The sequence below is a fragment of the Danaus plexippus genome, chromosome 15, assembly GCF_018135715.1.
Source record: "Danaus plexippus chromosome 15, MEX_DaPlex, whole genome shotgun sequence".
NCBI classification, from domain to species: domain Eukaryota; kingdom Metazoa; phylum Arthropoda; class Insecta; order Lepidoptera; family Nymphalidae; genus Danaus; species Danaus plexippus.
This window is the reverse complement of record NC_083547.1, coordinates 5743160-6619406: the sequence shown is the minus strand read 5'-3', so window position 1 is coordinate 6619406 and position 876247 is coordinate 5743160. Positions and strand designations below refer to the sequence as shown.

The 876247-nt window shown below is 31.7% G+C and overlaps 51 protein-coding genes, 5 long non-coding RNA genes and 1 other non-coding gene across 108 annotated transcripts; 29 read left to right on the top strand and 28 right to left on the bottom strand.

Moving 5' to 3' along the window:
* Positions 1-2432: 2432 nt before the first annotated feature.
* Trnay-gua (transfer RNA tyrosine (anticodon GUA)) lies at positions 2433-2518 on the bottom strand. The gene is given in 2 exon segments: positions 2433-2468; positions 2482-2518. It is a non-coding gene; the product is annotated as a tRNA-Tyr (tRNA).
* Positions 2519-59862: 57344 nt separating this feature from the next.
* Positions 59863-61767, top strand: LOC116766618 (uncharacterized). Its single transcript, XM_061522832.1, has 6 exons — positions 59863-59961; positions 60030-60097; positions 60166-60387; positions 60467-60637; positions 60723-60878; positions 60986-61767. The coding sequence occupies exons 1-6, from the start codon at positions 59871-59873 to the stop codon at positions 61697-61699; spliced, it is 1422 nt and encodes a 473-aa protein (XP_061378816.1). The 5' UTR covers positions 59863-59870; the 3' UTR covers positions 61700-61767.
* A 3575-nt stretch (positions 61768-65342) lies between these two features.
* On the bottom strand, positions 65343-97982 carry LOC116766362 (LIM domain only protein 3). The gene is given in 8 exon segments (XM_061522913.1): positions 65343-66580; positions 66813-66963; positions 70297-70378; positions 70381-70421; positions 70729-70901; positions 71393-71524; positions 86930-86975; positions 97747-97982. Coding segments are annotated over 6 exon segments (666 nt in total). The 5' UTR covers positions 71477-71524; positions 86930-86975; positions 97747-97982; the 3' UTR covers positions 65343-66445.
* A 12598-nt stretch (positions 97983-110580) lies between these two features.
* LOC116766360 (malate dehydrogenase, mitochondrial-like) lies at positions 110581-111787 on the bottom strand. Its single transcript, XM_032656197.2, has one exon. It carries the CDS (start codon positions 111685-111687, stop codon positions 110638-110640), a length of 1050 nt encoding a protein of 349 aa, XP_032512088.1. The 5' UTR covers positions 111688-111787; the 3' UTR covers positions 110581-110637.
* Positions 111788-112429: 642 nt separating this feature from the next.
* On the top strand, positions 112430-113590 carry LOC116766613 (malate dehydrogenase-like). The gene has a single exon (XM_032656528.2). The coding sequence runs from the start codon at positions 112556-112558 to the stop codon at positions 113549-113551; it is 996 nt and encodes a 331-aa protein (XP_032512419.2). The 5' UTR covers positions 112430-112555; the 3' UTR covers positions 113552-113590.
* Positions 113582-118973, bottom strand: LOC116766161 (putative uncharacterized protein DDB_G0284695). The gene is made up of 12 exons (XM_032655886.2): positions 118521-118973; positions 118338-118370; positions 118180-118245; positions 117645-118036; positions 117244-117381; positions 116653-116779; positions 116078-116164; positions 115953-116010; positions 115479-115586; positions 115077-115223; positions 114655-114932; positions 113582-114365 (listed from the first exon to the last, which is right to left on the bottom strand). Exons 1-11 carry the CDS (start codon positions 118596-118598, stop codon positions 114661-114663), a joined length of 1506 nt encoding a protein of 501 aa, XP_032511777.1. The 5' UTR covers positions 118599-118973; the 3' UTR covers positions 113582-114365; positions 114655-114660.
* Positions 118974-119511: 538 nt separating this feature from the next.
* On the top strand, positions 119512-123074 carry LOC116766160 (caprin homolog). Its single transcript, XM_032655885.2, has 4 exons — positions 119512-119730; positions 120247-120429; positions 120653-120819; positions 121041-123074. Exons 1-4 carry the CDS (start codon positions 119608-119610, stop codon positions 122353-122355), a joined length of 1788 nt encoding a protein of 595 aa, XP_032511776.2. The 5' UTR covers positions 119512-119607; the 3' UTR covers positions 122356-123074.
* A 3033-nt stretch (positions 123075-126107) lies between these two features.
* Positions 126108-136579, bottom strand: LOC116766159 (mucin-2-like). Of its 2 annotated transcripts, XM_061522778.1 has the most exons (9): positions 136260-136577; positions 134962-135992; positions 132493-133233; positions 131308-131450; positions 131014-131151; positions 130610-130856; positions 130079-130335; positions 128723-128905; positions 126108-127831 (listed from the first exon to the last, which is right to left on the bottom strand). In XM_061522778.1, exons 2-9 carry the CDS (start codon positions 135887-135889, stop codon positions 127745-127747), a joined length of 2724 nt encoding a protein of 907 aa, XP_061378762.1. In that variant the 5' UTR covers positions 135890-135992; positions 136260-136577; the 3' UTR covers positions 126108-127744. The 2 variants fall into 2 exon arrangements, with proteins under 2 accessions (XP_061378762.1, XP_061378761.1); XM_061522777.1 differs by having other exon boundaries at positions 132493-135992; positions 136260-136579.
* A 1838-nt stretch (positions 136580-138417) lies between these two features.
* Positions 138418-153356, bottom strand: LOC116766154 (DENN domain-containing protein 5B). Its single transcript, XM_032655875.2, is given in 24 exon segments — positions 138418-140782; positions 140949-141153; positions 141272-141454; positions 141652-141818; positions 142216-142334; positions 142749-142873; positions 142876-142890; positions 143112-143362; positions 143439-143625; positions 143858-144125; positions 144393-144549; positions 146792-146989; positions 147272-147483; positions 147799-147980; positions 148325-148471; positions 149001-149106; positions 149302-149489; positions 149637-149771; positions 151104-151248; positions 151830-151974; positions 152049-152284; positions 152482-152652; positions 152808-152917; positions 152992-153356. Coding segments are annotated over 24 exon segments (3936 nt in total). The 5' UTR covers positions 153098-153356; the 3' UTR covers positions 138418-140604.
* A 679-nt stretch (positions 153357-154035) lies between these two features.
* Positions 154036-158227, top strand: LOC116766422 (beta-1,4-mannosyltransferase egh). The gene is given in 4 exon segments (XM_032656262.2): positions 154036-154250; positions 154490-155294; positions 155402-155570; positions 155573-158227. Coding segments are annotated over 4 exon segments (1383 nt in total). The 5' UTR covers positions 154036-154242; the 3' UTR covers positions 155974-158227.
* Positions 158228-167460: 9233 nt separating this feature from the next.
* On the top strand, positions 167461-257762 carry LOC116766524 (eye-specific diacylglycerol kinase). The gene is given in 23 exon segments (XM_061522682.1): positions 167461-167700; positions 189199-189361; positions 194269-194377; positions 194380-194414; positions 197019-197749; positions 204161-204188; positions 204968-205182; positions 237667-237805; positions 241632-241835; positions 244202-244331; positions 244401-244707; positions 247103-247271; positions 248159-248375; positions 248665-248857; positions 249053-249155; positions 250346-250536; positions 250692-250789; positions 251155-251280; positions 251362-251647; positions 252153-252383; positions 253149-253212; positions 253281-253602; positions 253859-257762. Coding segments are annotated over 22 exon segments (4038 nt in total). The 5' UTR covers positions 167461-167700; positions 189199-189271; the 3' UTR covers positions 253909-257762.
* Positions 257763-258924: 1162 nt separating this feature from the next.
* LOC133319208 (uncharacterized) lies at positions 258925-261005 on the top strand. Its single transcript, XR_009752892.1, has 2 exons — positions 258925-259202; positions 260784-261005. It is a non-coding gene; the product is annotated as an uncharacterized LOC133319208 (long non-coding RNA).
* A 133-nt stretch (positions 261006-261138) lies between these two features.
* On the bottom strand, positions 261139-440394 carry LOC116766496 (muscle LIM protein 1). Of its 7 annotated transcripts, none has more exons than XM_032656368.2 (11): positions 440240-440389; positions 439603-439736; positions 439087-439252; positions 437956-438079; positions 437734-437830; positions 437217-437301; positions 435959-436255; positions 435744-435876; positions 435454-435641; positions 435130-435283; positions 433377-434267 (listed from the first exon to the last, which is right to left on the bottom strand). In XM_032656368.2, exons 2-11 carry the CDS (start codon positions 439715-439717, stop codon positions 434145-434147), a joined length of 1482 nt encoding a protein of 493 aa, XP_032512259.2. In that variant the 5' UTR covers positions 439718-439736; positions 440240-440389; the 3' UTR covers positions 433377-434144. The 7 variants fall into 7 exon arrangements, 5 of the variants coding, with proteins under 5 accessions (XP_061378713.1, XP_032512259.2, XP_032512255.2 ...); XM_032656364.2 differs by lacking the exon at positions 437217-437301 and adding an exon at positions 436975-437071; XM_032656367.2 differs by lacking the exon at positions 437734-437830 and adding an exon at positions 437492-437588 and having other exon boundaries at positions 440240-440388.
* Positions 265421-268300, top strand: LOC116766363 (uncharacterized). The gene is made up of 7 exons (XM_061522964.1): positions 265421-265704; positions 265792-265985; positions 266200-266348; positions 266420-266565; positions 266672-266925; positions 267035-267184; positions 267261-268300. Exons 1-7 carry the CDS (start codon positions 265521-265523, stop codon positions 267510-267512), a joined length of 1329 nt encoding a protein of 442 aa, XP_061378948.1. The 5' UTR covers positions 265421-265520; the 3' UTR covers positions 267513-268300.
* Positions 272595-274816, top strand: LOC116766366 (uncharacterized). The gene is made up of 7 exons (XM_061522796.1): positions 272595-272848; positions 272936-273129; positions 273383-273531; positions 273603-273748; positions 273855-274108; positions 274218-274367; positions 274444-274816. Exons 1-7 carry the CDS (start codon positions 272665-272667, stop codon positions 274693-274695), a joined length of 1329 nt encoding a protein of 442 aa, XP_061378780.1. The 5' UTR covers positions 272595-272664; the 3' UTR covers positions 274696-274816.
* On the top strand, positions 287666-290123 carry LOC116766488 (uncharacterized). Its single transcript, XM_032656347.2, has 4 exons — positions 287666-288001; positions 288079-288288; positions 288370-288581; positions 288676-290123. The coding sequence occupies exons 1-4, from the start codon at positions 287846-287848 to the stop codon at positions 288770-288772; spliced, it is 675 nt and encodes a 224-aa protein (XP_032512238.1). The 5' UTR covers positions 287666-287845; the 3' UTR covers positions 288773-290123.
* On the bottom strand, positions 292912-308740 carry LOC116766208 (tyrosine-protein kinase Btk). 6 transcript variants are annotated; one of them, XM_032655983.2, is made up of 18 exons: positions 308611-308740; positions 308481-308527; positions 308030-308185; positions 304392-304520; positions 304115-304208; positions 302220-302402; positions 298772-298842; positions 298444-298521; positions 298291-298355; positions 298156-298221; positions 297542-297670; positions 297056-297249; positions 296593-296764; positions 296206-296371; positions 295429-295524; positions 295137-295278; positions 294887-295020; positions 292912-294432 (listed from the first exon to the last, which is right to left on the bottom strand). In XM_032655983.2, the coding sequence occupies exons 3-18, from the start codon at positions 308177-308179 to the stop codon at positions 294331-294333; spliced, it is 1971 nt and encodes a 656-aa protein (XP_032511874.1). In that variant the 5' UTR covers positions 308180-308185; positions 308481-308527; positions 308611-308740; the 3' UTR covers positions 292912-294330. The 6 variants fall into 6 exon arrangements, with proteins under 6 accessions (XP_032511874.1, XP_032511873.1, XP_032511875.1 ...); XM_032655982.2 differs by having other exon boundaries at positions 308481-308711; XM_032655984.2 differs by having other exon boundaries at positions 304392-304517; positions 308481-308704.
* On the top strand, positions 309246-313592 carry LOC116766186 (apoptosis inhibitor 5). The gene is made up of 8 exons (XM_032655928.2): positions 309246-309453; positions 309525-309686; positions 309771-310115; positions 311085-311282; positions 311459-311650; positions 312036-312308; positions 312394-312558; positions 312627-313592. The coding sequence occupies exons 1-8, from the start codon at positions 309379-309381 to the stop codon at positions 312903-312905; spliced, it is 1689 nt and encodes a 562-aa protein (XP_032511819.2). The 5' UTR covers positions 309246-309378; the 3' UTR covers positions 312906-313592.
* LOC116766187 (mediator of RNA polymerase II transcription subunit 7) lies at positions 313916-320187 on the bottom strand. Of its 2 annotated transcripts, XM_061522702.1 has the most exons (4): positions 320040-320187; positions 314726-314935; positions 314386-314654; positions 313916-314176 (listed from the first exon to the last, which is right to left on the bottom strand). In XM_061522702.1, exons 2-4 carry the CDS (start codon positions 314912-314914, stop codon positions 313978-313980), a joined length of 657 nt encoding a protein of 218 aa, XP_061378686.1. In that variant the 5' UTR covers positions 314915-314935; positions 320040-320187; the 3' UTR covers positions 313916-313977. The 2 variants fall into 2 exon arrangements, with proteins under 2 accessions (XP_061378686.1, XP_032511820.1); XM_032655929.2 differs by lacking the exon at positions 320040-320187 and having other exon boundaries at positions 314726-315094.
* Positions 315375-316682, top strand: LOC116766493 (synaptobrevin-1-like). The gene has a single exon (XM_032656358.2). It carries the CDS (start codon positions 315495-315497, stop codon positions 315864-315866), a length of 372 nt encoding a protein of 123 aa, XP_032512249.1. The 5' UTR covers positions 315375-315494; the 3' UTR covers positions 315867-316682.
* On the bottom strand, positions 324007-326304 carry LOC133319256 (uncharacterized). The gene is made up of 2 exons (XR_009752937.1): positions 326221-326304; positions 324007-324553 (listed from the first exon to the last, which is right to left on the bottom strand). It is a non-coding gene; the product is annotated as an uncharacterized LOC133319256 (long non-coding RNA).
* Positions 326350-330241, top strand: LOC116766250 (heat shock protein beta-1). Its single transcript, XM_032656049.2, has 3 exons — positions 326350-326681; positions 329056-329236; positions 329447-330241. Exons 1-3 carry the CDS (start codon positions 326494-326496, stop codon positions 329639-329641), a joined length of 564 nt encoding a protein of 187 aa, XP_032511940.1. The 5' UTR covers positions 326350-326493; the 3' UTR covers positions 329642-330241.
* Positions 332154-337749, bottom strand: LOC116766464 (ankyrin repeat, SAM and basic leucine zipper domain-containing protein 1). 2 transcript variants are annotated; one of them, XM_061522986.1, is made up of 8 exons: positions 337593-337749; positions 337296-337413; positions 337038-337166; positions 336318-336547; positions 335495-335775; positions 335000-335251; positions 333641-333869; positions 332154-332327 (listed from the first exon to the last, which is right to left on the bottom strand). In XM_061522986.1, the coding sequence occupies exons 1-8, from the start codon at positions 337659-337661 to the stop codon at positions 332172-332174; spliced, it is 1464 nt and encodes a 487-aa protein (XP_061378970.1). In that variant the 5' UTR covers positions 337662-337749; the 3' UTR covers positions 332154-332171. The 2 variants fall into 2 exon arrangements, with proteins under 2 accessions (XP_061378970.1, XP_061378971.1); XM_061522987.1 differs by having other exon boundaries at positions 336318-336544.
* On the bottom strand, positions 373697-400171 carry LOC116766176 (LIM domain only protein 3-like). 2 transcript variants are annotated; one of them, XM_032655912.2, is made up of 8 exons: positions 399795-400171; positions 388482-388571; positions 382706-382794; positions 376959-377205; positions 376372-376497; positions 376117-376258; positions 375189-375371; positions 373697-375009 (listed from the first exon to the last, which is right to left on the bottom strand). In XM_032655912.2, the coding sequence occupies exons 3-7, from the start codon at positions 382749-382751 to the stop codon at positions 375219-375221; spliced, it is 714 nt and encodes a 237-aa protein (XP_032511803.1). In that variant the 5' UTR covers positions 382752-382794; positions 388482-388571; positions 399795-400171; the 3' UTR covers positions 373697-375009; positions 375189-375218. The 2 variants fall into 2 exon arrangements, with proteins under 2 accessions (XP_032511803.1, XP_032511802.1); XM_032655911.2 differs by lacking the exon at positions 388482-388571.
* On the top strand, positions 425348-433733 carry LOC116766367 (DNA repair protein complementing XP-C cells homolog). Of its 2 annotated transcripts, none has more exons than XM_061522726.1 (10): positions 425348-425906; positions 426257-426375; positions 426447-426711; positions 427735-429543; positions 430059-430336; positions 430465-430706; positions 431218-431443; positions 431732-431900; positions 432197-432351; positions 432709-433733. In XM_061522726.1, exons 1-10 carry the CDS (start codon positions 425540-425542, stop codon positions 432892-432894), a joined length of 3816 nt encoding a protein of 1271 aa, XP_061378710.1. In that variant the 5' UTR covers positions 425348-425539; the 3' UTR covers positions 432895-433733. The 2 variants fall into 2 exon arrangements, with proteins under 2 accessions (XP_061378710.1, XP_061378711.1); XM_061522727.1 differs by having other exon boundaries at positions 425627-425752.
* LOC116766497 (selenoprotein F) lies at positions 434467-435071 on the top strand. Its single transcript, XM_032656372.2, has one exon. The coding sequence runs from the start codon at positions 434531-434533 to the stop codon at positions 435032-435034; it is 504 nt and encodes a 167-aa protein (XP_032512263.2). The 5' UTR covers positions 434467-434530; the 3' UTR covers positions 435035-435071.
* A 28-nt stretch (positions 440395-440422) lies between the features above and the next one.
* On the top strand, positions 440423-443972 carry LOC133319207 (uncharacterized). Its single transcript, XR_009752891.1, has 2 exons — positions 440423-440743; positions 443725-443972. It is a non-coding gene; the product is annotated as an uncharacterized LOC133319207 (long non-coding RNA).
* Positions 443973-451247: 7275 nt separating this feature from the next.
* Positions 451248-451916, top strand: LOC133319206 (uncharacterized). Its single transcript, XR_009752888.1, has 2 exons — positions 451248-451503; positions 451605-451916. It is a non-coding gene; the product is annotated as an uncharacterized LOC133319206 (long non-coding RNA).
* Positions 451658-453289, bottom strand: LOC116766506 (muscle-specific protein 20). Its single transcript, XM_032656384.2, has 4 exons — positions 453128-453289; positions 452766-452977; positions 452428-452548; positions 451658-452122 (listed from the first exon to the last, which is right to left on the bottom strand). Exons 1-4 carry the CDS (start codon positions 453155-453157, stop codon positions 451931-451933), a joined length of 555 nt encoding a protein of 184 aa, XP_032512275.2. The 5' UTR covers positions 453158-453289; the 3' UTR covers positions 451658-451930.
* Positions 453290-456309: 3020 nt separating this feature from the next.
* Positions 456310-464260, bottom strand: LOC116766611 (diencephalon/mesencephalon homeobox protein 1-B-like). 6 transcript variants are annotated; one of them, XR_009752887.1, is made up of 3 exons: positions 463923-464056; positions 460355-460559; positions 456310-457263 (listed from the first exon to the last, which is right to left on the bottom strand). XR_009752887.1 is itself a non-coding variant. In XM_061522717.1 (3 exons), exons 1-3 carry the CDS (start codon positions 464133-464135, stop codon positions 457073-457075), a joined length of 447 nt encoding a protein of 148 aa, XP_061378701.1. In that variant the 5' UTR covers positions 464136-464260; the 3' UTR covers positions 456310-457072. The 6 variants fall into 6 exon arrangements, 2 of the variants coding, with proteins under 2 accessions (XP_061378701.1, XP_061378702.1); XR_009752886.1 differs by lacking the exon at positions 463923-464056 and adding an exon at positions 460918-461712; XR_009752885.1 differs by lacking the exon at positions 463923-464056 and adding an exon at positions 460748-460896.
* Positions 464261-475017: 10757 nt separating this feature from the next.
* On the bottom strand, positions 475018-484152 carry LOC133319233 (paired mesoderm homeobox protein 2B-like). The gene is made up of 3 exons (XM_061522902.1): positions 483927-484152; positions 475145-475341; positions 475018-475035 (listed from the first exon to the last, which is right to left on the bottom strand). The coding sequence occupies exons 1-3, from the start codon at positions 484150-484152 to the stop codon at positions 475018-475020; spliced, it is 441 nt and encodes a 146-aa protein (XP_061378886.1).
* Positions 484153-491603: 7451 nt separating this feature from the next.
* Positions 491604-501189, bottom strand: LOC116771693 (G1/S-specific cyclin-D2-like). Its single transcript, XM_061522818.1, has 4 exons — positions 500607-501189; positions 499279-499494; positions 497585-497741; positions 491604-493045 (listed from the first exon to the last, which is right to left on the bottom strand). The coding sequence occupies exons 1-4, from the start codon at positions 500841-500843 to the stop codon at positions 492765-492767; spliced, it is 891 nt and encodes a 296-aa protein (XP_061378802.1). The 5' UTR covers positions 500844-501189; the 3' UTR covers positions 491604-492764.
* Positions 501190-504249: 3060 nt separating this feature from the next.
* On the top strand, positions 504250-505178 carry LOC116766293 (anaphase-promoting complex subunit 10). Its single transcript, XM_032656103.2, has 3 exons — positions 504250-504437; positions 504508-504744; positions 504833-505178. Exons 1-3 carry the CDS (start codon positions 504341-504343, stop codon positions 505042-505044), a joined length of 546 nt encoding a protein of 181 aa, XP_032511994.1. The 5' UTR covers positions 504250-504340; the 3' UTR covers positions 505045-505178.
* Positions 505118-508720, bottom strand: LOC116766292 (translation initiation factor eIF-2B subunit epsilon). Its single transcript, XM_032656102.2, has 10 exons — positions 508507-508720; positions 508310-508434; positions 508048-508239; positions 507586-507769; positions 507266-507510; positions 506889-507008; positions 506455-506762; positions 506114-506293; positions 505702-505982; positions 505118-505623 (listed from the first exon to the last, which is right to left on the bottom strand). Exons 1-10 carry the CDS (start codon positions 508597-508599, stop codon positions 505414-505416), a joined length of 1938 nt encoding a protein of 645 aa, XP_032511993.2. The 5' UTR covers positions 508600-508720; the 3' UTR covers positions 505118-505413.
* A 1311-nt stretch (positions 508721-510031) lies between these two features.
* On the top strand, positions 510032-515389 carry LOC116766369 (Bardet-Biedl syndrome 7 protein homolog). 2 transcript variants are annotated; one of them, XR_009752902.1, is made up of 15 exons: positions 510032-510189; positions 510264-510387; positions 510456-510570; positions 510624-510768; positions 511991-512184; positions 512251-512431; positions 512659-512834; positions 512920-513037; positions 513481-513621; positions 513759-513991; positions 514118-514273; positions 514353-514462; positions 514776-514878; positions 514964-515099; positions 515193-515214. XR_009752902.1 is itself a non-coding variant. In XM_061522809.1 (15 exons), exons 1-15 carry the CDS (start codon positions 510088-510090, stop codon positions 515348-515350), a joined length of 2184 nt encoding a protein of 727 aa, XP_061378793.1. In that variant the 5' UTR covers positions 510032-510087; the 3' UTR covers positions 515351-515389. The 2 variants fall into 2 exon arrangements, 1 of the variants encoding a protein (XP_061378793.1); XM_061522809.1 differs by having other exon boundaries at positions 514972-515099; positions 515193-515389.
* A 675-nt stretch (positions 515390-516064) lies between these two features.
* Positions 516065-517127, bottom strand: LOC116766370 (ferritin heavy chain-like). The gene is made up of 2 exons (XM_061522950.1): positions 516620-517127; positions 516065-516501 (listed from the first exon to the last, which is right to left on the bottom strand). Exons 1-2 carry the CDS (start codon positions 517025-517027, stop codon positions 516274-516276), a joined length of 636 nt encoding a protein of 211 aa, XP_061378934.1. The 5' UTR covers positions 517028-517127; the 3' UTR covers positions 516065-516273.
* Positions 517128-518328: 1201 nt separating this feature from the next.
* Positions 518329-518956, bottom strand: LOC116766239 (small ribosomal subunit protein bS6m). Its single transcript, XM_032656030.2, has one exon. The coding sequence runs from the start codon at positions 518836-518838 to the stop codon at positions 518386-518388; it is 453 nt and encodes a 150-aa protein (XP_032511921.1). The 5' UTR covers positions 518839-518956; the 3' UTR covers positions 518329-518385.
* A 679-nt stretch (positions 518957-519635) lies between these two features.
* Positions 519636-532611, top strand: LOC116766097 (THO complex subunit 2). Its single transcript, XM_061522716.1, has 29 exons — positions 519636-519812; positions 520101-520266; positions 520671-520912; positions 521113-521246; positions 521320-521576; positions 521649-521798; positions 521878-522047; positions 522161-522326; positions 522521-522690; positions 523190-523388; positions 523592-523839; positions 523923-524040; positions 524113-524245; positions 524436-524599; positions 524897-525153; positions 525226-525385; positions 525827-526075; positions 526735-526955; positions 527503-527671; positions 527938-528051; positions 528550-528613; positions 528923-529007; positions 529190-529259; positions 529415-529484; positions 530132-530172; positions 531332-531427; positions 531649-531706; positions 531905-531975; positions 532046-532611. The coding sequence occupies exons 1-29, from the start codon at positions 519745-519747 to the stop codon at positions 532127-532129; spliced, it is 4194 nt and encodes a 1397-aa protein (XP_061378700.1). The 5' UTR covers positions 519636-519744; the 3' UTR covers positions 532130-532611.
* Positions 532612-533381: 770 nt separating this feature from the next.
* On the top strand, positions 533382-540889 carry LOC116766272 (uncharacterized). Of its 4 annotated transcripts, none has more exons than XM_032656077.2 (5): positions 533382-533457; positions 534934-539101; positions 539177-539297; positions 539373-539492; positions 539570-540889. In XM_032656077.2, exons 2-5 carry the CDS (start codon positions 534945-534947, stop codon positions 539756-539758), a joined length of 4587 nt encoding a protein of 1528 aa, XP_032511968.2. In that variant the 5' UTR covers positions 533382-533457; positions 534934-534944; the 3' UTR covers positions 539759-540889. The 4 variants fall into 4 exon arrangements, with proteins under 4 accessions (XP_032511968.2, XP_061378822.1, XP_032511969.2 ...); XM_061522838.1 differs by lacking the exon at positions 533382-533457 and adding an exon at positions 533927-533954; XM_032656078.2 differs by lacking the exon at positions 533382-533457 and adding an exon at positions 533935-533988.
* Positions 540890-542468: 1579 nt separating this feature from the next.
* On the bottom strand, positions 542469-566263 carry LOC116766371 (MAP kinase-activating death domain protein). Of its 6 annotated transcripts, XM_061522820.1 has the most exons (39): positions 566148-566263; positions 563412-563612; positions 562996-563176; positions 562447-562588; positions 561773-561911; positions 560560-560717; positions 559358-559608; positions 558896-559148; positions 558703-558829; positions 558244-558276; positions 556899-556990; positions 556596-556797; positions 556368-556526; positions 556073-556283; positions 555887-555988; positions 555686-555777; positions 555127-555318; positions 554760-554879; positions 554338-554472; positions 554066-554119; positions 553447-553647; positions 553176-553353; positions 552895-553079; positions 552435-552593; positions 552069-552336; positions 551862-551989; positions 551406-551519; positions 550064-550211; positions 549552-549889; positions 549337-549478; positions 549097-549224; positions 548875-549000; positions 548665-548706; positions 546325-546397; positions 546026-546072; positions 544844-545020; positions 544370-544696; positions 543776-543870; positions 542469-543566 (listed from the first exon to the last, which is right to left on the bottom strand). In XM_061522820.1, the coding sequence occupies exons 2-39, from the start codon at positions 563511-563513 to the stop codon at positions 543380-543382; spliced, it is 5808 nt and encodes a 1935-aa protein (XP_061378804.1). In that variant the 5' UTR covers positions 563514-563612; positions 566148-566263; the 3' UTR covers positions 542469-543379. The 6 variants fall into 6 exon arrangements, with proteins under 6 accessions (XP_061378804.1, XP_061378808.1, XP_061378809.1 ...); XM_061522824.1 differs by lacking the exon at positions 551406-551519; XM_061522825.1 differs by lacking the exon at positions 554760-554879.
* Positions 566264-568625: 2362 nt separating this feature from the next.
* On the bottom strand, positions 568626-573923 carry LOC116766273 (probable glutamine--tRNA ligase). 2 transcript variants are annotated; one of them, XM_061522868.1, is made up of 12 exons: positions 573679-573923; positions 573193-573591; positions 572998-573109; positions 572558-572911; positions 572005-572192; positions 571548-571774; positions 571233-571369; positions 570736-570907; positions 570053-570290; positions 569672-569817; positions 568843-569032; positions 568626-568739 (listed from the first exon to the last, which is right to left on the bottom strand). In XM_061522868.1, the coding sequence occupies exons 1-12, from the start codon at positions 573793-573795 to the stop codon at positions 568692-568694; spliced, it is 2328 nt and encodes a 775-aa protein (XP_061378852.1). In that variant the 5' UTR covers positions 573796-573923; the 3' UTR covers positions 568626-568691. The 2 variants fall into 2 exon arrangements, with proteins under 2 accessions (XP_061378852.1, XP_032511970.2); XM_032656079.2 differs by having other exon boundaries at positions 572558-572926; positions 573679-573922.
* A 7285-nt stretch (positions 573924-581208) lies between these two features.
* Positions 581209-592029, top strand: LOC116766537 (ras-related and estrogen-regulated growth inhibitor). The gene is made up of 7 exons (XM_032656426.2): positions 581209-581518; positions 581957-582137; positions 583350-583486; positions 583633-583791; positions 585741-585893; positions 589132-589276; positions 590983-592029. The coding sequence occupies exons 2-7, from the start codon at positions 582008-582010 to the stop codon at positions 591222-591224; spliced, it is 966 nt and encodes a 321-aa protein (XP_032512317.2). The 5' UTR covers positions 581209-581518; positions 581957-582007; the 3' UTR covers positions 591225-592029.
* A 14473-nt stretch (positions 592030-606502) lies between these two features.
* LOC116766234 (insulin-related peptide 4-like) lies at positions 606503-617526 on the top strand. 5 transcript variants are annotated; one of them, XM_032656021.2, is made up of 5 exons: positions 606503-606639; positions 612459-612626; positions 614345-614456; positions 615200-615380; positions 616302-617526. In XM_032656021.2, exons 2-5 carry the CDS (start codon positions 612464-612466, stop codon positions 616437-616439), a joined length of 594 nt encoding a protein of 197 aa, XP_032511912.2. In that variant the 5' UTR covers positions 606503-606639; positions 612459-612463; the 3' UTR covers positions 616440-617526. The 5 variants fall into 5 exon arrangements, with proteins under 5 accessions (XP_032511912.2, XP_032511914.2, XP_032511915.2 ...); XM_032656023.2 differs by having other exon boundaries at positions 614339-614456; positions 615200-615296; XM_032656024.2 differs by having other exon boundaries at positions 614339-614456; positions 615200-615316.
* Positions 617527-617596: 70 nt separating this feature from the next.
* On the bottom strand, positions 617597-619697 carry LOC116766233 (translation initiation factor IF-3, mitochondrial-like). Its single transcript, XM_032656019.2, has 3 exons — positions 619273-619697; positions 618672-618897; positions 617597-617950 (listed from the first exon to the last, which is right to left on the bottom strand). The coding sequence occupies exons 1-3, from the start codon at positions 619521-619523 to the stop codon at positions 617777-617779; spliced, it is 651 nt and encodes a 216-aa protein (XP_032511910.2). The 5' UTR covers positions 619524-619697; the 3' UTR covers positions 617597-617776.
* A 432-nt stretch (positions 619698-620129) lies between these two features.
* On the top strand, positions 620130-621218 carry LOC116766236 (large ribosomal subunit protein eL39). The gene is made up of 3 exons (XM_032656025.2): positions 620130-620279; positions 620374-620477; positions 621114-621218. Exons 1-3 carry the CDS (start codon positions 620277-620279, stop codon positions 621160-621162), a joined length of 156 nt encoding a protein of 51 aa, XP_032511916.1. The 5' UTR covers positions 620130-620276; the 3' UTR covers positions 621163-621218.
* A 1616-nt stretch (positions 621219-622834) lies between these two features.
* On the bottom strand, positions 622835-646980 carry LOC116766256 (bestrophin-4). 2 transcript variants are annotated; one of them, XM_032656057.2, is made up of 13 exons: positions 646589-646980; positions 636334-636444; positions 635819-635990; positions 632285-632487; positions 632049-632217; positions 631668-631916; positions 631085-631345; positions 629698-629923; positions 629030-629174; positions 626618-626703; positions 625193-625342; positions 624792-624919; positions 622835-623239 (listed from the first exon to the last, which is right to left on the bottom strand). In XM_032656057.2, the coding sequence occupies exons 1-13, from the start codon at positions 646657-646659 to the stop codon at positions 623132-623134; spliced, it is 2079 nt and encodes a 692-aa protein (XP_032511948.1). In that variant the 5' UTR covers positions 646660-646980; the 3' UTR covers positions 622835-623131. The 2 variants fall into 2 exon arrangements, with proteins under 2 accessions (XP_032511948.1, XP_032511949.1); XM_032656058.2 differs by having other exon boundaries at positions 631112-631345.
* Positions 646981-647644: 664 nt separating this feature from the next.
* Positions 647645-665190, top strand: LOC116766476 (uncharacterized). Of its 4 annotated transcripts, XM_032656325.2 has the most exons (12): positions 647653-647856; positions 647934-648089; positions 651070-654273; positions 654830-654922; positions 655106-655177; positions 655439-655689; positions 655759-655907; positions 655996-656188; positions 656301-656474; positions 656696-656875; positions 656951-657046; positions 661485-665190. In XM_032656325.2, the coding sequence occupies exons 2-12, from the start codon at positions 647936-647938 to the stop codon at positions 662820-662822; spliced, it is 5904 nt and encodes a 1967-aa protein (XP_032512216.2). In that variant the 5' UTR covers positions 647653-647856; positions 647934-647935; the 3' UTR covers positions 662823-665190. The 4 variants fall into 4 exon arrangements, with proteins under 4 accessions (XP_061379007.1, XP_032512216.2, XP_032512217.2 ...); XM_061523023.1 differs by lacking the exon at positions 661485-665190 and adding an exon at positions 659272-659861 and having other exon boundaries at positions 647645-648089; XM_032656326.2 differs by having other exon boundaries at positions 647653-648089; positions 661488-665190.
* LOC116778492 (uncharacterized) lies at positions 658138-661229 on the bottom strand. Its single transcript, XM_061523038.1, has 2 exons — positions 660511-661229; positions 658138-659229 (listed from the first exon to the last, which is right to left on the bottom strand). The coding sequence occupies exons 1-2, from the start codon at positions 660964-660966 to the stop codon at positions 658456-658458; spliced, it is 1230 nt and encodes a 409-aa protein (XP_061379022.1). The 5' UTR covers positions 660967-661229; the 3' UTR covers positions 658138-658455.
* Positions 664436-686918, bottom strand: LOC116766477 (uncharacterized). 4 transcript variants are annotated; one of them, XM_061523037.1, is made up of 14 exons: positions 686786-686918; positions 675811-675914; positions 674386-674524; positions 673253-673400; positions 672562-672666; positions 672029-672163; positions 670271-670469; positions 669899-670091; positions 669478-669729; positions 667782-667946; positions 666655-666821; positions 666106-666273; positions 665497-665688; positions 664436-664711 (listed from the first exon to the last, which is right to left on the bottom strand). In XM_061523037.1, exons 2-14 carry the CDS (start codon positions 675872-675874, stop codon positions 664620-664622), a joined length of 2019 nt encoding a protein of 672 aa, XP_061379021.1. In that variant the 5' UTR covers positions 675875-675914; positions 686786-686918; the 3' UTR covers positions 664436-664619. The 4 variants fall into 4 exon arrangements, with proteins under 4 accessions (XP_061379021.1, XP_061379020.1, XP_061379019.1 ...); XM_061523036.1 differs by lacking the exon at positions 686786-686918 and adding an exon at positions 686130-686183; XM_061523035.1 differs by lacking the exon at positions 686786-686918 and adding an exon at positions 686029-686179.
* On the top strand, positions 681109-682615 carry LOC133319263 (uncharacterized). Its single transcript, XR_009752941.1, has 2 exons — positions 681109-681412; positions 682199-682615. It is a non-coding gene; the product is annotated as an uncharacterized LOC133319263 (long non-coding RNA).
* LOC116766372 (putative uncharacterized protein DDB_G0289263) lies at positions 686595-700989 on the top strand. Of its 9 annotated transcripts, XM_061523026.1 has the most exons (29): positions 686596-686913; positions 687330-687435; positions 687933-688103; positions 688441-688538; positions 688613-688795; positions 689643-689792; positions 690035-690586; positions 690752-690907; positions 690976-691074; positions 691228-691413; positions 691898-691990; positions 692339-692444; positions 692626-692715; positions 692804-692900; positions 693155-693402; positions 693673-693783; positions 694010-694173; positions 694691-694773; positions 695023-695098; positions 695426-695502; positions 695925-696000; positions 696551-696641; positions 697061-697131; positions 697388-697502; positions 697707-697816; positions 698189-698286; positions 698628-700047; positions 700598-700673; positions 700840-700989. In XM_061523026.1, exons 1-29 carry the CDS (start codon positions 686779-686781, stop codon positions 700842-700844), a joined length of 5043 nt encoding a protein of 1680 aa, XP_061379010.1. In that variant the 5' UTR covers positions 686596-686778; the 3' UTR covers positions 700845-700989. The 9 variants fall into 9 exon arrangements, with proteins under 9 accessions (XP_061379009.1, XP_061379008.1, XP_061379010.1 ...); XM_061523025.1 differs by having other exon boundaries at positions 686595-686913; positions 690755-690907; positions 700598-700989; XM_061523024.1 differs by having other exon boundaries at positions 686595-686913; positions 700598-700989.
* LOC116766536 (uncharacterized) lies at positions 700418-703844 on the bottom strand. Of its 2 annotated transcripts, none has more exons than XM_032656423.2 (2): positions 703303-703844; positions 700418-701287 (listed from the first exon to the last, which is right to left on the bottom strand). In XM_032656423.2, exons 1-2 carry the CDS (start codon positions 703613-703615, stop codon positions 701151-701153), a joined length of 450 nt encoding a protein of 149 aa, XP_032512314.1. In that variant the 5' UTR covers positions 703616-703844; the 3' UTR covers positions 700418-701150. The 2 variants fall into 2 exon arrangements, with proteins under 2 accessions (XP_032512314.1, XP_032512315.1); XM_032656424.2 differs by having other exon boundaries at positions 701144-701439; positions 703303-703840.
* Positions 703845-704194: 350 nt separating this feature from the next.
* LOC116766374 (proton-coupled zinc antiporter SLC30A9, mitochondrial) lies at positions 704195-710226 on the top strand. Its single transcript, XM_061522765.1, has 12 exons — positions 704195-704786; positions 704864-705063; positions 705249-705321; positions 705410-705539; positions 705612-705750; positions 706521-706676; positions 706750-706861; positions 707329-707539; positions 707814-707931; positions 708001-708075; positions 708158-708271; positions 708401-710226. The coding sequence occupies exons 1-12, from the start codon at positions 704417-704419 to the stop codon at positions 708443-708445; spliced, it is 1743 nt and encodes a 580-aa protein (XP_061378749.1). The 5' UTR covers positions 704195-704416; the 3' UTR covers positions 708446-710226.
* Positions 709074-713650, bottom strand: LOC116766172 (probable Ufm1-specific protease 2). Its single transcript, XM_032655907.2, has 10 exons — positions 713523-713650; positions 713099-713320; positions 712793-713020; positions 712454-712627; positions 712091-712190; positions 711349-711495; positions 711000-711122; positions 710521-710782; positions 710073-710326; positions 709074-709750 (listed from the first exon to the last, which is right to left on the bottom strand). The coding sequence occupies exons 1-10, from the start codon at positions 713559-713561 to the stop codon at positions 709539-709541; spliced, it is 1761 nt and encodes a 586-aa protein (XP_032511798.2). The 5' UTR covers positions 713562-713650; the 3' UTR covers positions 709074-709538.
* A 529-nt stretch (positions 713651-714179) lies between these two features.
* On the bottom strand, positions 714180-715576 carry LOC116766462 (exosome complex component RRP43-like). Its single transcript, XM_061522920.1, has 5 exons — positions 715443-715576; positions 715190-715364; positions 714788-715082; positions 714498-714627; positions 714180-714420 (listed from the first exon to the last, which is right to left on the bottom strand). The coding sequence occupies exons 1-5, from the start codon at positions 715457-715459 to the stop codon at positions 714198-714200; spliced, it is 840 nt and encodes a 279-aa protein (XP_061378904.1). The 5' UTR covers positions 715460-715576; the 3' UTR covers positions 714180-714197.
* A 592-nt stretch (positions 715577-716168) lies between these two features.
* Positions 716169-717839, top strand: LOC116766463 (large ribosomal subunit protein eL31). The gene is made up of 3 exons (XM_032656308.2): positions 716169-716293; positions 716430-716659; positions 717672-717839. Exons 2-3 carry the CDS (start codon positions 716436-716438, stop codon positions 717820-717822), a joined length of 375 nt encoding a protein of 124 aa, XP_032512199.1. The 5' UTR covers positions 716169-716293; positions 716430-716435; the 3' UTR covers positions 717823-717839.
* Positions 717840-810768: 92929 nt separating this feature from the next.
* On the top strand, positions 810769-826424 carry LOC133319232 (uncharacterized). The gene is made up of 4 exons (XM_061522901.1): positions 810769-811011; positions 824661-824798; positions 825159-825275; positions 826237-826424. Exons 1-4 carry the CDS (start codon positions 810798-810800, stop codon positions 826422-826424), a joined length of 657 nt encoding a protein of 218 aa, XP_061378885.1. The 5' UTR covers positions 810769-810797.
* The last annotated feature ends 49823 nt before the right edge of the window (positions 826425-876247 follow it).

The following is an 876247-nucleotide window of genomic DNA, read 5'->3' as shown; positions in this document are numbered from 1 at the left end:
GTTTATTACTATGGCGTAGTCTATGGTCGTTGCTGTCATTGATATGTGCGAGTTAAGTACGAACGGCAGAGTCCATTTTGCGTCGTATTGGCATTAAGTCGATGGCCGGAATGGCATTTATTTATGCGGATATGTTATAGCATTTATTATGCCAATATCAACAGGCACAGTTGTATTCGACAATTAATTATTTGTAAACAATAGTTTGGATTCGCATGTCGATTTAATGGCGGCCGTAATGTTTCATAATTCAACATTAAGTTGGACTTATCTTGAGCATTGTATGCCTCATTGCAATGAAACGTAGAACTATTTTGTATATTTTATCGAATTTAACAAACAATCTGTTTGAGATCCCTACTTTGACAGTTTGTTATTGATGGAATCCATACTTTTGTGTGAAAGTCGCCACGTTATCTTTTCACGGGTCAGTGGCTGGAGCCGTTTGAATGAAGTTTGGTTTTGAGGTTGACAGAAGGACAAAGAGTAGTTTTTAAGATAACTGAATGCCAAGCGTACGGAACTACAAGGTTGCGCTAATTTAAATATTTGTTTAATTTAGAACAAAATCATTTTTTTGGGACTCGTTAATGATAAAAAAATATATATGTATGTTTTCATATTCGAAAAGGTACATATGTTGAGAAAATAATTTTAATAGTTATTAATTATAAAACGTAAAGAATTCCTAATTAAATGTAGTTCATATTTCTTTAATATTTTCTGTCTGAAAATTACGAGTGCTATTTGTAATCTATGAGTAGTTTGTAGTATTTTATAGTGTGACGTGCGTCGATCAGCGCGTGTGATCGAGCAGAAGGCTTCCACTCGACCGACTGTGAAGATACAGCGATAGAGCGCTTCGTTACCTCACTATGAATGGTTGACTTTATTACTTAGGTATACTTGTGTAGCCTGTACTTTAAACCAAACTTCTGATATTTACATATTACATATTATGAGCTGTTTTAAAATGAACGCTACATTTGTGTTTGCCGCCATTTGTGCTGAAGGCGTTGCAATCCTCAGAAAAAAAAAATAGTTTGACAGCTGATAGGTGAGAGTTAGTGAAAATTAAGTGTGAATCGTGGAACAAAGCATTTTCATTATTGAAACATATTTCATAAATATTCTTTTTAATTCAGCCAAAGCTTAAAATTCAATACGATATGTGCGGGATAAGGATTTAAACTTCATCACCTTTGGCAATTAATAAAAAAAAAAAGAAAATTATCTGAAGAGAGGCCAAATAAAATGTTCCTTCAAACACTGTTTATTGCACGAAGCATTTCCTAGACACGGTTCTTTTATCGGTGGTCAGAAGGTGATAATAACCTCCTTATATTTTTCTAAGGCTATTAAAAATCGTTCGTCTATATATGCAAGGTATTAATCACGCGTGGTTTACTGGAATAAATAAAATTATAGTTCAACTAAATGTTAGTTCAGAAATATAAGTGTTGTGAGTAAAAAAAGTAACATATTTAAAAGTAAAGCATGTTCTGTTAACTTCTAACGTTACGTTTATTTTGGGTTACCAAATGTTATAGTTACTTAATAAGTTATTTTTCTGCGTTTTGTCATAAACACACGAGTTCAATTCGACTTTTAATTATAAATCCTGACATCTGGTGTTTGTGTTATATATTTTAATAATGCTCAGTTAAGTAACTTAATAATCCGCGTTTAAAGCATCTGTCTCTGAACAAAACGAAATTCACAAAACGGTCCGATTGTATACTTAAATGAATATTTATAAAGACGTCACTGTTAGTACGTTATTGTTACGATTTTAGCTCCTTGTGACGAATCCCGTCAAGACAATACGCGACTTCTGTTGACGTACACGGCGGATGACATCCCTTAATGAAATCCATGTTAAGATCATATCATGTTTATTTGATTTTAAATACATTATTTGCAATTTATATTGCTCATCAGGTAGTTTTTTTATGAGAATGAATATTATAAATATATTTTCTCACACTTTTGCTATAATATATTGGACGAGCTAAAATTTTTATGGCTAAATGCACGAAATTATCTCGTCTTTTGAATGTGTAATTCAATTTTAATGTGTATACAGCGGTGTACGTAAACCGAGTGCTTATAAATCTAAGGATTTATGGAACAATGAACTGAGTCACACTCAACGCCTTCCTGATGTTCAGAGATCTTTCTTAAAACAACGACACAAAGACGTCGCTAACAGATGATGACGGAGGACAGTTCACAAAAATATATACCGAGCGTTAATTTACTGTTTTACATTGTTTGAAGATGCGACAACTGTGGTAACAGTTTAAAAAAATAGGAAGTCGTTTGATTATATTATATGAAATAAAAATGATTTCGAATGTTTTAGATAAAAAATAAAAAATGTTTTTTATTCTACAACTGTGTGTAAAGTTAATGTTTTGTTTCAAAAACATTCCTTCGAGCCGGATTTGAACCAGCGACCTATGGATGTCTATTGACCGTCTACAGTCCACCGCTCTACCAACTGAGCTATCGAAGGCTTATATAAACGGCAAATTTTAAACTACATTAAGAGTTACCATGCACTGGTTTAAAAGAGAAAGTCCTCTACTTGATACTTAAAAAACATTCGACCTACAAACGTACATTGTTCATTATATAAATATAACAAAAATATTGATAAAACAAATACATTCTTGTTTCATTACTATATGAGTTTTAATTATATTATTTCGCCGGAAGAGGAAGCAGACTTTGAATAAATACTCCACTTCCTATCCGTAATACAGGTTTATTTTTCAATGAAAATAAATATTGGATTGTATTTCATTTATTAATTTTTTGTGCCGATATCTTTGATTATTATCGGATTTTTTTACTTACTAAATTGCAAAATCTTTATCGAAATAGGGGCAACTTTATTTTTTTAAGTAATTTTGCTGGCTGGTTTTATAAGACGATTGCATACAACTTAAATATGCAGATTTAGATGGAAATAGAAAAACACTCCTGATTGCAGTAGCCTATTATTAAGTATTTAGTGGTTTTCATTATTTAATTGTACATAGAAAATCCTAGGTAATATTTACAATGACGTCAGCTGAAAACCAAAAATATATATTAGCTGTTTTAAGACGTAAACTGGCCTAATATTTGATAACAAAACTCAAAATTGTCCGAAATAAAGACGATTGTTTTAAATAAGCACTATTTATATATCTAAGACTAGTTTATAGTGACATCACATGGCTGATATCAAATTACGAGTTAGAGAGGAAATATTTGCTTAAGGGTAAGCAAATTGCTGCGGACTGAGATGGATGGGGCCACCGCAAGTCACCGGCGACCCCTTAAGTGACTGATGACGTGGTCATGACCCTATGTTTTTATATATATATAATAATTATGATAGTTAAATAAACATATTGAAATGTAAATACAGATGTCTTAACTATGCTATAATTATTTTATTCATATGGTATGTTAAAAAAAATTTTAGGATATCAATATAATATTATAGCAATATGTTTAAAAAGTTTAGGTAAGATTTATTTTATAGTTTCCACCTAAACTTCTATGAAGATCTATACAGCTGAGTAAATGTATATTTGTAAATGATAAAGTTTATCGGTAATGTTGTGATAGAGTTTTATTTATAAACAAATCAGTTGGAGGTGACGGCAGGCGACCGTACCGTAAATAATTGATAAATTGCCACTGAACTCCCGAGTGACCCGACCCAAACTTCAAATTTACGACCATTTAATTGTAGCTTCATTTCGACTCGTGTGCATCAACTCGACGAAGATATATCTGCTTAAACTATTATATAAATTCTAAACTACTGGAATGTATGTAGGTAAGTACTAAGTACTGTAAAGTCGAAAAAAACAAGTAAGATAGATAAAATCCATTAAGAAATAATCTTAAAAAAAAAATATATATAATAATTTAAATTTTAGTGTCTCCATAACGAATCGAAACAATTAATTTTTTTCACGTAAATAAAATACATATATCAGAACTAAAAAATAATCAAATTTTTTTTAAAGTCATCTTTCAGTCCGTTCATAGACAGCTTATGTTAAAAAAGATATAGTTTTTATTACACGAATAAAATTGAGACAGTGTTTATTAACGTTCAACATTTCTGACTAATTTCGTATTAAATTAACCTCTGTATTTTAATATCTATATGTAGTTCGTTCTGCTTACGAAATATTAGCAAAGACAAACACTAAGTTGGCGCGTAACTAATCATATTAGTTTCATTAATAACAGAATGAGAATATATGTCTGTTGAGGTAAGACAAACTTGGTGTTGTGCTGTTGTGATATATTGTTTGTTTATACTGTAATAATAATTAATTATTATGAATTAATTATTAAAGTTAACGGACATTATGAAAAATATTTTGCAAAATTTATTTCACTTATAGATGAATAATAAAACTGTGGCTATAAAATATATTTTACTCAATTTTTAATAAATTATTATTAGGTGAGGTTTGTTTTATCTGTGGACATTTCATCAACTGCTTTATAATATCTATGTTCACGTTCATTCATATGACTGGGATTGACGTTTATTAAATTATTGTGACCTTCGACTGTGTCCAATATCGGCCGTGCGAGTGTAATTGTAACTTTGGTATCCCGTGTTTGTTCATTGGCAGTGATATGACGATGTCCCTTTAATTACCGTACCGTACATGTATCGATCAGAATATTATTGATGTAATTCTATATATATATCGGAGTCTTTTTTATGTGTTACGACACTGAAATTATTTTTGTTACACGAATAATTTTTTTTTTGGGAATTCATTAAGTTCTAATTTCAGTAATGACTGCAAGGTAATTTGTATATTTTTTTATAGATTAGTTAGAATTTAATTTTGTCAAATATCTATAGTATAAGTTGGATATTTATATAAAATGTACGGTTTTTAATACGGCCGTAGTTGAAGTCATCTAAGCGTGAGTGCGTCATGCGGGCTAACACACGGGCGGGAAAACTTTCAGTTAGTGTGTTGGATACATCATTTTAATATTATTCGTTTCGTTAAGCTTTGAAGCTCTTACCGTTCTTAGATTATATATAAATTTAACGTTTACAGTAATTCAGCCAAAATATAAACAAAAAGTAGTATAAATATCATTATGTATTTATATATGTTTCAATAAATACCTATTTCTATTTTAAAAAAATGCATAAAATTTGAAAGGTTATCAACAGTTCAAATGCGGTAAGATTAATAGATATATTTTTTTTAAAGTTTCTAATTTAATTTCGTTTGAATAAAAATATTTATTGATTATTATTTTTCTCTCTCACCTCAACTTTGATGCGACGTTACGAAAATTGTATTCGGATGTAAAAAAAAAAACATTCCATAACTAAATTACGTTAAGTACCCAAGTTTGAACGCAAACTTCTTACGTCATTCAAAATGGCGGAATCCTCTCGAAATAACATAAAACGTACGAGCACATTTGAATCCTCAATGCTATGATAATTCCCATTGTAAATGTTAAATATTATTTGTCTTTGTTCAGGATGGTCTTATCGCTTTCATATAAAACATTCGTCCCTCGATGCTTGTTCTGTTAAATTAAGTTGAAAATTAATTCAACATTAGTTTTGTTTCGGAGCCTGTGTCAACTTCGAATTTATAATTTTAGGGTTGAGCTCTACTGTATAATTAGTTTCTGATGACACATATTTGACAATCTAACGTATATAATAATTTATTGTTTATTTTATATTTTTTGGTTTACAAGGATCTAATAAATAAAAATTGTGTATAATAAGTTTGTTCGTCCGATGTATTAAGAGAGACTAACATATTGAAATATATTGTATATTTGGAATGATTATTAAATACCGATGATAGATGAATATTTTATTAAGAAAGTATAGAAGTTAATAAACAATTAACTGTTTATATTTCTTTGTATCTTGAGTTTTATGGAACAGTCAATCTCAGCCGTGCCGTAGAGCGTGTCAGCTGCGTGTAAAATCAGTCCGCAGTCTGAATTAATACAGAGAATCACGTCAGCGACACTGTTTACGCACGCCTGACGACCGTCACCAGAGACCAGTCACGTCGCACCAGACCACATCAGACCGCACCAGACCACATCAGACCGCACCAGACTGCACCAGACTGTACCACGTCACTAGGCCGGGTTTAGATGTAATGCAATTTAAATATTATAGGTTCGTCAAAGCGTTTTTATGACGTTGATATTTATTTTAACAGGGGCTCGGTGGTTATGTTCGTAAATTTTATATAAAATATACAAATTTATATGAAATAGTGTTCGAGATACAGTTTCCGATTTGTTTTTCAGTGTTCGGCGTTACTTCCATTTATGTCTTACGAAATGACTGAAGCCAGTATTTATAGTTTTTTGACAACTACAACTTGACACTTAAATGTTACAAAATTACAATGCTTCAGTTTTATAATTAATTATAATCAGTCATAAAAATAATAATAATAACAATTCTAAGGACAATATAATAAGTACAGCACGGAGGGCACCACTTAACAATAGTTTACATATTTTTATAGTGATATATAAAATAAAAATTATTCTAGTTATAAATTAGTAACGCATTAAGGATCTAGGGTTGATTATTTTTAAAATATTTTGAAGTTTTTTGAACACACGGAATAGGATTGCGCGTACGTCATTATTAAGTGTAGTACAGTTGCAGCTATAAAACAAAATAGCGTTTTGACGGCAATCAATTGTTAAAACGAGGATATAAATTAGGTCTCCCTCGCCCGGGGCCGGGGCCGGGGCCGGTGAGATTAATGTTGGTATTAATCGAGTGACCGCCACAGAGGTTGGTTTGCATCTTCAATGTATACTAGCATGTTCATATTAACGTAAGTAAACACGTGGCTGGATGGTATTCCAATGAAAATATGACTACAAAGTTTTTATATAATTCAAATTTCAAACACCTTGTGTTCAAACTCCAGTGTGAGCTCGCGGAAAACGGGACACAAATAAACAATACGTTTCCACAACTACTGGTACAATGAAATTCGACCGCACACAAAAGAGCCAGCCTGTACGGCGTATCAGTAATTTCGGTTATACGAATTAACGGCGCCATTTCACCGCCAGAGCACCCGAACAATGACATTTAATGTAATTAAATTTCCTCGACAAACCCCATTTTATCGTCAGATTATTTGATCAAAGGGCTAATCGACTCGACATACCTACAGTTTAGCCAAAGATAAACTTGCGACATGCGGGCGTTGTGCGTGTTTAACTAATGATCGGCTCATGGCGGCGGGGTTGGCGGGGGTTGGGGGTCGGAAGGGGGTCAGGCGGTCGGAAGGTGGTGAGGGGGTCCGGCGATATCATTAGCTACAGATGCCGCTGCCCGTTGCCCAGTATAAATACATTAAGTGCGCCGTCAAACTGTTAAAGCCCGCTTAAAGCGTTGCTTTACACTTTGATTACTAAACTGCATAGTATTAACGACGTGTTTCATGTTTGTTTTAATGTTACCTTAGAATAACGTACGTCCGGAGACATCGAGTCATCCGAATCAATAAACAATGAAAAGCAGCGGCCACTTCATGGGATATTGCGTCATAAAATTCTATAAACCCAATAAAATCGTGCTCAGCGTTAGAACGTCCACATAAAATCTCAAAGTACATAAACATATCATAAGAGGGGATAAAGAGCGAGTTATCCTCACAAAGACAGTTTTTTCTGGGGATAAGCGCCGGTTTCCGCAGATGGTTATTTTATACAGCGACGCTATGTTAACGCGCGGTTTTTAACATCCCACGCCGTAGACGGTCTACGATCACACTTAACGATTTCAAAGTGAGAACTCGCTCTTCATGAAAACTTACGCGGCTCTTTAATGAAATTTTAAAAGAAATGGAATATTTTTATAACGCTCTATTGTAGATTATTTATTTATTTATCTTCAATAAACATTTACAAATATATGATGCAATTTTTACCTTAAAAAGTTATTGGTCTGTGTTAAAGCAAGAGAATTCGTCAATTTTACAAATTCATTGAAATGCAAATATTGAATAGAATTTGATACAGAAGGCAAAGTATTGTGAGAATTCTATCGACACGTAAAATGATCACCGACACTTTAATTGGCGCCTGTTATCGGAGAAATGATCAAATTTGCGTCGTCCGAAAATAAATCTACTGCATATGAATATTCGTAATAATTCGGCTAAAAAAAATTGCATTAATAAGGTTGTTACGGCAAAAACAAAAAAAAAAATTACGTTAACGTACCCGTTGCATAATTGAATATAAGAAACAAAATGGATTACCTCAAGTTATTGCACTTTTAGTTGAATAAATAAATTCTAAATACGCTAAAGAATTGATTAAAATATGAATGATATCAGATCAGGGAATTTAAACAAAATTATTGTTCCTTATTGTTGACAAAACATATAATGTTTTGATATATAAACAATACACTTCATAGAGATACACAGAATGTTACACGTTACTTAAATAATACTGGCAATGTATAAAACAACGTCCAATAAAGAGTTAAATACCATTTATTTACGATCCCATTCCCTCGCTGTTTATTGCAATATAAATCGTTGACTAGATATGATTTATGCTCTCATCATTCCTTATTATCTGTGAGTAATGTTATAATATATTAATATAAAAACGTAACGCCGACGAAAATGTTTGCGGTCTGTAATTTAGAAACAAAACCAGTTACGGAAGACTTAAAGCGTATTACCATACTCCCGGGATTCACCCTTTATAAAGAGACGGGACGAAATTGAAATGGATCGTATTGGAGAGACCATCCATCATGATGCTGCCCCACATCTAAATGCTTTTTTAATAATTCCACTTCGGTATCCAATATGGCCGTCATTAGAAAGAATGATATAGTACCATTGTTTAAATGACATTCAATTGACAGACTTCTAATCGAATAATCGAAGCCGGCGAAACGGCGGGAAATTCAAGTATCCGTTCAGGAATTATGGACTTTATGATTAATTTAATATTTTCTATTAACTCGTATCATATTCACTTACATATTATGTGAGGAATTACTATAGACATATTAACGTATAGATAAATTTCTGTGTTCTATTTCATAATAGAAGTCGGTACACCAATAACCTTAAAACGTATGTATAAAGTTTTGATGATTTTTGATCTAATATAATATAAAATATAATAAAATGTTTTTTTTCCCATGTTAGTTGTAGGTCTTAAGATTATCACGTTTTATTAATTTTATAACTACCTAAATTCATACCAATAATATTCTAAAAGCTAAAGTTGCGATTAAATAAAGAATGTGAAATATTTTCAATGAAAAATAATACAAGCCCTTTGTTTTACAATAAATATGCTTCCAAAGCAAGACAATAAAGGAACTAAAGCTGGAATTTAAAGGGGGATACAACAAAACGTCTAGTGACCGCTATAAACAACCAAGTATGCGGTCACCTTTATATTTCATGCAAATCGTCTGACGTTTAGGATAACGTTCAGAAACATTCAATAAAATACAGCTTTAATGTTTACATTTTTTTTAATATTTTATCAATATTACGTTAGTTTCATTTTGTTAATATAAACATAATTACATAATATGTTTAAAAATAATACTATTATATGTAACACGTTGTTGAAATATAAAATATAATATTTTTGTTATAACTGATAAAGCAAAGTAAAACAATATGTTAGAGAGAAAAAGAAAGTAGTTCAGTAATTTTGAGTTCTCACTCAATAGAGATAAATAATCTTTAATATTAGTTTTCGTAGACCTTCCCATTTCTAGTGTTAAGTGATTTATATATATAATATATAGAAGTTTGTTTATTTACTTTGGAGACTACGTTATCGACATCATAAAATACTAAGATATCTATCGATTCGATCATGTCATATCTGACGCTATAAATGTTACAAATAACCGCGAAATGACGCGTCATTAAATAACATGGCTTAGATAAGTACCCATAGATTAATGGCGTTTTTTATATTGGAATGCGGTTTTCGAACACCCCTAATAGCATTAAAACGCTGCCACGAACGATATATGAGATTTAGAACAGCGATATTTTGTTATCGTCGAACAGAAATGGCAAAATGAAATGTTGCGTGTGCTAAAAATATATATTTTAAAATAGTTCTATTGTTAAGATATTTTGAATGATGGCAATAAATTAATGAACTTCATAAAAGATCAGCTGCTTAACATAGCTCATTTCACCCTTATTTCTATCCCAATAAAAGCATCCTATAAATTTTTGTGAAACTGATTTTTCTTCATAACATCCCATATATTCTACGTATACTTAAAATGTTCGGTTTCGTAATATCACTTGGTATTAAATATATTTTATTAGGTCCTAAATATTGAGTGTGAAATAGATTCTGCAATATTTCATAGCAATCACAGCTAGATGTACCATAATACGGGTAGGGAATGTCTGTTCGGGAATCATCCGGTCACAGGAATATTGTTTCCACTATATTAGATACGTGATCGCAATTTTTAAGGGGAAAAAAAAATCATTTGGTAACTTCAAACCGACGTTCCCAGTGTTTGATAACGTAACGAGTGTAGTTATAAAGTGCGCTGAAGGGTTACTGTACGATTTACATGCGATATTAAAATATTCAGTTGGATTAAAATTTTAGGGCCGATGTCGGCGATGCATCGAGTGCTTCATACGTTCTGGAAAGTTCGCTTTTTATTTAATTTGTATCAACCATTAACGTGTTTTATTATACGAATGTTGGAAAGTTAAATATGGCGGTTTGTTTTTTTTTCTTTTTGGCGAATATAAATTTATTTGTCAGCTTGTTCAAATATTCGTTAGTTATTAGAAATTTGACAGACTGCATTATTAGGTTAGTTGTACGTTATGTATTTGCAGTTTTTCTGTTGTAATCGTAACTACTAGTTAAGATGTACAACTTCAAATGCCTTATTATTAAAATTACTTATAAAATCGAAATTAATATATATTTTAATCGTAAACAAATCGCCTGCGTGATGTGTACGTATTTTAATTATGAGACATTCTAAGTTTGCACGACATAAATGAACATTGATTGAATTGTTTACGAAGGAAATTAGTTGAGATAACACTGACGAGAAGAGGCATTCAGGCACTTCCCTCCTACACACAAACACACACATAGGACGCTTGTTGCTTCACTTCAAACAATGAACAATACATTATTATAACACAGCATTCTGACAATATTAAATATTTCTAGGCTTTATATTTATCGAGTCATTAATTGTTTTATTATCTGTATTTTATAAATTATTCAAATTCGGAATAGTTTGATGACAGTTCAAACCAGGTTAATCATTAATCTTATTTCTGTGTAAACTTCGGACAAATTTGTGTTGATTATATTGTTAGATAAAGTGAAATCAATATTGGTACGGGATTGTTTTGGGTCGCTCAGAACCCTGTTTAAGTTTAGTACGATTGATTTGTTTTCTATCGAGTGGTTTGTTCCGATTGTTTACTTACATAATTATTGCTATTGTAAAACAGAAGGAGCAAATAAATTTACAGTATAATTTATAGAAGGCGATAAATATGACGAGGATTCTCAATAAAAACTTTCTGAATGAATCATGCTAGCAGGATAGTTGTAAACTTAATGACTCACGAATGGCTTGAAGCTAAAAGAATCCAAATCCGTTAGAGAACAGCCGAGCTCCACTACATTCGAACGGAAGTCGTTCACAATTCCGTTCTCTGTTCTCAGGAAATTCCAAACTCGGAACTCCGTTCAGAAACGAGAAAGAAATACTTCACGAAACTTGTGCCGGTCTTTATTAGCCTTTCTTGTTTGTTGTTGCGATTGCATTTTACAACAGTGATATTGTTATTTTTCTTTCGCTTCAGTCTGCGTTGCAGTATCATAGTTGTGTTCTCGTGAGTAATAGTTTTAGTTTCTTACGAAATCTTTATTCAATATGTGCCTAGACACAATCAATTATTTAATCCTACCATTTAAACTGAGAATTCAGTGAGCTTAAGGGCTAGAAGCGCGGGATTAAACTAGAAGCGGTATCCCGACGGTATTTAGAAATAGCCTTCGAATAAATCTCTCGCTGAACGTCCGAGGTTCGAATCCCTGCGGGCCTTATCCGTTACGTATTAACTTGTTAGCCTTTAGTTTGGTAAGTGACCGATGGCAGAGGCATAGTATATTAAAATAAGTAACATTAAATAAACAATAATTTTTACATAATTAAACAATATAATTGAATATACAGTCTTTTTGTTACTTTTTCTTACTTATCATTACCAAGAACGTAGGAAGTTTAGTTATATAGTAATCTTAGGACAGAATAACTTGCTTTTAGTTTTGTATAAAGGAATGGTTATTATAGATTAATATTCCAATCAATATTAAATATTAGACTATTAGGCAAGACAGTCACGTCTGGCTACAGATCGTCAAAGACGAACTAATCCTAAGTTTGATTAATTGAATTTGAAAGTGGTTCGTGCAACAACACTGGCTCGAATCTGTTACTCCAGTCGACGTCTGATACACTAAGCATAACTCGCTATAACTAGCAATAACTCGACATAACTCGGAATAACTCGCTACTTTGATATCCGTCCAACTCAGGCCAAGTTTTACCTGACGGCTAAAGACTTTGATACATCTGTGCTCGGCTGTGAAATGGAATGTTTGCTATTACAATTTATCTTGTTTATTAAATGTGCTATATTATATATAATAAGTTACACACATATATATTATATATTTCATCCGGATTTGCGTTCGCGTTTGAAAAAACTATGGGTTTTTTCAATATTTTAATATAACAAAAATATGACAATGAAACCCCGAATCAAGCGGTCACATATTTTCCTCTTCTACAACTGCTTAAAATTTGATTATCATTGAAATCATTTCATATATTCTTATAATTATGTTTCTGTAACGTAAGCATTGTGCACGTTTTCTCTTGAGATCAGTGTAACTTTCACCAGCTGACCCTAAAACTTGAGCAGTAAATACCGAAGCCGCTCAAACTATCAAAAACTTAAGGACTATTCCCAGTAGTGGCTGACCCCTGTTTGAAACAAGAATAACAGACCTCAGTGGACCCTTTGCCAGCAATAAATTCATTATTTCAAATAACGAGCTTGATGTTACATTGTTTAAGTATTAGACTCATATAATTGTAAATCTAAGACGCCTACTGCTGGTTGTCGAAATCGTACAAGCCGTGTTTCAGCCAATTTTAAATGAATTTATTTATATTAAATCTATGTTTATATATTTGAAGTGATTTTTAAAAGAATATATAAATTTAAAGTATTTTTGAAATTCATCTATCAAAAAAATATGCATATAAATGTATACGTTTCTGATATAACATGTTTTTCGCAGATAGATATATATACGGTGAAATTTTGGGGAGCAATAGTAAAACTGTATCAAAATTCACTTCGCAACGTCATACGTTTAGTAAACCGGTGTAAGTTCGATCAGCAAACGAGACATGCATCGTGCACGTGCATGCGATCAGTCATGCAGTCGTCGGCGGCATTCTAAACAATACATGCATACGTGGTTTTCGGGAATTTCGATTTAATTTGACATTTCTTTTTGATTAATTTCAATGTTGTTTCGAATTCACACAGTGTTGCCATTACGTAGCAATAATGTCACCGCAAATTAATGTAATAATGATAGATTGTAAATTGTATATACATATGTAATTGTATGTGTTATATATTGTATATTATATTAGCTTAATATTATACCTGAGATAATTTATTTTGTATAAATAGAAAAAATCCCGATCAAATATGTCTGAACAAACATGAATAATGAGTTGACTTAGCTGTAATCAGACCGTAAATACGTTGATATCAGATGGCGATCACGTGAATCCTAATGAGTGTTTGTTTATTTGTTTAGGCTTCAACTGTAAACGTTCACATCAGCGACCAACAATCTTATTTATTTTTTAATTATTAATAATAAAAAAAATATCATTACTTACTAAAAGGAAATTTGCCAGCGCGTATTATTCTGATAAAACAATTTTATAAACATTCGAGATATAAAATTGAAATTATTCTTTTAGGACAAACAAACATACAACAATAATATGTTGCATTTCTCTTATCACACGAATTTAGTCTCTTTTTACATTTTTTTTTAAAAACAAGAATACAATCTTATAATGATTATCAACCTTTTCAACTTTATAATGTCTCTAAACATTTGTTTCTTTATTAATTTGATATATTTTATTTAACCGACTCACAAATTATTAAATAAGTTACCCCTTCCGTTACCCCAAATTAAATATATCACAAGTGAAAAATGTATTTAAATATAGATAAAGATCGGTGGAAATAATATCTTAATATGTTGAATTAATTCGTTGTATTAATTGAACATAACAAAATAATGTTTAATGTATTCAACGCTATCAATTAAGTTACGCAAAGTCACGTATCAGTACCGTCGCGGACAGAAGCTCGCATTCATAAATAATAATAACGGAAATAATATAAAAATACTGAATGTACGGAATATTTCGATATCATTAAAATTTTAAATATATTCTGAATATATCAATAATATTTTATTAATAATTATCATTATGATAATATGATTTTTTCGTTCACTTGTACGTAACGGGTGTTGAGTCAGCATTTGACCGGTAACAAATTTAGTCTGTGGCCGCACACGTTGTTGTTTTAGGCTGTTCACAAACACTGCAACGACCGGTGCTAATACATGTTTACTTAACGTATTTACGGTACATGCCCACACTCCGGAATAATTAGCTCGTTATAAAATACTGCAAGTTATTGTGTTCGTTACATATTCTGGATGTGTGCTCTGTATTCAAAAAATATGTCAACATGACAGTTATTTGGGGTTGCCGTTGTAATAAATTATAGTCACCGTCAAAATGAGGTACATTATTGTATAATGTATTATCAATGACCTACCAATTTACTATATTATGTTGGAATGATAAAGTTGTTATGGATAATATTACAATAAAAAAATATATTTGAGTAACGAAAAATATTGTCACTGGCGGTAGAAAATCCTGTTAATTGCAATATATTAAAAATATATAGTTCTCTAATGATAAAAGTGTTAAATTAAAAGTTGCAGGTCTTGTTTATAACGTTGGAGGTGATTATGTGAGATAAAATTAAACTGATACACCGTATCGTTGTTTCTACCTTCCGGGTGAATCGATTAAATGATGTAACGAGATTACGACCGGCGACTAAGTGCCTCTCACTGACCACTCGGTAATCGACTTTCCGACCGACTCATAATAGTTTCCATGCAAAAATTCCCCAACGTATCGATAGCTCGCGCTTCAAATTATTAAATTTATAAATATTGTACCGTCAAACGTGGCGTGAGTGCTTTTAATAGACACTTCGCTTTTAAACTAATCGTGTAATAATTTTGCGTAATTTAAATACCTATATTTTAACAATCTGAAAATAAAGGATGCTTTAGAAAAATATCTTTTGGAATGACTTAAAATATAGTGCCAAAGTCATTTAATGATAGAAATGTCACAATGTGAATAAAAAAAACGGCGGGAATTTTATTTTAAGCTCCACCTAACTTTATACTCAACCTAACTTTTAAGAAGCATAAAGACCATGTGAATAAAACTAGTAACATCAAATGTATAACAAAGAGAATAACATTAACGTTACGTCTCAAGTCTGAGTTGTAATTAGAATTGGGTATAATGGCCCCCTTCTAATTGGAGCCTAAAATTTGGAATCCAACGTCTTGCATATTCATAGACCATCGGGCAGGTATGTATAATTTATTCAAAGGCAACGGTCATGCAAATTGGCGAATATCGGTCATGTTTACGTCAGATTTGAGTAAAATTATTGCGAATTCGCTTCCCCGTGAGATCTGTTCGAGGGCGCTCTTTGAATGTATTAGTTGGTAATTGTGCGTCTCCTATTAACAACGGAACTTGGCAAGGAGGCTGCGTCCGTTGAAACTATTAATATGAATAAATCATACCAATATAGTGAACTCTTGAAAACAATTTATGACATTTCTCCGTTGAAACAAGTATTTCTTGGAATCCAATTTTTATAGTTGCAACTTGATTTTTTGTTCTCTAGTAGTAAAAATACATTAAGAAAAAGTCCGAAAACATATATGTAAAGAACGGTACAGAGTACTAAAAAAATAACTCAAGGCTTCCTGTTAACCCTTAGTATTAATTGAGACTCCATTATAATATTATGGTCATACAACTGTAAAAGCTTCTATCGCCAGGCGTACCTACAAATAATTCTATATATAGAAGGTATTAATAATAATTATTTGTGAATTCATAACTGTAATGAAGTGATGCAAAGCCGGTCACCTGTCGGTATATATCACAGATGTGAGATCTCCTTTACAGTCTAAGATAATTGCTTAAGTGGGATCTCACTTAGCCCTCCGAGGGCTGGCCCTTTCGCCGAACTCCTCAGATAAGCATAGTTTATTGTTGGAGTCAAATCTTCTTAAGGCTTACGATAACAAACTGCTTTGCATACATGATAGGATTACGTATAACTTCTCAGTTTAAACTTCTGCTACAATTTTGAAAGCTTAGAAACTACACATTAACGTAACGATTTCGATAAAATTATTTATTACAATTTTTGCGCTCAATTATTTCGGACGTGCAAAAGAGTTTAATAGAATTTAAAATACACTTTGATATATGCATGATATTTCTCTGTAAGTTTAGAGCTAACTGGTTGCTCTAAAATTTCCAGGTTAGTTGTTAATGTAAAATTCACAGGCATATGTCTGATTTAGCCAGAGCTAAATTCTACTGCGAATCGGATACATACATTTGGACTACGGTATTGATAGAATGTTTAATGACTTCCTAAGAAACAAAGTGAATTAAGAATGCCTTCTTAATCTTTCACACGTAGCACGCTCATTATTATTTAAAGATACATTAATTATTTAACAAAATAAACATGTTCGAAACTCTAAAAGAGGGTTTCAGTCTTGACGTATTCAATTAAGGTGTGTTTAGGAGCTCATCAATAATGTACACATGCAGACATGCATTCTATATCACTAGTATAGTTTGGTAAAAGGAAAATATCCATAGATATTTTCATTTATATGAAAGAAATCAATCAAATATATTCAATACAAACCTATATAATTCATATAATATTCTTATAACACATAGTTTTCATTAAAATGTCAGAGTCAAAGCAAATTAATTTGGAATTAGTGTTCATTATTGGATCTGATCATTGAGGTTTGAATGATGCTTGCCAGCAAGGAATGGCGAGCTTTGTAACAGAACTAACTTAGAAGAGCCACTCGACGCATGCCGGAGCCACTACCTGGACTAAATTTGATTTGTTTTGGTATATCATGGAATTTAGTGATTCTGAACTGATGTTTGCTAATCAGATACTCGTTGAGGAATGGGTATATTCAACTATTTGCTAAATTTATCGCTTAAAAACAAGTCATATGAATATTAGTTAAATAAAAAGTCAGTATGTTGTTAGTTAATGGAAAACTAACACTTTGATAGAAAATTAACGATCTTATTCTTGTAAATTCGCGTATTTAGTTTTATTATTTTTACGAAATTTAACTATAGCACAGAGTAAGGGAAAAAAACTTGTAAGTTTGAAAAGAAATAATGAAAAAAATATCATAGAAGAAATCTTTTATTAAATTGCTTAGCAAAAGTTTGACCGAAATAATTTGAAATTAATTTGCCACCAATTAATTACCATTTACAACTGCTTCTCAATGCTACAAACCTATTGCGAACCACTTGAAACTTTTCCTTTGACGGTCGCCGTACCTTCCCGAAATAACCAAACAATACTGTTACGAAGTTTTAGCTTTCCAACTTCCTAACTGTTCTCAAACAGATCGGCTTCCTTTATAAAATAATACCGCCAAAACAGTACGTAAGCGGTACACAGATTAACAATATTCATAGAACCTTTTTAGTGAAAATTATTATATAATTCGCGAACATTTAGCTGAAATATATAGTAAATAATTTGTGTTTACTGATTGGCCTTATATTAAATAGTTTTGCTAAGTTGATATAGTTGCTAAGTTCAAGTGAATTGTTGATTGCCTCACAATGGGTTTCCACCACCCACCCCCACCTCCCCTCCCATCCAACATCACACGAGTTTCAAAAGATACCAAGTTAACGTCAACCAAGGTTCGTTGTAGAAAATTTATATGAAACTTTGCTGAGACTCGTTCCGTGCCGGCTATAAACGGCGAATTACAAATTCCTGCTACATTCTACGTCTAAAGAAATAAGTCGAAGCTCCTACTTAGCGGGATCACATAATTGTTCATTGATCACGTTGGAAGAATTTTATACGCATTTAAAAATATTATATGAGAAACAAACGATATTTTTACAACAGATTTCGTATTGAATATATAACCTTCTAAAGAGATTTTGATCTCTTTTGAATTTGAACATGTTTTGGATGTTTTTGGGATATAAAAAAAGCATATTTTCAAATTAAGAATGTTTATTGTATTGTATATTTATTAATAACATTCGTTGTGCAAGAGCCGCACTCGTCAAGAGTGACGTGACGTCGGTACAACTGCTAAGATATTTCTAGACGTGAATGTTCCCGGCCGCCGCTCTATTATGCACAAACTACTTACTCCCTTTTTGTTCCGTTGCTGTCAAAATATTCTGGCGGTAATTAACTTATAACAAAGATATTTAGTTGATAAGTGAGGCAGGCTTAGTGCGCTTTAAGTTGATAAAATTAAATATGAGCACAAAACATTCAGCCAATCAAATTTTATATAATCTGTTTATTCTATGAAAAATATGAACCTAGACTTTTGAATTTTAATAACATTTAGGGTACACTGGCATAAAAACACCAATGATATACTACTTATTCATCAAATGACCGACAATAAATTTCCAGAATACGGAGAAATTGAAACAAACGAAAAAGTATAAAATGTAATTACTATGTAAATAATATAAATACATAACATAATTCCGAATAAGAAAACGGTCATTCTTGTGCAGATAATAAAACGCTATAAAAATACAGGTAAAAAAGGAGGTTCGTATAAATGAGGCGAGTGCATATAGAAGGCGGAAGGGAGCCGCATAAATCGTGGCGACGGAACAGGAACTCGCATTGTGCTATCGGCCGGCGGACGGTGAGGATGTCTCGCCACTTTATGGACTCATTCTGATATGGTATCGCATTTGCTTTGTGCCACCTCGGATGATATGGGTGCTTTATTCTAACAACCATACCTGCCACTTGAATACTTTCACGAATACACGTTGGAACGTAATATACGATCCCAGCTAATGATGAGTATAGTACGATACATTATATATGAAATAATATTTAACTTAACAAATTATTAAGACGGATCTATGTATAAGAGATTTTTAGATTACAGCGATATAATGTTTACGTATAGTTTAGGTATAACCAACAATTTATTGTTTATCTTTCTATCTGTATATATAGTTAGAAAAGCGTTATAGCACCTAAACTAATATTAAGGCTTATAATTTATCACTATATATTCCTAATACGAAAATGTTTTTCATCAATCCATTTACTCTAGCAAGAGTATAACCAAACGTTTAGCTATTCACACCCGAACTACTTCACAGTGTGATCTCACCTCAATATTTATGAAGTTACTTACATACAGCCGTCATCAATCACAAAGTTATAAATAAAACAATAAAACGTAAAAACTTACTTCCCACGAGGGTCCGATACTTTCGTGCAATATTGCGAAGAAACCCCTTATTGTAATAATATGGAGATTACCATAATATTATATGTTATAGGACCGGTGTTTTATTGCACACCGGAGTCTGAAACTTTATTAAGACGAGAAACAATGCTAATCTCACACAATAAACTGCACCTAACGGTTTTAATTGACAATTTAAAACAAATGATCCTCGCAATCAATGTAAAAATAAATCACAATACTCTTAAGAGTTTATTCTTTTGTGCGATACAGAAATCTAATTTCCTTTTCACAATCGCAAAGGGGAAGAGAATAGTTTTTCACATGGAATCGAATAAGTTATTTATGATAAATAGTATAAATCATTTTCTCTAACGCCCGAGTTCCCGCGATAAAAGCAAACGAATAAACTTCTGTGTGATTCCTAAGCGAGATACTGTTGTGTTGCAGTGGGTACGATCTCAAGTTGGCACGGCTTTTTGAAGTCCTGCGGCAGAATGTTAGGGATGAGACACCGATTTTATTATAGCATTAACAAAATGTACAACTAGATGCTCAGTTTGCTTTTAATTTGATATTCAATTTAACAGATTTTAACTTTTTATTCGCGCTTATATTGTACTTATGTTTCTCTGTTTGTTGAAACTTAAATATCAGAGCCATTACTCTCGAATTTAATATAAATCATTCTTACAATAACCACATAATAGGTATCACTATAGTATCAATAAAATATACTTATTATAATACAGGTGAAAATTCGATTAAAATAAAACAGTCCAATCGATCCCAAGATCAGCTCAATTGGTTTGACGGTCCTTAAGTTTTTCTCTCCACAATTGAAATGAGAATATTTTTGTTAGCTCATCTTCCGGCCTATATGCCACTTGTAATGCGTTTAATATTTCATGATAGTGCCGGCAGTATCGATATCTGCACAACCATAAATAACCGGCAAAAAGTATGAGGGTTCCGCGACCGGCGGAATCCGAATCTATCAATATAATATTAGCATTGTTAACTATCGAATGATTCATGGCTCACAGCTTCTATCAACAGATCATGTATACGTTAAACATGTACTATTTTTATGCATATAACACTGCATACAAAACATTTAAATATCATTTAACATCAGCTGATATGATTATAATCTATTCGGCCATTTAAACGCTCGAGGCTCCGTTACACGGCAATTGTACTGTTAGCATTTCAGTAACCGAATTGTGCGTTATTTGAATTCAAAAGCTGCGTGCGGCAAATTTATCGCGTGTTTCCGATTTAAATCGTCGTATTAACGACATTGTGCCCACGACCTACTGTTTATCCGATTCTATTGAACCCGTCCGCGGGGACGAGCCATTGTATGCTAGGCTAGTAATAATATATTAGTAAAAGCTTTATGCAATTACATTATTTAAAAACTCAGCAAAAAAAATTATATATATATATAGAAATTCGTATTACTATCTCTTTATACAACCAACAGATTAAAGACTTTTTGGACATACTTACGTCACAAATACAAACAATGCCGCAGTCATAGATAATATATAAGTGATATAAATATTAATTACTGAATGTATCACGAGTGGCGGCTTACTGTGCTAAACGTTATCATGCTCGCACATTAGTACTTCTGAATGGAGTCTCGCTGAGCAAGTTTGAGCTGAATTAAACTAATTAAAGTTGGTGCTTTGTATTGTTGCATTATGAAATACTTACTAAGCAACACTCGTAATTACTCGCTTTTCATATCCGTTTCCCGCTAAGGGTTCTCGTATTCGATTGTTACATGTGGATTATTTTCGATATCATTCAGTCGATTCGCTATTGCGTGTATCGTCGAACTTACGTCGGCTGGGTTTTATTGTTATAAAAAAAATATCTCGAAGTATCATTAATACGGAAAAAAATGGTATAAACTGCGTATTTCGTAGAAATGAAAAGTAAGCTATTAATTCGCATCCAAATAAAAGCTAACCGTTACCAGCTGGCTGACAAAAGCTCATCTGGATTTACGAGCACAAATCAAACATTTAGTTGGAGGTTGTAAATCAGGCTGGTGAGGAATTTATGGCGAGGATCGTGGATTTGTTGCTTATCGTGACGAGAATATGCCTTGAGAATGTTGTTTGAGAACAATTATTTAGACAGTACTGATGTTTATTAATGGTTTAGTTAAATTATATTTAGTTCAATTAAAATGTTAGCATTACCTACATATAATCGTAATTAGTTAAAGAATGAAAACTTATACAGAGTGTGTATACTTATAGTGAGCGGTTGCTTTGGACTAACGTGTAAGATGATGTGATCTTTGCATATACTAGGTACGTGCACTGGTTTTTAATTTTTATATTTTAACATTAATTTACAGTGGTCTTGAACAAGGGAAGTGATGAAAGTGAGACTAAAACATAGTAATAACAATGAATGCGCCTTATATTTCGAAATTTTTAAATATAATTCGGAAGGGGTAGGTGCTAGTAAGTACTCTTTGTTCAAGAAAACCAACCAACCAAATACTGAATAACATTATTGTTTACAAAACACAATGTTTGCAAGAAAATTAGACACAATAGCGTCTCAATTTTTCAATACAAAAGCGTGCACTTAATGGTTTTTTAAATATCGCTGAACTCGGCTTCCACACGTCGCCGAACAATGGTACGTAAAGGGGGAAATATAATTTATTTTTCAGTTAAATCTTTTGTGGAAATAATATGACATTTCTATTCGGAGTTGCCAGTGATTTATCGGTCGCTGTTGCCTTGTTATTAACAATAGGTTCGATCGATGGCAACATTATAATTTTTCTTCGACGTTATAACATACAAACGAAAATTTATAAATACTATAATATTCATACTCGGAAGTAGAAATATAAACACTTGAACTTATTCGACTGTATGTAAATCCATTCCAGTGAAATATCATAAAGCGTGCTCAAATATGACTGTAAATTAAGCCTCTCGTATGCGAAGCCAAAGGATTTTAAAGCTGAACATTTTTTCGCATAACTTGAAGCTCGATACAGGAGTTTTATATTTCAATGGAAAGCCGAATGGCAAAAACTCCATTGCGACGTTAATTCAAAAAGTTGTTTTCATTACGGTACGTCCTCGCGGTACACTGCGTGCTACGACTGCGCTCAAAAGTTACATAAAGCAAAAGAATTTAAAGTACAGTGGAAACAAATAAAAAGCGTCCTCACCGGTCGGGTAAAGCGCTGCACAACAATTGCTGCATTCCACTCTTTAAATGTTTTTATATTCTTAGCTGAAATGATGACATCTGTTCGGCGAAAGTGGCCATTAAAGTTTTGAACAATCGTAGAGAACTACTGTCATCTGATGGAAATTATACTATGGTAAGAAGATGACTTTAATGAATGATACGTACATTTAATATCGCGACATTAAGACAAGTAAGAAGTAAACATTATAAAATAATGAACAAAATGTATATATTTTAATTAAATAGAAAACCGGAATTAGGTTCGGTGTTATAAAGCCAGAATAAATATGAGAGTAAAGCAAAATATAAAAAAATTAGAGAACAGGAAATGTGGAAATATTCCCCTCAAAGGTACCTCCTCTGAAAAGTGCAGGCGGACAGTGGGTTGAACTGTCACGCAGCCGTGCCGAAAATTAAAGGATTCCGTACGTCCAAAACAAATACGAATATTTTTATATTTTATTTGGTTAAATAAAAAACCGAGCGGAAGGTAAGGCGGCTCGCAGGTGGGAATTTAAATAATCTGACAGGGATTAAAAGGAGAAATATCAGCTTTTGACCGTCGCGGTGAGCCGGTCAGATTATAAACATTATGTTATGTTGGATTTGTATGTAGTCGGGCTTTTATAATTTAAATGAGGGTTGTAAAAAAAAGAGACGGGCCGCTACTGTAATTGCTTCATTTGTTTTGCTGCGGATGGTAAAACTTTTCGGACTGTTATAAAACGCTGTTAAATCGTACGTCAAAACTAACTTGTTTCAGTGATTATGTTGTTATGATTTTTATAGATTACTTTGAAGCGAAAAAAAAATCTTACACAAAAACAATTGTTAAGTTATATCCTTTTGTAAAAGTAGTATAAATAACTCGTAGAATAGAATAAACCCAAACTTGCTCGATACATTCAAGGTGACCTATCCTGTTGAAGTTCCAACGCTACAGCAGACATATCGACTGATCGGAGACCCTCGTCTCAGATAATTAATTAAAGCAAGCAATCATTAAGACACAAACAAAATTCAAACACATTTAAATATTCATGAAAGATTAATGATTAAATAATCCACATTTCCGGGGTCCTTCTAAATCGAAAATCTATGCATAAAATTGTCTCAACCGCGGAGGTTAGTTCTCTACGTCACAGTGATTAATGACTCTTTCCCCTACGTTATTAACATGGTAATGACCGCGGATCGCTTTCTTAGCTATACTTAATGGTACGGGATTTGTGGGATGATAGTGCGATTCCGGGATTCGGGATTCCAGTTATCTCTTGACTTCAGGTCGGCTCCGTAAGCTGTTTTCGCTTGAAAATGAGGTTAGATTTTATATGAAACACTTCATTTCAATTTCTACTAACTATTAGTAGTGTAATATTCAAATTTCTCGGAAAAACAATACGGAATATAATCATTTTAAAGCATGTATCAATCAAATATCAGCATCGTATACATCAAAGCGAGTTTCAATGTTAACTAATTGTCGAATAAAAATTAATGAAAAGGTCCACTTGCGTAGTTGGGTTCGCTAGCTAAAAGGCGTCCGGTGTGTCAAAATATTTGGCCACCTATCCAATGTCCCATAGGAGTGTTATTTCTATGAATAAAATAACAATTATAAGTGATCCCCGTCCCTGCTGCGCGTGCTTAATTCCGTTTGAAACAATATTCATCTGCCATTCCTCTATTCATACACACAGCACGTCCGAACATTAAATAATATTGACAAAGCAATTGCGTATTAGTAATATAATTAATTTACGATAACGAGCGAAATAGCTTTGAAAAATTTTCAATTTAAAGAAAAATGGATGTGATAGCTCGACTTTAAATCTATATTAAATCAATAGCGTTTGTATTTAAAGAATATAAAATCATATATCTCTGTTTAATATATCAATATTTTTTTATATGTATTGCATTATATCTAATGCTCTCCAATGTAGTCGTTCGTGTGTCCGTCGTGCAGAACGTGAAGTTTGTTCTCCACGTCATACTTCGTTATTTGATGTGGGATTGGGACTCGTTTCCGTTTAGTTCTGATGATGCCCTCGATGATAAGTGCCGCAATTCGTGGTACGTAATTAGTTTGTTTTCATTTGTAATTTAACAATTTAAAACAGCATTCGCTATTATTATTATAAATATATGAATTCTCAATATATTTATATAGAATCCATGTTATCACATATTCTGTGTAGCTAAATGTGTCGTGAGGAACGCATAAAGAATACCATAAATCGTCGGCTGTAAACTTGTTTTTACTTAAAGTTGCCTTTATAGGGGAACAACCGTAAAGAAACGAATGTTAGGGGATGTCTACCCATGTATCTTTATCGGAGGACGTTAAAGCGCACTTTTAACTACACTGTCACAAAGAATATCATATTAGATAAATAAAAGTGTTTCTTTTACTTAAAAGGGTTAAAAAAAAAATGTAATTTTTTGCATATTTAAATATAAAGTCTTGCAGACAAAGAAAGACTGTCTTCATATAGTAAAACATACTTATATGTTATCATTTCATATATCAAACCTCATTTGATCAGACCCCGAAACCGAAGCACAAAGCACAAATGACCTACACTGGGTTATTCAATTCTCTCGTGACGTTATCCGATAAGGGGCTATCATCAAAATATTCGTTTTTTTTTTCCCTCAAACCTCACCCTCGCGGTAAATGATCGAGTCGCTTATTATTTGGCGTGTGCACAAACATTTAGCGCCCTTATCGGAGCTATTAAAGATACGGCTTCATTACTCGCCCGCGAAAAGGTTGCGAATAGACCCCCTCTTGTATCGTGTTTTCCGTACCTCTTTGGACAATTATTTACATTGTTTATTACGTTTCTAGTTGTTATATTCACTGTTGTTTCTCAATATTGTTTTTCATACGATCCATATCGTATTATTAATATTATATTGATTGTAGTATCAAATATTACACGTAAATACTTTGTTACCAGTCATAACTTGTACAACATTAAGCATGTCCACGTGAATATAAATTTTATTTCATTATTTATTGTATGAAATGAGAATTTTACGTCGTTTTTATGTTCCGACGGTGCCGGTTAGATAAAAACAGCTGACGTTCATTTTCCAAACGGCTGTAATGTTGATGGTTGCGTTTATGTTTGTATAATTGATATAAATATATGTATAATATAATTTATACGTTTCATATATGAAGTGACTTTGAATTATACGAATGTATGATATAGTGTATAGCAATTAAGTTATACAGAATGTTTATTAATATTGCGAGGCAAATAAAATATTTTTTTTTTTATTTAAATGTCATTTATTCTCATGTCCTTTGACCGGCGGACCGGTGTAAATAGGTTCAGTAGTTTACATGCAAAGGGTTTTCATGATTGAAAATATTTTATTGGTAATTTTTTTTTTTTAATTAGTGAATGTATGAAATTTTATTAAAATTAGTTGTGTCTGTTAAGAAAATTTTCATTCTTAAAGCACTCGAAAACTTTAATTGGAAATTTAAAAAAAGCTCATTGTTTTGTAGATCCGGGGCAAATAATTTTCTATGATAGCAAACCTGAGAGAAAGCGTCATATTTACATTAGTCAGACAAAGCCGCGGGTGGCGACTAGTTTGATATAAGATGAATATTATTTATAACATGTTGCGTCACGCACGGGTCGCGGGAAATGAAGTGGAATCATTCAGATAACGCACACAGGTATATAACATTTGACGTTACACACACGCACACACAGTTCCGGGGTTGACACAATGTGACATCGGTAATTCTCTATAATGGGGTGAAGTGTTAAATTGAATGTGATCAATGTATACTATCGATGCGGTCTTAGAGAGCTCAATGGGGCTAAGAAAATATACAACATGACTGATTGTATAAGAAATATATACATACACATATATATATCATTATTGCGCGTAGTTACGAAGATAATAGATATGTACCGAGAAGTACTTGATACAAATAAATCAAATATAGGATTAACTTAGTTATATATACTTATAAACAATAATTAATTGCGTTTTGATAAAAGTTAGTTTTTATAAAATGATCGAAAAAATTCGGTCATCTATCACATGTCGCGTTACACGGATAACAGAATAGGTAAAGACTGAAGTGAAAGGCTCTTGGCTCAGCTATGCTCTCATCAGCTAACCCCAACCCATCCTATAGCGTTTTGGGTTATTTTGTTGAGTTTTTAATGTGGATCAATAATTTAAATTATATTAATTCCGTATTATAATAATTATATTGTTATTGTTATTCTATCTTGCCTGTAATCTTTTAATACTTAATCTATTTTTAATCGAGTTAAGATATAAACGTTCTATACAAGGATATATTAGATTAAACTTCAAATTTTTTAATTAAGATACCTACTAACGTTAAAGAAATGTCCTTTACTGTCAGTATGGGGTCTTGACATAGGGTCATGATATTCGTTAATAGATGTATATATATATATAAACTACTAAGGTCTTTATATCAGAATGTAAACATCAATCATTCAGTACGAAGATACATAATCCGTATTATTTTATCTGATCTCTTCTGGCAGCCTCCGTCCAGATCGATCTTTCACACTAAGACGTTCATTCATACTATCAAAACATAGATTACGTTGCTTATGAGTATTTATATACGTAAATATAATAAGTGGAATAAAATATTATTTGTATATTAAATGAATTAAAATTAACTAAATTTTTTTCTTGTTCATTAATTATTTAATCGATTTTAATACCGAACATGAATGTTAATCGATAAAGAATATTTCTCTTCCCGTGATAGTAGGATATAATTTAAAATATTTAAAGGATTTTATCGATTTATGAAGTATGTAATAAAATCGATATAATATCACTTAGTTTTTGAAAGAATTTTATACAGAAAATATATATTTGGTTTATATATACGTATTGGGTTAGTTTTTAAACGAAGCGCCGTCGGCGTTCGGACGCGCTATCCGTGTCCGGCTTTGAACTATAACTATGTAGGTGTATTTACGTAAAAATATACGTACGTTAATTTATATTTTGAACTCAAACATATTCGATTATTATAACGTGTTAAAATAAAATAAAAAATATATATTATTATTAGTTATATTGTGTCTTATTATTATTTTCTAATATTAAATAAGATAAGGATTTTTTAAGATATATCTTTGATCAAAATAAAATAAATTTTTAATTATCCGAATCTGAGAGTCGGTATTTTTGTTTATTTCTCTAGATTTTTTATACATAATTATATTTAGAGATAAAAAAAAACTTAGTTGTTGCATTTTACGATAACACAATTAATCCTATTAAAGTGAAGTAAGTATAGTATATTCTATAGAAGTTATTGTCTACAGAATAAGTCCTCGGTACTTAAGATATAAGCGAAACAGAAAACTCAAATAAAATTCATCAAAAGCAAAACACCCCATAAAATGGAATTGTCTTGGCTTTATAAATGCGATAATGGCTGAAGTTGGTAGCTTTGTACGTGAGTTTACATAAACATGACCAGTCCAACCTGACACCAACAGCACTACAGCCGGCTCCGTGTTGTATGAGATATCGGGAACTGGCCGAGATCTGAGGGGTCTTGCTTTGTTTGTCGTCATCTAAATACGTGTTAAAGTAAAAAGAGAAAAGCAAGGAGTGTCCGTCTCGAGCTCCGCCCAGCGCTGGGCACGCCCACTAAGATATCTAACTAGAGTGAGATAATATAATATATATTATGAGTAGAGATATAGAGCTGATAACGTCTTACTTTAGTTCAGTCATTAGGGCCGTGTATGTGTGGGTGAGCACACACGCAACATCACCCATATACGTACACATATATATACATAGCTCGGATATTTTAATTATTATATAAAATGAGAGAAAACAAGACTTAGATATATCTAATGCGTACATATTACTATATAAATTCAATAATCCAAAAAAAAAAACATTAATATTGAAAGCCTTAGTATCTTTATACTTTAAGGTAAATTCAAATTAAATCAAATCGGGATTATTTTTTTCTTATAAACAAAATTCAACAAATCTATCACTTGCTTATATTTTATATGCAAGTTGTTTAAAAATAACTATCACATACATTAAGACATTCTTTTATAAACCAGCAGAAAGGAGGTTGTCATTTAATTTATTTCTATGTTATAATATAATATGCAATTATAAAGATAATTTAATAGGGGGACTTTTTTAATATAAGTACATACGTTTGGAGTGGCCATGAATATCGTAATATCTTTTTTATTAACTTACTGTTTAAGACAAAGTTTATAATTTTTTTTTTTATTATTTATGAGATGAATAAATATCTTTACAAACAAAAACAAAGCAATTAATTTTATTTTGACATTAGTAAAATTCCAACAATTCAATGTTTTCTGTTCACTTGATATAAAATTACAGCGACAAAGGAATATAGCAAGCAAAGTTTTAAAGCAACAAAGTAATAAACATCGTATAATCTTCTATATCCAAAAACAAAGTCAGAAATATCACGGTAACAGGAAACGGATACTCGTTTAATTTTTAATTCGCCCGAGCGACGCCGCTGTCGTCTTCCTGCCAGAACGGAGCCTCCGCATTTTTTTTTTATAGGATATGCTTTTTTAAAAACTGTATTTCCGTTTTAGGATAAGAACCGATGTCACGAGGATTTGAACATCACTCAAATCGTTTGTGGCTATTATTTTTGTGGTTTATTTTCTGACGTTGTGGCAAATAGAGATTAAGAAATTTCATAAAATTGTACAATGTAAAATGTATTCAGATAAAAGGTGTCATAATGATTTAATCAAACATATTTTTAATATATGTTGAATATAATCGCTAACTTTTAATGATTTCTATATTCATTTTGATTACTTTAAAAATATAAAAGTTCCAACCTTTTCTACACAACTGTATTTTTTTTTTCTATTATTTTAACCATCAATGTTTTTTTTTCTCGTCTCTTTAAAATTCGCTCCGGATATTAACAGCGAATTAGGACAGACTTGTTACATTCAGACAATTCTGTTCCAGTTAAAATAACATTTTAAATATTAAACTAAAATAACAACTGGTCCATTCATTTAAAAGTAAAAGAAATTTTATAATATATATATATATATATATAAAGTAAGATACTATGAAATCCTCACTCAATCTCATCGGTACACCAACAAAAGTCTAGTAGTATTATTGTTTAATGTTAAATCACAAATGTATTCGTATATTTACATATTTTTAATAAATCGATATTATTTTTTTTGTGTATCTCAAACACTATATCTTCTGCATTTGTCTTCTAACCCGTCTCCAAAAATATAAAATTATCATAAAAATATATTATTCAAAAAATTTATACTATAATCGAGACTTAGACTTACGGACAGTATTGTTTTATAGAAATGTCCCAATGTCTGTTAAAAGCTCTTTTAATACACAGTTTTTGTCAATTCAATTTCACACAAGCACAGTGTAAGCGTCTCCGGAGGCGATTTATATCTGGCTCCCACAAATCAAAGAGAAGGACGAGGGCTGGTTAATGCGCGTCCAGGGTATTGGACGCTGATGAATAACTTACTTTGAGGATTTAGTTTGGATGGACAAGTGCCGTTTGCTTTGATTCTGACCGTCACTTTACTTTGAACAATGATATTATGACATATAAAATTATTAATGGTAATTCAATTAATTGATTTCCTTTAGTTGTTATACAAAATAATATGCATAATAATATGAACACTCGTATTGGAATTATTTGTATAAAAATTTTAATGAATCCACTATGAAAATTTCATAGTTGTAACGATGACGGAAAATAAAAAATATTTGAAGAGAATTAAATGCAAAGCAATCAAATGCTATAAGTTGTGGAATTTTTATAAAAACTAAAATTATCTTAATATATTTTAACCATAATAAACAAACCGTACAAGCAAATCCTTGTTTAAAACTGAGCAATAACTAACGGAAGGTTCCGGGGTCCAGTTAAACCTCAAAGGTAACCGACCATAACTTGTGTCCCCGCGACCAAACCGCCTCAGAGATTTATGTGTAACAAACAATGAAAGATTTTCATTTAAAATATTTACATTACTATATTTAAGTGTAAATAGGACCAGTAAATATATGTTACGTAGACAAAAGACTAGATTTAAAATATAAATTCAATAGTGTAAAAAGGATTTCAAAGTCAAATCCTTATTACGGATTCATATCCCATATGTATACATATATATAACTATTGTTCCCTTTATATTTATATTCACATTGTATTTTTTTCCTGTCATTCCGCTTTCAGGAAAACCAAATATCAATGCAGGCTCTAAATTTAATATTTCCTCTCAAATTTTTGTTTGATTCGTATGACAAAAGTGTTCGTCTAGTTCATGCGACATAAAATTTATAGTAACGTATTATTAAAGTAATATTATATGTCAAATATTATTATATATTAAGTACGATTATCTTATAAATAAATGTAACGTACATATATTATGAGAAGATGTCATTAATATTGATAATAAAGATCATTTGTTGTGTGCGTGCGAAGCGGAAAAGTTTCCGAATAAATCTCTCCGACGGCCGTTATGATTTATAGACGTGCCCATAGACTAATGATGAACTCATCTAGATACTCATCATGGGGTATATTCTTCGCAAGTTGTACTCTATGAGATTATATATAACCTTTTTTATATGAAACTTTTTTGGTGAAAATATTAGTTTAGATTATTGCGTGTAGTTCAAACACTATAAATCGATGTGACGTATTTGTTGTAACGCATCGCTGCTAGCTGCAAACAGCGTTCATGGCGGCCGTGATAACGCAGTGCTGCGGGCGCATAATGAACGTTGCATTATCACCGACCAATAAATAAATGTGGCAAAAATGGCGACACTTTATCAGCGACAAGTGGACGCGAGGGACTCCAATAAATGTTATTAGATGGCCCTCGGGCTTAGTTGGCCGGATTTTTTCCTGGACTTCTTCCGGTTTTGTTAATGGGTGAGCCGAAAATGAATAAAGGTTAAAATGGCTACACATAATTTATAACGAAATTCAACAGACCTGTACATTAATAGGAATTAATGAATATTTCATTACTAATGATAAAATTTCAACTTAAAATATTTATATTTCACGAATGCATCAGAACATGTAATATTCATTTCGTATGTTATTTAATTTTCAGTCCGTAAAAGTCTAGTTGAGATATCGGAAAAAATAAAGGATTAAAGTGATCGTTCTGTTTGCTTAACGCTTGATGCTGTCAAAAGCATCGGAAAACGATACACGCTTATTTGCCAGCATGCAGCCAGTTACAAATTGGCAGATGATGGCCATTTAGATCATACCATCCGAATAACGTTATGACTATACAGATACGGTTCATAATTGAATGACGGAACTTTAACTCGGATGTCAACGCAAAACGGTCGATTTAACTGCCTCCATACCTTTATGTTGCTAGCTGACTAATAATATATCAGCTCTGTATACATCCGAAGCTATAGAAAATTATTATTCATATCTTAACTAGCGTTAATGGAGTTAAAATTTCATATTATTTATAATAAATTCAAACATTGCACGTAACGTATAAAGTTGTTCATAGCAAGAGGTTTAGTGTTGCACTTAGGACGCTATCGGCTATGACAAGTGTCAATATTGGCAGACCTCCAGTAGTCGATACAGCGCCATTTACATACAGTGTTCACAGAGGAATATTCTGGAATAACAGCACTTGTGTTATTTAGATAGCACGTTTCAGTACTTTATTAAGTTGTACGAAGATCTCTATAAAAAAAAGTCATGTTGAGGCTAATCGGGCCGGCGGTAATCTCATTATTTTGCGAGCCAAGAATTTTATGCTCGTGAAAAATCTGAAATTCACACTTCAGTATCCAAGACCCTAAACTCGTTACCGGAGCCACTAATTACACCCACAATATCGCAGCTTAAAATTCTGCATCGCGTCCTAGTGTGTGTCACACACACACACGACCGTACACACCAACTGTTGCGAGATCCTCGTATGTGTGGCGTGTGGATGTGTGGGTGAGTAAACACCGGTTTAAGCCTAACTGGCCTTAATGAATCGTAATGGCCCCTATAATTCGCGGCGTAACTAACTGGCCATGTGGGGTCGCTACCCCTTTCCCCCGTGAGCCCCCGCATCCCCAATATTTGGAAGCCGGCCATATCTCGTCTGACAGCGACGGTTCTCTTTTTGAAAATTTTCAGCCTAAACGGGTTTGTTGGTGCGTTTTGCGGCTACGTGTTTAGTTTGTGCACGAGCACGATTTACACGTTCATTATATTGCCACATATTTTTATAACCGGCGACGTTTTCTTTACGTTATCGCCATATTTCTTCGGTGTAATACAAATCAAAATGTAAGAGTTATGTCCCGCGGACTGCAACAGCCGGCGCCCTAAGTTCAAACTAAAGCCCGAAGGAGCTCGTTATTCCTACTGTAATTTATTTAATTGCGCTGTGGCGGTAATTATTCATGAAATTACGGCAATTATGTCTTGGGAAACAATTATTTATTGTGCAAACTTGACTCCTAATTCACATTTTATTTCAAGTTGCATTGCAGATAACAGGATGGACTTTAATGTTAATATTTTATAATTTTTTAACGAGTTATCTTCTTAAGATTCAAGGTTTTGTTGAGTTTAATCAAACTTTTTACCAAAAACGTCTCTTATGATAAAAACTTAGAATAATATGAGCTATAAAAAAATTAACAGGCTTGTGTAACGGTGGCAATTAGGACTGCGGAGGGCAGTTAGATACACGTGTTCCATGCACTAATATGCATAACACTGGCGTGAGTGCGATCATTGTTAGAGAAATTTAAATCCCCAAAACACTTAAAGCAAAATAACTAACAATTCTGTCCGTATCAGAGGAAACGTCGCAAAAAAACATATATATTAATATATGTACATTCAAAAAGGAAAACAAGTATGAGCAATGGACAGTTTTCATCCTGCATATTAATCACCGAGCGCCATATGCTGCCGGACAGTGGTCTTACGATGGCCACTTCGCCTAAATTAAAATATTCGGGACGCTCCCAACGCAACATTTGTTGTTAATAGCCGCTTGTTAATGTACATAATATGATATTATCATATCCAACGGAATATAATTAAAATTAGAAACAAAATTATCATCAAATCAATACGGCTCAGACTCGCAAATAGTCCAGCATGGGCCAATATCGGCCAAGCTCGTAAATGGATAGTTAGGTTAAGCGGCATACCGGTCCTGTGATAAATTCATTTTTGGGTAAGGTTTAATTTGTTTGCCGGCGCGCCGCTATTTGGAAAATGCCATCTCTCATTGAACAGATTACCGAGATTACAAATTCATTAGGGAGGCTGTATCTTTTGTTCATAGCCGGGGCAACGTCTAATTGATATTTCGAGCACACGTGTAGTTTGGGGAAATAATGAGTTATTTTAATTAAATTTCGTTATAGCTTTCGTTATAGCTAACTTATTCGTAAATGTTATTTCTAAGATTTTTTTTTAAATAGAAGAACTATTTGTTTGTGAAGAATAGTTATATGTTATAGGATATTTAAGTAGTGTTTTATTTATAGCAACGAATTTCTATGAATATGTCTACTTCGAAACGTATGTATAATTCGTTATTGAATAATGATTTTATTTGGTTCGACATGTAACGTTCAATTTATAGTATTAGAAACGTTGTCTTAAACAGTTCAGACCCGAGTCTCCGAGCAGAATTAATTGCGGCCAGTCGGAGGTGTGCCGTAATCATGACGGCTGTGTCTTGAGGACACTTTGGTAAGGAAATTCACAGAATTAATGTGCTTCCACAACAAATAACTTTTTATAACAACACTTAATGAAGCAAATCTACCGTTTTCGAGCGCTTCGTTTAACGATGTTAATTCATTTAATTTTGTTCCATTTTAATAATTTTATAATCACTCGATCCATCCAGTCGTATAGTTTGGTTTACGCCTTATGGTAACTAGTTTACATTATCTTTTATTCTTATTAAAATTAAATGAACGAATTGATATAAATTACTCAAATGAATGAAATTAACAGCGTCCAAGTTAATATTACATAAACGTAATATATGAAAAATAGCATTCAAATGAGTGAGGCGATTTTCTACCCGGATAAACTTAAGCTCTCTATTAATTACGTACAAGTTTCAGTCGTGCGTTTGAACATCCGTACGTAGGGCCTCGCTGGTCATCCAGCCGCAGCCTCTGCGCCCGACGCCACGACACTATTAATTGCTCAACCCAGTGGGGTGCTCGCTTGACGTCTTATTATTCGCTTATTTTAATACCTGACATGCAAAACGTTCTGATGTATAAACGATAAATAAATTATCTGTTATAAGTTTAGAAAATTTTATGCTTTGACAAGTTTTATGTGATATTTAGTATGGGATGTAGCATGTATACCCTTAAGATGAGTCGCTAAGATTCGCTAAGATGAGTCGCGGAGAAGCAAAATGTCTATTTTCGATGATACTTTTGTAACGTTTCCATATTCAAGTAAACCTAACTTAATAAAAAGCATAAATTTTGGATGTGTCATAGATAAAAATAGCAATAACTTTACCCTTAAATTCTTCATTGATTATTACATCCACGTATAATGTAACCTGTTTAAATACAATAATCTAACCGTCTATAGATAATGCCACCTTTACCTGAATACTAAATAGTTGCAAGGCATCAGTATTCGGTGGAAGTTCAATACAACGGGCGTACGATAAGCTTTAGATCCCTAGCTGTGTGAATTCATCTCGAGATACTTGTGACTAATCGCGGGATTCGGAATGCTGCGTCTCAGATAATCCCGAACAAATTATAGGGACGCTTATGAAGAGGTCTCGCCTCATTATTTAACGGTTGCTGAAATACTTTGGAGCTCGCTGATATTTTATGGGCTTATTATAGCGATTACAGTACTAGTGTACATAAATATCCCTGACTTGGAAAAGATTTTAATATTTATGAGAATCAAATAGATAAAACTCGGATTCAATTTGATAGCAGGACGTTACAAAACGTTTATTTATTCAACATGGACCGCTCGGAAGTAGGGAAATATCTGAAAAAAAAAAATAACGCAAAAGGGATATGGAAATAGAAATAATGGCAGTTATAAAAGGACAGTTTGGATCACAAAGCCGCATGCGGGCACAGATATTGACAGTAAATTAAATTCATACGGCATTAGTGATGCCCCATCAGCTACAGATATCGACTTTAGTGAGGAGCGAGGACAATGGAGTCGCGGATACCACGGATTACATGTTGCTTACAGGATAGCTATTATTATGAACATGTACGTAATATGTATATATAAATAGAAATATATTAAAAAATCGATTCTTAACAAAATTATTATTAAAGAGACGAAACGAAAACGAAATGTTGCTTAGTATAAAACATCGCGATATTTTTACAATGGTGATATAATATCGTAAGAATTATGGTATGAAGTGTAATAAAAAATGAATATTAATCTAATTTTCAAAATCAGTGATGTGAAAACGATAAAACTATTACATTACACATTGTTAAATGTGACACAAATTCAAAAACGTGTTTTATGAAACGACGAATACCCACACTCGGTGCATTATAACGTATAATTAAATACCAATACCATTGAAAAAAAACTGTATGTTGAATTAAATATCTAAAATGCGAAAAGTCTTAATAATAATATGACTAACAAAATAAATTAGAATTATTTTAAACAGTCAAATGTACACAACATTGTTTATAATCGGACGCCATCTTGTCACAAACATTAAATACAATTACAGCAGCAAAAACAGTCATGATTATAACATATGACATTATTATCCCGGCTATTTGTCCCCAGTTAAGGGATATATCTTATGAAATCCGGGGCATTCTTCAAAGTTAAGCCAATATTTGGCGAGCGACTTCCGTTAGCGAGTAATTTATAGCAGACAAAGTGAAGTTTATCGAAGGACGGAGAATGACTTTATTACGTAGTGACCGGAACTGAGACGCGCCGGTACACTTTTGTACACATGTACATACACGGTTGTACATATAAAATTTTATACACGCTGTGTATAATTACTTGATACATGTAACCTTAATAAAATTAATATGTCAATGTAATAATAATTATAATATAATTCATTATATGATTATTTCGCTCATGATTGTACCATTTTCGTCTTATTTTAGTCCTGGTATTTCTAAGATATGAAATATGTCCTCATAGGTCCGGCCTTCATTGTAAACACATTTCAGGAATCGCTGGACGTCGCCGGAAACGGTCCACGTTTTAGTAATTTTATTTCGACATGACTGGCTTTCCCTTTGTCGGTAATATTTCAGACATCTTTACTATATAAAAATATTAAAAAGATATTATGAAATGCTTTCATGTTGATGTTTGTCGGATATGGAACTCTGATTTTATTTTGCATAATTTAAAATATGTTAAGAAATATATTTTTATATCATAAAAATTCTTTATCCATGTTTACTCTTTTATGTTTAAAGTGTACAACGTTTATTACTTTGTTCGTTATAGTCTGTTGACGATCACAGACGGTTTATTTTCACAAGACAATAACAAGATATACTCGAAAAATGTCCAATAAAGTTTAATTTGCCGTCCTTTTACGCAGCGAGCCTCCAAATATGATACTGTCAAGTTTGGCCCGACTCACTGGACTTATTCATAGTGACGTCTTTAAAAGAACCCCGGACTTGAAACGTAAACGGACATGTTTCACAAAATTGGATTTTTTTTGTTAGGTTAAATAAAAAGAGGCTTTTATCGAAGGAAGGCTTTGGAACAAAAAATATATATATACATTTATATATAAAATATTTTAAGATTCTATGCAACTAATAATGTATAAAAATAAAATATAAAATGAGAATGTTTTTTTTTTTAGGTTAACTAAGAAGTTTTTATCGAAGAAAGACACTGTAACCAAAAATTTATACAAAATATCTGTAAGTACATCCAAGTGACGTTCTAGATCTGAATAGCCATGTCCAGTATCAAGTGAGTTCCTGTTTTCGATAAAGGGCCGTTTAATGCTACAAAGTGATCCACAGCCGCAGTCGCCCCGGGCGACGCTTTACCCGCGCTGTTATGAAAATTTTGTCAAGAGCACCTTACCTTTATACTAAACACACTGTCGTATTATAAAGGTAATAGCGCTTCAAATAGACACACACAGACGCTTTAAATTACAATTTAAATCTATTACAACTACTATTTATAAAGTTAAACTATATCAAGACTTTTCGTTCTCATATTTCTCGTCGTTCACGACTTCACATAAATAAAAATACAATTTAATATTGAATACCTTTGAATGTTAAATATTAAAGCACAAAGCTAAGTCCAGCCGGCCATTAATTGAGCGCACCAACAGCGTAGATTCGAGGCGGAGGCCATTTGTAACAATACCAGATAAACCGTTGCGTTTTTTCTCCTGCGACACGTAAATACGGCACGGATCGTTTACGGGCTTAACGGAATATATGGCTCGAGGCTGAGTTTCATCCCCATAATTTTTATATACAACTTATGTGCTGTTCATTTAATCGATTAATGAAAAAAAATATTTTAATCCATACCATTATCGCTTTTAGTTGTTTTAACATGGAAAATCAACTTGCGTTTTGAACTTAAACAATTGACTTTTATGTTTAAACGGTTTTGTTATAATCGTTACTATAACATAACATTACACACATAGCCTTCCATACAGCCATCAAATACTGCTCATATCCACGATATATGGGGGTAGAATCGTAAACTTTTTTTCACATCTCCCATGATTTAGTTCAGTATGAAGAAACAATATACCATGAACACGTGTTAACAGTGCCATAACCCGCCTGAACTGCCTAACTTGGGCACTTTGTGAAATATGACGCTGTGCCGAACGAATCTTTATTGTATAGTTAACAGCATACATCATCGTGTGCTCCCACATTGAACACCTTCCTAGATTTTGTTTAAATGTATTATATAATAACAAGGAATCCTAACGTTTTAACTTTATATTTTCAGTCATATTTTTATGTAGGTGGTGATTAATTTAGAGCTTCACTTGAAGGAAGAGGCGGTGATCTATAGATGGCAATATTTTAAGATATTTGCCGATGTACCGTTAGCACAAAAAAATTTACCAAGTTACAGTTTCAAATACTACCTTAACATCAGTTTCATAATTAACTAAATACTTGCAGTATTAATGTATTGTTCATTCATACATAAGTTATACTTATGATTTATTTTTATTCTCTATCATATTTCTTTACAAAAGAAAATATTCGTTTCGTTCGTTACAAATTCCCGCTCCAGATGCCAGCTATCAATATTACTGTGCACTCCGTACTGTGTAACTCACAGTTTTATGTTAAAGGGTGGATGTAATAGAAAAAGGTTGTAGCCATAACCGTTGAGTTAAATTAAGGAACTTAAACCTGTCGAACATACAACTTCACGACGAGCACACCTTCCTCTTGTAATTCATACTCATAATATTTTGGTAATGTTATTACCAGAATATTTTATGCTTATATATAATATGTATCTTAAACAAACAATAACTAATGTTGTTAACATACGATACCGTGAAATTTTACGTATGAGATAAAAAAAAATCTTTAACCCGTACACCATACTATTTACTCCTAAAGAGAAGTAGTTAGTATAACATAAATATGATATATATTTTAAAACATCTTGAAACATAACTCGTATAACATTTTAGTTATTTAAAATAATAAATATTATGTTTAAACAAAACTTATTAAAAAAAAATAGGCAAATTTTAAAGCGATAATGATAAATTTCTCCCGTAAGCTAGAGAGAATTCTTAAGTGGAATTAAAACGGAAGATATCTGATGTCTTGTTTTCTTTTTTTATAATTACACCGAGGTCACATCTGTCCGGCTTCACGAACTCTGACCTGGGAATCCCGGGGAGTGCGTAATACGATCGTTTAGACAATGCTTAGCAACTTAACTATTTTCAATAGGTTTCCTACACTTCGCCAGTGATGGAGTCTACTTGGGTAGCAATTAACATAGTTAGGTTAAGTGGTTATATAATCATTGAAATATATTTATATATAGAATTCGTGTTATAAATATGTACACTTAATTATTCCTTCATTCATTCATTCGCATTTGTACACGTAAATCAAAACAAAATCTTAAATTTGTTTTACGTAGGTGTAAGTTAGTTTTTTATTTTAATTTTTTTTTAGCTTTATGTGAAGATATATCCATTCAAGTATCTCCATTAAGAAAGATATTGATTATATTAAATATATTATCATTAAAGTTAAATTTCACAAAAGAAACGTAGCACATTTCGAGATAAAAATTACCTGCAAAAAAACAACACAAACGAGAATAAACACATTCGTTTCATTGAATCAGTTATTATATTGTAACAGTTTTACGGAACGTTTATTGAGGCGATCGATAATGGTTTAAGTCGAACATAAATCGCGGTATTAATTTTACAACACAAATGTAACAATTTGCAAGTTGGTTATAAGTAAGCACTTACTTATTTGCCGGCGGCTGCTTCCCAACTTGGCCCCTACCGCTAAACATATTTGACAGCTCCAAGTTAGCTCAACTTGGCTAACACGTATGCAAAATAACTTTGTTATAGCTAAATATTCTGTCTTTATGCCACTGTAGTAGGGTTGATATTCGCTTGAAATTTTATGGTTAAATTATATTGGTTTACTAAAGTTCTGTATAGTTGGGATGAATCAAGTCGTCGTGATTATGAAGGTGTTTAGAATTACGACCAGTCAGTTACGGGTCTTGTTTCACCGTGAATGATATAACGAACAAGCCCTTTGTTATACAGCCGATATCAAACAATATTACATTTTACAGAGCGGTAATCAATTTAATAATATTACAAGGTCCATTTAACAGCGTTTTACTAAAATGCTGTCATTTCCGACTGGATTGATAGCGGCAGAGTAATTAATTCTGATTTAAAATCCGCTGTTCGGATGCTTTTAAAATCTCATAAATACAGTATGTCACCGTACGACCGCGTTCAGCCTTTATCAATTACATGTCACCGAAACGAATTTTGAACACATCGGTATATATGTATATATGTATATATATATAACCTCTTTAATGTATGAAATATCCATTAATATAATACTGGCTGTAATGCTTTATATCTTTTTCTTCTCGAGCGAACATCGATTTTCCGCTTTATCGAGTTCGCTGGACAGCGCTTGAAGGGTACGTTTCAATTGGCTGTGAATGACACTTCACAGACAAAAGTGGAAACTTTGTCGCGCACATTTTATTAAAATTTCAAGCATTTTCATTTATTTATATCCTCAATACAACGTTTACTTACATTTATGAATAAAAATATTAATCAAAAATTAATAGCGAAAGTGTATTTAATAACGTTTTAAAATTAATGTATTTATTTATTATGAGCTTAAATTTTTATCATAAATCCAAGTAATACGGGTTGATACTAATGAGGTTGTATTTATTTTTGAGCCTCACCAAAGGTCATGGGTCAGAGGTAGATAATAAGAATCTGTAATAAGTAATTCCGTGTACAATCAGTAATCGTATGTGGAACGGGTTCCATCGCGACTGCTATAATAAAAACGCAGCCAACAGAAAACGGAACACAATACGAAACCGCATTTTGAAATAAAATTTTAATATATTTAATTACAAGTGGCTTAACAAACGAAAATATTTGCTCATTTGCTGGCGAACACGATAAATTGTAAATTACTTGGAAATGTGCGTTTTGAAGCCCCGGGACGGAGGTTTAAAAATTAAAATTCGTAGCGGCTGTGGAAATGAAATTCACAGGCAAATAATGAGGGGAGAATTAAAAATGCAAAAATTGATTAATGGACTGTTGTACAGCAAATATGTGCTTAATATGAGTGTGTCATTGTTGACGAGAGAATATGTCGTAGACATAACTTTGTATGGACGTAGACATGTGCTACGACGAGCTACGAATAAGACAGCGTTACGAGATAAGCTACGATAATTCATATAATAGCATAATCAGAATATATAATTATAGAATCTCGTTACATTTTATGTTATAATTGTAATAATCGCTAGTCATTATATTAATAACAGTGTGTAACTCAAATGGTGGTCAATCACGGCTCAATAGCTTACATGAACTGTTGTATGGCGTGCCAAAAGTGTATTAGACATCATAACAGTCGAGCAAAGAGTAGATCCATTTTACTGGCATTGCATAGATCACAGATAACGCCATGCAAACCAACTAAACTTGTGAATTATTAATGTTTTTATCGCGACTTTGCTTGATGAAAATTTTTAATAAATCGTCATAACAATTCATTACATCGTACCATGTGCATGTGCATGTGCAGCATGTGCGACCGCTTTCATTCGATCGTATAATTATATGATATATTAAAGGTCCTTCTTAAATTTATTTTTATATACATATATGGACACATGAACTTGGATTATAGTAACGATTATGTATTCTTCATATCTACATAACACGATAAAAACAATCGCTCATAAATAATAAATTATTTTTGCATGTTTTTAAGTATAAGCGTATATATATACACTCCTATTATAATAAAGTTTAAATGGCCATTACATTAAGGTTCTAATATTAATAAAAATATCCATATTATATAATATTATTACCATCTCGAAGTCACATAAGCGAACGTTTCATTTAAATTATAATTCTTGAGTGTAAATAAAAAAGTGGCCGTAAATAAATGTTAAAAGTGAATTACGGGAACCCTTTGAGCAAACCTCTGAGAGAGGAAGCCACGGAGTGAACAATTTCGCTAATTTCTGAACTGAATAAAGATATATTAGTGTTCCGCAAAAGATAAAGGAATAAATGGTGCCCGAGATAAATCACTAAAGGACGGTTTTAATTATACAACTCTGAAGGCGAGTCTGCACTTTCAGTTATATATAAATATATATAGTTTAAATTTAAATTGTATAATGTCTATGTTTCATTTATTACTATAATAATATTAAATTGATTCATATAATGTTATTTCTATGTATATGTCTGATAAATGTTATAGATTTTCTATAGCTTTAAAAACTGTAAACATAAATGCGTCTCTCTGTGTAATGTGTTGTGAATATTCAAAGTTAATTTTAAAATATTTCATGTAGAACAAGCCTTATAATGCCTGAAGGGGTGGTGTAAATAAAGTTAATTATTGCTAGTTAAGTGATTTCAGATGTCCCTTATACATTTTATAAGCGAATGTTTGTTTTATACGATTATACCACCAAATATATATAATTATATTGACTTTTCAATTTAATGTAACTATATTTTAGACGTTGTAAACTCTCAAAACGATTAAGTTATTCCTACATGGTGTACCCTGCATGTATTTTGTCACGGCAAGGGGTAAAATGTTGCTTATTCCTTTTTAGCGTTCCTGGGTATGTTTAACCCTTAATTAGTGTCCTTACAACCCCACGCACTACACATTCGCGTATTACCCATTACCCCGTGTACCGTGTTACGCCTATACGTGTTACGGCTCTATCTGACTGTAGACTTTATTAGAGATATTTCCTTTAGAGCAACACAAAACATATTTAATTAAATTCTTATATCTGTATCATTAATGACGTAATCTACGAGCATTACTAGCACGAAGAGGTCTCAAACCCTCTGTGTGATATGAAAATTGTACAAAGTGAAGAGTCCTATTGAACGCGTCAGCGACCACGCTTTGATCCGGAGTAAGCGAGTGTTGTTTTAATGATGAGCATTTATCATTGCCGGGGCTGAAGGGAGGGCGCCCGTGACGTCATCGTTCCGCTCGTGACGTCATCAGTACATCACCCGACCCACGCGACGGTTAGGAAGCTCGGTTCAAGTGTCTGTTGAACTGTTTGTTGATGCTTTTAAAGGCTTTGATCAATTAATGCGTGGAATGGGAGGCGACTTTGAATCTCCTTAGCTTCGGCGACAGGTCCTAATTATAACATTTTCACTGTGCGTTAATAACGTATATTATATAATGGAATATACGTTACGAATCGTAAGTATCACTAGGTTTTTACCGTGACTTCGAACGCATAATTTTGATATTTTCGATTTAAAATCATTATTCTTAGTCACGTTTATTACGCGCTACCATTCAAATTCGTTATGTACATGAATCGAAAGATCGGTGAGTTTTCATTCGAAAATTTCTTAGCGATAAATAAATAAAAAAGCTAAGTTAATCTTCATTTTTTATACCGTGATCAAGTAAACTATTTCAAAAGCATGTCGTCGTGTATCTGTTATTATCAATGGAAATCAGCTCAAAGCTCGGTAAGGTTAAACTTTACTAATAAAGCACTTTTCATACTTCTTCTTTTTTATTGTATTAAAATTTAAGATTTCTTTTAATACAATTCAAGGGCGTATTGTTTTTATTTAGTGATCACATTGCAGAATCTGCGGATGGTAGTGAGAGACCGCTTGTGAATGCTGATTTTAATCATTTACGATTATTTTTTTATCATAACCCGTGCTGCATATACGATTTCAACCACAGCTGAGTAATCAAATATTGCCTTTTAGAGATCATTTTGGTGAACAGCATCGTTAATTATATGAACGTGGAATTTATATAGTAATCAGGTTTTTTTATTAAATGAGGTAAAAATTTCGTTATCATTTTGAGGTATATATATATATATATATATGTTTATGTATAATAAAAACGATTTCCTTTAAGAGTAAAACCACATTTATAGATAATCTTGAGCGAGTTGGGCGCTGGCCGACCTTATATCGATGCCCATAAACTTACCCGCCTTTACAAAGAGAGGTTATCAGGAAACTATAAAACAAACACATATGTACATTTACTTGTCATTGCTCGTTCTGATATAGTCTTAAATATATGATAAAATATATTTTTTTGTGTTCATTTGTAATGGAATTAACATAACTATTTAGTAAAAAGATTGTTTTTTTTTTTTTGAAGGAAATGAAAATATTGTTTGTATTCAGTAAAATTACTTCAAAATTAAAATATCAACTTTGTTATGTATGTATAATTTTTTATTCTTATGCTTATAACAAAATTACGGACAAACAATAATTCACACAGTTATAATAAGATTTTTGCAACAAAAAAATTAATGAATAAAATATATTAATGTGTATCACTTTTTTTTAATTTAAAGTTATCGTTTTAAATAGTGTTTTTCCTTCACTATCAAAAACTACTGAATGTTTAAATGAAACTAATATTTTCATATACTACGCGATTGTTTTTACGAGAACTTTTTTCACCTGTCCGCCCGTGATCACGGCTGCTGCAAAGTAACCGAAGCGTCGGGATTATGTAGTTTAAAATAATTAAAAAATTGCTTAGTACATCCGAAAACATTAGTTTCTCTAAATACTCGCGATAGTTACTGAATAGTTTTTTTTTGCTCCTGCGTTTATTTTCTATTTTTGATATTTTAACAGAAATTTAGAGAAGAGTCGGGAAAATTTGTCATAAATTAACAAAACGGAAAATATAATTTCAATATCAACATTTTCCTATTTTTAATTTAATATATATATATATATATATATATATATATATATATATATATATATATTAGCGTCTTTTTAAAATGCTTTTATTTTTCTTCATTAAATAGTTTTGTTAGAAATTTTATATTCTACCTCCCACGCGAGAAGAGGGCTGTTATAAGGTTGTCCTCGAAAACTGCGTGTCTGCTTGTGGCACCGTAGCTGTTAAACGGATTAAAAGATTTGATTCTATTGTTTTATAATATAAAAACAAGTTTTGTTGTCGTTGTTTGTTCCTTAGCAGTAATGAGATCTAAGATTTTCGCGAGTATTCATTTAAATGAAACTAGTATTATTCGGATTTACTACGCGGATTTTATTATCGGTATATATTTTATATCCTTAGCAGTATCTTTATATCGGTCCAGTAGTAGCAGTGTAACAGCATCAGCTCCTTTCCAAAATGATGAACAGCATTTTTGGTCTGTGATGACTCGATAAACACGTCTCAGACAGTAGTTATAACAACCAGGCCATTAGTTTTCTAAAATAAAATATTTTTTTATTTATTCTCTTTAACTATTTATCACCGAAAGTATCTTTTTTCGTACCTTTGAAAATATTAAAAAAATAATAATTTAATGACACAATTATAGTATAGTTGAATAAAATATATATATTTATATTAACTTAGTTTGTGAAAACTGTAATAAGTCTTTGATTGTGTTAGTTTTAGCATCTGTCACTCCTCACCTCGTCTCCTGTGTATACAATGACCAGCGATCCAAGACTGTATTAATGAGGTATAGCCGATGGGGGTTGTGGAACTTGACTTGGTTATAATATTCTATACCTTATATTTATTATTAATATGTAAGTATTTAAAACACTTATTATATACTTAATATAAAAATATTTTAATCACATATATATATATAATTATAATTAATAAAATGTCGTTAATGAAGCGATGAGCGATAATGTAAGTATAAGTCTGTATTAAGACAGACCGTTATAAATCAGTCTGAGTCTATGATAAGACGGGGAATTAAAAAATACTTCGCTGGCGAAATGAGACCGAGAACAATCTCAGCGCTCTCACGCATTTCCTTTCTTAATTTTGTCATTGGGGGGACGTATTTGGATCATTTTTACTGTTAATTTATTTATATTGATTATTAATTTATAGCGATATAGTAAATTCTTTATTTGCTTTAGATTTCTGAAATTATATATATGTATATACATTATATATGATGTTTTAATAGAATATAATATTTTTTATTTTTTTGTACGAATGTCACCGTAAGGTCATTTTGCAGTGACAAAAAAAAATCTTTTTTTTCATATAAAACCTTATCTAAAACTTCGAATCTATTATATTATATATAAATTGTTTACATACGAGTATATTTTTGTACGTTTATTTCAGTAGCCTTATTCCCTGCCTGTGTCTCACCGCAGAGCGTTAATTCATCACAGATTTAAAGTGATTTATAACTGATAACAGTGATAAGGGACTTAATTAATTTACATGCAATGAAGAAAAAATACTGTAATTAATTCTAAGAGCTCATTAAGGCGAGACAAACCGACGGACAGGTGAGTGTACAGCGAACATATTAGTGAGAATAAAATATTATATAGATATTAATCGCGATGAATGTTTAAGTTATTTTTTTGGTTAAAATATTATTAGTCTTTATTAAGTTAGATCAAGCGATGTTAAGGTCAAGTGTTTATCTGATTAATTCTTGGTTCTGATTTGTTTTTCAATAGAAATATTGTTACCATGAAATTTTGTCTATCTGTTATTACGATTGTATATATATATATATATATATAATAAATTATATTATAATATAACAGATTAATAATTATAAACATGTATATATATATATAATGAGAACCGTTGAATCGTGAATTGTAATGAGCTCGACGGAGATTCATCCCATGCGGCGTCCAGCCAGGAACTGAGTCACCAGGCTGTGGGCGTGGCGTGACAGTGGGAGGGACGCACGCCCACACACTGAGCCCCGCCTACCGGGACACCACGCCCCGTCTGGTGGAAAATCCAGTCAGGTGGGCGGGACTGAATGAAGTGTCACAGTGGACACTTTATCAAAGTAATTCGCTGACATCGATGCTGATATAAAGGATATAGTAAAGTTAGCGACTTGCACAGTTGTTTATATGAACCAGATCTATATGCAGAGACGTTTAACCTTATATATCACTTATATTAATTATACGTACAGGACATTTGAATTTTATACTTTATTTGTTTTTATATCAATGTGTTCGTCCTTCATCTGAACTGTGGGTAATTCGTCATTGTTTGTTTTCTGAATGTTTTATAAATTTATTTGTTTTTTGTTATTTGTTAAAAATCGATTGTTTTTCCTACGGATGGAATATTCAATCGTTTTTTTTTATCTACGATATCTGAAAAACTAAATAAAGATTTTATTTTAAGTTAAACTAATAGCCACGTACACAACAAACGTATGAAATATATATTTTTTTTTTTAATTGCAATTATTCTGATGTTATACAAAAATATATATATTTGTTATTGAAAGAATCTACATAGTTTTACCTCATATATTGATAGGAAAAAAAACTAAGTATTTTCTTAACAAGATCTTATATAATGAGACCTAAGACTTTCGCGAGTATTCATTTAAATGAAACTAATATTGTTTGGATTACTACGCGTATTTTATTATTTATAAACTACATACTCCCGACGTTTCGGTTACTTTGCAGCAACCGTGATCACGGGCAACCAGATGTTTCGAGTATGTAGTTTTTAAAATAATAAAATACGCGTAGTAATCCAAATAATATTAGTTTAATTTAAAATTTCAATTATACAAACCGACAAACATAACTAACTTCTCATGTGTCGGTTAGTACATCATCTTAAGTTACCAACAAAGGATTTCAAACAATCCGTCTCATCTGAACTGCTTCGTGAATTCCATCAAAATATTTACATCAAATATTTCGTAACAGAAAAATACAGTTAAAGAGTTGTCAAAGTCCCGGGGGGTGAGGAATGTCTTTGTTGCGTTGTTCAGATAGCTCCGTCATCAGCGCCCCGGCCTTGCCCCCGGAGCCCTCTCAGGGAATGCGCGACACTTTAAACATGCACCCAGAATGTTCGTCCGTACCTTGAAGGTAAATGAAGGAATATTCTGACGTAATTAATTACGCGCGCCTTAAAATACACTTCACATATGTTACGGAGGATGTCTTGATTAATGTTTGATATTCGTATCTAAAACGAATAAAGAAATGAACGAATTTTAATAAAATATAACTATTTTTATCTTCGGCACGTCCCTATTTTTTTTTTATTAATTTTTTTTTTGGACAAAAACTGTATTATACTATCGAACTAAATAGATGAGGTTCCGGGCGACGGATTGTTTTGCGAAAATTTTTGTCAAAAATATATATTCGTAACTTTTAAAGTCTAACGTGCACCGAGAGACTATTTCGAACGAAACGAGAAAAAAATGAGAAGGCGTATCTCAGGTGTATTTAAATATTCACATAGAATTAATATGCATACGTTAACAATAAAAATAATAATAAAAATGTTTCTCTTACAGCATTTTTAAAGTTTTTCGTGTTTTTCTCTGGTTTTTATTAACTATTTACCTAAACTTACTTTAAACTACTGATTGTCCTTCATCCATTTTCCTGCATTATAGTATTAATGTATTTTATTGAACTGGAAACGCGAAACGCTGCGTTTGTAGTGACGGTGCACAAGGACTAAACGAAAAAGTTGATGACGTCATACAAGCTAAAAGCGGTGAATTTTACGATTAAAAAAATTACATACTTTTAAAATAGTCCGTCATCTTTATAGTCAAAGACTAAAAAAAAAACATTCACAATATTATTTATATATACGGACTATATCAAACAAAATATCATTGTAAAAACGGCTGAGAATAAAACACGAAAACTTACTTTAAATATTTTTTACGTAATAACAAAGTTTTGAAAGGCTTAGCGGCTTAACGTTTTTTGATGGAGCGAGCAAATCCGAGTTGATTTATTAGGTGACTCCTCACAACCAGCTCGGACTAATCGAGGCCCGCAGCCGCCCATTAGTGTTACGGAAGTAGGCTGTGTGAAACAATTGATGGGAATTTTATTATAATTGGAATTAAAAAAATAAGTTTATATTAATAAAAAAAAATAAAACCCAAATAGTTTTATTCGGTTTTATGAAACAAGATATATATTATTTTTCCAGTTAAACCGTCATTTGTGAATAAATTGTCCTTTTGAGTAACTTTATTTAAGTTACATTATTCACAATTGCTTAAAACCTGTTAATATAACATTGAATTTCTTATAAATAATCATCATCGCATGTATAGTTCAATGGACGGGTCTAAATTACGCTTGGGTTAAAATTTAGACCCGTCTAAAGAGCTGGATTCAATCAGATCATTGGCGACGCTCTTGTGTTGATTATTGATGATATGGTATGAGGATCACGTAGATCTGGGGTATGTATTCTGTATGTGGATACATTGAACAGCCTGTATGTATGATACAGGGTGTTCAATGAGCCCTGACCGGAAGCACATGCTATCAGTGCTATTACTCGACTAATTGTCCGTTAATCAGACATTAATTAATGTACACGGACTGCGTGACCGCTCAGCCTGTGGTTGATACAATTTGTCACAACTGATATAGTTATAATGTGTGCTAATTGTTGCTATTGGAACGTATAGCTTGTTTAGCTTGCTTATATGACATATACCTATATATGTCATGTACATCGGAAGTCATCCTGAAATTATTTTCTAAAAAATTTTAAAATTCATGTGGTTGTAGAAGAAAATAAATGAAAAAATATATATGTATACGATTTCTAAAATATTTTATTGTAAAAAAAATATAATTTTTAAAATTTTATTTCATTTAACTAGTAATATTATTGACATATGGAATTCAAAGAAGTAGTTTAAAATTAAAACATTTTCGTTAGTTACACTTCTATAAACAGAAGAATAACGTTGAAGACATTTGGTAGACAGTGTATATTCGGCAGCACTTAAAGAAATGAAAGTTAATTAATGAAAATAATGAAAAAAACTTTAACGTATAAAAAAATATTATTTATTAATCGATTCTTCTCCACTCAAATTGATTTAATTTCAATATCGATTTTCAATTACACACAAACTGGTCACCCTTCATCAGCGCCGGCATCACATTTCACTGGTGACGTCACTGACGTGGCTTCAATCACCGCTGATTAGACCATGGCCGGCCTTCGCTTTATTATGACAAAACAAAAGGACCTAATACTATTTTAATTCTAAACTCACTTAGTTGTTTGAACTGCTACCGTTTTCTAGGCCTATATCTATCTATATATAACTTGAAAAGAGCTCGAATAATTGACCGAATAAATTTCGTTGTACGTACCTTAAGGCCCACGGAAGGTTTTTATGCTAAAAACGAAAGAAAAATAAAAAAAATCTTTAAAAAACCACAAAAGTTACATGGACAATCGTAAGCAATACTTAAAAAAAAAATCTCCGTCAAACAGTTGTCAACGTCGTTATAAACAAAAAGATTATTTTTTTTGGATTTACATTAAAATTGATTAGACTGTGCGTTATAACTTAACCATGTAAAAATGATAAACAAGTTTATTACAACACTATTGTTTGAACTATTATTTCTACAATATCAACCTTTGACGGAGCTAAGTTTGTCCAGGCAACCAGTCTGTGATAAAATCTATACCGCTGTTAAAAAATATGCGTTTTGATAAATTTGCTTCTTTTAATGATTATTTGCAATATGAGTTCAGGTTAAAGTTTACTATCTACCGTCGTTAGATCCTAATTCAGATTCATTGAATCTTTAGACGAATCCAAAAGGCTGAAAAATAATTGCTTGCTTGAATTCCAGCCGGGTTCAATACACAAGAAAACGCTGAAAATTTATAGAGGCTTTAAGGCGCAATGCATCACCAAACCATTTGCTTAGAAGTTCCAGATACATAGGCCACGTCTGTTAAATGGACCCGGCCTGCTTTACCGGCTATTCTACACAGACCCAGTGTGGAATTGTGTTTCCTGTTAGTCTACCTAGCGTCGGTTGTTGCAATGGCTGGCTCCGTCCACTTTTGATTACTTAGGAAATATTTGCAAGAAAACCCAATCAGTTAAACTTTCATTATAATACCATGGACTCTCCAAAAAAAAACAGCTAAAGTTTGTTGTCCAGTACTAATACTGCTTCTGCTCCCGTAAGTGATGACTCGAATAATAAAAGAAGTTGATAAGTGATGGATGGGATAATGACTTGCTGGTCAATAAGGAAACGCGGACGTAGAGACAGCCAACAACTAAAATGAAATAAGCAAAGAATTCCGATACGATCATAGAGCATCTTCTCGACTATATGCTATTTTTACAATTATACTTACCTTACAGTTTGGACAGAATGAGTTGCTACACTTACAGAGATAGCTTCTGCATAGTCACACCTTCACAATTCTGTGAAGAGTTGTCAACTGGTTCTTCTGTAGAAAAATACGATGCTGGAAAATTCTGGACCCATAAGGGCCATCCTAGACAGACTTAGACAGTTTTAGGGTAGGAATAGAGCTTCTACCGAAAATATTTCTGTTTCTCAATTATTAAAAAAATATATATATGTACATGCTAAAATTGATTATCATTCATCTAGCCTCGGTGCGTGCATCAGCTTTTAAGCCATAGAAAACGTGCATAATTCGTCGCTGCTGCACTCACAAAACGAACCCAAAACTCTAAACCACAGAAAACATATTAAACACGCGAGAAAGTTATCTCGGAGCTTTCAAAGTTGTTGAACGTTTTATGGATCTGGCTTCACAGAACGTAGTTGTAACTCTCCAGAGTCTTTCAATAAAATCTTTAAAGTCTAGGTAGTTGATATCAAACGTGATAAGCATGGGCTAGGAAATGTAACGTGTTTTTTCCTTGTGGCTTTAAAAACAGGCTTCTTAATAATAGGATGGCTCACTATCACCTAGGAAGATAAAAATATCTTTGAGTGCCTTTAAGTGTATTGTAATAAAGCAAATACAATAAAAGGCACTCCAGATTATATGTCATTTTAACTGTGAATAGTTTCCGTACACTTATTACTTAAAAAAATAACATTTAGAAGGAAATCCGGCAAAATCATTATCAACTGTCCTATCAACAGCATCTTCCTAGCTGAAACTAAAATAGCCGCTTCCGGTGACGCTGTCAAAGCCATTAAGGCTAACATTACGATCAAGCGAAAACCATCTTCCTGAGCGAGGCTCCTTTTATCACTTATTTATAATTCATAATAATATTTTTAAACAGACCAGGTGTAGAGGTAAAAATGGCAGCACTTATTTCTACTTTTCCACTTTAAGAATCGCAACATATCGGTGGAATTTATGATAAGGACTAAGTCTATTTTCCTTCACTTAACTTTCACAACCTAGTAACTTAACACAGTCAAACGTGAATAACGAGCCCAAATACAAACACAAACATTTTATTATTTAACAATATGATGGCAATTAAATTTTTAATTAAAGTAGTAAATTTAACATCAATAGTTTATACTGTTATAAAATCGAATGGAAGCGCAGTTAGTTCATCCCTTAATCCTTTAACCCTGCCAAAATATGAACAAGTGGCGCCATAAAAAATAGTCATAAAGCCGTGAGCGGAGCGGAACGTCCAAATGGAAGCGTCACTCGTAAAACTGTCCGATTGTATGGCGATTCAGTTGACCGGCTGCATTTATATAAACAGTAAACACACTACTACGTACTAATAAATAAAGCTATTATTTTATAGCCGTGCCTGTATTAAACGAAACTAATGTAAGAAATCTCTATATAAACAAAAAAATATTGCGCCTGTCAAAATTATTTAGCAAAAAATTTGCATTTATTTATTTGTAGCAAATAATATGATCGATACTATATCAATTATGTCGCAGTATCCACAAATCGAGAGGCTGAGTCATAGTAAAGTAGAGTAAATCCTAACATACACAGAAAACGTATACACCGTCAAAAAGGATGCGCAAGGTGAACCACCCATGCAGAGGCCGGACGTGGGGTGCATGCGGGTAGTAATAATGATAAATTTGAGTCATTAATTCGTGAGGATTAGTCGCGAAGGCCGACTGCGCGCCGCTGATAACCAAATATTAACTCAATTAGCGATGACGGCAGACGAGACGGCATTCAAATGTCTGCTAATCCGGCCCAAAGCTCGCTCCAGTAACCAGTTAGTAATGGTCAGTCCTTGGGGATTGGGCTCCTTACTTCACTAACTCCGACTGTTTATATGCTCAGGTTTTATCTATATAATACATTACATAATCATTTCTCAGCTGATTTTAAAACGTGTTCTAAATCGCTATCTGATAATATCTTTTACTATACAATACCTGAACGAATGATTTTAAACTGCGCGTGTGGCTTAAGACGCTTCAGTTTAAGTCTCACCTAGTTGTTGTATCACAAACGCCTAAGCTCTGATATATTTATGTTTGTAATTTAATCATACTTCTTATTCCTCAGCGAGATTTTCTTCATTTAATTCTCCGTAACGTAAGTAAATATTCTAGGTATAATTCAAACTCAATGTATAATATATGTGTATGAAATTAATTAATTAATTTTATATGTATCGCGAGCATAAATTTCAATTGCATTATATGATTTGAATGGTCTACTAATTATTGTTAATTCAATTAATTGCACTCAATCGTGCCGACGAATGCATTGTTAGCAATGACAGATTACTAGAACAATCTGTAGCCTAATTCTATACTTGGTTTGATAATAAACATTATTTTTTTTTTAGATTTTGATATGATAAATTACGAATAATTTGTGATTTTTTTTACTCAAAAGTTACTTTAGAATTTCATAATTTTTTTTTTTGTGTAAAAAATATTTTTTTATTATTTAAATGGAGTCGTGTCTTAATAAGTCTGATATAAATCCTCAAACGTTTAAACCGCAAAGATAAACCTCTAAACGATAAACAATTGTAAGTTGATTAAAATATGATTATAGTAGTAAATGTAAAATACGTAACAATATTTCAAACTGCCTAATAGCACAAAAGATATCACAATTTCGCTCTATTCTCCTTCGCTATTTTCCTTGACCATCTCTTTATGATAATTCTCATACCTAACAAAAATATATATGTAATAATTTTATGTAAGATTATCCTTGTATTAACAACTTGCCAAACTGTGATACAAAGTCCTTGGATGTCGAAAAATTCTTTGCAACTAAAATCTTTTTTGTCAGGAGTGGATAAATGACTACATTTTGAAGAAAGATTCCTTGACTATAATATAATTCCCTATAATATAATAGAAAACTATTTCAGAGTATGTCTAGGTATTCCTAAAATACAGAACGCTTTTAGTTCAGATCTAAGCCAGGCTCCAAGGAATACAGAATAGATTCCGTAATTTCTTTGACTTTAACAAAAATTCTATATACGAAGATAATTCAGTAGCAAACTCCGTATAATGAGCGATTAAATTATTTGTCAATGCTAATGTTTTTCTAAATGAAAGCCTTTAAAGGTTCTGTATAAAATCGTCACGACTTGTACAATCCCTTCAACATCCCGTCCCAGAATACGGCTGCGATCAGAAAGCTGACTTGATGAGAACACGGCGACTGTGACGGAAATCATTCATCATAATTACAATCAGCTATTAATTAATTTAGGCGTTTCTCTTACGTATATATATATATATATAAAATTATTTGCCATTAAAATATACCACCGAAATTATTATTGTTTGTCAAACCATATTGATTCTTTCCTTTCAAATATTGATTTTTTTGTATGTTTTGAAAAAAAATATATATATATTTAATGACATGAATATAAAATTTTATTTTAAGGTTTTTTTCACAAAAGGACAACTAAATTTTAGGCCACTAACAGTTATGTGGCTTGACTTTGAACTTTAAATTCGGTGAAAAAATGAGCGGTGAATGTCACAGAGTAAAAAGGGCGAGCTGGTTTTAAGTACACGAAACATGAAGTTCATGTTTAAACTGTGCTATCAATATGTTGCCAGCAATATCATACAAAGGTTTATAAAGTTGCCAACATTAAAAAAGTCTTTGCATTTTTATGCATATACTTTTCTAGATAATAATAATTAGTTTATGTGGTTACACAATTCGGAATGGTGGCACTATTTATTATGTCTTCAAACACACGCACTGGATAGATAACAATCAACACCCAATTCGTCTTAGAAGACAACGCAGTACATGATCTCATAGTCTTGATACATCAAATTTCTTTCATGTTTCCGTAAATCCCATCAAAATCAAGTTAATCGTTTTTAAATCAACGTTTGTTATAATTTATACGCAATTCAATTGATTCGTCTGAGGCCTTTATTTAAAACAAACGAACCCGACCGAAAAGCAAACTTAATCCAATCCACGAATGAAACGAACTAAGACGTCGCCGGCTCAAACAAATTATTTGACATAATGTCGTTAATTAGAAACCCTCTTTTGTAACCGAGGGTAGGGTAATTAGGTTCGGATACTTTGAATGGCTCCTTTTTCTGCTCGTTACGGCTAAAACAAAAGCCAAGGAAGTAAACAGAACGTATTCGGCTAGGAATTTGAATAGGAATTGACAATAGGTTGAAAACTACGTTTAGTACAAACAGTACTTCAAACGGTTCAATGTTTGTGCTTTTAATTTTGTAGCTTTGTAACGCAACACGTATGCGACTATTCATGTACATTAAGTTTGATGTTATTGAGATTATAATGACACGTTATTCTTTGATAACAATCGGAGATGGTCGTAAGAAAAATTTGCAAAAGGGTTTCACTCCCCTCAGCATTTGATTGAGACGGCATTGTTTTCACTGATTAGTTTGATATCTCTTCATCTAAATAGTTACAAGGATCTGCGGCCGGTTCGCCCGCCGTCGTTACATTGCCAATAAAGTTCTATCATTGTTAATTTTTATTTTAACATTATTAGATGAAACCATTTTATATCAGAACAGCGATTCTCGTCTCGATTGCTTCGTTAACGAACACAGTGCTTGTATCAAGTCTTGTTCTGTAAAACTTTAATAGCTTTATATAACACAAAATTCATAAGTCATAATGGCTTAAGAAATGAATAAAAGATAATTTTGTCGAATCTAAGATATAGTTCCATGACATTAACAGTAGATAATAAATTGACAGCCGAATCAAACTTAGTATAAAATATATCTAAACAGAATTACGTATAACAATCTGTCACATGCAAAAATATTATTCACCTATAGGCTATAACGTATATATAGAAACAATATACGTACATACTTTCACTCACAATAAACAAACAACATAATACTCTTAATTGTGTTTAAAATTCACAAATCCCTTTTGCGTCGACAACAATAACTCGTTTTAAAGCGACAAGAGAAATTCAAATATTATAATTAAGTAAGATAACGGTCTCTTAGCGTATAATACGCTTTTATTGCGGCCATTGAAGAAAGACCAACTTGTCATAATATTGAATCACGTAGATATAAAGGAAAATGAAGATGAGATATCAAGACTGGGAACAAACGCGCGGAGTTGGAATTATATTATAACAATCCGTTTAAACAATATATCTGTAAACATATTTGTTTGTTAGGGAGATAATTATTTTTTTATACAGTCATACCTAAATTCCTACAGTTCGGTATATTGAGTAGCATGTGCATTACATGTTACCACATGGATTGAAATACGCACGAGCGTTGAATAATTACCGAAGGTATCGTTTAGGTCCAGCCGAAGTCGGCGCGTTGAAGCCGAACTGATATTATTAACATAACAAACCTTCATAAAAACCAAAGTAAATTGCTTTCCCATTCATATGCGAGTTATTAAATATTGTGAAAACAATAGTTCAACCACCGTGAAAAAATCCAATATCGGGTACCTTAAAGCCCATGCAAATTCGGAAAAATCTATTATAATCTGGCTCGCACACTGCTGGACGCTCTTTTCATTCGATGCCTTTTGTTAGCGTATTCAATTAAGTTTACATCGGCGCCGAGGTCAGTTAATAAAAACCGAAGCCTACAAAAATTGGCGCGTAAATCAAATTCAATAAAGCGCTGCACAATAGTGCGGGACAACCGTCGGAAAATGACTCCGTCAAACAATGCCTCCGCTATGTTTCAATCAAATTTGTATTATGGCCTGCGTGGAGGTTTTTACATTTTTAACACGGCACTCATTTGGACGTACAGCATATACAGCTTGGCTGGTTACGGATACAGGATACAGGATACAGGATACAGGGTACCGGGTACCAGGCTCTATAACGTACCACTGCATGACTATCGATCGAAGACTCACCCTTTCACATTAAGAATTCCCTTCCACCTTCAGAGTCTTGAAATTAATCGCTCGAGAGCCGCTGTCTATTGAAGTTTCTTTGCAAGTTGTTAAGAGGCTCAACTCCCTTAAAACTGTGCAGATAATGTTAAACATTCATTTAAGTGAGGGCTCTAACTTCCGAATCGTCCTATAAATCTTCTAATTCTTAGAGTGTTTAATATTCATATCACCTTTGCAGTCGCTTTAAGCCAAATCCTCTCAGCACAGAACTTCGACAATCTTGACAAATATTCTCATATAAATTTGTAAATATATTTAGTTTTAAAACGAATAACCGAACAACGATTCATAGTTTTAAATTCAGTTCCGTCATTAACATATAGTTTTTAATACAATATAATATTTGTAACATATCTATAGCCTTAAATAAATATTAAAGTTACTAAGTTGACTTCATCCAAGGCGAGTGTTATTGTCTTAAAATTGTAAGTTAGTCTGTAATCGTAAATGTGACTTTGATTGCTAGAGCCTTTACGACTCTCGTAAACCTGATAGGACTAGGAATTGGATTTTCAGCTTAAATATGATAAAAAGTGAAAATATATATATATTATTTAATATTAATACTATAGAATCGATTAATAAGTAATTGTATTATATTATGTATTAACTAACAAATAAAAATTAATACATTAGTGTATATTCAAGTAATTTTTATTATTATTTTATTGGTTTAAAATAAGATCACTGGATCGCTGTAAGCAATTGCGGGAAGCCGCCAAAACACGTAGCTCGTACATTCGGGTCGTTACAGATGTACCAATATTTGTAGACACCTACATCCCCGAGAATCACGAATAAAACAAACGGATGTTCATACAAGCGAACTGTTGCCGGGGTTCCCGTTCAGCTGGATATGTTGTAGCCGTCTGATCAGGTCGTCCTGACGTCGCCGCATCAGCGGTTTTGATGCGATCCTTCCATTAATTTGTTCCTATCATGACATCACGATGCTTTTACGACCGAAATTGGAACATTTAAACAAAAATTTACATTTAAATCACCTGTCTCTTTAATATTATTCTATTTTGCATGTTCGTAATAGTTTCATTATATGTAAAAATTAAATGTAAAAAATCACAACAGCGACGTGTTGAATGCGAAGCTATTCATCTTATTTATGTAAATAAAGACTTGAAATCCGTCGGTCTGTATCCGCCCAAGTCATGTAGCTGTCCGCAGTATTTTAAAACGAGCATAGCTTTTTATATTCTTAGCATATTTTTCAAAAACGCTCGGCTTCCCGGCCGTGTTAATACGCTTTCTTAAACTCCCCTTATATGAATAATTACATGTTTTTCGGATTTATTCTCCGCCTTATCTGTAAGACACGCGTTTTAAATTTGCAAAGTCATTCTTTTCGCCTTATTGAGGATAATATATCTCAGCTCCGTTACCGTTCTGATTAATGCCTTCTACTAGACTCGTCGCAACTTTGTCAAAGATAACACTCAAAAATAATGGGACGTGACTCGCTTAATTCGCTCTTTACAAGCCAAAGAATCATTTTTAATAAAAAAAATTTCTTAAATTTATTGACACTTCTGCTAAGTTGTTTTTTTGCTGTAAACTATTTTTCTTTAAATATCTTCCGATAGTTAATTCAATCTCGTCAAATGTAAACTCTTTTTTTGTCACTGAAACTTATTGGGAAGAAAGATTTTTTTGTATTCTTCTTTCAAAAGAATATGTCAAGATATTTTATGACAAATCGCATAATAAATCTATATAAAAATTTCATCTTTATTGAGTACAATAATATGCGTCTTTTTTTGATCATCGCATTATGTGCCGGTAAGAATTGTACGAGAGTGATTAATATCAATTAAGGTTTGTCCCGAATAAGTTTTGTATTATTTTAGATTTCACAGCGAAATTCGTGGTCGCCGATGGAGAATTCGAAGTTAAAAGAGGCGTATTCCCTTTTATGGTGAGTAATATTGTTATTAATTAAGTAAGTTCATTACCACAGTTCATAAAAAAATATTTTGATTGCAGGCTTTCGTTTATTACCCGGACAAAACAGTTGTAGATAGCACTGGCATAAGACTTACGAGAGGTGCAGTGCTACTACGGCCCGACTGGCTAATTACTTCTTCTCTAGAAGATGGACAAACGTCGCTTGCATTCCCAAAAGAGACATTGGTAGCAAGACTCGGAGCTATCAGAATAGATTCTAAATTCACTCTATTTGAGGATGAGGATGAACAAGAACGTGAGGTAATCTATTGCTTGTTTAACAGATAATATAATAAATTTGTAATGCTTATATATGTTCGTAAACATTTTTCCGTTACAGATAATTCAAATTGCACGTCCGCAAAACTACAGTGCAATGGAATGGTGGTTCGCTGATATATCGTTGTTGAAAACTCTGCTTCCTTTTAACATAACAACGGCCGTGGCTCCAGCAACTATCGACACTAAACCCAGGGACGCGGACAGGAATTGCCTAATACTAGTCTACGCTGTACTTATCGTTTCATAATATATTGTTTTGCTTAAATACGGCATTACAGAATATAATATCGTTCCATTTTACCATTCATAACTAGGCGCCCAATGGGAACGCAAGCGACGATAGGATGTTGATGCAACTTTCAGTAGAAATATTAGGCTCGTCACCGGAGAACTGCGGCAGCAATTTCATGAGGAGTATGATATGTGGAACCAATACTGATGACACGAGAAAATATCCAGGTTTCTGTGAGGTAAATCACATAAAACTCTATTTAATGTCTTAGCTAAACACCACTAATATTGGTTCATTTAAGAATTATGACATAATAAATATTGGCTCCATCTCTCGTATTAACAGGGTAATAGTGGAGGTCCTCTTGTATGTGAAAATGACGTGATTGCTATACAAACGTACATTAATGATTGTAAGCCACCTCATAGATATCAAGTTTTGGGCGCTTGGGAAAATTTAATAACATGCGCTTTAGAAGACAAATGCAAAGAGGAGCAATGTGCTCGAATTTGCAGCATCATACACAAAGATTCAGATGACGTTCTCATTCCGGAGAAAACGTTATCAGATGAGGCAAAAATACATTCTGATGAGGAAAATATCTCTACCACTGACGTGCAAGAAGTAACAAGTACCTCTGTGGAAGGGAGAAGACTGAATCAAGAATATTCGCACTTTTTATCCTTTAACTCCGGCATGGTTCAAACTGATGCTGCTACAGCGAATTCCACGGAAGCACACAATACTAAGGAGGCAGTTATCAGCAGTGAAGTTGATACTACAGAGAAGTCAACGTCCACTGCGAATGACCATACTGATGAAGAGCAGGATACAAGTACGAAGTCACCCAACGTGGCCGTCCCCATGAGTCCAGAAACAGAAAACATGCCCGTCTATAAAACCATGGAATCAGATAGCAGCGTGCCAGAAAACCTCATAGAAAATTCACAACAGGGGGAGCCACCGCAACGGCCACACAAAGTGAGAAACGAAGCCTCGGTTAACATCAATTCATTCTATTTCATGTCTTTAATATTGGCTGTGATTAATTTTACATAGAATTGTATTGTGACCGGCATTTGTTTTTGTTTCTTTGAATGTTGAAATAAAGTTTTCGTTTAAAATAATGTTTACCATTCGAATCCACGAAGCCGAGAGCTCGTCAGTGAAAAATATAGTAACATCGAACTCTGTACTAAAATGCTAACCATAATAATATACAAAATTCCTTCAATACGGTCTGGAAACTTGTTAATGCTATTAGAGCAAACTGCGGAGGCGTTAAGCCTGCAACCTTACTTAATTCTACTTATTCGGAAAACTTTGGAGCGCTGCTTCTATGGAACATCTTTGCACGCTGAGTGTGTCTACTTTATATACTAATGACAATTAATTGGTAATTAGATTTCGGTTATATCCGTATATTATGTGGAGACAGAACAAATACAGTGGTATAAATACAGTAATAAGTATTAGTCGATAAAATTTTTGTAGCGATTTTTATTCAGTAGGAATTTTGACAAAACAAAAATGTCGCTCCGCAGAATAAATAATTATTATGTTCATTATTCCACATATCTTTCAATATTTCCAATAGTACGAATTAATCTGGAATGATGTTACAGAACCTGAAATTATAAAGTTTTTTAAGAAACTAAATTGGTTACGTTTTATATTTATTTCACAAAATGATTCTTCACTAGGTATATTCAATATCAATATTTTAGTGAAAAATGCTTTCACACCCAAAAAACTAACGAAAAACACTTTGTACACAAGTGTAAATATTTGTAGATCAAAGACGTGAAAGGAAAAAAAAACTAATTTTCAAGAGTACGAATAGTATCAATTCTAAAACTTTCAATTATTAATTCATAGACGGTCCACTTACGCGCGAACAACCAGTCGGTGAAGGTATTATGAAATAGATTTAAAATAAAATATTTTTAAAGTGAATTTGAAAGTTTTGAAGTGCAGCGGAATCGAAATGTATCTTAATAGGATCGGATGTGTTTAAATTCCAAAAGGGGATCGCATTGGAAAACTGTTATGCATATTTTAAAGTTAAATTTACTTAACATAGACACACCGACGAATGAGAATTCAACGCCAACGTCTCATGGTACTTTGAAGTGTTTTATGATATTGAGCGGACGTGATGCTAGTACTGACTGTAACTTTAATACTATATAAATATCCATTCAAAAGATTTACATAAAATTATTGTTTCGACAGATTTATGACTTCATATAACTAAATTGGGGAGAAGAAAAAGATAAAATCTATCAATAATTTAAAATATATTAGTTAACTTGAGCCATAAATTTTTGTTACCTAAAAATAACATTTGTAATACGTATAAAGTTGTTCGTTGCCTGTAAAATAAGAATAGCAATAGCGTCGAGCTACTTTCTGCAGAGTTTATTTTTAACTTGTTTACCAAAAGTGCTTAGGAAGGGTCATCTCGTGGAATTTCAGCAATTAACACAGACAGGGATGAGTTAACAAATAAAACGAATTAATTCAACAGTGTCATAAAAAGAAATAAGCACTTCATAAAACTTTTAATAATTAAAACTCAAATAAAAATAATGATCGCCCCGGGGTACAAGATCCCTAAGTCACAAGGAATGCTTTGGTAAAAACAAAAATGATTTGGGACGGTCTTGTTTTTAAAACTTGGCAGTCATTTTGCACAAAACAAAAATTGGAGGGTTACAAAACAAAGAATTTCTGTTACTTTAAATTATGTTATACTCTGTGACGATTATTTTTCACCATAAAATAGGCTCCTATTAAAGCAGCTATTAATAATCAGAATTAAAGTCTCTAAGTATTATTTGAGACAATTCTAAAAACCTTAACTAAAATACAAACGCAAGTATTCTTAAAGGATGACGAAAGCTGGCTTAATGTTAAACTCTATCTAAATTTAAATAACTTTTTGGTTTTTAGGAAAATATTTTATGAGAATTATGGTTTTGATAAATTATCTGCAATGTTTAATAAAATCGAATAACATAATCGTCTTTTTAAACAAATAATATATAGGAGCAGGTTTTTGCGGTCTTAGAACTTAAAATTTTACGCGACAAACTCATAATTAAATTTCATTTAGTACTCAAAAATTGTAAGTTTGCTAAAATGAAAAGTAAAAAATATGTCGGCTGATAATTAATTCGTGCTTACTGAATATTTTTTGTTCAACAGTGAATGAACGCCGTTGCCGTATAATTTCAATCATTTAGGAACTTCTGCCAATTGATTCTATTTTAGATCATAAAAAACAGGATTTTCGCCTTTTCGTTTTAAAGATTCCATTCAAAATTCTATCTTTTCTAGATGTATATTAATAAAATCATTTTATTATAATAGATAAGTTATTAATAAAATAACAATAACTTCTCATAACGAAACAAAGGAGATACCTAATGGGTCACTATCAATACCGTTATTAGTAACAACAGCCTTCGGCACTGTAATTGGCAATTAGCCTAAATTTAAATTCTAGTAATTGGTTTAGGAATAACTAGGTATTATGTTATAATTATTATTATAATGTCTATTTATATACACCGTACAATAGAGAGGATATTGAAATGTATTGCGTTCGGTTTAATTGAGTTTTTTTTTAATGTTAAATAATCTGTAATCTCAAAGGGAAACGAGTCATATATTTCTTACAATAAAAATCCATCAACGACTAACGGAATCGCGGAATCCACCGACACCGTCACTGTAGGCAATTTTCAATCTCTTTTCTATTTATGACAGTAATAAAGCGACCGGGAAAAGTCAACAATCAATTTTGTATTTCAATTTATTCCCAAGCATCCTAGTTCGTGCGGTGATAAGAAAAAGAAAAACGCGTTCATTTAAAACGGAAATTATTGCAAGACGCCATCAGTGGTGTGCGCTCGGCTCGCGTTGTTTATCTTTTTTCTATTTTCATCTTCCGTGCGGACTTTGACAATTTGATCTGTGAACCTCGGCATCCGCATTGCATTTTCCACGCGCTTCGTCGTGTCGCTCGTGTTCGGGAGGTTTAGGCGACGGCGTTTAGCGTCTCTATTAAGCTAACATTTGAATGTAGTTTTGTGTTTCGCTCGATCGCTATGAACGAACAAAAAACCTCGTCGCAAAGAACCGTTCGTTCGGTGTAAGCGGTTTTGTTTACTGACGAAATTAAAGATGGCAATGATAACATTTCTATCAAGCGCGTTTCGGCCGACAATGAGGGGCGGAGCGGCGGGAAATTGGGGTGATTTTTCATCTCTTTGCACGTCCGCTGTCGATGTGTAACGTTAGCAAATACGCACAGGGAAAACTTTAAAATTACTATTATACATAGTGCTTCACTGTAACTCGATTGAACAGGTCGGAAGTATTGAAACCGAATTAATTTTGTAACGGGTGATTTAATATGAAACTAATAATATTAGCGCCCAAATCCTTTGAACAGATTGACGTTAATATCTAAATAAATTTAATCTTTCATTGACAACAAAAACAATGCGACATAATGTCGATCGAAATAACTTATCGTACGCTTTTCACTCCATCGAAGATTTCCATCGGGAAGGAAAAATACCAAATTTCCGTTCACCTCCGACACTGATGACACCATTACTGTTTGTTATAACGTCTCTGCCGACATGTTGTTGACCTCGGACTAAAATCGAGGGGTAAATAAAAGATTGCATAGTTTCGAACAAGTTTTTAATGAGCTACTTCTTTGGTCGTATCATTGGTTTTGAAACATTCCGACACATTAAATACAATTCGTCCAAACATCAACATCTCTTACAAGATCAGGAATGACTGAGATTTCGCCTACGTAAATGCTGAATTAAATACCTATTACGATACCTACTTTAATATATAGCAGGGTAAAGTACCTTGGACTATCCTATACAGTTACGATATTAATATAATTATAATAATATTTATACATTTCGCTATAAACGAGATTTTAAATATACACCGATTCCATAATAATACAGCTCACTTAAATTTATAATATTTACATAAATAATACAAACATTATAACGACGTCAGAATTAAACTTAACAGGCAATATACAATCTAACGAAACAACGAGTCTGAACGCACAAGCAGACGACATCCAGTGGCTATGCCAAGTTATGCTAAACAATAAAACACTAATATAGAGTTTGTCCGTCGTATTGCATCGTAAAATATTATACACAACGTAGATGGCGTTGAGTGAGACATGTTTGGATATAAATCTTCCGAAAATCTAAAATAATAATAATAATAATAAGAAACATCAATAAAACAAACGCAGTCTTTGAACTTTAGATCCATTACATCACAAATCATATATCATTGTTGAAATCCACATCAGTTATTCTACGTCCTATGAGACCGTCCTATGAGATCCTCTTATGAGATTAAATTTATTTTAATGTTACATTTTATTAAAACTTCATTCTAAAACTCGCCGAGGAGGAAGTTGATTGTCTAAATCGTTTTGGCATTAACACTAGCAGCTAACACTGAGACATGTAAATTTTAAGATAAATGTTCCTTCCGTCACCAATATCATCTTAAAGTCCATGACAACCACTAAGCAGAACACCAAATTCCAAAACCGGTATAGTTGGATGGTTCACACCAGGAACAAGTGCCTCGGTTTACACTCGGACTATTTAAACCCAGCATTTATAGTTGCTGGGTTCATAGATACACTGGTACATGTTAAAGTCACTACACCAATAATTGTATGACCTTTTGATTCACTGTTAGATGGTTCTTGGTTGGAGCGGTTTACATTCTGTAATCTCAGCTGGACGCAGACAAGCCAAGCGGCTTGAGGTGCGAGGGCGGCGCGAAGGAGGCCGGGGACGATCCTGACATGTTGTTATTAAGATCGCCCGAGCGACTTGATCCGTTCATGAGGCCGATAGCGTTGCTGGTCTGTTTGGATAAAATCTCCTTTAATATAGATTACATAGAAAAATATACAGTCAGATACACATATTTAGCTGTATACAGGTGCAAAGAAAAATTTGCTATCGTTTCATTAAAATTTCATGTGTTCGAAAGCTAAAAGAATCAGCAAAAACCTGATAAGTCAAAGTTGAAAAGGCGATAGAGACGTGGGGACAGCAGTATTATATGAATGTGGAGTATATTGTTCAAACCATACCGAAGGTGGCGGCAGGTGCGTCGTCTGTCTCTTCAGATGAGCGAGCGGTGGCGGGTTGTAGGCCATGTTAGCGAAAACTAAGCGCTCTTCGTAATCGTACTCGCACAAGATTTTGTTCTCGCACAAATAGAATCTATCACCGACGCAGAATCTGTCAAAGAAATCACATTACAGAATTGGTAAAACTAAGAGCAAACGTAAGAGCTAGAACTTGATGGCAGCAGAAAGAACGCATGGTTTAAAATCAAAACGGTTTGAAGACTTTCTTTTCGGATGTTTTGAATGCGATTCAGTTTGTAGATAAAACTGGTTTGGACGAATTCTCACTGAAACGCGATTCTTATTCACACACGACTAGTATGTGTTTGTATTATTTAAAAATAAACAGATTCAATGTTAGTCATGTACAAATCGCCGCCAATCTCGATTTTTACGATAAAACCAACCAACCAACCAACAACAAAAAAGTCCATTAATAAAATAAAAAAAAACACTAAATATATATCAGATATTTATCATTGTTTACGCGCCGGTCGAAAGCCAAAACGTCTCGGAAATGAAATTTACTGCCGCAAGTGGTAGAGGTCAACCTGAATCCTTAGGACGATAACGTCACGCGACGCGCATCCCTCAATGTGGCAAAACAAAAGGTATCGCCTTCGACTCGCCACTGGCCGCCCGGAACCGTCACTGATAACAAAACCTTATCTCTCACCCCCCTCCCACCACCCCCCCGTTCTTCCCCCCCATTGTTCACCCCCCGCCAACTCTTTTGTTTCACTTGTCACAAAAATTAAGCGCAATAGCTCGGCTACAAATGTCTCTTTTTTAAGGGGCCAATTTCCACCGCAACTCAGTCGATTTCGCTGCTCTTAATTAACTTTATTTCCTGTTCTCTCGTTCTCGACTTTTGTTTTTGGGGGTTGTCCTTTTTATTTTGCTTTTTTTTGTCTGCTGTCGCGTAATGGAAAAGATGTAGAACGAAATTTTAATGACTGGGTGCAAGTTAAGCTTTGTTCTGAGCGCCATTGTGCCGCGGCAATTGTGACGCGAAGTTTGACGTTTTGTCTAATCGAGCGTGATGTTAACTGGATAACAATTTTAATAAATAGCGAATGTCTCTTCGGACAACGACTCTGTGATAATAGATACAAAGAAAATACATTTTTCATTCCTTTCAACTGTCATTGCTTTTAAAATTATAGTCTTCAGAAGATATATAAAAAAAAATCTTAAATCGATATGTTTTGACGTTATTCTTATTTTGTGTTGGTGTTAATTTAATATAATCAAAACGCCGCTGTGGATCTCGACTCTACATTAATCTCGTACGTGGAGTACGCAAATCCGACATGCAAGAGGTAATAGACATCGGTGTATAAAGGTCGTCAGTTCTGTGCTAGTTCGGCCCATGCTTCCGTGGAGTGCCGCGGGCTAGCGAGCAGATTGCTACTAAATTATTTAGCCGTTTAGCGATATTCGCCTGATATCTACCGTCCGCCGCTCCAATCGGACAGCCCGCAAATTGGATTCAGATTTCTGCCGCCCGTGGAAATTGATTTGTACGTGGTATTTAATAGCCGGAGCTGATATTATTATTTTTTAAATAAATATGTTTAAATTTTAAAGTATTATAGCAGTATTTACGATATAATTATAATTTTTCAAACTGAAGCAGACGTATGGCTGGTGCAATAAATACTGTACTCCTAATTAAGAGTCCTAACGCTAAACCGGGATTGTCAACGATATTACGAAACGAATATCTAGTAATGAATCACTTGAATATTTTAGTATTTTCTGAGACTTAACTGATAGTTTGAACGGGAGGCAAACAGATATGATAAGGTTAAGGTATCCAAAATTTATTTTTCATCCAATAAGGTGACAGTACAATCCCGTTCCTAGAGCACGAGCCGTGGAAGTAACAGCGATCCAGAAGGCAGACCAATGAATATACAATACAATGTATCCGTCCTGAGGGTCCATCAACACTGTAAAGGTACACGAAAGGTACACGGGCGACGTATAAACCATTCTCAACAGCTACAATCCCGCGGCCTCTATATTATTTAAAAGGACGCAATTTGCCTTCACCCTTAAACTTTGACAATACCACTCTTAACATACGTTGAACTGAATTCTCTATACGCGAACAAAAATCTCTGTGATATTATTATTTTTGTGTAAAAAATATTTTGTTAGTTTTTAAACGTTCAATGCTGATGTGGCTTACATATTATTGACTATACAAAGGCAAATGTGTGTACGTCATTCAAACAAATTGATTCTACAAATAGAATAAAATGTAATACAACACAATGTTTATCTTAAGTGTAAATTTTTATCCTCCTGACCTATAAAGGAAAATATAAACGTTTAGTTTTTTCCTATTCTAAATGTATACTGTGTAGTGTTCATTAATAAATTCCCGTGCAATAGCTCCGAGTTCAATATCTGAGCGTGGGGAAATCAAGTGCAGTTTACCTGACCTTACTCATACGGGCATCATACGGACACGAGGATGAGTTTATATTGAAGATTTGAGAAGAGCAAAACGGACGAGTTTATTCGCTATCGTGTTAGAATAATCAAATATATTTGATATATTTCACCATTAAATTAAAGACCAGTTCAAAATTGTTAAGCCTCATTTACGTATGTCTTTCCACAATAACATTCCGAGTCATCCAACAGACATAAATCCGGAATATGACAGGTTTATTGTTTATTTAGTAAAGGATAAAAGCAAAGCAGAAAAACAATCACAAGTGTTTTAAAAGCAAATTTACTTTGAATGTAGCTTCTTATGTACCGGAAAATTTAATCGTGCTCTTTGTTTGTCGCCCGTGAGTTGAATAAACGATTCGGAGGCGCGTTTCACTATCCTTCATCCCTCTCCATCAACAGGGCTTTCGTATGTTTCATCTCGCTCGTGGAAGCCCTGAGCTGGACTCGTATTGAATACAGGAGCGTTCGCGTTCAATTTTCACGGGCGCAATCACTTCTGACAGGTGAGAAAATTAAGTGAACTCACATGAGCTTTTGATGGGATAAGTGTCGGGGAGTTGTATTAAGAACACGGTCCCTGGCATACACGGGCGCGGTAATGTCTGACTAATACAAAGTTTACGAGAAAGATTTGTTTATGTTAATGTTTGACAATTTTTGTATCACTGGCGAATTGGTCACAATGTCCGCTTTTTTTTAATCGTTTTTAGGTTCAAATTCCGGCTGTATCGGATGTACGTACGATGGAAAAAACTGTACAGATTCTTTTATTTTGGAAGAATGAGTAAATTTAGAATAAGCCCCCAAAACCTGTAGCTCTTGAAAAGAGACCTGATATAAAAGTTAGGATTCAGAAAATAGAAATCAAAACCAAGTTATGAGAACTTTCGAAGTCTATTTAAAATCGTATCCATAGTTACGTTATGTTAATAATATTTATGATAGTGATATCATATACAGCATGACACATTACCTGTGATTGCACTGCTGGCAGGCGAAACACTCGAGGTGGTACACGTTGCTGCGCGCGCGCATCACCATCTCAAAGGCCGGATCACTTTGTTACAAGCGGCGCAGTAACCAGTGTTACCGAATAACCTGTTATAATAAATTATTGGGATGATTCTACAGATGTCATTAATTTAAAAATAGCATTTTTTTTTTAATATTTGACATAAACCTCGAGAGGACGATTCCAAAATGGTCAACGTTTACATTACTTTACAAATATAGAAATTTGTTCGAGAACTAATTCTCTATACAAGTATATAAATGAACATTTCATCTGTATAATAAATAGGCAATACATATTCTTGCGATTAAACACATTATTTAAGCTGTGAAAATGGATCCAAAAAAATGCTACCCCCTTTTTAACCGGCAAAAGTAATTGCAATGAAATTACCTCAAATAATCTCTCTTGCACAGTATAAGGTTGGCTCGCGTATACAACGTGTGTCCGACCTCACCGAGCCTACAGTCGCAGCAGCCGCACTTCAAACAGTCTTCATGCCACAGCTGATCCAATGCCTTCAGGAGATAACGCTCCGTTATCACCTTACTGCATCCAGCGCATATCTGATGACAAAGATAAACAAAACCGGCTTTACTCATATGTATGCCTATACATAACCTTATATTTGAATGTTACTGATCATTTTTCAAGTCTTTGCTATTTTATTAAGAGACAAATGAATGATGTCTACTTAGTATAAGGTATAAGTTGAACCAATTCTTAGTGACATCTAGAGGCTGTGTCGTGACTTCATATACATACAAATTTTACTATGTGATTGCGAGCAAAATATTCAGAGGGAAGGAACTAATTTTGACCTATATTGTATACTCATTTCTAACAATTTTACTGGAAAGTTTCATCAAAATCTGTTGGGAATATTTTACGTGAAAAAGTACAAAGCTCTCTAGATTTTCAAATACTTTTGCTTCTACAAGGTTAGATGTAAAAGGCGTACTTTAAAAGTTTTCAATACAGATATAGTATTGTATAGATCCAGTATACTTTTCAGATTCATTAAAGATCTTTGGTAATCCTCTGGGGACTGTTCTACCTGTGGTTGGGGCTGCGCCGGCGCACCGGTCGTCGAGGGCAGTGGTGACGCGCGCGCCTCCTTTGTCACGTCCATAGCTAACATGTGTCCCAACTGGGAGGAGCCGCTTGGTTGCTGCGGCTGTCTCTCGCACTGTCAGTAAGAAACATTTTTATTATACTATATAACATTTAAAAATATATATATTTTTCAAGGTCGCAATTTAAAAAGGTTAAAAAGAAATCTTATTGCAAAGCTATTGCCCCTGTCACTGGGCTTAACTTTACTAACTGTGATCGTTAAGGCAGTGATTTTTTTACTCTTGGCAGATTTCTGTTGCTAATTTAACATCAATTAATTAATATTGAAGGCGAATCCCTTATATGTTACATGTTTTTAGCTCGTTTATTCAGATAATGCTTCACAAATACTTCTGTCCTGGCGTGACTCAAACTTGACGGTTATTAAAATAAAACATCAGTCACAGATTTTATTCCACCAATGAGTAAAAATACCGATGTCGTATAAATTTTTTAATTATTTATTAATACGTTAAAAAAATATATTTTCACTGATAATAAATTAAAATTAAAGTAATTCTATTGACGTCCAAAAAGCATTGATACAACGGATGTGGGTTTCCTACAAAAAGTCATGTACTATGTATGAACGCTGGCAGACTCGTCACTTTACAATACGTTATATATTATCTGTGGTAGATAAGAATATTTAAAATATATAATGTACGCAGTACTAGTCAACCACAACAAATAAAACATTTACAAACATTTTATATTTAGGTTAACAATAATATCTTCTGTGGTTTTTATTAGAAATTAATAACATGTTTATACAAATACAAATGTTTAAAATAAAATCATCATTATTCAACAAATCATAAGGCCATGTTCCGTTTCAAGAACGAAAAAACCTCAATATTACATCGTAATAATTCCTTAAAAAAATCGGCCCGACTACTCAACCGATTAATGAGAACGCGAAACGCCGCTCTGTCATAGCACAGCAAATCATGTGCTTCAAATTATAGAATAAATTGTAAAAAAAAATAATGAGTAAATTAAAGCACTCGGAGCAAAAAAATTACCGCCCGTGGTAAGCAATAAAGTGAATCACGCGGACATAGTCACGGTTAATTGACAGTTTAAATACTTATATTTTTCAATTAAATCCGTCAGAAACAAACGTACCCAGCTGAAGGTCCGCCTTTGATTGTTTAATGTTCAACACCAGCGACTCAAACGCTACTGTTAACGTTTAACTGACTCACTTAAACAAAAAATAATGAATATACTCGTCAAATTCGGGTTACTTGAAAATCGTTTCTCTACAGCAAACATCGTAAATAAACCCTGTATCACATAAGAGTGTTTTTAATTATAAATGTCAAAGCCTGTGAATGAATGTTATGGAGTAAGAACGAACTGTCTAGAACAATACGGGGCACTTTACGCCCGTGACGGATGGCGTTAGCCGGTCATTTTTGTACATTTTTGAGTTCGATCCGGTCGGGAATAATGGAATCCGGATATTGACAGGATATATGCACACTGCGTACCAAATTTTGACAATGACTGTAAACGAGGGAGCTAATGACATGGTGAAATAGAAACTGTGAAATATTTTAGTGTTTGAATTTTTACAGTTTGATGAAATATTAAATAAAACAGATTTTATTACACTACACTTTAATATAAAAGATAGTTCAAAACAATAAAGCATAAATTCAAATATTAATGTATATTAAAACATTTTAAACAGCCACGTCAGCGACACGTGTCTCTGGTCGCTGGGCATGTTAAAATAGCATTTTATTATTTATAGGACTGTAATTAGTATGTATTTTCATAAATCATTACTAAAGAATTCCTCCACTTCTCTTTATAAAAAATATATTTTTATATATCTCTATGTGTAAAGAACAGTTTTTCAACTGAAAAGTGTTGCGTATGAAAATGTCGATTTAATTTGGGGTGATTGCGGACTGCCATGTGTCAATTTATGACACGTTTCCAACGAGTAAATCACAATACAGCCGATAATGCGGTTACTCAGAGCATTTCAGAAAAAATTACTAAAATCCTCAATGAAATCACCGATAAAATACTTTTCCATGTCGTATTTCCATTTTCAACTTTACAATATATTAACATATTCAAATTGTATTACATATAACTTATAATATTATATACAACAGAGTTATTAAGTGTCGTGAACTTTTATTATGAATCTGTGCTTTGAGATTTCGTTAATCTATATCTATTTTTTCAACGTAGACAGCCGGTGACGCGTACCATCGTGAATAATTACCGTCCGAGAGGTGACAGCAACACGCCACGCCACTTCCAAAACAACCCATAGCGAATGCAACTCAGATTAGGCGCAAAAAACCTCACGGCGTCCATTAACGTTGACTTTCGAACGTCAATACGCACGAACAAAATTTTACCGGAATGTCGAAACAGCCGATCTAAGTACGCTCTATTAATGACATTGACACTTCATGCTTTTAAATTTCGAATGTTCGAAATGTATTAAATCTGTCCAGTATGAAACGAATGAATAGTTAGGGATATTTGAATTCGGAATGTTTATTGTATTTGAGGACGGAGTAAGTTTATCGTTTAAGTCCAGTGCAAGTGAAGTACATTCAGCCAAGCGGTCCGCTAGGGAACAACAACATCCCACACCGTAAATGATTAATACAGACGTGGTCCGAGACCAATTACGCGCTGCCGCACTCCAAATTAGAAACTATTTTCGCCCATTAGCGGCCAACTTCATAATCAATTAAACGTTAAAATTTCACCTCGCTGTTTCGGGAGCCGTATGTTTGGATAATCGGAGTTTGTGGTCCCATAGCGAGCTGTAACGTGGCCGTGTGGACCATAAAGGTTTTTGTTGCTGGCGGAAAATTTTAATGCATGTTTCGAATGCATTTAACAGGGGAGGCGAAAGTTGCAGTCGAACAAATTAATTCTCTATGAGAAATAATAGCCGCGAAATAACATTGTTTTGGTGCTTTATGGACTATGAAATAATTAATTGTTTTTGTTGTTTCATTTTTGTTCGAATGAAACCTGGAGTGAGACCGGTGTAACGATGTATCTATTAGAGCAATTGATTCATTTATAGTATTGAGTGCACTCTACTAATCATAATTCATCAGAATGATTAAAGAATAAACGCGACTAGGGAGATGGCTGGATGTACACAATATGATTGCCACACCTGAGGAAACGGTAAAGTAACGAGCCGGGTAAAATAATTCAAAGATAACTCATCCTATGATATGCTTCACCTACATTATATACTCTGACTTTTATTTATATCAGTGATACATATAACATATTGGACATAAAAATCGACAAAATCTATAAATTTTAACAAAAATAAAATATAATTACTATATTTAACATCAATTAGAACCCATAAAATAGCATGGGTCATAACGTTTTTTTAATTGTGACATAGATTTTTTGTTTATTCATTTCTATTAAATAAAGTAGAGTACATTCCAGTTGGTGCGTTACAACAGCACTTATTTAGCAGATTGCTTTCCTTTAAGTCGTTCTTTAATCTACGGGTAACATTACTCCCCCAATGTTGGCAGCGCTTCACACGTCCTATGTTTTATAATACACCGTTTTGTTCTTAGTACTGTCTAACTGGAATATGGTCTCGTAAAAAGTATTTCTATCGTTTAGGAATTTTAATAATGTAAATTTTTTTAAATAAATGCTTACGAAAATATTATTATATTAGAAATAAATTTAAATTAAATCTTTATAATACAAGACTTTTACACTATGAAAGTGTTTTAAAAGCCTACATATCGTTAATTCTGTGTCATATTGAATCAGCTCGCCGGGCTGGTAGCGGTGGCTTCAATAACATAACGAAATTCAAACATTAATAGGCTCAAACGCAATCACTGCTCGCTATATAATCTAGTTAGGTGCTATTCCGCTAAAGCCCTCTCGTAATCTGGCCCATTGTGATCACGTTGATCACGGAACTGATTGTGGCAATTTCGTGTTTATTGTTTTCAGGTGTCTCCGAAACTCCTCAAAGTACTATTGTTAATGTTATGAATCGACATATTATAACGACCAACTATTGTTATGTACTAACATGTTTATGGAACTAGACAGGCCTATACTGGATATGATTGTCTGGAATAGACACTAGATTAGTCCGGACTAGAGTCTAGACTGCAACAGACTAGATTAGATTGGCTATTCAAATATAAAATTTTATTTAAACCCACACAAAAATTTTTGTGTTTGTAATATTAGTCATCAAATAGATGTTTTGTAACTAACGTCTATCTAATAGGGGTTTCATTACCATTTTAATTATCATCGAAATTTGTCATCATTTCATTTGCTACATTGAAATAATTATCAATTTATGTATCGTTATATAAATAATTCAAATAAAATAAAATAAATGAGATCTAAGACATTAGCGAGTATTCATTTGAACAAACTTCGTATTTGAATATTTCGTATTATACTAAGCGTATTTTATTATTTTTGTACGTCGGATTTATGTAGTTTAAAAATAATAAAACGCGTAATATAATCCGAAAAATATTAGTTTTATTTAAATAAAATGATTTTTTTATTTTCATAGAAAATCAAATACTACTCCCGCAGAGTAACGTCCAGTGAGATAAAACTTTTACATCAGTTAGATGCAGCTAAAGGAACAAATAAGTCGATGGAAGCGGTGTCAAAACTGCCAAAAACAAAACTATAAAGAAGTATAAAGTTTGCTTTATAACAGTCAGATATCTCCTTATCTATTTGAAATGTCGAAGTCAATTTTGATTCAGATACTAGACTTCTATATTTCAAACTACAATAACAAACGTAAATCTAAGAGCGCAATAATTTTATAATAAAAAATGTTTCCAATACATTAGCATTAATGAGAATATATTACAATTGCTTTAATTAAGCAAAGTGTTTCATTAAATTTTATAAGGCGATAACATATCAATGGCTCACTAAAAAACAAGTTACAGCAAATAAGCTCGGTGTGCTTAGGACTAGTTTGCATCAACGAACTACGCACGTAGCGTACGCCGTTTCTAACTAAATACTCTAATAGTATAAAATGTAAATACATACTTTCGAAAACCAGGAATGAAATTTAAAGCGATATCATATGTAAACACGTAAAGAATTATCAATAGTTATACCCGGTCAAAACTGCTGACATTTTATTGCAATATAAAAACAAAAGTATCGAAATTAATTACATGTCACATTACACGACGGTATCGATCGTAAAGTATATTTGATGGAAGTTGTAAAACGTTCCCAAATCGTCGTCATGATAATTTATGATGCATGTTTACGGTCCACGATCATACATGCCGTTCGTAGCTACACAGACACGTCTTCGACTGTGAAATGCAAAAATCTATGTAATTGGCTAAGTCAGAGTGAATTAAAACGAGCCTATTAGGTGAAGTGAGTTATAAAATAAAGCCGAGGCGAGTAAATTCATACATTACAAGCCGATAACCAGACGAGACTTCTGAGACAAACCAGTCCCTTTTAGTGAAATTGAAAAGTTTTTCTGTTACTCACACCGACCACGACACCGCTCTATTTAAATCAATTGCTTTTTATAATTAACTTAAAACATTATAGCTATAGATTACACTTTAAATGTATCCCATATATAACACATCAAACAGGACATACCAAATAATACATATATGTATATATATATTTAAAAAAAAAACTCAAAAAAGATATATCCACTATTTTTAATGAAATTTTCCGTTATAACACTTAACGAATGTTATCTACTAAAAATATAATTCCATTAATTTCTGTTCCATTAGATATATTACATTATAAGTATAGCAATTGTAAGGTTATGCAGCCCCAACTAATGCAATGAAGATTGTGGGAGAGGGAGCGCCACTTTCACCCAATACATATCAAACATTTATTAACTCGGATACTACACTGATGTTTTATTTACGACGTCTTAGAAGATTGATACCATAGAATAGAATTACGCCTAACTTATGTCCAAAAATAAATGTATCGCGGGATAGAGATGCGATGTGAGATAAAATATTTAATAACTAGAGACTCCCGTCTTTTACCGGATTGAAATAGAATGCAATTCTGTTGATTAGCAGACGGACGGTGAGTTTGTACAGAGTAAGTCAAGATAGATTCATCAGTTATGAGAATCACTTATTAAATTACACGTACCGCGGGCAGAGGGTGAGAATATTACTTTTATTTTACTGGGTCTCATTAAATCGACGATTTTTAATGTTATCATTTATTCATTAAGTAAACAGCATCTTCAGATTATTTGATTTGCAATTAACATAAACGACTAGTATGATTATTTAAAGCTAATTTAAACGGTACACGCCTATTTTCTTATAACCTTCACTGCACTGTTATGATGATTGCTTTATTTACTGTACAAAATTTGTTCAGGTGGAATCAATTCTCTTATAAATTATATGGCTTGAAACGTTTCTGTAAAATAGGTTAAAAAAAATCAGTTCACTTGAATCTAATCTATGTATACCATAGTGCTTCATTCATGTTACCGGCGAGAAACTTTCAATATGTCAGGTAAATATAATCTCAATATATAATGTATAAATGTATTTTGGTCTCATAGTAACTATATATAAAATATTCAATACATCTGTTTTATTTAGTTGGTAAGTCAATGTCTTTGTTGATACGTAAACATTTTTTTTATTCAATAATGAATTATGTAAGGAATTTAAAAGGGACTTTTAAAAGGGAAGCCACATAATATAGGTCAGATAATTTCATTAGTCGACAAAGAATATAAAATATTTTTTTTTTATGTATATTATAATTATGTTATATAATTCTATTTATTACATTAAATAGCGTTTAGAGAAACAAAGATCTCCTCTGCAAGCTTCATTATAATATTGAATTTCAACCAATACGATAATGCGCAACCCAGTTCTGAGTAAGTGGGGGTATTCATTAAAATTTATTCAGTACTTCTATCTACAACGACAGACACACGTCTGTAACATCATTGTTCCGTACAATCCGAGAGTTCAAAGTGATCAAACTCATACTATAAATCAAAACTTGTCATAAATCTTCGTGACTTCATAATTTTTTTATTATCTTATATAGAAAACTTAAAGAATAACTGTTCTTAGTCGTAGAAGTAGTATATATGGGGTATGTCACCTATTGTTCTGCCACATCTAATTAACGAATGGACCGAGTAATTCACTTCAGCAATTAGAGGTTTTATAAATTCACTTTAATCAAATAAATAAATTAAATTCTTTACGCTGCGAACTAATTTAGTGTTATTAAACAGTTGACTCACGTTACTAAAGACCAATTATTCATGTAGTGTTTTATCGCTCAATAAAATTTTAATTATTAAAATTTTGGCAACACTGACTAGTTTAGTAAAATTATATTAATTATTTTAATAAAATATACAAGTCGATTTAATATTAATTGCGAAATTAATCTTATTAAAATACTAGTATTTATAAATATATATATCATAATCGATAATATATAAGTGCTAATAATAATATGAAACAACTTACAATGAATATTCGTTTGTAACGTTGGTACGTCTCTCGCGATGAATGAACCTTAGTCACAATACACACGTGTTTACGGACTCGTATCCTAGTAAAAACTGAATGGAATATCAAATGACGACGCGGTATCGCTTCCTGTCTGATAACACCCTCGCCTAATGAACCGTCCGTCCTATGCGTTTGTTCTTAGCTTTGTTGATAACATATATTTTAAACAATATTCATTAATTTTAATCAAAATTCATAATTTTATAAACTGTGTATTGAAAACTGTAATGCTCATTTTATCGTTCTATTAAAAAATATATCATGAGTTGTGTAAGGTTTTTTTATTTTCTTGACCACGATAATGGTACAGTTTTGACAGATATATATTATACAATATTAAATTAATTAATATATTATTTATATATCATGTGATGCATCCTGGTTATTTTAAGGATATTCTACGTGTATCACGTATAATAGTGATGTGGTTTAGTGACGCACAGATAAAATACATAACGATTTACAATTCACGCACTGTATGAGGACATTCTAAACAAATATAATATAATTACAAGTTGTATCTAAGAATGATAGTTTATTTTCGAGATTGCACATGAGTATGGTGGAAAAAAAGAGTAATATTATTTTTCAATTCCCATACAAAGGTGGTCGGTGCGCGGCGGCAAATTGGTTGTATTGTCAATTTGGGCAGTGCGTGCCGGGGCGCAGATGAAATGTTTATTTTCAATTTCCGCCATTTTCCCCGCCGCGTCGGCCGCAGGATTAGGATGTGAAACAACGACACTATCGACGGTTAGTTTTGAAGAAACAACATCTGTCATATTCACGATATAGATTAAAAAACGCCACAGATGAAAAAGTATATTATGAGCAAAAAAAAATTTACAGCCAGCGACTGAAGTAAAAAAAAAGATTAAAATATATTGATAATAGATTTATAAACAGAGAATGTATTTATGACATCTTTATAAAACAGTACCGGGCGTGCTGCACGCTTTATTCCTAAATGTTAAGCTGCCATTTCTAATTCCGATCTGTCCGCGTAACTAAAGTTTCACCATTTTCTTAACGCGTCGTGCTCTATGGTACTCGTGAATTAACAACGGGACGGAAATCGAAATCGTGAATTAACGGATATCTTAAACTGTTGAACTGCAATCATTGTGAAGTTTACTCAATAATTATGTTTCAATATCATCTCAAATTGTACTGATTTTGTAAAGAAATTTTGTGCATCTAGATTTTTCTTCTACATTTCTCGTATAATTCATACAATTTTATTTCATATATAATTTTTTATCGTTTTGTTTTGCCGATTTTGATCTATTTAAATTCAGACACAAACACATTTAAATTGCTATAAATACCTATATTAAATACCAACTTATTTTATCCTACATTTAAACAGTCAAATTATATTATATATATCATTAAACAAATAATCTTTTTACGAAGTCATCAATAATTCCTCACGCGTCATGACACAAGTGTCACTTCCAATATGAATTCCCCGAACGGTGGTTTATTCGACAAAAACGCTGTATTTGTCAACATTATGCAACAAACGGCAATTTGCTCGACATTTGTTTGTAAAAGGCCAACGATATGTTTTTATAAAGAAGGGCTTTATTTATTCCAAGCTCACCGTCCTTAATGTCGGCAATTTTAAAACGATGTTCGTTCCATAGAAATATATTGATTTTTGTGTGTTGATTTCTTTAATGCAAATGCATGTGGATCTTTTATGTGACTAATATCAAAGTGACATCTGCAAGTGTCAAACGTCACGCTGTGTGTACACGCGAGAGTTTATTAAGCTGTATACACATGAGCCATAATTTAATTATGTCAAGTGACCGTAAATCAATAATCATTACGTCAATAATACTAACATTAATGTCGCATACATAGCGATCGAAGCGCGAATACCGACGCGTTACTGGAATACCATTAGGACGGGATTATTAGCTCACTCCTTTAATTAAATTATTAGAAATCTCGAGCCTCGCTAATTAACAAAGAATTCCAACATTTCGGTCCACCTATCGGGCATTAATTAAAATTGACAAAGCCGCTGGCACACGAGCTGGCAAAATATCGCTTTTATTAATGAAATGATCACTCCAAACTAATTAAATTATGAAAGGTAATGGTGCATGCATATGATACCGGTTACCAAATTCAGATTAGTGTGTGTAACACCTGCGAGCGTGTTTTTGATGGAAATAAAACTGAGGATATATTAATAGTGACGTCACTATACACTAACAAGAATAGCGTAACTGGATTTTAATAATAATGAAAATATATGTTATAACAAGTACCGTAAACTGTTGAAATATAGTATTCATTAATTACAAAAATACATCGTTGACTACCGTGCAAAAATTATTTCGGGACTTTATTAAAAAAAAAATGTTTAAATAACCTAAACATGAATTAAATCTCTACAGCATGGTCATGAAAGTGTCGTAACGGTGTAAAAGGCACGGCACTAGGCGCAGCTACATTAAAATGAGTAATTATAATAAACCTGATATGTCCTCATAATTAACTAAGCCTGATGAAGAGTGCTTTGACGAGAGCAGCCCGCACTCCAGCGCTTAAAGCGCTTTGACATGTTAAACGATAGGGAATACGATTTTATTATGGTTAACAAATAACCCAGTAGATTTAATAATCATTTAAAATTTCATAACGATCGGAATTATATGAATTACCAAATATATTAAATCAGATAAAAGCAAAACTTTTATATGAAAGCCGAATCATTATGAATAATTATTATTTCATATACATATGTATTATGTAGCCATCTGTTTTGTTTGACAATTAAAGATTTTTTAAACGAATCATAAATCATTAAGCAGTTAGGCCGAACGCTTTTTTTCGCTGCAGCGCTTTTGATATCTGCTTACAGCAGCACTAGCGCTAATTAGACGGAGTGACAACCCACTCCTGCCATAAAGCGCTGCAGATTTATCGCCACAGATTATTTATATTATGTTTATTAGGCCCTGCCCTGCCCCGAGTCCACACTGTACAGCTTTCCTACTAATTGAATTGCCCAGATTTTTGTATGTAACAACACCTGAACAGTTTATTACATGTACATGTAATATTTTTATCTTTTTTTATGTTTCTGGATGGACATGTAGGTTGGTTGTAATTACTGTATTAAATTTGATGATTTTTTATATCTATTTGAATGAAATACCTACATAAAACAAAAATATTTTAACATTATTTTTGCGATTTAATAACAGATTCAGCAATTAAACACACTTCTGTACTTTTTAATGTCTTAAAGGAAGTGATCTACTTATATTACACTAGCTTAGCCTCGACTTAAATTCGTTACTAAATTAAAATGTCTTATTATCACAAGACAAAATTGTCTTCATTATAAATAAGTCAATTACGTATGAAGAATATAGCTCTTGTCAAACAGGTGTCCAACATAATTATTTGGTCCATAATTAATCACTTCAGTTGTTGATGTTGCCAGAACACAAATCCAATGTTCTTAAGACTACATTTTTTTAATTAATTATCACAGACTAAACAATAAATGTAACAAGAAATTAAGAGTAAAAAGAACAATCATCTGTAACAATGTAAGCAAAACAAATAGTAATGAAATACAATGAAATCTAGATTCTATAAAGTAATTTTTAGAACTTAATTCTGTCGGTCTGGCTGCTCGCTATCCGGGCTGGTATCTTCCGTTGATTTGTTTCCTTGGTCCGTAGTATGTTCTGGAGCTAATTAATTTTAATTGGATCGCAATGCATCTATTGTATGCTCGACTTTTGACCCTCGTGCACTGGACTGAGCCTAATTTTAACTTATGTTGCTCGTATCGCACATAATTAATACGAATCTTATAATGGAACAGGTGTTTGTGTATCTCTGTTAGAGCTTATCTTCATTATTATTTTTACATTGGCTGTATACATACGGTTCACAGCGTGCTTGCAAATCTGATAATGGAATGATTAAAAAAATATATATCCAATATAATTTTGTAATAATATCAATGTGTATAATAAGTGCAGCGGTGCATATTACGTAACAATTCGATACTGCAGTAGATATCGTAGACGTGTGACTTTGAATACACCAGCCCCTAATCCGGGCATTATGCCACAGGGCTGCCACCCACGTATCCATTCTCAACAATCGCCATTCAGTTTCCGCTCGTGCGATTTCTACGAGTCAAATTAAATTAAAACGTCAAGAATCAAATGTCGGATTTAACGTTTGTTTATATATTATTTCAACGATTGTTTAATAAATAATGTTTTTCGTAATCAACGCATATATTTCAATCTATTTAATGTATTAAGTGATTGGTATTTTCTTTCTCTGAACAGCGGTCTGAGATATACTCTTACGCTGTACTCACGAGAGACATATCTATGGTATTTAATGCTTGTTAATAATAGCCCCAGTAAAAAAATATATAAACATAAAACATGATTGTTATGAACTGTTTTACAACCATCGATGTATTTGAACTTAGTACACGTCTAGATGTACGTTCGCCGCAGGCAATGGTGTATGCTTACTTGTTTAATCTCATGAACGGGCTAATTGTCCGCGGCAGTGACAGGGGCTTGCACGTGACCCGTCACCGACAGTTAAATTAAAACATTCCGTTATTATTTACAATCCGTGTACCGCGGCCGGTTCAGACTTGTACAAGTATGGAATTTATGTTTTATTAAAAAAAAATCATCTAAGTTGTATTTTTGTTATATTCTAAAATTTTTGTTAAAGTTGCGATTGATATATTTTATGTTCCTTAAATGATATTGGCTGTATATAATATAGCAAGTCATTTGTTTTTTCTTAAGACAAATGTCAAAAGCATCGATTACGAATTCAATCTCAATGAAAATAATTGCATACGTCGAATGTTTAAAATGTACAATTATTGAGGGATATCTAATACAGTGTAATTGTCCATACTGTTGTCTGTATAGCCGTAATATCGTCTACCGCCGCTGGCGATGATATTTAATAATTAAAAATCACCCCACCCATGAAGGGCAAACGCACTCTCATTACGCTTTAGCACTTTTAATTAAAATTTCTAGTTTCGAGTTCGAATCGATTTTTTTTTTCATTATTCTATTATTTTTATAGTAGATATTAAATAACGTTTTTTATGTAAATTCATACAGTTCCATATAGTACTACTTTAATAAATCCAATAATAAAAAAAATATATATTTGCGATATGCAAATGATTGTATGTCGCAGCTATAGTACACAGAAGGGAAGTTTAAAATTCCCCCAAGATCCGTTGGAGAATCCCTTCTAAAAAGTTGCCGTATTAACAGACAAAGCCAAAAAAATTTGAAATTGTTCATCACAAACAGTATGTATTCAATCGTGATACAACCGAGCGATAGTTGAGCCGCATTACATCGTCACGTCCGCCTTGAATGCACTTCACTTAATACACCGACGGTTTAATAATGAAATACAAGTCCGCTGTGAACAAACAAACTATTTTTAATATCAGCTTCATTTAAACGTGCGTATATATAGAAAAAATAGCAAACATTCATAGCAAATCCAATAGGTTAATCGGGAATTATTAATCCCCTCGTCCCACCTGATCGCCTCCCGGCTATAATAGAAATACCAGACTTATTATTAAAATTTCTGCTAAATTGCTCACAGCTTTCCCCTTGAATTTCGTGGCTCGTGGGTAAGTTATTGATGGTATGAACTAATCTTGGCGACACATTTTCTTAGGTTTTAAAATCGATATTGTATATCAGTCTAAAGATTCACCTATAGCGATGAAGTTAAATGAGATATATATTATAAGAAAATCATTCCCATCTTTATTTTAACATTCCGTATTCATAACGCTCTTCGACTTTTGATTTGAAAAAAAAAAAAACAAGTGACAGTTGCAGCTGTCATTAGGAGTGTGTTGATGTTTATTTTACATATTTTAATGCATCAATAGCATTGACGTTTGGTGAACGTTTATTAGATTATATTGTTGTGTGAGGTAACTCAATCAGAGGCGGTCAGTGGTATTATAATAACAGCAGTATTGTTGGCTCGAAGCTGGTACATTAATTAGGTAAGTACATTGAACACGTTACTGTACTAATTAATTGAGCGTGCGACGCACACCGGACTGTGGTAACAATAAACTATTAATTTCCGATCATATGTTATATATTTTTATTGTTCTATATAGATTTAATTGTAAAAATAGACATGTATCTGATCTTATACTTCTGAGAATGCGGATATGGACTAAAAGAGAGCTGATTGATTAGGATGTCAGCGCGGATTCCTATCGCACCTATATATCTTATGACATGTCAGTGCAATAGTTGGAACAGATTAAAGAATCGGTCCACAAACAATATGCCAATACACAATAATTCGAAGAACATTATTACTTAATAAACTAAACCACAACCGCAAATCTAAACAACAGAAAATGTTTTTTTATCAAAAAGGTTTTATTATAAACATTAGTCATAGACAATATTGTAAAGACATGAATGAAATCAAAACAGGAAAATTTTGCAAAGCATAGTCATTCATGGAGATGCATTTTTGGACAGGTCATTCTAATATGTATTTGTATGGTTTTTCCCGTTCCATAATCCGTATTAAATAAGTTAAAGAGAATGAAGTTCCATATACGAGTATGTATTTACATTATAAATGTTTACACTGAAATAAAATTGTATATATAATTATTTTCTTTAAATCATTAAATTTGGTTTATAAAACGAAATACAAAATTGCAGTATCAATATTAACTGCTAAGGCATTTTTTTATTAAACTTTTTTGATTTGCAAATAATTCGGGATTTTTTAATAAAAAATTCTTGTTTTCTTTTTCATTTTCATATTCAATAAACTTCACATACGCATTTTCACATTCCTATATCTATTTTGTGAACAACTCTGTTGACTTCAGCGAAATACCAGTTTATTCACAAAATAAACGACGAAAAATTAAACTTGACATTTCAGGTTATTTGTAAAAGAAGATCAAATATATTTTTAATCTGTATCTTCATTGTTTTAACTGTGTCTATATTGTCTATGTCTATATCAATCATGATCTCTTGATACATGACGTAATTTGTCCGATCATGTTATTCCAATGTTCACCTGTCAAATCTTAGCTTACAGATTTCTCAGGTCCACGAGTATGAATATCCGGTACAATAATATATATATATATATATATATATATACTTATTATTATAGCCATTAATACCAGGACGAATTATACAAACGTCAAATCGAAAATTTCACTTTCACAGATTATAAATAATATAAGCTGTCATTATTATGACAGAATACAAATACAAGAATACGTCAACAACATTTAGTTAGAAAATTACAATAATTTATATAGAGAACACGAAAAAGCTCTATATAGAATTAAACATCAAATATCTTGAATAATGCGAGGGTTGATTTCATTGAAATACAGCACTTACATCAATTGAACAGACCGTGGTGACAAACCCGCATATATATAATTAAAATACGTTCACAATATTGGATCAACTACCGCTATTTGATTTGATTCCCAACCATCATTGACGTTTTGCTTATAACTATACGTATGTATTGTCGTTATTTAATTAAAATATAATATTACTATCTGCTCATCCAACTAAGTTAATCTTCTGAGCGGCAGTTTTAGGAACTATTGTTTTTTTTTTACTTTTTTTTTTAATTATTTTATGTGAATAAGTATGCACCGATACGTATATAGGAACACGTGTCTGTATTTCATTTGCTATCCAAAACCATTTCCGTATTGCATGGAAGTAAGAAAAAAATAATTTTACTTTTATTACCTTATATTTGATTTTATATATTATAACCAATGAGACATTTTTAAGACGCAACATACTCACCGAACCGTATCTCGCTCTAGAATACTCCTCTTCTCTGGTCAGACACCTAAAACGAGAAATAGTTTGGTAAAAAGAAATATCGTATATTTTATAATCATTTACAAAAATATATATATATGCCTAGCACAAGTCTTAAAACATTTAAGTTTGAAGCCATAGCACAAAAATAAGACGTTTAAATTTTCAGTGCGAATGAAGCCATAGATTAAATAGAAGAAAGTCAAAGAAAACTCGAGTTCATAATTGTTTTATCAAATAAAAAATACAAAGCAATTTAAAATGCTTAATTGTTAACAGCACATTTAAATGCTTACTTCAAACTATATAAATGAGATTAAAAACTAGAAACAGATACAAAAAAAAAACTTTCTAATCTTTACCCGATTCATACAGCCGACATAAAATTATGAAAAATATGTATAAAAATGTTATATGAAGTTGAAATAAATACGTAACGTATAATTATTAAATAATAAAGGTTATTAGTATTAAATTATATTTGAATGTGAAAGGGTTATTTTAATACAACAGTTCATAATAAAATATTTCAATTAACTGTTTACAATAGTCTGAGATACTGTAATATGCAATATTAATTTAGCAATATTGCATAACACAGTTTAATTAATTTAGTATTTCCAATAAATTTCAGTTATTGGAAAAGCGATATTGAATTTTAACGGACAAATATTTAGTCATAGTCAGCCAATGTATGTTTTAAAAAAGCTATGGCCATTTATTATAGTGAATTAAAAAATAATTAAATCTCTAAATAGGTTTAATATGCTTAATAGCCCTGTAATGTTAAATATTTTATATAGCCTTAGTATTATATAGCAGAGTATGTTGCAGGTAGAGTTCTGAAGTTGCGCTTCTAGTTTCAAAGGCGGGTTCTTGATAAGTGGATTAATTACGTGGATGATCTTCCACCTAAATTAGTCTAACAACCGTATTCTGTTACATACTTCGTATTCAAGGGGTTTAACATTTATATATAATTGTGTACATGGAACCTACTAACTATATATAAATAAACGTTCAATGTAAACCAATTATAACATACGGTTCTTTATTCAGCTGTTTAAACAAAATTATACAGATGTATTACAAAATACCGAACAATTCATACATGGGACGTATTCGTGATCAAACAGCCGTAAAAATGGGGAAGAAAGTCAAGCACTATAAGTTCACACACACGACAATATTTTTACGCACACATAAAATTTATAACTATATAAATGTAAATACAAGACTAACAGCAAACAATGAAATGAATATCTAATTTTTAATCTATATCCAATTAATATAATGCAAATTTAATGAGAGAGCATGAAACATTCTGGACACTATTCTATTACCAAATCACAATAGCAACACGATCTAAATTGGCTACTAAATATTCAAAACCAATACTCCGTACGAAACATACACTGGTAATTCCACAATGGCTGGCTAATTCAATTTGAATCACACACAATATTCTATTAATCGTGACGGACGGGTGTAATCAAGCACGGCGCGTGTAGCCCGCATTGTTACCTAAAAGAGACGCTGCTGAAACTGACACAGCCAACTTGTAGCTATTTGACCGCGTTCGATAAACATTTAAATTTAGAACAATTTTATGTTTTTTTTTTATTTAGTAGCTTACCATGATGAAAATATCACGAAGGAGGTTACAACGAACAGTATGAATTAAAAAATAATAAAAATAAAAACTATATTAATGAATGTATGACGTTTCATAATTAATTAAACATTTGCACTGGTACATTATATAAACCAATGCAAGCAGCTACCTCAGCAACAGCTGTCACAAACACCACTAATGAATAAATAATCCAAACAAACAGATAACAAGAGATACCAATTAAACAATACACTAATTAATACCAAACATTGGTGTAGTGGACTTAATTAGAGTAGGCATCATTATTAAACGGGATGCACACGGGTGTACCAATAAAAGACAATTGAAACTTCGCATTAATATAAGTGTGTAGCGACTAGGTGATACTAAAAGTATCTGTATATTACCTAAAACTAGTCAGCGATGACGCTAATGACATAATACCCGTCGAAGCCACATTCTCGCAGTACCCTTCACAATGCGGGTTAATAGAGATAATGCAAATAACAATAAATAAAAATAAAAGCTCAATAACACGTACAAAACCATTGGAAATACATAAAATCTTTACGAGTATCTAATAAAAGAAGCCACACTGTATCAGCTTCGGCTTTTTTAATATCTGAAGAGGGAGTCGGCCGCACTGTCCCACGAAACATTTTCCATTAATAAAACGCGAAAAAGGAATATTACATATGAAAAAGACATATATCCGTATCCGGAGCGGGCGCTATCTCCTCGGAAGGTAATAACTTCTTTACAAGTCCAAAGTCCGAGGGATTGAAAAGCAATTTCAGCACACCCCGCCCTGGCGGGCCGGACTCACCATATTTCTTTTTCGCCGCTACTGTAATTCGCCTTTGATTTAATCTCGAGAAACAAATCTTAGAATGTGAAACTAGCGATAGGCATCTGAAAGTAGTTGAGCTGATTGGATTCCATCCCGCAGCGAGCCCCAATGTTCTTACAATTTGAATTGGTCACTGCACAAACTCAGCTATTTGTTTGATTTCGTCAAAAGATTGCATTTCTTATTTTCTACGTAGAGATATTGTAAGCGTCTAGTTACGAGATCAAACCCTTGACAAGACTTAAACAAGAATCCTCTATAATACATATTACTTTTATAAAAAAAAATTGCATACGCTATAGTAGTATTTTTAATTTTATTTGTTACAATAAAGATAGGAATATGCAGTGTTCTGTTCGTACCGAGGGTTTAATATCAGTAATTTAATTATAAAGAACACTGTGGAAAGTCAATTGAAATAAATCACTGAACCAATATAAATATCGAGTGTCGACGGCTCAATTTGTAACGTATCAGTAAACTGGATAGAAACGTAACTTTAGCCGGTTTATCCGTGGGCGGCGGAGCGTTGAGATATCCGGTTACCATTACATATACAAAACCGCAACTTATTGTTTACAAGAACATACCAATAAAAAGATTAAAAATGATATGCGTAAAAGAAAACACACGTAGAGCCCGAGTCGGTTTGAGTTGAGATGGTTACCCACAGATTGCTATCGCGCCAGTGCTGAGCGGCTTATTTTTGTCATGTATATATTCTGAGGGACAAATACCCTAACTTAGTTTCGGAGAACCGCAAAAGATATTTACAAATATTGCTTTTATTATTACAATTTGTAGTAAAAAAAATCATACACTAAGGTCCTATATATTTGTTTTTTTTTTTTAAACTCATATCAGTCTATGATCGTGAATATAATGAACAAGTCTCTATTAAAACAATATTCTTTATTAAATGCGACATGTTTAGTTGTTTTCTCGTTCCGTTGTTTATTTACATGGCACGAGTTATTGTATTAATGTGAACAATTTTTTTATATTTATTCTTCGTTTCTGAACAATCGTTACAATAGAAAGAACTAATCATCAACTAACAATAGAAAAAAAAATATTGTTCTATAACTAATTACTGCGACGAATTCATAATATAACAGAGTACTTATTTATTAATCATTATTATACATTTCTAACGTCATCATAATTAGGTACTTGTGACGTATAAAATAATATTACCATTTCTATGATACATAATTCATTTGTTTAAATTTAAAATAGCGTATCAAATGAGACCGGAGTAGCATATTAAGTATTAATTCTATCAATGAACAAATGTCGATATGGAAAAGAAAGAGGGGAATGCTTTAAACGCAGCTCGTTCGTCCAACAAGAGTTTTCAGCGCCACCGAAACCTCATATTGAACAAAGTCCTCATACAACGCTATCCACATTGTCCGATAACATAAATGTAATGAAGCTATATCATAACCACACCATAGATATTACATTACCTTTCAAACAAACCACATTACTACGTTAATGTTATAAACTATGCAATATTTTCAATTATATTTCATGATCATTAATTCATTGTTGAATCGTACATCGGCATCGGGATCCGATTTAAATAATGAATCGGTTGATTTGCAATTTTAATTATGGCTAACCTCAAAATAAGTTGCTAATACAGCGGACGCGACGCCGCCGCTGCGGAGAGCGTGGGTCGCGAACGGGCCATTTGGCCATTCCTACATTACAACTGTTTTCAATTTGTCGACAGAGGCCATACATCAGCTGTGGCACGCAGCGGAAACAACCCCAACTTTAATACACTTAGCTTTGACATTTTTCCGCCCATTATGCATTCTTCTAAACCATAGCGTTTGTACACGGATACTTTGCTTTACTAGGAAACCAATTTGCTGCCGTATTGAAAATATCACATAACTGATCGCTCATACCAATTACGCCGGTCTCGGAAAAACTATTTCATTCTGACGTCATAAAAGCCATTGCCTTTGGAGTATCGCAACGCAGTGTACGGAATACGTGTAATTCGGAGGCAACAGAAGTTTTTGGTCAATACCAACAGTTCTCAAATATTTTCCGTTGATATAACAAGTCGACGTCGTTTGTCAACAGCGATGATAAATGCTCGCTTGTAATTGAATCGGGGTTTTCGCTGTTTCCATACGCGAAACAAGCTCGTATTAGCTCCGCCATTTTTATCGATGCTATATATTTTTAATGTCTGAGAACCGTGACAGGGTTATAATGTGAACTGACATAAATAAATTTATACGTTATCATAAATATAAATGTATGAAGAAAATCATTTATATGTATAAATGATAAATGCACGTATTTCATAAGTTCTCATCAACGAGCAAGCAAGCAAATCGGCTCGGCTTTCAATTTAGCAGAATTAATAACAGCGCAAATCTGACCCCTCAATGACCACACTCGCAACCATGATTGTGGATAAACGCAGGTGTCAGATTCTAACTTTGCGGCTGCCATGGATATAATAAACCACATGTAAATTATACTCTATATTTTTGATGCTTTATTTATTTTACGGACGTAGTGATGGGATATAGTTTTTTTTATATCGATATTAAAGTCGCTTTAAACGCAGCTACATGAACAGCAGTCACTAATCCCGAGCAGTGTTGGACTGTCGGTGGGGCTCGGCTGCGGGCCACTGAACGTTCAAATTGCCGTATCGCTGGACTATTCCTGCACGTTCATTACCGGACCATGTTTGCTACTCCACGAATCAAGTACGGAGGAAATGAACGCTTTCTATGAACGGGGTATTAACCTCATTGCGAATTTCATTGTTGACGGCTCCCTTGCACTACGAATGCTAGTAAATTTAAGCTGTTATATGTGCGTTATATCCGCTTAGTCTTTCGTTTACATTGATCTGTTCGTAATTGTAGTGTTGATCGTCGTTAATTTAATTAAAATAAAACGTTAAACATCCCTCTCTAAGCTCTTTGCGATCTAATAAATTTTTCCAGGTAATATTTACTGCGTCGGAAGTTTTTATTGATACAAACAACGAGTTATTACACTAACTTATAAATTTCTGTTAAATTTGTATAAATTATTGTTATTGAGACATTGTAGAGTTGTTGAATAATGAAATATAAGACGATTTAAACTAAGCGCATTCAAAATGTTCTTTTTGAACCGAAGTAGTAAAACGTAGACACAGTTTGTTCCCTACTTAATGTCGAAATTTGCATAAAACCTACCAAACGAGGCTATCGGCGAAAACTTTTGACTGTACTTTAAAAGCACTCAAATCAAAATGGCCAATAAATTGGCGAACTCAGTTTTTACGAAGCCCGTTTTTTTGTGCATGTTATGCTCATGACCTCTGCGATATTTGGGGTATAAAATAAATATTCAGTTAAAAATTCAAGGAAAATTGGTTCCCGGTATATAATATTAGATGCGGGGCATCAAAGAGATAAGCTTTTTCAATTCCTATCCAAGTTAAACGTTTTACAACAGTTGAAGCGGTGACGGTGATATAATTGTTCATTGGTGTCAAAATCGTGTCATGTGAGCGCTAAAGAACGGTCAGTACATGACATTCAACAAAAACTTCAATGTTGTCACTTAAACAAAATGGACGACGAAATCGAAAAGTAACAAATAACTTTCTCTAGAGAATTTGAATACTAAGATCTTTAGTTTGTCGTTTGTTATATTTAAATAAAAAAAAATTTAAAGTTATGTAAAGTTTTCGGGCGATTCAATCAGAAGATAAAAATTTATGTTTACTATGGAACTTAAAAAAAATACAGTAACATCAAATGTTGCACGTCAATTTTATTAAGATACAAACACCGTAATATAAATTTATTGATATTACCAAATATATATTTTTTTTACGACTTAAAAATGAAATCGCAAGCCATTTGCATAGTGCATTGGTGTCTAGCTATCTCATTGACACACTACGAGATTAGTACAAAATTTGCGAAATATTAATATATATATATAATTTTTTAAAAAATACAAAACCACGACTAATATTACTTATTACTCATTATATTATGAATGAACGACTGTAGATACAATTTACCTACGAGATTATGAAACATTATCAATAATATGTAAAAACAAACAGCAACGCTCGTTGTTCTGACAATGTATAATAAACTGACAAAATTATTAGTTATACGATTGTTATTAATGAATCTATACATAGCACAACTAATTAGGGATGGCAGTTCATTGAACATGTTATTAAGTTATGTATATATGTGTATAGTTATAATTGTTTTGTTCCCTAGCCGTCTAACGAAAGCGAGGATGGTCGCCGTTCTACGTCAACAGATCGTTTATAACAGCCGATAACCCTAGCAGGTCGCGGCTTCCTATATATCTGTAATGGAATTGAAAACACTCCGAAGGAAATTTAATTTAACCAAAGTTTGACGACTGCCCAATATTATATAACAAGTACAATGAAATTAAAAACTCTTATGATATTTTAATTCTATATTTCAAGACGGATAGATAATTTACCAACTAACTATCTAAATGTAAACTTCAATTGTATAAAAATTCATTAAATTTCTTTAATGTAAGCTAATTACACTATGGAAGTAATCCGATATCTCTATACTTAAAGGATTTTCTAATACAATTTAACTGTAGATATAAAAAAATTTAAGAGATGTATAAACTAATTATCGATAAAATTACATCAATAACATCGAGATCAATAACGGTTTATAGTATTTGTAATATAATTATGAGTAATTTAAGTGATGGGACTAATGAAGAGGTATTTCTTAATTAGTAGTGTTTGTACAATTCACGGGCACACGTTCTATACCGAAACGGGTTAATTACGTCCGATAACTCTTTAATTAACCTGCCTAATAATAGAGCATTTGCATTCGAGCCGTGAGCCCAATTAGGGAATGAATTTTATCGATACATTACTTCACATTATATATAATTAAAATTCTTTAAAATTATGAAAATTTATCGAGATATTATTTTGAGTGTTCGTTTCATAGTAACTATTTTATGTTGTAAAAATTTTGTTTTTTCAATTCAATATATCCAAGCTCTTTTATATTTTTATTAATTATCTGTTCGTCGATTTGTTTTTATAGAGTTTTTTTATTAAGACATTATTATTAGACGCCAAGCCATCTGTTATCCGTGGTATCGTATGCGCATTCGTAACTTATTGGTTATTGCTTCTTAAAACGATTCCCCCAAATTTTAGGGTCGTGATCTCAACATGGTGGTTGATAGGAACATTTATTTTTTGATCTATTCTTATTTGTTTCTATAAAAAACGGATTTTTAAATACCTTATATATTCTTATTATGATGAAACAATTATCTTTTTAAATCTTGTAAACGATCTCACGTTCACATCACTTAGAAAATATTACAGAATATGTATCTTATAGGTTAAATAGTGTTCTTTCTCGTGTAGAAAGAAAACCGTACTGTGGACGCATCGTTATTCACGCTTACCACGAGTTAAGATCGTCACTGCATACGAAGGGTTTCCCGTTTCGCATTCGAGAACCTATGGTAATACTGTAATGTGGGAAGATTTACGAATGTAAAACTGGAGACACTCCGTATGAAGCATGACGGCGCGATCTTGTGGTAAGCATTCTGATAACGGCACAGTCGTCACTACATACGCTGTGTACAAACAAACGTACCCGCGTCATTAGTCACGCCACTAAGGGTTATCTACCCTAATGAGTTAGGGGCCAGGAGACATTCTGAATACGATGCTATAGGTGATATGGTGCTATCCAGAGAGATATTCGTAATTCTTACGTCTTATGACAATATATTGATATTCTCTCGTATACGTAAAACGTTTTCCCACCAGGATTGACAGTACTGAAAGCTTTTTTCTCGTTAACGCACTCAAAACAACTAAAGAGCTATATTAATATTTTATTCCGAAGTAAATAAATAATAAATCAAACCCACATTTTTATGCTACAATTGTGAAAATAATAAGAAACTTCAAGACAATGTTTGACAAAAACCGTTGCTGCGTAAATTTTTTTTTTTTTTTATTAATAATTAATATTATAGTGACATAAGGTAGTAATTAAATAAGTAACAAGAGAAAGTCTCAACCGCCGCTGAAAAACAAGCTCGCCAATCCAATTACTGGTGACCTTAAGGGTTAGCTCTAAACGAAAATTGCCTAATATCTTATCATATTCATTAAAATAATCAAAATATTTATATAATATAACAAATACAATAAAAAATATAAAAATTATGCCAATTTTAAATCTATATTAAATTGCGAATGAAATATACGAGAAAATTACTAGCTATTCCTGGAAGACTATTATGGATGCTCAATTTAAAATAACTTAATTTGTTATTACGTATAAATATTATTAAAAAAAACAACTTAATCTCAACTTTGTTATCTATCAATTTGTTATCTGAATGAAGACGTGGAATCGAACCGGCTATATAACAATATCACAGAATACGAAATTCTGGTGCCAACCCTAAATCCCCGACGGTTCCTCGAGCTAATTTGTTTGTAGAAGACACCGGCGCGATCCAATTAGAGGCCCCGGTAGTTCCATGCAATTGCTAATGACAACCAACACACGTCATGTAAAATTAGGTGTACGCTGCACTTATATTTAAAGAAAATATCTGTTTCACACCACGTGTATTGGAAATACAGAATACTTAGAACTTTGAAACGGTAACTCGAATCTAAGGTTGTCAAAGAATTTATTTCTATAATTTTATTTGTGACATTTTTGAAATTAATTCTACGAAGTATGAAATTGTATTTAAAATTAATTTATTCGATCTCATGCTGTTACTAAATCTTTTTTTCCATTCATTTTAATATTTTTAAAGTATTCATTAAATATTTTATATAAAAAATACCCAGGAATCAAAATTCAATCATTATATCGGATATTAAAAAAAAAACAGATACGTCAACTAATCAAATTCAATGTAGCAATGCTACCAACATAACGATTTTGTTACAAATAACAATTATCATTATATGTTAATACCGCATAAAATTATGAAACAAAATGGTTTAATCCTAGCTGTAATTAATATTAGGATAGCGGTCATCGCAATGGACCAATCAGCGTTGATTAATTCGTACTAACAGCCTCGTTAATTAAAGCAGCTTTATTAATTAGCACAGATGAATTAATGGAAACATCCCCTTACTATATATGACAATGGATATGTTTTAAAATATTATATTGAAATACATTTTTGAGATTAAATTACGACTTATACTATGTGCTTTGATGCATTTGTATTAAAATCAATTTTAAAGTGCGTTATTTTTTAAACATTTTTATGGACTTATATTATAATGTTGAAAAAATCCATTTTTTTTTTAGTAATGATCATAAACGTTAAATCAAGACTAGTATGTATGTCTGTACATAAAAAATAAAGATGACAAACTCATTTATTTTAGATAAGCAATAAAATGTCGTCCCTTAATTGCGCTCAGTAATTATAAGAGTCGTGTTTATAATTAAAACGAATGAAGCATTGCTACACTCCTGGGCTAGTGATGTTACTCTAATGAGCCACTTGCTAATTAGAGAACGAAAAGTCGGATACGCTATTATAATTGGCCTTTAGGACTACCCTCTCTATATAAACATATACCTTAGCTACAACTCCATGCGATCATTTCTATCGGTTCATTATTAGCTTAAGTATGTATATATATTTTTTAATTTTATTATAGCAAACTATACTTTTCTGAAATTTAACTCTTTTGATTATCACATATGACTTAATTTAAATATTTTTTTTTTGTTTAATTTCCTTAACTATATAATAATTTTTTTACTAAATATTTATTTTCAATTCTTCATAGGGAATTTATATTATAATATAAAAAAATAATTATTAAATTATAAAAATTGTCGTATCTATAATTTCTGTTTCATCTCTCAAGCACGGCTATTTTCAATATTATTCATTAGCCAAGATATACGATACGGTACCAATTAAGGATATTACATTTTCTTTAATAAATACACACATTAAAATATATTGTACAAACATACAATTCCACTAATGAAACAACGGAGGTCTTATTTAATTAAAATCGTATTATGATAAAAGAATTTTTAAATTCATTCTACTACAGTAATGGGATTTGAAAGGGACTGAGCTAATTGCATTTCAATTACAATAACGGTTGATTACTTTTAATACGTTTAAAAGTAATGACTGCTAGTGTTGTGTGGAGATCATTAAGTGACTCTTCAAAGCTGTCGCCGCATTACACTAATTGACGCAATTAGAGGGATTGCCGAACGGAAATAAAAGTGCTCTCACCTTCATGTAACGTCGCACCGCCAATTAGACTAGCTGGTAATTAGCCCCTCTGAAGTCGGAACACAGCCACCGAGACACCGATCTACGGAACCACCGATCAGTCTCTACTTTAATGCACACAGCACTGAACTCTGTTCATGTTCTGATATCGCGACCGTTCAACTCGGACTACGAAAAGTTTCACGCGACGTATTATCACTAGGCTCTGTGTGTTAGAGACGTGCGCTCGCAACCGCTGCCGGGAAGCGAATGAGCGGGAGAGACCAAAATCCGAATGTCTGAAAGTAAGGCGGGGAGTGCTGTCAGAGTATCCTTCCTTTTCCTGTACGAAAGCTCCGCCATTGCGGTGCTTTTCCAACAAAGCTGCCGGCTCCACATACTGCCTTCTGAAACTGAAGCGACGCCTAACATAAGTGGGCAGATTGTGCCGCTGCATTTAGGCCTAAATAAAACGCTACTTAAGCGAATTATTCTACGAGTATGCGTTTCTGCTGTTCTGTGACTGTTTTTTTTTGTTTACATCGCGTCGAAGGCAAAATAAAAAATATTAATAAGTTTATTTCGAGCAATGCAATAAGATTTACGTTGAATAAACTACTGTAGATGTTAAAACTATACCTACTTCAATTAAATAAAAACGCGTATCAAACGTGACGATGTATTACAATTTATGTATTTTATATAGTAGATAATAATTTTATGTTGTCGTATTATGTATGTATGTATGTATTTTATGAATGATTATTCATAACTGTAGAACTAAAAGGACTTGTGCTATTCATCATTGATAAAAACAAGTCGGTGACACCTCATTCATTGCTAAAGTGGCTCCCAGAGCACGCAACGCAAGAAGACAATCCGACGGACAAGGCATTCGTTACAAATAATAATATTATTAACACGTATCATATTAAATTATTATATGAAATTAATCAGAAACACAGATTTCTTGGAATAAATAATGCTATTGAACGTTTCTATATACATTTAAAATAACTATTTTGTATTTTCCTAACAAGACGGTAAGCCTCATTAAGTATCGTTACCAGTTAGAAGATAATTGGCTCTCTAGTAATAGCAATCAATAAATAGTACCGATATTGAAATAAACAAGCTACTTTATAAGTTATAATAAATTTTATTCATGTGATATTATTTTTTATTATAACACTTAATAAAAAAATAATTTATTGGCTCAAAAAACTTGTTCATGTCTTGAATTTGACAATTATATTTAAAAAAAAACATGTATAACCCTGCAAAATATAATTGGATTCGAATATCAAGTAAGTGAATAGGAATAACAAGTTAATTTACGAGGGCCGTATAAACTCTTTTGTTATACGCGTCTTGTTATCCATCTTTTCTTATTCACGCTTGCATTGAATCAATTAAGTCGCTCTGAAAGGGTTCCATAAAGCGTGATTTATATCTAACCACTACAATACTTTTAATTAATATCACTAACAAGTAACCCTCCTATATAATACGGATTTAAATATCCTTATTATAAAAAAAATCTCGTTTCGTTCATTTATATTTCTCATTTCGTGTTTTTCTCAAGAGGCAACACTTATCGTCTTTGGATTTCTAATAGACAAACAATTTAAAATAGTTATTTATATAGTTAAAACCAAATATTATTTTAATATTCGAATTTTTATGCTTTGTCTCTAAGAATACCTATAATAAAAATAAAAAATCTATCAACGATATATTATCTCTTCCTATTTATGATATATCATTGGTTTTACAATTCCAATCACAAAGATATCTATACTTTGTATAACACAAATTACATGACAATTAAATGTCAATATTTTGGGGTCTTTTTAAATAGATCTTGTTACGTCGAAGTGATATGTTTGAAGGTACAAGACGTGAATACGTAAAAGTCCTAAATAAATCGGGGTACCGGCTTGCCGTATGTCAATTTGCCATCCATTCAAAACGGATCTGTCTAAAGGATGTGGAATATATCATACAGATATTATAAGGACGACTGTTTATCAGCATGTATGGATGTATGTATGTTTGTTACGACGTAACACGGAAACTTGTCTTAGCTTTCAATAATACTTTACAATAATAAGATTAATATCGGCATATTAATTCATACAGGGTTTTAGATTTAAATAAAATTTATTAGATTGAATCATAATAAACTTAAAATACAAGTCAGATGTGTTGTAAATTATACATAATTTAGTTCTGTATCTGTTTGATTTTGTCTGGAGTCATCGATATCGAAATACATATTTGTTCACATCACTATCAGCGACCCGATCATCACCCTATATAGGAGTATTCATTTCCTTGACTCGATTAATTTATTGCCCTGTTACTTGTTACATTTTTGCTTACAAATCAACACAGCTTTCAGGCATTATAAATTCGTTAAGAACAAATGACGTATACAAACATCATTCAACATATATAACACCATCCTTATTTACAATGATTATATCTAATGTATGTTATATCAGCAGATTACCATCGCGATAACCTATACTTATACAGATTTAAGACTTAGCTATTCTTAAACGGCGTTGCCCGGCTTTCATTGAATTCGACTTAAACCAATTAATCATTCTTATCTGGTTCTTTCTTCTAGTTTTTCGGAGGGTTCGACAGCTGACCATTGATCCAATATTGTGCCGCAAACGGCACCATTGTGAACCGTTTCAGTCCTTTGTTGAATACCATTGTGCTGTAAACTGATATTGCCGCCGACCGCGCCGAGTAAATTCACAATCACTCTTCCTACAACATACTACAAACTGGTAATTGGTCGTACGAAACATGTACGTACATATATAAATAGTATCGAGTAACGTTATAATTATATTGTTCTCAAATCTCCGTATCTGAATTGTCTTAAACGAATCTCTTGTAATCCCCCTCCACGTTCGCCTCCACCCCCCTAAGAACTGGTAAAGAAAGCGAGGAAAGAGAAATTTGCATAAATTAAAGTGGCACCTTTCGTCAGTTTACAAAGTGTGCTAATGGCGGCTTAAGGCAACACGCGAGCTGATTTGGTATCACGTGACGCCCTTACGAACTCAGCTCCTCATTTAGATTGTTAAAAATGATGTAACACAAATATCCTGTTAATTATTCTTAGTAACATCCAAAGGGCGGTTTGAGTTTAACGATCGGCCGCTGTAAGATTTTATCCCGTATTTTTTTGATACTCCGCTTAGATAACTTATAAACCATTCATTTTAACCGTCCTATCGTTTTCTGTTAATGTAAAAAATATAATAAGAATATATCACACTTAATAACAAAATCTGGGTTCGTGATAAACAAATGAAGGAATGTACAGCTGTCTGTGCAAACTTTGTTTTATTTAAATATTGTTTACTTGAGTTGTCCTAACGACTGCCTCCTCACGGATCAACTCGATATTAATTCGTCGTTTTAATTAACTTAAAGGAGGCAATTTTGTTATAATGCTCCGCTAATTCTGCGAAAGAACAGGTGGTCTCGGATACAATATTTTAAAACAGACAACTTCTACCGGGAGTCATATCGCGAAGGCTAAAATTATCTCGATCGTAATTAAATAAACAAAAACTTATGCAAAAAAAAAAAACAAAATGAGGTCGAAAGAAATTAGAACGAGAACCTTCTAGAGATAATGAGTATAACTAATTTGGGCTCGATTTCGTTAACCAACAAAAACTGTAACCTACAACCCGACGTTGAAGTACAGGTGTTACAATTGTCGAAATGACCGTGGGCGTTTTTATCAACTATATTTACCAATAACTATGATAAAAAACGAAATAGAATGAAATATTGTCTTCTATAGTTCCACATTGAATTTATAACCTCAATAAATTTAGTTTTGTTATATAAATATTAAATAAAAATAAATAACTGAAGTAAAATATATAAATTCTTAATATATTTTGTCTTTTTTATATTCTTCCATTGAAGAAGACTTATATGCAATGTTGCTTAGCTATAGATAAAATAATGTCATTTGAAAAATATTTGTTTCACTGATAATAAAAAGCTCGATTAACTTTACATGCTTAAATGTAATATGAATTTAGAGTTCGTCTGATTATTTAAATTTATCTTAGTTAAGCTATTTTTAAGTAACAATTTTCAATTTAAATTTATTTCTAGTTTACGCTCATTCACTGTATTTCTGCTTTGAATTATAAATTATTATTATTTTGTGTTCCTGCTCCGTATTCAACAACTTCTAAGGAAATCAATGATTTGAAACGTACAAGTTATTTCTGTATAGAAGTTCCACAGACAGATACATCTCCAACTATGAGACGTTTGCATCTATACATATGCAGTTAATGTAAGCTCTTCAAGGTTTTAATCGCAGGTTCTTTGTTCTGGAGATTCTGTACTAAAAATCTGATCACATGCTGTAAAGCTAAGTTCATTATAGAAAAAACAATGTGATCATGAGAGCAGATGCATCTCAAACTTCGTGTGGGTGACAAAATTTATTCTACTTAAAAAAAAAATTGCATATTTGCTTTAGGTGTATTGAGTAAAGAACGCTGAAAGCAGAGCTATTGTTTATGATATGTATGTAAAGTTTTCGCTACCTGAAATGATCATCAAATAATAAATTCCCGAAGAGATGGTCGATTTTTATGTGAACTGATTGTTGACTTAAATTAAAATGTTAGAGGAAAATGTAAGGGACATTAGATTTATCATCGACACCGAACTGGTTAGTTTTTCTATGTCCTGCTTTTTAATATCACCAAATCCATACTCGACGGACAGTCACTAGATTAGGAAAAACTCCAATAGGATTATCTCTATCATCCCTACTATATTTTCTTCAAAGTTATATCTGTTTTTATATAATATATTATCACAAAAAACAATCATTGCTCGTTAGTCAATCCAGACTTTCGAGATGAGATAAGATCCATTGAAACACAATAAACTTTCATACAATTACAAAAATAGCTGCAAAGTATACTGCCTTTTAAATAAAAAAAATAGATTATAAAATATATGACATCTTAATACATATATAATGACATTATTATATATATTCTTAATAAAATAAACTAACGAGACCATTTAGTTTAATCCGCAACCAACTCACTCCATATAGTCTAGAATAACGTAATATTTCCTTGATTTGATCCGTTCCGCTTCATTTGATTCTTTAAGCGATTTGCACGTAATTAATATTACAAAACGTTAATTCATTCCAATTCTAAACGTGACGAATCTTTGTGTTATCAACGGGGATTAAATAAATGAGATCACTCAAACCCCGGCCAACCGTGGCACGCCATGGGAAAAGCAAACAGTGAAACACGGGGGAAGACGCATTGTACTTATATTAGTTAAAAGTTTAAATCCAGACCGAGAGCTGTTGACATATTGTACAATATAAATCAATGTTTGTTGTATCTGTTATATAATGTTGCCAGTATAAATAATTATAGTTTATTTAACGGATAAAAGAAATGTCGCTACTTACTTGTTTCTTTTTTTATAGATATAAAACATTTACGTCCAGGAACAGCTTTACTAAGAACGGTTTATAAATGGTAATGTAATAAATTAAACAAGTGCGAGTCGGACTCACCCATGAAGGGTTCCGTATCAGCAACTAGATGACCTAATATAAAAGTTATTGTAGTAACTTTGATCGATGTTTTATAAAAAAAATAACTTGGTTTTACATAGTATTTGTATGAACGACAAAGTTGTATATGCGGTTTTGAAAATGGATTATTTCTTAAAAACTAATAATGATATCTCGTTCAAATCAATTTCAGTTGAAAGTTTCCCTTGAAATAAGCAGCATATATTTTTTAGTTTTCTCACTCTCTTATCTTAAAATTGCGGAAGCGTCATCTTTCAAACAATGGATTTTGACGAAAAATGGTTTTTGGAACCTTAATGTCTTTTTAAAGTCCTATCCATAGACACCTATCACGTATAGGTAAGCTGTTTTTTTTTTTTAATCAGTTCCTTGTATGGAGTGCCCCCCTTTAATTTTTAAATTTTTATTCGAAATTCGAATAGCGGTTACCAGATTACATCAACCCACAAAGTTTCAACTATGTAGGCCCAACAGTTTCAGAAATAAATAGCTGTGACATACGGACGGACGGACAGACAGACATGACGAATCTATAAGGGTTCCTTTTTTGCCATTTGGCTACGGAACCCTAAAAAACGACACAGTTTTTTTAATTTGATTGAATATATATATATATATTGTAAGTATTAAAAAAACATTAAAACTATAAGAAACAATGCACCTATTAAATATTTCATTCAGCACGTGACGCGGCCATAAAATTAAATAAATCCCTAATTTTTCAGGGTGAGAAATGCGCGGTCGGAGTACGGTCAATCGGGCGGGACGATAACGGCCCACATTTGTAAGGATTTTGCAGCCGACCAAGACTATTCCAGTGTTTTGGGCCGATGCTATTACATAGACCTATAAATGTATAGATCTGACTAAATAATTCACTCGACGCTTTAATATGTGACATCATTAATTATTACTTTTCTACGCGACTGGCTGAACACATGTGCACATTTTTTTGAGATGTAAACCGTATATTAAACGGTTGATTAACATTTCTTTCATTAAAAAAAAACATTTTCATTACGAATTATTTATACGTTACATTAATTCTACATATATACGTATATTTATATAAATTACGCTGGTACCCTCTAACATTTCTAAGTCTGTTACAAAACCAAACTACTGCGGATAATCTGTGAATAAATGAAAATTGATTTCAAGATCTCTCCGCCCACTGCGTTGACAAATAACACGGCTTACAACCATACAGCCGGAACTTACTGTTAGCTCCGCGTCTGCTATTATTGAATTCTGTTCTATTATTTTTTATTACACGATCAAATAAACGGAAAAAAATATTTTTATCTTATATTTTTGTTATAACATAATCAAGATTATGAAATTAAGTGTCATAACAGACTTCAATACCTCCATAGATACCTATTATATATATAGATAGCATAGATATTTATGTATACAAATCTGTATCACCCTCAGAGGGTGTCAATTACGCCTCACCCACGTGACGTCACTCATCTGCATCACAACGCCGCTGATGCAAATTTAAATACAGTTTAAACTCTTCTTTTTTCCTACGCCGCGATTTTTTTTCCAACGACAGATGGCGCCACAGACTAACGAGTGTTGGACTTTTATTAAAACAAAAATTTTACGGAAGTTAAGCACTACTTATGTAGATTGATGATTAAAGAGTGATTTCGACATTTTACCGTTTTATAATGAAAAAATATATATGTTTTACTTTATATATATAGTATTATTATTAATCTTAAGTTATTTGAATTAATGACCATCTTACAAAACATTATAAACACGTGAGCGGCATTCAATGCAATGATAAATTTAATAAACGAATCTTTTGTGACGAAAATGTCCGGGCATGCGTTCGTAAGGTTCCATTCATTAAAAAAAGGACCGCGTTCGAATTGAATGACGAAGAAATTATGCAGCGTGAACGCATTAATAGCAAAAGTAATTGTGAAAGTAGAATGGTGTATAAAAAAATTAAATTCGTGGGAATTTAACAGTGTGTAATGAGTGGTGTAAAAAAATTCCAATGTACAATATCGTACGGGGGACGTGATTAAGTTTGGGGGCTTATTATCTGGCGGGAAGGCGCAAGACATAAAATGCATTTCGTCGGAACAGGGTTGACAAGAATGACAAGTGCCATTTTGTTATACTAAGCTATAAGTTATTAAGCATAAAAATTTGGATCGGAACATTCCAGATAAGTCGTACAAAATACATCATGATAATCATAGATTAATTTATTTAAATATCATAAATTAGTCACATTATTACATATGCTTATATTTCGATATCATTATTGTAAATATTGTATAGAATTTTTAAATATTTTTGTCCATGAATTTATATCTGGTACAGCCAACCCTAATAATTTGTCGCATCAACTGGCCAGTGGCGGATAGACAACGACAGAAACAGTTGGGAATAGCGGGGACGAGGACCACACTAGAGATTAAATGCCACACCAATATGTACCTTACTACCATATACATTTAAACTAATTTAAACATCACATTTATATATTTAGCGAGGGATAGACGTGTGTATGACGTTATAAAATAAAATTGAAGCCGCAAGGGCGCCCGCTCGATCTAATTAAATGATAAGTGAGATCTTAGATTAATGTCCTGAGGAAAACAGATCGCAGAGTGGAAATCATTTTAAATAAATGACTAGGTCATTCATAATGAACATCGAATTAGACAATAGATAATAAAAATCGTGAGGCAAAGGACATGCGACATACAGCCTATATAAAAAATACAATAAATATACAAGAAACCACGTGAAATTATTTACATAATATAACCATATAATAGTATAGAATACTAAATAATTAACATTAAACATAAACAAGACCATTAATTTATTGTGCAATTCAAAGCGTTCTCACGACATTTAATGGCTAGTTAATATAATCTTTATTTATTCTGTGGTTTAAAGCAAAGCCGGGGTAAATGGAGTGTAATCCCGATTTCGTATTAGCACTAGTAATAAGGGGAAATGATCTGTATCGCGACATTTTCAGAGTGATGTTATATATGTAAAGTATGATTTACGAAAGCAATAAACATTATGGAAAATTTTAAAGTCGGTTTCAATATAATCTATATAAGTATTTGATCCTTTTTTTCTAAGAATGTAATGATATTACGTAATAATTTATATTAGGTAGTCGTATGTACTACTTCCACATACTTTAGTTATTAAAATATATCACATCACGTCGATGTATATATTCCGTGCCTCTATTTGTGGTTCCCGCATTAAATACTTTTATTTATGGCATTAAAACGATACCATAAGCGTCATGACGCGAGCTAATTGATCGCTCACACAAAATTCACCGACACACTACTAATACTCGAAACGTGTTGAGTTATTAAAAATTAGAAGGGACAGAAAATAATTTGAATGATCGAATATTTTCTTAGTAGATATTTGATACGTAACATGTTTAAATTATAATTATTCACATAACAAAAAAAAAACTGTAATCATTTATTACATTATTATTTGTAATGTTATCAGCATAACGGGAAATTTGATTTGATTATTCTCAGGACATTCTTCACAAATTATTACATAAATATAATAACAGTGAAAATCCTTCTCCAATACTTTCATAGCTCTGCATCAGCTTGGGTTTTAAGAGCATAAATAAACTATATGAGGTGCGCACGCGCCGGCACGCGGCCGTGTTATCTCACCGCACAGAGTATAATGATCACGCAGCATCCCATTGTGTGGAACCATGAAATATGGACCAGTTATGGATGTTGAGGAAATCTGCTGATGACAGAACATAAGCTGTGTATTAATGACTGTTACAATGTGCCTGATCATAAGTGTTCTTGTAATGTTTTTAATGAAAATCGTAATAACAAATTCACTATAAATTATAAATATAAAGTTGTTATATTTTAAATTGGTAATATTTTTTTGTATAAAATTTTAGTATTTTAGTATCCAAGGCAGGAATACATTCTCCGACTTCTGTGAAGTCATTTCTGTCTTCTAAAACAAGTTATTTTGAATACTCGAAATGAAATAATTTAAGTCTCTTAACATATTTCATTAGAAAAAAAATATATTTTTAAAAAGTAGATGTTATAACACTATTCATGTAGAAAAGTAAAGACATAATTTTAATAAAAACTATATTCTTTGTTATAATTTATGATTGCCAGCGCGTCGTTCCCGTTTATACTTTGACATACAAAAAGAATTCATATTCTTATTCCCGTCGCAGTCACTGTTATGTATTTGTAATGTTGTTATCTGTCCAGCTCGTATGTACGTATACAAAAGATAAATATTAATAATTATACCATCTAAATATAATACAAATAACAAGTCATGTCTTACAAAATATTTTATAAACGTAATTAAACATATCACAAGGATTTCATCAATCTATCAAAATTTGCTACCAAAATCTAAAGAGTTCTAAATTGTTCCTGTTTTCACTATAATTATAAAACCTTTGATATTGGTTATATTATATATCTCCCAAATAAACGATGTACTACGACACTCACCCCGTCCTAGGGATGAGTTTATGACACCGCGTCTTTAGAATTTTAATTAAATGATTCATTGGCTTAATCAATTCGATTATAACAGCAAACCAGACGACGAAAGACTCAAATATTCAATATTAAATTTTTCTATAATTGAAATATTATTCTAAAAGTCTCATTGATGATATTTTTGATACAAATATTGCCGGTTTCGAATCAAGAGTCTGCTTACACCGAGTGTGTAAGATGCACAAAATACGAACCGTTTACCGTTTCTGTTGTAACGTGGGGAGATTTATGAATGAATAACTGTAAACGCTCCGTAAGTACCGTAACTATGTCAAATTGGACTAAGAATAGTACAAAAAGAAGTATTAGTATTAGCTGGACGTAGTGGTCGCAAAATATAGTCATACGACAGTCTGTTCATTTAAATGTAAAATAAAAATGCTTACGGAAACGTATTATGTTCTTCATCTGTATCTGTCAAGACAAAAACACTTAATAAACATGGTGTACTTAAAGATCTCGTTTTCATACATATGACTTAATTACACTCGCTTTAATTGTTATAGTTTTAAAATTATAAATTAAAATTTATTTAATTCAAGTAAATTTTATCTTATAAGTTCTATTGGACGTATACAATGTACTCAAATAATAACATTAAAAGTACGTTTGAAATATGTAATAATGTTATGAAGCCATGACATAAATGAGCAGTACCAGCGAATAGAATTAAATTACTAATTGGCATGCACCGTGAAGAAGGGGAAATAGTGTCTGAATATGTTAGGAGTTTCAGAAAATTGACTGATTGCGTTCCATCGACAATTATGTAGGGTATCGAATTACAGTCAGGAACAGACGAGGCTGTCGTTCGGTAATATTATTTATAAGATATTTTTATATACTATAGCTATATATATAATTCGGGTAATCTGAAAACAGAAAATATTTCTCTCCGTTTTATTCACTTTGATGTTTGATTGTCTTGTTCGTACATTTATTTTTAATCTTTATGTATATTTTATTGTATAAACCTATGAATATATTCTGAGTATTTAAATTGTCGCCCACGCAGGTTTCAATAGTCTTACAACGGATGACGTATATATAAATTAAGGGCAATTAGCAGAGGTTATAAATAGCCGTTATATCAGCAGACTGCCGATGGACTCCCGAGGGTGTCATCAATAACTAATTTATGGCTTTTCTTCTACTTGTTCCGTACAGCCAATATCCGTTTCATATATAGATTTAGTATGATATTCTTATAACTATAATTATGTAAAATAATTGTTGAACGCACGTAATTTATACATAATATATATCAAATAAAAAAAATATTTCGAACGTTTTTAAACGGAACGGAAATAAAATTAAAATTCAATCAATCGTAACCGATTCACATGCCAAAGTAAACTCTTTGGAGAACACATGCTCAAGTTCAGTAACAAAGTTTTAAGTATGGGAACTGACGATCAATCACTAACAATGTAGGTACACCCTCGAGGAAAAAACTTGAACGGGTGCTGCTGATTTATTGGCGTAGTTGGAATTATAGCCATTTGCAATTCTTGCCACGGGCGAGCACCGATAACAGCGAGCGGTTGTCACGGCGCTTGAGTTTGGAAACAATACTTTTGTGAAATTTTCCAGTTGCCCAAATTATTAAAAATGGCTGCCAAAAACATTGATAACTTTTTGCTTTGCATTATTTAAAAATATTAAATGTCTTAAAGAATACTTTTCAAATTAAATTTTAGTAAAATTAAATATAAGCTTTGCAGAAACGACACCCGAATGATCGGAACTAATTTCCTATCACCTAATTTTACGTACAAACGGAAACATACAAATTTTATTGTACACTACAATCAACAAACGAGCTTTGTTAAGTAAAAACAATGGGACCGAATCCGTTCATCATTAAGGCAAAGAGACGCAATTACGAATAACAAGGCGTTAATAGTAATCACCGAATAGTTTCTCACTATCCAAGCAAGATAAGGCACATAATCACCAGCTTTACGGCCCTTAACCCTCAAACAACCATGCAAGCAGTCAAGGCATCGGACATTAAGACCCACATTACACAACCCTCGCATGGCCATACAACGATTATCTTAAAGTTAACCCTGTCGTTAGGAATCTTATTTGCGGTAACATTGAACTGTCAATGGCTAAGTTAAGCTAAGGACACACTAAGTCTCGTTTCATGATTAGTCATAAAATAAAAACAGACACAACAGGACTTCTGTTGACGATTGGTATTGTAACAAAAAAAAATCGATGAACATTTTTGGCTAATTACATTTGATAACGTAATTGAAGTTTAACAAACTTTCCAAGTTATTTTTAATAACTTCTTGTATGATACTTTACAAGAAATGTTATATAAAACAAACATAGTCATACTGATACAGTAAATTGTTTGAGGTAATATCGTGCAAGTGTAAGGTGCAATCTACTCCTTAGTTTATTAGTGACCGGAGCCCCGCCGAGGTACTTACACGCTCTTTCCAATAACATGCCACTTCGATGGTCGTTTTGAGCCGCGTTCAGCTGTTTGTTGAAAATTGAACCTTTGTTAGTTACCTACCGACACTGAACATAACCGTAGCTTCGAACTATCGCAAAATGTTCATTTATATTTCCGACAGTATAGGTGAGTCTATGCGTAAAATTTTTAAATGAAAATAAACATCGGGTTACAACTATTTCTATTCTGTAAAGTAAAACACAACAAATCATACATGGCGTCTAGTAACAACTCCTGGCACTTTCGAGGACGCTGACATGCGCTTCACCCTCAGCCACGTCCCTGTTTATGATGGGAACAGCGCGCTCCAGGAGTTTGCTTTCATAGTCACTCATGTGAAAGGTCTTATTGCATGTTTCTATGACGCCTTCGGGTCCAACCTTAGTCGGACCTGAAAAAAATTTTGTTCCAAAATGAGGATTCGCTGTATAACTGTTCACGATTACACAGTTCCCGTACAGAGCTTCAATGAGATTTTGGACGAATTCGTTGATCGACCAGGCCATAGCCAGCGTTGATGAATCACTGCCGTGCTTTCGGTTTAACACTTCTGTACCAGATTTCTTAATCAGACGTGTCAATGTGTCAGCTTCACAGTGACCGACGCAATAATGGCTAGGACACAAATTTGAAAATAGGGGAACTATCGTTTCGTCAGAGTGCCCTCCGATCACCGGTACATAGAGATGTCTCGGATTAACGTTCAAAGTGTTTGAAATGAAGGCCCTGGCTCTCGTCGTGTCGATGTGGGTTATACCGAAGAGTTTGAACGGATTATGAGCGTTGCAGTTTTTTAATAATAAGTTTGCGAACGGTATTATTGAATTTATAGGATTAGTTGAAATGGCGAAAAAAGCATCAGGGTTTTGGTATGACAAAACTTTGCACAATTTATATACGGGTATAGCATTCGTGGCTAGCATCTGTTCACGGGAAAATCCGAGTTTACGAGGAGTTCTCGAAACAAGCAGTACCAGATTGGAGTATCTTATAGCTGCCGACAAAAAGGGATCCCCCGAAAATGAAGCTACTTTGGGTCCTCCGGGAATCTGTTCCAATTCCAGGCCAATACCTTTTACTATATTATTGTCATCGTATAAGTGCAGCCTCGTAATATAAGGATTCCGTTTCAACAGCAATGCCACGTTCTTTCCAATGTCACTAGCGGCGCCGACTATCGATATTTGTACATTTCTTCGCTGCACATAATTTTTTACAGAACAAAGAGATTTAAATTGTGTTCTTTGTAAACTTCTACTAAATACATTCATAATAAAGAATATTGGCTCAGAATGTTTTACAAAAATTTACAGAATATTTTAATTTTGTCCCGACTTAGGTAATAGGATTACAGAAATGTCAAATAACAAACAAAATATGAAGTGAGGAAACTATGACAGAATTCAAGCAAGAAAATCTTATTGAATAGATCGTGTAAGCAGCTTATGTTACTTATAAGTTCTTAATAATATGATTATATTCATGTTTTTACACTTACTGATGAATTTATCAACAGTTAATTATTAATTCAATCGAAAGTCCTTAGGATATTATTGTATAAAATTCTCATTTAGATTATCAATTCAATATTTTTTGTATAACTAATGAAATCTACACTTTTAAATTTTTGTGAATAGTGTCTGTTTAACGATGATTAAAATATACTCTTAAATAATAAGTTATTGACGAACTGGTTGTTTCCTTATGTAGAAAATTATCAACGAGAAAAATAATAAACTGGAAAAGCCATATTACAAGGCTCTTGACATTTGATCGTTTATAAAACTCTGTGCCGAGCAGAGTATCAATGCACAGGAGAATACATGTTACATTTTAAACATACAAGTTATACAAGCTATTTATAAAAATAAAGTTTTGACTGATAGGATCCTTCATAAGTTTTCGTTTTATCAAAACTGCCTTTAAAAATCTATTGCGAAATACATTTACGATATAATTGATTAACTTTGAGGAACTTTTTTAATAATCTGGGAGTCTAAGGTTTTAAGTGATTTTATGTATAATCTATAAAAGGACGTGAATGATTTTAACAATGAAATGAATTAATAAATAAAATGTCAAATTCCCTGTAAACAGTATTAAGTCCACCAACCGTTTATAGAACCATAATCAAACAGAATGTTCCAAACAAAGAAACTTTTCCATTTTCTTTCACGTCACTGTATTTCAAGAAACTATCAAGTAACAGTTGTCGGGGGGGCCAGTGAGATCGGACAGACTGTCGGATTGTTGCTCCGGACCCAGCCAGCGATCACGAAACTGATCATTCATGACGACCTAGAGCACACTCCAGGCGTTGTGTTAGATTTGTCACACATACCATCAGGGTCCGCGTTACAGGGAGTAGTTGGAGGTAACTCTTTGGAAAAGTTCTGGACAGACTCTAGCATCATAATAGCCACAGGCGGCGTAGCCCGAAGCCCGGGGACATCTAAGGAAACATGGTTTAACGCAAACGTTGATTTTATAAAGACTTTATCGTCTCGTATATCCAAAATGTCGCCGATGCCGTTCGTAGGTATCGCTACGGAACCCATTAACACTTTAGTTCCCATGGCTGCGGAAATAATGAAGAACCATGGGGAATATGATCCCAAAAAAATGTTCGGCATCACAATATTAGATAAGCTGAAAACAGAAGCATTGTACGCTGCGGAAGCCGAAAAGGATCCTCAAAACTGCAACGTCCCAGTGATAGGCGGCCACTCAGAAAAAACCCTGATACCGCTACTGTCACAGGCAGAACCCAAATGTAACTTGGACGAGAAAAGAATACAAGAATTCACATCTAGGGTGAGGTCATCTGATAGCGCAATTTTGAAATCAAAATGCGGATGGTCGCCATCTTTGTCCGTAGCGTACGGCGCTGTGGCATTCACTAAATGTATTATGGATGCTTTGGACGGTCGAACGACTCAAATACAAGCGTACGTTGAAAACAATGACTTCGGCACGTCGTATTTCTCTGGACTGGTCACCGTTGATCAAAATGGAGTTAAGGAGATGCAAAGCTACTCAAACCTATCGTCATACGAATGTCAGTTGTTAGAAAGAAGTATCGAGCAGCTGAGAAAGGAAGTCCTGATGGGGAAGAAGGCACTGGAGCTGGAGTAGTCCAGAGTTCATATTGAAAATAATACACAGTTGTACCAACTTACGAATATTTATTTACATAAAACCTGCCTAACAAAATATTTTATATACAGAAATCATATCACAGAAAATATCAATACTAATGATAAAGGAATTAAAACACGGAAGAATTCAAAGTATTTTTTTTTTTTAATTTTTGTTTAATTTTATTGAAAACATTGCGGGATTAAAACTAACCTCGAGTGACCCGAAATTTTGTACCCAATATCAAATGATACAATTTTTTTTACATACAAAAATACTTGTATAATTAAGACATACATGTGTAGAGACTTAGGCTACATAAAATAAGATCAATACTGAACACGTTTCGGGTAGCAAATTTATTTTTTACAATCCAATAATAATTTTCATATCTCAACAAAACATTGGCTATAAACAATAACACTGAATAAGCTAAGTATTTGGTAACAAAATCATGCTTACAGACAATAACATTTTTAATAAAACCGAAAATTAAGTAAACTAAATTAAAATTAATCGCTGCCAACGAAAAGTAACCTAAATTTTTGGAAAAAAAAAATACAAAAAAATTTCTATATCTAGCAATTGATCGAACATTTTTTAATAATTAATGGACATAAAATTATACACATTGAATTAATTCATTTCATAACAGAATACCTATTAATTCAATAAAAAAAATACATTTTTTTTTAAACAAATAACTTTAAAATTCACCAACAGTTCCTCTGAAACAACGGCATCGATTCATTTAAATTCATTGTACAGTCTAACGCTATCTATAGGACAACACACAAAAATATTCTGGTACCTGAAACAAAAATGGCACATCTTCAAAAAAAAATTCTAGTATTGAACTTCATATTATAAGCAATTTAAAACAAATTATTTTGTTGTATTAATTATTTAAAATTAAGAAAGACTATAATGAAAAAACATTTAAGCAATCAATGTATTTTTTTCATTCTACCCTACAGATTCCTAAGTATGTTAGTTAGTAAACAAATAAATTGGCCAAGCTAAATGGTTATATCAAGAATGAATGAAAACATAACCCTCCTTTAAAGCTCCGAAACATTCGGTAAATAATGATATCTGACCTGACTTCAATCTTCATTACTTTTACTAACTTCACTGCCCGACTCACTCACTGATGTTGAACGTATGCTTATAGAGGTCTCTTTAAACTGGCTTATAAAGTCTAGAAGTTTCTGTAGATTCTTCTGTGTTTTTATCTGATCCGCCAACAGCTGCCGTTTCTCAGCGTTATGTTCGTCCAAATTTTCCTTCAAGGTCGCTGCCCTCGCTTCTAACTTGCGCAGTTCCTTACAGAGCTCTATGTTCTTTTCTTGGAGCCTCTTCCTTTCCGCTAATTTATCTTAAAAAATATTTAAAAAACACATTATTTTATTTAAAACCATAATCATTTAGTGTTGCCACTTCTATTAATCTGTTACAAAACATTTAAAAAATTGAACTACATTCTTAAATGTATAACTATCAGTTGTATATGTATATATACCTCTATATATATCGTCGCTATTGGAATTAACGCTGCACTCAGCTGGGTCTGGCAGCGTAGATCCACAGCTACATCGACCACTCGTTGAACACCCTGTATGCAGCCATACAGTACAGGACGAACACCACACCAGAAGAGATGGAACATCTGACGGAGGTCAATATAATGTGGTCAACATATAGTATCTCATAATATATTAAATTATAACTGGTTCTCACATCAGCTGAAAATTGAAGAACTTAACGATAGCATGTCTGAAGGAAACTACATTCAAATGTCCTCTTATTTGTCCATTATAGTTATTATACATTCCATGTCTATACTTTCATGTAACTAGTTTACAAAAAAAATTACCCATATAAAAAATATACAATAAGATAAAAGAAAAATATTTTTATTTACCGTTCCTTCCACACCCATGACATACTTTCTTGGTGGGAGAGTAAACTGGTTCCACAGACAAACCAGCTGGAAGAGAAGCCAACCATGCTGGCTTGTTGTTACCCCAACCTGGAAATATTAGTAATATTTTGTATAAATATATAAAATTAACTTGCATAAACTTCAGTAGCAGTAACTGCCAAGATACTGAATATACAATACTTTAATACTGCACTTTAAAGGAAATCTTTTAGATTGCTTTAAAAAAATGATATATGTATATATATATATATATACCTATGTATGTATGTATGTGTATATCAAGTTGCATAAACGTCAGTGTCAGTAACTGGCAAGATATACTTCAATACTAAAGTTTTATGAAAATCGCTTAGATACTTTATTATTAAAAGAGTAACTAACAAATATATATTTATATAATATTATATTATATTGTGTGTATAATAAATGTTGCTAAAAATGTGTTCCACTCACCTTTAACTTCGGAACATGAACCGGAAGGGGAGCCCTCCCTCGATGATTTGTTTTGGTTCTGAAAATATATATGATTTACTAAAAACCCAAAAATATAAATATATATATGTATGTATGTATAATACCTGCTGTTGACGTAATTTAGCGGATCTCGTCTGAGGCGGGTCACTGTGACTTTGTAGATACGGATATTGATTTAATTTTTTACGTTTCTGAAAAAAATTAAATTATTTTATATTTCCGTAATGTATATTCCGTATGCTATAAGGTTCTTTGAAATTAAACTTTGATCCAAAACGTAGGTACATTTAAGTTTTTACATAAAACTCATACCAAGCAACAGTAATACATTAAATATAAAAATAAGTAATTATTTAAATAATAAAAGTTACAAGGTTCAATAACCTCAATATTTGATTACATCGAGTATTATTCATACATAAAATACCTTTGAGTCATCAACTTCAATGTTGTTTCATTTAAAAGTAATAAGTCATCTATATTTAAATATATCAAAACATACAACCTACTTTAATAAAGTTGGATTAATAATGTCAAACCATTGCCTTGATATCGAGTTGATAACTATTGATGATGCTTGGTTTAAAAAAAAATTGTAGTTTAAAAAAAAATTACCAATAGTTTGCCAGTTTCTGTAAACATGAATTTCTTTATGGGAATTAAATTTCTTTATACTCACAGGCATCATTTCATAGCTTCCATATAGAAAGTCATTCTTGTTGGAATTATTTGTGGATCTCTTGCGACGTTCGTTCCTATTCCTCTCAATAATTTCTTTCTGAGCCGGAGTTATCAGGCCGATCAACCTGAAAAAAAATATGTAATGACAATAAATATGGCGCTTTTAATGATTTACAATAACTCAGAAATTTTATGGCTGAATAATGGAAATCAATGTTTAAAAAAAAGATTTAAATATTCTTAAATTAATAAATATAAATTCATAATAATGTGATTTTTTTTTTAAATATAGTATGAGCAGAACATTTGTAGTTTTATTGTTGTGGGTTGTATTTAAAAAATCAGTTATAAACATCACTAACACCATTTTGGGAATATATTTAGTTAAAAATGATCTGGTACTTGTTATTGAGACATGATTAGGACATATATAATAACTCTCAAAGATCATTTGAAATGTACATATGTATAGTTTAGAGTTACATTTAAAACAGAATTATAAAATAAAATACAAAGCACTGAAAGATTATAGTGTTTACAAGATAAATACATTTTTATAATATTATATTAATATGAAGACAAATTAAACCTCATGAACACTTCCTTAATGATGGGTTTTCCCGGCTCAGGTAGAGGTGGAGGGGACGGTGTCGGAGACAGATCAAATGTTGAATCCGAGTCTGATCTTTGTTCCTCCCATTGACATTCCTCTTGTATGTTATTTTCACTGAAAAATAAACTCATTTATTACTTAATGTTCTTGAAGATGACACATATATTTGTACAATAATAAATTACAATAAAAAAAACACTTACATTTCAAAATATTTAAAATAAATGAAAGTTATCAAAGAATAAATCTACTTTGTATTAAAAATATTCAATACTATCAGTTGTTATATTAATTTGTCTCATATTATGAATAATAAAAAAATATACTGAATAAATATTAGAAATTAAAAATGAATGGAAATGTAAAATTTCACTTACATTAAGGATTCTTTGACTTTGTTCAAGGCATGAGTTAAATTATTCCTGCCGCCTCCCAATACTAAATTGGGAATCTGATTATAATTTTGTGAGTATTTTTCCTTCTCATCTGTTTCACTGCTATTAGCGTTCTCCTTCTCGCTGTATTTATTTTCGTTATCAGAATCCGAGTTGTTGTTATCATTGTGCTCCGTCTTGATATGTATTTCATTGAGTACCGATGGCTTTAGTAGTGATATATTACGGTTTCTATTGCGATATTGTAACTGGTGATCCCTGAGTTGCTGAGCTACATATTTATTGTCATTTTCTATACTGACTTGTTTATTTCTGGCTCTCAGTCTTTGTTGATATAATTCTAACTCCTTGCGGAGTCTATCCACAACCAATTTCTAAAAATTTATAATAGAAGATAGTAAACAATACCAATAAAAAAGAATATTAAGTAATTATTTTGTCATATATTTTTAATATATTTATTTATAAAATTATACACCACATGTGCAACAATTTAAATTATAAATTTATTACTTACTTGAGCCTGACTTATGGCTATAATTTCTTTTTCAGCTTCATTTACTTTAAACTTAAGTTGAATATTCTGAAATTTAAAAATATATTTACTATATAATTATATATTAACTGATAAAAATTTATAATTTATTTATATATAAAAATTATACTCTTATTTACATTCTCATCTTCTTCCAATCGAGTCACCCATATCTGTAAATGAAATAATAAAAAAGTATCTAAACATAGTTATTTGATTGGGTTACTAATGTTAAGAGAATCATAAATTATATTTAAAATAAACCTCGTCGACTTCGGTTTTACATCTCATTTTAATTGATGCGCTTTAATATTTAAGCATACCTGATGAATGCGTATTGCATTTTTCAAATCCGTTTGTGTTTTACGAATATCTTCCTTTATTTCGTTAGAAACTTCCATCTCACTATGATTTAAAAACTAGTTCAACAAATTAAACAACAATAATTGTTATGCACGTAAATTTTTATAAATAGTTATACACTTTGTAAATAGTTTAATACATTTTCAATTACAATAACCATGCACTAAATTAACTCTACTAACTCGATTAATTTTATAAGAGCGAAAACTTATGCCACCAGCCACTTTTCCAAAGTTTAACTAAAATGAAACAAAAGTAAAAATACTCCAAGGTTTGTAACAATTTCATTCACAGTTTATTTTAATACTAAATGAAATAATTAATCATTTTTATTTAGTTTCAATTTACTAAAGAAACGAATAAAATATTGTATCTAACAAATAACAAGTATGATAGTTATATTAACAAGGTATTATCTATAATCTATGTACCTCATTCATTTTATTTATATACTTCGTTTATACAATAACATATCACGGGCTATATTTTAAATATTCAATGGCAACAATTTGTTTCCGTATTTACTACTGGTCACACTGCTGAAAGAATAACTCTTAAGTTTCAAAATTTTTATTGAAAACATAATGTTCGTTACGATATCCTCTCCATTTATTGATCAGACCGATAAATCTTTATATTTATGTAAAGTCCTTCTTCATCAAAGAAGTAAGATTTATAAATCTATAAAAATTTACAAGATTATATACAGTAAATTTGAGAATTTATTGCACTGAAAATGTCACTAAATTATTTTTAAAAAGCATGTAAGAAATGTATTGTTCTAAAGAGATTAAAATAATTGTAAATAGTTACATATTAGGAATTTCATAAATAAATTAGGTGATATATTCGTGTAGACACTACACTATTCAATGTTACCAACATGCACAATGAAAGTTAGTGCGTCGTTCTCGTTCTTTCGTTGACAGTTGCTGTGTATTGAAATAAGTACATAATACATAGGTAGATATAGATATAATATAGGTTTGGTTTCTATTCAACTACTGCCACCATACCCAATCCAGAAGAAGTTGTTGCCTGTGAAGGATGCCTTCAGCTGCGAATGCAAAGTCTGAAAAACCAGCTTCTGCGGAAGCTACGGATAATTCACCAATACGACAGATAATGACCATTATTGAACATAAAATCCGGAACTTGGAAAAAAGGAAGGTGAGTACAAAGCGCGGCATCAACAAATATATAACAGTTTTTTTATCTATATATAGCTTGTTTTTAAAAACTTTTTTGAATATTTAGTTAGTAAATGTTATCTGGCACCTTAAATTTCGTTTGTATATTGAAAATTCGCATGTAAATAAAGTTGCGGTATTCGGTTGACGCCATTTTTACACATGTGCTCCAATAATTTTGTGACCAAACTATGACGCCCAAATTAAAAAGGGCTGAATAGCCATTGAAATACTAGCACGTTTAACTGTAAATTATATTAAACTTCTATATCCAAGTTAAAAGTCTCGTGGTGTTTTTATTGTGAACATATAATCTTTTTATTACGAGTTTTATAATAAGTCCGTAATCATTGTAAATATACAACTTTTAGACATATGCATTTGTGACTTATACGGTGATTATAGCATTGTGGAAAGTTTGTCGTCTCGTTAAATTATATAATGTCTGAAATATGGGAACTAGGAGTACATTAAATTTATAACGTATATATTTCAGGGCAAATTAACATCGTACCGTGATTTGCAAAAAGCCGGTAAGGAATTAAACAGTGATCAAAAGGAAGCGGTGGCCAAGTATGATGAGGTGGTTATAACCCTAGAGTTCGCTAGAGACCTCTCGAAACAAGTGGCTTTGATAGCTATAGCGTCAGAACGTGAAGCCAAGAAACAAGCTAAGAAGGTAACAAAATTTATAACCTGTCTGATATTGTTAGGTCTGTCTTCAGATCAATTTTTTTAATTCTATTTAACATACAAATATCAATTTGAAAATGGATGCAATTCCAATTTTTTTATTCCCTCTCAATTTACTTATGTGTTGAGCATTTTTGCAACTTAAATAATAATGTGACTACTGCAGGTTAATATTGTACAAAATAAATATGTTATACAACTAATTACAGGATGCCTGGGTTCGTTATACGGCAGACACGAATAAAATACGTGAGGTACTCCTTATATTGGACTGCCTCATGCAGCTGGGTAACACGGAAGTTAGAGACGACTTCCTTAATGGTACCAATGGTGCAGTGAAATTAACTGAGGAGGATTTAAAAATCTTAGATAACTTGTAAGTCATTTGAAAAGTTTATTATTATCAAAGAAAGACAATTGCTCCTTTTACTTTGATTATAAAGTAATTGTTCAAAATATTATTTTTTAATACAAACATATTAACTTAAAATTACTACATTTTAAATATTATATTATATATAGAAGAACAAGAATTGTAATACAATAAGACATGTTTAATATCCTTTGTTTAATTCTTTAACTTATTAATATTTATAGGTATCCTGAAGTGACCCCTAAACATGAAGTGAATGAAGAAGGCCAGCCTGGTTTTCATGCGTATACAATAAAAGCTGCGGAACATCTGTATGCTATTATTGATGGAAAACCCAAAGAAGTCCTCGGCACCACATATGCCCATGTCAAGGAAATAGTCACGGCTGTACATGAGTGTGGGTACTTTGATAAATCAGCTGATGTTATCCCTGAACCAGAGGAGATACAGAATGTGTGTGAAGAAGCACCAGAACAGACGGAAGAAATTGAGGAGTCTGAGCCTGCTCCAATGTATGCGGCCCCTGTCCCTATGTCAGCCCCACCGGCAGCCGTAGTTCCTGCCCCAGGATACCCACTAAGACCGATCCCCCCCATCACCCTTCAAGAAATTGAGAATGCTTATTTCTCACAACAATATCCCCAACAAAGGCCTATATCTGAAGTGATAGGCTCCCAAAACTTCTTCTTCCTACAAGAATCTGAGATTGACAGTCCTGTAGGAACTCCACAACCTCCACAGATCATGAACCAGCCTTCTCCGCCAGGACCTATCCCAACACAGACATTTACTAATCAACACTTTGTCCAACTGCCTGGAGGTCGTGTTCCTGAACCTGGAACCATTCCAATGCCACCTCAACCTCACTTCCCCCCTCATCCAGACCACGCGGCTTATCAAGTTCCGATTCCTCAAATCCATCCCCAACCTCACCACGTTCCTCAGTCAATCCCTCAACCGATGCAACACAACCAACCGATCCCACATATCGAGCAACAACCCAACTTTGAGCAGGAAGAATTGAAAGTTATATCACCCGTCGAAGACAAACCAGAAGACGAAGTAAAAGAAAGCGCCAGCCCGGAAAGAGAAGATGGAGGGGAACGAAAAACACAAGGGCAGGGGGACGGACAGAACCGGTTTAGACGGTACCGGGGTAACGGGAGGGGCTCGTCCAACGGATTCAGAGGTCGAGGAGCTTACACGAACAGGCAGAGCGAAGGATACCACCCTAGACACAACGACTACCAGAACAGGAGTAACAAAGAGAGTTATCAGAACCGCCAGTACAACGACGGTTACCAGAACAGGCACGGCAAAGACAACTACCAGAACAGAAGCGGAAATGACTACTACGGCAACGGAGACAACGGGGACTCCCATCATAACGAGAACGGCTTACGTTATAACGACAACTCCAGCTACCAGCCAGGGTTCAAGAGCCGCGGCAGAGGAGGCCCCCGCGGAGGAACACGCGGCGCCCCACGCACGCCGCGCACGAACCATCAGTACAACCGTAAACAGGAAAACGTGGAATAGTACGTGAACGGTCGAACCTCGGACTAAATCATTCGCGAAAGGCAAATTTCACCGGCAACAACGCTGTGGTAACAAACAAGAGATTACGCTATATAAAATAAACAAATGAAAAAAAATATATAAAAAAAAAGTAAAATAAAGAAACTGAATAAAAAATAAGTTACTTGAATTTAGATGTACGATATATGCGTTTATTGTAAGTTACGTTAAATCTAGATTCTTGTATAGTCGTAGCGACGCGCCGCGGCTCGGCCGTCGTCGAACCTCGTACGTGCCTCGTACTCGTGATAATTTAAGTACTGGATAAAAATAAAACATGACAAATACCCTAGACCGGGGACCCTTTCCAAATCTCATCGACTTTTTTTATACAGTTCGTTTAAAAATTGCAATTATATGTGTTGAGATGAGCCATGTTTTTATTTATCAGCTGCCTCGTACAGAACAGGTTTTAACTGTGGTTTGGTGGTTGGAATGCGTCTTTTAATTTTGCTACTTAATGCTATTATTACAAAAATTTTCTTTTTTTAATCTACTTATATGATTTTATGTATTTCAATTGTATCGATTTCCCTGAAACAAAGATCTAATCTCATGCAGACGAATACGAGAACCGTTGCTAAGATGGTATTGGTATTTATTTTAAACTATCCCTCTTTACTTCTACATTGTTCTCACTAAGAGGCTGTGTGCAAGCAAATTAAAGTATTACATGATGATGATTTGTTTAATTTCGTATTGATTCGTTTGTCTTCATGTCCACAGACGGTGACACATTATTCTGCCATTTACCGTTGTTATTGACTCTCAATATTTGTTTTATTTACATCTACTGTGCAAACAACATCACTGCTCAGTCAAAATTGGTGTCGCTGGTGTATGTGTGAAATGTTTACAGTTTCACGTTCGTAGATTTGTTCTTGATATAATATTAGCGTACCATATTGAATGACAAACTAAGCGGCTCGTGTAGTGTGGATGTAATTGCGAAGAACTACATACAATTTTATTGTAGCGTTGTATTTACATATGCTGTGTTAGTCTCGTCTAAGACTATATATATATATATTATGTCATAGAAAGCTTGATAGCTGTCTGGTACTATGCAAAATAAATGTCTAATTCAAACGGCTAAAACAATTACGTCGACAGCTGCCAGACATTCGACACAGCGGGGGATTCCCCTTGTATGTAATAATAGGATAGCAACATTGTTTCAGTCATTCCACAACGACATCGTGACTGGAAAATTTCCAGATTAACCCAACTTATTATCCCAATAGAATAGAATTCTACATTCCATATCTATTCTCTAGTAGCATGTGACAAATGAACTCTGACTTTCCTCAGCAGACGCAAATATTGTGTCAATTTAATAGAACATTTATCAGATTATTATTACACTCAAGTAATGTTAGTTCTCTGTAAGACTGTCGAACAGAATTTCAAAATTTAGAGCTTAAAATTTATGTAGCTCTGACACTCCCTTTTAAAAACAGGCCGTAGTAGTAACTGTTACAAAACATAAAAAAAATCTATAACATTAATGAACATTATTAACTTTAATGTTAGAGACGAAACCTCTCAGCATTCCATGGACTTACAGTGCGGGTGCCGGGATTTGTGACCCAGCTGTAGGTTTAAGGTGCGCTTATCTAACGCGCTTTAAACGAGCACCTCCACCGTCCAAGCTCCTCTCTCTACCTAACCAAATTTGAAACAAACCTACTAGGGCTGCCTTCGACGCACGTTCCAAGAATTAACTGATGTTAGTTCTTGGCAGGCCCAAGTATTTTAGCAGGTTGTAGTGAGATTTGGCTGTTATACCTCTCGCTCCTACTTCTACCGCGTAAAAATTTACAACGAATTTATTTTTAGTGAGCTCTATCACAACGCGCTATAAAATTCGCGAATATAGAAATATGTGCGGTCTGGACGCCGTCGCACGAATATCGTGACGACGCGAGTAGGTATTGACCGCTATCCAGGAGTACCCTACATCTCAACAGCAAGTACTTAGCAGTGCCAACTGCTTCCCCGCAGATGTAGCAGCATTGAGATAATATTTTAGCAGTGCTGGCGACCAATTAAGAATTAGAGTGCCTCATTTTCGTGCTAATGGGATGCAAAAATCTCTTATGTGTAGCCACTCATTCTGCATTTTCATGTTCATTGCATGGGTCTTATATTTAGAATTCTCGTCTTGCTGAATAAAGGTCTTTAATATATCCGTATCTTTGACCTTCCTACTTGATCCCAAACTTACTAATTATAAAATCAAATGTCAACCTATATCTATCCTAAAAGCTGCTCCGGATTGGAACATAATGAATAACATTTGTGCGTCGGCGTCTCGACCAGACATTTCTGCATTTGCGAATTTTAAAGTGCGTTGTGTTAATAGAGCTTACGGTTCCTTGAGAAACCAACACCCCCAAAGACATTGCCATCAAGGTCAATAAGTATTACGAGCTCACTAAGTATAGGTTCGTCATAAATTTGTACGCGGTAGAAGTGAGGCCGACGGGTCGAACAGCTAAATCTCACTATAGCCAACTAAAACACTTGGGCATGTCCAGAATTGATATCAATACATTCTTAACACGTAGTTAGAATTCGGCCTTCGTAGGTTCGTTTCAAATTTGGTTAGTTAAATAGAGATAAATAGGGGCCCCATAAACCTACAACTGGGTCGCAAGTTCCAGACACTGGAAGCTACTCTCCCTGCAACGCGATGGACCCGGCACCCGTACTGTAAATCCATGGAATAATGAGGTTACGTCTCATTTCATATACACTAAACCAAAATACTTCTTTACAGTAAGAAGTTACGAGTTTTATGTAATTTATTAAGTTGATATATGTACCTTTACAAGTATACAACCGTGAATTAAAGTACAGTTGCCGGCACGTATCTCGACAAGGTTGTTGCATTTATACCTAGTGCAATAAAACAAAAACAATGGGTTCAAATTAAGTGCTCGCAAGTGTACTCGGGAGCGAACAACCAATCACGCGCACGGGATTGTGTCGTCAACTCGTCACGTTCCCCGCGTCATCATACCCGTGAGACGTAAAAATCGTATTCTGCGCATCTATCGTCGCTTGCAAAGTTACGTGCCGGCAACTGTACCCGATTAGAAACTACTAGCTCAGCTACACTGAATACTTAGGCAGATAGTGCTCACAGATTACGATTAGCTTATCAAACTCTAATTAGTGTATAATAGCAAAGAGTGATTAAAACTTAACGTGACATCAACCGGATGTCCTCTAGCTTTTGTCTTTTGCGAGCGTTAAAATATATGCCATAGACACTACAAAATCTTATCAATGAATTGCTTGTACATAAATTAAACCATTTTAAGCTAATTTACGCTGTTTTCCTATTTCAGCTTGTTACAACTAGGTGTTCTTGAGGTAATGGTTTCCTGAAAGGGGGACTGGGTGATCCTACAAGGTTTCTGCTTTTGACTATTAATGTATGTAGCTCATATATTTGTGACGGGTTTTGACCTCGATTCCCATTTTACATTCATTGTTAAAATGTGTTTCCATAAAAATATATTTTTGGGATCAGTTGAAAATCACAATAGCAAGTTGTAATTAAAAATAATATTGAAAACAATTATTAGATTATGAAACTAGTAATGTGCTCTATATTCCAGAATTAACGGTAGAGAAACAAAAGGTGACCGCTCTAGGGTTGATGATGCGGGTACTTTTATTGTAAATCAAAGAAAAAAACAAAATTCTGATAAAATTGCCATTTATTATGATGTATAAGAAAGTGTCAAAACGAGTGAGCCATCTCGTCTCACCAGAACAAAATAAATTAAGTCCTCCCATACTTCGGTGACGGCAAGTTTCTCTATAAGTCTATATAATTTCTCTGATGTACGTATGTTTGTTCATCATTCATTATATTAAACCTATACAACCCAATGTAAGTATACAAAATACAATCTAATAGTGTACTTATATTTTAGTTATATATAGTTTATATATAATAAACGCCATTTTGTTCATTTATAAATTATGTGAACTAACTTAAAAACTAAACATCACTTTTTAATAAAGATATCATTTTAAAATTATACAAAAAAAAAAAAGAAAGCTTCAGGAATGTGATATATAGCACTAATTTTCACCGGAGGTCATTAAAAAGTTTTTTGGTCATTTGACAAATTTAAAAATCAAATCTCGAATAATATTCAGAGGTTATAAATATAAAAGCTCTAGAATTGTGTTAGTGTGATAAAGTAATCATTATTATAGACTGTTGCAGCAACGGTAGACTGTTCATACCCATTCATAATATTAATTTCTCGTTTCTTGCTAAACATTTATAGTTAAAGGATTTATATAGAAAAAAGGCAAGAGATAAAATTACAGATCTCATTTTCCTTCAATTCCAAGATACTTGTATCTCACAAGTTTTGTTAGGAGTTTTGTAAAAAGAAGAAATACATTAAAGTAATCAAAATATGTTTGAAATAGATAGTTAATTAAATATATATAAATATAAATATATATATATACTTTGTTCCTGTGATGATAAATCAGTCTAGAAATTGTGTCAGTGTTCTCAATAAGGTATGTAGAGGTATATCTGTCTATAACATCACAGATTATTACTAGATCTCAATAAATTTAGGAAAAAAAAATCATAATACTTGCACATTCCCAAAACCTGGATGCTGCGATAAAAAATTAATGTACAAAACAATTTAAATTAATTCTGTTCCCAGTGAGCATTGCACATTATGACAATTCATCTTATTTACATACATAAAAATATTTGTGTGGTTTTTCTATTAAATATTGCTATTATTTAACAAATACCGCAATACATTTTTACAAGGCCATTTATTATTAGAGATGAGTCATTGACCTTCCGCTAGTTATTTAACCGATACCTACTTTATGTTTTGGCTAAGATCATCGACGGTTTAAGTTGTACATAAAAGGACTGTTAAGGCCATTGACAAAGGAGAATTTAGTTGTTTGAATTGATGAAAAAAAAAATATATACACAAAATAACCTGATCGATGAAATTAACTTTAATACCGTTTCATTTAAATACAAGACAGCACTTAATAAAATAAACGACAGAATCACAAACCATACAGCATACGATTTTTGCGTTTCCACTAAGCAAAAATGGCACCGCAACTAACAAAATAATGAACCGATGTTAGGTAACAGCCAAGCCGACGGACCGTTTAACGCGAGACAACTAATAATACGTGATGCTTACCCGCAGCTGGCGTGGCGTACGCGTGTAATAAAAACATAAATATTACATACATACATACATACACACATCCCACAGGTATAAAACGTAAATTATACACAGTCCTTTGTTATTTTGGCATATGTTCAATGTTAAATCATCTGTCGTGTCATGGCCTGTCTCATTTTCCTCTCCCAGGATTCCGCTTCGGCCCACGAATGTCGAACGTCTCGGAACAGCTGGAAAGAGAGAAAAAAACATTACGATAATGTCATAGAGATGTTAAACAAAAATCAGAAGTCCCAACAGCTAAACTATATATACATGTTAACGGATATGTATGTAATCCGTCATTGCATACAATTCCTAGGTAGTGTATGTAATTCCTAAAATCGCACGGAAATGTGTGAAATAAATTATACTATACTTACACATTACGCATCTCCTAGGAAATCTATACATTTACCTAACAGTAATCGAAACATTTAAGATATTGCTTCGCCTGATCCGGCGATCGCGCAGTGCCTTGTAAACTGTCACGTCGCTAATGTTCAAAAATGGCTGCCGAATCACACATCGCGCTTATGAAAGAGCGATTTTATAGGACTTTGGCGTCATTCAGAATATTAACAAACGGTAAAAACACTACTTTTATTGAAGATGAACGTTACAAAGAGTTATTTGAAGAAGTTTCTATGGCAAAAACAACTGTTAGAAAGACATCTCGTGACTAATGGTTAGGTTAGGTTAGGTTATATTATTATTTTACCCGATTGTCTCAATAAGTGCTATAATTAAAAATATATTATTAACAACGTGTCTTATTACAGAAAGCATTTACTTTATACATTTCCTAGGATATCTATGCATTAAATAGTTTCAAACAATATTTTATACATTCCTAAATAGTATCGAAATTGTACACATCTCGTAGGATTTCTATACAATTCCTTGATTTTCACACATTTCCGGTAACATCGATGCCATACAAAACAAACATTTTATGTATAATAACTCTAAGCTTTTATCCTGGCAATGTAAATATGTTCTATCTAAACATTGCGATACAATTGATTTCTTTATATTAATTCTCTTAATGAGCGTTACATACACATTATGTTATACATTACCTGTGACAGCCAAACTTCATCCGCTAGCAATTCGTTGAGTATGTCTGTGGTATCTTTACTTGGATTCTGCATTCGTTTCTCAGCCACTCGTTTACTGCACTCGGCATACATGAGGTACTTCTGATGTGATATTCTCGAGTACAACTGCACTCGACCGCAACAAGTTGTGCATAACAGGAACTCCTGCAACGGAAAGAATATATATTATTTAATTAATTAGAATTATCTTACATATACATACTTATATGAAAGTATGAAAGATTGTTTGTCTGTTAGTTCGGGGGTGATGTATGGAACTTTACCGATTTTGATGAAACTTTCACTGACAGATGGCTAATCTAATAAGGAGAAACTTAGGCTACTACTGCTTTTTAAGTACAATATATATTAATATAATTTAGAAAAATACTATTCAGAATGAAAGATTTCAAGGATATATGTAGTATAATTTAAAGAGACAAAAAAATACGAGTCGTTACTTCAATTTACATATGTAAAAAAATTAAATTGTCAGTTCATCATCATCATCATCAGCCTATGGGTGTCCATTGCTGAGCAAAGGCTTCTTCTCACATGGAGAAGGTTAGAGCATTAATCACCACGCTTGCTCAAGATGGGTTGGCGATTTCAATCTTATAATTTGAAATCATAAAGACCAGGTTTCCTCACAGGTCGGTAATGGTCAGTTATTGAACAATAATTATTAATTATTTAAAGTAAAAAAAAAGACGAACAACAGCTTATGACAGTGGCGCCCACTGGCGGCTCTTCTGTTAATTTTCTTATACCTGTGATTGATTGTAGTTTTACATTTTATAAATGGAAAAAAAAGGTAAAAATATAGCTCTGTTTTTAGATAACGACAAGGATATAAGTGAGAAATCTGTACATAACAAATAAGTACGATTTCCTGTAATTTCTAGCCAAAATAATAAATTACATGACAGTGCCCACAATTACATTTTGAGAGCCAAAATTGACATAGCGCCTGTTTTTAATAATTTTTACATACAGATATAACTCCTGTTTGTATTTTAATTCTTATACAAATGTCGCGGGCAATTTGTATAATATGTCCGTTTTTATAATTTGTAGAAAAATGCCGCGGGTAATCATAAAATGCGCTACTAAGGTTATAAAACATTTTATAAAATGGCAACCTTCAATCTGCCTTCGGCAACTTTTAGACGGACATATCATCCAATAGCCTGCGACATAAAAATAGAACCATTCTGATTTCTGATTTGCATAATCCATCACGTCTGGATGAAATACATCAAAGGTATGAAGCCTATGATTAGGAATGAGTTTTTTACCCGCTGAATACATTAGTCATGTATAATATAAGTGTGCTACCTTCTCGTATGCCAGCCTGGCGTTGGGTTGCACGGGTTCGAGCGTGGCCGGGTTGTAGGGTTGTCCGTACAGCAGCAGACGAGTCACAGCGGGTCTGGTGCAGGCTCGACAGGCCCCCGAACCGCCCGCCGCAACGCTCAGCCCCGGCCACACGTCCACGGCCGCGTCCAGCGACCGAGCGTTACTGCACGACACGCGTTGACGCATACTCTCAGTCACCTCGTCCACAGTTTTGACGTTAGACAGGAAGTATTCGTCTGGAATATTGAAGTACGAATCGATGATTCATTATACGAACTAAAAGCAGTTACTTCGGCATGTAATTGTAAAATAGGTTTGAGAATCTGGAAGTTGTCAGAATACATTCTTGATAAATAAGTATTGAATGTTAATCAAGTTATTAATTAATGAATCGAAAGTGATGTGCGAGATGAAAACGATGAAATCGGTTTCACAAAGTGCAACACTTCCACTCGTCATTACCAGACTGCCATTAAGTTTCTACGGTAATTCATACTTTGACAAAATTACCTTGCTCCTGGAAAATCTCCGTCAGGAAATTGGGATCCAACGCGTGCGATATTAACGTCTGTATATAAACTTCAAAGTTTTCTTGGTACATTTGAGTTTCCAACATCCTTTTTTCTATAAAGTTACATTCATCCCCTTGCAACTCGCTTCTCACTAATTCTACTATTGTTTCTAAATGGGACTGCGACCGAACTTTCACAGGGACTTGCGTGTACAGTTTTTTATTCTCAGGATTCCAAGCTGCATACTGAAAAATTATTACAGATAAGATTATTATTTGTGTTAACATATTAACAATTCAATAAAGTCTTTCAATCATCAGATTTTAAGTTCTTAGGTTGGTGGTGGTTGGTTGGCTTAAGTTTATGTTTAAATTAATAGTATTAAATAAAACGTTAACTAACCGTTGATATATTTCTATACAGTACTTTCCCATTTTCTTCAAACGGTTCATACTTCTGTAGTAACGTCTTGCCGTCCACTCTCCATATCGCCGGCCACATCTCGTTCAGTTCGCTCTTTATTGCAACAAACTCGCCGGACTGTAAATATAAAAATGAACTCGATTAGTTGTATCACAAATACAGCAGGAAATATTGAGTAAGGACACTTACTATAGTCGTCCAGAACAATACACAAATGTAAATTAATTATAAAGCTACATTAAAGGTATCTTAGAGAACTATTTATTTCCTAACCTGGTAAGGCATTTCTTCGATAGGTCTGTTCTCGATCTGCGCACTGCTCGACACTTGTTGGTGCTTTATATGATGCAACTTCCTGTTGGAGTTCGCGTCTCCGTCGCCGTACACCCCGTAACCCAGGACTGTGTGCGACGGCACTAAAACATATCACAGCAGTATATCAAACATGTTATTCGCGTTCGTATTGTGATGAGATCATTCTTTACATTACCTTTTCGTGGTGGTACATTAAATATTATCAAAATCGGTGTTTCAAAAGGTGGGAACGGTCAAGGATAGGGAAAGCCAAATGGTGAAGTAGTCGCCATGCGTGATAACATGTACAAGGTGTTCGTCAACGGAGACATTCAACGGACACATACAAGCGATCAATAAAACAACATACAACATGAACATGTTATCCCTATTTGGCGAAGTGAAGGGTGCTACCAGGAATAATTACAGACTAAAATTATTTAACACATATCAGTAATATAGTCGAGTTTATTTTATGTTTCCTCCTATTATACAAAAGTATTTACATAAAATATTGAGAATTGTGCATAAACAAATAACAATTAAATAGAAATACAAAACTTATATCCACGGCATAGCCTTCTCATACATTATCCGCACTAGATTGTAGCTGTCAATGTATTATGCATTCATTTTTTATCTCCTTATAATATAAATCACTTTCGGCTAACAGCAAGGTATATGTATACAATTTCAAAGGTACCAACTAAATTCAAATACTGTAAAATACAATACATTATTTAGTATATACAACGGACACCGCTGGTCTCGATCCCATAAAAAAATATACCACATTTTGGAATTATTAATGGTAGCACCCCTTCAATAGCGAGTATGACAAGAGTCACAAATCTACAATTTACAATAAAATGGCACTAATAATGTGTCATTAACAAATAACGGTGTGAAATCTTGTTACAGGCTAACCCTAAACATGGACCTTCTAGTGGAGGCACATCACATTCTCTTCGTACATTATTTACAGTAAATAATAATAGATTTCATCTAATAAAATTTTACATATCACAGTTAAAATGTAACAAGTTTTCACGGCGGGCCGCCGGGGGGCGGTCGGTTAGCTCGCTCCTGTCATACAAGCTTCAGGGCTAGCTCTTCACCATCGCGCTCTACTTCTCAAGTGGAAATCTAACAAATTGAACGCACCTTCCTCGGGCTGCGGTTGGTAATAGTACTGCTGCTGCGGGGGAGGCAGCGGAGGCGCCGGGTGCGAGGGCGCCCGCGGCTTCTTGGGCGCGGCCGGCTGAGGCGCCACCAACGCCGAGGGCGGCGCCTTGCTCATCGCCGCCGCTCGCCCCTTCTTGCCCTTGTCGCTGAGCGGCGTGCTGGGCACGTTCAGCACGGGCTTGTTCAGCCGCCTCGCCTCCTCGTCCGCGTCGTAGACGGCCTCCTCCGTGCCGTCGTACTTTCTCTTTCTGTCTTTGTTCAGACTGTAGTAGCGCGACTCGTCCTGCTCCGCGGCCTTGGCGTGCGGGAGGAGGGTGGACGAGGGGTGCGGCTGGTTGGCGAGCGCCGTGCTCATGGCGGGGTTGCCGAGCGTCATGCCGGAGTTAATGGTCGCCATGGAGCCGTTGGCGCTCTGCGACGAATTCGTCTCGCACTGACTTTTGTTATGGTCGTTGGGATATGTTTTATTGTTCGTGTTACTGTTGGTGTTGCTCCTCGACCATGTAGATTTCCTGGCGCCTCGACCGGCCGGCGGAGGAGAGGTATCTCTCTCTCCTTGTAAAAATTTCAAATAAGAAGCCATGAATCCCGAACCGGGGCCCGTAACGGGAACATTGAACTTTTTTTCCATTATTTTTGAAGTAGCGTCTTGTGAAGTACTGTTAATGTTCTGCTGCTGTGAAGTGGGTGCTACCGTCGATGCAGTATTTGCGCGTTGTTCTGCAAGGAAACCAAGTTCTTCTTCTATATTAGGTACTACCACCTTGGGCTGTTCCTCTTCACGAGTTTCTGGTGTGGAAAAAGATGACGAGGAAGCCGAAGGTGGAGTTTCACTAAATGAAGATAGAGGTGTTAACTCCACAGAGGATTGGAAATCGGGATGGTGGCCTAGGTGAAAGGGAGAAAAATAGGTTAATGTGTGACCGTGCTGCATTGCCAGAGCTTGGTGTTGATTGAAGTTAGTGGCATGTAGTGGTGCTTGGGAACCGAAAGCTGAAGTTCCGGGAAACATTTTAGGCGGAGGGGGCGGAAGATTCCATCTCTCGAAATCAAAATAGCTACCGTTTTGTTGCTGGCTCGTGGAGCTATGGGCGGGTGGTGGTATTCTATTAGCTAAATAATCTGCCATTACGGCATTGGAAATGTCATTCATGTTAGTATGAGGTACTACTTTTTCAGTACTTTTTCGCCTGGATATTGATTTACTTACGGGTGGCAAGTTCGACACTGGGGTTAGACTTTTAGTACTTTTACTATCTTGGATTTGACAACTTTGTTGTAAACTTTGAAGATTCTTAACTATACTCATAGGATCACCGCGACAACTAGAGAGATCTTGTAAAGCTACACTATTGCCCTCGACGTAATTATGATGTCTTTCAGACAAACTCAATATTTTTTCATTAGAACTCTGGGACTGAGATGAGGATTTTTCAGGATGAGTATTATTTTCAGTTAAGCCGTTGAAGCTACTAGAACTGTTACTCCTACTCATACCAATACTGCTGAATTTTCTGTTGGATTGCCTCTCTGTTTCCCAACAACTTTGAGTTGCTGGCTGATTTTGGTTACGTTCGTATCTATTTTCACTATAAGATTTAGTTTGTTCAATTCCTAAGGCTCTTGTTATAACGGAAGGGTAAGCGACTTGGCTATTTTGTGAGGGTGGTCGTGAGACAGAAGCATCTAAGGGTGACCTTGGTGCAGCATTATTCACTTTGCTGTAATGATCCCCTAGCTGTTGAGGGGAATTGATAGAATTCATGGGACTATGGTATAAAGGGTAGGCTGGACTAGAACCATGTCCTAAGGGCGAGGTCTGAGGTGCCGCCTGCAAAGGACTATGCCTTCTAGAGACTACAACCCCACAATCAGGTCCATTTTGAGAACTACTGCTGGAATATCCAGTGTCAGTACTAGAACTACTTTTAGCTCTAACATGATACTCTGACTCTACATTATTTCCACTTTGATAATGCCTAAAACTTGAACTTTGTGTCGAATTATACTGAGAACTGCCAATTCTATTAGTCTTAGAAGAGGTTCCAGTACCCGAAGTAAAATTTAATCTACCAGGACTATCCATAATAGAGTAACTTATAGGGGACGACTGGGGTTGGAGTTTGTCATTCGTGTCACAGATTTTTCTTTGCTCTGAACTTAACTCGGGGTATATTTTACTTTGTGCTTTCGTTTGTATTTGTGGAGGTTTGGACGTGGGAGATACAAAACCGCTACTACTACTAGATGATGTGTGGGGGCTTTTTTCACTAGAAGAATTCTTAGGTGAAGAATTGTATATAGTCGCTGACGGTCTGGTAGAATTGGAAGGGGGTGAACGGTAATCTTTGCTGGGATGTGGGGGAGAGGATGTTACTGATGGAGTTGACACTATACAAGATTGTTGGGAGTGAACAGCATTACTTGCAGAACTTGAATATGACTTACTTCCAGCATAATCCTGCTGTGATGGGAGTTGGCCACTTTTTGCACTTGAACTGTACGAATTATCAGACTGGTTTCCAAAAGATGAAGGAGATTGAAAAAAAGTCGAAGATGATGTTGAAGAAGCTGGTTGTTTAGTTGCTGTTGCAGGTGATCCCGACCTGTTTGTTTGTTTACCGGCACTGGAAATTTGAGAGTTGAGGTGATTGTTGAGAGTTTGAGCGGCAGCAAAGTGAGCATTAAAGTTTTCATATGTCGCTGATGCTTTTGTTGTGGCAGGACTTGGCGATGAGGGCACAACACTTTCATGAGGTAGAATTCCAAATGGACTGGGAAGTTGATTGTTTCCTTGCCAACTCAAACCTGCCGTACTGCCAGGTGTTGTTGGTTGATCAAAAAATGATGTTCCTTGTGCAGCTAGCGGTTGATGGGAATAATTTTCCCTTAATGAGGAAATTTCACTTTCTACTGAAGATTGTTTAGAGGCGACCGCTGCCTGCGCTTGGGCAATTACTTGACGGTGCTGCGCCTGTAGGGATGAACTATAATGTGCTGGTTTTGGGTTGGCATGATGAAATAAAGGTGAGAAAACTGCATCATACCCCACAGTGGGTGGAGAAAGGAAACCACCAGGGTTGAAAGGAGAGCTAGTGGATGAACCAAGTTGTCCTGCTAATGATGCCGTAGTATGAGCTGCCTGAAGTAATATTTGGCTAGTAGTTGAAGGCACAGATTGGCTGCCTAATCCAGTTCCTCCGCTTGCCAGATGGTGATGAAAATCTCCACTTGCAGCACCAGCTTGTACTCCTGCTAGCCGATTGTACGAAGCATATGCTGACCATGGTCCTACTGGATCCATTACCACCTCCGTGTTGCTTTGTGTAGTGTTAATGTATGTATGTAATTTATCAATAGAAGTCCACACTTTCATCCATAGTTTGTTATACACAAAAATACAAAACTACTACCACTAAATTGGAGCACTTGAAGTCATACTGTATAACTTAATTGGTCTTCAGGTAAACATAACACTCCTGAAAAGAAAAAAAAAACATTAACGTTATTAGACAAGAAACAAAATAAACTTACTTAATGTATTATAATTTATGACACTTTTATTCTTATCTAGAATATGTTCTATGATCAAATAAGAGAAAAACAAATGCATTGATTTAAATCAAAATATAGCAAAATAAAAATAATGCGCGGTAGTCACGGTAGCGTCAATATATTTGAACAATGCAGAGATTTGTTGAGACGAACTTGTTATTAACAGAGAGTATTTGTGTGAGGGAACATACCATCGCATCAGTTTTGAATAACCATTTATCAATGTGGTTTCAGAGGACGCTCACACGACAGATAACATCATAAATATGGCCTCGACTCTTCGAGTGCTCGTTGCGACGGGTTTTGTCTATTGTGAAATGGAAAATCACCAAATTTTGTCATATACTACACACAACTAATACCAAAACACTTTGTTTATGAATTTTTCTTCTCTTTCTCTATTAAAAATAATATTTTAGAATACCAATAACTCTATTTACAAGTTGAAATAAGACAACGTTTCGCCTTTCACATTAATCGCCGCCATTTTACTTGTCGAATGTCGTACGAACCACCGTACAACAAGCGATACAGCGCCATCTACACAATGTCGTATTCAAGTTTATGTAATTTTTAAAAACTTCATGAATGTAATGTAAATACTTTTTTTGAAAATGTTTTTTTTATTGATTATACATGAATTAAAAAATTATTTGTTCTAATAATTCTTCTAAAGTATACAATTATAAATTTGATTTTTTAGTCCTTTTTTATCAATGCAAAATTTTAGAGATGTAGATTGATTAAAAGGTTACAACTATTTTTATTTTTAAAATAACCGACCTTAATGAAACAACTGTTATTTTCTTGGACTCAAATATTAGCGAATTTATGAAAAACAATCGATATCTCTCCAAGCATATAAAAATCTTTTTATAAACTACGTTTTTTACCTACACTATGTATTAAGTAAATATTACGTAATAAGTTATTATTAGCTGAACATCAGAATTAAGAACAGTTAACTTTGTTACTTTTTTTATACACGAACAATTAAAACTTATATTTTATACAGGTTTTTTTAATTCGATTGTCAAAAGTCTTCTATCAATTTAAATTCGTATGAAAAGGGTCCCAACTAAATGAAAATCTATCGAATTGACAGATTTTTTGGATTATTAAGGATAAACTGCTGTTTAGATTTCTTATTTACTAATTAAAGTCTAGGCATAGATTAAGATATACGACCGCAAACTATTCAACATAGTTTTTTACTAGAAATGTGATATAAATGTAATGTGATACACTAGAGTCTATCGATTCTTTCGTCAGCTATCTAATTTTAGGATTAAAAAAACTAAACACCAAGGAAATAAAGAAATGTATTAAAGGACAACTTAGTTAACCTCCCAAACTGTACGCCTAGGCATTGAAATAAAAAATAAGTTCCTTTTGTTGAATCACCAGACATCTTGACAGAATATCCGCATAAAGTATTATTATAATTTTCTTTCGATGAGTTTCTCTGCTTTGAGTACAATAACATAATTCCTTCCAATGCTCATATAGATTCCAGGGCTGACCGGAAATAACACCTCCACATAACCAATGACGGTGGTTTCTATTATCTATAAAATCCACGACCACGAAGTTTGTTTGTAGACTTTTAATATAATTAACTACAACTTAATATCAATAATAACTGTAAATCTTTATAATGTCTAAAACAAATTATAAAGGAACTAAACGCTGCGATATTTTATTTTATTATCGAATTTAACAACTTGTTTTAAATAGAATAATAATAAGTTCAAAGACAAGCGTTAAACTATATCTTCAAGGAGTAGATAATCTGGAATGATTTGATTTTTTTTTATTCTATAACGACCCTCTATTTATAATTTTGTTGTCTGAATATCATATTATTATTTTTAGACTACTTATGTTAATCTATACGAATATTTTAGGAATTCTAAACGTATATTTTAAAGCAAATCAAATCTGTTACTAAAAATAACAATAAATCTGACAGTTACAAATTACAAACGGTCAAATATGTCTGACGGTAAACGAAAAAAATATATACATCAAATAGTTTGAACTTTCTGGGACACAGTGGGAATAAATCGAGTCTTCTCAAGGTTACGATGACGTAACGCTGCGGGAGTCTCGAGTTAAAACGCACCTTGAATATATTACGTGCCGAAATTCGTTATTTCTGAACGGCGTAACAATTACGTTTCGTTTTCAATCGAATTTGAAAACAGAAGTTTATTCTTTCAAATCTTTTTTCGTGTACGTAATAAAATGTTAATTTTATACGTAATAAAATACGATGCTTCATGTTTCTGAGGTGGTTCCATATTTATATTGTAACAAGAGATCAACACATGGAATTAAAAGAAAAAATCTAGTTTTATCATTTATACGCATTTATTTCATTTAAATTTATTTTCACTTGAATATTACAGTTATCTTTGGTACAGATGATTGATTTAGGAAGACATTATAAAGAATTAAAATCTAACTCTCAGATTTCAAGACGTAATTAAAAAATATAATAACAAAAATATTCATTGAAAATTAAATTACACATTTTTTTTTAATATTTAAATTTCAATAAAAAAAATACAAGTAAAAAATGGAATATTTTTCATACATATATAATTAATGTATCCGCACTCCTAAGAATAAATACAAGAAAGTAACAGAATTAATTCTAGTAAATGGTGGGAATATATTGAGCATTCGCAGTCACATGCAATTGCCACATTTTTTATGTTCTATGTTGATTTTATAAGTTTTGTTTGAATAGAATTTTATTCCGTTAAATTTGGCACAAACTTAATTTCTCATGTTACAAGTGACGGCATATTGATACACACGTTTACAACCGTGCAGGACGGCATACACCGAAATAGCTTAAATATACAGGGTTGCCATCTCATAAATTTTTGTCTGAACTTACTTCACTCACTCGGTTTATGTTGCAAACATGCAATGTTATGTAAAAAACTGAAAAACGGAATAGCTTGACGGAAATTTCTTTATAATTTTCGACATTAAACCACAAGATGACAGCCCTGAAGTTATACATAAGTACATACAATTTAATTGGTTTCATCATTTACATATATATTTGTATAGTTATAATAACATATTTGTGCAAAGCAAATAACCTAATAATGTGCCGTCACAACCCCTCTCTAATATCTGCTTCAGACAATATCTTTCTGATGATATATATAAAGCAGAAATCTATCGAAGCTCACAAAAATAAACCCTATTACAATATACGTAAGGTGCATTGTTGCCATTACATATGTTAAACTACTCTGAACTCTGAATTATACATTTAACATGCTAAATAAATATGCGTTATTCTATTATTATTTTTTTGCACATAACAATATGAAGATGATGCAAATCCTATCAGCTGATAATCTCCAATGGACAAATGTTTAGGATTCAAATAATAATAATTACATGACGATCTTGTGCGTTTAAATTAAACCATTCACACGCCATGGTTAAATCACATTAAGAATTCAAACCAACCTTTATGGTACTGCAAATAAATAAATTTGTTAGTTAAAAAAAAATCTATATATATATATATACCTACAAAAAAAAAACAATATAACATCAAAAATATATATATCGTAATGTATCCTATCAAAATTATAAGAGAATTCGATAATTTAAATAATGAAATTAAAAAAAGGTAAAAATGTTTTTTACTCAACAATACTTTTCCATGATATGCGATCAGAGAGAAGATTCTTTTTCATATGTGATTTAATTACGTTTGAAGAAATATATTGTAAGTTTTGTGGAGTCCGCATACAATAAACGCTAGCAGCGTTCGTGTTAAGTTAATGAGTAATTGACAATATCATAAATTCATTATAACATTAACTGTACTAAAACTAATAGAAAATAATTAATCGGGACTCGATACACTACAATAGTGTCATGAGATTCACTTCTGACATAGTTTATGTCTCAAATCTTTTATATGTTAAGGTAAAATAAATTTAAAAACCTAATTATACAGATAATAGAAAGGCATGCACTAAAGTTTTGTATTTGTAATGAAAAGGAAAGTTCTAGAATAATTTCTAGGAGAGTCCAAGTTATGATTACCTCCGACCAGCAGTGGTTCTTTTGTACATAACATTAAAGCATACATTTTTAAAGACGAATCTCTAAGGTGTTGCTATAGCTAAATATAATTTGTGTCATGAACATTGCATCTAAATGGCAACTAAGGATAAATCCTTCTCGCGTCTAAATGACACACAAATAAAATTCCTAAAGTGAAACAGTTCTTAAATCTAGCGTGCTTCAAAATCTTTGGATCAAACTGGCAAGTAAAAAAAATATAACGATCACAAAAAAAAAAACTTAATAAAAAAAAAGTAAAAGTGTAACCCCGAATATAACAATAAATTCATAATTTACGAGTATTAATGTGACTAAAAGTCCATCTTCCTAACGTTCCAAAATAAATACCATTAACGCCTCTCTTAAGGACCACGATCACAAGTATTCAAACGCTACTAATATCATGAGATAAGGGAATCATTTGTGTAACTAAATGCCTTGTGTCAGTGAGTTCTCCAGTACTATGTCGAACTCGTCCAACGGTTCGAGGATTTGCCTGAGGAAGGTCAGCAGACCCCGTTTCCTCATGAAACTCTGTTCCTCGTACATCTCAGCTGTGACCCGGGTCAATGACATCGGCACTAACATTCTGTGGAGCCAATGTTCCCTGTAACATAGAATATAACAGTTTTAGCTTATAAGGTTTTATAATTATATTCAAAAAATATTGCGTTTATTGGCTGGTGCTAATGAGAAGAAAAAATACGGTATAAAAATAAGCCCGAAGAATTGACCGGCAAGCATACTATGCTATTTACTTTCTACTCACTCACCTCAAACTGAGACATATAAACAGCTGGAACTTCCCATCCTTGCCCAGCGTGCGTCCAACACTGCTGACCTCGTCCATGAGGTGACAGTAACACCTCCATATGGCACGATGTTCCTGGTCCTGTCTACAGTTGTAAACCACGCAGCTCTTGTTAGACTGGTTGCTGTCTTCGCAGAGGCTCATTTTGAATTCGTCTTTTACGCGAGCTGAAAATGTACAATATATTGTTAGCGTTATATGTAATGTATTATTATGATGTTTGCTAGAGATTAGATAATATAAAGGCTAGTGATTTTTATTTATGTATTTATATGTATATATAACCGAAATAATCCCAGATGAAGAGATTCTTCCCAAAAAGTCGAGCTGACTTAAACCCGCAGAGGAACGCCTGTTCTAAACTCTTGACCAGTCCATTTTCACCGCAGAGCAACACGCTCAAGGAATTGGCGTCTTTATCCCTCTTGGACTGATAATGCCACTTGACGATGGCGTTAACGCAATCACCTGGAGCACATTCACATATATAAACAGAAGTTGTGTTTCCAACAAAATTTTATGTTGAATTTTGGAGAATTAAATCAAAGCAATACGCTGTCATGTTAAAAACAACACTCCATAACTTCGGAGCGGGAGTATCTAATTTTTGTTATATGAAAACCTACTTTCATTGAAATATTTTGATAGAAAAAAATAATTCTCACCAATCATATGTTGTATGGTGGATGTTGATAGATGCGTTGTGGTGGGCGAGGTGGCGGGGGGCGGCGCGGGGGTGCGGGGCGAGCGGGCGCGGGACCGGGACGCGACCACCACGCGCTCAGTGCTGCCGTCATCCACGCCAGTACCCAGCCAGCGGTTACACGGGAATCTGGCACGTATTTACATACGAATAGAGTGCAATTTAGATTCTATACAATTCTTGAAATGCAATACACATGTTGTTCTCATATTTAACTGTAGGTAGTACAATTATGACGTCATCAGCACTCGTTAGTGTAGTACTGATACGGGAAAGTGTTACTTAAAGGAATATATGTATAGTTCACAATCGTGTACATAATAAGATCCTCAAGAGATGACACCACATTCATGTACATACATATACACATAGTTTACAATTACACGGGAAATTGACATGTACTGCTATGTAAATAGAACTCATTTTTCATATACATATATATTTTTTACTTAAATTAAAAACCACAACGTAGTTTTATCAAATTCGTATTAATGTTATTCATATTATAATACTTAGTGTAGCTCACTTGTACGTGTGTCCTGTGACTTCGTTTCGGACATAAACTTGGTCCAACAACCATTTGGGCGACAGGCCGGTGTTGTCGTGACCGATACGAAGAGTCGACAGAATCCCCAAATTCTTATGCTGGAATATGAAAATATCTTTATTGCTCTTTTGCATGAAAAAAATTTAAGCAGCAGTTTGTCGCGCGTAAAACTAATTTTCTTACTTACTTTAAAAATATGCATATTTAATTTTTATAAAGGCGTATACATACAGGTATGTTATATTTCACTCCCAACGTATATTTACTGAGTTTTTGTTACCAAAAACTCGTTAGGTTTATTATAGTGGTATATACGCGTATGAATTTAAAAAAAAGTTTACTCAATGTCCTTACCACAGGTGCGCACCGTGAAACTGAGCACAGAGTAGTTAAGTTTTTCATTCATAAGCCAATTCACACTCGACATGCGAGATGATTTATGAATTGAAAACAGAGTACAGTCCGTATTTAGTTGTGACAGCGCACTCGCAGTAATGTAACTCGATACTCACATGGAAAACGAACTCGTTGGTGTTCCTGGGTATGGGTATTTTAGGTGTCGATTCCCCGTTAGCGCCGGATATAGAGAGCCAGCAGTTCGCTGTGGTTTGGCTCGCCTTACGCGACGGCACTATGAGACACGGTATGGCAACTCTGATGACGTAGATTAAAAAATGTTCATTTGGTCCTTACATGACTATCTATATTGCTATAAGGGTATTAAATTAGTGTGTGTAAGCGTGTGCTTCTGTGTGCACTGGGGTTTATTCTTGACGTAAATTATTACTATTAAGTGTTAGACCGTTCTATTTTATTTATAGTATCAGATATATAATATTTAAATTTCATGTACATGTATGATAGGCATTACTCACTGGTGGTGGGATATGTGTTGGTGAAACAGTAATAATCTACAGCGTTCAGTGTCAGGAGGTGGTAGAGGAACTGCTCCCTCTCCTCCTCACAGCGCAGGAACGCCGTCTTCTTGTACTGAGATCTCAACAACGTAGTATCTGATAGAAGTTCCCTCAGATGTTTCGACAGCAACTTCTTTTCCAGCGAGAGTCTCACCCAGGCGCGAGCGTAACCGATTTCCGTCTTTATATCGGTCATTGCTTGTACATTCCTTAAATATATATATAAACAGTCGTTATAATATCAGTAAATATTAAAAGAAAGTTGAAGTTTTGTGAATAATGTACCTCATGTCGAATGTCAAATTTTCGGGTAAAGGCCTCAATGGATTCGGAGGCGACTTTCGTTCCAAGGTACCAGAGTTACTGAGACGATCGCGGGAACTATCACGAGATCCACCTCGGGAACTATCTCGTGATCGGTTCGGATTGGAATTCTGCTGAGATTCGACTTCCGCGCCCACAGATGATAAATCTGAAAGAACGTTTGAAGGACAGATAAATATTTTATAAAGATATAACCAAAGACAATTATTAAAACTTTTAAATTTCCGTATCTCATAAGGTATCCGTACTTACAATCGAGACGTTTCCTCAGAACACACCAAGCCAATGCTGCATGTTGTGAGACAGAAGAAACATAACAGGAATGACAAGCATTCATTTAGCAAATATTAGTACGAGGTAAGGTCTGCAAAAAAACTTACCAGGCGTCAGATAGTTGGGGTCTATGGGTTTAGCGGAGTTGCTGCACTGTTCCAATTCCTGATAATTTGTTAGATGCATCCATAAAGCTGATTTTCCCATCTTGTGTTGCAGACCGTGCGACCACAGTCTCTCCAACAGATCACAGAGCGACGCTATCATAGTACTTTCTTCTATACCAGTAATGGATATCTCACTTCCAAGACCCAAATCACTTTCTTCGGTACCCATCTTTTCGAGGAGCATTCTTTTCGTCTTGCTCTTACATTCCTATGAAAAGTACAAATTGATATACTTGGAACTTATTGATATCAGTTCTGATGCAATTCCAGTAGTAGCTAGAATAGTTATTGCCTTCCCATGCAAACAGAGTTAATCTGAATAGGTTTTTCTAGTCCCATTAGTTTTACATTTAACTAAAGACTTATACATTGAGTATGCAAAACTCGATTGTGGTTTAGTCTATACAGCGTAACTAATTTCACATCGTATCATATCATGACATAGAGGTCAAAGAATTACCAAATATTTCTATACCTTCAATAGTTTCTCAACGAATGCTCTGTTATTTTGTGCCATAGCAGCGGAAGTGACTTCAGTTGATAGACGTCTGCCGATATCACCCAACAGCAGTTCCGGCGGACAGTCCTTCACCTGCCACTTAGCGTTCTTAATACGCTTCAAGCTATTAGTTCTGTAATGTATATATAATTTAATATTGTATACACACAAGGCGTCAGAGCTTCAAGCGACAAGCTATAAACTTCATCGAACTCAACAAACCGTGCCAAAACGTACAAAAAAATAAAATCCACAAGGTCGGGTCTGGTGTAAGTTTGACATAAAATACTCATTTTTAGAATTCAACATCTTTATTTATCTGCATATTGTGTTCATTAATAATTGTGAGTCCCCTAAAATTTTTTTGAGCGTACACATAGCTTTATATAACATATGAAACTTATAACATATAGTTAACATTAAAAAAATATTAATTAAGACAATTAATAATATAAAACATGCATGCGATTCATGCAATTTTATATGCGGGTGTATACATTAACTTTTCACATATATCAGATCTGAGCTGCCATACACGATGGAGATCTTAAGATTATATTCCTCGAATAGTCACATCACATGCAAGGACTTTACGTTTATATAAATACTATAATAGACATGCATTTAAATCACAACTTGTGGAAGCATCACTCATTCGGAGCTGCTATAGTTAAACTATAGTTTTTTACATAGGCTTCATTCTTTACACTATAGAATCTTCAACCAATTGGTTTTAATATAACATTTTCATTGTACTGACTTTTTTTTTTAAATTAAATATATATATATATATATATATATTTCTATGAGCCCCTGAATGTAATAGATATTTTTAATAAACCTATAATACCGCTCAAAATAGAATTAGCACCTTACATTGTATACTGTTAACTTTACAGGTACTATGAACATATAAATTATGACCTATTCAATGTGATAATCTTCATTAGTATGTAAAAAATAATTTATCATTATATATCATATTAAACTCTATAGTTTATGAACATGTTATACTTTAAGTATATAAATTAAAGTGATTTACAATAGTATATAGCCATAGGTCTCAACATTGAGATTCAATATTCGAGATGCCAAAATTAATAAATAAATATTAAATAAAAATATTAATCTCTATAGAAAAAAATACTTAAAATTAATTCAAATAAACTCTGTTATTATGCGTTAGAGTATTAGAGAAATTGCACTAAATACAAACGGCTACAAATTATTTATCCAAACATATAATATAACATTGTCTCATAAAAATTGGAACATGAAAACAAAAACTCTTTATCTAGGTAACTGAATAACTTGAAGTATTATAGGAGTTGTCTATGGTTTTAAAATTTATTATAACTATGTTAATATAGTCTAACAACAGCATAGACAATCACAAAACATTCGCATGCTACAAGCTGGCACATTACTGTAGTATACCAAATATTCAGACAACACCGAATTAACGAAACTACTTAATACTAAACAGTACAGAGTATTAAAATCGAGACCAAATAAATTCACAGAGTAAAAAAACAATATAACAAAAAAAAATATGTCAAAGTGTCAATGTCACTTAAGTGACAAACTTCTTGTGTAACTAACTTCTCGTCATATTTTTTATAAATAGTTGTAAATAAAAATTTCATATCAGTATGTCTGTTTTTCTGTGCTTTTTAATATTTTGTTATATCAGCTATGGACTAAATATGTCAGTGTTCTATATTGTAACAATGGCGTGTAAGCATGCGTGACTACACAGAACATTGAGCACCAGCATTGAGCGTGTCATAAAAAAACAAAACTAATATATATATGACAAAATTAAAGCGATCAGTTATACACCAAAAACTCAAAGGAGATTCTATATCTTAAATAGGATTATGCAGTTGTTCACAATTTGACAATTAAGCTATTGTCCTAGGGCTCGAAGTGCGTTACAGCTCATTCTCAGTCCAATACCAGAAAGATAAAAAAAATATATAGGTACTAGAGCACTGTCATTGTTTTGAAATATATTTTAAGGCATTTTTTTATCTTATATCGAACTTAAAATCAACTTGCACCATATAGAATAAATCTCGTAGTCACTTTTGGACTGAGAACGATCTGACATCGGCCTTACTGCATCAACTTTCAATAGCAACACAAACACTAAAGACTACACCGACCAAAGTTGTGACATCGGCATTATAGCTCTCAACCTTTGACAATAACACAGGCACTACTCGCTGAATGAACCGAGGACCTGACACCGGCATTACAGCATTCGAACTTCGAAATCAGCACAGGCGGTAAAAGGCTAATGAACCGGCGACCTGAGATCGGCTTTATAGTGTCCGACTGTCGCCTTACAGGTTACTAGGGTTTAGTCGCACCTGCGGTCGCTGGGCGGGGGCGGGGTCAGCGCGGCCGCGTCAAGTCTGGCGGGGAAGGCTCTATAGTAGGCTGCCCGGTGTGGAAGGCGCTCTGCTGGCGCCCCTACTTCCACTTCACAGCTCCACGCGCCCCCGCCACTGCCGCCAGCAAACACGCTGTAACCACGCGTAGCCAACCCCCCCTCGCCCAGCCGGCTCCTGGAATAAGCCCGTGGTAATGTGTCCGTTGTACACTCTATGAAGCTGGATTAGCATGAAAAGGCTTTTTTCATACATTTTGGGGAAGCACCCTGTATATTTGTGCTGGGAGTTTCAGGTTAGTGGTTAAGTGTTATTAAAAGAATCAATTCAATGACAGTATCCCATTGTTAGCGACATTCAGACATCAAACTTGTTAATGCACGTCCACATGTAACATGTATACCCCTTGCCGTTTCATACATAAACCAAAAAACAAGCATGCTGTATATATAACGTTACCTGACAGCTCGTATTCTGTGTTCAAACACTTGCAGGTTAGCGTCGTACTCGCCCCAGTTGGCCATTATTTTGTTGTCTATGAGCGTTGCGAACATTTGTGTCTCGAGGAAGCGCGACAGGAACGGTCTGTGCCGCTGCGGCTGGTCAGACAGAAACGACGCCTTGTCGAAATTGACCATCGACTCACGGGACGACAGCCACGAATCGCGATCCTGAAATATTAATTGACTCGTATCATTTTTATCTATTTATATTACCAAGGGCTTATTGAATTTTTTTTTTGGTTCACAGAACTAGAGATACTATAAAAAAAAACACAGCATAAAAGACAAGTTTAACTCTAATATTATTTTATAGCGCTTTACATATTTAATTTTTCATCTGTATAAAATTAAAAATTTAGTACTATAGAATAGTTTTTTTTTTATTTCTTACAGAAACACATAACCCAAATTTAATTTCGCTCTAATCAGAATTCCTACACGGTTCGGATCTCATTCTATAAATAACATTGCGTGGTGACTGACCTGATCAGGCATAATAACAAAGTTCTCGTACATGAGGAACATGTGAACGAATCTGTTGAGGAAGGTCTCCCTGATGGTTATATTGAACCGTATGTCTTCATTGTACTGTTCCTCGTCGTTGAGTATCTTCTTCTTCGTAGTCGGCATCACGGTGTCCGCGTCCACGTCCTCTATATTTACACCTGTGTTTAAATATTCATTAATCATTATTGTTATACATATTAAATAACATTTATGAAGTTTTGTTATAATTAAAGTTAAAATTAATATCGTTCATAGAAACGATCAGGATTCGAACCTGAAATCTCTGAAATGTGTTTCGGTTGCTGTGTATATTGAACTAACGTGTCCCGAGCCGAGTCGGTGCATCGAGCAGACAATCCTATCGAAATGGCGTCGCAGTCGGGAAGGATTTCCTACTAAACATGGCTGATTCGATTCCTGTTTATATAGCTTTAGTGTTGAAATAAAAATTATAATACATTTATTTTTACTTAAAAATATAATATAATGTATATATAATGACCGGTTCGCTTCACAATGTCCACAATCCTTTGTAAGGCGTCCATTCTTCGTGGCGCTCGTCGAGGTGATGATGGAGGGGAGGAGTTCAAAGGTCGGCTCTCATCCCATTCTAACACGTCATGAAAGGAATGCTTCCGTCTCAGGCCACCTGGACATTATCACAAACAAGCTATAATAAAATACAACCAACGAAACAAGATAAGCATTGTAAATATATGCCTTGATGGTTTATATTTGACTTATTCGTAATATAATAGTGATTGTTTTACTTTTCAAAGCTAAATTATTTGTAAGTAAGTATCATATTATGAGAAAAATAACACAGATATCGTTACTTATATAATTATAAAACTTTCATCTGCCTGACATAAAAATAAAAAACTAGAAGAAAGATTAAGACGTTAACTAACAAGATTATTAAGAAAATAAAAAGTTTTTATATATAGTCATAATATTAAAACAAATGGTTGAAGTAAAACTTCTAACGCCACTTCCAACAAGGTTGCGTTAAACGTTCAACGCTCCTGTGGAAAGGGAATAGAAAGAGGCGGATCGAGAGTGAATAGTAAGCAATATTAATAAAGTTTGTCTTAAAGAAACAATATGAGTTCACTAAAAATTATTTATGTCCCTTCCTATTGAGCGTATTATTTTTTAAGCATTGTCGTGATACAAACCTGAAGGTAGCGTACAACTGCTGGTCATGCCATCACTCATATGTTTATAGGAGGCGCCATTGAGTGGTATGCCAAGTTTAGTGGGCTCCGTTTCAGGCCTCTGAACCTGGTTCGAGATAATTGCTATTAATACAGTAATACAATGATTAATATATTTTTAAGTAATTCTTTTCACCACTCTATTTAAGTCAAGACTTATATTTGATAGTTAATAATGATCAATTCTATTGTATGGAATTTTTATTATAAATGACTTTGTGGGGATTTTTTTTTGTCTATTAGATTAATACTACTGTAATACCTGATGCTTGTCCAATATGTGATTGAGTTCTTCGATGAATGGTGTTCTATGTGGAAATATCGGCAGTTCCTCGGGCAGTTGTATGTCTGGCTTGTCGATATCTACCAAACAGAGGGTAGCTTCAGAACTGAGCGCTATATTCCTTGGTCCGTTACCGACACCTATTGAGGCACTATCAGTATGGAGACCTGGAAAAGGAAAGTTCAGAATAAAAAAAAGTTTTTATATATTGTAGATTAAATTTTTGATAATTTCAATAGTATATATAACTGAATTTATATGAATTATTATTCTGAGGAACTAGATTTTCACGAATTAGAATTATTTGTATATACCCATAACAAAAGGCACTGGTGCGTCAAGGAAATGATATAACGGTGCCGGCAATATGGGGACGTAGACATAAGCCCAAGTGAAGGGCAGGAGAAGAGATACGATGCACTCGGACACCAGCATCAGCTTGTTGAAATCTGTAAAAAAATGTTATGTATTTTATATCTTTGAGAAGAATCAAGTACCGGCGCGAGATGACTTAATATTCGTGATGTAGAGAAGGAAAGTGCATATCTGAATTAAATTAATTTTTTTTTAATATGAAGTGAAAGTATTTTTTAATTGATTATGGCTCATAAATGCGCTCAGACACATCATATATGGGTCTACCGCTGTTTCGTTATATTACATGGCATTTTTTTTATTATAGTTTAAGAGTTTTTTCCTGTTTCAATTGATTGAAGCAACAAATAAACTTTATTACTGGACAGTCATATTTGTTGAGCGTAATGTTTTGAGTGAATTTTTATAAAAATATAGAACATTAAAAATGTTCTCAAAATCTCAGAGTTCCTTTACCAACTAACGCAATCCACGTCCGACAAAAACAAAAGAATTTTTTTATCCATTAATGCATCATTTTACAAAAAGTAGTTTCTATAATTCCTAAACATTAATCATGAACCGTTCGAAGTAATTTATTGTTGTATTTTATACTATATTTTTTTCGCTGCCCACCCAAGATATTAGCGGTTCCGTACAGTGCATATATAAGAGAATCTTTATTAATAAAAACGCCATTAAAAAAAAACAGGAAAAGCGTAACTCAGCTGTTTAATACCATTTAAATAGACTGACTGCTCTCATATGGTGTTAACTACAAGAGTAGAGATTGTTATTGTTGATATAGCAAACAGTATATTAATATTACAAAGCTGTAATGTTTGTTTGTTTGTTTGAACGAGCTTACCTCAGAAACTTAAATATATTTTGAAGTTATATTAACCCATTTACATAGTAATAACGCTATGAACAAGAAGCAGAGCAGCAATGAAAAATGTGACATAAATGAGAAATTAAATTCTTTAAACCTTTCTACTTTCGCATAGAATCTACTTCAGTATTAAATTTTCACAGATATTCAAGATTTCTAAGCAAAAATTATCTGAGTTCACATTCAGTTATATTAAAAGTAATAAGGAATGTATATAATAAATTTTAAGGCAAACATTTTAAAAATAAAATTCGGATATTTATGTCTTTGGGTAATTCCTTATCTGGTTTCAATGATTTCTGTGTGTTTGTTTGTTTGTTTGTTACAACATTAACATTAATGATACTTAAATGTAATGTTGTTTAAACATGTCTATATGTAAATAATTAAAATCATTAAATAATTAATTTTCTTTTAAACAATAAACTATCCAGATACATTCAATTCAAGTTATAAGCAAATCCCATACAAATGTAAACATATAAAAAAAAATTAGCATATATGTTTTTTTTTAGCTTTCTATATCCTAACTCACCGCTGGATCTCAACAGCACTTGATGTTCCAGGAGCACACACGTGAAGAGCTGTACAACATATTCTGCGCCCAACAATGTAAACATTACACGCAGTGGGTAGTCAAGGAGGGGTAACTCATCGGGAGGATTTGGCATTCTTATCACCTGGAAAATTATTAATAATCAATTAAACATTTATATGCAAAATTCTCATGTAATATATGAGTTAAAATTATATATACTGATGTAAGTGTAATTGTTTTATCAAATTATTAGTTAACAAATTTGGCAAAGGGTTCAGAGATACATAATAGTGGGCATATTAAGCCTTTATGCGACTAAACCAGGCCCGTCTAGTCCATATCATGACTGTACATAAGTCCCAAATTTCATTATCCGTTCTTCGAGTAATTACACAGAATTACAATTATAGCTTACAATATATTCTCATGTCTAAAATACATTATCCAATAGTTTCATCATAATTTGCTTAGTAGTTTTTAGTTTCAGATCAACTAACATATATACATCCTCAAAAACTTTAATTATTATAATTTTAGCAAGATGTTTATCATTTATAGAATGTAGCCAATGGATTCAGAATGCGGAAACTAGGCCTGAATTGAACATGCGAGACAAATATATACTATTTCACAGTAAGAAGCTGCTAGAATATTTTTAAATATAATAAACAAAATAATAAGGTGTCTAACAATAACATATTTCTCTGAAAGGACATCACTTACAACTGGTATTGAATCAAGATGAGGTTCGGCTGGAGGGACGTACAGACGTAATGCTTGACCAGGAAGGGGCACTGGAACTTCATACAGCAAGTTGTAAACATAGGACTCTGGGCTGAGACCTGGACCAGGCTGCCTTGGTAATGACCTAAAACAATTATGTATTTTGATAAAAAAAGGATTTACTAACTCAATACCAACTTAAACAAATTTAATACCAACCTAAATAAATTCTCTAAGAATAATTGTGCGACCCTCACATATGGGTATTGGCATATAAGTGCTATACTTTTGGCTACATAGAGTTTGTCTTTGGTTATATCATAGTATGTGAGTGCAGCTCCTGTGTGTGGGGCAAGTTTGAATGAACGCGGCAAAGATCTAGAACTCTCTTTGCCTGAACCTTTTCTATGACCTGGCGGAGTCTGCCCACTAGATAATTCAGTGATATACATAGCCTGGAATATGTCATTAAGATTATTTATTTAAACACACTCATGATATATATATATATATATATATATATATATATATATATATATATATTTAAAACAATTTTAAGTTATCTATCTATTTATGACATAATAAAAATAGGAATTTTAGTATGTCTATAGATAAATAATGAAATAATTTTGTATCATTAAAATATTTATACCTGAAGTGTATGCATGGCATTGCATATGTTCCTGTTTCGCACTTCTTCATAGAAGATAAGACTGAATCCATAGTATCTAGATGCATTTTCCCTGGTCACTACAAAACTATGAAACTTTGGTTCTAATGAATGTTTTTGTGTTTTAAACTGGAGACTAGCTGGCAGGCAGAGCTGTTGAGAGCAATCATTATATAAAATACATTATATGTTACAAAATTAATAAAACATATGGAAAGAAATCCAACATATTTAATGAAAATTTAATCTATATATTAATATTGTTAAAAATGTTGCCTTAAAAGATTTTATTGTATATTATTACTCACCATACACACTGCATTTTCATCAAATTTATTAGAGTGAACATTCTCAGGGTAGTGAGCTAGAACTTTTCCTTTGTATGAACGATCGAGGGGCGATATGTGTAAATTGTCTCCTACAATAACAACAAAAATATGATTTAGACAAAGAAAATGAAAAATGTTAATAATAAAATAATGTAATATTCACCACTTAAACCATCAGCTTCTAATCCTGAGTCGAAATCGAGGCCACAAATTACAAAATAATCCGCAAATCGGCATCCAACAGATAAATCCGAGACAGACATATTCATATCGACCCGTTAATATTATTTAAGACACTTTCTCTTCCAGCTAAAATTTCCCATACATTGTCTCAACATTGTATATCCGTTAGTAACTTGTGACTGTATATACTGGCAATCATAATTTCATGATTTCTACTAAGATATATTTGTGTCAGTCAAATAATAATTGAAATGAAATTGAAGTCAGTTAAAAAATAAACATATCGACTGTTTGATATTAGATTTTAGAGTAGTGTCTAGCGCTTAGGATTCTGTGGCAGTGTCATTGACGTTTGGACGTCACTGACGTTTAGGGTTGGCTATTGACTGCAATTAAATAGAAAGTATTGATTTATTTAAGTCAATAAAAATTTTAGATGATTATAGATACTTTGACTACATAGAAATATTTTTAATATTAAAATGGTTATATATTTAAGCTTAATAATTTTATTAATATCTATCTGGGTTTTTGTTATGGCATTACACTTGTAGTTAAATATTTACAGTCACAGAGTTCAATTTATTTTACTCGTTAGCAACACGATCGAAATATTAGTATTAATATTATTATACAAAAACAAATTTTATTTTAAAAAGACAACTGTAATTAAAAGCAGTCAAAATATATTTGTTGATTTTCTCAATGTGAGAAAACTTTAAGCGAAATGATTATTACAGTCTTATACACTTAAAATAATTAAAATATGATACTCAATTTTTCAAACAAATTGTTAAATATACTATAAAAAGGGTAGTATGTTTTTCTTGCCCTGCTTGTCTTCATTGATTTTAATATTTTTTTTTCAAAGTATTTGAATTTATTTTTTAAATATATAAATTGATAAATTAAATGATATATTTTGTTTTGTATTTGATATCAACTTTCAAACAAAATAGTCCGTAACTTTTATCTTAGTCGGAACGGGTTCTGAATAGACTGATAGTTGATAAGCATGTCCTCAACAATCTATATTTAATCTTTGTTTGAATGTCAGTTAGTGGGGTGTGCGCTGAGCTATGTTGCTGTAAATTTCAATTGTGTAATTTTGTTTACTGCTAACGTTTTGTGTGATATTTTGTTAAAAATACACGAAGTATTATAAATGTGTTATATTTAAATATTATTACAATTATTTGTTATATATTTATTAATCCAACTGTTAACATTTATGAGAAGGTAACAAGATATATATATTTTTATATAATTCAAAATCTTGTGTTTAAACAATAAGTGCATTAAGCCTTAATTATACGATTATTTAATTTCGATAATACTAAAATTACCATAAAAGTGGACACTACATAGTGGTCTGGAAAGTGTATAATAAATTTATTATATATAACTATTATTAGTGGTCTTTCGTGGTTTCGATTTATATTCTAGATCCAATATTAGTAATGAATGTTTTGTTTCAGGATGCTTAGAGGAAGAGTACCACATTTATTTCACTGTGCATTTTTTTTATCATTTATATATTTGGCTTTGGTCTTGGCTGGTGCCATAAGTCTTGATAATAAAGAAAAACCTTATATAGATCCATGGGAAACATATACAGTCTTTGGAGCACTTGTGTTATATTTTCTTAGACTCCTCACTCTATTAACTATCCCTCAAGTTCTCTGTAACTTTTGTGGGTTATTGTTTTTTAATGCATTCCCTGGTAAAGTAAAATTGAAAGGATCTCCATTGCTTGCTCCATTTATATGTATTAGGGTAGTAACTAGAGGAGATTTTCCTAAATTAGTTAGAGATAATGTCACAAGGAATATGAATATGTGCTTGGATGTTGGAATGGAAAACTTTATGATTGAAGTTGTGACAGATAAAGCTATAAACCTGCCAAAGCATAGAAGAGTGAGAGAAGTTGTGGTACCAGCAGAGTATAAAACGAGAACTGGCGCACTTTTTAAGTCGAGAGCCTTGCAGTATTGCTTGGAGGATAACATCAATATATTGGCTGATAATGATTGGATTGTACATCTGGATGAGGAAACTTTATTAACAGAGAACTCCGTGCGTGGGATATTAAATTTTGTGTTGGATGGACAATGTCAATTTGGTCAAGGCCTTATCACTTATGCTAATGAAATTATTGTAAACTGGCTGACAACTTTGGCGGATAGTTTTCGTGTTGCCGATGATATGGGGAAACTGAGATTTCAATTTTACGTGTTCCATAAGCCTCTCTTTAGCTGGAAAGGATCATATGTTGTGACCCAAGTGGGTATTTGTGTTATATTTACATAAAAAAAAGAATCTTATACAACATATCGTAGACAAAATGTAGTTTTCAGCATATTTAATAAAAAAATTATGTTTTATTTTAGGTTGGTGCAGAAAAAAAGGTGTCATTTGACAATGGTCTTGATGGTTCTGTGGCTGAGGACTGTTACTTTGCCATGAAAGCGTACAGAGATGGCTATTCATTCAACTTTGTTGAAGGGGAAATGTGGGAAAAGTCACCATTTACGCTATGGGATTTCATGCAGCAAAGGAAAAGTGGATTCAAGGTATACTTTTGGTTGTCCATTCAAAGGAAATACCTCTTCAATATAAAATTTTTCTAGCAATTTCATGTTACTCATGGGCAACACTGCCATTATCAACCAGTAATATATTATTAAATGCTTTTTGTCCGATACCATGCCCCCATTTCCTAGATTTAATATGTTGTTTTGTGGGCGCCGTCAACATATATATGTATATATTCGGTGTCATTAAATCATTTCCTATACATAGATTTGGTACATTGAAATTCTTTTTATTTGTTGGTAGTGCATTGACAGTCATACCGATAAATGTTGTTCTTGAGAACATAGCTGTTGTATGGGGTCTTGTAGGGAAGAAACATAAATTTTACATTGTTAATAAGGAAGTTAAGATACCTGTTACTGTATAAATAGTATTATTATTATTATTTATAATAAAAATTGCACAAATTACTTAAGAGTTGAAATATGATGCATGATAGGTTAATCTGTGTTTGTGATATCTTTATCAAAGATTTATTTAATTCATGAACAAGTGATTATTCACCCATTTTATGTTACCAAAGATTAAAAAATTTAAGGAGTAATATTTTAGTTTTGTGTATGTTAAAAATATAAATTGTTATTTATTTCCTTTAATTGCTATTATTTTCCATATGAGGTATTCTAATATCCGTGACCATAAAATGTGAGATTTATATTCATAATAATTTAATATTTGTATGCTATTTTTTTTATCTGTTGTTACATTTTTTAAAATAGTTTTTTTTTTTTAATATAACAAATTATGTGGCGGGGCCTTTTGTAAGAATTGTTGATTACAAATTTATATGTTTGAACCATTCACAAAAGTATTATTTACAAGTAGCAAAAATTTGAATTCTGTTTAATTTCTATAGCAATAGAGTTGTAAGATTTTAAGTGTTAGTATTAATGTATGGTTTAAAACATATCTTGAATTATGTACTTAATAAAGCATGTTGTTTGCATACATGGTGTTCAGATAAATAAGCTTTGTGTTCAACAGTATCTGATATGTATTGTCCTAGATATTATTAATACACAAAAATAACTTAAGTTTCTTTCATAGTTATTAGATTTTTCTGTAACAGCAAGTATTAGTTTTTCAATTCTTTTTTATTCACATTTATTTCTAATCAATAGTACCAGTGTCATTTCTGTTTTAATTTTTCATAGATATACTTTGAATATATACATATATATATTTATATATTTAATACTGTGATAATAGTATTGAAGTGATAATTTTAACCACCTTTCTTATATCACAAGTGAAAAACATTACTCGTACATCTAGTAGTTTGATGAATTTTTTGTCAATTGCATTATGTTAAACCTTGTTAAATTAATAAAAATAATATTAATTGTTTTTCATTAAGTAGTTACATGAAAAGTATTCTTTGTTATTATAAAATTGAAATGTTACAAATAAGAGTCGTGACTGATTTAATAAAAAATTTAAAGTTCAAAAATATGTGTAGGAAGCCTTTTGTAATGAAATTGTAAGATGTTGATTCCTTTAAACCTTTGCTAAAATTATATTTAGTACAAATAAATCTCAAAATGTACTTCGTTTTTTATGATAAAGATTGTTAATAAAAAAATACAGTAGCATCACTGTTTTAAAATATTTGACTAGTCATAATAAAATTTACGTGTAAAATCTAAATTGTAATCATCCATAGTAGATAGTTATAATTTTCCAGTAACATTTATATCTATGGCATGTTAAGTACGTAAGTATTTAAATTGTTTATAACATTCAAACTTCAATGAGTCCCAACGCCTCGTACGAATTTGCATTACTTAAACGACAATTTAAAAGTTTTTATTCATGAATCTTCACATAAGACGGTACAGCAAAAGTTTTTGAATGTTAAGCCTTTAAGCGTCTATTAGTATGACGATGTCAACGTCGGCTATGAAAACAATGTTAACACAAATTCCTTTAGTGCGAACACGCGATCCCTAATTTACTGTATGCTTCCCGATGACAAATTGAAATCAAAGCTGCTATTATACAAAACAACTCGGTTGTGGTCACATAATGCATTCGCTAATTAAAATTGGATTATACAATTGACGTTTAGTTGATGCATTCCTAATTTGATAGGTTATTTCATTCAATCATTCGAGAATCCTTCGTTACGTCCAAAAATTCTGTTATGCTCCGATTTAAAATAATGGTTAATTTATTTTCATGAAACCATTAATTCTCATTTATTCGAACATTCGATAAATTATAAATATAATTTAAATAAACTTAGAATAATAGTTAATAGATCAATTATAGGAAAGAAAGGGCTATAAATCTGCTTGCATAGATAGAATACCCATATATAATGTACAAAATATTTTTTTTCACGCGTGTGATTCGATATAAAATTAATGAAAACAATATCTAAGTCGATATCCCGAAGATAACGCTGAAGCTATTTGATTCACAATCAGTCTGACGATCAGAATATTACTTTTTTCAATATCACAGACCTAATGGTTATATGTTATATAATAGGAATGGTTAGTTTATTTTGTATTAATGATTGTATCATATTACTGTCTTGTATGTGTGTGTGTGGTAAAATAATATTCGGCACGATATTCTAGATTATATCTTATTGTGCAAATAAACGATGGCATATTGTAATGTGTTTTATTGTTCATAAAAGAAATATTTGATTGATTTCTTAATGAAGTTGTTAAAACTCACGATTCTTAAAACTAATATATACCTACAGTTATATGGACTTCGAAATTATATCAAAAAGTCAACTAAAAAGTTACTAAAACCGTTATTATTTTTGTTACTTAAGTATGACAGATAAGAATTGCGAGAATCTATTGATGAATCATAGCAGTGATAGCGGTTATCAAATATTTTGTCTGAGTCATCATGAGTTTTATATACTTTTTATATGAAATAAAAAATATAGACCGAAAAAGACGACCGATCAAAATGAAGCCTTAAAACTATGGCGATTAGTATAAGACATTCCGATATTTGTTAGTAATTCAATATCTCTACCCATCGTAAAAAAAGATCTGATTAAAAAAAAAGGTAATGCTCTCTTATTTTTCTTACGGTAGAAAAAAAGATCAAGTTATTATAAAGAGAGCGTGATTTGATAATTATTCAGTCGTTTAATATTCGTTATTTATACAAGAGTTAATATATTTAAAAACAACAAAACCTTAACAAAATTTATAATAGTATGTAATAATGCGTGAGCGACGTTTGGATAGTTTTTAATTTATCAATAAATTTTTAAAACGTTTTTTTGATGTAAAATACTAAATATTAGATTTAATTTAAATAAATAACAAATATCTATACATATTCTACTTTTATATGTACTACTGAATCAAGACCAATAATTAATACGATCAATTGCATACATAATACATATCTACACTACGTAATATGTATAAATGACAATAACAACTCAGTAGGAAACACGAACCCGCCAGTTTAGGGAATCGTGTTTATAAATGCCTTCACATATAGGTTTTTGTTGATTTAAAAAGTTGCTTGATATAGGTTGAGTCTACAAGCCTAAAATAAGACTTTATTTTTTTTTTCAAAAATTTTTAAAGAGATAACATAGAATGTATAAGGTTTCTCTTAGTATTAAAAACGAGCTTGAGGTTTACGTAATTCCATTATTTGTCATCCATTTGTATCTTATTACAAAAGATGTTTTTAATTGGAAAAGGGAGCGATAAGTGAGTTTTAGATGCCTTAAAGTACACAAGTACGCTGATGTACCGATAACGATTACAGTTAAGATATCAGGATATAACGTGAGTGCTATTTATGATACATTTCAACAGTCTTCATATCTAGTTTAATTTACGTCAAAAACAATTTTGATATGATTGGTTCACTTTACCATACAGTCCCAGCGCAAACTTTAAATATTGTGCTGTTCAAAGATTTTATTCGTTCATCGGCGACTAAGTAATCTTATCTAATACTAATATCAACCGTTATCGTAAACCCCAATTTATTGCCGAAATTAACCAAATGTCCATAAAATGCGAGACGGTAACATACTATTACTATGAAAAAATAACTTGCAGAATTATTTCTATGGATTTGAATTATAGTATTGTTTTAATGTTATTAATAGTTAATACAATATAAAACTACCCATTAATAAATAATACACCGTTACTTTTTTATTTATCTCTTTCTTTATCCATAAATTACTGCTATGCTTAGTTATTTATATGACTCGAGTTAAGAATTCCGCTACAAAATGTTTAGTAACATTTTATGGAAATATTACCAATTGTTATTTTCCTGTTAAAGTGATAACGATCTCAAAGATCCTAATCTTTGCCTATGTTAAAGTAGGAATGTCTCGGTTAAAAAATGATTCGAACACTTTAAAATAAAATTATTAGCTTAGTATCAGTTGCGATAATGGAAAATTTTCAGTGTTAGGCGATTAATGGACAGATAAAGTATTTATAAGTTGTTTTAAAATATTTCTATGCGTTTGAATAGATTAACTTATTTGCATAATATGTCATATTATTTATTATTTATGATGGGAACCGGTCACTAGGTTATTACGGTAAGTGCACTATCGAAGGCAATCTATTAAAACTTTGTGGACAACCAGGCGATTCAGATTGATTGAAGACCTTGCGATATTTGATTTACGTTTCACAGGGGAATCATGGTGTATGTATAAAAGCAGTCTGTCCAACCTATTAAGAGCTATGACTCACAAAAAGCATGTCAGTTTGTCCATCGAAAGGCATTATACACATACACAAAAGGATTAAGAATAAGCTTTACTTTTTATTTCAATCCAAAGATTCCGAATCAGAATTGATGATATATATATATCCTTCGATATAAAACACTTTAGAAATATTGGATTAGTTTTAAGTGGCAATTTGATGTAGGTACTCAATATTTTCTCATTATCAATACATATTTGTTAACCAGCCGGTCTTGATACTGTAACGCCATAATTTTTTATAGATTGTGGGAGAGTTATATCATTAAAATGTTATAATTTATTTTAAGTTTAGTGTACTCGACAGTGATATATATATGTTCCATCTCGCTTCTACGTACAATAAACTTTTACATATTACGTGAGCGTATGTTATATGAAGATGAATTGTTTCGTTCTTACATCCATTAATTACAAGGAAAATACTCATTTTATCTGATCCAGAGTTGTTGATTTAATTAATACATTATAATTATAGTGATAATATAATATATTTATTACAGTGTTTGGTCTGGTTCTATGAAACCCTGATAAGTGCAAGAATGTTTTGGAATTAATTAAATCTATTCATTTTAGGATGATAAGATTCCGTTTTAAATCATAATTTATACTCGGAAAATGGTAATTATGTGTATATTATATTACTAAAAAAATTTTTTTTTTAATTATAAATTTTAATGTAAATCTCATCATTAACGTACGAAATACAGAGTAAATAAAATAATTATATAATAAATAGACATTGAAAACTAAGGTGTTTAGTGTGGCCATGAGAGAAAGTGTTAATTACACTTCAAGCAGTTTCCTTTTTAATGCTAAAGGGGGTAACCGATCAGACGGCCTACCTGATGGAGGTAGTACCGTCGCCCATGGACAGCCCCAATATAGTTTTGCGGATGTGTTGCCACACTTGATTAGGGAAGAGTGGGAGGAAAAAATGGGAAAGGGAAGAAAAAGGGAAGGGTAGGAAAAGGTGGAAAAATGAAAGGGCAACCGGCTCTCTCACTCATTGGACGAAACGAGCTATTAAAGACTACTTCACGCCGATCTTCTGAGAGATGGTGGGACTTCCCCGGTCGAGGCAGCCCATGTTCGAGCTGCAGAAACTTAATCACAGCTAGACTCTACCACCTCTATCCTATTGGGGTTTATGCCAATTGTTAGAAATTAAACGCCATCCAAAACACAACCATGTTACTTTATGGCCAAAGAGTCTGTGTACCTTCACTCCATCTGTCCATAATGTATCCTTGGATGTATCCTAGAATACACCGGCCATCGATTCAATTCTTGTGTGGTAGTTACAAGAAACTCCAATAGACATGCAAACATTGACAAAAATTGTTGACAACGACTTATTTAGAAACAATCTAGTCAGCCGCGAGAAGTGTAAAATAATAAGTGTTTTTCAATGGCTTATATTTGTGTTTATTTATATCTCTCGATATACACTAATACTTCACAGTTACTTACCCTTACCCTTACTATTGTCAGTTAGATACTATGAGTCTTGGTTGAGGTGATGAGTACCTCTCATTTTACGCATATTACATGATCGGCTTTAATGCGACATGCGATAGATAGATGAAAACCATCGGGGAGATGTAAAAAAGTTTCATATTAACGACGTCATTTATAATAGCTACATATTAATTATCGATATCATTCAACTAATATTCCACTACTTTATATAATCAGCTACGACACGATTATAATATTAATAATAAATAACTATTGTAATATTATCTATAAATAAATTAAATCTACATAATATAGTGAAGAATTTATAATCCTGTTACTGTTAAGGGTTGCTTATTAAGTATAATGTTTGGGAATCTTTACAGGGATTGTCCTAAGGTTTAAATGGGAAAGTAGTTTTGAAAGAGTTATGACATTTGTTACTTATTATAAATATTGGTCAATTGTTTAATACTTTATCTTTTAAATAACCTTCATACATATTATAGGTACAACATATATTGCTATGTGATTTATTAGGCATTATATAGTTTTAAACACGGAAAGGTATCAAATATAAAGCGTGATTGCAAAATCTTAAGTGTTGCTAGTGTTGTCTATTATTAAATGAAGGGATTCCAAAGTGTGAACTTATCGTCTGAAGAAATATTTTAACACGTTGACAGTACAAGTTACTTTTTAAAAGGATTACATTGAAGCCGTAAGCGTGCGTTCATGACCCGTCCCTGGATGGCGCATGCCTCACGATGTCCATAAGTTAACTTTACTTAATTTAATAATATACCATGTAGTAAAAGGTAATCTTTTACCAAGGGCATATTATGGCAGTGTACGGTATTGTCACGAAGAGTAGCGGTCGAGTGTTTGTCAGTGATAGTTGAGATGAGTGATGAAGATTGCAACGGTGTTGACTCCTCCAATGATGATTCGAATGAAAGAGGGTATAATATTTGATTATCCGCAGCTGTTTTTTTTTTGGCTATGTAGAAATGACAGAAAATATCCCAGAATCCATTCTGTATTTTATTGGAGTATGACAATAATTGTAGAAGTGCAAACATGGGTGACTCTAGTTTTATCATATATTGATTTCTATATTTTTTAATTAATATGAACGTGGCTTGAGGGTTGTCGTGTTCTCATACTGGTTCATTATTACGTATACTTAAGGAGAGTGGGCTACATTATCATTACATCATTGGAATTTATAGATATGTCATTCGGTTGTAGAATAGTTAGGCTATGACGTACATGATGTATGTTTTGAATCTTGGAATAGCGGGATTTCGAATGCGATGTTAAATTTAAATTGGATGTTTTCTATTTGTAGATTGGCCATTGACCCAAAACTGGGATGCCGGGTACATTTTCCTAGTGACGTCATACGAGAAACGTGAGTTACGCACCAGTCTCGTCCTCAGTGACGTCATACTGTCTTGTTGCTTTCTTAACGCAGATTGGCACGATAGGTTGCGATCAATTAAAAACTAGCTTCTTTCTTCCGCTTGTCACGATTTCTGTGTGATTTCTTGTTATTTTTTATTTCTATTTATAATAATAGAATATTTTTTCTTTCTATTATTATTAAAAATTTTGCTTTTTCAAGGTTTCAAGTTACGTCGAAGTGTCTAATATACGATTTTTATATACCTATCGATTTGAATTAGACATTACATAGCTAGCTTTTCATTTTATGTAGACATTTTAGATTTGCACTTATAAGGATCACAAACTTTACACCGTTTATATAAAACTCGTAAATACCACAGATGATTATTTGAAATTTAATGCCCCATTTGACAAGGCTTCGAACTAAGGTCTACAGGCTGTTAAACAAAACTTGAGGTGGTCGGTTTTTGATCCTATATTCGATGTCTGAACATTATATTTTTACAAAACATTTCCACTTTCATTGGAAATGTTTTGTAAATAAAATTTAAAGGTTCCTTTAAAAATAAGCTCACAATTAGAGCTTTTATTTTATTACACTAGTTTTTGATGTGGTTATTTAAGTTTTTTTTTGTTTAGTAAAAAAAAACCTTTCCAAATAATAATTATATCAAATTAAGAATGAAGAATAAAAAATATATGTATTAATCTTATTACATATCTTATTTGTTTCTTATTCAATATTAAACAATACCCATAACTTATAAGTATTCCAAATAATATAAAATATTTTAATTTCATTGCTTAAATATCTCATATCATTTTATCTCCATAGAGATATATCATAATATGGGACATTAAAGACTCTTTGTATTTGTAACCTCATTATTTAGCCTGTATACTCTGTGTTTCTAATTTAGTCATATACAAAGGCAATTTATAGTAAATAATTTAATGTTTTGCAATGCCTTTGTTGTGGTTGTTTACTTTACAGTTCCACCGAAAACTAATAACCTTTGTTTGTTTCACATAAGTTTTTTTCATAATATATCTATTTATTAGTATATATTATCTTTATTTGCTTTTTCATATGAGAGCTATTTTTCAAAAACATTCTCTAAACAATAATAACATTTCATATTAAATCTTAAATAAAAGTAAACATCGAATTGTTTGTAGTATTTAAAAAATTATATGTTTCGTTTCCTTATACCGTAATTAGTTGGTAGGAAAGCCATAATGAAAACCATGTTTTTCTGATTTCTCGCGTTTGTTATTTTCACGTTTTATCGGATGTTTCTGTTACTTTGCAGTAACTGTGATCGCGGACTGAAATAACTTAATTGGACATCCTTTTGATAATTCCCAAGAAGCGTCGTCTTAATTATAACAATAAAATCTTAGTAAAACAAAATTTAAGTCCATTATATTTATAGACAATGGGTTCGAAAATTCTATATCTTGGATCATATTTCTTGTTGTAATAATTTGTCATTAAAATACTTATATAAAAGACGTGACAAAGACATTTTATTAAACACTAGTAGACCCGACAGACCTTGTCCTGTCATGTCAAAGATAACATTTAGACAAGGGAGCTGGGTAAAGGATATACTCTTGGTTCGTTTTTAAAACCTCAGATTTGGATTACAATTGTTGAGTCCTTATTTTCGGCGACTAAAACTCTAACTAAAGCTAAAAAATAATACAAACTTACTCTAGAGTTATGAAATCTTCGTAAACGATATTGAAGGTGTGCGATCTATCTGTACAACTGACAGACGACTGTCAAAGAACTGACAGTTATTCAAAATGTGCTACCCAAAAAATATTAGGCAAGTTTATAATAAGGGTAATAACTGATTTTTAAACTTTCCCCGCCATTTTTCAGTTTTTTTTCGTTTATAAGAACCTTCTTCCGACAAAAGCAAATATAAAAAAAAAATTTGAAATCGGTCAAGCCGTTCACGCGTAATGGCGTGTCCAACGGAGTAGGGATACATTTTTATATATACAGATGGCAGAACGATGATAGTTTTTGTTGGCAGTAAGCAAAAAGTGTTTCCTTGCTCGTTTAACATTATAGTCAAGTACTTAAATTCTGTCGTTTGATATTAAAAATATAGACGATTCAAAACTCAAACTCAAGGTGATCCTACAACAAGATACAAGTGTAAAGATAAATAGTTTTAACTGTAATGACATCATTCATTTAGAATAAAATAAAGAGATCGATTCTTTGTGATTTTATCTGATACGGAAATATTAACAACCTAATGACCGCTTATCAATGGACATCCGGCAAAAATTTCTGTTAATTTTCTATAGTAATAGCTGTTTTAATAAACTAAAACACATTTTACTGTGAACGGGACCGCATAAATAAACACATTCATTGTATATTTAGATCTGTCGCTAGAAAATGGAGAAGTAATTAGAATTCCATTAGGTACGTCGAATTTGATAATTGCTAAACATTTCGTAAAAGGTAAGTTGTTATTTTTTTTAATATTAAAGTCAATATTATGGTTATAAAGTTTATAATGATGCTGAAAATCTTTTAATTATTATTTTTTTCTTTCCAGGTAAGTGTTAACGACAGTTTTAGGATTAGAACAAACGTTTCACTTCACAACATACTCATGAACAGTCATCATTCGATAAAAACTGAAGTTTTTTACATACATAAATAAATCATAATACGCTGGAAGTGTATTTATCTTTTAAGATAGCATATTAACGTGTTAAATGAACATATCTATGCGATGTTATCTGTAAGCCTATGGGCAATGTGTCGTTACAATGAATGTATTAAAAGAAAATCGATCGGCCCTAAGTCTACGCGTTTTGTACGCTTACAAAACGAAATACCCTAGCTATTGAAAAAATGAATGAGGAAAGTTAATGTAGAGCCATTGTGCTGTAGCCTACAATGGAAATAGAATAGAAAATATATATTTGTGAAAGGCAATAAAACATTCATATATACGTATGTATATATATTGTTTGAGTTAAACAAACAAACTGACGCCTAGCAATCAAATAGCTGCTAGTACACAATTATTGCGATGTTCGAATATCACGGAATGCATGAACTGTTGTTCTTTTATTTATACAATTGTTTGTTTCAGTAAATAACAACTTAAAATTTACTTAGATGAGTTAATTTTATCATATATATGACGGATATTTTTTTGTGTTATAAAATCTAAGCCTTCATATGTTTGTAACGCCGGATATGTTAAGAACATAAGCTTAGTACGAGAATTTATAGCTAACCTGATTACTGACAGTTAAAGAGAAATAACTATTAGTATTCAACAGTTCGGACGGCGGCTTATTTATGAAAAAACTACTGCTTTTCATATTGATGCTAGTATGTTTTATATATGTGTGTAAGATATCTATTTTTATATTTACAAAAGATTCAATTAAATAAAAAAAATTGTTTCTTTTCTTAACAAGAACATGATTACTTTTATATTATATTTCATTTGGTGAAAGCGATATTAATTTGTTTTTAAATTACGCGAAATTATTCTTATCATTCTATTATTTCAAATTCATTTTTAATAATGTCAAATTTATATTAAAATTTACAAAAAAAAAAAAAAAATTACTTTACACCGATAACCGCCTCCCGTCGTATTTCGTAATTTTTAAGTACGGGTACAAATATTATAATAAAAAAGATGGCTGGCATATGTCATTTTTATAAACAGCTTATTTTATTTACGCAATAGGAAGATTCTGTGAAAGCTATTACAGGAGGGAGTTTTCAATTAAACTTCCAAAAGTAATCCCTTATTAAAAAGTTCCAGGTTAAATAAATTATTATAGCTAATTATAACTAAGCACCGACAGAGATTGTTTTAAATTTTCATAACAATGCGGATATGTTTTAAAGTAATCTTAATTGGAAATGAGGTTTTGTTTATCCTCAAAATATTCCAATTATCTGTAGTATCCTCTCGATTTTATATAAATGTTATACATATTGTTCACGATGCAAATTTATGATATATTTTAAGAATACAAATTATTTAAAATTGTATATGCGTTGGCATGTAATATTCTATACATACAATTTTGTACTTCGTTTTTAAACACTTATTGTATTTAAGAAACGTCGAATGTGCAAGCTCTTTAAGCTCCACCGAATAATCTAAAGTGTTACTAAAGAATTTGGAAGGCAGTAGGCGAGGGGCGAAGCGAGGGGCGCGGCCGCCCGCCCAAAGCTTTCGCCAGTCGACTTCAGCCTCGTTGGCGTTCTACTCGACTCTGGGCGCACGTTCTGTGAACCTAGAATAACTCGCGTAACTCGACGAATCGCGTTCTTGTAACAGTTTTTAAACTGTTCCCGCCTGTTCTGTTCTACTCTGTCCGTTCTGAATAAGTGATTCCTGTTATCCTGGTAATATTTATGACAATGTACGGCGGTGACCATGCAGCCGCCGCCGCTGGCTGACTCTCAACACGAGCCTACCACCTGCAGTGGTAAGTATTTAATTACGGTTACACGAAATTATCACTGCCACTATTCAAAAGATTACATTTTATATGCCCACTGAATAAACAAAACATTCATGTGATGTGTTAATAAATGATTAAAGTTCAAAAAGTTTCCGAGTACAGACGGTTAGGGTGAACGTAGCGTACGGCGAAGTTTTCACAGGCTTCCCCTTAATTTGTTATACACGAATAGTTTTCAGTTATTTTACAAATTTTTTACATGAAATAAAGTTTTAATTTATAGTTAAAGAACCAAAATTATCTGCCTATCAATTATATTCTAGCAAAACCAACGTTCCAAATAAAAAAATATGAATCATCAATTGAAATTTATTTTTACTCTTTGGTTGATTTATTAAAAGCTGTAACGAAATTAAATAAATTCTAAAAAATATTTATGTATACGTATGTTATCGATATGCTAATGATATGTTTGGTTTTTATATGCATAATGACACCATTGATTTTAGGTTTTATTTCTTTTAATTTTAGAGTTGACAGAGAATTTTATGAAAGACGAATATATGTCTTTTATTCTTTATTTTTTAAAGAGAATAAATAAATAAACAAATATATATATTAAGATATATAAGCTTTTAGCTCATAAGAATACCTATACGTATGTACAATGTTTTCAAAATGTCGCTGTGACTAGAAGTCGTCATAAAGTCATTTCATAAAATATCCTTTACGTTGCTCCGCCGCAGGCTAAGCTGTTAGCGGAGAATAACATTTTTATCTTCAGAAGTTCTAAGATAGATCTAAAAATAATAATATCACATTTTTACAGTAAACTTATTGAATAACGTTTATAGAAAACAAATCCTTACATGTAAGAAGGTTTTATTCCATGAAGGTTTTATACCTGTGGTTATAATTTTTTACGCAAAAGGTATGGAAAAGGGATGTCACCTATAACTGTGGAGACATTTATTTGTTTGACAATAGAACCCGTTATTTAGATGAAAATTTGGAATTGCCGTTAACCTCTATACCTACTTTTGTTATTCTTTTGTGACAGCTTTTATTACCTTAACATAAATTTACGTTCCATTCTCTGCTTAAATCCCAGATCAAACGTAACACAACGTCTTTGTTATTTATTAAATAATGTATTAAATATAAATTTAAGCTGACATTTATAACATTTTCTAGGTCATTGACGCTATTTTTACAAAATATCTATTTATCTATATTGTATGTGTATGGAATGTTATTTATTTTTGGTTGGATCGGAATAGATTGGCGACTTAATGACTGAATGTTAAGCCTTTCACTGAAAATTTGTCAGGTGACTGACAGAAGTTCTGTCTTGTTGATTGCTTTGCCTATATATCATAATAATTCCTCTTCGAAGCTTTGTTTTCTTAAACAGGTTTACTTTGATTGCTCGACGAAAACAGCTTTTATTTTGTTTATAATAAAATTTATTTCTATCAGAATATCAGTAAATTATTCATTAGTACCAACTTAGTTGTTTAAAAACTATGATTTATTGTTACTTTAAAATATTTTTGGAAAACAATTTTTTACCATAAGCAATTGCATTAACATTACTTTACTTTTTTTTAGAAAATAAATCTGTTTAATCTAACTGAAAATGTAAAAAATAACCAAGGTCGGATATACATTGAAAATTCAATAAAAAATCAGGTAATACTGTTGTCGAATGCAAACTAAGCTTCGTATTAATTTCAGGCTTTGTCTATTCATTTGACGTTTGATTGTTTTCAAATTTCGTTATAATTTGTAAAGTTTTCATATTTGAATGTTGGTAGTTGCGAACTGTTTACAACGGTAATGTAAGAAACGTTCAGAAATAACAATTTTATTTCTAGTTCAGCGCACGTATGAGATATGTTTTACGATTGGCTCCGATGTACAGGAAAGAATACGCAATGTTCGACTAAATATTTACATGCGAACTCGTTAATTGTTATAGCTTTTCGCTTTTGAAACATTATTTTTATGAACTATTATTTAAAGAAGCGTGTATGAAGATAGTACAATAATAAAAAATATAGCTACGAATATCGGTACTGTTTCCTCGTACTAACTATATATTAGGTAGGTATATGTTATGACTAAAATGCCCATATAAATAACTGAAACGCTGTTAATTTTATTAAATTTTATTTTTCGAAGCCGTTGAGGTCATTGTTGGAAACTGTTAAAAATAATCCGGTTAATATTTTTACTTCAATTTGTAAAAAATTTCATGCAAAATATTGGTATAAAATATCGACTTCATGTTATTTCTACTGTTTTAATTTGCACTTAAGAATACCGATATTCAGTTCAATATATTTATATATATATGGTTCCTTATATCACACAAGGATATAAGGGAAATAAATTTATCAACTACTTTTAAAGTAAACTCCGTAATTTCAATTGTATGTTATGCCAAAGAGCAATTTAAATGTAAAACAGCATCCTGTACTGTTTCCCTTACATTAATGTGAGGATAGTATCAATTTGCGGATTGTGTATAGAATTACTATGATGTATTCAACATGATAATTAATATAACGTATTCGGATGTTTGTCAAGGAATTATAGTATAATTACTGGTGTAGAAATATTTTTTGTATCTTCAATTATTAATGTTATATTTTTTTTAAATCTAACTTTTAATTTAGCTAAGCTAAACAGATAAAAAAATAAAATCATGCTACATTTCAAATTGTCTACTGCAATATTCTATTTCATCTATGGAACGTCAATATTTTGACAACTGTGAGTAATTTTTAACCTGTTTTTTTGTCGTATTAATACCTTGATTTAGACGAATTGCTATATATGTCTACTATTTGTATATTTTGACATTCTTTTTTAAAAAAAATTCTATTGAATGTAAATTTATTAAAATTTATTTTGTTTTGTAATTCTATTCAGCCATTATTATGGATATACTCTATTGAATTTTGTCTACACTACTTTTAACTTTAATAAAAGGTTTATATTATTAGTTTGCATGACTTGATCATTTTCATAAAAAAAAGTAATTAATTCTAATTTATTTTAAAATTATATAAAAACCAAATCAAGTACTGTTTATGTGTCGTAAGTAAGAAACATTGGATCTTATTTGCCGACAAACTAAAAAATTTTTGTATCAGTAACCTAAAGCTAGGATGAGAAATCTATTAACCCGATTTGTCTTAAAGTAGCAAAGAACACTAAAAATGCAAGTAAATTTTACAGTATAGAGTGTTTAATTATGTTTATGTTTATCCAAAAAGTGTCACTGTCAAAGATATTTTTTAATATTATTAATCTGTTCCTTGTTTCTTTATTACTAATTAACATTTCTTTTTCAGGAACATTTTAAAGATATGTTCAGATTTTTTTATTCACATTAAAAATGTTCAAAGCTTTGTAAGGAATCTATAATATTTATATGATTTAATGTTGCGTCTATTAAAAGATATCCAACGACCATATCCTGAGAAGGTTTATAAAATGGCGCTGTAAATTATAATTTACAAGCTCAAGCCTGCAGCTTTGTACAAGCTGTTACTTCAATCGGAAATTCTTAGTACGTTTAATATATTTCGTTATAGAAACTAATTGCGTGTTGTTTTTCATTTTTATTTTATATGATCTACAAGGACGAAGCCCACAAAGCTATTTATAGAAAGCTTAATTATTACAAATGCCTTTATTTTTTTTCAGACTGTCGCCATAATTATAACGAATAGCTTTCTATATTAGCTGTGACCGCGACTTCGTTGGCTCAGTATACTTAGTAAATGGGTGATTTTTAAATTGTAATATAACTTCCATTCATGAATTTATTTCAACGAAACATAGCTCTTTTTAAACCTTATACAACATGTTTGTGAAAGTTATACTCAACTCGGCTTATCAGTTCTTGAGACAAGTGGACATAAAAGCACAGATGAATGGATGACCTATAAGTTATTTCCATGATAATTCATAGCTGATATATTTTTCATTCTTATTTGTTCTTATTATTAATCGCTAGCATTCCCACTATTGTGTCATAATATGTACAAAACTTTCGTAATTTTTCCGATTTTTTATGTTGTCGGTACATTATAGTTACAATGTACGGGTTTCAGTCGCTTGATGCGAACATGGAAACCCTCTTGGATACCTCGACGTATTTAGGGTTATTTTGATTCATGGCTCGACACTCTATATACATTTTATACAAATTAGTAACTTACGATATCTAAACCGACACTAATATTTTAAAGAAAGTGTTGCACCACATTAAGTAGATTGATTAATTTTTATTTTGTTATATTTCCATCAAATTTAATCTTGTCATAATAATTTGAAACGCAATAATTTAAATGGTCATTTAAATTTTATTCTTCTCAAAATGTTAATATGATTATGGGTCACTGTCACCGATATTAATTATATAGTTGATGGAGAATGATTCTCTTGTTCATCAACTAGGTATATTAATAATATGAGTTTGTGATTTTAAAGGGACAAAGATGGTAATAATAATCATCTCCCGCTTATCTGAAAGTACTGACTTGTCGAATTGTATAAAATCTGAGAGTTCCTTACCTTTACGGCCTTACATATTTATTTTTCAAATGTAACTCTTGTCCCTCTTTAAATAACCGTCGTTCTTATTCAGTCGGTAATTTGTTATCCAGAAAAGTTAGAAAGTCAAAAATGTTAAAGATCAACAGTTCACGAACTCTGTCTGTTGATCATAACAACATTTAAAAACTAAAATCTGGCTCATAAAAATACGTTTAAAAGTGCAAAAAAAGGGTGTTCAAGTAGAAATTTATTTATAGGATTTCGTATCAAAACACGCTAACAACATTGCTGGTGTATGAGAAACTTTAGTAATATATCAAATGAATATAACGAGATACAATGGTTGAAGACGACTGCACGTATTTATTTTATTACGTATAATTTGTTACACCGCATCCTCACCGCATCTCTTGTCGAAGAATTTACCTGCACTGTAATATAATATACCTAATGTATCAAGACGTGGGTGCTTTCACAATATTACCATATATTCAGCAAACTAGCTTATTTAACAGAAGCTTGTTTTATACCTAAGTATGTGGGTTACACGTAATACGATACACGTAGCCTTACGTTTAAAATTCATATTTCGTTTGAAATTGTTTTATATATCCATAGATATAAATAGAACACGTGATGCTGTAATATTACAGCATCGGATGATCTAACAAGACGAACCCTTCATCACGTTCGTGGTCCCAGATATACAACCTAAATCCACTACTATATATAGGTACATACGTACGCCTCTAATATGTAAGATATATACTAAGCATTCAGACAAGAAGATATCACTGTATAAGAATATCAGGAATTATAAACTACATATATTAAAGAATTATATGTCGTTAAAAAAAATAAGCACAGAATGCTAAATGAATCTTATTTTCTCATTTCAACTGAATGAGAATTGGATAGTCTATAAATTTTTACGGGCGATACGGCGCTTTGTTAGCATATCCAGATGAAAGTTTATATAGGTAAAGAGGCACAGCACTGACGTCAATGTTGCTTTATGATTCAAACCGACGTTAAACTGAGCTCGCCCAGCTGAGTGCAGCCCGCTCTAAAAATATCTTAACAATTTTACATACGTCTTAACAGGGCGCCATTGCTATGCAAATATACCAAGGAAATCGCTCATTGTGATCGCATCCAATCAATACAAAACCTTCTGTGTTCATATATTTTATCAACTTAATTTTATATCTCGAAAATATCTTTTCTATGATATTCGATTAGATTTATAACGGATGTCCTAACTGACTGATTTCATATTACTTTTCAACTAAAATTACCGCAGTGGAGGGTAGATACTAAAATTTTTCTAGTTTATAGCACCCATAAATAGAAAGCCCTAATAAAATTTAAGAATAGAGTGAAACAGACATCAAATAAGTCAATTTCCGATTTAATACGAGCGAAAGTCGATTGAAGTAGCATTATACAATTGTCATCACATACTAATATTAATAACTCGGAGTTTCCAGCTGATAGGGTAACCAATACTTAAGGTCACTACACATGGCATATAAATTTATAATGTACAACATATATAATTGAACACAGAGGCTTTATTTAATTATTCAGAAATAAATACACCTGAAGGTCTCTCAAGTTTCATTAACTTTCTCATTGCTTATTCTATTACGCTGGTAATTGTCTACCGAGTTAATCGTGTCATACGGAATAACCTTATGGCGAGTTCATTAAAAGAAATTCTCATTGTAAAGCGTCCTCAACAATAGTGTTCAGGAACAGGGTAGCCGACGCTCAAGTCAACTCCTCTTAACGCAATAATTTGATGGTTGTCATCTTCAGAGCCGGTTTACAAGGAATCTGGGAATACATTGCGACAATAATCTCCGTACCATGAATATAGTCGAAGAAACGTATTTATTTCGTTTGAAAAATACACTATTGTTATTTAAATTTCATATAAATAATATCATAAATTAAAACTTCTATGTTCTTGATGTGTAATAGGTGATGATTATTTTGTTAATAATCTATTTTATTCGTTACAGTAACTTTAAAAGATAATGATGCGGTCTGACAGAGATTTTGTTTGTTATTCAAGTAACACACGTGTTGTGTATCGTTGGATATCATTTTTCCTTAATCGCATGAATTACAATGTTATGGAGAAAAATTTTCCAGAAATATTTTTGTTTAAGGAAAAAGTAAGTATGGGTTCGGGTCAGAAAATATCAAATATATCTATGCTATCTCAATTCTGAACCCACCACGTCACTCTCATGCAGTTTAGGGCTTTTTTGTCTCCTAGTTTTCATTAACTTGAATACTTAAAATATATTTGTATATACAAAGTATTAAAAAAAGTAACGTATTCTTCCTAATAATTCATATCAATTCCGGAGATTGGTCTGTATGTATAATTCGTTAGATAAATTTACAAGGTGTATGTACAAAGTTACAGAGTATCTGGACAGCAATGATTGTGGATTAACGGAGATAAAATTACTACACTCGGTTGTGGCGTAGTAATAACGTGACTTTTAGTTAAAAGAACCCTTTTAATAACTTTGTTAATAACTTAACATTGTAACCGTAAATCTAAGATTCATAACCAATTAAAGATAGTATATCTGTCTGTTTTAAAATTTCTAAGAAACTTCACATTTTCCATATAAAATGTTTTTGTCCTTTTGATAGACTTTAAAAATTATTTTTTCATATTTCACAACCACCTACCTGTTTGTTTGAACTTAAGAAAATTATAAAGAAATATATATATATATATACAAATTTTCGCATTTACGGATCCGGTAAGGATTCCCGTCTTTTGATATAATAAAATATACACTGTTGCTAACTGTACGTTTCGTAAATTTCGTTGCCAACTCGGGTTTTGTAATAGGAACGGTTGTTGGGCTATGATTAACATGTATACGTGACTAATAAAGATGTGCCTTGTTTCGATTACACCTGACAGCTTAATAGAAATTGTTGGACGCTTCCGATAATAAAAATACTTTCGTCTATTATATTTCATTTTTCATATCTTACATGTAATATATATATTATTAACTTATTATTTCTAAAATACTATTATTCTTAAGTATGTCTTATAAAAGCATTTTGCTCGCTGTCATTGCTATGCAAATAGTAGCCGAGATATATATATTTTTTGAATGTAATTTTTTATTTATCCAACAAATGTTTCAAAGTCACCGTTATATCGTGTTCTTAAATATAAAATCTGTATAGTACGATACATTTAATTCTTTTGCGTGATTATAAAAACGTGTCAAACAGCAGTTTATGTACAGAGAGAATATTTGAATCATGAATAATGTAAGCGAAAGGTTTCATACTCAGACTGCACACAGTTATAAACGGGACAAAAATTTAAAATTATTATAAAATATTCTAAAAACAATGGCATTTTAAATTATAATGCCAGTATTTGTTTTGTTTCGAACATTGACTATTTTCGTTTACACGATTCCATTCAGGTTATAAAAGTAATTTGACTGTGGACTGAATGAGAGAACTATTTTGAATATAATCTGTGAAAGCATAAACAGAATATTTTTTTGAAGATAACAAGTTCGACTAATAAAAATAACCTACTTGTTTTTATGTATACGTCTCTTTCTTTCGAGTGTTGCCATATCGAGCAGTGGAGTAACGAGTCGGTAAACACGGCCCTATAAAAACGAATGAACGTCTTGTTTGTCGATCCGACTATGTTCAAGATTATATATGTATCGTATTGACTAGCGCCGCCTTCACTAACGAGCTCATTTGATTCAAAACGCTTTAAGATAATCAATTTACTTCTGTCTGTTAAAAACCCTAAATCAGCGCTTTCATATGATGCGGTCAACTTTATTTTACCCGTTGGTTTACTCGCTTGTTTTAGTTTAACCACAGAGCTCACGGGTTTGATAAATTTAATATTATTCCAATAATAAAAAACTATATTCATAATGTTTGTAGGTTTTTTGCGTTCTAACATAAAACAACAAAACATATCAAGATATACTTGAAGCAGTCATATATACATACGAGTATATATTATACTTACATACGAATATTTTTATTATAATATATAAAATATTGATTGAATATATTTTCTTTATTACAATACTATCTCCTAACGATTAAATTTTCTAACTTACATAGTTTAATAACTTTGCGAAATTGGTTAACCGGTCATTATTGCCGGAGTTGGCTCACGTTAAAGCGGTCAAAGAAATTCGCGCGTCGGTTAAAATTAATAGCCTAGAATAATTAAGTAAGTTATACCCAAACAACAATATTACCCGTTGGCTAATAAATGCTATTGAGATGAATTGTGGCTTTACTTTATCTAAAAGTCGTTCTCCTATTTGAAATCTAAAGCACTTGGAGATATCCTTTTAATTTTATATTTGTAATAATTCGTTAGTAACTGTTTGAGGTGTAATGTAGTTTATATTTTTTGGTACTAGAGAATCGATTAATGACAGCTTCCAAATAATACCGTTAATGTTATTATTCCGTTCAAATTTTTATCAAAACCTTTTGAGAAATACCTCAGCGAAGTGTATCGTAGAATTAATTAAAATTTTACCAACCTGTCAAAGTTCAAACGAACGACGCTCGTACACACTCTTTTGGTTCTCGATGAGCGATTTATTGGAAAAAACACAAATTCACTCCATCTACACAGGCCTTTTACAGCTTCCGTCAACATTATTAAAATACAGAAATAACATAAATTTCGTATTACGAAGAAAAAACTTATATGAATTAAATATAAATGGTGATTTCAATAAGTTTTGTGTAGCCACAACATCAATTTTGTGGAGACAAAACTTAAATATCTTTAAGTCTATTTATTCAAATAATATTTTATGTTGTATGAATATGAGTTGTAAGCTAAAGGTTTTCGCTGTGGCTTACATTGTCGACGCGGTAACTGTTTCTCCGACAGGTGAGGAATCAGCTTTTTATAAGAGCTTTGTGTGACTTAAAGTGGAAGTCAAATTTATTTAAAAATAAAGTAATAAACATTAAATAAACATTAAACCAATAATAAACATTAATTTAAATATGATCGAAATAGCTGATAATGTCTTTACGTATCATCGTGCCAAAATATCATAAGAGGTAATGTTTAAAGGATTATATCTACAAGCCTTAAACATCGATAGTAAAGGCAGGAAGAAGGTTCTAAAATATAAATATTACATATTTCGTAACCGTCTCGTATGAGAGTAACGCAACAAATTTTTGTCGGAAATTTTTTAAAAGGTTTAAAAGACCTGCCTCGACGGTGGCGTTGAGTGTTCCATGCTTATGTAATTTGCATGGATTATTTTGACTTTTACGTGTACTAAACAACCGTGTAGAATATAGAGTTCATTAATTTATTATAATTACTATACGAATCGATGTCTGTAGGTTTCGTCTATTAAATATTTCACTTTAAATCATTACGTTTATGTTGAGTCAATTATTTTGCTACAATAACTTTATAAATGAAAAACTTATTCGATTCTCCTTTAACAAGTTTAAGTTATACAAGGTCATGAAATTACTTTTATAATAGTCTAAGAGCCGACGGCGGCTTCACGTATTTAAGGAGCTCTTTTGTATGACTTTTTCAATAAGATTTTTATTTAGAATTACAATAATTAATCTGTTCTGTGATCAGCAGTTTTGTCTTTTGATATTCGTCTTCGTGATCAGTTCGAATGCCGTGATTTTGTGGTAAATGGCTGAAAAGCTCAATGAATAGTTTTTCGATTTGAAAAAACTTTAACAAAAAGGGTTCTAAAAGGTAGACAGGTAAAAGATTTTATATGATAATACACTGTTAAAAGTTCCATATTTTCCAGTAAAAAGTAAAAAATATAGTGTTTCATTTCTTTCACCTCTATTTTCAGAATGGTCTATGATTGAGTTATAACTAATTTTTCCTCCACAATTTCTTTGAGGAAATTTATTTATTGGACGAGTGCTTACAGCGGCTCTACTTAAAATTAATTTAATAAATATATTTGGTTGTCAAAGTCAATTAAATTGCTGTTATTAGTTTGTACAAAACAAACGGATACTATAATTTAATATATCATCTTTTTAATAAAATAATAAATTAAAAATTATTAGCTCTGAAAACGTTACGCACGTTAATTTTCTATATTGTATTATACTAGCATGTACATATGTAATCTCACGTGGCGCAAACTCTATGGATTGTTCAGAAACTCTATGGATTGTTCAGAAAGTATCACACCATAAATATTTAAGTACAGCATAAAGTTTGTAATGAAATCGATCTAAATTATGTGAAACGTTCTTTGGAAATTACAAATTATTATGTAGCGAGCAATATAAGTCACGCGTCTTACGTATTATTAAAATAAATAAGTACGGAATAGAATTCACGACAACCTTTTCTAATGCAAAATTTTAATAACCCATTTACAATAAGTATAACCTGGCAATACTGTTAACAACACATCCGACATTATTTATCTGTGATCATTCACATATTGGGTAATAAATTTTGGGAGTAAATTAATTAAGCCTCAGAAAAAAAAGAAAATAAAAGGTTGGATCTTAATCAATTATTTAATTAGTAAGCCGGAGTACCTCACCAAAAGAGTGCAATTAAAACTTATTCTATTTACCAACCCTCAGAGCAAGCTACGGCCCAATAAACGATTCTAACAAAAGTTACTTTTTTGAGCACTATTTGGCTTTAGGACAATTTAAACGATGTTAGCAGAATTTACGTTACAAAAATTTTGTGATAAATTACGTCATAGATTACCTATATTTCTTGTATAATTATTCTATTTAATTATTTTATAATAAAATAAGGGCAGTGTCACATCACATGGTTCGCTGTCACTTAAAGTTATAAAGTTTTAAACAATTCTAATCAAAAATTAATTTGAAAAGTAATCCCGTCTCGTGTGAGTGTAATTCAAAAAACTTGATTGCTATATTTCTCATTTGCTTATTTTGTTTACTTAAAATATTCGTAACCAGTTAAATTAGCTCGTTCACCGTCAATTATAGCTTTTTATTTAATGTACTTAACATATGTACAATTACTTCGACTGTAATTAAACATTACACAGTTGAAATTAATACAGTATTAAACACTCTACTTCTGTAAAGAGAATATTAATTTTTGTTAACAGGTTTTATGAAATAATTAGGTTTCTTGGTAATGGAATAAGTTTATTTCACTTAAAATAATTAAATACTCCAGTTTGTGTATTTTTCTTGAATATATGTTTTGTTCTCTCTTTACTATTTACGAGAGAGTCTCAGACCAGAGACAATGTAAATTTTACTGTAAATACTAAGATCTTGCAGTAAAACTTATGATTTAACGATTCTTTATGGCAAATGTCCAAAAACGTATTAAGTTAGGTTAGTTTAATTGAAACAAATAATTAAGACATCCTCATTGTGTTATTCCTAAAGCCAACATAAATGAGCTGGGAGTAGTAAAATCTAGCATACACTGAATTCGAATGGTGAAAATCTGAAAGAATCGTCCTATTTTCAACATTTACCAACTCATGTCGGTAAATCCTCAGGTTTACTGGAAAATCTTAAGATTTATCGTAGTTCGAGCTTTTACAGTAACATATATCTACAAAAAAAAATTCAAGTCACTTTGTCTTAAATTAATAATATTTTTGAATGGTGAAATTATGAAACATTTAAATCCTTGTATCTAATTTTCTCGACGCTTAGAAGGAAAGTTAATTATGAAGCCGAGCAAATTATAAATTCAAAAAGATTTGGTGTTCCTTTTTGTTTTTTTTTTTTTATACAGTATGCGCTGATCTTCAACATTCTGAATATTTATTTAAAGACATAAATATAATAAGCATTTGTTTAATAACAAAATTCGTATTTGGTATGGAAGTTATTAAATTAAAATGTGATATTATTATATATAAACGATATTAATAGATAAACAAAGGACACGAAGATTGCTTTTTATATTTGTACTGTTGTGATTGTTATTGAAATTAATATTATTATTTGAGGTTTTCAAAAACGTATGTTTTATTTTATAGAAAAATAAAGACTATTTCATAATTAATAATAAGAGAATATTTTATTATTTGAGAACATATTCATGTAGTACAAATCTATAGTGAGTGTTTAGTAAAAGGTCTTAGAAAATGTTGGCAAAATTTTGAATTTTTATTTTGTAAAAAGTTCTATTTCAGTGGCCCATTTCAAAGTTATCTTCGCTAAGCTTGACGTACGCCACCCCTAAAACCCCTCTATCATTCTCTAGGTGAAATCCTGAAGAATAGCCGATTTGTTCTCAAGAGGATTCCAGGGTGTTATATCATGTAACTCATGCCTCTACACTGGTGTATTTATATTAAATATCATTTTAGTTCTTAAACCACTAAACACACTGAGTAGTCATATGTTATTTAAACTTAAAAGAAGAAGAATCGAGTCAATTTGAGTGACTGAATGCTAACTAGATCAGTAAATTTGCACCACAGACAATGTAATAAAACTGTCCGATCTCTTAACGAGATCCGTTAGTCTAAGACGTGATTTACTAAGCAGATATTTTGTGGGTGTAACGGTATCCTTATAGACTAAATATAATAATAATACGTTATTTCGGTCTCTGAGCTTCCTGTGTTATTGCCGAAAATTACGGGGAATGTTTCATATTGTAATGCTTAAGAAAAAATATATGTATGATGATAAAGTGATAATTGTATAAGTTAATGGAAATGTTGAATGTGTTTACTTAATATATTTTTAAATGTATGTTTTTTATTATTTTTTTTTAAATATTATTTAAATTTATTATAATTATAGCGTACATGATGCTTCATGTTCTGAAGATTCGTTGCGATTTAGATTTCGTAACATGGCTCAGCGGGAGAGGATTAAGTATCAAGATTTTAAGACGGATGAGAAACTAAACCTCAAGAAAATCCGCTTCCTAACTGTTACTTGATGATAAAGCTTTTAAACGGAGATATATAGCGAAAAGCGTGTTTAAAACGACATTTCATAAGATCTTTGTATGAAATATAATGGGAAAAGTTCTAAGTATGCAAAAAAATTGCTAGGAAATAATCCGAAACACCATAACGCAGCATCAATTCCTTATCGCTTTTATGATATATTGATTGGTGTATAAGCACTCCGTCCGCCGAGAGCGATCTTCTTTACGAGTATCCCTATCTAATATCACTAACTATTTATATGAGCGCGTTCTATTTATACTTAGTTCATGTAATATAATTTAAAATTGGATAAACATATAAGATAACATTTATTATCTTAATCTTATAGAAGCTATAAAATATTTTTACGGCGTATACAGGATCGATTGCGTTATATGCAATTTTATTATCATCAGCTTTGTAATCGTAATTAATGGGCAGTTTGTTAGTTAAAAGGGAATTAATAAGGTGTAGTGGAAGACGGTAAGAGGATTATTCTGGTTCTAAGAGCACAGCCGGCATCTCGGGCACGTAGCTCAGACAATGAATGATATTTAAACAGAAGCATTCCACGGTGGGATATCAATGGGACAGCACAATAATATCGATAGTACGTTGCAATCGTCGTTTAGAATGCCTAATTCTTTTGTTTGTTTCCCACAAAATGCCTATATTATTCCCCATATGTATGCAATGTATTATTCGTCTTGCGTTTTTATTTATTAACGAATTCAGTCTTAACAAATAAATAGACTTACGCTCTCAGTTTGAACTTAGTAAATATAAACTTTACGACAATAACGCTCACAAAATTAGTGTCAGCATATTGTTATTATCATGTAAGTTTTATATTTATATCGGGAGTAACTATTTATAGTTTGACTTTAATAGGAATGGCTATGGCTAGCGCAGGAATAAGAAGAAACGAAAGAGGATACGCAATTGTATTCAATTAAGGTCTCAGGACTGGAAAGTAAACTTTTTGTTGCGAAAGGCTTTTAATATATTTAATTTCGAAATCTTAGCAGAAATACTTCTGTTTCTGTGTAAACAACTGTACTACAAGTAGACTCGCTTTGTTCCGACTCTTAAATAAATTTCTTTTAAAAATGTATTGGAATCCTTATTTCGAGACGTAATATTCTTTACTGGTATTTTAAATTTCAAAATCGTCAGATACAATCTAGACGGAGATCAAATAAAAACTTATCTTACCATTACACTTCAACTATAAGCTCTCAAGGACCTGCTATATTTTGTCTCTTTGAAAGACGATTGCAGTGAGATTTCTTCAACTATTTGTAAAATAACCTCAGGATAAATTCTCTTTTCTAGATAAAAGTAAAGTGAGATTTTTGCTGCATCGGTCTTCGATTTCCATCTAGTTACATAAATGTATGTGGCTTAAATTAAACCCGTTCAGACTTGTGAAGATTTATTTTCAGTTGATTTGCAAACTTGGAACTTCTTGGTAATAATAGCGTCATAAAATATTTATTAAAATAAATAAAATACACTCGCAATATTTTATTTAAATAAGCGAATCATAAAGAGTCAGTTTATATATATTTTTTATATAATCTGCGTCATGATACTCATTGAAGTTAATTAATTAGTGTTCGAATTTTTAACTTTTTTTCATGACGTCATCCTTCCGAAAATTATCTTTCAATATAACTGTGCTATTCCACAATGAAAAGCAAAATGAAAATGTAGAACAGACTTATAAATTTATTATTTCACTTCCAACAGTAAGGACGGAAATACTCTTTGTTGTATTAACGTCTGCAACTCCTAATTATATGATATATGCATACGAATCACGTTTGCTACAGTTTTATTAAAAAATTGGAGGAAATTTTATTTATAGGCGAATTTATTTTAACATTTAATGTTTCATTAGTTATGACATCTTTATCCGCCTCCACAAAGACTCAGGACGGAGCTAGTTTCTCTACGAAGTAATTTATTAGGATATATAAGAAACGTAACAGACAGTAATTGGTAGAATGGTTGATGAGTTCAGTTCTGATTCTGTATCTCAAGCACGTATCGCCCCTGAGACCATAACTCTTAACATATCGATGCCAGTAATTCCAATTTCCGTCGTATGTGTATCATATTTTGTCAGTTACATTGTATCATAGGAGCTGGCAAACAGGTTCGAAACACTTGATATTTTTACAATTTATATTACAAATGAATAAACTTACTGAGTTAATGTTATTAAAAGAAGTTGTAGGTTTCTTTTAAACATATAAAACATAAAAAGTTGCAAAGGGCTATGTTTGCAATAACAGGATATTATTTTACGAGTTACAGGCTTTTCAAATATCTATTCAGTCCTCTCTTTAAGAACTCCATACAGTAATTTAATGGTAATGTTGAAGAGGTGAATTCTACGTACGTACCCTGGGGGTCCTTGAGGCCCCTTCGTAACGGGCCGGTCCCAGCACCGGCCCACTCTTCCAGTGACGCTGTAAAAGCCGCAGGGCTAACAGCATTAAACATTACAAAAAAAAAAGATGAATTTTATAATCATATGACCTTAGCCCACAAAGGTCGGTTATATAGGCACCAATAACTAATTAAATTTTTAAGCAAGTGTTACAAGTCTTTCCTTTAAACATACATTCTTTCTAACATCATTTCGAATATAATGAGATCTAAGATTTTCGCGAGTATTCATTTAAATGACGAGGTGTCACACCTCGTCTGCCCGTGATCACGGTTGCTGCAAAGTAACCTATTATTATTATGTAGTTTTTAAATAATAAAAATCCGTTTAGTAAATCCGAATAACACTAGTTTCATTTAAATCATTTCTAATAATCTGCAATTTTATATTGATACTAAATTTTCATAAACGAATAAGACAAGCGTAAATAAATCCACCGATTCCTTCAAATATTAATAGGACGTGAATTGTTGAAGATCCTTAAATTTGTCTGAGCAGTGGAAAATTTTGTTGGGTAGAATTCGGACAGTTATAACCCTGTCTGATAAATTACGTTTTTGGTTTCTGAATTTTGATTTATTTCAATAATAGTTTGTGTACGTAACGCTGATGAAATGTATGAGAATTCATCAGTTTGTCGCGTGTTTGTATTTTCAATGTGATGCCCTTATTCAATAAAAGCACTGCCCGGGCTCGTATTTTATTTCCATCGTCGAACTAAATGCCGACGGATTCAGTGTTATTGATTTATGAATCTAAATTAAGACGAGTACATAAAATTATTTTCAATGTAACAGATAAAAAAATGATGTCTGATGATAAAGATAGAATATTCGAGTCGATGTCAAAAATTTCATTCTTAATTACATTCAACCAATTAATGTTCCTTTATAGCTGTCGCATGCTTTATTGATACAGCTTAAAAATGTAAGGAAACTTGTTTACGTCTCTTGTGTTTGTCGAAACAAATATGTATTTATTTCTACAAGACATTCGTAGATGCCATTTTCTTGGAGACAAAACCAATAAATTTATAGAGCATTAATAAGATATGAAAATAGCTAATGCATTCAGTGTTCTGGATATACATATTTCGTTGTTTCTATGCTAGATTGAATTTCTAACTATAGAAGAGACTTATTTATAACAAAATAAAGTAACTTTAAAGTTACATTCGATACTTATTTATGTCTGAATGAGATGTTCTATTCCCAAAAAAAAGTTTTCATATAAACTTTATCTGAACTAATTGTCTATATTAATCTCGCGAGAGTTGGCGACTCAAATCTAAATGGATAAATGTTTGTTGCTTTTCATACAAATTTTATTCCCTAAGAGGACAGATTTATACGCGAACATTTATTTCAAATATGTCTGACTAAAACATAAAGGCATAATAATTATTATACATTGTTTGATTGAGATTAAAATACCCATTCGGTGGACGAAGTAATAAACTTTATTTATAAATGAGATCTCATAAATTAATTTCATTTTATATACATATGTACATACTGTAAGCTTAGTCTAAGTTTGTGTCATCACAGTAAATACGACGCGTTGCCCGTGTTTCATACAATTCTACGTTAACACTGTAATATGCGGAGATTTATGAAAGTAAAACTTTTAACGCCGCGTATCTAAGTATACTATTCAGAAATGTTACCAACGTTTAAATTTGTGTTAGGTTAAAAGCTCTTTTGTGAATATAAAGATTTATTTTGAACATAAGGCGAATTGAAATTCCGTCTTTGTTTCATAAACAAACTGTATAGACCTGCACAAACATATAGTTGAGAATTAATGAGATAAACTTATTATAGCTTTGCATTCAAGTCGGAATAAAATTAAAACCGGAAAATAAAGTGATTCTGTAAAGGTTACGAGAAAATAGGTTTTGCAATATGAGTTCCGCTGCGTGATTTGAACTTTCAAACAAATAATATTTATAGCTAGTGTTACGAAAAATATTTAGTGTTAAAAATGCTTCATTTATTTTTTATGAATATATTTTATTGAAACCTGATTAAAGAAAATTTTAAATAATATAAATATAACATCAAGGAACTCAACAGTCTTAAATTAAATATTTGGTTCAGGATTCGTTTTACAAAAAGACTTCTATTTTGAGCTCGGGTCACAACGATACTTGTATACTGGCAAATTGGTTAAATAGCCCAGCCCTAGAATTACCAAAAAGCAATTTAACTAATAATACACCAGTTTCTCTCAAGTCGTGTCTGGACTGCTATCAATTTTCTCCAGCCATAACCATCGTACAGAGTTTAGCGGATATACGATGAAGTATCTCTTACAGTGGGCATTATATTTATATATTGTAGAATTAGTATTAATAATGATTAATGTATAAATAAAATACAAAGTTCTTACGGTTAGCACATCACCATCAAATGTTTTAGGTAATGAAACGAACTAGCGGGTTCGTGAATATTTAATGATTCCGTTTGTTTATTGATTATCAAGATTAAGATATTGTTAACTCGTTAAAAATATTTAACACCTCAATAACTTTACTGTTTCATATAAAAATTACGCACGCTTTTTTTTACGTAATCATAATCTACCTCTAAGGGTGAATAACTCTATTAATTGTAACACTTCATGTATTAAATGGCTAAAGGCGAACTATAAGAATAAGACTAACGGTATAGTATCACGCAATTTTTTGTTTGTTGATATAATACATTTTGTACTTGTAACAAACTCGTAACTATGTTTAGGCCTATTTTATATCAATACAATTTTAGAGATTTATATGCTATTTGTTTTCACAGTACAAAGTAAAATAATAGCTATGATCAAATAAACTGTAAAAATTACGTCAAAATAAAAAAGTTATATTTTCGAGTTTATTTTAACCTTTTACCTATCAACCCTCGTTGAAAAAGCGTGATAGGTTAACTTCAGAATTCTTTTCACATTTCTAAAAAGCCTCTCGACACTTGGAGGTCTAACAGGGGGTTTTATGGGTTAATTCTTACTAAAATATTATCCAACTTTTACTTTTATATAACATGATATATATTCACGTATTACGTTTTAAACACGTTTTTTTCTTTTTTTTTTGCACTGGCAATATCTAAATGTTTTCTAAATAGGTATTTTACATTTGATTTAATAAAAACGTCTATACATAATTTTTGTCACAATAATTAATATATAGTCACTGTTTATATAATTTATATAAAAGAACTTATATTATGTCAATGACTTAAAATTATTAAAAAAATATTCTATAAAAATCATCGTAAAACACTAATGTATCTGGGTTTTACAATATGAATCGAGATCATTTCAACAGAATGCTGTTTTTGTGAGAAATTTCTGAAATTGTAATATTAGATTTGTTATCAAAAAGTGAGGCGTAGGACGAATGAAATATGTAATTGACAGTTGACAGCTACTAGCGTTCCTATAAAAACATCGAACGACTGTCAATGTCACTATCCCTTTGACAACAAATTGTCACAGAGATAAAAAATACACAATATCTTTTTTTAAGTAACATTGCCGGAATAATCTGTGCAAAATTTCACATATGAAAGTTATGAATTAAAGATTTTTTTTTGTAAATAGAAGAGGTTATTGGGTTATGTAAAAATATTTTAAAACGAATGAAACTGTTGGTATATAAAGAAAAATACCTGTATTAATTTTCATCACCGCGGTAAAAGTCGTTTTAATTGGGGTCGTGACACAAACGTGTACATCTTATTAATTGCTCAACCATTTCAACCAGTACTAGAGATTTCATTGAAAGGAGTTTGCATATTTAAGAACTCGTATTATTATAATTTTGATGATAACGTTACGAAAAGGTTCTTATTATTAAAAAAAAAATCTCGGTATAGAACTGTATCTCAATAAAATTATTTTTGGAATGTATTATTGAGATATATGCTGTTTGCTTCATTTTAAGCCCTTGAGTATTATTTTAACGATGTTACTTATTTCGTAGCTCCATAAACTCATATATGTAATCATAAAAATGTTATTCTGTCATTCGTTTTACGGGTACATATTACATTTCAGTATTGTAAAGAGATTTCCTATTGTTGTTTGCCTCTTCATTAAATCGAGAATAAGCGTTTCTAATGTACGAACGAAATTTTAATGCTAACCCACGCTATGTTTATTAAATATATGCAGGTCAGAATTTGCATATAAATGGTATTTTTTATTAAACTTTAATTGCACACCTTTAAAAAACAATTATTTTACTAAGACGTGTGCTATACTTAACAAAAGTATTGTTTTGAGGTTTCTAGAAATTTTAGATTTTGAACACATAACACAGAAATTATGAAGCACTTAATTGATATTTGGAAATCTTATTGAGATATCGATTTTATATAAATTTAAACAAAGTCTCTATAAGTGAGGGTAGTCATATATGTATATATATTATAAAAATCCCCGTTTGAAAAATTGCTATAGTATTGAAGTGATAACTTTGTATGGGAGGGTAAACCGCTTCGTAACGTAACGCGTAAAGGCGCTCTAAGTCTAGTTTCCCTTTCGTTTACCTATACGGAATCAGTATTACACTCATGCGGTAACAGTATATATAGCTTTGTCTACAATCATGTATATAAAATTTAAGTGATACCCTAAACTTTTTATAACTTACACAATTTGGATATTAAATAGTTTATGTTGTCACTTTTGGCGAGCGTCCCTAGACGCAGTAATTTATTTTGATTTACTTTTTTTTGTGTTCTCCGAGACTAAGATATTCGTTCTGTAACAAATAAATACAAAGTTATATTTCGTGTATAAAAATTGGTAATATAATAATACTATCGCTTGTATAGATATAATATATTAAACTAGGAGTCTATAAAAACTAAATAATTATTTTCGACCCTATTCATTGCGTCATAGAAAACAAAATAAGAATAAAAATCTATTCTATTGAATATATAACACAAAATGTTTAACACACTACATAGAAATGCTTTTAATTTTTACAGTCGTGTACGTGTGACTTATAAAAGTGTCAAAAATGAAAGTTCTGAATAATTAATTCCACCAAAGTTCGCAATATTACCTCTCATGCTTAAATCTATCGTATTGTTGAATAAAATTATATATTTATAACTCAAGATAATAAAAATATCGAACGGCTACACTGAATTTGTTACAATAGCAAGTTTTTTTACATTAAATTTCTTTTTAATACTGGCAGTGATTAATTTACATTATAATAGCGTAGTATTACGGCAATACAATGATGTCAAGGTAACTTGTAATACCAGTGACGAAGTTTACTTTACTTCACAATTTTATATTAATTTAGCTAGCTTTTTAATAGTTTTTACAATCTTCATTTTTATTACACGGGAAGTATAATGTACGATACTCTTTGCTATATTAAATCTCTGAAGTCTTAATAAATTGATAGTAATTATTTTATAATTACGCTCGGTAGTTTTAAATGCTAGTATAAGGTTTATTTAAACTGACAAATAGCTTCGTGGTGATAGATGCGATGTGTTTTAGTGTTGGTGATAGTGGCGCTGGGCGCGGGCGGGGCGGGCCCGCGACATGAGCGGCGCCGCCCGCCCCGCCCGAAATGCAACGACTGCGGACTACCTTCAAACGATCACGGACGCCAACGCCGCAGGATATGAAGACGCAGAGCAGTCTCGAGGTACCTAAACAGGTGGGCTGGAAATAATTCAATTCATAAGGATTATATATCAAAATATAAATCATCAGGAGACCATAGATATTATAGTAGGAGGAATTCTGATTAGTTTTATTTCTGATGTATAAATGCTGGAAGGAAATTTATATAAATATCTTTCATAGCAACGATCCACAGCCATAATTCATGTGATGGAAATATTTTGTCTGTTGGCAGAATATTTTATATCAAAATCTCAAATAATATATTTTATGTATGCGCCAGAAGGTCTGATGAAATTCTTGATATGTTCAATGCATCCGCTTTTATCTGAAATTTTCTAATTTCATTTTTCATTGTGGTACGTCATCGTTGTGGATGAAGATCCCTGATTGTAAATATTGTGCTTAGCGAGTAGGAAATTGGAATTTTGTTAAAGAGATGAATTGAAGATATTTCCTTGAAATATACGTACAAGTGTGGTCGAATGTAATTTAGACTTGGGCTCGTAATTCCTCACGACTAAAAAAACAGAATAAATATCGCTTAAAAAGAAACAGAATGTTTCTTTTTGATAATAAATCCGCAAACTATTTGACAGAGAAGTAATCTCAAAGAAACACGTTTTAGATGCGATGTTACACTTACAAAATAGTTTTCCTTCGTTTATATGTTTTGCTTTCCACATCACACTGAAAAGATGAAGACTTTTATACCTTTCGACATAAGATTTATGATGAATAGATAAGAGTACATATAGTTTAATGAGCGAACTCCCATTGACACCCAAGTTAATGGAAGATCACACTAGAATAATACAGAGGATTCGTCTAAGTAGTTAATGACAATTTTGAGGGTAATTTAAAGTTTAGTTAAGGCACCCAGCCTTTTTTAAACTCTATAAGTTTAGATCAAAAACAGTGCAGCTGTAGCCATTGTAATTGAAGGTAGCTAGGTGAATCTGAATTTGAAATAGAAGAAAGTGTAATTAAAGGATTTTGGTTTCAACGTCCAAGAAGAAATGTCATGTTGACATTAAATAATAAATCATTTAGTACTTTTTGTATAAAAAAAAAATATTTTTTTCTATCTTAAAGGTGGCAAACATCTCTGTTGCGGATGCGTTGCCAGCCTTGGTTTTTTTAGGATTAGGGAAGGGTGGGAATAAGAAATTTCAGGAAAAGGTGGGAATATTGAAAGGGCAACCGGCTCTCTCACCATTAGAGGCTACTTCACGCCGATTTTCTGTGAGAGGGTGGTACTTCTCCGGTCGAGCCAGCCCATGTCCGATTTGTAGTTACATGACTACAGCTGGGCTCTACCACTTAAAAAAATTAAAGAAGTAAATTGTAGGAATAAATTGAGGATACCTTGTTAAGTACATACGAATTTAAACAGAGCCATATAAATCACCGGCAGCCATAATGCAAAGTTGGAACAATTGAGATTCCCTTTTAAGTACTTAGGGAATCAATTACAAAGGTTTGTAAGAGACACTTTTACGTGAAGTATACGTGTAACAAAGCTTATATTGATATTGAAATTAGGTCAAAACATTTTTAAAGGATTTTTAAAGGTTAATACAAATAATGCAATAGACACAAACGAATAGTCAAAGGAAAGAAAGGACTCTAAACTATGTGTTAACTATCGGTATATAAATAGGTATTTTTTTTCAGTTAAATTGTCTTTAAAACAGTCATGGTTAAATTTTGCAGATAATGTATAAAACGAATCTTTTAAAGGATGATTGTAGATATTTGAGGCGCTCTTCTTGTTATCAATGCACATGTTTCAAATTTATATATTTCAAAAATATCATCTTTCAATTTACGTGAACTCAGTTGTTTCCACAAATTGAGTAAATTATGAGTTGGTTTATTTTAAAAATAAAACAATGTATACATGTTAGTACCCGTGACTATTTATATAATTTTGTTTTAAGCTTAAAGTTTATTCATCTACGATCTTAATTTGGCTGTTTACAATAAAACCTTTAAACTTATTCTTTTTATCTTTGTTTATTTTCATGATTATAGTGTTCATTTCTGATCTCATTTAATTCGTTTAAGGTAAAACTATTGCAAGTTTGCTGGCATGTTAATTTATTACATTTAAACACCTCGATACGTAATCCCTCGAAAGATCTCATTCTACTAAGTTATGTAGACTTGACCTTCGTTGCATACATGTAATGCACCGTGGCAGCCCATGACAATTTCTACTTGTCTAGCCCTTTCATTTGATATCTATACTGATTGAATTGAAAAAAAGTAGGTTATCTGCCATTTTGTAGTAGCGGCCATCTTGAATTTCCAATAATTTTTAGTATACTTAATTGTAATCAGAACCAAAGACGTCTACCAAATTTCACACCTATCGGTTGTCAGAGAAGGGTGAAATTTCAATTACTAAATTTGATCTTAGAAAAAAAAACAAACCATTTAAAATTTATAGCTTGGCTTAAAGATGAGCCCAAAATGTAATTATAACTAGAAATTTGCTATCCATTTGTATAGTTTTTTGCAAATCCGTTTTTGCTGATCGGAATATATATGATGTATGCGAATTAAGCTTTTAATATACGAAAATGTATGAGAATAATTAATTAAAAATTAATTTTAGCTTAGAAAGATTGAAACATATCACTCATGCCTCGTGCAATTTTTTTAACAGTAGTTATTATTCTATACATAGATGTCATTTTATTACAAAGCAGTATGTTGAAAAAATATTAATAAAAATCTGTGTCAGAAAAATAGTTTTTTAATTTCTTTTCAATCTACACATATATTATATCAACACAACATAGTGTTTGATCCTTTATTAAAATGTAGTAATGTTATTTTATACCGAATTGTAAAAAAGAGGTAAACAAAATATATTAAATTTAACTTTCTTATATTTTGTTGTAAAGTTGAAGTAAAGAAAGAAATTGTTTACACGTTGAATTATTTTTTAAGTTGTTCCTAATTCAAAATATTACTTCTTTCAAATCAAACGAGTATCAGAAAAGCGGGTAACAGAATTCTGGTAACTACGTAAAATGATTTTTGTTTCTTGTATTTATTACTTTTCTATTATTTTAGTTTACAACTTTCCAAAATGACATTAGAAGCTCAAAACGCTATTTATACGAGTCATTTAATCAGGCAATTATTTCGAACTTAGCACCTATCCCAGTAGAACTTTTAATTTCCGTGTTTGAGTAAGACATCATGTTCTACTCAACTTGGTCATTAATTAGATTTAGGAAGAAGGTAACATTTGTTTATACTACTGCGTGGAATCAAAATCACTGTCGTTTTTATGCCGGTGGTATCTACTTAATTTTATTAACTAAGTTAGTTTTAAAGATGCATTTTTATACGCAAACAACACTGATAGCTCAAAGTGATGCTAGTTTTTTGTAGTTCAAATTATTATAGATCTTCGTTGGTGATAACAAAGGTGATCCTATATATACTCCTTTGCACGACAAGGTTTACGAATTCCCCTTGAGGACACATCAGTTTAAATACTACTTTTAGTCTATCAGGAATAGTTTTGGGCGTCTATGCTTTCAGTGCGAAACATCGAGATGTCCTCAATAAGTGGGTAAATCTATGCCAAAAGCTTTAATGAAATCCAATGATATGGTTACTTCTAATTTTTTCCATTCTTAGAGCTGGAGTTAACTATTTTTTGTGTTCCTAGCATATACATTTAATTTAGATGCCGTATAATTTCACCAAGGCAACTATCTCCACAACTAATTAAAGATGTGAAGTATGACTAATTATGGTTGATTAATGACATGTGACTCGTTTTAGTGACAGGTGATTAATATTGTTGAAATATTTCTCTCTTATGATCTAGATGTTTATATAGAATCTTGTGTAATATTGTCTACACTCTACAGTGTGACATTTGTTGCTCACTGGACAGAATCCTTGATGTTTCCCCAATTTAATGCAAATATTATAAAAGAATATTTTATTTTTAAGAGTTAAGATTTGGATTAGAAGAGTGATTTGGTTATTTTCAGAGTGGGGGTATGATTAATTGTTATTGGATGGGAGGTCTAGTTGTCAAATGTTTTCACATAAAATAATTTCAAAGTACTTATAATACTTTATATGAACATATAGAAACTACCGTTTAAGGTTTAGTTAGAATACTCGGATTTCCAACTTACAACTCATAATTTTCGTCAGATTTTTTTTACAGATACTAATACAGATATTTTGACTATATTAAGGTATAGACGTAGGTGGGTCTATGCTTGGATATTTTTATATATTAATAAATTAACCATGTTGCTTTCGAAATGAGAATGTACGTCAATTAAATTTGAGTAAAAGTGCCTATAACCTTACGAAATTTGGTGACAAGTTTCTATGCATCCATTATTTTCCGTTTCCGACATAAAACCTCGTAATCTGTCCTCAAAGTCAACAAATAATATTAAAAAGTCTGAAAAATCAAGTAGAGGTACATACAACAAGTTTTAATACGACTAAACATCATTGATGTATTCTTGCTCTAGCCGTTTATCTTATTTTGACAAAAATCCAATTTCCTACCCGCTAAGCACAAGATTACAATCAGAGATGTTCATCCACAACGTTGGGTTTCCTGAATGAAAAATGAAATTAGATACTTTTGATAAAACGATAGAGATCTCTCTATCGACGATCAAAATAACAACAATTACAAGCCATGTGTATAATATTACTTTATAAGAAAAATTAATCCGTTTCTCCTTTGCTTAGATAGTTTAAGTTATTAAGATTTTTAACTTGATAGTTTTGATCATGGAAACAAAAGATTCTTATTTGGTACAGGGCTTGATATTATTTGTTTTTAAAGTTCAGTTCCGATGGTATTTTGTCATTTAGAAAGACATTGAGACGGAAGATTGTAAAATAAATTTGTTGGATGCTTATTAATTGCTTTTCCAGGTCCGGTCGGCGTCGTTCGATGAGATACAGTTGGAGGCTGCGCGGGGATCTGGTACTAGTGTTCTATTATCAGTGCCACAGCACGGAGCCCGCAGCCGTTCCTTCGACTCCCCGGATCTGACGATTCTGGCACTTATCTTGAGTTTGTAAAAGTTTGAAATATATACTTAATGAAGTTTCAGTGAGAGTATTTCACTCCATGTGATGAACTTCAATTTTTGACATTAGTTGCTTTAGATTATACGCTGATCATGTAAACCTACATCTAAAACTAAGATTAGATGCGCATCTAACCGTATCAATTTAGAAATGAGATTTTATAGGTAAAATAGAGGATATCTGAAAGAAACAGAGATAAGATCATTAAATCCAAAGATTTATGACGTACTTATCTTTAAGTTTATACACATTTTGTTACTTCATAGATAAAATGTCATTGATTTGATACAATAGATTTATTTATAATTTATATTGAAAAACGGTTTATACACTCATGAAAATCTTACCACTATCACAAACGAAGACATTATTTCTTTACTATTTTATTAAAAGTAAAATATATGTTATGATGTATTAAAAGAAAGTACATTAGTGTTATTAATGGAGTGTTGTATTTTTGGATAGTTTTTAGAATTTTGATTTAGGTACAATATTAGGTTATGATAGACCGGGATAGCTCCATCACAAAGATAGATAAGGCGTAGAGTATATTGAACATTTTAGTTTTTGTTTTTTTTATATGACAAAAGGGCAAACGAGCAGATGGGCCACCTGATGGAGGTAAACCTTCGCCCACGACATCTGCAAAATAGTTTTTGAATGGATAGATGAATGGATCGTTGCTACGCTTGTTTAGGAAAGAGAGAGAGGAAAGAGTGGGAAAAGGGAAAGGACAGGAAAGGGTGGAATAGGAAAGGACACCGGCTCTCTCACTTATCGGTCGAAACGCATCCGTATACGACTATTTCAGGCCGATATTCTATGAGAGGGTGGTACTTCCCCAGTCAACCAGCCCACGTTCGAGCTGCAGTATTTTGCATAGCTAGGCGCTACCACCTACTTGTTTTTTATAGACTTGACTGTTACGAACTTAAGTTCACTTTTCTCCTAATTTTATTCCCTTCCTTTTTTTTCATAAACACCTATAGTTAGAAGGACAACGATAACCTGGACCTAAATCGCTATTAATTTTCTGTGGTCAAATATAAACATTTCATATTAGCAAGATTGCTCCTTTAGCGCCCCACAACATATTGTTTATAGAAATTAATGTACATATATGCTGGGCATCAAAGGATTAGCATAATTATTTGAAATAAATATATACAAGAATAGTAATGTTTCCTTTACTAAAGCGTTTAGTAACACGTAATATATTCCGTAACTCGAATTGTGCAACTATACAATATATTCAAAATTTACTGAAACAACTTGAACATATTAATATTTCAACAAGCAAAAGACTCCTCAAATACTAACTTCCTCGGCGCTTTGTTAAACAGAAGTTTAAAGCTTTAAATAACTTTAAGTCTGCGAGAACGAGAAAATTGGTTTACACACGCTTGACCGAAGTGCACCAAGAGATTCTTTGAAAGGAGTTTCAAGTAATTGTTGGCACCGTGGCGGATTAGGTTACTTGCCTTTCACTAGCAGCAGTAATTTTAAAATTTAGTATAGATTAACATTTTAATATATTATTAATATAACTTTGACCCAATTTATGTCAATTGTCAATTTGTACGTATTGCATGACAATATCAAATTTTGAGGCTGGTTTATAATATCTCGTATATCAGATATATTAATTTGTAAATTTTTATTTATTTCTTATTAATCTCTCGGACGCAAAAATGGCATACTATAAAAAGTGTATTAATGTTTTCATATCTTCGAAATAACAAAGATATTTTGAATATCAGGAAAATTTTAGATAAACCTCAATTTTTTAAACATGTTTAGATTTCAGACAGTGTTTTAGTTTATGAATTTTAAAGTTACATTCAAAGGTATTTAACGCTATGTTACTATATAATCCATTTTAAAGACCCAATTATTAAAAAAATCATAATTATTACTAATGGTCCTTAAACTTTGGTTCGAAATATATTTGGATAGATGGTTTATTATCATCAAATTTTGTTCAAACAACTGAAAAGTGGAAAGGTTTTCTAACTGTGTATCATAAAGATTTCTAATAAACTTAATATAAATAGTATTTTGATAAATCCTTGAGATCATTCATATAAAAGTAAGAAAAAAATATGAAAACATTGCTAAGGTTAGTAACAAAGAGGGTATTATAATTATTTATAAAATTGCGTTACTAAATTTATACTACTAAATAAAGTTTCTTAATGTATAATTACTAATCATGAATAATAGTTAGAATTCGTTCCAATCAATATAGATTGTAGATATAAATTACTTGTTTTTTGTCCTAACACCAAGGACTCGCTCCTTAATTATTCACAAATATTTTTAGCTCTTTCGATCGATAAGTAACATATTTGTATGGACAAAGATGCCCAGTTTGTACAAATATATACAGATTAAGTGTTTGTTACTTTTATTACCTTATAAGGCAATGTATTCTGTTGCACCAACAAGCCATAAAGTTTTAACTGTTCTTCCTCTGAACAGCATGTAGTGAAGATTATTCTCACTTTTTATGATTAAATTTCCGGCTCTTGTAGTATGTTCTATTACACAACTCCCTGTTTATTTTAAATTAATGTTGATTTCGTCTATAGGTACCTCGATTATGGTCGCGGAGACGATCTGGAAAAGGTACTCCGCCACCATGCGTCCATTGTCGGCATATGGAGACGTGGTTGGCACGCCGCAGCGAAGAAAGGTCTACACCCGAGAGACCACCGGCATCTTCCTCTGCGGAAGACGAAGATGATGAAGATGATGAAAGTGATGTTGAGATACCAAAGGTTCTGCTGGCACCGGTCCCGTTACCGAAGACATTACTACCACCGCCATTACAGTCGCCACCACCGTCGCCAGGAGCACCCTCGTTTGAGCTGCAACCGCCCATCGATGAACCCCCGGGACCGCCTCAACGGAGGCGTTCCATATCACGACAGGAAGCGTTTTTTGTTGAGCCGACTGGTAGCTCACTAGAGAACGTCCGAGCGTCAGAGCAGGGAGCCAACAATGTACCCAGAGACAGTTTGGTTCATGATATTTATTTGGCGGTCCCGGAACTTAAGCGGGATCGTGCCGCTTCGGTTGATTCTTGCTTTTCAAAATTATCCGGCGGCGCTAGAGCGGAGGAGTTATGTGAGAATGGTGACTCGTTGACTGTGCCGGGAACAAGCCTTAGGTCGCGATCGGTGGACATTGTTTTGCCCACCGCTGAACAGTCTCGTTACAAGGCACTGTCTTTGACCAATCAAGTGCCTCCACAGGTTAATTATCAAGTACCAGATGAACCCCTACCTGCTCCAGTGATACTGCACACTCTAGAAACCAGGTTAGTCATTATGGAATAAAAACTTTTTATTTTGTTTTTTCGCTTTATTTCCCTGTCTTACTATCTTACAACCATGGTTATTATTTATTTTAAGTCTTATCTTCTATATTATTTTAATATTGCACGATTTCCAATTATTTAAAGGAAATGAAATTAAAATATTATAAATATTGTACACTCCGCCTGGCATTAACATTAATTAACATAATTCGACGCCTTATGTAAATTAAACAGCAATAACACTATTCGTGACGTTAACAAGTTTTGATCAGACACTTTTGTTAGCACTCCGTCTTCCCTCCAAACGGTATCCGTTAAAATAAATGTCATTCAGGAAATTTAAATGCTATATATAAGACTTAATGGCTGTAACTTGAAAAGGACTTAGATAATTAAATTTTGTGTTATTTAACTTTCCAAATAATGGTTTTATGATTGGAAGTTGTTTTAATGCAACTTATATTGAGATGAGATTAATTGTTAATAAAGTGCTCATTAGTGATTTTCGTCACACGCAAGCAAGTTAAACTAAACATATTTGAATGGAATGACTTATGTTAACAACAAAAGAGTAAATTTTTTTTTATTGTGTATTCAATTATAAAATAAACTTCATACCTATTTATAGTTTAACGCCCATTAAATTAAAAGATTTATTGATTTAAATGAGATCATCGTTAATTAATATGTAAAATATTTTATTTTATTTATTATAGCAACGTAAATTTATCTTGCTGTTTATGATATCAATTTATAATGCTCATTCCGTGTCTCTCTAGACGGTTTTAATAGCCAATGTTCGCTTACGTAATAACCTAGACATTCTGAATGTGCGGTGATTTTAGGAGCTACTAAATACCTGTCGCCGAGCTGTATGACATATGAAGCGTGAAGTTGAGCTTGTAACAGCTTTGCAGTTGAAAGGTATATCCAGTTTAAATTAAATAAACCCCTGTTCATATCTCTGAACGTAACATTCGAAATTCAACTGATTTAAAAAACCAGATATACTTCTAAATCATCTTACAAAACAAAGACAGAGAAAGACTTTGTTTATTTCTATGAATATATATTACGCCTAAATAATAATATATTCAACAAGATAACTTTACTTGCGAATTTCCGAGAATTTCGAAGTTAAAACATAAAGAACAAAAAGTTTTATGTATGAATGTTTTATGAGTTGCAAAATGAGGTTCATCTTAAAGAGTTGTTTTTCTGAACGCTGGTTTTTTTTTAAGTATATGTCGTTGCAATTTGTAAAAAATACACTTTGCTACTTATAGATACGTTATTTCATTGAAATATTCGACATGACTTTATGATCGAAGTTTTAATATAGATTGTTATATTTGAATACCGTATAAAATGTTTGAAGAATGACATTCTAAGTCAAGTGCACTGCGGAGTGCACGTGAAGCCTCGACACAGCTTATTGAGGGCACGCTCTGCCAGTGTTGTTCTATCAAAGGCTGATATAAGCGTTTATGCTCTACCGGAGCTCATTGGTAGTTTTTATTATAAATCGGCTTCACCTAAGTTATTCCTTACATTGATGTCTAAGATTGTCGCGTGTACACGATTAAAATAAGACTATATTTTTCGTATATAACTACGAGATTTTTATTATTTTTGTTTTTTAATTTTTTCCTACGTTTCTATAACTTTGCAGCCGCCGTGATCCGGTTAAAGATGAAAGGTTATTTTTTATATAGATTATACCGATAATATATGCATTATAGATTATTTAACTTAAATTTTTCTATAAAGTAAAAATAACTTGTTAAATTTAATATAATTTTGATAAAACGCTCGCCTTTCTCGGGTTACTTACTTTGCATAGATTTATTATCTCTTGACTGGTTTATAAAATATGGTTATAAATTTCTCCGGATAATTAACGGTTTAGAATATATTTGGTTAAGTAACGGACAGCTTCTTCAAGATGTTTAATTGTTTTTAAAGGAAAGTATAAATATAATAAAACTCATGTATTTTGATTATGGAAGTTAAGTAAGTTAAGTTAAGTAATGAAATCATTAGGAAGCTTGTTAATACATTTTAATACATTTATTCATTGTTTATTGCTGGAGGCTTTTGATGATGAATTACGCCTTAGTCTTATTATCATCTTTATTAATACTGACGATTCCATTTAATAATGAAATTCTTGCAGTAAACGTTTTTTACGCGCCATTAAAATTTTAAGGGCTAAACGATGCAAATGAAAGTTTTATATATTTTTTATAATAGATTGCTTAATATTACTTGCTTTAAGACATCTTTTTTTTATCTTATCACTGGGTTTTTAAGTTTCAATTATCGCTTCAGTGAATTGTTATTTTTTTTTATTATTTCGTAAAAATTCTTCTTTCATAACATTTCTCGTAAATTTTAATTATGATTAAAGCTGTAAGCTGATTATTAGTTAACTTCCGGGATATGGCTTATTATATAAGTTTAAATAGTTATTTGAGATGAATACGATTCGATAAAATAAAAAATTTATTCAAGGAAAGCATGCGAAACCTTTCATGAAAATACAAATGAACTCAGCCTGAAATATATCATCACTTTTATAAAAAAAAGTCTCCAACAAACATACGTAATGAAGGATGGAATGTAGACTGTGACCTTTTTTTCTCAATGAGTACAAAAGAGTTCCGAAAGAAATAGGTTACCAGGTAAATTTTTCAGAGCTGATTTTTTTTTATACAATATTTTTAACATTTGTTTAGTTTTACACTACAATGATTAAACATAAGATCGTCGTTAAAAAAATATCGTCTGCCTTGTTTTCGATAAGCCCTTCTATGAATTAATTCATTATAGTGAGTCTTCGAATTAAAAAATGTATTCATCTCCTTTATATATTATAGATAAATAATATCGACAAATAAAACAAAATTTTACATTGTGTTACGTCTATCATAGCTTGTAACATATCTACGTTAACTTAAATGACTTTCATAAATGCCTATTGAAAATGTATAAAAATAAACTAACGAGTACAAACAAAGCCATGTACATATATATATATATATATATATATATCGAATCATCGAGTCGATTATTTAACCTAAATGATATCCAGGACTGAACCGGAAAGAAAATGAAATCCAATTTCATTGCTTCCTATAAATAATTATCTCTTTTTTCTAACAAATGTTGTAGGATGTATCTAATCTATTTTATTTTCTATTTATGCTACGCACCGCTATAATATACTACTACCATAGATAATATATACATATATATTTTAAAATTTCCTTTAATGAACTTTCATATTTTTTTTATTATATGAGAAGCGTTAGAACATATTATTCGTTTTAGCAAACGCATTGTTTTCAACACGTCATTCTATTTTCTGCCTGCGTATTTATTACTTGTGATTATGATATTATTCAATGGCAACACCACTTCATTTTTCCTATGGCATCAAATTCATGACAGTAATTAAATAAAAAGAGTATATTTTTGACGTCAAAGTTATTAAATGTTAGTGTAATCCTTATAATTTTATAGGGATATATTCTGTATAGACTGTTTTTTTTAACTTCTTTATTTATCCTAACACCGAAACACCTTTTTTTTTGTTTATAATATTTTTAAATGTAAATATAAAGACATTCGTATTAACATATATATGTGACAAGTACTCCTGGAAAATTTCTCTAAGGACTCCAATAACGCTTTTGTGTGCTTGGAATCAATGATTTCTAGAAATTGAATAGCGTGCATGGCTTAAGGAACACTCAATGAATCCCAACTTCTTTTTAGGGGTTATTCAATATGTCCCGAATTCGTTTTCGGGACTTCCAATAAGTCTAATTACAAACACAGATCCAACATTGAATCCATCGATTCCATTATCAATTCAGAACGTAATTGGTTTGTCATACAAAATGTCACTTGTGTATAATTACAGTAAAGGAACAGCCGGTATTCTAATCGAACGGTCCGAACTGACGTCGAAAACGTCCTCGTTTAAGTTCCCAACTAAAATATTACCGTTGAATTTAATTTCCAATTTCCATACCGCAAATTCGAAAACGCTGAGTAAGTTTGAAGAGTTAGAGAAACAAGCTGGAGCGTTATTATACATCTGGATTAAAAGCTCACTGCACCCTCGCCTCGCTGGGACACACAATGGCGGCATTGTCGCAATGCTCATTGCAGCAAAGAAGCTATTCTGATACAAATCATTCCCCGTGATTAGAAGTGCAGGTCCGAACATTTTAATATTATAAATATTTTTCGACTAGTATTTTTTTTATTTAAACATAAAGCGTCATCCATACGTATATTTAATTCTCGATAAAAGTATGGTTGGAACGTAATAATGTGAATTTATAATGACAGGTAAGGTATAATTATGTCCTGTCGCAATGCAGGAGCCTCTGTTATTATAGGAGCGTTATTTAGAATCCCTGGATAATATTATGAAAACATCGTAATGAAAGGGTTAATATTGAATTCAACATTTATATGTAATCGGAAGGTTTGCTGGTCTTAGTAATTAAGGCAGTCGTTAATGAGACTGTCGTGTTTTGGTTAGAGACTAGATGAGTTTACGATAATTATAAAATTCACCGCTAACCGCTTCCGCTTCCTCTCTCACTTTGTAATTGTGTTATCAGCGTGCCTTTAAAACGATCTTCGTTAGGAGAAATTCGGGGAATTTGATATCGTAATTTTTTTTAACCGTTTTTTTAAAGTTCACCGTGGTTTATAACAAAGAAAAAACAACCAGGGGACTCCTCGTTCTATTTCTGATAAATGATTTTAATTCAACTGTGATGTTGTAAAAAATTTAATAGATTTCTATTTTGTTATGATTGTTTTCGATATTAATCTTTACATACGGATAAAGAAACAAGTGAAACAAAAAAGTAAAAAAAAAATAGTCACGAATGTCGTTGGACTGTTCGTTTTATCATATTATATTTAAACATCAATAAAATGAAGAAGTAAACTTTATGTATATATTTCAATATTTTATAAGCGATCGATATTTGATAATATTTATTGTTGTTAAAATAGAAAGTCTAAAAATGGTCGATCACGCGCTTACAACTGTATATAAATAGACACATCGTTTGGCAGATGTTTAGTGAATCGTCAGTCTTAATACCTATCCGGGTTGCTAAAATGTCGCGTTCTCCAACTTTGAGTACGTCCGACTTATTTTTATCCTAGGATCTGTTAGAATCAATCTGTTTACCTCTGCTTACATAACAACTTAGAACGTTCCTATAAAATTTTAGACACAAATAAAGTTCAAAGAGGATGTCCGCTTGAATCTCTTTATTTTTTACGTCTGCTACATATACAGGCGTGTGCTAAAAACTTTGCGAATCACTTAATCTGCGTAGTTTTATTGTCCTATTCTCTTCGTCTGATAGCAGATGTGTCTACTTCAAAGATGTTTCCTTATAATGTCGTATTCTTAATTTATTTGTTTGAATTGAATTGAGTTGTACTTACAAGAATTTAAATATACGTAATTTAGAGATTATATGAATAATAAAATTGACATTCACTAAAGCAATCAATCTCTTATAGTTTCAATTGCAAAATGTGCCATAAACAGTACAAGTAAAATAATTCAATTTATAATACTTATGAAATGTCATGATTTTATGAACCAGATATTTTAATGTAAAAAACATTGATATTTGCAAGAAAAATATTTTAAAATAATCAATTTGAATGTTACATTAATGTTTCAAAACATTTTATTAAACATGCATTTATTTATTTAGAAAAGGTTATATTTGTTGTTTCATTTAATTTGTGTAATGTACAAAAAATTCATGATTAAAATTAATAATAAGCAAAAAGCTTTGTAAATTTAAATTATTTTAATTTTTTCCTGTTCACATGTCTACTAAGCCAATGTTATGTGTACATCAAAGTTTCGTATAGCGATGCTTTTAGACGATTAACATTTTTTTTTGTAACGTAACAGGAACAGCTACTTCGAACGTTGGTCCATCTTATAATATGGTTTAATAAGAACATAAATTGTGTTTAAATTTTTAAATTAATGTTACATCAGCGGTCATTGTTTGAACTATCAGTTATGAATTTTGTTTTAATTAGATGATATATGTTAAATTTAAGAAAGCCATCCGTCCTGACAAGAAGCGCGCTAGACGCAGATGACATTTTCTATTTCGGCGCGAATACGTACGAAAGCCGGCGCGCGCGCAGTGTAGACCCCCTTAGTTAAACGGTTAGTCCTCACGCTTGTTCCCCCAACAACACACGTTCGATCACAAACTTGAATAGTGCCATTTAGTGTATAGAATAGTGTTATAAGTGTTAAGATAAATATTTTATGTGCCAAACTCAAAAAGTCGTTGTGAATCTAATTTGTGCTATGTTAACGTGTTTATAATTAAATAGACATTTATCAATTCCATTTAAAACAAGAGGAAAACCTAAATAAATAGTACACAGTACTGTTGACTTCACGGTTCTCAAAATAAATACTTACATTGTTAAGTTCCATAATATAAAATATTATAGCATTCTATATAAATACATTCCAGTGTGAAGGTCACGCATGTCGGCTCCACCAATGTCAACTCGATTTATCTGAAGCTTATCTAAATCTGCCAAATTGTCATATAAAAGGCTCACTTTATAGTGTACTGGAAGATATTTTACGAGCAAGGTTATACCAAGGTACTGTCTGTGTCATATTGCTCTAGTTTTCCTGAAGCCACTATGTGAGCTGATAAAATCTATCATCAAGGTAAACGACCGCAATTTTTGCGGAAGATATGCATTATTTGAATGTTACATGTGTGGGGTCGATATTAGCATTATGACATCGAAAACAAAGTGCTCCAGTCAATAGGTGTACTTAAATTATGTGATAGCAAGTGATATCACCATATAATAGAGGCGTTGACGATCTGGGTGCTGCTCTAATACGAGTGAGATACCGCGGTGTTTGTTTTATGATAATATATAGCGCACAACCGTCGCATACCAAATTACCGGCCACGTGCTTTTGTAATTCTTTGTTAAACGAACTCTATTGTGTGTTTGTGGCGAAGCGTTTACGTCACGCTATTGAATAGATACGACATCATTGGGTTAGCGTTCATCGTGACTAATAGGGAAGACTTCGGTGTTCTGCGCCGATATGTTGTATGACCGCTGCAAAGCTGGAGGGCCTGTACAACGGAGGCGCTCAGGTCTTTTAGGAGTTCTATGCTCTCCTGGGGCGCAGGGTTGGCGGGGGCGGGAAGCTCCCGTTACGCTCCTTCCGCCCTACCCGTGTCCATCGAAGAGTACTCCAGCGATGAGGCTATCATAGAGGCTCAAGGAGCCCTGTTAGCAGGCTCTGTAGCCAGAACGAGGAGACGACATGCTGTAAAGATCAAAAGAAAATCTAAAGTAGCCATCAGGGCATTAAGGTATTGAATTATAAATTTTCATAAAATATATTTTCAGTAGGTTTAACTTTAAAATGTAAATATCTACCCAGCCTGTCAATCTTCGAAGCTCGTTATTGTTAGAAAATTGGGGTCAATCGATGAATATAATGAAGCAAGGTACGGGTACACATCGACCGACTTTAGTTTGTGAATGATATTATGATTATAATTTAATAATTGTTATACATTTCAGTAATAACAGTTATAATGCTATAAATGTAACTACATCTTCTAAATCTATGACATAAATTTAGAATGATCTCGAAAAACAAATATTAAAAATGAGCGTTATTCTATGTATCAAAAGATTTCTTGATAAGTATGATCTTTCACCTGTACAATAGAATTCAAAAAATCTGAATAATATTGGGTGTTTGAAATATTTTACCGTGTTAGTAAAGCGGACAGAGCGAATAAGAAAGCAAAATATACTTTCTATGAGGCGTCGGCGGATAGTTTATTTCTTTAAAACATTTTCCAGGAAAGTGAATGCTGGTATCATTTTCAAATCTGACTGTTACATTATTTATTTTTTTATTTAGATTCAATATATAAGAAAGCGTATTCTGAAAGTCTAGATATTTATTAGTCAATGTGATTCGTTTGTATATCGTAATGCTATACGTAATTTTGAAGATGACTTGTAATTAAATCATAGTTTAAAAAAGAGATGATTTTTTAAATGATGTCCAAATAATAATTTCAAGAGCATTTATATTAAAGAAAACGAACATTTGTCGGATTACTACGCGTATTTTATTATTTTAAAAACTACATCCTCTCGACATCTCATCTGCCCGTGATCACGGTTGCTGCAAAGTAACCGAAACGTCGGGAGTATGTAGTTTTAAAAATAATAAAATACGCGTAGTAATCCGAACAATATTAGTTTCATTTAAATGAATACTCGCGTGAATGAAGTCTTCGATCTCGTTATATTAAAGAGGTCACTTTCACAATTAACTAATATTTTTAAATGACACTCCATTCCATACCAACTGTGTCAAAATAGATTCGGTAGCTGGTACATTATTTTAAAATATCGTACAGTCAGATACAAAATACACGTCCCTTTGATAATTCAAACAAACATTTAATAATGGACATAAAACAACGTTATGCTGTCCGAAGACATAAGTGGTCAAATCAAAAACCATCTGTTAAAATGTAATGGCGACTGATAATTAATTTTAACAGATAGCCCTTCAGAATAAAATCGATCACATGTAAGTGCCCATCAATACCGAATTTCGATGGGACATTTGAACACATGCGCACACTTGATTGGCGGTACGATTTAATTTCCAATCACGCTGACGTTTCTGTACCAACACAATTCATTCAAATGAAACTTCTCATAAAACAATTCATATCACAAGGAACACGAACTGTATCTCATTGGAAATATTTTAAGGCATCCCCAAAACGGCGAAACTAAACCTTAATAAGGTTATCTATAAGCGATCTTGAATAAATTTAATAAACTGATTATTGGAAGTTGTAAATGGGTCAAAGTTTAATTAATTAAGTTGGCTAGTCGGTTCTCTAATTTCGAAAATCGTTATATATTAAAAGAGCTTTTATTTTTTTAACTAGAAAGCTTTCGGGTGTATCTGTTCGGGTCAATGTGAATATTTCACAAAAAGGTGTGTGCAATCTCTCTAATGAAAATTAAGCCGAAACATTACTTTGGGACAATTTACATTCAACATATTTGCTCGTAATTGTATCATAAGAATTAATGTATATTTTTGTCCTTATTATTCTCAATAAATAGAGCCATAGAAATAATTGTTAGACAAGATTGAATAGATCGTAATACGATATAAAAAGAAGTATCAAATAGAGGTTTAAAATATTTAAAAGTAACTAGTTTTGATATTAATTTTAAATAGTATATAATCTATGTAAAGAAGCAAAATCCCGTAAAACAGTTCAAGATAATTTATGTAGTCAATCAACGATTATTCAAGTAGACTCCCAGCTAAAAGAAACCGTGTCCAAGTATTTGCATTTAAGAATTTTCTGTTATAATTTACAATATCTTTAGACAGTTGGAAAATTTTGTTCGGTATTTTAAAGTTCTACTCATCTCATCCATTATTAACTCTCTTTGAGTTGTGCTTGTACTAAAACAGCAAAACTTTTACTAAGTAGGATTTTTATATATAAAAAATATGATAAAGGCTTGTTTTATATTCTATTATTGCTATTTCATAATGAGAGATGTTTTTGTACAATTAACGACCTAATTAATTAATTAACGGACTAAGTCGTGTACGATTATAGTTTACTTTAATTTATAATCAGTTGTAAAAGTATTGCTTATTTGGAAAACAAGAAATAAAAGAGCTCTTTCTGTTTAAGAGTTTGCGAGAATGAATTTAATAAATAGCAGGACGTTAAATCTGATTCGTGTCTACCTGTTGAAGGTACGTGCTGGGAATGCCAACTGAGTCAGATGCCATTCTGTTACCGCACGCTGTTTAAACATTGCGTTTGATATTAATCGTCCCTTGGAATATTTTTTTACGTTACTTCTATTGTGTTGTATTATTAAAGGTGTGTTTGTTCTAAAATGTTTTTTTTATGCAATCAAAGAAGGTTGCTGAGAATAAATGCTTGTAATGATTTTAAATTTGTTAATATTTAAAAATAAATTAGTATCAAGACGTATTAGTGTGCACTTTTTTTGAATATCACTTTGATGTTGAATTTTAATTTTCACATTACTTTCTATTAATTAATATGTATATTTAAATGAATTATTTCATTTTGATTTAATGAAGCTTGCTGGATTACTTTACTTTGTACTAACACGTTCATGCTCCCAAGTGGAATTAATTCATTAGTTACACGAGTAAAATCTTAGGTAACTCCGATGCATCCCAGTGCTCGTCAGGTAAACGATATTAGAGCCCTCAACTTGCACGTCGGGATCACTTATGTCATGATTCTCAACATCACTCAATATCGACATCTCAGTAATATGAAGGCCAACTAAATTGAATTCTTAGGTAGGGACGTAACATCTGCACGCTTACCCTAAGTTTGTATAGCCACACCACATACGGAGCGTTAACTGATTGTCATTCATCATTCTTCCTCCATTATAGCATTAACGTATTTTATTGAATGGGGAACGGGAAACGCTTTGTTTGTAGTGACAATACAACTTGTGCTAAGCGTAGTGATGGTAACGCAATATTTTTCAACGTTTTTAATAAATCAGCAAAATACATAATTAGTTTGAGATGTTTAGTTAATTTTAAATTATATGAATTAATACATAAAATAAATCATTTTATTTATTTTCACTTTGTATACTCGATGCTCTCTTATTGAAAATGCACAACTGTGACCGTTATTAGAACTCGTAGTTAGTATTTATGAGGCATGCGTAATCACGTTTCAGACATCAATATCTATAACATATTTGTTTAAAGCATTTATATCACTATATATTTATAGGTTATAAATCTTCTAAATAACATGAATTAATTTTAGTTGAGTAAATGGAATATTGGGTTAAGGACACACGGACAAGCATCAGAATGGATTGTCTAAAAGAGGTTCCGTACAGTATTCTAGAATTAGCTGAATACATATATAATAATACTAGATAGTCTTTATCTTGATAGATTAAGACAAAGAAGCTTGTGTATTTATGTCAGTGTAGTCTGCTTTCATAATCTCAATGACTGACTCTATCTAACCTTATACAGATTCATTGAATAACAATATTTTGCGGTAAGATTTTCAAATTTGATTTTTTTAAATAATTGTTTATGAAAAAAGTATAATTATTAAAAATAAATGCATTTTTAAGCGACTGTCATATTACAGATACGACGTTAAATAAAACATTTAAAATAAACAAAATATACATATATGTATGTATATGTATATTTATATGTGTATATCAAGTAAATTGGTTTAGCCTAAAAATATTGGTAAATTAATTTAAACTTTAATATTGCTAGTGTCTACCAATATAGGTTATATGATATTTTTTTATTATGTTATACGCTCCCAATGAAATAAGTCGACTTTTTCCAGGACTTGGGGGTGTAACACCAAAAAATAAACTCTTTTCTGTTGATCGATACTTTGATGTGATTACACAAATTCAGACTGTTCACTTTTTACTATTTACTTATTACACACTAATCAAACATAGGGAACATACATTCATAACAAGGGTAAAATTAAAGTTTAAATCTTTTGTACAAAGTAAATACAATTACAACTTATGTCGAGAAGTCCAATAAATAATCACTGCAGTATGTTTAGCTTACCATAAAGAAATCCTTGAAGCCGTATTTACGGAGTACTGTGACCGAGTATAATAGCATAATTTGATTCAATTAGTCTGGAGAAGAAAGTTTAAACAGCATGTAGTGTATAATTCATAATAAACATTTATTAAATTAAGCAATCTGCAAAAATTGTTTATATACCCAAACAATAAGTGGCTTGTATTAGAAAATGTTACGGTAGACACTTTTGTCGTAACTAATTTATATTAATTTCATATACTTTGTCCTTGTTTGTTTGGTAAATGAAAAACGCTGAATATCCGTTACAATGCATACTCGTACTTAGCGTACGGTTCCATCAAACTCTTCGTAACGTAATGTCCACCTTATTGATACTGTCATGTGCTAAGTAGCTGGTAGCTCCGTATGTTATATTACGATGCAAATTTCTGATAAAGGTTCAGGTGGTGATTTAAAATGAGACAACTAAACGGACTCAGCTGTTTCATAGCTTGAAGTACGGTGTTAAATAGTTCAATTAAGTTAATGAAATGGATTTACCACTCCAAGACAACTGAAGATATCGTCTGTTTGGCCTGAATTTGTTCAAAGACCTTTAAATATTACGTATACATTAAAAACTTTTCGTAATATAAAAAGCTTCTTTAAGGTTTTTATTATAAGTGAAATCATATTATGAGACTATAGCCCCAACAAATAATATATTAGTATTTTGAATATTATTTTATATTACATAATTTATTTGAACAGAGCTGTTATCAACGAATTATGTTTTATAAGCATTCGTAAAAAGAAAATAATCTAGTTAAGTCTTTAAAAATCAAGTTTTTTCCGTTGAAATGGGCCGATTCTTTATTTATCTTGGTAATAACCTGTTACTAGCTCGATCATAATCCCTCACCTCAACTTCATTTTTGTTTATGTATTTTTCATGACATTGAAATATGTATATGGAAATAAGGATGTATACAGGTTTTTTAAGTTAATTCTGACTCTTCTTTGAAAGAAGATTTGACATGTTCGTAATTTTCTTCCTATATCTGAATCATGATTGTAACAGTTGAGAAGTATGGAACAAATCAAGGGACCAAATATATTTCAGAAAAATGTATGTCACTCCAGTAGTGGAAGAGTAAATATATATATAGATTGAGAACTCTCTTCTTTTGAAGTCGGTTAAAAAAAATAAGGTTTTTAATAATGAGATCTAAGATTTTCGCGAGTATTCATTTAAATGAAACTAGTATTATTCGGATTTACTACGCGGATTTTATTATTTAAAAACTACATAATCCCGACGTTTCGGTTACTTTGCAGCAACCGTGATCACGGGCAGACGAGGTGTGCCTCGTACGTATGTATGTAGTTTTTAAATAATAAAATCCGCGTAGTAAATCCGAATAATACTAGTTTCATTTATAAGGTTTTTAATTTAAGCAAAGTTTTTGAACATTAATGAGAAGTAAATTAGAAATATATTTAATTTACTCACGTTATTAAAGAATAATAGTGTTGTTTTAATATTAAAATTAATAATTTTCTCAAATACACATGTCATGTTAAAAATTTATCTTAAAAGTCACTGAAAAGTATTTTTTTATATATATTACTTAGGGTTTAATAGGAGGAAAATTTAAATCACAAAATTATATTAAAGAAACGAATAAATGTGCATATAATATTATTCGAGTACCACTTGCTCTTTTACGTTTCCAAGACTAACCGGTTTCAATAAAATTTATAAATTAGGTTGTTTGTTACTTTATTTTAATAACTTTGCCTGTTTGGACTTCTGGATGAGGATAAGAATGAAATGTACAAAATCTTATAACAATATATATTTTAGTAAACGACCATCAGCGACATCTATAGTTTAAGGTGACTATACTACAAATATTATAAGTCATTCTGCAAGAATTGAACACGATAAAGGCATAAATCACAGGCCATATCTTATTTTGATAGTTTAACTATAATTCTATAAAATTTCATCAACATTGGTTTAGTAGTTTTTGTGTGAAAGAGCAACAAACATCCATGAATAAATTCAACCTGACAAACTTACACATTTATCGTATTAGCAGGATCTTATTGAAAAATTTCATAGAAATAAGTCGGTATATTTCATCTATATTATATTTGGTAAAATAGCCTAATTTTCAATTTTCTAGTTATAAAATACTGTCACAGAGTATATAAGTTATTGTAGTTTTTAATTTAGTTTCGTTAATAAAATGTTTTATGTTCCTGTTTAACGGCCATCAAGATCTGTCTATTGAATTGGTCTTTTATGATATGCGTACATCTCACTTGAAGATTTCGAGACAGTCGTTTGACCTGATTTGACAGTATGGCCGTTTTATGAACCATAAAATTTTTATTTCCTTCCAAATGTGATATAATATAAAACTATTATTTGTTTTTCGACCTTTCATACATTTCAATTGTTTTCCGACCCTTAGAATGTAATAAAAGTAATTTATTATATATAGTGTTTATTTGAAATGTTAAGGAAGTATTTGTTGTTCAAATAAAAAAAGTCCTTTGCTAAGCTTGTTTTCGTATTAAACAGACTTAAAAATATAATATAGCTAGCATTATAAGTATTACGTGTTTAGAAATCACTATAACATCATAACGTATTTTTAAATCAAGAATTCAAATGATTGTTTTGACAGAGTTATTTATTCATAATAAATATATTATCTACAAACAAAGCAAATATTATCTGAAGAATGAATGTCACTTTATAAGGGAGAAATACTCTGAATTTATGTTTAAATAATGGGGTTACGATAGACGTGTAAGAAGAGGGACAGTTTGGGATCCTTCCAATTGTCCAAAGATGTATGTGTGCTTTGTATCTGGCGTAAATTATAACCGAAGGCAGTTATTTCAATAAATCACAAAGACTTATTTGTAGATTGTTATTGTTATCTTAATAAAAAAAATTATATCTTGCCGTAATAAAAGAGAAATGACGGCGATTATATAATAGAGTCTTTTAATCAAAACCTTAAAATAAATTATTTTATTTTGCTCTATTAATATTGCCTTTTTACGGTCTAATCAAGACGAGGTGTTCTCCTCGTACTTGACCGTTTTTTCATCACAATGCATTTATACTCCACTAAAGAATAGCTCATACTTCAAGCTATTCTCAAAATGGTCTCTTTGTTCTCTCCGGAATATTTATGTTTAAATTAAATTTTTTTGTTATTATAATATTCGTAAAAAGTTTCTAAAATAAATTACAACATTTCACATGTACATTTAAACGGTGGAATTATTCTTAAATAAACTCCACTCTCATTTATTTATAAATATTATCCTTAATTCTTATCCTTAATTCTTAATTTTTGGAAGTTAAATAATATGACTCATCTAGTTTTTTTTTATTACCATATATCGCGTGTTTCATATTCCATCACTGAAACTTTCCGGAATGACCCCGTAATTAATTAATTATATAGGTCATTAGATCGCAACCATAAAATGGTTTTAATTATGAAGTGCTTGTGGTTGAACACACAGCGTTCTAGTGACTAGTAATATGCAATATGCAGTATCTCAATTAAAAACTTCAGGGTAATGACCTATTGCTATATGTACAAACCGACTCTGTAATTAAATCGATGTTTAGATACGTTCCATTTTAACTAATGGATATAAGTAACAGCCGTTAATAATTCTATAATCATTAAACGTACTACAAATTCATTGAAGTTCAAAATTATTAAATACAATTAAATTTAACTGTATAAAGAAATATTTATAGATTTTTTTAAAATTTTTGATACAAATAGGTAATTATTTTTTAACATTTTCTGTCACTCTATTATATTATTGAAGGCCAAATGTAGTTAGATGGCAAGGCGATTGCATTTAATTAAGGCAAGACCAGATTTCTACACAGCTTCAAGTAGTTCAGTAGTATTTTTTAAATAAAATAACAATAATATGATCATTTAGAGTTACTACGTTATAAAAATATTTTAACAATAGATAAATATAATCTGTATTAATACATTTTATTTATTATTTTCTCTGTATTTTTTTTTTTATTACTGATATTTAACCATAGATAACGGAAGTGTCCCCGTACGAACCTTCACGTTGTTTTTTACGTTATACACACTATAGATAAAAGATTAATATATTCAAAAGAAGAATCAACCTTTGTCTACAAAAAGAATAAATAACTCTCTCGTTGTTGAGAATGACAATTTTTATTCTGTGGGAGATTGTAATATTATGCTTGGAAGCATTTTTCGTCTGTATTTTATGAAATAAGTTACTATTTAACTGACGGTTTAGTAGTGGAAATAGAGTAATTATAGCAATCATAATGAACTTTTTGATTTTATTTTTCAGAATTATCATCAAACGTCATTAAACATGTTTGAGTTTTGTAGACAATTTTATAAGAAAATTATTATTTTTTTAATAAAAAAAAAAATTAAGTTATTAATATTTTATGAAAAAAATATAATCCGCAGTGAAATAATTCAATTCTTTTTATTCTTATTTTAAGTTTATAAGAAATAAAATGGCCGAGAAATAAGAAAAATAAAAATTTTGTGCAAACTAGTTTTGTTCGTAATTTTTTTTTTATAATTCAGTAATGAAATATAGATAATTATTGTTAAGACACTCGATTTTCTGTTTTTTATTTCAACAAATATAATATTTATAAGATTTTATTTAGTGTCAAAAACGTAATCATTATTCATGTCAATGTCAAACTTTTGCCATTTAGAAATTTTCTATTTTGTTGTTACTAGAAAGAAGGTCTTCATAATTAATTACAGATAATATACATAAAGTAAAAAATTCAATATAAATCAATAAAATGGGTTTTAAATTTGTGTTGATAGGTTTAATTGAAATTTAAAAAAAAAACACTTATGATTATAACAAAATACGGTGATAGTCAATGTACGTAATTTTGCATACAAATAATGTTATCACGTACGTAAAATATTGTATGACTAAATTTCATAACCGGGATAGAGTTTATTGGTAGTTTATATCGATATTAGTTTTTGGCTTCAATCTGAACAAATCAATTCTTCTAGTACATCTACATTTTCTACTTTTCTAATCTTAACCTTAAAAGCAGCAAATGCATTGAAAGATCTATTCAAAACGGAGCCTAGAGAGAATAAGAACTCGCATAGAAGTCATTTCTAGTACCAAACAAATGTATAATCAATACGCTATATTCGACATTTTTTTCATATCATTGCATTATTTAAAACCGCTCAGCTATTAAAATTATAAAATATCACAAGCAACTCCATATCAAAACGTTTACTTTGCTAGTATCTCTATCTCATATTTTATAAGAAAGTAATAACCACCTAAATTTTTTATATTTCTGCAGTAAATTTTCGGCAGCAGATTGCTTTGAACGTATATTAAAATATAAATTTCAATATGAATGGCGTTAAATGAAAAACGTGAATCGCAAAATTTCCTTCAAATATTTATAAAACTCGTAAATTCTTTAAGTTATTTCGTTTTTTTTATTTATTTTTTGAACCTTTTATTTTATTTCTATATTATTCATTTTAAACTAACTTCGACATATAAGAGGCTTGTTATCAGCTCTATTATGTTTTTTTATTTTACATGAACGCTGAATATTTCGAGCTGAACTGAAATGACAACACTTAGTAACTATTAGTTCTCATACACTTAGAGTTTTTGTTATAACCATGAACATAAGACATCGCCGTTATTAATTATATTAATTGGACAATTATTTTTGTTTACATCACGAATGACTGATATATTTCATATCTTATCTTATATAAGTTATTTTTAATAATATTTCTCAGTCTTGAAAAATGGTGCAAAATTTCAGAGGGCCATATATAATACTATAAAAAAACTATGTTAAATTTAAATATTTTTGTAGATAATTAAAATTTGCATATATAAAACATATACACAATTTACATATCCATGTATAGATACATATAAACTTAAGAAGTTTTAAATGAAGTGTGTCAATTAAAACACATTTTTTTTTTATGTTTTTTTATTTGATATTCGGATTTTGTTTTATAAAATAAAACATAATCTAATATTCGCTGACTATGGCAACACAGTTTATGAATTTTTTTCAATGCTTTTGTACACTATCCAATTAGCCGCTTATATTTTGGTACCGGTGAAAACAAAAGATACGTTTTTATAGTTCGCGTTACCTTTAGAACGTATTCCATTACAAATTTCGAATTTGTTATATTTTAGAATTCATTTTAAGAGGACGACTTTGTTTTAATTCTTATTAATTGTAGCCATTTTTATTTCCTGTACAATTAATTCATGTATAAATACAATAATTACAAATGTTGCAAGTTTAGAATAAAAAAAAATAATATTTTCACGACTAAATAAACCGCATATTAATTCTTAATGGGAAATGAAGCCTCGGTTTAAAATAAAAAGAACTCGAAAGCCTTCGTAAATAAATTAGGAGACAACCTAATCTCTCAAACATTTTATTTTCGGCGAGTTTTTTTTTTTGGTGTTTTAAAAATATTATACCCTCATTTACAAAAGTACCCTCTTATATTTGTTTTTTGATATGAAATTGTTCTTTTCGTAAATTTGAAATTTTAGACATTCAGAAGTGATCTTATTAATAACAGTTTACTACGGCACTGTTTTGTTATGGAATACATTCTTTGAAAAACTAATTTAAATATCTATGCAGAAACATTTACAACAAGAACGGAATTATTTATAGCATTGTAAGCATAGTATATATATATATATATATTAGTTTCTTTATATATACAATCGTTTTTAACCAGTAATATTTATTTCATAATTAGATAGTTTTTAAATAAGCATACGTTAATTATTATATAAAAACATAAGAATTTCCCAATAGATTTATCAGATATCTTACCAAATTATTTTACATTATCATTTGGTAACATTGCGAAAGAATACTTTTTTATTACTATTTATTGCTCTGCCAAAGACAAATGCTATGACACTCTGAGGATATTTCAAAGTTATTTGTGTTTAGAAATTCTCTATTACTTTAAGCTTCGTCTAGAATAAAACACCTTTATTTTTTATTATTTCTTCGGAGATAATTAATGGCGCTCGTTCGTAATAAACGTACATAGCTGTTCTATGTTTCTTATTGTTAAGAACCACTGACGCTATCAAAATCTGTGTGGGAATGTACATGATGTTTTCTTTTCAAACTCCACAATGGAACTTGCATTTTAAATTGAAATCGTAGAACAAAGCGTGCTTTTGATACATTTTCTAATAACGTGTTTCATATCATCACTATCACAGAAAACATATACTTAAAAACCATTTAAAATATAATATAATATTTAATATAAGATTTTTACAATTATTTTAATAATTATAAAAATATCTTTCACTTAAACTTGTCACAATATTACGCCAATTTATTGTATTAAATGAATTTAACACCATTCTTCTTTTTATGGTTACATATAATAATTGTTTAGAGTACGTATTGTAACGACATGCAATGCCTAAAATCAAGTAATAATGTATTTTTTTCTTTTTCACAAAAATGAGGTTTAACAAGCACATAATTGTTTTGGAGTTTTTGAACGTATTCTTAAAATTAAAACAAAAGACAGAAGAGACAACCGTTTTAAAAACAATTTACTGAATGAACTAAAGGAATTTATTCCCTTTGTTCGAGTTGTAGGCCGAGGTCCTATATTTCTCAGCCTCATAATGAAATATGCATTGATTTGTAGCTTACGGTTCTTAGTTTGCTGAAATATGACTGTATATTTCTAGCAAAATGGGAATACAGTTAAAAAGAATAATTAATATATATTATAATTTATGATACAAAATATGACCATATTTTATGGTTTGAGTTCAACTTCAGTATAGAATTTGTAATCATTTAGACATTTTTCACTTATATGTATGATAATCGGCTTTTAAATAGGCATTAACACTGTACAGGAGGTTTCAAATTGTTCGTAAGTAATAACAGTCTCTGAGAAGTGTCTATTTACTGACAGAAATCTCAAAGGACACTTGGTCTGTCAGCTAACTGCCAGATTTAGTATTTCAAAACATTGTTATCTATACAACTTGAGCTACTATTTGATGGCCAAATATCGAATTCTGGTAATCCATTTTGTAGATTAACCTATTAATTTCACTGAAAATGTCCCTCGTTAGTTATTCAATTTAATTTTACACTCCTGCACAGTTAAATATTAACAGTCGCATATATTTTATTTTATATTAAAGTAATGAAGTATGTATTGTAAAGCGATGTACTGATTTTCATACTGCCCCTTCTCTTAAATTCCTAATTTTAATTAATTCAAAATTCTGAAAGGGTCGAGTTACTTTTTATAGTAAAATAAAAAAAAAATTGAAGTGAAAATTTGACACCGAATCGACATTACCTTTTTTGTTTGTATTAAAAAAGATCTGACGGACGTTAATAAAATATTCAAATAATTTAAATTAAAAGGAGATATTGTTTCAAAAGTATAAAAAATAAACCTTATAAGGCTGAGTATACATATTTAATATTTTGATGGAATAAAACATCGAATGGAACAGGCTAAAAATATAAAAAAGAGAATCGAGTCCTAAAATGCTTACAGTGTAATTGGAGGGCCAAAATTTAAATTCAGGACCCGACTTCATTTAATCAAGCTAAATAAGATTGTAGCTGCCTCGTAGTTCATAGTAGTTGATTATTTAATATGGGGTTACGTTTATAAAGAAATTGTTCCTTGTAGAACAGTCATTTTATTTTTATTGTTTATCAATAAAGTCTTATCAAAAAATTCTCTTCCACTTGATAGAAGTTCCTAAACTCATTATATCTTGCACGTTATGAATTCACTCTCCACAGAAAGAAAACTTTTAATAAATTGTCTCAAAAACTGTAAATTACGTTCAAGTGTTATTTATGTCGTTGGTATTGTAGCCTGACGGTTCTTATTCGTCGAGATAAATGTTGTGCCTCACGGACGGGAAATCTCTTTTCATACGTTTTTATTACGTGTGCCGCTATGAAATTACTTTCAGCTTATGTTACAATGATTGATGGCTGAATAAAGTTTTAATGCTGTTTCTCATATGTGTACAAAATGAAAAACATCACACATTAATCATAAAATATGACGTACAAAAAGCGTTATATATTTTTCAGACACATCTGTAAAACAGAACTACTAAAAGCTATAGCATCGAAAGTTTCTCATAACATATGACAATTCCTGAACAAATATATTTCATATAATACCAAATTGTTTTTATTTATATTCAATTTCATTTTTATATCTATATTTTAACATAAAGAGATCTACATCATCTTAGGCTGGCAGTACTTTAGTGATCACAATGTGTTTTAACTAAAATCCTATTGCTTCATAAAAAAATCTGATAGTAAAAAATAATCTATCATTAAAAATAATATTAAGATGCTGATTTTGAAAAGGAAATTATTTATAACAGAACTAATTTTACTGTAACGACTTTTACAACATTGTAAGTTGCAAGTTAGTTAAAGAAGTAATAATCTAAAATTTTTAGAATATTTTTATTTATTCTAAAAATTTTAGATTATTACGTATTAATTATCCTTAAAAATTATTACATTACAGAATATTTAAAAACGGGAATTAATAAAAAAACTACGTATAGCCAAAGCCCTCGGCGACAATTACCTTAATCAACAACTAGCTAGGGCGTTAAGGTCAATCCTAAAATTAATTCAAGGAATATCGGAGCGATGACAGAATATCGCGATAATTTTGACCGGGCAAAACAGGAAGTAGATTTTTATAAAAAACCTTTTGAGTATTCGATAACCATTTTTAAGAAAGAACCCAGCTAGCTTTTCTTGACGAAATTTACTATGAATTGTAGGAGCAGAAGTGAAGAGCACATATGAAGTGTAGGATTGTATACGGATCCCAACGAACAAAAACCTGGAATTCCTCATATCGATTTCCACGGCACTCCACCAATGTTAGAGGAAATAAGTAGTCATGTAAAGAAAAAATTTTGTCTTAATCTCCACCGGGGCCCGATGGTAGCCTATATATAGTCTTTAAAAAATGTCATTCGGTTCGTAAACGTCTCAAAAATATATAAAATAAAATCTGGTCAAGGAAGCAAATCCCGGAGTGCTTCGGGAAAGCAATTTTTGTCCTCATTCCCAAATAAGATCGAGTTACTGATCCGAAAGATACTAGACCGATAACCTTAACAAATACTATATCGAAAATCTTTTTCTTAGTTCTACAAACGAGAATGACGCGATTCATACTCAGTAACAAGTATTTTAGACCAAATTACCAGAAAGGATTTTTACCCGGGAATTCTGGATGCCTAGAACACAACACTTTGCTGTCGGAGAGTTTAAAAGATGCTAGGAAAAGCGAGAGGCAAATTACAGTCTGTTAGATAGACTTAGAGAACGCGTTCGGGTCGATACAACATGAATTAATGCTATTCGCGCTAAGATGGTACAACTTTCCACCCCTAGTTAGTGATATGATCGCGTCATATTACTCAAAATTAAAGTTTTCTATAGTAACTAAAGAAGGCCCTTCAAAAACTTTGTGTTGCAATGTGGGACTATTGCAAGGTTGGTGTTTATCTCCAATAGTATTTAATATTATAATTAATAAACTAATTCTCAGTGAGAAAAAATGGGGATATCGCTTCAAGTGAATAATAAATACACAGAATCTATTTTAACCTTCTCTGACGATCTTGCAATACTGACACGTAACCCCAAACACTGTCAAGTACTATTAAATGAAGTGGATAAATTCTGTAAGTGGACGGATGGATTGAGGACAAAACCAAATAAATGTCACTCTCTGTGTCTCGGTAGCCGGAATACAAGATATACCTCATACGATCCGGGATTATCATTAGGCGGTCAATGCGTTTCTACGGCTACGGTCGTAAGATTGATAATATAGGTCGTATTCCATCTTTAGAAGGAATAGTAGATAGCTTTTTAAACGATCTTAACAAGGTAGATAGTCAACAGATCAATAACGTCAAAAAAGCTTGGGTCTACGACAATTACCTTACTACACGTTTAAGTTGGCCTTTCCTCGTCTATGATTTTAATAAAATCCTAATGAAATCTAAGACTTTCGCGAGTTTTATTCATTTAAATTAATAAAACCCTTTTGTCAAAATTAGATGCAGACGTCATAAAGATGTTGAAGTTGTGGCTGGGGCTCGCGCTAGCGGCTGATTTATCAGCTTTATTCAGGGATGGCAATAGTTTTGGGATGAGTCTAAAAAGGCCATCGAAGCTCTATAAACACCTAAGAGTTTTCAAGAGACATATCCAGGGTAAATCCTATAATGAAGTCTTCAATTCTATAAGCAATTTATGATAGTAGCATAAAATAACAGAGTAGGGTTAGGATCAAATAAGAAGGCCCAAGATCGAATGTACTGAAGTCTTCTATTCGGCAAGACTGATTCTTTGGGAAACCAACGTCCCCAAAGACAATTCCATCAAGGTCAAAAAATATTACGAGCTCACAAACGAACTCACTCGAAATAGGTTCGTCATGGATTTGTACGCGGTAGAATTGGGGGCGAGAGATATAAGGGCAAAATCTCTCTACAACCTTCTAAAAGACCTGGGCCTGTCCAGAACTAATATCAATTCATTCTTAGAACGTACATCAAAGGCAGCGTTAGTAGGTTCTTTTCAAATTTGGTTAGGTAGAGAGGGGAGCTTGGACGGTGGAGGTGAGCGTTTATCGCGCGTTAGATAGGGGCCTCTTAAACCTACACCTGAGTTCCAAGTCCTAAGCTCTGTTGAAGTTCCTCTCCCTGCAACGCGATGGACCCGGCACCCGCACGGTGAATCCATTCAATGCTAAGAGGTTTCGTTTCGTCGGCTAATTAAAGGACAGTTTCAAGAAATGATTATTAATCTGCTGTTTATCATTTTTATAATAAGTGAGACCTCTCTTATGCGAAGTTATTTAATATTTTCTTGCTATGTAAATATATCAAAATATTTTTTACATTCGTATCGTACAATAGGCGACGATTTATTAGATTATGCCGAAGTATCAACAAAATAAATAATCTTTTATATTTTTGACAAAACACTATGTTCGAACCAAAACATTTATAGATTTATTTACTCACGATTAACTTGAAAATTGTTTGCTGCTATGTTGTTTTTTCGCTATCAATATTATAAACATGAAGGCTATTTTCATTAATATTATTATACAAATAAGATTTGTGTACGAATTGATGTTTACGATATGATTGGGAATGTTGATCTTTTGTGATTTAACGATCAAGGAAAACAGAGAAATATTAATTAGCAAAAAAAAAAAAAAAACAATAAATGAACATAACTATTTATAACTTTAAGAACATCGATAGATTTTTGTTATATTCATTTACTCGTTTTATCTGATAGATTAAAAAAGGGGAACTTGAATTTTTTTTTCTGTCTCTGGGTTTATATCTACTGTTTTAAAATTTTTGTTTTTCAGTATTTGTCATTTGACCATTTGAGGATTTTTTTTTTAATTTTCTATTTGCATTATTTAAATATATTGAAACAATATCAAATAGAAAAAATATTTTTTCTGTTTCTATTGTGATATATGTACACAATTATTTTATTTTACATTTTTAATAACACTTAGTTACAAATATATTATTGTCCAGAATGCCAGAAATATTTGATTGCGATTAGCTATCTAAATTGGAGTTTTTTTCCTGTAATAACCATTTGTTTGAATAAAAATATTTTGTATGCCGATTTTTATTTATCTCATTTATCGATAAAAACTCCACATCCTAGTGAAATGACAATGAACCTCGAAATTTAAATACAAATACAAAAACTTACTTGTATTCTTAAACCCAGTTTTAACAATTTATATACTGAGAGATAAACAGTTAGTTGGTTAAAGACTTTATTTTTACTTACTTTATATTTAAATTAATGACGTCATTCGTTTGGTTAAATTATTAACATTGATTAAAAGTGACATAACTGACATCACGAAGTAACGCTGTCTTTTTATCAAATCGATTAGTTTAAAATAGTTATAAGTCAGACTCAGGCTAGTAGGTACTCGTGGCGATAATTGCTATAGTATTCTAGGTTTTGCAGATTATGTACTAGCAATTTTTCTGGTAGTGTTTGTTTTATTAACAATAACTAAGAAACTTTGTTTTATATAGCAGTAAAGAGTTTTAGATCTTTAGAATAAATATATTATATATACATTTTTTTCATAGTTCAAGCACTGGATTCAGTGCTTCACGAGTGCTTGTTATCTTTAAATGATAATTAAAGCGTAGGTATTTTATTCATTTAATAGAATTTAGTTATTGTCTTCTTCTTGTTTTTTTTTCATTAAAAATTATAACAAGTTGATCAATAATTAGATGTATTAAAAAATAGTTTTTTATTTATTTTTATACTTATATAATTATGTGTTATAAAAATATTGATTATCAGCTTTGAGTTGACGATTCAAAATATAGCTAAGAGCTAATATTAATTGTTATGTTAGATTAGTGGATTTCGTGACATTGGTTGTACTAAAATGAACACAATTTTTAAAAGCGGCGTGGTTGCGACGTCGTTCCACACTTGTGGCTATTACGGTTCACAGTAAATAAATTTTCCGTCTAGCACAATCTTTGTGCTCTGGTTTTTGAAATGGCATTTCTGCATAAGACCCTGACAATAAGAATTTACAATAAAACATGTGCTTGTTCTCAATTTAAACCATTGACATTATAAAAATATTTTTTTTAATATGTTTTATATACCACATCGAATAAAAATATTTGTTAGTGGAAAGTAAGTTTAGTTTTTTTAATATGCTCCCCAAGTCGCGAGTATAAATAATATGTACATATTTATTTATGACCTACTACGTTGAGACGATCATGAGCGTGTAGTTCAGTTGAAAATTTCTAGTGCAATAAAATCAACAATTAAGATATTATGACATTGACATTATTGTTTTTGTTTTTTTTTTTTAATATAGGTGTGGCTTACTTCATTTTTTTTTATTATGCTACATTTCATCTGCCACATAACATAAAAATATCAGAGACTTCATGTTTGACATATTTTCGAAATCGTTATTTGTTCTTTTCACTTATATGTAAAATTAATTAATGCTAAGCATTTATATATGGATGCAAGGTCTAGTAAAGGTTACCTGCATAAATGCATTCATACACCAATGTGGCATTATTAAAGTGATCCTACTTGCCTTCACATCCGTAGCGCATAGCCTTAAGATCACTGCTATCAGAGCGAGATAGTTTATTAATAGACTAATTATTTCTCTCCGCTTCATTTGTCTAAATTATTAGTCTTTTATATTTATACTTCAGATTATATTTTTAAATAAACAGCTCGCTAGCGTTTCGTTAATAAAAATCGTCTTTTGAAAGTTCTACATATTAGGAGTCTTGGAAGAGAGAAATCACTATTTCTTAGACTGTAGGCGGTCGGTGACTCATCCTTTAGTACCTACTTTTAAAGTAAATCAAGGTGATGCAACTCTTAAACGTAATCTATATTATTGTGAGGTCTTACAATATTGCATGCACAAACTGACGGCAGTCGCCAGGGTCCATTGAGTTCCATGACATTATCGAGACCTTGAATTTATGAATCCTATCACCGTTATAGCTGGAAGACAAGATTTTTCGCAAAATATTAGTAAATTAGAAATTTTGTAACAAGTTTATAGCATTCTAGTGTGAAATATTTATCAAATTATACATTATTAGATCACTGCTATGTTTTTATTATTTTATACATATACGTATGTATATATGTTGTTTCGATATTATTAGGAACAGATTTAGGATTTGACAATTGAACAACATTAAAAGTAAGCGAACATCCATTAAAGAAATTTGCAATGGTTATGAACAATTTTAAATGGCACTCAGGAATTTAACAGTAATTGTTTGCATGACTTAATAAACAGATCCAATTTGCGCGATGTACATTGACATTTCGTTATGGGCATTGTTTTAATACTTGCCCGCTGATGCGCTAGATGTTCTGTGGCTAGTTTATGATGACGTTTGTCATGTACCACTGCCTCAGACTCCGATTGCTAGCTGCTCGCCGCTTAGTCAGGCCGTTCGCCTCAATCGCACCTGTCATTTGTTTCTCTGTGATATATAAAATAGTGATAATGGGTTTCCTTGGGTGTATCATTTTCTGTGTTCAAAAAGTGTCCGAATCTCAGAAGAAGAAAACGCAAACTAAAAAAGAGGTATGTTGTATGAGACGGTTTGCCATCGAATTATCGTCTCTAAAACACGTGGGTGTGCTATCAGTGATAAACGCTAGATGAGATTAATTGAATGATTGATTTGTAAGAATTGTTTGTAGTATTGTTTTGCTATACAATTGTTGCAGTATTATTTGCATCTTTAAAGGCGTTTACGTCATTTTATTTAATATCTTAAGCAGAATTTATTTCCATCTCGTGTTGTTTGATTATCGTCGTTTATTATTGGGTACTGATTATTCACATATCTAAGTAATTCTTTTCTTATGTGCTCGTGTTAAATTCAAACAAGCGTTGTTGTATTTATGTTGTTGGTACATTTGATTTGTTTTTTTAATTTACGCTAACATTACATACAAACACTAATATGTTGTGATTCAAGGTTTTTATTTCAACGAAATATATACATTGTGTATTAAAAATATCTAATAAATTTATAAACTTTCGTTATCTACATGGACTTTTTTGTGTAGTCTTTTAAGTCTTTCAAATATTACTACCTATAAAAAATATTCTACATAGAAAAAGTTACAGAGGAATCCGGAGAATGTTTAAAAATAATATCAACAACCACATAATCGCTTAATTTATAAACCGTGCCAAAACTCTGATATATTTAATGACATCACGAAATTCGTTGGTAAATTATACACATTGGAAGTCATTTCTTTGTACTACGTGATATTTCTTGTAAATAATTCTCGCATAACGAATGACATTAAATTATTATAAAGTTGTCATAATCGTCGACAGTTTTGTACGATATCATTTGAAGTACTCGTACGCTCGTAATTGGCTTCAAAGTGGCAAGTTCTGCTTTGTATGTATACTTTAAAAACTCGCGTACGATCGACAGATTTTAATTTTGTTTTTTGATGAGGTATAAACTTCAAGAAGTAACATTTTTGATTAAAACTGTATCATTTGAACCCGGAGTTGAGTTATTCCGATCGTAATCGTCTTATGGTGATCGTTGTTTCATATGAAAAGTAAAATCTTCTTATTATGAAATCGGTAATAATGTCGTGTGCTGTTATTATGGCAATTATCCTTTACACGCGGAAAGCCTGTACCGGCGGCTGAAGGTCCAACCGACCTCACTTTACTTCACCCTTCCTCGTGGACGCATGAACCCGCTTATACGATATTATTTTGAAAACAATATCTAAATATAACTTCAAAAGACCCAATCCTCAGAAATCAAGTGTCAATGTAGAAAAATTTTTGAGGAAATTTAATTGTTAGTAAATGTAACACATTTCTTCCTTTATATTAATGTAAATTTTATTTTTATTAATTATGTTGTTTTTATAATAATGCGTTAAAGAAGTACGCTGGTACGAATTTTTTTTATGTATAATAAAAATTATAATATTTATAAAAGGCCAAGGATAATGACTTATTTTTTTACGATAGGCCTTTCCTAAAACATACGTAGATACACTGTATACTTAAAATTTTGAGATTTTTAATATGCAATGCTTTCAAAACTGAAGATATTACATAATAATTAAAACTGGTTTTATTTCAAATACAAGTAGAGAATGAAAAATAAATAAACAACAATAGCAGGATTTGAAACTCGCAACGTCTTTTGCAACATGAAGCAATCTGATTTTGTCGATTTAAGTTATATATTATTGCTTTTAGGTAAATAACTGGTGCCCTGTGCTCTGGAGGTTGTAGATTCAAATCATCAAAATATTCGACGTATTTTTGATTCTAATTGTGATATAAATCTCTTTGAATTCATATCGATAAATTATAAGTTAAATAAACATTTTTAAGTTTAGCTTCAGGTCTAGTAGCGAAATCATTCCCATTTATAATACGTTCGGTACCGGCAACTGAATGGAACAGTCGCTTAACGTTTTCGCTCAGCTACCGTAACGCGTCGCTTGTGACAACAGCACGGGTCACTGGTTCCACGGCTAACAACCGGAAACCCTATTCCTATGACTATAAGGCTCATATTCGACAACGATGCCATGACCATGATTACGTTTCTTTCAAACCGTGTATTTGCCTTTTGTGGCGTAAACTCCATTGAGTTTCCCATTCCCTGTTGAATGTTATTGTTTAATCGTTTTTAATGGCCATTTAAATAACAACGGAAACAAGTTTTTTATTACAAATCATTTATTATTAACTCAGGTGTAAAAGAATAAAGAAAAAAATTACACGCCTTGTTTTAAGTATAAGATAAAAATTTTATATATTTGTATAAATAACGTCATATTATTTTCTTTCTTTACATTCATATAAGTCATATATTAGAATAAAGTATATATAGTATATGAATGACACTATTGTTATTACTAAGCCATTCATGTAATATTTTTTTTATACGATGACCATTTATTTAATAGTTTATTTAGATGATCAATTATTTTATAGTTGTAAGTATTAACAACTGATTTTAAAACATACATTTTTTATCTTTATCCTGTTTTAGGCACTGTCTGAAAAGTATTTATATAACATTATACGAAAATCTTTTTTTTTTTAAAGAGACATTTTTTTGACCTCCAAAAGTTGAAAGTAGGGATAAATCAAATCAGACGATTGAAGATTTTCGTTCGATAGCGTAATTTATTTAATAACCGTCGCTGTCGGAACAAAAAATTTAAGGTCATTTATGAAATTATATATTTTCAATAAAGGTAATATACCTACCTGGTATAGCAATTATTTCAAAGTTTATTTATGAGGAGAACACCGACGAATTATTCAAAAAAATTTAATAAAGTTTTACGTACAACTCAACCGACAAGTAACGAACAATAGAATTTTCTCGTAACTTCTAAAGGTTACAATTAATTGACGGGAAATCGCAACGGATTAGGAAAACATTTTTACAGATTCGACTGAATAAAAAAAGTTGTGATGTTTATTTATCGAATAATATTTTCATGGCATGTAACACCTACATGCAACATCACATCAAATTACCCGCCAACCGCAGGTAAACCGCACTTGCATTAAGATAATTTCAAATTCCATAGATTATATCAGATTTATAATTAAAATCGTAAATGAGATCGTATTATATGTAGGTTTTATAAAGGACTCTGTTAAAAGAACATTTTGTTTATAAATTATATATATTTATATAATATGAATATTGCCATATACCAGTTAGAATTTGGTTTGACATTAAGTATTGACATAAAAAAGTGTTAATGTTTTTAATCTATGCACCACTAAGAAAGAAAATATTATTATGATAGCCATATGAATAATATAACGAGTACTTTTTCACATAAAACATTTAAATGCGTCATTTAGTTGTAAATATTAACTCAACAAAAACAACTTAATGAGGGTAACAAAACTTGTTTAATTATTTATACCTCATAACTTTTTAATTGTGGACTTTACATAACAATAGTTAATATTTATATGTTAATTGATAAGCTAAGAGAACTCTACTTAGAAAATATGCTAAGATCGGAAACACATTATCTTTTACTTGTATTCTTATGTAGACTGCCACCAGGACGCCATAGTGAAAATTTTTAAGATGTATTATTAAATATTTTTAACGCGTTTTTGTAATATTGCGAATTAATATTATTAAAATTCAAAATGCTCCGAGCGTTGTTTTCTATACAAAGCCGTTAAAATTCACGTCAATTCGAAGCAATTATCAAAAATGAAATTATATTATAAAAAATATGAGTGAAACAAAGAAAACAAACAAAAAATAACTTTAGGGTTTTTTATCTTATTCTTGGAAGATAATCCAAACGCTTTTAATTGGTATCCGGGCTTATATTGTACCTAAACCTTAATCGCATACCCTAACCTTGTACTAATGCGTTGGCATTACTTTAACGAACCGGTCTTTAGAGTCGGATCTAAGCGTTTTTAGTAATATATCTAAGATGAAACAAAAAAAAAAACATTAAAATGTTTGTGTCTATGATGTAGGTACTCTTAAAAATACATAAAATACCAAATTTGCCGACGTATCTGTTAGATTTCTGATATTTATAGAATAATCATTTACCCAAATAAAATATGATAGATCAAAAGGTATTCGTTAGAATATGAACGTTCAAAACCCATTAAGATTTGAAAGAAATATGTTGAAAATATCTTTGTAAAATATCGGCGAAGTGGGTTCATACCAGGCCTTTGAGCTTTTTGAATGGAATTCAATCACTAATTATCGTTTTAAAAATTAAGCAAATCTCGTTAGTTCACATTTTTTTGATGATTGCTGTATGTCTAACTTGAATCAATAAGGATTTAAAAAAAAAACAATAAGTCAATGAGTCCTTTTCAGCTAACCAGTTAAGGAAGTTAGTTGAAACAAAAAGTTTTAAGATATCTAAGTTGGCAAAACATAATTATCGTAAGCAATTTAACTACAGAACAATCTGTTTAGGGAATCTTTGCACACAGATAATTTAGAAAAGCGATTTCCAACCGTTATCGAAACTCTGCAGTTGACTTCACAGAGAATGACAAAACAAAGTTGCTCTGCGCTTTAAACCTTTACCGTCAGCATACTGAGTAACAATTTAGACGACATTTTTCTAGCTATTTCCCTTTGATTCCATGTAATTGATTAGAGTCGTTGAATATATATTTTAATATAAAATTTGTGAAACAAAAACAAGTATATAGTAAATACTTGAGTTTTTTCCAATGTTCATATAATGTGACTTTTTAAAATAAGAATTTTTGCTTCGTCTTTCAATCGATGGTCATAAAAAAGAACAAAGCTTAAATTTCCTATAATTTTCAAGAAGTTACATAGTAAAGTCAATAATAACTATTCTTTTACGCTTGTCGTTCTCATTAATCAGAGCTCTGGCTGAAAGGAATAATTTGACAAAAGAATCCAAAAAATAGAACTAACAGCCATTACTGCCAAAATCAAGTTATAGGAAAATTCTCATAATGCGACAACCAAGTTGAATCACATTATTCACTTTGACAAGTGTCGATATAATTTATTTTCTGAATCCTCCTAAAACCAAGTCGTAAAGAGGTTTTTATTTAATGCAGCTTCAAGATAAATTACAGTAATAGAAGTTCCTTACAATATAAAAAGCAAACTTTTCTAATAACATTAATCTGCAACGGAACAGCAACTTCTAGCAAAAGAATACCTTCAACTCAAATACATCGAATAAATTTACATAAACAAAAAACAAGCAGTGAAGTATTAGTAAGCGTTTTCCGGCAACGCAGCCACAACACCCCTTATGTTGCAGATGTGCACGGGCGACGGTGACTACTTTCCATCAGGTAGACCGCCCGCCAGTTTGCCCCTTTGGGTAATATAAGAAAAAGTAACTTTCTGACATGAATATTCTTATTTTCGCCAAACGGGTTAACAAAAATTGAGCCAGAGATCTGATCTACACCCATGAAAGGAAATTTGACATAAAATTAAATAGGTAATATTTTAAATAAGACCAATCTTCTGGAATCCATTCGAGTCACCGAAAACTGGTGAAACGTAGGCCTCTACCAAGTTGTGCCAACTGTCCCACCCCTAAGCAGACTATATTCAGCCGCTTCCCCCACCAGCTTTAACAAATTCTGGGCTATTAATTGATGCTTATTGGTCTTGCTACATAATGGGATCGTATTTGTTTTCTGAAATTAGATTAATAATAACAGTTATTCAATATATAATACTTTATTAATACCCTATGAGAAATGCCAAAAGGCGTATGCGACTCCGATATGGTTAAAACCAAGCCTCGATATCACAAACGTAAAATATTCAGCCTCTCGATAGTTTACACTTTGGGAGAGTGCACAGGATGTACAAAATATATTTAATACCTCCACATTTTTACCATCGGACGACCAATCTTCATAGCATACGGATGAAGCGATACATTTCCTGCTTTCTAAAGTGCACAGCAAAACATTGAAAGAATTGCCGATTTTATATGACCTCCCACTTACAATTTAGTGATCTTCAAGAAAGAGTGAATAGGTTTTTATTGAGAACTGAGATATTATGCTTTTCATCGGAAGCTAATCTTAACTCTGTTTACATTTATATTTTTTTAGTGTATTATGGATGCTGCTAAGTATATATAAACTACCGATAAGCTTGGGATATTAGAAATTACTACAATTGTGAAATACTTTAGTATTAGTTTTCGAAGAAAACTAAGTTTCTTATAAACCGGGGCATAAAGTCAACGATAAAGGTGCAATAAAACGATTTTATTATACTTCAGCCAGCGACACTGGGTAATTAAAACTAACAGGGTTTGCACTATTTTTCTCTATCGCTTGCAAGCATTTCAAAATTAAACCGCAATTGCCATCTACTACATATATAAAGGCGTAATCCCTACTTAAAGCGCGGATAAAAGTCATTACTGGCTGATAGTGTATCTAGAGCTATTAGATTAAATTTATACAAATAGACAGGATGAAATTACTCATTTCAACAATGGCATTTTTGTTTAAATGATTTTAGTAAAACAAAAGTTGTAAATTTATATACAGCTTGTAAAAATATTTTAATAAATGTTTATTAATGTTAAAAGCCAGCAACATTCCACACATCCTGTAACAATTACTCTCGACTTATTTCAACTCTACAGTTATTAAAACCGAAACAAGCGATGTGTAAATAAAGCTTTAGATGAAGCCTTTAACATACATTCGGATAAAACCACAGGTTTATACAAAATGTTAATGGATTAATAACTAACAAATGCCATACTAAATATATATATAATCCTATATAAACATCGTATAAAACATGATATGTAGTGACATGTCATGACATCTCCAACATAACATGTTGAACTGCTCTTCCAAACGTCAAACCACAGTAAATTTTACATCATACATCATTTGGAATAGAGGTCGGAACAACATTTTTGTGAAATTCTAACACAGACAGCCTTTAAAGTAACATTTTCCTGGACTTAGAATTTGTAAAATCTTCAGGTTATTTAGTTTTAACACTTTAATCAGGCCTCATGTGCACTGGCGATTAAACATTTTAGACGGTTGATTTTTAGAAGTTTGGCGTTTAAACATACCTTAGATTTAATTCTTATTACGCCGATTTTAAATATATATATTGACGTTTTGCCTCAAATGGATATATCAATATCGGATGAAAACAACACAAATTGATAGATCTTTGGAATATGCTCCTTTAACGGATTTTTTTTTTGTCCAAGTCGTACAGCGGCAATAAATGAAATGTTTTATGAAAACTGTGGCGGTATTTTTTTTTTTATCAATGGTTAATATTTTTTAATAATTTGTTTTTACGCTACTAGAAGAGAAGAAACTTCTAGCATTCAAAGGATCCACCATGTGGGTGCCGGGTCCATAGCGTTGTAGGGAGAAGAGCTTCAACAGTGCCTTGTACTTGCGACCCAGGTATAGGTTAAGGGGCCCCTATCTAACGCGCGTTAAACGCTCACCTCCACCGTCCCAGCTCCTCTCTACCTAACCAAGATTGAAAAGAATCTACTAGGGCTGCCTTCTAAGTACGTTAAAAGAATGAATTGATGATTGAATGAGTTCTAGACAATGTTATTTTTGTGAAAAATAACTAAATGTAGAATGTTATTTTTGTTTTAAAAAACATAGAATATCATTTTTGCTATAAAATCATATTTTTGTTTCAAAATCATCTCTTGTATAATGGAAACAGTTTTCATATCATACTACCGCCAGACGGGTATAGGGCATGTAATCACCACATTCTTTGAATGATTTTTCTTAAAATTATTTTTTTTTGTAAAAAAATGTTTAGCTTCATACAAAAGATACAGACATTGGTAATCAAATAAAGGTTTTGTGATTTAAAAAAAAAAGACAAAGACACTATAAACTCAAATTACCTAGGTGGTCGATGAATAGTAGTATGCCTGATTAAGGGTTACAGTATTGCTGCTTATTTCACCAATTAAATAATACAAACAAACACCAGCCTACGTCCTCTGCTTGACTTGGAATTCCCTCTTGACGTGAGCAAGCGGTTTTCCGAAACTTTAATGGACTCATTAGTCCTATACATACCCTATCGAAATGTACTTACGTTTGTTTAATGACCCTCTCCATTAATTTTTTCAAATTAATAACGTAAATGAAATCCCATACGAAAGGCACATGAGACGCTATTAAGTATCGCATCGTGGTTATTCATAACATATAACTTACTTTCTAAAGAATTCTTTAGTTTCGAATTCTTCAACTTAATATATTTTGCACTATTAAACATTTAATACCCTTTCGTTATCACATTTCTTATAGGATATCAAAAACGTGTTCAATCTTATTCCAAAGAAAAAGAATCAAACAATTGTGGAAAACAAGATGTCGGTTGAAATAATATTGGGGCGGAGTTTCGTTTTCACCAAAAATAATATGATAACCTTAAGCCGTGTCGCAGATGTTACAGACAAGGGTTAAAATTGAAAATATCATGAGGGTTCAGTTTCTCAAAGCTTTTCACATATATTTCAAATGACAAGATGATCATTAAAAACAACTGAAGGAATGACAACTCACGTTGGCATTTGGAAAGTCTCTCGAGGCGTATTTAAATTATTGTTTAGTAACATCAAATATAACTCCTAAGTCACACTTACACAAAGAAACATTGGCGACTTTTTTCCAGATCAATAATCATGGAATATTTAGTTAAAATATTTTAGACCCAGTTTCACCGATCCATGTTAAATAAATAACGTCTTGTTAAGGCGTTTGATGGCTCGTCTGAGGAATGTCTGTTTAAATGTCTTAACAAGATATTAATATTAATGCCTGCCTCTAGAGGTCAAATGGCTAACGAACTGTTAATCTATATTGTATTGTCGAAACTCAAATGCCCAATCCCACCCCTGATTTTTTGTAGCCATAGTAACAGCATCTAATCAGATTTGTCATTTTCAAATTTTTTTATGGTATTTATAAGGTGAATGAAATTTTTATCATATGATCAAAAATTGTGCCCCCGGCTTTTCTATGACATTGCAAATTAGGTACTCTTTTCATCACTCATAACTTGATCACAATTTATGCCAATAAATTGATAATTTTGGCAGGTTACACCTAGTAAACTGAAAAGAAACCTTTTGTGTGCCAAATGTATGCAATCAACGATATATAAAATTTGGTCGCATTAGCTAACAAGTGACGTATCGAGGGATATGTACGATTAAGGGATAAGGGTGGTGCATCATAGCAAACATGTATTAAACACTATAACTTCAATTTGGTCGTCTTATAAAGTCATTTATAACGCCTTGTGAATTTTTTACCGTGGGAGTAAATATTGTGACAAACAATTATATTTTTTGAAGGTTCGTTAGTATATGCCTCTTAGATTTAACAGCTTTGTGAAACTGGGCGTTAAAGTACCCATAATCAACGTTTTCCTGTTTTTTTTGTCATTGAATTTCGTTCATATTGTTAAATATACATTATAGTAGTTCTAGTCACGAATTTAATCTATTAAACGCGTAAAATTTAAAAAGCCATGAGCAAACGTACTAACAATTTCAGGAAACCTTTGTTGTCCACAATAGAACAAGTTAGGACTTTATTGACAAATAAGAAAACCTCGTTAACGTGGGGTAACATGCAGGTTAAAGCAATTTTACATTTTAGCTCATGACTAAAGTTTCCGTCGTGTAGTTCCTCTATTAAGGGATGCTTAAGTTGTAACTTTTGATCCAAAATGAAAACATTACTATGTAAATAGGAGTTCCAAAGCGTACCTAGACTCCCAATATGACGAGGCCATAAACCTGGCTCATAACTTGAACTTAAAATTTATAGCGGGATAAGATTAGTAAAGTTGCATTTCTAAGGGAATATGCCAGTAGACTTCAAGCACTCACAATTTACATGTGAAACGAACTACGTACAAAACTAAATACACGTTCAATTCAAATTGCCGGTATTCACGCTAAAGACACGTCAGTTAATTATCCGAGCATCCCATTTAATTAACTTAATTACCACCACAGTTGCAAATTTGATCTCAAAAACACCATTCTCATATTCAACATCTTGAACAAAATTACAAAGCGAAATACAAAATCAATTTATGTCTGAAATCGACGGTACCCGAGGAAAATCTGCCTGTAAGGGGCCATGATATTAACATGTCATAGAGTCGGTTAGTAATAAGAAGAAAAAATAAGTAAAAATGGTGCAGAATTCGTTTCAAATACTGACTAGTCACCAGCTTTAGCAAACGTGAATTATTCAAAAACAAGCCCAACCTGCACGTCAATCGCAAGTAATAAAGCAAGCGGCTCCCATTTGTCGCCGCATTTCCATTATACAGATGTTATAAAAGAAAGATGAAGCCAAGAGCTCTTGGTAAATTGATATTACATACTTTATTCATTTGTTTATATATTGATGTACCAAAAACAGTAATTACAATATTTTAAGAAATATGATGTATACAGGATGATAACATCTCTTAGAGATTGTCACCAGAAACCCTTTCATAGATAAGTGCAGAAATAACGATAAAGATACGTATTAGCAGCAGAAAAAAGATGCTTAAATAAGCATACAAATGAAAATAGAAAGTATGCATACATATACCAAAAATAAATGTCAGTTTAGTGCCAAATAATAAAAAATGGACCAGAAGATAAGTAAGAAAAGATGTTTTTTAAGTCGAGAATTTAAGGAAAGTGCACTTAAGACACTAAATAGAAAATCGGGAGCGAGTTCCACAGTTACACATCTCGGGTAGAGGATGTACGAAAAACAGTTTAATAGTAGATGATATCCAGAGGATTGTTAGGCTTTACCTTGATGTATTCACTTTCATTGACTTCAGACTATATTTAGTCTATGCAACATTTTTCCATATACTTCTACTTACCGAAAAGCAGTTCTATATCTTTGAGATTACGTGGTGAACATTAAATTTTAACTTAGATTCTCACTCGACAAATACAACAATCTCAGTAATTGCATTTCTGCATACTTAAGCGGCTCTGGGCTTTCAGTGTAGTTTACAAGGTAAACTGGTCTTAATTTCAACTATTTAGTTATTGCATGCTAACGAAAACAATGCAAGTCTGCATACCATCTCGACTGTCCGTGATCACGGTTGCTTTAAACGAAACCTCGGGAAAATGTAAAATTAAATAGTCCAAGTAGACCCGAAAAAACAGTACTAAAAAATGTAGTCGAGGCAAAAAAAAAGTTAATTTTTAGGGGTTTGTACTACACGAGTAAAAAGAGTAAGTAAAATTTGTATGAGTTTATATTATTTAAATTACTGACTGCGTAAATATAAATTTGCACTAGACAAGATAAATGCTACTGAAATAAAAGAATTTGAACACTCCAAAGACGTCTATTAAAATTTTGAGGTCACTACAGTCACATTTTTAGGCTCGGACCGCCGAATCTAACACCTGGGTCGCTAATGCTGCGGGGTAGCACATTTCACACTTACAGCAACGCCAGCTGTTCGAACTCGGCACTAGATGCTCACTGCTCACGCACTCCAGGTGGAATTGAGAATTACAGCGGCTGCATTTTATCGAGGCACATCCTTCCATCGTTCTCTTACAGTGTGCGCAGTCCATTTTCAATATATCTTGTAAAATATGTCTCTTAAAACAATTCAGATGATGAAAATTCTATTAATTTTTCTATATACTGTTTAAGCTTTAAAAACACTTTTGAATTTTTTATACAATTTTATTGTGAGCGGCTTATATCATGCCAAATGAAGGAATGAGGAATTTGGTGAAGAAAATAAAAGAAATAAAAAGAATTTGGAATGATTTCAAATTGTTCTATTTATTTAAAACACTTCTGTGGAATATCATTCGTGTAAAAAGTATTTATTTGAATATTGTTTTAAAAAATTTAAATTATAAAAGACACGCAAGCATTCCGACACATAATGACATAAAAGTAATTTAAATAAAATTTTATACTACATTTATTTAGCGTTCGTGTATTCGTTTACTTAGGACTTATTTATATCTTTTATTCATGAAGTAGGTATTACCATTTCTTTTTAAATTAAACAAATCACATAATAATATGAAAATCGTTCGAACAAACGTAAAGGGCCGTTAAAAATAGTAAAATAACCAAATCCTCATAACTCACTGTTAAAACATAAATACGTTATGAGAGGGTTCAAACCCACGAGTTTAAATTAATAAGCGAGGTTGCGTAGTACTTTATATCATACAACTCGAATATTTGCAACCAAAATTAATGTGAAACTGTCTATGATTTTATAAATGTCTACTACCTATAAGGATATAAATACTCCATCGTAATATTGTTAAACACTTTTGGGAACTGTCAAAATAATTGACACATGTATTCTAGCACAAATGGGTAAATACTCCGCCTTTAAAAAAATATTAAATAACATTATCTAATACAACAATTCACGAATGGTTTACGTTCAATGGATGTGAAAATATATTTTTTTTTATGTGCTGATTTTAGTTCTGAAGATAAATGCACTAAGACTGAATCTTTCTGTCCTAAATTTTATGTTGTATCATTTCAACCAAGTGAGTCATAACCAGATCAGCTGATTAGTTTATCAGCGATAACATTATTATAATGATTGATATACAAGAAAAGGTATCAAAATTATCTTTAGAATGAATGTTTCAGACTCATAAATATGAAAGACAAGTGATAAACTTTATACATTTATGAAAACGGATCAAATTGCAAAAAATCTGGTTGCGTTCAGTTATTTTTTTATCACTTGTTTTATGTTTGTTTAAATCAAACATCTGTGTCATATATTCAATGCATCAATGTTTGTAGTAATTATAGACTTTGTTTTCATTTGTTGTCATTGTATTTATTGTCGACAGACGCACTAGTGAACCGGGTGGAGCGCGCGTTCTTCGCTCGACACCAGACTGGAGTGACTCCGCCATCAGTGGCGAACATCTATGGGCCCCCACTTCAGTTTCCGGGGACTGTTGTTATGTTGGCGACACTGAATGTCAGGTAGGTTGGTTCTGTAATAACCTGTCAAGAGTATAACACAAAAACGTTTGAAATATCTCTGGAAATTGTATCAGTAAATGTAAGTTTTAAGAATGTTAAAACTGTGAAGCACCTTCAAGTACAGTAAACGATATTGATTATTGATTTTCAATAGAAATAAATATAAAATATATAAATTATTAATCTTAATAGTATACAATTTTTATCTTATGTAAATTTTTACTATCAATTGAACCTAATAAGAAATAGTAGGTATTTCATAACGATTACATTCGACTTGATTTGTATACGTTTATTAATGTATTAAACACTTAAATAAATGAGACGATAGAAAATTATAATTACACATTATTTAACCCCCACGTATTTATAAAATTAGTTAATTATCCCCAATGGGAAGGAACCCGCTATTGACCAATACGTTTTGCAAATTAGTTTTAATTCTCAGTAATTGGCTTTCGTATAACGTTAATTAAATTTAACATTAGTTATTATAATCAATTAGTGAACATTACATCTACTCCAAATTAAATTGACTATTTTTATTTTTTATAATGACGTTTGGAAACAACGTTAATAAAAATTTTAGAGTAATTTCAGTGGAGTCGATGTAGGTTAACAATTTACTGTCATCCGTGGAATAGATATGGAAATACGAGGCTTACTACAACACTAGATATAAATCTCTATAAACACGTAATTGAACGTATTTCAGGGACCAGTTACAATACGTTGTAATTCATTTATATATGAATTTTTTATTCATAATATACGTATAAAGTGTTCCAAAGTGCAGTCATTAATAATAGCCTTTAGGATTATTTTTTTCTTCTATATATTGAGAATAATAATTCACTCGATCCTTATCAACCTATAGTGGTGCGGTTTGAATGTCTGTTCAAACTTGTTTTTACAAACGGAACGTATTCATACATTCCGTCCAGTAAATGAAAGACAAATTAAGCAAATTACTTGTAACAGTGTTCTGCCCTCCGCTCCCATTCCTTTACATTCTTTTATAAAAAGCTGTATTCAAGTTTCCAATCCTATTTACTAACGGGCTGCATTAAAAGCCTAGATAATTTCCCTCTCTTGCCTTCACACAAAGCCTTTGAAATTTCACCGTGTGGCAAGCACAAAATTACGTTATTGTTATGTAAAATTATAAACATTTCAGTAATCTTTGGAGCAACAACAAATTATAATACAGCTGACAGTCATTATCAAGTTTCGTTTCTTTTGTGTGTTTGGCCGTTGATCGTTAGTTGAATATAAGATTAATGAGCTGTTCAAACATTAAACCAGCGATGACCTGTCACCGGCGATACAACAAAAGACTACCGCAGGGTGCACGCTACAACCATCCACTAATTGAGACTGGTCGCATTTAGTTTATTTATAAACATTTCACATTATTAACTTTTTATATAAATATCATAACTGCCATTTAATTATGCTTCAGTTGAAGGCGTTCGTAGTAACCTTCACAATGTCTGGTTATCTTATAAAATTTTGAGGTTGTTTGTAAGCGTATAGTGCTATAAGTCTCACTTACATTAATAACCTAGTCATATGATATGTTTCTTGAAAATTCCATGTAAAGGAGGTAATAAAATGGTTTTAAAGTTCACACATACAAAGTCATAGAATTATCTTTTACTATATTATCTTTCTGCTAAATGTTGGTGTGGGACCTTGCCTTTATATCAAAAATGTTTGTGCCTATTCCTTAATTAGCAAAACTCCAAAACAGGATTGCTTTTAAATTATCTAAACACGAAAATGCCTATGTATGTTCTTATTAAAATTTATTTAATTATTATACCTAAGTCGATAAAGGGTATCAAAACAAAATCCATACTCTGGCTATTAAAAATATATAGTTCCTTAAAATTTTTAATATATTTCAATTGTCAAATGATCACGTCAAGAAGTGGTTACGAAAGTATTATCAGTTTGATTAATTCTATTGAATGTTATTTTCCTTAACCAACCGCTTTGATCATTCCTCATTGGCCCTACACAATCTTATAATACCGCAAATTATTCACTTGTATTATAATTAGATGAATAAATAAAATCATTGACATTGGCATTATATTTAACAATCCCAATGTGAATGCAATTAAAAAATAGATAAGATTTTAATTTCATATTATTTAGTGATGCATAATTGAATAGCAAGTCACTATATAAAATTAAAATTAACTCAGATTTTTCATACAAGCTAGCGCTAATTTCTGTCTAAAGATATTAAATCGTAATGATAACTGAAATTTTTAATTATATCGTCTTTTAATAAAATAATTTGCGGTTGTGGTTGAAATAAAACGAAATGTTGCTATAAATATTGTAAGCGTTTGCGTCCCGTTTATCTTATTTATAAAGTTAACTTATAACGGAATGACCATTATTAGCTTTCTGATACGTAAGGGTGATGTTTAACGGGCTACTAATTCCCCGTTATCAGGCCTTAATTAGTTTAGTTTCTTATTAGAAAGTCCAAAACTTTTCTCGTATAGAAAAGGGTCTCATTAATACCGTCATCCGCTCCCATAGACAAATAATAGAAATGTTTTCCTTATTTAAACGCTGAGTAAACATAATTATGTTCTATGCAAAGAAAAATTAATTGTGTATATATTTAGGTTAACAACAATGAGGAGTTGGGTAGTTTATTGAAGTTTAAACTTGGAGTCAAAGAAAAAAACACAAATTTTTACATATATATTTATAAAAATGACTTTAATTAGATGATTTTTTTTTAATAAAGGATGAAAAAAATACAAATAAAACATATAATTAAACGTATGTCACGTCAATACTCGAACTTGCAGCTTCATTAGAATCGAGTTGCAATCACTTTTAGAATTAATCTAGGTATTGTATGTACGCCAATCGGTGAAACTTAATAAAGATTACAGTGGAACATTTAATGACGTCTGAATCCATTCCCACTGTGTGCGAGTTATGTTCATTAGTGACATAATTATGAAACTGTCAAGTAAACTTGCAACTTCCGCTGAAATTACCTCGTCAATGTCATCTTCTTGCAAATTGAAACAACATAAACTGTGAAGTCAATAACTCAAATTCCTAACTCAGCTTAGTTCAGAAGCCAAATATTATATATATTTTTTTTAAACGAAGGTATTCGAGTTAATTGATCGAATGTTTTAAATATACAGCCCACAGATATCAGTAAAGATTTATTTATGCGAAACTCCTACGTATCGAATGAAATTCTGTGTGTGAAATGATAAAACTGATATTAATTAAGTGATTTTAATGTATACAATATCAATAAAAGCATTTAAAGGAGTCTGATATACTTTATTTTGAACATTATTGAAACTAAATATTTAAGTTTAATATATAAAGCAATTACCAGGTTTTCTTTATTTCATAAGAAATAAATAAAATTTAAAAAGTTATGATATTAACACTCGTACATATAATAACTATATATATATATAATAAATATTTTAAACAAAGCAGTTTTATACCTTTTTGGTGTTTCAAGCCTATTCACGGCTGATTAATGACATTATTCTCCCTGAGTTGCTTCCAATTTACATAGCGATTCGTTTACAGCCTACGGGTGCTTAACGTTCAGAATACCGATGTTGCATTTAATTCATACGAATCAATTAACTGTAAAAGATATTTACGGGTTTCATTACGAGAATTTTCTGTAAAAAATGTATTATATCAGATAGTGAGGAGGAAGGTAGTTTGTTATTTTTCTTACAGACAAAGACGTTATAATATAATTATTTAATTGCTTTTTTATTTTAGTTTGTTAAATCCTTATGTGTATCCGCAGAAACACGGATCTCGCATGAAATGCTCGGCTTGTAAGATCGTAGCCCACCAGTCATGTATTGATATCCTGATCGATCGGGTGCAGTTCTCGTGCAAGCCCACCTTCAGGGACGTCGGCATCCGCCAGTACAGAGAACAGACCCTCACGCACCACCACTGGGTTCACAGACGTTCCGAAAAGGGCAAGTGCAAGGCATGTGGAAAGGTAAGAATAACCCCGCTAATATAGTCAAATATATGTATCTATCGTTATTTTACAAAATTCAATGTCTAGATGTTTGTTTGCTTTGATCATTGCTGTGTTTGTGTTAATGTTATTCATGCCTATCATTAATCGCCATTTTAATGACAGTTTTAATGTCTATCTTTTCATTAGATAATCGTTGACATGTTGATTCTTTGCTTCAATATCGTTAACTACATTGTATGCATGCATTGTATTACCACAACTTAAAACGTTGTTAAAAAACACAGTTTAATGTAAACTGAAAAATAACGTTGCCAGTTGAAAAATTATGTATTTAATTAAATGAAACGTGAATTCTCTCCACTTGGTATTTTCATGAGTTTTTTTTTTGACGAACGTTTAATATTAAACTAACTATAACGAGAAACTTATTAAGTTAAAGAATAGTCGGTTGTTTTTGTTAGTGAAAAAAAAAACGGGTTTACTGAAAATTTTCATTCGCTCTCAAGTAATTTCATTAACATTTTAATTTCGTATGTATGATATCGGAATTTCGGGAATCGTCGGCGCACCTGTTAATTGCCTTTGTTCTACAGCACATGTACGTACATTATATGTACATGAATACTTGTGTATTAGTGAGAACGTGTATATACAACATTGATTTATTCATGAACATTCAAGTTATTTACTTTAAAACAATTATCTTAATGTATACTACATTAAATGGCTTATAAAGTATGTATTGGAAAACTTTTTTTTATTATTTCATTTACAAAACTAATGAAATCCTTGAGCACTATTCAGCTTTCATTTAATAATATATATACTTATTAATATAAATATCTCGTCTGTTATCGTTTACAATTAACAGTTTTTAATTTAACAACTACTTTATGTGAATTCCAATTAACTTTTGCATTTATAAGTAACAAAAAAAAAAACAAGAAAAAAAAATTAGATTACCTTATAGAATTCTAAATGAATTCGCTTCAAAATATTTTAAAATAAACTACAGTTTGTTAACTGCATTAGTGACAAAAAGTAATATTTTTTTTTTATATATAACAATGTACGTATGTTAAAATGTATGTAAATTCCTGATAATTGCTATCTATGTAACTATGATATATCTAATCTTTATTTATACGACCGCGACATCTGAAACTCTTTATTCCGTATTCAGTAATAAGACCATCTTTACCACAACATAGTCACATCATACAATTCCCAATACTTTATTAAAAATCTACGATTATTTCACGGTAAAAGTGACGTACAATTTCACCCTTCGTTAAAGACATTAAAAATTTATATTGTTTGCCCGGCTGTCTAAGCACGAAAGTCACATTGGAATATAAAATAAACAGGCCAAATGGTTCTTAAATAAACAAAACGATCAAAAGCATATATTTAAAGGACTTTAACTGATGGAAATCCTGCGTAATATTAAAGTTACGACAGATAATCTACCTCTGGCAGTATATAGTGCTGACTTGTCAGTATAAAGATCTGTGTAGTTTATCATTTTGCTTTTGACGGAAAGTTTAAATGGAGTAAGTGTTTTTGCTTGTTTTCATTCAATCAACAATGTTGTAACAACTATTATAAGTTTTCGATTTCCGAATTCTGTTATTTTCTGTTCCTGAAATGAGATTTCTTTATAAGCCGCTGATATAATACTTCAAAGTGTCTTTTTGTAAGCCCGTTTTTTTTTTCAATGTATGTTATGTCGTGTTTCATGCTATTGAGTTTTCCCGCCCCTGTTGGAGTGATTTGCATTTGGCTCGCATGAGACACGAAAAACAGTGTTCCGTCCCCCGAAGCGAAATTAAAACTTCATTTTTAATGACGTGCTGCCATATCGTCCACACGGCGCGTTTCCATCATGAGCTTATACAACTACCTTGCACTTTACTATTGAAGTTGCGACTTGTGATATTTCCCCTAAAGTTTATTATGATTTGGCAGCATCAGCATTCATGCATAATACACGGCTTCATGTTTTTTTAAATAACTGAATGGTGGCTAATATTTTTACAGCAGGCGTCTATTTTTTTTTATTCTACAATGTTTTTATAGGCAATTTAGTTAACTGTATATATTTATGAGAAATACTACTTCAGTGTTTGGCCTGCATTTTTATATTGTCTTTTAATATCATTTGTTTGTTTTTGCATGTGTGTTGCATGATTTTTATCAGTCATTCCGGCGCAGTTGCTGCGACTGGTGCATTCCATCACAGACACCCGTAGAAAATGCTATAGAACTTAAAGATGACATTGACGATCGTGTGCGTATTGTTGCTAAAAAAAAACCTATATCATAAAATTCATATAAACATTTAAGTATATAAAGGCTATAATTTTTCATTTTGTTCCCAGTCGCTTCAAGCAAAATTGTCATTTAGTTCTAAAGAAATCGTAGCACTGAGTTGTTCTTGGTGTAAAGACGCTTACCACAACAAAGACAGCTGTTTCAACATACAAAGGATAGGAGAAGAATGCTCATTAGGTAATGTTACATTTTATATTGAAAAACAAACGCAATAAACTTTCATTTAAATAAATAAATTTACATTAGGTATACAATCTAACATAATCGTGCCGCCATCTTGGATCGTGAAACTACCGCGTCGAGGAAGCTTTAAGTCCTCGTTACGGAAATCTCCTAAAAAGAAAAATACCGCAAAGAAAAAGGGTAAAGACTCGAAGACTGAACAACGAACGTTCATAATAAAGCCAATTCCGACAGCCAATGTTAAGCCGGTCCTGGTTTTTATAAATCCGAAGAGCGGAGGCAATCAAGGTGCTAAACTTCTGCAGAAATTTCAGTGGCTGCTTAATCCGCGACAAGTCTTTGATCTCACTCAAGGCGGGCCTGGACCGGGGTAAATATCATTGTCATTAATTTGTATAGCTTAGGGTTGTTTTTAAGTATGTTAGTAATGTTCAATTTTTTTCACTTTCAACTTTTTAAATACACAGAAATTGAATACTTTAATTTCTGTTCCAAATAAAAAAAATATTACCAAATTGATATACTGTAAATTGATATCATCGAATAAAAAATAGTAAACATTTCAAACTTTTGAGGCTTCTCCTTTAGTTTTGTTTTTAATTTAAATATTCCAACCGTGTTAGCTCTTGCATTTGAAACAAACAATTGATTATGAAAGTTCTAAACTATTTTATACGTAAATAAAATAACGTTCTGAAAACATTTCATAACAGTTTGAAGTCTTAAATAAATATGGAAAAATTCAATAACATTTTACATTAAGTACAAAAGAATTTTTTTTTTGTTATATACAAAACGATATTATTATCTGTTACATATCGTGAACGTACAAAAATTTGTGTAGACTATAAATATCCTATTAATAGGTACTATTAAGACTAAAAAAAAATAATATTTTGTTTTTTTTTTAATTTAATTTAATTTATTGATTCAAAGCAGTCAGACACATATTTTATAATAGGCAATGAATTACTATTAATGTCAGGAAATTGCCCCTACTACTAATGATGTATTTACGGCTCTGGACAATTTTAGATAATTAAGGCAGTTGTAACATCATCCAGCGATTTCTATAGAAGACACACATATAGACATAATTACGGGATGTTTTATTTAAATGAAAACTAGAATCAAACTAATTAAGTCAGATAATATTTATTAAGTAAAATTTAATTCCAATTGTTAATTTATATGATAATTTATTTGCAGTCTTCTAAATAGCGTATATAATTTTCGAGTCTTAAATCCACATAAGTACATATGTATGGTATATAAGAAAGAGAAAGATGGAGGAAAATGTTATAGCACTTTGCATTTTTACAGCTTTTATGGGTGGATGGTTATGATCGGTGGATGAATGAATGGATTGGATAGATGAATGAATAGTTTTATATTGTAATTGATTAGAAATAATAATTCATAAAATTCATCATATAAATGAAAAACGCCGACGTATAAATAACATTTTTATATTAGAATATATTTATTCCTCACATACAAACTGATAAACGTTTCTTTTGTGTTAAAAATTGCATATAGTGGAAGTTTTTTCACACTTTGCATCCGTTAACAAGCTCTTTGTTTCACAAAGAACTTTTTTCTGCTCCATCGACTTTTATCGATACCATTTAACAGTTCAAAACAAACGTTTTGTCGCTTCACCTACATCATTGATATGTACCATGGAAACAGACATTAGTTTTTCCAACGACCTTTAATAGGTACGTGACCTGAGTTATTTAAGTTATATGCTAAATTATTGCTTGGAAATATCTACATTTTTACGTCCCACTAGTTTAATGCTGATTTATTGTTAGCACAATAACAAGAAGTAAATATGTTTACGAATAAGTTGGAGATGTCTGATACAGGCTGGCTTAAGTACGCATCAAAGTTTATCTGAAACATTTTGTTTACCCTTAACCCCGCGTTCCTTTAGTCATTGTCTGATTTATTGTCAAAGTTTTATCTGAATAAAAGCATGTATGTGAATATGAATTAAAACCTAAGTTGATCTATGTTTGTTTTTATATATTAATATAAAAACATGTTTTTATAAAATATCGTAAGTACGTAATTAGAGACTGAGTTTTTGACGTAAGACTTTACGTATACTAGGATTAACTAGGGATATTCGCTTTCGAGATGAAAATGTCTTTCATCTTATCTACCAATAATCACGGCTACTGCAATAAGTTGACAAAATTTTAGTAAAAATATAGTGTAATAAAATCACGTTGTATTACTTAAAATATTATACGGATAATATCTCTAGACACATGTGATCAATATTTGCTATGACCTGGAAAAATCAATAAGTTATTAAAAACGAAGAACTTTGAAGTACCTTGAGACCTTGAAGATAATAAAGATAAAAATTTTACCTTATAATTTGTAACTATAAATATATGACGTGAGAGCAACAATGCCAAAGTTTGTGTTACAATAACAAGACTTATAACATTCGCTGACTTTGTAGTAAAGAGATGCAAACTAACAATAAGACAGTACAAATATTGCAATTACAAATAGAAAAACGCAATTATATATAGAATAGGTTAGTCGTACTGCATAGAGAATTTAATTCCAAGTTGGCTTAAGAAACAAACCATTTACCTGAAAAAAATACCGACAATACAGTTTAAGTATCGTTACTGTTGGAATATATTGTGAATAAATTTACATATGAATATCGTAGTAATTAAATACATTAGACAAAATGTTCATCGTAAAATACAGTGTATATAAAAAGTTTCTCTTTCCAGGTTAGAAATGTTCCGTAAAGTGCCAAACTTGCGTGTACTAGCCTGCGGTGGTGACGGAACAGTGGGCTGGGTGTTGAGTGTCTTAGACCGAATAGGTTCTCGTCCTGCTGTTGGCGTACTACCACTTGGTACTGGCAACGATTTAGCAAGAGCACTCGGTTGGGGAGGGGTATGTATTATTAATTCGCCCTACTATTTTTTTAACGAATGTATTTGCTAAATGTCTCTCAGGAATTTCGACTTAGTAAATGTACCAATTATTTATCTTCGAAATTAAATTTATCCATTGGAGTAAAAGAATTTAGTATATTTAATCAACACGTAGCGTTGACTGTTCTTTGATATTGTTTTTCTATGATATTGTTGCTATTCAAGATTCCAAGCCCTAATGCTCAAATCGACTTTACAATATATGTAAGCATTGGATCTTTAACTGAAATTTATTACTGTGCTCTTTGAAATTTTTGACGTGATCTCCATAAACTAGTTTTAAAGAATGAATCTAAAGCCATAAAAAAATATAAATCAAACAGCCAAAGAGATTATTACTTTGAGACCAATAAATACTGAGGAATTTTAAACCTCCAGTGTTTTATTTTTTAATTTTACGAATTGGGGCGACCTATTTAATGAAAAACTAAACAAAAAATAAGCAAAAGGTGTGCTAAATTGATCTCCTGGTTTGTGACGGTGAACACAAAAACCGACCCATTTAAACAAAATTGTGTATTGAAATTCCCTTGGCAAATGTTAGATGCTTTTAAAGTTTCACAAACAACTTAACGAAAAATTTCTTCTAGATTTTTCAAGTTTTTCCCCAAAAAAATATTTTTCATGTGACTTTTGACGGCTTTAATCTATTGATTTACTTAACATTGTCTTTTCAAACATTGACAATCCAACAAAAATAATAAATCCTAAAAAATATAAAATTAATCTTCAAAACTTTTTAAGATGAGTTTTCAAAAGTAGTCTTTGTATTTAATGTAGAATGTTTCCTAAGGAAATAACGTTATATATAGATAAATGTGTAATGAATATTTTTAATGAACATAGGGTTACGAAGATGAGCCGATATCTAAGATCTTAGCGCACATCGGAGAAAGCGATACGGTGTTGTTAGATCGCTGGCAACTCAAGGTTGAACCAAACGAGGCGGCCTCGGGGGAAGATACTAGTAATGCTAAACCGGAACTACCTCTAAACGTCGTCAACAACTACTTTTCCTTCGGAGTCGATGCACATATCGCCCTGGAGTTCCACGAGGCTAGAGGTATATCAGTAACTAAATAATAGTATAAAACATGTATTATGTTTTAATGAACTAAAACTTCACGTTATTATACAAGTACAAAAAGTTATAAACTTTCTTTGAAGCGTCTCAGCGAGTTTGTTATGATTTATATATCGTAAATTGTAGTTCTTGTAACAAAATAATATCATATATCAGCTCACAGCTTTCTCAAACTTTTTAATCAGAACCTAATTTGTCTGCTACAATGTTATTTTTTTAATACACCCACTTTATTTTTTCGTATTTAACCTTGTGTATTCTGTCGCAGAGGCTCATCCAGAGAAGTTCAATTCACGTATCAGGAACAAACTGTTCTACGGTACAGCCGGTGGTAAAGATCTGATGCAGCGCAAGTGGAAGGGTCTAGCGGAGTTCGTGACGATGGAGTGTGATGGCAAGGACTACACGCCAGTGCTCAAAGAACATAAAGTTCACGCCATCGTTTTCTTAAACATTCCAAGGTATTATAATTATAACAAATTCAGAACTGTTTAAGAAATAGACATTAGCAAATGTATTAAATATATAATTACTGTTGGCTAAGGATATAGCAATCAAATTACTGCCTACTGATAGTTATGGAAGCTTAAGATCAAAGCCCAAAGATCTAAATTGAGATTATTATCTGCATTATCTTATTGACAACTTTATTTCAGCTACGGTGGCGGTACTCACCCTTGGAATAAGTCGGGTGGAAGTTCGGATCCCTCCACTGAAGATGGTCTTATAGAAGTTGTGGGCCTGACTACCTACCAATTGGTAAGTTTATTATATGCATACCTGTGTATGCAAGGCCTTACTATGTCGTATTTTTCACTATTATTAATAATAATATTATATATTTGATTACCTCAAATTAAAACAAACACACAATAAAATAAAATATAAGGGGCGTAGGAAACATTCTTTATTTTTAAAATTTGTATATGACACACACACATGCACATAAGCACATACACATACACCTAAAGTAAGTGAGTATATAAAAAAAAAACCTACATAATCACGACGTTTCGGTTACTTTTCAGCAACCGTGATCACGGGCAGACGAGATGTGCATTCGCGTAGTAAATCCGAAAAATATTTGTGTTATTTTAATTATACTAACTTAATGAGATCTAAGATTTTCGCGAGTTTTATTCATTTAAATGAAACTAATAATAAAATTTGCGTAGGATATCCGAAACATTTTATTTTTATTTCAATCAATACTCGCGAAAGTATTAGATCTCATTAAGTTAGTGTAATACAGAGACATAAATAAGATGTAATAAAGATAAGGAAGAAAGAATGAATAAAATGTTGGAAAAATTAAACTAAGAAGAAAGAATATTAGCTTTAATTAACACTATACGTAGCTTAGATATATGCCAAATACCTCCATCAACATAATTTTGATTAATTATTATAAGACTGATCTAAATTACACACCTGTATTTCTCAATGAGTAATGGTAGTGCAATATGGGCAATAAACGTAGTGAGTATTACCCGAACACAAAAAGGCACTTGATTTTTTGTCTTTCATTAGCAAGGATAAAGGGTTAAGCTTTACACTTCGTAAACTTAATGATACCCCGAGGGGCCTTGTAGAGCACATGCGGTGCATTGCCAATTTGCAATCCATTAAATCCATCATGCCATTGCGAACCCTTTGACAATTGAAATTGGTTTATTCCTGTGCAACATTCCGTGAATATTATTACAAGGTTAATTACAGTCGTTTTTTAATTCATAGTTGTATTGGAGTCAATGTAGTTTGTATCAAATTTTTTTTTAATTCATCGTATCGTAAATATACGTTATAGTGTTCATTGGATTAAAATCTCAAACAGTGTTTTTTTGTTCTGAATTTGTCGTAAAATATCATACAGTAGCACATTTTTAACTTATTACTTTTTATTAAAACTCTAGAATCCATCGATTTTCCAATGTGCTATGTTTTTACAGCCGTTGTTGCAAGCTGGCGGTCATGGCACATGTATAACACAATGCAAAACAGCTAAAATAGTGACCACTAAGGTTATTCCTATGCAAGTGGACGGAGAAGCTTGCAGGCTTGCGCCCTCCGTGATCACTCTCTGCAGACTAAACCAGGCAACCATGTTGGCTAAAAAGAAACCCGGGAGAGTTTTAGCGCCGTAAGTATAATTTGTTTCACCAAATTTTGTTTAATTTTACATGAGTTATACCAGGTGATGACTGTTTGAATTAAAACCTTTATATCTTTTTAAAACAATCGTACAAAGTTATGTGAATATAGCCATTAGTTTTCATTGAGTAATTTCGCTTTTAGACAAACACCGCTAGACAAACTCTCACTAACTGTGAATCTCATTACGATGGCGGACTACGAACGTCATCATTACGACAAGGAGTTGTTGGCAAAGACAGGTAAATTTACATAAAATTTTGTTTGTCAATAATGATGTTAATTATTTTCAGCATTTTATTCCACTCCTCTACATGTAATGGAGCTCCGAAGCGTCTAATATACTTTGTCTTCCAGAAGTTGACACGCAACGACATTAATACTTAATAAAGTGCCGATGTTATTACCGTTGCTGGGAAAACACTATCATGTTTCGTACACAGGATACGTTACATACGGTTTTATTCAATAAAGATAAATAGAAAGCACGATAAAAAGTCTTTTTTTATTTAAGGTCTTAGTCAATATAGAGCACGTTCAGTACCACTTGAAAAGTGCTTCGGGGTCCTATTGATGTCAATTGGTACAAAATTGTCTTTCATTTCAGCGGAACGGATCGGCACTTTAGAAATAAATCCGGCTGCCGACCTGGAGCAAATGCGTGTTCTTATACAAAACATGATCAAAGAATCTCACATTTATTCGAATCTCGTTGATTGGTGGTTCGTTGATTGTGAGTACAGTGACTAACTTACATTTTGTTGAATTTTTCAACTTTATGTTATAAAAATAATCAAAACAATAAATCTTTCAGCGGTGACAGCTGAACGGTTCTTTAGGATCGATAAAGCGCAGGAGAATCTTCATTATCCGACTGATATCGGACACGAAAATATATATATACTCGACGCAGCGCCCCTGACACCTGACACAGAGTCGACTGTGCACCCTGAGACGACAGCGACGGCATCCCTCGACCGCACCGGTCCATCTGTGTCCCTTGACACTACAACGGGGCTATCAGTATCTTTGGACATATCACAGAGCGTCGACACACCCAGCGCTGGAGTGTCTCTGGATGTACCAGAATCACATGCTAGGTTTGTTTATTTTATCTGCATTATTTCACGTTTAGTCCCATCAAGCAGTTCAATGACAAAATTAACTACGCCGCAGAGTTTTATCCGTTTAGTTCATCCGCATTACACATGTACGTAATTAAATTTTATCCTCTTACGGATTTCAAAGTAGATCAGTCCACCATTAGACAACCAAAGGAATAACGGTACCGTCGGAATAAAAAAAAACAGTTGAAAAATAAACGATTCAGTGATAATATTCAGAATTATATTTTTAATTTTTTGAGAATATATGTAGCATGCATGTTATGTCTTAAAAAACGGATGTTTTGTGTTTAAAAATGTAAATTCAGTTTTGATTATACTACATGATATGGTTTCGTCTAACTGTAATTGTGTAATTTATAATATAACTTTATAATATTTTGTGCTAAAATGTATAATTCTTGTTTTATAGAATCAGGTGCTTATCTATAACAAACTATTGAAGGGTTAATTTCTTTTAAATTCGTTTTTTTTTACACAGTGAATCCGGTTTCGCAAGCCCTGCTCGGACTTCAGAAGACTTATTGTCGCCCCAAACACCGCCAGCAAATTTGGGAACATCAGCCACAAGGATGTCGAACATGCCTGTTAAATCAGCACTCCAACCCCCTAAAATACCATCCATACAAGACTCAAATTCCCCACCACTATGCATAAGCCCACCCGTTAAGGACATGCAACCAAGTCGCGATTCTATTTCTAGATTTAAAACGTAAGTATTTTCTATAATTACGTATTTGTTTATAAAAATATTCTTTTATCTCACGGTATCTTTCCTATCTTTTAGACGCGAACCAAAGAAAAGGACTGTATATAGAATAAATTTATGAATAATAGAAAGCTAATATAGAGTCTGTTTGTAGTTTTTAATAATAAATGGGCTACCTTCATCATTTATACACAACATTTTAGATATTTACGAAATCATTTAGATGTGTTTTTGCGACGTTCCTCGATAAGCTACGTCTGTCATAGTCTGCTGTTAGTAATACAGACATTATATATAACTTGTGTTAGATATAGGATTATATTTAGACAACCCTAGACTTAGATGAAGCAATAGATTCTAATTGAAACGGAATATTTGAGCTACATGAAATAAAACTTAGAAATATGTGTACTTGTTGGAAACTCCTCCTTAGACTAGAGAGTGCACGTTTCTACTATAGCTCTTGGCACTTTTTTTTTTATTGTAATCTGCACTCTATTTCTTCTTTCTTCTATTGCATGCAGCGTTCACGAAAAACTGTTTGGATTTGACCAAGACGTGTTTGGCTGTAGGTGAGATGTTTTTCCGTAGTAAAAATGATCACCTAATTTAATTCTACACAGAAACATATTGTGATCAATTGTTAGATCCCTGTATAGACTTGTGAAATCCTTAAAATACATGATCATAGCATCAAATTGTAAGCATTTGAAGAGTTATCAATCACAGAAGATGACTGATGGTAATTAATTGTTAATATTGTTCCAGAAATTTATTAGAGAAGACGTCAGATACCCTTTTAAAAGCTGCAAAAGTTGGCGATTTGAAAATGGTATGCTGAAATAATGACGATAATGTTTCGATAACTTACCCTTTATTAATGCAAAGTCATCACTTTAGCTGAAGGAGTTACACTCGGCGGGCTATTCGCTGCTATCGATTGATTCAACCGGTCAAACAGCACTGCATATAGCTACTAGATATGGCAATAAAGAGATTGTGAAGTATCTCATTGCCAGTGCTCCCACAGCTATATTGAATATGAGAGATAACGAAAGAGGGCAGACGGCGCTTCATAAAGCCGCAGCACACAAACGGCGAGCGATTTGTTGTATGCTCGTAGCTGGGGGAGCCTCCCTGACGCAACAGGATCACACCGGCCTTACTCCGCGGCATCTGGCCCTGAGAGCTGATGACCACGACCTGGCTGCGTACCTGGAAAGTAAGCCACCTCTATATTATGTTACTTTAATAATAACGAGATCTAAGACTTTGGCGAGTATTCATGTAAATTAAGACCAACTGACATTCACATTCCGTTTGCCCGTGATCACGGCTGCTTTGCAGCAACCGAAACGTCGGGAGTATGTAGTTTCGTTAACTTTAAAAATATATCATTTAATATCTATGCAACTGACTTGATCTACATCTACATGTGGTATTTACATTGATATCAATATATAAATATTTCTTTACAGGTCAGGAACATTTTCAAATAGTATCTGAAGATCTTGAAACCGCCGTTTGACATATGAGACTAGTAATAAACAAATATGAATATTATCGGCCGAAATGAAGAGAACATTACTATTTATTCAGCGATAACGCTGGACGTTTTGATTAACTATTTTAAAATCTTTACTCGAACACCAATTTGATATTAAAATTAAGTACATATATTTATCAATATTACATTTCAAATTACACTTTAACTTAGTAAAAAAAAAAATTTATGATAATTTTAAATCGCAATGACATTTGAACTCATTAGCAATTAAATATAACGAAAATTTTATAAATCACAATTTTAAGCTATTATAAAATATAATTAATTAATATTCCCCATCTCTAGATATACTTCTATATATTTTTGTAAATTGTGAATAAGATAAGATAACTAAAATTCTTTTTTAATGGAATAATAAGCAATTTATAAAATCCCATCCTCAGTCTGACTTGCTTGACATTTTATGATTCTTTCAAGAAAGAAAATCAATACTGAAAAAATTACTCGTGCAGTGTACTGTTTTTTTCTGATAAAATAAACATAGTTATAGTGAAGATAACTTTCTTGCAATAATTCTTACGATATTTAATTATAATGTTTCCAGTTAATGCTCACCGTGATCCGATAATTAATTCCAAAACAAACCGTTACGAGACCTCTTAAACAATTTTGCGAATGCTTCATCAATATTCTACGGAGCAGCTATATATTTTTTTTCAGTAAATTAAATATTAATAATAAACTAAAAGTAAACACTTGTAATGTCCCGTAAAGATATCTTTTGCGTACGAACTATATGGCGATATATGATTATATGAGCTTTTCACTCGCACTAAGTCGTATTCACGATCACAATTTAAATGAAATATTTTTCCTAAATTATATTAAAAAAGTGTGCTTTGTACTTAATTAGGGATAAGCAGGCCTTAAACTTATATCTTTAGCGAAATGTAGCTTCCATATCTTAGAGTAGCCGACGTATTTTCACTCCACATACTTGGTACGTTTGTGGTTGTCAGCAACTAAATATGTGTCGTACTTTGATCTCTCCATTCAGTTTCAAGTTATTATATTATTTGATTTCCTTTCAATCTACCTGAAACTTTTACGTTTATTTTTAAATTTCGATTTCTATTATTTCACTGTACGACATTTCAGTACACCCCGCGATGATCTTATCATCTTTAAGTTACTTATGCTTAACACAAGTTTTCATCATGACACTAAAGACACGTTTCCCGTTTGTGGTTCAATAACCTATGTTAAACGTGGGAAACGTGGGAAGATTTATGAATGAAAAACTTAACGCTCCGTATATAATACGTTACAGACTTGAGGTAACCATACGTTCATTGTATAAATTTCATTATAAGTATACTTAACTAAAGTATCGGTTATAAAAAATAAATAATGTAATTCCCATATTCTCTATCAACTTTAGCTTGAAAGGTTCTGTGCATTCCTAAGACATATACATATAAGTATGTTATAAAAATTTTGCCTCTTTATAAAAAATAATCACGATTATAATCAAGAGAATATTACTAGTTATTGTTAATGTGTTTGTATTGTTGTGGTGATTTCCGTGACCTCTTATAATTGATGTTTTATTTATGGTCGACAGTTTAATATACCTCTCCATTTGTACTAGATGTACCTAATAGTATTAGTATTTAACGAATTTACTCGTTCTACTCGCTACTGAGCGAACAATGAAAGACAAAGCTGTGAGAATTTTGATCTAATGTAAGAAGTAAGTTCATTTTATAATAAGCTCGAATTTACTATACGAGTGTACATTGTGTTGTAGATAGTTGTTTCGCGTTCCACATCGTCCGGACCTTGTTCGTTAACTATTTCATTGCTTTTATACTTACGACTTACGGCAAATGTTGCCTTTATATATAAGACCATATGTGATGAGTTTTTGGGCACTAAATCTGAGTAATAAGAGTTATAATTCGTTTTATGTTTAAGTGTATATTGATGGTATATATCACAAAATTGTTTGCTTTTAAATGTTATCTGTAAATGTCCAATGAATCTTTACTGAGTCCAAACATTTTGTATTTGCTATATATTTTCATATCATTGTACTACTTACCATAAACTGTTAGAATAATATTTGTAGGGCATTAAATTTTCTGAATAGATACTATATTAGCTATAATCTCCTATTAGATTGTACTATTAGTATCTCGACGATACCGCGTCATTGTTGCTTGGTGTAGACTTAAATGTGACCATCGTGTAACTTTGAGAACGCGTAACTTAGTATGTTATTTTCAAAATAAAGTAATTCTACTAGATATTAAAAGAAGTCTACGGTAAGCGAGGTCCGAGTCTATGGTTACGTCATTTACGGTGCTACAACAAGCAAGACTAGCGCGCCCACGTCTATAAACTAGTCTTTGTAAATACTGTATTGGAGGCCTTCACCCTGTATTATAAGAGTATCTACTTAGAGTACTTCTCGACCAAATTTTGTCTTATCTATAAAGTGAGCTGTTATCAGTAGATTATAGACAGTCTCCGTACTGACATACGAATTTGGTATTACTTGTAACTTTACTATTAACCTTAAAAATTTATTGAAATACAACGGTTTTACGATTGTAGCGAGCTTTGATTGCTATTGAAAAATATCTATCGATTTCTTCTATTCTCAACGATCATTATTTTTATCATGTTTAAACATGTAATTTCCGAAAAATAATCAATTGTTCCGATACAAACTATTGAAGCCTATGATTGATTTTTTTCGTAATCATTTACGTAATGGGCTGACGAAGCATTCCGTATAATTATAGTAGTTTATTATTGCGACGAATAAATTAAAGCTGTCTGAGAAATGTACAGTGAGTCTTAGAAATTGTATCATTTGAAGGAAAGAGGCAAAGACGAACTCTGTCTATTTGAAATCAAATATCCTGTCTGCCAAGCTGGGTTTCAATGCTGTAATGATTCTGAGTTACAGAATTAAACGAAATTGCGCCTTATTTTCTCATTCAGATACTAAAAAGAAATGTAAACACTTTCTAAGATTTACTACACACAGCAATTAACAATTAATTAATGTTATTTTAATAATACAGCTTTACATCAAACAATACATGCGAATAATAAATGCAATTAATGTTACGATTATTAATTTAACATAAAAAAATTACATGCAAGTTTTACGATTATTATATTTTAACTGTTGATTATTTTATGAATGTGTGTATTTTTTTTTTTTGTTTTTAAATAGAGCTACATTTCGACATGTATAGCGGAAGTGCAAATTATTTCATGTTTGTTTGTAAATATCGGTATCATCGGCTTGGTTGAAAACCGACTTCATTATAATTCATTAGCGATCTTTAAAAATATCCAAATTACCAAAAAAGTTTGACTAGCTCCCTAAACATTATTTTAATAAACGAAAGTTTTATTAGAAATTTATAATAAAAAAAATATAACGCGAAACTAAACGAAACAATTTTTTTTTTAATGCAATTATACAAGAATACCGTCTCTAAACTTACGACGTAAATGTATTGAAGCACCACGAGTTAAAAATGTTAATTGACATGCCACTATAGCACCTCCTTCTAGTTAGTTGAAATTCCATTTCAAATGTTAAAGAGCCGTAATCTAAAATTAAATTCTCGATAAAATAAAACTCATCTGATAATCTTTTTCGGCTATAAGATAATTATGAATTATTCTTTTTTTTATATATATAGTAGATTGTCTTATAAAGGTAGGTAATTTTAATAATTTATTGAGAGCACTTATTTCTTTGTAACATAATTATTTTGCACTAGATAAAGTCACTATTTTAAATAAAATTATTGATGAAGTACACTGAACAATAAATATATTAAACTAAACATGTGTATTATTAATCCCTTAGCCCTTTAAAAAATATATATAACAGTTTCTATTATATTAATTCCATGTTAATATAAAAAACAGCATATAGGACAAGATTGCTTAAAAAGAGTTATTTTTTAAATGATTCTATATTTCTTTAAACTTGTCTTTGTTTACAATAACACTCAGATTTCAAAGAAATTATATCGTATTAATGGAGGAAATATAAAATTTTACATTTACGCTTTGAATAATTATAAATATATATATTTTAACGAAATGGGTAACAGTATTAAATGGTACGCATTTCCTTATCTTATATTGTTCTCTAAATGTACGGCTATGTGTGATAACACTCCCCACTGTATTGACCCAGTTCATTTACATAATAAAATAGGCCAGCCTTAACTAATGTTTCACTTTATAAATATCTAATTAAGCCAAGCATACATTTACACGTTTTGATTTTAATTGTTTTTCACGTAAAATAGGAAGAAAAAAAATTAAGGCATGGATGTTTTTTGAACTAGTTATGTTCAAGTACAGCTTCTTTTTTCAATCCGCAGATGTTGTCACTAATATTTCAATGATGTTAATCTAACGTTGAGACTGTTCGTGTTTAAGTGAACACTAAAATTCTAGTGAAGACAACAGAATCACACAAACAAAACTCATAAATGGTATAGCTATGAAACTGAAAATCTTTCCTTTTAATATTATCTCTATTAAAGGAATGTAACATTTGCAGAATTTTATAACCTCGTTGTTAACTAAATAATCTGTAATATAAATCTCAATATCCCTCCACACACAGTCTAAGTGCAAGTGTAAAGTGATCGTAAATGTAACAACGTTGTTTATAGTCTGTTTGACGACTAGTTCTTAACAGGTAAGTCGTGTGTCGGGACACATTTCGCTTTTATTCATTCGTATTGATCGTTAAACACGAACGAATTGTATCCATAATAATATTAAATGTCAAAATCTGACATTTTTTTTTTAATATTTCGAATATTTCAGCAACAATTTTTTCGATCGAGCCAAAATAAAATGTAAATCTTTTTTAACAGACGTTATTAGAAATATAGAAATATTTTAATGTATAGGTACAATAAAAAACTAATTACTTAGGTATTTAGACATCTAAATACACAGTATTTTAATTAATTATATTGAAATCACTCTTTAACAGTGATATAGGTTTATTTTAAAAATTCTGGAATAATCAAAGCGTGACTTTTTAGTATTTTATTCGAAAATCTGAAAACTCAATGTTATTGTAATAAAACTTTGTCTGTTTATTTGATTACTTTTTATTATTTTAATTGCTAAGATAAAACCCCCCAATAATTAAACTCCTCACCTTTAGCGACAACCACGGGTTGCTTGCGCATCCAACTATAAATGTAGTTTTAAAATTGACCGATCAGACAGCTAACATCCCACGACTCCCACAGGTGAGAGGAGAATTATTAAAGAAGATCATCGGGACTGATTCATTCATAAATCTATTTTGATTTATCATGTGACGTTTACGAAAAACTAGAAATGCTGTGTATGAATACTTGTCACAACGGAACTGACGTTGCCACTATTTTAATGTTTCTCTTTTTTTTTATATAATATGGCATTCGTGCACAGTATTTTCTGCCAGTGTCACGTAGAATGTAATATTGTTTCTCTTAAAAGGTAATCAGATTTCAAAAGAGATTATTTAATCCACAGATATAATAAAGATAATTCGAACGGAAACATTAATGAAAAAATATTTATAAGAATAATTATGTATAAATTTTTTTAAAAGACGACATCTTATTGGTATTCCACCTTCACTTTGATACTGACTTGGTTCATTTAAAGGTTTTTTTTTCACACAATCCGACAAATTTATTAATTCAAATTCCATCAAAATGTTTTAATATTATACGTTGTGTCATCATAAGAAAATGTATCATTATTACATTTTAGGCTCAATAGACCTCTGATATTCATAGGTGAAGAAATCTTTTTGCTTGATTTAGTATAACACATAACTTTTATTTAAAGCCTTTTATTTACTGATATTATTAATTCAGAAGTTTGTATATGTTTACTTAACTTTTGACATAAATTCTTTGATATTATATTTCTAATAATATACAAATGTAAATTTCAATTAAGGTTGCTAAAATATATACTTATAATACACAAACACTAACAAAAATTGTTGGTGGAAAAGATATTTATTGAAAAAAATATTTTTTTATAATGTACTGTAAATATATATACATTTAAATGAAGAAAAGTTTTATAATACGTAACTAAACTCGTTATACTAATTCAATTCCTTTATTTCAAAGCCATTTGGTAGGTCGAGCGTTGTTTTAATGTGTATAGGATTTGATCATGAACTATCTTCCCTTCCACGACAACTTTCTGACAACTGAGTAATGTCTGATAATTCATTCATCAATGTTAAACGCGGTCAGCTTTAGTAGCTTTTATATACATTGTTAATTTATTTTATATTTACATATGTAATATATTTAAAGTCATAGAATTATAAAAATATTTTTATACAATGAGGTACTGGATAATGCAGTCAATTGATTTAAAAAAAAATCAATCTATGTTTTTTTCGTAAATAAAGCACACAGAACGTTTATATAAAGCTTCAAAGAAGCCCTAAATTCTTCAATCCATAATTCATCCATCCTTAGAGACTTTTTCATCCATCCTAACATACTGCTAATAATATGTTAGTAGAATATATATCCCGAGTGATATCGTTAGACGTTAGTATGTGTTTATTTCAGAATAATAAAATTACTGTTGTTGTATTTATGAAAGTAACTAAAATATGTATAAATACATATTAACACGTGATAACTACAAAAACAAGAGACGAACAAACTGTTATTAATAAAAATAACTATTAAAAATATTTTACATAGATTAATATTAAATAGGAAATTCATAGTTTAATATAAGCTAGCAAATTATTACTAATGTAATAAACTTTAAAGTAATATATACTGATAGCTAATTTAATATTGCAGCCGGTGAGGGACGTAATGTTCAATTAAGCTCCAGACGCAGGAAGAGTAAAGCCAACTAAGAGAGTGTTAGTCGATAAAGGAGTTACAGTGTACAGCTATAGTCGAGACGATCCCCCGGGGCACTTTTATTTCGCCTTTTCCCTTACATTTTTATAAAAAATATACATTATATTATAATCCTCCCGAGCGTCATTGTCTTAATAAATCAAATATATTTCTTTATATTTTTTTTATTTTGTTGAGTGTATATTTATAAGTTATATTTTTAATATAATTTCGAAAGACTTTAAATAAAGAGATTTCGTTTTATAATACTTTTAATGATCAATCGATTTATGTACGTATTTGAAATAAAACAATTAAATCAAACCTAAACTATCCGTTCAGTGATTCATGTTTATTACAAAATTAACTCTGTTGCTTTTTAATATCCTTCTAGTATCGTAAACATATTAAGAAAAATATTTTTTTCATTAATCTCTACCTTTTCAATACGTAATTCTTAGTAAGTTTAAAATTTGTCTCACACCAGTCCGGTTTTTTCTACTTAAGATTATTTTCAGCCTCTATATTTCCCAAAAATCAGTCGGCTACTGAAATCAAAATGGTACCCTAATATCATTAATAGCTATCAACTCATTAAACCCTCTCACAAACCATATAATGCTAAACTAATTCTGTTGGTGCAAAATTTCTTTACCCTCGTCTGTACTCATCCGACGTTTAATTGTTTATTTATCAACGGACGTATCAGAAATCAATATCAAATATTAACATTAACAATCACATATAGGAAGATAAAGATAAGCTATTATCCTTGGTAAAGTATATACAGATTAGTGCGTTTTAAATAGTAATTTTACGTCTAAAATTATGTACAATATATCTTACCTCCAAACAATCATGTCATAGTGAATACATATTTTTATTCCATTTTTCATTTCAGTTATAACGTGTCGGTATAAAATGCATGAACACATCAAATAGCCAGGGACCGGCGCGATCTCAATCTCTACACGAATGCAATAGTTTTGAATGGACTTATTTGCGCAATCGATGATAGTACTATGAAACATCGCTTTATTGGAATTCCCAATACAAAATTGATATTTCCTAAGCATTTTCCGCAGTTTTTGACTGTGGGTATATTTTTTTAAGTTTAAATATCACATGTAATAAGTTTTCAGTCACGATGTAAACATTTAATAAACATTTTATTTTCTTTCAGACAAACTAACTCATTAGAACCGAATTAAAGTCACAAATAATACAAATTATTCTAAACTAAATGGAAGGACGTTAGAAGTATCTCAGGGGACCGGGAAGAAATGGAACTTCGGTTCGGCAATCTCCGGTTATATCTAACGAGGTCTGGATTAGTTATTTCAGAGTTAATTAAAAATCAAATTAAGTCAGGAACTTTACATTACAACATATATATATGGACAATATAATTTAATTTATCTTCCTAAATATATACGACAATATACTTAATTTCGCTTAAGAGATATTCTAAAGAAAATATAAAAAGATTGTTCTGGATGTCGCTTTAGTAGGAAATGGGGTTCCGTTATTGGGCATCAGGTTTTTGTATGTCACATTCTTTCATTGACAGAAAACCATCTTGATTGCCACATCAAAAATGTTTATCCCTGTTCAATTTCCACATACAACATGTGAGACGATATATATATACATATTTTTCTTTACTTCTTTACTTAGTTCCACTCTTAGCTGGTGATAGACTTACTTTCTGATTTATAATGTTTATCTATTTTGCAATAAGAAAAACGATAATGAATATAAAGCATAGTAAAATGTACAAATTAACTGGGATCACATGTATTGATTTAAGTTGCCTTATCTAACTTGGAATCCTATTTCTAATCCTTTAATACGGAAACTAACTTAACGGCACACGTCTCAACTACAAATGAGGATTTCCTATCTAGACAGCTTTCACGACGAAGATCTTTTTTACTTAACGTTAAAAAGTTCGTATCTCAATGTCGACAATTTAGATTTGCAACCAGCAAGGCAAAAGTAACGTATTTTTTGAGATAATATAACGTTTTCCAAATGTGATGTACTCAAGAAATTGTTTAATTATTATAATAAAACTAATAACAGGTTATTAACGTTCAACAACCGAATTGAAATAAAGAAATACATATAACGTATGTTTTGTATCGATTTTTTTAAACTAATTCATCAAAATGATAAATTGTAATACATTATCTTATCATTTCTGAATTTCTTAAGTACCTAGTGTAATGTTATAAATCTAAGTAACTATCAAAAATCGCATGACTGCCATATATAGGATAAGTAAATTAGAATTATGAGAATATTCCCAAAAATTTTGAAATAGAATCTTATTAAATATTCGTGGATAAGTTATATAAATATAATTGATTGTTTGCAACAAATATATGACTTCTTACATATTACGAAATAATTATCTTAACGGCAGTGATACGTTGTATTTTTTCATAAACTCACCACCAAACAAATAAACCAACTTACATTTTTTCCGAATTTGTTTCTTATTCAACGATTTTAATGAAAAAAGATATATCAGAAAAGAAAATTAAAAAAAAATCGACTAGATATACTGTGTATTATTTAAATTTGTGCTCAACAAACGGACTAGAGCTGCATGGTATTTATATTATTTCAAACAATAATGAATATCGTTGTCAATAATTACAAACAAAACAAGCACGCTTCAATCATGGAACACGCATGACGAGGAGTCACGCCCTTAAGCACTGACAAATCAATCAGGGTGATAAATTAATATAAGCTAAACTTATCATCACGATTTGACAGTGACGTAATATTTGCAATCAATCTAACAGATTAAAAATAGATTCCTTATCGACTAATTAGGGTCTTACATGAATTTATTTGATTGTAGTTCATATAATTTTTATCGCAATTTACTACGTTTGCATTTTTCTGAGCTTAACGAATAGCTTCACAGATTTAAGGTGAACACTGCAGACAGCGTTATTGTGTATTCATGCACCTATAATTGAGTTTCCCACTGATGCTTGCACAAAACTTAGACTTACCTCATGTTAAATAAATAATTAATAACGACGTACTACAATATTTTATAACACTGTTTTCAAACATTCAATTATTATCTTATATACCAGTTAAATCTTAACCGATAATGGTTTGAATTAAAATATTTTAATTTTTTTTTCTTTTATAAAACTTTTAATAACGTTTATAATTATTATTTTCGCAAAAATATATCCTTAAACAACCACTGCTCAACAATTCCCCTTAGTTTTAAACTGAAATTAAAATGAGCCAAAAGGATTTAAACGCTATTTCCCATTGCCTTAATAGAAACAAGTTTCTTAAAATGTTTGTATGTAAATTGATTCAGATAAATCAACCCAATTTCAGAACTGTTACTGCTTTAGAGCTTGAAAAACACGTACTAACAATATTTTTTCATCCGCAAATTATATTTTAATATTTTTATAATCTATGTACTTACCTTGCCATTACTCTTCATCGATTGGGGGAAAATTACGAAAACATATTTAACTTGACGTTAACATTAATGAAATCTACAAAAAAATAAACAATTGTTTAATTATATCAAAGCCTAAAACAATATTTTTCAGGTAATTTACATCGTTGCGACTTTAGAGTCAATAATTATTGCAGAATAATAACCGTGGTAACCCCGATATACGATTTTTCAATGTAACATCATTAAATATAATCTGAAGTTAAAAATAAATGATTCTACGCATGTTCGTGTGAAATCTCAGTAATCTTACCTTAATTATCTTAGAGAAGATTAATGATATACTCTTGCTACAACACAATTAAGAACCCAAGAACTTTGTTTACCGCTGGTTAAACGTGATAGTTACATTACTATTACAGCGATGGCGAATAAAAGTTTACAAAAACTTATAAGTAACATGTATCATAGTGACCGTTATTGATAATTATAAAAAACGATTAAATGAAATAATCAAAGTTCGAACTTTTATTCACAACTTACGTTCTAGTTCTTCATAAAGGCATGTTAGATTTCTAACCCTTAATGTTGTTGATCACATAAAAAGAAAAGATTTACAAAAACAGATATCCTGAAACCGGAAAAGACAGACGATATGTTTGTTTACATCTCTGCGTGTGTGAATTTTAACAGATCTTTTTATTTCAATGTATTTATATCTAACTTTTCTTTACATAATTCAACTCTTTAATAAAACTAAAACCATTGAATTAGGATTATGAAATATTTATCAATCTTCTAATATAATACAAAGTATTTTTTCACTCTAATTAAGACGTACTGTTGAAATTTTTCATCAACTCAAAAAACAAACATTTAAAAGTCACTTGGCAGTACTTTTCTTATGATAGACAGTAGCTAAACGTGTTATATGCTTTGAGGCAATTTAAAGATTAATTACATAGATTACAAAATAAAAGCATTTTTCTTATACACTCTTATGTACTGCAATTTTCATGACTAATTATAAAAACAAAACAAAAATTTCCGCGCATTCTGCTAGCTTTAATCCTTTTATCAATCGTAGACAATATAGTATACAAAGAGATATGATTTTTATATAAATATGATATATAGTGATGTCCACACCGACTTCGTTCCATTAGGCCGAGTTCCGAGTCGGTCATTTGGTCGGAGCCCGACCGAACATATATTTATAAGTAACAACAAAAAACACATTTACTATGTTTCGTTTTGTGCTATTACTATCAGCGATGACGATAGCCGTCATTGCTCATCCCACCAGGATGGTTCCACCTTCAGAGATGGCTCTTATTCTTGGTGAAGAAGAGTTTGAGGACTACTTAGACAAATATCTAGCTATAGAACAAAAGAATTGGATTAATGCTACTTCCTCTCCTCGCAGTGGTAAGCATTTCTAAGATCAAGTACCTTATATAATTAGTTATTTAGCTTAGAATTTTGCAACCAATTTACCTAATTTTCTAACTTCAGGGTGTACTTTGAGAGTCAACGGTGACTTTGGTCAACCTCAACCTGTATATATCAACAGGAGGACTAATAATTATTTGGCAGCCAGTGGAAACTCAGGTCAAATACGTCTCGGTGGCGGAGAAGAAGTAATCGTTTCCTGTCCAAACAACCAAGCCATCCGCCATCCGAACATTGTATCTACAGTCCATACCGCTGTAATTATTTCAAATCAAATTAGCAGTAATCAATCAATATTTTTTTTAAACAAATCTGCTTCCGTAATTACTAATCGTATCTGACTTACTGTCTCATGAATGATATTAAATCGATTATAGTTGACAGTTATACATTCATATAACAGGGTAGACATATAAGGATTCTATTTTAAATAAATACAAAATGTGTTCAAATATTCAATGTATTTTCTAGACCGCCAGGTGTGTTAGCAATAATTTATTTTCTGGAGCTGGATGGTTAAATGGTAACAGAGCTTTTGGACAACTAACTTGTGCTGGTCACGCTTTCTACCAAGCTCAGCAGACAAGTACAAGATGCTTCAACAACGGCGTTGTAATTCGGTATGCATTCATCATTTCGACTGGTAATGACCATTTACTATATTTTAATGTATATTTTCCTCAAATTTCAGCGTGGGCTTTTCTGTGAACAATCGATTTTATCCTCTCTACCAATCCTGCTACAATCAAAACCGTATGGAAGTTTTGTACGTATGGTACAACCAAAACGCTAACAATGCTGTGCATCAAAACGGAGTTGGTAGACCAAGTTGGTTAGGTAATCAACCTTTTATTAAAAACATTTATTGCACATCCCTAATAAAAAATGCAAAAAAATTGCTTGGTATTATGGCTATGTTATATATGAGAGAATATTTTTCTAGCTGGAGGCTTCTTCCCTGGTGTCAACATAAACAACCTTTACACACAAGCAAGTCAAAAGAGAGCTATTGCAAGACTAGTAGGAAATGCCTTAGCTGATAAATACGTTACGAACAACCAATTCCTTGCTCGTGGTCATCTTGCTGCTAAAAGTGACTACGTTTTCGCTACTGGACAACGTGCCACCTTCTTCTTCATCAACGCTGCTCCCCAATGGCAACCCTTCAATGCCGGCAATTGGAACAATCTGGAACTGGTATTGATGTTTATTACATTATAGAAAATACTATAATTGCATCGTTTATTTAACACAGACTATCTATTTATTACTTATTTTAAAGATATTTCCTTACTAATTCCAACAGAACCTGCGTGCACGTATTGGCAGAGCTGGATATAACACAGTAATTTACAGTGGAACATTTGGTGTTACCCAATTACGCAATTCTAACGGAAAAATGGTAAACATATTTTTGGACAATAACAGAGTTCCCGTACCTCAATACTTCTATAAGGTAAAATAATTCAGACAATGAAATCAAGACCTTATATTACGATTATTATATGATACTTATGATGGATATTTATTAGGTGGTATACGATCAATCCAGACGTCGTGGTACAGCATTCGTCAGTATAAATAATCCTCATTACACTCTGGCGGAAGCTCGCAATTTGCAGTTTTGCACTGATCGTTGTCGCAATAACAACGCGTTCAGCTGGATCAACTGGAGGCCTGATCGCCTGGACCTGGGATATAGCTTCTGCTGCACGATCTCCGACTTCAGAAGAGTTATCGGTCACATACCGAACTTCGATGTTTCTAATGGTCTTCTATCTTAAATAATGTGAAAGACAGTAAATGATGTCAATACAGTAACATAACATAATTAAATAAAGTATTTTATTAGTGAATGACAAAATTGCGTTCTATTTCATAATTTAAGATCGACACCGAATGTAAAACAATGTTCAAAGGGCCATATTCCATTTACGATTACGGAGATAACGAATAACTCTTTAGACAGTATTAACCATGAGTATTAAGATTAGAACCACAGAAAGAGAGGTTTAAAAGTAATAATAGGTTACTTGTTTTATTTATAGTGGCATAAAAATTTTAAAAATTATATTAAGTATAAAAAAAGTTACTCACCAAGTTAGTTACATGAAAATTTTTAGGTGGAAAAATTTGCGTATTCTAAATTTACAGATTCGAACTAGATGCTTAACGTTTCCTGTTTATCTTTTATTAATCTATGTCCATACAACGTACGAAGATCTATGAATAAGAAGCTATTAAAGTTTCGTATGTAGTGTGACGATTCAAACTTACAGCCTTAAGAAGCACATTCATATAAATTCATTCAGGTCTTACAACTTGAGTTATTTAAGTGTCTGAAATATTAAACAAAATCTGTAATAATCTGCCTGAGCATCAGTTCGTCAAACTATCATAAATTTCATTTTCATTATTCTAGTGAGATAAGTAGTTTTAATTTAGATCTACTAGAGAAAGAAGCTCCAATTAAATTTGTTAAATGAGTTTTAAAAGGTTATACTAGGCCTTTGAAACAGTTGATTGACAATACCTCTATCCACCAAATCTAAATAAAAACTTTTAACATTTTTGGAAGTGTCTATTTTGAAAAGTCTTTCCCTTTGTCGATTATCTATGTATTTTACAAAAAACTGTAGTTATTTACGGGAACGGAAAATGTAAGTTATTGTGTAAATAATTAAACATTGTAAGTTATTGTGTAAATAATTAGACATGTTCAGGACGACAAAGGACTATACACAATGCGGTACTATATGCAATGATGGGACGTGTGCTTTTTTAACAGTTTAACTGTTACATAATAAAAAACCTTCCAAGAGATGTGATGTGGACTGAATGCGTAACATAACTGTCAAATAGGTATACAACTGTTCTTGATAGATAATAGGGTGAGTTCAAAGCTGTTTGTTACTTTGAATTTACCGCTCATACAAAAACGGGTTCTTTCCCATTAATTAAAAGAAAGAATTAATGACGACGTAAAGTGAATAGTAATCAATCAATCGAATTTATGTCGGTTTATAAGGAAAAGTATATACATAAATGTAATAAAGAAGATATCCTTACTATTTGTTAATAAACCTGATTGGCAACCGCTCACCCTAATGCATCACGTGGAAAATACATTAAATTACATTTAAAACTCACATTTCCAAATCTTAATACGTGGTCGTCGGAACCACAAAGTTTTAATTTTCATAGTAATGTGTACAGCCATAATACTTTAGCACTAATTACATACATAAAATAAAGTCATGGTTGGTATGAGTAAACCACAAGACAGAGTATTTGGTTACACCACATATTTCATTGACAGACCCCTTTAAAATTGCATTTATACTTTTTAGTAGTGTAACTCGAGTAATTTACAAGGCGATACATTAATCTCTTTTAATATGATTAGGTATGTTACCGATTTCGCCTCATCATTTTTTGTATTACATTTATAACGATTGTTAAGATTTACAAAATATTCTTTATACGATCTGTTCCAGAAATCGTAGGCCATTTTCTGAGCTAAATGCCATCTCAGGATATGGCAACATTACGCTTTGCAAAGCCTTCGTCGGTGAGGTTCAACGTAGGCTCGCCGACTATAAAATGACTTGGTGGCAGCAGGCAAGGATTTTTAATGGGTTATCACTTAGACGAAACTTAGGCCTTGAATTTAGACAAGCTTCTACCTGAGCCAAGACCGTCGAAAATTATTCATACGTAAGTAGTGTACCGTGTGACCCTTTTCAAATATGATTTCTTACTGCGATCCCCAGCTTCCTATAATCCCTCAAAGTTTGGTACGAGTGGTGGTATAAACTGCCACGCAGTACGTATATATATACGAGCGTCATCCGTATGACATGAAACTGCCTTCCCCAGAAATTCGTATATTATATAGTGAGCTCATTTTTCCTCCTCACGCCACACATTAATGGCATTAAGGTTCGAAATCAGAAACATGATAATTATTTGATCAACAAGTATAAGTAAGGACTTTAAGGCATCGATCCAATTTGTTGGAATAGTTTATATATGTTTATGAAAAGTTGCGTCAATTTTACTACTCTCACCCACAGACGGTCGGCCGTCGCGCCATTAACTGCTGGCGTATCTGCTGCGTGTAACGACGAATCCAATTCGCAAGTTTTTTGATCGATAGATAAAGATGTTATTGTGAGAACGAAGAAGATGGGAGGAGCGAGTGCGACTGTCACCATCGTCTATAATTTTGACGTCTATTAGAACACGAACGCGAGTGATGAGTCCTTCGCGAATTGCAACTACTACCACGGCTGCTCGAAGCAAACATGAGTGATCTCAAGACCTACGCTATGACCCATATCGGGATCGGCGTTTCGCGTTCAAAAAAAAATTGTTCACACGTGGGACAAAAGAAGTAAACCATAGAATTAAAAAGCAGTGAGTAAGTGAGTAATTCGAAAAAAATATTTATGTGAAAGGAAGTAGCAAATTGAAAATAGAATTTTTACTGTTAATAACGTTTGTTCTTCTATCCTACTTCTGATTTTAGGATAAGGAGAGAAAAAAAATATAAATAAAATAATCACAATTTAATGTACATCTAATATAAGATATTAATATTTAAATTTATATATACGCGTCTCACAGCATTAACACATAACTTAATAATAATCAAACAAGTCACAAATAATTATAAACAAGGATCACAATACGTCCCTAATGAGCTGTTACTACACTAAGCCCCGAAGGATTAGTGACTGGAGGGTAGGCGAGCGCCATTTTTTATATCTATTAACTTATTAGGCATCTAACAATATTTTTATTTTAGTGCATTAGATTTCCCTTTCCGAAATTGTACAAAAATAAACAAATTTGAATTAAATCAAATTCCTAAACAAAACTGTTCAGTAACCCATCGGGATTATGGTAGTTTGGCAAATGGTATATAGCAATGGTAATTTGAAAAATAGTATATAGTGACGGTACACTGAAAGTAAGTTTATTGATACCATTTTTCAATGTAGCATCATTAATTATAATTTGAAATTTAAAGGAAATTCTACACATGTTTGTGTTAAATCTCAGAAATCTTATCTTAATTCAATTAGAGAAGATTAATGATATACTCTTGCTACAACACAATTAAGAACCCAAGAACTTTGTTTACCGCTGGTTAAACGTGATAGTTACATTATTATTACAGCGATGGCGAATAAAAGTTCACAAAAACTTATAAGTAACATGTATCATAGTGATCGTTATTGATAATTATAAAAAACGATTAAATGAAATAATCACAGTTCGAACTTTTATTCACAACTTACGTTCTAATTCGTCATAAAGGCATGTTAGAATTCTAACCCTTAATGTTGTTGATCACATAATATCCTACTAAAAATAAGAACTTTACAAAAACTGATATCCTTAAATCGGAAAATACAGACGATAAATTTTCTTTACATCTCTGTGTGTGTGAATTTCAATAGATATTTTTCTTTCAGCGAATTCATCTCTAACTAATGTACATACAATTAAACTACTTAAATTACTGAATATGTTTTAGTTTTGTTAATCATTAGTATCTTTCAATATAATAAAAAATATTTTAACTTTAAAGAGAGACGGACTCTTGACTCTTTTAGGTACTTAAATAATTGAGACAATCGAAAAAACTAACATTTAAAATTTACTTGGCAGTACTTTTCCTACATGAAACAAATGAATCACATATGCTTTGAATAAATTTAAAAATGTATTACATAGGTTACATTAAATATTTTTTTTTCTAGATACGTATGCAACTTTTAAAAAATGTCGACTCGATAGTGCTTGACTGTCATTCTACCCATAGGAAGTTGGAAATAAAGTTGTAAGTGCTGAACGCACTATCTCAAAAACAACTTTTCCACCCTTTTCTTGAAGGTGCCTAAATTAGAATTCGAATCTTCTGTGCTCATGAGGAAGGAGAAAGCGTATCGTTTCGCCCGGATGAGATGAAGGTCTGTAACGAAAGGATGGAGACCCACGGTGTGTCTGGATGTGTGGTTGGTCGTGCAATTCCTGCTCATACCCTCCAGAGTGATCCTGTAGAATACCGAGAGGCTGGTTACTTTTCGCCTGAGCTCTAGGATGATTGGCTTAACACACTGACACACTTTTGCAGAGACCCTGAGTTTGTTTGTAGCTGTGTACGCTTTGGACACATTAAATCGCCCAAAAGTTCGAGAATACCTCAACACGTAACAAATGAAAACGGTCCGAGCAATACAAGAATACATGATTAAAAGTTGGAGTCAAGGTGAACAGACTTCTTTTGGCGGTGAAAAGATACGCTTGAATTTAAGTGGCGTTAAATTTCACAAAAATATCATCGCCCATTCAAAGAGTGTCTGAAGTGTAAAACTAACAAGCTCTACCATGACTCTCTTTCTAACCCTTATTAATCATACCATACCAGTTCACAACTGTGCAGTCATCTTCGTAACTAAAAACACCCGATAAAAGCAGGTCCCTAATGTGCAACAACAATAGAGTTTCGGGAAGATGCGATCCCTGAGGAAGCAAAGTTTTGACCTCCGTTAACTCAGAGGAGACGCTACTAATTACTCTTAGTTGACGGGACCTCAAAAAGTCAGAAATCAAAGCAATGAGGCCAAGAATTATTTCATTGCTATAAATCTTACCAATAACGATATAAATATCTTATACTTATTGCAATTTTCATGACTAATTATAATATCAATTTAAAAAATTCGCTCATTCTGCTAGCTATAATCCATTTATCACTCAATCGTAGAAAAATATATAACATACAAAAAGATAAGATTTTTATATAAATATGATATAAAATAATACACACACCAACTTAGTTCCATTTGCCGAGTTTCGAGGCGGCATTTGACCGTAACACGGCTGAACATATATTTATCAGTAACAACAAAAAACATACTTACTATGTTTCATTTAGCGCTAATACTATCTGCGATGACGCTAGCCGCCATGGCTCATCCCACCAGGATGGTTCCACCTTCAGAGATGGCTCTTATTCTTGGTGAAGAAGAATTTGAGGACTACCTAGATACATATCTAGCTATAGAACAAAAGAATTGGATTAATGCTACTTCCTCTCCACGCAGTGGTAAGCATTTCTAAGATTAAATACGTAATAATTTAAGTCATCTAGTAAGCAATTCTGCAATAAATTTATAACATTTTGTTACTTCAGGATGTACTTTAAGAGTTAACGGAGACTTTGGTCAACCCCAGCCTGTATATATCAGTAAGAGGACTAATAATTATTTGGCAGCCAGTGACAATTCAGGTCAGATACGTCTCAGTGCCGGAGAAGAAGTAATTGTGTCCTGTCCAAAAAACCATGCTATTCTCCACCCGAACATTGTATCGACAGTTCATACTGCTGTAATTATTGTTTTTTCAAATAATAACAGTTTTATAAAATAATTACAGAAATCGATTTTTTTTCAGACCATGTGACAATTGACTAATTTATAATATCAATTCCATAAACTATATCGAAAAGAAATCATGTCGTTTCTTATGTAATAAAAAAAAAGTAGTACAATTTGAAATTTAATTATACTAAACAATTATACAATTATAAAACAAGCAAGATATCAAAAGGATTCTATTATGAATTCAATGTATTTTCTAGACCGCCAGGTGTGTTAGCAATAATTTATTTTCTGGAGCTGGATGGTTAAATGGTAACAGAGCTTTTGGACAACTAACTTGTGCCCGTCACGCTTTCTACCAAGCTCAGCAGACAAGTACAAGATGCTTCAACAACGGCGTTGTAATTCGGTATGCATTCATCACTTCGACTGGTAATGACCATTTACAGTATTTAAGTACATATTTTTCTAAAATTGCAGCGTGGGCTTTTCTGTGAACAATCGATTTTATCCTCTCTACCAATCCTGCTACAATCAAAACCGTATGGAAGTTTTGTACGTATGGTACAACCAAAACGCTAACAATGCTGTGCATCAAACCGGAGTTAGTAGGCCAAGTTGGTCAGGTAAACAACCTTTTATTAAAAACATTTATTGCAAATCCCTAACAAAAGATGCAAAAAAATTGCTTTGTATTAGGGCTATGTTAAATATGAGAGAATATTTTTCTAGCTGGAGGCTTCTTCCCTGGTGTCAACATAAACAACGTTTACACACAAGCTAGCCAAAAGACAGCTATTGCAAGACTAGTAGGAAATGCCTTAGCTGATAAATATGTAACGAACAATCAATTCCTTGCTCGTGGTCATCTTGCTGCTAAAAGTGACTACGTTTTCGCTACTGGACAACGTGCCACCTTCTTCTTCATCAACGCTGCTCCCCAATGGCAACCCTTCAATGCCGGCAATTGGAACAATCTGGAAATGGTATTGATGTTGATAACATCATATAAAATACTATAATTGCATCGTTTATTTAACAAAGACTATCTATTTATTACTAATTTTAAAGATATTTCCTTACTAATTCCAACAGAACCTGCGTGCACGTATTGGTAGAGCTAGATATAACACAGTAATTTACACTGGAACATTTGGTGTTACCCAATTACGCAATTCTAACGGAAAAATGGTAAACATATTTTTGGACAATAACAGAGTTCCCGTACCTCAATACTTCTATAAGGTAAAATAATTCAGACAATGAAATCAAGACCTTATATTACGATTATTATATGATACTTATGATGGATATTTATTAGGTGGTATACGATCAATCCAGACGTCGTGGTACAGCATTCGTCAGTATAAATAATCCTCATTACACTCTGGCGGAAGCTCGCAAATTACAGTTTTGCACTGATCGTTGTCGCAATAACAATGCGTTCAGCTGGATCAACTGGAGGCCTGATCGCCTGGACCTGGGATATAGCTTCTGCTGCACGATCTCCGACTTCAGAAGAGTTATCGGTCACATACCGAACTTCGATGTTTCTAATGGTCTTCTTTCTTAAGCAATGCGAAAGAGAAAATATGATATTAATATATAAAATTATTTAAATGAATGATTTTATAACTGAATGACAAAAAAAAACATTTTATGTAATTATTTATAATCCACACCAATTACAAAAGAATGGCCAAAGGTTCAAGAAAGATTTTATAAGATATAGCACTCAAAAATTTATTTATTATATACCTTAAAAAACAATCTCTCAGTGCATATACATTTTATCCTCTTTACTAATAATGGCCATATGCTATTTACGATTACTAGTAAACCATGAGTATTAAGATTAGAGCTATAGAAAAAGTGCTTAAAAAGTCATGAAACATTAATTCTATTTTTAGAGTGGCAAAAAAACAAATTGAATTGAATTGCTTTCTTATTTAATTTATTTAATTGACGAAAAAAAAGACAGAATGAGCACTTATTTTACTATTGTTTAATTCTTTAGACTCTTCCAAGCGGTTAAAACTACTCCCGGTCCTGTTTTACTATGAATATTAAATAATGTAATACATTTTATTGTAATATTTCACCCAGAAAAAGAGTCTTCTAACTTCCAAAAACCTTACCTTTGAAAGATTATTTTGCACAGCAATATTTGTTGCGACTTGTAAGCACAATAAGGACTGATATTAAAAAATTTAAGTTTGTATAACCTACTGACACTTGTTAAGTGGAGATACATGAAACAATAGTACTTATAGCTTGAGCCTAATCACCGATGTAAGGATCAAACGATTATTTGCCTTTCTTTAATATAAATATATAAGTATACTTTACGATGAAATGTTGAATGATTGTGATGAGTACCTGTTATGTTCATGTTGATGATGTGGTACTTATAACGCCGCCGCACATTTCATGAACATGACCGCGTTTTGCTTTCAAATGATTTATTCCATGAATGGATCTCGAGTTTTATTGAAAATAAAGTTTTGAAATTATTTTCTTCCTACAAATGTACTAATTTAAATGAAACTAGTATTATTCGGATATACTACGCGGATTTTATTATTTAAAAACTACATAACCCCGACAAAACCGGGTAACCGAAAGTAACTGAAGTAACCGAAACGTCGGGATTATGTAATTTTTAAATAATAAAACCCGCGTAGTATATCCGAATTATACTAGTTTCATTTAAATGAATAAAACTCGCGAAAATCTTAGATCTCAAAATGTACTAATGTACAATTTTAAATTTGAATACTTTCTGTTGGTTTATGTAATGGTATCGCAATTAGAAATGTTCGTAAATTCAACAGCTAGGAGATTCAGAAGCTTTGTACATAGATACTTCTAAGTTTCACAACTTTAATATTGAAACTAAAAGCTTTTAATGTAGTGTTAACTCGTAGTATCATCATCATCATCATCATCATCAGCCCATACTGGTCCACTGCTGGACATAGGCCTCTCCAATTGCACACCACTGAGATCTATTTTCGGCTACTCGCATCCAGCTCCTGCCAGCCATCTTGCGCAAATCGTCACTCCACCTTGCCTGAGGACGTAGAATATAATATTTTAATTAACAACTGCAAAATTTCCATAGACGATTGTTTATTTTCTCAGTAGTTTTTTATTTTTTTTTATAATAGTTAACAGTTAACTGTCCATAAAACTGTTATTTCGTATAATAATTATCAAACCAGTTACCAGAGACATTTCAATATTCTCTTAAAACAAGGTTGATTATGAGATGTAACAATAAAGATAATTATAAAACGATAAAATCAAAAATAAATTTGTATGACAAATTTAATTTTAAGAAATAAGTAAAATTTTATCTTATACTTCATAGTTTCCAACAAATTATACAATTCGCGGTCATTGTGATACAACTGTGGGGAATTTTAGTTCAGTATAATTTAAAATCGTAATCGTTACACTTTATATCGAAGATAAATAAATGTAAGTATCTAAGATAGTGTTGACTCTATTCTACAATAATAACAAATTACTTCAATATTCAAGTAACAATACTTGACATGTTTTGTCTTATCTTATAAAAGTAAGGTTAAGGTCAGTAATGAGACAAGGTGACGAACTTTCGCATTTTTAAAGCAAGCAGGTACAGGCTGAGTGAAGCGACTACGCACTGAACCGTTTTTGGGTTCCGTTTTCTGACCCTAAAAATTAAAATAGCTGTCTGATAAATTTGTTTGGTAAAAACATCTATAGAGATCATCTCTGTGAATAAACTGACCTGACCCGTCAGTATAGCGTTGCGCTCGCTTCACCCAATAAACTGATATTGTAAGATCTGTCTCACAATATCCATCTCATGTTAATTCATGTTTTCAGGGTTCCACTTCGCTGCATTTTCTTAAAAAGCAATATACTTAGAGATCTCAGAACAATTTGTTCATTGTTGTTAGGCTTTTCCCTTTTCTCTAAAGAAAAATGACACATTTTAAAACCGGGATGGTACGAAGAAATATTTTCATAGCGTCTCTGGACCTTGAGTATTTTTTACAGCATCTCCTCTATTGCTAATTCGTCTCGTTAAATAGAATGCAAAGTACTTATAATTGTAAGTAATATACACCTATAGTAAATGTCTTTATAAATGAGAACAATTGGTTTAAATGAAACACTAACCCTTAAAAGATACTTGGAAATACTTTGAGTTTTTTTAATAAATACGGTTCCAACCAGTTGCAATGTTTGTTGCATTTGTGGTTACAGATTTATTTCTCATAAAAAATATAATAATAACTTAAAATGGTAAAGTACTTTTTTTACATCGTACAATTAGATAAGTGGCAAGGACAAAAAGAAGGAGGCGATGGCAAAATAACTACACATATGTGACTATATCCTTTTTTTAGGTAGTTTAAAAATGATAACAAAACACATATAAAGATATATAATAAGATACCAAAACAATATTTTGTACATAATAAGATGTTTTTAAACACAAAAAATCTTTCACATTTTATCCCTTTTACTGGTAAGTACACTACGAATAACGTTATTATTTCACACAAATCCATTATGAGGAAATTCGAATAAAACAGGTTCATATATTCTTAGCCAGTGACTGGCTCCAGCGATAGTCTGCATTCTTTAAGAAGGGCCGTAAGTAAACGGTAACCAACTCACTCTTTTACCCCCAGTTATGAAACTATACACAAATATTCACGTTGTAAGAATTTATCACAATTTCTACAATATACATTGGTTGTTCTCGACTGGCGCACTACTTTTGGCCTCCTATTTTCTTGCATTCAACATAAACTATTAACAAATGACTAGGTACACGATAAAATTTGCTTTGATTTTCCAATTTACCCGAAATTTCGATTGCTTTTCACTGAAACTCGTTACGGACAAACGAGGTAATGGTCAACTATTTAATTAACGTAGAGAAGCATTATGCAAATGTTAAAGTACATATCTCATGGTGGAAAATAACGACTTAAACCATGCAATTACGATTCTTCGGTAAACCTTACTTAAATCTAAGAATTTGTTAGTGACCTTGAGATAAAAATGTAATATAAATGCTTTATTGGACTCAACTCTTCTTTAAGAGCAAGTTTTTAATGTTCAAGGTATTTACTTAGCATTAAAACTTGGTCTGCAAACTAATTTTAACAGCAAGTTTTTAATGTTCAAGGTATTCACTTAGCATTTAAACTGAAATTAGGAAGCAATGAAAGCATAAACTCGTTTTTAATCAGAAAACGAGCTTTACATAGGTTTTTTACCGACAAAACCAGGTAATGAAAACGATAAAAACTTGCTTACTTGATAGGTACGTCATTTATTAGAAATAATAAAGTCGCGCCGAGAGTCTAGTCGTACAAAAATATCCTTTTTCGTGTATTCATTCATCATAATCGTTTTCAAATTACTCACTTCACCGATGTTAATAATTTAAGTAACACATTAGGTGATTAGTTTTGTTTAGGTACCCACAATTGCTAGATAGAATTTGCCATATAAAAATCCCAGCATAATCGTACTGAATTTATTCTACATTGGTCGCTCTAAGGAGCCACAGTGATAGAATCTCTGCTATAGAATTCTTGACTTTCATTGTAAGAATTTGTTAGCCATTGCTTGTATAATATTGAGTAAAGACTATCTTTTGCTACAAAATGGAAACCCGGCCATCACCATCGGCACTGAACGCCCAGACTTTAAAGCCTTTTAAGGAACTAGGGTTTTAACCTCGGTTCAACGAGGTTACCCTCGCTCTCATAAGTACGAATATTAAAACATTTACGGTACTATAAAAACGGATACAGCGCCAAGAGCAGCGGGGAAAGGAGAAAAACATCAATTTGACAATTGAAAATATCACATCTTTTAATGACAAGCCCTTAAAGAGGTGATTTTTCTATAAAAAAGGGCCATGTCTTAATAAATTAACAACATTTGAACTTTCGGAAGTACTGACTAGGAACACCAAGTCAAGTCTCAAGTTTGCTTTTCGTGAGATTTTTTCATATACAATAACAAATATTTTCCATTTTTCTAAGTAATCTTTATAAACATTATTTTCCAATTTATGTCCATCAGTCATTTACTTCATAGGACTTTTTTTACATCATTTTTAAATCCTACAATATAAATAAACTTTTGAACATATAAATTAAATTTTCTATTATTATAACACGAAACGTCTACAAAAACATAAAATAACTATTAAATAATGGTTCGCTCTTTTCTGACGTCACACCACTATTATTATCTCCGATTCTGAAATCTTTTCCTGCCTAATAAATATTTAACATTTAAGGGCACATTCGGGTTTAAGTTTTATGAACTGTTCTGACCAAATTTAGTTTAGTTCATAGTACAAACAAGTATTACATAGATGGATTAGGAACTAAGGACATTATATTTGGACATTTCATAATAAACCAATTGCAATACTTTTACAAAATATACGTCAATTCTAAGTCAGAGTTCTACTGATTTAGGACTAGGAAAATCAACATGACTAATGAATACATCCTGTTGGTTGATTTAACGGTATCGCAATCAGAATTGTTTGTAAATTCAATTTAAATTCAATAGCAAGGAGATTCAGAAGCTTTGTACATGGATACTTACAACTTTCACAACTTTATTATTGAAACGAAAAGCTTTTAAAGTAATTTTAATTTATAACAGATAAAGCACGAATAACGGCTAACGTCTAATTTCTATTAATTTTGCATAAATCATTTAACAATATTATTTTTATAATATATTTAAATAAAACGTCCAAGTGCTTTAAAACTCTAGTTTTAATAGCTTATAAAGAAATTTGAGTTAAGCCATAATATAATTATATATACATATATATAACATATATATTTTAGAAAATTTATCCAAAAAAGTCAAATTTAATGATACAGGTGATATTGCAAACAAAAGAAATCACTTATCAATGACGTATTATCTCTTATTGAGTAGTCTAAAATGAGATTGAAATTAAAAGCATCTTAATTGTTACTTAAAAAAAAATATGTCGTGACGTAGAATAATATTAAAAACGTTAGAGACGCTCACATTTTTTTTTTTTATTAAGATATCTGCATTTTAAAAATTTTATGTATAATTATTTAAATTTTACGGTCGTACTGATTTAAATCATTGAATTTGAATTCTATAATATTTACTTATTTCTGATTTGCTGGTTCTATATATGTACGTAAAATTAAATTATCACATCGACATTAATGAAGTTTGTTCATACCTAAAACTTGTTAGGTTAACCGGTAATCCGCGTTTATAAAGGAAAATAGAAACTGATAAAAATAAACTTAAACGTAAATGAAATAAGCAGGCTATTTATTCGACGAGAAAAAGGAAAGGTAGTTAGGACTCTTCCAAGTATTTAATTGATTTGGAATTATTTTACAAGTTCGATTTTAACAATTTAATATTTATTTTTGTTTGTTCTTCAAAAGATTTATTTAAATCTTCAAGTTTAGCTCTATATAGCGAAATACAAGAGTAAAGATACTTTTTGTTACGATTGTACACGATTATTAAATTAAAAGAAAGATACTAAGGATAGAAGGATACTAAGGACGAATTTTAACATGCGGATGGGTAAAAAATTTAATGATTATATGTTTAATATTTTGAAAAACTGGCAATTAATGACATTATATTTCTTTAACAAATTGTGTTATATTTTCTATCTCACTGGAGAAATACCCAGACGTATGTAAAAAGATATCTTTCTAATTAAGCGATATAAAATGGAAAATACAATATTAAGAATATATCGTTGGATTTTATTGTGAAATTCACGTATGCAGGAATTATGACAGTCTTATTTCCTTATTTGATATGATATGATTTAAATATTGAAGCTCATCTAATGTCGTTTCACCATCATAAAGTACAAACTTACATAAAGTTTGCTTAAATATCTTCTCCGATTGTTAATTTATTATTGAATTTTGATTTATATATTGTGTTAAAATGTTTCAAAAATGTTATCCTAGCACGCTACTACTCTACTTGTGTACAAACATTAATGTCGTGTTGTAAGCGTTAGTAACGCTTGGATTTTTAATTCTCCTAAACTAAAAGTTTATTTTTTAAACCATGGACACGCCGGATATGACCTGAATGTTACTTAATGCCCTATGTTCAAGAAACAAAATTCTCTCTGCAGGGCTTCTTCAAACCACCAATCTGTGATATTGTCTTTTATATTACACTATAAAATTTAATTACTATTCTGCAAAGAATATTCGTGCCATTTATAAATTAAAGTTGGGGATGTTATTGGTAATTGATAGGGAAACCAATTCATTCAAAATAATGTCTATAATTTGTTAAACATTATTGGGATCGAATTACAAAAAAATGACAGATATTAAATGAAATAATTACTTATAATACTTAGTTTCATTTAACTTTCAATTTATGATCCGGCTTAATAACAATGTGTGAAAATCTCTGACCCTAATACGCTCCTGATATCAGAATATTCGGGTTACAGGCGCAAAAAACTTTAACCCCCGTCTAAAAGTTTGTGACGTGAGATAAAATAGAACATTGTGTTTTAGCGCCTAAAGTATGTTGCGGTAATAATAAACTCGTTCTCTTTCAGCATATAATTAATTAAACATACGATTGTATAAACATTTCAAGTTTGAGATAAAAGTCCCTAAGCAATACATTAACTAGTAACGAAATTAAATATTACAATGGTCTACAAAAAACAAAACGATGGCTTATGACTTAAGTAATTTTCAGTGAGATAATGCAATTCTAAGTGTCCAGTTAAATGCAACTATAGAGTCTTTTTAAATTTACGAATACCATTCCAAAATTTTAATGAAGACACATTTAGCAAGAGTTATTAATTTAAGTTTTTAATTAATTATTAAGCGTTAATAATAAAAAATTAAAATGAAACAGCTTATATAGCGTCAGGGAATAAATTGTTAAAAATACATACATTTAGATACAGTCTAAGAACTAAACAGTAAAACAAAACAGTGAATACAATTATAAAATTAATGACTTACACAAAAAAGATTCGATTCGCCGCTCGTTCCTCGAGCCTGACACGTGCTCGCAACATTCGTTAGATCTAAGTACGTCCGTTAAATTGCTGTTTAATTACAATAACGACTATCAATACACGAGGACTCTTCAATTAAATACAGACCTTCTAATGATTCGCCCTTGTGTTTCATTAAAGTATATTTTCTTTCAATGTAATTATGTAACATAAATATAAAAAATCTCATAAAGGATGCTATATACACGTCTACATAAATACTAAATCAATAAGAATCATAAGTTTTATTTATTTCTTTTCATTTATTTATGTAAATTTTCATTAAATGAATTCATTTTAACGCATTAGTATGATTGACAATAGATTACGTAAAATATCAATTTATATTGATCTGTTCGAATATTGTTGTACTAAAATCCGAAACTGTTACGTGATTAATCGATAACATCTTTATATATTTTTACAGATATTTAATTACCTAGTTCGTAAGACATTCATTATTTATTATCAGGTGGATTTTGCGGGAGTCCCCGCTGATAGTTTTTTCGCAAACCGCCTCATGTCCCTGTACTATAACGCTGATAGGTATTGTCTGTTTTTATTAGGCAACAATATGGCTGTCAATAAAACAAAGCCACAAAAATTACTGACTATTCTTCATAAAAAGAAAACATTGTTATTTAAAAACATTAATCGATTATATGGTTTGCCAAAAAATATTTCGTCATTCGAGTCTAAGAGAAACGAGTGTTTCATGACTGAATCCGAGATCATTGATACCATTCGTGATAGATTCGAATCTCTTAGGGATCAAATTAATCGAATAAATGTTAGATTAAAACCGGGTATTAGTCCCGACTCTCGTTGTTAGGAATCGTTTAAAAATTTTATATTCGGGCAAAACATATCAGGAATAACACAAACAATAGTCATACTCAATCTATCCCAAAGAAAAACTCGTCGAACCACTTAAAATAAACGTACCTTTAGCACTAACATCTTTCGAAAGCAAATTTGAGAGTTGGTCTGTTTGGCAAGAATCGTTCACGTCAAATATTCATGATAATCGTCAGCTGCCCTCCTCGCATTGTGTGCAGTACTTAGTAGGTAGGCTTACATAGAACGCATTGAGGGCTACCACTGGTATATTGCCAACGCATGACACGTATCAGTTCTATGTGGGATACCGGATAAGCTGCATATTATTTAAATAATATTTTAGATTTGAAAGATTCTTTGTAAACGCGAATCGTCTCGATTCCTTTATAGAAATATTTAACTCATCTTTCTGTCTTGAATCAGCGTGAGATTGAAGACCTTACGGATTTTATTTTCCTACGGATTTTATTGAGCCATGTGAATATTAGATTCGCAACTACTCAATCATTTGAACTTTCCGTTAAACATGTTAAAATTCCAACTAATAATGAATTATTGATTGATTTCGCTTAAGATCAGGTAAAAATATTAACACTCTCAAATTTATTTATTTTTAAACACGCAGTCGCATACATACGAAACAATTTGTTGTGTTGTTATCCACGGCTTGACTTTATACCGAGCGAAAACAGATAGTACGAGGTCGAAAACAATATTGCGATGCTTAATTGATATTAATTCGCAGAATAACTTAATATATTACAGCCTGTTTTAGAAAATTTTGATTACGAATAATTCCTTAGAGTAACTCATTTTCCAAAAACAACGGAACAAACTCGTTATTATCGAGCTCAAACTATTATCATAGCTTACGTGCATTTAAATATCGAGCCTCGTGTTTGCCCAGATCAAAAGTATATGACTCATACTATAGTAGTTGAATGAATTACGGCTTAGCTGCCTTCACACTTTGTCAAATGTGATAATCAGGATTCGGAGGATTTTAACTCATTGCTTGCTGATTTAAACTGGAATATTCCAGGGTTTATCGAACAGTTCTTGAGTGCTCAACTAATTCTGTATTTAGTGAATTATTAAGAGAATAGGATTGACTTCCGTTCACGCTCCCCTGCCGCTATATTAACCACGTTCGATTACGTCCTTTTGGGTGATTGGTCCCCTAATAATATTAATTTAGATTTACCTAAGTCTTCTTTCTCGGCGTCATTTTCCTCTAATGTGTTAAATGACGATGGGGGACGTTGTACTGTTCTCGGCCCAGCACACCCTCGAGGTGTGCCCGAGATGGGCTGCGCAGCACCAAGAGCTTGTGGCGGCGCTCGGTGGAGTGGGCTTGTCGCTTTCGAGTGTCGCGGAGAAGATGCTTGAGAGTGACAGATCCTGGATGGCGGTGTCCTCCTTCTGTGAGACGGTCATGTCCACGAAGGAGGCATCTGAGCGGGAACGGGAGGTTGCGGCTGATGCACCCTCCCTCCGCAGGCGACGGACGGGGGTGCGCCGGAGGCGATATTTGCAACGCCTCTAATAGCGCCCCTGCACTCCGGGCTGGGGTCGGGCTGGTAACCCGGCTCCTGTGAAAGCCCGGCGTCGTCGGGGCAATCCTAATTGCCGGGATCGCCTCCTTTCTCCGAGGGAGTAAGTCCGGTCTTTGCCAGGACCGGCCAGTCGCTGGTGTGCCCTGTCGCTGACAGATCCGGGGTGCACCAACATAGCGGCCGATGGCTTTCGCAGTGGTTTTAGTGAGTAGGGACCTGCCCAGGTCGAGTCTCACACATCCTCTCCGGCCCCACCAAGGCCGGTGAGACGGCTCGTAAAAAGAGTTTCCCTGCGTCATCAAAAAAAAAAAAAAACGTTGTACTGTTGGGTTACCTTTAAGTAAAAAACCTGCACAATTAGTACGTCTAACACTATTGTCGTTTTGTTGTGCTTTAGAGAAAACTCCGAAATACACCCAAGTCGCGGGAAAATTATAACGCTCTGATCAAAGAGCACATTGGTAACGATTACTAAAATCAAGTCAATGAATCTGATATTTACATGTGTGGCTCGTAGTACCCTAATCACACTGTCGTAAAACCCGACACTTCTTCAACTCGTACAGATTTATCTTTAAATAATGCTCTTAACATTTTTCCAAATCTATAAACAGATTTATTTATTCTACAAATATATTTTAAAGATATTATAGCTACGAAAGCAGATATTAAACAAATGTACTTAGGCATTGGAGTACACGTTAAGACTTATGCATTCTATTTCGCTTTAGTGAAAACGAACCAGTCTTTATTTTCGCCTTTAATTGCTTACCATTTGGGCTTAAGTCGAGTCCATAAGTAGCTTTGCGCAAAGCTCACCTCTTATAGTCAACAGTATTCTGAAGCTGCTAAGTTTCAAATCTCTTTATGGATGAGTTCTGGTTTACATTGTATATTGAAAATACTGCCAAGGAGCTACCCATAATATATTTATGTATATAGGTATATTTAAATGGTGTAGCAATACCTCCGCTCTTCTAACCAGTCTTCCTGAGTCTCACTGTCAATCCCTTAATTTTTACCCAGGAGATGATGCGTCTATCATGGGAATCTTCGTAGGACAATTCTTTATTTTCGCTCAAATAGCCTAGATGTACTAAAAGGACTATAATTTGGATAGTCGCACTTTTATTTGATATTCTCGGCTTGGTCACTCGCGAAAACTTTTATACAAAGTTGCTTATCCTATGGCTGTTCCTATGACTGTTCCTATGACTGAGGAATATTGCTTGATCCCACCTCTGGCGATATCTTTTAATGTTTCTCCATTCTCATGCAAGAGTTTCTCTTTCCGCGTCAAGGATAATTACACTACTCGTATAGTCGCGTTCATAGAAACTGTTATAGCTGGGTATGGATGTATAATTTCTGTAAAATTGTAACACTTGTAACTCCGAAATATATACCGCCATGATCATGTCATGTCAAGTAAAGCCTGAGAACGATATTTACGCTTTACGTATATCTAGGTTTAGGTTTTTGTTCTAGATTCAACGATTGATTCAATTAACTTATGTACACTCTTCACCCATCGTTGGCAGGTCTGGGACAGTCATAAAGTCGTTCAATGTCAGGAGAATTTGGATTCTCGTAAATTTTACCATGTGTCTGGTTTTGAGAATCCCAGCGACTGTTTATAGCGCCGCCTCCTTTCTTCTCAATTGATGTCATGTAAGCTTTGGTGGTACGGTACGCCTTGGCTGCCGTATCCTTCTGCCGTATCCTTGCTTTTAGTAACCATTACCAATGTACTTTTTGATCAGAGCGTTATAATTTTTCAGCGACTTGGGAGTTTTTAGGAGTTTTCTCTAAAGCACAACAAAACGACGTTAGTGTTAGAGGTACTAATTGTGCAGGTTTTTTACTTAAAGGTAACGCAACAGTACAACGTCTCCCATCGTCACGTAACACATTAAAGGATAATGACGCCGAGAAGGAAGACTTAGGTAAATCTAAATTAATATTATTAGGGGGCAAATCATCCAAAAGGACGTAATCGAACGTGGTTAATATAGCGGCAGGGGAGCGTGATCGGAAGTTAATCCTATTCTCTTATTAATTCACTAAATACAGAAATAACTGTGTATTTTTTTTTTGTGTAGTGAAATTATTAAGCATAGAACCATCTTATCAAACAAAAGGTGACTTTTATTACCATTGCTACTATTTCTATCCATACTAATATTATAAATGCGAAAGTAATTCTGTCTGTCCGTCTGTCTGTCTGTCTGTCTGTTACTCAATCACGCCTAAACTACTGAACCAATTTGCACGAAATTTGGTATGGAGATATTTTGATACCCGATAAAGGACATAGGCTACTTTTATCCCGGGAAAATGACGCATTCCCATGGGAAAATTCAGGCGGGCCGATCGCTTTTACGTTTAAACTACTGAACAGATTTAAATGAAATTTGGTAAGGAGATAGTTTGAGACTTAAGAAAGGACATGAGTTTTTTTGACCGCAGGAAAACAACTCATTCCCATGGGAAAAATAACTTTTCTGGCCAAGGAAGGAATAACAAAAAACATCGTATATAAAAATGTATTGCAGTAACCTATCTTCTTCTTAAAATGTATTAACCTAACCTAACCTATGACAATCACACTTAGTATGGTCTCATCCCATCTTGGCACAATTCAAACATAAGTACAAAAAAGTACAGCTCAGGTTTTTTCAAATTACTATACAAAAAAACTATCCAATGCGTACGAAGTCGCGGGCAAAAACTAGTATTAAATAAAATCTAACCGTTTTAATTCAAAATTCCTAATGTTCAAATTTCAAAAGTAGGCAGCCCAAAGAAATGACTTCTATATATTATTTAACGAGGTAAACATTTATTGTATATATTTTGGCATGTTTCAATTATAGTTTCAACTAGATAAGAACAGAAATGTTCAGTTATTGTATCGATACCTCATTATTGTTATATTTTATTATTTTTCACAATAATGTTAAGTACAATCGAATTTTTTTATCTTTGTCAAATTTGCACGACTTTAAACTGTTTATAAATAAATGAACTGTCACCATTGTAACACCGACAACATTTGACAGCAAGGATTACTTCAAAGTTCAATATTGTAGAGTGTTGTGTGTTACAAAACTTACAAATCTAATTTGTACCTCTTACAAATTATATTAACGAGATCTATTTATAAGATTGTGCTAAAACAACACAAGGTTAAGTAGGAGTAGTAACTTTATTAGACATTTAAAAGTAAAATGGCAGAAGAATTAAAACCTGTTAAAGACGAAGACCTAAAACAACTCAAAGAACGTATGCAACTAATTGCTGAGGCAGATCCATCACAATTCCATAATGATTATTCCTTGAAGAGATACTTAAGGGCTTTCAAAACTGTGGATAATGCATTTCAGGTAAAAAAATAATATTTTTTTATAAATATTTCTATACACGTCTTAATCATCTTCATAAAGATAATCCAAAATTATAGGCTATTTTAAAAAGTAACAAATGGAGAGTTGAATACGGTGTAGCCAATTTGCATGAAAACCACGAATTAATTGAGAAATATTCTAATCGAGCTAGAGTTCTTCGTCACAGAGATATGATTGGGAGACCAATTGTATACATTCCAGCCAAAAACCATAGCTCCAGTGATAGAAGTATTGATGAGCTTACAAAGTTTATTGTCTACTGCTTAGTAAGTACAAAACATTAAGTTAAACAACACATTTTCTATTATTTGTGTATTAAACTAATAATGAATATTTTGATACAATAGGAAGACGCAAGTAAGAAATGTTTTGAAGAAGTTATTGACAATCTTTGTATTGTTTTTGACCTTAATAATTTCACATTATCTTGCATGGACTACCAAGTTTTAAAAAATCTCATTTGGCTTCTTAGCCGGCATTATCCAGAAAGACTTGGCGTTTGCCTCATTATAAATGCACCAACATTTTTCTCTGGCTGCTGGGCCGTTATAAAAGGATGGTGAGAATATAAAATCTTTAGTTATTCTATTATTAGTATAATCTTTAGTAAATCCAGGAGGAAATTTTAATAAAACGAATAAACATATTTTTAGGCTGGATGAAAATACTGCTGGCAAAGTTACTTTTGTCAACTCGGAAATGGATCTTTGTCAGTACCTGATACCTGATATACTACCAACTGATATGTAACATAGAAAAACTTCACCTACCTGTAACTAAATAGTTAGTGCTAGTCATTTTAACTAATACAATATTAGTCAATGTAGACCGATCGTCTTAACTTATATGAATAACAATCTGCTGTTTTAACTAATTCCTATTATTGATATACTTCATTTTTATTTCATAATTCGTGACTAATATTTTGTTAATTATTATAATAATCTTGATTAGATATATACAGTTTTGTTGTCTGTTATCCTAAAAACCATAAATTCATTATAGAGTTGCCATATTTGATTTACGAATAGAAATCTTAAAAAATTGCCTAATTATCATACAAATACCAAAGATATTTCACACACCTCTATTTTATAATAATGTACTCTTTGAATTTTATCGTTAGTTATGACAGTATGCTTAGTACAAGTTTGCATTGTCACTTGACAAACAAAGTGTCTCATTCTTTGTGCCCACTGCTGGGCAAAGGCCTCTTCTTACATGGAGAAGATTAGAACATCAATCACCATGCTTGCTCAAGTCGGATTTGCGATTACAAACCTATTTTATAAGAAATTATAAGTCTAAATTTCCTCACTTGAAATAAAACTTAAATACATATTTATTATTTAGTGTTACAATGTAAACTTGGGGCGAGCATGTCGTTTATATCATATTCTGGTCATAAAAATTAATTTCTTGCCATTCCAATTTAAGTACAAAATGTATCGATTTTATTTTGTTGTTTTCTTAAATGTTGTAATTAATTAGTTTATATATGAACATTCATGTTTTTGTATACTGTAGACGTAATAGGTAATTTATCGAAAAGAAAAATAAATGTCAGAACAGAGGCAAATTAAAATGCACTTCATTCTAGTTAAGGTAAGCAACAATATAAATTTGTAAAATAAGTGAAATCTCGAACTAATTTAATAATAATTAATAATTTTCCATGAATATTATAAACCCTTTGAATTAGGTTAATCAATAAAGGTATTCTTACATTAAATTCCTACCTGTAGCATTCATTGATTTTTTTTTTCTTGACAATTCCATACAAGGTATGAATTTACTAAATAAGTATAACCTTGAATAAATCAAGATTTTAAACACGAATGAGATTATTATTTTTATTGTATACAATTTTTAAGTGTTATCTCATGTTTAATGCGTTCTGAACATTCCTATATCTCAAAACCAACACCAACTAAATTCAGTGAGATTAAGTTATAAGTTATTTTGCTTATGATCAAAATATCTTAATACAATGTTTGTATATTTTAAATATTTTAATGTTAATAATTTAAGATATATTATTTGTAGTTATATGAATGTGAAAAACTAAGAAATAAAAAATATAAAACAGGGTAACCCAAAATGTGTTTGAATGTTTACTTACTTTGAAATATAAATAGTTTTAGTTAGTTATATCTAGGTTCGTAGTATTTTTATACATAAACGTTTATTGAGGATAATATTTTTTATAATTTAACAATTTTTAAACGTTCATAGAAAAAACAATTTTCTACAGTATTCATTGTGAATGAAGGTTCCATTGTGAATTTTCTTACTCAAACATGACCATTCTGTAATTTCTGGAATGATAAAAAAACAATCAAAAAACAAAAGATAATCTATACATATTAATATTTAGTTCTACAATTTTTGCATGTCTGTCTGTCTGTTTGTTCCGGTTGACGTCTGATATGGTTGGACCGAACTTGACGGGACCTTTATTGGCAGGTAGCTGGTGTAATAAAGAGTAACTTAGGCTACTTTTTATCTTGACCCCCAAATTAAGCGGACGGCGGGACACTCAAGTGGACGGCGGGGCGGATGCGGAAGTTGAAAGTTTTTATTATTTTTATTTTGTTACGCAAACAGGTTTTTGTGGGTAACAGCTCGTATATAAAAATAAGGTTTTTTGTTGTAGAATGTAGACGAAATAATGGTTCATGCTATAGAAGGAAAGTAGCTTTTATGCAAAAAATATCGTGAGTACATTTTGCAAAAGAAACTACCTCAACCGTACATAAACATTAGTTTTGAAATAATATGTATAATATAGTTATAAAACTATTGTGTCAAAAAATATTTTTCTTCGCGATCCTATCCACTTGAATATCTTAAATTTAAAACAAAAAACGCATATGTGGTTACTGTCGTATTTTTAAAATCCAAACACAAAAATAATAATGATATATTTTTAAAATCCAACCACCCCAGCCATTAAATGAAAATAATAATGGTATAAAATAAAGGACATTTTACGGTTCTACTATTTCTCTATTTCTTTAAACTAGAATAATAAATTTTTCCTTTCAGTCAAGGGGTAGCAGACCTATTTTTTACAAATAATCCAAGTGTATTCAAGATAAAAGGTCTTGATAGATGGAAGAACAAACAAAGTATCTATGCGAGTTTCTCTATACCCACTGAACTATGTTTGCGTAAAAAGTGATTATTACTTTTTTAACTATTTATAAAACCCACGACAAAAACGCGTAAGTTTTCTATGAAATTCTGAAGATTATTAATTATTTTAAAACCTTTTTTAATATAATTATTATTAAAATAGGCACGAAATTTTCAATACATTTGTTATCAATTTAATAAGGTTAAAACTTTTAAATAAAACACCAATATTATGTATAGTATTTACTTACAAAACCAATATGTATACAAATTATATGCTGTACAATTCCAAAAGCAAAATATTTTATAACTAATCATCAAAGTTATCATTTCAATGATATTATTTATATTGTACTAAAAATGACGATATAGCAACGTAAATAATAATTGCATTAAAACACAGCAAAATATTTAACTACAGATAATTACAAAGCATCAATTATAATAGACATTGAAAGATCATTGCCAGGACACAAAAATAAATACGTACTAAAAAGAAAAACAATCTTACAATATACAAGTGTGATATTACATAATAATACGTTATATCAGAAAAAAGTAACATTATTCAGTCGCAAGTATCTTAATTAAATCTAGTTATATTCAATACAATAAAATATAATTGGCACGTTCTGTGTCAGTTTTGAAATGTTCAGGTAAAATCATCTAATAACTACGTTATGAATGTGATACATTATAATATATTGAAATGAATGATTATTGTTATATATATACTACAATCGAGAACTAGTCTACACAAAAACACAGCAGAAAATTGTAAACTAGAGCGTCATTAATAGTACGTAAAGCACATCAGTGTTATATCTAATGACGTAATACACATATTTTCAACTATACTTACTCCGTCTGGACTTCAACTCCGAGTCTAGCTATATAGTATTGAGATGTGTTTATGATATGCACGACAAATGATAATGTATTTAGTTATATCATACAAGATGGAAGGAATGTCAAATTCAAATATGATATTCGGTAGAATGATTATAATTTCGAAACATAAATCATTAACTAATTCGCTTGTCCTATAATGATTTGTCAACTAATATATGACTAGGGTATGAAATCACATTAATATAACTTTTTACACATAGGAATGTTTGTGACGATATTATACTTCAAGAAAACTGAGATTCTTATTTTTATCAAAATTAAAAAACGTCATTCGTTTAAATGCAACATGGAATATTATTCAAGGATTAAAAACACTATAATATTTGATTTAAATTAAGACGTGAAGATTTTAGAAACCGAAATAATTTAAGATAATGTTAAAAACCGAACTTTTACTTTATATTTCTCTATGGTCTGTATGGTACGCTTAAATTTTATTTACTAATCCCACAAATTCCCGCCAAATTACGTTGTCAGTCTGTCAGTGAGGAAGTTAAGAAATTTTAAAACGTGAAACACTAACATTTTCAAATATTAAAGACTAGTGATAGTATTATTTTATTTGGTGAAAACCGTAAGAAATCGCTATTAAACCGGAGTTACTTATAGAATTCAATTTGAATGTGCGCACAAATTATCAACGCTACTAGCCTATTAGACTCTATATATTGTTGGATGCAGATGCAACAATGCCATAAAATCACAAATTAACCGTGTTATGTATATTTCTACATTTAATTAAAACTTTTTATATAAACTGATATTTTGTTTACAAGGTTGGCAATGGCAGTGGACGGCTTAACTGGTTGTCCAAATGATTTCTGTTTTATTTTATATTATTGTTAAAGCAATTCTATAAAAAAAAAAATTGCAGTTGCTTTCTTTCAGTGGACAGTACTTTTTTAAATTATACTATTATACAAAATAAAATATTTTATACATAATATCATTTAATTTATTTTCTGCATGCATAACTAACTCCTTGGTAAGTTAAACATGGAGATTAAAGTTTAGTTCAGAATTTAATTTTATATTTCGTATAATAATTAAATATTAATAACTTGAAATGCTGATAATGGTCATATCAAATATTTGCTCCTATGATTATTTTATGTGAGAATGCAGTGATCAAATTTATTAATATAATTGTAATAACTTTTGTGAATTGTTTTTATGGAATGTCAGATATTTATTTTATTCTTAACTTATTTTTTAAAATAATCAGTTTGGCCTTAACTCGATGTTGGGATGAATTTATAGATAATTTAATTTTAATATTAGAATAAATTGACTAATATTAATAATACTTGATTTTAAATGAAATCTGTCAAATGTTTGATGATATTAATAATATATGATGAATATTATCAGGAATATCATTGCTTTTATTGTTAAATTCTTCACCTTTTCCTATAACTCTTGTCCTTACATGTACAATGTCAGGTATTAAGAAATTTATCATAGTTTTATATATATCAAACTTCCTATTAAGCAAAAATACTAGATTTCATATTTACAAGCTAAATAATCGAGATTTGGTAATCATTTTCATTATGATACTTGATGGTTAATCACTACAATGAATTGAATCATCCTACTTTAATTGTGAGATTTCATATCAATCACTACTGCTTTGTCTATGACATGTAATACCGATTAATATCATATACGAGTACCCTACAACAAGTTGATTCAGGAAACTAATTACGTAATATTTCCAATTTTTTCATTCAGAACACTCGGCACATGTTAATAGCAATGATTTTACATAATGAACGAAAAATCTGAAAACGCTACATAATTAGTTAGTCGCTGCAATCTTGTGGTAGAGCGACTGTTCTAACGCGACGCAGACTTCACCGTTTGACATATATCTACCTAGCTACGTTCTCCGACCTACGAAATGATAATAAAATAGTACTACGCGGCGTGTGCCAACAAATTTTTATGTACTTAAATATGTACCGCAACGATTGTATCGATTTTTATCACAGACTTCTTTGCATTGAGCTTCCACATATCTTTTAATCTGCGTCGCCACTGTACATTTCTACTACACTGTACATCTATGAATATATTATGAGATATCTCTCGGGCACTTAGCTGCGCTGGAGCAGTCAGACAGGTGAGGTGTCGCGTCTAGAGCGCGGTAGGGTGGTAGGAGTGGTAGGGATGGTGGTGGTGGTTGTATTAGGTTGGTAGGGGGAGTGGGCGGGCGTGGGTGCAGGTGACCGCAGCAACAGCAGCAGCAGGCGCAGTCAATCAGCTACCACCTTCTGCGCTACCACCGCCAGCTCCTCTTTTAATATCCGGAAAGATGGCCGATCTTCTGGCGCATGACGCCAGCAAGCTTTCATTACCTGAAAGAAGAAATTTTATTTTTATTATAGTTATCCATTTTTTTAACAACAACTAAAATATAATGAGATCTAAGACTTTCGTGAGTACTCATTTAAATGAAACTAATATTTTCGGATTACTACGCGTATTTCATTATTTTTGCCAAGTTGCTGCAAGGTCACTTAATCGTCGAGAGTATGTCGTTTTTAAAAATATTAAAAATACGCGTTTTTTCGTTACCTTTACAACAATTAAAATCCTTTGGTGTTATTATTTGAAAATGGAAAATAGTTTTATTATATTATTGTCTGTTTGAATTAACTACTGGCAAATAAAACTTGTATTTTAATTAATATATATAAAATATTACGCTATTATTCTCGATTTATTATATACCGCCCACAGCCTCTTACACCTACCATCAGATGCAATGGTAGCCATGCAGTGTATAAAAGACAATATTGATTCTCTTACATTGTATATCTCGTTGAGGCATCCCTTTGGTTTCTCCAACACCTGGCCCCTTTGAACCATTTCTACAACTTCGCTATTCTTCATTCTGCCGTACGGAACCTTACCACACGTGAATACCTCCCACATCAAGACACCTGCGAATATTTTTAATTTAATTATTATTTTAAATAACGTAATTTAATTAAATATTTTGCTCTTAGTTTTTGTAGCATAATAAGAAATTATCAAGTGTATTTCCTTTATAACTTACCGAAGGCCCATACATCAGATTTGGATGAAAATCTCGTGTAGTTGAGTACTTCAGGTGGAGCCCATTTTATTGGAAATTTGGTACCACCAGAACTAGTATATTGATCGTCTAGCACGTATCGAGCGAGACCAAAATCAGCGACCTGGAATGAAAAAAAAATTATTAATATAAAAATATATTAATAAATAAATTGGCTGTATGTTTTGTGCTTTTGCTGTTTTAAATCAAAATAATAAAATGTCCAATCAATATATGTGATTTGGTTACTAATAAAATACTTCATTGTCAATACCTTCACGACATTTTCATCTCCAACCAAACAATTTCTAGCAGCCAGATCTCTGTGAATGTAGTTCTGTCTCTCCAGATAAGCCATTCCTTTGGAAACCTTAAATAATAAAGAAAATAACAGATAATTTATTAAATTTTAAAAAATGAATATATTGTCACCGCTCACCATATTGTCAGAAAAAATCTTATTATAAGTTATTATGTCTTGATCTTTTTTTAATTTCATGTTATTACTAGAGCTGATAATTTATGTCCGTGGTACAAAACAAATACATTAGTAGTCACTAGTTTCACACAGTAACTGGTTGTGTATAAATAATAGGCTTCGGGCTTGTTGACAGTCATGTATGAAATTTTAAACGCACCATTGAATTCAGATCCACATTTAGTGTTCAACAAGTTGTTTACAAAGAAGCATTTAATTTACATTGTGATGAATACAGGAAAACAAATCTTGGATAGTAAATATAGTCCTAATTTTTCCCTCACAAATATCTATCTGCTTGTAAAAAATAATTTAGTGAATATATTTTATAGGTAAACATCAACATTTTGCATTATTGACAAAACTTACAAAAAAATATTACAATAATAATTTATATGTTTATATTATAAGAAGGAACAGACAGACAAATAAAGGTCTAATTGGTGTAGTTATTTGTCGAATTATAAGGACATAAATACACCTTCGACTCACTCATTATGAAAAAATGTTTAAACTTATAAGGACCTGGATACATCTTCAAGTCATTATTGATATAAGGAGTAAAATAAGGACCTGTATACACATGTCCAAGAGCACCGCCGGTCCGAGCTGGTCTGCGGATGTTCGACGGAGGTAATTGAACAGCGAGCCGTGCTTCATGTACTCCGTCACAATATATATAGGACGATGTTTGGAACACACCCCGTACAACTGAACGAGGTTCTGATGTTGCAGCTTACTGGAAAATGACGTTCAAAAACTCAATTATCTTGCAATCATCACACCTAAAGCGGATGAAATATATTGTGAACAGTTCTGTTCAGATTTCATAATACAGCTAGCAAGAGAATTTTCTTAATAGAAAGTTAATTGTAGCCATCTTTTTATAGTTGCCATGTCAGTTGGCTTACATATTCAAGAGTTGGGATTTTTTTTAAGTAGTATTTTTTGTGAACTTACGTCATAACCTTTGCTTCGTCAATGAAGTCGTCCTCCGACATAGTGCCCTCCTTCATCATTTTGACGGCGGTGTCTTTGGTACCGCGCCACCTGCCACGACGGACCACACCGAACTGGCCAGCACCCAACTCCTCGAGCAGAACCAGCTCTACAGGATCTATCTCCCATTTATCTATAAGTAATAATACAATAACGGTATTTGGAATTAATTTTTTTTGGCACCCAATCTTAGGAGGCCTTCCAAGACAAACAAAATATTTAATGAGATAGCTCAACGGTAAGTAGCCATATCAGTCGCGATACAAAAGACATACACCAGGTACGATTCAGGCGTTCTGACGAGTAACTTATCATAAGCCACAATAATACAGCCATAACAATAGTAAAGCGAAAAAAATATAAGGCACTGATCATACAAAACGATGACCAACTACCAAGAGCTTTAAATGAATACAAAACTTACCGTGCGACAGTCCAGCAGTGGGTGGTGCTGGTCGATCGCAGGGTGTGGCCTTGAGTCTTGAGCAGAGCCCCCCACTGTTGTGTTTGTGGTAGTTAATGAGCTCCGGAATGCTTGAACAACAGTGCTTGTCTGACAGATAGAATTCACCGCGAGCATTCTGTTTGATGTGGTAGTGCTTGGTTTGAGGGTGATTTCTGAAATTAACACGTAGCTAGTTTTAAAAGACTTCGAGTGAAAATAAATTCACAAGTAAGATATTCTTGAGATACTTTTGCATAGTAATGAACCAGTCCGTAATGTATGGTCTATGAAAGGCATATTTTATTATGCAGCGAATACGGGCAAATTGATTGACACTTCCACTTAAAAACTTTAGACCGTTATAACTACAAGAGTTTAAAACTTTTGTGACTATGTACACTGAAATCGGAATATATAAAAACTCCAAATTACTTACAAATATATTTAAATCGATGAAACACTTACACTTTAGTATACAGCGACAGTGTGTACATGCCCTTAGTTGACGAGTTCCGTACAACAAAGCAGCCTTCCTTGTCCTCTTGTTTGAGCAGCGACTCTGCCCTCTGGCGGGACATCTCGCCCACATACCATCTAAATTGGTAAATGTAAAATCAGTATTATTATAATTTATAATCGCAAATTTAACTGTAACTATTCAATCGCTCACAAACAAATGCGCACGCGCACCTCACAAACACATAAACTGTCAGTTCGCACGTTATCGAATACTCATTCATGAATATATGTGAAAAGTCTCAATACTTATTCTCATAAATAACATGTTTCCACATTTAACACAGTTAATAATATAAAAATAAATTAATAAAAATAAACAAAGTCAGTAAGCGACATTATATCTTTTTGGTTGAAATTAATGTCAAAACTGTAATATGTAGATATAAATACTTTAACGTGTATTTTGTTTTAAATATAACAATAGTCCAAGGTCCCTTAATTCAATTGAACGGTGACCTTCAAGAACCACAAAACCGTTTTTTTTCTGTATACAAATACAATCTGTTGCTTGCGTTTGATAAAAATTTATGTCATTTCTAGAATGTTCAATGAAAACTCACTCGTATTTTTGTAATCCTATAGTTTCCTTTTCCTTGACGTAGTTGCTCGGAATGTATCCCACACAGCTGGAATAAGATTAAAATAATAATATATATATATATATATATGTATGAGATTTAGCAAATTTTTCTTACCCGTGCTCATCTTTCACCTTCCACCAGTGTTCCTGAGAGTCATCTATAACTTCGTATTCCGCGCCCTGCATAATATAATATATTTATTGTCTTTTATTCTTTGACACGATTGAGAATGTCTCAATATCGAATTACATTTACTTAAATGAATACCTTTTCCAAGGAGAGGTCGCCGCTTTCGATCGCTTTAAAAGGGTACAATGCTACCACGACTTTCGTCCTTTGCTTATCCTAAAAAAAAAAAAACAATTTTAAATTTGGAAACCTTTAATAAGAATTGTTCGGGTTTAGGGTCAATCCTTCTTAGACATGGGTTATGAATGGTAGTTGGCTCGCCTGGCCATTATCCTACCTGATGCTGAGTGGGATATATCATTGCATAGTACCTCAGTAAAATACTATTCACTCTGTCCATGAAGACATCCGAATTTTAAGCGTGAATTTATTGACTTAAATAAAGCCTTAATATATTAATGAGTACCTTTGGTTTCGCTGATGGTGTACCCGGAGGCGGCCCTCCACCCCCTGGCATCGTGACAGCCGCTGTCACAGCTTAAAAAAAGATATAAAATATAAACAAAAAATAAATAAATCATTAATACACATATTATATTCTGCCATTGTAATATTGAATTCTTTTGTAATTACTTAAAACCTAGAAATACTTTCTGAAAAGTATGTACGTAAATACATATAAACTGTGTATCCTAATTGCTTCATCAATAACTCTATGTAGAGTCGACTCTATCCATCATCGTGAAGATAGTTGAACAATATATAACAACAGAGTCGACTCTACTTAAATCAGTGGAACGATTATCAAAAGGATGCTTCAGAATTTGACATTACTAACATGGAGCGTGGTAATTACTTTTGCGTGACGATTTCCATAATAAAGGCAATTTTATTGTAGAATTAACCGACGTTCATGACGGGGTAGTGGAAAAGTTTTAAAAGACATATAACAACACGATATGTAATATAATTAATAAAAAATTTAATAACATCGACATTCCCATACTATTTTAAGTAATAATTACAAAATATTACTTAATATGGCAATACGAAATAAACTTAAGAGTGAAAGTATATATATTTAAGTATAAACTTTTACCTTGCGTGGGCACAATTATTGCATTAGCTTATTAACCGACAACTTTCATTTCAATGTAACACAGAAACACTTCCAAAATTATTATTTTTAACTCAATGAGCGTTATTAAATAACATCAATTAGTATTAGTAATTACTTTTTAATTAATTAATAGCATTATTGCAAATTCTGTTGCAGTGATTGCGTATTCTTAATTCATGCCCCACTGTAACACAAGACCCGAATAACACGATTTTTACATAGCCAATTTATATACACATATATTTATTATATATATATAAATATTATACATTTTATACCCTCGAGGGCTGGTAGGAAGGCTGACAGCGAGAGGCATGGTATCTTTGACTTTTTCTTGGTGACCATTTCTTCATTTTCATTAGCCAACATCTGTAAGGGCGGCTGTACGCGCGCGACACCAGGCACAGACTGAGCCGTGTCAATGTACCGCGGACCAACTAAGGCCGAGTGCGGACGGCGCTTACCTTACGTGTATTGTTGACTATTATAACTCAAATTAACTAATTACTACGGAATATCATTTTGTATCGACAGTTATTTGATGATTCCAGTTTTTTAAACAAAAAAAAAAAAATTGGAAAAGCTATATGTATTTTTAACTTAGTGTGAAATCTCAAAGTATATTTTAAAAATAAATTTTTAATATAGCATAATATAAGTATATTTTTTTTAATATATGTATGTTTGTCTTGTATTATGTCATGATGGACGTGGTTTTATCGCGATCAAGACACGGGAGTGAGAGCAGAAAAGATGGTCGTTCTCGGCCTACATTCACTATACGGAGGCGCAGGCGCATGACGTCCTGTCCCGTTCACATGAAAACAAACTGACATACAAACGATAGAGACGGCGTGAAACCTCAATGACGACAGCGGCGGATGTAACGCAACAAGCCGTTCTAGATCCTATCACCTTCAAAATAAGACTCTATTTTTAACAACACCATATGTACAAGTACCAAGAAACGAGGTACAATAATTACAAGAGCTTCTTATGCACATAATTTATTGTAGATGTATTTTAATAATAACAGCCATAAATATTCATCTGACCGTATATTTTAAGTTTACATAACAATGGAATCTATTTTTTACAATAACAATAAAATTCTATACGTAATGACGTGAAACCAAATCTCAAGAGCGTTTTTTCGATATAAAACAAAACTAATTCCATTAAGCCGGCACTAGATTATAAATAACAAACATATATATACACTCACTCACTTCACTTTCAAATGTGAGAGTGAAATGGAAGAGACAAAAAAAAATGAGAACGTGTCAATCAGGTTTAACATTACTCATTACGCATTAATCATTGCGCTTCTCGGAGGTGAATATGGAACAAAAATATAAAAAAAAAAAAACCGGGACGATGTTCGAATTTTTGTGTTTGTTTTCGACAAACGTGACTAATATTTCTTGCTAATCAACGTAATAAATCTCATCTATAAATTATACTAGAATTTATTTTTTGTAATAGAAAACCAACAGAGTTATAAGTTTTAAACAGGACATATGCGATCTTTAATTTTCAACATACTATTATATAGGCGATGTTATATATGTCACAGTCATATTCTTTAAATATTCATAAGTAAATAATTTCCTTAATATGGTGACACAAAAACTTGTTTAAGCTTCCAATATGTCAAACTAAATATCCATTTAACCATATTGAAGATATATAAGTATAAAACCTATTAAAAAAATATCTGACTACGTGTGCGCATAGTCATACTAAAAACAGACAATCACTAGTTTTTCATTGACAACATGCGAGATTTATGATGTAACGTGAAACTGTATGTGCCCAGTTGAACGTTAATCACACGTAATAAGGCTACTGCATCAAGTATGCACTTCCTGCAGTGCGGCTATTAAGCCACGCGAATACAAGTTGGTAACATGTTAATTGGCCCAATCGAGACTTCCAACATTCATTCAAAAGTTTCATTTAAATATAATAAATAAATAAATGTAATATTGAGCATATTTAAATTCATTTGAGATCTTACACAAGATATATTTTTCACATATCGATAATGTTCTGTTTGTATTGGAATAATTTCTAAGAATTCCATCCATTTACGTGATCGGTCACATAAGAAGCTTCTCAATGCGAAGTGATCGTATCACTGAATCAATGAATTAGAACATTACGATAATATATTAAATGAAGATATTAACTACAACAAAATCAAAAAATCCACTTCTTTTTTTTGCTTACTAGATTTGGCTTTAGATATTAAATGGCAATTCTCGCTTCCATGTAATAACATACATTAACACTATAATAAATATTATACATTAATACTATACTATATATATACTTTATTATATATAATAAATATGCTAATATTTATGAACGAAAAACCGTTTTTTTTTTGGATATACGACGACAGAACTCTTTCGTTGTTTTTTTTTTTTATTGAAATTCTTTCATTGATCGATCTTTAGATAATTATAAAAAAAAAAAACGCATCGGTAAACTATTACACAGAAAAATATATAATAAATACTTAACAAAATATATTTCCTTACAATTGACGAGTCAATGTATTATCTATATTATTTTCAATCGATAAATATAATGAGATCTAACACTGACGAGTATTCATTGAAATAAAACTAATATTTTTCGGATTCACTAAGCCTTTATAATTATTTTTAACAACACACTTCCGACGTTTCGGTTACTTTACAGTTTACAGCAACCACGGTTCAAGTCACGGGCAATGAATTACATTGTCGTTTCTGAAAAAATAATGAATGCTCATTCAAGAACTTACCTAATCCGTTGTCTTTATTGTTATGCTCTTGGAGTATAAGTTCCAAGTCGGGCTCCGGCAGCGGCCAGAGGGAGGCGAGGGAGCACCCGGGGGCTGTCTTACGTTCAGCGTCACAACACCACCAGCGACGAGCTGACCACACCGCTGGGTGGTAGCGGGCACGACGAGTGTTGGATACACACACTGATACCACCATGATATGATAGATTATAACTAATGATATAACCATCACAATTTTTATGACATAATTTCTAACATAACATAAATCTTGTGATATAAAACCAGCTAATCTCTAATAAAAAAATAAGGATGACACGCAAAATCATAAAACCAGCTGTACGTACCTAATTATTTCCTATAACGTATTAAATAATAAATATATTAGCTATACTATCAACAATTTAAAATCACAATATACAGATAGTATGAGACATCTTTACATTAAAACATACGAATGCTAACTGGATATAATCTTGACCTTTAGATCGACTTCTATGGCCCATTAAAATCTTCGAAAATTAGAACGTCCATTAGGTGTTGAATTTAATTTAATTTAAATAACATTATAATTGTTAATTCCAAGACCAAAAGCTGTAACACGATAGGAGTTACCATAGACAATACACATTTTTTTATTTTTAAATCACCATTGTGACCAAGATTTTTTATTAAAAAAAAAATACATATATAATCTGTCATTTTAATATTTCTGTTGCATTGAAACGTCATTATTAAATAAAATATATGGAACGATAATCAATCAGGCTTCATTAATAATTAATTTACCGGAATGTACGAAGGAGACTTTATTCTGCTAAATATTTTTTTTTTTTTTACTAGATTTATTTATCATTAGGATCTTTCTATACATCCTTTTTATCCTTTACATTTTTATATATCAGACGATACTTTATACGACGGATATTAATACGAATTATAATAAAATATATATATATAAAAGATCAAAGTAGATAAAGAATAAATCTTTATTATCATATAAAATATCAACCGATAATATTTTTTTTACATTATATATAAAGTTATTTTAGTATAAAAGATCTCTTTATAACCGATTTTGTCATGACTTTTTCAAACATATACCAGGATTGATAGGAATAATTTAAGAGGCATTCGATTTTTTTTTTTTAATTATTATTCATTTTTTTTTAAAGTATAATATTATAAAAATAATTTTAGCCTAAAAATAGCTTATAATATATGCTTTAGTTATTAACTCACCGGTCCGTACGGAGGTCTGTGTATCAATAACTGGTATCTAGTAATCTTAAACCGCAAAGTTTCCTAATTTCACCCTTAGTCTTAGCCTGCGTATACTTAACACGACAGTTCTGATGTTTCATACTCACAAATAGTCAGTGATGCCGGGATATTTATGTTTGTGAATGTAATAAATACGTCAAAACTATAGGTACGAAAGTAAATAAAGAAAACCCTACTAAGGACGCTGAATGCGATATCCGAGTGTGATATCAGATATCAATATTAAATTTAATTTCAACTTTTACTCTTACACATAATTTTTTTTTATTAATGATAGCGGGACGACAAATAATTATTGTATTCAATAAAAAAAATAATCATTATATTCCAATTATTATTAATGGATTTTTTTAATGTTTATTAGCAAGTTTGTGTGTGTATGTGCGAACTGTGATTGCATGCGTGTGCGTGCACTTCGGTGTGTGTGTGTGTGTGTACTTGCGTGTGTGTTTGTTGCTCGATCAAACAACATAGCGACTGGATTTAAATAGTTTTTTATTTAGGTATGATATTTAAGTAATATGAGGAAAAAAAATATTGGCATTTAATAACAAAATGTAATATATATGTATAACATATATGTGTGTATAATGCATAAATGATATAAATCTCACCCGTCCTTATAGCATGTATCCAGTCCAATCTCTCGCTGTGCTCCTTGGCAGCGAGGTACAAAGTATAATCCGAATTCTGTTCCGAATAACCGACCTACATAACAATATTAAATATGTACGTACATAATATACGGCGCAATATATGAAAGTGTTACTATGATAAATATGAAATGTTCGTCTTCAAGCTAATGAAAGCGGAGAGTTCATCATTAAAGCGCACACAGAGTACATGTATAAAACATAAAGCGGCATCAGTGAGCTGCGTCGTGTAAATTACCTGAAAGGGGTACCTGTAGGGGCTCTTCTCGTTGTCTCCGTCCAGTATTTGCTTGCTGAGCTCTCCAAGCTGTGCCTGTTCCACAGTGTGAATAGCCTCTGTTAGTATACGACCTCGTTCTTTACGCTTCTAAAACAATGAAGCGCTTTAAAGCTGCTGATATATATTCATCCATATGGACGTTCTTCAGATTGTCGTATTAAAAATTTGAAACATTTTTTTTTAATATCAGAAGTTTAATTGTAATTGGTTCACAATTTTATGCCAATATCATTTAGTTAATATGTATTCAGCCATAATCAACATTATTTTGACCTATAAAATATATACGACAAAACCAATATCAAAATAGATTTAATCTCGAATGAACTGTTAATTAAAATTTGATCTTAAATATTCACTAACACAAAATAGAGTGTCGAAAAGCAATTTACAGAAAATGAACCAGTGATACAAAAAGCGCTCACATCAGTTCTTTTGAAGAATCTCGTTAGTAAGAAAATTGGATGCGAAAATACTGTCCATGTAATATTTTCAGAGTTTTAAACGTTGTCTAGTGAATATTATGTATATAACATACATTTAAGTTTACATACGTAGTTGAATACATAGATAGTACTTATATATAGATAGAAAAAGTGATAAATATTTTAAACTATTGTTCAATATCATTACATATATTTTTATATATATTTTTATTACTTATAAATTAGACAAACATCATTTACAATTTGAATTTTATATATAGTGTACTAGGGTATGCCTATTATCTATTCAAAAATATATAGGATGTATAACACCTAAATCTAAGGGGGTAACAACTGTATAATAAGTCAACGACTCTGGAACCAGTTTCTGAATTCCAGCCAACGGACATGTATAAGACCTTACGGTATTGGGATTTATAGCCAATTAGATTCTGCATAAACATCGACTTTTGCAAACTAAATAAAAAAAAATTCAAAACAGGAATTCATTCCAAATTTAAAACAATGTACAACAGTATGCAACAAACTAATTCTTCTTAATTTAATTTTACGCCATTTGCCACCCAAGTGAATTTCATTATCATTCAAGTCCATATTTCAAGAGATTGTACATAATGCTAATGATATTTCGCATTATTAGTTTGTTTATTTATTATTATTTTTTACATTTTCGATTGCTATCACCACGTGTATTGGATTTTTTCTAAAATTTAAACCTGTCTAACGATAAGTTAGAGCAAAACAGCGATACTTCCGATGTCAGACTAAGAGGATTTCCTGATGGGAAGAGCATCGCGTCAGTAACAGGAATCCGATAATTTCACCAATGTTTCGTTCTCGATAAAGCTATCGGGCTTGTTATATTTATGTAATTATAAATAAAGATAAAATTTACATTTTTAACTTCAATTCATCATTGAAATGATCAGTCATTCAATATTTTACTTATTATTTGCTCAAAGAACACGAAAACTTACAAAGAGATGAAAACACAAAGTTAACAAAAAGGACACCTTCACAAAAGACAAAACCGCAAAAAAGAATAGTCGTTATGGAGAGAGCCTTTTACAAACAATTAGTGCGTCATAAAGGGCTCTCCGTGAAACCGCTCACTAGGATAGGGGCCCTAGCGTGACGACACATACATTATGAGGAGGGCCTCGCACCCTTCACTAGATATGATTACAAAGTACACTGGCTTTGAACAACTTTGATACGACTATGGCCCTTAATCACGCCTCAACATACCTTGAAAAACACGTAGATTGAAATTAGAATCAATATTTTACGTGAAAATGATAATATGTGAAATTTTGTCTAAATAAAACTTAATCAATCGACTAACTTTTCTAAATAGCACCCAACATCCGAAAAAGTTCGAAAGATAAAAATACGTTTAATAAACAAACTAATCAATTAAACTAGCAAAACGGAGACCATTTTTGGGAATACGTCCGTTAAAAAACATTTGCGTAGGTTGTTTGATACACGCTTTACTTGTTTCACGTTGAGACAAACAATTAGAAGATGGGATTTACATATATAGCACTTTTTATACTATTTAATTAAAAATATATATTTTTTTATATTAAAAAAATATTACCGAATAGATCGATCGTTCCACGTCGAACGTCAGGTTTCGTTATAAGACTGCCGGGTGCCGTGCGGCGTGCCCTCAGGGGCTCCGGATAAAAGACACGCCCAAATCGCGCATGCGCGTATCAACCCCCTATAGAAATTACGGCTCCAATTCATACTTTTCAAAATTGAGTATTCCAACATGAATGTCTCGGTAATTGACAAAAAATAAGAAAGTCGCGAATTTATTTCATTACGAATTAACCTCATTTGGCGCGCAAAAATGTAGATTCGTTTTTTTTTTATATAATTACTCAACCAGCTCATCTTCATAACTACAAACAATTTTTTTAGTCCCATACATTTAATTCATTCCAGAATGACTAACTGATTCGTCATCGCGGAGCCGAATTGCGAGAACAAAATCATTAAACATTGCCTGTTTTCCTTTACATTGGAATCAAAATTTTATAAAAAAAATATATATATTTCTAAAATTCACTATCAATATGGCAGAAAAATTTGTGCAAAACTTTTTACTTGAATTTTCTCATTGTTACATTTTTTTTGAAAATTTTATTAATTCCTTTTGGATAAGGTAATCTTTATTGTTTCCTTTTGGATAGGGTTAATACGAAAAAAAATTTTATATTTCGATATATTAAAAAACAAATAAGGAAAATACTTGTGGACTCTATTGTGCATAATATTTCCCATTCAAGTTAACATATTGCTAATAAGCATAACATAAAGAAACTTTTGTTACAAATATTTATATGTAATACCAACAAACATTATGATAAATAGCATCAGTGTTGCTAAAACTCAAAAAAAATCTGTATTGTTCTCTAAACATGTGGAACATAATATCAAGTTTAGGCAAAAAAAAAATATAATAATTTTTGGCTTGGATGTTAAATGTTAGCCCTAGCTGTCTACATACAAAAATATATATGAACCTTATGAATAATACAGATTACTAAATTAACAAGAAATGTCAATATAAAATATTTTATTGACATATTATTTTTTGGTGTCTTGTGAACACTATATAAAGTTTCTTAGATATAAAATTAAAAAATTCACCCAACCATGCTCTGCTTACCTCAACATCATAGTCCTCTTAATCCTTAAGATGCATAAGAAAAAAATCTATTTTATATAATGTCAGAAATAAACGAAAGACATTTTCAACATGTAAACAAAATTTAAAATATAAATTTACAATTATATTAAATGTTACTAATAAAATAGATTATTTCATAAAATTAATGCTATTCATAACAACAACAGAACTATATTTATATTTTGCATTAAATTTAATTATTATTTATAAAGCCCTTAACATGACTTCATAAACTTCTAGCTGGGATTATTATTATTTTTTCTTTATATTACCTATGTTCTCTTTTAGTGACCTCCAAAATTTTTTATATTTTTCAATTTATTATATATTACTATATGGTTATAAAATTATAATTTTCAATCAAGATTTATAACCATATAAAATACACTGTAATGTTATTAAATAAGTAGATAAATGTATAATTTATTTAACATCACAAATCTTACCTGTCCATCGGAATCATAATATATGAGGTATTTTCTAGTCAGTATAAACCATCTTTCCTTGTAATTAACTGGGGTGAATATTTTCTTATTTTGTGATCTTTTAACCATAAAAGCCTTACGAATCACTTCATCATCCTCCGGGGAAGCCATTGTGCCCTTAAAGTATATGAGAAATAGATATATGGATTTATATTTAACAAAATGGATATAATACAAAATTTAAAATTACAGTAAATTTCATATGTAAAACAGTATGTAAGATTTTTAATTACAGTAAGTTTTAGATATTAAATAATAAAAAATATAAAAAAATCACTCTGAATCAATAAATATACATTTTTCAGGTAAAGTTTAATACTCAATGAAATAACTTAGATAAAACCGGCTGGAAACAAACTAAAAAAACATGTAAAATGTTATGACAGATAAGCCTAAAAATTAAATAAATTACCTGCTTTGATTAAGAGCGGAACATAATAGATTCGTCACATTCCTTTGCTAAAATGAAATAAAGTTCTTGAAGTTAACTATAACAAAAACTATAAAATGTCTTAATACTGGAGAAATTTTCTAATGTACACCTTTTTTAATATAGAAAAACTTTTGGCTAGTTCAAAACTTCAAGAAGTACAATTATTCACTATCCGTCACTGTTAGCCGTCACAATATCTCAAACAAGATCGACATTAGGCAATAGTGTAGTACCTGCCTATCTACATAATATTGAAATTTATATGGCACCACTCAAACCTAGCAACCATTAATAATAATAAGATAAAAAGAATTTAATCCTCACTTAACATATATATATATTTTTGTAAACAACAAACCACTAATTATTATATATTAGTATCCCTATATTTTACACATACATTTCTTAAATTTACTCATAAATAATATAATATTATTTTGTATTATTGCTTAGAATAAACTTATTTCTAATTTTTACATTATTTATTTCTATATTTTTATTAAAATAGAAAATATGGATTTGGGACAAAAAACTTAAAAATAGTTGTAAGTTCAAGCACACACATATATTAATATATTAAAATTATTCCTTAAATATTAAATAATTTAAATATTAATCGCCATTGTAATTAATTACTAACAATAAAATTTATGTTTTTTTAAGAATTAACATTTTAGATGCCAAAAATAAAAATGCCAGCCCAGAAATAATTTTTTTCATGATTTTTGCAACTAGAAACACTAATTTAAGAATTAAGCGCGTCGGTTTGTTACTTTTGGGTGTTATATTAAGTTGAAAGCCGAATCGTCTCATTATTTAAAAGTTTTAAGTGTTTTTATATAGTAACTGCAGTTAATTACTCAATTTTAACTTTAAAATGTCTGCTGATAATATAGAAAAGTTATACCAGAACTACGGAATACTAGCAGATGCTAAGGATGACATCTCAAAGGTAACCTATAAATGAAAATTATATGAAGCTTTATTAAAATTATTTTTATTATTAAATCTTCCTATTTTTAGCACGAAAAAGAATATTTAGAGATATTGGCAGCAGTCAAAGGATCTGATAAAGAGAAACGATTGGCTTCCCAATTTATTGCAAAATTCTACACAAGTTTCCCTAATCTAGCAGATCAAGCGATAGAAGCTCAATTTGATTTGTGTGAAGATGATGACGTGGCGGTAAGTGTATATAAAACATATTTTTTTCAGTTACGTTCCTTCGTTTTTTATTGACAGATAAATCGAATATTAATTTCATTGTAGATTCGTAAACAAGCAATCAAAGCCTTGCCTACAATGTGCAACAATAATAAAGACCACACTACTCGGATATCTGACATACTTGCACAACTTCTGCAGTCAGACGATGCTACAGAAATTAATGTAGTAACAAATTCACTGGTCACCATCCTTAAAAGTGATCCCAAAGGAACTCTCACAGGTCTCTTCTCTCAAATACATCAGAGTACTGACAGTGAAGTCCCTAATGAAGTTGTTAGAGAAAGATGTATAAAGTTTTTAGCGACTAAAGTTAAACAACTAGGTCGGGAAATCATTGACAAGGAATGCGAGGAACTGATCATTGTTGAAGGAAAGAAAATATTGCAGGTTTGTTTTATTTTGTTACTATATTAGTAAAAATAAATGATAAATGTAAAAAAAAAACAAATATCATATTAGCAATATACTACATAATATGATTTAATTTAATAACTTTACATTTTATCTTTAAATAAACTTAACTATATTCTGCAAATATGTTAAGACATGAACTATAGAAACTTCATTTTATTATTAATCTTGTGTATATTGAAGACAATTTTTTTTATTAATTTTGTAGGTATTTTCTATTGAGGTGTACTATTTTGCAAATATGGTATTAAATTTTTTTTAGTAGAACATTCATATTATTCGTATTTGGTGCTACTTTGTATAATTTTTCAAATTTTTTATATTCGTAAATAAAATTTTGATTCAAATTTATCCCTTTGACATGTAAATATTTATGGGTATTTATTTACCTTTATATGATATGACTTACAATATGACAATATCATTTTCATAGTTATCTAAATATAAATACAACTATGAAATATTTTAAAAATTTTTGTGTGCTTCCATATTTTTTTTTTGTGAGGTATGTAATGCCATAGTTAAAGAGAGTTAATTTACATCCTCTTACACAAATATACACAGCCGAGATCAAATCAAGCCAAACTTCTTTTACATTATTACCTATTTTGTCACTGACTCCCTTAGTGTATTCAAGTGATTTTGCTGGTTGCTATAATTGGTTTAAGGTAATTCTTTAATGATAATGCATAGCATGGTCGTTGTTGAGATACTGTGATCTTATTTGGCCCTCAAGATGTTTAGCAATAAATAGACATTGGTTCCCCTTAAGCTTACAAAAAATCAATATACACAAGAAAAATAATCGTTATAATTAGCATTCTAATTAAATGTGTACTAATTATTTCTGACAATACTAATTGTCTACGAGGCTTAACAGAAGTTTTGTTAATATTACAATGTGGTTTTAATTTAATGTTAAATCAATTATCATAACTTATATAGGATTCAGTTGCTGAGGAGTTTGAGCACATCATGGAATTGCTAACTTGGACAAAAATCGGTAAAACTCCTGCAGGAAGGAAAGAATTGACTGAACTGATATTGGCATTAGCATTCACACCAGGCGACTGGCATCCGGAGGATCCTGAATATATAGACAGACTCATCCAGTGCACCCAACATGCATTGCCTTTATTTACAGTGAGTCATTTATGATATTATATTTAATGTATAGAAATTGTCTAACGACTAACTCATTATTTATTGATTAATTACATGTTTAAAATTTTGACTTAATTACTTGTTTTTATCATTGAAGTGTTTGTGTCATCAAATAGAATATGTAAACTGAATTTTGATAATGGATTATCTTTCAGGCGCAAGTAGATTCCACTCAGTATGTCAATATCTTTTGTGATAATGTACTTGCACAGTGGAATGATTTAGCTACAACTGGCAGTGCAGATATAAAATTGGAGATATTAAAAACCTTTGCGGAGCTCACAGAGCACTGCGGAGAGCTTGAGAATGCACCACAAAAAATTAATATAGTTTACGACGTATTAATGGTAATTATCATTGATGAAATATATTTTTACTTTAAAATTAATATTATTATATAATCTATAAGTCGTGGTGGCTTGAGGATAAAGGCTCACAGTTAGACAGGTTAAATATACCACACGTGAGGGTGCGGGTTCAAAACCTGGCAAGTACCAATGTGATCTTTTCGATTGTACTTTCTAAGAGTATTTAGACATCACTGACAGACATTGAAGGAAAACATCGTGAGGAAACCTGGTCTTATAATTTCAAATTATATAGTTGCTCAGCAGTGGGTTCCAATAGGCTGATGATGATGATGATATAAATATCGTTAAGAAAATATAAAATATGTAATATTGACTGGTTTAATTATCATGTCTGTAATATTCTATATATTATTTCTTACAGAAATATCTACCAGAGGCACCAATAGAAAATGAAAAGGATGATATTAAAGAGACTAAACCAGAAGAAGAATCCAAAGCTGATGAGTCCAAAGCAGCTCCGTCATTGCAGTTTTCACATGTTGAATGTGCGCTCTTTGCATTACACTCTTTGTGCAGGAAATCACCGGAGGCCTTAAGCGCTGATGCTGCAAGACTGAAACCATTACGTCTACGCCTTCAATACACAGCTAGATTAACACAAGGTTACATCAAAAAGTTAAAGGAAGTCACTCAGGTACAATATACAAGACTGTAGGTCTGCAAATGCCATTAATCTTTTTCTGTAGCGGTGTACTGAAAATTTATTTTTCTAATTGCAGGGTAAAAAGGGAGATGATGCCAATACAGAAGAAAACAAATTGAAAGTAGCAGCTTTAATGACTACATCAAATATAAACACACTAATACGAGACATATTCCGTACACCCCCCAGCTTCAAGAGCAAAGTTCAACTTTCATTTCAAACAAAGAAAGCTGAAAAAGAGGTATGTTATAATACATAACACAAATGAAATAATTTTAAATGTATTTTAATTCGAAAATATTGTCTCAGGAAAATCAGCCAGCTGTAATACATGAGAGGGAAAAAGAATCGTCGTCTAAACGGCACAGACCAATAACTTTTGATAATGGCGAAAAAAAGGAATCTCCGGAGAAAAGGTCGAGAAGTGGTGATGGGAACGTCAAAATGTACACACCACCATCTGGCAAATACAGCTCCAGACTTAGCAACTCCGGACGATTCACTGGTTCAAACCCGAGCAGGGGGAGGGGATATGGCAGGCGTGATTTTAGGAACAATGCGCCTTATAGGCGACGCAATAACTATTAATAAAAAAAATATACTATAACATTGGGGTTAGGATAAAAACGTGGGCGTCAACAATTCCAAGCGTTGATTTACAAACGCACAAATTCTAAAAATATGACTTGCAGAAAAAAATATGATATTAACAATATAGATTTTGAAGGGGAAAATATAAATTAATTTCGTTTCGCATTTGGACATTGACTGGTTGGATTTTCTAGAAGCATCTTTACATTCTGTGGACGCGGTCGTAGTTATTTACAGGATTTTTCGGCGTGCTGGTAGCTGATTAAGGCAAAGTTTGTAGTATTTCAATATTTTTTAGTCTAGGATACCGCCACCGGTGTCAACGTATTGGTAAGTTATATACACATTGAATATTATTTACAATACGCTAATAAAAGGAGAGATGCTGACAAAATATATTGTTCACGACATTGTAAGTATTTTAATTTTATTATAGCAATTATTCGTACCTGACTCTCGACGTCTATCCAATACGGAGCATGTATTATATTTTCAACAACATTCGGTAAGTTACATTACTTTGATGTTGTTTCTGTTTTATTTTCCGAATTTATTCGTTAAGCTGCTGTTGGACATGGTTTCGAGTCTACATTCAGGCTTTGTCAGGTCAAAGAAGAATCAACATCGGGATTTTAATTCGAGATTGTCACACTTTGATTAATAAAAACTCTAAAATTGATACAATCTTTTTTTATCCCTACCTTATAAATACTAAAGTTATACAGTATTTTTTTACTGTTCATCAGAATAGGATATAATATGGGAACTTTAGATGAATTGATTAAACTCCAACATTACTTATTAAATTAGTCTACAGTAATATCCTAGAAAACTTTTAGTCAATGAGAATATTCAATAAATACAGCCTTTTAAGAAGATAAGTAGTTACAAGGTACCACTATTTTCTAGAACTAGACATCATTAATCTAAATTACCCTTTTTGTTATATTAAAATTATTCAAATACCATTACTTAATTGTCTAATCATAGGTAGTTTAAAAATAAAATTGTTTTAAGTAAAAAATGTATTAATAAGGTGCTGTAAAACATGGTGACATTATAAAACTATTTATCTCATATTATCAACAATGTTACACATAATTCTATCCAATTCATAGCATGGGTCGTTATTGGCGCTATCACTTTGATTGTAATCTTCTAAAATCTCTGTTGGCACCTTGAAGTTAGATTCCATTTCATTTTGATCTGGTAAGCTTTGAAGAGCGTTTTGCAGAATATCCTGAACTTTATCTAAATGCTTCTGGAATCTGAAAATCAGAGTAAAACAAACATTAATAAATTGGCCACATTTTCCAATTCTGGATTTGTAAGTAATTATTTACTCCCTCATTTTTGTAAACACAACCAATATAGTCTTACTAAAGAGTTGTGCTTTTTATATTTACATTTTACTTATATTTGAAAGTTATTATAGTAACAACCTTTCTAAATATAGTAATTATTGGTATGCCCATACCTCATAGCAGTTTCCACTCTTTGACGTTTCTGCAATTCCATCATGACTCTTAAAGTTTCCCTAGCCTGATGTGGTCTGAACTCATTTAGAAGGTGATGAATGTGAATAAAAAGTAGACTGAGGTCTTCTACTTTCTCAGCTCGTTTTGGCGAATCGGGACAATGTACTAGTAAATCTAAGAGGTCTAAGAAATTCACCAGCAGAGAGTGATTTAACTTTTTCAATTCCCTCCTTCTTTCAAAATGCATGGGGTAGAGACGACGGAAACCCTGTTTTAAATATTATTTTATTATCATTTAGGTTTTCATCTATTAACATTAAAAATAATATCAACTGTTACCTGACTTTCCAAGGATCTGATTATTGTATCGTCAGCATTAAATGTGTGGCCAAACATTTGATATGAATCATGGATAGGACGTGGTGGTAAGGGAGCCCTATTTCTTCGAACATTATCGTCGGTGTAAAAATTTATATACTGGAGAGGTGGAAGTGGCAAGGAGCTAACTTGAGCTGTTTCAGAAGACATTTTAAAAGTGACTTTTATGGCCTAAAACATAAATTAATGCACTTTATATGGATATGAATTTTGAAGCAAATAAAATTTATATTTCTTTGCTCTAGTTCACGCAAGTTTTATTTTGTCGTAAACTAAGACTTCAATTGAGAAGTGACAGCTGCCAAGACATCATTGACAATTTGACACTAAAGTATAGTGTTACCTACTTAGTAAATCAGAAGTAAAAAAATATACTTGTTTGGCTACTTAAACTTTTATTTAAATTATTATTAACCAACTTTACACTTCTATAACCTTATATATATATGCTCATTGAAGTAAGACGAGTAATATAGTTTTTTAAGAGAAATATAACTTTTTACGATCCTTTAAGAAGGTTTTCTAAATCTCTAAGTGTGTATAGCATGCAATAAAACATAAACAATTTTTAGAGTGATATAGCAACCATCACATTTGTTTATGATTTATGGTTTTAATTTTATTGTAATCTGTAGTTGGTGGATTCTTGTTAGTGAATTGGTGATTAATCGGTGATAATCGTTACAATATTTAATATTTTTGTGAGGAGAAAATATCTTTTCTTTAAAAAATGGAGAATCCCAGTGGAACTTCTGGTCCAAGAGTAAGCGACAAACGTTTAGCACAAACGCAGGCAAAAGTAGATGAGGTCGTTGGTATTATGCGTGTCAATGTAGAAAAAGTTTTAGAACGAGATCAAAAACTCTCCGAACTAGACAACAGAGCTGATGCATTGCAGCATGGTGCTGCTCAATTTGAACAGCAAGCTGGTAAGCTTAAAAGGAAATATTGGTGGCAGAACCTGAAAATGATGTTAATCATTGGCGGAATAGGAGTCGTTTTGCTTATCATTATAATTGTTTGGGCTACTTCTGGAAGTGGCAGTTCAAATCCTGCGCCCCCTGTCGTGCCACCCGTCACCGAAGCTCCATCTGGACGATAAATATCTTCAAATTTGATAAACAACAGGCTACACCCTAACTTCTTACTATATTTATATGAAAATACACAAAAGTTGACTGATTACATTATATACAAAGGAAAATATTTTGTAGGTTTATTATCTTTACACTTACTCGTAATCAGTGTTTTTGAAATCTTATCAGATACTAAAACCTATATTTCACTACAATATAATTGTATTATATATATATAAAAAAAAAAACTATTTGAATGTATATCATACATAGTAATATTTTTCTAAGTCCTATATATGTTTTCAAACGTGTCGCTTCTTAAAGTTGTCAGCGGTGTTATTGTGATATAATTAAAGACCTTGGCCAATTTACTAAAAATATTCTTAAGACTATAATTACTCAAAATGGATGTTAACTAAGAATTTACAGAGCTTATTTACCGTTACAAAATTTTCTATAATATTTACACGACTACTATACATTATTATACGAAGGAATGGTGTTACTTTCTTTTTATTATTAGCTAATGTGTTGTATTAATTTATATGAAGGAATTTGCTTTGTAAACTCTGCTTTTCAATTATTACTACTAAGCACAAATTGTATTAGTTACGGCACATATCTGCATACAAACTTTACAGTAAATTTGTTATAATTCCGTTAGTTTTTCATTTATTCCATTTGCATTTCTACATCACCGGGACCAATTCTGTCGACTGCACAATGTAAGGTCCTCTGAAACCTTTAATGTTGAAAAGTAAGTTGATGTTGTATGTTTAATCTATATAACTTTATCTAGTTGTTTTGTATTATATGAAATAAAGATATTTATTCTTGAAAAACTTGTTTTTGTGTTGTCACTTCCTTCTCGAAATTTTTAATAATAAAGGCATTGGCAAAACTGGAAAGTGGGAAGTTGTTTGCGAAATTCTGCTACCAGTTATATGCATAAAATATTGTTATACATAATAAATAGCTCTTTGAAATAACAAACATCAATTTGTGTTTAAGATTTTTTAAATAAAGTTAAATTCCTCAAAGAAGTGATTCGCCAATCAGAGTAATGAATGGTTAATTAGTCTTGGAGAATTTGAAGAACTTATTGAAAAGGAATGGAATATGTTCTAGATACATAACAATGTTAACCGATTATTTTAGTAAAAACATTAAAAAAGCACAACTTATATCCCAAGCTTTTTCTTATGTATCAGTTTGGTCAGTTTAGGCTCACATAAATGCACAACAAGCTGAACATTAATATATAATTTTTTTAGGTCCATATCATAGTATCATCCCTATTCCTATTTATAGTGTATGAAAAAAAAAAATACATGATGTCAAAAGTTAAAAAATAGTTTTAAGCAATTTTTAGGCAAACATTAAGTTATTATAAAAGTGCTCTAGACAAAATTTGTAAATCATTAAATTATCTACAAAACATGTATACAGGCTTTGTTACTAACTCACCGTTTTTGAGATATAGTTTTTTTTTATGCTAAAGGGGGCAACTGAGCAGACGGCCTAGCTTATGGAGGTAGTACCGTCGCCCTTGGACATTCGCAATATCGTCTTGCGGATGTTTTACCACCCTTTATTGGGGAAGAGGGGGAGGAAAAGGTCGGAATGGGCAGCCGACTCTCTCACTCATAGGACGAAACGCAGCCATTAAAGGCTTCTTCACGCCGATCTTCAGTGAAAGGATGGTACTTCCAAGGGTCGAGCTGTAATAACTTGACCACAGCTAAGCTCTACCACCTCAAAAAGTGATTCCAAAAGTTGTAAAAGTTTTTGTAATGTAGCTTTTAATTTTCAAACATTTGAAAGATAAAAGCAATGAAAAACAAGTGTTTAATTTCATTGGTCTGATTAATAACCTTCATATTCATCATCTTTATACTCTTCATCATTTTGGGTGAAGATCAATGTGTCAATAGCAATGTATCACATGACACTTCTTTGAAATTAAACGAATTCTCCACTGTTGGTGATTCAACATTATCGTACATCCGGCCTTGACAATTTGTTCGTGCCATAACAAAAGAGGCAGACTTTTTTGCAAGTACATTGAGCACTGAATTGTGTGAAGTTTAAGGTGGCGCCAACGAATACCAACATTCAACCCTAGTCTGCAGGGTCTCATTGGAAACTAAGTCACACTTGAGCTCAGTAATATACCCGGAAAATATGTTGATGGGCAACAATTGAGGTTGGATGAAGACAAGCTCATTGAACTCGTTTTTATTTTTGTATTTTGAATAAAATATGTATAACGATGCTTATCTAAACGGATGTCCTGTTGACAACTTCTTGTAGAGTTTCATTACTCTTTTTAATAACTTCACCCGATTGAACGAAACTTTACAAATATAATTTAGTTCTTTTTTAATGAATTGACGTTGAGTTTTCTTCTGGTTTTAAGTAGAAAATGTTTTTTTTTGTTGGATTTCGAACAGACTGTAAGTACCTATACTCAGAAGTCTACATGTTCGCCAACAACAGTGATTGTATTTGTCATATGGAATTGCTCTATCTCTGTTTTATGTTACAAAAGAATCAGCACTAAAATTTTCTTTTAGCATTGAAATAAACCGAGACCCGTTGTGAGTATTCGTAAGAAATTTCTGTTAACTGTTTGGAACAGTTACGAGTTCCTCGAATAATAGACTAGAAGACGAAGATGTTACTAAAGTTGGACTATGTTGTTTTGCAGTTTTGATATTTCGCGTGCACTCATTATAGCCACCATATACGACAGTAGCTCTAGGGAGCAAAATGTCGAACATACCGAATGTATTTCTTTAACTTATGTTTCTCATTATCTAATACAACGCAGTTTAGTACCTAATTATCTACATCAAAGATGTTAATACTAATACGTAAGAATTGTCAATACCAATACTTTGCTTTTCAAAATGATCTTAGCTGGCATACTTCTGTGTTTTACGCCTCCTGACGTTATCAAACAACGATAAAGGGTAGGGAACTAATTGATATTCAAAATATCTTTCTATTTCATCTTAAAATGATCCAGTATCATCATATCTTGAGTTGGCACAACAATACAGGGTCAATGGTACTTTTTTCATCATCGTTTACCCGTTATTCTTGAAGTTAAAATTTACGTAAGTATATTTTAAATTACAATGGCCGGTAGAAAAAAATATTAAATACATATAATAATCTTAGAGATGTATATATGTGGCGTACTCATGCATGTTATCAAGATAAAAACTTGTACAACAATTCAGCAACTTAAATTGTTCATTTAAATGAAACTAGTATTTTTCGGATAAACTACGCGTGATTTATTTTTGTAAAAAACTACATACTCCCGACGTTTCGGTTACTTTTAAGAAATCGATGATAAATAACAAGGACCAACTGACAGACACTTACATCTCGTCAGCCCGTGATCACGGTTGCTGAAAAGTAACCGAAACGTCGGGAGTATGTAGTTTTTTACAAAAATAAATCACGCGTAGTTTATCCGAAAAATACTAGTTTTTTTTAATGAAAAAAATTCGCGAAAATCATAGATCTCATTAACTTAAATTGTTATATCTCAGAAACGGTGGGTCGTACGAAAAATTATTGCTTTATTTGTTATAAAAAATTATGATCTATATTGACTGGATTAATGAATATGAATTGGTTTTAAAACTTCGCAAAATATGTCACTGTTGTGTATAATTCTCCATTTTCTTACTTCTTACTTTTTTACATGTAACAAAAGAGACATTCTACGGATTACAAAAATTTAAACTAAAATTTAAAAAAAATAATTATTGATTAGTAATTTAAATTTTCAAAGCTCCAATTCCTTAATATTTTTGGAAATCTGAGCTCAGTTTTGAAAAGCATTGTAGATACTTTTACTTAACATATCTCATCTGAACATTGAACATAAATCTCTTTGGTCCTGCTTTAAAAATAAACAAAGAAATTATTATCGGTTATATCACATATTTTTGTAACTGGCTTACTAAATAACTTACTACTTATAAGGAAATCCATTCTAGTAGTTGAAAAAAAAAATATAATTCAATTCAATTGACATTATTATTATTTTTCAATTCATCAAAACCTTGCGACATTTTACATATAATTTTATATGGTTTAAAAATATATCTTTAAAGCTCTCTCGTTTCTTTAGTTGGTAGTCGTCTCAAACCATGCTGAAGACATAATCAAATACGTACCTTATCATTTATTTACATCTTTTCCTCCTACTAGAATGTAAACAAATCCAATAATGGAAGAAATGGAAAAGATACACTAAATAGGATTGTAAGATGTAGGAAGAAAATCATTTCAAAGTCACTGAACTATTAATTGAGCGGCGCGAAGACGTGGACCGTCGTCGTTTTAATGGATCAGCCGGTCCATTGTTCCAGAATTCAATATGTTCCAAGTAACGATGCTCTATTTTTACAAACCTGTTATAGCATTTTTATTCTCTTAGCTGTTTTGTATGCTGTCATCACCATAATGACGACATGACGACATCCGTTAGTGTGAAGGCAAATTCGTTAATTATTCATTTGAAGCTGCGTCACCAGTGTGGGAGCTCTAGTTGGAGATACTTGATATATTTGTACTACATAACTCCTACTCTTAATAGAGTTGGCTCACATTGTACTTTTAAGGCAGTCTTATAAAGCAATCCGCGTAAAAAAGACGTGGGTATGCAGAATGTCACCATCATTGGCAACTTCTTCCGTTACTTATCCGATATACCTTTGTTGGTCTACGTTACTAATGTTTCTATTCCATTAAGTTATACGTGTGACTATTGTTTATATGAATATGCAACAATTACACAATCACGATAACTAATTATAATGTAAAAAACGAATCCCTTCTCTGGGAAGCAAGCCAGTATTTATTGTATGTAAGAAAACCATCTAATCGAGATCCATGGAGGTTTCACAGAAATATGACAGTATAGATTTACTCTGCATAGTGTATAATGTCGTCCAAGCAATTGTAAATATTTTAATTCCCCATAAGAATCATCTTGATGGAATTCTTGTTTTTAGGTCGGCTAGTAATGTTCTGACTTTTCAACTTATCGTCAAGGTTCTTAATTCTTAACGATTCGACATGTGTCTCCAGTAACTAATACCCACAACTTCCCATCCACAGATTGCGGTATTAGTTTTGATATCAATTAAAATGTAGGTACGTCATTAATTTTGTGAGAATAAAAGAACATATAAATTGATATGAACAAAGTATTTAGTGTGCTAACAAAGGATCTTATTCGTATCAACATAGGAATTAGTAGGTGTTTACTAATGCAAGATATTTTCGTTATCTTCATAATTATTGTGTTATATGATTAAAGGACATGAAGATATGATGTTGATTTTCATCTGTTATTTTATTACAAACACCGTCAGGCGTCAGAAACTCATAGTTTTCTAAATGGAAGTAATGAAAAAAATTTTCGTTATTATTCAGTATGGTCACTTATGTCTAATTTAATATATATACGAAGGTTGTATTAATCAGGTTAAAACTAGCATAAAAAGACTCATGAAACGATTCGTTTAGCTTATAAAATTACAGTCTATATAACTGGAGCAAATGGCATTGTTGAACACGTAAGTTTTATTGAACTTGTGAATGTAAAAGTGTTAAACAAAATTATTTATCAGTGACGGAATGACAAAGTTATTATTCGTTAAAAGTGTGTATAATAATATATTTTAAAGACGTGGGATCGCAGGTGTCAAATTTCAAGGAAATATGAAGCTTGTGGGTCATAATGCGGAAGACAAGTGCTTCGTTTCGGTCCGCTTGTTGGCTTGGGACAGAATCAAATATAAGGATATGTACATTTTAAAACACAACATATCATGTTATTAAGATATGTAGTTAGATAATTCTCGTTTAGTCTAAACTAAAACAAATAATTATTTTTTATAATTTATACGTATTGAAATATTATGCTCAAGTCTAATATTGTAGTGAGAATTTCAAAGATTATTTATCACTTCTGTAAAATATAAAAGGACAGACTAATAATAAAAAAAAAAACTATAATTTCAGCATTCATTTAAAACCAGCCTGCATTAAAATGACATTGACGTTTCTTTTTTTTCTGTAATTAGCATTTAAGTAGTTATTTTTTTTTTTATAAAAATCCATTCAAATTGTTCAAGTAAGTGTTAATCTATGGAGGTATGACCATGCCTTTGAAAAATGAGACATCGTCGCTAACACCAGTTGCCTTGATCTTAGATTAGCTACGCTACATTACCTGGGATGACTGCTTTTAATCTGCGAACCAAATCTGAAACGCAACAGGGACCTTAGTATAAAATATCATCTGCAGTGTTAATGATTATAAATGAAAAAGTTGAAACTGTCAGTGTTTAATTTTCATTGTAAAAATCGTATAAAATGTAAGTAAGTGTGGTACTCTATCTACCATACTTGCTTATATTTTATACTTAAAAAAATATAAGTCTGAATCAAGTATTTCGGTCTTTCGCATCCTAAACAATGTAGTTAACTTTAATGTTTAGTTTTACTTTGAAGTGAAACATTTTGAGATCCTGTTTTATCATGCTTATAGCATTTTCAGATAAAGCTCTTTGAAAACGGATTATTATAGGACCTCGTCCAGTGTACACTCTTTAAAAAATGTAATTACATCCTATCCGAATTGGATTTATTTACGATTTTTATAAAACTAGTTACTTATTTTTTAGTCTATAAAGATATAATATGAAAATTTCCAAGGATACCGTGTTAAGAATAACGTCGCGGGGGTGGTATGGGCGAGTTTTTGTTTCGCCAGACGACATTCCTCATTTAGTCTGCTTATTGACATCCGTGTCAGTAATTGCGCTGCTCCTAATTCGCCATTCGTTCACCTGTACGAGACTACTTATTGATAAATAACACACGTTTCATCTAATTTATAAAGTTAAGTTTGCATTCTACTGCCACATGTTTAACAATTTATTTAAAAAGAAGTAATTTCATCGTATAAATGGCATTCCTCGTTTGATCTAACTTTCAAGATGCTATGTAAAGATCAGTTTTGATATAAAATCAAATAATTTATTTATTCGTCTTGTTTGCACACGATAATAATATAATATCTACCAGCTTACGTATATAGAAGATAAAACTATGGGGCTTTGAAAAACATACAGAGATAGAGATGTAAAATATATGTAGGATAATGTTAACAACTTTAAATGATTAAAGTTATTAATTTTTTAACGTCATTTAACTTGGAATGGACTTATAATAACCATTTCTCCTTTCGCAAATTATAGCACGATGCACAATTTAAATAAAAATTTTGATAGATATTGATAACGTAGCTTCAATATATATCCAATTTAATTATCTTCTCTACAAAAGCAGACAAAAAAAATTACATTAATTAATTCTGTTGTCGTGTTAAAACTGTGACCGAGCAAAAACTAAATATACAAGCATTTTATTCGATGAAGCGGGCAGTGTGAATGAACTCGCGCCTTATCGCTTTCATCAATTCGTGGTTCCATGGTAATGTATTGAATAGTTTAGTTTCATTCGCCATAAGAGGTCATCTAAATGTCTGCCTTCTAGCCAGAACTAAATAACAGCATTCCCCATTGAAAATACTTTTATTTTCAGGATTTATCTAACATGTATGAACTATATTTTTAACTATATAATGAAAGATAAATTTGTATTTTGAAGAATATAACCTTTTACCACTAATGTAACAATAGCCATAAATGCGTTGCTGTTATCAAAGCAATCAAGATGTCTTTTTGTTTTGCAAAAGAAGTTTCCTGCTGGTAGTCCGAGTACACCTTAATCTAAAGGAAATACATTCCTGCTTTTGGTTTCTTATAAGGAATCCGATTTAAAATTCTTTACACGTTGATCGTTGCAAAAAGCGATAGTGCGAGTGGTACACCAGATTATTACATAAGAGTTACGAATAACTATTATCAATACATTGCTACACTCGTTATTGCCCGATTGGTATTTGGTACCACTACCCACACAATAAATACATTAGTATTTAGTACCTACACAACTTATACAGCGATGAATTGATTTTAATAAAGGAAAAATAATTCAAGGTTAGAGATTTACTGTGTGGCTCGGTAAAGTAATACTAAAAAGTACGTAGTTATAACACAACCTATGTATGTATAAAAAAATCTTTATTCGCCTCTACCCTTTACCGTTTATTTCCCTGTGGAAAAAGTATTATAAATTCTGATACAAAACAGCTAACTGGGTATCAGAATTTATCAGTTAAAAAAATATTTATAAGATTGAAAAAATTTTCTGATACAGATTTCTATAAGAATCTATCAGTTATGAGAATTTATGAGACCGTTTCCACAGGGTTATTCACATATAGTTAAATATATTAATATAGGTACACAAACAAAAGAGAATAGTGCACGCAGAATATATGCAAAGGCTATTGCTGTGAACAATCTCCTACTGACAAGATACAGTGTAAAAGAATGGATAATAAAATAAATACATTAAGTTGAATAATACACTTTCATAGTTATTAAAATAGTATAAAATTTATCTCTCTATATACTGCTATACCATACGTCACTGAATTTTTCCTTAGTGGTTGGACAGATTCGAAGGAATTTCTTTACATGCATTTTTGTGACGCCCCAAATGGTTACTATTCACAAATCAGCCCGGCAGATGGCGTTGCAGTTGGTATCTGGGTTATTTAAAATGAAAAGGTTGCGACGTGAGTTACTATAGTAGGGTTTAAACACACTATGCATTTTACATTTATCTCTGAGCGCAACTGTCATGTATACGCGGACGGAGCCGCGGGAAAATATAGACAATAAATATGACAATATAAATACTTACAAATAAATGTTACATTGCGAGTTAAATTATTGATTATTTTGTTTAAAAAATAAATTATTTTTTTTTGAGGGCACAACTTTTAACAGGCCCGTTTTTGTTACAAAAAACAACGTAAATATTTAAAGGAATACGTAATTACCAAAGTTAATTTATTATTCGTATTGCTTTTAGACACGTGATAGCGTGTTAGATATCAATCTGTGAATCATAACCTAACAATTCAACATAAATGTATACATATACAAACCAAATATTCTAAATATTCGACAGTTTATAAACTAAATGGAAGCAAGGAGATAGCTTTTGTGTTAAGTGACTACTATATAATGTTAACAGCTGTAGCTAATGTTTCCTGGTTATTGAAAACCGATGACATTAACAAATGGCTTGCATGTGGGGTAAAAGCTTTCACATTAAATGCGAGCACTACAGTTTGTTTACATTACACAATATATATATATATATATATATATATATATACGATTGTGAACATAAATAAGGCTTAAAAATAATTAACGTCAAACAAATAGTCAAGACTAGAAAATTTTATGAGATGTGAAAACATTAAAAATACTTTAATATGTACATAGATATAGTTTTTGCATTCTGTGAGGATTTTATATAGAGAATTATATAATAAAACATATATAGTAAAAAGAAATATTTTTTAAAGTAAACAGTAATACTGCATAAACATTACATGACCAAAAAAATTAACAAAAATTTTCGAGATACAACTAAGAAGAGTGAACGTCTTTTAAAACCAATATTTTCTCAGAAGACCGTGACATCTAGAGAAATAACAGCTATAACAGTGGTTGAGCACTGTAAATACGATCTAACAAAACAGCTTGACAAACATGAATGAATTTAATTATTGCTCATATTTATTTAAAAAACTATATTTATTTAAGTCGTGGCCGTATTCTTGTTACTGAACTATTCAGTAAACAAGTGAAAAATACCGAGAAAAAGATGAAATTAGAATGATTAATCAGCTTGTAGCCAAAAAATAACACTATTTTCCTACAAAATTGTTTTGCAATGAATGATAAACGAGAGCATGTAGGTAGAGACGAAGGTCACTTCCATACTGCCTACATGTTGACAGTGTGATCAAGCTATGACGTAATTCACGTCATATTCAACAAGCCAGATTGTTGGATACCGGTATTTTGTGAACAACTTAAAATGATATAATCCGTTATTCTGAACATATGTAAAAAAAAAAATAGATTTTACGTGTGCCAAGAATATTATAATTCTTTAACATAATATAATACGTATGGACAATATATTATACAATGTTACAAACCCCTCAACAATTGGCCATTATTGCAAACAGTATATTTAATTTCTTTATTCATAAATTAAATCCTCGATGACTAGGAAGTCGAAAATAGCAGAATGATCAAAGTTTGTTTTCATATGTATGTTTATAACCATACTTAGCAAAGACGTACAGATACAATGATTCATCGAATAATTTATACAATGGTGATTACAAACTTCATGGTATATCTGATGACTCGGGAGATGTGGAATGAGCGAGAAGCACTGAGCACAGTGTGGGCTGAATGACGACGACCGAGTACGCCGCGCGCCGCTCCGAACGAACGTGAGGCTATTTAAAACTGTGCGCAGTAACCCGGCGCCGAGTCGACATTTAATAATCAGTCCTGCCTTGTCTTCTGACGTGTACGCGACACCGCGATCTGTGTTTACACTTAAACTCCTGCCAGTGTTTGTTTAGTTTCTACGTTTTTAATACACACGTGAAAAATGGCTGACAGTGGTCTCAAGAGAAATATTCCGATCAAGCTTGGAGATTTTTCAGTCATCGATACTGAATTCTCTAGCATCAGGGAGAGATTTGACGCCGAAATGAGAAAAATGGAAGAAGAAATGAGCAAATTCCGATCGGAACTCATGAATAGAGAAAGCAACAATTTCTTTAAAAGCTCCACAAGGTATTTATAATATTTTAATAAAGATAATAGCGTATTCTTTAAGGATTAAATGTATATATATATATTTTTTTGAGGAGTGTATTTCATATTTGACGCAGCTGGTAAATTGCGGTAACTATTAAGAATATAATTTTCATGGAGGGGGTTCATATTACTTGAATTTATTTTATTATTCTGAATGTAGCTTTAACGGCCGGACATGTTTACCTAAAAGGGAATCTTGAATTAATGAGGTTGGGATTTCGCAAGTCGCCTACCACGCTCGACCTCGGTTGTTACACGAAAGTGGTTATTCAAAAGGTATTATTCGGGATCATTCCGCGGAACGGCATCAACTGCAGACATCTTGGACCGGCTCCATTTAAAGCGTGCAGCGATACGTAAGACGCGGTGATGTCATAAATAGAAATAGCGCCGGCCACCAGCCCGACGATTTGTACATAAAAAGATTAAATGTTCAACTTTCATTTATCAATTGTTGCTTGTTAAAGAAATTCTTTGGGTTATCGTGTTACAAGTAACATTGTAAACCAAAAGATCAGGTTACAAAAATGTAATAACAATCTTTAAAAATATATATATGTGTATGTATGTATGTAAATTTCAATGCATATATACGGTAAATAGTCGCGTTGCGAAAACCGGTTTGCGGAGTTCTTATCAGCAAGTATAAAATGTACAATAGTTTGACGGGCTGAAAAAAAAAAAATATAATGAAATGTACTTACCGCATGAAACCATACAACATGACCCAGTTGAATGGAATTGGTTCAAACTTCTGTGACGCAACGTATATCGATGAAATACTTGGCAGGTGTTTCTGAATGAATAAATAATGTTAAGGACAATGTTAGGACGTCCTCTAAATGTAAAATTACATTTACATTTTTACTACTAGGTAGAAATTGGTGAACTACCTCTAGAATATTGTTGCGTGACAGGATAACCTGTCCGCCCATACTAACGACGGTGACGTGGGTTTCATGCTATTATTTATTAAGCATAAATCATTGATTTATAAGTATAATACATTCCTAACCAAGATTATATGACGCCAACGTAAAGGACAGCAAGAACAAATGAAAACAATTAAGGAATAAAAGATATAATATTTATATACTATGCAAAATATGTAATATGGCTTAATAATGTTATTTATATATAATTTTTGGCTTGCTTAAGTTTTAAACTCGCATTAATTTAACCTATGAATGCTTTTATTTTTTTTATTCCTTCAAATATAAGGTATAATTACTACCTCTCGAAATGAGTAAATGAATTATTTGTGCAAAAAAAACTAACAGTAATTTGCCTTTTGCATGTCTTACAATTTCGAATCTGTTTCCTCCGGAGGAGTAACCAAGTCTTCAGAGAGGTAAAATATGTACACAATACTTGTATACAAATAACACATCACAACAGCACCCGTCCAACACAAACCTGCTTCGTATATTTTATATAAATATCTGTCATTATAAACACAGCAAGCACAGATAATATTCATAACATTGGGTATATCTATATATGAACGACACAATCTATGTATTCTTTTATAATGTACAATAATTTTAAATATTTAATTTCTATGTAACTTACAATGACATTTTGACATTAACCTTCTGTATATTATGTAATAGCTATATAAAGTAAAATACGTCAACCGTTGTGTCAAATTCTGTGATATATTGGTTTTACATTGGTGATGTCATTGTTGACAGTAACCTTGACTGCATTCGCAGATGACATCAGCGACAAGTGATAAAATAATTATGAACATCAGAAAAATCACACAAAACCAAATAAATGCACTATTGTCAATACAATCGATGAAAACTAATAATGAATTCTCCAGATTAATTATTCAATAAAACAAGGCTCCATTTAAAAGTGAATGTTCTTGTTACATATTAGTTAATTGTTCTGTGTATTAAAATTAATTCATGAGAAAAATGCGGGCGCTTTTAACTTGTTCGCTGTAAAAAAAAAACACGATCAAAATCTAAAATTAAATGGTTTCTTAGTATGAGGTTTGTGAACTGTATTTGCATGTCGGCATAACATTCAACCGTCGTTTGCATGATTTGAAATGCAATTTATTCAACTGAGCTCGACATAACAAATAACTTAAATTGATACAATTAACAACTTCGTTGAACAAATTTCTTAAATTAGTTTCAGAATTTCATAGACACTAATTTCACCTTCACATTCTTCAGTCATCAAAGGCCGTATCGTGTATTCGCCGTTCAATTAACCATAGATCGGAAATTTTCACACAATTTGTAAAAGTTTAACACGAACCGATAAAAGTTGTTTACGAAAATCAATAACCGCATACAAGATGGAGAAATTGATAATAATTTAATATCCACAGCACGACCACATCATCACAACACAGTGACAGCAGACAACTCGCCGAACCAAGCCATTGGGATAGCTTAAACTCACCTCTCATTCAGGACGAAGGGGATGGCAAATCTCTGAAACTGAGATTCGATGTCAGTCAATACACCCCCGAGGAAATCGTCGTTAAGACTGTTGACAACAAATTACTGGTGAGATTCCAAGAACGAACTGTTTCAATGCTATGTTATTCATACGATTGAATACATTTTAACTTGTTTTATTTTTAAACAGAATTATCTCGAACGCCCGGCATCACGCCAGAATCAAATCGAATATTTAATCTGTAATCAATGAGCGTAATTCACTCTTGTTCTATAAATAACTGTTTTGAATTTAATCATTTTTAATTTATTTTTCAGGTCCACGCCAAGCACGAGGAGAAGTCGGAGACTAAGTCTGTTTACAGAGAGTATAATAGGGAATTCCTGTTGCCGAAGGGCACCAATCCCGAGGCCATTAAGTCATCTCTATCTCGCGATGGAGTACTTACGGTGGAGGCGCCGCTGCCTCAGCTCGCCATCACCGACAGGAACATCCCCATACAGAAGCACTGAAGCCATCCTAGCGAACTAAATTAACAGCAGCTATTCCATATTAATAATTTATTATAATTTATAAATTGTAACTAAGTATCAGAATATTCGGTAACTTATTTTTGAATCTTATATGAATTGAATCTCGTTTATCGGTTTTGTTTGATTTAAGATTATTCCAAATTTAAAAAATATATATATGTGGAAGTTTCGAATCTCATACGTATTCGTGTCGCTTTGTTACGCTTTCACTGTGATTTTGAGAGGTTTTTGAATCACTTTTGATACTCTAGCGGTCTGCTGATATTGCACTATTATATATTAACAAACACTTGGTATAGCGAACTTTCCTACAATCAGCCTGTACCGTTATATCGGAGCTTATATTTTGGTGATAATAGTGCAATTGGTACATCACGTACTTATAATATTGGTAGTCTTTTTTAAAGACATTTCTGTCCTTTTATCTTAAAAGGCAATTTCGTCCTAATGTTATATTTAGTAAACAATAACTATAGCAGTATATTCAAAACACCATGTTAACGGCTTTTTAATGATACACATTTATATTTTAGTACAAAAAAATGTTGTAGATGGCAATAAATTGCAATAGAAAAATTTTCTGGTAGTTTTTTTTTACGTTATGAATACATATTCTGACTAAATAATATTATTATTTGTTTTTTTCGACTTATAAATTCTTAAGTATATTTTTGAACGTGTAATGTACTTAAAATATTACTTATCTATCAAATATTGTTTTTAAAATAGTAGGTATTCTCATTGACAGACACTTCAAGGACAAGAGCTATGACAGCTAAACCTAAACGTTTTTATTTTAAAAATTCACACAATGTTCCATGTTGCAAAATAGTTTTATTCTTACTAAAAGCATTGTTCATTGTTCTGTAAAACAAAGAATTTCCTAGTGGATTTATGAAAATATTTTAACGAACATGACATGTTGAAACTGAAAACGTCTACAATAAAAAGTATAAAAACTTATAAGCTAGCAAAAAAATAAAACACTTAAATATAAATACTAGCCAATTATTTATATGAGAATAAGAAAATAGCTTCATTAAGAATTAACTGTGAACTTAATACTATTACTAATTCAAAGATATTTAGAATTTATGATTCAATCTGTCATTGTCACCATTATTTCATAAATTTGCCGTAGTGATTATGACTAATGTGCGTCAACAAACAGCGTTCGTCTGCGGTACATTTACGCGCGTTCTATTTCAGTTGCCAAATTGGTTTTAACAAATATATGACAAGGACAACGTACTGTTTAGCAAAACTAACTAATAATTTTCACTGTATCGCGCTTACATCACCGCGATGCATCTTGTTGGTATGCCCCAAATACAAAGTTGTTTATGAGGCACAGACAAGAATAGAAATTAATGGTTGCCTGAATTTATATTAAGTGTACACATTTAATGTATTCGGTTACTGTAAATGTTCGCTTTTACTTCTTTCATGATTTATAAGACGAGTCGTAAAATACAGCTATGTAAACAAAATATTGCAGATATATCATTAAATAAGATTAGGTGTACCTATAAATAGCATTTGTATAGACGAAGTTATCTCTGGTTAATGTATAAACGAATATAAACTTTTTTATAACAGGAAAAATTTACTTTCAATACGTATTGTCAGATCAACTAAATATAGATAAAAAAATTAGGTTATAATCATCATTTAACTGAAACGAATATTTTTCGGATTACTACGCGTATTTTTTTTTTAACTACATACTCCAGACGTTTCGATTATTTTGCAGCAACAGTGATCACGGGCAGGCGAGATGTCTCTTAAAATATTAGTTCAATTTAAATGAATACTCGCGAAAGTTTTATACCTATCTCATTTATAATCATCATGTCCTCCTATGATGGTCAACTGCTGTCCTCGGGCCTCTTTTTATAGAGGTCTATGGCTTACTAATACTACACGGATTGGCAGAGGGTTTTACTTAGTGTTCCTTCCGTAGTACAGGTCTTATGTTCGTAGTACCACTAAGTCGCCTCTTAAGACATTCCGGGCTAGTGAAGTGTTGATACTTTAATTCTTACGCCGTCACCAGTTCACCACACGGTATTTAGTATTGATATAAATTAAATTTTATGTATTGTATTATCAATTACGTAATATTTTAATATTATATATCAATTTATTTAGCGTTTGATTTTACCTGCGGATTTTTAGTTTTCTATAGAGTCCCGGTTTTAGGTTTGTGACATAAAAGATATCTGTATTATATGAGCACTACGGCTATTTAAATGCTATAACATACTTTCTTGTAATATAATATAATACAAATTGTATTTTTCTTTATTCTTACGTACATTTCTTATATTCGATTTTTAAAATTTAAATATGTAAACAAAAAAATTATAGCTTTTGTACTGTTACTGATATAGTTTTGAATAAAATGAAGTGAGGTATGCCCACAAGGTGAAGAACCTCGGTTTGTGTTGCGATAATCAGCATGTTAATGAACAAGGGTTAAATAAAACGATTTATAATTTCAGAGCGTTTATTTGACGATGATCTTAGTAACTAGGCTTCTAGCGTTATACACAAGCAAGCCTATACAGCTAAGCACTACCAGTTCAGTAATTAATTCTACGGCTACATCTTTGGTTGTCTTCTCCGTTATGAGATCGACGGGTCTTAAGCTATCTTTACTTATCTGCAAACAATAGAATAGCGTGGTTTATGTGACGCAAGCTTTATCGATTAAAATATGCATATATACATTTCTTGAACTTTAATTGTTCTCGTTTTTTAGCTTGAAGTATTGAAGCGTTGTTTTTGCATTATAAAGCTTTTAAAAGCAGACTTGAGCTTATTGTGCTAGAGCGATTTTGGTGTTGGATTTAAAATATAAAGGCGAATGTAAGTAAAAATTTGTCTCTAAAGGATTTTTAGGGTGCCCATCAATTATGTCAGAAGAATTTCAAGTCTTTTTGGATGGGGCTTAAATCATTGTCAAATCTGTAAGAGTTTTAAAATCCATTTCCCTTGATGTGACGTCATACTTATTAAATTGCCAACGCTTGTGATGGCACTTTTCGAAGGTCTCGTTAGTAATACTTATGATGTTAACTTCCGAGCCTTAATATTCAGAAAATCACTTGCATTACAACCCCCCTCAAGAGTGCTAAGGTATTAATAGATATAGATCGAGTTCGCAAATATTCAGTTTTTTTGGTCACATATAAGCTTCGTTTTTAAAGCATTTAAAATTTTAACTTGTGACGTCACAAGTCTTACCCCCTCCCCCCATTACATAATATCACCTTTTGGTGATATATTCCCCCCTCTTTAAGTTGAGACTTATTTTTCATGATCCATATAGTGTAAATTTAGGTTGTAATCACTGGAGATAAATTTTCTATTTGTTAGAGTCCTCCAAAGTGTTAAATTATTAAGAGCAACAGGTTTATTTTATGACAGACGAGCTTGTAAACTTATTCCACCACAATATGCCCTTCCATCAGGTTTAAGATTAGTTGGAAATTATTTTATATCAAAACAAGATAATGATACAAAGTGTATGTTGAAATTATGCAGGTTATATGTAGAACATAAAAAACAGCTCGGATTTCAATCCAATTGAGCTTATTTGGCAAGATTTTGACAATGGTGTCCCTCCTCGCAATAAAACTACAAAAGGATTTTACAGTAAAACTGGAATAACCTCTAACAAGAGACAGTGTGACATTGATTGCTTATACTGTAAGGCTGGTGAGAGAAATAATAAAATGCAAGGAAGGATTACAAGACGGAGAGACTTTATATGAACGCATTTTGTTACATAAACTGTTGATATTTTTTGATTTCATCTCTAGGTATGAGTGTTAATAAAGTATTTAATTAATAATTAAACCTTTTGCTGTTTATTTTGTTTTTTATATAATTTTTTAATTTGATAGCGGTATTAGTAAGCTATTGGCCAGCAGCCATATATATATATATATAGGTCCTATGTCTATATCTGACCTTAACATGTATCTTTTTCATAGCATTCGCCTCTCTCCTGATACTGTTTATGTTACAGATCATCTTGCTGGCTGCCTGCTGCAGTCTAACCATGACAGGTGAGTCGGGTGCTTCAAACTTCAATCTACTTTGTATTCTGTTGAAATCTCTCAGAACATATGTTAGTGTTGACTCCAATATGTACAGCTGTTCCAAATGAGAGCCGAGTATGCTGAGACATTCAACAATACTGAAAAAATATTTGTAACATGTTTAAAATACATTACTTAGTTTATTACAAGGTAATGTAATGCTATAAATTTAAAGTAAAACCATTTTTAGATCTAACTCTTTTCAGTAATTCTCATTAGAGCTTTTTATTTGATACCCACCCATATTGTAGGATTACATTTACAATTATTTTGCCAGCCATTTTGGATGCTCCGCCATCTTGGTTTTAGGATGACGTCATACACCTGACTATTTATTGACAAAATAGCTAAGCGTGACTACAAAATTATAGTTCAATTATTTGAAACTATCCTCTTTGCCAATCCATAGGATAGTGAAACATTTTATTTCTGTGTGCTCTACCTATATTTTTTATATCTTCAAATTGAGATCGCAATTATTATATATAGGTAAATTTTCAATCAGAAAATTCAAAAATTTTAAAACTATTGCGAAACTCGATCCAAACATACATACAATAACAAGGTTAGACAAGACTTGAGATCTAAGATTTTCGCGAGTTTTATTCATTTAAATGAAACTAATATTTTTCGGATAAATTACGCGTGATTTTTATTATTAAAAAAAAAAAAAAATACATAATCCCGACGTTTCGGTTACTTTTCAGCAAGTCTGACTGCTCACATCTCGTCTGCCCTTGCTCACGGTTGCTGAAAAGTAACCGAAACATCGGGAATGTGTAGTTTTTTTTAAATAATAATATCCGCGTAGTTCATCAGAAAAATATTAGTTTCATTTAAATTAGACAAGACTCGTAACTACAACATGAGGTCGTAATGGGTTAAGCTGGGTTGAATTAATATTATAGGTACATATTTAAACTTAAACGGGCTTTTTATATGCTAAAATATGTACAGATATATAATATAATAATTATTCCTAAATTCTATGAAATACTCTATGTTCTATATAAAAAATTTAAATTTTCTATACGTTTTGTTATTATTATTTTTAAGGAAGTTTTATTAAGCGAAAGTTCAGTTATGTGTGAAGATCTGATGAGACGACATCACTTTAGTTAATTTAAAGTATTTACATAATTAAGTGTGTATATATATATATATATATATATATGTATATATTTTGATCAATCACATTGATTTTTACACTCCAATTTAAATAATATACCTGTATGGATCACCACGTCTCGTTTGTAGACCAGCCACGGAATTAACCTTCCAACTCCTCAAATGGAATCCACGGATACCTTGTTTAAGCCTCTGTCTCTCAAATGGTAAATCAACACCATATTTTATCATTTCCTTTTCCTCCATGAGCAGAAAATCTCTTAAATTTATTTTTATCTTATCAAATACACCCCTGAGTCTATCACAATTCATACCATAGAGAAGATTTGATATTTCATGAGCGAACTTCGGTCTGGAAGACAATTTGATTTGTTACTGAGTTAGTCTAGATTAAAACAAAGCATAGGACATTAATTAAAATAGTGCAATTGTCATAATTTTATTGTTATTTTAAATACATTCTATTTTAAACGTGTACATATAAGAAAAAAAAAATGAACAAAGTACAAAATATATAGACAACACACATACATACATACCATTATATATACTATTACAATTTTTGTATACAAAAATCATATAATACATATCTCACTTGCTCTCATCCCTTAGTCCTGGATAAAAATCATGCCATGAGGACAATTTGCTCAGGAATCCTTTTTGTCTGCTGATCTCCTTTTCCTCAATCGTTTCATCGTCATCCTCACAGGTTTTCTCATATGCTGATATCACTGAATGGATGTGAAGGTAGTCATGTGAATATGCAATTTTGGCTGGGGTTCGATTTGATATATCCACTATATTCAGCCTAGCTCCCTTTTTTAGAAGCAAATCCAAAGCTTTTGGCCGGTTGTGATGGATAGCCCAAAATACTGCCTGAAATGAGAAATAAAATTCTCAAAATTTCATCTTTAATAGATAATACTTCTAACTATTACAATGCTCATAGCATCTCAAAGTGAATTAAGGTAAGTGAATTTATTTATAATTATACTCATCACTGGATTTAAATTTTATATTTAATTTAATTATTTATTCACAACTGAATAATGTATCCCAATCATTCATACAGTAATTTAAAGTGACATAGGAGCAAACCTATTAATGAGAGAAGCATGAATCGCTTGAAAATTTTGTTCTGTCAGAAATTAAATTTAATTTAAGTACTTTTTGAAAAGATATTTCAAATATATACGACTACAAAAAAAAAATGAAGTCTTTATTTATAAGTGTCATTTTATCTTTGATTTAAAAAAATATATGTCTGCTTTGATCCTTATTCACAAAACGTTGATGTACTATTTGGGAATTGCAGCAAAAATTGTAGAGAATAGTGATAAGTTAATAATTTTTTTGTTACAGATTACATTGTGTTTTAGATCTCTACTTAATTAAAATAATATACATAACTAGCTCACCGTCCAACCCTGCCTATCTCTCATTTCGATATTGACATTTGTATCCACTAAGAGTTCAACTATAGATTGCTTGCCGCTAATTACAGCCTTCATAAGAGGTGTAACGCCATATTTATCTCCAATATTCAACATACAATTACTTTGTATGAGATTTGATACAATATTGTAAGCAGCTGCTTCGTTTGAAGTACTGTTCAGACAGGCCATCATTACAGGTGTCATGGAGTCTGCTTAATTTAATAAATAAAAAGCTTCAGGTTAGTAAATAATATTAAGTAATTTAATTGTCACATGTGGGATGAAATTGTGGTGGTAGAGCCTAGCTGTGGTCAAGTTACTACAGCTCGAACATGGGCTGGCTCGACCACCCTCTCACAGAAGATTGGCCTGAAGTAGCATTTCATGGGTTCATTTTGTACGATGAGTGAGAGAGCCGTTTGTCCTTTCCCCATTCCCAGCCTTTCCTTATTCCCATCCCTCCCTTTTCCTCAACAATCAAGATTGGCAATACATCCGCAACATCTATGTTATGGATGTCCCGGGGTGCTGGTAACTACTGCCCATTAAGTAGGCCATCTGCTCATTTGCCACCTTCTCATAAAATAATACAGAAGTATTATAATCTGATTGTGACTAATGTTGTGGCAAAAAATATTTATATTTTTTTTGACTTGGATATGTTGAAAAGGCAAAAGTTGTTTTGAAAACAAATTTATTTACCTGCATGAATATTAGGGTCAGCTCCTTTCTCTAGTAAATACTGCACTACTTTTTCATTAGCAAGAAAACACGCATGTAACAAGGGTGTCCAACCAGTTTGAAGTTTTCCATTCACATTTCCTTTTAATTCTTAAATAATAAAACAAAAATTTTAAACTGTTATTCTATGATGATATTTCTTTGATACATAGTAATACAAGGTAAAAAAATTGAAAAATAAACTATTTAGTTAAGTAATAATATATTTTTAATTCATACCAGAGTTTATTATTTTTGAAACTCCGTCAATGTCACCTTTAGTAATCGCTTTCTTTAACTCTTCTTCTATATTTTTCCTATTATTTTCTAAATATTTTAGGTAATTCTTGTGTACAACCTGTATATAATATGTAATTTAATATTTTTTACATTGCAAATATGTAATTACATATTTTGTATGCGCTATATGTATATATAAATAAAAATAATAATGCTATTATTTTTATATTTTATCTAATAAATGCTCTTATATATTTAAAACATAAATATTCAGTTGGCTAAATAATTTGTAGTTACCATTTTATCATAGTATCCATCGCTGTCGGAATCATCATCAGAAAAACCTGCAGGTCTAAAATTTGCCATCTAACTTATATTTCAGTAATAATTATTCTACAAGAAAATTTTAGGAAAATCACCTAAAAACGGCGCAAGCAGTATTGATTTAAAAATGATGGACTTTCAACATTGCCATTGACGGTTAGTTTTTGATGCGTTCAGTTTATCAAGTTAATCTTCTTTTTTTTGTAAAGTGTTAAACACATCTTTCTATTTATACTTTAAAAGGTTTTATCGCCTTCATATGATTTGTTTTTCATCTTTTGACACATTTTTTTGTTCATAAGAAAATATTGAATTGTATAAAGTTGCTCTGGAAATATTATGTTTTCTTTACATAATCTGAACAGAATTAAACATTTAAAAATAATTTAATCTATTGTTTATAAAGAATATAGATTATTTAAGCTTCATTATTTCCGTTTAAAAACGTATTATCTAAAACATCAAGAAAATAATGTATAATCAATCCTTTTAGGTTTACAAATGCTAATCCTCCTTTGTGCTTTACTGTTCTAGTTCGTAATTAACAAATCTAGGTAAAACATAAATATAACATTTCTTTTTTCGCTTCTTTTGCTTTTTTACGAAATTTCTTTTTAAGATTTTTATTGACTTTAAAAATTGAAGTTGTTTTAGTTGGACTGATTAATTTAAATGTTAACGTCCATGAATTCTATTTTCTGGGGTCCATTTTGAACATGCTCTGGAATATTGTAAAATTGATTATAAAATATTGCAAACATAAGGTGTGAAAATTTAATTAGAGATAAAAAAAAGAAAGGCGGGACCATTATTATGCTGTGACAGTACCTCATGAATTTATAGTTTCACTGCTATTTCGGTCAACGTGTAGTATCAGTGCCAAGTTTTGAAAGATTATACCGAAAAAAGCACATAGGTGTGTATTTTGACAAGGTTATACTGTATAAATCTCGCTCGAAGAAACTAAATCTGCTTTCTGATCTAGGGTAGACAGTATTCCTTCATCAAGATCTTTGATGTAGTAGTAATGAAATCAAGCTCGCACAGTTCAACATCTTCGGTGATCTCTTTTGCACCTTGTATTAAAATTGCTGTCTATCAAACGCTTTCACAAGAAATATACTTCAAGGAAACGCGTTTGCAAATTGATTACGAATCTATCACGAATGTTTGAGAAATGAGCGAAGGGATCATTAATTTTATCTAATTTGTAGTTTCAGCATTTCAGGAGTAGGGTTGCTGCTGCTAGGTGATGTCAATAGTTGAGGTACTACGCGAAAAGATACTTTAACGGTCTCAGTGTGGAGAATTTTAAACAAAGCTTTAATTGACATTGGTGACACTTGAGAGGGGAGGTAGAATATACGTGGAAGATCATCTGCGTGAAAAAATAGAAAAGATTCAAACTAAGGTCCTAGGTAGGGTCCTATTTCAAGTCTCTTGAATGTGGCCTCGCTGATAACAGACCTACTTGAAAGGGTTCGCTAACAGCACTTAGAAAAGCTAGGTTTCTACTATTTCATTACCATAATATCTAAACTTGTTCTTTAAACTAGTTCTTAAACAGGAAAGTTAATTTTTACTCAGATAATTACTAAAAAATATAAGTATAATAATTACTTAACATTTTATCGTGTATAACAATAAAACATGAACTCTTACATTTTATACGTTTCTTAATCATCATTTTTGACACCTCGGTAGATATAAAAGTATATTTTCAATGACTCATCCAGTTAATAAGGAATATAGAGAGAATACTGTAGAGTGGTTCTCAGCTTGGATGTTATACTTTGCGTTGGAAGGTAAGGATAATAGGCAACAGTTCCAATTAAGCGACGAGGGCGTTTGTTAACATTTAATTAACGTCAGGGAGCTATTGTGTCGCCGTCGGGTTCCGGGGCCACCGAGGTTCGTCTTGCGTCTTGATGAGCCCACAAGTCATAGCGTTTCGAATTACGACGGATGTTTCCATGAGTAATTCGATGAATTGTAGCATGTGTTGTACATCGCTTGTTTCATTCACTACTTACTGTTAGACCATATACCGCGTGAGGCAATGTTTTGTATGCAAAAAAAAACAAAGACAAACCGTCCCTGAAAGTAAAAAGCTATCCTTGCATTAGTAGAAGGCGATTTCGCACTGAGAAGCGTTGCTTGCTAATGACGCGATGCCTTAGGGCAAGTACGGCGTTAACACGACTTCGCTCACTCATCGGAACCTGCCCAAGTATCCTTTTTGTTAAGATTTATTCTATTTGCCGCTGTGAACGAACATGACAACAAAGAAAATTTTAATTGGTTACACAGCGATGAAGATAAAAAACAATAAAATCTGCTTCATTGTTATGAAACAGAAGGGCTTACTATATACAGATTTGTGAATAAGTAAAGTGTATCAGAATATTCTATACTGATTTGTTATGGTTTTTGTTACTATCAATGACAATGATCAATTCATCAAATGATTCAGGCAAGATTCCATATAGTATCAAATTGGCCTATATGTTTACCCGTTTTGATAACGTTAATAGAATATATAATAAAATTATTTACTCTAAATGTTTTATGTATTGCGCTATCATGGCCAGCGCTTAATAGTAATTAGGTTATATAAAATACTACCTCGCAATTAGCGACAGCTCCCGCAATAGAAACTAAATTATAAATCTGTTAAAAAGAAAATATGTTACCGAATGTTATTAGGATTTTTCTATGTGGCTAGGAAGGTATGAGATTTGATTTATAGCAGCGGGCCGAGCAAGGCGCGCTGACCGCTCGGCCGCTTCGGACGCGTTATTAAACTTTTCCCCATATTAAACATTCCGGAGACGAATACATTTTATTGTTGCCTCGGACCGACGTCAGAGGCCCCTACAAAGCGAAACTCAAAGACGGCAATTGCGAAATAAATTGAAAGCAATTTGATATTGCGTTGTAAGTAGGTAATAGCCGACAGTCCTCAACCCTATACGAGTTAGATTTAGAAAACTTTTTGCGGATTGTTTGTGTCTGTCGTTTTTGTTGGATCTTGATGTCGATATACTCTTGAAATTACTTAAGGTAGAAATACTGAAATCATTGTATCGTATATGTACCTATATTATATAAATTCCTGTATTCGGAAAATTTTCCATAACATATCCTATATAATGTCATTCATTATTTATTATTTTGTGTCAAGCAGTTTATAAACGTTCATAGCAAAAGTCATAGGATTATTAATGAAATTTGGAAACCATGTATTATCTGTGTTTTTTTAATGAACATTTCAGCAAAAAAAAACATAAAAGTAAGAAAAGATTATCGCAAAACATTATAAATTATTAAAAATATATAATCGTAGTAAGTCAAGGGATGTAAGAGAAATTGCTTGTGAATTATTGAGATGGACTCATTGGCTAAGTGATTGGATAGAGCCATTATCTCGTATCTGTTGATTGCTATATACATGAATATAGACTTTATATAAAGCATCTATTAAGGTTTCATATTAAATTTAATTGCATAGCTAACTAGTTTTACTTCCGGTTTCAATATTATCATTTCATGGATTATTTTGTAGATAATTATCAGCACATAATACTGAATGGTTAAGGTGATTTTTTTATTAAAGTTAAAGATATAAATTGTAGTTGAAGTTTATTTTATGTTATGGATATCTTAGAAGCTTTTCTTGATTAGAAACCAGAGGAGGTTCTTTATCCTTTTCCGACAGACAGTTATGATTCTTTCCGTATAAAAGGTACATATAGTATTAATATGAGAACATAATATTGTTAGACGCGAGAGAGTTACGAGGTAGCTTCCATTCAGTGGAAGAGATAATGCTTGCAGGCAATCACATAAGTGGATCAAATAGCTGTAGTCCATTTGGATAATGAAGTAGCGACTGTAGTCTTGCTGAATTCTTTTATTGTATAGCCGTTATATAAACGACCTGTGTTTAACTTGTGTGCCTGTGTGTGTAAATTATGTGGACCTGTCGGACTCACCGCACTTCGGTAGAGGCATTGTCTTTCTTGGAGTTATCGGAAATAGTTCAATGGTTATTTGATAATAGTTCATGGATATGTTGGATTTATTAATAATTTATTTTACATTAATTCATATAATTCAATGAAAATGTCCCTCTTTCAAATATTATATAAATTTTATTTATGTACCTTTTATTATATACGTTATTAATATGAAAAAGTTTCTACGAAACATTTTTTGACTGTGACAACAGCACTTTTTTAATGTGGAAGTTTTGATGTCTATGTAAGTGAGTAAACACGGCCATTACGTAGGTTAAATTTGATTTTCATTTGTTCTCAAATGTTATATGGGTTGGTATCTGTTCAATCCATTATCTCGGCACTGTCCAGGAGCTGTTAGGCTCACAACTTGCCGACACACATTTTCCATTTCCCCCCTTGTCTTCAACGTCCCAGTTTCGCCTCTTCCATAATTCAATCCATACTGAATCCATTGTCCTTTGAACATTCTATCAATATTAAGTAAAACTTAAACTCCTAATACCTACGTTGTTATTAGTTTATGAACACTTTAATTCGGAGACATATTTGTTTTGTTTTTAAATAACATATATCAATACAAGCATGGCATATTAAAGTTTACGTAAGTAATGTTTGGATGTATCTATTGTTTTTTTTTTTGCATAAATTGAATTTAAAAAAGATTGTCGTTTAAAAATTCGCTATCTAAATTGAAACATCTTTCGCTATATCCACTTGTTTATGTGAAGTTTAAACCCTAATATACCTTAAATGCAATATGACATTAATTTAAGTGTTATTCCATAACAGTTTGTATGAGCTGGCGTTATAGCCTTCGTTCTATCCAGTCTATTTGGGCGAGATCCATTACTTTAGAGTGGCGGCAAGAAGCAATCTCATTGAATGACCGCCCCCCATACCACTACCACCTACCACCCAACATCCACGCCAATCGGAAAATATGCGTGTTAAATATGTATGCGCTGTTAGATGGCCGTAAGTGTATTAGATTTTGTTTGCTCTTTCATTCTGTCAAGTAGTTTGGTTTGTACATAAACAACAAATATACATTCGTTGCCTATCTCATCCAATATGACTTTTGATTTAATAAAAATGTTGCCAACAAAAAATATATAATACAATTTCTTTATCGATAACCAAATGAATCGATAGATAATCACAAACAAATCCTTTGTTATCTTAAAGTCAACGTATAAGTTTCTTGTTGCATGAGATTTAATAAGTTATATCTAAAAGTTGGAATGCACTTCGCACGAAGTGACTAGACTTTTCCATTAGAGGCAATTATCAGGCACAACAGAGGATTCCGTGCTTTGTCGGGCAAAACCCATCTTCGCGACGGAACCTGTTAGAGATAACGTCATAAAGTCGCCGAAGCAAAGAGCCGGACTAACATCTTTGCTGTTGCGATGCCCTCACCTCGGGATAATGGACCACCCCGCGCCCCGCGCACCCGACCCCCCCTACACCCCTCTGCGAATTTACTTAATACTCAATACAAGCTTTTAAGTCTATCTCGACTAGGGATTGCAACATCCATAAAATATATTACATCCAATATTAATATTAAAATTGTAGTCATCTTACAGATTTATTGTTATTACTTATTTTAACTCACACTATGAAAGGTATTATGAATTTAATTCTACACCGTTATATCCTATTTTGGTACATGCCAACAGAATATTTTATTTTAACGTTAGCAGATATGATAATTATGTTGCAAATCCGCTAACTAGTTTTCTAGAAACATTTCTCATTTAATTAATTTCAAATATTTAAATGCATATTACTAAACGTTGCAAAACAGACATTTTATGGTTGCTGGAGTTGTCTATGCTTTCGTATTATAGGATATATGTAATATTGGGTTTCGAAAGGTTTGTTGCTTATTAAATTTAAATGAAAACACCCAATTTAAAATAACATTTCGATCTCCACCGATATAATAGTTAATTTACAAAAAAAATGTAACCTTGATCCACGTAAATACCAACAGTCTCAACGTTTCCAAGTAATGTTTACGTTAATTATTCGAACCTATACTAATTGTACCCAATAGAATTGTATAAACCTGAACGGTTGGCGAAATATGTAGTTTATGCCTAGAGGATGCGTGGTAACGTGCAATCCATAGCGACGTTGCAGGAAGCGCATTATGTTATGTGCGAATAACTGATGTTAATTAATTTATTATAGCAATCGATAATCGGCTTATGACGTGTACCTGAATTATGGTGTATCAAAATTGGGGTTTCCAACTCGCCATTGTATGAGACTGTGTTCTGAGAGGACTCATTTATATGATAGCGATTCGATTATTATAATATACATGGTAATATAAATTTTTATGACAATTATGTCAAAGTTAATACGTATTTAAGTAGATTGATGTTGAATTAATCTTTTTTATTAACTCATACGCAATTTATTCAAAGAATTAATATTTAAAAATGTCATATAGAATGGATTATTTATCGACAGGAGCAGGATTCGAACCTGCGATATCCGAGATTTCACCTCCCAGCCGCTTCACGTATTGCGCTGTCGTGTCCTAAACAAATGAACCGATCTTTCTACACATATATATTCCAAACGTCATATTTCTTTAATAACAATTTTTTAATCAAACTCGGTTATTTTTATTGTAGCTAATAAATAGACTGTTCGATATTTTATTTGTTTAGTTTATGCATCTTAATACAGAAGTGATTTTCTGATACATACCTACACTAATGGGATAATACAATATTTAAAATATAATTAAAACTTTATTACAAAATTTTTGTTCTGATGTCAATCTGTACAAATCTTTTAATTTTATTTCTATGTATTATTGTGTACAGAAATGAAAATCAACAAATTTATTAGTCATGTCTTATAAAATGTTTGTTGATTTATATATTAAGAACTGATATCATTAATATATTATATTTATTTACATTTACGACTTAATTATATACATTACAAATTTCTCTTATATACTAATTTCCCTTATTTTATAATGTTATTATAGTGTTGGTTCTAAACTTTTTAGCGATGATTATAAAATAACTTAAACTTATGAACTTCTGTAATTTAAGGTGAGAAATAGCTTAATGAAACCTGTAGTTTAGAATTTAATTAAACTTTATGTATGACATGTTATGATTTCATATTTTCCCGACACAAAATTTAATTACTGTCATCCCACGTAGGAACTTCTTGTCAAGAAGCGATTGCATTCAGGCAACAGGAAATTAATACATTAGACATTTAAGTTTGAAGCTATAAAAATTAAGATGGAAGGATTATGATAATCATGTATTTGTATTACGTTCAGTAATGAGGTAATAATTAAAAATATTATCGTGTTTCATATATCAAAGTAAACTTCTGAACGCAAAATAATTCGTAGAAAATATAATCGTTATAGCTGTAAATTATATTAATCAGCACTAAATTATTCCCATCCTAGCACGCAGTAGTATGTTTGAATGATATATGAATGATATTTGAAATGTATTAAATCTAAATATCACTAACATAAAGTACCTACTAGAAACCTTTGATCATAGTTTTGTAAGTTATTCACATATATCTGTCTACAGTATGTTTACTATTTCGAGTTGAAATAAAAACTAAACAATTAAACCTTGCGCCTTAATTGAACTGAAGTATGTTATGTCAGATAAGGAATTTGTGGTACTCATTTTATTTCCATATAAATCAAATGTACAAAGTTTTTTACAAGAATAAATACAAAAAACTTGCAAAACAGATAAATGCTTATGGTTTTCTTATATAGGATTTTGTTATGTTTTATGTAATTGGATATTTGAATGAATAATGTGTTAATGGGTCGTTGCCGAATCTTATAAACGTGTCAAAGCACTAATGGACCAACGTTGATGGTCCGTCACTCTACATTTGACTAGGCGGCTTTCACGTAACCACTTACGTAATTCCTGTGAGCTTACGCTATAGTAATCTGTCAATTTGAAATACTACTGCTCCCTGTCCAAATGAAGCGTACATATTTTGCTAAGTGCTGGTGTGTAAAATACTATGACAGATTTACAGCTGTAACTGGTATTTATAAGTTTATTGAGCATTAAGCGTGTAAGTATTAAGATGTTTATCCTTAAATCTACATTGTTTTGAATAAAAATAAAGAAAAGAAAAATTGTCTACATACCGAGTGGATCTCAATGTTCGTTTGATGGGTCGTCCCTAAGTAAAAATGCGATATCTTTTTAGGCTTATGTCTAGTGTTGAGTGGGTTCACAAATGTCGCTAAAAGGCTGGACGTCATTGTTTATCCGGGCAACATTAGGCGGGTAACCGGACACGCGCGCTCTGAGTGCGCTACAAGTATCCGCTTTCAACTCATTACTGCTTGGACGTGGTGCGTGGGAAGCATACCCCCAACCCACACCACGCCTTTGTTCTTCAAACCCTCATGTACTGTTCGATCTCCCGAATTCCGATACGGCCCGATCAAACCGCAAACAATGCGTGTTTTGTATTCAATATAAAGACGCTTAATGTTTTTAATCTTATTTCTTATATTTGTTAGTTTTCTACTTCGATTAGTTTTAAAATTTATAATAGAAATAAACTAAATCATTGTAATCACGAAAAATAAATTATAGGGTAATTAAAAATAAGTGAAATAGGTTCATCGTAAGTTTGAAAGCGATAGAAGTAGGAGCGAGAGGTGAAACAGCTAAATCTCTCTATAACCTACCAAAAGACTTTGGCCTGTCCAGAACTAATATCCATTCACTCTTAGAACGTACTTCGAATTCAGCCTCAGTAGGTTCTTTTAAATTTTGATAAGTTGAGAGAGGAGCTTGGACGGTAGAGGTGAGCGTTTAGCGCGCATTATACAAGGGCCCCTTAAACCTACACCTGAGTCGCATGTCCCAGGCACTGTTAAAGCTCATCTTCCTGCAACGCGACGGGCTCGGCACCCGCACGCTGAGTCCATGGAATACTGAGCAGTTGCGTCTAATTTTTTGGATAACGCTATCAAAATAGGCTGTAAATGGAAAAACAAAATCATTTCCGTGGATACATTTATTACCATAAAGTCAGACTACTATAATACAATCAGATAGATTAATTCGGGTATAGCAATAAAGACGATTGTGACCTCATATCAAAGTTAATCGAAAAATAAAGTGACACCAGTAGATATCTTAATCAAGTGCCCATTTAGAGTAATAAAGGGCGAGGCGGACGGTTATGGAACCCCAAACTACAGCGGAGAATGTTTGTAGCAAGCATAGCAGTTTAGATTAATTAAGTCTATCGCCAGGGCAAATTGAAGTATGTTAGTAAAATGTATCTTTAATCGTGACAGTAACAGGGTACCTTATTGAATTTATAAAAACTTTACCGCCCTGTTAAGATAAAGGAGAGGAATTTAAAATCACAGCAAAACTTCGAATCTGGGACATGTATACTTTATAGCCATATGAAAATCCGAGGAAAAGTAAAAAAGAATTGTACCCAAAAGAAATCACAGCATGTCCGCGGCTTACCGACCTCAATAACATAACCGTTTGGAAAATTGCTCCTCGTGGTGCCCGGATTAGCTTTATGGAACAATTCATGTATGCTTGTTCTTTGGTAATTGATACCAATTTCCCCTTCATGTTCGGTTAACTTTTGATATAAATACAACTTAAACACTCCGTTCTTCCTGCTTAATTTCTTCCGCAAGTATACTTAGTGTATACGTTTGTGATATTTTAGTTTAGTCTTGATTTTAGTCCTTCAAAATTCTGATGATATTTCTTTCGGTTGGGTAGGCAACATATAGATTTTTTCTTTTACATTCATTAAATATAAAATATGTGAGCGGTATACACAAAATATTAAATAATAGGAAAAGGCAACAATATTTTTAAGCAATTCACAAACATTTATATATTTTGTAATAAATAAAGGATGGGTAATCCATCAATACTATTAAGTAATCGAACTAACAGTATAGTCAGAATTTTTAATAATTTCTTATTATATTAGTTTATAATAACGAGTAAGTAGAAGATTTTTCAAATAAAAGAAAAATACATCCTAGCCACTAGTTCCTGGCACAGAAACTTAAGAATATTGTACCGGTTTTTGGGCTTTAGAACATGAAAATTGATACGTAATTTGGCCGAGGGAATCAAACATGTGATTTTTTTTCAATTATATACTACGATTCTTTGAAAACTTCTAACTGCACTTAACTACACTGTGCCTTTAATTTAAATATAAAGGGATAAATTTTTGCGGTATTATTATAATATTATTAGAACTTGTAATATTTTAATTAACAACTTGAATCAACAAACTTTTAATTGTGTAATTAATTAAAATCTTAAAGACCCGAGAGTTTTATCTTTTAGTTAGATACAAAGTAAGCGCAAATTAGTTTTTTCCTGACGCAGGCCGTTTTGAATAGTAAACAAAATGAATAGGCCTCCCTAAGTAAAGTTTAATCCGTTTTTATTACAAAGAAAAGAAGTAATTACTCTACCCTTACCGCTGCAGAGGGTTGGAGTCCACCTAAAAATTTCCATAGATTTATCATAACCAAATTAAGTTTATAATTAAAACCAGGAGTTCTGTATAGGTTTAATTTAAATATGTAAATAATATTCCTTATTATATGAAAAAAAAAAAATCTTATCAGACATCTCTCGTTTGTGCAAGATGGTATTAAATTAAAAGCTCTTTTTCATCGATGCGACAATAAAGTCGTGAGGTGTAAATTAAAGAGGCGTACAAATAAGTTTTTTCATTTACTTAAGAGTTCAATGTGAAACTATAAAATTATTCTTAGTTTGAGTGAAAATTATTTTAAGTTGAGTAATTATTGAGTATTATTTTTTTTTTTTAATTATAATTTGACACTAAAATTATGTTATAAATAAAAACTTTTCGATTTAACGTAACAAATCAAGTGAAAGTTATTGTTTCGTGTTTTTTAAAGAAATAAAATTCTTTACAATTATGTACATCGTGTGTGAAGAAGCTTTTACAATTATCCCCTCCAAAGGGCGTAATTATTCCATTAGCTGTGCAAATAATGATAAATCATCATTCTAACACAATCGCACTGTATGTTTGTGTGTTCCGTATAACAAATAACAAAATTATAATTGCGTGTACCTAGTAGGTTCTGTGTTTAAAATTATTAGTCCGTATAATTTGTGATTTTGTTTTTTTTTATTATCTTCTTACCATGTGGAGATGTTTGTTATTTTTACACGCAAGAAAGTACAGAAAAGATTTTCATTTCAATACAGTCATGTTTGTACCTTAATAGATTTGTAAACAAATTTGTTTAAAGCTTGGTCCATAGGAAGAAGATAAAAGAATATACGGGAAGTTTATGGTGCGGAATATAATCTTAATAACACCTCTACTGGGTACGAGTTAAAAGTAATATGAAAAATACAAAGATCCTATGTTTGAATGATAGGCATGATTGCTGTCATATTATCTCCTAATCCCGACACAAATAAAATCAATTTGGGACTCGTAAGGCAAAACCGACTCACCTAAGAGTCCCTAAAAGCCTCGGAGGCGGGCGTCCCTGTTGCCCGTCTAGTTCGCTTGTGCCCGTTTATAAACGGTTTTATTGCTTTTGGAGCAACCGAACATTATTAAACTTTTCCAATTTCGATTTATCACGTAGCTGTCGGAATTTAATACCGCCCTACCTTCGACGGAGGCGATCGCCTGCCGCCTGATTACAATACACGTCGTTAATAATACCAGCGGAGTCGGCTGTGTTTCTGTTGAGAACGCATTCGAGGATTACGGAGTGATGACTGCAAATAACGTTTCATATAATTCAATTATAACACCCACGTGATGAACGCAAGCCTCCGCAGTCTCAGTATAAAGAATCAGATCTTATTAAATTCCTTTATTTCACTCGCGTATGTTTCGGTAGCGAATTTCTTAACAAAATGAAGTCTCATATCAGCACGGGTTAAAATTATGACGCTAAAACTGAAGGTTATTGAAAACGTGACTTACATTTATATGGGTCATGTGAAATGAAATTTCATAGGTAAGTAAACTGTATTTTATTAACAGTAAAATAAATATATTCCAATCTTTTGTTAAAGCGTATCGGAGGGGGCCATGAATAAGAATAAATGGTATGATATATGACGCGTGCGTATTTTGTCAATTTGTGTAGGGTGGGTGCAAGGTGAGAGCGGAAGCGGTTGCGGACGCACCGGCGGGAGCGGTCGCAATGCAATCTACTCACATTCATAGGGCCAATCAAGCACCAACCCACTGCCACCCGTTAGCGTACCTCCACCCTCCACAGAGACGGATCAGCATACAATACAAATACTTTGGATTTCCATTACATGTTTATAATTTACTCGTGAATTTGCTGTATTTACAGGTACATTTATATAAAAAAAATACACAAAAATTAACACTAATGGAGTATTTTATTAAAAAGATAAAACATTACATATGGCAAATCAGTGTTCCGATCTCAACGGTAATGTAAATAATAATTTAAGTACCAGTATATTTAATCCGTGTAAAGTAAAAAAGAACAAACAAATAACTAGTACCACACAATTTCGATACAAATGAAATTAAACATTAAAGAAATGGCAAAAAATCAATTTAGGTAATGGAATCAGTCAATTATTTTCTCATATGGCAACATTGTACTTTATTTACAGATCAAATGCGTCCCTGTTCTCCGAGCTCACGTACGACCGCTCGTAAGTTCAATGGAGGTGTTGATTAAAAATATTTCCCATGTGCGGGTGGATAAGACCCAATTGGGCAAGCAATCAGCCCGCGCCCGCGACCGTCCGCGCTAATCATGCGCTTTCCGCTTTCCACACTTTGTACTTTTTGCCACCTTTATATTCAACAAATTGCTTATTTGTTGCCAGTGTTGTAAATTATCTTGTGTTTTATGATGTAGTTTAAACTAGAACTTTTTTGTTTCTATTGCTGTTTGATCGGTTGTGTTATCTGTGAATAACGGATTTGATTTTTATTCTGTAACTAGATTATATAAGCAAATTATATTTTTGTCTGAATGTTCTAATCCCTTTAAACGAACAAGTTCCACAATCATTAGTAAATACTTCAACGAAAATACGAAAGTTTGCAGGTGTGTTGTTATGTTTATTATAAAACTTAAAAAAAAACACACTGACCAAAAGCCACACTGCTGGTATGACGTTTTTATATTTAGAAAATGAGTTACGCTCCCCCTACAAAAATGTCTTCTTAGATTTTTTGTAATAATTACATACGTAGACCTTTGGACTTAGTAAAATATAATTTGATGTGATCAATTTTTTTTTCCGTTTATGGCTATAATATAATTTTAGCGGCTTTATACCAGTCAATAAAAGCCGTGCGCTAAGCTTCAAGAGTTTAAGGTAGTAGTGAATATTTGATAGCATAATGTTGCCAGACTATATAAAAAGACTACTAAGTTTTTTAATTGTTCTGAAAGAATAATAAAAACATAATCTTATATTTTATTTCTATTGAATAATAGAAATTATATGACAGTTGACAATTAATGTTTAAGTAATTTATACTTCTTAATTTGGTCATATTAAAAATGTTAATTATAATAAAAAAAATATCGGAGTTTAGAAGCATATTATTTTAAAAGTAAGAAACTATTATTTTGTTTTTTTTTTTGGCTTTTCTATATTTGTGTATAGATATTGCAATGAAATTAAATCGTATAAGGAAAGCAGGAGGGTTTAAAGAGGTCTTAATTGGAAGTTACTGGTGAAGCCCTATCGGTTATGTCGTAGCTTTATGTCTTCGTTTTTGATAAAATATGTTGCCAGTGTGGTGACTAATAGGAGAACATGTGGTTAATTAATTAGTTAATTATTAAATAATTGTGTCCAGACTTTCATCGCATTAGGCACTGAAATAGCCCAAGTGTATAAATAATAGCATGTTTAATACTTACGAGGATGACATAAGCTGCAATTTCCAAGACTAAGATAATGTCTAAAATTAATAAAATAATTTTAAGAGGACGATCGTGGATCTTAAAAAAAATATTCATTTAGTTCGATGTATTTATTTTATTTTCAGGACATAAACAGCAATGAGGGACAAAACCACGAATTTTAAGGGATCTTTACATCATTTCCACTGCTATATACAGAAAATACTTTAAAAAGCAATAACTACAGTACTACCAGTATCCTTAGATACATATGTATATAATCTGGGAATATCCTCAGTGGTCTGTTATTTTTCCTCTTAACGAAACTAATTAAAATTATATTATTCACTGTTTTGGCTAAGTCATTTTACAACAATGTTCTTTTCTAAAACTCCTTTTTTTTTGTAGAAGCGGTGTAATTAAACCTTTTTTGCAAGAAAAAAATAAGCATGATAAAATATTTTGTAACCTTTTAATAATTCGTTTTATTATATTATCCTTATTAATTTTGAGAATAGGAAAATAATTCTGTTTGTATTTTATCTTTTGACACCTGTATTGCTGAATAGTTAAAAAAACAAACTATTAAGGTTGTTTGGATCTCAGAGAAGGACATAGGTTTTTTCAAATTAAGTTTTCAAGGGCAAGGCTGAGCACAAACGCTAGTATCTTTATTCCTATGCCTGAGAATGTCGCCATTAGAACCTTCAAATATGTATATGTTATTATTTTTAAGCAACCCAATTAACAAAATTTAATTTTGTATTAGAGTTTAATATATAAACATACACGTATTTGATATTTTTTTTGTATTCTTGTAAATATAACCACATTTCGTTTCAATGGAAAAATTCTTCTTAAAAAACGCAGGCGCAACCTCGTAGAGATATTTGTGACAGCAGACATAAGCCTTTCACAAAGTATGCCGACAAAACGATGAATAAATACTTCTGGATATTTAATTGAAGCAATCTACGGTCTTTTAAAATCACCGCTGAAAATATTGGGTTTCCTAATTTGATGTCTATTCTATGGTGAATTAGGTTCTTATTTCAGTAAAAAGAAAATGCAAGTGGTTTTTTTTTGTAAATATTGAAACAATGTTTAGTTATGAATTAATTAAAATTGAACATAAATAGATGGATGTGTAAATGAACATGTTTAGTAACAGAATGGTCTTAATATGTTTTTAAATAAGTTCCTATTAATACACTATCAGCCAGTGAAAAAAGTTGAAAAACGACTTGTAAATCGATCATTCTGCAATAACAAGTATCGATATAATTATTAATTCAAACCGATAAGTGGAAACGATACATCGAAATTCTATTGACACAGAGTAAAAAACTGATCCAGAAAACGATTGCGGTTCTAGAGCGCACACATTAATACAATTATTTCTCGTAAGAAAAGCAAACAACGTTTGAATTATTGCGGTATTTTTTTTTTTAAATTCATTAGAAAACGCGCTCACGTCGTACGGTACGCGTACCAATGTTGCGCAGCGCTGGTGCCAGGGTTTTTTGCGCGCCACTCTGTCTAACGAGATCGGAATAACCACTTGCCTTTTTAAACCGATTAAGGAACACAAAACATAAGAATAATAAGTATTCCGAATCACGACTAATTAGGCCCTTACATGGGCTTAATTATGATAAATGGCTAATCATGAGCGTTTCCTCTAAAAAATATCAACCGTCTAAGTTATACTATCGTAACAAAAATGTATATTGGTGAATGTATTAGCATTTATGAATATATTACGTTGTCACGTATAAGTGAATGCTTTCTTCCAAGTATTCTCTTGTATTAAATTGTTATCTAAATCTTTTAGCCGTAGTCGTCGTTGCTAAAAGTTCTTCATGGAGCCAAAGAGAGCTTCAATAAATTAAGTCGTGTACAATTACAGAAGTAATTAGCAGGTTAGTACCGGAATTCGCAGGATACGATTAGGAGTCGCTTATTTTATTGATGCACCTACTTATTGAAATGCCGATGTCAGTTTTTACGGATGCTGCCATCTTAGGTGCGCCCGCGCAACTTGTAAACGGTCCAAAGCCATATTTAACTTATAAATGTGGTAATACCTTTTGATCCGATTTAATTAGCAACGTTCCATTTGATTTTACTGTTATATGTCGGAGATATTATCGCTGAGACAGTATTATGGCTTTAGCTTGCATTTGCTTTCTGATGTCCTCGGCAAAGGTAATTATCATTGAAAGTTTTTTATGTCTTATACTCTCTATATACATAGTATATATTTGATGAATAATATTTGATTTGTTTTTAAATCGGAGTTTGTTTTTATTAAATCATTTTTGAATTTGAAGTTGGCAGTATGTTTTTTGGATTTTAGAAATATTTTTACATTACATAACATAAAATATTGATATTTTCTTTGTCGACATCATCCGTTCAACAATTACTTCATCGGACTCCATCAATTATGTTTTATACAACAAGGATACGATTAAAATTGTCGCGCCGCATCATTGCTGCATAGACCACCTTTATAACAGTCCAGTTTCTTCTATAAACGATTTCTTGAAAATGTCAAGCTAACAAGCGGATGGAGCATATTGTAACATTAAATTATAATCTACGTTCCTTGCAATGACAAACGGAATGCCCTTGCCAATGTTATATATATTTTTTTATCCATTTAATCGCTTAACACCTTTTTGTTGGCTGGATGAACGATTGTGCAGTTCGAAAGGCGATTAACAATCCTAAAAGCATCTCAGGAGGTATGTGTAATTTCTTTCTTGGTTCTCATTAAAAACAGAAGTCGACTAAAAGGTAAACTTATGTATTTAGTAATAATTTTCTTTCACTAAATGGATGTATATTGTTTATATTTTAAAATTCGAATGTATGTAGTTTTAATACCTTAATTTTTTTTTGTCGCCGGTCGATTTTTGCGGTTTTATGGATTTGTTTATTATAAACCTTAAGACATAAATGAAACCAGAATCGTTAATACATATTACTAAGTAAACTTTTATGACATGTGAATGCATAAAAATACTTGTTTTAATTTTTGTTTCTCTTATGATTTTGGTGCTCAGTATCCATTAAGAGAGCGTTTCTTTTACAATAAAATTTTGATAAGCGTACCTTTAATGTTTTTCGGCAAAAGTTAAAGAAAATTATACATTAATAAAGTATAAATGTAATTGATTTATAAATTGAAAAAAATACGTCCTTTGCTATTAAATTAAAAAAAATTGTAATCTTTGGATTTCTTTTAAGTACCTAATCGAGTGAGTTTTAATGATTTTTTAAAAGGATTGGTGTATGATTAGGAAGCGATAAGATTTATCGGTCTTAATTACCAAGAATATAAAATCAGATTTAAAAAATTGTTTTTGCGTTTTAGTCGATCAGAATGAAATTTTGATCAATATTAGTAAACGAATAGACACAAGTACTTTACGCAATACACATGTATTTTATCTAAAAAAGATGAGCTTTCCTTCACACTTTTATTCTATTTCTTTATAGAAAATTAGATTTCAATTTACTTTTTTGACATGAACATACATTTTAATCCTCTTTTACGAGTTAATTAATTAATATAATTAACGCAAATTACACATGACGTATTCACAAAGCGGACAATGAAAAGATATTAATTAAGTTAGATTAGAAATAGCGTACTGTGAGTGGAAAGTACAGTTTAAAGCTACAGCCACATGCCTAGAAAACAATTAAAGTTTAACAATGAAAAGGCAACACACCAACGCTAAGCGGAGACCCATTGTGTCGCTATGAGAATTAATCGAAGTAGTCTTGTGTGAAAAAGCAGAATATCATTTACAACTGTGTTTTGCTAGCGTATTATTTAAATTGCATTCTGTATTAAAGGATAATTGTTTCTTTTTGTGTAAACGAAACATGTTTTTTAACATGGTTTTCATTGAGAAGATTAGAGGGACTGTTAATTAGGGCGTTAATGAGCTGCCTTTCAAATGAGTACGAGAGAATTTTGATCGAGTTTATCTATGACTTTTTTAATAATATTAATATTTAATTGTTTCGTTTATCATAAACAATGTGTTGTTATATAAAAGGCGAATACAGCGCCGTCTCGCGGAGCTGACGTTAAAACTCGATCGAATGGGTCGCCCAAGTGACTTAATTAACATAGAGCGTGTAAGGCGACGCTCACGGCCGCTCTAATTGCGCGATTATTCCTCCACGACGAGTAACTGCTGGATGAAATTTAATTAAAGTTTGTTGTTCAAATAGATTTAATTAAAGTAATGTTGTAGCGAGTGCTCCGTCCCGCGCTTCTCAATCCGTGTGAGTGGTGTGCAACTTTTCTAATTCATTACTTCTCAAAGCGTACCCGTGACGCGGGCTCGCTTAATAATTTATAACGTGTACTTATAGTCCACTTCGTGATATTTTATTTTTTTTATTTATCATTTATTTTAAACCTAATTTAATTTTCTTATATAGTTACAACAATGACCTCAATTTTATTACGGCATATTTATACCTTTTTATTGTATAATGTAAAAAAAAAAATCATTAAAATATTGAATTATTCATATATCAATAGCAAATAACGTAATGTTTTTCCATTAGCGCGACAGTTTCATCGTTGAAAGTAATATAGGAATGGACTTTAATACAAATATCTCACTAAAAGTAACATTAAGATAAAAGCAGTGCGCCATAATTCTTATTAATTATTAATAGGCATATCAATTAAGGAGGTGTAAGATTGTAAGGTTTAGAGAACCTTTTGAAAATAGGAAATATTTATCAATCTAAAAATAATAATCGCTATCTGGGGCGGCAGTAAGCGACGAACGATGTTCCCGTCAATTACAGCTAATGGAAAAATTAAATTATGATAAAAGCTAAGCGGTCGGATGCTGCGTGGCGGTATCGGCACCGCTCTAATGAGAGACTCGTCTTAGGACAAACAGACGGCGGTGTCACCTCCCAGATCCATATAACTAATTACTTTTACTAATAATGCTAATCATATTGCTGCCACTTATCCGATTAAATTATTGAATACCAACGCCACGGAATCTCATTAAGTTAATACGTTTAAGAATGGTTTGGTTTCGTTTGAATTTGTCGTCCAGATGGCAAATAAAAACGTCACGCGGCGGGCATCCTTAAGAAGTTATTCTCGACTTACTACCTAATTTGATTGTCGCTGTATTAATTAAGTTAATTAATGACCGCCAATGTTTATTCTGTTGTTTGTACAATAATAAGTTTTACCCGGGCTTCATAACCAATTTGAAGGAATTATTGGAACACAGAATGTTCTGTTAAGAAATTTATGTATCACTAACAAGCACGCGTACGAATTTTCGATTTTATAATATTAAAGACATAAAAATCTACAGCTCGCAAAAGGATTACAGCCACTGTATTCGCTCGATTGTTCCAATCTGTAAAACAATTAAAAATGAATGTCGCCAATCAACTATTAGTTAAGAGTGAACTGAATTCTCGCTAAATGAATTTCTTCCGCGAATCCGATCGAGAAAAATAATCAAAGACACGGCTGTTACAAAAAAAAACGGAGTGGTTTCATTGTCAGCCAGTCAATTTCCTTGATGAATTCACAATTTCGGAAATTGGAAGCCGCTATCCGCTCGTTTCGTTTTCACTGCAACAAACCATTACGTTATAAAAAGGGGATTCTCGCCTAATCTTAACTTCCATTTATATAAAATAACAACTTTGTTAATAACTTTTAAATATTCTATATCAAGATTTGGTACATTTCGAACAACAAAGACGCCAAATTGAAATGTTTGTTTAATTAATACACAGAACGTGAATTATATTACACGACAATTTATCATTCTCGCAAAAAAAAATGTGTGTTCGTTAAGGCACGATATGATATTTCTACCAAATTTTTAATTAAGCCAAGCAACGCTTCGTTGAATCGAAGTTAATTAACTTGCGACTAGGTTTCCATTACAAAAGTCAACTAATGAGTTACATGTGGAATATTTAAATAATTATAAGAGACTTTTATTTTATCGCAGATGGTACTGTCTTACATAATTATTTTATCTCTAATTAGGTTGTTATGTGTCCTTCACTCGGTATCATGTATATATTTTTATAGTTCAAATAGTTTTATAATATACCTATATATGTTTATATATATTAAAATCAACAAATTCACTATCATATCTAAAGTTGTTACCATTCTAATAAGTATTGTAATTTATATTAAGCAAACTATATATAAAAACATGAATATTAATAAAACTACCAGTTTTATTAATAATGATGGAATACTCTTTTAATATAATTCCCCATTAAAAACTACTTACATACAGAGCCTGGCTATATGTATCTGTATATTTTTTATTAAATTGTAAACTAACCGATAACATCTTGTTTAAAATCTTTATTACCCGTATTCTCTCAATTCGGTGTTGCAAGTTTACGCATCTCTTTCAAGACTAAATTGCTCTGTACCGTCGGAGGAGTCATAAAGAAAATTGCTATACAGTTGATAAATAATTTATCTGAAAGCCGGCTCCAGTCACCGAAACACGGCCGGGGTAGTGCTTCCACTTCCACCTTATATTACTTTCCTTTTGTACAATTTTGCAACAGGGCCGTTCGCACGTCCCCTTGCTTTTATGGGCAATAAGTGGAACGCAATTATATTTATGGAGGAGAAATGGTTACGAAAACTAATTTAACCGCAACGTACAGAGCGCCGGTAGTAAACATTTAATCTAATGTACCTGTATTACAGCTTTACATTATGACGTTTAAATTAGAATTCATATAACACAATACCTTCTAAGGTCTTATTATCTTGCTAATATTGTAAATGTAGAAGTCTACGTTTGTTAAGTTTACGTTAAAACTACTGAATGGATTGTGCGAAATATCAATCCTATTTGCTTGCTAGAAAAAGAATAATAAGTTATGATAACTGTATTTGAAGGAAATGACTAAAATGTGTATTTAACTGCCAAGTATAATTGTTAATATTTTATGGCTAAGTATATATTGTAATGTGTTCAGTAGTCCCGTCTTATTAACGCGAGTTTGCTGTGATTTTTCATGTGCTAATGATGTCGATGCAGTGCCAGCTAATTGGAAGAGTTAGGTATACAGTTTCTGGAGCGATGGGGCCTAATTAGTGTGCGCAGCTTCAATGGCGATGCTTGCCTTTAATTACTCGCATGGACAATCTCCTATAGGTACTTACTATTTGACTTCGAGGCGCTTAGCTTTGTAATTGTTGAATTTGCATTCTTTAACATGAACTTTACTGACGTTGGAGTTTTAGCAACAGATTCAACATCGATATAAATAATATTCATGGATGATTCATTACGTTAAAGCTGTTATAATATAATATTAATTTAAATTTTTATATTGATTTTTCTACATAAAGCTATATAACAAGTGGGAATTCAATATAACGATCGAAAACAGGAGAATTAATGATCAGACATGGTGGTAACACTTTCAAAGAGAGTTCAAAATTAGTTCTGAGTTAGGTAGATGGTATTCCTCTAATTAGAGTACGTTACGGCTCATCTGCCCTGTAATCTACCTGTCTACTAATTAATACAGCTGAATAAACAAGCTCACGGCACGTGGAACGGGGTTAACAATCCGCTGTAATTCAACATTACTACGCCTCATACGTAGGGATTGCGTTTTATTACATAGCTTTTATCTTATAACTGACACCAACTTTTGTTATTAAATTATATATATTTTTTTATCTGTATATTTTGATTGCTCAATAAGATCACACGTTGAATTTCACAGCGATGTCTCCGAGCGGTACTTTTTTGTTGAAATTATGGTTTGATTTTTGTGGATACCGGTATCAAATATATTTCAAACAAATTACAGTGCTTTTTACATACTATTGTGTTTCCTTTGTATTATTATATTTAGCTGTAGTCTGCGGCCTCTTCTCGCAAATTAAATCCCCTTTAAGTAACTCATTATCACTTTTAGGAGTTTCCATTACATTTTCAGATGTTCCTGACTTGGTAACGGTGGAACTACCTTAGGACTATAATTTTCGAAAAAAAAAAAATTTAAGTTCGGCCTTAAATTAAAAGAAAAATAACATAATAGACATATTACAATAGAATTGAGAACTTTCTGATTTTTATTGTTGATAAAAGTACCTCGAGTTACACCTTATTATATAACCTTCTTGCTAGTAAGATTCCCGTCAACATCGAATTAGTCGTTATAGAGCTAAACCGGAACAGACAGACAGATATACAAAAAAAAATATTTTCGCCGAAGGTGTCGTAAAGATTTTATTGAAGAGCTGTTAATTTGAGATTATAAACAGACACTCCCATTTTATTTATTAGTATGGATTAAGTTTTATTTAGAACGGTAATCAAGCCAATTAATAAAATATTTGTTTGATAGCAACAAATTCATTAAATTGAAATATTCAGGTACGTATTTCTTAAATTATGTATAGCCAATAAAAATGTTTTTATAAATCAGTCTTTAGTAATACGAATTAATTCATCTATAAACTGACAGACAGTCAGGGGCTCTCCAATACCTATTTACGTCTGGAATGGCAGTGAAATCAATTAGGTTCGTTTGCGAACTGCTCCAATAAATACCGCTATCGTTAATTAGAATCAATCGGGGGATTGCCTCAGTCCATTCTGAATCAGTTTGAGACTCCTGTAGGCGAACTCGTTGACAGCAGCGGACTAACAAAGAAGCTAAAGAAAATTAGAGCCCGGATTCATTTATTCTCATGGTGCCAGTATAATGAAAATATTTACATGTAAATGATGTTCTCGCTGACGTTCAATTTGAGTTAACTATCAGTCTTAATAAACGTCAATTAATTGTATCAATTCGTTATTTATTTAAAACTTGATGGGACTTAAGCTTGCGAAGACATTTCTTTTTAACTAGATTTAATTGTAAACAACTAATTATAATGCATTAAAAATAATATGATATTCGAAGAATTTGATTTAAAAAATGTCTTTCGATAGTTATTTTTATGTATTTTCAGTGTCAATATAAATTATAATGTTCAACATAACAACGGATTATCATCAACACAGTATTTGTGTTCGCCTCAATCACATTTCGTTATGTGTTAATAACTTTCGTAACATGCTACTATCTAACAATCTGGTCATTTTGAAGCGACTCCCGTTACCTTTATCTGAGCAATGAAGTTAATTTAGGTAATTACCGCACCTTTCACGTCGCCCAACAAACCTACCAGGCTGCAGTGTTTACACTGGGCTTTTATTACATTTATAGGTCCTAATTAATGTGCTGAAATAGCCGCTGTCCATTATTTATGTTTCTCTAAACGGAGTTTTTGAATTCAATATTTTTAGGCTTAAGTTACATGTTATTTTTTTTTAACTTAACCTAGTTAACCTAACTTAAACTAAGAAATATATGAAAAGGAAAAATTTGTAATAAATGTCTATACTAATAAAAATATACTTTTTGATTACTTTTAGAATAATTAATGTATTTTATATATATAAAAAAAATATATAAATTTAAATTTACGTTATATATAATTAACTGTTTTAATAACATTGAAATAAAAGCAATTATAATTAACTTGCTTGTAAAATAATCTACAGCGCTAAATTAAAAGATAATTTGGTGATTGTAATTTGGGTATAGATTAGAATTTCGAAAAATTGGCGGTATTACTACAATAAGGTAAAGAGGCTTTTATATCAATCATATTTATATGTCAATTATTTGATTTAGATTACTTGTAACGATTTAATATTGCTGTTCTCGATGAAATCAGAAGTCATAATGTTTGAGTTAGTAGTAAGGAAAATAATTAGGTAAGGTAAGACCAATTTATAAGCTATGAGCGGGTTTTTTTTAGATAATCCAGTTTTTTTTGCACATTATACCAACACATTCGTACAGATGAAATATGAGTAAAAATTTTCGATTTCAGCGACGCAATAATTAAAAAAAAATACAAAAAATAATCACTTAACATTGTATTAAACAAGTACCTATTTTTTTTTATATATTATCAATGATGTATTTAAGTTAATGTTTTATCACTAGGTACAGTTTTAATTATATAAAATGGAGTAACTTAATACTTATTCCGTTGCGAATATGTCGAAGATTTTCATTTGGAGGAGGAACTTTTAACGTAGTAGGACGCTGAAATGTAGAAAATGCTACACATAACATGATTTGCATAAAGACCGGACTGGACTTTAAGTTTACCCCAACAGAATCGAATGTTTGCTCTTGTGATTTGTGGACAGTCATGCCAAATGCAGATCTAACGGAAAATCAGTGATGCTGAATGGTGTGCCTCTGTTTTGGTGAGTCAATGTTATCCTTGTTATTATTATTACTTTGCCTGATTTTGTATTTATAATGTGATTGCACACATTGTGATTTGTTTAAATCTTACATCATAGCACAGCTTTTTGATACCTTTAAATTAGACAACAAAATTATTAATGAATTTTTTCAATTTTAGCTCGTGAAATGTTGAGACTATTGAGATATTCAGTTATAAATTCGAGGGTCTCTTAAGGTTGATCTTTCATTGAGGCATGGCTATAGTAGTTTTTGTACTCTCTGGGAAGATTACGATCAATATCATCATAAATTTTTTTCAACATCTTTGTTAAGAGGAGTATTGCTCTGTCGTGCCTTCATAATTTTCATTGACTAAGGAGTTACCAAAAACTTCATCAATATAATTGTTATTTGAAATAATATTCTGTGCTAACTTAATTTCTTCCATGGCATCTAAAATCAATTCACCTTTGCCTAATATTAGTAACCATCAATTAATTGTCTTGACTCTAAATAAATTACTAGTTTAAAAGTCTTAAAAACTGACCATAAAAAGCACATCTTGCTAGAAAGATCTCATAACTCAAACAATGCCAAAAATATCCTCTTAGTAATATTACTTTTCCAACGGATCGCAAAAGTTGATAAATGTTTTGCAAACCATATTTTGGCCTCATCTCAGCCTCGTCGATAAGAAAAATATCTATTTCTGCTAATATTATCTCATCAGAAGAGTGAGGCTTAACACACGAAATTAAATCTGGTGTAAGTGGTACTTTTAGTCAAACGGTTTTGTGTGAAGTCAGTGTATCAGGCAATAATATGGAAGCAATACCGGCAAAACAAATACATTTTTCTTTATAGCGTTGTTCAGTCAGCATTTAGTATAAAGTTTTATATATGAATGTCTTTTAAAGATCCCTAGGAGCATCAATTAATAAGCATTTGGTTTCAGCAACAGTTTTACTTACAGATTGAAGAATAGAATTAACAACTTCAACTGTTTTCTTTTTATTAACTGGTACACGGGCTCTCCCAATTTCTTTTATTCATCTGCGTTTAATTTATGTTGATTATCTTTAAGATTGTTACTTTCAATGTTCTCGAAATCAAAAGTTATTACTCAGTATTTTAAATTTCAGCACTCTGTATCTTCAGAGTGTGATTACTTAGCAATACTTCTGTAACTGTGACTAATTGCATTTAATAAAGTTTGATTATTTCATCCCAAAATGTTGTTTAAATGTTTTCCACAGACGCTTAGAATTGTCAGATTATCCGTAAATAAAAATTTCAACAAAAAAGCTCCTCAATGCTATTTTAATTTTAGATAAGGAGGATTCTCGTAATCCTTGAATACATTGTTGATAGTTGTAAGTCAAAACTCGTGCTAAGTTGGCCTGTTTATATGTCTAATATTGAATGTCTATTCCGGTTCGAAGGTCTTTAAAACTTGTTGCTTCGTTTTACATGAAATAGTAACAATCTCAAGTAACGAATATCAGGTAAGTCAACGAAATGTACATTTTGAATCCTACCAATGACTCACAAACGGTAGACTCTTGGCTCCCATTTGCTAGACCTTCAGATCCATTTATAGTTTTTGGGCATCTGCCAATAAATGAGATTTTGTCGGTGGGTCATTAACGATTCTCTGGTTATGTCTTTTAGTTTCTGAATTGTGTTTCAGATAAGCATCCATATTAGACCGTAATTGGCCAATGTCAGCTGAATTTTGTTGTGAATTATTCCGGGTATTTAAAATCAATTCATCGAGACCTTCTGTTTGAAGAATCTTGTCATCAGATGTTATAATTCTACCAGATGCATGTGCACCTTTCCGAAACCTGTTTTTTATCTGAATCTTCTATTATTTCGTCGTATTTGAACTTAGCACCTCGAGCCACGATATCAGGACGATCCTGCGGATGCTTTTGCAAGATTTTTCTATCTTTTTAATTTATTTGCAACACCTGTTTTATTTCTGGCCAGTTAGGATTCGATTTCAGGGTGATAAAGAAATCGTATATAATTAATTTAACTTGATACGTGAACAAAGCAATCTTCAAGTAGTAGTCGATAAAAAACTTTACAAAGGTCAACAAACTTAGTTTCTCTTATAATATAGGATTTGTGTATGTTATGTTGTTACCACGACGTGATCACAAAGACCGTGTCGTACTTATTTAAAGCCTGTACAGCCGCTGTTCCGCCCCACGCAGCCTGTTAACGTGTTAGCTAAGACAGGTTTATTGCCAACTATTATAATTCTTAGCTATTTAATAATAGCACACAATGTTTAGTTTAAATTTTTTTTTGTTATTATTATTAAATATAGTTATATTATTTTTGTTAATATCCACGGTTAAGACTTGTATATTATGTGTACAAATACGTTGAGATGCTTAGAACAAAGACTAGAGGGGACCGGCCCATTTCCGGTATCTGTAATTAGAATCAACTTCGGAAGACTTCCTAAAACATTGTTACTTCTCTGATTCGGACCGGGGTCAGAGCAATTCGAACATTAGCTTCCGATAATATAAAAATGAATTGTAAAAACCATGATGGTTAGTGAGTTAGCTTAATTAAACCGACAGCCTGTTCTTGAAACAACACTGTTAATTAAACGTGGTTTTACAGAGATCCGAAAAAGATCCACTCAAACACGCTTAGCCGGTATTATTACAGTGTATACAGGAGGCTCCGCAAACAGACTCTCGCCGAGGGTGCTACTCTCAAGTTTCGCGTTTAATTAGACTGATAGAGGCGCGGACGGGCCTTATTAGTATTGTCTATGGGGTCCCAATTAACACCCGCCGTGGGTGGCTCCGAGTTCGTTTTAATAATCAAGGGATACCCTCGCCTTCGTTAGCCAAATAACGGGATCGGGTTTTAGTCACAAATTTCATATACATATTAAATATTCTTGGTTAGTATGAAATATTCCGAGGACCTATAACTTTTATAATTATGTGAAAGCTTGTTTCTTGTAATTAATTACAGAATTAGATCTCTTTGTGATAACATGAACGTAACAACCAATTAGTTTCAGATTCGTCCATTAGTAGCTACGTAATAGTTCATTATTTTTTTATTAAACGAAATGTTGCTAATTAATTTGTATGTGGGCGCTATCAATTATACAACACGGCCATGCGATGTACGACCAGTTTACTTGCACCTTCATAAAACTCTCATTACTGAAAGAGCAATTTCTCTCCTTAATGAACATTGCAGAATATAGTTTCCAATTATAAATATAGCTCGCCATATAACCAAACCAACCTAACTCTTAATACACAGCAAACTCATAAATTCAATATAAAAATTGTTTTTTAAGGTATTAATTGACATCAAGAACTTATTTAACATGTTTTACATATAACATAAAACGAGGGCGTTCCTTAATTTTAACAGATATAATCAAAATAATATAATAGTAACATATATGTTTTCCTTTCGTATAGCCTTCTTAATTTTTTATTTCTTCACTTAATCCATTGTCGATGGACCAGTTTGTGAATTAAACTTGATCTGTACTTCAAATCGAGAGTTGCATTTCTTACTTGATCCCCTGTTCCGTTAAACCGTACGTCAATTACACCAATCTTTTTAAGGCAACAAACAACTAGTTATTCTAGGACAACGACTAATTAAATGTCATGTTATATACATAGATTCTGAACGTAGATAATTTTAATATGTATACCTACTCATTAATTATAACATTGTTGCATAATTAAACTATATATGTATATTTTTTGCCAATTAATACAAGTTCAATTTTATATAACTAGGCGGTATTGTCATTTTAACATATTTAATGATTTTTTTTTTAGGAAATTTTCATGTATTTTTAGTTACATAAAAGTATTAATTTACGGTTTTAATTATGACTATAAATATACGAGTAATGCCGCCGTTAAGCTTTTTTCGTTACGAGGATGTCTTGTTTACGTTAATTTTGAAATAAACATGCATGTGCAGTTTGATTTTTATTTTAAACAAGCAAATTCTTATAGAAAATTCGTAGAATTTTAGTAACGCAAACACCATAGCTTTCAGTCCGGGACTCAAGTGTTAAAACGTGCTCGGTAATAAGAAGCGGTTTATTCATTAGTTTTAAGAAAAAGTTATAAGTGCCGCCAAGTTAACCATGCGCATGCGCTTGCATTTTTCTACGCAATTTTCTAGGTCAAAAATGCAAACCTAATGAAGCCTTGAGGGTTTGTAAAAAGAAGCATATGCACTTTAACAAACTTCAAAAAACGAGGAGGCCCTAAATCTTTCTTGTTCTTTTAATATAAACTATATCTCATTAGTTAATAAATTTAATTTAGGACTCCTTAAAGATTTAAAACAAAGTCCCCAATAACATTCTCCAGTTCATCAAATTTGAATATTCTATTTGAATTCAATATTGTTTGGACTCTAGCGAATCGAAAGCACCTAACATTGGTTAAATATATATTCTTTAATATAAATGATTCTATTGCTAATACCAGTAATAAAATAAACAAATATGTGTATATGAAAATATGAGTCATTAGAATAGTTATGACACACATTGAAGTTAATTTTATTATAATAACATGTGATAAAAATGCGCTGGCGCATATAAAATTTTATGATAAAACCATCAACGGATATCTCCGACAAGAATCAGGTATTTGTTTGCACGACCCGAATATTATCGAATTTATTGTATCGTAATAATAAATTGCTAAAACAATACTTGTTATTCCATTGCATGTGTGTGTGGTTGTATATTTAATATACTATGTTTGCGTGTATCGTAAAAAATATACAGTGAACTTCGCTATTGAAGTTGATCCTTTGGTCTGGTGCTATATCCTTTAAGTTGTGTGAGAAGACGTGTAATTATCTTAAGAATTTATATTGCTGTGTAGTAACCTATATATAATGAAAATAGGCTTGAACTAGCGCCTTAATAACATAAGTTTGTCGTGTGGCTCCTGTGTTTAAATTCCAGCGGACGTTGAGACACCATTCTCGAGTAATTACACCAAATACCAACATAATGCATGTAGCCATCTTATAACATTGTTTAACACATTTTTGCCATAAAATTGACTACAAATGGAAGTAATGAAGTACGGTCAACATGGAACCAAACGTCATAGCTCTATAAATATTTATTTGTTTTGTAATATTAATAAAAATAATAGTCAATTTACTGTAACACTGTATAAGGTATCCCCCAAACTCCAAAGGAAACAACATAAAATAAATCAATTTTTTCCGGTGTTTTACGTAAGAGAATGGGCATAAATTTTGCAGTTTACAGCCGTTTAAATTGAAAATTACGTTGAATTTCTATGACTCATTGGTTAATAATACTTAATAGTTATAAGAAAAAGCTAAAACATGTTTACAACAATACACCTTCATAGCGATATAGGGCTGTTTGTTCATCTCGTCTTTTGATAGCAATCCTTGAAAATTTGTTTACGACGCAAATTTTAATTCGATTTCCGATTGAAGCATATATTTGGACACATCGTTTGTTTATATTTAAAAAGAGACGATGAAATTCGTACCGTTTAATGTATCTTAAGATTGTTTAAATTAAATAAGCATTTAATGTTTATGACGTCAGCGTTAACACGGAATCCTCATAGTGGAGCTCATGAAATCTCGCTAATGGATGAAGCGGGCGATGCTTTAAAAATATCCATCTAATCTCGGAGTCGATTTGGCTAAAACATTCCCGATCCATGCCCGCGCAGAAACGGGAAATGGGACGTCTCACCCACTTATGATGAGACATGTACCACCATTAACAGTTACTATCACTTAAACAACGGTTAAGCCTTAATAATTTCGTTTATTATCATTTTAATGATCCAATGGAGCCGACAAACATACATTCGTCTTATCGCTTTTTATTTCAGAGATTTTTTTTTTTTATTTCGAAATCGTTTTTTTTATATTTAAACATAAATAAAACTTTTACAGTTGAATTCGCATTAAATAAGATACTTTATATTTGGTACGTAACGTTTATTCTGGTCCGATGTATAACCTTTGTTTGTGGAATCCTTTGTAAGTTGTTGCAACCGGGCCTCGGTAGGGAGGTAGATGGTATTTATTCAGCATTAGAAAGCAGGCACTCTCTGTTGATGCGGCACTGACATATCCGCTAATGTCTTTTCCATTTCCCGCCACTATACGCCATCCCAACCCCTCGTTTGACTGACGGCTTGACCGAAATGCTACTTACGATATGCTCCGTTTTACTTTGATACCTCGGACAAAAATAACAATAATTAGAAATATCATTGATAGTCTGCACGTAGCATTGAATATAGCATTAAGTTTATAATGTACACGTGAAACTAAAAAGAAAATTATCCTATCCAGTCACATTAGTAAATAGTGTGATATTTGTAAAAAAAATGATGTTTTAGGCCGAATAGACTAAGCAGGCTTTGTAATTTTTCGCATAAAAACCATCGTATACGCTTTTATTAAATTGAACAGACTGCCATTTCTAAGTCTCGCCTCTAATTCGCCATAAACACCGTGTGCTTAGCAAAGCCGTGAGTAAAATAATATATTATTTAAATTAAATTAACCAAAGTTATCAAGCAAAAGTTGAATTACCACAGAGATTATGCTAATTATGGAAATAAAAGCGTGGTTTAATTCACAGGGATTATAAAAACTTAACATTATCAGCAAAATAAAAAACAAAACAAGACATTTTATTCATCGTACCGTCAGTTAAATTGTTATAAAAGAAAAAAAATTTAATATAACGCACAAACCGTTTATTGTTAATCCGTAATTAACTTATTCATTTATTGTAATTAATAAGCAAATGTTGTGAATTTAATTCTATAGAGTATAGCGATAAATTCTGAAGCACTTTCCAAACAAATAATAGCTTGGCCAAGCAACTGCATGTGCAGATTCACAAGATTGGAATATTACGTCATTAGTGAATATTATTAAAATGGGGGGAAGCCCTCCCTTGTTGCATACCCCAGTGGTTGTCGGTTGCCCTTTTGATTGCGCATTATTTGCGTGTTTATACAGTTAGATCGGTCCTAGATTGTTGCTATTGTGATAACATTTTTTGTTAGCGCGGTTTTGAAGGGGACTTTAATTAAAAATGCTTGTTTAGACTGAGTGGAGTGGCTTTCTCATCGTTTTTGAACAAACAAAATACAGCCTGCGATAACTGGAGATATTTTTATTGGTCGGATGCCTTAAATTGTAATTGTCTTTATATATTCAGATATTTTAATTACGGAGTTATTTTTGTTTGGATCTTATTGTATTTTTCGTGTGATACGAAGCGATTTCATTTTGTCAGGAGTTAAGATTAAAGATGATACGGACTTAAATATTATTAGTTATATTCCTACGTAAGACGCATAGTATGTTACATTTAATAAAGATCATAGAAATGAAGTTTTTTTATTATAATAATATTAAACATTCTACAGCTCAAATCCGATATTGTCTTGTCCACCCACGTCATTCATTTTAATCGTATTTATACATTACCGACGGCTCAAGTATCCGATTATATAACACGCAAAATTTCAATTACAACTTGTAATTAGTTTTTCGAGAGTTTTTCTTTCAGTCGGGGGGGGAGTATGGAGGTTGTAGGGGGTCGCAGAGTGAGATGGAGAATGACTTCCCTTTCCCGCATGCACTGCGACGCTTTGAGTAATGTCCATGCCACTTATTTGATTATTTTTATGCAATCTGCGCAGGAAAATGAAGGATTTATTTACTGCATACCCACCCACAGTTAATTAATTTTGCAAAGTCCGAGCTGGTTATAAACGTACTTTATTAGCTTACTGAATATCATTTTCTCTGTATAAAGTATTTAATTCGAAACTCTATTACAATTGAATAATGTGGCCAATTATGTTATAATAATGTAAATTCCCATATTCCATTATTTTGTTTTAATTAAGGATTGTTTGGTCGGATGGGCCACAATAAATTGAGTTTAACTATAACTTAAATAACTGTAATAGTAAGATAAGTACTTTTAGTAACTAAAAAAAATTTCTAATTAAATAAAAAAGCAAACACAAATTAAAATTTAGGAATTTATAAATATTTGTTCATTGTAAGAAAATGACATTCTTACAAAAATGTATCAAGTATACGCTAAAAAGTTTGTGTGTAACTATAGTTAGTTATATGATAAGTTACCACCTACATTCACATTATAGAAAAGCTGAAACGAAATTAAGATTTTCACCTTAAAGCGATGCCAGCGCTGAAATGTCTATCAATGTTTGTATCAAAAGGAAAGCTTTTATGTGTAACATAAATTTACCATTCATAATAACTGAGCACTATATTAAGGAATATTGTTGGGATGGTGACCCTTCTTGTAGATTGGCAGCCTCGACGCTGCCCGCTAATGCACGGAAGCCGGGCCATGCGAATTAATGGCAAGAATAATGGCGATCCCATTATGGATTGCCGCCAACATACTTTAGTCATGAAAAGAACCGAAAGTTACATTTGCGATACTCTGAATACTGAGAGAGCTCGGACGCCCCCCCCACCCTCCTCGGGGGGGCGTATAAAGTGCGATAGAGTATATTAACTTTATAAGTTCCTCACTGCACTGATATTATGATTAAACTTAAATTATATCATTATTTATTTCTTTAATTCAAAAGGACGCATACCGCACTAGATAGAGTCTTAAGTTTTAAAGTGTTTGCATATTAATAATGTTTTTATTTCGTTTGTCGATATCAATATTATTAATTATCTGTTGTTCTATAATATAAATAGTATAAAGCGAAATTTAATTAATTTCTTATTCATAGAGTAATATCCGCGGGCATTCCATAGTTTTCGCTGTTCTTTTGTGACAATTTCTATGCAAAAGTTTGAATGAAGATCTTTTTAAAACTGCTTTTAAGAAAATTAAAGCATTATTAGCGTCAAGAGGGGTCTTGTGTGTCCTGGGATATATCTGTGTTTGATGGAAGGTCCCGTCCGTCCCGTCCGTCGTCCCGCCGCGTGTCCCGGATGTTAAGTCCCGTGTCCCGTGCCCCGACACCCTTTGCAACGTCCTGCTCAGGCTCGCCTAGCGCCACTAATTGGCAATTTGTTCGATCCTTAGATCTGACATAATGATGCGACTTCGTTTATTTAAATGATTCAACAGAAAGTTGTGCGGCATCCCTTTATTATTTGATGTGAGATAAATGTCAACGCGTTTCTTATAATAATATTTATTTAAAATATTCAGCGATGACTTTGTATTATTTGCTTGCATAATAATACACACATTATTAATAGTTTTTTGAAGATTAAGTAAAGTTATCGAGTAATTGTACAAAAACTAAAAGTGATAATTATTTATAGTGCATATGATATTTTAAAGATATCAGTATATTAATCTTTTAAAGTAATATAATGTGATTAATATGGATGTACATCCACAACCCTAATATCTGCAAAATTGAAATCAAGAATTATGTTACTTGGAATAAACAAATGGCGTGTATTATATTGAATGAATAAAATATTAACGTGCTAAATCCTATTCAGTTAATGCAAATTTTAATTAGACTTACAAACATTTGAATTATGTTTCTTTTATGTCATTTTCCGTGTAGCGAGAAAAATCTGAAATTTAATTAAAAAGTTAAAGTGAGTTTACACAGAGTTGCGGCAGTCTCACGGCTTTCAATGATTTGAGGGTAATTATATTCTTAAAGTAATTGTTTTATTTCTATACATATATATGTTAATATTATTAAAAAAAATATTACCTGTTATACAACTTATTTAAGTGTATAACGTATTTTTTTTTAAGGAACGAAAGCAAAAACAAGCCTTTTTTGACGGCCTGTTCGTTTGAATTTCAGCACAGATAATGGTAGTTTTATTGGATTATAAAAGTTTTTAGGAAAACGTGAGATTGGCTTTAAAAAATATTTAAATTTCGTCTCTATGTTTATAAATCGATATATAAATATGAAGTGTCTATTTCACATCCTAAAAATGTATATACAGTAAATTATTAAGATATTAGAGTGGATCTAGTGAATAGCAAATCTAGAATATCATTTCCAGGAATGAAGCGTGTTCAAAAATATATTATTTAAGTTTTGTAAAACGGAAAATTCATAAACGTACTTATATTAGGAAAACATGACGTCATTAGGTAGTTCGATTTACAAAGACGACTCGCTTGAGACAGGGATACGCACACATTTTTGTGAGCTCATTAAAATTACATTACTGCTCTTATTTAAAGAGCAAACAACCAAACGACATTCGTTAATGCGTCCCGTCGATGGATTTTTACGGACATTCTCAGAGAGCGGTGCCGAATAAAAAAACAGCCGACCTAATTATAAGGAATACGCCACATGTTTGAATTGTATTGCTGAATGTATTCAAAACGAGTCGGGTCAAGCGTTTCATTGTATGAATTTTTCAAAGAAATATCGCAGCTTTAGATACTGTTTTTATATGGATCTCCGCGGTGGAGATGTAAAAAGTAAAAAGCTAGCGGCTAATTAAGCTCCAATTAACCTCAGAATAAATACTAATAGCTGAGCGGTTCTTTGCATTGTTCGGACTAATTAGACGTATTGTTCGCGATGTCGTTAAAATTATTTTGCTTCGTATCTTTGTTATTCTCACGGAGATTTCAAGACGCGTTTTGTTTAACAACTTAATGTATTTTTAAATGACAAGAGGAGATTATTGTCGTGTGGAGTACAGTCAATTAGTTATGTGCAAAATATAAAATACTTAAGAATCCAGATATTTAAAAAAATAATAATTCCTTTAAGTGCATTTCACGTATGTTGTATTACGTTTAGTTGGCTTTACATAATAAAGAGCTTTGTTGAATCACTCCAATACACGCAACTGTGTAAATAACTGAGAGCAAATACATAGCCCTATTAAAGTCTTACGAAAGCTGTATCAGCCGTACCATTTGTATGTGTGGTACAGGCATTTAATATCGTATTTTAAATCGCTATAGAATTATGGCTTCACAATATTAAAACGTAATACGCGAGTAGGAATGACGATTTATATATAATATTATTTGATGTCTCGGTAAGTAGAATAGTAAATAAGATCTTTTATAAGCCGATCATATCAGACTTCTGTATTCTGATATAGTCTGTGGTTATTAAGAAACTATTTTAATGCATACAATAAATAATTATTTATGTTGTTCATACTCAACAACACGGTAACACAGTTTGATATCGCTTAATGAGTTACAAGATAACAAAGAATTATATAGTTACTTTATATAATAGTAAATTATCTTTTACTCAAGTAATTTTACTGTTTGTCAACGTGATATGTTTAGGATATGTCGAAATTATTATTATTACTTATTCTAATTTGATGGCCAGTTTACTCTAATATATTTTGATATATTTTGAATATTAATTTTTATGAACTTCATTTGTTGAGACTATTCATATATTAACTATAAATAGAAGCAATTAGAGAACTGAAACTAGTTCTGTTTTGTAGTGTGTATGAAATTATACGTTGTTGCTAAGAATAATATTTAAACTAGGAACTTGGAGAGTCTTCACGACGTATGTATAACGAGTTATAAGTTTATAACCTTCCGAAAATTTGCGACATAAATAAGGGTAATTCAAAAGGGCCATGAGATTGTTTTATCATGACCCATTTTTCATTTTAATATAAGTGAGATATTATTTTGTTTATTGCCATTTTTATTTCCTTAAATGAAACACAATAAATGTCTTTAAATAAATATATTTATTTACATAATAACGGTAGGATGAAAAATAACTCTGTCGATGTTTGAAAAATTTTATTTGTCGTTTGTCTGACACATATTTAAAGAGAAATTTCTAAACTATCAATTAAATCTATTTAACGACAGTTGACATTTTTACATAAATACATCTTTTTAATTTTAGATTTTTTTTTATTATACAGTTTTAGTTCCATCATAATATATTTAAAAATTGAAGCAGATTTTATATTTCACATCAAAAACAACGTAGCTATTTGAATTAATTATTTTACAGTATCTGTATACGCGGTCAACATTAATCGAAGCTATGGCAAAAGAAGATATACAATTTATAAAATATCCTAATTATTATAACTTTTTTATTTATACAGAATGTTCTTAACTATCAACCATTGCACCACATTAATATTACCAAGAAAATGGTATCAACCGTATTCTTACAAAGTACCTAATTTATAAGTTAGTACGAACATCAAATCAAAGACATCTTTGGTACAAATTAACATTAACTACATATATAATCAACCGATTCATAGAGTGGAAAAGAATAAAAAAAAATAATAATAATAATAATAAAAAAAATTAAAACTATGCACAATCAATATTTCATACCTTGTATGATAACAACGTTTAGGTTTACACTAAAAAATTTTATACAACAATGAGATCGATTTTATCAATATTATAAAATATCGGAACCTACTCGTTGTATGGAGAATTTTGGATTAATAATAAATAAAATATTAAAATAATTCTAGTTAAAGTAACGTAATATTAGGAGTGAATAAATTATCCGGGCGAAAGACGCTCTTGTCTGAACGGGTACGACTCGCGTCCTATACCCACGCGACACTATCTTAACGTATAGACTCAAATCGTATACATAATGGAAATATCGTGTTCTGACAATGTTATCGCCCGGACTCATCCCGGACATTTTGTAAAGTGGCCTCATACTTGTAGCCTAATGTACTTTTGCGGCGTTGCTAGAATGTGTTTCAGACACTTCGATGTAATACTGCACTTAGCCCGTTTTGCATATATTCACTTCGCAGTCGCTCAGCGTTTTAATAGTCTAATGAACTGCAGGTTTCATTTTAACAGCACTTAAACGTTTTACACAGTCGAGTCTATGAAATTAAAGCATTACGTCACTTGCCGGTGAAGAGATCTGTGATTATGAGATTACATTTAGTGTGTACATTCGTGTGTTGTCTCATGAAGCATTCGAACAATTTCTTTCACGAATGTACTTCTCCTTGTTTGTGTCGCCATTGCTCAGTGAGGTTTCACCTACAAAAAGTAAAAGGAATTACATTATTTATTATACTTTTTTTTTTGCATTTATCTTAAATTCTTTTGCCAGGTCCTCTTTGTCCTCAATTCCCAATTGTAAGATTGTTACTATTAATAACAATTAATGTTTTTGCCGGCTTATTTAACCAATTTCGTGTAAAACAATAGAATATTACCGAAGCAAGTAGTCGGCGGGGCATTGTCGGTCATCGTGCATCACAGACATCTGGATCAGGTGGGCTGCCGTAACCGCTGGAGGCGTCATCAGCGCCCGCGCATCCGCCGTTATCTTTGTCCACCAACGGCACAACCGCCCCTCCAGGACAACCGCCCCCACCAACGTACGCATTACTCGGCGACTAAAACATAAATGAACAATAAACAAAAGCTCAAGTCAAACAATGGTAGCGATTCCATCGAACATCCAGTGAGCGCAATCAAAAAGTCGATTAGAAATGTCGTGCGGCTGAATGGTCGCCCTTCACTCGCGCGACTCATAAAATGAAATAGATTCCCCAACATTCGCATTCCGACAAGCGTTCGTACGAGAAAGATTAATGATCACAAAAGAAACATAATAAAGTGGAGATAGAATCTTCCACTAACGGTGTCCTTGTGGGAGTTATTTACTCCTTTGGTGTTTATTTTTCTTATGCCTCTTTTTTTGGCGCAACATTTGTAGAGTTATATTCGCAATTGACTCTATTGTGATAACTCTTCAATTCAGTTCTTATAAATAATGAGTTAAAAAAGATCAGCTCACGTTATAATGGACACGACTTTATAATTTAATATGATTGGAAAGTATTGGACCACGTAATAGGTCCGAGTTTAATTGTTGGCGTGGCGGGCGGTCGGACCGACACGTGGTGAGAACCGGCAATGTGGTACCGCATTTATCAATGATAAAATATTAACGTAATTAAAGACCGCAGCTCGACATTAATGCATGCTGGTTACCGCAGTATATATAAAGTACTTTTGTATTATTAAATATTAAAATCCATTACTTAATCTGCAAAATTATATTCATAAAAATATGCTGTGTTTCGTTCATTTTATATAATTATTTTAGAGTCGTAACAACATAAGCATATTTAGTACCTGTAATCCGCTGACTTGTCTCCTGATGTGAGCTAAACCGCTGGGATTAGCCGCCATACTGGCAAAAACCAGCCTCTCTTCATAATCATACTCGCAGAGTATCTTGTTGTCGCAGAGATAGAATCTATCGCCCACACAAAACCTGAATAGATTTATGAAACTTACTTATATGAGTCATTAAAAATTTTAATAGGAAAGGATGTGTCCGTCGAGTAATTTTACTAGCTATAAAATATTAATCGCGATTAATATTACCTGTGGTTGCACTGTTGACAGGCGAAGCATTCTAAGTGGTAAACAAAACTCTTCGCACGCATGACCATTTCGAATGCTGGAATGACTTTGTTGCACGCCACGCAATTGCCGGTAGCGCCGAATAACCTAGTAATATTTACAATATATATAAAATATAACTTCAATATAATATACTACACAGCACACATTCTAGTATCGTACTATTATGTACTTTTTAATATAAAATTAATAATGTTTTAATATACTGTTACATTATCAAGGATTTTAAAAAGCAATGCCATAATCCCCTATTTATTATTTCGCTTGCCTTCTGTTGGGCGGTATCTTGACAGGTAGCAGTAATATTACTTAATTTGTTTTATATTTTTACATAAAGCTTGTTTCTCAGTTGTGTATTGATCACAATACAGTCTGAGGATTAAAAAGCTAGTGTCCACATTAAAAGTTGTATTTTTTTTTTTGTTGAATAATTACGTTTCATAGGTTTATAAGATTAATACAATATACAACATTTGCATAAGATTCAGTATTAAAATTAAGCCTTTACGTAAAATATAAAATAAAACTTGAGTTTTATGTCAGCTCACCTAAGATAGTCTCTCTTACAGAGCATGAGGTCGGCTTTATAGTAGAGTTTGGAGCCGACCTCTCCTAAGCGGCAGTCACAGCAGCCGCACTTGAGGCAGTCCTCGTGCCAGAAGCGTTCCATGGCCTTGAGGAGGAACCTCTCAGTGATGACCTTCCCACACTGAGCACAAAGTCTCGCACCCCCCGCATTGCTGGCGACCGTATTCAGCGTACTGCTGAGCGAGTACTTGTTGTCATCTTGTGTATCTGTTATAACAGAAATATATTAAAGATATATTTTAAAAAGAGCATATATACGGTCGAATTGAGAAAGTTCCTCCTTTTTTGAAGTCATTTAAAAACTGATTAAATCTGAATCGATTTAATTATTTTATAAAATAATACTCTTACATCTAGGTTAATTAGGTAAGAAAGACATTCAATATATCTTAATTACCAATTTACGTTAAGCTAAAAGTAACTTTAAAACGGAGCAAAATATTTTTATTTCACTGTAAGCAGCTTAAAGTGCTTATATTATTAAACTAAAGGTACGTGAGCGGACACTTAATGCATTCTGTTTCGCTACAGACTGTAAAATTGTTTGTAATATGCTATTCATTACGGAATGCTAGCTTAATTATTTTCTCTCATATAATTGCTTCAATTAATTCCAGCAGATGCAACCGCGTGACGTGCAAGCGAACTCTGATGTCATTTCGCGTGAGTTATTTTTTATTTATTTCAATATATGCCATAAACAAAGTACGTTCTATGATAATGATATAAATATTACACTTTCTTTGGCATTCATTATAAAGAATTCGATATATTTTGAGGGCGTAATTCGTATTGTTATATATAAATTTTGCAACAGGCTGGTCGCAAAATGAATCAAACGCACAGAGTAAACACATTCAATAGCAATCAGTTCGATTGTAACACAAGGCTCACATGGCGCGGACGTCAAACCAATCAAGAAGGCAATTGAAGGGTTAACTAGGTGGACATAACTCACGGCGATCGATCACTTGCGCATCGCGACGATATATCTCGTTCATTGGAGTCGACGTCGTGACAATAAAGTTAATTGGACTATATTAATGGCGGCTCGTTAATAATAAAATAATAAAGATGACGTATAGCCTCCGGGCGGTGCAAGTAATTAGGGAACGGCGGGGATCGGACTCCGTAGATTTATTTATAAACATATACATAGGTATATAAATTTAGCGAATTCAGCCATTCAAAATAAACAGACTATTAAATATACTGACACTTAATAAATACCACATAAAAACAATGTCCATACTTCTGACTATTAGTTAGATTCATTGACGTGTAAGAAAAAAAAAACCGTTTATCAATAAGACAACTGACATAAACATATATTTTTTTAATGGAGCGCCTCCGGTTTGACCATTACTGGCGTATTATGCCCATTGGAGACTCCGCAGGTTGTTAATGTTGTAATTAAGAAGTTGTTCTAACGATCGATTATAAAGAATAATGATAACTCCAACTACCTTCATACATAAAGGACATCTCGACGATAAGCAAACAACATTATACATTAATAAGTGTATTGATTCAATACTATATTGTATATTTTTTCTCACGCTCAAAGTAGAAAACCACTTATAGTCGAACATGGGTAAACCCGGCGGAGTAATGACAATAATTAATAATACCATTTATGATTGAACATTGCATAATACTTTTACAGTTAACATAAAAGGTATTTGGGTGTGGCTGATAATGTCTCAATGCAAACCCAATAAGCATTACAAGTCGACTCAGTAAAGTGGCATTTACATAAATGTCCGCAAGTAAGAAATCCCGTTTTGTATTTTCCATTTTTATTGCCGACACGTCGCGAATTTGATAGAGATTTGGCTGGAAACCGGCCTGTTCGTATAATTTCGCCAACACAGCCGGCGGACATATTAAGGCGATGAAATGAAAAGAAACCAGGAAATGGATTAAAAGTAATTTATTTTAACGCGAGCGAAACGACAATAGTGCGGCCACATATTATGGCTATTACGCTTTGGAACTGCCGTCTCGAATGGACATAATTGCAAAGCCTGTTAATTCACTCCGCGCTATTAATTCCCAACTTCCCGTTGGTATTGACCGTAATATCGGCTCGGTAAACAATAGTCGTCAATAATTATTATCGATATAGGTAATTTGTTTATTAAATGAACGAAAAATTATAACTGTGCCAACAACGTTGTTAAATGATTCCGTGATTACAGTTTGTTTAGAATACTCGGAATTGCTGTAATAAAAAAATTAAGTGTGTTTAATTATCACTGAAGCAATTTATTTGTCGGTGGTTATTTGAGGTTCAATTTAAATTAATATAACCGCCTAATCGATACAATAACTGGGCTATTAGTGATATTAAATTATTATTAAAAAAAAAAATAACAGGATATGATTTATGACCGTACATATTAGATTATTTATTGGATTGCACAATGTAATTTCAATTACAATTTAACATGTTTGGAACACGTTATTCAAGCGTAGTTAATATGGAAGGTATATTATGATCGGATGGTATTTTAACGTTGGTGTAATTAAATGAATTTATTGTTATTTCAAGTTAAAATGTAACATGATCGAAGCCAGTGGCTGTGCGTGTCTCCGGTACAGCATAACTCAGATTCAATTAAATGCCAGCTTATTGTAATGAACCCGCGTCACGATCGTTGCAATCATTCCGTGCAATTTACAATCGTTCGCTGCGTTTGCAATTAACTTGGCCTTCCCGTCGCAAAACGTCAAGAATAATCAATATGTTACGCACATTATCTTAATTTCCACTTGAATTTTATATACACTGTCGTCTTGAAAACTTTCTAGATCTTGCTTTTGGAATAATCAAACAAAAATCATAACGAAATAATTGTAGCTGAATTAAACGTAATAAGTTACTCTTTAATGTTTTGTTCTTTTCATTTAATTTTGTTTCCAATATTTTTTTTATAAAATTATTTACACAGATATAGAACAAATTAAATGCGTGTATTGAATTTATGAAATATTTGAACGAATTAAATATCTAGGATCGTTGTTTCACAGACCGTTAATATAATAAGCGAAACTTGTACATTAAATTTTATGAATTTAACACTATTAATAGATACAATTAGTGCGGTTCACCATTTATAATGTTTTATGGTATATTAAGTTGTCGGTCACTCATTAAACAATAAGAGTTGATTGCGTTGTTGCGATATCCATTATACGGGCCTAATTAGATACAACCAAATGCGGGCTTTGACTTAATTAATGTAAAAAAAAATACAACTACATTTACATTACTGTACTTTCTAGAAATTATGCTCGTATGTCAGGTAATTGTAATTCCATCTGTTGCAATTATAATGATCGTATACAATCGCAATTAACTTACTTCGGTTTTTGCTTGTACGTGCGGGTTGGAAAGGAGCGCGTCTATTGAATTGTATGGAATAGAAAATAGTTTGAATGGAAATGTGGTGTGAGAATCGATTCGTAATAACATTGTTGTGTATCTTAATGGAACTTTAAATCCATTATAGAATTCATCCATCTAGCGACGGACTGTCGTAAGAGTTGATAAGTATGGGGAGCTGGTAGCAATATATAAGTACAATGCGTTAAGTATTTCGCTTTATTAAAATTCCAACTAAAAATAATGAGTAAAAACCGTACCGGAAATACTTCCCACACCCCCACCCAAAACCTCCGTCGTTAACATTCGCCGTTATTAAAAAAGTACAAACTTTGTCATCAGAGAAGTTAGTTTTTTTTAATTAAAATTATGAAATTGATATTGCCTTTACGCTGAAGCTCGCTTCCCGAAGCAACCTTGTGAAAGTTTAAATTAATTTTTGAATTAAGCCTAATGGCAGTGGTAAACGATTTCTAAAGAAAGAGTTTTCTGTTTGAGCAATTAAAATTCCAATTATTTTATGGCAGAAAACCGTATCTTAATTGCTTTTTATTACTGGGAATTAAAAGATGATTATATTTATTTTTCCCGGCAAGCAATACTTATTTATAATAGGATGCTGTCGAAGAAGCATGTCTTGTAATTGGAATGCTACAGATTCTAAGAATATTTTAAAACGTAATTACATGATGAAAACCGAGATCACTCTGAAAAAGGAATTTATTTATAATATATTGCATCTGTACAACCGTTTCAATCTAACCCAACTCAGTTGTTTACTTCATATTAAAGAAGCCGAAGTAAACGAAACAATCAAATCTTTATTAAGTCAAAATCAACGTCATAAATTATTTTCTCGGAGAATAGCTACGAAGGCAAGTTAAGCCTGACATAAGTGAGCAATAAACTTCAGCCAATTTGGAGATTCGCATCTGGAGGCTCTTATTAAAGCCCGAAAGTTAGTCCTTTTCATCCATCACTCGTAATACGTATGTGAGTTATTGTATGAAAAATTGAAGAATAAATTGAGTCGCTGCAGCAGCGGCGAAACATAAATCCCAACTGAGCCCTCAATATTGTTTTAAAGGGGAAGTGGCCATAAATTTTATCAGGGCCGCCCAAGCCGCGGGCACCACGACTCCTCCGCTTTTCCAGGCACCAGTTTCGCCACGATGCTTGCACGAACTTACACGTACGTAACACTGTCTTTGCAATTTTCCGCAGTTGCGTGCATTCGTCGCCCAAGTGAATTTGTAGCGTTATTACAACAAAAATCGATGGCTCTCGGTTAGTTCGAGCAAATAACGTGAAATAGGAAACGTGTACGAATTAAAAATATGATTTTATTCCGTCTAAAGCCTCTGTATTACTTTTCAAACGTCCAATTTAAAAGGATAGATATGATATTTGAAAACAATATCGTGATAAAAAAACGCGTACAGATATTCGATTTTCCATCTGGTTGAATTACTTAATAACTGTAATAACGCAAAACACGATTCTGATTACGATAAGAGCCATAAAGAACGACTGAGTCGAAGCGGGGTTGGGAACGGCGAAGAAACTTATTGGAGACGGTATAAAACGCATTTTAGAAACAAAAGGATGAGATAGTAATTGGATAACATTAATGTGTCATTCCGTTTAAGGTAAGGAGATAGGATAGCTTTGTGGGGAACAATAAAAAATCGCTTATTTTTATCAATACGATCTGGATGTTGGACATTTCGCATAAATGTGATATTGCAATATCGTTCGGCCCCTTTTTTAATATCGCGACGGACGTCGCTGGGCGGTTTATGGCACAACCCTTGCCGTTTTATTCACGACCTGTTTGTCCTAATATTGTAAAAAAATTACGTCAGCAAAACGAGAATCGCTTTTATATATTATTTTTCCTTTTTCGAGTTATTTATATAATACGCTAGTTCATCTAATGTTAGAAACGTAAAATTATATGAATGAAAGTTATTCTAACAAGAATACTGTTAAGGGGATTTATATGAAAATACAGCAATATGCTTATGGCTGACTATAGCAGAAAGATAGCTCCTTTGTATTCTAGATACGTGCTTACGAGATTTATACGGCAGGATCATAATACTAGCGGTAAATTAAGGTCTAAATTAATCTTAAATGTTAAGGAAACAATTAAGTAAACCTCGCTCTCGATTCTTATACTGAAAACAGATATAAATTAAAACTAATGACTAGTTCTAGTAGCACAGTCGAATTCTACAGTCATATAGCTATGTAGTATATACAGGAATATATATGTATGTATATATAAAATGTATTTTAAATGTACAAATGACATACTGTTGGCGTTGTCGGGTTTATGCATTGCCGGCGGATCACGGATCATGTTGATGACGTCACACTATCATCACACAGCGGTTTATTATATCCTGAAACAATGGAAGCGGATTAGTGCCACATGTACCGATAATTTTAATTAATATTCAATATTACCTTAACTCTGTTAATATAACTACATAATTACGGCTAATTAACTTTGGATTACAATTAAATATCAAATTACTAGATAATTAGACTAACATTAATTAGATAGTATTAAATATAAATTATATTCAGCTATTTAAAGTATCGTTATGGTTTGTAATAGAACATTTATATTGTGTGACATTTTAATATATAATTCATATAGCAACAGTATGCACTATATACCGCTCAGAGCGACCGTCCTGAACAGACCGCGTCTGACTGAGGCCTCATTAGAATAAACGATATCCTCTCCTAACGTCCACTCCGTGCGAGACCTTATTACTCCGACAAAATGCCGTCAAACGGCAACACAGGACTTGGGCCGCCGTATATAAAAATGTACCTTATGATTTCGCAATGAGGTCGGAAATTGAATATTAGACGATCCCCGTACTATCTGGCAATATATATCCTCCTTATATGAAAGACACAGGGTCCAATTTCAAATACATACAAAGTAAAATAGCAAACGTACGCAGTTTAAAGGTTAAGATGTCTATGGAAGTTGTAAGCTAAACTATAAAAGCGTTAATATTACAGCTTGATATTTGATGCCTATTATCTACAAGATATATCTTAACTTAATTAAAACCATTTGATATATTTTCTCTTTGTGTGAACAAAAATAAACGTTAAGTTATCTCTTATTATATTATTTATGGTTGACAAGTCGTTTGTTATAATGAAACGAAGCCCCAATTTAATGTGTTTGCTTTTGCAAATCGATTGAATTTTGTTGTTGTTACATACATGTCAAAATACATTTTAATATTCCGTGAGCTATATCTGTAAATAGTTTACAACAGTTCACAACACATTCAACACAGAATAATAAATTAACATATCTTATTACAAAACGAAGTTTCCTCCGACATTGTCAAGTTTTAAGAAACGTTTTATAATATCTCAATTCCCATCAGCACCTGTTACAATAGCGGCTATCAAATTACTCGCGACATATCCGAGCGCCTTCAACCATAAATACGGTATTCGTTATGCATTTCTCATATTCATGAATCCGTTTTATTGGCCCCAATAAAATATGAACATCTCAGAATGGATATGAGAGAACGGGCAAATCTAATATGGATTGCTTGCGCCGGATTCGGTCCAATTGGATGGGGGCAGGCAGCTGTGTTCATACGAGTTTCTATAAAGCATTAAAATTACAAAAGCCTTTCCATTCGTTAAGCGTTGTTTACTTTCATTCACGCTGACAAGTCTGATAGCTGCGGATTAAATTACTTGAATGACTCTTTATATCCCACGACACCAGTCATTGTTATGGGATTAAGTTTATAAAGACATACATACGAGTACAATAAAAAAAGTATCACGTCATCTCAGCTAGAGGACGATCAGTCTCAGTCTTCACAATAGTGTGTAGCTGGAGCGGACCTACAAAGGAGTAATTGTCTACGCGCGTAACTCGCCGCATAATGCGAATTTAAAGGCTACTGTCGGACTAAACCAGGCATAAAAAGATCAGCCCTTCGAGCAGACGTGTCAAAAATTCAGTAGAGTGCCGGGATAAGTGGAATGGATGGTTGCGACGCAGCCCCGAATAAAATATTCTATGTCAAATCGTATGTCTCCGGCTCTCTACTTGTTCCCCGAGAGTGCTTCGGGGAAGTGTTATTTATTCCTTTTTCTTGAACCTAGTATTTAAGAAGTAACCAATCAAATTAACAAAAGAGTTTTAACATTCTGTCTACATTTATAATAATCATAAAATATTCAAAGCTAATAAATAAATATTTTTGAACGTCAAAAAGTTTATTTTATAATTATCAAGCCGATAAGTCTATTGAACTATCTGAATTATATTTACGTTATCGACGTGATCAATTAAGCAACATTACGTTAAAATTCACCCCAACCATCAATTACGTGCCAACCGCCGACAAGCGTGACGTAAGATGAAAGTGGATATTACCATGCATATATTATTTAATATATTTTTGGTCAAGTGATAATATTTTGACGCATTCAACAAGCTATCAATCCGTTTACCTAAAACTAATCTGGCCCTTCTGACTCGGCACTGATCGAATTCATTATTCACCGGCAGAGCAATTAAAGCTCCACTAATCAATCTCAAACTTCAGGCAGAGCTGAACTCTAATCAAGAAAACTCCTATTCCGTGAAAGCTTTTCGAACAAAATTTAACTTAATTAAAAATGTAAATTAAATTCCTAGTCGCTTCCACAAGGATCACATCGGCCCGCACGGCACTGAGCGCTCGGGGCTTTTGATTGCAGCTAAAAGGTTTGGGATTAGTGCGCGAAAGAGCTTTCAGTGCATTTGTAGAGCTTTTAAGTGGGAAGCTTTCGCTTAAGACACTTACATACAATGTAAATTTTATGTACCGTCTCGGGAATGTATGGCATTAATATAGATACGGATGTTATTACCAGTTTTAATGGCTGTATTATGTGCACTTGTTTAATGTTTGTGCAAAAAATTGTGTCAAAATAATAACTTCAATTAGCGTTAGAGAATTGACGTTTGCGGACACAAGAGTCGGGGGAAAGGGGTAGAGGGAGAGGGGCAAGGAAGTTCGGTGTCCGGAAATAAACCGCCCGTAAAATTGTCAATTCCGAGGGAGCGTTCCACGGACCCGACAATTTTGAATACTACGAACGAAACGGTCCCGTCGCGATACAATACAATATTTAAGAGTCTTCCAGAAACTTCTGTTCTTTATATCTTATTAAACTGTTTGTATGTAACACGTTTCACTTCGAATTTTTTATTATTTAGATGTGATCTAATATTCCATGTTAGTAAATAGGAATTGTCTGGAGTAACTATTTATTTACGATAAAATTTCTCGTGTATCCATAATCAAAATGTTATACGATATCCCGTCAGCAAAATACGCAATGCCATCTGGGTGGCCGCCAAAACAATCACTGTTATTCACTACTTAGTTCTGCGATACAGTAAAATTACACAGCGCTCTTTTTGGTTATATTCATTTCCTAAATTGTTACTGCATATAAAAGCGTATTAAATGTTGTACGAGGTCACATATGGCTGCATTTGCGTCAACGGAGCGTGTACAATGGAGGGGTCGCAATTCTAATATACTAAGGAGACCGTTGGCTATCAATCTTGTAATGAGTAAAACGTACAGTGACCGGCGCTTCGAGTCCCAAGTCGACTGCAAGCGGGTTCCTACCCTTCCCCCGCGCTTTTTGAACTGAGATCATCGCTACACTCATCCGTGAAATTGATTCCCGGGAAAAGAAAAGACGAAAAGATAAATAAAAAGGAAATAGGAAAACACAAGCTAAGATTTGGCGTGAAATTGTTTTTCAGCGCCCGCCCACCGACGAAGCGTCTATGGCGCCCGGCTCGGAATTTCCCAATTACAGAGTGTAAATGTATTTACTTGATTATGTTGGCTGTGATCTTATCTATGTCGTAGTATCAAACGATTAGAAACAGCCAAGCGATGCATAGTCAAGAAAAGATCACTTTCCACATTATTTATACAACGGCTTACATCAAACACAGTCAAAGATGATATCAAATGTAATATAATACAAATGAGAACGTGTTTCGGCATCAGATCGTCCGAATTGGTATCTTAAAACACAGTGACATCTCATCCGCTACGTAATCCATTTGGCGAAGTAAGAAGCAATCTCATTCAATAGCGGCCGCCCCCCGCATAGGGTTGCTAGCATTTGGATACTTTGTGAAAGCTGATTCACGAAACGCAATAAAACTTTTTATTTCTCTTTAACTACTTCCTCATGGTTATAGTGTGGTCGAAAAATAGAGCATAAATATATTATATGCGACCACTTACAGTTTCAGTTGAAATTTATTAAAACGAAATTTTCCTCTGCGATAAATGTAAATCTACAACTAGTTTAGAACTGCAGGTAAGCCAGGTAAATTGTGTAATGTTAAAATAATGACACATAATGAACTGACAGCCCTAAATAAGGAGTCAGTTTCGCTTTCCTCGATTGTATTAGATTCAGCTGCCCTTTTTATCTACATGTCGGTCTTACTTGAGGGTCGCAAAAGGTGGATAAGCTCCTCATATAATAGACATTCAAAGCAAACAAAACAAAACGATATAAATATATACATATAAATAATTTATGATAAATATAATAAAACCAAAAAAAAAAAGATAATTTATTTCTGCGCAAAGCAAAAACCATGCATGAATAAAAATCATAACTTCCCATCCAATCAATAAGTATATTCCGGTGGCGCAAAAAATAAGTTGTCAAGTCGAAAAACTATGAATATGATTATCCACAGCCATTCCAAAGGCTATCATCCAATAAAGCTAGTAGGTTCCAAAGGTATGAAATCCGTTACGTCCGTAGTGAAATTGAATATTTATCCGGGTAGTATCTCTATTCGGGAACAATTTTTATGTAGGGAGAACACAATCTCGAGATATTTGGGAGGGCCTCTCTTCGAAGATATTGGCAAATATCTTGCCTACATTACCTTTATTGGCTCGCGACATCGCGTGCCCGACTTGATCATATCTCATATTAATAACGTATTATTCCATTCGTTCTTGTAATCCGTCTTCAACTAATAATCATACAATGTTTTGTATCAAATTTGAATATATTCATGAGCTCTCAACACATACTCCGTCACGATGTTCGCATATTGGCAAAAAAAAATTACTTCTACAATACTAATACTAATACTTTTTTTATTAAGGGTACAGTGGTGGTGTATAAAAAATTTAAGTGTCTGAATAACTTGAATTGAATCTCTCATTGAATATATCGCTTCACTTTTGGTTCATCGATGCTGCATTAAGCGCAGTTAGCTGTAGTCTATAACTACTTACCATGTAAAGGCACATTTATAATTGACGGCTTAATGGTACTTGGTATAATGGTCATTGTCACGACATCTCGTGACTAACTGAACGTATCGATCTTTAGAGACAAGTAATTGATCTTGAATTAATGATAAAGTTATTTTATATCATAAATTTAAGTAACAATATTACATACTGCATATATTATATACAGCTTTATTGTTCTTCTTCCAAAAATTTATATATTTTTTTTTAAATCTTAATCTGCTATGATTTATAAAACTCGGGAGATATATAAATAATTTCGCAATTTAAAAAAAATATGTGTTAATGTTTAAAGTAAAGCTTCCACCACTTTCGCGTAGCAAAATCATTTAAATTGGTGGAGTTTAAGGCGAGTCATATTAATGAGATGCTTGTAATTTAACAAAAATTGCACATTGTACACAAACATGACAGACATTCTGCCAATTAAAACTTGCGGTCAAAACCCTGCATAATTTCCTGCTTCGTTACTCGGTCGACCATTTTAGAAATATATAATGGGCGAGACGCCATATTTGCGACTGTTTAGTTCGGTTAATTGCGATGTATTTAGCAATAAAGTAGTTTAATTAGCGAGTAAATTGATGCTGATTACAGATTTTATTATGTTGCCTTTAGCTACAATAGTAAGAAAATGTTTTATATTGGTAAGCCGGATCCATCAAATAGTGACTTTAATGAGCATTAATAGCACTAAAATACTAACTTATACGTAAAAAGCGATTACTTACATAGTTGCAATGGCAAAACTGTTACCGCTCCAACACTATAATTGGCTTGATATACTTAACACGATTAATGGCTGACTCGACTTGCAATGGCTGTAAAGAATTTTTTTTTTTATTATATTACTTGCAGTTGTTTTTTTACTTTAAGGATAAGTCAAATTTAGACATCCGTTAGACGATTGAGGAGCATATATCGGTTGAAATCGGGTTTGTGGCATTTAGCCCGTCTGCACCTCTTAACGTCACGTCGACAAGTTGTTATGTCACATTCAAATTTGCATGGACATGCCTAATAGTTTATTTTTTTTATAGCATGAAATACTTCCTTATCTGAAACATTTAAATTATTATGATAAATATTTTGCTAATATTTCATATTTGGAACGTAACGATCAATTTGTATTCATGTCACACGAATGTCGCGTGTCATTATTAGAATAACGTCATAAATTATAATATAGAAATTTTTAAATGTGTAAATTGATATGAGAATAAAATTTCTAATAGAAACAAGTTCTCACAGTGATAGTTATGAGTGATAGTTTGTTATTGTAGCGTTAGAGCGGAAGACGCATAAATTGCTGGAGCTAGCGCCAGACTGACATCTGTGATTGCATTTACAATGCTAATTCACGGCACAATATCACGTCAACGCGTCTAGCAATCGCACTTTTCGTGAAATACGCGCCACTATCAATCACCGCGCCCTAAAAAACTAATCAAATACGATTTCCCAACTATTATCATGAATATTTATAAATTCTTATATAACCTGTACCGTTTTATGATAGGATTCATAAATAAGGTAATGTAAATTTAATACAAACGAGCATTTGAGTTATCACGAGTAGGTGGCAATTTGAAATGTTTATTAAAAAAAGATAAAAGCGCGTGGGTCGTTACACGTCGAGATAAGCCTCGGATACAAGCGACCGCAATCCATTATCGGCCAGGTAATTGATAATTACTTTCTTCCATTACCAAATAAAAAAAAAAGCCGGTGATTAACTTTGAATCACTTTAACGAGCACAATGGTTCGGCGTTCAATTAAAAACCCTTGTCGAATTCCGAAGGCTTCATAGAGAAACGAAATCGATGCTGACTCAATCCGGTATACATGGAATAAGGAATTACTCGCGTGCTGAAAGTTTTTAATTAAATATTCAACCGTTTTGTAATTAAGAAGGGACTTAATTGTGTGAGGTTTCCGTGTGTTGCTTTCCAAAGAAATTAAAGTTGTCGAGTTAAAGATAACATTGGAAAATGATTCCTTAATATGAGAACTATAATTACTAACTTAAAGAGTAAGAAGTAAACGATAAATCACATTATATATGGATCATCAAATCACTGTCATATTTGGGTGATATAAGACTTCTAATCCTCTGCGACGGTTTAATATATGTCATTTAACACAAGGCGATCCTTAAATGGGCCGCTGTAATCTTCTAGACATTTAATTTGGCCGTTTTAAATGAATCGCTGAGCTCATATCCCAAAATCCCCGCTACGATTGGCTCTAGCCATCGTCCGTATAAATTTCGAAGGGAAATCATCTGCAGAATTCCAATAGCAGAGTGCTGATGTCCAAATTCATGATATATCGATGCGAGGGTAGTCCGCGCCTGTTTATGAGATATTTCATAACGCATTTGAAATATTTCGTATATTTCACGAGCTGTCACTTGCATATTAACTTCTAAAAGGTCATCGATATCCGATTTTCTTAATTTAGATTTATTGGATTCATATATATATCGATGTAGACTTGTGTTGCATTATATTTATTAACTTAATTTTTTTTTTTGAATAATGTTTTTATTTTAATATTAATTTAAAAAACAAAAGTCTTCTCTTCAATAAAAACCGGCATCTTTGAAATGCTTAATAGTTTTATAATCACTTAAATTTGTTAAGAATATATGTTTGTTACTAATGTGCTAATGATCTGGGCAGTGTGCCACGATCTTGTTAAAACATACACACAAACAAAAAGTATTAAAAGTTGCCGGCTTTTAACATTCACGTGTGAATTCTTAAAGTGCCGCTCTAAATACTTATGCATACATAAGATAGACTATTACAAATTATTGTGTACGATTTAGCTGACCTTATAACAAATATTTATCGCTCGCTTAAATTTTAAGATCATTTATCATCATAAATTAATATCTGTAACATATGCAGTGTCAAATTCATGCAGACATGACGCATGATGTAAGTTCTTAATATAAATTCAATATATTATACGGACTGTATTTTTCATTTTAGACTTACTGGCTTATAACTGGCTTGTCACATATTCTCTGGACATTCAAGGGTATAGCCGAAGGAGACCATCGTGACTTTCTTGTCCACAACGGACGGAGTCAGCTTGCTCTATAAACAGGCTTCCGTATTTTTCAATCAGAGGGCTGTCAAAGCGTCCTGACACCCTCATCCTATTGGCTCGCACTCGCCGAGCACCGAAATTGGTTTTCTACATTCAATCCATACAAAGTTTAATGTTATTCGTTTGCGATATCACCGGGATGCCGCCGATGTTTACCGACGCGCCAAATCATATTGGATTTGCAAACTTTTGTTTGCGGACTTTATTTCATTTTGCTGTTAGTTCAGGCTGGCAATTTTAGATATAGACCTCATCTCTTTTAAAATAAGAAGATTTCTTTTGGTGCAAAAACCCCATAATTTCATTTAGGGCGACGTGTGTAAATTAATTCATCCGGATGTATTTGACAAAGCGAAGGTTTGAGAAGCGTCATGACCGAAGGCTGGAGTGTGGCCGCGGGCGTTTATAAATTGAAGGGCTGGTACCTGCGGCTTAATACACCGCTGTTTCCGGTTCATTTCCTGACGGCGCGCGCGTTCCCGGATATTGCTTTTAAGGTTGCTCCACACGCGACGCTGCTCGCATCATCCGTCGTTCGATACAATAGCACGCACTCAGTTAATGTAAACACCATTATCAAATGCTTTTAAGTCATTATGCTAATTTTGACCGAGTTGTTCACGTATCAATTCATACTCGTTATGAAAGTTGTATGTTTATTTTGACATTTGTTTTTATCTTTCTAAATAACAGTGTGAATAAGTTGCGAGTGGCATTTAGGGATAGACTTCTGACGCGTTCATTTATTCAATATGCAATCGATTTGATATTTAAGAATGTAAAAGGTTTGTAAGAATCTTAAACGTAAAAAGTTTTTATTAGGTCAGTTAAGTTGGGATTTAGTTTGGCGGCTATTGTAGTTCCATTATTTTCATATATGTATATACAGACAAAGTGTATTGAATATTTATCCTGAAGAAATGAAAAGGCCATGTGATGATAAAGAATAATTGTCTGTCAAGGACTTTAATATATTATAGTTCTGTGATTCGCTAAATATTAAAATCTTTAGATACCAGATTAACTATTTAAAAACAAAAATAATAAATTCGTAGGGATTCTTTTCTTTAATTTATAATGCCTTTTATGGAAGCTATAAAAGAAACCCTTTATATTAACAGTATATACAGATTCAGTTAGTGGCAGCTTTACGTACCTAATACAATTAAAACATTGTTACATATCAATGCCATTTCAAGCCTATCATCAATATGTCTGAGACTCGTTACTTATAATATAATCCACGCGATATTTGTAGTTCATGTGTTTGAATGAAGTACATTTACCGTATATTTTATACGTTTTAAAGTCATCTCGTCGACGGCCTTATTCTGATACGCTAAACCGTTTCCATTACTTTAAGTAGATTCCGATGTTTGTGTCAAACTCAAAAGCGATAATACAAAATATATTATAATATACTACACGATGCGAGTCAAACGATGCGTTCAATGTAATTAGATCGTAATAGATCGGGTATTTTAATGATTTGAAGTATTAATAAGATAATAATTTATACGTTGTTAGTGTTGCATGAAATAGAAAAAAAGAGATTTTTAAAGACGTGTATGTATGAGAAAAAAATGTAGGAAATTTTTGTTAAGTTTGTTAAGTTTTTGTGGCCATTGAATGGAAGAACATTAATGTATTACCAATTCAATAATGTTCTGTTTGTGATTCCATAACTTGGTATAATTCGTTTTATTGAATTTCTATGAGATCCAACTGTATTTAATTTATAGGGTCAAACAATTCATGACTGTACCCACATATAGGAGCGAAGATTTAAATTGCACTCAATGGGATTATAATAACTTAGCTGAACATCATATTCGTATAAGATCTCCCTTCAAAAACCCTGGTATCCCTTTTAATACGATAATGTGTCTCTATCTTCCGTCTGCAGTCACACACGACCCTCGTGTGCTAATTGAATTTAAGGAATAAAATCCAATCGCCCCGATTCTTTATTATTCAAGATCCAATTTGGATAAGGCCTGATCGGTCCGTGGGGGAGGGCGGGGGCAGTCGAGAATAAAATTGGGTTTGTCACTCAAAACATAAGATTACCTTTAACTTACCCGAGAAAGTATTGTGAATCGATTTTGTTATATAACTAGCAAGTTTTTGAAACACGGAATAATTTTTGAAATTCCCATTTAGAATAATAATAAAAAACAAATTTAACTAATCATGCTCTATGCATTTTTTAAGATTTCAGCAGTGTGGAAAGACATAACGGAAATAATATTCAAATTGTAAATTTTGAGAGCCATTTTCGTTGTTCGTATCTACAAGTATTTTAGACTAAACTGAATCAAACGTAGGAGAGTAAAATCAAAATCAAAAGAATTATCTTCCTATAAACATTTTAATTGTGCTGAAGTAGTTTTTTAAGTGTTTCGAAATTATTTTTTTTAGCAATAAATGCGTTTTATATGAGACACTTAAACGAAATCCACTTAGCCGTCCTAAATCTGTTGGTTTAATCACTTTGCTGCGGATAAAGTTTCCTCAAATGACAGTATAGCTCGCATTGTTTGCCTTTGTTGACGCAAACATACAAAAGTATAATTAAATGTTATCACTACACTAAATTCTTGGCGAACGTTTAAAGCAAATTTAGTATCAATTAAGAGTTATAAATGTGACAAGAACGAAAATTTTCTCTTATTGTTTTTGTGATCATAAATTATAGTCTTTTCTTACGCAACTTATGTTCAGTATTTTAACGATTATTTGAATGTCACTATAATTTATAGTAAAATAGTCGAATTTTCTCTACCATTTATGATTAAAAAATATGTAATCTTTTGCTCTACAGCTCGGACATAAAGTCAAAAAAGTCTAATCAGAAGTATAGTTATAGAAAAATACCTACGTTAAATTATTTTGCATTCGTTTAAAGAAAACAATAACTGGTTACGTTAGAGTCCCAACTTCCTAGAGAAGATTAGTGTCAGACAGTCAGCCGACTGTAAAAGAAAAATTAAACATTAAAAAAGGATCAAAGAATAATCCGGAAGAATGGAACGAGGAATACCATGAGCCAAATACAAAGAATAGAGAGGGTAGTTTCAACATCACTTCAAAATACATTTATTGCAATAAAATAGATCTATACACACTTAAGATAATGGTTAATTATATATAAGATAAGTTAAATGTAAAGTAATAAAAGATTTTTGTGTAATAAACTCAGTATAATAATGTAAGTTGTGCCCTGGTCGAAAATGTAAGCGTCCGCGACCTGCCCTAATTTGTTCCCTCTTGCCTCAAACGGGATATCGCCATTTATATTGTGCCATTTCCGTTAGACATTTTATATCAACAAAAATAATATTCACATAACATGGCCTATCATAGCAATTAAATGATTATGCAATTAAAAATTATAAATAATACTTACGTACCTCATCGGTTATTACGAAACACATGAATAGTTATCTGTTTCTAATTAGTGTGCCCAATTATAAATTAAACAATATCTAACTGATTGAATTATGTGATCGTTAAAATAAACATTACATAGAATATAAATAGTGAAATAATGTTTATTTGAGGCCAATAAAGGTCATCTTAGTAGCGATCGCAAACATTACAATAGCAATAAAACTTTATTGATTTGATATTTAAACAAGAAAGTTACATAACAAACGAATTATGTTAATGTACTCGATTAATTATGTAAAAAAAAATCTACGAAATCACGCCTTATTTTTATGCGCAGAAAGTTTAATTTGGTATAATATTTTCATAGATATATTTAATGTAGATACAATAAGTAAGGCTTTGCCGTAAAACTTGGTCTAATCTGAATCACTCGGCTGACGATTCATTTAGCACTAATTAAATCCGTGAAACGTGCACCGATTGAATCACGTCTAGGGTTGCCACTTACCATTATTCGCTATTTCGACATCCATTTAAATGTTGGTGCTTGACTTTTAAATAAGTAAGTAGCTGTGGCAACACCACGTAATTATATTATTAGCGTATAAAGTCGAGGTTGTTCTCAGTTTTAATTAAATAACTGCGTTATGGTGTTGCTGCTTGGATAATAATTTTTTTACTGTAGGTATATACATACATGTATGCTTGGTTCTACTGAGGTTGTTTATTTTATTTTTTTGTTTTTTTTACTGCTTCTAATCAAAATTTAAATTTTACTCTTGTTCCAATGTTTGTGTACGAGGGGAGTGAAACCTTTTTTGTAAGTTATCATTCGATTGAATATTCATTCAGTTATATAATTTTTTCATTAAACTTAAGCAGGTTTTTAATATCATCACTATGGACAAATAAAGATAACTATGCATACTTTATAATTTATACATCACAGAGTATAGAAAATGCGAATAATGATGTAAACGACTTAACGATTACTTTACATACTTCGAATATTTTGAATACGAAACCTGTTTTTATATTTAATGCTAGCTCTTGATTGCAGATGCGAATGCGGTTAATACGTGTGGATTATTTTTAAAAGGACTTTCTAACCATTGAACAAATTTTATATAATTTTGACATTATTATCTATTGATTAAATTTGATGATTACCGTTTGCTCACAAACTTCTCTGTGACATCATTAGTACATTTTATACCCGTCATTCTGACATGTCAACAACATATTTATGTAAGCTGACATTATTTTAAATTGTGTAATCATTAAATTAATTATAACAACATATCTAATGATATTTGCGTAATTGGATACAACAACATCTAATCAAATAATTTATCAAGTACTTTAAACATGTAGTTTATATCCGTAGTAATATATTTTTTTTCCATTACGCGTTCGTTTAATTTCATTAAATGTTATCATTAAGTATAACTCAGTGAGGAAGAAATTGAAAAAGTTTTTTAATATCATGCAACAACAATAATAAAAACAGAAATGCAATCCATTGCATCCAAGGCGAGATTTACAATTTAAAAATATAAAGTGGGTACACACAAATGAACATTGAAGCGCGGAAATTAAATAGCCGCTCATATCCGGAGCGGAGTGTACTACAGGGAGTCCGTTCACACTACATTGTCAGATCCTCGCTGTTTTAAGGACTATTTTAATAAATAATGTACTACGGTGCGTTTGTGTGATTAGATTGGCATCGACACAATTAGCAGTAGAATAATGTTATTTAAATAAATATTTGCTTTTAAATGTGTGATATTTTTTTTTTGCTATTAATATTTCCACCTTCTCAGACGATCGTAAATCGTGATTTGAGGTGATCATCTGATGTTCTAACTTTGCTTTAAAATATTTTATGATTAACTAAATGTAAACCGGTAAAGATCGAAACGTACAAAATAAGTTATCCTGGAATATTTTAATGATAGCCGAGATGTCAGGCCGTTTTAGGGGAAAAGATCTCCATTGTTAGTGATGGTGAGCCAATTAGAAGAGGTAGGGAGATAGTGCCGCCGGCCTGCTACGTCCAATTAAGCCCACACCCGTCAACAACGCAGGTAACTCCGGAACCGAGTACCTTCCAGTAATTGTGTAACTCTTCAACATAAATCTCAGCTTTTTACACCACCGTAGACAATGGAATTATGTCAGAGTGCAAGAACTCCCCGTACTGCGTAACTATTGAGTTGTTAATTAAATTCACACAACGTTGATTCTAGTCACGGATTATGCGGTATTACGACTGTGTAAAGGTTATTTTTACCAGCCTCGGTACCGAAACGTGAATGGTTGTTGTTTAATTACAACAATAGTAGCCCTAATTAGTTTGCGCTAATAAGCACAACAGAATGTAATCAACATGCCTCGCCGCTCTAATGAGCTGAGTTCCTGGCAAAAACAAGCGACGTCGACATTTTACTGGAGATTAATTAGGCGTTCTGCCTATACGGACATGCAACTGGCCGCACCGGAAACTCCTCTGTTTCTAGCTCGTTACTGATTAACATGTTCCTTAAGAGTTCTACACTGAAAACCCTCGTAATTAATGATTCCATGGAAATCCCGTTTCACTATAGAGTGTTTCGCTCTTTTTGTGGAAGATCTCATTTATGATCAACAAAGGCTAACCAGGAGCAGTCTTCTTTAAATAACTTCTATTGACGACAAAGTGTACAAACCTGTAAACGTCGTTAACTTAAATAAGCACGTTTGATTACGTCGTAGCTAGCTACCCCATTAAAACTTAACGAGGGGCAACCCCCGGGAAAATAACTAACCCAATTTCCCTTTGCCGGGAAATCATTAAAAGTCTTAAAAGGGTCCTTTCATACATTTTTAGCCGGGAGCGTGTGTGCAAATAAACACATTTTTACATACTCGAACAAACAATTCGCCTAACGAGGCGGGAACGTAACGAGCGCTCACAGGCACGACGGTGTCCAGTGGCGTACGACACGCTCCCGCTCCCGCTCCGCCACTATCAGCGCTAATTGGAAGGATCCTGCCGGATATGTGTCTCGTTACTCGCGCCTATCCCATCTCACTGACACAACGCCACTGATTTATCACTGCCTGTACATTCAAATTGACAACTAACCCTTCCGAACACATCTGACAGCACCCTTAAAGTTTCGTTTTTAATTATATTATGTTACGTTTCTACGTAACGTCATCGCGATCGTTCTTAACGAGTGCACGGAACAATACCAGCAGTAATAAAACAATCAATTTAATCGTAAATTTATTATTTTTAATTAGTTTAGCTGATATAAACAATGTTATTGTTATGTTTCGAATGAAAGTCATTATAACCAGCGGCGTTATCAATCTTCTTAATTAATTATTAGATTTTCCAATTAGGTCTGTTTGCGTTCGCTGTTTAATTAATGGATGTGTGCCGTATTAGTGTCGGTTACAATCTGATCCCAGTCTCGTCAATTACCGACGACTACAAAACACATCGAATTTCGCGTAATTACTGAGAATATTACGGCTCTGAACTAAATTGTTCTCGACTTAATTAATTAAGCTTTTGTTTCAAACTAACAGCAAAGTGTAGACTTGGCAATTCTAAATTGGATCTTGTAATTACCTTACCCTCTTGTGCAGAAACTGTCTACTTTCAATTATAGCCGAAGCTTATTTAATGGAATCAATTATAATTGGGACACAATACAAATATCCATTAAGGACATATTCGCATTGAAATTCGAAACAATGTTTTGTGTGTGTTTTACTTGCTTCACTTAATATGAAATAATTAGCGATTTAACAAATGTTAATGTTAGTTTCAACTAAAGTATGTTGTATATTATAATACCTACATATAATACTTAAGTAATTTAAGTCATAACAAAAGCAATATTAATATCCACACAATTCATGATAAGATATAATATTGTTTCAATAATGCGAGTTACGACCGTGAGTTCCAATTAATAATTAATGTACGTCGACATATTTATTACCAATTTTGTTTACAAATCTTACGGAATTTTTATCTATAATACTATTTATAGGATAAGACATTCGTATTTATAAAAATCATTAAAATTTACAATGGATATTGATCACGCGTATTTGAATGTATGTAGAGCGCGCGTAAAATAGAATATATAAAAAAAAGTCATCGCTAAAGTTCACTATGCAGAATCAAATAGATTCACAAACAGGAATAATGATTAATATTATTAATTATTGTCTTAATAAATAAATATTACAATTGATATAATTCTGTTGTTAAGTTTCGCGAGGGGAGTGTGAAAGGCTGGAGTTTAATTAAGACACAACAATTAAAATAACAAGTAGCGGGAGCGGCCATTATACGGGGTCATGAGAACGCATACGCTACCAATACACTAGACAACTTTGTTCTTTTAATTCTCGTATTCTTATGACGGAGTGCCGTCTACATCATTAAAACTAATGTGCCGGCCATGTGTTTGCGATACTTTGTTTTTTATTTTTGTTATTATAAAATATTAATTAGAACCCCTTTTAATGATTCAGCTCTTCAGCGTCCTGACTTGTATTATTAAGTTATATTTACTTCAATCGAACTGTTTTCTTGGCCCTAGTTAATAGAGCTTTACAGTTTATAAAGAACATAGAAGTTTACGTGTTTATGTTAATAGCTTTATTATAAAACAAGATATGTGTTCGCTGTTACAAGAGTTTTATAAAACCAGCTATGTCTTTTTAAAATTAATTAATCTCTTATGTAAATGTCACATATTGCCACTGAAGAGATCCACTTAATGTTACACTGTCTGTTGTTATATTTAGCGAAACGAATCTAAAATTACCCGAAGTATTATCATTCTTGTAATCATTCTATATTAACGTAAGTTTTGTCACGCTTTTTGAGTCTTTGTTTACATTTTTTGTTTGTGTTAAAAGTTAGTCTAGTTAGTTAGTCCGAACAATAAATTCGGACCAATTTGATACAACAATAACAATTCAGTAGAATTCCTTTTTTAGTAGTATCTTTAAAAAAAATACGAGCAAGTTTTAGTGCTAATGAAAAAAATGGTAATAAAATAAAACAAATTCAAAATATATTAAAAAGAAATACTTTTATAAAAATAATTAATACTTCCCTAGTAATTATTATTAATTTTAGTTGTTAGATAATTTAAAGAAATTTTCTGAATAATTCTGAGAATTACTTCTTTGTCTACAACTATAATGGATGAAAAATAATTTTAATTTATTTACTAACAATGACAATGTTAGCAGCTAACATTGTTATAAATGTTTTTTTTAACACTCTTTTATCTTCTTTAATATATTCGCAATAACAATCAAAATAAAAACATGAAATTATTCTCTACAAAAATAAATAAATCAAAGTCGGAAAATTGTTAATTATGTTTACGATACTTTGTTATTAAAGTTCATAAGTTTGATATATCGTGATTACAGCAGATACTCCGGCTATAGGGATTACGAGCTTAAAATTATCACATATATAACGAACTGATAACATCACGCTTACCTGTTAACGTCGTGGGCCAAAATAAACACACTTAACTAAAACAGCTATCACCAAACAGGAACACAGTTCACATAACAAACAGTTTCACATTTAGTACAATGGCACTAAACCAAAATTTGCTTGTCCACTTCAATTGTCACTTTGAATGGGATCTATGGTCTGTAACGATGCCGGATAACAATGGTCGATGATATAAGCCAGTGTCTGCGGCAGGATATATCTATTATAAAACCCGAATACCGGTGGAAATGTTTATGACAGTTTTAAAAGAACGCTATCGACTTCAACGGTCGACTTCGTGTAAAGTTTGCGACTCGGGAGAGTGAAACTATCACGTCAAGTCACCGCTGTAGCTTGCGACGGAATGATCCGAACGCGAGCGTAAGCCGCGACCGGCACACTTCGTACATCGGCTCAGCGTGGGGCGGGGAAAGGAAAACGGGGTGGATTGGAACAACACTCTAATATAATGATAGGGTCGGAACACTAATGCTTTAATTTGAAAAGTACACTAACAGCATCCTTTGAACATTTTTATAATGGACTTGCAGGTGTAGAATTTTGATGGATTGTTAAATGTTGATTATAATAGAAAGTATGGCTCTGTGGGAAAATAATGTGTTTTATTTAAGGGAATCGTAAAATAGGAATTGTAATATCGCACCCTAATTCGTTTTCTGTAAAGCAATACTTTCTCCGGGCAACAAATTTATACTGAACCATACATCTCTCGAAAGCAGTCGTTTTGTGAAAACTGTGGTAGTGACTGTACATTATTAAGCAACTAGCGGTCAGCGGCAGCCGCAAAGAAATGGCAAGTGTATGTCTAGCCGTGTGCCGCCTCCGAGAATTTAATTTTCCCGGACGGGCCGCCCTAGGCCGCCATTGTCCGCTCAGTATTTCATTACTGCTCGAGCTTTTCTATTAATAAATCACTCTTCGCCTGCGCCGTTTAATTACGGCCCGGATCCGGCCAACGTCTGATTACACTTTCATCGAACATCTAATTGGGAGTGCAGTCGGCTCGAGAAGGGAGCGTGTGTATTCTTTGTTCGACAGATATTACTCTCAGCCTATATTACGTCGATATGAAGCAATCTTCATGAACAAAGTTTTGTTACATGCAACTAAGATTAATTCCGAAGGAAATGATCATTGACGTTTAAACTTAAGAGCCACAGATCTCAATCTACTCATGATATATTAAATTAAGGGTTCTAAATGATAAGCAGGCATCCCAAAAAATATATTTTCGACAAACATCTCATTACTTACACCAATGGCATTTTCTATTCAATAGCAAAGGTATTCCGATACGGGAACATTTTTATATAACATTTTAAACGATATCACATTCAACACAGTTGTCGCACCAAATCCGGTAACCTGACACCTAATCATTATTCCTTTTAGAGTACACGCGAGGTAATTAGTGTCTCAAAAGCAATACGGCGGCGAAAGCGCTTCGACGCGGCTCAAGACCTTTTTTAATTTCCTGGCGAGGATGGCAGCGTACCACGGGCAGCCCGTTTAAGTTATTGCTACGGTTAACGAGAACGCCGCTGTGTGCCGGCGAAATTGAAGGATTTACTTCGCGTCCCTCCTTTATTAAACGTATTGCACACTTGTATATTATACGTGTGTGTGTGTGTGTGCACTACACGCAGTATGCCGAAATTACATTTCACATGAGTCGTAATAACAAGGGCGGGCGTAAATCACAACCATTATTAGTTTCTCTCGTTATTCGTGCATCAATATAAGCCATTTGTCGCTTTTATGAACGAATTATATAATGTCAAAGTAAATAACAATTAAATATAGAATATTATTAATTCAATTGACATTTTTTCTCAATAAGTAATTCTCAACAGCTTTCTTTGAACTATACTATATAGTATATTTAAAGCTTTGTCTTCCTTCTTTGTGTTTTGTTATCTTGTTTTTTATGTTTCACTATTAATGAATCTTAGTTTTTGTGATAGCTCCATATAGCACCAGCCAATGATCGACTAAAAGTTTAGGAGATTAACAAATAGACAGACTAATCCATGTTGTATATAAATAAATTTATCTTTTTTATAACTACCCCGTTCAATATTATTCATATTTACAAATGTACTAATGACATAATCTCCAAAATCTTGACTGAGTTGTACCAAGTTAAGAGAATAATCGTAGCATTAATGACGTTTTAAGTTGTAACATCTTTAAATTAGTTTCCCATTACGAGTTAGCGGGGCGTCGCGGCGGGTTGAGGGCAAGAACACACTGAAGTCGGGAGCTCACAAGACGTAATATAAGCGGACTTCCTGTAAGCTAAGCGTATCGCTTAAAGTTTCGCAATATACGCGCTGTCCGGCCTTTATTAAAAACTATTCTAACATTTTTAATTAAAACTTGTGTTCCCACTAAAACTTTATTTAAGCAATAAAGGCGGCGCAATTAGCGGCCCTGTCCCCGCTGGCGACTTTACCTACTTTTTCCAGCTTTAATGACTGTTTTTTAATAAAGCTGGAGACTGGTGCAAGTTTATTAATTTGGCTTAACTGGTGTCGTAGCACCGGTTAAGCTGGCCCTAGAACGGTATAACCATATTTTTGTATTTACACATTGCACCATTATTACTCTGTACATGTTAAAACCATTTAATTAAACTGGAATATCGTTGAGATAATATCGATTTAAGTGTATGGATTTGAAGGAAATAATTATAGTTTTGCATTTTAATGCAATCAACTATTCAGTCTTAACTTGCATTAACTATAGATTACCATTAATTGCAATGAGAGCAGAACTGGTTTATTAATGCCAATATGTAAACAACGATTTATATAAGAGTCCGCCTCATACGTTTACTTGAAATACTTTTATAGATTTGATTGCCTTCAAACAATATGGAGATTTGATATTTAATATCTTCTTTGTTCGAAAAACGTCTGTTTTCATAGATATCCATTACGTTACATATATTGTTGATGGAATTATTTTTATAATAATAATTAACGTTACTAAATCCGAATGATTACTAAGTTTTACCAGTCAGGAGCGTTAGACGTTAAGGTAAGCGTAATATGAATTCGTTGTTATAAAATTAGATTCCATACATGCAGTAGGCTCACAACAAACCAAAGTAAGTATCGCTGTAGAGATCTAAAAGCTGGAATGACGTGCCCGCGCAACCCCCCAACACCCGCTAAGTGTTCCGGCCATAATTACATTCCCGTGTCTAACAAATGGAGAATCGTTGTTGATTTGTGTTGCTGCCCGTGATCGACGCCCGCTACCTAGGACCAGTAAATCGATACTTACTCCAATTTTATTATGACATACATTATATATAGCATGGAAATAGCAAACAATATACTAAACAAAATCCAGACGTTACTATTTTACAGCTATAACAACAAACACAAACACGCGTACATAATAGAAAATTGTAGTATAAGTAATAAAAAATATTTCAACAATCTAAAATACATTTCGTACCATAGTCACCTTTTATAGGAGATTGGTTAATGCAATTATCTGATATTTTAATGGGAGAGTGTTAAATGAAAAGCCAGACAGCAATAGAGCGACGGCGTTGCATTTCGTGCGCGACCCCTAATTGCTTGCATACCTATAAACTAAGTGTGAAACGAAATACTGAGTTAGTCGGCCTAAAAGCTTCGCAGATTGGATCAGCACATGGATTTTCCATTACTCGCTCTTTATGTCTACATTTTAGTACTGTAAAATCATTCGCTGTGTAACAAAAGACATTATACGTTAGTTTAAAAATTGATAACGACTAATAAGCGATAGCGTGTACGTAAGATAGTTTAGTTCGCTGGCTATTAGGATCGTTTGAATGGTTCACATGGAACGAATGGTTCGCAGTCGTTAAAACGGTCATATATCTCGGGATAACCGCGAATATTGGCCCCACTAACAATGTGCGTCTTTATAAGTTTTTAACGAGCTCGGACGGTATAAATTATGTGCGGTGCGGGTACTGGGTCTCGTTATCTCAGTAACGGCGCAATAGCGGAAGCTTAATGTAGCGAAAGGTTTATTGTAGCCACTTAGGACGTTGCAACGCTGTGATGAGGGGTGCATCGATATTCGTAAGTTTTAATAGAATAACATGCTACTATAATAATTATCTTATAGCTATATCTGTGATAATGAGAACTCTTTATTCGGAGATACATTAAGTGTCTATATTAAAAGTTTACATCGAAATTTATATTCAGTTCCGCAGATCACAGCACATTGACAAACATTCACAGGCGGTTGCAAAGGAATCGCCTGTGAATAACTTAGCTTGAAATCATTCACTCGTTTCCATATAAATAATGTATTAAACCATTAATTTGACCTTTACATTGACTCTATGAAGCAAATAAATTATTGTATTTTTTACTATGAACAGTGCGTGTTATCATTCAGCAAGCTGTAACACCGAGGTCATTAGGGTCTGTTTAAAATTAATAAGTAGTATACCGTAATTACCTTCCAGAGTAGTATTCATGTTTTAAAAAAATACAATACTATAACATAAACGGCCACACTCGAGCACACAACTTATAAAATAAATGACATGTATCCATTCCGTATAATGTTAGAGACATTTTAAGACGAGAATTCTAATAAAATCAAATATGCATTAAGATAATATTAATGGATGTGCGTTATGACTAATAAATAGTGTTTGAAAAATAGGTTTATCGATAGATTATATATTTAAATAAGACCTTTAGGGTATATTGAGATATTTAAATTACATTACGTAACGGTTGACTTTGATTAGAATTAAAGGAATCGATTAAATGTTAATGTGGTATGTGTTTGATTAAAATACAGTGAAGTATCATAAGAATATCAGCGGTGAGGTGTTCGAGTGAATTTATGGAGGTACATAATTATGTTGGTACATTATTGCAGTGGCTACATGCGGCCCTGGCCGGGCTCCAACGGGGGCTTCAAGACTAAATGAAGGTTACCTACCCTGCAATTAGTGCTCCCGAGTATTAATAAAGAAATCCCTTAATCCCTCTTTTAATAAGGAAATTCTTAACTTGTTTGCTCCAACGAGAAATCATTACCGCAACTCATAATTTTAATTGCCGTGCGATATAATAAAGTAAAACGGAAAGCTCATTTCAAATTAAATAAAAATATTAAAGTAGACAGAGAAATTTAATTAAAGTTGGTTTGGATTTAATTTAAATGATTACTGCGGTATAATAATTTAAATGTCTCGAGACTAACTAAAGCTGTTGTCGTCTTTGATTCGGAATATCAAAAAGGATAATTCTTATACTTCTTTTCCTATTTAGTACTTTATTAGGATTAGGAGTTAGAACAGTCAGCTTCATACGAGCCGCTCGTTTTGAAGATAAATTGGCTTGACAACATTATAATAATCAACCTTTATTATAATTCTTAATTATACAACAGATACTATATACCCGCTTTATTGATATACATATAATGCCAATTAATATAGTTAAAGGGAAATTAAAACGAAAACACTGCCAAAAAGATAAAATTTAATTAGGTCGCTCTAATTAAGTCATTCATGCTTTCATTTAATTACCATGATGATAATCATTTAATTGGACAATTATATCATTTTGATACACGTTACTTAAATATAACGTGACTAGTTGAACATGTTTATAAAAAAAAAACATAAAAATAGTTTACGGTTTTTTATAACACATATTCATTAATACTCTTACGTAATATTTTTAAGAAAAAATAAATTTTGGAACCTGTCAAATGAGTGTCAACTTCCGAAAGCAAGAAGAAAGCGAAGGCACACACACATCCGGCTTTAGTAGATGTAACAAATCAATATTTGGAGTGAGTGCTTTTTCGTGCAATGGAGAAGCTTTTATCTGGACAAGGGCCGTGGCGCAAACACTCAAAGACAGAGACATTCACTTTAACGTAACACGATTTAAACCTCCACCTAGCGTCGCTTTTTGCTTTTTACTGATTACCGTATGCCCCTTTAATGTATTGGATTCCCTCCACTCTTTACTTAAGCCTAGTACACCGGGTTTTCAAAATTTATAATACCTGAGAGAAAAAAAGGAGCTTTATTTTAATATTGAAATGAAGTATAATAGTTTTGAAGTTTTATATAGTTATAGTTGACTGTGATATTGGTAAAAAATTAAAATTAAAAAACTTGCTTCCTTATATCTGAACTCATGTTGTTATAATAAGCATGAATGTTGTTCAGATATATTATTTATTTTTATAGACATGACTTAACATGTTACAAGAATAAAATATTGGTCTTACATGCGACCTTTTTAAAACGTTAAATATTTATAAATTTATGATTATTTATTTATAAGTAATTGGCCATGTTTTTTAAAGTAACCTGTCAATCTTTTAAGTAATCTTGATTTAAAAATGTTATTTTTCCAGCCATTGGAATTGCTGTGAAAAAAAAATAAATGTCACATATTAATGGATTCGAAGCTTTAAAATATCTCAGACCGGAGGCGATTTTAGTTAAATTATTATAGAGATAAAATATGTTTCTAAACAGCCGCTAAATATTAGTTTTAATGAACTGTGTAATAAAACATATACATATGTGTATTCTTAATTAAACTAAACTTTTATTAATATATCAACGTTTTTGTGTAACTTAAATATCTCATTATTGCAACAATGTTACTTACAATTGTTTTTAATTAATACTGACATTCTCAATGTCTCGATTGCGAGCGTGTTTAAATGATCGCCAAATAAGTATTTTCATACTATAAACCTGTTTACGAGGAATTCCAAAAATACCACGACTTCGATCACTTAACTTACAGCGACATCAACTTATGAGTGATATTAAAACTCAAATTTGGTGTGGTGTTTATATTGTAAAAAAAAAAAAAACATTTAATTGAGCCGAGGTTTAACCGGTGCGGACTTAGTGGAACTAAACCACAAGCGTTAATTATTATCTGCGCCAGTGCTCTTTGTTTAGTTGCCAACTCTAAATTAGTTTTCGAAATGGATCATTCGCACCCCCGTGCGGGGTGCCGCCCGGCCCCATTCCCGGTAATTGGAACGTTCCAAGATGACACCACTTCTCTTCTAATCAGTTAACAAGTTATCCACTACACCATTGTTATTCATCAGGTTTTATTTATCTGCACCTTGTTTATTTGCGATATATAAAACTTTCATTCGATAACATTGAACCTCGCCCCTTTAAGTTTTATTAATCTTTAAAGTTTTCATATTTGGAATTATTCATTAAAACTATAATGTCGGATTTAATACGTTAAAGTTATAAATTTTTTACTTGAGATTTCGATTACTTAAACTTGACACTTTCATCTCTCCTTCCTATAAATCCGGAACTACCTATGCTTATGTTTATTTTTCTTTTGGACATTCATTATTTTGCAGATTAATATCCTTGAAAACTTCTCATATCTTATTTTGTCGTCCATAAATAACTTATCTGTTTGTTATATTATTCTTTAATATTTTAATATGTATTAACTAAGTCGCTTATATTATTATTTATATAATTTTTGAGTTTTTCTATGTGTTGGTAAAAATATATCTGCAGTCTTTAAAAAACGCTATAACTACATAAAACAAGCTCATTCATATTTTCCTTCATCCACACAGTTTCAAAAAATTATATTAACAATTCGGTCGGTAAAAAATTCTTTTAGTAAAAACTTTGACATTGACAAAATATTCCACAGATTAAGCGTGAATGAAGCCGTAACTAAAAAAAAAAATTAAGTCTTATGTCACTAACAATTTTCAAGCAATTGCACCATAAATCTTTAATACATAAAAAAAATAAATCACTCCTGCCAATTACCGCATTGAAACGCTACAGATAATTTCTGTGATTTTTTATTAGAGATCATTTATTTAACAGACAAATCGAATGTCAAACGAAATACCATTACGTCAGGAATCTCTTTTCACATTAAGTTAAATGTCAAATATATTAGAAACTCTATTACTAACAGAAAAAACTTCCAATAAGTATTCAAGTATAGAAAGAATAGTAAAGTTTGTTTCGTGGACCGCGTAGAGTAAAATGTAACAAATTTATCTGTTTTAGGAAGGAATATAAAATTTGTTACCTGAGAACATGCCATTACTTTGCTATAAATAAACTTTAAATAACTTTCTTTACAAAGAAGAAATTTTTCCAAAGCTGTTTCAAAGCTATTGACTTTTATTTTGTTAAAATATAGCTAAAAAGTATCACATACAGATAAAAATATATAAAAATCAATAATTTATTCGAGTGAAAGTTGTCATCGAGATCCAGTGCCCTACTGTATATTTTATGAACCAAACAATGATAGAGGCAACACAGTTCAGGTATTTTTACGATCAACTAAATTTTCGATACTAAATACTGGCTTAAAATCAAATTTCGTTTCACAACAATAAGGAATTATTATAAACTAAAAATAATATTCAAACTCTCTTTGAAATTACGGCAAAAATTAAAATATAAGGTTTGTTTAGATGCTTCGTCAGAGTTTTAAACGAGGTTGTAATACATGTAATGGACATTTTTCTAAACTGCAAATAAAATATACATCATCATCATCATCATCAGCCTATCGGAGCTCACTGCTGAACAAGGCCTCTTCTCGCATGGAGAAGGTTAGAGCATTAATCACCACGCTTGTACAAGACGGGTTGACGATTTTAATCTTATAATTTGAAATTATAACACCAGGTTTCCTCACGATGTTTTCCTTCACCGTCCGTCAGTGGCGTCTAAAAACTCTTAGAAAGTACATATGACTCGGAAAAAATCAGATTGGTACTTGCCAGGTTTCGAACCCGCTCCCTCACGTATGACATTCGGGCCTTTAACCTCCAGACCACCACTACTTTATTAAAATTATACATATATAAGATTTTATCAACGTAAGAAATAATAGTCTCATATTTGGTGAGACCAAACTTCTCAGCATAACATAAATTCACCATGCAGTTGCGGAGACCATCTTGTTGCAGAGAGGAACTTTAACTGTGCCTTGCGATTGAGGTATAGGTTTAAGGGGCCCTATCTTACGCGCTTTAAACGCTCAAAAAAGATCATAAATTCATCAAAAGACGACGATTGAATTATTCCTAATATGAAAGCCTTATCTGGTAAATAAGACTGTGTTCAAGAACATGGTATGAAATGATCAAGGAACTATGAAAGTAACATCTCGGGATACCTGTAGCTAAGTAAATGTAAGGAAATATAATCAAAATACTGCAGATCCGAAAGCGATGGTCCATTTGACATTCCATTCTTTAAAGGGGTTGATCTATTCTAAGTTAATAAAGCACCTAATTTAAGTAGAAACCAATGCACATATAGACCGAATGAAAATAAGAGACACGACCATATTAAATAATGCAGTTCTCATGACGACCGTTTTGGTAAATCAATCGATCATGTCTAACAATTACTCTGATTTTAATTACTAATTCGAATAAAGTCTTAGCAAGGACCATTCATGTACGTTGAAAACCCGTATTGCCAGAATCATTATAAAGGGTTTTCCAATAGGGACGCTTGAACTTTGACAGCTGATTGCGGCCATGTTGTTTGAGTGACAGCTGTCAAATGCAGTGTGTTATATTTATTCCGTCCTCCTAAACCACCATGGCAGGTTACAGTGTCGAGCAGCACGTGCAAATCATAAAATTGTTTTATGAAAATGGGTCTTCAGTTCGAGCAACGTTCCGCGCACTTCGCCCGTTTTACGGTCGCGATGATCGTCCTGCCGAGTCGACTATCCGTCGATTGGTGGACAAATTCGAGTCAACCGGGTCAGTTAACAATCAGCCGGTTCCCGTGCGTCAACGTAACGCGAGATCTGCCGAGAATATCGCCGCTGTGCGCGACAGTGTCCTCGAAAACCCGCGGCAGTCAATTCCGCGTCGCGCACAGGAACTCGGCCTTTCGCAGACGACAACTTGGCGAATTTTGCGTTGTGACTTGAGCCTGCACCCGTACAAGATCCAGCTGACCCAAGAGCTCAAGGTTAATGACCATAGACAGCGCCGTGTGTTCGCTGACTGGCCATTAGAGCAGTTGGAAGTTGACGCCGATTTTGGCAAAAAAATCATCTTCAGCGACGAGGCGCATTTTTGGATGAATGGCTATGTCAACAAGCAAAATTGCCGTATCTGGGACGAGACCAATCCACACGAGGTTCACCAAGTGGCAATGCACCCGCAGAAAGTGACTGTTTGGTGCGGATTTTGGGCCGGAGGCGTGATTGGTCCGTATTTTTTCGAAAACGATAATGGTGTGGCCGTCACCGTCAATGGTGAGCGATACCGGTCGATGATAACCAACTTCTTTTGGCCTGAAATCGAGAATATGGATCTGGACAACATGTGGTTTCAACAGGACGGCGCTACGTGCCACACAGCACACGCTACGATGGAAGTTCTGCACGAGCAATTTCTGGACATGGTCATCTCGCGCGGAGGCGACGTGAACTGGCCACCGAGATCGTGCGATTTGACCCCGCTGGACTTTTTCTTGTGGGGTTTTCTTAAGTCGCAGGTCTATGCCAACAAGCCGCAAACCATCGATGCCCTCAAAGTCAACATACGCCACGCCATCGATCAAATACAGCCCGATTTGTGCGCCAGAGTCATCGAAAATTGGACCTTTCGTGTGCGCGCCACCAACCGAAGCCGTGGCGGTCATTTGAATGATGTCATATTTCATACATAATGGGGTCGATAGACCTTCCAAATAAAAAAAAAATTTCGCAAATATCTTTCCTACATGTATTTTTTTTTTGCATTTCAAAGATCAAGCGCCCTTAATGGAAACCTCTATACTATTTCTCAACCTGTAGGGTACGTATAAGACATGTCCTAAATGCATGCATCATTATACATACGAAGGGTTGTCCGTGTCCCATTCAATAATATATGTTAATACTATATCTGCAATGATTTACGAATAAAATATTCTTAACTCTCCGTACGTAGGACAATGATACCAACTTTGCCTAAGTATAAAAATAAGCAAACGAAAGCCGACAAGTTAAAGACCGCACTTATACGCTCATCATGCTGTTGATTACAAACAATCCGTTATGCAGAGTCCGCGTGGGTCTGCAAGAGATGGACATGCATGTCTTTAATACAATATACAAACTAATTATTTCAGGTTGCCAAGGATTCTTATCAAGGTGATCTAGCAACCTATCGTTGTGCTTACGATATTTGACGACCCTTCACAAGAGCTTTAAATAACCAATTAATAAAGACTCAGGACATTCTTCCATTTATAAGAAAATTTAATGACGTACCGGCGACACTGCTGGAATATCACGAAATATTAAAATAGAAAAACGCATTTACTTTCAAAGATACTCAAATATCTCATTCCAAAAAGTTACTTCTGTAACAAACGGAAACGTTCCACTTCAAAGGATGTAGCTCTGTCACATAAACTTTACATTTTTTTGTTGTTTTGTAGCAAACAACTGGGTGACGACATCCAAAGTAGGCTTAGAAAGATGTGTTAAATGCAATTGATGTGCAGATCGAAAGATAAACAACATAACATCATTCTCACATAAATTTGTTTAATCTCAATCTTTACGTTAACAAGAATGGCCGTATAATATTGCAATTTAAAACATTAATTTTAATTCGTCCTAAATCACTTTAATGGGAATGTTTTACGTAATTTACATGGATGGTATTATGTTTATTAATCAAGAATTTCATTAGGAATGTTCTGCCGTAAGCTGAATTTGTGTGTAATTTTTAAAACCTCACATTCAAGTATATGTGTTCAACGATGATTAATTAATTTAAATTTATATTATGTAACAAAACACACTTACATTAAGTAATAAAAAGCAATATCCAGACGTCAAATGTATTCAACGTATATCCGATACAATAAAAGAAACTCATATAAAACTTCCCCATTTCGATTATTTCTAAAGTTGGAAGCCGAAGCCATTTACGTTCGTAATCCTTTTATATGCGTATGTTGCAAAAACACTATCCGATAAAACACTCGACTCCATAGAATCATACGTGTTTTTTTTTCTGTGGCACTTAGAAATGGTTTTGAGCACTTATCTTAACAGTTCTTTCATTAAGTCGTTGACGATTAAGGCTCATTAAATTTCATTATAGCATTGGTCCCGCCGGCCGTCCTCGTTTAGACGGATAATCTCCAGCTGTCAGCCGCTAATGCGTTTTAGAGTACGTAATTTGAACCGGCGAGATCGGCGGTAATTAACGCCTGTAATTAAACTAAGTGATTATATTGTAGATGCAAGAAGGTTAGCCACGTAATTACTTGCTCCCATACTGGACCATAAAGCGTAGATAAATGTTAAGCCTTGAAATTAACTTGTCATAAGTAGACGATATGTCTTCCGGTCAGTAATTGTAGTAGTTTACTTTGTTAGAGTTAAATTTAGAAATAGTTTCGTATGATAAAAGTATTATGAGTTGGGGGTACCGTTATATTCTATATCAAAAACTGTCATCTTATCCAATAAGTGTAACAAAACCCAAAAAGGGTCATATATATTTGTGGTTTAGCTATATACTCCCATTGACTCATAGACTATGGGAGCCACAATGTCAATGGTCATCTTTTTAGAGCATATTTAATAAGATATTGAAATAGTTAATCTCTGATCGAAGACAATGATTTTAATCAAGTAAAACCACTATCCTAGCAGTATAAAAATCAGCTTACTTTTCTTTCAATGCAGTTTTAGAACTCCTTTTAATTTATGAAGCGGCTGAAAGTAAACATTAGTAAGTTAAAATTGTAAAATTGATTCTATTTTTAAATTTTTATAAGAATCATATAAACCCATAACAGCTTACCGAAATGCGAATAACACGATGCTGCTAAAGACGGATAACAAACTGTAAAAAGAAATATCAATTCAAACGGAATATATCTAATCAGAAGAAGCTATACGTTTCAGATTTCATATAAAACGTAATTTAAGTTAACGTACACCCGGGAGTGGAGTGAAAGCTTTATGTCACTTCAATTTTGTGTTAAGAGTAAGTGTGTGCCTCAAGTAACCCGAAGGAAGGGTAATGTATTCCCAGATATACATAAGTGAAAACATTTTAAGAAGCTCCGTGGACCTACTGCATCACCCCCGGGGTTAGGGCCTAAAAGCACTATCTCTGAGCCAAAGCCTTACAACTCTTCTCGAATTCAACTTACTTTGCTCAGAGTAGATGCCCATATGAATGTGTATACAGCGACCTATTGATTTTGATACTTACATATATTATTTACATATTTTATCCTCTAGAATCTAGATCCTTTTTGTTTAGAACATGATAGACACAGTCATAGTCAAACTATTCATTTTTATTTGCAGTATTTTTATATTTAGAGAACTCAACTTATAAATGGATAAATCTTTTGCTTTAGTTTCTGGAACGAATCCTTCAACCTGTACCTTTTAAATGAAACTAATTTATTTCGGATATACTACGCGGATTTTATTATTTTAAAACTACATAATCCCGACATCTCGTCTGCCCGTGATCACGGTTGCTGAAAAGTAATCGAAAAGTTTCATTTAAATGAATAAAACTCGTGAAAGTCTTAGGTCTCGTTAAGTCTGTACCTATTCATGTATTGCAAAATAAAAAAATGAGATAATATTAAAAAATTTTAGACGATTATTTATAGAGTTGCAGAAAATATTCCTTTTTATTTCATAAATCTATCATTTTTATTTCATAAATGGCAAATATTGGTACTAAAATTCAATTAAATGAGCAAAGCTGCTGATAAAATGTATTTAACAGTCTATATGTATAAAACTCGTCCCTTACTGAGTGACTGAGTGACTGAGTGACAGACATCGCACAGCCGAAACGATTTGTCGTATAGAGCTTAAATTTGGCATGTGTCTTTGTTGGAGGGAGTAGACTACCACTAAGAGACGATTTTTGAAAATTCCATCCCAAGGAAGAGAAAAAGGAAGTAAATTGATTTTTTAATTCTTAATGGATTGACTTGAAACTTTGTATGTAGGTTCCACTAGTGAAACAAGTGAGCATTAAGAGAGGATTTTTGGATTTTGTCCCTCATTAGGCTGTATAATAAATAAGTCATTACAAGATATTCGTGGTAGTAAAAATTATATGGGTGGCGTAACCGTACCGTTTGCTTGCGATTATAAACGAAATTTACCGGTGAAACCTCTGAAATTGCGTAACGCCACCAGGTTGCAAATCACAGCCTTATTCAAAAATTTATTTGAGGACATTATTTTGACAGGATGGGCTGGAGGAGAAACGGTGCTGTTGCTCCTCATTCCTCTAGTACCAAATTATCTAGTATCTAGTCTTCCATTTGAAATTAAGCGCCTTTCATATTCCAAAGAAAGTTTGCTTTGCGATGAAGATAAATAAATCACAAGAGATAAATTTCAAAGTCGCTGGTGTTGGTTGAAGTGAAGATTGCTTTTTTCATAGACTGCATGATGATAGTTCATGTGTCAGCTCTCCTTCTAACTTCTGTATACTTTTTAGAAAAAAATCCTCTAAAAACTTTTACATATATCTATCAGCCAATACACTAGACGTGTATTGAGTGGACATATAGTGGACATATACTTTTTTTTAATATTTTAGTTTTTTTAAAAATAATTAGATAGTTACCTAACAAATCTTTCACTTTTACCTATTGTCCAAAAAATTGTGGTATTTGTTTTTTGATATCATCCAAAAGAAAATCAATTATTAATGAAGTACTTTATTATTATTAGAACCACTAATCGAAACTTAATTAATCAAAAATATGCAAATAGGCGTGTAAAATCGATGCAAATTAAAAAAAAACTAAAACTAGAGTTGGAAAAACCGATGTTTAATTTAAAGGTTTTTTGCCAATGAAATTATATCTTAATTAATTAATAGAAAGCTTTAGATATTTCAAGAATAGGTTTTTAAATATGATTTCAGGTACCATAGAAGCCTGTATCGTATTTATGTGAGCTATAGAATATTTTTATACAAATGTATTAAGATAGTTCAATCGCAGTATTGATATGAATCCATGTAACGAATTCAAGTTAACCTCGTACCTACAAAGTGGAGAAAAAAACTGCATCATAGAGATCGTGACCCGTAGAAGGATTCAATGCGTCTGTTCTTTATATTATAAGTTATCTCAACATATCTTTGTAGTCATATCGTTGAAGGAATCTCTAATATAGTTTCGTGAACGAACGAGCATATGATAAAGAGAAATTTAAATTAGTTGAAAACGCATAGAAGTTGGACATGTTCGTAGAGAATAGATTGTAAAGTTTCGTCTTAATTCCATCTTTCCAATTCCACGTCACTCAGATTTGGCGGCGCTGTGTCGGAAGCGAATCTCGATGTTTTGTAATGGAGCTTTTTAAAATGGAAGTCGAACTTTTGTCAGACACTTTTAGCCGCGTCGGGGATACATTTAAGCTTTTTAACTTTTCCACTTCGGTAATGTATCCCACACTTTCCTAACGTCGCAGAGGTGTCGTATGAGTTTGTTTTTTGAGTGGAGGATGTAGTGAAGTTTTTATTTGTTTAACTCTGAACGTCCCAGTCACTAGCGATAATCCCGCCAAAGAGTTTCTCTATCCGACTTCCGACTATTTATTTTTTTCATGTTCACCGACAGTGTAAACATTTTGCTTACGAGCCATTAGGTAAATGCACTCATGCTGCCACTCGGCAGCTTTAATATTGCATTTCTATTTGGCCACTCTTCGTTAAATCTGTTTATACAAATATTCGTTTTTATGGTAATAGTTGAACTCTGAAATAATTGAAATCTCATTTGTCCTCAAGTTTATAGAATTATATAATTTGAGAAAATTTATGAATTAAAGACTTGCTTCGTCTTGCTCCGAATGTATTGTGTCGATGTAATCTCGTGCTGAAGTTACTGTCCATCTCCAAATACTCTGATTATTTTAATAAGCCACTTACCAAATCTATTCATTTGAAATATTAGAACCGCTTTATTTAGGGTTTTCCATTAAGGGCGCTTGATCTTTGAAATGCAAAAAAAAATACATGTAGGAAAGATATTTGCGAAATTTTTTTTTATTTGGAAGGTCTATCGACCCCATTATGTATGGAATATGACATCATTCAAATGACCGCCACGGCTTCGGTTGGTGGCGCGCACACGAAAGGTCCAATTTTCGATGACTCTGGCGCACAAATCGGGCTGTATTTGATCGATGGCGTGGCGTATGTTGACTTTGAGGGCATCGGTGGTTTGCGGCTTGTTGGCATAGACCTGCGACTTAAGAAAACCCCACAAGAAAAAGTCCAGCGGGGTCAAATCGCACGATCTCGGTGGCCAGTTCACGTCGCCTCCGCGCGAGATGACCATGTCCAGAAATTGCTCGTGCAGAACTTCCATCGTAGCGTGTGCTGTGTGGCACGTAGCGCCGTCCTGTTGAAACCACATGTTGTCCAGATCCATATTCTCGATTTCAGGCCAAAAGAAGTTGGTTATCATCGACCGGTATCGCTCACCATTGACGGTGACGGCCACACCATTATCGTTTTCGAAAAAATACGGACCAATCACGCCTCCGGCCCAAAATCCGCACCAAACAGTCACTTTCTGCGGGTGCATTGCCACTTGGTGAACCTCGTGTGGATTGGTCTCGTCCCAAATACGGCAATTTTGCTTGTTGACATAGCCATTCATCCAAAAATGCGCCTCGTCGCTGAAGATGATTTTTTTGCCAAAATCGGCGTCAACTTCCAACTGCTCTAATGCCCAGTCAGCGAACACACGGCGCTGTCTATGGTCATTAACCTTGAGCTCTTGGGTCAGCTGGATCTTGTACGGGTGCAGGCTCAAGTCACAACGCAAAATTCGCCAAGTTGTCGTCTGCGAAAGGCCGAGTTCCTGTGCGCGACGCGGAATTGACTGCCGCGGGTTTTCGAGGACACTGTCGCGCACAGCGGCGATATTCTCGGCAGATCTCGCGTTACGTTGACGCACGGGAACCGGCTGATTGTTAACTGACCCGGTTGACTCGAATTTGTCCACCAATCGACGGATAGTCGACTCGGCAGGACGATCATCGCGACCGTAAAACGGGCGAAGTGCGCGGAACGTTGCTCGAACTGAAGACCCATTTTCATAAAACAATTTTATGATTTGCACGTGCTGCTCGACATTGTAACCTGCCATGGTGGTTTGGGAGGACGGAATGAATATAACACACTGCATTTGACAGCTGTCACTCAAACAACATGGCCGCAATCAGCTGTCAAAGTTCAAGCGTCCCTATTGGAAAACCCCATATCTATTGAATCTTCCGTCTAAAGAAAGTCTGGCACGATCTTATACTTAAAATGAGAACATAATTTTCTTTTATACTTTCCGAATTGTACATAATTTTTTTTGTATGAGACGTACTCCATATTAGATATACAGTGCTAAGCATACATTAATGCTTAACCCAAGTTTGCATCGTCGCAATACACACAGTGAATCGACAGTTTATCATTCATAAACCGTTGCACTTAATAGCATAAGCAGAGGCTATTGAATAAGAAACGGCAAACGCATCGTGCATAGTGTAAGGATGCAAACGTGTGCTAGGCATGCGGATCTCGTTTATCATCGATTCGGAATCAATAAGTCCATGTTGATAATGTAAGAGCTTAACGAGCCGCGAACAGAACTCATGAGCGGATCAGCAAGAGTGCTTCATGCATAATGTAGCACAGATAGAGTGTTGTTTTGAAAGGCATTCAGAATTTGTTACGTCAGGCCAGGTGATGTTCACAAACATTTAAACACATCCGACACGCTCTAAATCAATACTCGCGATCCTAAACTAAACCATTTCTATAACCTTACGTAAATTTATTAAATGATAACAGAAGATAACCGGCACCTCAGAATTAATTAATCCACTCAGAGATTGCATCTAAAGACCCCGCACCACCTCTCCTCATCCCTGCTAGGGGTCGATCTGTTTCCAGCCACTTAAACTTCACGCGCCGCGCTCTAGCTTCCGTTTTAATTATAAAATTAATTCAAAATGTAATTAAAGTTAACAATAAGGCAGCAAACAATTGAAGTTATTTACTTTAGTTTATGCTTTATTACGAACACTGTCTTGTTATCTAAATATCCATGAATATAATTACGTCTCGTGAGGTCCCGGAGGAAGATTCATTTGGTTTTACAGTTAAATATGCTAAGATTTCTTGGTCATACCACAGAAACATGTACATAGTGATAGAATAATAATATTGAAGTAATTAATAGTGTATCGCTGACTCCTATTAAACTATTAAATTATTATCTAAGTGTAATATATTGATGACACTATATTTAGCTTGGGCCATATAACAATGTCTTAAGCATTAAAAGAGTGCAGTTTAATTAATAATAGTCGTGGTGTTTTAAAAGATCAAGTGACAATGTATAGTAGACAAGCCTGCGGGTTGCAAGTTGCGACTCATCCACTCGACATCGCTGTACAAGCAATAAAGCTCTGTTGAAAAGCACTTAACGGGATTGATTCAGACCATTTACCATTCTTTAAATAAACACAAAAACCTTTCCATTATCGTAAATTATAAAACCTTTTAGCAAATCGAAGCTAAAGACATAGGTAGGTCACAGCCGCGTCAATATTTTTTTATTTGTTACAAAACACCTCATAACATACATTTTTAATAAAACTAAGTATTTTGTAGCGTACCTAACTTGTATAACATAACTTTACTTATATATTTGTTTAAGATTGATATTTAACCGGAAGTTTAAATTCGGTTAAAGTATTTGTATTTCAAAAAGTGTGCTAAGAAGTTTGGAAATTAAACACATGATATAACACAATGTTGCCAATGTTTTTCTTAAAAGCAAAATATACCAGTCATTCTCATTCTTAAAATCAAATATTTTAACTTAATTAAAACACGTCCATTAAAAAAAAAGAACAATAATATACGCAACTAAAATTTGAACACAATTTTCATTTAATATTTAAGTAAAAGTTTAAACCACTATGTTCAAGACCGTCATGATTTTTTGAATACTTAGTAATTTTATAGCTTCGACTTAATTTTTTTCTTTGAGAACTACTTATTGATATCTAAAAACTATTATTATATTGAGATGTAGATGTTGATTGGTATAGAGCCAATTGTAATGGTCTGTATACAAAACATCACGATATTAAATACAATTGCAGTAAAGTAACATAAATATATAAAAGACTTATTGTGATATCAATTTCAGTATATGAAATCTTTGAAATCACTTGTAAAGACGTCAAAAAGACGCAGTTTTTATAGGCAACTATTACAATATGCAGTTTATAAAACGTGGAAGAATTAATGAAGGATTAAAAATAGATGTCTAGATAGATGTCTTTTCACAGTTTTAACAAAGTTCTTTTTTAGTCGCTTAATAGACTTTGCATATTAATTTATTACAGAAAAGTTTTTATTGCGTTAATGTTCTGAAGGCTTAAAAAATATATTTTTGTATAGGGTAACCCAAAGACTGATTGCTTACTGATATTTGGCTCAAAAGGACTTGTATCCAGAGCCATAAAAACATTTACAAAAAAAAATTTGCTACTGATAGTGATTTTTGATTATTCACTTTTAAAATGTTCTGTATTAATTCGTATCACTCCCATTCGATAGCAATTTATCAGATCGTGTTGTCATCAATTTATGGTGCATTTAAAATTAACAACAAGCTACAACGAAAAAACCGATAAAATGGCAGATTGCGCCAAAACGGGTGAAAGTTTTCTTAATGATTTGCATACTTCAATGTTATTTGTAACTTAATATTTAACTATTATTATAATAAACTAAAAGTTTTTTTAGGTTAAATTTATAACAATTGCCCAGCTTCATTACAGTAATCCATCTGTCAAATGTCAATGTTTATAGTTATAGCCCGTTCAAAAACTTGTGGTGAATTGTCGGTGGTAAACAAAAATTATTGTTATCCCTTGTGGTTAAGGTTGAATGTCTATTTTGTTTCAAAATTTATATGCAGAAATTATTTTACTTGTTTTACTTGTTAAGCAGTCCTGAAAGTACTAAATATCTATACAGTAAAGAAGAAAGCAATCGAAGCCTTCGAAGGTTCCGAGGTTGGTTAGCGATAACTTATCAGACAGAGAAATTTCTGAAATATAACTTTCTGTGGTCCAGTCCAATGCTACTTTAAGAATTCAGGGCATAAAATCAGATTAACATCAGCCGTATTGACTATTTTTGAAGAGGGGCGTTTAGATTTTAGAAGATTCAGTTTTCTAATAATATTTATAAAAAACAGGTCATCCCTGAAATAAAGAATACATTGTAGACTCAGTGAACAAAGTCTCTGGTGAAAAAACTTACTCCCCAAGTAATTTACAAATAATAATACCAGGTGGAAGATATTTTTACAGAGACATTCAAGGTTCACAGTTAGGACATCACAATTGAAAAAAGAAAGTTTTTACGTTTCTGAAAATGACATAAAACGATGGTTTATAAAAATTCAAAAGTATGCCACCGAAAAAACGTAACTGTTATTTGATGGGTGTTAGGTCCTATTCTAATGCCGATGACTTGAATTTTCGTATAGAATTAGAAAGTGTTTACTAAAAAGTTCAGAGAATGTATCTTGTAATGTTGGACAATCTCTGGTCAAAGTGTTTATGTGTCTAGGTCGCCCTTTCGGCTGCGGGAAATTCCGGTTCCCATTTATATTTTTTTCTTAGGATAGCTTGGATAAGATCCTAGATAGCTTGAAAAAAGTCCGATTGTCTATTTGATGAATAGGTGACTGAGGAGTCACAGGTTTGATAACCACAGATGTTTTGTATTAATTGCTAATATGCGGAATCTTTAACTAACAAAATAGTAGAGCCAGTGATACTTTATGTGGGCGCGTATGAAACTCTATTAAAATATTAATTTGTGCTAAATTTAGATCTAACTCACTTCTCATTTGAGTTAATTACACTGTATACTAAACGTCCAGGATACTTTAGATTACCGTTTTTGGTTTTATCTCAATTTACACTGCATGTAAATTTTAAAGAATTTCAAATAAACATAATGCTTCGTAAGTCTGATCCCAAAAATATTAGTAACTGGAATATAACCTGTGGCTTATATCTAAATCTTATACAAAAAATTTACTGACTACTGTTCTGGATATGCAAAAAAGACTTGTTCTATGATTCAGTAAAGAAACAATTACCTTATTTACTAATATTATCGGTCTATCTGAAATCTAAGTCTACTTCCTCATATTATAAATGCTAGGATGCTATGCTATAATAAGAACAAAAACATAGCGTTTGTGTTATAAATAACATTGATGTATTCAAAAGATTTTCATAATATCGTAAAATAATTAGAAAAAAAAACTAAGTATTTTTCCGATATTTAGCCTTGGGCATACGGGTACGCGACCCCGGATCCTCGAGCCACCACTTTCATACCTCTATCCTCAGTCCATGAAGGTGGTGCCCTGTACCTCCCCTCATTCCCCTTCCTAACCTCTTTCCCCCCTTCTCTATCTTTTCCTTTCCTGGTTTTACCCGTAAAACGGGGTTTTGGAGGTCAGACGGCAGTCGCTCCGTTAAAACCACTCCCGCCACTCTTATGGTTGCAAAAGTTTATGGACTGGGTACGGCTAGGGCGTCGCCGATAAACGACGCGCAGGCACATCGCCCTACACCTGCGATAAGTGGGCAAGGGCTACCGTGTCAAGTACGGGCACGGCTAAAGACGTTAGTACCCCAAAGGAAACTCCGCTTTTGCAACGTGGAATATTGGCTCTCTAACCGGACGATGCAGAGAACTCGCAGATGTACTCATGAGACGTCGGGTCCAGTGTGCGTTCCTCCAGGAAACTCGCTGGAAGGGCAATAAGTCTCGGAACATCGGACAGGGTTACCGGCTGATATACACTGGGGCGCCTTCAGGTAAAGCTGGTGTAGCGGTAGTGCTGTCTGAAGAGCTTCGGAATGGTCTTCTTGAAGTCGATCGTCGCTGCGACCGCTTGATGCGGGTGCGGGTACTGATCGAGGGAGTGATTACTAACTTGATCAGTGCTTATACTCCTCAGGCTGGATGTAGCGGGTCCGAAAAAGAGTCATTCTGGGAGCAATTTGAAGAGGTTCTACGTGCTATACCAGCTGCTGAAGTAATCATAGTTGGGGGGGACTTAAATGGCCACGTAGGTAGGGCTGCGGAAACGTTTGAAGGTGTACACGGTGGTTTTGGTTATGGCCGCCGCAATGCAGAGGGAGAAAATATTCTCAGAACCTGTATTGCGTCTGACTTAGCCGTCGTGAACACGTTCTTCCAAAAGACTCCACAGCACCTTATTACGTATAAGAGTGGGTCCCACTCAACCCAAATAGATTATCTGCTGACCAGACGGTGTCATATCGGCAAGGTGACTAACTGTAAAGTCATTCCTGGTGAAAGCCTGACGGCCCAACATCGACTTCTTGTCATGGACTATGTCGTTACCCCGAAAAAGAAAGTGGCCGAGAAACGTAAGCCTCGCATCAGGTGGTGGTTGCTGAATGGAACGATGCAGACCAGCTTTCGGGCAGAGGTTGAGAGTCAAAATCTGTCGACTAATACCGAAACTGCTCAGGAAGTTTGGGATCGAGCCCAGTCAGCAATTATCACAGCAAGTAAACGAGTTCTAGGCCTTTCTAAGGGAGGACGGGTCATTGGCAAGGAGACATGGTGGTGGAATGACGAAGTGCAGGAGGTGATTCGTGAAAAGAAGACTGCCTTTAAGAAGTGGCAGCAATCAAACTCTCCTGAAGACAGACTAGAATACATAGCAGCGAAACGTGCCAGTAAAAGGGCTGTTGCCAGAGCCCGCAGTGATAGGTTATCACCATTATATGATACACTTGAAACTGCGGAAGGGCAGAAGGTCATTTACAAATTGGCACGAGCTCGGGATAAGGCGACGCAAGATATCGCAAAATGTCTTAGCGTCAAAGATTCCCAAGGCACGTTGCTGTGTAATCATGCCTCTGTGAAGGAGAGATGGAGATGCTATTTCAAGGAGTTGCTAAATACTCAGCACCCGTGCAGTCTTCCAACCGAAATACCTCCTAATCTTGGACTTATTGCCCCGATAACACCTGACGAAACTCGGAATTGTCTTCGACGCATGAAGAATCGGAAAGCGGTGGGACCTGACGATATTCGATCGAAGCGTGGAAATCATTGGGCTCTCTTGGTGTGCTCATACTGACGGACCTTTTTAACCGCGTCTTGAACACTGGGACTATGCCACATCAGTGGCGTTATAGTTACATTACCCCAATATACAAAGGCAGGGGCAGTGTTCAAGATTGTGGTAGTTATAGGGGCGTTAAGATCATGAGTCACACCATGAAGCTCTTTGAGCGTATGATCGACCTCAGGCTCCGCCGAGAGTGTACTGTCTCGGAATGTCAATATGGATTTCAGCCAGGATCGGGCACCTTGGACGCCATCTTTGCCATCAGAACTCTGATGGAGGCATACAGGGAAAAAAGGAGAGCTCTGCATGTTGCATTCCTAGATCTGCAGAAGGCCTTTGACTGCGTGCCTCGTCAATGTATCTGGTGGGCATTGCGATTCAAAGGGATCCCTGCGGCCTATAATGACATCATCAGAGACATGTACCGCGATTCCGTTTCAATGGTTAGGACTGCTGTTGGCGATACAAAACCCTTTCCGATCTCAGTAGGGGTTCACCAAGGCTCGGCTCTTAGCCCCTTCTTGTTCAATGTAGTGCTGGACACTGTCTCGGCTAACATCCAGGACCAGCCTCCATGGCTGATGATGTATGCCGATGACATAGCGCTCATTGATGAGAGCAGGTTGACGCTAGAGCGAAGAGTGAACCTCTGGAAGGGTACGCTTGAGAACGGTGGTCTTAAACTTAATGTGACGAAGACCGAGTACATGGCTTGCGGAAGCCCGGACTCTTGCATTATCCATATAGGTCCTGAACCAGCCGTTAAGTCGGAAAAGTTCAGGTACCTTGGATCTATTCTGCATGAGTCCGGAGGCATCGATCACGATGTCCAAGCCCGGATCAGCGCTGCTTGGGCGAAATGGCGTGAGGTCACAGGTGTGGTCTGCGACCGCAGAATACCGCCCAAGCTCAAGGGACTAATATACAAGAGCATGATCCGACCGGTTCTCTTATATGAAAGCGAATGTTGGCCAACACTGTCCAGGCACACTCAGGAGCTTCACGTCACGGAGATGAAGATGCTGAGGTGGATGTGTGGCGTAACGCGGGCTGACCGTATACGTAACACATTTATCCGAGGTAGTCTTGGAGTCCGTGACGTAGCGGATAAGCTTCAAGAAAGTCGCCTGAGATGGTATGGCCACGTTGCACGCCGGCCTGAGAATTACGTCGGAAAAATTTGCCTTGATATGTCGGTCCCTGGAGCAAGACCCCCAGGACGCCCAAGAAAGCGATGGCTGGACACCGTGAAGCAGGATATGAGAGCCAATGGACTTACCACCGCGGATGCTAAAGACCGTGCAAAGTGGAGGAGTTTGAGCAGGAAGGCAGACCCTGGCTAATGCTGGGATAATTGCCAGGAAGAAGAAGAATTAGAAAAAAAAACATATAATATAATTGAAAAAAAATCCGTCAAAATGTAAATAAAAACCCACATATTTAAAAGTATCAAATATCTGAATCATCTTCTTAATTACTGAACATGTCTGTGACTTCGGCATCCTTAGTATCTGACCCTTTCCCAAGTTTATTATTGTCTCATCTATAATATTATCAAAACCAATGTCTTGATTCAGTACTTGTTTTAAATTTATTGTAGTTTTTTCCACTAACATATGCATTTTTTGTCATTAATTCAGAAAACGATACTTTGCCTTATGAAATGGTGCAGTAACTTACGAATACTTAGATTTCTTTATCAACACTTTAAGCGTCATGAATGAGGACATCGGCTGACATTACAGTACAAATAGTAAATTTGATCCTGAATATATGGCACTGAATAATCTAATAAATTAATAACGGGCTGTAGATTCGAAAGAAATAATCGTGAGAAAAGATATATGAGGTGCTGTTAACCAAGGAAAAGGCGTTTTATTCGGGGAGGCTTTTATCAGATTCAAGTTTAATATTTTATTTTTGTTTTGGAAGTTAATACATATATCATTTTAGGTTTTTATCAATTAATGTGTTGTGAATTGTGATGTTATCGCTGTCTATAACCTATAGATACACTTGCTTTTTAGATGAATTTAATTATATTATTTCTTATGTTACATTAGCTTAAATTGAAGAAAGGTAACATTACAGAAGAATTAGTTATGTTATTAGAAGGTTCTAGTCTAGATTTAATAACTCTAATAGTAATATTGTTTTATGTAAATGTCTTTCTCGATTCATTTGTTTTTTAAGTCATGGGTGGGCAATATCTCTCATGTTATTTACGCCATACAGAAAATGACATTGACGGCAAAAAGTTCAGTAATCTGTCAATTAACCGTCAAGTTCCATGCCGCCTATTATAACATTCAATAATAAAGAGATCATGCGATTTTGAACATTGCGTTGTATAAGAAATATTGTGCAATGGTGATCATATAGCGACTCCTTCGTAGTTAAGTTTTTGAGGTTAAATCTTAACTCTTCGTTATATCTCTTAAGTTTAACAATGCCAACGACAAGAAAGAAAGTAATTAAAACCGTATACAAAGATGAGGAAGATAGCAATGAAGGAGGGGATTTCAGCGATTCTGGCTCTGATGCAGTAATAACCGAACAGTCCAGTTCTGAAGAGGACGGCGATGAGAAATCACATCATTCTTCCGACGACGATTTTATAAGCAAAAAACCGAAATCCAAAGGCAGAAATCAGAATTCTAAAGTAAGAAAGAAGAAAACTAAATTTACTAAAACATTTCTAGAAAGAATCTCTAAACAAGAATCTGATGAACAAGTTGAGGCACCACCAATTTCTGTCAAAGATCTAACCGAAGCAGATAAGCTTTTACCATCATTCCTTAATCTTTCTGAAAGTGGTGAGCATACCTTAAGTTGTTATTGAAAATATATTTTTAATAATTCGTCTGTTTTAAGAAACTTTTAGCATTACGTCAAACAAAGTATAGTTAAAATTACCAAAAAAAAACAGTTTTTATTATAATAGCTTAGATTTTGAGTTTTATACACTAAATATATATATGTATATATATATATAATGACTTTCAACAGTGAATACACTAAAAGGGTTTATTATTCTTATACATACCAGTAATTTATTCAAATAACTGATATACCCCGTTAATATATAATATCTGTGTCTTTGTATACTGACTTGTATAATATTGTAATGAAGTAATAGATCAATATTGTTATTTCATAATTTCAGACAGCAGTGATGATGAACAGCCGAGTACATCCACAAAGAAGAATGTCGCCAGTAATTTCAACACAAACGAAACACATGATTCTGAAAATGAAGGAGAAAAACCAATGGAATATAAAGACGTAATAATATAGTTCAAATGACATTTGAAACATTTACTATAATATAAATAACTAATATAAATGTTTTATAGGTATGGTCGAGCAATACTGTGGATGCGAGCGAAGAAATCGCTAGGAAAACATTCTTAGAATTAGAAAAGCATAAAAACAAAATGGAAGAAGCTAAAATAACAGTTCAAAAATACACCACAAAGTTGGAGGAAAAGGAGTCTGATGTGAAGGATTTATTGGCTCTCGGGGAAGAAGAAATTGCTGAACCTACACAAAGTAAAGTGAAGAAAAGAAAGGTGAAAAATAATAGTGACTCGGAAATGGAGGATTGGGAAGAAGTAAATGGTATTTATTGTTAATTTATTTCAGCCATGACATATTTATTTTTCTATATAATTTTATGTCATAAAAATAAGCACTCTAAATGTTATGAATCTATATATATAAAAATATGAAACACAATTTAAGGCTATGAATCTCTACAATTTATAAGCAAATTCAAACATTTTCTCAAACACTGGTTTAAAATGTGAATATGGTCACTTATAATAATTTGTTCTACAAGCAGGATTTAAAAAAATATATATGATAATGAGAAGCTAGACGAGGATTAATGATTATTATCTCTATAGACATGGAGAATATACGAAATTATTATTAATTTTATAAAGAAGAATTCGATCTCTGTATTCTCTTTGTGTCCTGATCAAGAGAGATCTTTGACTCTTATTCCTAAATCTGTATTACAGAATTTTTAAAAATTCATGCTCTATTTTCTTTAATTCATTAAAGGATTCATAAATTGATATCCACACAGTCAATGCCTATTCAGATATGAACAAACATAGGTATTGTATAACATAACAAATGAACAGCTATATCTGACATTGACCCCTTATATAGAAATGAAACCTAAAAACCCATAAGGTTTTATTAAAACTCTCTCAATTTCCTTTTCTAAAACCAAATCAAGACAGTCAAAGTGTACTCTGAGATCCGTTACACAATGTTACCCTATTTAAATAATGGTTTATTAATCAGTAATAATTTGCAATTTTATCTTTTTTTTTGAAGAACCCATTATGCAACACTTTTCCAAATTTAGGTGTAATCTATTAACAATATAGTTTTGTTATTAACGTATAGAAACGGATCTATATAGGTTTATATTTTATATAACATAGTTTTTTTTTATTATTTTAATTATTTTATTTACTTAAGTGTCATTATTACCACTGTCATATCCTTTGATGTTGCTTTTAGAAAGCTCCTAGCATACAGTCAACCTTTTTCATATTTTTTAGGCAATAAAGTATAATTAAATAAATACTTGAATATTCAATATATATATATTTTTGTAATTTACAGAGAGTCATTCTGTAATACCGCAACAAGGATTACAGCTGGTAGTTGATATTCCGGGAATGGTTAAGAAAAAAACTAAAAAGCTCGACGTTGAAATGATGCTAAAGAGGAAAATGAACCGTGTGAAGAAACAATATCAAGTTTTCATGCACAAGGTTCATGTGTTGTGTTGGTTGGGGCACGGTAATTATGTCAGCCAGGTCCTAAACGATCAAGAGGTGTTGGCTGAAGCATTGTCTTTGGTACCATCCAAAGAATGCTATCCTGGAGAAAGGGTGGATATGAAATACGTCGAACAAATAACCACATGGTATAAAGATAAAGTGAGTATACATCAGGACAAACATGAGAACAAATTTAGACCCAAAGCCCCACCGTTAAAGTCTATTCTTCTGCAACAAATGAAGAAACGGGTGTTCAGTACGAAAAAATATATGGTTTTCGTCTTTGTTTCCATGTTGCGTAGTCTAGGACTACAGTGTCGTGTTATGTTTAATTTTGTTACATTGCCTATAAGGCCACCCGTTTCGGAATTGTGTTCACTCTCAACCAAAGTGAAGGGCACAGAAGATGCAAAGAAAAACGACGAGAAAACAAAATCACCAAGAAAATCAACTAAGAGTAAAAGCAAGAGAGATGTTATTCCACAGTTGGATGGAAATTATGACGTAATTGAAAGTCATGATGGAAATATTATGCAAGTTGATGGTGGTGATGATACAACCACAGCTAGAACGAGAAGACAACGGCTTTCATTAAGAAAAGTGAAACAAGCAAATGATGTTAAGAAACCAGAGGAGGTTATCAGCCCAACTAAAATAACAAAAAAGAATCTCAGTTTGAAAATAGAAAATAAGACTGTGGGTGAAACAAAGCGAAGTGTCAAAAAATCTGATGAAGCTAATACTTCAAAGAAAACGGATACAGAAGAAAATGGTGTCTCACCTCCTAAAAGACCTAAGAGGAACCCTAGCTTACATCTCAAAGTACAAAATGCTAGGAGGTCGAAAAATATCAAGAATGAAACTACTTGTGACGAAAATACTGAAAGCCAAAATGAAATACCTGTCGATAAAGTTGTTACAGAAGAACCAACGACAAGGACCAAAAGAAACTTGAGATTGCAATCAAAAAATACAAAAACAACAATACATGAAACTAAACAGTCAGAAAGTCTTTCTAATAAAAAAGATGATATAAAAGCCACTAAAAGTAAACGAAAAATATTAAGTTTAAATCTATCAGTTACCAAAAACGACCAAGATAACAAAACCAAAAGTACATCAAAAACGATAGTTAATAAATGCTCTGCAAACAGAATTACTAGAGCAAACATTACTTCACTCAACGAATCAAACGCAATACTTACTAAGACTTTATCAAAACAATCGTCCTTAGATAAAGTTCCTAAGATCATCCTTACAGACATAAACGATCAAACTGTATCGAGTAAATTCTTTGAGAAGTCGCCCACCAAAAGAACGTCAAGAAAACGATCACAAACAACAGAACCAAAGAAATCGCCGAATGAAATGTCAAATGCACGAACGAGAAGTGCACACGCAACAGAAAGCAAGTATTTTGCTCCTGAAACCGATAAAAGTCCGGCCAAAAGATGTAGAACAACTAGAAAAATTTATTCTGATGATTCAAAAAGAGTAAGTCATAGAGATCTCGCGAAAAAGAATGTCCAAGATCTCCAATCTCCAAAGATCTCCAAACCCAAAAATGATGTCACGAAAGATCTCGTTCACATTATCAAGGGAAGGGTAAAGGAGGCCAAAACGGATGCAAAAAAACGTATTGTAAAAGGTGTGTTAATTTGCTACTGCTTTGTAATTTTTACAACTATTTATGAGAAGTAGTATTTATTTAAATAAAACTAGTATTTTTCGGATAAACTACGCGTGATTTATTTTTGTAAAAAACTACATACTCCCGACGTTTCGGTTACTTTTACCGTGATCACGGGCAGACGAGATGAAACCGAAACATCGGGAGTATGTAGTTTTTTACAAAAATAAATCTCGCGTAGTTTATCGGAAAAATACTAGTTTCATTTAAAAGAATAAAACTCGCGAAAATCTTAGATCTCATTAAGTAGTATTTAGTTATTTCACACTAATAATGGATATGCATGCAACAGCGCTATGTCGGTTTGATGTATTTTCATCGCTAAATCTGCAATGGACGTATAAGGGAACTCTTAAAAAGAGTTAGTTTTAAATCGATAACCACAATCCAAGCCAGTGAATCTTGGAGAATGAGCTGGTATTGAATGAGTAATTTCTATTTTCTGAAACAGGTTTTCCTTAAATATTTTACAGGAAAAGAAAAACATGAATCTGATTCTGATAGCGATCATCTGGCCGTTGAATCTCCAGCTCCCCGTAAATCTGAGAGCGACGAAGACTTTAAAGTGGAAAAAGTTACACCTAAACAAAAGAAGCCAGTTAAGAAAATGGACCGACGTGTTATATCAGCAGATGATGAGATGCCTTTGAATAAAATTAATGTGTGGTGCGAGATATATGTTGAAGAATTAGAAGAGTGGGTTCCCGTTGACGTTGTTAGAGGCATAGTTCATTCTGCCAATGAATTATATGTAAGACATTATTTAAACCCAAGCCTTAAAAATTCATTTGTATTGTATTAATCTTTTATCTTGTTTATGTATTTTATTGAAAAAAAATGATTTTCTTATTATACATTAAATAAACGTTATATACACAGAGTCGTTCGACACACCCTGTATCATACATTGTTGGTTGGGACAACAATAATTACTTAAAAGATCTGACAAGACGCTACGTGCCATATTGGAACACAGTTACACGTAAACTGAGAGTTGATCCTGGATGGTGGGAAGAAGCGATAAAGCCATGGCTGGGACCAAAAACCGCCAGGGACAGGGAAGAGGATGAAAGATTGCACAGAATGCAACTAGAAGCGCCATTGCCCAAAGTTATATCCGAGTGAGTCTGCTGTCAAAAATCTGTCATGAGAATTAAAATTTAAGATATTATTTTTCTTGTAAATGTTTTTACGACTCTCTGGATACGAGTCCCTTTGAGCATAAAAACAAAGACAGTATGTACGATGCTGCAATTAGTTTGCATAAAGGCTTTTGTTAGTTAAGAGAAATATATGCAAAGAGATGTTTATCAAATGTAAAATGATAATCAATCAACTTTATTACTTAATCAGTATGAGAAATAGCACCGTAACTTTTTGATGAAACAATTTTTTTTTTTCATTCTACGTACTTTTTATTATTTTATAAATGCATAATCCCGAGGTTTCTGTTCTTTTAAAGCAACCGTGATACATAGGTATTATGTAAAGATACCGAGACGTCGGGATTATGTAGATATAAAATTATAGAAAAGGTGTAGAACAAAAACATTACAAAGGAAAATAATATGCTTATATATTATGCTTTCTGAATACTAATAATTAATAAACTGTTTTTCTAAACATTCGCAGATACAAAAACCACCCTCTATATGTGTTGAAACGTCATCTCCTCAAGTTCGAAGCCATATATCCGCCTGATGCTGAAACCCTTGGCTTCGTTCGCGGGGAGCCCGTTTATCCGAGGGATTGTGTTTACATTTGCAAGTCGAGGGATGTTTGGATCAAGGATGCCAAAGTAGTTAAACTCGGAGAACAGCCATACAAGATAGTTAGAGCTCGTCCCAAATATATAAGAGTAAGTGACTTATTTGTACATAATACAAGAGGTTTTTTTTTTAACTTTTTCATCAGCTAACTGCCTTTGGATTTAAAAGTTATTTGTGAACCATTTGAACAAGGATAAATATATAACCAAATTTAAAATTTCATATTTAAATGAAACTAAAAATATTATTTATCATATAACAAAATCTTTTATTATAAAATCATAAAAGTATTCAAATCTGGTAGTAATTTTTTGATTTAAATAAGAATTAAATGTGATAATTGTTGTATGTACTCATAATGTGTTCATTATTTCTAGGCCACAAACACCTTTATAACTGATCGACCTCTGGAAATCTTTGGGCCATGGCAGACACAGGATTATGAACCTCCGACTGCAGAAAATGGAATTGTTCCACGGAATCCCTATGGGAATGTGGAATTGTTCAAGAAATGCATGCTACCGAAAGGCACTGTCCATATCAATTGTAAGTTGATTTTTTGGTTTCTTTGTATTTAAGCATGATTTATTAATTATTTGTATGGAAAAATATATTTTTCAAATAATATTTACAATTCTCTATGACAATGATGTAATTACTCTACTGACATGCATTACAGACATTTGAACTGAGAAAAATTTCCTTTAAATCCTTGAATGCTTCAAATGGAAATTTATGTATGAATGGATCACAATATTGTGATGTACTAATTGTAAATGAAATGTAAATGTAATATAGTAAATGAAATTCTTAATTATACAATTAAGTTTTTATTTTTGCAGTACCAGGTTTACAACGAGTTGCTAAGAAATTGAATATTGATTGTGCTCCAGCGTTAACAGGATTTGACTGCAACGGTGGCTATGTCCACCCTGTATATGAAGGCTTTGTAGTCTGTGAAGAGTTTGAAAAGGTTCTCACGGAAGCTTGGCTTCAGGTAAATCATGTTTTGTAGCCTTATACTGATCCCACAATATGATCTGTTATTGTTAGTGATGGGCTGAATCTGAATTGTTAGAGAATCTGATATGAGCTTAACGTTTTTACACTTAATCGGTATCATTGTCCATGTTATGACTTACATTATATCTGATAGAATATGCGTCTCCTCATTTGTATATATTTTTTTTAAAGCTACCCAGGTTGTTCATATAATTTTATGTCAAAATTAAAATTTTAATATTAAAATCTAACTATTATGTTGTAACATGGGCGTGGTCATCACTAGTAATAACATTAAATTTATCATTAATACTGTAATACTAATATTATAATGATCTTACTCATTCTTTAGGATCAAGAAGAGTTGGAACGTAAAGAACAGGAAAAAGTAGAAACCCGAGTGTACGGAAACTGGAAGCGGCTTATAAGAGGACTTATCATAAAAGAACGACTAAAAGCCAAATATGGATTTGCAGAGCCCAGCACATCTCAGGATAAAAAGAAGAAAGGCCCAAAACTTGTTGTGAAGAAAAAATAATAGCAATACTGTATAAGCTTGCCATATTTTTAAATAGTTATAATTTGAAATGCCCTTAATACTTTCAACAGTACCCGAAGTGATTTAATGTTAAGGATTTCAAGAATTCCGCCTATATTAATGAAATAGTCTGTGTCTAAGACATAACAGACTTAGTTTTAGACGTTTCTTACCTTAGAATAAGACTTTACATATGTACCTGTGGAATAATAATTATTTTTACGAGGATATTACAATGTGTCACACAATCATTTTAAAATTTCGTTTGTCTCATTGTTTCAAATTTTTAAAACCCTTTGTTATCATTGTTGCCTTTTTATGTTGTCTTTTTTTTCTTAAATAAACATATTTTTAATGATTTAATTTTTATCCTGAGCTATTACAAAAAATGGTATTCGGAATGTCTTACAGACTATGAAAGGGCACTCACCATAAAGTTGCTCATTTCTCAACTGTAAGTTAATAGGGTGAAAGGAAAAAGATTTTTTTTTTGGATCTTTATTTAATAAAACAATAACATAAAGACGTCGTAATGTAAAGTAATAAGCTGCCTTAATTTACAGTAATATTATATATCATACTATATTATGTTATAGCAAAACTTCGAAGCATAGGTGTTAAATCTAGCACAGCTTATTGCTGTAAAAAGAGAAGTGACGAAAGTATGTACAAAAGTCTTTGTTGTAACTTAATAGATAATATGTATATATCCACGTCAGATCTTCCTATTGAGATCTGGTCGGTCGAAACGATTGTATTATACAATCTTAGCCGTGTTTACAGGATAGTTCGAATACCTTCATTAAAAAATAAGATACATATTGAAGGTCACATCACAATGCCATTGAAAAGCCGTTCAGTATTTTTTTTTTTGTATTTTTTTATTATTATTTTAATAATATAGTATTTTATAATATAAACTTATTCAATAACTATTAAGTCTATACATATTATAATTCTACAATAATATTTTATGAAGAATTTATAAAGTAAGGGACCAGACACATTCATCACAGTTTATACAAATGAAAGAAATGTAACCTTAATTTATACGTCCTATCATAAAATATTTGATTTATATATATACTCTTTTACATACATAGTCTCATTGAGTTAAATCAACCATTATTAAAACCAGTTTAATACATGGTATGATTAGAGGATAAATAAATAGCAGTAAGCTAGAGATTAGATTTCTTTCATGCTTTCACGCAAACTATCTGCTTCCTACAAAGTCCAGCTTTATAGTCTTAAGCCATGGTCAATGTGCCTGCACCCAATCCGAATCCAACACCTTTGGGTCCGAAGTTGCGACCGTAGCATCCACGACAGTAAATTTCACCATTGGGCCCATCACACAAGTTAGTGGAATCCTGCAAAATCAGTGAATAATTAGTATTGATTTTTTTTATTACTCCATAAGAACAAAGTGTTCCTCAAAAGTGAAATTCCACAAAGCAACGTAGAATATTTTAAAGGAATAAATTCTGTTAGACACGTCATCTTTTTATATTTTATCTGCATCTAAGCCTGACAGTGACAAATGACAATTTGATGTCATAAGATTTATCGGTGTTCACTGTTCCCTATAAAGAAGTTAATGATTTGTTTAAAATATTAGTTTAAAGTTAACATAATGTCACAATATCATATATGTTTTCCGCTGTTATTAATTTTAGTTTTAGCTCCACAAACATTAACGGAATTTACGTCTGAGGATTGCGCATCCCTTGGTTTTATTAAAGCTAATCTATTATGTTCTTCTTGCGATCAGTTAAAGGATTTCAGTTTAGATCAATTGGTAGAACATTGCAAACAATGTTGTCACAGTGACGACTCAGCTCCGAAGGAAAAGAAATACGCGCGAGCGATATTGGAAGTGTGTACTTGTAAATTTCCGGCCTATCCCCAAATACAAGCATTTGTGAAAAGTGACCGACCAGCAAAGTTTCCAAATCTACAAATTAAGTACTTACGTGGATTGGACCCTATCATTAAACTCTTGGACAAAGATGGCATTGTGAGAGACACAGTAGCAATTGAAAAATGGAATACCGATTCAGTTGAAGAATTTTTAAATACTCATTTAGAAAAGGCAGAAGATGAGGATCGTCAATTTTTAAAAAATAACTTAATTTAAGTGTATGTTATTAATAAATTGTCTTTCTATTAATTTCTTTTAGTGTATTTTTTTGTTTACTTTATGTTTAAATTTTAAGATTTCATAATACTTACAAGAGATCTATGGCAGTCTGCACATGAGAAGCACCGCTTGTGCCATGTGCCATTTTTAGAGTTCATCTGTTCAGCAGCATATACAGGGAATCCACATCGAGGGCAGCCCTGACCCTTAGCTGCCTTTGGACCCGTGAAGGGCATTTGTTCAATGCTATTTGCAAGTAAATAGTTTGAATACAATTATATAGATCATAATTTTAAAATGTACTTTTCTTATTGGATACCTTGACATAAAATTTATCTTAATATTTGTACAAACAGAATTATAAATGTGTTATCTAAGTTTATCACTGATATTAAATCACATTTATTAACACTTACTAAGTGACATGTGGATCAGTGTCAGTGGACACTAGAGTAGGGGCGTGACCATATCCAAAGCCTCTGGGCCCGAATAGTTTAGCATAGCAAGCACGACAGTGGATCTCCTTGTCGGGGCCATCACATGCCAGCATGGAGTCCAATGGACGGTGGCATTCAGCACAGTTGAAACACTTCTTATGCCACATCTGATGAATACAAGTCACATAGTTGTTATTTACACAAAATAAGAAAACAAAGACTCAATGAACATTGTAAAGTATTTTATGTATCTGTGTATGAAAACCCACCGTTCCCTTAGCCAGTTGTTGTTCAGCTGCAAATACCATACCACCACATCTTGGGCAACCCTGGCCCTTGGGAGCCTTGATTGACGTAGTGTCTGGATTGTAGTATGGGCGGTTTGCAGAAATTTCTTCCTCGCTATGGATGTATTGATCAAAATGTTACAAAATACCATCTCATGTAAAATATTTAAAAATGGATGAAGTTTAAAAATATTTACGTCAAGCCGTCGGTTTGTAGGAATCCAGAACCACAGGCGAAACCGTAGCCGTGAGGTCCCCATTTCTTTCCGTAGCAAGTCTTGCAGTAAACGTCGGAATCGGGACCATCACAAGCGATGATAGAATCCAAGGTCTTGTGGCAATCGCGGCATTTGAAACACTTGCGATGCCATTCACGACCCTTAGCTAGCACCTGTTCCGCGGCGAAGACGACGCCACCGCATCTTGGGCATCCTTTACCAGGAGGAGCCTTAATAGCGGCTGTGTCAATCACCGTTGTCCTCGGTGCAAGATCGCTGCAATTAAAATTGAATTGTTACGAATCGTCTTAAAATAAAAAAGTTTAGTTTCGTTATATTAAATAAATAACGAAAACCACATTAATTATTACAAAACAATTCATAAATATCCAATAGTTTGTGTTTCGAATGTAACGTAAGGTAATGTAACGTAAGGTAAATTATTAATGTAAAAACAAATAAATTAAAAAAATCTTATCTACCCCCGCAGATAGAATGTTAGTAAAAAAAAGATGTCTCTCGATTATGCAAGTGTTACATTTTTAGAGTTCGAATGCGTTCTAATAATAAACGAGATAAATTAGTAGAATCTGCATCAGATTAAATATGTTGTAAGAGCGCGTGGCCAGTGTTGCTTACATTAAATTTAGTTCGTTCGAGAACGGACAGCACGTTCTATATTCATTTTGGCAGTGTGCCATCTCTTGTTTGTATTATAGGATGTTTTTATGAAAGTCAAGCGATGGAAATAACCGAAACCTGTCTGTAACCCGAGAGCAATTACATCATATAATAATTATAAAACAGGAGACCAATATCAACTGGTTTGGTCAAAATAGTTACATAAAATTCATGCTCGGTAACATTGATAATTTGCTGAGCCTAGTATTAGCAAATAATTATATTAATTTATTAAAATAGACGGTCCCAGTCCTATAGACTGCAATCTGTAATGGCTTTAGGCTTGGTTGCAGGGGAACACATATTTCATATACCTCTGCCATTCCTTGTCCTTTAAATCACATACTAGTCCCAAGGACGATATTCCCCCGTGTCCAACACCCCTAGGCCCAAACTTTATGGAGTAGCATCCTAAAGCGAAAGCGAGTGTTAATATATTGCGTCTGATGAGTACACAGTATTTAAGGACTTATCAGAATAACCCTGTAATTTAACAAATAAATGCTGTGTCCTCGCCAGGATATGAAGCTTGTATGGACATTGAAGAATTCCTTACCCATTGGCGTAAGGGTCACTCTGCAGGACACCTGCTCCCTTGCCATAACCATATCCTTTAGGCCCAAACTTCTTTCCATAACACACTAAAGAGAAAAAAGATTTATTTATATAAAACCACACAAGGACAGACATGCCGTAAATATAAGATATAGTAAACATTTTATTTTGATAAAGAAATCAGATTATCTTTTTAATGACAGGTAAAAGTTAATTTAATGTTTGAGGAATCATAACGAACATTTACTTTAATCTATTTCCGATCTAGGGACAAACCTTTGCAGTAAATATCTTTGTCTGAGCCCTCGCAACAGTTGGTGGAGTCCAAACGCTTTTGGCAGTCACCGCACTTGAAGCACTCCTTATGCCACGCCTAAACATATAGTGAAGGATAAGGTTGTGTGGGTCATGCATAGGTACACGCGGTTACCACAATGTGTTTGTAACACCCACACTTTATCAATTAGGGTGCAGGCTCGTTCAGAAATCAGGTGACAATTAAACTTTTATTAAAATACCTCGACAATACAATTCTTTGTCTGGTCCATCACAATGCGTCATTGAGTCTAGAGACTTGTGGCAATTAAGGCATTTGAAGCATCTTTTATGATAGGCCTACGATATAAAACTGTCATTTATTTTAAAGTTATTTAGAATCATATGATTCTACTTCATCGCTAGACTCGTTTCTAGAAATGAATATGTTTTCATAATAACGTATAAATATGAAATAAAATTACCCGTCCACGAGCCAACATTTGCTCGGCAGCGTATACACATCCGCCGCATCGTGGACATCCTTCGCCCGGGGGAGCCTTAGCTATTACACGTGACTCCAAGCAGGCTCCATTAGTTCGTACGCCCCTGTACATATAAAGAGTATGAGTTTTGGTCAGACAAATTTTTGATCCTGAATGAGCAAAGAAGAATTGTTAAATTTGCGAATTAAAGTCTATCGAGTGCCGGAAATCACCCGACACTTCTACAAATACGGAATATCACACAGATGGTAGCGAAGCGAATGATACCGGCGGCGCACCTCCGCCGTAATGGGAGAAGGTAAGGGTTCCGGCCGCCCGCACCACTGGCCCATGTAAAGGTCTAGCCACGTATACAATATCATTATTACATCTTATCAGAGGGCGCTTTCCTTATCCCATCACATTTATTAGCTATGTTTAAGGCTGATATAAGCACAAAATGTTAGTTTGGATAAGTTGCGACGAAAGTTACAATATAGAAAATGTGGCTTTGAGCTAAGCATGCTTTAAGGTGCGTCTCGAGCGTTGCGAAGCCGTGCTTTGGCTTTATTAGATTGGGTTCTCACCATTGTGCTTCTTTCGGAACGTCCCGATCATAAGGGAGGAATAGGTCAAGAAAGCGGTCAGCCTTCGAGAGCCACGGCTGTGCTGAGAGATAGGTCTCTCGCCAACTGACTGCTTTCCCGTTTAACAACAACTCGGAATTGGTAGTCGACTCTTTTATTTTATTTTTTTATAAATTATAATTAAATATACCGATAAACAAAATAAATTAAGCGATAGCGAATAATAATCCTAACTAAGGTAATTTAAAGTACAGTGGCGATCGCGAGGCACAGCTGGTTGGCCGAGTGGGTTGTCATCCCTCTAGCTCTGCTGGATGGCTGCTCTCAATTCCTGTTGCGACATAAACGGAGACTGGTCATGCAAATATCGAGCAGCGCATAATTTACAGCCGAGCGCGCACTTTCTGCTTATATGAGATTATATACACGCGGTTAATGTTGTTACGTACGGGCCCGGAGGCCGGTCGGCTGTGCGACCTTAGATAAGGAAAGTCCCTCAGAGGCGCGGGCGGCGGGCGACCGATATAATTTGATGAGTACTTACGCGTTCTCAGCTTTCAGATGGTCACCGGTGTCCATGGACAGGCAGCCGGCACCACCGCCAAAGCCGTAACCTTTGGGTCCGAATTTGCGGGCGTGGCATACTTTACAGTAAAGTTCACCTTCGTGTTCTGAGCAGTTAGTGGAGTCCAGCAACTTTTGGCACAGACCTGCGTAACGATTTTTTTAATTACTTGTGTTGATACAAATAACCAGATTAATTATATGTAATCACAGCAAAACCTTATTACTATCCGATTATATAAATAGACATATATCGCTGGAGATGTTTTTGAAACAACTTGACTATAATTATAACCGTAAAATGAATTTACAATTGGAAATTATAAACGTATACTTTAAAGTGCCTTATATTTTCTTGTTCCTTTTTGTGTGTAACATTCATGGTCATTATAACAATATTTTTTAAACTAAAGTGCAGTATCGATATGTTTATTAAAGATACTCGTTGTGAATAGTCAAAATTTTAAGGACTTTATTTTGGTAAGTTGACACCTACCACATTTGAAGCACATCTTGTGCCATTTGAGCCCTCCAGCGACGCGCTCTTCTGCGGCGTACACGGATTTGCCACATTTCGGACATTTGGGGTTGTCTGCGGGTTTGAAAGGCATTGTGCTCGCTTAACTTATCCTGAAATAGAAAAAATGTTATAACTGACTATTTTATAATGCATATAAGTAGACAAACGTTTGGTATATTCTAAGACTGAGGATTTTGGGTTTGTTCTTTTGAGTTATGTTAATTACTCGATCATTTATCTAATGTCCAGAATAATTGGAATGTGATTACATCACTTAATAAGCTCACAAACACAAAACTATTGACTCATTGTCGAATTTAAATCTAATAGTTGCATTCGTTGGCCATAATCCAAGTCAACTGCATCACATCCATAACATCAAAACTTCCACTTCATAGCTCAGTCACATAACAAAATTTAGATTATAAGGGACAGCAAAATATGATTACACGTGAAACGACACGTGAAGTAGCGTATGAAATTCTCCGCTCCTAATTTGGGGCGTTCAGGTAAAGTTACACCGCTGGAGTAATGCACCGTTATAAATAGAATTCATGAAAACCCTAAATTCACAAGCATCGGATGTATTTTATCGGTTATCACTTTCACGGACCTGTTCGTCGAGTTCAAGATGTACACTCCCGGTCGCGTGTTAGCAGGGCGGTTGCCAATACTGATGCGCGGAGGTCGAATGATGCGCGAGGGCATCAGCTCACCGTAGTCTATACGAGAGTTGCACACGGCCCCAGTGGAGGGGATCCCCGCCGCCCTTGCCCACACCACACATCAACACACGCCTCGCTACCCCATGACAAAGTCATCTTATTTCTTTTACTTTTTTTAACCGACTATAATATCATCCAGCACTAACGCTTCCTATTTACAACTTTTGCAAAGAAAGCAGTTCTGAACTTTCGAGACGTTTTAATTTTAATATCATATTTGTAACTACCGGCCCGAACTGGGTTTGAAGAGGAGATTGGAGAAAAATTTATATTTATCCGCTAATTCAAATCAAATATTGAAATTTAATAAAAAAAATATATGTATACACCCATACATATAATATTTTAAGTCCTTAATCTTATTTAAAGTACAAACCTTATTAGGTATTAAGGTATGTAAACATTTTAATTTTCTCTAATTTGAAGCATCATTCCATTAAGTCCACTACCATTGTACATACCAGATCACTCTCATTTTCATTGTACATACCAAATGTTTATACCACATGACAGAATAACCATATAAAAATAAAACATTAACTTATATAACAAGGATACTAGGAGCGTTTGACTTATGATTATTATAAATATTCCAATGAAAAAAGCTGTTGTGATCCACTTTTAGTTTTATTTATAATTACTATATATATAAAAAAATATAGTAACGATTTTATATTAGATATAAAATATACTTTTTAATATTTATTTAAAGATATTATATCTCGTGCCTAATATTCACGTCAAGTGACGCTTCTAGACTATTTATTTGAGGACATTTTTTATTTAGTTATCAATTCTGTCAATTATTTTACAACGTGAAATAGTGAAATACTTTTGTTATTTTTATAATAGTTTATAGTGATGTACCTACTGTGAGTCATGTACTAAATCTAGTATCATTCATCCGAAATAGACTGAGAAAGAAGTCTCGAATCATTTGGCAATCGATACGTTAGTGAATCAACAATCGATGAGGTTATGATAGATATACATAACACTTACATCGTGAACACTCGTCATCTTAATAAATAACTAAATAATAGATAGTTTTATAGCGTGGGTTTACAATTAGTCCGCTTGCGTCTGACACTCAGCGTATTGCCAAAGCATCATCACACCTGCTCTGTCTATTAATATATATATTTTTTATAAAAATAACGCTCATGCAATTCGTGTAACTGTTTGATATTTTTCACTAAATTTTCTTAATATTTAAGTGTTCCGTATATATATATGTATATTCACGACTTTTTCCGCTATTGGGAGAACGTTAGACAACTAATTTATGAAGTTTTTTTTTTAATTAATATTAATAAGAATATGATTCTGTATAAACATAACCAAATTTTTCAATTAACACCCTAAAAGACGTCAATATTTTACTAAAGTATTAGTTACGATTAAATCATCAAATCGAATCGAATCAATTTAACTTAAACTCCTCAACTATTACTCTCTGCTATAGAAATAAGTTTTCACCGTCTGTATTATGTGAGCGATTTAAATTGTCGCTATATATTTTCACACGTTTCTGCCATAATATTTTAGGTTTTAAAAAATAGGTTCTATTTAATTGAAGCATAAAGATATATTTATTATAAGTAAGGAAAAATAGTGGTTAAATAAATGTTATGAAAATATTAGTTTAGAGATTAGGTAAAAACTGTAAACACATCAACCGTACTACAATAGTAGGTGTTTTGGTTAAACATTATAATAGTTTAATAACACAAAGGCAGGTGTTTCAAAGATTACGTAATTTATAATTAGCTTATATTGAATTCTGTAATAAATGTGCTTTTTAAGTAAATGTTATGTTGCAAAGAATAATCGTAAATTATTGTACATATTGGATTTGATTGTATGTACTGTATAAGGTTGTATAAATAAGTCATAGTACTTCCATGGCCGATTTCCTTTTATGTAGAGACAACGTGATTTTATATTTATCAAATTAAAAACATTGTGTCGTTTTATGTATGTCACACCTTGTACCGATTATGTAACATATATTTTATAATCTGTGTTTATATATAATATATATTTTATAATCTATGCTTCTCTCTCTCTTTCTGTGTGTGTGTTAATAACATGTGACTTGTTTTTGCAAAATGCTTCGCTTGCTAAACCAGTTGTTGAACTAACCAAAAAAATCTCAGTTATTTTTAAAGCTAAGTAAAGTTAAATCAAAATCCATTCAATAATTATTGATTTATACATTAATAAAGATACATATATAGAAACGTTCGCATTTTTCGTATTAGGAATATTATAAAAATTGTTGTATGGTCCATACTTGACATGACAAGTGACATTGACATTGACATAACAATAAACAAGCATTGTTAAGAAATATTCGTTTCCATTAATGTACTTTAGGACAAATATATATATAAATAAATGTAGTTCTCAGATACACTTAAAAGTTAGTAAAATATCCTATCTCTGAATTCAATCAAGACATTTAGAAAGTGATACATATCTACTAAAAGAGTAATACCTCCTGGTTAATCAGCATTCGTAAAAACATTTTCTTACGATCATGGTTTTATACAATTACTTTAATAAAAAACTTTTCTCGATTTCAATACGAGTTTTTTTCGAATAAATCCAAATAATTAGTCTCAAATCTTTGTCTTTTTAGACAAATTTTAAAGCTTATTGTACTAAAGAAGTAATATCTATAAATAGTGTAGTACAAAACTAATTTATTTTGGTGAAAATTACACAGATTCCTTCACATCTTGATTGATAGATTTTAAAATGTAAAAATACCTCGTTGTGTAGTCATTGTTGCAAAAATAAAAATAGACGGAGATGTTTTATTTTAAGATAAAGAAGACGTCTGTCAAATGAATCATGAGTTGGCGAAGATCACTTGTAGTTTGGAATCCATTACGATATAGTACCAAATCATATTAGGGTAGCAGACTTGGCATAGAAAAAATATATATAATACTTTATAAATAATATGACATTTTTTAGAACTTTCAATATGTAATCTGATAAGGCATGTGACATCATTGATATTCTTGGATAAAATTTTCCTGTGTTCACGGTGAATAAACTTTATGTCCGTGAAATATGGAAAAATATATCAGTCAGTGAATTTTGCTGGCAAGTTTTCAAGCCTGGCCTTATCACGCTTCCAATTATTAGCCGTCTGATGTGAAATATGTCAAATTTCAAAGCATGAAGCTATATTTTCGATCCATTTAAATAAATAACCCACATAAATTAACCTTTTTTGCTGTTAAACTGCGACGGTAATTTCATAACGAATTACGTTATAACGATATTCGGTAATCCAAAGATATCTTAATAAAAATAAAAATAGATTAAACAACATTCAGGTGTTTACGGCGTTTCACAGGTGTGGTTGATCTGTAGCCGCGTGGGCGGTGCTAAAATAGCGGAGAACCTCGCGTACCAACGCTTACTCAGAAAACTATGAAGATCCTAAGATTAGTCACGTCATCCCACGCTAGCACGGTCTTATGTCTGAAAACTGTAACATTACCTGGACATGTAATGAATTTATTTTTCTAATTACTTCTACAAAAACTTTCAACTTACAATTGACTTATCTAATGGGATGCAGTCAAGTGAATAGACATTTTTTAATACTAGTTATTGGTTTGAAATGAAAGTCCAAAAAGCAATGCCGAATCCTAATCGCAAATAGAAACTAAATAATACAAATTTAAAAAATGCTATTTTTTTTTTCGCTTAATGATCACAGCGTTTGTTTAGTTTATTATATATGTAATTTAAATAATAAAAGAAAATGATTTTTCACGACTAGGAAATTTATTTGTTAAATAAATTAAATTGAAAAAATTGCATAATTTTTTTATCGTTATTTGAAGTAATTCTGTACGAAATATAAATCTCATCTAGTTTTTTCTGGGTTCTCCGTCAATCCTAACAGAAATTATAAAGAGTCAATTCGAAAAACTGTCGAATTTAAAATTTAAGACACGTTTAGGTTTTAAAATAGAGAATGTATCTGAGACCATACATAACATATATGCAATCGGGTTAAGTTTTAAGTTTTCCATTTAATCGTTTTAAGTTGTTTAGTTGAATGCAAATAGGAAATAATATAAATATTACAAATATTGTTCACGAAACACATCAAATTATCTTTATGGTGTTATTTTTTTTTTTTATTCTTATTATGTAACCTGTGTGAATGGCCTGGCATGTCCATCAGAGACTGAGATAAATTTGTATATTCCGAATTTCCGAACGTAATAAATCTCTTCTGAAATTTGTAATGGCTGAAAAGTAATTAACCTAAACATACCAAAGCTTATATAATAGCGAGTTTATAGTAACAATGCTATTTATATTAGCCATCGAAGTAAATATTATAGCTACCAATAAATCCACGCCGCAGAAACTCAACAATCTGTGCCACTGAGTTATAGACCATTACTCAATCAAAATCACGAAATTTCAAATCGACGCCCCTCTCATGTAGGCGACAAATTGTCTTGTAAATATAAAACTGTTTGAAAAAATAGTAATTTTTCTACGCGACTGCTTATTTATAATTTGAAGCGTCATTGCATGAATTGAAGTAACTAATAAATTGTCAGTGTGAAAGGTATAGCAATATTGTTATATTTTTCTCATTCGATTGATAAAAATAATGCTAAATATATATACAGGCTAGGTTTTAATAAAAAAGCGTATTTAAAAAATGTAGTATGTTTTGTCTTATCTGTGGTTTGAAAAAAAACATACCAAAAAGATGCAAAACAAAATTTAGAAAAATAGTTTTATGGTTTAAGTGCTATATATTCTCATGCAGTTAATGAAAGCCTATGTGTGATTAAAAAAGTCTCTTTCTATATTATGTAAAAATGTAGAGAGCATTTTGTTAATTAATATCTATATTTCTGATCAAAACATTTCGCTTTTTAAAGTCAATTATTAAAAATTATAATTCTACAATATCACAGACTATATTATCCTAGAGCTTAATCTGTTTACATTATTATAAAAACAATGTACTGTCAACAATAAGTAATAACTCAATATAGTGCACTAAAGATATAATAAAACTGTAATCTCCAGAAGGGAGAACGATGGAGGTATTACGGATGTAGATTGAATCCTTTCAAAGATTGCATGACCGTAATACAAACTCGACCTAATTTAGTTTTAGTATTGTAAGAATAAAAAGTCATCATTTCCTGAAGAGACGGCGGTGTCGGTGTGTGCAGCAGCTATTTCTGTGTATGAAAGCGAAATGTGGAAATCTGAGAACTATTTGTTGCCGTTTCAATATTAGTTGGGTTAGCTCCTTGCTCAAAACTATTTTACTATTTAACTATTTTATTTGTCCACGTACATTTTAATAGCACCGAAGTAACTAAGTAATTATGCCTTGTTATTTGTAAATGCCTACATTTTTAATTGTTATCTTGCAAGCTGTACTGTGTAATTTCGCTATGTATTAAATTACTAAGTATTTAGCAAAAAAAAATTATAATAAGCACAGATAATAAATATCTTATTTAAAGAAAAATTTTAGTGGTCTGTCTAAAGAAAGTTTTATTCATGTTGTTATTTTTCATTATTATTATTTCATACTGTATGCATTATTTTTTTTAATACGAACTGTATTTTATATAATTTAACTAATTAAAAGAGGTTGTTTAAAAAAAATCTCCATATTTTGAAAGTAGAAAGGTACGTGATTTACATTTACTCATAACTAACATTTATATTTTAAAATTTAAAACTAGACTAAAAAATTCTAGTCTAAATTTTCTGTGTTTTCTTTATATATTTACTAAGAACGTTTTAGTGGTCTAATCCAAAAATACAGATTGTTTCTTTTGAATGCTCATTGAATTTATTTCGAAATCAAAGACAAATCTTAGAAGGTAATTTCTGTATGAATCTATGAAAATAATATAGCACTTTTAAATTAGGAGCAAAATATTTAAGTATCCTTACATGTTTATATTTTTTGCTACACCACAGACTATTGTAAATGTCTGTTAGCTGGTAATTTGATATTTTACGTCATTCTTTATTTTTATATAAAATCTAAATCTAAATAAAGAATTCTGTTAGTAAAATATAAATGTTTTCGAAAAAATCTTTTTGTTCTCTTATATTTTATACTTAATTTTGATTTTATTTAAACGTAAGAAGGCATTTTTTTAGTTTTTCACTAATTTCTTATTCCTTCTTGTATACTTAGTCAAATTGTAAGAATGAACAAATATTACTTATTTGTGTAAAAAAGTACCCAATTAATAAATCATTATTATACTCGTAAGTATTTCACACAGACGACAATTTAATATTATTGACAGATTTAGCGACGAAATTGGGGTCGTGCGAAGTTGCGGGTAGGAACTAGTTAAATTAAATCTAATTTATAAATATCATCAATGAAAGATGAAGTCTTTGAAAGCATTTAATTGTATTTTCTTACCTGCGTGACGCACAGCACATGCCTGAAGCGTGTGTCATAACCAAAAGTTCTCATTTACGTCAAGAAAATACCGAAAGATCGGGTTTGCCAAAAAATTATTAGGAATGGCTTTAAACCTTATGTATATGTCATATATGCTAATATATGCTTGTCTATAGCAAAACCAGAATAAAACTCAAGAAAAGCTGCATTAGTTTTATTATACGAGTAAAATAGTCTCATTATAATTACTGTGTAGGGTAAACATTAAAACTTTAATAAAATATAGTATTTTAAATACGAGACATCACTCAGTGATGAGCCGAATTTAAAAATATATTGCTTGTACGGTTTCAAACAATTTTAACAGATCTACGTATGTTCTTATAATGCGAACTAGAAGGAATTCAAATAGAAAGAGAGAAAAAAGGTTTTAGTTTTAAAATACAAACAAATAGTTGTAAGAATCACATCGTCGAGCTTTCTTTTACTAGTTCCATCTAAATTACCCTTAATATTAATATAAATTCCATGCATTAATAGTATAAATATCACCCAAAAGAATTATTTCATTAAAGGTACATTGACATGGCGTTGTCTTGATAGGGAAATGAAATGCCCGTAATCGAAATCGTCCATTTAAGAATTAATAGACAAAAATATATTGACGCACTGATTAGAATTATAGCTTCGTAAAATCATTGAGGAAAAAACCGGACATATAATGACAGCTATTGGAATAGATAAATATTTTAATTTTGACACTTTCATTTCATATGCTAATGATCACGGTTGCTCTGTTGCTGTAAAGGAACCGAATCCTCGGTTCATATAGATATAAAAAAAAAACCTCATAGTATACGAAAAGCATAGTTCCATTTATTTCCATTTCCATTAATAAAACTATTCAAATATTAAACTGTAATCATGCGAGTCGGTAGAAGTTGTTTCTGAGAAAATGTTTATATATTTTGCCAAAATTAATTTGTCTGCCAAATAACGTTCAAATTTCCTGTATTTACCTATAATAAATCAATTGCAAAACATAACGATGATAACTTATGAGACGTAACTGCACAAATTAGAAATTATAGCTTATAAATAGCTACCTGACATAGTGTTCTGTCAGCTGTCACCTGTCATTTTAAGGATATTCGTTGACATTAAGAAAAGAGATGTTAACTACAAATTCAATGATATTGGCGTAATCTATAAGAAACGCCACTGACTAAGAGAGAGAGAAGTACAAATTCATTAATATATTTATAATATATATATATTTATATAATTTTTATTTTCATTCTTAGTTTTCTTTAGTTTTATATAAAATACAGCCGGTTGCTGTGTAATCTTGATTGTATGTATGTTAGATTCTTTTTACATTGACAAAATGTTGGTTTATTGAATAGAAAAAAAAATTATATATGTTTTTATAATAACCAAGAATAAAGTTGACCTATTTAAAAATACGTATGGATTTTCTGTATTTCTACCTACCTATTTTTCTTAGTAATTATTTAAAGGAAATAGAGTTTTATATAATTATAATTATAAACAAAATACTTACTTCTCTAAATTAACGGCTTTGAAGTCATTTCTATATTTATACTATGAAAGTGAGTTTCTACATAGTATCTAGATACGGTAACATGCTCTAATTTTGAATTTTGTTAAAAATACACCTGACAACAGGAGTCTAAAACTGAGTTCAAGGAAAATTTAAAAATTTATATACTTTGTATCTCTTATTTATTCTATTAGTGTTAAAAGTTAGAAAAGGTGAAAAAGAAATAAAACAATAATTATAATTTTATGTTATTATTAAAAAAATTGAATTTAATTAAAATAAAAAGTAACACTCGGAATAAGGAAAAAAAAACATTTTTAAAATTGTATTAACATACCTGTGCCTCCATCTGTTGTTTATAATCTAAACTACTTAATGACTATCTTTAATATTATAAACAGAAGGACCTTTGCCTGTAGCTCCATCTAACTGAGCTTAAAAATATTAAAAATAACTGTATTTCTTTACACGCCATCTATCGGTAAAGTAAAAAGCGAAGCAGTGGTGCGAAAGGCTCCGCTGCTTTCGTACGACTGAACAGCCTTCTGAATCGCGCTATCTATAAATAAAAGGCTACTGTAATTGAGAGCGGCTTCAATACTATTTTGAGGTTCCTATCGAGGCTACGACCGTAATAACGAGCGCGTTAGTAATTCGTTAGCAACGGCGCGTTATTGGGCGTTATTATAACGTCGTTATTTCTGGATTTTTGCACACGGCCGTTGTTTATAGTAACACGCGCTAGATGGCCTCACCTTTTCGAGGCGTGATTTATACACAACGGAACATTTTAGACTTCAGTGTATTAAATAACGACAATAACAAAATATATTTAGCGCCGTTAAATCTTAAGCGCCTCTATGTTTCTCTAATACATTTCTTTATAATAACTTCCTGGTAAACTAGATTTGAATTTTTTGATCAACTATATATGTGATCACATTTTATAAGTAATTTCTATTGCAGTTGTCACAGAAGAATGTTTAGGAAATTTTTATATTGCGACTTATATTTTATAATTATAAATATTGCTTTAAATCACGATATTCCGAGTCTCTGCCCTGTTGATATTAAAAGTAATTCTCGGTAGATCTCAAAAATGTGATATTTAAAATATTTTACACATGAGTTGTATGTTTACTGTAATTTGCTTATCCTAACTACTCAATATAAAGGTTCGTTGAGGTTAGAAATATATATAGACTTATTTGTATAAGACTCATATCTCAAACAGAATGGAATTACATTTATCAAATTTTTGTAAGTTTTTACTACTAAAATATTCATAATTGTAGTATTTTGATATAGAAGTAGTCTTGCTGAAGTAAATGAATTATGTCGAAACATTAAATAAATACAACTGCGTATTATTGCTTCCACTTCATTTGATCAGTACATATTTATTTAGTATCATTTCAAAGAATCCCATAACCAATAATGTGACATAAATTTATATGACATGTATATGTTTTTTAATTGAATATAACCTATGAAATATCATTAGAGCTGTTTAGTTGTATACTTATAATATTTTTGAACAACTTATGATATAGACAACAGTTAAATTTTATTGTTTTATAAAAAAAAAATATTTTTTAAATAATTTATTGGAATTTTTCAGATTTTTTTTTTAATAAATAATTTTACAGATCAGTGAAGAACCTCTTTTATGTAAACCTCTAGGAAATGTAAATACCATTTTGTAAATTAAGTAATTAAGGTCATTATGAAAGAATATTTTCTTTTATTCATCCATGTTTAAATGTAATTTGTTACCTCTCATGTATAGCATTCCTGATTTTTCATTATCCTCACATATTGTTTATATATATATATATATATACAAATTATATTGTAGAACTCTAACGTAGTTTTTTGTACCCTATATTTTTAACTAAGTCTAGGTCTATTATATCTTGAAATGCAATATATTTTTACATATATTTTCAATCCGCACGCCATCTTTAAACTTTCAATGTCAATTGTACTTGAATGTGTTGTTAACGCAAACCTGTAACGGTTCCTTGTAATAATGATAAAATATATCAAGAAAATCTTAAATAAGATTTCAATTAGCTTACCTCTTTAGTCCCTGGAAGGTTGTTGTTATTCAGTAATGATTTTTATTTGTATTGCTATTATACAAATTTTCGTTACACGTTATGTAAGTACGGAATGTTATAAAAAATATATAAATTAATAAAAAAAAAAGAATAAGTTTTGATTCTTTATTAAATTTGATATTTAGGTTAAATTATTTATATTTATTTTAGTCGTAAATAGTAAGGAAAATAATTGCTATCGAAACGATCATATATTAAGAAATAAACTTTGTATTTTACAAACATCGTATAAACTATAATTACAATATGTTTACACATGTTTAAGATAAATCATTGATGCAATGACGAAGCTTAAATATTATTTTGTTTTATCTGTGTAGTCATATTTTAATTATTTTATTGTATATTATACATTATCTGCTTTTATTTCCGTATATTTTGTCGTGATGTTATTTAAAAAAATTGGCTTTATATTCAAAACAATGGTATATTTTGTCAGACATAGGTCCTCACCTCGCTAGTGTGGAAACATATTTAATTTATAAAACATTAAATTGATTTAAATTATTGTATTATATATATATTTTTTTTATTATAAAATACCTAGTGAAAATGTGTTCATGATAATTTATGTTAACATTGAGGGAAATTAATTAAAAAAAAATTGATTTGTTACTTGCTATGTCGAATTTTCTATGGCATTGCCTTCTGTCCAATAGCAATAGAATAGAAGTAGAATATTGTTTTGTAGCAAACTCATTTACTGTTCCGTGTTTTGTTTATAAACGCTTAGGTGTGTTAATGGACCCAAATTACGTAAAATTTGTTCTTTGGCTCTTGTACTGTTTATATGAAAGTAATATATTTCGGATTACGACGCGTGTTTTATTATTTTTAAAACTACATATCCCGACGTTTCGGTTACTTTGCAGCGACCGTGATCACGGGCAGACGAGATGTGAACTGAACACATTTTGTACTGTTTTTGTTTTTTTTTTAATAATCAATGCAAATTAGTTAATTCTTACTGTTTAAAATACCTAATAATTTGATGTTTTTGAATCAATAAATCATCAAGCTAAGGTGAGTTGCCATTAATTTATATTGTATAATCTTTAATTTTCCCCCTACTAATAGTTTTTTTATAACATAATTATAAATAAATAATGTTATCTGTATTGTAGAAAATAAGCTTCAGTCGTGAATTGTAACAAAAATTGCGGAATTAAAATCAAAGTAGGTAAATAAATATTTTATTATATTAAAAAAAAAACTATAATAAAATGGAAATAAATACAATTTCTTACGCTAAATACAAAACCGAAATGGTGCTACATGACAAGATATTACCGATTAGGTAAGTTACATGCTATCTTCATAGAAAAGAGAACAATCAATCTTACACGTGATGACTAGAGCACTAGATGCAGTCTTACAAGAGCGTCAGAAGTACAGTTATGTACAATAACCTTAACTTAGTATCACTTTGTGAGATTTAGAGGCGAAGTGTTCACTTGCCAAGGAGGATTTTACGTCCGGCTCCAATGTTCTGACCGGATTGAGTGGCGCCCTTGTTGGATCCGGCTTGGAGACCAACAATGGTCTGACCGGCTTTCAGGACTTCTTCAGAGAAATCGCGCTTGCATTCCTCAGCTGGCTTGGGTCCTAGGTAGGGGCCGTTCCATTCAGGATGTCTGTAGGTCTGCCGATTAAAAAAATAAACTTATATATATATTTTATTTATAACAGTTCATAACCTTACAAACATAATCTATGAAGGTCGTACGGTCATGTCTAAAATTGGCATATTATGTTATACGTCATTTGAGTAATAAAATAAGTAATAAAAATTTCAGAGATCGTTACGTTATTTTAAATAAAGAAAATTCACTTCATGTCTATAAATAATTTTATGCAAAATGTTTACATTTTCCAATGCTTGTTCAATGATTGTGAGCAGTTATTCCGAACAACATATACAATGTTTTAAATAAAAGTCATAATTACCTCACGGCCGAGAGCAAAGAGTGTGCTGACGACTTGCGCGATGTCTTTCTTCTCCCAAAGGTCCACAGTCTGGAAGACGTCGATGTCTGGAACACCATACGCTTTGATGGCAGATTGGAAGCTGTAATACAGAATAATAAATTTAAACAATTGTTCATACCGGTTATTATAATGATAATAGCACTTCTCAGATATGTCTCATTGCGCAGGAATTCGTTAAGCACTGTCATTAATCTCTTTTAGAAAAAAGCATTTCAATGGTTAGAAATAAAATCTATTCAAGATATTTAAACTATTTACTCTCTCGGATTTCTTTGATTCTTCGTTTCCACACTTACTTTGTGATGTTCTCCATCATTTTGAACTGTCCGCCGGATGTGTTGATTTTGTTGACTGATCCTGGCTTTAGTTTGTTGATGAGCTGGCATAGAACGGTTCCATCCTTGAGCACATCCTCAAAGAGTTCACCGGGAGGGAATTTAGCGCCAAGGACGCCTTCAATCCATCCCTGAGCCTCCTTCTCTTGTTCAGGGTTACGCTTGGAAGCGAGCTATTCAAAAATAATTGTTATCATAAGAATTTTGTGGTTTATTCCATTAAATAAAAACATGAAAATGTGATTTTTGTAAGTGCAAAGAAATAAAACTTACGTAACAGAGATGTGTTTAAAGAAATGATTTTATAAATAGTAATGTCTGACCTTAGCGCGGACTTGGCGTTCCAGAGACATGTCTGTTGATGTTTAGTGCTGTGTGTTTGTTCCACGTGCGATGGCACTAATAGACTGAACTCCTGAATACTGAAGTCTCGTATTTATAGAGCATATGTTCCGCCCTTCTGGAAAACTCGCTCCGACTCCGCTGATGAGGATACAGATTAAGCTTCTGACTCAACAACCTTACGAAGGCGCTATTCTTATTATAAAGAGTAATTTGACTATTCATTTATTTTTATCATAATTAATTTTTGGTTGTATATTTCATAAACTATAATTTAATGATCATGTTTCATTATATATATTTTTTTTTATATTACAAATTAAAAAAAAAAATAATCTATGATATTGTTAGTTGAAAAATGTTTAATTTCTTTGTTCGTCCTACTATGTTATTAATATATTGTTACTGCGCAGTTAGTAATCTTTCATCAAATTTGTCTTTTGTGGCTTTTGGAGAGCGGAAGATTTAAATCTATACATGTGTATGTATAAGAATGATAAGAATGATGAATACAAAATTAATCGCCTCGGCGGTAAGTTTCATATTAATGTAAAGAATTTAAAAAGTCAAAATAAATTTAGAAGAAAAGTAATTTGAGGATAAAAATATTAGGTCTTCTTTAAAAGCAAGCTTGGTATCGAAATATATTTTTAGAATAGATAAAAAATTTGGAATGCTTATCCAGACTTAATTCAGAAAAACAATTAAATAATAAATAAAACAACCAATGCGTCATTAAAATAAAAAAAAAACAAAAACAAATAAGGGTGTATGCAGACATCGTAATCAATGTTGCCATTTATTTTTAAATAATAATTTATTGTAATTAATCTGCTGACTTATTGCTTACAATTTATATGATGCTTACCCTAAATTATTGAAGTAAATTCATTGTAATTTTATCAACGAGTCAATTCGATTTGATTTAAATTATTTATGTACCTACATATCATCAGTGTCTCAAATACGGTCGGATATTTGATTTTGTAAATGTAATTAAACCTTTTTTTATTTTTTTTCCCTCAAAAAAGAGGTTGTTTAAATAAATAAATATCTGATTTTTTTCCTTACTTAAGTATATTTTTCTCGGAAGTTTCTTTTTATTTCATCATTTATTTATTTTACAGAATTTATTTAAAAACAAAACGTATGAGAATAACGAATAGATGTATTTCAAGTATTAAACAATAATAAAAAGAATATGTCACGTCATATTATCTCTTATCAATATTTATAATATACAGTAACTGAAATAAATGTACTTTATCGAATTTAAAAATAATGAATTATTCAAAGTTATAGTTATGTGTCTTGTAAATGCAGAAAATTTAGTTGAATAGTTAAAAATAAATTACGTAATAAAGTTTAAATTACCTAATAAAGTTTGCGGATGAAAAACCAAATTTATTAATCAAACAACAATAGATACAAGTAAATTTGACGTTATAATAAATTTGTATATTTTGAATGACATTGTCATAAAAAGGCGGCAAATTAAAAAAAAAGTTGAAAGTGAAATAAAAATGTGAATGTTGTCTATGAAATTTTATCCCAACAGTGTAAATTGAAAGCAATGACGAAATCCGCCTTGAGTGGACGGAAATTCTTATGAAGTGACTGAACGAATCATTTAAATGTTATTTCTCTACATATAATTGTCATTTGATATTTTCTTTCGCATGTAGCATTTGTTTTCAATACTAAAATATACCGAATTAGTATTTTTTTGTTCCAATTTTTCGAGGATTTTGATTAAAACAGACAAGTTTCCCAATTCTTAGTTCCTATTTGTTAAAAATAACGTTGAAAAATTCATCCGACAAAAATAACTGCTATTGTAATTTATAAACATATTAATATTTATATATTAAAAATATTATCTGGAGTGAGGAACATTTTATTTAAGTTTTAATTTAAAAAAGTCTATTTTTACTTCTTTTTTTAATTTTATTCATGTGCATTTTACGTCCTTAAATCCAGAGGCAAGAATTTACTTCCTTAATATAAATAAAAGCTCTTATAAATTGACAATTGTAATTCCTAAAATAAAGGTTTCGATTTTCTGCAATTTGTTATGCTCTTATTATATATTATCTCCAAAATATTTAGTCCAAGTTGACATCGTCAAACTAGAAACGGAGCGTTTACAGTTTTCCATTCCTAGATCATCGAAAATTTTGGTATTAACGTACGTCATTGAATGTGAAACTTGAAACGCTTCGTATGCAGTGTGACGTGAACTTTGACTAAGATTACAGTTGCTTCGTTCGTGATAAACGAGCGTCGCCAACGCTCGAGAGAATCCGATGAGTGGTCATTGTCGCATTCCCGCTGTATTGATGGCCTCATGCAATCATTATTAAATATTATTTTATTTTAAGCAAAACGTCTTTTTCATGAATTCTTGAAGTACAATTGTTTTATGTAAAGTAAAATTGTTTACATCGAATACTGTATGTCCTATAATCTAATAGCCATCAACTAACGTAAGTACTAGATAAAATATTAATTTCAATAGATATATTTTATTATATAATTTATTATTTACTTTTGTGTGAAACGAATTGAAATAAAAATTTTAAATATGTTTTTTTCCTAATGTTTTAGACGACTAAAATATTCTCTCATAATATTTAATCCAGAATGTAAGTAATTTAAAAATATATACGACATAAAATATTTTAGATGTGTTGAAATATTCAGTGCCAGTTATATCCGATGTTACATTTACGCATCCTTTATTTCTTGACATTCAGTGAAAATTCTCAAGCACATTTTCAAATTAAATATAAAAGTTATTATATGTAATAAGTAAATATATTGGGAATTAGTATTTATTTGTAAATGAGACATTTATTGGTGTGTTATTGCATAGTCCGTTTTGACGACAATCTCTCTTAAATTGATATTCAAGACTCACATACTCTAACATATTGGCCAATACTACACTTCTAATTTCTGTTCAGTTCTCAGACACGTTTCTTTACGATCCGATCAAGGCTACGGTTTTGTAAACACGAGCCAAGAATAAAACACACGTATTAAAACTAACTGTTTTCCATCAAAACTAGTAATGGGAAAATATTACCGATTCTTTCACATACCGGTTTAAAGAAAGACGAATCGGTAAACGTTCTTGATAGACACATAAAGAAAAACGGGATAAGTTTATTAATTTCTTTATTAAAACACCCTCCATCTCCAGTATTACACACGGAATACGACACTAAAATGCATGATACATATGTACAGTTTTACATACATATTTACAACAATGTTCAAACAAATTCAAATACTTTCATTGAATTAGTTTCATTCTAGTACGCATTGTTGTTGAATTCAAAACAACATGTTGCCTACAATTAATAAATTAATATCTGCTTAATAAAATTAATCGAAACAAATTATATGTATACATTTCGTGATCTCACAATGATTATTTGACTATATTAAATCGTTTAACTATTATAAACTACACTTATCACAACGCAGTTTGCTACGATCAGTAATATCTTGCTGGTTAACGTAGAAACAGGGTTTTAAACAGTCACTATATAGACTTACACTATTGAGATATCGATATCAGCGTTATTATATTTACAATAAATTTATCACACGGAAGAAATTATAAATTAAAAAGAAAACAATCTAAATAAAAATTAATATTGCTTAAACATTTTAAAATTAAATGACTAGGATATCGTATGACCTATTCAATTTACTCCCACGACCGTTACAATAGAAACGCCTACTTAGAGTTTATACTGCGTTTAATCTAAGTTTTAGTGGACACGATAGTTTGGCACTTAAAAAAATCATTTCACAGACACCACGGCACTGACATTTAAACTTTGCGGACCTCTTTCTGCAACAGCGTCGGGCTGGTTCCATGGCAGGGGTCCAAAGGTTTAAAAGAGTTGTGACCATTAGAAAAGATGGTTGTTCGTTTTGGCGAGTGTTCCGAGGTGATCTGAGAGGAGATAGTTGGGTGGAGCGACTCCCAGCAGTGGGAAGCCTGAAGGCTGGCGGAGGAGGCCACATCCGGCACTCCATTTGCCACTGCCCACACCACTCACTGGCGGCTCAGAGCCGTTCAACTCCTCACAAAGTTTGTTTGCTGGAAAATTTTACATTATTAGACAAATTACTTCACACAAAAACATCTATTAATTGATATGAGTGACTGTCAAAATGATGATGCATTTTATAACCTAAAGTATTAAACATAATAAACGGTTACAGAAAAATTTGTAGTAAACGCAGGTTTGTAGAGTAGATTTCTTTTATGCTGTTGCACTGGAGGACCAAAAAACACATTATTCTCTGTATGAAATGTGATATAATTACAAAAATAAGATTAGATCAAGTTTCAGCTAATTGCAATCAAGGCAATTAAAACTCCTGCATTCAAATCAGGAAATGTTGAATCAGAGTGCAGGTGCGCCCGCGGATATGAAATAATAGCGGTAACGCAATTAGGCGCTAATCACCTAATCCTTGCCGCTCCGTTGTTTATTCAAGCCTGAGTGACAATCACGCGCACAATTAGTGCAAATGAGCCGAAGTGAAAATCTGGCGCGAATGTGGCGTGGCTTAGTGGCATTGTGTGGCGTAATGTGATTAATCCCGCCACAAGCCATTATCCGCCCTCAGCCTACAGCTAGCTACACCTGTATGCCTCTCGTCGTAGACATTTTACTGTTTGTCACCGTGTTGGCAGATCGATCGTCATTAATGTTCATTTTGGCCACAATATTAAATTATAGTTAGTACCGCATAAATCAATTTGGATTTTCATAAATAATTTCTACTATAATTCATGGATATGTTATAAATATTTTATTTACTGTCGGTTCTTAACGTGTTGATATCTTAACATGTGTGTAAGACGCTGCGGCACAAGGTTTAATTTATTTTGAACAGGCGAAGACAGGAGGCGAACTTGACCCTATTTTATATATCAGCAAGAATGTATGTAATATCATTGGAATGGTCACATTTCAATGCACAATCTAATTATAAAATCTATTTTGAGGACACGTATTTCTGTTGTTGAAATCAGCCTTGTTATGTTCACCCACGCAGTCAACAAAAATAGTTCGATCGTGCCGCTATAAGACGGAATGCGTTACTCATCGCGTTATACAAAATATCAATTGCTATTTCTTTTAGAGCGGTATTAACCAAATATAAGTTCTTAAAGCTTTGTGCTCTTTTGGCATCGATAGATTTCTAGTTTGGAGGTCGATAGTTTAAGAAATACTGAACACTTCTAAAATAACAAAATAATAGTAAGCGAAAAGACTTTGTGAAGGAATCTAATATAACTAAAACGATGTCACAATAATCCAGTGTAAATATTTATTTTTTATTATTTTCTAAATCAGCTAAAAAAATTTATACTTAAAAAATATTTTCGTAATCAAACCCCCATCCAACAACAAACATCATCACCTTTTTACAGCTTGTAATGATTATGAGATAATGTATAAAAAAATCTGTTCATGAAACTTGTTTGAGAATATATTATTTCGTGTTTCACAGTTCTTTCAGCGTTAATGTTTGTGTAAACTTTTGTTTCAACACAAGGAATACAACATTAGGCGGTACGAAGATTGATTATACATCACTCATTTCAATTGCCAAATATTATAACTTACGGTCGCTTATGATAACACAAAGAAAAAAAATTGAGGACAGTAACTTGACTCTGAAATAACACACAATGCGCATAAACATACATGTGTATTATCTTAATATATTCTCAGATAATCAAAGTAGTAAATTATAGAAAATAATTTTAAAAGATCTACTTGTTTTCTGATAGGCAGTGACTTATCTTGAAATGTTTTAAATATAAATATGTTGTTGTACATAATACATTAATAAAGAATCACAGTTTATTCAAGCCTTAATCTATTATAAGTTATATATGACACAAATTATTAATGTATTATAACTTATATATGATTTAAAAGAAAAAATTAACACAGGAAAAAAACGGTCATTACTTTATAACCTTCACAATAATCAACTATTCGTTTAAATGAAACTAATATTTTTCGTATATATTATGCGGATTTTATTATTTTAAAAAACTACATAATCCTGACGTTTCGGTTACTTTTCAGCAACCGTGATCACGACCACTCACATTTCGTCTGCCCGTGATCACGGTTGCTGAAAAGTAACCGAAACGTCGGGACTATGTAGTTTTTTAAAATAATAAAATCCGCATAGTATATCCGAAAAATATTAGTTTCATTTAAATTAATAAAACTCGCGAAAATCTTAGATCTCATTACATCAACTATTCGCTTTTCACGTCAACGAATATTTATTTCTATCAAAAAACAAACACTAAGTTACTCACAAATAATGTATTATTTTTAGATCATTATAACTGTGAATCAGATGTGAGGTGATTCGGCTGTGACTTTCAACTATTTTTAATAATTTTAAACAGCTAAAAAATCGTAATTAAATATAATTTATCTTCCGAAACATGTAGCCGTGACAATGTGTTGGACATCACTATTAACAACATAGTCAGATGAGTTCTAATATTTCATTATATTTTAAAATAAAACACCTCGTAATTCACAGAAAACATTGTGAAACTAAAACATGTGCCAGCATTATTTGTTTGGAAGGAAAATCGTAAACTTCATTACGATATTTAATAAAATTGTTCACGTTCATTTGACATTGTTAAATTGTTTGGAATAACGTCTTGTCTATTAAATATAAAGCAGAGTAGTAAATTGTCTTTACCTTTCAAAATCTTATTGACTCAAGTATCGTTTACAAATCGCCACAGATATTTTATAACAGCCAATATAAATTGAAATTATAATTATTCAAACATTACATACATATGTATACAATGTTTCCATACAATTTACCCCCATAAGTGCCTTACGAAAATCACAATATACGTCTAGGAGTTAACTAAGCTTTAAGCTATTATAATACAAAGCCTATAATATGAATTAAATTAACCCATGACCTAGGTTTATATTCGGCCTCTTTCAGTTCGATTAATATAATGGTGACATTTTAATTAATGCAAACCTACAACGCTTCGTTAAGCCAAACGATGAAGGGAATATTTTAATTTGACAAAAATATTTTAATAGGCGCTTAAACACTTAATGTAAGTAAGAGTATAGGTAAGTTCCAATAAGAGGTAATTCTTCAATTCTTACCTGCAGAGGTGATGGGTTTTAAGTCTGGTGGCGACAAATGTGGAAGGCTATGGTGTGTTGGTTGTGATGGCGGCGGGTGTGGTGAGGTAGCTGGTGAGCCAGGCTTGTCCCGCTTACCCTCAGCCTTCACTGGTGTCTCACCAGCCTTTTGCTGAGCCAAGCGCTCCTGTTTCCGAAATTTAGCTCGCCGGTTTTGGAACCATACCTACAAATAATTTTTTTTGTCGTTTATTTTAAAGTGGCTAACATTAAAATTAGTAGCAGTGAAGTATTTAGTTGTTTAGATTATAGATTAGAATTTAGATAAGACATTTTTTGATTGTATACGATTTATTTTAATAGCTACTTATTAAAAGCTTACTTAGCTACGTTTCTTTAGTTCATCTTACTAACCCGAGACTTGTTAGCTTGTGTTTAACTTCAGCCAGTCGCCCAAGGACTGACTCTACCAATTAAACACACATAGTTTACAAAAAAAAACATTACTCTTGTAAGTGCATTTGTTTTAAAATTTAGTTATGAAATGTAAATAATCGCATTTCTGTAACCGCTTCAATACGTACGTCGGATATGAGAAAATTACAAATTATAAAAAAAAAAAAAAAATTAAAATAAAAAAAAAAAAAAAAAACGAATTGGCAGCGCTTAAACAATCCAACAAATGGAAACGTAACCCGTGCATGGTACTGCAAAATTTTTTAACGCAAACCATTTTATATTCGTACGTATTCGCGCAAATCCGAATTGATCGTAATTCGATTTGCTCTGAGAGATAATTGCAACTGCCACTGGCGCTGATTGGCTGTTACGATGTTACTGTTGAAAAAAAATTCGCAGACTCCACGACAATAATACGCACCGTCTGTTTGTTCATCCCGGAGCTGGTTGATGATGTTTGCCGTGCTTTACGTTCGAGCTACGCGACACGGAAACCCTATTAACTTATCTGACCGATTCATTATTATATTTCGATTTGTTTTATTTTATCAATCCGTATATTTCTTATATATGGCCTTGTTACTGAATTTCATTTAAGTACTTTATTACTTTCATTAAAGGCTGTCAGCAGTTGTTACACCAACACATACATAATATCTATTTATGTATTTATTTATCTCTGCTTTCTTCTCTTCATTTGTTTCCTTCATAAAAACGGTTTCTAACAGATATATATATTAGGCATAATCATTTGTGCATCCCATTTCTTTTATGGTATTGTATTTTTTTAAAGTTGTTAAATAATAAATTAAACGTAACAGAATTATATTTTAACGTATTAAGTTAACTTTAATCAAATTAAAGCAATGTATACACGTATAATTTGACATTAATTTATTAGTAATAATCAAAATATGTCCTAATAACTATTACTTGTACTTTAAAAGTGTAAATTATGTCTAATTTTAAGGTTCTCTTATAAAGGAAGTGTTATTAATGTATAATATGTAAGTAACAGTTCCAAGTGTCTTAATAATACATAATTTTTCTCTGTCCAATGCAAAGAATCTTAGAAGGAGCCGAGTGATCCGATGTTTTCTGTATAAATTTTATATACTCATACAACAGGTGCATTTCATTCGAATTTGGTTTTACACAACCTCATATAAAATGAAATTATTACATGTAATTACATTGAAATCGATCTTTAATGTATTTGAAGGCAATCGTTCTTATACGTAATGTATGCGATAACACTATTATAGGATTCTTGTAATAAAATAGCTCTAGAAAACATAGTTTTAAAATATAAATCTGTAATGATTTAATATTAAAACAGGCTACGCCCACGCAACGTGCGTACATCTCCTTGGCAGTGATAACCAATAACGTTAATGAACTTCAGTTTTCTAGAAACAATTCTAACGTCTAAGAAGTTACATATCGTTTGAAGCTCTCCCTTTGGCAGCTTCTCATAATCTATATTTTGGTTGTAATTACAATCACAAATTAACACGTGCGTATCACAGACACAGACACTTGCCACGTATGATTGTTCTAAATATGTCCAAACATGAAATACATTACCAGAATTATATATATATATATACATGTATATTTGTTGTTGTCAGTAACATTATAAAATATTTCTAATAGTATATAAGCTTTATTATATACTGTATAAATAATAATATATTAAAAACTATATATAAAGGTCTAGAATTTAGGAAGTAACGAAAAAACTTACAAATATGCAAATGTGAATTCGTCATTCTTTGTTTTATTTTTTATTTGATATTACTATGTTATTAAGGCGAAGACAACTATCAGTAAAGTGAAACGCTAGAAATCCTGTATATTATCTTCTTAAATATTATAGAAAGTACAAGAACTTTATTAAGGAATAATAAAAAAGACGTCAATAGAATCTTTTCTTCTGAGGTAATCTTGAAAGTGTATTTTAAAATAGCTATAATGATCTAAGCCTGTTGTTAAGTTATTGTAATGAGCTTAGCTTAAGCGGAAGTCATGATGATAGTTATCATTTAAATGATGTTAACATTGAAATTAATTATTTAATAGTTATATGAAGGTCACTGTTGGCCATGTTTCATCTTAAACACAAGTGCATATGAGTTGTGTCAGGGCCGTCAAATTAATGGCGGAAATTCTGAGAGAATGACATATATCACTATAAATATTAGTAATAATTTAAATTAATTGATATTTTATATTTTTCTTTATTCAAAAAACTATATTTTTCTCAGAAATACAAGATTTCTATTATTGACGAATTAAATGAGAATGCAAAATTATATTTTCAAACTAACTTTTATGTTTTTAAAATGCATATTATAATTAATTTATTTGTTATGTTATTTTTAATAATTTTATTTTTTATGTACCCAGTAACATCTAAAGGACCAAATCAAACTTCCACGCAACTTATCATTAATCTAGAAACAAGGAGAATATTACAAAAAAAAAAACTTATATACAAGTAAAAAGTACTGACAAAGCGTTTCTATAGGACTTTTACATACGCAGATTTAAATGATATAAATGTTATATAATGAGATCTAAAACTTTCTTGAGTGTTCATTTAAATGTATATTTTCGCATTAGTGAGCTTTTTTTATAATTTTGTAATATGTAGTTACATACTCCCGACGTTTCGGTTACTTTGCAACAACCGTTTTATTTTTATTATTATACAAGTGATTATTCTCGTCTCGACTGCCAGTAGTCCCGGTCAAATGACTACTCACCAAAGTCTTAGATCTCATTACACGTAGATTAAAGAAAAAAAAACAGAGCTTGAATTTGATTAAGCAAACACTATTTAAGTCTTTTTTCATACGGATATTTAACTCAAAAAGTAATGATAAAAATCACCTGCAGAAAAAACTGTTTTTTGTTTTAAAGGTAGAACGTTCCTGAGACGTGATTAAAATTATTTGGAAAATCAATAAGCCAAAGCTAATAATTGAACTCATGTGTTTCATAAATTATTAAAACGAACAAGAAATAATTTTGATCAGAATATAAAGAAATGAGTATATTTAGGAAAATATATAAGAGCACTGTCTGTATGGGAGTTATATTGTATTTACATTATTGAAAATCGTACTAAAGATTGCTTAAAATCATTCCTTTCAAAGGTAAAATCAGTGCTTTCGAGTGAAAGGTCCCTCGTACGTGATCGGAATCTCCGAACGGAGAGGTTGGCTGGCGGCTAACGAACATCAACTCGCTTGATTAGGGGCTCGAGAACAGGCCACGAGCCACGAACCTCAAACCTCGAGCCACGAGCCACGAGCCCCGGGCACCACGCCTTCCGCATTATTACCGAATTGGAAAAAAATCAAAGCTCCGTATGCGGCATCCGCAAATAACAAACCACAGCCAATATAAATGAGTTGAGATACGATCCCGTACGGAATGCGAACTGTATGGTAAGCCGAGCGTGCTCCTGACGCAAATAAACGTCCGACGATTTGTTTGTACTAAATTGTTGCTATGTTTATTGAACACGATGCTCACATATTACAAATATAAAGTCGAAAAAAATACACCTCATGAGGCCAGATCACATTAAATGATATCTTTAATGATTTATAGGCGTAATAAATATCACAAAGACGGCAATTAAATACGGGATCAAACAATCAGCATCGAAATGCACTTTGCAAATGAACCGAAGTCGAGGGTTACTGTCCGGGAGTTAATGTAATTAAACTGAGATGCACGCTCTACAGATGCCACACGGTTTTGACCTACGCTCCAGATGCGAATAGTTAACCCCCTATCTAATTGGCATAATGATTTTGTATCAATTTCGACCTATTCATAGATTAGATGTTAAATTATTACATCGCATTTAGTAGCAAACTTTAAATACACTCGGGAAATAAGTTTCGTTTTAACACCTTAAAGTGTAAGAAACGATCGTGCATTCCTAAATATATACTCATTTAGTGTAAGAATAGAACGTAACAGTAATAATATTAATAAGAGACTACGAACTGATCGTATGTGATATTTATTTAACTAAACGTAAAGTGTAAGTAGGCGACGTATAAAACAAGAATGGTCAGACGAAACCTGACATAAGGTGCGAGTGGTAACATTATATAAACAGTCTAACAGACACCTTAAACAAATCCGCAGGGGTAGTTTAATACAGTTCGCTCGGCAAACAATGCTTGAGTATTAAAATAAACAACGTCGCCATGTGGCGCTCTCTGGCGGGCAAACAAACAAATGCTAATGTATTCGACTGTATTCAGGACTGCATCCGACTTATACTTCCAAGTTTCAGCTCGACGTTCCACTGAACAACAGAATTGCGAAATAAGCCTTAATAAATTGAGTTTGAATATTAATTGTGTGATGTTTTCGTTTTATACTGTAATAGGAAGAATACTACAAACCATGGGCCTAAAGTAGCAGAAATTTTAGATAAAATACAGCTTTAGGTAAGACGGTTCTGTATAGTTCGTTTTGTAAACAACAAGGTGCTTATCAAATCAACCAAATAAATTAATTCGACAAATTAATAAAAAAACAAAAAGTAAATTAATTTAATTAACCGCGAAACGGAACTTTAAATAAAAACCTCCTTTTCAATTACAACGTAGTTGTCAAAGAAAAAAAAAACAACCGTAACAAATCTACTGTTTTATGTTATCTTTTAACTGTATATGAACATAAAAAACATATGAATTTTATGAAATATACGATGTATAATATAAAGTTATATGGCAGCTATCCGCAGGCTACACTTCATACGTCAGAGGGCACAAGCGGGGCGTATGAAAAACGAGAGGCCGCGCAGAATGATCTAATTGTATTCATTAGCTGGGACGAAGTGCAAATATTGACAGAGCCGGCTCTGGCTTCACCACTTTGATCCCTAGCGCCCTATCGCCCTATCGCCCTACCCTACCGCATGTCTCAACATCTATATCAGAAATTCTCTTTTATATATATATATAAATATATAATATCTTCATATATTTACTTCATTATCTATTGACGTGATGTATGAAATTAATACCAAATATATTTTAATATTTTCTACAAATGTTTTAAAAATTTTATTCATTGCATTCCTATATGATGTTATGAAAAAAACAATATTATGAATCAACTCGGTTACAACGACTACTATTTAATATATATATACAAAAATGTTGAAATTGAAAATAGGTTTTACAATCAAATACGTAATGTTACCTTAAATTGATCGCTTATATGTAAATTAACTATGAATGGCTGAAAGCAATAATTAGAAAATAATTGATTTTAAATTTAATACCTATATATTTTTTTTAATACAAACATTATTTAATACTAACCACAAAATAAATTATAAGGGGCTACAAAATATTTGTAGATTTTAAATACTCTAAATATTTTTAAAAATATATAATTTAGTGTTCTTATTGAATATTAAAGATAAAATATTTGCTGATGATTTGTTTACGTTTATTATTTTAAATAATAAAACATTATTGAATTTGATAAAAGTCGTGATGGCCTGGAGGTTAAAGGCTCGCCTCTAGTGGATGAGGGTACGGGTTCGAAACCTGGCAAGTACGAAAGTGATTTTTTTGAGTTATATGTGGTTTCTAAGAATATTTGGACACCAAAGTCAGGCGGTAAAAGGAGAACATCGTGAGTAAACCTCGACTTATAATATCAAATAATAAGTTTGGAATAGCCATTCCGCCTTGAGCAAGCCTGTTGATTAACGTTCAAACTGCTTCTCCATGTGAGGAGAGGCCTTCGCTCAGCGGTGGGCTGCGATAGGCTGATGATGAAAACATAATTGAACATTAATTTATTTTAATGCCTTTACTTCCGGATTAATTAAAGGAGACTATGAAACTATGGCATTATAATAACGACATTTAATAATTAATTTCAAAATTATATGAATGAATATGTTATTAAAGGAATCGTATAACCATTTACACGTATTGGCACTAGGTATGTATCTACTTATTCCTGACTTCATGTGACCTATTTTCAAACGAATTAAGTCATAAAAAACAAACGAAAATTTAAATGTAAAATATATATTTTTTTAATTAATGTGTTTATATTAATAAAACTTAATATAACTCTTTATCCGCCAAATCTTTTTATCATTCATAAATTATAAATATTGCCAGTTGTAAAAATCTATAAAAATTTGTAATAAGAATCTAATAATATAATTTCTACCACTGCTAACAGAAAAGTATCTTATTTATTTACTTCCACAAATTTACGAAATATAATTATTAGAACAAGAAACTCTGAATATTAATTATATTATATTATTTCCTCTATAATAGCCGGCAGAAAGTTAATCAATCGACGAAGCGGCCGAGCTATCAGACGCCGAACACACCCCCTTGTTTATACTTAGCGGATGAAAAGGCAACACCAAACGCCCAGAAATAACATTAGCAACCCTCCGTCATACAACCAATTGGACCGTCCATAGCGATTATCGATCTTAAATCAGCAACGTAGAATTTATTTTTAATTAACAAAATAATTATAGGGTATTTTAAGTCGGTGGAATTCTTTTTACTAACTGGTAACATGTGTTAACATTTACTGATAATCCCGGATTAACACATAATAAAGAGATGAATGCCTTGTTTATTTAGTCCGTCTGTCATTGGATGCTGTTTAGCGTCAGGTGTGTTAAGCAACTATTGAACTATTCATTGAACCGTATTTTAACACTTCAATCATAAGCCACCCGTTTATTTATTCATATTTATTAATACGTTATTACTAACAAATATGGTAGTTTCTGTTCTTGAATTTCTGTTTTAATGTCAATTGTGATTGTGATGTTATTATATTGAAAAAAATCGTATATTATTTAAAATAGTCATGGGATTACAAAAATATCGTCAAAGTCAAGCAAAAAAAATGAAAAAGTTTTACTGAATATTTACGTATTTTTATTAGGTAAACTAGTTTTAATTTGCTTTTCGGTTAAGAATAGCTTTTATTTAAAAAAAATAAAATAATTAATGACATAGAATAATATATTTTTGTATTAAAATATTTTTAGTCAGTCAAAATCCAATCTTTTTCTCTTGTAAAATTTATAAATATAAACAATTACAGATAATACACCAATTATCGTGTTATTTATTGAAAAATTCAAGCAATCATAACTTATTGTTATAGAATAATCGATTTGTACCCAAATAATTATGTCTTTCATTCATAATAAAAAAAAATTGTAAACATTTTACTTCATGGCGTACGTAACGATAAAATAATTAAGCTGCACACTATTTTTCTTGTCTCAATAAATTTTTGATGATACATGCTCCGGTCGCAAAAAGTCCGTCATAAAGCTCGCGACAGATGCGCCCCCGATAGTACGCGCTCCATTACCTCGGACGTCATAAATAAACATTTGTATAGGTCACATGTCGTCAGCACTGTAAATGTTTTTTAATATAATCATGCGACTTACAAGTGTAATCGCTTGATTATTACAAGTTTGGTTAATTCAAAACAAAACTAACATAGTTTGAACGTGAAAATAAATATATAAAAATTATTAAGACATCGGACGAATCTTAAAAATCTGTGCAGTGGCGTCAGATCTTAATTTAAAAAAAAAACTTAAACGTCAATGTCAAATTGACAATGATTTAAAGCGTTTCACATCTGCCGATCGCTATCGTTATTTGTCGTGTCACGTGCCAGTAGATGTGTGATTAGAACACATTGTCTCCGCATTCGTGTCACGGTGATACGTCACAATCGATTCATCTGTACCGGTTTTAATTGTGTAGGGAAGTGCCTGTTGCACTGATTGATTAATTGATTTGATATACATACATACATGTTGCTATAAACCGATTATATAGTTGGTCTTCTTTCCTTTAACTCAACTTTATGCTGTTAATATTATAAGTTGTACGTAGCTTAGTTTTCCTTGACTACAAACAATTATACAAGTGAATCATAAAGTTATTGAGTATTTGTATCAGCAATATTATTAAAGAATGCCAATATTTTTATGTCAATATTTTTTATTGAATACAAGAAGTAATGAACAACCATAGCTACTTATTATTTAATACCTTTTTATGTTCGCCAAATAGTCATACGTATTTTAAGATTTTGATATATATGTGTCATTGACACTATTACTAACTGTGACACTTAAATATTTCGTTTTAATTATAAAAAATGTATTTAATTCGACGGAAAAAAAAACTCTCTTTCCTTTGTTGCATTCGATAAAAAAAAATACATATCTGTACTATCCATTTGAATATAGGACCTCTTTTTTAGAATTTAAAAACACCGTCAAAAATCACAACACCATATCAACATTAGCAATATTATTATAATAAAGTGGCTAAAATATTGAAAATTATTTTTGGTATCTAACACGCCAGATGGCTAACACTTATTTCATAGAGTCCCTGCTCTCTATGAACGGAGTGAGCATTAAATGAGACGGGAATCTATGATGAATGCAAGTTGGGGCCGAACAGTGAAGCCGTCCCTTGCCCGGGTTAATGGTTCGTGAGAAAATCGCTACCAGCCACATCAGTGGCGATTGGATACAAAAAGAGTTATATGATTTAATAACCACATAAATATAGACATTTTTCAAGACCAATTATGATATTAAACGTTGTATCAACTTTTATTTGCTACAGAAATTGTTTATTTAGTTATATTGATCGTTAGAAATGAAAAAAACTTTTTTATCTTAATAGTTTGACTGTTCTGAGATATCAGCAGCGTAAAAGTGTCGGCTTTTTTAATGTTTCAATCAATGTTATTAAATAATTGTGTGTAAATATTAATTCATTATAATAATATTTAAATCACATTAGAAATGTAAATGTAGTTAGTATAAACACTCATTCTTTTCACAAATATTTCAATGATATTAAACTGAAAATGTGCAAGATTTTTTGGTAATAAAGAATAAGATTAACAAAGGAATAAATAAAAACGTAATAATATCTAAGGCTTCCGCGAGTATTCATTTAAATTAAACTAATATTTTCGGATATACTACAAGTTTTTTACGGCCATTTTTCATCTCGTCTGGCCGTGATCACGATTGCTGTAAAGTAACCTAAACGTCGCGTCGGGAGCATGTACTTAAAATAATAAAAAACAGGTACATCCGAAAATATTAGTTTTACTTAAATAATGCTATCAATTCCAGATAAGTTTGTAATAAGTAATCCGTTTTATATTAACTTCTTATTATTTTTATATGTATAGGTATACAGGTTAGGTAACTCCAACTGAATACAACTTTTGAAACAGTTGGAACAATTATCTACAAGGTATATTCGGATATAAATTACTATATTAATAAACAATTTTATATAAATTCTAAATATAAAACGAACCATTAGTAAAATAGTTTTATTTTTGACACGAACACCCCCTTCGTAGCCAGGAATGAGTGAAAGTATTTTTTAATTATGGCAATAAGATATTTAACTTGGGTACGATCCTTTATTATGACGGAATGAGATGGAATCGAGAGCGATAATAAAGTGTTTAAATTACACAATTGTTTTTAAATGTTGATAAAAATGAAACTACGAATTTACAATTTATCCACTAAGATGGACTATTTATTACTAAATGGGTAATGGATATTTTAATACGCCACACTTTATATATATCTGTATACGTGTGTGTGTGTGTTTATGCGTGTATGTGTGTGTATAAAAATAAATACTTAACAAATATTATATCAACTTGCAGGAAATACTACCATATAAATATTTTTACCCTCCATGGCGCACGGCGTTCCGTTTATAATATCCATACATTGAACAGTTATGATAGTTTTTGACGTCTCTCCTATGCTCCCCCCATGAAATCAGCCGTGATTCAATGAGGAAGATGAGCTTGCTCTTTTACAACACCAAAACGTTATAAATAACAATATAATCTCGTTACAAAAATATTCTATAGATATTAATTCACTTAAAATACTTCCATAGAGAATACGAGTGGGTGCGTGTAACAATTAATTCTATAAAGAATATACAGATAAGTGTTTTTGAATCTTAATATGTTACAGAAATATAATATCAAGATACGAGAAAAAATGTTAATAGCATTATATATATAAGGACCACCATTATTATAACCAATTATTAATTACAAATAGAACAACTAAAGCATTTTTTTTTATGTTCATACTCATAAAATATAGAACAAAGTCGTATATTTCTATAACGTTCATGGGAAAAATGTAAAACATAGTTCATCCCTTTCGTTGTCGTGTGAAAACTGCAATTACAAATCCCTAGACAGCGAGTATTCCCAACATACCATAATACTTCTCACATTCAAATTGTTTTATTTCGCAGGGGCGTTACACTTGATCCAGCGTCTCATGGGATTAAACAAGTCGCGGACTAAATGAAAAATAATTGCGTGGGAGCTCAGTTAAAACATATTTTGTTGATCCTTAACAACATATGCATTGAAAAATACCGCTATGTTTCATTTCTGTTATATTTTTAATCCGCCATCTTGATTAGTTGCAGATGATGTAATAATCGTGACAGCGAAATTATAAGAAAACTATTTATTTCTTTTAATTATTGCGAACAATACGTTCCATTAATTCTACCTCAAGAACAAGTGCTGCAGAAATACTATCAACATGAAGCTCAGAAAATCCCTCTAGTGCTGTCTCGCGCCAGTTTTTAATCACTTAAAGTGCTAACAACGATTTGCAGCCCTTCTTTAGCTTATCTAGAAATAATGAAGATATATGTAAAATAATGTCTAATGCATTTTAGTATTAGTAATATTTTAACGTATAAGCCAATAAAAAGAAAACTATGAACAGTGTCGTTCAGAAATTTGAAATCTTTTTTAATAATTAAAAAAAAAATTCAGAACCCAAATCAAATATTGCTTTGGAATATTTAATCTATGATAAATTATTTCCTTTCTGATTAGTGATATTCGGCCTATATTATTATTTGTGAAATGTTTATCAGTTGTAATAGTAAATAATCGTTTGATCTGGATGTATCCCACGGGATGCAGGTCACAGACAGAGATGTAATCGTCCGCGAGTTTCCCACGTCACGATAAAATGTAATGATGTACCATATCTAATGTCACGCCCTTGGCTTCCATTGGTTCCACTAGTTATCGTATTAACATGTCAAAATCGAACCGGAAATTTTCTTAAATACACAATTCCTGAACCGACTCATACATGGAATTAGTGAAATTAGTGTGAATTTGTTACTTAAATTTTATCATTCATATTTCTAAACGATATTTTAAAGACGGCTTAATATACAACGATTAATTGAAATATTTACTGTAAATTTTTATCAGATTGGAATCCTAGCTCTATTATTGAAATAAAATAGCAAGATATTAGTTTTATTTAAGAAATCCCCACATTATAATTGTAGGAACATTAACAAGACGCAACGAGATTATGTTACTTGTGGAAGTAACCGCAATCAAAAGGCTTAAAGATTCTTGGTTTCATTTCACTAAATTACATTTGACCAAAATCAAGCTGTTCTGTAACGCAAACGATTATAATAATCCTAAATGGCAAGCATTAACCGCAGCCTCGTCGCGCTGAACAATAAACAATTAAGAAAATTGTCACAACACAATCCTATACATAAAAATATCAGATAAAACTTGAAATATATAATAAACTATTATTATAATAACAGATTCTTGTAGCAAAATGTCAATATATTATCAGTATGACACCATAATAGAAGTAAAAGCCATTACAATTTGATTCCCTCTTCAGTTCAAGTGGAGTGGCAAGTGCTTGTAATCACGCGGCGCTCGGTCACGTGACAGACACGTGACCACACACGCCACCTGCGCGCGAGTGTGATCATCCCCTTAAATTGTTTCCTATTATTATATACCAATATACAAATTATAATATCTCTTGCAAAAATCTAAGCATGTTTATTCTTGGATGTTATTTATTTGTTCTATTTTAATTATACTTTGTTATGTATAAATACTATTCATAGTATGAAAAAGGTATGAATTATTTTCGTGTTGATGCATATATACATTAAGAATAGAGTGATGTATATATTTTGTGAACTTGAAATATTGATAGAAATTTAAGAATATGTACGAGTATAACATTATTTAGTGTATTGTCAAAATCAGGGATTATTCTGTACAGATTCCATCCCAACGGACAACACAACATCTAAGATCTGGATTGACATTTTGCCGGCGTTCCCGAAGGCTGGCGTGTCAATCTTTATTGTATTCGCAGGCAGCACACGTCATATTCTAGTGACCATCTTTAAATAAACAATGAACGCTGCTTTTATAATAACAAGAAACAACAACCTGTACGAGAAGCTGCATTAGACGCTCACGTATAACATAAAGGAACTTAAAAGAAAATCTTAGGCAGAACTTTGATTTAGGTCAGATATAGGTCCTCGTTATTTATCAAAAACATGTGTTATAAATAATATCTTTGTTCCGATTCGCTATCTAATCTCTCCGGCCGTACATGGATAACAATAAAACCAAAATCGTCCTCAATTATATACAATTTATCGGCTCGGACGGCGTGCAGCGCTTGATGGATTAAATTGCTCTAGCCCTATGACAACGTGGGCACGGAAAAAACACTGTGTATTACAGAACAGCTGTTCATTTTTCAAGTGATTTTCTTTTGCTCTGTAGCAGGTGGCCTTTTGTAGGCGGGATACAAACTGGAAGTTTGCTTAGCGCTTTGGACGCCCTGTTTGCACACCGCCTGATAAATTTGAGCAGAATTCGCGTGTTGAATTAGGACGGCTCGTTATATTTACCTTACCGTAATGTTAACATTTTCCGACAGCTCCCGGGAACGGTTGACCATTATATTATAATTAAATAAAATAACACACAAAAATATATAAAGATGTGATTTTAAACTTATACGAAATATTTGGTTGCATAAAAAACGAGCAATACCGTTATTTTTTTGAAAGTGGATTGCATGGGAGTACATAATTTACAAGCATTCACATACCAATCAGGAATACGGTCGTACGTCAGAATAATTTCATTAGGTGTACATTTGTTTGCACTCTACAATGAATACTGTATTTACCGCGGGTCGTGCACCCAATTTTAATTGTAATATGTGAATTCGTATTTTCCATGCGAGTTTTAATTATTGGGAGACTACATCGGGTGAATAACGCGACCGCTTCCTATATTTATAGCTCGTCGGGACCATTCCGATACACTTTTTAACTTAATGAGTGTTGCTACGTCTGATACATGGCTTTATTGTTTTCATTATGTATTGCACGTGTTTTTTATAATGGAAGTTTATGTAAACTCTTGAAGTTAGAAGTTTTTCAGCATTTTTCAAAGTTAAAGGCACATTTAATGAAACACATTAATACCTCTTTTAATTTAAACAACAAAACTAATACTATGCGAAATTGTTACTCATTTTTATTGTAAAATAAACACGAACTTAAAGTATTCAGGGCATTCTCTTAACTCATATTATTATTTATAAAACAATTCGTACACATTCAGTTGACTTAATTTCAAATTCTTCACTGTTTGAAGTAAATGTTTAATGTGAATTATTTTGTTATTTGTAAAATATGTTAATATAATAACAACACCAAAATATGACAAAATAGCTGACACTGTCGAGGGCGTCGTCATCTAGAATACAAGATGAGATAAGAGACCGAGCCGGTTGCGGTGAACGTGATCATTCTACTCACCCGATTCTGTTGCATCAAATATTCAGACAGAAGGCACGTGCATAAAAATGAGCGCCTATTATGAAATTAACAACAGCTAACCGCACTTTTGCTACATTTTTTTGGCAAGGCGCCGTCAGCCGCAGAATTACCGGACACTAATTGGACTGTGGAAATGCAGTGACGGACGGAGCGGAAAATGTTTTTTTTTTACCCAGAGGAAAAAACCCCAAATATATTATTACATTATTGTATTCATTAAATCAATGTTTTTTCGGTGTTTCCTATGTTTGTTATGTTATATATAATACAAATTTAAGCTAATATTAGCTTTTATAAGAAAGTTACATCACCAAATAGGGCTTTTATTTGAAAAACCCATTAAATTAATCAATTTGTATGAATAATTATTTCACATGGCTTATAACTGTTTAAAGAGTGGTAACCATTCCTGCTTTTTATCACTCACTCCAAACAATACACCTATAATATATATAACGGTGAAAATGTATTGTTTAATAATATATAACGATAAAATAAACAATAAAAATAGTATTTTTAATAGTACACTGATATAATATAAGCTTCTAACCTGCACTCTCGCTTCCGTGAGATCTATTTTCATTGCTATTTCTTCCCTGGTATATATGTCAGGGTAGTGCGTCTCCTGGAAGGCTCTTTCCAGCTCTTTCAGTTGTGCTGAAGTGAAGGTCGTTCTGATTCTACGCTGTTTTCTCTTCTCGGTCAAAGAACCCTCGTGCCCGCCGTACACTTTGTATGGGAGACCCGCTGAAAGCGATATTATCATTATAATATATCAACCAAACTGCCTCAATACATGCAATGATATAATATACTCCGTACACTTTAAGAAAAATTTAATGTTTTCATACCGACACTATATTTAGATGAAATTGCAAAAATAAAATGCTTTTTATCCTGATTCATAATTTTGTTTATATCAATAGTATATATGTAATTAAATATAACATCAATAATGATAGACCAAAACACACGTAAATAACCTCATTACATTAGGAGGTAAAAACACAATGATTTACAAAGATCACTCTATGAAATCCGTGAACGAGCGGCCATTTTTATCTCCCCTCGAACAAACCGTACCTACTCCTTTATATACCTACGCGGTATGTAAATATTGTTTGACGTTTTAATTAAGACCTTATCTTATTTATGCTGTTTTATATTTTATTACGCGTAATATTTTTTTATGTTATTATGTTTGTTTTCATTTAATTCTTTATAATACTATTTTTGTTGTAAGTAAGTTGTGTATAATATACTTATAATACAACATCTGCTTCAGATCGAAATCTTTGAAAATATGTTTATAGTTTAAATTATTAGTAATTATATAATTTAAATAATCGAATGAGTTGTTATTATTGAAGAAAACAATGAAATTTAATAAAAAATATTATAAGGATTAGTAATAATGAAATGTTAGTCGTATAAGGATATAACTCCGCGTAATATAAATTGTGAGGCTCTATAGAAAAACCGTAGCGGTGGCATGTCGCGTAGCATTGGTATCGATCGTAGCCGCTCTACGACCTGCTACGGAAAGTAACTGCACTCTTATTATCTACGAGATACGTAGCTCCGTTCAAGATTTATTTAGATTTAAATCACTTAGAAATTTTACAATAGAATTACTACAATGATTCTTAATACAGTGATTATAAGAAGAATATTTTTTTTAATGATAACTAGAACTATGAATGTAAAATAACAGCTGTATAATGCTACTTTATAATAGACAAAATCCCACGACATTAGTATCATTGGCATACCGCAGACCGCACGCGCAACGACAATTACTTCAAATGAACCGGAATTAATCGAGACCCGCTTCTTGGCCGAACTGCGGTCTCATTTGCATTATTAATAGAGGGGGAATCCCCATGTCATTGTAACCCCCCCCAAACCCCCCTCCCCCTAGCCCCCATCCCCGCAATTTGCGAGACCTAATGAATAGGATTCCACCAAGATGTTCTTATATTGTTTAATTCGAGTTTGCTGTTCGTGGGTCAGGTTTCTTAGTGTTATTACTCGGTTTATTATTTTATATAAGTGTTATGTTTATATTATTAGAAATTTCTGCTTTTAAAATGTTATTATCATGGTTAAGGAGACAATGATCGGACCATTCGTATAAAAGCGAGGAATTCATACGATCTTCAGTTTTGTGATGATTTAATCAAATCTATATTCATTATTGTTTATAAAAGCGGATTTTGATTATATGATTTTGGCGAATAAGTATAAAAAAGTCAACCTAACTCAATTATATATATGATAAAAGGTATGAAACGGTACGTGTGGTAGCGATAATGCTCTAGAAAATACAAATATCAATTATTGTCAATGAAAAATCCTTCAAAACTATTTTATATAAATAATAGATAATCTATTAAATTAAGAATAAAAATGTGATTTACAAATAAATGAATGAAAATTCCAAATAAATGCATTTCGTTGGGCTTTAAACTTCCTAATTAGTGAGTAAACGTGAGGACGTGCTACATTTGTATCGTCAGAAGGCAATTAATTCCGAAGTGTTATGATCCCTGCTCCTCCAAACTACAGACGGTTCCTTAATTACTTGCCAGAATTAGCTTGGTTGTATACACTTATATTGTAAGAATCTTTACAATTACCTCTACTTATCTATGAACAGCTTAATCAGTTCTAAAATATTTATACCAAAGAGGTTTTATATATGGCTCAGTTAATCTCCGGTACCCTCACATATTATTTATTATGCATCTCATTGTATTCTATTATATGTGGCCTGTAAAGTCAATCGTTTCCTCATCAAAAAGTGGTTCATTTTTCTCGCGTCTCGTGCGAACTTCGCTAACATTCATAATGCAAACATTTTCGGCGCGTCGTCGACATCCGACATATTGTGGAAGGGTTGCCAGATTAATGGTAGCCTTTACTGGATCAAAAAATTTGTTTCCCTCAAGATTTTATACATAAAGCGTCTTGTTGAAACTCCTTGACAAACAGTTCGGAAATTATAATATATTATACTTATAAGGATAGTGGATTTTCAAAAATAGAACATAAATTAGACTGTACATACTATTCTGTAAAACTACACCCAGTTGTTGTTTAACTTATATTTTTTTTTATAACCTTACATATATTTTAGTCTTCAGATCTCTTTACCATCTCAGAAATTTTTATTTTAAACTAAAATATCAGCTGCTTAAAACACTTTTTTTTAATAATGACGACGAACATTGGAATTGATACTTTTTTAAAAAACCTTCTTTTGGCCTTCAATAAGTAAAAAGGTATAATTTGATCGGAGAATTATTTCATTATGTTCATAAACTAGCAACATTTATCTTTACCGGGTTTATAGGCTGAGTGTAATAAATTTGTACATAAATAATCATTATATTCTTTTCATCAGTCATTTCATAAATTGTGACGTAGTAAAAATTCTATTAATGTAATGACGATCTGAAACCGCGGACACAATATGTCTAACTGAAATGTCAAAAAATATATATTTATTTTAGATTAATTGTCATAGCTTTGTTAAATAAGCTATAACTGTAGTAGAAATTTAGATAATATTTTTTATAATTATCTATTTTTCCATTTCGTGGTTTATAACTACATTAACGGTTTTCAAAGAGAAAGTGCTTGTGTTAGGACACCATGAAGATTTTCATACGTACTATTTTATATTCTATTCAGAGTTAATATTAAAAATATATGTAAATTTACATATACTTATTATGTATGCGTCTACTCAAAAGTTTTGAATACCCTTCAATGAGAATTAATTTAATGTCATAGAAACTTAATATAAAATCAAACCATTAATTAATTAACTACTTAACTAATCAGTAACTTAATCATTAAACTCAATAATAAGTTTTTGAAAGCGCCTTTGAATGGAATGAAAAATATGAGATTTCTAAAACTAAAAAAATTACAAGTAGTTAAGAAAAATCAATTTTATATATAAACACTATTACTTAATCAATTCCTTAAGTAAAAACTATATTAAATTACAAAAAATATTAACGTTTTTTCGCCAATAAAGCGGATACAAATGTTCGTGAAACATAGACAGTAAAAAGTCGACTATAGTGTAGAAAGGCAATACATTTTATATTTGCAAATAAACATGTAGGTAAATTTCCGTAATGGCCGCCGTAAAACAGGCACTCACAAGCTAAATACACTCAAGTATGTGGGTAGTCGTAAAAACAATATCAGTAATATTGCGTTTTTGTAAAGCATTATGATAATTTGTTAATAAAATAAATACGAATAAACTATACATACATATTTAAATACATCAAAAAAATATATATTAACCTATTGGATTGTTAGACGATGTTTTTCGAATATAATATTATATAACATACTAGTCTATATGAAATAAAACATTCGTAAAACAGAAGCAACGTTACATTGTAAAGTTACGATGCCTGCCCGCGACGCAGCTCAACTGTGAGATATTGCTTTTTTTATGGCCCACTCTTCTATACTTACTGGGACAATATAGATCACATGATGCGATAAAACATTGCCGTCGGTGCCACCAAATCGAATTAACCCGTCCACTTGCATGCAAAGCGCCAAGGATGGATATTGGTTTTGGTTAGACACCCAACATTCAAATGTACCGGCTCGGTTACAAATCAAATCATATAATCAGATATGCTTCGAACGTTTCTCGTTTGTTTTTTTACAAGACATTATTGATCTTTATACTATGTAAATGCCTATGTACTATGTGAGACGGCTGAATGTTTTTGTCTTGTTTGTAGTCCAACCATTACATCGCCGAGACGATATTTTTTTTGGGTTCCGTATTCAACTAATCCATTCAGTGTATCATAAAGTCAAGTGTATGATTTTTTTTTTCAAAACGAAGAAAACTTTCCAATCAACAGTGTACGAAATTGCGCTTCGATTAATAGAGAAGACTGTATTACGCTTGTTCTTAATAAAATATTAACGTTCAATAAAATAGCGAAACTTTACTCTTTTCACTGTTGTATGTGTGTAAGTGTGGTCATAATCCTTAATAAACTGACACTTAGATTACATAAAAATCTTTACAGTAAACTAAACTGATATATAAAGCTTTAAGTACTACATGTTTACTACAGGTCTCCATCATCACACTGCATACGAAGCGTTTCCTGTTTCTCATTTAATACACACATATGTTACATTAATACTATGCTGTCGAATGTTGATGAATGTATTACTTTAAACGCTCCGTATGGAGTTGTGTCGATACAAATCCGTGGTAAGCGTACTTAAGTATGTAGCGTAGTGAGTGAAATATTAAAACATTGCTATGCAAATATAAATGTCGGTGATGGTTTAGGAATTTATGAAATTTAGGAATAAGACTTTCTTAGGAAGAAAGAATAATTACATTGTTTAATTATATATGTACATGGGATTTATTTTTATCATCAAATGAATAGAAAGATAATATATTAATTTTATATGATAATTGAAATAATTTAGGAACATACGCTCATATAATACTTGTATATACATAACCCTCCTTTATCGTAGTCGAGTAACCCGAAGAGAAAGTAAAATATCTCTTAATTCGAACATTACAATTAACTCTATACGTATAAATTAAATATACTATATACTATTTTTATTTATAAGTTTACCTTAAATTCGTTTCTTTTTAAATTTAGCACACCATGATGTTATAAGAGAATCAATGCAATCTATATAAGAGAGTCGTGTTCCAACTAATATAAAATAGCGTCACATACTTTGAGCCAAGAAGCCAAGAGGCTCAGCTGACTAGAAGTAAATCCGGTTAATAAACATAAACATATAATTCTTGTAATTGTACTACAATTAATACGCGAACTTGTAATTAATTTCTTGGTGATTAACGTCGGGCATAAGGCGGGCTTACTGAAGATTACGCGGGGAGAGTTATTGTTGCGTGGGTGAAGCTGGCTTGAGGGAAACTCGTCAGGGGAGGGCGGGGCAGTCCAGAGGCTAAGATTCTAAAGGCAAGAGTGGTGCTGTCCTCCCTCTAAGATGCTCGCGGACGCCGCCGCCAATTAGGGGCGCAATCGCTCACGCGGCTACATACCCCCCAGCCCGCTACCCCCGGCCCTAAACCAGAACGATCTGTGTGCCGCGACATCGCCTCGCTTCCCCCAAACCAGCCACTTGTTCTCAAAATGAAAACGACTTCACTTTAAGCAATACCGAGCTGCTGTACCTATTAGTTTCGGGACCGTTGTCATAATCGTGATACAATAGTGTTTACTATTCGATTATTATTATAGCATACAATTTAATATATTTTCGACTGCTTTATAGATTTTTCTTCAACAATTTTTACATTTAATTGATATTTTTATAGTATATATGTAGATATATGACTATATACTTATGTTATTATGAGAGGACTTTTAGCCAATTAGTTAAATAAATGTATTTTATTTTTCTTATACACTATTTAATATACACATTATACATATAATATATTATATATTGTTACCCATAATTAAAACGTGTTGTTGAAACATAGAATCCACTCGATAGAACCATTCTACATATCACGAAGTAAAATCTATTTATAAAAATATCTCTCTACTAAAGATAATTAATATTACAATGTAAATAAAGCGATGAATTTTATTATATGATAAAAAAATCTACGAATTACTTATATATCTATAGTAAAATGTTTATACTGAATTGAATTATTAATGACAGTATTTTATTATTATTTTTTGTGTTTATTTTTTTTTATCTGTTACTTTTTATAAAAACGATAATTCATGTCGATTTATATAGACGAGATATTTAATGTTTTGTGATTAAAATATCATTAGGTTTTTTTATTTTAATTTTAATAACGTATTTTTATAAACGAGTTTTTATATTTTTTACGGATGCCATCTTTTAAATATTTCTCAATGGCCAGCGTCTTATATTATGAAGCTTATATTACAGAATTACAAGCTTTCAATAAAATAAAAAATCACACTCGAAATATATAATACATACCTTATTTAAAAAAAATACACCTTCAGAACTTTCTTAGGTTTGAGATAAATGATTTCAATATTCAAAATACTTATATACTATATTAAAGTATACGTAAATAGCTTTACTATTTGGAGGCTACATTTTCTTTCAGTCAGATTTCCATCTATTGGACACCGCCATATATACGTACAGACAAGAGGTACAGAGATATATAGAATGGTTCTAGGGGTGAAGTGAAACACTTTGACAGACCAGCCAAGGCATATTTTCTCAAATTTGTGAAGTTATTTTTTATTATTTGTATGTTTTTATTTATAATTGAAATAACTATTGTGTTATCAGTTTTTAAAAAGCATCTATTAATTAAATGACATTTAGGTATGACGTCAAATCTAGATAAAATATCAGAAGCCTACCACAATTTTGTATCCACACTAAATACGAAGCGTCAATAGTTATATCACTCAGATATCTTTTCACATTATAGCATTAATGTAGATTATTGGATGAAAAACGGGCAACGTTTCGTTTATACTTTGGATAGAAACTTGTGCTAAGCACACATATAATATATCTTTAGATATCTTGTTCTCTATTGATATCAGATCATTCCAATTCCCTAATTATAAAACGAAGATTAATATTTAATTCATAAAAGTCAGATAATTACGAGAAAATTTTTGTTAAACGGCTACCATTTGAAAAAGACATATTTAACCCAAATCAGTACTAAGTTTTATATCAAAATATGTACGATATGTTAAATTAATTAATCATTTAATTAATTAATGAAGAAATATTCAAAATAACAAATAAATTGATGTAAAATTTAATATAAAAAATACTATTAACAGATGAATATATTTAAGGAGGTTATTATGTTGTTTTTTTTATTATTTTAGTCCACTCGCATATCAAGGGCGATCTTTCAAAATAAAATCAATCTGTATGGGTAATGAGATGTGGAATTTTTTTTATACCACTAAACCAATAAAGTCATGGAAGATTATATACACAAAAATACATACCATATATATATATATATATATCATCTTCAATATACCTTGAGATACTACTGTGCATGGTGTATCACGGGTGATATCCACAAATATTAAAGAATTCACCAAAATTTTATTTGTATTAGAATTTATAGCATGAGGAAGGTATTTTTTTATTATTAGATATTTTTGTTATAAAATGAATATTTTTAAATTGACTCTTCCATTAGTTCTAGTGTAATTAAGGACTTCAAGAAGAAAAACATGTGTTTCTAAGGAAGAAAATTAATATCAAAAAAAAGGAAACATTTCAGAAAATGGCTCCCGATTTGTTATAAATAGTTTTTCCAATCCAATGACATCATTATATATTTCTTAATACAATTATATGTTCCATAGACATTTATTTTTAAATGCAAGACACAAAAAAAAATAAAAAACAAAAAAAAACAAAGAAAAGGTAAATATTGATAAATGCATTTAAACGAACGCTTTAAATAAAAAATTACATCATTGAGCGTGTTTAGTTGGAAAATTCTGTTATAAATTTTCACATAATGCACATAATTAAATCAGTTCCGATAGTGCCTATTATTATGGGGTCCATAAATAAAGATTTTTCAACCATTTGTATTGAGTCCGTGTTATGAGAATGATTATTTTGTCTTTGTAACGTACCTTCAATGAAAATATAAGGTCAAGTCATTCGCAAAAATATAAAACAAATGATTTTTAAGATAATGTCAATTAACGTGTTGTTAAAAAGCGATAAAATGAAGGCAAATTGTCGCTATTAATACATATTTTTGTTATAGAATCTCTCTCCGTCATACGTGCAGAGGAATTGGCGACAGGAACGATTATTTTCAGTTAAAGATCAAAATTAACGGAATTTATAAGATGAAAAAATTATACCTCCCAAATAAAATATAATTACTTAATGGTATAAGAAGCTCTATATAAAAGTTTCGTTATTACCAAACATTTTTTTCATATTCAAATTAAATAGAGAATATTAATTTTGAGATCTTTTTGTTATAGTTTTTACACGTTCTGAAGAATTCATTACAACATCAATATTGGCGTTTAGTTAAAAAAAAAACATATTTAAATGACCTGTAAATTATCTAGTATAAAATTCTCTCAGTGGAATTTATGTTACTTTGCGACGGTATCGGTTAATGTCTTTAATAACATTATTCAGTTAAATGACAATAAATAGTGTCACTAACTATTAGTTTTTTTAGTTAGTTCTCGTTGTGACTAGATATATCTTAAACAACATTAGTTAAGCATAACGGTCATCGTATATTATAATCGGACTCTACTTACGTTGTAGATTCATAGCCGGCGGGAAGATGTGGTGGTTCCTCATGGTGGTGTCCTGGGGACGGGCGCACTGCGGCGGCGGGGGCTGGTATCTCATGCCCTGGTAGCGATACGCAGCCTGCGACATCTGACCACAGGAGGCCAGCTCGCCCCACGACAACTCGCCACCACCGCCCAAACAGCCACCATCGAACCCACCACCGGCCCCGCTCAGATATCCGTACTCCATGCCTATCCACTCCCTAACATCAGCTCAATAACTCAGAGTCCAATTCGTTAGTTTCGTCTTATGGACGCTCACCGCATAATTAGTTACGATCGAATTATGATTACAGATGGTATCGGATCTCTGGGATAATTTCTGCCGGAGGACCGCGCGCTCGCCCCACTTGAAATCGAATGATAAGCCTAATTCAATAAGGGCGAGCCTGGAGCAGAGGCGGGGCTCACCCCCGGGACGGCCAATGGCTGTTTCCGTTGCCGGGGACGCCGCCCTAACCCCGCGCCTTCGCCCCGCGCGCTCGAGGGTGCATGTCACGACACTTGTCTACTTTTCTTTCCGCCGACAGTTTCTTTGTCATTGAGGAAAATAAAAAAGTTGTAATTAACGAGCCAGGTAGGCACTAATGAATGGCTCCTGGACTATTTAATTCAGATCGTTGCTTTGCTTATATATAATATGATCAGGTAAATAATGTATTGCAAGTTGGTTCGTCTCTTGTATAAGTAAGGGAAGCCTCGCGTTTGATTGATCACGTCCTGCTCTGGGGGACTTGTGACGCGGATAACTTTTCACGAGACTGAAAACTGAAAAGCTCTGAGGTTTCTCGCTTAACTGTAATTAATGAGTTCAATTGATTGAAACACACAAACTACCGAAATAAAATATTATGTATTGATTATTATAATTTCGTAACGCCTGCTATGAACTCGTTAGCAATTTTTATGTTCAAAAATATGATGTTGATTTATTTGTTCCTATACAGCTACGGGGAAGCTATGTGAGAAAATGACTTGTATAATATTCGCATACGACGTACAATTCCCGGAGATCCCACGGGAGACGCGACGCATCCCACTTTATATATTATTTATCTTAATTGTACGAGTGAGCCCTTTTTTCTTTTTTCCGTTTGATATATTAGAAGAATGCAGTTGCATTTTGACGATGTTTCAATTGTTTTTTAATTGGCTTTTGTCTTCCTGTCTCTTTATTGCGTTATAATACATATTTTTAATAACTAACTGCGCCCGCGACTTTGTCTATGCATAGAACTTATGGTATTATTAAAAAAAAAAAAATTTACTAAAATAAAAGAATCTCTTACTCCTTATCATGCCAGTTATCTGTCAGTTAAAATCCCCTCAAAATCGGTTCAGCGATTTCATTAGCGGGAACATACAAACAAACAGACATAGATTGTAACCAATGTTATACAAGTGTATATATTATATACAGTGTATATTTCTATACACATTTAATGATATTTTTTTTTCTATTTCACTTTCTTCCATAAAACTATTTCTTTAAAATTGAAATCTCTGGTACTACTTAACTATAGAAAATATATTTGCTTATAAAAAGTGTTTACTAAAAATTATTTTATTCGTGTTAATTTTTGTTATGTATGAAGAGAAAAAATTGCATTATTTTCCTTTTAAATGAAACTAATATTTTTCAGCAACCGTGATCACGGGCAAGCGAGATGTGACCCGTGATCACGGTTGCTGAAAAGTAACCGAAACGTCGGGAGTACGTAGTTTTTTACAAAAATAAATCACGCGTAGTTTATCCGAAAAATATTAGTTTCGTTTAAATGAATAAAACTCGCGTAAATCTTAGATCTCGTTATTTTCCCTATTAAAAACTCTTAGGTACAAATGCGATTATTTACCTTTAACATTAACATCAATAAGAATTCTATTTAATAGTAAGAGATCTTAAGTTAAAGACGTCATTAGTTACAAATATAATATAACCGTAACTAAAGTGTACATAACTATATATATTTCTTTAAATTAACGGACGTATATATATAGCGTTGTCGGCAAATATACAATGTTAAGGAATACATATTTTTTGAAGCTATTAACTAAATTCACAAACCAATCCTGGTAACAGAATTATTATTAACCTAAAAATATTACATAACCTCAACATCAATCGATGGCTAAAACCCGAAACATGGTACGCATTTCGTTATCAACGTGGCCTAATAAAAAGGCGGCAATTCGCGAAGTTGATGTCTTATTTCTTATTTACTGAGCCTGGAGGGAAAAACAAGTCGCCAAGTAAAATATGTGATCACTTAGCAACCTGCAATCAAACAACTGCGATGTATTTCACTTTCTCCGCCGTTTTATTATGTTTATTTAGTTTCGTTCCCTGCTTTTCCGATTATTAAAATGAAATTATTCAAAGGAATGATTATAAAACGCACAATAATATGTCTTATGTTGATATAGTTTAAGGTTCTATTTTTATTATTTTATCGGTTTATCTGTTGATGCTGAACAAAAAACACTAGGTGCTGGCGTATGCGATTTCAAAGTTAAGTGAATTGCCTTTATTGGAGGGAGTTTTAACTCGAAAGTAAAAAAAAAAATATTTTTTTTTTTAATACCAAATTTCAGCTATAGCATAACGATTTCATCCATGGGCAAAAAAATACTCAAAAGAAAAAATATATTTACCCTATACGCACACAAGTAAAGTCAAGAATAAATGATATTAGCTTAAATCATAACCAAACTATATATAATTGGTTAAAAAAAACCTATTCATAAATAAGCAAATATCAACAAATCACATACATAAGGAAAACAAAGAATACTCTCATACTAGGACTTGCAACTAATCTGATAATGCAGCGGTTATAGGCGAATGCGTGCGTCGTATAATTCAATTTACGCCCTCAACAGTCGACCCCAGCCCCGGACCACATGCTGGCACACGCTCACTGTTTTTAATTAACGATCAACTATATGTCATTCTTAACTTTTTATATGTTTTAAGATGCGCTCTAATCGTCAAGTAATAGTTTTGACGTTTGACATTTCCTAAATGTCAAATAAGACCTAGTATATATATACGACTATACAGATAATATATATTTCATTAAACAAATTAATAAAAACTGCAAATTGATAGTAGATTTTTATATAGACTTGCAATGTTATATAATAGCCGACATATTTTTTTTACTTAAATTAAGAGAAAAGCTGCAAAATTTATCGAAAGAATTACATCTTATAATGTCTTCATCTTATAAACGCGTTTGTGACTATTCGCATAACTATTGATAGCAAAAATTATCGTAAGCAATTTCAAACTTTATATTTAAATATCACATTAAAAAATCTACATTTGTGTATAAACTTGGATCATGTTATTAATCTCCGTGGACGAAAGTAACAAAACTATCTCCTTTGCTAGAATAAAAACGTTTGATTCAAGTGGCACAGTTTATAAAAAAATTTAGGTCCCAAATAATTATTACTTAATGATACCTCCTTTACAAGTGTTATGAATACCTGTAATAAAACTTTGAATCAAATAATAAATCACTTAACAACTTATTACACAATTACAATACACAATTTGTTATATACCTTCTGCTGTTTCTTTGCAAAGCCAAGATATCTTAATAAAATCATTGAAAATGTATGTGTCTAATTCGACCAAGCAAATTAGATTCGGAACAGAATATCTTACTGAGATATTGAAATAGGTTTATATGTCATTTCTATTAAAAACATATATTGTATGTTAAGCTCATTTCAAACTAATATTAGTTTTGTTACATTTAAAATTTATTCACTCGTATCACGTTGAATCAACTTATCGATGGTTTTAATTCGGACAGAAGATAGAACACAAAATTCGGTCTATGTTTTTGTGACTAAGTAGGTCACGTAATTATGAAGTTCCGAGTAACTATGAACATATAGCCTTCAAATTCAAAATAAGTATGGAATTCTATTGAATAATATGTATGAAATTGTGAAGGTATATTGGTCTAACCGGAAACTGGTCTTAGTAATTCTTCATCATAGCCACAGCTATCCTAGTTTATAATCTGCGTTAGAGTTTTGAGTGGGAGGGTCGCCACCTGCGCGCTTGATTGATGATCTGCCATTGCTATGATTGCTAACAGTGTCCTGTACCTTCAAGCGGCTCTATTTAAACTAGAATATTGTTAACATACAACAAGAAGGTCTCGACTCTAGAGAGTCACGCAAACATTTACAAAAAAAAATTACATATATATATGCGTTTTCCAAAATTCCACGGCCTAAGATATGTAAATATTTCCTATTCCTATACAGTTATTATTCAAAAGCAATGTTATAAATTATAATTTTCTTTGTTACGTGTACTTATAATTTTTATATCAAAATTTTTCTATTAAATTCCGTAATTTTTGTAACTCAATTTTAATTAGTCTCAAGTCTGTTTGCTTTTCTTTCCACTTCATGTACATTTATTAACAGCATATTTTTTATAACTCAAAACTTTCTAATTCAAATGAAAAATAGCGATCGTATTATTTTAAAACGAACGTAATTACTTAAGTTAAAATATTAACATTTCTTTGTGAAGCAATGTATGAGCACTTAATTAGTTTTATATTCGAAACATTTCATAACTAAGTTTTCGATTACGCTGATATATTTAAGCGATCTACAAGGAGTTGTTATGTAAATAGTTAATTTTTCACATCCTACATGTTAAGTATATCAAAAGAAGACCGAAACAGTGCTTGTCATTTTCCAAATCGATATCTATTTAAATGAAACTAATATTTTTCGGATAAACTACGCGGATTTTTATTATTTTAAAAAACTACATAATCCCGACGTTTCGGTTACTTTTCAGCAACCGTGATCACGGTTTTAAAATAATAAAAATCCGCGTCGTTTATCCGAAAAATATTAGTTTCATTTAAATCAATAAAACTCGTGAAAATCTTAGATCTCATTAAATCCGATATATAGATTTAAAAAATTTAAATAACCAAAAATTTTTTTATTTAACATAAAATATTCGAAAGATATTATTAAAATCAACACGTAGAAAACACCATCACATTCGACGTTAAGATATCAAGGAACAAACGGATCGGGGAGTTTTAGGAGTCCGCAAGCCAATGAAAAAAACCGCCAGAGAGCGCTCCAGGCGCCTGGCAAACACCGTCTCCTGAGAGCCGCTCATTAGTTGTTCAAACAGTGGCGGCCACTTTGACAAGTGCGAGCCCATCCTACGTCTAGAGCCCTTCCCCTTCACTGATCTAACGTTAACTTAGCTATTGAACTGCACATTGTAAACAGCGGTCTGTTTCATTAAGGAACCTTTTTAAATTTAACCTCCTTTGCTATTGGATATTTTTAAATGATTAAACTTATATTTTTTCTATTCATTTTGTGCTACAAATGCACCGAACAAAGGCAATTTCTCATAAATTATAGCTATTTTGTTATTGTCTAATTCGAAGTGAAAGTAAAAATAATAATAAATTTATCTACCACTTTCAATATATTTTCCCCTTTTTCTTTCATTGCAATATCTTCATACCCAAAAGGAAATTGGAATTTTAATTTCAATTGCGTAATAATACAATATAACTTAATGATACATCACAATTAATAATATTTATTTCTGACGTTTAAAATGTCAAAATAAAAGAACATTATCGCTTTTGCTTTTTGAATTAAGTACATATTCTTGTTGAATTTTAATTTACTTGTGTAACTGACATCTAGTTAGAAATAAGTACAAATATATTGCCATCTATGGGTTTTTAGCTTAACTGTAAAAGTAGGTTATAACATTCCTTTCCCCACCAGTCCCAAAATACCCCTGGCGTTTGTTAAATTAGAGATAGGGGTCGCTGGTAAGAATAGCTTTAAAAGTTATCCGATAGATGGCGCAAATCCAAAAGTTACTTTCAAAAGTTAAAAATGTTTTAACTTTAAAGATAGTAAACAGTATTAATTTCGACAACCTTTGATTTGAGTTATTTCCAAACACATTTCTTACCAGTGTCGAAATCCCTCCAGAGTTAAATTGTAATTTCTTGAAAATATTATTGTTAAAAATATGATCCGTCTGCTTCTAAAGATGTGCCTTTCTTCCGAGAAGCAGCCTCCAGAAATATTTTTTAAAATTTCATCCATATAAATCTATTGAAAGTACTCTTCTATGCAATTTTATGTCTATAAAAATAAAGTCTGCATAAAGACTGCTGTATTTACATTACAACAAAACTACTGGATAGAGATTAGATATTAATTAAATTATCTAAGGTTTACTTTTATACTTTGTCCATTATCAATATAAATATAAACCTGTTTATATTTTAAAACTCAACATTTTATATAAACTCTCAGTGTTCGTGATACCTAGTTATGAACCTTTTTTGTACTTAGCGCACGAAGCAGCGTGTATCAGTTAGTATTTATTATTTAATTACATTTTATAACACAACTGTATAACATTGTGTGTAAACTTTTTACTGGTATTTGATAAATGTCTTTATGTACACGTTTTAACAGTATGTATTGTATATATTTACTAAGAAAAACGAAAGAATCTGAGATCGTAAGCAGTAACCCGAACCAAAAGTAATTACTACAATCTAAAATACTCTTTACAATTTAGGAACTGTTCCTAAAACAAAAAACATAACATACTCCTTGTTTAAAAAAAAAAACGTCCAGAATTCGTGAGAATAGAAAGTAAGTACCTACCAGATTCTCTTACTAATGTTTTTCCGTTTAGGATATAGTTAAGGCAGTAATCTTAATGATTAACAAAAAAAAACAGCATCCGTTGTGTTACAAAACATTTTAAGAAATTAATAATTGCATGCTACATCAAATCACATACGTAGATAACGATCACCCCATAGTATTGTAGTACTAGTATTTTAATAAATGCTTTAATATTAATTTTAAAATTATAATATTTACTAACAAAAAGATACTAGCACACAGGATATATTAATAATATATTATTATATAAAAGAACATAATTCCCTGTGTTGAAGTTTCTCTCAAAGAAGTCGATCAAAGATAAACAAATAGAAAACAGATATTGTTTGTTAGCAATAGTTTTTTTTTTTTATTTCATTAAAAACAGTATCGTGGATTTCGGCTAATGTGTCATTTCTTATAATTTTTTGGTTTCAAATAAGTAATACAATATAAATAAATTAAACAGACAAGAATATAGCGAAGAATAGTATTCATTCTAGAATATTGAATTAAAATTTCGGTGAAATAAAAAAACATTGAAACACGTGTTTCGATATATCACATTTTTTTTCTACACGTCTTTTATAAGACCGAGATTCAAAATGGTTGTCATTTGTGACACAGCTATTGTTATGAAATCTTCTTTGCACGTGGTTTTGTTTGTCGTTACTCTGAGAGGTTAGACGGATGTAAAAAAATTAATAAATACTGAACCGAATTAAATCTTTGTAAAATATATTAAACATGCGATGTCATAAACCGTTTTAAATGTATTATTTTGAATTTGTAATGTTTCTCTCAAAAACAAGACGTTACATTACAGATAATGAATAAATAAATTTCATCCTTTAATTCACCAATATATATATATATATTTATTATAATCGATTGGTTAAAAAAATGAAATGCATTTTTGAGGTTTTTATTGTTTTTCTATAATTTATAAAACCAAAACTGTACATTTCTTACAAGACAAAGTCTTACCAACTAACATATATTTAGTAGACGATAACAATGTTTTCAGAGTGTGGTAGTTTAACAGAAACTTATATAGTTATATACATTATGCGTTTTATCAAAAAAACTCTCTGAACTCGTTCCAATAATCAAATCTATGAAAAAAAATCTCACAATAGGATGCGAAACAAGGATATGAAATAGACTACGAGTTAAGAAAGCTTAAATTAAATTAACAGTAAATGAAAACTTATGAGAACGTTCATTAATTTGTCTAATTACTTAAATCAAGACCGCGTAACGCCGCGCTTCGAATACTTCGTTATCAAGTTACACAATATAATAGAAATAATGAAACCGTCCTACAACCTCGATGAGTATTCTTAATTCATAATAAATACATAACGTATTAAGCAAATAACACACCTAATTATACTAAATATTACAAACACTATAAAGGTTTGGTCGTAAACAGGAATGTGTTAAACTTGACTAGAATTTAATAAACTTAACGTAGTATAAATTACTTTAACCATCCAATCAATATTGTTATAAAATTACAGACTAAACGTTACACCCTTTTGTACAGTCATTTCATTTGCGATTTATCTAACTGAGATCTTATTGAACTACACAAAATCAAGACACACATTTTACTTCGATGCGAAAAATTAATATAAAACACTATATAATACAAATGTGTAAATATTTTTTATTATTATCATTATCATATTTTGCGTCTTCAATTCATAGTTTACAAAAAAAAAAAAAAAATCATCAACTCAGCGTTATTTCAGGTTAGTAACAAAAAGTTCTTAGATATATTTTTTGGATAACGGAGATCAATAGACGAGCATATCGAAAGCTTGAAGTCGGAACGTAATATGGTCGTCTGAGATTAATAAATTAACTAGATCTAGAGCTACATTATTTTACATAAATATTAATTTGAGATCAATGGACATATCTTCCTCTTCCAGAATGGTAAATGTAATACACATAAAAACCTTTTCTTTCAAACCTCCTTACCCAGGTGCGTTACAAAAAAAAGTGACCTATTCAAGGCGAACAATAACAATGTCATCAATACAGACGAGATCAATACATAAGGTATGATATAACTTAGCATCAGAATCTTACGTCCTGAACGTCGGTCGGCGTGTCTGGCAGCTGTGTCTGGTTGTTGGTCTGTTTGATTGGTTGAATGTGTCTCGTCCTAGGCTCTTGAGGTTGAGTTTCTCTTGCGAGGACTCGTTCCACGTGGCGTGCGACCAGTTCAGCGGCGGGGGCCGGTGTCCGCGTGAGGAGGCAGAGGTCGTTGATCGTCATCCGAACCCTCAACCCTCTGGCGGCCGCCGTTATACAGGCAACGGCGATCAGCGAAGGCGGCACCAACAGGAACTCCGTCTCTGTTAACAAACATTAACCATAAAGTTCATACGCAATGATGGATAGATCTAACAATTATAAGTTCAATTTATTTTAGTTTAATATATCTATCCTTTCTATATAAGTAATACTTTATGCTATTGAGATAATTTTTTTTACGATTTCAGTCATTTTTATTGTTTATTTTTTCATTTGGATAGTGCATTTAAATGTACGGCGACAAGTCATGTGATGAATTTTCTTGCTCTATCATATATTTACTTATTAAGACCTAAGGTCTTTTGGCACAGAAATGAATGATACATAAAATGTTTTATATGCCGGTAGAGAATCAAGCTATAAACAAACAGAGTAGTTTTTGTTGTAGGAGTATGCGGATACAAAGAGCTGCTCGGAGGCAGGTAGAACGCATCTGTTGCAAGATAATTACCTACACCGGACAGGTGGCTCGCCACCTTGCATCTTAGCGTCCTTGTATTAATAAATACATTCTTAAGCATGAGACAATATTCCATACAACGCGAACTAATTTTGATTAAAGCCCAGCTAATATTTATTGCGACAATCGTAAGCGAAGGTCGTTCGTCTTAAGGGGTCCGTATAAAAACAACATGTTACTTTGCACAATAAGCAAACCTATTGTTCGAGTATAAGGAAGGAAAAATCGAACAGCTGCCAGATTTGTGCATGACGTCCCAGTCTGCATCTTTGTGCGTTGCGTACCGGGCACAATAGACCCCGAATAATGGTAATTTACATCTTAAGTTTTCTAGCCAAGGGCGCAGCTGCAATTTCGCAACGAGGGATTACATTGTTGTAAATCAAATAAAATCGAATCGCCAAATCAATGACGATAAATGAAATTGATGTCCACTAAGTCTTAAGACTTCTGTTATTCTAACGGCGTTTTCGAGGTGATGAACCGAGACTTGGGACATTTATGTCGCGTTGGGTGTTGTCGAGGGAAGGCAAGACGGCAGATGTGGCGGCACCTGGCACGACCCTTCCGTTCGCCTCCAACTTACTACAAACGGGTCACTGAACGCCTACGAGTTTCTTACGTTCTCGCCCTTAAACCTCCGTAAACATTGGATCTAGTTGTAAAAAACGCTACGCCAACACGCGAACTGGTCGTAATTTTAATTGTATAACATTTATTGGGAACGTTAAGGTCACGCCCGCCAGTAGTTTTAACGATATCGCAGAAATAAAATCTTCATATAAATATAACACAGTTTTTGACGTAAAAGCTTTAAGAGTAATTAATCGTTTTAATTTGCCATGTTGTTGAACTTTGGGAGACTAAAATACTAAATGAAAGTGTATTACTGTATCGTATTGATAAGTTGATAAACATAAAATATATATTATCCTATATAATCGTACCAGAAAACCGATGGATTTTATTTTATAGTATTAAAATTCCGGTCATTGTGGTAACCAAATTTAAACATGAAATAAAGCACGGCATGTTGTGTGCGGGTAGGTCATTAATATATTAATATGAAAGTATATCAGATGCGATCTAAGCACTGGAGCGGCGCGGGCCGTTTCCACGACAGGTTGTCTGTCAGTTGGGAGTCGACATCTGCGCACGCGTAAGGGGCGCAACCTCCTAAGACACCCCCGTCTTAACTTTACCCTTCTAATTACAAATTCCAGTAATGAGCGTCTCCAACAGACTTCAGGAACCGTTAAGTTCCGTTTTTGGAACCTGTCCCCTTATGGGAATCGAGGGAATCCTTATACAAATAGATGCAAAAGTGCAAGGGTTGCAAATAGTTAATGTCATTTATCTAATTGTGTGGAACTAGTTGTAACATAATATAGTATACGCCTAATGTCTCATTTTGAATTTATTAGAAAGGGTTGGTTGAGTGGTTCGGAAGACAGTTTACTTTTTTATTTATCTCATACCCCGCGTGTATTTATAAAAATTGAGATATAGAATTAACAAAAATGGCGTTGATAACAGATTTTTTTTTATTAACAGAACGGAAGACATCGGTTTTGATGTTCTGCGATTTGAAATGAGGTTTAATATCGGGTTAGATAGGTAAGGGTCGGGACGCCAGGTGCGTGCCGAGACGTTCTTTGGGGTCTTTGGGTACTTGGGGACGAAGTTGGCTCGGGTGACGACAATGGCCGCGGGACGTCTTCGCGTATTGTCGTCGACTCAGCTGGCGCGGTCCCCTAGGTCCCAGCCCGTCATAAGTCACCGCGACCATGACACGGTTACTTGAATTATTATAACACGCAATGTCTGATTGCTATCTTACGTTGAACTTGTATCAACATCGTATCAAGTTCCTCTGATATAAGTTTCTTTTCAACTGACTATATAGAACCGAGAGGTTCTCATTCAGATTGTGTATTATTCGATTATATACATGTAATATAATCTATCTTCACGTGACTTAAATCAATACTGATGATGCTTTATAAATTTCCGATAGTTTTTTTTATTATATTGGACTCGTTTCGTTTGTGTTTATGTATATTTAACAAAAAACTATTAGCCAATTCACGAATTGCTCGTATTTCATTGATATTTCAATAGATTAAGACACATAGATAAGCATTCGATGCAGACATTAAAATTAATTAAATTAGATATTTATACATCGTTCTCCCTTACATTTATTTTAATTATCATCGCAAGCCTTAATGGTTTCATTGTGATCTCAAATACATATACGGAATAAACTAGTTTAACGATTGAGAAATAAAACTTATTCTCGACTTTAAAAGGCCCTTAAATATTTTATATCTCAAACTGTTATTGTCATTTAAGGGGTAAGAATTTGTTTGATCATAAACTAACAATAACAAATATTGAATATAATGCAAAGAAGTAATGTCGTGTCGACGCCCACTGTACTTACATTTAATACCGCTATAAAATTACACGGGCGTTAATCACAAATAAACCCCTTACAGATGAAGGAAATTTACAGGTCAAGAGGTGTTATTAACCCTTTAACACCTCGGCTAATGCAATATCGGTTACCATCAATTATGTGTACTTCCGGTGACCAGTATAGGGCATAAATAAACTGCAAACAATCTGCCGTGGGTTGACCTGGTCATGTCTATAACATGTCAAACCGTAGGGGTCAAACCATTTACCAAAATAAAAAAAAAATTGATCGTAATTTCTCTCATACAGCCAGCCCACTACATTCAGCCAATGTCGCATAGTAAGAAAATAAGTAATAAGTTTTTTTAATCAATAAAAAAATAAGTATCAAATATAATAATGAGCATAACAGACTCACAGCTATAAATTTGTTTTATCTCGAAACCATAGGGCAGTCAGGGTTAAGATACAAAACTTTTTTTAAACTTCGATAAAATAAAAAAATACTTTAGAATTTTGTCAATCAAACATAACGCGATGCTTATATCCTTATTAACTCATTTGAACGGTTGGAACCCTTTGAGAATTATAAAAGGAATTGAATTTTCAATCAACTCAATGTCAATAAAAATCCATTAAATGTAATGCAAGCTACAATTATTATGTAACATTCACATAAAAATAATTATGTTCTACATCTGACTACAAACTTTAGAACTATACGGTTTATTTAAATGTTTTAATTTCATTTCATTGTCAATATCCCCTATATTAGAATTGATATTTATTCATAATAAACTTAAAAGCTTAATTAAAACATGAAATACAACCTTAATACCCTTAAGTAATCCTCCTGTAAGTGGTACGAAGTTAAATGGGACAACTATATAACTACATAGTATTATTTAATCGCAATTTTATCCAGCCATCATTATTACAGCCTCACAATAGTACTGATAGTCGTAGTGTGTGTATGTTGACGTAGTTTTACGAGTGTGTTTATTCACTCCTAGGAGCGTATCGGGCACATGGCGGTATCCCCATAAATCAGATTGAGTCCAGATAACGCTTAGAGGTATTAAGTTAAAACAAACAACAATTGTACCAGGCTATCAGCGTCCCGATAACAAGAACAGTTGCTTGAACTAAATGCAAATATATAATAAAAAGAATATATCATTTTACAGATGTATTACGTTTTAAATGCTCGATTACTTGTAAGGGTTTCTATAGTCCAGGAAACTAGAACAGCTTCGGATTCGATTGAGACGATTGATCTACAATTACACATTATATTACTCAGTCATGCATAATACATGTACCTATGTCTGTCTTTATAGAACATAATTCTTGTATAAAAACATAACTTGGACCAAATGACTGAAACGAAATAATTTGTGCTACAACAAAGGGAGTCCGGCAGAGGGTCAGTTTCATGGGGTCGGTACAAGGTGTTCGATATCACGGCACGGGGTGGCATGTGCGTTCCGATACACTCACCCCATAAATGACCGGACTTATCGCTGAGGACCAAATGTCCTCGCGTTCGTTCAAAACCTGTTACACTCTAAATTTAGTAGCACAAATGACGGCATTATCAATAATTAGCATACAGTCAAGGAAAGTTTGTTTTACCCGCATGTTACAATAATTCAAAAGAGCGCGTTTAGCGACATTTCCTTGTTTGAACTATATTTACCTGTATAGCAGACGGATGTGAGTGTTAAAGCGTGAGTCCGTACGAGAGGATTTGTTCGTCCCCAGGGGGTTCTCGCTAGTAGAGGTTCAACGAAGTCGAAAGCTGTTGCTACTGATAGCTGCCAGTTTAAGCGTTGCAACAGCATCACCTCCCATTGCTAAAACAAAAAATAATAACTAAATTATTTTTCCAAAGACAAATGTCTAAATCCCTTTACAAATATACGTTTCACAGGCCTTGTTCATGAATTTATTTGTTGAACGAGTAAGTAAATTGCAACTAATAACGACCAGCAATTAGTCCTGTATGAGGTGAGTTGAAGAAAGAAGTCTTTTATACGGACCTTACAGCTCATTCGTAACCGTCATACACGATGGATCAGGCGGAAACCGCAAAAAAATAGCAAAGAAAAGGGCAAACGGGGTAGGATCGCCTAGTGAAACTTTCATGGAAATTGTATAATTCAATAGAGTTAGATAATTCAATAGGGGTTAGAGACAAACAAACATAAATTCATAAGTTTCATCATAAAAGTATCGAAGTATTTTCCCACCGTAAAATGAATAAATTTCTCATTATCTATCGAAAGTCAAATGTCATGTAGACAAGTCAAGTATGGGAACTGAGTATTCGCTGCCTCATTTAAATTCACACCGAGGACTTATCAGGATGATCGGCCGACTTAATTGCAAGGAAGTAAATAGTGTGCCATACGGTACCTCCGCGCCCCAAAGAACGATGGCACTTCTCACGGTCACGGTTCATACCAAATGTCAGGAAAATTGTTATCTTATGCATTGCGTGAGAATTAAACACTCATTATAATAGATCTATGAGAATGTTTTTATAAAAGAACATATGATTGCATCATATTTTGTATTTAGAATTACGAATTTCGCTAAACGCGGTGGAGGCGTGTGAATAGGGTGAAAAGTCAAAAACTCATGCGTATTAGTGATCTAATTGATCGAATCACACCTGCCCGCCTGCACACAATATCACAATTATAACTTTATGACAGTAGTTCTAATGACCGAGTGTGTGAACCGTAGTGCAGAGCGCATGAGTTGCATGTGCCTAATGATAGTACTTCGGCTCTAGTAACCAAATTATATGAATGTATCAAATCGTCTTATCAACATATCAGAGTGTCTCGCTACCCACATATCCGACGGAAATAGTGACTAATTCGAAACTCACTTCGTCACACGTTACAAATTTGTACTTTTAAATTGTAAGACGGGCTTCGCTGACTATCATCTTCGCCTTCGAGGTTCACGAATCGCGGAAGAAGTAATTACCGGAAGCTAACATACAGGACTTTAAGGAAACGGGTAATATAATGACGTCCCTTCGGGGTGAAGGAGTGACATTTGACTCGGCTAATCGAGTTCATTCACGGAACACAGTCAAAACAATACGTTCTTGCTTGCGGTCGTCGCAGGATGTAAGGTACACGGCTGTCTCACGACGCGCTACATTATAAAACTTCACACGATACCGATCTGAGGAGTTTCCAAAATTTCAAAATAAATGACAAGATGTCAGAGACAAGTTCGGAAATATTATTATAGGTATAATCTAGACAAAGAAAGGTATATAAACGTTTGGTTATAATATCCCAATAAGACCTGACTACCGTATATGATCTATGCGAAGGGAAGTGATATTGGATGTTTTTTGGAAAGACTTACCCTGACTTCCTGAGGGAAAACTGAGTTATCAGTATAAGCGCAGAGTAGATCAACCGACAAAGGATGACACTGGCGAAACTTGGAGGCGAGTAGCAGCGAGGTGACAGCCAGCAATTGTAGTTGTTGCCGTGAAATTGCACGCTGGGCGAGAAACCTGTCCATGTAGCTCACAGCCAGAGGGAACACCTGCTCTTCACATTGCTGTTCCTCACAAACCTGGCAATATGGTCTATACATTAATATATGAAGATAAAAACAATACCAATTTTATTTGTTTTATTATCCTATTTTTAAGTAACTATTGACGATTGTCACTGTTATGATATTTTTTAAATCTTTTTGTTATTTCTTTATTATATCGTTATTTGAATGAAATTAAAATAACATTTTAGGAAACCTATCTTGTATGAGTATAAAAAGTGTGATCCCTTTGCTATCTATAACTATGGCTTCTTTGGCGCAGATTTTGTTTCAGAAAAGAAAGTATGTATGTCTATACGTCAATTTGAATTAAGAATTTAAACATTAGACTTGTGACCTTATTCCTTATATGTCTGATAGTCCTCTGACATTTATGCAAATCTAGGTACCTATAGGAGCGTCACGGTCGAACGGATATTAAACGTATCGGTCCTAATAAAGTAGGTTGCCGTTGCATATAAAATGTTTTTTGCAATCCCAGTTATACAGGGTGGGATTCCGTTGTTCATTGAAGTCGAACAGAACCTTCGAAAAACTTAAGTAAAAAAGTTTCCGCTCACAGCAGCTATTGTAAGGGCTCGTACCTACTGTTAAACCACGTGTGTCGTACAATACATATCTTACAGAATTTATACCTTATATGGACTATTTGAATGGTGATGTACCATTTCATTATTATTTATATAAACATGTGGTAAGCAATTAAAATAAAATCAGTTTAATATTCTTGATTAATATATTATGTTTCTATATTCTGATAGTTGAATTCCACATTACAACTTACAAACAGGTATCACAACAATAACCTTTTTGCAGGTAGGTATTAAATTTATCTTAAAACATTATCTTCAAATAAGTCGTATTGCTTATAACAACTGCAATTTAATTTATAGAAAACTAAGTTTTATAGTACGTATGCCTTTTAAATATTATTTATAAATATAGATGAATAATCTGAGAGAATTAAAAAGCTCCTCCTTACAAACAAATGTAAGGTCATTCACTTTCATTTTAATCAGCTGTTGTCAAATTGATGGCCCCTATTATTTTTAATTTATTCTCATTGCACATAAAGCATTCATAAATGCTTTTAAATATATTTATTAACATATGAAATAGAATATTACCTCCAACATCCAAGTCGTGACAACCTTCCTCATGAAAGGCTGTATATCAATTTGAACGTGTTGAAAATAATCAGTGTGCAGTGCGTGGACTCTTTCAAGAGTGAGGAGGTTCATCAGCAGCCTCGGATCTCGGTCCAAAGCCCGATCAGGTCCAGCGATACACATATCCATAGTCCGTCCACTACTACTGCTGTTGTGACCGGAATTCTGTAAATTCTCTCCACAAGACAAATCCATTTTTCACAGTGATCTCACGAAAAACACAACAATAATAATAAATCCAATGTACTATATTGTCACACAGTTTTTGGGAAAGTTCTTTCGCACAATGTTTTTGTTCTCGTATTTTTTTTTTGTGTACGCAAACACAGCCGCTGCACGAGCGCTCGGTCAGCGAGTGTGCCGTGGACTGAGCGTATCGGCATTCGGCAACTATACTCTATAGTGTATACCGAAACACCGCGTGGCCTCAAAGCTCAAAGTTTAAAGCCCTTCAAAGGATATCCCCACCCTTGAAACATTCCCTTTAGTTCCATATTGACAAAGTTTTATACGTATTACAAAACAATAACAACTTTGTATGGGCTCATAGTTCTTGTCAGTTACTAACTTGTATCCTTTATTTTTGTGTAAAACATATATTTTAAATGTTCATTTATATTAAAAAATAATAAAACATTAAAATCATAGTTCTATTGTTTTGATTTAATACGTTTAATTCGACTTAAATAATTTATACAATAGTAATAACTGTGTATATATTTCCAAATTTATGTACACGTACCTACTTATCATTAAAAAAAAATCTAATTTTATTGCTTGTCTCTATTTGTAGAAGGTAATTTCTAAATCGGTTAGAGGTATTCTGCCTAGCTCGTGGTACATAATATATTTGTTATTTTAATAAAAATCTCGGTGAAATTGTATTTCAATTAAAAAAAACGAGAACAAATTCTATGTAAAACCATGTAAGAAAAGCAAAAATTTTGATGTCAGAATTTACAAACATTTGTTTAAGAATTAAGATAAAACCCCAGCCGACCTCCCTGATTATTGCTTTTGTTTCTATACTTTCGAAAACAATCACCGTTATTTACTTAAACATTACCTTTATTTTGATTCCTACCAGTTTATAGTCCCTTTATGTTAAGAACTTCTATTTGAAATGTTTACTAAAAACAAATTATAAGAAAGTGTAAGTTACCGCAAAGAAATTAAAGTCTAAAATTTCATAAATGGTCATTAATAAAAATCCGAGTCTCAGAAACGACAGTTACTTCTGTGTTTTGCCACAGAACTTTTCCGACTTTTCGAGACATTGTTAGATTTTTTTGATTTAAATAAGACTAATATCATCTCGTCTGTCCATGATCACGTTTGCTGCAAAGTAACCGAAACGTCGGGAGTATATAGTTGACAAAAAATTATAAAATAAAGTGTATTAATTCAAAAAAAATACTTTAATTTAAATGAATGCTCGCGAAAGTCCTCAATCTCAATATTTTTTTGATGTACGAAAGCAAAAGTAATGTTGTTTTTGTAAATAAATGTTGTTTTTGTAAATAAATGAACCTTCATAACATATTATTTAATAGCATGCTGATGCATCATCTTTAACTAATGCCTAAACTAATTCGTTGTCCTCAGTTCTAATGAGTAGCTGGAATAGATCTCTTAAAGAGGTAAGGTCATTAATTTTTTAATTACATTTAGCTTTGTTAGGTGTTATGCATAGACAAAATAAACAAAGTTGCTTTGTAAACCGTTATCTTTAAATGCTTTTAAACGTTTTACAACTATGCGTACTAATTTTAAAACTAATACATTGCAATCGATTCCAGAATTTAAGCATGAAATTCACAGCACCCTATTTTTTTATAATAATATAGTGACAATTATAAATAATACCAACTCTAAAATATTTGTTTTTTTTTTATATTATGGTAATTTTCAAAAAATTTTCTCAACAATCCGTTTAAACAGTTGCTTTGGGATTTTATAGACAAAAGAAAAATCTTAATTAACAATGGCTACACTTTTTTTTAATATCATTAGTTTAACTTTACATCAGCACCTATCTAAAAGTACTAAATGTATAAAGTACATAGATATGCCAACCAGGTGGAAACTGAAACTCAACGCCAGTCGCCAGATGTAGATTAAAACAACAAATAAAGAAATAGCTTTACATATCCAGAAAATTATTTTAATTTCGATAATAACATTGTTATAAAACCAGTGAGGTGTTATTTATTCGGAGGGCGAATAAATGCGCACGCCGGAGGGCTGAGGGCACGAGGCAGCTGCGCATGCGCCGGGTGCGAGCGATCCGGTTGACATTTACAACAAATCCCAACACACCTGATATCTCGAACTGGTCATTATAATACTCCTTCCAGATTTCAATAGCGCCGAAACAAACACGTGCCCCAAACAAGAGAACTTGTTAATAATTTAACATTTACAATTCATAAAACAATTACAATTACAATAGACGTGGATTTATCTTGGATAATTGAAAGCGTGCGTGTTGTCGTGCATTTTAAATATTAATCCTTCTCATTTTCTTGTTTAAACTGCCAGTTATAAAAAGGTATGTGCCTGCAAATCACTTTCCAATCTGTGAAATATACCATGCTTATAAAACTGGCTAATGTATAGGATATTATGGACGAGGTAAATCCTGTTAGTTGCGCTCTCTGTTTTTTACCAAAAATCATTTTAACGAGGACTGTATCAATTAATCACTAAAGAGATTAATAAATTTCACTAAAAACACTAGACGGGATACAAAATAGAAATAATTTAATACACATATAAAGATGTGTTTTCAATCAAGTTTGCCGACAGTCATAATATATTTGTGACAGTCCAGTTTTTTTCTTAAATGTTTAAATAAAACCTTCATTTAAATATAATTTTAATTATTACTTATTTAGCAAATAATTCTTTTTACTTGTTCCCATCACAATTTCTTTTTAATTAGTCATTAAAATAAATACTTTAATTTGTTCTATGTTGAGAACTGCAATTGTTTCCCACACTTGTGGTTATTTTTACTATCAGCGTGACATGTGACATCATTACTTATAATTCAATAATTGTTTTAGGTCGTAATTACAACTGGCCCGTTGACCGAAATATATATATATATAATTTGACAATTACGGAATGTCCATCAAAAATGATATATATACATAATATGCAAATTCAATCAACTTGAAGACAATAGAGTTAAGGTGCTCTTAGTGGAAGAGAAATATTTCTTCAGGAGAACCAGGATTATTCCTTTTGAGTATCTGAATTCTAAAAAAAAAATTTTGGATGAAATACCTTCCTTTAATGTACCCTGTACTAATTTATATAATTATTAAATACTATTTTTTTTTGACCCATAAGACACATGCACTATAAGATAGTAGTTTTTCGCACTGTTTTTCTTTGTTATTTCAAATTATTCTTATCACTTTATTTCTTTTGGTTAAAATAATAATCAAAAGGAGTGAACATAAAATATAAAAAATAAAAAAATAATAATTAATAAAACATCAATTGATTGTTTAAGTGTGTGAAAAGTATCTTCTAGAATAATAAAAAATTGCATTTGTAACGACAATATTATCTGTGACAAACTGACAATTGTTTGACGTTAAGTTTCAATTTGATCACACTGTTGTCTGTTATCAAACAATTGATAATCGTTTTAAAATTGATACTCGTAATTATATTTTAAAATGAGTTCAGAAAAAGATCCTCTTGTGGGCGAAAGATCTGGAATTGTTCGGGAAGTAGGAAATCATGCCATATGGAGTTTATCTTCTTGCAAACCAGGTAAGGAGTCTTATGTTATTTCTATTGTATTAGTATAAAAGAGTGGCAGTTAATATTAAATTAATTGCAGGCTTTGGTATTGATCAGCTACGAGACGATTGCATGGATACCTATTGGCAATCAGATGGACAGTTGCCTCACCTTGTAAACATTCAATTTCAACGTAAAACTATGGTCTCACATATATATATTTACACGGACTACAAGTTGGATGAGAGTTATACACCTAGCAGAATCTCCATAAGGGCAGGAACACACTTTAATGATTTACAAGAAATTGAAGTTATAGAGCTCATTGAACCCAGTGGTGAGAAAAAAATGAATTTCCTAATATTTATAGCTTGTATATTAAAAACAATAATTTTAATATCATCATCACTATTCTACATATGTAGGTTGGGAGATGATACCAATAAAGGACATCCACGAGCGACCAATCAGAACATATATGATTCAAATAGCAGTACTGAGCAATCATCAAAATGGCAGAGATACCCATATGAGGCAGATTAAAATACATTCTCCTTGTGAGCCGACATCATTTGATATGAATAAGTTCCGAACATTCTCCACTGTACAATTTCAACAATATGCAACAATTCGATAACCTTCTAACTTATGTAAATACTACAGTACCAAATTCTTTGTGTTCAACTCCCATGTTATATAATAAAAGTAAATAAAATGGCCTTATAATTTAATAGCATAAAATATTTACAATAAAAATGAATACCCATTGTATCTGTACCATAATTTATTATTTATAAGATTCAGCTTCCCATACTATCTAGATAATGTTGAATGAAATTGTGAAGTTTATCACAACTTTATTGTAAAACAATATCAATTGACAAGCAAAAAGAGAAATATAAGTTTGTGGGTTGGTTATTAATAGTTTGTATAACCACTTAGGCGATTATTGTACACATAGGTATCATAACATAGTTAACTAAATAGACAAATATATTTTTTATTACTAATCAGAATCATCACTTTCTTCACTAGCTTCTTGGAGCCAATCAAAAAATTTGACAACTGATGTTTGATTGATCAGCGGACTCTCATTTTCTTTCAAATCCTCAAACCATTCAAGTAAAGAGTCTTCATCAACAACATCTGCTTCATATAGCAAATGTATAACTTGCCCAGCCTTTCCATCTAACCATTCATTTTTAAGGCAACTTTCCTGAAACAAAATTGTACTATATTTTTGCACCTAAAAATAATAACACTTTTCTTTTAGGAATTAAAAATTTATAACTACCTCTACAGCCTTTAAACAGTCCATTATTGATGATTTTGTTTTAATATAATTTGCTAGAACGGGACGGAAGAACTTGATTGTATCTTTCACAGAACTGAGTACACTCTTACTCTCAGCCAAAACAGGCAAGCTAAGTAAAGCCCTCACAACAAAAAAGTTGACCTCATGCAACTGTATGTTGTATGCATATCTCGATGAATTTATCTCTAATATAAGAAAATCACATTTGAGTTTGTCGTCATAGCCCCTTGCTAAACTGTCTATTACCTCTTGAAGGAAAACTGAAACATAATTGATTAATAAAATCTGAGATGCAACTATAAAGCCTATTTGTATTTTATTTAATTGTATAGTCGCAGTATTAAAGTTTAATTTATAGTCAAAGAGACACTATTAAATACAGAGAGCTTACTATTAGTGTCTTCGGGTATTGGTGAATCTGATAATGATTCAACGCTACTCTCAGATGAATAACAAGAATCGCTTGCACTCCAATCTTTCTCGAACCCGATAAACTCATCGTCTCCTTCCCTGGATGATTCATTTTCCCATTCTGTGCCACTTTCTAATGTGGATTTAGAAGGTTTTCTATCTGTGGAATATAATTTCATTCATAAAAATAAATAAACTCTTTACAACATCAAAGCTTATGATAAAAAAGTTATTTAAAATTATTTGTTATGAAACATTTCAAATTTAGAACAAATTTATTTATTTTTTTTGTAAAAATACTAAATGAATTTAACTACATACCATCTTCGGATTGTTCGTCACCGAGAATATTTCCTTTGAGTATGCTTCCCGATTTAATACATATTTTGTTAGAGGCAATCACACCCTCCAAATTGCAGTTGTCTTCAATTGTACAACCCTCGTCAATGAATGAATTTACTATCCTTGTGTTATCTTTAACTATAACATTGTCCATAAGGTGACTGCCTTGGATAACAACCTCTTTTCCTATCATACAATTATTCCCAACTATTGATTTAGATATTTTTGTCATATCACTAATATGACTTTTTTCTCCAATCAACACATCACCCAGTAATGAACAGGATCTATATGAAAATAAGGTAATTTAATGTTAATTAAAACTGATTAAATAAAATCTGTGTAATGTCTCCAAATTATGATTATTTTTACTTCATTAATATTAAAATAAAGTGAAAAAATATTTCTTAAACCTGCTTAAAGTAGAATCAGTTTTTCTGAAATTGTGATTTCCCATCGAGAGATATGTGTTCTGATAAAACGATCCAGTTTCAATAGATAACGGATAAACCCAGTTATGTAGTATGTCCCAACTGCAAATAATCATAGCATCAGTTACATTATTATTTTTATTTTTCCTCTGTATTTAAATGTAAAAAAAAAATGCCTGAAAAAATCTACTGACTTACGGCTAAAGAAGAATTATTTTAATACAAGGTGTTACAATTATTGAAGATTGAAAGTGTCTTTATACATAGCAACAAAATGTATGGACACGGCACCCATATTATAAATACATGCAATACTAAGTGTTGCCTCATTATTTAAAAAACTATTAAATCATTCTTACCATACTGTTTGATAAGTTTTCCAATTGGTTATAGCTGCTGCATATTGTTTTTCCCCCAACAAAGCATAATATAAAGAACTTGCCAAAATATCCTCATTAATCAAAATGCCATAAATAAAGTCATTTCTATTTTGGAAATCAAAATTATCAGAAAACAGAGGAGGAACTGAAGGAGAGCAGAGAGCAATACCTGGATCTACCAAATTATGATGCAATTTCACCTCAGAATGATTTAATACACACTCCTGAAAATTTTAAAGATTTTAATATTTTTAATTAATAATACAATAACTTAAGAAAAAATGGTATTAGAAACTTACTAAGGGTAAAGAAATGGTTGTTTTCTTTGATTTAGGCTTGTGCTTTTCATGCATCAATATTTTATGTGTGTTTCCATCTGCCGCTAGCAACACTGAATTGTCATTATAAATTAAAGGATGTTCCCATGCAACCTCCTTGTAAACTATTGTCATGGCTGCCCCTTTATCTTTTTTACAGGTTTGCCTAGACCATTAAAGTGTTTTAAAACTTGAGTAAATTATACTATTTTTCATATTACTAAAAGGTGTTTCTTAAAAAATTATCTAAAGGAGCTGATTTTTTTTATGAAATTATAATCAATAGATTGAGGAGCAATTGTTTACAAACATATTTAATTTTGTGTTTTACATTAACATACAATATTTTTTTTATGACATATTTGATATCATGCTTTAGATTGCCTCGAAAAAATCATCTCCTTAGTTTCTCAGTCCTTAAAATATAATGAAAGGTTTTATTACTTATGTTTTTCCAACAGCATAGCAAAATTCATGTTAGTGATAGAGTTAACACCTAAAAGAACAAAATGTCCTCTGACTAGTCCAGCGGCGTCTATTTCTCTCATCACATCACCCATTGTTTGGCATGTGTCTGACATTACGACTTGCACTTCCATGGTTGTACTCCATAATGCTTTATCTTCTTTACATTTCCTTTTCAATAAAAAATGTTATTCTTCGAATACATAAACATCATGACACTAAGAAAGTTACAATGACTTACTTGATGTGATCTTTTATTTTGTTTCCATCTTGGCAACAAAATAATAAAGCTTCTCCAACACCTCCAAGAAATAATGATTCCAGAGTATAATCTATAAGAGGTATACCAGCAACTTGTAGAAGTCCCTTTAAGACAGAAACATTATTAAAATTTAATTAATTCGTATCTATAGTTACAAATATATTCAACTAACTAACCATCGGTTTTTCACTGTTTATTGGAAGAAAATTATTATTGAATAAATCCATAACAACCACTGCCTGGACAACATTTTCCTTGTCGTTCTCCATCTCACACCTTTCTAGTCTAATAGATAGTCCTGATAATACTTAATATACTAAACAGTTGGCACACCAAATAACATATTAATCCTATAGGCTCTGAGTTTGAGGTTAATATTTAATGGTAACGTCAAATGTCAATTGAAGTTGACACTTATGACTTGATAGGTAGGTATTTGGTATGGCTAGTACCTCAAGTAACCTTACTTAAACTATTCAAATAGAATAACTATTTACTGATTAATGTTATTTTGTGATTTTATTAAGTCAGCGGTCATTTTATGTATTGCTCAATATTCAGCTTATGCAATATGAAAAATATATTACATAAATTGGATAGATGAGAAAGTCTCATATAGGTGCCAACTTTACTTCTCACAATATATTTATACTAACGGAGTGTTAATTTTATGTTTATTACTATAATTATTATATTTTTGCTTCAGTGGTTCATTACTTATGAATAATCCAATTAAAATAACACGCAATACGCCAAATTAAAATAATCGTTGAATGATAACTAAACATAAAGAAGTGACATTGAAGTAATAATTAATGATAGCAGGAATTTTAATTGAAAAACATCCCAAAAAAAATTGCAAGTTAATATGAAAAGGATAATATAAATTAAGTTATATAGAAGTTTCCGTGTCGATTTTCGTGACACCTTATTCTTTTTCTACTACCATTTTGGATTTACAAGCATATCAAATATATTATATGATAGCTTTCACTCAACACTTTGCCTTTGTTGGTTGGTATAAGGATTAGGTTATACATATGAAGTTTTCCCGTGGGAACATAGAATTTTAATACAACGATATTAATTCTGATGTCTTATAAGCTTATTTACTAGAATATTTCTTTGAAAACCATTCGGTAGTTTTAGTTAAAAAGTATTATATTAATTCACATAATGTGCATTACATTTTAATGGAAAATAAATAGGGTAAAAAATATTTTAAGGACATATATTTTAAGTGTATTTTAAGCATTAAGGAACTTGTGCTTGTTAAAAAAAGTAAAAGGCAAAGAAACAAAAAATAATTAATATGTACCTAATAAAAATTCATCTGTACGTGTTATTTTACTCAAAATTTTATTAATTAATTAGTATTTCTGAAAAAAAGTCAATCGGCTGAGTATATGAATTATTTATATCAACAAATCTAGAAAATATGATAAATTCGTGTTGCCAAGTTTTGCTTCCTGTTCCATACCCTTATTAAAAAATTTCAATTCTACACTAGAAACTGAGCGTGTCCATTTTTTTTATTAATCTTCACAAATAGTAAAATTAACGAAGTTTATAATTTAATAACAATTAAATTTCTATACAAAATAGATTAAAAAGTCAGTTATATTTCGGCTTTACCATTGTTGTTGTTTGATGCATTGCTAAGATACCATCGATCTTGTTCCTGATATTTAAATTTTGAGTCAATGGCATTTATGTTAAAATCTTTATAGAGAACGTTGCAACGGAGTATCAGAGTTATGAGTTACGATTTATCACGAGTTGATTACACTTTATGTGGAATAACTTATCCTGATACACTTAAAATATTGCCAGCCTCAGATCAAAAGCTCAAACAAAGGGTAAGTGTGTTAAATTGATAGACGAAATATAAATTTTAAGGGTGTGAGTAAAATCAATTAAATAGTTGGACCAGTTTGTAGTTGGCGATAAAAATGGAGTGCTTCAATGTTTAAGCATAAAGGATGAAGAACCGGTAGTGAACTTTAAAACACTTCCTGGAAAACCAATTACATGTGTACAATTAGGCTCACCTGCGGGTTAGAAACAACACTTTACGTTATTAACTAATAGATTCAAAACTATTTTGAAAATAATTATTTTACAGGAAACACATCCGACAAAATATTTACGGCTTCCGGAAATGAGGTTAAGGGTTATAATAAGAAGGGCAAGGTGTTTTTCGCGATTGAAACTTCAGTATCAGAAACCATCACTTCTATGTAAATAGAACATTATGATTGGTCATTGTATGTTACTAACGATTCAAATTAAGAATTTTTATTTTCAGGTCCGTTATTGGAAATGACTTGATATTATGTAGCGGAAGAACTATTACATTTTATAGGGACCTACAAGAATTATACACATACATTTGTGATGATAGAGTACTTGACTCAACACCATTCAGCACTCCCAATGTAAGTGTTGCTTTTAAAAAAATACTATACTAAGTTTAAATAGGAATAGTACAAAAACATTTTAAAATTATTGAAAACTCAAAGAGTTTATTAGCAAAATCCTACTTATATTTTAAAGTTAAAATCTTTGTGGTTGAATGGATGTAGGTATGTATATATGTACATATATATATCTATCTATATGTTTGTTCCTCTTTAAAGCGAATACTCTTTTACGAATTTCGATGAAACTTAACAAACAGTGTAGTGTACAGACAGTACAGACTGCGTGACTGATGTCTGCATTAGAATAAACATAGATTATAAATTATTCCCGAAATTCCAGCAGCATTACGGCACAACAGTTGCATTTTGGGTTTAGTCGCCTGATAGATGATACAATCGCGTCTGTTTGTTTAGTAAGATTTGACAGATATATTTTGTAATTGCTTTTAATTGATCATTTATTACATTGATATTTAACACATAAATGAATAGAGAAAATATAAGAAATGACAAGTTATATGCATATTTAGATATCAGAAAGTCAAATTTATTTTTATAGCTAGCTGTTGCCTTTGACCCATATTAAACATCTTAGAGATTCCCGTTATCATCATTATTCATTCAACCGACTTTTAAAATACTAAATAGCCCTCAACCAGATACTGAATTCGTGACCATAGAAATAAAACAAATAAACAAGCCCTCATCGATGATACAAATATTTATGAAAATCAACCTTTAATTGAAGGAGTAATCGCGTAACAAGCATTTAGACAATTTAAGGACTTCTTCATTTTTGAAGTCGATTAAAATGCAGGCTTACTTACTCCATACGAAGTTACCTACCTGCGAGTGAAATTCCCGTCAAAATTGGTCCAGACGTTTCAGACGTTAGCCGGAACAATCAGACAGACAGACAAAATAATTTTTAACCTAATTTTTGATATGGCTGTCAGAGTTACTTTCATATGTGGAATTATAATAATTTTAAATTACAAACGGACACTTGATTATATCCAATCAAGCCAATGAATCCAGGACACAAATACTAAAAATAATTTCATTTTGTTAATGTACAAAAAAATCTACCACAAACACATACTACAAAAGACAGACTGCAGACAGACAATTATTATAACGTGTAAGGGTAGACTTGAATTGTTAGCAAGCTGTAATATACTGAGCTACAACAGCTTAATATCAGGTATGTATATATATATATATAAATTACTTCTAGAGCGTCCGTGTACGTCTGCTGGTTATAATTGCAAATAAAGAAGCATTAATAGTTGAGAACGGCAAGCTTCTGCAAAAACTCTATGTATCTGCCGGACCTACCAGCATAACTGTTCCACCATTTATAGGTCATGTGGATGTGTCTGCGATTTATGGCTCCGCTGATGGTTCGATCGGTGTCCTGAGTTACCAGGAGTAGGTAACCTACTTTTTGAATTTTCCATTAATTATTCTATATTTTATATTAAGTTTTATTACCAGGTCAGAATTAAACAGTAAATGTTTGGTCCCGGGAGCTGGGTTGGGTTCTGTCACATGTCTTGGTTGGCTCAATAACAGCTCTGGCTATCACCTGGCTGTCGGACGTCACGATGGTTCAATACAACTCCACTTGCTCAATAGTGAAAATTTAAATGACAAGCCAAGGCTGAAGTTCACTTATGTAAGGATCACCTCATAATAATTTAAACTAATAATACTACCCGAGTCTATTGCAATATGGAATTAAATCAATGTAAATAATAAATGATTAAACTATTATGAATGTGAAAGATATTGTTTGTACTAATCAAAGACGGTAAAACTCAATTGAAAAATGTCTATAAAGAAATTATTTCATTTATAAATTTTGTTAAGTTTTTTATCATTTTCTTTCATTTATTCTCATAGTTTTCAGGGGAACCTGTTACGTCTGTTTGTGGTGGTGTTATTAGTACGGATGAACCTGAGTTAATAGCCGCCACGTTCTCTGGAAGGATTTTCGGTTTGAGATCTAATCGATTCATGCCAGGAAACATATCGAGTGCCTCGCTGGATGTTTTAGCTACCCGACGCTCAAAACTTGAGTACATATTTTTTTTAATTTTGAATATATTCCAAATTTTCTTCTTCCAAGTTATAGCATTTATAATTTTGTAACATTTTTTTAAGAGCTGAAGTTGCTAAATTGGAAAAACAGGCAATCAGTGAACGGGAAAAATATCAAAGAAATACACGATCTTTTCTTTCTGGTGTATCAGTTCCACCGCTTTTGGAAATCGAGTATGAGGTAAGCGGCACCTTTCGCTTCTTCATTTAAGAGCTGTATGCTTACCACAAGTTTGTCATCACTCTGCACTATATATATTGCACTGTTTATAATACAATGTGACTAGATTTAGATATGAATGAAGAACTGTAAACACTCCGTATCTAGTATTACGATGCAAAACTCTAATAATACTAACATTCAAAACGTTTCGCATTCGTAATGTTATCATATAGATACGGTTGGTAAAGGACTTTTAAATCAACCAAGTTAAAATTGGTGGTATTTTATTTTTTATTGGAGGGCGCAGAGTTGCACTATGAGCACTGAAATATATATGTATATTATAAAAATAATTGAAATAAATTGTAAGTGTCCAAGCTATTTTAACATTTTTAATAATACTATGTGTTACACATCTGTTAATTTTTTGATAACGAAGAATAAATTACCAATTCTACTAGCTGACTGGCGCTACTCACAACAATTGGCAGGAAGTAAAACTCATATCAGCGGTTCCCTTGGACGTTCTCTTCGTGTATTGTGAAAATAAACTTGAAATACAGACGGACAGCACTGCCGTACTTAGCATTTGTACTCAACAGGTATAATAATTTCTAATATCTAAGTGTATTTACAGAATAAACTTAATTATATCTGAATATACTATAAAACGTTTATGTAGTAGGTATATTTATTTATATGGAACTAAACAGATAAATAAATACATTAAATTCTACAGGAAAACAACAGCCCGGAACTTCTAGCGACAATTCGTTGCCAAGCTGGCACAAGAAGATTATGGATGCGCATACGAATTTTAGACGATAAAGAAACAAAAATGGAAGGCACAAGAGTACTTATATATGTGTTGCCTACAGGAGCTCCGAGAGTGGCTCGACTTATAAAACTATATTTGTCGTTATTGCCACACTATTCTAAATATGAATCACCTGACATAGAAAACAAGCAAAGGTAGTGTAAGAAATGTAGATATTACCAAAAACATTTTGCCAATTATGTATATATATTGTTAGTAATATTTATAAAAAATACATATAAACATATTTTAATTTAAAAAGGTAATATAAATTATTTTAGGCCTTGTGAGCTGAATATATTAGGTCCTTTTTCTGTAGCTGAAATGACAGCGTGGTTGTCCCAAATTTTGCCGGGAGAATTACCGAGACCGTCAACGACAGTTATATTTGCACGATCACATACTACTCTTGGATCTTTTTTGATATGTCAATACAAGTAAGTTATCTAAAAGCAACACATTATTTAGTTTATTTATTATTCACACTCTTTTAGACCTAGCAAATTTATTTTACAGACGCGGATCCGCTACATTTAAATCAAACAATATTTCTACCATAACATTAATCAAGGACTTTATTACAAACTGTTGTATAAGGAAGAATATACGAGCAGACGTAAATTGTGGTTCGTATTGCCTTAAGGACAGAGACGTAAATTTTTTGACATTTAATTAAAACTATGGTTTTATATAGGCAAAATATTCCACAATTCCTGTAATAGTCATAATATAGAAAAATCTATGCGATTTATTGGATTAAGTATATTTATATATTTTATTCTTTGATGTTTCGATCACATTACAGTTTACAGAGACCGTGATCACGGACAATATAATAAATTTCGTAGTGAATCTAAAAGCCTTGTATTCGCGATAATCTTGAATATCGTTAGAAAAAATTACCGTTTATTTAACATAAATTATTATTACTTTGGACAGAAATTCCAGAAGACTGCTGTTTGAACGCTTTTAAACTTTTAGAAGATAAATTTAAATCGGTTTACAATTACCATAAAGAATGCGAAATTAAAAACGCTATAAGGTAGGCGGGACTGCAATATTTGTCATAAATTTATACATTCTGCATGCATGCTAATAGAAAATATTAATTTACTAATGACACGTAGTTTTTCAGTTCCTTAGATTTAGATGAAAATGTAATAAAAAACGAAACAGAGCCGGTGTTGTGTAGCGATTACTTACGAATTTTGAATTTGTTACCGAAGGAAGACAATACGGAGGAGACATTTGAAGCACTCGTTGGTAATGCTTGTGTACCGTTTTTTTTTAAGTAAAGTAAGGTTTTTTTTTAAGTTATGTCTCATATAACATAATGTTATTTATTTTATTTCATAGATACAGTTGAAAAGTGGTACTTGGACTGGTGTAAAACCTCCTTTATAGGACGTCACAGTAACACTCACATTTCGAAATTACAACATGCTCTACAAACTTGCAATATAAGCGAAATCGAAGAATGTTTGACATTTAAAAGTCAGACTAATGGAAATTAAAAACTATTTTTATGAATAAAAAGTAATTTAATCACCTTACTGTTAGTTTCAATAATATTTATTAAAATACCTCGATTTAAAAAAAAAGCCTTAATTTTTTTTATATTGTTAATGGAATTTATTTGTCCAATGAGGTCTAATAACGAAAACTATAAAATATTAAAACAAATCGTGAGTGGTTTTTTTTTACAGACATGAAACCAAACATACATACTTAAAAGTTTAAATTAAAACCTCATTTTAAAATGTATTAAGTAATGATATTTTGTTTCTCTTATTATGATAACTCCAAACAAATTTAAAACTTACTCATCAAATAATAATAATATTTTTTTCATATTTTGTCTAAAGTTAATAAGGGTTTTATAATAATAGGTATTTGAGGTTCTCTCGTACCCAGACCTTAAGTAGGAAAAGTCGTGGACAGCTGAGCATACTAGACTGAGCTTCTGTTATATAGTAAGATCGTTCTAGAAGGAATAAATAGGAGCTTGGTTGAAGGAGTAAATGATTTACAGGAAATTATATAGAGATTTTGGTTCCCAAAATCACTTTTGGACTCAAAAGTCATATGTGAGTCTCTATGTATTCGATTGGAGTGATTTTTTGCTCCTCCTTAGTAATTAATTGTAAAATTTTATAATTAATGTTTTGTTTCTATCGTATTCGAAATCTAAAATATTAGTCTCAACTACTCTTAACTGAAAGACCGAGTAAAATCTATATCCTTTCATCGTCATGTCAAGAGGGTAAGCTCATTTTTGTCTTAAATTTTGAAATTTTTTTTGCGTTTTCCCAAAAACTAAAAATATAGACAGAACAAACGAATATCAATTTATTGAGTTGGTTCGTGAAGTATATTACTGATGTCTATAAGTACGCTTACAATTCCTGTAACCAGTTTGGATTCGTCTCAGATATTTTCAGTTACGTAAATTCATACCCTTGATATCATATGCGAACTTTTTTGAAAGTTGTTTATCATAATGATACAAGGCATGTTCATTATCATTCATTCTTTTCAAATTGGTCAAATGATGCCACAATTCGTTGGTGGACTGAATTTGCTCTTGTAAAAATGTTGAAGTTATAAAGTCAGCACAATGGCGATCACCTTCCGAATCTGCTAATTGTATTAGCCCCTTCAATGACTGGAACAAAAAGAGATTACTCATTCTGCCTATATGTTTAAATAATAATACGTATGAAATTAATTGATTTTTTCAACGGGTTATCCGTTTCTACCAAATAAAATTTTCAAAGACTCACCGCCGTTACATCACTTTCTAATTGAATGGCCAGATCAAAAGCTTGACATACACTGATATTTCCTTGTATTTTTGGTGATTTAACGTCTTCAATCAAGGGATGAAATCCTCTGACAAGTTGATATTGTATAAGCGTGTGCATATGTAATAATTCCTCTTTATGAAGACTTATAAAATATCCTCCGAAACCTTTCCTCGATACACAGGGGTGTAGGAAATTGATTGCTAATTTTAAATATACCAGAGACGCTTCATGTTCACTTTTTATTTGTTTGTTAAAAGCCCTTTCTAATTTTGAACTATGTTCAATTGCGTGATTACGTCTGACGTGAATATATGGTTGGCAATTAGAGTGCGAAATAAAGACGATAAGCCTCTTAGATGATTTCAAAAATGTTTTATATATCATTCTACAGAAGCTACATACTTTTATAAAAGTAAATAAAAAAATATACCAATCAAATATTCATTGACATCTCAATCCAGTGGGCTGAGACTTGATAGCGAACATAGTATAAATTATACTTAATTTAGTTGAATCTACAGATGCGAAAGTTAATAATCATTTATATAAAAATAATGTTTAAATTTTTATGGAATTTTAATCGGCTGTACTATCAAAGATTTAAAATGCACTTTAAGATTAAGATACCTACATACTTTTTTATGGTTTTTAAGCCCCCGACGCAAATAGAGGGGTGTTATAAGTGTGTGTCTGCCTGTGGCATCATACCTATCAAACGGGAGGATCTATTTTGATGGGGTTTTCTTTTTCTGTTGTAGTTGTTAACTAAATTTGGTTCCTATCTGTCCAGCAGTGTAAGACAATCAGCTATTTTCCAAAATTATTAAGCCATTTTTGGCCTGGTATGACTCAATTTAGTTCCATACAGATTTCAGTATTGATAGTTAAATGACAATTATTGTGCAGAGGGTTTTAAAAATTTTGTAACTGGACTTCATAATTTTTACCCAATTAAAAACCGGCAGTGTATAACAGTTACCTCTTTATGACATCTCTTTTCATCTGTACCCAAAGGATAAAAATGTGATTGTGAGTCCCAAAAATTACTTTCATAGATAATCTAGACAGATTCCATTTTAAAGAAATATTTTAGCTTATAAAATATTTACCTTATTTTCACAACAAAATTCTGATATAACAGGGATTTATTAATTTCTAAAAAATATTCTATAATTGAAACAAACTTTCCACATTCCCAGTCACTTAAAATAATGATTACAGGCTATGTGATCTATAAATATTAAATACATATAATAAAGAAGTAATATTTATATACAGGACATATAAATATTTTTTATCTATTTTTGGTTCAGAAAAACATTTTTATTTAATTTGATTGCTCGTCTAAACATTCAATATAATTCTGTTATTCTGAGCTTCCACATTCTGATTATAATATTCATTTCCAGCCAGTCTGTCATATTACAATATATATATATTTTTTTAATTCATAGAATAAATTGTTATTTTGATTTTATCAGCCATTGTATATTTGTAAATGTACCACATAACTACTTACAATATTTTTTGTGTTTGCTACTACAATTTGATAAAAAGGAGGTATAATTTCTGATGAAATAATTAATCACAAAGGATAATATAAGAGATCTTATATGTCAAGAATATGATAAAGGATATAAAATAAGTAAATAAGTCAAGCCTATTATAAAATTAAAAACTACATATATTGATACAGTCCTATTTATTACAATTATTTACACTACACTATTAACTATAAAGCTCTATTTTTGGAATGGATAATAATCCAGACCAGAATTGTATTTGAATTTATATGTGAATCTATTAACTTGTGTTTTTCCAACTTCAATCATTTTCTGCACCTCCTCCCGGTAAGCTGGCGGCAACATTTCTTCCTCTAACGTACAAGCTGGTTGCTCATCCGTTTGAACTTTATAAAAACGTTGCCTAACTATATCGACATCTCTGCTGTACTCCTCTCTAAGATCAGCTACAGCTTTGGTTGCTGTATCTAATTTAAAAATGAAATAATTAGCTTCACGATGCACTAAGCCGTGGGCACTTGTTTTGTATGGAATCGGTCTAAAACCCAAATTTTCAATATTTCTTATAATACCACCACGGTTAAACACAGCATGCGATACTCGTGTCAAAGTCGTTTTCAGCTCTGATTTTGGCATAGCCCTTAACATTAACGCTAATTCATAAGTCGGCATTTTGGATCACACCAATATTTTCACTTAATAAAGTGTAATTCAATATGATTTATTTTATTCACTATTTTAGAGGTTCATTTAGAAATAGAGACGTAATGTCAATTCGTTAACTGTCACACTAAAAGTGTTACCTTTATGTAGATACGTATTTTCAATTTTTATTGTAAACTTGTTATGCCTTTACGATCTAGATTTTCACCAAATCGTACCTAAGCACTTAGTTTACATAGGATTTTTTTTATGACGGAAAAGAAATATTCTAGAAATCGTTACACTTACCTATGCATTAAGGTTACAGGTTTAATATTTCTTGTGTTCCTCTTTGAATGAATTATCTATAAATTATTTTAAATAATGTTAACACTAAGTTACTTAACTATAACCATGTATGTTCACTTAATTATAATTAATATTCACCTTCAAGCTTAATATAAATTATAAATGATTTAAACAAGCTTGTTGTTAAGTTGTTTAAATATTTGTTGTGTCCTAAGAATAAAAAAGAGGCAACTGTTTGGAGTGTATGACAAAAAAAATCCTTTTACAATTTTATTCTATTTTAAATATTAGAATGAAATATAGTATAGTATAACTTCGATAATGCTTTGTTACTTTTGTTATTGCCGTTACTGAATTATGTAGTTCTGTTTATATTATATAATTAAAATTAAGATTTTACAAAGAAAAATAAGTCTTTTATTTCATGACTCTAGTTATTAATGAAAATATATTTATAGACAATTTTTATATAACAGACTATAGAATGTGTGGCGTAGCTTAAAGAAATTGTATGTATTTTAGTACTCAAAAGTCAGAATTCAAAAGTCAGAATCGATCATGGCTGCGGCGTATGTTGTGCTTGGAGAATTGTTGTGAAAATACTTTAATTAACATTCCGTTCTCAATATGGGATCGTTTAATAAATTTGTATCTGATTATTGTAAAGCATGGGAAAAATCTGGACGGGAGCAATTGTAAGTCACGTCCTATATACATAATACCTATTTCTTTGTACCACATGTTGTTACATTTAACCTTTCTAATATAAACAAGACTATTATTATGGCTTTGTGAACTTAATAACTTAAAGTATTGTAATAATTCAACTCATACGTTTTATGAGGTCCAATTTTGATGTTGCTTTTGTTGTGGTGTGTGTTTGAATCTTTAATGATGATAAGAAATATTTACGCGTTTACATAACATTGCAACTTAATTTTTGATCTATATTCTTTATTGAAGCTTTAATATTATCATTGCAGCTTAAAAGCAATTACCCAGTTTATAAAGGATGAAGCAAAGAGTCCCTTGTTTTCCAAGTCAAACAAGCTATCAGGATTGTCACAAACGATCTATGATCTTTTACTTTGTGGTCTTCGTGGTGTCTTGAAAAAGGATTCTGTAATATCTGTGTTGAAAGATATTGTTGTAAGTAATCAACTGAAATACTATACATTTAAATGTAAATGCTGTTTGGATGAAGGTGTTAATATTTGTTATGTTTTTCCATGAATACTTCTAAATATATTTATATAAGAGACAATAGTAATGAAGTCTGTAATCTGTAATCACAATAACATAGGTATATAATTTAGTTAATTTTAGTTTTATTCAGTCTCAACCCAAGAAAGAGGTCATACCTCATAAATCATCTAAAAAAAATTTCAAAGAGTATCTGGAAAACTGGAAAACAAAGTCACATAAAATGAGATAAATAAACATATAGCTATTAATACAATAACTTAATAATCAATTAAATGGCAGTCAATGCAATAGAAAAGAACATCAATGTAATTTTCAATATAAAGATATAAATTAATTTGATATTTCAGGGTGTACATGCAGACATACCATCAATATTACTAGATGTAGTTTGTGTTCTGGATTCAGAAACATCTCTTGATGTCCAGAATGAAGAGAGAAGTAATTTTTGCTATTTAGTTAGGGAGTTGGAGTCGTTTATATCAGATAAACTCCTGAAGGAGCGTTTAGAGATTGACACCCTGCAGGATGTTGGTACACTGAAGAATAAGAATTTTTATACTAAGTTTATTAAAATCAAAACTAAACTATAGTAAGTATTTGTGAATTTATTGTTTATATGTTTCCTTTAACATTAACCTCTAGGAAAAATCCTTGATTCTTCCTAGAGGTATATATATATATATATATATATAATAAATTATTCCTAGTGAATTGGTCTATAAATTAAAAATAATTTTGCTGTTGAATATGATTTTCAATAAAGATTTTTATATGCTAAATTAATTTCAGTTATAAGCAACGTAAGTTCAACCTTTTTAGAGAAGAAAGTGAAGGCTATTCAAAACTAATAGTTGAATTAAACCAAGAAATATCCGAAGATACAGATTGGAAGACAATATTAGAAATCATTCAGTCTCTCATAGGTAACATCTACATCATCTATATTATTGAAATAATGTAAGGAAAGTACGGACACTACATCATGTGTTGTTACAGGTTGTTTCAACTTGGACCCAAACAGAGTCTTAGATATAATTTTAGAATCATTTGAAGCTCGACCTCACTTAGACAAACTATTTATTTCATTAATAAAAAATTACATGGGCGATGCTCAAGTGATTTGTGAAGTATTAGGATTTAAGCTCGGCGATATGGAAGTATTAGAAAATTGTAAAAGCCCACCATCGTTGATGACTGTCATTGCACTGCTTTTACAACATGAAGTTATATCTTTGGACGATATTTACCCCTGGGTGTGTATAATATATGAGATTTGTATTTTAAATTCTTGTATATACTTATCACTTTTTATATTTAATATACAGCTACGTCCAGATGATACGGTCATGGCCAAGGAAGCTGACAAAGAATTTAAAGCTGTGCAGGATTATATTCGTAGACTTAATATTGTATCTACAAAGGGACCACAGAGTAATGCACCTGCAGAGTTTATCGAAGAAAAAGCTGATCCACAGGTACATAAAAAAATAGAAATGTTGTTCTTATCTATATTCTTATTACATGCTAATAATTATTATAAAATATTGCTTACAGGAATATTGGAACAATCAGAAACTAGTACTCTGTGAAGAGCTCCTAAATGTGAGAGCATGGAAGGAATTTTCATCACTTTTTTCAAGATTGTCAGTTACTTGCGTACCGCAAAGGCCTGCTATAGCTTTGTGCAGCATGCTTCACGCTTTGATTGAACCTTTGTACAGAATGTAATATATATATGTTATCATAATATTTTTATTAAATATACATATTACTAAATATTTTTTTTTTTGTTGTGACCTTTTTTTTACCGTTAAATGACTTGTATTTTATGTTTTAGACATTGTCGAGTAGCTCCTAAAATAATAGGTAAGCCTATACCACCTTTGAAGTCTCCTTTGGCACCGCCAGCGTGCAAGACTTTTGAAGATATGAAGGAAACTGTCATACCAGCTCTGATGATGTTGGGTCCATCCCTTCATTATGATCCTATTTTAATGTACAAAGTGAGTGTTACTCCTTACTATTTTCTCTTTTAAAATTAAATATACTATTCTTTTCTGAGGTTCACTCAAATAATAGTTTTTTCTTGTTAGTTTAATGTGATGTTTCATAAAAATCAGTTCAGTATTTTTGCTACATACATCTATCTACGCTGAAGTATTTTGTGTCAATTATAACTTCATACTTACTGTTTTAGATAATTCGTGTTCTGAGAACTGCTCGATCTCTGAAAGAGGATCCTTTGCATCATGAAGCACTTACAGTGCTGGATACAGCAATACTACCAGCATTAAGTCTGATGGAGGGAAATTGTTGCATGGCTGAAGAAGTTTACACCTTGCTTAAGTTATACCCTTATCAATGCAGGTAGATTTTATTTAAAACTATAGTAAGACCAAAAATAAGATTATGAAAAGAGAATATAACAAGTTAGGTTCTCAAATAGGTATACCATAGTGTTTCTAATCTTTACATGTATATTGAAACAAATAAAATATGTTTTGTTACATTATTGAGACCACTTAATAACAAATCTTTAAAAGTTACGAAAATTTGGAAATTAAATGCAAGATTCAAAATTATTTTCTTCAAAACATGTATTTTATCAATGATTTGCTATTAAAAATATCATAAGAATATTAAATTTTTTTAACAATTTAAACTCCTTGGATACTGAGCCATTAAAAAGTTTCGTTTACATTTTCTATCTCCTTTCCTCAGTTTGATCATAGATATGAACTAAATTTATAACTCACATAAACATCACCACAATATATTGTTGTGATTTTGTATATACATCAGGTAAACATTAAAATTCATATTCTGATACAAGTATCCAAACAAAAATTTCTATATTTTTATTCAGATACTGTTTATACGCGAGGTGGAAAAACGAATCCGGTGAGAAGATCCCGTCGCTGATGCGTGTTCGGGGCAACTCCTTGCAGCGTATAAAACATATTATGAAGCGAGTGTCCAAGGAGAACATCAAACCCCAGGGACGTCTCATAGGCAAGCTGTCACACGCTGCACCGGCTTTCCTGTTCGATTACATGCTGCTACAAGTAATAATTTGCTGTAGCTATTATAGATGTTATTAATTATTAAAGCCTTCTTTAATTATATATTTTTTTGGTCCTGTAGGATCAATAGGAAAGGCCCTTACTTGATTTAAAAGTAACTGTACTGAAAACTATTTTATGACAATCTTAATATACTAAGTTAGCGATGTTATTTACATTGGTATTAATTTTGATTGTGCTTATAGATACAAACGTATGACAACCTCATTGGTCCGGTGGTGGAATCTCTGAAGTATTTAACATCCCTCTCCTTGGACATTCTGGGCTATTGTCTCGTTGAAGCTCTTGCGGCCCGTAAGGGTACCGTGGGAGCCGCACATCCACCAGCTCTTCAAGCACTCGCGGCATTCGCTGCAGCGGCTTTCAAGAAACATAATATAGAATTGACGGCATTGCTGCAATTTGTAGCAAATAGGCTTAAAGCGCAGCAGAGGTAAGATATTAATATATTTTTACAATATTCTTGCATATAATATTTTTGCAACGTATTTAAGGTATCTTTTTTGTTATTTTTAGTCACGATCTTCTGATTCTGAAGGAAATAGTGCAAAAAATGGCGGGAATAGAAGCCGCTGAGGAAATGACTCCGGAACAACTCGATGCCATGGCCGGCGGAGAGCTGCTGAAAGGAGAGGTATTTGCCGATATCAAAATATATCTATTATGAATGTTTTTAAATTATTAAACTGCTATATACTCTTTGCAGGCCGGTTATTTCTCTCAAGTACGTAACACGAGAAGATCGTCGGCAAGACTGAAAGAGGCCGTGGTGGGAAATAATTTGGATATTGCTCTATGCATACTGTCCGCTCAGCAGAGACATTGTTGTGTATGGAAAGGTATAAAGATCAAGTGTTCATTTAAAATTATTTATTACAGACCCATCAGGTCCATCCTCAAAAGTTTTTCAGTTCATCTCATATCCGAGTTAAGATTTTTTTTTTCTAAATTAGAAATAATTCTAATTAATTTACTATAAATAATGTCACGCTACTTCTTGGAAACATAAGTTTACCAATTTTTTGTTAGAGTACGCTGAGGATAGTCCATCCAGTGGTGAACCACGCGGGTCTCAGCTTAAAGTGGTCGGTCGTCTTGCGGACCAGTGTCAAGACGCGCTTGTCCAACTGGGTACCTTCCTCGCTTCCTCGCACGCGCCTGATGAATACGCCGCTAGACTTCCACTTCTACAAGTACTTGATGTTTATTTTCCATTGTATAGAACTCCTGTTCCTCTCTGAACTATTATTGCTTTCAAAGCTAAAGCCAATTTCAAAACGCTAGGAGGGGCCACAAAAAAAATTACTACTGGAGCGTCTTTTGCTCTTTAAGTTTGACCGGTTACGACAAATAAACTAAACTTTGTGTGTATGTGTGTGTATATTTTATTAATTCATATAATTAATTCTCCATTAGATGTTCCACATATTATTGTTACGACTTTTAATTTATCTATAATTATATAAAAAAAAGATTTCGTATTATTTAAGGAACTACTCCGAGACTATCACGTAGACGCCGATGTGGCGTTCTTCCTCCACCGTCCGGTGCTCAGTCAAAAAATAGCAGCCAAGGCTGAAGCTCTACGTAAAAGCTCCGACAGCAGAAGCGAGTCATTAGAGAGAAGTATAGAGAGATACAACATAGCTTCTAAAGAGGCGCTGGAACCTATCGTGACGTCGATAACTCCCCTACTACCGTCCAGAGTCTGGGAAGATATATCTCCCGAGTTCTATGTGACTTTTTGGTAATATTAACACTATTTTTATGTATTGTACTATATAATTACGTTGTTCTATATTATTTATCGCTTATACAGGTCCTTGTCCATGTACGACCTGCGCGTGCCCGTCGAGAGTTACGAGAGGGAGATAGATCGTTTGAAAACGGCCGCTGCTAATGTAGCCAAAGACAGCTCACAAGGTACCAAAGGAAAAAAGGAACAGGAACGGTTTAACACTCTCATTGATAAGTTGCAAGTGAGTCACAAATACTGTCTGACTATAGTGTTAAGAAATGAAGGGTTATCATAACTTATTATAAGATTTCACACAAAGAAAAGAGATAATATTCAAATTGGTCATTTTTCCTGCTCTAATAAGTTAGACATGGATAAAATAATACTAGCTTTTGCTTGCGATTTCGTTCTCATGGTGTTTTGAGGTGGATTCAAAGAGAAACAAATATGAACTTCAAATTATTGTTTTTATAGTCACCCGACAGCGCCATCTATCGTCTGTGTCGCATTACTCTGTAGAGATAATTGCTATGACGTCAAGATGTACCGACATATTCTTCCTTCCTATAAGTTTCCTTAAACTTCAGTTAATTTTACTTTCTAATGTGATTCATACGAACTAACTCAAAAAATGTATGTTAACCACTAGTATGAATTAATCGGTTTCTTCGCTCGTTTCCAGGAAGAGCGTCGTCGTCAAGAAGAGCACGTGGCGCGGGTCCGCGGTCGCTTGCAGCGCGAGTGCGTCGCTTGGTTCCCAGCTCGTGCGGCGAAATCAGCCAAGAACGAGACTGTGACGCGTTTGATGCAACTCTGCATCTTCCCTCGCTGCATCTTCACGGCCCCGGACGCCTTGTACTGCGCCGAGTTCGTCCACACAGTCCACGCGCTCAAGACGCCTAATTTCTCAACGCTCCTGTGCTATGACCGGGTGAGGGTGTTCGGAAATTTACAGTGATTTTGTTATACTTCTATCCGTAAGTTCTAACAGTTACGGAAGTTATTGATGTACTTCAAATGTACAGTTGAAGGGGATTGAAATTAATATAGATATATTTTTTTAATTTGGTATAGTTAGTTTACAGCAAAGAAAAGCAACTTAGTAAAAAAAAAGACAAAATTTTTCCGCTTTTTGTAAAAGGATAAAAAAAGTATATGAATAAGAGAATGATAATGGACTTTTTACGATATTTGATATTAATTGTCTATAGTGTAATTGATAAAACTATCAAATTATTTAGAAAAAACAGTCCATTGCGTCTGTGTATACGCAACTTTGATATTAAAAAATCTCTCTAAATAAATATAATATTGGGTACTTCATGCTTTGTTTAAATAAAACTAATATTCTCGGATGTACTATCGTTAGCGTATAGCGTTTGTAAAAGTAATGAAATGTTCTCATCTCTTCTGGTCCCTGCAGAGGTTACCGAAACGTTGGGAGTTTGTAGTATAAAATAATAAAAAACGCGATGTACATCCGAAGACATTAGCACCACTTAAATGAATGCTCGCGGCAGTCTCGTATATAAAAAATCATGCTTTATTATAATATTATTCATACAAATAACGAGCGAGCTCTTTCCACAGTTGTTCTGCGACATCACGTACTCGGTGATGTCGTGTACGGAGGGCGAGGCAGCTCGCTACGGTCAGTTCCTGTGCCGTGTGATGAGGACGGCCATGCGCTGGCACAGAGACCGTACGGCCTTCCACGAGGAGTGCGCGCACTACCCGGGCTTCGTCACCAAGTACAGAGTGTCCAATCAGTTCACTGAAGCCAACGATCACGTCGGATACGAGAACTACCGGTGATGTTACCTTATCAAACAAATGACTTATTAACACCTGCTGGTCTGACAGCGAATTAAGTTAAAGGAATATTAGAGCTTACCACACACTATAGTATGGTTTAAATACCTTTATGCAAAGATAAAAAGATATTGTGACGATGTAACCTTTTTTCTGGATACCCAATAGTTTTGATGGTTGAGTCTAATCAGATCGTACCGGGGACTCGTCATATAAAGAAAAACTACGTGGAATAAAATATTCTATTTGAATGTCTATTATTCGGGAGTAGAATTTGTATTAAGATGAAGTAGTTCAACGGGAATCGAGTTAAAATTGTTCTGCTGGTCTATTAAATTTATTTATTACTGGTCTAATTAATTAATTTATTTATTTAAAGGCTCAATCAGCAATGTAAACACAAACATTTATCACAATATAATTACAGTGTTGCCCGCTCCCGGTGTTTATATTGATTATAGACGAGCTCAACATTTATATGACCCGTGCTACAAACTATAATAATTTAATATATATTAATGAATTATATTTCAATGTTATCAACAGGCACGTGTGTCACAAGTGGCACTACAAGATCACCAAAGCGATGGTGGTGTGTCTCGACTCCGGGGACTACGTGCAGATAAGAAACGCTCTGATAGTACTCATACGAGTGTTGCCGCACTTCCCCGTGCTAGAGAAACTCGCACAGATCATTGAGAAGAAAGTTGAAAAGGTAGACGGAGACGCGGTGTTGTAATAGTCAAAGAAAAAACATATACAATGTGACTATATTAGTTTGAAAACACCCAAACTAAATATTCAAAAAAAACTGTATTGAAATAAAAAGATCTCTTTAGTTATACCGACTTATTAAACATTGAATGCATTCAAATATATTGAGTTATGATAATTTACGTTAGTATATAAATTTTTAATGAGATGTACGAACTTAATATTAGTGTCTTGACGTAAATAAGTCTTAAAACATATCGAATACAGGTCAAAGAGGAAGAGAAAACACAACGACAGGACCTGTACGTGCTCGCGACGGGTTACAGCGGCCAACTGAGGAACAAGGTGCCTCATATGATGAAGGAGAGCGACTTCCATCAGGTGACTGTTGATTTAAAGTTAATATAGCGTGATGACTAACGAGAGGTTTATTGGAATCGGTATTGTGATTAAATGACTTGGACAGCATATGACTTAACCTGTAAGGAATTTTTACTTTAAAAATTGTATATATGGAGTTGGTATTATAAGAATTAGGATGAGTTACATGAAAATTAGTATTTTGATAAAATGACCTGATAGCTTCGACGTGTCAAGAGTTATATACAGAACCCATTGCCCGACTCATGATAGAATGGAGGTGTCAAGAGTTATGTTCAGAACCCATACCAGGATGTACGTAATTTTCAAAACAAATTTTTTAGGGAATTTTTACTTTAAAAATTTTATGTAAAGAGTTTTAATGAATGAATGAGGTAAAGCAACTACAGCTTCAGAATCACAAATGTTCTTCTAGTCGTTAATTCGGTACTCACTTTGCTTACGAGCGAAGCTGAAATAATTCCACAGTACATCAGATTAATGTCTCTATGTATGTAGATCGTTCATCTCACGACCGGGGAAGTTAAACCCAGGGAGCAGACGACCGACGTGCCCGCACCAGGTAATGATCTATTAAATTACCACCAAATATCAATTATAAGGAAAATTTACAGAAAAGTTACAAATATAGACTGTCAAAAAAATATGGTGTTTTAATCAATCAATTGTATTTTGCTAAAAATCAATCAAAGATTCACAGAATCTAGATAGTGATTATGATACATATATTAATAAGCACTAATTAATATTACAGTCTATATATATATATATATAAATATATATATCTATATATATATATATATATAAATATATATATATATATATATATAGATATATATATTTAATTGTAGATAATGATATTTAATTGTAGATAATGAGAAGAAAGAATCGAGAACAAGCGAGAGACGCCGCGACGATACTGATCGTGAGAAGGAGGTCAAGCGCGAATCTCGTTCGTACGTACATTATTAAATTAAATTACTATCAAATTTATTTCATTTTTTCAATACAAACATATCTTCATCATATTATTTACTATGACATGTTTCTTAATTCATCATATATAATAAAATAATATTACAATCACATTACAATTCAAGTAATGTATTGAAATGCGGTAAATATGTCTTGTTCTAAGAAACGCCAAGGAGAGAAACAAAGAAGATGGCAGGACTAAAGACAGATCACCGAGAGAGAGGTCGCACAGAGTGAGTTCAAACAGTGACACGTCATTACACAATAATAACGAATACCTAATGAATATTAAACGTATTAAATACAAATAATGTTGCCACCCTCGAGTTTATTTAAATTAAATTATTACTAATGGTAGGTTTGTTAATTACAATACGTGTGTTTTCAGGAGGAACGCTACCTGGACACGGTGTCGCCGCCTCATGAACACCGTCATCCGCCCGATGACATAGATCGTGGTGAGAGAAACTATTTGAGCCTTAAGTCTTTAATGAGATCTAAGACTTTCGCGAGTCATTTAAATGAAACTAATATTATTCGAATATACTATGCTGAAAAGTAACCGAAACTTCGGGATTATGTAGTTTTGATCAAAAATGAAGTACCCGGTAGTATATCCGAAAAATATTACTTTTATTTAAGACTTGCATCTTAAGTCTCAATTTGAGTCCTAAGTCTTTTTTTCTATGAATATATCGAACCTTCTCTCATGTATACATATATGATTATAATCTGTTTACAGATAATATATATTTTTATATTCCAGTTCACATATTATTCTTAGAAAAATAATAAGAATTGACTTTTTCTAAAATAATATTCGATACAATTTCACTATTTAATTATTAAATTTACACAAAACAAGAAACAATTTTAAATTAATAACTTACAAGTATCTCGTTTTCAGATTATTATCACAAACGAAAGATTTAAAAACACTCCGTAAATCTACTATCGATCTCACCGATAAAAGTGTCCTAATTTCCTCTGACAACTGATTGCCCTCTCCTATCCTCTCACACACATATAAATATATATAATATATATATATGAATAAAAATTAACCTATCACATTTCATATATAATGTTATATATATATTTCCAGATGTGAAACGTCGTAAAGTCGAAAGCAGCGGTAACGGCAAGGTGAGTATCGTTGTGTATCCTCGGACCAAACTCGCGCCGGACTGAAGGTTGCACTGGACGTCGCTACATCGCCACGACTAACAAACGGACTGTAGATAGTGAAAGTGATCGCTCACGGACTATGGCTGGCGACGAGGATGATATAGAAGACTGTAGGGTAAACATACGAAGATACGCTTAGGATGTTCTGTCAAAATGTATAAAGGATGTGTCAGTATCGCGCTGGTGTGTTTTTGAAGATATGTGAGAGGACCAGTCAAGAAACGAACACTGGCTAGCATCGGAGACAGTTCATCGCCTCGAGTGACGGTTGAGGAAGATCAGATGTGAAGCAAAAATAAACATGAAACTAAACAAAATAATAAAAGCATTAAATAAAAACTAAGCAGAGAGAAGACTAGCAAGATAAAAACAATTATAACAAAGTTAATATAAATATAATAATATATAAAAAAAGTTATAATAGAGACAGAGTGTACGTGGTGTAAGTTCAGTCAGCCCAGTCCAGTCGAGAGCCGGTAAGGTTTACTTGTGTTACGAATATAGAGCCGATTCAAACGGTGCATTGTATTAAGGTAATCTAAACAACATCCAACCAAACAAGAAAGATAAAAGATGTAGAAGGAAGAAAATTAAGAAGGAAGAATGACTTACGAGTTGAAGTAAAGAATGGACTAAGGATGCCGCTTCGTTGATAACGCAGTGATAATTAGTGGAGATATCAGCAGGACTCGCCAATATAGAAGTGGAAATTTAAGAATAAGGAAATAATATGCTGCTAGTAAATCGCACCCTCAACCTCCGAGTGTAGAAAGTATCGACAATAATCATTAATATGAAGAAACCGAAAAACCAAACAAAAAAATATACGAAGATGAGAAGATGTTACAGACCTCCCTGCGAAAGATAAGGAATGATGGACCGGCGGCCGGCGGAGAGAGTGCCAGGAACTGTACATGAAGAATCATCAGAGAAGCAAACAAGCAGAGATGAAGCGTTAACAAAGACTATATAAAACGAAGTATTGCCTTAATAAGATGTGCCATTTGACTCGGACATAGAATAAACAAATTCCCGACCTACACGACCGCGTTGAAATGGCATGTCATGCGATTGTACGAATATTTTAAAATAATAATGATATTTTTTTCATGAGCAGGGTAAGGAAATCGAAGAGCGTTCCCCCGAGAAGGAGAAAAGGAAAACGAAACTGAGGGGAGACGAAAGGAAAGAGCGTAAGATGAGTCGCAAGAGGGTGAGTCACACGAGATGCTATACACATGTGAAGAGGGTTCAAAGTTACCGTTGGTTCGACTCCTACATATAAACCTCTTTGCTTTTGCTGTTCGGCTGGTAACCAGGGCATATTAAAAAAACGACTTATATAAAATCTCTTTGTAAAATATTTGTGGTAAAATACTTTTACATACATGCGTGCATGACCATGGTAATAATTTATTTTTTTCTCACAACCAGGACCGAGCTGAAGAAACAGCTTTACTCGAACAAAAAAGACGCCGGGACGAACAAAAAGGTCATATATAAACTCATTAAGTCTACTGTCTCAAAATATAAGCACAGCACAGTTCGATTAAAAAAATATAATCTTATACAAATAATTTATTTAAGCATTAAAATGAACGGGAATTTACAAATACAATGAACACATCACAATAAATTATAGGTCTCCTAAAATCTGTCATATTAATAGTCTTAATGTCAATATTTTTAGCTGTAGCTAAAATGAGCAGTCACCAGAACGGGTCTCAAGAGGATCACCACTATGAGAAGTATCACAAACGAGTATGTATAACATCGCACGAGACTATGACGAACTCAGAACGCCATAAATAATACTATTTCTCTGTCACAGGAAAAGTCACCATTCAGAGATCGATCCCACGAAGAGTCCAGAGACAAGCAATATCCTTTTAAATATATAAAACCTTTTTTTTAATAACCTTCTCACAAATGGCGTCTGTTATAAATTTTAGCACGTGAGTTTGTTCGCAGCAATGTAAGGTTACTTAATACTATCATTATAATGCTCAAATTTAAACAGTTATCTGAGCTAATTTCTTCATTTCCTTAAGCCTACTCAATTATATTTTAAATAAAGATTTATAGATGTCTCTGTGAGAATAGTATATATTTATAGTTTTTATATTAAATCTCTAGAATTTCTAACAATCTAAATAAGGTGTTTTCAACTGTGAAACAAAAAAAAAGTTTTTCACTGTGACCTTTCTGTTAGTTATTTCCTTAACCTTGCTATACTAGGCGGTCCAACGAGTCGAAGATAAGAAGATAACTTTGGAAAGAAAACTGGCTTCAGAAGAATGAAACGTTAGCATAAAAATATTATTAAGTAACATTCTTGATACGATTTGACAAACAGTATGCGTTTATTGTACTGTAATAAATATGTTTTTAAATGTATTCCCGTGTCTGGAGTTTTATTTATTTATCCTTAAACAATAAATCTTGAAATTTAAAAAGATTAATCTACTTTTTTAGCATTTATTAAATTCCTTATTGATTTATTTTATCTATCTAACCTAAAAATACCAGATATGTAATGTACAATATAATCTATACCTTAATTAGCAACGTATGATAGTCTATAGTGACTTTTTATCAGACAATAAACCTTCGAAAGTGGAATACAACACTTAAATAACCGTAACCGATTTATAAAACTCAATTGACTCAAATTTACTAAATTTTGCGATTGAAATCTGTTTGAAATTAACGTCCCTATAAAAACGAGCTAACAAAAATCTTCCTTAAGTATGTTTTATAATTTATATAATAAAAAACGTTCAAGAAGGGTGATACTAGAAGAAAAAAAACCGGAACAATAATTCATCAAGCAACATTTCCATCGCAGTGCCATTGTTAGGGTCGGAATAAGCAACATTCATTTAAAATTATCTATGTTAAGTGATACATTATACGATATATAACATTTATATTAAACGTCAAATACTATAAATCATTACTCTCTTTAAAATTTGTCTAAATCAGGAATATATATGGAAGCGTAAAAAGAAGGATGTATTTAAGTGATGTATCAACGAAATAAAAAGGAATATGTATTGTAAGAATTATTTAAAACCTAATAATTAAAGACAAACATATCATTTTTATGGTAAGCAACAATGTTCTCGATAATTCTGACATTTAATAACTATTTTTTTTCTGTGTCGAAGGAATAGAGAATTGTTTTCTTTTGGGTGGAATATTACGAATTACAAGTTAATAAATGCTGTGGTGTTATTAAAGGTAAATATTAGAATAATTTATGTAACAGGAATTTATAACAATTAATTAAACGACCCTGCGGATGCAAAAAGATTACATAATGAAACTTCATAACACGTTAAAATATTGGCCGCCATTTTTGTAACACGTGATCAAATTAATAATTTGTGGTTTTAGTTTTTATTATTATAATTTATTAGAAGGATCACCGTCAATTTAAACAAGGTAGGTATCAAAATTATTTTTATGCCTTTAAAGGATTTTTATGATAACATGCGAGTTTGACAATTGCGTGTAATTAATACTCTTAAGTATTTCCTCCAATTAATTATTTTTTGAATTTATTGTTATAAGGGTATCCTCGTAGACACGAGATAATTATTATGGAATTTAAAGAAAAAAAAAATTAAAGTTTTAGTAAGATTTTACTGTACATCTATTATTATTTTATATATTTTGAATATAGCAACACTGGTACTACGCTTAACAGCTGTTTACCACATTTTTGACATCTTAGCGTAAGTTCAAATCTCACTGAAATTAATGTTTTCGGTGAATATTTTATTATATTAAATAATATTATTATTAGTATTGTCGTTATTGTATCAAATTTATTTCCTTTATTGTATTTTATTTTATATGTTTACCTGTTTTAAAATGGTAGAAGAGAAAACAAAAAATACGATGGAGTTCGTTTACTAGTATGTTGACAATTCGAGTTTTGAGTTTTGACATAAATAAAAATAATATTCAAATATGGCGGAGTTGTGTTTAGTAAATGTTACTCTAAAATCTATCTAAACAGTACTTAGATTCTTTTGTAAGTTGTAAGTTGTTTTCAATTGGTTTATTTACTTAAAATGTAGCATTGTGTTATAGGTACTACGTATCTTTTTTGGTAGACATTGAAAAGTCATCGGATAAACCGCCATTTTGTTTTTCATCACTTGCCACGTTTTACATTTCTTGTAGATTAAAAAATATTTCTTTTATAGTGCTATGTATATTTAGCCTTTGTTTTGATTTACATTAAAATGATTAATAATTAAAATTGCGACCGAAAAAAAGTCTGAACGAATCTTTTTATTCTTTTATTTGAAAATGGAATTACGAAATAGTCACCAACAGAGCACAAACACGTGTTTATATGAATACGAGTTTTGTTATGAAATATCTGTATAGGTAATCAAACTGTCATTGATAGATATCTCAAATTTTTTAGGGTAAAATTCTTTTTCGTTTAAGTGATTAAACATCTTGGAAAACCCATAATGGTAGTAAAACACAATGGTTATACATAAGTGTAACAAGAAAATGTAGTCCGTTGCTTTTATATTAATGGTATCTACATACATTTCTTAAATTTAGAAGAAATTAAAAAAAAAATTACACCTCGTTAATCGAAACAAGACTGACGAACTAAACCTAATCTTTCAATATTGTCTGGTTATTGTTTTAACAGATCAATAAGCTGATGTTTTTCTTCTATATTTACAGATCTCTGTAAGATGGAGGGCGAAGAGAAAGTTTTTTCGTCTAATATAATACGTATTAATAAGAAATTAAAAAACAACCTCTATGACGTAATAAATATCCATCCGGCAAAACCAGTTAATGAAAATATACATAAATATGAAACCTGTGATTTTACACCTAGGACCGACAAATATTATGTACCAAAGAAAAAGAATGGTGTAAAAGTTAGGACCGTGAGAGACCTACGTAACACCTTCGAAAAAGACATCTTTAGTTACCTACCGGAAGATTTGGAGAAACAGAGGAATCTTTTAATGCGCAGAATACGATCAGGTTCTTTGAAAGAAGAACAAACAAAACAAATAGCAAAAAGTATTCTTGAAAGTGATAGTCCTGTAACCAGACAGATTTGGCAAATGGTTATGAATATTAATCCTCTGGATTGTAAATATACAACCCAATTCGTGCTTTGTAATGGAAAACATATTCAAATTAATGGTAGTAAAGGTGGAAAAAGCAAATTTATAACTAATTATGACATCGGTAAAGTCAAGAAACCAACTTTCAATAAACGAATAAACAAACGACCTTTTATTCCCAAAAAAAGGGGCTTATTACATAATTCATTAAATGTTAAATTTAAGCCAGGACCTCTAACAAGAAAGTTGCTTCTGGATACATCAAATCAAAGGTATCAGTTTGGCGATATGGATTTGATTAATTTACCTAAGGTGGGCCTTGATGTACAGCCAACGATCGGTAAAGCTTTGGCGCCTGCGATAAGTACATACATCCAGAACACTTTTCTCTATGATGGGGATGGGACAATAACGAAAACATGGGCTGATTTTTCAGTATCGGTGTTAGGAACTTTAAAAAATAGAGTACCTGCTCAAATAAATGAAGACTGCGTAACGTTTGATGTAAATTATAAATGTCATCAGCGAAGAGTATTAATGCGTCATGATAGTGATAAAACTAACATTTTATATGATGTTTCTTCATCAGTTGATCGGAGAACAGAAGAAGAGTCAACAATACTATCGGAGGTAAAAAATATTATGAAAGATATTTTAGATTCAGTAGAAATAAGTTTGAGCCAAGACAACATGTATTTTGCAGAAGATGATCCAAGGGACCATTACAATGACACAGAAACAGATTCCCCTGTACAATTAAAGAGTATTAGTTCTAAAAACAAACCAAAGCGAAAATGTAATGAATTGAATAGGTTAGATGTAACTGTTATAACAATACCTAAGACTTCTGAACCAAGCAAGAGTGATAAATGTTTTAAAGCGTTTTGTACTTTAGGATGTGTTTGTGAGTCCATCAGATGTTCCTTTAATTTAAAGAGACATTGTGGCCGATTGGAATGTATGTTTAACTGCAAATGTGATTTCTCTAAGTATAATACGATGGATACTATCGATAATGACTGTTCTGATATTCTTCCTGGCTTAGTGAATTTGGATAAGAAACTAGCACTCAACTTAGCGAAGGAGGAACAGAAGTTCCATCAAACCGTTATTTTTACTGACGATAAAAGTATACATCTAAAATCAACCAAACGAAATTGGAAAACATCAAAGAAATACGCTGAGTTTTATAGTAAAATGCGCTTGAAGGCAGAAATTGATGGAAGTCGCATGTTATCAATACAATGTGTCAATTTAGATTGCAAAGATGTGGAACCCTGGTGTATGGTTCACAATTTATACAAGTGTTTTTGCAAAGGCAAATTCACAGAAACTTCTATTCATAATAAGGAGGATATAAAAGTATCTAATAATGAATGTGAAAATACACTTCCGGCAACGAATACAAGTTGTAATGATGGGAATGTAGAAATCAAGGATCTCGAAGTTGAAAGTAATGACTTCCTTAAAGAGCCCGAAAATATTAAACCTAGTGATTTTGGTAATATATCTGAGACTGCCATTACATTGGATAATAACAGTTGTTTGGATGTTACATCTCATGCAAGTTACTCTTGTGCTCGTGTGGTATCTTACACAGGTCGAAAATATGATGACTCTTACTATAGCAATGCGAATCAAAAAATAAAAGATATGGAAAAGAATGATAAAAAATTACAAAAAAGACTGACGGCGCTGCTGAGTCAAGACGATAAAAGTAAATCATCACAGGACAAGCCCGACAAGAGTCAAGTATCAAGCATCAGTGCCAACGAACAAAAGACAACTGCCACTCCTGATGTTGTAATAATTCCGGATAATACTGCAAATAGCACGTCTAGTTTGAATGAATTATTGAGTAATGTCATAGAAAACACTGTCAAAGAATCATCAGAGACATCAGATGTTTTAAACAAGCCTCGTGAGAAAAGATTGCTCACTAAGTCAAAATTGGTGGCTTGGTTAGAATCTAGCTATAAACAATACAAGCAAACACCTCAAGAAAATTTAGTAAAATTATCCTTGGAGCCCCCTAAGAACGGTAAAGTTGCTTTGTATTCCTGGGAGTTCATATTGAGCAGATATCGGGAGAAAAAGAACTACTTTCTTTTAACTAAACAAAAACCATTTCGTATTTTTATGGCCGTTGATATAAAAAACGTTTTCTTTGAAAATTGTATGAACATAAGTAATATACCTTTATCTGAAATTGAAGACTATCCAATAACAGTGAGGAATTTGTTGACTAATGCTAGAAATTTAAAAGACAATTTTTGCATATTGCATGGTTTATCATTTTGTTGGGAATTAGTGGGTTCGGTTGCAAAAGTGAAAGACAAACCTGACAGTAAGAAGGAAAACGATAAAAACGCTGAAACCAATGAAACTTCACCTTTTGTATCTGTCAATAAAGACACAGAATCACAAACTAATTCAGGTTTTAATGCTGATTTGGATAATATACCAATCGTAGACTTAGATGACAGTGACACTGATAGTAACCACAGTGTAAGTACTGGCGAAGATTTTCAAAATCCACTACAAGAGGATAACAAAGATTTATCTAAATGGTTCCTTATGACTATTGTGAATGATTTTACTGAAATAAGATTTTACAATAAAGGATTTTTTGTCAAATATGACAGCGTTATTAAGGCCATAAACGTGGCACGAATATCAGGAAAAACAGTCAGGCTGTCATCACAGAGATGTGTCACTGCACAAAGCGATCCACAGTTTGGCATATACGCTATACCGAGCAAAGAAAAATACTGTGTTTTTATTGGACCATATGAAAATAATGAAAGGTTGGGCATAGAAACTGTTAAAAATTCCGTTGTTAGGAAAATAAAAGATAGCACCAGAGGTATATGGATAACAACAAACAAACTGGATAATATAAACGTCGTAGATAACCCTTTGTTATATTTACCGTCACATAATCTGGACTTAGATAACATGGTGACATTAGAAAGTGATGGCGCCCTCAGTACTCAAAATGACTATGAAAACGTCTCTGTTGTTGAAATTAATTCTGAAACGATAAAAAACAAAATGCCCGTTAAAAAAATTATTAAACCGATAAAAATAAAAAAAGGTGGCTTCTATCGTCTGGGTTCGAACAACGTTTTGAAAAATTCTGAACAACTCACAAAACAAGTTAAAAAGAATGTCAAGCCCATTGTATTGAACAAATCTTTAATAATAAGCCCTAATAAGACACTAAGTTGTTTATTATCACGTTCACCTATCAGTGCTAAAACGGAAGAGTTCAAGTTATTTTCTGAAAAAATTAAAGAATTAAATAAATCTCCTGAAAGCAAACCCATAGCTGAAATTGCTCCACAAATTAAAGATAACACCAAGATTAATACATCCGAAACCCGCAAGAGAAAGTTTGAAGGTGGAATGTATGTGCTGAAACCGGAAGAAATTAATTTGAAATCTTGGGAAAACACTGAGTTATTTGACAAACCGAAAAGCAGCAAACAGAACGATCATGCAGACGGCATGGACATAGAAAACTTTATATCCAAATCAGTGATCTGCGCGGATGCTGATGTCTGTATTATTTCTGATGATGATGAAGAGGAATACAAAAGTGAACCGACGGGATCGTGTAAAAATGTATGGATTGTGTGCAAAAATATTGATAACTTGGGTTGGATACCAGCGCGAAAGGATCACAGAAATAATTTAAGTTTCGAGATACCTGGATTCAAATACACCGACTACTATTCGCCAGAAGAAGCATATGAAAAGATAAACCAGTAAGTATTATATAGTCTACTGAACTTCTGGTTTAAAAGTATTATATCATTTTAATATTTCCGTTACTACTTAAGGGTACTATCCAGGAAAGTCTATGTGCCCATGAACATAAATCTGGAATGGCATTTCGTAGAATCAGAAGCTGAAATATGGGACAAAAAGAAGCTTTCTGCGGATGACCTCTGCTCTGATTTCGTGAGTATTTGAATAATGTTCTCATTTCATATAATATATGTATATTATTTAAGTCGTAAATATTTTATGTTAAAGGTACTGACCAAGAAAGGTTTGTGTCACAGATATAATTTGATGGGCAAATTGAAAGGTTTGAATTCACAACAAGATTCAACGAGTTCAGAGGAATGTAATGAGGATACAGTTCCTGACAAGGTTGGTTGGTTTACATTACGTTTATAGGACTATAAAGGTTATATTTGCATTTATTATAAATACGGTAAAATGTGCAGAAACCACGTGTACTGAGTGATACAGAGGAATCCAGTAGCACTCTGGAGGACGAGGGTACTTTCCTTTTGGATAAATTAATAAAAACGGTTGAATTAAAAGAAGCATTGACCAAAGTCAACGAAGAACTCCTTAAGGATCTGAACGACAAATTGATTTCAAACATCACTGTAGTTAAAGAGGAAACCTAGCTTTATACTATTGTTATATGTGATTATTAATTATATCTTTTTTGGCAGACGGAATCACTTAATAATTTCGAATTATAAAATGAAAACTTCGAAGTAACTGTACATAGTAATGATTCGATACATATTGTATGAAGCAATTGTTTAAGTATTGCTGTCTATAAAATGTAGAAATCTTTGCAAGTCTATAGGATGTAATTTTTAATAGTTCCCATGGAAGTGATTCTTGGTTTCCTTTCGTTTGTTTCCACAGCTGCCGCGGTTCGCTTAAATGTTATCTGTGATATGATCTCTTTATTTTATCATTTGAAATATTAATTTCAATAATTTTTATGAATGTTCAATAAAAACACATTCACGTGCGCATGCGCATCCCTGAGCCACGCTGTTGGTTTTGAAATTTGTGAATCCTCTGATGGCCCTCGTGAATGTGTTGTTGTTTTTCATTTAATTTTTTTTTTGTTATATTTTGTTAATTAGACTCTAAGATCTAGATTAATTTTATGCCATGAACTGAATAGAATAGTTCCTTAACTCGTGTCTAACTGCTACAATAGTGACATAACACTACCTGAAACTTCCAGTTTTTATGTGAACTATTCATAGGTAAGGAGACATTGGTTCTGAAATGTACCCAAATACTGGTTTGCATCGTCAAATTAAACGGAGACAGTTTTCAGTTGTTTTATTAATATTCGTACACACATTGCTACTGTATGCGGAGATTTATGAATGTAAAACTATGAACTGAATTTGTCAAGTAATAACATAACCCCCTATTTGCTCTCACATGGCCATTGATTCAAATGTATAAATTTGATTTCAATTGCGTAGATTTTGTGCGAGTTTATTGTCACACTCATTTCATTTAAATTCACTTTGTAATCCATTCGTCTTCAGAGATTATTCGTTACTTGTATGATTTTGTACAGCATTTTCTACCAAATTTTGTTATGAAAATCGGATAAAAATGTAGCATAGAGGTCCGTTTAAATATTTCACACACTGTCCTAAGACCTATGTCCTAGCTACGTTTTTCATTACATTAAAGTAAATGTTAAATGTACAAATTACTTCAACAATACAAGGTTTCAAAACAGTGTTATCGTCTTAGTATTATAACACTTTCTAATATTTTTTTGCGTTTTATTTAACACCTCCAACCGTCACAGGCTTGTTGCATCAGAAACTTTCCTGGTATCGCGGCGCTAATTTAAAATATGTAACATTAGCTGTTGCCCGCGGCTCCGCACGCGTGTCGGTTGCTTTGCGCATAGCCATATATATGTATGATACTTAAAATTGACCATAACTTCTTATTCCCTTAAGCGATTTTGAAGAAACAAAGTTTGGATAATGCTCCTAATTATATGTAATCCAACTGTGAAAACCGCGTTCAAATCCTTTGAGTAGTTTTGAAGTTATAACGTACCAGACAGACAGATATTCCAAAAATTGTTTTTTTGGTTTCTATGAGACTTCTTTAATTGTTTCCTATCAGTTTTTTGGAAAAATATTAAATGTACAGACATTCGATTTTTACTGTCTTATTATATGTATATATCGGCGCAAGCAGCTTCAATGACGGATGCAACATGAAAATAACTCAAGGCTGTCATCAATTATTATAACAACTTATTGGTCGTCGTTATTATTGTTAAAAGAAAAAAGAAATCAAAGAGAATAGAACTATGTTTGAATTCTGGTATAAATATGACGTCTGGACGCACGAGAGCGGACTGCAGAGTTCAGCGAGTGCGGATCATAAAGAATGTGATTATGAAGAACCTTCGAGAAGTACAAGAACATTTAGAAGAGTTGAAGTTTCATTTTAAAATATCTGGAACGTACTGAAACAAGTGACATTAGTGACGTCAGCGAGGCTGGCGTCCTGTCTTTAAAATAATGAATTTATAATAAATCCGATATATATGATTATACGCAGCTGTAATTAAGCGAGAAATATAGAATTTTGTGTTGTAGAGAATGTTAAATTAAAACTGCAATATTTTCGTGCATTGTGATGAATAATTTGCTATTTACAATAATAAGTTAAATATTTTTAAATACGAAGGACCATTAGTTTACGCAGACAAAAGATGAGCCAAAGATAATCCAAATTTTTGTTCTGTTTGTTACTGATTAATGCGAATTTGTATGCACTGGCGGCTGTGTCTTGTTATCTTACTCCGACCCTGTCTTGCTTCTTAGTAAGTAAGGAAGACCAAAAACCATTTCGTATAGCATAATAGTTCACCATCTTTTGACCTTCGATACCAGTACCACCTGATGGAAATTATAATTACTCTATCAAAACTATAGACATTTTTCAATGTGATGAGATATGAGACTTTCGCGAGTATTCATTTAAATGAAACTAATATTTATCGGATTACTACGCGTATTTTATTATTTTAAAAACTAACATACTCCCGACATTTCGGTTACTTTGCAGCAATCGCGATCACGGGCAGACGAGGTGTATGTAGTTTCTAAAATAAAATACGCGTAGTAATCCGAAAAATATTATTTTCACTTAAATATATCAACATGGTTTTGTGTTCGCGCTTTGTCTAAGACAAGTTGTAGCAATGCCACATATCTAACTATTATTTAAGACATATGGTCTAACTTTTCTAATAACTAAGACTAGGAGGTATGATTTGATGAAACAGAATATATATATATATATATAGATAAATAAAACACAATATTGGTACACACTATCTTTACTTCATGAAGTCATATATATTTTGTATGGCAACCCTGAATTTTTCTATGTTACATATGCGTTCACAATGAAGATACAGAATGCAACACAAGCGCGAAGTTAATGGCGCCATAACATCAAAACCGTACATTGTTGTTTTCTAAGGACAATTCATATATATTTTAAATTCTATAAACTGCTAGTTAAAAGAAATTTCATCTCTCATGTAAACGGCTTTTAAGGGTTATAGTATATAAACACATACTAAATCTAAGTATTTTTTTTTTTTTATAATTTATGATATATAAACATCTTTGTTTTCTATGAAAAATATAAGTTGAAATTTTTCAACATTCTCCTACAGACAACACGTTAGCTACGATCTATTTATCACCGTATTATTAATAAATTCAATTTACTATTGAAAGATATTGAGCTGAGCTGAATGAAATATTGAATACAATAAGATTAGTTTTACGCAATTTGTATGGTGACATGGATAAAATGGCTTAACACTTATAGATAAGATAATTTATTGCGTGATATCTTTAAAGACGTTCATGTAATATACATTTTGTTAAATGACATAATTTATAATATATAAAACATAGCATATTTGTTTAGCGATGTACACTTAACGATATAGGAACTATATAAAATGCAATTAAAGTTTTTAGGAATATTAATGGTCTATAGAGCCTGGGAAAAGAAAAAAATATATAGAAATACACAGTACATATATACATATAATCAATGACATTATTGTCGGGACTGTTAATCTATAATGAGGTTAAAAGTACTAAATTCGCAAGGAGTTTTATGCAAAGTTATATATATGATATTTCTAAGCTATTGGTTCAATTTTCAAGCATATGGGACGAATGGAATCGATGCAAGTTTTGTTTAGATAGTCATTAATTGCGGTCGGTAGATGGGCGACGGGAAGTTCGTTGCGGTATAACGAATTCTGTGTGTCGAGTTGCGGTGAAGGGGTTAGTGGATGAAAATGGGGCGGAGGCAACTGTGCTGGCGGGTGACGCACTAATCGAGCTCTGACGGGCCAGGCCTTCACGACGCACTGGGCTAGATGTCGCTGAATGTCTGAAAAAGATATCATGATCTTTACACGGTGTTTATATTAGTAATACTTTTTCGTACGTAGGTATATGTTATCGTTTATACATATAATTTGTTTGAAATAACTTAAAAATCGAGCCTAGTTGTCTGTCTGAATGAAAATTGAAAATAATTCAAGCAGTTATTTATGGGAATTAATTACTAAACTAGACTAGGAGAACTTAATGACGAACCTGGGGCTAGCACTAGCATCAGCTGCCGACATCTGTCTCGGAGGTAGTGCGGGTGGCGGACCGGCACGTGGGGTGACTCCGACTCGGGGAGGGATCTAGCATGTTTAGCTTAACTCACTTGAATGTACAAATTATATGGGTTCATATATGGAGTGCTCTACAAATTAAGGTAAAAAAACCGCTAATAAAAGATAATAATATAAAGTGCGTAAAAGTAATCATGCTTAGGAGCTTGTTTCAAAAAATTTTAACCTAAACAGGTTTTGAAAAAAATTACAATTTTAGTACTATGACGGCATGGAATTAAAATTTTGTGTTTGAACTACGTAACGCTTTTCGTTTTCGCTAAAATTGGCCGTTAATTTATAGAACATCTTATTATGAGTTTTGTTATTTTTTTTTGTTTATGAGAAAATGATTTTATCGAAATTATATATGAATGACGGAGGCTAAGTTGTATTTAGTAATGATTGAAATCATTCTCAAATGAGCTGATTGTCGAAATAACACTTGAAATATCTTCAAAATATATTTAGACGTGTCTAGCGATTATAATAAGATATGGCAAACAATGATAATGATTTAAAGCGTTACCGAGGGCGGTTCGTGATGTCTGGGTGAGGCCTGCGAGTAAGCTCGCACCAGTCTCTGCGGTGGTAGCACTGGTGGTGGCGGCCGTCGTGGTGGTAAGCTGTCCGTTCTTTGGGCAGCTGGACGTGTGCTGTCTCTTTCTCTCTCCGAGCTTCCCTCACTATCCCTTCTACCTGTCTCTTTTGTTTTACTATCTGAACCATCATTCGCAGGTTCTCGTTCTGGTTCGATCAGCTGCTTCGGCCGCTCGGGTAGAATACGCGGCTTGTCCGGCGGCACCCTCTGTCTTTCGGTTTCGCTCACACGGACCTCCGATGCCTTTCTTGTATTCTGTTTAAATTTAACGTATACGTCATATCGCTCGACAGGATTGTATTTATAATTCGTTATAAAAATAATGTCTAATAGATGCAGAACATTCAAAAGTTCTTTTAATTTAGTATTTTCTCAATTATGTTTCAAATGAAAGTATTATACCTGTGGGCTAGGCTTGCTCTGGAACACTTCATCGTCGTTTCTTGGGGACAACGGAGCTTTCGTGGTTGCTTCAGGTGCATGGATCTGTGCCGCTTGCTCCAATATAGCTTTTTTCTGTTCCTGCCCAGCCGCGAAGTACGAGAAGACGCACAACACCGCATAGCATATTTGATCCGCCTGTGTTTTTATTACGTTAGTGTTTCTATCAAAAATATGTGCGGATTTCACAGATAACAGTCTGAAGAAATTAAAGTTATGAATATTACGTGAAAAGGAATAGTAATAAAATAGTAAAAGGTGTTGATAAATAAATTTTAAGTAAAAACTTGTAAATTTTTATAATAGTCAAAGTTAACAGATTGTAAAAGTGCAAATAATTAAAATGGTGATATTTAACAGGTGTATGTTCTTAATTTGTTATATTTATTTGTTTGTAATGAAGACAATCGAACCAACGGTTCTCTGATTCCGAGTAGTGTCAGTGTAAAGGTCGTTTTTTAACATGTTTTGGTGAATTGTAATTTAAAAAATTTAAATTTTTATGAGAGAGGTAAGAACGACAAAGAAAAATGTGATTTAGGCTTTCGAAACAGTCACACGTTGAATAAATCGAACATGAAATGACTTATCTACACCATTCGTAGTGTAATTAACGAAACTAGCTAACAAAATTATAGTCTAATTAATTATTAGAGTTTGTTTTCTTTTGTTGTTGTTTGTTGTTTGTTTTCTTAAGAGTTCTATCAGGGATGGGGATAAGAAGATATAACATAGGAATGGATACGAGCGTGGGCTATCGTTCACAAGTCGAAAATGTTACGTAATATCAAAGTTGTCATGTGAGTGTTGTAAATAAAGAAAAATACTAACTTACAGCTTCAAAAACTTACCTCAACTGTAAAAAACAAAGGGAGCAGAACATTGAAAGCAAAGCGTAATTAGGAAAAGAGTAAATACAAGACGTGTACATACATTAGAGTGAATTATGAAACGTAAGGTGCGCAATTCGGATGGATTCCATTGACTTCGACAACGAGATAGTACCGAGTAAGCCATATTGAGAAGAAACGATGAAGGGCAAGCACTACTTTGTCTGCCTACAAAATAAAACAAGGGTACGTGAACTGAAGTAAAATAAAAACCAACCAGGCGCTAATGAATGTCTATCGTGATATAACTTACCATTATAGATTTATATTTTCTTTGAATTATCTGCCTGGTTTTAGGATCTGACAGACAAAAAAATATATATATTAAATATTATTGATTAAAATTCAACAATCTGACTAAAACTTTGACTAATTTCACTCATTTAATGACTATAAGTTTTTGAAAGGTACTTAAATTGATAAAAAATGTTAACTAACACAATAACCATTATAACATGTAACTTGAGATATCATTGAATTAAATTTCTACGAAAATAAATAACGTGTGAGCGATAATCAATCAATTACATAGTTTATAGAAACAATACTTACTAAATTCTTCTAAAACAAAGATACCCCCATTCTGCGTGAAGCACTTCCGAATGTGATCGAGCCGTACGAAGAACTGGAAGGCGGTAAAATAATTGTCTTTAATACGAAGTGGTTGAGGCTTCTAGCTATACATTCACCTAAGTCCTAGTTCTAATAGTAGCAAGTGACGCAATAATAACAAACACTCTTTATGAGCCTTTGCTGCTTTGTCATATCTTTCCCTTTATAGTTTTTTTCTGGTGCAATTTGAAAAAGCGTGCTTAGCTTTTCACTCTTAAATGGCGGAGGCAGTGCGTTACTTATAAGAAAGCACCTTTTATTAAAGTCTTTGAAGTGTCCGTTTTCTAAAAGTCCTATTAATGGTTACTCTAAAAAGAGTTTAAATATAGTTTGACGATAATATTACAAAGTTTTAATTGTTAGCAATCTAGTAATGGAGGATTTTAAATTTTTCCCAAGTCTCTTAAATTTTAAAGCCAGTGCAACATACTACTACTTAAAAAAATGCTGTTCCTCTGTTGTAAAATTTTAATAAACTAATATACTAAAAATATTCATGCAGATATGTATAAAAAAATATACCAACGCACTCCTCGCGCAGTATAGTGAGAGTGCATTGCAATATTTTATCATAACATATAATAAACAGTCATGGCAAGGTTTGGAGACAGCAAGTAACTCAGAGCTTTAAACATGGCAAGGGATTTTACAAAGCTTGCACAGGCGAGATACGGAACGAAGGAACCAAAAGAGTTCAAGGCCATGGTGTGATCAGCATAAGGAGGTGGCGAGGCAAGAGTGAGCGGGCTGGAGGCGCGCCAGAACTTGTGAGATGGCGGATGCTCTACGACTGACCTTTGATTGCGTCGTTTAAGCTCTAGCTCATGACGCTCGCTCGGGTTTCAGGTGAATGGAACCGACTAATCTCAGCACGTGGTGCGAGTGAAAGATCGAAACCGCTCGCCGGACGATCCGTGATACTATTGCAAGCTAACGGGTGCGTTAATGAACAAATAAACAAAGAGCTTCTAGGTGCATGCACGAACGCGCGGGCGCTCGCCGCACCCGGGGAAAACTAAAACAACGCTAACAACGGGTAAAACAATCGGAAAGCCTCAAACTACAAGTAAAGCCCTACGACTTCCAACGATCATCGCTAACGTGCACGCAGCGACAACCGCGACAAGGATCGCTGAGTCGCTGGAGTCGCGTCGATCGTCGTAGGAGCTAGCCATTACTAGGTTATGAACCACTGAGTACCTCGAAATCCTTCAGCGCAGCGGCGCGTGTTCAGCGGGTCCGGAAAGGGTAGAACAGATAAAAAAGAAGATATTAGTTGAGGGTGGCCGAGCGCGAATCAAGGACCATCTCAAAAGTTCCTAGCGTAGCGGAGGGGCTGCGCGCGGGCGGCTGAGGGACTCCCTCCCTCTACCTGCCTACTCCCTCCTTCTAAACCTTAGAAGGAAGTTTCCCATACTACCCCGAGCACAGCCGCCCGCTCTCGTCGCGCCCCACGCGGGTTTGCATACAATTAGCACATGCACAAGTTATACTGATAAGAAGAGTTATGTAAATCAGATGGACAACGTTAATCTTAAGTGTAGAGAATATAACTAACTATTACATCAATTAGTAATAGATAAAAAAATTATAATATAAAAACACGAAGTTCGTCCAGAAGCTGTATTAAGTAAAAAGTAGTTACGAAATTGGTGTAACTGTAGTATGAATAAAAAATATATGAAAATAGGTACAGAAAAGTGGTAGTAAATAGTTTAAAAATAAATAAATACGGAATAGGAAAGTTTGAGTGGTCCTTGCTAGGTCTTGTAAGGCATATACCATTCTAGATTTTTATAAAGATAATCTGAAAAAATTATTTCTGTTTGGGAGCGTCGTCTAAGCGAGTCGTATGATGTATGTTTGCGATACAGCTGATAAAGATAAATTATTAAAATCACCACGGATGACATTTACGTGTCCGTTAAATGCCGAAGCTTAATAATGTACGTTGGTAAGATATAATGCAATGCACTAAAGTCACCGGCACAATATTAAGACAGTAAAGCAGGCCAACCGGGGCACTGTCCCATACTTATAGATTGTCGAACAAATTACTTGGACGACATTCTACAACGATTTGTCTTATTGAGACATTTCCCATATTGAAGCAATAACACCGACATATCTTACCTGGTAATCGAAATTATGACACTACCAAAACTGAAGCACCAAAAACATTTTGTATTCATTCAAATTTGGTAAGTCATTATAATAGAACATAAATAAAAGCTTACGAAAATCCGATTCAAAAAAAAAAAACAATATACCTATACATACCTTGCTATGGTGGAACAGGAGTCCGACGCCTTCCATGCACACCTTTAATCATGATGTCCCAGTTTAGTACAGTTTTCATATAACATTATATAAATAAAGGACTATAATGATTTTATATTCAAGATGAGGTAGTAATTCGAGTCGTAGAGCGTTGTGCATCTCCTCAACAATGAATTCGGAGACTTCACTGAACTGTACAATCTACCATACCTGTATAAGACCACCCTCGCCAGTAGCACAATCCTGTACAGGGAATTCCCCGCCCAGTTCCGCTGCATCTTGTCGCCGTCCGCTTTTCTCCATCGCCTCCTTGATGCAGTAGTATAGCGCTTTGCACTAGAATATTGGCGATAACAAGCAATGAGGTTTGATTTGAAAGATATCACGTACAAAATAGGAAATGTATGAAAGGAATGAAATGAACTTCTAAACCTTTTTGGTATAATATTTATGAAGTTGCGTCTGTCCACCATTTTTTCTCCAAAGGCACAATACTCGTATTTTCGGACTGTACGTCATATTCACGAGACGTTCGTACCACCACCTCTCGACAATGGTCCCTAAAATGATAGTGGTTGCGTAGGAGAGAATTATATTAGGACACTTAAAGAGATTTAAATACATTATTTATTAATGTGAAAGTTAATATCATTTATCTATTTACAAAATTACCTTGAGTTGTTCTTAGAACGAGTCCATCATGTCTCACGTCCAAGAAGCGTAAAGCTCCAGATGCATCTCGCTCATGGACTGTGAACGTGGCGCGATGTGTGGCTCGAGATCCAAGAGCCTTAAGACTTATATCATTTCCATGCTATAAGAAACATTTCTTTTATTGCCTCGTCAAATTCATATAAATGATTTACAAGCAAAGAAATTCAACTTACCAGATTATGGACAACATCTAACAGGTGGTTGACTTCTTGGCTGTAAACAAGTCCGATATGACTTTTTGCCAGCAATCGTCTTACTTTATTCCTAATAATGTCCGCTTCAACTCCAAGCATTACCATCGCGGCAGTTAAATTATATAGAGCAGTAGACAGCAGCCTGTCTTCCTCGTGCTCCAAGCGTTTACGTTCCGTTTCGCTGAGACATTTATATCGTTCCATCATTTCGTTCGCTCCTTGGTCCATTCCAATCATATCTCTTTCTTGACTCACCGCATCTAAGAATGAATCTTCCCAGAACTGCATTTGGTCCCATAAGTTCGATCTCTCTTTCCCTAGACATAAAAATTAAGATAGTCAATTAAGTAAGACCTAATTTAAATATTATATGACTTATGGAAAAAATATAGAATTACGTCATTAAAATTTTAATGTACCCCGTAAATTAGATTTATTTCCATGTTAAATTATTACAATAGATAGTTTTAGTGAGTTTTATTTAAGATTACCTATTAATCCTTGAAATAGATAAGTGCGGACGGTTTCAGGAGAGGTAAGTGGTGAGGTGGTAGGTACTCCGGCCATCGGTCTACCATTAACAGAAGATTTGGTCGAGAATACACTACCGGTGCGTCCCTTGACACCTGGTCGACCAACCTGATGGAAAAATTAACTAATATTATAACAATTTGTCAACAAAAATAAATTTAAGGTACTTGTTTTGTTTTTCATTTCATTGTAAGTTGTAATTATAACGGTAGTTATTTTCAATTTTTTTTTGTCTGTTTTTTGTATCTCTATTAATTCACAATATATAACATAGTTCAACTTGACTTTATCAAATTTTAAATCCTAGTCTTTCCTTATACTTTAACCAAATATGTTATTTTCTCTTTCGTTTTTAATTTCTTCATTTATCCCTATCTATTTCATGTTATCTCAGTCACACATTTTCTGTTTCTACCTTTAAATCCATAGATATATATATATCCTTTCATATGTTTTTTTTCTTTCTCGTAATTTTAAACTATTTACCCACTTTGTTCTAACGACCGCTTACATTTTAATTAATAATGTTATGTATTATATATGCGATCATTTCGCTTCTTAAGTTTCGCACCGAATTCCATATAAAAAACCAATTAGATATGTTTAGTTTAAAAAGAACTTTAATATAAAAAAAGCGTGGTTCTAATCTATAATATTTTCATCAATTTCTTGTTGATATTCATTTAGTATACTTTATAATTTCGTCTTCGCATAATGAAGTGTTCAAAGAGAGATAAAATTGTAACGAGTAGATATATTTAGTCTTCATACTTATAGTAAAAGATAAAGAATAACATTTATAATTTTCCTAAATCCAAGTACCAACTCTTGTTTTTCGCAATTAATATGTCTCAGAATAATGACTGCAATTTTGAAAAGGACAATGACTGTCTGTAGACGGACAGATAAAAATGTAAAGATGATTGATTTGAATTATACAGTCATAATTCAATATCATTCGTTTTAATAAAAAGAAATAATGTACTTTTTCTTTCCATTAATATATTACTTACCTTAAAATTGTGGAAATTTTTAAAGTTACAAGGCCATAAAACCGCACTACATCAAAATAATATTCTTAGAAAAATAAACTTTCTATGATTAAAAGAAACTTAAATAATCTACTGTTAAAAAGAATTTCTAATCATTTTAAAATATTCAAACTATCAGGTATATGGTATAAGGATTTCATTATAAGATGTTTATAAAAGAAGGCGAACAAAAGTGCTTTTAAAGCGTGCATTTATAAAGCATACTACGAAATGTGGAAAAGCTTTTTAAATTACACACACTATGACTTACATTAAGGAACATGACGTCAGTGTCAGAGAGATTTGATTTAAAGGAAGCGCGGTGGTCGGCGAGCGCGCGATTGGTGGTAATGGACCCGCTGTCTGAACACTCCGATGACGCGGCCTGCACACACACACACATCACCATACACATGGGCATACCATACACTTTCACACAAACATTAGCTTGAAGGACACTATCAATTGATTATTTCACGACAATTATGAACGTTGTGACGAAAATTTTATATTTTTTCACTTCCTTTATAAATATTGGGGTTATAATTTGTAATGGCCATGAAAATTAAAACAGTGGCGAGCCATGCGTGGAAGAAAGTATACGATAAACAAATATAACAACATTGATATTATACATACTTTATACATTTTGGTTTTATCCCCAACATGCAACATTAAACATTGAATGTTCACGACAATATTTACGACATACCAAATCAATACTCACATCGGAATCAAAAGAAGTCAACTTGCTAAATAAAAGGTTTCGTTTTTGATTTAACATATCCTTGAAGATTTCTGTTGTACTCTGAGTGTCACCGTGTTCTTGTTCTGGGTAATTGACAACGGGTGCATCTAAATGTAGACACAGAACATACATGGTTTTAAATTACGATAAGTAATCTACGTATAAAGCAAATTATTCACAACTAACCGGACTGCGAGCTCTTTCTGGAAGACGGCGTTGACAATGGAGTCTCGTAATCTTGCCTTCCATAATGTTCAGATAGTGCAGAACCAGCCATACCTCCATGTTCTAATCCCGCGAATTCTTTACTCCAATAGTGAGTGTGTGCCATTTCGGCTAATTGGAAAACGGAAGCCATTCCCCCAAGCCCGAAATTGGAATACGTATGTTCTAAACCATGAACCACAGCCTGAAGTACTTTTAGCATGCCTTTCCATACGGGTTTGCTTATAAACTATAACAAACCAAATAATAGTTAAGCAAACCTAATAAGTCTAGCAATACTTTCTGTTTCATTTGATCCACGAAATGATTTTATCAAGTCTTACTTACCACGTCATCCACTTTATCATTCGGTGAAGTCTTTCTGTTAAAGTTTCTATTAAGTTTACTAAGAACCATGTTCCTGTATGATTCGTCTTCCATTAGCTTCTTTAAACGATTTAGTTTAAGCCATCCAACGCCTTCTCCTTCAAGAACGTGTTGTACAAGCTGTAACAATATATTTCAATAGTTCCTAAATTTACTAAAATAAAAAAAAACTCTGTGAGTTGATTGTGATTTACGGATTATACACATACAAGTTAGGCACTGAATCCAGTCATCATGGGTCAAAAACACCTTAAATCATTTTGGAAGACAACTCTATACTCTTACACTTTTGGACCAATAATAATCAATCAAGAACCACCTCAAGAACAGACTTGTGATACCCATTTTTTTGCGGCGGAGTTTAAAATAGTGAAATTAAATGAAATATTAACTGAATAAATTTAGTTAACATTGAACTAACATCATTCAGGAACGCTTGATTTTCGCTATTAGTAGATCTCGTATTTATTGGTGGTGCGACGGGTGCTGGAGAAGAGTGGCGAATAAGTGGCGAGCGCTGTACTAAACCTTTGGCACCTTGAGAGAAAGGACCAAATGTTGCTGTCATTGGAGTATTCGGAGACGGTTCAGGTTTTGTTTGCTTTCCTAAAACAAAAAGTAAGTAAAATATTAATTGTTAATAAAAATAACAATTTTAAAATAAAATTAAATATTTAACTTCAGTTTTCAGTACATACATACCTTTAGCGGAACCAAAGAAGTCACTGAACATACTAGTAGTTGAAGCAGCGAGACCGTTTAAGTCAGAACTAATATTGGAAAAGAAGTCACGATGTGTGGTAGCAAGTAAGTTAGTCGTCTGCAGCGCTGTCGAATCCCTCCTGGCATTGGAACTAGTAGAAGCATCCTGACTTTCACCCTGTTCACAATAAGAGGAAACCAGTCGCGTTAAGGAATTTTAATTTAAAAATACCTGCTCTTATACATTCTCAAACAAACATATGTTCTGTACCTTCAACAAGCCTTTCTTAGCTGCAGCTTCTTTGGCACTTTTCGTAAGATCTCCTAAAGTAGACTTTCCCACATAAGTAAGATCTTCGAACGTGTTTTTGCTGACTGCTGTAGCCGTTTTACTCGCTTCTAATGCTGACTTCGACGCCTCTTGAACACTCTTCGATGCCTCTTCTGCGGCTTTTTTTGCATGAAGGGTTAACTGTAAATAAACATGGCTATTAACTTCTCGCATAATAAAGAGATGGTCGTTTTAAGTAGTATGAGAAATGCTTATAATTTCGTTTTGAATGGTATTATGCTTGGTGTGTCTCTAAATTCTACATGACCTAGGCTCTTAAGCTAAACTAGGTAATTCCGAATCTATTGCTTTCTGCCTGGTGTGATTTCAAGTGCGTGTTAATAAAATGTAGATTTATATTTTTGCAATCTAAAAGTAAAATGTTATATGGTGCTATACTAATTTTATCTCAATTCTAAAAGCTAGAAACACTTCTTTAGTGTATGTGATATGTACGAAATTTTGTAATAAACAAACTTGGTGTATCTTTAAAATTAGCTACGTGCTACAATTGCCGTTCTACTTTGAGATCCTGAAATAGCATCAAGTAATGCGATACCTTATCGAAAGGAGCAAATATGTTCTTATCTTGTCCTTGATCAGCTTTCCCGTTCTTCATGTTACGTTTTAAATAAAAAATTAAACATTGTCATAGGTGATATGATCTGAGTAAATATATGTACATTATTTCATAGCACGAATATTTTTTTGTTTTTGTTACATACAGACGAGCTTCATTTGAAAAATAAAAAAAGTTTAAGCAAACTGCTTTTAAACGTCAAATTCACTTAAACTAAATCTTTTATAATAAGTTGTTTTACATCAACGTACTTTGTCCATATGCGCTAATATTCCCTCCTGACTGCTCTGACGAGTGGTCTCTCGCACAAGCTCCTTCGCCTGAGCAGCAAATTGTTCTAATAGTGACGTCTGCGAGGCTTGTCTTGATACACCACTGTTAGAACTCTAAAAGGAACAGGTAACTTTATTCAAATTTTGGACTTTTATTATTTACCTTTACGAATTATATACATATATAATAAGTCCTAGGTTAATATGTGCTAGCTAGATATGTCCGTATAATTATCTTCTTCCGAGTACTAAGTAGAAGAAAACAAATGTTGGTGTATCGTTGAATGATAATATGCTATTTAAAAATGTATGTATGTATAATGTATTAATTACTGAGAGGGGAAAAAATCATAAACAGCTTTTATGTTAGTGAGGTATAGGAAGGTTAGCGTGTTTTATACCCTAGGGCGGGAATGTGGAGAGGCTCGCACAGGGTCAGGATCACGTGGACGACGCGACGCGACTGTCGCAGGAGTCGTTGATGAGTCCGACTCTCGTCCCAAGCTACCACTATCTGTGTCCTGTTACCAGGGATACTTTATAGTTTAATTACTACACCTAAATAATTAAAACATATCTTCGTGGAAGATACTAATTGAAATTTAAAACTATTTTCATTTGGTAAATTGACACATATATAAACCTAATTCTTTAGCTTTACCATCTATTTTATCTATTTAAATCCAAAAAATTATAATAACATCTTCCAAATCAACTAAGTTACTGAGATTCTAAGCACAAAACACTAAGTATTTTTAATTAACTAACACTTTTTTTGACTGGTGTTGGTTGATCGGTGATGTCGGGACGGTTCATAGTTCCAGGGATGTCATCATCAGACAAGTCGCTGTGATCTGAACTGGAAGCTGATGGGGAAGGAGAAGTGGACTCCCTTCCGTCTCGCTGGCCTTCTCTTTCTCCTTCTTCTCCAAATATTAGCGAAGATGGTGGACTGTATACCTACGAATTTTGTAAATATAGACTTTCGTAACTAGTATTTTGCAGTGTCCAATGGTGGAGAAAGTAAAGTATCTAATTAATAATAGAAGTGAAAATTAATTCTTGTGTGGACAATATTGTCTTGGATATTTCTTCAAAATTAGGGATACTTAAAAAATCCTGAAGTTTTGTTAAAAATAATTTATGAAATTTCTAGATTTCATTTTAAACATTTAATCAATGTGAAGCGTGGCGTCGGTTCTCATAGTGTTGTCAGTTTCTTTGGTAAGATATATCTTCCACCTAATAATCTCTTTAAACTTTAAAATATATGGTAATTATAAGATATAAGTATTAACTTGAACAATTAATTGAAAAATATTATTACCGTTTTCGGATCTAACGATGAAGAGAGTGTCATAGGAACCTGTACTACAGCACTATAAGTTTCGCCAATAACGTGCTGTTGAACGTTTCCACCTGTGAAAAATAAATGACAGAGTATAAAAATTAAGATGATGTAAGGAAAGTTATAGTTGTAATTATAACTATTCTCCGGTTTCCTCAGTAATATAAATATTTATGGTACCTGGTGATAAATCTGATGAGGCCATCTCCGAAACGAAGTCGCTTAAAGATGAATATGATGAACTAGTGCTCTCAGCAGCTTCAGAATCAGATCCGCTCTCATCTTTAAGAAGTAATATTTTAAAGAAAATATTTTATAATGTTATATGGTATAAAACCATAAATAATAAAATAGTATTAGAAATACCTGTTGGTTGATTCTCCTGTCTTTGCAACTGTCTTAAGGCACCGTTTAGTGAACTGCCGTCATCCCAAACTGCGAATCGTATGGGCTGCAGTTGGTCCGCAAACCATTTTGGTTTATCACCAATTTGTCGAGGATCAAACACACCTGTTTGTACTCTTAGGAAAGCAACATTGCATGGTGTCAAAGACCACTCTGCTAAGAACTCTACAGCCTGTAATAATTGTTTATTAAATTAGTACATAAAGTAGCATCACTATAAGAATTAATTTAAAATTTTGTTCCGTATATCACGTACTTGTGTTCTAGCGAATTTATTCAAGAAAGAAGAAGATCGAGGTCTTGATCGCAAGAAGCTATTGATCTGAAAAGCTACGACGGGTCGTGGATACAAACGCAGTGTTCGAGTGTGCTCCATAAAATTCGCCAAAATATTTTGAGAATTGAAGAAACGAACCTAAAAATAACGAAATTTATTTTTAATATGAAATCTCAAATATATTAACATGTTTATCTTTTAACTTACCATAGCGACTCTTGTAGCGATGTCGACGGAATCTACGTCGTTGCCGTATATCAAAGGGTTGAACGGTTGTGCCTGTGGAGAGCTCTGAGGTGCTGGTGAGTGTGGCGACGCGAGCGACAGTCTTGTGTGTGCGCTGCCCACAGACACACGTCGACTCTCTGGGGTACTATGAGACCCTTCACGGAAGGTCGCTGGTTGTACCCTGATATACAAATTATTATTATTTATGATATTAAAAAATTTTCTAATAAACAATGAGCTTAAGACGTATTTTGATAGTTAATTCCTTTGTTAAAGACTTACTTTAATGTAGCCCCACCAACACTATCTCTTCTCGAAGGTAGAAGAGGCGCTGCAGCTTGTTCTGCTGAACTATTTGTTAAGCTGCTAAGTGCCTGAACAACAAAGGAATTCTTCTTTAAAATAAGTTCACTAACCAATGACTCATATCGTCATTTTATTTGAATATCGATCGAAATCACACAGTTTTTTTTTGGAGATTTTAGTAAATTAGGCGTGTTTAGATAGGAATAGTAATAGTATATATTATAGTGTTAAAGTATTTATGTATCAATAAAGTAATCGAGTAGTTCATGAACTGAATGATTTCGTCAGTTGCTAAATTTAAACCCGTGTACACAGATTTACCACTAGCGAGAAAACCTTTGAATTCAAAAAAAATATATATTATTTTTAGCTCAGTCCTAAAGGCAAGAACAAAAACTAATTCAATATACTTACAGAACTGTTATGTTATTTATAGGTAAGCAATTTATATCTTATATCTATATACATCGGATTAAATATACGTAAGTAGATATATAAAATATTCTTATGTGTGGCTTAAACATTTTCTTCCAACAATAAGTTGTATGTTACAATTTTTTTTATGACATGCCTTTTATTTTCTTTGTTTTCCAATACTTTTATATTATATTACACCTACTTTTTATAAGTATCATATAAAAAAAAAAACATGTTATTAACTAATCTTAAACTTCTATTTGGTTGTGTCTACAAAATTAGCGTCAAAGCTCTACTTAGTTCAAGCATTATAAGCGAAATGTAAAATTAAACACATCATTATTTATAGCCTACAACGATAAATATATCCGCGGTTAAACAAGCGTTGAATTTGTTATCGGCATTGTTATCACGACCTTGTCGAGGGAGCGGAAGCTCTTCAGGTCACGAAACTGTTTTAGCGTTATCACATTCACAAAAAACATGCACTGGCAACAAAACAATGACTGAAATCGTGTTGCAGACGTGCCCAGTTTCCTAGATTAGAAGTCGGGAATAGTATGAAGAATTAATTTAAATAAATATATTCGGTTCCAAATCATCTATTAATTTGGTGTTAATGATTCTCATCTTAAATTCAATTAAATTTAGTGTGCATTTGATTGTAATTGTATATTTATTTAAATTTTAAGATAAAAGCATAAACGCGCATGTAGGAAATGCTAACACCATTTTCAGTCAAGTTTTTCATAAAATATGCCCCCTCTTAGAGTTTGGTAACGAGTTGGGAGGTGAGTTCTGTTAGTTATTGTGTGTTTCTAAAAGGTTGGCATGTTAACAATAACATTCAAAATGTAGTGAATAAATTCAAACTGTGCAATGTAAAAAGAATATTAATATTTACACCAGTTCCGGCAGTTCCCATGACTTGCATAGCCTAGCGGAGTGGGGAAAAAGTGAGTAGAACGTTAGTGAAATTAGAAGAGGAATAAAGAAGAGAAGTAGTATTAAAGATTTTGTGTATCGTGGAAGTCAGAAAAGTTGGAGATTGTGGAGGGACTTATTAATATTTCATTCCTCAAATATTACGAGAATTTGAAAAATAAACTAAAGTATAAACATTTTAATATTCTTGATCGTAATGTATAATTTGAAGAATAAAACCTGATTGATAAATATAAAAAAATTATTTAAAAGTTTCATTCATTTTTTCTCTATTGTGTAGGGGTTTTCATAAATTTAAGACATTGCCACATCTGCTCAGCAACACGAATAAGGATGCGAAATAAGTTGCGTGATTTAGAAAAGATTAGGTGACAACAATGAAAAAGGACAAAGATTACATTAAAACCTAACTACATACCTGTTTTAGATGGTTTTTAAGGACTGAACTCTCTGGTTCTGGCAGAGGAGGTAGGTCCTGTTCGTTACCGTAAGGCCCACTAAGCTTAGTAGCGTCCAGGTCTACTAACCAAATGTCATCTGGTAATCTGTAAGAAGATTATCCTTACACATGTTCTGGAAGCGAAACTCACTTAAATAATGGGAAAACTTACTTAAAATTCTTCTTGTATGTTAAGAATGTAGCGGGTATTCCTATTAGGAATGGAGTTGGAGCGAGAAGTAATTGTTCCGCACAACTCATACAACTCGGTAATAGTGGTATCGCTGGGAACATGTACTCTAGTGGATACAGCATCGCTACCAACGCCATCACCGACATTGAGAGCGCGTTATAGTCCCTCGATTGAACTACCACTTTGTTTTCCAGCATTATCAAGGTTAAGACTCTCAAGCAAGTATCAACACCTGTTTAAAAAGATTTTTTTAATCTAATCAAAGCCAATAAATCATTTAGAATTTTGACAAATATTAACCCAAAAAAAATATTATAATCACACGTGTCCAGAAATCATAATCTCCAAAACCATTTTATAAGGCATATTTTTAAAACAAAATTAACTCACAAAAACGCGATTTAATGAAGCTTCTTTTGAATTATAATCTAATAAACTTACCTAGCAATTCCAATGGTAGATGTAGAGGGAAGTCAACAAGAGTGAATCTTGTGTGATCAGGTAATGCAAATACCAGTGGTGCGTGTGCTGTTGGTGAGAGTACTTCGAGTTCGAGTCGAGTTTTCCCTGGAACTGGTACGGGAGCTGACAGCAATCGTAGTATCCACGTCTCAATCTCTTTAACGTCATGCACTACTATTGTCGGCGTATTATCGTACGCCTGGCCAGTGAGCACTGACCACACTGTATCTCTGTTAGAGATGAATTAGGAAATTATTAATATTAATGACCAAATATGTTTCGATGTTTATATACTTAATAATCCATAAGGTAGAAAGCGTGTATAGTACATGTTTACGTGACTCCGTCACCTAAATATGAATGTATCAAAAATCTATGCCCAAGTAATTTCATATGTATTTGATTTAAGCAGTAATATCCCAACTCTCTGGGGCACTCCATACATGAAACTGATTAAAAAAAATTTTTTTTCAGCTAATCTATACGTGATGGGTGACTATGGATAGGGCTTTAAAAAAGGTTCCCAAAACCATTTTTCGTCAATATCAATTGTTTGAAACAGACGCTTCCAAAGTGGAAAAATGAGTGCCCCCCCCCCCTATAACTTTTAAAATGAGAGAGTGAGAAAAGTAAAAAAAAATGAAATAATACATTTTCAAAAATCGGCATATAAAACTTTGTCGTTCACACAAACACTATGTAAAACCAAGTTATTTTTTTATATAACTTTTATATGATGTCATCTACTTGCTGCTACGGAACCCTTCATGGCCGAGTCCGACTCGCACTTGTTTAATTTCTTAATTCTAGCTAGTAGAGTGCAGAAAAGGATCTGTTAAAATCAGTACAGTACAGAATTTGGAAATATTTGAACGTAAAAAATAAAACAATTTAGTATTATATTCAAAACCCAACGAAATCCAAACGGTACGGAATGTGAATGAAATTTAATATAAGGCATAAAAAATATCGTTTCATTAAAAAAAATATTGCCTCTAAAATTTTTTATAGATTTGACCTAAATTAGTTCTGCAAAGATTTCTATTCAGGGAACTCGTAACTTTAACGTACTATCTATTTATTAATCTTTTCTGCTTTATATTTATTTTTATTCTTATACTTTTATTGTAATCGTGTTTATTAAAATAATACACTAATAACAGATTATATATGATTCTCACCTAAATAATTGTCTGGAGGCACCAACGCGCCTTGGGCTAGAAGATTCGTTGCAGGCATCAATCAATTTTTTAAGGATGAAGAGGCACTCGCGGAATGTGGAGAAGAAAGGATGATGTGACAGGAGGCAGATTGAGGTTAAGGAATGGTTCCGTATACGCTGTAAAAACAATACCGTTCACATGTACTCTTTATATTAGTATTATTACTGGCAAACAGGCAATGGAATCGAGACTTAAGTTTTCCAGAATTGAGGTATAAATAGTTATAATTACTACCAATAATTTTTAATAGTTAAATATACTGTTTTGAGCCATGAAAATAAATATATCATGAAAGATATACAGTTTTATAAACGTAAATAAAGTAAGTGGATTATCCGTCCGTCGTTTATGGAAACCTCCGATTATCCAGATTTATGTGTCGTGCTTTTATTGTTGATTTAGAAAAATGTTTTTTAGCCATGACAAAATGGCCGGCGCACTTTAATAATACGGAAAACGTTAAATAAACGTTTGGAGACATATTTTTTTACATACCGTATTTTTTTTGTTTTGTTATAATCGATCTTTCTACACAAAATGATATCTTTATATAGTTACCTACGATTCCTTTAAAGACAGTAACATAGTCAGCATAGAAATTGTTTACTTGTCTATAAAATATTAAATCTTACTGTATTTGTACCGCAAAAACTAAAAGTAGATACATTATAAAATTGTAGTTACTTTTATATGTGATTTAAATTTAATTTTATAATTGCCTTATACAAACAAAAAAATGCAAGTCTAGAATTTAACTTGAACTGTTGTTTTATAGACGATATCTTAATTAGTCTCGGATGTTAGCTAACTCAACCTTTGCTAGGTTCTAGTCGTTGCCACGTGTATTTCGTAGCACGTGTAACAATGTAGGTACTCCGGGCTTAATAATCTTGCGTGTATTATAAAGTAAAGTTAATGATATTTCATTTTTAATATTTCCATTGTTTTAGTTAAAGATTTAAACACAATTATGTAAAGTATGTATCAGACCACAATTTTATGCAAATAAATTATCGTAAGATTATAAATGTAATAGAAAATTGAAACTAATTTTACATTTATTTTCATAGCTTAAACTGAACTTGACAATTTTGTGTTAAACAAAGAAGTTTTTTTGATGTAAGGAATTCTATTAAACGTTTCGTCTTTTAATATTGGATATTAATACAACCTGTCTCTTTCTGGTGGCTCTAGGGCTTGGTGAGTGCGATCCTCCGCTCTCGGAGTCAGGCGGGGCGGGCGCGAGTCTAGGCCCGGCGCTACAGTCGCGCTCCGAGTCGCTCGGCGCTACGTTGCTGCTCCTATAGTCACTGAACACTCAGACGTATTAGACTTAATCTTATAATGTTATAATAATAATCACTTCATTTACTTAACCATGCTATTTAAATTTTTCTGTCCGTTATGTGTTTTGATTCCTGCTTACTTTTCGATGTTTATGATTTTGGGTTCGGCTTTTGAGAGCTTTTATTTTGATATTTTTCAAAACAGATTATGCAATTAGTAAAATTAGAAACAGTTTCTTTTGTGGCCAAATATATAAAACGTTCGGACATAATTAAAAACACAGGAACCGATATTACACGCTCTCTTTCATCTGTAACGCAGTCAAGTATTAGAACAACACTAACAGCATTAGACATTTTGATAAAGACGTAATTTTGTGACTTCGTAATCAGACTAAAAATAAAAATAAAACATAATAATTTAGTAAAATGTTAAGGTCCTGTAATTGATTTAAGGTAAAGTATTGAGATCTATAGATCGAGGATTTTAAGGGCCCAAGAAGATTATCGGTCATAATAAGTGTAGACCTCTTAAGATCCAGTAGTAGTGATTGTTCACCTCGAGAAAGCGGAGTCTGAACTCCTCTCCATAGACTTCCTCCAAGACTCGCGTCGCAAAACACTTCTCTCCCGGGGACCAGGTGTCGGTGCACGCTCCATCGCGCGGTAAAAATTGATGCAGATGCCATATCGGGTCTTACCTGGATGTAATAATAGCATATTAGAGATCAAAATATATTCATTAGCTGAAAATAATTTGTAAGAAAGTGTATTTAATTTGTATCATGTACCTACTATAATCTATGAAGAAATATTTCAAAGTATTATATTATTTTTCAGAGGAATATTCTTAATTTTGTTTTGTGTCTGGTTTTAGCGAAAGTTATTGTTAAATCAATTCGGTTAACTTTTATTTGAAACTTAATTAATTAGGCGCGTTTCTATGTCGGCGAAAATGTAAAAATTTGGTACTATTTTATTAATTTAGTACAATGCACTAATATTTTTATTTTTTTTTATAAATCATTACAAGTATTATTTTTTAAACTTTTCTGCATCAATGAAAAAAAAAATGAAATACAAAACAGATCTTATTTAATATACCAACCCGAATCTTTATCTGTAAGTGTAAATACGAAGGAGGTTGTGTCCCGAGTTGCGATATGTGCAAGTTGGCGCCGAGGCCCCACAGACACGCAACCTTCTGGCTGGCAGAAATACACCATATCCAGCGGTAGAGGGAAGTCATCATGGTTGGTTAGGGGATAACGACGAAGTAGTTCTGGCGCCTAAGAATGGTAAAAATCAATTATAAATTTATCTAAGATTTGTTACGTCTCTGAACATATTAGTTTTAGCACTTAGAGTAATCAAAACATAAAGTCATTAATCAGCTAAGAGAAGAAATCGAAAAACTCGAAAGTCAATCAGTAAAATAGAGAACCTTTCTTTCGTAATGTGTTCATTTCTTTTGATATATAAATACATATATTCCGAATGAAGTTTATTTAAAACATTTTTTACCTGCACCGGGGCTAGTCCTTTCCCAGTAGTGTACGGTTTTGCACCAACAATTGTTAAATAATCCACAAGTCGTGGACAAAGTTGCTGTTTTTGGACGTCCATACTTTTACGATACTTTAATGTGATTCCTTTTCTAAGAACGATTTCTTAAAACCATTATATTTTAAATTATTATTGCTTGTCATAATTATCACTATGTTCCTGAAATGCATAATGAGTGTGATTCCAACTATTAAAGGACAAAAACGGAATTGTAGTATGATAAATTTTATGATTAATTCTTTATATAATAAATGCGCAGACGAAATTGGACTGTATTTTTATTCTTTTAATTAATATCTTTCAATGGAGCACAATATAATACGATAGCAAATTGAAAACCTATCAGTATGTTGAAATATATTTTCAAATACGTATTTTTTCATTTATAAATATAACAATTAACACAAAATCTTCATTAATACATTTAGTGTACAAAAACTATTAAAAACTCTTAGACGTTTTGAACAATTCAGAGCAAGAAATTTTAATTTACGATAATGAATAAAAAACAAGTAATTTGTCTGTTCTTAATCCGTTATTTGTATTCGGTTTAATGAACAGTTTGATTAAATTTTAATAAACAATAAGTAAACTTAGAGAATTGATTTAAAACACCTAATAAGGTTCCGTAAATAATAATATGAAAGCGTATACATATAGCTTTATAGTTGATTGTGGTAGTTGTGACGAACGTAGTTCACGCTTGTGTACCCTTGGCCCGTTTTCAGTGACCTTTCAGCACATAGCTCGATTATGTGCTATAAATCACCATAGAATAGACGGGAATAACCAGCGAAGTAATAAGTTTATACCGACCCCTACTGTTCCCGCTTTTATGTTTTTACGATTGTAGGCACTAAACTAGGTAGGTAGGTAATGGAGGCAGTAAAGCTGACGATAGTTAACAAAATTAGATAAAGAATTAATATAATAATGAATTAAGGAGAAATATAAAAACATTATTTATGTCTGATAAAGAGAACGGCTGCTTTCTAAAGTGTTATTGAGAGTCTTTATGACGTATTTACGCTGACGTACTTGGAGATATTGCTATTATGCATATTTGCATTATCTGTCTGTAACAGAAAAATTATATGGTTTAAGAGTGAAATGCCTACGTCAATGGTATTTACGCCTACATATATAATAGCTGTCGTCAGTTTGTCTATGTAATACGTCATCTATGTGGGAGGTAGAAAATAAATTTACGTTGATTGCTATGGTTTGTTCTATCATGTTATAAGAATGGCTTGTATACATTCATCATTATATGAAATTAGTTTAAAACTCTCGACAGGATCCTGAGAGTTTTGATGTGTTTTTCTAAACTTTTAATTAGATACGATGTTTGTTCAACTTCTCAAAACTTTGTCGTTGTCTTGATAACAGCTTTAGAAAGCACATTGTGCTTCAAACTTTATAATTTACTTCCGATACAAACATTTCATTTAAACAAGACAATTAATGCGCCCTCGTTTTTAATGTGAGTCGTATTTTATTTTATAAAATATATATTTTTAAAACAAACAACTTTTATATAATAAATAAAATATTTTCTTGTGTCTGCTTGACTATTGGTCCTTTAGAACCTTTGCTAAAAAAGATTCAGGTATGGAAATAAAATTCCACAAATCAGTTGTATAAGCAACATAAACGTGTATTTTTGTTTGTATTTGCGGAGTTTTATAAAATTTAACATCGCGTTATAGCATAAATAAGTTTGGTCTCTTAGCACACGTTGGAAGATTTGATATAAACTATTAATTCGATCGAATATTGTTTTCTGTAAAGCTTAAAATAAAGCTATGAAAATTATATTATGGTAATATGAAAATAATTTTAAGAAAGCTATTTGTTTTGTGGATTACCAACTCAATATACAACCAGAAAGATGATTTATGAGCGATACATCATGATTTATGACATCTTTGCGTTTTGAAAGGAAACCCGTGGTGTTGCTTGATCGATTGATATAACTGTTGTCAAAACTTCAATATACTTTAACATTATTACGTCTTATATTTAAATAAAATCAACTTGGTTTTGACACTATATTAAAAATACATCCTGTATTTGGGTATACGTAGGAATTATAAAGAAATATAATCTGTGGTCAGTATTTGCCAATTTTTCATTACAAATTTCTTACATACTTTATGGATTAGAAGATAGAAGTAGGAGAAGAAGAAGAAGAAGGTCAGTTATTTTCTGTCCAGATAAGCGGAATGAGTCAAATTTGTCCAAGAATCGCTTAAAACCTCAAATTTAGTTATTTTAAAGAAGTAGTTGAAGGTATGTTAATGTGTTCCACTTTAGTTGTTGTACCAGCATAAGTGTTTTAAATACCAACCTCCAGATAAAGCCTGATAACTAAGCGTTAACCGCAATTTTCAATCAACGACTAAACACACCCTATATAAACTTATAAAATAAAAGTGAATACAGTCATATTAATAAATATAAAGGATACAACGGAAGCTGTAGTCATAGAAATTCAAAAAGAAATATCGAAAAAAAAAAATATAACAGTAAACGAACTGAAATGAAAATCCTAATTAAGCAAATATACTTTTTACAAGTATAAAAATTAAGTAAGTTACGTCATACAAACGTCATTAGCGATTTTATCTACGTATTTTTATACGCCGCCAATTTTTAAATAGAATATTAACAACAGAAATTTGTATAACTTACCTTTTGGTTCACATCAGGGGTGGTTTTACATTATTCACACGCAAAACTAGTCGTATTTCACGTGTAGTCGTTGTTAGATGTCGCGTATTGCATTGCGCGGCTCTGAGTGTAGTGTCGGCGGACATGCGCGATCGCCCACGCTCGATAAACCCGCACAGCGATGTACGCGCCCCCATTTCAGTAACATCACAGACCTTCGGGAAAATCGAAACGGTTTTTATCCGCCAAAACGAACACATAATGACTGGTAGGGAATTGTTTTGTATAGTTATAATATTTCTGCTACAATTTTAAATGAGACTCTTTCTTTTTGTCTGTTAGTTAAATAAAACAAAACTTACACAATCATTTTTGGATGTAATGAAAAAAACTATACTTTTTAAAGTCACTTAAAAGTTACAACAATTACACGAACTGCTACACTATAATCGACAATATTTTCAATTACTGTGATTAAAACGAACGAAATCGAATTAATTTAAAGCTCGTAATTACATAAAAAACTTAAATTGACCATTCTAATCGGAAAAAATAAGCTACCACTTTTTAATCGATTTCATAAATTTTCCCTTACACAATGCCTTTGTATCGATCTGTATTGATCTACGTGGATTAACGTCATCGAAAATATTAAATCGAAACAATCAAAAATAATTTACACAAAAAACATTAAGGAAATACTTTTTTCTATCGAAAATAATGTAAATCTAACCTACATTAAATCTGAATTTGCAGAATCAGGCAAGCTTATATTAGTTAGGGAATTGCTTCGTAATTAAGTCAATCCCTAAATCCGAGTCGGGTGAAGCTAATCCCCTGTTTGGGGGCCACATATGAGTTGTATTCTTTCTTAAAAGTTAATATAATGCAATCAATAAAAGTAATTTGGCTTGTTGAGGAAGTTTCCTATTATATATTGAAGGATTAATGGCTAAGTTATTAAATTACTAATCTTGTTATATTTCTTCTCATAAAATATAAGAAATAAGATCCTTTCATGGTTTGTAGCAGAATAACCGTAAAGGACATTTATAGGTTTTTCTTTTTAACTACAACATACCGGATAGATAATGGATTTCGCAAATAAATTTTTTTAGACCTTTGTTTGGGGAAGATAGATATGCTTTTGTATATTTATAAATTACATTTTCATATGAGACGAAACTTCTCATCATTCCATGGATTCACCGTGCGGGCGCCGGGTCCATCGCGTCGCAGGGGGAGGAGCTTCAAGTGATTAGGACTCTCGATCCAGGTGTAAGATTAATATATATCAATAGTAATCGAAAAGGAAAATAAACCGTTTGTAACAAAAATACAAGGTATAATAAAATTACGTGCTATTTCACAAGGATGAAGAAAGATACAAGAAACTTAAACAAATGTGCGCTGCGAGTTTAGAACAATTTTTAGAAAGACGGTTAAAACTTAAACGATCATGATCTAAAGTGACCTGAGATAATCGTCAAAAAAGGAGATGAGGAAATTTTAATAAAATAAAAATTTCTACCTTTCATTTATAATGATTAAAATAAATCAGCCATCAATAGTTTTAACGACGCAAACTAATCTTCAAACAAACTAACTATACCTAACAAGAATAGACGCGTAAAAATTTATTTGGTTCTAATCATTAGCGGCCACTAGTTTTTACCCGCGATTTCATCCGCATGGATTCTTGAATTGAGCTTAAAGGGTAAGGTGTGTACAGTATGCTAAAACATTAGATATAGCAACCAGCCGACAGCGACATGTATAACCTACGTTACGTTACTTCATGCACAACTGTTGTGTCCTAATAATGAGGTTCATGAAATTTCGGGATAAGTTGTTGTCCACGTGTTATTCTGATTTAAAAACTAGACGACTATAAAGTTTCATAAAAATGGTCTAAGTAGTTTCTTTCGTGACAAAGCAACAAACATCCCTACACCCTTGAGAACTCGCATTCATAATGAGATCAAAGACTATCGCGAGTTTTATTCATTTAAATGAAACTGATATTATTCGGATATACAACGCGTAGTAAGCGCAGCGCAGAATAATATCAGTTTCATTTTAACTCGTATTCAATTGATATGATGGGTAAATAATTCACTATTGTACTTTAATATTTATCATCTACTGCAAACAAATTACAATTAAAACTTTTTATTTTGAACGCACCCATTCATTTACTCTATATTTTGGATTGTAAGCACTGGTATTTAAACCGCAAATAAAATAAGCTGAATTTAGGATTAAAAAAAAAAAAGATTTGGTTGTCAGTTTATAATTTATATTAGCTATTATTTTTTTTAATTTTTCCACATACTTAATGCTATCGTCATGCTTAACAATATATTTACTTGGTACGTAAAAATATCCAAATTAAAAAAAATATCGCAAAAAATTTTTTTTATTGAGAAATCATTGCCTTTGAATCAGTTATAAAAAAAAATAAAGATTTTTTTTTTGCGAATACACAACAAACACATGTTTAATAAATTAATTATTTATTACGAAACAGTTCAATACAAACGCAAATACAAAGATTCGTATCGCTTATTTATTAGCGTCTTCTTTGAGAGAGACTGTCCGATTGAAGACGATCTGGAATTGAAAAAGAAAAAATATATAAGCAAAAAAAAAAGTTACTGGCAGTATAAAAATGTTTTTTTTTTTGCAAAATTTTGTATGCTATCGAATTCTATACCTCGTTGGACGTACTATCAGGATCCACAGAGAAGAATCCTATCCTCTCGAACTGAAACTTGTCGTACACCTTCGCCCCTTGTATGGAACTATCAGCATACGCCTTTACCACCTCCAAACTGTTCTTACGACAGTCTGAGAGGAATCCTCCCGGGACTTCGGATGTATCTTCAGGATTCTTGTGTTCAAATCTATACATCGAATAGTTTTATGATATTTTCGCACAGAGTATTTTTCAATTTTATATTAATCGTCCAATAAAAGTTTTTATTTGTGCGTAGTACTCAAAAATTCTTTCTTTTCTGTCCAAAACGAATGTACAAATTAATAAAATTGGAGTGTCGTGTACAAACAAATCGTCTATTACAAAAAAAAAAGGTATTTAGTGCAAAATTATTTTTTATAATCTATATGCGTATGTCCGTTTGCTCTCGTTAACCTTTGAAACGGCTAGATTCATTTTTATAACAGATGACGGCTTTCATAGATGATTTTTCAGATGGTGAAGAGTAACCTGGCTACTTTTAGTATAGGCATTTTATTAATGTTCATTAAATATATAAAAAGCATTCCCGCGGACGGCGTACAAAGATTAACTTCAGTGTCTTCACACAAACCGTCCAAAGAAAGTTTCATATTTTGTAAAAAAAAAAAATTAATAATTTCTTCTCTTGCGTTAAACAATTTCGCAAAAAAAAAACAGAGGGATAGTTTATCTAATTACTTTCTAAGGAATTTTAATTTACAATTCTGTATTATTTTTAATAGCCACAACTGTGGTAGTCGTCATTTTCTCTATAAGTAATATAAATTAATTAATAAGCGCTTACAGTAGTTCATATAAGCGGACTTCTACAGTTACGGGTTTGGACACCCAGTGTATGAAGGCTTTAGGTTTTTTCGCCACATCGCTGGTCTCACAAGTACACTCCAGCTCCGTCACTTTGCCTGTACTATCTTTTATCACGTTATTTACCTAAAAAAATAATAACGAAAATTTAAAAAAAACAACTATTTCTATTAGTTTTTTTATAGTAATAAGAAATGCCAGTACAGTTTGAGCTGTATTCGTTTAATTTTTAAACGATTTTTTGTATAAAAATTCAATAAGATTTGGCTATAAAAATATTTTAATAAAAAAGTCTGTATCAGATTTCTCTTAAACATTAAAATAAACATTACTTTGTGTAATAATAACATTATATACTAACTGTTATAACGTATCCTGCATGTCTAAGACCGACTGATTGTGTGGGAGTGAGACGGCGATATCCCTTCTCCTCTTTTTCTTTGAAATCCGAAGCCTCTATATAAAGAACCCGGTCCAATATAACAGTGTGAGAACCTCTCTCAGGCTCTGTGGGGAAATCTGGTACTTCTATTTTCACTGGTTTGTCGGTTGGGAAATTGACAATAGTTATTTTTAACGGCTCCAGAACTACCATGACCCTGCGAGAAATTAAATGCAATTATTCTAAATGGCGTCTTAAAGAAAATGCTTGTAGGAGTCACGAATTTGACATTAGGTAATATAGAATTATGCCAGAATCCCCACTATCCCTAATAATTTCATAAATGCGAAAGTAACTGTATCTGCCTGTGTGCTACCTTTTCAAGCCTTAACAGCTGAACCGATTTTGATGAATTTTGGTTTAAAGATAGATGGAACCCTGGAGAAGGACAAAGGCTACCTTTCATACCGATCCCGAAACTACACAGGTGGAACCATGAAGTGCAGTTCGGATTCAGATGCAGTGGAAAGGCTTATGTTAACATACAAATTTGAAATAAGGCTTCAAATGCATCTACATACACATTAGTCACCCATGTGAGTACAGATTACTAGTTTTTGTTTTAGTCACTTAGGACAAGGGGTGTAGTATAAGGTCCATACCTGGGTGCTGTAACATTAAGTACGTCTCTGATAGCGGCGTCTAGCACGCTGGGGTCGAGAGCACCCGACGCCCCGGTCACGCCAAGACCAGCGCAGAAGGAGTTGATAGCTTGGGGCGGGGCACCGCGACGACGGAGAGATGTTAACGTGAACAAACGAGGGTCGTCCCAGTCTGTAACAGGGTTTATAATAACATGAACACTAGCCTCAATAGCTGTAGCACAAGAAAATTTACATCAGATATAGGTTCAAATCGTGTCGTCTCACTCTAACGCATCTGCGGTCTCTCTCTATCAAATCTAACAATAAGAAAGAGAAACTAAAAGCAAAATATCTGAAGTCAAGAACGACAATTGTTTTTATATCCATCTCTATCTATCTTGTCAATATTATTGATTTTGTTTTCAATGAGACATATACTATGAAGATTTTATCACTAACCTACAAAGTAAAATTTATACAAATGTATAATAAATCTTTCTTAATAGAGTACATACCACTGACGATGCCCTGCTCTATGAGTTTAGCGATCTTCCTTTTAGACACCACTGTGTAGTTAACATTCAATCTTCCGTACTCCCATTGGACGGGACAGTAAATATCTAGAGCATTACATAACCAGTAGTATGAAGACCTGAAGAGAGAAAAAAACAATTAAAATATTTACATTTCTAAGCTGATTTATTCATGACCTAATAATTTTATTTTTATTATCTCCCGTATTTGTTTGTCTTCTGTCTAATTGTTCCACAGTATCCATTAAATTTTTCTGTATAATATACTGAATGCAATGAGGAAACAGTAATTTATACCTCCTTGACTGAAACTCCTTGGTGCATAGTGAATGGGTAATATTCTCAATGCTGTCACAGAGGCAGTGTGTGTAATCATATGTGGGGTAAATACACCACTTATTGCCAGTTCTGTGGTGAGGTTTGAATTTTATCCTGTATGCTACGGGGTCCTGTTTACCCTCTTCTAGGGTAATTTTCATTCTGAGAGTTGCTTCCCCTTCATCAAGTTTCCCATTTTTCATGTCCTGAAGTACAAATTAAAGAAAGAAGATGATTAAAATTGCTTAAAACTTGTTTTACTTTTTGGACAAGTTGTTGATAATGAAAAAAAAAATTGTAATTATATACATATTTATAATACAAATATAGTTACACATAATTTTTGTTCCAACAAATAAGATATTCTAGATATTTGCTAAATATAATTGTATCTCTAATATACAAGCAAAATAGTAAGTAATAAATTTCCATTCACCTCAAATAGTTGTAAGCTTTCCTCAACTGGTCTATTTCTCCAGGGCGATGGGGGAGGATTGAAACCCTTGATCTCCTCGGACTTTTGATGGCAAACGTAAGCTAAATCCTTCTTTATTAATTTCACAGCCCACTCATATAGCTGGTCAAAGTAATCGGATGAGTGAGTAATTTTATATGGTTTGTATCCTGAAAATGGAGTATTGAAAATTAAACATGTGGGTCTATTATTATGTTATTTAAGTTTCATGCAGTATTGAGCAAAACTACAAGTGGAATGGAAAACATAAAATGAAAGGTCATTGACACAAGAAGTATTCAACTGTCCAATGTCCGGAATATTGAGGTCAGTTGCATTACAAGACTTTGTTCGTAATGCATGATCCAAGCCTATTTGTATCAATGAATTTTTCATTCTATATTTTCTCTATGGTTTTAACATAATAATTTTGCAACTAAAAGGTTTCTCTGTAAAGCAAATTAGAATAAAATGGTTAACAAATTATTATGTAAATCAGAAGCAATAAATTGTTTATGTTTAGGAAATAATATACCTAACCACTCCACCATATCCTTTATTCCTACAAAGAATTTCTCTTCTTCCTTTTCAGGGTTGGTGTCGTCATACCTCAAAAAGCAAATACCGTCATGGGCCGCGGCATATCCAAAGTTAATATTAATAGCCTTTGCATGTCCTATATGAAGGATGCCATTCGGCTCCGGAGGAAAACGGGTTCTTACTTTGCCTTTTGTAGCTTTAACATGTTCTTCTAGAAGCTTCTTTGTGTTTGGCGTCACAACATAACCATCACTTTTAAAGTTTTCGCCGGGAGCGTGGAAGGGTAACTTCTTCATCAACTCTGGCACTGACAATGCACTAACAATATCTCCTGATGCAGACAACAAATCTGTGGGTTTCGAACCTGTTGTTTGATTTATTAGATAGTTTACTTTCAATATGATTAAGAATTTATGTAAGAAATGTATTTCTGACCTTGGTTTTCATCTAATTTAGGCTTTTTATTCCCATCTCCTTTAGATTTTTTTTCCGCTTTACGTACTGGAGCCAAATCAGCATCTGTTTTTGGACCTAACAAATCCAGAATCTGTGATAAAGTAAATCCATTAATAAAATTCTTTGAGTTCAATGATTCTTTCTAGCTAAATATCTTAACTATAATTTTATTACCTGAATGTCAACTTCATTTTTAATAGCCTTGCCATCAGCCCATTTAAGATCAGCTCTCACAGCTTGCATGATTATACCAGAGTTGAAATGGTACCTCTTAGCTAATAATTCCTCTTTATACTTTGCCATATGTTTCTCCACAGCCTGTTCCACTTGTTCAGGAGTTATCACCACATTGATACCACAAGCATCAACAAATTTCTCAAAATTAACATTTGAATCATTAACATTTGCTAAAAGGTAATCTAATGCTGCATCTACTCTTAGTGTGGAATCCAAATCTCCATTTGCTATATATTTACATACAAATGATAGTTTGTCGGCGATTTGTGGCTTTATTTTTGTAGCCAGATGGTAAAGTAGTAAACCCGATCCGCTGGGTATATTTTTAACATCGACCTAAAATAATTATATGTATTACATAAAATAAATTCTTCATATACTTTATTATTTTAAAGAGTATAAATGAAATTGGAGAAATATAACCTCATTTAATACAGCCAGCAGGCTCTTTGTAACGTTGGCATTTTTTAAAGTTTCTTTAGCCTTTTGTTCACTTAGCCCTAATAATTTAAAATTTTCTATAGTTTCTTCAGGTGTCATTGCGATATTTACTTATATATGTTTAGATTTTGATATAAATAACCAACTACTTAAGGTTTTTAGACCCAGGGAATAATCACTTATTGTCGCCTGTCGGTAAAGACTGTCTGCTGTCAGTCACAAAAACTGAAAGGTTTTTTCTAATCTCTATCGATGTCAGTGTTAAACTGTCATTTGTCAAGCCACAGGTTTCTTATAATTAGACACCTTACATTACTATTGCCAAAACAAGAAAAAATTTAAAACAACACATATTTTAAAAGCACTCTATGAAAATAGATATTTTAAAGAGCAAAAGTCCGATATTAAAACTGAATTTTAACAGCTTCCTTGGGTAAACCAATAGGTGTAGTATCAATAATTCCTATTGAAATAATATCTTTTTCTATACTTTTTCATTGATAAAATCTTTATATTTTTATATGTTCTAAAAAGGATTTAATAAAATGATTTTGTTCATAAAGAACGTCTTCCGAATTGCATGAAATTTAAAATCTAAAGGAAATTTGTATAATAAAAAAGTCATCTTAAGGTTGTGAATTTTCGTTCCTAAGAGGTTAATTTGTCCATTATATTAAGCACACTGTTTCGCACGACATGTGATAAAAAATAAGCGTAGTTTTTTAAATCACAACACATAATTAGGGGTTTTAGAAGTTTGAAGTGAATGTGTGTATGTCTTTGGCTTCTTAGATTTAAAACGAATAGACCGATTTTGATGCGGTTTATTTGAAAGCCAGTTTATTTTGAAATAGTTCGCCAACTATATTTGATTAATATCAATCCAGCAAAGTATCAACTCTTTCCCAAAAATAGGTACATCATTTTTGGCCAGTCATTATTCGATAAAATTCGTCACGCGTGCCAGTGTACCCAAATGTTAAATGACGATTATACAGTAAATGGGTTTTTTAAATTTTTGTAAAATTTTGTTACTTAAATTGAAAATTAAATAGAGCCATACTATTCCATCCATCTATTCCAATAGAATGTTATAGGAATACTAGCTATTGCCTGCGACACCATCCGCGTTAACATCAGAGAATTTTCACTGCCACTACCGCCACTGAACCCGAATTGCACTTCATGGTTCCACCCCTGTATTTTTAGGATCGGGGTCGGCATCGGGATCGGGTTTGGTAGCCTATGTTTTTCTCCAGGGTCCCACCTATTTATATACCAAGCCTCATCAAAATTGGTTCAGCAGTTTAGACATGAAAACATAGCAGATAGACAGACAGAAAGAGCTACTTTCGCATTTATAATAATATAGTAGGTATATTGTTCTATCTCCACGATGATTCCTATTATTAATAAAGCACCTACGCATATATATCATTAATTTATTAAACTTATATGTTAATTTCTTCTAATATTGCAAGCTTATATATACTGTTAAGTTCGCTTTCAATTTCTTCTTTTTTCTCAAGGCTCTCTAAGTATCACTTATTGTCTTATTACAGTCTAGTTAACACAAGTCATCATTTTTTGCAGTCTTTTATAACCACAATATTATTTTGTAATTGCTTGAATAGTGTTTGGAAGATTTTTGTCACCGTACTGGAGGATTGACTGAATCGAATAAATACTTAAAAAAGTATTATCTGTTCAATTGATCGTATAACACTTGCTTAAAAACAGGAGCACTTGAACTCAGGTCGTTTATTGTGTGTTCCATCGTCTGTACAATGGGATTTGTTCAAAGGCTTTATTCGATATAATGCCTTAATTTCGGTTTTCATGAATTATTTGAATAATTCCGAGGATTTCCCTTAGGAATCGTTTATACAGATTCCTACACAAGCAAGGTCGGCAAATTATTTGCAATTCCCCGTATGTTGCACATGAACTTGTGCAACGGTAGTCGCTTAATATTACCTGGAACACCTGATCATTGCAATTTTTATCTGGATTAAATCAACTAAAAATTAAGATCATCCATATTAAGTGTCATTTGTGAGCACCAAAAAAATTGTTGGATCAACATTTTCTTAGAAAAAAAAGTCATAAAAAAATTTAATACTTTTAGGGTCTCTAATTTTTTATGTTACAGTTTTGATGAATCCTATTTTTTTTTTGTTGTGGAAAACTCAAAGAATCCGAAATGTTGACTTTGAAACCTAAGGAACTTTTTTTGTCATATAAGCGATCGATGACAAGTTTTGGAAACTTTATTTTTACTGATATACCCGAGGGCTTTTGTGAATTTCAACTCTGATGGAGTGTCTATTATTTGAAACTTATTTTTAGGTTTATTTGCTCACAGATAGAATATTGAATAGTTACTTATAATAATAGTCAGTAATATATTGAAAAATTACTTACAGTTCTCAAACTGTAAGTATCGATATTGATATTCGATATTAAAACAAAAAGTACTGTTTAGGTTTTAGATTACAATAAACGTATTACATGTTTTTACAAAAGACACAAATTATTTTTTTAAGTTCAGTAATTATGAGAAATAATTAAGAATATATAATGAACTTGGTAATTTAGCTACATACTGTTTAAATTAACATCGACGAGGTGTTCATTCATTATACGCGTTAATTTTACATTTAATGAGAGCTTCAATCTTTAAAGTGCATTATTAAGGCAAAATAATTATTTGGACAAACCACACACTAATTTTATTTTCGTTTATGCATTTAATCCAATAATTTTTGGTAATAAACGCACAAAAAAAATGATTTAAAGAACATAAACAATACTTGATCGTCCTGGCGACAAGCTGTAACCTAACCTGTAACCTACCCATATACAGCTGTAGGTGTAGCAGATGTTCGAGGATTAAGGATTTACTTAAACACATCAAAAATTAACTTAATGGATTATTATTTTAATATTTAATTTAAAGATTAAAAGAGAAATACCGATCTGATTTGAACACAATTCTAACAAATTGAAAGGGTAATTATTAAAAATAGTTCTGGTTGTATAATCTGATAAAGTAAAATATAAGTGACAAAAAATACTTGAAACATGACCATAAGTATCGAAAAGTTATAAAAAAATTAATCATATTGGAAGGTTTCATTGAAAAAGTTGTCTTGAAGATAATACACAACATTGTATGATGGGCCTTCCGAAACATCTGTGAAGACAAATATGTATCTTTGGCGGAATTTTTTTACACACGTGTTCGTTATTCAAAGAGTTCTTTCTGGGAGAATTCTAGACGCAAACACACACAGGTCTGCGAACAAACAAAGAAAAAGGCAATATAATCGAGATTTAATATATATTTTTTCTCATTGTATTCTATTGGGACGTAGTTAAAAATATGTAAGTCAACAGTAACAAAGGTATGTACCTTATTTTATTTATAGTTGTAGTTATCTATTAGAATACCACAGAAAAATCCATCCATTATGGCATATGTATTATTTAAGACAACTTTAGAGTGGGAATTTTCATATTTCGACAGCAATTAAAAATAGGTGTTAAAAAAAAGTGTAGAATTCTTTTATTCCTAAATGACGCCTCCTGTTCTATAACATACTATGTTCTTCGTTTTCTACCTAAATAAATGTTATCACGGAATAAATCTAAAAAGAAATCCAGAATTTGTTTTCATTGTTATATATATAAAGAGTATCCATTATAAATAGATATGCAAATCATAAATTGTTTGTAAATATTGTTGACGATTCATTGATCAGTCCTGACACATTAAGCGTTGTAGGAAATGAGATGTCGGTAAATAAGTTCAAGGTTATCTTAAAATAACGAACATATGATATATAACTTATATATTAAATAAACATCCCTATTAATTTTACGTTGAAGGTATAATATTAATGTATATAGCGTGATAGAAAAAAATACATCAAATTCAATTTCGAATACGAAGAAGTTCGTCGATAAATTAATCCAATAATCACGTTGTTCTTGATGTTATATCCGATTTAAATAAAATCGAATTTATATAGGAGAAATCTTTCGCGTACCTACAACTTATTCATAAAATATAGGTATTTCCGGTTGATCATTTCACTTGTATAAGTTCGTAATAAAAGATTTAAATTAATTCAAAGTTTACTTTTACATAAATATTTTGGATAGCATAAAAAGTTATATATTTTTAAATAAGTACGCGTAAGATGAAATATATTCATGGAAATAGGTTCAAAAGAGACTTTTTTAAAGAATTTAATAAAAACTAACTTAAAAGAGTTGTAGGATTGGAAGAAGTCTCTATGGTGTGATAAAGAGCCTACCAATATTACATACTACACTTTATTAAAATAAAAGGACTATGCTTTTTCCTAGCGAAAAACTTTATCCTGGTGGCCATGCTTTTATTTTGATTTCACTGTATTAGCCCCATTCGCTTTGACATCGTCACGCGGATGCTGAGCATTTTAAAATTAAACACTGAATATACTAAATGAAGTATTATTACGGTACCTGTATTCGTGCGAAGTATTTACTGAAGTTATGACTCAAATATATTGATGAATATGTAAGGGGTATTTGCATGTAAATGTAGATGTAGGGTACCAAGGAAGCAAAAAGAATTAATTTAAAAGTTACATAGAATAAAATAGTTTTAAACACATCAATTATTATTAAGAATAATGTTAGTTTTAGTACTTTAAAAAAATTTAGTCATAAATAAGAGGTGACTTAAATATCCTTATTATTATCTTATAAATAGTTACTTATTATCTTGCGTACGTTTTTTAAACTACGAATTTTCTTTCAGTTTCAGTACGAGCTGCAAAGTAACCGAAACTTAGCGTCGGGAGTATGTAGTTTTTAAAATAATAAAATACGCGTAGTAATCCGAAAAATATTAGTCTAATTTACATGACTTATCGCCTGGATTCTATAGTTCGAACTTAGATATAATTTCTTCTTGAAATAAATAATGTTTTTTTTTTGTAACATACAACAATACTAAGTAATAGACTGAGATTTGTATCCTTAAATAAAGAAATTGTAGCGGCAAATTACTCAAAAACAATTCTTTTAATTATTTTAAATACTTAAAACCCTTTCAGAGGGGATCTTTACGAAACATCTTTTAAAGTACTTACAATGTGAGATTTATAGGGCTACTCAGAATACTGAATAAAAATAGAAAAATAAATAAGAAATAAACTTGTTCTGACCAGCCCATAGAATTCCTATTTACATTTGCTTTGTTAGTAATTTAGCTCGAAATATTTTTATTTATTATTATGTATATTTTAACTAATAATTATAAAATAAATGGAACATTCACGCCAAGCGATCAACAACTTTCGCATACATCAATCATATTACAAATTTGATTGAATCTAGCCTTTGTTAGCATTGTATTTATAAATATAGATAAGGCGTATGTGTCTAGATATTAAACTAATCTCTAAATATAAAGCTGTTTACTGTTTAGCAACATATTACACGAGGTAAAAGGCCTGCAACGTTTCAAGTGCATATTGTTCTTCATTTTCTATATGACAATGACATAACAAGGAAATGCTCGATAGGAATATGACAATCTGCTTTGTTGTTTATAATTTAAATATTATATAATATTATATAATAGTGTAATATATTTTATAACAAAATCAGACTATTTAAACTGGAATAATTTCCAATGAAATGAAATTTTATTTTTATATCTTTTAAAATGGTTTTTATGGACTATTAAATCGAGTATTATAGTTGCGCTGACATAAAACACGGTCTAAGTTAAACTTTAAAGCTTAATAAAAATTAATTGTCATTTATTTAAAGTTCTGTAGCGAAACGTTAGGATGAATATCTATAATATTATATTAGACTAGTAAAATGATTTTTAAATGACAAGCTTATAGGCTTCACGTTTATAGTAGATATAGAAATGCATTTGATTTTTGGCCTCGAAAAGTAGCGTAAAATCTGTCAATTATTTAATAAAAATATACGAATATAACCTATAGAATGCAAATTCATACTCGTATACTCAGGCAACTACGTCTACAAGCTATGACTAACCTGCGCTGAAAAATATGAAATTTATTCAGCAAAAAGTGTATTCGTAAAATATGCTTAAACATAGAAAGAGATGATGGGACATATTTGAGAAAAGATCAGGATTTTACTATTGGTAGGAAATAGGAATGACTTAATTAAACAAGGGCCACACTATCAAGAGTGAGACGAGAAGTTAAAAATAAAACAACGACAATCGCCTCAGCAGAGGCGAATCTAACTTTATTAACATACGGCCATGTATATGAAAAAACTAGAAGAAGCTCTATTTAATTATGAAAAGCCTCTTATAATACTGATGACTTATAAGCCTTTTTAACCAACTTAACCTTTAGGTTCAGCCAACTTTCTTAATAATTAAGTTTACGTATTTATTTACCAAAAAGGCAGTCGGACCATAATCTAAACTCAGAAATTCAAACGATCTCAAGAAAAAAAAACATAATGCTATGAACCTAGCTAGAGAATTTTATGAATTAGCAAGTGTATAATCACTGCTCATCATTCTGAAGTCGTATATACGAGGTCCTTTCAACGTTTTCATATCAATAGATAGATGGATAAAAGTATTTTTGAAGGGCATTCAAGTCAACAGAGTCGAATCAACATAGTTAGTTTAATCATAAAGAAGTTTCCATTTATGATTGAACACTTCCTCACCTTATAACTTAAATTACTACTTAGTATATTAAAAATATATATGATTAATTGACTCGCTGTTATCTGTTCCTGAACGTACTATGGAAGTTAATAAAAATATTGGAAACAATAGCGGATTGATTTTTTATTTATTTTATGGAAAAAATATAGAAAAAGTATAATTGTTTCGTTTAAATTTTTCTTTATCTTTATCGAGAACCGAAATCATCCAAATATTAAGTATAAAATCGATTTTCAGTAACATATTAATATATAATTACGACGGAAACAAAACAAGGCTGTACTTCATTGTTATAACAAAAGGTAACAGAGCGTGGGATTGTATCACCTGATAATCTAGTACCACGCACCCATTACGGCAGCTCATTTGGAAATATCGTCAATATGTGGGGACGAATTTATTAGACCAGATTTTAATGAGGGCGACACATGGCACGGCAATCGCGTTAATACTAAGGTCAGATACTTTGATTGCTTGTGTGTCGTTTGAATTTTGTGTTTTGTGTAGGTATGTATAGGTGGTAGGTTTTCCATTGGTTCGCAGTGGAGCGTGCTGTACCGCTGTCATACCACGAAACCACCTGAAAAGGCGAAGAGATGAAAATGTGAGAAAGGTCCTAGAACATAAATTCGCTTATAATAAAAACGGATTTTATTTTTTTGTCCGTAAAATTGTCAGCATTATCTTGTTACAAGAGAAATTATATTTAAATAAAATACTGTCAATTCATTGTTTGATAGATTTTATTTAGTTTGAAATAATTTCTTCTTATATGTATTATAAAATTTAATTAAGTGTATGTATTATTAATAAATAGTTAAACTAGACATAAACAATAGCGATATTCGTTGCTTCGGATCCCTTACTATGAGATCTCATTCGATATTGCATATAATTTACATATAATTGTGGTTAAGTCATTAGTTGATTGCCGAGGGCATGTCGGGAACCGCAGTATCTGAGCGAGCGTCTAGCGAGTAACTCGCTACTGAATCGGCTTACGCACAGAAATGAATACGTAAATTTCATAATATAGATGTGAATGAAAACTAAAATATATTGAAGACATGTTCGGATGCAAGTTTCTTCGGTTTTGTAAGTTACAGATTATTTTTTTCATAAATACGTTAATGTTTTTTTTTTTAATTAAATCTCCATTTAAATGTAAAGCATCAATGATCAACGTTGACGCTATTTTACGAAATCGGAATCTGTGTATCAAACTTATCTTGGGCTTCCAAATAAACATAAATAAGATTTATATCTGTTATAAAGTCTTCAAAAATACTATTTTTGTAAAAATAAATGTTAAACGAAATTTAAACTTCAAAGCAGATGGAAAGTTTTACGTATGTTTATAATGAATGTGTTAAATCTAACAGTGGTTTGTATAATAGAAATAGATATATCATAATTTATGTTCAAGAGCTGAATTACGAATTCAAATAAAACGAAATAAAAAATGTAATTATTATTTACGATCTTTTGTCTATAAATTGTATGGTTTCTCAGTGATATTAATTGTTTTTTCAGTACAACATTAAAACTTGTTAAAGGGTCTAACAGAATTAATTAACTTACTTGATGGTCGCCGTCGTAACAATGAACCCAACTACGATTTCTCCGAAATCATCCTTAGCTAAACTTGTCCTCTATCCTAAGCCGAAACCCTTTAAAGTAATGGTCTTGGGACAGTCAGGAGTCGGAAAATCTGGTAAGAAAACTTATAGTTGCGTCACTTTGTACATCTCTAATACAAGCTTTACCTTCGTGTACATCATATGATTATTAAATTTATATTTAATACAGTTATTATTTGTCTCAATATTTTTTTTTCATACTCTTTAGTTTATGACATCAAATTTATTTACAGCTAAGTTATATTGCTAAAGATTTATTGATATAGTATTTAATTTCATTAAGGATATTATCTAATACAGATGAGATAAACTAAGCCTTTGTTTTCAAATTGCTTCAAACAGTTATTTTTTAGAATTAAGTTTATTGTGCGAATTGTAATAGAAGCGCTTATACTTATATTATTATACTAAGCACAGTTCAAACTTTGAGGAATATTAATCAAATATTCTGTTAAACGCTCGTAGGAATTTCATCTAACATATATTAACATTTTATCTACAAAATTTCAAGCATCTGAAATATTTCTGAACTCGCGAATTTTCACGAGAGCTTGATATTTTTTTTACACAAGCTATTTTATCTGTAATCCGAAGTTCAGAGCGCCCTTGGATTAGATAAGAACTATAAAAATGTTTATCCTTCGCACCTTATATATCTAGAACGTTTGTAGAAGAAATATATATACATATATATCTTCTAAGAATATTTATATAGATTATTTATAATACTACGTGTTTCCCGTGGCTCCGCACTCTCTATCGAGAATTTAGAATCAAATTATATACGCCTTAAATGTACATATATGTGTATATCGCCTTTATAATAGAGATGCATCATTAAAAAGTTTTATAAAAATCCATAAGTAGTTATTATAAGAAAAAATTAAACAGACATACATACATACGTCTTTTCCAAATATTATTAACAGGATTTAACCTTACACTCTTATTTACTTTCTATATGTAGGAAGCAGCGTTTTTATTGCGAGTATACAATTTAATAGCCATATAATTTTATGACGCGACGTATTACGAATACGATTTGCTCGAACGAAAATGTAAAACACTAATAAATGTTTCAATGGAAACGCTGAACCAATAAGATGAGTATTGGCTTTGATATTCGTTACTTGTATGTAAAACTAACATCCGCCATCGCGTCCTCCTGAACGCTGTTCATCACACCAAGAAGTTATTAAATTATATATTTAAAAAAAAACCTCTTCATACCTAAAAACGTAACAAACAGACAGATTAGTAATATGTTTATAATATTTGTTTTACAGCTCTGGTAGTTAGATTCATAACTCGACGCTTCATTGGCGAATATGATCCCAATTTAGAAAAGATCTATAACTTTCAAACCGTCATAGATAACGAGACAGTATATTTCGAAATACTAGATTCAGCCGGCGATCCTTATGTGAGTGATAATATTTTCTAAATTTCTTATCATTATTTATATATGAAATTATATTTTTATTATCAAAATAACGACTAATACATTTTTCTAGAATCAATCTGTGTTTTCCTGATAACAGTTTCAGGTAATAGGTTTCTTGTTTTCAGGAAAGTGAATACGCCAATTTAGAGACGAACATACGTTGGGCTGAGGCGTTTATATTAATGTATTCGGTGACGGACAAGTGCTCGTTTGACGAGTGCCATCGTTTGAAATTTCTCATCAATTACAATAAGAGACGACGTCGATTGGCTTCCTCCATGAAGGTGAGTTTGTCATTATAAGAAATTAGTGGTGGCTAAGAATATCCAAATATTACATGAATCGCCTTCAGTACGATGATATAAAGCGTTATGGAAAACTGGTAATACTTAATTAACGTAATTAGAAATAAAAAATTGAAAATCTTAGTCAAAATAATATTTTATCGTATATACATAAATTAAATTTTAATTATCTCCAACCAATTATCAGATATCGCACTGATGTTATTAATAATAATATATTTAGAAACAAATATAAAATATAAAAATAATTTTCTACGACAATTTGTTTGAAGGTATTTCGTTTCAAATGGTGTTAGGTATCTGTTTGCACGCAAAAGTAGCACTTATTTGCTACCAGTTCACTTGTTAATGTGATATAAAACAATCATTAAGTTACATTGATTTAATATTTTATTCGTAATTTTAAGAAGTAGCTTATTGATGAAAAAAATCTGGTACAATATAAAAAATCTTAAGTAAAACCCATCTTTCGTAAAATGTCATATTTTACGGTCTGAATCGAACCACATTCTCTCAATCCCTCTGTTTATTATAGAAGTTGTTTTAGAAAATAATCCATTCAATTAATAGTTTAGTTTAACCGTCCAAGTTTCTGCTGTTACTAGCAACTGAGGACATACAATATTGTTCAAGCTGAGATACTTTCTCAACCTTCCCTAACAAGTTTCAAATTTCAGTCGTTAACAAGAAATAATTTTTAACAAGGTTCATTTCTTTGATGGTAGCAAATAACTTCTTATTTATTTCTGTTTCCGATTTTATGCATTCTAGGATATTGTAAACCGTTTTAATATTTTTTTTTATATTTTGCTTCCAAGAAATGACGCTGATATATGTGATTTATTATATCTATAACCATCACACATTATACAATGATATAAGATTTTGACTAGCTAAAGACGCTGTATAGGAACAATGTCCACCAATGAAAAAAAATGTAAACTAATGAGAAATATATGTATGTCCACCAATGAAAAAAATATGTCCAATATTTAAGCCAATAATGATCTTTATATCAAATTAAATTTTATTACACAACAAAATTATATCACGTAAATAAACAATCACAATTGATAATTTAACTAATGTCTTTGTAATAGACCAGACCAGTTGTATATGGAGTTTGAAAATTTTTGGACCAAAAAAGATGGAATTATTGTATTGATGCTATTTTCATACGTCTCGACAAATCGGGTAGTTTAAAAGAAGCACAACGAATATGCATAGGTTTGGGCATTATAATTTGACTATTTAGTTTTAACTGAAAATTTATTGAGATCTAAGTCTTTCGCGAAGTCTTTAAATAAAACTACATACGAGACATCTCGTCCGCCCGTGATCAGGGTTACTGAAAAGTAACCGGATCGTCGGGATTATATAGTTTAAAATAATAAAAACTCGCGTAGTAAATCCGAAAAGGTATTAGTTTTATGAAAATTTATTGTGCAATTTAATAGATTTTATATTCTTTTTATTGAGTAACCGAGTTATATTCATAATACTAATGTATTTACTTATCACGAAAAGTGACTACTGAAGAAACTGAAGCAAAAATATATGTAATGGAGAACATTTAAAATTAAAATTTGTCAGAAATATAAGCTACTGAAGATATTATAATGTTTTTTCTACTTCCTAATAAGTAATACTATGAACAATTTTCTGAGTTACTTATTGTTTTGATACTATCCAAAAATTTGACCTACAGACATCAATCATCATGAAAATTATCTGAACAACTTATATTTTATTAAATGTAAGAAAAATAATGTATTTACATATTTAAATAAAACATGAATATTCAAATATTCACTATAAAATAATAAAATGCCTAAAATTATACAACACGGGCAGTTATCGACGCCAAACTTTTAAAACGTTTCGGGATTTCGGATAACGCTCTGATAAGGAAAGCTATGTAATTTCAGGATAGCATACCCGAAACCCCTGTAGTGTTTGTTGGTAACAAGGTGGATCAACTGGGGGACCGCATGGTTAGCACAGAGGAAGGGCAGCGTCGGAGCAAAGAAATAGGATGCGTTTGTTTCCACGAGATTTCTGTCAGGGAGAGTATTGACCAGGTGAGGATTAATCACGTTTTATTGATTAAATATATTCAGTAGATATGTGGCTCAATCAAGCAACTTTGTTTTTCACTCGCTTTGACGCTAACACAGCTTTTCTTGGACGTCGCCGAGTTCAGTAACAACGTGGGTTCACTTCCGTGTATTCAATTTTATATAAAAGTTGTATGCTTTTTTATTCATCTCCTTTGAGTGTGTAGTTAGTTCGTATAGTTCATAATTGGTGGAAGTGAAATAAATAATAATAAATGAGGTATTTCTAAAATGTTGCCTAACGCTATTAGGATCACGATAACGCTTTAGTAAAGCTACCGCGTTGTGAAATGATAAAACACTCATGATATCTTTATCAAAATTAAAAAAAACAAAAAAAATGCAATTTTTTTTGTATTCATTTTTTTTCTTCTTACTTTTAAATATGCGAAAAGATGTTTCTTTAAAAGACCAATACATATTATTCTAAAGCGCCTGCAAATAATTATATGCAATTAAAAAATAAATTTCATTGAAGGCGATGCATTCATAAAAACTTTACTTTTCTCCATTTTTATCTAATTAAGAAAGTAAGTCACCAATAAACTAAAAATCTCATATACAATGTTGTATACGAAAGTCAAGGAGATTCTATTGAGAAAATATTTTAAAATTATAAGATAAAATAAAATACGAGTGTAATATAATATAATTCTAAATATATTGTGTTGTGTTGAAAAATTTATGTTTTGAAAAAATAAGCATTAGATTTCTAGGTGATAGCAGTCGTAAATAACTGTGTCATTTTTATTTATATTTTCATATTGACCTTAACAAAACCACTAGTAGTTGTTCCTGACTCTATCTGAGAAATGGATAATATTTTACAGACACAGAAATCAAACCTGTTTGTAATTGTTATGTACATACATATGTAATTAGGTTTTATCACTCTTATGTATAAACATAGTTTATTGTGTTAATCTATATGTAATTTTTCAAAGGTTACGACACAAAGTAACCGAAATATATTATCTTCTTGAAAAAAGTCTTTTAGAACAATAATACTTAAAAGAAAATTTAAAAAATTTGTAAAAAAAATATAAAATAGTTATTAAAAGAAATACTTTAAAATTTTCACATCAGTTTGAAATTGGAATAAAGTTGGAATAATTTATTCCAGGTAGTTGTTAAATAATGATATATATCATTAGCTAAATAAATGTTATATTCGAAACATTATTTCTATGCATATTTTTTTCTATTAAAATTGACCTCAACACCCACACTATATGCCATTGAAAAAGACATTTACAAAGAATCAATTTCTTATAGCAGCTAACAAGTTTTTAGGGTACTTTACCTGGCTAATAGAAAATTAGACAGGGCAGCATATAATTAACATCATAGTAATATCATGGAATTCCATCATTAAAATTAAAATACTTTAAAAACTATGTAAAAATAATTTTCATCTACTCCTAACGACCATGGTCAACTGAAGAAGAGAAATATTTACAGGGCAAAGCTGTTGTAAACACGTAATATTAACCTTTTGATGATATAGTTTGTAACTAATTTTAAATATTTTACATGTAACTTTTCGTTTAATTCCTAAATCGTTGCGAGTTTTAATCCAAAATGATTTATAACCATCGTGATCATACGCGAGGGTAATTTGCGTGCAATAAATCACTAGTAACTGTTCTCTAAGACGCGCCCAGAAACCACGGCGACATACAATGCCCTGATAATAGAATTAAAACAAAATTTCCTTTTCATTCGCCTTATTCACGTAAAGAATAAAAAAGCACAAAATCATTAAAATATATTAATTCCTTGATCTCATCGTTACGAGAGATATTTAGGTTGGATAAAATAAAGATTGCGTAATTTAATTCTAAGGTTTTATATTGAGATGAGACAATTTCCACGCGTCAGGTTTGGCGTAGCGAGATTTCGTTTGGTCCTAACAGTGGTAATTTCCTTCCATAGTAAATTGCTATTCGTAAAATGACATTTGCTTTTGGCAGATAATAAATTAATAATAACAACTTTATATAGTTACATAGAATCTGTTACGTTAAGTAATGAATAAGGGAACTATTGAGTAATTATTTGAAGGTAAGAAAACATTACTACTGAGGAATAAATATGTTATTTTACGCTGTAATTTTATCGTAATCAAATAGATTTAATAATAAATTTATGTTAACTATTAAGAAGGTAGCAAAAAATTAAAAACAGAGAGGAAACTCTTTGGTGTGCTTGAAATTAAATTTGGCTAGAATTAACAACATGCATTATGAATAAAGGGAGGAAAAACGAGAATCGTAAACTTGTAGCCACAACACTAAAAAGTTTTTACGGTTTGCGATTTGAAGTTATCAGAAATACCAACTGGCAATTGCGACCCTAGTCGATATAAGGAGGTCACAGTTTTCTTACAACAAAGTTAAGTTCTTTACTTCATAGTTTCTTAACGAACAGAAAAAAACGATTTTTCTGTGGGATAACCTCAGATTGCAAAATGAAGATTTTTTTTTATTATGGTAGCTATCGTCTTTATTTTTCGATTAAAATACTGTATAAAGTATTATTAAACTCGATTTTCCTGAAAAAAAAATTAAAAGCTAGATAACAAAATATGCAAAATTTGCACCAGATTATATTTGTACATTAGTATAAATTTTCACGAAAATGTCATTGGTAAATAGTTTTATTTTTCAGAGTCACAGACATCGTTACATTAATACAAACCTTTTTGATCATGATATAAGAACAATAAGTTAAAATAAAGTGACAAAATTAAAATTAAAAATAACGTTTGAGTCTCTATGAGGCTTTCAAAAAACGTTTTTATAAGGTATGAATACGTGTCACTACTCTTATGAAGTAACAAATGGTTGCATTATTAATGTAAATTTACATATATTTTTTTAATCAGCGTTAATCGCCCGTAAGACAAGGGCCCCTTAAACCTACATCTGGGTCGCAAGTCCCAGGCACTGTTAAAGCTCCTCTCCATGCTACGCGATGATCCCGGCACGAGCTCAATGACTCTATGAAAAGCCGAAGAGTTTTGTCTCTCTAAAAACATTAACGTAACATCATCTCATGAGGCATACAATTTTATAAAAATTAAAATTGACTTTAACATTTCTTTATGTGTTTCTAAACAAAACTTATGTAGACTCTGTCATGTTTTGTTATGATTGAAATTTTTTTATCTGTTTCTAAACAACGTATTTTTTTTTATGAGGTATGGAATGTTTTCCGCGACGCTCGTCGTTTCTGGCGTGTCGGCAGCAAGTGGTCCCGGAGAGACGAGGTCCACGCTGCTTTAGCACGACCACTGGCACGCGCCTGCTCAGACACCTGTGAGACAAACCTAAGTACACCACTATGTGAGTAATTTACATTTAGTATTTATATTACATATCCATGTGTACCGAGTAATATTAACATCAATTATTCAAATCACAACTACGATATAAATGCAATAAGTTACAAAAGTAAAAGCAGCCTTTTGATTTATAATAGTCTGCAGTGAGATACTGAGAGCAATTGCAATTCAAATACTGTGATATTTTAAATAAACACGTGTCTGATAAAGTCATGGACCCAAGAGTTCATGGAGAATAAATAAAAAAAAATAGTCGGCGGTGACAATTCTTTTCATATGGTACGACAGACACAAGCTCCCTTGCTCATTTAAAAACCAATCATTTTGTGTTAATGTTTAAATAAAACCTCATATATATTAATATTGATTAAGAATATTTTTCAAATAATTCGGTGCCAAGCCTGCTTACCGAAACTAAATGACTTAGTTGCGAATATATTTTTAATTTTTGTTCTTTTAAAGTCTGTATGATAAAAATTCAATAAAAATAAAAACTTTTTTTTTATGATTTAAATAAGTGTTTGTATTTCAACTTATAACCTAATTTTAAATATCAGTACTGAGCTACACGTTTCAAGTTTGTAAACAGTGGGGCAGGTGTTGTAGAAACGTACAAAAATAATGAAATAACTAGCTACTTTAGTCTTAAGTTGCAGAGACTAATTCTTTAAATATTACTCTACCATGCGATAGCTCAAACGGTAAAGCTATTTGAACACAATATACCAAAAGTTGAAAGTTCAAATCGAAACCGTGTCGACGAATTTTTCATGCTAAATTTTCTATTGTAATTGTGATATTTTTTTTAATAAAAACGTTGACGACAGCTTTATTATAGGAAATAAAGGATACCGTTTACTAGACCAAAATGCTTTCAGAAATTTCTAATTTCAATATGTTAGAGGACAAACTGTTTGGGTTACGAAATATATTGCATGTAACGCGTCATTAAACATTCTTGGGTTAAGGTTTTGGGATTCGTATAATATGTGTCACTTACTTCGTCCTAATATTGTAAATAAATGCTTGAAGTTTAAATTAATATTTTTATAACATTTCAAATTAAGATTTTCGTTCTTCCTCTAAAAAACCGTCAGTTTAATCATCGGAAAATCTTGTTATTCCTTACGTAAATCAAATGTATGGAAGTTATAATTTAATTTTAATGTCCCCAAAAATGAAAATGATGATGAATATGAAAAGGTTAATATATTCCGTAAGTCTATTTTTCAAAGATAATTAAATATTTCGATTTACTTGTACTTATTCTGTTTGAAATATAATATTTTAGGCAAAATTAGTTTCAATTTACTGTCTTAATACGAATTATCTCAAGCTATGCTCTATACAGACTTGTACTGGATAATTTTTTTAATAAAACATGTTACTGGTTGATATTTTTCTCTAGTTTCAGTGCAAAGAATAAGTTTATTTACATATCTACATGAAATATTTGTACCTGGTATGAGACATGTTTCTGTGTGCAAAACATTGTTGAATTTCATCGATCCAGTTTAGATTTGTTTTGTTTCAATCAAACTTAAGAAACTTAAGTCAGGCAACATGAAATAGGTGTTATTAATTATAAAGTTTGATTATAGGGAGCCACTTAATCAAATCAAAATGGATAAGCCAATTTTTTTATAAGACACAGAGACGTTATATAAACAGAGGGAGAGACGGTAAAACTTTTAATGATTTTCATAGGCATGCGTTTTACGGAGATGGATTTAGAGGGGGGAGCGGAAGCGTGTTTGGTTCGAAGTGACTCCACTTCATCATCCGGTCAGTCGGAGAGCATGGATGAGTTCCGCGGTCGAGCTAGCACGGACTCTCGTCTCCCACCGAGACCAGAGCGACAAAGACATCCACCGCCAGCCAGACCCTTACCCCCACCGGTGCGACGTATGAGCGTCGCCATGAGAGGAAACAATAACAGCACGTATTAAATATAAATAATGACGAAAATGTTTATTCCTTTAGATATAATAGTTGAACAAAACAACATACTTATACTCTCATACGAAATTATGACTGAAGGGGGTAGTTTACATTCGAAAACCGAACTATGATGATTCGATTTTCGAATTAATTTTATATTTTTTTTTTATTTTGTGTAATTTTAGTTGTATTTTTTTTATTTCATCGAATTTATTTTAAATATACTACACAAAATAAAAAAAAAATCGTTTTTAGTCATAGATAAGGATGTACAAGATATATATTGGTCTAGTCTTGTTAAGATTATATCCTTTAAATTTTATACATTTAACATGTAGGTACGTAATGAGGTTAAAATTAAATACTTCTCCCTGACAGCATTTAACGACTATTACTCTGTAGTGCCTACGGTAGCTAAAATAATGTGAAAATGTGTCAATCTTAATATAAAGAAAAAAACATTTAAAATATAATTTCATTAAGCTAAAAGTAGATGTTTCGTTACCATTAGTAATTAATTATTATACATTGATATAAGAATTTACCATAGAGCTTCATAGAAATTGTAACAAGATCTCAGTAGCTTAAACATTATGATATCAAAGTTTTTGTACGCTAAACCTTTAATTACCTACTTTTAATGATAAATTCAATTTCAACATAATTTTATATTTACGTATAAAGATTTTAGATCATGCTTTAATGTGAAACGTCGTATGCAAAATGTAATCTACTCTACATACAATTGTAACAAACTAATAAAACTAACGTCACATTCAAAATTTATTTTCAATAAACAAGTAGTAAAGGAAATTGTTATATTAATTGTACCGATTATAACTGATTGGACTATAATAATGAGATCTGAGATACTTTCGCTGGTATTCATTAAAATAAAACTAGTATTTTTCGGATTTACCACACGTATTTTATTATTTCAAACATCTACATACTGCCGACGTTTCGGTTGCTTTTAAGCAACTGCGATCACGGACAGACGAGATGTGAATGTCTGTCTGTTGGTCCTGTTATTTGTCATCTACCGCCAACGATTTCTTAATTTTCTGTCGCACCGCTCTTGATGCTTATATTTTACTATAATATTTTAGCTATAAGTTAATTTTCATTTCGAAATATTAAGTTGAGATCTGTCATTGATATATAGGAATGGATTTTAAATAAATCTTGAAATTGTGTAATTTTGAATTATAAAATTATCTATAATTAATATAAATGTATTATATATAATATTTATATTAATTTATTACAGCTGTTTAGAAATTATTACGATGGTACCTGCTTGCTTGTTAATAATATTGTTATAATATAATGGAATACAAAGAAATAAAGATGTCTGAATAGTATATTTTGTTCATTATTTTCATATTTTGTATCTCACTGAAGCATGAAATCCATACCCTTTACGATTTTGGAAATGCGATGGAATTTATTTGCTCATGCCATTCAGTACGATGTTATACTAAATGAAGATAATTGAAGTGTACATTTTCTATGTACAATAGCACGCATTTAATTAACGCGGTGAAGACAATTTGATAATTTTCTTTTATAAATTTTGAGATGAAAAGAATTTATACGATGATTTATATATAGACCGTCGATCCCGCTCGTGTTTAGAAAGTCTATATGTATCTATCGTTCATGATACGCTTGGCTGTACATCATCTTTCAGATTTCTTCTGGCCTCTTATAAAGTCTGTATAAACAAACACACACGAGACTTCTCCACTTCTAGACAATGTAACTATACGGTTAGCGTTTTCGATATCGTTTTCGTTTTTTCATTTTAAACGATCAATATTGGGACTCGACGTTAATATTTTCTAAAATACGATTATCGTTTGAGCATCCACATTTCCTGTAATATTCCTACAAAACTCTTAAACTCACCTCAACTTATACAGACTTGATCGGATCATTATCGATGAAAAACGTATTCATAATTAAAAACTAAATTTATTTTATTGCGTTTGCTGTAAGCTGGCAATGAATAAGAACAATTTTATAATCACATTAACACGACACTAAATATATTTAGTGTTATAGAAACGTTAATCTGGTAACTAACTATATGGGCAAACCGTAGTGACCTATTGATTTATATAATAAAATCTAAATTTATATGAATTCTCTATATTTTATTATCATCGTTATCAAGCATTACATAAACTAACGATCAGCATTCAGTTTCTATGCGATTTTTATATCATTCCTAATGAAACGATTGAATTGCATTATATGTAAAGTTATTATACGTTTGATATATGAAATAAAATAAATACAAATATATATGTTTACAGAAAATTACTAAGTTATATATTCTGTTATTATATTAATTGAACGCTATTCAGTATTAGTGAGAATTGTTTTAGAAATTTTATAATTTATCATCTGTCACTGGAGTTCTTGTCATCTCATACTGTGTATTATAATATTATGTAACATTTCCAATGATTTTTAAAACCTTAAATTAACCCAAAGGTTGACACTCGATCATTCTCACACTCGTTATTGTGGAATATAGAATCTTTCATATAAGATCTACCCAGACACAATTACTCAGACGAAGCAATTATTACTTTACCTTATTGTTATATCCTTTTTTGTAAAAATATAGTTTAAATTTTAACAGATAATTTATATATAAGCTTAGATATTAACAAATATCACAAATATCGGAAAATAAGAAGACTAAGGTGAAATAATATCGCAATTTCTTACTTGCTTGTTAATAAGTACCAGGTTCATCAGTTAACCGATTCCTAGAATTAAGTTTGCATTCGAAAGTTTTTTTTAATTTTTAAAATTTTATCTTATAAATTTATTTATACAAAATCGTTCATCAATTTAATTTATGTTGCAATGGCCCTGCACCAGCACGGTGAATCCATGGAATGCTCAGAAATTTCGTCTCTTAATTATTAATTATAATTTTATTATTCAGTACTGTTGGTTATCCAGTGAACAAAAAGATCATATTTAGATTGATGTCAGATATTATTCTTATACCTTTCAAACAACCTTTTGAAGGATACATCAAATGATCTCAAAAGGAAAATTTACTGCATTGAATTGGTTTTAATACAAATAATTTTATAGTTAACATAAATCAAAGACATTCTCTCAATTGCTTTTACGATTTCAAGAGCCCGCTCCACCTTTTATAAGCCGCGTTTGATATTAAATTTAATATTAGCCTGTTAAGGTTGTAAATTTTGAGAAATGAATATTTTCAGGTTGAGTAAAATCCAGCACACCAGACAAATTTTTCCATATGACTGATGTTTGATCGATAGAAATATCCTCATGATTTCGACATTGGAAGATTTTCTGAACTCGTGGAATAACATCGTTGAATAACATCAATTTAAATTTCAGTAAAAAGTAATCTGTGACGTGTACCAGTGGAAAACTTGCGATCTTGCATCGGTCAAAAGGCAAGCCACGTGTATAGATTAATTTTATCACAATTAGTGGTTTATTTATTTACAATTTGATCACACATTTCTTCCTGACCCGTTACACTTGATATTGAAGGTTAGATCATTAGTTATGCAAAGAGAATCAAAGTTAGGACTATACCTACCTACAGATATTCGTAACGAATCATATCAGATTATTTTCACAACAATCTGAATTAAATATATTAATATTAAAGTACTTAAACTTTAAGTATCTAAGAATAACTATCAAGAATACGGACAAGCCAGTCATGAAAGTATTCTTGTTATAAATATGCATTGCATAACAAAGGTCGCATAATCTAATCACTTCTAGAACCTATTCTCTTCATCTATTCGATAATCAATACGTTTCTTATACGTTACATTAAAGATTACAAAATTTTTAATACCAGCTTCTTATCCACTCCCAAATCTTAAAATTGTAATAATTTACTACAAATAAGGTCAAAATTTGTGTATAACATACGAAATATATCAATAATACCGAAAATGAAATCTAACGAAGAAGTAAACGAGATAATTTGATTACAAAGGGAAAATTTGATCAATATAAAATTATATTTTAAATGTTAATAAAAAGGCATGTTCCAGCAAGAAATATATCTGTGAGAGATAGCTCTTGAAGGGGATGGCATTAAATTCGGGGTCACATTTAATAAGCGGAAGATTTTAATTATAACTATAATCTCTGAGTTTCGAGATTGAGATATTTTTTGAACACTGAAGCTTCTACTAATACTCGGAAATATTTCTTTACGGTAAAAAATTATAAATAAAAGAATTTAAAAATAAAAACTATAATAGATCGCAAATTATTAGTGATAATAATTAAGAAGTATTGTTTTATTATTTGTTCTTCTTCCTATAGCTTTTCATTTCCACTCTATCCCCGTATTATTAGGAAATAAAAAATATGATCACTGTTGATTAAAGACCAAAAACAACAAACCAAAATATATTTTATTTTGAAGCCCTAATTCTCTATTCTGTTCAGAAAAGTTATATTGTTTAAATCCATGTCTCGTACCTTTTGTTGTACCTCACTAACTAATGTTATTCAAATAAACTCAAATAAATCATAGAATATTTTGAAATAGCTTTCTTGAAGTAAAATATTTACACATCTTGTCTTCAACTAGAAAATATAAAACGATAAAATTTTAAAGAAACTCTTTCATTTATTAATATTATCAATTTTTTAAAACAAAATTGTTTTTTTTTAAGTGAACATTATTTAGTACATTTATAAATAACCAAATCGCAAAACATAAGACAATGATTGATCTATTCGTCTGATGAATAACAGTTTTTTGTTCAAACAACAATATTATTATAATTTTTTATATGTCCATTATAATTTAATTTTTAATTAATGGTGAATAATGGAATATTTTTTTTATAAAAATCCATTTAATTTCTCACAACATAATTAACCTCATACTTCTTGGACGCATTCTTTAATGTGGTATACTTAATAGGATGAATAATATTTGAGTCAATGCTTTATATGTATAGATCACTGTACGTCACTTGCGTAATAAATCAAATTATCAAGGATGTGGCTATTGTAGAGTCCGGATATCATAGCTATCCTTATGCAGTTGACGCTCAAACCGCAACGTCTACTGGAATGTCTATTTTAAAAAACATCCCAAGAGACAAATATAACTAAACCTAACATATATCATTCGACATATTCAAATCATCTCATTACTTATTTTGCAAAAAAAAAAACTTTTTTTAACGAAAACTATCAACATAGAGTAACATCATGGGATTCTTTGAAGACCGTTGGAGTCAAATGAGGCCCGTCCACGTTCGACTTAAAATCTATTTCATACGAGTATACATATTTTTTTTTGTTTTGAACATAACCAAAAACAATGCCAGACAAATAAGATTAAAAATGTTCTTCGACATTAGATTATTATATTTCAACATTTTAATTTTTTTTTGCATGCCATCAACAAAAAGCAAAAACAAGAAAAACATTTTCCTCGTACGTAATAATGATCACTCGCTACCAGCTAACCAGTTCCTGGTATTAATAGCTAATTCTACATGTAGCAACTTCTGTTTGTTTACAAGACGCACGTGATGTTCTCATGACCGCAGGATTAGCAATCAAAACAGGATCTCAGCGAAACCAGGTCGCCGAGTCTAAGCCGCGGCAGTCTATGGTCTATTTATAACCTATTCGTTTACACTCAATCCTACATCCCTACGCTACTGCAATTGCACTTATTGACGCTATGCAACTGCGTATTGCTCAATGGGACACACAATATTCATTGTGCTTCAACTAAATTACTACACGTGTTGGCTATTTATTTTGTTAGTATATAGGTGACAGTGCACTGACTCTAGCAAGCTGTATCATTAACTGAATGTTGACATAATACACTGTACTCTATTGTTGTGTGAATAGATGATCCTTCAATAATGAATTAATAACAGATTTACATGCATGCGAACAATCGTAATGTGCTAAACAGTCTTTTTTATGTATAAAACTTTGTGTAAAACAATGTATTCAATAAAATTTCGTGTTTTATCCTTTAGATACTTTTAATTATTAATTATTTTAATTTATTACAAAACGAACCTCATTTGTTGGTCAAACATAATTTTGACCAACAAATAACACCTCGTCTGCCCGTGATCACGGTTGCTGCAAAGTAACCGAAACGTCGGGATTATGTAGTTTTTAAATAATAAAATCCGCGTAGTAAATCCGAATAATACTAGTTTCATTTAAATGAATACTCGCGAAAATCTTAGATCTCATTAATTTAAGATATTTTATTATTTTAAATTAAAAAATATCTTTGATTTAACCATAGGACATTGAATCTAAAAATAATGAAATTATACTAAACAAGGCCTTACAATGGATCAATTCCGACTATACTTTTCAAATACTTTGTATAATAAAGATAGAGCGATAATTATAAGGGCTTGGAAAACAATTAATTTGATATTTAAAATTATTATAATTTATTTAAAAGAATCTATCAAAATTCACTAAACAAATAATTGATTTTTATACGTTAAAAAAGCCCTACACCGAGAAAAATATTAAATTAGTTTGTGTATTCCAAATAGAAAACGTATAACTTTTAAAAATTATTACAATTATTATTGATTGTCTTATAAATATCCTGCTGAGAACAAGAGCCATAGAAAAAAAAGGTACCATTATCATAGTGAGGACTTTTTTTTTTATAAATCATAAAGGATTAAAAAAAATTGCTTAATTAGTATGAAGACGCAAACGTCAGAATACTCGCAAGGATTATACCAATAAGTATTGTATAAGCAATTTTAATATGTGAAATTAAGCTAGTTTTAAAAAACTGGCATAATATGAAGGGATTGTTTAAGATTTTTGCTCATATTATCTCTGATTATTAGCCTTTTAAACAGAGAAACGAAATACTATTACAGTTGAACATTATCTAAAAGCGTCTTTAAATGAAAAGTGCAAATTTTTTAAACGTAACAGATAATTAAGATTTATTTAAATCAAGCTAATTAAACGTATGATAATGAGATCAAAGACTTTCGCGTGCATTCATTTAAATGAAACTAATATTTTTCGGATTACTACGAGTATTTTATAACTTTGGTCACGGTCGCTGCAAAGTAACCGAAACGTAGCGTAGGGGGTATTTTTTTTTAAATAATAAAATACGCGTAGTAATCCGAAAAATAAATTGTGCGAAATATACGTTGTTAAATCCACACTTTCAAGTTTTTCATGTAATAGAGAATATTGACATATTAGGTAACAATGAGATAATATCGAATATACATGGAAGCAATAAAATCAATCAAGCTTTTAATTTAAGAGAAGTTGAAGGGAAAATCAATATTCTATTTTACTTCGGTTAACTTTATTTCTTTTGCAATATTTCTCTTGTTCTATATATCTCGTTGTGTATGTAAATATTACTTGAGATTTACCACGTGATTACACAGATTATACAGACAAAAAAACATAATAACACAAGCTATCCTGGATAAGACGAAAATATTCATCGAATAAAAACAGAACACAATTTTTCTCCACAGATAACAAACGTACCTAGACATTATCTTCGCTCATAACAGACTTCTTAATCGCCAGCCATAAAACTCAGAATAGCTCGTAAGTGCAACCATATTATAAGCTAACATTTACAAATACTAAATCCAACTATTAGTTCATTCATTACTAAGCTTTTCAATATGGAATTAAGTAAACTTTTATCAGTAATTTTACTTGATAATTATAGGCGAAACATGAATGCAGGCAAATTTTAGTTATGTTAAATGCTAATAGCAACTATTATTTTCCGCCCAAAAGAGCCGGCTTCAAAGATCAATAAAATATAAAAAAAACATGCTGTATCACTATTAAAATTTCATATGAAAATCAATAAAAAGTTATTATTCTTCCAACCTAAAATATTAATGAGAACATGAGAAACATTTCTCTAAACAGGAAAAGGAAATGAATGGTGTTATTATTAATACAAACTCAAGTAGTCAAATAATGATAGAACAAAAAACAATTCGTCTGTCTGTTATAAACTTCGCAACATTCCCACTATTGAGGGTACAGGGCTGACACATGAGTAATGACTGTTTTATTGGCAGTTGGAGCCGCTGCCCACAGTTGCATACGCTGTGTTATTGTAAAGGCGACAGTTATTTCATAAATATACTATATGGTATACGAGTCAAAACAACGTTAAAACCATCATTACCCTTTAAATGTGTGAAATATGAAGATTAAAGTTTTGAATTACTTAAGTCTTAAAGCATATAATAAAATCTTAAAGATTTAATACATCGAATTAGTTTCTACCTTTCCGTCTGTGTACTATAATTTATAATATTATATAATATACTTCAAATGACCATGTAAAATCGATAATTAAACACAGGTGTCACGGAACACGAAATGGCCACAGACGCAATCAAAATAATGAGATAATAAAGCGTAAGGAAAGGAGACGGAGTGCAGTCATAACATTGTAAATGTAAACTTTACGAGAGACGAACAAAACGCGGGCGGCCGTGGGACTTATAAACTTAGCAATTTATATATACTGTACTACCATTAAACTTAGACACCAGATATTAACATCTGAAGTGCAGCCTTCGATAATAAAAATACCTTTACCGGGAATAGGTAAAAGCGAGCCATAAAGCCTTTACACACGAACGGTCATCTCAATGGAGTCGTCTCGGAAAGAGCTTTTCTAAATGCGTTATCTATAAAACTTGGAGTAAATATTCATCTTATTGCTATTCGCAGATTTCTATTAAAACTGAGCGTAATTCTATAGTCTATACTTAATGGTAAGCGGTCGTCCCTCTTAAGATGTCTTTTCCAGGGAATACATTAAACTTCCCATAATGATAATACCATAGAACTTTTTCAATAAATTACTATACTTAATAGAGCTGAAACGAATTAAATAAAAATATCTTACTGTGAACGAACTTTACATGAAAATTTATATGATAAAAATTGAACACAGAAATTTTACCCGATTGAGAGTAGCAATGCAATAAAGATAGGTGTATAATTTGTACAACATACGAAAATAATTTAGGTCAAAATAAATACCTGACACTAACTAGGAGTGATAGTCATAGCAGAAATAAACGTGGCACTTTAGATAAGCTAAAAAGGAAGAGACGAAGCCACGATCTTGATGTGCGCCAGGTCAAAGGGCAACCACTAAAAGCTATTTCTATCACTTAGATGCAGCAAATGAGTTATTGTTTGTAATAACTTAATAACAGAACAAAACAAATGATTGGCCTTGTCATGCTCTAGATTACAAACATAAATCACAGGCGAAGAAGTTTAGAAATGTTCCTCTAAATAGATACTGTTCCAGTTTTCTACTAAAATAGGGCATAGCTTAGACTAATTGAAGTATTCTCTTATCAGAATGAAGGTTGTCTGCATTTTGCTTCTGAAGATAAATTCGTCTCTATCTATCTTTCTTATTTCAATTCTCTATACATATTCATGTATAATATAAAATATTAGGAAACTGGTTTTTTCGTACAAACATTTACATGTATTTGTATATTATGTATAAGTTTTTTTTGATACACGTAAAGTGGCGCCAACTACAACTGATAACATACTTCGCTAATATTAATTGACTTTACTTCGTTAACTTTACAATTGACGAATTGACAGACTGATAAGTGGAATGGACATTGTTGCCGTCAGAATGTTTAAAAATAGAAAATGTGAGAAAGGATTAATAAGAGTATAAGTAGGCACTTAACTTTTTTGTTAAAATTCGAGTATAGGACTTAAAAAACTGCAACCATTGCAAAATACATATAAAAAAAATTATCGTAAAGCTTTCAAACACATCGTAACAAAGATTGTTTTTAATAAATGGCATATTATTTTAAGTTAAAATACGTGGATTTCATTTTTAACATCAAAATATCAAATAACCATTGCAACTCTATCATTTATCACATACAACAAAAAAAGATTTAATAACTTCTGCAAAGGTTTTCCCTTGAATAAAAATTTATTTAATATTAAAATCCTCTGAACATTCCTTGTCTTTTAGCGATTATACTAATACGCTTGAGGTGTGTCGAGTAATCTTAGGCCTAAAAATGCCTTACATTTTTTTGGAGAAAAGCTGATAGTCTTAAACCGCTGTACGGATAGTAACCAAACGGCAAACATAGCTAAGAACCAACACAAGGGAGGTGATTTTCAAATGAAAAATCGAAATCGGTCAATCCGTTTGGGAGTTACAATGTCACAGATACCAGACACACACAAACACACAGAAACACACATCGACTTCAAACTTATTACAGCCCTCTCGATGTCTCGGGGATTAAAAGCATATTATTTTAAATCAGAATGACACAAAAAAACTTGTGTGAAAATCATTTTGGAATCGAAAAATAGAAATGTCTGACTCCAACTGTATCATTAGCAATACGTTAAAAAATATACATTAAAAACAAATTTACCATTTTTTTATATTAAAAGCAATAATGTAACAAAATTGACGTCATAAGGGCAGATGTAGTCTTTCTTAGACTTGTCAATGCTTATAAAAATATTTTATTACATTGAACCAAACATATAAGTCGCCTTGTATAGATTGAACCAATTTACTTGTGGAGTTTTTATACATATATATACATTTGATGAATTTAATTCGTACTTATGCAAAGCCAAAAAAAAAACCAATGTATCGTATAGTTCATATCTACAGCTATCATCACTATTCATTTGATATACTGCGCCACTTATTTAATGCTTAACATTCCTCAATAAATATAACCATTGATTTTATTGATACTTTAAAATAAAGTACTAATAACATAACACAAAACCGCATCAAAGAAATTTTATAGAAACTACTGATCTCCTTATCCTGAACGTCTCCATGGAAGAAGTTTTTACATGTGATGGACAAAGCTGGTTATATATCTAACCTTTGGGACAATTCTAAGCCACCAGGTGTCCGTTCCACCAGCAATCCCAATTAATGCTTAGTATCAGCACTCTAGGTAGAGAATATATATATTAAGGTTTAATTAAGAGACAGTTAATATGGATATAGCATCGATGACTATTGTTTAGTATAAGTTTTAGTTCCAAGAAAACTTTTGTTTATTTAAAGTACTCCGGTTGTCATTAACGTAATTAGAAACAAAATAAGTTTAAATTTAAAAATACTATGTGAATGAAGAAATGGACAATAGTACGTTGATATTTGGTTTGATATTAGTATTCCGTGCCTAAAAACCTAAATGTAAACACAAAAATTATTGTTAAAGGGCTTTCAGTTCCCTACTTTATAGCAAAAAGAAGTTACAGCAAATAATGGTTGGATTTTCTATAAAAGTGACAGTTGTTTTACATTGTACGAGTATGTGTGTTTTTAAAAAATTATATGTATGTATGTGTGAATTCGAACAAAATTTATTTATTGCAGTTTAAAATTAAAGTTAGAAGTAAGGAAGACATTTTTAATTTCTACTAGCTTTCGTCAACCACTTTGAAATCGGATTTAGAGATTCATAATCTAGTACTCAAAACTGTTGTGGTATTGAAGTGACAGGAACAAAAAATATCTGTGTCACGTGAGTTTATGCAAAATATACTTTTTATTGTTTGTTCTAACCGAAAATACCTTAAAGTAAATTGGGGAAAAAATTATAGCCTATATGTTATTGCAATGTCTTATCCTTATTAGTATAACGTTTCATAAAAAAATACTCAATAGATTTTGCATGAAAGGAATAAGCGTATAAATATAAACAGCTATCCAAGGCGATAGTATTGCATCGTCGTCCAAAAACCGCTCTATAAATTTTATGAAATCGTATATTATCTTGCTTACAACATTAACTAATAATTCGATGTGTCAACAAAAAATAAAGGATTTATCTAGACTATACGTAAGTAAAAACATCATTACAATCTGTTAAAAACACGCAGACCATAATATTTGTTTACAAAAACGAAAAAAGATCAATGTAATGACAGTTGTTCATTAAAGTTCAACCCCATTAAAAATTAATCAATACCTTAACATTCAAATAAATACAATTACTTAGAGGTCTCCGTAATTTACCTATACAATAGCGATAATCAATAATAATGTATTATAAACACTTAATTAATATGTTTACGTGTGTACACAGCTTAATTCATATACACATGTACATGTATATGATATTTACGTTTTCGTTAATATTTCTAAAGATAAAACTCGTGTCACACTAACACTATAATTAAAACCCTTCATCAATAATTGTCATGTGCCTGTAAATAGTACGCCTATAAATGAGGTTTACGTGTTATTACAATGTTATTGCTATTTATAACCCGAGTCAGTGACTTGTAGCAGTCGTCTGGTAGACAGTTACTGTCAGTGAACCACGGTATATTCCACCCCTTATTGTTAACTTCGTAACAGATACGTAAGTTTGTGTATATGTAGAGCGCATAACGATTTTCACATACAGAAACTTTGTTCAAAATTGTCATGTATAAGATTTTTAAATAAATGATTCAAAAGAAAAAAACATATTTCGATACAAGCAGACAAAACGACACAGGCCTTATTGATTATGCTTTCTGCTACTAATTTTATTAAACCTAACATATTTCCGACACGCTTTCATTGCGGTGTTTACGTTATAAAATTTCTTAATCTGAAATTTTTAGTTACCTGTAAAAAAAAAAATTTTTTTTTTTTTAAATTTACCTTCAAATTCTATAATTCCATAAGCCACTCTGTGTGTATGATTTGGTAGGAAAAAAAATTTTTGAATGTGAAATGTTTGCTCATCAATCTGACAGTACATTTTTTAAATCGTTTATACACCGATACGAGTAATACTTGTACTAACAGGACAGAATTAATGGGAAATTTAATAAGAAAATATATGTAAAGTTCACGACATTGGTTTATCTTTTTTCTTTGGGAGTCACTGTTTAAATACACACACAAACACATAGACTTTTTTGGTTTCATAGTTGTAATATAAATGTTTCTATTAAGAAAAGTTAAGCGAGTTTTATTAAGCATTATATAAAATTGACAAACGTATCAGATAAATGTTTACACCTTTATCTTGCATAATGTAACAGCGAATTAAAGAAGATACTATTTTTAACGGAAACTGATGCAAATTGTCCAACGAAACTCGTTAACGGCAATCCAAGAATATTAAATTGAAGATTTCCTCGACCACCGGTGATAATAATCTGGATGGTAAGGCTTTTGCGTTGTCTGTCGGCTATTCCTTACTATATAAAGATTTAAATAAATTGCACTTTATTATATCACTTTAAACAAACGTCACCGGACTAAAAATTATCTGTTAACTATGATTAACACGTCCCAAATAATTTTAAAACTTCAATGTAATTTAAAGTTTATATTGAAATTCTTCAAAAAATCAAGGTGAACGTATTCAATGCAATAATGTGTTTTATATATTGTTATATATATATATTATATGTTTTGAAAACACGACCTACGTTACTCTGATTGCTATAAAAATAATACTACTATTTATATTAATATGAAAATTAAACGGTTATGTACCCACTAACGATATAAATTTTTTGTCTTACCAAGTTTATATGTAGGCTATACGAAATAATACTAAATAAACGTAGTCGTTTATCCTAATTAAGTCCTAAAAAAACATCTAGTTAAATTATTATAGCATGATGATATGTAATGATTAATCTTCTTATTTCAATATAATGATGTTGTAACTGACTATAAACAACTCACGCTATAGATGTTGTTGAATAAAAATGCAAACATACATAATTTTGTATACTTTATTTTATACCTACATCTATGTATTGAGTGAATCGCAATTAATATTATACCATCTTTAATTTTACTTAAGTAAGTGTAATTTAAACTTTCACAGCATTAGAACTTTCTAGACGACAATTTTATAATCGAAACAACTAGCAGTGGTTTAAAAAAAAAAAGTTCAAATAAAAATAAGAATTTTATGACATAGTAACAGATTCTAAGATTTTAGAATTGTTGATGGCTCAGGCCAGGGTTATGTCTGTATAGTAATGAATCATTATTTTTGAGAAGGAATATAATAAAAAAAAATAGAAAAGAATACAACAGCCAATTTACAAGACGTCTTGGAATTTAATATAGAAATTTACAAGAACAATACGCTCATGTAAAACAAAAGCAATATAAAATGCATAATAGATTTTCTTTAAGAAAAATCAGTTGATCCTTTAAAAGGTTTTTAATCTTTTTGTCATAAAATATCAGGTATATTTTACTAAATGTTTGTGTTCACAAATATTATTATTAGAAATATTAGTTTATGCAAAATAAATGAAACACAAAAACGTTTGGATCATCGGATGCAACCAACAATAAAAAATGTAATGTAAAAAAAATTACATATACTTATAAATGATTACATAATGTTAAAAAATCAATGAATAACTAATTTTCGTATTAAAAGTCCTGGTTTTGTATCGTTTCAATACATAGGGCTCTTAAAATTTAAAATTTTCATATTTAGTATAGATGCAATCTTGTGACAAGCATGCATATTAAAAACTTTATAGCCTTTAAAATACCAAATCCACTTAATATCTCGTAGTTTGCAAAATAAATAATTCTTTCTTCTACATTCAACGAACCAAATACTAAGCGATTTTTTTGACAATAAATATGTTTAAAACTATTTCCTCGACGAAAATTACAAGGTAATAATTATAATATCTTTATAAAATATTAATTCTCTATAGTCTATACGAATAACCACGATTGCGTAAACTTACAATAATACTATGTACATACAAAAAAAAACCCTTTAAAGTTGCGTTCAGGATAATTAAAAACACTTAATTAAATCCCGGTGCCAAAACGATATTCATATCTTTATACCATCCGCAAAATTTTTATTTTCAATTTTGAGATCCTAAAATTCATTATTAATGTAGTAGTTATATTTAATATATGACAAATTATCAAAAATACTAAATTAATTATCACAGTTGTAAATTCAAAGTCGCCTTTTAATACTTACTATACATATTTAAGTAAACTTTCATGTAGAAAAAGCAAAATATTTTCGAAAGAATAAATTGAAACACACAACTGATAATGATACCCAATCAAATACATAAACATAGCTAATAAGTTACTAATACATATATTAACCGCGAAAATCTAATCCCGAAGATTTAAAGTAAGTGCCGCGGGGCGGGGGGAGGGGGAGTGTTTCACGTTATAAGCTAGAGTTGCGCACGAGTCTGTGACAGCGTGAGCGGCGCTCGTACGATCATAGCGTGCGGTGCGACACGGCTGCGACACGACATAGATACGACTTTTTGTGTTGTGATACGTTCAGACATAGGAGCGTTTAGAAGGTAAGTTGAATTCAGTGATGCGAGTGTTAAATTACTTATATTTTGGTGAGTGTTTTAACTTGAACGGCATTAAATTGGGGTAATATTACTATATTGGTGTGTTTTAATAATTTAACAAAATATTATTGATTGAAATCGGTGTTGAAATAAAAGTTAAACTGCCTAAATGTTAAAAGTAGGAATATTCTGTGTTATTTCGTTAATAATATTGATCCGAAGTCATAAAATTTTATACACAAAATATCTTTCATTGACGCTTATATTCTACGATAATTCTCAAGCTACTTATGAAAAGACCAATGATACAAATATAATCAAAAATGTTAAAAAAAAACTGAAAAACATATAAATCTTTTAAATATGGTTTGGTGATAATTTCATTTTATACATTCTAGTTATCAGAGATCAGCTAGACACGACACGCGTTACACTGTTGTTACATCTAAAACATAAAACCTTGAAATCTCATTAAAAACAATCTCACAATAACTAAAATCACGATGATTAGGTCAAATATATTACATTAAATTCGAATTTCATATTATATTTAAAGTAATGACAACGTTCATTGCACGTACATCGAAATATTCAATTGCATTTTATGTTAAAATTACGATGTCGAATCACGGCATTGGGGTCGAAGGCATTCATCGTACAGCCGTATCCTACGACCTTGTCTCAGACAAATCCGCCAATCGAGACATACACATTAAACTGTTTATTAAAGAATCTTTTAACCCTACATTTGCATACTATATTACTGTAAACTCAGACACGATAATTGCTATAAATGCAATCACGTGCCATAGTTATTTTTTTGTTCCAGAATAAAAATAAAGTTCACTTCACTGTAAACATATTATTGATTTCTATATATCTCGCTTCTTCTACGACATTTAAGGCCTTATTTTTTTTTTATTAATGTACCGTTAGTATCTTTTTCTATGAATGTACCGTTATTGTCTTTAAAATAGCAAAATCTCAGCAGATTTGCGTCATAATTGATCAATACTTTTTAGAGATTTACAACATCGACAAAGCTTATAGATTACACATTGTACGTCAAAATAATAGCAGTAAAAATACAATTGTTATATCTTAAAATGTTATAGTTAAATTCTCTTAATGCCCTTTATAATTCTTGGATTCAATATAAAAATATCTTTATAGGATATATGTATATCGGCTACCGGTCTCTACTCGATTATTAATTTGTACAAAGATCTCGTTTAAATGGGAGCATAATAATAGGTGTGATAATTTTGTCGTTCATATTAAATTCTATTAAAAAACTAATCTTTTCGGCCTTAAGTACGAGTAGATGAAGTGAACAATTTCTTCTCAGTTACTTAAAAAAATTACCTTAATCATAATTTTAAAGACCTATTTCATATTATAAGCACTTATCTAACACATGATACGAAATTTTGATAATTAAATTAACTTAATAAATGTCAGCATACTGTTAATGTATAGGTAGGCGTTTCAAAACTTTTAAGACCTAAAATAATAAAGTGTAAAAATATTGTGGCCTATGAACGGTTAGACAGGTCAACCTATTAGGCTTTGTAATGGCGCCGTGCCTTTAAAATAAATACACACAATACATTACAAACTATTAAAGAATATAACTATTAACCAATCGGTTTAAATATAAATATGAAGCTTTACCATCAAGGAAGTGCATAGTATATAGAAATACTTTTTACAATTTATTCAAAAGTCAACCAACAAATAGTTTTATATAGCGATCGTGATGTATAAAAAGTCGGTATTAAAGTGTGTATACAAAAAGGCACTGACCTCCGCCGCCGCAAATCGTCAATTGGGAGAGCCGGTGGTACTCTTACTCTTGACCCCAACTCTTGAATTACCTATCATCAGCCACAGAAATATTAACGACCTGTTGCTAACCGAATGGAACAGGTGATCTCTTTGTCACACCCAAACTACAATCAACTAAGAGTTAATTCTCGAAACTTCTATAGGAAATTGATAAAATTTAAATACATTACACGAAAAAATAATACAAGATTGTAGGCATTCCTGAGATTATAACTGCAAAGTTAATTGAAAAAGTAATAAATGAATTCCGTAAAAATGAGTTCCATATTACTCTATTACTAAAATTACACTTACGAAATTTCCTTCCGTAATACTAAAAACAATACACTGAGGCGTCTGTTAAAAGATCGAAAGTATATGTGACCTTGGAAGTAAAAAAATAATATCAAGATATACTGTAGGATACTTTATCGAAATCATCAGCTTCCGGATTAAATGCCTGAATTTGACATAAAGATGAAATTATAAAGAATAAAACAACTGAATATGCAAAGAAAATTGACTGTGTTTCGCAAGGAATCAGTTAATTCAACTATCTTAAAACTCTCAGGGCTATAAACGATCGAACTACAAACTTTAAGTAAATTATGATTGTAGGTTTAGCTTTTATGGCTCCGATATAAAGTTTACAATGTCCTCCATACCTTTATAATGTTATTAACAGGCGATCAAAGATGATTACTGACTAAACTTCATGAAATTAATAATAATTGAACCGTATTTCCCATAATTATTAGTATACCGACGGTATAACAACATTTATCAACAGTTCTAAGGCCTTCGAACAGAGAGACCGGTCGCCATTTTTACTGTTGTAGTAACAAATAGTGATTACTACTCATAACATCGGAAATATATAAACCGTTTTGTAAATCATATAAATATTATAATATTAGTATTCCAAATTTGATTGACTGACATAATAAGATGACTTTCGTAAACTAAGCAAGTAACCCAGTATTGAAGACTGGAGATCAAAATGTAATCATTCAATCGAGTGCATGAGCACTCAACCGACGTTGCTGTAACCAGACAGTGTCTAATCTAGGGCTACCAATTCATTTTTATGTTACACTTTTATCTTTTTTACTATTAATAAGTTTACTATTTAATAATATGAAATCTAAATTAATAAACAAATGACTTACCACTTCATACACTGAACACTTGTTTTGCAATATATACTTCATTATACAGCTACACTATGCTCTGATTTTCTCAAAATTTCACGTTGATATCGTGTTATTTATAGTTTAATATTATGTTATCTGTATTCAAATAAACGAAACAATAATATATAAGAAATAAAATTAAAAGTCTTTACACATTGAGTAATAAAAGAATTAATTTTCCCGAATAATATATATCAATATATATGTAATGTTTATATGAAGATTTAATTACATGTTGTTAGCATATTTTTTCTGATAAACATTGTTTACAAAACAATCCATACTTTAGTAGTTATTTATAAAGCTCAATGCAAGGTATAAGCCCTGTGATAATGTTGCACGCGGAGAACGTGTGACTGCTGTCACTGTCATAGTAAGATCGTACTCACTCACACTTTCTACACACTATTTAATGTTCGGGTACATGCTTTCTATAGTCTGTGGCGTTTTTTATACTAATACTACTATTATATGTCAAAATCAGTAAGAGATTCTATGTTTTGAACGGTAAAATCTCATCAATCACGGCTACTTAAATATAAGGAGTATATTATGTTTGGTACACTTTCAGAGTACAATTAACTCATTATAAAGAATCCCTATAATTACAGCTTGATTACACACATAGGTTAATAAAACTAGATAACATTTTTAAAGTAAAATTGTGTCTTGCAATGTTGTTCTATAAATAAACTTAACACTATAATTACTCACACATAACAAATTGCAATGTACTTATATGCAATATTCCGCGTCCGCTCAATTAAAAATACGACATCGCTTCTACTGAATGTAGTAAAATTGTCCTAATCATAGCCGTATGTTTTGTTTGTTCTGTTTATAATGACCTACAGCAAAATTGTGTCATTGAAGTTATTTATAAACTAGCCGAGATTGACTTAATGCATCAAGTATACTTGGGGGAGATGAATTGATTATGACTAATAATACCTACTCCAATTACGACAGGCTTCCTATACACTTAGCCTTATCTGCCACAAACGTTATACACGCGAGCCGTATAGTAAGCCGTGAGCGTAATGTGATTAATTCAGAAACGTTTGGTAAGTGGTAAATAGAAATAGCCATCCAAGATGATGACTCCACAGTTTAAAACTGCACCCACCCTATACTATTCTTAGAATAGCACTTATAGAAAGGAAAAGACTGATTTGCATTTTTATGAATGACGAAGGTTGAATCATCGTTTGTCTTTTTTATATATAACATATTATTACATAATCTAATTCATAATTTATTCGTCAAATTTAATATTACAATCATTAAATTAATTATTAATGAAACGCATGTGCTATTAACCCATGAAAACACTAAAAGCTAATACGGATTTAGCTTAGTTAAATTTATAGCATATTTTATCATAAACATTTTACAACTTACAAGTAATATAGTAAGTCTGGTTGATAGATGTGTCTATGAAATAAATGTCAGCTTTATCCCCTATTTATAGGAATTGCGGGATTTTATATTATTCTTAAAATAAATAGACAAGCTTCATATTTCATCATTGATGATTCTCATAAAGGTATATTAATATAAATTATTAATGTTGTATAAACGCTTAATACTGCTATGCTATGGTCATGTTGTATCGTATGTATTTTATTACGACTGTCTCCTTTATAGTATTTATATGTATTTTTTTCAGACTGTATCAATATTCTAACAAATATTACTAAATAACGTGAATTACTTGCTTAAAAAGACACTTCATAATAATTTTATTCAATGATTCTGTTATTAAAGTATAACGTAACTTCTCAAATCGTAAAATGAATTTTGATACAAATGTCATATCAATATATCATTAAATATACTAACGGCCATTTGTCTCGCTGTATTTATTTAGAAAATCGTTAAATTAAATAAATTAAATATTAAATATTAATACTATCCTATTAATCTCGGAAAGTTATAAGAATAAAATAGTTATTTAAAATAATTGCACAAAAGAAATATTATAAAATTTTCTTAACGTTCATCTTTAATAGATATTTTTCGATTACGTATACCTAAACTAAATTTAATTTTTTTTCCTATTCATTTAATGTAATCAGAATAATAGTATTGTTTTAATAATATATATAATGAAATATTATTTTTAACGATGAAATTTCAATAATGACGACAATTATTGTGAATTGGGAAATGAAGGTGAAAATGAAGTTAAGTAATTTCATTTATGTAATGGCCTTTTCTGGCTTAATAGGACCTCCATACTGTTTCGGTTCCTCCTTTATTCTCAATATACAAGTCACTTCCAAACTCATCGAAGCCTAGATTTTGGTCCATGATAACATATAAATAAACGGTTTGGTCTTTGTATTACAGGTATAGTAAGTGGATTCTGTATTCAAATCACTTAGAACCCTCCGTTAAAAGACCGTTGCATATTATTTTCATATATATGAATAACATCGTGACATTTACCTTAAACACAACAGAGGGAAAACTAAAAAGTAAAATGCAATATGAAAAGTGATACACTTAGGAAATTAGAACCAATACATAATATTAGATCTGTTATCCTAAGTTTGAGGGCGGAGTCGGTGTCCAGTTACACTTACCCTACAGTATAAAAGAGTAAAAGCTTCTCCTGTTACGCACACTCACGCCTCCGATTACAGAAACATACGTTTGAAATTGATCCCAACAACCGGTCGATTCTTTTAAGTATTTTATAACTGTTCATTCTTATTTCTTATTGTGTGGTATATATATATTAGAACGTAAATCGGATTGTAAGAATCAATTGTTCTACAAATGTAGGATACATTCCAGATAAAATGAACATGAAGACATTGCTGACGTTGTTCGGTATGGCTGTGTTGTGGGATTGGAGATGCGATGCGGCGACTGTAGCTGTGAAGCTGTGTGGGCGACAGCTAGGGGACATGATGAGCAAAGTCTGTCATGTGTACAATAGTCCCCCCGGGGACGTACCTACAGGTAGGTGAAGTTGACCTCATCATAGAACTCACTATAAAACACTCGATAAACGATACTCAAGATTGTAGTGTCAAATAAAACATAATCAGAAATAATTTTATTCAAAAACTTAAAAAAGTTAAGATCGTTATTAGTAAATGTGTGCATTATCTTCGATTAATTTCAATTGTCATCTAGTGAAACCTTGTGACTTACACATCAATGTTAATCACTAAAGCAGTTTTACGCTCAGAGATGTGCGATATTGTTATAATGAATATTTTCACACTCACTTACACTTCGCCATTCCAATAATGCACGTTTCAAAAATCTAGAAGTTCTTTGCTTAAACATTTTTTTATATAAAATTATAGCACCATTACCATCCTTCTAACTAACACGACTCTATTCACTTTCGAAATTGTGTGAAACGATTGAATATCAACTAATTATCCGTGCTAAACCACAATACATATCTATATAAAACTAATATTTTTGGGATCACGGTTGCTGAAAAGTAACCGAAACGTTGGGATTGTGTTGTTTAAAATAATAAAAATTCGCGTAGTTAATCCGAAAAATATTAGTTTTATTTTAATGAATACTCGCGAAAGTCTTAGATCTCATTATATATACTGTATAGGTCAGTCAATAATATATGTATATACTTTACTCACGTATAAAGTATATTAAAACTTCATTTCAGCTAAAATAACATCAGAAACATATAAACAAACAAACAAAGAGTTTCGGGTTTAAAACGTCACCAAAGATCAATAGTAAATAAGAACAAAAAGTTATTTATGCATTATCTTTGGCTTTTTAAGATAGCTCCAATGTATTCAGGGTATCAAATGTCTAACTTATCTCAGCCATTGTTTTGTAGCGGAAAAAAATCATAATATTTTGGACCTTTCGATCTTAATATGAACTTCAGGGCCCATGACAATAATATCCGCTTCACGACAACTTATCATTAAAAGCGAATAAGGCTGTTATCAGACGATTGAATTATATTAAAGACCAAGCGTAGACACTATCTATGTAATAAAAATAGCCATGGGGAATTTTCCACGTCTGTTTGAATTAAAAATAAGTAATGATAAAAAATAAAAGTGTTACATTAGGGATCCGTAGCTAGTTTGAGATGTAAAAATTTTTTTTTTGTGCTGTATAAAATTTTCTTTTTGTTTTCTTAATAAAAAGCACCTTTGGCATCAGTGAAATATATTACATTAAACTATTGATTTGTTCTGACATAGTAGGTATTTTATAAATATTTTTATCGTCTCTTTAGTCGACCTTTTGAATGTTTACATCTAATACTTAATCACAGGAAAAACAACCGCGAAGACACTTACCCTCTTATTTAATTGTGACCCCAGACTTGTCGAGTATCTTTAGATCAGACACGAAACGAAGCCGTGATGTATAAATAAATGCTCCAAGAGCCAAGGACGCTATGAACGCAACTATGGAATTTTCCAATAAAAATGGGCTAATGTAAAGTCACTGGAACGCTCTTTGATAAATAGATCTTGTTGTCCGTTTTTATGCTGTCGATAAAAAACTGTGTTGTAAAGCTTCAGATACATGTTTTATTTTTATGTTGTGACAACACTGATCTTGAATACAAACTATCGTTGTACATCGTATTAGAGACTATTATTATGGGATAGATCATCTAAATCCAGCGTCATTGTAATTTCGACAATAATTATATTATCTTTCAGTTGTAGAACAACCACATCCATTAGTGAGACGACGAAGAAGAACTGGAATAGCAGACGAGTGTTGCATCTACGGCTGTACATGGGAACAATTGTCTTCATATTGCGCTATTAGTGCTAAGTAAGTAAATTTAACGCATCTACGTGTTTGGGAACAGTATTTTTAGTAAACGGACCACATTAAATGACTTTACTTATTATTCTGTTCTTCTAATAGATTTGGTATGTAAAAATAATTGCATCTTAGTCGTGCTTTGCAATGTAAATCTCACGACGCCTTCTCAGGATGAAATTGGAGAATAAAAAAAAATATCATACATATTTATAACAAAATATTATAAAAATTTAAAATCCTCCTTCACTTGTATGTCTTTTAACAATTATACTGGAAATCGTTAAGCACTTGATCAAGTTATCATACTCCTAAACGCTTAGATACATAATTTTGGAAAAGTGCTGACACTCTTGTATTGCTTCACCGATTTTAAATAAACATAGCTAAGAACAAACGCAAGGAAAGTGACTTTAAAAGAGAAAAACCGCATCGAAATCGATCAATTCGTTTCACAGCTAATATGCCACTGATAGTTACATACATACACACAAACACTCGGCTTCGACGTCAAATCTTATAACACCTTTGTCTTTGCATTGGGGGTTGAAAATATATTATATAAAATATGTATATATTTCAATCAAGTAGCTAAATCTAACGGTAGAAGGTTAATTTTTTTAATACTCTGATCACACCATTAATTGGCAAGACCCTAAACTCATCATATTCCAAAATCGGATGAAAGTAATAAATTTTCTCATCAAAAATTCTACTAGTTAGCTGAAAACTACTGTAATCGTGATGTGCAGATCAGAATCGCCGTTGGATTCGCTGGAGGCGCACATGATAGCTGACAGATCAGCGGAGGTCGCGAGCAAGTCATCGGCGGCTAAAGACACGCGCGAGGTGGGACGCCGCAGTCGCGGGTACGGGAGGGGGCGCTGTTGGTGCCGGCGCCGCTCGAGCCGGCGACCATTCATGGGTAACACGGTGTGTCTCACTCGCCGCTTTCTTGTAATGATTTAAACTACAAATTAACTGTATTACAATAAAAAAAAAACAAACAAATACTGGTGTGATAAATAATCATAATGGGCTTTGGTGTTCGGTGTGTATTTCGTCTGTGTTGGATCTATTGAATGCTTTGTCAATATTAATCTTATTCTTTCATCTAATAGAATACTAATAGGTATAATTTAGTTACCGACATCTTTCAATGTTCTTTTAAATTGTCATCATCTATCATCCGACATTTGTAGTTAGCTAATAATTTTATTCCTCCAATGTCAAATTCATTGTTTTAACGGTCACACCAGTGTTTAAAATGCGTTCTATGGTTTTAAAGAGTGTTTAAAAGTTAAAAACAAAAATGTTAAATACAATTAAGACAGTTTCGCAAACACTATATGGAACTGATTTATATTATTTGAAATTTATACGAAGCCCGAGATATGTAATAAAATACAAGAAAGCGGTAACTAACCCTCATACTAACGCTATTTGCATGGTACTAATCCTTTCATGTAACAAATACTTATCCATCTTATGCATAATTATTTCTTGAAGTAAAACTAAAACAATTATTTTTTAAGTTAAAATAGAAATGATGTTAATTGTGTAAAACGTACTAATTTCAAGTCGAATTATGTCAATATATACATAACATAAAATTTATGAAACATTATCCAAACCATCTACAAACAAGATGATCTTATTAAAGTAATACTGATTTATCGTGGTTATACATTTGCTAACTTTCGAGATAACGGCTTATCTGTTTTTAAGTTGCCATGAACTTTATCCGATCCAACCTGCAGGGTGATCTTGAGAATTAATTAATTATTGTGACCTTTGACCCACATTTAATGTAGCATAGATAACATATTGCATTTTATTGGTTTATCTGTTCAGGAGCGCATAAGAAATGCCGCGCGCGCTGCTCCCGTGCTAGGCACGGTATCGCCTCTTCTCACCTGGGGCCGAACTCTCAACACTGACTTCCCAACGCTCGAACGTAATAGATACGCCTACATTTCTGTTTACAGTTAAATTGTCAATCACAGACGTTGGAACGATAAGTAAATGCAGTTACGTTCACTTTTATAGTGTAAGATATCGTAACGCAATGATCCTTAGAAAAAATTAAAATTTCTTAAAATTTACTGAAAAAAAGTGTATCACAATACAAATGTTTTCACGTTATTTTCATCTTTATTGAACATATCGATGAAATGAAATAATAAAAGAATGTTTTGATGAAGAAGCTAAAGTGGCATAGAATTAATTTAAGTATAAAATAAATTCTAGCATATTTTTATATTTCACACCAATATTTAAAATTTACATTTGAAATGTCGGATGTTTATTTTTGACAGCTAACGTCACTGTCAAAGTTATCACTGACACTCAAAATGTTATAGGTATTAGATGTGTATTAAAACTAATGAAATACTTTAATATGCCTAGAATTTAATAAGCATAGTTCTGCAAGGCCCCAGCAGTTTCTGCAATGGTTCAAGGTTGTAGTCGCTTTTTAAGTAACAAGTACCTTCCTAGCAATGTGTTCAAGTACCTAGTTTTAAACTTAATAATTACACGATGGGGCGAGATATTTTTTTCTACCGTAGACTATATTTTATCTAGGATTTTATATTTGAAAATTTATTTTTAAATTTATGATTTCAAATTCTTCAAAAACCAAATACAACTACATATTTGATAAGTAAGAAAAATTATCAAAATCTTTTTATGTGTTTTCTACTTAAGATTTACTTTTATATATTGACTCTCATAATACTTCAGATGCAATTTAGGCTTTAAATAGAAAAATAATTATTAATAATAATGTTGTAACAATGTCCATAATAAGAACAAAACTCCATAATAGGTAAATACAAATTATATAAACATTTTATTTCTAAGATTGTATGTAAATCACCTACCATATAAGTTTTGAAGATCTCTTAAGCAACTGTGATAATTCCATTTGATAAAAAATCATTAACTTATAAATTTTAGAATATTATTCAATTAGATTAAAGTATTTCCTTGCCATGTTTGTATGTGTGTTTAGGTTTTAGATATTATGTTGATATGTTTTAGTTAATAGGAGAATGATTAAATGGATGATATAAAACATTGCTTTTTTTACCTTTTTTTTAAATTTTTTTTTTTCGTTAGGGACACAAAAAAGTTATAGTTAAATGTTATGTTTTAAAAAACAATTTATTAAATGATTGAATAATACAACAACAACTTATGAACTAAATACTTTACAAACAATATTACTTTATATCACTCTTTACTGTTTTTTCATATTTTTTCGAGTAATATTTACTTAGTACTATATATTTTCCTATTACAATAACAACCAAGAACATTGCTAGTCATAGTGGACCTTTTTGGTCATTGCTTTCACCCGAGTTGGAGTCTTTCTTTGATTGATTGCTGTTGTCCCTAAGTGGAAGAACTTGGAATCTTAAGTTATTACCTTTGTTCCTCTTTTGTACAATATTCCCAATAGATTTTAAATTCTTCTCAATAATCGAGTATATTCTTTCCTGTAAAAAAATATACATATATGTAGAAATTTTTCTTCTTGACTACAACTTGACTACAACTTTAGATCAAAAGTATATGACAACACCTATTTGTTGATAAGATCTCCGAACTTTGCAAAGTTATACAAGGCTCATATGTCTTTAGTTATAAAGAATAATTAAAGTACAAGATAAAATTATAAAACCAGATATTATTGAATATTTTTTAGTCATTCTTCGCTAAGGCACAATTGAAACCCTATAACTTTTACACACCACATATTTTCTAGACTATATGTCAAGAAGATATTGTTATTTGTCCTTCCAAACAAATGTTAATATAACATACAACATCTTATCATTGGTTTCTAATTTGTCAAATTACAAGGTACCCCTTCAGACAAATTTCTAGTCTCACACTGCTTTACAAAATGTTTGTCCGATTGCCAGGGGGTCCACTGTATTTATAAAATCTTAATATGTCTTTAATTTAAAAGAAGCTTAAATTCAATAAAAATTTTGAACTATTTGTAAACAATGTCTTGTGCTACATAATGACAATGAATCTTGAAAACGAATATATAATAGAGTGATCTACCTACTTGACATCATATTACTATTTAAAACAGAGTGAGTATAATGAAAAATTTAAAAACAACCACTAATATAATTAACTACCAATGTGTCTTATCATGTTGCTAGTTTCTACATTACAGTAGAATCATTACAACAATGTACTCACAGCTTTATCCGGCTGACTCTCATCACCAGACACAACAACCCTGACTTCATAGTTCTTTTCCAAGAGCTTCATCATCTTCTTTAAGTTTGTCATCACATCATGCTCGGCTATTCGCGATGAAAGTGTTATTAACTTATTTCCCTTGATTAGTTTATTTTCCTTAGCTGCCTTCTTTTCAATTCTAGCAGATAATTCTTCTTCATGGTACTCTGAGTTTGTCATCAGTCTAAAAGTAATATGTTCCAAGTTTATAATTAGTTTATAATACTTTTTAGCATGGGTTTTGTTACCAATATTACAGGATTCTTAGGTCAAAACTAACTTCCTGAATCAAAACACTTCAGATGCTACTGACTATATATTTATTTTTAATTTACTCGTGAAGTGACAAATATTGCTAGCCATAGAACACTATGGAAAAAAACTATAATTGAATCAAGTATATATTTCTAACCATCCCCAACTTTTCGTTTTTAAGAAAACCAACTCTTATCTAATTTAATAGTGTTTGGGCTTTTAAAATAAAATTCATATTACTTTTTTTATTTTGTAACTGATTTACGAAATTATGTCTAAGGGTATACAGCATTGGGATACACACTTGTAAACAGGCCTTCTCGTTTTAGAATCTTCATCCTGGATTTTTACTAGTTTTAATTCACGCCTAGTTGATAAACTTTGAGCACTTTTAAGGTCGGTAATCGTTATAGAATTGTCGCTACCAATCAAGGTTATTCTGTTTTCAAAAACCTTTTTCTTTGGTATATCTTTGCCATCAGCAGTGATCCTGGTTGCGATTGATCGGCATTCCAATACGCGTCTTGCACTTAATAAATTACGCAATTTGTTCATTGTTTACAGTGGTATTGTGATGTAGTAATAAAAATATATATTTCTGAAATATTCCTTATAAATCAGATATAATGACTATTGTTTAAAATTTTAAAGAATATCATATTCACATTTCTCGAAGGTTATGATTACTATATTATAGTAAATAACTAATAAGTACTTAGTAATCTATGTGAATCCTGAAATGCTGTCAATGTCAATTGTCATTGAACAGGTATTGTTTTTTTTTTTTGTTAAATGTTTTTACGGCTCTGGAAGGTATTGGTTTTATTATAATGGTCTTGCTTCTTTTTAATTATTTTACTTATTACTTCTGGTCACATTGTTTTGCGACTTATTGGTTTTTATTAAAATGTAATTCGAAAATTATCACAATATCAAAGATAATTCCTACATACCTTCATACTTTTAAAGGAAAGATATTCAATGGAAATATGTACACCAAATAATCTTTATTGACAATCTTAATATTGGTTAATTATGCATTAGTCACTACACTGAAAAAAATAATTTTAATTGCCTAAATAATTAAAAAAAAATGTCTAAGCTGTATATATTTCAGTTGATAAGTAATAATATCTTAAGAACTTAAAATGCAGATTATAAAATATTGTATCAAAGATAACTTAAAGGAAGTAATAGACAATTTTATCCCGTGCACTGTGGAATTGTAGACTGTGGTTATTGTTGTCAACTTCATTTTTGATTTGTCGTAGATTTGTTCTTTCAGTTTTGACAGCAGGGAAGACAACCATGGTTGGTATTTAGATTTTCTAAATCTTTATATATCTTAAAAATCCGTAGTGTTTTTAATATAATATGTCTGATATTTCTTTTTCTAATATTTCAGTCGGCCCACAAGACATTTATTATTAAGCGGAAGCTTGCAAAAAAGCTAAAACAAAACAGACCTATCCCGCAATGGGTTAGAATGCGCACTGGAAACACAATTCGGTAAGTTATTACTATGATTGATTAAAGAAAATGGATGTTCTATTATTTAATAAGTATAGTTTACAGTCAATTAATAAATAAAATTCACGTTGTGTATTTTTATATGTTTATTATGAGTGGCATCACTTAATATTGAAACAATTGTCAAGATGAAGGCAGATGAAGATATATTGAAATGCTTTAAGTATATACATACATTTACAATGTTAATTTAAATACCTCCAACCATTTAATGTTAATTATTAATTCTTAAAGTGTATTTAAATTTTAAACCATAAGAATTTAATATGTATCATAAAATAATCACATACCGACTATTTTAGGGCCTTTTTAAATTACTATAAAATATCTTTAAGTTTGAATAACTCGTTGTTAGTTTTTTTTGTTAATGCTTTTTTATTGCCAAATGTATTGTTATATACCAGAAAAATTTAACATTGAAAAATATATACATCGATATATCTATAAATAAACATAAGCAACAAAAACTATTAGTGAATAGTAATAATACACTCCAGCATATGCAATTTAAATAACCTATATTGAATTTCTAGCTTTTTTATGGCTATGATATTAAATGTTGTGTTCTTTAATGTGCTAAACCAGATATATAACATAGATATACTTTTGTTACAGTTACAACGCCAAGAGGCGTCACTGGAGGAGAACCAAGCTCAAGCTGTAAGCTTGAATCTACTGTCTTGTATCTGTTAAGTGAATAAATTTATGTAAACACTTAAATTTTGTATTAATTAAATTTCCTGTTTCTTGTAATGATAACTCCAATCACTTATATCATATCAATGACCTCTATAATACTATACAAAGCTGAAAATTTTATCTAATACTTAAAAATTTCTAACCAAAAATAAAACTAATGTCTTCGGATGTACTACGCGTTTTTTAGTATTTTAAACTGTATATTCCTGACGATTCGGTTACTTTGCAGCAGCTTTGATCACGGGCATACAAGTATATATATTTTTTTGTTTTTATATTTAAAATAAAGAACGCGTAGTACATTCCAAAACAATCTTCTCATTTAAATGAACACTCGCTAAAGTCATAGACTAAAGACTATAATGATGGGTAATGGTAATGGTAAATCCCCGAGGATATTTGTACGTCGGCCTCCAGACCAGACATATTTATTTATTCGCGAATTATAAAGTGCGTTGTGATGATAGAGCTTACGGTTCCTTGGAAAACCAACATCCCCAAAGACCATACCATCAAAGTCAACAAATATTACGAACTCACTCGAAATAGGTTCGTCGTGGATTTATACGCGGTAGAAGTGGGAGCGAGAGGTATAACGGCTAAATCCTCTCTACAACCTACTAAAAGATTTGGGCCTGTCCAGAACTTACATCAATTCATTCTTGGAACGTACTTCGAAGGCAGCCCTAGTAGGTTTTTTTCAAATATGGTTAGGTAGGGAGAGGAGCTTGGACAATAGAGGTGAGCGTTAAACGCGCGTTAGTTAGGGGCCCCTTAAACCTACACCTGGGTCGCAAGACCCAGGCACTGTTGAAGCTCCTCTCCCTGCAACGCGATGGACCCAGCACCTACACGGTGAATCCATTGAATGCTAAGAGGTTTCGTCTCATTATATTTCCAACCTTTTTTGTGTTGGCCGCTGTTGTTAATTGAAATATATTTTCATATAATGATTAATGACGTAAAACTACTGAATTCTGATTTATTCCATTAATCTGTCAGTTTTATACTCATAATTACACAAGCCTCCAGTAATGACAAGTAATAATTAAAAATCATTTTAATATTAATATTTGATTTATGTAAACAAAATACTACATTTTTTATCTATATAAAAAAGTCATTTTAAAAGAAGTTATAAATTTTAATCATATAAACATATGCGCTTTTTTAAACTATGTATTTCATGATTAGTATAGTATGTAAACACAAAATATGACAACCAACTTACAGCGACATCTATCGATCGACATCGACGTCTGAGTGAGGTGACTGCATACTCTATAGGCAATACAACTGTGTGGCCTTATACTGTAGTAATAGTACTTAATTTCGGGGTAAATTGTAGTCCACGTCTTATTCTGATGTGTATAGCCATGAAACTACAGTAGTTCTGTTAAAATCCGTAAAAACTTTATGTGGGAAAGCGACAAACACTCATACATCTTAAATTATCTCACATCAGAAGTGTTGGTGAGATGTCGATCTTGCTTATATTTGCAGTTTTAAACTTAGTGTTGATTTTTTCAAGAGTATGCTCATTAATCTGCCGCTAAAAGTTAAAAAATAGTCTACAAGTGAGGGTATTTCTGACAAGGGCCGTGATATAAGACATGAAACAATAAAAAATGCATCGCTTCTGTACAAATTATTTATTTTAAGTTATGATATAATTTTAACTTACGATAAAATAAATACAATAATAAACATTTATTTAAAACAAGCTTTTATTTAATCTGTCTCGATGTAACCCGCACGGTTCATCTTCAGCTATAAAAGAGGTTTTATATTACAATTGATCTGTTTCTTGATAGTATTGTTGCAAGGGCTGCCTCAGTCGGCTGCGGTGTTAGACGAAAGCTTGTAATGTACAAGTATCACATTTTTAATACTGAATATAAAAGTTTTTAATCCAATAGCAGTGTAAAGTTTTGTCAAGTGGTGTCCTCTTTGGCGGTTCCGGAGGCCGCTTCCCTCTGCGACTGTCTAATGAGCTCTTCTAATAATAATTCATTGTCAATTAATTCTATACTACCCGTGGGCTGTAAGGGAATAATTCAAATTAAGTGATAAATTTATGGAATGCATAAAAAAGGTTGTACGGTATTTTATTATATTCATTATTTATATACACACAGACACACACGCACATATATATATATATATATATATATATATGCGTATATTCGTTCTACTTGTACTACCAGTACAAACAAGTTGCCATATTGTAAACTTGTTTTACCATTTCGAGCGTTTCATTAATTTTAAAGTTAATTCCTAAAACTAATAATATTACATGTAAAAAAAAAACATGATCTGTGTTAGATAATACTTTGAAATATTTAGAAACATGAGACCAACAAGAACTGGCAGGAGATAACATAAGTTTGTAAAATTTGCTACGTACACACAAGTGGGCGTTTGGTACAACAGGCAATGTGAGCAAACATAGGGAAGTATGAAAAGAACAATCGGTAAAAAAATACAAGTAAAAGTTGAAAGACTTTATCAAAAACTTTTCACGCGGAATATCGTTTTTGGTCAGACGTACAACTCGTTTATAGTTAATTTGAAAAGTTGTAATAAATCTTGTTGGTCCATTCCGTCCAGCGAAACAAGCTTCAAAATGTTCGACATCAACGTAGACCAACGATCTCATTATGACAGCAAACATTGAAATCTTATAGTGAAAATACTAATGGGATAACTTCAAGAGTTCTTAATTTTTTTTCCATCCAAAGTTCGGGCAAAGAATATAAAAGATTTAGATAATCTGTAGGAGAGAGATAAAGTGACGGTTCACTCTATAAACTCTTCTTATTTATATCACGTCAAAGGTTCAGGATATTTTAAGCCATATTATTTTAACAACCTGAGAGCAAGCTGAAATTTTTCTAGAAGAATACCTTGTACCTAAAATTTGCATTGGGCATAACAAAGAGCACGTTTCAGAAATCTAGAAAAATATTCGAAAAAAAAGTTGCTGAAATACTGAGGAGGTCTGATGAAACATGCCGTGTCTAAGAAAACTGAGTGCAGCCAAATTTAGCCGACCCACAAAAAGCCAAATTTATTGGCACAAAATCTTACAACCTGGAATCTTATTAAAGACCAAGTGTAACTGTGTAAGTGTAAGCCAGTGATAGAGCAACTACTTCAAATTGTGCTATGAAGGTGGTTATCGGTCCTCTATCCTCGAACCTTGAGGTGTCTGAAGGAGTTACTGTATAGAATACATTTAGACCAAAAAAAAGATAAAGTCACGTGATTGTTAGTATTTGCATGTCGCTGATCGAGTCAGAATTTGCAAAAAGGCAACATTCCTCGTGATTATAATAAAGAGCAACAGAACTCACAATACGAACACACGAAGCTTTTCCCAAGTAACCTTGGGAACGAGGCAGGTTAATATAACGATACTAGCAACGTGAAATCAATACTGCTTTAAATTTGCTTAACTTAGAAATAATTAAATTTGGTCACAGCCCCTGGCTGAACAATTTGTATCTAACTTATGACACCGCTTTAAAAACGTTGTTTTTTCTATTAAGTTAGTTTTTTTTTCATATAAATACACAAGGGAATATTTATAACCTGCTGTGCGCTTACGGATCGAGCCATAAGCTTTTGTAGATATTTCTCCTTCCGATGTTGTTCCCGCAAGCTCTTCAGACGATCGAAATCGTCCAGCTCAGCGTCGTCGCCTCCATCCACTTCATCCACTGGAACAGAAACATGGATTAAAATATCAAACAAAATTTTTAGCTGAACCCAAACGGTACACGTTACTGTAATTGTTATGTATTAACTAGTATTATATTAAACGCAAAATAAAATACATATTCACAAGACATAATTGCTATAAATCAACACTAGTTACAAAGTTCATTCATTTACTCAGAAATCTTATCTTTGACTTGCGGTCAACTTGGTTAGGTTTATTTAAATTTATTTTTAACACAAACCACTATAATATAGCCCCCTTCCATACTTACTCAGCGTCTGGCTCCCAGCCGCGCTGAGGGATGGTCCGACGTCACTGTCCAGTCGCGGGCGGGAATATGAGGCTCCCATGGACTGGACGGCCGGGCTTATATCGCCCGACTGAGCCCATTGGAGCGGCGCGGACGATGAAAGACGGGTAGCTGATAGTGTATGTATACATATAATTTTAAATGTATAAAATTTATTTAATAACCACTTAAAATGTTACATTTAAAATGATATAGTTTTTGCAGTGAAATATTTGTAGTCGCATATAATACTACCAGGTACATACACAGACTGGAGAAATAAAATATATTATGTATTAAGGAAAGCGAAAATTGCTTTTGTTTAATATTAAGAAAACATTATATGCCGTATTTAAGTTATCAAAGAAATATATATATATATATAATTAAAAGTTACAGAAGTAAAACAATGGAGTTTTTAATTAAATTAGGCTTCAAAAGCCTAAGTTTTAATTTAGATAATGATTAGATGTAAATTTTGTTTTATTGAAGAGAATATATGAGTCGCGCACAAATTAGTGTCGTTGTAAAACTGAACAAGTTACTGCGTTTCCAAGGAAATGCTTTGCTGGTTAAACGATACAATTAAAATATTATTATAACCTTAACAATCAGAGCAAAATAAAAACTACCTATAATAAACACGAAAGTAACTCACGTTTTAATTATTTTTACATTTACTACCGTAACAATTAAATTATTAAGTGAATTTATAGAATAAATTTTATATATAAATTTAGGAAAACTGTTTCGCTTAATAATTTTGCCAGATTATAAGCAATTCTGAAGTGTTAATGTGGACGTAATAAATCGTTGGTCTAAGTGTCTGAGTACTGCCATTTAATGAGGTTGTTGACCCCAACGGTGTTAACAACCGTAGGTATATATTTTTATTGCATTCTGAACTTTATTGACAGAACAATAGTGATTTATTTTGTGCTCAATTTCCTGTGCTTGTTTCAGGTTTGTAATGCGTGTCCTGTGAAATATATTAGATTATTTTTTTTTTATTACTTTAGGACACGAATTCGGTTTGAAATCATATTTATACGATCAAATTCACATAAATTAACGCATAGTACGAAACGGAGGAAAACAAAATAACTTTATTGTGACTTATGCGTGTACCAAATGTTATCTTTACTACATAAATACAGTTTAAACGTCTGTTTTGTCGTTTGGAAATTGTTGTTTTCAACAAATACTTTTAGTTTTATAAGACTAAGATATAAGATGTCGTTGTTTTAAATTTTTTTTTTATATATCTAATTTTAAAGTAAACATCAAAATAGAATAGTAATATATTGTTATAATAATGGTATACACAGCAGAATGGAGATTATTTATAATGGAAAATTTAAAAACATATTAATAACATATATATTTGTATTGTAAATAATGACTTACCAGACTGTGTTTTCCCGTTTTGCGGCACGTTCACTGGCTCGCTGGGTGTAGGCGGCCCCTGTGCGAACAAGCTCATCGCTGTGGGCCTGAAAAGTGTATTTATGAAATAAATTACTAAACAATATTCTCCTAATTACGAAACAGTTTATAAAAAAAGGTTTGAAATGTGTCCTTTTATTATGCATAACTAGTCTTTATTGGGTAAAGGCTTAATGTAAACATTACAGACAATGTATTTTCATGAATAAAATTTAAGTTTCTGCTTGTAATATCAATGAGCAGCTTTTCGCTAATGCCATACAAAACTATGACACCTACTTCAAAAAAGTTATTTTGAAATTGTTGTCTGTCTGTGTGTTCCAGTTAATCTCAAGAACGGTTGGACCGATCATAACAGGATTTTCACAAGCCTGTTGCTTAAGTCACAAGGAGTAGCTTAACGTAATTATTAACCAATTTCGAAATGTGAAATTTCTCAATTGAACTTTATTTGCTACGCTATTGCTCCTTCAATCGAAACCAAATATATTACAAAATTATTCTCTAAGTCGTATTGTCTTTGAGTAGTTCGGAATGTGTCGATATAATGAATATCAAATGACTAAGGATTTATAGTTAATAACTTTGTACTGTCTGTGTTTCAGTCGGCTATAACCTAAACTTAAATTGTCACTGTACCCTTACCACAAGTTTTTCATTGTCCAACTAAACAGTTTGTAGTATGTCTTCATTCACACTTATACTATCACATTCAAAGATTTATATATAAAAAAAATAAAACTATCAATGTTTATTTTATTGCTGAAATAGTAGGTACGTATGGTAAAAATAATTTAGATAATTCTCAAATTTTTATATCTTGATAACAAATAAATTTAAGAATTATAAAACTACCCCCTATCAGTATTTATTAAAATATTTCATGCAATAATAGTTTAATATATATATATATATATATATCGGCGCTATCAATATACTTATATACAATAGATTGTGGCTGTCATCAATTATTATAAAAACTTTTTGGTATTCATGACTATTGTTAAGAATAAAACGAAATCAAACACTGTTTAAAAAGAGAATAGAACCATGTTTGAATTTTGGTATAAATAGGCTGTTTGGACGCACGACAGCAGAGTTCAGTGAGTGCGGACCATCGAAGAATGTGAATATAAAGAACCTTCGGGAAATTGAAGAATTGAAGTTCCATTTTTAAATAAAATGGAACTTGCTGAAATAATTGACATTAGTGACGTCAGCGAATGGCGTGTCTCTCTTTAACAACGAATTTGTATTAAATCCGATATATAAAATGAATGAATAAAATTAAATATCTTTCCCCGTAAAATAAAACGACCGATATTTTTGATATGGAATTCAATACAAATGTTAATAACTTTATGGTGACTTAAAAATAGTTCGAAAGCTTGTCATTAAAGGATATATTTGGCATCAGGCCAAAACTCGATGGGTAAAGCCCGAAGGCGATCGAAACCAAGTCTAGACGGCTGCCATTAACCTTTCTACCCGACCCAGCTGATATAGTTCTTATGGATATGTCAAATACAAAAAGGAAGTGATTTTGTTCTAGAAATTACTATTAAATTCGTTTTTTTTATGTCTTTTAAGTGAAATGTGTAAATTTTTTCATTATTTACGTCGAAGGTCGAAATATTCAGTCGTAAAGAGAAACGCAGGATAATATTACACTGACGTTTGGCTTGACTTTATATTAAATTATTGTATATTTAAAAACGTATAACATCATTTGTGTTAACTCGGTAAGCAAGATTTCCATGTATCATATGTAATGTACAAATAATAGTATACAAAGGTGGTAATTCATCTGTAGGAGGTATTCTCGTTAATTTGCTTTGACGGTCAACATGTAGTAACACAGACGAAGTTACGGTTAAATCTAATATCTTACTTAACTCGAGTGGAAAGAAGAAGCACAAAATGAGATCTAAGACTTTCGCGAGTTTATTCATTTAAATGAAACTATTTTTTTTTCGGATATACCTACTACGCGTGATTAATTTTGGTTAAAACTACAAACTCCCGACGTTAAATGCATTCACGTCTCGTCTGCCCGTGATCACGGTTGCTAAAAAGTAACCGAAACGTCGGGACTGTGTAGTTTTAACCAAAAATAAAGCACGCGTAGTATATCCGAAAAATATTAATTTCATTTAAATGAAAAATCACAAATTGTTTTTAAAGTCGTCGCATATATATGTAATAATAATTATACCACTGTAATATCCTTTAAGATTGAAAAGTAGATAATATTTTTAGAATTAAATCTGACTTTTGTTGATTGTTCGTTTTACATAAATACAGTATGTAGTGCAATGTACATAATGTTTTGTATATGAGGGCCTAATCTTTGTGTTTTTTGGTGTTCCCTACCTGGTTTCCGGTCGTTTCCCCATACTGGTGATGGTCGCCTGCTCGTCCACTTCCTCTATAACCTCATTCGCTATCTTCATACTGCCGCCAGCCGTAGCCGGCTTGTTCAGCGTGGGGTTACTCGCTGATATCGTGAAACGAGTACCTTATAAAGGAAATGCATCTCATAAAATCATTGCTCGTTTCATTTTTATAGTTTTACATATGATATGGAATATATATTTATTTTTTATTAAATTATATATCGGACAAACAGGATGTAGTCGAATTTAATCCGCAACGTATTGTTACGAGTTGATTCCGACAAACGATTTTAATTCAAGGTCACATGTTCAAATTACAATTTTATCATATATATCTATATTGGGTGTTAATTCATTATAACTGAAGTGAACACAACAACACCTATTACTGCACACTGATCTAGTAGTAGTTGCACTTGACCGATTTTTTTATTATCCCGCCTGAACACGCGATGCTATCCAACTATAGGAATATTTCAAACAATAAAATACATAATAAGGCAGTACGAATGGAAATCTCACGTTTTATATAGAACATATATAGGTCTTAATTTTCAGTATTCCAGAGTTTTTTTTATATTTTTATGGCTGTATAAATAATCTATTAAAAAAAGATGTAATTATATAAAAACTTCTTGCACCAACCTCCATCGGTTTGATTAGCGATTTGTGTGTTCAACCTCTGGTCGTCTTTGGTGAACAGTCTCTTGAGCATTGAGGTGACGGAATTGACCCTGGTTATGGGGTTTTGTAAGGAAGCCATGGAATTGCTGGACCCCATGGAATTCCTGTCCTCCTTCTTCCCTCGTCTACTCCCTCGGGACACTATGAAGTGTATCCCGGATTGTGCGTCATCGTTCATCTGTAATTGCTGCATACAAACATTAATTAGTCAAACAGACGAAAACATTCAATGGCTATTATTACGATCCACAGATAGAGGAACTAGAAAAGAATATGAAAATTTTTATTATTAAGTTAAAAAGGTTGAATAGATAAATAGCGTCACAGATAGATATGATCTTATGATTAGGTAAAAATTATGGATACTTTTTTATATTCAAACACACAGAAGTCTTACAATCAAAAGGTAACTTAGAAAAATAGAATATAGCGAAGACATTTTAGGTTCTAACTTCCACAGACCCATAATCAAATGAAAACACTGATGATATTTACAGCCGACATATATTTTTCTACAAAAACAAATATCACGACCAAAGATAGATCCAAAAATACGAGGTAAGGATAAAGCTTGTTATACACAATGACTCGTGTCATAAAGTTAGTACAGAATGATATATGTAAAATGCGTTACGTATTTCACAAGCCAAAAAATATTATGGGAATTATTTGATACTATCATGCTGCATTCCGTTCCTGAGGTTAGTATAATAATTACTTGTATCACTCGTATTGATATCAAGGGCTGCCAAATATTACTCGCTTTATTCGTTATCAATTGGCTGTGTATTGAATCGTTTTGAATCAAGGTCACACGAATCAAGATAAACAAAGTATAGGTTCTACCGAAATATACATCAAAATATTGTATGAGTAATTTAATACACTAATATAAGTACTTACACCATTACCTCAACCTGTAGCTAAGAACATTAAGGCAGAGACACATTGGTCTGTTGTGTTATGTCGCACAGAGACCGATAATTTTTTGTCGAAAAACTTGCTATTCTTAATTCGATAATTTATTCCAATAGTAATTTATATTAAAAAAAAAGTATTTTATTTTGGATTATTTTAACCTGAATTTGATTACGGAAGACGGAACAACATCTCGTCTTACAATAATAATATACAAAGCTATGTATGTATTGTAATTTAAATATACCATATTGTATTGTAATGTAAACTAATAAATGCTGAGATAACTTCGTATTTAACGTATGAGAAGGATAATCGTCTCGGTGGACACAACTAAAACACATACCAGTGTACCTCCGCCGTCATTGGCAACCCTTACACCGACACTGCAAGCTTTCAGCGTGCAATGCTAAAATAATGTAAATCTAACCTCCGGAGGCGCGAACTTGTAACTCACGGTGTTAGAGGGGACCATTTCGTCTATCTTCACGTTTGATGGCGCCACTGTGACCATGCTCCTCTGGCGCGGCGGCACAGCGACGCGGGCTGTTGACGGCTCCGGATGTTCCTCCCTCTGGTTCTCAGTAGCTATCGTATACGGTAACTCCGACGGGAACACCTCGTCCCAATACTGATCCCGAATCAGTTCCGGATGCTCGTGGTGCATCTCGTCGACTATCATATATGACACCTATTCAAAAGAATTATCAGTTATTATTTATTATATATAAATCGTTCGAGGTACGGTTTCAGACTCTATTCTTAATGCTCAGAATTACTGGAAGTAACGTCTTACAAAAGGACTGAAACCAGTATTTATATTTTCAAATACAAGTTGATACTTAAATGTTGCCATTAGAAAATTACAATGGTTCAGTATTATAATTAATTATAATTAGTCATCAAAAATAGTCTTAGGATTATAGTTATAGGTATATATTATTAGCACGGTACAGATGGCGCCACATGTAACCAAAATATACTGCACTATATAATGTTTCGTGTATACTAACTTGCAAATCTCTGTCAATGATCCAATTGACTTCGAAGTCGTCATCGTCTTCGCCGAATGGGTTTATCAGTGACTCGGCCACCTTCAGCCAACCCATGTAGAAGAAGAATTCCAAGGTCGTGAATATAGGAAAATAGAGGTCTATATTACTGATATAGACCGAGGAGCTGTGGGATTGGAGTTTGTTATCAACCCATTGGCTGCCCAACGCTGATGTTATGAAATATGAGTAAACAGCTATTGTAACTACCTGAAAAAATACACGGCTTATATTCGAGAAAGGAATTTCATGTTCGAACTTCGAACTCGCATAACTAACGCCTAACGAGCTTCTAACACGCGAGCTTTGACCAAAAACATCATTGGTCACTCGAATAATCACCTGAGTATACACTAACGGAACGCTGATAGTGTCGTAGCTGAGCAAGAGCCCGGCTTGACCCCTGAATTTGTTTAATTCGTCGATTATAGTTTTAACAGCGAAATCGTCTCTTATCCGACCCTCTTTTCGGGCCCTCGTCACTATACTGGTAGCCCACACGATTGGCAACCTGCAAATTAATTTCCAATAAAACAAAATAGTCACTCAAGCAATACTGTCCGTTTCTAAACCCTTACCAGTGCTTGGATGGCTTAGGAAATTTATCATTGAGGTTATCTAGGATAGTTTTTTCATTCTCAAGCAAAAGCCCAGCCTCCACTAGGTTGTTGAGTGTAGGAAACCGTTTCTTAACTCGTGGTGAGATCATTGTCAGCACCATTGTGAGACAAACGCAAACGTAACGTACAATAGTACGACGCATGAGCCGACCTCTCTCATCCTGGAAACGATACAAAAACAGCCTGCTAATAGTATACGGGAATGTTTATAGATGGAAGAATATATATATCGGCGCAAGCAGCTTCAATGACGGATGCAACATGAAAATAACTCAAGGCTAGCATCAATTACTATAACAACTTATTGGTCGTCGTTATTATTGTTAAAAGAAAAAAGAAATCAAAGAGAATAGAACTATGTTTGAATTCTGGTATAAATATGACGTCTGGACGCACGACAGCGGACTGCATAATTCAGCGAGTGCGGATCATAAAGAAGGTGATTATGAAGAACCTTCGAGAAATACAAGGACATTTAGAAGAGTTGAAGTTTCATTTTAAAATATCTGGAACGTACTGAAACAAGTGACATTAGTGACGTCAGCGAGGCTGGCGTCCTGTGTTTAAAATAATGAATTTATAATAAATCCGATATATACATTAATGTGTGTTTGTTAGACGCGAAAACTACGCACAGGATTTTTTATTAAGCTTTAAGGTAATATATTCCATTCATTGCATAGAGACGATACTTAACACGAAATTTCACGTCACTTTTGTGCATTCTATTCTGTCACATGACACAAACATATATAGATGGCGCTGCTGGCTGGTTAATATATATCATTTTTACGCATATTATTCGTTACTTTTAGGTCTTATTTCAAAGAACACAAGTACACACGAAATATATAGGTATGTAAGGATTCATTCACACGTGGCAGATATCCGACGACATTACCATCGCTAGCTATATGAGTGTGTAAATAAGACCTTAGATTTAATTATAATAATTAAAAAATCTAATGAATCATGTAACTCTAAATTATATGACATATATAATAAAAACTACTAAAATAAACAAGCTTAAAACTGTCAAAATTACATTTACAAGTGAAACAACAATAAAAAATTATCATAGATTTTATTACATCAAAGGAATTATTTTAATAATGTTGTATAGACATATGAGATAAAGCGTTTAGTTTTATCACAAGTCATTATTATATAAGCGCAAAGTAATTAATTATGAGTTCTCCGTAATCGATACATACATCATGACGAACGAAACGCGGAAATATATAAAAGGCATTGTTTCCGATGACATCATACCGGGAATCAGATCGAGGTTTAACATTTATCTGCCAATGAATAAATGATACATTCAAATTAATTCTTATTTCAGTAGTTTTTTACGTATATATGTATAAATTGTGGTTTTTATTGTTTTTATACTAGATTTTGTCTGCGACTTTGCATGCGTAATTGTCGGTGATCGCGGCAGGCGGCAGTGACGTTATATTTTGCGGAACAACAATATATTTGTAACATTCGTCCGTATATTACTATAATTTTTTTAATTAGAATTGAATAACATTATATTGGTGTAAAAGTACACAAATATAATATAAAATCATTCAATTATTATTGCAAAGTTAAATTTTTTCTACTATAGTGAAAATAATATTACTATAGTAAAAAAAAACATTTATAAAAGAAACATAAGAATATATGTAGAATAAATTTTAGACTTTTAATATTTATACTGACAGATTACGTAATTCACAGATCTGGATCTAAGACTATATTATTTTATCTTTAGCTTTATTATAGTAACACTATTGGCCGAGAATGTATAAAAACTTTTTGGAATTTACATTACATCTTCCATGTGACATGGTTTCTAAACGTCAAATCACAAGTTCTTATCTCGTTATCAAGCCGTCTACACGCTTATCTTAACGTCATCGTAAGTCATAAACGACTTATCCAAGGTGTAAGAATTCACAAAGATTGCTATCTTCAAATCGAATGCAACGTGACCTATTTCATGTGACAATGGACATAAGCGTTGTTTTTTAAATAAAAATTTGACGCGCGACATTTTTTTTTTTTATGACATATTCGATTACATAGAAACTATGATATAAAGCTTGTTAAGAAAATCTTCGAAATACAAACGTAAATAAAGATAAATAAATTTTAATTATTCAATATGTATGTGTTTACGTTGAAAACACTAATTCATGAGTAGGACATACTACACGTTACAAGTATGCCATCTGTTTAACTAAAATAATTTATTATAAAAAAAAAAAAAAAACTATGAAAAAAGAATAGAAGATTCTTATGTAATTAAGCAAGATTATTGGCGTAAGCTGGGAAAACTGATGTTTGCTCAACTCTTAGTAGCCAGTGACCCTGTGCACTACACTTATCGCCTGTACTGAATGTTGGCACTCCATAATAATTATCATCTAGATAACGATAACACTATATCTAACATTAAAAATATAAACACTTCAAGATAATTCACTGTCTTTTTGTTTGTTTTTTTTTTATATAAAATTGTCACCTGTAGGATTACAGCGTCGTAAAAAGGATTATACTGCCAATGTCAAAAAACGTTGGCATAATAAACGTTGACAATGAACTTACGTCGTGAAATATTTAAACGACGTCAATTGGTAATTTAAATAATACCACTTGATTAGGGTACATTTTCCTACATATTATAATTTAAACTTAAAATCATTTTTATAGTGTTTTAACTTATATATTTTGCAAAAAGTGTTTATATTGATTAGAACGAAACTTGAGAAAATCGCGGGAAGGTCGGCCATTAATATCATTATTTTAAACGTACTCCTTATTTACAACAAAAATTTTGTAAGTTTTAAATTTGCTTAAATTATGTAATGTTAAGAATCATAAAACAAGCGAACTATTTTACAAGTTAAAAATTAAAGATGGAGGCGATATTAAGTCAAAATAATCTATCTTCTTCTGAAGCATTTATCCATTAAAGGCGTTCTTAGTTCTCCTTAAAATTAAAATCGTAATACAGATAACAAAAGAATAAATTAATTACAAACTAATGAGATCTAAAACTTCGCGAGTATTAATTTAAATGAAATAAATATATTTCGGATTACTACGCATGTTTTATTATTTTAAAAACTACTCCCGACACTTCGGTTACTTTGCAGCAACCGTGATCACGGGCAGATGAGTTTCATTTTATTTACACACTTTTCATGCCAGTTTAAACATTTTTAGAGAAACGTAATATATAAATTCCTTTATAAATGTAATGCAGTCACGTCATTTTTATGCTCTAAATGAGATTTTTCTAATAAAAAAAATATACAGAACTTCTTTTGCAAATGTCAGTCCTTAACTTATCAGCCGTTCTTTGTTTTACGACACAATTATTGTTTTTTTAGTTAAAAATAAATTACTATAACTTATTAAATACAAAATACCATAATTTCATTTGTATTGTGATTTTTTATTACAGTACAGTCAATTAAACATTTCAATGCTATATACCTGTCCGTGTATAGTGGCGGACACGAACACAGCTATAGAATCAGGCCATGGGATAGTGGTGTACTGATTCCACCATCGATTCATCACAACCGTCACATAGAAACCAAGAACGAACGACAATGGTATCACGTTGCCATGAAAACTGCAATAGTTCACAACACCTTCAAATGTCCTGAAAAGAATTTTTCTTTATTATCAGTTACAGAAATTTCGCCGCTATAATCTATACACTAAGGTTCAGAGTGTAATAGATTGTTTTCAATTTCTAATGTATATCGTAATTTACTTCAACACGCTAATTAGGCAATATAATTTATTATTTTCATTCATTAAAATGTTGTACATTGAGTTGGTGTTTTGTTTTTTAAGTCATCTGTTCAACAAACCTCTTTATAAGTCGTTTTCATTCGTTCAATCATTTAGGTTCATCAGTTCTTCGTCCACGGATCTTTTTGAACCATGCATTTTTTATATGTTATAATTATAATAATACGTTACAAGAAATAAAAGCTCACCTTTTCGACTCCTCGTTCAATAACAATCTATAGGTTAGATTTAATAAATAGTATGTAAGTAAAAAGACTAACAAATCCAGCCATACTAATTTGTATATACTTCCTCTCCATCTGAAAACAACAAAAAACATTAATTTATTATTTATTATTATGATTAATAAATAATTTATAGAAACATGTAAAAAATTGCTTATCATAAATTTGAATATTGCAATTTTTTTTTGTGCTTTTTTATTTGAAATCAATATTTGATGTTTTTTATTTTAAAGATTCATGTTTAAAGAAACAAAAATTTGTTTTTATCATCATTTATCTTTATTATAATAAAAATAATTATTTTTAAAAAATCCTCTCTGTTCCGATAGTATTTTATGATTTGAATAAAAAAATTAACATTAAATTCCAGTTGGTTTTAGACATCGATCGGTTTTAGTCTCGTGTGCTTATTCCAAGTTTGCAACGGCACACTGCATACGTAACGTTAACAGTCCTGTATTCGTAAATCATCGCATTTTATAATATTAGGGTAGATTATTGAATGAAACACGAGTATCGCTCCGTATGTTTGAGGACGCAAACTCAGAGTAAACGTGCAGTAGTTAGCTACACCAGACTTTGATCTCGTATTTACGATTTTTGTTTTATATGATCTCCTTACATAGGTATAATGTCATGGGAAGCCCCTACGGCCTACACTATATAAGGTACATTGTTTAAATAAATCTTAACATTCATAAACAATATCCTGTAGCAAATACATAAGAAACATTTACCTTATATCATATACTAGTCAAAACAAAATAGACATGTTTTTTAATATTTTCATTAAGGTATTATGTTTGGTGGCGGGAAAATTATAGAGTTAAAGCAATTGATTAATTTTTAATGATAATAACTTAAAATTGATGTTTGGAATCAAAAACGAACGTGAATATTAATTTTGTTTTAATAATCATATTTTTTTATTGTAATTACTGTTTACAAAAAAAAATTCTTAAAAAGCGTAAGGACCTTTTTTAGATTTTTTTTAACTTTTACGAATACCGTGTATGAGTCTGGATGACATACTCTCGACCAGGTGTCACAATGTTTCTCCTAGAATTTGTTCCCAGGTTTTGACCACATAAATAAGTTGTACTTCGTTTTGCACAGGCTGGTTTCTGTTCTAAACGCTCATTTTCAACAAGTCCCACATGTGCCTAATTGCGTTAATGTCCGAACTGTTGACGGGCCATGGTAACACCTGTCTATTATTTTCGTCTAGAGCTTCCCTCGTGGCCCTAGCTGTATGAACGCGAGCATTGTAGTACAGTCATTCCAATTCCACACCAATTCTTTGTGCGAATGGTACCACATGGGATCTTATGGCTTGCTCTATCTATCGTTGAGTTATTAATATGCCTTAATTAAGAAAAACAAGCTCAGCTCTAACAAAACATGAAATTCCTCCCATACCATTAGATTAGCAGCCCCAAATCTATCACTTTTATGGATACCAATATCTGAAAATTGCTCACTTTCTCGTCTCCAAACCCTAATACGACGGTCATCATTGAAAAAAATCAATTAGGACTCGTCTTTAAATAACACCGTGCTTCAATCAATCATGTCTCATGGCTGTTACTGCCTTACAAATGGTAATCGGTTTGCACGATGCGCATTTGTCAATGGAATCGCACTACGTGCATCCTAGAGAATTGTTGATCTCCATGCAACTTATTTATGATTGTTTGGTCACTAACGCGGGTAGCCGTTGCCTGCCGCAAGCGGTTTTATAAGTAGCGAGCGCTGACGAATCGCTCTCTGGGGGCAGTCAGGCGTATATAACGATCTTCCTGTGATGTTTGCTCGAATCTTGCCTGATCCTCGTCTCCTGGTGACACTCCCAGTCTCTTGAAATCGATTCCAAAAATTCTGGATCGCACGTCGTGAACGCTGAGAATGGCCCTACTGAATCAAGGCTCTAGTTCTAATGGCTCTAGTTTTGGTCTAGTTCTAATGGCTCTAGTTTTGGTCCATATGTTTCCGAATCCTGGGCATTGTTCTCTCAAACTGTTAATTCATGCTTAAACTTAGCAATGTTTGTCTAATCACGAAGCAATCCAAAGTTAAATTGATCCAAAAGATTTCAAAAAAGCCTTAAAATAGTATAAATTCAATTGGTTAAACAAAACTATCACATTCTATCCACTTAAAAAAACATGCAAGTTGTTTTATCACATTACTGTTTGTAAACACTTTAGTAACCACCACAAAAAAGGTATAGCCACTTAGAATATTTTTCAAATTCTTTGAATTGAGTCTAGTCTAGTCTTTAAAAAAATCCATTGCCCCTTATAAGCAACAAAAAATATTTTTATCGAGATGTATTAAAATTGTCTTTATTATCAATGATCGATCAAATCAAATATTTAAATAGAAGTAAGTTAAGTGTATTAAACAAATCATGACAATGAGCCATGTATGAGAAATTACATACAAATCTGTCTCATACATTTCACTATGATCCGCCGTTAATGTTTTAAATAATTATGGATGTTTATAAAGTGTACGAAAAATTATTATTACATTTACCTACTAGTGTTATCAATTCGTCGGTATCAGTTTCATTGTAATCAATCGAAACCGCACATCACTTATCACAGCTTTATCAAAGTTACTTGTCACTAATCTTTTACTTTCTAATGTTACATTTTTATCTGAAATTTTATTAATAGCTTCCACAAAATGTATGCTACGAATGTATTTAGATTAGACACGATAATATATATGCAGTCTACTTAAACATTTACGAAGGAGGTAATTCATTGCACAGTGAAAATAAAGTTCAATATAAAAAATATAATATATTTTTATCAAAAGCAATACATTTTTTCATACATTAGTCTTGAAAAAGCTTCAAACTGAAGCCACAAGAAATGCAATATAAAATACCAGACGATGCCAAATTAATTAATCAAATCGTCAGAGTAAAGAAAATTTTATCTTAGATTAAGTTAGTATTGCAAAATCAAATATTTGCACTCAATTCAAGGAATCAATTATAGAAATTTTAAAACTAAAATGCCATCTTTAAATCAATGAACAAACGGAATGCATTTTCTTTCAGTTTGATTATTTTATTATGGTTATCATCTGTGCTCATGATACGGAATATCGCGCCAATGTCACCTTGTTTAGAGAAGACGCGAAGACGAGTTTTTATTACAAACAACATAATTAAAGTCTCACTGTTCCTTGCAGATGCAGGACAAATGTTCACAAGTAATTTAAATGCGAGGAAATCTTCAATTCAATGTCGAGTTACTGATCGCTCTTTTAAAACTCACAACAAAATCATAATGGACAAACATGTTGGACTGTATATTTAAAGCTTGGGTCAATGCATTGCAGTTTCTATTTTTGCTGGCTTAATGGGGGTAGTTCTACAGTCCTTATAATATTGAACTGAAACTATCAGAATCCCTAAGGTAATGATATTTTTCTTAATAAATCACATTGATTAAATCACATTGATCCTTCCCTTTTTTTGGTCTCAACTTAGTCCCAAGTGCATTTTCTATTATGATATAATAAATAGGGAGTGGTAAAAATGAATGCTATATAATATAAAAAAAAAAATTCTAGATATCAAAAGGTTCATCACGCCGTGTACCAATAAACCAAAGTTGTTTTTAGTGAAAAATAGCTTTTTTTTTAAATTCAAAAATGTTCAACATTCTTTTTTTAACATACTTATAGAATGATATTTTTAGACAAATATCTAATTAAATTATGGTCTGTTTTTGTGTTTGAGGTTTACCTTCGAACTATTTGAAATTCAATAACATATTTACGAAGTCTTGTCATTCTAAGAGGGACAAAGACTGGTAAAATATTATGGCAACTTAAATTCCTCACTAATTTAATTTAATTTAATTACTTACAGCGTAAATTCCTAACTACTACTTTGCTTCCAATTACGTAATAACTCACAATTGTGTATAAACTTATTTATCTGGTCTGAAGACTCGTTCAGATAAGTATACAAATAACTGATTTTCTGGGAATTCCGTAATCTGAAAAATTTTTCCTCTAAAATTTTATCTTTATAGATTGATTGAAATATTAAATTCATTTTGATTCCGTTATTCACAGTCATTATAAAAATATTAAAAACAATAAATAAATAAAGCACTACGTATTTCTAAAAGTGAAATAAAATTTATTGCTTTCAACGTATAGAATCCCTCAATTCCTTGAATATCCAATAGTTATAAGTGCTTGGTGTGACGTAATTAAGAACTTATTCTTAATTTTTGGACAATATTCAATCGATGATAGCAGTTTATGAGATAGGTTATATTTATATATCTTATCTCATAACATAGTAAAGAAAATAATGAAATGATGCCTTGGGTTAGGAATGATTACATTTGTATTATAATGTAGAAATAATGTATGATCTCATATTTTATTAGTGATAAGATTAGTAAGACGTATATTTTTAGCATTAGTAACACAGAGTGACACTTTAAAGTACATGATGTATGAAAAACAAACGTTGTTATTTGTGGAAAGAGGAAAAACTTTGTTTGTAACGGCAAGGGACAAATATCTAAATCATTTTAATATTATATAATACCAATACATGTGTATACGAAAGACTTTTATAGTTTGGTTAGAAGCAAGGCAGCAAGTCGGAGGAAAAATTTTTTACCACATGTCTGTCAAGGCAGTTGATATATAGAACACATGTAATCAACAAACAAAACAACAGAATTGTCTGTATTCTAGACTTTTCAATATATTCTATAAATATCCACAAGAAAAACGACAAAAAAGAAGACAAATTTTTGTACAAAAATATATAAAAACCTGTTTATTTTAGAACATTATTATTTGAACGGAATGCTAAATCTAAACATTCAGTCTTTCCTCTATCATTTGAGAATCGAATTGCAAAATAACCAATACATGTTCTTTCGAACATTTAAATAAATATAGGCGAGTTAGTATAACAAGGAAAAACAGTTACGTTTTACATATATTCAATGCTATTTAATATTTAACAGCAATTTAATAGACTCATATAATTTCCAGTTTGAGAAGTTTCAATGTACTAAACTGATTAGATTTTCTTAAAAACTCTATTCCGTGTGGGTTTTGTCTTTGAGTCAAATACACAAGAGCCTTCTAAGTGGGCGTGAAACCGTGAATCTAGTCGTCACGATAGGACATTACGTCATCCCAAAACTAGAATGAAACGACACTAGCAATATATTAATGAAATCATTTTCTGTTGCCTAGTACGGATTAAAAGCCAGATAAAGCAAAGAAATCCAAACGTTATATAGATCGAAATGACCTTGAACTCGATCAACTAACTAGTTACGCTGATGTTTTAATGGTCACATTATCTGCGGTACGCATTTATTTTATTTGAATCAAACAGTACATTTAAATGTAATGACAATCATTATTAGAAGAGACAAGTAATTTTCTACGTAATCTTTTGATTCTAAGCAACTCAATTCTTGAACGCATAAGTTGTGGAATACCAATTATACCTACTTAGAAATTATGCTTTCTGAGCATGTTATTCGTCTAGTTCGATTAACTTAAATATATAAACTCCTTTTATTGAAATCTGAATACAATGTTTATACTATCTGTGCTTCTTACTTCTATCTGTATAAAGTGTTACGTGTATCTCAACCGTTATATGGAATTGCGAGTGACTCATTTCGCATAACATCAAACAGCCTAATTAGCTGGCGGCATCCGGCCACTATCTATTCACTATTCAAACATACGTCCAGTAATGTTCAAATTCTATTTATTCATTATATTTTCAAACACTTTTCAAGTTCATAATATCTATGGCGCGGGCGTACTAAGCAGAATAAAATATTTTTTAAAGAAAAAAAATTTTTTTTTATAGAAAACTAAGTAATTAGTTTTCTGTAAAAATATTTTTTTACATTAAGAAACAGTATTCCAGCGAAGTCTAATTGGATTCTCAGAAAATAACAATTGATAATATTATTATAAAAAAAAGTATTGCAATTTGCTTCTAATGACAAAAGCAAATGAAATACAACCTACAGTAGATATTGCATCTGTACCGCAACTATATATTTTTAAATAAGATATATTTTATCTATGGCTACAATCACACTGAATTTTTGGAATCCTTGAAAATATTTTTTTAATCCTATGGCTTTATTAATATTTTGTACTTTTACATTTATTTCATAGATAAATCCCGTTTGACGTTATTTTTTTTTATCATATAAATATTAGTAATGCTTTCGATTTGTCTTATTCTGACATATAGGATGTAAGGAGGTCTAATAACAATATCCATACTATTATAGTGAAGTAAGGACATCTTTACCATGATTGTTATATCGACCCAGACTGACGCCAGTGAGTCCGTTATGGCGATTCACTTTACAATTAAGGTGTTTTAAATAAAAACAAACCTTCATTATATAATAAATGTTTAGTTTAGTGATTAAAGTTAATATATTATCATTATTAATAATATATTAATTTAAACATGTACATTTTTAAATAATTTCACTTAATTCTCTGTCAAATTTTAAACTCGTATATATAAAAATTATATATATTATACAATATCCATGTTCTTTCGTCAATCACGACACAATAGGCAATTTAGTTGTTATCAGTCAAAATGTTAAGCCGCTTTTAATCGTTCATTATTTTATTCTCACATTGTATTCAATATCGACAACAAAGGAATACAATTTCTTATGTGACTTTGTTAAAATTATAGATCACATTTCCATAGCATTTACTTTGATATCAAAAATAGAAAAGAGAATGCTTTCTATTAGAAATGCCTTATATTTACTACTTATTTTATTGTCATTACATTTATTATCGGACGAAATTTTCGAGGGTGTAACAAAACGGAAATAAAATTAAATAATAATTAAATTGTAAATTCAATGCACCAATATTATTATCATTCTTGATGTACTCATAAAAGCCAATTAGTACACTTTTAATTCTTCAACATTCGCCACTATATTATAAGTAAATCAGCCAAATATTTCTTCAATTAAATTTTTTTCATGTGCAATGTAGGCTATAGATTATATCTTAGAGAAAAACCCATATACCAGTGAGAGTTCGCTTATAATTTGTTAAGTAGTTTTAAATTAAGAACACTATTTATGGCTAGTTAAATGTCATAAGCAAAATTATACATTATACATACATATCTTTAACTAAGTCCAATCAACTTGATAAGTACCAGTGAACAAATTACATTATTTAATTGGTACTTACCGCTTATACGACATTTTATATCGTCAGTCTTACTACTGAAACTGGAACTAATACATTAAGTACGTATAATACCAATACTTGTAAGTAAACTAATTAAGTATGTATCTTTTTATGAAGATTCCTATAAATAGCTTGAACGTACTAAGGACTGATAGAAGCGACTTCGTCCCTCATAACTGAATAACGTACGATTACACTACAACTAGGGAGACATAGAAATATGTAGGTATACGTTGAATAATTGAAATGCTTTCCCTGGCAACAGGCAAATGAACAACATTGTACTATAAAGAGGCCATGGAGGATACGAGATGTTCTTAAACTTCGAATTAAAATCAACAATAATATTGTCTTTTTAATTTGAACACTTTTCTATGTTACTAAAATTATGTTTTGTTTACATTATACACAACGTGTTCCATATGGTAAGAATGATTATTTTTAGTACTACATTGGAACTTCACAAATATAACGTCTGCGAATGAATTTCAATTGATTTATTTTAATTATATTAATATTCTAAATGCCACATCATACATAATATGTTTCGTGTCTAGCGACATTTTGTGTGGGCATTATAATTTCTTAAATATTTTTCATAAAGAAACGGATGGAAAATAATCGATAAAAACTGTTTTAAGCTCTGTGTTTTTAATTGACTGTGTGTCTTCCAATCACACACTGGAAATCCAAAGCCTAATAAAGGATAACTTTGACTTGTTGGAAAATTTATTAAGCTTTACGTTGTTGTTTTTCCATTGATAATAATATGGTGTTCGAAAACAAATTACGTCAGTGGTAAATTTACAAGAAAAAATTCCAACCAAACCTTTGTTATTCCACTTTTAGTTCTCTTACAAAAAATCTTGTTAACTAAACGGAAGGCATTTTGAAATAATCTCTTTTCCATTAACTTTAAAAGCTCGGACTGTGTTTAAAAGAGTTCAGTGTGCTTAGCACAAGATTGCAACGTTACACTACATAGTACATACGCAACGGCTCCCGTTTGACATCCATTATATAGTTGATACTTTATAGCATAATAAGAGAAGATTTATAAATAAAAAACTGCAAACGCTCCGTATATAGTGCTACTATGCAAACTAAGAATAAGCATAAAGTTACTGTGAATTTTAATAGTCATACTATACTAAACAAAACATTAATACTATCATGCAACTTTTTATGAATGGATAACTTAAAACTCCTCATGTTTTGTTCAACGAAACAAACTATACATTTTCAAAATATGTATTGCACGAATCCAGTGCGAATGAAGCCGTAGACAATAAAAAAATACAAACTAGTAGAAAAGCCATAGTTCAGTAAGTGTGGGTAAACATTCAGTTCATACCATGTTATTATCGGTCTACTACAGATTGGTATCAAGATGATTAAGAGCTTCGCAAACGTACCCTTAGCCAAATGATTGATACAAAAAAAAATAATGTATTTGCAATTTTTCGAATAATAATAAAGTGGAACGTTATAATTTATACGCATAAGGATTTCATTTTCGTCGCTTAACTCTCAAACGTATAGATAGAAACTCGCAACGAAATCACACGTAGATTATGATTGCAATCTCTACTATGTAATGATATATTTTCATTGGCCTCGCTAAGCCGGAATTATGTGAAAAAAATACAAAAGAAATAGAGATCATTATGGTGCTCGTGGTTAAGTATATATGAGAAACTAGCTATTACGCACAGCCTCATCGTCTGGTATATTTTATTTCTTTAAAGTACAACATAAATAAAACAAAAATATAGAAATACAGTCTTTATGCAAAACCAGAGTTCTGGTATTCTTATTATTATTTTTATAAAAATCAAATATAACAATCGCAACAAAGAATTTTAAAGACCAAAAAAAATGTATTGCATATGACCCTCGCGAACATCCCCAAACGCTTCAAAACACCCTGCCAAGTTCAAACATCTGTTCAATTTAAGAAATAATATTGAAACGCACAGACAAAGAATATAACTATTTATATTCTACCTAGATTATTTTGTAGCCAAGTTTGCCCGCTATATTTTTTTTATTGATATGAAAAAATACAACGTCCGCTTTAAATAAAACTTCCTTACTTAATATTGACATTCTGTACATCCGAAAAAATACCCTATAATACGTATAAATAATTAATACAGATTTTACGTGTTCGTTTACGAGTTTACTAAATTTATTATTTATTTATACTTAGCTTTAAACTTTTATGTATAAAACCTAGATATGGCCGTAAGTAGGCTTTCATTTAAATGAGGCTTTCATTCCATCACGATTGGTTTAGAAATTCAGAATTGTAGAAAAAATAAACAGATAAATAAATTATAGCCAATTATGCATTTGAAATAAGAAATGAATGAAAAAATACGCAGAACTGAAGTACTTCACAAGAAATTTATGAGGATAAATCACTGAAAATTTATAACATAAGGCAATATTATGTATTTCTAGTTTTTGTTGTCCTGAGGGAACTCTATAACATTTCGTCAAACATTATTGTTATTCTTAATTACAGTTGATTTAATACATCTTTTGGAATTGTGTACCATTAACCAATACATACATATATCTAATAGGATAAACCTTAAATATCATCAAAGCCATCAAAATCATGACCGCATGAAAATCAAATTACGTTTCAATATCGACATTTATTATGTAATTAACATACGTTGAATTAATTTTGACGTTATTATTAATTCATTGTTATTTTGTAACGAAATAGCACATAGTTTATTAAAGTTCGAAGACGTGTTTTTAAAAACATGAAGTATTGCTGTATCCATGTCTAGACATTTAGAATAGGTTCTGAATTCATTTACACAATGTAGTGAAAGAAATAGAAGGATTATTAAGAAAATAGATTAAAGTAATACGGAAGGTTACAAACGCGACAGAAACATTTTTTAGCATATTATGAAAAGGTAAATCAACTCACCGATTTAAAACTTTTAAAAAGGTTCCAAATCCACGACAAGTAGCTACTTCACCGGTGTATGTCACAGTCATGTTGATACTTTAGTAAATTGTTAGGATATCACAGATTTTTAACTTTTTATTTTATTTCATATAAAAACACGCATGTTAAAAAGTTAAGTAAATTTTCACATATGCGTTGGGCACGAACCCTAAACAATAATGACTATCACGACTCACTTTAAATTTTTCTTCTATTTGGAAGAGAACAATGAGATAAAAACTGCATTGCAGTAAAACAACATTAAAACTATTAATTCCAAACACGACATACACAACCGGCGAAGCTCATGCCGCAGCGTAACTGTTCGTAGTTACATAGTATGATACTAATAGACAAAAGCGTCATTAACCTATACACACTACAGACAACGCAGATGTCATGAACTGAGTTTTGACTTTCAGGATAATTGACACTTGATTCGATTTCATTTTGGCAATGACATTGACAATCCACTAAAATCGGAAAACCTAACATAAAGAACAAAACAAATTAGTTAATTAGTTCAAAGAAATTTGCCAAATATCAATTTATTGAATATAACTTTAGTAACCAGAACATTGAAGTTGAATAAATGGTGGTTGCGCTGACACATCTTTATATATATTTACATTAATTTATTTTGTAATATAGAAGGAAAAGGGAAGAGTTTTATCCATCATTTTAAAGTGTAAACAATCAAATACAAAACTTGAACAACATGTTAACTTTATTTTCGGTGTGAAATATTCTCTCAAGCTAAAATTAATCTTACACTGTCTCTTTGAAGCACATAAAATATTAAATTAAAACAGAATAATTTTTAAATCATAAAACAAAAGGCCATAAGCCTGATAAAATTATAATTGTTCTTGTTATTTTATAATCTATGTTTCTTGTCTTTACTCGTAATGAAAAATCTGTTTTGTTTATTTACGGGTACCGGTTATTGCTAATATAGAAAAAAAAACAATTTTCTTTCTTTTATATCTTGATCTTTAAGATTATAAATGGCATGGTATTTCTCATTACAAGGTCACACTCGTTAATTTTGTCCTTAAATGACAGATATCACTTCAATATTGCTAAGTTTCTTACGATATCTTTGTCTTAAACCTTTTTCATCGCCTCAAATTGTTTAGACCACCTACTACATGTCGCATTACAGCTGTTTCCGAACTGGGAATAATGAAATGCGCTAGGCAAAACAGCCAGTGGCTCACATCAGCTGATCGGTTAAAATACAACATGTAAATTGTCACTTGTCATTTAATCGTACTCTGCGGTATATTTTGTTTTGATGTAAATATTATTGTTTACTTGATAGTAATGAACAATGATACAGCTAGTATGTCAAATAAAGCGGACAATAAGGGAAAAATCAACAATATTGGGATAGAATCCGATGATGAAATAATTTTACGCCGTAAGAGACAAAATGTCGAAAGAGTTCGTGCTTGTAGGGAGAGGAAAAGGGCTCTTGGTGAGTTAATATAATCCTTACAGTGAATCTATTAGTATTCACAATGAGATAAATACACGCGTTTCTTTTTTTTTACTCATATTATGACATGTAATTATCTATTGTGAAATATTAGAAAGACAATTAAAATACACATGTACAAACATAAAGTGATCTGTGATGTTTAAACAAATATAATTAATTAATTCATTGATTTCCGAAAAATAATATATGAAAATGTTTTCTTATAAAGGTTACAAATGTGCTTTAAAGGTAATTTTCAAAAAAAGTGTGGGGTGCATGGTGTCAATGGTTATAAACATTTTATTGACAGATATGAGTAGAGTGATTATCATTCCGATAATATCTTAAAAAGCACCCCACGCTTTTTTTTAAATAAAATTTTTTTTTTATTCACACTTTTATTAATTTATATTTATTGAAATTTTTAACACTATTCTTAATTTAAATTTATTAAAATTTATTTTCTATTTTTACATGCTTTTTATTAGCTTCACCTGTATGTTTGTAACCAACTTCATTGGACGCGATTTTGACCCACTTTTAGATGGCCAAATTTCATTCAAACTTTGTAGATTTATCGAGGACCGATGACAATACACTAATTTGATAAAATTATTCCATTTTTCAATTTGCAAAATAAGATTTTTATTAATTTATAAAATTTTCATCTACAGTCGATAAGGTAAGAAAGTTAATTAATTTATTAATTGTAATTAAATGACATTGAATTAATTAGCCATTTGCAGTCGATGATCTACAATTGTCGATTAGATTAAAAAAAATTAAATATTTCAAATAATTGATTTTCTCATAGTTAGTGTTTCTGGTGTTGCATACATGATGGACAGGAGTTTTTTTTTGACCTATTTTGATATTTTTTCCATTTCTATTGCAGTAAATTAATTTTTAGCAAGAAGAGAATTAATCTCCATTAAATTTTCTCTACAATAGTATGCAAAATATCTTGATTCCGTTAACTAACAAGGCTATAATACTAAAAATAGTTGCCAAAATGAGGCAAATAAAAATTTTCAATCGTAAAGCTTTCTCTGATGCTTCTGATGCAAAAGTGTGGGGTGCATGGTGTAAATAGTTATAAATATTTTATTGACAGATATAAGTAGAGTGATTATCATTTTGATATTTTTTTGTTTTTTTAAACTATTATTTTTTTTTAGTTAAATTATGATCATGGACTACATAGATTAAGTTTTGAAAAAACTAATGTATTTTTCAAACCATTATATTTGTAAAACTATTTAATACTCTATCAACACTTTTTAAAACAACTTATGAATATACAAAAAATATTATTGATGAATGTGTACAAAACAAAGCGAAATAATGTTATGATTGTGAGACAATTTAATAAAGATATATAAAATGTAGTACCTGGTATTTACTAGAGTATAAATAAGGGCTGAGACATAAGGAATAAGGACGCATAATGTTCTAACACTTTAATAATTCAAGCTATGTAACAGAAGCTTAAAAGATATTTAAAATTAGAACCCTCTGTTAAAAAAAGGTTATTAAAATAAGTTTTTGTTTTTTAAAAAGCCGATCAATTATTTGTTGTATTATATTTTAGTAAATAATTAAAATAGACTTTCTGTTATATAATAAATTCAGATCAAATATAGACAGACATAAGGTATTCGCTACCTCCTTGTCTTTAAATAATGCTTTCACAGATTGAACACAATATTATTCTAATGATAAATCTCATTTTATTCAAAGTACTTAAAGGCTACCTTCATTTAATATTGTATGAACACGGTTTCTGCAAAATAACTGAACCATTTAGAGTATGTAGTGTGAAATAATAAAAAGCGCAGCTTACATCCCATCATCAATATTCAAATTTAAGAATAAAGTTGAAATAGTTACAATTATTAGGCAGAATTAACTGGCACTAACTACGATAATTAAATGTGAAAATAATTCTCGTCTTTAACACTAGTACAAATATTAAAGATATGGGAATAAAACCCCTTAAAATTTTCATTTTATTAATATAATAAATATAATTTCATTTGCTGATAGATTTTATATTTTATTTCTGCAAATGAATAAATTTATCTTTCAAAAACATGGTAAACCGGTTATTGTGCTGTAGTATCACTAAATTTTCAGTTACGATTGTACATTGATTAACAGCTTTTTTGCTCAGGCAATTTATGGCTTAATTTTATTATTTAATAAATCAAACACTAGTTTATAACAGGAATGTCAGCTTCATTTCATATTTTTTGACAGACCAAATACTAATCAACTATTCCCTTTTTTTTTGGTAAATGTTTTTACGGCTCTGGATACGAGTCCTTTTGAGCCTTATCGTTACAATCAACTATTCCTCACTTTAAAATGTTGCCACAAGCTAAAATTTGCTATTAAAAGAGGGACAATGCATATTGATGCAATTGACAAAGTCTTAAAGAAAACAAATACTAAGAGATTCATAATTTTTAAGAATAATTAAATGTGTTTTAGCTTCTACAAACATAGCGCTCAGATCGGATTAATTGAATACTATTACCAAATATCTAAATATTCGTTGAATATACATGCTTCACTTAAATTATTAATCTTATATGCTCATTCCTGAACTGCCGACGGTGTGATTAATAATTATCAATGAAATCGCTATGAATTATTTTTAACTAGTTTTTCCAATAAAATTCCACTTTAATAGTGTCCATATAATGTCAATAGTATAAATTTTTAGTTAGTTATTAATAGTTAGCTAAATTTCAAAGTTATCAAAACGTATCCTCAATTTAATTTTGATCATATTCATTTTCACCTTAAAGTCATACTTTATCTCACCGCCGGGGCTGTCTCTGTTTCCTTAGGGTTAATATATTACTACAAGAGATAAAGATTTTTTAAACACGGTTCCAATTGAGAAAGTCACGTCCAATATTTAAAATAATAACAATTATATCGTCCATTCAATATGTTTCTTTTTATTTAGGCCTTCAGTCTTCTTCACCAGCCGAATTGAAGTCTCAGAAGTCGGATAAAATTGATTCTGTGTCCGAAGACAGTGTGGACATAAAAATTCTGCATCGAAAGCAACTAAATGCGGAAAGATGTCGCAGGTACCGTCAGAAACGAAAGAGGCTAAAAGAGGGCGTCAGTTCTAACCAAGGTACGAGTGACAGTGACGGGAGTATGGGTCGAGATTCATGCATGCAATTAGTTGGTAATCCAGAGAAATTTGAAAACTCTTCAAATCAGACGCATGGTTCCGACACAAACTCCAACACTCCTGCGGGTGTTTATTGTCGTCGGTACCGAGACAGACTCAATGCACGAAGAAGACGAGCCGCAGAAGATGCGTCATCATTCTATACGTTATATATCAAACATAACGGAGCTCATAATCTGTTCGAAAACTTATTCGAGAATAATCTATTTGGTTTTTCGTGTACTGTTTGTGAAACACTTTGGTTCGAAAATGATTTGAAAAGACCTCCTTCATCATGTAGTGCCATCTTGGAACAAATATGTCCAACTGTCTTAATTCAAGATATTCTCGTATGTGCGACCTGTAAAGTTTCATTACTTGCTGGTAAAATACCGAACTTATCAGTTTACAATGGATTTAGTTATCCACCTAAGCCGAATCTCCCGGAATTAGATTTAGTTTCTGAGCGATTAATATCACCGATATTACCTTTTATGCAGATTCGACGGTTGCGTTACGTCAAAGAACAATACGGAATCTGTGGACAAGTTATCAATGTGCCAGTTGAGAATAATAACATGGTCCAGTTTTTACCTCGTAATTTACAAGACGATTATTGTATAAATGTTCACATCGAAAAACGATCAATGTACAAATCCACTTATTTGAAAGATCTGGTAGATAAGAGGGTTCTTAAAGAATGGCTAGATTATCTTGTGAACACCCCACTATATAAGCACTATGATATTAAAATCAGCCAGGATTTTTTGAAGGAATCTAGCGATTATGAGGCGAATCCAGATATTGTTTTAGATGATTTTGCTGAACCTCTTGTAATTTGCGGTAGTTCAGATGCTGAACAGCATACTCTTTTATGGTCAGAAGAAAAATATTTACAAAGTGCACCGGAGGGGTGCAAAAGTTCTACCAGCCTAAACTTTAATGCTCATGTGGAAGAATTATCTTTCCCGTCAATTTACTACGGTCAATTTCGGGAATTTAAAGATGGTGTTAATTATAAAGTATACTCAATTGCAACAAGTGAACTACGGCGCACTGATCGACGGGGCGTTACTCCTCGTCACTTGCTATTTTTAGCTATGAAGATCATGCGACTCCGACTAAATGAAAACATCAATACTGCTTTTAAAAATATCGCCCAGGGCAAAAACATAACGAAAGAACAATTACTATCTTCCAGTCATCTCAATGGATGTGTGGAATCAAGTTTTACTCTTCTCAAATCCATACCAAACTCTGTAAAATATTGGCAAAGTCGGAAAAAAGACCTCTTTGCGATGATCAGGCAACTTGGTAAGCCAACGGTATTTTTAACGTTGAGCGCTAATGAAATATCGTGGAAATCCCTTTTAAAAATATTACATAAATTGAAACATGGTACGGATATTACCGATTCAGAAGTCGATCGATTGCACTATAAAGCCAAGTCAACCTTAATAAATGAGGATGCCGTTACTTGCGTCATTTATTTCAATAAACTGGTGAACGTCATATTGACTATTCTTCAAAATAAAACCGTAAGCCCATTCGGTAAGCATTATGTTGAACATTATTTCAAGAGAATTGAATTTTCTCAAAAAGGAACTCCTCATGCGCATATTTTGCTTTGGCTGAATGAGGCGCCTAGAGATGCTTTTGGGGCAGATATGAATTCTGCTGTTCAACTTATTGATGATTTAATATCAGTATCGAGAACGGAGTCATCAGGGCATATTGATCTCGTCACTCATCATCACACTTCTAGATGTTATAAAAATAATCTAAATCAAAGGAAATGTAAATTCAATGCACCCACAATGCCTAGTCGTTCAACTGTTTTACTTAAGCCTTTAGCTAAATCTACTGATGACGAAAAACATCTTCGTGAAAAGTACAAAAATAGATATCAAACATTACACCAATGTCTTGAAGACAATGACTACGATAATATTGATGATTTTTATCGTAAAAATAACGTAACATCTGATGAAGACTATTATAAAATATTGTCGGCTGGAATTGTACGGCCAACGGTTTTCGTTAAGCGTCATCCTAATGAAAAATGGCATAACTTTTTCAATCCTTTTATTTTTCATCATTTGAAATCAAACATGGATATTCAATACATAACAGATGATGATTCCTGTGCTGCATACGTTGTCGAGTGTATATACAGATTGAACCGAGGCGTCAGCGATCTTCAACAAAAGCTATTAGATCTTTTGGAAGAAAATCCAAATTTCGATTTAGCTGATATGACAAAACATATGGGTGTCAGTATTTTTAATACAATAGAAATGTCCAGTCAAGAAGCAGCATGGTTTCTTCTTAGAGAACCAATGTCTACGTCAGCACCAAAAGTAGAATTCATTCCTACGATGTGGCCTCACGAACGTCATCGTATTAGAAAAACAGAAAAAGAATTAGAATGGCTTCCTGATGACGATACCAATATTTGGAAAGAAAACTGTTTCGAGAAATACGAAAATCGACCTGCAGAATTAGGAAATATTTCGTTAATTGATTTTGTTGCTTGGTATGCAGTCAAAACTAGGAAAAAACAAAATTGGGATACAGAAGATGATGAAGAAATTGGAGAAGAGCTGTCACCAGAAAAAAATGTTAATCAGCAGAGTGAAAAAATATATCACCGTAGGAAAATCCCGAGGATAGTACGTTATCAACAATACGACATGGCTAATGAAATACTAGACTACAAACGTCTAATGGTGACCTTGTACATTCCATTTCGTAATGAACAAAGGGACATTCTAGCTGAAATGCAATTTATAAAAATCTACGATGAAAATGAACAATTAATTTTGACTCATCGTGCGCAATTCGAAGCTCATGTGGATATTTACAAAATTATTGCGGCGTATAAAAAAATATGTCACCCTAATGAAAACGAGGAAGATCTTCATATTTTGCCGCTTTTACATCAATACGAGAATCCAGTTATCGAATTTTACAATGATCCTGATACAGGTATGGTACCACTACAATATCTGTAGTATTAATTCAACAGAATATTAATAAATTTATTTTACAAACTTAAAAATGTTCCGATAATTTTTATTTTATTGCTTACTATAGATATTTTATCTGCTTCGTAGTTTTATAAAATTATAGTACATTTTAAATTATTCATTAGAAATTAGTTTAGAATTTTAAAATAAAAATATCTGAGTATTATGAACATAATGGTTATACTTAATACTTATGAATATTTATAAATTGTAACACAGTATATAAGTAATTTCAAAGCTTTACTGCTTTTAAATATTTTTATTAAACAGGATAATGTTATATATAATCGAACAAGTACTATGGCAACACTACATTGGGTAGTCTGTTTGTAAATTTACGTGTTATTAAAAAAAAAACAGAAATGCCAATATGGCTGAATTGAATTTGCTTGTATAATTTATTGAATAGACAAAAAGTCATTTTACTTATAAAAATATATAAAGAGACCAGTGTTTATTTTGAACTCTTATAATGAAAGTTGTTGTATAATTGGAATTTTGTCATACTGCTACAGTAACTGACACAATGAGCGATCTCGCCAACGATTCTATTGAAGTGTTGGAGAAGCCGGTAAAAGAAAATGAAATTAAGTTCCCGCCTTTCCCAGGTCTGTTATGAAATAATTTAGTTTTCAAGTTTCATTCATTATCAGTGTATTTAAATATTGTTTTTATTCATGTATTCAAGAAATATTTTAATTACAATCGTACTTTGTAATTGGACACTACCGTTTCTTAGACATCTAGATGATGTTAATGCAAAAATATACATAGTTGTATTTACATTTTAGATCCGACGGATGAAGATTTTGATGAAGATATACAACAGGATGAGAGAGATTATTACAAAAATAAATTTAAAGGTAAAAATATTAGTAATAATACAAATGTGAAGCCTTTATTTAATAAGTTGGATGCCGATTGTCAATTTTATTACATTAATTGGATTCACATATTGCTGGGTGATAGTCTGCACTCTGATAAAGTATACTTATGGATAGTTTATAATGAACTCCAGTAAACTTTAATATAATTTAATACATATAGCTTTTTTTTCAGCCTCAAGTGTATCTTTATATAGCAATATGATTACTTTTTCAGTAGTATTTTATTGTTTTTTTCAGATTTAAACACAATAACGTCGATGAGATTGCATTGTTCTGCTTGTGATCGCCATTTAGGATGTTCCCCACGCAATGAGTCTCGTATGAGACGCCATCCAATGTTAAGAACACTAGTCTGCCATACTTGTCATACCTTTTATAATAGCGGAGAGTTTGAGAAGGGTGATGATGGATCTGAACTGTACTGTCGGTGGTGCGGACAAGGTGGCCAGGTCTATTGTTGCTCGGCCTGCCCGCATGTCTTCTGTGCGGTAATAAATATGATATTCTTATAACTTTATTAATGTATAAAAAAATATGACCATCACATTATTTTATAGAAATGTATCAAAAGAAATTTGGGTGCTCCAAAGATAAAGGAAATTGAAGAATTAGATGACTGGAAATGTTTTAAGTGTAATAATAAATGTCTTTGGGATTTAAGAGGTATTTGCTGGGCTGTGCTGAGATATTGTTGTTTAAAAAATAGGTAAACTATTAATTTAATATATACTTTCTAATAGATAAGTGACAATTGTATGAATATTTTAACTAAATCATTAAAATTTTTCAATTAGAATTTTGCAACAAACCAAAGATCTTGCTATGAAAGAAGCATATTTGAAAGATTGTTCTCAAGATAACTCTGAATGTTGTAAAAGTAAAGTTTCTAAGAAAAAGGAAAAACAAGAATCTAAGAAGAAAGAAATAGAAACATCAGTCAAGAAACAAACAACCGCAATTATAAATAAAATACCACCAACAATACAGGTATGACAAAATATAACACACACACATATGTACATATATGGATATTCATTCTACTACAGATTATATTATGACAAATATGTAAAAAATAACTCATATAATATTTGTAAAACAGGTCAAAAAATTTGCATCGATAAATTTGGATGAATCAACAAAAGTAGAAGCAAAGAAAGCACAGAAACGACCGGCGAGCCCAAAGAACAAACCGATCATCATAAAAAATCCCTTGTCCATACCAACCAAAGTTGTCAACCAGATAAATGTATCACCGATGCCTAAAAAAATAAGGGTGTGTTATTATTTTATTAATTATAGAAAGAAAGGAAATTAACTGTTATAAGTTGATCAACGAAATTAAAAGATTTTGAGCTTTATCATATTTAGTTTAATATTAAAATAGCTGTCCATTAATGACGACTCATTAAGTATACTACAGCAGTCTAAGAAAAATCACTTTAAATACTTTTATTAATATTGCATGTTAAATAGTTACAATTTTTACTATTTCAGATGCCAAATTCTACCGTTATAAATCCAGTGAGATTTAGTCATGAGAGAAAACAGTCGTTTAACACCTATCAAAGGATAAGACCTAAACCACCTCAAATGCCGGTAGTTTACAATGGTTACAGTAATTGTGGTACATTTTCAAATGACAATATAAATCTTTCTTTGGAAAATTTAACACAGGTATGAAATTAAATGTTACTGATGTTTTATTTATACAAACAATTGATTTAATCAAAGTGTGTGTAAAATTTTCAGGGTCTGGACATTAATGCGGTTGCAGCCATAGCTAGCACCTCCCAGGACAATGATGTAGTCTGCACACCAGATTTTCCTTTAGAGCCATTGTGTGAGGTGAGATACATTAATTATATATGTGACGAGACGAAACTTCTTATCATTTGATCATACCTGCGGGGGGCAGGTTCATCGTTTGGAGGAAGAGGAGCTTCAACAGTGCCTGGGACTTATATATGATATAAATACATACGTACTTACATATATACAAAAATTATAATAGTATTTACAAATAGTAAAGGCAAGAAGAAATAAAGATAGCTGTTTAATTAAGTTGTTCATATTATTAATTAATTTGAACCAGCTTTAAGGGCGCATTTTCATTGGTCGATAAGGCCGGCATTCGGGGTGCGGGAGATTTCTGTAACGCATGCCATAGGGCCCGCAAAGAGTTTATCGTTTTCACTGGTCGTCAGAGCCCGCATACGGGGTGCGGGTGATTTCTATCAAGGCGCATTTTCATTGGTCGAAGAGTCGGTAGTTAGCCCGATTGCGGGGAGTACCCGCATGCGAGCTAACAACCAATGAAATCCACTGGTCGATTAAACGTGTGCGGGTGATATCAGCATTCGGGATAACGACAAATGAAACTAGTCAGTCGATAACTCGGTCGATACAAAGCATGCGGTGACTCGTCTCCGTTCAGTCATTTATGAGACGTCATCAATACTACGCGCGTTATTTATATTATTAACGCTGTTTATTTACGCAGCGTGGGAGCAAAATGGCTGAACGGTTTTCGGATTCACAAATGCTAAAACTCGTAGAGATGTATCGAGACTACGAATGTTTGTGGAACGTAACGAGTGCTTTGTATAAAAATCATGACGCAAGACAAAGTGCGTACAAACAAATTGCGGAAAAGTTAAACATTAGTGGCATCTCAGACAAAGACATACCAAAAAAAATTAAAAATTTAAGGTCATCGTACTATCAAGAATTAAAAAAAATTCTGTTTATAAACCGAAGGTGTCATGGTTTTCAATTGCCGATGGATTTTTAAGAGCATTTAAAAATAAAGAGAAGACATTTTCAAATGTAAGTATACAAACTTTATTTATGTTACCAAAGACAATCCTAATTAAGTAGGTTATTTAATATATATTTTTAAGAAATATAATATTATATAAAATATCACATATAATATAAAATATCTAATACACTTCTCATAAAAAAAAACACCTCGCGAGTTTGTTTTTTAAAGATTACTGAAAAAATGTGTGTTTAGGTTAGTAGCGATACCTATGAGGTGTTCAATTAAAAATGTTAATGAATTGATGATCCAATTGAAATATTTTTTTTTATATAGGTACTTCCTGTTTTATTATCATAAGTTAAATAAAAATCGAAATGTTTCGTTTTTTTCATGAGAAGTGTATTATTAAAGAAACAAGTGCCGCGGGGCATAGTGGGTTCTGCCGCGGCGCTGTCCCTAGTGCAGTCTACCCTCAAATTGTTCCGGAATGTTAGTGAATAAATCTTGTTTGCCACGGCACTGCACCTTCACTACTGAAGTAATCAGCGAATCTATCCCGAATTGTTGTCCCATTTTCAGTTAAGGTATTATCTTCTCCCATGTTCTCGAAGTTTCGAAGAGGCACTTGTCTCCAGGAGCCATTAATTGTTATACCAGTAGAGATATCTTCATAATCCGCAAGTCCAGGTTCAAGATAATTAGAATCATTTTTTCTTAGCCAATTATGAAGCGCGCAAGATGTCCTTGTTATTTTTATGGTATCCTTGACGTTGTTGGCTATTGGTTTTTCAAAAATTCGAAATCGGCTTGCCAATATACCGAACGCATTTTCTACAATTCGCCGAGCCCTTGAAAGACGGTAATTAAATTTTTTTTGCCGTGTCGTTAGATTATTTCCCGGGTATGGTTTCATTATATTATTTTGAAGCGGGAATGCAGCATCCGCAACAATAACACTTTCTGCTGGAATATTCAGACTACCGTCATCGATTGCTCGTTTTAAAGAACAATTACTAAAAACTCCGCCGTCAGAATATCTGCCCTTTGCTCCAATATCAATATAAGTGAATGAATAATCATCATCGACACAAGCTAGTAAAACAATGCTAAAAGTTTTTTTATAATTATAGAACTCAGATCCACTACAGGCTGGAGCTCGCAAGTTTATATGTTTACCATCAATTGCCCCAATACATCCAGGAAAATTCCACTTTGACTGAAATCCAGTTTTTATATCCATCCATTTTTGTTCTGTGTTTGGGACCTGAAAAAAGAACATATAATCATGAATATTTTTTATTTACAGATCGATGAAAATTCGGAAATAGCTACTGATACTGTTGACTACGAAAATAATAATACGGTATTAGAAGAGAATGATAGAGAAGAAAACTCAAATGCTGCGGATGAAATTACTGAAAATCGAGTTCAAGAACTAACCGAAACGTCTTCATCTACATTCACTGTGCCATCAAAACTAGCAACGAAGAAAAGGGGCAAATCAAATAAAAGACAGGACGAGGTACATGAAGCCATTGACAAAATAAATAAAATTGCCGAGAATGTTACTAAAAATACAACATCGTTACTACAAAATAAAGAAGATGAATTCGACATTTTTGGGAGATATATAGCCTCGACTTTACGTACATTGCCACGCGAGTTTTCAATTATTGCAAAAACAGATATTCAAAAGGCTTTATCGGAAATTCAATTAAAAGCATTGAGACAGCAAACCAAATCTTCGTTGTTGTCCTATGGTACCTCGACGTCCAATATCTATGATCCAGAAAATCCAGGATATTTAAGTTCCGCATCTGTGTCTAATTTATCTAACTATGAAGACGATTTCAACAACATCAGTTTCACAAACATATGAAGTAATTTTATATATTATTTATACAACATCTATTTGCCTGGTAAGGCATTTTTATTTCATTTAATTATTTGATATTGATTAAATGATTACTACACTCGCGGACACCAAAATCGAACCACTTTGTAATCCACCAGACATTGAAATTTGAAACTAATAACAATAAAGAAATATTTTGTTAGTCAATATTTAGAGATGGTTGTACACAATATCCGTACATCCGAGAAAAACGATACATTTTTGGTTATCAAATGAAAAAATGAAAAAAATTTAAATAAAACTATTTGAAAGAAAGAAAGAAAGATTTTTCTAAAGATTTTTCGAAAGAAGAGAAGAAAATTTCTTTCTTTCTTTCAAATAAAACTATTTCTAAGAACGTACATTTGAAAACAATATTTTGTAACCTAATTTGTTGTTTCTGCCCATAACACTCCGAAAACGGCATTTCAATATAGTTCAATAAATTGGTGTCCATAAAAAAGGGTGGTACGCTTAAGGTGACCGGAAGTGTATTCTGCTCAATTAAAACTTCTTAACGTACGTACGTACGTACGTAACGTAATTAAAACTTCGAAACGTACAAATTTATAAGAATATTTCAAAATTTAAATAAACATTTACTTTATAATCTTAATATTATTTACTATTTTTATATTTATATGTACTTACTTTTATATAATCTGCCAGTGCATCATAGAGAGCGTCACACACTTCTGGTATAAAACTGCTCATAATAGAAGGGGACACACGAAATAAGTAATATAAACTTTTGTAAGAATCTCCGGTAGCTAAATAACGTAAGGTGACCTCAAGTTTTAATCTTGCAGGAAGAGCCTCACGAAATAATGTGCCTTTTTTTTCAATTCTTTTTTCTACCTTTCTCAATAAATCGTCAAATAAGTTTTTAGGTATTCTGAAAAAATTATCATGATCTTCTACATCACATTCCAATGCCGGATTCAAGTTCGCACACAACGTATTAGAAGCACCGTGCATCTTTCTACTTTTAAGTAAATTTCGCATCCAAAATCTCTTTTTCTTTTTCTTCAAAGAAGTTATTAATTTCTTTTTTAATACACCGAAAACAGTCAAAATTGCTCCACAAAGCAATAATTGTTGATCCATGGCGAGTACGTCTGCTTATCTCAAAACCCACTGCCAAACTGTAGGTACCTAATTCTCTCGTACTTCAAATGCGGGCTCTAACGACCAGTGAAAATGACTCCCCGCATGCGGGCCTTATGGCATGCGTTATAGAAATCACCCGCACCCCGTATGCGGGCTCTGACGACCAGTGAAAACGATAAACTCTTTGCGGGCCCTATGGCATGCGTTACAGAAATCTCCCGCACCCCGAATGCGGGCCTTATCGACCAATGAAAATGCGCCCTTACAAGTAGTAAAGGCAAGAAGAAATAAAGATTACTGTTTAATGTAGTTGTTCATATTATAATTTAATTTAAACCAGTTTTAAAAAGCTATAATCTCAATTCTTTCTGTGTTTATAAAGTTACGGCAAATTCCTTATGTTTTAAGTCTCAAACCCTCCAAACAGATATGAGAAACAAACATTTATCGTATACCAATCTTGATGAAATAGATATATATCTATATAGAGGTGTATTAATGAGTAATTTTATTAGCAGGTGACTGAAGACACCGGCGATGATGACGTCCAGTGTATGACACCCGGACCTGTGGCGGCGCCCAAGGTCACACCTGTCGTCCGTCAGTCAAGTTCACTGCCGGACCTCTCACCCGAAAATATTATACAGATGACTGAGAATGACGTCACAGTCAATGCGGCAACAGGCGGACTCAAGTTCAGGGTGGACCCGCAGACGCTATCATCAAACAAAATGTACCGACTCCCCGACGGAAGGATATTCGCCATAAACGCCAACCCTTCAATGCCGTGTGGATATTCAGCTACCATAGTCGCTGTTAAAGAAAATACAAGTAAAGTAGCGAAGGGAACCACGTTCGCGGCGAAGCTCAGTGCCGTGTCTGCGCAACCGACACCGACGAAAGTCCGCAATCCCCTGAACCGCAGCAACATGCGGGCCGCCAGGGCCAATAAGAACAAGTCCAGCGAGTCGAGAATATGCGATATGCACGTCCCCGTTGAATGGTACAGATATAATCTTCTGGACGCCATCGATGCTTTGGAATATCCGCTGTCGCGTTTGAACCATTTGAAAAAGGAGGCTACGACCATGTACCTCCGAACCAGATCTGTAAATGAGATGCGTCACCTCCATCACACTCTGGAGAGGGCTCTGGCTACATCCATAACCAGGTTTAGGGAAATCAAAGACAACATCAATAAAGAGTTTAAACAGTACGTCGCCAAGAAGACGTGTGGCAGCACCAGCGACGACGACGACGTAGAAATATTACAAGAGGACGACGATGATCCCATTTTTATCGACGAGAATTCAATGGAGTCCAGTATGATTGAGAGTCAGGAGGTGGATCTGACCGCGCACAATGATAGTGAAAGGAACAGCGACAAAATGGACTACTCGCGTAACGAGGACTCCATGAATGCGGAACAGGATCAGTTCCTCAAATCAATAGCACATATGACAGCCACCATGGAGAATAAAACAAAGGACGTAAATCTTAATGAAAATCACTCGAGTCCTATGAACGAGAATGTTAAGACGAACAACGAGAGTGAAAATTCAAACGAAAACGGGGATATCAAGACACAAGGCAGCCAGAACACGACCGACACAAACAGCCCGAGCGAAGTTAATGGCAATGATGATGGAATGAAAAAAGAAAAATTTGATGAAGAAAACTTATTAAATGAGCCGGTGATAACCGACGACAGCGACAAGAGGAACCAGGATGATATGAGCGACGAGATGATAGAAAGTCTGCTGAAGGACGACAGCGGGGGTCACAGTGACACACAGAATGTACAGACCCTTGATACATCCGACGAGAATACGTTGGACACGTGTAAAGAATGAAGGTGTGATAGCAAGTCTGTAAATATTGTCTATGTTAAAAATAGTGAATAACTAATATATTATATTATACCTGTTAGCCGTTTGGCTCCTGGGATTTATAATTGATCAAGTGTCATTAGTACGAAACTATAAGTGTCAACATGCAACAGATAAAGATACAACATCGTTTTTTTTTCCGTGAAATATCCAATCACATCTAAAGTCCATTAAGGATTCTGCTAAATATTGTAAAAAAATAATAATTTAAGCTTGGATATCTAGATTGAATAAGTACATAAAAATATTAAGTAATTTTGTGATACTTATTTTATTGGACAGCTTAGGAAGTTTTTTATACTTGAGTATTAACATTAAGTTTAACGTTTGTTAGTTTTTTGTATGATTCAGTACAATAATTGTAATATAGCTGCTATAAATTTTGTATTAAGGTTATAGAAAGTGTTTCATATGTCCTCAATCCGATTAAAACTAGGTGTTGTTTAATAATGATTATTTTAAGTTTTTGTTTGGTTCTCTATAAAGATTTATTGATAATGTAGTCACAATCTCCTTGTAGTATTTCATTTGTTATAAAAAAAATATTTTTTATTTTAAATTATCATTTATGTGAAAAAGCTTAGTGCTTTGTTCATGAAAACAACTGAGCTCACAGTGAGTGCAAAATGTCTTTGTTATCCTAAAAATTTAATACCGATTCATATTTACAGAAAAAAATTATTTGATTTTGTATAACTCATTATAAATATATGTAAATCAACGCTAAATTGACGGTTATTTTACTTTGAGCTGCATCTCTAATGAGATTTTTGGTGATTACTAAGAATGACTATCACTTCAAACACATTGAAAAACCGTGCCAAATATAAATAATTTTTTTATTAATCATTGTCACTTACAAGGTTTTGATATTATTATAAACTATACAACCTGCACGACTCCCGCTAATGTGTAAGAAGATTACAAACGAAATAAACTGTCCAATTTATTTAGCCTTTACTATATTCAATACATAATTATCGAAATTCTCTTTCAGCATTTATTCGTCTCATTTTAGTTTAAAATGTTCATTATCGTATGTTATTGACGGAATATATTTTCTGTTAAAACTATCATACTGTATATTGTACTGGGCGAGGGCGGGCGATGATCAGACATGGGGATTTTTAAACGTTATTTTTACTTTATTTTCATAATCATAAGGTCATACTTATAAGGGAATTGTAAAATAAAGACTGGGAATAACAGTTGTAGGAAAATATATGGGGCATATATATAACATATACATAAGTATCATTAAGTTTAAACTTTTAATACATCGATATTTAATATCAAACTGTATTTATTAATATTTGTAAATATTTTTGTATCTGTTAGGTTATTATAAACCAGACGTCACTGTCACTGTATATTCTGTATTTTGTTTAAAAAATAGACATGACTTTACCAATTAAAGTAGCGATTTTACAACTGTCCCGTACATATTAGAACTTTTTTCGTCAGATCTTCTTGATGTGATATGTTCTAGGATAATAAATGGTGTTTCTGTTAAAATAGATTTGCTTTATGATGTATCGAATTGCGCTTTATAGTTAAGAGAAATAATAACGACTACGAATCTAAAGAAAAAACTTTTATTACTTATCAAAAAAGACTATTCGAAACATGTTAAGATTAAATTATGCAAAAATGTCAAAACTTAATTAAATGCATTGTCGTAAATATAAAGCCTATAAACTAAATGAAGTTGCGTGTATCACAATGATGTACTTGTCGTGACTAAAGGTGAGTTACAGGTCATCAATAGCGGAAATGTCCCTTTCTGGAACGTTCCTCGTGATACACTCGCATCGGAGAGTAGTTGCCGTTCGAACTGCCGTTGGTGTTCAGGCCTGTAATTAAATTAATGAACACCAAATTATTATTGTTGTGAAGAATTTCTTGCTTGGACTACACGAGACATACGCGAGGGCAAGGACATCGAGCTAAGAATAAATATAATAAAGAAAGCTGTTTGAGGACGAGTCCAGTTTGGAATAGTTTTTAATAATTCCATGTGCATAAATTTGAAATATACAGATCTAATTTTAATATTAATTTCTACGCTTGTTTGTAATAAAATCCTCAATAATAACATTATAATACAGAACAATATAAAAATTAGGGAGATTAAAAGAAATGTATGTGCATACTAAGCTACACTGCAACAGCATTGACTCGAAAGGAATATCCTCACATACCTTTCCCATTAAATTGTCCTTCCACCGTGCTAGCTTAATGTGTACAGAAAAAAAAAATGGCTTGAAAATGAAATGGCTTCGAACGATATCTTATTAGTTATTAATTGGATTAAATAAACATATCTAAGTTGTGTTGCGTTTGATTTGTTCATCAGCGATAGCTTTACTACCAACTTATTGTCAGGTTATAATACGTGACACTTCACACACGCTACTACCAACGTGGTTTGTGAACGAAAACCTGGAAACGCTCAGCATGTATCGCGATAGCGCGCTAGAGTTGATCGCGCGGCTCTGAACATTTGGTCGAAGTTAGTACAAATGGAGGGTAGTTCGTGAAAAGAAATGTTAAAGAGCGTATGGATCGATGTTATAGTGCTATGTTAATACGGGGGTTGAATTTAATTATTGAGGTCATCAACCGTGCATTATAATACCTTGTAAGAGATGGTTGGGGGGAGATTGAGCTGGCGAGGCGCAGCGCGGCGCCAGCAGGAGGTGGTACAGCGCGAGGTAGACCGCCGCCACCAACAACGCCAGCACTCCCAGGCCGCGGTACACCTGGCGCGCGGACTCCAGCGGACGCTCCATAGACACCAGCCCACCGATGATGGACCCAATACAACGACCTGGAGTGTCATAGGACGAGGCCATATGTAATATTGGGTTTTGGTAAAAAACTTTTTAGTTTAGATGTGGTATGTTCATTATTCCAGTCAGCGAGGTCTGTGCTCGATCAGTCTCCGTGGAAATGTTCGTAAGAGTGACGTCGTTTAAAACATCAACATATCTTGAATGTTCTTTCGTTTAGTAATAATTTTTGTTGATCGATCGATTGAGTTATTTGTTATTGGTCATACTATTAGAACTGACAAGTTAGTTTTTGTAATGCACAAACCTCTGATAGAAAAATGCCGACTGTATCATTATCAGCTCTTCGACAAGAAATGAACATCAATTACATTAAAAGCTTTATTCCCAATGACTGATATTTCTGTACCTCACTAGTTTTCGCATGATATATTTAGTGTATTCATAGATCGTACCAATACAGAAATGTGCTATAACGGGCAGCGCTTGGCCAGTGGTGGTGTATTTCCTGGGCACCAGATGTCGGAAGTACAACATGGCCGTCACCCACACCAGGCTGAGAGTGAACACCTCCAGCAGCTCGCACACAACGATCCAGGTGTAAGAGTCACCGTATGCTAGACCTGCAACCGAATACATTATCACTTCCAGAAGTCTGGCTAGTCTTGATGCTCTCGTTATTGAAGGACTAAATTTAAGTCTGTTTTCTGTTGGAAAAGAGGAAGTTTGACTTTTGATAAGAAGTATATGTATATTAATATTTCGGTGGACGCTTACTAACATTACTTACTCTACTTATTGAAAATTCAAATGGAACATGTAGTGAAAAATTATTTTACTAGCAGAATTTGAATCTGTACCCTCCGGAACCTCCGTTCCAGTTATTTTAACAACTAAGCTGTAGTGCCCTGACTAGTATCCGAATTTTAAATCCAGTACCAGCTCGATATTGCTTTTTGTTTTGATATGACACTCATTATTATTTATCGTAAAACCTATTCTACCGGTGTATCGTAGGCAGTAAAAGGTGAAGGCTGTGATGAAGAGGTTAGAATGTCCCACGTAGTCCACGAGAGCTTCCGCCCAGAACAGCGCCGGCAGGGCGGGCAACGAACCGGCAGTCAAAGTCAAACCAACCTCCGTTAGGGTTCCGTTGAGTTGGAACACGGTCCTGGGGAGCGATCAAAATATGTACACGACTTAGATAATACTAACTTTGGTATGGAAATAGATATCCAACAAAACTAAGACTTTTTTGACAACTTTTATCGCTAGCTTATTTTTATTCGTTGTAAGTCTACAAAGCTTCTAGACTACCCTCCTTTTCCCCGCCACCAACAATGACGTCACTTATCTTTCGTCTTTTTGACAAACTAGTCCTACAATATCTGTCAGTCCTATAAGATCTAACTACCTGGGCTGAGCACCATAGGTACAGGAGTTTGAGGGCTCGATCAAACATTTACCAAAGATGCAATTATGTATTTAAAACACACCAGAAGGAGGATTTAAAATATTTTTTTAAGAATCTATGTTATTTAATTATTTAATTTTAGTTTCAATAAAGCTGTTATAATATATGCTAGTGTGCCACATGGGCCATATTCAAATATCATAGAGAGTCTTTGTGGAAAATAAAACTAGTATTATTCGGATTTACTACGCGGATTTTTATTATTTAAAAACTACATAATCCCGACGTTTCGGTTACTTTGCAGCAACCGTGATCACGTCGTCTGCCCGTGATCACGGTTGCTGCAAAGTAACCGAAACGTCGGGATTATGTAGTTTTTAAATAATAAAAATCCGCGTAGTAAATCCGAATAATACTAGTTTTATTTAAATGAATACTCGCGAAAATCTTAGATCTCATTAGTCTTTGTGGGAGTCGGATGAAGAGCTTAGGCTGCTAAGATTTAAATTTATTTTAACTTCTGTATCCAACGAACGAACAAGAAAGAGTTCGTAACACAAACCATACATCCGACACTAGGGATACGGCGTAGAAATACTAAAAAATTTAACATGTCTATCGAAAATTTCCGTGCAGTGCTTATCGAAATCATTTGAGCTCACAAAAAAGTTATTTCAATTGAATTTAATTGCATTAATTATTTGTGTTCATACAAACCATGGTAAGTAAGCGTCGATGCCGCTCCAGAGCGTTCCCAGGAGCACCAGCACGGCGCTAACGGCTGCTGTTTCAGCGCCGTATCTCCGGACAGCCGACATCGGCAGCGCCAGCACCCCGGTCGCTGTGTGCCACCACCACTCAGGGGTCGACAGCGGCATGTGACTGCTCATGCAGAGAACACGCACAGATGTATGTATAACATACGACTACCCTCGTATAAAATAATATATAATTACTGAAATTATTATATGGTACCATTGATTGTAAGATCTAAAATAGTGTATAAACTTTATATTTCAATATGAGCATTTAAACTTTATATATAACAAAAAATATTGCACTAAGAGTTTCGAAACTGCCGCTGTTAACGAATCACTTTGATGTTTGAAGCTAATATTGTTTGAGTGACGAACATCAATGTTTCAATGAATTCCAATGAAAAAATTCATACATTGAATAGAACTTCTTCGAAAAAGTTTTGGTATTATAATTCACGGTTTACCAACCGGGTGTACGCTGAAGAATAACATATAAGTATAAAAAAACTAATTAGGCGACTTCGCCTTCATGGGTCTGTATAAAAATTGATTGAATTCCACAAGGACAACGAAAGCGACGTATCAAAACAGAGACTAACAGAACAAAGCGCTTTACGCTTTAAAAAACAGAATTTGAAATACACATTAAAAGTAAGCGAAACAGGACATTAACGCTGCAGGCTGACGAGACGCTCCGATAAGTACGGAGATTTTAAAAACCGGATACAATATTACAAGAAACAATGAACATGTTTTATAATGTACATGCTGTGGTGTATACTGTATACGTGACGTGTGTAGGCTCTCACTCCAGTCCGCGGCCTTACTACATGTTTGAGACGTCACCACACATAACGTTTATAGTTTTTTATTCGTTACTACGTTAATACTGTCGTGTGAGACTTTTGAAAGAAAAACTTGAAACGCCACGTCTATAGTGTGAAAATGTGAACTCGTCGTAAGGGCGAAGTGCTCGGTTATAATATAACTTTTTTTTTCTCATTGTCTGTACTCTGTACTAGTGACTATACTTGTACGTCACACGTCGGTTATAGTACTCTGCTGTTAGAAGTTTCCTCTCTAACCAAGTGTATGATAGTTTGCGACAAAAGTTAAGTACTCGTCCAAAGTTCCCTCCCGCCAACGAGACATAAAGGTTAAAATAATGTGATTTTAAACGGATAAGCGATGCAACCGTAAGAGGTTTTAAACAGTTTCTACTTACTTAAAACGTTTTTTTAGTTTACGAAGCTCATGATTTTATGTTTTTTTTTTGTCGTTACGAATTAAATACTAACATTATAGTAACGATCGAACTGTTTCGGATTTTTTTATAATTAACCCGATGTTTCTGTAGCAGTCTTTCCCAAAGTGGGCGATAATGCCCTCTAGTGGGATTTGCTGGTCTAAAGTGAGGCGCTAAAACACCCAGAAAAAACTCAGGCCTTGTGTAGAGTAATTTCATTTATCAAGGATATGTTGTAATAGTTTTTCAGTAAGGGAACAAAACGGGGACGTCAAAAAAGTTGTTCTCAAAGTATTTGGAAGTACATAAAATAAGTTTGGGAACCACTGGTAACGGATTAAACCAATGTTATCTGTTATTCCCACAGATTTTCCCACGTGCTGTATTAGTTGTGCTTCTTTATACTCACGTGTCGCACAAAAGGATGAGAGCTCCTATGACCATGAACACGGCGTGCAACAGGAAGGGGACCAGGTACGGAGATTCCGTCATCTGTTCGCCGGCGTACCCGGCCAGTGGCGGGAATATGGCCAACCCTAGTGTCCCGAACGCCAACTGCCGGCCAACATCGCCACGACCCAGCGAAGTCTCTCTAGTAGCGATCACGCAGGCCGCGCCTAGTAACGCCAGCCCGGCGGTTGGCCATATATCCGCCAACACCCTGTATATGTGCAAAATATTATTACTAATTACAACTAAACTAGAAGTGCATGTTACTACACTAGTTATTTTGCTATATTTTTTGTCATAAGTAATCGACTTTAGTAAAATAAGACAGATTAGTTACATTACGTTACGTGTGAGAGTGTTATGTACGGTAACAGGCCGACCTGATGACGAGGTAAGTCCAGAAGGTGGTGGTGGGTTCTCCGACAACGAGCCTACACTCAGCGTCCGCCAACACTCCGTCCGGTTCGTCGTAGGGATCCATGACCTGACACCTGACCGCGGGCTTACACGTTTCACCCTCCACTGAGATCTCCGCCAAACGACTCGGCGGTACCAAACACTTTGACGCACCACCTGCGTTTGAGAACAAAGACTATAAATGCTTAAGGTATGTCAATGTTAACGTAAATACAGATTATTATATTATCTCCTAATTAATTATACATAGGTTAAAGTATATGAATTTTAGGCCTAATGTATAATTTTACTAAGGAGGTTACATAACAATTACAAGTATATCTAAGTAGACCGACCCGTCCGATATGTGCACCAATTGTTCTCGACTGTGGAGTTGTCTCCTGGCGGTTCTGGCGCCAGCAGGGACAGCGGAACTCTCAGCCTGGCGGAATGTTGCATGTACACTAAGCACTGTCCGTTGTAGCACAGGTGTGGAGGGTTCAGTTCGAAGTAGTCCTCGTCTTCGGGTTCCTCGGTCACCAGGTCTGAAGGAGTCTGATGAAAAACGTATTTAGAAATGTCTCATGAGATTTGTAAGTATATTTATTAATTTATATAACCGTGTTGTGAGATGGTAATAAAAAAATTAAAAAAATTGCTCATAGATTTATAAGTTATTTTGTATTTATTATGTTCGTATAGCCTTAATTCAATCGACATTGTGACGTCATTTCTACGCCTTGACATTTACTCCCTTGAAAATCTTAATAGGCAGTTAAGACTGGGTTCTATTAGTCCGTTGGAATTACAGGCCCTTTATAAAAATTTGGTATTTTTTGTTTACGATAATGGATTTATTACGATCAAACATTAGTTTATATATTTTATGTAATCAGCATTAAATTAAAAAAAAAAACGATATGAGTAAAAAATATTAAAAATATGCCTATATATTTTTATGAAAAAACTTCAGCCAAGTTAATTAATATCAATGTAGATTGAATATTTTTAAGAAACCGATGTACAAACGTTACGATATGTCTGTATTTGTATTCATAACATCCCTAGTATAAGGTTTCATCTTAACAAGCACGTGAGTAAGAATCGTGGTTCGCGGACATCGGGTTGAGGCTAAACAATTATTAAGGCTAATTTTTAACATATTTGTAACAGTGCATGTATATTTGGACCGTTTTTTTTTCGTTTCTGTTTTTGAATTCCGATGGGCTGTTAAGTAAAATATAATAAAAATATCAAGCCCATAAATTTTGTTAAAAACGTTCATATTTCACCGGAATATGACAAGAATAAAATAACTTATATTATTTAATTAAACAATAAGAGAAATTCGTAACGATCACACTTGGGTGATTCAAAAGCGTCACTGAATCATATTTTAAATATGGAACGTGATCGTTGTTACGTCATCGTTAGAACTAAACGAGGTTTCATATCAGAATGTGTCAAAGGTTGTGAATTATAATATATTCGTCATTGCTTCATTGATTTCTAGTGACATACAAGCTTTGACCACGACTTTTTTTTATAACTATATTGATAAAAGTATGTAAAATTTCCAAAATAAAAGCAGTTTAAACATATACATGTATATGTTTAGGCTAGTTTTAGGACTTTGTCAGGCAGGTAAAATTGATACTATATCAGTCTAGTAAAAATCCTTACAGCCATTTCAAAGATTATTCGTAACAAATAAATAGACAAACATTTTAAATCAATATTGGCATATGCACCTACTACGAATACCTACATAAAAATTCTAAAACCATTTACTATAAAGCGGTTATTAGAATACTAAGAACATATACTCACATTTTATGTATGTCTTTAGATTACCTAATGTTCGTTCTATTTACAAAAATATGTTTCGACACTAAAATTATTGCGTCATCAATGCTGATAGTAAATAAAAATACTGGCACGTTCAAACTCGAAAACATACTCTTTTGAAATATATATAAGCGACATTTGTTACATTTTCTTGTTACAATTCGAATTTGGAACTGAATTTGATTGGCTCACGGGTCCATTATGCTATAACGTGAGATGTCATAAATCGGTAGTTATATTTAAATTTAGAATACTTGTCTACTCACAGTGGCGTTGGCAACGCTGTTGTACATGGGGCTGAGGGTGGTGGTGGTCGATGTGGTGGTGAATGGCCGCATCACCCAGGTGAGGTTGTCATCCGCACAGCCGTACTCGCACGCACTCACAGCCAACACACCAGACTGATGTCAAATTATTATATTTAATAAATTTATGGTCCATCTATAGCGAAAAATAAGCTACTGTTTGAAAATATGTTATTTTCTCATTAAGTAATATAGAGTATTGTAAAATTACTTATTAATATTATTATATATCGGATAACTGTGATCAAGGCGTGTTAAAAAAGGAATTTAAAAATAATGAGGTTCTGGTATTGGTCGAATCAGCAACTGAATACATTTGAAATATATTTTTTTTACTATTGTTATCAAAACTAGTTTTATAATATTTTCAAAGAACACAGGAATATGGGTCGTAGTCTGACGTATATTTCAAAGCTCATATCTTAACCTTAAGATGTAATTATCACAATTATTTCTAGAATGAAGGATCTACATATTCTATAATCTAAACAAACCTTTTCTCCCTGCCAACGTTTGCACTGCATCCCTTCTCCACAGACTTCCTGCATCACGTACGCACCAGATTCGTCACACATGAACAGCACTTGAGGCCGGCGAGCCTAACAAATGTAATCAATTATTATTACAAAATTTTTGTTCAGTAATAGAAAGGGCTTAGTATTTTTAACGTAATCTCTACTCTAGGTTCGATGAGGGTAACTGAACTAAACATACAGCAGAAACAGTGTTTTGCTATTTGGGCCCGTGTTTGGGCTCGGCATGTATAAATCTACCAATCTTGTGATGTCAAAAGATGTAAAATAACACGTCTAGCTTCTATAAATACTCACGAACCAATAAATTCAACGGCCCTTGAAAAGATTTTCAAAAAGTAAATAACGAAACTAATCTAACTGGTTTTATGGGACTTATCACAATTTTTTCGACCATCATCCTACACCCATACTTCGATATCCGTGCGCTTAAAATGGTAAAAAAATGAATGTGGTACTCAGTTAACGTTTAGCCAAGCATCATTTATTGCTTGGAGTTCAGATGTTCCAATGACGAATCCCATATCCCTGCATGAGATACATCTTCACATTAAACTAACAGACAACACAGAACTCTTTGAGATACTAATGAAAAAACGTCTGTTATGAGTTCGACAACGAAAACTGAGGATAAAGTATATGTCAAACTCACTTCATGTCGTTCAGTGTAAGGCACAGCCAGCAGGAGCGTGTAGAAGACAGCGCTCAATATTAAACAGACAGCTGTTACAATACGGAGTAGGCGACCAGAGCCGCTCGGCCCGGTCCCTCCGCCGGTGGAGCCACGACCTATTGATAGCCTAGGAAATATGTCTTTTTATTTTATATTATCCAACATTATACAATACTCATGTACGCTAACTATACTAGCGCTTGCCCGCAACTTTAGCCTAATTAAAAAAATATTTTGTCTAATACATATAGTTGTTTCAGCTATACGAAGTTATAAGTTATTATCAACAAGAGTAGTGCAGTATCGAAGCGTAGTCACTGAAACTTCTCGAAAACGATAAATCCAACTTTTTTGGTTGAATGTTCTTTAATTCGCCGATCCCTTTGTACGTAGCGTGGTAGTGGTAACGTATAGCCTTTCTCTATAAATGAGTTATATACCACTAACATATATTTAAGTTTCTAACCATGTGTTGAGTTTAGCGCGTTCAATCAAACAAACAAATAATCCTCATATTTTTGATACAAATTTACACTTGAGATGATATTAAATAAAATAACTATAGTATCTCAAGCATGACTGAAAAACTGAAAGGACATTTGTGTTGAGTCTGTCGAGAAAAAATAGCGGACTCAGTATAGTTTAAAAATATTTGTGTATGTATTTTTTTATTGTTTTTTAAATTAGAAAATGTAAATGACAAACCGCGTTGCTGCGGGTAGCAAGAAGTTGCGCTATTAATTAATAAACATTATATCATTTTAAGGCGCGGTATGGCATTGAAGCATAGACTGTTTACCTACAAACATATATTCGTTTCTATAAATTATACTTTAACCTTTAATTTTAAATAAAAATATTGGCTTTATATTAACAGATTTTTGCCCATCAAGATGTTCGAGAAACCATTTTTAAATATATATTGACAACACCAAAAAGTTTGTATGTAATGTGTGTATGTAATTCAATACTTTATATTTTTTTTTAAAGTGTTATTAAAAAAAAAAAGTTTTAAAATTGGAATCTTATAATTGAAATATGATCTTCTTGATTGTTCTATTGGCTGGATTAAATTTAATCCTAGCTTAATAATTAATATGTATGTATATTACTTGTCAATAAGCGGTCCAAGTATGGCGGGTCCAAGTAGTGCGATACAGGGCGCGATCGCTGACACAAGTCTCGCCTCACCGCGGTCCAAACCAATGTGCAGCATGTGCAGCGGAAGATATGGGAAGATACATCCTATACCTAGTTAAAGACAAACAGACATACTTTACTTATAATATAATAAATATAATTTAAATACAAACAATATAAATATATAAAAATAAAATTTCTATAAATGTACAATGAAAGTTATATAATTAAGTCTGTAATTAGTAAAAGAATTATAACTAATGTATCTTATTCTCATAAACCCATCAATCCTTGAGAAAACTGCAAACAAACAAACATACAAGTTAGTGGAATAAAGTAGCTACTTCTAATAATAAAGTAAAGATATATCAAAAGTTTTTGAAAATTCAGTATACGATAGGTACTATTTCAGTATAACAAAACTATTTTGTATGTGTATAGGTAAATAAATAGTTGTTCAATGAATCACGCATGTACATATTTATTGTACTCGATCATAAAACCGTAATTATATACGCTGGTAGTAACAAAGAAAATATGTAAGCTAAAATAACGCTCCACAATCTGCATACTCCCTGTATGTCAGGGAGCACTTAAAATTATTACAATATGAACATACTTATGTATAATGAAATGAATATAAACTTGAAATATAGTATATTAAATTTAATAAAAAACTTTCCTTTCTTTTGTTATAATATCTAGCGTTTTGTTTTCTGTATCCTTACCACGTGTTTAAACAGTCAAACTAAAAGTAAGATATTGTAAAGTTTTACATTTAAAAATATTTACAAACGCTAGTATCGTCGTAGGTAAATGAATAAAAATACTCCAAACGGTGTGTATTTAGCTTGAATTCAAAGTGTTGTTAAGGGCATATTAAGGAAATGGTTTCATAATTCCCGAGGAGATTGCAGGAGCGTATCCCGAGTTGAATGGTCGCTCAATACGTTGATGTACCTATATGGAGCGACAATGCTGCCTTAGAAGGAAGCTTGAACAGCGTATTGGACATAGAACGCTCGACGTTGAACCACTTTTTATCATGACCTCAGGAAAAATGGCACTCGCTCGGGTACTGGTTTGTAACCAGCTAACAAAAAATGTCGTTATAAGTACAACGGAACGTAAATTGGAAAACGGTGAAAAATATTATTGCTACAAGTTTCTTTATGCGCGTTCAAGACATGTTCTGTTGATTTGGAAGCCTGTCAGTCATGATATATTAAAAATAGAAAAAGGAATACACAATTTGTCTCTCTTTAAACTTCCATTCCAAAACTATAACTTACATGTAAAAATATTAAAAATTATTTATGTATAATATATTACACATTTGTCTAGGGCTTACGTTACAAGACTTCCGAATCGATTCATTTTTTCCATGCGTTACTTACCGGCGAGGAAACAGAAGAGCACGCACTTAAGAGTAATGAGATTCTTATTCACGAGCTGATTCATTTTGAGTTGTTTATAGCACCGTCGTTATATCATCTTGCATCTGAAAAAAAAAAAAAGTCGGTCAAGTGCGCTGTCGCGTTTTAATTAGAGGACTCGCGATAAAACAGAAACTATGAGTGTTTTGAAGGATAACACTACAATAGTATTGTCATTACTGCATATGCGCCAACAAAATGAGATTATAAATAGATTCATATATTTTTTATATCACGTACAACTAGAGCAATTCCTGTATATAAAGTTCTGTCTCTTTGAAGAGATAGAGAATTTTAATAAATTACGCCTACCTCCTACAGTATGTTATTATTATAATGACAGATAATAAGGTTTAATGATACGAGCTGGAATTTATCGCCATGTGTTCGTTATAATTGGATCTATTAATAGTGTATATTATCGCAATCAACCTCTTCGCCCACGACGACATTACGGTTAGCACATGCTTTTAAAATAGTTGCCTGAGAAATGACACGAGCCATTGTGTGATCTCATACAGTATAGGGGAAATTAAAATTATAAAATAGCTTCCTAATTTCGTTCAGTTTATTCTAAAAGTACAAACGTATTAATAATTTTACTCTGTATAAATAATATTTCGCATATTTGTTGTAGTAACAGGGTTTGGAAACCATGCCCGCATTGAATGTTACATAGTAAACATTTTGTTACTGTAGCAGTTGTTTATTTATACTGGAGTATGGTATTAAAGGAATGAGGCAAATTTTTATAACATTAGTCGCATCTCAAAGATGTATGTCATTACAAGATTTTCTTTGTAAACTACGCTATACAATATATATTTTTTATGCTATGGCTTCATTCGCACTGGAATTTTATCCAATATTAAACATCTGTGTATATTAAAACAACGCCGCTGGCAAATTTTTTTCCGTATAGGTAGCTATAGATTTGTGAATATTATCTAAATTAGTTCAGGTTTTTGGAATCATTGAGCGAAGTTCCATTACAACTCCAAGTAAAAACAATGGAATAGCTATTTTAAGTTTCAAACAACAACACAAATCTTCTTAGTTTTGTTGGTTTTTTATTTCATAAGTAACCCAATGAATATATTATTTATCCTTACAATATTACTTTCAAAATATTTTAATTTTTTTTTTTTTTTGTCATTACATCAAGTTACTCAGTTTCCTATGCAAAGAAAATACTGGAACCCATAAAAGAAATCCTGTAAAAATAAACCAAATTCATTTCGTTACATCTTCGGAGAATACGTTACGAAAATTATAACAATACGGAAAAATAAAAGAAATTTGCCCCCCCCCCTAAACCTACACCTGGGTCGCAAGTCCCAGGCAGCGTTGAAACTCCTCTCCCTGCAACGCGATTGACCCGGCACCCGCATGGTGACTCCATTGAATGCTGAGCAGTCGTGCAACATTTTGAGCAGTGGTGGACATCTTAAATATGTAATTTTGTTTCACAGGACTCTTCATGACTAATCAACTGAAATTACCGCAGCAGTTGCAATGCTCTGGCATGTAAACTATAGCAATTTTTTACTACTATAAATCCGGATATTGTGAGAAGGAAAAATCGAAATTATCAATCTATATAACGACTGACACACCACAGAGAAAACTATGATGAGCTAAGAGAGCACAATTAATTATAATATTCTCAAATTTTATACAAATAATGTTGGACATTCTTCTAACATACTTAAAATTTTCAGACAACATTACACAAAGAGCTTCAGTCCTTGTTTACTACACTCACATTTACATAATTTTTCTCGACCACTCCTGTACTGTAAGTGATTAACAATGAGAGTTGTTCCATCAGGATGGGCAACCAATAGAAATAAGATACCAAAAGACAAAGAAGTCCTTAACAGAATTAAAAATGTATCTTTAAACTTCAAATCCTCTATAATAGGAAAGAAATTTTAATTAATATTATTATGTAATAATTTGTTGCACGTTTTAATTAATTCAAATGAATAATACATTTTGTTGTTTTCTTTTAATACCGCTGAATCTATCAGTTAAAAACCTTTACAAAAAAATATTTATTTATAGGTTTTCTAGTAACGATAAACCGAAACAAGTAATATTGTGCTGGTTCTATAAAAAATTCTTGTGTACTGCTAGTATGAGTAAGAAGACGAACAATTTTTGTGCTAAAATAATATTTTTATATAATTTTTAATGCAGATACTAACAAAAAATTATTTTCTTTGTAAAGATATATAATAAATTATTTCTTGTATATATAATATTGACAACAAACCAAATGAAATATTTTTAAAATTGTTTGTCACAAGCAAGTAGCAAGAATTTTTGCGTTAAAAATAAAAAATAAAAATCGTTCTATGCACATTCCTAAACGGGTCCTCAGTTATGACTCTATCAAAGCCAATAGGGCTAACAACTACAGACAAGTCGAAAAATGTATAGAATTATTATTAAATTATTTTTTTGCTGCAATTATTAACAGTAATCGAATATTTTAATCTTAATCCAAACCTGAAACCTTAGTGGGAGGATTATCCTCAAGAGAAAAATACCTTAACAAATAGGATCACGTAATAGATTACCTACAGACAAAAATATATATTTTAAAATTGATAGTTAATATTTATATATTTTTTTGAAACACAAAATAATTTGGATGGATCTGATATGTGCGTACGTATAGTAACAGATTTGTCTTTTTAATCTCCAAATCCCGTATGACATGGCTTTACTTAAATGGCTGCAAACTGACATTATCAAAAAGTTTTGAATGTTTCCTTTATCGCAGATAAAGGGAAATAATATTGTATTTCTATTTACCATAAAAAAAAACAAAAGTACTATTCTGTGCTAAAAACAAAATTGATTCTTTTGGTTTAATATTTGCGTTGTTAGATCATATGTTAGTAAGGCGATTGCTGGATGATAGAGGACGTTTTAGAGAAACCTTAATTAAAGCCGAGAAAAAATGAAATAGGAAGAGAAAAAAGTAATAGATATATAATAAATGCAACAGTCCAAATTAGAAACATTTTCGTACAAAACAAATAAGAATTATAGAATGTAAATAGGCCAGTTCGAAGGTAAATTTCCAGGTCAAGATAAGTAGCGTAGTGTACTGTGGGAAGGGTGTGCGTACTCCGTAGCTTTATGGCTCACGTTATTATAAACAAACCAACCGTCGTTAACGTCAAAACGACAGCTGTTCATTACACACAGACAATTTTAGTTCGTACAAAAATAAATGCATATAAAAAATACATTAATTTTGTTCATGTAAATTTTCATTACACTATCCTTTATCAAATGATTCAAAATGAATTGAAGGGTATAGAATATATATTTCTTCACGGTTTATTTATTCCAGATATGTGTCATAATATAACATTAATTGAAATCAAACTGATAGTCTAGGTATATATTTTTTTTTATTTCGGCTCTATGTGACTGTCATTTCACACGTTGGTAGGAGGATATGAAGCGTAGGTGGTAAATTCGCTATCTCTGTAGCAGGCTATTCACTGTGTGAAGATACCCAATTTATAATGTTTAGGAAACAAACACTGGGAAAATGTTCTAATCTTTGGTGACATACTAAACGAATTTTAATCGGACTTTCACTGGAAATTCCGAACTCTATGACCAAATTAAAATTACGCAAATATCACCTTTTATCTCTCTAGTAACACTCTTATAACAATGCAATATGGTCAACCTCATACAATTGTCCAAAATAATTATATGACGGGACTGAAATTATACGACTTATAAGACGCTTACAGGTGAGTATGTCTACTGACATGTATCTCCATGTAAATCTACTCGTATAGCAATATATGCTTCACTCTGATAGCTTAATAGCGTGTCAGCTGGTAATTCGTCAGAAACAGAACGCTGAATTATATTAGTATATATAACTGTGAATAGCTAAAATAACCTTTAGAAGACACAAGACAAGCAATACATATTTCTGATTAAATAATTAATTAATTCTTTTATGGCTACCTATAAAAAATTAACAGTTTATTGTATACTAAAGTGCCGTTCATTGAAAATGTTTTAAAATATATGAATTGAAGTTAAAACAGAACAAAAAAACATAAAAATGCGATAATGCAAGGCGGATGCAATGGCCACTGAGCATGACGATGGTAAAGCGAATGTTTCACCTATAAAATAACGAGCTCAAACCATAAGATCGCAATTCACTTATTTGGTACTTCCTTTCGTCAAAACATAATGTTGCCAGTTTCGTGTTTGTCTGAGTCAAGTTGAGATCATAACCGGTTGAATTGCAAGCTTTTGCCGTGACCTATACTGATGTGGGCCGTTATTATTTATAACGCCTTCTAAGAAAGAATTATATGTTTATTAAATACTTCAATATATAAGTTTTATATCCATTTTGGACGTCTATGTGACGATTTCTATGATTTTAAGACATACATAATATTATTAAAAAAAATACGACTGACATTCGGATGGTTTTAACGCTGTTAGAAGATAGGAAATGTTACATTTGCTGCAACTGAGCCAACTTTCACTTCCGACTATTACATTGTAAATTGACATAAAATAACATGAATTTTGATAGCGTTCTGTAATCTGGGACGATTTTAGTTCGTAAATGGCGGAAATAGGAATGGATTCCTTGTGAATATACTGGTAATAATAATTATTTATTAATGACGCGTAAGCGTTGTGAAACAATAAACGTATGCCACTTTCATACAGATAAACACCCATTGTTTTATAATCTCTCGACGAGAAACTATTCTGACTAAGCATAATAAGGCATGCAAATACTTTTTTATGAAATTAATTATTTCACATCTCGATGCTATGCAATTTAAAGTAAACATTAAGGACATAAACTTGGAGTTGATATAGATAAACTAATATGATGTCGTATATTGGTCTGTTACTACAATGAATTAAATAATGAACCCTAAATGTATGTGTTAAAAAAAATACTAACATATATATAAAACTCAAATAAGTCATAAAGTTATTGATCAAACGTCAAATCTTTATTCTTTGTAATATTCGACCTGTATTATAATTCGTTGACAGGTAATTTCATTTTATTGAGAAATCCTAACAGTCAAATTGGCAGGTGACAAACGTAATTGAAAAAAAAATAACGGATTCAAAAAAAGAACAATTTGTGTGTAAGGTTTGGTGTTTCGTGCCGGGAGCGTGCGATGTCGTCACCGCTATAACAGTCGAAGGTCCGTCGTCAGTCGCCATGCGTGACCGAGCTCTATGGCTGGGGCGGTCCATATATGTCGTTGGGAACTTTTATCAGTCTCGTTAATTGAACCATTTTAATTGTGAAACTTATCTTGGATCTAATTACATTGAAGCCGAATAATTAAAATTGTTGAATGATATATATATATCTACCAAAAAGTTAAAAATTAGGATAGAAAGTGCATTTTAATCGTTGATATAATTTAATTTCCACCGGGAATGATTTGCATTTGATGATACTCAATATGTTTTGTAACACCTACACTTACTACATATACGAGCTAACAATGGACGATGCTATAAAAATGTATGTCACGATATATAATTTGCGTAATGTTTCTCCTTTACTGTTTAACATTATCATTAATTATTTATATATAATATCAAGTATTTTCAACTACCTTCCGCAAGGTTACTGGAACATTGAATTAAAAAAAGCTGCAAGAGTTTCATAAAAGCCAGAACAATAAGTATCACAAGGAAATACTCTTTTTATTTATACAATTTTCTTAAATATTCCTTCCTAAGTGTATGAAACCCAAGCTTCAAATCGACTAAATTTGTCTTTAATTTAGAAATTGGTATAAAGAAGCCGTATAGCCTCTCCTTCATATTACAGAATGACCGCGGTATGTAACAAATCAATAACACGAATGATTTATTTAATTAATAATATGATTAAAATAAAAACCGCAATAAATTCTACACGATTGATATTGTTTATATTTATTAGATAATGCTTTATTAATAAAGATGATGTGGTTTCCCGTTGGTTGATAACCCGTATGCTATTTTGTTTCGCATAATGTAGATATTGGCCTATACAAAGAACATGAATGGACGTCTCTCTAATCAATAGTCCTTTATTATAAATAACAATTCTTGCTACAGATACTTTATGTAGAAAACAACAAAGGAGGATGTATTGAAATAAAAACGATGAAAAACGTTAATTTAAATCTATCACATATTTACTTTGCCTGATTAATGATGTGACGTACATATTTAAGTAAACGCTCAGAGAAGAATTCATATGATAATTTTTAAAATTAATAAAAAATCGCTTCACTACAGCGTACATATATGTTTACAGAATCTGCTTTGTACTAAGGAACATTAATGAAGCTTAATACAAAAGAGGGAATTTTAAAAGCCCCTGGCGGCCATCATACGGGCATACACGCCAAGTGCAAGTTTATTTGGCAACATCTTGCAAAAGAAACTATATTCACGGCAAAGGACTACGCGCTCAAAACAGGTTGACTTTACATGTGTATGAATAGCTATAGTGAACTTAAGTATTATTGCTACAGACTATAAATACTTCAAATTTTAATGCTTAATACGTATACATAAAGTCTTTGAATTAAAAAGTTAACTTTTTTGGAAAATGTTTATGTCAAAGTTCAATCTTTATATCAGTCCCAATTTGGAGTAATTTCCATTTTAAGACATTATGCTAAAATCTAATCCAATTTTAATGCAAACTATACACTTTCATACAAGAAAATTGTATTATTTAAAAGGGATAATAAATTGGTACTTACTTAAATCTGTTATGTACTTAAATACGATGAGTCCGCTAAATCGAAAAACACTCACTTATCACAAGTATACAGCGTTGAAAAAGTTAAGAAATTACAGTCAGGATATACGGAGTAATCAAATTCAATAAGGTAAATTAACTTAACTTTCCACAAACACCAGCAAAGGAAATAATTACAAACAAACTCAATTTAAACAAACGGTTGTGAGTGACCACTGTATCTTGAACATGGCATATAAATATATAACAATAGTCAGCAATAAGAACTTCGTGGACCGATAAAGCGGACACAATCGCACAGTGCGACGTCTCGAAACGAATAACTGGGCCGGCAAATGTTGGCGCGAGCGTTTCTCTTACTTTTTAATTTTTACATGGTCGCATGTTTGACTCCAAGCAACTTTAATGTAAGCAATTTTTGCTATATAACATAGCGTTAATGGCTGATAATGATATAATTTTACAGTAAATTTTTAATACATATTTAGGTTTATATGTACGATACATAAATTTGACATATAGCGTACCAACATTTACTGACTTCATCTGTTGTTTGCTTGAACTTCAGTTCGATAATCAGCATAATTTATTTAAAGCAAAATATTTAAACAAAATATAAGTTACAATTAAAACTTTTTCATATATTATATCCTATACAGTTAAAAAACATACCCTTACTAATCTTTGTTTATACTTTATCATATTCGTGACTCAATTGACAGTGAATATTTTTAACCTATAGTTAACTTAGAAAAAAGTCATTGTTCACCGAGAGTAAAATATTGTACTCGCAAATCGCAAATATTTTTTTTTTCATAATAGAGTAATCCCTTCAAAAATATACTTTTATACTAATGCTTACGTGTTTTTATTTCACATTCATTTTGGTAAACAACACCCTTAGTACAAGTTTGAATCGACAATCAATAACGAAAGTGTTAACGTTTTCATAAATACTATAGTATAGACATAGAAACTGTATTTAAAAATTCAAAATGGCGTTATCACGCTGAAAATTTGTACCAAATCAATAAAGCCGAGATCGTATATGCTTTGACAAATTTTTAATTATAGTTACGTAATTATAGATCAATTTATATCAGGTATGAAAGAGAAATTTCCAATTCCGCCCTGTTTTCCTCGTTTTTCAAATGGATCCTGAGGGCATCTTATAAAAAACTAATTCATGACTGAATTGACAATTGAAGCCATTGATGGGATTGTGCCCAACGAATGACTAACAACAGAAATAACTAAGTATTAATCAATGAATTAATCACTAAATGATTCATGATTTAATTTGTCAATGAGTTGTTATTAACATAAATTACATAATTTATAGTACTTCGTTTTTGTATAGTCGGTTAACCAAACATACTTGTGGTAATGGCCAATTTTCTAGTAGACTGCGCGGGCGGCAAACAAACTATGAACGTGGAGAAGAAAGGATGAGGAATAACATTAACATAATTGGAGGTCGCCGGCAATGGGACCGGTTTACTGGCTGAACGTGGCCATGACGTGACGTCATCGATGACATCATGCTGTATGTTCAAATATGAAATAAACAGATCGTCAAGCAACTGAATGTCCAACGACATCCTACCGTAAATTGAAATAAAAATTATCTCATCATAATCTGTACAAACACTACCGCTTGAAGGATTTCAACGAATTATTTCACATAACATTTTCATTCAGATATATTGTACATATAAACTTGCGGAGATGGAAAAAAATGTTATGCTTCGGATATTTTTTATGTAGCGGTCGTTGACCTCTTACTTACTATGAGTTAACATTCTACATTATTATTATGTATAAATAGTGTCATAATCGAATAATTTTCGTCCAAAATGTACAGTCGTATTAAGAACTCCTTTAGTGCAATATTTAAAACTACATATATTTCAATTATGCTCTATGAAATAACGATATTGGGTGTCTTTAATTTTAAGTATATTTTAATTCCTTATTTAAAACTAATAAAATGTTACTTGTATTCTTAGTCCACGTTTATATCGTCACACTACATACGAAACGTTTCTCATTCAATAACCCACGTTAATACTTTAATACCTTAATGTGCGAAGATTTACGGATGAAAAACGGTTAACGCTCCGTATTTAGCGTGACTATACCAACTTGGACTAAGGATATTGTCCTTTGACTTTTAAATTACTGTAAATTTTAAAGCAAATACCGTCTTTGTTATTCCTCGGACGATTAACAAAAAAAAAATTAATTTGTCTAGAATCAAGTCGTTTGATGCTTATTTAAAAATAATTAAGAAAATGGTCATCAATCTACGTAACAACGAAGGCAGGGCAAAGATTTCTGGGTAACTTTTTTTTATTAATAATAGCAAACGAAAGTGCCAGTGCCAGTGTATTTAGGTCATATGGCGCACCCAAGTTGCCGTCGCCTATTTACCCTCTATTAGAACCAAACCACCCCAGTTATCAATATTTCGTCAATAACAGATGCAAAACACCTTGTAATCTCTGTAGCATGACTTAATAAAAATTATGTTTTATCCGTAATTTCTAGTTTACAGAACGAAATATTATGCATTTTAATTCAATACTCGATATGTTATTGCGGTTTGTTGTAAATATATAATGGAATGTAAAATTAAACCACGAAAGGAGAAAGTTGTATTGGTTTACAAAGTACCTACACGCATTGCTATAATTATTACTACAGCCACTCTCATTTGGTGCCCCAAAAGTAATTAACAGACAATTTTATTGATATAAAGTCTAAAATATGGAAAGAAAAAAAAAACTATATTTAACCTAAAACTACCATAATCAAATATAAGAAACAACTGAATTGTTTAGTTTTAATACTACAAAAATATTGATATTTTGATATAATTTAGAGTGTAATATAATTATTGACATTTTTATTTAAAAAAAAAATATCTCATTCGTACCGAAATGGTCTAATATTTGCTAATATCAAGGTTTTATATTTGTTGGACGAATTATAATCTGTTAGAACTGTGTGAAGAAAACATGAAGGAGTTTGACGAATGGAATTTACAAAAATTGCACACTATGTACGTTTATCTCTTTATAAATTCTGTCAATGTTATGTAACAATAAATTAAAAAGGCCAAGTTAATGTGGAATATTTGCTTAAAGTCTTTTTAGTAAAGTTTGTCTTTTTAAAAAACTCGTAATTTCATTTATTAAAGAGTTTGTAATTATACATAATATGTAACATTTATCCATTAAATATTGAATCTAACATTCAAAGGAACGAAAAAAAAATTGTAAAATTCTTTTTAGGCTAAACATAATAATACATATTATGAGAATACGTAAAGCAATATCTAGAATTATGTATGTAGGTGTAATACATATAATTACCAACAGTAGAGCTGAAGGATAATGTCTTTGTTCTTATACAAAATTATTCATACTATAACATTGTTAACACATTTGTTATTTATATTTACTAAACAACTTACAGCACAAATGTAAAGAACGGTGTAAACGCGTGGACTAAATTAAATGTGAAGTTTAAAAATTGACATTCCGGTACTAAACCGGATGTTGCGTTCGGCTTTTATTGTTTCAATATATTAATAAATATATATTTTACAGCATTAATCAAATAAAACATATCCATTATGTTATTTGATAAATAAAGATATAAATATTTTTTATTTATATTAATTTTTAAGGAAGTGGTAAACATTTCAAAAATTACAACTACAAATGTTTAAAAGAGTTTTCAAGGTGAATTGGTAAAGTAGGAAGGTTTTGGTGTTGTTTGTTTAAATGGAATATCAAGAATACAAGGTAAATAATAATGAAAGAAAAAAAATGAACGCATCATGATAAATTAATGTCAACTGTCGGCTGTCAGAATCGCTTGCGTCGACTCTACAGTCGACTCTAATTTCTTTCATCGATACTGGGTTTTTTCTAAAGCGAGAAGAAATTGTTACAATTTTATTTATTCTGAAAGCACTGTTAATACAATATATTTAATTAATTCAAACAACATAATTTACTAGATCTCACAAATATGTTTCTATTAAAAATGTAAATAATATTATGGCTGTATCAGAAAAGCTTATAAAACATTTTTGAATTACTATTTAAAGTTTAGTAATGGCACCTGGTAATAAAGAGAGGCATCCAGGACACACGGGTACTATACCCAAAACGAAAGTGCGAAACAATTGCAATGTGCCGCAGGAGGCTGTAACACCAACACGACGCGACATGGCCACTAATATGGTGACGGTAATTATATTTTAAGAATACTTTGCGATCTTAAAATGCGACAACCATCTAACAGCAGACGTAGGGTCCTGTGTTATTTTCGCCCATGCTAAATTGTGAATACTATGAAGTTTTTTCAGATCACTTGCACCTGTTTATTAATAGAAACTCTGTTTCGCCATATGTATTGGCCTAACTCCAATTTCTCAGTAATGTTATACACACATTTATAAATTTGGAATTTTTCTGTGCTATTTATATTAAAATATTGGTCTCTATTTGATTTAAATTTAATTAGACTTAGTGCTTGTTATATATGGGAGCTTGTTTTTCTAAATTCAAATTCAAAAAGGTAACATTGCTTCAGTTCTAATATTACAATACAATTTCCTCTTTCCTGTGTGAATTGCGTGCATTCAATATAGTAATTTTTTTAGACATCATTGGATTGGGTTCCAGTATCTGAATATAACACACGGTTAAATTGTAATCAGTCTCGGAAACAAACAAACAATACCTCAGATCAGGAATTGACTGATATAGGTAAGTGTGACTGAAAATATTCCACATTTTATAGTAAATGTAACCTTTCATTAATTTTTAAATAGCATTCCTGTTTCCTGAAATTTATATGAAATATTTTTTTAAAATAATATTTATTTAAATATATAACCTCATACTTTTTGTAAAGAATGTGGATATAACTAATCATAATAAAACTAGTCTTAAGTAAGAAGTCCAGATACAAATATTTTTTTAATTTAATAAACCTCTAGTATTTTATCACGAAATCTCTGTATGGTTTTTATAACAAAGTAACTATCAGTTAATAAAATTCTTTATATAAGTTGCAAAAGTTATATAAAGATAATGCATTGGTCAAGTATTTCATTGCATGTCAGGTATCAAAGAAACAATTTAAACTGTTTTAAACAAAACCAAATAATGTAAAAATTCTTAAAATCAAAAATGTATTCCAATCTAGAAAAATTTATAAATATAAGACACATTCAAGGTAAGGACTTTTTTTTAAATTATAGACAATTCAGCTTCATACGAAGGAGGTTTTGGTCGTTTTGTGCCAGTTCGCCCTCAACCGCGTGCTCTGCCGCTGACAGTGCAGAACAGGGAGGGTCTATCGGATCAGCATGATGATGCAGCTTCCACGAGCTCACATACATTGCATCCATACGCTCATCAAATGCAGAATGGTAAAAATAAGTGGAGCCTTCTCATATAATTAACAATGCAATTACAACTTAATAATAATTAATATTCTCATATATATTATAAGTATGTCTGGTTTCGCAAAAGTCGTATTAAGGAAGTCTTAAATTCTCAATTCAACTTTTATTGAATTGAAGTGCAGGCTTGACCTGGAAAAATCTCATATCATATAGCTGAGGGATATGTGTTGGTAAAATTGATATCAATATGGCCAGGCAGTTGGCTACTTTAAGTTACATCGATATGAAAAGCACAATATTTACTTGTTATATAATAATAAAGTTTTTTTTAATAATATATATATACTTTTCATTACATCAGGTTTAATACCACACTCAAACCACGCGGCTGCGGCTGTTATGATAGTTAATCCGACAACTCCGAATGCGGTCACAGGGAATATGAACCAGCAGATAAATGTATGGAAAATTGAATTACAATATATGAATATAATCTAAAATATTTATTATCTTAACGAACTGTTTCATTACAGACACCAAATCAGAACAGGAACAATCTGACAAGGAATTTGAATTCGCGTAACACGTTCGATGGTAACGCCAATAACAACACACCAGCCGTAGCTCACAGCAGGTCCGGGACGAAGTCTGTCAACCTGATGAACAATATGTACGACCAGGGACAAGGCAATTTCAATAACGTCAACGAGAATCACGTATGTTATTTCCATTAAGAAGAAGTTATAACCAAATATTTATATTTATACAAAGATCACACATACAAGCACATTATTTATTTCGTCTCTCTCTCTCTCTCTCTGTCTTACTCTTACTCTCTCTCACTGCTGGACATATTCGTCACTATAATAGTACAATATTATTTATTTTGTTTATAATGTGTCTTATTTAATAATAAATGTAGAAGAAATTTTATAATTTTGCTATAATTTTTTTTAGAAAGAATCTTTATATTTTAAATAATTTATTTTAATATATGACATCGCAATTATTTCTTTGTTTGCACAGCCCTATCTTTTCTCCCACAACCCTAAGGTTAGCAAATAGAGAATACATCTTAATAGCGGAAGTGCAATAGCCTTTTAATGAACATTTGTATTGGCGTAAAAAGAGAATATTGAAATAATCAAGTAATCGTATTTAAAACTGTTTTATAATATTCTCTCCCATATTTTCCGAGACGGTCTACTACTCGTCTATTTAGCCAAGTATTCTTCTGAATGTATCTGCTTTGTATAAAATTCTGTTATCTTTCCGTTTAAAGTATCATATCAAAAAAAAAAAACTGTGAAATTAATATTTTTCGGATTACTACGCGTATTTATTATTCTAAAAAACTACATACTCCGGTTTCTACGTTTCGGTTACTTTGGAAGAACCGTGATAACCCGTAGTTTTTTAAAATAATAAAATTCGCGTAGTAATCCGAAATATATTAGTTTCATTTAAATGAATACTTGCGAATTTCTTAGATCTAAGAATATATCAAGTTTTAGGAGAATTAGTAATTAATGTTTTGTTATAATATAGTTATTTCTATTTCAGTCTCACAGGGAGTCAGCCCGTGCGTTGGGCGAGGCTATAGTGGCGGCGTGTCCTGACGCAGCGGCGGTCGAGAGAAGACTGGGACAGATACGAGAGTACATACGAGTGACGTCATCACTCGTGGACACCATGCGGAACTCTGAGGATGAGGTAATATATATAGTATATAGATTACTGTACCATATGAAATAGTAGGACTGGAGTACATTGTACTTTAAAATTTTTAAATCGAAGATACCAACACGGTTCATGAAAATCAAACATACAAGGATTTTTTGTTATATACAATAAAATATAATGTTAGGAGTTCTGGAATCTAATAAGTTTCCTGATGTGTTTGGTAGTTTCCTTCATAAATTTGTTTATTTATTACAAATGATACTCTAATTTAGGCTTTTATTGAGCACACAAAAGAAGAATACGATGAGCTAGTGAAAATGGTGATGCAGTTGAAAGAGAGCGAAACAAAACTCGAGGCTCTATTGGTTAACAACGACCCAGGCGAAGCTGTGACTCAAAACGAGAACACTACTTCGGAGCGAACGGACACCGCTGACGATAATACCGAAGTTGAAAATGACGTTGATCAAGATATACAAACAGATAAAAATAACGTAAAAAACAACGAAAACCAAACGAACAACCTCAAAAAAGTATCAAACATAGAAAATGAACATCTGAACAGGTCCATTGCGAACGTTATAGAAAAACCTCACGTGCAAGAAGACCTCATGACGCAAGATGATGAGGAGGTCGCTCTAGCCGGCGGAAAACTCGGCAAAGAAACTGAAACAGCGACATCCGGGAGTGACATCAAGAAAGACGATCAAGAACTCAACGACATACTGAGGAAGAATATAATGGCGTGCGTGGAAAAGATCGCCGTCATAGAAGACATGAAAAATAAGAGAGATTATAACAACAACGAGCAGGTTTCTGTGGATGTCAGTGTGTTACCGCATGAGATGGTCTGAAATATTAACCACAACCTAAACATAGTGAAAAGTTTTACGAATAATCCATTAACATAATTTTGCTCGTTCGTCCCTTTTCCCTCATACAATATTTTGGGTTTCACGATAATATACTCTATTGTAATATATTTACAGCAGGATGTCGTAGTGAGACCGGTTTCGGTACAAAGCAACGGATCCGCGTACAGCGACAATGAACTCTGGCAGAGTGAAATAAAAAACAAAATGGAATTGTCACAGATAAGATTGACGGCTCTCAAACAACAGCAGAAGAGATTGCTTAAATATCAGGTATAAGACCCGTCGAGACATTTATTGATACCACTGTTTCCATATAATCACGACATTTTTTCTATCAGGCTGAAGCCAAGCAACAGTTAGAAGAACTGAATAAGGAGCGCCAAACCCAGGAGATACATCATCCATCGACATCACACGACAACTTCGCTGGAATGCAGGTAATTCTAAATATAATATACTAGGCAACAAGAATAGTTATATATATACTTAATTGCTTAGAGCAAGTTTAAAAAAATCATAAATTTTATAAAGCAAATGACACGTCATTATAATAATAACAAATGATTGTACACAACTAATATTTCTTCCAGAACATGACAATAAATGCAAATTATCACCCACAAAACCGTATGTACGCCACGAACCCAATCGGGGTGGCCACGACTCTGCCGCAGGCGGACATGACGTCACAGATGACGTCACACATGATAGACAACGACCGGGCGCACGCCATTCACGATGGTTTCCTCCTAAGGGATGGCAACACTGGCAGTGAGGTGATTATATTAGAGGGGAAGAATACAGTATGGTTAAAACTAAGTCTTATTGTATCACTAGCCGTTGCCTGCGTCTTTGTTCGTATATTAAATCCCATTGAGATACGCTGCAACCTAATAATGAGCTTTTTAAATTATATTCTGATTTGGCGGCTATGGGAGTAACTCGAGACAATGGCCTATCAATACCAAAAATGGTTTAAAAATTGGTTTTTATTTAAAGTAGTAACAGTTTAACAAACATTTAGTCGACTTGAGAACGACCTCTTCTTTGATGTCGGTTAAAAAGACTACACTTTTAATAATATGTATCTGCGAAAACGATAGACAAATACATTTTTTTTAAATCTGCATATTTGACTCTTATATACTCTAAACTCACTCATATGCCATTGGAAATTACAAACGGTCAAATCAATTTGATTTATTACCTTAGATAAGGGAAACTAAGAATATGAATTAATGTAATAATATATAAATATAGGAAGCTCTGTGTTCGGAAGACGAGGCAGCCGGAGGACGGCTGAGGGAACAGCTACGGGGCCTCCGAGCTAAGAAGGTTCACATGGAAAATCTGGTAATAAAACATTAATTTTTATATATCCTGTAGGATAGATTACTATATTAGGCCTACAATGGCATCCTCTACGCTTTTATTAACAATAATAATTCTATCACGTTTATACGTCAAATAATATACGCCCAAAAAAGTATAGATATAGAAAAAATTCCTTTACATTTCATTAATACTCACAAAGTTTACAAAATTTATCTCGATTCGTTGGCTCCACATGTATCATCATTTAAGGTATACATATATTTTAGATATGTATTCTATACTCCTTCATACTAGAATATAATGAGTGGTATTATAAATATAAATTCCCTTTTATGTCTGTTTTTTTTTATTATGCTTCCTTTTAAGGTTTCCGAGTTTCAAAAACTTCAAATGGTGACACGTCTCGGCAGCTCTCACAACGCGTACTCAAGTTCAGGCGAAGACAGCGCTGAAGACGAACCGTCCCATAAATGTAACATTTATATATATCACAATAATTTCATTATTAACTTCTCAAACTAGTATAATCAGTATTTTTGATACAAAATCAGCACTTACTGTGAATATGCTATCGATGTTATAGAAATTTATAAAAAAATCTACTCACGATATACGAAATGTTCTGATTTATAACATTCAAAAATTAATTCCAGGTAACAAATCAGGAGTGAACGTGAAAAATGACGACCCATTCAAACTCATGGAAATAAAAGCTATAAAGACTGCCTTACAAAAGACTAAAGGTAACAAACAACTTACACACAGTACATATTAAATAATAACTATTGGTGATAACCAATAATTGATAATATTATTACTGTGTTTTCATAGATCTGATGAGGTCAGTGGAGACGTTTGAAGCTGATCACCTCTCCGGAGTCAACGAGGAGACCTTCCATGCGCCGAACCATTCCAACATACACGACAAGTTTGTAAAATATTACTACGATTATATTATCTTATATATAAATATAGTTAGCACGAATGATTACAAAAAGTTAACCAGTAAAACATCTATATAAATGTACACAAGATATATATTTTTTATTTTGTATGGTTAATTGTACTGAGAAAGTTTTCTTTTTCATTTCTTTAAACAGCTAACAAACAAATAGGTATATTAAAAAATAGGTGATTGAACATTTTTTATATTTTAATGTAACTCTATTAAAATAATTACAGTAAATCTGAAGGCGGCGGCAGTATGGGCGATTGGTCTAACGACGCAAACGAAGGAAGCGTTTGTCGCGTTAGAAACGCTATCGCTAGGCACAAGTTCACTAACGAGCACCAACAACATCAGCAACAGCATCAACAGCAACAGCTCCATCAACAACAGCGGCAACAACAACAACAGCTGCAACACCAACAACAGTTTGTACAACAACAGCATATGCAACACATGCAATCACAGCAGTTACAACAACAAAGTAAGTGATTTTAAAATTGTCCTGTCGTTAGTATGTCTGAAAAGTTTCTTGTTCCTTTGTTCCTTGAACAAGATAGAGATATGTTTTTTGAGCCTTAAATATTGAACTTGTATTAAAACTTATTGGTGCCTTAAAACTCTTAGATTTATACTTAAAATTTTCTTACTTTTAATATATAATCGACATTTTGTCTTACATATTGTAATATTTAAGTATGAAATTTTAATAATATGGATATAGGAAAGACATTTCATTATTTTGTTTTTAAAGGCCACGAAGCTAACATCAACTCTCTACAAGAACTTGCTCAAGAGCTTCGAATGGAAACTGAGAAGATAATGGGAGAAAGAGCGAGGATTAAGGACATTGTTACTAATAAAGGTCTTTATGCAGCACCGCTTACTATGAAGAATAAGTCACTTACTACAAAGTAGATGTACACTTACATGTTATGTTACTTAATTCAGTATATACTATTGAGATCTAAGACTGGTATATATTAGTTTCTCACTTTAACTATCATAATGATTAAAAATATTCACATACAAACAAACATTACAGCCGTTATATAACCAACAACCTATTCGATATTAATTGATGGTTACAGAACGCAAACAAAAGAAGGTTAACGAGGAGGTGGTACGTGGTACGGTGAATGGTGTCGGTGGTGGGAGCGGTAGTGGTTTGGGCCCAGCTGAACGACGGCAGATGCAGCTCAGAGCGTTGCTGGCTGACAAACAGAGGGAATTAGAAGCGCTACTTAACAAGAAGGTAATTATGTCATAAGTATGTAACGGGACGAGGAACGAGACGGCACAATCCCGTGCTGTGATTGGCTGATCGTGCTCGAGTACACTCGCGAGCACTTAAATTAGACCTATTCTTGTTGTTATTGCTACGAGTTTGTTATTGATAAACATCGAAAGTGCCCGCTTTTGTTACACTAAGTGTACATGCGCGCACTCACCCCCACTACGCCAACAGCTTGCCACGTTACGTGCCGGCGACTGTACTTAAGGACATGTATTACATTTTTCAATAGTTGATGTTACGTTTTGCATTATGACTCCCATCTTTTAAATTATTTAAACATTTTCTTAGACATGACCTACTATTTAGAGCCCACCTTGTTTATATTCTCTTAAATTGTAGGCGCTAAAGTTTGGCTGCTTGTAGTATTTAATAATAATAACAGTATTTAAGCTTTTATAACGAAGCAAGTGTAAAAATATCATAAATTTTTTTTAATACATTTATGTGATAAAATAAAAACATTGTTTAATTTAAGGTTTCCAGCGGCAACTCGGAGGCTCAAATCATTCTCAAAACTGACTCTGGACCTGGATCCGTGTTGAACGGATCTTACAATAGGTATGTTATATATAAAATAGTTATTAATTTTAATGACTACATATACATATATATGTATTGCTAATATAAATAAGGACATTCATGGGATCCCAGATTTACTCGGTCACTGGCAGATAAACATATTATATTAGGAATAATTTTTTCAACACATTTTCATATTCAGTCACATATTAGTATTGTTGAGATCCAACAGATTCAGACAAACTAATCGATGTCTTTGTAATATTCTTTGATGTTTATTATTTACAGCGAACAGGAGGAGCAATCTCAGTCCGAACATGTACAGGTCGACTCGCAGAATTCTAGGGAGAACGAAAATTACAGGGTCAGTTAAGTAATATTAATCATTTGTATATGGTTATAAGTCAAACACTCTTGATATTACTGAGGATGCATACTAGAAGTAACTACTGCAGTAGTCGAGCACAGCTGGAATGTATACTACAGTTGCGATGTGTAGTCATACTTCTGCATACCACCTGGATAGTTTAAATTACAGTAAAGTACTTAGTAAGCCACCAATTATTACTTTAAGTCTCTTATTACCTTGTTATTTACATTTTTAAATGTATCCTAGTTTATAAAAGGATTTAAATTTGAACCGTAGGAAGTGTACTCCGTTATATAATTAATAGGTACATATTGTCCTCAGGGAGACAGCGCGTGCTCTCGCTCGCTGCAGGCGGCCGCGTCACAGCTCGCGAGCGCTTACGCCAGCGACAGCGACACGTTAGTTACATATTATTTATATAAATAAAAATGTGAAAGTTTTTGATTGTGTCTGGATGTTTGTTGCTCTTTCACGCAACAACTGCTGGACAGATTTTGATGAATATTTACAGTAATATAGCTTAAACATCAGAATAACACATAGACTATAATTTATCCCGGAGTTCTGTGTGAATTAGTCGTGGGAACACAGCCTCGGCATCACTGTTGTATTTGGAACGAAGTCACGGAACACAGAGTATAGATGTCGCTGTCGGTGATAGTAATATCAATTGTTTTATAACGAAATACTTCTGATATTTCCCACTAAGAAAAATGCCGAAATCCACTCGAACGAAGTCGCGGGCAAAAACTACCTTTATATAAAGCACTACATTCACAACGCAGTCATTATATAATGTCATCCGTATACTTTTTTTCAGAGCGTCTAGAAACAAGATCAATCAGAGAAATCGTTCACGTCGAAGGACACAGGAGCGACCATCGGATGAGAATAATGTTAGTCATTTCTTAATATTTAAAACGTTATAAAACCTTATTTAATTAATAAAATTAAAAAAAGTAAGCCTTTAAATGATTTCTCTGAGCAGTTTGAGCATAAAGTTCGTATTAGATGGATTTAACTTCATTTAACCGCTTGGAACCGAGAAACAAGTTACAATATCCTTAATTTACTATGTTAATTTACTATGCGTCAAAATCATTAATTTTTTTTATTTATATTTTTATTATACTTAACTTAAATTATATCTAGACTGTCATAAAAACTTACAGAAATTTTAAGTAGTTACATAAATGAGGAATTTAATACAAAGTATTGCGAGCGCATACTGTAATTGAACTGATGTTGTCACGAGTGAGCGACTGAAGCATGATTCATTACATTTTATACGAAAAGCCCTTGAACCCTTTTCATTCTTTCTCTTTACGTATTTTCTCTCCGAACTCCGCTCTACTGAAAGTTGTAGTTGAAACGCTTTGTATTCGAGTTGATTAAATTTCCAATCTATTGGATTGCTACAAAGATAAAGCTAGTGATTATTTCCAGGTTTCCCATCAAAATAACGCGAACATGAACCCGCGTCACGAACCGCGCTCGGAGCCCACCAACAACATGACGCCGGCGATCACGCAGAACAGTAAGAAATACACCTTTACAATATGTCGGAGCACTTTGTAGGTGAAAAGAGTGACGTCAGCATAACTGACGTCGCCGCTGACTTTATTCCTTGAATGTCGTCAGGATATCAGACTCTTAAATAACCTCGTAGACGGTTTGGCGAAACTCATACTTCGAAGGGGTCCGTACTCTGCAACGGCTCGAGTGAGACTATTTGTTATCTGTACTCTTTCCTGTATTTATACCAACTGACACTCATTGTTGTGACTACACTTGCCCAGGTGGCTCCGCAGGTGGTTATGCGGGTGACACCTGATTATTTCAACTACCCTCAATTATTACTTATTCAAATCATAAGAATTGCGCCAATATGTAGTATTTATAATACAGTTATTATTATTATTATTTCAATTTAATAAATATCATCAACAATTTCAGTTGACAACACAGCCAACATGCCGTTCCCTCACCTACCTCCGACTTGTTGGAACACAAATAAAACAAATCAGGTATTACACCAATCACTTTTTCATGATACTCTGGTAAAATTGAACAGAACAGAAAATATGTTCTAGTCTATAGAGAATAGAGTTCATATTTGACCGTCTTCTGATAATTCGTTAATGATAGTGACCTTAATAATTTAATTAAGGCTATCGCTGCGAGTTCCTATAAATTATTAGTACAAAAAATTATTTTTGCTGTACAGGTCCCAAATTAAAATATATATTTTTTTGCTCGTCATGTAAATATACTTGTTTATAGGACGTCCGTACAAATCAGTTCACTCAGAACAGCCACTCTCAGACCATGGAGCGCCTCCTGGGTACGCCCGTGGGTTTCCCGCCCGCCATGCCCTTCAACATGATGATGCCGTTTGGTAAGAACGAAAAACTACCACGAAATACTTTAAGCATATTACTGTAGCTTAAGAAATTTTTACCAAAACGTTAGGAGTAGCGTCTGATTAGTTGTAATTATGCACCGAAAAGGTTGCATACAATTTAATATAATGTTCTTTTTTTTTTAATTTTGAAAATGGAACGTTGTCTTATACGTGTTTCATGTGTATGCGTGTGTGTAGGTATGATGTGCGCGTGCGGGTGCGCGTGCAGTGCGTGGGGCGCATGGAGCTGGCAGCAGCTGGCGGCGCAGGCGAGGGACATACACGCGCTCAGGGAGCAGATCACCCATGTTAGTATACTATATTATCATTGAATAGTGAAACCATACCATATATATATAGGTCATAGATCCACCGTAAACACTTCTGCGTTTATGACATATGTAGATTTTAATTGGTATATAATGTATACCGTTTATATTATTTAAAATGTTGACTTATAACATGTTCCGTATCATTTTATTTAAATTAAATTTTAACGTTAGCTTAACATTAATGTTAAAAACATAATCGCATAGATTATCATTAGCTTAAAAAAATATTTTCGTTGGAAGTCACGTCTAAGTCCATTATATTTTCCTAGGACTATCTAAAAGGTTGAAACAAAATTGTTTCTACATAAGTCTAAATAATAATTTATTATAATTAATTTCGGATGACAGTTGGAGGAGCGTTGGCGAGCTGAGACGGCGTCACACACCCTCAATAACCAAGTACCGCCCGGGAACAGAGCGAACAACTACTGGGATAACTTTAGAAGGTGACTCTACTTCCTGTATCATAGTATTACGTCACATGATCTGTCTTCTTAACATATATTGTATCTTATTTCAGATATTAGAACATGTACCCGTCATATTCTGCTAGTTTAAATATTATATAGTTATTTGTATATTATCTATTTGTGTCCGCACTCCTTATGTATTATAGGTAAGAGTTGTGTGAACTGACCTTGTGGCTTGTGATAGATTTATTGTTAATTTTAAACGCATACACCCTTAGATACATAATATTGTTTTCCATTTATACCTACTAATAAATATGCACCTATAAGGCTAATTAAGTCGAATGTCAGAACGTAATTCATAATGTTCGTTCCAGCTATTCCCGCCAGAACTTACTGTCCACGAACAAGAGCAACGAAGGTCATGTGGGTCACGCGTTGGTCGAGCGTTCGCATAACAGTTTACACCACACGTCGTCGTCCACTTCTCCGTCTTTAACTCCAAAGCGGAATACAGACGCTCCGCCCACCCAGCAGGTTGCTCCGCCCACCCACGGCCCCGCCCATGGCCCCGCTCGAGGCTACGAACGCTCTCTATCCTTCTCCTCCGCCCCCGACGTCCTCAACGTGAACCAGAACCCGGAGGAAGACTCCAACCTGAACGTTAACCGTCCCGAACCTCCTCCCCAGAGAAACATCAACTACGCTAACCCGATACCGGAACTTATTCAATCCCACTCGAACAATCTGAACGCGCCAGCCAACAAACGGAAGTCGTCAGCTAAACTTCCCGCCAAAAACGCTGCGAATAAAAAATACGCCCTCGTGTTCTCACCGACAAGCAATATAGATATAGCGAGCTCGTCCGTCGATACAGCGAACCCGAATTTGGCGTCCGGCAGCCGTGAGGTACAGGACAAGGCGACTTCCAAGCTGTTCGATCTGCTCAGAGAAAATATATACTCCGAAGTGACGACTTTGATTGGTGTGAACGAGTCACATCCGGATTTCCTGATACAATTGTTCCGGGAGCTGCAGCTGATCAGCTCGGACCCTCTCAGGCAGCGTGTGCTACAGTCGATACGAGGCGTCCTGGCACAGTACGGACCCTTGATGGACAATCAGAATGACGAACCGGAAGAATTGCCCACCGAAGTGACCACCACCTCCGCAGAAACCACCTGCCAGGATTGTAACAGTCAAAACGCATGTTCCAGCAGCGTACAGATCGATAATAAAATCGTACGATTCCTCTTACTGAAGAGCGAAGAAGTATTTACAACAGATTTGCTCGAATCTCTCTCTTCACTCATAATAAACCAGCCGCCTGACGGAAGGCGGAGCAAGAAGCTCCTAGACATGCTCTCGAAATACGAAGGTCTGAGAGTCTGCGACGTGTCTAGTGATATAATAGAAAACATGACTCTGTTCACGTCAGTGAACAACGAAGGAGACGAAGCGTCCCGACACGCGAACGAAATCTCCGAATCTGCGATACTGCAGGACGTAGCCGGGTCATTGAACTTGTTCAGTTCGAGCGAGACTCAGCTACATCAGATTAACACGTGTCCGTACATGTGGCCCGGTCACGTACACGTGGACATTAACGACAGTCCCCGCTCGAGTCAAGAAGGGAAGGTCGATCTCATCAACTGCTCGGATATGCACAATGGCGACTTGGCCGAAGCCGATCAGACTTGCCGCACCGACATAGAAGACGGACAAACACATAACGAACTGGCCGGAAATGACGCTCTGCCGGATGTCGTTGACACGGACGAGGTGACGCCCACAGAGGTAATGCAACATGTACTCTACTGTAGATGCCTTCCCTTGATAAACTGTACTAACCGCAAAAACTAACCTCTGCCAGCTTTTCGCTCTTCAGCCGTACACTCCTAGAATGTAATGTTAACTAACATACTAACCTGTTACTTACGGTCTCATTGTGTATTAATTTTTATAAGTGTAATATCCAAACAATAAATAAAATACTTCAATGCTTATTTTTCAATTAACACTTATTTTATTTGATCTTGTGATCCCGGATGTTTCAAACATATAACAATAGCATTCAACTTTTGTCTTTACAATAACTTTTATTAATGAACAACAGCGATTAACAGCTTAAAAATGCTCATGGATTGCAAGTATGAAGGAAACTGCATTATAAATTAAGATAATTTTAATTGTATATAAAAAATCAGGTACAAATAAATCACAAGAAAATAATATTCGACTAGAGGAAAATGCTTATATGGATTTTGCATATAATTGTACACAAAATGTTCTAAGCCTGCCGCATATCAAGTACTGTACATAAATTGTTGATATGTTTATATTAAAGGCCGAAGCTGAGTGGTTCGGGCTTGACCGTGTGCCAACAAGGCTGCATATGGAAGAAACATCTGAAAAGCAGAAAGGTGAAGTTTAATATGATGTCTAAATAGAAGCAAACACTCAAACATCAAACTATGTTTGACACGTTGTTTGAGCGAGCCTGGAAAAAAATATATATTAAATCTTCTCAACTGCATCTGTAACAGAAAAACAAAATAAATAGTAATTAATTTCCTTTTCCTTTTTCAGAGTAGGGTCAAGGAGTAAGTCGTCATGGTCTTTTCCAACTCAATGTATCTAATATTGTAAAATTCTTTAATACTTTTCATTGACTGTCAATATTTACATAGTTTCCTTTCTGTAATATTTATTGAAAATAAATAAAATATATAGAGCAAATATTTGTCTTTCTTTTGAAATAAAAATCCCACCCGTTTCCTATTTTATTTTTATTTTTATTTTGAAAATTCCTTATATATCTAGATAATTGTTAATAAATCTTCATAAACATTTTCACATCAAAGTTCATTAGAGTCTCTATATTCCGATCATCTCATGATTCACAAACACTGTAACAGATGAAAGTAACTTCCACCGTGCAAATTCCAATAAAGATTTTCCATCAAGTCTTCCGAACTTTTCTCTGATTTCTCTATCTCGATTGTCTCAGGTTTTCTACATTTCTTTGTTTGTACTTCTGTAGATAAAATTACATTTCTTAATTAGATTTACTCGCTCATTATATGTATTATATCATATGGACCATGAGACAACGAGTTATATCTGGGTTGTTGTGAGTGGGACGCAGTAAACATGGGTTGTAAGTTGTTGTTGAAGGCACCATACCCTCTGAAATAAAGTCGGACTTTATCACACTGTGCCCACAAATTTCACAGCAGGAAGCCTCGTTATCCGGTTTTGTTGCGGTTTCAAATTATTTGAAGTTCAATCAAATCTGAGTATGCTGAAAACAATTCATAGTAATAATGACACACAAAAAAATTTTTATAAAAGAAAACCTTCAGAGAGATAATAAGATAGTATAATATAAACAGTATTTTCAGCAATCTAAGATTCAATTGTTTATTACAAGTTTTATTAAAATACAATTATTCTGTGGGTTTTTAAAAACTATTTAATAATTAACTGTTATATAATACATTTTGGTTTCATTAATAGATTTCGAAAACTATGATTCGATCCTGAACTGATAATAATTTGAAAGTTACAGCAGAAAAGGAACAAGTCTTTGGTATCCTGTCCCAGTTTTTATCATTACAAAATATATCGCAATTAATTTAATTTGAATAATATGTGTAATACAAACAGACGGATGCCTTAAAGTGTTCTTCATTAAAATACTATAATCAAATTCAATAAATTAAAGAGCAATCATCATCAGCCTATAGGAGCCCACTGCTGAGCAAAGGCCTCTTCTCACATGGAGAAGGTTAGTGCATTAATCACCACGCTTGCTCAAGACGGATTGGCGATTTCAATCTTATAATTCGAAATTATAAGACCAGGTTTCTTCACGATGTTTTCCTTAACCATCCGTCAGTGGTATCTAAATACTCTTAGAAAGTACATATGAAAAGATCACATTGGTACTTGCCAGGTTTCGAACCCGCGCCCTCACGTGTGAGAGGCGGGCCTTTTAACCTCCAGGCCACCACAACTTAAATTAAAGAGCAAATGGAATATAAATATATATTCAAGTAAATGAACTATATTTTAAGATTTGTATTTAACAAATAGTGCAAAGTATTTTCAACGTAAATTTAATATTAATGCAATACATATATGCTGTTTAAATCGAAAAATATAGTTTTATCTAATGTGTATTCGAAAATCTTGCATAATATTAGAGTATTTATATTTTATTTTTAATTACTATGACATATACAACTTTGTTGCCTTCATAGTTTTAAATAATTTTGTGCTTACCCTCAATTAGACTATTCTTAATTTATATGAGTAATAAAATATATTATTTTTTGATTATAATCGTGTTTATGTTCTTTGGAGACTTTGATCTATCATTAATTTAATTTCCTTGCAATAATACTTAGCAAGTTTTAATTTGTAAAACTAAAGCTATATATTACAGTTATGACTGACGGCTCATTTGTTAATAAAATGTGACCTAATATACACATTAAATATACAAACGTTTTAAAGGTTAACAACCAAGATGTTTGTTAACAGATAAAATTTTCCAAGCAAAACATTTACACTTCTTTTTTAATGATTCAATATATCACTTAAAAAATTTTATCTTTACATATTTAACCGATCTATTAAAATAATCCAAAGTTTAACTAAAACAGTTAGGTACTTAATAAAAATAATTATCAAGATAAGTACTCTAACTTTATTTTTATTGAACTTAATATTAAACACAGCAATGCAACAGGTCTTTTATCTATAAATATTAGTAAAGTTAACATAATTAAAATGAGATTATAATTTGAAACTGCAACAAATATCAACACATATAAGAGAATTATTTTATTGTGATTATAGCACATTCAAGTAATCAATATCCCTGCTGCATTGTATTGCAAGCTTATCCAATGGTATATGTAAATCATAACAAAATACCATTAGAAAAATATAAAATTCTTACATTTTATTGATACTTTATTGAATCAGACTTATTTTACAATAAATTCAATAAAGTTTCAATAGAAAAATTCTTCAAAATCTTACCTTCACGCAGGCGTTTTGTTTGCGGATATTCGGAATCCTCTGCACTTCTTTTTCTTGAGTTGTTTTGCCGTGACGCTGTTGTGGCATTCGAAGTTTTAGAATCCACTTCAGTCATTTCGCAATCATAATTATCTTGCATATTTTCAACGCTTTTCTGACCATGAAAACCGTAATAACAATTAGTTGATACGTGATAATTCTGGCATTGGCCCATTAATACATCAGCGTCAGCGCAAACTGGAGCTAGTTGCATTGTGTTGAAATTATTCTTGGCGTCTTGCATATGGTACAAATTAATGCTGCTAGCTGGCATGTTCAATTTCTAACTCACGGAAAGAGCTAATTTGACTAAACAATTAACAAGGCAAGTGTACCGTCACAATGATCAAATTCAAGCGGTGTGAAGGGAAGTAAGATTTAATTAACCAATGATGAATTGTCTACATAGAGCTTACATGGAAAGTTATTAATAATGATTATTTATTGAGTAATGACTAATGAAATAATGACCACATTGCGCGGTTTTTGTCAACTGTCAGAATAAGCGTCCTTTCCATATTTTTAATCAAAAAACTTGCAGTGAAATCTAGCAAATTAAGGCACTAGATTTAAAAAAAAAAATAATCTATTAATTATCCATAACTGTATAAATCATTTTTAATCATTTGATTCTCTGCATTGTACGGTTTTATTAAATAACATTATTATTTTTATGCTTTACTTAATATATTATTATAATAAATAAATTACAATATTTTCATAATATTATACAAACATCTTGTCTCCTGGTCTAAAGATTTAAGTCTAGGTATTCCAGTGTTTTATATCGTAATTATGGTAATCATTTATGACATTTATGTCGGCTTGACATTTTTGACAAAATAGATAACAGACAAATCACACAAGCCTGATAGTTATTACTTGTACAAAAACTTAAAATTCTGGAAATAGATTTATTTACTTAAATAAAGTATTTCATATAATAAATCCTTATTTCACAAATCATCGAGTGCTAAGTATATCACTTACAAATATGAACTCTATCATTGTTTAGATCTTTTGAAATAAGTATTATTCGAATTCTAATACTTTCTTACAATATTTATTTATAAAAATGATCATGTTGCCGTCGGTCGCCTCTTCCCTTTGTAGAAAACTTGGGATACATTACTCTCAATTTAAAACTTATAATTTGGTGAATGTAAGAGCTTATTACATTTTACGTAGCGAGAGAAATTTCGTAAGGTATCCAAATACGAAATTATATAGATGTCTACATACATCTTCATATTGCTATGATAAAAATACGAAAAATAGTGCCTCACTTGCTGTTGGTGACGATAAAGATAAAAATTTACAAAAACAGAAGACTTTGGATAACATTATTGTTAAAACAGAAACAGACGCCAATAATACAGTCACTAAAGTAACTATAGAAAAATCAAAACAGGAATCAGATACAAAACAGTCTGTTATTCCTCCAAGTAAGTTAATGAACAACATAGCATTTCGACACTTCAACTGTGTAGTAAAGTAAATATAATGTGAATTTTTTTTTCAGAAAAGAAAAGATTGCTTATTGATTTTTCGGCATCGTATACAGAACGTAACTTTATAACTCCGATGAGAGCCATGACAGAATATTTATTAAAGCAAACTGATTTAGAGACATTGCCAAAAGTTTTAAGACGATCGCCTTATGAGTCTGAACCACCAATAACTGTTCATTATAGGAAGGATGTTGAAGCTAAAGCTATTGAGGTAATATTATAAGAACATAAGATTCTAGTAACATTTTAAAATCTTTCAGGAATACAGTAATTTTTGCACCCAATCTACAAAAAGAAAAATTACAATGTTTTATTTTTTCAACTTATGATAACTTTTTCTTAATTATTGAAAAAAAAAATTTCTCTGATGCAATGAACATTCAAAATATGTTTAAGGTATGGGGTTCAAAAGAATCATTGGACAAAGAGCTTCTCAGAAGAGAATTGGACCGACGGAGATATGAACAAGGTAATGAAAATAAGAATTATTTAAACTCTTGAATGGGTTTTTTATTTGATACAAACATTATTCCATTTTCATACATCAATTTATTTAGATGTATTCACTGTAAAAAGAAGACTTAGGAATTACAGAAGAGAAATGGGACATAAACGTTTAAAACATGGTGTCGAAGAGATGGGATTAAAAACTGTATCTGGTAGAGTTGTATTGACAGCTATTGGAATGTAAGTTTCATTAAAGATATAATGCTTCTTTAATGAATGCTTTATAATGAATGTGTTTATTTTTTTTTTTAGCAATGGCTGTAACTTCCTGTTCAAACTTTGTGCCTGGCTGTATACAGGATCCCATAGCCTTTTCTCTGAGTGCATACACTCTTTAGCCGATACCGTCAATCAACTGATTCTTGCTTATGGAATACACAAGTCAGTGCAAGTAAGTGAAGAAAAAAAAAACAAATTCTTCCATTACCTATGATGCGATGAGTATTTTAATAATGATATAAAGGAATAAATTTGTAGGATTTGAATAAAATTTAAAATTAATGATTTAAAATCCTCGGGTTAAAATCTATAAATTATGCATGTTTCAATGTTATTTATTCATATATTATTTACATATAAATGATGTGTGTTTTGAAACCCTTCTGTAAAATACAATAGAAGTATGTCTATACCTGGCAACATGTTTTAAACTTGAGCTTTGATATTTTATATAAAATAAGAATTAGCCCTCATAGTATTACATATTTTATTAATTGGGAAGCTAAAAAAGTTGTGAATATTTTAATGGACCTTTTTAACTCAGCCATATGGTAGTTGTTTGATTTAAAATTAATTAATTGTCTGTAAAATTTGTTAAAAAATTTCATCACTTATTATGGTCAAGAGTCCTAAGAAAAAAATTCTTAGGATTTAAATCATAACCTTTCTATATAATATACTCGCTTGCCGTATCTCTCATATGTATGTCTAGTCGTTTGTATAATGTTTTTATAATATATTAATTAATATTTTTATTGGATGTTAGTAAATTTAAAATTATATTATACTTCATTTTTTTTTATCCTATTAAAATAGGGTTGTGTGGAGGCGATAAGATTTTTGTATGACTTAATTTATGAGATACATTTTGTTTACTCATTTACTTTTAATTATTATTTAGAATATTATTTTTTATCACAGTATTGTGATTTATAATTTAAGATCGCTGATCCTGATCATCCCTATGGTTACACCAACATGAGGTATGTCTCTTCATTGATATCCGGAGTTGGTATATTCTGTGTTGGATGTGGTCTCTCATTCTATCACGGAGTCACTGGTATACTCGACCCACAGCCCCTACATGACTTCTATTGGGCAAGTGATACAATATTTTTTTTGGGTTTTATATAAATTTTGTTAAAGAGAATTCAATTAGTTTTCGTTTTAGGCATACTTCGTGCTCGGCGGAGCTGTTGTTTCCGAGGGTGCGACACTTATGGTTGCCCTGAGTGCGATTCGAAAAGGAGCTAAAGAAGCTCATATGAGTTTGTATGAATATGGTGAGTTAAAAATGTTATCTAGATCAAAGCAATAAGGTATTTGCTTTATTCTTGATTCCAAGACATGTCGATTATGAAAATATTTTAAGGCTTCATAAGGGTTTCGGTTTTCTATAAAGGTTATCCATCTTATAGTACATGTACCTAGAAATTATATAATATTGTGCTCATCAGTGATCATCACCACCTTTTTCCCGTCTGCTACTTATTATCAATAGGTTACTCGTTTTAGAGGGTAGTTGCGTACATTTTGTATCATATATCTTTTCCTTTCTGTATACTCATAAAAAGTCACTCTTGAATGAAATTCATGCTGTTGTCTTTTTTATATTAAGTATAACACCTTAAAGACAAAAGAATTTTCAACTTGTTTCCAACGTGGAGACCGAGTTTATATGTCACCATTGCAGATATATACCAACTCAGTAGTATAAATCATCAAGGAAGACAAATTTATGTGATTCCAGTGATGAGAAGTTCAGATCCTTCTGTGAACGTGGTGCTGTTCGAGGATACGGCGGCGGTGGCGGGGGTGGTGGTCGCCGGCACTTGTATGGCCATCGCACAGTACACGGGCAGCCCGCTGCCGGACGCCATTGGCTGTCTACTGGTTGGCACACTGCTGGGTGGAGTCGCCTCTTTCATTATACTGAGCAACGTAGGAGCTCTGGTCGGCAGGTCTGTGGGGACCTGTGGTTGTGTGTTGCGTGGCATATTATTCTGCGTCTATAAATCTTTATATGAAATAATGTAAAAATTTGAATCTAATTTCCTCCGTCTATACATCCTTTACATGAAATGGCGTAAAAAGTTTAATGATATTGAAATGAGTTTATATTTATTCATGAAACTTATAGTTACATGGTGATGGCATTGTGATTTCCAATTGTTTGTTTTGGAAATGGATTTTGTTCTCTATCTTCAAATAAATGAGGAACTTTACTTGTTTCAGATCAATCCCACAGGAGCAGTTAGATGAAATCAACAGTGTCCTTGAAAGAGATTTCATGATCAGAGCCATTCATGATGTCAAGGGTATAGATATAGGAAGTAATCTTATTAGATATAAGGTTTGTTGAACAAAAAATGTATATTATTTAATTTTGGCTACAATTTTACCATGCAATTTAATGTTTTAGGCTGAAGTAGACTTTGATGGCAGAGCTCTCACCAGATCCTATTTGGAAAAACACGATTTAAATGTATTATTAGAGGTAATGTAGAAATTTAACTAGCGAGTAAAAGTCCAGACATTTTAATTACAAATGTCTCTAATGCAAACTTATGTTCCATTAGGATATAAAGAAAATTGATACAATAGATCATGTGGAGGCATTCCTCCTGAAACATGGAGAGAACATAGTTGACATGCTCGGAGGTGAAATTGATAGGATAGAATTAAAATTACGGGTAAGAATTATCTTTACTTCTACTGATATATCACAAAAACCAGACGCTTCTTCAATTGCCCTTGTGTAATAATTTAGAATATTAATTGTATTTAATTCGTCTCATATACTTCATTATTTTATTTTTCAGAAAAAGTTTCCACAAATACGACACTGCGATCTCGAAATTCTTTAAACGTCAGATTTTTGTTTGCATCTATATAAACTTAGGCATAGACAGTATAGTTTGTTAATAAAACTGTTATTGTTACCAGTTCAATGATCATATACAGCTATGTGATTTAAAACAACTTAAAGGGTAAATTTTGTTTTCAAATATTATCAATCTCATAATCAGATAAATATGGATTAATTGAAATTAATTTATAAGTTAAAAAAAAATTCTAATATTTCCTCAAGTAAATTTTACGAATTCTTTTTTTTTGCCATGTAACCACATAGCTTCTTGTCCAAAACAAACATTATTTAGTTTAAAGACTATAAAACCTAATATTGAAAGGGCATAATATAGTCCATATTTATGTATTGGTAAATATAAAATATTAAGATTAACCCACTCACATTGTTAGACAATAACTATAAAACCTTATTATTACTGTTAAACAAAATTTTAGACATGGGCTTTAAGATGTAAACATTTCTCGAACGACTTACATTTGCATTGTTATTCTCTGTGATTTATTTGTATATAGCTTTACAGAGTTAAGTGTAATTAAGCCATAAATCTTGTTTATCCATTAGACATTTAAATAAAAAATAACACTATATATGTTTTATTTATGATATGTGAAATAAATAGACAGTTTATAAAATCATAAGTTTAATTGATACAAAATATAACATTCAAGATTGTGTCAATACTACAATGAAGGCAGATGGCGTTAGTGTACTATAAAAAAATGTAAGAGCATTCATTTTATTACGAATATTGGTAATTCCATAGTTTTAAATATACTTACACATAAATTAGTAAAATAGAACATTGAAATCAGCTTTCGATACACAACCAAACCAGTCTTAACACATTCGAATAAATGCTGCAAGTGAACTGACTTAGGAAATGTCTTAGCGGGCACATTTTATTTGACTCTAAATAAATTATTGACAAACAAGAGATAATGCTTCAACATATTAGTGACAACACTAGCGTTTCGACATAAAAAAAAAAAAAGAAAACTGGAAATGCTATCACAGTTATTATATTTTGAGCATAACCTAGCCCATACACCAATTCCACAACTCCTAAATGCAAAGGTATGATCAATTAATCATATAGATGGTTTTGTTTGTGGCAAACATAGATTATAGTGAGCAGTTTTGTTCCAAAAGTCTGAATTCTTCCAACCGCACCAGCCTTTGCTTATAACAGTGTTGATATCGTCAACACCTGTATAGTGTGGGTCCAGGATAAGGTATCTCGTTTCATTTGTTATATTGTTGTATTCCACCCCGATAATTGTATGTGCTAATACTCCTCCGCCTGTAATTGTTTACTATGTTACTATATAATATGTGTTGTTTGTTTCTAGATAACTAGGTTATAACCAATTTAAATGATATCCCTTTTTCATTTATTCTTATTTATTTTAGTATATCATCTGCTCCAAATAGAAAAGAGCGAGTTTAAGTAAAGAAAAATAACTGGAAGACAAGGAAAAGGTTGCAAAACAAGTTAGAGGACAGACAGACACCTATATAAAACACGCCTACCGCCCGCGTTCCCCTCGGTGTCCAAGGTTGAGACTTCATTACATTGCTAGTGTTTTTTTTTTAATTTATATATATACATAAAATTATCTCACCTATCATTATAGGGCTTCCATGTTTCTCAAAATGATGAACAAGCTCTGGGGTGTAATTGAGCAGTTCTGATCCAGTGTTAGCAAAAATAATCCTTGATTGCACACCTAAAAGGGTCTCCAAACAAAACATCACTTCTGTAGAACCTATCCATTGCTTGGAACCCAAAAATGATGTAGGCTTATCACCAATATTAACAAGGCACTGTTGGATTTCTCTATGTGTGGGTACTTCAACTGATGTGTAACCTTGGAACCTATGAAATAATAAAAATTTATATACAATATAAAATTAAATGCTTTACAACTACATGTGAATATTATTTTGTAAGATGAAAGTTAAAATGTCATTACTTAAATCTTAACATAAAAAACATAGGAATCATTTGTTGAAAACGACAAATAAAATACTAATTTTAGATACAGGATTGTATTTAGAGTTAGATCTTACCTAAACCAAGAAAATATAGTCTGCATAGAACGATAAGCACAACCCCAGCCGTCATCATTGAAGTTATCTTGCATGTAATGATAGTAGATGTATCTTCCTCTGACCGAGGCCACTCGAACGTCAGGCTTCAAAGAATGTACAGTTATCGCTTCATGTGGATTAACAAGCTTACTTATAATGAAATTATAAGCATTTCCCCGTCTAAATATAGGCCTTTGTACAGATAAACCCAGTTGCTCATGGAGTATGCGCCTTTCCTTCTCTGCAATTTTTATGATTAATAATAATAATTATTATATGTACTAGAATTTTATGTATGGCAGAATATATGTAGGTTTGGACACCATTAATTTTCCAACAATTGACAAGTAAAATATTATGAATTTTAATACTAAAAATTATATGGATATATGGATATATGACCTTTTATAGCTCATAAATTATATTAAGTACTTTATTTAAATGTATTTGATATTTACCCATGCTCTCATCTGGAATATCCTTTGGCACGACTCTGGTGATAAAGTGTCCCAGTTCTTGGGGCAAATAATGGAATGTTTCCGGCAGACGTAAACCAGCTCCATCTCCAATACCTTCTTGACCTAAACAATAATAAAAAATACAATTTATTATTATATATATTATCTATAATTTGATGGTATGTAGTTTTAATTCAGGAAGCTTCAAAATTAGTAATAAAAATATTTATTCTTAATAATTTTAAAGATTTTGTCTGGAGAACTGCACTCGTTAACAGATATAAAATAAAATACAGAATTATTAGCATTAAGTTCTTTAAATATTATTATCGACAAAATGGTTACTCACCTAATTGCTCCAACAGAACACTTTCCAATAGTTTTAGAGAGCGACAAGTAGCTTCAACTAACACATTGTACAGTTCTGATAATTTAGTATTTCTATGTACAAGAGCCAATGTGTCCACTCTTAGCGGCATACTTATACAAAATGCAGCTGGAAAATATAAAAAATATAAATATAAAATTGGTATAGAGGTTAAACAAATCACACATAATTAAATACATGACATGATCAAAAAATCACACATTTCAACTCAAGATTTCTTAAAAAATATATAGTTTTACACAATATTTGGAGCTTTCTAGATTGTTACATATGCGCTACATATTATGAAATAAATGAAAATCGCCGGGCAACATCGTTGTATGGATAAAATATCATATAACGAGTGATACCGCTGACTCCGCGGAACGAACACCAAGCCGTGTGCACCAGAAGATTCCTGATACCAAACAAGCTATGGTATGGGATTGCTATCCTAACATCGGGGCAATCATGTAGTCTTAGGAATAGGTTATGTAACTTTTATTATAATATACATGTAAGTAAGTTTCATAGTGTTCCTGGAACCTCTGGTTGCTACCCTATATACATAAGTAGATTCTGAGCTATAAACAATATATCTATAGTAAATAATAATTTTTTTTTACTTTTATGTCATGGAATATCATATTCAGCTAAAAGACAAAATTGAACCTACGATGATTAAATATTTGTATAAAACTTTCTAACATAATTCAGAACTTACGTTTCCTCTGTGTGGTCATCATTTTAACAGCTGTTTTAACTAATTTGTCCGAAAACATATCCTTTGTAGCCTTCATAACTAAATTAACTGGCATTACTTCCTAAAAAATATAAAGATTCATATTCAGTTTTAATAAATATATTATTGAATATCAATCCACAGAATAAAATACAGGAAAATCAAAGAAGCATGAAACCAGGTGAGACAAAAGGTAGTATTAATGCCTATCGCTACTTAAGTAGTTTTCCTCATATATGAGCATAATACTGTATCAAAAAACACAAGATATCTTGTTAAGGTTATAACAAAAATTTCATAATATATAATGAAATTTCTACTAAGTGTAGAGCTCAATATACTAACAACTTTGTTTATAATATTCTTCTTCTTCTTAGAGGACTGTTCAGGATTCAGAGAGTCGATCAACTCTCCAATATCAGTATCAACACTAGTACCTGTGACTCCAACATCAGAGTCTACTCCAAATAAATATACTGATGATCCATCTATGTGGAAAGATACCTGTCCTGATGCTATCTGTGAATAAGAATATAAATACTATGACCATTATTAATCTTATTAAGATACACTAAAGTTTAGCCTAAAGTAATAGTAGAAAATGTTTCCATATTTTTCAGATTACATAATTAATTTAAATAAACATATAATTCTTAAAATTCTTATAATATAAACTTATTTTACCTTCTTTCTCTTATTTTGCATAATATTTTTCACACCGGTCATAGTGGCTTCGCATGTTAATGGTAAAATTGTGTTTAAGCGTACATAAGTGAACTGTTTCCAGAGATCTTCTGGTTGAAGAACTTCAAATGGTGTTTCTTCAAATTTATCATGTACGAGGAAATGTGCCTTTATATCTTTTTCATTATTTATAATGATAAACAGAGGATTATCAGTTATATCCACATTCTAAAGAAGAAACCTATTATTAATTTTATTTAAGTCTTTCTAACATCTATAAACATATTGAAATTTTTTTAATTGTACCTGGAGTATTTCTTTCGGTTTAGATTCTATAGATAGTGAACCAGTGAACTTAACAACACCGCACAACTCAATTTCAGCAGGTAAATGAAGAAGTAGTTGCCGATATGTGTTTTTCTCATCCTCAAAAAACTCTAAACTTAGCCCAACAACCAGCAATGTGCTGTCGTACATGAGGCCGTAAAGGCATCCTGTAGTTTCGTTCGTGTCGATCTTGGATAATCTCTAAAAAGAACATAATTTTTCAAGTAATAATTATTATTTTTTAACTTATAAAGATGAATGCACGCACTGCAGTGATGACGTATAAAATTTCTATTAATGGTCACAGAAATTAAGATAAATTATATGTGACTTTTCTTCTAGTGTTAACTCTTAAAAGCCGAATGAAAAACAAAATTATTAAATAAAAAGATAAAAGTTTTACCTCAATAACATATTTTGATATTTTGAGACGTGGTGACATTTTGAGCTAATGTTACCAATTTCTGATGAGTTAAATCATTAATGTCAAAAACAAAATTATAAATTTGTGTTGCTACTTACGATTCTGCCTTCCATCTTTAAGCTTCAAAAAACGTATTAATCATAAATATTTTTACACCGGTATGTAATTAAATTTCTAAAATTAATTTGTTTATAATATAAAACTTTAAATCACTACTTTGAAAGCCTGGTAATATTTTTTATAAATGTCGTATAACACTACACAAGGAATTCCTTTTATTATTTCCTATATTTAATAACACACTATTTATTTTGTGACCACAAATATATTTATAGTATTCGAAAACTGATATTTAAAAAAAATACTAAACTTATTTGTTTCTTTTAATGAAATATCTCAGATATCCTTTGAATGATTGTAGTTTAAAAATATAGTTTCGATAAAATATATTTTAATTTTTTATGTATAATTTATAAATTCATCAATAACTTTATAAACACTTTAATGTTATACTACACACTAAGAGACTACAGTACTGAACCAAATCATTTTACCTACTATATGAAACAATTGATAGCTACTGTTATAAATGACTATGATCTATCTTAAAATTTTGGTAAAAAATAAAACAAAATATTCAACATAACTTTTTAATCATGACTTATTTTCTATACAGAGATATATAACCTTTTCAACTAGTTTGCTCTTTTGCTTTGCAAGGGCTAAAGTTTCTTTTTCATTTTCTGTTGAAAGATTACTGCCACCAAATTTAAATACTCCACAAAGTTGTCCTTTATTCCAACAAGCTATAAGGTTGGCACCAACGCCACCACACATCTCCTCCTCATATGCTGTTGGGTCTGTTAATGTAACGCTTCTGTAATAAAAAAAAAAAACAATTAATATATTTTTTTAGACAATTTAATGTTTTGTGTGCGCTGTAGTTTCAAATACCTTGATAATTGTTGGTAAACAGCAAAACTTGTAGCAATGGGTAAACCATGCACAGGTAAAGGTGTCTTAATGGCAGTATCAACTTTTATTTCTTCCGTCTCAACATCATAAGACACAGAGGGTAGGAACACTAAAAACATTACAAATTAAATTAAAAAAAAAAAATGTATGGGGCAGTAAAGTCATGATTTCGAACAACACTAAAATCAAATATATCTAAGACTATTGCAAGTATTCATTAGTTTTATTTAACACTAAAATTACAAAACTGAAAATAAAAATAATCATACATGTTTTGAGGCTGCTCATGAGTGTTATTAAGCAGGCATCAACAACACTGCCGTCATAGTCCAAGCAAACCATATCACAATATAACACCCATGAGAGTTTGTCCGGCACTATGCATAAATCTTTCATGTCTATACATTTAGAGTTCGCAACTATATCTGATACAACATTGCTGACAACTTGAGCATGGTCTGAGGGAGGTCCAGGACGGAATTTTGATGAACATAATGGAAGAAGCTCTACATTGGTTATTAAAAAGCCTAAATCTGGTTCTTCTGCTTTAGGTTTTGCTAATTCCTACAAAGAATAACTTACTATATTATAAGAAATAGAACTTGAGGAGACATATATATAATCATAACGTAAACTTTATCGTCAAGTCATTTAAAAACCTGAGTACAAACCAATTTTATGCCACAAACAACGGTGGTATTTCCACATTTTACGACTGCTGATGCATCGGCTGTCTTAATAGCATTAACATTAAGTTTTATATTACGTTGGTCATTAAATTTTCTACCATCTGGACGAATGTCTCGGGAGATATAGTCATTAAAAAATTTACCTGGATGTATAAGTCTGAAATTAAAAGTTTTAACATAAATTGAGAAGAGTATTACAATATTGTCATAATAGAATATGTTTGTCAAAACATACTTATATATTTCTGACATTTTAATAATAATTAATGCAAATAGTCTTTAATACAATTGGGAGCTTATTTTAATTCTCTTCTCCTAATAATTTCAAAACAACGTGTTTAATGTTTTGATAAATTTGACAGCTCTTGTCATTTTAGTTTTCACTGAGGAAATAGACTATAAAACAAAATTAATCTTCTATAAAAATTGTAACAGTTGTAATAGAAGTCATCAAAGGAGAAGAAGAACCTTATCTCTACCTAAATAATACATCTTTTACAGGTTATCATTTTCTGAACTTTACGATTTAGACTTTAAGTCATGAATTTTAAAACAATAATATTTCCTTAATAATGCTACGATTTAAGAGGTTTAAATGTACCTTCTGAAAAAGATACCAGGATGGTATGGGGAAAAGAAATTTAGCAGTTAATTTGCAAATTCAGTAAAAATCAGAAAAATCAGAAAAGTAAACGTTACCGTTTAGGCGAAATATATAGACTTCATTTCCTTGTGATGTTACTTATCTAACAAGATTTAAACTCAATCGATGTTCCAACCTATATCTGAGCTGGTAAGGAGGCGTTCTAATATTTTGTAGTAACAATCATCTTGAAACATCTCATAATAAGAAGTTCACGTCAAATTAGTAAAAATTCATTTGATTGACATTCAAAATATAGGGCTTTTGTTAAATTGAAGAGGTAAAAAAATTAAAAATAAATTTAACTCCAATCATATATTAAAAAGGAAATTAAAATAAAAACCCACTTAATTAATTTTATTGGTAGCTTTTTAGACAGTAAAAATTGACAGTTGACATATGACAAGCGACAACTCTTTTTGATTCGGCAAGTGTTAGCTGAGGTGTGTTATGTTTTAAATCCTGAAAAATCTATATTATAACAGTGATTTATGTTGAATATTCGATTAAATTAAAGTGCTTCGATATATTAAAAATGTGGGAAAATATTTATTTTGACCTTTTAGTTTATTATTCCAGATCGCAATGGCTAAACCTAAAGGAGAGAGAAAAGGTAAATCCGCGATCAATGAAGTCGTGACGCGGGAATACACTGTTAATTTACACAAACGGCTACATGGAGTTGGTTTTAAGAAACGCGCTCCCCGTGCTATCAAGGAAATCCGTAAATTCGCCGAAAAACAAATGGGTACCCCAGACGTTCGTGTTGACACCAGGTTAAACAAATTCCTGTGGTCCAAAGGTGTAAGGTAAATAGAAGTATCATTATTTAATAACTTTATCTTGTAATGATTGTCATTATGGTATTTTAAACTTTAAAATACAAAACAAAAGATCCAAACTTTAGTTAACCTATAAAATAAATTATTGTTAGTAATTTCTAGAGCTTGTCCTCATGTAATATATATATTGTGATTATTGCCGAGATTGTCGGTCTGTTCTGTTAAGACTACTTCTAGATTTATTTCTTGTGATGAAATTCAGAAGAGCTGAATGAACTTTTTTGAATTTCAGTATATGACAAAGAAACTTCTTGGGAAATGTAATTACCTCTACACTCATTTCAGACATTTCTAAAATAAGATGAAAATTAGAAAACCATTAAGTTGTTATTCAATTTTATGTCTTTGAAAAGTAAATTACTGTATCAATGTCATGCAAATGAGTGAGTGTCTCAAAGTAGAAATATCTATCAATCTCGAGCAAACCCATTGTTTAATTTTTTGGTTGTTGCGAGTCTAAAAGAGTAATGTACTGATTTGGTAAAAATTTAGAAAATAATGTTTATATATTTGTACACATTTAATAACAACTATAGAGGTAGACAGATTCATAAAGATATTAAAATTTTATAAAAGATGTTCTAGCTAAATATTTTAAATTCCCACAAAAGTATTCAGACTTGGCTTATAGTTACAATTTGGTAGCCACTTTATGAAGATTGTGTTGGGTCTACTAAAATGTGATAAAAATTTTAATGTTATAACAATTACCGAGGATCGTTTAAATTATAAATATTTAACTGGTGCAATTTTGTATTACACTTAATTAAGTTTTAATTACGATTTTTTATGAAATTACGAAGAAAAATGTGAGCAGATTAACATGACTTAACCTTTTCTTCGGTTAGCAACTGCATATTGGCTTAAGCGGTGTTGTAAGGCAGTGGACTTACAATCATTTGGTTGGAGTCTGATTTAGGGTCACTATATTATTAACTAATGTATTAAGAAATTAACTAATGATTGTTTTTAATTTCAGGAATGTTCCCTTCAGAGTGCGTGTAAGGCTCTCCCGCAGACGTAATGACGATGAGGACTCGGCACACAAACTGTTCACCCTAGTGACATATGTACCCGTTGCATCCATCAAGGGCTTGCAAACTGAGAATGTTGATGCTAGCCAAGAATAAACATTAAGTTAAGCTTACTCGTTGTTTTAATTGACAATCTCGAGTTTATCATAGACATATTTTTTTATTACCTCAAAAATACCAAATATAAAGATTATAATAAATAGTTTAAACAATAGAAGTCTAATTTTATATTAACTAAGAGCTAACCCACTTTCAGTAGTATGTGTGTTCAAAAATATTATGGGGAAGTTTTTTCTAACACACTGAAAATATTCCTTTGTCTAGATCTTGCATATGAAATAATTATATCTCATAATTCTATATCCCTTAGTATCATAACAGCAAAGGAATACTGATAATGATTTTGTAATGAATACTGATAATACATGATATAGAATATAAATATGTATATGAAAAAAATTAAGAGCAATTGGGCTTCCAATACACATCAATACATGTAAAATCGGTAAGGTGTAAAAGTATTTTATGTGGATGTACATGTGTCAAGCTTATAATGAACATAGAAAAGAGAATGGTAACAAAAAGATTCTGAAGAATTGAAGACAAACATGATGTGAGATAAGTCTCCATGATTAGGTTACCAGTAGGGAGAATTGTTGTAAATGTTGGGAGTAATTAAAAATAAAAAAATTAACTAAACTAAAGAGAAATATTTACTTTCTGTGTATAAACGATTATATTAAATTCTTTCTATGAATTTTAATTGAGAATTAAATCTGAAAACATCTTACACTATTGCTAGGTAATGATGTATTAAAGAATTAATATTTTAATACTCTAATAACGAAATGGAAAAATAAACTATTTATCGTTATGCATTATTTTTGGCATAATTTAGTTTTGCTAACTTTAATTAATTTGTGATTATTAAAGTTGGCAGTTTGTCTGCAAGACATCAACTTTACAAATTTCGTCACCAAAATAACAAATGTGTAGCGACAAAATTTCTCATGTCCGCTGATGGTTCTGAAACTTAAAACTTAGCCTTAACAACTACAAACTATTATTTAAATATTTTAAATTTTAATTACAAGAAAAGACACCCGAAGGCCAAAATTCAAACTTTGCCAAATTAAAATGAATTGTGGCGTATTAGTTCGGAAATAAAAAAAAAATATATATTAGTAATAAAAAACGTGTTTAAGTTTCCGGACAGTTCTAACACGTTAAGAATAAAACGAACAAAGCTTCGAGATGACTACCTTATTATTATTTTGAAATTTACAAAATGAAATTTAAAGTCCGTTGGCTTTAGTAAGATAAAGAATTTTTATAATTTTTATTTCACCATACTTGTATTATTGCAATTCGATTACAGTTTTTTTTAAAGATAGTGTTAACACAAGAATTAATTTGTGATTAATGCATTTTTTAAAGCCATGCCTTCATTCGCACTGGAATCGTTTAATTTTATGCCAATTTTTTTTATTTGTTGGACGAATTATAACCTTGAGTACTCAGCGAATGATGATTAATGAAATACGAGAATTTAATTTTGATAAACTTAGATATATATTCTATATCATATTTGGATCTTTTATACTCTATAGATTTAAACTGACTTCTTCATCGGTTGTTGGACGCTTAATTCATTCAATGTGGCGGCAAAAGTAAGCAAACTATTTAGATGCTGTCTGCTTTCAAAGCACATCCCACTCGACCCATTGCGCCGCAGCGTGATCGGCATCTTTTTATCAGAAAAATAATATCAAGTTCACCGTTTTCAGCGCTGGTTTGACGATCGATTTTTTTTTAAAACAGATTTCACAGTATAGAAGGATAATAAACTGATGAATAACTAGAAAATAACGTAAAGTCAAGTAGGTATGTAGTGTCAAAATTAAGAATTCCCTTTTTATTATACTATAGCAATAAATAAACACAAAATTATATGGTAAGCAAGTAAAAGTACGTAATTATAGTACGTCGCATTTATAAGCCGTAAATTGTAATTTTATTTTATACTTTTAGGTTGACTATGCAATAATACCAGGAAAATTTAGTTATTTATTCAATAAAAATTATATAGTTTGGGTTCTTTTTTACGAAACATTTCAATGTTGTCTCTTTTTTGAATTGTCCCAAAGAAGAGAATTAATAAAATGATAGTTCTAACAATAAAGTTCTTTTTATTCTGGTAAAAATAAAAAGGACAAAGAAATGTGACTTCTGTTCCTTTACTACAAGTTTGCATGATCAAATTAAATACGATGTTTTTCAAGTTTTTCTTTAATCAAACCACTGTTACAAGTAGCGCCATCCGTACCGTACTAATTATATATTTATCGGATTTATTACAAATTCAATGTTTAAACAGAGAGAGACGCCAGCCTCGTTGACGTCACTAATGTCACTTGTTTCAGTACGTTCCAGATATTTTAAAATGAAACTTCAATTTTTCTAAATGTTCTTGTATTTCTCGAAGGTTCTTCATAATCACATTCTTTATGCTCCGCACTCGCTGAACTCTGCAGTTCGCTGTCGTGCGTCCAGATGTCATATTTATACCAGAATTCAAACATAGTTCTATTCTCCTTTTAAACAGTCTTTGATTTCGTTTTACTTTTAACAATAGTAACGACGACCAATAAGTTGTTATAATAATTGATGACAGCCTTAAGTTATTTTCATGTTGCATCCTTCATTGAAGCTGATAGCGCCGATATATACTCTAACCTTAAAATTATTTTGATGACTGATTATAATTAATTATAATACTGAACCATTGTAATTATGCAATGGCAACATTTAAGTATCAACTTGTATTTGAAAACTATAAACACTGGCTTCAGCCATTTTATAGGACATTACTGGAAGTAACGCTGAACATTAAGAATCAAGACTGATACTGTTCCTCGAACTACATTTATGCTTATTATGTGCGAAGCTTTATGATTGAAATCTGCAAACTTTTTATTTAATTCAACGACGCAAACCGTTTATTCATTCATGTTTTTCGATTACTTACATTTGGTATGTGAGAGCGAGGGGATCCTCGTGGAACCTTGGCCAAGACCCTAGTCCTTTAAAAGGCTTTCGAGTCTGGGCGTTAAGTACCGATGACGATGGACAGGCTTCCATTTTGAAGCAAAGATAGTCTTTACTCAAAATGATACTTGTTTATTGCTAACAAATTCTTACAATGAATGTCAAGAATTGTATAGCGGAGATTCTACCACTGTGGCTCCTAAGAGCGACCAATGTAGAATGAATTCAGTACGATTATGCTTTGACTTTTATATGGTAAATTCTGTATTACAATTGTGGGTACTTGGAAAAAACTAATCACCTGATGTATTAATAAAATTATTAACATCGGTGAAGTGGGTAATTTGAAAACAATTTTAATGAACGAAAACACGAAAAGGAATATTTTCGATACGAAAAGGCTGTCGGCGCGACACGGCCATACTGACGGTTGGTGCGTGCTCAGCGCCAACGTCTAGTTCTCATAATATATTGTGACTTCGAAATCAAATCTAAATATTTCTAGAAATTTCTTTCGATTTTCGATGTAAGGATGCGACTAGAATTTTGGAGAGGTCTATATGTGCATACACTATACGTGTTATGCCATCGGTTTGTAGAATTTTGTAGATGTGATGTGCATACACTACACGTGTCATGCTATCGGTTTGTAGAATCTTGTAGGTGTGATGTGCATACACTACACGTGTCATGCCATCGGTTTGTAGAATTTTGTAGATGTGATGTTCATGCACTATGTGTCATGACATCGGTTTGTAGAATTTTGTAGATGTGATGTGCATACACTACACGTGTCATGCCATCGGTTTGTAGAATTTTGTAGATATGATGTGCATGCACTACGTGTCATGACATCGGTTTGTAGAATCATGTAGGTGTGATGTGCATACACTACACGTGTCATGCCATCGGTTTGTAGAATTTTGTAGATATGATGTGCATGCACTACGTGTCATGACATCGGTTTGTAGAATCTTGTAGATGTGATGTGCATACACTACACGTGTCATGCCATCGGTTTGTAGAATTTTGTAGATGTGATGTGCATGCACTATGTGTCATGACATCGGTTTGTAGAATTTTGTAGATGTGATGTGCATACACTACACGTGTCATGCCATCGTTTTGTAGAATTTTGTAGATGTGATGTGCATACACTACACGTGTCATGCCATCGTTTTGTAGAAGTTTGTAGATTCAGATGCGCATATCCTGTACGTGTCAGAGAACCTGTAAAGTTTTGGAGAATTTAGTAGATGTTGTTTCAGTTGGTATTCGTAAGCTTGTTGTCATCAAACTCATCAATCTGCGACACTGCCATCCGTTCGTGTGGGTTAGTTGCTTTTAGCAATTTTTCGTGGTTTTCCTCTTCCTGTAACATGCTTAGAAAAATAACGGTTATTATTAAATCTCTTAGGGTTCGCCAAGACCTAGGTCTAATGTTATATTCCCATCTATGTTTATAAAATTTAGATATTCTAATGGAGCAGTGATGATAATGGAGCAATGATGACGTCGTGTCAGTAAAGTTAATGGAGAAATGCTAATGTTTTATGACTTGTAAAATTTTAACGTTAGCTAAAGTCCAATGCAATATGCCATTCAGAAGTTACCAATTTCTTGATCAACACGAAACAATTTTTCAAGATGGATTGAAGCACTTTACTGATCCATTTGCTCGGCTAATACCTGGCTATACGGAGTAAATACTAATTCCAAAACGATCACAGAAAGTTGTAACCTCTCCTAACAACTTACTACCCCTGTCAACGATTATAGTTCTTTTGGTATACCAAGTTTACTAGCAACGTACACGCGGATGACTTCAAATGCCGAAGAGTGATTTGGTATGGAAAGCAATCTGAGTTGTCTTGATACTGACAAACTTAAACATTTTCATCCATATTATGACCCGAGGGTAATAATATTCACCAGTGATTCTTTAAAATGGACAAGATTCGGACTGAACTCAGCATTCTGTAGTCTATCACATTTCTTATATTCAACACCAAAATCAAAATTATGAAGGAAATCTCACCAACGGTGAATACGTGAAAGAAGAGCATCAGTAGTTCGTATTCTCCTATAACCGACAGCGTGCTGTCTTTTGTTTTAGGACTTGAATGAGTACTGCCCCATTACCAAGAGAGCTTGCCACGACATATGTTTCTATAGAAGGGTTTTCTTAAAATATGGAGACAACAGGCTCAGCCGTTAGGAATTATATTATCATATTACGAGTCATCTCTTGTTCGTGAATCGAATTCCAATTATACTTTTCTTGGTCAAGGCGTTATGATGTATACAGAAATTGGGAATAGACTTTCTAAAACTCCTTGCAAGACCGTTGAATTGTATTTCTTGGTTAATGGTTCTGGAAATTTTTTTTTGTCGGCTGGGACGCACTTTTCCTTTTGAAATTACGTAACAGAGTTATTCAACACTTTTTAGAAGAAAGAGCACTCAATATTAATCGAAAAACTACCGAAGTCATCGGCGAACATATGTCCAAAAAGAGCAAGCGAAGATTTATTTTCGTCTAAGGTATTAACAATTCAGTATTATTTATTACGTCTATAAGTCTGAATCAATATCAACATTTATGAATGACTACGTTGAAGTTTTTAAATGGATCATTTTTAAGAACGAAACAAATACCAACCCCATATGTAACAATAATTGTGAGGCCAGTTTTTTTTTTTCTAAAAATTTGTTCCCAAGAACATCTCAACAGAAAGGTCATGAGCTGACAAAACATAAATAAACCGATTATAGTATTATCCGAAAGGAATATGACCAGAACCGAACCGACTCCATCTAGTTCGTTAGTAAATGACGACCAAGGTTTTTTTTTAAAGATGCTCTAATAACGGCACAACTAGTACCACTATCAAAAAGGGCAGTAAGAGATAAATTTTGAACTTTTTTTACCATAGTGGTGAATGTAGGACTGCTATATTCACTTATTGCGAGGAAATAACTTTAGTAATTGACATTACTGTTGCAGTAGCATCCTAAGGGTGACGTCGTTTTGCATCTATAGCAAAATAAACCCGATCCGATGATAAAATGATAAGATCTAATAATAGTTTGAAGTGAAACGGGAGGTTTCTTGTGATAACCATCGTTAACTCGACTTTTTAATCTTGCAATGGCAGCTACAAAAATCAGTTTAGGTACGGAATGAGTACTTACGTTCTTAATTTTTGTCACCTGCATTTTCAATAGCAGCTTCCACAAACGGCATTTTTTTGACTTAATTTGTCGTTGGTAACTCTTCGCCATATGTTTCGAACTTCTTGAAGAAAGGAAATTACTTTCATCCGAACTTCCTACTCGTTCAAAGATTCTGGTTCCTCAATAGGAAACAAGATGCCCCAACGTCTTCATCTCAAAAATTGTGGTGCAACGGTTCTCGAGTCTTCAAAAACGTGCGGAGTTGTATGTTGAACCATGCGATTTCATGTAGACGATCCGGCGGTTGAAAGTGTGGCGTAAGACATCCCACTTCTGATGTGAGAGCGAGGGGATCCTCGTGGAACCTTGGCCAAGACCCTAGTCCTTTAAAAGGCTTTCGAGTCTGGGCGTTAAGTACCGATGACGATGGACAGGCTTCCATTTTGAAGCAAAGATAGTCTTTACTCAAAATGATACTTGTTTATTGCTAACAAATTCTTACAATGAATGTCAAGAATTGTATAGCGGAGATTCTACCACTGTGGCTCCTAAGAGCGACCAATGTAGAATGAATTCAGTACGATTATGCTTTGACTTTTATATGGTAAATTCTGTATTACAATTGTGGGTACTTGGAAAAAACTAATCACCTGATGTATTAATAAAATTATTAACATCGGTGAAGTGGGTAATTTGAAAACAATTATAATGAACGAAAACACGAAAAGGAATATTTTCGATACGAAAAGGCTGTCGGCGCGACAGGTACATTACAGAGATAATTTTATTTCCTAAAACAGTAACAAGAAGGTTACATTTAACTATAAGTGATGTCTTCACTATTTGGTTGCAAAACAGAAAGCCATTTTTCATTGAATGTATAGACAAATATTAATGTTATTTATTTCTCGAACATATACGTAGGTAAGTTGATTGTCATCATATTAGAACATTTTATTGATGCTGTAATTTAAAATTAGTAAAAATCTTATTAAAAACAAAAACAATAAATTTAACTATATTCAAACGTGGTGAACCAACCTTGAGACAAAAGTGCATACTTACTAAATGCGGATGTTTCAGTATTTTTTTTTTATGAAAGAAGTTCTTTAAGAAGTAAACAACTATAACATATAAAATATAAATTAAACTTTCTATTAGCAACTATTAGCATTTTTGTAAATATATCTTTTATAATATCTGTCTCTTTAAGCGAAAGTTCTATTTAACTAATGCAGTTTGAAGACATAAATGGCGTACACATCAAAATAACTTTCCAAATACCAAAATTACCCAATCGACGATCTACCGAGTAATTCTGCAGTAGTTCTATGCCTATACTTCATCTAGGGACGTTTATGCACACCAATTCCAAGCGTGCATACATAGTCAACAGTCAGTGAATATACGGTAGACCAGCTCAATCATTGTGTAAGATTTCGATACGAGATAGGATCGTGCATGCTAGGAGTATCCCGAATTCTATATCTGGAAACAATGGCGTCGTTGAGGATAGCTTAATAACATTATATACCTATATTGAAGTTCTGTGTTGGCATTTAGAATTTATCAATAACATAACTGCATTTCGAATTATTGCTGGATAATTTAAGCCACACGAATGCGATTTCCTAAACACGTCTACTATTAAAATACAATTTCTAAATTCTGTATAATATCGAGTCCTTTTTTTTGGGCTATGATAACGGTTATCGTAGACCGGATTATTGTATCCATTTATTTTTACTAATACAGTGATCGTACACAGTATATATGTAATTCAGACAATGTAGAAATATATTTTATCTTCATATTTTTTTTTATAGTTATTTGAAAAAAAGTTTTAAATAAATTTAGGAATAATCAACTCATTATTGAAATAATTTCAGTTAAGTTGATATTTTACTTGGAAATTATAATACATCGAAATCTCTTGATTGTTCATTTCAGATTGATTTGTTGAAAAATCAAAGTTAAATAACGTGATAAATACCTATGACATAATATTATATTTATGATACATTATTACAATGTTCTCGATATCATGTTTCATAAACTTCGATGCGATTATATTTTCTTTGCTTACTTTTACATCAAATGTTTATTGATACCTTGAGATTTGATCATAAGGTTAGTTAAACTTTTAAATCGTTATTTGTTTTATAATTTCGATTTGCCAAAAAAAAATACAATAATATTTTCTTCTTGATGGTAAATAATTTCTAAATCTCTCCTATCAGACGAGTAATCAGATGGGGTTTAAGATAACGCGGAGAGGCGTTCCTCTTCGAGAGGAAATTAACTTCTATTTGAGTCTATTACTTATGTGGCGTAAGTGGAAAGAGGATTTAGTGGGGATAAATTAATTGTATTTACCGTATCTCTATCTTAAATATATTGAGGTGAATTGTACTATCAGCATCGCTTACAATAAGAGCGCTTACTAAAATACATAGAATACTTAGTATAAGAGGAATAGGTTCTATTGAAAGCTAAATTTATTTTTTAAAAGAAAACATATTAAGCATACACTCAAGTATTGAAGTACACTTTGTGTAAGTATAAAATAAAACATGATAAAGTTTCTACTTATAAAGTGGAAAAGAACTTGTTAACGTAACTCAACTTGTTATTTTCCAACTTAAACAAACAGTTCTCCAAGATTTTTTTTTTATTGTAACTTAATTTGTGTTTGATATTTTATAATAAAAATATCAATATATTTGTTTTAATTTGACAACACTTTATTTATATATTTTTTGGTTTCTGCTAGTCATTTTAATGCGCATTAAGGTTTTACGAAATAATGTGAAAATAGTCAAGTAGGTACGAACGTGCTGATAATGATAACTCTTTAATGTTCAATTATATTCATCTATTTGATGGTTTTTTAATTACTTATATTTCAACCATGCTATTTTGATGTTTGAGACCCAGTTTCACCAAACAATGTTAAATGAATGATGTCTTGCTAAGGTGTAGGATGGACAGTTAGATGTATCGAGCGTCACCACGCACTGATGCCTGTTTAAATGTCTTAACAAGACGTTAATATTAATTCCTACTCTAGAGGTCCGTCAAATGGTTAACGGACTGTTAATCTATTGTATTGTCGAAATTCAAATGTCCAATTCCCCCCGGATTCTTTGTAGCCATAGTGACAGTATCTGTTTCGTCACCTTCGACTACTTAATTGTATTTATTAAAAGGCGAATTAAAATTTCTTTTTCATATGATCAAAAATTTAGCTCCCGGCTTTTTCATGACATTACAAATTAGGTACTCATTTCATCACTTACAACTTGAACACAATTTATACAAATGAATTGACAACACGATTTTACGGGTTACACCCAGTAAGCTGAAAAAAAGCTTTTTGTGTGCCAAATCTATGCAATCAAAGATATATAAAATTCGGTCGCATTAGCTGAGAGGTGACGTATCGAGGGATTTATACGATCAAGGCATAAAGTGGTGCATCGTAGCTAGCATGTCGTAATAACGCTATAACTTCAATTTGGTCGTATTATAACAAGAACGTATAATTTGGAAGCCGGTCATTTAACGTGTCATTTCATATTGCTTTGTTAATTTTTCATCATGGAACGTAAATATTTTGACAAACAATTATATTTTTTAAAGGTCCTTTAGTAAATGCCTCGTTTAGATTTAACAAACAGATTAAATATATTATACGCTGAGCCCGAATAACAAGTGATTTTTAATTTATTAACCTATACATATGTGTACATATATATCTTTTCAGTAAGATTTCATATAGCGCGGTTCGTGGGCTTGTGGGTAAACAATATCACTTTTGTTTTAAGACCCCTTATATACCGTGGTTTGGTCAAATAACCACAAAACATTTTAACAGGTTATTATTAACATAAAAGGTGGTAATAACTAAAATTTTCTGCTAAACGAGTTTTTCATGATAACCTTAACTTTAGTGTTAATTTAAACAAACTTAAAACAGTCGGTTTCCAAGTGTTTCAGTAGAGTAAAAAATTATTTATATTCTGTTAATTGTTTTAACTTTAAAACTGTCTTATTTATCAACGTCCAGTTACAAAGCCGTAACATCGTTTATTTATTTTAGGATCTGTATTGATTATTCATAAATATAACACTGCTACCTACCTACTGTATATAAATTTCGTTTTTGTTAAATTAAATTGAATCTTCCTAAAATAATTATAAAATATACAGTAATAGTACCGAGCCAAATAAAAATGCGATGTAGGTAAATTTGGCACAAAGATAGTGCCTCGGGAATTTTATCTTGAATAAAGTAACAAGGATTCTTTTATAATTTTAAAATAGTAGTAGAGTTGTGGTTTTTAAACACTTCTCATTTTCGTATTTGTCTAAACGTCGGCTTTATCACTGAGTATATTCAAAAATCAACCTTCTTAAAAATATAGATTTTAAATGTCGTGTCATTTGATAGAATTTTTTTCATGAATTCGTGAGTAATTCTTATGGCATATTCTTCATACCATCTATGTATATATAAAATTTTTCATAGCATTCGATTGAATAGATTAATCGTTGAGAACCAATAAATAAACAAACATTAATTAATTTTAAAATTTAAGAAGCTGTTATTTATATATTTATATGAACAAAATCTCATTTATACTTAGCATAAAATCGTTTTTTAAAACTTGTACAGATTTATATTCATTTATATCAGGAGGTTAAAATAAAATAGTTTGCTATCTTTCTATTAGCAAAGGTAAAGCGTCTCAAGCGAAATCCATTATAATGTATATGATACATCGCATCTCGTATGCATGACGGGTAATTTGATAATTTCGATTTCTCTCCGTTTCGTATCTAATTATTCGTAACTTAATAAACTCGCGCATGTAACTGCCAGTCACGTGAAACCACAGTGGCTGCTAGCGACATTACATTATACGGATATTACATGAAGAAAATACAGCATTTACAGAAATTACTTTATATGAACTTTATGGGGTTACTCTTGTATAATTCCAGTCTTAAAATGATTATTCAGCACAAATAGTTCTTTATCAACGACAGGGTTTATTGGGATGTAAATAAACTTTAAAATCGATACTACAGTATAAAAGTGGAGACATTAAAACTCACAGAGAAGTTTAATAAAACAGGTAACATCTAGTGATGTATTTATTACTTTTAAATTATAACCAATAATTTTATACTATGTTACAAAATTGTACGACGATAACAACTTGCAATTTAAACAATTTACCTGAATAATTTGCATCACAGACTATATAATGGCAATAATTTGCAACATAGACTATGTAACGACAATTAATTCAGCATTTAATAAGAACATGTCACCGTTCGGATGTGGTGTTGGAGGTGGAACCCGTCAGCCGCAACGGCAAACCTGCGGTTCGCTTCCATTAGTTCCTCTAAACCTGTTACATAAGATGTTTCACCGCTCTTGCGTACATCGTTTATCTAGTTCATAGGAAATTATCAAGCTCTTAATCATACATTAATTATGCATTCGACTTTTTACTACCTTAGAAATCCCTCTCACATATTCCACAGCAATAGGAATTTTGGAGACCGCGTTGAAAGCTAGGACTTTTATATTATAAATATAAACGTTATCGATTTAAGACATATCATTCAATTATTTTTTATAAATGTCAAATCTGATGGTATTGTAAACGCATTTCTTCAATAGTATCCAAATGTCGTTTTATTTTAATATATAAAATATATGTCCCTGCATTAACGTACATTTTTAAATAACTTACAAAGTTCTGAGCACTATAAAGACAAAATTCCATACTTTGTGTAAAAACTGCTGTTTCCGAAATGAACGTGAATAAATTGTAAGGGCGAAATTGTAAATAAAATTAATTCCAAGTAAAATCGATATTATAAATAATTCAGAGTTGACAGTCCTGAATAGTTGAATAAAGTACAATTTGATTGGATTTGATTTGTATCTCTTACTTAGTCTACATAAACTCCGCTGGGTCGGCAGCGACTATAACAGTCCGCATTTTCAGAGAAACAAGACATTATGGTTTGTGTTTCCTCGTAATTTCAATTAGGAACTTAGGCAATATAATATCGTTCTGTTAAACTACACAATATTATAATATTCATGAACAACTTATTAAATAAGAAACAGTTTTTTTTTTCATACCAGAAATTCTTGGTAAGTTCATTTCGCTTGCTTTAAAATGCGAGTTTTGAAGAGGAAATGCTGTCTCTATTCCACTTTAAGTTGGCGCATGATAGTCGTTAAAGTTACTTTCTAAACCCTCATACTTCCTAACAACGATTTCAGAAAATGATCTCAAATTCAACTTACTTTTAAGTTAATAGCTTTTCGCACATACTTGTATAGCTACACCAGGGATCAATATAAAATTTTATAACAAAAAGATACACTATATATATATACATGTTAATTGAAGAAGAATGTTTATATCCTGTTATGTAAATATTTATATTAGTATGTTGTACCATACAGCGATATACCCCGAGAATTTTTAAAGCGACAAAACATACCTACATATTATATATTTTAAAGATCGTTTAGTCCATAACTTTATAACTTGTTTAACAAATGTTGCCATTTTGACTACCATAATTTAACTAGAATTCCTTTTACCCGACAGCGGGGAAACGAAACGGTGATATTTATAATGACATCTATGACGTTCCCAAGTAAGCATATAATGAGGCTGCGTTTTTCTGTTCCACTTTGCGATATCGTTATTTCGTTAAATTTAGCTGTTTCCTTTTGCCGAATTTGCAGTAACCATTATAACAAGAAGATGAATGAACGTGTCTGTCAATTAATTAGTCTTGTTTTTTATTATCAACTACCAACGATTTTTCAATTGCGTTGCCTTCGGCTTTGGATGCGTGGTGAACGCAAATTGTGTCTCGGAGTCTGGCAGTGTGGTCAGGGATAAGGAATTTTATATATTTGATGAGGGGATCACAGAGGTTAGATAAAATTAACAACCACCCTTTTTTTCGAAATTAGAATGTTTTTAATTGCTATAGCCTTATAGATTAGTCTTGCTATTTATCCTGATGAGGGGCTCTGTGGTTCGTCGAAACGAATTTTATGTCTCTGCTTGTATATTGTATTTAAAAGACATTGCTGACTGCGAACCACGTATATCTGAGTTTTGTTCTTTAGCCCCTGAACCGATGCTCCACTTCGTTTATTCTATATATGACAAGCTACAGCTCAAATTAAGTTTGTAAACACCCATTGTTTGTAAAGGAATGATACTCTTATTTGATCTTAAGAATTGGTTGTCTTTTTAATGTGGTTTGTATGAGGTTTTAATTGAAATCATCTTCAATGGACTCCCTTAACATTTGGTAATACTGAAGATTATCCTTCAACTTTGGTTAACATCTATCGGTTCTTACGATGGCAGCGGCATTAAGAGCATGCTTTACATGCTGCATCTCGTCTCCTAGTAACATAGATTTGTGATTTCCCAATGAGATACTTATTTATGTATGTGAATATATTGTTATTAGTATGTGCTAGAGTATTGTCACGATTAAATTCATAAGTATGTCAAGAAAATCTAAAGAATTACTTGTCTCTAATTCTATAGTGAATTTAATCTCAGTAAGTTAATTAAGGTTTTTAAGAAAATCAGATATTTCATTCATTATTTTTATAAGTCTACATACCGTTTTTATAACAAAATTTTGGCTGGAGCAGAATAAAGATTTCGTGTCTCGAAGTGAATGAATTTATGGCGACAATGGGAGACACAGGTAAACCATTGCGACTCCGTCAACTTATATGTAGAATTCGTCTTTCCACGTTAGGAAATCAGATGTTAGGTAATGCTTAAGTAACTTTGTGATATTTTATATTGTTCAATGTCATTAACAAATTGGAAGGAATCCGTAACACATAGTTTTGGTTAACCCAGGAGAAGTGATAGTAAATATAAGGCTGGTCTGGTCTGATTATATGTAAGTGAATCAGTCTTCATCACGATATTTCATAAAGGAACATTTTGTTTTTGAACTTCAGGTCGGGCTACCTACAACTTAGGTGGTTTTGCATAAGATTGTGAGGCGGAAATTTAAGATTTCTAAGTGCATGTATTCACTAATGTGAACATGTTGAAATGTTCGCTTTTTACTGGAAAATAGGTTAATACTTAACCTATTTTAACAAATTGCATAACCTTCAAATTAATAAAAAAAAAATCTTTATTTCGGTTCAGTAACTTAAGTTTCTTTTTTACAAATTTATAAAATGGGTTGCAAAATAAATAAATTCAAATATTGAATGTACACGTACCCAATACTTGTTATGTATAAACTTTTATATTACCACGTAAAGATATAAAAAAGATCGTGTGAAATATAAAAAGCTAAAGCTTTTGTTTAAAAATATATTTTAAAATTTTACATATTTATTTACGGATTGGAACAGCTTACCACTTCTATGTTTCTTTGCACGTACAATTTTGATGTCTTCAAGCCACGAGTGAATAAGCTTTTACAGGGATAGTGCGTTTAAAATCTACGGCTTCATTTCTACATACCATCAGATCGGATAAGGCGTCAGGTAAGGCACTATTCAATGAATAATAAAAAAGTTATATCGTCTGGAAGGTAAATAAAAATTAAATTTAATACGGTTTAGTAACAATTTATAAGTTACGATAGATTTTTTTTCTAAAGTTTCGAAATTGATTCCTTTGTTATTTTTATGTGGATGTCTTAAGAATTAATAAAATTGCTATTAATTGGTAACACTTTTTTTTGTCAAAGGAAATTAGAAATGAGAGGATTTTCTAATTTATAACGGCTTTGAAAGAGGAGGATGTTATAATTTCTTCGTTGATAAATTTTAATATTATTTTTAAATCGATTAAGACCTGAATGTTAACATAGGAAATAAAAATGTTACCTTTACATTGTAAAAAGTTCTTTAAGGAGAACTTAAATTAATGTAAATTTAACGAATTATTTTCTTGAGTTGGCACTGCACTGATGTGTAAGTTAATAAAAAAGTATTTTTAACTTAAAAACTGTATTTTTTTAAATAAATGAGAACATTCTTGCTCTAAAATTTTTATTCCAAAATTTGTCACGTAATTTTCAATTTATCACCGTAGGACAATAGATATAATTGATGAAAACAGGCAAAGAAATGAAGGACGGCGAAGGTATTATCTCTTGCGCTTGACCGAGCATGGATCTCTCCGGTTTCCAAAGCCTTGTTAACGTCTAATGACATGAGAACAACCGCAGCTTCCACTTGTTTGTACCATTCGTGACGGTGATGGCTTAATATAAAAAAATATTGTTTGAGAACCAAAAAAATCATCCATTTTGTTTACTTATGTTAATGAGTTCTAAGATTTTCGCGAGTATTCATTTAAATGAAACTAATATTTTCGGATTACTACACGTATTTTAATATATTATGATGGATACGTATGAGAAATAATACAAAATCCCAGAGGACTTTGTGCGTCGGCCTCCAGACCAGACGTATTTATGTATTCGCGAATTTTAAAGCGCTTTGTGATAATATAGCTTACGGTTCCTTGGGAAACCAACATCCCTAAAGACCATGCCACCAAGGTCAATAAATATTACGAGCTTCTTAGATCTCATTTACCATAGAACTCAGTCGAAATATGCTCGTCGTGGATTTGTACGCGGTAGAAGTGGGAGTGAGAGGTATAACGGTTAAATCTCTCTGCAACCTACTAAAAGACTTGGGCCTGTCCAGAACTGTCTATTGATTCTTGGAACGTACTTCGAAGGCAGCCCTAGTAGATTCTTTTCAAATTCGGTTAGGTAGAGAGAGGAGCTTGGAGGGTGGAGGTGAGCGTTTAACGCGCTTTAGGTAGGGGCCCCTTAAACCTACACCTGGGTAGCAAGTCCCAGGCACTGTTGAAGTTCCTCTCCCTGCAACGCGATGGACCCGGCACCCGCACATTGAATCCATTGAATGTTAAGAGGTTTCGTTTCGTCTTTACCTACATAATCACGACGTGTCGCTTATTTTGCAGCAATTTTCTTATTTATTTATTTAATACATGTATAGTCCTAGGTACTAAAATATAGCAAGTTTTAATTAATTTCCTCTTGAAATTTCTCAATTTTTTTCCCCAAAGTAAGTGTGAAATAGTATGGTTATATAAGTAGTTCCATCTGGGCAGACCCATACTTATAATCGATTCCGGATTCTATCTGATTGTTGGACGCAGGTGTGCTTCATTGTAGACTAGTTGGATTGCAGTTATGAAAACCCAAAGGACCTGAATGGGTCTAACAAATATAAATTTCCAGTCTTTATATCCCAATGTTTCTAAAAGTTGTCATCTTACGGTGTAAAATTTTTATAGGACGTTTTATTTCATTTTAAAATTTATGTATTTTTTTCTTTATTGTTTAACGAAAAAAAATATATATATTACTAAAATATATTGGTCTACACAAATGTTTAAAATAAAAATATAGGATACGTAACCTCGTCGAATATTTATTACAACAAATTAACATTCTATTTGATAATTTTTCTTCTTCTATTTAAATATAACAAATCTTTTCTATGATTCTTTATAGATGGCTTGACCAAATTGTTTCTTCAAATACAAAAGATTATGGTTACGTCAAAATAAGTATATATATTTCTCTCTTCTTTAATAATTATCTCTTTTGCATTAGTAATTTAGTCGAAGTTTGATTTTCTGTTAAAATGTGAGAGCGCCGCATCGGTTATTACTTCTTTTTATGCTTATGTTTTATTTGACGTCCAATCAAATAGAGTCTAATCATATAATCACAAATATTTGCAGCTTTATTTTGTCTTTATTTAAAAGAATCACTTTGGGAAAGTAGCACGTATTACTGGGCAGAATTTGAGTTACACTTGTACGCCTATATGTTGCTCTAAGAAAGAGTGAGTTCGTGATCGGCATAGTTAATGAATGGAAGCCATATTACAAGAGTTTTCCACAAAATTACTGAATATGTCAAGAAATTTTTACATTCAGTAGCAAAATTATATATTTGCCATCTATATAATTTACCAAACTTCCAGGGTCACAAAGTTAGGTTTCAGGATGACCTACTTTCCGCCCGGTTACCGAATTATACGGACGAATTACAAATGTATGGATAATTTAGTGTAAGTTGACCTTCGTTGGTTTTCAGTGAGAGATATGAGGGGTGAGGTGTGTCGGGAAGACAATGTCGTACATATTTTAAGCGAGCACGCCCCGTTCGCACAAAGGCGTAATTTATGAGACCGTGCGGAGACGGGTGCCTGAGTTATGTTCCGACGATAGCGACGAGCTTTTAACTGCCTAATGGAGCGATTTACACCGACCACCTTCAAAACTCTGTTTAAGAGCAACGCCTTTAAATACAACGGATTATCTGTATAAAAGATCATTTTATTCCATTATTTTGTTTGAATTGAGTGTATGATGATAATAAGTGAAAATAATCTGTTCTTCATATACTTTATCATTTTGATGCGAGAATAAATATGTTTGCTTAGGATTTACCGAGCTCGAATTACATCTATAGCGACGGCTATTTGCGCTGGGATTCGGAGTATAACGCAGAAAGTTTTTCAATAAAACGTTGCCCTCAGAGACAACATTTCAATGAAGCGCAGTGCGATGTTTACGTCTTTTACGTAAGCATTCCTTTCTTATGCAAACAATCTAATATACAGGCTTCGATCGAAGTCTATGTAACAACAAGGTAATCCATGTCCTTATTGTGTAACTCTCATTTGTTTTGAAGGCGCTAAGTTTTGGTAACGAAGCAGAAACGTATGCAAAATATTTTATTTTTCAGTTTTCTAATTTTAAATTCTAAACATTGGAATCAATTGAATAAAATAAGACAGTACAGAACTCAAAGAAAGTCTAGCATTCATTTGTTCTGTGAATAGTTTGTCGATCGATTAAAACTTATTGTTGACTATCACTTTAAATTAGATTGCAACCTACGTTCTCAATAAAACTTGCGCTATCTTAGTAAAAACTTACGCTATCTTAAGAGGAGCCGGCACTCGGCACTTTGTTTTGCTCACTGCAGTTGGCCCAACGAGCTTTTGTTGGGCGTTTTGCATTGCAGGTCAAGAGCAATCCTCAGAGATTGCTCGGAGCTATGCGCGGATAAAGTAAGCTATTTGAAGTGTTACATTTGTTGCTCCTACAATACTTCTTAGTTTTTAGACTGTTAATTTAAATTTAATTTATCAAAATTCTTCATTAATTACAGGAGAAATGAACTCCAGATTATGAATATTCATATCCTGTTGCAGAGTATGGCTTTTACCGGATTATATTTTACCGGATTATATATTGGAATGTGTTTTTGTGTTGAATCATCCATGAGTGCACATTAAAAATTTTATTATCTATAATGTGGAGTATTATGAGTGATTTATTCCGTATATCATTCAAATATCGTCACAGATTTATGGATAACTTATGTAAGGACAGTTTCCTTAACTCGGTAATAACGCAATGCTCATATTTATAGCGCGCAACTTCAACGATATATGAACCTTCATTCCGCGTAGCTGAGCGCCCTAATAAATTAACGGTAAGTTGTAATGGATTGTTATAATTGATTCGAAGAGCAGTCATTAGAAGAAACAATTAGGTCGATAGTGGATTACCAGGGGTGATTGCATGGCAGAACGAGGTATTTGTGTCACATCGAACGATCGATTCACCCGCTCTGAGCCAATTACTGCCGATACACGAACGAACTACCGAATATTATTCTCGGTGTACAGATTGTGAGAACTTATTACCGGAAGGGTTAAGAGATCACGCTCTATTAAAACACAATCGGCATCCGACTCAAGTGATTGTTTACAGTAACTAGAAATAACATTCTGTCAATGCAAGCGATAATTACATGCAATATTGATAAGGCCCAATGGCTAGTGGGAATAATAAATTGCAATTTTCAATATAACATAATGCCAGTTCGATACTCGCTTTTTATAACATTTTGAAATCGATACAAATGAGGTAATCTCAATTAAATATATATTACCCACCCATTAGTTTGTTTGTAACTTCTAATATATTTATATTGTGTAGATAAGTTTCCATTTTTAGCATATAGATTTTTAGTCACTTTAAATGCATCTGCAGTAACTTGGATCCTATAATTCTAAAAGCTAAATTCCACTCTAAAAGCTTCAGTGACCGTTACACAAAAGGTTATTAGGAGAAAATGCAAAAAAAAATGTAATATTAGACCACATCGAGTTCTTGGTCTCAAATATTTGCTAATCGGATGTATAACGTCTTGAGTGCCTCTCTTAAAATGGGAAGAATTTTTATATAGCAAAAATTTTGGTGAATGAATGACAGACACAGAGCTTATGCGTCTAAACCTCATATGTATGCATCTCTCTTTCTATGCATCTGGAATCTGTTTAGTAAATATTCATTGTATTCATTAAGCACCCTGCCCCATTGTCAAAATGGCTCTGTAATGAAAAAAACGTCTTCAACTTTGATACATAACATGAAGTAATACTTAGGTATATATACGTATAATTATAATGAATGTGTCCATAGATTTCCAAGAACTTTAAATATATAGAATTTTTAAAGACCCTTAAACGACAAAACGAAATTTATGTAATTTTGTTTTTAAACTTAGATATAATATTTACCATTAGAAAAGTTTTGTTATACGCTACAGTTATATATATTGTTGAAGCTATAAAATATATATAATATTTTACGAGTCGTAACAATTAGGAAGATATTTTTTTGATATTACCAAGAGCTATATTTTTGTGCGGAATTCTTTTACTACTAAGCCGTATGCTGTCAACAACTTGCATATTTGATGAAGCTGCCTTCGCGCAGAGGTAAGATGCCCATTGAAGTCTGAATCTGATACCGCTCTCTTCAATAACCTTTTATCCAGTTGGAAGTGTAAGAATCGACCTTCCTTCTTGCTACGTTCCGATGGTGCAAGATTACATTTTCTTGTTGGCTTAAAATGCTCTTGAGTAACTAGAGATCTTGAATTCCTGTGAATTAAAAATTTTAACTGAATTTTAAAAGAGTATTGCAAGCGAAATGTCTTTAATGTTATTTAATTATTGTTATATATTTTAAGTATATTGGTTAATTATAATTGATTTCCATATATGTTTTAAATTAACTTAATAAAAAATATTATTTCTAATCTGGGTTCATATTTAATATGTTCTCAGTAATCTGATTGATTTGGAATTTAATTGATGAAATCATTAATATAAACATATTATCATGAATAAGTTAAATTCTTAATTAAACATGTTTTAGTCAGCTAGTAAAACGTTTTAAAAGCGCGAGTGAGTTTGTTTATTTTGACATATATGTATAATAATAAAAAAACGATAATGTTTCTTAATTAAAATTTATATATAAAATTTTATAAAGACATAATTCTGTTAACATTTACCTTATACAAAGCATTTTTGACGGCTGTATCAATTTCGTAATTGATGTCAAACCCAAAAACTGTCAAGCTTCAAAAAAAAGTTTTTTAGGAGCGCCCGTCAAGTAATTTCTTTGTCGCATCAACATACACTACGAATTACAGTTCATGATTGAATTTATATGCCATTTTCTTACCGATTACAGATCATCAATAAATATAATAAAACAAAGTCCCTTGCAGCGTCTGTCTGTCTGTCTGTTCGCGATAAACGGAAAAACTACTGCACCGATTATCAAAAAGTTATCCCCCACTCGATAGCGTGATTATCGAGGAAGATTTTAGTATATAATTTGTTAAGTTTTTGTATTAACTTGTGTGTACATTGACGATATTTGTTGAAGATGTCGGGAAAACATGAGCCGGCTGAGAGCTTTTAACGAAAACGCTGCCTAAAGTCTTTGAGATATAACAAAATAATATAAAATGGAATTGTATCTCTTATACAGTTCTACAAAAAAATCCGCGGTGGCATATGTCTATACCATAAGGATAACATACTATATACATTTTACAAATTTTTAAAAATTGGCATTCCTAAAACGTATATTTTAAAGCTATTTACATAAAAACGGTATTAAGTCTTATCAAAATCAATTACTTTGTTTTCAAGCCTACATCAGTATCTGTAAATTACTTTGTAAATCATTTAAATCAGGCGTACAATTTGAAAGTTATCATAATATAAGTTTAATAATTCTCAAAATTAAATAGGCTATTTTATATTTTTTGTAAACAGCCCGTGCGAAGCCAGGGCTGGTACCTAGTTTATAATATAAATTATAACCAAAATCTTAAAATTATTAAGTGTTTTAATCTTTCAGAATTAGTAAAAAACATGAACTATTTGTACACTTTTTAATTTCTAAGAAAACTGTCTTCGGTGCTTCTTATTTACCTTAAAGGCCACAAATATAATCTTAACATGGACTATTTAATATTGATTATACTTATTATATATTATATCTATTTTTAATATCAAAAAGATTTATGATGTATATATTTTTATAAAGTACAAATTCTATATATTATATGTTTTTGTATCTATAGTATCGTTGCATACATAATGACAAAATATTGTGCTGTAAAAATTTTAAACAAATAAATTATTAATAATTATAGCTGTTGGCACAAAGACAACTTTATAAAAGCTGAATTTAACTAGGTCAGCAGGCGGCATGCGGGAAATTCCTGTATTCCTAGTGACTACTAAAGCAAACCATAATATGTAAACAACATGAATATCACTTGAATATGGTTTGTATTAAATTTAATAGACGTTTTATTCGATTATTTAATACAATTACAATTCAAATGCATTACAAACAGCACACTAAATAAAAACATTATCAACCTTCTACAAATAATTGAATAATTTTAATGTGATGTATATTTTACTCACAAATAAATGTTATGTCTATCTGTTTGTTTCGGGCGAACTGTGAAATTTGTTTATATTTAGATGATAATGAATAGCCGTTACTGAGGCTCATGTTACGTCTAGTTGAGGATTAAAATTGTACCAAATTTGATTCATTTAAATGAACAAAAATACAAATGATTAAGCAATTCCATGTTATGATGCTCTTTTGTTATTGTTAGTCTTTGCACCAAAAAACAAACGATCAAAAAGTTAAAATTAAAATACATTTTAAATGATAAATACTATAATTTTATTCGCATAGCCTAGCTTTTTCTTTTTCGCAAGAAGTTTATAGGACTCTGCCATGCTTTTATTCGAGAGGCAAACTGTAAATTTCAACTTTTACTGGGAAACTAGGGCTTTCCAGAATGTTTTGGAAATTTAAAATCAGAACTTGGTATTACCATGCCACATATATTTTTTAAATTTAACGCCATTATAGAAATTACATATCACTGTCTATCGAAAACTTTGAACTTTTGAACACGTAAACATTATTCAGTATTTCTTAAAATATCATGAACTGGTTTAAGTTGTTTACGTTTTGCTAAGTATTCAGTATTAAAATGTATGTTTACTTGAAATAATATTGAACCGAAGTTTGAAATTGAATATAGAATGTAATGCTATTGTTTTTGGCGCGATATATGGTTCATTGTAAATCAATTGAAATGGAATATACAGAAGATAGTGAGTTCGATTATCCATCACATTTTCTATTTGACTTTTCAAATATTTTAGGTAAATAGTCAACATTTTCGACATATTTTATTAAAGTATTTAAATACAATAATATAAATCATTTGCTGTTAATGTCTTTGATTTTTTCGCATAGTAATTACATTTTAGTTTTGTTATATTTTAATTTTAATATAACGTCGGACGTTTGGAAGTAGACATGTGCTGTATTCCTAAACAATCGTGTTAATTTGTGCTAATTGTAGGCACCGCCTGCACTCGGCTTGCTTACTGTTAGCCGTTAGATATACAACGCGTTCTAAAACCGTTTTACAAATATTAAATACCAAAGGTCATTTAGTTAATGAGGGGAAATTTGTCGTTTACAGCTTTATATATTTTACATTAATATTTCAGTATTGTTTTGACGTATGTTTTTGTTATGTTAATAGAAAATAATTCACAAATAAGCAAAGAGTCGTATAAATCAGATTTTCTCTTTCAAGGTGTTTGTGAAATAAAATCTTCATTTTCATATACCTTTTTCTTTAAGTGGAAAACTGCAAATTCATTATATATATACTTTTGAATTATTGAGAGAATTTCGTAATTATGTCGAGATTTATAAATAATAAAAAGCCTTATGAAAAATAAAGCATTGAAATTCATCCACTCCACTTTTAATTTAGTATATCATTTTCTTATTCGCCAAGGTGAATGTGCAAAGTTACTCTTGTAAATAATTAGCATTACACCATTTATAATAATTTCAATTAAAATATATTATTTTATTGCGCACTGCAGAATTGATCCTGTCCGTTTAGTTGGCGCTGTTGAAGGACTATTATTATTGTATTAGGAATACAATTATTTGTAAACGAAAAAATCATAAACAATTTGTATAATATCGATATAATATTGTTTATTCTGCTGAAACTTGCTGTTACTATTGAAATAAATGATTTGTTGTTTCTAAATATGGTTAATGACTAGAATTTTCAAGGAAAATTAAATTGTGCAGGCGCTAAAGACTCTAGAGGCGAGGGCTCTTACTCTGTCATGCACTTTTCAAAAGTATTCACTGTTTACACTTAAGTTTGATAAAAAGTGACTCCGATAATATACTCATTACCTATATGTATCTTGACTTACATTTGTTATCCTATTTTAGTACTTATTTTATACCAGCTATTGCTCGCGGCTTTGCCTGCATATTAAAACTATTTTCAAGTACGTATCATCATCTTTGTGAAGTTTCATTAGAGATTCCTGAGGACCCTTTCATCAGATCCTGACATGACAAAGACAGTCAATTAGGACAAAGCTTTTTAAATTAAAGAAAATATTTTGAATTTGGGCCTGGAAGGAGTAAAATAACAACAATATTTTTTCTGTGACATTATCTAACTGCAAAAAGTCACGTTAAAATTGGTTTAATCGTTCTCAAGATAAGCCGATAAACAGACTGACAGGCAGCCTAATAAAATAAAAAATGCATTTTCGATAAAAGTATCTTCTATACCTTCATGTGCATATATTGAAAAGTTGATCATTTTATATATACTTAATGTTTGTATGTATGAAATTTGTGTGCACCAAACACTGTTATTAACTTTACTTTGTTATTAGGACATATTTTTTTTAATAATTTGTAAATTTTAATTTGTATAAAGGATTAATTTATGTACAAGATGTACACGAAAGTTTAAATTTAGAGTTGAGGAGGGTTTTAAAATGCTTCTTTTCTTGTTAAGTGTGTCTGCATCTTGTAACAGTGCGCTAAGAGGGTAGATGCTCAGAGTATGAAGGATTCTTAACTCTGCGACTTCTGAAGAATAGTAGAGTCGTCGTGTATATAAAATATTAGTAGCTCAGTATATACTATAAACCATTTTTTAAAACCTTTTTGCTTCACAATTTAAAAAAGAAATATCTATAAAAATATATCAATAGACATAAACATTTAAGACTTCTCCGAAAATAATATTAGTGATTTTAATTATTTGTTATAAAAGTAACTGTAATTTGACAATCATTATTTTTAAGGTACCTTTTTAAGTACACAAACTGTAAAAAGCGTTTGGAATTAGCGTTTGAAGAATGAAGTTAAATCTGGACCGCAATCACAGTGGCAAGATTAATGATTCGCTCTTGTTGTTGAATAGAAGAGACTGCGACAACGCCAGTTACATTCCCGACAAAGTTTATAGTTTCCTATTATGTTACCTCTTATCACTAATGCGAAATTCAAAGTTATTCTACTAATGTTATAGTAGTTAAACGTTAGGTGAAATGTGATTTGAAATAAAAAAATTCTATTATAATAATAGTACTGTGATAGAGTTCTATTGAACTGTTCTGGTAAAATTTATGAATCTGCAAAGATAGCAGTGTCTTATATAAAATATGTAATAAATATTCAACACCTGTATCAAAAAATCTAGACCTCGTTTTCGATGTTATAGATATAATAATTTATAGAAGCACGTTCGTCAGTAAATCGTATCAAATACAGTAATAAAACGATTTATCATATTGTATTACGACAATGAAGCAATATATAAATTGCAATTGAAAATTATTGCTGATTCACGTCCTTTATAGGTACTGCTGTTATTTCAATCGAGTGACTCGGGTGAAGTGAAATAAATGAAACTATGTTACACACGCGATTGAACAAATATTTCATCAACTTGTTGCCTCATGAGGACTTGAAAAAAAAAATATCATTGTATTTACGATAAGATCTTTCGTTTAATAGAAATTGGATTTTGTTTCGAACCGCCTCTCGTTTCTCGAGTATTTTTATTATGTGCCTGACTGAGCTCTTGAATCGTGACTACATTTCACGTATGAGGAATACATTCCATGTTGGCCTCGGGTGTAGGCTAATCGAGGGTGTGGGGATATTTACAGTCCACGGGGACACCTCATCTGATAAAATTGCGTCCTGTCCAACGCAAATGTCCACTACCTCATATCATTTGAAATTTATGAAAGGATTATATTTGTGTTCTAAAATCGCATCTCGTTGTTATTATTGCTGTTTGCTTCATATGTTCCTTTATTTAACTCTTTTTTTGTACCACATTCATAATAATTTTTCATTGAATAAATTGTAAATCTGTGATATTTAAGTTTTATTACGGTTATTGACAGTTAAAGTCAGTAAACTGTATTAATAGGATCCTAAAAGACTGGAAGCACCATCTCATGTTTGTGTGCTTATAATATAATATATAATAATAATATAATAATTTGTTTATTTCACACAATTTACAGTCCATTTGTTAGTTACAAAAAAAGAACCCTTACAACTATGTTAGTATAATAAATAATAATAATAAGACAATTAAAACTTATGTATATCAAAACAAGTTTTCGAGACAAAAATATTTAGCCCTTTTGATCTTGAAATATTAATTGTCTAGTCCTTATGGCTCCTCTTGTAGTGAGTCAGATACAATTTTCTTTCCTTAATTACTGAAGTACCCTTACTAACAGTTGGTTTAATTAAACCTACTACTATATTTCTAGGTTATGGATTCATGCTAAATCAGATCTAAATCACAGTCAAGGTCAGAGGACATTAACTAATAATATATACAATTTTAATCAACTTACATTTTGGCATTTCTTTTTAATTTCTTTTACTCTTAATGATAAAGCCTTTAATATTCGCGTAAACCCTGTAGCTTAAATGAGTTCATTAATCATTTCTATTAATATTTTGATGTTATTATTTCATTTACAGATTTTAAATATAAATCTTTTACGTTGGTTCTTTTTTTGAAAAGAGGAATTTTTTAATCTTTAAATCTTACTTTTTATTTATAAATAAATATTAAAGTCAACATTTCTTTCATTAAGAGGGTGATGTAAAAAGTTAGTTTAAATTACGTTTCACATAAAAGCTGTGCAGATGAGTCGAAGCCTTAAAAGAATGAGTTGAAAGATATGAGATTAAAGACATCACTCATCCAATTCTAAATTCAAAGGAATGTTAGTCTCAAGAAAGCGTTTTTTTTGTGTTAACAATATTTAAGTTATTTTGACAATATTTTAAATGTGTCAAAATTACGATAGCTAATGGATGATAGTTATTTAAAATAATGTTGAGAAAAATAAAAATATATTATAATATCAACATTTTAGAAATAGTAACGTAATATATTATAAAAATGCATTACGCTCTGAAAGAAAATTTGTGCCGATCTTGCAGACGAGGTTGCCAAATTCGGATAGGGATGCTGTTATTACAATCTTTTGGATTACTGAGGTATATCTTCCTACATATAAAATTCTAAATTGGTATGTCTTCAAGAAAATAACCGTAACATAGAAAATAAAACTTACAAAGGCAAATATTCAAAGCAAAAAATTATAGCCGTCTGAAAATTTGCTGTTACGTCGGCCATTACGTATCGAGCTTTAAATGATGATCACATAAAAGGTTCAACATTAGGACAATAAAGAAGACCTTTTGCTATAACCATAATTACGAACCCTTTCGGCTTAACAACTTGGGACGGTTGTGTCCTACCTTACGTTTGCAAATGTCAACACTGTAAAGTATAACTTACTTGGATAATTATGAATATAGTCTTTTGAAAAGTAATTTAATATATTTTTATAACGGCAAGGATAAAGATCACCTTATTAAAAAGTTTGCTTGTAACGAGTTAGCGGAATGTCGAAGAGGTGTCAAATATTTCATGAAGCTATTTTGTTTAGAATGTATTCTGTGCTGGCTTCACGGAAGTTTTACTGCTAAAATGACTCAAGTTGTGCTCGACTGACGTAGAAAATTAAGTGTGTTGAACGCAATTTATATGAAACATACATGTTTATGGTGGTTTTTAATTTTAACTGGCAACTTTATTCTAATGTTCAACATAAACCAGGTAGAAATGGCGGTAATAAGTAATATGAGGGATATTTATTCTATTTCATGTAGAATTATAAATTTATTTTAACCGTATAATGTTTTTCGTTATCAGAAAACCAACAAGCTAGAACTAACGTGACGTAAAATAAAATAGTGTTAACACGTAGTTATTAACAATTCGTTTATTTGAATAAATCAAAGTCTAAAGGCTGGTACATACCTACAAAAACCGCCTCCAAATACGTTTCCATCTTTACAGGCCGACATGAAACTGTCAAACCTCCATTCATATTCAAATTGCTCCGCAATAACTCATGATATTATGGAGGAGCTATAAAAATATCAAAAACACGCCCGGACTTCAGGACCATCGTTATATGAGGCGTTCTCGCCACGGAAGATTCATAAAAAATTAAATTATTAAAAATTCTGAATGTACTTCTTTGTCTCTTATTTATTTATATAACACTACACAAAGTACCTTACAACTATCACAAATTTAAAGTTCTGGTAATAGTATCTTATATAATTGAATTAAAATGTCAGTTCTTGTGAATATTTGTTCGTCATTGTGGGTTATTTTAAGTTTTGATTATGAAATGATTGTCATTCTGGCTTAAGCTTTCTTAATAGAAAGCTACTCATAAATAAGCTTTAAAGAAGTGAAAAACAGAAGTTTATTAGCTGATAAGTTGAAATATTTAAAAGAAGAGTCTTAATTCATTTTAAAAGCTTATACACGCGCTTATATTCGTTTGGAGGTTTTGCATACAACCTCAATTGCAATTAGTTCTTGTATAAATGAAACTAGTGTTATTCGGATTTACTACGCAGATTTTATTATTTAAAAACTACATAATCACGACGTTTCGGTTACTTTGCAGCAACCGTTTCATCAACAACCGTTGGTTTCATTTAAATGAATACTCGCGAAAATCTTAGATCTCATTAGTTCTTATATAGTTTTATTCGAACGCGGAATCTTTCTTATTCATATATATTTTACAAATCTGGGATCCTTATAATGTCTTTTAAATAATTATCAATTAATTTTATTAGAAGCTCAGAAAATAATGATAATTTTTCAAAATTATTTTCGTTTTGTTATTAATATCTTTAGTGATATCTTTTGAACTGAATGACGTCAAGTTTGCTGGCATGAGAAAGTGTAAAAATTAATACTATTCTGTTCCCATTTTGTAACTGATCATTTGCTAAATAAAAATAAACAATATTTTTATTAAAAAACTATTATTTTGTTCTTCAATGAATTCCTATAGAATTATGATATTCGTAAGGTATAGTCTATAATTTCGTCAGCAAATTTCGCTACATACAAACCAACAAAAACTAGTTTCTAATCTAGATTAAGAAGCCTTAAATTATTAGTATTATTCATTTTAGTTGCATCCAGAGTCACGTATGAACGCGGTTCTTAAATTTAACACGAACATTATTACGTTTTATGAGCGAAGTGTACGTCCACGTAGCATCGTTATATGATGTTTAATTTATATTTACTTAACGCTGGAGCAAGCTACTTTATATGTAAGTAATTACAGGATTAAGTGACTTTTATACACGATGACTACATCTAATTGTTGCAAATGTCATGAGCATTCCTAGTATAATCACATTATAATATCTAAGGATATTTGCATTGAATACCAAATCTACGGCAAACTATTACTTAACTATTTGATAGTTACGTACGATAAGATAAATTTACCAAAATTAGAGACTGTCAGATATTTCATCCAGAAATTTTTACATACGTAAACAGCAAGATGTGAAGTATTCTTAACTGCAAACCTTATATATATGCATTATATACCTTATATTTTATTTAAAACATATAATTTTAAATAAAGCAATGATACATTTTTATGCTGACCGTTATAATTATCATACATATAGAGGCTCATTATTGTCTATTTAAATTCATCCATATATCTCCAATTCCCAACCCATGAATAAAATAATGGCACACGGAGGCATGTTTTATGGGAACCTTTGTGTTCCGATATTAATAACTTATTAGCACTATTTTATTAATCAGAAAATTCGATCATTATTTAAATCAAGTAGCACGTAATTTTAACGTCGCTTATGTATTATATTGATACACTAAAAAAACATGTTGTTGTTCTATAAAATAGAATGATAATAGTAAAAACCAAATAACAGAATTTTTAAGAATATGATGAGAATTAAGAAATCTTAAGAGATTGTAATTAATAACCGGAACCCGACGTAATCATTTTCAAAGATGCTGAGAAATTTTTTAAAATTATGGCGATAACAATTAGCTGACGATAAAATACGCAACGAAAATCTTCCTTGTCGGTAAAACAAGGAATAATTATTATCTTCCTTTGTACAATGAATTAAATATTTTCGAGGTGGCCATTGAAAGCTTTAAATTCTATGAAAACCATTGAAACAATTTTAGTATTTCTGTGTAACAGAGCTCAAGACATTTGCTAAAACCCTCTTTGAAATTTGAATTTAAGCGGCACATTACTCTGAAAATGACTGGCAATAAAGACTTCAAACGCAGTCTAATCGTAGCTTCCGACCTTTTGGGCAAGAAAGAACCGTAAGTACCTGCGAAAACATTTTCTCACATTATTAACTTATTATAATACATTTTCTGTCGTACAAAAATATATCTATCATATTAAGTGTCAATAACAAAAAAATCTGACAACTTTCAGGTTTGTCATATAAATTATTGAAGACAATAACAGCCTGTTAAAATCATTGATTTTTATCAAATGTCATAAAACGTATGCCAAAAATAAAATTTTAATACAATCAACGTTCTAATTAAATTTGTTCCATGAAATAATAATTTTACTGGAATTCATAATGAGAGTAATTAACATTGGTTTATTTAAAACAAATTGCAAGTACAAATTACAATTAATATTATTATTGCAAAATAATCAATATCGTTACACGTAATAATAGAGTAAAGCTTTATTATATTTAGGCACATTAACAACTACAAGGTCCTTTCAAAAAATCATTCTTTATATCTATTATAGGAGTTACTTCAAACCACGTTTTGTAGTTTCGTTACCATCAAAGTTTAGTTCATTTGCTCCTGCTACTGTCGATAATAAACAAAAATCTTAACCCTAATAAGATATAACATTTGTTGTTTATGTGATATATTTTAGCTATAAATCGTTGTATGTACTACCTTGATTTATATGTTATGTTTGTATGTATGTTTGTACGTATGTTGTCTTTTATATACACTCCCAATATATGTCTCGTACAATTTTCTGTCTTTTTGGTTGTATGGAAGAGATAGCTTATTAGCGTTGACTGCCAGGATTGTAAATTTAACAAATATGATCCTTATTGTTGTAAGTTTAAGGGTGTAATATAAAGAATATTATTATTACGTTACTTAATTCCTGGTGATAATTTTTTGAGTCTAAAGTAATTTATGGGAAAGTCTGTTGACTTAGAAGTTAATGTATATATATATATATCAATATTTAATTATAGGTATAACAGTATACACATTTCCGATTTCCATCAGTTGTATATTTTTCTGCGGAGATTTCATCATGACACTGTACGAGCGTCGCTTTCATTCTTTCTAGATTGACGTGGAATGATTCTTCTCCCTAAGTTTCCCAAAATGTTCCAGCATGAGTTGTTTTGACCATCAAGTGTAAAGGTACTATATCAAGGCTGGCGTAGCATTCGGAACATCTATTTTGTTGCAGGTGTCCACGGCGACGGTGACAAATACCTCTTATATGTGTGCTGTTACCAACAACATGTTGCTTATTGATAATTCAAGGTTTGTTTTTATTTTAAATTTTATGGAAATGTTAACTTGATTACACGTCAATAGGAAATTTATTTTTGTGATTTGTTGATAAAACGTTCCGTAATTATATTATATTGATATTAAATTTTATTTGACCTCAAATTCTTTGGTTTTAAGACGTTCTTAGGTTTATGAAAAGTGAGTGAACATTTTTAATCATATTATATTTTCAATTAATTAACCAGAGCACGTGTCAATTCATATTTTTCCAACTTATTTAATTCTATGATTCAAATTTAAAGTCAAGTCTTAAATAATTTGATACTAGTTTCTTTTGGGTCAACTCAGATCTCTTAAGATGTTCTAGAAAAAGGACCAGTTATTGCGGTACTAAAACTTTACATAGAATTTAGTTTAGCATATATGTACATATGTTTTTCCAAAGCTTAGTAATATGTTTCAGTAAGTGCGTAAGTTTTTATGTTGAACAGAAAAAGCTATTGTAATCCAATTAGACTATTAGAACCGAAACAATAAATACAATAAGTGATTGTGATCTACTTGGCACGGAACAGTTTGAATCAATTTGTTTTTTTATTGTCTGGGGTCGCTGGTGCCCTACATTCGGTTACCTATATATATTCGTCACAAATAAAGCTCAGATATATAACTAATAAAGTTCATCAATTTGTAAGAAACCAAACAAAACAAAATGATCAATAGACTTATAAAACTGCTAGATGGGTCTCGACTGTTTCATAGGTAATGTTTCATTGTGCGAAATGCTATAAAATGATCGTAAAAATTTATAAGGCTACTCAATAAAAGTGTACACTTAGAATTTTGTGTTTCGGAATATAAGAGATTGATTTTAGAACGTTTTATGGGTGAATTTTATTCATATTTAAGGTATTTTAAAATATAATTTGATATAATACATGAATATTGTATATATTTAACTACAAGACATGCAATGTTAAGTTGAGGGTAGACGTTGTTGTGTGCGAAGGTGGGCTCTGTGTGTGACATAGGCCCAGTTATACTGCGTCTTTTCCGTTGCGGGGCGATGTGCCAGCGGTCGCTGTTCGCTTTAACGACGTACTTGTTTTCTAAGTACATTAGAATACACTTATTTTTACCGCATTTATATAGGTCGACGGCCTTCGCATAACTTTTTATGTAAATACGACCCACTACACCACATTCGATTTAAGGTATGCAGTGCTAACGCGTATTAACGCTTTAACTATGTGTTCCTTATTTTCTGTGTGTTTTTAGCTCAAAGCCAAATTTTATTTAGCCAAGAAGTTTCTTTTAGAAAGAATGTCGTAAATAATGTATTTTATACTATTGAAAATCAGTGTTAGTTTATGCTTTTTTTATATATACCTGATATAGATAAATAATAGTGTTACAAAAACAAATAATCCACAAAATAATTTTGTAAATATTGTTGGATGTAAAAGTTTTATTGAATATTAACATTTTTAATTAGTTATTCAATGAGATCCTTAAACCTGACAAAGCATTTCTACACCAATTGCAATCTCTTTTATGCATCGCGTGGACGCCGGGATTGCTTCTTAGTGTATCTTTCTTTAGTTTATGTTAATAAGTCGGTGCTTAGCTGCGGAGAAGTCAGCATTTTCACACCAAGCGGCAAGCTGCACCTTATCGGAGCGGGCGAAGGACGAGGTTTTTGGGGGTTGTTTCAGGGGCGGCGGGAGGTTCAAAAGACCCGTCAGTGCTGGCCGAACTGCCGACTTAAACGGACGTTGCGTCGGTTATCTTAAACGTTCGTTAGTTATCACTGACCCCGGTTCGTAAATCCACACGCTAATCTAATTAAGTGTCTCGTAAACTGACATCTCAGGTGAAAATTGCTCTGAAATATTCTAATAAATAAATGGTGTCAGCCCATCGGGGATACTAATGGGTATGCAATATTTGTGTAAATATTATGAAAGCGTTACTTTAATTGTTTTGTTTTTCTTGTTGATCTTATTTACTTCAGATTTTATATTATTTTGGAAGAATTTTTATGTACCCTCTTTAATTAAACGCTTATTTCATGGATAAACAGTTGCTTATTAATTTAAAATTTGTTTTGCTTATTTAAGTAGTAAAGATATACATAGTATACATGATATATATTCCTAAAATTAATGTGATAATAGTTGAATTATAATAAAACATTATAATAATTGAGTCCGAAGACTAGCAAATATATATTTGTTGTTTTATGAAACCTTTGTAGTTGGTTTGCAACGATGTAGTTGAGAAATAAATCATTGTATACACTCGTCCTGAAAGTTTAGAATGTCACTTTTATAATTACAAGGCCAATGACGTCTGCGTCTTATAGGCGAACCAGAAAATTAGCTGATTAGCCTTCGGGTGTATGACCTCATTTACTACAAGTCCTGACTATCAGTCGTCTTAATGTTTCAATTCAGATATTTTGTTAAGGAAATTAAATCTTTTTAAATTCTTGAATTTGAAAAAAAAATATTTTAAAAATACAAGATATTTTTTCTTAATCCTGCAAAATTTAAGAGTTCATTTAATATATTAATAAAGGAAAGTCTCTTCTTTGTCACACTGTTCAATATGAAATGGCATATTTGTTGAACCATCACAAAATTGTAATCTTGAAAAGATAACGGCTTTTTATCAAATTAAAAATAAAGCCTACGAAACAAAAACATTCAATTTTCGTAACACACTTCCACCTCGATGTATCATTTATATGTTCAATCACATGAAATTTGCCGAAAATCAATTGAAGTTTGGTAAGTGGATTGTCTCGATTTATGCTATTTGTATTCTGCTTCGAACTCAATTATAACAAACTTATAATAATCATTATTTTAACGTAAGCATGTTATGTAGTTAATATAAACTTAACTAAAGGATTATAATTTTTTGCTATAAAAGAATGTTTTTATTAGTCCAAAGCAAATTAACGTTTAAGTGCTTTAAAATAGTATTCTGAAGATACATCTATTTGCTTATTAGGTATCACATAACAACTTTAGGAACCAAGGACTTTGTCAAGCTGAACCGTTATTGCTCCATCCCTATTCAGCCTCTGGTGACTTTGATCAAGTCTTCGATGAGATGATCATTAAGTTACAGAGCTTTAATAAGTTTTGCCATGAGAAAAAAGTAAATGACAATTTCTTAATTTCGTAAAATTTAAAGATTGATTTTGTTTTTTTTTTATATGAATACGACTTTGAAGTTAAGGATTTGTTATAACTATTTTCGAACAAGCCTCGTTCAAAATTCATATTACGTATAGCTTTAAAAATATATAATCGGAAATTGGAATTTGATAATATTTTTATATAAATCATGTAATTTATAACGAATTTTATTTATTTTGTATAAACATCCTGAAAACTTTTATCTTTTGCGGTAATGGAAGCGCGTTTTGTGGTTACAATACATTATGCCACAAAACGACGTAAAGCCCTAATTTTAATGTAATGTCATTATTTCAATCAAGGAATTAATGCCAACATAAAAATTATAATAACACAGGAAAAGCTTAACCAATCAATGTTTAACAAAGATATGCTTTTGTGTTACGTACACTTTATGTACAACCCTGATAACACTTTAATAGCGTTATTGAATATAATATAATATATAATGTGTCTAAATCTTTTTTGACTACCTTAGTTAGTTACTTTGTCACGTTTGTATCCGTCGTTGCTGTTTGATCTCGATAAGTCCAAGAGCGAAACTAGTAATAGAAATTTACGCTTCAATAGACTTGTAAAAAAATGTTTTATTGAGATGTAGACTATAGAAATTAGTTTGAAAGAATTTTAAGTACTAAAATTACAAACAGGAATTTCGTATATAGCATTCAGGGTATACCACATAGCATAGTATATTGTGTAGTGATCTTTGGCTAAAGGTTTATCAAGTATCTAGCGATCCAATCAGTCCTGTATAAAAACTGGGTTGCCTTTGTGACAGGCGAGTATGACATTCAACACCATTAACGAGGTGACACGGGTTCAAGTCAAAGTTGACGAGTTTTCATTTATCACGTGCGCCGCGAACAGATCAACATTGTCGTTTATTTATAATATTCGGGATGGTTTTTTTTTTTCATAATTTTCATTATATTATTATATATACTGTACCATGTACCTATGTCTAAAGTTTTTAATATGGGTTTTAAAATAATAGTATTGTTTGATACCACATTCATATTTGTCATTGCAGATATATAACACAAATACTGTTTTATTGATGTTTGTTTCTTCTCTCTTGATTTCTAAGAATCAAACTAATTTTTTTAAATAAATGCAACAATACACTATTTCACTGAAACGCTTGATGTATATACAAATATTATTATAATATCAATTAAAATTTCATTATTAAATGACATTACAGAAGAAAAAAATTCTATGTATCGTTCTGATTTCGACAATATTGGAGAAATATGTTTTATTTTAATTATGGCTTTAAGTTTGCTTTAATTTAGTCACTGATTAAAATTTTTATATATTTTAAAATTTAATATTAAATATTATTTAAAGTTTTTCGTCGTAAATCGTATCTTCAGGTTATAAGATTAAAATTAATCTATGTTTATTCTTGTCGAAAATTTTAAATGAATTAAATCAATTATCTTTAGCTTCAAGATGTTATTTATAATACAATTGATATTTAAATTTTCGGAATATGTATAAACTTATAATATTGAATAACTTATACGATGTGTCAATTTAAAAAGAATGAAGGTGTGCATTTTCAGTGATCTAAAAAATCCATATTATGAAAATAAAATATTTTTAACAAATTTTAATCCCGAGGCAGTTTTTATGTTAAAAATTTTAAAATATATTTTGTTTGCTTAATTTTATCATATGGGGAGAGCTTTTTTATTTTACCTTTAGTTATCTATTAATAATATAATATCAATTCAATCAGAATATATCATTTTATGGATATATATTTTTTAACCTTAGACGCAACAACAGGGATGTTATAAGTTAGACGTTTATGTGTTTGTATTCATGTGTCATCATAGATCTCAAATAGAACGACCGAATTCGGTGTAGTTTCTTTTGAAAGCCTGTTTTCCTTGCGAGAGTTCCTAGCTATGTTTTATTAATATCGGTACAGCAGTGTAAGAGTATGAGCTTTTTATAAAATAATGTAAGTCGTTTTGCCCGTATTATCGTTGTGTCAGTTAAGGAGGTTTTTTAATTTCTTAAAATTTAGTTATTTCCAAACAAAGATAATTTAACTAAATTCATACGAATCGATCTTTAGAAGATGTGTATGATTGTATAAGTCATTTGTATTTAAAATGTAATATCTGCTACAAAATATGGTTTTTATATGGCCATTATAAGGTCCGACTTGTACAAATCATTGTATCTACCGCAAATTTTATTAAATTTTTCGTCGTCATCATTGATCATTAGAAAGTCCTCAAAAATTTCAAAAAAATTAATTATGGCAACAGAGCCGTCCCTTTACTTTGTCCAAAGAATAGTTCCTCAAACCATTCTATGGTAGTCTATACGGAAAAAAGTGTTAATTTATTTATTTTGGTCAGTATTATATCTATTTCCACTTGACCAACTGACCATTAGTGCCAACTTTAGTCTGTGTCACATGACTTCATACAAAATGCAACTGTTTAGCCACGATCTCGCGGGAATTACACGTAATTTCTGAATAAATTAAAGCTTGTATATATATCCTAATAATAATATTATTACTTTATATGTATGTCATTCTGTTTTGTTTGGGGTACTGCATTGGAAAATTTCATTTAATCCCTCCAAGTAGTTTCTGCGTCCAAGAGCAACAAACATCTACATATTTATTTCAACAAACTTCAGCATTTATAATATAAATAAGTAGGATTTGTCCCAGCAAAAAGAGAAATTGTAAAAAGACGCAAAAACTGGGGAACAAAAACGGTAAAATGAAAGTTAATGTAATTAAAAATACGAGTAATAACAGTTCCCTTTTTTATTCGCTTTATCATTTGTTTCACTGAAAAAAAAAATGATATTTTTAAAATTAAATGGTTTCCAATCGCTAGGGGCAGCAAAAATCATCTTTTTAATTTCATTATTTACTGTGTTATATTGTTTTAAGCTTAATTTTAAAAATCATTTCACTGATTTAGCTGTAAGTATAAAATAATATTCTCATTATACTTTTTTGTACTATTATATATTTCAAGCTGATTTTTACGAAAATTTGTACGAATCAGAAAAGGGTTCTAGAAAAATTCTTTAAAAATTTTTTAATTTGGATTGGTGCTTCTAATGTTAACCTTTTATATAACGTGCACTGAATTACAATTCCTGATAAAAGACAGTATAGGTAGGTAAGTTAAGAAATAAAAATATTAAATGAATTATTCTTTAAAGCAAATTCAGATTATAAAAGACACGGTCATAATATTGACATAAAATTAGATTGTACAATTTAAACAAGATTTTGTTTGCAATTTCGTACGAATCCGAGACCGATTACAAGCAAGTCTCGTCTCGGGAGAATCAAGATCCATCCCATAAAAATATATATATATATATATATATATATATATATATATATATATAGTACAAGCTTTTTTAATATATCGAATTTTTAATGCATTATAAACGTTTACAATGTGGTATATTATAAGTGTACTACCATTATCTGAATTTTATATTTACATAGTTTTGATGTATTGTATTCAACTGACTACTTTTGAATATACATAAAACAGGAGGCAATTTTGTAAAGTTCTGTGAATTTTATGTTTATGACGATGACGCATTTGTTTGATCTCCTAAAAGGAATTTTTATTAAAAGGCGAACTCAAATTTAATGCTGTCCTAAAAATCAAAAGGTTTTAAATTTGTTGTTCCCTTTTGTAGCTTTTGCTCATTGAAATGGTTTGTTCAAATATCTAGGAATAAAATTGAACCTTTCTAACAAAAAACATACAATCCAAATTATACGTAATAAATTAAAATGTAAAGTGAGAAAAAAATATTGAAAAAAAAATATACAAATTATCATGATGGTTGTTAAAAAAAAGTTAAAACAAAGTCATACAAAAGATAATTTTTTAGCTATAAGAGAGTTTTCTCACGTGGGATGCCTCAGTAGTACTGAATTTCTCTACCTTTTATAGTAGGTTTAAAACGTTGTTTGATATTCAAGATCACAATACTTTTAGTTACTTTATGGAAAATCATGGTTAAAAAATTCAATTTGTGTTATTTTAATTCAGGATAACTTTTCAGCGTACATCAATTACTAATAACACTCTATCCGCTGCATAGTTTTTGAATGTAAAAAAAGATTCATATTGGACAAAATATTATTGAGATGAATTAGAATATTTGTTTTAAAAAGAAACAAAAATACATTTTAAATGCTTACACCGACTCCGATGCCTTGGTGTATGGAAAAAATAATGGAATTGGTTCATTTGTATCAATTTTAAATACGTGAAGACAATTTTTGCTTTAGAATTGATAGATTATTGGAGTCATAAGTGAAAATATTTTTTTACTTATGAAGTCAAGTCTTAGCTCCGCAAGATTTCATTTTATATTGTCTAAGCTTACTTAAAATATATATTAGTTAAAATGCGCATTGTTTCGACATATCTTCTGCTATTTATTTAACAGAGATCCACCAAGTTACCTTGACTAAAGAAATTTCAAGTAATCTGAATAAATCATATTTTTTTTAATGTAAAACGAAACAATCCTTAGATTTCATATAAATTTTATACAGTTTTTAGAAAAAGTTTTTGGTATTTTGACGTTAATAAGTTAAAAAGCTTAGTCATATATAAAATACATTAGCTAAATAGCTAAAACCGTTTCGGAAATGAAACATTCGGGCAAAAACAAACAAACAACCTCTCACCCCATACGAATATTTGACGCAATTCGCTAAAATAAAAAAATAAAAACTAAGTTTCACGAGGGCATACAATTTAGGACGTTTTACAGGAAATTTTTAGTTATGAATATTCATGGACAATTGGAAATAAAACTTTTGTGTTTATCAAGATGTAGTACGCATGGAAAGTTGCAAGTCACTGCACAGCACTGTTTCAAATCATAAATTCTTATTTATAAACGTCGCTATTTATAAACTCGACCCTTTTCAATGAAATATTTTCTGTGCATGCGGAAAAGGTATTAAGATTAACTTTTCATTTTCTTTCCACGTGAAAATTTCTATTGCGTCTTGTCATGAAAGGAGCTTACTCAATGCGTTTTCAGGTTATTAGGTTATCACGTTTCTTTTGTCGTAAAGTAAATTTCCCTTCGACCTTTTTATCGGTTGTGATGTAAATAACCAACACGTTTCGAAAGGATTAAGGGTCAACAATTGTAACATATGTTATGCAGGATTCGGAAGATATAGTACAAAAGTTTTTCTATTTGTAACCTTTAAGGGGTAAGTGACATGTGCTTACGTTTGCCGTTTTGTTTCTTCATTTAGATAGCGCTGAGACAAACCACTACTGAACTTTTAAAATCATTGAATTTCGTTGGACATATAAATATATACATTTGGATATACATATATATATACGTCGGCATCCAGATTCAAGCAATAACAGTCAAAAATAATGAAATCTTAATGTCTGGTGAACTCAATAAAAATGTTATCATTTTTGTAATAAACCAGTTTTGTTAAACGACTAACATTTAAAAAATATCTATAGACATAAGAAATAAGTCATATTTTATTAATTATTTCCATGTCCATATACTTTTTTGTCAATTTCATATATAAAAACTATAATAGTTTTAATAATTGTAATGTGAAAGAGTCATGAAAAACACACCAGTTTCCATGAACTTGGCAATGTTATATAATGACATGATTAGTATACTCGTATTTTTCAGTTCTATTCAGAACAATCTAATGTATTTTATAATAAATTTTAATAATGGCGAGGTTGAAAGGCTGTTGTCAGATCATTTTATAAGCTTTATATAAAAGTTGTAAACAATTGTACTGTATAAAAGCAAAAAGTGACCAAGAGACAAGAATGTTCAAATTGATAATTCTGAAACGGAAACTTTTGCTAGGTTTTGTTTCAACTCAATTTCTTATTCTCATATCTTTCTCGACTTATTTGTACGGCTAAAACTCCCATGTTAACCACCTACAAAAGTTAAATGGCCAGTAAAAGTGTTTAAAACTTTTGGTATATTGAATCAGATTCCACTCATATGTATAATGTAGAATTAAGGAAAGTAACGTCGGAATCAGAATTTTCTGAACTAAAATTGTCTGAATATTACATCTCTTATTACGGAAAGTTCGTTATTAGTGGAGAAACAATATCCAAACAGGGTTGTAAGTTTGTAAATTGAATTTTAATTCTTTCATCCTCAAAAGAATTGTTTGCTATTTGAAAAGGTATTTAGGCTAAAATTTATTTGAATTTTATATGTTTTCATACGACCAGATGATATGCGGATGATACAGATAGACGAAAATTACATAATAATAATTACGGTAAACTATTGTTATAAGAATAATGAATTATTTTCCGCTACCTGATACGAGAAGTGAAAATAACTGTAGAATTTCTTTTAAGAAAATTCCTTACTTCCTCGCTGTGATAAATTGTACCTTAAGCACTTAACTTTTTTAGAAAAACTTAGTACTATTAACCTAGATTTTAACTCGTATCCTTAACGAATGGTTTCGCGTGTCTCCCATACCGTACGTTATCATGGCAACGTGAATTGATGTGCCAAATCGGGAAAGTTTTTAGCGATTTTACTATTGCAACCATAAGTAGAAATAATATTTAGTAATCATTAATCAAATAACATTTATATACGTTACGGGTTCTTTGATGTTATATACCTGTATATATTTTCATGCAATGCAAATCATACAATTAATCGTAAAAGTGGGTCTTGCTTCCAAGTATTCTCGTAATGTGGTTAGCTGTTTGGATAGTTTGATGGCTTGATTGAATAATGATTTTGAGTTATTTCGTGTAGTATGCATCATGTATGTATGTATATGTGGCATTATTACAATAATGTTTAATATGTTCTTACCTATCAGAATGTGAACGAGCTTGTTACTGACCGCAACACCAATATTAATAACCTTGTTTGGTGTTAACAAAAATTGTCATCCTTATATTAGATTTTGTTCTTTTTCCCTTAAATTATATTTATTATTAAGCTTTGGCATGAAAATATTTCAAAGTTACTATGCGTAACAAGCAAGAACTATCTAAGGGAATATTATTACATGGGTAGACATAATGCGTCTTTAAATGGAAAAGAAATATGCCGGTTGGTATTACTTAAGGGTAGATTTGGTCACGAAGTTGGGAAGCCATAAACAATAATGAAGCTGAACTCTATGAATAAATATCTCCTACTGAACGCTTCCGTTAGGTTGATTATAAAAGATGTTTCCAGGGATGACATTTACCCGGGATAAAAAGTAGCCTATGTTATTTTCAGCTCCTTCTAGCCTGGCTTGGCTTGACGCAAAAAATACGATCCAGTCACTTGCAACGTCAAAGAAGAACCATGTAGAAAAACAATACCCTTACCTTTATATTTATAGTATATAATATTACAAAAGAATATAATATATATTTTTTAAAATATATTTATTATTTTAAGTTTTTAGTTATTGTTAAGACTTAATTATTTTGAATTTTAATAAAATTTCTATAACATTTAGATTTTGAATGCGTGTGTTGTATTAATTAAGTTTGAATTGGTTAACTCGTCTGAGCCTTCAGTACAATTATTCGAATTTTGATGATATTTTCTTTTATAGAATAGCTAGTTCGAAATCAGAATACGTTTGTAAATAATAATGGATGATAAAAATATATTCTTTTATAAATTTTGTAGCAGAATATCCATATTTCATTCAGTATTCGTAATCGGAAATCGAAACAGATGTTAAAAATGTTGTATGCGATTCAAGTGGATATGTATCGGAATCAGGCGTGTGGAAGCCTTTGCACGTGACCCAATGGACCTCTGTATTGCGAAACCTTTTCATACGATTTATGTTATAAAATAGACCTTATCTCAACGACGTAGCTGCCGTTTTCGTTGAATACTTTAATCGTTTACTTTTATTGAAAATTTATAAAGGTTACCCTTATCAGTCAAACTAAAAGCGATCAAACTCTATGTATTCTGTCACTAACTGAAGGACTGATCTTGATTTTATTATAATTGAAACACTTATATTATATTCAATTTTTACTGAAATTGGCAACGAAATTTAAGATTTAAATGGTGAACTCTACTGAAGTGTTTAAATGATACAGTCTTTTTATTCTTGTTCGTAAAAATGTAACATAAAAATCCTTACAGACAGGGAACAATTAAAATAAAACCCAACTCAGTGATTTGAATTATCCAGAATTGTTATGCGAAATATATATTATTATATAGGCCATTACTCTAGAGCCATAAAAATGGATGTAAATGAAAAATAGAAATAAAATATACGTTGTAACTAGCGGTAGATATTATCGACGATGTTTCGTATATACAATTGATAAAGATAGCGAAGCAAGCCTGACAGTCATAAGTAAATTTACAAAAACATTTATGTTTTTTAAATTGTCGTACTGTACAAGGATTTTAATTTTTTCAAGATTAAAAATATTATATAAGAATCCGAAAGGAGAATATGGACGAATAAGCAGGAGGACGGGTAAAATTGATGCATTTGGGATGCGATGCTTGAGAACATTGCTACAATTTTTTCGTACTTGGCAAAAAAAGAACCAATGTACCTTAAAATATATAAACATAAATGAAAGATTACCGTTGACTGTGTATATACCAATATTTTTTTAGTATTTGGAAACACTGACTTAGTACCGAGTTGGGTATACTGGATAAATTAAAAGTCGTTGGTCATCATTGATTATGTTGGTCGTATAGAACAGACCTTCTCGAATTGTATACTGAAGATATCTTCATAAAGAACTCCTTTATCATTTGATGACGAAGTGACGAAACAGCTTTCGCTCCAAAAACAGAATTTAACATCTTATCAATGTCACAATGAGCAATAGAACTCCAGGTACGACGGTTACAAATAGCGGGAAGAGATTATGTAACACAATTTAACGCAAGTGAAGCTACGCTATAAAGGACGTCTATAATGTAATAAGATCTGGTTGGTAATTGAAGATTTTGTTTTTGTAGAATAAAACTCAGTTGCAGGTTCGTGTTCATCAAAAGGTAAAAGAACAAAATGAAAATGGATATTAGACAAGAAGTAATTGACGTATCACTGTGGTACCTACACTGTCTGTCTTAATTGTATTTTTCTTTTATTCCTAAAAATTATGTGTACATGTAAAATATACGATGGTTCACATATATATATACATATATATAAATATATATATACATATATATAAATATATATACATATATATATATATATATATATATCATCAAGAAATATTTTTGGTATTCATCAAGTATTAAAATATTTGTAACATAAACGGAATTCATCAGCTTATTTGGCTGTTCATAATTTAATTGTGTATTTCAGTGGACTTTTAATAGTGAAATGTTTTAATTGTCTATAATGAGAAATTTTCAATTGATATCCACACACTTTAACACGTATATTTATCTGTTTGAAGTAAATTTAAGTGCAGCGAAAACAAAGAGAATAGAAAGATTACTAAATATTTATATCTTGAAATAATTTGGACAAAAAGAGAGCAGAATTAGAAAGAACAATAATATTTTAGTTTTGTAATTGTGGCAAGAACAACAATGAAAACTTAGTGGGCCAATAACGGAAAACAACGATGGTATAAGTATTCCATGTTTACGTCTATTTTATGACCTAAAAAGATCCATTACGAAATCACTTTTCACTAAAATGCAAGGCGCGAATGTAATTTAATACGATTGTTAAAACATTTATGATTTTTAAGATTCAATGTTTAAAATATCAAAAATAATCGTCCAGTATATATTAATACGCCGTTGTGATGGTTTTCAATTAACTCATTGCATCCGTGTCATCGTTGATGCTGAATAAACTATACTGGGAACTTATTGTAGGTAAATGATTATTATTTTAAATCATCAGTTGTTTTTAACATCAACGTTTTTATAGAATAGTTTATTATAACTTGGTTATTGCTTATAATTTGATAAAACAGTATTTGTTATTATATTTGGACTATAAAGCATGAGAGGGTTTTTTCTAAATGTTCATTTGTTTTTACCGTAATGTGTATAGTTTCGGCGTACAAAACCCGAAAATACTTATATTTTATTTTAGTATGAGTGCCAACTAAAAATATTTTTTCTGTTAGAAAAGAAACAGAAATATATGAGATTTTCGTTCATAATACATATGTAATATACTTACAATAACTTAAAAATATAAACAATGCTTAGACGTTCCTAGAGAGACATTAACACGGATTGTCCAGCAATATCTTACTATACACGGTCTGTTTCCTTGTTAACAACTGGACAGTGTTCTTTAATGCAGTTGTTTGCAACGCTAAGTTTGACACCGTTAAGTGGGTCAGTTGTTCTACAACACGATGTGTATGTTTCACAATTAAACGACGATTTTTGATTATTATTATTATTTTCAAAGCTTATTTTCGACTGAATTGTACAAAATACGCTCCAATCCGCTAGAAGTTTTTATTAAACTTTCCGCAGTGTTATCTAAAGCTACGGTTTTATTTTTCGAGTTCTCAGAGATACCTCTGAAAGCGATGCGAAGCGACGGCAAATCGTTATGACGCAAAGTTTGACACTAAACATTTGTGCAACATATATGAATCGTTGCTACTATAATTTTAGTTTTCATATGTACTAAATACGAATGTAATGACTATAGAAGTCTTATTATTTGAATAGATTTAAAGAAACGAAAATAGTAGTGTGTTACAGATATTACACGTATTAATAGGGAAGTGTGATGTTTTTGCGCAGGTATCTCCGAAAAAAATAAATTTTATTTATATCTTTTCTGTTAATGGCCATAAAAAATTAAAATCTTAAGTCACAAAATGATCCGAACCGAAAGATTGAGCAAAAAGTTTTCATTGCCCCCATTCTATTTTATTATCAAAAAGTTTCATTAAGTAAAAGTTGAAGGTTGTCGGTTTATTGTCCAATTCATTTGTGTGGAACGGGCGTAAATAATGGAAATGCCGGAGTCCAACGCCTCTTGTTCAGTCCTCACCAGATTACTGTGTAGTAAGTTTGTCTTGTTCCTAGTTATGCACCAACTGAATACAAAGAACAAACTTTACAACAGAACATTGTTGGAATTATACTCAAGCACTACTTACCTATATATTACTGGGCCATTGGCTTAGAGATTTAGAGATATCTTTTTTACATATAACAAACTTATATTCAAGACTGTAAACAAGTTGAACAAGTGTTGCTCTTTTAAATAAAACATTGCAACTAAATCTCGCACACGATATAAAAGACGTGATATTATTTTCAAATGTTAAATTCTCACGTCTCCGTGTAATCTATGTATCGTAACAATTGCCATTGTCAAGAGCTTTATTCACTGTCCGGATGAAACTGTTGGCAAAATATAAATTATACTCGCTTGAAATTACCTCTACGTTTTATGACACAAACGAGGAAATACCCGTTACCTATTTTAGCAATCTCTATAAACATGCAATTTTTTTTTTATAATTAGAGCGTGCCATTTATCAGGTTTCGCTACCAAACCTCATTAAGTTCGGATAAAAATATGGCCCACATAATGGCTGAACGTCGAAAAACAAATTATTATACGTTTAAATTATAGTTTAAGCGTATATTAATTGTATATTAATTTATGGATACCTATAGATATGTACCTGTGATGTATATAGTTTTTGTTAAGTTCTTAGTTCTAGTTCTACTTTACCTGTTTATAAAAACCTACCTCTCGTTACCTTACCTATGTAGGTACGTTATTCTAGCGTTGAGCTCATTGCTCTTGGCAAGCTGGTTGTTCTAAAACGGGGCCAAATTGTCGAATAAAGAACTTCTTAAGCTTTGACAAAACTAAATTCTGAAAATTAATTTAGCATTTTGACATTATGTACTTATATTTCAGTGTTATCTGCAGAAACTTGTCGTAAGTGAGAGGGAATGTTAGTTACCTGTACACCTAGAGCTAAGGCTTAACTCACTATCTGACTTTTCATAAGGGGACTACATCACAAAACTCATTTGGCATTCAGCCATCTACAATGGCCTATGTAGATGGTGAGATGTTTTAAAAATATTTGTTTTTACCCAAAATGTCGGGGCATAGTGCCATCACAATGTTTACGCTGAATACAATTGATGTTTCGTTCTTTATTTTTAAAATAACCGTTTACATTTTTATTACTATTTCTGGCCATAAATATAACATCGTTTAAATTGTGATTTACTTTTTGGTTGGTTGGATTGGAAGACGGTTCGTTAACATCTCTGCAGCGTGGACTCTATATTTCTTTACTTATAAAAATGTCTCGCAGAGCTCCGTTTAAAGATTTTCCCCAACTTTACTCATGACATATTCTGATGAAAATATTTTCAATTAATTGCAAAAATATTTTACAAAATTCACGTGTTTCCTTTATCAACCATCTGAAAATTAAGATATATGAAAAAAAAAAATGAATTTTTGTTTTTGTTGGAAAAATGTTGTGGATTTTTATATTATTATGTGCTGTGAAGTAAAATTACAGAGAATATATGAATATAAGAAAATTATTTAAATTAAAAATATCTCGTTAAAATATATTTTTAATAATTTCCTTGAAATAAAATTCACAATATTTTATATAAACTACGCTTCCCATACAAAATATATACATATGTTTTCTCGCTCTATACGCTCTTATTTGCGACAGTCAAAAGGGAATGTTTTCGATGTTTACGCAAAAATTTCATACTTTTCTCGCAAAGAAAAACACGTTGCCTTTTGAATGTTTCTTAAAAATGTTTTCAATATAAAATAGAAATGTCAACATCAATATATTTAAATTCGTGAAACATCGAAAATAAACAACATTTATAATTTACTAATAAGATTTATATTAAATTTTATTTCTATGAAACTTGTTTTTTTGTGTTCTCATTTGTATTATTTACTTATGTTACTTTTCATATTACTTTTTTATGATTCATGGAATTAGAAAACAGTAACAAAATGAAATTCTAGATGACCTTAATTTTTGATACGGTGATTTTTCTAAATGTAACATTTATATGTATTAACGTAAATAAAATTTATATATTTTATCCAGACGTAACAGTATGTTTGAGTCCTGTTTTAATGTATGATGCTATACATTTGGAGTTGCAATCCGCTGGTTCAACTCCACTATGGAGCAGTCCATACAAAAGCTTAACACGCTCCAATGAGTTAACAATGCGGTGCTATTAAAACATTTTCACTATCTGTCTATGGAAACATGGTGTAAAGTTCTGTTAGTAAGCTACTTTACTAGCTACTTATTGCCACGTAAAATATTTCATGTGCATCACCATCACTTTAGGGTCTATTAAAATACGGATGTTTTTCTAGACACAAAAAATAAATAAATAAATATAGACATAAATTTACTTCTTTAATAATACCTCCCAAAACATGTAAAATGTTGGGACAAATTTATTTCATTCGTGAGGGATACTCGTTAAAGCTCTTCAAATAAAAGTGTTTTTATGTATTAAATTCAGCTTACGGTTCTTTGATATAAAATAATGTTCTTTTAGTATCTATATAACATTTTTTTACTGATTTATTAACGTTAGTTGAGTAGAAATTGGTAAGGAGCCAAAAACTGTAAGAATATAACGCTAAATATCGTATAGATTCTAAGAGGTTAATTATAATTTATGAAAGCCTTATTGACAAAATATTTTATCCATATTAAAAATATATAATTATGGATATAATAAAAGACTCATAGTCTAAGGAATATTGATTATAGAATTTTAATAAAATAATTATATTTACAAGATTGTATAGAATCGACTGAACTGGTGCCACATTTTAATTAAGCTACAAAGGGCCTAAATTAAAACTTTGTTAGTGCTGTGTCAAGGGAAAACAGAAATATGGCTCCAGTTTGCACCTCGAAAGATAAGGTCAATTTATATTAACCCGAAACTATTTCAATCTCATAATTCAGACATGTCTCGTATCCAATTCATTTTATTCAAATTATTTAATTTCATACAATTCTAATTCTCTAAATCTTATTGTATGCAAAAAATTAAAGCACGTACTTTTGGCCTATAAATGAAGTGGTGCATAAATAATAACTACTCTTTACTTCATATTTTTCGAGTCATATCGTGTTTTTTATATAGGCACGTGAAATACTTAAAGCTTAATAGGAGGTCAAAGTTGGTGGCTATATGAACTCAAAATTAATTAGAAAGCTCAAGAGTAAGTTACGATAGATCATAATTTAAAAATAATTAGGACTAAGACCTTTGATTCTTTTATACGAAATAAAGGTAAACTGTATAAATAAGATTTAACTATACTTATACCTCTGATTTATATCAACATAGATGAAACATGTCTTGTCAAAGTAATTATGATTGTATGATAATATATACAAACCAGTAATTCTGTTTAGATGTAATGATTCATTAGCAAAATAATATACAAACAAGTTTCAATGTGACATCAAACGAATTTTAACATAATGGAAGATTTAAGAAAGACAATTTATAGTGATAGTCTCAGCTTTTTTTATCGAAAGTGCTTGACTACCATCCCATCTGATAATAAATAGAAATGTAGTCTTAGATGTTAAGTGTACTATCTTAGTAAAAACCTATTAACTCTTTCTTCGACGACCTTCAAATTATAGGTGGGATTAAACACTAATGCCTGAAAACTGTTCAGTCCTCCAAAGAAGTAGCGTATCTCTTATTTTGTTAACTCTATATTTGCAAGTTATATAAAACGAAAGGATGGAAGTATGTGTTATGTCTGGTTGTCCGCTACCAAAAAGAGGTCGGATAAATTCTATCATATAATTCTTAATTATCCCAATATACGGAAACTCTGGCTGGGTCCGCTTGTGTTGAATACTGACTAAATTGTTTTTGATAGAATTTTCTCTCCGCCTTTTTGACTAGAAACTAGAAGGCTCTACTGCTTGAAGGTGCCTGAGGTGAGAGTTTTGCGCAATATCGATTAATACAATCGAGACATAGATTCTTTAATACTCATTTTCTCCTTCAAACATTCTTTTTTTGGAACTATGGTCCGAAGTTTTACAGTTTATTAATTTCTCAGGCAACACAAGTCGAATGCTTCTCCTTGTAACTCCACCTTATTCGGCCTTATTCCAAGATCGAGTTTTTGCTATTAATGCCGATTTTTCTGAAAAGAATAAAAAATTGCATCAGCGTTACGCAATGGAAAACTTTACTCAGGTGTAGCATCCGCTCTATTCTGCGGATCTCCAGTAGGGCGACAAACTAGTCGCCAAGGATAATTTGCAAAGAAATGTCGCATCATATCTCAGTATGCTGATTTACGCCACAACATTTGCCTTTCACTTATAATAAAGTAATTATCTTTTTAATTTTTTTAAGTTATTGCTTAGTGAAATTACTATAGCAATAAGAGTTGTTTCGCATACAGCAACACCGCATCTTTTTGTTAGAATTTTAAATTGTGCTTGATTAAAAATATCGAGAGGAGTGCTCCGGTTTCATTAGTGGTTTATAAATGGAAAAACAGTGTACGTTTTGTGTCATCGCATATTCATGGGACATTTTCGTGAGTCGACCTCTCAAGATTTGCGCACCGACGACCAAGTAAACAAAGCCTAATGGAGGGATTTCAGGAGGTTAGGTAGCGTTTATAAGCATTTGGTGCTCTTGTTTTGTAATATCTTCTGAAGTGATCCTGATATATATCATTTACAGCAATTTCACTGGAGTGAGATGTCATTCTTACGAAAACAAATCAATCCTCAATAAAAATTGTAAATCATTTAAATCGTAATATTTTTCATACCTAAATCAACTCATGAAATTCATGTAAATACATATACATTTTACCCGTGATTTCGTTTGCGTAGAAGTTGACGATTGTTGATAAATTGGCAATCCTCTCATGCTCGATTTATCGAAACTTTATCATTTTCTGAAATGTTCGGGACCAAAACTCTCAAAAGATAATTTTATATATATATATATTTTTAATTTTTGTTAATAATATATGCTAGTTTTTTTGGCATTAACAATACAGCATTCCTTAAAAAAACAGTTTCTATATAACTCAAAACTAATTTTAGATGAATCAGTTCTTCGTGGGTAAAGTGTTCAAGCAACCTCACAAGCAACTCTTCAGCGTTGTTATATTTGATATATATAGAAAAACAGTAGTTGTTTGAAATAATCGATTCTTTTTAGTTTTTAGTTACATTTATAAAAAATGTGGCTGCAAATACGTATGCTATATTTATGTATATATCAGATTTATTACAAATTCATTATTTTAAAGAGAGGACGCCAGCCTCGCTGACGTCACTAATGTCACTTGTTTCAGTACGTTCTAGATATTTTAAACTTCAATTCTTCTAAATGTTCTTGTATTTCCCGAAGGTTCTTCATAATCACATTCTTAATGATCCGCACTCGCTTAACTCTGCAGTTCGCTGTCGTGCGTCCAGACGTCATATTTATACCAGAATTCAAACATAGTTCTATTCTCTTTGACTTCGTTTTACTTTTTACAGTAGTAACGACGACCAATAAGTTGTTATAATAATTGATGCCAGCCTTGAGTTATTTTCATGTTGCATCCGTCATTAAAGCTGCTTGCGCCGATATATATATGCAAATGCTATAATGTACTTTGTTGGCGTCGTCTGGTTTAAGGATTTTTTTGGGCATCATATGCCAGAATATCTTCTACCGTAGTTTATGGATCAGTTACAAAGGATATTTTTAATGTTAAATAACATAGACAACCACTTCCCTTGTCAGTAAGTGAGCCAAGAAAACATATAGAGTACTATTCAAGAAGATAAAAGTAAAGCCTTGTTTAATTATTCCAAGTCATCTAGAAAATAAAGCAACTTCTACCTCAACTTTATTGGTACATGTTGTTGGTCATATAACAAAGCAATATTTTTTGAAAGGCAATTCAAAATTTATTTTTATTAGCTACAAAGAAGTTTAACGGAGCGCAGAGTTAGTATTCAGAAGTCCTGGCTTATTGCAAAGTTTTTGAGCTCAGGTAATGCAACAAAACGTGAGGGGTTAAATAAAGGCATCTAGAATCTACCCTGTGGCAGAGCAAGTTTTCGGTATTAAGTGACAGGACTACAAATTTAATTCTCTCCTGCATTCAAGATAAATTTATCGCTCAACTTAGTATACAATACATCTTTGTCAAAAGTTTCTGTAATAATATAGTATAACGTATCTCATCATTAATATTATAGATTTTACCCCTAGGTGTCATTTCCAATGACGGTTGGGTTGAGGTCAGCTTTCAAATAGGTTTAAGATTTTAATCCAGCACGCTTCGTGAAGAATTTTGAAAAGTAGTCGAGGTTACTTCCAAACGAATCTAGAAAAATATAATAATACAAAATTTTAATGTTTAGCTTTTATGAGTTTGTATTTTTTTTATGAAAGAGGCTTAACTAATAACATATATAATAAATATTTATATATGAATACATGATTTCAGATTTAAAAATTTACTTAATATTTATTACTATTTGTCATTTATTGATTAGTTTTATTCCGTATCTTTGAGTGTGACTGCTTTATGTGGAGGTTTATGTTCTAGTCCTAAAGGATAACTACTATGGTTTTAGAAAGAGACCATTAAAAGTGGAATCGACTTTACTATCTTCATTATACGCCTTTGACCTAGTTGTTAAGTTTTCCAACATATAAATATATTAATGATTTTGAGTATGTTTTATTTAATAAGGTTACTGAGGTTTATTGTTAGCGTACTCGTTTTTATGCACTATTAGAATATCTATAGTGTATTTATATTGGCACTAAAATCTAAGTAATTAAATAGAAATAAAAACAAATAACGTGTAAATTTTGAAAAGGTTTAATATTTTCAGGTAACACGAACGTATTTTAAGAATAATTAGAATTCAAAATTCGAACACCCAAGTGTTATTATTTAGCTGTTAATGGTAATTTTAGTTTTCAGTAAGTTGTGTCTGTGAAAGTAGGTCTGAAACTTTCTCGAATTATCGTAAATTATATTAAATTTAGTATGAAAAGTTATTTTGAGCACAAGTAATTTAAGTAATAGCCGTTTTCGTAACGACGAACATACGAATGGTATAATTTATTTTACAGATATTCATTTGATAGAAATTGTTGTATTGTATATAACTATAAATAGTTTAGTAGAATCAGACATTTTTGATTTTAAATTTACCTAATCCTGTATTTATTATAAGAAAATTGAGTTGCTAGCCTGTACTTTTTAAATATATACATTTCCTTCGACAACCGAAATGTTCTAATATACTATTACTCACGTCCTGAAAAGTGATATAATGAAAACTCCAATATTGAAGATTTTATTTATTCTATAGAACAAATTACAAAGATAAGAAAAGTGTCATAACAAAACTATGTATTTACGGTTGATCAACTAAACCCTTCAATACAAGCATATCATTTTACCGGTTTGTTTTTATGTAATAAAATAAAATAAATAATGTTTACAGTTTTAAATTAAGGGATATTATAAAACTACTGAAATAGAAAAATAAGATATTTGGTCTTGTTGACATACTACAAGTCTTTATACTATCTTTTTTTTCTATCTGTACTTGTTGATAATCAGTGTAAGCCTCACAGAATTTTAAATGTTCAGGGCTGAAGGAAGAATCGTAATCATTGAAAAATTTTAAATCAGAATTACAGTTTACGATTTCGCATTTCTTATGACATACATCTGTTCTGGTGTCATGGTTTTTTTGATGAAATCTCATTTCTGTCAATATTTTTAAGCACTTCTTCGTTCTATTTATGAGAACATTTTCAGTATCGCACACTTCGTGTATTCGCTTAAGGTCCTAGAAGTTTCTGCCTTTAAATATAATGTCTGTAAGAAATATTGCCCCTTCAACTCAAATTCTTGATTTGAAAATAATTTGGGGAGAATTTTTTTTTTTAAATCAAGAATTAAACAACATCAACTGTCTCATGTAAATGGTTGTTATGTGTGTTACCATTAATTTTTTTTGTATGTTTTTTTTATAATCATTTAATATCCACGTATAAAATTTTTATTAATATACGAACGAGTAATGCTCCAACAATCCGTGTCCAACTGAAGGTTATCTGGTAGATACCTAGTAATTTTATTTAAAAATATATAAATGATCTACATTAATAGAATAAAAAAAATAGAATTGTTAAATTAAATTAATTTCACAGAAATAATTGAGCAGCTAAATGATTATATTTTTATTATTTTTCATTTTATTCAATGATTTTAGTTTTTGCTATAATACGTATGTATATACCTAATTATATGTGTCTCAGAATAGTAGGAGTTTTTTTAATAATTTGATCACACTTTAAACTATTTTATCTAAAATAATAATAATAATAAACGTTTTGAATTTTTTTTTTAGTTTCAAAAGTAATTAATAAGAAATAGGATTATAGTATTCTTCGGTATTTTTATTTATCTAAGTCCGATGCTCTATTTAAGCTATTTGAACGCTCGGTTATCTGAGGGCAAGAAGAAATATAAGTGCGTTCAAAGCATTCCTTTCATATAATGTTTGATGAATTTTCCATACTACTTGAGATACGAATATATTTCATAGTACAAAGTGCTTTATTCAACGAACAGACATTAACGCTTTTGTTTAAAAAAGTACTGGGTAAAAAACTATATTAATAGTTGAACATCTCGTTAGGTTGGATAGATATGTGAAGATATTTTTGTCTAAAATCCGGAGTTTTATAATGGCTTCTTTAATCAAAAATCTTAACTGGAAGTATTTTAATAATAACCAGTTGAAATTCAGTTTCGCTTCTGCAGCATTTCGAAATAATGTTTTTAACAAGGTTAACGGTAAACAGCGAATTTAAAGCTTACGAGTTTGAAGTTACAGATTAATTTTGACTGTTATTGTGGGTAGGTAAATAAATAGAGAGTTTTTTAAATGTGTTTCTAGAACTTTGCATACAATTAAATAAATAAAGATTCTCCATTTTTAAAATAAATATTGTTTGTACTTCTTGCTTTTGCTTTAAATTATAACAAAAATACTTTAAAATTGTATAATTTGTTTGATAGTAAAAAAAAGATTTCTGTTTGGATAGACCAGTAAGAAGATTCTTAAAGCTCTTTTTTTTTTTTTAATACTATTGCTCTTGCTATTTCTTTCTTAAGCCTCAGTAGTACTTAGTGGCAATATGTCAAAACCCAGAATCGTTTATGAGTGACAGAAGTCATTTACCATCATATAGTCAGTTTCCTTCAGTTGTTTGTATCCTATAAACTTTTATTTTTCTTATTTTTTTCTCAAATCGTTAAAAAAACGAGTCCTCATATATTCTTTTATTTTTGTTTCTTTTTTTCAACACTCACGGTCCTTGCTACCAATATTTACTGAACACGTCTTCAAAATTTTCTATATAAAGAGCTAGCATAAATAAACACAGTAGTTCTTTTGAAGAGCAAACTTGAATTATTGAACAAAAATAAAAATGTATCCGCGACTTTTGGGACAATTAAGATAAGTTTTTTTTTGTAATACTTAATGTTTTTAAAGATTACTTATTTCGATGTCTAGACGAAAGTCATGTTAAGAACTGTAATACCTCTTCGTAAAGTTTCTACCAATTTGGACGAATTCTCAGTTTTGCGGTCAACGACTTTCAGCTTCATTGCCATTTGACATGAAGGAAACAAGAACAGCAGTTTGTTTCGCCTCTGGCTCCGAAGTGGTATTCCCAACTCTAATGCGTTGTGTCAAGTGTTGATCGCGTGACTAGAAATGAATGTTTAAAAATGATTTATAATACTCGCATTGGAAGTAACGTTAAAAAATATTCAGTTATACTTTAATTAATAAATTATTTCTATTGTAAAAATGTTGTTCATAGTTTTAGATTTAATCTAAATAATTTTATGAAACATCTTTTATTTTATTTATTTATAAGTTAGGAAGAATCCATTTAACAGTTTTTCTGTTATAAAAAATACTATATCGAAGTGAAATGCGAATTTTTATATTGATCTATTTCTGAACATAGAAATGGACAGTTGTTCTTTGCAAAAGCATATAATGGATTTATATTTGATAAATGTTATTCGTGGAAAATTATACAAAGCAAGAGTCGGTGAAGATATTATTAGCCTTCTAATGTAAATACCAGCAAATTATTTATATTCTAGTAAATACCGCTAAAAAATAATATCACGCCAGTTTTTTCTAAGTACTAGGTCACATACTATGACTAATTTACTGTAAAAGAAACTGTAGTACCAATATGTTTTAATGACTATGCTAGTCGTAGTGTATGTATATATTTTTTTATAATAATTTAGACAAAGTCTACATTGTGTCTCGTTTGCCCCTGTAATGTCAACTCTTTCTTGATCATTTTCATATAAGGCCCCGCCCGTGAATTTACGAGTATATATCTCTTCTGAGAGCGATAAGTTAGTCATTTTATGTTCACCCCTTCTTGGTAGGTACCTGCTCTGGCAAGTTCATCGTTCGAATCCCTGGGGAAAGCCATAAACAGACACACGTTTTCATCTCTTACTTACTTATGTTTTCTTGATATATAAAGAAAAGGAAGTATAAAATAAATTGAGTTATGTTTTAGAATTACTGGTTGCGTCGAGGAAAACTTAAATGAAAATCTTTCAGATCTATCATGATTTGAATCTGATTATAGATAAGGCCGCGGTTATTAATTATCCTGGAAAACCGCTGTGCTTATAATGATAAAAAGTAAGTGACATTGAAAAATTACAACCGCAAGGTAATGAAAAAAGAAACAATTACTAAGTATTGATAGCTATTTGTAAAAGAAATGTGTTTACGTAACTATTTCTATACCATTGGATGAAAAAAAGAAATTATAGTTTGTATGGAAAATAAAAAAAGAATCTGTTAAACGGTTTAACGATATTCACGTTTAAAAGGATAAAGCTAAATAGGTACGGGTAAGGTGAAAATAATAGCTCTATAAAAAGTTATCGGCTAGTAGGAATTAAAGGTACAAGTAAAAACAACAGAACATTCCGGCTTGATCGTGAATCGTAAGGGGCGAGAGAATTGGTAGGCGACCGCACTTTATAGTTTTAATATCGCTGTGGCCTGAGGTCACGGAGTTATTGCGAGGACACGCTTTTTCTACGAATGCTTATCTCTATAGCCTAAATGGTATATATAACCTGATTTCCTGCAGCCCCAATGATAATTTCTGTTTTGTAACGGGATCTACAGTTTACTTTGGTTGTAATAAAAATGCTCAATAAAAACATAAACTTCGTACATTTGGCTTAACAAAGCGTCTAGAAGCAGACAAGTAATGCTGGTATATGAACCGTTGTTTTGAATAAGTTTATTTGGCCCGCCGTGTAATACACAGCGGCGTAGGGCTTAGGGAGACGTAAGTTATTTTCTTTTTTATATTTCCCTGAGCCCGCGGCGCTCTCTCGGGTTAAATAATTTGATACACGTTACGTGCAGCGTCCGACACTGTCAGTTCTAATTGACCTTATGAAAGCATATTTATCGTATATGTTGTATTTTTTCTGAAATTTTATCAGACTAGGACATTTAAACTCCAGAAATAAAACCTTGTGTGTATAAACGAATAAAATAATTAAAAAAGTCCGATATAATGGCTAAGGTACAGCTCTTCTTATTTTTTTTGTGATTCTATGTTAATCATTTATAACGTATTTATATATTCCGTGTGCTTTATGTATATTGTGTGAATATTTACGGTTGGGTTCCATGATAATAGTTTGAGATTAGGGCCTGACAATTTTAGCAAAGCGTTCTTTTATGTTTATGAGGTTACGTGGCTGGCAAGCAAGTGGACATTCAATAGGGGCGGAGTTGTGCAAATAAATTTACCTGTGCAAATTGCGTTCACATATTAAAGCAAATTAATTTAACGAAATATTAATTAGTTTATCTAAAGTTAATAACGAATATAATTATTGTTTACAAGACAAGCTAAAATAGTACGAAATTTTACGTTTAATATTAAAGTTATAATTTGTTACAAGTTTGAATAAAAATAAACATAAATGATATATAAAAATTGACGCACAAGAGCTAAAATCTATGACTTTTAAGATAACATGTCGGTTTTCCAATTAGGCTAATGTAATATTAACTAATCGATGGATCTAAGATTCTATATATTGTAGCCATTTCGCTGTGAAAGTGTTGCCATTTATTAAATTTATCATAATCAACACTTCTAAAATGTTTAACAACCATGCGATAGATAAATCGTAAAACCGCCTGAATCATTATATGAAAGAGTCACTATGTTAAAAATTTGTTGCTATTGTTGACATTTATCATTCAAGAATTTGTATGTTGACAAAGGATCTACCACAATATAATATATTACCAAGTTTATTACCAAATTTATTTTACCCTAACATAAATAAAAGATCATTTGTTTATACTAAATTGTAAACATGTTTATGTGACTTAGAGGACGACGTACCAATACGTTATAAGCTCGTTAATGTTGCTTTATTCCGCTTATATATAATTCAGGTTGATAACAATTGCAATTAGCGTAAGAGGGAAGACAAGGAAAAATCCATAAATTGTGGCTGGGGACATGACTGTAAACTAGAACGGAAGGTGAGCGACGCCTGGCCTAGATCAGAGCTTTTTATGGACAGGACGCTATCGACATTCTCATCTTAACGAAACCTTAGACGATCACGCATACAAAACCTACAAGAAATTGACCTACATTTTCTATTTTAAAGACTCTTTCAACATTCAAAATAAATGCTACGTTCAAAACTCTGACGTCAGTTTCTTCCAGCTATGATTATACTATTGATCGTACATCAATCAGCTTAATATTTTATATGCATATATTTTTAACTGTGCTTTCATTGGCGTCTATAAATCTTGGAATAAAAACTTGTATTTTATTGCTTAACTAACCGGTCACATTTGTTTTGTAGAGTATATTGTAATAAAAATGTAAAAAAAAAGTTTCGGAATCATAAACACAGCTCATTTTAAAACAAAAGGGGTTACAAAAGTTTGCGTACAATAAATTATAACAATCTGTTTGATGTATAATGCTTTTTACGTGAAGAAACTGCCATAAATAAAACTACCAGATAGGAATACATAAGAGATCAGCGGAGATATCTTTGTTTTCGGTCAAACTGAACAAAACAAGTAAGTATTTGGAAGGCAGTTTGGAATCTATAACTCAATGCCAAGTTTGTTACAGTTAGCCAACTCCTAGGAAAGTACTTTGCCCACGGCAAACGAGCCAAGTCGAATACCGAAGTTGTTATAAAGTTACCTGTAAACAAAAACATTTCTTATCACAGAAGAATATACATATTTGTGACCGTTACCTGGTGATTGTTTATGAAATTTAGCTACCAAGTAGATAGTAAATAATTAAGGTAGTTTAAAAATTCAGTGAAGTTTGCATAAAATCATATCTATGTATATTTTAAATAAAATTTGTCTTTATTTAAATAATTTTTCAAAAGAAATATGTAAGTATAAATAGCGCACGATTTAACCTTTAATGTAAATCACCTTTTAACATTTACTGATATTCCAAAAATAATATTATTCGGTGATGAAATTTTATATAATTCGAACAAATTGTATTATAATGGTATTAATGTAAAATTCATGTTAGATTTGTATGTTTCGTACTAAAAATATTCAGAGCATAGTTTCTAATGAATTTCCCACGAGTAAAGGAAAGGCTCGATACTCGTTATATAAAATACGTACACAAGCTTTACAGTTACAATATGTTCGTTCTGTCTCTTGCATATTTTATGATCGTTCTTATTCGGAGCATTATTCATTTTTAATCTTATTGCTCACGTCCTAGGTTATGTGACGCTTTCGACATAAAGTTCACCACCTGCGGATTGGTAGGTTATCTTTGTTTTACTAGAACGTATTCAGAATATATGAATATGAAATATCGAAGCTAAAATCATTTTTAATTTTACGTCTGAGGAGTACATCTTTTATTTGGTGGACTGGTTTTTTTAAACAAATGTTAATGTTTGCACTAATTAGGTATTGCTACAACCGGGCTACATTTTATCATGCCAGCGTAAAATTTTGTTTTCAAATGAGGTCGTTTTATTTGCATATTCAGAAAAAAAAAATCTAATATGAAACAAGTTTATCAAGAGTTAATTCAAACATGGATTAAAGTAATACAAGCTCACAACATGAAGGTATCACTAAATCAATATATTACTTTGACCTAGCAATTCTTAGTACGTAGTAAAACTTTGTCTCCTTGAGCTTCAATAAATTTCGCCTCTCCAAGGAAAGAGCCGCTATGCTTTATTGCTTCACGTTGGATATTTTTACTAACATAATAACGATATTTATAGATTGAAGTGTATATCAGTCTACATTATAGGAAGCTCACTATAATATAGCGTGTCATAGATGAGGCATTACTCAGATCCAAATTTATTTTTATTGTGTTCTTTTTTTTGAAAGCCTTTCGTCCTATATTTTTTTTTATGGCCAACATGGAATAGTATAACAGAACAAAGACACGTGAGTATCCCGGTTTTGAAGTGATTAAAGTGCTTTACAGAGTAGTAATACTTGAACTTAAGTACTATGCTAGCATGGACGCAGTTTTTTTTGAAGAATTTGAATTTTAAAACAATATGTTTCATATTATTTTTGTCGTTATTAAAGATTTATTTTTATAGATACCTTAGTAGTAAAATTATGGTATTAATTGTTAAAGACACCTCATATAAGAATGAATTAATCTATTTCAATGTTATTGTTAAACAAACTTGTAAGTAATATCAGTTGTTGGTAGCTGAAATAAAGTTGTTGGGTGGCCTGATGTGTGTAATAAAATGAAACATAGAGATGTGTAGAAAAGATTTACTTCACGGTTTGCTTTTTAGATTACGATCTCTTTTATTTGTTATCCTATAGCTACTACACTTTATGTGAGCGTCCTTTTGAATCAATATATTTTATAAAGTTATAAGATTTGTAGCCCAGAATAATGACTGATATTGTAACTATGTCCTTCTCGACCTGAATAATTTAGTGAAATTTATCAAATATTCGGCTGGCCGTCTGCCGAATGTTGCAATAATTTCTGATAACCCTTGTAATTTATTCAACTATGTATTAGCTTGAAATGTCACGAGTAATTTGACAGTTTCAAAGTTCAAATGTTGGAATTTTGGAATTATTGTACAATGAGCATTGTCCTCTATATTGGTGTTGTTGCGTTATACCGTTGCGTCATGGTATATTTTACAGTGTAAAGCTTTTTATGCCAACAGCTGCAATGCTCAGTAATTTGTAGCGTCATAGATATATCAAAGTTAGTGACGACCTCTTAAAAATATGTGTTCCGTGAAATTGGACTTTGCCCGTGAAATAAATATGAATTTTCAAATGTTTTCAAACTAGATTTTCACAATGAAATGTGTAAATGAATGAAGTTAATATACAGGAAAGAATAAAATGTTTAAATTACAAAAAAGGGCTAAATTTGTGAAGTAAAATAATATTTTGCAAAGACTATGAAAGTTATATTTACTAAACTTTTTTCTGTTGTAAGGTAAAAGGTGAGAAATAAGAGAGATAATATGATAGTATAAAGCAAAGCACATTTTTTATATCCAGAGGACGGGAGGAATACCTCGCTAATCTATCACGGCCCGTCTCTGTCGACACTTACTAATGGAATGTGAATAAATTTGTGGACGTTACCTTTCCTATCTCTTCAATGCGTGCTGATGTTTTATTAAATTCATCGCTGGGATTAGTTCATTTAGAATTCTATATAATGCCTGATCTAAATAGAGATTAGCATTTCGTATTGATGTGTGAGTTATATACTCACACTCACAGTCTGTTCTCGTAGACAGATGCTAAGCGGATTGCTTTAGGTTTATGAAATGCTTTTAGTAGATCTCTAAAATTCATTCTGAATATTTCATATACAAATCTTAGTTCATTCTTTTGTTAATGAGAAAGTTTTCATAATTTTGTTGTTTATTCTATATAGATGTATTTAAATACACATTTATCTTGATGAAATCTTCATATTAAATTCTTATACAGTCGTTTTGAAAACTCTTTACAAGTTTCAGTATTGTTAAAATTATTTAATGATTTTCATTATTTCAAAGCTAAAATATTTTTATTTCATCTATTCTATACTTGATTCAGAAAATGTTTATTGTGTTAAATAAGCTTTTTTTTTTATTTTAATTAGTAGTGTTAGAGTAATTAAAATGAATCAATAAACAAAATTATTTTTGACAACCATAAAAATATTTCACTCTTATCATCATATAATGGTTAAATTTTCGTATAAATTTTAACTCAGAAACTTAAACATTTGATAATAAATTCGTAACTGTCAAATCTCAGCATGTGTTTGTAATGTTTAGGAACTGCCGTACAAGAAAAATTTTGGTTACACGCATATGTTCCAGAAAATCTTGTAAATGTTATCTGCTTGTGTCATTTGGAGATGATTAGTAGTTGAAGGGAACTGTATTAAAGATGACCAAACCAATTTTTAGACGTTATATTCGTTGTCAATTGAAATTTATCTTAAAATTAAAATATTCAGAAATTTTTCTTTTAATATTTAAGTTTCCATGATAAGTAAAAATCCTATACTATACCTATATATAGGTATATATACCTAAACAATAAAATTTTAATCGATTTTATTTTATTCATTGAGATATTTAGTAAATTGTTCTACAAATTGTTTTAGGAATGGAAGCCAAAATAAAATACACGACAACAGCATTTTCGAGGCAGTTGTAGTTATACTGAAAGCTATTACCAAGCTGTCAGCAAGCTATAGGTCAATTTATAAGCACCACAACTGCAATATACTACATCCAAGAACGTTACTTCAAAATATTTACTAAGCGCCAAAGCGGTGTTAGAATTGAGATAATGCTCGGAATGGGAAAAACATTGATTTTCTTGCTCCGCTTTGTGTTAAATATTTCTACAAAACAATAACATATGTTATTTTTGTTTAGATGTTTTAATATTAGAAATATATTTTCAACTTTATCTATCTGATAAGAGAATCGTTTCGAAGAATCAGGATTAAGGTATAATAAAAATTATTGTTCATAAATGAATAACAAAGTATGAAATATGTTTAACTCGCTGTTTGACACGAATGTCAAACATAGACTTACAAATTAGTTGACAATTAAATAATTAAATTAGTATGTAGTGTTCAAGATTATAATTCAATCAACAAATAAAAAGGTTTACATTGGTAGAATATTCCACGATTCAAGTGCGAATGAAGCCATAGCATAAAAAAAAATTGTAAAAAAATTTGTATGTATGGCTAGTTCCCAAATTGATGTCCTTGATGACTTATGTAAACCAGGGTCGCCAATTATGAGAAGTTTTATTTTAATTAAAAATACTGTACTAAGTATATAAATTTATGCAACAAATAATTTTTTTATACGTAAACAAAAAAGATATATCCGAAAAACTACTATAAAAATCATCCCCTCACTATGTCCAAAGCGCTAAGTTCGAAGTAAGTTATTAACCAAAAACGTAAAATTCTTTATGAATTGTTTGTTATCTTATGTTCTATTTATAGAGGATAGTATTGACTATACCTACATACGTTCATAGCTTAAGAAATGCGAATGAAAATATTTTTTAATATAATTCAAAAACTGTCCTCGAAAAACTTATCATTCCCTCACTGTTATAAAAACAATATGATTGAAGTAATATTTAAAGGCCTACCAAGCTCCACATACATATTTTTCGTAGTTGGCATCATTGTTCTTACTAATTTACACTTGGGCAGGCAGTTGAAGAGAAGATGTTTTGTTAAAATTAATTTAAGAACAAGTTTTTTGGATATTACATTTTTCCATGTCACTTCCTCATGTAATGTTATCACAAGGTGAGCATTTTTTATTTAATAATTGTCGCGTATTTTTATATGATGTCGGTTGTAATAAAATACTGTTCACGGTTATACAATAATGGTCACAGTTCATAAGAAAGTTTAGGTTATGTCACTGAGTTTATGGCAATTTTGTTAGTTTGTTTGGTTTCGTCATTCCCTCATCATCATTCACTCATAAAAAAAATTAATGAGGGAATGATCCGTGTGAGGGAATGATATGTTTTCTGATAAGTATTAAGTATTAATGTTTATTTGATTGGTTTCAGTACTTTAAAGGTCGTAATAACTTTAAGAAAATGAAAATAAGTAAAAAATAACTACGAATAATAAAATGACTGCGATTAAATTGCGTAAAGACTGATAGATTAAATTGATAGATAGATAATATTAGATTAATAAAATTGCAATGTATGTTCTCTGTCCATTACTTTTCATTATAGTTAAAATTATTGTATTTTTGAATAAATAAAATTGGTGCATTATTCAGTACGCAATTAATGTAGAATTGTATATGAAATCATTCCCTCACAAATTTGTCATTCCCTCATTTTCGTTTTTTTTTAAATTCATATTTTCAATTAAAACTAAAAACAATTTGGTGCCACCATTTTCACCAAATAAGACCTAAATTACCACTTAAGCCTGATTAAATTCGATGAGTTAAAAAAAAATAACTTGATAAGGCCATTTTCGATTGTTTTTGAGAATTAGCCGTATATGCTTTACAATAGCTTTATATAGCCTACAAAATTATTTTAAATATATGAACAGTAATGATAAAACTATGTTTAAGATTTTTGTTTTGTTTATTTACGTGATTTACACTTATCAAATGACACAGAGAAATTCATTACTTACGTAAAAGCCGAAGCTTTTATCTGGGATGTGCTTTTGTAATCACATTACGCAAATGAGAGCTCAGTGCTCAGTTACATCCAGATAGGGTCGTGATCAACAAATGTCGCTAACACTTACGGGTGGCTAAATCTGAATTGAGGTCCGTCTCAAAATGAGACAAGTTACTGACTAGTTTTGATCCAACAACGTCTATAGGTGCAGCTTATGATATGTATACCGTGGTACTATTTACGAATTTTCAATATATATTAACTAATATACGTATATCTTTTACGACCGCTCTTGTCTTATTTACCATCAATGATTTCAGTGAAAAAATAAACGCAAATTGCATCGAGTTTTAAATATGTGACGTATAAACAAAACTATTATTTAGACAAATAACTATTAAAATTTTAATAATAGCACAATTGTAAATATGTGTACGTTTATATAAATTCTTGGCACAGCGCGACAAGTGCATTCGACGTAAATTTATACTAAAGGAGCTCTGAAGAAACTAGGGACAATTGTAACAATACGTTTAAAATGTACAACTCTCCGCTGAGCAGGTTGTTTATTTGTTGGTTGTTCTATTATATTTATATCAAAACAATTCTAAACTGATTTCACTCAATGTTGCTAACTGTAACTTCAAACACATATACTTCATAATAAACATCACACAAAGTCACTGAAGTATGATGTTCTTTAATATTCAAGCGAAATATTTATTTATATTTTATTTCATCGTTAAATAAATTTTTGCATTATTGTTTTTTATAAATGAGAATTATATTATATTTATTTCATAAGAATGAAGAAAAATAACTATAATCTGTGACTGTTATGAAGGTTTCTAAAAATTATAGTTTTAAATACATAGATTTATATTTGAATACCATGAATTCAACATTTTTTTCTTGGTTATTGGTTTACAAAAACAAAATTTACCATTCGTTTTGCACTATGACAAAAAAAATCCAAAAAGACCAAAAAAAAATCCATATATCTATATTAAAGTATTTCAAAATCTTTTAGCTTTGAATTTTAAACGAATAAATTCTGCTAGCATAACAAACACTTTAACAATAGCTTTTAGGACGACAGAGATAGTTTGCCAACATATCCGTTTTTAAATACCATTAAAAATAATGATTTAACTGATGTGAGTTGTTCATGAACATTTTCTATTCAACAATTTCATTTTTTTTAAAACAGAACATTTTATAAAAACTCCACTAGCAAAGTGATTTAACAAAGCAAAAGTATGACAGTTCGCTGTTGCCTTCTTTTATATAGCATTTGCCTTAAAGGAAAAACCAATGCGACGCGGCGTTGTGTTGTTGCATTATTACTCGTGCACACTTAAACGTTCACTTTTATATCATTAGTATATTATTTTTATCTTAAAAGATACGATATTTTTTATATAAAGTCAAAAGGTATTTTCTAAAACATAACATAAAACCTTTATTCTTGGTTCTTCTTTTTTGACTTCGGAAATTGGATTTAAAGTGAAAACAAGTAACAGAATATATAAAAAAATAAAATAAAAAAAAACTACATTTAAAGTAATAATATCCTCCTTTAAGTTGTTGAGCGTAATGCATGCAGTATTGCTATTTATTACGGCAATCCGATGCGGATATTGTCTGCGAGCACGCAATGATAACTGGTTACTCATTATTAACGTGTGTCGGCCTTCATATACACGATTAGCCGAGCCTAAGATAAAAATTGAGCACAAAAAATAGTAATGTAAGTATATTTGATGTTGAAAATCTACTATTTTCTAGAAAATTTTGATAAATTTGTATAATATCAACCGTTAATCCATGTAACATATGGTTTTTATATAAAACTTTCAATACTATAAAAGTTTAAGACAAATACAGATACATATATGTTCATCATCGTGAAATAATGCTCACCTTAAATAAAATATGACGTACAATAGAATTTCTATCGTTTGATGATCACTTGTACTTAACATTAGTCATAAAATTGATTTACAACGACATTTTATCTTATATAATGCTTTATATAACTGGAAACGAACGCTCCGTGAAACACATAACAAGAGAAAATCCTTTCATATTCCATACGTAATAAAAACAAGTAACATTATTTCACAATGGAAGCTATGAAAGCTATGGCTTCGAGCTACGACGTAGCAACCGTAGCACGTCGTAGAGGTAGAAGTCCCCAGCTAGATTCTTTTCAAACTGGTTTTAAAATTAATTCAATGTTATGGAAATTTCTACACACACACACACATATACATATATATATGTGATTGTGTATATGCTTAAAAGAAGTTTCCTTACCGTTAATAAAACTATTATTTCAAATATAATGTTTTGTAGAATCAGTATAAGTGGCCTAATTGTTGCTTTTATTTCTAATTCGTTACTTCCTGAGTCAAAGTGATAGTAGCCGTATGTTTTGATAGACCAGTACATGGAAGCGTTGTATCAGTTTTCTAATAAAATATTCTAGATTCATTGGATTTATGAAACGCTTATTAGATTTTTTTGGAATCTTTTCTTAAATAATAAAATTATTGTTTTTTTAATATATTAAAGTAATTAATAAAATAAGAAGAATGATTATATATTTGTATCGTAAACAAAGGCACATTACATTTTTTCTTTGTAAATTATGAATGGTGTTTCAAGTTACATTTAGCAGCAGTATCAAAACCATTCTTAAATGAAATCATTTAAGAATGGTTTTGATATAACATAATAGAACAGTGAACTGTTTTTAAAAAAACAGTTACATATAAATAGGGAATTACCTATTTATTTATAGATATGTAAAGAAGCTTTTTGCTATTTAACCTTAAAGCTTTTTTGACAGATATTTTAATCAGATAGCAACAGTTCAGTTCCACAATCTCGTCTGAAAGATACCTCATCATGTACGAGTTACTGCGTTCTTAGTCACGGATTACGTTTGCCGCGGCGCCGCACGAATCCATAACTTAAATAACTTAAAGTAACTGCTATCGTGAAACGATTTTGTCATCTGTTTCTACAATATAACAAGAGTTTTTCCTAGTGGGGTGTTTCGTAACACATTATCTTCTACTATAGAGCGTCTAATAAAATAAAAAATTTCATTGCAAAATAAATTGATAAACCAAAAAGGTATCTATGGTTTAACGCAAGGCCTTACGCTTGGGTTAACCTTAGGCTTGAATTTACCTGTAAAGTATAAGATTGTTATTTTTAAGTTCTTTCAGTCAAATTCACTATAAGAGTGCCTTAAAACAATGATCGCCTGTAAGTTTACAAAGGATTAACAATTATTATAATTTTCTTTATTATATATAACTAATCGTTGCTTAAATTTTTTCTTGTATTTATCGGTGTTTTGTTTGAGACGTTTAAAATTCATTAAATATATATCGACATTTTTATCTTCAAAGTGATGAAAAGCACAAAAGAAGTATGTATAAACGAGAAGAAAAACTCATAATATCCGAGAGAAAGTCTCGCTTTTATAATAGATATACGAGTATGTTCGAAGTTTAACATTTTATTTAGCACTTGTTATATAATTTTATGTATCGCCTTTAAAGAAACGAGTTTGAAAATAAAGATTTCACATCCACTCGTTAGATTTGTCAACTAACCTTTTGTCTCGATTTTTACGAAGATTCTTAAGTAAAGAATAATTAACGTAATTGAAATATTAAGTTTGAGAAATGTATTCTGAAATATGTGTAAATTACGAAATACTATATATAATATTAGAAGTCATTTTTAACATCATATAGTTTAAGTAAATACACAAAACTTATACATAAATATATTTGGATAATAAAATGATAAAATTTGTTGAAACGTAACAGTAATAAATATAATCTTAATTAATTAGTAACTCAGTTTCAATAATAAAATTCGCTTCAATGATTCTTATCCGAGCATTTGTCTAGGTAACATTAAAATCATTGAACAGACGAAATAGACTCGCTATCTACCGTGCAATAACATTTCATTGTTTAGGTGTATCCGACAGTTTCAATTAATTAGATGATTTCTAATTAATTGTACTCTATTCACATCCGAGTAAAATTTATATTGAAATTATTCCCGTTCTATATCCAATGGAAATTTCCAACGAATTGTTTTTAGTTTATACTATATATTTTTCTAGGAAGTTAATCCTTTATCAACCTATAAATCGGAAATGTATGATGGAATTCACTTATACAGATAGCTAGCTTTTTTTTTAGGATTTTATTTTTCAAACTATTCTCTCCGTAATAAACGCCTACAAACGTTTCATCGGATTGAGATTATAGATTTGCATTTTGATTTTCGAAAAATGTTTAAATAACAATTCATTTGTAATTGCTATTTTATATATTATTCTTGTGTGTTAAAATGTGCTGTATTTATTGAATCTGTTGCCGTTCCTGTATAAAAATGACCGTATCAATTAAAAGCAGGGTATGCGCAGTTGGCCGCCATCCATCAGACAGGGGCGGCATCCGACAACGACAAATGAAGTGCGATTTGATCCTACGCTCCACCGTCAATACTGTTTTCATTTGCATCTTATGCAGCCGAGAAAAACAAACCCGACGAGATCATTAGAGTCGAATAGTCTTATGTTTTATTCAAGCGGACGGAATGCTGACCGGAGTTATTTTATTTCTAGAGTGAGAATCGTCGAATCGAGTCTGTTTTAGTCCTTTGTTCGTGTCAGTCGATGTGTCGATTATGGATTTAATTAAATTCGCTGTTTAATGATTATGTGGTTTTATCAGTGACGTCTGTTCGCTGAAGCTAGTAGAGTGGTATGATGGTAGTTTTTGTTTGGTTTTTTCATTAATTCTATCAATCAATAAAGTGTAAATTTTTGTCTTTCATAAGTTTATATATTGTCAGTGTACAATGTTGGATGAACGTGATAAATTTGAATTAGCGATGTTATAATTTTATTAAACATTATGTCCAAGAAAATAACGTAATTCATAAGAATATCAAATTTAACTCTACATTGCAACAAACAGTCACAATAAAAAAATATATTTAAAAAAGATTTTTTTATGTATGTAAAAGTAATATTTTCGGAAATCCTATCTTTTTTTATTTCTCCTGTTATTTTTGTCATTCTTTCATATGGATGTAAAATCATCTTGTTAAGAATATATAATTTTTCAACTTGATATACTCTTATGATTTCATTTTAATTAAAAATGACTCAATAAAAAAATTTAAAAAAGAGTTTTGTTTATTAATTCTGTTAATACAATTAGTGGAAGAACTTAGCCGCAAGAAATTACAAAAAAATAGTTTTTATCATAATTCATATCTATTTTACGTAATTATTATTTAAAAAACTGCTTATAAGTTATAACATATTAACAAAATAACCAATTAACAGAACTAATTGCCGTTTCAGCGTAATTATAAACACGAAAAACACTTGAATCGTCGACTTGGAGTGTTCTTATTGTTTAAGATCCAAGAGTCCATTGTTACCGTAATCTCTCATTGGAAAGTCAGGATTTGCGAAAGGCAGAAACAGTAAGTACGTTCATTATCATCGCTTTAATATGATGAGAGTTGGCAACGGTCCCGCCCCTGTCGGCTAATTTTGTTATGGACTACGTGCCTCGAATCGTTAGTGGTTATTCAAAATTGTCCACTAATCCTTGCAACTTTTACCTTAATGCTCCCAAATTCACTAAAAACTGCTTGTTAAGTTACATTTGTATTTACAATTTTATTCTTTATTTATCACCAAAATCTTTTATAGTAAGAAATTAATATTTTGAAATCTTTTAAATAACCTTAGGATTTTGGATGATCGTCGCTGATATTACTAGCTCGGAAATTATTCACAAAACAAAATTTGCTAGTATAAGTCTAGACGTATTAAAAAGATTTCTTTTGTAATCGCCGGACAATGGACGGGTCTTACACATATAATATATTGAATCTAACCATATGAAGATTAAATCGTGTGTACCCAGCCTTAATCAAAAGGCCAATCTAATGGATTAGGAATAAAGTACCGGTGGTTAGGCTACTTAATTTAATTAACGTCAAGAAACAACTGACACTTATTTAATTATAACTGTATTCGGGCCAAGGAAGTTTTGGTTAATGTCGTCTGGGTAATACATTTAAAATATATTACCTTTTTTTTATAACCGTCGTAAAGAAAACCATCCATTGCTCAATTATTACGCGTCGGTATAATGACGGTATCATTGAATGATAAATCTCCATTTTATAAATGGGTATAAATATTTTCGTGATGATTGATCACTCTCCCTATAAACTCTATGTGTACACGTATCGTTGTGTTAAGTTGTTTGTGTTATAGTGTGTTGGTGTGTGTTATTACGTGATGTGGTGCCTCTAGAGCTCTTATACTTTGAACGTAAAGGGCACGCTCTATGAACAACTAAATTATTCACTATATCCGTTGACTGACGTATCATGACGTGTGTCACGAATCAAACATGTGAGTAACGTAATTTTCTCTTAAAAATTTACAAAGCGCGTGTAAAACATTTGGATTTTGTGATAAAAATATATTTAACATCACTGAATTTATGTTTTTGTTTTCCAAATTATAGAGATAGTTATAACTCTGCTATATTATTTAAAACTTGTTTTGTAGTCTCCTATTTATATAGTATAATAAGACTAAACAATAATAATATCTAAAGTAATCTTATAAATTTTTATTCAAACTGACAATAGAATTTTCTTTAAAGTAAATGTTGGTTATCTCTACACTGGTAAGAATGCACTTAATCAAAAGACAATATATCTCATGTACATGTATCATGCCTGCAAAATTATATCACCACATACCCTCCACCGTGTTTTACATCTCCTGGCACATTTCCTTGCTAATTTGGAATGTTTGCTTGTCATTGAACGATAATTACTGTGAATTATGCAAAACTTTTGTCAACGTTAAACTGTTTTAAGAGTAGAACTTTTGTATTTTAGAAACTAAAGTAAGAGGAATAGTTTATTATTGAGGACGTTATATATATCTTCATAAAAGGGAATTAAATACGGTTTATTATTTGACTTAAAAAAAAGGTCATTAAAATGTCGCTTGAGTAAAATATTCGATTAGAAAGTCTAGTGTGAGCGTGTGTAATTTCTTATACACTTAAAACACTATTAATATATGTAGCTCATCTTAGCAGATTACTTTAACGAAAGAAAAGATGCAAAATAGGATTACAAATGAGAGACAAAATTCTTTCCTATATGTAACCTAAGTGTATGTCTTAAGTATAACGAAACAACATCTTAACCAAAAAGCTTATTTGAAAGTGTAACAGATGTAATGTACGTACAATGAATTAATTTCAAGTTCTCTGGTCTGAACTAAAAGGATAAGAACGTCACAAGTAAGACGTGTTTTGTATGGTGAAACAAAAACTTTGTTATACAATAGTAAAAGTTACATAAATGAGATACTAAACATTTAATATACAGGTTGCTGCGGCTTGATATATAATGAGATACGGAAACAGGCAGCTTTCTTAGACATTTGTAAGTAAAACGTATTCAAAGTCGACACGCAGACTCTATAAGCCCGTGAATTTAACAATTCAGAGAAAGGTAAAATACGAGTTTTGAATTTAAGAGCATTTAAACGTTTCGTTAAGACCCTCGTATTCCGAGACTAATATAATTTTAATTCCCATAATTGTTTCATAACAGATATTAAAATTACCTTCATTTCTAAATTAGTAATTGTGTATGCTATTAACATGAAGCATACAGCTTTTTAATTGTTATTCAAACGAAACACATACAAGCTGTATATAAAAATATGTGAGTTTGTAAGTTTACGTTTGAACCATTTGTGAAATAATATTGAATGCATAAAACACTTGATAGAGATGATATATGCGGAAATATGCCATATTTTTCCAAAGCATTGTGTTGCATAAGTAAGACTGCGAGAATATCTAAGAATTCTTTTAAGCTCTCTCCGTACGTTTTAATAATAACAAAAGTAACAACACCTTTATTTTCAAAAACTCAAGTCCACAGTTGATGTAAGATAGCTTGCTAGTTTGCTGCATTAAAATATAAATTTATAAAACCAATTTTTATTAATGAAAACGTAATCATCAAGTGGAACGATTTGCGGACAAAAGTTTCTGAGTGACGTTATTAGTGGTAGCAGTAAGAACATAATGCAACAAAATGGAAGACTTGCAATTAAAGTGTAATTAAGGTAAATTTGTAGTTTGAGCTATAATACTGGCTGTAGTGGGTATGACGAGATTTCGCCTCTACCGCTAGTACGGCTTCACGTCGTCGACTTAATAGAGACAATAGGTAGATTCATTACAGCACAGTGAATAGAGAAAATATTGAGTAGATTTGAAACATTAATGAAGTGAATGAATTAGTGCGTAAGGTAACTCGGACAATCAATTTTAATCGTTTATTGAACGAAAATATGAAAGAATGATTGAATTAAACAAAAAAAAACCTGATTTTTTCTTCAAAAATTGTATTTGTGATTTCAATACCCTCCATACAAGTGAAATATAAACACTTATTTTAAATACCATCCATAAATCACACTTATTGATTAATGTTAATAAGGCCTCAACTATGTAGAGGTTTTTTTATACTTTTTTGCTTTCTCAAGTGCACATTCAGTTTGACAGAAAGTAAATGTTGCTGTAAAAATTCACAACAACACTGTACAAACTGTTGATTAATTTACCTTAAAAAAGACGAAAATTAAAGTTAAATATCGGAAACACATGTATTGCTAATTTTCTATTTACACACACCCACACACACATACACACAAACACACACACACAAATACATACCCACATACACACACACACACACACACACACACATACACACACACACACGCAAGTAAACATTAACCATTTTAACGTAATGTTCAGTATAACAAAAGTTTAAAGTATTTCATGAATACTGACATGCAATGACTGATATAGTTTTTTTTGCTCTTAAAATGTGTCTAATTTTATTTATGTTAATTTTAAATAAATTTCTAATTATTTTTAAAGTGATTTATAAGTCAATAAATAACTTTCAATTATTATTTAAAGTTCTGTGTTTTGATTATTTTAGATTTCTGTAACATAATAGATAAGAAAAGTTATAGATGTTTGTAAACGGCATTGGGGAGCGTTGGAGTGTTAATAACTTCATACGAATAAGACCTTGCACTAGGTATTGTATTATGAACTACCAATGTAACGCTTTTTAAGGACGCGTAAGTGCAATCGACGTTTATATTTGTCTAATTTTATTTTGTTAGAAAGTAGTTACTCCAAAAATTACTGATTTTCATATTAAAGGATAAATTAATGGAGTTAAGTGCTGTTGATTTTGTTTATTGTCTTTTAAGGGAATTAAAATACAAGTATGTATATGTAGTTTAAGTTAAAACTTCTAGGTAAAGTCAGATGTATTTGAGTCATTTTTGGGGTTCTGTAGCCAAATGGAAAAAAACGGAACCCTTATAGATTTGTCATGTCTGTCTGTCTGTTTGTCCGTCTGTCCGTCCGTCCGTATGTCACAGCCATTTATTATTTCCGAAACAGTTGGGCCAACATAGTTTAAACTTTGTAGGTAGATGTATTCTGGTAACCGCTATTTGAATTTTGAATAAATTTATTAATTTAAAAATTAAAGGGGAACACTCCATATATAGAACTGATAAAAAAAAAATCCAGCTAACTTTTAAAATAAGAGAGTGAGAAAACTAAAAAACATACTATATGCTGTAGATTTTCATGGAAACTTTCAACGTAAATTGGTTTCAACAAGATATCATTATTACTTTTTAAGAAATAATAAATTTTCAAAAAACGCATATACAACTTTGTCGTTCATACAAACAGTATGTAAAACCAAGTATTTTTTTTTTATAAAACATCGATCAAAGTTACAACGCACTATAATAACTTTTATATTATGTCATCTACTTGCTGCTACGGAACCCTTCATGGGCGAGTCCGACTCGCACTTGTTTATTTTATTTTGTTAACAACCTTTTTTCTATGCGCCCTTGCCGCGAGCTCTAAACTGTCAACTAATTAATAACTTTATAATAAGATTAAATTAATAGGGATTAAAAGATCTTCTAGTTTCTTATTTTTATGTAACTGTGTTTTTTTTAATCGGTATTTTGAAAGTCAATTCTTATGTAAATTTTAAAAACAATTTTTTACAAAACAATTTACGGTAATATATAATATATAATATATTTTTTAGAGGTAGAATATGATAAATACAACAGAGTAGTTAATAATCTGTGACATAGAATATATAAAATAAAAAAAATTCGGGGATCGTATAAGTTTTTAACTTTACAATTAATGAAATAATTAATTTTTGAAAAAATAAAACAAAAAATACGCTTCCGTGGTGTTAAAACGTTTAAAGTTCATTACTTTAATATTATTCAACAAGGTTAAGCTGTAACCAGTTTCACAGCAATTTACTTGTTTTGTTTTCTTTTTAACGTTGAAAACGGTATTGTTTTATTCTGATGATAACATTATTTACCGCTGTAGTTTTTCCGTCGCAGTGGAGTGCTTTAAACACTTGATATTTAAACCTCAGGCGGAAACCGTGTTTATTTTTCTTGTTGTTCTTTAAATGATTTAATATTTATTTAAATTTGACCCTTATATAATGATTTTTTTTTCGTTTATAGAGGATAATGATTGGTTAATTTTAGCTGTAGCTTGGCCAACGATGAGTAGCGGTGGTTTAGCTCAACTTCCTTAGTGATACTAGGTATGACGGGATTATTATAGTATTGTCCGGCTAAAGATTTTCATCTGCGAATACTTCCCTCGGAAGTAATAAAACTTCATGCATTCGAAGTATTCAGAGTCCTACCTTTGCACAATCATAGAAGTAATATGCTTGCCTGTCTTCTTTGTTTAAAGCTAACCAATATTACCAATAATATCAAAATCACTCAGTATCATAAAACAATACACAGAATGGAAAGCCTTGATCGATTACAGTAAGTGTTTGCTTATAAGAATACGTAATAAAATTTTTATAAGTAATAACTAAAATATTCATTATATGATATAACACTAATAAAACAAATTTCCGAAAGATCGTTCTATATATTTTTTTTGAAATTAAAAGTGATAACTGAATAAATAGATCACTCATCTGTAATAAAATGTGGAATAATAGCCATAAAAAAAGTAAAAAACCAGCATATGGAATTTTCTTGAACCTTGTGTCACTATAAGATGTGATAAATATAATGCTATAAGTAAAAAGGGCACGGGAACTTATTCTAACATTAAGGTTAACTTAGAGGCAACTTTAATATTGAAAGAGGTTTGCAGGGCCTGTGGGCCGGTCACCTCTGAATTCTCAATCACTAAATAACAGAACGGGCAGTCATACTGAAAACAAATAGCCGACCTTTTGCCTTCTTTACGAGACCCTTGTTAACTTGCCCTTAATAAATTATTTATTTCTCAAATCCAATGAGAAGGTAAAATAATTATTGCTGTTGTTTAAAGTGCTTATTAATAAAACAACTTTGAGAGTTAAAGTTCAGTGAGAGTTCTGAGATTACATTTTTATGTAACTTCGCTAGGGGAGGTTATAAAAGAAACGTTCCTACGCGGCAGTTGCTCGGAATAATAAAAAATATATAATTACAAAAGAGAAATTAGACGACAAAGGTTGTTAAATTTTTAACTATGTAAATGTATTTTTTTTTATTGTACCCGAGAAGTTAAAATTGTGTTTCGATCTAACTGCTAATTAATCGTTCTTAAAATATAAGGTAATTTTTTCACGTCTGTGCTGTTATGAATTTGAATATTATATTTTTTGTTTTTTTTTCTTTTATAATGCGAAATAATGTTGATGAACCAACAAAAATTTTAAGACAATTAATGAAAGTTCTTATTAATTTCACTTAGCCACAGAAATAATTGGATTATTTCACAGTACTCGTTACAATATTCATAAAAGAGAGATTGCATCAAACCGCCTTTCTAAGTCTACCGGGCTAATTGACTCCGCGGGTCTCCAAATTAAACAACTAAGAAATTTGTATAACAAAAGAAAACGTATAAAATTAATTACTATAATTATTATCATACTCCGCTAATGAAATACGAAATTCATGTAACAAAACAACAAAGGCTATAGAATTAATACGCTCGTTTATATACCCAATGTTATTTAGATTATAAATGAGAAAGTTTATGAGTGATTCAAAATATAAAAAAAGAATATTCTTAATTTAGACTTCCGTGTTTAAGAGCAAGTCTATTGTTGTACGTAACAAGATCTTATCAATTTGTATTAAGACGTATTTATTTCTATCTACCTACGTAATATATGTATGTGGAAAAATTAAAAAATATAACTAAAGAAATGCAATGCAATGCATCATATTATCTGAATTAAACTACGAATTATATATTTTTTGTATGAAATGTTCGATTGCTTATAAAACCATAAATAATTTAAAAGATTTATATGGAATATAAAATTTTTAACCCTTTCATTTTACATTGGACGTTTATATTTGAAGTTTAAGTTAAAAAAGTTACATTTATACTTTGTAATATTTTATGTATGGTAGTAAAATCTGAAAGTATTATAGAAATTGTATTGTGAAAGAACAAAAACTAATAGATAATGGTTTTACCAGTAACAATTTCAGTTATAAAGAATCTAGCTTTTATAACACAAAGTAGTCAATAGCTGGGAAAACATTTAAGTTAAGGTCGTATTAAAAAAAACTTAACAAATTCCTACATGTGTAATACCACAGCGTATAAATACTTACAAAACTCGCTTCGTACCTGTATCCTGGGGTGTAACATGAAACAAGCGTGCTACGGAAGTTGTTACGTACTTGTGTACGTCTGTACCTATTGTGCGTGCTTACATAGAATTATTATGAGAATGTTCTTTTTCATACAGCCATATCAACGAGTTTGTACCGAATATATACATACATACATATGTATATTCAGGATAAATTTCATTGACACTAATTTTGCTTGTGACATTGATGACTGTACTTAAAATACCTGAAATTTGTATGCCTGTCAATATGTTTTATGGAAAAGATATTTTATTTAACGCAAATATAATAAATTTATTATGGAAAGCGAAAAGAAACGCCTTTAAAGTGGCGAGTAATATGTATTCATCTAAGAATAAGCAGGATAAATGGCATTCATAGTGGGTATATTTGCCGGAAAGATTTTTCGGTTCAGTCACACGAAGAAAATGTGTTTGATTTATCAGCACTCGAGGCCGGACCTTCCTCGCTATAAATTTTATTGTGTTATGATTTAGGGGCGTGTATATGATTTTATGGTAAACACTTTACTCTTTGTGTGCTACTTGATTTATTCCCTGACATGGTGCTCGATGCGAGATGATGGCGGGATTTGATGATGGGAATAATGAAAGTAATGTTTCGTTTTTGGAACAAGAATATTTTGTCACAGATAGTTTTTTTATTCCTAGTAGAAACTATTTGTTTTTTAGTCCATTTAAAAGTATTCTTAAAGAAATGTTTATTAAATCGGTAAAAACGTATTACGCCTGCATTCATTATAAAGGTCAATAAATATGTCAGAGAATATTTTTATAACGCAAATATTTTGCTTCCCCTGCTTTTCTTATTGCTTATAAATCTTAGCGATTTGATTTACTGGATGAAAAAAGCAGAGCAAATAAAGGTGAATAATGAAGGAACTTCCTAAACGAAAATGTTTATTGGCAAAAAGAGAAAAATAACTCCAAGCCGTCGAATAATTTTGCGCAGACGTCAAAATTTAGGAGTTCATTAATAGGCAATGTTGACCTGAATGTAAAGAAATAATCGAAAAAAATTAATAAAAGTCTTTTAAGTCATCTATATCGGAAGCGCTGATGATAATGCCAGTGAAAATATTGTCTTTGAATAATGCAGAGGAAATAAAATAATTTATAGGCAATAAAAGCGTTACGTCTGTATTGTAAATATTTGACTGTGAAATACAGAAGTTTCTCAGGTGCGACACAGGGATTACTGTTATATTATCATTTTTACCTGATATACGATTATTTTTAATAGATCCCTGACATTTAACACCAAGAGTTTTGTTCCTCTTTTCTCAAGTATTGAAATGACATGTCATGTATATCCGAAAGATGGTCGAAGAACATAAAATAAACAGTCCAGAAAAATATAATTATTTACGTAATTTAGATAATAATTTTATATCTTTCTAGTTCTATATATTTTACACTTCTGCATAAATGAACTTCATAATCATTTTTTTAATTTTAAATATATCATTAAACATCATATATAACAAAAAATATCTATACGTTTTGAATTGAATATCATTTGCGTGTGAGCAAGATATAGCGTATGACGTAATGTGTATCAATATTTTCTTGTCCTAAAAAAATTCCCATCAATATTTTATGTGTCATAAAAACCATGCCGTTATATAATATGTACAAAGATGAAGATGATCATATAATTTGTTGGATGGTTTATCCTGTTCCCTACAAAGCATTACCTACTCACGTGGTAGGACCAAGGTCTCGTGTTCTAAGAGGATTAGAAACGCTTAACGCTACTTTGCTAGGGTTTAGTGGGTTCGCTTCTTAGCTATGTAACTTATGATGATTTCTTTATGATTCCGGCTATATATAAAATATGTATATAGCCGTAATTTTAAAATGGTAATTTGTTTTCAATTCCATTGCAATGTTAACCGATTCAGTGTTCATTCAAATTTGACGCTTTGAATGATGCGGTTGCGTTCGTTTAAATGAATATGTATGAGAGTGTATTATTTTGTATGTATATGCCTTTCATTTATAGTTTTGTTTGAACTTAATATAGCCGCAACAAAATAAAAAAACATTCCCAATTTTAACGCGTTCTTCAAACACATCTTTAATTTCATTATATGTGTAGATAAAAGTAGAATATAATATTTTGTGTGAACAACGTCATAAAACGAGAAATAAACGGAATAAAGGCATAATGAAAGTGTAATAATAATCATAAACATCCACAGGATTATGTTATAACTTGAAACTATAATAAAAAAGAAGAATCACATGAAAAAAATGTTACAAAATATGTAGTATAATTTTATTAGAAATAATACTACTTTTTTTATGTGATACCGACTCTTATTACTTAAATTTCATATCTCAATAGTCAGTCTATTATCCCCGAATATCAATGATGAGAAATACGAAGAAAATTTTTATATAAAAAAATAAATAAAAATGAAATGAATACGACTTTGACGACTCTAAGTTTTTTATCTGGTTTCATCTCATCAACGAAAGGTTTCTTAAGAATGGATGATAAAAGACTCGTGTTTTTGAAGTCTCAAATTATTGGATACGGTAGTATTGTATAGTTATAGTGTTTGCTCGCTCTTGAAGGGTGAAGATATCTAATTTCTTACCGTTTCCCCGTCTGTTGTTAACAATAACAGTTAGTAATTACCTGTTTGCCTGTTTGCGTTTGACAGATCCAATTACACTTCACATTATGTTTTGTTCGATGTCTCTTTTGTATTACATATTATCTTTTAAAATTGTCTCATTCACAACATCTGTATGTTGTCATTCTGTTGCCTAGTTTCCTGACTGTTTCTCCTTATAATTTTGTATCTTAAGATTACAAGAAGTTCTATTAAAGATTCAAAAACAATTTAAATATTATTATTTTACTTCAATTTATAATAAGTTTATTGAAAAACGAAATTGTGAGTCATAATATAATAATAGTCAACTGTGTGGAGCCCTTATAATTGAAAGTGATTAAAATATATCTTCTGTACTGGATAGATGTAATCAATTTGTTACAGCCAATAGAAACCAAATCGGTTCGTTTATGGCTTAATATAATCGAAGTCGAACGAGGACTGCTCCATTATTCAATGCATCACTGTTATTTACATTGACCACATAAGAGGTGCTCGTACTAGCAATGAATATTCAGTAATGTATAGACATCGTAATAATAACATCTTTCCATCATATCAGCAACGCTTAGCCTCAGTTTAATCATCTAGTAATGTTGATCAAGTTCTCAGAGGCAAAAACTGATAAGTTTAATCAAGCGATAGGGCGTCAATCAGGCCACCTCGTTATCGGAACGACCAGTAATTTTCTCCGACTTGCTGACCGAACGTGATTTTCAAGCGTTCGATTACTTCGATTGATTATCAAGTTCTAGGAATACGTTTAATGGATTTTGCTCTCATGTTTGCTTACGGCTGGATTGAGATAAACGATTGCGCAGCGTAAATTCTCAATTAAATATATTTATTTACGAAGTTAAAAGCTTATTTAAATTATTGTACTAGAATATTAATATATTGTCATGATATTAATTGCATTGTATATATTATAAATTTAAGGCAAATTAATTATTTAAAGTCCGTAATTGATTCATTATTTTTATGCAGAATTATCGTTATAGTCCGATATGATCATAAATAATTTGAATATCTTATATTAAACAAACATACGATTGTTAGTGAAAAAATCTTATTGATTAGTCTGTGGTTTGTATTAAACTTGAAACGGAACTATGGTATGCTGATTATTTGGAATAAGTCTCAACTGCACTGGTTTAATTATCCCAAGTAAATCTGAGCCCGGGACTATAATTATGGCAATAATTTGACCTTAATCGGCCGCATGGCGTTTAGTAGTCGCCTTGGGATCCGAGTCCGATTTTAAGCTCTATTTTGTGCATTAGTGGACAACTACCTAAATCAAGCAGGATAATTGTCGGCGCTCCATCATTAGACTAATCGATAGAGTGAACAATAAAAAGTCGTCCAAGTTCAGTCATACAGCCATAAGGCTTTTATGGTTATATTTAAAATATTTATTACTAAGAAGTACAGGGGAGATTGCAGAAAAGTTATCGATCTATAGTTACTTAAAAAATATTAAATTTCTAACATAGAGGTTGCTGCCGACATTTCATTTAACTGTAACTTCCGTTTTAATTTAAATAATTTGCCAAAACAAGACACGAACTTATTAGTGACGCGAATGATTTACAGACCCGTTAATGGGTTAACTTCATCAAACTTGGGCTCAAGTTGCTTTGAGACCGTTTATAACTCAGCAGTATCATGTTTCGGGCGTTTCACAGAATTAAGTTATATGTTATGCATGTATCCCAACACATACCAGGATAGCAGACTCATTTTAATTTCTTTTCCCTATATATCGTTCGTGATATAAATCACGTCCGTATTTTCATATGTTCAAATACATTATGCTCGCTGTCGGAAAGTATTTCTTACATAAAATCCATTGACCCGGCGAGGACGTAACTCTGAACGCGAGCGGGACACGTGGACAATAATGGCGGTCATAATTTGCCTGTAATGGGCCTTACACTATCGCACTGTCAGCTCCAAAAATAAGCTTTGTTTACCTAAATCTCTGCTTGACGTGAATTTCTTCAGCAAGATCAGCCATTGTGTGCAGATACGGCTTTTTAAAATTATTACATCAACGACACAATATATGTAATTTTTTTTCTAATATTAATTAAATTTTAAAATACATACAAACGAAAACGTTATATTGTATGCGCAATTTATTGAAGAATAAGAAAGTCTTAGAGTTGACTCTATAATTGAAACAAAGACATTATAGTTAAAATGAAACCGTGATCTCGTCTGCCCGTGATCACGGTTGCTGAAAAGTAACCGAAACGTAGGGATTATGTAGTTTTTTAAATAATAAAATTCCGTGTAGTTTGTCCGAAAAATATTAGTTTCATTTAAATGAATAAAACTCGCGAAAATCTTAGATCTCATTAAAGACATTATAGGTTGATAAAGAGCAGTATTCAAAATTTGCATAAATATGAATGCAACTACATATTCAGTGTGTATAAGGTTAATTTACGTAATAACAATGGCGATTGTACGATGATAATATAATTATAGCTCAGTAGAACTACACGTCAACGTTTAACAAATTCATTTTAATTATATAATTATTAGTTGATTAAAATGAAACAAAAGTGAAAATTGTTTATATGTAAAATGAAGATTTTTCATTTATTAGGTACTTTAATATACGCAGTAACATATATGCGATGTGTTCACAAATAAAAACGTTACGCTAAAGTTTGTTTTATCCCACAGGAATACCTCCTTTTCTGGACAAAATGTATTTTTGATATATCTCCTTATCATTACTGTTTGAGATGCGAAACGTAAGATAAAGTTATTAAATAGTCCTACACTTATATAGATTTATACTATATTTACGTTTCATATAGTAAAAAATGATTAAAAGGAAATAACAAAAATAGTTACTCCCAATAAGCTCAAATGGTAAATTTCCAATAAAACGTTTGAATAATTCGGAGAAGAGGTTAATGTCACAAAGAATAAAATATAAATTCTATCTTACTATTTTGAAACTTCTGGTAGTCGTAATAAAATTTGATGAAATATTTTGTAATACTTCAACAAAATACACATATAATATTATTTTATGATCTGTCAACTATATTATTAGTTTAATTTTATTATTCTGTGGCCGTAATATTTAAATAAAGCTAATAAAGTTCTGCTGAATACGTTCTCTTAATCCAAAATTCAAAATTGCGATTCAGTGCCGGCATTGTAAAATCTTTTTTCACTTTTCAGTTGCTTTTAGGCGTCAAATTGACGTACCTTTACTCCCACAGTGGTCCGGCAAAATATTTAAAATTCAGAAAATGGCGTTTGATCTAGTATAACAAAATTGGAACCGAGTCTTTTGAGATGTTAAATGTGTTACCCGTGCTATACAAACATGTACGTCATTTTGAAATAGGTACCTTTATTCTCCGTTGACGCATGTTATAATATTAAATTGAAATGGATACTAAGATAAAACAATTTAAAAATAGTCCAGTTTGATTACAACGTTATAGTTAAGTTGGTGTATTATTGTTGTATAACTTTTAACTAATAATGTTTTACTATGTAAAATGAATTATATTTTATGTAAATATAAAATACTTTGAACTATTTAAAGATCCAAAGTTTACATATCAAGTACAATACGTTTTGTATGCCATGCAAGAACAGATCTAGAGGGATATTGGAATCTGTAACGACAACATATTGCCAATTTAGGAGTCAACCGCTAATATATTTATGCTATCCTCCAAAGTCTAACCGACTATATAGTAGTTTATGAGTCACACGAGACTTAAAAACAACACAATATTCAGATTCTTACAATGACGTTCAATACTGTTTTATGTCATAAAATGCAATATATTCTCTTTCGTATCGCAGTTATTAACCAAATTCTCGCTTTTAATTTAATTTTCAATTATTTTCGAAAATAATGAACACTTATTCGTTAAATTACATCAATATTGTACGTCGGAATACATAGTAAAAGTAATCTTTTGGCTTTTTTTAAAAATAAAAACAAAAGTTTTAAATTGACAGAATATTTAGTCTGTTTTTTTTTATTTTTATGAGTGAGAAAGACTGTTGATTACTTTTCATAATTTTCGTAGGGATAGAAAAACCTGAAACGAATATAAAAACTATTTTTTTTTTAAAATAGCTTTTTCCGTTTCCTTATGATTTTCAATATTATCATTATATGTTCTGTCTTTATAGCCGAGTTGAAATTATTTATGGAAACAAGTTTGGTCACGACGTAGTTTCAGCGATATTCGCTAGGTGGCACTACAAAGAACAGTAAACGGTTCCCTCTGTATCTGGCAGATGGCGTTTATCCAACAAATGTTAGAAGTTTTTACATTTCTGAATTTTCTTATTATATAACACGGTTGGTACTACAATGGTCGGTAATATGCTGCTATTTTTTAAGATTCTTTTTAAAAATGTTATCTATTTATCGAAAAACTGGTATATTCATTACACATATCAGTGGACATTTTCATAACATAAAATTATATTTTTATAATTTTTAATAACATCAGACACTATTATTTAACTTCCTTTTTTTCTTATCTGCGCTCTGGGTGTTTTCTAATCAAGGTTGAACAGTTTTTAAATGTTTATATTGGTATGCTGACAATATTTACATTTCTTTATTTAAATTGTCGTTTCATTTCTTTTATATTACTTGTAGGGGTCTTAAGTTTGTGATTAAAAAGGGGTTTAGTTTTATTTATACTATTGAAAAACAAAAACACAAATGTCGAAATTACTCTATAAAATTGTAATGTTCTTCATACATCGTACTTTATTGTTAATAAAGGCCTAACATTTAGTTATTTAAACTTTTTCACTTAAATACCTTTTCTTTGATAAAATAGCCGAGTTGGCGTAAGTTGTTTTGAGATAAAGATGACCCGTCCTAAGTGGGTTTCTGACAGTGACTGTCAATGTTGGCTCTTGCTCTTGGGAAACTTTTCAAAATTGGAATTCCAAAGTTCAGAACGACGTGCCGGATCGCGGAGCGATGCACGCTCCATGTCTCAAAGGAAATTCGGAAACGGCCATGTATTTACGGTAAAATGGCATTATCTTCCTTTTGCTTTCCTTATTGCATTCATCTACCGTGAAATAGACAAAAAACAATATAATATAATAAAATGTTTTGTTAATTACATAATTTGAATCATATCATCACCACGTCGACCATTGAATGAAACGGAATATCATTTTATCTGTTCTTCTCTATTTCTCGATGAAGCGTTTATTTTATTATAAGCATAGTTATTGTATTTTTATAAACAATTAATAGCAGCAACGACTACAATTCCCTTAGCATTACAACAATCAGGACTAATAACTCGTTAGGACGGCTAGTTAGCTAATCTTTTGGAGTACATCAAGCGTGATCAGCTATTGGACGACGAAAATGAGTCTAAAGTTGCATTGTAGAGGATTAAACGCAACCCAATTAACTGAGAGCGGAGCCCATGCCCGCCTAGACTCGATATCAGATTAGGCTGACTGGATTACATTAGTGGACGTCATACCACGTTATGTACTACCTTCTCGTCTATCCAATTATATTGCCATGACGTTCAATAGCTGAGATTAGGGCTGTCAACATATGTGTTGCCATCCTGTGGGAGCAAATACCCGGATAGCGGATACCCTTATTATCTTGGTATATTTCTAAAAGTTTTTTTTTTCTTTGATATATTTTTTTGGTCGTAAACATGCGCCTTGTACGATATTACTAATTGAAAGTATAATTTTGTATCACATACGAAAATGTTACAAATCTGTTGTCGTCATTAATGTTATACATAAGATATAAAATTAAAACAAAAGGAATTTTAGCAAGTCATTTAAGTTTCGATCCCAAGTGATCTCAGAAGTTGCCAACGAGATCTTCAACGAACTCTCCCCAAAACCAGCTACCAACTATCCTAGCTAGGTAATAACAAAATTAATCACAAATCCATCTGGTGCACTATGAGCGTGATTATTTCGATGATATAATAATTATCCGCGATGATCCATTGAATTTCGCATACATTTTAACTGTTAAATCTATGATGGATTCATAACATTATACAGTTGATCGAACCGCCTAAATCATATGCCACCACTGCTCGTAGATCATAATAAATGTGGATATACGTCACTATTTGGTATTTACGATGATGTTGACACACGGGTTAGACGCGAACAATTTATATTAAATAGCAATTATATTGCATTGTACGTTAGATATTCTTTTAAAATTATATATATGATAATATTATGCTGATTGTCATAATTCGAATATAACCGAAACGATCTCTGGTCTTGCTTAGTATAATCTGGCATCGTTAACCCATACACTGTCAGTGGGAAGGTTTTTATTCATAAAACATAGGCAATAATCGTATTACTGGACTATTTTCCGTTCAAAGGAGGTTTGTTAAGCTGCGAACTTTGAAAAATATATATAATAGTATACAGCAGGTTAGGATTTTGGCACTAATAGAATTTATTTATATTTCTTAAAGAATTTATATCTTTGAGGTCTTAATAGATAGTCTTTGATCTTTGTTAGCTGATTTCAGATAGTGGTAGAATTTATTGTGGATAATGAAGGCAAAAGGGTAACACAAGAAAATTCATGAGTTAATTAGATCAAAATCATAATGACTAAAAGTAGTTCAAAGACTATACTTGGCTTTTAATTTTATAGATAATATTATAAAGATAGCAAACACTATGTAATCTAATGAAATAAAAATTGTATGTATGCATTTCCATAGCATATTAAAAAACAAACAAGCTTTTCATTCAAAGAAGTCCACGAAAGTTCATTTCTATTATAAGATTAAGTTTATTTAACAGTAAAACATGAAATAGGGACTTCGTAACTAACAAATCTAAATACATTGAATGGAAGTCATTTGTCGCTATCACAAAATCCTTGAGTGGATACGCGGCCTTATATCGTAATTGAAATCGATTACATCTCTAGGCCTATTTACAAATCCTCACATGGCTATGTTAGACCAAGTATGTTATTGGATATCTAATTAGTGACGGGTCGTAAATTAATTAACTCCTAATTCTGCATTCAGATCTCAGCCAACAATATTCTATAGCTATAGTGATTCGGTTAGCCATTTTATATGCAATTAAACTACCTTCGATACTGCTATTGAATGTGTATTTAAATATCGCTTTAATGTTTATATATTATAGTGGTTTAATAGCTTTTGTTTTCAGTAATAGCTTTCAAGCATCGGTTTGTGGTACATCGTTCTGTGTTATCGTTATTGGCGTTTAACTACGCAGTTTATATATAATTAATTTGCTATTAAAATGCGTACATTGCATAAAACTGATAATTTAAAATGTTTAAGTATATTTTCACTTCTCAGGCTTTGAAGGTTGAATAGTGTTTGGTCATCGTGTTCAGCTTTAGATTTAAACATTTATATTTTGTTTCTCAAAGTCTGAAGACACGAGCGTATTAAATTAATTCATATGATTATAAAACCAGCATTGACGTTAACGTCTTATATCTTGGTTTCGCGATTTGCTATTTATTTTATACGTGACAGGGAAACGTAATAATAACGGATTTTGCTATAAATCTGGTTTTATTAGATGGAATACATTGTATGACTATTATTTTATTCATAACATCTTTGCTATAAATATAAAGTATTTCAAGGGAAAGTTAGTTTTAAAGAGAGCGCGACTGAGAAGTATTAGGAATAAATCTTAAGTATTATAAGGTAACCTCAATATATGTATGGAAATATGTAAATTATATGTCTTTACTTCTGTGATAATAACTTGTGTAGTACACCATGTACATGAATATGTACATGGTGTATCTTTCTATAAATAAGTACATGGTGTATCTTTCTATAAATTACCGAAAATGATAGTATTTGCTTTAATGTCCTTTAAATATTTTTTTTTCAGTGTCATGGTCGAAATACAAATTACGTGATACAAAATAGTATAGATTTTGAACAGCTTTAATCGAGTATTGATTCTGTTCTTTTCTTCGTCTGTCAATATTTTATTCAAATTGAAATTTAAGTATTCTGAACTCCACAAACGAGTCGAAATTTCTTTTTTCAAGTAATTGAATGTTAATAAACTATTTAGTGAATCTATTTAAATATTTTTTTTATAACTAGACACCTTAATATTTCAATGAATATTAGAAAAAAACTGTGATATCTTTGAATTATATTGAAAAATCAAATTGTTTTTGACACTGAAATGATTTATTCTACTTCTCATATATATTTGTTATTGTTAAAAAAAAATATATTTTTTTATACAATAGACAGCATTTTTATGTCACATGTAAAGTGTGTTACATTGTTAGTCCATAAAGGGTTTTGTACTGATGCTAGGTCAATATGATTTTTTTTCATACAAAAACACACACTCAGTCATATTGGTAGTTTAAAATGATTTTTGCCGACAATTAAAATACCAAACTATTTGAAATGCATTCAATTTTATTTTCTCACACAAGAACAGATGATGAATACAAGCTTACGAAGACTGACAGGAAAAAAAACACAAAAGGAATTGATTTCAAACAGACAAATTAAAAATTGTGATGGAATTTTTGTTAATATTTACTTGGTATAAGTATTTTATAATTTATTTCAATTAAAATATGATGAGAGAGATAATTTAGGTCATTACAATTTACATATGTACAGGTGTCGTGAAAGCTCACTTTTGTATGGTAATTATTATAGTGATATAATCCAACATGTACAATGTATCATTAAATCATCTCCAAAGCTTTCTAAGCTTACGCGTGGACTTCTAATAAGTTCATTACCTAATCTGGGTCGGGGTTTCTTGGAACCATCAGTTTTCCACTATCTTCATCAGGTCATCAGTCTTTTTACGAGAGATGGTCTTTATTCAAATACCTTTCTCTCGCCTGATTATTTACGACAAACAGTCTTTGTATATAAAAAGCATTGCTTTATATTTCCACCTATGTTCTTGCTTACTATGTCTTTAATTTTGCTTCTTGCAAATTCAAATTTTCGTTATTTATTTGTTAATAACTTGCTTTTTACACGATTTTATTGTTAAACTATGAAATTTATGGATCTTCAAAGCAACTGACTATGTTAAATCACAAAAAGTTTTGTTTTTCAGTCAGCTACAAACCTTTAATAAAGGAAAGAAAATAATAATAAAACCGATATTTCTATATATCGAAGATCTTGTTGAATAAATAACAGAAAATATGTATTACATTATAAATTGTTTATATAAAACACTAGAACTCACAAAGATGAATGCTTCCTTTAAATGTTACGTAACCTATTTATTAAATAATTCCTTGTTCTGGGACAACGTAAATTATGTAATAAAAGGTGAAATAAATTAAAAATACTATAATTGAAACAGAAAAAAATGGTCCTTTGATTTTTGTTTCTTGATGATTATTAATTATAGTTTTATGCAAGGGCATTTGAGGAGTGATATTTTTAAACACTTTTTCAAATAAATGCTATTCATCATATCTTAATGAGTAATAACTTTTTTATGGACCTATTGTTTATTAGATTTAAAACATTTGACAACCAGGTCAAAACAAAGCAACAAAGATAAGAAAAATAATTTTATTTTACATTATAATAAAGTAACTAAGTTTTTGGGTTTTATTTATGATTTATATACGAAGCCATTTAAGTAGTATTCATTTAAAGATAATTGCAGTGGGGAAATATCGAAACGTGACAGATTTGTTGGAAATTGGTAAGACACGACAAATATTTATTAGTGGTTCGCAAACCAGAAATTCTAGCACAATACCATTAATAACTATCCATCCAGTTTGAATTGATGGTAGCAGATGCTAGGATAAGTTAAGTTGAGAGATTTCCTTAGATCGGGATGCTGAATGGAGCTTTAAAAATTAACCTAGTTATAAGTTACCATAAAAAAAAACTTAGAAAAGAAGTTTAATTAGTCTCACTTATTACTATTTTTTACTGCTAATAATACTAATTGACAAATGGATACATACGTAGAACTTAATTTAAAAATATACGTCGTATTTTTATAAAGATAAAATTTGTTATATTAAGTTAAAAAGATTCTAAATTATGCATGGCCGGAGATGCTAACCTAGCATCAGATAAACGAGTAACGTTGAATCTGCTCTCATTGTATGCACATCGGTCTGCAGCTTTTGTGAAAATTTTCGGGTTCATTCTGACCAAACAAACCGTCGACTATTATAGAGTTAGGAAATATAATTTAAGTATATTTTCAAGAATAATTTTATGCCGAAATTTTCTTATTATTTGAGAATTTCAGATTTTATTAATAACGAAACAGTAAAGGACTGTCTTTAATAACATTAACAAAACGTGTAACAACACTTTCGGTTCCCTTTTTTTATTACTCTCAAACATGTGTTTAACATCATATTTAGACGTAAGTCGTTATAAAATGTACATAATATATATGCCTTAGCTATATTTTTGTGGAATTGAACAAATCAAAAAAACAAGTGACCAAAATGATATAATAGTATCCAATTTTAAAACAAGGACACTGATCAATTGATACTGCAATAGCTAGTAGACCAGCTAAAGATATTTTTTTCATTGTTATACAATTTTAACTTAAGTTTGGTGTAAGGTTTACGAAGAAAGCTTAGAAGTAGATAAAGCTAACAAAAACCCAGATAAAAAGTTCCCAGAATAAATAAACGGAAAATTATTTCTCACAGCTAAAGGCACAAATTATTCTTCAGTGTAAGTATATAAAGTATGTTTCAGAAAAAAAGTAGCTCGTCTGGCCAACGAGCTGAAATGTCAACGTAAATTTTTTGGTGTAATGCATACCTTACAAACATTTTCTAGAAATGTCCGAAGCATTTCAGGATGTTTTCTTCAAAGATTAAACCTGGAAAAGTAAAAGAATTCATCATATTGATGTTGCCATAGCTAGAAATACATATTAAACATTTTAAGGAGTTAGTGTTGTAAGAAAAAACAAGTATTTAATAAGAAAAACATGTTTTTTTAATTTTTAAAGGAACAAAGGCCGTAAAAGATTATTTTAAAATACATTAAAATACATATATGACTAAAAAACGTCTACATAAGGAACTCTATGAGAATCTGATTCAGAGGCAAATAAATTTCTCTGAATTGTCAGATGCCTTTATATTTCGGACAACACATTTTCTACTAGCTTTTTGTAGTGAACCTTTTTTTATACTAGCGGATGTTTATTCGTTTGCCTTTTCCGAAGTTTAAATATTACTATTACTTTAGATAACAAGTATTTATTTGTCACTTGGCACACGTTTATTATTTGGCAATATAAATCATATTCATTTTATCGTTCCCCTAAAATTCACTTGAAAAGCTTAAAATTAAATAGCATAAATCGGAATCCACATCTGAACGCAAAGAAGCTACATCAAACGCTATTTATATATACAAAAAAAAAAACAAATTCATTACATATACGAACGTCAGAACTTTAATATAGCGTTTTGAATGTGTATAATGAGAGTAAATATTGAGTGAGAAGGTTGACAGACGGGAGTTTGAAGGAAGCAGCGAATTTATTAACGCTGCGACACAGGCGAGTAAACAGGGAATCTACTTTATATTAAACCGAGCGGTCCATCAGGCAGGCTATTAGCCACCGACGACTGACACCGCTTAAAAATATATAGAGAAGTTTATATTAAAATTTACATTGGATACTCTTTAATGACACATCTATAATAAAATGATGTACACGTTAAGAATAAACACGAAAATCCTTGCGTGATTAGGCTCCTAACTTTTTTTTTGGTTGTGTGCTTACGAAAAAAAGTAAAATTATTTATTGTGTAATATAAAATTAATGTTTGTGATTTTACTGCGTGAAGATTATTTAAATTATCTTCAGCACATATCATATAATTATGAAATATTCGTTTAATTCAAAATATTTGATTCTGAAAACATAAAATGAAGTTCAATTAGGAAATTTTAATTAAACGTTCTATCTAAACATTAATAACTCTACGTGATGTCGGAAATTTCTAATGAAACTGCCTGTGTTTATTTTGTCGATACGAAATGAGAATTGAGTTCAGCAATCCTTAACAATTGCAGTCCGCGCGGATTTTATAAGTAATAAATTCCAGATGCGTTGTAATCTTGCTGTCTTATTCTATATACGTTGGTGGTAAAAAAAAAATTGACAATTCAGAAAAATATAATTCAAACTTGAAGATTTAAAAAAAATAAAATAGTAAATATTTGCTATAAGTTGGTTGAAATTGAGGTACTTTTAAATCGGTATTTATTTCTGTATGTACACTTATTATATACATTTTTTTTAGTAGAGAAAAGTATTGAGTTATTTTTCCGAAGCTATTGTTCTGAAAAAAAAACTCCATTGGAAACTCAGAAACAAGTAAAAAATAATATTTTCACAAATGTCCAAGGATAAAATTGTTCGGGGGTCTTCAATTCTATTGGAATTGAATCGAAAAATTATTTAAAAACAACATTTTATTGTAGATATTAACTTTTTCCATTTACATAAATTGTATTAATATTAAATAGTGGAAAACAAGCGACGGTACAAAGCTTTCGATACTGAGTCAATAAGAAATGTCGGTCCGATTGTTGGCAAACGTAACGGGCGATGCCGGGGCGCAATCCAATGGATTAGGCCTCTAACACGCACGCCCTTACCAACTTCCTATTTATGTTCGGTCGCTAACCAAACAACTTGTAGGCTCTTTATTACAGTTGTTCTTTTCCGTTCACGACGTCGTTACCACTTTGGTAAAATATCGTGTTGATTTTTATTTTATACTTTTGTTCCAGATGTTCTTTCGAGGAAATTTTGGACTGTTATATTTCTATTGTTATATTTTTAGCAAGGCTATGTTATTTTATTAACTGGTTTATTTATATTTCAGATTAAAATGTCATAATAATCTAACAATGGAGCGGGCGGGTCGTCGTGCTAAGGCTGGCTCTTTGAGTGGTTTATCCGCGGGGCTGCCAACTGGCACTCCGTCTGTTCGTCGTCAGAGATCGCTAGAGTGGGCCGGAGACAGGTACAGCAGCAGTGATGAGGACCGCCCGCAGAAGCCGCCTCAACTCGACGATAGAGTTTTCGCTTCACTTCTAGCCCAAGCCACTCAACAATTTGACAGTACGTACACATTTCCTCCAAATTCTATATGTAATAAAGATATTAAACCTAAGCATAAAGGTTTTTTTTTGAATTAAATATATAACTAATTGCATACAATGTGATTGATATAAGACAGTTTATAATACTTAAAAGTTTTTCGCCGTTGTTTTATCGTTCCGACTTTATTGTCAGCCCTATACGGAACCGTATATTAACAACGCAAACATTTATTTTTTGCCTTTAAACATTGTTTTGTTTGTTGTATTATTAACGCAGGCTTTTTGACAAGTGGTTACGCTGATACAGCGGATTATTTCATTTTGAGGTGAAAACAAAACAGGTTGTAGAGATTTTCAATGTTTATTAGTATTTTGTTTTCATTATGAAATTTTAGGGTATTAGGTCTTTGATAAGTAAATAAGACACAGTTTCACAAATCAATACTATATAAATAACGTCTTGTTAAGCTGTTTGATGGACAGTTAGATGTATCGAGCGTCACCACGCACTAATGCCTGTTAAAATGTCTTAACAAGACATTAATATTAATTCCTACTCTAGAGGTCCGTCAAATGGCTAACGGACTGTTAATCTATCGTATTGTCAAAACTCAAATGTCCAACCCCACCCCTGATTTTTGTGACCATAGTAACAGCATCCGTTTTGTCATTTTCGACTATGTAACTGTATTCATTAAAAGGTGAATTAAAATTTCTGTTTCATACGATGAAAAATTTTGCCCCCGGCTTTTCTATGACATTGCAAAGTAGGTACTCTTTTCATCACTTATAACTTGAACCCAATTATTGCCAAAAAATTTACAATACAATTTTGACAAGTTACACCTAGAACATTGAAAAAAAAGCTTTTTGTGTGCCAAATTGGTCGCATTAACTTACAAGTGACATATCGAGGGATTTATACGATCAAGGCATAAAGTGGTGCATCGTAGCTAGCATGTCGTAATAACGCTATAACTTCAATTTGGTCGTCTTATAACAAGAACGTATAATTTGGAAGCCGGTCATTTAATGTGTCATTTCATAATGCCTTGTTAATTTTTCAAAGTCGGGCGTAAATATTTTGACAGACAATTGTATTTTTGAAAGTTCGTTAGTAAATGCCTCTTTTAAATTTCACAAACAGAGCTTGGTGAACTTAGTGTAAAGCTTCAAAAGTGTAATATGAATGTTTTTATCTCCTTAAATTTCTTTATTAATATATACAACATATATTTCACCTTTATTCTTTGATAGATAAAACAGTATTAGAAGCAATAGAATTGCATTTTAAACAGAAATCATAGTCTTATAATAACATTGAATTCAATAATTGAATATAGTAAAGATTATGTATTTGTATAGTTTTAAAAATAAATATCAAGCCTGCCTGTCACGTGAGGTTTTATATGTGGATAATTGTAAGTAAGCTAAGTGACACATGCATTTGATGTTATATTTATGTTTTATGGATTAATGATGAGGAGTGAACACGCTAAACATTACTTAATACACGTTTTAAACAATGTGTTAAAGTCTGCTAAAAAGGTAAGGAGCGTGTTACGGAAAGAGAGTTAAAAAGTCGCTTGCACGCGAGCGTTGGTTACATCCTGTTTTACTTTATTTTTAAGACATGACTTTTAAAAGTAGTAAAAAGCCTTTTAAAGTATATTATCATACTGCTATGGCGGGGATTATGACGAATAGCACACAGAGCGTTACGTTGACTAGTTTGCGCATATTATCAGTTTTATAAGAAGCATATGAAGGAAATGTCACAATAACAAATAGTCCAAGAGTCAATGTATGTACAAGAAAAAAAATCGAGTCAACTTTTCTTTTTACATAATTATATCATTAATTTTAAACGCCAAATAGAAGTGGTTATTTAAAGTATAATTTATTCGAACCGTTAATTTTATTTCACATTCATTTGAATTTATAAATTTTACTAAATTAATAATAATTCGTTACTTGAATCTGTTTTGCATTTAATTATTTGGAGAAACAATGAGTTAGGATTAAAAAATATCAAGTATAGGCGCAGGATAACAAGCTTTATCTTATTAAAGAAAATAATTTAACTCTAGACTATTATATTATCATAATATTAATACGCCAAAAGAAGACTTTGCATCCTATTTTAAGAGGAATGAACGGGAAATTTAACACAGTCAAAGTATATACGGAGAAGTGCACAAAGCTGTTTCTTTATACAAAGTATATTAGAAATACGTTAAGTTATATAAAATAGATATAAATAACTATCATGACTGACACTAATTTAACTATCTGTAAATTATTAAATAAAAGGCGTATGATGCAGAAGCAGTAAGAGATAATTTAATAATTACTTGGGATTTTTAGGCTCCAGTCGCCAACTAAGCCAGAGCTTTAAAATGTAGCTATGACATAACGGGATGAAGTTATAATTTGTTATTCATCGTGTGACACAGTCGAAGGTCCACACTGATCCCTAACAAGTGGGATCATTAGTGAGGCCTTGGGGCTGGGGGGTAGGGGGAGGAGGAGGCAATTGATAGGGGAGCGTCCTGCGGTAAGCTTATGGGGAAAACTTTGTGCGTAAACCCTCCGCAACCTCCGCTTTCCGTTCTACTGTCATGTTAAGTTGATGGAGTCATAGATGGCAGTATTATTTTCTCTGAACTATGCTCCGGATTCCGTAATATTATTTCTGCAAACCGAGATATCAAAGTAATAATAAGTAATCCAACTCATGCAATACATACATTTTAATATTTATTGTATAATGAAAGTAAATATTTTGCTAGTAGTCAATAAAGTAATCTCAAAATCCAATATAAGCTATTTATGAAATTAAATTAATATATCCATAATAACTTCAGAAGTTCAATGAACAGGAAAATGTTCAGAATTTAAAGGGCTTTATTAAATCTCACAGAATACATTTTCTGTTGGTACATAAATAAAAACGGTTCTATTGTAAATAGGGATATAATTTTTGCTTTAATATTTTATTTTTGTCTATAAACATTGAATGATTACACAATTGGATTGAATTAAAATACTTGACCCTCATTTAATAAAGATTTACCAAAAGACAAAAAAGACCCTTCGTTCAAGTAAACTTCAAGGTACTTAGGACAACTGATTGTACTGAAATTTGATAAACTTTTTTTTACATAATTCGACGACAGTGTTCCTAGTATTAAAAAAATATGTAATATGTTGGAAAAGGTAAAAATATATTTTCCTTTTTGAGAATTTTGTTCAATCTTTATAAGTGTTCCTCGAAAAGTTACCAATACGAGTAATAAACATGTGGCATCAATTGATAGTTGCAGCTCTTGATACAACTTCGATATGTGGTTCGTCTGGTATTCAAATTAGGCCTTTTAGGTAACCAACATTACCTACTAGGTCCGCTAATGTGATTAGTCTAGCCGCATGGTACTTGCAGAGCTTTGGGGCATCCCATTAATGTTTTAATATTTAGAAAATTCCTTCCTTTACCAACGTTATAAACATTTGTAACAAATTATTATTATAAGATAAATGTCATATTCAAATGTATTTCAGAGTATAAACAATAGGGGATGGGATCACCACTTTTATCAAGATTCTTTTTCATATAACGTGTCAAAATAAATTATTTTCTTAATGTAGGTAAGTTATTTAAAGAGCTTATTAAGATTATAGGAATTATGAAAACAGTTCATGCAAGCGGAACAATCTGGCTGTAAATAATTAGATTAGTTGGTGGAATACGTATGTGCAGATTCTTCAGAAGCGACTCGTTCTCTCGTCTAAGTTATTCGTGCATTTGCATTTCAGTCCCATGTGTTATCAAACACCGTTGTCATTTTAAAGTTTTCAGTTTTATTTACATTTCAAGCTGTTATGCTGCTGCTGTAATAAACACAACTAAACAATTTTTATAATTAAAAATTATAAAAATAGTAAAAAATTTAATGTTGAGATTATTAGCCTACCTCCAAAGAACACCACCGTGATAATATTTTGATTTTTTTTTATATTTTTATATGGTATCTTTAATAATAATCTAATTATTAACAATTTTAAGAAGAAAAAGGTTTTACTAGGTAGATTTATTGCCTTAATAATCCTTATGGCTGTATAGTGATATAAGTATAAGATTAATCCTTATAGTTTATATACAAAGGAATATAGATGTAAGAAAGAGATAGCAACATTTATTTCAGAGTTTGAAATGAAACATATTTCACTTTGATTTTATTATTTGTATTCATAATATCTTTCCATTAGGGATGAATATTAAAAGGAAAACAAGATCATGTATATTGATAGTTGAGGTTGAAAGCTGGCTGTATTCTCCATTTCATTTCGTATTTTTCTTACATAAGCGGTATCGTTGGTGTTATTAGAAAGCAAGCCCAGTAAGTACGCAATATCTCCGACGGAGCAAGGATCCCGAAGCGAAGCCGTTATTGCATGGAAATTCTTCGACGTGCAACTTCATTGAGCGACTCTTTTGTATAAAGGTTTCATAGTAAGCTCGGATTATTGTTTTTCAAAAGAACCAGCTCATATTACCTTCCTAAATTATAATAATACGGCTCATTCAGTTAAGTTTGTGTCCAATAATATTATTTTTCGCTGTAATAGCAAACTAGCGATGTAATTTTTTATTGAATTATGAAGGCTAGTATTATAATAATCAATAATAAACATGTCCCATATATGTTATTGAGCGTTAGTTTGACGAAAATTATTATAAATGTTCCCTTAGTGACAGGTGGCTTCGAGATGGCTGCCGGCGTACGTTTTATCGACATTATTGATACATTATAAAGTCATGACTATGTGCCGCAGGTAAATAATAAAATGATATGCGAGGGTGACATTCCCCTGGCCGGTCAAATAAACGTTGAATATGTGGATGAAGTACGGGAAATTATTTGGAAATTTTTAATAATGTATATTGACAGCGTAGCCGGTTTACATAAATTTTGTTAGAGGCAACTACAACTGAGCATAAATTTGAATTATTTTATTTATATTTTTAAGTAAGAAACTATTCAGTGTATACGTAGTTATAAATGCATATAAACCTAAACTGAATGCACACAATTTTGATTTATAGTAAACATTTGTATGTTAAAGTTTCTTTAGAATAAAATAAAAGTTAAATATAGAATTTAAATACCTTCACAGGTCCGTTGATTTGAAAAAAAAAGGGAATCCCTACATAATAAGTTACAATTAAAATTAACTGATAAAGATTAATGTAATTTGCATTCAACGTATTATCATGAAAATGTTATCTCATTACACGATTTAAATTTTGCGAAACGAATTTCCATGAGGGCGTTTACAAATGCGACCACATGTAATTGTGGTGTCATTGCACTTCAGAGATGCGGGTCGTTATCGTTTGAACTAATAGATAATTCATTCAATATCGACCTCACTTAGTAATAATTGGATTAAGATAACTAATAAAATACCTTAAGGTGTAAATAAATAAATATGTAAACGATAATAGTACTGCAAAACTTACTACAGATTATATATATAATAATATTTTTTCATCTACATTATGTTGAATAAAAACCTCCCTTAAGCTATTCAAATACAAACTTTGCACAAAGAATAACTCTAACTCTAAGTGTATAAATATCTAAAATAATTCTCTTTATCATTCAAAAATAATTCATCTACTTAACTTTTTTCTTTTATGTTAAATTCTTTGAAGTCGGGGAAAGCTCCCAAAAAGTAATTTTATTAATTACGAGTCAGGAATTCAACAAAGTTCCCAAGCCCGAGGTCCTTTTCTTTTGCAGAGCGATCCATTATCTTATGAAGATTTAGAAATTCCTGCGGTATACGACGCCGTCTTAGAACAACGGATGCTCTACCGGATAAAAAGGTCTCGGGTACATTCACGTCTGTAGATTTTAATTAAACTGCATTATTTTACGCGGACTGTTTTATTTTTTAATCTTAATTTTAAAAGAGTTTCATCAAGTTTAAGAAAATGTATTTCTATTAAAGTCGTGATGTCTCTTGTTATGTAATTATTTACCAAGGTGCAAGTTGCTATTGTCGCGTTTTATATAACGAGCCTCTCGGCGGTCACGGCTCAATTGTTAAATTAATTACTTATCAAAAAGTGAATAAACATGTTGCGGGTCCAACTTCAACAAAGGATAGGACGGTCGCAAATTCATTATCCCTATTATGAAGGCTGAGCAAGTTTAACGCGGTCTTGAGCGTTCAAGCGGTTGCTTCGTAAGAAAACAAAAGGGCGGACGGCTTGCTGCCCTACGGCCATTTTCTCTGTAAATGTTGCAGTACTTCCCTTTGTCGTTTTGTTTGTTGGGAGGTCATGGAGGGTTACGACAACCTCATCTACCCTCTTTCAGTAAACGCTCGCAGTTGACTCCGTGTAACCGCAAGGTAGCTTTAACGGGTCATTAACATTGACGCTTTCAGTTATTAGCAAGATTAAAATGTTAAATGCAATACAATCATTAAGTAAGCTGTATCATGCTATTTAAAATATACATTCGTAACTTGTTCATTAGTTACTAGTTGAATATCGCTCAGCTGGAGATGCTTGATATAAAAATTATCTTATGTATCATCCAACTATAGAGTTGCCAAATAAAACATTAAATTAGTCAGGGAGTTAGTTTTTGAGTATTTAACAAATAAACTATAAATATATACACACTCACACACATAAATAATATATTTTATAATATGAGTAGTTACTTTGAAGTACGTTAAATTACTTCCGTCCAAATAAGTCTATAAAGTCTTCAAGACCAATATTAAAAGATAATAACATAATAACTTGATTTTAATCTTAATAACTTTATTATTTCACACAGGATTGCTTCCGAAACTATGAATTATAGCAAAACACTATTCAAACAACCGGAAGAAGGTAAATTAATTTAAATCCGAGTGCTGCCTATGATAACAAGTAAGTAATGTTATCAGAGTGTCTAATTGGTTATTCTGTTTAGTTACCCAGCGGGGAATTTGAATATTTCACAAGATTGCCCGACGGACTGCGTTGGGATACAGTACCGTACATATTTAATTATATCCTGTATAATTGAAGTTTAATCTATTACGCATCAAGTGTTTTCAATTGCTGGATCCTGTTTCGGTAATTGGGTTACTGACCTACATTGAAGATCTTATCTTTATGAAATAAGGTCTTGTGAAATTAAATAGCATAATACGTATAACAGCATTAAAATATCATAAAATATTGGAAACAATTTTGTGTTTGATTTATATATATACATGATTTTTATAAATATTATAAAATTTCGATCCTAAATGTAGAGAAAATGCTGATCCAAGTCGTTGCCTATTAAAACTGTAGTTTTTGTATTGTAGACTAATTAAAAAATCCACACACATTGAGACGTATATAATGTTAGTGGAATTTTCACTGAAAAGAAAATAAAGGAATAAAAGAAAGATACATAAAACATGGATAGATGTGAAAGAAAATCTTTTAAATTCTCTTTATTTTTACATCACACTTTAAAAGAATATTTGACAATTAAATCAAATTACATGAATGTGGCCGAAACAAGTTAGACTTGACAAACAATTAATGAAAGGCAAAAAAATATATCTGTTAAGTAAATTTTGTTATTACAACAATGAGTTGTGAGTAGTTTCTTTAATTAGAATTTGATAAAACAACGTCGTATTCAAACTCATTTCGAAATGAACAAAAACTTATATTAAGCCTCGTTCTGATGAAACCCTAACAATTAATTAGCCCACGTTTTAAATTTCTAGACATTTTTGTGTACACTTTTTTATCAACAATGTACATTTAAAACGAACCTTTGTTTGAAACCTGTTTTCATCTCTTAAAGAAAAGTAAAATTATCTCTCCTCTCATGTACGCCTTCCCGAAATATATATTAATTGGTCACTTACTTTAAAAAAATGTACAGCTTGTTAATTAATTTGTTTATATAAACATATAAACATATACAAACGCTTGTAGTGTCTGTAATAAATATCAATTTCAATATATTTATTATGTCTTGAAGGATTACAAATACAAACAACTTCCTCATACCTTGGATACCAGATTGATGACGTATTATGTTTGTTCAATCATATTAAAGAAGCAGACAGTAAAGGAAAATCAGAAATTGAATGGCACAGCTGGAATATTCGAAGAAAATTTCATTAATCCCCATAGGTTTGCAAAAGCGGTACGCACGTGTCTAGGATTACTCGTAATTGATGGGTTCCGATGTAATCTCTGCACTTTGCTGGAACCGTGAGCTCGCATTCATAAACAAACACATTCTCAATTTATACAATTAATGCTCCGTTTGAATGTTTGATTTTCATAGTTTTATGTTGTCTAAACAAATATAAAAATTAATTTCTTTTATAAATTTGAATAGAAATTTCGAAATAAAATGGACTTATGCTCGTATTACCGAGATGTATTTGCAACATAAAGGAGAGTTGCTGCTTTGTAGCGAACAATTCGCGTGACGTTCTTATCTTTAGATATTTAAATTAGAACGTGAACCTTAAAATAGTTGAAATTAAATGGAGCTTGTAGATTAAGTGTTGTTATCACGCAATTCAAGGGAAATAGCTATAAGTGGTTTTGCTACGCAATCCCGTATTTAGTTCACCTTCACTTGTTGACAATATCACAATAGCTTTTAATTAGTTGATACGATCATTTTTGTAATAAAGATCGATATAATTCATTTCAATCACAAACTTTTATATTTTCTAATCATTATAAATGTAATTTTTTTGTGCATGCAATAAATATTCAAATTAATTTCAAACAAAAATAAGATTTCTTCTTCATAAAAAGGAGATCTGTTATGCAAACATTTCCTGGTATAGTTTATTGTTATATTGACATAAATGAAAAAATATAATATAAAAAAAACTAAATAAAACCTGAATAAAAACCTAAATATACTAAAAATATGAACCTATTTTTGTTGTTTGAATATTATTCAGATGATATTCGGTCAGACCTTCATTCTTCGTTCATGTGATCAGCACCTGTAATGTCATCTTAATTAATGTATAACAAATAAATAAAAAAAAACATTTACTTTTTGTTAGTGTTCTTATCACAGACATAATCGTTGTTTAATGCATTGTTCCATTCATTTATTTATAATATAATAAACTACTGTTATGAAAGTATTTACTAAGACAGTGGACAAAGAGGCGCGACGATCGCTCTCGGGGGAAAACAGGGGGACGATTGAATGTGAAAATTTTATTCTCATTTTCTATCGAGGGAGCGAAAATATCTGTTATTATTTTTCCTCGACAGTTTTAAACACATATTTTAGAGTTAGCAATCATAAAATTTGATATGCAAGCGTTTTCAAAACTTTGTTTATTATTATTTTCTTCACAATATGGTTTATAGTATGAAATTTTATAATTTTGACAAAATTCACTGCAAACACATAAAATATATCTACAACAGCGTTTAATGTTTCTTGTCTTAAGTACTTGCGACTTGGTAAGCTTAATTTTCCTTCGGGTTCCCTCTTTATAAATTAACTATCAAGTTTTAAGTATTTTTGATTAGGCCATGGGTAGCCAATGGTACACTGCTTAAAGAGGCTATCTGGATCCAAGCCCATAAAGGCTTTGCACTACGTGCAACAGACATATGTATTTAGGAGGAATAATGAACAGTAGAAAGGGAAAACGCTACTATTGCGTACCATCTAGACGCTAAAGCTAAAACGTAAATATAAAATGCCTCGAGTCGGTTATACGGAAAAAATAAGTTGAAATATGTTATGTGTCAAATATTTTCAAATTCCTTGATATAAAAGGCAAGCTTGTACTTATGATAACTACTATATTTTATATTAATATTAAAAGCTTAATATTAGAGCGTAGACTTCAGTAAATATAATACATAATTAAATCGATGGCTATATCTGAGCATCGGGGTCTGCCCATTACTCATATTAAATGTTCGAAGGCAGCTTGCGGTCTGTGTCAAAACCGCAGAATCCAACGAAACACAATAGTTGTCCTTCATTTACTTATGTTTATTATCTCCGTCCCTGGATACCACCTGGGTGATAAAGTTCACTCATTTGTATAAGCTCCCTTTATTCTTACTCAATTACTTACCCCGTTTGCTTTTGTTTTTATGATAAAGACATTCTTTGTATGTTTGAAGATTTAAATTTTTAAAGTAATTCATTTTGGACATTTAAGTCGTACAATATTTTATGAAGGAGTTGAAGATATTAGTTATTTTATTAAACTGAATATAGAACTAGGAAGTGACTTATTACAGGCTATAAAAGTACATATATTTGTGATGCACAGTGCTAAGCCTTGGGAGAAATCAATCATTATAACTACATTGTTAATAAATTTGTATATATATTCTACTATTCACTTCACTTCACTTCACTTCACAGCAGTTTAAAATATATTTCCAGAGTTCGAGTTATTTTTTTGATAAAATATATTTTTTTATTACATTTTATTTATCAAAGCGTATTCACACTTACATTAAATATTTTCTGAAATAGCTTTTAGATAAACGGAATAATCTTGAAAGTTATGAGGGTTTAACACAGTTAAGTGTGCTTTTAGAATCAAATAGTACAAAAGTAATAAAATTACCGCGCAGCTACCGAAGCTTAACCCTCGCGGAATCTACTATAATATACGGTTGAGTGTAGTGCGTTTTTGAGGTTACTCTAGTTGCTAATTGAGTTTGCAGATTCGTTGAGCAAGGTGCTTACTTTCATATTACGCCGCTGGCAACATACCAGCTGTAACTTTCATTAATGTAATATTCAAAACCTATAATAATAATACTCAAAGTAATTATGTTCTGAGTAAAGTTTCTAAATTGCTTGCATAATATTTTCGGAATATACATTTAAGCGTAAACGGTTGGACTAGCGTTTGTTTAGCGTATTTTATAGGAACCGTAGTCTGGAATGTTGGAATATATTGAATTAAAAGTAGAATTATTCTGTGCGAGAAGTCGCAGACTAAGATAATATAAATTATGTCTTTTGGACGTATTAAGTTTTGATTTTTCTACTTTCGATATTTAAAATTTAGATGTAAAAAAAAGTTTCTATTACTTTTATGAATAAAAAGTCGGGAAGAAATATAAGTTTGTCCCGAAAAGTTGTTTCAGATTTTACAGGCAAAATTATACGGAAGGAGTCAAAAGAATATGTTTATAGCCAGATTTTTTCTTAGGCTTTGGGATAGACGGTTTGTTCTCTGAATTCTGAATAGACTGTGTTTCGAATATAAGTTATAAAGAATAAAACTATAAACATAATATTATTCTTTTGATTTCTTTTTCTCAGTGCTCTTAAAATATATATATTTTTTATATTTGTGCTATTAAGGTAACAAGAAAATTCGTGTCAGCAGTTTCTTGTTACCTCAATATTGAAATCAGTTAATTATATTTAAAATTTTCCTTGCTACTGGATAATAATTATTATATATATTGGATTTTTTGGTATAACAACTGATGCAAATATTTTTTGATTGGATGGTTAAAACGAAAATATGATCGATTTTTTTTTTTCACAGCGTGTTGAATGTGTAATATAAATCTGATACATTACTATTAAATTCAAAACCTAAACGTTTATTCTATAAATCTTTCGTAAAATTAATTAACTCAGGATTTGATATCAAGAAGTGTTTAAGGGTCATGGATTTTAGTTAGAAAACATATATTTTTTAAAATTATAATATTTATAATATTGAAAAAGTTAAACAGAAATATTTTTTTTTTTTAGTTCGTAACAGCGTTTCCTACATCGGTATAAAAAATGTGAAATACACAATACTTTACTTGTCCTTTGTAAATTCTCAATTCGACAGGCGACCAAACATCTGCAAATATAATTAGAGTTAAGTGTACGGGGGATATTAACTACATACAATCAGTAAAACGCTAATCTTTTATCCATACTCTTATCAAAAAATTTGCACGTACATTCATATTTGTATTATAATATACGTATAATATATTAATAATAATGATATATAAATGTATACTAATGTTACTTTCTAGTTATTCTATTTACCTTTAGCTTGTATTCAAGAAGTTATAATCTCCAATTTTAAATCGTTGACATTTCCGAATAACTCGCTGTAACTTTTGCTGCAGTTTCTCGTGCGTCGGTTGTCCCCTAAACTACAAATTTATTCAGGTTCCGTTTCCCAACTGTAACATTTTGAAAGTACATTTTTATGTCACAGAATTCGCTCATCAAATGTAAGAATTTGTTAATTCAAATTTACGTTCGTAACTTTCAAACTTAGATTTACTTTTCGCATTTTTTCGTTGAGTTATATAAAAATTTTGTAATATAATGCAAAATAAGAGTATACATGGTAGATCATCGTACAATTTTTTATGTCGTGATTTTTATTGCAAAAAAATATATATAACGCATTGTTATTTTTTTATGTATTATCGTTTAATTATTTAGAATCATGGAGAGCGTGAGAATTTTTTATTTTTTTTTAATTCAAATAAAGTTGTTAAGCAAGAAGTTGTAATTTAAATTAACATAAACTTAAGTTGAAATGTAGTTCAATATTTAAACACATTGCCCTCGTAACTTAGGTCTTAGGTAGGACAATCATATTCCTATTACAGCTGCTTGTTTATCAAAAGGTATTTATTTAACAAACGTCAACAATGTTTCTCATGTTTCATTTGAACAGTGCCTTTTGGAACTGGGGTTCAAACTGGTAAATTCTGTTGTTTACGTACTCATTTGTCAAATAAGATTAAATAAACGTCTTTATAAATTTATAACATTACTCATTGTTTAAGGTTCAAATGGGATTTGCTTATAATTATGAAATACGTTAGTTAAGTCGGATCTTTTAGTATATTTCCTTCGTAAATACGATATTCTTTATGAAGAATTAGTTGATACCTACAGCACCATAACTGCATAAATGGATATGTGAAAAAAAAATTCGGGACAGAAATGGATTTTAGTCTTGAATAGAACGTACGATTCCTATGGGATACATTTGTTCCTGGAAAGCATACGTGGTACACGTATAGAATGAGAGTTGCGAGTTAGTTTATAAATAGTAGAACAGTATAGTCATTAAATAATATAAAAAACTGAGAAGGATTTGGTGTCTTGAACTAATAATATTGTATTATATATATATATATATATATATATATATATATATATATATATATATATATATATATATCTTATGACTAGGAATAAAAAAAAATCCACTTACAAAACGTAATTAATAACATATACTCTATTCGTAATTCGTAAATCCTTTAACATCTGAAAGATATATTATCTATAATGAATAGTCAGAGGATTTTCCTTTTTTGGGTAAAAGTCTTTTATCTGACATAAAAAATGTGGTACCTATTTCACAATAAACTCATCAAAATTATTAGCTTAATGAAAGTATATTCGAGTGTACACAAAAACAAACAATGATATATTTGAAAAGTTTTTTCAATTACTAAAAAAGTTTCTTTTTTATATGTTATTACTAAAATAACAGTGATGTTCTTTAAAAGGGACACATAGAAGATACTTTAATTCAGTAATTAATTTATTTCACCTCCGTGTCAATAATATTTTTATTATAACATTATAGATGAACAGCGTCGGATGTATGGTTCGGAGGATGGTGAAAACCCTCCGCGATACATTAGTAGCCCTCAACGGCAGGCCTCACCGTTTCCCCTCGAAAGCACCAACAGACGCTTCTATAGACGAATCAGAAATTCTAAAGGTATTTATGGTACTCTTACAATGCAATCGCAATGCTTTTATGATCTTTTCTAAATGGGGTCCCCTTTTTAATGACCATTTTAATGTAGTGCCTCTATGACTCAAAGTACTAATGGTAGTTTTAATAAATATGTTATAAATACGTTTAAGAATTCCTTTAAAATAATTTTCAGAATATTTCCAAGCTCATATTCCTGTTTGAAGCATCATATCACGATCATAATATTTCCAGCCCTCGACATTTCATTATGGTTGCATCTTAAGTGATCATAAGACGGGTTCATATATTTTATTACATATAACCAAGAAAAACTATTTAACATATTCGTGTTTGATATAAAATAAAAAAATATATTCTTAGGCGAAGAAATTTTTAACAACGAAGCTGGTGGTGGCGGTACACTCTCTCGAAGAAGCCGCAGAGCTGAGGAATTCCATGAGACTAATGGAAGGTCAAATAGAATCAATCATCTAAATGGTAACCAAACTTGTATTATAAAAGTAAAAATAATAAATAGTGTATCATCTTACATCCTTAATAATAAAGCTACTAAATTCACGAAAATTGTTTTGAATTCCAAGCCAGTCTGAAATGTAAGGAATGAATGAGGAATTACACGTGTATTCAGTATAAGACTCCTGTATAGTTATTGTAGTTAGGCATTCTGAATGTCTATTATAAGCGTGGTATAGAGGTGGGTGCATGCCTTTGATAAGGATGCTCCGAATAGTTTCCCCACTATACGTGACTTGTACTTAAGGTAGCGTCAATTGTGCGTTTATGTTATTTTCATTGGCTTTTAATATATGTATTAATTTTATCGTTTTTGTACGTTATTTGTGGTATATTTTTTAATGTTATTGAAAAAAATACCAACTGAGGAATTTTATATCAAGTTTAAAACCTCAAGTAGTGAACAAAGGCGTACATATGTATATTTTTACATATAAACACGTATTTGTTTGCTACTTGAAGTTTATGTTATGTCAAAATTTTTGATGTAACATTCAAGGTTATTACAGTTTATAATTATTCAAAATTCTTATTGCTATATAACTGATTAAATAACTAGCAAGCCAGTAGCATTAAAAAAAGTATATGGTTTTGAAAGACACAAAAACGTGAAGTGCTCTTTATTGCTCGGTTGGAGTTTTTCCAAGCCATTTCGATTTTTTTAATGTAACTTACATTGTGCTGCAGGTTGGAAATACTCTAATATATTTTTCTAAACTAGTTACTTTTTGGGATTTAATACAAAACCTTTGAAACATTTTTCACATACCACAAAAGTTTTCATAAATATAAAGAAAAAAAAATTTACCCATCTGGGGTACCCTTAATGAAATAATTAAAAAGCATAAACAAAATCCTAACTCCGATACTATATAGGATGAGATATTAACTAGCACTTTTATAATTGTTACGATATTTTATCAAGGCCCATCCAGCGGTGTTCAGAGCGAGCGAGATTGCGACAGTCCTCCTGAACCTGCGCCCCCAGAGGTGCCTCCTCGAGGCCCCTCCTTGCACGTCACCTTACGTCATCGCCCTGCACCCGACCAACCCGCTGATTCCGATCGACTTTTTCTGTCTGAAGGTAATATAGATTATAATAGACTAGATTAGTAAAAGGTGAAAAGACTGTGGGTTTATATAATCGATTATTTTTTTATAAAAATGACTATTCTTTTCTTATAGGAAATATTCAGATTTGATTATCTGGAGTATAATATGCAACCACATAGATCAGGGATTAATTAGAATAATTTACGTATTTCATTTAGACATAAGTACTTCGGGTAATTTAATATTTTCAGTTTCTTTTCGCCGATGGGATAAACAATTCATGGTAAATAATTTTTTGATCAATAGCAATACTTGAATAATAAAAGTAGAAAATACTAATAATTAGTTTCACATAGTTTGTATTTAATTTATAGCGTATTGTAACGGCAAATATTTCTACGATGAAAGTTATGACGATAGTTTTCTTTCATTCATTATTCTGGAGAGAACAGAAATAGTAAATAACTATCATTCCTTTCTTTCACCTGCAGGAATTCCAACCTCATACCAATATTTCGTTGCTCGGTTTATTAAATTACCGCATTATTTGCTTCATTTGTAATATGAACTGTACCAAATGACAACCGCGCTGAATTAAGATATTAATGATAAAATGTATTATCCAATAAAGAGTATTTTATATTGATCAATCTCGTGTTATGCTTATTCGTTTACGCTGAAAATGAACCCATAAGAACTTCGTTTAGTAATTCTGCTTTACACATTTTCATATCCATTTTGATGAGCTATAAAAAATAAGAATGTAATAAGAATGTGCCTGCGGTGTTGGTTTTTGCCGCATATGCTTAGTGAGCGAGGTACGCGAGAAAACTTCCATTCAATCTAAGTTAGAAGATAAGCAGCCGACCTACTACTAGCTTTGTTAAGTATATTTTATCTTGTGGTAACTAGCTTTGGTTTTAAATAGAATTTGTTACGGAGTGCTCAAGGGCAAGCGATATAAAAGTACAGCGTTCCCTGATGAGAAAGCTAATTAAATTCCACCGTAGATGTACGGCCAACTTTCTTTAAGTAGGCCCTTCTCTTGTTGGTACTTCGACAGAAGTTTAATCGAATTGCACCGTTAGAACAAGTTCGCGGGTGCAACTTTAGGTTCGCTGACAAATTAGCCACTTCATTTCGGTAGCCTTTATCCACAAAATTTGTATACAGATTGTTAAATTTCTGTATGAAGTTACAAATGCAAGCAGTACAGACAGTAGATAAGACTTTTCAATTGATAAATTCTCTAAAGTTATAAATATTGAATGTTCAGAATAATCAAACTGTTGAAAAAAATATGAAAAACTAGAAATAATGCAACATTTTACTTGTGGGTAAATGTGAAGGCTAGCAGTTGCGTTTCACATCCGTAACGAAAGAAGAGAGCTGCTAAATTTGATTTGTACGAGAGCCCGACACAGACAAGGCGCTTTGATGTGGCATATCCCTTTGCACCCCGCGGCCTGGCGGCCTGCTGAAATGGCGAGCACTTACAGAGAAACTCTTACCGTAATTTAATTTTTATGATAGCGCATTGTAAGTATCCCTAGGAGATTTTTATTTGAAGCACTTAGTATAAGTTGTAAGTTATCACATTAATTTATTACGACTTACATTTATTAATCCACGTTAATTTCGGAAATTCAAAAGCAAATATCATATTTATTTTGAAAATGTCTATTATTGATAATTTTAGGGTATGGTTGGTTTTCAAGGGGGAAGGAATTAGGCAAATCTTGATTCAAACAAGAAAATAGCTTCAAAAGGTCTTGAAAGTTTAATGGAATCGAACAGGGACCGGCCGAAGTAGTCGGAAGTTTGCACGGGTGACAAATTGGGCACTTGACCCGCGTGCCGAGCGAGCCTCCGAGTGCTTGTTTCTCGAGGACCGTAATAAGTTTAACTTTAAGTAAACTATATTCCATTCCCTCTAATTTGTCCTCTGACTACGTTGTCGCGACACTTTTTACAGTTTCAAATTAACAGTTCCTATTTACAGTGCTCCGTGTCTGTTAGCGTTTTTGTTGTATGTTAAAATTTTCAATATCAGACGGTCTAGCTAAAAGAGGAACTTTTCATACCATGTTAAGATTTAGTTGAAAATGTTTACCTATAAATTTTATTGGTATAGGATTCGCGATAACAAATGCAATAATATTCCATAAAAAGCAATAAGATTTGCCGTCTCAAGTTTGCCGGGCTTTTTGAAAATTGAAACCTGCTGAGATTCGCCGTAATTTAATTTTTGCGATGCTGTATTGTTAGAGCTTTCAGAAGGGCTCTTTGCAGTTGAAACTCAGAATATTGTCGCCTTTGCATACGAAAATAAATTTCTCTTCCGTTTCCTTTTAAAAATGTTTCATAAGATCTAGACTTTCCATAGCAATAATTTTCTTGAAGTTCATATTATTGGTATGAAGTATTTTTTGCCCATTAAATGGAAGCAATACTTCTTACTCTTTATTAATATATACTTTTATGTCATTATTTATTTTATGTCTCTTTAACTATTTGTTCGTGATCAAGTGTTCAACGTAAATGTTAAACATTGATTACGTTTTACTACTCATTTGTTTTCGTTTAGGTTCTAAATATTTATTATTAAGATAACATAATCTTCGTGAATATTCACAAATAAAGTGTGAATGTTAATTTGAAAATATTGCGTATAAATTTAAAACGACCACAAAATTTTTTTTGCTTTGATCATATCTGATATTTTCATGTTTTTGAGCGAGGGCTGAGCGATAGCTACGTTTAAGTCAGAGTCTTAAACATCCCTCGTCCGGAAGCCACTTAAGTGCTTATAAAACACTCATACGAGGATCTGTCTAAGTAGGTAGTGTTCTTTTGTGTTATTTGCATTCCGCCCTGTTAGATGCTTCGCAGGGTTATCGATTTGATAACTATTACTTTCTCATAATATTTTTTTTATAAATTAATATTAGGTATAATATTTTTATACATTCTTTATTTATTTGTTTGCCTCGATGCATCTGACACTCAGATGTTACCTTATAAATTCTCAAACTCCTTAAACAATAGTTACTCAACAATGTTAAATTGTGAAACAGTAATTTGAAAAACAATGTTTAGACAATTCTCATTATCTGCATGACATTTTAATATGTTAAAAAGTTTTAAGAAACTTAAATAACCCACGATAAAAAAATTTTAGAAGATCATGAAAACATTGTGTCTTTGTTAAATTTCCCATTAGTTAATCATGATTGTAGTTTTTGCTAAATTTAAAAAATCGATTGAATACACTTAAAAAAATATATAAGTTCGATATCTATTTTGTTCTTGTACATTTTTTAAACTTGTGTCTTAGTATCTTAAAAGTTACAAGTAGTATTTTTCCTATTCAGGATTTTTTTTTATATTTTAAAGATTTGGGTTTAAATATCTAGGGTTAATATATTCCGCATTACAAAGGTGGTTGTATTATTCTTACTAAATAATAAACACATGGGTAAAAGCTATTTTTTAAAAGTACTATTATTTAAAACTTCGAATAAGGTAATAACTATTTCTCTAGCTAATGTTTCTCATATAATAAATTAAACTTAGCTCAGTCTGATCCTAAGTTCTGTTATATTAATCATTCACTTCTCTTTAACTTCTGTATTAGATTTCTCCAACATGGACTGAAAGATAAAAATAAAACTTTACCTGTATTTCTTTTAACTTAGCTCACCACAACCTAACAAATCCTAAGCCAGTTTAACTTATTCTATCGTGTTGGAAAGACAAATAGCTAAGTGTAAAAATATGTTTTAGGTTGCTCTTAAAGATCTTCACAGATAACTTTTACGTAAAATTTACATTAAAACTATGTGTACAATCAAATTTAATTGTTTGGTTGTGTCAATAAATTACGTAAAAACGGAAAAAACACAGATATTTGTGTAATTTTTTCTTAAAAAAACTTAATCCATCATTCGAATATTAAAACCTTGGATTTTATATTCATAAGTGATCATCTAATATAATATTAAAAATTTAATATCATATAACCGGCATCATACTTAATTTGATCATTTTTAATTTTTGCTGTTAAATAAGATGATTGTTATATGAAGATTTCTTTTGCAATGTTTTTGTTTGACTTATATAGCATACTATAGGGCGTGAGTCTGTGAATTTAAACGACAAACAGAGTATAACTATTACGGTATGACTGTGAGCTATCTAAAGGTAAAGTAAATGAAGATAATGAAATTATATCTTCAATAGCCAGTTGCTAACTGTAGCATTGAAATGTTTGCCGAGATTTGATTATACTGAGGTTGATATTGCGCAGTAAGAAATTAAAGTTTTAAATAAATTAACGTTTGCTAAATACTTTACAACGACATATATTAAGAATATATTTATTTTATTGTAATTAATTCACAATCTTCATTATTTCTTTTTATTATGTACATATATACTTATCGTAACTCTACTTCATTTTCCATGATTAAATCCAACAAAAGTTGATATAAAGTTCATTTGAAAATTAAATTACTAATTAACCCAAAAAAGGATAATCGCATAGGTTTTTGCCATTATAATTTGATGTTAAACTTTTAATTGAAGTAGGTCGCGCAAATGATCAAGTACGCGATACGTCACAGTTACAGGAGCACTTTAAAGTTTTTCCGCGTACCACGGCACAGAACCATCGCGAGAGAGCGAGATAAATGATTGATGGAGGCTTCCAAGTATAAACTCGATTATCCGTTGAGACGCGAACAACTTACAAGTTTTATGTAACGATGGATAAGGATTATTTGAAACTTTACCCAAAAAATCGACTCATGACAATCATATTTGACTTGAATATCAACGATGGAACTTCCAAATGGAATCAAAACTTCGTTAATGTTTGCTCTGGCGATTATGAATAATGTGTAAAAACATCTGTGTCAATTCTTATTGTAGCCTATTGTTTTTTGAGTGTTATTTATTTCTATAAATTCTCTTTACTTTATAAAATAACGTAATATTTTTAAAATAATGTTTAATACAGTACAGAAAGTTCTAATTGCTATTACATTTTTGATTTATAATATCACTTTGTTAGTATAAAAACCTCATAAAGTAAGCTCTAAGGTTTTATACATCGTTTTTCAATTTTTAATTACACATTCATATATGTATATGCGTCCAAAGGTATAAAAGGCAATGTAATTAGGTTTCTTGAACAAAATAATTTGTAGCTGTATTGTTTAATAACAAAAATATACTTTCGAGAACAACATACTAGACAGGAATATACTGATAAAAAAGCGTATCAAAATATTTTTAATTGATTAATATGCACGTTGTCAAATAACAAAAAAAACATTAAACCGCTCATGATGTATTTGAATATGACATAATAACGATATTAACAGACAAGGAAAAGAGATTAAAGAATCGAAGCAGCGTTTCATTAGCACGTTTCAATATTAGTTTGCTCTGGAGAGTCCAACGATGCGCTGCGAAGGAAAATTGTTTCGTTTATTATTCCGAGTTTTAATCAAGGAAAGTCCTAGCACCTCCACCGCCCGTCATTACCGCAATCCGTTCCGTTGCCATTGATATATGTAGTATGATATTTTTTTGAAACTGTTTTAGAACCGATAGGTTGTATCATTTATGAAATACCAATATGGCTCTGATATACTCTTCAATTTTTCTTTTCAATAGATGAACTACAGAAAACTCAAAGGAAAGATTTATAACAAAGAATTGTTACAAACAGCTTTAATTTTTAAATAAAACATATTTATCCGTTCTGTGTACTGTTGGATTGTTGAATTCTCTATAGTTTCGTCAATTTATGTTATGATATTATCGAAGGATTTTCTAAATATTAATTATCTTTCTTAGGATAAACAAACGCATCGGAGAGAGCAATATGCGATCATAAAGGCAGTGTTGATATAAGTTTTTCGTTCAGCCAAACAAAGACAGTACAATAAGGGTGTGTACAAATCGTTTTCTTTGATAGACCGTACGCCAAGTCCACTCGGTTGGAATAATTCGAGACGTTCGCGTTCTCCAGCTGGCTCTCCCTCCGTGTCTTCCCTCAAATAGGATTTAGTCAAGCTAGTTCTCAGTTCTCAGTTCTATTATGGTGTTGTTTTTTCAAAAAAATATTTGTGTTATAGGAAGAATGTTATCGATTACATCTTTCGACTATTTCTTTAAATTATTTCGATGACATCAAGAACATTTCTAGAAAATATTCATGTGTTATATGCCTCCGTACTCACAATAATTATAGCACCGGGTTGTTAATCACTTAACTATGTATTAAACTAAAAATTTATTAACATGAATGACTGTTAAATATATTCACTGTACAGTCCTTTGCGAAATTTCATTAAAAATAATAATCATCTTTTTAAAAGAATCACCAAGTTTCTCATTATTTATCATCATTGGTGTTTATGTTTTGTTTGAATTTTGCAAATAGGATCAATATCAAATAATAATAATGAAAATAAGTTTTTCATTTAGAAACAGATAACTATCATTCACATCTCGTCTGCCCGTGATCACGGTTGATGCAAAGTAACCGAAACGTCGTGTCGGGAGTATGTAGTCTTTAAAATAACTAAATACGCTTAGTTTTCCGAAAAGTATTAGTTTCATTTAAACAGGTATCTGGTTTTAATTCAACTATTTGGAAATTATACGAACTATGACCCACAACAATGTCTGCGAAGGCGAAGCTTCTCTCATTTATATTTAATCCTATTTGATATATTGGCCCATTAGGAGACCTGTCCCAGCTTGCTTCTCGCAGAGATTGTAAGAAAATACCAAGTAACGAGGTAATACACCTTTATAGACACTTGCTCGTTTATATGGCATCGGTTTGTTATCGGGGTAACAATGTCTTCCGATATATTACCTCCTATAATTGTTGAGAAATATACTTTCACCTTTTATTTTTAATTGAACAATGTTATTTAAGATGAAATGTTATTGTGTTCATGCAATTGTTGGTTAGGGAAAATGAATCATTTTCTTGTATAGGAGTTTAATACACAATTTATTTTTTTTTTTTTAACATAAAAATGTTTAGACATGTATCGTGGTCACATAGGAAGTAGCATTTACGAAGAATACGGAACTTAATGTTATAAAAGATCAGGTATCTTAGGTTCACAATGTTAATTTTATAGTGGAGATTAAATATTATGAAGTACTTTTAAATTTGATATATACGAAAACAAGTGACACAACTTTGAAAAACGATAACGTTTTTGCTCATAGAATTGGGGAAAATACGCTTATCTAGATCCGGCATCAATCTTTTATGTTTGTGCGGTTCCTTTCATTTTACAATGGAAGCAGCGAGAAGGCTTTTAAAGTCTGATTTAAACGTGATACATTATAAAGTGACGCTTTAAAGCATTTCGCGGTAGAACTCCGATAAATGATTGATAGACGTGCTGATATCACACGACTTTTACTTACAGAGAAAATATTTTAAGCGTATTTATTCTACCTCGCTGGCTATTATAAAACATTTGAAAATTTTTAACTTTTGCTCTGTGATAGCAATTGTAATAACTTACTAAGTTTACGTTATGGGTAAAACATAAGGGTGATTTAAATTTAATGTGTATAATTTGCATAGATGTTTACATTATATCGGTAATGCAGGAGGCCCCTTTATTATCAAATTTACGCCAGGGGAAGAGATGCGAGATCGGAATACAAAGTCAAGGAGAGTGATTAGCAACAAATAGAGGAGAAAAGGGAATTATTAATGACGAGGAAGATTTTTTGGATTAAGGAAATATTTTTACCTATATTTAATTATTCATTTGTTTTTTGTTTGAATTTATTCAAATTTATAAAACGCAGACTATGAAAATACGATTATCCTAAAAAATATGAACATTATATATTAATTATTGATAGTTTATACAATACCTTATAAAAAAGTTCAAGACATCATAATTCTAAGATGAAGTGAATTTTTTTAACACTGAGAAAACCTATAGGTTAGAGGAAATATTCAGACACCACCATTGGGAGATGTGATAATATTAAACAGGGAATGATGGTATTAGAACTTTTTTGATTCTAACTTGATTCCATGTATTTTTATAGAGTGTAGTTTTGGGTTTGTCTGCGAAGATATAATTAAATTCAACCCTTTTACTCTCTGGAGCAAAGGAAAGTCTCGCAAATTGGAAAACTAAACTAGGCGGATCTCAACCCGAGATTCAATTAGCTGCTAATCATATCTGGAGGGTGTGAATGGATCGATCCTGTACCCTTTCCTGCATCTTAAATAAGAATTCACAGAACTTTAGAACAAAATAAATAAAATTATCATTGTATTAAAACGTGACTGGATATATTCAGATCGCTTTGTATTTTTGCATAAAAACGTACATAGGATCATATGACAGGATACTAACATTTGTCAAATGTAAACTCGATTCTAGTGTAAGATATGTGTAGAACGCCAAAATCGGGCACACTTCATCGGTCGCGCACTTTCCGATCCCCTTTGCCATCGCGTTTCGCTCGCTGTGAGCCATCGAACTATCTAGAGCTGCAGAACTCAAAATTTTGCCAAGTTATTCAACTGTGAACGTCTTTATGCACACTGATGCCTATTTGTATATATATATATTTATATATATATATAATTTTTAAAACGATAAGTTTATCCGTATCAGTTATATACATTTTAAAATTTACGGCTTTGTAATGGAATTTGTTAGGATGGCAGGTCGTTGAATAAGAATTTTATTGACAGAAAGTTCCCTTCTAGATTATACAGAGCAAATATACGTGGGACACCAAACTATTGACCTGAGCCTCCACAGAGACAGCTTTTAATATCACAAAATTGCCTCGACATCATTTAGTCGTAGCAAATATTACTTTAATCCCACAGCAATAAAGTTTAAGCGTCTGTGCTTGCGGAGAATGCAATAAAACCTTTAGAAATTTAGATGTGTGGCTAAAGTCTTAGACGTTTCTTTCTAACTTGAGTCTAATAGCGTAGAATGTGGTCGTTTTGTCTCTCTCTTATGAATGTCACGGCTATATATTGCAAAGGCAGCTACAAGCCGACAGCGATGAAAATTCTTCGTACCTCAATGTTATCTTACGAGTTAGGTTTACGTTTAATATAATTTTATTGTTAGAGTCATAAAAGCTTGACGATGTTAAATTATGAAATCTCTTTCATGTTTTCTTTTTCATTCTTCTATAAGTACTAAGAAAAACCTAGGAAATGTACGTGTAAAAAGAAAATATGCTATCGAGACAAAGAGTTAAATATGGTGACCAAGTATGTGTTTTAGCTTACATCTCGTAGCATTCTCGTTTCAAACTCCAGCAACGAGCACTTTGAATAATGGTAAAGGAAGAGTCGACGGTTATAAACAAAGGAGTGCGCAACAATGTAACCCTTCTTAGTTAAAATTTTTTCACAGCACCGTTTACCTTTTGCCACCTTTATTGTGTAAAAGCCGCAAATGTGAAGGGGCTCTAGTTTGTCACTTTTTACGTATATTCTACATCGCCGGCCATATAGGGCGACATACGCCAGTAAAAGCAGGTTTATGACGAACACGTGGGAATCAAAAGGAGGGTCAGGATATCGACTTTTCCGAAAGCTAACAAATTTATGTGAAAGTGAGTTCAAATTACACACGAAATAGAGGGACTTTCATGATAATACAATTTCATCATTTCTTTATTACCTCTTCTTTGATTTTTTATAGGATAATTTATTTTCTTTGTAGACTTGATTTGTAGCAACATAAGAAAGATATAAAGGCAACTTTAGCCTGGAGTGTTTTCATGAAATACAATTTTAAATTGTGGTTTTTACGTAATTCGTTTCCCTAATTATTCATATAAATTACTTCCTACATATTTGTCAACAGGAAAATACCAGATTCGAGCCATTTATATAAGCATCCCGATACCCACGTCGTTACAAGCAAATCTTGCGAAATTGGTTCCACGGGGACTCCTATTCTGATTATTACTACCGTGGTTCTGTTGATCAGCATAAATAAAATATGAAAACCTGTATTTTATTCTGAAGGTATGTCGGATAAGGGGTAAACAAATTGCGATACTTGTGGGCCTTATTACCCGTCACATCAATCATTGAACCCTAGGAGAGTCTGATTACTTACTACGAAGCGTTTCAATCACTATACTTATTGCGTTTTTATCAAATGTTGCTTATAACAAACAGCATTGATGTATTGGTTTCTTATGAATAACTTTTTTATGTTCCTTTGAGAGTTTAATTCAGAACATTTGAGGATCCTACCACGAGCTATTATCAAAGCATTTTCATTAAGTTTAGTTTCGTTTTTCATTCGTTCGGTTTTCATTGACTTCAGTTCATTATAATACTCGTATAACGTTAAAATAATAAATGACATTTCAAGTTTAAGAATAGGTTTTTACTGATTTACTAATCTGAGATATATGTTTATTTTTCTATCTACGCTTGATTTTTCCTGGGAATAAATTAAGTCACGTTTGTAGTGAAGGAATTTTTTCTCGCCTTTTATTTACTTGACAACAAAAAGGTGACAAGTAGTCTTTATTAGCAGGCGTTTACCGTAACGGATAATAAAAAATTTAATCGACGGTGTGACGTCACAGGCCAGTGAACTGTGAGGGAGAGTGCGGCTGGCGCCCACAACTCCGCAAATACGAGATAGCCCGCCCGGAAATTCAATCAAGCTCGCACGGAGATTCGATCAAGATTGGGGTAATTAAAATATCTACCTTTTACCTAACATGATTCTGTCATAACAGATGACAGTATAAATTTTTTTTTATACAGTTTAACTCTGTGTTGAAATGTGATTTAATAGTTTGTCGTTTGTAGATGCTAGTAAGATTTCAAAGAATTGAAACTATAATTAAAAAAACTTGTTTCTATGCGTAATAACGTCTATATTTTTGTTTTTATTTATACGGTGGTTTATAAAGTAATGACCCAAGTTTCCCCTCTAGGCTACACGGGCTCTAATAGAGATCTCGTTGGCATCTTGCACAATAAATATTGTCCGCGATAGAAATTCGATATGGTTTCGATGCGATGCGGTCGAAGGTAATTAAAAATACGTCACTCGCAGCCAACCTTTCAATTCGAGCATGTGTCGAAATTCGAAATGAATCATTTCTCGTTTTATATTTGTACGTTACGAAGCTCCCGTCTATTTGTTGTTATTCTGATCGAAATATTCACGGCCGGCAACTACGAGATTAAGTTTTTTTTCAAAATAAGCTTTTCTCATGTTGTTGTTAAGCCGTCGTGTTTCCACTTGTTTGTATTGAGGAAAAGATTGGGACATTGATCTCTTATCTTCGATGTAAATGATGTAGTCTATTAAAATTTTATAAGTAAATATTGCCTAGTTATAATGACAATAAATAATGAATTTATACATTTTGAGTGTCTTAAATTAATATGGACATTGGATAAAAAATTATAGAGGGTGTTATATTGTTAGCATTTGATTTTACTATTAGGGAGATGTCTTAATATTCACAAAGTAGAAACATCTCTGTTTTCATTTAGTAAATTAACTTAAGGGGTGTGCCCGTAAAGGGGTTACGTTGCATCAGAGGACCGGAGCTTCCAGATTAATGACATTAAAAACAACCCTGTATAGTTAGTTAACACATAGAAAGTTGTTATTGGACTAGAGAACGGATTTTACAGCTACAAATATTTAACATCTATGCTCGCTAAATCTTAAATAATATTATTGCTCAGTAGTAAATAATATAGAAAATATAATTAGTATTTATTTTAATAATAATAACATAAGCGCTAGATTTTGCTGCTATAAATAAAACTATGAGGTTGATAATCGGTGTAGCGGAGTTAACAAGTTTCAAATTTTGACTATCTTCAATACATTACTTGGGGGCGCATCTGGTCATCTTGGACGAGTGCTGAAAGCTGATTTATTCTTAGCATCCATCACTCTGCGCTCAACTGATACCACACCCTCGCCCCCTAATAGAGGCTGAAGCGGACAATTTAACTTTCTGTCATATTAATTCTCATTGTTATACTAAAATTATCAATACTGAGGAAAGGATAAATATATACTAGGACGTTATTTTAATTGTGTATATGTTCAGTGATTATATAATGCCCAGTTGTTTTATTGATGTTGGAGTAATTAAAATGATTATTTTCATTATTCAATTTACGGCAACAAAGTATCATCCCACACACAATACATGTACATAACTTACAGAATGATTTATTAATTAAATATCGTCTAGACATAGAATCTCATAAATTATATTTTGATATTCTAACCCCGTTAGGTTTGAAATATGTTTATTAGAGAATTTTTTATATACATAAACATATCGATAATTTTTATTCCACCTATTTATAGAACAAGATCATTCCTTGATATTTCATTGATTTATAACTTAAATTTGAGAATAATTTACATGAAATAGTCCTTACTAATATTTACTGTCGATGTTTTGTATCACATTCACATTCTTGAATTTTTAGTTTTTGTTAATTATTTTTTAGGGTATTTTTTTTTTTGTAAAGTAAAAAGTTATATCAAAATTATATAATTCTTAGTGAACAGCAGTTATAATAAATTTAAAAAATATGAAAGTTTGTACAATCATACTATGTTTGATTCAAAGATGTTTATAATGGATTTTGCGGTTAGAAAAACTCGAGTATCGCTTTATAGTTCGTAAACACGATGTGTTAGTACGCCACACACCTGTCTATTCCCAATTCCCAATGGCCACCCGGCCCCAGTCTAATTTGGCGTTAGTGGTATAAATTCGTTTAGCATTTAAATTATATTTTGGGCAGTGAATCAAACAACTGTGCCCTGAATTAATAATGTCGAAAATGTTTAGTCGCACACAGTTTTGCTAGATTTTCAGATTGCAATTTGCATGTTAAACGTCAATCTGGCTGCGATGCGTTGAGCCCTATCGCTGAATATTAATGCGACGTGGAGATTTTGTTTTACTTTGTGGGAAGTCGATTATGATGCAAAGTAGCTGACGGTGCTGATGTGATTGACATGCGTGAAGCCGGTCGAATGGCATTCGATTATCCTGCTCTTCGACCCTTGACTTATTTTAATAAAGCATGAAACTAAGGAAGTGACAGCGACGTCTTTATAAATAATATTTTACAATTTTTACATTGCAATAACCGATCGAGGGTACATTTGATTATAAATGGTTACGTTGTCCATGAAGATCTGTAGGTTTTGCTGCAAGTCTATTGTCTCTCCAGTTAAGCGATGGAGCTTAACGAGGAAATAAAAGGAATATAAGAAGTTAAAAAGGAAAGTCTATGAGGTTCCTCCACTCAAACTTAGCAAAATCCTTTTGAAAATATTGTTATGATAATTTCAAAAGTTTAAATACAAATATATATTTAATTTCAGAATAAGTACATATTGACAGTCAAGTAGTGATAACCAAACAACTTTCCAATGTAATCTGTGAAGTAAAATGTTTTGAGTAATCTGTATCGTTGCGTTCATTAATAAAATTCAAAGTTGGCAAGTGTGAAAATTTTTCGCCAGTTCCCCTAGCTACTAATGATGTTTATGTTCGCTGGGTGGGGTCAACTACTATTCAATCTAGCGTAAATGATTTATTGATGTTTGAAATATTGAAGGTGTTGTGTTTTGATTGCTTTTTTTAATCTTTACCCCACCGGGGACCATCACCGTTCAGTATTAACTGAATCCCCAGTGAAGCCGTATATTACTATAGGAAGTATGTAACGGCGAAGTAATACTGATAATTTATATCAAAAGCAACAAGCTTACACAGCGTATGTATATAACATAAAATGGCTACTGTGTCTGTTACCCAAATTTACGTACTTACTTTAATTAGGAGCGTGTAGGCTTACCGTCACCCATATTTCTTGTTTAGAGGTAATTGATAAAGGGACCGTCTAAATAGAATGCACCAAAAAAATGTGTTCAAGAAAGTCACGTCTATTCTATGGTATAACATAATTTATAAATATATATTTATAAATATTCTTATAAAAATATTTTTTCTTAGCTTTGGTTCAAAATATTCAGTTGAGACTTCATCGATCTCTTTCTATATATTTCATCTTTTTAAATTAATTTGTATGAGATATCTTTTTTTGTCTTCTCAAATTAAAAGTTGAAACCTTTAAACATTCAATATATTTTAATATCAAAAACGTTTCATTTTAGACTTTTTAATATTCATTTAATTTTATGATAATTGCTTAAAATATATTTTGTATTTCACTGTCAATTTAACGAATGATTCTGAAAGCGATACAAATACTTTTGTGCTTAAATCAGAGCCATTTATAAGCACCGGTTGAACTATTAGCAAAGCCCTCACCGACCGTAACAATCCATTAGCCTTTAAAAATTGTTTTCATTTACTTCCAATAAGTGTGAATACCCTGAAATTTAAATATCTCTATACATATTTTACTAATGATGCCAAATCGTCCAGACCTTGTCTGTGTTGCTTTATACAGAACCGGGATTTTAAGTGGATTGAATGAAAATATTAACAAATTGGCCTGCAGGTGGATTAAATAGTAAATTCTCATATCCTCATATTAACGTTTCCCCATTCGAAGGGTGCCTGGCCCTGCGGCAGGGGATGCAACCTCGGCGATTGCGTTAAATCAGTACTATTGGATTAAAATCGTATCATATTGCATCGTACACTATCATACAGTGGTTCGGAAACGTTCTGAACTTTACGGCTTTCGGATGCGGGAATTATTACTTTTTATATATTTTGTTTCATTATTTAAATTTTGTACAATAGAGGAATCTTTCTCGATCCATATGTCATTTTCTAATAAGAACTAGTTTAATATAAAGCTTTTGTTGATGAATTATTGTTTGTAAATGTCTCAAACCGTTAAAATAAGAACTATTTTATGTCCCCATAAAACTTAAAACATGTTTTAACTCTAAATTAATTTCAAATCAATTTAAATATTAAATCAGGTAAAAGCTTCAATCTCTTCATAGCTTCACCTGAACCATTTTATGATGATTTTTATTTGTACCCAATAAAAAATAAACTCTAGTGAATCATAAACAGATTTATATTGCAAATTACCTGGGACGATCAGTTAGATCGAGTGATTTGATTTGGTCGACGAAGCCTTCGAAGCGAGTTCTTTTTTGAGGGAAGCGGCCGTGCCTATAGGACTGTCGCAAGACCAATATTGCACAGGAAATTAGTTTATGTAAAATGTAGAACAGGAGAGAAAAATATCTGAAGGCGAAGTGTACACAGAATATTGAAATGAAATCAGTTTTCCGTTACGCGCTAGAGCTATAAGAATTGATCTGCCGAATAAAATTACGACAAATCTGCGTCTGTCTTCAAAGCCTTAAAATGTAAATTTCACAGCACTGTTCTTTATTTACGTTAGGTTAAAATTTTGATTTCCATAAACAATTACAATATCAATTACGGAGTAATCGTTTCAGTGACTCAACAAAATTCAATTAAGCTTTTAACTATAGACGCGGAAAATGTATGCCACATTCGGTATTAAATGTATAATAATTATGAATATTTATGATTTATATTAAAATGTAATGAGTAAAATTCTAATTGCTGTTTATGTGATTTTATTAAAGGAGTATTCGATTATGTTTCCATTGGGGTTAGAGATTGAATGACGACATTGACAAATTTAAAATGAAATACATTTTCTTAACGTCTTAATCTTTATAAAAACAGAATAAATTGAACAGAATCCTGAAATCACGGTATACATCTTTGGCTGTAAGAAATATATTTTAAAAAAGTTATTTATTATTTGATATAAATATAAAACAAAAAACAAGCATTTTAGCAACATGCGTAGTGACAATTTCTTTATTTAAAGCTTGTCTATTTATTCTTTAAAATATTAAAAGAAACTGTAAAAAAAGGGGAATAATAAAAATTTTGTTATTTTTAAAGACTTATTAATTATTTTAACTTTTATTTTACAAAATATATTATAATAAAAATTTTAAATAGCTAAAATTACACAAAATTCAATTAGCAGTGAGAGTAAAAAACGATTCCAATATATCTATGAGACTATTAAATTATGCAAAGCCGTGGCGTGCTGCCAGCTAAGGATGTGTTCAGATGCAGCCGCTGCACATCCAATTATGTTTCAACCCTAAAATATTAAACGATGTGCTCCGAATACAAATTATATAAATGATTCATTACAAAATATAAAGGAGGATTGTGTTTTACAATCGTTTGAAGAATATTCACTTTCAATTTTGTTAAAAAAAATTATTAAGTTTATAATTGTTTATGCTCATTACAGTGTAAATGATTAGTAGTTATTTATGGATAGAAAAATGGATGGGATGTAATTATTATTGAATAGGGACAACCATCAGCAGAAGTTGCTTTAATTTATAGAAGGTAATAGAGTGTGGCGACCATAACCTGTCAGTTGTTCTCAACTTCGATGAGGAAACTTCGCAAGATTAAAGTGTACTGTCACATAAACTATTTAGAACTAAAACAATCAGAAACATAATTTACACGATGAAAACGATTTGATCTCTATAATTCTGATTCTAAGGTTTAAGGTTTAATGAAGCAAAGCAAAATTTATATAGAAGGTTATTGTAAGTAGCTATCAAGGAAATGCAGTCTATGTCTATGCAGTCTATGTCAACCCTTATATTACATTGATTATGTACAGAGCCGAGACAATGGCAGCCCCATCCACTGAATAGCTACCAGGGTATACCGTATTGTGAATAGACGCATCTTGTATGCAATATCTCGGTTTATCATTGTTTGCCGCAGCCGGCGACTGACTAACAGTCATTTCGTCATTAAAATGTTTTCATAAGTTGTATTTGCTTAATCGATTCTATTGTGTGAAATGTTTTATAATTTCGATACAAATGGCATTGATACTATTTAATTATATTCATATCAATTCTAAGTATATATTTAAAATTATTGGGCTATGAGTTCAAGTATTCCCAATAGTTGCTTTCAATCAATTAACATTATCTTAACAAAATAGAGTAAATTATTCATATGGTCATATACAATTCCGAGGTTTATAAATTAATCTAAACTCAACAGTCGTATATTAATGGTAACAAACATACCTACATATAAGTGGGTGCAACTCGTAGGTCCGGTTAATGGGGCGCTGGCCTTCCGGTGGGAAGTAAGAGGCATTTAATCTTGCCTTGAATTATGTGGTGATGTCGGCTACCGGAAAACTTCGTCGAGCCACTAATTCTCGTTTTATTATTTTCTTTATTTATAATGGTAGTGAGTCGTAACTTTATTAAGCTCAAAATGGTTTTGCGTTTTATTTCTAAATGAAAAAATAACACAGTTTACATTAACTTAGAATAAATCGTTACATAAATATATGTATAAAGTAACTCTATTATAATTATTGTTTATGTTATATATGTGTAACGTATACAGCTTTGTTATTCTAAACTAATAAAGCTTTTATAGTATAAAATAAATCTGTGCGAATAATAACATAAATCTATCTTCTTTATCGTACTAAACATGGGTGTAATTTTGTTAAAGTTACCTGATATACCTATTAACCTGGCCGTGTAGAGTAAAAACGGGAGCCGTATTCCCTGATGTAATTACTGGAAACTCACTTGAGCTTCGGTAACACAATGACCGGAGTCCGATAAATGCAAGCCTACGCTAAGGTGACTTTAGAATAGCTAATTCAGTTATAGCAAAGGCAAATGTAAAAAAACTTTTTTTAATTATGTTGTTATTTAAAAGTTGAGTCTTTATTGAAAAAGTTTTAATTGTTTTATAAGAAAAAATTTCTTAAGCGCTATGAAATTTTATTCATAACAACGTAACTTTAAATTATCCTTGAATATTAAATCACTATTAATATCCATATATATTTAAAAAGTGATTTTCAAATTGGTTTCGATATAAACATATTCTGCGACACTATATATATATGTATGTATAATATAGAAATCCGCCCCGAGCAAAGGTTTGCCATCCATATATGCACCTTCGGTTCTCAGTCTTCCGTCTCGTTTGCTCTAAGGCTGTTGTTACGTTAACCTACCAGCCATAAACAACGTCCGTGTGAGCTCTAGTTAGCCTAACAGGTTTATCCCAACGAGTCGAAAACATGCAAAGAGGACACTATAAAGACAGCGTTCTCTAAACACTAATCTTGCAAAGTTTGCAACTCTGCTGAATCTTGTTATGTTACTTTGCAAGGGTTGAAAGGCGAGTGCTTAATAGAAGATGCATAATGAAGTAACAGAGGATATGCAAACGAGACTTTAAAAGTGTTTTAATTCTTATACAAAATGTCTCTGATACTCTCTCTTGTGTCTTATGTATATGTATGTATATGTATGCATTACTTATTATTTGCCAGAACAAATGTTTTGGACAAAATAAATTTTTATAACTATTTTCTAAAAAATTACTCGAAATGCCATCATCAAATGAGAAGTAATTTTGCTGATCTTAACTTGTATTAGAATATAATAATCTTATTTTTCTAAAGAAATCTACAATTCATACATAATTATGTTTGAAAAGACAGATTGATATTGGTTATACCCGATATATACACATGTCCAATACAAACAAAATGTTCACTATCACAGATTTTATAAAAAAAATTGTGTAAAACGGTTTTTCAAAAAATTCTTCTGTAGGATATAGGACGCGCTGTTCACAGGTAATTCAATAACGCTACTGGCAAACGCAGTTACGGTCAATTAAAAGTATGCCACTCTCTCCGGTCGATGCCGAATCGAGTTACCGCTCTTACAAGAACCGTCCTGAGATAGGACATATAAATAACGTACCTGTTGAAAATATGATTTTAAATTAATAGTTCAATTAAACTTGAAAACCTGCAGACTTTGAATCTCGTTGAGACTTCGAGACTATTCAAAGTTTCTCTTGGGCGAAAATATGTTTATTATCGTAAGAAATCATTTTTCTTAATGAATTGACAAAAAATCTATGACTTTTAAATAGTTTTCTTCTAGGGTATTTAATACCTCAACAAGATAAACGAATCCTTCAGTTTTATACTTTCTGTAATCATTTGGATTACAAAATACTTAATCTACGTAATTGTATCAGGGAAATCCTCAAGTTATGTCATGTACCATATCAATAATATATATTCTACATGAAGTACAACATTTCAATTGTAACAACATGAATTCTCTATAAGACCGGGATCGTCCTGAAATAGAATTGAATCTCTGTAAAACATTACATCAATTCAAACATGAAAACGAGGCTTTTCGTGCTCGAACACTTCTTCTCCCGTGCGTCTGAATGAGACAGTGTCATTAAATTAAAGTTTCATTTGTCTTCATTTTCTAAACAATAGCAATTATACAAAGCCCCGCAGCGGGCGTGTAATCAAGCGTCCCTTTAATTAAGTACAGAAACAGTGCCAAGTAATTGGATCTGAACAACTGAGTAAACAAATCGAAATGGAAGGTAATAAATCTAGTAGACACCTCTCGAAGCGTCACCGAGCATTAAAACTTCTATCAAAAATAATGCGCCAATAATCACCGTGTTTGGGTTGAATTGTCTTCAAACGATGCAATTGATCTTTGATGTTTTCCATTTAATTGTGAGAAGCTGAAAATTACAATTAAATTATATGGCAATCAAACAGAAAGTGATTTTTCTTAACAAAAAATTTTTCACCATCCCACGAAGCACCATATCTTAAATAGGTTTTCCCTTTGAAGGAAATTCAGTTGCTGCATTTCCTCTATTAGAATTCATACATGGGTCGACATAGGAGGTGCACGTACCCCTGTAGCCACCACTGCAGCAAACAGTCGTATTCATTTCCGGCCTCTTGTACTTTTAAAAGCATAAAATATTTCTGTTTCCTTTATTCTATTTTTATTATTCTCTTTTAAAAACAAATGATAATTAACATTCTAAGAGTACTTTTCGTTCTCATATACATGACGCTGCTGTTAGTATATTGTAGGTTCTAAGTTGAAATTGGTTATAAAATATTAAATAATTATACCAACAACATGAATACAACCATAATTCTTTGGCTGTAAAAATAAACAGCATAATGCTATTTGTTGGTTAGCAATATTCCTCTTTAACCCCAATCCGCGCTAAGCGACATAAGGCCATACTAGTACATATTTATATTCTGAAACCTTTTTATCCGTATACGAAATAGTTCCCGAGCAATTTTCGTGTATACTCCCTCAGATAGCAACAAACAACCTTACTTTTTTCGCTGTTCGCGATTTGATTGCAGGGATTTATTTTTATGGTCAGATTTATAGACGGTTCCAAGAAGATTCGCTGTTAAGCAAAATTTTGAAGCTGACTCGTCCCTACTGGGAAAATATTAAAATAAAAGTGCTATTTTCGGGATTAGTTTGGTTTTATTTTCGTTTGACAATATCTGTTGCATTTATAAAACTTATATAAATATAACAAATCTTAGAGTTGTTCTTGTGAAATCCTTTAGGGTAATTTTTGCGAATAGAGAACAAAAATCCTGAGCGAGTGTTTACTATGAATCCTCTATGGTGCACAGCTACAATATTTTTTTATAGCATATATTATGTAGACAGTATACTTTTGCATAAATTTATATTTACAGTGCAATTAGTGGCTAAAATTGAAAATACCAAAAAATAAAACGTTCTTTAATCAGAATATTAGATTCGATTATATTCTCGTCTCAATTTTCTAAATTATAAAAAACGGAGCGTGAGCTGAGCTAAGTGCAAATATAAAATCTCTTTATTATTTTGATTATTTTTGAAAGAAATATATTACTTCTTATTCCGCAATTTCAAGGAATTTAAGTAGTCGAATTTGATTGAAGTATTGACAATAGTAAAATGAATGATATTTTTACTAATTGTATTTATAATTCATGATACTTATTTGAACCACTCTTTAAATTTGTTATTGTTATGAGTTGTATTACTATCTTATAATTTATTAATTAAAATAATTAATTTGTCCCTTATTATTATTAATACTTATATATAGACTCTATCGCCTAAAATATTTTAATAAAGATTAATTTGCTAAAATCGGAACCATGACGCACCAAATACAAAACAATTAGTAAAGGAGGGCTATCTAAAATGTCCCGTTTCTTCAAAAATCTATCATAAAGTGTGCGTTAGTAACAGTGATGCTAAGTCCCATTTTGCTTGGAATCTACACATCTACACCGATAGTTAAGAATACAACAAAAAATTCTTAAAATTCCAACAACGCACTCCCGATCGAATTCTTTATCTCCTAAATATATACTTCTTAAGAGAGATAAATAAAGAAGACATGAGAGATGTAACGAGGTATGAAATACAGAGTTTGAAGACTAGTTAATATAAGATATCAGACATATAATAAAACATTTCATCTAAAAAATATTAAAGTCTGTTGGAGAAGAAATTTATAGTGTAAAATAGTAGTTGAATTTTATGAATGGAATCTACGAATCTGCAAAGTGTATTGTATCTGCAACATTAAAGTAACTGGAACTTGAATACGAAAGTAAAAGTCATTTGTCGGTAATTAAGAGCATGCAAAAATTCTAGAAGACCCGAAAATTTGAACTCATAGACCACTATAATACAAATAGTATCGATTGTCCTCAAACTCTTGGAGAAGTCAATTTCAATGAACCTAAAAGTTTCTTTGTTTCATGCATAAATCGAAATCGATTTACATCTTGTAAAACCAAATTTTGGCAGACTGCTTCACTTGTAAGGATAACATGTGCTGGATCGTTTACCTCTTTCAAGTATTCTAGGAGTTTTATATGTGTCTTCCGTTATGAGAAGTAATAAGTTACATTATTCCATTGAACTTGAATTTTTATTTAATTCACTTTATTTATTATGCTTATTATTTTTTATGCTTAAGTAAGTTTAACGACTACTTTTGACCCTTAAATAGATTAATATATGTAATATAAAATGTAGAGTAAATGACTACATTTCAATTACTTATGGTGGAGTCATTAATGCAAAATAAAAATTTTAATAATTTTCCTTATTTTCATGTTTAAGAATTTTACTCGCTATTAAGAAGATTTATTAAACGGTTCAGTCATCTGTTCTTTAGTAATTCGCATCTCTATGACAGATCCCGTGGCTTCTTCCTTTTTCCCCAAATGATAGATAATTTCCACTCGGAAATGCATCGAAATGGCGAAATGGCCTGCTAAGCGGAGCTCATTCGTGAAGATTGCTTTCCGGCTTTAAATTTTATATTACAATATTTAATAGTATTTTTAGGATCACTTTTTCAGGATTGTATGTGTTATATGTCTACAATTTATATAGTTTAAGAGAGGATACTTTTTATACTTTTATTTTCGAAATAAACCTTTAATTACGAATTTGAACTTCTGCAGTGATATATATGTTTTTATATTTATTTCATTAGCTCATTAGATTTATAATAATTTAACTTAAAATGAAATAATATTTTTATCTAAATTTGTATTTATTATTTTCTGTCTATTCTTCTCTTTATTTTCGTCATAAATGATTTTTTTTCTAACCATCAGTATTCTACACAAAAGAAACATCAGAGAGAATAGCAATGAAATAAAAATGTAGAGTATATTTTTTTATTTTTACTCTATAAGTCTCTATTTTTAGTTGTTTATTGGCTAAAATAAAACTGGTTTATTGATAACCAAAACTATATCAATGTTCAAGAATAATGAAATTAAAAATTTTTAAAGTCTCAAGTTTTTTACTGCACTCGAAATAGAAATTTATCTAATTGTACCTTGTTACCTTTCACGAATGTCTGACAATTGATCCAGTAACCCAAAAAAAATGGTTATTGATTATTATCATTCATTTTTTTACAACGTCGACGAACACTGTAAAGTATTATTATTTTACTAATACTAGTAAACGTGCAACAGAAACAAAAATAAGGAATGTTATTACCTGTACATACGTCGCTGAACTTTCATTCATACACAAATTGGCTGCCAATGTAAAAATCTTAATACAAATCCGTTTGAAGCAGTATATATTTCATTTTGTTGCAATTTAGTCACGAGCGGGCGAGGTTTGTGAAGTACACTTACAGTTTACAGTACGATCAAATAGGGTCAATTCAAATTGCAATATAAATCTAGGAATTGGCTAACCTGACTCCAGACTTCATTAATTGGATAGATACGTCAGTTGCTCGCCTCAATCTAGCCCTAATCACTCTTGAAAAGACTCTATAGGATACCAGCATCTTTGAAGCGCTCGTCTAATAAATTGTACATAGAATCGCACTTCGAAGCGCTGATTAAGTTTACAGATATGTAATCCTTCTAAAGTTTTTAGGAACTTATTTTATACTCGTGAGATTTCCGGTCATGTTAATTTCTATGTGTTTTATATTTCGCTAAATAAATTTTAAATCCTGGGATGAATTTCTTAATTTTAATATATTTTAATGCTATATATATATATTTTTTTATAATTCGTTCTTGATCAGAATTTGATATTATTATTTTTATTTTGATTCTCATTTTAGTAGTAAGAAATTAAAAAGCAAAAACTTTTCCGTATACATCTTTCAACGTAATATATAACAAAATGACAATAGTGGAAGTAACATTTAATTTGTATAATATTATTTCCTTAATATTTATGAGTGTGTACATTAATAAATTAGTTTAAACGAAGTTTAATTATAGAATAACAATGGAAAGCAAAATCGAAACTCAAACACGAGGTACCTCATATCAGTGAAAGCAATTACATTCACCATAAGTGTAGGTACACATTCGCAATTAGCGACTGGTCCAAAAACGTGCAAATCGTTAACCGCCGCCGTCGAGAGCCGTGTCTCTGCATATTCATAGCCTGCTTATAATATTTTAAAGCGGGTTGCCCCCCGCGTTCCCATCCACGACATTCTACTAATGTCAAATTTCGTTTTGAAATGAACAAAAACACTAAGCAAATTGTTTTTCGATGACATTCATAAGCATAAAGGGTATTTTCATTGTTGAAAACAGTGAATATTGATGTTTTATAAACCCATTTAAGTTGAAGTAAGAATTCAAATTAAGATGTTCTCGAATTTCTCATGGGTAATTATCTTGAAGAAAAAGCGATTGTTATAAAGGAACAAGATCTGGATTGTGTTACATTTCATAATTTCCCATTCTTTGCTCCCTGTTATTGGGAATTTCTTCCGTTCTCGCCCTCTTCCTTCCTCGAATCCACTTTAAGGGGTATTTATGTATAAGGGATCCATAATTGCTTCTATTAGGAATTGTTATAATGTTGAAATTTACATTTCCCTCCTATTATCGAAAGTAGTCTACTATCTGTTCGTGACCAGTCGACCTAGGCCTTATCTTTTGCGCTACTTTGACCTTTGGTTACGATTTGCGACGAAGGCAAAATACAATCAAATTATAGTCGGGTTTAATTTTGAGTGGCATCGTGTCTTCTCTTGTCGATAGCGATTTAAATGAAGCTTGAGAGAATTTTCAATTAGCGGGGACACTGAGCGATGGCTGACAATTGTCTCTTGCGGCGTCTTCACCGGAGTCATTCATCTACATTTGAGTAACCGAGTGAAAAAGCAATGAGCCGCGCTATTGCCACTTAACGCATAAATTATAAAACAGATTCGGCGCATTTAGAGTAATTTTCGTTTATCTATTTTTGTTAACAAATCTAAAAGAATAGAAGAAGTTTATAAGATAATTACAATATTGTCAGTTTAGTTATATTGGTTATAATATATACATATATTATATTGGCACATTTATTGTTAAGATTGGAACATGTTCGAATACAATACAAATAGTACAGCTCAAAGAAATATATGAGACATTGCAAATGCTTAGGACTACGTGCTTTATGAAAACATTCCTGTTCGTCGTTGCGTATGTCATATTCTTAGATTCTTACAAAATATATTCCATAAGTATCATATAACAAATAATCCTTTTGTAGCCGAATATAAAAATAAGTGGTTTTTATTACAACATGAATCTTAAATAATATCTCAAAGCATTTATTATATTTAATATTTTAACAGTTTAAACATATGAGATATAGTATTTTAGATTGTGTAAGCTGTAGTTGATTATTTATTTCCTTATAAAGATAACTTTTTAAATTTGATGATAATGTAAAGTTAGCTATGTTACTTCATTCTAAGTTATTTCTAAATATTTCTATGGGTAGCAAATAAAAAGCCTGCAGCGAGTACCTAGCAAAAAAATTTGTATTTTTTTTCATTTTGTTATCAGAACTGATAAAATTACTAATACGATAGGACATTTTATTGTAGTAGGGAAATTATTACGTAAAGATCGAATAAATAATGAATTACTTCGTGCCAAAATTTTGTAGCAATAAGTGGGAGTTTTAAAGGAAATAACTAAACAAATATTTAATTAAAAAACCTAGTATGCTTGTCAAAGGATCTTTAAGATCTGAAAAGTATTAAATGCAAAAGTCATGTCTGAAATCACTGACATGGTAATTACCTCTATAACACCCACGTCACCAGAGTAGTTGTGGAAGAGGATTTTTTCTTTATTTTTCTCCTTATATTGAACTAACAAATTATATGTAAAATTTGTTTGACATATTTTAATTCAGACCTTTTTTTTAGGGAAACAAAAAAATATTTATATGGCATTTATCTAGTTTTATTAAAATTATGCTAAAACGATTACTGAGTAAGAGTGTGATATAAGTTATTCGTCATTATATTTCACTCGGTTAAATATTGATCAACGGTCTATTATTGCTATAAACTGGAGTGTTCGCACACATTCAATTGATGTTCGGACCTGCAAACAGTCCCCTCGCATCAGGACTTAATTTGCGACCAGTTTGTATAATACACATATGTATAGTAGACACGTTAATAACACACGAAGCTAGGAGTCGGACGCCCTTTATACTTCATAAACAGGCCCAACAGACTCTGTAATCAGTTTCATTTAATATTGCCTTTGACGAATCATAAGCTTTTAGAGTTTTTATTGTTGTTTTATAATGTAACTAAGTAACTGTATTCATTTTTCCGCTAAAAGCATGTCTGCTAAAATATTAAGTAAGGGATTGTTTGTGGATCTGAGATATTTGATTATATTATAGCCTACTGCTATTACCACTTAAATAACCGCCACAACTTTGTGTACAACTCTAGAAGTTTTCGAAATATTAATAGTGGATTGCAAAGAGAGGCTCTGCTGTTAGTTAAAGGAATTAATTAATAACGTTTCTTGCTTTATTTTGTTTGCTTCAGAAACTTTGTTATATATTTTTTATTCTAAATTTACTTCATCTTCGTGATAATTCACCATTTCCAAATGATAAATATGTTTATTAAATATTTTTATAAAAATGCCTGATTCCAGGTTTCGTTACCCGTTGCTATGTCACCATTCAGATACGATATTTTACAAATCAAGGTATTATATTTAAGAATTATTAGCCATGACAACCGTCGTGAGCCCCTCAACAACTTTTACAAAGCACCCGTTTAACGACGTCTGATCATCTATACAGTGCAGTATATAATCTTTCGTTTCTACCGTTCACGATTGGGGCCATAAAACAGTCGCCTGATTCTCATAGATTATTTTGGAAATATTTAAAAAATATTGTTTAAGTGAAAAGGTGTTTATAAAAATATTTAATTTGTGTTGCGTAGCGTATTTTATTTGTTTATGAAAAAAACGAATTCTTTGGTTCACGTCTGTAAGACTGCAAGTTTTAATTATTAAATTATAACTAACTAATTGCAGAAATACATTGAAGTTCAAGTTAGTTTAGATAAGTGGTTTGAAAGCAGAATTACAAATATGCGAAAATTATATCTGAAGATATTTCTTAAATAATTATTATTGATCACCTTATTATTTATTAATAAAATTTTGTTAATTTAAAAAATATATACTTTATTATTTTTTTCGTTTTTAAACTCTGTAATACTGGCTTCCAAATAAACTCATAACTTTCGATCTCCCTAAATTTGCAAGTCGCAAAATGCAGGGGTGCGTCACGCCCAAATAGATGACGGGATTATTTTTGTGTTTGACATAATCATAGTGACAAATTTCTCTTTAGACCTGTCATATTTGACATTTTCATGTATAGTAAACACAGGGTGAAAATCGTACCACAAATATAGAGAAGTCCCAAATTATTTACCTACACGACAAAATACGATACAACTCGGCTATAACATTATGTTTTTATATATTTATTTTGCTTAGTATCTGTATTTAGGAGATAAAAGTACCTAGAACTGATGCAGATAATATAATAATATCATGGACATTTATTCAACTATCTGACTGGGATTAATCAAACCCTGGAACATGGTGTGTAAACAGAAATTACATTTTTAATATCATACATCTCTATTGTTACCGACTTAAACTGTAGTGAAAATAACAGATGTTGGAGCTATTGTCGCAATATTGCGTCACAAATATCAAAAGTGGGATGATTCTTTGGTACAGTAAGCTTATTGTATCCAGTTTGTCCGTGTGACCACACCGCCGGATGGGGGATTACGACGCAAAATACACACTTATCTTATGATGGGTCATTGTTGAACTGTGAACTACAACGACCTGCACCTGGCTCCTCTATTGTGGCGCTGAAGTGCTCTGTCAGATGACAATTATAATAATGTTGTCGTTACTGTGAAAATGTAAACTTACCATATCACTATGTATTATATCCTAATAGTAAATAGAACTGTGGTTACTTTTAAGTTATAATATTTACTATAACATTTTAAAAATCTTTACATTATAAAATAATATTTATCTCACGAAAACCATTTCTAATCCAAAAAACAACATACTTTTATAATTTCTTGTAAATATTGAATTTAGGTATTGATAACAAATTTGTCACTTTTAATGTTTTCCAATTTTATGTGTATTAGATATTAGAAAGTATCAAAAAGTAACATAAAATCAAATCGAAAAATAAATCGAAATCAAGAAGAATCAAAAGAATTAAAGTGGGAAGGAAAGACTCATCAAAATTTCAAATCACATTTCAACACACAAGACACAGCTCAGAAAGTTAAGACGCTATTAAAAGTAATTTCAAAGCCTGACAGGTACATATCATCGAATATTTGGGTAGGAAAATGCGAAATTAGCCCGCGTCTTTATCTTCAAAGAGATGTCACTCCCAACTGCGAGTCTCGGCCAGTTTGAGAGTTCGTGGCACCGCTGGATACCGTTCTTATTAAATATGCTGATGCTATCGTGATTATAAGCTTTTATGATAACAGACTGCAGATTTCACTGGATGACAAGGAAAATAAGTCCATATTCTCTTGTATTAAATATTTTATCTAATATATTTATGTATTTCTTATGTATATTAAGTATTCAAATATAAACATTATATAATAATTTTAGTTAAACAGATAGTCTAGTTATAGAATAAAATTATCTTCTTGGAAAAAGATTGTCACAATCAAGAGTAACAAACTCTCGTTTATTTAAATGACATCTACAAAATGTAATCAACCATTAAAAATTATGTGTAAAAAGAATAAGTGATACTTCTAGAGAATATATCATATATACAAATTTATAAAAAAATAACCTCTATACTGAGCGTCCCATCTGGGCAAACATTATATAAGTAATAAAAATAAATCTATTCGTAATAGAGTAAATTTCAGGTTACATTAAAGGAAATTTAAAATATTGTATTTTAGCGGAGATAAAACTTGTTTTTCCCAAATTCACCGTCTAAAATATCGTAACGTGATTATGAAAGTCCTTTCGGGGCATATAAATGACTACGGATTAATAACTTTGTTTACGTCGGTTCTTTACACATAAATAACATTATAATAGCTTTGAAATAAAAAACAGAAGTGTCATATTTAAAAAAGTTATAAAACGAATAACTCTTAAAAAGATTAAAAATTACTATGTAATATCTCAACCTTTGTTAAAATGTTTTTTTTTTGTTTGAGACATGTAAAAAAGGTTTTTAGAAAATGTTATATCATGGAAACAACCGACATCACAGAACAGTCGTGTTACAGACAGTAGCTCTGTAAAATTGCAACTCAAAAGGCGCACTCGGAAACACAAATATGATTTTATTTTGAAACGACCTTTGATTTTAAATACAAGCTGATATATTTTATTTCTTTTCAGATCCTAGAATAAGTCAAACATAAAAAAATGTAAATCCGAATAATAATCTCCGCATCATATATATAAACAAATAGAAAAAGCCACTAAAACTGACCAATGCTTTTGTCTCAAACCTATCAATTTTTACAATATAGCAGAACACAACAGGCGATGCCAAAAACTGCTGGGAGCAGAACAGTTCAGAGTTTTGTAAATTAATTTTGTGGTTTCGTGCTATTACATAGACTGTCAGCGCAGGTGGCGCGCTAATACTTCCCAGGATTTGCATTTGGAAATACTCCTACTAATTTAACTTCTCTGTTTGCTAAGTCAAACTAAACAACAGCAGTAGTTTCCGGCTCGCGGGAACCGAACTCATTTCATAGATACCTTTATGTTAGTGATATTCTTGGGGCTTATTTACTTTAGTTTTGCCGTCGGTTTTGCGTACGCAATAAGTTTGCCCGGTTTAAATCATAGATGAGCATAATATGTACATGAATAAAATGTTCGTTTGATATTGAGAAGTGTACCTACAATGTATTTTTGCTAAGTGTCTTTGAAAAAAAAAATATCTGCTTAATAATTAAAAAATACATAATAATTTTTTGAATAAATAAGGACATTGCTTTTCTGTGCGTAGGTTCCAATTTTGTACGCACACAGAGATAGAGGAATTAAAGCTATTGTACTAGTCAGATTATGTAGCGAGGTCCATTTATATGTAAAATAGTGACGAGCACGATCGCAGCCAGTCGGCCACGTGCCAACGCCTAGACGCAAATGTCTCCTGATAATTTGACGTACCCATAATATCCGATAAATTAAAATTTATAGCTTTTATTTAATATAAATTACTACTACTATTTATGAAAGTTTAGGGGGAAGTTTGACGTAACTTTTTTTTATATTACTGTAATATTAAGTCTCTTAATAGGAATTATTTAATATATAATATATTTATCAGTATAGCCAATAGATAATATTAAAATTTTAACTTTAGAAATCATATCGCTCTTGATAAGAACAAAGTTTTCCTAGCTATGATCTAGAGTCTTTGAAATCCTCTTAGAACCTTCGTGAACGTTGGCTTCAGCGGTCAAGTGCGCCACTTCTTTGCAAGAATTTTTCATTCATGTCTTTTTGCATCATGAAACTGTAGAGATTTACCATCTTGGACGTTTAGGTACTATTAGTATTAAACAGAACATGACATATCGCTTACAGTTTTTGCACTATTTACTGAAGAAATATTAATTTTAACAGAGCAAATGTGTCATTAATATGAGAAAATTTTGTATTATCCGCAATTCCATGCGTACAGGTTGCAACAGAATGGACACTAAATGTACAAACACAATGTAAACCTTGTTAGTAACATAAACATTTATATATTCATGATACGGATCTACATAACAGTTTAAATAATATATCTAAAACAAAAAATAAACTGTACCAATATTTTAAATTTGTACAAAAATAATAATTCAAATCAGTAAATATATGTTTAGATATATTTATTCTACATTGACAATATTTCAGTAATCAAAACAAAATGATACGTTTATACTAATTTGTAAAAAGTAATATAATTTTTATTGTTGTATGTTCAAGTAATATTCAAATATAAAAAGGGTGGGTAAAATCCTGATAATAAAACTCGAACGACAGTATACCCACTTCACAAATTGTGGTTTTCAGTCATACAGTGTTCCCGCACCCAAATCACTTTGCCTCTTGCTTCGCGTTCGTTAGCCGCTTGTTTCTGCTCACACGTACATACATATTTACATTTCAATGCGTCTGCCGCTGAATTTAGTCGGGTATTGGCTAGAATGCCATGCGGCTTCTGCGAGGAAGAACAATTGAAACATCAAGCCCGACACATCTACGAATATATGACAGGATATATCTATGTTTGTTCAATGATGCATGACCTTCGGTTTATTAGCTTCATGATTTTAAAAACAACTGTCCAGGCCCCTAGTGGATTAGTAATTATGTATCTTAGGAAGCAATTTATTTTTTTGAAATCTATTCCACTTATTAATAACTCAAAGGATCTACAGAGTAACATTTTATTAGAATAAATACGTTTTACAATTTTATTTTTGATATATTTATAGTTAAAAATAATATTTATTTATAAAATTCAAGCAGCATTTTATTTTTTGTTTATGTGCAGTGAATTTTGGTCTTTATTAAAATTTTGCAACGGCTACATTTCTAATTAATGAAATTAATTTGAATGTAACTCGGTTCGACATAACAAAATCCTGCAGTTAAAAAACTAGTTTTTAATTTCAGAACTAAATATTAAAAAATACATAAGTAAAGTAGAGGAAAGGAAACACTAATTTAAAAGAAGAAAGAAAAACAAGATCTTTGAGGTTGTTAAAGAAATACGAGTTATTTTCTGATATCTCGCAGCAAAAAGTATGCAGTGAGGCTTACAAATCTGTTATTGAATATTCATTGAGAGAGATCAATTTGCTTATCCAGACGGTTTGCAACAAATTACCGCCATCGTATGCGATGGATTATGTAAAACGACACCCATTCGTATGTAAACTAATGGTGGGTGTCGGAATACCGTGTTATGCCGGCGACAAAGACATGACACAACCTAATACTCGAATATTTCACTTTTTTTCAACTTTCGTTTAAAAAAATGTATGTGACCCCCGAACGATGTATTGGTTATGGTTTTTTTTTTGTTTGATTCATTGGAAACAAAATTAAATTTCGTATTTATTATAATTACATTTATAAACGAGTTTTAAAAATGTATAAAGCTAAAAAGAGCCTGAGACGCTGTTACTCATCTAAAATGTATATGTAGTGGCTATATTACGCAAATCTTCTATAAGAAGTTGCTGTTATTAGAGTCAAGCTAGTCCCAATATAAATTTCAGGACATTTCCAACACCTTAATTGTAACAATTCTTTTTAGCTACTGTAATCACGTTAATGAGGATTGAAATTGTTAAAAAAGCTAAACAAAATTTATATTTATAATTTCATATAAAGCCAACTTCGTTATTCAACATTTAGTTTAAAAATACTAAGTTACTTTCTAACATCAACGCCTTTCATAGTAACGATATTTAAGAGCTCTCGAAATTAAATTCGCATAATTATACAGAATCATATACAATCCATTGAATGGGGAGCCACTCAGTCTGCTATGAGTGAGACTGTCATATCAGTGAGTTAGAGCGCACTGAAAAGGATGAAACCAGCGGGTTTGCTGAATGGAGTCTCTATCTGTCTGCATGAACGTTGAACATGTCGCTTGTCGACTCCGCCATTTGCTAACAAAGGTATTGTTTTAGTTCGCGTTAATATAGTTTAAGTAAGTTCAAGCATTTCTATTATTAATCTAGTATTTTGTTTTTGTGCTTACAGTCTTTGTTATGCATTAAGAATATTTTTGAAATGATACAAAGTTTGAAATATAAAACATAATTAGAAAAGTAAATTTACCGTAATAGTTACTGAAATTTAAGGTGTATGTTGATTAGTAATTGTGAAGAAAAAAATATATACAGGAAACTGCTCTACATAAGGAACACTAAGGAACTTTCCAACATGAACCTAGTTTTAAAAGAAGCATCGTTATCGCACCCATTTTCTTAGACTCCTTGACGTATGTCAAACATATTCCGTTACACTGTCCCTCTTCACAGTATTCTTAATGCACACTTGTAAGACCAAGTCTTTTTGAAATACCTTATGACACCCTATAAAAGGAAGCATGACGTTATTTTTCCATATCAGAAAATGTCTTACTATATTGACACGTAACTTTATCGTCCTGCTTGCTTACTGCTAATGGGACGTGATAAGTTTGACGACATAGTTTCATATTACGTATCAAATGTAATTACATCTCAAACAGTCTAAACTTTATTTAATAATTTAATTTAAAAGCATTTTTCAAAGCCAAAGCAAAATGGTATTTTTAAAACGAAAATATCTATGAGAAAAAAAATTCTTTGAAATATGATGTTCGTTCAATAGCCGGTGTTTTTTAAATTGTCTCTTGCCATCGGCAGCGCCCCTGGATGCAATTAGAGAAATGAATCGCGTGATCTGCGCCTTTATCTCTCATCCTAATTCTTAGTAACTACCAGTAATAACCGCAAACCGGGAATATAATAGACGCGGTACCATTTCGTGGGAATAGGGATTTCTTTGTTGCAGTTCCTTTGCGCTAAAAGAGGGTTACATTTTTCATTGAACATATTGATATAATTTTACAAGTGAGATAAAGGAAGAAACTGCAGCCGCAAACCGTTTTACATGAAGCTTTATCTTTTATCACCGTCCGTAGTACATTTCCGTGTACCATTCCCGCCGGAAACAGGCTTTCAGTGTTTACCTGGAATAGACGGAAAATTCTCTTGGCTGCAATGTCTTTATATCACCAGATATTATGAATTTAAGTCACGTTGTCTCAAGGTATTAGTTAAGTTTTGAGTATTATAACAAATCATTTTTCTTTTTAGTGTTCTGAATTTATTAATACGTATTTACTTTAGCTGTATTTATTAGATTTCACGGTTTTATCATAAACTAAGTATTAGAAGTTACTCACGTAATCCTATTGTAGATATTAATATGTTATATTATTGTATGTATCACATTGTTTAATAAGTTGTACATATATACTTGTTGCATTGTCAATGCAACTAGTATATAAATTGTATATATATAGCTACTTTTATTATGCCTCTCTCTAACTTTTGTCCAAGTTTTACATACATATAATATATTCAATATAACAGGTAAGATCGAAACACTAAAATATATTATTTTGTATTAAATAACAATTTAATATTTGATGGGAATAAACCAAGTAGCAGTGTTGACGTCTACTGACTCAGATATATTATATTCTATCATATTGATACATGATTTATGACGATATCTTCAGAAGAAAATTATCCGACGCGTATCCCGGATGTGATACAATGTGATTGCCTTATCTCCCCCTTATTTTGATCTTTACATGTTATTATCGCATTGAAAACCAAATGCTAAGGATATTGCTTTCGTCTTTTCGTGTTTCGTCACTGATACCGCGGCGGATGTTTTGATTTGTAACAATGTACTATTTATATATTCTTAATAGGTTTGTTTTTATACGTTGTTTACATAATATTATTCAATATTTCCATTATATGTATTGTTCTTATTTATCTGAATTACAAATCTAGGTTTTTAATTGAACAATGCTCCTCGTTTTAAATTCCAATAGCCTTTTGTGAAAGATATATTTTATTAATGTAGAGAAAACATGAATATTCAAAGGTTTTAATTATGTATAAAGGTATGATACAGTTAAAAGCAGACTAAAAATATTGTCTGTCAGACAATCGTAAGCCGTAAATCCAGTATAAAATAATCAGAGAATTAATGAACAATATAATTGGAAATACCCTTAAATATTCACATCAGCCGAAATTAAAATTGCAGACAAAGCAAAGGGAGTTGCGTCATAGCGTGTGATTTGATGCCTCCGTATGAAAATTAATTTTAATCCGGGGGTGCAAATAAGATAGGATTTCACCCTTGCTTATCTTCGGTTACGTAAGATATCTCGTTGCTAACAGCGGTTGCTTGCTAAAATACTGTTAATATAAAATATATAGGTATGTATCGTTGTCGATAAATCCTACTCAGTAATACAGTTTTACATACAAATTAATTCAAGAGAAATCAATAGTTGTAAGTGAAATTAACTTTCGGATATCCGGTTTAATAATATAACAGACCAAAATAAGTAAGGTGGCAAATGAGATCTAAGACTCTTGCGAGTCATTTAAATAAAACTAATACCTTTTCAACCGTGATCACGGTTGCTGAAAAGTCGGGATTATGTAGTTTAAAATAATAAAAATTCGTGTAGAAAATCCGAAAAGGTATTAGCTTTGTGGAGGCAAATAATAGAAATTTTGGTATTATTCATAATAATAAAAAGTAATACCTGAAACATTTTTTTTCATAGAAATATAACAGAAATATTAATAATCCTATAAACTGTCACGAATCAAACCAATAAGCTGGAGACAAGGTAATCAATATCAATAAGTCCATCATTATTATTCAAAGGCTAGCTCGTCTTAATAAGTTACGCGACGCTGAATACTCGCGTATGCGGTGATGTAATGGCTTGAAATCACAATATCTCGTTATATGAAAAAGAAACAAAGAAATGCGAACGTGTTCTGGATAACAAACCCTTGGATCACGTGAAATCTATTAGCATACAGAGTCAGAATTTCAATTCAAACATTGACATTAATAACGTAAATGTTGTCAAATAAATATCTTATATTTTTATTATGCGAAAAATATATTATATATTACATATAATGTATTTTATTTTATAGTGGATAGTTTTTGCGACAGGCCGGCTGTATTAAACTTTATTGTTATGAAAAAAAAATGTGTTGGATGATGCGCGAATTTTGTTAAATATAAAATTTCAAGAAAATTCATTGATTATCCCGTATTTATCCATATCACTTTCCCATCTGGTATATAAAAAGTATGATTCTATATCAGCACTTTGACTTCAACATAGAAAATAACATCAGCTAATTTATATACAATAAATGTATCTGATATAAATAACGAGTCACGTTGAAAAATTCAATGGGACCGTTAACAATAAAGCTAAAATATGGTTGAAAGAATTCTTACGTTTCAATATTAATTCTATTACAAAAGTGAACGTCACGCAAACCGGGCCTGTATACTCCTTAACCTAATTCTGGCATTCATTTCGCCAGTTCACTCGTAAAATTTTAATGGCTGTTGGAAATACGCCTTAATTCTAGAAACCAAGGGATCACCTATAACGATATGACTTGCTTTCCCGTTGTCTGTGTCAGCTAATTAATCAAATTCAGTACGATTTTAACAAAAAGGACAGGACATTAAGCTCATTGTATAAACTATTAAAAAAATCTAGTGGATAAAGTTACTAAAAATTTTATATTTCTTTTAGAAAAGTAATATGATTTCAATTTAGAAGCTAAGACCTCTTGTCTCAAAGTTAAAGACGGTGACAGTAAACTTTGTATTTAAAAAATATGAAGATATTACTTACATATTTTTTAACGACCACAGAAAAATTCTCCACTCCAATTTCTATTATTACAAGAAAAGCCGCTCGCTCTATTTGGAAGGCTTGTATTTTTATAAAGTACTCAAAAATATAGAAATACAAATGTTTTCCGCGATCGTTAGCGGTTTATATTTACATTTGAGTGAAATGCTTTATTTAAAAAAAAACGACTGTTCATATACATTTTATGTAAAAAGTACAGTCATAAAATTAAAAACAACTCTAAATAAAAATGGTTATAAAGAAAAACCACATATGTATTTTTCTTTTCCACTTATCATTTCTAGAATATAATTGAATATGAAATTTTATAATGTCCTCTTTAAAGATTTTAAATGGACAATATTTTTGTTTGTTTGTTCCATCCAACTCTGGGTACTTAGATGGTCACTAAAACTGATGAAAATATACTTTTTTCAAACATGTATTTGTAAGCACTTTCGATTTCTCCAATTTTGGATGTCTACGTTTCAATATAACCAGAAGGAAAATTTAGTCGCGAGATTTTCTAATATTTCTGTTACTTAAATCTCAAAAGAAGAGAAAGTTATATTTTTGCTTCTATACCTACTAAGTATAATACATAAAGTTTTTTATGTAAATATATATATTTAATTTATTTAAGAACTTAATAAGCATATAAAACTAATTGTATATCCAAAAAAATACAGAATATTATGCCATATAAACGTGTGTATGAAGACAAGAACATAATCCACACACGTTAATAAAGTAACACTTAAATAAATCCATTCCCCGCTCATTTCTTAATTGGATTCTCAAGTTTATTTACCGACTTATCTTCCCTCAGGAGAAGACTTTACGACATTGAGCCTGTTTACAAGAAACATTGCTACAATTGAGTCAAATAAAGACATAATATAACAAAAGTTTTATTAAAATAAAAACTCATGGAAAGCTAGACTTAATCCTGAAAGCTGATATACTGTGCAACGATGGGCTTTATGATGGTGGTAATCATGGCATCGTTGTCAATTTTATGGATTACTTTCATACCGTCACAGTAACGTCAGAGCCAACGTCAAAGAGCCGCAGCGATTGGTGGACTTTTAACAGCTGCAATATATCTGCCGCATCCTGAACCTTACGAACCCCGGGAAGTGCCCATAAAGTGAACATTAAAACGGCGACTCTTTTTACTCTTTATTATCATTGGATGTGAACGTCGGCTCAGATTCTATCGCGTTTTACCGGGCAAAGTAAAAGCACGCTTGTCGAATGTTTTATCGTAAAATCGATATTACTGATTATAGGCCCGGACCCGATGCATCGTAGTTTACAAACTTTATCCAATGACGGATACCTGAAGTTGTGTTAGAACTATTATGATAGATTTTGAAATCAATTATGCAACCAATATACTAAAGTAATAATTATGATATTGGTATTTCAGGAAGATATTAATGTTGAAGATGTTGCTGGGATATTACGGCATTGTTTTCACTAGTGGACAACACTGTTGGAATGTTGAGATCTAGTTATGAAAGTTTTGACCAAGTTTTAAGACCTTACTGAAGGCCTCTTACTAACTATCTTCCTTAACGCCTTAGTTAAGAAGCGCCTTATGAGAACTTTGACGCTGAGATTGAGGAAGCTATTACGAGATCCGTTCGAATAGATATAAGCAGGATGTCAGTTCCACACTTGACTTTGTTGAGTTGTTTACTATCATCGATTTATTATCCAAGTTTTATGAGTGATAAAAGCAAGGTACTTTGACAAGGTACCAGTACATTATATAAAACTGCAAAAGAATGATTAAAATATTGCAACAAACAAACTCATACACAATCCCCTTAATACTCGTGCTAACTCGTTAAAGCTTTATAACCAGAATTATAGATATTAGAAAAAGGAAGGGAAGATTAAATATTATCTCGAACAATATTTGTGCACTATACAGTTACCAGTGGAGTTGGCCATCGTATCGGGCAGTGGTTGCATCTCGTTCTATCATTACTTCCGCCCCGCTCTCAACTGGGGCAATCGATAACGGCGGGGCGCTGTTAGGGGGGCCCTCCGCGCCACCGCAGCGCTTCGTGCGCATCACTCGTGTGACAATCGCTCACGCTTTGCATTCTCATCGTACCTTATTTCATTTATGGCTTTTAATAAAATAATGTTGAGTCCATTGTTTTTCTTTTCTTGTTAAGAAATTAATAAACTTGTATATTTAATAATTTTTAATTATTTATTTTTTGTATATTGTAGCTTTAGCAAATTTGGCAATTTTGTTTTCGTTTTGATGATCGTATCATAATTCTTTTTGAGTCGATATAATTATTAGTTCTAAAATTTTCACATTAAAATTTAAAAATCAATTAATCTGGCAGAAGAGGAAAAATATATTAATTTTACATTGGTAAATCTACAATTAAATTTATATTTTTATCTATCTCTGTTATAAATACGGGAGGTAAATATATGTCCTTGGCACCTGACAGAATAGAATTTATTTATGTTCAGTAACATCGGACAAATCAAAACTGCTATTGTAGCAAGTAATTCTTTGCTGAATTTTGGCAAATGATATCGCTCTAGTAATAAAACAGCAAAGTCGGCAAGTAATGTTCATTCCTGCGACGACACCTGAGCGCAATCACTGCACCTATTCTAATATTTATTACATGTGAATATCATATGCCTCTTCTTTCCCGCCTTATTGCAGAGTTCTTTCCGTCTGCCCCAAGGGAAGAAGCCGTTTTGAAGCAAAACTTCACACGAAGTTACGATTTCATAAAATGACACCATAAAATAAACTATGCATACAATATTGAAAATATGTAGCTTTTAAACCTGCATTGTTAGTATCTTTTCTTTATATTTATGAAAAGTATAACTTTAAAATTTATACTCAGACATTCAGATTTTATTCAACTTTGTAAAACCTCAGTAGTTATAAGTATACTTTAAAAAGCTTTATTTTAAATTGCGTTTAAATGAAAACCATAAAAAATTGGTATTCATACTTTTTATGTTTCTTGATATCTCTCTCGATCTTTCTTCTTCTGGTATTCAAGACGTGACTTGCATATTCCTAGTTACACGTTTACTTCAGAACAATTAAACACTTAGTATAAGTTGAGCAAATTGAATCTTACGAGTGTCTTAATGGTTATCTGAAGTATATACAAGGTAAAAGTAGCGAGCGGTAGCAAGAACAAAAGCCGCACGTAATTAGACCAACCGCGGCAATACATAAATAATTTGACTCACGTAGCTCTTTGTTCGCGAGAACAGGTTTTTATTTAACGCTTCTATATCTAAAACAACACTTGCTTAACTATTAATAACAATCTCATGTCTCATCTTATATAAATGTATGTATATAGTCCACAATTTATATGAGTATCTACTACGATTGAATGGGTTCCAAACACGATCTATAATTAATACAATAATATCAATAAAAATTTGATTTAATGGAAAAATTTATTAAATTTAATCTTAAATTAAATTTATAGAATTCAAATTACTTATGATTCACTCTCAAATATTCAAACGGGAGAGAAGGTAAAAGATGCGAAAAATGTTACTTGTGAAGGACGTAATTTTATTTATTTTATATTCTTGAAGAATTTAACTAAACCAATATTTTCTCTAATAGTTAATGCAATAGCATATAAATCGATTGCATTGTTGCATTGAAATCCTTGACATTATGTGTGTTCGTATCAATAAAAGTAAAATTTTTATTTGCTGTAGCTATGATCGAATAATAAATAAGTAATAAATGTTATTCATATAAGTCGTATATTTCGATGATAGCCAAATACCTATTGACTTCTGACGATCAATAGTCAAATGATCGTAAACGATTTGACGGACAGATATTACGTGCAATATGACAGAAGATATCACACAGTGTCAGTGTGGAGTTAACAAAAATATGATATTCATAAAATATTGGCGTTAAATTTTCATCTTATTAATTTATAAATTATTTTGGAATTATGTTTTAGATTAAATTAAGTCTAAGATCGAAATTGTCCTACATTAATAATTTTTCTATAAATAAAAGTTTAAAGCTAACTTCAAACTTAAATTTTCACCATACTTTCTATTCACTTGTAAAAATTATTAACGGCTTTAAAACGTGATTGTTTTTTTTTTTAACAACAATAAAGATGATTCGGTATTTATTTCTTCAAACGTCTAGACCCAGTCTAGACGGTCATGTCAGATAATTTCTAACGAGAACATTTGATACCCAGGGCATTTCGTTCATACCAATTTCATACTTTAGCTAATTCGAAAGCAATTAAAAACAAGGTAAAATAGATAACATCATGAAAAGTGAAAAATGAAAAATGAAAAGAGACAAAAGTAAAACAAAGCTTCTACATATATATCTCCATTGCTATCTGAATAATTTAAGTAAGCACTAATTGAATATTTCACACATTTTTAATACTTTGAACAAAACATCTGATTTCTTCTCAAAGTATTATGTCTTTTATACGTATTTATATTGTCCGATTTGTATTATCTTTTTTAAAACTTCCTGCTCGCATCCTTTTAGTATCCCCTTATTATAAACCTTTGTAAACTGATACCGATAAAACGTAAACGTTATGGGAATTTCGTTTTTAGTAAAAGGAAAAGAAAATTTCGGCTGGTTCGCTTAATGAAACAAATTTTCTGAGCGGCAACATCTAAAACCTTAAGCCCTTTGTACCGCTTTCCGTCCTAAAGCCAGTTGACCCACGGCACTCCTTTGTGCCGCTTACAAATATTGCTAATTACGACTGAAAAGAACCTAAAGTTAGTTTCCTTACTATTTTTAACCCGTGTTTGTGCACCTATTTGATGAGACTTAATTAAAAATTCTGTTTTTATTTTGATATCAATAACATGTCTAACTCTACATTTGAATTTTATACCTCGAAAGAAAATGACATCAATGTTAATCGAATTCGAATATGTTCCTTCGGAGCATTAGCCCTTATTAAAATGACAGCGACCTAACCAATTAAACTAAAGAGAAATGATTGTAGCCAGTGAATCAAGTATTCTTTATATTTTAAAATAGCAACAATGATTATTCCATGTAAAAGGTGCCTCATTTATCTGTTCTGTTTTATTAATACATCTTAATTTAACCACTACCGATTAATGTTGTTGTTTAGTAGAAAAGTTATAACGATGTCATACACAAGATTCAATTTCTACTGACTTAGAAATTTAAATTGAGTTAATCTTAAATTAAAATAAATCATAAACTTCATACCAGAAAAAAATTACAATTATATTATATTTTTTTAAATAGTACTAATAAGGAACTAATGAAAACTGAAGCATTCATTTTACTGCGATGAATATATTTCCTAACTTTGACTCAACTAAAACAGTTGTAAAATTAAATTTCCCGCTTCGGTCGCCGACTAGTTTGCGAAAAATATGCAAGCTTCATCAGTCGCATTCTAACTTTTAGCAACATGACCTACAACGCGGCTTAAGTGTGGTGTTAAGGAAAATATACAACAAAATTTTATGTCCATCGGGTGACACCCCCCTAATAATGTCTGCTTAAGGGCGGTGGTAACATGGAGTACACATTTACGCTCCGTTAAACGGGGAAAGCTTTTTTCGTCTTTAGTGTCACAAAAACTGTTATTAGCTTGAATTGTGTTAGATAGCTTCGTTGTCAACTTTTATTTTAACAGGAAAAAAATGCAATTGTTGTACTAGATAAAAATAACAAATTGAGAAAATATGTAGGTAATCTTCTCTCTATTATTACTATCTGACTATAATTTATTATAACTAAATTTTTCATCACGTCTTACTCTGTAGGTGGTAGAGCCCAGCTGTGGTCAAGTAACTCCAGCTCGAACATGGGCTGGCTCGACTTGGGAAGTACCAACCTCTCACAGAAGATCGGTGTGTAGTAGTCATTAATGACTGCGTTTCGTCCGATGACTGAGAGAGCCGTTTGCCCTTTCCTTCTTCCCACCCTTTCCTGCCTTTTCTTATTCCCATCCCTCCTTTTCCCGCAACAACCAAGGTTGGCAATCCATCCGCATCTTTGTTGGGATGTCCATGGGCGACGGTGACTACTGCCCATCAAGTTGGCCGTCTGCTCGTTTGCCACCTTCCACATAACAAAAAAAAACTAAAAAATTTATTATTAAACTTTGTACTTCAGTTCAATTTAATAATTATGTTCATTGCGAGCGAAAAAAAATATATATTTTATTTTAAAAAAAGCCTGGGGTAATTTTTAAGATATTTTCGAAATGATAATCACTCTACTCATATCTGTCAATAAAATATTTATAACCATTGACCCCACACTTTTTTTAAAATAATATTTTTTTTATTGACACTATTATTAATTTATGTTTATTGAAATTTTAAACACTACTCTTAATTTCAATTAATTATAATTTATTTTCTATTTTTTAGTTCGGTTTTCTATAAAAAGCGTGTTCTTTAGTTTTTTTAAACTATTATTTATTTTGTACATTTTAGTTTGGTTTTTGGTTTTATAATAGCTTGTTTTTTTAATTTTAATTAATTTTCTTACCTTATCGACTATAGATGAAAATTAAATAAATTAAAAAAAATCATATTTTGCAAATTGAAAAATGGAATAATTTTATCAAATTAGGGTATTGTCATCGGTCCTCGATGAATCTACAAAGTTTGAACAAAATCTGACCGTTTAAAGTGGGTCAAAATCCTACCCAAAGAAGTCGGTTACAATCATACAAACATACAAACATACTAACATACAAACATACAAACATACAAACATACAAACATACAAACATACAGGTGAAACTAATAAAAAGCGTGTAAAAAGTATTAGCCTCGGTAGACATACTACGGTTCGTATGTCTAACTTTCTTTTCTTGAAATCCATTACTCTACTCCATATTTCTATTTAAATTATTCTTTATGACCTATAGTTGTAATTGAACGTTCAATGTGTCTGTCAATAAGCGTTGGCTTCTTGACTGACAACCTTAATGGGGGGTTTGCGTGGACGGAAATGGACATTTTGTATTCACGCTAGGAAACAACAGCAGTACATTTAAAATGTCTGACAGTCATCATTTATACAATAACAAATGAATTATTAAGAGGATGTACCCACCTTTGCCTTCCAACAAATTTGAAATTTGTCAAGACACTCTTCCCGTTTTCAGAGAGATCCATTAACTTTGTTTTAATTCAAGCACCAAGATACTTAAGAAGTCACTTTAATTTTACTTGGAAATAGACATTTCGATTTATTCATCAAATCAATAATTATAAGTAACAATAATATTTGTTTAAATTTACTTGTATTATTATTATGCTGAACATAATTGCTAGTATAAAAAGCCAAATCATAAATTATACAAAATACAAAATGTCAAAAAACTCTTCTGTAAAATATAACGTTATTAATTACACTCACGCATCGAAATTTTTAGTATATTCAATTAATCTGGTATAATTTACTGGCATACATTATGTTCGTTAGCTCCTATTACAATATATTAAATTGATAATTATGGTCATTAAATTTAATTCAATACGGTATCAGTGGCATTATTAATTAGTATCAGATTATAATTGATTTTAGCAAGAGGTGACCGCGCCCGTCTCGGCCACGCCTCGCCGCAAGCCGCTAAGTAACGCAATGTCATTTCACGGTTACAAATCTCTGACGAGTGACACGTGGCTTGAGCACGCATGAGACATAATACGACCATCAAACGAATTGTGAGATCTATTATATTCGTAATGGTTTTAGGGATTATTAAGCAATATATTTATTTGATTTTCAATTTTTTATATCTATGTTTTTGATCAACTAAATAGACTAATCAGACTAAATAAATATTTACAAGAGGACATAAATTTTATGCTTTTTGAATGGTCGTTGCTATAAACATCTGTCACACAATTGTTATTTCAATTTGTGTACTTTAATTAAAACTATACATCATCTGGAGACTTAAATATTTTTTTTTAATTGGAAACAATATGTTACTGAAAAGTTTTGCTATTTATTACGTATTGAATAAAAGGTGACGTATCAAATACGAAGGAATTGGTTAGACACGTTTTGCATTTCATTATAAGTCGTGTGAAATATAGAATAAAGCATTGTAAGTGTTTAGTCGTGTGGAGCCAAGAGTGATGGGCGGTGGGAGTGAGGGTATTAGTTCTCGCCACATTGAACGCTGTGGGATCCAACTTATTAGGAGATTTGATCATGCGAATAATACTCGTTTTATATATTATATTGTGCTAACATCCATCTATTGTGCTGAGCTCATGTGATAACGTTTGAGCCGTTTCAAATTTAATATCATCCAATAAATTTTGATAAGATATTAATTCTTTTGCTCAACATCCCATTTAGATTCCCATATTTTATATGAAATATTAAATATTATAAATCCTTACTTCCTAGGAAATGACTTTTTTGATACGAATCTCAATAAATAGCTTTATTTATTTGATCAGTATCCTTATTTAAATATTAACAGATGGAATATTGAACATCAAGCAACGCTCAAAGATTGAAATATCAGATGTAGTCAAGATAGCAGCTGGAATGGAAGAAGATTGAGTAGATTATGCACGTAGAGTGAAATAGTAATGATTAAAAGAGTGAATAAAGAAAAATATAGTCAGAGGTTAGAAGTGAAATAGATTTTGGTGTGATCTCAAAGTCTATCATGTGGAGTAATTTGTCTTAGAGCAAAGTAAAATTGGTAACAATTTAGGAAGACTCTTTGTTAAATGGATTTCATAGTTTTTTGTTTTTTATTTTTTATATTTCAAAAACGTTTTACTAACCCTTACGTAAACATTTGGGTAAAGTGGATATCACGTATATGTCATTTGTGACAAAATTATTCATACAAGAAATAATGACATGTCATACTTTGTACTAGATTTTTATAATTGTATCTGTATTTAACACCAATAGTGACAACTACAGAAGTATAGGCCACAAGTGATAATGAAAAAGTATTATATAAAACTAAACCTGATTAGAAAAAAGCCAGGATATCTTTGCCACATACATCCATATATAAAATACTTAATAAAGTGACGGTGTTACATATTACAACACTTATTATAGATGAAATTGTCTCATACCTAAATTGAGTCTGTTTTTAGAAGCACGTTCTTAGGTATAAGTCTTACATTACATCAATTGTGTTTACAATAGTATCAAATGAAATATTTTAACCTGAAGGGAACGTCTGTTCTAGAAGTGTTCGTGTTATGTGACGTCCACCTTAGAACCAATCGAGTAAAGTGCACGATATCTTAGCGTCAAAGTTATTTCCCTGAAACGGTTCGGTAGTCGACGGGACTCTAGTGCGTATTTGCCGCATACCTATTGCTTAATCATTCTAAATATCACTACATAAAAAACTAATACTATCAGTGTTGATATTAAAAAACAAATCAGTCCTATTATCATAACTAAACTGCTTTGATAGCACTTACTTGGTTAGTATTTGTTTTTCATAGCGATAAGAAAAGTTAAGCTATAATGTGTTCTAGGAAGTAACTAATGGGTGGCAAGTTTCAGCTGTAGGTACTTAAGCGGCCAAGTCTTGAGGCAGACTACTTTCTGAGTATACATTAGTGGTTGCGGGTGGTTTCGGCAAAATCTTAACTATCTACTTAAGTCAGTGTCGTGGGGTGAACTCGCGGCCGAATTGAATAAACCCCTGCCTCTCCTCACTTCCCTTTATCTGCTTTCATTACATGAGCTTCACTCAGAAATTGGGTTCAATTACGTAGTAATTTGGAAAATCAGCGGGGCATTCTGTCAGCTTCTTCTAAAGATTGTTTGAAAAATGGCAATGTGATCTTTCCATTAATATGATTTCTATATGACGTTGTATAAATAAAATAAACCGATTGATAACATTATTATATTCTATGTAATTGCTATTGTAAGGATGTGATGATTTCGACGTAGCATTTAAATCCATAAAGCATTAGTTTCGTTAAATGCGAATATTATCTTGATTTCATTGGATGCGGGCGTGTCAGTGTATCGCGCCGTAAATGCTTTACGAGCTGCGCACGTTGTCAATTTTGATGAAGGTATACTTTGCAAGTAACGGACCAATGAAATGGGATTGTATTACTAACTCCCTTTAAGTAATAATATAGTACACCGCTGTGTCCTCATAAAAATATGTTTAATGTCGTCGTAAACATTCGATATACCCTTCCAACATTGCGCTGGAAATGAACATTCAATGAAAGTGTCCTTTATATGTATCTATAAATCCGGAGTGTCATTTATTGTATTCTCTATCGATACAAAAGTTATGATCATCATTAAAGATTAATGTTTAAATGGCATCATCAACTCAACGTTTGTTATATTAAACGCTTTTTAACTTAATTGGTATCATTCAGTCAGTCAGTTAGTAAGATCTGAATAAATTATTATAATGAAATTTCTTTAAACACAATACCACAACATAACCGTTATGTTTTGCTGATTGGATTATGAAGATGGGTAATTAAATTTTGGCGGCTCATACAAGGCTTCATGACATGATGTTCAGAAAATCTATAGCACAATGGAAGTTTCACAAAGGCCGATTTTCCTATTGAATTGTCCCGAAAATTTACCCAAGCTAGCTCTCAACCCTACCCTACCCTATTAACCACAAGTTTCGTTATTAACAACTGTGTTGGAAAGTTGTAAGAGAATAACTTTCATTTCAGTTGATATTAAATTCTTAGTTGAAATATCTTTGTCACTGTTGAGACATGCATTTCACTTTCATCTTTGAAGTGTTCTGAAACTGAACTGTTAACATTATGTTAAAGGGTTAAAGCGCTTGTTTTGTAATGCCTTTGAGATTATACTCAATTTACGACAGAATTTGATATTGTAACAAAGTTATAAGTAGTGATATCGAAGCTCTATCTATGATTATAGAGTATAAAGCTATGTTAAGAGTTTGATATAAATTAATTCAACAAGTCAAAATCTTCATCACCGATGACAGTAATGATCACCACGGATAAACATACTTTCGAAATTATTATTATTTTTTCTATCATATGTATGAAATTGTGAGAGTAAACAAGAAATCGATAGTTATTCTCATTAGATGTCAAAGGATTCATCTAACCAAGATTCCTTATTCAATCTATGGATGCAAAATTTCTTTCCACTTGGTTGAAGATATGTCTTTTAAGTTAAGATTTCATCCAGACACATGTATGTACACACATTTCAATTTAAATGAAAGCATTTAATGATATCATTCGTAGTACATCTCTCTGTCGGTTTTACGTCAATATTCTATGTATATTTGTTATTTGGAATATAATAAGTATTCATATTTTAAGATATTTCTGAAGCCATCTGGTTGAAAAAGGTAATTAAGTAAAAGATGCAAAAAAGTTCTGAAAACAGTAAGTTTGTTTCTATTAAACTCTTCCACAGAATGTGGTTGCCATTAAATCATTGTAAGGTGAATAATATTTGTTTACACTATTAAGGTTTTGTTGATTACGATAAAAATTTAACATTAAGGGGTCATTTTTATTGAGAAATATTATTTACAGTTAACTTGCATATATCAACCAATGACGGCAAACAATAAATTACGAACAAACTTCGTGAAAACTTGTTACAATCTTCAAAGGGCCTCAAACAAGATCAAGTCATTTAGGGCTAAATAAGCAACATTACTTTAAAATCGCTGGCTTTTCGTTGATCTTAAAAGCAATTCTGTTAATATAAATTTTATAAGTCATCAGTAAAATTTCTTCGTAAACAAGGATTGACAATAGCAAAAAATAATATAATATAGTAGTAGAAAATATAACGAGAATTATTATATTGTATCGTAAAAATATTAATATGTAATTTTTTGTTATTAGATAAATAACATATATAATATTAAATTCTTCTTTTTAATAGTTCGGTATAACTGAACAAAATAGACAGAATAATTTTTTATATTTAAATACATTACTCTAAACAATTACTAGATTTAAATTATATTTACTTACTATAACTGGAAAAAAATTGTTAGCACCATAAAGTTATAACTGTATACGTAAAAATTTTTAAGGCAACCATTTTTTGCTATATATCAGGAATAATTTTAATATAATCTAATAAGATGAATGTTTTGTATCTTAGACTACATAAATAAAGATGATATTATGTTGCAACATTTTGTAAAATTTGTATGGAAATCTCGTTTCGGGGTAATACTGATGTCCGTCCTTTCTTTGGTATTCAGTTCGCGCAGTAAAGAGGAAAATTAAGGTAGGCCCACGCAGACATGTGGACTTTGATTCCTTACCAATTTATTGTATGTAAAAGTGGCATCCACCCCGTATTCATAAAAGAAAACCTTTGTAATCAGAACTTTCATGTTACCTGTCATATCAGCGTATTTAACTTTTACATTCTGATCATTTCTGAAAAAGATATCAATCTTCAAGTAAACTACTGAAATCGGAAACTATTAAATTGCAAAGACATTTTGACAATCATAATAAATCCTAAGGCCTGTTTACTTGTGCATATTTTAAAATAAAATCTAAATTTATTATTTGTAAATTGTATTATAAACCTCAAAATCAGTGTACTCATTAATATTATTTTGCAGGTATTCGATATTAATCATCTACCCGCAATTAATTTGTTTACCAGTCCCGTCGGGAATAAAATAAAACTCAATTATTATAGCCTATTACACAATATGGGTATTAAAATTGTTATAAACCTGATAGAATATCTAAAACATCGGAACGTTGTATGTTATATACAAATCTAATTATATATATATGACTTTCAATGTTAATTATTATGTTATTAAGTTAAAGTAATAATTAGTTAATGGAACATGAATTTTGAAATTTGCTGTTTGATTTTGTAGGATTAGTAATATTTTTGCTTTTATGTGGTACGTATTAGGACCTGTCTGAAATGATAAATGGTGCCATACTCATTCTTGTTTGTGCAATGATTACTTCGAAACTAAATCAGTGACGAACATTTTTGCTCGTCCTTTCGAGAAAGCACTTTCGTCATAACTTTTCAAACTTATCTTAGTTAGCAACGATCAATTTTCATTTCCCCCCGATTACACAACTCCTCTAAGAGATGAAATTAAAGTACTGTTAAATTGCTGTTTTACTAACGACATTGTTTCGCATAGTTTGTAATGAAACAACTCGGAGTTGTTAAGTAATAATGTAATGGCTTATCCTGCAGTACCTATAACAAGAGGTAAAATTTTAATATTAAGCTTAATGTTTAATATTACAGACTTTATAATTAACTCCGGAGCTAAAAAGCCTCAATTTGTAAAACTCGTTGTATATTCAAAACCCACTTTTTTAAGAAAAGTAATGATATCCAACATTTGTTAAATAATATCAGATATTATTTGATTTTTTTTATTGAATACTGTTTTGATTTAAAATGAACTATGTTAAAATTATAACTATAAAAAAATATTAAAAATGAATAACAAGGACCCTTTG

What these genes read in the sequence shown, in the direction of transcription:
- LOC116766187 (XM_061522702.1), bottom strand. Translation starts at nt 314,914, where the DNA reads ATGTCTTCTGAAACAGCTCAAGTTAGCTCCTTGCCACTTCCACCTCTC. An exon ending in TCAGATCCTTGGAAAGTCAG is followed by an intron (nt 314,655 to 314,725) that starts GTAACAGTTGAT and finishes TATTTAAAACAG; the next exon opens with GGTTTCCGTCGTCTCTACCC. An exon ending in AGAGTGGAAACTGCTATGAG is followed by an intron (nt 314,177 to 314,385) that starts GTATGGGCATAC and finishes TCTGATTTTCAG; the next exon opens with ATTCCAGAAGCATTTAGATA.
- LOC116766367 (XM_061522726.1), top strand. Translation starts at nt 425,540, where the DNA reads ATGCCAACGACAAGAAAGAAAGTAATTAAAACCGTATACAAAGATGAG. An exon ending in AACCAATGGAATATAAAGAC is followed by an intron (nt 426,376 to 426,446) that starts GTAATAATATAG and finishes AATGTTTTATAG; the next exon opens with GTATGGTCGAGCAATACTGT. An exon ending in ATTCTGCCAATGAATTATAT is followed by an intron (nt 430,337 to 430,464) that starts GTAAGACATTAT and finishes TTATATACACAG; the next exon opens with AGTCGTTCGACACACCCTGT.
- LOC116766611 (XM_061522717.1), bottom strand. Translation starts at nt 464,135, where the DNA reads ATGCGGAAGGCGTGGTGCCCGGGGCTCGTGGCTCGTGGCTCGAGGTTT. An exon ending in CTCGTGGCTCGAGGTTTGAG is followed by an intron (nt 460,560 to 464,084) that starts GTTCGTGGCTCG and finishes AATTATTTGTAG; the next exon opens with GTATGGTTCCAAAACCGGCG. An exon ending in AAAACCCATCACCTCTGCAG is followed by an intron (nt 457,264 to 460,354) that starts GTAAGAATTGAA and finishes AAAATTTTCCAG; the next exon opens with CAAACAAACTTTGTGAGGAG.
- LOC116778492 (XM_061523038.1), bottom strand. Translation starts at nt 660,966, where the DNA reads ATGGATCAACAATTATTGCTTTGTGGAGCAATTTTGACTGTTTTCGGT. An exon ending in CACTGGCAGATTATATAAAA is followed by an intron (nt 659,230 to 660,510) that starts GTAAGTACATAT and finishes TTCTTTTTTCAG; the next exon opens with GTCCCAAACACAGAACAAAA.
- LOC116766272 (XM_032656077.2), top strand. Translation starts at nt 534,945, where the DNA reads ATGGAGGGCGAAGAGAAAGTTTTTTCGTCTAATATAATACGTATTAAT. An exon ending in ATGACCTCTGCTCTGATTTC is followed by an intron (nt 539,298 to 539,372) that starts GTGAGTATTTGA and finishes TTTATGTTAAAG; the next exon opens with GTACTGACCAAGAAAGGTTT. An exon ending in AGGATACAGTTCCTGACAAG is followed by an intron (nt 539,493 to 539,569) that starts GTTGGTTGGTTT and finishes TAAAATGTGCAG; the next exon opens with AAACCACGTGTACTGAGTGA.
- LOC116766497 (XM_032656372.2), top strand. Translation starts at nt 434,531, where the DNA reads ATGTCACAATATCATATATGTTTTCCGCTGTTATTAATTTTAGTTTTA.
- LOC133319232 (XM_061522901.1), top strand. Translation starts at nt 810,798, where the DNA reads ATGGAGCGGGCGGGTCGTCGTGCTAAGGCTGGCTCTTTGAGTGGTTTA. An exon ending in ACGAATCAGAAATTCTAAAG is followed by an intron (nt 824,799 to 825,158) that starts GTATTTATGGTA and finishes ATATATTCTTAG; the next exon opens with GCGAAGAAATTTTTAACAAC. An exon ending in TAGAATCAATCATCTAAATG is followed by an intron (nt 825,276 to 826,236) that starts GTAACCAAACTT and finishes TATTTTATCAAG; the next exon opens with GCCCATCCAGCGGTGTTCAG.
- LOC116766463 (XM_032656308.2), top strand. Translation starts at nt 716,436, where the DNA reads ATGGCTAAACCTAAAGGAGAGAGAAAAGGTAAATCCGCGATCAATGAA. An exon ending in CTGTGGTCCAAAGGTGTAAG is followed by an intron (nt 716,660 to 717,671) that starts GTAAATAGAAGT and finishes TTTTAATTTCAG; the next exon opens with GAATGTTCCCTTCAGAGTGC.
- LOC116766161 (XM_032655886.2), bottom strand. Translation starts at nt 118,598, where the DNA reads ATGGAAGTTTCTAACGAAATAAAGGAAGATATTCGTAAAACACAAACG. An exon ending in AAAGTCAAAGAATCCTTAAT is followed by an intron (nt 117,382 to 117,644) that starts GTAAGTGAAATT and finishes TTTATTTTTCAG; the next exon opens with TGAAAATAACATACAAGAGG. An exon ending in ATTAAGGAAGTGTTCATGAG is followed by an intron (nt 116,780 to 117,243) that starts GTTTAATTTGTC and finishes ATTTTTTTTCAG; the next exon opens with GTTGATCGGCCTGATAACTC.
- LOC116766256 (XM_032656057.2), bottom strand. Translation starts at nt 646,659, where the DNA reads ATGACTGTGACATACACCGGTGAAGTAGCTACTTGTCGTGGATTTGGA. An exon ending in TCATTGACAGAGATTTGCAA is followed by an intron (nt 631,346 to 631,667) that starts GTTAGTATACAC and finishes TCTTTTGAATAG; the next exon opens with GTGTCATATATGATAGTCGA. An exon ending in CGCTAATCAAACCGATGGAG is followed by an intron (nt 629,175 to 629,697) that starts GTTGGTGCAAGA and finishes TTCCTTTATAAG; the next exon opens with GTACTCGTTTCACGATATCA.
- LOC116766477 (XM_061523037.1), bottom strand. Translation starts at nt 675,874, where the DNA reads ATGAATCAGCTCGTGAATAAGAATCTCATTACTCTTAAGTGCGTGCTC. An exon ending in GCTCTTCTGTTTCCTCGCCG is followed by an intron (nt 674,525 to 675,810) that starts GTAAGTAACGCA and finishes GTCTTTAACTAG; the next exon opens with GTATAGGATGTATCTTCCCA. An exon ending in ACAGCGTTGCCAACGCCACT is followed by an intron (nt 670,470 to 672,028) that starts GTGAGTAGACAA and finishes GTTTTTCATCAG; the next exon opens with ACTCCTTCAGACCTGGTGAC.
- LOC133319233 (XM_061522902.1), bottom strand. Translation starts at nt 484,152, where the DNA reads ATGGAGTACGGATATCTGAGCGGGGCCGGTGGTGGGTTCGATGGTGGC. An exon ending in GCCGGCTATGAATCTACAAC is followed by an intron (nt 475,342 to 483,926) that starts GTAAGTAGAGTC and finishes TATCGCTTTCAG; the next exon opens with CGGGTCTCCCATACAAAGTG.
- LOC116771693 (XM_061522818.1), bottom strand. Translation starts at nt 500,843, where the DNA reads ATGGATTTGTCTTGTGGAGAGAATTTACAGAATTCCGGTCACAACAGC. An exon ending in TTTTCCCTCAGGAAGTCAGG is followed by an intron (nt 497,742 to 499,278) that starts GTAAGTCTTTCC and finishes TTTTTGTTTTAG; the next exon opens with CAATGGGAGGTGATGCTGTT. An exon ending in CACATCCGTCTGCTATACAG is followed by an intron (nt 493,046 to 497,584) that starts GTAAATATAGTT and finishes GTTTGTTAACAG; the next exon opens with AGACGGAGTTCCTGTTGGTG.
- LOC116766462 (XM_061522920.1), bottom strand. An exon ending in CATGAGCAGCCTCAAAACAT is followed by an intron (nt 714,628 to 714,787) that starts GTATGATTATTT and finishes TAATGTTTTTAG; the next exon opens with TGTTCCTACCCTCTGTGTCT. An exon ending in GTTTACCAACAATTATCAAG is followed by an intron (nt 714,421 to 714,497) that starts GTATTTGAAACT and finishes TTTTTATTACAG; the next exon opens with AAGCGTTACATTAACAGACC.
- LOC116766363 (XM_061522964.1), top strand. Translation starts at nt 265,521, where the DNA reads ATGTTTCGTTTTGTGCTATTACTATCAGCGATGACGATAGCCGTCATT. An exon ending in TATCTACAGTCCATACCGCT is followed by an intron (nt 265,986 to 266,199) that starts GTAATTATTTCA and finishes TGTATTTTCTAG; the next exon opens with ACCGCCAGGTGTGTTAGCAA. An exon ending in ATTGGAACAATCTGGAACTG is followed by an intron (nt 266,926 to 267,034) that starts GTATTGATGTTT and finishes TAATTCCAACAG; the next exon opens with AACCTGCGTGCACGTATTGG.
- LOC116766369 (XM_061522809.1), top strand. Translation starts at nt 510,088, where the DNA reads ATGAGTTACGATTTATCACGAGTTGATTACACTTTATGTGGAATAACT. An exon ending in CACCATTCAGCACTCCCAAT is followed by an intron (nt 510,769 to 511,990) that starts GTAAGTGTTGCT and finishes AATTACTTCTAG; the next exon opens with AGCGTCCGTGTACGTCTGCT. An exon ending in GGTGTCCTGAGTTACCAGGA is followed by an intron (nt 512,185 to 512,250) that starts GTAGGTAACCTA and finishes TTTTATTACCAG; the next exon opens with GTCAGAATTAAACAGTAAAT.
- LOC116766537 (XM_032656426.2), top strand. Translation starts at nt 582,008, where the DNA reads ATGGTCGCCGTCGTAACAATGAACCCAACTACGATTTCTCCGAAATCA. An exon ending in GTCAGGAGTCGGAAAATCTG is followed by an intron (nt 582,138 to 583,349) that starts GTAAGAAAACTT and finishes TTTGTTTTACAG; the next exon opens with CTCTGGTAGTTAGATTCATA. An exon ending in ATTCAGCCGGCGATCCTTAT is followed by an intron (nt 583,487 to 583,632) that starts GTGAGTGATAAT and finishes TCTTGTTTTCAG; the next exon opens with GAAAGTGAATACGCCAATTT.
- LOC116766176 (XM_032655912.2), bottom strand. Translation starts at nt 382,751, where the DNA reads ATGATCCGTGATCCGCCGGCAATGCATAAACCCGACAACGCCAACA. An exon ending in TAAACCCGACAACGCCAACA is followed by an intron (nt 377,206 to 382,705) that starts GTATGTCATTTG and finishes CTGTTATAACAG; the next exon opens with ATACACAAGATGACAACAAG. An exon ending in TGTCAACAGTGCAACCACAG is followed by an intron (nt 376,259 to 376,371) that starts GTAATATTAATC and finishes AAATCTATTCAG; the next exon opens with GTTTTGTGTGGGCGATAGAT.
- LOC116766476 (XM_032656325.2), top strand. Translation starts at nt 647,936, where the DNA reads ATGAACAATGATACAGCTAGTATGTCAAATAAAGCGGACAATAAGGGA. An exon ending in AAATACCACCAACAATACAG is followed by an intron (nt 656,189 to 656,300) that starts GTATGACAAAAT and finishes TTTGTAAAACAG; the next exon opens with GTCAAAAAATTTGCATCGAT. An exon ending in CTTTAGAGCCATTGTGTGAG is followed by an intron (nt 657,047 to 661,484) that starts GTGAGATACATT and finishes TAATTTTATTAG; the next exon opens with CAGGTGACTGAAGACACCGG.
- LOC116766293 (XM_032656103.2), top strand. Translation starts at nt 504,341, where the DNA reads ATGAGTTCAGAAAAAGATCCTCTTGTGGGCGAAAGATCTGGAATTGTT. An exon ending in TTTATCTTCTTGCAAACCAG is followed by an intron (nt 504,438 to 504,507) that starts GTAAGGAGTCTT and finishes AATTAATTGCAG; the next exon opens with GCTTTGGTATTGATCAGCTA. An exon ending in AGAGCTCATTGAACCCAGTG is followed by an intron (nt 504,745 to 504,832) that starts GTGAGAAAAAAA and finishes CTACATATGTAG; the next exon opens with GTTGGGAGATGATACCAATA.
- LOC116766097 (XM_061522716.1), top strand. Translation starts at nt 519,745, where the DNA reads ATGGGATCGTTTAATAAATTTGTATCTGATTATTGTAAAGCATGGGAA. An exon ending in GTCGGATACGAGAACTACCG is followed by an intron (nt 526,956 to 527,502) that starts GTGATGTTACCT and finishes TGTTATCAACAG; the next exon opens with GCACGTGTGTCACAAGTGGC. An exon ending in AAAGCAGCGGTAACGGCAAG is followed by an intron (nt 530,173 to 531,331) that starts GTGAGTATCGTT and finishes TTTCATGAGCAG; the next exon opens with GGTAAGGAAATCGAAGAGCG.
- LOC116766236 (XM_032656025.2), top strand. An exon ending in CGCACTGGAAACACAATTCG is followed by an intron (nt 620,478 to 621,113) that starts GTAAGTTATTAC and finishes CTTTTGTTACAG; the next exon opens with TTACAACGCCAAGAGGCGTC.
- LOC116766536 (XM_032656423.2), bottom strand. Translation starts at nt 703,615, where the DNA reads ATGCCAGCTAGCAGCATTAATTTGTACCATATGCAAGACGCCAAGAAT. An exon ending in AACAAAACGCCTGCGTGAAG is followed by an intron (nt 701,288 to 703,302) that starts GTAAGATTTTGA and finishes TTTTATCTACAG; the next exon opens with AAGTACAAACAAAGAAATGT.
- LOC116766360 (XM_032656197.2), bottom strand. Translation starts at nt 111,687, where the DNA reads ATGAATGTATTTAGTAGAAGTTTACAAAGAACACAATTTAAATCTCTT.
- LOC116766233 (XM_032656019.2), bottom strand. Translation starts at nt 619,523, where the DNA reads ATGAACAAATTGCGTAATTTATTAAGTGCAAGACGCGTATTGGAATGC. An exon ending in ACGAGAAGGCCTGTTTACAA is followed by an intron (nt 618,898 to 619,272) that starts GTGTGTATCCCA and finishes TATTACTTTTAG; the next exon opens with ACTGATGACAAACTCAGAGT. An exon ending in AGAGTCAGCCGGATAAAGCT is followed by an intron (nt 617,951 to 618,671) that starts GTGAGTACATTG and finishes ATTTTTTTACAG; the next exon opens with GAAAGAATATACTCGATTAT.
- LOC116766613 (XM_032656528.2), top strand. Translation starts at nt 112,556, where the DNA reads ATGTTCCAAACAAAGAAACTTTTCCATTTTCTTTCACGTCACTGTATT.
- LOC116766172 (XM_032655907.2), bottom strand. Translation starts at nt 713,561, where the DNA reads ATGTCACCACGTCTCAAAATATCAAAATATGTTATTGAG. An exon ending in GATGACCACACAGAGGAAAC is followed by an intron (nt 711,496 to 712,090) that starts GTAAGTTCTGAA and finishes TATATTTTCCAG; the next exon opens with CTGCATTTTGTATAAGTATG. An exon ending in TGGAAGCCCTATAATGATAG is followed by an intron (nt 709,751 to 710,072) that starts GTGAGATAATTT and finishes AAACAATTACAG; the next exon opens with GCGGAGGAGTATTAGCACAT.
- LOC116766496 (XM_032656364.2), bottom strand. Translation starts at nt 439,717, where the DNA reads ATGCCTTTCAAACCCGCAGACAACCCCAAATGTCCGAAATGTGGCAAA. An exon ending in CTACAAACCGACGGCTTGAC is followed by an intron (nt 435,877 to 435,958) that starts GTAAATATTTTT and finishes ATACATCCATAG; the next exon opens with CGAGGAAGAAATTTCTGCAA. An exon ending in ACTGATCCACATGTCACTTA is followed by an intron (nt 435,284 to 435,453) that starts GTAAGTGTTAAT and finishes ACTTGCAAATAG; the next exon opens with CATTGAACAAATGCCCTTCA.
- LOC116766488 (XM_032656347.2), top strand. Translation starts at nt 287,846, where the DNA reads ATGGCAGAAGAATTAAAACCTGTTAAAGACGAAGACCTAAAACAACTC. An exon ending in AGTTTATTGTCTACTGCTTA is followed by an intron (nt 288,289 to 288,369) that starts GTAAGTACAAAA and finishes TTGATACAATAG; the next exon opens with GAAGACGCAAGTAAGAAATG. An exon ending in TGGGCCGTTATAAAAGGATG is followed by an intron (nt 288,582 to 288,675) that starts GTGAGAATATAA and finishes ACATATTTTTAG; the next exon opens with GCTGGATGAAAATACTGCTG.
- LOC116766186 (XM_032655928.2), top strand. Translation starts at nt 309,379, where the DNA reads ATGTCTGCTGATAATATAGAAAAGTTATACCAGAACTACGGAATACTA. An exon ending in CTAAGGATGACATCTCAAAG is followed by an intron (nt 309,454 to 309,524) that starts GTAACCTATAAA and finishes TCCTATTTTTAG; the next exon opens with CACGAAAAAGAATATTTAGA. An exon ending in AGTTAAAGGAAGTCACTCAG is followed by an intron (nt 312,309 to 312,393) that starts GTACAATATACA and finishes TTCTAATTGCAG; the next exon opens with GGTAAAAAGGGAGATGATGC.
- LOC116766366 (XM_061522796.1), top strand. Translation starts at nt 272,665, where the DNA reads ATGTTTCATTTAGCGCTAATACTATCTGCGATGACGCTAGCCGCCATG. An exon ending in TATCGACAGTTCATACTGCT is followed by an intron (nt 273,130 to 273,382) that starts GTAATTATTGTT and finishes TGTATTTTCTAG; the next exon opens with ACCGCCAGGTGTGTTAGCAA. An exon ending in TAGTAGGCCAAGTTGGTCAG is followed by an intron (nt 273,749 to 273,854) that starts GTAAACAACCTT and finishes ATATTTTTCTAG; the next exon opens with CTGGAGGCTTCTTCCCTGGT.
- LOC116766506 (XM_032656384.2), bottom strand. Translation starts at nt 453,157, where the DNA reads ATGTCTCTGGAACGCCAAGTCCGCGCTAAG. An exon ending in AACGCCAAGTCCGCGCTAAG is followed by an intron (nt 452,978 to 453,127) that starts GTCAGACATTAC and finishes ATTTTTGAATAG; the next exon opens with CTCGCTTCCAAGCGTAACCC. An exon ending in ATGATGGAGAACATCACAAA is followed by an intron (nt 452,549 to 452,765) that starts GTAAGTGTGGAA and finishes TCTGTATTACAG; the next exon opens with CTTCCAATCTGCCATCAAAG.
- LOC116766464 (XM_061522986.1), bottom strand. Translation starts at nt 337,661, where the DNA reads ATGGCAAATTTTAGACCTGCAGGTTTTTCTGATGATGATTCCGACAGC. An exon ending in ATGGATACTATGATAAAATG is followed by an intron (nt 337,414 to 337,592) that starts GTAACTACAAAT and finishes TATTATATACAG; the next exon opens with GTTGTACACAAGAATTACCT. An exon ending in GAGATAGGCAGGGTTGGACG is followed by an intron (nt 335,776 to 336,317) that starts GTGAGCTAGTTA and finishes TTCTCATTTCAG; the next exon opens with GCAGTATTTTGGGCTATCCA.
- LOC116766160 (XM_032655885.2), top strand. Translation starts at nt 119,608, where the DNA reads ATGCCTTCAGCTGCGAATGCAAAGTCTGAAAAACCAGCTTCTGCGGAA. An exon ending in GGAACTTGGAAAAAAGGAAG is followed by an intron (nt 119,731 to 120,246) that starts GTGAGTACAAAG and finishes TATATATTTCAG; the next exon opens with GGCAAATTAACATCGTACCG. An exon ending in TTAAAAATCTTAGATAACTT is followed by an intron (nt 120,820 to 121,040) that starts GTAAGTCATTTG and finishes TAATATTTATAG; the next exon opens with GTATCCTGAAGTGACCCCTA.
- LOC116766370 (XM_061522950.1), bottom strand. Translation starts at nt 517,027, where the DNA reads ATGATATATAAAACATTTTTGAAATCATCTAAGAGGCTTATCGTCTTT. An exon ending in TAGAAAGTGATGTAACGGCG is followed by an intron (nt 516,502 to 516,619) that starts GTGAGTCTTTGA and finishes TTTTTGTTCCAG; the next exon opens with TCATTGAAGGGGCTAATACA.
- LOC116766208 (XM_032655983.2), bottom strand. Translation starts at nt 308,179, where the DNA reads ATGGCTTCCCCGGAGGATGATGAAGTGATTCGTAAGGCTTTTATGGTT. An exon ending in ATCTGATGTATGGGCCTTCG is followed by an intron (nt 295,021 to 295,136) that starts GTAAGTTATAAA and finishes AAATATTCGCAG; the next exon opens with GTGTCTTGATGTGGGAGGTA. An exon ending in GCCTCAACGAGATATACAAT is followed by an intron (nt 294,433 to 294,886) that starts GTAAGAGAATCA and finishes TTCTTCTTTCAG; the next exon opens with GTAATGAAAGCTTGCTGGCG.
- LOC116766292 (XM_032656102.2), bottom strand. Translation starts at nt 508,599, where the DNA reads ATGGAGAACGACAAGGAAAATGTTGTCCAGGCAGTGGTTGTTATGGAT. An exon ending in AAAATAAAAGATCACATCAA is followed by an intron (nt 508,240 to 508,309) that starts GTAAGTCATTGT and finishes TTTATTGAAAAG; the next exon opens with GAAATGTAAAGAAGATAAAG. An exon ending in CAACCATTTCTTTACCCTTA is followed by an intron (nt 507,511 to 507,585) that starts GTAAGTTTCTAA and finishes TAAAATTTTCAG; the next exon opens with GAGTGTGTATTAAATCATTC.
- LOC116766250 (XM_032656049.2), top strand. Translation starts at nt 326,494, where the DNA reads ATGGCTGACAGTGGTCTCAAGAGAAATATTCCGATCAAGCTTGGAGAT. An exon ending in TTCTTTAAAAGCTCCACAAG is followed by an intron (nt 326,682 to 329,055) that starts GTATTTATAATA and finishes TAATATCCACAG; the next exon opens with CACGACCACATCATCACAAC. An exon ending in CTGTTGACAACAAATTACTG is followed by an intron (nt 329,237 to 329,446) that starts GTGAGATTCCAA and finishes TTTATTTTTCAG; the next exon opens with GTCCACGCCAAGCACGAGGA.
- LOC116766374 (XM_061522765.1), top strand. Translation starts at nt 704,417, where the DNA reads ATGATCATGTTGCCGTCGGTCGCCTCTTCCCTTTGTAGAAAACTTGGG. An exon ending in GAATACACAAGTCAGTGCAA is followed by an intron (nt 705,751 to 706,520) that starts GTAAGTGAAGAA and finishes TTATAATTTAAG; the next exon opens with ATCGCTGATCCTGATCATCC. An exon ending in GTAGGAGCTCTGGTCGGCAG is followed by an intron (nt 707,540 to 707,813) that starts GTCTGTGGGGAC and finishes TACTTGTTTCAG; the next exon opens with ATCAATCCCACAGGAGCAGT.
- LOC116766239 (XM_032656030.2), bottom strand. Translation starts at nt 518,838, where the DNA reads ATGCCGACTTATGAATTAGCGTTAATGTTAAGGGCTATGCCAAAATCA.
- LOC116766159 (XM_061522777.1), bottom strand. Translation starts at nt 135,889, where the DNA reads ATGAAAGTGTGGACTTCTATTGATAAATTACATACATACATTAACACT. An exon ending in TGTATAGAAATATATCAACG is followed by an intron (nt 130,857 to 131,013) that starts GTTAGTTAACGT and finishes ATAATTTTTCAG; the next exon opens with TATGCAGCTTGGAATCCTGA. An exon ending in ATGAAGTTTGGCTGTCACAG is followed by an intron (nt 127,832 to 128,722) that starts GTAATGTATAAC and finishes CTCTCTTTCCAG; the next exon opens with CTGTTCCGAGACGTTCGACA.
- LOC116766273 (XM_032656079.2), bottom strand. Translation starts at nt 573,795, where the DNA reads ATGACACCTGAAGAAACTATAGAAAATTTTAAATTATTAGGGCTAAGT. An exon ending in AAAGCTTACAACTATTTGAG is followed by an intron (nt 571,775 to 572,004) that starts GTGAATGGAAAT and finishes TTTGTACTTCAG; the next exon opens with GACATGAAAAATGGGAAACT. An exon ending in CTTAATGTTACAGCACCCAG is followed by an intron (nt 570,291 to 570,735) that starts GTATGGACCTTA and finishes AATTTCTCGCAG; the next exon opens with GGTCATGGTAGTTCTGGAGC.
- LOC116766371 (XM_061522820.1), bottom strand. Translation starts at nt 563,513, where the DNA reads ATGGACGTCCAAAAACAGCAACTTTGTCCACGACTTGTGGATTATTTA. An exon ending in GAGCCACCAGAAAGAGACAG is followed by an intron (nt 560,718 to 561,772) that starts GTTGTATTAATA and finishes TTGTTTTTACAG; the next exon opens with CGTATACGGAACCATTCCTT. An exon ending in TCTATTTCAAGGATTAATAG is followed by an intron (nt 549,890 to 550,063) that starts GTAATCTTAAAT and finishes TTTTATGTCTAG; the next exon opens with GGAAAGAGAGATCGAACTTA.
- LOC116766618 (XM_061522832.1), top strand. Translation starts at nt 59,871, where the DNA reads ATGACAAATCGCATAATAAATCTATATAAAAATTTCATCTTTATTGAG. An exon ending in GATCATCGCATTATGTGCCG is followed by an intron (nt 59,962 to 60,029) that starts GTAAGAATTGTA and finishes GTATTATTTTAG; the next exon opens with ATTTCACAGCGAAATTCGTG. An exon ending in GAGGCGTATTCCCTTTTATG is followed by an intron (nt 60,098 to 60,165) that starts GTGAGTAATATT and finishes TTTTGATTGCAG; the next exon opens with GCTTTCGTTTATTACCCGGA.
- LOC116766234 (XM_032656020.2), top strand. Translation starts at nt 612,464, where the DNA reads ATGAACATGAAGACATTGCTGACGTTGTTCGGTATGGCTGTGTTGTGG. An exon ending in CCCCGGGGACGTACCTACAG is followed by an intron (nt 612,627 to 614,338) that starts GTAGGTGAAGTT and finishes ATTATCTTTCAG; the next exon opens with TTGTAGAACAACCACATCCA. An exon ending in GACCATTCATGGGTAACACG is followed by an intron (nt 615,381 to 616,301) that starts GTGTGTCTCACT and finishes TTATCTGTTCAG; the next exon opens with GAGCGCATAAGAAATGCCGC.
- LOC116766372 (XM_061523024.1), top strand. Translation starts at nt 686,779, where the DNA reads ATGGCACCTGGTAATAAAGAGAGGCATCCAGGACACACGGGTACTATA. An exon ending in ATGGCAACACTGGCAGTGAG is followed by an intron (nt 691,414 to 691,897) that starts GTGATTATATTA and finishes ATATAAATATAG; the next exon opens with GAAGCTCTGTGTTCGGAAGA. An exon ending in TACGCCAGCGACAGCGACAC is followed by an intron (nt 695,503 to 695,924) that starts GTTAGTTACATA and finishes ACTTTTTTTCAG; the next exon opens with AGCGTCTAGAAACAAGATCA.
- LOC116766493 (XM_032656358.2), top strand. Translation starts at nt 315,495, where the DNA reads ATGGAGAATCCCAGTGGAACTTCTGGTCCAAGAGTAAGCGACAAACGT.